General features: G+C 37.8%; 16 protein-coding genes, 2 long non-coding RNA genes and 2 pseudogenes across 47 annotated transcripts in view; 10 read left to right on the top strand and 10 right to left on the bottom strand.

The window, feature by feature from the left end:
- The first annotated feature begins 67,868 nt into the window (after nt 1-67,868).
- On the top strand, nt 67,869-120,018 carry IFNAR2 (interferon alpha and beta receptor subunit 2). Of its 2 annotated transcripts, XM_056826061.1 has the most exons (9): nt 67,883-68,246; nt 85,932-86,019; nt 89,339-89,374; nt 91,371-91,494; nt 94,198-94,367; nt 95,309-95,466; nt 103,912-104,074; nt 109,655-109,785; nt 115,437-120,018. In XM_056826061.1, exons 2-9 carry the CDS (start codon nt 85,965-85,967, stop codon nt 116,133-116,135), a joined length of 1,536 nt encoding a protein of 511 aa, XP_056682039.1. In that variant the 5' UTR covers nt 67,883-68,246; nt 85,932-85,964; the 3' UTR covers nt 116,136-120,018. The 2 variants fall into 2 exon arrangements, with proteins under 2 accessions (XP_056682040.1, XP_056682039.1); XM_056826062.1 differs by lacking the exon at nt 89,339-89,374 and having other exon boundaries at nt 67,869-68,246.
- A 6,409-nt stretch (nt 120,019-126,427) lies between these two features.
- On the top strand, nt 126,428-191,243 carry IL10RB (interleukin 10 receptor subunit beta). The gene is made up of 7 exons (XM_007493270.3): nt 126,428-126,689; nt 134,227-134,350; nt 158,932-159,089; nt 168,651-168,817; nt 180,287-180,434; nt 185,658-185,815; nt 189,211-191,243. The coding sequence occupies exons 1-7, from the start codon at nt 126,638-126,640 to the stop codon at nt 189,394-189,396; spliced, it is 993 nt and encodes a 330-aa protein (XP_007493332.2). The 5' UTR covers nt 126,428-126,637; the 3' UTR covers nt 189,397-191,243.
- Nucleotides 191,244-204,375: 13,132 nt separating this feature from the next.
- Nucleotides 204,376-216,118, top strand: LOC130453509 (deubiquitinase OTUD6B-like). The gene is made up of 2 exons (XM_007493268.3): nt 204,376-204,481; nt 214,171-216,118. Exon 2 carries the CDS (start codon nt 214,183-214,185, stop codon nt 215,110-215,112), a length of 930 nt encoding a protein of 309 aa, XP_007493330.2. The 5' UTR covers nt 204,376-204,481; nt 214,171-214,182; the 3' UTR covers nt 215,113-216,118.
- A 10,026-nt stretch (nt 216,119-226,144) lies between these two features.
- On the top strand, nt 226,145-257,854 carry IFNAR1 (interferon alpha and beta receptor subunit 1). The gene is made up of 9 exons (XM_016433160.2): nt 226,145-226,282; nt 227,310-227,467; nt 227,612-227,753; nt 228,951-229,065; nt 240,798-240,997; nt 241,095-241,249; nt 242,511-242,661; nt 250,617-250,762; nt 253,936-257,854. The coding sequence occupies exons 2-9, from the start codon at nt 227,399-227,401 to the stop codon at nt 254,173-254,175; spliced, it is 1,218 nt and encodes a 405-aa protein (XP_016288646.1). The 5' UTR covers nt 226,145-226,282; nt 227,310-227,398; the 3' UTR covers nt 254,176-257,854.
- On the bottom strand, nt 231,784-236,737 carry LOC103091909 (uncharacterized). The gene is made up of 2 exons (XR_466939.2): nt 235,734-236,737; nt 231,784-232,625 (listed from the first exon to the last, which is right to left on the bottom strand). It is a non-coding gene; the product is annotated as an uncharacterized LOC103091909 (long non-coding RNA).
- A 37,157-nt stretch (nt 257,855-295,011) lies between the features above and the next one.
- On the bottom strand, nt 295,012-303,209 carry LOC100026575 (ATP-dependent DNA helicase Q1). Its single transcript, XM_016433157.2, is given in 3 exon segments — nt 295,012-297,021; nt 298,343-298,457; nt 303,114-303,209. Coding segments are annotated over 3 exon segments (2,184 nt in total). The 3' UTR covers nt 295,012-295,048.
- A 7,497-nt stretch (nt 303,210-310,706) lies between these two features.
- On the bottom strand, nt 310,707-311,779 carry LOC103106602 (TATA box-binding protein-like 1; annotated as a pseudogene).
- Nucleotides 311,780-314,011: 2,232 nt separating this feature from the next.
- IFNGR2 (interferon gamma receptor 2) lies at nt 314,012-341,663 on the top strand. Its single transcript, XM_007493266.3, has 7 exons — nt 314,012-314,627; nt 321,361-321,493; nt 325,023-325,207; nt 328,386-328,525; nt 338,863-339,022; nt 339,333-339,490; nt 340,970-341,663. Exons 1-7 carry the CDS (start codon nt 314,528-314,530, stop codon nt 341,126-341,128), a joined length of 1,035 nt encoding a protein of 344 aa, XP_007493328.2. The 5' UTR covers nt 314,012-314,527; the 3' UTR covers nt 341,129-341,663.
- A 4,457-nt stretch (nt 341,664-346,120) lies between these two features.
- Nucleotides 346,121-374,688, bottom strand: TMEM50B (transmembrane protein 50B). Of its 5 annotated transcripts, XM_056826059.1 has the most exons (9): nt 374,550-374,688; nt 371,073-371,124; nt 366,549-366,624; nt 361,106-361,244; nt 356,086-356,198; nt 355,254-355,321; nt 352,712-352,804; nt 349,394-349,451; nt 346,121-347,556 (listed from the first exon to the last, which is right to left on the bottom strand). In XM_056826059.1, the coding sequence occupies exons 4-9, from the start codon at nt 361,202-361,204 to the stop codon at nt 347,511-347,513; spliced, it is 477 nt and encodes a 158-aa protein (XP_056682037.1). In that variant the 5' UTR covers nt 361,205-361,244; nt 366,549-366,624; nt 371,073-371,124; nt 374,550-374,688; the 3' UTR covers nt 346,121-347,510. The 5 variants fall into 5 exon arrangements, with proteins under 5 accessions (XP_056682037.1, XP_056682036.1, XP_001377085.1 ...); XM_056826058.1 differs by lacking the exon at nt 366,549-366,624; XM_001377048.5 differs by lacking the exons at nt 366,549-366,624; nt 371,073-371,124 and having other exon boundaries at nt 374,550-374,683.
- A 36,986-nt stretch (nt 374,689-411,674) lies between these two features.
- Nucleotides 411,675-416,620, bottom strand: DNAJC28 (DnaJ heat shock protein family (Hsp40) member C28). The gene is made up of 2 exons (XM_001376981.5): nt 416,443-416,620; nt 411,675-413,214 (listed from the first exon to the last, which is right to left on the bottom strand). The coding sequence occupies exon 2, from the start codon at nt 413,177-413,179 to the stop codon at nt 412,019-412,021; it is 1,161 nt and encodes a 386-aa protein (XP_001377018.2). The 5' UTR covers nt 413,180-413,214; nt 416,443-416,620; the 3' UTR covers nt 411,675-412,018.
- An 11,252-nt stretch (nt 416,621-427,872) lies between these two features.
- Nucleotides 427,873-468,808, bottom strand: GART (phosphoribosylglycinamide formyltransferase, phosphoribosylglycinamide synthetase, phosphoribosylaminoimidazole synthetase). Of its 4 annotated transcripts, none has more exons than XM_056826053.1 (23): nt 468,670-468,808; nt 467,791-467,857; nt 464,268-464,426; nt 462,337-462,432; nt 461,336-461,510; nt 460,097-460,208; nt 457,827-457,895; nt 456,992-457,117; nt 454,193-454,280; nt 453,902-453,987; nt 453,532-453,700; nt 452,773-453,004; nt 450,236-450,330; nt 448,165-448,274; nt 447,655-447,853; nt 442,493-442,744; nt 442,220-442,372; nt 439,473-439,679; nt 438,899-439,039; nt 437,524-437,654; nt 432,856-432,997; nt 429,174-429,289; nt 427,873-429,086 (listed from the first exon to the last, which is right to left on the bottom strand). In XM_056826053.1, exons 3-23 carry the CDS (start codon nt 464,416-464,418, stop codon nt 428,895-428,897), a joined length of 3,042 nt encoding a protein of 1,013 aa, XP_056682031.1. In that variant the 5' UTR covers nt 464,419-464,426; nt 467,791-467,857; nt 468,670-468,808; the 3' UTR covers nt 427,873-428,894. The 4 variants fall into 4 exon arrangements, with proteins under 4 accessions (XP_056682031.1, XP_056682032.1, XP_056682030.1 ...); XM_056826054.1 differs by having other exon boundaries at nt 464,274-464,426; XM_056826052.1 differs by lacking the exon at nt 468,670-468,808 and adding an exon at nt 468,192-468,333.
- Nucleotides 468,809-468,944: 136 nt separating this feature from the next.
- On the top strand, nt 468,945-502,176 carry SON (SON DNA and RNA binding protein). 9 transcript variants are annotated; one of them, XM_007493252.3, is made up of 12 exons: nt 468,945-469,084; nt 471,661-471,827; nt 473,488-480,198; nt 481,378-481,538; nt 483,234-483,380; nt 483,627-483,815; nt 491,280-491,390; nt 492,498-492,614; nt 496,382-496,529; nt 500,232-500,303; nt 500,412-500,527; nt 501,104-502,176. In XM_007493252.3, exons 1-12 carry the CDS (start codon nt 469,008-469,010, stop codon nt 501,260-501,262), a joined length of 8,175 nt encoding a protein of 2,724 aa, XP_007493314.2. In that variant the 5' UTR covers nt 468,945-469,007; the 3' UTR covers nt 501,263-502,176. The 9 variants fall into 9 exon arrangements, 8 of the variants coding, with proteins under 8 accessions (XP_007493314.2, XP_007493318.2, XP_007493313.2 ...); XM_007493256.3 differs by having other exon boundaries at nt 501,051-502,176; XM_007493251.3 differs by having other exon boundaries at nt 500,232-500,309.
- Nucleotides 501,911-518,098, bottom strand: DONSON (DNA replication fork stabilization factor DONSON). 2 transcript variants are annotated; one of them, XM_007493260.3, is made up of 10 exons: nt 516,944-518,098; nt 515,674-515,754; nt 514,287-514,490; nt 512,567-512,745; nt 509,716-509,894; nt 509,238-509,340; nt 509,033-509,134; nt 504,026-504,224; nt 503,492-503,704; nt 501,911-502,934 (listed from the first exon to the last, which is right to left on the bottom strand). In XM_007493260.3, exons 1-10 carry the CDS (start codon nt 517,286-517,288, stop codon nt 502,797-502,799), a joined length of 1,743 nt encoding a protein of 580 aa, XP_007493322.1. In that variant the 5' UTR covers nt 517,289-518,098; the 3' UTR covers nt 501,911-502,796. The 2 variants fall into 2 exon arrangements, with proteins under 2 accessions (XP_007493322.1, XP_056682034.1); XM_056826056.1 differs by having other exon boundaries at nt 502,239-502,930; nt 503,488-503,704.
- Nucleotides 518,099-518,246: 148 nt separating this feature from the next.
- On the bottom strand, nt 518,247-569,057 carry CRYZL1 (crystallin zeta like 1). 3 transcript variants are annotated; one of them, XM_007493262.3, is made up of 14 exons: nt 568,775-569,046; nt 554,850-554,921; nt 552,900-552,977; nt 549,348-549,420; nt 537,070-537,114; nt 536,392-536,460; nt 531,789-531,922; nt 531,044-531,155; nt 527,606-527,626; nt 526,799-526,897; nt 525,577-525,698; nt 524,453-524,558; nt 519,248-519,297; nt 518,247-518,418 (listed from the first exon to the last, which is right to left on the bottom strand). In XM_007493262.3, the coding sequence occupies exons 2-14, from the start codon at nt 554,913-554,915 to the stop codon at nt 518,404-518,406; spliced, it is 990 nt and encodes a 329-aa protein (XP_007493324.1). In that variant the 5' UTR covers nt 554,916-554,921; nt 568,775-569,046; the 3' UTR covers nt 518,247-518,403. The 3 variants fall into 3 exon arrangements, with proteins under 3 accessions (XP_007493324.1, XP_007493323.1, XP_056682035.1); XM_007493261.3 differs by having other exon boundaries at nt 519,248-519,293; nt 568,775-569,038; XM_056826057.1 differs by lacking the exons at nt 518,247-518,418; nt 519,248-519,297 and having other exon boundaries at nt 522,672-524,558; nt 568,775-569,057.
- Nucleotides 569,044-877,539, top strand: ITSN1 (intersectin 1). Of its 10 annotated transcripts, none has more exons than XM_056826047.1 (40): nt 569,044-569,062; nt 618,640-618,709; nt 650,226-650,285; nt 652,837-652,929; nt 657,905-657,968; nt 661,793-661,953; nt 665,577-665,756; nt 668,993-669,086; nt 672,410-672,510; nt 679,479-679,542; nt 689,870-690,007; nt 692,878-692,993; nt 694,227-694,489; nt 695,400-695,549; nt 696,091-696,231; nt 705,008-705,095; nt 705,235-705,374; nt 737,503-737,630; nt 742,471-742,691; nt 744,945-745,066; nt 755,700-755,947; nt 757,065-757,224; nt 761,351-761,556; nt 762,953-763,035; nt 777,573-777,742; nt 781,255-781,300; nt 783,374-783,495; nt 791,154-791,271; nt 796,369-796,560; nt 816,904-817,025; nt 821,263-821,369; nt 830,450-830,633; nt 837,051-837,149; nt 840,012-840,179; nt 845,850-846,062; nt 847,373-847,494; nt 854,406-854,488; nt 854,832-854,915; nt 856,900-857,073; nt 863,101-877,539. In XM_056826047.1, the coding sequence occupies exons 3-40, from the start codon at nt 650,258-650,260 to the stop codon at nt 863,247-863,249; spliced, it is 5,142 nt and encodes a 1,713-aa protein (XP_056682025.1). In that variant the 5' UTR covers nt 569,044-569,062; nt 618,640-618,709; nt 650,226-650,257; the 3' UTR covers nt 863,250-877,539. The 10 variants fall into 10 exon arrangements, with proteins under 10 accessions (XP_056682025.1, XP_056682023.1, XP_056682020.1 ...); XM_056826045.1 differs by lacking the exon at nt 569,044-569,062 and adding an exon at nt 569,115-569,249; XM_056826042.1 differs by lacking the exon at nt 569,044-569,062 and adding an exon at nt 569,768-569,909.
- A 7,499-nt stretch (nt 877,540-885,038) lies between these two features.
- Nucleotides 885,039-899,829, bottom strand: ATP5PO (ATP synthase peripheral stalk subunit OSCP). The gene is made up of 7 exons (XM_007493248.3): nt 899,572-899,829; nt 898,073-898,123; nt 895,254-895,364; nt 888,022-888,151; nt 887,344-887,456; nt 885,594-885,680; nt 885,039-885,224 (listed from the first exon to the last, which is right to left on the bottom strand). Exons 1-7 carry the CDS (start codon nt 899,680-899,682, stop codon nt 885,111-885,113), a joined length of 717 nt encoding a protein of 238 aa, XP_007493310.1. The 5' UTR covers nt 899,683-899,829; the 3' UTR covers nt 885,039-885,110.
- Nucleotides 899,830-1,082,612: 182,783 nt separating this feature from the next.
- On the top strand, nt 1,082,613-1,091,010 carry LOC130458941 (uncharacterized). Its single transcript, XR_008918289.1, has 2 exons — nt 1,082,613-1,082,866; nt 1,090,936-1,091,010. It is a non-coding gene; the product is annotated as an uncharacterized LOC130458941 (long non-coding RNA).
- Nucleotides 1,091,011-1,097,705: 6,695 nt separating this feature from the next.
- On the bottom strand, nt 1,097,706-1,100,104 carry LOC130458940 (C-1-tetrahydrofolate synthase, cytoplasmic-like; annotated as a pseudogene).
- A 23,967-nt stretch (nt 1,100,105-1,124,071) lies between these two features.
- The window catches only part of MRPS6 (mitochondrial ribosomal protein S6), a 58,737-nt gene continuing 29,375 nt past the window's right edge, over nt 1,124,072-1,153,433 (top strand). Inside the window, exon 1 of one of the 2 annotated variants that reach the window (XM_056826041.1) lies at nt 1,124,072-1,124,281. In XM_056826041.1, the coding sequence (XP_056682019.1) occupies nt 1,124,252-1,124,281 (30 nt within the window). In that variant the 5' untranslated portion in view covers nt 1,124,072-1,124,251. Of the gene's footprint in view, nt 1,124,282-1,124,640; nt 1,124,775-1,153,433 lie in introns of those variants that run through there. The other variant, XM_016433152.2, reaches the window with a different exon arrangement.
- SLC5A3 (solute carrier family 5 member 3) overlaps nt 1,124,636-1,153,433 on the top strand; it is a 29,147-nt gene continuing 349 nt past the window's right edge. The window contains exons 1-2 of the mRNA XM_007493245.3: nt 1,124,636-1,124,774; nt 1,142,525-1,153,433. The exon at nt 1,142,525-1,153,433 is cut by the window's right edge and continues 349 nt beyond it. Of these exons, the coding sequence (XP_007493307.1) occupies nt 1,142,867-1,145,020 (2,154 nt within the window). The 5' untranslated portion in view covers nt 1,124,636-1,124,774; nt 1,142,525-1,142,866 and the 3' untranslated portion in view covers nt 1,145,021-1,153,433. The remainder of the gene's footprint in view (nt 1,124,775-1,142,524) is intronic.

Here is a 1,153,433-nt window from a genome sequence, read left to right as displayed (position 1 = left end):
CAGTGACTGACTCAGAAGGGAAGATGCTATAACACTTGGAATGTGGAAGTGCCATTATTAGCCTTAGGAAGATATTGTGCCTCTCTCCTCTTCTTGCCGGGGTCTTCCCTCCCCCACAATGGGAACCGGGTAAGACAAGAACAGCCTAGTGAACATCCTCCCCTCCCCTTCCTTCTCTTCTTAATACTCTGGCCTGGGAGGCTGGGACTTCTCCTGGCTCTGGGCTTTACTGCCTGTGTGCATAGTGCGTGCCCAAATCCACTGGGATCCATGCAATATGCTTGGACCCAGGGCCTTAAGCCACCAAGCTGGTTAATTAATGCTGGCTCCTAGGAAGCCCCATCTGTTCCCAACGACATTATGCTACTGAAAATTTTCCTTTTCTTCATGATTCCAGAGCCAAGCAAGCAAAGAATTCTACTCTGCCTTCTATTTTGTCCCCAAAGAATTTTGCCTTGAGGAACTTTAATGCAAAAAGATGTTTGCCTTGTTTACAATACAAAAAAAAATCGTTTGCAGCTTTATCTTTCTAAATGTCCAGGGAGGCACAGCTAGATTATGTGGTAAATCAATTCCAGGAATCTTATCTGAGTACACTATTTGGCTTACCTTTCTGGGACCACAGATCCAGGGAATCTATAGGTAAGGGTCAAGTGGAATTTCCATTGGATGGGCAAGAAGTTAAGAAAGATTCTAATACTGCATTGTGTGTTTGGGGAAAGCAAATGATCCTGGAGGGAAGATTTACTCAGTGGAACAGTTGAGAAATCTGTAAAATATGCAAGGTTGTTCCCACAGTGGATAAAGAATGGAAGAGTGAGGTGGCTCCCGGTTAGTTTCTGGTCCAGATGTGGAGAGAGGTAGAGAAAGGAAGTAACGAGGGGCAAAAGGAAGGCGAGCTGGTCCAGAGGACTCTTGAGCAAAGTGGCATATTAATTCTCAATATGTAGAATGAAAATAAAGACAACCCCTCAATGAATGCTCCCCAAAAGTCCCATAACAAGACTGGTCCAGTGGACATAATTGCCTGGTCATAAACACTGATTTTCACCCTCTCCCTTTTTAAACTGCCCTGCACACTGCTGCCAGAGCCCTTCATCTTGCAATGATCTTGCCATGCATGTCATTCTTCTGTTCAAAGCCCTTCAATAGCTCTGCATTTCTTCTAGAGCGCATTTCATAACCTTTTGGTTAACACTCAATTCCTTGCACCATCTTGTGTCACCCTACATTTCTCCCCTTAAGTCATGCTTCAAAATTCACATACTATCATGGAGCCAAAGTGAACCACTGGCCATACCTTGTGCTCTATGACCTCTATGCCTTTGCCCATTGTGATTCCTATGCCCAGGATACCTCCTTCCTCTTCCCTTGCTGAATTCTTATCATTCTCCCATCCTTTAAAATCCGACTCACATATCGAATCCTCCAAAAAGCTTTTCCTAATCTCCGACTGTCAGAAATGGCTGTGCAGGGCAGCGAGGTGACACAGTGTATAGTCTAGAGACGGGAGGTCCTGGGTTCAAACCTGGCCTCAGACACTTCCAAGTTGTGGGACTTAACCTCCACTGCCTCGCCTTTACGACTTTTCCGGGTTAGAAGTGAGACTTACTATGAATTCTTAGACAGAAGGTAAGAGTTTTTTAAAAAAAGAACTATGGGCAGGGAACAGGGCATTATAGATTGTGAATTTATCATTGTAGCAGGGGTGATGGGGTGGGGTGCATTGGGCAGCATTGTTCATCTACATCCTACTCCATTGTTCGCCTTTTCTCTCTCCCTTCTACTGTACCGATTCATTACCTCGGTGGGCTACCTGCTAAAAATGGACCTGCTCTACTCGGAAATCATAGCAAGAATCGGTAATTCTGTTGACCTTTTTACAGCTCCATCTCCAGCTAAAGACAGTGCTCTGGCAAAGCGCCTGTGTTCAATTTATTTCTCTTTTGTCTCTGATGATACTGCAGCAATTGCCTCTTCCCAAATATGCATGTCCAAAAAGCATACCAAGACTCAGATACTCAATGACTAACATGGTTTATAAGACAAAGTAAACGTTTAAGTCCAAGAAAGACAAAGAAGCTTTCCTTGTACCTAGAAGGAAAGACTTCAGGCTTCCATGAAGGAATCCAAGGGAGATGACAGCACAGCCACCTTAGAAAGGGTCATCAGGAGAGGGGAAGATGATTTCAGCCACACACCATCTTTCTGATTGGCCCAAACATCCTTGCTTCCTTGTCTGCCTGCTCCCCCTCTCCATGGAGCATCTCACAGACCTCTTTTCTCAAACTCTTTACCTTTTCTACTCACCACATCAGAATCTGGATCCTCTTTCTGGCCTCACTTCTGCCTGAACTGAGTTGTAAAGACCATCCACAGTGTGGTCAGTCATTAGTCATCCCTTTCTAATTCACTCAAGGGATTTGTTCCTAGCTCATAAAATGGCACCACTACTCTTAGACCCCCTTTTCTGTGATTATATCCTGGATTTCAAAGATAGACTCCATTCCATACTCATGAAAGGATATCCAGAAACCACAGCAGGAACTTCTGTTGAAGAAGAATTTGGGTGGAGATAAACCGAAGAAATAGAGATGACACTGTCATTGGAGTATATTACTGAGCGCCTGAGAAAGAAAAGAAAAAGGAAATAGGTAAGTAATCTGTGAAACAGTTCACAGGTCCAGCAAGTGGGCAGGCTAAGGTAGTATGGAGATTTCAGTTAGACTGGCATTGACAGGAACTCTCCTTCTGCCCAAAGGCAAAACAATTTCTTGGTTCACCTAAATGATAACTTCAGGAAGCAGCTACTAAAGGAACTACTCTTAGGAGCAGCTAGGTGTTTCAGTGGATTGAAAGGGAGGCCTGGAGAAGGGAGGTCTCTAGGTTCAGGGTTCTAGGTTCTAGGATCTCTAGGGAGGTCTTGGGTTCAAATTTGGCCCCACTTTCTAACTATGTAACCCAGAGCAAGAACCAATACACAATATTGATTCTAAGGTGGAAGGTAAGGGTTTCAAAAAAAAAAAGATGAGTACTTACTCTTTTGGATCTAATTCTTGACCAACAAGGAGGACTGTGGTATATTCTGACAAGTTTTACAAGAGCAGGTTTCAAAGGGATTAAGAGGAAAGATAGACGATATCTCATAGACAACATTCTTCAAGGGAAGTCATTCTGTGAGGAATGTGAAGCTTTCCAAAATAAAAATCTGAAGAGGGGCTATTCTGATAAGGAGGAAATGAAGGGTTTGGCCAAAAAGACTGATGTGGATTTCCGTTGACTTATTACCCAATAGATTTTAAGAAGCTGTGAATAGAAAATGCAAGTGGGAGATTAATTTACAGGTGAGGCATGTTTCTTTAAGAATAGTTTTCAAGAGTATTAAAATTCATAATTAACAGAGCCAACTGAAGAAAGTTAAGAACAGCAAAAAGGAATTTTAGTTTAGTTTTATTGGGGAAAGAGGTGATGAGGTGATAGGAATAGATGAAAGAAAGAAGGCGATTTTAATCAACTTGATTTATTTCTGCTTCCCATGCCAAGGAGAACAATCGTTGGACTAGAAATGACAGATTAGAAATAGTTCATTGGCAGTTGAAGCCATATAACCATTACATTGAAATTCTACTCTCTGACCATGGATGCTATCCTTCCTTCTCTCTTTATTTCTCATCCCTCCTAAACTTATTCTTCATCCTCATTGCTAAATCAGCATTCCTAAAGCACAAGTCTGTTTTACTCCCTGATTTCCTTCTCTGATTTCCCTGATTTGTACATCACTCCCTTTTTTGTCCACATGCAATTTTTATATAATCAGTTGAACTTTATCCTGACCTCTCCTCTTGAACCACTTGGCCCCTTTGTCGACTACATGTATTCATTTCCAAATTCTAGTCTTGGACTATCACCTTGGAATATGATCTACCTTCTCTGCTCCAACTCCAGAACACTGATGGAAGAATTCACATACTCATGCTGACTGGGTGCATTACATGCTATTTTGTCAAATGGGTCCTCACTCCACCAGCTCTTATTTCTTCTTAATGGTCCTGTTAATGCACCACTACAATGACTGTTCTAAGCCTGGCTTTCTTCTCTCAACATACAAAAATCATTTCATCCCCTTCCCTCTTACTTTAATGCTCTCTATAGAAATTGAAACCAACTGTCACATGCTCCCCCCTTCCAAATTTCTACATTTTAAATCACTCTGACATTATTGTTATTTCTCTATTTTCCTCCAGTTTCCAAGGAGGAAAAAGTCTTCTCTGTCTATGCTACCCTTGATCACATCCCTTCCCATCTCATCGAGTAGTTTTCCCCTTTGATCATCCCTCCCTTCTTCCTAATTTTCAACTCTCTCATCCACTGGTTCCTACTACCTACAAACAGGCCCAGATCTACCCCCTTCTTAATATCTTTTTTAAACCCTTACTTTCTGTCTTTGCCACAACTCTAAGACAGAAGGACAAGGGCTAGGAAAATTGGGTTATGTGACTTGCTAGGAAGTGTATGAGGTTTGAACTCTGAAAATGGAGATTTGAACTCCAGACTTCAATCCCCAGAAGTTCTTGGCACTTCCCAGAATGCCCTATAATCTCACCTGAGTGCGAGATCAGCATTTGTATTTAAACTGACTGTACCACCTACTTGGTCTCTCTGCTTCCGCTTCTAAGCACACGCGTCTCTCTACAGGCAGGCAAGATGTAGTGAGTAGGTTGCACATGCTTTTCTTATTTTGTATTTCTTTATTTCTTAATTCTAATAATCTTTAATAAACCTCTAAAAATATAATACTTTTAGTAAAGAAACTAATTTAACTGTTAAAGTTAATGGCGACTAAACGGGAAAAACTCTCAATTTTTTTTTTAAAGATAGCCTAGATAATGATTTCTAAACCACATTTCTCCCAGGCTTTTTAGCAAGCCTCTTGACTCATCTCACTCCTGCCTGCAATCCGGACCCAGCCCTGCCCACCCAGGTGGTCTCTCTCTTGCTCACCTGGCCCAGCTGATCCCCAGACCCAGCAACTCTGGCCTCTGACCCAGATGGCTCATCACCCCAGGCCCAGCCCCAGGACCCAGGCTGCTGGTAGCAGACCCAATTTCTTCAGGATCAAAAACCAGCTGCTAAAAAACAGGGGCGGAGGCAGCTGGGTAGCTCAGTGGATTGAGAGCCAGACCTAGAGACGGGAGGTCCTAGGTTCAAATCTAGCCTCAGACACTTCCCAGCTGTGTGACCCTGGGCAAGTCACTTAACCCCCATTGCCTAGCCCTTACCACTCTTTTGCCTTGGAGCCAATACATAGTATTGACTCCTAGACGGAAGGTAAGGGTTTAAAAAAAAAACAGGGATTATTTTTCCTTAGGCTACGATTAGCGATTAACCACGTGGCAAGGGGTGGGGGTGGGGGGTAGGGGGGTGGAGAAAGAGGAGAAGGAAGAGACTTTTCCAAACAGGAACTTACAAGCATGGCTGCTTTGAAAGGATATCTTTTGACTGTATTGATTCTTTTACTTAGCTCACCTGGGAGTCAGGAGAGAATTTCAACTCCCTGCAATTCTTTGGCCAAATTTGAGATTCCAAAAAATCACCCTCACTATGGGGAGGCAGCTCAGTGGCTCAGTGGATTGAGAGCTAGGCCTAGGGAGGTCCTGGGTTGAGATCTGGCCTCAGACACTTCCTGCCTGTGTGGCACTGGACAGGTCATTTAACCCCCATTGCCTACCCCTTACCAATCTTCCGCCTTCTGACAATAGGCAGCTAAATGGATAAAAAAAAAAAAAACAAGGAACTTTAAAGAGACTGGAGGTTATATTTTATGGCATTTCAGACTCCAATGTTTTATAAAAATCTCTATTCTATTGCATTTTACTGATTGTTTTGTTTAAGATTAAGTTCCTATATTACTGCATTCAATACTATTCTGTTACACTGAATCATTTTAATGTACTGCATTTTCACTACTGTTATATTCTGTTGCTTTTCCCCTATAACTATACTGAAAAAATATTATTGAATAAGCCCACATATAAAAACAATTTTTCTATTTTTGACTGTGTAAACTGTCACAGAGGATAGATGGACTCCATCAGAACATTGCTACAATTGTATAACAACCTTTGGAAGATTTAATGAGCTAAATATCTCAAATTGATTGTAAGGGGTCTTTAGACATGATTTTTAGAATTTTTCTTAACAATCTCTGGTCATTTTGCCTGCCCCTAACAGGAGGTAAGGCCCATTTTAGTAGCTGAAGTGAAATACAAATTTAATCCCCAACTCCTGCATTTATAAAAATGTGAACAGAAGTTGGGAAGTTAATCCCAGGGCACACAGTACCCCTGGAAGCCTCCCAAAAGAGGAACATCTCTCATTTATAACTTCAGTTCACTTTACCCAATATCAATAGTATAGAGGTTTGAGTTTTTCCTAGACTCCTCTGCCACATTTTTTGTAATGATATTTAGATTCCTTGATGATGTTCTAGACCCAAATGAGTTTTACTTTGTTTACCAAGGTTGAAAGAATTGCTACATCTGCAAAAATTGTGACAAACATTCATCAGTTTATAGGCAAAAGCCATACAGCAACTTATGTGAAATATGAATATGATAGTGGGTTTATTTGTTATTGTAATTAACTGGACTATTGAGAATTTGGGGGATATTGATGCCTACATATTTATACTACTGTTCTTTATATAAAAAAATAAACTGTTGCCTTGTAAAATTCATTTGCTTGTACTCACAGTGGATCATGGCCAGATATGAAGAGGAAATGGATCTCATTTTTGGTGAGAAAGCCTTGTATTCTATATTTCCTTAGCTGACACAGTGTGTCAATGATTATAAACTACATTTTTGAATTTTTTAAAACTCTTTTATTATTATATTTTTCTTGCATGTGCAAAATACTATTTCAGTTTTTTCTCTCCTTTTTTATATTTGAAGCACATGTCACCAGTGTTAAGATTTTCTTTAACTTTTTGATTTAGCAGTAATATAAATGTAAAATACATTTGCTATAATGTCAATGCATGCCCCCAAAAGCTTGAGACTATAAAAATAATGCCACTGATTGTTTTTTAAAATTATGGAACATTGTTTAATGGGTCTGTCTGATTCCAGGACAAGATATACAAAAGAGCCATTGCACAGGGCCAAAGAAACCAATCCAGGAAGGATTGATGCACTTCTAAGCCAATACAAAGGACTTGAACCTATTGTGAAGATTCAAGGTTGCGACGCTTAACATACATTAAGATGTAGGCCTTCCTTGTATCCACACTCTGGAAAAATACTTACAGATGAGTATCCCAAATTTGGCTGGCTCCTATAATCTAGTCCCTTTTCTGTCCTTCATAGTGTGACAAACTTTCTGTAGTCCTGGCTACTGACTGGGTAAATGTTCAGAGACGGGTAGTATCTCTGGTATGGAGGGCTTGTTGTGCCCTCCTAGGGCAGCTTTCCAACCTCTGACCCCCTCCTGACAACCAGCTCTCATTTGTGGCTCCCAGTAGCTGCTAGCATGCAGCAGCGGCCACAGCCTGGGCAACGGCTTCGACAGGCCGGCTAAACCTTGTGAGAGTAGCCATCAGGTTGTCAACCCCTGGTGAACCAGGGCTTTGCTCACCCAGCATGTGAAGACTGCTTCAGCTGAACAGGCAGAAGAAACCAATAAGAAGGTTCAACGGCTGAGATGGCGACGCAGCGAAGCACTGTGGAGTGCTTAGGGCGTGTTGGAGCACAAAGGACAACACGGCCATCCAATGCAGCTGAGGAAGTCTCCAGGTGTAATGACTTTTCGTGCCACTGGACCCAGGCTTCCAACGCCGAGAGAGTGAGACTGTCTCTGTGCATCGGCTTTTCCACTTAAATCTCCTTCACACACAAGTGTCTTTGTGCAAACACACAAAGACAATTGTCATTCTCGGTTATCGAGAGACTACTACTACTACTACTACTACTACTAGATCATTTTAATTGGACCCTGATTCAAGGACCTGTTATAGATTTATTTTTCCTTTACTTAGAATTTTTACACATAAGACTTTTCTAGTCTATATTTTCATCCAGAAATTATCTTTTTTTATTTGGATTTTTCTGATGTCTTTTAATTTCTCTTGCCAATTGATTCATATACCTCATAACTCAGCCATGCATCCCTAAATGATCCCTGTGTTTTTCAATCACCCTCTTCAAGGGGGGAATGTAAAAATATCATTATTTTAAATTGCAACGTTTAAATTCCTTTTGAGAAAAAATTTAGGTTAAGAAACATGCTACCTCTCCAAATCCAGAAACTGAACTGTTTGGAGAAGACACCATGAAGATGCCTCCAGACCACAAGCTGCCTGAGAAGATCAAGAATGAACTTTGGGTGTGGTTGATTGAACATTTACTTGTATGTATACTCTCATGCCAAAGGGGACTGCCCCCTAACTGGCTTTTTGTCAATGTGTCTAGCAATTATTGGTTTTGTTCTTTTTTCCTCTTATCCTCAAATTATTGTAATCTTTAAGTTGATTATGTTTTCATGATCCTTTTGGGGAAACTGCTTTCCCAATAACGATCAAACGGGGGAGTGTAAAAATGGAGATTTGAACTCCAGACTTCAATCCCCAGAAGTCCTTGGCACTTCCCAGAATGCCCTATAATCTCACCTGAGTCCTCACCTGAGTGTGAGATCAGCATTTGTATTTAAACTGCCTGTACCGCCTACTTGGTCTCTCTGCTTCTGCTTCTAAGCCCACGCATCTCTCTACCGGGCAGGCAAAATGTAGTGAGTAGGTTTCATGTGCTTTTCTTATTTTGTATTTCTTTATTTCTTAATTCTAATAATCTTTAACAAACCTCTAAAAATATAATACTTTTAGTAGAGAAACTAATTTAACTGTTACAGAACCCAGATCTTCCCAACTCTAGTTCTGGCACTCCATCCACTGAGCTATATAGCTGCCCCTTCCTGAATATCCCTTGTATCAGGTTCCCACCTTTCTACTCACACCACAACCACCCAAATACAGGCCCTCAAGCTCTTTCACCCAGACTACTGCAATATTCTCCTCACTGATGACTTTGCATCCATGTTTTCCCTCATGAAATCCATTTTCTACACATGCCAAATTGACATTCCTGAAGCACAAGATTGACTATCACTCTCTGATTCAGGATGCAGTTTTTCCCTACTATCTTTAGAATAAAATGCACAATTCTCTTTTGGGAACTTTAAACCCTTCACAATATGACTCCAGCCAATTTTTATATACCAATTGCACATTATCCACTGCCCCAACACATACCACCACCAGCAACATATATATATATATATATATATATATATACTCATACTACAAAGTAACCAATTTGGCTTACTTGCTGCTCCCCATACATGACAATCCATCTTTTACCTTTATGCTTTTCTATAGGCCATTTCCAAAGTTTGGGATGCTCTTCACCTCTACCTTATATAACCATGAATGTGAAAGGGATGAATTCTCTGATAAAATGGAAGAGGGTAGCAGAATAGATTAGAAACCAGAATCCAACAATAGGTTGTTTACAAGAAATATTTGAATCACAAAGATTTACATGGAGTTAAAATGAGGGGCTAGAGTAAAATTATGCCTCAGCTGAACTCAAAAAAGTATGGGTAACAATCATTATCTCAGATAAGGCTGAACTAACTTGAGACAAAGATACATGACTTTAGCAGAGATAGGGCAAAATCAATTACTTGTAAAGAGGATCAATAAAAAAAATGATGCAGGATCAATTTTAATCTTCTCATGATGGAATATTATTGTGCCAAAACAAATTATGAAATGGACAATTTCTGAGGAAACTGACATGACCTTTAATGATACAAAGCAAAGTGGACAAACTAGCAAAACAATTTCTTCAATAATAATATTTTAAAGAAAAACAATTTTGAAAAATTTTAGAACTTTGATCACCACAATAATAAATCACAAATCCTAAAAAATGAATATGAAATATACCCCTCACCTCCTAACAGAGAGTTTAAAATGTAGAAAGAGACATACATTTTTAGACATGGCTAAAGCGGGAATTAGTTTTACTGATTATGTATATATGTATTAAGGGATTTTAGAAAGATTAATTTTTAAGTGACTATTCCTTGAAAATGTAATTAAATGTGGAAATAAAAATAGTTTAATGCAGCAGTACAAAAAACCTACTGCAATCTTAGACCACATTAGAAGGCCATAATGAGATGGAGGCAATGTAGTCTAATCTGGTAAGATCAATTTAGAATGTTCTATTTAGTTCTTATGGCCACAGTTTAGGAAACACAATATTAAATCCAAACACGTCCAAAGTCTCAAAATAAGCTTTTAAATGATGACTTGAAGAAACTGGGGAAATTTAGACTGGAGAAAAGAAAACTTAGCAAAAAAAATTATAACGCTCTTCAAACATGTGAAGGGTTGTTATATGGGGAAAGGCTTGGACTTATTCTTCTTGACCCTAAAAGCAGAACTAGAAGCAACTGACTGAGTTTCAAAGAGACAATTTTTGATTTGTTGTTAGAAATAACTTCCTAACTACTAATGCCATCCAAAAGTGGAATTGGCTGCCTTAGGAAATAATGAGTTCCTCCTTGCTCTGGGTCTTTAAGTAAATTCAGAGATCAAGTTGGACCAGGAGCTAAGACCAGAATTTTTTTTTATTATCATTCTCATTTTTTTAAATTATATTTTATTTGATCATTTCCAAGCATTATTCATTAAAGACATAGATCATTTTCTTTTCCTCCCCCCCCCACCCCCCATAGCCGACGCGTGAGTCCACTGGGCATTAGATGTTTTCTTGATTTGAACCCATTGCTTTGTTGATAGTATTTGCATTAGAGTGTTCATTTAGAGTCTCTCCTCTGTCATGTCCCCTCAACCTCTGTATTCAGGCAGTTGCTTTTCCTCGGTGTTTCCACTCCCATAGTTTATCCTTTGCTTATGAATGGTGTTTTTTTTCTCCTGGATCCCTGAAAGTTGTTCAGGGACATTACACCGCCACTAATGGAGAAGTCCATTACGTTCGATTATACCACAATGTATTAGTCTCTGTGTACAATGTTCTCCTGGTTCTGCTCCTCTCGCTCTGTATCACTTCCTGGAGGTTGTTCCAGTAAGACCAGAATTTTTAAAAAGGAACAAATGGGGGGTCTCAGTGGATAGAGAGCCAGGCCTAGAGATCCTGAGTTCAAATCTGGCCTCAGACATTTCCTACTTATGTAATCCTGCATTGGAACCAATACACATGAAAAGTGAGGGTTTCAAAAAAAAAGGAAAAAAGAAACAAATAAAAGCATCTCAGTGAATGATCCAGTAAATGGGGACTATCAACCACAAGAATCAGTAATTTGTACTACACTGTGCCTAGAATTACTCAGATTTTTCTTCATTTGCTGTATTCTCCCAAATGTGACAGAGTGGGCTGAATCCTGAATTTCCTTAGAATCAATATTATCCTACCTTGGTCCTGTTATAAACCATCATTCAATTTAGAGACTTTGCTACTTTGGCCTTATCTGTCCCAGTCCCTGGTTTGTTTGTTTTTTGTTTCTTTTTAACATAATAATTAACTATTAATATAACAATTTGTCTTTTTATGAACACCTTAACAAATTATGCCTAAACAGCAAATTTCCAAAGATGGCACCAGGTGTAATGTCATCTGGTCTGTGGCATTATAGTATACAATCTTGTTTACTTAAAATGTCCATTTCTGAGCCATTTAGGAAGGTGATAGATTTTGTACCACTTAGAATTAGAGTTAGAAGTAGGAACAGAAACAGAATTTAGAGTTAAACACAGAATTGAAGTTAGAAATGGAAATAGCGATATAATCCAAGAATGATGTCATGGAGGAAAGATTCATAGAATGTGTTGTGAACAAAGTCAAGGTGGAAGAAGGAATTTTAAAAATGGCCATATTTTTGGTTGAATTTCTGCCTCAAGCATTTCATCCACTCTTCTGGCAGGAAGGAATCACCAAAGTCAGATTTCTCAGGCTCCCGTTCTAAGGTTGAAGAGCCAGTGGTCTTATAATGATGACTGCCATCATGGGTCTCTGTCCTACAGAAGACCTCTGCATAGGCTCAATGGATGGTCAGAGGCTGAAAGCATTGGACCACGGCTTGTTGTTTTCAGTATCTGCTGGTATCTTGAACAGACTGCAATTGGTTTCAATTTATGCTGATGGTCAGTTGAAATATTCACTACCCTGTTGGCACGAGAGAATTTCTTGGAAAATTCCAAGACTAGAAAAATATTTTTTCTCAAATATATCTCATTGAAAAACTGGAACATGATCATCCTTGCACTGTTCTGTCCAGGGCGGCAGTGCAGTCCACAGTCTCAATACTCACCATCCCTTCCATGTGGGATCTTATCCAAGTGGATTTATAATGAGGTCGTGCTTACTAATTTTAGGATCCAGAGGACCTCTTTCCTTGACCCTGCCTCCTTTTCCCAATGCTAGTATTATATATCTCAGCTTCTGCCATACCCATGCTACGTCATACTGATATCCAGCCTCCCTATGGCTATTTTTTCTGCAGTTGTTATACAAAGGGGTTCTTTCTGGTTTTCTCCTGATGGCAGTGTTCTTGCACCAATCTATCATGGTTTCTGTTCTCTTGTCCTTGTATAATTCCAAGATTAATGGGTTTACCCATAGGTAAATATATAGCATTGCCTACAAACAGATTTTCTGTGAGTTTCTTTGAATCTATAGCACAGTTCCCTTGCCTAGTTCTCATGGACTCTCTTCAACATGTTCCCACAGTGGTTAGGGTTAAGTTTCTGTGATGGAGGCAATTTTTAGGGATATCATTAAAAGTCAAGGAAACTGCATAGTCCTTTGGCTCCCTGGACCAATCTTATCACAGCAACAATCATGAAATCACTCGAGGTTCTGCAAGTGTTCCTAATAGGGGAGTGAGTCCAAGGTTTCTTTCCATTCGAACCTTCAGGTACTCCAGTGTGATATCTCTGATGTTTTCATCTGGTACCTGTCAGATGTCTGCCAGCTCCACAGTCATTCTGTTTGCTACTCAGCCCAAATTTCTATGGACTCTTCCCAGACTCAAGGGCCCTTTCCGGAGAAAATGCCTATCTTGGACCTGGTATTGTTGTCTTCAAGGAGCTATCTAGTCTTGGACCTGCCCATATGCAAGACTTGTCTGTGAAAGTCAGAGATCCTATCCCTCCCTGGATGCCCAGGAGAGCTCTTTGGGGGGAGGAATAGACCTAGTTTTTATCCTTCTTCCAAAAGGTAATTGTAGATATTGCTGAGAACTAGGCATAGGTAAAGCTTTCATTTCTGGCACTAACAATATAGAAGATAGGTACTATTTAGTGAATAATACTGGCTTTGGAACCAAAAAGGCATAGGGTCAAATACTATCTCCAAAACTTAACAAAGCTGTATGATTCTGAGTAAATCTCTTAACCTTTATGGGACTTAGTTTCCCCATTTATAAAATGGAATAATGGTGGGGGCAGCTGGGTGGATCAGTGGATTGAGAGTCAGGTCCAGTGATGGGAGGTCCTGGGTTCAAATCTGGCCTCAGATACTCCCTAGCTGTGTGACCCTGAGCAAGTCACTTGACCCCCATTGCCTAGCCCTTACCACTCTTCTACCTTAGAACCAGTATTGATTCTAAGATGGAAGGTAAGAGTTTTTTAAAAATGGAATGATGGTAAAAATAGTGCTTGTCGTAAGATTCTGAAGGTCAAATGAGAATTTAGAGGGAAGTGTATGTAGTGGAGAGGGAATGTCGAACTTGGATTCAGAAAGCTATGGGTTCAAATTCCATCTCAGACCCTGCTTGTATTTCCTAAGGCAAACCACTTCATTTCACTGGGTCCCAACTTCTTCTGTGAAATGAGGGGTTGTATTTGAAGCTCCCTAAGGTTGGTGGGGAGAGGAGTAGTTATGAATGAGGCCTTTTTGTTGATGTGTTTCTATGTTTTTACCCTATCAAAGAGAAAACAATAAGAAAGGAGATTCCTTATAAAGAGTTTAGGGGGAGAGCATCTCCATGGCAAGCCTCCTTCCCTCCAGAAAGCCACTGCCTTGCTCATTTGGTGTCTGTGTCTAGACTCACTCGGACTTCTCTGCTTTAGGGGAGCATCACTATCATTAGTAATTCCTCTTTGGGGTTTGGAGGGGGAGACCTCAGCTAAAATCTGTGCCCCATTCCGCAGCCCACTCCCGATTTGGAAAACGTGTTCCCTTCAGTGGTGGGAGCATGTTGTGTGTGTGTGTGTGTCCCCGGGAAGAATATAGTCTTTCACTCTGCTGCTTCTGCTAACTCTGCTCTCCCCCCAGCCCTCCCCAACTTCCCCAAAGGACATTTGCACACATAGTAAACATTCCCATAAAGATCCTGGTTTCTTTTGAGCAAGAAAATACTTAGTTAATACAGAAAGTGAACACACTTTTTTTTCTGCTTTGGAATCAATACTATGTATTGGTTCCAAGGCAGAAGAGTGGTAAGGGCTAGGTAATGGGAGTCAAGTGACTTGCCCAGGGTCACACAGCTGGGAAGTGTCTGAGGCCAGATTTGAACCCAGGACCTCCTGTATCTAGGTCTGGCTCTCAATCCACTGAGCTACCCAGCTGCCTCCAAGACTTTTTTTTTTTTTTAAGAAATAAGAAATGGAAAATAGTTTTAGGGAGATTGCCAGTGTGCTATATGAAATAGGAGAGGGAGGAGAAGGGAAGGGAACAAGCATTTATTAAGGGATTTCCCATCTGATCCTCACAACAGCTCTGGAAGGTAAGTGCTATTATTATCCCCAATTTACAGTTAAGTAAACTGAGATAAATCGAGGTTTAAATACTTAGGGTCACACAGCTAGTAAGTGTTTAGAGATGGATTTGAATTCAGGTCTTCCTGACTCCAACCCCAGCTCTCTATCCATGGAGAAGTAGGAGTTTCATTATTGCTGTTTTGAGCAACCAATAGTTTCTCTTCCTTCCAATTAGTACACAATTAGTCAGAGTAGCAGCAGCAATAGCTGTAGTGCTAGGAAGCAGCCACTCTTTAGTTCTGACTCTTCCCATCACTCAGCCAAGAAGCACTACTGCCCCATCAGGGGCTCATTGGTTACCTCTTGACCTCTCTCCTTTTAGTTGAGAGGAGAAAAAAAGCTATTCTTTCAATATGGTCATAGCCTTAGGTCCCAAAGACCCACATAGACAAGTGATGAGGACTTAGTGTCTGTCACTGATCACTGGTCTCCAGGGCTTCTTCAGGACTTTCCTAATAACCTCCTCACATTACCCAAAGTTGGCTAAAATATCTAAAGAAATAAGGAACATCAAAGAGCTAGAAGAAAGTAGGCTAGCAAAGAAATGAATGATCAATGAATCATGGAATCATGGGAAAATATCCTAAATTTTAAAAGGGGGAAAAAAAGGAATGAATGATCAAAAAAAGCTCTGTCTGAGCTAATCAGACAGAAGTATAAGGGATCCTCCATATGTCAAAAGAAATTGAGCATGGCCCCTACAACACTGGATTGTCCTGTGGCAGACCAAGAAGAGGACACGGGCAATAACTGCACAGGATGGTGAGGCATGGATCAATTACAGCCCATGTTGTTGGAATAGCCATGTCAATATAGCATATATCATAGTTCTATTTGAATATTTAAATAATAATAACTGAGTTACATAGTGCTTTAAAGTTTATAAAAAACATTTTGCACCCATAATCTCATTTGAATGAATGAAAGAAATTGCTAATGCAACTTGAGTCTAGGCAAAGAATGCCTAATCCTTGGAAGTGGGTACCAGGAACCCACAAGAGTGCAAAAGAACTCTTCCCCAGCAGTGTAACCTGAAAACATTAAAATAATCACCTGAAAACAGTGTATGTGTTCCTTTCATCTAATTAGGTAATCTGCCCAGGTGTTTAACACCAAGGCATCTCTGCCTTAATTGGAAAAAGTCAAGGACAGAAACTAATTAGTGGTATTAACCCAAAACAAAAGTTTAATGATAATTAACCACATATTACTATTATAATCAAGTCTTTTTATTCCAAGACACTTTCCAAAGAGTGAAAAAAAAGGAAAGTGGGGTTGTTTTTTGAGGCTTTATAATATTGATTTCCAACAACTCTTTCAACAAAAATTTCATCTACTCTCAAAGGGGTTGAGAAAAAAAAAGTCAAGTAATTAAACAAAAAAACACCACAGAGTTCACAGGATCCTAGATTTAAAGCAGAAAGAACCTCAGAGGTTATCTAGTCCAAAATCTTCATTTTGCTGATTCGGAAACTAAGGCACTCAGAGTTTAGTTGCCCGTGGTCTCATAAAGTCACACAAGGTAATAAGAAGCCACGCCAAGGGGCAAACCCTGGTTCTCGGACCTGGCATCTATTGTTCTTTCTACTTCATAAAACTGCCAACCATATTATAAGGGATAGATCAAATATTTTATGCAAATGCTTTCTAGCAATGGATGTTTGCTTTCTACTAGCAGAGGGTGTTAGGAGCACTTGTGATTTAAACATTATCATAAATTCACTGGTAGCTCTTTTTTGTTCTGACATTTTTCACTAAAATGTACTAGAATTTGTGTCTTTAAAAAAAGGCAGCAGACATTTTCAAGAGGGAGCTAACTTTCTGACTTTGAAGGACTCTATTCAAAAATCTCTATATTGGTTTGTTTACATTTTCAGTTTATGTTTTAATGGCAAATAAACAACATCGTGAAGAAGACTGTATTTCAGTCTTTAAAACATGTTGGGGGAGGTAGGGACGAGGGAAATCCCTTTCACATAATCCATATGGGCAGCTAGCTAGGTGGCACAGTGGATAGAGTCAGGAAGACGCGTCTTAATGAGTTCAAATCTGGTCTCAGACACTTAGTAGATGTATATCCCTAAGCAAGTCACTTAACTCTGTTGGCCTCAGCTCCCTCTTCTGCACAATGAGCTGGAAAAGGAAATGGCAAACCACTCCAGTATCTCTGCCAAAAAAAAAATGGTGGTCACAAAGCGTTAGACACAACTGCAAAATGACTCAACACCAACATGATCCTTACCAGGGAGTGCAAAGAACCACTTGCTAGCCCTCTAAGTAAAAGAAACCACTGAAAATGCTTGTGTATTCTTGGAGCTGCTGTGCATTGGATTCTAGAGTTAGAATAAGGTGAAGAAACTCGAAGATCATCAAGACCAACCCCATCACCTTACAATTATAGAAGCCAAGGTCCAGAAAAGCAAAGTGGCTTGCCAGACATTTCATAGAGAGTGAGTGTCTGAGCTAGCTTTTCAAACTCCAAAATTTAAATCTCCAAATCTAGGGCTCTTTCTTTCCTTGACCTCCCTTCTTATTTAGAGTCTTAATACAAACCCGTTCTGACATCTTTCCAGAAATTGTTTTGACTTTCCTGTGGCACAGTCTTTATAAGACCAAATGAATTACTCTAAGTATTGGAGAAGAGGGGACTTTTGGGGAACCAAAACGTAGAGAAATAAATCATCTGTTCTATAAGCAAACACAAGTGACATGATGGTGATCTCTGAGTCTGATTCTTTAAGGGCTTTATTTCCTACACAGAAAGCAAAACCGTACGGGGTATTTTGCAAAGGTTAAATTCCAAAGAAGACTCTTTGACATGATCAAGATAGACAAAGACTCTCACCCTAACCCCCCAAACTCTGGAGTTTTTGGAAAACACTTTGTGTATTCATATTTTCCTTATTTGCCTGATATTTGGGGATTTATTTTTGGTATTGGTGTTTATCATTAATCTTTTAAACACAATTCACTAAGAATAAGATTATTGATAAATGGGCAAAAGATATGAACAATTTTCAGATAAAGAAATCAAAGCCATATATAGGAATGTGAAAAGGTGCTCTAAATCACTACTGATTAGAGAAAAGCAAGCCAAAACAATTCTGAGATATCATCTCACACCCTTCAGATTGGCTAGAATGACAACTGTTGGAGGGGATGTGGGAAAATGGGGACACTGATATACTATTGGTAGAGCTATGAACAGATCCAACCATTTTGGAGAGCGGTTTGGAATTATACCCAGAGAGTTCTAAAACTGTGTATACCTTTAGACCCAGAAATACCATTGCTGGGTCTGTTTCCCAAGGAAGTCAGGGGAAAAGGAAAAGAACCTCTATGTTCTAAAATAGTTATAGCAGCTCTCTTTCTGGTAGCAAAGAACTGGAAATTGAGGGGATGTCCATCAGTTGGGGAATGACTAAACAAATTGTGGTCCATGATTGCGATGGAATATTACTGTGCCATAAGAAATAATAAGTGGGATCATTTTAAAACAAACTTTGAAATAACTCCTAAGATAATGAAGAGTAGAGCCAAGAGAATATCATACAAAGCTTCAGATTTAATACTTGAAGAATAAATTGTGAATGTCACTGTCAAAGAATGAATTGAAAAATAGCAACATGAAAGACAGAATTTATATAAATAAATATATATATATATGTGTATATATACATATATGTCTCCCAGTGATACCTTCTATGATATGGGGCAGAGAGGACGGGGCTGAGACACTTGTAAATGAAAATCTATTAAAAATTAAACTAAATAGAATTCCTTCTGTGTGACCATCCCAGTTTTCAATTTACATGAATTTGAACCATACTAGGCAATAAATTCAAATTATTTCAAACTGCTTCCACTCAAAGTATATCTTCCAACATACCCACTCCATCCCCAAGCCCTCACTTTTCCAATAAATCAGTTCTACATATTTACATGTTGCAGAATTTGGCCTTTGCAAAAACATCTCTAGCTCTCTTTTCTTCTAGAATGTAAGCTAACTTGGCATTGTGAAAACATCCCTATGTTCCAGAGACCTGACCCTCCAGAGGTTAAGGCTTAGAAACAGACAAGTGTAAATAAAACCGGTGTGTAATGTAACACTCACAGTGGCCACTGAGGATCTGCAATTTCCATTTTTCTTCTTGCTTGAGAAATGCTCAGCTTTCCTGAATTCCTATCCTGCATTAAGGGTTAAAATCATAGGGTCATTATTGGGCTATTCCCCAGAAATGGGCAAAAGAGTGCTGACATAAAATAGTTGCAGCTCTTCTGCGGCCCTATTGCCACCCCCTTGGGAAGTCACTCATTTCTATTTTGCTATAATCCACCTTGATTAAAAAAAGAAAGAAAGAAAAAGAAAAAATCCACCTATTTTCTTTGGGCTGTGTACTAAGAATAATTGCCACCAATATTGATTGGTCCTTGGGGACAGGGTTAAATTTTAAAATTGCAGACTGTGAAATCCCAACTGATGCCGTCAGCCTTGAGGTTGTTGCCTATTTATGACATGTACCTATGTTTAACTTAGCTGGGAAAACTGTGAAATTAATATCCACGTGTTTGGTGCAATATGCCGATACACCCTGCTGAAAGTCCCAGCTCAGGAGTCAAGGCTGGGCTTGGGCTTGAGCCCAGCTGAAATCCCACCAATGATGATCCACAACTTTCATAAGCTGAGAATGTTGATAACTTCCAAGTGATTTCCCCCCGGCAGTTTGAAGCGGTAGACGCTCTTCCTTTTCTCTACCTGCATCTTTCAAAGGGAGTGAGTTTCCAGGCTAAGGAAGGAATCCTTCTTCTCAAGATATAAGATTGTTAAACTTACCTTCTCAAATTTACCTTCAAGTTATAGCCATGAGAGGCAGAAAGCCCAAAAGCCCAAATTCCCTTCTAGTTTAACATCTCAGAGAAGAAAGACTATCAGAACCCTAGTATCCAGAGTCCTTGAGCACCTCCACTGTGGGAATTTCATATTTACGATGACATGAAGCACTGGGGTTTTTTTAAATGATAATCGCCTTCTACAAATGATGCAAAAATATACCGTTACTCTAATTTCCTTAGAAATGAGAGAGAGAGAATAGAAGAGCAGATAGAGGGTCAAACTTGGAGGCAAGAAGACCCGAGTTTTAGCCCTTCCTCAGACACATACCAGCTCTGGGACCACAGACAAGTTCCTTGCCTTCTCAGGGAATCCTAATTCCCAAAAGCTTTTTGCATCCATGAAGAAATGTCCATAATGGGCGTTCCCACCCAAAAATCCAATCTCAAGACAAAAACAAAAATCTCCGTGATTGTGATAATAAATAATTCCCATAATGGGTCATTGCTACTACTATTTGATAGGTTTCTAGAACCAGGGAATTAGAGTACTCTGCGTTGATCTTTGGGTGGCAATTTTTTCCATGTAGTTAATTATGAAAAATAAGGAGACTTTAGTCTTCCCTTTCTCCCCTGCTCTCTAACCCCCATCTCAGCACACAAGTCAAAGTAATCATTTTAAAATAAAACTTGAGAGTGCTAGCCATACTGACGAAGTATTTCCCTAGCAAATGCTCGACTGGAAGTCAAGAAGTAGGAAGAACTGGATCGAAAGCTTCCTTCGGACCCTTACTAGCCAAGTGAGTCTGAATCAGTTACTTATTGTTCTCTCTATGCCTCAGTGTTCATATCTATAAAATAAGGCGGTTGGCTTAGATGAGCTTCCAGGAATCCTATGATAAGAATGTGTAGGGTTTGCCAAAAACCCCAGGTGGTTTCACAAAGGAACTATTTTTATTCATGAAACTTTATAAGTATATACGTATAAAAAGTTATTTATATATATATCAAAAATATTTCCTCATAGGATTTGCATTTAAAGTATTTCTCTTTAGAGTCCTGGCTTTGGTTCCATCTGGCCAGTCCCCAATATGGGTAATTACAGTGCTACTGCGACGCCTGCTGGTTTAGTGTTTTTGTGGCTCATCCTTGTGGTTAGGATTTACAAGACATTCTAGCAGACTATTTGTGGAACTGAGAATATCTTTAAAAGGACATTATTTTACAGATATGAACCAATAGCAATGAGCTAAGAAACATATATGATTTGAAGATTCAAATTGTAAAAAAAAAAAAGCAAATTTTGCCTTTGTTAAGATAGTGATAAAGTTTGTAAAATAATATAAAATAAGTGTGTCCTTACATCTCTCACTATACCTCTATTACATTATTGAAGTGAAGAACTGAATGGAGGATTAATAGTACTTTGACAATAAAAAAATAGAATAAGATAGGAAAGAACAAAAAAAACTAAAAATGTGTTTTGATAACTGACCATCAAAATACCAAATATTTGTTATTTGGTTATATTTTCTTATCTTACCTGAAATAGAGTATAATGAATGAAGATATTAGAACCTAAAGAACATGTGAGCCACTAAATTCTACAAAAAGAATTATCTTATGGTAGGATTCTTTTACTTAAAGTGTGGGTTTTTTTTAAAAAAAATAATTGTATTGTTATTTGTATTTCCAGATCCTTTTAAAAACTATATCACTGGAGGCAGCTGGGTAGCTCAGTGGATTGAGAGCCAGGCCTAGAGATGGGAGGTCTTGGGTTCAAATCTGGCCTCAGACACTTCCTAGCTGTGGGACCCTGGGCAAGTCACTGAACCCCATTGCCTAGCCCTTACCGCTCTTCTGCCTTGGAACCAATACACAGTATTGACTCTAAGACAGAAGGTAAGGGTTAAAAAAAAAAACAACTCTACCGCCCCACTGTGGTTTTTCCAACTGATATTTTCAGATCTGGGCCTAACCGATTCATTTCCAGAGAGTTAAATGAAACCCTGTTGCCATGTGATAAAGTCCTGAGTCATTTTGCAAAGGCAGAAGCTCTATCTCCACAGCAAGTCTATTATAGCCTCCCTTTGAAATGGCTTCTTGCTATGAAATGTAACTATTGTTTTGTTTGGTGATAAAAATCATTTTTACTTGAAAATACAAAAAGTGGCGATTTTAAAAATTAGTCAATTTGGATTTCCTTTGGAGGTTCGTTTGCTTTATAATTGTCATTACACAAATTAAAAAACATAAAAGGATTAGGGTCTGGAACCTTCTTCTAAATGTGGGCTCTTGTGAGTGATAATTATCAGACAATCATATATGATGATGTTGGCATCTCAATAAGTTTTCTCAAAGTAGTTTTAAGAAAGATGACCAGAGTAGGCAGGGGTCTTAGTGAAGTGAGACCCCGACCTGCAGATTATTCAGTACAATTCCTGATGCTGGGGGCAGCTGGGTGGTTTAGTGGATTGAAATCCAGGCCCAAAGATGGGGGGAACCTGGGTTCAAATCTGTTCTCAGACACTTCCTAGCTGTGTGACCCTGGGCAAGTCACTTAACCTCCATTGCATAGTCTTTACCATTCTTCCATCTTGAAACAAATACACTGTATTGATTTTTAAGTGAAAGTAAGAGTTTATTTAAAAAAAAGAAGACAACCACCAGAAGTATTTATACTTCCCTGAACTCAGGGAGTCTAATGACTTAAAACTGATCTCAGAAATAGAAATGTTCTTAATAGCACATATTCTACTGGGGAAAAGGTGATTGAGACAAAATTTGCCCAACATAAGCCACAATTTAGAAAATGGTCAATGTATATTCTGTGGAAGTTGCCTATACAATATATTAGCACAGAGACAGACCTTGACTCTTGGGGCTGGTGAAAGGCACCACCTCCTCTTCTTTACCCAACCATCCTAGCAGTTCCATCTTAAGTGCTAAAGAAATACTCCTCTAACTGTTAAACCAAGCATCCATTTTCTCCCATTCATTGGTTCATTTTTGTTTTGCATTTGAGGATCAGTTTTTTTTTCTTTTGGGGTCAATCCTGGAGTCTCACCAAAACGGGGAGACAAAAAAGAGGTATTCAAATTACAATATAAATGACATATGGGACAAAGAGCTAATCTTCCCAATAAGAAAAAAAAATGCCATCATAAAAAATTCTAGTAGTGCACATTAACAAAATTACTAACGGGCCATTCAATGACTAAACGTACAGTTATAACCAGTTGGGAAGCTTAAAATCTTAGCACACAGCAGTCTGTGCTCTCCTACCAATTAATCGGTCCTTGCTTCACCTCGGCACTGGGAACTGTAGGCTCAAATAGCCCAGTTTGGGCTTTTTTTTTTCTGGGACCTGAACTCGCTGGTGCAAAACTTGCTGGTCGCAAAAACCTGCGACTTTGGGGGATAATGTGACAGCCTTGTGCCAGGAGTTACTGCTGCTGCCCCCACAGCTGCAGCCTTCCAGATTCGTGAATACCCACAGGGTGTCCCGACATCTTCAGCTTGGAATAGTCACGTGCCTAAGATCAGAGAGGAGCAAACCCGAGGAGAAGAAAAGGCAGCCCGGGTCCTCAGCGAAACGTCTCCCGGTGACGTCCCTGCCTGTACCTACCGTTACAAGGGAATAGAAAAGAGCCCTGTCCTTCCCCAGCCCTCGCTGCAATCACATCCGGTCCTTTGGAGAGCCACCGCGAAGGGACCAGCCGGATGCTCGCTCCTATTTTAAAGAATCCTTCGCCTTTCCAAGGCAGCCGCCAGCTAAGATTCCATGATGAAATACCCTCCATCACGCGTCACCAAACTTCTGTGGTTCTGTAAGCCCAAACCAGGCAGAACAGATCTATGTAGTGCCTCCCCCATATTCCATAAATCATGAATTTCTCTCACACAATTTACATGAACAAAGACGGGATTAGCAGCTAGTTCCCATTGGGCAAAGTGCAATGTATTCACTACAAAATAATCCCAGGTTTTTAGCACAAAAGTGATGTCAGCAGCTGCTTCCGTTCCTTCTCCTCTAGTATCTTATTTAGGACAGAATGTGAACAGTCACATGCAAAAGGAATAAAACATTTTTAAATTTTATTCTATTTATTAATGTATTTTTAAATGCCTGTAATTGAATAGTTAGTGACGTCAGAATAATAATAGACAGCTTTAGGGTTTGCAAAGTACTTTACAATTTTATCTCCACAAGGACTTGGAATGTAGGAGTTTTGTTATCTCGACAAATCAGGAAAGAGAGCCTAGGAGAGAGTTTGTAATTGGCCCAAGATTGCATAGCTAGTAAATGGAGGACAGGAGATTTGAATCCATCTTCCTGACTCCAAGTCCAGCTCTGCCACCCAGCTGCCTCATGCCAGAAAAAAGAGACTCTGGGCACTTATCCTATTGTAACCATAAATATTAAGACCAATCCCACAGAATATCTGGACAAACATCATGCTCCACTCTTCTAAAAGCCTTGGTAGAAGCAATTTTTTAAAGAGTCTTGAAAATGAGGGATTGGGGAATGGCTGAAAAAACTGTGGTATCTGTTGGTGATGGAATACTATTGTGCTCAAAGAAATAATGAACTGGAGGGATTCCATGTGAACTGGAATGACCTCCAGGAATTGATGCAGAGGAAAAAGAGCAGAACCAGGAGAACATTGTACACAGAGACGGATACACTGTGGCACAATCGAATGTAATGGACTTCTCCATTAGTGGTAATGCAGTGATCCAGAACTATTCGGAGGGACTTATGAGAAAGAACACTATCCACATCTAGAGGAAGAACTGTGGAAGTAGAAATACAGAAGAAAAACATTTCCTTGATCACTTGGTTCTATGGGATATAATTGGAGAAGCAGATTCTTAATGATCACTTAATGATCAATAATACATATAAAACCCAGTTGAATTGCTCATTGGCTATGGAAGGGGATAGGGGAGGGGGAGGGAAAGAATATAAATCATGTAACCATGGGAAAATATTCTACATTCGTTAATTAATTAATTTTTTAAAAGAACCTCAGAATTCCTGCCATGTCTCAATTTTCCTACCTATATGTTTTCTATAGGAAGCATATTTCCAGATGAATATGTCCAATGTGATTCTTATTTGGGAAATCCGCCTTATACATTCCCTTTTAAGTGAATCCTGGTACTATACATCCTTTAGAAAATGAGCCTCCAATAACAATGAATAAGGAAAGGAAAGGTTCTTTTTAAAAACTACATTACCAAAAATAGTCCTCCTGGCACTGTCATATTGTTATTATCTATGAAAAATTTTTCAAATGAATTAATATATCATTTTATTTAAATTATTATTTTCCTAAGCCAATTAACATATTAATGTAATTATTGAATTAATTGAAATGAACATAATCAAAAGACTCCAAAGTCAATTATGGTCTAAGGAAAGAAAGAACCATTTTTATCAGATCTATTATATACCAGATACTATGCTAATCACTCTACAAATATTTTGTCTTTTTTAAACTCTTACCTTCTGTCTTAGAATCAAAACTGTGTATTGGTTCCATGGTAGAAGAATGATAAGGGCTAGACAATAGGAGTTAAGTGAGTTGTTTAGGATCACAAAGCTAGGTCAGATTTGTACTTTGGACCTTCCACTCTAAGCCAAGCTCTTAATCTTCAGAACCACCTACTTTCACAGATATTATCTTACTTTGATCTTCAATAACAACCATGGGAGGGAGATGCTATTATCATCATCGTTTTACAGTTGAGGAAACTGAAGTCAAGAGAAAATAAATGACTTGCCCAGGGTCTAAAGGCTGAATTTGAACTAAGGTCTTCTTAACTCTGGGTATTTTATCCATTGCACCACCCCACTGCCTCTAAATTCTAAAATTTGGAATCAAATTCTTAAGAATGGGAAATAATATGTCCTTTAAAATTTGTAAAATTGATTTACTATTAATTTACCTCTCTACACTATAAAGAAAAAATTCTGTAATTGTGGAAGCTTGACTAAAAAAACATTTTTTTAAAAAATGTGAAGCCTAGTCACAATTCAGCCATTTACTAAAAGTGAGAAGTCATTTAACTTCTATGGACCTCAGTTTCCTTAACTGAAAAATAGATTTAGTGAGATGATTTCTAACACCCTGTTCTCTGATTCTATGAAGAAACAATGGATAACAGAGCAAATCATTTAAATTTTTGAAGGTTTTTACATAAATGTTAAATCTATGAACATGGTAATGTATATTTATATATATATATATATATTTAATATATTTATATACATTTAATACATTTAAACTTTTTAAAAAGCTCCCAAAACAGTAGGAATTAAATTATTATTTATAAAATTATAATTTTGTTATTTATAAGATAATAGGAGTTAGATTACTAGTTATAAAATTATAATATAATAATTATTACATATAAGTTAAAATAGGAATGAAAAAATTAACATTTTTTAAAATGACTAAATATTTAATACTACAGTAACTGGTTGAGCCTGGCAACGTCTTTCCTTGAGAAATAGCACCACCTTTAGGCCAAAACTGTCACACTGACCTGATGATAAAATGTAGATGTCTCCCTAGTAGTGATTTGCACTCATCAGCAAACAGTCTCACCTAATTGCCCTTGACAAGCACACAAGCTTGAGACAACTGATCAGTGCTAAGGTCGAAGTGAATGGGCATGGGATAGATGAAGTCAATAGTTCTTTGGGACATGGACTCTCTGACCTTAAGTGGCCTCAGTAACACTGGGGCCTGCTATATACAAGATAACTATACAGAAATAGTCATAAAAAGAAAACCCAGGAAGAAAAGATAGGAGACTTTAGCCTATAAAAGAACATAGATGTAGTAGAACATGCTACTTGGGAGCAAAGACTGCTTCCCAGTTGTGTTTCTATACCTAGCACCTAGGACAGCGCATGGCATATAACGAACGGTACTTAATAAATCGCTTAATTCATTTTCCACTTGAAGGTACCTTTCCTTCTTTTCTCATTTTAGAATCTCATTCAGAAACTTTTCAATAGCATGACTATATATATTAAATATGTATCATGCTTTCTTTACGAATACTAGAATATTTACTATTAAATATTACATTGAACCTTAACATCATAATATAAGGGAATGTGCTTAATTTGTTTTGCTTAGACCAATTGACAGAACTAAGACCAATAGGGTACAATTTGTGAAAGACAGATCTCCGTTTCTTTGGCACCCTCACGGTGACGAGCCTTCAGGGATCTCTCCTATATATAGAGTATTACTCTCCAGCCTCCAGTACTCTCCAGTACAACCCTCCAGCCACTGCAAGAGACATCTGTGCTCAAAACTAAAAGACTCGCCATTTGATGATAACGGAGCAAATTGCCATGATGAGAGTTGGAGAAAAAGAATGCATGATTGGTCAGTGAGCCAGGAAGAGCTGCCCACTCAATAGACGTTAAAGAGAAAGACATCAACTATTCGACCCTCTTTCTTCCTCTTCCCCAAATGCATAGCATGATATACTCTGATCACCGAAACTTGCCTATGATGGGATGAGGGGCACCTCTTCTCCAGCACCAATGACGACTGCCTGCACTTAGCAGCTAGAGGATGTCTTACTTAGTTGAGCCTGAGCTTGGTCCCTACTTGCCTTTTCTGCTTTGAGTTTCTTTTCCTGAGCATAAGTAACTAGATGACAATGAGGGATGGACTTTTCATGAGTAACGATTTTGTGAAGGAATTGAGGCGATTAGGACAGCAAATGGTTAATTATGGAAATTGACTTGTGACTCATTTTTTTAAATTATTTTTTCCCATGGTTACATGATTTCTGTTGTCTCCTTCCCCTTTTCCCTCTCCACTCCCAGAGCTGATAAGCAATTCCACTGGTTCATACATATATTTTTGTGACTCATTTCTGGAGCTGGCTTAGTTCCATTTCTGTTCAATTCTGGGTCTAGTCTAACTTCCTCCCTGTAGACAGTTTCTCTGACAGAGGTCTCATGTCTAAAATAAATAGAGAACTTTGTAAAATATATAAGTATATGGACCATTCCCCAAAATAAATGGTCAAAAGGTTTTTGGATGAAGAAATCAAAGGCATATATATTGTTGTGGAAGAGCTTTGGATCTGGATAGACTGGCCTTGTCAAGAATGACAGACTCTAATAGCTAGCTTAAAAATAAAAGAGATTTATTCATTTGAATATAAGTCGAATTGAATGGCTGAAGGAAGCAGAGCGGATGGAATGCTGCCTCTTAGAGGAGATGTGTTCTGGGCTTTATATACCCTTTCAACAACAGGGTCTGTGTGACTAGAGAAGGATGATGATGGCATGTTTCTGGGTCTCTGGAACTCGAGATGGGTCATGTGGTTATGTCCTATGCTTCAAAATCAAAAGGGGGTGAACTGTCTAGTTTAGAAGATACTCAGATATCTATGATATAAAATAGATGCCTCTCAGGAGCAAGCTGGGAGGTGTCTATCTGTGCTCATCAAGAATGAGGGGAGAGGCCAGAGGGAATTTTCCTCTCAGTTCAAAAATCACTTTCCTTTAACACTGCAGGAATGCAAGAAAAATGAGTCTTTATGTACTCTCTGACCTGGGACACAATCTAGATTTGGGGGGGGGGGTCTAAGGGAAGGCTGTACCTCCATATCAATATGAAAAATGCTCTAAATCATTACTGATTAGAGAAATACAAATCAAAACAATTCTGAAATATTGTCACACCTGCCAGATTGGCTAAAATGATAAAAATAACAAGTGTCAGAGATGTGAAAATTGGGGACACTGATACACTATTGGTAGAACTGTGAATTGATCCAACCACTTTGGAGAGCAATCTGGAATTGAGCTATAAAACTGTGTATTATGCTTAGATCTAAAAATAACACTGTTAAGTCTGTTTCCAAAGGTGAAAAAGGAAACGATCCTTTGTGTTCTAAAATATTTGTAGCAGCTCTCTTTGTGGTGGCAAAGAACTGGAAATTATGGGGATTCTCATCAAGTGGGAAGTAGCTGCACAAATTGTGTCATGTAAGTGTGATGGAATACTACTGTACTGTAAGAAATGATGAGCAGGTTCATTTAAAACAAACAAACATGGAAACAAACAAACCAAACAAACAAACAAACAAACATGGAAAGACCTACTACATGAAATTACCAAGAGCAAAATGAACAGAATAACAGAATCTAGAAAACATTATATACAATTACAGAAATAAAACTTGAAGAATGACTTGTAAATGTCTACCTTCAAAGAAAGAACTGACAAATAGTTTGTTTGTTTATATATATATATGAGGCCAAGTGATGCCTTCTTTAGTGCAGGGAGGAAAAAGGAAGATACTTGGGAATTTTAATTTAACCAACAAAAAATTAATTTAAATTAAAAAAAGAAATCAGATGATCTAATATATTATTTCCTTTTAATTTAATTGGTTTTATTTGACGAATTGCTTTTAATGTGTAAAAGGTCTGTCTCCCCCTATATTTGGAGTCTGGCCTCAAGCTGAGGAAGGTACCCGGTCCCAATTTGTTTGGTAGTTGGCATACATTGCTTAATAAATCAATATATTCAGAAGACCATTTCATTAGTCATTTTATCTTTTTCGCCCTGCATCTGGAGGTTTGGAAGTTCTTGAGTTCCTCGGTTGGTATTGGCAGCTCTGCAGAAAGGGCCTCTGATAGCTCCTAAAATGCTTAACAGGGGGGAAAAATGCTCCTATTCAGGAGGATGAACCTTGCCAGAAGACAAAAGACCTTGAGGGAGGTGTTTCAGCTCTACAAAGTCAAGGGGAAGGTAAAAATGACTCTTCAGAAGTTTGGGATATTTTGATGTTTTAAGGAGTTACTGTTTTCCATTTTGAGTTAATGGAATACTTAAAAGCATTTTCTATTTTAAAGAGTTTTGTTTGTGAAAGAAATAGGTAGTTGTTCTATAACTAATCTCCATAAAATGTCTGTATGCGCTCTTTTGGGGAAACATTACCTGTGAGTCAAACCTAAGACTTTCCTTGGGTCTCTGAGGTAGGGCCAAAAAGAGCCAGAAAAGATGTCAAAGAGGCCAGTTCTACTCTTTAAGGCCAGGCTCCCCTGGGCATGTGCCCAAACATCTACTCCTGAGACAAGCAAGATCTGCAAGTGCTTTTACTCTCCAAATATGGCTTGTTTCATGAAATTCTTGAGCTAAGTTCGTTTTTTCATGGCAGATATGTGCCAGTCGGGGCCTATCCCAATTCAGCTGCTACTGTACAACTCTCCGCCCTACGTATGACAGAGGAAATTCATACTTCATCAAAGGGTTGAGCAAGATTTTCAATGGCAATATAACATTTAGACGCCAGGTGGCCTTCCCAGCCACTGTTTAATCCTATTCGTCACAAAAGGACTTTGGAAATGCCTACTTTCCTCAGGATGGTGATGCTTTCTACTCTATTTTGGATGAGGACGAAGGAAATCCTAAACTGGCTACACTTTTCAGAGAATGGACGACTGTTTATCCACCAGTTCGATTTCTCCCTAAATGGCCACACAATCCCCTTAGTTTGTCGTGATTGGTTTGGATTTACCCAATCAGACCAGCTCTGAGCTTTCGTCTACTGGAACACCCTTCCTTTTCTCTGAACCCTTTATTTCAGTAAGTCCCAAGCACTAGACTTTAGCATAATAGAGTCAATACACCTTGGGAACAGATAACCATTCTAAAACCCATCAACTGGTTTTTGGGGGAACCCCAAGTTTGCCCCTGTCCCCTGAGAACTCACCCTGAGGGAAGTCCCAGACTTACTTGGTCTCAGACTGAACAATAGACCTTATTGAAGTGCTTGTAGATCCCAGCTTAGGTGGGACTAGTAGACCTAATCAAATGTTAAATACCAAGTCTCCCCCATTTTTGTTCCCAAGAACCATCCTTTTCATCTTTTCCTCTGCAGAAACCATCCTTTTAGTATCCATTGTAGTAGACCACTTCCTGATACCCTAAGCCTCTGGCTATAGCCTTTTTTCTTATAACCAATCTGTGTATGTTTGATGTCCTGAGTTCCCCAAAAGGTATATAAGATCCCTGTGTTCTATTATGTCTAGAGGGGATAAAAGAAAAAGCCATTGAAATAAATTAATATTTTAAATATTAATTTATGTAATATATTTATATTTACTTTAAATATTAATATACCAAATAGCTCAATTGCATACAAAAACGTCAACTAGTCAATGAATTTGTCTCAGACTGCTTTCATATTTTTTCATCACTAGCCACCCATCTAGCTACATTGGTCCCCAGAGTAGTAAGGAAGGTGGGAAAGACTGAATTGAAAAGTCAGAGAGCCAACCAGAAGAGATAATCCTCTCTCATTTCTAACCAGGAGGTGACAGTCTCAGAATTGAGGCCCTAAAAAAAGGAAGAGACTTCAGGCTATTCTTAGCTAAGGTGTTGCCCTACTTGAAAGAACAGCACTCCAGCTGAAGAGAGGACTGTAATATTCCACCTGAAAAGGGCACAGAAATGATGGCGGAGGGTCAAACCTGAAACACTATGGAGTACATCCTGCCTACAGATGAATCAATTCCCTCTTCTCAAAGAGCTCCCAGTCCAACAGGGGAAACAACATGCAAACAACTATGTAAAATAAGCTATATTATATATAAGAAATTGGAAATGATCAATGGAGGTAAGGTTCCTCTCTTTCAAACTTCCCTATCAAGAGTGCCTCCTTCATCCCAATCTTCTAGGTTTGCAACCTAGGAGTCATCCCTGACTCCTGTCAACTAGGAAAAAAAGAATAAAAGTCTTGAATCAGGACAAGGGAGACAGAGTTCTCATGGCCACCACAGTCATGCACTCACAAACCAATACCATTACACCACCATAGGCTCTAAGACTCTGGGAACACTATTTCCAGGAAAAGACACCAAGAATGGAAATGTCCATCATTGGAATTTCCATCTAACTAGAGAACTTGGAGTCTTATATATGGGAAGTATAAGAAAATAAGGACAACTGACCAGTTACATAGGGGCTTGTTGCCTGAGGCTGAAGCTAGGGTATCTGGGAAGAGGTCCAAATATCATGAGAAACCAAGAAACCAAAAAAGGTAGTGAAGACTTGAGAGTAACCCTATAACTCCTATTCAAGATGCTTAAAGGGTGCTTGATGGCTTATTGTTCAGTCTGGGACAAGGATCAGTTTGGGAGTTCTTAAAAGACAAATTCCCATTGGACAAAGGTAAATTTGGGGGTTTCTTAAAACAACTTGTCACTCCACATTCTCTCACAAGCTCCATTTCAAATCAGTTGCCAAGTCCTATTGATTCTCCCTTTGTAACATTTTTTTTTATATACCCCCTTCTTTCCTCTAATACTGATGCAAGACCTCACCACCTCAGGCACAGACTATGGTAGAGCCTGCTAACTGGCTTCCTTGCCCCAAGTCTCTTCCCCTGTGTCAACATGGAATCTAGGAATCCCAAACTTGTGGCCTAGTGGGATCTGGTGAACCCCAAGTTTCAGGACTAGTTTATAGGTTGGAGACCCCAAAGCTTGTCCTTGTTCCTTGTTCCCATGAGAATCTACCCTGAAGGCTAGCAGTTTCAGGCTGAGTAGGGGAGATCCTCAGGGGAATGACAATCCTAGCTGGGTGAGATAAGCATATGCTAAGGACCCTCTTAGTTTTAGGTAGTCTCCCCTAATATATCAGACCCTTTCCCAAGAAGACCCACACCTGGGCAGGAACCATCCTTTAGTGCCCATTGTAAGTAGCCCCTTCTCTTACACCCAGCCTCTAGCTGTGAGTCCTTTCCCAAGCTTGATTGTATCCTGTCAATGTAATTTGAACACTCCCATTTTCTTTGTAGCTATAGTGATGTCAATCATATTCCCCTGCCCCTGGACTCCCCAAATGGTATAGAGGTTCCCCAAACTCTTTTGTTCCCTGGAGTCCATCTAGCATGGTGGCACTCCCAGGGGTCAGTGACCAGAGCAGCTAGAGTTCAATCCTCCAACTCTGTGCAGTGTGTGTGACGCACAGCTCTGTATCGAGGCCTCCTAGCACTGAACCCCTTTTTGCCCTTGATTAAAGAGTAATTTTGACTATTTAATAGTTCTGTGTTTTTTCCCAGTCAACACTTCCAATTCATCCTCTACTCAGTTTTCAAATTAAAGCACAAGTTTGATCATGTTATCTCCCTGCTAAATTCTGGTGGCTTGCTATTATTGCCTCCAGGATCATATAAAAAATCCTCTGGTAGTCAAAGTCCCTCAGAATCTGGCCTCCTCCTGTCTTTCCAGTCTCCTTACACCTTACTTACACCTTCTAATATAGTCTGCAATCCAATGACATAAATTGAAAGATTTCCCCTCATTTCTGAAGTGCCTCCTTCTCAACAGTATTGATTCCTACAGGAGATTAGAAGTATTAACCCATGATGGACATTTTTCTATATCCTGTGTTGTGGGAGAGCTTTGAGGGAAAACACTAGGATCAGGACAGGTACCCTTAGCAAGAATGCAAGACTCCAAAAATTAGCTTAAAATAAAATGGGAAATTTATTCATTTGGAAGCAATGTTGAAGAACCAGGAGACAGTGTGGGGGTGGAACACCAGCTCCCCAAGGATACAGGGTCTGGGGTTTTTATACCCCTTTGACTACATGGGTTACAGGATAGGTGGAGATGGGTGAATCCAGAATGAGGTCATTCATTGGGTTGGGGGGAGGGATATAAGGGATGATCTGTGGAATTCAAGAGTTGATTGGCCAATGCTTAGCAGAGTGGACCAGGAGGTGTATATCTTTGTTAATTGAAGATCTAGGAGAAAGTTCAAGGGGACTTATTCTCTCAGGGATCAGAAAGGAATTTCCTATGTCCTTTTTGATCTAGGACGCTCCTGGAGTTTGGGGTCTCAATAAGGAAATCCTGATTACCATGCCATCTGGATTCAGTTTGGACTACCATGATAATTTTCTTGCCCATTTGCCACAAAATTTCCTCTCAGGTTCCTATCCACCCTTCTAAATATCAATAGCTCCCAAATGCTCTGATATTCATCTTCTATCCCTAAAAACACAACCTTCTCTCTGTGTAGGAAATATTGATTAGGTATTGATTAAGATAAGAACTTTAGGATGAGAGTCTCTGAGGCTGAAGGCAAGACGGAATGCTATGCGTGAGATCAGAATATGGAAGGAGAGAAGCAGATAAAAATTCTGACCGTTGGTCAGTAAGCTGGTAGTTGGTCCTTAGCTTTTGTTGAAGGCAGACTGAACTTAGCCTTGCTCTCTGGAGAGAGAGAAATCAAATCCATCTCGAGGTTCATCTTGGAGAAAGAATCTGTTATATCTGCTGTGATGGAAAACAGTTTTGAAGAAAGAAAGATCAAAGCCTGTTTTGCCTGGATTCTGGGACATCCCAGAATCCCTCTGGTTAGACATGCTGTATTGGGCTTCCTGACTAGGTTTTGCTTGGAGACATCTTTAATAATCTTAAGTTAATTTTAATAAGGATTATAGGTAGTTTGTAGTCAGATAGCATTTCTGGGTTGTTTTTTAGTAAGTGCTAAGTAGTTTTAGTGTGTTAAGGTGAAGAGAGTCCCTGTAAAGATGGTATAAACGGGTGACCAGGGTTTTGCTTAACCTAGTCTGACAGGGTAGTCTTTTCAAGACCAGAGAGCAAAAATGGCTACACTCTCTGCCTCAGGCCAGTAAGTAACCAATCTAACTGCTTCTTTAAATTAATAAGGTTTAATAAAGTTTATAACTGGATATGGGGATTGTAAAAATAAAATTATTTCTCTAATAATAAAATTATTATATTTTATGAGGTTTATTAAGGATCATTAGAAAATCAAGGAATAAAGAAGATACAAAATAAAAACCATGTGCCCATGGCTGATTAGCCCATTTAAAATCCCTGCACTTAGCTTACCACTATACTTGCTACATCATTGCAAAGGAAGAGAGAGCATGGGAGGCGTTACTGCCAGTTAAATACCAATTGTGATCTCGAGACTCAGGAGAGATTATAGGGAATTCTGGGAAATCCTAAGGACTTCTGGGAAATGAAGCCTAGGGTCAAAATCTCCATTTATACAGGATAAAGGACGTGGGTTATGGATTATTCCCTAACTCTAATAACACTAACTTATTACCCACCAAGCTGACTTTGGTTTAAAGTCTCTTTGGCCAAGCCGGGGCTACTCTGATTACGCTCTCTGCCTGATGGTTTCCTCTCTGTTCTAACTACATCTAGGCTAAATCCATATAGGAACAAGTCTCTAAAATATAGATCGAAATGAAGGTGAAGTCAGGAGTCAGGAGTGATTCCGTCTATCCCAACGAGGCTGAGCCTCCAACAGGCAGACTGAGTAGTTCAATCAGCTCCCCTACAGATTTGATCTTCTCAGAGTAACAGGAGAGTTATAAACTTCAATGTTCTTCTGATCCAGTGAAATTATCTCTCAGGAACAATTTGAACTTTCCAAGGATCGGAGCTGGGTTTTGGAGATGGTTGTGCTTCCAGAGTCAGAAATCAACCACCCCTGACTGGCTGTTGGAATCCCAGCACTCCCCTCTCCTCAAGATTCTAACAGGGTTAACCGCTGTCTGTCTGGTTTCACAGTATTCCATGTCACTCTGCTTGCAATCATGTTGCCTTTCCAAAATCTCTCCTCACAAGTGTAGCTGGAAGAACTGAAGGCTCTCTCATGAGACAACCATAGAAGGTGGGTGGACATAGTTCCCTGGTTAGTGTTAAGGTTTCCTGGTTACTAATCGTATATACGTACTTATTAACTAGAAATAAATAATGTTTTCATAAATATAAAATCTGCAAACAACATTGATACTGGCCTGGTGATGGGAAGTTACTTCTGGCTTACCTCTGAGGGTAGAGCTGAAGAGATACTTCTGTGAGCATTTACAGAGTATCTGACCACAGCATCCTCTTAAATACCACAGTTAATATTATTACTTCATCTCAAACGTAATATGGTGGGGGGGGGGGTCATCTAAAAACCACCTGTTATATCTGCTAACCATTTTATCATTTGGGGAATGGATCATATTCTTATACATTTGACAAAGGTCTCTATATATTTTAAATAACAATACCTCTAGCTGAGAAACTGTCTATAAAAAATTTTTTGCCGACTGACAGATGAACAAAGAAGTCACTAAGCAGGTAAGTTAAAAAAAATAGTTTTTAGCTTATTAAATACAGTTATATATTACAATTATATATTTTTGTTATTTAAACTATAAATATAGAGAAATTATTGTGTTTTTTTTTTTCTCGAAGTAACACACCACCCAAGTTATGCTTGGTTTTTTGGCAAATTTTGACACACCAAGCTCAAAAGGTTACACTGGACTAATAAATAGAAATAAGTAAAACCATTTTAAAATAATTTATTTAAATACCTATTTCCATATTGGCCATTTTTGTAAGAGTAATCCATTAAAACGAAAGCCCCAAATTACATACCCATATAAACAAGAGATGTCGTGTTTTCTTCTGGATTTCTACTCCCACAGTTCTTTCTCTGGATGTGGATAGTATTCTTTCTCCTAAGTCCCACAGAATTGTCCCGGATCAATTACCTTTTGTATGGAGTGGAAATTGAGGAGTCCTTGGAAATTTCAAAGTTCACCCTTTTTTGACACATTTTAAAAAATGTATACATATATATAACTGGGAAAATTATCATTTAAAATAATGCTTTATTGAGAGATATGGGGAGGGCAGAGCACTGTATCAAGCCATGAACCCAAGAACCCCAAGGGATTACGGAGAAAAATGTGGGACACTGCCTCAGTGTTGACCCAAGACAATTGCCCAAAAATTCACAGAAATATCCCTTAGTTATAGGAGAATCCGGATGTAATCAAGTCTCCCAGAAGGGATTATAACATTTTTTACAATAGTTGGAGACAGAATGTTGAATGGCTTTACAATGAGCACATTTAAGCTAACTAACATCTTCAAGAAATTGGAGAATAGCTTCACAATTGAGACATCCAATCAAATCAATATTTTAAAGAAATGATCAGGAAGTTGGAGACAAATACAAGGAGGAGAATAGTTCTGGACTGGATTACCTAGGAGGGGCTGATGAGAGGATCAGTCAAGCCACTGGGTTTGATCTTCTGGAAGAAGCTTCAATAATCCATATACAAAGATACAATAGGAGTGTCTTCTAAGACAAAAACCAGTTCAAGACTGGTATGTAAGATTTGACCAGGATCTAAGACCATCAGCCTGGGACTCTAGGGCAATTCCCAGACAGACTCACTTAAGGCTGTAAAGCTTTTGTAAGGATATGGGGAGAGGGAACACCAATTCTTAGTTATTAATAACTTAAAAATAACACACTAATTTCTCACTCTACACACTTTGATCAAGACGTAAGAAATTTTATAGACATAAGAAATAGCAGGATGTGGTTTTTCTCAAACAAGATGATTACCACAGAAAGAAGGAAATGGGGAGGGGGTGAAGGGGCAGTTGGAACAGAGTCAGCAATGAGGTAAAGCATGCTTAATGAGTATTAATGTAGCTAATGAATATTATCCTCCCTCCTCTAGGCAGAATTCAGTGTATGGAAATGTTGTAATGGGGAGGGGGTGGGGGAGGTTCATACATACTAAGGAGTTCTCAGGTAGAATTCTTACCAGAAGCCAATGAGAAATGGAGGGGAAGGAATTTTGCATTAGGGTTAGGAATAAAAGAAGATTCACTACAACAAGCTGGTACGTGTGCATGCCCATTCTTGCAAGAATGACATGAAACCTTCATACATTCATCAAAGAAGGGTCTCTAATTTTCTTTATAACATATATACATACATTTTTTTGTCAAATGATATTTTCTTTAATGGGGGTGGGGGAGGGAGTTAACAGGGTATTTTAATGGAGCAAACAAATTTAAAATTTCAAAAATTGCTTCTCTGAGTCCTATAGATTATATCCTGTATAAAATCTCCATCTCCTAATAAAGAATATCTCTCAAAAAAAAAAGAATTAAAATATCTCTCTTTCAGTCAGATCCCCTCCCACCACTGATGAAAAGGACCAGCCTCTCCAATAACCCGTGTGTATATGGAGGGGTCCTAGTCACCCTAGAGGGAAGCCACCGATTGGGAAAAAATGATGGGGAGGGGTTTTAAGACTGGGGACTGAAAGGCATACAGAACATGAGACACAAGAGACACAGAGAAAGCTGCAGAGAGACAGAGAGAGAGAGACAGAGAGAGAGAGAGAGAGAGAGAGAGAGAGAGAGAGAGAGAGAGAGAAGAAGGGGGAGAGAGAGAATGGGAAAGGAGAGGAAGAGGGATATATATATATATATATATAGAGAGAGAGAGAGAGAGAGAGAGAGAGAGAGAGAGAAAGAGAGAGAGAGAGAGAGAGAGAGAGAGAGAGAGAGAGAGTCCCTGACCAGTTTATTATAATTTTTTCAACATTGGGGGTTTTCAGGGTATCCATTGATTAAAGAAATGCCAGTTTTTACATCATATTACAAGTCCAATTACAAAGATAATGAAACAGGTGGTAACACAATAGTTGGGCCAGGTGGCAGGAAAGAAGCTTATTTGAAAATCCTTCCTGACTTAAGTCAGATCAGACCTTTGTCTTCCCAAACTCTGGTTAAAACTTATTCAGATGTTCAAGGTGAAACTTTACACATTCAAAAGGATCTTTTTTCAGCCTGTGGGCCAGCTGCAGCTTCCTTACTTTGAAAGTACAATTTTTTAAACCCAACAAATTTTAATACAAACCCATATAAAGGTTCAGTATTTATCAACCATGTAAGATATTCGAAATATGTAACCTCTCGCCAGCGAGAAGCCACAAGGTAAGAAAGATAGAGAAACGATAGTAATTTAGGATTCCGTGAGGGGCGTGGCAGAGCCAAGTTACAGATATGAGATGGCAGAAATGAGTCAGAAACCAGGCCGTATTGATTACAATGGAGCCACAGCTTTACTCTGATCTATCTGGACAACACAAGGCATCAATCATCCAGTGATCCAAAATTAATACCACACAGGTCAGAGACATGATAGAGAAAAGAAAGTGCCTGGCCGAAGGCCAGGTCCCAGGTGAGAGAGATAGAGACGGAAAACAATTAAGCTCCAGCAAAGACAGACATCAGTGAGAGCTAAGATCCAAGAGAGGGTAGAGACTGCTGTGGCTCTCCTTTTAATCTCTTTGATATGCAAATATACACAATACATAGGGATGATTGTCATTGGTTAACGACAAGGTATAGGTATGGTTTTTCTTAGCCAGGTGAACACAAAGAAACTTGTTTTCCCGCCTAACCTGGGGGAAGCTGGGATCAAGGGTCAGAGGCTTTCCTTGCCAAGACTGAGCATGCTCTCTTCTAAGCCACTCTTTACATTCTGTTTCCCTTGTCCATTGCTAGGTGTGGACTACTACAAAATATATCCAGATAAGTCTGATCCATGAGCACTTTGCTCATTGGCATCAGCTTTTGAATACATCTTTAATACCTTCGTGATCTGTCATTACTGAAACCCTTCAACTGAATTGATTTTGTTTTTTTCCTCTTTTTCAAACCTTTTCAAAGTCTCCTTTTTTCCTTGCTTTTACTAGTTATTTTCACTTCATTCATTTACCATTGACTTATTTAGGCCACATTACACATTTTCCTTTATCTTTTTCTTCCTATCTCTTGCTTGCTCCCTTTTTTAACTCCTATTTTCTGTCTTAGTATTAACTCTGAGAAAGAAGAGTAACAGCTAGGCAAACAGTAAGTAACTTGCCCAGGGTCACAGACCTAGGAAGTGTCTAAGCCCAGATTTGAACCCAGGTCCTCCTAACTTCAGTCCTAGTGCTCTATTTACTGTCCACACAGCTGCCCCTCCTTTCTCTCTCTTTTTAAGCACCTCCCATTTTGTAGTTTAGTCCATCCTTCACCATCACATTTTACTTAAACTTTATTTTCATCTTTATCAACTTATACACTTTTAATAAAGAAAAATTTTAATGAGCTCTCTATTGTTTTGCTGCTATTTTTAACCCTACAAATATTTCTTTTCAATCTCCCTTTTTGGGAGTAGGATAATTTACTTCATTGTATTGTAGTTCTTTTTAATATCCTTCTATTTCTTTTCTCTGGAATGTTCACAGAGTGAATAATCATATACACTCTTTTATGAGGAATGAAATAAGTCCTGTGGATCTTTTAGAAGGGAATAATATGATTGGTGGAGTGAACTGTGAAGATTGCATTTAGTTATCTCCTGATTTGTAACAATGAAGATCATTATTCTAACAACATCAGGGATGTTTTTGGAACTTTGCATTACTCCACCCTACTTTGTATACAAAATCGGGAATATCTGTAAATTTGCTTGAAGATTGAGTGTTTAGGAGGATGGCCTTTGATAGAGAAATTGACAAATCAGAAACAGCTGACAGACCCCTGGGCTGTCCTAAGTCAAGCTTAGGCTATGATTGGTGTGGAGGAGATGCAGGAAAGGGAGGTAGAGTCATCTAGGGTTTTTTTTTTCCACTGGGCTTCCGCTCTGATGTCTCTTTCCCCAGAGAGGCAACTCTGGCTGGCAGTGTGCTAAGCATTCCAACATCTTGGTGTGGTGGCAGCTATTTCTGGGCTTTGGCGGTGAGTTTGCCCTTGAGCTGATTCAAGTTCAGGCATCTTGGCTGAGCCCTCTTGGAATTCAGGCTGATTCCTTCCTCCTTTACTATCCAAACCCTTACCTTCCTAGAGCCTCGGGTCTTCCTCCTGGCACAAGCCAGGCAGGAGAAATCCGACACCCTTTCCTTTTTCCTTCTTCTTAATTTCTTTCCACTATATTAATTAAATCACCATAAATTTCCAGCTGACTTGGGTATTTTTTTTTATATTTGGAATATCCAGGGTGACCAAATAATTAATATAGTTAGGTCACAACGCTACAATTATCCTTTACAGAACAAATTAAGCATGTGTGGAGGTTTTAAATAACCAAAACACAGAAAGAATGAAAGGCTTGTAGGCATGGTCTGAGAGTGAGTCAAAAAACATATTTTTTAATTAAATTTAATTATTTTTACCAATTACATGTAATAATAAACTTTAACATCAGTTTTCTGAAGTTATAAGATTTAAATTGTCTCCCTCCCTGATCCTGAATCTGGCAAGCAATTCAATCTGGGTTATACATGTAATATCACACAAAACATATTTCCATATTATTCATTTTTCCATCAATAAACATTTACAGGAGATGAAAGATGAGGTAAAGAGGATGAAAGACAATCTTCAAAGAAAATCAGATCAGAAGGAAAAAGATGACCAAAAAGCCAGAGATGAAATCCAATCTTTAAGAACCAGAGTAAAACCACTGGAATCAAGTGACCTCACAAGGCAGCAGGACACTGTTAAACAAAACAAAAAGAATGAAAAAAATTGAGGAAAATGTGAAGCATCTCGTTCACAAAATAGACGATTTAGAAAATTGTTCAAGAAGAGACAATTTAAGAATAATTGGACTACCAGAAGACCACGACAAAAGAAAAAGCCTGGACATAATACTAGAGGAAATTATCCAGGAAAACTGTCCCAAGATCCTAGAACAAGAGGGGAAAGTGGAGATTGAAAGAATCCACAGATTACCCCCTGTATTTAATCCCCAACTGACAACACCAAGAAATGTTATAGCCAAATTCAAAAACAATCAGATGAAAGAACAGATATTACAAGCTGCCAAGAAGAAACCATTCAGATACCATGGAAACACGGTGAGGATAACACAGGATCTGTCTGCATCCACACTGAAGGACCGAAAGGCATGGAATACGATATTCTGGAAAGCAAGGGAACTAGGTCTACAGCCAAGAATAAAATGCCCATCAAAACTGACTATACTCTTACAGGGGAAAGTATGGTCATTTAACACAACAGAAGAGTTCCAAGCATTCATAAATAAAAGACCAGACCTGAACAGAAAATTTGAAGTCCAACCACAGAACTCAAGAGAATCATCAAAAGGTAATTAAAAAAAGAGGGGAAAAAACAACAACAACAAATTTTTAAGAGATTCAATAAGTTAAAATGATATGTATCCCTATAAGAAAAGAGGTCATTGGCAACTCTTAAAAACTGTTGCTGTCACCCGAGCAGCTAGAAGAACTACACTCAGAGGGAACAGTGACAAACTATAGGATGAAAGGACAAGACATAAATAGGTATATAGATATATGCATGCATAAATACATATACATGTGTATGTATATATATACATGACTAAAGCTAAAAAAGAAAAGAGGTTATGACTAAAAGAAATGGGAAAAGAAATAAATGGGGGTAAATGTATATGTCACAAAGAAGCTCATGGTGGGAGGGGGGAGAACATCGATACACTGGAAGGGTAAAGAAGTTGGAGATAGGAAATACTCAACTCTTACATACTTTGAAACTGACCCAAAGAGGGAAGAACAATCCAATCCATTGGGGAAGAGAATAGATTTGCCCCCTATAGGGGAGTAAAAGGGTAAAAAACAGACTGGTGGGGAGGGAAGCAGTACAATGGAAGGAGAGGGTGGGGAGAGGAATTTTAAAAAGACTACAAGGGAAAATAAGGGAGGGAATAAGAAGGGAGGGGGGTAGAAAGGGAAGTACAAGGGGGACTGATTTAAAGTAAATCACTGGACTAAAAGGTAGAGCTGAAGAAGAAAGGTTAGAATTAGGGAAGGATATCAAAATGCCAGGGAGTCCACAAGTGACAGTCATAACTTTGAACGTGAATGGGATGAACTCACCCATAAAGCGTAGACAAATAGCAGAATGGATTAGAATCCAAAACCCTACCATACGTTGTCTTCAAGAAACACACATGAGGTGGGTAGACACCCACAAGGTCAGAATTAAAGGATGGAGTAAGACCTTCTGGGCCTCAACTGACAAAAAGAAGGCAGGAGTGGCAATCATGATATCTGATAAAGCCAAAGCAAAAATAGACCTGATCAAAAGGTATAGGGAAGGTAATTATATTTTGTTAAAAGGGACTTTAGATAATGAGGAAATATCACTAATCAACATGTATGCACCAAATAATATAGCACCCAAATTTCTAATGGAGAAACTAGGAGAATTGAAGGAAGAAATAGACAGTAAAACCATATTAGTGGGAGACTTGAACCAACCATTATCAAATTTAGATAAATCAAATCAAAAAATAAATAAGAAAGAGGTAAAAGAAGTGAATGAAATCTTAGAAAAATTAGAATTAATAGACATATGGAGAAAAATAAATAGGGATAAAAAGGAATACACCTTCTTCTCAGCACCACATGGCACATTCACAAAGATTGACCATACATTAGGTCACAGAAACATGGCACACAAATGCAGAAAAGCAGAAATAATAAATGTAGCCTTTTCAGATCACAAGACAATAAAAATAATGATCAGTAATGGTACATGGAAAACCAAATCAAAAACTAATTGGAAATTAAACAATATTATACTCCAAAATCATTTAGTTAGAGAAGAAATCATAGAAACAATTAATAATTTCATCAAGGAAAATGACAATGGCGAGACATCCTTTCAAACCTTTTGGGATGCAGCCAAAGCGGTAATCAGAGGTAAATTCATATCTCTGAGTGCATATATTAACAAACTAGGGAGAGCAGAGATCAATCAATTGGAAATGCAAATAAAAAAACTCAAAAGCGACCAAATTAAAATCCCCCAGCAGAAAACCAAACTAGAAATCCTAAAAATTAAGGGAGAAATTAATAAAATCGAAAGTGATAGAACTATTGATTTAATAAATAAGACAAGAAGCTGGTACTTTGAAAAAACAAACAAAATAGACAAAGTACTGGTCAATCTAATTTTAAAAAGGAAGGAAGAAAAGCAAATTAACAGCATCAAAGATGAAAAGGGGGACATCACCTCTGATGAAGAGGAAATTAAGGCAATGATTAAAAATTACTTTGCCCAATTATATGGCAATAAATACACCAATTTAGGTGATATGGATGAATATATACAAAAAATGCAAACTGCCTAGACTAACAGAAGAAGAAATAGAATTCTTAAATAATCCCATATCAGAAAATGAAATCCAACAGGCCATCAAAGAACTTCCTAAGAAAAAATCCCCAGGGCCTGATGGATTCACCAGTGAATTCTATCAAACATTCAGAGAACAGTTAATCCCAATACTATACAAACTATTTGACATAATAAGCAAAGAGGGAGTTCTACCAAACTCCTTTTATGACACAAACATGGTACTGATTCCAAAACCAGGCAGATCAAAAACAGAGAAAGAAAACTACAGACCAATCTTCCTAATGAATATAGATGCAAAAATCTTAAATAGGATACTAGCAAAAAGACTCCAGCAAGTGATCAGAAGGGTCATCCACCATGATCAAGTAGGATTTATACCAGGGATGCAGGGCTGGTTCAATATTAGGAAAACCATCTACATAATTGACCACATCAACAAGCAAACCAACAAGAACCACATGATTATCTCAATAGACGCAGAAAAAGCCTTTGATAAAATACAACACCCATTCCTATTGAAAACACTAGAAAGTATAGGAATAGAAGGGCCTTTCCTAAAAATAATAAACAGTATATATCTGAAACCATCAGCCAACATCATCTGCAGTGGGGATAAACTAGAAGCCTTCCCAATAAGATCAGGAGTGAAACAAGGAGGCCCATTGTCACCTCTACCATTTGACATTGTACTAGAAACACTAGCAGTAGCAATTAGAGAAGAAAAAGAAATTGAAGGCATCAAAATAGGCAAGGAGGAGACCAAGTTATCACTCTTTGCAGATGTCATGATGGTCTACTTAAAGAATCCTAGAGAATCAACTAAAAAGCTAGTGAAAATAATCAACAACTTTAGCAAAGTTGCAGGATACAAAATAAACCCGCATAAGTCATCAGCATTTCTATATATCTCCAACACAGCTCAGCAGCAAAAACTAGAAAGAGAAATCCCATTCAAAATCACCTTAGACAAAATAAAATACCTAGGAATCTATCTCCCGAGACAAACACAGGAACTATATGAACACAACTACAAAACACTCTCCACACAGCTAAAACTAGACTTGAGCAATTGGAAAAACATTAACTGCTCATGGATAGGACAAGCCAATATAATAAAAATGACCATCCTACGCAAACTTATTTATCTATTTAGTGCCATACCCATGGAACTCCCAAAAAATTTCTTACTGATTTAGAAAAAACCATAACAAAGTTCATTTGGAATAACAAAAGATCAAGGATATCCAGGGAAATAATGAAAAAAAAACACAAATGAGGGGGGCCATGCAGTCCCAGACCTCAAACTATATTACAAAGCAGCAGTCATCAAAACAATTTGGTACTGGCTAAGAGACAGAAAGGAGGATCAGTGGAATAGACTGGGGGAAAGCAACCTCAGCAAGACAGTATACGATAAACCCAAAGATCCCAGCTTTTGGGACAAAAATCCACTATTCGATAAAAACTGCTGGGAAAATTGGAAGACAGTGTGGGAGAGACTAGGAATTGATCAACACCTCACACCCTACACCAAGATAAATTCAAAATGGGTGAATGACTTAAACATAAAGAAGGAAACCATAAGTAAATTGGGTAAACACAGAATAGTATACATGTCAGACCTTTGGGAGGGGAAAGACTTTAAAACCAAGCAAGACATAGAAAGAGTCACAAACTGTGAAATAAATAATTTCGACTACATCAAATTAAAAAGCTTTTGTACAAACAAAACCAATGTAACTAAAATCAGAAAGAAAACAACAAATTGGGAAAAAATCTTCATAAAAACCTCTGACAAAGGTTAATTACTCAAATTTATAAAGAGCTAAATCAATTGTACAAAAAAACAAGCCATTCTCCAATTGATAAATGGGCAAGGGACATGGATAGGCAGTTTTCAGATAAAGAAATCAAAACTATTAATAAGCACATGAAGAAGTGTTCTAAATCTCTTATAATCAGAGAGATGCAAATCAAAACATCTCTGAGGTATCACCTCACACCTAGCAGATTGGCGAACATGACAGCAAAGGAAAGTAATGAATGCTGGAGGGGATGTGGCAAAGTAGGGACATTAATTCATTGCTGGTGGAGTTGTGAACTGATCCAACCATTCTGGAGGGCAATTTGGAACTATGCCCAAAGGGCGATAAAAGAATGTCTGCCCTTTGATCCAACCATAGCACTGCTGGGTCTGTACCCCAAAGAGATAATGGAGAAAAAGACTTGTACAAGAATATTCATAGCTGCGCTCTTTGTGGTAGCCAAAAATTGGAAAATGAGGGGATGCCCATCAATTGGGGAATGGCTGAACAAATTGTGGTATATGTTGGTGATGGAATACTATTGTGCAAAAAGGAATAATAAAGTGGAGGAATTCCATGTGAACTGGAACGACCTCCAGGAACTGATGCAGAGCGAGAGGAGCAGAACCAGGAGAACATTGTACACAGAGACTAATACACTGTGGTATAATCGAACGTAATGGACTTCTCCATTAGTGGCGGTGTTATGTCCCTGGACAATCTGCAGGGATCTAGGAGAAAAAACACTACTCATAAGCAGAGGACAAACTGTGGGAGTAGAAACACCGAGGAAAAGCAACTGCCTGACTACAGCGGTTGAGGGGACATGACAGAGGAGAGACTCTAAACGAACACTCTAATGCAAATATTAACAACATGGCAATGGGTTAGAATCAAGAGGACATGTGATACCCAGTGGAATCACGTGTCAGCTACGGGGGGTGGGGGGAGGAAAAGAAAATGATCTTTGTCTTTAATAAATAATGCATGGAAATGATCAAATAAAATATTATAAAATTTAAAAATTAAAAAAATAAAAAATAAAAAATGGAAAAACAATAAAAATAACTATGACCTCAGATACTTCTTAAAAAAAAAAATAAACATTTACTAAGTACCTACTGTAGCACTGGGGATACAAAAGGAGTCAAAAACAATCCTTATCCTCAAAAAGTTCACAGTCCAAAAGAGAAGACAACAAATAAATATGAACAAAGAAGCTATATTGAGGAAAAATATGAATACATTAAAAGAGGAAAGATGCTAGAATTAAGAGAAGTTATAGAGTGCTTCCTGTATGTGAATTTTAGTTTTACTCCACACTACTTAGTCTTTAGAATTCTAGCAACCAGGAATGTATACACCCCCTCTTAAGGATTAACTGTAGGGAAGGATGGCCTATGACCGGCATGTGCTAGCAAGTGACAAATCAGAAACAACTGACTGACCCCCTGGGATGTCCTAAGACAAGCTTAAGCTACCATTGGTACATGTGAGACACAGGAAGTGATATAAAGAACTGCCTATATAATTCGTGTCACTTCCTCTCTCTGCTCTCTCCATGAGGTTGGGCTCTCTGTCTCAGCAGTGTTGGGAGCACTGGGCAGCGTTTTTGTGTGCTTGTGGAGTTTGGTTCTGTAGCATGGTTTAGGTGAGGCATCTTCCCTGGTGAGTGGTTAGGCTGATTCCTCATTTCCTTGACCTCCTGAAAAAGCACTATCCTCCAAAGAGGACCCTCATCTTGGAGGAGACCTAGTGGCTGGAAGCCAAGGTAGATTTAATCTTCTGAGAAGGCCCCTTGACCAAGACCTCTGAATTTCCCTTGGCTTAGGCTAGGCCAGAGAAAATCTTATACCCCTTTCTCTCTTCTCCTTCTTAATTTATTCCTTCTATTGTAATTAAACCACCATAAAAATCCCAAACTGACTTGAGTATTTTATTAGGATTGAATTTAAATCCCTGGCAACCACTAATATAATATATTCAGTCAGCAACCCTAATTTTACCCTTACATGTAGAAAATGGGATTTTACCTCCTGATTAGAGAAATGCAAATTAAACAACTCTGTGGTATCGCCTCACACCTAGCAGACTGGCTAATATGACAGCAAAGGAAAGTAATAAATGTTGGAGGGGATGTGGCAATATTGGGACATTAATATACTGCTGGTGGAGTTGTGAATTGAAACAATCATCCTGGAAGGCAATTTGGAATTACTTGCAAAGGGCTTTAAAAGAAAGTCTGCCCTTTGACCCAGCCATACTATTACTGGATTTGTATCCCAAAGAAATAATAGGGGAAAATACATGTACAAAAATATTTATAGACTCACTCTTTGTGGAGGCAAAAAATTGGAAAATGAGGGGATATCCAGCGATTGGGGAATGGCTGAATAAATTGTGGTATCTGGTGATAAGGGAATACTATTGTACTGAAAGGAATAATGAACAGGAGTAATTCCATGTGAACTGGAACAACCTCCAGGAATTGATGCAGAGTGAAAGGAGAAGAACCAGGAGAACATTATATACAGAGACTGATACACTATGGTACAATCGAATGTAATGGACTTCTTTATTAGCAGCAATGCAGTAATCCAGGACAATTCTGATGACTTATGAGAAAGGACACTATTTACCTCCAGAGGAAGAACTGTGGGAGTAGAAACCCAGAAGAAAAAAACAACTGTTTGATCACATGATTCGATGGGCATATGATTTGGGATGTAGACTCTAAATGATCGTCCTAGTGCAAACATTAATAATATGGAAATAGGTCTTGATCAATGATATGTGTAAAACCCAGTGAATTTGCTCTTTGGCTATGGGAGGGGGGAAGGAAAGAATATGAATCATGCAACTATGGAAAAATATTCTAAATTAATTAATTTTTTTAAGTAATTGGGGGAAAAGATGGAAAAATAGGAGAGAGATACATCAGTTCCTTTCCTTGCTGCTCCATTTAGCTTGCTATTCTGTGGCCGCCATGTGGTCCCCCTAGCCAGGCTCACAGGAGAGTCCAGCCAACAACAAACATGGAAAAGAATCCACTGAAATACGCCCTTGCCTCAATTTATCAAACTTTTTCTCCACCCACTCTCACACATCATGTCTCAGGAGTCAACTGTGACTTTCTACTTTGCCTGGGCCACCCAGGGGGCAGTCCAGGGGCAGCACAGCAGACATTGCTCTGCCCCTTGTCTCTTGATTCTATTGCTGCCTCCTCCCCCAAACCCCATTCTATCCTCATGACCCAATTCCCTCAATGACTTTGCCTCTGGGTCAAGTTCAGGCTCATGCTTATCAAGAATTTAAAGTGCCCCTACTTAACATTAAGTACAGAGTTCAAAAGTCACTAGAGTAAGCTCACATCTCCAAAGGCCACTGCCCACCCCCTTGGGCAGTGCTAGGCAAATTGAAAGACTGTGACTGGTTCCTGTAAAGTGGGAGAGCAACAGGAAGTGATGTCAAGAAAACTGCTTTAAAAAGATCAGCTCAAGGATTCAGTTATTCACTCTGCATTGGTGAGTAGGACTGGAGGAGGAGGAGGATCCTGCGTAGGCTTGTTGGGTGAGTGGCTGAGATTCCTGCCTTGATGTTGGAGGAGGCTGTGTTGGTGGAACTTGGTGGAAGACAACACTGGGACTCCTGGCTGAAGATTACTGGGAAATCCATGTGGAGACTGGATTTAGGGATACCCCAGGTAGAGGCTGAGCCTGGCTTCTCAGGAGAAGGGCTGGTAAACTTATTTGAATCTGTCTCTTTATTTACAATTTTCCATTTTCACTCTTTCTATATCTTTTGTAAATAAAGCTGCTAAAAGTCATTTTGACTTAAGTTATAATATTTTTAAATCAGCAACCACAATATTACTTTAGAATTCTCATGTGTAGCATAAATACCGAAATTTAAACTGCAAAAGATGTTGATACATACCTTAAAATTATCTTCATTGCAGATTTTTGGTTTTTGTTTGGGTTTTTTAAAATTTATTTTTAACATTGGCACTGTAAAATAAGATAAGCATGATTCCTAATGAAATGATGCTTCTTATTATCCTTGGACAAAAGAACAATCCTTTTTTTGTTGTTGTTCTTCAAAATGAGTCTGGGAATTCATCCTTCTACTTAGTTAAAATGTTCTTTTGTCTTTTAGTTTCATGTATTTCAAGACTATCAGAATCAATTTAGTTCTATATAAATGGAGATTTTTGAACCTTTGACTTCATTCTTCAGAAGTCCTTAGTATTTCCCAAAATTCCCTATAATCTCTCCTGCATCTCCACAGTGGCGAGATCACGTTATTGGTATTTAACTGGCTGTACCTCCTCCCACGCCCTCTTTGGCATGATGCAGCAATCATGGTCGCATGGTAAGGTGGGGATTTTGAAATGGCTAATCAGCCATGGGCACGTGGTTTTTATTTTATATCCTCTTTATTTCTAATGATCATTTAATAAACCTCCTAAAATATATTTTCGTTATTTGAGATCTAATTTTAATTTTTACAGTTCTTTTCTTTCAATGACATGTAAATGTGTTGATCACTGGAAAAACATGTCTCATTAGAGTACTAACAACCACCTTACACCTATCAGATTGGCCAATATGATAGTAAAGGAAAATAATAAATGTTAGGGGGGAGTGTGGCAAAATTGGGACACTAATGCATTGCTAGTGGAGTTGTGAATTGATTCAACCATTCTGAGGGGCAATTTGGAATTATGCCGAAAGGGCTATACAAGAATGTATGCCTTTTGATCCACTACTACAAGGTCTGTATCCCAAAGAGATAAAATAAAATGAGAAATGACCTGTTAATACAAAAATATTTATAGCTACAGTTGTTGTGGTGGCAAAGAATTGGAAACTAAAGGGATGTCCCACAACTGGGGAATGGCTAAACAAATTGTAGTATATGATGGTAATGGAATATTATTGTTCTATAAGGAATGATGAACAGGATGATTTCAGAAAGAACTGAAAAGACTTACATGAACTGATGCAGAGTGAAATAAGCAGAAAAAAGAGAACATTTTATACAGTAACTGAAATATTGTGGAATGACCAAATGTGATATACTTTGCTACTAAGAGCAATACAATGATCCAGGACTATTCTGAAGGACTTATGAAAAAGAATGCTATCTACCTCTAGAAAAAGAAATGTAGATGAAAACATATGATTTATCACTTGTTTGTTTTGGGTATATGATTTGGGGTTTGGCCTTTAAAAAATTACTATATTACAAAAATTAAAAATATGGAAATATGTTTTGTGTGATCATATATGTATAGCCCAGACTGAATTGCCTGTGAACTCTAGGAAGGGGAGGGAAGAAAGGAGGGAGGCAACATGAATCATAAAACTTTGGAAAACTTACATGGAAATTTGTTATTAAAATAAAATGGACTTTTTTTAAATAGAGTGCCAACAGGTAATATTTATCAACAATGATTCATTTAATCTGACTGTTACATCTGTAATATTTGCTATCCAGAAACCACAAGAATGATATTTTCCCTGGTGAAGCTGTGGTAAAGTTCAGTTATACTTAAGAGTAGTCAGAAAATATATAGCCATGAAAGCAGTATGAATCATAACAGACTGTCATGTGCTGGGCTTATTTCTGCCTGTAATCAAGCCCAGTAATATCTAGACTTGTGCAAATCTGTACTCAACAAATGAAATACAGAATTTGGTTTTTCCCTTTTTTCTCTCCTGCCCCACCCCATATTTTCATCTATCTGACAATAAGATTTGTTTTGATGACTCAAGAAAAGAATCTGATTGACAGAAGTTTAGGTTCTTTCTCAGGTTTTGTCAGTCAAAGAAATTAGAAGAAAGAGCTCTCTTTCCAAATTTTGGCAGGTTCAGGGAAGCTTTTTTTTGGCATATTTGGCAGGGGCAACCACAAAAGAGACCCTGAGAATGCAAAAAGTGAAAAGGTTATTGTACCTACTAGTCTTTATTATTTTGTCTATATTTATCAAAGAGTCTAATGACTAGAGGATTGGCAGCAGGTGATTAAATTCTTTGGCCATGACAAGCAAAGAAACAAAGACTACTTAATGTTTTTATGTGACCTCCTACTTTTCCAGTGATTTATGGTAAAGTGGCAGAAAAGGAGCCAGAGAACTTTAAAGAGAATGCTAAAAATAACCATTTAGGTAGCTACATAAGCATTAGTTTAACTGTTAGAACTCCAAAGATCAATCATTAGCTAATGATCTGTTGATATTCTAATGAGGGAACTGATTTATAGGAGGTAGAGTCAAGACGGCAGTGTAGAGACAGAGAAAGTTCAGACCTCTGAAAACCTTTCCTTACCAATTACAAACTAAACTCTCCTAGGGGACTGAAAATCAAACCTAGCAACAAGACAGAAACAAGGAACTCTCCTACTGGACTCAATTTAAAAGGTACGCCCCCCCCCAAAAAAAAGCCAGAATTCGAAAACATTCAGGTTTAAGGGGAAGGGAGAAGGAAGGTCCCAGGACCCCTCCCCCACCTAGAGCTCAAAGACTCCAGCAGCAGCTGGAACCTCTGGGTGAGCAAAGGCACTGATCTGGAGGGAGTACATTGTGGGCAAAGCTGTGCAGGCTCAGAGCATTGAACACAGGCGGTGGGGAAGGAGTTAGAGAAGGAGCGCAGAGTGGGCAGCCTAGTTGCAGCGGAGACCCTCCATATTGTCCCCCCCCAGGAGGTTTCAGCCTCAGGGCACATCCAGACCAACCCAACTGGACTTAATCCCATCAAAAGTCTTCAGAGGGCAGGGAAGCTCAAGCTCCAATACCTCTCCCCCACAGACTGCACTGAGAGATTTGCTGACAAAACTCCAAGAGGGAAGACTGACAGAAAAGCCCAAAACAAAACAAAGAGAGAGAGAGAGAGAGAGAGAGAGAGAGAGAGAGAGAGAGAGAGAGAGAGGAGCAAAAGCACAGACAACTTCAGGGAATAAAGAAGGGGTAGATATGAGCAAACAACATAAAAAGAAAAAAGAAATTACAATTGACAACTTCTATACAGGCAGTAAACAAAGAGCAAATGGAACAGAGGAAGAGGGAACACCAAGCAATAAAACAGAAAACCAGCAAATTGAATACAGGCTTTGGAAGAATTCAAAATACAATTCAAAACACAATTAAGAGAAGCTGAAGACAATTGGGAAAAGAACTTAAAAACTAAGATAAGTTATTTGGAAACAGAGGCACTTGAACTAAAATGAGAAAATAGTGTCTTGAAAGCCAAAATCAACCAGCTTGAAAATGAGGCAAAGGAGATGAAAGATGAGGCAAAGGAGATGAAAGATGAGGTAAAGAGGATGAAATATGACCTCCAAAGAAAATCAGACCAAAATGAAAAGGATGACCAAAAAGCCAGGGATGAAATCCAGTCTTTAAGAACTAGAATACAACAACTAGAATCAAGTGACTTCACAAGGCAGCAGGACACTATAAAACAAAATCAAAAGAATCAAAAAATTGAGGAAAATATGAAACATTTCATTCACAAAACAGAAGATTTAGAAAATTGTTCCAGAAGAGACAACTTAAGAATCATTGCTCTACCAGAAGACCACGACAAAAGAAAAAGCCTGGACATCATACTACAGGAAATTATCCAAGAAAACTGCCCCAATATTCTAGAACAAGAGAGAAAAGTGGAGACTGAAAGAATCCACAGATCACCTCCTGTACTTAATCCCCAACTGACAACACCCAGGAATGGTATAGCCAAATTCAAGAACTATCAGACCAAGGAAAAAAAATATTACAAGCTGCTAAGAAGAAGTCATTCAGATACCATGGAACCACAGTGAGGATAACACAGGATCTGGCTGCATCTACATTGAAGGACTGAAAGACATGGAATATGATATTCCAGAAAGCAAGGGAACTAGGTCTACAACCAAGAATCAACTACCTAGCAAAACTGACTATATTCTTACAGGGAAAAGTGTGGTCATTTAATAAAATGGAAAAATTCCAAGCATTTGTAAAGAAAAGACCAGACCTGAACAGAAAATTTGATGCCCAAGCACAGAACTCAAGAGAATCATAAAAAGGTAATTAAAAAAGAGGGGAAAAAGAAAAAAAAAACTTTTTAAAGAGACCCAATTAGTTAAAATGATATGTATCCCTCAACATAAAGAAAATGAGAAGACAAAAAGAAATTTCCCTAAATGGAAGGATGGTTCATAGGTTTCTTTTATAGAGACAACAATAATACAACTTTTATGTAGTACTTAAATTTTTCAAAATGTTTTACTTATATTATCTCCTGTGACCCACACAACAAACCAATGAAGTAGGGACTACAGGTATTATCTCCATTTTACAGGTAAGGAAACCAAGACTCAAAAGTCAGTCAAAAAGGAAACAACTGGAATATATATATATACGAGACTGAGGAACAGAAGTAGCATTGGAAAACAGGTTTTCCAGACTCCCAACTTCAGTACTCTATCAAGTATACCATACTGTCTATGCTGTGTTAAAGGGATTTTATCCTATCCAAAGGCAACAAGAAACATGATTTCATGGAAGACTTGGGCAGCTTAATTTTAAAAGTTTTATCCAGGACTTCATTTTATTCTACAATAAATTCTCTATGTATGTCCCACTGCCATTGAATCTTTTGTTTCAATATTGTAAAATCCTAACATTTAGGCAGAGATTTGGTTCTCTGCCTAAATTTTAAAATATTTATCTCTAGGAAATCTCTGACCCCTTTCTGGTTGGAACACAACTCAAGTTGTCAGAAACATTTAATTAAAAAAGCAAACATTTTTAACAAAAATTTAACAAAAAGTTCACTGAGGCAGATCTCCAAGCAAAATGAAATTTATTAGCAGGAGTATGCTTCCTGTCAATAATTAAATCAATGCCTTTCCTCTATTCATGCCAAAGATTCCAAGCAGATCAATGGTTGCCTTTTTCATAAGGTTTTAGGGAGTACAGAACAAAGAACAGAACTGGGTAGATGACATCATGGGGCGGAATATAGAATGGATACAGAGCTGAGACGCCGGTAACATGATTGGTTGGAAATTTGATAATGGAAGCTGGCAATGACAGCACACACACACACACACACACACACACACACACACACACACACACACACAAACTTTCTTCTCTCCAGAGACCAAGAAATGCTAATAGTTGGGAGAGCAGCCTAGACTTTTGAACAACAAACCAGATATCCTTGAAGGTTGGTTGTAAAAAGATATTGGGCCCAAATTTCCTTTCTCTCTGCCAGTCTCCAAGGCCAGAAAAAATTCCTTGCAGTGAGAAAAAAATCAATAATTGGCAAGAGAGCTGGATTTCTAAATTTATCCCATTACAGACCAGCTGAATTCTGAACTAAGTTCAGAAACAAAGAATCATGAGCAGTATGAGGAAACAGTACCGAACAAATTCAATTACTTGCAAATAGAATCAATGATAGAGAATCAATTTTAATCTTCCCAATATTATAGTATCTTTTAATGGATAGTATGTGGAAGTGGACTGGTGGTAGAGAAAGAGACTTTTTCTTGCAACTCCCTTTAATTCTTGAGGAAATAGGAACTCTAGTAGCTTCGGCCAGCACCAAGGTGACCAATAAGGTCCAGACCTCAAACTTTCTGCCATAGCTCAGTTCTATTTTTTCTTTCTCCTTCTACCTGTTGCCCCATGATGCCATGTTGCCAATTTTTTCCAGCTTAGCTCTTGAAGTTCTCACTCTTTTTTGCTGATAGATCATCAAATTCCTGATTCTAAACCAGGTTCAAAGCTACATACAGCCTTACAAGATGTGACCAAATCATGCAATCAATCTAGACTTCCCTTTGCACCTAAAGAAGGTCTAGGCCTTAATCAATCCCCACATGTCCTTCTCAGTTAGGAAACAGAAATTACAAAAGGATCATAGATTTTGAACCTGTGGGTAACTTATAGATGACCTAGTTCAATTCCTTTATTTTACAGGTGAGAAAATAAAAATGCAGGGAAGTTGGGTAATTCACCCATGATTGCATTGGTAGTAAATGGAAGAGTCAGAATTTAAGCCCAGATCCTCTTACTCCAAATTTAATTGTCCTTTCACTTTGCCACACTACCTCATTTAGTAAGTCAGCCTCCTGTTCTGTGAAGCAATATCAGCAGGGAAAAAAAAGTATAATGAAGGCCAAGCTTGGTGGTTTCTGTCTCTAACTAGAGAGAATGAGGTTAAAAGACCTTTTGAACTCAAGAGTTCTGATCTAAATGGGCTAAATAGATTTAACTGTGGGCACTGAGCTTTGTATAGATATGAAGCAGAAAGGGAGAAGTACCAAGATGGCTAAATATGAACACACAAATAAGATCTTGTAATGGTTAAATTTTGGGTTGAGACTGAATATAAAATTAGCTGGTTGCCAGAAATTTAATTTTTAAATCCCAATGAAGTATTCAAGTCAGAATGGAAATTTATGCTGATTTATTTACAATAGGAGGAAGAAATTAAGAAAGAGAGGAAGGAATTTTAAACTGCTCCAGCTGAGGTTGAACCAGGCAGGAGTTCAAGGCCTTGGCCATGGGGCCTCCCCAGAAGGCCAAGGGAAAGGGGAGTCAGTCTTATCATTCACCACTTGACCATCTCAAGGAAGCTGTCTGAGGGAGCTCCTACAGACTTGAATTGCAGGGTCAACTGGTGCCCAGCCCTCCCCACAGGAAGTGACAAGAACTCCAAAGGCAGTTCTCTATATCACTTCCTGCATCTCACATGTGCCAATGGTGGCTCAAGCTAGGCTTAGGACAGCCTAGGGTACAGTCAGTTGTTTCTGATTTGTCACTTGCTAGCACATGCCAGTGTAGTGTGGGTATATACATTCCTGGGTGCTAGACTAAACAAAATGGAAAAAAATCTAAAATTCATAGTCTAAAAATGACCATGATAATTAGTAGGGGGATTGGCCAATAATTCAATAATTGAACTTCCAGTCCAGGTCAAATAAAAAGATACAGTCTAAAAAGTTTTATTTTTTTTTTAATCTGGGGCAACTTTGATTCAGCCATAACACTGCTGGCTTTGTACACCCAAAGGGATAATAAGAAAAAAGACTTGTACAAGAATATTCATAGCTGCACTCTTTGTGGTGGCAAAAAAAAAAATTGGAAAATGAGGGGATGTCTTTCAATTGAGGAATAGCTAAACGAATTGTGGTATCTGTTGGTGATGGAATACTACTGTGTTCAAAGGAATAATGAACTGGAGGGATTCCATGTGACCTGGAATGACCTCCAGGAAGTGATGCAGAGTGAAAGGAACAGAACCAGGAGAACATTGTACACAGAAACGGATACATTGTAGCACAATCAAACATAATGGACTTCTCCATTAGTGGCAATGCAGTGATCCGAACAACTTGGAGCGATCTACGAGAAAGAACACTATCCACATTCAGAAGAAAAACTGTGGGAGTAGAAAAACAGAAGAAAAACAACTGCCTGGTTACATGGGTCGAAGGGATATGATTGGGAATGTAGACTCTAAATGATCACGCTGGTGTAACTATCAATAATATGGAACTAGGTCTTGATCAAAGACACATGTAAAACCCAGTGCAATTTCGCCTCGGCTACAGGAGGGGTTGAGGGAGGGGAGGGAAAGAACATGACTTGTAACCAAGGGGAAATATTCTAAACTGACTAAATAAAATAAAATTAAAATTAAATAAAATCCATAGGCCAAAACAAAATAAATAAATAAATAAATCTGGGGCAATTAGGTAGTACAGTAGATAGAACACAGGTCTGGAGTCCCCAGGAACTGAGTTCAAACTTGACCACTGATACTTCCTACCTGTATGATCCTAGGCATGTCATTTAACCTCAATTGCCTGTTGCTGCTCTTCCATCCTAGAATTGATACTAAGACAAAAGAAAAGGGTGGTTGTTGTTTTTTTAATAATGAGACAATATGATATAGTGGAAGAGAACATTCAATTTCGATTCAGTAAGGTTCAGGTTATAATGCTTATATAAGCTTAGGAAAGTTAGTGTTTCTATGAACTCAGTTCTCTTAAGTATAAGTTCTTGTACCAACCTGATAGGATTGTTGTGAGGATCCAATGAAACGATATAGAGGAAGTGTCTTTTTAGACAGCCATTACATACTTATTAAGTGCCCACTATGTGCCAAGCACTGTGCTAACCTAAGGCGTCACAAAGAAAGGCAAAACCAACAGTGCCCTCAAGTAGCTTCCAATCTAATCATCTGCTTGGGACAGACCCCTAGAAAACTGTACAAACAAGCTATGTAGAAGACAAATAGGAGATAATCAACAAAGGAAAAGGACTAGAGCTAAGAGAGATTAAGGAAAAGCTTCATTTGGAAGGTGGGATTTTGGCTGGGATTTAAAGGAAACCAAGAGGCAGAACTGAGGAGGAAGATTTCAGGAATGAGGGAAAGCTAGTGAAAATGCCTAGAGGTAGGAGATGTTCAAGGAACTGCAAAGAAGCCCGTTTCATTGGATTGCTAAGTATTTGGGGTGGTGGGAGGATGTAAGGAGACTCAAAAGAAAGGTTATAAAGGACTTTGAATGGCAAACAGAATGTTTTATATTTGATCCTGGAGGTGAGCGAGCCACTGGAATTTACTGAGAGGAGTGGTATGTGGCAAGGTCAAGAATTTGCTTTAGGAACATCATTTTGACAGCTGAGTGCAGGATGGATTGGAGTGAGGACAGACTTGAGGCAAGCAGACCCACCAAGTAGGCTGTTTCAGTAACCCGGGTATGAAGTGTCAACCTGAAAAAGCATAGAAGCAAAGCAGTTACAAAAGACAAGTCTATAATCAGAACAAGGGAGACAATGTTCTTATGACAGTAATGGTGAACCTTTTAGAGACTGAGTACCCAAACTGTAATCTTCATGTTTGATGGCATATTGTTGGGACAAGGGTTAGTCTGAGAGTTTCTTGAAAGAAAGTTCTCATGGGACAAGGGTAAATTTGGGGTTTTGTAAAACAAGGCTATCAGAGGTGATGGGGACCTGCACCACAGAGCTCGCTGACTAACAGAGGAGAGAAGAATTCTTACACCAGAGATTTTACTATGGTAGAATAAAAAGGATTTGACAAAAGATCAGATACAAGGGTTAGGGATGAGAGTGTGAGTCATGAAGAATGATACTTGGGTTGCATGCCTGAGTGGCTGGGGGTAAGATGATACTCTCAGCTGTAATAGAAAAGTTTAGGAAGAAAGGAGAGTTTGGGGAGAAAAAAATCAAGAGGTCTGTTTTGGAGATGTGGACTTTTAGATGTCTCTTGGACAAATTCTACCCAAATTATTTTACTTATGCTGTGCCATACCTACCAAACTACCAAGAACCTTTTTAGAATTAGAAAAAAGTTATATAACAAAGTTCATTTGGAAGAATAAAAGATCAAGAATATCAAGGGCAATAATGAAAAAAAAATGTGAAGGATGGGGGCCTAGCAGTACCAGATCTTAAACTATACTATAAAGTAGTAGTCATCAAAAAAATATGGTACTCAAAATATTTATAGCCATGTTCTTTGTGGTGGCAAAAAATTGGAAAATGAGGGGATGCCCTTCAATTGGGGAATGGCTGAACACATTGTGATATATGCTGGTGATGGAATACTATTGTGCTCAAAGGAATAATGAACTGGAGGAATTCCATGTGAACTGGGAAAAAAATCCAGGAATTGAAGCAGAGTGAAGGGAGCAGAACCAGGAGAACCTTATACACAGAGACAGATACACTGTGGCACAACTGAATATAATGGACTTCTCTACTAGCAACAATGAAATAATCCAGGACAATTCTGAGGGATTTATGAGAAAGAACTCTATCCACATCCAGAGAAAGGACTGTGGGAGTAGAAACCCAGAAGAAAAACAACTGCTTGATCATATAGGTCAATGGGGATATGATTGGGGATGTAGACTCTAAATGATCATCCTAGTGTGAACATCAACAACATGAAAATGGATTTTGATCAAAGGCACATGTAAAACCCAGTGGAACTGCCTGTCGGCTTTATGGGAGAGGGTGGGAGGAAAAGAAGAAAAGAACATGAATCATGAAACCATGGAAAAATATTCTAAATCAATTAATTAAATAAAAATTTTCAAATAAAAACAAAAAAAGAATGGTACTGGCTAAGAGACAGAAGGGAGGATCAGTGGAATAGACTTGGGGTAAGTGACCTCAGCAAGATAGTCTATGATAAAACCAAAGATCCCAGCTTTTGGGCCAAAAACGCACTATTTGGCAAAAACTGCTGGCAAAATTGGAAAACAGTATGGGAGAGATTAGGTTTAGATCAACATCTCACACCCTACACCAAGATAAATTCAGAATGGGTGAATGACTTAAATATAAAGAAGGAAACTATAAGTACATTAGGTGAACATAGAATAGTTTCCCTGTCAGATCTATGGGAAAGGAAAGTTTTTAAGACCAAGCAAGAGATAGAGAATATTACAAAGTATAAAATGAATAATTTTGATTACATTAAATTTATTTTTTATTTTATTTAATTAGTCAATTTAGAACATTATTCCTTAGTTACAAGAATCATATTCTTTCTCTCCCCTTCTTCCATCCCCTCCCATAGCCAACATGCAACTCCACTGGGTTTTACATGTGTCTTTGTTCAAATTCTATTTTCATGTCATTGATGTTTTCACGAGGATGATCATTTAGAGTCTACATCCCCAATCATATGCCTCTCGGCCCATTTTGATTACATTAAATTTAAAAGATTTTGTACAAACAAAAGCAATACAACCAAAATTAGAAGGGAAGCAACAAATTGGGGAAAAATCTTCATAACAAAAACCTCTGACAAAGGTCTAATTACTCAAATTTATAAGAAGCTATATCAATTGTACAAGAAAAAAATCAAGCCATTTCCCAACTGATAAATGGGCAAGGGACATGAATAGGCAATTTTCAGATAAAGAAATCAAAACTATCAAGAAGCATATGAAAAGGTGTTCTAAAACTCTTATAATCAGAGAGATGCAAATCAAAACAACTTTGAGATACCACCTCACACCTATCAGATTGGCTAATATGACAGCAAAGGAAAGAAATAAATGTTGGAGAGGTTGTGGCAAAATTGGGACACAAATACAGTGCTGGTTGAGTTGTGAACTGATCCAACCATTCTGGAAGCAATTTGGAATTATGCCTAAAGGGTTTTAAAAGACTGCCTGCTCTTTGATACAGCCATAGCACTGCTGGGTTTATACTCTAAAGAGATAATAAGGAAAAAGACTTGTACAAGAATATTCATAGCTACCCTCTTTGTGGTGGCCAAAAAATTGGAAAATGAGGGGATGCCCTTCAATTGGGGAATGGCTGAACAAATTGTGGTATCTGTTGGTGATGGAATACTACTGTGCTCAAAGGAATAATGAACTGGAGGAATTCCATGTGAACTGGAATGACCTCCAGGAAGTGATGCAGAGAGAAAGGAGCAGAACCAGGAGAACATTGTACACAGAGACCAATACACTGTGGTACAATGGAATGGAATGGACTTCTCTACTAGCAGCAGTGCAGCAATCCAGGCAATTTCTAAGGGACTTATGACATAAGGGACACATCCAGAGAAAGAACTGTGGGAGCAGAAACACAGAAGAAAAAAAACTGCTTGATCATATGGGCTGATGGGGATATGATTGGGGATGTAGACTCTAAATGATCACCTTAGTGCACACATAACAATATGGAAATAGGTCTTGATCAAGGACACATGAAAAACCCAGTGAAATTTCACCTCAGCTACAGGAGGGGTTGGGGGAGGGGAGGGAAAGAATGTTGTTGTTGGATCTCTTGAACTGAGGATGACAATTGTCTTTGTGCATTTTTGTGCACAAAGACACTTGTGCATGAAGATTTAAGTGGAAAAGTCGATGCACAGAGACAGTCCCACTCTCTTGGTGTTGGAAGCCTGGGTCCAGTGGCACGAAAAGTCGTTACACCTGGAGACTTCCTCAGCTGCATTGGATGGCCGTGTTGTCTTTTGTGCTCCAACACTCCCTAAGCACTCCACAGTGCCTTGCTGCGTTGCCATCTCAGCCGTTGAACCTTCTTATTGGTTTCTTCCGCCTGTTCCACCGAAGTAGTCTTCGCATGCTGAGTGAGCAAAGCCCTGGTTCACCAGGGGTCAACATTGACCCGATGGCTACCCTCACAAGGTTTAGCCGGCCTGTCAAAGCCGTTGCCCGGGGTGTGGCTGCTGCCGCATGCTAGCAACTACTAGGAGCCACAAGTGAGGGCTGGGTGTCAAGTGAGGGTCAGTGGCTGGAGAGCTGCCCTAGAAGGGCATGACAAACCCTCCATACCAGATATAAAAATATTCTAAATTAATTAATTGAACTTAAAAGAAAAAAAAAAGATGTCTCCTGGATATCTAGTTTAAAATGTCCAATACGTAGTTGTAGATGTGAAAGTTGAGGAAACTGAGGACCAGGGAGATCTAACTGCTGACCAATTGCCACTGATGGGCCAGTTGTTCTTAGACAGACCACTGCTTGTGCTTTAAGTCCAAGCTCAGCAGTCATCACTAAGGAGATTAGTCACTATGGAAAAGAAATTGATCTTCCTTGTATGTAGAGCAAAATTCAGGGGGTGGGAGCTCATACCCCCAAAATCACTCTAAAGAGCACCCAGGAGACTTGATGCTGACTGAATTCAAGTGACTTTATTCAGAGTCACTGGGGGGGGGGGGGGCACATAGAGTGAGGAATGCTGCCTGAGTCTAGACAGTGTCCTCAGAAGGGAGGGGGGCTAGGGTCAGGATTCTCAAAAGGGGGGCACTAAGGGTGAAGGAATACTGGACCGGGCATAGCCAGTATTCCTCACAAGGGTGGGGGTGGGGCTGAGAGAGAGAGAGACAGAGAGACAGACAGAGACAGAGACAGAGACAGAGACAGAGACAGAGACAGAGAGATTGCAGCTCCACCATCTGAAGTCCCAGAAACAGTGGTCCTCAATACCTGGGTTTACTCGGATTTTATAGGGATCCAACACAATGCTATCTCTACTTTACCATCATCTGTATCTTATTCTACCCTCCTTTTTTATCCTCCTCAATCCTTTCCCAGCACTTCTGACATTTTTAAGCATATGAGAATATTCCTTAGTTTTGCAGTTTTTAGTTGAGTCAGAGTTTTAGGCCTGTCCAAGGATCTATCAGATTGCAACAATTCAGGAGGCTGAAACAGTCTTGGAAACATTACTCGGGACCTGTAGTCAAAATTATAACTTGTAAGTTTTGAGATTTCTTTCTTAGGAATTAGGTCACCCCTAAACTTCTTCCCTCAGGAATAGAAGAAAATGAGGGGAAGTTTCTTAGCTACATTTGAAAAAGAGTATATTAAAGGCCTATATTAAAATATATGTACAAAGCTGCTTGGGGAGGGAGTTTTATAATAATTAAAATAGTTGGTGATCATAAACTGTAATGATTAAATAATGGAAGACTTAAATTGTAGTAGATACAAGAGTGAGTGAGTAAATGTGTGACCACAGAAAATATATTTTCACTACAGTGTCTTGTTTTTAAATCAAATATATAAGGTGGTCGCTAGGGAAATATTCCCAATTATTCAAATATACCCAAGTCAGCTGGGTTTTGTAGAGATTTTAATTAATACAAATGAGGAATTAAAGAAAAGGAGAGAAAGAGAGAAAAAAGGAATAATGAGAAAAGGATAGGCCAGCCCAGGGCAGCCCTGGCCAACCCAGGCCTAAGCCCTTAAGAGAAAGATCAGTCAGTCCTTAATCACTCACCACAAGATCTGTCCAAGCAAGGATTCTAGTGACACCAGGCCAGCATCATCTTAGCTGCCTCCACCAGCTCAATCCTCAATCTGAATGCCTCTGAATGAATCTGAGCTCCTATTTAAAGGGTATTTTCTCCTATGTCACCTCCCCTAAGTCCTTCTATCTACCAATCACAGTAGACGTTTTTCAAAGGACCGCCCATTCTTAGTTCATACCTAAGAAGCTGTAAATTTTTGAGTAATTCACACCAGGAAAGCTCTGAGTAAATTTCTCACCTCTTTGTTCCTTGTAAATTCACAAGTTACCTGACCTTTATAGCTACTTAGCACCCTTTTGTATTAGTCCTAAAATAGGCATGGCCTAAGAACTTTTTGTCCCACTATAAGTATGGGTTTAAGTACTTTTCATTGTTCAGAAAGGAGTTTACAACTTTATCTTCCCCTAGGGGATGCTTAAGTATGGTGAAGTAGAGTTCTCACATTCCTGATCTAAGTTACTTTCACTGCCCAAATGGAGAATGGTCCCAATGGGGAATTTTTAAGGTTCACAATCCAACCTTATGAAGTAGGGTCTGAGAAATTTTAAGGTTCACAGTTTCTTATACTCTTCAAAAGGAGAGACTGATATGTCCTAGTGGAGGGTACCTAACTTTTTTTTTCTATAGGACTATATCTCTATAGGAATTTGCCAATCTATGATTACAAACACTAATCAATGAATACTGGAGAATAATGCACAAATTTCATCCCACACACTTGAAAACACCAACTGCCACTGGCTAAGAGTTCTAAGAGTGGCATCATCCCCTAATCCCCTAGAACAGTTATGGGTGAACCTATGACATGCATGCCAAAGATGGCATGTAGAATATTCTCTGTGGGCATGCTTGCAGCACCATAGTTCATTACTAGAAAGCCAAAGGGACTTGGGATAGAACTGTTCCCCTTCTCCCTCCATGTGCCTGAGGATATGCCTCACTAACTCCACCCCTCTGCCCAATAATCCAATGAGAGCTCTTCCTCCCTCCTCTGTCTGGAGAGAGGGGAAGCCTCACATGCTGCAAGAGGGTGTGGCACAGATGGCAGCCTGTTGAGTCTGTGGCACCTAACTGGAGTGGGGCACAGCACTGTGGCCAATCTCCTCCTCCTCTCCACACATGCTTCTCCTCACCCACCCCTCTGCCCAGCAGCACAATGGGAGTGCTTCCCCCCTGTGAACTTGGAAACTACTCCACCCTAATTAGACATACTTTAGGGGAAGATAAAGTTGTAAACTCCTGATTGAACAATGAAGGTACTTAACTCATACTTTATAGTGAAGCTAGAACCTTAAGCTCGGTCTATTTTTAGATCTAATACAAAAAGGTGTTAAGTACTTGTAAAGGTTAAATTAAAGGTCAAGTAACTCCCAAAAGGTAAGCTTAACAAAGAAGTGTGAAGTACTCAAAAGATATAATCTAACCAGAGAAGGTGAGAACTAAAGAGTGGTGAGAACTAAGAATGGGCAGTTCTGGAAAAAAGTGTCTACTGTGATTGGTAGAGGTAAAAATTTAGGGGAGGTGATATATGAGAAAATTCTCTTTAAAAGGAGGCTAAAAGCCAGTTCAAGATGATTCTGAACTCAGTTCAGGAGATTGAGTTCAGAGGAGGACTGGAATCCAGCTTGGAGACAGTCTTGTGTGGTAAGACTGACTCCCTTACTCTTAGGCTCAGGTAGGCCACTTTGGCCAAGGCCTTTAGCCACTGTCTGGCTCAGGCTGAGCCAGAGCAATTTAAATTAACTCTCTTTCTCTCTTTTCCTTAATTCCTTCTCTCTACATTAATTAAAATCTCCATAATTCCCAGCTGACTTGGATATTTTATTATTTGGGAATCATCCCTGGTGACCAGACCAATTATTTAGATTTAAGTCAAAACACTAAAATTATCCTTACATCCCTCCCCTGACTGAGATAAGGGAGGGGACTAAGAGGTGGGGCATGACGTGGCACTTGGTTTCTGGGTGGGAAAGGCACAGCACTCTTCTGGAGGGTGGGATAAGGGCAGGGCCCAGCACACAATCTCTAAAAGATTCACCAACATTGCCCTAGAAGCTGTTTCTAGTCTAATTCCACAGCCATTATCTTGGAAAGCAACTCCCAAATGGAGTCTTTTTGAAATAATCTATTTTCTCATTTTTTACATTCATATGCCACAATTTATCGAAGTCATTGCTTAATTCATGAGCATGGAGCTGGGGAATTGTTCTTCTTTCTTCTGATCCTTCCACCTCTTGTGTGAAAAGTGGTCATCGCCACATCACTTCACACTATGGACTACTGAAACAGCCTGCGGGTGGGTCTCCTGCTTCAATTCTTTGCTCACTTCAATCCAAAGGACAGTTTAAACCTTGTCTCACACACACACACACACACCCTCCATTTAGTAAATTCCAATGGCTCTCTCTCACCTCCAGGATCAAAGATAAAGTCTTCTGGCATCTGTAAACCTCAAAATTTCTCAGACTTATGAATGTTGGAAATTTCCCCATTGGGGAATTTTCTACTTAAAAAAATTCCCTAGCAGATGGTGAGAGAACTCTACTTGAGTGTGGGGGCTCCTTGCCTTGGGAATATCCCTACTCCACCCTACTTAGGACTGCTTTAGGACAGAGAGCTCCTTGAGAACAATGAAAAGTACTTTGATCCATGCTTATGGAAGGGACAGGAAGTTCTTTGAGTCATGACTGTTTTAGAATTGATACAATGGGATACTAAGTACCTATAAAGGTGGGGCAACTTGTAAACTATTTAAACCTAAAAGGGTGATAACTTATTCAGAGGTTTTTTCTAATGAAATTTGTCGACACTGCAGCATTTTTTCCTGACTTACTAAAGAGATTAAAACTACTAAGCTGTGAATTCAAAATGGGCCGTCCTTTAGAAACATCTACAGTGATTGGTAGATGTAAGGACTTAGGGGAGGTGACAGAGGAGATTTTGCCCTTAAAAATAAGAGCTCAGAGAAGAGAGAGAAAAGATCTCGATTTCTGACTCTCATTCTGAAGGAGAACTCCTTGAGGAGCTCCTCTGAGGGGCTCTGTCCCTCTGGGGTAGGAGCTCTGGAGGCTCTTGAGAGAGGCCCTTTGAAACAATCTCTGGCTGGAAGACTCTTTGAGGAAGGACGCTGGCCTGGTGTTACTAGAATCCTTGTTTAGTCAGACCTTGTGGTGAGTGTTAAAAAACTGACTGATTTCTCTTTTAAGACTCAGGTCTAGGCCATATTGGCTTGAGGCCCTTCATACTTATTCCTTTCTTACTCTCTCTCTTTCTTTGATTACTCATTGTATTGTTAATTAAAATCTATATAAAACCCTATTGACTTGGGTATTTGAATAATTGGGAATATTTCCCTGGTGACCACCTTATATTTGATTTTAAACCCAAGACACTGTAGTGAAACATATTTCTGTGGTCAAATTTACTCACCCTCTCATATCTATCACAATTTATATCTTCCACTATTTTAATCACTATAGTTTAAGACCTCAACCATTTTAAATCTCACACATCCAAAGCTCTTTATAACTGAGGTAGAAACCCAGGTTTTGACCTTGTCACAGGAGAGGTTGGAAGGTCCCACTTCACCAGACAATAGACATCCACTTCAGGTGGGAGGTAGACCCCATCCAAAGTCAAGCTTTGAACTTGGGACCTTCAGCTTGTGAGAACGACTGCGCCAAGGCTGAAGTGGATGTCTATTGTCTCGTGAAGTGGGACCTTCCCTCGGGGGAAACCTCTCCTGTGACAAGGTCAAACCTGGGGTTTCCACCTCCCAACTAAATAAACTGGGGACTTCTAGATTTCCATATTGACATAACTTAGCCCTATACCCTACCTTTCCTTTTGAATCTTCTTATACTTTTTGTCCCCTTGTCATACTCAGCAATGCAAAGGACACTGGCTTCCTTGCTATTTCTTGAACAAAGCAATCATTTCCCACCTCCCAGAATTTCCCTGGCTTTCCCTTATGCTCTCCCTCCTGGCTTCCTGGGATTCCAAGTCCCAATTAGCATTTGATCTCTCCTCCCTTACCCCCAGCCCCTTCAATAAACTCCAGGAGCTTATCACTAGTGGCAAGATGGAACCTAAAATCTGGTTTGTTGTTCAAAGGCCTCATCATCTGGCCCCTCCTACCTTGCTGGTCTTCTACCTTACGCCCACCTACTCTGCTTTGCCCCTTGCCGCTCCTTGCACAAGGCACTCCCAAGTGCCCACTCCAGACATTTTCACTTTGGAAAGCTTTCCTTTCGTGTCCCAACCTTCTAGATTCTCTATTCCTTCAAATCCCAGCTTCAAGAAACTCCTGGCCATTCCCTCTGTTGGTCATCTCCAACTTACCTTGTATGGACGCCCTCCATTAGACCCTGGGCTCCCTGCTGCCTTTTGGGTTGCTTTGAATATACACAGAACTCGGCCCCATAAGTGGTCTCTTTTGCACGGTGCACATTTCCGACGCACCCCAGAACACTACTCCTCCCTCGCCACTTGGGGGCTCAATGAACATTTTTCAAAGACTAGCATTACTGTCATCATTTCCTCTCACTCCTTGCCCCCATTTCTCCACCCTCGCCCGCTTACCACCCACCTCCGCCCCCATTTTGGCTCCTTCCAGGCTCTTTTCACCTCTTGTGGATTTTCCCCCTTTGCGCAACCCGGAGAGAACGGAATCTGGGACAGGCATTCAACTCGGGATCCGAGGTTCCTCCCTGCTGCCCACTGCACTGTCCTCACTCGGACGGCAGCCCCAGCCCCGGGCCCAGCCCCATGAGCCCTTTTCCCGAGCTCATCCCCCTCACCCCCAATCTCTGGCATCCCCAGAAGAGGACAGAGACCCGGCCGAGGCCGTGATGGAACCGAAAGAGCCGAGATTCTGCGCTGCAAAGGTAAAACGAGGGTTGGGGTTTCTTTTCCTATGGACAAAGAGAAAGTATCTAGAATCTCCGGTAATACAACCTCCGCTCATTTGAGAGATCAGGCCAGAAGATAATCAGTGAGTGAGCAATTAGACACTGCTGTGCGCTAGAACTCTCCCCCCTCCCCCCCCCGCCGAAAAAACGCCAAAACCTGCCCTCAAGAAGCTTACTTGGGGTTCTAATGCTATTTATTCATTTATTTTACCAATTCCATGTAATAAATTTCCACATGAATTTTCCAAATGATTGTCTCCCTCCCCCTTCCCGGAGCTGGCAAGCAATTCAACCTGGGTTATCCATGTATTATCGCAGAAAACATGTTTCCATGTTATTCTTTTTTTTTTTAACCCCTTGCCTTCCGTCTTGGAATCAATACTGCGTATTAGTCCCAAGGCAATGGAGTGGTAAGGGCTAGGCAATGGGGGTTAAGTGACTTGCCCAGGGTCACACAGCTGAGAAGTGTCTGAGGCCAGATCTGAACCTCCCATCTCTAAGCCTGACTCTCAATCCACTGAGCCAACCAGCTGCCCCCTCATATTATTCATTTTTGTGAGTGAGTAATCTCTTAAAATGAAAACCCCATAATATAACTGCTCTGCCCCCAAAATGGAAAAAATCAGACACTTTCATCTGTATTCTGACACCAACAGTTCTTTTTTTTTAACATTATTTTATTTGGTCATTTCCAACATTATTCACTGGAAACAAAGATCATTTTCTTTTCCTCCCCCCTTACCCCCCTAGCCTACGCGTGATTCTACTGGTTATCACATGTGTTCCTGTTTCTAACCCATTTCCATGTTGTTGGTATTTGCACTAGAGTGTTCATTTAGAGTCTCTCCTCAGTCATTTCCTCTCAGCCCCTGTAGTCAAGCAGTTGCTTTTCCTCGGTGTTTTTACTCCCACAGTTTATCCTCTGCTTGTGGATAGTATTTTTTAGATCCCTGCAGATTGTTCAGGGTCACTGCATTGACACTAATGGAGAAGTCCATCACCTTCGATTGTACCACAATGTATCAGGCTCTGTGTACAATGTTTTCCTGGTTCTGCTCCTTTCGCTCTGCATCACTTCCTGGAGGTCGTTCCAGTCTCCATGGAATCCCTCCACTTTATTATTCCTTTGAGCACAATAGTATTCCATCACCAACATATACCACAATTGTGTTCAGCAATTCCCCAATTGAAGGGCATCCCCTCATTTTCCAGTTTTTGGCCACCACAAAGAGTGCAGCTATGAATATTCTTGTACACGTCTTTTTCCTTATTATCTTTTTGGACACCAACAGTTCTTGCTCTGGAGGAGGAGAGCATTCTTTGTCTTAAGTCCCTGAGAACAGAAGGTCCCTTTAAATGGGAATGTACATCGAGGGGAATGGGAAAAGGTCTCCAAAAGGTGGCATTAGAGCCTTGAGGGGAAATAAGGACTTTTTTTTTTAAACCCTTACCTTCCGTCTTGGAGTCAATACTGTGTATTGGCTCCAAGGCAGAAGAGTGGTAAGGGCTGGGCAATGGGGGTTAAGTGACTTGCCCAAGGTCATACAGCTGGGAAGTGTCTGAGGCCAAATTTGAACCTAGGACCTCCCATCTCTAGGCCTGGCTCTCAATCCACTAAGCTACCCAGCTGCCCCCTAATAAGGACTTTTAAGAGGGATAGGTGAAGAAGACAGGACATCCCCGATTTTGAGGAATGGAAAGGAACTCGGCCACTCTCCAATCTTACTAAGGGAACAGCTCCCTCCTCCATAACATGCCCCACAAGTGTTTCCATCTTCTACTTGGGGAGACCTTTAAGGAAAGGGATATCCTCACCTCTAGAGGCAATTCAGATCACTTTGGGGTGACCATTCTACTTTTTCTGATATCAAGTTTAAATTGATCTCTTTGCAACTTCTGTTCATTTCTACTTCCTTGTCTGACTCTGGTATGGTCTCTTCCGAGCTTTTCTTTCTTCCACTAACCCGGGGGGCATATATCTTGGGCCTTGCTGGGACCTAAAGCAGCTGTTCTGGAGTGGAGTTGGTTTAGGAGACCTAGAGACAGCCGGAAGTTGTGAAGTATGCTGAGCACTTCCTCCCATGGCTGGCTGTGGACTTGGGAATAGAGTCAGATCCTTGCTCTGCGACTTTTTTACATCTCCCGACTTCTTTAATAGGAAGAATGGCAGTAAGAGTCTAATGAAGTTTCCTCAGAGGAATATATGATCACATATGTGTAACATATTGGATAGAAATGATCAATAATTCAGAATGAGGCTCTCAGTTAAACTCCCCTAATTATCCCAATTTGAAAGTGTTCTTGAAGGAATTCTCTTTGGAGAATAACATTCTAAAAGTCAGACACTAAAGTTTAGAAGTGAAATTAATAAACGGGAAACATCCATAGAAGGGCAATGAGAATGGTGAAGGAATGGTGAAGATTTAGGATGGACATTGTTGTTATTCAGTCATTTTCAGCCTTTTTCAATTCTTCCTGACCCAATTTGGGTTTTTTTTGGGCAGGGATACTGGAATGGTTTGCCATTTCCTTCTCTAGTTCATTTTATGGATGAGAAAACTGAGGCAAACAGGGTTAGATGACTTACCCAGTGTCACACAGAAAGCAGCTGAGGCCAGATTTGAAATCATGATGAATATTCCTAAGGGCAGGCCTGGCACTCTATCCATTGTACCTGGTAGTACTTGTTCTTGGGATGGTTATGAGAGTTGTATTCAGGTATTTAAAGAACCATCATGTATCACCTAAAATTAATAATCAATGCCTTTTTTTGGTCCCAGACATAAATTTAAGTAAAAGGTAATGTTTGGGGGATTATAGAAGGGAAAATGTCCTTGAATTGATGGTCCAGAGCTAAGAGAATCAAGAGACTCATTTTCACAACCTCAAACCCAGCAGGAAGAAATGCCTGAGGGGCAGAGAGTGCCCTTTTGGTAAAACCACAGATTTCTGGCCCTCTGGCCAATTAAAAGAGACATCAAGGCCAAGAAAGAGTCAGAGGATATTAGCACCTTCCCTGAAGTAGGAAGGAGAAGAGGGAGGGAACTACACACATACACACATGCACACATGCACACATGTCCACATGCATACACCCATATATGTGTATACATACATGTGCATATGTGTATGTATATGTGTATATCCACAATTGTGATTTCTTTGGTGCAGAAGAATCTGGGTGAGGAAACTGCCTCTATAAAGACTCTATAAAGGCAATTGTTCTGAAATTTATCTTGGGCCTGCTTTTGGCCCCTCGTAGTTGAATGACTTTCCTAAAATCATAAACCAATTCATGTCAGGAACAGTACTTTCAGTCAGGTGTACCTGATGCACAAAGCCAGCTCTTTATTCTCTAGATCAGGCTATGTTTCTCTTTTATTATAATATAACATTGTAGCACAGAGTCCCATAAATTAGTCACACTTTACTCAGTTCAAAAGCTTGTTTATATTTTCTGCATGCACACTATCACCCCTTGATGGTTGCTTGTCTAAATTACAGGAGTAGCAATTTTACTGGCAAACAGTGATTCGAATAAATCAACAACTTTTAGTTATTGACCAAAGTCATTTTGTTTTTATGATCCAGTATCTACCATGTGCTGGGCATTGTGCTAGGAACTGAGGAACAAATATAGATGGGTGACTGTCCTGCCCTCGGGGAGCTTCCAGAGAGAGAACTTGGGAGTGGATCTCCATCCACAGCACTTAAAGTCAGAAAGGCCCAAGTTTCAATCCCCCGGAAAACATTTACTAACCCTGTGACGCTGGGCATGTATGTGTGGTAAACACCTCTCTCAACCACAATTTCCTCATCTGAAAAATAGTGCCAACCTGGTACTTTATTGGTTGGAGCTACAGCTCTCTATTGCTTCCCTTTGTGATCTTCCTGGCTCGGCATACTTCTCTATGCCGATGATGCTCCTATCTAACTATCTTGCTCCAATTTCTATTCATCTCACCTCTCCAACTGCCTTTCAGACATCATGAGTCAGCTGTCCAGTCAACATTCTAAATTCAATATGTCCAGGGCAGCTGGGTGGCTCAGTAAATAGAGCCAGGCCTGGAGATGGAAGATCCTACATTCAAATTTGCTCTCAGATATGACTTAGGTGTGACCCTGGGCAAGTCACTTAACCCCCAATGCCTAGTAGCCCTTACCAGTTTTCTGCTTTGGGATGATGGATACTCACTATTGATCCTAAGATAGATGGTAAGGGTTAAAATTTTTTTTTCACTGTGTCCAAAAAGAAACTAGTTATCTGTTTCCCTAAAACTCTTCTCTCCACCTTCCCTTTTACGTTAGAGGGCAACACTGTCCTTCTAGTCCCTCAGGCTTGCCACCCAGGAGTCTTCCTGAATTTTTCACTATCCCTCACTGTCCCTACCCCTGATCCAATCTGTTAAGCCTGTCAGTTTCACTTTTGCAATAGCTCATTGATACCCCCTTCTCGTCACCTTATGCAGGATTTATTAAAATAGACTATTTTTTCTGGTTTTATATCACCTTTATTTCTTTTAAAAATTTTTTTTATTTAATTAGTCAATTTAGAACATTATTCCTTGGTTACAAGAGTTATATTATTTCCGTCCCACCTTTCCTGCAGCCAATGCGGAATTTCATTGGGTATTACATGTGTCCTTGATCAGAACCCATTTCCATGTTGTTGATGTTTACACTAGGATGTTCATTCAGAGTTTAAATCCCCAACCATATCCCCTCGATCCATGTATTCAAGCAGTTGTTTTTCTTCTGTGTTTCTACTCCCACAGTTTTTCCTCTGAATGTGGATAGTGTTCTTTCTCATAAATCACTCTGAATTGTTCAGGGTCACTGCATTGCCACTAATGGAGAAGTCCATTACATTCGATTGTACCACCGTGTATCAGTCTCTGTGTACAATGTTCTCCTGGTTCTGCTCCTCTCACTCTGCATAACTTCCTGGAGGTTGTTCTAGTTCCCATGGAATTCCTCCACTTTATTATTCCTTTGAGCACAATAGTATTCCATCACCAACAGATACCACAATTTGTTCAGCCATTCCCCAATTGAAGGGCATCCCCTCATTTTCTAATTTTTGCCACGACAAAGAGCGCAGCTATGAATATTCTTGCACAAGTCTTTTTTTTTATTATCTCTTTGATGTATAAACCCAGCAGTGCTTTGGCTGGATCAAAAGGGTAGGCAGTCTTTTAGCGCCCTTTGGGCATAGTTCCAAATTGCCCTGCAGAATGGTTGAATCAATTCACAACTCCACCAGCAATGCATTAATGTCCCAACTTTGCCACATCCCCTCCAACATTCATTACTTTCCTTTGCTATCATGTTAGCCAATCTGCTGGGTGTGAGGTGATATCTCACAGTTGTTTTGATTTGCATTTCTCTGATTATAAGAAATTTTATAAGAACACTTTTTCATGTGTTTATTAATAGTTTTGATTTCTTCATCTAAAAATTGCCTATTCATGTCCCTTGCCCATTTATCAATTGGGGAATAGCTTGATTTTTTGTACAAATGATTTAGCTTTTTATAAATTTGAGTAATTAGACCTTTGTCAGAGGTTTTTGTTATGAAGATTTTTTTCTCCAATTTGTTGCTTCCCTTCTAATTTTGATTGCATTGGTATTGTTTGTACAAAACCTTTTTAATTTAATGTAATCAAAATTATTTATTTTATATTTTGTAATTTTTTCTAACTCTTGCTTGGTCTTAAAATCTTTCCTTTTCCAAAGATCTGATATGTATATTATTCTGTGTTCACCTAATTTACTTATAGTTTCCTTCTTTATGTTCAGGTCATTCATCCATTCTGAGTTTATCATGGTGTAGGGTGTGAGATGTTGATCTAAACTTAATCTCTCCCACACTGTCTTCCAGTTTTCCCAGCAGTTTTTGTCAAATAGTGAATTTTTGTCCCAAAAGCTGGGATATTTGGGCTTATCGTATACTGTCTTGCTGAGGTCACTTACCCCGAGTCTATTCCACTGATCCTCCTTTCTGTCTCTTAGCCAGTACCAAATTGTTTTGATGATCACTGCTTCATAGTATAGTCTGAGATCTGGGACTGCAAGGCCACCTTCCTTTGCATTTTCATTATTTCCCTTGATAGTCTTAATCTTTTGTTGGAAGGTAAGAGTTTTAAAAATAAATATTTACTGAATAGTCAATTCTAGCTAAAATTAATATCCTATGGTCAAGTAGAAAGGATGCTGGGCAGTTAGTCATGTGCCTTTGAAAAGCAGATTTCCAATGATATGGTCTCATAAATTAAGACTATAAAAGGAAAACTAAAGAAGTACAGAAGCTATGACCCAGATCTTCCCCTGCTAGCCATATATTCCCAGGAGGTCAAAGTGAGATAGAAAGACCCATGTTCATAAAAATGTTTGTAGCAGCACTCTTTGTCGTAGCAAAGACTTAGAAATAAAATAGTTGCTTATTTATTGGAGAGTGTCCAGATACATTGTGGAATGTGAATATAATGGAATCAAAAGCATTGTTAGTAAAATTGAATATGGTGAATTTAGAGAAACATGGAGTATTGTAGAATGAAGTAGAACCAGGAAAACAATTTACACAATAGTTAAACAATTTAGTTAGAAAAATTATGATGACTTTTAGTTAGCCCTGAATAAAAATGGAAAAAACACAACTCTTTCCTCCCATCTTTGCAGAGAATGGAGAACCATAGGTGAGGAGAGTTGTTTTTCCTAAACTGAAAGGTTGTTACAACTCCATTCTAACTTCTTTGCCTATGCCTGTCTAAGAAGGAGGGGAGCTTCCTAGCTTCCCTGAGCAAACATTCCATAGTGTTCCTGGCACTCTCTCCAACCTTGTATAATTCCTCATAAGTGGCCTTACCTACCCCCACTTCCCCCCCCCAAGCCCCTCAAAATTGCCTTCCATTTTATAGCCACATACTGCTGCCTAAAGGCCAGGGACACCTCCACCCAGAAGCCAAATGCCCATATCATTGGCACTCTCACTCATCTTCAATAGTTCCCTGTACTTGCCTGTTTCCCTAATGACCATGAACACTCCCATATCTTCCCCCATCCACAAAAGCCCTCCCTTGACCCATCCATCCCAACTAGCTATCACTCCCTTTTGTGACTAAACTCCTTAATAACTGATCCAAGTGATGCTTCTCATTTCCTTTCCTGTCACTCCTTTCTGGTTTCTGACCTCATTATTCAGCTGAAATTGCTGTCTTCAAAGTACAAAAAATATTAACAAATCTCACCAGTTTTTTCTCTGTGGGGTGTCACTTATGGACTTCCCTGACCAGCAGGGTCCCACAAAGGAAGGGGCTCACCTTTGTGATGGGACCCGAGGAGAGATAGGAACTGAGAACCAGGGTGAAGAATGACAGACACGGACAAGTCAGTGGTTGGATAGGGCAGGCAACCCCTATGATATACTCCTTGATAGGAAAATATGAGTACAAAGGAAGAGGAGGTGGATGAGGAGATTAAGATAGGGAATGCAGGCTGAGATGGCTACAGCCTCGGGGAAGGAGAAGGTTAAGAGGAGAGAGACAGAGACATTGCTAGAGAGGATTAAAGATCAGAGAGAGAGAGAAGAGAGAGAGAGAGAGAGAGAGAGAGAGAGAGAGAGAGAGAGAGAGAGAGAGAGAGAGAGAGAGAGAGAGAGAGAGAGAGAGAGAGAGAGAGAGAGAGAGATTCAAGGTCGCTGCCTCTGTATTTATTGCCTTCCTCTGATTAGGGAAGTATTCTCAAGCACGTAGTAACCACGTTACACAGCATGGACAATAAGGATTGGATAGTGGGGTGAGAGTAACACCTTTTTGGGCGTGTAGATTATAACCCGCACTTTCCCGGGCGAGTGCTCTGAACAAGTTAATGAGTTTGTCTTAGGCAACAGGCCGCGTGGTCAGGTCAAGGTTACCGTCACAAACCTTATCGGTAAAACCTTATGCTTGGAGACACCGTCGCCATACAGTCATTTATGATTCATAGATGTGAATATGCTTGGGATGCTACATATCCCCCTTTTTTGTTTTTTAAAATAAAATGAAAGGTGATTGATATAGAAATGTGACTAAAATTAAAATATAAAAATCATGTAGCATCATCAATTGATGCTTGAGGTGATTAAAAGTAGATATTCAAAATATATTGCCAAAGCCTTGGCTGAAAAAATAAGTGTGATTAATGAGAATAATAAAATCTTCCTCTTTACTCATAAAGATTATTGCAAAGATAAAATGTGTTCTTAATACTAAACAATCAAAATCAAGAATGAAAATTTTCATAAACGATTAAAAATAATGACAAAAGTAATGAGAAAATAGTTTTCACTCTGATTATCCTGAATTATTGAGGTAGTAGTCCCATAGAACATAGGATAGGTGCATTAGATTATCACCCACACACAGTTAGGATTACAAGAAGTTGTCAGTGCTTTTGTAGCAAGATAAAAGATGACTGCATCTGGATATGAGGGGGAATTTCCTTTTTCTCCCTTGTACTGATTATGCATTTTAGGGATACCCGCCTAGATGCCTGCCACATGGCAATATGGTTGGACTTTGGTCCCCGAGCCACCTGTGAATGAGGCTGTCAAGCACCGTGTCCCAGGACCCCCAACCTCAGCAGCTCACATATATCCATCTCTTATGGAATATATGCCTGTGTGTGTGGCTTTGGCTATCCGGCCCATTGAGGTGTCCTCTGCATTCCCTTTTTATGCAATCAGTGATGGTTTCCCAGTATAGTCCCCTGCAACTTAACAAATGCTGTCATGTTCTTATAATTTCATTCTGTTGGGTACATATAAAGAGAAAAAATGTGCACCTTCATTGCTCAGGATTAGAGTGTTAAAAGTACTTGAAATATACTTCAAAATATGAGAAAAATGAAAACAACATAGTATAACCAAAATATTTGGAGAAAAGTGAGAGCATCAAATCAAAATTGCTCAATAGGATTAAAAATGATATTAAAATGGTATAAAAATGTTCTTAAAATTACTTTCTGTCTTATCCCCCCTTTTTTTTGAATAGCATACCAAATAGATTAGCATCTTTTACATTTTTCAAACAGTAGTGCAAACATTAATACAAATATCAATTTTGCCATAACTATGACATTTTGATTTGTTGAAGACATAACAAAAATGAAGCTAATGAAATGACTGTACATTCTGGCTGCATATTTCTTATATGAGCCTTATTTAAATCTCTGCTATAAATGAATTAATCAATATAATAACCAAGAATATAACATAACCAATGTTTGCAAAATTCATTTCACCAAACCAATGTTTGTATTAATAGAAGCTTGATTTGTGTTCTATGTAGAAGCAATTTCTACAGTTACTTGTTCATAGAGTTTGATGTAACTTATTTTTCCTAGTTGTAAATGAATAATATTCAATGTTCTTTTTCTACAATCTTATTAGTGCCAATTTTTTTCCTATTTTCAATACATACTCCAAAAAAGGAGAAACTTGGTGTATACTTTGCCCTTGCTCCATGTATGTGTGTAATAACCTATTCCATCTAGGAGGGTCAACAACTGTGCATCCACAGAGATTGTCCAACCTAGGCTTTACTTTCATGTACCAGGACGTCTTCCAGTACTTGAAGTGGAAGCTAATAGACCCCGAATCCAGTGGCCTGCCTGAATTCTGGGATTAGTGTTAGAGAGCAAGAAAGAGTTCCCTAAAGACATTACCCAAGAGATGGGGTTTCAGGAGTAATGATCAACAATGATATTATCATTTAACTACAGCAATGGCAGTTGGCTCATAATGTCTACATAGATTTTGTCAGGAATATAACCTACACATAGATGTAGATGATTTTCAATAATGTTGGTTCCTAATTAAAAATTTCTAAAGTGCATTTTGCCTGATATCTCATCCCTTTTTTAAGAGTGGTATCAGGACCATCTGTCCATTGAACATTCCTGTGCAGCATCTCCTGCATTGAGCATAATTTTTGTAGTCAGGGTTGCTAGGTTTGTGTTATGAATGAAAAATGTCTATCTCCTTTCCTTTGGAGAGTCGTACCAATGTCTATTCCCTTGGTGATAGACCAATTTTTACAATACAAGGAGTTTTACAATGCATACAAAATAAATTTCCTTTTGACATATATAACAGATATCCAAAATGAAAGATATACATTAGTGTTTGAACAATTATAGCTGTTTCGATTTAGATCCCATGATAAAGTCTTTGCAGTGTGGGATCCATCTGGTGTCATAGATATATACGAGTGGGGTTTAGTCCATACAAGTTGACATGCTTGATATTGGTTTAGTAATAAAAGACCAATGGATGTCAGCATGACAATTGTCCATCAGTAGAATAGTAAATGTCATTAAAAGTAGTGTAATGTCAGTGTTTGGTTTTTATAGTCACCAATAATGGTTTCTTCCCGCGTGCTTGTTATGCAATTAGCTGGCATCATAGATGGTACTCGTCTGCTTCTCTTCCTGGTCCGTGCCACATGGCATGACGTGTTTGGTGGGTGACCAGGTGTTTTCCTTCTCTGTAAACATACAAACAAAATCTCGACCCAAAATTATCATCCTGTTGGGTCCCTGACAGTCTTAATCTCCTGGCAATATTCAGCCCAATCCATGTACAACATACAATGCAATGTTTATCATTACATGGGAATTGTGATTTAATAATATTAGCTCATATTCCTTCTGGGGTGTAGGAGAGATAGATGGTTAGTAATACCATTTCCACCCCGTTTTTCTTTTTAAAAGCTTCAATGCCTTTTCCAAAAACGTATAGAATAAGATTGATTCTAATGAAGATCTAATTCGTTCTTACAAATTTAAAATGAATCCTATAAGATAAATATTATACATACATTTTGGATGATAGCAACAATTTGTGTTACAATTGGACAGTATTCACTGCATTGTTTTAACATATCAATAGTATGATATTCATTTGATCAAATTTGGGTAACATGGAACAATTCCACTAAAATAATTGCAGATTACATATTGTACAAATACCCTTTGAAGTTTTCAGGTACATGATCAACCTAGATCTTACAACAAATACCCATATACTGGCAGAATAGAATGCTAGTGAGTAACAATGATATTTTTCTCTAGGTAGATTGTCTTTCATACAAGTACATTTGTGTGGATATTGCATTAGACCTGCCTATAGGGCAGTGATGGTTTTTCCAGCTCATTGGCTGCTTTTCCTGTTGTCTGGCATCGGTGCCATGTTGTGGATGGTGCCAGGCACATCTGCATTGACTTTCTGGGCAGACTGTCTTTCAGCTGGATCATTTCAGTTTTCTTCCATGGACTTCTGGTATCTGGGAAAATAAACAGAAAATCTCGACCCCAAAAGAAAGCCTTATTGGGTCTTGTTAAATTAGAAAGTGGCTGAAAATATCTCCTTCGTGTGTTTGGAGTTTGGGGCTTATCAATTCTTTTGAGCCCTTTTGAAATTGCTTGCATTTAGGCCATGGATTATCCCATTCAGCCCATGTATTGCTGCTACAAGCACTGTTACTCCACAATTGTTTTGGAATAGTTAGATGTGCCCAATTATTTAAAAGATCTGTAATAACTTTGCATACTTCCCAACTTTGCATCTCCCATCACATGTTAGCTTTTAAATTTTTATACCACAGGAGCATGTTGTAATGCCTCCCTTAGTCCACAATGTCCAGTTCAGACACATGTTTGAAGTGCATGAGTGACATGATAACATTCACAAAATTTTGCACTGGTAGGCAATTTCACTTGTGTGCATAAAATATGGAGGAATACTGGACTTGGCACTCTGATGTGTCAGAGAGTGCAAGTGATCTGTGTCTGCCCAAAGCAGTGTCCCCAAGGCTATTTGCCTTTGATAATGATTTCACCTTGGCTTTGCAATATGGCATACGTAGATGTTTAATATTCACGTTTTAAACCAATAATCATAAAAACCTTATGCCATAAATCACATTTGATTTTACCAGCTTGTGCTATGAACTTAAGCAGTAGCCTATCTGCATGCAGCTTTTGCTTTTGTATAAACTTATACTGTGCATGCATCAATAGCTGCCATACCCTAAATAGTTGCAGTAAATGTTAGCATTGCAATTGCAGTGATGTTATTATTTTTAAACTGTCAAATGTAAATTTATGACTGAGAAGATTTTGATAATATGAATGGAATTATCAATTTTACCTAAGAGTTTTACAAGATTCTGTTGCCAAAAATGGACCACCTAGTGCAAGTAACATTTGAGCTTGTATACTAGTAATTGGTTTTATACTGCAATAATGATCAGGATTGATATGTGCAATTTGAATGAGTGGTAGTGTTGCCCATTCTAAACCACACCTAAGTCACTGTTACTGGTTAACAAATTAATTAATAACCTTAATAATTTACTACTGCTTAACAATTTGAATCCTACCAGCACTGTTTTTACTCTGATGCCTTGCAATGCTGAGAATGTGTCTCATATTTAGAATTGATGCTATATTATTTTGATATTGAGTAATTCTAATTAATTTGCTTTTTGGATAAAGTAGCAGTAATGTGCTTTACATACAATTTTTTAACTTTATACAGGTTTTTAAATAATGACTGCTAATTTTTATCCTTGTTGACCTTATGTCCTGTTTAAAAATTTAATGATTTCTACATATTTAAAATTGGAATATATAGGAAAGTTTTCTAAAGCATATGCCAATGGATGCTAGTCAATTAAAAATTTGCAGATTATTAATTTTGCTTTTGATAATATTCAATGCTTGCCATAAAAACTTGTAACCTGAGGTGCAGGAATATTGCCCTCCATTAATTTATCAAACTGCTTGATTAAGTTTCCTTTCCAGATCCAAATAGTTTTGGTAGTGAGTCACATGGTTGCAAGAGTCCATGAGGATTTACCTCTGAAAGCCTTGAAAAATTAGTGTTTATACCTTGCTGTTTAGCCTACCGTTATACAATAATTCATTTTAAAATATTATTACAGATAAAATATCTCCTGTAGCATATGACAAAAGTCAGAGAAAGATTTTTAACTTTAAAACTTTGCCTTATAAGAAATACAATTGGACCTTCCTATATAAATTTGCCATGTCCAATCCAAGTTAAGACAATTTAATTTTTAAATTTTGCTTCATAATAATACCATCTCTTAGCAAAGATCTGTTTGAAAGACATAACAGGTTTATACCTTTGCATTTAAATAATAGTCCTCCTGCCTTCTCTGGTCCTGCTTCAAAAGACCTGTTCCTTTTAGAAATGCTGAACTGGTGGAGAGGTTTGCTGATAAGAAAGTCTTTTTGCTCCGTTTGTCCTCTTGATTGCAAAATGTCTGTTTGCTTCCTAGTTAGGGCAAACACGTGCTCTGCTTTTTTTTTTTAAAACTGGTCTTCCTTTAGGTGCTTAAGGAATATTTTTCATGCTTTGATATGATCTTATGGTCCTTATGGGAGGGATCGTCTCCTCACCGCACTTCAACCTTACGCTAGTAGCCCAAAGTGATGAAAGGTTTGCTCTAAGTTTAAGCGTTGCTCATTAAGCTTTCCCCATTCACCTGTGCCAGGTAACTTCTGGTAGAGAACAGTGTTATGGCACAGAGTTACGATTTTTGGCTTTTTTCTTGCCCCACTTTTGCAATAAGCAATGTTTAAGTAAAGAAATTTCTTGCCATGAACTTATATTGAATTGATGAGAATGGTTTGGTTCTAGGACTTGTCGGTGTTAGTCTTCTCTAGCCCTGTATGCTTTAGCTAGAAGCTCGATACTCTGCTTTGGATGTCTAGAGGAGTCAGGATTTCAATGGCCAGAGGCTGAATTAAACTTCCGTCTGTACTATCGGAATCATTTCTAAGTTTTGTAGAAGAAACATTTCTACCTGCTTATTTCTATACATTTTAAATGGTCCTAATACTACATGAAGCATGGGTGGAGGCAGAGGTTGACATAGAATATTTCTGTCTGTTTCTGCAGCAACAGACAGGGGAGAGAGAGCAAGGACAGATCAGTCAGCTGAGGGAAGAGAGTTAAGTATATTGTTAGTATCTTTAGTGAAAGGAAGGGCAAAAGACTGAAAGATAAGTCAATCCTCCTTGTTTAATGTAGCACTTTAATCAGAATCCATGTGCTCTTAGCAGGTAATATTTGTCTTAATTTCCCATCATCTGGTGTAAAATTTGTTGCTGAAGAGTTTTGATCAGCTCTGTAATGCTGCGAGCTTCCCCTATTTTTGCATGCTTCAGCACAATCTAGAAATCCTGCTTCTCCTTTGCAGGGGGCTATCTGTAGCCTCCTTATTGCTGTTTTGGCTTGCAGAGTTCTTCGGGGAAGGGGGCGGGCTGCACAAGATAAGAAGCCTTAAAGGATGAAGGTGGCTGGAGAAGGCTGAAAGCTTCCGAGGAAGGGACTTCCTCTTGCATTTGGAAAGATTCTTCTACCTTATGATTGGGATGCTGAAATGGCTTTGCATTTAACGCCCTTTGCCTCATTTCCCACGTTTTAAAAGGTAGAGGAGGGAGCCGTGAGCCAAAGGCATTGAACGTTATGGCTTCCCCACTTTTCAGAATGGTATCCTCCATAGTGAAAAGATTAGGAGAAAGTGTTAGACTTGCCCATGGCGCTCTCGGCCATCTGCCCTAAGAGATAGGTTCCTGTGTCTGGCTACTCCTCTAAGCCTCTCTTACTGAATCTTCATCCACTGTCACACTCTAATGATGGGGGCCCCCAAAGGCTCTTATCTGGGCCCTCTTCTTCCTCACTCTCACTCATCATACATATGCAGTCTTTTGCCAGAATGTATCCTTGCAATACCATCTCTCATATCTGTCCCCTTCTCTCCAATCGCATAGCTGCCATGCTGCTGCAGGTCCACATCATGTCATGCATGAAGTGTTGCAATAACCTGGTTGGCTTCATATAAACTTGTTTACCTCCGTTTCCTCATCTGTAAAATGAGCTGCGGAAGGAAATTACAAACCACTCCAGTAGAAAACCCCAAATCGGGTCATGAAGACTTGGACACACCTGAAAAAGGACTGGGAGTCCAAAAACCAACGAAATCAGTCACATCAGTTCATCCTTCATTCATTTGCCAAAATGATCTTCCCCAAAAAACAGGTGTACACACACACACACACAACAACAACAACAACAACAACAACAACAACAACTCAGTCAATCCCAATGAGCTTTTTTGGCTTTAAAAGCCCTTTACAAACTTCTTTAGATGAATCCAGTCATCTTATACTTTCCTTTCCTCCTTATACACCAACTGCATTGGCCTTCTTGCTATTCCTCACATAGGACACACAATATCTCAGCTCTTCGCCTTTTTTTTTTTAGCTCTAACCTTCCATTTTAGAATTAATTAGACTTAGAATTAATGAGAACTAATACTGTGTATTGGTTCCAAGGCAGAAGAATGGTAAGGGCTAGGCAGTTGGGGGTTAAGTGACTTGCTCAGGGTCACACAGCTAAAAAAGTATTTCAGGTCATATTTTAATCCAGGACTTCTCATCTCTAAGCTTAACTCCCAATCCACTGAACCCCCTAGCTGCCCCCTCAGCTATGTACCTTTTCACTGATGATCTCTCATTCCTGGATGCTTCCTGCCTCATGACTACTGTGGCTTTTCAAAACTCAGCTCAAATTCCACCTTCTGTTAGAGCTCTTTCCTCTTTTTTCCTCTCACTTTTCCTGCCAGGACCTTCCCCCTGAGTGGAGTCAGTTGTATGTTGTCTTCCCCATGGAGATCATTCGTGTTTTTCTTTGTATTTCGACTTTGTTGTTGGTAGTGATCAATGACTGGTAATTTTGGAGTGCCGTTTCGATTAAGTGATGAAATCAGAAAACATACTTCTGAGCATTTAGAGATGAATTAAGACATTGAGTGCAGATGGATTTTTGACCTTTGGTCAAGATGGAGAGGAGAGCTGATCAAATTAGGGTTGTTTGGGGTTTGTTGATTTTTTTTTTTAAGGATAGAGGAAGACATAGTTGTGTTTGTAAGCAGCTGGGAAATAGCCAGTAGGCAGAAACTAAGATCAGAAAGAACAAATGGTGAGGATAGAGTAGGCAGTATGCATCAGAAAAAGGCAGGGAATGGAACGAAAGGTGCATGTAGGGGTTTTGCTTTAGCAAATAAAAGGACCACCTCTTCATGTATGACAAAGGTCTAGGAGGAGATAATGGAGGAAGATGTCTGAATGATATGAAATAAGGAGGAAGACGATAAGGAATCTTTTGGCAAATGGCTTCGTTTTTTGGTGAAGTATGAGGTAAGGACCTCTAGTGTAATTAGGGGAGGAGAAAGGATAGGACCCTTGAGTTGGGATGAAAAGATTTAGAATAATCTCAGAGAGGGAGGAAAGATGGGAGTGAGTAAGAGAGGAAGAGTTGGAAAGAGAGAGAATTTGGAACTCAAAACATTTTGTAAATGAATGTTAAAAATTGTTTTTACAAGTAATTGGGGAGAAATATAATATTAATTTTTAAAGAAAGAAAAGTAAATAAACTGGGCATGCTTTTTGCCCTAACTTAGTACATACTTCTTGGAAGTAAAAGATAAGAAATAAAAGTTCAAACTAACAACAATAAAAAAAATCAAAACATTAGCTGAGGTGATCAGGATAACGAATTGATGAGGGAGGTGTAAAAGGTTTGTCTTGCATCATTGAGAGTCCAGTTGAAATGATTTGACAAATTTGTAGTCAAGATCATTTCGTTGTGATTTTTCTCTTGGTCCATTCAGTAACACAAGAATAGGGTTAATAGACTGCATTTCAAAAGACAATCCCTTCTAGAACAAGTAGACAAGGGATTTAAGTATATAGGATAGTGTAGAGTTAAACTAATTCCCTAAGGATTGAGGATGGGAAAGGAAGAAAGTATAGTCAGAGTCAAGAATGAAAGCCTGATTCAGAAAAACTTGTTCATCCATTCCCTTTCAATGGTCATTCTTTTTTGCTACTGCAAATAATGTTGCTAGGAATATATTGGAATACATGAGAACTGTCTTCACTGTCTTTATGTTTTATGCCCAGTAGTAAGATTGCTGAATAAAAGGGGATGAACATTTTAGCAACTAATCAATCCTAACATCTAAAAAACACTTCTTATACGCGAAGCATCTTGCCATATGTTAGGGAGACAAAACAACAGCAGGAGACAAACCCTGCCTTGAAAGGGTTTATGTTAGTCATTATTCTCACATAATAATTCCAGATTGATTTCTTGAACAGTTCAACCAGTTTGAAACTCCCAAGAGTTTATTCATGTACTTATTTCCTCACAAGGATTATTTCCATCCCACTTTTTCTTTGCTCACTTGATTAATCTGAAGTGAAACATTGTCATTTAAATGTACATTTCTCTTGTTATTAGTGATTGGAACTTTTTTCTTCTGTTACTGATCATTTGCATTTCATCTTCTGAAAATGGTTTGTATTTTTTCTGATTACTTATCTATTGGGAAATGGCTCTAGAACCATACTTTGTTTTTGTTTGTGCTAGCCACAGCATGCACTATGATAATGTAATCATAGTTAGAACTAATGAATATTTGTTGAATTCTGTTTGTGTTCTTATTCTTTTGTTTCTGCCTAGTTAATATTTGTATTTTTAATAAGCTCTTTAAAATCAGATAATGTTTTCATTTAATGTCATTTCAGACATGAAAACAAAATAAGTTCATCTTAACAGCAATGCTTCTGAACCAGCATACTCTATTTATTGCATTACAATTTTTCATCCCATGGGGTAAGTTTGGAATTTTTTTTATCTTATATGTATAATCACATAATCATTAAATGCCGTGTAGATAGTGATAGCCACGGGTAAATCTTCTGTCTTTTGAAGAATAATTTGATATTTGTGTGTACCTGGGATACATTCAATGTAGCTAATGTTCTCACTGGTACAGATTGCAACACATTCATACTTTCAATATCTGTGAGATTTCTGTCTATGTTCTTCTCTACTTAGAACATTTCCTAGGTAGCAGGGCAGTAGTTGGGCTGTCCATCCACTTTCCCTGATATTCTATTATCATCTTAACTTTCTTTTCCAATTCTGCATTTCCTGAATTTCTTTTTATGCTGCTTGTCCATAAGTCATCTCTGATGATGTGTTACGATCTACTTACATCTACCATACATCTCTCCATTGCCTATTGATTCATTAACAATTTGTATTCTTTCAGGAGTTTGTAGTGTTCGGGATTCACAACCTCCCCATTCCTACCATATTGTTTGCAGGAAAAATATTAGTGTTAAAAATAGGTTTTCGAATCAGGGAGCAATTTTGCATTGTTAAAGGTACTCTGCAGATTCCTTTGATATGATCTAGCCTTCTTACTATGCTTGTTTAATTCTTAGCCAAGCTTGATGTCCGTCTACAACGCTCATTCAGGATGAATGCATAACATATTAACTCAGTGGAAACCCATCTTACTAGACGGCATAATCTGAACAATGTACCCTCTTCATTTTTTTCTTAAAAAATTAGCTTGTTTTTATTTGCCAAAACAAACCTAGAAGCTACATGAACACTTTTTAAACAAATAAAGTCAAATCTAAATAATTGGGGAAATATTAATTGTTCTTGTATAGTCAGAGCCAATCTAATTAAAATGGCAATCCTACCTAAACTAATCTACTTATTCAATGCCATCCCAACCAAATTACCAAAAAACTCATATCGAGCTAGGAAAAAATTATAACAAAAGTCAATTGAAAGAACAAAATACCAAAAGAATTATTTTTTTAATATAGAGGAAGGAGATCTAGCAGCACCAGATTTTAAGCAGGATTATAAAACAGTAACTATCAAAACTATCTGGTATTGACTATGGAATAAAAAGGTAGATTAGTGGAACTGAATAGACAATACAACAAATAGTAAAAGACAATAGTAATCTTGTGTTTGACAAAAGTATAGATCCAAGCTATTAGGATAAGAGGTCACTATTTGGTAAAAATTGCTGAAACAACTGGAAAGTAGTTTGGCAAAAACTAGGTATAGACCAGTATCTTACATAATTCATTAAGATCAGATCAAAATGGATACATAATCTAGACATAAAAGGAGATATCATAAGCAAGTTAGAAGAACAGGAAATGTCTTCCCTATCAAATGTATAGATAGGACAGAAATTGATAAGTAAACAAAAGATGGAGAACATGGTGAGATGTAAAATGGATAATTTTTTTTAATTTGGAAATTTTTATTCAATTAAGTAATTTAGAATATTTTTCCATGGTTACATGATTTATGTTCTTTCCCTCTCCTCCCCAAACCCCTCCCATAGCTGACATAAAATTCCACTGGGTTTTACATGTGTCATTGATCAAGATCTATAAAATGGATAATTTTGAGTATATTAGACTGAAAAGATTTTATGCAAATAAAACAAATGTAGCCAAAAAGAAAATAGAAAATTAGGAAAACATTTTCATAATTTTTTGGATAGTGGTCTCATATCTAAAATACATGAAGAACTTGGTCAAATTTAGGGGAATAAGAGCCATCCTCCAATTGATAAATGGGCAAAAGATGTGAACAGGTAGTTTTTGGATAAAGAATTCAAAGCCATATGGGTATATGAAGAAATGCTCTAAATCATTACTGGTTAGGAAAGCACAAACCAAAACAATTCTGGGGTATCATTTCACACCCATCTGATTAGCTAAAATTAAAAAAGTTGTGGGGAAATGGGGATACTAATATGCTGTTGGTGGAACTTTGAATTAATCCAACCATTTTGGAGAGCAATTTGGAATAATGCCTAGAGAATTATAAAACTGTGTATATCCTTAGACTCAGCAGTAGTATTGCTGAATCTCTTTCCCAAGGAGATCAGAGGAAAAGGAAAAGAACTTTTATCTTCCAAAATATTTGTAGCCATTCTCTGTTTGGTGGCAAAGAACTGGAAATCAAGGGAATGTCCATCAATTGGGGGAATGGCTAAACAAATTGTGGTATGTAATTGTGATGGAATGCTACTATGTCATAAGAAGCAATGAGAAGATTAATTTTCAAAAAATTTTGGAAAGAACTACATGAGGTAATGGAAAGAATGGAATAAGTAGAACCAAGAGAACATTATACACAGCTGTAGACTGAATATTTGAAGAATTACTTGTGAATGTGCTCCTCCAGAGAATGAAAGGGAAACATGAAAGGCATTTTATATATATATATATTTGCTACATGATACCTTCTGTGGGAGGGAGGGTCTAAACTACATAGAAATAAATTCTATTACTTTTAAAAAATTAACTCATTTTGCTAATTTATTTTGAATTATAGATCTCATTCAAGAGGGTCTATAATATTCAAGAGCTTGATACAGCCAATACAATATCATTGGCAAATCAAAGTATATAGAGGATGGTGTGATATTTAAACAATTCTCTTTCCATTGAGACTGTGTAGGACATCCTTCAGAATAGCCCATCTCTATGTTTCATACCTTGATTTATATTGATAATCAGAAGATCCGTGTACAGTTGTTACATTGATCAAGGAATCAAAGATGACCTTAACATGTACAGGTGACAGTTTATTGGAGGAAAGCCTTTAAAGACTTTAAAGCTCTGCCAAATTATATACTTTTTATAATCAATAAAAATAAATAAAAAATTTAGTGTGTATGTGGCGAACTTACTGTACTTCCTTCCGCTATTCTACCATCTTGGCTTCACCTTGAGGCAGTTTTCCTAGATTGTTTCTTATAGTATTCAAGTTTTTTGAGTTCTTATGTTCTTCTTGGAGAGCTATAATCCTTGAGCTATGGCTTTCTTTCTTTAAAATCACTATGTTTCAGCTTAAAAACGTTCTTTCTCCTAGTTGATTTCCATTATAATTCACTAAAATTTAAAATTATTCCTCATAATTGCACAGACTGATTTCTGGGAGTCATTTAGTTAAGACTTCTTTAGCAAGTGGGAGAAAATATATACCTGATATGCTTTAGTAAGAAAGTGATCAGTAATTACATATATGCATTAATCAATTAGATTGTAAACCTAATTTACAGAAATTTATTGTGATTCCAATATGCTATTTTTTTTTCTAGAGCTGACCCACCTTATGTTTTCACATGCCTTGCTGGGTAAGAAATGTATAAGTGGTTTGAATGAACTTTGAATAGGAATTAAAGTATTTAGGAGTGACTGTTTAGCAAAGTAAGAATAGAATAGTTTGGAGTGCTGATTCCAGGTGGACAACAGTTTGGGGTTTTTTTGTTTTTTGTTTTTTTTTAGTTTTTTGGAAATTTTTATTTAATTCATTAACTTAGAATATTTTTTCCATGGTTACAAAATTCATGTTCTTTCCCTCCCTCCTCCATCCCCCTCCTGTAGCTGACACGCAGTTACACTGGGTTTTACATGTGTCATTCATTGGTCAAGACCTATTTCCATGTTATTGATATTTACACTACGGTGATGAGTCTACATCCCCAATCATATCCCCTCAACCCATGTGATCAAGCAATTGTTTTTCTTTTGTGTTTCTACTCCCACAGTTCTTCCTCTGGATGTGGATAACGTTCTTTCTCATAAGTCTCTCAGAATTGTCCTGGATCGTTAGACAAGAGTTTTGTTGGAATTCAGAACACAATTCTGTGGCTCCTTTTCCTTCATTTGCTAATATTAGATTAAAATAATGACTAGATTTAGTATGAATTACATTACTGACACTGATAATTGTAAGGCACTATGAATACGTAATCATCTCTTGAATAGTCCCATCCAGGGAAGAGAGAATTGGCATGAAAAATATAATACAATGAAAAAATGATTTATCTGTGCAATCTTCTTATAAAAGAAAGCCTACAACTTGCCCTCATAACCTATAAGCATTAGGAAAGAGAACAGAATTATTTTTTGCCATTGTATTGTGCCTCCACATATCAATTATCATTTTACAGCAGAAATAATCAACAGAATAGAAAAACTTGAATCAACAGTGACAAACCTTATTAAAGAAGAAAAAGAAAGAATGATAAATTGGGAATGCAAATACACAGAAATGAAAGAAATCTTGAAGAAGAAAAGCAAAAGTAATAATGTTAAAAGAGAACATGATCTCCATACAAACCAAACATAATCTTTTTTTTAAATAATAAAACTTTTATTATACTAATTCTAAGAAAAAACAAATTAAATGATATTTGAAAACAAATTCAGTTTTTTTAAAAAGACTATATTTTTGATTGTTGATGGCTTATCTACATGTATTTGAATCAAGCCAAACATAGTAAACTTAAAGATAGGATGTGTAGACACAGTTTAAGGATTATAGATCTCACAGAAGAACATGACAACTCCAAAAATGTGAACACTATAATGTAAGAAATAAATATAGGGAAATTGCCTCAAGGCAAAGCCAAGATGGCAGAATAGCAAGAATAAGTACAGGAATTTCCTCATACACACTCAATTCCTACAAAGAGATCCAAAAAAGGCACCAGTCTATATCCCAACGGGAGAATGAATCCAAGAAAAGTGACAATGAGTCATTTTTCTGGTGCAGGTCAGCATAGGGAGACAGAAAAGTCAATAGACATTGAGGATGATGTCTGTTCAGAAGCAAGCTGCATAGAAATTGAAAGAGGACAAGACTGTGCACCAAGGCACCATAGGCAGCACAGGGGAAGAGGTACCTACTGGTAGCTTTATGCTCATGATCTGATTCCAAATCCAAGTTCCAGAGTAAACTGATAAGGGTACCTGTGTCCAGGTATGTGAGAGAGGAGAGCAGTCGCAGATTACTCTGTGTGCTTAGCAAGGATGTTCAGAAGCAAATAACAACTCTCAGACTCATATCCTAGGAGAAGAGCAGGTTCTCAGTTCCAACTTCTAGATCTGCAGGGATAGAAATGCTTGTAGAACTCTTTCTTCATGTTTCCCAGATCCTTAGGACCTTATGAAAAAACTCTTTACTTGAGCTAGTATTTGACAGGTCATAACTTAAATTGGTCTTTGTGTGCTATTTAGCCCCAGATCACTAGTGAATAGATTAAGAAAAAATGGAATGCAATGGAATGCATTTTTTTCTTGTTCCAGTATTGCTAGTTTTTGTAATTAATTTTTTTCTTTCCTTAGAAATTCCAGTGCAGTCTTGCAATTTAACGATGACATCTCATAATTTTCAGCACATTTTATCTTGGAAATCAAACAGCATTGCCACTACGCCAATTTACTATACTGTATGGTATAAAATTTGGAGGTCAGTTTTACATTTTGTACTTTGCTAAATGGTTCTCCTTTTCTATTTGGGGGCGACTATTAGTGGAGAAAATCTGGTTGTGACGAACCTACACATTAAAATAAATTTGCTGGATTTTTTCTCCCTTTTTAAGTTAAGATTCTTGATATATATATATATAAATACAGTGAGCCAAAGGAGGGGAGATAATCATATTTTTACAAAACAAGTCAAAACCATAAGTTGATCATTGCACTTAGAGTACCAAATCCATAGATTTGCTAAGTGCATTTAGAGAACAAGTCAAACCCATAGATTAACCAGATATATTTTCAGAGCCAAAGACTAGGACCAAATTCTTTAAGTCAAAATAGTAATTTTCAGTTTTAGTCTTTATACTCATTTCCCTAGTTTGGTATGTCAAACTAGTCTACTATTTCTGGAAAAAATAAATTATTTCCTGTGTGTCATAAGACTAGTATTGAACTGATCATCCCAGATTCTTATTTCACATGGAATCTCAAAGTTGAAAGGAACTTCACAGGATATCTAGTTCAACCCATACCTGAACAAGAATCTCCAAAAATCTACTCTTTAATCAAAGTCTTCTAGGGAGAGAGAACCTTCCACAGGAGCCCGTTCACATTTTAAATAGCTCTAATTGTTAGGAAATCTTATCTAAATGGGTATTTTGCAGCTTCTATCCATTATTCCTTATATATATTGTTTTCTAAGGCTAAATTCAATCCATTTGCTACATTATATAGCATTACAAATATTTGAAAACTTATCATATTCCTCTTTAAGTCTTTCCCTTTTCAAACTAAATATCCCTACTCATTTCAGTGGGTTTTCTTTGCTTGAACTCATGGTCCTTCACTATTCTGTTTGTCCTCTTCTAGCTACTCTCCCATCTTTTCAAATATGATACTTGGAAGTGAATAGAGCACTCCAGATGAGATCTGATCTGGTTTCAGTGCCCCAAGTCTTGGACACTCTTTCTCTTAGTTCAGTCTAAGATTCATATTAGGGGGCTTCAACATATAGAGAATTAAGATCTCTTAATTATCCTAACCTTTTTATTACTCAACGCCATGAGTTACTTTTATACTCCACCTTATCTAACACAAGGGTGGTCACTTTTGTTTTTGTTTTACTCATCCTAAACCCTTTCTTCATCCTCCCCATGACTTCTCGTCACTCTTATACTGTCCTTGCTCGTCACCCTCACTCTGACTGTATTATTCTCTCTTCTCTCTCTCAACTCAATGAACAACCAGTTCAACTATGCTATTCCCTTATCTTCAGTTCTGTATACTGTGTCCTATTACTATGCAAACCCCAATCCTCCCTCGCTCCTGTCTATCCCCTCTGCTCCAACTCAGATCATTCTGAACAGAAAAAAAAAATTCCTGAAATTGTGCTGATAGGACCCTTTATTATCTTTCACCTTCCACTATCCAACCTGTTGCCAAGTCTGTTGATTTCACCTTTACACCTCTCAAATATACCCTCTTTTATCCTCTGACACTACTGCCACTCTGGCACTCATTTCCTCACCCCCAGCCTATTGGAAACAACCTGCTGATGGGTCTGCCTGCCCTGAATCTCTCCTCACTCCAATCCACCCTCCATTCAACCACCAAAATGATTTTCCTAAATCTTGTGTCTGACCGTGCCATTCCCCTATTCAATAAACTCCAGTGGCTTTCTATTTTTTCCAGAATCAAATACAAAATCTTCTATTTGTCATTCAAAATCCTTCATAATCTAGCCCCCTTACACCTTTCCTGTCTTCTTACGTATTACTCTCCACCATGCTTTCTGTAAACAGTGACATTGGTCTCCTGTCTGTTCCACAAACAGGACAGACCATCTCTTGGCCCTTGGCATTTTCTCTGGCTGTCTCCCATACCTGGAATGCTTGCTCTTCCACCTTTCTCCACCTATTGTCTTCTCTGGCTTCCTTTAACTTAACTAACACCCTATATTCTACAAAAAAGTCTTTTCCAACCCCTCTTAATTTTAATGCCTTCCCTTTTTATTTTATTTCCTATTTCTGTACATAGCTTATATATAATGTACATATTTGTTTGCTTCTTATATTTCCTGTAAAATTTTGTACTCCTTGAGGGGCAGAAACTATTGTTTACCTCTTTTTGTAGCCCCAGTGCTTAGCACAATGCCTAGCAAATACTAGGTGTTTAATAAATGTTAATTGACTGTTATTGACTTATAGGCCATTTCAATTTTTTTTTCATGCTTCCCCCAACACATCTTCCCTCTACCCTTATTTAATAATCCCTTGGTAATATCCTGCACTATTTCCTCCTCTACTCCATCTGTGATGAGGAGATAATCTTTTCCCTCACCAAGACCAACCCTCTGACTCCAGTTGCCTCCAGCAGTCTCTGGAAGTTTATCTCCTTCTCTAAACTTTCCTTATATACTATGTACTCCTTGTATCCAAACACTCTTATCTCATGTCTCAAAACACTCACTAGGTCCTACCGTCTCCCTGATTATCATCCTGCTGAAACTATTATTCCCAAAGTTACTAATGACGTCTAAATTATAATATGATGGCTTTTTCTCTCTGTGGATGAAATGGAAGAAGAATCCCCTGCCTTTTACATTTAAAGCTTAAGGTATTGGCTTAGCTTGTGATTCATGTTTCAGAAATCTTAGATCATTCATTCGCTTTTTCTTTCCTCTTAAACACAGTACCGTTGAAGAATGGAAGGCTGTTGAAGATTGCACAAATATCACAACGTTATCCTGTGAAATTACAGATTTTTATGAAATTAGGGAATGCTACTTTATCAATGTAACAGGCTTCAGTGGAGAGGAAAAATTAGTTGAATGTGTTCTAAATTTCTTTCCCATATCAGAGAGTAAGTTGACTTTTTATTATTTTCATTTGCTTTTCTACAAGAATTAGGGGGGGAATGAAAATAGAATTGACTGGAGTGTGAACTAAACTAGTCATAGTTTTGGCATTTTCATCTCTCTTCATAGTTTGGCATTTTCATCTCTCTTGAGCACTTTCAATTTCTTTCATTTCCCAACTTGCAACAAAACAGCACTATCTTACATACTTATTCACACATGATTATATTTAAATATATATTACTTAAGAATTTGAAGAAGGAAAGAGATTGTGGTCAGTATATGAATAATACCACTTTCTTTCCAAAAGGGATAGGGTACCATGAAATAATTTCTGAAGAAGCTATTGCGTCCTTCTATTACTCTCCATCACGTACCCTCAACTCCATGTCCAGTATGTTCACCACCTCCATGATTTATACTCATCAGTGTGCCTAGTTTAGTTCTGGAGATATGCTGGACAAAAGGGATTTCCAACCCACCCTATCCTGTTTACTGTAGAGCTTCTTATTGTCTGCTCCCAGCTTTCTCAATAATAGAGACTTCCAATCTGAGAATGTTTTGTTGGCAAATTTTCAAACAAAATTCATTGGAATGAATAATAGTGAAACACACATATGATATTTGTAGAAATTAATCTGATCTGGTTACATTTAGTATAAAAGACTAGAAGTTAGGATATTTAATTGGATTCTGTCCTTAGCTTTCTCATGACTCATTTTATTATTCTGGGGTATTTACTGGGTTTTTATATTCTTCATTTTTCTTACCAGTAAAATGTGAATGATTCTTGACCCAGCTGAAGACTTAGTCAGATTAAAAAGAAAATATCTGCAAGCACTTAGATTCTTTGAGGACAATATCTTAGTGAAGCAAGTATTATTATTGTTGGTCTTTAGAAGATTCCTTGATTTTTAACTATTTCATGTGTGTTTTCTCTAAATAGCAATTTTAGATCCACCAGAAATTAGTATTTTTAATTTCAAGGATGCAGTTAATGTCACTGTGCATCATCCAACATTCTTATCTAAGTTAAAGGAAATAGAAAAAGACTTTTTCTCATCAGTGGTCATTAAAGTGGAGTCAAATGGCAGTTCAAGTCAGGTGAGTAGATTCGAATATTATGATTGCAACAGTAAGAATCTTCCAATGTTTAACGTGTATAAAAAAGTACATTAGTTCAAAATTTGCAACTCAAACTAAAAACTGTTGAAACACCCTGCTGGTGGGTCTGCCTGCCTCAAGTCTCTTCCTTTTCCAATCCAACCTCCATTCAACCACCAAAATGATTTTCCTAAAGCTCAAGTCCAACCATATCACTCAGAATGCTTATCTCCTCTAGTGTTTGGTGGATATGAAATAAGACTAGCAGAAGAATGGTGGATGGAGAAGAGGGGGCAAATTTCGTTGGATGGTCACAAAAGAGGAAAAGGGGAGAATTGGCTACTTCTCATACTTGGATATATAAGAAGAGTTTCCAAACATAGAAGGAGTGGGAAAGAAGGCTTCGTGTGGCCCTCATTTTCATCTCAATTGGACAAGGGAAAGTTGAACACATACGGCATTTGAAGTAAAAACACATTCAATTTGTCAGGGAAATGGATGGTGATAGGGTGCAAAAAGGATGCTTTTAAGAGGGAAGGTAGTATCACAGAGAGAATAGTCACAAGCAAAACAAACCAGCTTTGGAATACAGGATGTGAAAGGGAAGTAAAGGAAGAAAAAAGAAAGAAAAAGAACCAGTAAGCAGAATCTGTACTAGGAGAAGAGAGAAAGCCAGTGGAACAAAAGCAGATTGTTCAAATTCTGGATCTTCAGGAACAATCATTTTCTTTCACCACTATTTTCCTTATAAAGAAAAGAGATTGGGGGCAAAGCAAGGAAATAATACAAAATGGTACGCGAAAAGAAATGTACAATTAATCATAGAAATGAACATGAGTAGCATAAAATGAAAGAGCATATCGAAATGCATTAGAAAGTAGAATCCCACAATATGTTGTTTACACCCATACTTGAAGCCCAGTCAACCAGAGCTAAAATAAGGAGGTGAGCATAATTGATCATGCCTCAGATGAACTAAAGAAGCAGTCAGGATCTCAAACAAAGTGACAGTAGAAATAGAAATAAACAAGAAAATGACCTTGTACTTACAGGCCCCAGGGACAGTGAATTACTAGTAATGATCTGCATTTTCCAAATTGAATAGCATCTAAATATTTGAAAACATAGTTCACTAGATTATAGTGAGAGACAATAAAAATATAATCATTTTAGGACCTCGTTATTCTTACTGATAAAAAGAGAAAATATTAATAAATAAAATAAATAAATCTATTACCCCCCTCCCCCCAAAAAAAACCCAGAAAATTTTTAAGGAATTGAAGAGAACAAAAGGTAAGTGAGACATTATAGGTAACTGGTAATAACTGAGTGAGAATTTAAAGGGGTATAAATATTTCTCGGCTACATATATTTTAATACATAGAATCTTAGAAACAAATGCAGAAAAATACATTCTTTAATACCTTTGCACAAGAGTTATAATCAACAAAGGAACCCTAAAGAAAGGATTCAAACTTCAAGAATGTAATTTAAACCTACAGTATCCCAAATAACAGAAACAGTAGATAATTTCATTAAAGAAAGTGCCAATAATGAATGAGATCACATACTAAACTTTTGAAATGCACTCAGAGCATATCGTAAATTCTATTAACATTCAAAGATACTTAATCCTATTATTGCTTTAATTATTTTCTAGGAAAACAGTATATTCTAACAAATTTTTTCATCCTAACTATTTCCCACCGGTCAAAAAATAAAATCTAAGCAAAGGGACTATAACATATTTAAAAAATTATAAAGTATGACTAGGTTGTATTTATACCTAGAATATACGATTGGTTCAAGATTAGGAATACTATAAATATTATAGTTCATATTAATAACAGAAATAGAAACCAATACACTAAGAAACCCAGCAAAAGCTTCTGACAAAATACAATGCTCATTTCTTTTTTTTTTTAAATCATAGTAATAAATAGACCTTTTCTTATAATGGTAAGCTAAGACCTAGAGCAAACATATTTACTGGAGAAATTCCAGGGGTTTTGTGGCAAAATAAAGTAGACACATAAAACCTTTTAAATTCAATTCAACATTAACAAATAATAGTTTCTCTAGTAAGAAATAACTTCAGACATTTTCCTTTTAAAAAATATAAAATGTCAAGAAAAAAAAGAGTATGGTTCTAGAAATGGGAATTCTGTGGTAATCAAATTTAGACCAAAAAGTCCCTCTTTCTAGGTTAGATCATTGAGTTTCCCAAATCCTCAAGTGACTAATTTATAGCCAACTTATGGTCAGTGCCTTCTTCATTTAGAAAGAATAAAGATATTGCACCCAGGGATGGCCCCTTTGATTATTCCAGGGCAAGGAAGGTCCTTTAAACTGCTTTAGTAAATTTGATTTTTGGAATATTTTCAGAACAGTTTCCATTTAATTAATTTTTATGACCCCATTTATTTTATTAATATGAAAATACTAATCTGATAATGAGTTCATAGGGTTTACCAGACTGCCAACATGGTTCAAAAACAATAAGGAGAATACATAAATGACTTTTGTTCTATTTTGATGAATGAGAATATTGACCCAAAAATGTAACTTTCATCTATTATATAACTTTTTCCTTGCTCACAATTCTTCCAAATGATATCTCAACTTGTCTTGGTAAAGAGATGTCTAGGTGGAAGGTTAGGGTTTGGGTGGAGAATCAATTACTAAACTGATAGTTTTCTTTGATACTAAGTTGTCTCTTATTATCACTGTTGTTTGACATGGCTTTATGAATAGCAATAAGTCAAGAAAAAGAAATTGAGGAACTAGGTATAAGAGAATAAGAACAAGAAACAGAATTATCTATTTTTATAGATATGGAGATCTACTTAGAGAACCCTAAAGAGTCAACTAAAAATTAACTAAAATAATAACTGAAGCAAAGTAGCAGGATACAAAATTAACTTAAATCATTCTGTTTTAATACAAGAATTCTATTAATAAATTATTTTTAAAAATCTTTTAAAAAATAGAGCTAAATAATTGGAGAAATATTAATAGCTCATGATTGGGCCCTGAAAATATAATAACAGTGACAATACTACCTAAATTGATTTACTTGTTCTATGCTATGATGATCATAATATGAAAGAGCTAAAAAAATAGTAAAATGTATCTAAAGACACAAAAGGTTAAGAATCTCAAGAAAACTAATAAAAAATTGAGAAGACAGGTTACTTAGGAATACCAAACCACAACAGTTTGATATTCTTTAAAAGACAAAGTTGATCAGTAAAACAGAGCCTGTAAACACTATAATAGAAGAAAAAGCACATATAAATGTGTTCTTCGGTCATTTTGAAGAGGGAGTCATATCTGAGTCTTCATGACTCCATTTGGGGATTTCTTTTTTTTTAATTTTATTTGATTAATTAAGAAAATTTTTCCACGGTTACATGATTCATGTTCTTTCTCTCCCCTCCTCCCAACCCCCTCCCATAGCCAATGAGCAATTCCACTGGGTTTTACACGTGCCATTGATCAAGATCTATTTCCATATTATTAATATTTGCATGAGGGTGATTGTTTAGAGTCTACATCCCCAATCATATCACCATCAACCCTTGTGATCAAGCAGCTGTTTTTCTTCTGTGTTTCTACTCCCACAGTTCTTCCTCTGGATGTGGATATTGTTCTTTCTCATAAGTCCCTCAGAATTGTCCTGGATCACTGCATTGCCACTAATGGAGAAGTCCATTACATTAGATTGTACCACAGTGTATCAGTCTCTATGTACAATGTTCTCCTGGTTCTGCTCCTCTCACTCTGCATCAATTCCTGGAGGTTGATCCTGTCCCCATGGAATTCCTCCAGTTCATTATTCCTTTGAGCACAATAGTACTCCATCACCAACATATACCACAATTTGTTCAGCCATTCCCCAATGGAAGGGCAGCCCCTCATTTTCCAGTTTTTGGCCACCATAACGAGTGCAGCTGTGAATGTTCTTGTGCAAGTCTTTTTCCTTATTATCTCTTTGGGGTACAAACCCAGCAGTGCTGTGGCTGGATCAAAGGGTAGACAGTCTTTTAGTGCCCTTTGGGCATAGTCCATTTGGGTATTTCTTTCTAGATGCTGGAGTGGTTTGCCATTTCCTTCTCCAGCTCATTTTACACATGAGAAAACTGAAGGTGAAATGACTCATCCAGAGTCATATGTTTAGTAAGTGTCTGAGGCCAGTCTTTTTGACTACAGACCTAGCTCTCTTTCCTCTGTGCGACCTACCTGCCCCACATATAAACATAATATTCAATAAACCAAAAGACCCAAGGATTCAAGTGACAAAAACTGCTATATAGACTAGAAAGTAAATCTTATAAAAATTAGTTTTAGACCAATATCTCACACTATGTACCACAATAAGTTCCAAATGCATGCATGCATGACTTCAAAATAAAAGGTTACATCATAAATTAATTGACTGTGGATACAGGAAGAGTCCATGAGCACCGAAGAGATAGAGAGCATCCCAGGAGATAAAATGGACAATTCTGATGATATTAAATTGAAAACTCCCTACAGAAACAAAGCCAATGCTTTAAAATTCAATATAATTTAATTAAATTAAAATTAAGTTTTAAAATTTAAAAGGAAAAAAGTTAATTGAGAAAAATATTTCTAAGAAGTTTCTCTGATATAGATTTAATAGCTGTGCTTATAAAAGTGAACAAGGCATATAAGGAACTGATTCACCAGTAGATAAATGGTCAAAAGATATAAACAGGCAATTTTCAAAGGCAGAAATTCAGCTATCAACCAGTCACTTAAAAAAAGTGTTCCAATAAAAATGAAAGTTAAAACATCTCTGAAATCCAGATCCCACCCCTCAAACTAGTAAAAAATATCTAAAAAAGCAAATTATAAGCATTTTAAAGAGACTTTTTACTGTTAGTAAAGCTGTGAATTTATCCAGTTATTATCTAAAGCCATTTGAAACTGTACCCCAAGAGTCACTAAATTGTACATACTTTTTGACCCAGCAGTACCACCAATAGGCAGGTAACTCCACTACTCCCTATCACCAAAAAATAGAGGGAAAGGACTGTCAGGAGTGAAATTAACACAAAGATAAACTGATAAAGATAAATCTTCACTATCAGGATTGGTAATCTGACAGTAAGTTGGGTCAGTGGCTTGTCTCAATTTATGCCAAAGATCCAGAATTGGAAGATGTTTTTATAAACACAGAACAAGTTAGGTGACATCATAGGGAAATTGAGGACAACATGACTGGTTACAGAGCCGAGAGGAGGCGAACAACATGATTGATTGGAAGTTTGGTAATGAGGAGCTAGCAATGTTCCCTTCCTTTCTCCTTGTGACTAAGAAATGTTCATTGTTTTGAGTCCAATTGCTAGGTGCAAACCAATCATCCTTGAAAAATAGCTTGGTGAGGCAATGAAAGGTATTGGACCCAAATCCCTTATGGCCAGCTGCATCCCTCTAGGTTAGTTGAATTCCTTGAGGCAAGAATAGAACAGTGATTAGCAAGAGAACCAGATTTCTAAACTTAACCCATTACAAGCCAGCTAAAATTTCAATTAAGTTCAAAGACAAAGAACCTTGATTTAAGGACAAAATCAAATAATTGTAAATAGAATCAATGACAAATGGCACAAGATCAGTTTTAGTCATTTCAGAACCCATTTGTTTGTGGTAGTAAATAACTGGAAACTAAAGAAATGTCTAACATTTCAGGAATGACTAAACATTTTATTGTATATGAATATAATAAAATATCATTATACTATAAAATATAACAAAAAGGATGAATTCTTGGGACAAACTTGGGAAGATTTGTATGAATGAAGTGAATGAAGTAAACAGAACCAGAACAATTTATATTTACTATTATATAATATTATACATAATGATAATATATTGTATCATATCGTAATGATAATATATTGTATCATGTCGTGATATAATAAATACTTCATCATTTTATCATATTGTATGTGATATATAATGTATCACTATAATAATATATAATCTAGATGTATAATGATGAGTTGCATCTTTATTTCTGGATCTTTGGCATAAACTGAGGCAAATTATAACATTGTTTTAAAAGAAAAAAATTGAATACTTCAGAGGACAGATCATGAAGTATGTTATTTATCGCCTGACAAAAAGGTAGAAACCTTGACAAACAGATTGAGAAAAATATTTTATGGTCATGGCCAATGGGTTTGTATAAACCCAGCTTGAAGCATGAAGCTGTGTGGGCAAGGATAGCCCTGTGCTATTGTTCTTTACACAGAGGAAATCCTGACTCCTTATTGGCAAAGAATGCTGAAAACAACGTTGCCTACCTGCCCTACGAGATTTAGATAAATTGGTTCTAGAATTCAGGTTGGCAAACTATGGACTGTGGCCTGCCACATGTTTTTCATATAGCTAAGAATAGTTTTTACATTTGTAAATAAAGTTTTATCTTTTTTTTAAATACAAAAAAATGTTCTTGGCTCATTTTTATTTTAAAACATGGCTTTCTGGTTGTAGTTTGCCAACCCATGTTGTAGCCACTTTGGGGAGAAACTTCAGGGGGGAAAGGTAAGGAGAAAAAGACTTTGAATTAGGCAAACTGCAGCTTTCTGAGTTTCATATATTTTCCTTAACCTCCAGGGCCTGAAACTCTGGAGAAAAACGATCTAAAAGTCTGATATAACTGAATGACTGAACAATAATAAATCCTTTCCTTAATCTACCCTCAATTTCCTTTTCCCCTGTTGGATGAATTGCATTTGTCTAGTCAACTCTATGTGTGCATGTGTGTATTCTTCCTTCTTTTGACCAATTCAGATGAAATTAAACAAGTGTCAGCCACTCCACCTCATCCCCTCCTTTTCATTTGTGTAGATGGCTACTTGAACACCCTGATTCTGTGAGATAATTTCCTAGAACCTTCCTTTCCTTTCTTCCCCGTGTATTCCTCTTCTTTCTTTCCATTCTTTTTGTAAAAATCAAGATATGACAGAACCTCTCCTGGTCTTTGTCCAATTGGACTCCCTTCGTAGTCCTTGATGATGATGATGATGATGATGATGATGATGATGATAGGGTTCAGAGGTGACACATATATCATCTCCTCCTATTTGGATGAAAGGACTTGATCATTGTTCATTAGACTATGGACTCTTTGAAAGAAGCCATTGTTTTTACCTTTCTTTGTAACCTCAACTCTTGGCACATAATGTGCACTCAGTAATTTCTTTCCTTGCCTGCCCTGTAAACTACCTCCTAGTAGTGGTAGTGTGGGCACACTGATTTTCCAACTCTGATGAGTGGCCCAGCTACCTTCAAACTGTCTATATAATCAAATAACCCTCATGGATACATAATCTTACATTGTGATAATGGAGCGCTTTTTTCTTTTTCTTTAAAAAAAATTTTTTTTATTTAATTAATTTAGAATATTTTTCCATGGTTACATGATTCATGTTTGGAGGGCTCTTTTCATTTGAGAAATGAAGGAGAATACATGATCAGGATGCCAAAAAGGGAAGAAGAAAAAGAAAAAAAAGAGAACTTCAGTAATAATTTTTTGCTGCAAAGAAGGAAACAGGAGATTTAGAGGAAGTAGGATTAACTTTGAAACAAATATTAAATATATTATTTTTTAATGCAAGCTATATATAATAAAGATTCATGATTAGGGCAAGAGAGGTGGCTCAGGTGATATAGTTCCAGGCCTGGAGGTAGGAGGGCCTGGGTTCAAATATGGCTTCAGACACTTCCTAGCTAAGTGATTCTGAGCAAGTCACTTAACCCCAATTGCCTAGCCCTTACTGATCTTCTGCCTTGGAACCAATACTTAGATTTGATTCTAAAGCTGAAGGTAAGCATTTAAATAAAATAAAAGATTTGTGGTTTCATGTACACTCTTCTTTTCCAGGCTGTATAACAAGAATACTTGTATTGATGATGTTTGCCAAATATAAGAAAACCAAAAATTAATTAAAAATGAGAATTTTTATAAACCATCCCCTCAATTTGAAAATTATTTTTAAAGAGCTCGATTTTCAGGAGAGCATTAATTGTAATTGGGAGTATGGAGAAAGAGAAGCAATCTAAGTAAACAAAATTAGAGGAATGCTTAAATTAATTGTGGAACATTGATGTAATATAATACTCTGATGAATTAAAGATCAGCAAGTATCAGAAACATAAGAGAGAGAAAAAACAAAGCCAGGAAAACAGTATATACAATATGACAGTATAAAATGAAAAATAAATGGAACTACATGGAATAAAAGGCTTTATGGAATCCTAGAAAATACTACAGAAAAATTGTTATGACATTTTATGCATTGAAATTAATATTTAAGTAGAATGTTACAAAGCAAATTTAATTGGCAATATTGATGTTTCCTATTATGTTAATAATAAACCTGTTTTAGAGGTGAATGTTGGTTTTCATTTCAGGATCTAAAAGTTGAAATGGCTGACAAAGAAAATGTAACTGTCACAACTGATCCTCTGATTCCAAATTCAAATTACTGTATATCTGCTCAGTGGAAACTTGTGCCTTCTGACAAAATACAATCATCTTCAAAATGTTTCACTTTTTCTCCTAGCCAAGAATCAGGTATGTTATAATTCTGCTTACCTCAAGGTTGTACACAAGATAAGTGGGATTAGAACATAGATTTTCTGCTGTTCTATCACAGTTTAACTGCTAATGTATGGTTTTTCATTGAATGCTCACCACCACAACCACCACTGTAGAATGTGAATTTCCCATTAATATTCCTTAGCCTTAAATCTCATAAAAAGGTTCATCAAAGATGATCATCAAAAACTTTCTAAAAAGCCTCTAAATTTCTGATTTGCTGAATTAAAACTATGAAGTTATAGAAAATTTCATATGATATTATATATCATATTAGATCCCAATTCCCAATTTCATCAGTGCAGGGAATTCTCAATGTGGAACCTTCCATTCCCAAGCAAGGCGGCATATGGCACCCTAGAAATAAATGAATCATTGCCTGTGGTCACACAGCTAATATTCATCAGTTGCTGGAGGTGAACCCAATTCTTCCTTCAAGATTGGCCTTCTATTGACTAAAAAAAAGTCACCTTTTTATGATATTTTTCATATAAAGTAACTTTAAATTGGGATTGATTTCTGTATTGTCTTACTTGGTTTCTATATTTCTGTAAATGTTGGGTATCAACCCTTGATCGGGTACATAATCCCTAATCATACTATTACTTCTGTGGGAGAGTGAGATCCCACTTATATCATTTCAACTTATAGCACATTTTCTAGGGCTCTTATCTTTCATCTTCTCTGTATTTATTTTCTATGGGACAATTCATGTAATTAGAATGTAAATCTAATTAGATCATTAGAATATAAATCTAAAATCTCATTAGAATATTAAGTATTTCAGGTCAAAGGCTATTTGTACTTTTTTCTTAAGTCTCTAGAGCTCAGAATAGTAACAGGCACCAAAGTAAACTCTTAATAAATAAAATGTTTGTTGATTTATGTTAGCTCAAAGACTATCTCTCTCTTTCTCAATTTGTATATCTAGGAAGATAGAAAGAGACAGAGACGGAGAGAAAGTGAGAGACAGAGACAGGGAGAGAGAGAGACAGACAGACAGAGACAGAGAGAAAGGAAGAGACAGAGAGAGACAGAGAAGACATCGTGCAGTGATGGTGTTTTCAAGGAATTTGGTTACAAAGGACAGAGGAGAAGTAATAATAGTTCCCAAGAAGACACAGATCAAATGAGGGTTTTTTCCAGATAGGAGAGATGTGGGCATGTTTGTAGGCAGTAGGAAATGAACCAGTAGACCGGGGGAAATTGAAAATAAGTGAAAAAGTGGGCATGGCAGGAAGAAATCTGTTTGAGGAGACAGGATGGAATGGGATTGTTTGATCAAGAAGAGGGGCTAGCCTCGTTAAAGAGGAAGGCCACGTAATCATGGGCAACAGACGTGAAGGAGAAATTGGCAGAAGGCCACACACAGAAGAGTGATAGGAAATGAGGAAGAGGGGAGAAGGTGGAATTCGTGGCAAATGGCCTCCATGTTTTCCTGTAAAATACAAGGCAAGGTTCTCGGGTGAGAAAGTTGAGCAAAGAGGAGCCATGGGAAGTTTGAGGAAGGACAAAAAGGTTTGAAGATTGGAATAGTGAGTTGTTAATAAATGATATGTAGTAGGATTGCCTAATGGCAATGAGGGCCCAATGAGGTCATATAACAAATTTTTAAAGGATAGGACATTTCTATAAAACATTTAAAGAGCAATTTGTGCTAAGGCTACATGAATTATTCTCCAAAATTGAGGAAGAAAGCATACTAGAGGACTCCTTTTATGAGATATAGTCTTAATACTTAAACCAAGGAAGGATAAAACACAAAAGAGCTAGAGGCTAATGTCATTAACCAATATTAATTCAAAAATGCTAACCAAAATTCTTCACATAGGCTACAGTAATTCTTTCAAGAAATCATTTATCATGATCAAGTTGAATTGGTACTAGGAATGCTAGATGGCTGAACATGTGGCAAACAACCAAAATAATCATATTCAAAGAAAACGATCTTAAACTGCATATTATCCCAATTGATTTAGAAGAAGCTTTGGCAAGGACTAACACTTATATATACAACAAAAAGCCCGACAAAGCAAAAGCAATAGAGACCTCTTAAAAAATATCATAAAAAGTATCTAAAACCAAAAGCAAACATCATATACAATAGAGATACACTTCAAGCTTTCCTAAATAAAACAGGTAGAAAGCAAGGATGCCCACACTCCTCATTAGTATTTTATATAGTTCTAGAAGAAATGTTAGCATTAGCAATCAGAGAAAAAGGAAAGTTAATGAATGAAAGAGGAGATAAAACTATCCCAATTTGCTGATGACTTGGAAAATTCTAGAAAATTAGCAAACGAGACTAATCAGAACAATTAATACTTATTCAGTAAATAATTGGAATAGCTACAGCAGAGTAGCAGGTTACAAAATAAACCCTCAAAAATCAACTTCACTATATAATAACAAAATCCAAGAAAGCCCATTCCAAATAACAAAATGCATAAAATATTTGGGGGTCAATATGTCAAAAACACACAAAACACTTTTATTGATTCCATTTTTAAAAGTACTCCTTAAAGAAATAAAGATCAACTTTATGAATATGAAATGCTTATAGCTAGCTAGGGCATGCCAATGTAATAAAGTAGTTCCAAAATTAACTTACTATCTTAATCCTAGGTCAGTCAAATTATCAAAAGAAATATTTTACAGAACTCGGTAAAATAAAATTCATTTGGAAAAAAGATCTAAGTATTTTTAAATAATCAAAAAGTGGATTAGAAAGAAATGTTATATTTGTTACAATTGTGAAGGGGGATTTAGTTAGCAATTAGAAGAAGCCACAGGGGACAAAATAGATTAATTTGTTGTGTTACTTTTTTAATAAGTTTAACAAGCATTGCCTCCAAATAATGAAAGAAACATGCTAGGGGAGAATCTTTGCCATATACATTTCTGATAAAAATCTGACATCCAAATAAATCCATAAATAATTCATATAAATATATATGAGTAGAACCATTCTCCAAAAGATAAGTTGTAAAAGGATATAAACAGGCAGTGCTTGGGGGAAAATAGATATAAAAAATCAGTAGCCATATGAAAAATTGCTACAATTCTCATACTTAGAGAAGAGAAAATTAAAAAAAAACAAAAAACACTCTGGAATAGCATTTTTGGTTCCCTGTCTGTGGTTTCATCCATGTAGAGGATTTCTGATGTTGAACCTCTCCCCACAGATGTAGATCAGCAACTCATCTGCTAATTAGGGACCTAAAATAAGAAGTGAAATCACTGATTCATGAAAAGAGGAAGGGCATGAGCCTCATTACTGCTCACTCTAAGGCTAGCCTTCTGTCCACAATGTCACAAGGTCTCTCAATACACTCCTTCACACCACTTAAATTGACTACATTAGTAAAGAAATCAAAGTTTAAAGCAGACATAAGTTAAAAAAAAAATCACTACTTTGTTGGCAATGGTGTGAATTGATTCTATCCTTTTGGAAAGTAATATGCAATTAAATAATAGAAGCTACCTCCCAGTTCTCAAAGTAATTAAAAGCTCTCTATAGTCATGCAAAAAATGCTTTTAATCACTATTAATTAGAGAAATGCAAATTTAAACAACTCAGTGGTACCACCACACACCCATCAGATTGGCTATTTTGACCAAAAAGATAAATGACAAAACTTGGAGGGGATATGGGAAAGCTGGCACATGAATGCATTGTTGAGTTGTGAACTGATCAGGAAAGCAATTTGGATCTATGCCCAAAGGGCCATAAAATAGTACATATTCTTTGACCCAATAACACCACTAGGTTTGTATCACAAAGAGTTTTTCAAAAGGGGGGAGGGAGGATCTATATATCTATATATTTATATATAGATATATTTAGGGTTAGGGTTAGAAGATATAGATAGATATAGGTATAGATATAGGAATAGATATAGATATAGATATCTCCAAATCTTTGTTCCTCTTACAAAGATTTGGAAAGTGAGGGAATACCCATCAATTGGGGAATGGCTAAATAAGATATAGTATATGATTATAATGGAATACTAATTGGCTTTAAGAAATGACATGCAGGAGGAGCTCAGAAAAACCTAGAAAGATTTACACAAACTAAAGCAGAGTAAAATGGGTAGAATGCAGAAAACATTGTACAGTGACAGGAACACTTTACAATGAACAACTGTGAAAACCAGCTATTTTTAGTAATACAGTGATCCAAAACTATCTCAAAGGACTCATGATAAAAAAAAAATGCCATCTATTTCCAGAGAAAAACAATTGAGTCTGAATCCATACCGAAGGAATCCTTTTTCATTTTCTTAACTTTTTTTTTTCTATTTGAGTTTCAGTCCACATTAATATGGGAAATGTTTTACATGATTGCACATGTAAAATCTGTATGACATTGCTTACCTTATTAAGGGAGGCTGGAATTTTGGAAGAGAGGGAGAGAATCCAAGACTCACTATTCTTTGGGAAATGTTGGAAACGTTTTACATGTAATTAAGGAAAAAATAAAAAAATAATAGAAGTTGTCCTTCCCCCCCACAAAAGTAGTCCTACTCTTACTCTACCCAATAACCCCACTAATAGTCCTGTACACTAAGGAGGTCATTGAGAGTGGAAAGAATTAATCTATACAAGAATATACTCTCTGGCACTTGGTGCAATATAAAAAAGTGGAAATTAAATATTATTTTAGGAATGGCTGACAAGTTATGGTATGATTTTAATGGAACATTATTCAATACAAAGAATGAGGAATATGAAAAATAAAAAGAAATATAGGAAGTCATGAAATGATATATAGTAAAAAAAAAAGAAAGCAAAACCATTATATCAATTAAGACAGCTATAAGGACAACAATGCCTTAAGAATGTATAGGAAACGGGCAGCTAGGTGATTCAGTGGCTAGAGCTCCAAGCCTGGAGTCAAGAGAACCTGGATTCATCTGATTTCAAACACTTCCATGCTATGTGACCCTGGGCAAGTCACTTAACCCTTGCTCTTCTGTCTTAGAGATGTTAATAAGACAGAAAGTACAGGTTTAAAGAAAAATTGAATGCATAGGGAAGAGATTTCAGTGTTATAAAAACAAACAGAACAGTTTTGTTATAGGCTTGTCAAAGTTACTCTTTGTTTAGTAGCCTGACAATAACTGAAGGTAATGAGTAATATGTATATGGATGGCTAAGTGAAGAGAATGCCAGACCTGAAGCCTGAAAGATTCTCATCTGCCTGAGTTCAAATCTGGCTTCAGGCGCTAGCTGAGTGATCTTGGAAAAGTCACTGAACCTTGTTTGCCTCAATTTCCTCATCTGTAAAATGAGCTGGGGAAGGAAATGTCAAACCACTCAAGTATTTTTGCCCAGAAAATCCCAAAAAAGTCAAACAGGACTGAAAGGACTGTAAATGGGTGTGCATATTTACTTCCTTCTTTTTCATAAATAGTTTAAAACTTTTAATTTTAAAATTATCATCTATTACAAGTTTGTAAATTTTTACTCCCTGGTAAAAAATAAATTCCCTCTCTTGAATATGTATTGAATTTTATATAATTCCACTTAATTTTTCTTTTGCAATTTCAGAAAAAAGCACTTTAATACCAGTAGTATTTGTTGTTTGTTTCATCATCATCCTTCTAATAACAACCTTTGTGAAAACCCTGAAAAACACAGGATATATATGCAGAAAACCAATACCTTCTCCCAAAGCATTGGTATGTACTCGTATGTTATTTCTTTGTTTTTATTTATAGAAAGTTAGATTCTCTTTTCATTCTGCCAACAGTGAATCAGAAAGTTGCTTTTAAAATCATTGTAAAGTCAGCACCACAGAGGTTTCCAAAACAGATGCTTATTTTAGTATTTACTACTAGATTCCTTTAAATTGTTCCTTAATAATTTCTTGGATGTATGTCTTGTACCCTCAATGAAATTGTTTCCCATGTTTCTATTTCTTAAAATAAAATCTTGTTATTTTTTAATGTGACCTACATTTCTCAATATATCCTCTTCAACTCTCCTAGATAACTGTCCCCTAAAAGCAAAAAAGGGGGAGGGGGGAAGAGGAGCTAGAACAATTAAGATAATTAAGCAACATATTGAAAATACAGTGTATCCACAATCATAGCTCTCCCCCTCTGCAAAGAAGTACTTCACATATATTCTAGGAAGCCAAGATTGATCATTATAATCACATATAGTTCAATTTCATTTATTTTGTGGGGATTGCTTTCTGTTTACTTTGTTGTAGTCATTGTTTGTAGTGCTTTTCATTATTTTTTCAGTTCATAAAAATTTTCCCGTGCTTCTCTGTATTCATCATACTCATACTACCCAGAACTACTAGCTCAGTAATAGTCCTCGAGAACAGAAATTATCTTAATTTCCAGTTTGTATACCCAGAGTGCTTTACACAGAGTAAATGCTTAGTGTTTTATCCATTCATTCATTTACCACAACTATGTATATGATATGTCCAGATCATAAAATATTCCTCTATATTTTTTAGCTTTATTTTTAACTGTTGGTTTGGTCAGAATAAAATGCTCTTATGGTTTTTTTAAATGAAATTTATGCTTTCATCCTGTTCAAAATTCTATAATAATTTCTGAAAGGAAATAATATTAGAGATTTCTGAAATAAGATTGTACCTCTTTTCTGCAGTGGGATTATAGATATTCCCCATTTGAAAGACATTTACTTTGTTTCTAGTCCTTTACAAGAAACATAAAGTATTGTTTTAAGTATCCAGGACTTTTTTTTTCCTTCTTACCATTTGCCCTCCTACCCTTCATTAGGTATATGAAGGCAGCTGGATCTCTGGCTCTGAGAGTGTGGACAGTTTATCCACTTTATTTGAATAATTCCAATTTCTTTCTGGAATTTTCAAACTAATTTTCAGTTTCACATTAGTGTGTTCCTATTTCAATTGCCTTTCCAACCATTTCTATCTTTTGTTATCTGTGCCGATTCTTTTGATTTCTTTTATTAGTGATTTAAAACATTCTTTCATATGATTTTTAATAATTTGAATTTTTCTTTTGAGAGCCTTTTGTTGATAATGACCATTTATCTATAGGGAATAGCTTTAGGGCTTATATAGCTCTATTAGTTACCTGCCTTATTTTGATATCAGAGATATTTGATTAAAAAAAAGATTTTCCCCAATTCGTTGCTTCCCTTCTTGTCTTGGTTGCATTAATTTTGTTCAAATAAAAGGTTTTCAATTTCTTATAATAGAAATTGCCTATTTTGTAAATATCTCTTCTGTTTGTTTAAAAATTTACCTTGGGGGCAACTACATGGCTCGATGGATTGAGAGCCAGACCCAAAGACAGATAGGTCCTGTGTTCAGACACTTTGGGACCTAACTATGTGACCCTGGACAAGTCACTTTAACTCCCATTGCCTAGCCTTTACTGCTTTTCAACCTTAGAATTGGTTCTAAGAGGGAAGGTGAGGGTTTAAGAAAAAAAATTTCACATTCTCTTCTAATTCATTTTATGGTATGAAATTTAATTGTTATCTATCCATTTTGGTATTGTTATATGCAGTGTAAGTGGTTGGTCTAAACCTAATTTCTACCATACTTCTTCCCAGTTTTCCCAGTGTAATTCTTACTTTGAATGTTTGTATCATAAAGATTGCTAATGTGGCTTTAAGAACTCAAATAGATTGTTGGGAGAAAATTGAAGTGATTAAAAATCCATTGTAAAATGCATTCAGATGGGATGCAGAGTCAGATCTGCGATCCATGGGGATCTATGGGGAGAAAATGACTGAAAGAGAAGGACCTCTCCCTACTGAGTCAGAGAGATGATCTCCCTTTTCATGGATTCCCAAGAATCTGAAGAATTTGTACTGTGTTTGTCTCTGTTACCTCAGGGAGAAAGTATGTATTTATCTCTGACCCATGAGGATCTATGAAAAACGTAGGACATCCGATTGAAAAGATGAGAACAGACTTCTTTCTTTTAAGAACTGTTTTCAATGCTACTTTTTTTTTTAATTAAAACCCTTACCTTAATACTGTGTATTGGCTCCAAGACAGAAAAGTGGTAAGGGCTAGGCAATGGGGGTTAAGTGACTTGCCCAGGATCACACAGCTGGGAAGTGTCTGAGGCCAGATTTGAACCTAGGACCTCCCGTCTCTAGGGCTAGCTCTCAATCCACTGAGCTACCCAGCTGCCCCCTTCAATGCTACTTTTAAGAGCAAAACCTATAAAGGCAGCAAGGAGGAAGCAGTAGAGTGTATTTGGGGGAAGACTTTCTTGTATTCCTGTACTGAAAAGAAGACAAGAAGAAAACTAATCCCAAAGAGAAATATGACAATGATATTTGAAGAGATTTTAATCCTATTTTAGACCAAGTTTCCAAAAGTCAGCTGTGGTTAGTTTTGAGGGTTTGAGGTTTCTTTAGCGGTGATGTTGGTCACAAACAAAGGATTTCATATAATTATCAATATATGACTATAGTTTTATTATTGTTGTTAATAAATTATGTAATATATTCAGAAATTTTAATTTTTACATGTAAGAGTAATGAAAGGAGGTTTCTCTAATTCATTGAATGATTAATATTTAATGAAGTAGAGTGGAGATTGAGTTCAATGATAAGAGATTATGTGCTTATTAATGAGAAATAAAGTATCCAGTGTGCCACTAGAGCAACTGATCTATTCAATATATAACAAGTCATGTAGCAGGTTGGATAATCTAACAATCAGTATGATCAGAAACATTTATATTTGCTACATGTGAGGGCCATATGAAGCCTGTCTTTTTAATCCTGTAATACTAGATAAAGAGTTCTTTCCTAAGCCATGTTTAGAAGTCAATAAAAAATCAAATTATTTCATTTATTTCTGATTCTTCCTTAACTAGCCTGTTCGATTTTTCTACTTTTTAAAAAATTTAGCCAGTCTCCAATGCTTTGGGGGATTACTGCTTTACAAAATATTTTTTAATATATAATGATTTAAGTCCAGAAATGTTATTCCACCTTCATTTCTTCTTTTTTAAAAATTATTTCCAGGGGGCAGCTGGGTTGCTCAGTGGATTGAGAGCCAGGCCTAGAGATGGGAGGTCCTAGGTTCAAATCTGGCCTCAGACACTTCCCAGCTGTGTGACCCTGGGCAAGTCACTTGAACCCCATTGCCTAGCCCTTAGCACTCTTCTGCCTTGGAGCCAATGCACAGTATTGATTCCAAGATGGAAGGTAAGGGTTTATTTTTTTTTTAATTATTTCCCTTGAAATTCTATATCTTTTGTTCCTTCAAATGAATTTTGGTATTATTTTATCTGACCCTACAAAGTATCTTCTTGATGTTCTGAATGATATAACACAGAGGTGTCACACTTGTCACCCTTAACCAAATTAAAATGTAACTGTTTAACAAAATAAGTAAAAATACAATGCAACATAGATAATGTTAATTTTTAGTTTTCTAAGTCAGTATGCTATAACAGGGATCCATGTTTCTATTTGAGTTTGGCACCAGTGGTGTGGCACTATATCTATTAATTGATTTCTTTAGAATTGCAATTGGCATTATATTGGCACAATGCAACCATGAGTACTAACTAGCGCTCCATTTGTTTGAATTGTTCTATATTTCTTTAAGGAGCATTTTTCATATTATATGTAAAGAAGCATATTATATTTATGTTATATATAAGGAGCATAATCATATATTCAGATATTTAATACATTTTGGTAAATTAGCTCCCAGATATTTTATGCAGTTTGTAGTTATTTTTAATGGAAACTTCCTTTTTATTATTCCCTCCTGCTTCTGTTATTGCTATGTGGAAGTAATATTTTTGTGGGTGTATTTAATAATCTGCCACTTTACTGAAACTATTATCTCTATTGGTTTCTTATTTAGTGAGTATTTATTCATCTTTTTTACTTAAACACCCTTCCTGGGGCTACTGCCTCAACTTGCACTTCATACTCACAGGTTGAGACTCAAAGTAGCTCTCAGTATTCTGTGGCAACCTTATAGATTCATGTTTTTTCGGTTCATAAGTTCCCATCAATGTACTCTCTGTTAATAGGCTAGAGACTGACACTAAATAGGATGGCATTTAAATTTATAAAGCAAAAGTTAAATGAATTATGAAAACATTTAGAAATAAATCTAGTAATAACTGGATTAATAGTCTTCTCTTAGAACTGGATAAATCTTAGAGAAAAATCGATTTAATTATATCTTATTTAAGGCACACAAATGGGGGCAACCAGGTGGCTCAAAGCAGGTCTAGAGATGGTAGGTCCTGGGATTAAATCTGATCTCAGACACTTTCTAGCTGTGTGACCCTGGGCAAGTCACTTAACCCCAATTGCCTAGCCCTCACTGTTTTTCTGCCTTGGAACTAATATTTAGAATCAATTCTAAGACAGAAAGTAAAGGTTTAAAAAACTAGGTACAAAAGTAACATAGCAAGAATAGTAGTTAGAAAACATTTTCCTTTTTAAAAAAGCTTGGGTTACCCTCTCTCACAAATATATGCCATTTTATTATGAAGAGTAAACTCAAGTTTAGAGGACAGAGACGTTTGTAGGGTGTGGTAAAGAGTGACTTATATGGGGCAAAGGATGGCTCAAACTTCTAGTGCTTGGAAAGCTTTTTTTTCCCTCTTAGAGACTTTCCAAAGCTCCCTTTGGATCTAGCTCTCTGCTTCCCAGGCTGCTCAGCTGGCCTCCCTGAGTCTGTTTCTTTCTTGGGTACATGGACAGTACTTCTATGCACCACCACAGACCCTTCTCTCTATGAAGTTATCTCCTCCCTTGGACAATCATCTCGCTGTATTAATGTCTGTCCTTGGTGATGTCTCTGCCTTGTGAGCTAAATGCATTGTCTTCTCCTAATCCAGGTATATAAATATTATCTATTATTAGCTATTAATTAGGAAAACAGGACAAATGGCTAAAAATAATAATTTTACAAACTATCAAATGAACAGTCTAGATAATAAATGCCTTAGGAGTTCAGAGGAGGAAATGATCCTTGAAGGGTAAGGTTAGTCATGGCAAGTTTTCAAAAGAGACTAGTATTTCATTGCCCCTTGAAGGAGAGAGAAGGGTGAAGGATATTACAACCCAGAGGAAAAACCGGGAATTTTGTACCAGAGACCACTGTGGAATTGCCTAAGATTCCTATAAATCCTGTAGAATAAGCTTCATATTTTTGACTTTCTCATGATTTTTCATTAGGAGATAGAACAGAAAAGTGTACAATCATATACTCCCAGGAGTTGACCATTGTTGATTTTGAAATTGGAATGATAGTTGTTGGTGAACTATAAAAAGCAAGATTTCAGCATTAATATTTCTCTTCTCTATCCCTTTTTTCCTCTTAAAGGATTTCCCACCTGTTACGCCTGGCCCCCTTCGATTACACTATGAGAAAATTACAGTGGTAGAGATCATTTACAAAATCAAGAAGAAAGAAATGCTTAGAGAGAGTGATGACAAAAGTGACAATGAAGACAAAAGCGACAGTGATTATGAATCAACTCAGAGAACAGGAAATGGTTACATCATGAATTGCCTTACCTCTAGATCCCTAAGTCAGGACTCCACATTCACCCAGAAAGAAGGTAATCCCACTGGTTCGGGTCCAAAGGATCCTGAATGTCCAGAGACGAACCCTCCTCTGGCTGACGCAGGTAGTGCCACATCAAATCAGTTAAAGGCTGGCCCAGATGAAAAGGGAGTGAGTCGTCTCTGGAGCTTCATTTCAGAAGGTAGTGTCCTTTCTTCTGAATCAGAAGACTGTTCTAATTTTAATGTGAATTTAAACACTGTATTTGTGGGAGACCCTGGAGATAATAATGCATCAGAAGAAGATGATGCTCAGATATTATTGCCTGTGCAAGAAGATAAAACCAACTTAGTGGATTCAGATGGATCTGAACTTCTAAGTCAGGCTGCCTGTGGAAAGACACCACTTCTCCATGTCCCCTCTGCAGAACATCTCTGGTCTGAAAATTCTTCCTCGGATGAAAGTGCTACTTCAGAGTCAGACAAGGACCAGAGAGGTGGTTATCTAAGAAGATAAATCCTGATAAAACTTATAGACATTCATGAATATAATGTGCTCTCTCTTCCCTCACTAGTTGTATATGGTCCCAAACCAGACCATATCTAAACTATCAGGATAAAAACCAAATGTGCTAACTAAATGCGTGGGAGTGATATGAAACTTAATTTTATGTAAAACACTGTTAAAATCCATTAAAGTGAAAGTGCAAGAGTTTTCTGAGCTAGAATGCTTCTAGAAGGCATAAAAAATCAGGACTAAAGGAGGAGTGGAGAGGGGGCAGATAAAAAGTTAAGAACAAAACGGCTGGGGAAAGGTACGTGACTCAGTGGATTGACAGTCAGGTCCAGAGATGGAAGGTCCTGGGTTCAAATTTGACTTCAGATACTTCTGAGGTATGTGGCCTTGGGCAAGTCACTTAACCCTTGCCTAGTCCTTGCTGCTCTTCTACCTTAGAACAAATATTTAGTATTGATTATAAAACAAAAGATAAGGGCTAAACATTTTTTAAAGAAATAAAGGACTTTAATGAAGACAAAATTTGACACTGGCAAACCTCAGTAAAGCCAAGAGATAGTGGAAACATAGATATATGTGGTCTGGAGAAAAAGAGCATGTTATTAATTAATGGTTCAGTGATTCTCAGTGTTATAGGTTCAGCTGGATTGGAAATCAGAGGACTCGAGTTTTGTCTTGATAGAATTTAATAAATGTAAGCTGAGGTACAAAATTCTGAGCTTTATCCATTTATTAGCAGAACATAAACATGTTAATAAAGTGGGTCAAGTGACTACCACAATTAGGCCAATGACCCAGAGAAGGAGATATAACTCATTTTCATCAGTATAGGAAAAAAGAACAAAACTGGTATAGGAAAAAAGAATAAATAAATAAATAAAAGTGGGAGAAATTAAGTAATTGGTTATAAAGCTGGTGGCATTGTGGGGGCAAAGACAATATAACTTGTTTGAAATTGGGGATGAAGGGCTAGGAGCAGCCTTCTCCTTTCCTGTGACAAAGAAATGTTCGTTGTTTGTGTCTATCTGCAAGATTAGAGATAGTGGACCTGACTTCTTTGGATACTAAGCCAGATATCCTTGAAAGATAGATTGGTGGTATAAAGATTCTAGATCAGACTCCCTGGTGTCCACCTGCATCTCTCAAAGATAACAGCTTTCCTTGAAGCAAGAAGAAAAGAGTAATTAGTAGGAAAACTGTACTGAGCTGATAGGCAAAGAGACAAAAAAATGTGACTTGAGTGATGAATAGGACCAATTACAGAGTAAATTCAATTATAAAATGATACAAAATCAATTAAATTTCTTCACTTTGAATCTTTCTCCGCCATTTACTGCTCTGTGACCTTGAAAAAGTCATTTTCCTTTTCCAAGCCTGGATTTCCTCATATATAAATTAAAACAGTTGGATGATGATCTATATAGTCCCTTCCAGTTCTGTTCATGATCTTTTATGTACCAGAGTTTCACCACCACTGCAGGTGAGGGGACTTTTTTGTTTTTTGTTTTAATTTGTTTTATTGATACCTTTTGTTTTAGAGTGCAACCATTTCTCATGCTTACCTCCTAGATTGAACCATTGAACCATTGTAAGAGAAAAAAAGTATAAAAATATGTAATAAAGGATCCTTTTCTAATAATTTATTAAATATTCTGCCCTCCTGTTCCCCATTTCTCTACAAAGAGAGAGGAGATGTGACAATTCCCCATGCTTGAAAAGTTCTATATCCTCACCTCTGTGTGAGTGACAAGGCCAGCAAGGTGCTGTTTGATAAACCCAAAGACCACATTTACTAAAATTCATTATCTGACAAAAACTGCTAGAAAAAGTGGAAGGCCATGTGGTAAAAATTAGATATAGATCAGCCTCTCCTTCCATATACCAAAAGAGACATCACAAACAAGTAAAAGAGTAAGGAAGAAATTAACTTTCAGATCTGTGGATAGAACCATTCATGAACAAAAAATCAAAAGGACAATCTTGGTTGCACAAAATTTTTCAAAATTTAACACAAAGTAAATACAATTAAAATTAGAAATAAAGTAGATAACTAGAAAGTGAGAGAAGGCCTGACTGGGTGTGTCTGTGTTGCCTACTAAAGAGCTCTGAAGTTCTTTCATTCAAGAGAACTGCTTCTCACTATATTAGTGTTATACTTTTTTCTACATCCTTTTGAGGGTGATTGTAAGTTAAATGAGTTTATTCCTATTTCATCACTGGGCAGCTAGAGTGCCAGGCCTGGAGTCAAGAAGATGAGTTCAAGTCTGTCCTCAGAAACATATTTGCTGTGTGACCCTGGATAAGTCATTTGTTTGCCTCAGTTTCCTCTTCTGCAAAATGAGCTGGAGAAGGAAATGGCAAGCCACTCCAGTATCTTTGACAAGAAAACCCCAAATGGAGTCAGAAAGAGTTGGGAATGACTGAAATGGCTAAAAAGCACAGTTTTATCCTTTCAAGAGTAGAAGTAGAGGTTTTTGTTATAAAGATTTTTTTAATTTAGTTCCCTATGAATTTGAGTAATTAAACCTTATCATAGGGAGCTAAATCAATTGTACAAAAACTCAAGCCATTTCCCAATTGATAACTGGGCAAAGGACATGAATAGGCAATTTTCAGATAAAGAAATCAAAACTATTAATAAACACATGAAAAAGTGTTCTAAATCTCTTAAAATTAGAGAAATGAAAATCGAAACAACTCTGAGGTATCACCTCACACCTAGCAGATTGGCTAACATGACAACAAAGGAAAGTAACAAATGTTGGAGGGCATGTGGCAAAATTGGGACACTAATGCATTGCTGGTGGAGTTGTAAATTGATCCAACCATTCTGGAGGGCAATTTGGAAATATGCCCAAAGGGCACTAAAAGACTATCTGCCCTTTGATCCAGCCTTCTGGGTTTATACCCCAAAGAGATAAGAAGGAAAAAGCCTTGTACAAAAATATTTATAGCCACATTCTTTGTGGTGGCAAAAAAAAATTGGAAAATGAGGAGATGCCCTTCAATTGGAGAATGGCTGAACACATTGTGGTGTCTGATGGTGATGGAATACTCTTGTGCTGAAAGGAATAATAAAGTGGAGGAATTCCATGGGGACTGGAACAACCTCCAGGAAGTGATGCAGAGTGAGAGGAGCAGAACCAGGAAAACATTGTACACAGAGACAGATACATTGTGGCACAATTGAATGTAATGGACTTCTCTACTAGCAGCAATGCAATGACCCAGGGCAATTCTGAGGGATTTATGAGAAAGAACTCTATCCACATTCAGAGGGAGAACTGTAGGAGTAGAAACAAAGAAGAAAAACAACTGATTGACCACAGGGGTTGGTGGGTATATGATTAGAGTTGTAGACTCTAAATCATCACCCTAGTGCAAATGTTAATAATATGGAAATAGGTCTTGATCAATGGCACTTGTAAAACCCAGTGAAATTGAGCATTGGCTAGGGGAGCAGGGTGGGAGGAAAAGAACATGATTCATGTAACTATGGGGAAATATTCAAAATTAATTAATTAAGTCAATAAACTTTTAAAAAAAAAAGCAGAAGTAGAACAGAGTTGCCCAGCAAGTATGTGATGAGGATCAGAAAGAAAACAATTAGACAGAAATAGCTTTGGCTTCCTGTGGAATAGACTGTTCTTGAAGAGACTGAGAATGCAGACCAGAGTGACCCTGAAGGCTTACTCATGTCTTTTTGCTAGCTTTCTATAAGCGTGCGCCCATTCTCTTCCATGAATGCTGTCTTAGTGAGGGAGCAGGATTCAGGTTTATGTGTTGACTGATATGCTGCATATTTTTGTATTTGCATTGGAACTACTAAATGTAATGATAATTTTGACTTATTGTTAAATAAATGTTTTCTGTTTAAGGGTGAGTAGCTTCATGTTTACTGATTTGTATAAAATGGGAAGCAACCCAGTGGAGGCTTACGAGCTTGCATGAGTCTACTCCCCTGCAACAGGGGTCTTTCTAGGACCTTGAAAGAGTGAGACATATTTGTGCAGTGGTGGACCATCTCTGGGAACCCAGGCACGCAGACATCAGGACAAATTTAAGAGAATGAGCTAGCCCAGAGAGAGATACGGTCATGGGCTACGTCAAGTTTTTGGTTATTCATAGTTTAACTCTTCAGACACTTATGATTTCAAATTCAATGCTACTTAAAAAAACAAAAAAACTTACCTTCCATCCTACAATCACGTGGTAAGAACTAGATAATGGGGGTTATGTAACTCACTCAGGGTCACATAGGAAGTATCTGAAGCCACATTTGAACCCAGGACTTCCCATCTCTAGACCTGGCTCTCAATCCACTAAGCCACCTAAGCTGGCCTCTCAGTAAACAATTATTAAGTGCTATAGCAAAGGAGAATAAAATTTATGCAAGGAATGATTGTTAGGGCATGAAACTCCAAATTCCAAACTGTTGGAGAGACAGTTCCCCAACTCACTCTGGACCATCAAACAACAGGCCTTGAGGATCTATCTTCTAGCTGTGGTGAAAGAATAACTCCAGTCTTCCTGGTGGATAGCCAGACTAGAGAATAGATCACTGGATAGTGATCTCAGCAGGATTGCTGAGACAGCTGAAGACAGCAGCTGGACTCCTGTTTCTGGCTCATCAAGGACTCTTGTGAGAAACTGATCTCATCCCCTGATGGACTTGCTTTTAGATAACTTAAGGTTTAGTTTAAAGTAAGTCAAATAGGGTTTATATAGTGGGTTAAAGAATTTAAATTTCACCTTTTCCCCTTTCCCTTTCCTTCATCCCTTCTATGTTAAAATAAATTCAATATTTATATGTTTATCCCTCTGTATTACTTTCCTTCCCCCATCCAAATTATATTTCCTTATAACAGTGCCTGCTGTGTCTGGCACTGTGCTAATCATTGGGGATGCAAAAAAAAAAAAGAAAGAAAGACAAAAGACAGTCCTTGCCCTGAAGAAGCTTACAGTCTAATGGGAGAGACTTAAAGTAAGCAAATTTATAAAAAGCAAACTATTGATGGGATAAATAGGAATAATTAACAGGGAGAAGGCATTGAAATTCAAAGGGGTTCAGAAAAGCTTTCTATGGAAGTTGAGGAAGGACTTGGGGAGATAATTATATCCCTGAATGCTTATATCATTAAAAAATATAAAAAGCAGACCAATGCAAGCAACTAAAAAAATTAGGGAAAGGATGAATTAAAAATCTTCAATTAAAGACTAATACTAAAAATCAAAGTAGAAAACAATAAAATTGAAAATAAAAGAACGATTGAACTAATAAATAAGAGTAGGAATTAGTTCTACATACAAACAAATAAACAGAGCACTGGTTAGTTTGATTAAAAAAAGAAGAGAGTCAAATTATCAGTATCAAAAATGAAAAGGGTGAGTTCACCTCCAATGAAGAGGAAATTAAAGCAATCATTAGGAGCTCTTTTGCCCAAGTATATGATAATAAATCTGACAATCTAGGTGAAATAAATGAATATTCACAAAAATATAAACTTTCTCCAATTAACAAAAAGGAAATATAATAATTAAATAATTCCATCTCAGAAAAAGAAATTGAACAAGCCATCAATGAACTCCCTAAGAAAAATCTCTGGGGGGGTGGGGGGGGCAGCAGGGTGATTCAGTGGATTGGGAGTCAGGCCCAGAGATGGGAAGTCCTGGTTTCAAATGTAGCCTCAGACACTTCCCAGCTGTGTGACCCTGGGCAAGTCACTTAACCCCCATTGCCTAGCCCTTACCACTCTTCTGCCTTAGAACCAATACCCAGTATTGATTCTAAGATGGAAGGTAAGGGTTTAAAAAAAAAGAAAAGAAAAATGGATTCAAAAGTGAATTCTACCAAATATTTAAAGAACAATTAATCTGAATACTATTTAAACTATTTGGCAAAATAAGCAGAGGAGTCCTACCAAATTATTTTTAAGACACAAATATGATGCTGATATTATACCAGGAAAACCAAAAACAGAGAAAGAAAATTATAAACCAATTTCCTTAATGAATATGGATGCAAAAATCTTAAATAAAATACTAGCAAAGAGACTACAGCAATATATCACAAGGATTATTCACTGACCAGGTGGGATTTATACCAAGAATGTAAGGATCCTGTGTGACCCTGGACAAGTCACTTGACCCCCATTGCCTAGCCCTTACCACTCTTCTGCCTTGGAACACAGAATTGACTCCAAGACAGAAGGTAAGGGTTTAAAAAAAAAAAAGAAAAGAATTCAAGGATGGTTTAATATTAGAAAAACTATACGCATAATTGACCATATCAATAGCCAAACTAACAGAAATCACAATTATCTCAACAGATGCAGAAAAAACCTTTGACAAAATGTAATACCCATTCCTATTTAAAAACATTTGAAAGTATGGGAATAGAAAAGCCTTTCCTTAAAATAAGTAATAACTATCTAAAACCATCAGCAAGTATCATCTGCAATGAAAATAAGTTAGAAGCCTCCCCAATAAGATCAGGGGTGAAGCAAGGATGCCCATTATCACCTTTATTATTTAATATTGCACTGGAAACACTAGCAGAAGCAATTGGGGAGGTTGGGAAGAAATTAAAGGGATTAAAATAGTCAATGAGGAAACCAAACTATCACTCTTTGCAGATGATATGATCTTAGAGAACAACTAAAACAGTTGAAATAATAACTTCAGCAAAGTTGCAGGATAAAAAATAAAACCAACACAAATCATCAGCTTTTCTATATATTTCCAACAAAGTCCAGCAGCAAGAATTAGAAAGAAAATTTCCATTTAAAATAACTCTGAAAAAAACATAAAATAAAATAACTCTGGACAATATAAAATACTTGGGAATCTATTTGCCTAGACAAACACAGGAATTATGTGAACACAATCACAAAACAATTTTCACATAAATAAGTTTGATCTAAACAATTAGAAAAGCATTAATTGTTCATGGTTAGGCAGAGCTAATATAATAAAAATGACAATTCTTTTTTTTAATGACAATTCTACCTAAATAAATTTACTTATTCAGTGCCATACCAAACTACAAAAAAATTATTATATAGAACAAAGAAAATCATAACAAAATTCATCTGAAAAATAAAAGGTTATGAATATCAAGAGAACTAATTAAAAAATATGAAGGATGATGTCCTAACTTTACCATATCTTAAAATTTACCATAAAGTGGTAATAATCAGAACAATCTGTTATTGATAAGAAATAGAAGGGTAGATCAATGGAATCAGTTCAGGGTAAATGACCACAGCAATATAGTGTTTGATTAACCCAAAGATCCCAGCTTTGGGGATAAGAATTCACTATTTGACAAAAACTGCTTGGAGAATTGGAAAACAGTATGGCAAAAATTAGGTTTAGATCAATATCTTGTACCCTATATGAAAGTAAGGTCAAAAAAAGAGATATCAGAGCAGTTTTCAGATGAAGAAATCAAAACTAATAATGTTCTAAATCCCTCTTCATTAGAGAATTTCAAATTAAAACAACTCTGAGGTATGGGATGGAGAGAATTTGGAATTCCACATTTAAGAAGAGGGGCAGCTAGGAGGCTCAATGGAAAGGGAACCAGACCTAGAGGTGGGAGGTCTTGAGTTCAAATATGACCTCACACATTTCCTAGCTTTGTGACCCTGGGCAAGTCATTTAACCCCCATTACCTACCTTTTACCATTCTCCTGCCTTAGAACCAACTAGAAGGCTAGGGTTTGGGGTTTTTTTTTTAATTAAGAAAATAATGTTTAAAATAATTAATTTTTAAACAAATATATCTTGTTCCTACATAGTTGTTGAAAGTGGTCTCCTTAGTCAAAACTCTTTGAGAGCAGGTTGTTTATTTGTTTATTTGTTTATTTATTTATTAATTTTAGTGCTCTTCTTTGTATTCCCAACATTTAACACAGTGTAAGCTCTTAAATGTTTGTTGAGTTGTTCAGTTGGGAATTCCTGTCCTGGCATTTACACTCTGAAATAGGTCTCTTATCTACCTTTTCATTCATTTCATGTTATATTCCTTCACATAGTCTCCCTTTTAAACTGGTTTGTCAGTTGCTTCCCTGCAAGACATTCAATTTCCATCTTCATACTTTTTCATATCTATTTCTTTATGTCTGAAATGCAGTCCCACCTCATCTCTCCTACCCTTAGAATCCCTAACCTTCAAAGCAGAGCTCAGGGGCTAGCTCCCCATCCCCCATTTATTAGCACTGCCTTTTCAATATATATTTTTTAATTTTCCCAATTACATGGAGTAGCAATTTTCAGCATTTTTTCAGCACTGACTTCTTAAAAATATTTTTCTTTGCTTTTATAACTTGCCATTTGAAGCCCATCTTCAGAAATATAAGGAGGGGAAGCCTGGAGGGCAGACAGTTTTCCCCTAGGTTTCCTCCAGAGTCTTAGTAGACTTAGATGTGACAAGACAGATTCTGTAGAGTGCTCTAGATCTTAAAGAGGCTTCAGAGAAAAAAGAAAAGAGGAAGCCACAGGAAGGAAGAAATGTTAGAAGCCATTATGAGTGACTTCTGGAAGGAGCCGGTAAGAGCTGAGAGATGGTCCAGAGCCAAGAATCATTAGAGTGATGCATGTGAACCATTAACTTAGGGGAGTTCTGCATTGCTGGTCAAGCAGAAACCAAAGGGAAGGAGAAATAAATATCTGAAGTGTTATCTACTCCAATTGTCTACAAAGTGGGGCCTGGAGTACCTTGAGGGGACACTGAACTACTCCAAAGGAGCAGCAGCATATCTGTAAGAGGTATTCCATAAACCAATTTGTGGGTAGGATGATGCGTTAAATCCACACACAGCCCTTCCTGGAATAGTCTGTGGTCTTATCTAGAATACAACCCCACCTACTCTTCATCCATTATCCCTCCATCCATTATCTACTTCTGGTCCCCAGCTCTTGCTGCTATTCAAGGCTCCTTACCCCCTTCTGCACCTGCCATTGGCCTTTGGAGCAACAGTATCTGGTGTGTGTGTTCCATTGGGAAAATTCACCCACTTCATCTCCTGCATATCTCCATCATATCATGGCTGTAGCTGGCATCCCTTAGAGGGCTATATGCTCTAGGGCAGTAAACAAGGATTTATAGCTCTGCCCTTTCCAGTCTTCTTTGGTTTGGGATTAGACAGAATGAGTTAAGCCCAAGGACAGCCAAGCAAGAACGATAAATCCTGGACCTCAGAAAAATCTCTAGAGTAGCAAGCTGAGAAGAGGGACATAATGCAGACTAACTACTCCTTTCCAATCTTTCTAGAATCTTTTCCTTCAGCAACCTGAAGTCAGAATGCCCAAAAGACGGGTGGTGAAAGCAAGAGCTCTCTTATCTTTTGACTAATTGTCCCGCACCTTGAGGCACTCACCTCCACAAATGAGGACAGTCCTGTACCAACGGTCTTTAGGACCAGAGTGTGTGGGATTCCGTCTTCAAAGAAGGAACATATTTGTTCAGCTGAGAAAAACTGGTTGGGGCTTTACATCCAAAAGCATAATAAAAGAGTCCAAATATACCTGAACCAAATTGGTTCCAAGGCAGAAGAATGGTAACAGATAGGCAATGTGGGTTAAGTGACTTGCCCAGGGTCGTACAGTTGGGATGTTTCTGAGGTCACATTTGAACCCTGGTTCTCTAGGCTCCAGGCACGGCTCTCTATCCACCAAGGCATTTAGCTGCTCCTTGAAACCAATGTTTCTGAGGGTAGGACTTTTTTTTTTTTAAACCCTTACCTTCCGTCTTGGAATCAATACTGTGTATTGGCTCCAAGGCAGAAGAGTGCTAAGGGCTAGGCAATGGGGGTCAAGTGACTTGCCCAGGGTCACACAGCTGGGAAGTGTCTGAGACCAGATTTGAACCTAGGACCTCCTGTCTCTAGGCCTAGCTCTCAATCCACTGAGCTACCCAGCTGCCTCCGAAGGTAGGACTTTTGTTGGTTGGTTGGTTTCGTATCTCCAGCGCTGAAGACAGTGCCCCACTTTTGAATGGAATAGAAATTTTCTAGAGTGGTGACTGCCATTTCCGTGAGCCTGATTAGTGGGAAGAATGCGACCTGTGGATTGATCGTGGACCCCTGACTGTGTGGCAGGAAAGAGGCTAAAGGGATAAGGAACTTGAAAACCTCAGACTTTCCCAGTCTGCACGCAGAGTCGCGCAATCCCAAATTGTGTGGGAAGGCAGGAGCCCCGGGGCTTTTCCCCGCCCAACCCTGCGGGCTGGTTTCCTGTAATTTACTCCTAACCAGGCTGAGAGGGGTGACGTTCAAGCTCGAGGCGAGAGGGGCGGAGAGAAGGAGGAGGCGGGGCCAGGGACTGGCCCGGGAAGTTAGGAAGCCAGCTGAGTTAAGGGACCACCGCGCATCCCCCTCCCCTTCTCGACGGATTTTTGGACCTCCTTTTCCCACCCCAAAAAAAATTCTCCAAGAAACGGCAGCTCTGAAAACGCGGAAGGAGGCTGGGTCGGCAAGATCGCTGCCCACCCCCCGGACATGGAAAGGAGTTTCCAGACCTGGCTGTACAGCAGCTGCCTCTTAATTTCAGGTGAGTTGAGGGGTGCTGAAAGAGGGCTGCTGGGCTGGGAGACATCCAGGGCCTGGGATCTAAAGTGGAATCTGTCTGCTTTCTCCTCTCCCTCCTGTTTCCCACGCACTCGGAGAAGCCTTTTCCCGCACCGGCTCCTTTGGAGAACTTATCAAAGTCTATCTTTTCCACCAAAAAAGCTATCTGACAGCACCCCCACCCCCTCCACAGCTCTGCATGGGGCGCTCTGTCTTCTCTTTCTGTTTCTCTGTCTCTGCCTCTGTCTCTGTCTGTCTGTCTAATCTGTCCCTCTTTCTCTCTCTTCCAGCCATATTAGCTTCTCCTCACCCTTGTTTAGGGGTTGTCCCACTTCCTGATGATCCTAGGAGACTCTACTGACGCCCTTACCCCTTAAGTGTTGAGCTTCGAAAGTGGCAACGCTGGCCGAGTTTCCTGCCCTGCCAGTATTTCCCTCTATTTGGGGGCCACTTTCTTATTTTCTCTTCCCAGTGCTACATCACAGCGCCCGGAATACGTCTGGAATCTGAGCCTAGTCTCTTGGGCTTCAGTTTAAAATCTCTGATAGAAGTGAAATACTTCATGTTTCATATCTGGTTTTCTGGAAGTAGATTTCACAATACTAACAACCAACCACCCAGTGGAATAGTTAATTCAACAACCTTTAATTAATACTTCATAGCTGTCAACTCTATTAGATGGTATGGAGATACTAGAAAAGTTCATTCGGAATTTAGATCTAATTAGGGAAACTAAAAAAGAGCAACTAAATGGAAGTCAGTACATAAAATTGATCTAACTAGTATAGTTCTGGATTCTGGAAAGTGAGGGAAAATGAAGTTGGATATCACATTAAAGGTGAGTTTCAGCCTCAGCCACTTCCCAGCTGTGTGACCCTGGGCTAGTCACTTGACCCCCATTGCCTAGCCCTTACCATTCTTCTGCCTTGGAGCCAATGCATAGTATTGACTCCAAGACAGAAGGTAAGGGTTTTTTTTTGTTTTTTTTTAAAGTGAGTTTCACTTATTCCTCCAGCTCACATAGAATCCAATTTGGAGCACAATATCTCAATTCTGGGAACCACTTCTCTCTTGGGTCAGCTCAGCTTTTCCAGGATACGTTTTCCTTTGGTAGTTAAGTTATTCATTTTCAAATAATTATCTTGATGTACAATCTGCTGTACTAGAAATATGTCCCTCTGTATAAATCAGAAAATTGATGAAGATTAAAGATTATTTGCACCACTAATGAATTAATTAAATCACAACCATGTAAATTATAATGTTCTTGAGTGATAAGAGAATATACATTTGGGAAATTTAGAATTTTAAATTTAAATAATCTTTAAATAAAAGTACCCCAGGGGGCACCTGGGTAGCTCAGTGGATTGAGCGTCAGGCCTAGGGGAGGTCCTAGGTTCAAATGTGGCCTCAGACACTTCCCAGCTGTGTGACCCTGGGCAAGTCACTTGACCCCCATTGCCTAGCCCTTACCACTCTTCTGCCTGGGAGCCAATACACAGTACTGATTCCAAGAGGAAAGGTAAGGGTTTTAAATAAATAAACAAACAAACAAATAAATGAATGAATGAATGGATAGATAGATAGATAGATAGATAGATAGATAGATAGATAGATAGATAGATAAGTAAATAAATTAATGAATAAATTAATAAATAAATAAAAGTACCCCAGAGCTGAAATACTTTTTCCATTTATTAATACTTGGAAACATTGTAGATGCATGATACATCACAAAGACACTAGTAAATAATATGCATTGAGTAATAGCAGGATTCAGACTCAAACCATTGACTCCAAATCTAGGACCTTTCCGCTGTTTCTTCAACAATGCCTTCTTTTCAAGGAACTAATTTTCAGAGCTGTCTAAGAATCAAACCTGCTCAGGTTGCAGAATTGGATTGTGCTGGTGGTATTAAATATCTGTTTATCCCATTCTTGATGCCAAATTCTTCTCTACCATCTGCATGACTAACTGTCTTATCTCTGGAGTCTTCCAGGACAAAAATAAATCCAAGGGAACAAACACCATATGTATATATGTGTGGCGATCTGTGCATATAATTATATTCATGATACATATATCTACTTATACATAATTGATATATTGTAATATATGATGCGATATATTTATATTTATACATCTATATTATGCACACAATTTTATCTTTAGGCCCAGTTCCCATTTAGTATATTTTTACTGATCACTAGTTGTGATGGGACACAAAGGTACATTCAGCAGACTAATTTATTACTTAATACAAGTTACCTTAGGAATGTTGCTTCAGCTGTCTAGCATTAGTTTCCTCATTTGTAAAATTAAAAGGTTTGATTGGATGATCTCCAAGATCTTTTCCAACTGTACATCTATGATCCTATAATTAAAAATCCCCTCACAAATCTGGTAATATTTAGGGTTGCCGGAGTGATATCAATTATACAGCTTCCTATTTCGAGGATAAGTTTCTTTCAGTTTAGTCAATAACCATTTATTAAATGCCTAGTTGGGTTATGAAAGATTTCCAGAAAGATATTCCATAGCTTTTATGGATAACTAATATAGCATTGCTTTTATTACATTAAAAGGAAATTTTAATGATTAAAATTTGATGAAAGGCAATATAAAATATATTTTAATACAATCTCATGCTGCTTTTCATAATTGCAATACATATAAGGGACTTCATCACTTCAAGATTTGTAAAGCATTTTTTTTCTTATATTCAACAATCCTGGGGGTAGAAATTCTTGGGAACTTTTTTTTTAATCCAGATATGATTTCATCGGTGTAAGAAGCTATAGATGAAGTAATTTCTCCCCTCAATGCACATAGGCACGTGGTAATTTATAATCCTAACAGAGTTGCCTGGGGACACTGAGGAGTTCGATAATCTGCCTGTAGTCAAATGTCCAGTATGTGTTAGAGGCAAGATTTTAATCTAGTCTTACTAGCTACAAGACAAACAGTCTCCTCAGTGAGACAAGTCACTGCTTCACATAATAGATATTGCTTATCGTTTTCCGATACGGAAACTAAGGACCAGAACAGGAAATGACTTCCCTAATGTCACATGGCTAACAGGTGTCAGGGGCTGAATTTAAACCCAGATCTCTCTAGATTCCAGATTCAACACTCATTCTACTACATCAAGTGGCTTTCCGTAAAAGTGATTCCAGTTCATCTGAACCATGGTTTCTTGAAGGCTGTCACAACAGAATATAAGTTCCGATCATTTCTATCATAACAGAAAAGCTTTGAGTAGGATGCTATTGATAATTGATGCTATGCCTAGAGAAGTTCATCACCAGGAAGCTGGCCACTCAGCAATGATTTCTTTAACTAGGACAATCCATGAAACAAAAGAGCATTGGGTTCAGGATTCCCTGGAACTCTTTGCTTAGCTTGAGGTTTCCGTTTCCCCATTTGAAGATACAGTAACTGTAGTTACCCTGATTATGAGGTGAAGAGAGAGCTATCTACTAGTAAACACAGATCATTCTTTGACCTTTCGTTTTCCATTATACAGTATTTACCTGACTTCTCAGGGTTTCTCCTTTAAGTAGTAGCATCTCCACTATCATGACAGCAATGTGTAGCTACAATAACATTGGGCATTTGGTCAAAGGATATGAACAGGGAGTTCTCAGGTGAAGGAATCAAAGCTATTTATAATCATATGAAAAAATGATCCAAATCAGTATTGGAAGACAGTTAAATAAATACATAAACAAACAAACAAACAAACAAATAAAATAAGAATGACAGTTGAGTAAAAATATAAGGCCTAAATATTGTCAGCAACTGTAAAAATATAAATGAAAAAGTTATAGTAGCTGGACTTAAATAGTAGTGAATAAGCTGAAAACGGGGTGTGCCAAAGCTGATCAAGCATCTACAGAAGAGAGTAAATCTTAAGGTCACCAAGAGTCATCAAGGGTGGTAACTAATATTTATTTTTTGGACTATTCTGCACTAATGATGCTCCGAAAAATCCATTCGTGTAACTTATGCTAACATTGATTAACAATGCTAGAATTACATTGTAATTAAATCAAAAGCACTTGCTATTATTAAAATAATCATAAAGGAGGGTAGGAGATTTCATTTTCACAGAACCAACACAATCCCAAAGGACTCATGATGAAAAACATTATCTGCATGGAGTCTAAATGCAGATTGAAAGAGACCATTTTTTACTTTGTTTTCTCCATATTTTTTTTAAATATATTTTATTTGATCATTTCCAAGCATTATTCGTTAAAGACATAGATCATTTTCTTTTCCTCCCCCCCACCCCCCATAGCCGACGCGTAAGTCCACTGGGCATTAGATGTTTTCTTGATTTGAACCCATTGCTTTGTCGATAGTATTTGCATTAGAGTGTTCATTTAGAGTCTATCCTCTGTCATGTCCCCTCAACCTCTGTATTCAGGCAGTTGCTTTTTCTCGCTGTTTCCACTCCCATAGTTTATCCTTTGCTTATGAATGGTGTTTTTTTCTCCTGGGTCCCTGCAAGTTGTTCAGGGACATTACACCACCACCAATGGAGAAGTCAGTTACATTCGATGATACCACAGTGTGTTTGTCTCTGTGTACAATGTTCTCCTGGTTCTGCTCCTCTCGCTCTGCATCACTTCCTGGAGGTTGTTCCAGTCTCCATGGAACTTCTCCACTTTATTATTCCTTTTAGCACAATAGTACTCCATCACCAACATATACCACAGTTTGTTCAGCCATTCCCCAATTGATGGGCATCCCCTCATTTTCCAGTTTTGGGCCACCACAAAGAGCGCAGCTATGAATATTTTTGTACAAGTCTTTGTGTCCATTATCTCTTTGGGGTACAGACCCAGCAGTGCTATGGCTGGGTCAAAGGGTAGATATTCTTTTAGCACCCTTTGGGCATAGTTCCAAATTGCCCTCCAGAATGGTTGGATCAGTTCACAGCTCCACCAGCAATGAATTAATGTCCCTACTTTGCCACATCCCCTCCAGCATTCATTACTTTCCTTTGCTGTTATGTTAGCCAATCTGCTAGGTGTGAGGTGATACCTCAGAGTTGTTTTGATTTGCATCTCTCTGATTATAAGAGATGTAGAACACTTCTTCATGTGCTTGTTAATAGTTTTGATTTCTTTATCTGAGAACTGCCTATCCATTTCCCTTGCCCATTTATCAATTGGAGAATGGCTTGATTTTTTGTACAATTGATTTAGCTCTTTATAAATATGAGTAATTAAACCTTTGTTTTCTCCATATTTTTAATGTCTTCTACAATAGGAGGAATATGAAAATATTTTATATGATAGCCCATGTATCAAATGGCTTACTGCTTCCGGGAGCAGTGAGGGGAAGGAGAGAGAGAATTTGAAGCTCAAACTATTAGAAAACAAATGCCAAAATTGTTTTACATGTAATTGGAGGAAAATAAAGTATTACAGAAGGAAAAAAACTAAAAACTGAGAATCAACCACCTGACTACCTCTAACTGCTAAAAGTTCAACTAACTAATATTGGACAATTTTTTCAGGTTTTTTTTTATTAAAATGCTAACTTTCCCACAATTTACCCTCTTTCTTACCCAATCCCATTCTTAAGTGACATGGCAATAAGCTAATTAGTCTACACAGACCAAAATGCCTTGTTCTGGACCAGAGAAATACTAGTCCTATGGTTCAAGCTAAGGATTGGAACAGAGTGGGACTCTGATAGACCACCTAACATTTAACAGACGGAAATGGAAAGGATCATCAGCAAAGATAGAAGATTTATTCAATTGGGCGTCACTTCCCTTCTCTCCTCATTTGCCATGCTGGCACATTAGAGGGAAGATAGGAAAAAAGCACTTACTAACCACATGTACCAGGCACTGTTCTAAGCACTTTACAAATATTATCTCATTTGATCTTCACAACAACTCTGAGAGGTTGATACTATTATTATCACCATTTTATAGGTGAGGACTGAGGTAGATAGCAGGCAAGTTACTTGTCCAAGATCACATAGCTAATAAGCATCTGAAGCTGGATTTAAACTCAGATCTTCCCAACTCCAAGCCCAGTGTTCTATCCACTGCACTATCTAGCTGCTTCTAGAGGAGGGTGTGTTGATTTATCAGGCAATTAAAAGTCCATCAAGTTTAAGGAATGCCAATTAATCTGGCTTTTGAAGCCTTAAGCGAACTGGGACTCTATAGAAATTATTAGAGCAAGAATTGCCTTTTTGGGAAAAAACTAGCCAAAGGGACAAGGACTTTCCAGTCTTCTTTGACCATGCATTATGAATTTCTAACTACAAATAGTCTATTATCATGTTTTTTAACCTGCTAAGTAGTAGATATTGCTCCTATCAAATGTCTGCATCCATTTCCTAGTTTTGAACAAAAGGATTTCAGGAGGGTAACTGAATGACAATTTGAAAATTATAAAACATTTGAACCAGCAGAGTTAGGGTGTCCATGATAGCCAAAGTAAATGTAACATGCAAAAATGCCAACCTCTTGCCAAAGCAGGTAAAATTTTTTTAAAATATTTTTCTTTTTTACCAATTACATGTAATAACAAATTTCCACACAAGTTTTCCTAAGTGATAGTATCAAACTTGTCTCTCACCCTCCCTTCTCTTCTCTTCCCCTTTGCAGTACTGGCAGGTGATTTGATCTGGGTTATACATATATTATGCAAAACATATTTCCAGACATATTTGTTTTTTAAATTATTGATTGCCTTTGTTTTTACATCACCTACATATTTTCCAGTAAGTCTCCCTCTCCTCTTCACAAAGAGCTTAGAAGAAAGAATAAAAAAAGAAGTGGGGGGGACTGGTAAAGCAAAACTAATGAACACATCAACCACTCTTACATATGTAGTGTTCCACACCCATAGCACCCCACCTCTGCAAAGAAGGGAAAGAGATATATTCCTTTTCTTCTTTGGGTCCAACTTGATCATTAGAATTCCAAAGCATTCAGTTTTGATCATTTTCTTGTTCTTTCTTTTCATTATTGAAGTCATTATGTATATTATTTTCATTGTTCTGCTTACTTCATTTTACATCAGTTCATACGTTTTCCCATAAGTCTTTGTATTTATCATGTTTGCCATTTCTTACTGCTCAGTAACATTCCATTACATTCACCTACCCCAACTTCTCTAATCAGAGGGCATCTGCTTCTTTTCCTCATTTTTTTGCTACTACCAAAATATAGTTTTACTTTCTAAATATTAACTTGGGTAGTGAATAATTTCATAGGTGAGAAGATATGTAGATATGTATATGCACATATAAACATGCTTATGTATGTATGTACATATGTTCATTTCTTCTATTTGAATTTTTAAAATATTGCATCTTAGAACCATGGAGCAAATGCGAAGGCTATAGAATCTATGGATATTTTTTCAGGAAGTATGCATTTATTAAGCACCCATTATGGCTTGGCACAAGGCTAAGCTATTTGTTCATTTTGGCTCCTGTTTGAGGAAAGTTTGATATATTTCTTTCTCTTTCTTTTTCACAGTGCTAGGAATTCTTCCCAAGCCCCGGAACGTAAGAATGAATTCAGTTAATTTGAAGAACATTCTGCAGTGGGACCCACCTGCTTTCTATCAAGGAAATGTGACTTACAGAGCCCAGTATGAGAGGTACATTTAATGAGCTGATGTAGTTTTGGTTTTTTGTAAGATATCACCAATCAGGAGGTCCCAGGTCCAAATCTTGCCTTAGACACTTCCTAGCTGTGTGATCCTGGGCAAATCACTTAACACCCATTACCTAGTCCTTGCTGTCTTCTGTCATACTAGGACAGAAGGTAAGGAATTTTTTTTAATCTCACCAATCACCAATTAAGCTTTGGAATTTCTCTCATGACTAATTAAACAAAAAGAGATGGTCTTGCTCCTTTCTCTTGTGTTTATGTTTATTAGAAGTTATTTTGGTGCTTTGTCTGTTGGCTATTGTTGTTATTATTATTATTATTATTATTATTATTATTATTATTAGGGGTAAGAGCTAGACCTGTCATTTCAGTGGTATAAGGAACATTGGCACCTTCTCTGCAATTAAGAGTCTCAAAGAGCTATGTAGGGCAGGAGTCAGCTGGCCAAATCTGGCCCATTGCCTTCTCTAGTACAGCAAGAGCTAAGAATGGCTTTTACATTTTAAAAGGGTTTTATTGGAATATAAAAGCCATTTTTAGCTCAAGGGCTATATAAAAACCAATTCTCAGGCTGGATTTAGCCCTAGAACTCAATCAATCCCTGGCCTAGAGTACTGAGTGATTCAGTGGTTTGCCCCAGCTACACAGCCAATATGGATCAGAGGCAACAGTTGAAATGTCTTTCTGGCTTCATGGCTAGGTCATTCACTACTATTTTAGACTTCTTCTATAACCATCTCTTTCTTTTCATCTTTTTGGATTCATTGGGATAAGTTGCTGCCCCAGCACTATTTTATGCTTAATGTTCTGTACACCTTTGTGAAAGTATTTATTTTTAAATTTTTCTTTATTTTATTCTAGTAACAAATTTACATGTAAGTTTTCTAAGTTTACATGATTCACATTGTGTCCCTCTGCTTCTCTTTTCCCTCCCTCCTCCTGGAGCTGACAAGCAATTCCACTGGGTTAGACATGTCTTATTACTCAAAACCTATTTCTATATTATTAATTTTGGTAATAGATTAATCTTTTAAAACCAAAATCCCAAATCATATACCCATATAAACAAATGATCCATCATATGTTTTCTTCTGGATTTCTACTCCCACAGTTCTTTCTCTCTATGTGGATAGCTTTCTTCCCTTAAGTCCCTCAGAATTGTCCTGGATCACTGCATTGCTATAGTAGCAAAGTCTTTTACATTTGACAGTGTCACAATGTTTCATTTACTGTGTACGATGTTCTCCTGGTTCTGCTTATTTCACTCCTCATCAGTTCATGAAGGTCTTTCCAGTTCTTTCTGAAATCATCCTGTCCATCATTCCTTAGTGATAACACAATATTATATCATCACCATCATATACTGCAATTTGTTCTGCCTTTCCCCAATCAAGGGACATCCCCTCCGTTTCCGGTTTGTGTTTTTTTGCAAAAGTATTTAAAGTATCTGCTCTTTGTAATTGAATAAGAATATTGGATTGTAAACTTATATTTTGTAAACTTAATTGAAAGTATATTCAAGACAACTCCAATTATCATACAGGACAGCATTATCAGTATTGCACCTCAAGATGCCTTTAAGTCTCAATATTTTCTACCATAGGCTTCTCCTTCATAGCTTGTGCTCAACATATCTTGCCTGGAGATTATCTATAAGCTTTTCCAGTTTCTGGAATCAATTAGCCGGAGTGAATTCTGGAGACATTTAAATCACTTAAATTCTCTGTTTCCTCATCTTTAAAGAGAAGATAATAAAACTTGTAGTACTGACTTTATAAGGTTGTAATAAGAATCAAGTGAGTATTGTAAAGTCCTTTGCATTTCTTTGGTATACACTAAGAATGTTATGCTTATTAAATCTAAATGACATTTTTATACCATTGGATAAAGAGGGGGAGATGGAATAAAGCGTAATATTTGTAGGTACTCTTATGTGAATGTGTCATAGAACCGCATCTATATGGAGATTTATTGCCTTCAAATATTCAACAGAGCATCATTTTTATGTGTGTGTGAAACTAGCCATGGATGAAAAATCACAGTATCTTTATCAGACATTGCTGTTTTATAGGAGAAACAAAGGCTACATCAATTTCAGCTTTCCTTTTGAAGTAGCACTTACAAAAACAGCCTTACTTTCTGTCTTGTGTAAAAAAGGAGGCTTTCCTTCTTTTTATAACTGGGAGAGACAGTTGGTTTGTCTCACTGGTTAGGATATGATACCAGTGAAAATGTTGGGAGGACCAAGTGAATCGGGGATGTCAAGGATTTGGTACACCCTATTGTTGGAGGGAAAAAAAGGCAGGATCTTTCCCTTCCTAGGGTGAACTGGAGCAGGGGTTAAGGATTATCTCTAGAGAGAAGAAAGATGTCTTTTCTTTCTCTCTCCTCTCAAGGGATGTCAGACAGACAACAACCCTTGAGTACCTCTGTGGGCACGGCTGACGGGAAGAGATGTTTGTTCCCTTAACAGCCATTCCTGAGGACAGGCTTTAGTATAACTTCCTCAATGGAGAATATGTGACAATCCAAACTTGGCTTTGCCACATAAAGGGACTGAACTCAAGCTGTGAGCTCTGTCCCCCCCTTTCCCAACCCTCTTCTTGTATAGGCCAAACCCAAATCTGACTATAACTGAAAATGTATTGAAGAGATGGGGAATATGGGAGAACAATGGTGGGAGAGGATGCCCTGTCAAAACTATTTTCACAGCAGTTGGATTTCAAGGGCCAAGGCTCGAGGCCTCAGGGCCTCAGCCCCTTTTCTCAACTGACTACTTTCTTATAAATCACTATACTACTCCAACTTAAACTAAATCACTATGATCAGTTCAAGGAAAACAAGGGGAGACCCAGAAAGAAGTAAGAAGACTGGCTCAGTGTTTGAGAGAGTCCAAGCTAAACTGCCTCTGAGTCAGTAGTTCTTTTTTTTTTAAACCTTTACTTTCCATCTTAGAATCAATACTTCTAAGGCAGAAGAATGGTAAGGGCTAGGCAATGGGGGTTAAGTGACTTGCCCAGGGTCACACAGCTAGGAAGTATTTGAGTTGATATTTGAACCTAGATCCTCCCAACTCTAAGCCTGGCACTCTACCCACCAAACCACTTTTTGCAATAACACTTTTAGAGGCAAGTTGTTTGTCTTTAGACCCTATGCCTGAAATTTTCCTCTTAAGAATGTTCAAGGATAAGTAAATATTTATGGGGTGCTTGCAAAGCAATCAAGAGTCAGCATGGTTAGTGGATAGAGAACTGGCTTCAGTCAAAGACCTGGGTTTAAGACCCACTTCTAACATATACCAGCTTTGTGACTTTGGGCAAGTCTTCTCAGATTATAAATGATAGTGTAATGATGGGGAGTAGAACAAAAGAACCATTGGGGGAAATGGAAGTTGAGAGCTTTACAATGCATGAGGTAGAAACAGCAGTTGGGAACTGAAGAAGGACTTCTGGGAAATTCTTCTGAGGAGGGCGTCTTGGGTGCAGAGACACAGAGGGGAGTGGAAGGAGGAGCTATTTTTCTGAGCCATTTAAGTCACCTTTGGGGATTTCTGACACTGACAGAAATCCTAACATTGCAGGTTCCTGTTTAAAACATCCCTGGTTCCTGTCAAGAAACCTATTTTCTTCAAAAATTCCATGAACTATTGAGATACTAGACTCAAATCAGTGAGCTTACAAGAAAACCTTCAGTAATTAGTTTTATTTAGAAAGAGATTGAGGGTGAACCACAACCACTCTAACCTCTACCCTTTGCCCCAATCAACAATTAAATCAAATAAGCAGTCAGATAGCGTATTCAATCTCATTTATTTATAACTAGAGATGTAAGCCCATTGGCAGACTCCCATCTTGTTGCCAGTTTTCAAGAAGACACGAGGGAGAGGCTTGTGAGCACCCCAAAACAGTGCATATCCGGATTGAGGACCCACATATCTGTCCTGGTTGAGAAGATCTTCCTGCCATCCTTGAGGGCCAGCACAGCCATCAAAGGGCAAGTCTTCACTGAGGGACGATCTCCATTTTGTCTCCCTCAAGTAATTCAGGGGAGTAGTAAGGGAAGCCATTTTCATCAACCCTTTCCTCACTGCCTTCAACCCTTATTTCTCCATCTAAGGAGTGAGAGTCCCCCAAAATTACAACAGGGGCTGGTCTACATTGAAAGAGGCCATTTTCTCACCATAACCTCTCAATACAAGTGACATCATGACTAGTCTAGTTTCTATGCAAAGATTTTATTTTTCTTTTGAGTGCAGAGTATGGATTTTTTTATCTATTAGGTTTTTAATTTCAGTAATTATCCTTTACTACATCATGAAAATAGAGAGGTGATCTTTTAAATGATATCTTTTTTAAGGTTTCTATACCATGCATTGTTAAGCATATTAAACTATTATTTATTTCAAAGACATTTCCCATAAATCCCTCCCTACTGCCAGGACTAGTTCATTTACAAATAAAAGTAAATTATTTCTGACTAACCAAGTCATTTGCATTCTGGAAATATCATAAGAAGAAAAAATCCAGAAGCTGACTAAGGTGGGGCATGTCATCAGAGAACAATTATTTGTGAAGCCAGTTCTCATTCTGTGCCTGGATTTGAGCCCAGAGTTCATATCATTCCTATTACCATCAGTATTCACATTGCCTGTAGCTTAGAAGGGCGTCTAATCCCTATTCCTCCTCCTCCTCTGGCAAGCTGTCCTTGCAAAAATGAAAGCTGGTCTATGGCCATGGCTTTATGACAGTCATAAATAACACTGTTCAGTCCAAAGTCTGAGACAAGCAGCACAACTGCTTGGGGGAGAGGGGGAAGGAAGACTTCAGTTGGAATCTTGCCTGAGACATTTATTAATTGTGTCAGCCCAAACAAGTCAGTTCATCTCTCTTACTCTTTATCCTAGTCTGTAAAGTGGAAATAATAATAATAATTGTAGCACCTATCTTATAGGGTTATTCAAAGTACCAAATGAGGTTATGTAAAATTCTTTGCAAACCTTAAAGCACAATATAAATATCAGCTAGTATTTCCTATGCTTCAGCAGTGAAGAATCTGTCATTTCATTGGTGTGAGCATTCCCTCTTCTGATGCATGCTTTAAAGAGATTTAAGTGGAAAAGCCGATGCACAGAGACAGTCCCACTCTCTCGGCGTTGGAAGCCTGGGTCCAGTGGCACGAAAAATTGTTACGCCTGGAGACTTCCTCAGCTACATTGGATGGCCGTGTTGTCCTTTGTGCTCCAACACGCCCTAAGCACTCCACAGTGCTTTGCTGCATCGCCATCTCAGCCGTTGAACCTTCTTATTGGTTTCTTCCGTCTGTTCAGCCGAAGCAGTCTTCACATGCTGGGTGAGCAAAGCCCTGGTTCACCAGGGGTCGATGACCCAATGGCTACCCTCACAAGGTTTAGCCGGCCTGTCGAAGCCATTGCCCGGGGTGTGGCCACTGCCACATGCTAGCAGCTACTGGGAGCCACAAGTGAGAGCTGGGTGTCAGGTGGGGGTCAGAGGCTGGAGAGCTGCCCTAGGAGGGCACGACAAGCCCTCCATACCAGAGATACTACCTGTCCCTGAGCACCCCATACACCCCTGTATTTGATACTAGGGTAAGAAAGAGCTACTGAAGTTTACTGAGTAGTGTGGCAATTAAAAGAGTGGATGCCATAAACTGTAAGAGTTAAGATGGTTGAGGTTGTAAACTGTAGTGAGTAAAATAGTGGAAGATATAAATTGTAGTAGATATAAGAGTGGGTGAGTAAATTGTGACCGCAGGAAATATGTTTTCACTACAGTGTTTTGTTTTTAAATCAAATATAAGGTGGTCGCCAGGGAAATATTCCCAATTATTCAAATATACCCAAGTCAGCTGGGTTTTATAGAGATTTTAATTAATAATACAATGAGGAATCAAAGAGAGACAGACAGACAGACAGACAGAGAGACAGACAGACAGAGAGACAGACAGACAGACAGACAGACAGACAGACAGACAGACAGACAGACAGAGAGGAAATAAATGAGAAAATAATAGGCTGGCCCAGGCAGCCCTGGCCAACCCAGGCCTAAGCCCTAAAAGAAAAGATCAGTCAGTCCTTAATCACTCACCATAAGATCTGTTCAAGCAAGGATTCAGGGGGACAGAGTCTCCCCAGAGGGAGTTCCAGCCAGAGTCAGCCTCCCTTGAGAGACCTCCTTAGAGATTGTCCTTTTCTCAACAACCTCCTTAGAGACTCTTTCTCAAGAGACCTTTTTTTTCAACAGACAGTCCTTTTCTTATATAGGGGGTTTTCTCCTATGTCACCTCCCCTAAGTTCTTACATCTACCAATCACAGTAGAAGTTTTCCAAAGGACAGCCCATTCTGAATTCACACCTGAGTACACTAATCCTTTTAGTAATCCACACCTGAGTAGGCTAGAATCTCTGAGGAAGTTTTTTCCTCTTTGCTCCTTGTAAGTTCACAAGTTGCCTGACCTTTATAGGTACTTAGCATCCCTTTGTATTAATTCTAAAAATAGGCATGGCTTAAATATGGGTTTAAGTATTTTTCATTGTTCAGCAAGGAGTTTTCTCCCCTAAAGCAGGCTTAAGTATGGGTGGAGTAGAGGTCTTCACATTTTTTTATCTAAGTAGAGTTCTCAATGTCTAAATGGGGAATGTTCTCAATAGGGAATTGTCCCAATGGAGAATTCCCCAATGGGGAATTTTTTTAACATTCACAAGTCTGAGAAATTTCAAGATTCACAATCCCCCCTGATGATCATTGGGAGACTAGTCTCCCCATTGATCATTTAACACAATCAATTTGTAATCCTAAATGCACTTCTAACTATGGATATACATAATATTCAAATTTCTAAGAGGAAAATAGAGTAGTGAGAGAGGAAATAGAAAAGAAAGAAAGCAAAACCAATGTTTTGCTGGGCTCATTGACAGAAAGCCAAATTAGGGGCAGACCCTTTTGGCATAAATGTGTACATTTACAATAAATGTTCAATCAAAGTTCAGTTCAATCAACCATATCCAAAGTTCATTCTTGATCTTCTTGATGTAGTGTGGATTTTCGGCATCTTTCTGCAACAGTTCATTCTCTGGATATAGGAAGTTATCAAGCTTCTTTCTTAAAGATCTTTTCTCGAACAAAATCAAAATTCTTGGATTTTCATAAAAATACAATCTCAAACAAAAAATCAAAATTCTTAGATTTTAAATTAAAATACAGTAGGAAAGTGACATAGTCAAACTTGTACTGTAGAAATATCATCTTATCATTTATAGGGAGACTGGATGGAAAAGTCAAGATCCTTGAGGCAAAAAAAACAATTGGAAGACTTTTACAGTTATCCCAACAAGAGGAGTTGAGAGCCTAAACCAGAATGGTTTTCATTTGAGTAGATATAAGGTACAGATGTAATATATAGCAGAGATAAAATTAACCAGATTCAACAATTAACTGATTGAATATGTGAGGTAAAAAAAAATGAATATTGTGAACTTATGGAACCAAAGTGATTCTGGTTGGCAGAATTGGTAGAAACAGGGAAATGGATAAGAGAGTTGGATTTGAGGGCAAAGATAATAAGCTCTGTTTTAGACATGTTGGATTTCTGGTGGCTTTAGGACATACAATTTGAAATGTGGAATAGATAAAAAGATCTGGAAGTCATCTGTATAGAAATGACAATTTAACCCATGAAAGATGATATGGCCATCACGAGAAAGAAGAAACGAAGACCCAGGACAGAACCTTGGAAATACCCCCATAATTCAGAGATGCAATATGGAAAATGATCCAGCAAAAGAGATTGAGAAGGGGCTAGACCTGGAGCCAGGAGGACTTGAGTTTAAATCTGGCCTCAGACACTTTTTAGTTATGTGACCCTGGGTAATTCATTTTACTCTGATTACCCAGTCCTTGCTTTCTCCTGTTTTAGAATTGATACAAAGGCAATAGGTAAGAATTTTAAAAAGAGAGATTGAAAACAGGCTGTCAGACAGGTAGAAAGAGTACCAAGAGGAACCAGATTCGAAAATCAGAGGAAGAATGCATGGAGGAGGGGGAAAATGGTCAGTGGTGTCATGAGAAAGGGTAAGTATTTCTTTTTAATCATGAGATTTGATAATTAAGATACCACTGATAACTTTTAAATGATGATGAAGAAACCAGATTGCATAAAGAGCACCAAGTAACATCATAAAATATGAAATTAAGGAACTAATGGTTTCCCGAACAGGAACTGCAATAGGAACTATTTAATTATATGGGATCCAACTGTTTCTGGAGAGGCAGAATCAAGGTGGTAGCTTAGAGGCAGCAAAAGTTCAGACCTCCATAAATCCTTCCTCACCAATAAAAAACACAATACTTCCAGGGGACTGAAAACCAAATCTAACAACAGGACAGAGCTAGGGAACCCTCCTCCTGGACCCAATTTAAAAGGTATATCCCCCCAAAAAAAGCCTGAACTCTAGAACACATGGGTTTAAGGGGAAAAAGAAGGAAGGTCCCAAGACCCCCCCCCCATAGACTAATCTGAGAGCATCACTTACTGAGCTCCAAAAGCAAAGGCTGCAACAAACTACAGGCAACAACCTTGACCACAGGGCAGGAAGCCCATCTCCTTTTCAGCTTCTGCTGTCAGCCAAGGAAGAACAGACTACCTTATTAAACAGCAGAACAGAGAAGAAGCTCCTTCAGGACAGAGCAGCCCAAACTCACAGATCCAGTACAAAATGAGAGGAGCAAGACTAGAGGCAACTATAGGGCGGTAAGAAGGGGGAAATATGAGTAAACAACAGAAAAAGAAAAAATAAATTACAATTGACAGCTTCTATCCAGGCAATGAACAAAGAGCAAATGAAACAGAGGAGGATCAAGGAACACCAAGCAAAAACACAGAAGCTCCAGCAAATTGGACAGAGGCTTTAGAAGAACTAAGAGAGACTGAAGACAACTGGGAAAAGAACTTAAAAAGCAAAATAAATCATCTGGAAACAGAAAATAATGTCTTGAAATCCAAAATTAATCAACTTGAAAATGAAGCAAAGGAGATGAAAAATGAGGCAAAGAAAATGAAAGATGACCTCCAAAGAAAATCAGACCAGAAGAAGAAAGATGACCAAAAAATCCAGGGATGAAATTCAGTCTTCAAAAACTAGAATACAACACCTTGAAGTAAACAACTCCACAAGGCAGCAGCAAACTATAAAACAAAATCAAAAGAATGAAAAATTTGAGGAAAATATGAGACACCTCATCCACAAAATGGAAGATTTATAAAACAGGTCCAGGAGAGACAATTTAAGAATCATTGGTCTACCAGAAGATAATGACAAAGGAAAAAGACTGGACATCATTCTACAGGAAATTATCCAAGAAAACTACGCTGACATTCTAGAACAAAAGGGAAAAGTGGAGATTGAAAGAATCCACAGATCACCTCCTGTACTTAATCCCCAATTGAAAACACCAAGGAATGTTATAGCCAAATTCAGAATGAATCTGCCCAAACACAGAACTCAAGAGAATCACCAAAAGGTAATTAAGAAAGGGAGGGGGACATTTTTAAGGGACCCAATAAGATAAAATGATTGGTATCCCTACAAGAACAGAGGATATTGGTAACTCTTAAAAATTGTTACTATAGGGGGCAGCTGGGTAGCTCAGTGGATTGAGAGCCAGACCTACAGACAGGAGGTTCTAGGTTCAAATATGGCCTCAGATACTTCCCAGCTATGTGACCCTGGGCAAACCACTTAGCCCTCATTGCCTAGTCCTTACCACTCTTCTGCCTTGAAACCACCAATACACAGTATTGATTCCAAGACAGAAGGTAAGGGTTTTTTTTAAATTGTTATCCCCTGGGTAGTTAGAAGAATTATACGTAGAGGAAACAGTGATAAACTGTATAGGATGAAATGCCAAGACAGAAATATGTGTGTGTATATATAAATATACATACACATACACATATATAATACAAGAGGTAAAAAAAAAGAGGTTGATACTAAGAGAAATGGGAAAAGAAACAAAATGAGGTAAATTTATATGCCATAAAGAAATTATGGTGAGAGTGGGGGAGAACACCAATACACTGCAAGGGTAAAGAGGTTGGTAATAGGAAATACTTAATTCTTACATGCATAGAAATTGACTCAAACAGGGTAGAACAATCAAATCCATAGGAGCAGAGAATTGATTTGTGCCCTATAGAGAAGTAGCAAGGTAACAAACAAACTTGTGGAGAGGGAAGCAATACAAGGGAGGGAGAAGATGGGGGGGAGGTAGTTTAAAAATACTGTAAAGTAAATAAGAGGGGAATAAGAAGGGAGGGGGTAGAAAGGGAAATAAAATAAGGGTGGGAATTAGGGGGACTGATTAAAAATAAAAAACTGGTGTGGAAGGAAATAGTGAAAGAAGAAAGGGCAGGACTGGAAATCAAAATGTTGGGAAATACACAGCTGGTAATCATAACTCTGAATGTGAATGGAATGAACTATAAAAATTAAAATTAAATCTCAAATAATAAAAATATTATATTTTAGGAGATTTATTAATGATTATTAGAAATCAAGGAATAAAGAAGATACAAAATAAAAACAACATGCCCATGGCTGATTAGCCCATTTAAAATCCCTGAGCTTAGCTTACCACAACCACCATGCTGACTGCAAGCCCAAGAAAGAGGCCCAAGAGGACCACCCACTCGCTAATATCCTCTGTCTACAGGAAGTCAGAATGACAGGAAGTTCATGGACTCCCTGGAAATGTAGTCCTTTTTTAGGGTAACAGATTTTCAATTATACTTCCCCCCAAGATCCATGAAAGACTAGTCTCTCCAATGTATCTTGTAAGCATAACCAACTTTAAATTACAATAATTTGGGGATAAAAGGAAAAGAGATTTACATTACATGTAAAGTTGACTTCATTTTGATTGTTAATATTAGAGCCATCCTTACATATTTATAGGAAGGTGTTCCCTTTATCCACTTCTATTGTTCTAAGATGGGATAGGTTTTTAGGCCTTGTTTTACAGTCCTACTTGTTCCCTTCAAATTCAATGCCATTGAGTCTCTATTTCTAGACCCAGGGGAGTGAAAACATTAATCTTGGTTGTTGGTATTTTTAATAATTTCTATTATAAACTTAATAGTAACCTCAACAAATCCATCTTTCCTCAAATGATCTTGTGTTATTTGTTTACCTGTTTGTATTCCACTGCAGAATGTAAGCTCCTTAAAGGCAGGAACTGTTTTTTCCACTTCTGATTTTGTATCTTCTCTGCCTAATACAGTAGTGCCTTGCACTCAGTGGGTATTTCATAAGTGCTTATTGAGTTGAATTAAACAAAGAAAATGAGGAAGAACATTTCCTCCTAACTGTGAAATGTAAATAGTTTATGTTTTGATAAAAAAAATATGTAAACTCCAAGGAAAGCAATAATAATAACACCTTATTTGTTCTTTGTTTCTTCTGAGCTTTTTCTTGATCTATGTACAAATAAAATTTTGTTGCTAATATTAAAAAAAATGATTGCTAGGGTCATTGACAAAATGTCAGTTAGGGGGCAGTCCCCTTCGGCATAAGAGTATACATACAAAACAAATGCATTCAACCCCACACAGTTCAAATCACCACATCCCAAATTTCACTCTAGATCTTCTGGTGCAGCATATGGTCTGTATAGTCATCTTCATGGTGCCTTCTCCAAACAGTTCACTTTCTGGATTCAGAGAGATATCATGTTTCTTAAACTAAAATTACTTTCAAAAAGAATTTAAACTTTCTATTTTAGAATAATTATACATTCCCCCTGAAGAGGGTGTTGAAAAACACAGGGATCACTTAGGAATGCATGGCTGAGTTATGAGGTATATGAATCAATTGGCAAGAGAAATCAAAAACCTCAAAAAAAATTCAAATAAAAGAAAAAAATAATTTGTGGATGAAATATAGACTATCAAACTCTTATGTATAAAAATTCTTAGTAAAAGAAAATAAACCTATAACAGGTCCTTGAATCAAGGCCCAATTAAAGTAATTTCTATCCCACAAGTCTATAGGACAAAATGCAGTAATATTTCACTTGCCCATTTGCAGCCAAGACTACTGGAAGTTGACATACTATAAGAGAGAAAAAAGGACTAGATTTTTGTGTGATAGGGAAGTGCGTCTGATTTTTCCTTTATTCTCAGGGATAGGGGAGCCAGGATGATAGCCAAACTTCGGTACTTGTCTGTGAATATTTCACAAAGAGTGTGTATTCAAGGCATCCTGTGTCTTAACATATGTCAAGCACCACAACCTCAAGTCTCACAATAGGTACAAGTCCTTTTGTATTGGCTTACAAGTTCATCAATACTACCTGGATTGGTTTGTTCCTTTTTGTCCTTGTGCTTCTTGGCACTGTATAATGGTTATTTTGTTCCCTTCTCCTGGAATCAGACAAAATCATTAATCACAGTCCCATAATATTTACCAATAAATGACAGGATTCCATAGTCTCAAGCTTTTGGGTATGTATTAATATTATAGGAAATGTAACTTAAACTTCTATTACTGCAAAATCAAAAAAGTTAAGAGAAATATTCCCAATACTGGTGACATGGCTTCAAATACAAAAAAGGAGAGAAAAAATAAAACTGAAATAGTATATTGCACATGCAAGCAGAAACAATAATAAAGTTTTTTTAAAATAGAAAACATATAGCTTACAATCATTAACACACTGTGTCAGCTAAGAAAAGGTAGAAGACAAAGGTTTCTGGCCCTAAAAATGAGATCCATGTCCTCCTTCAAACTTGGCCATGATCCACTGTGAGTGTAAGTAAATGGTTTTTACAAATTAACAAAGTTCTTTTTTAAAAAGAACAGTAGTAATACAACAGGTAATGCACATTCAAAAATATCAAAATCCCCAAACTTATAATAGCCCATTTAAGGACAATAACAAACAAACCCATTATCATTAGGATTCACATGAGTCTGCTATATGACATTTAAAGCTAATGAATACTTGTCACAAATTTTTCAGGTGTAGCAATCATACAACCTTGGCCTGAGACATTTTTAAAATATCTGTTACTGCCATCATTACAAAAATGTGGCAGAAGAGTTTAGGGAAAAAAACAAATCTCTGTACTGTTGATGTTGGGTCTAAAAATGTTACCAAGAATCTAGATCATTCTGGTGGAAAGGTAGAATAAGCAGAAGAGTTACAAATGAGAGATGCCCCTCTTGGGAGCCATCCAGGGGTACCATGCCCTGGGATCAATTTCCCAGCTACTTTGGTATGAGACTGTTGTGTCCCATCCATCCACATTTTTACAAGTGCGGGAGGTGGAGATTATAATAGTACTTCACTTCAGCTACTAAAATGGACTCTTTTCCTCTTGTTACAAATAACTCAGAGGCAGGCAAAATGATGAATCAGAGTTATTGAAAAATCTAAAAATCATGTCTAAAGACCCAGTAAAATCAATTTAAGATATTTAGCTCATTAAATTTTCCAAAGGTTGTTATACAATTGTAACCAGTACATGAGCTCAAGCAGATGGGTGAGAGAAGAGGCTTATTTCTTCTTCACCAAGAGTCCCCCAGCTAAAAAGAGCCTAACTAGCAGGGAGGGCAACCAGGCAAAAAGTAGGGAAAGAATAAAGCAGAAGCTCCAAAGAGAGGATGGGTGGGGTGGGCAATAAGCCTTGGCAGGAGAAACGTGGCTTGAAATGTGTCTTGGCTATCTTTTTAAAAATTGAGAATTCTTTTCTCCAAGAGGTTGCCATCACTGTAAAAATTAAAATTAAATCTCAAATAATAAAAATATTATATTTTAGGAAATTTATTAATGATCATTAGAAATCAAGGAATAAAGATGATACAAAATGAAGACCACATGCCCATGCCTGATTAGCCCATTTAAAATCCCCAAGCTTAGTTTATCACTGCCACCATGCTGGCTGCAAGCCCAATAAAGAGGCCCAAGAGGACTACCTACTTGCTAATATCCTCTGTCTACAGGAAGTACATAATGACAGGAAATCAGTGGGATCCCAGGAAATATAGTTCTTTTTTAGTCAGCAAATCTCTCAGCACAGTCTGTGGGAGAAGGGTGTTGGAGCTTGAGCTTCCCTGCCCTCTGAACGCTTGATGAGATTAAGCCCAGCTGAGTTGAACTTGCAGAGCTGGATGTGACCTGAGGCCAAAACCTCGGGAGGGGGGCAGACAATATGGAGTGTCTCCGCTGCTGCAACTATGCTGCCCGCTCTGTGCTTCTTCTCTAACTGCTTCCCCACCGCTTGTGTTCGACACTGAGCCTGGCACAGCTTTGCCCACAAAGTACTCCTTCCCAACCAGCACCCTTGAAGATTTTTCTCCCTTCTGCCTTCCCTCCTTAGCTAAATCTGCTCTCCCCAATTCACTCTTGTCCCTCTTGTCCCCCCTCCACTACTCGAGACTGAAAGGTCTCCCCTTGATCTGTTCACTCACTCTCAGCTTGGGGAACAGATAACTTTTAATGTTAACTCAATCAGATAATACAAAAGGAATGACGGGTGGGGAAGAATGGGAAAAGGAAAGTGGGGAGAAAGGGTCCCTGTCTATCAAAACCCTTTTCCTCCCTCCTCAAGTTTGGGGGGAAACTCAGGCCTTGGCAGCCTGAGCCCTCCGAGAGAAAGTCAGGTGGACTCACCCCTGGGCAACAGGAGCTAAGGTAAAGTCTGCTCAGATTTCTCTTCAGAAAGTCCCTTCAATTGGGAATTGTTGGGGGGAAAGATTTCCAGTCATCAGCAGGAAAAGTGGGTAACCCTCAGGAAAAGTCTTTATCCACTTTCTCTCTTTGATATCTCAAGATGGAGAGACCCTCTCAGCTCTTCCAGACAGAGTCTTCTCTCCTCAGGATTCCACTCCTGGGAGGTGATCAATTTCACATACTCTTCAGCCTGGCACTTTTTCTTTAGTGCCAGCCTCTATCATGGTTAAGACTAAGTAGGGTAGAGTCATCTAAAGTTCACACCCAAAAAACACAAGCAAACATCAGAGTGGATTAGAAACCAAAATCCTACCATATGTTGTCTGCAAGAAACACACATGAGGAAGGTAGACACAGATAGGGTAAAGGTAAGCAGATGGAGCAAAATCTATTGGACATCAACTGAGAAAAAGAAGGCAGGATTCACAATCATGATATCTGAAAAAGCCAAAGTAAAAATAGATCTAATCAAAAGAGATAGGGATGGTAATTACATCCTGATAAAAGGCAGTATAGACAATGACTTAACCTGTATGCACCAAATGGCATAGCATCCAAATTTCTAAAGGAGAAACTAGAGGAGCTCAGGGAAAAAATAGATAGAAAAACTATACTAGTGGGAGGCCTGAACTTTCCTCTAAACGAACTAGATAAATCAAACCAAAAAATAAATAAGAAAGAAGTGAGAGAAGTTAATGAAATCTTAGAAAAAATAGAGTTAGTAGATATGTTGAGAAAAATAAATGGGGGAAAAAAAGGAATACACCTTTTCAGCAGCACATGGTACATTCACAAAAACTGACCATTTATTAGGGCATAAAAACATTGCAAACAAGTGCAAAAGAGCAAAAATATTAAATGCAACTTTCTCAGATCACAATGCAATGAAAATAATAATTAGCAAGGGTACATGGAGAGGTAAATCAAAAATTAATTGGAAATTAAGCAATACGATTCTCCAAAACTGGTTAGTCAAAGAACAAATCATAGGAACAATTAATAATTTCATTGAAGAAAATGACAATGATTAGACATCCTTTCAAAACCTATGGGATGCAGCCAAATCAGTACTCAGGGGGAAATTTATATCCTTGCGTTCATATATTAACAAATTATGGAGGGCAGAGGTCAATGAATTGGGCATGCAAATTAAAAAACTAGAAAGTGAACAAATTAAAAATCCTCAGATGAAGACTAAATTAGAGATCCTAAAAATCCAAGGAGAAATTAATAAAATTGAAAACCAAAGAACTATTGATTTAATAAATAAGACTAGAAGCTGGTACTTTGAAAAAACAAAAATAAATAAATAAAGTACTGGTCAATCTAAGTAAAAAAAGGAAAGTAGAAAACCAAATTAACAGTATCAAAGATGAAAAGGGAGACTTCACCTCTAAGGAAGAGGAAAATAAGGCAATCAGTAAAAACTACAATTAAATGTGCAATTAGATGGCAATAAATATACCAATCTAAGTGAAATGGATGAATATTTATAAAAATATAAATTGCCTAGATTAACAGAAGAAATAGAATACCTAAACAACCCCATATCAGAAAAGAAAATTGAACAAGCCATCAAAGAACTCCCTAAGAAAAAATCCCCAGGACCAGGAGGATTCACAAATGAATTCTATCAAACATTCAAAGAACAACTAATCCCAATATTACACAAACTATTTGACAGAATAAGCAAAGAAGGACTTCTACTAAATACCTTTTATGACACAAATATGGTACTGATTCCAAAGCCAGGGAGGTCAAAAACAGAGAAAAAAACTATAGACCAATCTCCCTAATGAACATAGATGCAAAAATCTTAAATAAAATATTAGCAAAAAAGACTAGCAAGTGATCATGACAGTTATTCATTATGACCAGGTGGGATTTATACCAGGAATGCAAACATGGTTCAATATTAGGAAAACCATCCACATAATTGACTATATTAACAAGCAAACCAACAAAAATTCACATGATTATCTCAATAGATACAGAAAAAGCCTTTGATAAACTACAACACACATTCCTATTGAAAACACTAGAAAGTATAGAAATAGAAGGGCCTTTCCTAAAAATAATAAACAGTATATATCTGAAACCATCAGCCAACATCATCTGCAGTGGGGATAAACTAGAAGCCTTCCCAATAAGATCAGGAGTGAAACAAGGAGGCCCATTATCACCCCTATTATTTAACATTGTACTAGAAACACTAGCAGTAGCAATTAGAGAAGCAAAAGAAATTGAAGGTATTAAAATAGGCAAGGAAGAGACCAAGTTATTGCTCTTTGCGGATGACATGGTGGACTATTTAAAGAATCCTAGAGATTCAACCAAAAAGCTAGTCAAAATAATCAACAACTTTAGCAAAGTTACAGGCTACAAAATAAACCCGCATAAGTCATCAGCATTTCTATATATTTCCAACACAGCTCAGCAGCAAGAATTAGAAAGAGAAATCCCATTCAAAATCACCTTAGACAAAATAAAATACTTAGGAATCTATGTCCCGAAACAAACACAGGAACTATATGAACACAACTACAAAACACTCTCCACACAATGAAAACTAGATCTAAACAATTGGAAAAACATTGATTGCTCGTGGGTGGGATGAGCTAACATAATAAAAATGACAATCCTACCCAAATTTATTTATTTATTTAGTGCCATACCCATTGAACTACCAAAAAACTTTTTTACTGAATTAGAAAAAAACAATAACAAAGTTCATGTGGAAGAACAAGAGATCAAGGATATCCAGGAAAATCATTAAAAAAAATGCAAAGGAAGGAGGACTTGCAGCCCCAGATCTCAAACTATATTATAAAGCAGTAATTATCAAAACAATTTGGTACTGGCTAAGAGACAGAAAGGAGGATCAGTGGAATAGACTTGGGGTAAATGACTTCAGCAGGACAGTCTATGATAAACCCAAAGATCCCAGTTTTCGGGACCAAATCCCACTATTTGATAAAAAACTGCTGGGAAAATTGGAAGACAGTATGGGAGAGATTAGGTTTAGATCAACATCTCACACCCTACACCAAGATAAATTCAGAATAGGTGAATGATCTGAATATAAAGAAGGAAACTATAAGCAAATTAGACGAACACAGAATAGTATACTTGTCAGATCTTTGGGAAAGGAAAGACTTTAAAACCAAGCAAGTACTATAAAAAATCACAAAATGTAAAATCAATAATTTTGATTACATCAAACTAAAAAGTTTTTATACAAACAAAACTAATGCATCCAAAATTAGAAGGGAAGCAACAAATTGGGAAACAATCTTCATTACAAAAACCTCTGACAAAGGTCTAATTACTCAAATTTATAAAGAGCTAAACCAGTTATACAAAAAATCAAGCCATTCTCCAACTGATAAATGGGCAAGGGACATGAATAGGCAGTTTTCAGTTAAAGAAATCAAAACTATTAATAAGCACATGAAAAAGTGCTCTAAATCTCTTATAATCAGAGAAATGGAAATCAAAACAACTCTGAGTTATCACCTCACACCTAGCAGATTGACTAACATGACAGCAAAGGAAAATAATGAATGTTGGAGGGAATGTGGCAAAGTTGGGACATTATGCAATACTGATGGAGTTGTGAATTGATACAACCATTCTAGATTTGGAACTATGCCCAAAGGGCGCTAAAAGACTGTATGCCCTTTGAGCCAGCCATAGCACTGCTGGGTTTGTACCCCAAAGCGATAATAAGGAAAAAGACTTGTACAAGAATATTCATAGCTGCACTCTTTGTGGTGGTAAAAAAATGGAAAAGGAGGGGATGCCCTCTGATTGGGGAATGACTGAACAAACTGGTATATATTGGTGATGGAATACTATTGTGCTCAAAGGAATAATGAACTGTAGGAATTCCATGTGAACTGGAATGACCTCCAGAAATTGATGAAGAGTGAAAGGAGCAGAACCAGGAGAACATTGTACACAGAGACTGATACACTGTGGTACAATTGAATGTAATGGGCTTCTCTACTAACAGCAATGCTATGATCCAGAACAATTATGAGGGACTTATGAGAAAGAACACTATCCACATTCAGAGGAAAAACTGTGGGAGTAGAAACACAGAAGAAAAACAACTGCTTGATCACATGTGTCAGTGGGGATATGATTGGGGCTATAAACCCTAAATGATCACCCTAGTGCAAATATCAATAATATGGAAATAGGTCTTGGTCAAGGACACATGTAAAACCCAGTGGAAATCCACATGGCTATGAGAAGGGATGGGGTAAGAGGAGGGAAAGAATATGATTCTTATAACTAAGGAATAATGTTCTAAATTGACTAATTAAATAAAAATTTCCAAAAAAATAAAATAAGACATCTTTGAAGGCAAATAAATAAATAAATAAAATCAATTCTTTCTAGCCACACAATCAACTGATTAGAGTAAAAAAGTTCATAGCGGTATAAAATTAGGAGAAAAATCTAAGGATATGAAGTACATATTGTGTGTAATTACAGCAAAAAACAGCCTGACTCATTCAGATAAGCTGTTGATTCTTAAAACCGTGGAAATTTCTAAGGGTAAAAAATTGGCTCAAAATGTCACCCTTTCTAATGGAAATTTAACTGGTGTCAAGCAGTTATCATAATTATCAGGGGGGAAAACCCTAAAACCACCTCACCCAAGAAATGCTTGATCTCCTGAGATCCTTGAGAGACATGACGACAAAAAGTAACAGAGGTTTAGAGTGTAAACAAAAATTTTTGAAATTATGAAAGTAGTGCAAGAATATAAGTATTGCCTCACCAAACAGTAAAAAATCAGTAAAAAGGAAAACAAGTCTAAAGAAAGCTTGGCCATAAACACTAAATCTCCTAACTTATTATCTGCCTTTTCTTTCATCCTAATTTATCATATAATGAAAGATTTTTATGCCAGATAACCAAATATTTCAGTTATTATTAAATCTAAGTCAAAAGATATACTTCTCTTTGTTGAATGAGTATTGTAATCTACCACTCCTTAACCAAAATTATAGTTTGCTATTTATCTGTCATGCTACTGTAAGTTCCTTGAAGGCAAAATCTATTTCAGGTTTTTGTTTTTATTTAATAAAATTTTTAATTAATTAGAGCTTAAAAATTCATAGCATTCCAAAAATTCATTTTTAAAACATTTTCCCTTAATAAAACTATAAATTATAGTTTAATTTCTAAGCTACCTGAAAAAAGCCTGTTTAAAAAGTAATGTGACTTGGGATCTGAATGAATTCTATCTCTAATATATATATTATATATACTTATATAATATATATATATCTCTAATATATACATAATATAATAATAATAATCCATAATGGCATGGAGGCAACTACAGATTTTTAAGGTTTTGCCAGTAGAACAGAAATAACTACTGATAGAATCACACATGCTAAAAGAATTAAATAGCTAAATCTAACATCTATAATAGTATTTTTATGGGAAAAAAATTTTGTTCTGAGGTCAAACTTGAGACACTTTAAATGTACTGCTTCCAACCCACTTCCCTCTCCTACCTCCATCTAACCACTCTCCTCACTCCTTCCCTGGTGGTGGTGGCAGCAACTCCAGGTGGAGAGGAGGCTAATGGAAAGCAGCTTCTGTGGCAATGACCATCATTTTTGTTTCTGTTTTTGTTTTACATTTTTATTTTCTTAATTAATTAAATTAGAATATTTTACATGTTTGCCAGATTCATGTTCTTTCTCTCCCCTCCCCACACTCCCTCCCATTGTCTACAAATATATTCCTAGACTTTCTCCTAATTTTGTATTGCTTTGAACTTTTTACTCTAATCAGTAGTCAACACGCATTTCCCCGGGGTTTTATGTGTGTCCTTCATCAAGATCTATTTCCATATTATTGATAATTGCACTAGGGTGATCGTTTAGAGTCTATATCCCCATCAACCCATGTGGTCAATCTTATGTTTTTCTTCTCTGTTTCTGTTCCCCCAGTTCTTCCTCTGAATGTGGATAGTGTACTTCCTCATAAGTTCCTCAGAATTGTCCTGGATCGTTGCATTGCTGCTAGTAGAGAAGTTCATTATGTTTGATTGTACCACAGTATATCCGTCTCTGTGTTAATATTCTCCTGGTTCTGCTCCTTTCTCTCTGCATCACTTCCTGGAGGTTGTTCCAGTCACATGGAATTCCTCCAGTTCATTATTCCTTTGAGCACAATAGTATTCCATCACCAACATATACCACATTTTGTTCAGCCATTCCCCAATTGAAGGGCACCCCCTCATTTTCCAATTTCTTGCCACCACAAAGAGCGCAGCTATGAATATTCTTGTACAAGCCTTTTTCCTTATTATCTCTTTGGGATATAAACCCAGCAGTGGTATATGTGGCTGGATCAAAGGGCAGGCAGAATGACTATCATTTTTGAATGTTTCTTGAGTCTATAGACTTGTTGATGGCAGCACGTTAGACTTGCAAGACTACAGGAAATATTCCCACAGTTGTGGGAAACATTCATTACCAAGAACTTTATAATTTTGTTGAAAAAAACAAAATTAGCCCACTTTTTTAAAAAACAGTACAAAGTAATACATGGTAAGCAACAAATGAGTGGTATTTTTAGTATATGCTTTAGGTAAAAGAGCACTTTGGGTGGGAACAGTCAAATAAGATTTGATGGAGGAAATAGAGTTAGAGCAGGGCCTTAGAGCTTGGGCACCATTTAGATGGGGGAATGGTAAAGACTGAAGAAGGAGTAATTAGGTGGGTCAGGGGATAGAAAGCCAGATCTGGTGACCAATATTTAGAACTGTTTCTTAGACATAAGCTAAGAGGTGAGAGTCAGACAGAGAGGGACAGAAGGAAAGGGGAAAGGGAGAAGGAGAGGGAAGGAGATAGGAAATGAAACTTACTCTAATTGGAGCTGGTTCAAGAAGGGAAGAATATATATATACATACTCAGTTGGTAATAGAAATCTATCTTACCCAATAGTGAAATAGGAGAAGAATTGGATAAGAGATATGTAGTAGATGATGAGGGATAGGGTGGATTAGAGGACACAGTGGTCAGAAGCAAGATAGATGATAAAAGTGAGAGAGAGAAGAATGAATAGAGGAAAATGGAATGGAGGGAATGAAGCAGTGATTATAATTGAATATGAATGAAATGAACTAACCCAAAGAACAACAGATAGCAAATGGATTGGAAACCAGAATCTAACAATATGTTGTATACAAGAGAAACATTTGGGATAGAAAAATACACAGAGATGAAATGAAGGGCTGGAGCAGACTATTATGCTTTAGCAGAAGTGAAGAGTGCAGGGGTAACACTCATGACCTCAAACAAAGCAAAAGCAAAATTAGACCTGATTGAAAGAGATAATCAAGGAAACTATATTTTGCTAAATGGTACCATAGATAATGAAGTAATATTAAAAAAATTTATAACAAGTTTCTCCTATTAAAGGCTTCATTTCTCAACTATATTGGGAACTGAGTCAAATTTATTAAGAGAGGATCCATTCCCCATTTGATTAATAAAATCATAAGGAGTCAATGGAGTTAAATCCTCACATTCCTATATGGGAAGATAATATATGTAACTCTTAATAACCTTATCATTTTTAGGGCTTTTAGAAGGAGTCTATATGGAGAGAGGGTGTGGGTGTAAGTAAATTATGTTGGGATGATCACTAAAACAATATAGAAATGAGAAGAGGTATTCTTTGGGAGAAAAGGGAGAGGGAGAATGAGGCAAATTTTCTCACATAAAGGAGTTATATAAGGAAATGATAAATCATGGTGGTAAATAAAGGATATGAGTAGGTAATTTTCAGAAGAAGAAATCAAAGTTAGCTGTAGTCATATGAAAAAATGCTCTAAATAACTATTGATTAAAGAAAGACAAATTAAAACAACTCTTGAGGCACCACATCACACCTATCAGAAATTACAAATGATGAAAGGGATGAAGGAAAATATATACATTGAATGAATCATTGGTGGATTCATGAACTGTTCTAACCATTCTGGAAAAAAATATGGAACTATGCCCAAAGGGCTATAAAACTGTTTATACTCTAGACCTAGTAATACCACTACTAGGTCTGTACCCAAAGCAATCAAAGGAAAAGAAAAAGAACCTGTATGTACAAAATTATTTAGAGTAGCTTTTTTTTTTTTTGTAGTGGCAAAGACTAATGAGGTAATGTTCATCAACTGGGGAATGGTTAACCAAATTGGGCCATATGATTGGGATGGAGTACTATTGTGCTATCAAAAATGACAAGGGGCAGGTTAGTTTAAAAAACATAACAAAACATGGCAAGGCTTATATTAACTGATCCAAAATAAAGTGAGACCTGAGAGATCATTGTAAGCAGTAACAGCAATGTTGTAAAGATGATCAACTGTGAAAGACTTGGCTGCTCTGATTAATACAATGATCCACAATAATTATGATTACAAATACTATACACTTCTAGAATGAGAGCTGATGAACTCTGAGTGCATATTAAAATATTAATTTCTAAATATTTGGGGGGTTTCTTGTGATTTGGCAAGTAGGGAAATGTTTTGCATGATTTCACATTGGTATTTGGTTTATCTTCTCAGTGAATGTGGAAAGGAGGGAGATAATCTGGAACTGAAAATTTTAAATGAAAAGAATGTTTAAAAAAATAAAAAGGGGGAAAGGAGTAACAAGAAGGTGAAAATTTTGCTGCTTATGGCAAAGCCATGCTAATATAACATTATTGGACACCAAAGAAGCTATCAACAAGAGGAGAGATCCATATATTCCCAAATATTTTTATATATTTATTTTCTATGTTTTTGGACTTTTTCAATGTAGCAGACAGTTGTACTGACTTTTCTCTCTAAAAAACCTTTTATTTTTATTTTACTTTTTACATGGGATGGCTGTCAGGGAGAGGGAAGGAAAGCAATAAATGGGATTCTATGATGATAGACAAGAGAGGAAAAACACATAATCAAATAAGAAATCGTAAATATGTAAAAAAAAATTTTTTTTTAATTATGTCACTGACCTGGCAGCTAGACTTTTTGTCTTCAAGTCATTTTGAATAACTAGTCAAGCTTCTGGAAATCATGGATTTCTTAGAAAGGCTGAGGAATATTTATAATATATATTGCTTTCAAGTAATTAAAACTACAATTACTGCTTTTATTGTTAGGTCCTGGTTTAGAAATCACTGTTAATATATTGTTCATTATATGAATATATGTATAGACAAATCATGATATGTGCCATTTAAAAGTTTCTACACCCAGTTCTCCTCCAAAGAAATCATTGGTCCTTCATATTAATGCTTTGCTATAGACATTGTTTACCAAGAATAATAATAGTTGGGCATGGTGGCACAAGTTATAAGTCTAGGATCTCTTGAGCTCAGGAATTCTGACTTATAGTGAACTACGCCTATTGGGCATCTGCACTAAATTCGGCACCATATACTGAACCCCAGGAGTGGGAGTAGGATGATATAAAGTTACCAGGCTGTTTAATGAACAGTCAAAAATGGTACAGGTCAAAGTTCCCATGGTGATCAGCAGTGGGATCCACCCAAAAGTGACTGCTTCTTGCATGAATATAACAGGAAGAGACACAGTCTTTGTAAATAAACAAAAAACAGTAATGAAGAGCAAGAATAATTGGTTATTTCATTTTCTCTATCTGCCTCTGTCTTAATCTAGTGGATATTCTGACATGTCAGCTCCTAGGTAACTAGAGTTCTAACTATTTTATATTTATTTTTTAAATTACTCCTGGCAACTAGAACTAACTTTTTTTATTTGTGGTTTTGAAGTTATAGGTCATTTGAAGATGTGTGTACAAATATTATCATCACTGAATGTAATTTCTCAAATATTTCCAAGTATGGTGAGTCCAAGATGCGTGTCAGGACTGAATCTGTAGATGAACAGTCAGAGTGGGTAAACATCACCTTTTGTCCTTTGGAAGACAGTAAGTAATACTTTTTTTTTCTTTTAAGTTGAAAATAAATCAGTGCGCTAAAACTATCTCTCTATAATTTTCCTTCAAATATTAATCCATCAGAAATTACTTCTTGAGTGTCCAAACCCTAGCGAAAAAGGACCTATTATGACACCACATTTTGAAATTTTCTTGAATAAGACACCACCTTTGAGGAACTTCTTTTTTTGCAAGACAAGAAGAAAAACACATAATCAAAGAGAAAGTTATGTGTGTAAGGGATGAGTTCCTCTCCCACTTCAATTAATATAATCATTGAAAATCTAAAATAAAATCACAAGACATTAAATGAAAGGGTAATCGGGTGTGATAAGGTTTGAATGTTTAAAAAACTCATAATTATATCCTATGATCATTTTATGAGTTGTGAGCTTCTTTGGGTGAAAAAGGAAACAGTGTTTGTTATTGGCTATATAAATGGTCTAGGTTTATGCTATGCCTCTTTGGGCATTAAATAGCTATTGGATCTTAGTAGTTTTCCAGTTCACCAGCTCTAGAGTTGTAGCCAGAAGCAGAAGAAGAATCAAGGCCATAAGAGGTAATAGCTCTTGATAGGAGAAGAGAGGATTTTCTCTCCTCTCTGCCCTTGTCACCTGCCATATGATGAATATGACCCGACCGGTAGCAATCCAGGCATCCAGGTGAGGATTTTCCATTTGGACATGGAAAGGAAGGAGGCACTTTCGGAAGTTTTATCCCTCATAGTGGATAAAAAGCTATAAATGTGTTTTGCCACCATTTTACTCTATTTGATACCACTCTCCCCATGGGTATGTGTGTATCTGTGGGAGTGTGTGTCCCAGGATTTTAGGAAGAATGTTTGTTATCAATTGTTCTTACTATACCATCTTAGTAAATACTTCTGCTTTTTAAAAAAGGTGATAAAGCTTACTAGATGATTAATATTAATCACAGAAACAGGGGCTTAAGAGTTATAATAATTAAAAGTGGAATGCCACAAGATTACGCTTAGAGTTCAAATCATCATTACTCTTGAGGACCAAATCTGTAAGTAGAAATTGGAGAGCATACTACAAGAGATATTACACTCATTGTAATTATGATCAAAGTAAGTCAAACATTGGGCTAACAAGTTAAAGAATAAAAAGTTTAATCTAATGAGGTTCCTTGGAATAATTGGGGTTTGAGTTGTTATTTTAGGAAGAAATATTTTATGGCAGGCAAAAGAAACAAGGCTATTCTAAGGATATAAAAACCTTGAGCAATGACTTTGATGTATGGGACCCCAAGATGGATATCTTGTCCTAAACTAAGATTGCAAAATAGGAGATGGTAGCAGATAGCTGAAGTAGGAGTCATTAATAAAGAACTTTGAAAATAATAGTTAGATATTTATTCTGGAGAAAGAAGAAGAAATATGAAAAAATGAAATACAGAGACGTAATTTGAACTTCAATATAAAATAAAATTTTAAAGTTTAAAAGTGTATGAATTACACTGAGAAGATTAAAAAGCCTGGAAAATAAGTTATAAGCACTCATTGGTATGCACCAACAATTGGATAGCTGAAACTGAAAGAAATGGCAAGATTCAAATAGTGTTACAGATAAGAAAATCGTTGCTACTAGAAAATGTTTTAATAAAGTAGAAAAGAGAAGAAATTCTGAAATGTAAACATTACCTTGGAAATAAGTAAAAGATGTGATTGGAAATTAAGTATTAAGAAGTATTGAGCTTGAAGTGGCAGGTTATTGTCATATATTAAAATATTGTTAGAATATTAGGATCTTTGAACTCATGGAGTCCAGTGGTTTCCAAGCATTTCAGCCTAACAACCCCTATTAAAAAAAATATATATATATATATATATATCATACTCTCTCCTATATCCTACATATATTTTCCATAAAAGTATCTATTGAAATAATTTTCATAGCTTGCATTTCATTCAGATAAAATTAAGAATTTATTAAAATTATATAATGCATAAGCAAAACAAACATACAAAAATAGGATGTATTTATTTCTATATATTTATTATTTTGTGCTAATAATTTATAAAATAACTTAATATGTGTTTTTAAGCACAGTCTCTCAAAATGTAATGCAACTGCTACTCATAATTCCTTTTCAAACATTACTAGAAATTGATATTTGTTTTTATAATAATTAGCATAAAAATCTATTTCTGTGAATAAGACGTTACAAAATCTATTTGCAATATTTTATGTATATCATTTCTTTTGGTAAACCAGGAAGTTCTATATCTACTCATAGCACAAACATAAGATTTTCAGTTTCAAATACTTTTTTTAAACACACTATCACAAGAAATGTCTATTTCCCATTTTTTGTTCAACAAACAATTACTAAACATCTATTATATTCAAGAAAACATCTGCAGGGGGCAGCTGGGTAGCTCAGTGGATTGAGAGCCAGGCCTAAAGATGGGAGGTCCTAGGTTCAAATTTGACCTCAGACACTTCCCAGCTGTGTGACCCTGGGCAAATTACTTAACCCTCATTGCTTAGTCCTTACTACCCTTTGTTAAGATTAAAATTCAGTTTCTAATAATGAAAGTATTATATTTTTAGAGGTTTATTAAAGATTAAGAAATAAAAGAAAATAAAGAAAATACAAAATAAGAAAGCACGTGCTTAGGGCACAGAGCCCGTTCACAGCCACTCACATCTTGCCTGCCTGGTAGAGAGGCATGTACTTGGAAGGGGAAGCAGGGAGAGAGAGAGAGTCCCAAAGTAGGCGGAGAGTCAGCCTACATACAATTTCTGTTCTCGGCCCAGGTGGGAATTCAGGTGAGGTTACAAGGCATTTGGGGAAGTGGCCAAGGACTCCTGGGAATTGAAGTCCAGGGTTCAAATCTCCATTTTTACACCTTCTACCTTTGAACACATTAAAAAAAAAACCCACAACATTGTAAGTTTGTTAGTTTAAATTGAAAGTTTAAGTTTAAATTTAAACATTGTAAGCTTAAAGTTACTAAACAAATCACAACGAAAAAAGTAAAAGAGAACAATACAGTAAGACTCAAATCTAAGGAGGATCCCATCTCCAACAATGTATGAACCTGTCTGAGTAGAAGTGAGCATTACCTAAATTACTATTTACTTTTTTTAATTACTTTTTTAATTAATTTATTAAATTACTAAAAAGCAGTGGATCAAAAGCTAATTTACATTTTTGTACAGAGAGAAACAAGTTGATTTAGTGTTCATGGTATATTTGCATTAGCCAAGGGAAGGGGAGTTCTCATGCACTTTGAGGCTGTGACATTCTCAGGTTCTTTCAGGATCTGAGGGTTCCCAGCTAATTCTTCATCATGAGACCCCATTTATTAGTGGACTGTTTTTATAAAGTTAATTTATGACAACTTGGAAAGCTATATAGTAACATTTGTATTTCTCAACACAAGTAACTGATTATCAGTAAAGGGTGCAATGTATCTATATTGAATAAGGGATCACATGCTTACCTAGGGTTTATACACCTCAGTTTCATCCTGACATCAACTGAGCTAATTCAGAGCAGAGTATGATACATTTTTTCCCCACGTTATACAATTTTCATTTAAAAAGCCTGTCAACTATGTTGAAATTTTCTTTTGATATGTCATTGCTGCCCATAAATTTGTAAAATATAAATCTTCTTTAATAAGTTTCAGTAGAACGTAATAGGTAATCAAATGTTTCTTAAATTACTTCACCATTGCCTATGCAAAATAGAAAGATTTTAGTTTTTCAGTTAATCATAAAGGTCTTCAGATACATATTGATGATTCTCCTTTCCACTGGATTATTTCAAAGTAGGATCATTCAGATCTGTGTTGCCTTTGATTCTTAATCCATTGTTTTGTTTTGTTTTTTGTTTTTTTTAACCCTTACCTTCTGTCTTGAACTCAATACTGTGTATTGGCTCCAAGGCAGAAGAGTGGTAAGGGCTAGTCAATTGTCAAAAATTGTCAAAAAAATCAAGTGACTTGCCCAGGGTCACACAGCTGGGAAGTGTCTAAGGCCAGATTTGAACCTAAAATCTCCCGTCTCTAGGTCTGGCTCTCAATCCACTGAGCTACCCAGCTGCCCCCTTAATCCATTATTTTAACTTTATCAATAGCAATAGGATAAAACTACCATTTCTCCTATTGAATGTGGTTTTTTCTAATGAGCTATTCCATTAGCAACCTCATACAATATATGAAATTCTTTTGATGATACAAACTTCTTTAAAGTATGCTTTCTCTTGTTAAATCTAATTTTTCTGTTAAAGTTATCTTGTCTTACCAGTGTATTCTACATAGACACTTTCAGGGTATAACTTCACTTTGTTAGGTTTCATGTCTCTAAAGCTAAAGTCTTTGCATACAACAAACAACACATTTTCTCTATCAGTTACATATATAAAACTATAGCAGATTATATCTTTATCTGAGCTTTTCACATTGTGATTCTATGTTTCTTCTACTTCAGTGGATTTTCTTCTCAGTAGGTATTTGTCTCACAATGGGATCTTATTTCTTGGACAAAGAATTTAAATGAAATCCAATTTTAATTACTGAAAATTTCAAGCAGTTATTTGTAACCATTCTTGAATTATTTCCATTTTGTTAAGTTGTGGTTTTTTTGAAAATTAAATTATATTTAACTAAAATGAATTACACTGAGAAATATGGCATACAGGATACTTTTAAATTCTATACAAAGATCATTTAACATTTAGTTTATGCAGCAAACAGGGGGAAATAATTTTCATTTGTGTTTCAAACCTAGGCTGGCTGACTATGATAGTAGCAGATCATGCAATCAGTCAGCATTTGTTTACTATGTGCCAGGCTCTGTGCTAGGCACCAGGGATATAAGGACAAAAATAAAACAAGGAGTTTTCATTCTATTGTGTTAGACAGTGTGAACATAAACACACACACACACACACACATACACACACACACACACACTAATACAAAGAAGCTTTGGAGAAGAGAGCTCTAGGAACTAGGAAGAACAGAAAGATTTCATATAGAAAGTGGGACTTGAGCCATCTTGAAGGAAACAAGAGAAAAACAAGGCCAAAAGTGATCCAGGAGTGCCTTTGTGTCACGGAGGATGCCTAGTTAAAAGCCATAGGGATAGGAGATGGAGTGCCATATGTGAGTCATAGCAAGAGGTCCATATTGACTAGACCATAGAGTGTGGTAGGGAGAGAAATCTATAATGAAGTTGAAAACGTAGGTTAAAGGCCATAAGAAAGGCTTGAAATGTCAAACAGAAATTTGTTTTTGCTCCTGAAAGAAATAGGGAGTCCTTTGAGTTTATTTAATAGGAAGGTGACATGATCAGACTTAGACTTTAGGATTAAATTAGATTTAGATCAACACCCCCTCACTTTACATCAATACAGGTTCCAAATGAGAACATGATCTAGATATAAAAAAGTCACATTATAAACAAATTATAAAAACATGGAAAGAATTACTTGTTTCATCTATGGATAAAAGAAAAGTTCACACCCAAAGGTTTGAGAGGAACAGAGCAGATATGAATAATTTTGATTATATGAAATGTAAATGTTTCTGTACAAAAAGATCTAATAAAGCAAGTATTAAAAGAAAAACAACTAAAAAAATTTCCTGATTAAGGTCTCATTTCCATGATATATGAAAAACTGAAGGAAGGAAGGAAGGAAGGAAAGGAGGGAGGGAAGAAAAGAGGGAAGGAGAGAGGCAAGGAGGGAGGGAGGAAATGAATTTGACTCACGCACTGTTAGTCCCATACCCAAAAGAGATCAAAGAAATAGGGAAAAGTCCTTATTACAAACGTTTTTATTTTGATTGTTGTTTGGTCATTTTCCATCATATCTGACTTTTTGTGAACACTTTTGGAGAGTTTTCTTGGCAAAGATATTGGAGTGGTTTGCCATTTCTTTCCCCAACTCATTTTACAAATGAGGAAACAGGCAAATAGGTTCAAGTGAATTTGACCATGATCACACAGCTAGTACGTGTCCAAATCTTGAGATTCAAGAAGTATAAGGAATGAGGAAATACCATCAAATTTGGCAATTAAAAGATCATTGTTATGTAATACCCAGTGGAATTGTGGGTTGGCTAAGGGAAGGGGGGGGAGGAATAGAATATGATTTTTGTAACCAAGGAAAATTGAAATTGACCAAATAAAATGAAAAAAAAATTTTTTTAAGAGATCATTGTTAAAAGTGTCACAGTAGATAGAGAACTGGGTTTAAGTCACAACTCTGATACATACTGGCTCTATAACCCTGGACAAAACATTTAACCTATTGCCTACAAGCAGCTATCAAAACCAATAGGCAAACCAGCTGAGGCTGTGGCTTCAGTCAAACCCAAAATAGCCTTCCTGCTCCACCTGTTCCTACACTGCCCTTCTGTTTTTGTACCATTAAGAATGGTTTTTCTGTTGTAAATAAATAATTTTAAACAATTGCTTAGCTTGAGCAGGGTTCTGATTTGGCCCAAGAGAGGTAGTTTTCCAAGTCCTGGTCTGAACTATAAATTGCAGAAAAGGTATTGAGCTACATTAGTAGAATTTCATCACAGGAACTTCCATACACTGGTGAAATTCTAATTCTAACTGAAAACAACAGAAAAGATTATTGGTCATTCTAAGAGAGTAGTTTCTGTTGAATGACTCGATTATAAGCCAAACTGCAAAGAGCTGAGAAATGAGAAAAGAGGAAATGAATACTCTAAGAACAGACAAGTTATTTTAGGAGTTTGGAGTTTGTACGTGTGATCTGATTGTAATTAGCAAGACAGAGCAGAGACCGAGAGCAACAGACACACACACACACACACACACACACACACACGTGCAGAGATTGAAAGAACATAGAACAGAGCCTTGGGGTGTTCCCAGAGTTAAGGAGAGGGTCGTGGATAACAAATCAGTAAAGCAGACTGAGAAGGAAAACAGGTAGAGAATAGAATGTTTAAACGTTTCACTAATTCTTACATAAGTTAAAACTTAAGTCAAGGCAAAAAGCATGTGCTACTGCTGGGTCTGTACCCCAAAGAGATAATGGACACAAAGACTTGTACAAAAATATTCATAGCTGCGCTCTTTGTGGTGGCTAAAAATTGGAAAACGAGGGGATGCCCATCAATTGGGGAATGGCTGAACAAACTGTGGTATATGTTGGTGATGGAGTACTATTGTGCTCAAAGGAATAATAAAGTGGAGAAGTTCCATGGAGACTGGAACAACCTCCAGGAAGTGATGCAGAGCGAGAGGAGCAGAACCAGGAGAACATTGTACACAGAGACTAATACACTGTGGTATAACCGAACGTAATGGACTTCTCCATTAGGGGCGGTGTAATGTCCCTGAACAACTTTCAGGGATCCAGGAGAAAAAAAACACCATTCATAAGCAAAGGATAAACTATGGGAGTGGAAACACTGAGGAAAAGCAACTGCCTGAATACAGAGGTTGAGGGGACATGACAGAGGATAGACTTTAAATGAACACTCTAATGCAAATACTATCAACAAAGCAATGGGTTCAAATCAAGAAAACATCTAATGCCCAGTGGACTTACGCGTCGGCTATGGGGGGTGGGGGGGAGGAAAAGAAAATGATCTATGTCTTTAACGAATAATGCTTGGAAATGATCAAATAAAATATATTTAAAAAAAAAAAAAAAAAAAAAGCATGTGCTATCCTGATCAGAACATAGATTCTAGCCAAGATTTTTCTCAAATCATGTGTATAAAGCCAGAGTGTATGTACTCTAGAATGACATCATAGTGCTTTTAGGATAATGTAGGACATCGACATCATTTTTCAGTATTTATTGCTTTTCAAAGAGATGTTCTTGGCAGGGTTGGGGAATGTGGAAGGAAAAGAAAATGCTGCCTACCTTTGGATCATTATATCACTAAATCTGTAATGTTAACCTGTTACCAGTAGTAACTTTAGAAACAATTATCAATTTTAGCCAGTAAATAATTCATACTTCAAGTGCTTCATCTCTAGAAAAAGTCAGCATCAAAGTAAACATATACCCATTCAAGTTTGGCATCATTTGCTCGTATCATATTTAATAATTCCGGTGTTACCCTCACTGTCAGAGTCAATGTCATATTCATTTCAGTTTTGTTGGATTTTATATGAACTTCATTTTCATTTTAGAAAGTGCATGGATTTATGTAGAAGTTGTACTCAGAAATATCTAATAATTTTGTTTCATTATTTCACACATCCCTTCTACAGTTTGGAAAAATCTGTTCTCATCCAACTCTTATTTATGAATGGGAAAACAGAGAGGGGGGGTCTTCTATTATACAGGGGTGTACAGGAGTTCAGGGAGGACTAGTATTTCAGCTATGAAGACCTCCAAGCTCTTTTTTTCAGGGCTACCCATCCTCCTTTGGAGTCCACCTGCTACCCAACTCTCACCTGTGGCTCCAAGAAGCTGTAACATGCACAGTGATCACACCCCAGTAAAAGCATGTTGGCAAATAAGCTAGACCTAGATGGGCTGAACACTTCCATAGTGTTTTCAATAGACTGTCATCAAACAATGCCAAAGCCACCTGCGACATACCTTAGGTTGAAGTCAATCCCTCTCTAGCTGGGCTTCCAACCCAAGAAGAGGTTTTTGAATGCCTTTAGGCTCCTTTCCCTGGTGTTGATTCCATTCCAGCAGAGGTTTTTGACTGTAATCTTCTAGGTTATATGACAAGAGAAAGTTATCCCCCCAAGAGATCAAGGATGTCTTCATCGTCCATCTTTATAAAGGAAATAGCAATAGGTTGTCCTATGACAATCACAGGATTACCTGGAGTCAAGTTGTGAAAAACTTTAAATGTCAAATAGAGAAATTTACATTTTTATAGAGGTAATAAAAAGCCACTGGGGTTTGCTGAGTAAGGGCAGTGACATGGTCACCTCCAAATTTCAAGTTGTTATATGGTTATAATGGAATACTATTGCACCATAAGGAAATGAACAGGATGAGTTCAGAAAAACCTGGAAAGACTTATAGGAACTGATGCAAAGTAAAGTGAACAGAACCAGAAGAATACAATAACAGAAATAGTGTGCAAAAATCAACTATGAAGGGCTAAATTATCAGCAAAACGAAGTCCCAAGATGACCCAAAGGGAATCATGATGAAAAATGCTATCTGAGGCCAAAAAAGAACTGTTTTTTTACCTCTTTTATCTTTTTTTTACCTTTTTACCTTATCACTTTTTTTTACCTTACCATTAACTCTAACATAAAATATTACAGACAGTTCTGTGAGTGATTTCCCCACAGGTATGATTTTTGAGCTTGTACCAGTTAAGGATAACATTCTTTTTTTGTCATAGTCAATAATGTATATGACTAGAGTGAAATACAATATTAGTGTATGCCATATTTAATATTTATACTTAAGGCTTATTTGACCACTACTTGCCTTATTTTCAGTTGCCGGGCTAAGGCTCTGGGCTAATTTGCTATTCATATATTACCTATGAAAACTAAATCTTGATGGACAATGAAATATTGTGTGATTCTCCTTTGTTCTTCCACTTAGCCATCATTGGACCTCCTGGAATACAAGTAGAACCATTGGCTGGTTCTTTACACTTATATTTCTCATATCCAAAGATTGAAAATGAACCTAATATATGGACATTAAGGGATTATTATTACTCATGGACTTACAGAGTGATTTATTGGAAAAATGGCACCAGTCATAAGGTAAGTTGGGTTTCTTGCCTTTCTTTTATGGAATTATTGAGGTTTCTGTTATAAGTCAGCCTGATTCAAGTTGATCTGATAGTACAAGTTCAAAAATAGAATGAAATAAGACATATGTAGACAGACCATCTAAAAGTTAATGAAAAGAGGTTTACACTGCCATAAATATGGATAGGATATTCAGCAAGGATACAGCACTGATCCAGGTAGACATAATTCCTCCTGTCTTCATATGTATTTGGTGATCAGGGTATGATAACTAAAATGGCAGTGAGACATCCATCAAGTCTGAGGGCTGCAGGCTACTCATAAGCTTTTTCATGCCCTTAATGAAGCTGTATCAAGGCTCAAGTCATAGGCTCTGATTCTCAGAAGCAGTTTCCTTGTTTTTTAGGGAAAAACAAACCTAGGGAAGTATTCATGACTACATCTAGCTATATTAATTCTAGCAAATATTTAAAGAGCAATTAATATCTATGCTCCCAAAAGAATTATCTTAAAAATGGAGGGAATAAAAGCATTCTACCAATCAAATTACTTTTGTGAGAGATATATGGTCCTGATATCCAAACTGGGTAGAGACAAAGCAGAGAAAGAAACCAATATCACTAATGTATATTTTAAAACATACTTAAAAATAGGAATAAGGACTAGATTTAGGTTTGTTTGGTGTAGGGAACTTCAAAGTAAGGAAATTCCCTTTACTAGGTCAGGACCTTCTTGCCTACAGCACTGAGAAGTGACTTGTCCAGGGTAAATCAAATAATATGTGTCAGATATAGAGCATATATATATATATAAATCTAAGTTATTTAACATCTTGTGCATCTTGGGGAGCTAAATTGCTCAGTGGATAGAGAACCAAGCCCAGAAATGGGAAGTCCTGGGTTCAAATTTGACCTCAGGCACTTCCTAACTTTCTAATCCTAAGCATGCCACTTAACCCCAATTGCCTACCCCGTATCATTCTTCTGCCTTGAAACTGGCATGTAGTATTGATTCTAAGACAGAAGGTAAGGGTTTAAATTTTTAAAAATATCTGTGTATTCACATTTGTCCCTTAAGACAAATTATCCCTTTTCTTCCTCATTAGAATTATTTTTATTTGCACCTATAAAATTTCTTCTTGAAATCAAAGCTGTTTATCAATTACATCAAATTGACTCTCATATCCAGAAAATAATCCATTATGACCAGATTATTTTCATAATAGTAATACATGGATGTCACTATTAAAGAAAATGAGCATAATTACATAATCAAAAATAACAGAAACCCATGATTATTTCAATAGATGCAGGAAACTCTTAATTTAATAGAGCACTCATTTATGTTTAAAAAAAAAACCTAAAAAGCACTGTAGAGCATTTGATTAACATATCAAAAGCATAAAATCTAGAGCTAGCATTGTTTGCAATGGAGAAGCACTAGAAGCTCTTCTAGTATAAACAGGAATACATCAGTTGTATTCTTTCCACTCACTATTATTTGGCATAGTTCTAGAAAAGTGCTAGAAATAAAAGCTACAGGGGGAAAGCTGGGTGGCTCAATGGATTGAGCCTGGCCTAGAGAGGGAAGGTCCAAGTTCAAATCTGACCAGACACTTCCTAGCTGTGTGACCCTGGGCAAGTCACTTAACCTCCATTGCCTCACCCTTATCACTTGCTCTTCTGCCTTGGGACCAATACACAGTATTGATTATAAGACAGAAGGTAAGGGTTTAAAAAAAATAGATACAGCAATAAGATTAAAGAATATCATCAAAAGGATAGCAAAATAATCCTTACTTGGAGATGATCTCGATATGCTTTTTTTTTCAAGATTTTTTTAATTTCCACATTGTTCATTTTTGTGAGTAATCTTAAAACCAAGCCCCAAAACAGACACCCAAATAAACAATTGAAAAATCATATCCTCTTATCTGCATTCTGCCTCCAACAAGTGATAGCATTCTTTGTCATAAGTCCCTCAGAATTGTCCTGGATCTTTGTATTGCAGATAATAGCTAAGTCTATCACAATTGATCATTCACAATATTGCTGTTACTGTGTACACCGTTTTCCTGATTCTTCTTATTTCACACTATATCAATCCAGAAAGGTCTTTCCAGCTCTTTCTGAAGTCATCCTGTTCATTATTCCTTACAGCTCAATAGTATTCCATCACTATTATATACCACAGTTTGTTCCAACATTCCCCAATTGATGGGCATTCCTTTAAATTCCAATTCTTTTTTGCCACCACAAAGAGTGCAGCTATGAATATTCTTGTACAAGTCTTTTCCCCTATTATCCCTTTGGGGTACAAACCCAGCAGTGCTATGGATGGGTCAAAGGGCAGACAGTCTTTTAGCACCCTTTGGGCATAGTTCCAAATTGCCCTCCAGAATAGTTGGATCATTTCACAACTTTACCAGCAATGAATTAATGTCCCTACTTTGCCACATCCCCTCCAACATTTATTAATTTCATTTGCTGTCATGTTAGCCAATCTGCTAAGTGTGAGTTGTTACCTCAAGAGTTGTTTTGATTTATATTTTTCTAATCAAAAGGTATTTAGAATATTTTTTCATGTAATTATTGGTAGCTTTGATTTCTTCATCTGAAAACTGCTTAATTCAAATCCTTTAACCATTTGTCAATTGGGGAATGACTTGTATTCTTATAAATTTGATTTAGTTCTTTATATATTTGAGAAAAGAGACCTTTATCAGAGAAATTTGTGATAAAAGTTCCCCCCCCCCCGTTTGTTGTTTTCCTTTTAGTCTTGTTTACATTGGTTTTGTTTGTACAAAACCTTTTTAATTTGATATCATAAAAGAGAGTATTGTTTTTCTTCTGTGTTTCTGCTTCCACAATTCTTTCTTTGGATGTGAACAGCATTCTTTCTCCTAAGTCCCTCAAGATTGTCCTGGGTCATTGTATTGCTGCTAGTAGAAAAGTCTGTTACATTTGATTGTGCAACAATGTTTCAGTTTCTATGTACAATGTTCTCTTGGTTCTGCTCATTTCACTCTGCATCCATTCTTGGAGATCACTTCAGTTCACATAGAAATCCTCCAGTTCATCATTCCTTTCAACACAATTGTATTCCATCACCATCAGATACCAAATTTGTTCAGCCATTCCCCAATCAATGGACACCCCTTGTTTTCCAATTTTTTGCCACCACAAGAGCATGGCTATAAATATTTTTGTACAAATATTTTTCTTTATTATCTCTATGGGATACAAACCCAGCTGTGGTATGGCTGGATCAAAGGGCAGGCATTCTTTTAAAGCCCTTTGGACATCATTCCAAATTTCCTTACAGAATGGTTGAATCAATTCACAACTCCACCAGCAATGCGTTAGCATTCCAATTTTGCAACATCCCCTCAACATTTATCATTTATCATATCTGCTTGGTGTGAGGTGGTACCTCAGAGTTATTTTGATTTACATTTCTCTAATCAGGAGGGATTTAGAATACTTTTTCATGTGATTATTGATAGTTTTGATTTCTTCATCTGAAAACTGTCTATTCATATCCCTTGACCATTTGTCAACTGAGGAATAGCTTGCTTTTTTGTATAGTTGATTTATTTCCTTATAATTTGAATAATTAGACCTTTGTCAGAGATTTTTGTTATAAAGTTTTTTTTTCCCAGTTTGTTGCATCACTCCTAATTTTGATTGCATTGGTTTTGTTTGTATAAAACCTTTTTAATTTAATATAACCAAAATCACTCATTTTACATTTTGTAATGTTATCTCTTGCTTCATTCATTCTTATTTATTTTTTGGATTGATTTATCTAGTTCTGATGGAAGAAGGTTAAGATCCCCCACTAGTGTAGTTTTACCATCTATTTCCTCCTTAAACTACTTTAGAAATAAGAATACTATATATTTTGGTGCATATATACTGAGTATTGATATTTCTTCACTATTTATACTGTTTTTATCAAGATATAATTACCTTCCTTATCTCTTTTAATCAAATCTATTTTTACTTTAGCTTTGTCTGAGATCATGATTGCCACTCTTGTCTTTTTTGCCTCAGTTGCATCCCAAGAGATTCTATTTCAGCTTCTTATCTTTATCCTGTGTGTATCTACCTGCCTTAAATGCATTTCTTGTAGGCAACCTATGGTGACTTCTTTTTGGGTTTGGATTTCTGTTTTATTTGAAACACAATATAAATATTGGTTTGGAATGATTATCAAAGAGGTTTGAGCTTTAGGTACTCACTCCTAAGTCGCCATCTTGACTCCACCTTCGCAATTTGTATTTTTGTAAATATTCATCCATTTCACCTAGATTGTCAGATTTATTATTGTATAAGTGGGCTAAATAGCTCCTAATGATTGCTTTCATTTCCTCTTTACTGGAGGTGAATTTAACCTTTTCATTATTAATACTGGTGATTTGATTCTCTTCTTTCCTTTTTAAAAATCAAATTAACCAGTGTTCTATTTTTTATAGAACCTACTCCTAATATTATTTATTAGTTCAATAGTTCTTTGGTCTTCCATTTTATTAATTTCTATTTTGATTTTTAGGATTTCCAACTTAGTCCTTAGTTGGGGATTTAAAATTTTTTCAAGTTTTTTAGTTGCATGCCCAATTCATTGATCTGCTTTTTCTCTGTTTCATTGATATAAGCATTCAGGATATAAATTTCCCCCTAAGTCCAGCTTTGGCAGTATGCCATAAATTTTGATATGCTGTCTCCTCATTGTCATTCTCTTTAATCAAATCATTGATTGTTTTTATAATTTGGTCTTTGACCCACCCATTTTTAAGACTTAGATTATCTAGTTTCCAATGAATTTTTAATTTGCCTTTCCATAAACCTTTACTAACTATAATTTTCATTGCATTATTATTTGAAAGGTTGCAATTATTATTTCTGTTTTTCTGCATTTGGTTGTGATGTTTTTATGCCCTAGCACAGTGGTACTGAACCTTTTAGAGATGGCATGCCAGATTCCACTGCCTCCCCACCACCCATACCAAGTGCCATGCCTGCCCTCCCCCAAACAACAAGTGTTTTTCCCCTTCTCCCCACCAAGTGTGAAGATAATTTTAGGATTTTGACAAATTCAAATTAATTGGTTGCCAGGGGGAAAATCCTAAATAAAATACCCAAGTCAGTCTGGAAATTTATGGTAATTTTAATTAATATAGAGGGAAGGAATTTAAGGAGAAGGAGGGAAGAGGATATAGGATTTCTCCTGCCTGGCCTGTGCCAGGGGGAGTTTAAAATCTCTACCTCTAGGTCTCTGAAGAAGATGAGAGACTTCTAAGAGGATAAAGTTGGAAAGTAAAGAAGAGAAACTTCAGCCAGAAACTCACTACCAAACCAGACAATAGCTATAGCCACATCAAGATGCCAAAAGGCCCAGTATGCTGCTGTCAGCCACTTCTCCACCGCCAAAGGTACCAGAGAGAGGAAGTGAGCCAAATATATAGATCTTTCACCCTTGTGTCCCCTTCTCTAAATGCCCATTCTTTAGTTCTCATCTTCTTTGATTAGATTATATCTTTAGAGTTACTTAACACTTCTTTGTAGTTCACCTTTTGTTAGTTACTTGACCTTTTTGTGATTAATTTAACCTTTACAGTTACTTAATGCCTTTTTGTATTAAGATACTTGACCTTTTTGTGATTAATTTAACCTTTATAGTTACTTAACACCTTTTTGTATTGAGATCTAAAAATAGACTTAGCTTAAAGTTCTAGCTTCACTATAAGGAAAGAGCTAAGTACCTTCATTGTTCAATCAGGAGATTACAATTTTATCTTCCCATGAAGTAAGGTCTAAGTAGGGTGGAGTAATTTAAAGTTCACACAAGTGCTGGGTATTTCCTGACCCACCACCACCACCCCCTTACCCACACAGGGGAGGGAATAATTGCTCCCATTGGCTACTGGGTGGATGGACAGGTGAAGTTAGGAATGTCCTCAGCGAGTGGGGAGGAAGGGGAGTAGCCCAAGCACTTCACTCCCCTCTAGCTCTGCCACCTATGAGCCACTCACCTTACGCCCTGTGCTTTCCCATTGGGCTGCTGGGTAGAAGTATGTAAAGAAAATGTCATCAGGCACAATGGAGAGAGGGAAGGGAGCAGCTCTGCCCGAGTCCCTCTACCTTCCTAGTAATTAATTCTTTGGGGGCAAGGGTAACCACATGCCCACAGAAAGTATTCTGCATGCCATCTTTGACACCCATGCCATATGTGTATCATCACTGCTCTAGTACATGGTCAGTTTTTGTGCACATACCATGTGCTGCAAAAAACAAGTATATTCCTTTTTATCGCCATTCAATTTTCTCCAGATACCTATTAAACCTAACTTTTCTACAATTTCATTCACTTCCTTTACTTTCTTGATTATTTTTGGTTAGATTTATGTAGTTCTCATAGGGGAAGATTGAGGTCCCCCACTAGTATAGCTTTACTGTCTATTCCCTCCTTAAGTTCCTTTAGTTTCTCCTTTAAAAATCTGGAGACTGTACCATTTGGTGCATTAAGTACTGATATTACATCATTGTCTATATTACCTTTTATCAAGATGTAATTACCTTCCTTGTCTCTTAACAAGATCTATTTGTGCTATAGCTTTGTCTGAGACCATGACCTCTACTTCTGCTTTTTTATCTCTGTTGAAGACCAATAGATTCTACTCCATCCCCTTACCTTTACTCTGTGTGTGTCTTCAAATGTGTTTCTTGTAAACAACATATATTAAGATTCTGGTTTTTAATCCATTGCTATCCACTTCTGTTTTATGATTGTGTTCATCCCATTTACATTCACAGTTATAATTACCATCTGTGCATTCCACTCTATCTTGCTTTCCCCTTTTGATCCTGCACTTTCTCCTTTCACTGTCCCTCCATACATTTTTGCTTTTAATCACTCCTCCCATTCCCCCTCCATTATATTACTCCCCTTCCCACCATCACTCTTTATTCACATCCTACTTCTATATAAGGTCTTTTAATCATCCTCCCAACTTCTTTCTCCCTTATATTATTCCCCTCCCCACCACCACCTTTCTTATTCCCCTTCTACTTCTCTATAGCATAAGGTAGGCTTCTTTACCCCAGTGAGTCTCTGATATTCCTTTTCTGAGCCAATTCTGATGAGAGTAAGGTATAAGTATTATATGTCACCACCCTCCTCCTCTCTACTGTAATTTCCCCTCTGTGCCTCTTTATGTAATGTGATTTACCCCATTTTCCCTCTCTCTTTCCATTTCTCTCAGTGCAATCCTCTTATTCACCCCTTGATTTTGTTTTTGCATATCATCCTAAATAGTCTTACTATCATACCCTCTGTCCATGTATACTTCTTCTAAATACTATAATAATAATAAAAATTTCAAGAGTTACAAATACTATCCTTCCATGTAGGAATAGAAACAATTTGACCTTATTGAGTTCCTTAAATTTTTTTTCTTTCTTACTTAACTTTTTATTCTTCCCTTGAATTTTGCATTTAGAAATCAAATTTTCTGTTCAGGTCTGGTTTTTTGTTTTGTGGTTTGTTTTTGGTTTGTTTGTTTTTTGTTTTGCTTTTTCTGTTTAGGTCACTTCTTCAGGAATTCTTGGAAATTTTCTATTTTATTAGACCCTGTCCTTCTCCATATTAATTATATTATAAAAGGAAACACAAGAAAAATAAAGTTTTTAAAAATAATCTTTAATCTACATTCAGACTCCAGTTATTTCTATGGAGATGAATAGCATTTTTAGATCATAAATCTTTTGAAATTGTCTTGGGTCAGTGTATTGCTCCAAAAAGCTAGATAATTTACATTTAATCATTGTACAATATTGCTATTTCTATGTATAATGTTTTTCTTGTTCTGCTCACTTCACTTTGTATCAGTTCCCATATCTCTTTCCAGGTTTTTCCAAGGGTATCCTGTTTATCATTTCTTATAACACAATAGTATGCCATTACAATCATACAGCATAATTTGTTCAAGCATTCCTTAATTGCTGGATATCCCATCAATTTTTATTTCTTTGTCACCACTAAAAGAGCTACTATAAGAATTTTTGTACAGATAGGTCCTTTTTCCTTTTCCTTTTTTATCTCTTTGGGATGTAGACCTAATAATGGGTAGTGCTGGATCAAAGATTATGGACTTTTTTGTAGCCTTTTGGGTATTCTCTAGAATTGTTGAATCAGTTCACAATTCCCATGACATGGAATTAGTGTATCTATTTTCCCACATCCCCTCTAGCATTTGTCATTTTCCTTTAATGCTATAGTAACCAATCCGATATGTGTAAAATAGTACCCCAGAATTTTCCATTTGCATTTCTATAGTCAATAATTATTTAGAACATTTTTTCATGTAATTCTAGATAACTTTGACTACTTTGTCTGAAAACTGCCTGTTCATATCCTTTGACCAATTATCAGTTTGGGAAGGACTTGAGATCAAGTGCTTTGTATGTCTGTGAGGAAGGAGAGAATTTGTAGTTAAGAAAGACATATACGTATAATAAAATAAATAATAAATGCTCCAAATTAAAATATGTCTGCATAAATAAAGTCAATGCAAATAAAAGAAAACGGTAGACTTGTTTCCATCAATAAAAATTTAATATTAGACATATGTATTTATGTAGATATGTAGATGTAGGTATGTGTTTGTATGTGTGAAGGAAGATTTGAGTCATGAATCTGAAAATGGAAAGGGTTTGCACTAGTATATTCTATTACAGCTCAGTCCACGTTTAATGACTTACAGGACTTGAGGGAACAGATTTTACGGGTTAAAGATACCAAAGATGCTCCAATGATTTTGGTTGGCAATAAATGTGACCTGGAAGATGAATGAGTAATTGGCAAAGAACAGGGTCAGAATTTAGCAAGACAGTGGTGTAACTGTGCCTTTTTAGAGTCTTCTGCAAAGTCAAAGATCAATGTTAATGAGATATTTTATGACCTGGTCAGACAAATAAATAGAAAAACACCAGTGGAAAAGAAGAAACCTAAAAAGAAATCATGCCTGCTGCTTTAGACCCCACCATGCAGCAGCTCTGAGCCAGATTACAGGAATGAAGAACTGTTGCCTAATTGGAAAGTGCCAGCATTCCAGACTTCAAAAAGTACATTAATTAATTAACAACATACCTGAAGAGGCTTCTCCTGTTTTATATATTATGTGAAGAATCTAGATCTTATAATGGTTTGCACAAGTTCCCTGGAGAAAAAATTGCTCTGTGTATATCTCTTGGAAAAATAAGACAATAGTATTTCTCCTTTGCAATAGCAGTTATAACAGATGTGAAAATAAATATACTTGACTCTAATGTGATTATACAAAAGAGCATGGATGCATTTCAAATGTTAGGTATTGCTCCTCTAATTAAACTATTTCATATTGACCTTTTTATCATAATTCCTCCCCATCAAGCACTAAAAAGTTGAACCATTATACTTTATATCTATAATGATATAGATATAGAATATGAAATTTTCCCCACAAACTCACTGCAGCAAATAACTTTTTGAGTTGACTTCATTTTATATTTAAAAGTTATGTTATATCATTCTGCCATTATATTCTAATTAAAACTGTGCATAAAAAATTTAATATCAGATATATGTATTTATGTAGATATGTGTATGTATGTATGTGTTTGTATATGTGAAGAAAGAGTTGAGTCATGAATCTGAAAATGGAAAGGTCATTTAGTCCAACTCATTACAGATTAGGAAGTTGAGGTCCTAAGAAATTGACTTGTCCACACAGTTGTATAGGCAGTCAGTGAGAGAACAAGCATTTGAACTCAATTCCTGTGACTCCAAGTTCAGCACCAGTAGGCCAACTGTGAACTTTAGATTACTCCCCCCCTACTTAGTCTAACAAAATCAGGAATGTCTACACCCATACTTAAGGATTAAGTATCTAGGAGGATGGCCTATGATAGACATGTGCTAGCAAATGACAAATCAGAAACAGCTGACAAACTCCTGGGCTGTCCTAAGTCAAGCTTAAGCTACCATTGGTACAGGTGAGATGCAGAAAAATGATATAAAACCATCTATATATTTCTCATCACTTCCTCTCTTGGGCCTCTTTTGGAGCAGAGAGGTGGCTGGTGCAATGTGCTAAGCCTTTTGGCATCTTGGTGTGGCAACAGCTATTGTCTGGTTTAGTGGTGAGTTTCCCTTGATACCATACTGGAGGACGCCTAGTAACCTAGTTCAGGTGTGGCATCTTCTCTGAGCTCTCTTGGAGTTTAGGCTGATTTTTCCTCCTTTACCTTTCAAACACTATCCACTTAGAAGCCTCTAATCTTCAGAAACCTTGTGGCAGAGGACTTTGAACTTCCCCTGGCACAGGCCAGGCAGGTGAAATCCTATACCCTTTCCCTCTCTCTTCTCCTTGCTCTCTTCCCTCTATATTGATTAAGCCACCATAGATTTCCAAACTTGGGTATTTTATTTGGGATATCCCCTGGTGACCAAAAATCAAACTTAGATTAGGTCACAACCCTAAATTATCCTTACACAGCAATCTTTTAGTTATATTACATTGCCTCTCACTTAATAGGAATATATAATACCAATCCTCGCTAGATAAGAAATTAAGAGCATATGAACTGGGAATAGCTAGGTGGTTCAATGAATCGAGAGCCACACCAGGAGACATGAGGTCCTGGGTTCAAATCTTGTCTCTGATACTTCTTAGTTGTATGGCTCTAGACAAGTCACTTAGCCCCCATTACCTAGCTCTTACTTTTCTTCTGCCTTGGAACCAATATATAGTATTAATTTCAAGACAGAAAGTAGGAGGTAGCTGGGTAGCTGGGTAGCTGGGTAGCTCAGTAGACTGAAAGCCAGGCCCAGAGATGGGAGGTCCTGGGTTCAAATATCACCTCATTCACTTCCTAGTTGTGTGTTCCTGGGCAAGTCACTTAACCCCCATTGCCTAGCCCTTATCATTCTTCTACCTTAAAACCAATAAATAGTATGATTCTAAGGTGGAAGGTGAGGGTTATTTAAAAAAAAAAAGACAAAGTAAGGGTTGTTTTTAAGTATATGAACCAATTGTTCAAAAGAATGAAAAAATATAAAAAAACTCTGAAAATATGATCATGCCATGAAATCATACCTATCTTTTCTCTGAATCTATTAATTTTTTTTAACTCTTACTTTCTGCCTTAGTAGCAACTCTAAAGACAAAAGGGCCTTGCTCGGCAAATGGGGTTAAGTGACTTGTCCAGGGACACATTTTTTTAATCTACTCTCTCAAAATCAAGGATGCTTTTCAGACTAAATTCAACTTTCCTATCTTCTTTATTAATTCTAAGATTATAGTAATTAGAAGTTAAACAAAGTCTTCCTAGAGAGAAGTGGGATACAGTTATTTTAATACTTCCCCACTCAAATCTTGAGTGTTATAACTGGTTATTGCACATTTAAGTTGTTCTTCCTTCTATTCCTCTTTAATTTCAGTTTGAAAAAAATGCTCCCTATGACTCTGAAGTCCTTACTGATCTGGATCCATGGACGGTTTATTGTATTCAAGCTCAAGGGTTTATAACTAGTAAGAACAAAAGTGGAGAATGGAGTCAGCCAATCTGTGTCCAAACTACTGACAATGGTAAGTATTATTTGAATTTTCTCATCAATTCAACTAGCTAATGCCAATTAAGCCAGCACAGATCACAGTACTGGTTTTAATACATTCAGAGTAACACGCTTCAACAGCTTCTGATAGGGAATGTGTGATCTGTAGATCAGCTAGGGATATTTATACATTACATGAAAGAAAGAAAAAAAGACGGTTGCTCATTGCAGCTGGTACCGTAAAGGAAATAAAGCATGCTTGCTCAAGAAAATGTATATCATTAGCTATAGAAGATAGATAAAAAAATATGTATTTGTCAGTAAATCAAAGGGAACTGCTAGATGATGGAAGGTGAAATCCTCCTTTTTTAGCAATTAAGTCTTTTTGTATTGGTTAGAGAGTAGAGAAGAGACTGAAAGAAAGCAACTGCAGAATATTATCTTGCGGTTCATTTAGGTGTAATATACAACAAAATGGTGAATATGGGTCAAAATGGAAACAATCGTGTTCTTCAAAAAATTCACTTTCAACATAACTCCTAAAATATTAATTCTATAATTTTGCCATCTTTGAGAGTTTCTATTGGTTTACTCAACTCTTTACAGAATCATACAGTCTCAGACATGGTCCATCCTTCTGCCTAATATAGAGCTCTACAATATCCCCAGCGTGTTGTTAGCTAGTTTCTTCTTGAATACATCCACAGAATGGACGTTCATTTCTTTTCAGGGTGGTCCATTCATTTTTGGACCTCTCTCAATTCTTAGACTGATATTTATTTACATCAGCTAAGGCCTGTGATTTCTACCCATTGGACTTCATCTGCTCACTGAAACGATATTGAGTACATTTGATCAAATAGCTATCACACCTCCTTCAAATCTTCTAATTTTGCACACTACTAGTTCCTTCAAGTCATTTTTCATATGGCCAGTTGTTTAGTAACCTGACCTTCTCTGTGGCCTGACCCAAGTTCCTTCCCACTGCAATCCATTCCCAGATCCTTTGCCTCCCCTGATCTGGGTAGCCAGCATCACTAATTGCCACAAATGTCAGTGGGGCGTAAGAAATTGTTTAGCATAATTAACACAATGTCAATATTCAAATCCCATGTGAACAATTGAACACGCAACACAATTCAAAATGTCAGTTCTGTAATTCAATATATACATCCCTAAAATCACTAAGCAATAAAAACCACAGAGCTCATAAGAAGAATGTGGGTAAAAAAGGAAATGAAAGAGGTGAAAGAAAACTGTCTGACTTTGATCTTTTTAAAACTTTATTAAAAGAAAAAACTCACCAGAGTTCCCTAGCTGAAATTAACTACCCGCCTCCCTCCACTCTGAATCGTCTCAGATTCAAAGTTCCCTACTAGGCATGGGATTGGTCCTTATATAGACCAATCCTGAACCCAGAAGTAGGGTACATGGCCCATTCCTAGCACAGGATTGGTCCAATTCATAACCAATCCCATGCCAGGAAGTAGGGAGCATGGTCCCTCCCTAGCACAGGATTGGTCCATTCAAGACTATCCCACAACAGGAAGTAGGAAGGAGGGGCTCCTGGAGCAAGCTAGGGGATGCAGTTCCCCTGGCCACAATATTTAAAAACCCATAGGAACCTAATAAAAGCAGCAGCACAGTTTTATGCACAAATAGTTAAATACATAAATACTATAATACATAGTGGTGATATCTGGGGCTTTAGACTTCTCCTTGGCTTGTGTCTCTACTTCCCAAGGGCCTGGACTGGCTAAGTAGATAGCTACAGTCAAGAAGGTGGTCTTGGTGGGCCCAAACTTGGTGGAGTAGGGGAAGAGACTGTGGCAGAAGACAGTAGGTTGTCAGTAGACTGCATAGGTCCTTATGTACAATTTGAGAGCTCATCCTTTGCCCCTCCCATAAGCATCTAGAACATCTCGAATTGGTGAATAGCCGATGGATAAATGGTCCATCAAAACTCTCAACCCCCCCCCCCCATCCCCTGCATGACAGACCCATCCTTCATCCCATGTCCCCAGTGTCTAGGAGGAGAATCCAAGTTTCACACAGAGGTATCCTCCTCTAACACTCTTCAATGGGAGATTCAAAAGTTAATAGATATACTCTGCCCAAGCTGGTTAGTATTATCAAGCAAGCAGATCCTCTAATCTCACCTTATTTATTGTACCATGGAAGGAATTGTTTGGTGGGGCATTCCTTGAAATTCTTAGGAACAAAGGAATGAGGGCAGAGGTTGAGGGTTGAATCTGAGTCTTAATATAATATAAATAATTCAGTATATTCAAAATAAACGCTGTCATCTTGAACCAGCCAGCTAACCATTTCCAGCTCATCAAAACTTGATATGAGGAAAGATTGCATTTAAGTTAGCCTTTCAAGATAGATAGAATTTCAGGGGGCAGCTGGGTGGCTCAGTGGATTGAGAGCCAGGCCTAGAGACGGGAAGTCCTAGGTTCAAATCTGGCCTCAGACACTTCCCAGCTGGGTGACCCTGAGCAAGTCACTTGACCCCCATTGCCTAGCCCTTATCACTCTTCTGCCTTGGAGCCAATACACAGTATTGACTCCAAAATGGAAGAGTTTAAAAAAGAAAAAAGATAGAATTTCAGTGGGCAAAGATTGTCATAAAGATAGGGAGAGTAAGGGAAGCTGAGGAGAGAAAAAGAGGGCAAGGACTGATGGGAGCAGTAGGAAATTCTGGGCATAGGAAACAGCAAGAACAAAGACACTCAGGTGAGAAATGCAGGCTATATATGACTATGAATAATCAAGAAGAAAATGACTAATATTGCATAGAATGATAAGTAATGAATAAACCCATTCCTGGCCCCTTTGTTTTTTCCGACCCTCCCTTCTTTCACCTCCCTTCTTTTCAGATGGCAGAAACTCATGGCCCACTTCTCTGAAGATGTTTTTTTTTTTCCTGGATTCCTCTTTTCCCCAAAATTAAAGTAAATACATTGTAAATAATATAATGCAAAAGTATACCCCACCTATAAAATAAATGAGGTCCCATAAGTAGTCTTCTTCACATGTATAAGATAGGAGATTGGTAAGGTACCATCTCCTCTGAATATAACAGACTAATGCCCTAGCTATAGATAATTCTAGATAAAGGCAAAGGGACCTAACCCCTACTTTGACTCAGGTTTTAAAATGCAAAATTATTCACATATATTATTTCATCTATTTATTATAAATTGGTTCATATTTTTTCTCCAGGATAATTTGGAACTATGGCTTTGGTCTTATTTTCCATTGAGATTCTTATGCCCTAATCATCTTCCTGTGGCTAAAAACAAAACAAACAAACACACACACTTGTATAATTTAGAATAGATTTGCCACATGAAATTGAAGAATAAAACACACCTTTGAGTCTCCAAAGTGACTAAACCGCTGCCACTTGTACCAAGGTCTGAACTTTTGAGTGGCCTGAAAGATTTGAAATCACTCAGACTGGCAGACCACCACAGGAAAAGCCAACTTTAGATTCCCCCTTTTAGCACTCTCCACCCTCCCCTCCTCTAGGCTCATTCTGCCAACTTGCACTTGCAGACAGTTTGGGTCCTCAAAAAGCAATGACTTTTGCTCCCCTAAAAGGTCTATTGGATTTCAAGTTCTGCAGTTCATGAGCTCTCATTTGGTGTCCACCCCATTATCAATCTTCCATAAGTACTATTAGCTCTTAGGAAAGGGCCTTTAGGGGGGCAGCTGGGTAGCTCAGTGGATTGAGAGCCAGCCTAGAGATGGGAGGTCCTAGGTTCAAATCTGGCCTCAGACACTTCCCAGCTGGGTGACCCTGGACAAGTCACTTGACCCCCATGGCCTAGCCCTGACCACTCTTCTGCCTTGGAGCCAATACACAGTATTGACTCCAAAATAAATAAATAAATAAAAAGAAAGGGCCTTTACTGAGAAGATATAGCAAAAAGAATAGTTCTACAGCATCCCTCCTTTCTTCTGTAGACAGCTGCTACTACTCTCTTACCAGCTCTAGATGCCAATGAAAATTCTAATAATCAGGAATATATGAAGAGAAAGCAGAGTAGAAGGTGGCCAGCTTCCTTCCTCCATCTGACAACTCACAGGAATTTTTCTTATCTGAAAACCACCAGGGAAGAAACTGAGAGCTCAGTCTTTCCTAAGTCATTGGTCCACCCAGCTAAAGCCAATTAAAAGACGTTGCAGCAGCAGCAGCAGCCACTCTGCTTGATTTCTACTCCAGAGCAATATCATCTCTTGACCTACCCATTCATGATATGCTGATCCTCTCCTTATTGGAGGGCTAGAGTATTGACACACTAAATTCTTCCCAAAGCAAGTTAGAACTGGCACCCACCTTTCCGTTATCTATCTGCACTTCTGCTTTCCTTTGACTTCATCTACAACATGCCCCTACTTCTGATATCCTGTGCCCCACCCCTCCTCCTTCTGGGCTTTAACTTCTTTTTTTATGTATAGTCTTCCCCCATTAGATTGCAGATTCCTTGAGGGAAGGGATTGTCTTTTTCCTAAGTATAACTCCTGTGCTTTGCACAGTTCCTGATACCTAGTAAGCCTTTAATAAATGTTTATTGAACTGAGTGGAATCTTCTAGTACTAACAGAGTTGACACTTTCAATCAGAATCTGTTAATTCCAAGTGTAATTGCTTCACTGTTACATTATAAGTGGAGAGAACCATTCTTATTCTTCAGATATCAAAGATATATTGGAAATCAGTCTTTAAAAATGCTAGTGAGAGCAATGCAATGATCCAGGATAATCCAGAGGAATTTAGGGGAAAGAATTCTATCCACCTCCAGAGGAAGAACTGTGGGAGTAGAAACACAGAAGAAAAACAACTGCTTGATTACAGGAGATATGACTGGGGATATAGGCTCTAAAGGATCACCCTGATGCAATTATTAAAAATAAGGAAATGGGTCTTGATCAATGATACATTTAAAACCCAGTGTTGGCTGGAGGTGGGGAGGTGGGAGGAGGGGATGGAAAGAACATGAATCACACATAACCATGGAAAAATATTCTAAATGAATTAATTAAATAAAAAATTTCCTTTAAAAAGATGCTGGTGAGAAAAGCAGATATCTTAATCTTTTACCCTTGAGCCAGCTGTCCTGTTTCCTTACAAGTTCTTCTTAAGAGATAGGAGTCTGGCACTGGTGTCAGAAGATATTTGCTAATGACTGTGAAATTGCAAAAATTGAATTCTCAAGAGAAATGACGTCTTTCTTTCTTTCCTATAGAGTCACCTCCATACTGGATTACTATTATTGTTCTTATTGTATCCATGATAGTGGTTTTACTGACGGCGCTTGGTTGTTTTTCTCTACTGTGGTATTTCTACAGAAAAGCAAAGTGTATATTCTTTCCTGGGTATTCTTTTCCTCAGCCTCTGAAAGAGGTATGTTATTATTTATATATATACATGACATTGAAACAGTCCTTTTCCATGTCTGTGCATTTATCGTATACTCACTATTTCATAGATAAGTATATAGCCATCTAAGTTATTTACACAGAATCACATCAAGAATCTCTGTCTTTCAGTTCCAAGAGAGAGCATATGCCTTCCCTTCAAAAGGGTCTCAACTTCTCAGTCAGCAACTGAAAATAAAATAAAAATAATATGTGTGCTCTGTCGACATACACAGAATTATTAATCATTCTATTATTTTTATTATTATTATATATTGTATAATACTTTCTTATTAATCATGAAATCATAAATCATTAAATTATAAATCATCAAAATCTATATCCAACGTCAACACCAGGCAAAATTATGAAATAGGCAATTCGTCTTCCAAAAATCTTCACTTCCCTTTTTCCTCACCCTCTTTCAATGGCTCCCTCTTTGCTCCAATGTCCAGTTGCCCTAGTGGGGAGTGATGTGCTAAATTAATTCATCTTAAGGTATTCATCATTCTTAATGACCTCCCAGAAGTACTTACATTTTTTTAAAGAAGTCTAAATAAGAAAATGCTTAGCTCCAAGGAGTAACTGTATAGTGGTGGAATGAGGAAATAATGTTTTTCTGCTGCTTCTCAAATGAAACCACAAACAATTCTGCCCTCTTGTAAGACCAACTGACTGTGCAACCTTCTGTACTGTATTACCCAAGCATTGCCTGCAGTTAGCTGAAGAAGAGTGTACTTATTCCCCCTCATAAAAAGCAATGTTCATATGGCAGAGACCAAGGACACAGTCTCTGCCTTTCACGATACTTCAATTTTAAATCAGGAGACAGGCTACATTCCAGCAGAATAACCCCAAATCCGTGACAGTCATAAACTCTTGGCATATAGACAAGGAGTCAGAAAATGCTTAGAGGAATTGAAGGTTAGTGCAATCTAGCTTCAAACATAGTAGAGTAAGTGAGCTTCTCTTAAAAGAAATCCATGGGGCAGCTCTGGGGCTAGAGAGCCAGCCTTAGAGGCTGGAGATCCCGGTTTCAAGTCTGGCCTCAGACACTTCCTAACCCCAGTTGCCTAGCCCTTACCACTCTTCTGTCCATATTGATTCTAAGGTGGAAGGTAAGGTTAATAAAGGGGAAAAAAAAAGAAGAAGAAGAAATTAGTCATTTCCTGAGAGAGGAAGAAGCCAAGAAGATGTACCTGGTCTGAGATGCTAGCAGAAGCTAGAATAGTACTTGTTATTGTTCAATCCTTTCAGCCACATCTGACTTTTCATGATCACATTTGGGGTTTTCCAAGAAAAAATACTAGAATGGTTTGCCATTTGCTTTTCCAGCTCATTTTACAGATGAAGAACTGAGACAAACAAGTTAAGAACGATGTAAAGGATTCTCTTTGAAGAAAAGAATTCCATTTCATGTAAGGGAACTACAAAAGGAGAGAGATGGAAAAGGACAAAAGAGAGGGCAAGCAGCCTAGGCACATAGGACTATTAGAACACACCAATGAGGTAAATGCTGTAAAAGTGTAAAGAAAAGGGGGCAGCTGGGTATCTCAGTGGATTGAAAGCCAGGCCTAGAGATGGGAGATCCTGGGTTCAAATCTGGCCTCAGACACTTCCCAGCTGTGTGACCCTGGGCAAGTCACTTGACCCCCATTGCCTAGCCCTTAATGCTCTTCTGCCTTGGAGTCAATATTGACTCCAAGATGGAAAGTAAGGGTTAAAAAAAAAAATTTTTAAGTGTAAAGAAAAAGGAAAATGTCTGTGGAGAAAGAGATAGCATGACAAGATGTGGCACTGAAAAAGATAACTGCAATGTTGCTTAGAAGATATGAATGGTGATGGCAATATTGACAGTATTAGGAAATTTGGGAACTGCTAAGGATTTGGGCAGCTAAGTGATCATCTTCATGAATTCAAATCTGACCTCAGATAATTACCAGCTATGTGACCTCAGGAAAGTCACTTAACCCTGTTCGCCTCAGTTTCCTTATGTGTAAAATGAACTGGAGAAGGATATGGCAAACCACTCCAAGATCTCTGCCAAGAAAATCCCAAATGAGGTCCCAAAGAGTCAGGACACAAGTGAAAAACAACAAAAGGATTTTGAGGGAGAAATGATATGCTCAAACATGAAGCCTTCTAGGGGAAATTTTTATTCTTTAGTTTAATTTTTTAGTTTGATCTCCCTTTATTTTTAAATGTTTTATTGTCATACAAAACACATTTTCATATTGGTCATTGTCTAAGAGCACACTCATACATAACCAAAACTAAGGGAAATGTTTAGGGATGGAAACAATAATTGATCTCTAAGAGGCTTCATTTCTTACATACACAGCAGGGATTGTCTTTGTTTTTCCGTTGTAGTTCCAGTCCCTGGATAGACAGCTAGTAGGTGCTTATTGCTTAGAGAAAACCTAATAAAGGAATGAACCTTATAGGGAGGGGGCTCAAAGCCAACTATCTGGCGGAAAGCTTGAGGGATGAATGGACTGTAAGCTCCCCTGCTAAGTGTAGACTTCTACAACTAAGTTAACCAAGTAGAACTGCAAGATTGAACTGTGTGAGGAAGGTAGCCATCGTCCCCCTCCCCCAGATGCAAGAGGATTTGTTGTGAGTGCACAAAGGAAATCCTCCCTACTGTGATGCCACAGGTTCAGCAGGGACTCTAGCAGGTGCTGCCACAGGAGGCAAGCACTAGTTCCTCTCCCCTTCTCCCCACTCCAAGAGCCACTTTGAGGCAGTGGCTGCACCTGCAGATGCAGGCTGGGAGTCCTTACTCCTGTCCATTCTCCTTACCATACTCCTTACCATTCCAGGAAGATACCAAATTCCATCTCCTCCAAGCTGATGAGGACAGCCAGAGAGGTAGACAAGTGGTCTTCTAGAAAATTAAAGAAATAACTGAAAGGCAAAAACTTGAGAAGTTTTAAGATTGTTTTCTAGATGTTTCTATATACAAAGCATTGACTAGTAGAAGAGACCTATTCATTTCACAAATAAAGAAACTAAGGCTTAGAATAATCAGGTGATTTGTCCAAGGCTAGGAAGCCAGTCAAGGTCCTAACCAGTAGATCTGGATCTCCTGAATCAGGGTCCAGTGAGTAGCCAGCCTCTCCACCATATCTAATACCCTGAATGTTAATGAGCAGTGTCCTAATCAGGCCAAAAATATCTTGGACTTTCAAAGGAGTGGACATTTTGTGTGTGAGATTTATCTGAGATCACATTAGCAACTGATTGAACAAATTAATTATTAATTAACAGACCTCATTATTTCCAGATAAACTTTTCTGATTGTAATCTTAATAAGCCTTCATTTCAAAAAGGAATGGATATGGCGTGACTTTTCTCTTTTTTTTTCTTTTTCCTCAACAGTATTTGGAACAGCATCCCTACAGAATTTCATTTCTCTCACCAGTACCTTCCAGTGAGAGTGAATCCTTTGATAAATTAAGTATCATAAAATTATCTGAAAACACTGAGCATGATACAACGGGTCCATGTAACTATTCAAAAGAAGAATTGCAACAATCCCTACTTTCTGGAGAAAAAAACAGCTAGATGGTCACAGCAATCAGAATGTTTGTCACATCTCATCCAAAGGAAGACAAGAGAGTGAAATACAGAGTTGGGCCATCAGATCAAACTCTGACTCCAGAATTTTCTGTAGCTGAATTGGTTTTAATTTGAAATGATGTTTTGGCAGAAAATCCTGCATTATGGTCATTTCCCACCCAGTAGGTTATTAATAGAAAACAAAAAGGACAGTTTTGAGATTTCTTTTTTGCCAGCATACTTTTTAATCTATATGGTGCTCACCAAATAAGTAACTAAGTAAAAATCTGAAGGACTGAATGCAATCAAGAGTCTCTGAAACCCTAACTAAAACTATGCTATTCTACAGGGAAAAAATCCTCAATGCAATAAAATCCAAATTATGTTGTACAAAATGCTAAGTTGTTTTCCAAGCAAGTTTTTACTAGGTTTATTTTTATTTTTGATCTTCTTATAATATGAATAGTGTTTTGTTAATTTATATTTTTCTACTTAATTCAACGTGTGAGTGATAAAATGTGTGTAATTTTTATAAGAGTAAATAATTTAATTGTTACTTACATTGCCTACCTCTCTCGGGTTTGTTTTGAAAAACCAGTGAGAAACTGTTGTGTGTGATTATTATAGAATGAAAAAAGTTGAGCTACTGTTAAACACCAGTTTATAATATTTTTCAATGTATTTGATTTTGACTCAAAGAGAAAATTATGGGAAAGTTAGGAAGAAAAGTTTTAATTGCATTTCTGATTTTCTTTGTAATCTTAGGAAAATGCCCTTCTTTGACTTTGCTCACCCTGTTCCCTATTCTTTTTTTTTAATTAATTTATTTAGAACATTATTCCTTGGTTACAATAATCACATTATTTCCCTCCCTCCCTCCCCTCCACCCCCCCTTCCCGCAGCCAACACGCAATTCCACTGGGTATTCCTTGTGTCCTTGATCAGAACCTATTTCTATGTTATTGATGTTTGCACTAGGATGATCATTTAGAGTCTACATCCCCAATCATATCCCCCTCCACCCATGTATTTAAGCAGTTGTTTTTCTTCTGTGTTTCTACTCCCACAGTTTTTCCTCTGAATGTGGATAGTGGTTTTTCTAGTAGATTCCTCCACCTGTTCCCTATTCTTGAGATTACCTCCTTCCCCTAATTAAAAATCCTTGCTTATTTGAAAATGCTTCTCCTTCCAAGCTTAAATACTGCCCAATTTCATGAAGTTTTCATAGATGCCAGATCCCTATCAAATCTCTTCCTCTGAAATGTCATAACAATTTGTTAATATCCCTCATGCACCTCTTCTCTGTTTTGTGTTATATTTATTTGTGTGGAGGTCATCTTTATAGTGTCTGGCACATAGTAGGTATCCTATAAATCTTTATGGAATGTTGTGTTAAAAAAAATCTTTCAGGTCTTCCCCTCCCTCCCACCCCCCATTAAATGAAGCAAACTCAGAAAGTGACAGTTAAAAGGAGTTTATTCTGTGTAAAGGGACCCCCTTCCTCCCAGGGGTCATGAACTTTCTGCTCATCCAAACCAGCCCATTAGCTTGGCTGGATACTCCAAACAGAGACTTTTGATTGGTTCCTGAGATGTGATAGATCAGTGCAGAGGGAAAGGAAGTGATGTGCAGAAAGAAGACTATAAAAAATGAAAAGGTAGAGAAGAGGAAGTACTTCTCTGAAGGTCTTTGGCTGGTGAGCTTTCTGTGATTTGAAATTGGTGGCTAGGGTGGAAGATACTCTTGTGGGCTGGTAATATTAGGGTGGTAGGAGAAAATATTTTTCTATTTCTTTCCCTCCGTTATTTCTTTCTTAGATTATATTCACATTAAAATTAAATTGTTGAAAGTTACTATCCTTGTGATTGAAGGGTTAATTATTTTCTAAATGGCAACCACAACAATCTTTTTTAAACTAATATTACATTTAGCATGTTACATTGACATAATATTAATTTTGAATATTACAATTCAACTCACCAAGGCAGAGAAGCATTGGGAGGTCCAGCCTTCAGTCCAGGTGTATTCTGTTTTTATAAACTACAGCAAAGATCATCCATATAAAGGCAAAGGTGTTTTGACTAGATTGTGCAATTATGAGGAGGTGGAATTAGTGCTGCCCCAGAGCCTCCCTAAGTATTTTGTTGGTCCGCAAATCAAATGAGATGGTGTTAGGGAGCATGGTTCCTGCCTTTTTAAGTAGTTACCTGATTTGGATTCAAGATTAAAAACAAGATTTTGAGGGGACAGTGAGGTGGCTCAGTGGATAGAGAGCCAGGCCTGGAGATGAGAAATCCTGGGTTCAAATATGCCCTTGGACACTTGCTTCCTATTTGTGTGATCCTGGGCAAGTCACTTAACCCTAACTGCCTAGCCCTTACTACTCTTCTGCCTTCTATCCAATACTAAGTATTGATTCTAAGACAGAAGGTAAGATTTTCTTTTAAAAAGGTATTTTTTAATGTAGTCCCTAGATTGACAGGGCACTAGCTGGTTTTGATAGATAAATGAAGAAATGGTCTACATCAAGTTCCTATAACCTCCAACCAAGGGACAACTGAGTGAACAGAAAATGACTAAAAGATGTGGCTTTTCATGGCTTCATGAAGCAGCTCCCTCACTACCACAGCCTTTACTGTTCTTTATGCCTAGACTTTGGGCAGCCTGCCACACCGCCCACCATGACTTTTTCAGGAATACTGAACACATTCTGGAAGAACAGAAATCCATGTCTAAACTGCTCCATTAAGAAGAAAATTCAGCAGGTTCACTATCTCTTCCTTGAATAGCTAATAATAATAATAACTAGCATTTATATAGCACTTTGAGGTTTGCAAAGTCCTATAAAAAAATCTCATTTTGAAAAAGAATGCTATCCACATCTAGAGAAAGAACTGTTGGAATAGAAATCCAGAAGAAATCAGAGAATTTATCACTTTTTATATGGGTATATGATTTTGAGTTTTGATTTTAAAAGATTATTACAAAAATGAATAATATGGAAATGGGTTTTGAGTGATAATATATGTATAATCCAGTGGAATTACTTGTCAACTCTAGGAGGGGGAGGGCAAAGGAGGTAGACAAAAAGAATCATAAAACTATGGGGAAATTTTTTAAAATTAAATTGAATTTTAAAAAATAAAGAAAAAAAAAATATATATATCTCATTTCATCCTTACACCAATCTTGGAAGTAGTTGCTATTCTTATCTTAATTTTACAGATGAGGAAACTTTACACCGACAGGGAAGTAACTTGCTCAGAGTCATATACCTAATAATTGTCTCAGGCCAGATTTCCAAGTTGTATCTTCCTGATTCCTTGTAGCAAGTAAGTGTCATTTCACTCTGTTTGCCTCAGTTTCCTCATCTGTAAAATGAACAGGAGAAGGAAATGGCAAACCATTTCAGTTTCTTTGCCAAGAAAACCCCAAAAAGGGTCACAAAGAGTTAGACACTAGCAACTGAACATACAGCAACAAAAATTCCTGGATTCCAGTTCCAGCACTTATACATACAGTGGAACTGACCAACCTAATGATCACTAGCATAGAAGTTTTGTTTCTCCTCCATTTTTTTCTGGTGCCTACAGGTAGCCCTAGCATAGGAGAGAGGCTGGTGAGAATAACTCTTAACCTCAGTTATTAGTTTTAGCTACTGCTTTCTATCACCTCACCTTAGCTGCCCTCACTTTCTTAATGGAGTAACACTCTACAACTCAGTTTCCACATGTATAAAATGAAAAGTTCTTGGCTAGATGGTTTCTAAATCCTTTCCAGCTTTAATATTTAGTAGTTCTAGGCTTATGCTACTCCTGTTTCCCTCTAAGCCTCATCCAGCTTCATTCTATACTGCTTAAGATCCAGAAAATTAAACTGATTATCTCCAAGTGCCCCCAGGATAGATAGATACCTATCTATCTATCTAACCTATCTAACCTAGATAACCAGTATAGATTTTTGGATGTCTTCTCTTGGTCCCCATGCACCATTTTGATCCTTAATCTGCAATTATCTTTACTGATTGCCAGCAAATGTGTAGGCAACTAGCTGGATGGTACAGTAGATAGAGTGGCAACCCTTGAGTCAGGAAGATCTGTTTTTGAATCCTGCCTCAAACACTTAGGATCCTGCTTAAGTCACTTAACTCCTGTTGTTGTATTTTACTCATCTATAAAATGGAGATAATAATAGCCCCTAGCTTCCAGAGTTGTTGTGAGGATCAAAAGAAATAACACTCTATGGAACTATTGAATTAATAAATGGGACTAGAAGCTGGTATTTTGACAAAACAAACAAAATAGACAAAATATTGGTCAATCTAATAAAAAAGAGGAAAGAAGAAACTCAAATTAACAGTATTAGGGATGAAAAGGGAGAACTCACCTCCAATGAAGAGGAAATTAAGGCAATCATTAAAAACTATTTTGCCCAATTATATGGCAATAAATATGCCAATCTAGGTGATATGGATGAATATTAACAAAAATATAAATTGCCTAGGTTAACAGAAGAAGAAATAGAATTCTTAAATAATCCCATATCAGAAAAAGAAATTGAACAGGCCATCAAAGAACTCCCAAAGAAAAAATCCCCAGGGTCTGATGGATTCACAAGTGAATTCTAGCAAACATTCAAAGAACAGCTAATTCCAATACTATACAAACTATTTGACACAATAAGCAAAGAGGGAGTTCTACCAAATTCATTTTACAACACAAATATGGTACTGATCCTAAAGCCAGGCAGACCAAAAATGGAGAAAGAAAACTACAGACCACTCTGCTTAATGAACATAGATGCAAAAATCTTAAACAGGATACTAGCAAAAAGACTCCAGCAAGTCATCACTAACTAGGGTTATTCACTTTGATCAGGTGGTTCACTTTATACCAGGAATGCAAGGATGGTTCAATATCAGGAAAACCATCCACATAATTGACCATATCGACAAGCAAACCAACAAAAATCACATGATTATCTCAATAAATGCGGAAAAAGCCTTTGACAAAATACAACACCCATTCCTATTGAAAACACTGGAAAGCATAGGAATAGAAGGGACTTTCCTAAAAATAGTAAACAGTATATATCGAAAACCATCAGCCAACATCATCTGCAATAGGGATAAACTAGAAGCCTTCCCAATAAGATCAGGAGTGAAACAAGGATGCCCATAATCACTTTTATTATTTAACATTGTACTAGAAACACTAGCAGTAGCAATTAGAGAAGCAAAAGAAATTGAAGGTATTAAAATAGGCAACGAGGAGACCAAGCTATCACTCATTGTGGATGACATGATGGTCTACTTAAAGAATCCTAGAGAATCAACTAAAAAGCTAGTGGAAATAGTCAACAACTTTAGCAAAGTTGCAGGATACAAAATAAACCCACATAAGTCATCAGCATTTCTATATATCTCCAACACATCTCAGCAGCAGGAATTAGAAAGAAATTCCATTCAAAATCACCTTAAACAATATAAAATACTTAGAAATCTATCTGCCAAGACAAACACGGGACTATATGAACACAACCACAAAACACTTTCCACACAACTAAAACTAGATTTGAGCAATTGGAAAAACATTAACTGCTCATGGGTAGGATGAGCTAATATAATAAAAATGACCATCCTACTCAAATTTATCTATCTATTTAGTGGCATACCCATTGAACTTCCAAAAACCTTTTTTACTGAACTGGAAAAAACCATAACAAAGTTCATTTGGAAGAACAAAAGATCAAGGATATCCAGGGAAATAATGAAAAAAAAAATACAAAGGAAGGTGGCCTTGCAGTCCCAGATCTCAAACTATAGTATAAAGCAGTGGTCATCAAAACAATTTGTACTAGCTAAAAGACAGAAAGGAGGATCAGTGGAATAGACTTGGAGTAAGTGACCTCAGCAAGACAGTCTATGACAAACCCAAAGACCCAAGCTTTGGGGACAAAAATTCATTATTTGATAAAAACTGCTGGGAAAACTGGAAGACAGTGTGGGAGAGATTAGGTTTGGATCAACATCTCACACCCTACACCAAGATAAACTCAGAATGGGTGAATGACTTGAACGTAAAGAAGGAAACAATAAGTAAATTAGGTGAACACAGAATGGTATACATGTCAGACCTTTGGGAAGGGAAAGATTTTAAAACCAAGCATGACTTAGAAAGAGTCACAAAATGTAAAATAAATAATTTTGACTACATCAAATTAAAAAGTTTTTGTACAAACAAAACCAATGTAACCAAAATCAGAAGGGAAGCAACAAATTGGGAAACAATCTTCATAACGAAAACCTCTGACAAAGGTTTAATTACTCAAATTTACAAAGAGCTAAATCAATTGTACAAAAAAATCAAGTCATTCTCCAATCGATAAATGGGCAAGGGACATGAATAGAAAGTTTTCAGTTAAAGAAATCAAAACTATTAATAAGCTCATGAAAAAGTGTTCTAAATCTCTGATAATCAGAGAGATGCAAATCAAAACAACTCTGAAGTACCACCTCACACCTAACAGATTGACTAACATGACAGCTATGGAAAGTAATGAATGTTGGAGGGGATGTGGCAAAGTCGGGTCATTAATTCATTGCTGGTGGAGTTGTGAATTGATCCAACCATTCTGGAGGCCAGTTTGGAACTATCTCCAAAGGGCACTAAAAGACTGCCTAACTTTTCATCCAGCCATACCACTGCTGGGTTTGTACCCCAAAGAGATAATAAGGAAAAAGACTTGTACAAGAATATTCATATCTGCCCTCTTTGTGGTGTCAAAAAACTGGAAAATGATGGGATGCCCTTCAATTGGGGAATGGCTGAATAAATTGTGGTATACATTGGTGATGGAATACTATTGTGCTCAGAGGAATAATAAAGTGGAGGAATTCCATGTGACTGGAACAACCTCCAGGAAGTGATGCAGAGTGAGAGGAGCAGAAGCAGGAGAACATTGTACACTGTGGTACAATCAAATGTAATGGACTTCTCCATTAATGTCAATGCAATGTCCCTGAACAACCTGCAGGGATCTACAAGAAAAAACACTATCCACAAGCAGAGGACAAACTGTGGGAACAAAAACTCCAAAGAAAGGCAACTGCTTGACTACAGGGACCAAGGAGATATGATTGGGGATATAGACTCTAAATGAACATCCTAGCGCAAATACCAACAACATGGAAATGGGTTTGGATCAAGAACACATGTGATACCCAGTGGAATCATGCGTCAGCTATGGGAGGGGTGATGGGAAGGGAGGGAGGAAAAGAAAATGATTTTTTTATTCAATGAATAATGTCTGAAATTAACCAAATAAAAACAATGTTTAAAATCGGGGGGAAAAAGAAAAAGAAATAATATTATGTAGAGATTTGCAAACATCATAAAGTCCTTCATAAATGGTAGCTGTTAAGTTAAGGAAGAGATGCCAGGTATTTAGGCTGGTAGGAACTTAACTTTTTTTAAATTTCCACATTATTCATTTTTGTAAGAGAATAATTTTATAAAACCAAAATCCTAAATCACATACCCAAATAAACATGTGATAAATCATTTGTTTTTATCTACATTCCTACTCCAGTTCCTTCTCTGGAGGTTGATAGCATTCTTTTTTCATAAGTCCCTCAGAATTGTCCTTGATCATTGTGCTGCTGTTAGTAGCAAAGTCTATCACATTTGATTGGCCCACAATATTTTAGTTACTGTATATAATGTTCTCCTGGTTCTGCTTATTTAACTCTGTAAAGTCTGGCTCTCCAAATAGCTCATGGGTCCTCAACTAGGTTGAGAGAAATGATTCTGGGATTACAGGAGAGCCGAGCCACCAAACTGACAGATCAGACACAAAGACATCCTCTTGCTGGGCGATGACAAAGTTTATTGATTTGGGGTACATACTTTATAGGAAAAATGACTTAGGCTAAGGGATTAGGTAAGCCTTTTGCAGGGGCAATAGTTAGTAATGATTTACAAGATGGAAACAATAGATTACCTTAGTGACTCTAAGCAGTGTTTTCTAAAGGATAATAAATCACAGGTAGTTAAACATGTCAACATATCAATGTATGACCCAGTTCTATATATTCTCACAGAACTCCTGTATTAACATTATATTCTTGGCCAGATATACAGTATTTGTTTTTCTCATGCTAAGGCTATGAGAAAACTGGCAATTTCAAAATTATGATTTCCAAGAGACCTTGCAAACTGGGGTGCATTGGGAATTCCAAAGGCTTGCTGGAAAGGAAGCCCCTAATCTCATGTTGTTCCCACATCACTCTGCATCAGTTCACATAGGTCTTTCCAGTTCTTTCTGAAATCAGGTAAGAGCTTAATTTAAAGTGATGCTAGATGGCACAGTGGATAGAGTACAGGACCTGGTGCCAGGAAGATAGCACAGCAGCCCAACTGGATTTTCCTAGTAGTGTATTGACCTGTCAGCTGATACCAAGTATGGGAAGGAAGAAAAAACAAAATAGATTATGTAAGCAAGACATGAAAGTATTTCCATATTGGATGAACTCAAGAAAACCTGGGGAAAGAATTCACTATTCAGTAAGAACTATTGGGGAAAAGAATTGATTCAGACCAGCTTCTTACACAATAAATTCCAAATGGATGAACAACTTAAATTTTTAAATGTAATAGATACCCCAGAGCAGGTAAGCATGGACCCTCCTGAGGGACAAGCCTCCCCACACACAAAGGTCGCCCAGCAGGGTTCAGATAAGGACTATTTATGGTTGAATGGCTGTACTTAAGTTCAGCTCCCTCTATGTTACCCTGAAATGATAGTCCTCTTTTCTGATTGAGGGTTATTTAACGTAGGATGAATTTAATAACAAGTTTGGATTGGGGAGGTATCAGGGAAGAGGGAATCAGATTTCCCTAGATTGGGTTTGAGTCTCTCTAAGCTTTTATGCTGAGGCCAGGCCTCACAGGCTGGTGGAGGGTTTCTTTTATTCCTGTCTAAACTAATCTATGATAGTTTTCTTAAGTTAAAAGTCTTTAGCAGTAGACAGCGAGAGGAAGAAAAGGTTCTGATCTTCAGAGCTGGTTGGGTCTATTTCTTTGGGCTGACATCCCTAAAGACTGACCCTTACAGTTCAAACCGTTCCCCTTAAATCCTTTTGTTTGATGACACAATCATAGGAATCCAGGTAGAGCACACAGTTGGGAAAATCCAGGAAAAGAGTTACTTCCATCCAGAGACAGGGAGAGAGGCTCCTTCCAGTCCGAGGACTAGGAAAGAGACCTTGAGATCAACTATCACTCTCCCAGTCATCCTTCCCCCCACCAACTATCATTCTTGTCAATATCTTCTCTCTAACATTCCAACTGCTGTTTGTTCCACCTGAGTGGCAGAAAGTCCAAAACTTGCTTCAGTTTTCCTTTCCACATAAGTGAATAAAATAGATTGTATTTCATAACTGTAAATGGTGAAAGGATTCATAACTAATCATAGAAAATACTATAGAAACAATAGAAATAAAGTTAATAAGATAAGAAAAAGCACAGACCAAAAAAACTTCTCTGATAAAAATCTGACATATTCAAATTCAAAAGAAGAAACTATCATCGTCCATTTTTTAAAGTGTTCAAATTTTCTAATACTCAAAAGGGACACAAATTAAAACCACTTTGAAGTAACATTGTAGTCCTATAAAATAGACAGAGGTAGTAAAAGTTGGAAATAGTGTAGTAATTTTGAGAAGACAGTAATACCAATTCATTGGTTCAGCTGTGAATTAGTATAACCATTTTGGAAAGCAATACACAATTATTCAAGAAAAGTTACAATTTTTATCATACTCTGATTCTCCAGTCCTAAACATTTTATATTGTAAAGAGGCTATTGACAGAAAAAAAAACACAAAAAAAACCTGTACAAAATAATTGATGTGAGGATTATTTATAAAAATAAGAGAAACAAATTGTATAGACAAATGTTGTGGAAGGGCTGAACAAATTGTAATATAGGAATGAACATTATGGAATATGTATTATAGTATTGTAATATAACATGTAATAAAATGTGTTTTGCTAAGGATTTGCATCTCACCTTGACTATGATAGAGGAAAAACTCTCTTCCACCAGCATACAGATGTTGAACCTAAGAGACCTGATTCTCGTACTGGTCAGTCAGTGGCTCATATCTCAGACATGAGAAGAATTCCCTATCACTGAAACATGAGTTTCGGGTTCTTAGCCCTTGTTCTCTTTGGTGAATAAAAAATAAAGAATATGTAGTATTTATATTGTGCTTTATAGTTTTCAAAATGTTTTGCAAATATTATCTCATTTTGACCTCACAATCTCCCTGGGGGAGAAGTGCTATTTTATTATTCCCCATTTTACAGAGTTGTGATCTGCTCAGCATCACACAGTTGTAACCAGCCAAGGCTGGATATGAATTCAGGTTTTCTTTTCTCCAGATCCATGAGTTTATCCACTGTGCCACTCAGTGTAGGGAAGTCCTATATAAAAATGTTCAGCTGCTGAGTTATGGTTCTAGTGGGCCTAAGGGGAAAGGGCTTCCCTACTATTGACACATGAGGCTCAGTGTCCTGGTGTCTCTGGAGAAAACGGATGACCGAGGGTTGCCTGCCCCATATCAGCTTTAGTCAGCAATTCGCAAATGAAAGAGAGGGACTAATGCCCTAGACTGAGCCTCTGTGCCTATTTAAAGGGTTCACTTAGATTCTGACAGAAAAGGATAGTCATGTACATACACAAAAAATGAATATTTATTAACCTACTGTGTGCCAAACTCTGTTAAACTGGGGATACAAAGAGAGGCAAATTACAATCCCTGTCCCCAGATTCTCTTGCAAACCAATAGCATTGTGCTGAATGTACCTGAAGCACTAAAGAAACTACTCAGTGAGAGCCACAGTCCTCCAAATAGGTGGACCTTACAATTCACATGGGGAAGGCCAAGTGGGTAATAATACATGAGTATAATAATCTGACTCTTATACAAGCCAGTCAGGTCTGAAAATGAAATGAAATAAGGCATTCAAAATTCTAACAGTTAACAAAAGATGATTTATTTATTGAGAGCAGGAAAAAGACATTAGAGCAATGAAGGTATGATCATTCAGTATTGACTTAGTTAAGCAGATTCCTTGTTTTGCTCATGCTTTTTGTCTACTCTGAAGCCTCAAAGAGGGGTTTCGCATGTCTGGCCTGATTTGTACCCAAGTGACCTGTTGCTGCATTAATGACTTGAGTCTTGGTCTTCTGGAATAATCAAATCTCAAGGGCAATTTCAGTACCTTTTAAGGAAAAAGTGAACCTAGCCTGCCTAGAGGGAGAGAGGGTTAGGATATTGTGCCTTAATCCCCAATACTTTAAGATGCCATCATGTACAGAGTGCTGGACCGGGAGTCAAAGAAGACAACTATCTGAGTTCAAATCTGGTCTCAGGTGCTCACTAACTGGGCAAATCTTAAACCCTGTTAGGATAGCTTCCTCATTTGTAAAATGAATTGGAGAAGGAAATGGCAAACCACTTCAGTTTCCTTGCCAAAAAAAAAAACCCAACAACAAAAAGGGTCACAGAGTCAGACACAGCTGAACAGTAACATCAAGAGGACCTTTGCCCACTTAAATGACTTCAGGGTACTAGTCTATAGATGTCTGAGATAAGGGATAAAAGGGATAAAAAGAGATAAGCTTTTTTTTTTTTTTTAAGCACAATGTGTGCTGAGTGTGAGGGATACAACTATAAGCACAGAGAAAGAAAGCACAATTCTCATTACATTCCAATGGTGGACAGGGGAAGATGGGAAGATGTATGTGTCAGAAAGCCAGAAAGAAAGAAAGACAGAAATGAAAATTGGCCAGTCTGGGCCCCTCTCCAAAATGGAAGTTGAAGATGAAACTCTTGGCCAGCCTTGGAGAGGGATATTTTAAAGTGGAAGCAGACCCCAAGAGCTAGGGGAAGTTTCAGGGGAAGATAGCTGCTGTGACACAGTGTCAAAGTCTAAAAAGTCAAAGAAGCAGAGCTGGGAGGGAAAGATACAAGAAGTTTGATATAGTCAAAAATGGAGGAAGAAAATTAAGATTAAATCGTAGTAAAAATAAAATAAAACAAATCAAACAATGTAATAGGTCCACAGAGGAGTAACTGATTATGAGAGAAAAAAGATCAGAAATCCTACATTTTGCGTCCCCCTTTCCAACCTCCATCTTAAACACTTGGAAGGACTAGGTCTCAAATCTAAACAATCTGATCAGTGTATTAATTGATGACAAGTCTTTACAGTTTCACAGTGTTATGAAAGGAATTTTGGTGAGGAAAGAACAAGAGGAAACATAAAAAATTCAGATTTATTGGTTGGGAAGGGGATATAAATCACTCACTCTGACTTATGCACCACTCAGTTTGTTGCAAAGCATTCATTCTTTATCACAACAGTGAGTCTCTCAGTCTAAAGAGGTCACCATGAACAGGAGCAGAAACATCAAGATTTCGGCTAAGATGATGACTCCTCTGCCTTGTCAACAAATCTCATCAAGGATTTCAGAGAATTTCCCTGTACCACCACCCAATTAGGGTTTGGTCCATCAGTCAGTACCTATCCCTTCTTTGGCGCCCAATGGGAAGAGGATAAAAATCTTTACTCATTAGAGGCCTCTGAGGCATTACCCTCTGTGTGTTTTGAAGCCCTGAGAGATGGGAGCTATCAGAGGGAAAATAAAAGAGGAAAGAAGTGCTGGTTTTGGCGCCTTTTTTCCCCTAACCTAGGTGGAGAGCTTTGATCCCTGCCTAGCTACCAGAGATCTAACTTTCCCTGGCTTTCTTAAACTTTCTCTTCCTAACCCTAAATAAATCTACCTAACTTTCCCTGGAGTCTAGCCTGATTTAATCTGCCCCCTAGCTTACCTACAAAGATTCCTGGTCAGTTTCCTTACCCCTCAGGGGGACCCCCAGCTACCTTCCTTTCCTTTCCCTACCTTTCCCTCCTTTTTCCTCATATCACCTCTTCTTTTGTAGGAAGTAAGTGGGCACTTCCTCCTTATGGTCAAAAAAGTTTTCAAGAAGTTTCAAGAAGAACTTTCAGAGAAGTTTTCAAATTACCAATGAATGCAGTGGAGAAAGCCAAAGAATTCTAGATTATAATATTTAAAGGACTATACTGAGTCTGCCTTTGCCATAGTTATCAGTGCCCACTCTGCTCGGGCCTATATTTCTGCTTACTGTGCTGTCACTGCTCAGCTCCACTGCCCACTACCATTTACCAATGAGTGAAAACCCATTGGAAGGGTAAATGACTCAGTGTTATATCCTTGATTGTAATAAGAAACTTGGAAAGAAGAGTATGGTGGGGGTGGAGTGAGTTCTGTTTTGAAAACGTTGAGTTTCAGATACCAAACTCAGGAAGTCCAAAGGGCAGTTGGTGATGCAGGACTGGCGCTCAGAAGAACAAAAGACTGAAAAAAAGGAAGAAAATGTGACATTGCCTATCAAAAACAAGTCACCTGGAAAACTGGTCAAGGAAAGATAATTAAAACCATGATCCCCTGAAAACAGTATATACCATAATTTAATAAACCATAAATGCAACCTGCCTAGATCTATTAGAACCAGAATGCAAAAGAGTAAGAATGGAAAAGAATCTTTGAATCTGGTACAATCCACTACATAGACCTATTGGGGTATCTAAATCTCTCAACCAATCCCAATATACTTTTAATATAGAATCACCTATTTCATCCGCTGGTTCAAAACATTTCACTCCTTCCAAATGAAGCACCTTTTACCCCTAGTTATAATGCTAGCTATTATTGTGACAAATTCAACTACATTATCCTTAGGAAAGAACTAAGAGATGGAGGAATTGAAGATGACAGTGACGATGATGAGCAGGATTAGGGTCAGAGGCTTAGAGAAAGATGGGATAACAAAAGATTATCATCAGAGAAAAGTTTCAGGATTCATAAAGCAGAAGTGGACATAATTCTGCAGCCTGGGGAGGTGGATACAATTGGATTCCCAGACCCATAAATCTAACAGATTATACATCAGGGATCCCCATTACTCCATGAACAAAGAAGAGCCACTTTTCCTGGAACCTAGAAAAGACTTCTCACAATAGGTCCAATGGTTCTGGAAGGAGGGAGGGAAAGAGGGAATAAGGTATCCCAAACTTGGAAATGTGACTCTTCTACGCTACCTTGTCCCCAAAGAGACGAATTAAATTCACATTCTCAAAATAATAGCAAATGTATGAGAGCTGAGAACACTTTAAAATTCAAAGTGCACTAGGAGAAGAGCGGGGCAAAAATACTTGTTAACCGAAATAAAATATAACATCGTTTATATATTTTTATATACATTCGGGAAAAAAAATCAAATGACTTAGAGGACAAACTAAATCCCGGCTTTAATGCTTATGCAGTTCTTCCTCTTCACTCTACACTACTACGAGAAACTTCTACAAATCCCTCCTCTTCCCTACCTCTACATGGCATTAAGCCCATCAATTCGAGGTAATACCCTCCACAACTTTAGCCCCTCTAGCTAAACGGGTCCCCTTCCTTCCCCAAACAAAAAGCCAATTCAGCTTTTGAAGAGGAAAAGGAGCATGCGCACTCGGAAGGGTGGGGGAGACTGGGAAACCGAGGAAGAGACGGACAGTGAGAGACAAAGAAAGAAAAACTGAGAAGTGGAGAGACAGGAAGCTTTGGGGAAGATGAGGCAGTAAAGAGAATGCCCTTGCACACAATGGCACGGAGGCTCCAGTTCGGTTCTTTGACCCAGTCTTCCAGGAAAGCGTAGGTGGCGGGTGAGGGACATCACGTGGCCAAAGGGGGCTTTCTATCCCTCCCTCCCCTTTCGCTCGCCGCGGGGTGGCTTGGCGCAAGCGCAAAGGAGGACCGAGCCAGCCACTTTCGCTGTTTATTAACTCAAAGGCTCGCCACTCTTCCGTCGGACCGGTCTCTTTGGAAGATGTAACCCCGAGGACGGGGGTGACTTTGTCACGGGCCAGGACGATGCTCTCCATCACCCCGGCCGCGGTCCTGGTGCTGCTGGTCGCCTCCGCGGAGTTGTCACTCTTCCCCATAGCGGCCGGTAAGCCTCCCTTCTGAGAGGTCGTCTCTAGGCGAAAGGGTGTAGCCGAGGGCGATGGTGGAAGGGAAGTAGCGGGGAACCAGAGGGGGAGCCTGGGAGGAGATTTTCCCGTGGGTCGGGGGCAGTCTAGCGGTTCTTGCGTCCGTGCCCTCAGACTAGACCAAATCTCCCCTCCTCCTCCCTCAGTCTTCTGCTGGGCTGTGGCTGAGCTTTTTTCCCGGGCGAAAGATGGGTTAGAAGGAAGCATTAGCCAACATTCTTGTGGCAGTGAAGTAGCTGAGGAACATAGACACCTTTCCTGGGCTCACACTTGCTGCTAAACGGGATAGCTGGGTTGGATCCGGGAGGGCAGGGGGAAAGAGAAGGAATCCCGGAAACATGGAGAAATGGTGTTCAAATAAATAAATAAACAATGTTAGAGCAGGCAGCCAGGTAGAACTGATGAAGCAAGCTTTCTCTAGGCACTGTCCCAAGGTCTGGGGGTGTAAAAAGAGGCAAAGGACAAGTCCCTATCGCGGAGGAGAAAGCTGTAATGAGGTGGGATAGCACGCAACCAGCTGTGCACCTACAAAATATGTGCAAGATAAAGTGGAGATTGATCTACGGAAGGGAGACGCAAGTATTGAGGGGGAATGGGAAAAGTTACTATAGAAGGCTTAGCTGGGACCAGGAAGGAAACAGGAAAGCATGACCAAAGAGAACATTCCTTGCTTTAGGAACAATTCCTGGAGCCTGGAGATGGAATGTGGAAGGAATAGATTTGTTTGAGGGGGGTTTTCCCAGGAGTTTTGGGAGGGCTGATCTAGTGACTGTATCCCTCTCTCCTCAGATACAGGGCTTTAAATACTATCTCACATTCCTAACCGGGAGTTTTTGAACTGCAAAAGACATTTTTACGCCGTAAAAGTACTTTCAAAGTATCTTTGTGACAGACAACCACAATTTAACCAAAATGTGTTCCTTCAGTTAGAATACTGAATAATTTATATTCAATATAAATGGATATTTATACAAATAAAAGAATAAAAGTGTCAGGTGGATAATACCTAGAAAGAAATTCAGGAGTGATGTTTGAATGCCATTGTGGTACCTGGTATTACAAAAAGTGAATAACAGAGTGTCATACTGATTAGTCCATCAAGAACTGAGCCTGAGAAGCAGGTATTTGATAGGCTTTCTCCCTTGCACAGTTTGCAATGATTGGCAGGAAGAAGGGGAAAGAGAGGCAATATAAAGAGAATTGGGGCTCAATACAGGCCAGTATGCATGCCAGTCTGGTGATAGAGCTATTAATGAAGGCTTCCATTAGACCAGTGATTGTACATTAAGTAGATGGAAAAAAGGAAGAGGAGAGGAGAAAATTAAAGTGGAAGAAGTACGTCAGGTCAACAAGCATTTATTTATTAAAGACCTAATCGGTGCCAGGCATGGGGACAGATAAGTCAAAGAACAGATAAGTTCAGAACCAAGAACGCTATGACTAAAATTTCTAGGCCAGTGTCTGGTGAGGATGTCAGAGACAAGATGTGAATGGTTCCCATAAGGAACTGTTTGTTCTGCTCTGTAATATGTCATTAGACCCTGAGGAATTAATTGCCCCCTCAAATGTTCTGCTATTTGGATGTGTGGAAGTGGAGGATGAGAAAAGGATAACTTGTGGGTTTCCTGTAAATGCCTTCCTGATAAGGAGAGAATTATGGAGGCCTTCTGTCATGGTAATCAGGTTCAGGAGAATTTGATACCCTGAAACTGTGGAAACACATTGTAGGGGACTGAAGGTTACTTCACCTCTACATTTAAAAGCTACTAGTTGATATGCCCAAAGGGCGACAAAAGAATATCTACCCTTTGACCCAGCCATAGCACTGCTGGGTCTGTACCCCAAAGAGATAATGGACACAAAGACTTGTACAAGAATATTCATAGCTGCGCTCTTTGTGGTGGCCAAAAACTGGAAAACGAGGGGATGCCCATCAATTGGGGAATGGCTGAACAAATTGTGGTATATGTTGGTGATGGAGTACTATTGTGCTCAAAGGAATAATAAAGTGGAGGAATTCCATGGAGACTGGAACAACCTCCAGGAAGTGATGCAGAGGGAGAGGAGCAGAACCAGGAGAACATTGTACACAGAGACTAATACACTGTGGTAAAATCGAACGTAATGGACTTCTCCATTAGTGGCGGTGTAATGTCCCTGCACAATCTGCAGGGATCAAGGAGAAAAAAACACTATTCATAAGCAAAGGATAAACTATGGGAGTGGAAACACCGAGAAAAAGCAACTGCCTGAATACAGAGGTTGAGGGGACATGACAGAGGAGAGACTCTAAATGAACACTCTAATGCAAATACTATCAACAAAGCAATGGGTTCAAATCAAGAAAACATCTAATGCCCAGTGGACTTACGCGTCGGCTATGGGGGGTGCGGAGTGGGGGGGAGGAAAAGAAAATGATCTATGTCTTTAACGAATAATGCTTGGAAATGATCAAATAAAATATATTTAAAAAAAAAAAGCTACTAGTTGAGAAAACCAAAATAGGCTATATGATAATATTAGCATATACTATAAGGTTTCAGAGGATGCTAAGATTTAAAAATATGTAACAAGACAGAATTTAGTCTGACCTTATAAAATTCTCTTCACCCATCCCTATTGACTATTCTCACCTTTTCTCCTCTTTTGTCAACTTGCTGGGTGAGGTGAAATTCTAGAGTTGTTTTGATTCGCATTTCTTTGATTCATGATGAGTTAAAGCTTTATTCATATGGTTAATAGCCTCCAGCTTTATTTTATTTATTTATTTTGAAAATTATCATTTGACTATTATTAAGGAATAGTTTTTTATTTTATACAGTGTGTCAGAGAAGTCTTAGTGCAATTTTAAGTTTTAACAATGTCAGAAGTTTAAAGCTGCAAACTTGCAAAAACCAACATTTTAAAGATTAAGTTTTTAAAATCTATATGTTTCTTGTTAAAATTCAGAATAACTACTGTTATATACCACTCAGGTCCATTTTCAAACTTTGTAAAAACTTTCTTTAGTAGTCACTTAGTGACTAAAAGATTGTATTTGTAATCCTAGCTCTAAGAATATCCAAAGAACTGGGGGAGCTTTGGGTTAGAGAGGGTCAATCTCTCAGGGGTTAGAGAGCCTCAAGTCTCAGGCTCAAAGATGGGAGGTTCTGGATTAAAATCTGGCTTCAAACACTTCTGGCTTATTAATGCTGGGCAAATCGCTTAACCCCCATTGTCTAGCCCTTACTGCTCTTCTACATAGCATTAATTTTTAGAGGGAAGATAAGGTGTTTTTTTTTTTTATCTAAAGAACAAGGTTTTGTTACATACATGACAATTTTGCCATGACCTTAGAAGACAAATTCTAATGGCGATAGCTCAAGTGACTGAATCTACTGGTATGAAAACTGGTCATCCAGAAACTGTCACACATACAATGCATTATGACCACGTGCTCCAACTTATTAAAATCAAAATGAAAAATTTATTAATCAAAATTCAGAAAATTGTATAGGTGTGAATGAAATTAAACTTTATAATGATTTTTAAAATAAATTTGTAGCATTTGTTCTTCAGGAGATATTAAAACTTAGAACTACACAGACTTTGCAGATATTCTATATATCTTGTATACCAAACTCTTATCTGAGAAATTTGATATGAATATTTTTTTCCCATTTGACACTTCACTTCCTATATTAGATCCTTTGATTTAGTTTATCCAGAAGCTGTTCAGTTTCATTTAATCACAGCTATCTGTTTTATTTTTTGTAATTACTTTTATCCATTGTTGTGAAAGAAAATTTGTTTTTTTTCTGTTTTTCTTTTATGGTATAATCTTTAATATTAATGTTATATGGCCATTTAGAATAGATTATGTTAGGGATGTGGTGTGGTGATATAAGCCTAATTTCTCCCAATTTTCTCAAGTTTTTTTTTTTTTAATAAAATAGAAAATTCTTTCCTAAATAGTTTTTGTTTTAGGTTTTATAGAACATGAGGTGAGTTCTGTTGTTTCTGATTTTTCCCTGTCTAGACTCTTCCATTGACTTCTGTTTCTTTTTTTTTTTACCAATATCAGATAGTTTTGATGATTCCTTTTTATAAAATAGTTTAAGTTCTAGAAATACTGTTCTCTCTTCATATCTTTTCATTATTTTCCTTCATATTCTAATTTTTTCCATATGAATTTTGTTATTTTATCATGGTTGATAAGGTGTCTCTTTGGTAATTTGATTATTACAACTCTAAAACTATAAATTAACTTTCGTAGTAATTATTTTTTATTAAATTGGAACAGGCCAGCCAAAAGCACTGAAAATATTCCTCTAGCTATTTTAAATAGTTCTTTATTTCTTTAGCATTTTGTAATTGAATCTCTACAAGTATTTTGTGTGCTTTTATAGATGAATCCTTAGATATTTTATCCAATTTGTAATTATTTGGAATTTGATTTCACTTTCTATTGCTGTTTCTTAGATTTTGTTATTATTATTACTATTATTTAGAAATGCAGTTAGTTTTGGAAGGTATATTTTGCACCTTGCAATTTTGCTCAAGCTCTTGTCTAAGTAAACCATTATGTCATCAGCAAATAGATATATTTTTCTCTCCTTTTTTTTGTCTTTATGTCATCAATTTCTTTCACTTGCCATACTGTTATTGCTAGTATTTCCAAAACTATATAGAATAATTGTGGGAAGACAAAGCATCCTTGCTCTATTCCTGTGTTTTTTGAGGAGAAAGCTTTTAGTGTTTCCTTTCTACACATGATGCTTGCATTTGGTTTTAGATAATGTACTTTTTATGATCAAAAAGTTCCATCCATGTCTTTACTTTGTAGAATTTTATTTTTAACATAAATGTAATTTGTCAGAAGTGGTTTTTTTATTATTAAGATAACCATATGATTTTGGACATTTTTCTTTTTAATATAAGTAAAATAAGAAACAAATTGTTTCTTAGATAAATCCCTATAGTTACTTTGGCTGGATCTTTATTTAAAAATTTTGAGTAAATATTCATTAATTATATTAGTCTATTATTTTCCTATGCTTTAATACGTCCCTGGTTTGGATATAGGACTATATTTGTCTCACAAAAGGAATCTATCAGAGATTTCTTTCTCAGTTTATGAAAATAAATTGTGTAGTTTTGGTGCTAATCAGTTTGATGTAATTCTCCTTTGAATCTATCAGAAACAAGGATATTTTTTTCCTTTGTAAGTTCCTTAAAAACTAGATCAATTTCTTTTTTCTGAGATTGAATTATTTAGGATTGTTATTTGGTCTTCTTTTAATTTGAGTATTTTATATTTTTAATATATCCCTCTATTTTATATTCTCAGTTTTGATGGCGTATAACAGCATAATAAGCTCTAGTGAGTCTTTTTATTTCTTCTGATTTTGTTGTAATTTTATCTTGTTAATTTTCTAGTTTGTTGATTTGTTTCTCTGCTCTCTTCCTTTTAATCTGGTCAGCTAAGATTTATCAACGTTAGGATTTTCAAAGAACTAAATTTCAGCGATAATTTCTATGGTTCTTCCCCCCTCCTCCCCCCCCCCCCCCGTTTGTAATAGCTCCTTTTTTGCACCTATTTTAGATTTTTTTATTGTCTTTCTAATTTTTAATCAGTATATATCTTATTAATCCTCTATTCTATTTTGTTAATGCATGTTTATAGAAATCTTTTTTTCCCCCAAGGAATGTTTTAGATTCACTGTTTTATGTCTTTCATGTCATTGTTAATTATTTCTGTAATTTTTTTTTCTTTGACCCAACTTAATATTCAGGATAAATCTCCATTTGCATCTGTGTATTTTGTTTGTATTCCCTAAATTATTATTATTTTGTTGTGTTGCGATCTTGAAAGGATGTATTTGCTCTTTCTTTTTTACACTTTTTTTGCAACGTCATTTGTAAAAGTGCCATGTGGTGCTGAGAAATATGTTTATTCTTTTTTACTCCCATTTAGAATATGTCATAAGTCTTTTAGCTCTAGTTTTTTCAGCAATTTTTTCAATTATATATTTTGCCTTTTGTTAACCTTTCTGTCATATTTGTCTAGAGGGAAGGTACATAGACGGTATTTCTAATGTGTAAAGTCAAAGGTTGGGGTGAGCTGCTAGGGTGGAGAGACTTCTTGGAAATTGTAGAGAAAGTCCAGCTGGAAAGTCAGGAGTGCAGTCTGGAGAGGAATGAAGACATGTGTAAAACTGAGTTATATATTACTTATACATTATACAACTGAGAGGACAGAATTTGTCTCCTGCCATTCTTTTATTACTGCCGAACATCCTCTTGTGAATTATCTAATTTTCCCTTTGTGTACTTAGTTGCTAAAGCATTTGAAGTATATAACTCTAATATGATATTGGTTTGTAGAACCTGTGGTTCTTTACAACATGATATAGTTTTATTATTTTATCTATTTTTAATGTTGTGAATATTTGTTTGTTTTTTGTCTCATAGCATGAGTTTATTCTTATGTGTTTGGATTCATCTGATGCAGAGTAAAATAAGTTCCATTTTTTTTTCTTTTTTCCTGAGGTAATTTGTTATTTTTGCTTTTTTTGTTTGTTTTATTCATTTACCCTTATTGTGTTTCTATTCTGTGGAATGTTTGCAAAGCCAAAAACTTGTTCAGGTCTGATTTTTTAATACAAATGTTTCAATAACCCCCTTTTTATTGAACATTTGTATTCATGAATGGCTTAGATCATATTTTGGGGGTTTGTCACTGTGGGTACATATTGATCACCTCTGTTTTTCCATTCCATTTCTATTCCCCTTGTTTTCTAGTGGGTACAGAATAGTCTTCTGGTATTAGAATTTACTTTTCCTTTATATTTGAAGGTCTTTCTCCTGGTCATTTGCAGTATTTACTGTTTGTCTTTGGAGTTGTTCAATTTAGCTACTGTATGTCTTGGAATTTCCAGCATATGGTGGTGATTGTTGATTAGAGTCAAGGGGGAGAGAAGTGCAAAAGATAATGTGATCTTTGGATGCTTTCAATTATCACTTTGTTTTCAGTGTTCAGAAGTTCCACAAAGTTTTCTGGAAGTAAGAAATAATGTTTTTCTTGCATAATTGTGTTTTAAGTTTTTTGATCCATATTCTACAGGGAGAACAATAATCTTTGTTATCTCTATCTTGTCTTCAAAATCAATGTATTTTACTTATATGGAGATATTGTTTTCTTTTCATGTTAAGATGGTGGAATAAGAGGTCGTAATTTTGCCCTAGCTCTTTCACAACCACAAAACACTTTCCACACAACCAAAACTAGATTCGAGCAATTGGAAAAACATTAACTGCTCATGGATAGGACGAGCCAATATAATAAAAATGACCATCCTACCCAAACTTTTATCTATTTAGTGCCATACCCATGGAACTCCGAAAAAATTTCTTTACTGATTTAGAAAAAAACATAACAAAGTTCATTTGGAATAACAAAAGATCAAGAATATCCAGGGAAATAATGAAAAAAAAACACAAATGAGGGGGGGCCTTGCAGTCCCAGACCTCAAACTATATTACAAAGCAGTAGTCATCAAAACAATTTGGTACTGGCTAAGAGACAGAAAGGAGGATCAGTGGAATAGACTGGGGGCAAGTGACCTCAGCCAGACAGTATACAATAAACCCAAAGATCCCAGCTTTTGGGACAAAAATCCATTATTCGATAAAAACTGCTGGGAAAATTGGAAGACAGTGTGGGAGAGATTAGGAATTGATCAACACCTGACACCCTACACCAAGATAAATTCAAAATGGGTGAGTGACTTAAACATAAAGAAGGAAACCATAAGTAAATTGGGTAAACACAGAATAGTATACATGTCAGACCTTTGGGAGGGGAAAGACTTTAAAACCAAGCAAGACATAGAAAGAATCACAAAATGTAAAATAAATAATTTTGACTACATCAAACTAAAAAGCTTTTGTACAAACAAAACCAATGTAACTAAAATCAGAAGGGAAACAACAAATTGGGAAAAAATCTTCACAGAAACCTCTGACAAAGGTTTAATTACTCATATTTATAAAGAGCTAAAACAATTGTACAAAAAATCAAGCCATTCTCCAATTGATAAATGGGCAAGGGAAATGGATAGGCAGTTTTCAGATAAAGAAATCAAAACTATTAATAAGCACATGAAGAAGTGTTCTACATCTCTTATAATCAGAGAGATGCAAATCAAAACAACTCTGAGGATCACCTCACACCTACCAGATTGGCTAACATAACAGCAAAGGAAAGTAATGAATGCTGGAGGGGATGTGGCAAAGTAGGGACATTAATGCATTGATGGTGGAGTTGTGAACTGATCCAACCATTCTGGAGGGCAATTTGGAACTATGCCCAAAGGGAAATAAAAGACTGTCTGCCCTTTGATCCAGCCATAGCACTGCTGGGCTTGTACCCCAAAGAGATAATGAAGAAAAAGACTTGCACAAGAATATTCATAGCTGTGCTCTTTGTGGTGGCCAAAAATTGGAAAATGAGGGGATGCCCTTCAATTGGGGAATGGCTGAACAAACTGCGGTATATGTTGGTGATGGAATACTATTGTGCTAAAAGGAATAATAAAGTGGAGGAATTCCATGGAGACTGGAATGACCTCCAGGAAGTGATGCAGAGCGAGAGGAGCAGAACCAGGAGAACATTGTACACAGAGACTAATACACTGTGGTATAATCGAACGTAATGGACTTCTCCATTAGTGGCGGTGTTTTTGTCCCTGAACAATCTGCAGGGATCCAGGAGAAAAAACACTATCCATAAGCAGAGGACAAACTGTGGGAGTAGAAACACCGAGGAAAAGCAACTGCCTGACTACGGCGGTTGAAGGGACATGACAGAGGAGAGACTCTAAACGAACACTCTAATGCAAATATTAACAACATGGCAATGGGTTCGAATCAAGAACACATGTGATACCCAGTGGAGTCACACGTCGGCTACAGGGGGGTGGGGGGTGGGGAAAAATGATCTTTGTCTTTAATGAATAATGCATGGAAATGATCGAATAAAATATTACAAAAATTAAAAAAAAAAAAGCCTAAAAAAGACATCACAGTGAGTCCTTTTTCCCCAGTCTTGGACTACTTAGGAATGTAGGTGAAGAAGTCTGTGGACAGTGGGGCAGGGGCTGGCTGGAAAAACAGAGCAGTACCGGTGGTGGAAGAAGTGGCTTCAGGCATGCCAACCCTCACGTACAGTAAGGAAAGGACTTGTATAGAGAGATCCCAGAGGATTCCTATACCAGCATTGGGAACAGGAATGTGGCATCTGGCAATGATACTGCTCACTACCTAGTCCTTGGGTTACTTTTTTATGGAGGAAACTAGCAAAGTGTGAACACTGATAGGATGAGAAATTTGAAGGCAGAGGACAATTTAGAATTGAATTTGCTAGCTAGAGCATCAAAATTGTAAATGGAAGGAAGCAAAGTGAGGGCATGGATGATAGCCTAGGAAAACACTGAGAAAAGGAGAGATTAAATTCCATGGTGAAGAACAGGGGTAAGTCATTGGGAGAGACAGAATGACAAGGGGTTATGGTCTGCCTCGGATTAGTAACTATTGCCTGAGGGCACTCGGGACTTCTTGGGAAGGCCATTAAAGTGCAAAATATAATGAATTTATTTTCTCATTTTAGAAGGTATTTTTTATGTCCTTTAAAAAGTATTTCCGAGTCATGGAGTCTGTCACTGCCGAGGAGCTCCCTGAAGAGGAAGAGGAAGAAGAGCAGGAGCAGCTATTGAAGCGGCATCGGAAGGAGAAGAAGGAGCTGCAGGCCAAAATTCAAAGCATGAAAAATGCGGTTCCGAAGAATGACAAAAAGAGGAGGAAACAATTGATTGAGGATGTTGCTAAATTGGAAGGAGAAATGGAACAGAAACACAGAGAAGAACTGGAGCATTTGAAGCTTACTTCACATGCAAAGAATAAGATAGACTCTGTTGTCGTTAACATTGCATGTTTGGATATTGAGAATCAGCAACCTCGGATATCAAAAGCACAGAAGAGGCGGGAGAAGAAAGCTGCATTGGAGAAGGAAAGAGAAGAAAGGATAGCAGAAGCAGAAATTGAAAACTTATCTGGAGCCAGACATCTAGAAAATCAGAAACTTGCACGTATTTTGGCAGCTAGACATTTAGAAATTAAACAGATTCCATCAGATGGCCACTGTATGTACCGAGCTATTGAAGACCAGCTAAAGGAACAGGAATGCCTCCTGACTGTAGCCACCTTAAGAAGTCAGACCGCTGAATATATGCAAAACCATGTGGAGAACTTCCTGCCATTCTTAACAAATCCTAATACAGGAGATATATATACTCCAGAAGAGTTTGGAAAGTACTGTGATGATATTGTAAACACAGCTGCATGGGGAGGTCAACTTGAGTTAAGGGCTCTGTCTCATATTTTGCAAACACCAATAGAAGTAATACAAGCAGACTCTCCTCCAATTGTAGTTGGTGAAGAATATTCAAACAAACCTTTAACACTCATATATATGAGACATGCCTATGGCTTAGGAGAGCATTATAATTCTGTGAAACAACTGATGGACTCAGCTACTGAAAATGGTAGCTAGTTCATGAAGTTGGTGCAATTATATATTGGTTCTGTGCAGCATGACTGTCTGGGCATTCATATCAAGACCTAGATTGTTCCAAAGGGAATTGAATCTCTTCTTTTTTAAACTTCTTTCTCCTCCTTTTCCTCTTCCTTCTCTTCCAGCTGCTCTTCCTCCTCTTCCTTCTTTTCTCTTCCTCTTTTTTTTTTTTTGCAAAGCTTCTAATGGATTTTGAACACACATCAGAAATAAACTCTAACTAGTTTCCACTTAGTGGCATTTTTAAAACTTGTTTAGATGCATCATGTGAGAGCAACATAGGCAGAGCAGGTTTAGGACAAAACTTCCAAATATTGCTATTTATTATATCCTAAAGTAGATTTCCTCTAACCTACACTGATATAAATTTTAAATGGTCATATTTTTAAATGTTAGTAAAAAGCTTCCAGTATCTTTCAGTATAACTATTGAAGATATAATACTCAGCAATTATGTGGTAATGGTGAGAGTGAGTTCTGATACTCCTTTCAGATGAGATTGAATGCTTATCGCTTGGTATTACTGATAGAATGATCTGAATTTTTTCCACAATGTTATTTTTATAAGATTAAGGTACTGCTAAGAGCATACTTGACTAATTAAGAATTTAATAGTATTTATGCAGGTGCAAATCACTTGATTAAAAGAAGTGGATAAGGTGAAAGGCCTTAACACATAACAATTTATGCCTAAAGTATGACACTTCATTTAAAAAAAAATGTAGTTACTGAGTTGTCTCCTACCCCACCCCCAAGTTTGCTTTTAGATTTATCTTAATTCATTAGATATTTATTGCTATTTTTAAAGGCTTATACTCTGCAATTAATACTATACATTTGTGATTATATTAAAAAGTTCAGATTATATGCTTTTTTAAAAATTTTGCTTTGCCTTTGAATATTCAGCTGCTCTCACAGCTGACTTCCTAACTTTCCTCAGTAACTCCTCAGTTTGGTTTGCTTTTTCTTAAAAAAAAATGTATATATATATATATATATACATATATATATATATGTATATATATATATATAGCTTTCTTTCTCACATTTGCTTACTATCCCATCATTCTACCTAGTTGATTTTTTTTTTTACAACACTACTTTCTGTTTTAATAACAACTCTAAGACAGAAGGACAAAGGCTAGGCAAAGGAGGTTAAGTGACTTGCTCATGGTCAAACTGCTAGGAGTTTGAGGTCACATTTGAACCCAGGTCCTTCCAATGCCAGGCCTCTGTCCTCTGCTACCAACTGCCTCTACCTGGTTGATTCTGTAGAAAAATATTGACTGCTTCAGTTTTTCTCCTGTACAAAATAAGGAGACTAGTTCTTGTGATCAAAATGTCTGAATTTAACCATGCTCACATCCACATTTCCATTTTGCTTTTTTTTAAGCTTCCTACTTTTCTTAATTACTTTTGTCTCTAGTGTTCAAAAAAAAGCCCTAGTTATTTGTTACATTTTACTGTATTATGCTAGCTTTCCATTAACTAAGCATTTGAGAATTGGTTATAATTCAGCTATGGGTAAAATATAAAGTGTGGTTGGGAGCCCAAAGCTGTATAATATGCAGTATGTTCAGGTGTAAAAGATGGATCTCTATTTTCCCATATTGCAAGACACAGAAAAGAGACCATACTTTAGATGGTGCTCCCTAAGTCCTATATATAAATGCATCTCATTTGCTCTACAAATAGGCAATTACAAATAACTTTTGTTTGATATATTTGCTTTTTGGAAGAAGGAATAAAAATACACTCTCAGCATCAGGTTAATAATTTTTGTGTATATTTGCCCAATATACAGGACTTTTTTGTAGATAATTAAAGTTTATATGATTTAAATTAAATGCCTTTTAGGTAAGAAGATATACAAAAGAATGGAATTCTAAAGTATTAATGCTTTTGACCTATTTTCTAAGTAATCACTGTAACTTTTAAGCAGAAATATTTAAATGAATTTGATATCATGATCCATGTCAGGCAAAGTAGGTTATCCAAATCTAAAGATTTAAAAGCAATTCTTCATTTGTTAGCTATCATTTTCATCATGAGCTGAATATTGTCTTGTTCATGGAATTTTAAAAAAGTAGACACGAACAAGATTTCTATTGGGAATTTTTTTTCTTTTATAGAATTTGTATTCTGATTCAACATTATTTGCCATCATTTAAGTATTACCTAAATCAAAGTTTAAATAATGGCTGATATTGATTAATTGCAACATATGCTAATTTAGATTTTTGTATGCGATAAAGCCTGTTCAAAGGGTTTCCATTGTTCTTAACTTGGCACAAAAAAGGGATATGTCAGAATTCTGGAATATGTCTTTGTCCAAATATTTTATCCACTTTATTATGTTTACAACTTGTATTAAGCAAAAGAATGTGTTTAATTATTGTGAGCAATATAGTTTTGCTCATATTATCTGAGACTTGCCAAAAGAATAATAAAAGATGAATGAATCAAAAAAAAAAAGTATTTCCTAACCTGGTTTGTAAATGAGATAAATGTGTTCCTATATGGTCTGCAACATCCAATATTCACTGAGAAGTCGATTGTGGAATTAGCTACAAGATCTATCAATATTCATTAAGCATGTGTGACAAATACTTTACCACACACTAGGGTGACAAAGACAAAAATGGAACAAATCCTTCAAGGAGATTAATTAAAATTCCTTTGTTTTGAAGATTTATTTAGCATATAAACTTTTTGAGAATGTGAATTGTTTCATTTTTTCCATTTTTATTCCCAGCATCTAGCATAGTACATAAAGGTACTCAATAAATGCTTATTGAAAGATTGATTAATTATTCTCTCCCTTATTAAAATATAGATGTTCCTGGTAATAGGGCACAAGGTAAATTGGGCGTGGCATTATCCAAGAGTGCCAAAAATAATTGAGTTGTTGATCTTGAAGTTGTAAAGAACCTAAAGAAGGCATTATTTGAATTAGGGGCAACTAGATGGTACAGTGGATAGATCACTGGGCTTGAAGTCAGGAAATCTCATCTTCATGAATTCAAATCTGGTCTCAGACACTTCCTCTCTGTGTAACCATTGGCAGGTCACTTAATCCTATTTGCCTCAGTTTCCTCATCTGTAAAATGAACTGGAGAAGGAAATGGCAAACTGCTCCAGTATCTTTAGGGGGGGAAAACCCCAAATAGTGTTATAGAGAGCTGGATATGACTGAACACAAGTAAATAATTTGAATTAGAGCCTCGCCATCAGGCTGGCAAAGTATCCTTCCCCTGTAGATGGGGTATGTGAAGTATTCCAATAGCCTTAATTATAGCTCAGGTGCATACATTCCTTGATACCCACAAAACCTTTGGCACACACATGATAGCTCATTGACTTCCAATACAGTCCTTTGAGGTAGGAAAGTGAGAGAGCATTATCTATATTTAACAAATGAGAAAATTGATTCTCAGATTATGACATTGAAGAGTCCAGGATTACACAACTATTAAGGGCTGGAACTCAAATTAAAATCCAGGTCTTTTGACTCTTTTCTTTTCAATTTTATTTAATTAATTAATTTAGAATATTTTTCCATAGTTACATGATTCCTGTTCTTTCCCTCCCTTCCTCCCAACTCCCTCCCATAGCCAAAGAGCAGTTCCACTGGGTTTTACATGTATTATTGATCAAAACCTATTTCCATGTTATTAGTATTTGCAATAGAGTGATCATTTAGAGTCTACATCCCTAATCATATCCCCATCAAACCACATGATTGATCATATGTTTTTCTTCTGTGTTTCTACTCCCACAGTTCTTTCTCTGGATATGGATCACATTCTTTCTTGTAAGTCCCTCAGAATTGTCCTGGATCACTGCATTGCTACTAGTAAAAAAGTCAATTCCATTCAATTGTACCACAGTGTATCCGTCTCTGTTTACAGTGTTTTCCTGGTTCTGCTCCTCTCTCTCTGCATCACTTCCTGGAGGTCATTCCAGTCTCCATGGAATTCCTCCAGTTCATTATTCCTTTCAGGACAATAATATTCCATCACCAACATATACCACAGTTTGTTCAGCTATTCCCCAATGGAAGGGCATCCCCTCATTTTCCAATTTTTTGCTACCACAAAGAGTAAATTAGGTGAATATAGAATAGTATACCTGTCAAATCTATGGGAAAGGAAAGATTTTAAGATCAAGCAAGAGAGAGAGAATATTACAAAATGTAAAATGAATAATTTTGATTACATTAAATTAAAAACTACAAACAAAACCAAGGCAACCAAAATTAGAAGGGAAGTAACAAATTGGGGGGAAAATCTTTATAACAAAAACCTCTGACAAAGGTCTAATTGCATGGCTGTAAATATTTTTGTACACATATTTTTCCCTGTTATCTCTTTGAGGTAGAAACCCAGCATGATATGGCTGTATCAAAGGGCAGTCAGTCTTTTAGTGCCCTTTGGGCATAGTTCCAAATTGCCTTCCAGAATGATTGGATCAATTCACAACTCCACCAGCAATGCATTAATGTCCCAACTTTGCCACATCCCCTCCAACATTCATTACTTTCCTTTGCTGTCATGTTAGCCAATCTGCTAGGTGTGAAGTGGTACCTCATAGTTGTTTTGATTTGCATTTTTCTAATTTTAAGAGATCCTTATTAATAGTTTTTATTTCTTTATCTGAAAACTACATATTCATGTTCCTTGTCCATTTCAATTGGAGAATGGCTTGATTTTTTGTACAATTGGTTTAGCTCTTTATAAATTTGAGTAATTAGACCTTTGTCAGAGGATTTTGTTATAAAGATTTTTTTCCCCCAATTTGTTTCTTTTCTGATTTCGATTGCATTTCTTTTGTTTGTACAAAACCTTTTTAATTTAATGTAATCAAAATTATTCATTTTACATTTTGTAGTATTCTCTATCTCTTGCTTGGTCTTAAAATCTTTCCTTTCCCATAGATCTGACAGGTATACTATTCTGTGTTCTCCTAATTTACTTATAATTTCCTTCTTTATATTCAAATCATTCACCCATTCTGAATTTATCTTGATGTAGGGTGTAAGATGTTGATCTAAACCTAATCTCTCCCATACTGTTTTCCAATTTTCTCAGCAGTTTTTGCCATATAATGGGTTTTTGTTCCAAAATCTGGAATCTTTGGGTTTATTGTACACTATCTTGCTGAGGTCAAGGGAGATTACATTCTAAAAGGTTGTACAAACAAAACCAGTGAAACCAAAATAAGAAGAGAAATAACAAAATGGGTGGGTAGGGGGATGAGTATAACAAAATTCTCTGTTAAAGGTCTCATTAAGTCAAATTCATAAGAAAACAAGCCATTCCCCAATTTACAAATGGTCAAAGGATATGAACAAGCAGTTTTTGGATGAAGTAATCAAAGCTATCAATAATCATAGAAAAATGTTCTAAACCACTCTTTGAGAAATGAAAACTAAAACAGCTGTGAGGTACCAACTCACACCTATCAGATTGGCCAGTATGACAGTAAAAGGAAAATTATGTATGTTGGAGGGAATGTGGCAAAATTGGGACACTAATGTATTGTTGTGAACTGATACAACCGTTCTGGAAGACAATTTGGAACTATGCTCAAAGGGCTATAATACTGTGTGTACCCTTTGATGCAGTAATATCATTATTAGATCTGTATCCCAACGACATCATAAAAAAAGGGAAAGAACCAAAAGAAATAAATAAATTTAAAATAAATGTAAAATAAAAAAGGGAAAGAACCTACTTGTACAAAAATATTTATATCTGCTCTTTTTTGTGGTAGCAAAGAATTAGAAATTGAGGGGACATCTATCAGTGGAGGAATGGCTGAACAAATTGTGGTAGATGAGGATGATGGAATACTATTGTGCTGTAAGGAATAATGAACAGGATGATTTCAGAAAAAGCGGTGAAGACCTTCATGGACTGATAAGAGTGAAATAAGTAGAACCAGGAGAACATTGTACATAGTAACAGCAATATTGAGGGATGATCAGCTGTGAAAGATTTAGCTACTCTCAGTAATACATTTTCTGGGATAATTCTGAGGGACTTAGGACAAAGAATGCTAACTACCTCCAGAGAGAGAACTGTTGGAATTGGAATGCAGATCAAAGCATACTGTTTTTCACTTTAGTTTATTTGTGTTTTGGTTTTATACAAGTATTCTCTTACAATAGTGAACAATGTGGAAATATGTTTTGCATGATAATATATGTATAACCCAGATCAAAGTGCTTACCTTTTACAGAAGGGGGTGGAAAAGGATGGGAGGGAGACAGTTTGGATTTTACATCAGAAAACATTAAAAGTTGTTACTACACATAATTAGGAAAGTAAACTATCTTTTAAAAAATTAAGAAAAAGTTAAAACTTAAAAACAAGAAATTACATTCCATCGGGGAAATATATTCAATATATGCAGAATACAAAAATCAAAACTTGGTCACTGTGTTAACTGACTTTTAAAGTCGTGACAACTAAGGATCAATTACTATCATTTCCCAACTTACTTATTTCCTATTTATCAGAAAAAACACAGTATTTAAAGTTGCTTGAGCCCCAACGTTATATTTGCTCCAGACAACTGGCACCAGACTGCTCATATGTGCTTAGTTGTTTCAGTGGCATCCAACTTTTCCTGACTTCATTTGGCATTTTCTTGGCAGAGATACAGGAGTGGTTCACCATTTCCTTCTCCAGTTCATTTTACAGTTGGAGGAAGCTGAGGCCAACAGGATTAAGTGACTTGTCCAGTATCATACAGCTAGGAAGTATCTGGAGCCAAATTTGAATTCTGGGCTTCCTGACTCCAGACAAGACTATATCCATTATGCCATCCAGCTGTGCAGATTGCTAATATACCTTCATTTTGATAAAAGTTGTATACACATTTCAGCTCAGACAACTCAAGGCAAGTCACCCAAACTAATAGATGGAAAGAAGACTCAGCACCCAAATGTTGCCCAATTAGTGGCCAAGCTCTTGTGTCAAAGGAGAGTTAATAAAACAAACCTCTTTGCAGAAGACTATAGGTTTTCAGTATTGCACATAAAGCAAGACACAGTTGATGCCCTGTCCTATACTCAACCATTCTTTTTTCTCTTCTTAAAATCCGTGCATAAAGTAATATCTCACTTGCTAAGAGGATGAGTATTTGGAAAATAGGGAAGCTAGATGGCACAGTACATAGGACTTCCTAAAATCAAGAAAATGTGAGTTCAGATCTAGACTTAACCACTAACTGTGATCCTAGGCAAGCCACTTAATCCCATTTTCCTCATCTATAAAACTATTTGGAGAGGGAAATGGCAAAGCATTCCAGTACCTTTGCCAAGAAAATCCCAAATAAGGTCACAAAGATTCAGACATGACTGAAATTAATGAACAACAAATATTTGGAAATTAGGGTGATGTTTAAACAAATACTTTCAAAGCAAGTTTGTTTTTAAAAGGCTCACTAGTTAGGATTCTGTTGGGAGGCATTTTTCCTGGACTGAAACCTAATGTTGTTTATTGCTTCTCAAATATGACTGTACTTTAGGAAGTGAAGGAATTATGGGATATAGGTAGGTGTGTATGTTTTATTATTTAGGGGAAAGGATGTTTAATATTAATAAAACTTGATTGAATCTTCAAACCATATAAATAATTATTTTCTTTTTTCTTATTTTCTTAGGTGAAAAGAATTTAAAGACTCCTCAAAATGTAACTGTTGAGATTGTAGATCATAATTTTATCCTGAAATGGAATTGGGATAATGAACCTAACAGCAATACTACTTTTTCAGCATATTACCAAAAGTATGTATATTTTATTTTCTGAAATGCTAGCATCATCTGAAAGTTTACATGTGCAAAGTGGACACCCTATATTTCAGTTTTATTACTAGACTATTTTTCTTCTATTCCATAATTAAAGTTTTCTTTTACAGAGATAGCTTAATCTCTGCCTCTATATGATTTTATTCAAAACAACATCCTAGGTAAAATCATTTTTGAGGCATTACGCATAAAGGAATAAGTCTTAGATTAAATTTATGCAGGGCACCTACCAATGTTCTATCCTCCACAGTATCTCCATTAACTAATCCAGATCTGCCAACTCCATTATCACAAACTAGGTTCTATACAAAATTGTCTACAAATACCAATCATTCCCTTGGTGGCAACTGGATGGAGATCAGGCAGCTGCACACCTCAAGTCACCTGGATAATTCTCTTTTATATATATATATATATATATATATATATATATATATATATATATATTTATTTATTTATTTATTTATTTTAGGATAATTCGATTTTTTAACTAAGAAATTTTAATTTTCCCTCAATGGATAGGCACACTTGTGAATTATGGATTATGGATTATAAATATTTTATAAGATCATATAAAATCTTAAACAAGAATTACAATGAAAACAAAATTAATCCCAAATAAAACAAGTAATAGAACGATGGATTGTTAAGAGCACAAAACCCTATAGACAGTAAAACAAAATAGTTTTTCAAGAAGTAAAGAATAACTTATATGTACAACTGCCCCTTTCTGCTTTGTCTTAATTTTGGTCTGGACTTCTGATAATATTAGTGTATAGAGCTCCAGATGAGGAAATTTCCTCTACCAATGCAGATGAGAAAAGATTCTACAATTTGTGTTCCTAAAAAATTGCCTGGGGACTCGAGAGGTGACCAGTTTAAAAGAAAGAAGAGTATGTGTTTAGCAGAGATTTTGCTCCTATTTGACATCTTTTTATGCAGTTGAAGTTAGTGCGGATGTTCTATTGGTTCTGGTTTCTTTCCTACTATGTATGTGATCTCCTATTATTCTCTGATTTCCTCATAGTCATCATTCCCTGTGGCAGAGTAATATTGTATTAAGGTGTCTCAATTTATTTGGCCATTCCACAATCACTGGACATATAGTTTATTTCCACTTTTCTCCCTGCTTACAAATTGTACTATTATGTATTTTTTTCTATAGATAGGGCTTTACTTCTGGTTCCTAACATCTTTAGGATAGAAAACCTAAAAATGGAATGTTAGATCAAAGGATGTGGCCATTTGGGGAATGTTATCTGTTTATGTGGCTTTATATTCGCAAGATCCTTTTGTTATTCCTCAGTGTTTTTGTATAATCAAAACTAATTATAAAAAAGCAAATTTTGGTATATGTTGGATTCTATGGGTTCACATTTTCAACATAGAGACTAACTCCCTACTGAGTGTTTATATTACTTTTTTTTAAAACCCTTACCTTCCATCTTGGAATTGATCCTGAATATCAGTTCTAAGGCAGAAAGCAGAAAGGACTAGGCAGTTGGGATTAAGTGACTTGCCCAGGGTCACACAGCTAGGAAGTATCCAGGGCCATAGTTATACCCAGGACCTCTCATCTCTAGGCTTGGCTCTCAATCCACTGAGCACTTCTTACCTTTGGTGAAACAGGATCCAGTGCCTGCAGAATAAATGATCATCCAATAAGAAAAGGAAGTGGTTTCGTCATGTAAGAATGAAGATACCAGACGCATCATTGAGATACCCAAAAATGTGAAAAGTAAAGAAATAGATCCTTAGCTCTTCTCTCCTCCTAAAATGGAAGTTAAGGGTTTAAAAAAAAGTGATGAGACAAGCCAGCTTTTACACACCCCTCTTTTACCTTTGCCAAGAGACTTCTTGGTTTTCTTTCCTTTTTGCTACTACTGGTATCAGCTGCATGTCTAAGACTAATATTTCTCCTGCAACTCTGGCAGGAGCTTTTCCACTCTTGGCTACAAATCAAACCTGGCATTTCACATGATGTGCTCTGCATATGGGTTAAATCAAGTGATAGTATACAGCCGCCTCCTCCTCCTTTTCCAATCTTAAACCAATCAATTGTTCCATGTTTGGTTTTAGCTCTTGCTTCTTAGCCTGCATATAGGTACCTTAGGAAACAATAAAGATGTTGTGGTGTAGTCACTGAGACAGGAGTCGAAGTTCTTCTGAACTCCTTTTTCTTCTCCATAATCCAGCAAATGTTGGCTAGCAGTTTGGTCTCTAGTTTCTCTGCCTCTTCAAAAACCAACCTGTCTTTCTGGTAACTATCAGTTCTCATATTGCCTAAGCCTCACTTGCAGAATCTTAAGCATAATCTTGCTGGTATTTGAAAGGGAGCACAAGTATTCAGTAATTTGAATATTCTGTGGCATCGCCCTTCTTTAAGCTTGGAGCATAAATTGATCTTTTCCAAACCAGTGACCACTTTTGAATTTTCCAATTTTTCTGGCATATTGAATGCAACACTTGAACAGCATCAGATTTTAGTATTTTAAATAGCTCAGCTGTAATTTGGTCACCACCTCTAGCCTTATTTTGAGCAGCGCTTATGAGCAGGTGCTCACAAGTTTGCCTTGGATTCAAACAGAAAGCATTCTGTTATTTTTGAGATTATATCCCAGTACTGCTTTTGTCACCCTTTTATTGACTATGAGGGCTACTCCATTTCTTCTAAGGGATTTTTACCCTCAGTAGTATATGATCACCTCAATTAAGTTGACCTAGTCCCAACTATAGAGGGCATTGACACCCAAGATGTCAATGTTCTAATCTTGCCATCTCTTTTTGACCACATCCAACTTAGCTGGGTTCATAGACTTAGTTACCAAAAATAATATAATTTTTTAAAATTTGCATGCATATATGATGCCTCACTGAGTCTAAATGAAAATTTACAGTGCCAAGTTATGTTTTACTGCTTATCTTCTAAATTTTTGTGTATAAGTTTACATGATAGCTAGTGATTTTTTGTAGGGATCAGTATTTATCTGATACCCTTGTAATTGAATTGAATTTTAAAAATATTTCCACGATAACCTATTATATTCTCTTTATTTTTGGTGTACAGATAGCAATACAAATACAAGAAACATCATTAAGATAACATTTGTGTATTTAAGTTAGAGATTTCTTAATATTAGTAAATATATATACACTTAATTATTGACACTTTTTTTTAAAGAGTAAAGTCTGGCAACATGAACAATTGGGTTGAATTGATTGGATGTCACAAGGTCACTGGCACAAAATGCGACTTTACTTCCACCAACTTAAATGTATTTGAAAAAATAAAAGTGCGTATAAGATCTGAAAAAGGACAAGAAACATCACCATGGTATGACATTACCCCATTTGTACCATTTCAAATAGGTAGGAGCCAGTTTCATGTTAAATTATATATGTTTCTTTAATAAAATTATTGTAATGTTATTGATACAAGTATGAAATTTAGTAGGTCATTCATTGAAGCCTTTCCAAGATTAGGTAATAGTACAGCAATTCCTAATTGTAATTGTTTTTATACAACATTCTGCCATAACACAGTTATTCTCGTATCGTAGGTAATGGTGGGCACAAAGTAGAAAATGTCTTTAATGTCGGAGGGCTTATCAACACTTTCAATTCATTATCTCAGAAACTGTATAGAGAACAATTAAATCTCAAGGAAACTTCTTTGTGTGGCCTCAACTACTATTAAGATGTCATAAGTTAAATGTCATGATGTTTTGAAGAGGTTGTTTTATTGAAGAAAATTTGTTCTTAAAAAACAGCTAGCTTGTCCTTGTTTATCTGTGTCTATCTTTCTATTTGTTCATTATAGCAAAGATACTTCAATGTTTCTTAAGCAGAGTACTGAACAATAGAATATTAGAGTCATGCTCTACCTCTAGATTACCTACTTAACATTAGATACAAAATTATTTCAGGTTTACCTAGTACTTGGAGGGAGGTTCTGGCACTTGCTCTCCAGGCCAGGGATGCTAAAGATACCATGTTGAATGTTCCAGTAGAATTGCATAAAATTTTCACCTATAGTTTTTTGTGTTTTTACTTCAAAGAATCTTTTGTTGTTTTAGACAGAAAGTAGTTTATTCCTGGAGCTAAGCTCTAAATCGATTCTCATATGCCCAAAATATGTCTGGAAACTTAGCCCAAGTCCTTCCTACTCTCTGCTGTTGAAGTTCCTGAGCCAAGTGGCACATTCCAAAAATATAGCAGTATAGGTACCCCCTTCATTATGAACAACTTCAAAGTAATGTTCTTTATCTCATAGGTCTGGTTTCTTAACTTTTTTCATTAATCATGTTAATAAAATTATTGATATGTATGTAATTGTATGTTTATTGTTTTTACTTTTCCAGCACAAATTGGTCCTCCAGAAGTACAGTTAGAAGCTGAAGATAAATCAATAATAATAAATATTTCTCCTCCAGGAACAAGTAATAGTAACATGTGGGCTACTGATAATCAAAGGTTTACCTACAGTTTAGTTATTTGGAAAAACTCTTCAAGTATAAAAGTAAGTAATAGTTGAATTTCTCAAAATTTGACAATTGGAGGTACAATTGATTTTCAGAAGAATAAGAAATAAAAGAACATGTAAAAGATTAGATTCCAAAATTGGGTTTTATTTTTAAAAGAATAAATTTCTCTCTTAATGCAGGAAACCCATCATACTGTTTATTCCAGAGATAAAATTAATGATCTCACACCAGAAACTACTTATTGTTTAAAAGTTCAAGCAAGATTACCTATTCTGAGAAAAAATGGTTCCTACAGTCCAGTATTTTGTATAAATACTACAGGTAAGAAATCTTTTAGATCAGCTAAGTATACAAATGTCTAGGTCAGTATTTGTTATTGTTCAGGCATTTCAGTCATATCTGATTCTTTGTGACCCCATTTGGGGTTTTCTTAGCCAAGATACTGGAGTGGTTTTGCCATTTCCTTCTATAGCTCATTTTACAGATGAGAAAACTGAGGCCAACAGGATTAAGTGATTTGCCCAGGGTCACACAGCACTTAAATGTCTTGAGACTGGATTTGCATTCAGGTCTTCCTAACTCTAGGCCCAGCCCTCTATCCTTTGTGCCACTCAGTTGCCCCCCCAAAATTGCTAGAGATGTACATGATTTTTTTTTTGAAGTGAAAAATCATATGCTTTGATCTGCATTCGGACTCCAATAGTTCTTTCTCTGGAGGTGGGCAGCATTCTTTGCCATAAGTCCCTCAGAATTGTCCTGGATCATTGCATTGCTGAGAGTAGCTAAGTTTATCACATTTGATCATTCCACAATATCGGTATTACTGTTAGTATTCACATTGTTCTCCTGATTCCGTGCATTTCACTCTGTATCAGTTAATGTAGATCTTTCCTGCTCTTTCTAAATCAGTGCATGAATTTTTAGAAAAAATAAGTTCACTAGGTAATGATTATTTACATGAGGGGGTAAAAAAATCTGCATTAGAAATTTTTTCTGAAGTTTATTGCTTCTTGCCCAAGATTTTTCCTTTAAAGAAATATTCAGAGTAAAAGATTACTTTTTATCTTTTCTCAATACATAAAAAGAAGACAGTTTACTTTTCAGAAAACCTTCCTAAAGTGCCATTTTATTTTTATTTATTTGTTTGTTTTATAAACTCTTTATCTTCCGTCTTGGAATCAACACTGTGTATTGGTTCCAAGGCAGAAGAGTGGTAAGGGCTAGGCAATGGGGGTCAAGTGACTTGCCCAGGGTCACACAGCTGGGAAGTGTCTGAGGCCATATTTGAACCTAGAACCTCCTGTCTCCGGGTCTGGCTCTCAATCCACTGAGCCACGCAGCTGGTCCAAAGTGTCATTTTAAAAGTTTTAATATTTGGTTTCTGATATTTTGATAATTATGTTTAAGCAATAATATCTTGCTACATTATCAGATTGAACTAGAGCTGTTAAGACTACTATGTGACATTTTGTTAGAACAAAAATTTAACTTTTTCAAACATATCATTTGACCTTCTAGCTGAACATAAACTACCTCGTCCAGAAAATGTAGAAGTTGATGCTGTAAATAATAACTATGTTCTTAAATGGAATTATCCATATGAAAATATGAACTTCGAAGTTCAATATCTCCTGTAAGTTCAACAAGTCTGTTTTCTTCACTTCCCTTGTCCTTGTTTGTTATCTTTTTCCTTCTAATGCTTTACTTTCTACCCTAAGATTCTCTGGCTACAACCTAATTAATTGTACTTGTTACTGTCCCCATTTGAATTGACATCATCCATCAATGTCTTTTTTCTTTTAAATTTTAAGTTTTGATTCTTCCATTAAGTCTTTTTAAAGCGATTATAATTATCTAAGTTTATTTAAAGCCTGCCCATTTTCCCAAATATTTTTTTTGTGGTCTTGAGTGGGAAGTTAAGGAAAGAAAACAAGGAGAGCTGCTCATTGGCTAACTAATATAAGAAATAACCAATTATCAGTTGAATGGAATCATGCTCAAATAGAAACTCAAGTAAAATGTGTGCTGACCAAGCAGCAATAGTAAACCCTAGGAAAAAATAGAATGAAGAGAGTGGGAAAACCCTTATCTTTTAAAGAGAAGAGCATGGAAAATTAATGCATCGAAGAAGAGTTCATGAGGATCTAAAAACCATTCTAGTGCCCAAAGAAAGGAAGCAGGGAAAAGAGGGAACAGGAGTGGAAGAGCTCTATCATTCTTCAGAATTAGATGATCTAAGGATGGAGCTACAGAAAGGAAATGTAACTTTTCACTTACATTAAAGTAAATCGCTCACAGAGATAAGGAAACTGTTGCTGAGGGTTGTTTTGGCGTTAGCTTTTAGTTTTACCGTTATTGCACTTAAAAAAAGAGCCCCTGAAAAGAGGTGTTCCTGAAGTTTTGGCCATGATAGACCGATTGGGTTAGTAGATAAAGCATACATAGAATAGTTTGTAAATTATAACAATGCATAATCTAGACTCTGAAGGCAGTGATACAGATGATGAGTGCAGTAGAGGCGGAATAGAGAGTGTGTTGGACTAGTCAGGAAGTGTCTCGTAGAGGAAGAGGCGAGAGGAGCTTGCAGTGAGCTGTGAGATTTAAAATGGTTGAGGTCTTAAACTGTAGTGATTAAAATAGTGGAAGATATAAATTGTGGTAGATATAAGAGAGGGTGAGTAAATTTGACCACAGAAATATGTTTCACTACAGTGTCTTGGGTTTTAAAATCAAATATAAGGTGGTTGCCAGGGAAATATTCCCAATTATTCAAATACCCAAGTCAATTGGGTTTTATAGAGATTTTAATCAACAATACAATGAGTAATCAAAGAAAAGAAAGAGAGAGAGTAAGAAAGGAATAAGTATGAAGGGCCTCAAGCCAATATGGCCTAGACCTGAGTCTTAAAAGAGAAATCAGTCAGTTTTTTAACACTCACCAAAAGGTCTGACTAAACAAGGATACTAGTGACACCATGCCAGTGTCCTTCCTCAAAGAGTCTTCCAACCAGAGATTGTTCAAAGGGCCTCTCTCAAGAGCCGACAGAGCTCCTATCCCAGAGGGACAGAGCCCCTCAGAGGACCTCCTCAAGGAGCTCCTTCAGAATGAGATTTCCTCCAAGAGCCCTTCTCCTTAAAGAGATCTATCTCCAAGGAAAGAGCCCTCAAGCATCAGTCCTCAAGGAAATGAGTCTCTCAGAATGAGATCCTCCAGAATGAGAATCAGAAATCGAGATCCTGAATGAGATCCACGCTCTTATTTTTAAGGGCAAAATCTCCTCTGTCACCTCCCCTAAGTCTTTACATCTACCAATCACTGTAGATGTTTCTAAAGGACCGCCCATTTTGAATTCACAGCTGAGTAGTTTTAATCTCTTTAGTAAGTCAGGAAAAAATGCTGCTGTGTTGACAAATTTCATTAAGAAAAAACCTCTGAATAAGTTATCACCCTTTTAGGTTTAAGTAGTTTACAAGTTGCCCCACTTTTATAGGTACTTAGTATCCCATTGTATCAATTCTAAAACAGTCATGACTCAAAGAACTTCCTGTCCCTTCCATAAGCATGGATCAAAGTACTTTCATTGTTTAGCAAGCAGTTTTCTGTCCTAAAGCAGTCTTAAGTAGGGTGGAGCAGGGATACTCCCATAGCTAGGAGCCCCCACACTCAAGTAGAGTTCTCACCATCTGCTAGGGAATTTTTTAAAGTAGAAGATTCCCCAATGGGGGAAACCCCTAACATTCATAAGTCTGAGAAATTTCGAGGTTTACAGAGCTTAGAGACAAGGTCGAGAGAAGCCGGATGTTGAGGCTTGTTAATTAATATTCTCTGGAGCCTGTATCTTAGTTTATATGTTAAATTATTTTTAAAATGAGTAGGAGAAAGGAAAGGTACCAGCCACGTGGGTTGGCTGTTCTCTTGGCAAGCTTCCTCCCCCTGCCAGCTGCACCAGCTTTTCGGCCAGACCTCCGGCATTTCGAAATGTTTGCTGAACCATATATCAAATACATGTCACAGAACCTTACCCCACTGGCACCCTCCGAGCCATCTTCCTGATCCAGCTGCACCTCCTCTCCCCATGATTCTGAACCAAAAGAGCGACTTCTTTTCCCCAGTTGTGCTCCTTGGGAGATCACTTTTCTGGGTCCCTCTGATTTGGTGGGCTCCGGCCTCATTTGAGATCAGAGGCAGGTCTTCTGGGCAGTAGAGCCACATGAAGCAAGAGGCCCCTGGAGCCAGGTGCTGTGAGGCCTCTGGCATCCCCTCAGACTGCATGTGTCCCCCTTATCTTAAGTAGTTTGACAGATAAAGCAGGGTTAGTTCTTAATTCAAAGGTCAGTAATAATTCACAGCCAGGGGGGAAACTTTCCATTTAATAGGAAATGTCACACTGGAAAATCAGCCAGGAGGTAGCCAAAATTGCTTTCTCAACTTTCCCTTGAGACAGAAGTCCTAGAGCTTCTTCAATGTTGCCTTATAAGATCTAACTTCAAATGGCAAATCTCCCTAATCATATTTTAGGATTAAATATAAACTTCCCCAACTTGATCCAGATAGATCAATTTTAAGAATTACCAGGTTCCAATATCCTTTCCTAAAATGTAAGTTCATTCTGGTAGAAACTTCTAACGCCAGTTTAAAAATATTACTTTCTGAAATTCCACATAGACAACAAATACATGAAAATTTACCCTCAAACGCTGAAAAGCACTCTGGACAATTGCTGTAAATCTCTACATGAACAGATATCAAGTTGTATCAGGCTTCATAGCAAAATTAAACATAAGCAGATTTGAAAGTTTCCCTCTCTAGTTACATGTCAGGCTCTCTCTTTCACTCCTGAGTCCCAGAGCTCTGAGGCTGATCCATTTTGTCCGAGAGTTCTCTCGGGAAGTCAGTTCACATCCAGAGTCCGGTGAGCTGGGGGTAGACCTATCGTTTTTCCAGGTTAGGTGGAGAGTGAGATGGCCAGTGGTGAGCTGTTAGGGCCTTCTTTAGATGAGATAGATGTATCCGGCTATCATCTCTTTTTAGCTTTGCAGCAGAAGCTCAGTCACGAAGATTTAATAAGGTTTTTTCTACCTGGCCTTCAAGGCAGCCTTGCATGTCTCTTCCAACAGATGCAAGTCTCCAGGTTCTAGAATGACTGGGAAACAAGATGGCTCAGGCCCCAGAGGTTGTGAATGGGTCTTCAGCTGTACGACAAAAGGGAAATAATTTATAAAGTCAGTAAGCTTAACCTTAACAATCCTGTCCATACATTCTACCAAACCTCTTGATTGGAGTAGGTAAGCATAGTGTAGGAGCTGAAGCACTGGCAGGTCAACAGCTGAGAAACAATCGAATTGATGAAGCAGATTCCTCTTTCTCTTTGGAATTCCCAAGGTGGGAAAATCCTTTCTAGCAAACATTTAGCAACTGGCTCGAGGGCAAGGAAAAGCCTCTACCCATCAGGAAAACATAGCAGGCAGGAGGTTCGTAGAAATCAATCTACTAACTTAAAGAGGGAGAAATAAATGAAATGCTATTATGTTTGATGCAGATTTCACAGAATGGCATATGCACTCACCTAAAGCCTCACCAATACTACTAGGATGTGTGTCAGGGCTTTATGACATGATACCCTCAAAATGCCACCATAAATTAGAAAATTCCTCAGGCTTCTAGGAAAAGTTACAAAAGACTTCAACTAGCAGTTTTTCTTCAATATTTCCTTAAAATCCAATCCAACACAAAAAAGGAAGTCATTAGAATTTAATGCCCCTTTAAAACAAAGAAATATATTTTTAAGTATGTATGTAATGGTTGCATTTCTGGAAAGTTACATTACAAGCTCTCAAGAATTTGGCCACAAATTAGACCACTCCAAGTCTGGCTCTCCTTCCATTGTGCTACCTAGCTTCCCCAAACAGTATTCTTTACTAAGCCCAATTATCTCAAGTACTTCATAAAGGCCTCCAGTTTTCACTCTTTGAAGGAACAATCCCCTTGTCTTTAGGTTCCAGTTTATCATAATTCTACTAATGGAGGGACATCCTTGAAGTCACATTTTTAGTTTGAATTAAGAATCAAAACCGAGTTTTATAAATTCTGATGCCACCATGTAAAATCCCATAAAATTTTTCACATAGCTCAGTTTCAAAGAGGCCTAGCAACACACTTAGTTCCCTTACAATTTTTCTCTATCTACCTTTGCTCTCCCCTGTGACTAAGAAACTCTAAGAAAACCTGCCAAATAGCTGCACTCTAAAACTTCTCTCCTCCTCCCAGCCCAAAATGGCAACTACTCAAGCAGGAGCAGCTTACAAAAACAGGAAGCCAAGCTGTTCACATAGCTTGTCAGGTCTGCTATATTAATCAGAAAGCATTTTCCCATAGGAAACCATACTTCCTTCTCTTCTCAGTTTGCTTTATCTTTACCTCTTAGAATCTAGAGAGAGATAAAAAGAGAGTTGCACTTTCCAATTCTTAATACCTTTTCTTAATATATCAACTTAAACATTAGTTCTATTCGTATGAGTGGCAAATATTCTAAACTGATAGTATTTATGGCCTGTGACAAGGAAATCACTTTAAAAGACTGATATATATTAATTTAAGGTCGCCAAGGAATTCAGCTATGTAATTCCTAAATGAAAACTCAAATCAGCCGTCAACCTTTTATAGAGTTTAATTACAAACAGGATGAAGAAAGGTATTAGAGATAGAGAGAGAGAGGGAGAAAGAAAGAGGAGAGAAGGGAATAGGGCTTAAATACCCCTTCTGTTAGGCTGGGCCAAAAGGCCCAACGCCTTAGATAGCTGGGGCAAAGAAAAGAGATCAGTCCCTATTACTCACGTGACCAAAATGGAGAAACAGTCTCAGTGGCCCCCACCTCCAGCTTCCTTCAGAGCAGCTTCCTTCAGAGCCAGCACAACCTCTCAGAGCCAAAACCTCTCCAACCAACCCCCCTGGTCCTCAGACCCCTCTATCTTTAAGGAAACCATCCAAGTTCCCTCCCCTCAGTTCTCACATCTACCAATCAATGTCCATGTCTTCCCTGTGCCAATGGTGGCTCTAGCTTAACCCAGGACCGCCCAGAGGTCTGTGGCTTTGCACATGTCTGTTGAAGGCCATATTCTCAAATAATTAAATTTTGATCTATGCTGCAGCCCTTTCTAAATCCTGTTAGGACTGAGTGGGGTAGAGATTGTAATTTCCAAGACCTGGTTCTGTCATTCCAAGTATCTCCATTGTATCAATTCTAAAATCAATCATGACTCAAAGAACTTCCTGTTCTATGCTTAAGCATAGGTCAAAGCCCTTTCCATTGTTCAGCAAAAGGTTTCTGTCCTAAAGTAATCTTAAGTAGGGAGGAGGAGGAACCTCTCTTGTCAATGGGGTTCACATTCCAATAGACTATCACTAAGAAATTTTTCAAGTATGAAATTTCCCAGTGGTGAAATTTCCAACATTTATAAGTCTAAGAAATTTTAAGGTTTACAGGCCACTATAGAATAAAACCCCCATCTAAGCATTCTAGAGATACAATCTGGGCAAAGCCCAGAAGTTAAATTCTCAAATTTTCTATAAACAAAAGCTTTTTCTGGAACATTATCACAAGGAACCTTAAGTTATAGCATTTATGTTATGGAGAACTTTGCTCTATATAGTCTAATTTGTCCAAAACAGTTCTGCAGATGTAAATTAAACATAATTTCACAAACTTTAATCTCAGAGTTCAATTTAACCTGGATTTGTGATCTCTAATACTCAGGACCAGTTTCCAATGGAGGTTTGTTAGTTTCTCAGACTTTCTTGTAGCTCCCCTTATGTGTACCACACCATTCCCTCCCCCCAATGTTCATAGTGCAAAGAGAAGAGAGAGAAAAAACCGCTTGCTTTTACAACCATGAGCACGTACACACACACACACACACACACACACACACACACACACACACACACACGCCCACCACAAAATATATGAAGTGGAAGCCACACTTTGGGGTGAAAGGGCCTATCAGAGTCGCCGCCTGTGCCCATGGCCACTGCACTTGGGACAGTAAGGCAGCCCAATTCCCTCCCCCCCTTCTGTGGAGAGCAACAGGAGGGAAAGGCTCAGAGGGAACAGCTGAATCTCCATATGGGGGTGAGTTAAAGACCCTTCCGGCCTAGCCACCCAGAGAGGGAGGGAGAGACCTGAAGGGGTAGACAGGAGGGAAAGAGGGGGTCCAGCGCCCATGGGACCTTACCAAGGCTCCCAATTAGAGTCAAATAAAAGATGAGTTTGGAAATTCAGGGGTTCCCTTAGCTAGACGTACCTACTGAGTAGAATCTATACAGGAATACAAAAGGGTTCCCAGTGGTACCACGTGTCTGGAGTCTGTTCAATAGACAGGCAGTTGGGCAGGAGACTGAATCCTGGTGGAACTTCCAGTTATGTCCGATTGAAGAAAACCAACTGCCAAAGTCATTCAAATAGACTCTAGTTGTGGTCCGACAGATTGCAATCTGGGTCCCCCTCACAGCATTGTGCACCGGGTGGTTGGAATCTCCAAATGAGATACAGGGAAAGGGGTGGTTAAATAGTCTTTTGGAAGGGAGGAACAACCAGGTTATGTGAATTCCCCGGAGTTAGGGCAAGCCAGTATTAGCCAGAGGCTAGGGTGGCTGGAAGGCCCCTGCTGTTCTTAGATTTGTTTGAATGTCCCCTTTTCGGTTGAGTCTTCATTCCTGGGAAAGAGGCAAAACCTATTCAGAGGCCTCTGTAGTTGGCTGTTCTTTGTTTTAGCCTTGGGGGTATGAGGGAGGAGAGTCCCTTCCAATAACAGGGAGAATGGTGGCTGTGTCTGGGACCAGACAAACCTAGAGGGCTCTCCCCAAAGAAGACAGTGTTGTCTTCTTTTGTGTACAGACTTGGGAGTTCCGAAGCTGGGTGACCTAACTCCAAAGCAGAGCCCCGTTTGATGCAGTGACACAACAGCAGTAGGGAGGAATACAAAACGTGGGATGACGGGAAGCCCAAGTCAGGACAGCATGGCTCCATCCAGGGGCAGAAGATTTAAAAGTGGAGAGCCTGGCTTTTTCCGGTCATAATGTCTGGAAGTTTTAAGAAGTTTGGTAGTAGAAGCAGAGCGGCACCCTAGGAAGGTGGCCCCAAACAGGCATAGATGAGGGTCTGCACCCCGCTGAGAGACAGGAGGCAGAATCTAGTTGAGTTTCAGGTGATGGGGCGCCTAGAAGAAAGACCCGGAACCAGAGTCCCTGCGACTGCTTGGTAGAGGCTCTAGATGTAGACTTCGGTCCTCAGCATAGGACAGGCTAGTGAAACTCAGAGAGAATTCAGAGAGAATAGACCAGGAGATCAAGGACTTGAACTCTGAGGAAGGAGGAAGGAAAAGTTCAAGGAGCAGTCTTTGAAGTCGACCAAGATAGGAGGTAAAAACAGGAGCAACATCTATCTGCAAGTTACAGATTTCACCAGTATAAAAGGGAAAGACTCAGGTCTTTCTAAAATTAAAACGGCCTTTGTTAAGCACTTAACACCTGCCAGACACGGGAAAAGATAGACAAAGAAAGTCCAAATAGTCCCTACCCTCAAGTTTACATTCTGTTAACAAGAGAAAACCATAAATAAAATTGTCTAGGTAATAGATACAAAGCATATAAAAGGTGGCATAGATGGGAGCACTAGCTGCTAAGAGACCGGGAGAGAGACTGCCTGCAAACGGGGTATGTGAGCTGGGTCTTAAAGGAAGCCAAGGGGAGTTCCTAAAAAGGGAAGTGAAGCTACCAAGCATGGGGGACAGTCAAGGACAAAGCCACGGAGATGGAGATGGAGCATTGCGTGTGAGGTAGACCGGACCATAAAGTTCCTGGAAGGACAATAGCATAGGAACCCTAGCCAGATGAGAAGTGAGCTGGCTGTGATGAGCATTAAATGCCAAAAGAGTTTAGAGGTCGGACAGAACAAGGGGCATGTGTTGAGTGGAGGGGTGACGTGTTCAAATCTTTGGAATTTAGGAAAATCGCTTTGGGAGGAAAGGAGGAAGGATCGGAGTGATGAGACTTGAATTTGAGATATCAGTTAGGAAGTTAGTGCCGTAGCATAGGGGAAAGCCAGTGAGGATCTGAAATAGCAGGAGGTCTGTGTGAATCAAAAGAGCGGGCTCTATACTAGAGATGTTGTGGAGGCAGAAGTAACTAAATCTGGCAACTCACCAGCTGGGTGGGGACCGTGAGTGCCATGAGACGAGTAGAGCAATGGAGCTCCAAGTCTGGCAGAGGGACAATAACGAGGAAGTTGTGAAGAAGTCTGGGAAAATGACAGTGAGTTCTCTTGGTGATGGGTGGGCTTGGAGGTGCCTTTGGGACGTCCACTTAAAATGTCTAGTGGGTAAGACTAGTCCTCAGGAGAGAAACAAGCTGAAAATAGAGGGCATCCCAAAAGTTTTAGAGCATTTTTAAGCTTTAATAAGTTTAGAAGTATAAATGCTTCAAACCTACCAAAAACATCATTTAAAAGTTCATTTAGGGGGCATCTGGGTAGCTCAGTGAATTCAGAGCCAGGCCTAGAGATGGGAGGTCCTAGGTTCAAATCTGACCTCAGACACGTCCCAGCTGTGTGACCCTGGGCAAGTCACTTGACCCCCACTGCCCAGCCCTTACCACTCTTCTGCCTTGGAACCAATACACAGTATTGACTCCAAGATGGAAGGTAAGGGTTTAAAAAAAAAAGTACATTTAAATTTCTTTCACATATGTCTAGTTATGTGAATTTTGAATTCAGATTGGCATTATGTATGCAATATTTTTTGGATAGCATTTTCTCTAACCAGCGGTTCAGAAAGGCAGATCCTCTGGTGTAGCCATCTCAATCACTGCCCTTACGAGCGATCTCCTTCAGATTTTTTCTCTTGTGGGTTTATGTCAGTTGCCCTATATGCATGAAAACCTCATTCTTTGGATAATATTAAAGCTAGTATTATAAACATAATCCTTTAATCACTAAGGAATAGCTGATGAAAATGCTTACAAAGTTCAACTATTAATCAGCAAGTTCAATATATAGTACCTGATGGTGAATTATGTTGTATTTTAGTAAGAAATGCCACCATTTTAACATTTTAAGTGATTACACCTTAATTTTAAAAATGTATAGCATTTATACTTCTGAAGTTATTAAAGCTTAAGACTTTTTAGAGCACTGTGTACAGCTGTAGGAATTATTTGCATAAAGATTCTAATGAATTCATGGGAGTCAATGAGATCACTATTTAAGAGAATATTGAAACAAAAGAGAAGAGAACACGGGAAGGAGCCTTACAGTATACTCATGGTCCAGCATCATGTGGATGACTAACAAAGATGACTAAGAAGGGCTGGTCAGACAGGTTAGAGGAGAATGGAGAGTAAACAGAGTATCTTGGTGGTAGACAGTATAAAATGCTTGAGAGACATAAAAAATTAGGTCTTTGTCACTAATGGTTTTCAAGCCACAGAGAGAGTGGTCCTGTATTGGGCTGTTAGAAAAGGATTCTGATTGAGACATGGGTTGGACTAGATGGCCTCTGAAGTTCCTTAGAACTTTGACAGTCTATAACAATATTCTCTCAGTGGTACCTATTTTCATTATTTTACCCATGTTGGAAATCTTGGTGCATTCTCTTATATCTTATATCTAATCATTTACCAAGTCCTATCAATTCTAGTTCTGAAATCTCTCTTGAATCGATCGCCTCTTCTCCATTTCTACTGCTATCATCCTAGTGTTCATTTCTGAAGCTTCCTAGCAGCTCTTCCACTTCTATTTTCTTTCCCCTTCAAGTAGCCTTTCACATCATGACCAGACGTCTTCCTTATTGACGTGGTCACATCATTCCTCTGTTCAAGACCTTTCACGTTGTTCCTTCTAGTGATTCTTTTCTCTGGCACCAAACCATTTTCAATATGGTAGCAATCTACCCCTCAAGCTTTATTTAATATTATTCCCTTCCACGTACTCTTTATTTCAGTCAAACCAAAGCACTCATTATCCCCTACCCCATCCCTTTTCTTATATTGCTCCATACACCTGAAATGTTTTGTCCTCCTCTTACATTGCTATTCATCCCATAAAACCCAACTCAAATGTAATTGCCCCCATGAAGCCTCTTCAGATTATTCTCAGATCTCACATAGCACTGTGTAACTCCAATGGACTTAAGTATTATTTCATATTAATAGTTATTTATGAATCATTGTCCCTGCCTGTAATAGACTATAAACTTCCATAAGGGCAAGGACCATGACTTCTATATGTAAGTATTCCAATGCCTAAAATAATGGTTTGTACAGCCTAGGCACGTAATTTTGTTTGAAATTTGGAGAGGAGAGTTTTTCAAGGAGTAGATGGTCAATACTGCAGACATTTTGAGAAACTGAAAACAAGCCAGTGTTATCTTGGCAAGGCATTTAAAAATCTGATTTATGGAGCCACAGGTGATTTATACATATTAAATGATAAAAATGAGTATCTGATAAAAGTAAAATTATTTCTAAACTTTATAAAGATCTAATGTGTTAAATTCTAATATTGTTGAACTTTTTTAAAGAGTAAATTGTATTAAGTTATTACTACTAGGTCTGTATCCCAAAAAGGTTTAGAAAAAAGGGAAAGAACCTATTTGTGCAAAAATATTTATTGCAGCATTTTTTGAGGTATGAAGGAATTAGAGTTTGAGGGGTTGTCTATCAATTGGAGAATGACTGAACAAGTTGTGGTATATGGTTGTAATGGAATACTGTTGTGCTATAAGAAATGACCAACAGAATGCTTTCAGAGAAACCTAGAAAGACTTACATGAACTGCTACAAAGTGAAATGAGTAGAACCAGAAGAATATTGTACACAGTAACAACATTATTTTTTTTTTAACCTCACCTTCCATCTTAGAATCAATACTATGTTTTGGTTCCAAGGCAGAAGAGTGGTAAGGGCTAGGCAGTGGGGTTTAAGTGACTTGCCCAGAGTCACACAGCTGGGAAGTGCACAGCATTGTTTTTTGTTGAATAGCTTTCATTCTCAGCAATACAGTTATCCAAGACAATCCTAGAGACTCATAATGAAAAATGCCAGCTGCCTCCAGAGAAAGAACTGATGCAGACCAAAACGTGCTATATTTTACTTTCTCCTCCTCCTTGTTTTCCTTCTTATTTTTCCATAAAACGACTAATATGGAAAAGTATTTACATGATTGCACATGTAAATTGTATATCAGATTGCTTACTGTCTCAGGAAGTGGGAAGGGAGAGAATATGAAACTCAAAAAAATTTTTAATGATTTTTACATGTAATTGAGGGAAATGAAGTTATTTTTAAAAAGCAAATTACATTTTGTCTTTTAGTGGCTTTTATAAAAGAATTCTAAGTGACTATTCAGATAAATGGAAAGTTATATCTGGTTGTAAAAATATCACAAGTAAACATTGTGACTTCTCAAAAGACATCACCACAGATGGAATTTATTATCTACGTGTACAAGCTTCAAATGGAAGTATCACATCTTTTTGGTCTACTGAGAAAAAATTTGATACTATGATAAAAAGTAAGCAGATAAATATCATAATTCTTCTTAATTGTTGTGTTTTTTTAAGTTTTATTTTTCTAACCAGATTTTGTTTTTCTCCATAAAATATATCTAGCCAATATAGCCCCTCCAAGCATAAAGGTGATACCGAGTGGTGATTCATTCTCTATCTACATTAGTGCTCCAGAAGAATCTGAAAAAAAATTAATGAGCCAGAATTACCCATTAATCTATGAAGTTATTTACTGGGAAAATAATTCAAATATTGAGGTAAACACATGACTACTACTATTTCCCAATTTAAGAGATTCATCTTGACACCAGCTTTTAAAATCTGAGTTAGGGAAATCAGTTAACCATTATTTGTGTTATACCTGCTATATACAGCATCCTGGGAATGCAGAATCAAACTATCTCTAATCTCAAGGTGTTTACATTCTTTTTTCACTTTTTTAAACCCTCACCTTCTGTCTTAGAATTAATACTGTGTATTGGTTCCAGGACAGAAGAGTGGTAAGGGCTAGGCAATGGGGGTTGAGTGACTTGCCCAGGGTCACCCAGCTGGGAAGTGTCTAAGGCCAGATTTGAACCTAGGACCTCTCTTCTCTAGGCCTAGCTCTCAATCCACTGAGCTACCCAGCTGCCCCCAAGGAGCTTACATTCTAGTAATTTGAAGTTGTAAATTTAGAATAATGCCTGAATTTTAAGGCTGTATAATTAACTCAGTTAATCACAAAAGAGAAAATGGTACCCTAGATGGTGTAGGACATCAGTTCATCAACATTAGTTAATTTGTTTCTCCAGATTGCTTTTCCTCTATGAAAAAGTAATCAAAAAAGCAGTCTCTGAAGATCCTGATAGGTGGAAATAGTAAATTTACGTGTTTTTCTTTTTTATCTCCATTGCAAGTCTGAGCAAATTTAAGTGATATCATCATATTGCCTCTGAATCTGTTGTCATAATTGCTCAATAGCATAGATCTTTCACCTTAACATTAGTCAGCCTTCAATTAGCCATGTTTCAGAATAGGAACAGTAGCATCCAAATATTACAGTAGTGATCCAAAATATTACAAGATGATGCATTTCAAAGTCAGATATAACTTCGCTTACATAATCTTTTTCTGCAGGAACAGATTTAATTCTTCACCTTTAGGTTGTATGTTGTCCTATGCCATTTGCATTCTTTGAACACCAATCACCTAATGCAAGGGCAGGCAAAAGTAAAAAATAATAAAGCGACTTATATATTTGAACTTCACAACATAATCATCTCCAGTTAACAGATGAGGAAACTAAGGGCCTTAGAGGGATTAAGTGATTTATCCAAGGCCATTAAACTCATTAGTGATAAAATCAATACTTGGAACTTAGGTCTTTGACTCCAAATTGAACACTAAGTAGAAATCACTTTGGAATTAAATACTTGATGCAAATTGTTCACAAAATGTAATTTCGCATCACCACAATTGAAAATTAACTATTATATTGAAATGTTTATGTAAACTTTTCCCATTTTTCTTTCTTTACAGAACAAATTGAGAGTAAAACAGAAATTGCTTAAAGTTTCTGATTTGCAGCCCCTGACTACGTATTGTTTCAAAGCCAAAGCATTTCTTCAGGATAATAAAAGCAATAAAAGCAGTCAATTTAGTGATGTTGTGTGCAGTAAAATGACACCAGGTCAGTGGAGATTTCTTACGTGTATCTGTTTTGCAAATGAACTTGATAAAAATTATTTTACTCAAATATATAAAGGGATCTACAGCCTCCCAAAACAACAAAAAAATTTTTTTAGAGTATTGATAGTTGCTGTAAAAATGTAATTGTTTTTTTTTACCCTTCAAATATGTAACACCAGGTGAATTAATGTTAAGCCTAAGTCTTTTAGGATGTTTTTCATGAATTGTCTTTGAAATTCCTTAAAGATAATATTTTTTTATTTTTATGTCATTGAATAGATATGTAAAAAGTATTTCAAATGAAAAACTAGCTCAGGTTTTGAACTTCATAGTACAAATATCTCTTCCACATTTTGATTTTCCTCATCATGGTTTTGGTATATTAAGGATCAGCATAAGAAATTAAACAGGAATTTTGAGGGGGAGTTTTACTGAAGCACAGACAACACGCAAAGGCCAGCAGATGACAGAGGAAAAGTTTAGAAAAGCATAAAATATGTGAAGTTTTGTATAACATCAACATGATTTATCTTTTAACACTATAAATATACACAATTTCTTTTTTAAAGTTAAAATAAGAAGTTAAAGTTTGCAAAAAGAGCACAAAAGCCAGTGGGCAACACACAAAGATTAGAAATGTTTATGTTGACCAAATACTTAACACAAATTTTACAATAAGATACTATAAACATCTCATAAGGGAAAAAGAAAAAATTCAAACATCTTCTCTGATATGAAGGGTAGGCCAAAAAAATTTACATGGATTTTCCAGATTGCAAGGGCACTGTGCCCCTAACCTCCACAATGTGGAAAGGATTTCTTTTTTCTCTTTAAGTTAATTTTGTTATCAATTCCATATTCTCTCCCTCTTATTTCCACCTCTCTTTCCCATTGAGAAACTAAGAAAAATAAAACAAAAACCTGCATTAGCTTTGTCCAAAATAATATGCTTCAATCTGTTCCCTGAGTCGATCACCTCTCTATCTGGCAGTGAATAACTATAATTGGCTCATTTGTGTTGATAGTAAATGCTGTATTATCTCAACCATGTCCACATATTTTTGTTTTCATTTATTCTTAATATCTGACTTAAAATCTTGCATGTTTATTTTTTAGAAATTAGATTTTCTGATTTATCACTTTGTTATTTTGTTGGTTCCTTTATCATGTGAGATCTCTTAGTCCCATTGTATTGCCTCTAGTGGTAACTGTAGGTGCTATTTAGAGAATTGTTTCCTTAATCCTATTGTCTCTATTAGATATGTTAGAAACCAGTATACTTCTTTGAGAATAAAGTAAGAGGGGATAATAAGATCTTTCTAAGATTATTAATTCTTAGAATGTGAAAAGACTATAAATCTTATTGACTAAAAAATGGATACTGTGTGTTTGCAGAAAACTACTTTGAAGGGTGTAGCAGAGTTGTTTAATAATAATAATTGCTTAGGAAATATTAAGTTTATAATAAAGAACACAACTACTTTTTCATAATGTTAATATATAATTTATAATGTTAAAAGAAAAAAAAAGCTTTTAGATGTTTCCTATACAGTATAAACCATTCAAGTAAAATCTGATTTTGAATGAACTTGACTGAGAATTTCCTCTACAAATCACCACAAGTGGCTGTCCTACCTCAGCTTAAAGACCTCCAATAATGGGTGTCTATTATATCCTGTTAGCACTCTTTAATTTGGATAGTGTTCATTTTCAGGAACTTTTATCCTTAATTCAAGCCTAAAGCTGTCTTTCTGCAATTTCCACCATTTCTACTTTGAACCTCAGGAGACAAGAATAAGCCCTTACTAAACCTCTTCTTCACAACTCTTCAAATATTTGAAGGCAGCCAGCCTGCCCTAATCTCCTACTATTAGCCATTTTTTCTCTTCTCCAAATTAAAGTCTTGAGTAACTCATGGTTATGAAGTATGGTCATTAGTCAGCAAGTGTCAGCTACTGTAAAAAATGAATTTTGAACTCTGGACTTCAATCCCCACAAGCCCTTGCTCCACTTCCCCAAAATGCTTTATAATCTCACGGAATTCTCAGGTGGGCCGAAGGCTTTTGTGGGATTTTTTGGACTTCCTTTTTGGAGCAGACGCCTCTATTCCATGATGTGAGATTATCTTGTCTAGGCCTCTCTGGCCTAGGCACGTGTTTCTTATCCTGTATTTTCTTTAATCCTTAATCTTTAATAAACCTCATAAAAATATAATACTCCTTACAGAGAGAAACTAATTTCTACCTGCCTCAGTCTCCCCTAAATTTTAATCTTTACACTACCAACAGCTATCCTAAAAGGTGGTACATAGAACTAAATACAGTGCTACTGTGTGAAGGGAATCCCCTGGGGTCTTACCTATGTCCCTGGACTGCTAGTTTTACATCACATGAGTGAGCTCCAAAAAAGGTCACAGGAGAGTGACCTAGGCCCAGTGACCTGGAGAGGATCAAGTTAGGATCCGGGGGTAATGGAGAAGAGATAAAAGAGGGAGTTCCAGGAAGTGGACTCTATTCTCTTGGACTCGTGGAGAGAAGATGGTAGTTGAGATAGATAGCCATGTGGAGAAGTGCCCATGTGGTGAGATTAGAAGAGACTTAAATATCTATCTCTATGCTATTTCAAGTGAATATTAATAAACTCTATGGAAATTAAGAACTGGAGTATTAATTTATTTTTTAATTTTATATAATTAGTCAATTTAGTATATTTTTCCTTGGTTACATGAGTCATGTTCTTTCCCTTCCCTTCCCCAAACCCCTCCCATAGTGGACATGCAACTCCACTGGGTTTTACATGTGTCCTTCATCAAAACCTATTTCCATTTTATTGATATTTGCACTAAGGTGATCATTTAGAGTCTATATCCCCAATCATATCCACATCGACACATGTGATCAAGCAGTTGTTTTTCTTCTGTGTTTCTACTCCCACAGTTTTTCCTCTAAATGTGGATAGTGTTCTTTCTTGTAAATCCCTCCAAATTGTTCTGAATCATTGCATTGCTACTACTAGAGAAGTCCATTACATTCTATTGTATCACAGTGCATCAATCTCTGTGTATAATGCTTCCAATTTTCCCAGCAGTTTTTGTCAAATAGTGGATTTTGGTCCCAAAACCTTATCATAGACAGTCTTGCTGAGATCACTTACTCCAAGTCTATTCCACTGATCCTCCTTCCCAGCCAGTACCATACTGGGTTTTTTTTTGTTGTTGTTTGTTTGTTTTGTTTTGTTTTTTTCCATTTGAATAAGTTTATTTAGTCAATTTAGAACATTATTCCTTGGCTACAATAATCACATTATTTCTTTCCCTCCCCTCCACCCACTCTTCCTGCAGCGAATGCACAATTTCATTGAGTCCTTGTGTCCTTGATCAGAACCTATTTCCATGTTGTTGTTTACACTAGGATATTCATTTAGAGTCTACATCCCCAATCATATCCCTTCGACCCATGTATTCAAGCAGGTGTTTTTCTTCCGTGTTTTCACTCCCGCAGTGTTTCCTCTGGATGTGGATAGTGGTTTTTCTCGTAGGTTCCTCCGAGTTGTTCAGGGTCATTGCATTGCCACTAATGGAGAAGTCCATTACATTCTATTGTACCACAGTGTATTAGTCTCTGTGTACAATGTTCTCCTGTTTCTGCTCTTTTTGCTCTGCATCACTTCCTGGAGGTTGTTCCAGTTCTCATGGAAGTCCTCCACTTTATTATTCCTTTGAGCACAATAGTATTCCATCACCAACATATACCACAATTTATTCAACCATTCCCCAATTGAAGGGCAGCCCCTCATTTTCCAATTTTTTGCCACCACAAAGAGCGCAGCTATGAATATTTTTGTACATGACTTTTTCCTTATTATATCTTTGGGGTACAAACTGACCAGTGCTATGACTGGATCAAAGGGCAGGCAGTCTTTTAACTCCCTGTGGGCATAGTTCCAAATTGCCCTCCAGAATGGTTAGATCAATTCACAACTCCACCAGCAATGAATTAATGTCCCAACTTTGCCACATCCCCTCCAGCATTCATTACTTTCCATTGCTGTCATGTTAGCCACTCTGCTAGGTATGAGGTGATACCTCAGAGTTGTTTTGATTTGCATTTCTCTAATTATAAGAGATTTAGAACACTTTTTCATGTGCTAATTAATAGTTTTGGTTTCTTTAACTGAAAATTACCTATTCATGTCCCTTGCCCATTTTTCAATTGGAGAATGGTTTGATTTTTTTGTACAACTAGTTTAGCTCTTTATAAATTTGAGTAATTAGACCTTTGTCAGAGGTTTTTGTAATGAAAATTATTTCCCAATTTGTTGCTTCCCTTCTAATTTTGGATGCATTCGTTTTGTTTGTACAAAAACTTTTTAATTTGATGTAATCAAAATTATTGATTTTACATTTTGTGGTTTTTTTTTCCTGGCTCTTGCTTGGTTTTAAAGTCTTTCCTTTCCCAAAGATCTGACAAGTATACTATTCTGTGTTTGCCTAATTTGGTAATAGTTTCCTTCTTTATATTCAGGACTTTCACACATTCTGAGTTTATCTTGATGTAGGATGTGAGATGTTGATCCAAGCCTAATCTCTCCCTTAATGTCTTTCCATTTTCCCAGCAGTTTTTATCAAATAGTGGGTTTTGGTCCACAAAACTGGGATCTTTGGGCTTATCATAGACTGTCTTGCTGAGGTCATTTACTCCAAGTCTATTCCACTGATCCTCCTTTCTGTCTCTTGGCCAGTATCATATTGCTTTGATGACCACTGCTTTATAGTATAGTTTGAGATCTGGGACTGCAAGGCCACCTTCCTTCACATTTTTTTTCATTATTTCCCTGGATACCCTTGATCTTTTGTTCTTCCAAATGAACTTTGTTATGTTTTTTTCTAATTCAGTAAAAAAGTTTTTTGGTAGTTCAGTGGGTATGGCACTAAATAGATAAATAAATTTGGGTAGGATGATCATTTTTTATTATATTAGCTCATCCTACCCATGAGCAATTAATGTTTTTTCAATTGTTTAGATCTAGTTTTAATTGTGTGGAAAGTGTTTTGTAGTTGTGTTCATATAGTTCCTCTGTTTTGGCAGATAGATTCCTAAGTATTTTATATTGTCTAGGATGATTTTATTTATTTTTTTAAACCCTTACCTTCCATCTTGGAACCACTACTGTGTATTGACCAGAAGAGTGGTAAAAGTTAAGTAATGGGGTTAAGTCACTTGCCCAGGGTCACACAGCTAGGAAGTGTCTGAGCCCAGATTTTAACCTAGGACCTCCCATCTCTAGGCCTGTCTCTCAATCCACTGAGCTACCCAGTAGCCCCCTGTCTAGAGTAATTTTAAATGGTATTTATCTTTCTAATTCTTTCTGCTGAGATGTGTTGGAAATATAAAGAAATGCTGATGACTTATGTGGATTTATTTTGTATCCTGCAACTTTGCTAAACTTGTTGATTATTTCCACTAGTTTTTTTAATTGATTCTGTAGGATTCTTTAATTAGACCATCATATCATCTGCAAAGTGATAGCTTGGTCTCCTCATTGACTATTTTAATATCTTCAATTTCTTTTTCTTCTCTAATTGCTACTGCTGATGTTTCTAGTACAATATTAAATAATAGAGGCGATACTGGGCATCCTTGTTTCACTCCTGATCTCATTGAGAAGGCTTCTAGTTTCTCCCCATTGCAGATGATGTTTACTGATGGTTTTAGATGTGTACTGTTTATTATTTTTAGGAAAGGCCCTTTTATTCCTATACTTAATAGTGTTTTCAATAGGAATGAGTGTTGTATTTTGTCCAAGGCTTTTTCGTGCATCTGTTGAGATAAGCATGTGATTTTTGTCAGCTTGCTTATTAATATGGTCAATTATGTGGATGGTTTTCCTGATATTGAACCATCCTTGCATTCCTGGTATGAATCCCACCTGTTCATAATGAAAAACCCTCTTGATCACTTGCTGGAGTCTTTTTACTAGTATTCTATTTAAGATTTTTGCATCTGTATTCATTAAGGAGATTGGTCTGTAGTTTTCTTTCTCTGTTTTTGACCTGCCTGGATTTGGAATCAGTACCATATTTGTGTCATCAAAAGAATTTGGTAGAACTCCTTCTTTACTTATTCTGTCAAATACTTTGTATAATATTGGGATTAGTTATTCTTTGAATGTTTGATAGAATTCACTTGTGAATCCATCAGACCCTGGGGATTTTTTCTTAGAGAGTTCTTTAATGGCTTGTTCAATTTCTTTTTCTGATACAGAATTATTTAAGTATTCTATTTCTTCTTCTGTTAATCTAGGCAATTTATATTTTTGTAAATATTCATCCATATCACCTAGATTGCCACATTTGTTGCCATATAATTGGGCATAATAGCTTTTAATGATTGCCTCAATTTCCTCTTCATTAGAGGTGAGGTCTCCCTTTTCATCTTGGAGACTGCCAATTTGGTTTTCTTCTTTCTTTTTTTTAATTAGATTTACCAGTACTTTGTCTATTTTTTTTCAAAATACCAGTTTCTAGTCTTATTTATTAATTCAATAATTCTTTCACTTTTGGTTTTATTAATTTCTCCAATTTTTAGAATCTCTAATTTAGTTTTCATCTGGGGATTTTTAATTTGTTCACTTTCAAGTTTTTTGATTTGCATGTCCAATTTGTTGACCTCTGCCCTCCCTAATTTGTTAATATATGAACTCAAGGATATAAATTTCCCCCTTAGTACTGTTTTGGCTGCATCTCAAAGGATGTCTCATCATTGTCATTTTCTTCAATGAAATTATTGTTTCTATGATTTGTTCTTTAACCAATTTTGGAGAATCCTGTTATTTAATTTCCAATTAATTTTTTATTTGACTCTCCATATATCCTTACTAATTATTATTTTATTGCATTATGATCTGAAAAGGTTGCATTTATTATTTCTGCTTTTTTGCACTTGTTTGCCATGTTTTTATACCCTAGTACAAGGTCAGTCTTTTTGAATGAACCATGTGCTGCTGAAAAGAAGGTGTATTCCTTTTTGTCCCTATTTATTTTTCTCCACATATCTATTAACTCTAATTTTTCTAAGATTTCATTTACTTCTCTTATCTCTTTCTTATTTATTTTTTGGTTTGATTTATCTAGATCTGATAGAGGAAGGTTCAGATCTCTACTAGTGTAGTTTTACTATCTATTTCCTCCTTCAACTCCACTAGTTTATCCTTTAGAAATTTGGATGCTATATCATTTGGTGCATACATGTTGAGTACTGATATTTCCTCGTTGTCTATACTGCCTTTTATCAGGATGTAATTACCTTCCCTATCTCTTTTAATCAGATCTATTTGTACTTTGACTATGTCAGATATCATGATTGCAACTCCTGCCTTCTTTTTCTCAGTTGATGCCCAATAGATTTTTCTCCAACCTTTAATCCTTACCCTGTGAGTGTCTACCTGCCTCATGTGTGTTTTCTTCTAGACAACATATGGTAGAATTTTGGTTTATAATCCACTCTGCTATTTGCTTTTGTTTTATGGGTGAGTTCATCCCATTCGCATTCAAAATTATGATTGCCACTTGTGTATTCCCCAACATTTTGATATCCTCTCCTAGTTCTGTCCTTTCTTCTTTCGCTATATCCTTTTAAACCAGTGATTTGCTTTTAATAAGTGCCCCTGATCCCCACCTATATTATACTTCCCTTTCCCCCACTCCCTTTTTGTCCCCTTCTTATTTTTTTTAGGGTCTGTTAAGTTCCCTCGCCCCTCCCTTTCCATACTCCCTGCCCCACTCTCCCCCTTGTTTTTTCCCTTCTCACTTTTCCTGTAGGGTTAAGATAGAATTCAATACCCCAATGGATCTAGATGCTCTTCCCTCTCAGAATTTATTTCACTGAGAATAAGGTTTAAGTATTACCTATTAGCACTCTCTTCATAGATTAACTTGAATTCCTTTTTTTTTTTCAGGTAAACTGGCAGTATCCTGGATTATAGTCATTTGCATTGTTTGTCTTATGATGCTAGTCCTTGTATTTTATTGTTCAAAAGTTCTATTAAAACAGGTAAAACATATATTCTCTCCATCTTGGAAACCTCCTTCAAGTATGAGTGAGGTATGTGGTATTTTTTTCCCTCTTCTTTTGGAGGGATACAGAATGTACAGAATTCTGATCCCTCAAAAAAAATTCTTAAAACCTATAGAATGTTTGAATTCACTTAAAATTTACTGCTAAAAATGCAGAAAATCTTATAGGCTGATTTAGACATTTCCTCAAAGTTGTCGTAAATCTATAAATGATGTAATAGCTATGATTAAATAGAAGTCAAAGAATAGCAGGATTTGCTAACAAATGCCACACTCATCTGACAAATTGGAGTCTGTGACACTTAATGTTTGCTATTTTTAAGTTTTTGAAACATGATATGAAAATGAAATAAGAATAAATAATGATATATTAAGGTATGTGAAATAACTGATGAAAGGCCTAATATACATCTGAGTCTATATCATTAATATAAATTATACTATTTCTGTGTTTAAAATAAACTTATAAATACTCAGTTGCTTTGGGCAAATACCACATTGTCTAAATCCTAGAAGTAAATAAACAACATCACAGTTATCTTTCTTCATTAGTGAGTTCAGTGACTAGGTCGGTCACAGTCTTGTTTTCTATCCCAGTTCTTATCAACTTAATTATTTATGCTGATAACCCTTAGATCACAGTGGCCTCCAAGTTCATATGAATCTTCTTAAATCTCATGACCTCTCTTTCTGTTTAATAAGGGTGGCCATATTTAGACACCTTCTACCCTAATTGCCACCTTTAAAATTCCCCTTGTTGATCACTGTCTCTTATTCTCCACAGTCCTACTGACTTGTGGCTCCTCCATCTTCTCTGTCTATATTTAACCTTTAGTTCCTTAGGGTTCCCTGTTGTCCCAGTCCATCACCCCGATCCATCTTTCTTACTTTTCTCCCTTCAACCTTGATCCTAAAATTAACTGGTTTGGCAAGACTCTGTACTCTGCTGTTCCCACCCCACTAATCCTCAACTCATGGTCATCTCCATCGTTTGCCTTCTTTGGTCTTACTCATCACTGACCAACTGCTATAACAAGCGATGGCCCTGTGGAGAGTTGGTTTGCCACAAGCTACCACATCTCAATTGAGTCCTCACAGAAACTCAGCAGTGCTTTTAACTCTTCTCTGAGTGACGTGACCACTTTTTCCAGCGGAGACGTTCTTGTTCACAAATATCTTGCAATGCAACATTAGAAGCTCTAACTACATGTGCAAGGTGTCATGTTAGACATTGGCGATCAAAGGGAAAAAATGAAATAATCCCTTCTCTCAGAAAAGATAATTTTGTGCCATCTTCCCTCTCAACAGATGGCCCCACCTCCTTCCCTACTAAAAAGTAGGTCTTTGGAGGTCATCTTCCTTCCTCACCCTGAATCTTTTCTCATCCTTACAACCTTTGCGTCTTCTGTTTCATAGTATAAAGAGTCATTGCCCAAGCTGATTCTTTCACTTTTACCCCTCAATTTCATCACTTCTCTAATATCCAGATTGAACCATTTAGAAGTTACAAAAAGGAGTTTATTCAGCCATGGCAGAGAGGAAATAGTCATATCATAAAGATATGTTAAGCACGGCTAAAACATTTACTATTCATTTGGGGATAGCTTCCCTGATCCTGTGTTCCCACAGCAATCTGTAGTTAGAAACATAGAGAAGGAAACAAGTGACCACTCGGGCCCTAACCTTTATATTTTGGGTGTCAGGAGCACCCTTTTTGTACATGTTTATTTTGTACCAATGGCCTGAGCCTTTAGGGATCTCTTCACCAAATTAATTCTCAGTACATTTTAGGGAAAGGCCACATTAGTCCACCTGGGGCATGACCATGGTTTTTCTTGGGTCTCATCTTCTTTTACCTTTCTTCAGCATTCTGCACTACTGACCACCTCTTCTTTCTTCCATGACCCTGGTCCCTCTAGGTTTTTCACCCTGTTATGCATTCCTTCTTGATTTGTTTTATTTAGTTCGTCTTCCTGTCCTTTAAGCATGAGTAGTATCCCCCAGGCCTTCTTTTCTCTTCCTTCCCCTACGTGTCCTGACATCTTCCTTACTCAGTCTGCCACCAGCCTAGTTCAGACTTTTCTTATCTCATCTGAATTATGATAGCCCTCTCACAATTCTCTTTGCCTGTATTCTCTTCTCTCTCTCTTCCATTCTTCATACAGCTACCAAAATGATCTTTTTTAAGAACAGATCTGAACATGGTAATTTCCTTGCTCAGAAACCTTCACTGATTCCCTATTTATTTCAAGAATAAAATTCAGACTCCTTAGCCCAGTTTTTAAAGTCCTTAACAGTCTAGACGCAACCACCCTTTCCTTACTTAGCTACTCACCAAACTTGATACTCATTTCACCCAGTTGACATCATCCCCTGGGCCTCAGATGCCCCTTTTCCCCATCTGTACTATAGAACCTTTTTCTTCCTTGAGGAGTCAGCGTGGATGCCATCTTTCTTCAGTGAAGATGTCCAAGTTCTAGCTAAAAGTAGCTTTTTCTTTCTCAGATTTCCTAGAGCAATTTGACTCTTGACTTTGCCTTCATCACAGCCTGCTTTGTATTATACTTATCTATGACTATATCACGTTCCTCCTCCAGTAGAGTGCAGATTCTCTGAGGACTGCCTTTTAAACAATCTTGGTATTCTCAGAGCATAAGACAATTCAATAAACATTTATGACGCACTTCCTAGGTACAGGGCTGTGAGCTGAGTGCTGAAGATATAGTACAACAAAGCAATGCAATCCTTGTCCTCCGGGAACTTCTCTGTATCATATCTACATGGTATGCCAGTTTAAGAAATGTCCCTTGAGGAACCCGAATTTAAGAAGTATCAATTCCAAGAGAATCAAAAGTAGCTTTTAGCATAAGAGGTATTAGCTTAAAATCAGCCAGAAGTCCTACAAGAAGATGCAGAGATGGAAAATGAAATGTTGATTTCATGGAATAGATAATGCCCCTTTTCATTATTCTTACCCTGAAATCCCAAATATAAGGAGGAGTATAATAAAGCTTTCTAGTTTCCGTTTCTTTAACTTAAAGCATCAGTTCTGAGCACCTAAGTGTTAAAAAAATGTATATGACTAAAGACAGATTTCCTCAGTCAAGGGTATAACTGAATGGTAGGACTAGAACTTGACAACCATATTAACTTAATAATGTTAAATTAATTTTTTTCTGTTCTCTTTTTTTTTTTCATTAGAGGTTCTCTGATCAACCATTGAAAAATCTGCTTGTCGCTTCAGAAGAACAAACAGAAAGTTGTATAATTGAAGAAACAAATATTGTTATGTTAGAAGAAACAGATCAAAATGGGAAAAGTGATGTTATTTGTAGTAAACAAGACAATCAAGATTCAGGAAACTTTTCCAACAAGGATGAAACTAGTAGTAGTAGTAAAGTGACTGAAGAAGCGCTACAACTAGAAACTATGCCACAGTAAACATACCTTGCCAAAGGTCAGCCTGGGAGCCTGAGTCCCGTGCCCTCCTGAGCATTTCTGAGAGAATTTGGACAGAGGAATGAAGCCTAACCTTAGAGTTTAAGCTCCCAAATTCTTAGTTAATGCTTCTCTATTTAAAAGTGGAACTCCTGGGGGCCACCAAGCGGCACAGTAGATACAGCGCCAAGACTGGAGTCAGGTGGACCTGGGTTCAAATGGGACCTCACTTCCTAGCAGTGTGACCCTGAGCAAGTCACTTAATCCCAGTTGCCTAAGTCTTGCCACTCTTTTGTCTTAGAATTGACACTAAGATAGAAGACAAGGGTGACATAAAAATAAAAAACATCATGAAATTCCTGGAATTTAGAGCACAACCGCCAGGCACCCAAAGCCAGAAGTTGGACACCTGCCTCTACGTGACCTGCAAACGTGACTTGTTCCTGTTTCATGGCTCACGACATTCAGCGAATTGGGGGGGGGGGGGGGCTGCTAAATCTTTTACATGTATCTTTAGTAGAGATGTAGCCTCTGGGCGAGCCACGGGCAGCCTTCCTTTAAACCAAGGCGGCCCACCACGAACAAACGCCCTCTCCTGGGCCTCTTTGGGAGCCAGTTAAAAGCAGCGTTTCGTTTTCTGTTTGTTTAAAAACAGTCTCATTAGGAGACAGGAAAACACCGGCCGGGTGCCGGAGCTACACTACCTCCGACTAGTTAGAGTGCAACTTCCTTTGAACAGGTTCCTTCATCGCCTTTAAATCAAAGAAACCCCCGGAATCACGTGACAGCCTCGCGCGGCGCCCTTTCCGTGCGGCATGACAGCCGAGCCCAGGAGCGCAGAGGTCACAGACCTAAGGGGCCCCTCCCTGCCGTGCTAGTGACCTGCTACAACAGCGACTTCGTGTTGTTTACAGTCCCGAAATTGTCTGCTGAGGAGCGTGTTCTGAAGGCTCTTTACAAGGCTTGGCGTCTCCAGGAACAACCCGCATTTATGTCGTTCTCCGAGTCCTTTTATCCCAGCCGCGCGCGCGAGGAGGAACGAAGACACCTACAGAGGAAGGCCGTCATTTAGGTTGTGGGACACTAAATGGCCTGTCCGTGGCCTCACCGCGTACCACACAGTACAAAGCAGAGTACAAAGCAGAGTGTGAACCCGGGGCTTCCGACTCGAGGGCAGCCAGTGCTGCGCTCTGGCTCTCGGTATGAAGCTTCCTCATGACATGGGAGACTACAGAGGCCGAGAAAGAAATGGGAGCGGACAGCATCAGATGTGGGGCCCGCCACCCCTCGTTCGACCCCCTCATTTTATACCTGAGGCGGCGGCGGTGCGGAAGTTTGTCGTTCGTGCCGGGCCGTCTGAGTAATAAGTCGCCGTGCCATTCGGCGTCAGTGCCACGTGGCATGCACCGACTCCAGCGCGGGAGAAAAATGAGTAACGAGGCCACCGTCTTGTGAATGCACTCTAGACGCAGGTTGGCTTCTCCCTGCTACACACGGATTTTTCCGGCCGTTTTCCCCTCCTCTTCGGCCAAGCTTTTATTAGCCTACGGAACATGCAAGCCTCTTTTTTAAAAAATCCTGTGCTTTCCTAATGAATGATGTTTACACTGTCTGCTCTTTACATTACCCATAGTGTTCCTCTGCTAGCACGGATCACGGAAATTTGACTTTTAGGGAGATTTTCCACACATTCTGATGCCCTAAGAAGTTGGGAAACCAGCCGGCACAGCATTGGCTGTGGGCCTAATTTGATGTTTTCCGGCCCAGGTATCCGTGAGTCATTCAACACCCTCCATTACTAGCTTTCCTGGGCGTGTATCGGAGCACAGGGCAGTTGCTAATGCTCCATTGCTACTTGGGGGGTGTAAGGGGAAATGGCTTTGTTCCGAATCCGCTCTGGTACGAACTGATTGTAGATACACTTTTGTATACGCTTGTGTGTGAACACATTATCTCATTACATTATTATAGGAGATACACATTATCTCCTATAAAATGGGAGCACCTTAAAGGCAGGGATGGGTTTTTATTGTTTTGTTGTCTTTGTATCCATCGTGTCTAGCCCACTACCTGGCCCGGAACCCACTTTTAATGGATGTTTTTTCTAGAACCTTTATTTTTTAAAAAATGTTTCTTACATGTAATTACATGTAAAAAAGGCTTAACTTTTGTTTCTTAAAATCGAGTTCCAAATTTTCTCCTTCCTTCTTCCCTGCCCTCCCTCAAGGCAAGGAATTGGGTCTCGGTTGTATATGTGCAGTTATGCAAAATGGATTTTCATATTAGTCATGTTGTGAAAGAAAAGAGACCAAAAAATAAAAAATGGGAAAACAATTTTAAGGTGTTTTTTAATGGCATATTTTGATCTGCATGTAGACTCCTTTTTCGACATGAGGCCTTGGGAATGGTCTTAGATGATTGTATTGCTGAGCATGGCCAAGTCACTCACGTTTGGTCATTGTACAATATTGTTCCCGTGGACAGTGTTCTCCTGGTTTTTCTTACTTCGCTTTGCATCAGTCCATGTAAGTCTCACCAGGTTTTTCTGAAGGCGTTCTGGCCATCATTTCTTACAGCACAATACTGTTCGGTGACATTCATATACCACAACTTGTTCAGCCCTTCCCAGTCAGTAGACATCCCCTCAATTTCCAATTTGCCACCGAATAATTAACTGCTAGAAATATTGTTATACGTATACATCCTTTTCTTTTTAAAAAAATCTCTTTAAAATAGAAAACAGTTGTTTTGCTGGGTCAAAGAATAGGCATCGTTTTATAGCTTTTTGACGATAGTAACAAATTGCTTTTCAGAATGGATGGATCAGTTCAGAACTTCACCAATTGTGTATTAAGCGTCCCAATTTTCCCACATCCCCTCTAACATTTGTCCTAGTCATTGTCACCCTATCCCTCCCCAAAAATATTTTGCTTCTGCCACATTCTGCCCTCCTTTCTCTCAGTCCCCCCTTCTATTTATCCCTCTCCTCTCCTACTTCTCTGTAGGTAAGACAGATGTTTATACCCAATTGAGTGTGTGTTATTCCTACTTTGAACTAATTCCGATGGAGAATAAGGTGCAAGTGTTGTCTGCCACCCTACCTCCCATTTTCTCCACTATAAAAACTCTTTTGAACCTCTAATTTACCCCATTCTACTTTTCCTCTCCTCCCGTTTTATTTTTCTGGATATCATTCCATCATAGCCTTTCTACACTTCTAACTGTTCTAAAAGGGATAAAGTTCTCAAAAGTTTCACCTTCCCGCGTAGGAATGTAAACCATTTAAGCGTGTTGTATCCCTTATATTCTCTCTCTTCTGTCTCTCTTTGGATGCTTCTCTTGAGAATTACATTTAAAAGTCAGATTTTCTATTCAGGTCTGGTCTTGTCATCAAGAATGTTTGAAAGTCCTCAATTTTATTATGTATCCATTTTTCCCTGAAAGGATTTTCTCACCAATTACATGTAATAACAAGGTTCTACATATCCTAAATTATATGATCGAACTTATCTCCCCCCTCCCTCCCCTCCCTGCTGCCTCCTGGTGCTACAGGGAATGCAGTCTGGGTAATACATGTATTATTATGCAAAGCATTTCCACATTGTTCATTATTGTAAAAGAACACTTGTGTAAAAACCTAAACTGCAAAATAAAAACCCAAATAAACTAAAGTGGAAAATCATATACTTTCATCTTCATTCCAACTCCAATGGTTCTTTTCTGAAGGTGGATAGCATTTTTTGTCAAAAATTCCCCAGAATTGTCCTGGGTCATTGTATTGCTGAGAGAAGCTAAGTCTATCACAGTGGATCATTCCACAGGGTTCTCCTGGTTCTGCTTATTTCACTCTGCATCAGTTCACGAAGGTCTTTCCAGCTCTTTCTAAATCCTGTTCATCATTCCTTATATGTAGCACAATAGTATTCCATCACCATCTTATATACCACAATTTGTTCAGCCATTCCCCAGTTGATGAGCATCCTTTTAATTCTTTGCCACCACAAAAAAACTGCTTATATTTTTGTACAAGCAGATCCTTAACCATTTTTTAATTTCTTTGGGATATAGACCTAGTAGTGGAATTACTGGATCAAAGGGTATATATTCTTTTATAACCCTTTGGGCATAATTCCAAATTGCCCCCCATAATGTTGGATCAGTTCAAAACTCCACCAGCCAACATTATCACTTTCCTTTGCTCCCATATTGGCCAGTCTAATAGGTGTAAGGTGGTACTTCAGAGTTGTTTTAATTTGCATTTCTCTAATCAGGAAGGATTTAGAACACTTTCTCATGTGATTATTGATAGTTCTAATTTCATCAGGTGAAAACTGCCTATGTCCCTTGACCTCTTGTTGATTGGGGAATGGCTTGATTTTTTGTAAGCTCCTTATATATTTGGGAAATTAAACCTTTGTCAGAGGATTTTATTATAAAAATGTCCCAGTGTGTTGCTTTCCTTCTAAATTTGGTTGCATTGGTTTTGTCCGTAAAAGAGCTTTTTAATTTGATGTAGCCAAATTCATTCATTTAAGTTCCTTTCCCACAGATCCAACAGGTATACTATTCTATGTCCCCCTAATTGAATTATATCACCCTTTCTGTATAAATCATATACCCATTTGACCTTATCTTGGTCCAGGATCTGAGATATTTTTTTCCAATTTTCCCAGCAGTTTTTGTCAAATACTGAGTTCTTATCCCAAAAGCTGGGGTCTTAAGATTTATCTAACACTAGCTTGCTGAGATCACTTACCCCAAAACTATTCCACTGATCCACCATTCTATTTCTTAGCTAGTACCAGATTGTTTTGATGACTACTTTATAGTATAGTTTAAGGTCTGGTACTAGTAAGTCACCATCCCTCACACTCTTTTTTCATTAGTTTCCTTGACATTTTTTTCTTCTAAATTAATTTGTTATTTTTTTCTAGTTTCCTTGAAAGGATTTTACTCAGTTTTGCTTAGTAAATGAGTCTTGATTATAATCCTAGCCCCTTTGCCCTCTGTAATAATCATATTCCAATCTCTCTGATCCTTTAATATAGAAGCTGCCAAATCTTGTGTTATCCTCACTGTTGCTCTATGGTAATTGAATTGTTTCTTTTTGGCTGTATGCAATATTTTCTCCTTAACCTGAGTGCTCTGGAATTTGGCTACAATATTCTGGGGACTTCAGGGGGAGAGATATCTTTTAGGAGGGAATCAATGGATTTTTAAAATTTCTATTTTACCACCAGTTCTAGGACATAAGGACAATTTTCCTTGATTATGTATAGATTTTTTTTTAATCATGGCTTCCTGGATCTATGTATGGGCAGTGCAACAAGTGTCTTGCACCCAAAACCAGCAAAGGGACCTGTCTAATCTTTTTCTGAGCAATTGCCCTACTTACCTTCTTCCCTTACTGTCTGTGGCTGGGAGTTCCAGAAGTCTTTGCTGCTGTTTCTTCTATGCCCAGGGTCAGTTGCTGCAGTATATAAGATCCCTCATGCCTTCCTTCTAAGTTATTTTGGACTGGAAAATTACTTCACCCTATCTCTTTGTGGGTTATGCTGCTTCAGAATTCATTCTGAGGTTTTATAGTTTTTTGGAAGCTAATATGATAGAGATCAGATGGATTGTGTTCCTCTCTGCCATCTTGGCTCTTGCCCCCATTTTGTTTTTTTAAGATGTTATTTTCTTCAGTATTTTTGTGCTTCATTGACCAAGCTATTGATGCTTTTTTTCATGATTTTCTTCCATCCCTCTCATTTCATCTCCCAGTTTTTCCTCTCCCTCTCTTGTTTTTTTAATACCCTTTTTGAGCTCTTCTAGGAATTCATTTTGGGCCTGGGACCAATTGTCATTTTTCTTTGAGGCCTTGGATGTACCTGTTTTGACTTTGTTGTCTTCTTCTGAGTTAGTGTTTCGACGTTTCCTTTCTATGGTTAGGTTCTTTTTTGTTTGTTTGCTCATTTTTCCAGCCTATTTATTGACTTTTAATTTTATATTAAAGTTGAGCTCTGCTCCTCAGATAGAGGGGACACTGTCCCAGGCTTCAAGTTTTTTGTGCTGCTGTTTTCAGAACTAATTTTGGGGACATGCAAGTTTAAGTTCTTCCAACATAGTATGATCCTAGGAGAAGGGTAGTCATTGCTCTCTTGGCCTGAGCTCTGGTCTGTGAGTGACCACAAGCACTTTTTCAACCCGGACTTGTGATTCCTGCTAGTTCTGCTCCTCACTCTGGGATTAGGATCTGGAATTTCATAGGAGCAATGTAACAGAGTCCTGTACCCAGCCCCAGTGCCAGCAAAGGGTCCCCTGTAATTTCCTTCTGACCAGTTGTCTAACCTGCTTTCCATCTGTGTGCTGAGGTTTGGAAGCCATCTACTACCACCAATTCAGTCACCCTCAAAGGCCTGATACTGGCTTGCAGGCTATTCCACTTTCATACCAATGAGATGGACCTTTCCTCTTACCTTCTAAGTTATCTTAGGTTGGAAAAGTGTTTCAAACCTATCCTTTTGTTAGTTCTGCCACTCTAGAATTTGTTTTGTGGCATTTTAATGATGTGTGGAGAGGAATTTGGGAGAGTTCAGCCCTTTACTCCACCATCTTGGCTCTACTTCATAAGTGCTTTTTAAAAATAAGTGCTTTTTTGATTAATAGATGGATGTTCACATGCTGAAGATCCCCCAAAGAACTATGGAAATAATTTTTTTTAATTCATCTGCCTTTCTGCCTGACCCAGGCTTAGGAACTACTTCAATTTATAACTTAGTTTGCTGAAATATGGCAAAGAAAACTTAGAGTTACAAGTTAGTAGTAGTAGTAGTCTCTTGGTAACCGAGGATGACGAAGAGTTACAAGTTACCTTAGGAATATACTGCATGCTGAAAAACAAGGAAATACAGATCCATCCTGATGAGCTCTTCATCAGAATCTTTGCTCCCTTGCCATTTCTCTGACAAAGAGTTTGTACATCCTTGTCAGTTGAAGGCAAACTACTTTTCAGGCATAGAAACCAAATTTATTTCAACTTCAGTGAGTTTTCTGGGTCTGTCCTACATGGCTAGAAGCTTATAAATGCTTCAATTGGCCTAAGAGAATGGACATGGGCATTCTACTAAGCAAAGCCACCATTGGTATTCATATCTCTATTGAAGAGTAGTCATATCTATCCATTTTTCTCATTTATATTTACCCTATTGAAAAAAATAAGCACAATATATTGTTTCTTCTGGATAACTGCTTTCATCACTTAGGACTATAAACAAAGAAAGAGAGAAACAGATGGAAAAAGAAAGAAAATAAGAAAGAAAGTGAAAGAGAGAGGCAGAGAAAGGAGGGAAGGAAAGAAAGAAAGAAAGAGAGAGAGAGAGAGAGAGAGAGAGAGAGAGAAAGGAAGGAAGGAAGGAAGGAAGGAAGGAAGGAAGGAAGGAAAAGGAAGGAAGGAGAAGGAAGGAAGGAAAAGAAAGGAAGGAAAAGAAAGGAAGGAAAAGGAAGGAAGGAGAAGGAAGGAAGGAAGGAAAAGGAAGGAAGGAAGAGAGAGAGAGAGAGAGAAAGAAGAAGAAAAATAGGATGGGAAAGTGAGGAATCATTGCCTCTTAACAACAAAAACTTGTCTGAATAAGGTGTTTTGACAACTGTGAGTTGACTCCACAAGACTCCTGCACCACCTGCTCATACAGTCCTTATCCCAGTAGTCAACTTTTGCTCTCTTGTCATGTTCCCCACAGAGGGAAGCTCCCCCCGCCACCCCATCTGATGTGCTTGTCTCTTTCTCTCTATGGCTTCTCCTCACCTTCTATCCTTTTGGAATGGGAAGAGTGAGATTATCAGACTCTGAGTCTCAATGACTCTTCCTGGATTGAAATCTGGGAAATTTCCTACCCACCAACAAGGGTAAGTCTCACCTACAACCTATAACTTGGGAATAGGAAGAGATACTTTGGGACAGGGATCAAATTGGACTTTTTCATATTGTTTGTCACTTGATTTTTATTCTCACTGTTTAATTTACATGGCAAATCTAGATTGATCTGAATAAGGAATTTAGTTCAGGGGATGGAGCTCTATGGCATTAGTAGGAGGTCTTCAGCCCAGTGATTATTGCTGGTCCTTCTTTTTTGAAGGGGACCAGTGACAGCACAGAGCCAGGGTTGCCTCTGGTGTGAATGGGAAGTGAGGCCATTTCACAGAGTCATCAGACCAACTCTCTTTAAGTCTAAAATCTCACAAGACACAAGCCGGGATGACCAGAGATTACTCGGGATAAGGTGGATGATGTTGGCATCTTTGACGTCTGCTTCAGCCGCCGTCATGGCATTGGACCGTTGCCCATGCTCAGGGCAGACGTCCCCCAAACTCCCCAATGGGTTGGAGGCCAAGGCTGGCCTTCGACCTGGTTTAGCGATTCTGCTAAGAGGGTTTACCAGGTGCAGCCACCATCCATGTTCTCGCTTCTTGGAACCTGGGGGAGAGCTGGCCACCAAAGGGAGATGAGCAACCCAAAAAGGGCTCCGAAAGCCTCCTACCAGAGGTGCTGGTCCTCCCTGCACACTCCAGACCCTCCAGTCAAGTATTTTTGCCTGGGGAAAAGGGACAAAGAAGCAGCTCCTGAAGGCAGTGATCATTAGACCTAGTAGGGCAGAGAAGAGGACAAGAGGAGATTCCCAGAGTTTTCGTGGGTGCTTAATCCAGTTGTTTTTGAAGCAGCTTCTTTTGTGCAGGGGTTCTAGTTTAGCACCCTGTTAAAATAACTCACATCTGCCCCGGCATCAAGGTGATACAGTGGACAGAGCACAAGGTTTCGAATTAGGAAGATTCATCTTCATGAGTTCAAATCTGACCTCTGACACTTACTGGTTGGGTGACCCTCAGCAAGTCACTTAACTCCATTTGCCTCAGGTTCATCTTTTTTAAAAGGTGCCTGAGAAGGAAATGGCAAACTGATCTAATATATTTGCCATGAAAACCCCAAGTGGGGGTCACAAAAAATTGATCATGACTGAAATGACACAACAACCACGTGACTGTGTGTGTTTTCAGTTAGGATTTCTAAAGCCTGCAAATTTTCCTATTGTGCTAATGTCACAAAAAGGTGCGATTGTAACAGAAAAGGTAACCTGGCCATGACACAGGGCACTTGCCTCACGGGAATTCCACTAGAACTGCGTATCTAAAAATTGGTTTTCTACTTCTGAAATGATATTTTGCTGTGCTAACCCTCTGACGAATACATGAGTCACGAGTGTAGAAAGTTAGTATTCATCTGTACCCCCTTTTTAGCCCCCAAAACAACCTTTTGATTTTAAAGCAAAAACATCTTAGAGCCAAAGCTCTGAACTGTATCTCCCTGAGGCTGTCAGTCAAGTCCTCCCTCTTTTGATCTAACGTACTAGGAAACAATGTACATGTGCTGTGTGCCCAACCTAAATGTCCAGAAGACCTGGCTCTTGTCCTGACTAAGGTCTGAGCCCTCCAATCAGTGGAGATCAGGAAAGAGAAATCACAAAGAGCATCAAATGGAGGTGGGAACAAGGAGTCTTTTCCCAACATCCAACAAGGATCTTTTCCCAGAACCATGGTCTGCCTGCTGGTAGGGGAGGTACCTGAAAGTGCCAGCTTTCCGGCTTCTGCTTCTCTCTTCCTCTTGGCTTTCTTCTTGCTATTTAATAAATAATTATCAAATTAAGAGATGACCTCCAGAAAATTTTAATCATAACACTAGAAATAATTCTTTCAACTGTGAATTTCAAAACTACTCCACCCTATTCAGACCATTCTTTAGAAGATCAGATTTAGCTATTTCCTGATCAATAACAATAGGGATTCTTGGAATAACAGAATCAGGTCTTGGAAACTACAATCTCCACCCTACTCAGGGTAACAAGATTAGGAAGGGCTGCAGCAAAACTCAAGATTTAATTATTGAGAAAATGGCCTTCAACAGACATGTGCAAAAAAGGACAGACCTCTGGGAGGTCCTAGATCAAGCTAGAGCCACCATTGGCACATGTGAGACACTGGAAGTGAGGTAGGGAACAGCCTCTGGAGTTCTCGGGACTTCTTGTGAGGAGGGAGAGAGTCAGTTGGAGGCTGGTGCTTGGAGTTGGAGGGGCCCCGCAGACTGCTTTCCTTCAGATTGGTCATGTGAGTGATAGGGACTGATCTCTCCTTGCCTTGGCTATCCAGGGCCTTGGGCCCCGCTTTGGCTCAGCCTGAGCAGAGTGGGTATTTAAGCCCTCTTTCCTTCTCTCCCCTTTCCCTCCCCCCCCCTCTCTCTCTCTCTCTTCCTCTCTCTCTCTCTCCCCTCTCTCTTCTCTCTCTCTCTCTCTCTCTCTCTCTCTCTCTCTCTCTCTCTCTCTCTCTCTCTCTCTCTCTCTCTCTCTCTCTCTCCTCTCTGTCTCTCTGTCTCTCTCTCTCTCTCTCTCTCTCTCTCTCTCTCTCTCCCTCCCTCTAATGCTTTCTTCCTCCTGTTTGTAATTAAAACACCATAAAAAAATTGGCAGCTGACTTGAGTGTTTCATTTAGGAATTACATAGCTGAATTCCTTGGCGACCTTAAATTAATATATATCAGTCTTTTAAAGTGATTTCAATATCACACAACTCCCTTCAGGGGCCAATAGTTAATGGTTACATTGATGTAAATATGTTAATATACTTCCCAAATTGCATCATCATTTATTAATGGATTATTTTAGCACTGGGAGAATTGGGTACAAACATTTATATGCTGATAATTTTCATGTCAAAATTCTAATCCAGAAACTCTGATTCCAGATCTTTTGGCCATTTCTATGACGTCATATTGTCTCTCAAATTGAGGATGCTTGTTTACAGATTTGATTTCCTCTGAACCAAAATTGGGGCTCAATTTTGATATTTAAACATGGTGAATGAAAATATAATCTTGAAGCAATTGATTCCTTTGTAACAATCACATCTTTATGATTGGAAAACACTGGATTTGGAGGTGGAAAACCTGTATACTTTCTAGCTTTATGACTAGTGTGCATTTAATTTATTTATTTAGTCAATTTAGAACATTATTCCTTGGTTACAATAATTACATTTCTCTCCCTCCCCTCCACCTGCCCTTCCCACAGCTGATGTGCAATTCCACTGGGTATTACTTGTGAGTGTGCATTTTAAAATGGATCTGAACCCTGGGAGACTACATCTCCCAGGGCACAGCTTCTTCAGACACCTCCCACTTCCTTTGTGGAAGGTGTCTGAGAAGATATAAAAGAAGTGAGAAACGTGGGTTTTCCTGCCCTTTCCCCAGAACTAGAGCCTTTGGTCCCTGCATAGTTGCTGGAGATCTCATTTTCTCTAGCTTTCCCAAACTTTTCTTTTTCTAGCCCAAATAAACCGACCTAACTATCACTAGAGTCTGGCTTGATTTTATTTAATTCCTTAACCTAGTTATAGTTAAGAAAGCCTGGTCAATTTCCCTTCCAGGGCTGGGGTGACCCAGCTACCTTCCTTCCCTTCCTTTCCCTCCAATTTCCCTTCCACACTAGGAGTCACTGTTCTGAGTCACTGTTAACTCGTCTATAAAATAGTAATACCTATTCATTTACTGTATAGGGATGTTGGAGAAATCAAATGAAATAATATATATATAAACACTTTGTAAACCTCAAAGTACTTATAAATGCCAACTAATGTGATGGTTAAACATTGATCAGAAAGAATGGGTATACAAGCAAGATTTTTCTTCTTTATATTTCTGTTTATTATTTTATTATTTTTTTTCTTTCTTACTTTCCAACGTAGAACCAATACTGTGTGTTTGCTCTAAGGCAGAAGAGCAGTATGGGCTAGACAACAGGAGTTAAATGACTTGCCCAGGGTCACACAGCTAGAAAGAATCTGAGGCCAGATTTGAACCTAGGACCTCCCATCTCTAGTCCTGACTCTCAATCTACTGAGCTACCCAGCTGCCCCCTGCTTATTATTTTAAAGAAAGAATTTTGAAGTGTAATAACTTCTTCTTCCTTAATTCTTCCATTTGTCCCAAGAGTGGCATTTTTAAAGGTCACTTCTAAGAATATAAGATTTGTGCTGCTTGTTTGTGATTTTAAAGCATTTTTTTAGCAAAAAGAAATTTCCCAAACCATTTGAAGCTGACTTATCAACTTCCTCAATTCTATGACCTCTTTCTCTATTTTGAAATCTTCTCTCTGACTGATCATGCAGTGACTCATTTCTCACATGAACATAAAAAACAAACTGGTTCCCATCAGAGACTTTTAACATAAAAGTGAGTAGATTGAAATTATTTTAATCACTTATTTCTCTGGAGTCAGTAAATTGTTTTACTGTTTCATTTAGTTGGATTGTCTTTCCAAAATACACATAGATGAGTCAGTTTTATGAGTCTTCTTTGGGGCATTTTAAAAAGCAGTTTCCATTTACATCTCAGACTCACCATATCCAGAATAGCTTCCTTATCTTTTCACCAAAACTCTCCGGGCTTCCAGACTACCCAATGAATGCCAAGAACACCACCATGCTGCTTCTAGCTTCAAAACTACTCAATGAATGCCAAGAACACCACCATGCTGCTTCTAGCTTCAAAACTACCCAATGAATGCCAAGAACACCACCATGCTGCTTCTAGCTTCCAGACTACCCAATGAATGCCAAGAACACCACCATGCTGCTTCTAGCTTCCAGACTACCCAATGAATGCCAAGAACACCACCATGCTGCTTCTAGCTTCAAAACTACTCAATGAATGCCAAGAACACCACCATGCTGCTTCTAGCTTCCAGACTACCCAATGAATGCCAAGAACACCACCATGCTGCTTCTAGCTTCCAGACTACCCAATGAATGCCAAGAACACCACCATGCTGCTTCTAGCTTCCAGACTACCCAATGAATGCCAAGAACACCACCATGCTGCTTCTAGCTTCCAGACTACCCAATGAATGCCAAGAACACCACCATGCTGCTTCTAGCTTCCAGACTACCCAATGAATGCCAAGAACACCACCATGCTGCTTCTAGCTTCCAGACTACCCAATGAATGCCAAGAACACCACCATGCTGCTTCTAGCTTCAAAACTACCCAATGAATGCGAAGAACACCACCATGCTGCTTCTAGCTTCCAGACTACCCAATGAATGCCAAGAACACCACCATGCTGCTTCTAGCTTCCAGACTACCCAATGAATGCCAAGAACACCACCATGCTGCTTCTAAGGGTCGTCAAGGGAAATGTGGTTGTTACTACAAATAGGTGCTCTGGGGACACAGGGAGGAAGTAGAGCTAATGGGTATAGAATGGTGGTATGGTCTCCTGAGAGAAGCTTCAAGAGTGGCTTCTGAAATGAAGCATTGATAAGATGTCAACACTGCCTAAATTAATTTGCTTTCAGAGCTCTATCTATCAAACCACCAAAAGACAACTTTTTAGAATAAGTCATCAGGGGAGTTTGTGTGTCCACTTTCCTAGTACTGCATCCCATTACATAGAAGGTTTAAAATGTATCTTGATTCTAATTATTACTGACCACTGAAAACTCTCCATCTAGCTTGCTGATACAGCCTAGTTGTAATTCTGCTTTTCTCATTCTAAGTAGACTTTACTGATTTTTAGTAACCTCTCCTTTTGCTAAGGGTTCATGCTTCTTGATCTTATTGTCCCACCAAGGATATGACAACTACCAAGGCTGACCCTTTGTGCCTTTAAAAGGGCCAGTGAGGGTCTGGGTTTGCATAGGATTTGAAGAACTCTGATCAATGTAAGGATCAATCATGACTCAAGAAGAATAACAATGAAGCATATGCTTTTTACCTCCTGACAAAGATGGATTCAAGAGATGACTCAAGATGCATAATGAGATAGACATTTTTTGGAAATGATCAATGTAGGAATTTGTTTTGATAGACTATTTGCATATTTGTTATAAGGATTTCCCCCCCTCCCCTTGTTTCTTTGTAGTAGCTGGGGGAGGAAGGTGGGAGATTTTTTTAATATTAATTTTAATTAAGTGATTTATCATTGAAAGACTAAGTGATAAAGACTATCTATACAGAGGATAAATTAAAGTGAACTCTTTCTTTGCAATCAGATTCTTGATGGCCTACTACTTATTGACCTTAGAGTTCCAAATTCCTGGACTTCCTCTATGGCTTCTAATTCTCCTGAGTCTTCAATACTTCCTTCTAGCTAACAAAAAACAAAAAACAAAAAAAAACAATCTTTCTGATAAGATGCTAAGATAAAAACATTAAACCACACAGAGCCAAGCATACATCCTTGGGGTAGTCTACAGGAGATTCTTCTTCACATTGCAGATGAACCATTAACAGCAAAGTCTATCCATCCAATGAGTTGAATCTATCTAGCTTATTATTGTCCACTACTTAACACTCCATTCTTTCCCACAAAAATCAAAAACTTTGTTAAAACTGAGGTAAGCTATCTCAAAAATATTTTCTTCATCTAGAAGATTTGTCAGAGAAGAAAAAGAGGTTAGACTGGCATGACCCACTTTTGGTGAAACCATGCTGGCTCTTCGAAATAATTAATTCGCACTACTGTGCTCTAAGGAATGATGAACTGCTTGATTTCTATAAGAACTGGAAAATCCACCATGAACCAATGCAGAGTGAAATGAGCAGAACCAAGAGAACATTGTACACAGAAAGTGAAACATTGTGGAACAAACAAATGCAATGGACATTACTACTAGTAGCAATGGAATGATCCAGGACAATCCTGAGGTACTTATGAGAACAAATGCTATTCACATCAAGAAAAAGAACTGTGAGAGTAGAAAGGCAGAAGAAAAACATGTGATTTATCACTTGTTTATACAGGTATATGATTTGGGGTTTTGGTTTGAAAAGATTATTATAAAAATGAATAATATGGAAATAGGTATCAAGTGATAACACTTGTATAACAGTGGAATTGCTTGTTGGCTCTAAGAATGGGAAGGGAAGAGAGGAGGGAAAGAAAATGAGTCATGTAAACGTGGGAAAATATTTTAAAGTTTTTTTAAAAATAGAGGTAAAAAATAGAGGAAAGAATGAGGTAATCAATTCCCTTTCTAAATGTTCACTAAGAATCATTAATAATCTATTCTAGAATTTTGAGAGGAATCAAAGACAAATTCATAGACTTATAGACTGAGGTGGAAGAAAACTTAGAAGACATCTTTTAGCAGATGAGGACACTGAGGCTCAGAGGAGTTAGATGACTTTCCCAGAGTTGCAAATTTAAAGGATCCTGGATCTAAAGCCAGAAAGGATCTCAGAGACTATATAGTCTAAACCTCTCATTTTAAAGAGAAGAGATAAACTGAGTTCCAGGAAAATCAAGTGATTTTTGTAAGGACACACAAATAGTAAGTGACAGCAGTGGGATTTAAACCCAGGTCCTCTGACTCCAACTCTAGCACTTTCCCCTGAACCATGCTGCCACCTGACTACGTAGCCAATAAGTACCTGAGGCAAAATTCAAACCCAGGTCTACACGACTCCACATCTAATACTCTATCCATTATACCATATTGTCTCTCAACAACAACAAAAAAAAGTCCCACGTGAACTCACTGGCCCTATATTTTGCAATCTCTCTCTTCCCTATTTTGAAAACCAAAAAAGCATTTGCATTTCTCCCGTCTTTTAGTAAATTTCTCATCCTTTATGATATTTCTGATGTTACTGAGTGATTCAGCAATCATATTTGCCATTTCTTTTAGCGCCAAAAAAGGCAGATCTCTGAGTTAAGTGCTTCCATTTGTTTAAGTGCAAATCTTACTCTTTTTTTAATCATCTTGTTTATCTTCAGGACCAACTTTAAGTTAGTTTTGTTTTGACACTGGCAGTGCAGAAGTCATTCATCTTGGCAGAGAAAACAGAAACAAAATCATATTTGAACATTGATGGCTTTTATCTGTTGTTATTTATCAAAGTAGAACCCCAATCCTATCCCCTTGTCCCATGTAAGTTAGACTAATTTTTCCATAAGAAGTATTGAGAAAGGAGGCCAAGCCAAGATGGTGGAGGAGAGGCACAGAACGTTCGAATCTCTCTAAAAATCCTTTCCAACCTTAAAAGAATGCTTCAAAATGAATACTAGAGTCACAGAACCAACAAAGATATGAACTGAAGCAATTTAGCTGCAAGAAACAACTTGAAAGGTAGGCTGAGAGATTTTGGTTCACTGGGGTGAGAAGGGAACACAGGCCACAGCCAGGCCATGCAACCGACAGCAAAGTCTCACCAAAAATACCAGCATAAGCTAACAGCAAGCTCCTTCCCACCCACCCCACATCTACTATTCTAGGTTCCGAGCCTGAGCCCAATCCAATGTCAAGACCCCAAGACACTGCATAAGCCAATAGCAGAACATCCCCATGCCCACCCCTGTAGACCCACAAGTCTACAGTGAGGACCCAAGCCCTATCACAAGGCAGTCTTCAGTGTACCTAGCTGGTACAAGCTTGAGGTGAGGCCCGGAGCCCCTTCCCAAGTCAGCAGTGAGGACCTGAACCCAAGCAGAAGGCAGTCCACAGTGTGCCTGGCCAGTTTAAACCCACAATAAGACCCAGAGCCCCTGCCTAAGCCTGAGGTGCTCACAGTATTCTGAGCCCAGAAAACCAGCAGGCCCTTGGAGAGACTGAATCAGCAGTAACAAGTGGCTTTCAGAGTTCCCAGCCCACAGACCATAATGCCATCTTGGAAGAACTGAAACTTGCAGAAACCCAGAAATAGAGTTGATGGTAATAGCAAGGAAAAACTCAAGTTTAAGAGAGTGTATCCACTACCCAGAGAACAGAGACCACCTTTAAGATAAGGGTAGGAAAATGAGAAAACAACAACAAAAACCTAAAATTATTATAGGGACAAAGAAGAGCAAGACATAGCCTCAGAAGGGGACAGTGAGTTCAAAACATGCAAAACTTCAAAGAAAAATGTGAATTGGTCAGAGGCTCTATAAGCCTAAGCCTAAAAAAAATCCAAAAAGGATTTAAAAAATTAAATAAGAGTGTCAGAGGGAAAATGGAGAGCAATGAAAGCAATTCAAAACAAAATTGACCAAATAGAAAAAAGAAGTACAAAACTCCAATGAAGAAAAGAGTTTCTAAAAAAGTAGAATTGACCAAATTCAAAGGGAAGTTCAAAAGCTGACAGAAGAAAATAATCTCTTAAAAATTAGAATTAGACAAATAGAAGCTAATGACTTTATGAGACATCAAGAAAGAATAAAACAAAATCAAAAGAATGAAAAATAGAAGAAAACTTTAAATATCTCATTCAAAAAACTAACCTGAAAACTAGGTCCAGAAGAGACAATTTAAGAATTATTTGACTACCTGAAAGCCATTATCAAAGAAAAAACCTTAGACATCATATTACAAGATTTGAAGAATCCGCTGATCCCCTCCTCAAATAAATTCCCAAATAACAATTCCCAGGAATATTATAGCCAAAATGGCTCATGGGCCAATAAGAAAATACTATAAGCAGCCAGAAAGATACAATTCAAATATCAAGGATTCACATATGATCAAGATTACATAGGACTTAGCAGCTACCTTCTTAAAAGATCAGGAGACTTGGAATATGATATTCCAGAAGGCAAAAGAACTAGATTTGTAACTTAGAATTGCCTATCCAACAAAACTGAGTAAATTGTTTCAGGGAGGAAATGGTCATAATTTTAAAAGTGAGGAAGGAAATTACATCTTGATAAAAAGGTACCATAGTCAATGAAGTAATATAAATACTAAACCCATATGTACCAAATATCTAGCCTCCAGATTTTTAAAGGAGACATTAAAGCTTCTGGAGGAAATAGACAATAAAACTACATTAGAGGGGAAACCTTAGCTTTCCTCTCAAAACAACCTTAAAATAGCACCTCAAAACAATAGGAGTCACAAAACCAAAAACAAGATAGGGTGAGAGTGGTGATATCATTGGGTCAAAGGGAATGCACAGTTTTATAGCCTTTGGTCATTGTTCCAAATTATTCTCCAGAATGATTTGACCAGTTCACATGGCTCCACCAACATTGCATTATTCCACATCTTCTGCAGGGTTTGTCATTTCCAAGGAGACCAAATCAGCAGCTTTCAGAACTCCTCAGGCCACCAGCAAAAGAAAAGACCAGGGGAAATGAGTAAACAGTAAAAGAAACACCTAACCATAGAAAATTTCTATGGGGACAAAGAGCAAGGCACAAATCCAGTGGGGAACAGTGAGAGCCAAGCAACCATATGTAAAACTTCAAAGAAAAATGGGAATTGGTCTCAGGCACTGGAAGAACTCAAAAAGGAATTCAAATATAAAATAAAAGATGTATAAATGGGGAAAAGAAATGAAAGTAATGCAAAAAAGAAAATAACTGTTTAAAAAGTGAAACTAGTCAACTGGAAAAAGAGGCACAAATATCCACTGAAGAAAAGAGTTTCTTTAAAAATAGAATTAATCTGCTGAAAAAAGAGGTAAAAAAATCAATAAAGAAAAATATTCAATGAAAAGTAGAACTGACTGACTAGAAAATGAGGCAAAAAAAATCTAATGAAGAAAAGAGTTTCATAAAAGTGGAATGGACCAAAAATAAAAGAAGAATCCAAAGGTCAAAAAAGAAAATCATTCTGTAAAAATTAGAATCGGCCAAATAGAAGCCAATGACTCCATGAGACATCAAAAAAATAATAAAAACAAAATCGAAAAAATGAAAAAATGGAAAAAATAATATGAAATATATCCTTGAAAAATACAACTGCAGTCCCTGACCTAAAACTATATTACAAAGCAGCAGTCATCAAAACAATTTGGTACTGGCTAAGAAACAGAAAGGAAGATCAGTGGAATAGACTGGGGGCAAGCGACCTCAGCAAGACAGTATACGATAAACCCAAAGATCCCAGCTTTTGGGACAAAAATCCACTATTCGATAAAAACTGCTGGGAAAATTGGAAGACAGTGTGGGAGAGACTAGGACTAGATCAACACCTCACACCCTACACCAAGATAGATTCAAAATGGGTGAGTGACTTAAACATAAAGAAGGAAACCATAAGTAAATTGGGTAAACACAGAATAGTATACATGTCAGACCTTTGGGAGGGGAAAGGCTTTAAAACCAAGCAAGATATAGAAAGAATCACAAAATGTAAAATAAATAATTTTGACTACATCAAACTAAAAAGCTTTTGTACAAACAAAACCAATATAACTAAAATCAGAAGGGAAACAACAAATTGGGAAAAAATCTTCATAGAAACTTCTGACAAAGGTTTAATTACTCATATTTATAATGAGCTAAATCAATTGTACAAAAAATCAAGCCATTCTCCAATTGACAAATGGGCAAGGGAAATGGATAGGCAGTTCTCAGATAAAGAAATCAAAACTATTAACAAGCACATGAAGAAGTGTTCTAAATCTCTTATAATCAGAGAGATGCAAATCAAAACAACTCTGAGGTATCACCTCACACCTAGCAGATTGGCTAACATAACAGCAAAGGAAAGTAATGAATGCTGGAGGGGATGTGGCAAAGTAGGGACATTAATTCATTGCTGGTGGAGCTGTGAACTGATCCAACCATTCTGGAGGGCAATTTGGAACTATGCCCAAAGGGCGACAAAAGAATATCTACCCTTTGACCCAGCCATAGCACTGCTGGGTCTGTACCCCAAAGAGATAATGGACACAAAGACATGTACAAAAATATTCATAGCTGCGCTCTTTGTGGTGGCCCAAAACTGGAAAATGAGGGGATGCCCATCAATTGGGGAATGGCTGAACAAACTGTGGTATATGTTGGTGATGGAATACTATTGTGCTAAAAGGAATAATAAAGTGGAGGAATTCCATGGAGACTGGAACGACCTCCAGGAAGTGATGCAGAGCGAGAGGAGCAGAACCAGGAGAACATTGTACACAGAGACTAATACACTGTGGTATAATCGAACGTAATGGACTTCTCCATTAGTGGCAGTGTAATGTCCCTGAACAACTTGCAGGGATCCAGGAGAAAAAAACACCACTCATAAGCAAAGGATAAACTATGGGAGTGGAAACACCGAGAAAAAGCAACTGCCTGAATACAGAGGTTGAGGGGACATGACAGAGGATAGACTCTAAATGAACACTCTAATACAAATACTATCAACAAAGCAATGGGTTCAAATCAAGAAAACATCTAATGCCCAGTGGACTTACGCGTCGGCTATGGGGGGTGGGGGGGAGGAAAAGAAAATGATCTATGTCTTTAACGAATAATGCTTGGAAATGATCAAATAAAATATATTAAAAAAAAAAAGAAAAATACAACTGACCTGAAAAATGGATCCAGAAGAGACAATCTAAGAATTATTAGACTACCTGAAAGTCATGACAAAAGAAAGCCTAAACATCATAATATAAGAAATTAGCAAAGAAAACTGCCATAATTTTCTTTTATCAAAAGGGTAAAATAGAAATTAAAAGAATCCATAGATTACCTCCTGCAACAAACCCCAAATGACAACTCTGAGGAATGTTATAGTGTATAATTAAAAATCTGTTACCCTAAAAAAGAACTACATTTCTCACTACTGAATTCCTATCATTACGTACTTCCTGTAGACAAGGGATAAATTTAGTGGGCTTTCCAGGTCTCAGCCTCTTTGGCTTCCCATCCCAAGCATGGTGGTGGTAAGCGTGGGGGTTTTAAAAGACTAGCCATGGGCAGTAGGTTTTATTTTGTATCCCTTTTATTCCTTTATTTCTAATGATCTTTAATAAATCTCCTAAAATATAATGTTTTTATTATTGAGACTAATTTTAATTTTTACAATAGCCACTTCGAGAACTACCAGATCAAGGAAAAAATACTGCATGCAGCCAGAAAGAAAAAATTCAAATACCATGGAGCCCCCAGTCAAGATTATATGGGATCTGGCAGCTTCTATATTGAAGGAATTTTCCAGAAGACTTAGAATATAACATTCTAGAAAGCAAAGGAGCTGGGTTTATGACAAAGAATAACCTACCCATCAAAACTAACTATATTCTTTCAGGGAGGGAAATATGGTCACTTAAAAAATAGAAGATTTCCAAGAATTCCTGAAGAAAAGATCAGACCTAAACAGAAAATTTTATGTATAAATGCAAAATTTAAGAGAAGCATAAAAAGGTAATTAAGAAAGAGAAAAAGTTTAAGGGACTCAATAAGATCAAATTCTATATATTCCTACATAAGAAGATATTTGTAAGTCTTAAAATTTTTATCACTATCATGGTAATTAGAGGAAGGAAATAGAGGATATAGCAAGCTGTTTAGGATGACATGCAAAAAAAAAAATCAAGAGATGAAGAAATATCAATATAGGCACCAAACAGTATAGCCTCCAAATTTTTAGAGGGGAAAATAAAGGAGCTTCAGGAGGAAATAGACAGTAAAATATACTAGTGGGAGACCTCAACCTTCCCCTCTCAGAACTAGATAAATCTAACCAAAAAATAAACAAGAAAGAAGTAAAGGAAGTTAATGAAATTTTAGAAAAGTTCAATTTAATATATCTCTAGAGAAAATTGGATGGGGATTAAAAAGTAATATACCTTCTTTTCAACAGGACATGATACATATATAAAAACTGAACATATACTGTGGAAGAAGCATGAAGAAAGAGAGAATTTACAAGAAAAGCCAACCATGCAAATCAAAATAAAGGACCTGATCTGTCAATCAAGGGGAAGATTCCAAACAGAAAGTTCCCAGAAAAGGCAGTTGGAAGCTGGCCAGAGGAGATGAGCTAAGACTTTGGCTCTGGGGTTTACTGACCAAAGGAGAAACCTCTTCTCTGGGGTTCCTGACCAGGGAGAGACTGGCTTCATCTGTTCTAGCTTGAAGGACCTTTGGGGGGGGGCAGCTTCTGGAGTTTGGCTGAGAAGAAATTAACTATTGTTGGGTTTTTTTGTTGGTGGTTTTGTGTAATTGGAAGAAGAAAGAAGATTTAACAGTTGTCCAACAACTCTCTGACTGTCCCTGAGTCACAGTTGTGACAAGACTGACATTTCCCAAAACCCTCCTAATCCTCCTTATAGATTAGGGACATCCCTATCCCTTTCACCTCAATCCCCATCATGCTATTCCCACTAAACCCCTTTACTTGAGAAAAAGAAGAGTAAAGAATATTTCTCTGAAATCTCATAGTTCCCCTGAGTTACTTAGAAGGTGGCTAACTAAGACTGGGGGAGAAGAAAGAGGAGCAGAAGGGCATGGGTGGAAACTGAGAGGTGAAGGGAGGAGGAAGGATAGGAAATATCTTGATCTATTAGCCATCATCAATGATCAATAGGCAAAACCAGAATACCCCAAAGTACCCCTCTAGCAGCATCTCTCTATCTCTCTATAACTCTCACTATCTCTGAAGTACTTCTATCTCCATTGCAACTAGTCACCATCAGGTTCCCCTAGCATCTTTCTAGTCAAACCAGAGTATCCAGTTGTTGCAACCAGAAATAGTTCCACAGATTATCCATTTTATTACAGTACTAAAGCATAAAACATTCATAGTCAAGTGCAAAAAAAAAGAATGGAAATAATAAATGCAATTTTTAGATCATAATGCAATAACAATTATAATCAATAAGGGTTCATGGAAAGGAAAATTTAAAATTAATTGGACACTAAACTATTTAATTAAAAAAAGGGGATGAGTCAAAGAACAAATTATAAAAACAATCAATTATTTCACTAAAGAGACTGGCCATAAGGAGTCAACATATCAAAACTTATGTGATACAACCAAAGTAGTACTCAGATGAAGATATATTTTTTATCCTTTATTTTTTATTGCAATTTTTTATTTAATTAATTAATTTAGAATATTTTCCCCTGATTACATGATTCATGTTCTTTCCCTTTCCTCCCCCCTTCCCATAGTCAACAAGCAATTCCACTGGGTTTTACATGTATTATTGATCAAGATCTATTTCCTTAATATTTGCATTTGGTTGATTGCTTAGAATCTACATCACCACTCATTTCCCCATCAACCCATGTGATCAAGCAATTGTTTTTCTTCTGTGTTTCTACTTTGCACAGTTTTTTCTCATAGGAAAATGTATATCTCTGAATACTTATGTCAATAGAGAAAAAGCAAATCAATGAACCGGACATACAACTAAAAAAACTAGAAAAAGAACAAATTAAAACCCCCCAATTAAAAACTAAACTGGAAATCCTGAAAATCAAAGGAGAAATTTAAAAATTGAAAGTAAAAGAACTACTGAACTAACAAATAAGACTAGGAGTTGGTTGGGGGGGACAAATAAAATAATTAGAACATTGAATAATGTGATTTTAAAAAGAAAAAAAAGAAACCATATCATCAGTATCAAAAATGAAAAGATGCTTTCACCTCCAATGAAAAATAAATTAAAGCAATCATTAGAAGCTATTTTGCAAAAACTGTTGGAGTAGAAATGAAAATAAAAATAGATGATTTATCACTTGTTTATTTAGGTATATGATTTGGGTTTTTGGCTTTATAAGATCATTCACTTACAAAAATAAATAATATGGAAATATGTTTTGTGTGATAATATATGTATAACCCAGTTGAATTGTCAACTTTGGGAGGTGGTAGGGAAGAGGGGAGGGAGACAACACAAATCATGTAACTTTGGAATATTTATAATGTAAACTTATTATTGGAATAAAATCAAGATAAAACAAAAAAAGGAAGTATTTACTAAAGTAGTATATGGTTGTTAGACAAACCCCACCCCCCAAAGTCTATGATACTCTCTCATAAGTACAGACAGAGTTCAGGGAAAAGGCAGTTTAAGCTTAGAGAGTAAGTGTGGCAAAAGAGTAAATATTAGCTCCTGGTTGTTGGAAATTGTAATTGGAAAAGGATAGAGATAGGATAAGATTTCAGAGAAGTGGAAGGCTATCTTTAAGGCACATACTAGGAATTAACGGGAAAGGATATTTTTTTTAATTAAAATCCTTACCTTCCATCTTGCAGTCAATACTGTGTATTGGCTCCAAGGCAGAAGAGTGGTAAGGGCTAGGCAATGGGGGTTAAGTGACTTGCCCAGGGTCACACCCCCAAGGGAAAGGATTTTAGCAGGCAGAAGTCAGAGGAGGAACTGTTTCAAAGTGACATCTGCTAGAGTTATGTTAGGCAAGATCCCTGTCCTGAAAGGTAGAGGAAGGGGGCAGCTGGGTAGCTCAGTGGATTGAGAACCAGGCCTAGAGATGGGAGGTCCTAGGTTCAAATCAGCCACTTCCTAGCTGTGTGACCCTGGGCAAGTAATTTAACCCCCCATTGCCTAGCCCTTACCACTTTTGCCTTGGAACCAATACATAGTATTGATTTCAAGATGGAAGGTAAGGATTAAAAAAAAAAAAGTAGAGGAAAAGCAGGCTTGATGGAGCTCATCTACCTCAATCTGACTATGGAGAAGGAGTAAACCCCTAAATCATCTTTGTTGGTACTCTATTTGACTGGGAAACATCTAGAAAAGGATCTGACCATATCCGCTGTGCTTTTCCAGAAGGGTTTTATCTAAAAATCCTGTCAGATTGACTTTGAGGTTTTACCTCTGGGGTCAGACCCCTCCCCCCCCTCCCCCCCCTCCCCCCCGGGTGAATTTAACCATTTTAGATCAATCATGAAAAGTTTTCGGAGACAGCTTTTGAAATAAATCTAATCAGCTACTGAGGGTCATAGGTAGCTTAGTCAGCTTTTGGGGAACAGCTAGATAGAAATAGGGAGCTGGCAAGTTAGCCAGAAGACCAGAAGGCTTCCTGTTGGGAGGGACACAGAGGATTGTGGGGAATTAGCTAGATCCCTTAGAGTTAGGGATCTCTTGTTCTGATCCTCAGTTTGTATCCCCTCCTAATAAAAGAGATACTGTTTTTTATATATCAATTGTCTCCAAGGCATTTGTGCAACTGGCCCAGTGAGAGAAAGTGATTCTGTTTCACTCTCACCAACTAGAGACTAGACTATCCAAGACCATGGCTGGGTATTCAGGAGAATCCCTAAATGGAAAATACTCTATCTACTCTGGATCTGGGTCTCCCCTGTATATCTTTTTTTTAATCCTTTTCTCCCATTTGTAGGGCACAAGAAGTTCCCCTTCAGCATGGTGAATCTATATCCAGTTTGTCCTTGACTCCTAATATAGACTCTGGTATCACATCATGCAGAGATACTATTAGAACAGTAGTCAAAGAGGAAAGGTAATCCAACATCATCTGGATCCTTTGAAGCTCTCAAAGTCCTCCTCAAGTCATGGAGGGGAGGGACCTGCCCAAGGCCAAAGCTAAGGCGTCTAATCCCCTTACCTAGGCAGAAAAGTCACATTTGCTCCAGTTCCAGGAACTTCTTGCTTCCAGATCCTTGATGCTTGTATGCAGGACTAAGAAGGTTTGATTGAAACCACTGGCTGATTAGATACATTTCCTGTCTGTGATCATTTCACTTCCTTAAATAGCTCGCAAAGACTTTGTACATTCAAGACTAAGGTCTGTAATTGAAGTGGATTGCTTGATTATCCCTGACTTCTGGTGAGGTAGGATGACTTGATAATACATATCTAGTGTTAATTTGGAAAAACACAGAACCTCCAAAGCAGTTACAAAGAACTGTCTTTAATCAGAACAAGGGAGACACAGAGTCACACAACACAACACCACACTGAGTTAAGCTCTGAGATTCTGGGAACAATTTCTCTGGGAAAATGTACCAGGAATGGGAATTCCCATCCAATTGAAGAACTTGGGGTCTTATCTACTCTTTATGAAATATAGGAAAGGGAGGGTGACTGATTGGCTCACATGGAAGCTAAGGGAGGAAGATTCTAGCCAGGGGCTAGAATACAATGGAAAAAATTTCTAAGACAAAAGGGTACTTAAGATCTGATTATATTTGCTAATCCTACCTAGGGTGACTTCACTGAATACTTAAAGATTTCATAAAACAAGGATGTAACCATCAACCTCATACTTACATATTTTTTCTTTGTTTAAAAATATTTTTCTTTTATTTTCTTTATTTTCATATTTTTCTTTATTTTTCTATCCTTATATACTGATAAATATTATCATGATACTCCCAAAGTAGGAAAAGATTTAGCTACATGAATTCAAAGCAGGAAAAGATTTGGTCTCATTTCTCAGACATAAATTAGATAGCCTTTTAGATTATTTTTTTAAAGTCAAACTGCAATATTTGTTCATTGCTAAATATGTGCTAGGCACTTAGAAGGCTACTTCATCTTCTTTTTAAAAATATTTTTATTTTAATAAAAAATGTTCATAAGTTGTCCAAACTTATACAATCCCCTTTTAGATTATTTTACAGAAAATTCACACAAGGCATGCCCTCATACAGAAATCAGAAGAAGCAATATAAGAATACTCTCAAGATCTTTCTAAAGAACTTTGTTATCAATTGGGAGACATTGGAGACATGAGCCCAAATTTGTCCAGCATCAAACAATGCACTGTGCTCTCTGAACAAAGAAGTGCAATAGCTCAAAAGAAACACAACATCTACAAATTTAGAAACATCTCCAACCCAAATGTTCATAAGATTACTTGAGACTGACTTCTGGTAGAGCCTTCTGAGCTTGTGTTGTTCTGATCGACCACAATCAGATACTGAAGTAGCCCCAAAAAGACCAAAGATGGAAAAATTACCCCTGTCCACATTTTTAGGGGACAGACCTGGTTTTTCCTTCCCTCCAGGAGGACAAGATGTTTGGGCAGATAACAAAATGGTTTCTGTTTAGTTTGGGTGGCAAGAGACAAAAGAGGAATTTTAAGAATATCAAAGGGCCAGTGAACTACCATTTGACTAAGTGAAGATAAACACTCCTTGGATAACAGCCCCATCATAAATTTAAGAATTATCCCCCCACACACATTCCTGTGTTAAGGTTTGTTTGTTAGATAAGAACTCTGTAATATATATAATCTGGTCTTTAATGACAAACCAACACAGTTTTCCATTATGGAATTCTTCCCCAGCTGATAGATTATTTCTCTCTTTTATTAATAAATTACGGTTCCAATTTTCTCCTTATTGTGCCATTCCTGAGTCAGGCTTAGGAGGACCTATCCTGTTCCCTCAGAAGACAGAGCTAAAATTCCATCACATCTAAAGGAAAGGGCAGAGAAAAAGAGTCACGCTGGGGTGGAGACCAGATATAACAGCTAGTTATCTTTTTTACTGAAACACACCCAACCTTCTCCCCCAGTTTCAGAATTAATTGACTTTTAGAGTCTAACTTCCTTGATGGTTTGATATCTTATCATTACTTGGCCTTTGGTCTCTCTGAACTTTTCAGAAAAAAAACTTGTTCATTGTAGAATGATCACAGTGATTTGTATTTATAGGGTTACCTCTTGTAATAGTTACTGGAAATCAGTTAAATTCTATTGTAAGGGATTAAATGGGGGGGAGGGGGGAAGGAGTTTGATCAAAAGCCAGTGCACAGTTTATTAAATGCAAAGCGCTTAGTTTATTATTAGGAAATACAGATAGGAAATAGGAAGGAGGAAAGTTAAAGTAATCTTATAATAAATTATAACTATATTCAAGATCCTAATCTTAACTAAATTTTTCTAGAAAACCCTACATCTATCTGCCTCAGAAGGCAGTATCTTCTGCTAGGTGGAAGCCCTCCCTATTCTCCTATTCTCTCTACCTAATCATTTACCCACTATCTATCTAATCTATCTATCCAAGATAAGCAATAATCAAGAAGACTGATAAGGCCTTATAGCCTTTTCTCAACCTCCCACTGTCAGTCCCAGAGAGAGCAAGCTACACACACTCCTCTCCCCAGGGGACCCAGAGACAAAAAGTCCTTTGCAACAGTCTTCAGCTGACAAAACTACATTCAGCCATACTCTTCTAACTGTCCCCAACTGCTAAGCAGCACAGCAGAGGGTTACCAACTGCCCACCTGCACAGCATGGGGTCTCCTACTGAAAAAATTTATTCTTCCTTTTCCTCTTAAATATAAAAAGTAGAAATTAATAAAAACTGATCTCTTCCTCACATCTAAGGTAAAAGAACAATTTTAAAATGCCATATTTTGGAATTCATTTTCTTTTTCTTTATATTTTCCTCCAAAAAATATGAAAAATTTCCCATTTAAAGAGAAAAAACTAGTGATCCAGAACTATTCAGAGGGGTATATGAGAAAGAACCTATCCACATCCAGAGGAAGAACTGTGGGAAAATAAACAAAGAAAAAGAACTGCTTGATCACATGGTCGATAAGGATATGAGTGGGGATGTAGACTTTAAATGATCACCCTAGTGCAAATATTAATAATATGGAAATGGGTCTTGATCAATGACACATATTAAACCCAGTGGAAGTATGCGTCAGATACAGGAAGGGGGTGGGGGGAGGGGAGGGAAAAACATGAGTCTTGTAACCATGGAAAAATATTCTAAATCATCTATTTAAATAAAAATTTTAAAAAATAAAAAATAAAGAAGAGAAAAAGGGGACTATATATGAAATCATGAATTTCCACTATATATATAATTTCACCTATAGGTACAATCAATACAATGCTGAGACTGGAGTCAGGAATATCTGAGTTCTAATCCAGCCTCAGACATTTACCAACTTGACTCTGGGCAAATCATTTAAAATCTCAGCTTCATCTGAGATGAAGGAACTGAGGCAGAGGAACTCCTGCACCAATTGTAATGGTTGACTAGGCTTTGGAGTAACCTGGTCCCGCAAGGCAAAGAGCAAATGGCTGTACTGCCTACAGCCTGAGCTGGCTTAACACAACCTACTAAAGGGGATGGATAGCTCGTCCAAAACTGAGGCTAAATTTTGACCCTCCTCTCTCCCTAAAGGCTTGCTAATCTGCCTTCACTGGACTAATTCACAAAGGGTAAGTCTCTAGGGTATCAGGGGAAGTTGAATGAGGAATCAGGAACCAGGAGCAAGTCTGTGTACCTCAGGGAAAACCCCTGAGGATAGAGTCCGGAGTTCAAATCTGCTCCTTTGTTGGTCTCTTCTTCTTGTGACAGGAAAGCTTTTAGAGACTCTGGAGCTCTCGGGTTTGATAGGAGAGGATTCACTTCCCAAGACTCGAGTGAGAGTCTCTCCAAGCTATTTCACCCTCAGTTTCCTCCCAACTCACAGAAACTGGCAGTTTCAAAATCCCTTCCTTCTACTCCTCCAAGATTCTAAGCCTCTCTCCTGTCCATCACGGCTCCACCACAGTCCATAGCATCTCCTTGCTCACACATTTCTTTTTTCTAAAATGCCATCTCTTTACATGCCAGAGTTTTTGTAAGGATAAAATAAGATGATTTGTAAAAGGATATTTTATTTTATAATAACAATTTCCCACATACATTTTCTGAAGTTATAGGGTCCATATTGTCTCTTCCTTCCCCCTTTCTGGAGATGGTAAGCATCTGAATTATACATGTGTGAGGAGCAGGTTCTGACAAGATGGTAGACTCCTCTCATGAGCCCATATCATAGAATCAGAAGAAAAGTAAATTGAGTCAAGCTTTATTCCTGTAGCTGAAGCTCATTTTCCCCACATCCACATCAGCAGGACATGATGACGAACACATGATAATTTAGCCTCCTTTAAGTTGCTTTACTTTAATGTGAATAATTAGGGTTGTAAATTGTATTCTGATCAGCTGGCTCTTGTGACCAGATTATACCTCTAGAAACCAGCCAATGGTGAATGAGGGGAGGAACTGATGAATGGTAATAAAAGGGAGCCTGTGCACTCCTTGTACTTGTTTGCTGACTCTGAGTAGCCCTTGTGGTGAGCATGAAACAAAAGAGCCTTTGTAATAGAGGGGGCATTTAGGGGGCAGAGGAGAGCGAGAGAAGGAAGTCCTCTCCCCCTCTGAGAGGCAAGGCAAAGGAGGGAGGGGTCGCTGTTATTAAGTTTGGCCAGGAGAGAGAAGGAAGGTGAGTCTGTGATTCCCCCCTTCAGCCCCACTGGAAGTGGTCCCTCACTAAGCCTGCCAGTTACTACTTTTGTTTCTCTCCAGCAAGCTCTTCCTCCTAGGGGGAGAAAGATCCCTTCACACCCCCACACCCCCCCCCCCCCACTGCCCTTTGCTCAGTCTGTAGCCAGGCAGAATTAATGACAGAGTGCTGAACCCTGCTTCAGCCCTGCCCAGCAGGAGCTCCAGTTCAGGTGGGGAGACTGTGGTGGTTCTTCTTGTGGACTTTCTTCCTTTCAGTCTTTGCCCACTTGTCGGGGTTTGAGGGGATGGTGATCCGGTCGTCAAGGAAGGAAAGGTTTCTTGGGGATCACGACCCAGACAGATCAGCCCTGGAACCTATTTTCTCCCCGACCCCTCGCCCTAGAGCCCCTGCAGTCAAGTGAATGAAGAACCCTGGAATGTGCCAGGAAGTGATAAGGACCCCAGGCGGAGGAGTTCCTGTCACACACACACCCTTCCAGGAACTGATGAGGACCGTTAACCTAAGGACCTAACCCTACCCAGCATTCCTCTTCTGCAGCTCAAACCTACCCTATATGATCCTTCTCCCCCCTTCGTTCAGGGCCCCATCTGCCTTAGAGGCGGTGGGACCCAAGCTCGAGCTTTTACATAATCCGGTGTGCCTCCTCATTTGGAAAACCAGAACCGGGTCGAACAACCTCTGCTGCCTCAGCCTCGGAGTCGGACCCCAACTGCTCTCCCTGGGTTCCTTTTCTCAGGATTCCAAACCTTCTCAGCCCATCCCCCGCTGCTGCTGTCATCTTTGGAGCCACTCCAAGCTCTTCCCAATTCCAAAAAGTCTCTGGGATCTCTCCTCAGCCTCTGTCTCCCGCACCTTTGACACGCGAAGGCCGAGTTCAAGGTTCTTTTGAGTAGGTGGTTGCTCCTCTCAACATGGTTATGAGATCAAAGTTGTAAATCATTTTGCAAACCTTAAATAGTTCTATAAATGGCTGGCTATTTATTAATATTAATAAATAATATATATAAATAATAATATTAATATTATTACAAATATTTTAAATGTAATACGTTTATTTAAACTTTTGAAGTTTCTTCTCTTCTATAATTTATTTAAATGACATTTTTCTTTTCTCCTTTTATAATTTGATTTTACTATCACTATGTAGTAGGACAAAGGAAACCTGGGGGAAATTCTGGGGAGACACTGAAGCCTCTAACCTCAGGAATGCAGGGTGGTTAAAGCATGCCATCTCTGATAAGCACTGGACAAAGACGGCATGCATGTTCCATACCTTCGAGTTCTGCATATCTCACAACATTCCTAATCTCAGACACTCCCTCCCCATCTTTCTGTAAGACCCCTCCTATATTACATAATCTTCTCTCCTGTAAAACTCATATAAACTCAACCATTTTTTTCTTAGGAGAGGCAACCTCCGTCTTGCCTTCTGGCCATTTAACCTTTTCTCCTAATAAATTTCTTTATTTTCTAAGATTTGTTGGAGCCTTTTAATTCCTTAGGTAAGCATTAGTTCCTGCCACAACTACACCTTTATCGTTTTTCTTTTTTTTTAAACTCAACCCTTCCCTCTCTTCCTCATACCACAGAAGGCATCATCTTGCAAAACATATAGATTATGTCTTTTATGTTTTTTGTCTTGTAGAAATCTCTCCTCCCACAAAAATTCCTCTCTTGTGGCAAATATAGTCATGTAAAACAAATACATTGTTCGTGCTCAAAATATATAGCTGACTTGACCCCTCTAGACCTGTCCTACAAGAAATGGGAAGAATGATTCATCTCCAATCTTCTTGACTTGTAAATTGGTCATTACATTGATCATCACTCTGAAGTCATTCACTGTATAAATTTTCATTGTACAAATTAAATTATTTTTCTAGTGATGTCCACCTCATTCTGTAGCAATTCATAACCTCTCCTAGGTTTCTCTATGGTATTTCTTATGGTATAATATTATTTAACATTGATAGACCATAATTTGTTTAGTCATTCCCCCAATTTATGGACACTTCCTTAATTTCCAGTTCTTTACAATAATAAAATTATAAATATTTTTGTAAATTTGAACCCTTTTCCTCTTTCACTGATCTAAATATATGCTGAGCAGTAGTGTAGGTCAGTAATTTTTTAACTATAGTATAACCTACTATCTAGTATGATTAGACCAATTCACCGCTCTACCAACAGTGAGTTATTGGTTTTCCTATCCTCCCACATCACCTTCGACAATTTTTGCTTTTATTTTTTGTCCTCTTTGACAGTCTGCTAATTGTAGGCTGGTACTTCAAAGTTACTTTAGTTTCTATATCTCTTTTTTTTTTTTTGGTGATTTAGAACATTTATATGTTGTATTTTTTTAATACTTACCTTCTGTCTTAGAATTTATACAAGTATTGGTTCCATGGCAGAAGATCAGCAAGGGCTTCAGAGTCAAATAACTAGAAAGTGTCTACCCTAGAAGCCCCTTTCATATCTTTTGATGTTTTCATTTGCATTTCTTCTTTTGAGGGTTAACTGTTCATATGGTTTGCCCATCTATCTATTGGAGAGTGACTCTTGTTCTTATATACTTAAATCAATTCCTCATATGTCTCCTTCATAAGAACTTTGATTAGCATGGTTTAGTGGGTTGGATATTGATATAAGAACTAAGAAGACTTGGGTTGAAGTCCTGCCACCTATATATTTAGGCTGTAGCTGTGCAGAAGAATCCCTCTTTCAGCAAGAACCACCAATGCAGCAGAATGAGTCCAAATGCCCTCAGTTGGCTTTTATAAGTAGTTTTCTCCACATCATTTCCTATCTCTCTGTTTTCTACTTCCTTTCACTGTGGGCTGATCTATCACATCTCAGAAACCAATCAGAGTTTCTTAATTTGCCTGGCACTGCCCTGGAGGAAGTGCCTGTGGGATCCACCTCCTGTACTCTGAGGGTGTAAACTTTTATCAAAAGGATCCTCAAGTTCCTGACTGATTAAATTAAAGGGTGGAGCACTCCAAGTACTTAATTGATTAAGTTGAGTTAAAAAATTTTCCTTTCACAATCCCCCCTGTGATTCTATTGGGATACAAGCATGTTGAAATCTTCCAGATTTACATGCCTAGTCTCCCCAATGAATCATTTTAAATAACCAGCTTACTTCTTACTTCTTACTTCTAAAGATCTTCTGGCTAGTGGTGCCTACAATATTACATTTTCTAAGGGGAAGTTATAATTTTGGGATAAGAGGGTAATAAAAGAAAAAGAAAGCAAAATCAATAATTGATAGGCCCATTGACAAAAAAAAAAACAATTAAGAGTCATTCCCCTTTGACATAAGAGTTTACATTCAGAATAAATATGTTCAACCCCTTTCAGTTCAGTTCATTATATCCCAAAGTTCACTCTGGATCTTTTGATGCTGTGTGTGGTTTCCACAGGTATCCTTATGGCACTTAACTTTGGATTTTAGGATAATTATACACTAAGTATATCTTTACTATAAAAGACACAAGGAAGATATCAAACTGCATTCACCATAGAATTCCTTATATCGATACCAATCAATAATCTAATAGTAGGTCTAGGCCTTATCTCTATCAGACCTTTATCAAAGAAATTTGCTACAAAGATTTTATTATTTACCTTTTATTTTTATAAAGATATTTTATTATGCAATTATACATAATAGCCAATTTCCACATAAGTTTTTCTAAGTTATAAGATTCAAATTGCCACCCTTTCTCTCTTGCCCCTTCTCTGAAGTGAAAAGCAATTCAACCTGGGTTATACATATATTATCATTAAAAACTTATTTCCAAATTGTTCATTGTTGTAAGAGAACATTTGTGTGAAACCAAAATCCCCAAATAAAAATCCAAATAAACTAAAGTGACAAATTGTATGCTTTAATCCACATTCCAACTCCAACAGTTCTTTCTCTGGAGGTGCAGAACATTCTTTGACAGAAGTCCCTCAGAATTGTCTTGAATCATCGTATTGCTGAGACTAGCTAAATCTATCACAATTGATCATCCCACAATGTTACTGTTACTATGTACAATGTTCTACTCGTTCTGCTTATTTTATTCTGCATCAGTTCATTTAGGTCTTTCCAGCTCTTTCTTAAATCATCTTGCTTATCATTTCTTATAGCATAATAGTATTCCATCATCAACATATACCACAATTTGTTTAGCCATTCCCCAAGTGATGAACATCACAGCAATTTCCAGTTCTTTACCACTACAAAAAAGAGCTGCTATAAATATTTTTGTACAGATAGGTCCTTTTCAATTTTTTATTATCTCTCTGGGATACAAACTCAGTAGTGGCATTACAGGATCAAAGGGATACACAGTTTTATAGCCCTTTGAGCATAATTCCAAATTACCCTCCAGAATGGTTAGAACACCTCACAACTCCAACTACAATGCATTAGTATTCCATTTTTGCCACATCCCCTGCAAAATTTGCTACTTTCCTTTACTGTCATATTGGTCAATCTGATAGGTGTAAAGTGGTACCTCAGAGTTGTTTTGATTTGCATTTCTCTAGTCAAGAGTGTTTTAGAACATTTTTTTATATGATTATTGATTTCTCCATCTGAAAACTATGTGTTAATATCTTTTTGACCATTTGTCAATTGGGGAATGACATGTATTCTTTATAGGTTCACTTGATTCTCTATATATTTGAGAAATGAGACCTTTATCAGAGAAATTTGTTATAAAAATTTTCCCCAGTTTGTTGTTTCCCTTCTATCCTTGGTTACATTAGTTTTGTTTGTACAAAACCTTTTAAATTTAATATAAACAAAATTGTTCATTTTACATCTTGTCATGTTCTCTATCTCTTGTTTGATCATAAATTCTTACATTCTAATGGACTTCTCTACTAGCAATAATGCAATAATCCAGGACAATTCTAAGGGACTTATGAGAAAGAACACTATTCACATCCAGAGGAAGAACTGTGGGAGTAGAAACACAGAAGAAAAACAGCTGCTTGATCACAAGGGTTGATGGTGATATGATTAGGGATATAGACTCTAAATGATCACCCTAGCATAATTATCAATAATATGGAAATAGGTCTTGATCAAGGACACACATAAAACCCCGTGGAAATGTGTGTTGGCTACTGGAAGGGGTGGGGTGAGGGGAGAGAAAGAATATGAATTATGTAACCATGGAAAAATATTCTAAAAATTAATTAAATAAAAATTTTCAGATAAAATAGATAAATAAATAAATAATATTCTCCATAGATCTGACAGGTAAACTATTCTATGTTCCCCTAATTATTTGTAGTATCGTACTTTATGTCTAAAACATATACCCATTTTGACCTTATCTTGGTGTAGGGTGTAAGATACTGTTCTATACCTTGTTTCTGCCATACTATTTTCCAATATTCCCAGTAGATTTTGTTAGCTACTGAGTTCTTATCTAAAAAGCTGGGATCTTTGTGTTTATCAAACACTAGATAGCTAAGGTCATTTATACCTAATCTATTCCATTGATACACCATTCTATTTCTTAGCCAATACCAGATTGTTTTAATGATTTATACTATAGTTTATAATCTGGTCCTGATAGGTCACCATCCATCACATTTTTTTCATTAATTCCCCTTTATATTCTTTACCTTTTGTTCTTCCAGATTAATTTCGTTTTTATTTTTTCTAGGTCTATAAAATAATTTTTGATAGTTTGATTGATATGGCACTGAATAAGTAAATTAATTTAGGTAGAATTAAATATTTTATTTTATTAGCTCTGCCTACCTAAAAGCAACTAATGTTTCCCCAATTGTTTAGTTCTAACTTTATTGGTGTGAAAAGTGTTTTGTAATTGTGTTCTTTTAATTTCTGTGTTTGCGGAGAGGCAGAGTCAGCAAAAGTTCAGACCTCTGAAAACCCTCCCTCACCAATTAAAAAAAAATGCTTCTAGGGGACTGAAAACCAAATCTAACAACAGGACAGAGCTAAAGAACCCTCCTGCTGGACCCAACTTAAAAGGTATGCCCCCCAAAATCCTGACTTTCAGAACACTAGAGTTTAAGAAGAAGGAAGAAGGAAGGTCCCCCACCTACAGTACTGAGCCTCCAGTGGTGGCTGGAATCTCTGGGCTGGCAAGGGTACACAAGTCCAGAGGGAATACCTTGAAGACACAGCTGTGCCTGGCTCAAGGTTTTGAACACAGGTGGCAGAGAGGAACCTAGAGGAGAAGCTCAGAGAAGGCAGCCCATGCACAGACACTCCATATCTCCACCCCCTTCCCAAGGTTTTGACCTCAGGACACATCCAGCTCTGCAAGACCAACTCTTCCCAGGCTTAATCTTATCAATAGGGCAAATAAGAGGCCTTCAAAGGGCATGGAAGTTCCAGCTCCAACACTCCTCCCCAACTAACTCCATGATAGCTTGCTGATTAAACTCTAAGGGTGAAAGCTGCAATTACTACAGAACACCTTAATAACAAGGTGGGAAACCCAGTTCCTTTTCAGCTTATGCTGAGAGCTGGGGAAGATCTGACATCAGGGCTCAACCTGACCAATCAGCAGAGCAGAGAAGAAGTCCCTTCAATGTAAAGATTAAAATTTAGGGGAGACTGAGGCAGGTAGAAATTAGTTTCTCTCTGCAAGGAGTATTATATTTTTAGAGGTTTATTAAAGATTAAGGATTAAAGAAAATACAGAATAAGAAACACGTGCCTAGGCCAGAGAGGCCTAGACAAGACCTCACCTACATTATGGAAAGAGCCATGTCTGCTCCAAAATGGAAGTCCAAAAGAGCCTCAAAGCCTTTGCAATCAGGTTAAATCCCTTCTCGATCTCTGCCCACCTGAGAATTCCATGAGATTACAAAGCATTTTGGGGAAGTGGAGCAAGGGCTTCTGGGGATTGAAGTCCAGAGTTCGAGTCTATTCTTACATTCCCCCATTTGATCATTATTGGGGAGAGAAGTTTCCCCAATAATGATCATGAAAACATAATCAACTTAAACATTAAGGAAAAGAAAAAAAAACAACCAATACTTGCTAGACACATTGACAAAAAGCCAGTTAGGGGGCAGTCCCCTTTGGCATGAAAGTATACATACAAATAAATGTTCAATTAACTACACCCAAAGTTCATTTTTGTGTAGCTTGTGGTCTGGAGGCATCTTCATTATGTCTTCTCCAACAGTTCAGTTCTGGATTCAGGGAAGTAGCATCTTCTTTACCTAAAATTCTTCTCAAAAGGAATTTAAACTTTGTAATTTAAATAATGATATTTTTTACATTCCCCCGTTAAGAGGGTGATTGACAAATACAGGATCACTTAGGGATGCGTGGCTGAGGTATGAGGTATATGAATCAATTGGTAAGAGAAATGAACAAAAACATCAGAAAAATCAAAAAGAAAAGAAAAATTTCTGGATGAAAATATAGACTATCAAAGTCTTATGTGTAAAAATTCCAAGTAAAAGAAAAATAAATCTATAACAGGTCTTTCAATCAGGGCCCAATCAAAATGATCGAAGCAATGATGCATTTATCCAATCAATAGCCAGGACTACAGAAAGGTACCACACTATGAGAGGCAGAAAAGGGGACCAGATTATAGGAGCCAAGTTTGGGGATACTCATCTGTGAGTATCTTCAGAGTGAGTGTGGACACAAGGAAAGCCTATGTCTAGCAATGATAAACACAGTAACCTCGAGTCTTCACACTAGGTTCAAGACCTTTGTATTGGCCTGGAAGTGCATCAATTCATCCTGGATTGGCTTTTCTTTGGCCCTGTGCAATGGCTCTTTTGTGTATATCTTGTCCTGGAATCAGACAGAATCATTAAGCAAAGTCCCATAATTTATTTAAATAATTAGTGGCATCGTTTTTATAGTCACAAGCTTTTTGGGCATGCTCTGACAAATGTATTTCAAACTTATAGTACTGAAAAGTCAAAAAGTTAAAGAAAATCTTAATACTGGTGACATGTGCTTCAAATATAAAAAAGAAAGAAAAAAAAACAAATAGTATATTGCACATGCAAGAAAATATAATAATAAAAGAGCTTTAAAAATTCAAAAATATAGCTTGTAATCATTGACACTCTGTGTCAGCTAAGAAAATACAGAATACAAGGCTTTCTCACCAAAAATGAGACCCATTTCCTCTTCACGTCTAGCCATGCTCCACTGTGAGTAGAAGGCAAATGAATTGAGCAGTATTACAAATTAGCTTCAATAACCCCAAAATTCTCAATAGCCCAATTAATTACAATAGCAAACAAACACACTGTCATATTTCACATAGGTTGTTGTATGACATTTTTGTCAGCAATTTAGTTTGTTGATGATATATTTAAAGAATTGACATACTTAAAAAAAATTTTTTTTAATTCTTATCTTCCACTTTCGAATCAATACTGTGAATTGGTTCCAAGGCAGAAGAGCATTGCGCCTTAGGCAATAGAGGTTAATTGACTTGCCCAGGATCACACAGCCAGTTAGTGGCCGAGGCCACATTTGAACCCAGGACCTCCCCTCTCCAGGCCTGGCTCTCAATCCACTGAGCCACCCAGTTGCCCCCAGTGGCATAGTTTGATACCTTGGGCAGCATGACCATTCAAATCTTTGTCAGCCAATCAGATTACTGGATCATGTCTTCAAAGAACTGTTGCAAAGGAGTTGCTTTTTTTTTTTAATCTATCTAAAAGTCTCACTCTTGTTTTTCTTGTTTGTTTGTTTTTTGTCAAATATGTGAAAACAATCTTCAGAACCTAATTAGGAAGAAATATTTCAAATAGTGCCATTTTAAAGTTTTTAAACAAATAACATTTTTATTGTAGCTGTTTTAGACCATAAATAATGGAGCTCTTTTATGTTTTCATCTCTACCTGAATAACAACAAAAACCTGGTACCTCTTGATTTTATAATGCATATTTATTATCTTAGAATTTAAGAATAGTAAAAAAGTGCATGGTTCAAACCAAATAAAATTGTAATTAGTAAATGTCTAACAAAATAAATAAAAATTTTGTTAAAGCATAATAGTACATGTGGTTTTCTAACTCAGTATCTATCTCCAAGGTTTAATCCCCCTGTTTCTGCTTGAGTTTGACCCCACTGATCTAGCCTAACTTCTTCATTTTATAGATGAGGGAACTGAAAGACCAACAGAAGCTTAATTAAATAACTTGCCCAAACTTATACAGGTAGTAAGCATAAGGGGTTAGATTTATGTCCTTGCTCTCTAAATCCAAAGTCAGTGTTTCTTCTGCATCTATACTGATTTTAATCCACCTTTTTACTATGTTACTAAAACTATATAAAGGGAAGAGGCAGCTAGATGCATTGGTGGATAGAAAACCAGGCCTGGAGATGGGAAGTCCTGGGTTCAAATGTGGCTCCAGACACTTCCTAGCTGTGTGAACCTGGGCAAGTCATTCAACCTGTTGCCTAGCCCTTACCATTCTTCTGCCTTGGAACCAATACTTGGAAAGTAACAGTTTAAAAAACAATTATATGAATATAGGCAGTTATAGCAGTTAAGTAAACATTTTCAGGGCATTAACAATGTTCTAAAAAGCTTACTTTTGGGGGGTCATTTTGTTGAATAGTTTTGATTTCTAAATCAAGTGGTTCATAATCTTGCGTCTTCAGTATTGTAGGAATAAGCTTGGCAGAGGTCAGGACAGGTCTTCGGGGTGACCCCCCCCACTAGGTTTTGGGGTTGGACGCCCCTTAGCGGCAGATGATCACTCCACTCCTTTGGTCTGGAACATTTTGTGGAACTAATCTTTCATAGAGATGTATTTTTTGATGTTTATCAGTTATTTATCATTTCTCAGCACTATCTTTTCTCTTCACTTTTTTTCCTTCACCTATATCTTTTGCATTGGTGTAAGATTTCTCAGGTTTTACATGTGAACAGTGGAACCATTACTCTTTTCCTGCAATTTTTATGGAACTTCGTGTGGTTAGCAAAACTTCATATTATCCAACCCATTTTATGTCTGTAGCTGTTTTTCTGCTAAAGTTTTTGATGTAAACTTTATCTCCTACTTTGATGATATTTGCCTCTTTGAGCTACTGTTTGAGATCTTTGATTATTTCAACTTTCTCCTTAGCATGTTCCTTATCCCCTGAGTAAATGTAAGTAGATGTTTTCCTTAAATCCTTTAGACTGAGTTCCTCCCATCCCAGTGTAACCAAAAATATGTGTTTATGGACAGGCTGCTTCCCTTAACGAATTGTCTCCTGATGTGCTAGAGATTGTCTTTGTTTAGGTTTTGAAATCTGAGAATGTTCTTGGCAGCCTTGCCTACCCTATCGAGATACACTGATGGGTGTTGTCCTACTTCCTGCCTCATTTGCTCAAATCTTCCCCAACTATCAGGTTTTTTTGCAAAAGTTTTCATGGCCTCTACAAGATCTTCATGTGCCCTTCTTAAGATAAGTTTTGATTATTAGAAAGTTCTAAGTCTCTCCATTGTTCTGGCCATGAAATAAGGTTAGGGTTATTTTACAATTCCTGGATAAACTGATCTTTCTCCCGAGGGGTAAAAAGTTCTGCTAAAAGAATGTCCACATCCTCAAACGTTGGATCAAACAAGCAAAGGGCACATTTGAACTCCTTAACTGCCTTGAAAGGATCTACAAAAAAATGTTGCCATTCTTGTCTTTAAACTATCCAGGTCCTCTGTTGTGAATGGTTTATGCAATTTAAGATGGACTATCTCCAAGTCAGCTTGTTGTTTTCTAAATCAAGTGGTTCATAATCTTACATCATCAGTATATATTTCAAAAAAGTACAAATTTTTTTAACCAAAAGACTGCTTACAGTTCTAAAAAGTTCCATGTACATATAATGAATTCAAAAATAAAACTTTTGTTGAAGTGAGTGCTATCTTTTTATAAATTGTGCCCTTCTCTTAAAAAATTGATTCAGTGATTAAGTTATCCAATTTCCTTTTCTTTGCCTTTGTTGTCTCAGAATGGAGTTCTTTAAGCTGATTTCCATGCTTTTTTACACTGGTATTCTGGAAGTTGCCCAAATATTTTTCTTTCATCTTTCTCTCTGCTTCAGAATTCGAAACCTGCGATGATTCAACCTTGGAAGAACCCTTTGTATTTTTCTTTACTTTCATGGTAATTATATGTTCCTCGTTGTTCAGAAGATGAGCTTTAGGGTCTACTTTCAAATATGAAATAGTAGCATATGCTGTAAAACTGAAGTCTTCTTTAAGATACTGTTGTAGGATGAAGTGAGCAATAATTTTCTCCAATTCATCACATGGAAGTTTTGGGGGTACAACATCAGATACTCTCAATTTTGCTGTACCCTTTCCCAACCAAGCATCAATAAGTTTCAGTGGCGTTCGTTTTTCATTCAATTTTTCTGCTTGTTTCAGTATCTTAATTGGATGTTGGCAGTGGTCAGTTACATTCTTCTTTTCAAATTAAATATCTTTACAGCAGTTATCACACATTTTGTTACAAGCTGCAGAATTCCACACTTCATCAAAATGTTGAGCTATCAACATACGACAACATTTGTGTATATTATGACAGTATGACACCATTTCATAAAGTTTCTGTTGACCTACATTTTCCATTACCACCATGGAACTTATTCTGAATATATCTCCAAAACCAGAGTATAAAATACAGTCAGCTTTCAGGTCATCTCGACCTGCACGTCCACTCTCTTGGTAATAATTCTCCATAGACTTGCTCATTGAATGATGAATAACAAATCTCACATCTGGTTTATCAATTCCCATACCAAATGCAACTGTTGCCACTACTACCTGAATTTTATTTGCTGACCAATTTTTATGAACTTTGGTTTTGTCTTTTGGTTCCATATTTGCATGGTAAGCACTTGCTTGAATTCCCAGCTTCTGTAAACTAATTGTGACTTGCTCAGAGTCCTTTTGAGAAAAACAGTATATAATTCCAGACTGTCCTTTGTATCTCCCATTAATGAGCTTCACAACATCCTCAATGAAATCCTCAGTGTTGGAGGGCTTTTGCCGAACCTCATAATAAAGATTTGGCCGATTAAATGATGCAATAAATGTAAAGCACTTCTCAATACACAGAATTTTCTGGGCATCCTTCAAAACATGATTGGTAGCAGTTGCTGTCAACCCAATTAGTGATGTATTGGGGAATTGTCGTGTTAAGATACCAAGTGCCTTATAATCAGGCCTGAAATCATGACCCCACTGACTATAGCAATGAACTTCATCCACAGCTATTCTGGTGAATCTTCCTGCTTCATAGGCTTTCTCCAATCTTGACATAAACATTTTGCTTTTAGCAATTTTCTCTGGGGTAACATAAATGAGCTTCAGCTTAGAGTTTTTATTTGCCATTTCAGCATGAACCCATTTCACATGTTCCTTAGTGCTGGAAGCATTTAGCAAAGTAGCTAAAACCCCCAGTTGTTCTAAAACCATTAACTGATCTTCCATAAGAGAAATCAGAGGGCAGATCACAAGTGTGAAACCATCAGAACATACTACTGGTAGCTGGTAGCACAAGCTCTTTCTACCTCCAGTAGGCATAACAAGAAATACCTCCTTTCCAGCCATTGTCACATTAATAGTTTCAAGCTGTAGAGGTCTAAACTTTTGCAGTTTAAAGACATTCTGCATAGCATCTTTAACTTTCTCAGACCATGGAAAATCTTGTTTATTCCAGCTCTCAGGTGAAGAATCAAATTCTGAGCTTGCTCCAGCACCTGGATCTTCTAGAAACTGCTTTATTCTCTTCTTTAGGGCAGTCTTTTTCTGAATAAGCTCTTGTTGTCTTTCCAGAAGTTATTGTATCTGAATTTCTACTGCCTGTAGCTCACTGGTGATGGAATCTAATTCCTCACTTGGCTCTGAAACTGATTCTATTTTCAAACTTTTTATAATCCCTGAAGTTCCTTTTTATGACAATGAAGGTACTTTGTGGTGGAGATGGTAAATCAGCCTGAGGGATTGAATCCTGTCAATTTTGACATTCTTGCTACAAATGAAACCAAAAGAGTTTCAACTAAATGTAAGGGTGGTTCACAGGTTGTCCCCTCAGCACTGAACGTATGACATTTTTAAAACCTATGAATTGATGGATATTTGTCACAAGTTTTTACAATCATAGCAAATCTTTCAACCTTGGTAATAAACATATTTTAAACAAAGTAAAACTCATCTTGGGTTAAGAACATAATCAAGAAATCTATACATCATTCTGGTGGAAGTTAAGTAGTAAGCTGAAGAGTATAAATAAAGGGGTGCTCCTTTTTTGGAGGCTTTTTAGGGGTACAAATGCCCTGAGATTAAATGCCCCAACTTCCATTTACATGTTTAGAAATGCGGGAAGGTTGGGGGTTATAAAATGTATTTCACTTCAGCTACTAGAGTGAGCCTTACACCTTGTGGTAGGGGCAGGCAAAATAACCAGAGATTGTTAAAAAAAAATTCTAAAAAATCATATTTAAAAAACCCTTAAAATCATTTGAGATATTTAGCACATTAAATTTTCCAAAGGTTGTTATAGCAATCGTAACCAGTTCTGAAGTCTATCTATCCTCTATGTGACAATTTACAAAGTCAAAAATAGAAAAAAGCTGTTTTTTTCTTATATGGGCTTATTCAATAATATTTGTTCAATAGTTTTAGGGGAAAAACAACAGAATTTCAAAACTCAGTACATTCAAAATGAACAGCATAACAGAATAATATTGAATCCAGTAATATATGAACTTAAAATCACAAAGTTAAACCTTAGAAATACAGAGATTTGTATAAACCATTGGAGTCTGAAATGCCTTAGAATACATAACCTCCAGTCTTTAAAGTTCCTTGGGGTTTTTTTTATTTTTAATTATCCATTTAAATGTCTATTGTCTGAAGGCAGAGTGGTAAGGGCTAAGCAATGGGGTTTAAGGGATCTGCTCAGGGCCCCACAGCTGGGAAGTATCTGAGGCCAGATTTTAACCCAGGACCCCATGTCTTTAGGCCTGGCTTTCAGTTTGCTGAGCCACCCATTTGCCCCTTCAAAGTTAAAGTTGCACACAGGTGAAATCAATGCTATTACCAGAACAGTCAAAAGGTATCCTTTTAAATAGACCATTGCTTTTTAAGTTCCTGCTTGAAAAATCTGTTTCTTCTCTCTAGTCTCTTCCTCTCCTCTGATCCACTCTGCCCACATGGAGCCCAATCCCCTGTTACCAACTGGTAGAATGAGTCCTGAGCGATCTGCTCCAAGGATCTGGATGATTTGCCGGCTGGGGTTGTGCTCATGGGTCTGGGGTGCATAAACAGGCAGGCAGTGGCCAGCAGATGGCTGCAGGCAGAAACACAGGCAGGCAAGGCTGGGAGAGCAGGCACCAGGTGAGAGGCCAGGAGCCAGAGCCGGAGTGGGCTGCTAGGGTGGGCAGGGCCGGGACCAGGACCAGGACCAGGTGGACAGCAAACAGGTCAGGAGCAAGCCTGTGAGCTATCTAATGACTGGAACGAGCAGCAGCTTTGCAAGGGTAAAAAACCTTGGCCAGAGAAACGTGGCTCAAAAAAATTTCTAGGCACTAGATATGAAAACTGAACTAAAGATCAGAAAAAAATCAGAAGATTGAGAGTTTTTTCTCCCATTAGGTCGCCAACTGTTAAGATTAAAATTTAGGGGAGACTGAGGAAGGTAGAAATTAGTTTCTCTCTGCAAGGAGTATTATATTTTTTAGAGGTTTATTAAAGATTAAGGATTAAAGAAAATACAGAATAAGAAACACGTGCCTAGGCCAGAGAGGCCTAGATAAGACCTCACCTACATTATGGAAAGAGCCACATCTGCTCCAAAATGGAAGTCCAAAAGAGCCTCAAAGCCTTTGCAATCAGGTTAAATCCCTTCTCGATCCCCACCCACCTGAGAATTCCATGAGATTACAAAGCATTTTGGGGAAGTGGAGCAAGGGATTCTGGGGATTGAAGTCCAGAGTTCGAGTCTATTTTTACATCAGGACAGAATAGCCCAAACCCACAGATTCAGCACATAATGAGAGGAGCAAGACTACAGGCAATTACAAGGGGAAAAGAAGGAAGAAATATGAACAAACAACAGAAAAGAAAAAAAGAAATTACAATCAACAGCTTCTATCCAGACAATGAACAAAGAGCAAATGAAACAGGGGAGGATCAAGGAACACCAAGCAAAAAACACAGAAACTCCAGTAAATTGGACACAGGCTTTGGAAGAACTCAAAATACAATTCAAAAACAATTAAGAGAGGCTGGAGACAACTGGGAAAAGAACTTAAAAAGCAAGATAAGTGACCTGGAAACAGAGGCACTTGAATTAAGTGAATTAAGAGAAAATAGTATCTTGAAAGTCAAAATTAACCATCTTGAAAATAATTTCTGTGTTTGCTTTGGCAAATCAAGTATTTTATGTAATCTAGTTATTTTATTTTATTTTAAGAATTTAAATTTATTTATTTAATTAATTTAAAATGTTTTTCCATGTTACATGAATCATGTCCTTTCCTCCCTTCCTCCCACTCCCCTCCCATAGCTAATGAGCAATCCCACTGGGTTTTACATGTCTCATTGATCAAGACCTATTTCCATATTATTCATATTTGCACTAGTGTGTTCATTTAGAGTCTACATCCCCAATCATATCCCCATTGACCCATGTGGTTGAGCAGTTGTTTTTCTTCTGTGTTTCTACTCCCACAGTTCTTTCTCTGGATATGGATAGAGTTCTTTCTCATAAGTCTCTCAAAATTGTTCTGGTCATTGCATTGCTACTAGTAGAAAATTCTATTATATTTGATTTGCCACAGTGTATCAGTCTCTGTGTATAACGTTCTCCTGGTTCTGCTCTTTTCACTTTGCATAAATTGTTGGAGGGTGTTCCAGTTCACATGGAATCCCACCAGTTCATATTCCTTTCAGCACAATAGTATTCCTTCACCAACAGATACCACAATTTGTTCAGTCATTCCCCAATCGAAGGATATCCCCTCATTTAACAATTTTTTTGCTACCACAAAGGATGCAGCTATCAATCTTTTTGTACAAGTCTTTTTCCTTATTTTCTCTTTGGGGTACAAGCCCAGCAGTGCTATGGCTGGATCAAAGGGCAGACAGTCTTTTATTGACCTTTGGGCATAGTTCCAAATTGCCCTCCAGAATGGTTGGATCAATTCACAACTCCACCAGCAATGCATTAATGTCCCTACTTTGCCACATCCCCCTCCAGCATTCATTACTTTCCTTTGCTATCATGTTAGCCAATTTGGTAGGTGTGAGGTGGTACCTCAGACTTGTTTTGATTTTAATTTCTCTGATTATCAGAGATTTAGAACACTTAGAACATATACTTATTGATAATTTTTATTTCTTTATCTGAAAATTGCCTATTCATCCCTTGCCCATTTATCAGTTGGGGAATGATTTGATTTTTTGTACAATTGATTTAGCTCCATATAAACTTGACAAAGGTCTAATTACTCAAATTTATAAGGAGCTAAATTAAAAAAATCTTTATAACAAAAACCTCTACTCCTACTCTTAAATGGAAAAAAAAACTGTACTTTTCAGTCATTTCAGCCATGCCCAATGTTTTGGGGTCAGGATGTCTAGGAGATCCCTAAATACAACAAGAAAAACTTAGAAGACAAAAAGGTACTTAAGACTTGAATACATTCACCACTTCTATCCATGAGCTTAATGGGTGCTTGACGGTCTACTGTTCAGTCTCCAAAGCAAGTTCCCCTGGGGAAAGGGTAAATTTGGGGTTTCATAAATCAAAGTTGTCAGTATTAGTCATTTTTTTCAAGTACCAACAAATAGTCAACAACTATTGAAAAAGTATGCAGTAAATGAAAAGATTTCCTCAGGTTCATAACCACATCAATAAAACAACTTATCAACATAGTATATAAACCAATAGCATCAAAGACAATATATTGTAACAATATTTCCATGTGTAGTTTCTATATTAATAGGGAGATGAGAGACTCAAGATCACCAATGAGTGAATGATGTTGGGAACATGGACATCCAGGTCCTTGTTTTTTAAAGACTTTAGGGAGATAGGCGCCAGACAGAGTTTGGAGAGTTTGTGCTCCTTCTTGGACCTATATGGGCAGGTCAGAATTAAGTAATTAAGGGAGGGCTAGTTCTTTTAGCACATTCTTCCTTGCTCTTTCCTTTTAAGCCTGGCTGACTGCTTCTTCTGCCATTGTTGCTACTGTGCTGGGTGAACAGAAGCTGAGCCCAAGACTACCAACAACTATAGTTGGTGACATGAGAGTGGTCCTCCAAGACATCTTCCATTTCCCTTGTCTCCATTGCTGGGAAAGATTTCATATCTCCATTAATTGTCCAATTCTTTTGCTTTCCCCTTCTTCCCTAGAAGAAGGAGTTAATAGCAAAAGAAGCCAGTTTCTGTTCTCCAGTTAGTAATGGAATGCTAACTGCTTTTTATGAAAATGAATTATCTCCACCATCTTTTGCTCACTTTCTTTTGTCATTATTTTATTTCCCATTATATAGAAATAATCTGGTGTCCACTATTTTTGTATGATTAATGCTAGCGTGGCTAGAGATTGACAGTAAAGGCTTAGATTTGCATAGAAAAAGAAACATTCCCAATTCAGTCTGAGGTTCCTGGGAGGAGGAAGTTGTCAGGTATGGGGTGTGGAGAGCAGATGCAAAGGAGGTTCAGTGAGAGGACACTGGGAGGCCAGTTCAAGTTTTCTTAATCAGGAGAGTTTATGAATAATATATACATATATATGTATTAATATAAATACAAACTGAACTCTAGACGTAGTGGAAATAAAGACTTGACATAGCCAGATGGTGAAGTAGCTAGAGACCTGGGCTCAGGGAAATTTGAGCTCAAACACTTATTAGCTGTAGATCTAGATCATATTATTTAATCTCTGACGTAACCAGTTTCTTTAGTTAGAAAATAGGAATCCTAAATAGCATCTACCTCACAGAGCTGTTGTGATGATTAGATGAGACAATATTTGTAAAACACCTGGAAAAACAGAGAACGTCTAAAATAGTCGGAACAAGTCTTTAATCCAGACAGGAAAGATAATGCTCTTACGGCCACCACACAATACCACACTGAACTAAGCTCTGAGACTCTGGGAACAATGTTTCAGGAAAGTGCACCAGAAATGGGGATTTCGATTGAACTGAAGAACTTGCTGTCTTATATATACTTTAGTGAATAATAACCAGAGAAACAACTGACTCGTTACATAGACCTGAGAAGAAGGAAGGTATTTTGCAAAGACATGCAACAGAAAAATACAGGCAGGAGCGGGTTGGAATGTTGGAAGCAGAGAGTTCTGGAGAGGAACAGACTCTGGGAGTCAGCTCTGGACTCCGAGGAGGGAGCCAGCTTTGAGGCCCCACTCCAGGACTGGAAATAACTCATTCCTGTGTGATTCCTATCTTATCCGGAGATCCCGATTCACTGATAAAAGCAAGACCTGTGTGGACCTGATCACCTGAGCAGTTTGCCCTGAGGTTAGCCCTGAGAGAAAGCAAGAGGTCCTGACTTCAGACCTCTCATCTGTGCAGCTATACCTAGAGACTTGCTTCTTCTTGAATTAGCCTAGCATTTAGCCAGCATTGGGAAGAACATCAGACAGGGAGGCTTTCCAGGCTAGCCTCGGCTTTAGGGGAGGGCTGAAGAGACGTGCCATTGATCTGTGTCATTAGTGAGGGAAACCTAAGCACCCTCTTTCCTGACCTCATCCTTGTTATCCTTCTTTTCAATGAGCAACCATGAAAAAGCAAAGGAAGCAGCCAGATCTGTTATACGTAGGGAAGAACAAAGCTTGATGGGTCAGAAGTATTACCCAGGAGAGACTCATTAGACTGCGTTAAGCAAACCCATTCTGATCTCTCTTACAGGCCTGCTTCTGTCCCAGAGGAGGAACATCTTGGAAAGCCAGGGAAAGTAAAATTCCTAGCAAACGGGCATCCTCATCTCCAAGGCGTTATCTCTTTCTGGCACTGCTGCTGTGTTATCCTTCCCACAAGACAGTACTGGCCTACGACAGGGTGTAGCCATTTTGCTCTCTGTCTCAAGGGGAGTTACCCTGTCAGATCTGGTTACACAAAACCCGATCAGCCAACTAGATTAATAAACAGGGCCTCTCCCCACATTTTAACAGTTGGCTGAGCCAGGCAGGATTCAAACCTACATATTTTTTAAAAGATTTGGGGGTCAGGAAGAGAGTTGTGGCCACAGGAAGATCAAGGCCTACTCACTGAGGCAAAGCCAGTGTAGTAGTAGCAGGCAACCATTTTCCCAGAGTTCCCTAGGCAGTGCTGAATTCTACCCAGCAACTAGCCTGCCAATCAGGACACTCCATTCTTTCTGAGGATGGGGAAGCTCTTAAAGGGGCAGAATTAAACATGAAGTTTACTGCACAGGGGTTTTTGACGCCAACAACAGCACACAAACTAATATTAGCAATTGGAGTCATAGCAATCATTTGCAATTTTCTATACATGTGCTACAACTTCTTGTTCATAATGATTCCTGATTACATCTATTTCCTACTGAATCTTTATGACAGTTTTAAATGGCTAAAGATAGGGATGGACAGAATTTTATCTTACTTACCCGTGATTGCGGAAGTAATTTTTTCACTGCTGCAATTATATTATGCTCTAAAGGAATTCATTAGAATGCTGGTGGGGAACAAGGCTATGGCAATGGATAACAAATTAAAGATCATGATGATAGCAATAAGGGAGGAAATAACTCAACTAAAAACAATGTTAAAAGAAAATGACAAGAGAGTTAGACAGCCTAAAAAACAAGAAACAACCAGAAACTCCAAATTGGGACAATGCAGTTAAAAAGGTTAAGGAAGAAACTAGTGGGACAACTCCAGTGCTTCCATTAAGAGATATGACAAGTTTGCAACTAGACAGTGGCATCCTTCATGTAAAAACACACAAACTCTTTACTACTGGGGACCTAGATCATCTTCGAAAACACATGCCTACATTTTTTGAAGACCCCATGAAATGTATAAAGGAGTTTAAGCATTCCATTAGGTTATTTGATCCTACCTTTGAGGAAACTGAATTTCTATTATCCAATTATTCTCAAAGAGGGAAAGGGATCAATTTATCACAGAGGTCAGGAACAATCTGAATTTAGTTTCACGGCCTGAGGAGGGGGTAAATGTTGAACTTTCTTTTTTTTTCTTTTTCTGTCAAGAAGTTCAGTCCTTTAAAATCTCTGTGGTCAGTACACAAGGAAAGCAGCATCCCAAGTTCCCCAAGTCCCCAAACTCAGTCAATCCCAATGCAGACAGCATATGGGTTGTGAGTTGAAGCTCAAGGGGAAAATGCAGTAGCCAATATTGAAACTCACATAAGCAATTGATTGGGACCTAGGCAAAATTGAATTCAAAGCACCAATGGTGGAAGTATTCCAACAGCCCAATACCAAAGAACATCATGTGATGATTAAAGTAGAAGAAGAGATTTATCCAGCATTACTGCATACTGGTGCCACTACATCAGTACTAAACATATCTCCTGAAAATAGTAAAATAATAGGGTCAGTGCAAGCAATGGGAGCTACAGGGAAAACTCAAAGAGTACCAAAGCATCAATCTAAAATGATAACTCTGGGTCCTTTGACACTAGACCACATCTTTTTTTCTTTTTCTTTTTTTTCTTTTTTTACTATTAACATGTCTTTTTTAAAAATATATATCTTTTTTAATTTGGTCAATTTCAAACATTATTCCTTGGTTACAAAAATCATTTTTCTATTACTCCCTCCCTTCCCCCCACCCCTCCCACAGCCAACGCGCAGTTCCACTGGTATCACGTGTTCCTGATCAGAACCCATTTCCATATTGTTGGTATTTGCACTAAGATATTCATTTAGAGTCTATATTCCCAATCATATCCTCTTCGACCCATGTCATTAAGCAATTGTTTTTCTTTAGTGTTTTTACTCCCACAGTTTTTCCTCTGAATGTGGATAGTGTTTTTTCTCCTGTAACCCTCTGGGTTGTTCAGGATCAATGCATTACCACCAATGGAGGATTCCATTGCATTTGATTGTACCACAGTGTATCAGTCTCTGTGTACATTGTTTTCCTGGTTCTGCTCCTCTCACTCTGCATCACTTCCTGGAGGTTGTTCCAGTTCCCATGGAAGTCCTCCACTTTATTATTCCTTTGAGCACAATAGTATTCTATCACCAACATATACCGCAATTTGTTCAGCCATTCCCCAATTGAAGGGCATCCCCTCATTTTTCAATTTTTTGCCACCACAAAGAGCACAGCTATGAATATTCTTGTACATGTCTTTTTCCTTATTATATCTTTGGGGTACAAACTGAGCAGTGCTATGGCTGGATCAAAGGGCAGACAGTCTTTTAGCACCCTTTGGGCATAATTCCATATTGCCCTCCAGAATGGTTGGATCAATTCACAACTCCACCAGCAATGAATTAATGTCCCAACTTTGCCACATCCCCTCCAGCATTCATTACTTTCCATAGCTGTCATGTTAGTCAATCTGCTAGGTGTGAGGTGATACCTCAGAGTTGTTTTGATTTGCATCTCTCTGATTATAAGAGATTTAGAACACTTTTTCATGTGCTTACTAATGGTTTTGATTTCTTTGACTGAGAATTGCCTATTCATGTCCCTTGCCCATTTATCAATTGGAGAATGGCTTGATTTTTTTACAATTGGTTGAGTTCTTTATAAATTTGAGTAATTAGACCTTTGTCAGAGGTTTTTGTTATGAAGATTCTTTCCCACTTTGTTGTTTCCTGTCTGATTTTGGTTACATTGGTTTTATTTGTACAAAAACTTTTTAATTTGATGTAGTCAAAATTATTTATTTTACATTTTGTGGCTCTTTCTAAGTCTTGCTTGGTTTTAAAATCTTTTTACTAATCCCATAATGCCCGGAAAATCTCTTAGGGAGGGACCTACTGTGTAAAATTGGGGCAACAGTCAAGTGGGAATTTTCCTTTGGGAAAATTTTTCCTACATATTCCCAAGGATGCACTGAAAACCTATCTATTACTATTTTTAGATCAAATGGAAGGTGAACAAAAGTATGAAATAAATTCAATTTTTGAAATACCCAGTGAGATACCAGAGGAAGTATGGGCTAAACATTCCCCAGAAATTAAATTATTAAAATCTGCAATACCAGTGAAAGTCAAAACTAAGCAGGGAATACCACCCACAAATACCTCAATACAAACTTAGTAAAGAAGACACAGAGGGCATAAGACCAATAATTGAAAGCTTGCTGGAGCAAAAGATACTTGTACCAATAGTATCTGAATACAACATACCCATAATGCCAATCAAAAAAGCAAAGCCAGATAGCCAAGGAAAAACACAATGGAGATTTTTACAAGACCTATAAGCTATGAATGATTTTTTTTAAACCCTTACCTTCCGTCTTGGATTGACTCCAAAGCAGAAGAGTGGTAAGGGCTAGGCAATGGGGGTCAAGTGACTTGCCCAGGGTCACACAGCTGGGAAGTGTCTGAGGCCAGATTTGAACCTAGGAGCTCCCATCTCTAGATCTGGCTTTCAATCCACTGAGCTACCCAGCTGCTCCCTATAAATGATTTTTTAATAAAGTCACATCTGGTGATTCCAAGTATTTTAGCTGAGATTCTAAGTAAGGCAAAACATTATACAGTTATTGATCTCTGCTCTGCCTATTTCTTAATACCCATAGATTCTGATTCTGATGAAGCAATTGAAAACATAGGAAACTCTTTATCAGTAAAGGAAATACTGTATATTGCCAGAGTCAATAGTTATGAAGAATTTTGTATGAAATATGATTTAGGGGATAGTGACCCTGAATTGGAAGTAATATGATAGAGAACTTGGTACCAGGACTGGTTTGAGTTCTATAGGGTAGCAAACAACACAAAACCTTATAAGAACCCAGACTGGTACTAGGCATAAGATCTGACACATGATCCATGAAGAAACTTTAATCAAATCAGGAAAACCCCTAAGCCCATAATGACAATCCCTGGCTTAAAAAAAAACAAAAACAAAAAAAACTGATACAAGTCCATGAACCCTAGTAAATGTAAATCAGAAACATCCAAGATGCTATTGGAGCATCTTACCCAAACAAAAATTATTGCATGAAACCAAAATAGAATAATACCCAAGAGAGATAGTATAAATTTGAGTTAGTTAGATCAGGGAGGATTAGCATAGCCTGTGAAACACAGGAGAAGCGGTTCATTGCAGAACCTGGGAGTTTATTTGGGTGGATTTAGAATCCCTTAGAATTAGTAAAGCTATACAAAATCTCCATCTCAAGCCTAGGCTAACATATTATTAACCTCTACAATCAACCACAAAGGAATATAATAATTGCCTTACAATCACACATTAAGAAAGATACCTACATTCATTACATTAAAAAAAATCTCACTTGCACACATGAAGATAGCACAAACATCCTGTATAAAGTTTCACTCACATGCATCAACATATTCACTCTTACATGCACACACATGTTAATCTTATACACACGCATGATCCTGTAGTTCTGGATGCCTGAGATCGTCTTTCAAGGTGAGACGACAGGCAAGTATGTACACTGTAAAGGCAACATCAAAGGATGGAAGGCCACATTGACAACTGGAAAGAACTTTGAATCAAAGACATTATGGGGAATGAACTTTAGGAAAATGGGTCACGTAAGATTAATCACCGATCACATTAACTTCACACATAGGGAAGCACATCCACATATACATTGGAATAAATATGCACCTTGAAATATCTAGAACATGAACAAATTTCACATTGACATTAGGGGCTGTGCCATAAATAAGGACAGCCCATAAATTGTATATCTTGTGGAAGAGAGAGAAATTGGGAAAGCATGCAAAAAGACAGGAGCATGTGGGACTGATGACCTGTTATTCAAATGAGAGTATTCTGATTTGGAATCTGACCGGGAGAAGCAGTTGGAAGCAAACCAACTGATGGACTGAAACTTTCTGGCTTGTAAGAGAAAAAGAAAAACATTCTAGCAAAAGAACAACTAAGCAATTTAATCACAACAAGAAAAACTCCTAAGCTTTTAGCAGAAAACTCCAACTTCATAACTATGACAAATAAACACCTAGAATGCTATTGAAACATAGATTCACATTGGATGAATTTGTTATCAAAAACTTTAATATCAAGTTATAGATGAGAACTGAAACAGGTTACCCATATCTCTTAACCTTCATCCTAAAACAATCTCGACCAGGGGAAAAAAGAGAGGGAGGGTATACCATGAAGATATTATCTCAGTTTCAGATATCTCACAAGAAACAACAATGTGGTCATGTCATCAATGAAGATACATGCAAATGACATCTGATAAAAAAAAGAAGCCCTAGTCATAATGTGGAAAAGAAACAAGACTGACAGTTGGTGGGGGAAGGGGCAACTGGGAGTGGCAGTTGGGTCTTGTGACTAGCACTTCCTTCCTGCCCAGTTTACTTCCTTCCTGGTGTTGGAGGTGGGAGGAGCTTGTTCAGCCCAGTCTGGAGTGGAGTATCTCTACTTGCTTCAGCCCAAAGACACAGACCCAACCAGCTCTGAAGATTAGAACTATTCTTGTTGCTTTCTGTCTACTGCTAAGATTCTGAAATTGACAAAACTAGCACAGAGGACGGGAGTGGGAGAAACCCTCCATCAGCCTGTGAGGCCTGGCCTCAGCTCCAAAGCTGAGGAAGACTCCAACCTTATTTAGGGACATCCCTTGCCCCTCTTTCCTGATACCTCTCCAATCCAAACTGGTTATTAAACTTTATCTTATTTGAATTTGCAGTCAGATAAGTGGACTATCTTTTCTGGGCATAGAGGGAGCTGAACATCAGTTCAGTCATTCAAAGACAAATGTTCCTTATCAGACCCCTGCTGCTATCTCTCGGCAGGGGGCATCTCTCTCCTTTGCATCACTGAGCAATATTCCCTCTCTCCCCTCAATTCCTCCATACCTTGCTATAAACCTTCCATATCCCCTGTTCTTTCACTCCTCCCATCTTTCCCATAAATATTACAATAAGCAGCAACACAAGTAACCCTAGCAATAATCTATAACAGTTCTTATAAATGACAGACTATGAATGGAAAGCTATGAAAGGAAAGCATACAAGAGTACAGATCAATGGAAAGTACAGACAAGAGGGCATTGCACATGTTAAAATGATAACAGAAAAGCTCTGCTAAAGCAAATAAATCAGCTTCGGAAAGGAATATAGCCAGTAAAACAGACATTTAAAGATTAGTTCCAAAGAAAAGTCTCTACATAATCTATACACAGTCTCTGTCAACAATAGTAACAGCAAAGAAAGTAACAAAGTTATTTAACATGAAAACATAACTTCATCACCAAACAAAATACATTATATCCAAATTCTATCTCCAAGATATATCCAAAAGACAGCAAACAATAAATCCCCTTGTGAAAATTCAAACATCAAAAGATAAGAAAGCTTCAAATTTATATTCTTAACATAAATTTAAGAACTTATACTATACATAGTACATATACCCACTCATGAAGATGATCATATGTAAAACTTCCTTGCACACATGAACAACTAATGAATACTAACAAGCATTCATGAAGAATTCATACCTTCCATGCACAATGAAAAATTTCAATTTCATATACATGCACATGTAAAAACTTTACGCACTTGCATGTTCCTGATTGTCCCAGTATGTTCCTGAATATTAAAGAACACAGGACTACAATCAAGAGCGACAACAGACAAAATGTGGCATGAAAAGAGACCAAGTTTCTACAATCAACAGCAAAAAGACGTGGAAGGACTTTGAAATTTTGGACTTGTGATCATGAGGTTTTATAATAATGTGACATACCTGTTAATATCACATAAATACATATACATGCTACCCAGAAACACAATATAGGAAGAAATCTCATGGAATGGGTAAGTATATAACATATATAATTGCAAAACACAAAATTCACACTGATATAAATTTCTGTGGAAAATTCAAAGAGACAAAGAAATTCCTTATCTGCATGAGTTTGCACAGAAATCAAAAACAATGTATTATGTTTGCACATATGTAAATTTGTAAAGATACAACTTATGTACATATGTGAATCCTAATGTACTAATAAACTAACTACATTAGAATAATTTATTAATGATTAAATATAGGGATAGTTTAGAAAAAATTGTTCAAAGTCTTAAGAAAGTAGGGATAGGCAAATACTTAAATATAGAAGTTAGATTACATTATGATTTTAGGTTAGCAATTGTTAGTAATGGAAAATTTTACTTAGTTGAATTTATAGACATTAGGAAATAAGACAGTTACATATTCAAAATACTGTTGGAATGGTTAAAATTGTTACATGATTTGTTATTATGTTCAAAACTGTATGCATGTAAAATCCCTATTACCTAAACCATTTTCCTATACCCAAACTTAGCATAGAATTAGGTAGACCAAACAGCTAAAATAGATTAGGATTTATTGTTTTAGGAGGGTAAAGGAATATTTAACATAATACAAGCTTAAAAATTAGATAGTTAGAAATATAACAAAATATATCTAACAGGTAAGTACCACTAAAAGATGCTCGTTGCATCTTTTTTCCAAAGATGAAAAGGGAGAATATTGTGGAAGAGAGAGAAATTGGGAAAGCATGGAAAAAGACAGGAGCAGCTGGGTCTGATGACCTGTCATTCACATTTGGAATCTTTCCCTATGTATTGTACTCCCCTGGGTATATTCCACTCTTGAATCACTTTTTTTTCTTTTCCAAACTTTTATTTGTGCACACATTCATCAATTGAAAAAAGATAACTTTTAAAGCTTCTTTGGTGCCCATGTTCAGCATACAAAAATGTAAAAGACTATTCACAAATAAAACCCTGTTCTTTTCTGCTTTCAAACACATATGGGTAAATCTGTTCCACAGGAGTAGCATCAACCTTTACATTTGGCCCTGTTACTGTGATATTTCCTATTGAAAAAATCTGTAATGTAGCTCGTAGAGCTTTTATACTATAACATACTGCAAGATGAAGTTCAGGTTCATAACTGGCATGAAGCCTGTCATTCTTTGTGATATCTGGCAATCGGATTTCAAAGGGCATGTTACATAATGCCAAAACATTAACGACTTTAAAATCTGTAAATATTGCCTGAAAACCAAGTTTCTGTGGACTTGGGGCTAATCGCCTGGCACCAAATTTAGCTCCTTCTTCACTTGTGGCTCCTGTGCAAATAATTTTTCACGAGGACCAAATTGTAGCTGTAATTCCAGGTTTTCTAGCTTCATTAACACTTTTCCAACATCACACTTGAAATTACATTTGCTCCCTCTGAAGCAATCTTCCTTAAGTTCAAATGGCATCTGGTTCTAAAAACGCAGACTACGTTTGTCATTAAAATGTCCAATGCAGCATCACTATCTGCATCCATTGGGATAGTTTACAAACTCAGCTTCCCCACCAGGGCACCTTGAAGCTGAGAGGGAAGGAGGAGGCGGCAGCAGTGCGGCTAGTGGTGGTGGCAACCAATCTACAATTCTGCAATCTAATGCTCAGAATGTCACTACACAAAAAATTACAAAGTAGAATGAGATTAAGTGTTTAAGAGATAAGTACAAGCAGAAACTTAATCAAATGCCTTGATGAACTCGCATTATTTGGTTGTCATTCCTCTGATCTATTCATGCAACTAACCCTTGTGAGAAGCTGTGCTAGGGTTTGAAAAGTATTCATTAGATCCTTCCCTTTTTAAAATTAAATGCATTTTCAAAACAAAAGAAGTTCTGCATCTTTGCTTTTACGTTTTAGAGCCCTAGATCCAAACTTGAATTAAAAGTGATTTGGGTTCAGATCCTCTCTCTGACATTTAACCAGTTTGCATTTTACATAATGGTTCTGAGCCTTGGTTTCTTCAGTTATATAGCAGGGATAATAACTGTATTACCTACTTTGTGGATTGCCCCCTTTTAGAATGATTAGATTTTAATGTTAGCAGTAGAAATGAATTAGTAATAGGTGTAATTTTAGGATAGTCAAATAATGGTAGCATAAGGGAATTAATATAACACTCATTATTTTAGTAGTGTTTTAGGATTTAGTACAGGTTTTAAGGTGTGATTCAAGTAAACACGTTTTCATATAATCATTGTTAGTCATCATAAGGCCTTGAACTTGTAACCTAGTCATAAGATTGTTCTTTCCTTATGGAGTTAGAATCGACTAGCAGGTGTGAGGACTACCATCTGTACTCCACCCTGCATGCATCATCTTCTGTTGTGACTTGGTGGAGGGTTGTCTAAGCAGTCACCTGATCTGTTTCCAATGAATCTGCTTGGAATGACACCTGTCACAAGATTTTTATCCTGATTATTTTTTAACTGGTATATAAGTAGCCTCACAAGGCTCTGAGTCTTTGGCCTTGACCAGATCCCGGCTTTTTTGTGAGAGCGGCCCTCTCAATAAACCTACTTCTTTTTTGCTTGGGGATTTTGTTCCTCTCACTTGAGTTCCTAGTGCAACAACCTCCCAGGGTTGTGTGGAGCTCAAATGTGGAAGACAGGGTGTCCCAAAAGTCTCAAGTGTTTTAATAGCATGAAACTGGCTGCACTGGGACTTGGGGGCACAGATGGATAGACATGCATATACATATAGAAACATTCTTAGGAAATGTCAGATTTGTGGACTGTCTTTTTGGTAAGGCTAAGAGATATAAACCTGGGTACTGGTTCATAATTCAATTCAATTAAACCTTCATTATCTTGGCAGCTAAGCGGCTCTACAGATGGAGCACTGGGTGTTGGGAGAGGAAGACCTACGGTTCAAATCTGGCCTCTGGGACCAGAGTTGCTCTCTGTATGTCACTTAGGTAAGTCACTGAGCCTCAGGTTCCTCAACTATAAAATGGAAATTATAATAGCACCTACTTTCCAGGGCTGTTCTAAGGATGAGATGAGATAATCTTTGTAAAATACCTCCCACCAGTGATAGGGATGCTATCTTTAGTAGCTGTTAAGTGCAGGAGAACCTAGGGTACAGGAGCCAAACATAGCACACTGGGCGCTCTCTGGGGGTAAGCAGGGGGTCACCCCTCCCCAACTCCTTACTAGAAAGGCAGAGGGATTCCAACAGGAACTGCTCCCCACCCCCTCTCCACCTCCCTTAAGACATTTTTTTCACATCATCCACACCTCTGCCCAGTAGCCCAATGGGAACGCTTTCTTCCTCCCCTGGGGGAGGGGGAGGGGGTTAGGGGAAGGGTGAGGCTAGCCTGGGAACCCGGGGGTGGGGGGTGGGGGGGGGGGGAAGGGGCACAGCACGTGGTCTCTGGGGGCCGTGCGGCACTCAGGATGGGGGGAGCAGTTCCCCCCCCCCCCCCCCCCCCCCACACACACACACACACGCCGTCCGTCTCTAAAAGGTTGTCCATCACTACGCCTAAGCATTGGGGGATTCAAATAAGAAAACGAGTCTCTCCCTCAAGGATCCTATAAAAGATTGGATGTCTAGGGGAAGGTGTGACCTGCTGAAACTTAAAGGAGGGCCACTTTAACGGGAAAAGAGTGAGGAAAAGTTTCAGGCAGAGGTGAAACTTGAACTTCATAATCCACTGCGGTTGAGGCTGGTGTGAGTTCTCCTTTGCCTCTCTTAGTTACCATAGATTCAGTGTACCCCGAATCTGCAGCGGGGAAAGATTCAGTGTGCCCCAAAGGCTGCCCCGGAGAAAATAGCCTCGGTGTACCCCGAAGCTGTGGCGGAGAAAGATTCAGTGTACCCCTAAACTGCCTCAGAGAAAGTAGTCTTTGTGTACCCTGAGGCTGCAGCGGATAAAGATTCAGTATATCCCGAAGCTGCGGAGCGGAGAAAAGAGGACTGTCCCTTTAACTTCACTTCCTTTCTCCTCCCTTCTTCTGGGTTCCCCTTTTCTCCCTGGGTTCGGGTGAGGAGGGGGAGGAGGAGGAAGCACCACTACAACTAGGCTAAGACCTAGCGGGGGGTGGGGAGGAGGGGGAGGCGCAGCAGCTGGAATCGGCTCCAGCCAGGAGATCCCCTAGGGGCGGAGCGTGTCCGGGAAACCTCTGGCCGGGGTGGTTCGCGGAGGTGGTAGCTGAGCAATCCTTTTCCATTCTCCGCCCCCTCAGTAGCTTTGCCCTGTTCCCGACGAAGAGTTTGCGGGCTCCGGTACCGGCCCGCAGCAAAAGACCATGGCCAAGGCCGCGGCGGCGCGGACAGCTCCCGGAAGAGAGCAATGGAAGCCCGCGAGCCTCTGAGTAGGAGCCCGGGCCTCTGACAAACGGAGGCCATCCCTGGAGGCCATGCAGTCTCGGGGTTCCGGGGCGTGCTGGGCCGCTTCACTCCAGCTCCATATCCTTCTTTGCTACTGCTGCTGCCTGAGTTTCACACTAGCTCTTGCAGGTAAGGGAACGCAGGCGAGCCGCCCGCCCGCGGAGGAAGGCTGGTTTGGAGGGGAGGATGAGAAACCGGAAGGGAACCTATATTACTTAACAAATGTTTATGGAACGCTCTGCGTCCAGCCCCCTGAGGCAGGGCAGCTTTAGCTCCCGAGAATCTCATTCTTTTCTTCATCCTCTTTTTCCTTCTGATCTTTTATTCTGGTTTGGATGTTGGAAGGGCTGGAATATTCATTAGTTAGGGTATCTCTAATTGGATACATTTCCTCCTTAGTAGGAGGAAGAAAGGGGACCGAGCCTGACAAGTTTTTTTCCCAGCCAGCTCCTCCCATCCACCTTCTATTTCGAGACCCTTTGCCGAAGTGGTGCTTTTCCAAGGCCTGCTATAAACCCTAGGGTGAAATCCCTTTATGGATGAAAAAGGCTGTTTTCCTAGAATTAGGAGGAATGCCTGATTTTGTAATCCCAGCTTTGATGCATGATGTAGAATCACGGAGACACATAATTTAACAACAGAAAGGAACTTAGAAGTTTTTTCATCCAAGCCCTTCATATTACATAGGAGGAAACTGAGATTCAGAAAAAGCTAAATGACTTGCCCAGGGTACATAGCCAGAAAGCGATAGAGGCAGGATTCGAACCCAAGTCTCACCAACTTCGGGTTCAGCTCTGTATCCATTCCTCAGTACTCTCTGTGTCATTTGGCAAATGAGGATGGTAAAACACAACAATAACAAAAGTCTCATTTAAAAAAAAAAAATATATATATATATATAGGACAGCTGGGTAGCTCAGTGGATTGAGAACCAGGCCTAGAGATGGGAGGTCCTAGGTTCAAAACTGGCCTCAGCCACTTCCTAGCTGTGTGACCCTGGGCAAGTCACTTGACCCCCATTGCCTAGCCCTTACCACTCTTCTGCCTTGGAGCCAATACACAGTATTGACTCCAAGTCGGAAGGTAAGGGTTTAAAAAATATATATATATACATACATATATATAGTATATATATGTATATATATGTTTTTCCCCAGACTGTGTGTGAGTTCCTGTAGAGAATAAGATTGGGGTGGCGTCCAGCAGTGTCTGACTCTTTGTGACCCCCTGAAACATACTGTTCATGGGGTTTCTTTGGCAAAGATACTAGAATAGTTTGCCATTTCCTACTCTGGTGGATTAAGGCAAATCAGGTTAAGTGACTTGCCCAGGGCCACACAATTAAGGAGGTCAAACTTGGGTCTTCCAGTACTCTATCTACTAAGCTTTCTAACTACATGCTCTAATGATGTGATTCATGTTTTAAAAAATCATTGCTAAATTTATAAGAATGCAAGCCATTCCCCAGTTGTCAAATGGTCAAAGGATATGAACAAGAAATTTTCAGATGAAGAAATCAAAGCCAACAATAATCATATGAAAAAAAGGTTTTATATCTCTTGAATAGAGAAATACAAATTAAAACAACTCTGAGGTACCTGCTTACACCTGTCTGATTGGCCAATATGGCAGTAAACTCATGAATGCTGGAGGGGATGTGGTAAAATTGAGACACTAATGATTATTGGTGAAGTGAACTGATCCAACCATTCCGGAGGGCAATTTGGAACTATTCCCAAAGGGCTGTAAAACTGCATACCCTTTGATCCTATAATTCCACTACAGGGACTGCATCCCAAGGAGATAATAAAAAGGAGGAAAGGACCTACTTGTACAAAAATATTTATAGCAGCTCTTTTTTGCAAAGAATTAGAAATTGAGGGGATGCCCATCCATTTGGAAATGGTTGAACAAATTGTGGTACATGTTGATGATGGAATATTTTTGTGCTCTAAGAAATGGTATTCAAGATGATTCAGAAAAAGCTGGAAAGATCTGCATGAATGGATGCAGAGTGAAATGAGCGGAACCAGAACACTGTACACAATAACAGCAATACTGTGAAATGGCCAACTGTGAAAACTTAGCTCCTCTCAGAAATACAGTGATCTGGGACAGTCCTGAAAGACATGATGGGAAGGCTATTCCCCTCCAGAGGATGAAGTGCTGGAGACAGAAGGATGCAGATCAAAGCACGCTGTCTTTCACATCTGCATTTTGGGGTCTTGGTTTTGTATGAGTGTGCTCTTACAACAGTGACAGATATGGAAGTGTGTTTTGCATGATAATAAAAATAAAATAAATTTATGCTAGAAGTCAATTGTGTGCAAAATGCCCCGTTTAATATCACATTGAATCAGAAAATGCTAATAATCCTCAATTGGTTCTGCTGGCAACATATACCAGTTCCAATATTTAATGGCTGTGTAATCATGAGGATTAGCCTTTCTGAACTGCAGTATCTTCAACTGTAAAATAAAGATAATATTTGCATTACCCGTTTAACTTAACATAGGGTGATTGAGACTGCTTTGCAAACTTTAAAGTGCTATAAAACTAAGATTATTAACAAACAATGTAAAGGGTGTCCCAGAAGCCTTAGTGAAGTTTTCAAGCTATACAAATTTATGCTTTAGCCTATTAAAGCTTAAAACTGCACTAAAATTCTTGGAATACCCTAAGTAAACATTCTATCATAAATGAGGTGGTGTTATGTCATTTAAAAGGAATTTCTTACTTGGTAGCTATTGATCAGGGCTTCCTTTTCTTTGCATTGTTTTTTCCCAGGCATTATCTAACCCTTCTAATCAATCAATCAGTATACATTTATTATGTACCTACTAACGAGCCAAATACTAACCATACTAAGCTCTAGGAATATAAAAATGCAAAAAGATCATCCCTGCTCTCAAGGAGCTTATGATCTACTGGAGAAACAACTTGGAAATAAATACAATAAGACCTTGTTTTACATGACTCAGCACTTAAGAATTCAGAAATACTTGATTGACATTGAAAAAAATAAAGGCATAAAATAGGTAAAACTTAGAATTTTTTAATTACACCTTTAATCCCTGCCCCCAAATCCCTTTTTCCCAAGCATAGTCCAATCACGCTTATATTTACTCCCCAGAAGTGTTAATGTACCAGTTTTGTACCAAACTTTATCTCCTTTATCATTCTGTCTGGAGGAGTTCTCACCTGTCAGAGCAGTGCTTCTTGTCATTTCATTAATGCTTTTTATTAATGCCCCCAAATGCAAGAGTAGTGATTGTGGTAGCTCTGCTAAACCTAAAATAAGTCATAAAGTGCCTAGGTGTGTTTGTATAAGAAATATTTATTAAATGGGGCTTCTATCATAGGTGATTTTCAACTTCAAGCAAATTACATGACAAATAGGAAATACTTAAAAAAGAAATAGTTCTAGAATGAAGAAGGGTTAAGGAAGGCTTCCTGTAGAGGTTGGGATTTTAGTTAGAACTTGAAACCAGGGAGGTCAGGAGTCCTCCTTCACCTGGGAGAAAGTCTAAAATAAAAACAGAAAGACATCATATACATGTGGTGGAGAAAAACATTTCTTGACTTGGAGCCAGACCCAGGATGGAGGAGTAATAAGAAACAATACCCAACCTCCCTCCTATAAAACTCCTCTAAACAGATCTAGATAATGTGTCAGACCAAACCCTGACCAGGAATCCAGAAAAAGTCACAATGAGTCATTTGTCTCACATGGAATAAAGGATGGGCTTTGGACCCTGGGGACAGATCAAGCTAAGAACTTATACACTGGAATGCATCTTGCACAAAAGGAGAGGCTGTAATTCTGCCACTCCAAATAAACAGCCAGTTGATAATGGGCAGAGTCCAGCAGTAGTCCATTCTTGCTCAGACCCAAACCCAGAACTCAGACCAGGGTAGGCAGCATTCAGACTTTGTCCTGGATCAGACTACTTTGGAAGCACAGAAAGCTAGCAGGTCCTCAGCCTGTCACTGCCATCCTGGAATGACACCACATTCACAAACTAAAAAAAAGCAGCAACAGGAGCAGCCCAGACTTTCCAGAAGTGTCACAGAGCACAGTCCTAAACTCAGATATCAGAAAGGAGACTAGAAGTAAAAAAGCATCTTACCGAAAAGATTTATCAGAGTGACAACAAAGTCTAAAAGAAGAGAATGACTAAAATATCTACAAGTAAAGCCTTAGAGGAAAACACAGCTTGGACACCAAATCAACAAGAATTTCTGGAAGAAAAAAAAACAAGACTTTTAAAAAGTGTTTTTACTGTGCCCAAAGAGCTTTAAAAGTCTGTCTGCCTATTGACTAGCCACACCACTGCTGGGTTTATACCCCAAAGAGATCATAAGGAAAAAGACTTGCACAAGAACATTCATAGCTGCACTCTTTGTGGTGGCAAAAAATTGGAAAATGAGGGGATGCCCTTCGATTGGGGAATGGCTGAACACATTGTGGTATATGTTGGTGATGGAATACTATTGTGGTAAAAGGAATAATAAAGTGGAGGATTTCCATGGGGACTGGAACAATTGATGTAGAGTGAAAGGAGCAGAACCAGGAGAACATTGTACACAGAGAATGATACACTGTGGTACAATCGAATGTAATGAACTTCTCTACTAGCAGCAATGCAATGATCCAGGACAATTCTGAGGGACTTATGAGAAAGAACACTATCCACATTCAGAGGAAGAACTGTGAGAATAGAAACACAGAAGAAAAACAACTGCTTGATCACATGGGTTGATGATATGATTGGTGATGTAGACTCTAAGCAATCGCCCTAGTGCAAATATTAATAATATGGAAATAGATCTTGATCAATGACACATGTTAAGCCCAGTGTAGTTGCTCTTTGGCTATGGGAGGGGGATTAGAGGAGGGGAAGGAAAGAACATAAATTATGTAACCATGAAAAATATTTAAAATTAATTAAATAAAATTTTTCAAATAAAAATAGTATTTTTAAATGTTTAAACTTAAAAATGAAATGAGAATTTGAGGAGACAAAAAACTGGAAAAAGAAATGAGAACTATGGAAGAAAGAATTGAAAGGGAATTGAAAACATTGAAGAATTGAAAGATTTTAAAGCAATACTACATCCTGGAAATTAGAAAGGACTAAATCAGTGACTCCATGAGAAAACAGGAAATATGAAAAGAAAGTCAAAAGTCTGAAAAAATAGGAGAAAACTTAAGGTGTCACATAGCAAAATCAAATGACCTGGAAAATAAGATAAAAGGAAAAAATTTCAGAATCATTAAACTTAATGAACACCATGACTAGAAAAAAAAAAAACCTAGACATCTTATTTCAAGAAATCTTAACAGAAAACTGCCTACATCTCTCAGAACTAGACAGAAAAGTGGAAATAGAAAGAACCCACCAAAATGAAAATTGCCAAATCCAGAATTTTCAGGTCAAATAAACAGTACAATATGTAACCAGAAAAAAAAAATTCAAGTACTGAAGAACCATAGTTAGAATAAAAAATGATTTACTAGCACTCTAAAAGAATGGAAAAGTTGGAATACAATATTCCAGAAGGCAAAGGCCAAGAATAATTTACCCTGCAAAGCTGAATATAATTCTACAAGGGAAGAAATAAATTTTTAATGAAGAAAAGACTTCAAAGCATTTCTGATTACAAAGACTTTATGGTTCAAACACGAGTGAAGAAAAACATAAAAAGGTTTAACATGAATAAAGTGATAAAGAATCAACTTTATATTCAAATATGGGGAGATTTTATATATATATATATATATATATATATATATATTATCACAGTTGATCATAGTATTGTATTGCTGTTACTGTGTACAATATTCTGCTGGTTCTGTAAATTCATAATTCATAATCTTGTAGTTGGAAAGAATTTCGGAGTTCCTATCCACCATCGTATATCCCTTCTTTTTTTTTTATTTATTTTTATTTTTTTTTTAAATCCTTACCTTCCATCTTGGAGTCAATACTGTGTATTGAGCTACCCAGCTGCCCCCCCATATCCCTTCTTTATTATGAAATCCTTCTATTTCCCAGACTCTCTTGTATACTATTAGTGAACAGGAACTAACTACTTATCAAGGTCTGTTTCATTTCTGAATAGCTCTTATTCTCTACCTTAGAATATAAGTTCCTTGTAGATTGGGGGCGGGGGGGGGGATAATTTTAACTTTTATCTGTAAATAAATTGTTTAGTACAGTATTTGTCACAGCAAACAATCACTTTTTATTTTTTTATTTGATGAGAAATTTTTCCTTATGTGAAACTTAAATATATCAATTAGTTGGACATTGGAAAAAAAAATCATATTTTCCAAAGCTGTCCTCCTTATCGTGCTCATGGAATCAAATGAGAAAACAGATGGGTTACTTGCATTTCAGCTTGGTTGATGGGCTACATTTCAACTTGAAAAAACACGCAAGGGGGCAGCTGGGTAGCTCAGTGGATTGAGAGCCATGCCTAGAGACGGGAGGTCCTGGGTTCAAATATGGCCTCAGACACTTCCCAGCCGTGTGACCCTGGACAAGTCACTTGACCCCATTGCCTAGCCCTTACCACTCTTCTGCCTTGGAGCCAATACACAGTATTGACTCCAAGACGGAAGGTAAGGGTTCAAAAAAAATAATTAATTAATTAATTAAAATTTAAATAAAAAAGAAAGAAAGAAGCCTTATCTTATTTTCCAGAGTCTGGAACTTCAGTAATGTTTGTTAATCAATGGATAGATTACCAAGGATAGCTTATTAAGGAAGAAATGAAATGGGTTTGGCAGGAGGCATGAAGCGAGTGCATTTAAATGTTTTCGTGACCTACTGCTCTTTCTTTTCCTCTTTTAAAGGACCGCGCACCCAGCTACCAGTTCCACAGAACCAAAGAATCCACCTGTATAATTTAGAGCAAGTTCTGAGCTGGGATCCCGTCCCCATAAGCAACCTGAAAAGCCCCGTGTTATACAGTGTGGAGTATCATTAGTAAGTGAACCATCTGCCCTGCTTTTTGTTGGTTTCAGTGGTGTGTTGCAGGAAAGTCCTAAAACCGTAACACTTCATATTAGAGCATGCTGATATTAATATTCATTAATTAGTTACTAATTAAGTCTCTTCTAAGAATGGTCCTTCCTAGGCATGATGCCTGGAACTCTCCTCTGGCTTCCTTCAAATCTCCACTAAAGTCACATTTTTGGTAAGAAACCTCTCCTGATCCTCCTCGGTGTTGGTGCTTCTTCTGAGATTATCTCCAGGTTCGCTTGTATATATCCTGTTTGTACATAGTTGTTTGCCTATAGTCTCTCTCACTGGAGACATCTCTGCTCTTTGTGAGCAGAGATCACCTTCTGCCATTTCTGCATCCCCAGCACTTAGCACAATGTTGGCACATAGTAGGTACTTTAATAAAGACATACTACATAAAAACACAAAATAAATAAATACAAGTTAACCATCTGACAGATCTGTTACACACACACACACACACACACACACACACACTGTAGAGAATTTTTTAATTCTGCAAGGAATGAAATTTCAAACCTTCCCTCCAACAATGTATCCTTGTTTAAAAGAGGTTTAATAACTCATCATGAGAAAATTCTTATCAAAAGCTTGGTTCTCTCTACATCTTCTCTCATTTAGTCTTAATTCATAGATAAAAACTTGAGGGGGAAAATTCAATATGTAGTTTATTTCCTCAGCAAATAAATAGTAAGAAAAAGTTGATCGATCTGAGTACTTGGAAGAGATGGGCTAGGAACAAACATTTATTAAAAGCTTAGTGTGTGGCGTAGCTAGGTTGGCCAGTGGATAGAGCGCCAGGTCTGGAGCTGAGAAGACCAGAGTTTAGGATATTTCTTAGCTCTGTGACCCTGGGCAAGTCACTTAATCTCTAATTGCCTAGCACTTATCCCTCCTCTGCCTTGGAACTCAAACAATTCTGAGACAGAAGGTGGTAAGGGCTTTTATTTTTAGTTGTTTGTTTTTCATAGGACAAACAATTTATTCAAACAATTTACTGGAAGTGAGGTGGTCACAATAGACATTAAAAAAAAACAAATAGATATTATGTCTTTTTACCCAAATGTTGAGGATCTAATTCATCAAAGAGACAAAATGGGCTCGACATTTCCCTTATGGTCATTCAGCATTATCAGGTTTTCTTAATTTGAACATTTTTATTTAATTAATTAATTTAGAATATTTTTCCATGGTTGGGTTTTTATTTAAAAAAAAAAAAAGCAGCGACCTACTGTGTGCCAGGCATTATGCTAATTGCTTACAAATAATATCTTCTGGGTACTTTATTATCCTCATTTTACAAATGAAGACACTGTGGCATATGGTAGGTAAGTGATTTGCCCAGAGGTCACACAGCTACAAAGTGCCTGAGGCCAGATTTCAGTGTGTGTGGAGTGGTGGAGTCCAGAACCTCCGTACCCTAGTGGGCCACCATTTTCCATCTATAAGAGCCCTTGTAAAAATATGTTTAATGTAATAAAAATAATAGCTAGCATTGATAGAGCATTTTAAGGTTGGATACTCATTTATTTTTATATTTATTTATTTTTAATTTTATTTATTAATTTTTTATTAATTTTTATTAATCTATCCTATATATTTTATAAAATTTATTAATATTACATATAATTGTATATAATATTATAATTATTATATTGTTATAATATATAATTTATTAATATTATATGTGGTATTAATAAATTTTATAAAAATATAAAAATAAATTCATAATATATCGTAATTATATATAATATAAAATATAATAAATATAATATAATAATTATGTATATATATATAACACTATGAAGTAGGTTCTACTATTATCCCATTTTACAGATGTGAGAACTGGGGCTGGAAGCAATGAAGTGACTTGACTTCACACCTAGAGCTAGTTAGGTATTTGAAGGGAGAATGTGAAACTCCGATCCTTTTGTTTTGAAAGTCTCATTCTCTATCCACTCTGCCAGTAACTAATCAATCCGCGCATCATGAGAGTCTGATAGTGTAGAGTTAGAGATCATTTTTTTATTTTCACAAAGAAGAAAAGGAGGCATGATTTCTCCTAACACCTTCTTAAATTAAAAAAAATTAGCATGTCACCCCCCATACCCTCTTCAGACAGTAAGACAGCCCAATGGATAGTGCTGAGCCTGGCATCCAAAATATCTAAGTTCAAATGTGGCTCCAGACACTTACCAGCTGTGTGACTCTGGGCAAGTCACTCAACTGTTCTCAGTCTCAGCCTTTGCTTATATATAAAATGGGGATAGTAGCAGCATCTACCTCCCAGGGTTTGTATGAGGATCAAACAAGATCATATTTGCAAAATTCTTTGCAAGTCTTAAAATGCTATATAAATGCTTGGTATTATTATTAACAAGAATAATAATAAATATAAAAAATAAATAATATATAAAATAAAAACAAGCTTTTGTTAATTATGAAGTTTATAATTTTAAAAAGAAAAAAATGTATCATCACTCAGAACCTATTAAAAATCTCCTTTTTTAAAAAAACCCTTACCTTCCATCTTAGATTTACTCCATGAATTGATATTCCAAGGCAGAAGAATGGTATGGGCTAGGCAATGGGGGTTAAGTGACTTGTCCAGGGTCACACAGCTAGGAAGTATCTGAGATCAGATTTGAACCCAGAACCTCCTGTCTTTAAGTTTGCCCAGCTTCCCCTTAAATCTCTTTTTCTGAGGAAGCACTCTGACCTCCCTTCCACGCAGGAGTGGTTGAGCACAGATCTTCCCCCATGCCAAAAGAGGCTCCACTGCTCTGATCTGAGTGCCTGCGCTGGGGACCTCTTGACTCTTCCGTTTTCTCATTGTTTTTGTTTGTGGTGTGGGAGCTCTGGCTTGTGGGTGACAGTTCTAACACTTTTGCTTGTGTGTGGGAGCTCTAAGAGTGCGAGTACCTCCTACAGACCAGAGCAGAGGAGAGTACATTTTGTCTCCAAGTCTGGCTTTTCCTTTTGAAATGGTTTTATTTAGTGTGAATTTAACCTCAAGCATTTTAAAGACTGGAAACAGGACCTGCTGTGCTCTTTGGTCAGTTATGTCCCTACAGTGCTTGGCACCTTTATTTTTTTTAACCCTATCGGTACCTTTTTTCCCCCTTTTCCCCAAATATACCAAAAATAATAAATGACCAAAACAGGCTGTCCTCGAAGCCAAAGTGAAGTCTCTTCTTGACTCTCATCTCATCAGGGCTCATTTTTCCCTGCATGATTCATGAATTGTTTCAGAGTGAAGTAAGCAAACTAAAAAACATTAAATGACAATGTAACAATGTACACAGAAAGAATAGCGATAATGAAAGAGACTATGCAAGACCCCAGAGAAATATTGAGAAAATGCACCTTCCTCGTTTATCTGCAGAGATATGGGACAGTGTGGATCATTTGGCATTTCTGAGAAAAATGATGTTTTAGATAATGATGTAGAAAAAAGCATTGATTTGAAATTGCTTTTTTCCCCTCATAGCACCACGAATAATTGGATGAAAGAGGCACATTGTACCAGAATCGCAGAACCAGTATGTAACTTCACAGCAGCCAACCAGCCACATTTCCAGCCTCATTTTAACGTGACTTTACGTGTTAGAGCGGAGCGAGGAGCACTGGTTTCTGATTGGGTGGTGATGCCTTGGTTTCAGCAATACCTAAATGGTAAGAGTCTTTTCCTATCTTTTTCCCTCTTTATTTTGGCAACTTTAGGTTAAAAGATGATTTCTCTGGTTTCCAAGTTTTCTTTTTTACCTATTTTTGTAAGACAGTAAATATCCAGTTTAAAACCTATATCAATGTAAAAGCTATTATCTCTTCTAAAAGATAATCACTATCTAATTCTGCTAAAAGATGATAGCTTTTAATGAGGGAGGGGTTGAGGTCTCTGAGCTCACTTCCTTACTGACTATTTACCAATCAAGAAATGTCTTCAGATGTCCAGGGAATTTGAATGATGAGGTCATAAGGAGTATATATTAGCCCACAGGAACTTTCTCTTTTGCCTTGCTAACACTCCTTGGCATCCATTGGATTATGGAGGGAGTCAACTGGCTAATTTTATTTTCTTGATTAATAAACTAACTGAAAATCAAAAAATACATTAAAAAAAGATAATAGCTTTTAAGTTGGTATAGATTTAAAATTTTTAAATCTCTTCATGGCCGCCTTCTAAGTCTGGATTTGCTGAGAATAAATCGTGACAGTTTTTACTATATTGGATACATAGTAGAATATAGTTTGATTATCATTCTGGTAATCAACAAAGCCTGCTGTACAAAGACTGATTTACCCAAGAATACAAAGGTTCATTGATAGAAGGAAGTAAGGTTAATTCCAAGCCAGTTAGAACTGCTTCTGTCTAACCTCCTCCAGAGAAATTAATAGTCTTAAAACTACTTTGCCTCCACTTTGACTGCTCTAATCCATTTATACCAATAAATATTATTCACCTAGGCAAAAGCCTAGACTGTGGATTGCATCTCCATCACAAGGAGTTGGAGCGTGGGGGCTCACTTTATAATCACTCCAGGGACAATATTAAGAGCAGGAAGAAGTGTGCTCCAGAGTGAGTTCAGGTACAAAATAAAGGAAAATTTTCAACACAACATGAGGCAAAGGACCCTGCGGTATTTGATGAGAAGATGGAAGAACATCACACTGTTCCTGAATGACATAAAAATTGTGAAAACAGAATTTATGACCATTAGAGTAAAATAATTGGTAAAGTAGAAATCTTAACTCCACAGTGGCAAAACACATCAAAGAAACAAAAGAGAAGATAATTGATTGGGAATGCAGTGGAACTGAAGGACAGTCTGGAAAAGAGAGCAATAACTCTGAAGGAAAGTAAGCAAAACAGATTGATGTCAAAGATAGGATGCATACAGACAATTCAAGGTCTTCCAGAATACAAGTCAGAAATCCCAAATTCCATAATGCAAGAAAATTGCCTGGAACTTCTGAACATAGAAAACAAGATCCCAATCAAAAGAATCCATAATCACCTCCATAAAAAAAACCTCAAGGCTGCAGATGTCAAGACATATAATGGTTAAATCTAACATTTTCATTGAGAAACATCAAATTATACAAGTGACCAAGAAAAGGAAATCCAAATAAATTAATACTATTCTTTACCCACCAGAAAATGCAGTAATTTCTTTGAAAAAACAAAAAACAATGAGTTCAAAAGTGTGACCTACCTATCAAAATTGAGGCTAACTATAAATGAATAAAGATGATGTTCAATAATTAAGAGGCATTAAAATTTTTATTTTTATTTTATTATTATTATATTATAAAATATATTAATTTTTTGTTATTTTTATATTTATTATTATATTATATTATATTTATTATTTATATTTATTATTTTATTTATTATTTTATTTATTTATTTTTTATTGTTTTATATTTTTATATATTATTTATTATTATTATTTTAATTTTATTTAAATTATTAAAATTGAAATTTTCTTAGAAAGAAAACCATATTTTAAAAGATTGCTATACTGCAAAAATATGGAAATAAGTATCGCGATAATATTTGTATAACCCAGTGGAATTACTTGTAAGCTCCAGGAGGAGGGAGGGAAAGAAAATGTATCATGTAAACATGGAAAAATATTTTTTAAAATAAAAAATTAAAACATAAAAAAAGAAAGGAAAAAATTGCCATTTGTTTCTAAATGGATTTCTTTGAAAAGGAAGGACATTTAAGAGAGATATTAGGGGAAATCGATGATGTAAAAAAAGGTATCAATAAAAACTTACATAAAAATAAAATTTTTTTAAATGCTTTTTTAAAAAACCTACCATATCTCTTTATGAATCAATTACAATACCTTAATATTCAGAACATAGGGAAAACAACATAAAATAATGAAATGGAATAAAATATAATTTGAGTTGTGTAGCTTTTAAGTTCAGGAGGTATTGGGAGGGTAGAAGAGTCTGACACATTGTGGTCCATGGAATCATGAAGAGTTGGACAGGACCAAACAACTGAACAACAACAGGGTTATAGGTAAAGACTGTGGCAATGGAAGTAGTGTATAAGCATGATTGGCAAGTCCTCAAGACAGAATCTTCAGAGCTGACAGGGGAAGATTCTAAGGCTGTTGGAAAGAGAGTTTGTCCCAACTGCAGTTGGAGCTGGCAGGGAAACCTGATAGTGGCAAATCTTCTCTCTCTCCTGGACTTCATCGAACCTTGGACGAGCAGACCTTGAATCAAGAGTGAGCAGAAGTTTCCCAATACCGTTAGGTGGACTAAGGGAAAGATTGAGGAAAACTACTGCCATTCTCTGGACCTCAGCTGACCTCCATCTGGATATCAACAGTTGTCTGCCAAAGACTCTATTGGACTGGCCTTTAGGATTTTAGTGTAGGAAGATAGGATTATTAGTGATGAATTTACATTAAGGGTTTAAGGTTTAAGATTTCCTTCCCCCTCTCCCTCCTTTTCCTAACCTCTCCTCTCTATTAAATAAAACCAAATATTTATATGTTAATTCTTCTGGGTTGCTTCCCTATAAAACCCTCCTAATTAATACTGATACTTCAAGACTAAATACTAATCAGTTATATAATATAGATTAATTATGTGTATAGCTATGAGGTTAAAATTTTTAAAATGCCAGTTTCTTTTAACTATAATGTGGTATACAAATGCCAACTATTATTATCTTCTTTATAGTTTAAACTTATGAAAAATAAAATAAACTTGTACTTTTCCTTGTTATATTAAGCCAAATTTAAGGATAGATACATTTAAGAATTTTAAAAATCATTTTTTGTTCATCTTAAAATCTGACTTATTCTTTCCATTTCAATCTCAGCAACAATTGGACCTCCATTAGATGTAGTTGTGACGCCACTTAATGACTCTCTTGGCATCAGATTCAAGCCTCCCTTCAATGTGGACTCTGGTAAATTTAAGTATTATGTCCATTACTGGAAGGATGAAGGAAAACCAATGGTAAGTGTATTTTTTCTTCTTTCATTTCTTATTCAGTTAAGAAGCAAAAGAAATACTCTTATCTTTATTATCAACAGGTGGAATTTTGTTGCCGTCAGTCATAGTTTGTGATGAATAGGATGGCAAAAGGACCTTCATTATCAGTATTAATTAAAGTTGCCCTCTCACTATTTTGCTATTATCTACCTGTTTAAGCTTAGAGGTTAACTTAATGAATGTCCTTCTCTAATAGTGAAAAAAAATCCTTATAGTTGAAGCATCAAATAAAAATTCTGTTGGAATTAGTGCAAAATGCAGTAGACTATCTTTTTAAGTAACACAACTTTACAATTTTAAAGCCCATATAATAGCTGAATGAGGTCTGATCATTCAGTTCCACTCCAGTCTGCGTTGTCATCAGAATTACAATCAGCTTTTGGTTATGATGGCTGTGTAAAAGATTGTCCAAGAGCCCGGTTCTCCCCCACATATACTCCAGCAAATATATAATAAAGACCACCAGATCAAATTATTATCAAGAAATTAAAATAAAAACAACAGAGGCTAAGTGATGGTGGAATGCTTACATTTAAAAGGGGAAGGGGGAGAGAGATGTATTCCTTCAAAATCCTTTTTTATTAAATCATGTTTTATTTTTTTAATCAGCAAAAATCCACCTTGTCTCCCTCTTTTCTTCTTCCCCTTCCCCCTTTTCTGTCTTCTCTACACTTACCTTGAGAATGAAAAAACAACAGAATTCCTGTTGTAAACATATATGGTCAAAGAAAACAAATTTATGCATTGGCCATATCCCCAGTCTCATTCTGCGCTTTACAGGGAGATAGAATTCCTTAGTAATCGAGCATTTTAGTTGGTGATTACACTGATCAGAGTTCTTAATTCTTTCAGAGTTTTTTATCTTTTCCATATTGTTGTCCCTGTATAAATTGTACTCCTTATTCCATTCACTTTACTCTGTATCCGTTCATAGAAGTCTTCTCAAGTTTCTCTAAAACCAATTTCTTCATCATTTTATTCTATATTCTGTATAGCAATATGTATTCCATCATTTTTATATGCAATAATTTATTCAGCCATTCCCAATTCAGATCTCCTTTCTTTTACACTTCAAAAAGACCCATTATTTAAAGGAAGTTAAAGGACTAGGGAGCATATTACCTATCAGATTTATGGATAGGAGAGGAATTTTTAAGTCAGCAAGAGATGGAAAGAATTGTGAGGTGGAAAATGGATCATTTTGAGGACATCAAATTGACAAGTTTTCACCCAAATAAAGCAAATGTTGCCAAGACTAAAAGCCAAGCAGAAAATGGGGGGGGAGGGAGGATTTTTTTTACAGAAAGCCTCTCAAATAGAGGCCCCATATTAAAATAGAGAGAGAACTTTGACAAATTTATAAGAAAAAGCACCATTTCTTAATTGAAAAACGATGAAAAGATATGAACAGATAGTTTTCAGATGAAGAAATCAAAGCCATATACAGATGACTTAAAAAGTGCTCCAAATCACTGCTGGATAGAGAAATGCAAACCAAAACAGTTCTGAGATATCACACCCATTAGATGGGCTAAGATGACAAATGCTGGAGTTTGTTTTAGGACTGATCCCCCTCCTATTCTGCCTTGGCATGAATTCCTCCTTCTACCTTTTCTCTCCCATTTCCCTGTTTAGGTATTTCTGTACCCAACTGTGTGTGTTTTCTTCCTTCTATTGACTAGTTCAGATGAAAGCAAGATTCAAGTGTCAGCCACTTCCCTCCACCTCCTCCCTTTTCTTTGTATAGATGCCTACTTGTGCACCCCAATGATGTGAGGTAATTTTCCCTAATCTTCCTTTCCCTTCTCCACCCAATGTATTCCTTTTCCTCATTTTTCCCATTCTTCTTTTAAAATTGTCAAGATATAACAGAATCTCTTCCAGGCCTTTTGTCTAATTAGAGTAATTTTAGGCCCCTGAAAATAATATGGTTTGGTGGGGATGCTTGTACTATATCCTCATATTCTTTTTTTTTTCTTTAAACCCTTACCTTCCATGTTGGAGTCAATACTGTGTATTGGCTCCAAGGCAGAAGAGTGGTAAGGGCTAGGCAATGGGGGTCAAGTGACTTGCCCAGGGTCACACAGCTGGGAAGCGTCCAATTTGAACCCAGGACCTCCCATCTCTGGGCCTGACTCTCCATCGATTGAGCCACCCAGCTGCCCCCTATTTCCCCATATTCTAATAGAAGTAGTTTATTCTTGTTTAGTCCTTTATGGTTATTGTTTCGTGTTGCCTTTTTCTGTTTCATTTTCCTGTTTGAATTTCAAAATTTTTCCACATTCCTCTTTGGTTCTGGCATCTCACACAGGAGTGAGCCCTGGAGTTTTTTGTTTTTTTAAACCCTTCCTTTACCTACTGTGTCATGTGAATCTGTTACCCTAAAACTACGATTCCCAGCACTCCACTCTCTTCCTGTCATTACGTGCTGACGGAGGCAGGACATACATTGTCCGGAGGTCCGTCTCTCGCTCTGTTTCCTTCCTGTTGTGGCTTTGGTGCAGCAGGCACTTTCAAGCAGGTAGAATGTGGTTCTGTTTTGTCAGATGATAAACTTTATAAAAATAATACTTGAAGCATTAGACATTAATTTAACTCTTATACTACCAATACTGTGTTTTTGTCCTAAGGCAGAAGAGCAGTGAGGGGGAGGCATTGGGGGTTTACATGATTTGCCCAGGGTCACACAAACTGAGCAGTGTCTGAGGCTACATTTGAACCCAGGACCTCTTGTCTCCAGGCTTGACTCTCTAGTCACCTAACTGCCCCATTTTCTAGATCTTCTTGGCAGGAATTTGGGCAGAGGCAGGAGGCAGAAGAGCTTTCTGCTCCTCTATTATCTTGGCTTTACATTATTCCTTCAAAATCCTGATGTCTTGGGGGCAGCTGAGTAGCTCAGCAGATGGAGAACCAGGCTTAGAGACCAGAGGTCCTGGGATCAAATCTGGCCTCACTTCCCGGCTGTGTGACCCTAGGCACTTAACCCCCATTGCCTAGCCCTTACCACTCTTCTGCCTTGAAACCAAAACACAGTATTGATCCCAAGACATAAGGTGAGGGTTTAAAAAACAAAATCCTGATGTCTTCAGAATCATAAAGGAAATTAAATAAGACAAACACGAGGCATAGGAGTGGCTTTGTTCAGTTTTGATGATCTCAAGAGAGAAAAGAAAAGAGAAGGGAAAAAAGTAATAAGCTAGGGAAGATATACAGAAGGAGGAAACTTACTACTTTTATTATTTGGAGCATCTGAGAAGAATATAGAGAAATGGAGTGTATAATTGGAAAATCTTGAACCTTTGAAGTACGTTCCCCAGAATTCCTTCTGCATCCCCCAGCATCCCTTTCCTTGCGTCCTCTTCCTTGCATGGTTGCGTGTTTGGTTATAAGTTTGCTGTAACCCCTCCATCTCTCCCTCTTTCTTTCTCGCAGCTGAAGTGCGTTAGCTCCCTTTTAACTCTAGTTTTTTTTTATTTTAAGAAATCTTATAAATATAGTACATATATAATATAATAAACATAATATAATAATAAAATATATTAATTTTAAAAATCTACAGAAGGAAGGAGTGAGGGAAAAGACATGGATAAATAGAACCGGATAAAGGATTGTTGAACACACAAATGCAACACAGTTTCACATAGAAATAAATTAAGCTGAACAGGCAACTAGGCTTGGAAAGACAAGATGGCATGTTAAGGAGTGGTAGAATTAGAGAATGTGAACTTTAGATTACTCCACCCTACTTAGTCTAACAAAAATCAGGAAATTGTGAACTTTAGATTACTCCACCCTACTTAGTCTAACAAAATAATAAATGTCTACACCCATACTTAAGGATTAAGTATTTAGGAGGATGGCCTGTGGCAGACATGTGCTAACAAATGACAAATCAGAAACAACTGACAGACCCCTGGACTGTCCTAAGTCAAGCCGAAGATATTATTGGTACATGTGAGACACAGGAAAGTGATGTAAAACCTTCTATATATTTCGCATCACTTCCTCTCTCGGGCTTCTTTGACGGTGGAGAGGTGCCTAGTGGCAGCTTGCTGAGCGTGTCGGCATCTTGGCGTGGTGGCTGCTATTGCCCGGGTTTAGTGGTGAGTTTTCCTTGATACCATACTGGAGGAAGACTAGTAACCTAATTCAGTGAGACTCTTCTCTGAGATCTCTTGGAGTTGGCTGATTTTTCTCTCCTTTACCTTCCAAACACTATCCTCTTAGAGAAGCCTCTTAATCTTCAAGGACCTTGTGGCTCGCCTGGCACAGGCCAGGAGGGAGAAATCCTATACATTTTCCCTCTCTCTTTTCCTTGATTTCTTCCCTATATATTGATTAAACCACATATATTTCCAAACTGACTTGGGTATTTTATTTGGGTTATCCCCTGGTGACCAAAAATCAAATTTAGATTAGGTCAAAACCCTAAATTATCCTTATAGGAGATGATAGGCTGACAGTACAATGAAAAATAAAAAGAAAGAAAAGCTAAGAATTGGTGATCAAAATCCAGACAAAGGGAAGAGAAGAAAGTCAGTGGCCTGGAAGCAGGAGACTGCTTAGAGCCACAGAACACGGCTGGGGGACATCTCCCAACACTGCTAACTGTGTTTGTCACAAATTTGTGTACAGCAAAGCATTCCTTTAATCCCTCCCTCCCGTATTCTCATTCTCCTCAGAAGTTATTCTAAACTTTCATTTCCCTTCTCACGTCTTTCAGACCTTTCTTCCTCCCTCCCTACTTTATCATAGTATGGTGTAGGATATTGGGTGTTAGTTGAAACCTAATGTCTCGTAGTTTTCTTACCAGTTTTTGTCACAGTGAGTCCTTACCCTTGGAGTTGGGGCACATAGAACCTTTCTGTCAGTTCCTTGGGTTAATGCAACACTGCTGCTTATGTTCAAGTAGTAAAACACAAACTATAGACCAGTATTTCTAAAGCATATCTGTTTTTAAAAGATGAATGAAATTTTAGCAGAGAAAATACAGTAGTGTATCAAAAAGATTATTTGCTATAATTAGGTTGGATTTATAGCAAGAATAATAGAGTTGGTTCAGGATTAGGAAAACTATAAACAGAATTAGTTAAAATGGAAGACACAAATAATGAAATCACATGATTATATCAAAGATGAGGAACAAGATGCAGAAAAAGATTTTAACCAAATATATAATCTTTTATATTTTATTTAAAGCATAGGAATAAATGGACCCTTCCTTAACTTGGTAAATACAAATAAGTGAGCACACATACATACACACACACACACACATCCTATGAGATAATTTTATCTGAAATGGAGAAACACTAGAAACCTTTCTAGTAAGAGCAGCTAGAAGGCAAGGCTGAACATTGGCACCTCTTTTCTTTAATTACATCTAGAAATGCCAGTTATAAGATGAGAAAAAAAGAATAGTTAAAAAGGAAATAGCCTTGCTTTGTATATATGAACTGATAATTTACTTAGTGAAGCATAAAACTTCAACTAAAATTAATCGAAACAGGTTCTTTGTCCAGCAAAGTAGTAATATATAAAATAAGTATAATTGAAAATCTGTTATCCTAAAAAAAGAACTACATATTCCAAGAGCCCACTGACTTGCTGTCATTACATACTTCCTGTAGACAGAGGATAAAGAGAGTGAGCATTGAGGCTCTTCCTCTCTTTGGCATGATGTAGCATCAGCGGTGATGGTGGTGGTAAGGTGGGGAAACTTGAAAAATGGCTAATCAGCTATGGGCACATGGTTTTTATTTTGTATCCTCTTTATTCCTTGATTTCTAATGATCATTTAATAAACCTCATAAAATATAATATTTTTTATTATTAAGATATAATCTTAAATTTTACTAAAATAGTAATATATAAAATAAGTCATTGAAAATTTTAAGCTTTTCTAAATATTACCCACAAAACTCAATAAGAGATAGAAAAAAATTCCTTTAATAATAACTACAAAGTGATATAAGAAAATGTATATTAATAAAAACTTTAAAGTATTTTTAAATAACACAGAATGTATAAAGTATCTGGGGATCTGATCAACAAGATAAATTTAGGAATTATATAAATAGAAGTATAAAGCACTTTACTGAATAAATACAGACTTAAATAATTTTATAGATATTAATTACTTATTACTGAGCTTTGCAATATATTGACACTGCTACTTAAATAAATTTACAGATTCAGTGACATAATAATCAGATGACCCAAGGGGTAAATTTATAGATTTGGGGGAAAAAAAACAATTCATCTAGAGGAATAAAAGTTTAAGAGGAAATAATGGGAAAAATGGGGAGGAAGAAGGTCTAGAAGAACTCAAACTACTACAAAGCAATAATCAGCGAAACTATTTGGTAGTAATTAGAAAATGGAAGAGTTGAACTGTGGAATAGATTATATACCCAAGAACCGGAAACAATTGAATATAGTGAGAGTATTCTATTAACCCAAGGAACCAATCAAAGGTTCTATTCACCCAGCAACTGGAGTAAGAACTCACTGTGACAAAAACTACCAAGGAAACTAGAAGACAATCTGACAGACCAATAACCCATATATATACACACACACACATACCACTATATATTGAGCACCTAAATGTAAAAAATATTATCATAAATACATTAGAGCGTATAGGACAGAAGTACCTTCCACAACTATAGATAGGTGGGTTTTTTTTGTTTGTTTGTTTTAAATTTTAAGAAAACCCTTACCTTCTGTCCTGAAATCAATACTGGGCATTATTTCCAAGGCCAAAGAATGGTAGGAGCTGGGCAATGGGTGTTAAGTGACTTGCCCAGGGTCACATAGTTAAATAGAATTTTTGAACACAGGAGATGAAATGGAGAACTTTTATTCCATCCTTTCTCTTCTTGCACATGTCTTGTGTCTGAATTTTTCCAAGATGGCGGCCTTGCTCCTTCTCCCTGTTTGAGGGCTCCTCAGTCTTTGCTGGCTCTTCCAGTCATACCCACTCACCATGACTGTACCTCAGAACGCTCTAGATGCCCGCCTGGATCGTCTTCTCTTTTTCTGACTATACTAGTCTCCCAGGGATCCTCTCTCCTCTCTGTCTCTAGCCTCCATGCACATCAGCAGCTCTTTACAGGAAATGGGAAGCGGGCGGATGTCTCCGGGGCAGCTGTCCAAAGAGCAGCTGCTCTTCCTTCTCAGGCCTTCTAAACTTCGTCCTCACTGCCAGAGCCGATCGCGGGATGGGCCAGGCTTCTCCATCTGCCTTCATCCGTCTCTAGTCTCTCCACGCTTAGAGCCCAGAAACTGTAAGAAATAAAGATCTCGGAGCCGCCCTCCGAGCTGAGGATATAAACTTCATTAGTACAAGTCATTAACAAGGCTTGTGAAGAAACATCCCGTCACATTTGGCAATGAGGCTTTGGACCGTTTGATAGGAGTTCCAGTGCAGGTTAAGATAAGAAAATGCTTCCAGGAGGGGTCAGGTGTGTCCGTCATTCTCTGGGGACTCTGTAGGGGACGTAGAAGACTTTTCACTGCTTCGCCAACAGTGCATTAGGATTCCTTTTTCCTTGCTACCACCCAATATCGGTCCTTTGCCTTTTTTCCTGGCAACGTTGCAGATGATTGTGGAATCGCAGTTACGTTACTCTGCATTTCTCCGCTTGTTAGTGGTTTGCAGTATTTTCTCATTCCGCCGGGATCTCTTTCCCTTAAGTTCTGTTTGTTCCTATCCTGTCTCTGGAGGGTGACCCTCATTCTTAACATTAGAGTTATTTTCTTATGACGCGAGTGGTGAGAACAGGGTCTTCAACAAAGATGGTTGGCCCTTGGTGTTAGGGAGGGACGGCGGTGGTTTTGGCCATGGCAATGGGAAGGCCCTGATGAGTTTTCAAGAATGCTTTTTTTATCGCGGGGTCTATATGGGCAGTTGCAACCTTGTTGTACCCAAGGAACTGACATCACTTTACCCATGATTCACTTCTTTGGGGAGGACAGAGTGAAAACTTCAATGCAAATGGCATGCTAATGATATGTAAACCACCCTGGGCAACTCTCAGGCTTATTTAGGCAATCTCGTCAGGGGCTCCAAAGAGGGAAAATCCCAGGTTCACTGTGGCCATGCTGATTGGCTGGTTGTCCACATCCACATAGTAACCCATAAACATTCACATAGCAACCTACATGCGTGGAAGCTCACATCACTTACATAGCTTAGAAATCAAATTTCTCTCTATGAGAGAAATTGATGAAAACATGTTCCCCCTTTCTCTGCTTCCCTTCTGATTTTAGCTATGTGGCTTTTATTTATGCCAAACCTTTATAATTATCTGTAAATCAAAATGGTTCATTTTACCTTTGCTATGTCCTTTGTTTGGTCACAAATTTTGCGCATCATGTGACTCTTTTATGTCCAAATTAGTTGGAGTTTTATTGATATATTTGTGAATGTCTGCCCTATACCTACCACCGGAGTGCTTTCCAGTTTTCTAAGCTGAAATTTTCAGTTTTAGAACACTAATCTGCTGTCTTTTCTTTTTTTATGGACCTGATATTTTCTGCTAATCGATCTATTTCTTAACCAGGTACCATTACATTGGGGGGGGGTCTTTTTTTTTTTTAATTAAACTTATTCATTTAATTAATTTAGAATATTTTCCATGGCTACATAATTCATGTTCTTTCCTGCCCCTCCTCCCAACCCCTCCTGTAGCCAACATGCAATTCCACTGGATTTTACGTGTCCTTGATCAAGACCTATTTCCATATTATTAATATTTGCACTAGGGTGATCGTTAAGAGTCTACATCCCCAATCATATCCCCATTGACCCATGTGATCAAGCAGTTGTTTTCCTTCTGCATTTCTACTCCCACGGTTCTTTCTCTGGATGTGGAGAGCATCTTTCTCATAAGTCCCTCAGAAATGTCCTGGATCATTGCATTGCTGCTAGTAGAGAAGTCCATTACATTTGATTGTACCACAGTGTATCAGTTCCTGGAGGTTGCTTACCATTAAGTTTTAATGATTATTGCTCTGTAGTAGTTTGAGATTTTCTGTCGGGCTCCCTTCTTATTTTATTATTTTTTCCCTTGAGATTCTTGTCTCCAAATAAATTTCAAGACATATTTTTTAGCTATTTAAAATAACCCTTTAGTAATTTGATTGGCCTGGGACTAAATAAATCAATTTAGGTAATGCCATTTTTAGTATAAAGCTAGATGGCACAGTGGAATTCTGGGCCTGGATTTAGGAAGATCTGTGTTCAAAATGGCCTTAGACACATATGAGCTTTGTAACCCTGGGCAAGTCACTTAACCTGTTGCCTCAGTTTTCTTACCTGTAAAATGAGGATGACATAACACCTGCATTCCAGATTGTTGTGAGGATCAAATGAGATAGTACAGTGTCTGGAATAAAAGTAAACGCTATATAAATTAACTATTATTGTTGTTGTTTTTGTTGCTATTGTTCTTGCCTGCCCTACTTATAGCCTTAAAAAGTGGCCTTTTGTAGGGAAAATGTAAGCGGCGTGCTCAGGGCCACGTAGCTTAGAAGTGTATGGGGTGAGATTTTAATCCAGCATCTTCTCTATCCACTGGGCTGCCCCCATATGTATGTAGCTTCAGATTGAATTAGGTTTGGGGAGCTGTCATGTCAGGCTACTCGGGCTTAATGAGCTTAAAACCCATTAAACCCCCCCAAAAACTTTTCCAGATGAATTGCTTGCTTGTTTTGTTCTTGGAAAGATGGTTGTTTAGGTTTGGGTTTTTTTAACCCAATTATAAACCCAAAATGCTTGAGCATTTGAGGTCTGGTATCTTTAAGACTCCTTTATTTCTACTGTTTCCTCCTATGCTTCCTATTAAGCTCGATCTCATTAGATTTGGACCATCCTAACCCAATAAGCTCTTTCTGCAGACTGACTCGGGCATCCAGCATTAGCTCTCTCACTTCTGTGTATTTGGAAATTTGGTCAGTACGTCATCTGGATGTTCCTCCACCTCTCTCACGGTGCCCAACTTGGGACTCTTCCTGCAAATATACTTCCAGACGCTACCAAACCACTCTTTCGGGTTAGCATTTCAAAAAGCTGTTCTCCCTGGCTGCCTTCAGCCCCCACAAGAATGAGAGACTTCATCAAAGGTTTTGTTAGCATCTCCGTAAAGCTCCCATCTTTCTCTTTCTTTGGTGCCTCCATTTTGAGGTTGAGAAGCTACTTTGGAGAATAAAAAGGGGTGCAGGTGGGTCTCCCCTCCGACAGGAAGGGCAGCATGAAGCAGCCCCGTAATTTGGCTGTGGTGTTCATCCACTAGGTCCAGGGCCCTTTCCCTGACTCGGCCATCCATCTGAAAGACTTCGACAGCCCTGGGAACTACTGCTTACAAGTGCAAGCGGAACTGACTGCCAACTATGTGAAGCCGCCTCGCAGAGGGCTGCTAAGTCCCATCTCTTGTCACAAAATCTCCGCCAAGGGTAGGTCCCTTGAGGTGGGTTTTGTGTCCTTGGTGAGCAGGGGAAGTCCCCAGGCAGGAAAGACAGGACTTCCCGGTGATGAGGGTGGTGGGGAGGAGGCTGCTTCCTTCTATTTGAAGTGCTCAAAATGCTGCCACTTCTTATCCTTGATAATATATTAGACGACAACGTCTGTTCATTTTATTTGGAAGCGAATTCTGAAAGAGAAAGAGAAGAGGGAGAAGGAAGGGGGAGAGAAGAGACACTCGATAGGTTCTATGTAGACCATCCTCTGGTGGATAATATTTTTTTCTCTCTTTATGTTTTACAGCATTAACTAAAGTTCAACAAACTTTAATCATAATTTCCGTATTCTTTACATCACTGTTTTTTCTTGTCCTGGGTTGCTACTTTGTGGCACAGAAATTCCAAGGCCCAATAAAGCATGTTTTCCAGTCACCGCCGGGAATCCCGCCTCAGATCAAAGAGGTACATACGTAAATTCAAAGCAGGGGAAGGGAGAGGAAGCTAGTTGTGTGTCCACTGCACAACTTGGACTGAAGTACTGATGGAAGCCAGAAAGGGAAGTCGTATAAAAAGATTACAGCACGAGATGGCTTTTGCAGAAAAAAGCAAGAGATGAACTGCCAGTCAACCAGAGGGAGAGAAAATGGGGAAAGGGGGAAGATGGAGAGAGGACATTAGATAGTGGTTTTAAGGTAGTTATTCCATCCTCCACCTGCGATGACGTGGAGCTGACCCAGTATGCCTCACCCTACCCAGCTAAGTTCCTAACCAAAATAGAGGTTGACCTGTTTTTCTGATAAAGATGGGGAAAGAGCTGATAGGATAGACTGGAGGAGAAAAGGCAGCCAGCCTGAGAAGGTCTCTAGGATTTATGAAATTTAAATACTGCTCTTCTGCACATAATAAATATGAAGACTTTAAAACAGAATCTGAAATCTTGGCAAGTAATTTTGCCAGTTGGCCAAGCCCTATTTGAGTCTCATTAGGCTGCCATAGAATACTTGGACATTATACATTATAATAGTGACAGGTTACCCAGAAGACCTCCCGAGGGTAAATGACCCTTTCTCTTTCCATCTTCCCTCCCTCTTTCCTCTAACCTAAATGCTTTCCTTTCCTCGTGTATCACTATTTCAGTCCAAGGAAAGTGATTTTGAAGGTAAAAAAGCAGGCAGATAACTTGCTCTTCCTCCTCTCAGGCTTGAGGTCACAGAGCTTCCCTATTTTGCAACCTTAAGCAATCTAAATCTCACTTGTCTTTCTGAGGCCAGGAATGAAGAAGTCAGATTTCCCTGAAGTGTGGACTGACATTGTTCCTTGGAGACATACTTAGTGTGTCTATCAAATGAGATGATTGTCAAGCTTCATGTATTGCCTAAAAGTGCCCTCGGGGTGGGGAAGAGGAGGGAGATATTAGAAACTGAGGAGCAGCCCACAGGGAGAGGAGAAAAAACGGTGTCGGATCTCCCTGCTCTCAGTGCCGGGTAGGCTCCCTAAGTCTGTGTGGGTGGAGTAAATAACATTGAAAAGAATGATGAGCAGAAAAAACCTTTTAAAATAGTCTTGCTGCATTGGTTTGTCAGAGAGGTTGGGAACTCCTTGTTACGTATGGACAAGTGAATCAGGCTGATGTGGTGCCTGTCAAGTTCGTCTTCGCCCTTCTTGTCCCTTTCTATTGAACAGGGCTCGCCAGTGACTCAATAGGCCCACTGCCAGCACTGGATTTGAAGCGATAGCTTGGAATTTCCTCTTAGCTCAGCAGTTTCCCGTCTCCAAACCAACTCGGGCTTCTTTATCTGTAAAGCGAAGGGCTAGACTAGACTCGTCCCTCCTATGATCTGGGCTCTGTAGCTTAGACTCGCCGATTTTGTCCAAGATAAGTGAATGTATTTGTTTGGAGGCTTCTGAAACTCACCTGGCCTTGTTTCTGACCCTTTCTAGTATTTAAGTGACCCCGATGAGCCTATCCTAGAAGCCCTGGACAAGAAAAGCTCACCAGAAGATCGCTGGGACTCCTTATCTGTGGTTATTTCCTGTCCAGAAGAGGATCAGACCATTCAGGGTCATTTAAGTACCATCATACAGATAACACCAAATTAGGGCAGCAACCTCAAGCCACCAAACTGTGAAGATGACTCCCTGAACTTCACAGGGAGCCACTTTCCCACATTCCTCTCTCACAGACGCCATATTTAAGGGCTTGGGACAAGTTTATTTTCATGGTTACCTGAGGATACAATTAAGAAATAGGTACTGGCATCCCTCCAGCGACCATCAGTTGTAAATAGGTCCCTGGCATAGAAGAAACAAGATGGTCCCTTCACAGATGTCCCCCCAAAACACTAAGAAATCTCTTGAGAAGCACAAAGTATTTTGCAACAACATACATTACACACCTTCACTGAGCAGCAGCATAACATAAAGGAAAGAACTGCAGACCTCCAGGATGTCTCCATCTCTCCCTGCCTCCGTTTCTGTAAAATGGACTGTGACAAGTTTAAAACTTATGTGTCTGACAGCTCCATCAAGCCAGCACATTCTTGGTCTTGGCTGTGGTTCCTCTCTCTTGGTTCTAAGGAAATGTTATGATTTCACCTTGTATGTAAATAACTTAATTATATTTTTTCTAAGTCAAGATATGATATGGCTGGTTTTTTTAATCCTGTAAAAAAGCTAATTTATTTCCACGTTTTCTGACATTTCATCTTTTTTCTTCTCTAGTCTGCAGTTTACCTTCAAACATGACGCCTGGTGTTTTCTGCCTGGTGTCTGAATGACTACTAAGTTTGTGAGTCATTTCCTTGAATGAGCATGTTTGGAGTTCTATGACACGGTCTGGGTTGGGTCTAGATGAGCACTATAAAAATGAGGAAATGCATTAAACATTCAAATGATTAGTTTTTCCTTTTTGCCAGGAAAGGATCAAGACTTGAATTCCATTTTTATAAAAATAAACGCTTAATAACCATCAAACATATAGAAAATAAGCTGCTAAGACTACTTGCTGATTTGCCCTATGTTCAGGGCTCCATGGATTAAAACCAGATTTTGAATGTTAATAAACATAACCAACTTGAAATGCCAAGCTCAGGGGGCAGCCAGGCAGCTCAGTGGATGGCAGCCGGGCCTGGAGACACGTACTGGGTTCAGATCTGGTTTGCAACCCTTCCTTAGCCGGGTGACCCTGGGCAAGTGACTTAACCTCGATTTCCTAGTTCTTGCCACTCTTCCTACTTAGAGCTGACGCCAGGTATCGATAACAAGCTGGGAGAGTTTTCAAAGAAAATGAAAATGGCGGGCCCTTGGGAGGTGAAGTCGGGCACAGAGCCCTAGAGTACCAATTGTTACTGGCATCCAGACCCCAGACTGAGAGACAGTAACAGCTGGTCTAGGGCAGGTGGGCCGGGGGCAGTGGGAGACCCCAGCTCTGGCTCTTCCCTCCCTCCCTCCCTCATCTTTTTAGGCAGGAGAACCCCACGGCATCATGAGAGGCCGAGGGGAAGAAACGGCACCACTAAAGTGTTCTTCATGTCGTGCACATCAGACATTTAGAAATGCCAGGTTGTGGGTGAAGTCGCCTCCTCGTGGGCCCCAGCAGACAGGCCTGGCTCATAGTCAAGTCGCAGGCCGCCAGGGAGGGCAGCTCCCTCTGCCCAGAAAAGCATTGAAAGGACCCCAGACGCCAGCTCCTGCAAAATGCCAACTAGCGCAGCAATCCCAAGTCACGAGAGATGGAAAAGGCTGGTCCTTGGATTGGGCTGAACGCATTGATTCAAACCTCTTGTGGAAATGTTTTAAGGTGTCGATGGAGCCAAGAAGACAATATGTAGTGGTGGCTGAAATCAAAAACCGCCACAAAATCCGGAGAATGTCCTAAAATCCTGAAAACGTGTACGAGATAGCTAGGAGATGTTAAGAGGTCCACCAGTGTACATGGCACGTATGTTCAGACTTTTTTCATTACTTTTTATGACGTTTTCCTTTTTCCTATTAAAAAAAACTCATATGAAAAGGCCCTCTGACAGGTAATGGGTAAATAGTAGATAGTTGAGCCTCAGTTTCCTCACTTGTAGAAATGAAGGGAATAGCTACAGTAACTACCTCACAGTGTTGTCTTAAGATCAAATGAGAATATGCATTAAATATTTGATCATTTTTTAACTTATAAATTAGGATCTGTAAAATTATATGGGCATAGTAAAATATTTTTAAGAACAGTAAATCGCCCTCTTAATACTTCACAAGTCCAGATTCAGTAATTGCCAAGTCAAATTACCTTGCTCAAATGTATATAAAGTACTTTTTGCACATCTTAAGGTGTTACGTAAAACGCCACCTACTAAATAGCTATTAATATATAGCTTTGAGGGGGTGGGGCGTGTCTGGGTGGTTGAGTGGATTGAGAGCCAGGCCTAGAGATGGGAGGTCCTGGGTTCAAATCTGACCTCAGACACTTCCTAGCTGTGTGACCCAGGTTAGTTAGTTAGTGGTAGTCTCTCGGTGACCGAGGATGACAATTGTCTTTGTGCATTATCATCTATTGATGTACCTTCATGTGGCTTTGGAGTCCAAAGGCTGAGGAGCACAGTTTGTGGCACATGGGGCCTGGGACGCCAGTTGTGACGGGAGGTGCGGGTGTGGCCTGGTGTCGGCGTTCACGCGCAGCGGCAAGACGTCGACGTCATTCATCTTCAAAGGTGGCGGCAGCATGGTTAATGTGGGTTTGCCAGCTGCTTCTGACAGAAGCAGCGAGTTCTAGTTGCTTTGGTGTCATGCCAGCCCACTTCAAGTTGGACTTTAGCTGGTCCTTGAATCTTTTCTTTGGTCGGCCTTGTTTCCCGAGTCCAGCTGACAGTTCACCATAGAATACCTGTCTTGGTATTCGCTGTGGGTCCATGCGGATGACGTGTCCAGACCATCGTAGCTGGGTTTGGAGGACTTCGATGCTGGTGGAGTTGGCTCTGTCGAGGACTTCCTGGTTGGTGATTCGGTCCTGCCATCGGGTCCTCATGATTGACCGGAGGGAGCGTTGGTGGAATTGCTCCAGCTGTTTCATGTGCTTCCGGTACAGTGTCCATGTCTCACAACCGTTCAGGAGCGAGCTGAGGACCCTGCGTTGTACACTTTGAGCTTCGTCGCAGTGCTTACACTGCTGTGTAGGAGGACTTTGCAGCGCAGCCGCCCGAGTGCCTGGCTGGCCTTTTGGATCCTGGCATTGATCTCGTGGTCTAGGGACCCGTCGTTGGCGATGGTGCTGCCCAGGTACTTGAAAGTGTTGACGTTAGAAAGCTACGTGCCGTCGATTGTAATGCACGGCTGGTTCTTTGGCCTCCCTGGTGCAGGTTGGAACAGCACCTCTGTTTTGCTGAGGCTGATCGTCAGGCCAAATAGTTTTGTTGTGGTGGAGAACCTGTCCACAATGGTTTGGAGATGATTTTCTTGGTGGGCCATGAGAGCACAGTCATCTGCGAAGAGAGCTTCCAGGATGAGTCTCTCTGTTGTCTTTGTTTTTGCAGTCAGGCGGCGAAGGTCAAATAGTGAGCCATCCAGCCGGTATTTGATGTAGACGCCCAGGTCTAGATCCATCACAGCATGTTGTAATACCTGGGTGAAGGATAGGTTGAATAGTACCAGAGCGAGGACACAGCCTTGTTTCATGCCCTTGGAGATGTTGAAGCGATCGGAAGTCTCTCCACCAGATAGGACTTCCCCTGTCATGTCAACATGAAAGAGCTGGATCAGTTTGACGAATTTTGCTGGGCAACTGAGCTTGCTGAGGATCACCCACAATGCGTCCCTGTTCATTGTGTCGAACGCCTCTGTCAGGTCTATGAAGACCATGTAGAGACTCAGGTTCTGCTCAAGGCATTTTTCCTGCATTTGCCTCACCGTGAAGACCATGTCGATGGTGCTGCGATCTGGCCAGAAGCCACATTGTGATTCAGGCAGGTTCTGCTCTGAAACAGATGACAGGAGTCTGTTGTGTATAACATGGGCCAGGATCTTTCCAGCAGTGGAGAGTAGTGAGATGCCTCTGTAGTTGTCACAGGCTGCTCGTGAGCCTTTGTTCTTGTATAGGGCTACAATGGAGGCATCTCTGAGTTCTGGGGGCATGTCTTCCTCTTCCTATATGCTGGTCAGCACTATGTGGAATGCCTGGAGCACCTTTCCATTTAAGGCCTTGTACACCTCGGTTGGGATCCCATCTTTACCGGGTGCCTTGCCTGCACTCATTTGTTTACTGGCTTTTTGGACTTCCTCTATTGAAGGAGGGACATCAAGTTGTTCAATGATGCGGTTTTGGGGGATCTGGTCAAGGGCACTTTGGTCAACTGAAGAGGGTCAGTTGAGAAGCTGACTGAAGTGTTCTTTCCATCTGTTGCTGATGCCTTTTTTTTTATCTTTTATGAGAGTGTCACCGTCAGAGGATAGCAAGGGAGTGGTGGTGGGTTTTAATGGCCCATAGACAGTCTTGAGGGCACTGAAAAATTGTTTGTAGTTTTTCGTGTCAGCAAAGCGCTGGATTTCTTCTGCCTTTTTTTCCCACCATCGGTCTTGCATCTTCCTGATCTCACACTGTGCCGTGACTTGGAGAGACTTGAATCTGACCCAGGGCAAGTCACTTAACCCCCATTGCCTAGCCCTTACTACACAGTACTGATTCCAAGACAGAAGGTATGGGTTAAAAAAAAATTATATATATATATGTAGCTTTAAGACTTACAGATACATACATACACATCCTTTAAGCAACAAAATCTGATTCAGTAGTGAAATTCTCTTAAGATAATTACTGTAGTTTCCATTTTTTGGAATAGGAAAATAGGCACAGAACAACTAATTACTGGTTCACATTTGCAATTTCCACTCCTATGTTTTCAGTAGAAAAGAAGGATATTAAATTTTGTCATTCTTGAGTTTTGGCTAAGAAACTTCCTACAGAAATAACAATTCACCAAGGGGAAGTCCAGATACTCTGAAGGTGCTGAGAACACTAAAAACTGCCTCTTTTTAGCCACTTATTTGTATAAATGATAAAAAAAACCAGAATTTTAAAAATATATTTTTGGTAAATAAAATGAACAATACCACTCTTAAAAGAAATATTTATTGTATTTAAAATAAGTTACAACTGAGAGGACATAAAAATGGACTTCAAAGACGCTAATTTAGAAAATAAAACAGCTTCCTGGAGGTTTTTAAACAAAGGAAGGCGAACAGAAAACAGGATGAAGTGTAGACAATAGCACAGCTTTCCACAATTTGCTTAATTTGCTTCATATTCTGTGCAAAGGGAAGTCTCTAATGCTGTTTGCTTTAGATTCTGTCTTTCAGACAAAAAGAATTTGCAAAACTGGGGGGAAATTAAGTACAACCAAATCCTATGTAACAAGTCAGAGTGCAATATAAGATAGTGACGATATCCAAACAGCTCCCTTGAGGCTGCACTGTGTATTTGTGCTTACTTAGCTAATATAACTCAATAATTAGAGCTATGATCGTAATATAAATACATGCCTGCAAAATTTTCTAAGTGTATTTTATAATAGTTTCCCCAAAGTTCAATGACTACATTAGCATAGTGGCTTTCAGTCTTGCAAATAAGTAGACAAATTGCTTATTTCTTAAACATAGTGGAAGTTTTTCTTTAAGAAGGAAAATTTTACTTTTTAATGTTTTTCCCTAACTTTTCTGTATAGTAAAAATATCTGTAGTCTTAAATCTGATTCTTCCAAAGTAACTTGCTTTAACGTGAGCTTAAGCAGTGCTGTCATATAATCCACAGATTATAAAAAGGAAATCACAATTCACAGACTATTTTACTTATATTTTCTAAGAATGACGTTGCCAAGTACTCCTGTGGTCATTTTACTTTGAATTACATTAAATCTAAGCTAATCAGTTATACTATCCCTTTTCGGAGCCTTGCCACTCAGAAACATTTTTTCTTCAAAAGGCATTTCCAAATTAGTACTTTGGGTCTTTAAAAATCATCATGTCAAGTTCCTTCCACTTTTTCGGAAATCTGCAAGCAAGTATTAAGAAGAAAAAATGAAAACTCATTTTCTGTGCCCAAACAAATACAAGTTATGCAAATGCCCTTCCTACTAATGGTTCAGGGCCGATTTCAGATATTCACTGATTTCCTTTTGCACATCTTCGGTCATTAGAAACGCATACACTCGCATAACTGATAAACTCTAAAGTGACATGATGCAATCTTGCTCAAAGAGCAAGAGCAAGCCTTAAGTGTGCAAGAATTAAAAAAACGGATTTTTCCACCATCAATAATATATACATCCATATGTACATATTCACAATCTAGTCAATAAAACAAAAGGTAGAAATGACATCCAACTATTTTTGAGCTTGGCATAAAAGGAAATTAATTTGACAACATAGATTGTAAATTCCACTCTAGCAAAATGTAAATCAAAATGGGAAAGAATATAACAAAATGATTTTTGATGCAAGTAGCGACTTATCCCCATAATTCTTCTGTTCGTCCAAATTTGTAGATGAGGGTGCTACAAAATAGGAAAAACATACAGTTAAATACGCTGTGAAAACCTGGAACGACCTGCACATTAGCAGCACACACATTGAAATTCCATTTTGGAACGAATAACATTAAGCAGCACAGCTAGCGACCCATTAGCCCATCCATCTAGCGTGGTGCAGCTTCCTGAACGGCTTGGAAAATCCCACCACAAATGCATTACGTTTTACTGTCTCAAAGGGGCAGGAAGTGCCCCCAAAGGTGCCCCCATCAGGGGCACCATTTCCCACTGTTCTCTTTGAAAGCTCAGGTTTCTAATATGGAAGATAACAAGTGGCACGTCTGCACTGCCACGCGGTCCACAGAACTTCCTCTTAACTGACATCACTGACTTCCTGCTGCTTGAAGTCGCCCACTGACATTCAGGCCAACCTCGACTGATCCAGAAGGCAGTGAACAAGCATCGCAGGCTGCCATTTTAGGGGCAAAGCAGCATCCTCGGCCCCATCTGTAACGTGTGTGCCAACGGGTCGAAGCAAAATGCTTTTCGGCAGGAGGGGGTTTTGTTGCTTAAATTTGTACTTGTCTGGCCTACCTACTGCCCCGGAAGGCAGAGCAGAGATCAGGGGCCTCAGCATCAGCCACAGGGTGGGACCAAGACTATATCAGGGGCAACTCGTTTTAAAAATAGGTCACAAGACAGGTGGAATCATGAACCAAGTAAAAATAATTCTTACATTAAAACTTCATTTGGGGGGCACAGCCAGGTGGCTCAATGGACAGAAAGTCAGGCCTGGAGAGGGGAGGTCCTGGGTTCAAATCTGGATTAAGACACTTCTAAGCTGTCTGACCTTGGGCAAGTCACTTAACCCCAACTGCTTAGCCCTTACTGCCCTTCTGTCTTGGAACTGATACTTAGTGTGGATTCTAAGACAAAAGGTAAGGATGAAAAAAAGATTTCATTTAACTGGTATAAAGTAACTGAAACTATCAGTTCGCTGGCATGGAAGGAAGCCCTTCCCTTCCATCTTCGTATCGATGCTAAGACAGAAGAGCAGTAAAGGGCAGGCAGTCAGGGTTAAGTGACTTGCCCAGGGTCACAAAGCTAGGAAATGCATGAGGTAAGAGTTGAAGCCAGTCCTCCCACCTCCAGGCCTGGCTCTATCCACTGGACTACCTGCCCAGCCCCTCACTGGCATTTTTTGGAGGACAAAGTTGCACAGATTGCGAAGAGTTGTTGCTGCCCAAAGATCAGGAGTCACCTTCAGAGCTGTAACTTGTCACGTGTCCAAGGAGAGGACTCGGGCTGTCCAACATGAGCCCCCTGAAACAGGCTCTTGGCTTGCCTCTTAAGTATTCCCATCCTCGTGTTTCAGAATTTTCTTTGTAAATCCTTAGCTCGGACAAGGAGTCCATAGCACGGGCGCACAAGTGAAAGGCCTCCTGCTATAGCCCGGAGGGGCGGCTGGGCAGGCAGACAATCTATTTAAGTACTTAACCTAAGACAAAGGGTAACTAGGGAAATGTTGGGGTTTTCATTTTCAACTAGATCGGGGCAAGCTTTCTGGTCAATGAAGTGTTTCATGGAGAAATGTTTCCATCTTGTGGCCTTTTATCAGATTGCACCTAAAGGGGATGACTGCCACGTGCTTCCTGCATTTATCAGAAAAGTGCTCTTGGTGCTGGATTAGAATTTGTATCCCCACCTGCTTTTTTTATTGAAAAGATACAATTCCCATTTAAGAACTTATCACAGCCCATTCCTAGGTGAACCCAATGAACTTGTACTTCCTAGTTTTAATATTCTTTTTACAAAACACTTATAAATAGAATGGAAATTTCAGAAAACTTTACAGTTGACTTACCTAAAAAATATAAGTGCATTCTGAAAAAATACAGCTAGTCCTGGATAAACATTAGTATCTGCAAGAATTAAAAACATGCGTCAAGAAAAACTGGTACCAACCTTTTCAATGACAAAGAATATCAGTGCTCAGCACAAATAGACTACCTGTGGCGCACCAAAAAACAAGGTAGCCAAAGGAAGCAAAAAGATACAATTTCATCGTATTGTTTGAATCCCTAAAGCCTATGTTTATCTTTGTCTATATTTTTAATCTAAAAATGGATTTTTCCCTTCAAAAAAAGAAAAAGACTAACTTTTTTATAAATAACCCATGAAATAAAAGTAAACCTATGATCCAGAGCACTAGTTGCACCTGGGCCAAGGATACCTAGAGGCCAGCAGGGAGTTCAGCCAGCCATGAACAAATCAAGCACTTTCATTCATTCTGCTATTCGTTTTCCAGAAGCAATGGCTAAGACTGGCAAAGAGAAGAGAAGCTTTTTAACTGATCTTAGATGGGGGGGGGGGGGGCTTTTCATTTACTGCGTATTCGGCACGATTGTCATAGTACTGGTTGGATCAGAACAGCTACAAGAGCAGAAGGCACACATGTGACTCCTCCCGTTTCCCATGATCGGCATGGAAAGGGGGAATGTCATCAACTTAAGTGGCTGAAAACGTGTCCCCGACTGTCAGCAACGCTGTTACTGTATTCCTCTGCCAGGCTTCTGGAACTGTGAGTACTGAGGAGGAGGAGGAGGAGGAGGAGGAGGAGGAGGACTACATCCCACCTAAGCTAGCCAAAACCCCAGTTTATTCCTGCATATCAGAAGACTACAAAGATCAAGAAAGTGGACAAAAAGGCCTCAAGGAACGGCCAACGTATGCACTGAATAACGCCTCCTCTCAGAGGCCTTCACGTCTATCCATTCTTATTTTAGACTGAATTCTGACAAATACTCTGTTTTCCTTGTCCACGAGAGATTATGAAAGGCAATTGTTAAGAGGGGAAACTACTAAAGGAAGAACCAATGGATACTTTTAACAGCATCAATAAATTATGTGGGACCCCCAGACATGGAAAAACTGTCAACAGACTTAAGGACTCAAAAAAGGCAGGAGAGTCTGAGCCCATTTAGTACAAGGGAAAACCGATGTGCGTACTTCAACAGGTCTGAAAATCACTGACGGGCTTCTGATGATGAGGAATGTCATCAAGAACAGATCCAATTATGCTAATAAATTCTATTTTCAAGGCAGAGAAGCCTTGACGGGGAATTCCACTGAAAATGACTGAAATTTAAAAGCTTTGGTGCTTAGAGGCAAAGATCTGGCTGTATAAAAACGGGCCGCTGTAATCCGGCCTGGACCCGAGCCAGAACCCTTGAAGTGGGCATCCTCTCCGAAGACGCGGCCTGATGGGAAAGCCGCTATCACAGCGTTTTACTCTGCGGGGTCCGAGAACAGACGCTTTTGCGTCTTTGGAGTCTGGGTGCTCTCCTCTCCCCAGGGCAGGGCCGCAGCAGACACTCCCAGGCCTCCTCCCTCTCATCAGCACTTCTGATGGGGGGGGGGGGTGCCCCAGCGCATGGCTGCTGGGCCTCTGCAGCCCCGCTCCCTCCCCGGGGGGGGGGGGGGGGGAGCCTACAAATCTAAACCTCCTCCCACGCACCGGACACCAGGTGTTCCGGCACCCTCCTTCCTGCTCCTTCTTTTCAGCCAGCCTCACAGATGTGGTTCCAGTTCTCTCGCTAGCCTGATCTCACTCAGGTCAGGGCAGAAAGGCAGTGCAGTGGATAAAGTGCCGAGCCTGGAGTCAGGGAGACAAGTTCGGATCCAGGTTTTCATGTAAAATGGCCCTTGGCTCCCAGGGTGGTCGTGAGACCCATTTAGCGCTGTGCAGACAGAATGCACCCCCCCTTCCTCTTACACTCTAGTTCCTCAATGGTTCTTCTCCCCAAGAGCCTTCAGAATGGATACAGAATGTCCAGGCAGAGTAGAACAGGGATGTCGGCTCCTTGGGGCGGAGCTGCTACGGCTTACAAAGGCGAGTAGGGGGGTGGCAGATTCGACCCTAATCTCATGGACAGCATCACGGATTCCTAGATTTACAGCCACTGAAGGGGAAACTTGAGGGATGCAGCTCGTGCCTGAGGTCTGTCTGACTCCACGTCCAGCAGTCTATCCACTATCCACTGCCGTTAGAAAACCGTAGTGGGGCTTTTTGTAAGAAAATAACTTGGAAACTATGTTCATGGTTATCACAGAATGAAGAAACCAATTAAATTCTAAGCAGGCTTCAAATACAGCAAAAGGAGTGACGAACAAACGAATACATTCATTTATTAAAAACCTCTACTGTCATCTAATAAAAATTCTGCTCATGCCACAGGTTAAATACAAAACAATGTTAGTATTAGCAGAGTCTAGATGAGCTCGGTGACAACTGCGATTGCACTCACTATGTGTAATGTCTTTATATCTGACTTTCATCCAATTAGCTAACTCACTTTCATTAACATTAGTACTTCACCAAACCCAGAAGACAAAAAAGCGGAAGTTATTGATATCGTGTTAAAGGTAATATTCACTTAAAAAAACACACAACGGAAAGTCATCGTTTCCTGTACAATTTGCTGTCATCTCTTCTTTGAATACTAACATCTTCACATTCACAACAAAGAACTCTAATATGCAAAATTAGACAAAGTTTTTGGCAGGAATTTGTATAACTGCACATGTATTAATGGTCTTTTTTTCTTTTCAAGTGAAGAGAGTGGGAAGGAGAAAGAATAAATCACGGGTAGCTAGAAAAACAAAAAATACTCTTACTTGTCAAAAACATTGTTCTACACACCCTTTAAATTATACAGTATTTTTCCTATTTCAGATGGAGAAACTGAGGCAAATTTCAATGTCTTCCTCAAAGGATCTAGCACTTTTCAAAGCAACTAGATTGGGACAGTGACGTGGTTCCCGTGGACAGCGTGCCAGGGCTAAGGATGGGAGGTCCTGGATTTTAATCTGGCCTGAGATCATTCCTAGCTCTGTGACCCTGGGCAAGCCACTTAACCCCCATTGCCCAATCATTCCTCTTCTTCTGCCTTGTAACTGATACTAATTAGCAATTATAAGGCAAGAGGTACTTACGGTTGGTTTTTTTTAGTGCAACTGGATTCTGAAAATTATCAAACTAAAAGTTTTTCAACTTAAGTACAATTTATACTTCCCACTAAACAAAACACATTTGATTATTTGGTGGTTAATACATTAAGCCAAACTCAAGTTGAATATATTAACACTTTTTAAAAAACTAACTAGAAAAGAATGAACTTACTTTGAGTAACATAGGCACCAAAAAGAATCCACATGGAAGCGATAAGCGACCCAAACATCAGCATGAAACCAATGAAGAGCCAAACTCGAGCACCTATAAAGAGGACAGGATTTGTTATTTTGTTCTTTTTGAGGTTTCTCTTCTTGTAGTTTATAAATCATATACACTTGATAGCACTTCAATCCCAAAGTTAGTTCTTCAGTGTCCTCACTGTAAAAATGCACAAAAAGCCCTCGACCAGCTCAAATAACTGCCCTAAAGCCTTTGCAGAATTTGGTTATCTCCTGTCCAGGGTACTAAGATTAAAAGCAATAAGTTAAATCAGGGATGGAGGGGTGTTTCTAAAGTGGACGCGCATAGAGCAAAGGAAGCGGAGAATCAGAGAAGACGGAAAGGTTTGAAAAGCAGACGGGTTTAGTGTAGAGCAGCCCCGTGTACCTCAGCCGGACATGAAAGCTGCCAGCCAGCACAAGAGAAGGTCCTCAGTCATGAAGAGGACGTGGGGCACGCTCTATTTCACAAGGGAGGAACTTTCTCTCCAAAATGGCCTTCAATCTTTTCTGCTTCAACGTGCCCAGCTTCCAGCTGCCTTCCAGAACGCTGGCCCAACTAGCTCCCTCCCTCCCTCCCGTTCCAAGCTCGGCTTAGCCAAGGATCAGGGCAGGCCTAGGCAAGCTACTTCCCCTCGGAGAGCTCACAAGGTCACGGGACTGTTTGAAGAACCAAGTGAGATCATGCGCGAAGGGGGTTCTGCGGACTTTAAAGCATCAAACAAACGTGAACGCTCATGAGAGCGGAGGATTTGCTGTATCCCCGGAAGTCCCGATCAAATGCATCCTCCTCCTCCTCCTGCATCATCTACACGCCTCATGGTGGCTCGCTGCCACTAACCCTGAAAAGCACGTCGGCGGTGACTTCTTACTGTATAAAGGAAGGCGCAACAGTCAGAGGCCAAGGGGACTGCCAAGCCCATGACCGAGCCACGTCGACTTCAACAGAAGGCTCTTGCCACAGGACCCCGGGGCTCACTGCCGCCTTCTATTATCACCCTCAAATATCGTGTTTAAGCACAGGAGGAGCAGAGCCTGTCTGATCTCCCCGGCATTGGCAAGAGAGGTGGCTACAAAGTACTCTTCCTTTATTTAGAATTAAACAAGAAAACTCAGCTTTTAAACAGCTCTTTTGCCCTGGGGGGGGGGGGGGGGCACCCTACAGTGTTGATTAGGCAGCTAAAACAAGACTGAATAAAATTCTGCACGGCAAGCAAACGGAAACAAGTCTTCCAAGCACGTCACGCCTCCCTCCGACCTCAAACTCCCTAACGCTCTCAAAGGATGAAAGGCAAAGGCCCAACCACCGAGATGGTTCAGTAATGCTTGACCGAACTGCCTTGGGGGTTGGCGTTTCTTCAACTGATGTCACTGAACTCTCCCATCTGCCTAGGCAGGGGCGGCTGCAGGGAAGTCGCTCCGCTGTCGCGGCCAAGGCAGCCACCCCTCGGGGAGCTAAGCTGCCCAGTGTTGGGGTCCGTCACCAGCCCTTCTCGACGCTGAGGGCCCCTTTCCAACTCTCCAGAAGTCCAGGGCCGCTGACCCACTGCCAGGAGACTCATGAAAGTAAGCGCGTCGAACTCAAGGCAAGCCGCTCGAGAGCTTCAGCGAGGAAAAGGGAGGGGCTCAGAGAGGATGGACACGCTGGGCGTGAAAACTGGGAAGGGGACCGTGACGAGGAACCTGCTGACCGCAGCAGACCCCCCGCAAGCCCGGAGAAGAGAGCCTAACGCGGCTGACCAAACGGCGTTACGGAGGTACAATGTAGACGACGTGCTTGGACGCTGCTCGGTGTTACACACAGTCAGAAATGAAGTCTTTGCCTTCAGTCATTTTACGTCCTAAACAGAAATCACGTGTCTGCGTGTGCGTGACTTCAGTCCGTGTACACGCATCAGACATATGAGAGAGAATGAATTGGCGTCTGTGGCGCTGGAGCGGAGCTTTGAAGAGAACGGGGGAATCTGCAGAGACACAAGTGAGGAAAGCGGGCCCTGGGGGCGGTCAGCGCAAAGGCCTGGAGACAAAATGTAACTCACTGAGAACATCAGGAGAGCCGGCCTGGCTAGGGCACAGCGTGCGGCACAACCGAAACCCCAACCTAGAAACAGGCCATCAGCGCCCAGACAAAGCGGCTGGAATCCGCCCTGCAGTTATGCCTCCTCAAGCTTGGGGTGAGGACCCGGGTCTCGTGCTGGTGACCAAACCCGGCTAAACCATCCCAGATCAAGCCGGGAATACGCTGTGACTCGTGGAGGGCCAAAGCAGGGCTGGAGTGCTGCTGAGGGGAGCCTCCTCCAAGGGGGACGGGTCGGGCCACCCCAAAAGACGGCCACCTTTCTTCAGCCAGCCCGTGATCGACGTGGGGCCCCTGGCGGGTCTCCGGAGAGGCTCCGTGGTGGGCTGTGTTCTTTGTGAGTTAAAGGCCTACTTTGCCAGTCCGTGTTACCTCATCGTATTCCCACCTGCTCCCCAAAACTGATTTTACCTACCTGTTCTTCCTAAACAGCCACTCTCATAGCTGTCACCTCTCACTTGTGCATTGGACACCGCATTTATCCTAGAATAAACACATTTTCTAAAATTACCTTAAGGTTTCTACTTTTAAAAGTAGATATTGTTCAGTCGTATATTCTCTTTGAATAACGGACCTGTGGTCGAATAACAAAGCGCGCACAGGCAGTGCATACGGAATGCATACTGAAGAAACGACAAGTCCTAGGTGGCAGAAACACAAATTTCCCCTACTGCTTGCTGATCTTTTATGAATCGGGCCTTGATTTCCCTGTATCCCTGTCCTTTTTGCACAGCAAAAAATTTTTTTAACAAGTTCTGGACTTCAGGGGGAAAAAAATCAGTAATATTACAGGAAAAAATGTTGTAGAACTTGGAAACATGGACCGTAACAGGCCTATTTTATTTTTCTTGAAGGTTAATTTTTCATCATGTTTACGTTAGAGCAAAGTTCAGGAGCTAATGCTAAATGAATAAGAATTCCTTTTTACTTCTTTGATCATTTAGTTCAAGTATTTCTCAATTTTCAATTTAAGAAAACAAATCATTGGGGCAGCTAAGAGGCTCAGTGGATAGAGGCCAGGTTTGGAGACAGGAGGTCCCAGGTTCAAATCTGGCCTCAGACCTTTCCTAAATAATATAACCCCGGATACGTCACAATCCCCAAAGTGTAGGCTCCTTACTACTCTTCTGTTTTGGGACCAATACCTAGTATCAATTCTAAGACAGAAGAGAAAAATTTTTAAAAAGACAACATATTACCTAGTCTAAGAAAAATATCTCAATTTTTAGAATTACCTGCATACTTACATGAAGAAAGCTAATGTGGAAAAGACTCCACATGTATGGAATGCATGGTTCATTTGTTCTGGCTTAGGATATACTACCGCTGCATCAATCATTATCCACCACCCTGTAAAAAACTTAAAAACAAAAAGAAACACAATAAACATAATGCTTGGCTATTAAACTCTGAGCCTATTTTTTAATATTCCCAGGACTAAAAGTCCACTGAATACAAAGATTAATTTAACTTTTATACTTCCTCCTTCCCCACACTCCCAGTCAGCATAATGAATTGCACATAAAAACTTGTTCAGCTTACTGATACATTTTTCTAAAATATTTCTACTTTGAATCTTTGGTAAAGAAAAGCATAGAGAGGGCATTTAGGTGGCTCGGTGGATAAAGACGGGAGGGTCTTAGGTCCAGATCTGTCCTCTGGCATAGCCTAGCTTTGTGACCCAGGGCAAGTTACTTAACCCCCATTGCCTAGCCCTTCTGCTCTTCTCCCTTAGAATAAACCAATATAAAACAAAAGGTAATGCTTTAAAAAAAAGCAGAGTAAAATTTTTCTGTTTTCTTTTTAGCATATGCTATTGGTTTTTTTTTTTTTACTTAACTTGTAATTTCATTAGCACAGAAGTTTTCAATGCAAACTGACACCTTTTGGCCAGTTTAACTCTTACAGAAAATAGCCAATATATCAGAGGTAAATCTTGCACCTAAGTCTTCCTGACTCTGAAAAATCTCTTAACACCACAACATGCTACCCAGCCTTCCAGCCTTAAAAAGTTTCAGATACATATTGTCTAGCTATAAGGATATTAGAAAAAGTAAAATCAGTCCAACTTCAACTCTCTTGTTCATTTAAATATATCTCCCTTTTTCCCTTCTTCATTACAGTCTATTCTCTCTTCCCTCCCCAACCCCCACATATGAAAACTAAGGACAGTCACTATTTTCTACAGAAACAGAAGTTGGTACAACAGGTCTTTGGAGTGGTATTCCTGCCTTACACTACATTTCCTGATTTCTGTATATACAATCAATAAAAGAAGTATTGATTTCACCATCTTCTGGGGTTTGATTATAAAATGTTTAGAATTTCTTTCAACAAGAGACCAATAGTCGATTTTTAAAGTTTTTCCATCAAAAAAGTATTACTTAACTAAATTTTATCTGCAAAAGAAGTTTTATTTTTTTAAAAATAACCTTTATGCATATATGTGATCAAATGATCTTGAAAACATTTATTGTAGCAGGAACCATTTGTTTTTTAACACTTGGTAGTCAGAAAACTACTTAAAAGTTCTTTTGAATTCTTGTTCAATTATTATGGATATTTTCATGGAATTTTCTGAATAAAGTTTGTTTTCATTCTGTCCTTATTGAGTGCCATAATAATTTTTAAAACTATTAAATGATATTTGAAAATTCTGCTATTGGATGAGAGTTCTAATAATATTTGTAATAAAATGTAAAATATGCAATCTTCCAACTATCAAACCAACTGAAAACAAGATATAGAATTGGTAAATTCTTCCTAAAAAGAGTTCAAGAGGCATGAGGCTCTTATCAAGGAAATTCTAATGAACAGTGTTGTCTACCATGTGTCAGTTCTATGATAAAAGATATGGTTTCAAATAAAGTGAGCTAGTCTAAGATCAGGGAGTTTAAATTCTCCTGATATATTTTAATAAAGCAGCAGTAACTTAATGAGAAAGAAAAGGGCTATTTATCTAAAAAGAGTAAATAGTTATTTTGGAAAGACATATAAAAGAGCTAATAAAGGCAAAAGAAGTTGAAAAAGCCAACAGATGTGGTGTATTTATGTAAGAATCACTATTAGCATTGGCAAGGCTAACCCTCGATATAAAAGAGAGCTTGAGGAAAAATCAAGGAATGTACAAGACTTGTTTAGAGGATGATAATTCAAGGCAGAAGACATAAAATTACTTAATTTTTTCCACCATTTTCCCAACTAAGCAAAATTACCTTTTGATTAGGAAGGAAAGAACAAAAATGACTAAAAGTAAACTAATACCTAAAGTAAATAAAGAGAAAATTCAATGAGCTGCTGACGTTAAAAAGTTCAACTATAACAACTAGAAGCGGCACACCAGAACCTGACACAGAAACATGTCTTGATTTTCATAAAAGGGGGAAAGGAAAAGGTGTATATTTCAAACCATAGGCAGATGAGCTTGAGGCCAATTCTTGGTAACATTCTGAAATAAATTATTAATACTGAAGTGAGGAAGCAGTTTGTGAGTATTTAAAACTGATCACTAAAAGCCAGAATTAAAAACAAAATCCTGCAAATCTTGGCCCCAGAGAAGAAATGAGTAGAATGTATCTGTCTCCTTTAACTAGAAGGCAGGGAACTATGAGTATCATCATCCTTTGGTCAATGTGCTGTAATGGGTGGTTTCACTTAAATGTTTTTTTTTCTCCTTATTACCAAAAAAGACTTGGGGGGGGGGGGGGGCGGGAGGAGGGAGGGGGAAGATTGGGGTTTGGAGGTATATCCAGAAATAAATTATTTAATAGCTCTTTTTCCCAGAGTTTCTTTGATTGATAGATCAAAGGAATACCAAAAACATAGTAAACCCAGATTTCGGTAAGTCATTTGATTTCATTGTGGAAATGAGCAGACTACAGTTTAGGTGAACTGGGAAGTGACTAAAGGACTAGATGTAAACAATATTGATTAATGAATGAATCAAAGTCACCTTACAGGTGGGTTTGCAAGTGTAAGCATTCCAAGATTCTTGACACCGAATTCTATGCTCTACATTTATCGTTCACTTGAATGATGGAAAGAGATGGTCCATTAATGAAATTTACATACAATATGAAGCTGAGATTGAAAATCTAATTAAAGAAGATTTTTCAAAGGCTGGAATGATAAATTTATTAGGAATAAGTATAAAATCCTACACTTAGGTTTTTTAAAAATCAACTGTTTAAACTTAATACAAAAAGAGATATGGTTGGAAAGCAATTCATATGGAAAAAGGTATCTAATAAAATAAAATGTTAATATTGTTATTGGCTTGGTTTGATATTAATGTGATACTGAGCTATTTTAATTCAAATAGATTGACACCCCATAAGTAAGAGGAAGATAACCAAGTTGGTGAGGTCATTCAATGTCATGCCATATGAAGACTGGTTCCAAATTATCTACTGGGCATCTCATAGTGGATGTCCCAAAGATCAAGAGAATACTTCAGAGACATAGAAGAGCCCATCCAAGATGTCTATTGGAAATTCAACTTGTTCAAAAGTGAATTCATTATTTTTTCTCAAAAAAAGTTTTTTCCTTAAACTTTCACCTTCCTTTTTTAGAATCATTACTATGTATTGGCTCCAAAGCAGCAATGAGGGTTAAGTGACTTGCCCAGAGTCACACAGCTAGGAAGTGTCTGAGGCCAGATTTGAACCCAGGACCCCATGTCTCTAGACCTGGCTCTCAATCCACTGAGCCATCCAGCTGCCCCCACTTCTTTATTACTTTTGAGGACACTGCCACCCTCCCAATCACCCAGACTCAAAAATAGGGCCATCCTCAACTCTACACTCTTTCCTCACCCTTACATCCAATTTATTGCCAAGTCTTGTCGATTATAACTAGCATCTTGATTTCTCTATCTTTTCTCCTCTAACGCTACTACCATGCTGGTACAGACCCTCATTGTCTAACGTCTAGACCTAGACAAATGCTATCCCTGCCTCGGTCCTCTCCCCACTCCACTCCACTCTCCATTTAGCCAAGCTATATAAGTGACCTTCAAAAGCTTGGGCCTGACTACTGAAATGATCAATGACCCTCCCAGCCCCCATTCAATAAATTTCAGTGGATCTCTATTATCTCCAGTATCAAATATAAAATCCTAAAGCCCTCTATAACCTGACCCCTTCCTACCTTCCAGGCTCTTTAAACTTTACTCCCCTCCATTTACTTTATCGAGAGCGACAATGACCTCGGCTGTTTGTCACACAAGATACTCTCCCTTGCCAGAAATGCTCTTTCTCCCCATCTCCAATTCCGGGCTTCCTTTCTTACTCCAAATCTCAACTAAAGTCCCATCTTCTTTTTTAAAGATTTTTGCCCAGCACCTTTAATGCTACTGCCTTCCTGTGAATTTCTCCTGTTTACATCTTATTTGTACATAACTATTTGAATGTTATCTCCCTCATTGGAATGGAAAAAACTCTTGAGGACAAAAACGATGTCTGCCATTCTTTGTATCCCTAATGCTTAGAACAGTCGCTAGCACACAGTAAATGTCTGATAAATGTCAGTTGGCTTTCTGACTGCTTGAAAAAGCTGGGCCTTCTAAGCTGGAAAGGCTCTTCAAAAAGTTGGAGATTATCACGCGGAAGGAAATTTTGGCTTCTGCTTAGCTAGGAGGGCAAAAGTGGGCTCAAAGTAAAGTTACAGTAAGACAAATCTGAAAAAAACATCCTAAAAAGTGGGACTGGCACAAAATAAAAGAGTCTGCTTTGGGAAGAAAATTAGTTAACCATCTCTGGAAAAGGTGAAGAAGAGGCATATGTATATATATATATTCATGATCTGAGGGAGAGCTGGACTAGAATCTAATCTGGTGACTTTTCATTCTTAACATTTCCGCGTCTGCAGAGCTAATAAGTGTGTCCTGCTAACTATTTTGACAGCGTTGGCTTTCTTAATACTTGAAACGATCCACAATTTCATTTCTATGAGTATTTCCAGAAGTGAAACTGATTACAACAATTTCACAGTTTTCATGATTTTCTGTGGTCGACCCTAAACACTGGCCTAACTTCAAAGTCTTCCCAGGTTGGTAGGACCGAGCAGATTCCACTTGGCCTTTGAGTCCATAGGGTCACCTACAAAGTTAAACACTAGACTTGGACTTTAGTAGAGGATTATAGAAAACGTCTCTACAAATTACGACGGTATTCATGATCCAAAAGCAAACCACAAAATAACACTGATTTTGCAATATAAAGAAATAATGCTATTATTAACCAAGCTATTTTTTTCCTTAAGACTTACCAATACACCTGCTACCACAGAAGCAACTGCATTTCTTCTCTCACTCCAATCAATGCATTCACATTCTGGCCATCGAAAATTATCGAGGAAGCCTGCCATTTCTATTTCTTCTGCATGGATTTTTCATTAGAGATTGAATCTTAGAAAAAAAGGGGAAAAAAATCAATCCAACAAAGACTATAAAAGAATATTTTTTAAAGTGAAAATTTCTTCTTTTTCTAATTTACATGTATAAATAATTTTTAAACTTTCATTTTAAAAAAAAATTTTAAATTAAAATTTAAAATTTTTTTAAATTGAGTTCCAAATTCTCTCTCTTCCTAGGTCCCCTCCCTATCCCTAAAACAGCAAGCAATCTACATGTTTCCATACTAGTTACACTGAAGGGGAAACACAGATGGCAAAAAAAGAAGAAAATAAAACATGTATGCTTCGATCTACAGCAGACTCCATCAGTACTTTCTCTGGAGGTGGTTAGCATTTTTTATTCTAAGTCTTTCAGAATTGTCTTGAATCACCGTATTGCTGAGAATAGCTAACAGTCACAACTGATCCCAGCACATTACTGTTCATTTTATTTTTCATCAGGTCATATGTCTCTCCAGATTTTTCTGAAAGCATCCTGTTCATCATTTCTTATAGCACAACAGTATTCCCTCATAATCATATAGCACAACTTGGTTCATCCATTCCCCAATTAATGGACATCCCCATAACCTCCAATTCTTTGCCACCACAAAAAAAAATGCTATAAATATTTTTGTACCAAATTGGTCCCTTTCCCTTTCCTTTGATTTCTTTGGGATACAGACCCAGTCGTAGGGCAAAGGGTATCCAGTTTTCTAGCCCTTTGAACGTAACTCCAAATTGCTCTCCAGAATGGCTAGATTAAGTTCATAATTTCACTGATAGTGCATTTGTGTCCCAATTTTCCCACATTTGTCATTTTTCCTTTACTGTCAGGTTAGCTCATCTGATAGGTATAAGTAGGTACCTCAGAACTGTTTCAATTTGCATTTCAATTTAAAGCATTTTTTCATATAACCATAGATAACTCTGATTTCTTCTTCTGAAAATTGCCTGTTCTTATCCTTTGACCATCGATCAACTGAGGAATGACGTGTGTTCTTATAAATTTGACTCAGTTCTCTATATATGAGAGAAATGAGGCCACCATTGGAGAAACTAGCTAACCCCACCCTCCATTTTCCATAAAATACTTTTGTGGTATTAGTTATTATTAGTGTTCTTATAAAATAATAATGAGTTAAATAAGAGACAGCAACGTAAGAGATGTCATACACATTATATGATTATTAGAACCAATACTATCTTTAAGAGAGAAACAGAAAATTACTTCAAATCATGTCTAGAATTCTCATGGTAAACAAGTTTCATAAAACAATGCTCATTTAAAAAAATATACAAATAGGACACTTTATTGATTTAAAATGTTCTTGCTAGTATAACTGCTTAAAGGCATTGTAAAAATATTCAATAATGCTGATAAAGAGCAAAAGAACAACTTCTAGAAACACAATTTATGCCATCAGATCCCCAATTCAAAGAATGGTATTAAGACATAGAGACACTGTAATTTTAACTACATTACTCAAAATGTACCTTCAAAAGATAGGTCCTGTCTTCTAATAGCCAGAAAAAGCAATCTTCTTATTAAAAGTATTTAATCAGGAAAAAACAGTCATCAAAATGGGAGGGAAGGAAACTAATGCCAACTCAGCACGCATTTATTATATTATATGGAAGTGAGTATGCTAAGTGCTAAAGGTTCAAAGAAAAAATTCACAAGTGATGATCAATTTGTAACTTGAACATCAGCTTATGGTAGACAGTCAAGTTTTTGGGGTAGCAAAACGCTGACCCTAGAAATGTTAAATAATTTCACAAATAAGCTTAAAAGTAAAAAAACAAAAAAGCAAAAAACACTACGAAATTCTGAGGTCGGTTAAAAATGTGCCTAGCAATCGTTAGTGGCTTTTTAAAAAATTACACACAGAAGACATGTTACGTGAAAGGGTTACAGCAAATGCATTGTTTTACTTTAGTTTATGTTTTCTTCCTAACTGTAAATAGTTCTAAGTATGTTTTCTTTAGCGTTTTCAACTTGTTTGTGTTTGCTGAATCTGAATTCTGTCTCGACACTCAGTAGATGAGTAAGACAGACGGCAGGTCGGGGGCTTAGTGGGATGGAGTGGTCGGCTTGCAGTCAAGAGGATCTAGAGTCAGACACGAGCTGTGTGCTCCTGGGAAAAGTTATTTCACTTCTGATTACCTCAGTTTCCTCAGATGTAAAATAAGGATAATAAAAGCGCCCACCTCCTGGGATAGTTATGAAGATGAGATGAGAAAACGCACTTAGCACAGTGTTTGTCAGAGTAGGAACTTCATAAACGCGTGCTACCCTTCCCCTTCCCTGTGTGACCATGGGCAAGTCACAATCACAGAACCTCAGTTTTCTCACCTGTAAAACAGGATTGGCTGCACCTAGAGCACCTCTCTCAACATAGGGTTGTGATTTAGGGTACTTTGTAAAGCTTAAAAACAAAGATGGCAGCAATTTTAAATCTTTTTAAAATTTACAATAAAAATAAAATAATTCCAATTTTTCATTTGAAATTTGTCATCCGGAGCTCTGTTTCAACCTACCACTTCTACTTGTGTTCCAATTTTTTTGCTTCAAATTGAAAGATTCTGATGAAGCCTGCAACACTATAACAGGAAAGTGATTCCTTATTTTAATTTTTGAATGAGTCTGGCATTTTATAACATAGCAAATGAGTTTTCAACCCATCTTTTAAAAAGAAGACTAAAGGGAATAGCTGGGTAGCTCAGTGGATGGAGAGCCAGGCCTAGAGACAGGAGGTCCTGGATTCAAATCTGACCTCAGACACTTCCCAGCTGTGTGACCCTGGGCAAGTCACTTGACCCTCATTGCCTACAAAAAAAATTTTTTTTTAAAAAGGAAGACTAAAATCTGGTTCTTGAATTACAAAGTAATTAGCATATACCCAGATTGGATTGGGGTGGTCATGTAATCAACAAGACGTAGACTCAGACATTTCCTCCAATCCTTACAACCTCTCTAAAACAAGAATACTATACACGACATGAGGCAAGTTCTCTTCAGAATTTAAGGACACGAAGAATATTGCTGAGGTAAAAGACCAAATGAACTGGAGCAGGAAATGCTAATTCCTCCCTAAGGAGGACACATCGAACACTCCACTCCACTGGCTACCTCTCCTAGAGGCACCGAAGGCAATCCAAGGGCTTCCCACAGAACTGGCTTCTCTGCCCCTCTTCCACCTCCAAACCTGCTCCATAGAACACAGAGTTTGCAGCAGCAAGACAATGCATTCCACGGCTACCCTGCTCAACCAGAGAACGGAGGAACGGGGAGCCAGCAGAGGAACATGGAGCAAGGACCCAGCAGCTAGCGAGGGCCAGTTCTGTTCCCGTCAGCACAAAAGAAGTATTAAACATCAGACGAGAAATAAAACGAAACCCATAAAGTTGTAAAAAATCATAAATATGAGCTAGAACAACTCAGGACTGTGGCCTGTTGGTCAGAGAACTAAATCAAAATCAGCATTTGCATACAAAGCCTAACTTTTGCTATACACCGAGACTGGGCAAACCACTGAATTTCTCAATATTCCCAGGTTAGTGCTTTAGGATACAGAACAGGCGCTAACACACACAGGTAGAGGATTTCCTTCCTGAGAATTCTGGTCCAAAAGATTCAGGAAAGGGAAAAATGACTTCCTCCCTCTTCCCCAGAAAGGCTTCCTTGGCCAGTACTGCCAAACAGGGATTGGCTTCAAAAAAAGAATTTAGGCAGGTAAGGAAGACGGAAATATCTTGGACAAAGTCTGGAGTCGCGCACTCAGAGCACGCGCTGACTAAGTCGGTAACTCAGTCTGGCTAGAACGACAGACAAATGAGCTACCGGAGGCTTTTGAAAAGGAGAGTGGCCTAAAGCATCCGCTTAAGTGTTCAAGACGGATTCAAAGAAAGGAAAATATCTACGCTGGGGAAAAGGGAATTTTTAACTAATATTTGGGAAGAAGTTGAGGCTCTGAACAGTAGTGACTTGCCCAAGGTCACATGAGCTCCAATCCCAGAAATCTGTCCACTGCGTACGCTGCAGCTCAGCTTGAACTACAATGAGTGGTCAAGGCAAGAGAGAGGGAGCAACTCTATGGTTCAATGGCTAAAGCAAAGTCTAGAGTGGAGAGGTTCTGGGTCAGATGTGACTTCAGACACTTCCTAGCTATGTGACCCTGGTCAAGTCACATAACTCCCATTGCCTAGCCCTTACTGCTCTTCTGCCTTAGAACAAACATATTGTGCTAATTCTAAGACAGAAGGTAAGGGCTTAAAAAAATGAAAATCTAATTTAAAGAAAAAATAACATTTATTTTTTTCATTGAAGCTGGATTTCTAAAAGTACTTATGAGTCTACTTTCAATTAAATGACAATAATAAAAAAGTGAATTAATGGAATATGAAAAGAGAAATTATTTATTTCACCAGAATTCCTGGTATTCCAAAGTACTATGCAATTTTATTGCATTTTATCCTTCATTTGCTTTAGTATTTTAAGTATTTGGCCAAATTTTAATAAAATATTTTACAGCTGCATTAATAGCTTGTTAAGATAAATAACTCATATTCTTATATGCAAGTTCAATTTGCATAAATTATACTATTATATATTTGTAGCAATAACCAATTTATATATGAGTGAAGACTAAAAGATAACAAAACAAGACTGCAAATTGATTAAGAATAATTACTTTAGGGAGGGCAACTGGGTGGCTCAGTGGATGGAGAGTCAGGCCTAGAGATGGGAGGTCCTGGGTTCAAATCTGGCCTCAGACACTTCCCAGCTGGGTGACCCTGGGCAAGTCACTTGACCCCCATGGCCTAGCCCTGACCACTCTTCTGCCTTGGAGCCAATACACAGTATTAATTCCAAGACGGAAGGAAGGGGGTAAAAAAAAAAGAGAATGATTACTTTAAGTCCTGTTTAGTTACAAACAGGAGGAAAGCCAAATGTGACCCATGGTCCCACAGGACCTCCCAAAGCACTCTGGGCTCACACAGACCATTTTCCATCCCAAGGGGAACATTACCCCTTCGGCAGTTGTCCGGTACCCAGAGTTTTACTTGAGGGAAATTTCCTGCATAAAATGCAGGGCTTGTGTAAGATGTTAAGGAATCCATGTACAAGGTCCCTGAAAGAGGGAGAGACTCTCACAGCATGAAACATAAATCTCAATCTTGAGTAATACTTTAAAAAGTGGCCACAGCCCATCTGTAGGCCACTTTCCTATCTATGTAAAAAGTGTTTTCAGCCACAAGGAGGGCAGGAAGGCTTTCGCTAGTGACTTTCAGAGTAGACGGCATCTTCACTCACAGATATGACTGAAAAGTATATCCCAAAGGATAGGAGGAGGCTGAGACGGCTTTGCAATCCAGTCCCAGAGGTATATCTGCATCAAAAGAAAGGGAACAGAAAGTGACAATGACTAGAAGAGGGGGAAAGCTAAAACCATCAAAGCTTCAAGAAGAAAATTTAATTTAAAACTTACAACAAAAGTAGATAAATCAACAGATACTAAAATTTTAAATGTATTTAAATTTCAAAAAGATTATATTTGCTCTTAATATTAAAAGATAATGGAGATTGAACCAATGCCTGACAAAACATTTTAAAAAATGTTCATATTCTTTGACCCGGAGAACCTACTGATTAATATTAACCCTCAAGAAGATGAGTAAAAAAAAGGCCTTTATATACATCAAAGTATTTCTAGCCTCATTATTTTTGATAGCAAAGAAATGGAAACAAAGTCGATCGCATAGGTTGAGGGAAAAGGCTGAGCAAGTTGTGGTACATAAATGTAAAAAGATATTACTATGTTGTAAAAATCGATAAGCATGATGAATACAGAGAAACACACAGGAACTAATATATACTAATACAAAGTGAAGTTACTGGGGCCAGGAAGACAATATACACATTTACTATGTGTATATAAATGGAAAGAACAGCCACAAAACTGAATCCCTAGGTTCAAATCAGACCTCAGACACTTCCCAGCTGGGCAAGTCACTTGATCCCCATTGCCTGGCCCTTACCACTCTTCTGTCAAGATGGAAGGTAAGGGTTTAAAAAAAAAATGGGACGTGAACATTGCGTATGTTGATTTGTTTTACTGAATTTATTTGTCTTCCTCTTCTTTCTTCATAAGGCATAGCTCTCAGAGACCAGAGGGATGAAATGTAAAACCAAAATACAGTAAGGAAAAAAAATCTATCTTTTCTTAAAGTTTTATATAGGAGTTTGTAGAATGCTGTGAATTTTTAAATCTCCATCTTGGTCTAGCACCCCGGATTGTGCACACCCACACTACACGGGCATGTGCCAGTCAATGGCAAATCAGAAATAACTAACTGCCCCCCTGGGCTGTCCTAAGCCAAGCTAGAGCCACCATTGGATTTTGTGAGACACAGGAAGTGAGGTAGGGAACAGCCTCTGGAATTCGCTCACTTGCTGTGGACAGGGCTAGAGGCCAGTTCGCGCTAGAAGCTTGAGCAAGGTGGAGGCCCGCAGACAGCTTCCCTTCAGATCGGTCACGTGAGTCAAGGACTGTTTCCTTCTCTACCTTGGCCTTTTGGGCCTGGGCTCCCTCTGGCTCCCTGCCAGAGATTGAGTAACCCCTTTCCCTTTTCTCCTCTCTCCTCTCTCCTCTCCCTCTTCTTACTCCCATTGTGATTAAACCACCACAGACTCCATTCTGACTTGAGTGTTTCATTTTAGGAATTTCATAAGTAAATTCCTTGGCGGCCATAGTTTAATATTATAACAATCTTCAAAGGTGAAATTTTCACCACAATGCTTTCTCTACACTGTATTATAAAGATTAAAATTAATAGTCAGTGCTCCAGGTATCATTTTAATACTATTTATTACAATCGACAGAGCTAAGAGGAATTTTTAAAACTCCAGCACTAGCCCAGAGAGAGCACATGGGCGGAAACAGAAACTAAAAACTCCAACCATAAGGAGAAGCACAAACAGGAAAAGAAAAGGGGATTGTGGGAAATGTAGTCTCTAGGGTTCAAGATTCTAAATCAATGCATTCTCTCTCCCTGTGATCCTTTGGGAGACCAGTCTTCCCAATGGCTCATGAAAACATAACTAACTTATAACTTGAACTAGAGGTACATACAAATAATACAGTTCTTAAAGGGAAATTGGAGTAATTTGGGAATAAGAGGAAAATAAAAGGGAAAAGGAACAAAACCAGTAATGGGCACATTGACAAAAAGCCAATTAGGGGCAGTCCCCTTTGGCATAAGAATGTCTTCAAAACAAAAGCATTTCACCCCTCCCCCACCCCACCCCCAGTTCAAATTTGCCATATCTCAAAGTTCACTCTGGATCTTCTGGTACAGTATGTGGTCTCTGCAGGCATCTTCACAGCACCCTCTAGATTCTGGGAGGTAGTCTCTTGTTCTAAATTTGGCTCAAATTCAAGTCAAAGTTCACAGTTTTTGAGAATAATATTACACAAATGCTAATGGCTCTTTATCCATAGGAAAGAATTCAACTATAAATCTGCATGCATCAGGTATTTTTATTCCTGCTTTATGATTATGATTCCTTTATGATTTAAATTTCATTTTTTGAATTTAGGTTAATATGGTATCAGAAACGATAAACAGGTTCATTTTTTTTAAACTTGGAAAGACCTATGCAACATAAAAAACAGTGAAATTTGTAGAACCAAGAGAATATTAAATAGTTACAGATTCAGTGATGTGGGAGGGGTTGAAATACCAGGAATAAATTCTATTTTTTAAAAAAGAAAGAGAAAGGAATTAAGACTTTTATGATGTGTTCTATAAACTTAGGTACTGTAATAGCATTTGCCTAAGTATATATCATGTGTTAATGCATAAACCTATATGTATATGTTAAGTAAATGTCTTGTGTGTATATATTAAATTGTGCACATGTATCTATGCAAATAAGATATTTTATATTACATACATAATTCAAGATATATAATTAGTAACTAGTTATTTTCATGTTCTTTACCCAATTAGATTGTGAATTTGAGGACAAGGATTATTTTGGCCTTTCTTTGTATCATTTATATTTATTTAGCCTAGAGCCTTAATAAATGCTGGTCCCTGACTTTAAAATGCCAACATACATGTGATATTTATAGAGGCCCCAGGACTGAAGAAAGCTCTAGACTGGAGATCAGGAAAACATAATTCTGGTTCCAGCTATATTATTAACCTTCTAAAAGACCTTGAAAAATAATCAAACTCTCAACCTTTCTGGAACTGTTTCCTCACTGTAAAAATGAGAATTTGATTAAACTGCTACATACGATCCTTCATCTCAAAAATTTTCTTATTCTAAAAGAGGAGGAAAAGCATCATTCAGATTTAACAATCAATATCCTAAAATTGATCTAGCTTCTCAAAAGCTCTCTTTAATTCTCAAAAATAAACATCAAAAATGGCAATTTTGAAAGTATAAACCTGTTTGTTCCCCCAAAGTTCTTTGTCACCAAAGACAAAATGCTGTATTGATAAGATTAAAGCATTATAAAATGATCAATTTTTTAAAAACTTAAAAAAAAAATTCATCACAGGCTCCCCAGGTGAGTTCCCTTCATCTATTTATTTACTTATTTATTTATTTGTTTGTTTGTTTTGGGGGCCCTTACCTACTGTCTTGGAATCAATACTGTAGTATTGGTTCCAAGGCAGAAGAGTGGTAAGGGCTAGGCCATGGGGGTCAAGTGACTTGCCCAGGGTCACACAGTTGGAAAGTGTCTGTGGGCCTAGTTCTCAATCCACTGAGCTACCCAGCTTCCCCCCTTCATCTATTTAGGGGATTTGAAACAAAAATTTCATGCAGTTTTAACTTTTTAGGAATTCATCTTTCCTTAAGAGTGGAAAACTCATTTTTCATTTTTTTACAAAATAATCATAACGTACACAACAAAGGGACTTGCTGGTCACCATATACCAAATTATATTATATGATATAAAAATAGGACCCTTATCCAGCTACTATAATAGTCCTACTATATATTAGCAATAAACTTCTTTCCTGAACTTGTCTTTTCATCCTGACACTGAATTGTAGTCTTTTGGAGGGGAAAATAAATCATCTGATGAAAAGATTCATATAATGGAATACAAATATGTGTGTGTGTGTGTGTGTGTGTGTGTGTGTGTATGTGTGTGTGTGTGTGTGTGTATTAAAGGTATTGATTCAGATCTATATAGCGAAAGCAAGGGAAGAGTTCACACAAGAGCTAAGTAATTGATCACAGTAAAAAATAGACCTTACTCATGGTTTTCTTCTTAACAAACGCTGAGAAATATTTTGAAAGGAAGGAAAGTCACTGCCCCAACTATTGCGATTTAGAGGGTAAAAGACAGTTAAATTCTATAGAAAAATAAAGTCTAGAATAAAAATCTGGTCAATTTTACTGTTCAAATCTTGCCAGAAGATACTCTAGAAAGCAGTTTTATTTCTCAAGTTAGACATAAAATTTCTAATGATACTGTGTGAATATTTTATACCTTAAAAGCTATAACATAAATTTAAGAAGAGTTTTGGACAATAGCATTTTTCAAATTATCTTCCAAGCAAGTATGCTGCAGAATTAATCACTTGTGAGCAAAACAAGGTTTCAGTAGAAAGTATAAGCTTAAAATTCTGCTTAAATTCAAAATTGTGACTGACAAACTAATTGTTATAGAAAGATTTTTAAATTAGCATAATGTTAATCTTCTTAAATACTTTTATTATATTATAGTATGGTATGGTATAGTATAGTATGGAGAAGAGATGAACTTGAGAATCAGTTCAAAGAAACAAATCTTGATCGTGTCATTTACTTACCTGTGTGACCTTGGGCAAGTCACTTTACCTTTCTGGGCCTCCGTTTTTCCATCTGAAAAAATGAAATGGTTGAACTAGATAAACTCTAAGGTCCCTTTCAATTATAAAACCACGATCCTATCTATGAGTAATGAATCTTGCCAAGGCCAATAATGTTCCTAAAGTTCATCAGCACAGTATCTCACAAACAGGAGTATCTGAGGACTTCTTAATGTAAGGGAAAGTCTCTCACATGACCTCTGGACAGATTAAAAACTACCTGCTACCCAGACTTTTTATAAGTAGATGGCCAGTACAAGTTGTATAGATGTGAGTGCATATTATCAGTGACAAGCACTGCAGAGAGACCATGACACCTAACCCAAAATTTAATAAAAGGCCATAGATTGGATTGCTGTTGAGAAATTGGGTAGTCCTTTTAACCCTCCTAATCATTTCCCCAACTGAAAATATATAATTTTTTTTAAACCCTTACCTTCTGTCTTAGAGTCAATACTGGGTATTGGCTCCAAGGCAGAAGAGTGGTAAGGGCTGGGCAATGGGGGTCAAATGACTTGCCCAGGGTCACCCAGCTGGGAAGTGTCTGAGGCCACATTTGAACCCAGGACCTCCTGTCTCTAGGCCTGGCCCCCAATCCACTGAGCTACCCAGCTGCCCCCTAAAATATATAATTTTAAACATGACTGTTATCTCAAGGAAGCTGGAGGTTAAGAATCTTGGCAAATCACAATATCAGAAAGGCAATTAAAGAAAAAGGCAATGAAATGCTGTAGGGGGTGGAGGTATGGGGCATACAAAGTAGGCTATGGGGGCAGAGGGGTGGCTCAGGGGATTGAGAAAGGACTTTGGTGTTTTAGACCTCATTCAAAAGAATTTAGTATTGGAAATATTATAACCATCTCAGGGTTTAGTAGTATTTTATCAACTAACAAGTCTACTGTGCACTAGTAACTGAGATAAAGCATGAGGATATAAAGAGAAAAAAGAAAGTCCCAGCTCTTCAAGGTGCAGGGAGAGACAAAAATATATTAAAAAAACATCAAAATACATACAAAATAAATCCAAGTTCATTAAAAGGGACAATCGAGAAAGGCATAATAACAAGGCTGCAATAATCATTCACTGTAGGAATATAATCAATTCTCAATTATCTGACTGTATACTATTGATTTACTGCTTACTTTCTTCTCTTCACTAAACTGGGCTGGAGATCGGTCTCAGCTTCCTAACCCACTTCAGAGAAACATGCCACAAAGACCACAGATGCAGTGAAAGAGATTGGGCTGATGACCTACATACTGTATTTGCCAGTAAAAGGAAACACATGGCCTAAAAACTGACTACATTGAGAATTCAGGAGTTTTGCTGTTTTCCAAAGGAAAAAAAGAGAGAGCTCCTGATCTGGGTATTAAGAGTATTACCTTTCACTATTATCTACCAAGACACTATACACACATACATATACATCTCCTGGTATAAATACATTAAGATGCAAAAATGAATCAAAAAAGAAATACTGTTTTCTGGAGCACTTAAAAAGATGTTATTTTAAAAGAGGGTTATATGATTTTAGAGTTAAGAGCTGGAAGGGACATTAGAGGTAATTTTTATCAACCCCCTTGCTTTAAAGATGAGGAACTCAGGCCATGAGTGATTCACCCAAGGTCCCCTTGGCACGTGAGGCTATCACATATAATTATTACAGGAAACTAAGAAAATAAAATTAGTCTGTTCTTACTTTCCCTTTCATCCCACTAAATGTTATAACCCTGACAAATACTGTAAACATAACCTCATACTCAGGTTAAATGAACACTATTCAAAGATGTGCATAGCTAAGCATTGGGGAGGGGAAGGCAAAAAAACGATCCCAGCTCTCATGGAGCTCACAATATGAGAGAAGGGGAAGAAATGCAAACTAGGAATAAATAAGATATACACAGGCTATCCCAAAAGAAGCTTTAATAGTTTAAAATTGCACATTTTAGGAACACCCAATGCACAAAGATAAATGGGAATAAAAATCTTCCTTTAAGAGATATCAGCTTGTAATAAATAGGTTTTTTTCCTGAAATACTATTTCTTCCATTGACATCTCTTATTTAAGTGTTGATATTTAAATTTGTTGAGACATACTATTAATAGTGTCTTGTTGATTTAAATGGACCATCTAAAGGGTTAAGCTTTAAGAAGCTTCCAGTAAGCCAGTTTTTTTTTTATGTAATATTGCAGTTTACTTACAAATGTTTTGAAAGTGATTTTATTGGCTCAAAATCAGATTTTTCCTGCAATACAGTCTCTCCAGAAGCCACAAACTCTTACAGTTCACTTAAAACAGCACAGATGTTCATTTAAACCTCCAAGTATGAGAACAAAGGGGTGAATTCAAGAAATATATTTTGCTTTCCGTTCCCCAAACATTCTTACATTTTTATCCATTACGAACAAAATCAAAAGCCGTGAATGCTAACATACTAGCAATTTTCCTACAGGAGTAAACTGAGAGGTTTCACTCTGGTAACCTTTTCCGAGTAAATAAAGAGCCTGCTGCAGTGACCTTTTTGCCTGGAAGGTCAGACTTTGCTCCCTCTTTTCGAATATCTCTCAAGGTCCTTAGAACACATTTTAAGTGCCATTTTAAGACAATCTTTCCGGCCTGTCCCAAAAAGCAAGTTCGTGTATTTAAGATGACAAGATACCGCCAACTGAACCAAATTGAGGCGGGCGAAGCTTTTGAGAACAAATAATGTCGTGGGAGGTTTCTCCCGGCCCCAGGTTTCGTTGCGGCCCGGGAGCTTTATCCAAAACCATGTCCCCGAAAAGACTCTGCAAACCATGGCCTTCTCGGCCTTGATTTGCAGCCGCCGACCCGAGAAATGACGCTAACATCGATATTGGGCGCCTCGGAGACGGTGAGCAATCAACAATTATGTGCAGCCGGTCCGACCAGCCTCACGCTACCAGAGCGAGATTCTGAGCTGAGCACCCAAGATCAGGTCGTATAGATACCAGAAAGCCTGCCGGGGGGGATTCGCTCAGAGAATTAAAGGGGTGAACAGGGAGAACCCCGAACCAGAGTAGAGACCCCACAGCAGAGAAGGGACGGGGGTGAGAAAAGGAAAGAAAGGAAGAGGAAGTGGAAACACTTCCGTCCCCCGCCCCTCCAGGCGCGCGCAAGCCGGAAGCAGGGGGGAGGGCGCCCTAGAGAAAACGGCCGCGGGCGGGGTGCAGCGCGCGGAGGGAGGTGGCGGGTGGGGCAGCGGCGCGAGCGCCCCCTCCCTCCCAATGCGAATGTTTCTCCCTCCCCCCAACCCAGCCTGGTGCCCGGAGAAGCTTTTCCTATTCAACAAACCGACCAGTAGTCTCCCGAAGGCGCGTGGTTCCTGCGGGACAATTTACTCTCCTCTCCCTCCACCACCCCTTCCGGTCAGCCTCAGTTGCTCTAGCGATAGACAGAGGCCCGGGTGGCTTACTCACCTCCTCTACTGTGCCTCTTTTCCAACTCCCGACTGCCGGAGGCTAGGTGGGAAAGGGGATGGGGCGGGAGAGTAGAAGGAAAGCTGAGCGCAGGGGCAGCGTGCGACCAATCCTGACGCGGAAAGCTGCTGCGGGGGGCGGAGCGGAGCGCTCGCGTGTGTTGCGGGGGGCGAAGCTACTGGAGCCAGGGCTAGGAAGAGGGGCTGGAACGGAGTAGGGGGCCGAAGGGGCTGCTGGGGCGGAGAAGAGGTCCCCCGGCCTGAGCGCGACTTTGGAGGACTGGGAGAGGAGGGGAAACTGGATCCTCGGGGGAGGTGCCACTCTTTCGGAGATCTTGCGGCGGGGGCTGGCTGGCTATACGCAGAGGCGGAGGAAGAAGGAGCTGGAGTTCGGCGCTTCAGGGTTGCTGGGGTGAGCCTTCCCCACCGTTGCAACCAGAGAAAGACTCTAGAAGAGAGCGAGCCGCACAAGCTTGCTGCAAAGCGGTGACCACTTCAACTTCCTGAACTTGTTTCCTTATCTGTAGGAGCTCTTGGGTGTTAGGGAGGGAGGAGGAGGACGCCAAAGATCCTAAATCGCCTGTTTGTTTTTTTATTCGAAGATGATTTCTGGATTGAGTCAGCTTGGGGAAATCACTTGAAGTTTCAATTAGGTTTATGCCCAAAAGGGAAATATATATATATATATATATATATATATGAATATAAAGATTCACCATTTGCAATATAAGGCAGTTAGTCTAGTGAAATCAACCAGCATTCATTTATTAATCGCTACCTTCTAGGTTCTGATAATGCTGATTGCCTGCTAAATGCCAGGCACTGTGATAAACATTGGAGATAAAGGGGGGGGGAGGGATCCTTGCTTTCGTTGAGTTTGTGAGGTGGGGCAAGGAAAAGAGACAACATGCAAATAACTGTACAAACAAGATATACATACATATATATTTTTATATATAAAATGAGCTGGAAGTAATAAGGAAAATGCAGAAGGTGAAATGGTATTTGAAACTTGGAGGAAGCTATGTGAAGGGAGAGAATTCCAGATATGGAACAGCTCCATACAAAAGAAATTTTTTAAAATACATTTCAAGTTTTCCAAAGTTATAGGATCCATTTCCATCTTCCTCCTTCCCCCCTCCCACAGCTGACAGGTAATTCAATCTGGTTTATCACACAAAACATTCATTTTTGTAAGGGAATACTCCTCTAGAACCAAAACATATACCCAAATAAGCGATAAATCATGTTTTCATCTGCAGTTGTACTCCAACAGTTCTTTCTCTGGAGGTGGATAGCATCCTTTTTCATAAGTTCCAAACAGTTGTCCTGGATCATTCTATCACATTTAATCAGTCCCACAATATTGCAGTTACTATGTATGGTTCTGCTTATTTCACTCTAGGTCTTTCCAATTCTTTCTGAAATGTTCATCATTCCTTATAGCACAATAGTATTCTATCACCATTGTCAACATGGAAATCTAGAAGTCCCCAGTTTATTTAGTTGGGAGGTAGAAAGCCCAGGTTTTGACCTTGTCACAGGAGAGTTTCCCCCTGAGGGAAGGTCCCACTTCACCCGACAATGGACATCCTGGGAGTTTGGGTGGGAGCAGCTAATCTCATCCAATGTTAGGTATCTCTTTTGTCCCAGTGGTTTCTCCCCTCGGTTTAGGTCCATTACCAAGGTGGCCCAACCATAGGCTGAGTCTTTCCCTTTTGTGTCCATTGTAGGGTATCAGCCCCTCACTGTTATTCCTGTCTGGAACTCCTCATTTTCCTTTCTTACCATTGTAAAGTCAATCAACTGTCCCTCTCACCCTAAGCCCCCAGCTCATCTAGAATGGTATATAAGTTCCCCAAATTCTTTTGTTCCTCTTGTCCATCTTGAGTCCATCTTAAGCAGTGGCACTCCCAGGGGTCAATGACCAGGGCAGCCAGGGACTCTGTGCAGTCACCTGTGGCTCACAGCTCTGTTTTGAGGCCTATTGCCGCTGAACCCCTTTTTGCCCTTGATTAAAGAGTGATTTTGACTAATAGTTCTGTTTTTTCCAGTTGACACCATCATATACCACAATTTGTTCAGCTATTCCCCAATTGAGGGATATAGTTTCCAATTCTTTGTCCCCACAAAAAGGAACTACAAATATTGTACAGACATACCCCCAAAGCTCCTGTTGTCACAGTAATGTATAACTGCTATTATTCTTTCAGGGAAAGTTTATATTTAAAATGGCAGCATTCTTTGGGTCTGCCTACCTGGCATTTCCCATTCCCCTAGGTAAAGCAGGGGAGGCCGGCCCTGAAATAAAAAAAACCTGAGTTTAAACCAGGTCTCAAACTCTAGCTTTGTGACCCTTGGCTAAGCCTACTTCATCCAAAAAGCCAGGTAAGAGGTTAGGTTCATACTCCTGCCAGTAGTCACTCCTCCAAGAAACATACCAGTAGCTACAGAGAGTTTTCCCCCAAGTAAATGGCAGACCTTCGTCTCCCTCCAACAGCTGCTGAACCCCAGCAACATGTGGCAGAACACCAGGACTTTGTTCCCCAGCCTGTATGGCATGGCTGAGCATCGGGACTCTCCATTCCTGAGAACTGCCCCACCCCTAGAGACCTGGATTTCTCACTGGTCCCTCAGGAACATCCCAAGAAGTTCATCCAAATAGCTCACCTTCCCCAGAGACAAGCAATAGTGACAACCCAAGCTGCCTTGTCCCCTAAACCCCCTTCCTTCCCCAAACCTATAAGACCTTACATCTCCCCCCACTGCAGTGGGCATCTTCCCTCCATTCTCCCTCCCCTTCCTTCCTCCATTAAAGCTTTGCTATGACCTTACTCTGGTCTCTTTGTTTCATGGGTCAAACTGACAGTGTAGCCAGCACCAATGGAAAAAACCCAGAAACTCTAGACCTCCTGAAATTATAAAGGGGCCCCCAAAGCTAAAGATGTTCCTCCCAGAATGGCTAAGAAAACAAATCGGAAGCACCTTCAAGAGCTGTGAGATCAAGGCTCAAGGGAACCTAGGCATGTACTTGCCACTCTCCATTTTTGCCAGGATGGCGCTTTCTCACTAGAAGTCCAAGGAGGGATCCACAGTGTCTTAATATGCTTAGCACACTGAGACAAATAGCTTTATTCCATCAGTTCTAATTGCTTGCTTCTTTCTGACTGAATGACCAATCAGTCTTCTCTGAAGGAGCCACTTACACCTGCTGCTGTTTAGAGTCCACTGATTATACTTCTACATGGAATGGTCAGGGCAGACTAGCACCCTTGGTGTGGGGCTTGCTGAGCCCTTTCCAGGGCTGCCCATCCACCTTTGATGCCCGCCTTTCACCCAGTTCTCACCTGTGGCTCCAAGAAGCTATAGCATGTGCAGCCCCCCTTCTCAGAAAACAGAGCCAAGGAGCTAACCAGCTCTAGGATGACAGACAGGCCTCTGACCTGCCAGTTAGGGGGATGTCTACCCCACCTGTATGAAGACTTCCACTGGGGAGACAATGGTTTATTCCAGTGGCCATGATGGCGACTGAAGCAAGCTGTGTGGAATGCCTAGAGCTCGGTCAGACATGAAAGAGGCCAAGGTTATTCACTGCATGCTGGGCTGTCATCAGTCATCCTCACTTTTGTCTTTCCACTGGACTTGAATGACTGGAAGAGAGAGAGGTTGAAGACCTTGTGGTGCAATGCTTCACTTCAATCCAATTTGCTCTCGAGTCACAATTTCACTGCAAGATGTTTTGGTAGATTGGTCCTCTCCAGAAATGTAGGACGAATGACATTAAGGAGTGCAGGAAGGGCAGGGGTGGAGGGAACTTAACCTCGCCATTCCGCAAGGACCTGGGATGATGCTCAGCCTCTGGTAGGAGCATGCATCCTGAGGCTAGTGTGGGCCATATCACTTAAACTGGTTCTCACAAGTTTTCATTCCTCCTCTACTCCCCGCACTACATCATCCACATCAAAAGTGCCCCAGTCAGGGGCATTTATAAGGTCAAGAAATTAGTAGACTAATGCTCAATCAACTGTAACACAGCAGATTTTGACCAGAATTATCCCCTATTTAGGGATTGCCCATTATGCAGAGGGCCAGCCTACCCAGAAACCCAACTCCCATAAAGAATAAATCGCATAGGCCAAGATCTGTTCACACCCCAGAGCTAGGTGGCCGGATCCTTCATTTTCTCTATGGTTCATCTTGCCCATTGGTATTAACCCCCAAACCTGGGCAATATAGTTATAGATCATCATACCATCTAGGGAATTCAGACTTCAAGACTGTACTTCCTGTGCTTTAGCAATCTATTTGAACTTTGGTTAAGTTTAGGATCACTTTTTTTTATTTCAGCCACTCCCAGTTTCTAAAGAGGGAAAAAAACACTTATAAACCAATAGAACCCTTGTGTATCTGACCCACTCCCAGGAGACTATTGTGCCTCGACCTTGGCAGCCTTCCCCCCTACTCCCATCAAAGAGAAAGCCTCCCCATGATCAGTGAAGGGTGAAGGAAGGACAGAGCCACCCTCCACACCCCCATACATTTCTAACAGCCAAGGAAGGGGAAGACTATATTATCACAGAGTAAAGCTGCCACAGGGGGGTTTGCCCGGTTATCTAGGCTGCTTGGAAGTGGTACCAGGGGAGGTGCATACCAAACCTGTCAAGCTGTTTCTTTTCACCAAGCCTATGCAGTACAACCAGTTAAACTGGATTTCACTGGCCCAACAATTCAAACACACTCTGGGTATTTGGGCATCAGCATTTTTTTACTTCAGTACTCTTGGGCCAAAAGAACCTATAGAATGCTAAGTTGATTACTTCAGACTCTCAAGATTCTCTTAGTATTTACAAATAACTCCAGGAGATTTGCCTCATTTTGGCTGCTTTTCTGACCCTTACATGGGCCCTCATGTGATTCAAAGCGGAGCCAAGGGAAAGGAGATTCTAAAGCCCTTCTATAGAAAATAAAACTGTCCTGAGCTCATGGTAAACTTCCCTGAGACAGACAACATGAAAAAAAGGAAAGATGGCTCTACTTGATTGGGTTTTCTCTCTGGAGACTCTAGGGTCAACCCTATGGGGAAGAAATGCCAGTAATTATCTGCAAACCAGAGCTTGCTGATGACTTCCAAGTGCTATTAATCCTGCCAGCTATCAAATTGCTGAACCAGTGAAAATCAGCCTTGACTCTCCATATTCCTTCCTCCTTCTGGGAGAACTGAAAGCACTTCCCCTCTTTGCACTCTCCATCAGCCTCAGCAGTTTGTGAGAACATTCCCCACACAGCCTGAGGAGGGGAAAGAGCACAACAATGCAAGTTTGAGAGAGTTTCTATGTGCTCTCGTAATTCTACATACATTAAATCTGTCCTGACAACCCTCAACCCCCAATACATTGTATCTGGATCAGTGGAAAACAAAATGGCACAGAGTCTAAATGATCCACACTAACTAGTGGGAACTAAAGCACCTAACTTTAGTCACTTGTAGCTTTTTCCTATTTATATTTCATTTCCTAAACTTGGATGCAGGAATCAGTAACTCCTGGGGGAAGTGGTCAAAGCAGCCACTCTGAGGGGAGAAATAGTTCAAGCTTTGATTGTCCTCTAGTGGCTGGAGAAGATAAGGCACCCTGCTGCCAAGTCAGCATAACTAGGGACATGATTACAGTGCTTCCTAGCAGCTCACTCAGCCATTACAAGAATCTGAAACTGTTAGGTGATGTCACAAACGAGACAAAACAGTACACCCGTAAGTTATCCTCTGTGAAGTGGGTTGATTGGTTGTGGTCCTTTGTACTCAAAGAAGGCCAAAATGACATCCCTGCTGATGTCTTGACTCATAAATCAGATTTAACATAGCCTTCAGCCTCACTCTTTCTTCCAGAGTCATCAAAGTCCAGTGGCCAGACTCTTACGTGATGTTACACACAGATTCATAAATAATACTAGAAGAGACCTTGTAAGTCGCTCATAAGAGACCCCTGAGAAATAATACCATGTAGTGGAAAGAGTAGGATTTGGAATCACATGACCTTGTTTCATATCCAGGCTCTGCTACTGATCGATCTGTCACAAATCATTTAACCTCTGTAGGTTTTCCTCAGTTATCCAAAAAGTAGGTTAGATTAAATTACCTCCAATATCCTTTCCAAGCACTATATCTATGATCTCTTCAATTTACAGATGGAGACACTGAGGCCCAAAACTATTAAGGATGACTCAAGAGATCAACAGAGTTAATGTGGAAAAATGGAAGTTTAATCTGAAAAGAAAGTCAGAAATTGAGATTTCCAAAGCTCCTCTCGAGAGCTACCTCTCCCATTCCTCATATGTGAGTGCCCTCTCTCTGTGAGACTGATACTCCAGAGCCAGGGTTACAATGAATCAACCAGCAAACAAGTACAAAATATGGCACCAGGCAACTTTCTTTTATCCTAGTCCCTGGCTCAAACACAGTCTTTCCCCTCGCTCACCATTGGCTGATAACTTGAGAGTTATAATCATATCTAAAAAACTAGCTAATCAGAATGCTCAATTCACAAAACCAGTTATCCTAATTATTCAAGCAGATTTTAACCAATCAAGAACCATTTCAATACTATCTGCATATCCTATATCCTTTTATCCAATCAAAACCAGGTTTCAGTCCTATCTATCTACATATCCTATAGCAGCACTGGTGAACCTTTTAGAGTTTGCATGCCCAAAATGCACCTTAAAGCTGCCTATGAGTCCCTGCATTACCCCAGAGAGTGGAGAGAAGAAGTGCTCACATTGGTCTGCTGGACAGAGGGGCCAGAGCATGTGAGCATTGTCCTCAGGTGCAGTGGAAAGAGGGAGCAGAGTAGCCCTCTCCAGGTGCACATCTTCACTAACAGGGTCCTATAGCCTTTTAACCAATCAAAACAAGATTTCAATACAATCTATCTACATATCCTATAGCCTTTTATCCAATCAAAACAAGGTTTCAATCCTATCTACATATCCTATAACCTTTTAACCAATCAAAACAAGATTTTAACCCTATCTACATAGCCTATAGCCTTTTAACCAATCAAAACAAGTTTTTAATCTTATCTACATAGCCTATAGCCTTTTAACCAATCAAAACAAGGTTTCAATCCTATCTACATAGCCTATAGCCTTTTATCCAATCAAAACAAGGACTATTTCAATCTTTTTATTTACATACCCTGTAGCCTTTTAACCAATCAAAATAAGGACTGTTTCAATCCTCTATATGTCTAAAATGGGACTTAGGCTGGGAACACAAACTGAACTTGTTTTGATGGTAAGGCTCTCTGACTATATCTTAGTGATTCTTTGAGAGGAGTCTACCATATTTCTGAACTTCGTCTTTCACACTGGAAATTACTTTCTTCATTTTTTATACTTAATTTTCTCTGTACATGTTGTTTCTTCTTGATAGAATATGAGTTCTTTGAGAGCAAGGACTCTTTCTTTTTTGTTTTTGGACCCCTGGTACCAGCAAAACAAGGTGGCAAAATGGGTTTAGTGTCCAGCCTTGTTGTGGGATTGTTTAATACTACCTACTTCAGGAGGGAGGCTACTTAAAGAATTACGAGGCTCCAATGAATCTTTTAAAATAGAGGAATTTATTGAATGGATGGCTGGGAGGCAGATGCAAGTGAATGCTTCCTTTGGGGAGAAGGAGTCCAGGATTTTTATACCTTAAAGGAACAAAGACTATGTGGCCTGGAAAGGAAGATGGGGAGGGGGACAAACAGGTAGGATTAGGTGACATTCCCACCGAGGTGCCTTGATGGCTGCAGTAGAAGCAGAGATGTACATTGTTTAAAACACATATTGAGCCCTGATCATAAAGATGGGTGTGTTGCATATCTCAGAGAATCTAGTGATGGTCAAGATGCAAACAGTAGGTATACTTTTGTGCTAAACCCTTGTCATAAGACATGGGGAAATAAATGCATCTAAAATCAAAGGAAATATATCTCTCAGAGAGTCCTTGTTTATGCAATTGTCAGTTTAGTTGCACCAGGGCTGGCTTTCTTTACCACCAGTACTCCTGGGGTCAAGGATCAAGGAATTCCTTATGTATTCTTTTGACCTGGGATTCCTCTAGAGGCTTAGGGTGTCCAGGGAACCATACCAGCTTGAAATCAGGAAGAATACTCTTCCTGAGTTCAAATCTGGCTTCAGACACCATGTGACCCTGAGAAAGTCTACCCTATTTGCCTCAGTTTCCTGAACTGTCAAATGAGCCAGAGAAGGAAATGGCAAAACACTCCAGTAACTTTGCCAAGAAAACCCAAAATGGAGTCACAAAAAATGAGGCATGACTTAACAACAACGACAAACCCCAGTATCTAGCACAGTACTGGCAGAAGCTCAATAAATGCTTGTTGAATGAAGGCATCATAGGACTCAGAGCTGGAAAGAAGGTCAAAAATGATTTAGTTTAATTCTATAGGTGAGAAAATTTAGGCCTAGAAAAGAAGCAAATTTGTCACACAGATCAAAAATATCAGAGCCAGGTTCCCCCAAGCCTCTGTACTCTCACTCCAAATCCAGTGTCTTGTCTACTATATGATCATTCAAAGTTATATCTCTAAGCACTTTTTTAATCCATGTTTCTGTCTTAGTATCAATTCTAAGACAGAAGAGCATTTAGGGATAGGCAATCAGAGTTGAGACTTACCCAGGATAGCTAGGAAGTGTCTGAAACCAGATTTAAACCCAGGTCCTCCCAAATCCAGACCTGGGACTCTATCTACCATGTTGGCTCCCACTAAGTACTTCTATAAAAGTTTATTTTATTTTATTTATTTTATTTTAAATGTTTTTTTCTTCCCAATTCCTTCCTTTAGAGCTTTTTTCTTTCTTTCTTTCTTTCTTTTTAAATATCTTGCTTTGTTTCTCTCAGGTATTCATACTCCCGGAGAAAAATCCTTCCCCTCCTTCCCCCTTTGAATGTCTGTGGAAGAAATAGGTAAAACCTGCGTACTGTGAGCTTGGGGAAGGGCAAGGGAAACATTTCCCTAGGGGGAAAAAAAAGATAATATTGGAGAACAAATAAAGGGAGCTACAGAATAGAATAAAGATAGACCCTCAGTCTGCCTTTTATTTAACAGGAGAAGCTCCCTCTATTTTAAAGGAGGCCTCCACTAACTTAGAGCTTTTCTGTCCCTTTAATGAAGTGGTACACTTCACAAATGAGTTCAAACACCTAGAATTTCAGTTATTGTAACCATAATTTATTAATAAAAGAGAGAAATAAAGAATCTACCAGCTGGGACAGAATTCCCTAATGGAAGACTGCATCAGACTGACATTACAGGATAGCTTATATGCTTTATACAGGTTCTTATCTAACAACAAACAAACTTTAATACAGGAATCTGGGGGTCCGAGATGAGGAGACCATCCTTTTACTGGAGTTGTTATCTAAAGAGTGTTCATCTTCACTTAGCCAAATGTTAGTTCATTGATCCCTTTGATATTCCTGAAATTCCTCTTTGTCTCCTGCCCCCAACCCCCCAGCTGAATAGAGACTAGTTTGTTATCTGCATAAACAGCTTGACCTCCTGGGGGAGAGAAGCCAGGTCTGTTCCCTAAAAAATGCTGACAGGGGCCTATCTGCTTTATCTCCTTTAAATTTTTTCATCTTTAGCCTTTTTGGGGCTACTTCATTAAATATTCTCATGAACTGGAGGAATTCCATGTGAACTGGAATGGCCTCTAGGAATTGAAGCAGAGTGAAAGGAGCAGAACACTGTACACAGAGACTGATACATTGTAGCACAATCAAATGTAATGGACCTCTCTACTGGCAGCAATGCAATAATCCAGGACAATTCTGAGGGACTTCTGAGAAAGATGCTAACCACATCCAGAGAAAGAACTGTGGGAGTAGAAATGCAGAAGAAAAACAACTGCTTGGTCACATGGTTCGAGGGGGATATGATTGGGGATATAGACTCTAAATGATCACCCTAGTGCAAATATTAATAATATGGAAATCGATCTTTATCAATGACACATGTAAAACCCAATGGAATTGCTCCTTGGCTATGGGAGGTGGGTGAGAGAAAGGGAGAGAAAGAACATGAATCATATAACCATGGGAAAATATTCTTAATTAATTAAAAATTTCAAATCACAAACAAATAAAAAGATATTCTCATGAGATTAACTACAGATAAAATGTCCCCACTAGAACAAACCTGGTGACAACTCCTGAGACCCTAAGGTTAACACCCAAACCATCTAACATCCTTTCTCTATTACTTAACCTCCCAAATAAGGAAAGTAGCTAAGCAGCCCCACCTCATAGGCTCCTTTTGCTACCCACAATGTCACCCTAAGATTAATGTGTATTCTCCTTTATTTAGCCATTGTGATCTACTGTTGTGGGAGATACACACCCAAGTTTGTAGCAGAGTCTCACCCCAAGAACTGGAGGCTCAAACTCCATTCAGTTCAGAAGTAAGAAAAGAATTTTATTTGAAGAAGCAGTTGAAGATGGTTTAATAGCCTGGGGGATAATCATACAGTTTATGGGCCCATGGATTAGCCTTGGGGCTGGTATGCCTCTCTGGAGCAGGTGGAATTGTAACTCTCCAGGTGTGGAGGAGTAGCAATATTGCCCTCGGCTGATAGAATAGCAGTACTTGGGGTGATGGAGTAGCCCATTAGGTAATGGAGCAGCAGTCCTGGAGTCTGGGAGTTTATCCTCTCCCAATCCAGCGAAATCTCCATCTTTCCCAAAAACCCTGGGAAATGGGCGTGGCCAAATGCAAGCGGAGTTGTGTTTGAGGGTGCCTGTCCTGGGTGAACTTGTGGACACCAGAAGGAGAATACGGAACATGCGCAAGTTTGGGGGGTCTTTCTGGAATGCCAGAGCCCTTAGTGCGCATGTCCCAGGTTTCCCCATGCTCCCACCTGCGTAATTTTTCAATGTGACAGCTATCACTACTCTTCTGGAATGGGAACATGGGGCGGGAGGGGTACAGCCCAGCAGACAACCACTATGGGCCATGAATAATTCCGAACCGTTCAGAACGAAGAGAAATAAAGAACAAGCTGAGTCATTCATGGTGTAGAGCAGGCCCAAGGCCACCGTCCAGTGCAGATCCTTGCCGATCCAGGACCGGTGATTGATGCCACAGAATGGGCTCGGTACAGCACAGATCCTGCGCTTCGGGTGAGCCTAAGGCAAAGAGGCGCTCCCAGGGTGGGAGGCTCGTGCTCCCGTCACCGCCCTCCCTGACCCCGCCTGTCGTCGTCACACCCGGCAGCCGCCCTTCGCCGTGCTCACTCGCTTCGTCTTCTGGGCCCGTTCGGACGCGCACTCTGACAAGCCCATTCTCCGAAGGAAGCCCACGTTTGGCTTCCACAAAGGTCTGAGCCATGAGTTCTGAAGAGCCACCGGGCACTCTCTTACTCCTTTGGCTAGGGTAGGGGAGCACCCAAGCGGAAGTCCAGAGGAGCGGCCCTCGCCTGCCCCCCCTAAAAGGCGACACAAGCGCCCTGCAGGAGCGCTTCACTGGAGGTTCCGAGCGGCCGCCCCCCTTTCCCCCCATTGACGACTCTCATAGGACGACATCAGCCACTTCGGGGTTGTTTATTCGGGCTGATGCTTCAGGGGATCCAGGGGGGAGACTCTTAGGGCCGGGGCACAGGGGAGCCCCAAAAGGCAGAAGAGCTTCGGGGCGAGCTGGAGGCCGGAAAACTCCTTTGTCAATACTAGCCCCAAACATCAAAGAATGTGGACAAGAAGAGAATCAGCCCCCTCGATTCTCCCCCGGTTTCAAGATGGACGGAGATAGACACATCCGGGTGGAAATCCGGGACATCGACCTCAGCTATAGAATGTGACGCACTCTGGCCCCACCGCACGCACACACACACTTGTGCCTAAGTTCATTCCCTCCTCAAGCCGCCTATCACCTGTTGTAAAGAGTACAAAAGCCTCGGAACTGACCGCTGTGGGAGGGCAGCCTTCCGTCCATGCTGTCCCCTCAGCCAAATTCACCATCACTTTCTAAATCAATACATTCCTCTTTTTACGGTTAAGCCCTCCACAGCAGGAGAACTTCTGAGAACTTCCGGGGGTTGTTAAAATAGGTACAGGGTTGCTAAGCGGTCTGTCCCTCGTTCAGGCAGGCATCTTGGCAGGAGTTTGAGAGCAGACTGATTCCAAAGGGATCAGAGGAATTGGAGGTAGAATCGCAGGGACAAATTCCACAGGGGAAGTCAGCACAGGAGGGATGGAAATCCCTCCCAAAAAATTTGTGAAGGTATCAAGAGAATATTCTTATGGGAAAGAAAAAGTGGAGTTTTCTAAGGAAACCAATATAAATATACAAAGAACACTAATGAACTTCAAATTAGTTAGATAGGGACAGAAGATGGACAGCAAGAACAGTATTTAGAAAATGAATAAAAATTATCTTAAATATCTTTAAAGAAAAGTTATCTTAAAACAGTGCCAAAGATCAACATGAATGGAGGCTTGCAAGTTAGGCAATAGACAATTAAAAAGAAAAAGAAAAGGTGGTGATATTGTCATTGTTTTAAATTATACTGGGGAAATAAAGAAAAAAGAAGACCATACTTCTGCATATTGGATGGGGCCATGATAAATGATGATAGACTAAAAGTGGAACAGCTTAATTCTTTTTGGTTGTTTTGTGTGGTTTTTTTTCTCAGTCATATTCGAGGAACAAAAAGAAGTTTGGTGTCATTGGATCACAAAATACTTGAAAGGAAGTAAAGTATAAGAAGACCAGAAAGGTAAGAAGGAGCCAGATGTAAAAGGATTGAAATCCAGAGAGAGATATAACCAGCAGAATGGAGAATACGATTTTTTTTTCTGATCTGTACAACCTCTCCTAAATAAGGATTATGCAAAAACGATGAAGCAATTTCAGCTGCCTACAAGGTCTAAGACAATAAGAAACTCTATTGAGAAACCAGAAGAACACAGCTCCCAGTAACATCAATGTTGTATGATGCTCAACTGTAAATGATTTAACTATTGTTATCAACAATGCAAGAATACAAGACAATTCCAAGAGACTCCTGATAAAAAAAAAAAGGTTAACCACTGCCATAGAAGGAACTGATGGAGTCTAAATGCAGATGGAAACAGACCATTTTTCACTTTATTTCTTTCGTGAGTTTTTTTGTAATGTGTACTGTGTCTTCTTTCACAGCATGAGGAATATAACAGACGTCCAGCAACTGTTATAAAAAGAATTTTCCTTTGTGGGTTTGGGCTCGAGAAGGAGCAAGAAGTCTGAGTAAATGGGTGACAAATAAGAAACACAGACAAGTCAATATTTTTGGCAAGAGATGGTGTGAATCCCTGATGACATTCTCCTTGGAAAGATAATTAAAGGAAAATGTGAGAAGCAATGGAACACGTGGAAACAAGATAGAAAGGAAACAGATAGAAAAAAAGGATAAAAGTATCAGGTGTGAGAATGAAAAGTCCAAGAGAGAAAATCAACTGACCACCTCCCAAATTTATTTTCGTGTGGGTTGGGAGGTGCTCAATGAATACGTAACAAAGCATAGTTAATTCGGATTGGAAGGGATGGCAATGATGACACCTTTTGGGCGTGTTGTCTTGAACCTAAGCTTTTACAAAGGAATTTGACTCCTGCTAAATGTTAATGAGTTTGCCTTGAACAAAGGCAGCATGGCTAGGTCAAGAGTCCACCCACAAATATCAGAGTTTAACCCTGTGTCTGATGACACAATATCCATAAATCATTTATATTTCTTAGATGTGAATACACTTGGAATGCTACAAGGAATATAGAAATATGTATTATATAATAGCACATATATAGCATATCATATAGCTTGTCACCTCAGGGAGGGAAGGGGGAGAAGGGGAGGGAAGAATTTGGATCACAAAATGTGAATAAATGGTTTCTGTATGCAATTGGGGGAAAAAAAAGTTTTGTTTTAAAAGAACCCTTTTGAGATCTATGAGAAAGAACACTATCCACATTCAGAGGAAAAACTGGGAGTAGAAACACAGAAGAAAAACAACTGCTTGAATACATGGGTCAAGGAGATATGGCTGGGTATGTAGACTCTAAATGAACATCCTAGTGCAAACATCAACAGCATGGAAATGGGTTCTGAACAAGGACACATGTAATACCCTGTGGAATTGCTCATCGGCTATGCTGGGGAGGAGGGGAAGAATATGATTTTTATAACCAAGGAATAATGTTTGAAATTGACCAAATAAAAAAGTAATGTTAAAAAAATACAAGAACCCTTTTGAGATAAAAACCCAATGAATAGCAGATAGCTAATCCAAAAAATAATACTATGTTAGAACTTCAGGATATATAGTATTTATATTTAACAATTCCAATGACAACCAACAATTTCTGCAAATGTTAAGAGATAGATATACCTTCAAATAAAAAGGAAAGGAAATTCAAATATCACAGAATTATCCTGTACCCACCAGAAACTCCAGATGGGAATGGAACAGTATAGTCTGAAGAGCAAAGGAGGCCACTCAAAATGACCTGCCGGTAAACTGGGACATAATCATTAATGAAAAAGATGGACAATCAATAAAAAGAGGTTTCTTACAAGAAAACTGAACCTAAACAAACCAGTTTCTTTATAAATGCCCCAAGACTTCAGAAATAAAAGAAAGGTAAATAAATACAACAAGCAAAGTAGGCACAAGTAATGAAGTAATTTGCCCAGGGTAAAAAAAAAGAAAAAAAGGTTTTTAAGCTAAAAAGAGAAAGATGCCTAAAGAGTTAACAACAAAACAAAACAAAAACAATAATCAGAGTGATTAAGTGATTTCTTTTTTTTTGCCTTGCTTTTCTTTTTTTTTATTTAAACATTATTTTATTTGGTCGTTTTCATACATTATTCACTGGAAACAAAAATCGTTTTCTTTTCCTCCCCTCCCCCGCCTTTCCCTCTCCCATAGCCGATGCATGATTCCACTGGTTATCACATGTGTTCTTGACTCGAACCCATTTCCCTGTTGTTGGAATTTGCATTATAGTGTTCATTTAGAGTCTCTCCTCAGTCTTAACCCTGTAGTCAAGCAGTTGCTTTTCATCGGTGTTTTTATTCCCACAGTTTATCCTCTGCTTGTGGGTAGTATTTTTTTTTAGATCCCTGCAGGTTGTTCAGGGAAATTGCATTGATACTAATGGAGAAGTCCATCACCTTCGACTGTACCACAATGTATCAGTCTCTGTGTATAATGTTTTCCTGGTTCTGCTCCTTTCACTCTGCATCACTTCCTGGAGGTTGTTCCAGTCTCCATGGAATTCCTCCACTTTATTATTCCTTTTAGCACAATAGTATTCCATCACCAACATATACCACAATTTGTTCAGCCATTCTCCAATTGAAGGGCATCCCCTCATTTTCCAATTTTTGGCCACCACAAAGAGCACAGCTATGAATATTCTTGTACAAGTCTTTTTGTCCATTATCTCTTTGGGGTACAAGCCCAGCAGTGCTATGGCTGGATCAAAGGGCAGACAGTCTTTTATCGCCCTTTGGGCATAGTTCCAGATTGCCCTCCAGAATGGTTGGATCAATTCACAACTCCACCAGCAATGCATTCATGTCCCAACTTTGCCACATCCCCTCCAGCATTCATTACTTTGCATAGCTGTCATGTTAGCCAATCTGCTAGGTGTGAGGTGATACCTCAGAGTTGTTTTGATTTGCATCTCTCTGATTATAAGAGATGTAGAGCTAAGTGATTTCTTTTTAAAGATTCACAAGTGGTGAAAATTGTAGGCAATTAAAACTGATGGTGTAGGACTGGGCCTGAAACATCATGAAATAAAGACTCCACTACAGGTGAATTGATTTTTTTTTGTGGTACTAAACTGTAGAGTGGGAGAAAAAATGGAATATGTGATAGGCTCTATAATTAACTTAATGACCTCCTGTCTCCAGGTATGTCACTCTATCTGCTCAGTGTGAATTTCAAAACTACCCCACCCTATTCAGACCATTCTTTAGAAGATGGGATTTAACTATTTCCTGATCAACAGCAATAGAGATACTTGGAATAACAGAATCAGATCTTGGAAACTACAATCTCCACCCTATTCAGTGTAACAAGATTAGGAAGGGCTGCAGCAAACTCAAGATTTAATTATTTGAGAATATGGCCTTCAACAGACATATACAAAAAAAGGACAATCCTAGGGCAATCCTAGGTCAAGCTAGAGCCACCATTAGCACATATGAGACACAGGAAGTGAGGTAGAAAACAGCCTCTGGAGTTCTCGGGACTTCCTGTGAGGAGGGCTAGTGTCATTTGGAGGCTGGTTCTTGGAGTTGGATGGGCCCCACAGACTGCTTTCCTTCAGATTGGTCATGTGAGTGATAAGGACTAATCCCTTTCCTTGCCTTGGCTATCCAAGGCCTTAAAGCCCACTTTGGCTTAGCCTGAGCCAGAGTGAATCTGGGTTAAACTTCTTTCCTTCTCTCTCTTCTCTCTCTTCTCTCTCTCTGTCTCTCTGTCTCTCTGTCTCTCTGTTTCTCTGTCTCTGTCTGTCTCTGTCTCTCTGTCTCTCTCTCTCTCTCTCTCACTCTCATACTTTCTTCCTCCTGTTTGTAATTAAAACACCATAAAAATTTGGCAGCTGACTTGAGTGTTTCATTTTGGAATTACATAAGTGAATTCCTTGCTGACCTTAAATTAATATATATCAGTCTTTTAAAGTGATTTCAATATCACATCAGCCACCTAGTGTATTAGGGGAATTAATATCAGACAAATAACTCTCTTTTTGATAAGTTTAAACAAGGAGTTTATTTAGGAGATGGGGAAAGGTAAAGAAATTGATGGGAGAGAGGGTTTGGGTTTCCTTAATCCTAAAATACTCCTAAAATGAAGAATGGTGGAATAGAGTCTAGTTTTGGGAAAATGACTAACAGGCTTGAAGATTTTAGTCACTTGAGTCTTGTATGGAGAAACCAGTGAGAGCAGAATCATTCACTCCTTTCTCCTTTCTGTCTCAAAGGCAAAAGACCAAGTTCCTCAGCTTGGCTGTTCCTTCTTCAACAGGCCTTCCTGGTCACCATTCCATTTAGAATGCTTTCCTTGATTGACAGTTCTGCAGGTCTTGCTTCTTCAGCTCAGATGCAGGCTTTTCCAATTCTCTCATCCACACTAGCTGCCTGCATCAATAATTTTTTAAAGTGCAAGACAGAGGATTTTATATTTGATCATTGGAGGTAATAGGGAGCCACTTGAATTTATTGAATGAAGGATTGACATGATGAAACTTGCACTTTAGAAAGATAAATTTGATGTCTCAATGAAAGATGAACTAGAGTAGGGAGAAACTTGAGAGGTAGGAGAGTCCAATCAGAAACCCATTACAATAGGATAGGTAGAAGTGATGAGGACCTGCACCAGGGTGGTGGCAGTGCCAGAGGGGAGAAAAAATATACAAGAGATGTTGTAAAAGGGTCATCAATAAGACTTGGTAACAGATTAACAGATTAGGTATGAGGGTTGGGAGAGAGAGAGAGTGAAGAATTGAGGATGATGACTAGAGAATGTTAATAAGTTTAGTTTGTAAGGACCAGAATGTAAGGGGTAAAAATAAAAGGGTTGAGTGTGGTTGCCAGGAATTATTACTCAATTCCAAATGACTTTTTATGGTAGTTTATTTATAAAGGGAGAAAGACTGAAAGTAAGAAAATCAGAGAGAGTAGATATTTATTCTGGCCATATCAGAACCAGGCAGGGCTTAGGAGGCCCCAGCAAAGGGGGCCCAGAAGTAAATTAAACAGGGGTTTTAGCCACAAGGCCTCCTCCAAGATGAGGGGCCTCTCTGGAGGCTAGTATCTCCAGGAAAAGCCAGAGAAAAGGGGTCAGTCTTTCTCACTCACCCCCATGGTAGTCCTAATAGAAGCAGTCCTCAGCCAGAGTTCCTCCAAGGTTAAGTTGAAGGTAAAAGACCTCATCACAGGACGTTCTTGGCATTTTTAAAGACCATTCCTTTTTTGTCACTTCCTGTGCCTTCCTTCCATTTTACGTGGACCAATTAAAGCAAAAGCTTTGCTTAGGACTGTCCAGGGGTCAGTCAGTGGGTTCTGATTATTCACCCACTTTCACACACTTAAAATAGGAAGTTCTAGAAATTACTTCATACTATAGCATCTTATACTTTAGTATTCTTTTGGAGACTAATCCCCCAATTTGTACTTGAATTCACAACTTGGATCCACAGAGGAATGACAGCTTTCTGGTTCTAGGAATAAACTTGTAGGGCTGTATTGCCAAAGCTCATGAGCCCCCACTGGTGTGCTTCTCATTTAACAACAGTGACTATATACCCTTTGATTTAATTATACATAAACTAGATTTATACACCAAAGAGATCAAAGAAAAAAGGAAAAGACTCAATATGTTAAAAAATGTTTATATCACCTTTTTATGTAATTGCCCTAAACTGGACATTAACTTATTGGGGAATGGCTTAAAAAAATCACTGACTCTTCAAGAGGTTGAAACAAAGAACTCAAAAAACTGAATGGGCTGGATTGATTATGGATAGGTTTCACTTAGCTCCTGGAATTTGTTCCTCTCTGTCTGAAAAACCAAAATTTGTAAGAAGGTACTTAACTCTTAAATCGCCCTTAAATTGGATAATACCATTTAATCTTAAGTACCTTTATACACAGAGGAAAAACATATGATATATATGAGTATATGATTTGGGATTTTGGTTTTAAAAGATTACTCTTTTACAAAAATGAATAATATGGACATAGATATCACATGATAATACATGTATAGCCCAGTGGAATTGCTTGTCAGCTCTGAGATGGGGCAAGGAAGAGAGAAAGAAGAGAACATGAATCATGTAACCATAGAAATATATTTTAAAATAATTAATTAAGAAACAAAGGCCCAGGGGAAAAAAATTAAGTACCTTTTCAATCACTTTAGTCTTTCCTCCTGTATCTAATTTGCTCCTATGTACCCTAGCCTCTAGCTACACCTTATGTCCCAAGCTTTTCTAGAACCAGTATTGTTCTGCAGTGCAGTAGAAATTCCCAGTAATTGTGTTACTGCCAGTCGTTCCCAAGATGTGGCTCTCCCAGGGCAGTTGGTTCTGTGTGGTTTCTGTGATCACAGTCTCCCTTGTCCTGATTAAATATTTTTTCTAATATAACTACTCTAATAGGCCTGATACATGGTCAAAATTCAAAAGGACCAAACACAAAATCAATGAAACTCCCTCCCAGTTTATGGACAGACCATTGATATGGGCAATAGATATATAGACCTTGATTTGTCCACAGAACGGGATAGTAAAGAAATATGTAGACAATTCGTTAAGAATTGTTGTACAGGGGGCAACTGGGTAGCTCAGTAGATTGAGAGTCAGGCCTAGAGACGGGAGGTCCTAGGTTCAAATCTGGCCTCAGACACTTCCCAGCTATGTGACCCTGAGCAAGTCACTTGACCCCCATTGCCTAGCCCTTACCACTCTTCTGCCTTGGAACCAATATACAGTATTGATTCCAAGACAGAAGGTAAGGGTTTAAAAAAAAAGTCCCTTGGGATCAACTGACCAGATGGCTGGAAGCATTTCCTACTGGCCGGAATCATGTCCTACTGCCCGAGCCACAGCTGCTTTTGTTGCCAAAGTGCTTTTAAAAGAAATTACTTGGCCTGCCTGCACATATTGATTTGAACAGGGGAAGCCATTTTACTGATTCAGTTTCATATCATATATATTCATGTTTGTGGATAACTCCCAAATTCCATGTACCATATCATCCCCACAGCTCAGGCCAAGTTGAAAGAATGAACAGAGAACTAAAAACTATGATTGGCAAATTATGTACTGAAACACATTTAATATGGCCTGAAATTCTCCCTTTGGTCCTATTTTATCTTAGAAGCAGGCCCAGGGGAAATCTACATATCTCACCATATGAGATGCTTTTTGGATATATCCCCCTATATAAGCTAAGCCTTTTTCTCCTGCATATACATCACTATTAGGGGGAGATATTTCTATTTCTTCCTATATATAGGAATTACAGAACAAATTGCATGAACTCCATGAAACCAGAAATGCAGTACAAGTAGTACCAATAGACTTTTTACTTCATGACTTGAACCCAGGAGACAAGGTATACATAAAGAATTTCCAGCATACTGGAGCAACTCAGCCTTCCTGGGAAGGTCCTTTTCAAATATTGTTAACCACTCCAACAACTATAAAAATTGGAGAAAGGTCTCTTGGATTCATTGTTCACATGTAAAGAGAGCACCTTCTATTGAAACTGACTGACTATATCTTGTCACATGCATTGGAGATAAAAGACCATAGACAAGTGGACACTGTTTTTGGGCCTGAATTTTTATTTTATTATTGCTTTTATTTTTACTTTAATAGAATATTTGATTTCCCCCCTTTTTAATTTCTTGTATTTAAAGTACATATATGATCAATATTAATTTTTTTATTTTGCAATAATATAAGTTTAATATATATATTTACTTTAATATTAATGCATACCCAAAAGTTTTAGACTATGGAAACCTGCCATTTATTGATAAATTTTATGGGACTGTGATTAATGATTGTGTCTGATTCCAGGAGAAAGGTGGGGGGGGGGAGCCATTACACAGTGGAAAAGAAGCACAAGGTCAATTAGACCAACCAATGCTAATGGGACTGATGAGAATCTGCACAGTGCCTAAAAGCATACATTCAAAGAAGACCAACCAATCCTAGTAGGATTGATGAAAATCTGTGCCAAGACAGAGAACTTGTTTGAGATTTGAGGTTGCAGTTGTTTAACATAAGACTTCCTTGTAAGGACTAACTGTTCTTTTCAAGCTACTGTTTGTTTTTCTAAAAGCAAGATTTGCTTCTGCTGGGGACAAGTCCCTTCATGTGGGATAGTGCAACCTGTATATGGGTTATTACATATAGGAAAGACATTTGTACTTGCACAGCTAGTGAAACTCATTCTGAAAATTGGAACATGTGAGTTGTCTTAAAGAGATCTTCAATTTTTTCAGTGATTTTTACTCCTTTTGTGTACATGTTGATTTCTTAATGGTAAATGCTTTGTTTAAAATAGTGTTCTCTGTTGAGAATATTTTCATGGAATAAAAAATCTTTTCATGGTCAGTAAAAAAAATGATGCAAGCCTTCCCCATGCCATATTAGAACAAATACCAAAGTTTGGCTATCATCCTGGCTCCCCCTATCGCTGAGAGTGAAGGTAAAATCAGACCAGGTAATGATACTCTCTTTCACATGGAAATCTAGTCCTTTTTCCTCTCATAGTATGGTGACTGTAAAGATAATTTTAGGGTTGTGACTTAAAATCTAGATTTAATTGGTCAACAAAGGAAATCTCAAAATACCCAAGTCAGTCTGGAAATTTATGGTAATTTAATTAATATAGAGGGAAGGAATTTAAGGAGAAGGAGGGAAGAAGATATAGGATTTCTCCTGCCTGGACTGTGCCAGGAGGAGTTTAAAATCCCCACCTCTAGGTCTCTGAAGAAGATTAGAGGATTCTAAGAGGATAAAGTTTGAAAGTTAAGGAGGAAAACAGCCAAAAACTCACCAACAAACCGGACAATAGCTTGTAGCCATGCTAAGATGCTGAAAGGCCCAGCACACTGCCACCAGCCAACTATCCGCCGCCAGAAAGGTGCCTGAGAGGGGAAGCGAGCCAAATATATAGGCATTTCACTTCTTGTGTCTCCTCCTCTAAATGCCCATATCTTTTAGAGTTCTCATCTTCTTTGATTAGATTATATCTTTAGAGTTACTTAACACTTCTTTATTAAGTTCACCTTCTGTGAGTTACTTAACCTTTTTGTGATTAACCTTTATAGTTACTTAATACTTTTTTGTATTAAGATCTTAAAATAGACTTAATTTAAAGTTCTAGCTTTACTATAAGGTAAGAGTTAAGTACCTTCGTTGTTCAATCAGGAGATTAGAACTTTATCTTCCCCTAAATTAAGGTATAACTAGGGTGGAGTAATTTAAAATTCACAATCCCACCTGATTTTGTTAGACTAAGTATCTTCATTGTTAAAATCAGGAAATAGCTAAATCCAATCTTCACACAACTTCCTTTAGTCCTGGATGCCAATGGGTAAGTGCAATATTACTATATTTTGTCCTACAGATTTATGGGACAGAAATTTATTTTAAATGGACCCTAATACAAGGGCCTGTTCTGAATTTATTATTGTTTGCTCAAATTTTTTATATATTTAGACTTTTGATATTTTGATTCTGATTTTGAATTTTTTTCTTTCTCCCATAGTTTAATTTTTTTCTTCAAATTGTTTTTCTTTTTATGTTTTTGGTTATTCTATTGATAATGGACTCATACACCCTATAATGCAGCTATGTATCCTGAGCTGATCTGGGTGTTGGTCAACACCCTCCTCAGGGAGGACTGTATTGTATTTTCATAAAAATCCACAATTTAAAATTTTGATCAAGAAAAAATTTCAGAGAAAGAAGCTTGCTAACTCCTTGAATCTAGAAAATGAACTGTTTGAAGAAAGATGCCTGCAGAAGCCTACACTGCATCAATGAGATCCATATGAACTTTGGGGTGCAATTGATCGAACTGAAGGGGGTTGAACAGTTATTTTGAATGTACACTCTTGTGCCAAAGGGGACTGACTCCTAATTGGCTTTTTGTCAATGCACCTAGCAAAACATTGGTTTTGCTTTCTCTCCTATTTCCCTCTTATCTGTAACTATTGTAGTTTCCTTTTAGAAGGTACAATATTGTATATACCTGTATTTAGAACATTTTCAGAGGAACAAGATGATTATGTCAAATGATCAATTGGGGAGACTAGTCTCCCAAATGATTACAGGGGGGGATTATGGAGATGGAATTAACTCTCCCCTGCCCATTTTTTAGATTGAATTACCAGCATATGCTCCCCACTTATCCTTAAGTGGAAGAAGTCTGTGACCCACATCTGTAAAAGTAAGTGATAAATCAGAACCCACTGACTGCCCCCTAGGCAGTCCTAAGCAAAGTTTTAGCTGTAATTGATTCACATAAAATGGAAGGAAGGCACAGGAAGTGACAAAAAGGAATGGTCTTTAAAAATGCCAAGAACTTCCTATGAGGAGGTCTTTTACCTTCAACTTGACCTTGGAGGGACTCTGGCTGATGACTGCTTCTATTAGGAATACCATGGGGGTGAGTGAGAAAGACTGACTCATTTTCTCTGGCTTTTCCTGGAGATACTAGCCTCCAGAGAGGCCCCTCATCTTGGAGGAGGCCCCTGTTTAATTTACCTCTGGGCCCCCTTTGCTGGGGCCTCCTAAGCCCTGCCTGGTTCTAATAGGGCCAAAATAAATATCTACTCTCTCTGATTTTCTTACTTTCACTCTTTCTCCTTTTATAAATAAATTACCATAAAAATCATATGGAATTGAGTAATAATTCCTGGAGACCATACTCTTAAATTATTTAGTCTTACCTTTTAATTTTAACCCCTTACATTCTAGTCCTTACTGCACTATAAGAATTTTCAGAAAAGTATTTAAGACCCATTTCAAAGGAAAACATATGGTTGATAGAGAAGTATCTCTGACAGGCAATTGTAATCCAAACATCTATTTAAGTATTATCAAATAAAATATATTTTTTCATAAATCTAATTACTAAACACAACAGAATACAAAAGGACTCCATTTACTACTTTATCACTAAACAGCAACTTTATGAATTAGGGAATGCAAATATTCGTATTTCCATTTTATAAATGGGGAAACTGTCTGGGTCAGTTTCTGAATCCAGATCTTTCCACTGAATAGAATTGCCTCTGAAATTCTACAAGTGAAAAAAGATTTCTTGATTGTGAAAAGGTATAATGATAGGGAGTAGGAAAGAGAACCATTGGGGGAGAATGGAATGTTGAGGATCATAATTTGGGGGGGGACTCACACTCCTTAGATGGAGAAATGAGGGTTGAAGGTAGTGAGGAAAAGGTTGATGAAAATGGCTTCCCTCACTACTCCCTCCCGGAGTCTCTGAATTACTTGAAGGACACAAAATGTAGATCTCCCTCCAGTGAAGACTTGCCCCTTGATGGCTGGGCTGGCCCTCAAGGGTGGCAGGGAAGTCTGCTCTACAAGGAGAGGTATGAGGGACCTCAATCCCAATATGTGCTGCTTTGGGATGCTCACAAACCTCCCTCTCCTGTCTTCTTGAAAACTGGCAACAAGATGGAGTCTGCTAATGGGCTTACACTCTAGATATAAATAAACAAGAGTGAATTTGCTATCTTGACTGCTTGTTTGATTTAATTGTTGATTGGGGCAAAGGGTCAAGGTTAGAGGGGTTCAGGTTGCCCTAAATCTCTTTCTAAATAAAACTAATTACTGAAGTACAAGGTTTTCTCATATCCAGAGGAGAGGTAAAATAGGGGAGAGTACTGGTCACCAATTTGAGTCCAGTATCTCAATAGTTCATGGAATGCAACTGTTTGAAGGAATTAGGCTTCTTGACAGGAACCAGCGATGTTTAAACAGGAATCCCCGATGCGGGGATTTCTGTCAGTGACAGAAATGTCCACAGGTCTCTTGAAATGGTCCAGAGAAACAGCTGCTCCTTCCACTCCCTTTTGTGTCTCAGCCCTCAAGACCCTGCTCCTCAGGAGAATTTCCCAGAAGTCCTTGTTCAGTTCCCAACTGTCATTCTTGCCTCTTGCAACTGTTGATCCTCAACATTCCATTCACCCCCAATAGTTCCCTTTCCTACTCCCCATCATTACAAAGGAAAGAAAGCTACTATATATAGGCACTAGATTGCTACCTGGAAAGTGTTGCCAAGATGTGAGACCCAAGAAATGGCCAAAAATACTTGGTCTCAGAATTTATCTGTTTTTAGTGGTGTGGTAGACAGCATAGCAGACATTAAGTAAAGAAGACCAGAGTTTGAATCTAGCCTCTGACACTGTAAAAATGGAGTCTTGAATCCAGGACTTCAATCCCCAGAAGTCCTTGCTCCACTTCCCCAGAATGCTTTGTAAGCTCACTGAATTCTCACCTGGGCAGAGAGCAAATTATGATTTAAAGGGTCTCCACTGTAGGCGGGATCTCTTCTCTTCCTGTCTCCGCAGACGCGTCTCATGATGTGAGTGAAATTGAATTGGGCCTCTTGGTCCACCTGGCACATGCCTTTTTTACTTGTATTTTTCTTAAATTCTCAACCTTTAATAAACCTCTAAAAATATCATACTTGCAGAGAGAAACTAATTTCTACCTGCCTCAGTTTCCCTAAAATTGTAACTTTTACAACACATACTAGCTATTTGACTCTAGGTACACTCTGTCCACCTAAGTTTCCTCTTAAGTAAAATGAGGATAACAATGGCACCTACCTACCAGGATTTTTGTGAGATTCAAATGAAATAAAATTTGTCCTTTTAAAAATATTTAACTTTTTCCCAATTAAAAATTTTTAACATTCATTTTTTAAAAATCGAGTCTCTCATTTACCTTTCTTTCTTCCCTGCCCCATCATTAAGAAGGCAAATCAGAAAACAATTTGATATAGATTATATGTGTGTAGTCATGCAAAACATGAAATAGTATTTGTAAAGCACTTTCAAAATCTTAAGGTGCCATAGAAATGTTATCTATTATTATTAGCATAATGTTGATCCAACACATCCATAAACTTTTAATTTTCCTTCAAATCCCTATTCCCTTTCCCATTCATCCTCCACACAAGTACCAAAATGATTGTCCATAAAGCACAAGTCTGATCATGTGAATATAATCTTTTAAAGATTAAAATTTAGGGGAAACTGAGACAGGTAGAAATTAGTTTCTCTCTACAAGGAGTATTATATTTTTAGAGGCTTATTGAAGATTAAGGATTTTTAAAAATACAGGATAAGAAAGTACGTGTCTAGGCCTAGACAACCTCACCTACATTATGAAAAGAGCCGCATCTGCTTGCAAGCAGAAACAGGAAAGACCCACAAAAGCCTTTCCAATCAGGTTAAATACCCCTTCTCGATCTCGGCCCAGGTGAGAATTCAGTGATATTACAAAGCATTCTGGGGAAGTGGAGCAAGGAATTCTGGTGATTGAAGTCCTGGATTCGAGTCCATTTTTTACATCCTCTTATCACAAATAGCAGCTATTTGTGGAAGTGCTAAGATTTGGTGGCAAGTGCTTCTCCAAAGAAATGATTATATATAGTCAATCCTTAGTTGCACTAAGGAGGAAGAAAAGGATATATAGTATAAGTATAAAGTATAAGAAACAGATTTATTAAGGGTATTCTGTGTGGCCAATCAAGGCCTCAGGAAGTCTGGAGACCAGTGTGGGATGCTATGGACCCTTCAAATATACACCCAGATTGAGTAGATTGTGTGGCAGGACCAAAGAATACTTCCTACCTTTCCTTTTCTGTTGAGGAAAAATTTCATCTCTAACATATTTTAGAGATTCTCTTTCCTTTTGGATATTTCCAAGAGGGTGGCTGGTGGGGACCAAGGTGTTATCTGCTAACCACTTTTTCCAGATTTAAGCTCCAAAATCTCTGAATACAGTAGTAGGTTGAGGAGAATCAGAGTAAGGAATGAGATACAGAACACAGTATGGAACTAAAATATTTCCTATTGGCCTGATGGATTCACAAGTGAATTCTATCAAACATTCAAAGAACAACTAATCCCAATACTATACAAACTATTTGACATAATTTGCAAATTCCTTTTATGACACAAATATGGTACTGATTCCAAAGCCAGGCAGGTCAAAAACAGAGAAAGAAAACTACAGACCAATCTCCTTAATGAAAATAGATGCAAAATTTTAAATAAAATACTAGCAAAAAGACTCCAGCAAGTGATCATGAGGGTTATTCATTATGATCAAGTGGGATTTATACCAGGAATGCAAGGATGGTTCAATATTAGGAAAACCAACCACATGATTGACCATATCAACAAGCAAATCAACAAAAATGATATGATTATCTCAATAGATGCTGAAAAAGCCTTTGACAAAATACAACACTCATTCCTATTGAAAACAATAGGAAGATCAGAGAGATGCAAATCAAAACAACTCTGAGGTATCACCTCACACCTAGCAGATTGGCTAACATGATAACAATGAAAAGTAATGAATGCTGGAGGGGATGTGGCAAAGTAGGGGCATTAATTCATTCCTGGTGGAGTTGTGAATTGATCCAGCCATTCTGGAGGGCAATTTGGAACTATGTGCAAAGGGTCCAGCCATCGCACCGGTGGGTTTGTACCCCAAAGAGATCATAAGGAAAAAGACTTGTACAAGAATATTCATAGCTGCGCTCGTTGTGGTGGCCAAAAATTGGAAAATATGGGGATGCCCTTCAATTGGGGAATGGCTGAACAAATTGTGGTATATGCTGGTGATAGAATACCATTGTGCTCAAAGGAATAATAAAGTGGAGGGATTCCATGTGAACTGGAATGACCTCCAGGAATTGATGCAGAGTGAGAGAAACAGAACCAGGAGAACATTGTACACAGAGACTGATACACTGTGGTACAATCAAATGTAATGGACTTCTCCATTAGTGGCAATACAGTGATCCTGAACAACCCAAAGGGATCTATGAGAAAGAAAACTATCCACATTCAGAGGAAAAACTGTGGGAATAGAAACACAGAAGAAAAACAACTGCTTGATTACATGGATCAAGGGGGATATGCCTACAGATGTAGACTGTGAATGATCATCCTAGTGCAAACACCAACAACATGGAAACAAGTTCTGATCAAGGACACATGTAATACCCAATGAAATTGTGTGTTGGCTGTGGGAAGGGTGGGTGGAGGGGAGGGGAGGGGAAATTATGTAACTCTTATAACCAAGGAATAATGTTCTAAATTGACTAAATAAATTAATTTTTAAAAATGGGGACAAATTAGATTCCCAATAAGATTTTCCCAAAGAGATCAGGAGTGAAGCAAGGATGCCCATAGGTGATAACCTCTATTGTTTAACATTGTACTAGAAACACTAGCAGTAGCTTTAGAGAAGAAAAAGAAATGGAAGGTATTAAAATAGGTAGTGAGGGGACTAAGCTATAACTCTTTGCAGATTATATGATGCTCTACTTAACAAATCCTAGAGAATCCACCAAAAAGCTAGTGGAAATAATCAACAACTTTAGCAAAGTTGCAAGTTACAAAATAAACCCACATAAATCATCAGAATTTCTATATATTTCCAACACATCTCAGCAGCAAGAGTTAGAAAGAGAAATTCCATTTAAAATCACCCTAGACAATATAAAAGACTTAGGAATCTATCTGCCAAGATAAACACATCTACAAAACACTATCCACACAATTAAAAATAGATCTACATAATTGGAAAAACATTAATTGCTCATAGGATAAGCTAACATAATAAAAATGACAATCCTACCCAAACTAAGTTACTTATTTAGTGCCATACAACTTTTTTTCTGAATTAGAAAAAACTATAACAAAGTTCATTTGGGAGAACAAAAAATTAAGAACATCAAGGGAAATATTGAAAAAAAAATGTGAAGGAAGGTGGCCTAGCAGTACCAGACCTCAAACTATACTAATAAAGCAGTGGTCATCAAAACAAGATGATACTGGCTAAGAGACAGAAGGGAGGATCAGTGGAATAGACTTGGGGTAAGTGACCTCAGCAAGACAGTCTATGATCAACCCAAAGATTCCAACTTTTAGGACAAAAATCCACTATTTGACAAAAACTTCTGGGAAAATTGAAAGACAGTATGGGAAAGATTAGGTTTAGATCAACATTTAACACCCTACACCAAGATAAAATCAGAATGAGTAAATGACTTGAATATAAGGAATGAAGAAACTATTAGTAAATTAGGTGAACGCAAAATAGTATACTTGTCAGATCTTTGGGAAAGGGAAGTTTTTAAGACTAAGCAAGAGTTAGAAAAAATTACAAAATGTAAAATAAATAATTTTGATTACATTAAATTAAAAAGGTTTTGCACCAAAAAAACCAATGCAACTAAAATTAGAAGGGAAGCAACAAATTGGGGAAAAATCTTCATAACAAAAAACTCTGACAAAGGTCTAATTACTCAAATTTATAAAAAGCCTAATCAATAGTCCAAAAAATCAAGCCATTTGATAAATGGGTAAGGGACATGAATAAGCAATTTTCACATAAAGAAATCAAAACTATCAATAAACACATGAAAAAATGTTCTAAATCTCTTGTAATCAGAAAAATGCAAATCAAAACAACTCTGAGGTACCACCTCACACCTAGCAGATTGAGTAACATGATAGCAAAGGAGAGTAATGAATGCTGAAGGGAATGTGGCAAAATTGGGACATTAATTAATTGCTGGTGGAGTTGTGAATTGATCCAGCCATTCTGGAGGGCAATTTGGAACTATGCCCAAAGGGTGCTAAATGACTATCTGCCCTTCGATCCAGCCATAGAACTGCTGGGTTTGTACCCCAAAGAGATCATAAGGAAAAACACTTGTACAAGAATATTCATAGCTGTGCTCGTTGTGGTGGCCAAAAATTGGAAAATGAGGGGATGCCCTTCAATTGGGGAATGGCTGAACACATTGTGGTATATATTGGTGATGCAATACTATTGTGCTCAAAGGAATAATAAACTGGAGGGATTCCATGTGAACTGGAATGACCTCCAGGAATTGATGAAGAGTGAGAGGAGCAGAACCAGGAGAACATTGTACACAGAGACTGATACACTGTGGTATAATCAAATGTAATGGACTTTTCTACTAGCAGCAATGCAATGATCCGGAACAATTATGAGGAACTTATGAGAAAGAACACTATTCACATTCAGAGAAAAAACTGTGGGAGTTGAAACACAGATGGAAAACAACTGCTTGATCACGTGTCAATAGGGATATGATTGGGGTTATAAACCCTAAATGATCACCCTAATGTAAATATCAATAATATAGAAATAGGTCTTTATCAAAGACACATGTAAAACCCAGTGGAATTGTGGGTTGGATATGGGAGGGAATCGGGGGGAGGGGAGGGAAAGAACATGATTTTTGTAATCCTGGAACAATGCTCTAAATTAATCAATTAAGTAAAATTTAAAATAAAAATAAAATATTTCCTATTGTCCTTAAAAATGATCAATATTGGTGACATAATTATAGGTGCTCTGGGACTATTTGGCTTTCCATAGACAATTATCATGGATCTAGAGCTGAAAGGCATTTTGGAGACTGTCTCTCCTAACCCCATCAGTGTACAGATGAGAAAACTGAAGATCCTAGAAGACTGCCCAGAGCACTGAGAGATTAGATGAGTTGCCCTGGGCGATACAACTTGTATGTCACAGGTGGGATATGAACCCAATCTTTTTTTTTTTAATTCAAAGATATTTTATTTTCCCAATTACACGTCATAATAATTTTAACATGTTTTCTGAAATCATAAGATCCAAATTGTCATCTTTCCACCCAGCAATTTGATCTGGGTTATAGATGTAGTATCATGCAAAGCATACTTCCATGTTGGTTATTGTTGTAAGAGAAACTTATAAAAAACCAAAACTCCAAAATAAAATCATAAATATATGAATGTGAAAGATAGTATGCTTTGATATGCATTTGACTGCTACAGTTCTTTCTCCGGAGGTGAATAGCATTCTTTGCCATAAATTCTTCATAATTGTCCCAGATCATTGTACTTTTTTTTTTAATCCTTACCTTCCTTCTTAGAATCAATACTGTGTATTGGTTCCAAGGCAGAAGAGCAGTAAGGGCTAGGCAATGGGGGTTAGATGATTTGCCCAGGGTCACACAGCTAGGAAGTGTCTGAGACCAGATCTGAACCCAGGACTTCCTGTCTCTTGGCCTGGGTCTCAATTCATTGAGTCACCCAGCTACCACCCCTAATTGCTGTATTTCTGAGGGTAGCTAAGCTTTCATAGCTAATCATTACACAATATTGCTGTTACTCTGTATAGTGTTTTCCTGGTTCTGCTTATTTTGCTCTCCATCTTATTACTGGATCAAAGAGTATGCATAGTTTTATAGCTTTTTGGGCATAGTCCCAAATTGCCCTCCAGAATGGTTGAATCAGTTCATAACTCCACCAACAATGCATTAGTGTCCCAACTTTGCCACATCCTCTCCAATATTTACCACTTTCCTTTACTGCCATATTGGCCAATCTGATAGGAGTGAGGTGGTGCCTCACAGTTATTCTACTTTGCATTTCTCTAATCAAGAGGGATTTACAATGTTTTTTCATATTATTATTGATAGCTTTGATTTCTTCATCTGAAAATTGCTTGTTCATATCCTTTGAACATTTTTTTATTCTATATGTCTTTACTTTTTTAATATTTTATTTAATTGATTAATTAAGAAAAATTTTCCATGGTTACATGATTCATGTTCTTTCCCTCTCCTCCTCCCACCCCCTCTGGTAGCCAACATGCAATTCCATTGGGTCTTTTGACCATTTTAAACAAGCTTCTTCAGAGGGCACGCATTCTGTGCAGCCATTCTAAGGGTTCTGTGTCTTCTGGCCCAAAAGGGCTCCCTGGCTCCCCCTCCCAACTCCTGACTCCTTTAGCCAGAGAGAGGTCAGTGCTCCAATTAGAGGAGTTTGGGATGAACATAAACCGGAGTACCTGGAAGAAGTGGGAGCTTTTTCCCTTGGAATCCCAGCGAGTAGCTCTTGGAAAGGGAAGGCTGCTGGCTGCATGTGGCCTGCTTTTTATTATTTAATAAATAATTATGCATAAAAATTGTCACCAGATAATTTTAATCTAACATTATTAATATAACAATAGCAGCAAACATGTCTACGGTACTTATTATGTTGTCACACAGTGAGATACAGGTAGGTGCCATTATTATTCCCCACTTTATAGATGAGGAAACTGAGTTGAGCAGTGGTTAGCTGACTTGTCCAGGGCCATACAGTTAGTAAGTTGTTTGAGGCATGATTTAAAAAGGAAAGAAGGAAGGGAGGGAAGGAAGGAAGGAGGGATAAAGGAAGGAAGGAAGGAAGGAAGGAAGGAAGGAAGGAAGAAAGGAAGGAAGGAAGGAAGGAAGGAAGGAAGGAAGGAAGGAAGGAAGGAAGGAAGGAAGGAAGGAAGGAAGGAAGGAAGGAAGGAAGGACAAGCAGGTTTTTCTGATTCCAGGCCTAGTACTCTATCCAGTGGTCCACCTCCCTTCCCTAGTGGAAGAAGTAGATAAAATCCTGCCAAGAATTTGGGGGGAAAATATGTTCTCTTAAGAAACATAATTTTACAAATAAACAGAGCCCTTGAGCTGTGCATACAGAAATCCTTAGGCTGGCAGGCTTAGGATGAGCCTTGCTGATTATCCTAGAACTCTCTTCCCCCACTGGGAAAATCCGATGAGACTCCAGAGAAAGCCACTAGAACAAACCTGTTTTTTGGCAGCTCCTGATTTCCGAAGGTTACCTTCCAAACCTAAGGGTTACTGCCTAATCACTGGACACCTTGTCCTTGTTACTCAGCCTCCTAAGTAAGGAAAGTGGCCTAGGCTGCTTCCTTTTGCCCAGTGTAAAGTGTAAAACTCCCAAAAAGGGTAATCGGCCCTTGTTCAGAGCTCTGTTTATCTACCTGGGAACTGCACATTGGCCTATGTTAATTGAACATTTTATCTTCTAGCCTTTCCTGATTTATGAACTTCCTGTCAAACAGAACTTGGCGGCAAGAGTTCTCCTTCCTGAAGGTCTTGGGACCCTCTGGGTGGGCAAATTCCCTCAATATGTAACATCAATAGGGAGCTGGCCTCAGAACCAAGAACTGGATTTGAGGCTAAGAAAGACAAAACTGGTTTCTGCTTTCAAGGAGCTCAGTCTCTTAGGGAAGATCTGGAAATAAGCATGTAAAAATAAAGTAGGAAAAAGTAAAAGGTAAAAATAAATAAATATATATAAAGATATGTTAGGTAGAGTCTCAGGGGGAAGGCACTAAGATAGGAGACCTGGAAAAGGGTTTCTTGAAAAAATAAGGTGGGACTTGAACTGACTTTAAGAAAATCAGAGATGGGGGCAGATGTGGCTCCATGGGCAGAACACCAGGCCCAGAGACAGGTCCAAATGCGGCTTCAGATTCTTCCTAGATATGTGGCCCAGGGCAAGTCACTTAATCCCAATGAATGCTTAGGACTTCTTTTTAAGTTTATTTATTTAATTAATTAATTTAGAATATTTTTTTCCATGGTTACATGATTCACGTTCTTTCCCTCCCCTTCTCCCACCCCCTCCTGTAGCCAATGAACAATTCCACTGGGTTTTACATGTGTCATTGATCAAGACCTATTTCCATGTTATTAATATTTTCAATAAGGTGATCAGTAAGAGTCAACATCCCCAATCATATCCCCAGCGAACCATGGGATCAATCATATGATTTTCTTCTGTATTTCTGCTCCCACAGTTCTTTCTCTGGGTGTGCATGGCATTCTTTCTCATAAGTTCCTCAGGATTGTCCTGGGTCATTGCACTGCTGCTAGTAGAGAACTTTAGGATGTCTTCTTGGACGGAAAGGTATGGGTTTTTTACAAAAGGAAGAACATTAGAGATATAAGGAGGGAGAGAATTCCAGTAAACAGCCCTGAAAATGCAGTCAGGAGATACAGGAGTTTGTAGGAGGAACAGTGAGGAAGTCAGGGTCACTTGATCATAGAAGATTTTGAGATAAAGTATTAAGAAGTTTGGAAAGACAGGAAGAGGCCAGGCTCAGAAGGCCTTTAAAAACCACAGAATTTTATATTTAAAGTCACAGCTCTCCGGCCCCTAAGGTCCTGAAATGTTGTGTGCGAGTCTCTCAGTAATCTGGTCCCTGGGGCTAGATGTGGGATGGTATCATGTTACTGTATTTGTCAAGCACTTAGCCCAGAGCCTGGCACATAATAAGTGTTTATTAAATATTTATTCCTTATAGAAGCCTTTTCTAATATACTTTTTACACTTGGAAATAGTTCAACATCAAGAATAGATTTTTTTAAATCAACTTTTTTAATCAGTTTTTAATCAATGTTCAAATATAAAGAAGATATTTGCCCTTTGCCTTGGGCCTTTCCATATACCCTGAAACATTCAATGGATTGTCTCCCCTATTAGAATGTGGGTTCCTTGAGAGTAAGGGATGTCTTGCCTTTTTTTTTTTAAACCCTTACCTTCTGCCTTAGAATCAATATTGCATATTGGTTTCAAGGCAGAAGTGCAGTAAGGACTAAGCAATGGGGGTTAAGTGACTGGTCCAGGGTCACACAGCTAGGAAGTGTACAAGGCCACATTTGAACTCAGGACCTCCTATCTCCAGTCCTGGCTCTAACCACTGAGTCATCTAGCTGCCCCAGAACCAGCAATTATCAAAGACAATGGAGATAATACAAAAAACACCCCAAAGGAGGTAGTATTGACACTGAAAAAATTACAGATTTATTAAGTATTGAACTACTTTCCTATACAAGCACTGGCAATCTCATTCTCTCCTATTAGATCAACTGGATGAAACAAAATAGGATGAAGTTTTTAAATTATAACTAAATTTGTATTCATTAGTATATGAAAATTCATTTTGTCTTAATTTTTTTTTGTTTAGGGAAAAATAATGCTAAGTTTATCAAAGTGAGCAATATTTCTTTTTCTGTTAAACAATTAAGATTAGTATTTGAAATCAAGCCTAGAGTAACAGATTTATAAACATCATCAATTTTTTTTATGTAGTAGAGAGTATTACACTGGAGTCAGAGGACTTGGTTTTGACTCCCAGCTCTGTCTGAGACTTGAGGAAAGTCAATCTCCCAATGATTCCGTTTCCTCACCTGTGAAATGATGGCACTGTACAGGATGACCTTTAGGTCTCTTTTTGGCTCTATGATTTTATGGCCTATGGTCTAAGTGCATTCCATTTAGTGGCAAGACTTGGAAAAAAACCATTCTTCAAAAAAGCAGCAAACGTGCTAGGTTGGAAATGAACACAAAGTGGAAAAAATCTGACCTAAGGATCGAATTGCATTTCAACTAACTTAAATGCTTTTTTAATTCTGGAAATTTTATTCTGGTCATGTTTGAAAGTATCCTGATATAACCTCTTACTAGATTATAATTCAATGAGACCAGAAACCCTATTTTATCTGTCCCCATATCCCCACAAAAGCATTATACCTATAATAGTGCCTTGTACATAGTAAGTACGTAGTAAATACCTGTTCACTGTAAATGAATGATTAAGGTAAATATGAGCCGAGTTTTGAAAACTTTTTTAGTTTAAGATTAACTTGTGTTGTGGTAGAGTTTTAACCAAGAATGAATATGCATTCAAGTAATCACAGAGGATACTAAATGCTAAAGAATAACAGAATAGATGTGTGTATATATGTAGGTAACACATATTTTATACATATATGTTTTACATATGTCTATCAATTCCATGATCTTTTTGGAATGGACAATCTCCTTCTAATAGTGCAGAGCCAAATTCATGCATACCATATCATCCTGTGTAGTTCTTGTCCATCTTCTCACAAAGATCTTCCATAGCAGAGCTAGCTCAGGAGCCAGAGACCCAATTTTGGGTCCTTTTGCTCTCTGAATATATTTATATTCATAATATTATTCATTCATTAATCTTATTAGTATAGGCAAGTTTTGCAAATGTGAAATGTTGAAATTATAAGTTTAAATTTGATCTGTAGACAATGAGTCCAATTTTTAATTTTTTAAAATAAAGTCTTGGCTTATTTCTTATTTGCAGATCACCTGAAAGAAAATGGTAGGCATAAATAGGCTGTAAAGGAGAAGCAGTATAAAGGGTACTGTTATTGAGATATATGTCTGGAAAATGAAGAGAACACCAAGGAGAAGGGATATAAGTGGCTGAAGAGTCTACTTGTTCCAGTGGTATTTATGCAGTGTCAAGTAATGCAAAAGAAGGCCTATAGCAATTAGGTGAACTATTGACAGGAGCCACAAGATGTTGAAAGGTTATGATCTGCACCAATGGAAGCTGTACTCCCATCAATGAAATCAGAGCCATCAAAGTAGGAGTTTAAAACTATTTCAGACCTAATTATGACAAAGAATTTCATGCTTCTTGAAACTGTAAAGAATTATAAGTCTTATCACCAATTTAAGTTTCATAACTGATAAGCATCTAACTCAGTCATCATAAATATAATTCAAAATGACCTTATGACTAAGCCTTAATATGAATCAATATTTGCTTTATTAAACAATAAAACCAACCACATAAATTATTATAATGGGAGAGCTAATTTTTGGAAAATAGTTTTATCATACATTTGAAAAACTACTTGTTCCTCAAAAATTAATTTGTACAAGTTTCTCAATAACACATACAACAAAATTTAATAATCTGTGAGGTTTTAAGGGATTCTTGTCTTTTTTACACTCATCTGATTTTTCATATTAATTTTTGTGAGCAAAGAAGCTATCAAAAAAGCTAAATTTTCTGAAAATTGATAGAGTATAAAAAATACCATCTATGATCATTTCTTTCCATTCCACAAGAAAGTAAAATGGCAGACACAAATATATTTTCCATTGTTGTAATAAAAAATCACAGGGATTAAAAATATCAGAACACTATTTTTCTAATTGGGTTTTAATATTTCTATCCCATTCTTTTAGAGGGACTACCATTTGAAAGACAAAGGTATAATAAAATAGAATGTGGGGATGCTCAATTTTGCCCAATTTGTTACAACTTAATTTTTAGAAATCTGAACAATTTCTCATCTAAAGATATTAACAGCTATCTCTAATAAGGTTCTTTTAGGTCAATAACATCATTTTATCTATTAACATAGGGATACATTCATAAATCCATTATTGCTCAACACTTTTATGTGTACGTACTGTGGATGAGTCAGGATCTAAATTGGTTAATTTTTTTCATTCTAATTATCTCTAATAATAACTGAGGTCAAAATGATCAAGCAATGAGCTGCATTAATCATTAGGAAAGGTGAAAAAACAATCCAGCTAATTAAAGGTCTGTTCATTTAGTGTGAATAGACACAGCCTTAAGGCAAAAAATAGTTTAATGATGGAAGCAATCTTTATTGACTTCATGACCTGAATTTACTAGTTCCACATTTTTATCCTTACTCATTTCAATTGATGACTGTTTTTAATTCCAAAATTTGCAGAATGTGGTTCTTGCCCCATCCCAAATGAGTCCTCGAGTTTGTGGTTTTGGGATTTTGTTGTTGTTGTTGTAGTCTTTCATATATAGTTGGTGGGCACATACATCCTTAAAGACTGGTTGGAAATTCTTTCACTGAGATGAGCAGATATAAATAAGTATGACAGCAAATATATCTCACGTTTGAAGTCAGCAGATCTAAAAAAAGTCTTTTTGAAATACAATCCTGAAATCCTCATATTTTACCCCATCTCCATGGTATTATCCATTTTAAAAAGCCTTTCTTAATTCCAACTGTTTGTTGGATTTCTGGTTCAATGTTAACTGTGCTTTTTTTATTCATCTTCTCTGTTTTTATTGAATTTTCACATGTTTTTTGGACTCTGGCAATTTCTTTCTCTGCATCAAAATGAACTTTTTGTCTGTTTAGAATAGGAACAATCAAATTAAAATAATTAATTCGCTTGTTTAATTTTTTAATATTTTCTTGAAATTTCTCACAAATTTGGGTCCACTGCTTTAGCTCACTTGATGTCATTGGATGCCCAAGTTTATTCCTTGAGATCAAAATGTCTTCTCTGAGTTGCTTAATAGTATCTTTTATTTCCTTTTGCATTAGAATCCATTCTGGCTGGTATCCATTTTCAATTAGAATCCTGTTCAGGTTATGAGTCATGGGATCAATATAGGAGCAGCCAGAAAATTTTTTCAGGGGCTTTCCTTTACCACTCAGATTATCAAAGTCTCCTTTAGCCATTGACTCTTGAATGAGGTCCTCAACTAAGCGCTCAATTGCTTGAGTTATTTTTTGCTGCTTACTTTGCCTTACATTTTTAGCAATCACACTATGTTTATAAATTTGGTTTTCTAGTTTCTGCTTTTGATATTCCATTACTTTCTCCGTAGCACGATCTGCTCTAAATTGCCTATATTGTTTCTCTCGTTGACTTGGAGTTCCAAAACCAAAACCTTCATAACTTAAATAATGCCTGTGTTGTGGTGTTTTATATGTGGACATATCTTCTTCCTCCTCTTCCTCCAACAACTTCTTTTGTCTCTGTTTTGTTTTCTCTGCTACATGGGCCAATACCATCCTATAGGCTTCTTCTATCTGTATAAATGATGCAGAATCAGCTGTACCGGACCCACTGTCTGGGTGAAACTGCTTGGCAAGCTGACGAAAAGATTCTCTTACTTCATTTGCAGAACATCCTTCATTAAGATGAAGTATGCTGTAATATTCTGTGATGTTCTTTCTAGTTTTGTAATATGACATCATTCTATTACTAAGGATATAAGGAGATGGAATAACTTTCATCTGGTTTGAAATCATTGCTATGTTTACCATAAGAGAATATCTGAATTTGGGACTCATAATTACACATAGCCACTTCATGGTTGTTGAGATTTAGTTGCATTCTAAGCAATGACCTGTATAAATCAAAAAGAAGTTAAATAAAACCACATCATCAGCTGTAATGTTACTTACTTTCACTATGTCTTATCTCTAGTATTAAAAAAAGGAAACAGAGGGATAAAACTGAATTTTCAACAAGGAACATTTAGAAGCACAATTGTGATTTTGTTGTGAAATAAAACTGATCACAAAATGATGGATTCTTTAGTGATTTCACTAATGATAATAGTAAAATATAATATTTATTAAGTTCTCATTATCTGCACGGAATTTTGCTAGGCACTCGAGATACAAAACCAGAAATTAAACAGTTCCTAGACCTTGAGGAACTTGTATTCCACTTGCAGGGTGGGACTGGGGAAGATACAACATCAGCACAGATTAGAATAATAGAAGCAGAATGATACAATGGAAAGATGTTGGATTTGGAGAGAGAGTCTGGGTTTCCACTATTTGAAAGTCATTTAACTTCTATGAACCTGTGTTACTTTAACTGCAAAACTGAAATTTTTGTTGTTGTTCAGTTGTTTCAGTTTTGTCTGACTCTTCGTGAAACCATCAGAAAACCGAAATGGCAAACTTTAAACCTAGGAAGGGTTGAGAGGCACCTTGGTTAGTGAACAGAGCTTGCTTTGAAGTCAGGAAGGTCTGAGTATCCTGTCTCTGACACATAATAGCTGTGTAACCCTAGGCAAAGCCTTTCATTTCCCTGTGCTCCAGTTACTTCTCCAAGACTATAAATTGCTGAGGCAGTGGATGAATTTGTGTGGATAAAGGAAGTCCCCTTTAACCTGTTCCTGTTCCCTATGAAGCATTAAGGATTAAGAGGCACACAGACCAGACAGTATTTTGAAGTAGAAGAAAGCATTGAAGGGTGTAGGTAGAAGAGGGGATGTACATTACAGAGGATGTAAAACTGAAACTAAATCTTGAAAAAAAGAGTCAGGATTCTGAAGGAGATGAGGAAAGAATATATTCTAGGTACCTGGAGATGTTTACACAAATGTATAGAGGTAGGAGATAGCATAGCAAATCTGAGCAACAATAAGCTTTCCAAATTGGGTAGAATGTAGAATTTGTAGGGGAGAAGGTCAGTAAAGATGTTGTTCAGTCATGCTGGACTCTTAGTGCCCTCATTTGGGGTTTTCCATTTTCTTCTCCAGTTTCTTTTACAGATGAGGAAACTGAGGCAAACAGGGTTATGTGCTTTGCCCAGGGTCATAGAGCTAGTTTCTGATGCTAAATATGAACTCAGGAAGATGTCTTCCAGATTCTAAGCCTGGCACTCTATCTACTTCACCATTTGGAGCCAGACTGTAGAAAGATTTAACCATGAAAAACAGTAACAGTGGACTCTGCTTCTATAATAACCTCAGAGCTCTGCTCTTCTTTTCACTCACTCAATCACCAACTTGGTTCAGGCCTTCAAAACTCCTGATCTGTACCATAACAATAGTCTTCTAATATTTCCCAGAGCTGCCAAAACAAGATGGTTGGATGGATGAATGGATGGATGCCTTAAACAAGCATTTAAATGGCTACTATGAGACAGACACTGGGAATACAGCTATCAATATGAAAATACAGCACACAGCTGGGAAGGGAAGTCAGAGAAGGACGTTTCTGGCTGGCAAGTAACAATTATATTGATTTGATTACTGCAACAGGGCAGACAGAAAGATACTCACACTGGGTAGGTGCAGGTTTCGAATCAACCTTACCCTTCTCTCCCCACCCCAAACCCCCAAAGTCCCCCCCACTGTCAGAAATGTACTCCTCTCTACCTTTTAGAATCCTGACTCCCTTTAAGGCTGAGGGCAGGTGCTTGTAGCTCCAAGGAGCCCTTTTTACTATCCTAGAATTAGTAAACTTTCCCTCTTTTTTATTTACATCAATGTGTCAAATTCTAATAAAAAAGGGGACAGCAGCATAATTACTTTGAAAAACATATATTAACATATTTTACTGTACTTTTTATTTTAAAAAATATTTCCTATTTGGTCCAGGCTAAGGCACTGTGCTAAATAAGCGCTGGAGTTACAAGGAGGGGCAAAGACAGATCTCTGCCCTCAAGGAGCTTACAAACTAATAACCAATATTGGTTCTAAGGCACAAGAGTGGTAAGGGTTAGGCAATGAAGGTTAAATGACTTGTCCAGGATCACACAGATAGGAAGTGTCTACGGTCAAATTTGAAAGCTGGAACTCTCAGTCCAATGAGCTCCAATGAGTCCAAGAAAGGACCTGACCCCAGAAGAGCAATTGACTATTTTAAAGCTTTTTTTGACATTTCCAAAGCATAAATACCAAAATAAAGCCTTATCTCCAAGAACCTTCACCAATTTGTTGTAAATAAGGCAAGTGCCATCATCCCCAGTAAGATAATGCAAGTAGAGGGCAGCTAGGGGATGCAGTGAATTGGAAGCCAGGTCCTAGGTTCAAAGCAGACTTCAGGTACTTCCTAGCTGTGTGACCCCAGGCAACATAACCCCCACTGCCTAGCCCTTAAAAAAAATGTCAAAAAAAAGATAATGTCAATGTTAAAATTTTCTCTATATTAAGGTTTATAATTCAAGTGTTACCCCATTTTATAAATCAAGAAACTAATTAATTATAGTCATTATAATTAATTTATAATCAATTAAGTGAATTGCCCAAAAGGTCAATACAATAATTAGTGGTATTCCAATCCAAATCCTTTTCACTACATCTTGGGAGACAGGCAAATAATTTTACAGAACCGTCGGGAGACCTGTTTGTCCCACCAACAAGCAACACCATCTCCCGACTCGAGGTATTTGCATTAGCTGTTCCCCTCCCTGACTTCATTCAAATTCCCGCTAAAATTCCGCCTTCAACAAGAAGCCCAGCTGCTGTCCGCCCCATTAACCTTTCAAGCTAAGGCCTCAGAGAGCGCCTCCAGCTTCTATACTGTTTGCTCTCCTCGAGCGCACGGGCTGCTACTGGGCTCCCCAGCTCTTCCTTATCACAGTTCCTAGTTCACAGCAGGCGCCTAACAAATGCGTATGCTTCCTAGAACCGACAACGCGGGCACAGAGGGCAAAGCCTGGGGTGGCGACCGCCAAGGTCTGAGGGATGTCGCGGGAGGGGGAAAGGGAAAGTTCGGTCTTGGAGTTACGCCAGTCCTTGGGGCCCCAGGCTAAGCGACTATCTCCTGCCCACCACAAAGCCCTCGACGCCAGAGGCTGGGGCCCGCAGGCGCGGGTCTCCCGCGGCTCTCACCTTCAATTAAGCCGGGAAGGACTCCGGGCGCCCCCTGGCCTCCCTCCCAGCCAAGGGCGCCTCGGCGCATGCGCTTTCTTTCGGTGCCCTTCCCGACCCAGCCCTCCCCTTGGGCGGGTTCAGTTTCTGGCTGGGGGGGCCGAAGTGGAATACGCGGCTCCAGCCCAGCCGGTGGATCAGACCATCGGGACTTTTGCTCTAAAGGGTTCCACGTACGCGGAAATTCTCACTGCGTGGGAAAGGAGGGAAGTACTTTACAGACACAACACAGAATATCTTTAATAATAAAGGGATAGGATCGGGTCACTGTTTCTCAGATCTTGCCAGTGATACTCCTAATGTACCGCTCCCTAATACTTACCCTGCACCCCCCCGCCCTGGTCCAGGAGATGGTTGAGTCGATTGGGCTTGGGGATGGGGGAAGGGTATAATTGTGGGTTGAGTTGGACACGTGGACCTGTTTTTCGGTTTCCCGTTCTCTGTATGGAGAGAAGAGAAGGAGGAGGATAGAGAATTTAAGGACCACAAAAATGGGGTTGTGAACAAGTCCTGACCCTAGCAAGAAGGAAAATAAAGAATTTGAGGTTTTCCTCTCTTGGTTGCTTTGTATTTATTAATTCTTGTGAGTTTGACCTCCGGAAGTATTTGATAACAACTTCTAGTTGGGGTTGTCAAGTGTGTTTTGCCTATTAGGAAGCAAGATGGGCAACAATCACGGTGCAGTCATAAAATCAGCCGCGTGCTGGTAAAATGTTTATTAGCTGGCTCTTTGAGAGAGAAAAATGTACAACCAGTAGAGTTTTGGGGTAGTTTCACCGGAGAAGGCAGGTTATGTACTTAGCTGAAGCTTTTTATGGAAAAGGTTAATAATGCACGTTATTATGAGAAATTTCTAGCCCATTCTTATTAACCATTATTTGAGGATGAGGGTTTCCCGGTTAGTTTGCAAGTTCCAGCTTGAGATGGCAGCTTTGGTTCCCTGCTTAATGCATCAATCTCCTCCTCAGGATTCTTTGATGTTGAAATCTGTTCTTCCATAAAAATTGCCCTTGCTGCTGCTTTGATATCAGTAAGGGTTTAAAATTTTTATTTCAAAAATGCTGTTCATGGATAATCAAGGCCAGTTTTCTAAATAAGATTGACTGTGATTCTGATGTCAATACTAAATAATGATGATGGCTAATTTTTATAATTAATTTTATCCTCACAACAACAACAACAAAAAATGCTATTCATGGCCCTTTTGGCTTTCTTTTTTCCTTTTCCTTTGTAATCATATCTCTATACTCCTCGAACATATTAAGCAGGTTATTAAAATTTCTCCATTTTATAGTATCATTGGGAGCACTTACCAACAAGTCCTTGAATAACTTTATCAGCACAGCATCCGTACTAATAATCTAATAATAGTAACACTTTCTCCATTAGCTTCCTACAGTCCAAAGTAAGGGAAGGGCCTGAGGGAAGTAGAGTCAATGGAAGTTTGAGTTACTAGAAATCATGGAAATAGTTTTCTGGTCACTATTTTCTCTTAGTTCTTTTCCTGACTGTTCCTCGGTCTTTTTTGCTGGTTCCCCATCCAGGGTACACATCTAAACATGGGTGTCCAACAGGATTCTGCTTCTCTTCTCCACTCCATGGTACTTCATTTGGAGGTCTCATCAGCACCCATGGATTTAATTGCCATCTCTAATGCTGATGACTTTCAAATCCTGCCCCAATCTCTCTGCATTTTCCATGGCCTTTCAGACGTATAGAACTAGAGGTTCTGTAGACATCTTAAACAGTTCATTAACTTTGACTTTAAACCTTTCCTGACTCTCACCTTCCTTATAGCAGTAGAGGACGAGGTTACCCTTCCCAGGCTTCCATCTGGTTGTGGTCCTGAATTCTCTGACCCTCCATATCCACTTTGTTGCCAAGACCTATCAATTTACCTTTGCAACATCTTCCCAAACCACCCCCTTCTCTCCTGTGATGCTGCCTGGCACCTCTCCAAGAGAGGCTTTCATGACTTCCCACCTTCATTACTGAAATAGCCCACTGGTGGGTCTGCCTGCTCAAGTCTTTCTCCGCTTCAACCTCCATTCAGCCTACAAAGTGATATTTCTAAAATATGGGTCTGATTATGTCACCTCTCCCTACTCAATAAACCCCAGTGGCTCCCTGTTGCCTCCAGGATCAAATACAAAGTTCTTTATAACCAGTCTTACCTTTTACTCCTCAGGATATATTCTTCAATCCAGTGACATAGGTCTCTGCTGTTCCATAAACAAAACATAAACGAAACATCCTGGAATGCTCTCCCTCCTCCACTTCATCTTCTGACTTCCCTGGCTTCCTTTCAGTCTCATTTGATTAATTCATTTTAATTATTATTTTTAAATAACTGATTATTAAATTAACTAATAATCTTTTATAGAAAGCCTTTCCCAATCTCCCTAAATTTTAGAACCTCTGTTATTTATTTCCTATTTGTCATATGTATTACATATATAATATACAATTTATTATCTTTCTCATTAGATTGTGAGCCTCTTTGAGGGGCAGGGAATGTTTTTGGCCTCTTTTGTATCATCAGCACTTAGCCTTAGCACAGTACATGACACATGATTTTAATAAATGAATATTTATTGTATGATTGAGATTTTTTTGATCATAGGAAAATATTTTAATTTACTAATATATTATTTTTAACTCAATTACATAAAAAACTTTTAAACTGAATTTCTTTTCATTTTGAGCCAAATTCACATCTTCCTTCTCTCTCCTCTCCTTCCCTGAGTCAGCAAGCAATCTGATATAGATTTTACATGTGTAATAGTGTAACACCTTTTCATATTAGTCCTTTTGTGAAAGAATGCAAACAAATGAAAGAAAAGGGAAGTATGTTATGCTTCCGACTGCATTCAGCCTCCAACAGTTCCTTCTCTTCCCCATCATGAATCCTAGTAGATTTTCTTGGATCACTATATTGCTGAGAAAGGCTAAGTCATTCCTAAATGGTCATCACATAATATTACTGCTGTGTACAATGGTATCCTGGTTCTACTCTTTGCTTTACCTTTCCACATCTTTCTTAAATCATTCTTGATATCAATTCTTATAGTACAGTCGTATTTTATTACAATCATATACCACAATTTGTTCAGCCATTCCCCAATTGATGGATGTCCCCTCAGTTTCCAATTCTTTGCCGTCACAAAAATAACTGCTATAAATATTTCTGTGCAAAGAGCTCCTTTCCTCATTTAAAAAAAAAATCTCTTTGGGATACAGATTTAGTAGTGATATATACAGGTTTGTTTTTTTGTTAAACTTTTACCATCTGTCTTAGAATCAATATTATGTATTTAAAGCAGAAGAGTGGTGAGGACTAGACAATGGGGGGTTAAGTAAGTGACTGTTCAGGATCACACAACTAGGAAATGTCTGAGGTCAAATTTGAACCCAGGACCTCCCATCTCTAGACCTGGCTCTCAATCCATTGAGCCACCCAGCTGCCTCCTTATACACAGTTTTATAGCCCTTTGGTCATCATTTCAAAAGGCTTTCCAGAATAGTTAGATCAGTTCCATCAACAGTGCATGAGTGTCCCAATTTTGCCACATCCCATCCAACATTGATTTATCATTTTCCTTTACTGTCAAATATTAGCCAGTCTGATAGGTGTGAGGTGGGTACTTCAAGAATGTTTTAATTTGCATTTCTCTTGATTGAGACATTCTCATTAGTTTGTTTTTATGAGTAAGTAATATTGTTTTTTTTAAAATCTTTTAAAATAAACTACTTTCTTGCTTTTATAAATGTAGGAGTCCAGGCATAGACAAATCTTGAAAATATTATAGAGGTACTCAAAAGCTGACTCTTATGAGCAATCTGCTCATTTAACAGACTCAAGGACATGTTTCTAATGATTAATTTCTATACCCTTGAATTGAATCAGGAATCTAACCTTGGAATATTCTAACCTTTCCCCAAGTCTATAGTCAGAAAACTGGCCACAGTTCAGTCTCTTTGTATGGTCAAAGGCACCCTTTTCCATGAGATAAGGACTAGTACACTCTACAGCAGGGGTCCCCAAACTACATTGTGGGCCACATGTGGCCCCCTGAGGCCATGTATCTGGCCCCCACTGCACTTCTGGAAGGGGCCCCTCTTTCACTGGTGGTCAGTGAGAGGAGCTGTGTGTAGTGGTGCTCACGTACAGTACTACTTCCGGTGACGTCATCCTTTGTGTGGCGCCTTGTTCTGAGAGTAGCTGAAGGAGAACGAGGCGCCACACAAAGGACTATGTGGCTGCACAATGGAAGATGTCAGCATGGTGAGCATCGATCTGGGGGAGGGGATTCCGCCCTGTATATATGGCTGCTCAGTATAGTGGTGGCAATGAATGGACCTGTGCAAGGTGGGACAGGCCCATCCCAGCCAACGCTGCAGCCTCTGCTATCCCAGACAGCACTGTACAGATTTGTTCATAGTTTGTTGGTTTTTTTTTTTTGTAGTCTGGCCCTCCAGCAGTCTGAGGGACAGTGAATTGGCCCCTGTGTAAAGAGTTTGGGGACCCCTGCTGTAGGGCAAATGAACGTCTGGGCTGGGCATTAGCTATACCTTTGTATTAGGATCTAGCTCTTGTATCTTGCAACGATGACCTCATAATGTTAATTGTTCTGTCAGGCCACACTTTGATCATCCATCTCCCTTTCCCCTTCCCTTGTGACCTCCATAAAATTGGCTGTACCTGCTGAGAGGAAGTTCTCGCTCCACCAGAGCTGTCCCCCTCAAGCTGACCCTGTGCTGAAACATTCTGTGTCTCTCGGTTCACTCTTTATGCCTTCCCTAGCTTACGTTTTAGTCCCCTCCTCCCTTATTTCCTCAGTCCCCAGCTCCCCTTTTCAGGTGGCCACCCAGGGACCAATATCATAAAAGCACTCAACAACTCAACAATAAAGATAATTTTGTCCTGCAGTTCCTTTAGGGCGTGTGATGGAAGTTCTTGAATTTTGACTTTATTCGTCCTATCATTTTCCGGAAGAAGCTCCCTCTGCTTAGGCAGCTCCTCAGTGTGAGGCCCAGACTAACAGGGACCTGTGTACACCCCACTGAAACACATCATGGCAGGAGGGCAGAGCCCAGCAACAGAAATCCCATCAGTCCTCATGACTCTCATAGGACCAAAACCTGTCTTGTAGAATTTAACACTTGACTTACAGCTTTCACCATTCCTTGGTTAACATGGAGTCTAGAAAGCCCGAACTTGGGGCCTAGTGGGACCTGGTGAGCCCCAGCTTTCAGGACTAGATTCCATGCTGACAAAACTGAATGAAATACAGTATAGCGCGAACCCTCTAGAGGGAGTTTAATTTGTAACCTGATTTAATTATCTGACCAGAGCTTTGGTGACAGGGAAGGAAGCCTGGGATTCTGGTCGTTTCTTCTCTTAAAAAAGAGGATGTTTCAAAACCCTTACTTGGGTTTTAACAGACATCCTAAGGCAGAAGAAAGGGAGGGCTGCTAACTGGAGCTAAGTGACCTGTCCAAAGAACCCAGGCAGGGAATGTCTGAAGTCACATTTGAACCCAGGGCAGAGTAATGGAGATTATGGCAGGTTCAAAAGATGGATTTCTTTGCCACCCTGACATAATCTTTTTGTAAAGAAAGTTTATTCGACGTCTAGTGAGGATTCGGGTTTTATGGGAGACCAGCACCCAGGCCTGATCAAAATGAAAAAAACTAGAAGTCCTCAGTTTATTATTTGGGGCAGAAAGCCCAGATTTAACCTTGTCACCCTGAGGGAAGGTCCACCTCACCAGACAATGGACCTCCTGGTGGTTTGGGTGGGAGCAGCTAATCCCATCCAATGTTAGGTATCCCTTTTGTCCCAATGGCTTCTCCCCAGGCTAAAGTCTGTGTTTTTCCAGTTAACACCCAGGAAGTCTGTTTAACCAGGATTGTTTATATGTGAGATTATTAGTGTTTAACTAACTTTGTTCAGCCTTTTATGGCATTGAAGGAAGTATCCATAAATCTCTCTTTTCTTTAATGGCCTGCTGTTGTGGGGTGCAGAGGTGAACCCCTGGGGTTCGGGAAGGACACCTTTCCCAAAAATACAAGACTCCGAAACTTGGCTTAAAAACAAAAAGAGAAATTGATTGATTTGGAAAGTCATGTTGAATCTGGTCAGGAGGCAGCATAGGTGGCACTTCATGGGTGGGAGAGCTGCCCCTTGGGAGGGCAGCAAGACCTGGAGGGTTGCTCCCAGAATGCCTCAGTTCTGGGGTTTTTATATTCTTTTACAGCAGTGAGGATGTGACTCTGGAGCGGGGGTGGGGGGAAGTTTGCCCGAAGGCATCGGGTGGTTCTTGAGATTTGGAGGACCCATGGATGAGGTGTCTTAAATCCATTTCAAATCAATGGGACAACCATAGGAGGATAATCCTCCCTGGGCCAGATGTTTTGGGTTGGGAGTTGGAGGGTGTCAGGGAGCCAAGGAATTTCCCTGATAATAGTTTGCCCAATTTTCTGGGGGTACAGATGTCCCGCCTCTAAGAGGAATGGACAAGATTGCAATATGCAGGGTTGGGATCAATCAGTGATTAAGAGAAACAAAGGCTCCAAAGTCTGAGCAAGGCTAGCAGTTGACCAATCATAGAAATCAGTGGCCCCTCAGTTACAGAGACCCATCACAGAGAAGCTCTTTCTACAGTTTGATTGCACAATTTCATTCCATCTGGTCCGCTGGAGCCAACTAAACTACGTCCACCATTATACCGACTTGCAAAAGGGGATGGTATCTGATCCAAGGATGAAACAGACCAACAGTATAACACACAGGAGGGAGTATTACACAAACTGCAGTTTGGGCTCAGCACTCTAAAAATGGCTGGCCCTGAGTCTGGGGCTTGCAGGCTTTTAATACACTTTTGTGGTAGAGGGAGTGCACAGGAATTCCTGGGGTGGGGGTCCTTATATAACAGTTAGGGTTGTTATCAGTTCCTGGCACATTCCAGGGTATGGTAACTGGTTCTTCATTAACTTGCCTGCAGGGGCTCTAGGGGCAAGGGGGTCAGGGAGAAAATAGGTCCCGGGGCTGGTCCTTCAGTGGAGATGATAGGTAGATAGAATGATTAATAGATAGAGAGCATTTATTAAAGGTTTACTCTGATGGAGGTGCTATGCTAAGCCCTGAGAGCAAGAAAACAAGAAGGTCCCGCCTCTCAAGGAACTCACATTTTAATAGGGAAAGAAAAAATGAAGTGGGGCTTGGAAAGGTGGGGTATCTTGGGAGAAAATGGCAAGTGGAATCCCAGACTCCATATAACAGCATTATTGAGCTAATCTTCAACATAATTATACTTACCCTTCACCCGCAATGGGCCCAGCAACTCATTCCACTGTCTCCAGGTATTATTGCCTGTGTAGACCAATAACTATAGAATAGTTGCCATTCAGAAAATCTGATCTCATCTGAAACAATTTTTGCTTGTTTTTTCCATTTTGTATGTATAGTGAATATCTACATACAAGGAAACATGATAACTGTTGAAAAGCTTTTTTGTATACTGATCTTTTCATTGTATTGTTGATTTTTCAATAAAAATTATCCAAAAATTCAACTGCTTAATTATGCTACATTGATCAAATTAATGATTCATCACTAAGAAATAATTTTGTTTTCACAATCTCTCCACACATAAAAAATAACAAAGCATATGCAATCATATCACTCTCACACACAATATTAATATGAATAATATTTTAGTAAAAGCAAAACTTGGGGGCAGCTGGATAGCTCAGTGGATGGAAAGCCAGGCTTAGAGATGGGAGGTCCTGGGTTCAACTCTGGCCTCAGCCACTTCCCAGCTGTGTGACCCTGGGCAAGTCACTTAACCCCCATTCCCTAGCCCTGACCACTCTTCTGCCTTGGAGCCAATACACAGTATTGACTCCAAGACCGAAGGTGAGGGTTTAAAAAAAAAAAAGTAAAAGCAAAACTTTTTTGTACTGCGGATAATTTTTAGTCATTTAATTTCATCTTTCTTATTCATAATTTTAAAATTATTTTTGTGTGTTCTCTATAATGCATGTAGCATATTAACATGCTATATAATTTATACATATGATAATTTAATTTTATCAATTTTATAAATAAATGTACTTGAACAATATGTTTAGTCATGGGGTGTGGGGGAATAAAAAAGTTTGGAGACTATTGCTGTAGATAACAAAGTAGATTAGGCTGATCATATAAGAGAATGTGCCAACACATTAAATTCCTGCTCCATGCTGATGGTCATCCTCCCCTGTATTCCACCCCACTCTGATCACAATTTCTTTCTCTACCATTTCCCTATGTATTTGGTCATCCCTTTATGGTATACTAATAGTAAAGTGGTCACTGTGAAAACATTTGTAATTCAGGAATGATTTCCATCAGTTGAGCATTTCTGAAGTGACTAATAGGTGTAAAGATGCACTAGAGCAGTGAGCCTTTTAGAGAGAGAGTGCCAGGTGTGCCCTGCCCCTCTCCCATACCCCATTTAGGGGAAAAAGGGTGGGGTATGTGAAAAAAAGGTCATTAGGCACAGTGGAGAGGAGGAGGGAGCAGCTTCACCTAAGGTCCTTTGCCTTTCTAATAATGAACTAGGGTGTGTTTGTGTGTGGCATGTGTCCACAGAGAGATCTCTGCATGCCATCTTTGGCAAATGTGCCATAGGTTCACCATCACTGCTTTAGGGATACAGAGACTGACTGAAAAATAGCTGTTGTTCTCAGAGAACTTACCTTTTAGTAGACTAACGATTTCTAAATTTAAAAATTGTTCGCCCCTCTGTACTTTCCAGAAAACATTTCATGCAAATAACTTTTAGCTTATACTGTATTCACAGGAATAGCATGCTCCCCTTTTTCTACTCTCCTAATTGGGTCAAATTTGATGACTTTATTTTCTGTGGGTGCTGTACTAAAAATACCCAATCATTTTGGATCCTACGAGAGGGCACATACAGAATTTGGAAAATTTTCTATTGCATGGCTAATAGGTAAGCAATAAATTTAAGATAATTTGAAAAGAGAGAATTAACAGCTAAATGGGTTTGGCAAAAGTTTCCTTGAGGAGGCAGCTGGGTAGCTCAATGGATTGAGAGTCAGGTTTAGAGATGTGAGGTCCTGGGTTCAAATCTGACCTCAGACCCTGGACAAATCCCTTAATCTCCACTGCCCAGTCCTTATTGCTTTCTAGGGCTTGGAATGAATGTCCAGGATTGCTTCTAAGATAGAAGGTATTGTAAGATATATAGATCATTCAGTTGAAGATAGCAAAAAGCCAGGTGGTGACTATGGGCTGGATGCAGAGTTTTTGAGTCACCTACATAAGCACAATAAATAAAACCCAAGGGGGATGGTAAGAGGAATTGCTGCCTGGCTCCACTTCCGTCTAGTGGGCTGGGCTAGTTCTTGTTCTTGAAAGCCATTGAGGGGATTAGCCAGGTGGAATGAGAGCCAGCCCTTGAGATGGGAGGTCCTGGGTTCAGACTTGGCTTCAGACCCTTCCTGGTTGTGTGACCCTGGGCAAGTCACTTCACTCCCATTGCCTAACCCTTAACATTCTTCTGCCTTGGAACCAATACGCAGTATTAATTCCAAGATGGAAGGTGAGGGTTTAGAAAAAAAAAATCTTTTTGGGATACAGACCAAATAGTGGTATTACTGGATCAAAAGGTTTGCATTTTTTTCTAGCCCATTGGGTATAATTCTAATTTGTCCTCCAGAATGGTTGGATCAGATCACAACTCCACCAGCAATGCATTAATGTCCTAATTTTGCCACACCCCCTCCAACTTTTACCACTCTTTTACTATCATATTGGCCAGGCTGTTAGGTGTGAGGTGGTACCTCAGCACTGTTTTAATTTACATTTCTCTAATCAAGAGGGATTTACATTTTTTCATAGGATTGATAGCTTTTATTTCTTTATCTAAAAACTGCCTATTCATTGTCTCTGACCATTTATCATGACTTGGATTCTTACAAATTTCACTTAGTACTTTATATATTTGAGAAATGAACCCTTTAGAGAAATGTTACAATTTTTTTATTATTAAAGTTTTTAAAAAAATAGATGCTTATAAAAATGTGTCATCTCACTACTATCTTCTCACTGCCAAACCTTTTCTCCTTTCAGGAAAGAAGGAAACAACCACTTATTAAGTGCCTACTATGGTGGCAGAAGAAATAAGAGTACTGGGCCTGAAGTCAAGAAAACTCCATCTTCCTACATTCCAATCTGTCCTCAGCCATTCCCCTAGTTGTTCAGCACTGTTTGCCTCAGATCTTCATCTGTAAAATGAACTGGAGAAGGGAATGGCAAACCACTCCATTGTCCACCAAGAAAATCCCAAACAGGATCACTGAGAATCAGACACATCTGAAAAATGTGTCAGGCATTGTGCTAATAATTAGCACACTAGGAATACCCCATTTGAACTTCCTGATCTGAAACTATATTATAAAGCAACAGTCAAAATCATCTGGTATTGGTTAAAAAATAGAGGTAGATCAGTGAAACAGACAAGGAGATTCTGAAATAACAGAATACAGTAACTTGGCATTTTGATAAAGTGGAAAATATGTATTACCTAGAGAAAAGCTTCCTACTTGATAAAAAATGCTAAGAAGCCTGGAGTTTGGCAGGAAATAGACTAAGACTAGAATCTTACCAAAAAGCCACAAAAATATTAGCAGTGAAATAGATCACAAACCTCTCATAGTTATATGTAGAAGTATTTTTTTAAACTCTTATTTTCTGCCTTAGAATTAATACTAAGTTATTGGTTCCAAGGCATGAGAGTGGTAAGGGCTAGCAATTAGGATTAAGTAATTTACTCAGGGTCACACAGCTAAGATGTATGTGAGATCAAATCTGAACCCAGGACTTCCTGATTCTCTATCCATTGCACTATCCAGCTGCCCCAAAGATAGCTTCTTAATACTTTAGAACCACTCGAAGACTTTTGGGGGACAAGGTACACCTAAGGATGATTAAAACCTTCAAAATAAAGAACAAATGAGGGAAAAGTCCAAGAGGGAGGAATTTGAAGCAATTCAAATCAACTTGTCTAGTTTGCTGAAAGAGGGAAATAAAGAATGAAGAATGATAATGATCAGAGGGATAGAATGAAAGACTCAGAATTAAGAGGTAAAGAGAGTCTTTTTTTTTTTTTTTTAAAGAATTTTGATGCCTTGCTTGACTGGGAATGAAAAGACAATCAAGCTAGAGCTTGAATAGTTGTTATGTGAGATATAAGATAGGATTACCTGTATGTTTGTTCCACATATAGAGAGCTTTATTTTTTATTATGTTAAGTTTGGTATTAGGTTGGAAGCAGGCAGATTTCTCAGTAAAAAAATAGTCTTTATGATGTATTAATCTTATTTTTGTTATTCCTTTATTAAAAAAAACTCATTAAATATTTTCCAATTAAATGCCAAACATTTAATTACAATTATTAATTTTTTAAAATGTCAAATTCTCCCCCTCATTGCAGGTAAAGATGAATTGACTGAGGAAACAAAGAATTTAGAAATACAATAACATATATAATACCATATATTTAAAACATGAAATAAAAACTTTTTGACAGTCAGAGGACATCAATTCAGGTAAATGTATTTCCAAATTATTCCACACAGAAATAATTAATCTTATTACTTTTGGTACTTTATACTAGTCACAAATAAAAAACTATGCTATTATATTCAATTTAATAATAATACTCAACATTTATATAGTGCTTACCATATTTATAGTGCTTACCATATTTATAGTGCTTATCATAGTGTCAAGCACTTCCCAATCATATCATTTGATCCTCACACAGCAATATTGGGTATTATTTTCCTCTTTACAGATAAGGAAATTGAGGCAAACAGAGATAATGTGTTTAAGATCACACAGCTAATAGGTTTGAGATTGGAGTGTAACTCAAGTATCCCCAGGGGGAAACTGATCTGAGATGAGAGAGATTAACAGGGTTAGAGTCTCTGAAATGAGCCACAAGAGTTAGAGGGGAATCTAAGATGGAGGAATTATAGGGATTCTCTGAACTGGGGTGAAAGTCAGAGGGGATACTAAGACAGAAGTTAAGGATTTTAATTAAAAACAAAACAAAAACTTTATAATCTCTCTAATCTCCAAAGTCTACTAAAATATTTTTTTAGCAGTGGAACTTAATGTAAGCTCCTGCTGAAAGTCTTAAGAGGGAGTGAGTCCTGTTTACTGGTACAATTGCTTAAAAAATGAAATTTCATTATTCTTTCCCAGCATGCTAAAATCTGGATGCAGGTTTTAAATTTAATTTTCTAGAAAAGTAGTTTTGTATACATGATAGAAATTACAAATGACTACACTTAACAGATGAATTCAGATTCTTTCACCCCAAATTTGTGTTGACTTATTCTTCTTTAGTCCAACAAATCTTTCCATTTCCTCCAAGTTTTACTGTACCATTGGCCACCAGCTGTAAAGCAGCAGGAAATATTTTATGCTCTGCTATTTTTACTCTTTCTGATAAAGTTCCAATAGTGTCACCTCTCAATACTGGGACAGCTTCTTGAGCAATAATCTGACCAGCATCCACTTCTTCCTACAAAAAAAAACCACAACTGTTTTCAACATTTTCAAAGCTAACTTGCTTGAAAGAATTCATTTTAAAGAAAAGAAATAGACTTACGGCCACAAAATGCACTGTACAACCAGTGATTCTGACTCCAGATTTAAGAACCTGCTCATGGGCATTTGAACCCTTAAAGGAAGGGAGCAATGATGGGTGGATGTTGAGTATTTTACCTAGAAATTAAAACAAAAACAAAACAAAACAAAACAATACAAAATAAAAATTGGTTAGAGTTTAGATATCCTTCATTCCTAATAAAGAGTTGTACTATGAACAAAAATTGGGCCCTCTATATGCAGGATGATTTTATACGGATTACATATTTTTCCCAGAATCACTTACATACTGTACAGAGCTAATAATACTAATAGTACTATAGTTTTGAGCCACCATTTATAACAGAATCCAGTAAGAACACACTTACACATAAGCATGCCTATTAGGTACAAAGGCACTGGGAATACAAAGACAAAATGAAAAACTACCCTTGCCTTTATGGAAGAATCACAACATGTAAACAAGTAAGTCTGTATATCATTATTTGAGGAGAGAAATAAGCCTGACTTGGAGAATTCAGGGGAGGTTTCCTACAGATCATAAAAGAGCTGATCCTTGAAGGCATTTTAAGAGGAAGGAGGGAAGGGAAAAAGCATTTTTTAAGCACCTACTTTGTTCTAGGCACTGTGGTGACTGTTTTACAAACATTTACTTGATCCTCACAATATTTTTGTGAGGCAGATACTTTTATTTTCCAGTCGAGGAAACGGAAAAAGAGAGGTTGTCACTTGTCCAGACACAGCTAGTAGTGTCTGAGGCCACATTTGAATGTGGGTCTCCCCGACTCCATGAGCAGGGCTCCCGCCTCACTGCCCTACCTAGCTACCTCGGTAGGCAAAATCTAGAGTCTATATAAAGATAAGGAATCATTATGTAGGTGGGAGAAATGCTTAGTTCAAAGAACTGTTAGGCCAATTTGGCTGCATCATTGAATACACGAATGGGATGTGAAAGAAACCTACAACGGTCGATTTAGATATTTCAAATTGTCTAATTTATAATTTACAATTTTTCTTAGAGCAAGAGGAAAACGACAGGAGATTCTTGAACAGTGGAATAACTCAGGTGAAATATCCTTTAAGGAAGTTATTTTCACAATTCTATGGAGAGCCTGGAAGTAAGGGGGACTAGGAAGCTTAAGGGATTATGAGAGAGAGGACTGGAGGGTGCTGCTAAGAATGGAAGAGATGCAAAAGACATTGTGCAAGTTTAGATTGGATCTTGTCCAAGGAATTGACTGATAGCTCAAAGGGACTCCATTTTGAGGGAACAAGCTTTATCTTAGTGGCTATAGACAGTTAGCCAGCTAGTAGTAAGTGAGGTAAGGCAAGTCAGGTAAAGGGAAAGAAAGAATAAGAGAACGAGGAGAGGGATGCTTTTTATCTGGAAGGGGTCATTTTGTTCGGGCAGTTGTTTCTAAGGACCTGATGTCACTTTACCCCACTTTAGTCTGTGTGGCTCTACCCAGAGTTCACTGGTTGCCCACCGAAGGGGAGGCAGGCCTCAAAGTAAATGAAATGCTAATGCTATGTTAAATCCCCTGGGGCAACTTTAGGCTAAGTTTGCCTTTTCTGAGCAGACTCTAAGGAAGATGGGGATTGTGGAAATGGAGCATTGACTGGGTGACTGGGAACTGACTGAATTCCCTGTACTTGTGGTCCACAGACCCTAACCAATGCCTAAAGGTTAGGTTATGCCTAAAGACAATGTGAGGAGTTTTCTCATAATTGTGAACCTAAGCAGGTGAGTATATGTCATCTGAAAGGTGGTCCCATACTAATCCACTATTGTTTCTATTTTCTCTTGCTTGTTTACAGCTACTTGGCAGGATGTGTGGGCTATTTTAGCCCACATCACAACTACCAAGACTCCACAAATAAAAACTGAACATGTAGGCCAGAAGAGTTCAGGATGATTCTGGGGACTGGAAGGGTAGGGATAAGGGGGAGGGGTGTCCAACAGAAATAGAGAAGTCTGATCAAAAGATGAACAGTTGCAGGTGGAAAGATAAAAGCAGGTAGAGAGGTACACTATGGACTTCATGTTCAAGAGGATGGATGGGGTTATAAAGATGGAGAGAAATGCACCTCAGACTACTATTCTTCTTGTCAAAGGAAATGAGGAAGTATGAAAGAGGGCACACTATCCAGTCCCCCCGCCCTTTCCTAACTCCTCTTTGAGGCTGATGTAGTTGTGAAGACTATTAAGGGGCAATATCCTCAAGGATATAAGTCCCAAGAAGAAAAGACATAGAAAATCAATCAATAAATATTATGTACCTAAATATCAGAGAACAAATAAAAAAGCAGTTAAATCCATAATAATTTTAATGACAAAATTATAGAAGATGAAAGGAAGGGGAGAGGGAAATCAGGAAAAATTTCATGCAGAAGGTGGTATTTGGGCTATATTTTGAAGGAAGAGAGGTATTCTGTAAAGTAGAGTTGAGGAGTGTATGTTCTAGGCATGGAGAATGTAAATGGTGTATCAAAAATATCCTATCAAGGTCAATTTGACTGAATTATAGAATTCAGGAGGAATCTAGAATGAGGTTGGAAAGACATATTGGACAAGGTAACTTTCTATGGTGGAAAATCACTGGGAAGGTGATATGTTTACATACTATTTTGGGTTATCATTTAGAAGCTTAACTTTCTATATGGGATATGTATATATACTTTTAAAAACTCTGACATTAAAAAGGTAGTGCAGCATAATGGGAAGTACACTGGGGGTAGGGAGGTGGTGCCAAGATGGTGGTTTAGTAGCAGAGAAAGCTGCAACCACTCTGACAATCCTTCCAAACCAATCATTAAAAAGTATCTGAAAACAACAGGAGTCAAAAACTAAAAGCAAGACCCAGAGAGGGGGCTCTCCTGCTGAATGCAACTTGAAAGGTAGGCAGAGTGGGTGGATTTTCATGGGCTAAGGGGGAATCGAAAATAAAACAGCATACAGAGGAATGTTGGTCAATCACCCCTCCCTAAACCTACTGTGCCAGGTTCCAAGTTTGGGCTTAGGCAAACTTTGGGATCCCAGGACCCTGCCTATACCCCAAACCCCACACTCTAGATCCACCCCTTGAAATCTTAGGCCCTGCCACCAGCCCTTTCAAGTCTGCTTTCCTACAACTATAAGCAATTGAAGTTAAGCAATTTGCCTATGGTCATACAGCTAGGAAAGTTCTTATTTATTCTGTCTCCTCTCATTTATAGGATTTTGGGATTCATAAGCTATAAATCATTATGAGAATACTGAGGTTAAAAATATATGCTTATGGGGGTAAACAGGTGGTTCAGTGGAGTCAGGCCTAGTGATAATGATTATATTATAAACTCATCACAATTTATACTTCCAATCTCAATTCAGCCTTCTCATGTAATCAAGAGATGTCTGACATATCAACTACAAAACAGTTCTAGGATTTTTAGTAGAAAAATCACTGAATATAGAAACAAAACAAACCTCTCAATTTGTCCTAATTTTGGAAAAGACATTTAGTCAAACACCCTGGTCCACAGACATGCATTAGGACTCTAACCTCTAGAAGTTGCTCAAGTTATGGTTGCACGAAAATAAAATAACATCAAATAGTTTACTTTATGGAATTCTTGCACAAAGTCCTAATAAAAGAGCTATATTTTGGGTTGGCTGGTAGTTGTTAAATGAACAAATTGCTTACCATTCCACTTTTGGACAAAAGGATGAGACAAAATTCTCATGAATCCTGCAAGACAGATTAGGTCAATGGAGAACTCTTCAAGGACTTTGTCAATTTCACTGTCAAATTCTGTGCGACTTTTATATAATTTATGATTAATTACCTGTAGAATAAAAGATGGTACATAAAAAGCAATTGTTTCAAAGGTATAATCAAGTCATAAAACCCAACATATACAAAAAACAATTGCACTAAAGTCATGATCAGATATTTCATTCAATCATTAAAGTGGGTTTGGTTTTTTGAAGGGATGCCATAAAAAGATCACAGGGAATGCCTAAACTGGAAAAGCTGTAGGTATAGGAGCAGTCACTATATTCTTTTTACTTAAATTCAATTCAGACATATAATAAGCAAATTATGGAGAAAAAGTGAACTAGGTATTTAAGGATGAAAACAGTACCTTATCTCAAAGATCAAATCATGTAGGTGAGGAAAGAGAGATCAGAAAAAAAACATTTGGTACAAATAAACCTGACTATGATATGAGGCAGGATGCGATGACAGCAAAGGAGAGATCCAGATAAAATACTAAGAAAATTTTAAGAATAAGAGAACACATATCTATGGAAGAGTTGATGGAAGTAATGGTACATGAATTGATCCTTGAAGGGAGAAGCATTTCCACAGGAATACAAAGAACAGATAATATTAGTTACATGTATAGGAGAATGGCCTGTTTGTACCTATGGGATGGGATTGAAGTAGGGGAAATGAGACAAGTCAAATATTCAGATTAGTCACAGTAAAGTACATGTGCAATAAACTTGGATAGGCTGAAAACAGAATATTTATTTTATCCTATATAGATCCCACAAGGATTTTTAATCCAGAAAGCAAAATGTTCAGACATACATTGGGAAAGGGAGGGACTGGAAGCAAGGAGATGACTTATCTTTTAAAAGTCCAAATGAGTACTAAGGGACTCCACAATAACTCCACAAGGGCAACAGTATGTTTGGTAAGGAGGGGATGTACTTGAAACATACTGAAGAGGTATAGATAGTTAGTAGTTTCTGTGAAAAAAGATCTGAGTTTTCATTGCAAACAATCTGAATAAATAACAAAGCAGATAAAACAAATAAAAACTACTGTTTTTGTGGGCTGCATTTTGAGTGATGTAGTGTTCGGAATATGGCAAACAGTTATTAGTTCATAATACTGTTTTGAGCATATTTTTGGGAGGGCATTCATGGATAGAAGAACATCCAGGGAAAGGATGAAAATGATGATAAAAGACTGATTCAGTTTATAGAGCTGAGAGAAAAGTCAGGGAATTAAATAGGACTATCCCTTGAAGAGAAGTTGTAGAAAGGTAGGTTAAGCACTTAACTGAGGAAAAATATGCTAATCATCAGAGTAATCCTAATGTGAAATGGCTGTTTCAGTAGATAGAATGTCTCCGGATAGAGGCTATAAAATAAAAGTGGGATGAAGACATGCTGGCTGAGTTGTAGAGGGGATTCTTAGTCAGGTATAGGTTGGCCTAAAAGATCATTTACGTCCTTTTGATAACTATGAATTCCTGAAGCCTGATACCTAGAATGGATTCTAAGATAGAAAGCAAGGGTTAAAAAAAAGGTCAAGGCTCGTTTTGCTCATGAGTTTTATTCTCAATATATTTTCCAGTTCACTTATGAGATGCCTTACATTTTGTTCTATTTTTTTTCAGTCTGACTTTTGTTTTATGGAGTCGCTGGATTCTATTTAGGCCATTCTAACTTCCAAGGATTTTGCTGCTTGGGCAAAGTTTTGTGCCCCTTTTGTCAAAATGTTAATTTCCTTTTAAATTCTTTCTCCTATAGCTCTCATTTCTTTTCCAATTTTCTTTCTCTGGTTCTCTTATAAAGGTAACAAAAACATTTAATTATTCTTTTTTCTTTGAGGATTTGATAGAAGATATTTTGAAGTCATTTTCTTCTAGGTCTGTCTTGAGAATTGCTGTCACCATGAATGTTTTTTTATGGTGGGATCCCTTTTTTGTTTGCTCATTTAAAGGCAGCTTTCTGACCCTGGAACTGATATATGGGCCTGGCTCTATACATCTCTGAAGGGAAGGTTTGGAGTCTTATTATTGCTTGCTTGGAACATTAAATGTGATATTATTCTAGGATCTCAAGGGTCAGTTCAGGACTTGCAAATTTTTTTACTGTTCTCAAAGGGGTTTGAGTCAAGAAAAAGCCTGATTCTCTCTGCACCTCCAACCTCCACCCAATGTGAGCTCTACAAATTCCTGACCTGGGTTTAAGTATGAGCAAAAGTAGACTACTGCTGAACTGGGATATAGTAAGCTGAGGCTATTTGAGAAATTCTGCTGGTCCAGAGTGACAGAATAGACTCCTCTTTGGACTGGAATTCTTATACTAGTTATTACTCTGTGAGCTTTAGAGTTTAAAACTACTGCTGCTTCTGAACCTGTTCCTTTCTTGGTATAACATCCATTCCTTACTACCCTGGAATGCCAGGAACCTGGAATTAGGTAGTGAGCAACAAAGCTCTTATTAGTACCTATCCCTATTGTAAACCTTAAAATTTCACAGACTTATGAATGTTAAAAATTTTACTCCACATTGAGGAATCCTCCAATTCCCTACTTGAAATAATTCCCTACCAGATAGTGAGAACTCTACTTGAATGTGAAAACTCCTTGCTAAACAATGAAAGTACTTGGACCCATGCTTATAATAAGGCAAGGAGTTCTTTGAGCCAGGCCTGTTTTTAGAATTGATACAATGGGATGCTAGGTACCTAAAAGGGTTGGGCAAGTTTTCTCTTGATGAGATTAGTTGTTTTCTCTTTTTCAGACTTACTGAGATTGGTCAACTTAGCAGGAATTTAGATGGGCAGTCCTTTGGAAAGCATCTACAGGGATTGGTAGATGTAGGGACTTAGGGGAGGTGACATGGGAGAAAAACCCCTATATAAGAAAAGCAGAATCTCTTGAGGAGAGATATCCTTTTGGAGAATCTCTGATGAGGATCGCTTGGGAAGAATCTCTTGAGAGAGGCTCTGGAGAAGGGAAGCTCTTGGAGGACAATCTCTAAGGAGGTCTCGCTGGAGCTCCTCTAAGGGGACTCTGTCCCCTTAGGCCTTTTGGAACAGTCTCTGGCTGGAAGGCTCTCTGGTGAAGTCAGCTGAGATGGAGCTGGCCTGGTGTCACTAGAATCCTTGTTTAGGCAGACCTTGTGGTGAGTGTTAAAAGACTGACTGACTGATTCTCTCTCTTAAGACTCAGGTCTAGGCCATATTGGCTTGAGGCCCTTCATAATTATTCCTTTCCTACTCTTTCTCTCTTTCTCTAATTCCTCATTATATTATTAATTAAAAATCTTTATAAAACCCAGTTGACTTGGGTATTTGAATAATTGGTAATATTTCCCTGGCGACCACCTTATATTTGATTTTAAAACCCAAGACACTGTAGTGAAACATATTTTCTGTGGTCAAATTTACTCACCCTCTCTTATATCTATCACAATTTATATCTTCCACTACTTTAATCACTACAGTTTAAGACCTCAACCATTTTAAATCTCACACTATTAAGGTAAGGGTCTAGGACTGCTGTTTGCTCTCATCCTAGACTGGAGAACCCTCCTGACCAGATCCTGTTCTGAGTATTCAGGCATAGACTTGTGCAAAGCATGGAGACAGAAGATGGAATTTATGTGAAAACAGCATAAAGAGGAGTAATGTCTAATAAGTTTTGGGAAAAAATAGGCTAAAGTAAAATGATGGATTTCCATAACAATGGAACCTGATTTTAATTCTAAAAGCAATAAAGACACACAGGCAGCATAGTGTAGTGGACTAGTCTTGAAGATCTATTTGAATCTGTCCTCACACATTTACTGTGTATCCTGGGCAAAAATCACTAAATCTCTAGGCCCCAGTTTCCTTATTTATAGAAAGGTGTTGCTGAATTTGATGATCCTAGAGGTCCCTTTGATTGTTAGGCAAGTAGGTGTCCCAGTGGATAAAAAAGTGGTGCTGGAGTCAGGAAGACATGAATTCTAATCTAGTATTAGACTTATTAACTAATTGACCTTGGGCTAGTCATTTATGTTCTGTCATAGTTTCTTCGCCTAAAAATAACACACCTCAGAGTTGAGTGGTAACATTTATAAACCACTTAGTACAGAGCCTGGCACATACATAGTAGGCACTTAATAAATCCTTGTTCCCTTCTCTTCCTTCCCTTCTAAATCTAATATTCAAGGAGTTATAACATCAGACTTTTGCTTCAGGAACATATCTCTGGTGTCTATGTTGAGGACTGATTGGAGAGAGAGAGAACTGAGAAAGGGAGACCAATTAGGAGGCTATTAAAATAGTTCTGATAATAGGTATAGTCAGGGTCTCAATCAACTAGGATAGTGGTCATGAATATAGAGAAAGGAATGAATGAATGAGATGTGAAAATAGAAATATATGAGAGATGAGGGAGCAACTTGATAAAAAACACTATTGAGAAATGAATAAGATTGACTTTGGCAGGATAACCCTAATACTCTTCCAATTTCCTTTTGTAGTAAAAGAAAAAATATTTCAGAAGATGGCTATCATAAATTTTGAAGAGTCTAAGAACACCAACCCCCCCCCCCCCATTCAATGCTAAGAACAACCTACCTTAGTAGGGATACCAGCTTTTTCTGCTTTCTCTAGCCCAGCCACTCCATCTTTATTAGAGATAACAATAACAATTTGGGCAAAGCTAGTTGGTTCCTTAGTACTATCTATTAGAGACTGGAGATTTGTGCCTACAAAGGATAGAAAAAATACAAGTTCATTACTCATAAGAATGAAAATATGATCCCTCTCCTGAAATAACATTGTTAAATGGTTGTTTCTGTCCTACATATGTTACTGTGAAGGAAGTTTCGAAAGTAGTTATGAGGTTTCTAACATTCTAGGCCAATTTCCTATGAACAAAGAGATAAAATGGGTGACATCTCTTGTCGGGACACTAATTTAACGGATGAAGAAATGCTGTTCAGGACATTGATTCCTAGCTCTTGGCTAAATCAATCTGCTAGCCCTACTAAGGCAACCACTTTCCTGAAGAATCAATTTAGTGCAGGATACTAAAATACTTGGAACATTTCACCTCATGGGACTATACTTAAAATATACAAAGAGAATTCTGCATATGTCTGGTTTCTCCTTCCTTGCTATTCTAATTTGTTTTTATGATTTTTATGGTGAGACATTATAAGTTTGGAGCTTAGTGTGGTGTGAGACATTGTTTTAAATCTACAAATTGCTTTCCAGGCATTTTGTCAAACATTAAATTAAAAAACAAAACAAACAAAAAAAAAACCCCACCACCTTGTAAATTACTAATGATGAACTAAAAAAAAAATTTTAACTGCTCTGGGTTTTAATTTCTCCACCTATAAGATGAGAGGGGCTGTACCATATTAGACTAGGGAATCAAGCAATCAGGATTTTACTCCTGGCATTGCTACCAACAACTTGGGCAAATTACTAATTCTTTTTGGACTAGACTATCAATTTCTAATTTTCTTTATATAATCAAAAATTCTATGATTCTATGACTAGGGCATATATTAGGGACTCTCATTTCTAGTACTCTATGTATACAACCGCTAAGTTAGGTATCTCCAAAACTAGGCTATAAATGGCTTCTTTGTAGTATAATAATTATATTACTACTACAATGATAACTACCACTACCACTACTACGACAACAACTACATATTACCAGTAATAATTACTGGTCAGATCTATTAGTGGTTAAATAAAAATAAATAAAAAAACAAAGCCCAAACTTGAAAGACATTTTAAAGCTAAATGCCACCCTGAATTTAAAATAAAAGCCACCAGAAGTTAGAATTTCTAAATTTATAGTGAGTCCAATATGATGACACAAAACTTTCTCCTTATTCTTTACCATGTTTCCCTGGTTTCTTTCTAACTCAATATTCTTTCAACTTTTAGTAGTCATTATTGTTTCATATGTAAACAGAAAAATGAATCTTACCTGTTCCAGATATTAAAACAGCCACTCGTGCTCTCTTTGGTTGGACACCAAAGCAATCCTTTAAAGAATCATTCACTAATGAGAATGATCCATTTATTTGCATTGTTTGAATTAGATGTTTGACTTTCACTGGGGAACACCCTTGATCAAAGTCATAATACAAAGGCAGAAAAGTGGCAGATTAGTAAGAAGACAGTTTAAATGTCTAAGCTTATATAACCAATAAAAGACATCTTCATCCCTCAAATGTGTTGTTATAAAACTATTTAATACAAAGAAGTCTGTTCCTAGACTTTTCTCATTACAAAAAATCATATAGCATTAGTTCCTTCACTAAACAGTTGGTAGCTTTTAAATGTTCTATCCCAAATCTAGTGTTGATAGTAGTTACACAGTGTCATAATTTTAGCATAGCATCCATATGCTAGGGCACAAGCTAAACTGAAGAATTAAATGACAGAGATAATATATTAAAGAAAATGCTTTGCTGAATATAAACTAGCATTCTTATTGCTAAAGAAAAAATGCAATCTTTTACATGAACAAAATAAAATAACAAATTAAGAGTTAAAACCTGTAGGACAAGTAACTACGTTCCCGATTATCCAGGCCTCCTCCTTATGTTGGTGTATATCCTTCAGAACCTGCTCAGCCAGATCTTTCTGTACCACCATCACAGCTCCAATTCCACAATTGAATGTCTTAGCCATTTCCTCTTCTGACAGGTGTCCCTCATGCTGAAGCCATGAGAATATTCTAGGGATCTTCCAGCATCGAGCATCTGGCAAAACGTTAGGCAGGCCACACCAAATTGTTTCACAAATAAAGCAGGAGAATCTTGACACTTATATATACAACAAATACATAATAAATGTAGTTTGGATTATTGGAATTGAGTAATAAAGTACCCCTCAGGTTGGCATTAAAAAAAAAAACCAGAAACAAAAACAAAACCCAACTCCAAACCTTACCTTCTGCCATAGAACCAACAGGTTCTAAGGCACCTTGGAAAAGGCTAGGCAATTGGGGGGGGGGGGGGGGGGGACGGGGGTTAAGTGACTTGCCCAGTGTCACACACATCTAGGACATATCTGAGGCCACCTAGCTGCATTTAAAGTCCTTTGCATTCTGGTTCCAGGTAACTGTCCTAGCATGTTTGCTATTTCAGCCCTTTGCTGTACTTGGCTTGAAAGACATCAAAGCTAAACATCACTCTGATTTTAAAGTAAAAACCATTAGAATTCAGAATTCATTATAGGGCAATGATGTATATACAATGAAGGTGACCAGGTTGTTAAGATGTTTGTGAAAAGGAAAAAAAGATAAAGGATGATAACTTGAGGGAGACAATTGGGTCTTCTGAGGGTTTGTATGAGAATGTATGAAGGCAGTAGAAAAGAATAAAAGGGAGAAACTGAAATGAGTTTTTTTTGGGGACAAATCTACTAGAGAACATAGAAGTGTCTGAGATGAAGGGCATATGTAGAGGAGCTGGCCTTGGATCTAAGTGTTACTTTATTATCAGAGAATGGATTAAAGGAAGAGAACATGAGATGACGTCAAGGTAGCATGGAAGGCTTGAGGAGACAAGAATGTATGGAAGTTCCTGTGCAGAGTGAGACAGGGCATCAGTTATATAAAACTGAAAGCACTGCCTTACCATGGTGGGGGTCCAGTTGAGACTCTACTTAACTCTAGCGTCAAGACTGAGAAGGGAGAGAAGAAAAGTCAAAGAATGGGCGAAAGCTTGAGAAGGCAGATCACAAGAAGTTGGAATTCTAGCAAGAAGGGGAAGATTCCGAGTGGCCCCCCTCTTCCCCCCGTAGCTGTTCCATCTTGCTCCGGGAATCCTCTTTCATTACTTAACAGTTCCTCACAGAGGCATCTCCATCCCCTTACCCCCAAACTGCCTAATGCTCTGGATTAACTGCACCCAGAGGTTAACCTCTGTCCTCCCCTTCCCTCCAAGCAAGGCTGACTTATCTGAACTCCTCAGAGAATACATACTTCTTTATCAAGCAGCCATGATTCAAACTGTCCCCACTGACTGACTGGGAGTAACCCATCCAATGTTTCACTCCAAAAGTTACTGTGCTCTTTAGAATGTCGGCTCCATAGTTAACAAATTAACTTTTACCTTAATCCTTTTTCCTTTCTCCTTCCTCACTGAGACCCAGCTCTCCCTTGAAGATACAGCTTTCCAGGCCTTTTCTACTACTGGTTGATCTCCTTCCTCAAGTCTCAGCCCACTCCAGTCAGTCTTCTATTAAGTTGTCAAATACATTTCCTTAAGCACAGGTCTGACCATGCTATTTCCCTATTCAATAAATTCCAGTGCTTTTCTATTACCTTCAGGACCAAATATAAAATCACGTTTGGTTTTTTAAGCCTTTAAAGGACCAGCTCCTTCCAACCTTTCCAACTGTTTATAGCCTAAATCTTAGGGGTAGTTAGGTGGCAAAGTATGGCTGGAACCCTAGACCTGGAGATATTAGGAAGGCTGGAATTCAAATAAGGGCTCAAATACTTGCTTAGCTGTGTGACCTGGGCAAGAGACTCAACCTGCTTACCTCAGTTTCCTTATCTATAAAATGGAAATGATAACATTACCTCCCTTCTAGGGTTGTTGTGAGAATCAAATGAGATAATAATGGTAAGAGATTTGGGCCAGGGTCTAGCATATAGTCAGAGTTATCTAAGTATTAGCTATTATTATGATCCTATACTTCTCAATGTCCTTTGCCCAAACTAATCTTAATACTAGCGCCTTCTCTGAGATAAACTCAATCCTGTGTATATCCTGTTTACCCAGAGTCCTTTGCTAGTCTCCGCTTTTAGAATCTGAGTACCTTGATAATAAAGACCACCCCACCCCTTTTATAAATACATATACCCAATGTGTAGCAAAATGCCCGAAACACAATAAATACTTATCCAATGTGTTATCTTGTCTTATCTTGGAAGAATAAGAAGTCATGATCAGGGCAAAGAATAGTTTTAGGAGGGGGTAAGCTATAGGAAAAGGTGGAAAGACAGATCATGAGAAAAAGCCACTGTCAGGGTTTTTGCTTGAGTGAGCAAAAATGTGAGATCCAATAGTGACTAGAAAGAAATCAGGTTTGTTGCTTTGGTAAAGAAAAATTTAAGGAAAAATGTAGTCAATATCTGTAAAACAAAATTAATATGTAATCTCTTGGAGTATATCAGAATGGAAGCTAACAAAAAAAAAGCCATGTATTGCATCACAAACTATGAAATTCCCAAGAAAAGAAAAATATTTTCACAAATCTCACAATTCAAAAACATTGTTATTTTCCTTACCCAAATCCACCCCTAGTTTCTCTGGAAGAACTCTTGGGATGTTTTCTAGTAGTCCTCCTCCAGTAATATGAGCAAAGGCCTTAACATGCCCCGATCGAAGAATAGGCAACAATGTTCGGCTGTAAATTTTGGTTGGATTTAACAACAATTCTCCTGTAAATGTGAGATACAAGATTAAGGATAAATTCACAACCATTAAATTATATCAGAAAGCAGTTATTTTATTCAATTTTAAATGCTAGTCATAAATCTTATTATACTCAAGCAATTTACCTAGAGTTTGATTACCACATCCATCAGGCACTAAAGAGGAGAGCTGGACAGAAGAATTTTCTACAATCTTCCTTACAAGGCTGAATCCATTACTATGAACTCCAGAAGAGGCTATTCCAATGATAACATCCCCCTCAGTGATCCTGTCCAGTTGAGGGAGCTTTTGATCCCGCTCCATGGCACCAACAGCAAAACCTGCAAGGTCATATTCTCCTGGTGGATATATACCTGGCATTTCAGCTGTCTCACCTCCTGGTTAAAGAGATATAAGAAGACAAGTTAGTGAAATCAGGAAATATTTTTAAGTTAACCACCATTACATTTAAAATCTAATATATACTGTAAGGAATTAAATACCAAAGTAGTTGTTTAATTATAAATTATTTGCAAATATCAAGACTTAAGGAGTGATTTGAGGGAAATATGCCATAGAAAAGATGAACTTTTCCTTATTCTCTTATATTAATTATCAAACTATTAACTAGTTAGTATTAACTAACTATCAAACAACACTATGCTAGGCACTGGGCATAAAAACAGATCAATAGCCTGGTATTGTACTAGGCTACAATGAGAAGGGATTACATTACCAGAACAAGGAAAAGCTTATAAAAGGGCACAGAGACAGAAAATGCAATGTGTCAAGTATGGAGACTACTAGTAAATAGGCCTATTTGGCTCAGTATGTGTGAAGATTTGCAGGGAGAATCAGAAACAAAGGAACTCATTAACAACCCAGTGTTTTGATAAAGTGAAAAACATAAATTACCTTTGAAAAACTCATTATTTGATAAAAACTTCTGGGAAAACTAGAAAAAACTCAAGAAACTGGTATATGGTTGGTTTAGACCAACCACATTCTATAGTCCACAATATTTTATAAATAGTTAAGTGGCCTTAATATTAACATATTATTGACAAAGATGGCAACAAATGGCAATGTTGGAGGGGCTCTGGAATGAATAGACACACTGACATATTTTTGGTGGAGATATAAAATGGTACACCAATTTTGGAAATCAATATGGAGTTATGTAAACAGAGTGATAAAAATATCCATATCCTTTGAACTAGAGATATCATTACTTCATCCTTCAAGGGAGTCAATTATAAGAAAAGTCCTCACACACAACAAAATACTTATAGCAGCACTATAAAAAGATTGTAAACAAAGTAGATACCCATAAACTGGGAAATAGCTAAACAAATTGTACACAAACATAATGGAATATTATTGTGCTATAAGAAATGTTATGTGATGAGTACAGAGAAGCATGGAAAGATCCTTATGAACTGAGAGTGAAGAACCAAGTAAAAATATATAATACCTACAAGAATGCAAGTGAAAAGAATAATCACACACACAAATGAAAAATGATATAAATATCAAGCATGATCTGAATGAAAGATAACCTCAATTTACCCCTTTGAAAAGGGTAAAGGTCCATAGGTTTGGGACTTTAAAAAAATAGGTACTGTCAGTTGTGTTTTCTTTCTCCCCTCACTAAAAAATGTTATTTGTTATATGGGATGGCTCTTGGGGGGAAGAGGAGGGGAAGGAAACTATGATAATATACAAACCAGAAGATATCCATAAAAACTTAAACAAAAACACCTTGAATAAAGACAGATGTTTTGATTGCCAAATTTAGAGAAGACAGAAAACTGGAAGTATATAGCAAACCGACCTGTGGTTCCTATATAGTTTCTCTGTGGGTGGTGGCCTGAGGAGAATGGAGATGAGAGGAATATGGATGCGAGATAGATAAGGCAGTTAAAGGAAGAGAAGGAGGAATAAAGACTCAGAGACCACAAATTAAAACACCTGGGGACATGTGAGCTCTGTAATTACCTCTCTAGAAAGAGAAAGCAAGTGGAGAAATTATAAGTATGAGGACCAAGAGACCTGCGTGGAGCTGAGAACTCTGGGATATCCCCCATGGGCCACACGGACAAGAGATTAATGGGAGATGTGCTGCGCTGCGTCAGTCAGTTAGACATGAGGAACATAATAGGCCACAGCAAGATCAAGATTGTAAGAGGCAAGAGGGACGGCAAACCCTGTGAGAGTAAGAGGTGGTGTAAGAGAAGAGATGGGAAGAGGAGGCTTGAGGCTTGCACATGTTCCCCCCCAGCCTTTATTGGGGACCTTAGGAATGTCAAGCAGGAGGTGATTAATGAATGACATGACATAGGTTTTTACATTGGTAGCATAGACAATGAGGGAATCAAAGAGGACGACATTGATTGAACCTGCTTTGCAAATGAATGTAGTCCTAGCCAGGACACCATGGCTGTCAACGCCCATACCAGGAATTTGCTAGTCCTTTAGATTGTCCCTTTCCATACAAGGGACATCAAGTGATCTGCCAAGATGCTAAGATGCCTGGTATGCTATAAAGTATAGCTAACATTTTTGGATAACAAAATTAGGATTCATAAAATCATCAAAAGATCTGAAATCAAAAAGGTTCTTCCAGGTCTCCAGTTTCACAACTGAAATCAGAGTGTAATCACAGTGGATAAAGTGAAAAATTTGGAGTCAGGAAGACCTGGGCTCTAATGATTTAATACCATTTTGGACACATACTTGCTAAGAATGAGTAATTCAATTAACTTTTCATCTTAGCCTGTTTTCCCATCTGTAAAGTAGGAATCATAATGGCACCTACAACATGAGCACACATGCAGGCACATAGAAACACACACAATCATACGTATATGTGTGGGCATATATACATATGCCCTAAATGCGAAATAAACACTAGTTATTATATTTGACTCTTCACTCTCTTTCAAACCTCCCCTACCCTAATACCTGCCCCAAACCTATAACTAATAAGAAATCATGTCCTTTTAAAAACCATTACCTTTCTGTCTTAGAAATGATACCAGGTATTGGTTCCAAGGCAGATGAGCAATAAAGGCTAGGTAATTGTAGTTAACTGATTTGCCCAAGATTACATGGCTAGGAAGTATTTGAGACCATATTTGAACCCAGGCCCTCCTGTCTCCAGATCTGGATTTAATTCACTGAGTCACCTCTCCTATTAGTCTTACATCAACATCCCTGATATTTATTCCTTTCTGTCCAATTGCTCAGCCGCCAACCTAGATTAAAGGCTTTTTAAACTTTTCATGAGGACCACTATAACAGCTTCCTAACTGGACTATTTCCAAAGCATCTTCTATGGAGTTTCCAAAATAATTTTCCTGAAGCACATATCTGGTTGTCACTCTCCTTTTTGGTTAAGAACCTTCAGTAGCTTCCTTCTGCTTCTTAAGAAAAAATATAATACACTGTGGTACAATCGAACGTAATGGACTTCTCCAGTAGTGTCAATGCAATGACCCTGAACAATGTGCAGGGATCTAAAAAACACTATCCACAAGCAGAGGATAAACTGTGGGAGTAAAAACACCGAGGAAAAGCAACTGCTAGACTACAGGGGTTGAGGGGATATGACTGAGGAGAGACTCTAAATGAACACTCTGGTGCAAACACCAACAACATGGAAATGGGTTCGAATCAAGAATACTTGTGATACCCAGTGGAATCGCGCATCGGCTATGGGATAGGTGGGGAGAAAATGATCTTTGCATCCAATAAATAATGCTTGGAAATGACCAAATAAAATAATGTTTAAAAAAAAAATAAATAAAATCACTTTCATGTCATATGTGTTGTTTTGCACAATTCACATTCTGACTTCAGGTGTCATATTTTTATCCAGCAGTAGAGAAATCAACCAGACTGATTTTTCTCTCAAAACAGATTATTTATTTTTCTTTTTTTGGTCAACAAGAGAAATTTAAAAAACAACAACAACAAAACAAATGATAATGTTCCAGACAAAGTGGCCCTCTTCCAGACACTCCTCAGCTTATCTTCTTCCCCTCTCAAAAATATTTTATTTCACTAAAAATATTTTTTTCCACTTATAGGAAGAAAAAGGAATAATTTTTATTACAAAAAAATAAAAAAAAACCAATGCATCTAAGACCAGAAGGAAAGAAAGCTGGGAAAAAATTCTTGTAGCAAGTGTCTCTGATAAAAGTCTCATTTCTCAAAAATGTAGAGAACAGAGTAAAGTTTATAAAACAGTCATTTCCAAATGGATAAATGGTCAACAGGTAGTTTTTGGGAGGAAAAAAAATATCAAAGCTATCTATTATCTAGAATCATATGAGATCCCATATCACACCCATCAGATTGGCTTTTGCAAATGGCTAGAAAATTGTACATGATCAGCAGTACCATTACTAGGTCTGTATCCAAATTGTACAAATTTGTTGTCCAAATGGTACAAAAATATTTATAAGGAGCTCTTTTTGTGGAGGCAAAGAATTGAAGAAATGACCCATTCATTGGAGAATGGCTGAACAAGCTGTGGAGTATGATTGTGATGGAAATAACAAGCTGGATGCTTTCAGAAAAACTTGGAATGAGCAGAAGCAGAACACTCAAAGCAACAGCAGTATTTTTGTATACTGATCAACTGTCAATGATTTTAGCTATTTTCACTAATACAAAGACCGAGACAATACTGAAGGACTTGGGATGAAAAATTTTATCCACCTCCAGAGAAAGAACAGGTGGGTGAATGCTGAATGAAGCATATACTTTTTACTTTGTGTATGATGATTTGTTTTCTTTCACATGACTAATATGGAAATGTTTTGCGTGACAGCACAGGCATAACCTATATGAAATTACTTGCCTTCTCAAGGAGGGATAAATGGAGGAGGGAGAGAATTTGTATACACATTTTAGGAAAGTCACTTTGGCAGCTTATATGGAAGATGGATTGGAAAGGGGAGAAACTTGAGACAGGGAGATCAATTGGGGGCTGTCAAAAGAGTTCAAGGAAGAGGTAATGAGGTGGCAGACTATTAATATAGAATGTTGAACACTTATTTTGGTTAGTTATTTCTCATTATCACAAAAATTCCTCATCTGATGTGAAACACTAGGCAAAATGGAAAACAATTTAGTAGGATTTAAATTTAGGTGATATTTCATTGGTGTAGGGAAGGTACTACTGGGATCTGGGAGTTGGGGAAGTCACTGAGAAGTGATAGTGATCTTAAAAACCACAAAGTATTAATAAATTTTAAATAGCAAAATTTTAAAAGCTTGCATGTAATAGAAAATATCATACCCAAAAGAGCACATCCTGCTTCCTCACATGCTTTGGCTATACCAGCAATGATAGTTTCAGCTGTGTGAATATCAAGTTTCCCACAGGAAAAATAATCTAGGAAGAAGAGAGGCTCTGCTCCTTGAGCCAAAATATCATTGACACACATTGCCACCAAATCTTGACCAATAGTATCATGCTTATTGCATTGCTGTGCAATCTGGAGAGAAATAATAAGAGTCCTTGTTACAAAAGAAATAAGCAAAAAACAGTTTGCTTAAGAAAAAAAAGAGAAAACTTATAAAGAGCTAAATAAAAGATTTTTCTACACAAAAAGTTGCAATACCCCTCTAATGAATTCTTAACACCGCCATTTATTATCTCTCTTTGACCATTAATATTCTTGTATCATGCCAAGTACTTGGAGAGTATATCTTATCAAATGTGATATGCCTTTTAAAAATAACTCCTTGATTAAAAAAGACAAACTGATATTCAGGCTTTCCTAAATTCTCAATCTTTGAAAGTTACTTTTAATTTGGTTCCAACTCCATCTGTTCCAGAAGCCAGAAGGGGATCTTTATAACCAGCTGCTTTCAAGTCGAAGAGGCCAGCAAATCCTCCAAGATCTACATTACATCCTATCATAGAAGAAAACATCGCAACACAAAGAACATAAATACACAAACTTCTACCATGTTAACCTTCATATCAATAGATGATTCAAAGGAGACAAGTCAGTACTCTGGGATACATCTAATAAGATAATAGGAAATTTTATTGAATTTACATGTCATTTATTTTTCACTTCTATCAAGTCCTTTCTTCTTACAGAGAATCATAATAGCTAACATTTTAATAGTGATATTATATTGTGCTAAGGATCTGAGGCTACAGTTGAACTCAAGTATTTCTGACACCAGGCCTGGCACTATATTTACTATTGTTCTACTTACCCTTACTAAGCAAAAATGCCCAATATTGAGTCCATGTCTAACAATATGTAAATATTCTGACTACCTCTTTGGAGAAGTATATTTCATTAACTTGTGACCTTTATTTTTTCCTTCTTCAACTCCCCAAACTTTATTTTGCTTTTAGTTACTTCATTTACTTTATGGCATTTAGTTTTTCCACGATTTCCCTCTGTATTAGTTCATAAAAAGTCTTTCCATAGTCCTCTGAATTGTACACTTCTAACTATACAAATAATACTTTCCATTTATGCACCAAATTTTTTAAAAATACCCCTTACTTTCCGATTTAGAATCAATATTTGTGTATCGGTTCCAAGGCAGAAGAGCAGTAAGGGCTATGTAATGGGGGTTAAGTGACTTGCTTAGGGTAAGACAGCTAGTAAGTGTCTGAGGCCAAATTTGAACCCAGGACCCCTCATCCCTGGGCCTGGCTCTCAATCGACTGAAGCCACCCAGCTGCTCCTAATGCACCAAAGTTTTAAGTCATTCCCTGTTGCTCCTCCTTTGCTGTTGATAGCAATGAGGCAAATTATTTCATCCTAAAATAGTGGTCTAAGTCCTCTTTTAAACTACAGAATGTTGGGCTGGATGGAGAAAGGTTGTGCAATATAATTATAGCAAATCTTATTATTTTTTGCATGGTTTTACATTTTGGATCAAAATTGTGTACTAAAAGTATATTTAATATAAGAACATTAGATCATTAACTAAAGTACTAAACTAGACACTTTTTTTTCTATGTTCTATAGTATCTGATCATAGGAAGGTGGGGTATAGTATATAACATAGGGTAAAGTAAATAACATTAAAAAAAAAGCTTTCTAATAGTAAAAAGGCCTATTTGTATTGAAAAGGTTCCTGCATTTTATTCTCTCTTAATTTCTTCCGATGGTATTTGTCTGAAATGTTTCTAAATGTAAGACAAAGAGCAGCTGACTAATATAGAAGTATTTTCAGACAAATTGTGGTTTAAAAACATAATTATATTGTGTCATTAAAAACACAAAAATAAAGAATATGGAGAAATATATGAAGACTTACATGAACTATATTAGAATTTTACTTTTTAAAACCTTACCTTCCATCTTCAAATCAATAGCATGTATTAGTTCCAAGGCAGAAGAGCAGTAAGGGCTTGGGGCAATGGGGGTTAAGTGACTTGCCCAGGGTAAGATAGTTAGGAAGTGCCTGAGGCCATATTTGAACCCAGGATCTCCTGTCTCTAGGTCTGGCTCTCAATCCATTGAGCTACCCAGCTGCCCCCATATTAAGAATTTTAAAAGATAAAACTTTTAATATGAACTATATAAATAGAAGAAAAATCACCCACAAAAATGAGCCAAATGCTAATTATAATTGCCAACCTAGGAATTGAAAATAACCGATAAAGCCTCTTTTTTCAGAAAAGGTGAATTGTTGGTGTGGAATACTGATAGTACTGTCAGATGAGATTGTGTTGTCAGATGGTTTTGCTTAACTCTTTGATTTTGCTAAAGAAGTTCATTTGGTGACGGTGGGGTATAAATACATATTTCAACATGTCCTAAAAACCCAAAGGAATATCAACAAAATGAACTTAAAATGAGTAAGTCATTAAGGATCGAAAAAGATAGGATCTGGCTTACCTGGTCTGGAGGTAGCTTTAGCCAAAGGCTTAATTTTCTTAACTAGTTCATTGCCAGCTGCAATATCCACCCCACTTTCCTTGTAAGTCAGGCCTCTAAAACATTAAAAATGTTAAGCTGTAATTTATCTGTCAAGTCCAATTACTTCCCTGTAACATATGAACAAGGCATGATCTATGCAGAAATATATGAACACTTTGTGATGGTTAATTAATCAAAGAGTAGTTAGTGTTTATGTGCTAAGCACTATCCTAGGTACTAAGGATGAAAACATAAAGAATAAAATAAAAATTTCTAGTTATAAGGATACTTACATTAGAATGTGACTTAATTATAGCACTGATTACAGAAATACAAAGAAAATTCCCAAATAAAATCTCAGTTTTCTCAATATTAGCCTATAGTATACAATTTTTACCTTAACTATTTTGATTTGAAGGCAAAAATGACCAATGTACATTTTTTGTCTTCTCAGCTTTTTGTTTAAATACCAAAGAATGACTGAAGTCATGGATATCTACAAAATAAGAAAACTAGGCCTTGATCAAGTTGGTTAAGTACTTGTACTAGCATATACATTCACCAGTTTTCAATTTCATCATGAAGATACGACAGAGGGGAAGAACTATATAAAATCTATGAAAAGAGGGAACAAATTCACTGATAATCATTCTCTTGTTAATGTACTATTCCAATAAGAGGCAGCCTGGTACAGCAGATATCAGGAGACTTGGGTTCAACTCTATTTTCAGGAGTTCCTCACCAAATAATTAGTTTTAGAAATGGAAGGGCCTTTGGAAGCCAGAGTACAATCTCCTTATTTTACCTATTAAGAAACTGAGGCTGCAAGAGGTTAGGTGATATCTCCAGAGTGAAAAAATTTGAGCTCAGGTTTTTCTAAGTCCAACATCACCTAGTTGCTGGTTTGGAAGCAAAGCTTTTATGTATAAAATGAGGATACTAATTCTTGCTTTACTCATCACACAGGACTGTTGCATATAAAGTATTCTGTATACATTAGGGTGCTATAAAAATGTATTTTAATATGTGATATAGCACATGACTGTTCATGCTATTCAGGAGTGGGGACTCTCCATGAAATTATCAAGACTTTCATTAGAAATAACATAATTTTAACATTACAGAACTGGACAGTAAAACATCATTTCCAAGCTTAAAAAAAAAAAGGCTTGACTTCTGATGTAACAATGATATAAGAAATCTACCAAGTCTTGTAAGAAATAGTATATCAATATGAAAGTAGAGTTTGTATGTAGGTTAATTTGGATTATCAAAGGGACAGAATTTCTTGTTAGAGACAGGCATAACTGGGGAAAAAAGTGAAGAGAATAATCAACTCCCTCAAATATAACGTAGAATTAAAGAATCCATGATGGAATTAAGAATGTAGCACTTTCATTAAGTTGAATGGAATAATAATGGAAACACATCTTGAATAAGCAATGGGCAAACAAAATTGATTAAAACCTGGCAAGGGGGGGCAGCTGGGTGGATCAGTAGATTAAGATCCAGGCCTAAAGATGGGAGGCCCTGGGTTAAAATCTGGCCTCAGACACTTCCTAGGTGTGTGACCCTGAGCAAGTCACTTAAAACCCACTGCCTAGGAACCAAAACACATTATTACTTCTAAGATAGAAGGTAAGGGTTTTAATTAAAAAAAAAAAAATAACACAAACCCTAGGAAAAAGTTGCCTGATAAAACCAGTTCAAAATAGTGTCATATTAATGTTTCTCCATTTTATCTATAGTACATATCTAATACCATTTCATAATATTTAATGAATAAGAACATATGCTATGTATGATTAAAAGAATGAGGCTAGAAAAGGCAGTTAGATGGTTCAGTGGACAGTGGCAGGAAAGTTAAAATCTGGCCTCAAGCACTTTTTAGCTGTGTGACCCTGGGCAGGTTACTTAACCCCAAATACCTAGCCCTTACTAATCTTCTGCCCTGGAACCAATAGTTCCTATTGATTTTAAGATGGAAGAGAAGAGTTAAAAAAATGGAGGGTACACACCAAAATTTTTAAAAAATGTAGTTTATTGTTTTCACAAGATTATCATTGCACATGATGATGATCAAAAGAAATTTTCCTTAACCATTAACTGCAGATACGACGGACATAATAGTAAACTGGTATTTTAAAAATACAATGAATATGCCCCTCAATAAGGCAAATGCACATAATCAAAATCATATATAATTATAAAAAGCATAACTATTGATAGCATAAAATTATAATACATTAGCATTATTTTTTAATCCTTAAATATTTTCCTAACAGAGGAAGTTACCAAGAAATTTTTTTCACTTTAGTTAGAATGCTGCTGTATTTGATTCAAAGCCACTTGTAATATTTAATTCCCCAGCAGTATAGAAAGATCTTAAAAATGTGGTCTAGGTTAGTTTAAGGGAACAACACTACATTTCATTTTGTATCAACAAGTACAGGATTAATCAATGCAGGTTAGGTCTGAGCTAATAATGACTTTAATTTCTCTAAAAATTATTTTACCTGGGCCGTTTCAGGAAAGAGATAGCTCTATAGCCAATGTCCTTTCTATAAATGGCTCCTTCAAATTTTATAATAGCTATTCCTTTGTTGGCTTCTTCAAGAGCAGACATCAGATCTCTCTGGATGGCTGTTACTGTAAGAACTCTACCACCATTCGTTACTATTTTATCCTCTTTCAGAGCTGTGCCTGCTTGAAACACCTCGAGGCCTAAAGCTTTAGCCTCAGGAATTCCTAAAAGAGATGACATTTAAACACATCTTTTAACAAGTCATGACAAGAAAGATCCAAACTTCCTTGATTATTTTGTAGTGATTCTGTCTATGGTTATATTGTCTCTCCATTTAAACCATAACCTCCTTGTAAGGAAGGATTGTTTCATCTGCTGTCTTTATATTCCTACAGCTTGATACCCAGAAGGGGGATAGATGGGATAATAAACTTGGATGTTTATATACCCCAAGTCATGATGGACATTGAAGTTTCTTAATTAAAATTTCCAAAGCCTCAATCTGTTGTTTTGTGATTAACATTCCACTGGAGGTGGAAGTGGATGCATATGCTGAAATATAGATCCAAGGCTAACAAAACCAACTAGAAGAGAATTTAGAGGACTATATATTTTATATGCATTATGGCTAAAATTATAAAAATATTTGTGAACTTCCTACAACCCCAGAGTAGCCAGTCCTAGAAAAGAAGTGATAATGAAAGAGTTGTTTGCCAATGTGATGATCAACCAAAATGGTAGTCTGAATTACCTGTTATCTCTATGCCTTTGATGTAGTTTGCTGGATAGCCTTTACTTGCCATGACAACAGTTACAGCAGTGCTATCTTCAAGCCATACTGGCAGAGAATTAGAAAGCTGACCATCTAAAATTGATTGGATTACTTCATAAAAATCACTTTTAAGAAGTGGAAGAATTACCTAAAATAAAAAAAAATAGCACAGTGAAGTTAAATTTTAATACCTCCCAGATATCATAATCATTGAAATGCTAGGAATGACATATGTAATGCTTAAAAAGATATTACTCTAAGAAGGATGACAATTCTGATATGAACATTTAGAGTTTACACATTCGTATTTCACTTGCCTTTGAGAATTTATGTATTAATTTTTACCTACCTGACATTCTGGATCCCCAAATCTGCAATTAAACTCCAGAACTTTTGGGCCATTCTTGGTAAGCATTATACCAGCATACAATATTCCTTCAATAAAGAGCAGAAATCTACAATGAAGGGAACATAGCTACATAGATTTAAAATTTCATAATGATTTTCTAAAGGCTCTGGTTCATTTGTTATGAATAAGCTAATTTTGTTCATTTCTTGTTTATTTCAGGGACGGGTAAAATGACACAGGAGCATCCTTGAGGTTTTCCACAAAGTGACACTCAAAGATCAATGATCCTACCTATATATGGAATGCCTTCTTGCCGCATGCCATCTACTGTTCTCTGAAGAATGGTATTTTTAATTTTCAATAACAGATCCATAGGAACCTAGGGAAAACCCAGAAAGGTACTTTTAAGGTAATTCTTTTATGTATTTTTTATACTAATATGATTTCATATGAATAAATACAAAAATCCAGCATGTCATCTTACAAATACAAAATGATCTATATTTATTAAGATACCATAATTAGCAAATAGGATTTATTCTCAGGAAATCAAGCAGCAGCAGTTAACAAATTCTACACTGATCTTGTCACTTCCTGCTAAGGGAACACAGTATTATTATTTTACTGAAAAAATTCTAAAAGCTTATCCAGAAATATAAACCATTAGGAAACCTAATAAAAATTTAGTAGAGACAGCTTAAAAAGTAGCCAGGGATAGATGACCAGAGCACAGAACCTGGTGCCAGGAAGATCTGAATACAAATCCCATCAAAAGTCATATTACTCAGTCCTGTGTAAGTAATGAATTTGTTGCTCTCAGTTTCCTCTTCTGTCAAATGGGGATAATAATAGCACCTTTCTCCTCAGGTGGTTTTGAGGATTAAATGAAATTATATTTTAAAGGATTTTTGCAAACTGAATGTTATATTATTTTTTAATCTTTATAATACTTAAGGTAATTTCCCAAAGTTCTTAGTAAGCTAAGTTGGACAGCGGAAACATAAGTCACAAAGCTTAAAAAAGACAAATAAACTTACCTTTTGTCTTAGAATAAGTTCTAAGGCAGAAGAGCAAGGCAATTGGGATTAAGTGATTTGCCCAGGGACACATAGCTGGGAAGTATCACAAAGGCCAAATTTGAACCGAGGACCTCCCATCTCCCATCTGGCTCTTAATTCACTGAGCCATGTAGCTGCTCCAAAAAGAATTTTAAAACTAAACTACTGTGAGTAAAGAAATACAAACAAAAACTTTTAACAAATTTTGAAAGACAAGTTAATTTTCAGAAAAAACGTAGTCTGTCACATAGTGAATAGAAAAGCTGGCAAGAATCAGGAAGATTTGGGTTCAAATTTCACCCCAGCAGCTATTGGCTTTATATGTGCCTGGGTGAGTCATTCAACCTCTTAGTATACCAGGCAACTGTTAGAGAGCAGGTACCAATCTACATTGGTAGAGTTCTCTTATTGGTGAGCTCCCTATATTGATGAAACCACTTTCAAAGTTTTATCAACATGGCATATATTTAAGACAGTAACATTGTCTCTGCACTATCAATTTGGGACAGTTATATTCAGCATTTTGTAATCATTAATTTTTGCACTCAGATTTATTTCCAAAGTATGACGTATTCCTGTTATTTAAGAATTTCAGAAACTATGATTCACCTGCCCAATTAAGATGTCAAACCATGGTTACAAAGTCAACGTTGTAACCTGGCTGGTGATCCAGATATTTCTGCTAAAGTTATTTAATATTTACAAATACGGTGTAGAAAAAAGGAACTTGGGAAGATCTGTTCCAACTACAGCTCAGCTTAGCTTTTTAACAGAGTGTGAACTTTTCATTATAAAAAGGAAAAAGGAGGCATAACAAATAAGGAGGCTCAACAAATCAGAAAACAAAGCTTGCTAAACAGTTAAGTGCTAAGCTTTGGAATCAGGACCAGAGTTTAAAACTCCACGTCTGACTATAATGAGTTGTGGGCAGGTCACAACCTCTATGCATCTCAAGGAACTCCCTAGGACTTTTCTTGGACATCACAGATAATTATAATTTATGTTGATGGAAGGAACCTCCACAGATCAGGAAGGATACAATATAAAGAACTGGTCCTTTAAGTAGGAATTCAGAATTTCCAGAAAGCAACTCTGCTATGGGAATATTAGAGACATTAGGAACCTGAGGTGATGAGTCCCGTATTCTAGTGTCAGAATAGCCATTTACAAGTTTTTTGATGGGGGGGGAAGAGAGGAAAAGACCACACTTGTACAAAAATATCTATAGCTGCCGTTTTGTAGTGGCAAAGAATTGGATGGAACTAAAGGATGTCCACCAATTGGGGAATGGCTGAACAAATTGTGGTATATGATGGTGATGGAATTCTATTGTGTTGTAAGAAATGATGAATAGGATGTCAGAAAGAGCTGAAAAAACCTACATGAACTGATAAAGAGTGAAATAAGCAGAACCAAGAACATATCGCACATATTATCAGCAATATTATGGAATGACAAATTGTAACAGACTTCCCTACTCTGAGCAACACAATGATCCAGGACATTTTTTTTTAGCAGCACCAGATTTGATTTTATTAAAAAAAAATTTTTTTTGTCTTAAACAAACAAATTTAAGTATTTTTCCACAGTTACATAATTCATGTTCTTTCCCTCCCCCATCCTAGAGTTGATAGGTAATTCTACTGGGTTATTCCTTGGAATTGGATCCATGACAATTTTGAGGGCCTTGTAAAGAATGCTATCTACCTCCAGAGACAGAGCTGTTATAGTAGGAATGCAGATGGAAGCATATGATTTATCACTTGTTTATTTGGGTATATGATTTGGAGTTTTGGTTTTATAGGATTATTCACTTAAAAAAATGAACACGGGAGTATGCTTTACATGAAGATAAGTGTATAACCCAGATCAAATTGTTTGCCATCTCCAGGAAGAGGGAAGGAAGGAGGGATATAGACAATTTGGATCACATAACTTTGGATGTAGAAATGTTACTTATGTAACTGGTAAAATAGAGTTATTATAATAATAAAAAATACTTGCCTAATTTATAGATTATTACTTTACTTACCTGTGGTGTTGGACAATAAGCTCCCATTCCTCCCGTATTGGGGCCATGGTCTCCATCCAATAATCGCTTATGGTCCTGGGCTGGCGGCATAAGCGCCACAGTCTTACCATCAGTGAAGCACAAACACTACAGGGAAAAGACAATTTTCCCATTTATTAGGGTTTACATTTAATGGAAAGTGTTTAAAAATCACTGATGTAAAAGCTGCAAAACTTATCCTATAAGATAATGCATAGATACTTTTGAGCAGAAAGAAAAAAAAAATCAGGCCCACACAAGCCTAAGAAGTCATACATATAAAACTAGAACATTTAGAATGTTAAATTTTCCTTGAACCTACCAGCCATTTCTGATTATCTGGAAATACCTCAATTATCTCTCATTTATTAGAGAGCCCCATACCTCACCACAGAAGAAAATTACCTTCAAATATAGCTATTACTTTGGTAAATGAAGGGAAAATAATTTTTAAAATTGAAAGCCAGTCCAGGAGATCCTAGATTGAAATCTGGCCTCAGGCACTTTCTTTCTAGTGTGTGACCCTGTGCAAGTCCATTTCCTAGTGCTGACTGCTCTTTTGCCTTGGGACTAACTCCATACAGAGCACTTCTGGTATAGCTAAAAAGAAAGCAGCATCTTTCTAGTTACAGAAGATTTAATTTTTTGAATTATTATATTTATCTCCTCCTCTTTTGGGACTACGATTTATTTCTCTAAGATGAAACAAACAGGTTTTTTCTCTTTTTTGGGGGGGAAGAATAAATATAAAAATAGCTCTAGCAGGAAGACAAAGAAACCCTAACCAAAAAACTCTTATGGATGGAAATATACTTACAGACACCTCTTCTCCTTCAAGAACTTCTTCAATTACAACAGTATCACCAGCAGCTCCAAAAGCTTTATCCTGTATTAAAAATATTGTTAACTTTATAGGTTATCCTTTACTTGAAATGTTTTTTCCAATTTAGGAAGAAACCACTTTGATATTACTAGATTTTTTTGGTCATGCTCACAGATACTATATTTCAACTTGAAATATAACGTGTATTGATATCACGGATTCTTACAGAATAATCACTAGTTTACCATTTTTATGAGATTCAAATCAATAATCCCATGCTCACAAAGCAAAATAAAACATCAGCACAGCTTAAGATGGCAGTATTTATTTCCCTTCTATAAACCAAACACAAAACATTATATTACAATTTCTCATTGTAATCATGAATCATAATCAAAAGATGCAGATTCTAACAGAAAGTAAGGTCAAAGAAAAAAATGGGTTTCTTTAGGAGCACTGCTTGGTTTCTCTTAAAAAGGTTATTTCATAAAGTAGAGAGAAAACAATGAACTGAATGCCTATTCTGAGCAACCAGCAAGTATTGATTGGTGAAGATGACAAAAACTCTTGAGAGATCACATCACTAATACAGTGTTCAATTCTGTGTATCATTGTTCTTAAGATGAACACTGACAGAGATGATGTGCAGAGAAAAGTGATCATGATGAAAGGACTAAAAATTGGAACATGTTACAGAGGAGAGAAATAAAGAAAATTGGCTAGAATTAAAAATATGCAGCCCAGAGAAAAGACTTATGGGGATATAATACTTGGGTGTCTTTTAAATATATGAATGGTGGGCAAAAAGAGATTCATCCTTCCTGGTTATAGCGGAAGAATTGGGACGAATAAAGTTATGGTTAGACAGACTTTGGCCCAACCTAAATGAAAGGTTTTCAAGTAAGTTTTTAAAAACTTTGCCTTCTGTCTGTTAGCAGGTGTTTAAGTAGAAGCTAAATGCCTCTTGGTTAAGGTTGCTGGAGATGGGATTCATGCAATATGTAGGGACATTGAGATGACTGTTTAGAAGCAAAAGGCAGCTAAACTGCAAATTTCAGTCTTAACCAGCTGTGGAACATATCTTTTTTCCAGTTACAATTGGAATAAAAGTGAAGCCACAAGTATATAGGTATATGCTGTGTATTTGTAATAGGAGCATGGAACCTTGTTATGGTGCAGATCTCAAAATTGTGTGGGGGACTAATCATAACCGGAGTGTCTGCTCATGACATAGTCCTATAAACTAACATCTTATCATATGACAGTAAAATACATGCAAATATCCTTTGAAGTCTAGGATTCTAAGGCTTTATGGAACTAGATTTTAACATTTCCCTTGATGAGTTTGAAGTCCTGATCTAAAGCTCGAAAAAAAAAAGATAGTCGAAGGGTTATGGCAGATGTTGATTTCCACCAGAAAACTAAGGAGGTCAGTTAAAGATAGCAGTGGAAAGGACTCAAACTTACAAATTATATCAAGGTACAAAAGGCTTTGCTTAAATACTTTAAGAAAGAAAAGCTAAGAAATTATGGGAAGGTGGGTAGCTGAGTGGTTCAGTGATTTGAGAGCCAAGCCTAGAGCTCGGAGGTCCTAGGTTCAAATCTGGTCTCAGATACTCCCTAGCTGTGTGACTCTGGGCAAGTCACTTAGCCCCCATTGCCTAGCCCTTATGACTCTTCTGCCTTGGAATCAATACCAGTACTGAATCCAAGAGAGAAGGCAAGGGTTTATAAAATAAAATTGAAATAGAGTGAGACAGAGAGGCAAAGGAGGGAAGAGAGAGACAGAGAAAGAGAAAGAGAGAGAGAGGGAAAGGGGGGAGAGAGAGGGAGAGAGAGAGGGAAAGGAGGGAAGAGAGAGACAGAGAGAGGGAGAGGAAAAGGAGGGGGATGGGGGGAGAGAGAGAGAGAGAGAGAGAGAGAAAGGTTATGGGATATTTTCAAAAAACAAAATCTTGATCATTATAAATAATCTCAATTGGGAATAAAATGGGAAAATTAATTATTTAAGCTTGACTTCCAAATTTTCTTTTCCCACTTATACTTGAGTTGAAGCTACCTTAACAATTACATTTATGTAATTTCTTTATGTTACAACGTAAATTAGGAACATTTAAACAACAAAAAAAAAGCATCTTTGGAGTGTCTACTAGGCACATGGAATGTTATGATACAAATATTTTATTATATATCTCTCTCATTAAGAAAATTAATATTTAAACACGACATTCAGGATAGAAAACCCCAATGTCTCTTTATCATACCTGCATTATCTCTTGAATTGCTTTGCAAGCCTCTTCTTTGTTACTAGCCACAATCACACCTTTTCCAGCAGCCAGACCACTGGCCTTTATAACTAGAGCAGGAAAGTCTGCACTGTAAAGAAATATAAATTGTCATGAAAATCTGATGAAACTTTATCTGTACAAATTTCAGCATCTCTACCAAAGTATCTATAAAGTTGACTCAGCATTGATCCTCAGCAAAGCTGTTTTTAAAAAAAAAAAAAAAACTGGGAACAAGATTTCTGAGAATCATAGAAGATTTAGAGGAACTGAGTGAAATAAGCATAAACAAATAGATAGAACGACTACAACTACATCAAAGGGTCACAAAAATGAAGTTTTAAGTGAATGAAAAAAACCCAACACCAATGGCAGTGGTTGAAAATAACAAATGAAAACATACCCCCTAGGACTAAGCCAGATACTTTTGTTTGTTTTTTGGTGACAAAAGAGGGTTTGATGTGGTCTTTTTATGGTAATAATTATGATGAAAACATGAAAAACATAATTATTCTGAAGGAAAAAAAGAATTCTTGCCAGGTGATATTTCTGGATGAACTACTCACAATCACATATATTATTATTTTCACATGTAGTTTCTGTAGACAGCATTACAAACTAAAATAATTGCTTCTCTAAATGAATTTATCTTAATCTTTAATCTCTCAAGACTGAGAGAGTAGTATTTTTAATAGAGATAGGTTGAGGTCATTCAATTTTCTGTCAGGCTGATACAATGAACCACACTGAGACTTTCTCCATCACAGTTTCAATATATTGTGGGTTGGCATAAAAAATTAAATGGGGATTTTTGGGGAGTTTTGCAGAAATCTCAGATGATAGAGAAAAAAAGTTTAGAAACTAAGAAAACACAGGTATTGTAGTGTATTATATAAATATATTTTATCTTATTTAAATGTTAGGTTGAGGAGTTTTTAAAGTTTTTAAAAAGAGGGTCCAGGAACTAGTAAGGAAAAAAAATTCATGGAGATGAGAACACAAAACCAGTCTTAGGGGCACATTCATATTTAGTGGGGCTGGACAATGCACAATGATACAGAAAAGAAAATTAAGAAGGAACAAGTAGCCAAGTAATTAAATCAATTAACATTTATTATTATTACAGTGAAATCAACACAATATCATAAGAATGCATGGGAAAAATAAAGGAATTAAACATAGACACAAGATAATTATTATTCATAGATAACATTCTACCTCATGACGAAGTTGCAGGCTTCTTCAGGTGTGGTGAAAGCCTTCCACTTTGCAGTAGGGATTTCATGTCGGTCCATAAACTCTTTGGCAAATTTTTTGCTGGACTCTAACTGAGCTGCCTCTGCTGTGGGTCCAAAACATTTCACTCCTGCAGATGTCAGGTTCTCAACAATTCCTAAAAATAAAAATATTTTAGATTATATTTTGCAAGATGAATGAAGATGGCAAATACTAAGGTCATTTTTGCCATGTGCACTGATGCTCCCAATAAATAGAATAGATTGCCAGAAAATAGGATATTATCATGAGGTTGGTTTTAAGTGATTCTAAGAAAGGTGTACCCTGATTTTAGGTAAAGCCATTTGAAATAGACGACCAGACAATATAACCATATATTTGGACATCATGTTTTGTTGGAAGTAAATAGTAAAACATGCCCCTGACTTATTTCAAGTCTAAGCTGAAACTGAAAAAAGAGATTAGGTTGGAAATGATATGTGTGTCAACATGCAACATGGCCACAGAGGGAGGAGGGGAAGGAGGGGCTCTCTTTTTTTGCTTTTGAATAGATTGACTTCCTGGGCTGACACTTGGCAAGTGGCAGTGAAGCATGGAGGGGACCATGCTTGTCTGAAATCTGGGACCTGATCTACCTTAAGTTAGAAAGGCTCAGACCTCTCTACCTCTATCAAACTCTCTCTTTACTAACAAATGCTTATAACCGTTGCCGAGCCTTCAGATCACCTTTTATTTATTACACAATCAATAGAAATTTAGTAATATTTCTTAAATTCAGTAAAAACAATTTATTTACTTTGTATAAACACTAAATGGTATTCTGCACTGTCAAAGACTTCTTTCCTACCAAGGTTTTTTTTTTTTGGTTATTTTGAAAGTTATCTAAAATAGTCTCCATGTTGTGAAAGCTAAAGAAAATAACACCATACTTTCTTCCATAAAGCCAATTTTAGAAAAGGAAATTGGAATTTTTCCAACTTTACCAGCAGCAAGAGGAGCCTCTGGTCCAACAACTACAAGTTCAATCTTCTGATCTTTGCAGAACTGAGCAAGCAAAGTATAATCAGTGACTGACACAGCTGCGGAGAGAAAAAACACAACTATTTTCATATCTAATGGCAAATCTCTCAATCATTCACTTATGTATAATCACTAGCTTCTTTTTGTTTTTCCCTATAAACAACTGAATTTAATGGAGAATGAAAAAAAAAAGAAATTGAGCTAAAGAACACATCAATTAATTTGATTTTCAGTTATTGTATAAAAAGTACCGGCAATAAGTCCAAAGCTCTTTAAGTTACTTAGTGAACTACTAAATAATGAAGCTAGTTTTTAAAAATAATTTGTCAAAAAAAATATATATATAGAGAGAGAATTTCCTTGTTTCAACTGTAAACTAAGACATTTTGTAGTAAAGTTTAAGTGTTACCATATTAAACTTAAAGAATCTTTTAAATTTTGGGAAAATAGCACTGTATTTTTGCACAGAAACCCAGTGCACCAATGTATTTTTTTCACACATCTGCTTTTTGCAAATGGCATTCCCATCAATCAAAATGTGCCTTTTATGTACATAGCAATAGGAGTCTATATTAAATACCTTTGCTATGTTCAAGTTCATTCAAAAGGAAGTCTCCTTCTACAGGTTTAAGAACAGATCAGCCTTCAAATAGAAATTTTGCAGATATTTATCAGGAACATCACAATATACTTCAAAACATGGCCCCAGAATAATATTCCCCATGTACATTTCCAAATGAGATTATTCGTATAAAGCACTTTGCAAATGTTAGCTTTATATTAGCTGCTATCACTATTATGGTTAGTTTCACTAAGTGAATGATATAATGGTTTAAAAAAAAAACTGTATGTTGTTATAGGCCAACGTGGCCTAGGTCTGAGCCTTAAGAGAGAGACACTAAGTCAGTCTTTAATCACTCACCACAAGATCCTTCCAAGCAAAACCCTAGTGTTCAGAGAGACCCTCCAGTTTAGCTCAGGAAGCTGAACTAATTTTTAGAACCCTCCAGCTCCTTCCTTTTAAGGAAAAATTTCTCCTATAAGTCACCTCCCTCAAATTTCTACATGTCTACGATTCACAGTAGATGTTTTCCAAAGGACTGACCATTCTTAATTCACACCTGAGTAGACTAAAACTTTTGAGTAATTCACATCTGAGTAGACTAATCTTGTCTGTAGCAAGTTGCCTGATTAATTTGATCTTCATAGGTATTTAGCACCCCTTTTTATTAGACCTAGCTTAAGGGTTCTTGCTTCACTTTACGTATGGGTGGGGACTTTTCATAGTTCAATCAGGAGTTTACAACTTTATCTTCCCCTAAAGTATGCCTAAGTATGGGTGGAGTATTGTTAGAGTTCCCACATTCCTGACCAAAGTCCCTCATTGTTTTAAAATGGGGAATGATCTTAACCAAATGTTATAAGGTAGAGTCTGAGAATTTTTAAGATTCACAAATCTGAGAAATTTTAAGATTCACAATTCTGATCATGTGTCATAAGGACAGTGATGGGATTGGATGGGGAAGACTTAAGATCAAATTTGGTCTTAAAAGACACTTTTGAGTAAGTTACTATCTCTCACCCATGTATATAAAGTTCTATAAAACCCTTAAACCACTACATAATTGTCAATATTATACGAAACTATTTTAATAAGATACTAGTATAAAGTTATTTCCTTACTGCACATTGATTCATACCTTCTTATTGAGGGGAAGCCATACTTCTATGATCAAAAAAAGCCAGAAATAATAGATCTAAATACTGATACTCTTAACATAAAATAACTAGACCTGTTACTTAATATTTAGTTTACTTATCAGTAAATTGACAAAATAGAGTTAGATGAATTCTAAGGGTTTTTCTAGAGCAAATATTCTGTGAATGAAAATACCTTTACCTGAATTTGAAATTTTCTCATTGTTGGCTGTTCCTGCATTTCCTGGGGCAACTATCACATGTCTGACATTTTGAGACTGAGCAAGTTTCCAAGCCAGTGTATGTTCCCTTCCCCCACTGCCAATCACAAGCACACGGACTGCCATTAATTTATCTGCAGAGAAGGGATTAAAAACAAACAAATTTAAAAAAATAATAAAAAAAAAACAAAAAAAACTCATTTCTTATTGTTCTTCCATATCCTGGCAAACTGTGACACCGTTGACCATCTCTCTTTTTTCATACTCTTTTCGTTTGGCTTTTGAAAATGGAACTAGCCTAATTTTGTTTTCCTAAACCTTCCTTTTCCTCTCTACCTCTTAAGTGATAGTATTACTCAAGGTTCTATCCTTTGGCTCTTTACCTTATCTTTCTTCCTCTTCAATTTTATCCACTGTCATAGGTTCAATTATCACCTCTAAGACTCTATGAAAGTGATCTCTTCTAGACCCAGTCTCTCAGTAACAATTCCAATATTTAAGCACCATGTGTAAGGAATTGCGCTATGTTAAGAATTTCAGTTTCTTGCTTCATCACATGGGTGGATGGGGATAGGATTGGGGATGTAGACTAAGCGATCACCTCAATATTAATAATATGGAAATACACATGTAAAACCCAGGGGGATTTTTTATTGGCTATGGGGGTGGGGTGGTAGTGGTGTTGGAGGAGGGGAGGGAAAGAACATGAATCATGCAACCATGGAAAAATATTCTAAATTAATTTAAAATTTTCAATTAAAAAAAGGAATTTCAGTTGTTGGCTTAAGAAAATATAGTAGGGCAAAGAGCCAAGAAAAAACGGAAAAACACATAGGTCAGAAAAGGCTTTTCTTTTTTTTTTTTGGGGGGGGAGGGGAATTGGAAGGAATCTAAGCAGACCTCAAAGAATTAGTAGTATATGAATAAGCCCTTGAAGAGAATTTAGACAAATTGAGAGGCAGAATGGAAGCAAATTCAAGGAAGAGCTTGAATAGCATCATAAGAATAAAGCATTTTATTTTTTAGGCAATGGGAAATTACTGTTTTTGACTAAGGGAGTGTGACATGATTAGACTGAGAATAATTACCCTGACTGCTTTATGAAGGGTTGGTTTAAGAGAACAGGCTAGAAAACTTTTTACTCTTAATACATTTGAGAGGTAACAAGAATTTTAATTTAGGGTCAATAGAGGGGATAGGACTTTGCAACTAACTAGAAGTAAAAAAACGACACTGAAATTTTAGGATGAGAATTTGTTACTGAATGGCAAGAAGTTAGTTAGGATGGGTAATGGTGTTCCCTAAAGTTACATTTCTAATTGTGTGCTGGATATGTTCTCTTGGGTGGTCCATGAAAACTTCTGGAAGCTTGTAAAATATTTTTGATCATTAATATGTCCAAAAATCAAACCTTTCCTCTCTCCAATAAAATTAGTTTTTCTTGTCTTCTTTTTAACCTTTGTATTTCCAGTGCCTTTATATAGGAGGCTAAGTGCTTTACAAAGGGAGATACTGCTCTTATACCCATTTTCCAGTAGAGAAAATTCAGCTAGAATTTAAGCTCTCTGCCCAAGGTCACACAGTTAGTAAGTATAGGCCCATATTTGAGCTCAGATCTTTCTTGACTCTAGTGCTCTATCTACTTTGTCATCTAGTTATCTCAGGGAAGGAGGGCAATAAAACATATTCATAGAATGGAATACCAGGTATATAGAAAATAAAAAATTACTTCTGGAGAGAGAATTGGAGAGTCAGAAAAGGCAGCTATGAATCTCAGTGGATAGAAAGCCAGGCTTGGAAAACTGGAGGTCCTGGATTCACATCTGACTCCCTGTCACTTCCTATCTGTAAGACAGTGGGCAAGTCATTTAACCCACCCTCTGCCCAGATCATATCACTCTTGTGCCTTAGAACCAATATTTAGTATTTAAGTTAAGGGTTAAACAAAATGTTGATTACATTAAAAAAAAAAAGACAAAACTATGATTAGTCAGAGGCCATACAAAAACAAGGGGCTGACAGGATTCGGCTCTGGGACCAAATTGTTTCAGAAGTCCAATTATGATGATTGAATAAAGGGAGGACAGCAGGGATATGAGTTTGGCAGAGGATGCAATGGAAAGTGGAAATGAGACTGTTCAAAAGTCAGAGTAGGAACTAGTAAGAACTTGAACTAGGGTAGTTGTGGTGTGAGTAAAGATATGATTAGGGGTAGAATCGAAAGGACATGGCAATTAAGTAGATATTCTAACTAGTACCAAGATAGTTGACTAAGTGGAAAGAGTGCCACATCTGGAGTCAGGATGACCTGAATCAAACTCAGCAGACACTTAATAGCTGCATAATCCCAGGCAAAAATTTTATTTGCCATTTAATCCCAGATAACCTTCAATTCTTTTAGCTTTAAAACATGCATACCTACTTATTTTTTTAGACTGGACACAATTGTGTTTAGTTTACCTGGATAACTTGCATTCCACTCAATTAGCAGAGTACAAAGCAGAAATTAGGCTATTTTCAAAATTCCTAATTTATACTATGTGAGAGCAAAAGCGCCCACTGAAGACATTTTGGACTACATGGAGAATAGTTAATAGCAAATTATATCAAAGAACTGAACAATTCTTAATTTTTTTAAAAACTGAAAAAAAGAAATTATTTGTACTGTCTAGAGAAAAGAACAAATTTGAAACATTTACCTTATCAGCAATTCAAAACTCAAAAGCAAGAACATTTTAATGAAAAATTAAGACTGCAAACACTGGCAATGTAAATGTTAAAAAAGAAAGTAAAACAAGTCTCTACTGTGTATATGGTAAAAGGAAAAACATATTGTCAATCCCACAGGATTAAATAAACAAAATGCATTCTCAGAAGTACTTATGAAGAAAAACATTCTATTAGTGTTAAGAAAATGCACATGGCAACTGCAAAGGAGTAAAAAAAGAAATGAATTCTGATGTTTAAAGAAAAAATGCTTCATTATTTAAGGGTTGAAGGTACATTTTCATATGATTAAAACAACTTGATAAGATTACAGCAAAATGATTTCTATATTAAGTATCTAACTAGAAAAACCCCCAACAAAAACGTTTCATTAGCTGCTGGGTTAAGGGAAAAGCATTCTACCCCCATAGAATTAAAAAACAAAATGCATTCTCTCAGAAGAAAAATGCTCCATTAGTCCCAAAGTTAAAAGAAAAACCCATGCCCACCTCCAAATAGATTTAAAAAACGAAATGAATTCTAGCTGGAAGTTCATTTGAAGAAAAAAATAACTGCTCCGTTAGTCACAGAGTTAAGTAAAAAGCACATGGACGACCCACAGAATCTTAAAAACTGAAATTCTACCCCCAATAAATTACCATTATCACAGTTTTTTCTCTCCTCTTGTTAACAAATTACAAGACATTATAGAAATCTACATTAAGTGTGTTTGAGTATGACTATTTAGAGGTTAACGAAGAAAAATAAAATACAAAGGAGCCCAGCACCTACTTTTTACGAACAAGTGTTACGACGCGCCAAAAGGAACAAACCCCAAGGTCCTTTGCTCCGCGGAAGTCTGTGAGAGGTGGAAAGGAAATCCGTAAGTTCAGGAAACCTTCCAATGTTCATAATTTCGTAGATGGGCAGTCACTGGCAAACCGGTAGCCACTGGCAAGCCCGGGGGACACAAATACCGAACTCCCGACCCCCAAAGGACAATGGCTGAAGCCGCCTGGTTCAGCTCAGAACAGAGGCGGACAGTTCATGTGACAGCCCTTCGTGGGCTTACAGATTCCAACCTCGTGTGTTCGCCCCAGACCACGGGGAAATCATGTCTATATGGGTTACATAATGATTCTCACCGCCCCCCACCCCCCTCCCGAACCCAACGCTCCCCTTCAGGCTTGTACCTCCAACGCCACCGAGGACCCGTAAAGTTTTTCCCTTAAAAAGTGCCGCCGAGAGCTCGTACGGCCGGGGGATCTATTTCGTCAGGGTAACGACAGACGCGCTTTCCCGCCGCAGAATATCCCGGCACACCACTTAGGAATTAGGGTCCTGGAAAAACCCAAGAAAGCCAAACAGCCAGGGAGAGTCCGAGTGGCGTGGGTTCGGAAAATGAGGTGGATTTAGACATGGGGCGGGGGAAGGGTCGGGGGCGGAGGGAAAGAGGTTGTATTTTCCAGAGTCACAGGACTGCGCGAGCATTGGGAGGACGGCACCGAGGAGGCGGGCCCTCCTTGGGACGGCAATGAAGGCGGAATTGGCGCCCCCCTCAGGCGTCTGCGGGCTCCGCGGGAAAACTGGCTGGTTTTTACTCCGCCGCCAGTCCCCCTTCGGGATAGTTATGCCCTCTAATCAACCCAAACTGCACAAGTACGAACCCACCTCCCGCCCCGAACGCTGGAGATTAAGCCGTTCATGTTGGCGGGATTCACCAGCCGATACTGGCCCTGTAATGGCGCCTGCGTCAGGCACTAACATGGCCGCCGAAGCCCCGAGCTTGGAGCTTACGTCAACGGCTCCGCCCTGGTCTCGCAAGAACTGCCCGAGAAAGTGGATACGTGCCCGCTGATTGGCCCAGTGGCAGAGCGTGCCTTCCTTGGAGCACTGGCAAGAACCAATGAGGGAAGAGAGATAAGGAACCGGCCGCAGCGCCTACTCCCGACGCATGCTGGGAGCCTGGAGGTCTTGGGAGGAGGAGTTGAGAGAACGGAGCGGCCGCCATGGCGACAAACATCGAGCAGATCTTCAGGTCCTTCGTGGTCAGTAAATTCCGGGAAATTCAGCAAGAGCTTTCCAGGTAACGTCTTCCCAGGAGCATCTGCCTTTAGTTGACCACTGGGACCGATACAATGTTCCACCGCGGTTTCTCCCGAAGCCGCCATCGTCCTTTGGCCTAGGCCCTGCAGGAGCCTCGCCCGGGCCTGGGATCTATTTCCTGGCCCCCGCCCCCTCCCCCATCTCCTGCCTTCCTTCCTCTCTTCCCTCGCGCGCGAGGGCTTTCGTCTCTCGCTCCGCGACGCTCCCCTCCTCCCCCCACCCCCACCAACCCCTAATCTACAGGCTGCGTTCGTAGACTTCCCTTTCTCTTCGGAGTAACCCCCCTTCCCTCTGTCTTCCAGGCCCCGTTGTCCACCTTGGGATGGGCCTAGGTTCCTCCTCCGCTCCTCCTCCTCCTCTTCCTCCTCCTCGTTTCCCCTCCCCTCCCCCGCCGTCGTCTCCGGAGGTTTCACCATTATGTCCCTAGCCCCGGAAAGGGTGTATAACGGCGATTTTAAAGCATAATCTTAAACTTTCATTTTTGCTAATTCTCTATTATTCAAGACCCGACAATCCAGTTTGTGGATTATTCAGGCTTCTGGTTTCCCCCTTTGCTCCCTCCACCTGTGTTTTTTTTTTTTAAGAGTTGGAAACAATTAAAATTTGTCCAGTTTGTTGTTGGGTAGCTACTCACGGTTTGAAGGTGGGAGATGTTCGAAACCGAAGGAGTGTGTGTATGATTTTGGCCGGAGGTTGGGGGAAGAAAAGATATCTTTAGAATTTCAGTTTTCACCCATCCTAGTTTCAAATAACAAGGAAAGTTGGGTTGACTAACGCAGTATCCCTGGACCACTATTGCCTTTATGTTCTCATTTTCTCTACCAAAAATGTGGAGAAAGGAAATTTGGAAAGAAACCGTTGTTTACCCAAAAAGGAAAATAATGAGTTCTTGCTTTTGAGTAGTTTTCCGTTAGTGTTTCTGCCTCGTATACCTTACGTGGTCCTTGAAACTTAAATATTTGCTACAGTTTCACTCATACTTTTTTCTCTCCGTGGCTATTCACTATCTTTAAACTCCAGCATCCCGATCATGTCTGTCTGTTGGTCACAATGTAGTCTTAGCTGACTCTCCAAGAGTAAGTTAAATAGCCAAATTAAGTTTTTAATTCTCATTTACTGAGCAGTGGGGTGGGTTGTGTTAGGTGGTGGGGAGGAGGGAAATCGTGTTGATTTCAATCTGTCGGTCATAAGACTGAACAAATAATTTTCAATTGAGACTTATTCCTGAGAATTAATTGCAAAAAGTGTTAAATTGAGTAGTGTAATTATGTCATTTGATTATGGCCAATTGACTGCAGATTATCCACTTTTTTTATTATTCACAGCAAATTTGTGCATGACACATCACCCTTTCTATTAAAGATGTATTAGAGGAAAACTAAACCAATTTTAAAATTAATTAAAGTAAAGTATAGTTAGGAACATCAGTTATCCTCCTTCAACCCATCTTATAATAGGTTTTGCCTCTCCCTGTTTTAGGATAATTATGAATCAAATATGAATGGATTTTGGATTACATGTTACTCTACATAATTTGGATTAATGCTTTACTTCATTAGTGTGAATAGAGAACTAACTTCATTGATAAATTAGTTGTGTTAGTATTATACTAGGGTTTTTGTGATAGTTTTGAGTGTGCTTCTTTGTCTATGTTTTCCATTGTAATTAAAAATTATTTTAGATTTTTTTTTAGGATTAAGGCAATTTGATCTGATAGATTAGACCTACTACATTTAATTTGGATGAATTAGAATCAAAGTTGTATTAAATATTTAAAAATATGATTGGGGAACATAAATATAAATTCAATCTTTGATACAATACAAATGAAAGTTGTTTGGGTTGAAATAGGGAAGATTTCAGGTAATTTAATCATAATTTGGAAATGTCAACTTAAACTGGTGCTTTTTTATGTATGCAGTGCCATTGGTTAAAGTGTAATAAATTCTCAGTTAATTGGTTTATTAACGTCTTGGCCAGTTTCTTAAACAACATGATGTATGTTTTTGGTACTTTTATGGAAATTTTATTGAACTTTACAGTATATAATTAATTTTTATGTATTGCTTATTTTGCTAACTTTTGTGTGTTATCCTTATGCTGATGGTCAATAGTATCTCTGCATAGATTAGCCAAAAAATGGGCTTTTTACCTTCATCGTACCTATATGCATCTAGTGTTACAGGGCATACGATCTTCTTTGTATTTTTTTTTCTCTGCTAATAAAATATATAGTTTCAGAAAATCTTTGTTTTAGGGTGTTTTACTTGGTTTACACTCTGGTAAAATTGTAGTACTGTGATACTAAAAAGTTAGAATTTAAACTAGATGAAAGTAGATTAGAAGTAAATAAAATTTAAGTAAGAGTTGTTACTGTTTAAGAACATGTTTACAAAAACCACAAAAGATGATAATGTATTCATACTATATATGTTCTGATGTGCTAAAGTCGCTAAAAATTAGACAAATTATTACTAGGCTGTTATTTTGTGCTGGTTTGTAGTATATTGACATCCATAGTGTTAATGAATTTTATCATTTTATTTTTTAAATCAGTGGCAGGGTTGAAGGCCAGCTGAATGGTGAAACAAACCCACCTGTTGAAGGAAACCAGTCAGGTGATGCAGCTGCCTGTGCAAGGAGCCTACCAAATGAAGAAATAGTGCAGAAAATAGAAGAAGTGCTATCTGGGGTCCTAGACACAGAATTGCGGTATAAACCAGGTAAAGTAAAAGGGATTATCTGTGTCAAGGATTATCTTTTCCTAGAAATCTTAAGGGAAGTTTAATTGGTCTTTAGAAAGCAGTATCTTTCAGTATATTTCTTCTATGTATAGAAGTCCTTTGCTATAATCTGATTTCTTGCATTAATTGAATTTTCTGGCTAATTGAATATACATCTTTGTTAAAATAAGTCCTGAAACTTTACATTATAGAAATATCTAACAGTTTTGTATGCTTCAGTTTATTCTCATTGAAGCTGGTTTTTTCTTCATTTAAGGTTTTGTTCTTTAATGTTATGATTTTGAAATTTACAGTAGGTTATATTGATGATAATAAGTGATATCAGGATGAAAGGACTTATAGCTGGAATCCTATAGTTAAAGTTCCCTCATTTTAGAAATAATAATAATAATAATAATAATAATTAATAAATACATCAAAATAAATAAAATAAAAAAAAACAGCTGGGTAGCTCAGTGGATTGAGAGCCAGGCCTAGAGATGGGAGGTCCTAGGTTCAAATCTGACCTCAGACACTTCCCAGCTGTGTGACCCTGGGAAAGTTCCTTGACCCCCATTGCCTAGGCCTTACCACTTTTCTGCCTTGGAGTCAATACACAGTATAGACTCCAAGGTGGAAGGTAAGGGTTTAAAAAAAAAGAAAGAAATAACAAAGCTGAGGCACAGGTAGTTTAAGTGATTTGAATATTATCATTTTAATTGTGTACTAGCTGGGGGAGGGAAAGAGAAGAGTAAAGATAAAAGGTATGTTATTTCTAGTTTAATTGTGTTTTTTTTAAATTTAATATAACAACAGATAATACAAGTTGCTTATTAGCTAGAGAAGTTCATATTTTCATTATTAAGTACTTTTATTCGTCTGATGACTTTATACTGAATTTTTTAGAATTGTTAATTCAACCATTGAACTAAGCATTGAAGTTTAGGAAAAATTGGTTTTTCTCTCTGAAATGCCATTTTGGAATATTTCTTCCTGAAAAATTACTAAGTTTACAGTGTTCATTTCTAGAATATAATAAGTATCTTAAAGGATCAACCTGTGTCAATTGAGCATGTTTTATTTTTGTGACAATTGCTGTTCTTAGTCCTTCTGGAATTAAAGAGTATAATTTTATTAAGGTATTAAAATTCATGTGGAAGGTTGAATGCCTTAGTTTTCTTTTTGATGATTAGAGTTAAAGTATATGTAGACATAATAGGAAAATGTTATAAAATCTATGTCATTATACTTTGTTAAGAGGAAATGAACCTAACATAATGTGGGTAATCCTGTCCTTCATTGTTAGTATTTTCTCTTTGTATCTTTTAAAGTGTAAATCAGAAAAAAAAAAAATATATATATATATATATATTAAGAGAAGCAATATTAAAAGAATTGGTGAGTAGGCATTAATTTGTGGCAAAATCTAAGGCCTGCAGTTTGTATTTTAAATATTGATAGAATATTACTGAAAAAGTTCTCAGCCTGATGGTTGTCAGACAGATTGACTTGAGCAAATGTTTGAATTTTCTGTTATACCTTTATTTAAGTTTAAGAAAGAAAATCCTTTATGGCACAATATGCAAAATTCAATCTTGTAATATTTAAACCTTAGTGTTGAGTGATTTGAAAAATTAAATGTCTTTTCTTTTTATTTTAGATTTAAAGGAGGCCTCCAGAAAAAGTAGATGTGTATCTGTACAAACAGACCCTACTGATGAAATTCCCACTAAAAAATCAAAGAAACATAAAAAACACAAAAATAAAAAGAAGAAAAAGAAGAAAGAGAAAGAGAAAGAGAAAAAATACAAAAGACAGTCAGAAGAATCTGATTCAAAGCTGAAATCTCATCATGGTGGGAATGTAGGGTTAGAGTCTGATTCCTATTTGAAATTTGATTCAGAGCCCTCAGTGATGGGGCTGGAACACCCTGTAAGAGCACTTGGGCTCCCTAAGCCCCCTGCAGTAATGCTGAAGTCACCAACAATGACATTGGGACTGAATGAATCCCCTGCAGTTGCTCTGGAACCTCCTACAATAGCAGTAGAGATATCAGAACCACATACTTTAGTTGCACTGAAGCCAACTTCAGTTGGGGAACTATCAGAACTACATGCAGCATTAGTCCCAGAACCCTTCACGTTAGAGCAACCAGAGACATCTGTGGCTGTAACCCTGGAATCATCTGTGAAACAGACGTTGGAATCTCCTGCAGTGATGCCTGTGCCTACTACAGCAGTAGTGCAGAAGTCGTCTGAGGCATACGTGACAGTGTCATCAGAATACAATGCAAGATCTGTGACGAAGCATTTGGAGATTCCATCTTCAGAGCAGTCTAAGACCACATTACTTGAGCCTCCAGCATCAAAAGTGCTCGAGTTATCAGAAACTTCTGGGGTGATAGCATCAGAGACACCTGCAGAGGCCTATCCTAGGCCAAGATCATCAATAACTTTGGAGTTGCCAGAGTCATCTGTAACCGAAGTTCTGAGGTTGCCTGAGCAATCTACAACAATACCATTGTTGTCTATGGAGCCTCCTACAACTACAGTATTGGAGTTGCCCAAACCACCTGCAATCTCAGTGCTAGAAATGCCTGGACCCCCCACAACACCAGTGCCGGAGCTGCCAGGACCCCCCACAACACCAATGTTGGAGTTGCCAGGGCCTCCTATGACATCGGTGCCGGAGCTGCTGAGAACCCCCACGACGTCAGCGCCGGAGCTTCCAGGGCCCCCCGTGACATCGGCATCGGAGCTTCCAGGGCCCCCTGTGACATCGACGCCGGAGCTTCCAGGGCCCCCCGTGACATCGACGCCGGAGCTTCCAGGGCCCCCCGTGACATCGGTGCCGGAGCTGCCAGGGCTCCCCATGACATCGGTGCCAGAGGTGCCAGGCCCTCCTGTGATTCCGGTGCCAGAGGCACCGGTTCCGGAGGTGCTGGGGTCCCCTGTGGCATCGGTACTAGAGTTTCGGGGGCCTCCTGCAACGCCGGTACAGGCTCCGGAGTTGCTGGGGCCCCCCGTGACACTGGTGCCAGAGTTGCCAGGGCCCCCTGCAACACTGGTACAGGTGCCAGAGTTGCCGGGGCCCTCGGCAACACCTGTGCTTGAGTTGTCACAGGATTTGCCTGGGCTTCCAGCACCATCGATGGTCTCGGAGTTGCCTGAGGAGGTGCCAAGGCAACCCACGATGGCGCTGGAATTGCCACAAGAGTTGCCAGGGCTGCCTGTGGTGACAACAGCAATGGAGTTGCCTGGGCAGCCTGTGGCGACTGTGGCTTTGGAATTGGCAGAACAACCTGTGATGACAACAGAGCCGGAGCAGCCTACGGTGATGCCAGCGCTGGAGTTGCCGGGGCAACCTGAGGTGACGACAGCATCAGGGTTGCCTGGGCAGCCTGTGGCTACAACAGCACCAGAGTTGCCCGGGCAGCCTGAGGTGCCAGAGTTGCGGGGGCTGCCTTCGGTGACTGGGGTGTCTGAGTTGCCAGGGCAGCCCTCAGCAACTGTGGCACAGGAATTGCCGGGGCAGTCAGGGGCACTAGGGCAGCCTGTGGCAACTGTGGCACTAGAGTTGCTGGGACAGCCTGTAGCATCAGAGCTGTCAGGGCAACCCACAGGAGCTGCAGCGCTAGAGTTGCCAGGGCAGCCTGTGGCAACTGTGGCGCTAGAGATATCGAGTCATTCTGTGATGACAACATCGGATCTGACAACGATGACCGTTTCACAATCCATGGAGGTGCCTTCAACGACAGCGCTGGAATCATACAGTACAGTAGCACAGGAGCTACCTACTACATTAGTGGGGGATACATCTGTAACAGTATCAGTGGATCCCCTGATGACCCCCGAGTCCCATATGTTAGCTTCCAATACCATGGACTCCCAGATGTTAGCTTCCAATACCATGGACTCCCAGATGTTAGCTTCCAATACCATGGACTCCCAGATGCTAGCTTCCAATACCATGGACTCCCAGATGCTAGCTTCTAATACCATGGACTCCCAGATGTTAGCTTCCAACAGCATGGACTCCCAGATGTTAGCTTCCAACAGCATGGACTCCCAGATGTTAGCTTCCAACAGCATGGACTCCCAGATGTTAGCGACTAGCACCATGGACTCCCAGATGTTAGCGACTAGCACCATGGATTCCCAGATGTTAGCGACTAGCACCATGGACTCCCAGATGTTAGCGACTAGCACCATGGACTCCCAGATGTTAGCGACTAGCACCATGGACTCCCAGATGTTAGCGACTAGCACCATGGACTCCCAGATGTTAGCGACTAGCACCATGGACTCCCAGATGTTAGCGACTAGCACCATGGACTCCCAGATGTTAGCCTCCAGCACCATGGACTCCCAGATGTTAGCGACTAGTACCATGGACTCCCAGATGTTAGCCTCCAGCACCATGGATGCCCAGATGTTAGCCTCCAGTACACCAGAGTCCTCTATGTTAGGTCCTAAGTCACCTGATCCCTACAGGTTAGCCCAAGATCCATACAGGTTAGCCCAGGATCCATACAGGTTAGGTCATGACCCTTACAGATTAGGTCATGACCCTTATAGGTTAGGACAGGACCCCTATAGGTTAGGCCATGATCCCTATAGGCTAGCTCCTGACCCCTATAGAATGTCACCCAGACCATATAGGATAGCACCGAGGCCATATAGAATAGCACCCAGGCCTTATAGATTAGCACCCAGACCCCTAATGTTAGCATCTAGGCGCTCTATGATGATGTCATATGCTGCTGAACGCTCTATGATGTCATCTTATGCCGCTGAACGCTCCATGATGTCCTATGAACGTTCTATGATGTCACCAATGGCTGAGCGTTCTATGATGTCAGCCTATGAGCGCTCTATGATGTCAGCTTATGAGCGCTCTATGATGTCTCCCATGGCTGAGCGCTCTATGATGTCAGCCTATGAACGTTCTATGATGGCTTATGAGCGTTCTATGATGTCTCCAATGGCTGAGAGGTCAATGATGTCTATGGGTGCTGACCGTTCCATGATGTCATCTTATTCTGACCGTTCCATGATGTCATCCTATTCTGACCGGTCCATGATGTCATCTTATACTGCTGACCGCTCAATGATGTCTATGACTGCTGATTCTTATGCTGATTCCTATACGGATTCCTATACTGAGGCTTATATGGTACCACCCTTGCCACCTGAGGAGCCCCCTACCATGCCACCTTTGCCACCTGAGGAGCCCCCTATGACACCACCATTACCTCCTGAGGAGCCCCCTGAGGGACCGTCATTACCTGTTGAGCAATCAGCACTACCTGTTGAAAATACATGGGCTACTGCTGGGACAGCATTACTCTCTGAAGAACCAGCATTGCCCCCTGAGCCTCCTGTGATGCAGACAGAGATTCCAGAGTCTACAATGTCTGATTATTCTGTAGGAGCTGCAGAGCCCTCTGTCTTAACATCAGAGCCTGCTATAACTATTTCAGAGCCACCACCAGAGCCAGAATCCTCTATGACATCAACATCTTTAGAGTCTCATATGACACAAGAACATGCTATTATAGGGCCGCAGGTAGCTGTCCTGTCTTCTGGTGCAGTGTCAGAAACTGCTATACCAACTGCAGAATCCACTGAGTCTCCTATTGTGACAGAATCAGTGGAAACTTTTGAGCCCATTTTAGCATCTGGGCCTATCTCAGACCAGATGATGTTTCTGTCAGAGGTGGCAGTCCCAGAACCCTCAGATATGGTGGTCTCAGAGATGACTGTCCCAGAGCCAGCGGAAGTGGCAGTCCCAGAGCCAGCAGAGGCAGTGATCCCAGAGCCAGCAGAGATGACAGTCACAGGGTTGACTGAGGTGGCGGTCCAGGGGCTGGCTGAGGTGGCGGTCCAGGGGCCGGCTGAGATGGCGGTCCAGGGGTCAACTGAGGTGATGATCCAAGGTCCAGAAGAGGTGACTTACCAGGCGCCGACAGAGGTGGCTTACCAGGCGCCGACAGAGGTGGCTTACCAGGCGCCGACAGAGGTGGCTTACCAGGCGCCGACAGAGGTGGCTTACCAGGCGCCGACAGAGGTGGCTTACCAGGCGCCGACAGAGGTGGCTTACCAGGCGCCGACAGAGGTGGCTTACCAGGCGCCGACAGAGGTGGCTTACCAGGCGCCGACAGAGGTGGCTTACCAGGCGCCGACAGAGGTGGCTTACCAGGCGCCGACAGAGGTGGCGTACCAGGCGCCGACAGAGGTGGCGTACCAGGCGCCGACAGAGGTGGCGTACCAGGCGCCGACAGAGGTGGCGTACCAGGCGCCGACAGAGGTGGCGTACCAGGCGCCGACAGAGGTGGCGTACCAGGCGCCGACAGAGGTGGCGTACCAGGCGCCGACAGAGGTGGCAGACCGGGGACCGGCAGAAGTGATGTTCCAGGCGCCGACAGAGGTGGCTTTCCAGGGGCCAACAGAGGTGGCAGACCGGGGACCGGCAGAAGTGATGTTCCAGGAGCCGGCCACAGTGGTGGTTCAGGAGTCAGCCATGGTGGTCCCAGAGCTGACTGTAGCACTCTCGGAGCCAGCCATGGTGGAGGTGGCCAAACCAGAAGCCACAGTTCTAGAGCCATTTGTGACAGTGCCTGAAGGTACTTTAGTAGTTCCTGAGCTGACCCCAGTGATGATGGAGTCCACAGTCATGACTTCAGAACCTGTTATTAAAAGAACAGATATAGCCACTTCTGCTGAGCCTAATCTTCCTCAACAGTCAGCCATTCAGGAAATGTTCATTCAGTCAAGTGAAGAATCAAATAATGAAAAGAGGCAACTAGAGAGTCATTCTTATGAAAGCATACACCATGTAAATATAATTTTGGATGTAAATAGTCCTTTAATGACAAAAGAGACAGAACATAACACTGTTTCTGCCACCAGCCCTGTTGTTAGTGAAATTGGTATGGAGAAATTTTTGCCTGGCAATGAGACTGATCGTAACACAATTTTGACCACCTGCTCTAGTGAAGCTAATATAGTTGAAACCGTATCTACCACTAGTTCCCATATTCATGAACTTGATGTAAAGGGAACTACTAAGGAGATTGAACTTTATGCAGCATCTGTTACCAGCTCAATAAGTAAGGCTGATATTGAGGGACCATTACCCACTCAAGAGATTGAACATGACATGGTAATTTCAACTAGTCCTAGTGGTGGTAGTGAAGCTGATATTGAGGGACCTTTGCCTGCTAATGACATTCACCATGATATATTGTCTGCTAATAATCTACTTAGTAAGAATGAACCAGAAGCATCATTACCTGTAAAAGATACTGAACATGATGTGTTAATTGCTATCAGCCATAAAGATGGTAGTAGTGAAGCAGAAAAAGAAACACCACTTCCAGCTAAAAATATTGAACATGAATCTGTACCTGCTGCCAACATTTGTGATCTTAATGATGCAGATCTGGTGAGACCTTTACTTCCTAAGGATATGGAACGTGTCACAAACTTAAGGACTGATGTAGAGGGGCCTTTGCCAGCAAGTGGAGTTGAACGGGACATAGTAACTACTGCCAGCCCTATTGTTATTAGCGTACCTGAAAGAGCTTCAGAGTCTTCATCAGAAGAAAAGGATGATTATGAAATTTTTGTGAAAGTTAAGGACACACATGACAAAAGCAAAAAAACTAAAAGCCGTGACAAAGGTGATAAAGAGAGGAAAAGAGATTCCTCATTAAGATCTCGGAGTAAGCGCTCTAAATCTTCAGAACACAAATCACGTAGACGCACAAGTGAATCCCGTTCAAGAGCAAGAAAAAGGTCATCAAAGTCTAAATCTCATCGATCCCAAACACGGTCACGGTCACGTTCACGACGCAGGAGGAGAAGCAGCAGATCAAGATCAAAGTCAAGAGGAAGGCGTTCTTTATCAAAAGAGAAACGTAAAAGGTCTCCAAAACACAGGTCCAAGTCTAGGGAAAGGAAAAGGAAAAGATCTAGCTCTAGAGATAATCGCAAAGTAGCCAGAGCTCGAAGTCGTACACCTAGTCGTCGCAGTAGAAGTCATACTCCTAGTCGAAGAAGAAGGTCTAGGTCTGTAGTTAGAAGAAGGAGCTTTAGCATTTCTCCTGTTCGCCGGAGCCGTACCCCAAGCCGCCGGAGCCGTACCCCAAGCCGCCGGAGCCGTACCCCAAGCCGCCGGAGCCGTACCCCAAGCCGCCGAAGAAGATCTAGATCAGTGGTTAGACGAAGAAGCTTTAGTATATCACCAGTTCGACTAAGACGGTCACGAACACCCTTGAGGAGGCGTTTTAGTAGATCTCCTATTCGCCGAAAACGATCCAGGTCTTCTGAAAGAGGCAGGTCACCACCTAAACGTCTGACGGATTTGGGTAAGTCAATCTCTAATTTTAAAAAAGTTTGAAGTTTGTAGAAAACTAAAAATCAAATTCAGGACTGCTTTTAGTTTTTCAGGTTACTGGTTTATAATGTCTTTATCTTTGTTTTTTTTTTTATTCAGCTTAGATTTTGGCAGGGCAAAGGGTGGTCTGGACTAAATTTTTCAAATTTGTGTGGGGAATTCTTGGTTTGGAAACTTCGCACTGATGCAAACTGTTAGCTCTTACATCATTAAATATGTCATGGTAGCTGCTTTCAGCAGTGTTGTAATTGGGAGTTTCAGAATTTGGGACACTGAGAAGCTAAATGAGGTAGGTAGGACTTGAACTCAGGCCATTTTGAGTCCAGGGCTATCTGGCCTTTCTTCATAGTGTATTTGTTCCTGAATAGCAGAGACTGTTGAGAATTATTTTTGTATCCCTAGTAGTCTAGCAAATCCTCAATCAATGTTGAACTGAATTTATTCCTGGATCTAATATTTTGATATTCTTTGGAATAAATTAGGAAAACGTTAACTTGGATGCTTCAGATTAAAAATTTGGAGAGAGGAGGAAGGGTTGGGATGAATTGGCTTTAATACACACACATATTCCAAATGTATATTGCCACAAGATAACCTGGAATGCCATTCAGACTTCTATTTTTAATCACTATCTTATCCAGTACCATGTAAACTATAAGGCTGACAACTATTTTGAAATAATTTTTGTGGGGTATAATATTTGTTTTTATATATAAAGATTTTTTGGAGGGCCACGTTAGTAGATGGTATCAGTAAAGTTATGTATGACTAGTAAATTTAGACTAAAAGAACCAGACCCATTTTGAACATTCATTATCAGGATAGCTAAGATCCCAGCCTCAGTTTTACCCACTGAACAGCTTACACTCATGATATTTAAATATTGACTGACAATGTGTAAGTGTAGCTGTTTTTTCTACCTCAGTCTTTTGCAGACCTCTAAATATGGTTAGTAGAGGAAGGAAACAAGGAGATAAAAGAAAATAGGTGACCTGAAGGGTGCATATAATTTTCCCCCTTAGAAAACAGATTTCTGTAGAACCAAGTTCAAGTACCTTGCTGCTTTTGGTAATCTTTAGAAAAATACAGAACTGTTTTGATTGTAAATTATGAAAAGTCCACTACTTGTAAATTTTTACTGTCCTTACAGATAAGGCTCAACTACTTGAAATAGCCAAAGCTAATGCAGCTGCCATGTGTGCTAAGGCTGGTGTTCCTTTACCGCCAAACCTAAAACCTGCACCTCCACCAACAGTAGAAGAGAAAGTTGCTAAAAAGTCAGGAGGAGCCACAATAGAAGAGCTCACTGAGGTAAGCTAGTTCAAAATTTGCCTCCAATTTTAAAATTGATTATTTCAGTGATGTTGACTCTGGAGCGTGCCAAAACCCAAATTGCGGGCTGAACTGATAATGGCTGGCACTGAGCAGCCAAAACCCGAAATACAGACATGGCAGCGGCAGAAGCTCCGTTTAGCAGGCCATTATCCGGGATGGCTAAGCTCCGCTAGCTAAAAGTTACTTCCCATTACTTTTGCTTTCCAGTTTTAGAAGCCAAACTGACTGAGGCGCGGGACGTTTCGTTTGAATGGAGGAGGTGTTGAGTGAGCAACACGCAGAAGCGCGCCTACCGTTTCGTTTCCATTCACGACGTGTTCACTGACCGCCACGAGTGTACTACACATACGCAAAGACACAGACAATCTTCAGAAATGATCTTTTGCCACCGGAGCTTGGAAATTAATGAGAATAGCCGGCCATTGCCTGAAAGGAACTTCTTTCGCATCAACATTTCGGGTTTTGGCCGCTCGGTACCAGCCGTTGTCGATAATGGCCGGCCATTATCAGTTCTTCCTGCGGTTCGGGTTTTGGCAGTAACATATATTAAGCATATTTACTGTTTTCATTTGGTCTTTTCAGTTGAGGCTTGTTTTGTGGGTTTTTTTTTTTTGAGAACGCTGAAATATTGCTGCTAGGATCCAGAAAATACCACATTGTTTCATATGTTGAAACTTGTTATTGGCTAGCCTTATGCCAGCCCTCCACTGTCAATACTTTCTGTTCCTTTTGGTCACAAGCCTTATATAATTTGTTCTTTTGGCTAAATGAGCCCCCTTTTGTGATATTTTCAAATTGATAATGGATGTGAAGAATTCTAGTGCTTGTATAGAGAAAACAGAGACAGGTCCATCCAAATTTTCATTGTCATTTTTTAAGCCAGGCAACAGAGCCTTTACCTAACTTCTCAGGAAGGAAATGACTTTGTCTGCTTCATGTATCAGACCTTGTCACTAACTCCCTGCCCTTTTTACCTTTTTAAAAAAAAATTGAACTCTACTTGTATGCAAGATGGAATCCATTCAGTCTTTGATCTATAAAACATTCACGGAGAAAAATGTCAGTAATTCCCTTCTCCCCTTCTCTCCCCCTCCACAGTTATAAACAGACATCTTTATTTTTCCTGTCTTATCAATCTTGTTCTAACCACCCCCAAAGAACCTTTCCTTCTTCTCTTGAATCAGTGTCCCTCACCTTCACAATCTGGCTCTAAACCCCTTTAAGGGGATTTTCCTTGATAATTTAACCCCACCCGACTCTGTTCACTCTAGCCTGCATTCCCTCAGCACTTATGTACTCAGTTTGTATTATATCAGTTTGCACTTGTTAATGTGTTGCTCTGTAAAAGCGTTCTTCAGTTATTTCATGTGTATGTATTCTGTCTTTTGATCTAGATTGTAAGCTCCTTGAGGGCAGGGACCATGTCTTTTACTTTTTGTATCTCCCTGACAGTACCCAGTACAGTGCTCTGCACACAGTAGGTGCTCAATAAATGTTGTTGACTGACTGACTGGCCAGAGTCTGCTAAGTAGCTAACTCATCTGTCTGTAAATGTAAAATTGTACTTTAAAAATTTACTTTATGGTTTTGGTCCCATTAAGAAGTGATGTTTTATCTATGTATACAGGGTGTGTAAGATTATCTTTTGTTTGTTTTTTTTTACTCTTTAAGAAATGCAAACAGATTGCACAAAGTAAAGAAGATGATGATGTTATAGTGAACAAGCCCCATGTTTCGGATGAAGAGGAGGAAGAACGTCCTTTCTATCATCATCCCTTTAAACTCAATGAACCTAAACCCATTTTTTTCAACTTAAATGTGAGTACTGCAATTGATACAAGAAGTCAAACACTGGTAACTGAAAGTTTATATTGAAATATTTTGACTTTAAATTCCATTTAAAAAAATGTATTTTAAAATTTATTTAGATTTCTGAGGAAAAACAGCAAAATTAAGTGCCTAATAATATGTACTAAGTGAATGTTACAAAAGATTATGTGGCAGTTACTCAAATTTGGTGTTATATGAAATCTTAATTTGTGAAAAATCCTTTTTGTTCCTTAGATTGCCGCTGCAAAACCAACTCCACCAAAAAATCAGGTAACATTGACAAAAGAATTTCCTGTATCATCTGGCTCTCAACACAGAAAAAAGGAAGCAGATAGTGTTTATGGAGAATGGGTTCCTGTAGAGAAAAATGGTGAAGAAAACAAAGATGATGATAATGTCTTCAGCAGCAATTTACCTACTGAGGTAAGTAAAAGTATTATATTTTGCCCTTTTTTTTCTTAAAATACCTAAAACTGCCATTTTATTGTTATTTTATATCTGATTTGGATTCTGTTTCACTCTTCTTAGGGTCGGGTTAAACGGCAGGGCCGGGTTAGACGACAGATGAGACAACCCGCAGCTACTCATTTCACAGTAACTCGATGCAATTCACTTTGTGGAACCTCGCCACAAAGTGAACAGCATCGAATTGCAGAGAACAGTGTTGTCACGTCCTTACCCAACATTGGGCCCTCCTTGCATTTATGGGGAGGTAGCCCAAGGTACAACTTTTCGTTAGCTTCCCGTTTTGCTTCCAGGCTTTATAGCTCTAGATTTTGGTGGTAGCAAGTTCAGTGGGTAGAGGAATCAGGGAGATAGGCTGAGCTTCAGGTTGAACACTTGAATCAAACTTGAAATGGTCCTTGCAGGTTGATAAGCAACTTGGGTACATAGTCCATTTTCCATAAATAAAGTTCCTTAATTGTACCTCCAGATTATTTGCCAGATACCCTTCTATTTTTCCTCATTTTCCCTTCCACTGCACTACCCTGGCCCTTTTTTATTCTCGTGTTTAACCTAATGCTCAGCCTCTTTCTCCATTCCCTTCTCCCCCTCTCTGCTACTATTAAAAGTTGGAGAAGTGGAATCCACACTTGGAAATACATGTGTGGTTCTAGTAGTATCTTGTCAAAATGATGCGGTGATAATGCCAAACAACCCCCATTAAAATGCTGCCTGACTAAATAATGTGCCACTCATTATAGTGCACATCAGAACAGCAAGACTGTATATATATGTAAATATATATATATCTGTATCTTTGTATGTATCTCTGTATCTGTACCTTTGCTGTATCTTTTAATAAACAGTTTACTTTTATTTAACTTGTTGTGCAAAATCACGCTTGGGGAATCTGGGAGGGTGGAGATTCAGTAGGGGGGTGGGAGCTCCCAAATGATCCTTCAGCCACCTTTCTTTATCCTGCCCCTTATTCCCAGAGTCCGGACACACCTCCGTGAACTGGACTGCCTCCCCAGTGCCCAGTAAAGGTGGTGGGCTGGTTTCCCCACATCCTCCTGTCCCTGCAGTCTGGGGTGTCTGTAGGTCAGAGAGACCTGTCCTTTTCCCCTTCAGAGACCTTGAATCCTCTTCTGTCACTCCACACTTTTAATACCATAAGTAAACAAATCCAATTTTTAAAATTAGAAAGTGAACAGAACCCAAATCAGAAACATAATAACATTTTGATAGCAGTATTTTTTTTCCCTTCAGCCTGTCAATTCACAGGCAACATTTTCACTATGCACTTTGAATCCTGCATTTAGATAATGCAGCAAGCTCTAGGCAGTGAAGCTGGGAAGCATGATAACTAGCCATTGCAAATTAGAGTTACCAATGGATAATTAATGGCTTTGGGGATTCTCATCTGCTCGTGGTTCCACTGAGTTGAAGCATTCTGTGATGACCCCAGTACAGAGAAAATTTGGGAACTTGTCATCTTATATTAGCTTTTTTTTAAGCCTTGTTTGGGAACTATTCTAATGAATGAATGGCAACATTTGATACCCAGATCAAGTTACCTGGAGGCTTTAAATTTCTCAAAAGGGACATGACTAACATTTTCTAGTGACTTCCCTTTATTATGTAAATAACTAGATGGGGAATTCTGAACAACCTCAGACTTACTAAGGTTTCCTGATGACATACACTTGTATTGAATTAATTTGGTGCATATAATTAGGCATTTAACAAGTATGGAGGAACACACTCAATGTGAATAGCTAGGAAGCTTTTTAACGTGGGAAGTGTTGCTGCTGAATATGAAGAACTATTATACCTTTTTCCGAATGATGTTTCCTAAGATCCTAAAATGTCATGGGAGTATTTTACTGAGTGCAAATATTAACAGCGGACAGAAGAAAACATTGGGAAAGTGCTTAGTGAATCTGAAAGGAAGACGTGTAAATGTAAACAAAAAGTCTAATCTGTCACGTTTGCCCCCTTCACTTTTTAAAGTAATTAAATCTGAGCAACATGTTCCTTAAGCCTTTGGGTTTATTCACCCCCAAAGTAGATTGTTTAAATGAGGGTACTTGAATAATTTACCTTAGAATCCATTAGCTTCCTCTTTGGAGGATTAGATAAATGTATGACAAATACTTTTCATGGAATTCAATTACTAGCCGGTTGACTATATGAACTGTTCTCCTGTATATTTGAGTTGGCTACTTTGAATGCCTCAAAAATGTTGGCTAGATGTTAATTTAGACCAAGTAGTTCTAAAATGTAATAGATTGAGAAAGGGTGAAATTTTCTTTTTGATCAGTACTTTTCACCTGTTATTCACATTATGCTTTTTACATAGTCTTATTGAACACCTAGAAGAAAATTTTAGAAATGGAAATATCAGTATTGCATATGAAGTACAATCCAATTTACGAAGTATCCAGTGAGCAGATTTATTTTGAGAGAAACTACATTCATTGAAAAATCTAGTGATAAATTTATGGGAAAATTCCTTTTCTTAAATGCCACATTTTTGGAGTTGAAATGAATTTTTTTTTTTTTGTAAAAGGTACAGTTCAGTGAGTTCAGCAATATCTTTTTTTTTTTTTGGTAGTAGCATTACTTGTTAAGGAGCTTTTCATTTTAATAAAGGAAATGAACTTTGTACTTACCAAATATGATTGTATTATGTGAAGGTTAAAGATACATTTCCCCATATAAGCCAATTAGCTTTTGCTAATCTCTGATCACAAACTGCATTCCTAACTCCAACCAGTTGTTTTGCAAAATGAGTGCCACTGTTGGTCCCAGTTGACTATTCAAAGATGTGGATGAATCAACATAAAGCCATCACTGCTTCTATAAAAATTAACTATATTCTGTTGACAGTGGGTCAGTATTATCATCTTTATATGTGAAGAACCTGCAGCAGAGGACTATGTAGAATATTGGTCATATTGTCATTAATGTTTGAGAAATGTATTACTGTAGAATAAGGGGATTGATTTTTTTGGTAAAACAAATAAAATTAAATACATCTGAGGTTTAACAGAAAAGTTTCTTAAATCAGAGTAATATTAATGCAATATCTAGCCAGGAATGATTTGTTTGTTTGTAAATAATATGGTACAAAAGTGTCTAAACAATCAAGGGGACTCTAGTTCTAAATTTGTTAACTTAAAAGAATGATGTGTTAGCCAAATATATTTCTTAAATACATTTGAATTTGGGTTTCCTTTGTTCCCTTCTTCCGCTCCCAATATGCAACCAAGAATAACTAAACGTTCCAGTATAGTTCAGTCTTATAATGTAATATTTAAAAGACTAGCAGGCACTCAAAAAATGATTTGGGGGGTGGGGGTGGGGGTACAAATCCCACCTTAGTTCCTTCTTCACCTCTAGTTTTCTTAGGTAGATAATCACTCACAAACGCGAGATGTATATTAGACTATTAAAGGTTTTATCCAATGTTAGTTTACCTGAAATTTAAAAGAATCTATACTCTGGTTTGTCTGCCCCAATGATTTATATAGTACAATCTAAATTAATTTTTACATATAATCAAAGTTTCCCTTGATGAATGCATTACCATTGTAATGGCTCAAATACTTAATGACCAAGCATTTGGAACTCCTAATTTGACTTTTCCTGATCCTTTTTTGTTTGAATTTATAATTTCCTTGGTGGTGAAAGCAGTTACAGCTGAGCAAACTCCATCTACCCATGCCAATCAGGAGGTCTTCTTAGATTTTTTAGCACAGCAATCTTTATTCGATAGATACCCTTTTATCTATATAGTGGTCTTACAACTTCTCAGTGAAGAGACTTGAGAGGATAGCATTCCTTAACCCAGGATCCCACAGACCGACTTAAAAAGTATACTGTACTTCCTATGTGCCAGGAACTGTGCTAAGGACTGGGGGGAAATGGCAAAAGCTGCTTCTATGTATCAAAGTGGACTGGAACCTTGGTCTTGGGTTATGGGCAGATTCTCTATTCTCCACTTCAGACATCCCAGCCCTCCTGGATGTATCTGCACATATTAATACAGAAATGATATTTTAAAATGCTTTATAACATGAGTTCTTTGGCTTCTGATCTCATTTTCCATTTCTTACTGCAAATGCCACTTGTTAGTATCTATAATAAATCTTTAAAAAATTTCCATTTCTTCACATGCTAGATTAGATAACTAACCAGAATAATTACTGACTTTAAAAAAGGGTTCATTTTTATTCTACTCTACTATGGGATAGTTTCTTATAATGGACAGATTAATTAGAAAGAGTTGAACTTTAGAGACAATAACTCAATTAAAAAAGAAATCCATTTGATCAGGGGAAAAACGCAAACTTGAATGATTCCAATCATAAATATGTAGCCCATAATGCAAATTAAGATTAACCTCAATGCCATTTGTTAAAAGAAGTAATCTCCTTTATTGATGAAACTAAGAGATTAACTAATGGACAGTGGTTATTGATTATGGTAAAACTGGAGTTGAAAGTCTGGACCCTAAAAACATATCACAAACTTTAGAAGTCGTAGGGAATAGAATTGGGCTTCTGAGCTCTTTTACTTTTTGGCACATGACCATGCACATATGGGTACTTGATAATAATGGTATCAAATAGGTTTAGAGTTGTCCTAAGTCAGAAAATTGACTGAAAACTCACTAAAGTTACGCTTAAGTTTGTAGGAATAATTCTATCCCTTCAAGATTTAGTTATGTGCACGAAATGTGAATTACATTTTCTACCAATATTTTTTGGAGGGTAGACTTTTGCACTGTTTGGAATATTTGTATTACTTTCTAGCTTCTGAGCTGCCTTAAAACGTTAAGTTTATTCAGAATATAAAGTTTTTTAGAATCCTTAATGTGCTATTTGGGGTGGGCACTTAAAATGATTCAGTACTCTCAACTAAAGGGATTTGATTAAGCTTTTTTGTGCATTGTTGTTTATAGTCCCAGCTAGCTTGAAAAGCAGGAGAGTGGGCTTTTGGGACAAACCTTTGAATACCTCTAAAGGGTTACAAGGTGGTACTGATTCATGTTATTTTAAAGATGTCTCCTTGTAATTTCTAAAATGGTGAGTACTGAGTTAATAGTCAATATGCTGTTTTGTAATGAAGCTAAAGTTAAACAGCATTAGATGTCAGTAGGGTTGTATTTCTTAAGAAGAAACTAAAATTGTATAATTTTAAGGTCAATCTTAAATTCACAGAAATGATAGTGAACTTGTTTTTAAAATGGGATCTCTAAATGTTTAGCAGTTTTTAGAGGTGATTTTAGTATTAATAACAAACATTTGGTTCTTTACTATTGAAATAGGACATCACCTTATCAAAAACAAAAAAAGGGGGTATGTAGCATTAAATAGATATATATTTTTATATCTACACATATACGCACATATATGGTATAGAGAGAGCCAGGTTGACTTCAAAGGTAGAAGCAGTGATCCAGACCACAATATTACATTATGTTCTATCCAACTTTGCTTCTACCAAAATTAAATGCCATCTGCCTCATTTATTGACGAATTCCTTCTTCATAACATATACTGGCCAGCTTTCTTCATCTTGCCAGGCCAGTTTCAACTATTCATCCATAGCATTTTAAAATCTTTTCTAAGACCTTTTGGTAGACACGTGACTCCCCACAATGAGCTTCTTCTCAGAATGTACTTTAAAGAATAATAAGAAATGTTGGAGAATGATTGAAAAGATTAAACTGCAAGTTAGCCGAGAGCCATTAGAAACTTTAAATAGTGCAAGTCCTCATCCAGCAAAAATCCCTTCAAACTATGGTTTGTGCATGTTCCCTTAGGTTGTTTGGGTCCTTAAGGCCCTAGAGGGAAATGGGGGAAAGGAGAACCTTGGGAGAGCTGCAGAGGATCTCCCAGGCCACAGAATCCTGGCCTCATCCCTAGCATGACAGAGTATTCAGCCCAGGCTACACATGTACACACATTGGCCCAAGAGTAGTAACCTGTTTTGATTTAATTTGCAATACTCAACAATTTTGTTGGAAATTGAGGTGTTCAAGTAGAAGCTTGAGTGTGAGGTCATAGAAGATCAAGGATCTTGAAGGGGGAGAAATCGCCACTAAGTGGGAAAAAGACCTAGTCTTACGGTCTTCGTGATTTGGTGATTGTTTATAACAAATATATTCTAACACAACTCTTAAAAAACAAACAAACAATTTGGGGTACATCTACATAGATCATAAAAGTAATTTTTTTTACCCCTCCACCTGAGGAAAAAACCAACCTGAAAAATAGATGGATGACCATAAAATGAAGAGGCATTTAGGAAATAGTTGTTGGGACCATTTAGTTTTTCATATAAACATCTCATAAATTATTTCCTAGTTGGTATTTCAAAGTGTTTTCATAAAAACTTTGTTACTCTTCATTTAGGTAAAATAACCCTTGCTTGCTTAAATTCTTTATCTCATTTATACATGTAATATGAACTTTTAAACTGATTTTCCAAACATTTCATTTTTATATGAACAAATTTATATACATTTAAATTGAAAGAAAACATTCATCAGGGTTAAAGCCAGAAGAAAACGTAGATATTGTGTAATCTACTCCCTTTATCTTACAGATGAGTAATCTGACTCGGGGAATATAATTGATAGGATTATGGGTTCCTAGCTATTAATTGCAGAGCCACGAATTGAACCTGGACCTCCAGACCCACAAATCTAATGTTCCCACTACATGGTGGTTTGATGCCATTTTGAATTGTAGCAAGTGCACTGTCATGGGGTTAAGAAGCAATTTTCTAAAAAAAAATTGAATTTACCTGGTCACCTTGAAGCAGTGAAAAGATTTGAGTTACTTTGTGATTGAAAGCAAGGTTAAGGTCATATCTTTTGACTCCTGTTTTTCCAATTGTTGGGACCTTCCTCAGGCAATTGTTAGTTAAGATAGATTATTACAAAATAAACCCAAGTTCTGGTAAATGCAAATTAAATACAGGAAACAGTCTTATTCAGTGAAAGGGATAAATTAATATTTAAATTTAAATTCTGTAGAAGTTCTGTATAGAGGCAAATAGGTTCAGTGGCAATGACCCAGGAGGTAAAAGACCTAGATTCTAGTCGTGCTTCTGCCACTTTATTAGCCATATGATTTTATTACTTCAAGGAACACCATGTTTCAGTTTTTCCTCTTTTTTTAAAAACATAAAAAAGGAAAGTAGTTCATAATATCTTCCCTCTTTAGTGGGTTATTGTAAGAGCTTAATGAGAATATTGTCTGCAGAAGCACTTTGGGAATTGTCAAGATTTAGGCAAATACGAGGTGTTAGTCATGTTTTCTTTGCTGTGTTTTCATTTTGATATATAGCAACTAAGGACATAAGTTGGTATACAAAATACCCCTTTTGTTGGTCATGATAATTTGAAATCCTTTTTTTCTTCCTTAGCCTGTGGACATCTCTACAGCAATGAGTGAGCGGGCACTAGCTCAGAAGAGACTTAGTGAAAATGCATTTGACCTTGAGGCCATGAGCATGTTAAATAGAGCACAAGAGCGGGTATGTAGCAGTGGACTGTGATCCCATTTTTAATCAAAGGGTGCCTCTGTTCTAACCTATGGTCGATTTGGGGTATCAAGTGGAAATGGAGAATTGACTCAGTTATCCAGAAAACTGAAAGGAATAATTCATTTGTGTTAGTAAGCTGACTATTTTAAGTGAAATGATTTCTGAATCTAATGATCCTGAAGATGACCTTAGTGGTCCACTTTGCCTTTTAATTATAGACTTAAAAGACCTTACTCTGGAACAAGTTCTTTTTTACAGTCAGAAAAAAGTGGTTTGACTAGAATGTGCTTCTGTGAATCTTCTTGTAAAGCAATCCTAGTCTGGTAATGCATTTTGGGATAGACATTTTTATAGCCCAAACTTTAAAAAAAATTTTTGTTTCGTGAAATATTAAGACTGGAAATTTCTCAGAATTTATAACCGTGTCTTAAACATTGACTATCTTTTTTTACCTTGATTTCTATTTTTTGGGACCGATCAGGTTTAAGGCTCTTATGTATTAAACAAAGACAAATTCATAATATCTGCACTTGCATTTTTCCTTTAAATTCCTACTGTCTTTATAGCAAAATAAGGAAAATGGTTTTAAGTTGCTTTTGTGATTTGATTTTTGGAGAAACTTTGTTTACAAACCTGGTCAATTTTTTAAAAACTTAGTAAATTTTACATCGATGGGGTCATTTAAACTTTTTAACAATTAAAAAATACATTTAAGGAAATTGCCGGGGAAAAGAGTACTAGAGGGTGTCAGAAGACCTGGGTTTATTTCCTGTTTCTGTGTGACTTGGGGCAAGTCAGCATCTCAGTCTCCTCATCTTTAAGATAAGGTGAATTGGATCCTCGGTTTGGAAGATACTGTGTGACTTTGGACAAGGAAAAAACCTGGACCTCAATTTCCTCGTCTGTAAAATGATGGGGGTGGATTAGATTGACCTCCAGTAACCCTTAGAGCTCTCGGTCTGGGCTCATAATTCGAATGATGTTATCCAAAATGTTCTTGCTCGTTTCTGCTGTAGGTTAGTAGGCCGGCGGGCTTTGGGGCCTGCGTGGCCGCTTCTTCCTTGGCTTTGTTCCAATGGGGTTCTTTGCTCTCTCTAGATCGATGCCTGGGCCCAGCTGAACTCCATTCCGGGCCAGTTCACGGGGAGTACGGGCGTGCAGGTCCTGACCCAGGAGCAGCTGGCCAACACCGGGGCCCAAGCGTGGATTAAAAAGGTACTCATTATGCTGTCGGACACATGCATCCAGCAGTCTAGAACGGTGTGGAGATGTAGCCGTGCATGAGCGGCAGCCGCGCTCTGGCTCTGCCGCGCCGGCTGAGTGCGCGTGCTGTGTGTGTGCTCTAGGACGGACCTGCGAGACGACCCGATCCAGGCAATGGCCAGTGTGTGGCCTGGCTCACGCCTTTAGGGCACTTAAAGTGGTTCTGGCTGCTCTCGGTGGCGGTACTTTGTTAACCCTTGTGGAGTGCTAACTGTGTGCCAGGCGCTGTAGAGGAATTCCTCAGTTCCTGTCGGGCTACTAATCTAGTCACTTAAAGCGCTGCCTCAAACGGGCCTCGTCATGGGACGCGCTCAGGTTCTCTGGCCGCTCACTCCCCCCAGCCTCCCTCGCCACCTCCTGCACCCACTCCCAGCTCCCCGCCCCCACCCTAGTGCCTGCACCCTCCCACAGAGTCCCGGCCCGGCTCCTCTCCCTCAGGACCTCCGGCCCCCTCCTGGATCCCCGGTTCTTAGCTAGCCGGCCACAGGCAGAGGTAGCGGGGACGTGCCCACCTCTAGGACAAGTGCATGTGGCAGGTCTGCCATGGGACGGAGGGGGGGCTGGACCTGGGCGAGGGCGGGGGCGGGGCGGGGGGGCCTGGGGACGCTCTGGACCACCAATCCGGCCCTCCCGGCCACTGGCGGTCCACAGAGCTCCGACTGCGAAGCGCTGATCTCGGGAGAGCCCCAAACAAAGGGAGTGGACGGACGACTCGTGCGGCGAAGACTTAGCTGCCTCCGGACTCCACCTACAGCTACCTCAGTGTTGGGGGAGCCTTAGGTGGCTCAGGAAGGGCTTCCTCCGCGGAGGGCTGTGTCGGCGCCGGGTTGGAGGCTGCGGCGCGGCGGGCGGGCGGCGGGCATTTGTTGCAGGAGTTTTGGCGTCCTCGCCGTGCTGAAAGTGGGAGGCTCCACCTCCGGCCCCTTTGTGATGGTGGGCTGCCGCCTCTCCAGAGGGAGAGCTCGGGCCGCACCTGGACGTCCCAGGGCCGCCTGCAGGGGGCGTCACCCACGTGGAGCCGCCGCGCTCCCTGCTCGCTCGTGTCCAAGAGAGCCGCGGCCAGGAGGAGCCCCCGAGCTTTCAGTTAGCGGCTCTGACTGCGTGCAGCGGACCCGCCATCATTCCTGGAAGCGCAAAGCACGCGGTGCTGCGGCGGCGCTTCTGCTCGCGGGCCGCGGCCCCAAGTGTGCTCCCGGAAGCATTCCTGGTGGCCTTGTTTCCTTTTCACAAGTGTGCGCAGCTTCCTCTGCCATGGCCTTGAAGAGTGAGCGCTCCCTGCCGGACCTCTGGGCAGAGCATGCTAGGCCGGAGGCCCCTCCCCGGGGAGATGGCCTCCGCCTTCGGGACGGCCTTGGGTCACTCCGGACGGTCAGCAGGCCGGCACTGTCCGTGCGGCAGCAGCTTCTCCAGAGTTCCCCTTTTTTCCCTTTGCTTCTAGTCATTGCTGACGTCCATGACATCAGACCCGTGTGCACGGAGGCCTCCGTGTGAGCAGGGCTGCTAGACTATGTCCAGGCAGGGAGCTCTGGCCACCTTTTGGCGAGCCTCTAGCAGGAGCCCTTCAGATTGTGGTCACGACAGGCGGCGGCAGCCGTGTTTGGTCACCAGTAAAACTTGGTCTTACATTTCCGACAGAGGCCATAATCGCATCAGGGCAGGGAGTCACGTGATGATGCAAACTAACTTTGGCAGTACAGCATTGTTCATGACAGGAGATGCTCCTCCTTCATTCACTCTGAGCTGCACTTGAGGGTTAATGACGGAAAAGGACCCTTAAAATTGGCTTATTCATAGTGCCCTGTAAAGACTGGCCTTTAATGGATCACTGTAGGGACGTGTCATAGTCTATGGTTTTTTCTTCTTGCTATAAAATACAGCCTTAAGTGTTACTTAATGAATATTTCCATTTTCCATTTACCCAATTGTAGAAATTGGATCTAATATTTTTCTTTGCTAGAGAAAAACGAGGCCTTAGAAAAAAATTGTTTGGTCTTAAGTCCATGCGGGGTCCTATTGGTTGGTATCGTTTCCAAAACTATGCTGAGAATTTGGAAGTGACTGTACATGAACTTGGGAGAGGAAGCATCCAGTGTCCACTTCACAGAACCCGGGCAGAGGAAATGCCCAGCCGCAAAGGGCTCAGAGGAATTTGGAACCTAGACTGCTTTGGAGTTTGCTTTTGGATTGTACTCTACACAGTGCCCTCTTTAGAAAGAGGCTGGTAGAAAAGGGAGGATGAACCTGAAAGTAAGATAAAAACAGTAATTTTAGGTGTATCACATCAAGGCAGTTTGAATGTCAGCATTTACTAACTTTTTGTTGCATACACACTACATGACCTGCGCCAATTCCAGATCTAAGTCCATACTCTTAGGAGCCTGAGGAACTGAACCAGGGCTTTTTATACCTTTTTTATATATTTTTTTATATCTCCACAGCTACCTCCTTCCATCAGAGCACATTGATAAACTTAATGTCCAGTTGTGACTTGTTGGCATATGTTCCCCCAGTTTGTAGCTAAATAGCTGAGGGGAAAACACAGTTGTGGTGTAGTTTGGGGCCATTTTTTAGTATTAACTTAGCAATAACAGGAAATAATTTTATAGGTAATCATTATATATGATCATTTCCTGTTTTGATAAGTTAGTAATATGTAATAACATACTTGCTAGCTGGGCTAAACATGACATTTTTAAAAAGAGAAGGAAAAAAGTGCATTTTGCATTTGAAACAGTTGTTTCAGTAGAAGTCAACTCTTGTACTTCATTTTGGGTATGTCTACGCCCTTTAATCTAGTTCTTACGGTTTAAAATACTGTGTTGACAATGCCAGTGTATCATGTATTTTAAGACATTAAGCGGTTTGCTGCTTTGATGGAAACTGTGGTTCAGTGGGTTGGATACAGGAGAGATGATAGTTCACAGAATAACCTGTGAACTTTCACCCCTCTATATGGAAACTTGTTTCAGGGCCAAATGCTTGTAGCTGCCTTCTTGCCCCGGTCAGTGCCAGCCCTACTATTCACAACACTGCGGCCACCGAGGCCTAGGTATGTAAACGTTTAAGGAAGTTTTTTAAAGTCTTTTAACCTCAGGTTTTAAAAGAATTCAGTTTGGTATACTTACAGTGTGTCTGTGATTGTCATGTACTGTTGATAGACGTGTAAACATAAGAATAATGTTAATATGGGTATGGATTGTCGTAAGTAAAACCGTTATACTTGCTCTATGGTAGAATTCTTCTAAAATCTGGAAGAATTTTGGACAAAAATATGCTTCAACATTTGTTTGCACTTTATTTCTAAATGTTTTTGAGTTTTTTTTGTTCATTAACTAGGTACACCTGGGAGAGTTAATATTGTCAAATATTTTAACACTGCCTTTTTTTTATTTTGCAAGCTAAGAAGAGATACCAGTGAACGTAAATAGTGGATGAAAAAGGAATGTTCTAATTTTTTTGGACATATGGGCCATTGTTTTAAAATTGCCATTTTAGTTTATGTCATCATAATCAACTTTCAAAACCTCTATTTTATTACTTTAAAAAATTAGAACATACAAACTCCAGTATGGGTAAATCATGGAAATATTCATTTATTGCTTTATTGTTCTATATAACATCTAGAAGTAAAGTGAGATAATTTTAGAAAGTTGCCTGTCATTTCATAATCAGATTCTAACTTTAGAATTGGGACATTTTACCTCTCTTTCTTTGGATAGGATCAGTTCTTAAGAGCAGCCCCTGTAACAGGTGGAATGGGAGCCGTTCTGATGAGAAAAATGGGCTGGCGAGAAGGAGAGGGATTAGGAAAAAACAAAGAAGGAAATAAAGAGCCTATTCTAGTTGACTTTAAGACAGACCGAAAAGGTAATTCTGATTTTTTTTTTATGCTCTGTATAATTTATTTTATTACTTCATATTTTAAAATTACATTTAAGGACAGCAACATAACTTGTTTTTTCTAATTTGTGTATATGTTTGCCACATTTTCAGTTATATTTAAGTACCATTTCATATTCTGAGGAACATTATCTTTATAACCTCAGTTTGAATGCAGTTTTATCAGCAATTATGAAAATTTTTTTTGACAAATTTAACAAGTATTTATTGAGTGGATAATAATGCAAGCCATTAGGGTAATGAAGAAAGAAAAAAACAGCCTCCATATATGATGTTTCAAGTTTTAGGCTTTAGTTATGTTTAAAAGCAGCAAGGTTGTCTTACTCTGGATTACTAGGGCCTGTTCGGTCCTTGGCTTTAATGATCATTTTGGTTCTTTTCCCTCCAGCGTATCTCTTTTTCTTTTACTGCCCTTATTTTCTGATAAAGCTGTCTTAAATGCTCTATAGCTCTTTGCTTCCTTCAGAAATGCCATTTTAAATTATTGCCGTTTTCCTAGTTTCCTTTTATTGCCAGTCGCTCAGGGATTGGTCACTGGGTGCTGTTCCTTGGACTGGGGTTGGAGATCATACCTCAAACGAACAGACGCTCTCGTCCAGTGGGGTAAAATCCCTTCGAGCAACGCGCTCCTGAGCTGGGCATCATTAGAATAGTGACATGTATGCTATAAGAAGCACAGAGGCATCTTAATAAGTCAGATTTCATAAAACTTAAAATTTAATTTCGCTCAAGCCTCTTTGCTTAATGAGACGCGTGAATGTTCCTTCACTGATCCAGCTCACAATTTATCTTTGTCTATCCATGGATACTTTTAGAGGTTCTATTCAACCAGCTGGAGGCTGCTTTTGAGGTTTAAAAAAAGTGTTGTGAATCACAATGAAACTTTTGAATTGTCCATCTGTCATTTTTCCTCGTCTCACTGGTCCACTTTTTCCACTCCGGTCTGTCTCTCGTGATGACCACTGCTTTGTGGGAGCGAGTCGTTCTCGTAACAGGCTGCCACTGCTTTCCTTATCCCAGCATACCTCTTTCCACTGCCCATTAGGTTGTTCACAGTGAATAGAGAATCCTCTGTAGAGGCCCCAAGAGCATGTCGCTGTTAAGGAGGATGGTCCAGTTCTCGGCCTCCATCATCCACCTCCGGGGCCTAGTGGAACTCGGACACTGATGGTTTAGCTCACAGACTGCTTGTTGCACAGAATTAACTGTCAGTGCTTTTTGCTGCATCTTAACATATTTATGAGCGATTCCTTGATTTTGCCCTCGTGCATGAAATTGATGTTCACCATCTAAGGAATTGCAAACACACCGGGATCGTGCATTCTCTGTACCTTGCAGTTAGGTGGACAACTAATCATCTAGAAGACCATCTTCAGGAAGCCTCTGTGTTCCCCTGGGACATGGATCAGTGTTTTCATTGATGAATGAGCAGACATGTTGGTTACTAGTTGTCTTTTCAGGCACACGTTTAAGGTCAGATAAGCCAGAATCTTTCTTATTCTCCTAGTGTTCTCTTTCCCCTTCCTTTGATATTCTTTAAAATTGGTATCCAGATGTCTCTGTGATCCGAGGGCCAACTTCTTTGGTGACATAATTGCTTGTAAGATGCTCAGAATTTTCTGTCACTTATTTTCCATTTGAGCTTGTATTCTAAGTCAGTTGTTGTCTTCGATTTCTTGGCCAAGAGTAGAGGTTGTTTATTGGCAATGCATTTCCTGGGTTCTTTATTGTGGCATTTTGCCATCTGTTAACTTTCTCCAAGAAGTGGAGATGATGAGTGTCCCTTTCCATTTCACATAGTTGTCTTCTTATTCTTATCTTTGTCATCTCATATTAATTTGCATCTTTTCTCTGATGACTTCCCTGATCACCACCAGTTGCTTTCTGTGAAGTTGTCCACGTCCTGTGTGATTTTGTCCTATGCTTGCCGCTCTGTCTTCTCTTTTCTAAAGAGGTCATAAACCTTTCATTTCTGAATTCCAGTTTGCAGTTTCTGTACATTTTTTCCCCGTGGGCTTCTCTGCCACCTTCACACAGCAGTCATTGAGCGCCAAGGTTATTGTGGCCTTGATTTGGAGCATTTTGTCATTTTCTTCACAAAAGTTCTTTACTTCATCTTCTGCCCCAGACGTTGGTCCGTGAGCACACAGCTATTTTCATAGTCGTTTCCTTGCTTACTCTGCCTGTAAGCAGTGCAAAATGACATGATTATGTTGATGGCCCGTGACAGCACGCCTCATTCTCTTGGGTGCCGGCTCCTTTTCCCTCTCTGGAAAACGGCGGAGCTCCCTTTTCTTAAGCTGTAACTTGTTCGCTGTCTTCTGCATTAAAACCAGACTCTCCATGGGAGAAATCTACATCCAACAGACGTCCAAGACTCCGCTTTAAAATGTAGGTGGACAGGGCTACCGATGAAAGGGACAAAGTCGTTTGACAGAGGCCTCCACTGGCCACACAGGATTGCCAGGACTCGGGCCTCTGGCTCGCCACTGGACTTGCCAAGGGCATCGGTCCCATTTCTCAGGGAACTTGGTTACAGTCGTCGGCGAAGTCCGCCTATCTTGGGATGATCACTAGTTCTGCCCGATAATCAACGTTCATCTGTAATGAGCTCATAGTTATGGAATCCTTGCCGTTTCTCTTAATTGCAGGTAGTGGGACATGCAGAGTGATCGTTCTTCTCAGAGTCCAATATAATACAAGTAACTAAATAGATTAAACGTTCTAGAACCAGTTGTCAAAATCACACAAAGCGTACCATGGTACAGCGGATCGTTCACACACATTGATTTTATACCGTTATGCAGGGACGTTTAGAGACCAGCTCCCTGACTCCACCCCTACTTGGGCCTTCTAAACTGTCGAGGCCAGGAAGCTAGTGGCGGCCCTCTGGTGCTGCTTGTGAGTTGGAGGAAGCTGTGTCGTGCTCTTGCAGGCGTGGAGGCGTCATTCTCGGTTTGGGGTGAGCAGCCTTCTAAGGCGGCTCTCGGATATCCCGACTGCTGCTGTCTCTGCGGCTTCCTCGGTGTAGGGAGCTCCGGGGAGAAGCTGCCTCTCCCCGGCTCGAGGGGTGCCCTCACTCAGATAGTGTACGTCAGAGCCAGGAGTCGGGCCGATTCTCAGGCCGCTTCTCTGGCCGCTACAGGAATACTTCCTCTGGGCCAATCAAACATCCGGTCACATTAACCACATACTACGTAACTTCAACAAACATTTCAGGCTCGCTGCAGAGCGATGTGCTTCTTCTCTAAGTCTCCATAGGTGACAGATGAGGAAAACTTGGGGATCAATGGCACTTTTTTAGAGGGTCGTATTTTAATTATCAAATGACGCTAGCAGTTTAGTTCTTGTCTGGAAGACTAATAAAACCCAAATAGTTTTAACAAATGTTATTTTTTTATAAAGTTTAGACATTTTTGGCATTCTCAGATTTTTTGGTGGCTTCTTTATAATTTAGTTATAAAGTAAGTAGGAGGATCCTATTTTTAGATTAGGCATCTCCAGACATAGTAGACTGAATTGGGAAAAGGTTAATAGGATTGATAACATTGAGACAATGTGGCATGTTGCTGAAATTATTTGACTGCCTTCCTGTAGATTGTTTTGATGCAAAAAATGTTTACTACAAATAAATACTTGAGATTGATGCTGGTCTTGTGTCCTATGCAGGTCTTGTTGCGGTGGGGGAGAGAGCACAAAAACGATCTGGAAACTTCTCTGCCGCGATGAAGGATCTTTCAGGTGAGAGTACGTTACTTTTTAATTTTCTTCCATTTTATTAAAATTTCACAAATTTATTCATTCACATTGGTGACATTAGTTTCTGATTAGTTAACTTTTGGGTCTTAGGTAAACATCCTGTATCTGCATTGATGGAGATCTGTAATAAAAGAAGGTGGCAACCACCTGAATTTCTCTTGGTTCATGATAGTGGCCCTGATCATCGCAAACACTTTCTCTTTAGGGTAAGCATGCATTTCTAAGACTAAAAACAACTAGGGGCAACTCCCAAGTTACCAGCTTTTTTGTAGCGGTGACTAAACTGGCCCAAGTGGGAAAGGGGGTGGGATGGGGAGTTGGTAATGGTTAGCTAGAAAATAATGTTGGGTGGGGTCAGCACTTGGATTGTAGTCGCTGGGCTGAGGTCCCCGAATGCTCGCCATTCTGCCATCATTGCTTACTTAGAGGAGGAAAGTGTCAGAAGAAATGTCTGAAAAGGGAGACAGGGAAGAGGCTAGAAGAATGGCGAGCTCCCGGACAGCTGCTGAAAGTTTTTAGTCACAAGAGAGAGAAATTTGGCAGTTATAGATAATAAACAAGAGTTTCCTTTGAGCTCCCCTTTTCCAAGTGCTGGCTTGAGATTAATTTGGCAGGGTTAAGGTATGGGTTTTGCAATTTGTAAATAATCTCCTAGATATTAGTGAAAAATACAAAGCTTATAGATATTAAAGTTTGATGCTGTTCTTATTGTATGTTTTTCTTGAATAGGTATTGAGAAATGGAAGCCCTTACCAGCCCAATTGTATGTTTTTCTTGAATAGGTATTGATAAATGGAAGCGCTTACCAGCCCAGCTTTGCCAGCCCTAATAAGAAGCATGCTAAAGCCACAGCAGCTACTGTGGTTCTTCAAGCAATGGGCCTTGTACCAAAGGACCTCATGGCTAATGCCACTTGCTTCAGGAGTGCCTCACGTAGATAGAGATTGAGGTTTTATATTAATCATTTCAGATAATTTTACTCTGCATCAGAAATGTATTTCTTCTTTAATGTTGTAAATAATTTGGCAACTTAGACATTGTGTAAAAAGCAATCTGTACAAACATCTCCAAGTTTTGGTTTTATACCATGAAAATTGTATTTAACCATACAGGGTTTTGGTATGTTTATATTGTTTACCTTAGTGATGTATTTGTTTAAGTGGCTAACATCGAAACAATTGTTTGAAGGCATCAGTAATCCTAAGTGTGGAATGTTAAATAACGCTTTTATACTGTATTTTGTACTATGATGTAATTCTTTCCCCTTATGGCTAGGCTGCTGTAACACTTGCCTATAATCAGTGAAGGGCTGTGCACCTTAGACTATTTCATGAAGGTTCTGCTGGACAGATATTGGGCCAGTGTTATTGGATAATCGGAGTTCTGTTCCACAGGGCTAATGCTACCATCTTTCCCTTGAAATTTTATTAGGGTTGAAAAAAATGGTATGCTGTGTTACAGTCAGCTTTACGTCCTATGTTCTAAAATAAAGGATCTAAGCCAGACTGATGCCATAAGAAGGAAGAAGTCCAAATTGAAGACCCACTAGAATTCCAATGCAGACGCCAAGAAAATGGAATGGCATTGAGTTGTGATGTAGTTTTACTTTAATGTGCATTTTGAATTTCAGCTACAATTAGATAGACTCAAGATGATAATGCAAATGCTGTAACCAACTTATCTAATAAAATCAGCACCAGGCCACTATTTTGTTGACTGCAAAAATAAGTTCATGTTATTTTAGGGTCTAATAGAATATTTCATTTCATATGTGCATTATAGTGGTACTCATATGCTGTCTTTAAACTTTATTTTACAAAATGCTTAAGGCCCAAATACAAACTTCTGGAATAAATGTGGTGTTTTTCTTAATTCTTTCAACTGCAATAACAGATTACACTATCACTTAATACCCACTGGAATGAAAAGAACTTTATTTTAAAAAACATACTTTTAAACACATCAACTATATCTTTACATAGACTATTCTAAATGCTGCTTTAACTGTAATGAAATTTATCTCACAAACAGATCCTTTGGCATAAATTATAGAAAAACTTTTCCTTTAAATTTTCTAGGGTTAAAAATTATTAGTGTTAATAAAAACCATTTATGAAATTATTTTGGGTATGTAAGAGTCCTCAATCAAAAATGCATTAAGTGGTAGTTTCTTAGAATGCCACTACATCAAAGGGCACTTTCAGACTGCATCTATCCTGGCCAAACAAAACGTTTCTTCACATTTGGCTTAATGATGAGAGTAGGAAGTGAAATGTCTGGAATACATTTTCCCACGAGGCTTAGACTAATCACCCTGCTACACAAACCTGTTGCAAATAAGATCTGGAATATTTACTTGTTCCTTTCTTATAAACCCTGAGGTAAGTGCTTTTAAACGGGGAGGTTTCTTTAGACTTTGTTTCATTTTGGAAAGATGTTTCTTAAATGTTGAGAGTTAATCTTGTTCCACTTGTTTCAAGACCTCCAATTACAAATGTAATTATCCATTTCCATGAATCGTAAAGATGATTTTTCTAGTTTTGGTAACTGAGTAAGTTGACTTAGAGTTTTAAGATGTAGTCCACAATTAGCAAGCTCCTTTTGAACGACTTCCTGTAAAAATGTAACGCTTATTAAAAAGAAATACTGGCCACTACAGAAATTTCAACTAGGAATTCTCTCTAACATCCCAAGCACACACTTAGAACAGCGCAATGCTTTTTAGTCAAGGGTTTCAGATATTTAAAGGTTTTGTGAATGCCACACTGTGCATCGCTCAGAAAAGCTCAAAAGAAGCTGAAATCCAGAATGACCTCCTTTAGGAAGCAAGTATTCTTGAGATGTCTTAAACATACAAGATAGTCTTTTAGTAATCAAATTAGTAGCATACTGGGAATTCAAATAATTTGAGGCAGCAAAAAAACCCCAGGGAGCTGAAGTCGATGTTTAACATTTATTCTTTAGACATAATCTCCCTGGGCAATAATCGGAAACGATTAAAGGACAATTACTAGGTGAATAAATTCAAGGAGGAGCTGCACTCTCCCATTAAACACAGGTTGGCATTCTTTGACATTCCTCAATTCCTCCAGCCACCTTTACAGTTTCACCTTGGAACTTCCTCCATTTTGGAATAACTGAGTTCCTCAAAAATTAAATAGTCTACTTGCCTTATTTGGTATTTTTTCCACTTGAGTACATGTGTTAAATACAGATGTTGGTTCATGAGTATATAATCTTGCCGAAAAAGATCCTTTTTGTGCAGATTTGAGCAGCATAGTCAATGAATGCAGAGAATGAGGCATGACAGGGCCTGTAATCTCCAAACTAAACTGATCTTTATAACCAGAATAAACTGGTGTCTTCACATTCACCGTTCGTGCCTGGGTAGAGGTTGAGGAAAAAAAGGAAAATGGGGTAAGATCATACAATTCAGGAAGGAGCTCTTTGAATGTTCCATTCCTCTAATATCAAAAGAAAAGAAAACAAATATAATTCCCCCGTCTTACTGGACATTGCAGTAAAAAAGCATAATTTTGAAACTTTCATACCCACCCGGATGAAACTAAGCCAGTGATTCCTGTTTTTTGTCTTCCCATAAGTGCTCTCTAAAATTCCTTGGCTTTACAGATGAGAAATTGAGAGGGAAAATGACACTTAATTTTCCTAAAGGAAATGACAAAGTGATAAAGCCCTTTTTTTACCTTGAGCATTTGCATGGTGGCACCCCGGAACGCTGCTGGAGACAATAGTGTTGGGGGGAGGCCTGCCTGAGGCCCCGACGTAGCAACTACACTCTTGCAATTTATCAGGAAGTTCAGCAGGGTAAAGGTGTTGATTCCTTTCACCAGCACAACAGACTCGGGCTTGTGATCCAGCTGCACTTCCTTTTTCTCTTTTCGACTAATTGTCACCCAGTCAAGGAAATTGTTCACATACATAAAACATCGATCCCAATGCTTTTTGTTACGTACAAAAGTTTGCTTCTTGATCCACAAGCAAGTTATTAATCTTAAAAGACAAAAACTGGTGGGAGGAGGAAATGTGCAATCAGTAAATACTAAGCTTCTACTATGTAAGGCAATACTAGAGACTGAGGAAAGATGGACAAAAAATGCAACAAAGCAATGGGAAGGTGGTGGCCAAAAGAACGTTGAAGGAAGCATGAAATTCTGAGATGAGTAAGTAAAGAATATGCTCTAGGCCCATGTTGGCAAAGCCGTGCCCCCATGTGTCAGAGGGGGCTGCTCCCGTCCCCTCCCCACCAGGCCTGTGGACAGTGTTTACATGTCCCGCCCCTCTGCCCAGGTAGAGCACTTCCTGTTTACCTGCTGTCTGGGGTAATGGAGGGGGGGGCACTCAGGCACCTTGAAGGTGCAGTTTGGGCACATGATATCTAAAAGGTTTGCCAATGCTGCTCTAAGCAATAGGGAAGAGCCTACACACAGACAGAAGACGTAGCCATCTATTTGAACACCAAGTGGGTCATTTTGGCTTAAGGATGAGAAAGGTGGGCTGTGAGCAGATTGGGAAGATGCCCAATTGGATTTTTATCTAAGAAGCAACAGGAGCTTTTTGAGGGGAGTCATGGATCCAGGAATATTATTTATTTTGAGCAGTACACAGAGTGCATGAAGGCCATTGAGGCTATTATAACTATAATAAAGTGATAAAGGATAGAACTAGTGTGGCTGTGAGTGAAGAAAGGAAAAGGATGGAAGAGGTATGATGGAGACTGAATTAACAAAACCTGGCAAAGGACTGCATATGGAGATTAAGGAAGAGGGAAAACCCCAGGATTGCAAATTTTTGTGGCTAAGGCAGGGAGATGCCTATTAAGACATTTAGTCCTTATGTCCCTCCCATAAGCAGTTGGTGATGGAGAGGGACCCCTGAGAGGGAAAAGACAAACAATTCTGTGCATAGCCAGGGCAGCAAGGCTGTCAGCTAAATTCCCTTGCTACACCAGGAAGGCGAGATGTACAGATGATGAACCAGCAGGAACTTGAGAACAAAGTAAAAGAAGAGCTAGGAGATGGGAAAAGAGTGTCATGAAAACCCACAAGGAGAAGATTAGTATTCAAGGTTTTTTTAAAGGATGTCCAGTGTAAACAAAGAAGACTGACAAAGGATTATTAAATTTAATTAAGAATTTACTGGCAACTTTGGAGAAAACAGTTTCAGTTTATCAACAAAATAGAAAGTCAAGAGTTTGAGATGAGAATCAGACAAAGCAAAGGTAGATAAATCTAGCAATCTGGCTATAAAAGAATAGCATGGTTGAGTCTTTTTCATGGAGGATATGTAGGCATCCTTATAGAAGCAAAGAAGGATCCAGCAAATAGAGTACTTAGAAGGGGAGGGTATGGGGGAAAGCAGTGGAAATCTGTGGGGAGATGAGAGCGGATAGGATCAAGGACACAGCAGAGGAATTGGCCTTGGTAAAAAGGGGCCCTATGTATGCCATTAGAGACTAAGGTAAAGGAGAAGAGAAAGGGAGAGGATATCAAGAAGAGCTTTTGAGAACAGAATGGGGGAAGAGGGAAGAGTACAAGTTTTTAAGTGCCTACTAGGTGCTAGGTATTGTGCCACAAATTATAAATATTTTTTCACATGTAGGGGGTAGATACTATTATTTTATCTCCATTTTAGTTGAGAAAACTACAGTTGAGGCAGTGATTAAATGATTTGGCTCAGGGTCCCATAGTCAAATTCTCAATGCCATGAAACTCAAAAGAAAAGGGCCTTACTTTTTTCAATTAAGGCTCTCAAGGTGCCCATGTTCATTGTTGCAGTCGTACTTCTCTTAATTATTAATTAAAAACAATCCTAAGTATTTGAAATACAAAAAAACCTAAATCATCTAAATTAAACATCCTCTCCTAAAAACTACTCAATGCGGATGAAATATGAACTTAAAAATTACTTGCTCTATGATCCCATACTTTAGTTTGTGCTCTATACTGAAAACCTCTGTCACTCTAACAGTACTTTCTTGGATCTCCGCCATAACCTATTCTTTTACTAATTTTGCTTAAAACACACACACACACACACACACACACACACACACAGAGCACACAGCATATAATTCCACTTCATCACTCAGTGGTTATTTTGTGTCAAAATGACAAAAAAATTGAGAACTATTAACATTTTTGTTATATTGCCTTAGCCTCATTATGCCGAGTAGATATTCTCTAATTATTCAGTTCTTATGAAAAATATTTTCACATCTTTACTTCAATTTCAAGTGTAACTTCTTAACTTAGTGTGAAAGTACTTGATACATTTCAATCACACTAAAATGTGGTTGAGTTAAGACTAATTGCAGTGATGACTAATCTTTGCGGGGCAAGAGAACAAATGTGAAACATCTTTTGTCCTTTCCTAGAAGGTATTAATGGTGGTACTTCAATATGTTATCAGTCGTTTGGCTGACTTTTTTCTTAGCTGTTTATAATTCCAAAGATCTGCAGAATCCAGTGTCTGCACTACTCTCCAAGTCATGTAATCTCCCTATTTAGGAAAAGTTGTCGTTTAAAAATTATATTTAAAAAATGAGATATAGCCCTACTTTAGTTATGCAGTTAGATAGAGCAGTAAGATATGGGGTTAAATCCTGAATCACACTTCATGCTGTGCAACTATGGGCAAGTCACAACCTTAGCCTCAGTTTCCTCTTTGGTAAAAAGAGGGATAATACTACCTCCCTCTCACAGAGTTGTTTTACAGATCAATTAAGTTATGTAAAGCAACCTGATCACTTCAAATACCTACCTAAGAGTTTGCTATTATGAACTATTCCAGGATGCTGTCATCACTGCAAAGTGAGAATTGCCTAAGCTCGTTGAGTCACAACACATCTCAGTTTTGCTCTTTGATTTACAGGCACGTATACCTTTTGGTTCATGTGTTTGATTCTGCTGTGGTTCTATGAGCTCTTCTTTCGAAGGCGCCGAGTCCAGTAATATTTAATGTTACCTTTGCTAAATTTAACATTGGTTCTGCCATCATTTGCTAAACTCCTTGTTTGACAAGAGAACACAAAGTTTCCATTACTAAGCCGTACTGAGGAGGAAGTTTGATGTATTCAGAAAGCCTAGTCAAGTTCTGTTTTGGACATAGATCGGCTAGATGAGTTCCCTGAAAGGAGGTATTGCTCCATCCTCTGTACTTGCATCCCCCGTGCTTAGACACATCAGGTGCTTAATAAACGCTTATGAATGTAGCAGCCAAATGGCAGGTCATTTAATCTAAACCTAGAAATTAGGGACAGATTGGCTGTCTACACACAGAATAGGTCACACCAGTGGAAGAAAAGGTCCAGGTCCTGTAAATTCTAACCACACTCAGTGGAAACACCTACACATCTTTGGGAATGCTAAAGAATATGACTTTCTCTAACCCTCAGGCTTCTCGCCACCGCCTTTGTCAATACAGTATCCTCACGATGGGGGTCTTTAACATGTGTCACGGATGTTGACCTTTTTTGTTTTTAGTGTGGAGTTCAGATCATCAGCTTGGAGAGCAAACATAAAAATAGCTACTCAGAGAAGAGAAAAATAAAGAGATGGCATGAAATTAAAACGGAAAGTGGATGAAAACATCCCAACATAGATGACTTCCATTTCCTGAAACAAGATTAGCTGGTACAAATCAGTTGCCACAATGAAAGGGTCAGGAGGCTAGAAATCCACTTAGACAAAAAACACTGCATTTCCTTGACAAGTGAATATGGCAGTCCAAGACAATACAAGTTTAGAATGTTACAAACAAATTTCCGCAACAACAGGGACTACTACGTCTGGATCTTAAAAAGTAGAACTGGCATCCGATATGCCCAATTGTAATATTCAGTAATTTAACCACTGATCATAATAGTTATTTTTTTTACCTCATAGAGGTAAAAATAAAAAATATACATCATTATTTAGTGATTTCTCACCATAATCTTGCTATGTAACAAATAACGAATTAATCAATATTGAAAAGTATCTTCTGATCCAAGTACTTTTTTCTGTTCTAATTTTGTTTGGAATCTGATTGTAGAATCAAATGTCCTTCCCTTAGTATAAATAAAGTTATATTTTCATCTCTGTGTTGTTATTATTCTAGTTACAATTTCAGTTTTCAAATTTTTATTTTACTTATTTTGACGTTTCAACTACTTTAGGTTACTTCTAGCTATTTAAAAAAATACAAGACATAAGAAATTTTCAAGGATCATAGAGTTCTCAAAAGAATGAAAAGCTTTTACAAGGATGGCAAAGAATGCTCCAAATCATAAACTAACAAAGATGATAAAAAATTGGAACAGTCCATTTTGGAGGGGTGATAGGACTAGGACATAGAATCCTTATTTTGGAGAACAAAATGGTTATATTTCTATACTATGTTTTTATCCATTTCCAATACATAGGCATCTACTTTGTTTATATTTTTTTTGCTCTCAAAAACGTGTTCAAATGAATATTGTGAAAAATACTGTTATTTCTCTGACTTCTTTGAGGGCATGCATACGATAGAGGAATGGCTTACTCAAGTATGGAAAGTTCATTGAGTTTCATTGCATTTTCAAATGGAGATCTAGAATGGTTTTAAAGTGATACATTTATACTTAAACAAAACTTCATTAAAGTTAATTAATTTTTGAGCTGAATGGAAAAAATAAGTACACATAATATGAATAGCCAAAATTAAAAGGATACAGTTTGAGAGTGATGTCTGGTTTTCTTATCTTATCCTGTACACCCATCTCTTCCAACCAGGAAAAACTTTCCTCTTCATCCTCATCACTAATAAGTTGTTCCCTAGGAACAGATCATATTTGGTTCAGGGTTCTTATTTACAGAAATAACAATTCCACAAAATTAAAATGGTTTATGGTTCATCAAAATTATGTTAATTACATACTCTTCTGGTTCTGTCTTATACTCTTCTTCATGTAAATTTGTCTCAGATGCTTTTTGCTTCCGTTGACCATTTTCTTTTAATAAAGGCAAAGAAAATTCAATTCCTGGGCAAGAAAAGCAAGAGCCACAGCCAAATTTTATTTCATTTTAATAAATCTATGTTGCTTTACCTGCTTTAAGAAAAGCCCAAACACTTTACATTTCAACTAGTGTTGCAATGATTTCCATTACAACAGATTTCATCTTCTGTAAACTCGCACCCAGATTGATGCATGTATCTTATAGAAAGCCTGAGGAGAGGAGAGAATCTTAAAGCGTATAATGCAAGCAATAATTTAAAATACTAAAAAGACAAAAAGCCCTCCCATAAATAAGGCAATTATCCTTAATTTTACATACACATTTTAGAAAAACATCTACATTTAGTGGGAAAATACTGTACGTTGCTTCTGAAGCTAATGAAAACAAGGTACATTTACCTTCATTTTTCATAGCTTCTCTTAAGCCTCTGGTAGTGGGTGACAAGACAGCTGTAATTACATCACTTCCTGCTAGCCCTGCTGCACGAAACAGCACAGTGAATTGGTAGGTACAAACATAGAAATAGGGACAAAGTTTTGTCTTCAGTAGATTATACAAAGAAGTGAAGCTGATGGACCTACAAATTAAAAACAAACAAACAACTTTTACTATGAAATTTCGATCTCACAAACCTCCAGCGTTTATTTGAAACCATTCATTTAAAACTTAGAAAACAAAAAACAACTCAAAGCAAATGGGCTCTTGAATTCCACCCTTCAGTTGAGCTTCAAGGTTACCAAGAACAAGTGCAGAGTCGTCTTTGGATCACGACAGTGATGCTCAACCCCAACGTCAAGGAACTGAGTAAAGGAAACCCTTATGGAACGCTTGAAGAAAGAAGGGTTTGACTGCTGCGGAAAGAAAAGATATCTAAGGAAGTCCGAGTATTTCAGGGCTGGAAGAGAGCTCAAGAGCTCTTCTCGCATAAGTCCCTTTTACCGGTGAGAAGGGAGGAGCCTAGAAATATTGGGTGACTTAAGGATCGCCTCCGGGATAGACGGGGCAGTCCACAGTCCAGAGAGAGGAGCGGCTTTCTATCTATCTATCTATCTATCTATCCAGTTTATCTGTGAATCTTGCAAAAAGAGGAGTTAAAGGAATGTAATGTCACGTCCGTCATGTAGTGAAACAAGTTCCTAGCGGACGGCCTCAGATTTTAGCTTGTAGCTTGTTTTTCACTTTTCAAGCCAGACATTCTACCAAAGCTCTAAGGGGAAAAACTGACTTGGGTGGGTCCACTTTTTTTTAGTAATTCCACTTATCAAATGTTAGATGTGCTTTGAAATGGATAGGATATAAACAGCAATAAAATAAGTCAAAAGGGGGCCACAGTACCAGATCTCAAACAATACGCTGAAGTAATCCATTTTCAAAACTACTGGTTACACAGTACAGTCGTCAGTCAGTCTGAGAACTCAGGAAGACAACACACAGAACCAGAGGACAATGGTGGCACAGACCCAGTCTCCTATGGCAAGGACTCACGCACTATATGATTAAAAAGTCCTTAGGGAAACTAGAAAGAAGCTGAGTCTCACACATTATATACAGCTCTGTGCACGCATTATCCGGATATAGAGGTCCACATATCATTTAAGTTATAATTGATTGCATTTAAGTTATCCTAAATAACCTAAAGTAGCAAAGAAGGAAATAGACGTTGAAACTCTGGAAAAAGGAAAACTTCTTGACCAAAGGGATGATTATAATTGATAAAATGGACAATTATTATAAAGTAAAACTGAAAGTTTTTGGCACAAACAAAATGAATGTAGTTAGAATTAGAAAAACAGTTAACTGGGAAAAAAATCGCTGCATCATGTTTATCTATTAAAGTCTCGGATCCTTAATATATAAAGAACTGATTCAAAGAGATGAGCCACTTCCTCAAAGGATCTAAAAGAATAAAGGTCACTAGGAAAACCAGAAAAGCAAAACAACTTTGAAAATAATATGCTGCACTATCCCTCTGGTGATTAGAGGCAAGAAAACATAAGCCATACATCGTCAAAAGAAGAAACATAAGCTACTAAGACTTAGAAAAAAATGTTCCAAATCACTAATAATTAGAGAAATGCAAACATCACAAGGGAAAATGATCATTTATTGGCAGGGTTCTAGGAAATCAATGATGACAATAAATTGTGGGTAGAGCAGTGAATTTGGACAGCCAAACTGGACAGTTCTGGCAACAATTTGAAGTGAAACTCCACAAAGTCGCTAGAATCTTTATAGCGTTTGACACGGGATTCCCCTTACTAAGGCGACTACAAAAAGATTGAAGGGCAAAGAAAAAGGCCCAAATATACAAAACTATTGACGCAGCTCTTTTTATGGTGGCGAAGGAATCGGTCAGTTGAAGGAGGGTTGAACAAAGAATGACATGTGAAATCGAGTCATAAGAAATGATGAGAGGGGCAATTGAAAAGAAACCTGGAAGACTTGAAATGATGACGGGCGAAATGGGTAGAACCAGGAGAATTAATGCAACAAAACCATAAAACCCATAAAAGAACGACATGACCCGCAGGTCCAGAGGTGACACGCTGCCCACCTTGTGACAGGGAGGTGATAGTCAAGGGACAGAATTACATGTACATTTTCGGACTTTGGTTGAATGGGATTAAAGGGCTTTTCTTCTTCTTTCAATGGGAGGGTGGAGGGAGGAGACATGGGACTGCTGAAAAGGAAGTCAATGATGAGGTTACCAAACATTTAACAAGCAGGAAGCTTATTCTTTTTAGGATTCTGTCCAGGAAATGGTGCTGCGCTATCACTTCTCTGGCACAAGAGATGGCCCAAGTGTACAGAGCGAGGCTGTCTCTGGGGCTAGAGCGGAACCTGTGGTCTCCTGTCTCCAAAGCGGTGTCTCTCTCCCCTGAGCCCCGGATGCCTCTGAGCATGTTCTTAAATGCGCGCGGAAGAGAAAAGCGGAGAGCTGGGCAAGCCCGCGGGACTCTGGCCCTCGTCCTGCCCGTCACACACGGTGACTGGAAGCAGAAGACGTCCTGTCCAAGGCGCCCCATCACCTTGCTCACTGTCTGGCACGCGGCAGCCTTTCAGTAAATGCTTTGACTGAAGGCTGATGAAAAAGATCAGGATGTTAAATGTCTTTTTATATTTAAATAAAAACAAGCTCGAAGCAATGTGGGTGACCATTTGTAACCAGTGATTTGGTTACCACGTCATTAAACACAACAGAATAACAAGAGTTAATATTTAACTGAGAAATGATTTCACTGATTTTACCATTCACTCATTAAAATTTGTTGTAGTTCCTCATCATTTGACCAAGGACTTGTTTTTCCAGCCATCTTTCTGTCAGCTCCAATGCGTGGGAAAAGCTGTAACCATGGCAGAGAGGGATGAAGCCAATAAATAAGGTTCTGCTGGAACGCACAACGAAGTTCAGCAGAGAGTCGTGGCTCCTAAAAGACGTAAGGATTAGTGCGTGGCTCCTAAAATACAGTGAAAGATTTAATGCTTTCAGCTCCTTTAGGTACCCGGGTTTCGTGAAAGGGACATTTTTTCTCTAAGTCTTTCAACCCCCCACCTTCCATCTTAGAATCAATACGACGCAGTAGTTCCAAGGCAGAAGAGCTCTAAGGGCTGGGCAATGGGGGCGAAGTGACTTGTCTAGGAAATGTCTGAGGTCACATTTGAACCCAGGACCTCCTATCTCTAGATCTGGCTCTCAATTCACTAAGCCGCCCAGCGGCCCCCAAAAGGGACATTTTCAAACCACACAAGTCAGTATAACTCCCTCTGAGGATGACTTTAACAAAAGTATTATTTCATTTGTGAAAGCAATTCCTGGTGAGAAATTTCCCCTAATGTAAGACTGGCATCTTCTCTACAATTTAATAGTCTTAGAGAGTTGTCTATGACAATAAAGAGGCTAATTGATTTGTCCAGGTCCAAAGCCAAGACAAGGCAGGATTTGAAGCAGTTCTTGATCCTAAGGCCAGTTTTTGCCCTTCCTTGTACCACAATGTCCCCATTTTCTATTTACAGTAAAACTTTATTAATTTTAATTTGTAGTTAATTTAAGGGCTAAGCTACAGTTTCGCTATTATTTAAGTAAACCTTTCCTATGTAATGTGAATGAATACTGAGAAAATAACACAAAAGGAATATTTTAAATAGTACATAAACAAAAAGGGTTTGTTTTTTTTAATCCTGATTTTCTGTCTTGGAATCAATACTGTGTATTGGCTCCAAGGCAGAAGAGTGGTAAGGGCTAGGCCATGGGGGTCAAGTGACTTGTCCAGGGTCACACAGCTGGGAAGTGTCTGAGGCCAGATTTGAACCTAGGACCCCCCTTCTCTAGGCCTGGCTCTCTATCCACTGAGCCACCTATCTGTCCCTCCCTATTAACTTATAGGATAACTGATATGTTTAACTGCAATTTATCTGTAGCTACTAATTTAGCTTGCAAGGGCATCTTCTAGACAACATTACTTTGAGTTATTGTACGGGAGTATGTTTAGAAAAAGCATTGTTATTATTTTCAAATATGTATATCTAAAAATATATTCTAATTCAAAATAGTCAGCCTAAGAAGCAGCTAGATGGCTCAGTGAATAGTTGTATTATGAATTATATAATAAAATCAATGAAATAATTTATCTGCCTTTGGATTTGATTTGGATATTTGTGTTACCTTCATTTATTTGCTCAAAGTTTCTTTTCAAAAATTTGAGTACTTCATTCAATGAAGACATCTTGCCATTCAACATTTATTTACTAATTCTCTAAATTTTGATCTCTTAATCATTTGATGGTTGATTCCAAAGTGAGAAAAATCACTGGCAGAAAATAATGGGAAATAAAAGAACTTTTAATTCTTAGTATCTAATAAACAGGAAGAATGACAATCATGGAAGAGCAATAATTAGCATGTCATTATCTAGGGAGCCTAAAGAATTGTATGGATATTACATTGATTCATTTTTTCATGATTAAGTACCTGTATATTCTCAGGCAGATCAACTTCTGTTGCTCTGCAGTGTTGGACAAAGCCTTGTGCTTCTTCTTGAGCCTTCAAATGATCTGCCCAGGTAAAAGATTGGGAAGAGGTAAAAAGGAGGCGCGTTTTAATACTCCAATCCACAGGAAACTCAACACTTTCTGAGGATGGAATATCATACGTGGAGTGCTGTTGATGAGAAGACTTTCAAAAATAAAGAACACAAATTAGAATGAGAAAAATATCTTCCATCTAAAGATTTCATTAGCTCATTTCAAAATGACCTACATTACAGAGTCTCTAACAAATCAATCACTATTCCTATTAAATGCAAAGTAAGGGCCCTCTTCCTGAATTAATAGGTTATTTCTAGACCTTGAAACCACCCCAGGCACATGCAAAAGTAAAATGAATAGATGCCTCGACAGAATAATCCACAGAGTTCCAGCACTTCCATTAACCTGCCATGCTACCCCTTCTTCTTTCTGCGGTCTACTTGTCTCTCCAGTAGTCACCTCTTTGGATATAATACAAAGGCACAGGAAGAATGAAGCAGACAGAAAGAAGTTCTGTTTTCAGAAAGACACATCATAGGAAAACATATGCACTGCTATGAGTCCGACAAACAGAGCCAAAGATGATACACACAGTAATAACACCAATGCAGCTAAACCCTGTCAGGACAATGACCGACTGTAGTTCCAGAAAAGAAAATCCAACTTGGGGAGTCAGCCTGGACATGTGATTTCACGGGGATTCAGAATGTCCTCAACTGGCTCTCTGTAACTTAAAGAACTGCCAGGCGCACTACGAAGCAGCAAGGACAATTCTGGGACAGCGAGTACGTCTCGGAAGCCGGACCTTCATCCAGATATTCTTGACCCAAAGACTTAGGTTCGGTCAACCGTACAGCTTTGCCAACTAAGTATGCTGTACAATATACCGAGGGAGAGAACAAGGTAAACTGGAAGAATCTGGGAAGGTTTCCGGACACAGTAACTTCATGGAAAAGGACTTTGAGAGGCCGTCTCAGGAGGGAAGGCAAGCTGGCCGCGAGGCATCTTGCGCACACGCAGAGATGAAATGGCGAGTTTGGGTGACAGAGTAACGTCCGTGAATGAGGCCCCAAAGTGGCAAAATGACCACCTACAGATTCTGATATTCTATTCTAGAGGTAATCGGATAACGCTGAAGTTTTCTAAGTAGGGGAGTGACATGGTCAGACTCCAGTATTAGGAATACTTTGGCAGGTGTGGAGGGCGGATCACTGAGAGAAGGAAATTCTGTATCTGTAAACGCTAAATGCGATTAACTATTAAGAGGCAAAATATTTTTAGGTGTATGGCAAAACATTCTATTCCAGGTCTCAACATTTAAAAATCATTACCGGGGATAATTGCTTAGATGTTGTTCTTTCGGAAAACTCTTCTTTCCAGGTCACATTATTTTCTTGATTAAAATCTAAAAACTGAGATGAAAGAAGTTTTGATAAATTAATTAAATTAGAGTTAAGGCTGAAGATGCTCAAAATATTTACAGCCTTTAATCACTATTATTGAGTCCCTATGCAAATGATCAGCTATTTATCTCCTAAGGCATGTACTAGAATTTTAACATGCAACCAGAGCAAAGCACCCTGGATACTCAGCCCATTTCAAAAAGAACTTTAAAAGTATATTGGCTCTTTTTTTTAAACAACTCATACCTTCTTCTGTCTTTGAATGGACTATATTGGTTCCAAGACCCAAGAGCAGTAAGGGTTAGGCAATGGGAGTTGAGTGACTTGCCCAGGGGCACCCGGCCAGGAAGTGTCTGAGGCCAGATTTGAAACCAGGATCTCTAGATTCCTCTCTACCCACTGGGTCACCTAAGAGAGGGGGTTTGAATTTAATGAAGCCAGTTTCTTTTGCCCCATTTTACTAGTTACATGATTAGTTATACCCCCCTTGCTAAGGTTAGTCAGGAGTGTGGTACTGGGAAATGTTGGCAAACCATTTGCAGATTAACAAAGTTGGAAGTCAGTAATGTTGTTTGCCAGAGGCAAATCTCAAGTGGTCTGAATTGTTCCCTGGATCTGATTGGGCTGATCAAGCCAAAATAATGCCCTTGCTTTCATTTTTTTGAAAATCACCAGCTTTTCAGAGCTGGCTGCCTATGGCTGGCCATGTCAACTACAGTCACCAAACTATAAACAGGGATAAGCACGCTTGATTTATCGGATAATTCAGGAACATCAGCATCCATAACGCTGGAGTAGCTCGGATCCTTCTGAAGATGATCATCCATTCGTGAGGATGGATGAGTGGTGAAATGAGATTTCTCTAACAATGCTGTGCTGTCACCATGCTGACATCGCAGGGAACAGCAATCCACCCTAAGCAAGGTAACAATCTGCCCAGGAAAAACAGAGACGTCTGGGCGGCCCGCGGCTCCGAAGGCAGACAGGTCCCTCCCTCCAGCTGTGTGACCCTGGGCAAATTCGATCGCCGCGGGGAGAGGTGCAGGGTTGGGGTTCGGGCAAGTTCCCGGTCCCTGTGACTGCGCCTCCACCACCAGGGTCACCTTTCTAGATGAGGCCAGATTAATGGCCCTACCCCGGGGGATGGGTTCGGAGGGACCGCGGCCTCAGAGTGGACAGCCGGGGAAGGGTCACTCACCGATTCCCCCAGCTCCTGTTGGGGGCTGGCCAGCGGCCACGTAGGATCAGGGACGGATTCTGGCCCCACGGCTGGCCGCGGGCTATTGTCCAATCGGGCGAAAGGGTTTCTCCGCAGGGAAGCGGCGGAGACGCCTCTGCCCCTGCCTCCGGCCGCGGGGAAAGGGCGAAGGCGGAGGCCGGCCGCCAGCGCGGCGCGGCGGGGCCCGAGGTCGCCCGGACCCGGCGGGAAATCGGTGGCTCCTGCTTCAGGAACCGCAGTGTTTCGGGCCCGCTTTCGCCGGAGACGCAGCGTCTCTGCAGGCTTTTTGAAGCTGGGCGAGTAGCCCGGCACCGTCACCGACATGGCGTTTTTCGGAATCTCCCGCGCCCGCACCCACTGCAGCCCCACCCGGTGCCCAAAGCCAGCGAGGGCGGGAAAGTGCGGAGGTGCCTGACTGACAGCGAGGCGCGCGCTGCGCAGCGCCCCGCCCCGATTCCCGCGAGAACTTAACGTCTGCAGGGGAATCTACGGGCGCGAGCGCACCGGGATTCCCGGGCAGCACTCAGCCATTGGGTCTCCGAAAGCCGAGATCTACCGGGTTTTAGGGCATAAATCCCAAGACCAGCTCCTCACCCTTAGACACAGACTCCATTTCTTCCACAAATTAGGTCTAATCCTCCTCCAAGCCCCTCGTGGTAGGAGGCCCTAACGAGCAGGCGCCCCCATCTCCACCTCTCACCCCTCGGCCACGTTAATACCATTAAGGAGGCCGAGGAGCAGGCGGGCCCTTCGCCACGCCGCGTCCAAAATGACAGAATGACACCACCAGACGGCTGGCACGTAGCTCCAGCAAAAAAGGCTCTCATCCCAGAACTATGGCCGATTGGGTTACGAGAACGAAGCTGGCTAAGTGCTACCTCCTCGGTACCAAGCAGAGCAGGCGCGAGGCTTGTGTCTGGATGGAAATGCCCTGGAAGACCTAGTCTGGTCTTTCCAACCCTGAGAAAAATAACAGAAAAAAATGGTGATGATAAAAGTTGCTAGAAACTGGTTATGCATGACTAGCTTCTGGATATACTCATAATGAATACGGCATAAAAGAAAGTGGAGAGGGGAACAAAAAGCATCTCCAGAAAATAAAAACAGGCTTATTGATACAAGGCAGCAGTTTTCTTGGTAATAATCTTGAAAGAACTCAATTAATTGCTTGATGTATAATGACAAAATATGCAACCACAAGCAGTCTTCAGAATACTCCTCCTAAAATACCCTGGGTGTGGGAAGGCAGCTTAAGAATGTTAAAGAATCATCTAAAGAGGTATAGAATGTTTGCACAATAATTTACTTTTTAAATACATCATCTGGCTGTGAGCTTCTTGTCTTAGCTAGTACTTCAAAACTGGATAACTTGTTTTTTTCTTGCTTGACTTTTCTGAACAATTTCCATGGAAACTTTGGCATCATATGGTGGCACAGGTTCATCCAAAAGAGGTCTAAAGAAAAATGAATTTATTAGAAGTGACTGGTTTAAGTACAAATGAAATACAAAACATTAACAGGGTGGCAGTCTAAAACTGATCATTTAAACCCATGAGTTTAAGAAGTCAAACTTGCTTTTACCTAAGTTTCACAGGGCAGAAATACTTTGGATTTCCTTCCGAGTGACAAGATTGCGGGCAGCTAGGTGGCCCAGTGCCTAGAGATGGGAAGTTTTCAGGTTCAGGGCTGGTTTTCCTAGCTAGAGTGACCCTAGGCAAATCACTATTGATCCCCAAGGCCTAACCCTTGCCACTCTTCTGTTACAGAACCAATTTATAGTATTGATTCTAAGATGGAAGGTAAGGGTTAAACAAAAAAGCAACAAGATTCAAATCTTAGGAGGGCAAAAGCCTTAATTTGCTTTTGCCAATGTTAAAAAAAAAAGATTTCTTTCAACTAAGTGATATTCCCACTCCACTTTGCTTTAACCAGCCCATGTTGTTTTGAACTGTAGCAGAAGGGAAAATATCAAGATGGAGAAGGCAGAGAGGCATTTAGAGTGGGGGAACACTATGCTCAGGTTTCCAGAAGTAAGGAGATTGATTCACTTTTCTCTTTTCCCACCACCTACATCCTGGCTTAGAACCTTAAAAAGGCACTGGACCAGCTAAATGACATTCAGGAGGAATCTTGTGAAAAGACAGTTGTCCAAGGACCACTACCAGTCATTGTTTTAAAGCATAAAAAAACCCAATATTTCAGTGTCATACCCAAAAGTATCTCACAAAAATTTAATATTATTAAAAAGGAAAAACATTCATATGTTTTATTTATACAACTTACCTGAAAATACCAGTTGATAGCTTCTCCATTACATCTTTTAAGATGCGTACTTGAAAGGTCTGTTAAGTTAACAATATGAAAATGATGGGCAAGATAGTAGAAGAAACCATTCAATAATTAAAAGGTAAGAGATGCTCAGCTTGTCCTTTTAGCTTTTTTCCCAATCTTTTTTCTTACGTTTTTTTAAAACAACTTTTTTTAAAAATGATTTTTTCAATTGACAAATATTTACCTTTTTTTTCATTTCCACTCCTCACCCTTAATTGTGGAAGAAAAAAAAGAAAACTAAAACCATTGTACCATATAGTCAATTAAAAAATAAATTCCTATATTGCCCAAGTTTGAAAATGTGTCTCTCTTTGAATATTTAGCTCTTTACTATCATTGATCTTTTGGAATCATGGTTATTCATTATGGTGATCAGAGTTTTTTAATCTTTCAAAGTTATTCATTTTTACAATATTATTGTAAAAACGGTTTTCCTTATTTACTTTAACCTTCATCAGTTCATACAAGTCAAGTTTCTCTGAAACATTCCTTTTAGTAATTTTGTATGACCTTAGCATTACAAGTCATCATACATGTTGTGACTCCCCAGTTGATGGGAAACCATAAAATATATATCACCTACCATTTCTATTGACCTTGCTGGATCATCTTTTTGGGTTAAAATGCTTTTTCGAATAGCTAGACCAATTCATAGCTCCACCAAAACTGAATGCCTTTTTAAACTACAGGCCTTCCAATATTTGTCATTTCTCCTTTTTGTCAATATTGCTACCCTAATGGGTATCAGGCAGAACTTCACAGTTGTCTTAATTTACATTTCTCTCATTATTAGTTATTGGGAGTATTTTTTCTATATGGCTATTGTTAATCTGGATTTTCTTCTCAAAGTTTGTTCTTATACATACTTTCAACATGACTTGAGCTACTTTTAGAAGTTCAGAAAATAAAAATATATATAATCACACTGAAGTAATAAAAATCCCTAAAAGGAAAATTTCATTGGCAAGGTGTTGAGAAGGAATTGTGAAGTAGCACTGATGGATATTTCATATGAATCAGGCAATAATATATAATTTCAGATTTAGAATTCAATACAAAACAGGTAACTGCAAGAAAAAGGTCTGATCTAATGAAATTATTTTTAAAAAATAAGGTCAATTTGTGCTTTTCAGTAGAGGAAAAGTTAAAGGATATAATTAGGCAGTTTTCAAAAGAAGCAACCATATGAATATCAACAACCATATGAAAAATGTTCTCAATCACTAATAGGAAGTACAAATTAAAATATTTACAATAATGTAAAACAAAACAACTTTTCTTTTTAATTTTTACCTTCTATCTTGAATCAATCCTGTGTTTTGGTTCAAACTACAACCTGTCCCAAACCTACCTATTTTATCAACCTTATACATTATTCCTTTTTCCTTAAACTCTGAGACTCTAGTCAAACCTGGCATTCTTACTCTTCCTTACTTCCCAACAACCCTTCTTAATTCCAGTGCCTTTCCTCTATTATTTTCTATGATATCCTGTATATGGCTTGCTTTGTATATATTGTTTGTGTATTCTTTCTCCTATTGGATTTTTTAAAAAGTGCAGGAAGGGGGAGGCAATGGGGGTTAAGTGACTTGCCCAGGGACACAACCACGGATGCCCAGGTTATCATTTTATCAAAGATGCCCAAACGTCCCAACGGAGAGCGCTACCTCTAATAGATAAGGTTCTCCAGAACTGTTTTGAGATGAACGATGGCGGTTTCTAAGTGATCCAGGGATAAGGCTCTAGCTGGTCCCGTACGATAGACAAACTTTGGAGAAGTTTTCCAAGGCACGTTAACCCAGTTAGAGCCAGTATGCTTCAACCTTGTTTCTCTTTTCTCTCTTCTGAAAGAGGTGGCAGGGCGTCCACAGTCTCCTTCTCTGCCCTTATTAGCACTGAATAACTTTAGTAATAACTTGTTGCTCATGAGAAAGACCTATACTTACGACTCACTCGAATATAATGTTTATTTGTTACTTCTTTATGCCAAGACCTATCTTGGGTTAAACCGTACATTCCTCCAGAGTAATATAGCTAACATCCAAAAAATCAGTGTCCTCATTCTTATCTTTCTGTGTTTCAATTATCATAAAAAGCCGAGTAGCTCAACATATAATTGGGGAAAAAACGAAAGAAGATTTAAAAGAAAAAAGAAACTTCGTGCTTCAGATTCATTAATCCACTGTTAGCGGAGCTACGGAGTGTCCCATTATCGGGAAGGTAATCTTGAATTTGAGATGCCTGCATGGAATTATTTTAGTATTTAGCATCAGGACCCCAGAAGTCTTTCTATAGACCCCAGATTAGAAACCTCTCTTCTCTTCCTACCCAAAGAAGCCTAAATCAGGCTCTTCGTTTGGTCTTATCCGGAACCTCCTAACTGGTCTCACCGCCTTAAAGTCCTTCCCTTCTCCAATCCACCTTCCGAGCAGCCGCCAAATGTCCAATAAGGAGTTAGTTGTGCAGGACTAAAATTCAGGATAGTTTAGTGAGGAATACATAGAGGAGAGTCATCTGTATAGAGATGAACCCATCTGAGTACTAATGAGACTATGAAGACAGCACAGAAAGAATATCAGACAGAACCTTGGAATATGGATGATGACTGAGCAAAGGAGCCTGATAATAAGCAGTGACACACGTAGGAGAGCCAGGAGGCTGAAAACCTAGGAAAAAGAAAGTCTCTGGGAGGAGATAATGATCAACAGTGCACATGCTGCAGAACTGTTAGATAAAGACTGAGAAAAGGGTTTGGCAACTAAAAGATCACTGGGAACTTTGGAAAGTGTAATGGTCGGAAGCCCAATGGAAAGGGCCAAGGAGTGGGAGGAAGTGAAAGCAACACGAAGGGGTTTTCCCCTCGAGTTTTTATTATTTAGTTTTAGGTTGCTGAAGGCAAAGATACAATATAATTGATCAAGTCTTTTTTTCCTCAATTATACAATTATACAATATAATTGATCAAGTCTTTTTTTCCTCAATTATTTGTCTGTGCTCGCCTCCTAAATTTACATCGTTTACTTTTCTGGGTAAGTGCTACATCCATCCAGAAGAATGTATGCTTTTGGGGCTGACTGGCTGTTTTTTGTCTATTATTGAGTGTCCAATAGGGTGCCTTGATCATAAGAGCTCAAAAAATGTTTACTGAACTGCTGAACAGGTAGACCTCTGCAAACAAAGTAATGCTCCAACATATCCTTTCATAGTTATAAGAAGTTTACAACAACAACAAAATAATTCTCTTAGTGCATTGGTCCAAATCTATGCCTTTCCTAAATAGAGGCTATAGCCATAACATGAAATTATCTCTGCAAACAAAAAAAATGTAGGTGGATTATTTAAGCTGCACTGAGGTTTTCTGTTTTTTTTTTTTAAATAAAGTAGTTGTTGGGGAAAATGTCTTTCATGTATTCAGACCTATACAGTACCACTTTTAGAGGATCAAAAAATGATACATACACGGTGACTCAAAAGCCTGAGTGCAGCTTAAGATTTTAAATCCCATATTTAGAGGGGGGAAACCAACTTATCACTTAATTTCAGATATTAATAGAGGAATGAAAATTCTGTTGATAGGAAAAACATTGGAATCAATTGGTCTGAGTCTAAATCATTTGTCCTGATATTCGGTAACTTTATATAACTTTGGTCAAGTCTCAATCTCTATGGACATTAAGATGCTTTTATTATTTACCCATAAGAATTACTATGAGGGAAATGCTTCGTAAACTGTAAAATGGCAAAATAATGGGAAAATGTACATTAAAGCATGTAAACTAACCCATTTTTTTTAAACCCTTACCTTCCATCTTGGAGTCAATACTGTGTATTGGCTCCAAGGCAGAAGAGTGGTCAGGGCTGTCAGTGGTCAGGGGGTCAAGTGACTTGCCCAGGGTCACACAGCTAGGAAGAGTCTGAGGCCAGATTTGAACCTAGGACCTCCCGTCTCTAGGCCTGGTTTGCCATCCACTGAGCTACCCTGCTGCCCCCAACTAATCCATTTTTAATTGGCACGGGGACCCAGCTCATAGCAAGACAGAAGCTTGAATCAGTTTAAAAAGAAAAAAAAATACTTAAAAAGATTAGAAACGTGAACAACTTTAGGAAAAAAACAACAACCCTAATTCCTGGTTTTAGTGAACATTAAATTCTAATCAGTTTATGTCACTTCATTTTCTTTTAATCTTCAATGTACATGCAATATATATATCTTTATAAAGCTGAATCAGTTTGTGTAGATTCATTTTGTGCTTTTTAAATTTGAAATGATGTCATTTTAAGTTTTCATGTGTTAATGAACTAATAATTGTCACTTTAATAGTAACATTTCATTCAACAATTTTAATTATTATTTAGCCATTCTTCTGTTTGCCATCTGGGTTGTTGAAAATAAGTTTTGAAGAGTTGAAAAGGTGAGCCTGAAAACAGCTTTAAAAAGTTCATTTTCTGAACTCAGTGAACATATTTTAAAATTATTGGTATCTCTTCTACATCTTAACTTTCCCAATAGAGGTCTTGCTATATTGAAGGTTGGCATAAGAAATTAAATGGGAATTTGGGGGGAAGTTTTGTGGAAGCCCCAGGTGACACAGAAAAAAGTTTGGAAACCATGTAGTCTATGACCAAATATTTAATCCAAATTTTAAATAAGTGACTGTAAACACCCAATAAAAGAAAAAAAAGGACAATTTCAGATTTATTTTCTGGTATGACGAGAAGGCCAAAAAATGTTATGATTTGAGAGGGGGACATATACCCCAACCCCTGAGATGCAGAAGGGATGCCTGAGTTTTCACTTTATAAAATTCAGTCTATTAGTCAACAAAGGTAAATATTCTTTAATTGATTGCTCTAAGATTCTTTTCCATATAATAGTTTTAAATGAACTTCAAAGGGGGCAGCTGGGTAGCTCAGTGGATGGAGAACCAGGCCTAGAGATGGAAGGTCCTGGGTTCAAATCTGACCGCACACACTTCCCAGTGGCATGACCCTGGGCAAGTCATGTGACCCCCACTGCCTTGCCTTTACCGCTCTTCGGCACAGTATTGATTCTAAGGCAGACGTTAAAAGAGCTTAAAAAAAAGCACGTCCGTTTTCTTTTCACAATGCAACTTTTCTGAAAGATTTCAAGAGTCAGTTCACTTAGAGAAAGGATATAAAGATACTTTCCTTGTTGCACATTCGACAAATTCCACACTTCATCATTAAGGAAAGACACCGTGGCTCCCTTAAGGAAAAGGCAGTGACTATCCGGAGGATCCAACTTGAATAAAATACAGAAAGAGTGATTAAATCATTCTGAGCCGATGGATAGAGGGCATCCGCGCATGTTTAAGATGTGTCCCAGCTACAAGACAACGTTCCCTCAAAAGCCACTGCTGCGCTTCTTTGGCCACAGATTGTGTCGCGCCATTAAATCGGAGACTGTGCAATCATGTCCTGCGTTAAGGCAGCTCCGCGGCTGGGGCACAGCGCTGGGCCTGGAATCAGAAAGCCGGGCGCTAGCCGGGCGACCCTGAGCGAAGCACTTCTCTCCTCTTGGCCTTAATCCACTGGACAAGGGACTAAAAACACCCCGCGGGGCCACAGAGCCGGCACGAGCGAGCCACATGGGATGAAAACGGTACAGAAATGCTGCGAGCTCTCCAGTAGCTTATGGGAAGTGCCAAATATCAACTGCTCAGTGTGGAAGACTAGGACAGACAAGTATGAAACATTGGTTCATTCTATCACTCCCCTATAAGTGTTTTATTTCAATTTTGTTCCTTTAAAATAACATTTCATACATGTGTGGATGTGTGTGTACCCACCCATATATATACACATATATATCATCTCATTAATCTTATTTGCATGAGGAATTGGTGATATTTGAAGAGTCAGGATAAAGTTTAACTTTGGGTTGCATGAAGATTAAGTAAATTGATAGCATAAAAAAGGTTTCTTGAAGACAATGTTTAAGGTAGGAAAATAGACAATTTTTAAAAACTTAAATTTCTTCAGAAGTCAACATTGCCAAATCACTTACATGCTAATTAAAAATTATTCTCCTCCAAGTAACTTAAAGATTCCATTAGGCAACAGTAACATTTCATTTAGTCCTGGGTACCAACCAAGTGGAATTGAAAGTGATAAAACTACATTCTTTTATAAAAGACTGTAATTCAGACTTAAAAACAAATTTACTAAGGCATCTCAATTACTTTGAACTTTGAAGCAGAGTGTTCTATACTAATTAAATCCTCTTGATAAAGATAATGCTAGACTTTGTGATAATTTACCTGAAGATTTTCTTCTGTGGTGACCCAGTGACCCCCAACACCAAGAAGTGTGATGATATCATGCTTGTGTGGTAGTAGTTGTAATTTTAAAGCAGGCTCATCATCTTTACTATATAATCTCACTTTTAAGGGAATAGGAAAGGAAAAAAACATTTAACATCTATTTATACATAATATTTATTTTAAATAATTTTTCTATTCTTTAACATTTATCTGTATTTAAAAAACAGGAATAATTGTACATTTTGAGTTTCTGACACATTAAAATTAATTAGTGTATAAAAACTGGACATTAAAATTATAAATCAAATAATTCTAAATATAAGTGAACCAAAATCTATACATATTTAAAAAGTAGGCCAAATATAACAGCAAATAATTTGCCATAGTAATATAACCATAAAACTAACAAGAAAGATGCCTTTTTTAGTTGCATTTTTAGTAACCAATTATTAAACATTTACTAGTAGATCCACTGGTAACAAAGGAAACTTTGTTCTTAAAAAATGAATTTGTTAAATTGACAAAAGGAGAATAAAGAATGCCCCCAATTAATGAATTTCTTTGAGAGCCCACATTTGATCATCATAGATAGTATATTTATGAAAGGCATCTCTGAGATTCAACCAATTAAAGTATTGCCACTGCTCACTCTTTCTCCCTTCCTTTCTTCCTTCCTTCTTCTTTCTTTCTCTTCCTTCCTTTCTCTTCCTTCCTTTCTCTTTCTTTCTTTCTTTCTTTCTTTCTTTCTTTCTTTCTTTCTTTCTTTCTTTCTTTCTTTCTTTCTTTCTTTCTTTCTTTCTTTCTTTCTTTCTTTCTTTCTTTCTTTCCTTCCTTTCTCTCTTCTTTCTTTGTTCTTTCTTTCTTTCTTTTCCTTCCTTCCTTCCTCTCTTCTTTCTTTGTTCTTTCTTTCTTTCTTTCTTTCTTTCTTTCTTTCTTTCTTTCTTTCTTTCTTTCTTTCTTTCTTTCTCTTTCTTTCTTTCCTTCCTTCCTCTCTTCTTTCTTTGTTCTTTCTTTCTTTCTTTCTTTCTTTCTTTCTTTCTTTCTTTCTTTCTTTCTTTCTTTCTTTCTTTCTTTCTTTCTTTCTTTCTTTCTTTCTTTCTTTCTTTCTTTCTTCCTTCCTTCCTTCCTTCCTTCCTTCCTTCCTTCCTTCCTTCCATCCTTCCTTCCTTCCTTCCTTCCTTCATTTATTTAACATGTTTCTTTTTCAGTGATTACAAACCTCCAGCATCTAGGATAATATCTACTCCCATGCCACCTGTTTCTTCCAAACAGCTTTCAGCAATGTCAACTTTTCCATTAGATACATCTATCACTCGAACTATAAAGGACAAAGAATTAGGTAATTACATGATATTCTCAAATCAAAACATAATCACTTTAGATGGGGATTGGAAGAATGTAAGAAAAACAAAAAAATTCTCGCCTCTAAAACACGTTAAGTGGATGAATTAATATTAAAATTAAATAATGAATTAAAAGAGGAAAAAACCCAAATAACAAAATTATAGTTTTAATCTGATGTATTTTTTTTTCTTTAAAACCCTCACCTTCTGTCTCAGAATCAATACCATATTGGTTCTAAGGCAAAAGAGCAGTAAGGGCAAACCAATGGGGGTAAGTGACTTGTTGAGGGTCAGAAAATTGAGAAGTATTTGAGTCCACATTTGAACTGATGATCTAGGGTCGCTAAGCCTGACTCTCAATCCACTGAGTCACCTAGTTGCCTCCTGATATACTTTTAAGGAATTAAATCAAGAAGGAAATGGCAAATTCAGCAGAACTAATTTAGAAAATATTAGAGACATAAAAGCCAGACCAGGTCCTCCCAGGTTTATATTGGGCGTGAATTATTCAAAATGAAGGTCCTATAAATCCAAACTACCAAATACCAATTCAAGAGAATACTTGATTCATATGAAAGATAACTGAATTTTCAATTTTGGCTTCAGGTGACAATTTGTTTAGGTATAATAGATACATTTTACCCATAATAATACCAAACAGACTTAGGCAACAAAGTACTTACCTACCAAAGGTTGTTTCACTCCTTCTCAAACAGAGGCATCCCCCAAAAATGAAGATATAGAAAAAGAACATTTTAGGACTTGAGTAGTAGAACTTTACCAAAACAAAACCAACAAATGATAACTCTTAGGTACAATATTGATCAGAACTACAGAATTAAAAAAAAAAATTTCCCATAGCAGGACACAAAAAGAGTACCAGGTGTTTATCAATACCTCTCCTACAGAAGATGGTAAAAGTCTTTTAATTCATTAGAACACATGAAGAAATTATAATTCTTTATCTGAATAATTCTTATTTGAACTTTTATTGATGCCTTTTGTTTTGATATCCCATTAAACTTCAAACATATCTCTCCTTCGACTCATCATTTTTTACTTTGTAACAAAGATATTTTTTCCTAAAAAGCCATAATTCCATAAAACCAAAGACACACTGCATTTGACAGCAAATGCAGCACTATCCACTCAAATCCTCCCTACCTCCTCTCCCCACCTCTCCAAGGAAAGGTAAGTGGAATAATGTATCACATTTGGCAATAATCTCAACTGTCAAATGTGTTGGCCTCTGCAGTAACTGACAACCAAGACCACTGTTTCTTCCTAAGATACTTTCCCCTCTCTGGGTTTTTGTGACATTTCTTTCTCTTGGTACTCACTCCTTTTATATATCATCATTCTTATCCCACCCCCAAATTGTGTGTGTCTATCCCAAGACTGTCATAAACCTTCTTTTATTTTCTCTCTCTATACTATCTTTTGGTGACCTTATTAGCTCTGATCATTCCTAAATCTATATGCCCAGACCTGGTATCTTTCTTGAGCTTCAGGCCCTCATCATCTTTCATCTGTACAATTGAAGTGAATTTCTAATTGCTCTTCCTGCCTCAAGTTTTCCTCCTTTCAACTCCATTCTCTTAAAAAGGTTTCAAAGTGTGATTCAATAAACCACAGTGGTTCCCCATTACTGCTGAAATCAAACACCAACTCCACAGTAAGTGCCTTCAACCTGTGAACTTAAAGCCACTCCACCCTACTCAGACCGTACTTTAGAAGATCTGATTTAGCCATTTCCTGATTGTAGCAATGGAGATACTTGGTCTAACAGAATCAGGAATGTCTTGGGAACTCTACATTGCTCCATCCTACTTAGTCTAATAAGGTCAGGAATGTCTGCACCCATACTTAAGGATTAAGTATCTAGTTGGATGGCCTTTGATAGATGTGCAGAAACAGCTGACAGACCCCTGGGCTGTCCTAAGTCAAGCTAAGCTACCATTGGTACAGAGAAGATGCAGGAAAGTAAAACCGTCTATATAGGGCGTGTCACTTCCTCTCTTTGCTCTCTTTCCCCAGAGAGGTGGATGTGGCTGATCACTTCCTGTGAGCAGCCTGGGTGCCAGTTCGATCCTGGAACTTGAGCCTGGAGGAGCTCCCTTGGACAGCTTCCTTGAGATGGTCTCGTGGTGAGTGATGAGACTGACTTCCTTTTCTCTTGGGTATTTTATTATTTGGGATATCCCATGGTGACCAATAATTCATTTAGATATTGTCACAACTATAAAATTATCCTTACAAACCTAGGTAGTCTTATTTGTATTGTACATGACTCCTTTTTTCACTGACTCTTTAGTTCACTTAAACAATATTTTTTTCCCCTTCTTGTTTCCCCCACAAAAAATTCTCTCTGTGGGCTTCCTGACTTTTCAGAAATGTTTTTCCTATTAGACTGTGAGTTCCTGAGAGGCAGGAACGATCTTTTGCCTTTCTTTGTACCAATGCTTAGCACAAAGTAGATGTTTAATAAATATTTACTGACTGAAGGCAGGGACCTACATTTTAAAAATTCCTATTGTCTAGTCTTGGTTGGTACATAATAGATACTTAGCAAAGGACTGCTGAGTGACTGAAAAATCTTTTTTTTTTCCTAAACCCTTACCTTTTTGTCTTAGTATCGATTTTAAGACAGAAGCATGGCAAAAGCTAGGGAATTGGGGTTAAGTTACTTTCTCAGGATCACAAAGCTAACCCAGGTTCTTCACACTCCCGGCCTGGTGCTTTATCCACTGTGCAACCTTGTTATCCCCAACTGAACATTTTTATAATTTTTTACATGTAGGTAATACTGAAAGGGTTTGGAATTTTCCTATGTGTTTCCCTTTCCTATTACAAAGTTATTCTAAATATATTAGTACAAAAAAGGCCTTGTAACCAACTTGTGCCTCTTGCTGTTTGTGAGATTTTCTAAACTGGGTAGTGCCATCAGGAGGTAAATGACAGTGACTACTGTACCCTATGAACATGCCAAATATGGAGCAATACTGGCCAATGAGCATTTCAGTACTGTTGTATCCTCGAGGCTACCTAGCAGGATTGTGGAGGGGTACCTCCTCTTCTCTCTCCCCACCTCCAGTTATTATTCTGTAGGGCTGGGATTTAAAGACTGCCTCCCCTGGTACAGTACGTAGCCTTAGCAAACTGAAGTATTTATGGGGATGGTGGTCAGGGTTGGAGTGTAGAAAAGAAGGTATTGGCCTGGGAAAGAAATGGGCTGGAAAAGCATCCAAGAGAAATGTTTCTTCTTATTTTATTTTCACTCTACTTTTTTCTTGCTGCTGCTTCTATTTATCATCTCGGAGGTAGCAGAGGTGGAGGTTGAATCACAATGCTGTGACCTCTTAAGCAGTTGGCCTAATGAGAGTGTTGGTGGTGACACAGGACACCATGTCAGTATGGATAAAGAAAACTCAATTCCCTGTGATGCAGAGCTTACAAAGTAGCCTGACGAGGCTATAAATGGGTAGTAAGGAGCTACTCTATTTGGCAGCCATTGGCTTCTCCTTTGGCCTTTTCTTACCTCTTCATTTCTTGAACTTCCTAACCTTTTGATTCCTATCATTCTTAACCACATCTTCTCCACTTTTCTTTTTCCTCTCTTAGTATTTCCTCTCCATCTTTCTTGCCTTCATGATGCCCTTTTCCATCCCTAAGACTGTTCGAGCATGTTCAAGCTTTTCAAAAGTGTTATCATTCTTCATTCTACCATTGGATTCCTACCCTCACCTGCTGGCAGGCAAGAACACAGTCAAGAAGATCATATTCTTATCTCAAGCAATCACATATAGAATTTAAGGATTATGAAACTAAATGAAAAATATTAGAAACAAATGTTGGAGAAATCGACTAGCTAAATGAAGCAGGAGAAGCTCAACGTCCTTCTAAATATTTCAGTTTACTCTATTGAAAAGCTTGAGCAGCGAGACAAAGATGTGATAGAGAACAAAAAGGAGCTTAGAATTAAACTAACATAGAGAGAATTTTTTTTATTTTTAAAATATTTACTCTGGTTTGAAATGTGTTTTTTTATTTACGGTAAATTAAAACTGTACAATCCTTATTTTCAAAACTTTGTTAGAAATATTTTAAGAAATATGACTTACCTATTGCAGGCCTAAGTCTTTCAAGATATTGTTTATCTTCCAGACTGTAGGCTGTTGAAATAACTTTGGCCCCTCTATGGAGTGCCAACTGAATAGCTATTGTACCAAATGCCTGTGCACAGAGGAAATACACAAACACACAAATATTTAAAAAATATTAATGTATAAATGTTTGAAAACACATCTAATTTGATTTGTGAAGCTCCTAAATTTTTTTTAGTATAGAAAAAGTATTATCATTCTTTAAGCTGGTGATAAACACACACGTTTTTCTAATATGAGTTATTTAATAGTCTATATTCAGGATGTTTCTTTACTGACTCTTGTCCAATAGGGCAACTATTTTAGCTTTTTTTTTTTAAGAGTGGCTAACCCCAAACCTAACAGTTCCACTCAATTTAATAAGCATTTAAATAACCTGTGAGTTAAATAATAGGCATATTTTATAAAGACAACTAGCAGGTCATAGAAGTAATGTTATGTCGACAGCATCAGTTATAACACGTTAATTTAGGCTGCTTTCTTTTGAGTTTCGTTAGGATGTTCAGATGAGAGATAACAGATTAAGCTCCTTGTGTGGCACAGGCTCTGGTCCCATTGACAGAGGGATGGAAGTCACTCAATGCCAACACAAAATGTGGCCATGGAAGTTATAAGGACTTCTTAGAGTAAGGGCGAGGCTAGCAGATTCCCCGACTCCCTTTATCATAGTTTGATTCTAAACCAGAATGACGATGGTACCCACACTTGCTCCGTCCATTATAAGCACGGATTTTCCAGGACAGAGATGGGAAAGAGAATGAAAAGCTGTATAGGAACGCAGCCCATCGCGGATGACTCCTGCCGCGTCGGCCCACGTGACCTTTTCTGGTTTATGAACTGTGCAAAGAAAGAGGAGAAAAGAAGAAAAGTTACTTTTTTGGAGTTTGACACTCTTACCACTGAACACTTCAGAGAAAGAAAAGCAGGGCCAGTTTTTTTAGAGTCGCCACATAGGCCCACCTGGAAGATTAACCTGCGGTTGCCCTGATGAACACACATATTCACTGTACCTCAGTTTCCCCTTGCATAGAATGGGGGAAATGATGGCTGCTTTTACAGGTTTCTGGCATTATACTATGCAAGGCTTCACCATAATTGCCATTTGTTTCTTTACAACAACATTGATGTTGCACAGTCTGAGAGAGGCCGGCCATGCTTAGGAAAACCTGGGTTCAAGGCCCACCTCATACATTTTGAGTCTCCAACGCAAGCCTCTTCTTTTACAGACCAGAGAGCGGAGGCCCAGAAGGGCCACCTCAGATAGCAGTTAGCCTAGGAGAACGTGGCTGTTAAGGACCTGAGGCAGACCTTGAGCTCGGGGCTCCTGATTCCAGGCCAGTGCGTCGCCCCCTGCCTCGCATCTCGTCCTAAGTAAGTCATGGTCCCAATGAGTGGAACGCACTGGGTGTGCGCAGGCCTGCTCCTCCCCGATCCCTGGGAGAAGGCTGAAAGCTCCCCTCACCCTCCAATCAGCCCCGCTGGCTGGTTTTGAGTTCTAAAGACGGCTGGTGGCCTCTAAAGCCTGGGAAAGAGTGACAAGGGCAGAAGGCCCTCATTTACAGGCAGTGAACAACTCGGCGCCCCCCTTCTCTCCGAAGGATGCCGATGGGCCACGCCTTCTGCCCCCGAACCTGGCTGGAGTACGAGGTATTGTAGACGGTAAGCCAAAGCTCGGGGGGGGGGGGGGGGGGGGGGCGGGGGGGGGCGGGGGCTCACGGCGGAGGAAGGGTCTTCTGGAAAGGAATGCGTGTCTATTGCCGGCTTGCACCGTGTCAACTTGCTCTTCTGTGGCCCTCTGAAGGGCCCTTTTCATGAGAGAAATAAAGGGCTGCCTCTTTTGCTCCTACTTTCTGACTCCAAATTCTTAATTCGCAATAAGCGGTAGGTGGCCATTTTTATTCCACTCAAGGGCAAACTATGTGCGTGTGCACACTGCCAACAAGTGACTGAGGAGGGCTGGGAGGCAGGTATTTGTGTCTTAAAAATGCCTAGAAAATGGCTTGACGGTAAGAAAGAGTTTGGAACAGACGATAACCTTTTAGGGTCTTCTCGGATAATAACGAGAAACATCAGCAACAACCCACAAGTAAAACGCGTTGTCCCTAGTGGAGAGCCAATGAAACGTTGTGAAGGGCAGCGAGGTGACGTACAGCAGCCCAGGGGATCCTTTGGTCACTGTGATTTGGGAATGGCCAGTACCTAACGGTCAGCAGACAGCGCCTTCCTAAGGTTCCCTGACTAGGGAGCCAGCACTTGTTATACTATAGGGCAACGGACACATTTGAGTTAATTGTGGAAGGAAATAATCCATTATTAAACATTGAGCAGAAAACAAAATGACTCAGAACTGACATGTCAATAGTTGTAAATCTTCAGATAATAGATTTTGAATGAATGACATATTTTGTGAATTGTTATGGCAAATTTTGGCATATTATTTCTTTAAAACAAGGCACACCCATAACTGTTTTGTTTATTGCCTTGTGAACCTGTTCTAGGTTCCCATCCTAGAATCCAAATCCAAAAAGACACCATAAAGCAATTTTACGAGGCTACTGCCTTGCCTGAATATGGGCAGGAATCTGTATAATGAAATTAATTTTACCTTTCATCTAGTCCATTATATGTAATTATAATTAATTCAGAAATAATGAAAAATTCCTATCTTATTAAATATTAATTTTTTTCTATACCAATATAACAGAAAATCATAGGATTTAGAGCTAGATCTAAGAGGTTGATACCATTTTACAAATGAAGAAACAGATTTTCTTTTAACTTGCCCCAAATTCACAAAGATAGTAAAGAGCTAGGATTTGAACCCAGGCTCTCTCTTTTAAAATCAGTACTCTTGGGGGCAGCTGGGTAGCTCAGTGGATTGAGAGTCAGGCCTAGAGATGGGAGGTCCTGGGTTCAAATCTGGCCTCAGACACTTCCCAGCTGTGTGACCCTGGGCAAGTCACTTGACCCCCATGGCCCAGCCCTTACCACTCTTCTGCCTTGGAGCCAATACACAGTATTGACTACAAGATGGAAGGTGAGGGTTTTTTTTTTTTTTAATTAAAACAAAAATCAGTACTCTTTCCATTTTACCATATTGTATAAACTTCTAATTAAAACAGCTGTAATCTGTAACTAAATATGCCCCTCAGAAACACACTTAGCATTCAGAAGAATATGGATGAAAAAACCTAATACTTCTATCAAATACCCAAAGTTGTTCTATAAAGAAAGCACATATACCTTCTTGTAACATGGCTACTGGCTATTCTTTCTTTCTAAATGCAGAATGAATACATATTTGATGAACTAAGGTTTTTTATTGCCAAGGGACTGAGAAACTGTCATCTATTTTTTTTTAACCCTTACCTTCCGTCTTAGAGTCAATACTGTGTATTGGCTCCAAGGCAGAAGAGCGGTAAGGGCTAGGCAATGGGAGTCAAGTGACTTGCCCAGGGTCACACAGCTGGGAAGTGTCTGAGGTCACATTTGAACCCAGGACCTCCCGTCTCTAGGCCTGGCTCTCAATCCACTGAGCTACCCAGCTGCCCCCAAAACTGTCATCTATTAAGGGATATATAGGAATAAGCATTTGGGCTATATTACTAGGTATAATGCCTACATGTAGGACTCCAGTTTGTAGGAATCTGTGTGTGTTTAATATGTCCATGGTTTGATAATAGCTGTAGAAACATTTTTAAATTGTGGATTTAATTTTGAAATTAAAATTCTATGTTTTTCTCTTGTTGAAATCATCATAAAACACTTCCTGAAAATTCTGAGAACAGCAACATATAATTTGCACTCCCCATTTGAAATGTGTATCAATTCCAAAAGGTGAGCAGTTCAATTTTGTTTTTTTTTTCACTATTTAAAAAAAGGCCCATTTAAGCAAACGAAAAATGTGAACAAAATTACAAAGGAAATGGTTACTCTCTGTAGTAAAGCAAAGAACTTTAAAAGCAGGTCCTCAAAGACGGCTATCTGACAATATTTTAATTTTTATTTAAACAATTAGGAGGTAAAATATCAAATAAGTAATCGACCGAAGGGCTTAAACATTTAAAAGGAAATCATTTTTATTTATTTAAAACTCTTACTGTTACAATCAATACTGTGTAAGCAGTAGGGCGACAGAGGTTAAGTGATCTGCTCAGGGTCACACAGCTAGGAAGTTTCTGATGCCAGATCTGAACTGAGGACCTCCCATCTAGGTCTTAGTCTGTTGAATCACCTAGCTGCCCCCTAATTAATTTTTATTTAAAAAGTAAATTGAATCAGTAGATTCAAGTATATTATCAATGGAAGTCAAGGATTAGTATGTATGTTACTTAACAATTTTTTTAAATTAATAGGATTTATTTGGGCGTCTCAGCCCCTCTATTCCTGCATCATGGAAGGCACAACACAGGAAATAGATTATATGGATATATCTACATATAATGTCTTTCATGTTTCCATTTTTCAGTTAATTCTCTGGAGGGAACATTCACAAATTATTCTTCAATTATTAAATCCGTAGTTGTGTATAATATTCTCTTGGTCCTGCTTATTTCACTTATCATTATCCCATGAAGTCCTTTCCAAGTTTTTGAAAAATCAGCCTGTTCATTGTTTTGTATGGCACAGTAGTATTCCATCACCATCATCTACCACAATTTGTTTAGCCATTTCCCAATTGTTGGGTATCCCCTCAATTTCCAGTTCTTTGCCACCACAGAGAGAGCTGTTATGAATATTTTGGACCATATGGGTGCTTTTCTTTTTCCCCCAGATCTCTTTGGGAAATAGATCCAGCAATGGTATTTTCTGAATCTAAGGGTATACACAGTTTTATAACTCTCTGGGGGGGTCAGCCATTTTTCCCAATTTCAGATATGCCAATGTTTGGTGTCAATTTTACTTTTTTATTTAAATTACCTCAGGAAAAGAGATCAAAAGCCCACTGTCTATATTAAAAATTTTTTTAAAGTCTTTACCTTCTGTCTTAGAATTAATACTATGTATTGGTTCTAAGGCAGAAGAGTGGTAAGGGCTAGGTAATGGGGGTCAAGTGACTTGCCCAGGGTCTGTGTATATTAAATGTCAAAAAAAAATGTAGAAAATGAAGAATTAAATGGTCCAAAAAAGTAAAATTTAAAGGTTTTTCACAAAGTTTAATCAAAATATATATTTCATGGATTAAATATTTCATTCCTTAAGGGTTTACTGAGTAGATATAATGAAAAGAGAGTTAATAATAACCTATTACATACAAGTGAAGACAAGATTAATATAACCTTAGAAAAGGCTGAATTGTAACATACCCAAGTAATGCTCATGTATTCTAACAATTTCACAGAGACCAGATTCTTCAGAATCCAGTGGTAAAATTCCTTAAAAAAAAAAAAAGGTAAATTAGAAAAGCACACTTAAATTCAATGTTCATTGCCAAGAATTCTTTTCTTTTAAATGAAATTTTAGCATGAATTAATTTTTACCAAAGGTTTCATTTTTGTTCTAAAGATTTGCTATTGAGGTCATGAGTCATTGACAAGGGAGACTTTACTTAAAAAAAAAGAGGTAATAATGGATATTTTACTCTTTTTAAAAAATTTCTTATGTTAAGTATTTTTTATTTTCTTATGTAAAGGTTTTTGCAGTGAGAGGCTCTGTGTCTATGTGGGTCAGGGGGGAAAAAACCACCCAAAGGACTCAATATCTGGTTTGCAAAATGGATGTTCTAAATATCGTAAAGATGGTTATCTTTGAATGGAATTATCTTAATTTACTTCCCTGCCAATGTCTAGCTCGGTTTCACATTCCACACAGTGGGGCCTAATCAGAACAGGGATGGGATTGATGATACAGGAGTGTATATTTTTAAGTGTCTTTTTCAAAAACTTTAGTTCTTTCCACAACATGAATAACAGACTGAATTTTAAAAATCAGAAAAAATACTTTAGGAGAACAATAGGAAAATAGGATTATGAATAGAAACTTACCTACTACTTCATCATCTGGATGAAAGAATGATACTTTGCTTCCAACTTGAGAAAAGTGGAATGAAAAACATTAATACACAATGGTAAATATAATTATTTTTATCTGTTAAGCCATTCAAATCATTCAGATTCAACCTATTCCTTGTTTATACATATTACCTAATTGTCATAAGGTATACTGGCAAGTTTATACTACAATTTCAAGACATGACTGACTACTAACTACTTGTAGGCTTCTGTCCGAGCCAATATGTTCCTTAGTCCTTTGGGCTAATGTAAAGTCTTCCAACCCTAAAGCCCTAAGCTTCCTTTCCTGCCTCACTTTGAAGAACAAAAATAATAAAGGGTTTACTGTATGAAAAAGCAAACTGTTGAACTTCCCAGGACAATCCCAGGCCCACTCCTCCAAGACTCAAGTCTCAGTTTCTCAAGAAAAGAATATGGATTGGTTTTATGTAGGTCAAAAGTAAGCAGGGCTTACTTTTCCAGGTTCTGAAGTTGTTCAAACATTTTGAAACTTGATAGCAAGTTCGGGGTCTGCCTGTAAGCAGTGGCTTAGCAGAAAGTAAATACCATAACTAGGTCACATCGAAAGCCTCTGGAATTATATTTAGCTTATTTGCATAATCCTGTTTAACTGGCTGGTAATCAACAAACATTTATCAAATACTTCAGTGCCCACAACACTGTAAAACACTGGAAGAGATTAAAATCTTGGATAAATTTCATTCCTCAAAGGGCTTAACAGTTAAGTAAATCTGTGAGACACTAATAAAGAGAGCGATAATGTACAACATTAAAAGTCATTATATAAAACAAGTATAAAATAAAATGATATAAAATCAAGCGCAAGGGGTTCCGGGAAGATTTCCGGAGGACGTGGCATTTGAGTGGGGCTTAAAAAAGACTGGCAGGAATTGAATAGGTGAAGACAGGTGGGGAGGAGTTGCTCAGCACAGAGAACAGCAAGGACCGTATGTTTGGAGGACCAGAATCGATCAATTCCATCTACACACAAGGTGAATGAGGAGGAGTCAAGACCTGACTAAAAAGCCTGACATCTCCACCATCCCAGAGAAGTCAGTCACTTAGAAGATCTCATCAGGCTTGGCCCTCTCTGAATCTGATTCAGGGTGGGGTCTTGAATACAAACCTCCATTAAGGAGAGAGCCGGGATAAACCTGTCTCCTCTCTTTTCAGCTGGCAGCACCACGTTAGGCTTCTCCGCCTCCCACGACACCCTCCCGTGCCTTACTTTTCAGGTTCCTTTTGGATGCTGACTTGTAAGCGTCTGGAGGGCAGGGACTGTCTTAGCCCTTAGTACTGCAGCTGGCACATAATAGGGATTTAATAGTTACTGAGAAGAGAGTGTTGAAGACTTCTGAGAGGGAGAATGACGCAATCAGACCCAGCAGGGAAGCAGCTAATGGATATGGGGAGACTGAGGACAAGACAAGAGAATGATCCCATTTGTTAAACTCAGTATTTGTCGACCTCTAAATCACCAGGTACTGAACATATATAAAGATTCAGAGGAGACAAGGGGTGGAGGTGAGATGTGGCCAGGGAAGCCAAGAGGTGCTGGTGGAGGGAGACTACTATAGAAAAGGGACAAAAAATTCATTGCAAAAATGCCACTAAAGGGGGAAGTAGAATGCCTAAAGGAAGGAACACTTCTGTAGATGGGAATAAAGTGCAGAGATCCTAGGAAAGTATGAGGGAGCCATGCTGGAGGGCTTTAAATGCCAGAAGAGGGCTTTATTTGATCCTTGAGGCATAGGGAGCCATTGGAGGTTACTGAGTAGATGACTTGGGCAGGGGCACTTTGTCAGTGGAGTGGAGAATGGATCAGAGAATAGTAATATTAAGTCACCTCTAGTCAGAAAATGGGGAGAAGCAGGAGAGAATAGGGAGTGATGTAAAGCACTGGGATACAGAAAAAGAAAGAACATGGAAGCACATAAAAAACCCTCTTTTTAGTAAAATTAAGAATAATGAGAAAAAGTATATTCTCTAAAAACCTTTAAAAAATCCTAGGAAAAGCCATTAGGTAGAGGACAGAAAGGCTCTCCTGGGCAAATGGTTTAAGGGGGGTGAAAGCTTTAAACAATGTCTTGCCTTGCTTCCACGACTGCCTGCCCACCCTAACCCATAAAGCGATGAGGCTGCAGAGTCCTCTAAGGGTGGGCTCCTCTTTAATGACTGCTAGCATCCACTCTTCCCTAGGAAGGAGGGAGATGCCCAAGAAGCTGGGATGGCAATTTGGGTGAGTCCCAATGCTCACCTTCCCATAAAGGTTACCTGGAATCTGTTTGGGGCAGTCACAATCTGGACATCTTTCTCCCTAAGCAAAATACCCTGCATTATACATTAACGATAAATTAAACCAAACTTTCCGGCAGATAGGGGACTACCGAATTCGTACAATTTCTCAAACTGGACAGGTGAGAGTTCACAGTCAATGTCCTTTAGGAGAAAGAAGGGGAACACTGTTGTCGAGAAGGTTTGGAATAGCGGTTGTGGGAAAGTCAGGAAAAAGGAACTGTAGTTTAGCAGAATGGCTCCGAGATAGCCGGAGAATAGAAATCTGCAAAGGATCTAGTTGGCGTGGCTACCGCTGAGACTTCCACGAGAGCAAGTTCAGCAGCACAAGCAGAAGCAGACGGGTTTGTGGCCTGGCACAACGCTGAGAGGATAAGTAGGCACGGGATCCCAGAGCCAGAGGGCGAGAACGGACGAGGAAGGAAAGCAGGGTCAGAAGAGTGGCTCAAAAATCGGACAACATGGATTCTCCTCCTGCCTCTGCCTGTTCCCTTGGGCCTCCGTGGTCTCATCTGTCCAGTGAGGGGGTTGAAGTAGATCAGTGTTGGCAAACGCAAGTAGAAGCGGAGGCCTTTAAACAGCAGGAAGGACACCTGTGGGTGCATACTGACGCCATGAGCCACAGTTTAATTTATTTTGTCTAATATTGCCACGTTCCATTTTAATCTGATTTGGGCTAAACTATAAAAAACAGTTCTTTCAGATTCATTGGCGTTTAGTTTACTTTTTTGATGGATTAATCTCTTCATTCAAGGACTATGGAAGCTTTGCAACTGCAATGATTAGCAGGGAAGAGGAAGCCTATCTTTAAACAAATACGCATCTTATGAGACTCATCTTCCTATATAATAACAGAGCTGGAAGCTAGTAGCAGGGATGGTCGGCTTCCACAAACAACATCACAGCATCCCACAGCAGAGCATGTGTTACCATCCGGCAATTGACTACATGGTGTTATGAATACCAGATTCTAGAGTGTTTCTTGTTGCTGTTTTAATTTTTATTTATTTACTTAAAAACCCTCACCTTCTGCCTTAGAATCGATACTGTGTACTGGTTCTGAGGCAAAAGAATTGTAAGGGCGAGGCAATGGGGGTTAAGTGACTTGCCCTGGGTCACACAGATAGGAAGTATCTGAGGCCAGATTTGAACCCGGGACCTTTCAGCTCTAGGCCTGGCGCTTAATCAACGGAGCTACAATACTTGTTGCTATTTTAAAAGAAATGTTCTGTACAATCAATTACTAATATAAAGTGGACCCCAGTTTAAGTGGAATTTGGTTTAGGCCATGTGTCTGACACCTTTGGCCTAGATAGTGAATGAAGCTCTGAGTCTATGGATTGCAAGAGAGCACAGAGAAAGGAGGAGGATTGTAGTCAGAGAGAGAAATTTCAGTGTTCTGGATCTCAGAGGTACAACAATTATGGAGAACAGCAAGAATAAGAGTGGGGGTCCTGGGAAATTAGACATTTGGCAATGAGAGCCTGGACTGGCTCTAGAACAGAGGTACCCATAGGTAGATTTCGAAGGGCCCATATAAAACTTGTACGGTAAGAAAATATCATCTGTATTTTCACAAACATCTGACTGAAAAGTCTTTCAGTGAAGAATAAAGGCCTAAAAGCTTAGTCTGAGAAGGGATCCACAGGCTTCACCAGGTTGCCAATGCGTCCACACTACAAGAAAGGTTAAGAATCCCTGCAGCCCCCAGGCTTTAGAATTCACTTCCACATTTTGGGCACTTTCCTAGTGGCAAGCAGGAAGAGTTCAACCACTCTTCCTGGTCTCAAGTACCCTGTACACGCCAGCTTCTTTCATTCTCCTTCTGCTTTTCCCTATTAGAGAGTTCCAACTTCAGTTTACTGACTGATCCGAGGTAGCTCTTTTCTCTCCCTTCCTGCCAATCTGACGGATTCACTTTTTTAATGGCGCCTTTTCTAAAGGATAAGCAGAAGAAAGGCGAGAACATGAAACTAGAGTAAACTACGACTCAATAAATCCGGTATGTAATATCCAAATGCATTAGCTAGAATTTATACCGCGTGATTTAGATGTCGTCTCACTTGATCCCTATACAGGCGCTACTGTTTTTATCGCTTTATAGATGACAAAACAGGAAGAGAGGTTAGGTGACGTCTCCAGAATCTCGCTGCTGGTAAGCTTCGGAGGCAAGATTCAAGATCAGGCCTTTCCGAACTCCAATGCATTTCTATGCCCTGTGCTGCCTGGCTGCCTCAGAACGGTCCATTAACTTGTGACATATCGATAGTCTGTTGTTTGCAGGCACAGGGCTAGGCACTGGGATACAAAGACAACGCAAATAAGGGTGATGCAAAGAAAAGCAAAGCAAGTACAAAGTGAAAGTACTGAGAGAAATAAGAGAAGGGAATGAAGGATCATTTTCATGGGAGGAGAAAGGCAGAACAGGTTTCACAGAGGAGATAAGAATCTCCTGCATGCATTCCCTCTGAAGCTTCAAGGAAAGAAAGCATTTTATCAATGAAGCCTGCAGGGCAAGGGAGAAAGGAGGGAACCAATTCTAGGCCCGGGGAGATGGTGTGATGGAAAGTGTGGTGTCAAGAAAAGGAAGAAGCGAGGGGATAGAGAATAGTCCACTTTGGTTAGCAAGAAAGGATTAGTTGTAATGTATGTGAAGGAGAATACAGGAGAAAGAGCGCCAGACAGCTTGGAATCGGAACGTGGAAGACGTTAAGTCTTCTTAGTGCTATGTCAGGAGTTCATATTTTATGCAAAAAAAAAAAGGCAAAAGAAAGCTTTTGAAGGTTTCAGAGCAGAGAAATGAATTGAAAATTAAATGCTGAGAATGACTGGTTAGAAGTAAAGAAGATAAGGGCCTGAACAAAGGCTGGGAGTTGAGAGTAGGAGACAGACAGGAAATATATAGAATTGACAGAACTAGATACTGTTAGGAAGAAGTAAAACATGACTCCAAGGCGGTTACGAGCCTAGCGTTTGAGAAGAAGGTTGTCACAAAAACAGAAATCGAGGAATTGGGAAGAGAGGCAGGAGTTTGAGGGAAAGAATCAATTCTGCTTTAGCCAGCTTGAATCTGGAGGGCTGTCAGGCCACCCAAGTGCAAGGAGGACTTGAAGATTCAAACCTGCCGCTCTAGAGAGGCTGAAGGGAGAGAAGGAAGAAGAAGTGGTAAAACGAGTCGAACTTACCAAGGAGAGTCTATCAAGAGAAGAGGGACAAAGGCAGACTATTAGGGGACAGACACATTTTAGGGACCGAAAGCAGATGAAGAACCAGTAAAAGAGAAGAGATTCAGAGAACTATGAGAGTGCAGTGTCATGGACGCAAGGAAGGAGAGGACTGAGAAGCACTGAGTGATCCATAAGCAGATATTAAGCACTTACTATGTGCCAGACTATGGCTGGGTCCCGGCGATACAAAGACAAAAGTGAAATAAACCCTATCCCTGACAGAAACAACATGTGCTTTTAGAAGGTAATCTGGGGAAAAGGCACTGACGGCTGGTCTAATCAAGAAAAGCTTTACCTAGAAACTAGGGATTCTACGAGGTAGAGGTGAGGAGGAGCATGGAAGATAGCCTGTAAAGGAAAAGGAGATGTAATGTCAAATAGAAGCAACAGTAAGGCCGTTTGGCTAGACCAAAGAGTGCATTAAGGGGTGTGATAAAGGATGGAAAGGTTTGTAATTTGCAAAGCGGTGCAAAAACTGAAAAGTGCAAACCTAGGTGTGATTGACAGGGGCCACATGGGAGCCTGAGGGGAGGATCTGGGGAGATTCCATCTTGCCCCAACGGACTTTTCTTCTGGTCTCCTGAGGAAGTCAAGAGGAAGGTCTGAAGAGGATTTCCCTGTGCTGAACTGAGGAAGGGTTCCTGTATCTGGCTGCTGGCAGCATTCTGTGTCACTTGGACATCAGGGCCTGCTTGGACATCTAACAACTGGCTCTAACTGGTTTTGGACCCCTGCTGTGATATTTGGGCAGTTTGTTAAGTTCTTTTAGTTTAGTAACCTAGTTAGCATAGTTAGTTAGGTTTTAAGTAAGAATAAGCATAAGTAAATCCCTAAGCCCTTATTCCTTTCCCTTCCAAAACAATAAAGTCGATTTTTATGTTTTTTCCTCTTGTGTTTCCCTTATCCAAAATCCTATCCTAACAGGGGAGAAATGTATAATATGCTTGGAAAGTCAGGGTTTGGCCAGGTTATAAAGGGCCTTAAATGGACAATTCATACCTGGCAATTGACTGAATTTGTAGGGTCAGGGAGGGTGAGGAACGGAGGATGAAAACAAGGTGGTGATGTCCTTGATAGAAACAGAGAAGTCCAGGAGAGGGATGGTTTGAGGGGAAAAAATGGAAAATTCTGTTTTGAACATATTGAGAAAGTTGACTATAGGGCATCCAATCTAGGGTGTGACTAAAGTAGTAAAGAGTAATAGGAACTGAAGGAGTTCAAGAAATCATGAGGTCAGAGTACGAGAAGCAGAGCCAACATGAATACTGAAGTTGCCAAGAATGAGATCAGGGAAAGGGATGGAAAAGAAGCCTCTTTAGGCTAGATGCCAAAGTCAAGGAGAAATAGTGAAGTGATTCAAAAGAATATTAGAAGGAACCTCACAAGTCATCTGGTCTAATTCCTTTATTTTACAGATGAGGAAAATGAGGTAGGAAGGGGGGTAAGTGACATGCTCACAGTTATACAGGGGTGGCAGGGCAAGGGTCAAATCCAAAGCCTGACTCCAGATCTCCATTGCTTCCAAAATTATGACAAAGGTTTTTGTTTTTTTTTAGTTTCTGCAACTGATTTTCATATACTCTGGTTTTTGAGTTCTTCTAACCATGCTAGACATACTTCTCTGGACATGGTTTCATTAGTCCAACTTAAAATTTAACAGTCAGAACTGAACATACTTATTTTCTAATATCATCCTTACAGTAAATATAAGGATGATATTAGAAAATAAGTATTGTTTTATTAGTTTAGAGATAGGAAGTAACTGGAGTTTGAAGCAGGGCTGAGAAAGCGTGTTGATTTCAGATGTGACAGTTATAACCATTTTTCTATGTCCATTTCTCTCTCTGGCAGTTGGCAGAGACACGTGCAGAGACTCTCAGGGCTGAAGGAGGTAACTAACATCTTTGCCTCTCTCTGTCTGAGGGAAAGATCTGAAGGAGCTCAGTGTTTTCCTTTCCCAACTTGGGAAACACTATTGGATGTCTATTGTGGTTTTTATAGATTGTTTAACTCTGAGAAGACCAAAGAAAAACCTGGTCTTTGGTTTGAACTACAGACTCAGAGTCCTAACTTGATTCTTGTTGAGACTCAACCAACTAGCTTTTGCTATTTTATAATATGAAGGCGAAGTTAAGATTTATAAGGATAATAGTGGTAGTTTTTTGTATAAATTTGGGTTAGTCAGATTAGGGAGTAGTGTAGCCTGTGAAACACAGGAGAAGCAGTTCCTTGCGGAACCAGGGAGTTTATTTGGGTGGATTTAGAATCCCTTGGAATTAGAAATCCTTTATTTATCCTTATATATTTCAAAAAGTATTTTATGTTTATAATAAGAGTCTCTTTAGTTAGGGTCCTTGCACCTTTCCCTGAAGGGAAGTTCACATTTGAGCTTCACTTCATCACTGAAGATACTTTTGATTACCTCTATCAAAAGTATCTGAAGAATTTTGAACTTGTGTAGCTCGCTGTTATTTTTTTTTTACACCAGGCTAGAGTATAGTGGAACTAAAACTTTCCCCATTCTGGGGACTTCATGTTTCTACTGATGCAGCCCAAGATTGCATTAGCTGCAATGTGTGTATTCTCTCTAGGTTTCCATCTTCCACTCTGTTTTTTCTTGTCATCCATCTCATTCATTCTCATGGCTTCTCTTTGCAAATGACTCCTGGGGAAGCCCTTTTCTTTTATGGATAATTCTAACCTAAGTTTTTCTTACTTTATGCCCAAATTTGCTTCTAGGAAACTTTTACTCCTACTCTGTCCTCTGAGGCCAAGCACTCTTTCACTTGACAGCCCCTTAATTAAAGACAGTAACAATGTCCTCTTAAAACTTTGTTTAGGTTTTCAGCTAGTCTGAAAACTTCAGTTTATTTGATAAATCATGCGACATATTCTCCAGTCAGTTCACCACTTCTCTCTATATTTTCTAATGCCTTATTGTCTTGCTGACTTGACTTGATATATTGCATTCCTAATTGGATATAGTATTCCAGATATGGCATTCAGAATCAGACATAGTATTACAGATACGGCCTCCCCAGGACAGAGTTTGGTCAAACTGTTATTTCCTTTGATACAACTGTTAGCTGGACATTTCTATATCCATCTGGATGTCCTACTCAAATTAACTATGCCCCAAACCAAGCTTATCATCTTTCTCCTTAAACCTGCTTTTTCTTGTAATTTCATCCAGGGGGTGTCCTGTCCCCTCTCATTCAATTGCCATGTCTAAGTTATCACTGATTTCTGTCAAAACATTCTGTAAAAATTCTCTTCTCTACTCCAAATGCCCCCACCTTAGCATAGACAGCTATTATCACCTAACTAGACAACTGCAACACGTTTACCCCTCCAATGTATCCTTTATGTCACTGTTAAATTAAATGTATTTGTAGACCTATTTATGCCAAAATGGTCAGTAGACACCTTAATTATTGTTAATTGAGAAAAATTTACACTTTGGTTGACCACCATGGTTTTCTACAATCTGGAACCACTCTACTTTTCCACCTTAAACTGACATTAATCTCTTCTATATACTCTACATCAGTGTTATCAAATTCAAATAGAAACTTAGAAAATCACATATTAATATTATCTCTGTTGTATTTTTATTTATTTTGTTAAACATTTCCCAAGTACTCCTCATACCAAGAGGCTCATACCATGGCTCCACATTTCAAATTATAATATTATAATATATTATTACCTTGAGATTTCTCAGCTTTATATCTTTATCATTATATTCTCTATTCATGAAATATTTTCTAACTGAGCTTCACTTGCTAAATTCCTAGTTACTCTTTAAAACTCATGAAACTTTACGTAAATGCCACTTCCTCTGAGAAATCTTTCATGATTCCTGGGGAGGCAGGGAGCTTCAATGAAAGACTGAGAGATTTAGAGATAAAGGTTTTGGTTTTGAATCCTGTCTCTACCACTTACAACCTATGTGGTCTTGGCCATGTCACCCATTCTGGGCCTCAGTTTTTTTCATCTGTAAAGGAAGGGGCTGGTCTCTATGGTCTCTAAGACACATTTCAGTTCTGAATTTATGATAGTCCTATAACACTTCTGATCAATTACAATCTTTTCCTTGGACCTTGTGAAGAATTCTGTTCTGGAATTAATGATATTATATTGGATAGTCTCATTACTTAATTTTGTCTTAGCCCTCCAAAATGGTCATATATTCATGTGTAGAGATCATACTTTAGCTAAACATTTTATGTGCAATTGTGCTTAGCACAGGGTTCTGTGCATATTAGATATTTAATAAATCTGCTAATTACATGTTAAGAAAATGTCCACACAAGTTTTTCTAAGTTATATGATCACACTTATCTCCTTCCCTTCAGGTGTTGGCAGGTAGTTTGATCTGGATCATACATGCATTTCATATATTTGTTGAATTGTTTTGATGAAAGATGATTGTAAGACAAAATCTAGATCAATAACACTGTTCTTCTCGTGTCATTCCCATGCTAGAAAAACTTTATGTGGCCTCCCACCATAGCCATACAATGAAATCACAATTTCTTGGTCAGGACTTCTGGCTCACTTTTTCAGTTTTATCACAAACTACTTTTTTGGGCACACAAAACTTCGCCTAAATGATGCAAACCCAATTTGTCCTTCCTTCTTACTTTTGCTTATCTGCAATCTCCTCAGTTTTCTGACCGTTGTAAACTTTCCTATCCTTGAAGGCCTGCCACCTTCTCTGACAGCATCTTCACACCCTGCTTCCTCAGAACTCTGCATTAAGATATAAACTTTTAATTTGCATCTCAGTTATTTCTATATATTTAAATTTTTTCTTTATTGGTAAACTCCTCAAAAGCTGGAACTATGTTTTGTTCATCTCTTATAGCCCTCTCTAACACATAAGAGGAATGTTGGTTGAGTTACCGAATTGCTTATTGATTCTGTTTTCCTCAGGAAATGCCTACTGTAATATTCTGTCACTTAAAAAAATACAGTTTTAGGCACACAATTTATTTATACCCCCCCAAAGATATTAGTAATAGCATCTCTCTAGGGAGCAAAGCTGGCATACATAAGTGGATATTGAAAGGATTTGTTATTTTGTCTACATAGGGAAGTCTTAATTTGGAAACTTCCTCCTCTGAGTCAGAGTATATATAATAAGTTATGGTTTACTGTCCTAAGGAGCTATATAAGGTACAAAGATGTGTGACTTATTCAGGGTCACATATTATAAGCAGCTGAGATGAGATCTGAGCTCAGGTTTTTCTGAAACCCAGCCCAGCAATCCACTATTATGCCCCACGTCCTCTGCTATCTAAAAGTATTTTTATTGACTAACAATTAATTTAAAGGATTCAGAATTCTCAGTGACATCTCAAACTTGTTATATTTTTAAAATAACTCATTATCTTTCCTCTTTAAACTCTGCCCTCTTCCCAAATTCTCTATTTGCTACTGAGGTTACCATCAATTTCTTGAGAGTCCAGGCTCACCCCTTAGTGCTACCTCAGTTTCTCTTTTCAATTCGCCCTGCATATCCAATCTGTTCCCAAGTCCTCTTGTTTCTTCGTTGTTGTTCAGTCGCTTTGCAGTTGTATCTGACTCTGTGACATCATTGGTGGGTTTCTTAACAAGAATGGGGAGTGCTTTTGCCATTCCCTTCTCCAGCTCCTTTCACAGATGAGGACACTGAGACCGGGAGCACCTAACTGCCTTCTCGTCTCGACTGCCACAGTATCTCCAGTGTGTGCCCCTTCTCTCACTGGCATGACCGCCAACCAGGCGCAGCTTCTTATCGCTTCACGTAAGCGTCTGCTAGTGGTGTTCTCTGCCTCCGGTCTTTCCTCCTCCCTGCCCGTCTTCTACGCAGACGCCCAACTGATCTCCCTAAATTGCAGGCCTCATTACTCGAGAAACGCCAAGGCCTCCCCATTTCGAGGATGCGATTAGCGTCACCACCTGGCTTCTTCCTACCCCTCCAGTCTCGTTGAGCCTCTTCCACGCACATACAGTCTAGCAACACAGGCCTTCTTGCTGTTCTTCCAACAAGCAATCCCCTCCTTTTCACTCGGTCCTGGAGTCCTCTTCCTCTTCACCCCCTTTTACTTGCTCCCCTGATTTCCCTAAGGCTTAAGCTTTAATCTACTTTCTGCAAGAGACCTTTACTTGCCACCCATCTCCCTCTTACTACATATAATAAAAAGGCATGTCGGTGGGTGCTATATGAAAGCATACAGATCTCCACGTCTTCTTGTTTGCATGTTGTTTCTCTCATTGGAATGTGAACTTCTTGAAGGGGAGGATAATAGTTTCTTTGTATCCCCAGGACTCAGCATAGGGTCTGGCACACTTCTAAGTATTAATAAATGTTTGTTGACTGATGGGAAGCTTCTATTACTTAATTCTATGTTTTACCACTCGTGGAATAATTGTAAAAACATGAAAGTATTTATGTCATAGTACATAGGACTTCAAATGGCAAATGCTAGGACAAAGAAGTTTCATTAATTAAAGAGAAAAAGGTTCTCTGTCCTAGAATTTTATATCTGAGTGCTATAGGCAATTTCACATATGACCAGCAAATGATTAGCATGGAACGTCTCCAGGAAGATGTCAATATAAACAAAGCTTCTATTATACTACTATTGTTCAGATCAACTGGCCTCTGGCTAAGATTCATTGAATGAACTTTTAATTTTTTCTAAAACATATAATTTCTTGTACTTATATCAGTATACTTACCCTCTAGTACAACTCCAGCAATTTCTCTCCCAACAGGAAAAAATTCCTTCTCCAGTTTCATTTCTGATAAAAGCTAAATCATAATAATAGTTAAGAACTTCCCCATCTGGAATAAATTCTAGTCTATCCCCTCAAAATTGGGGAAGGTAAATTAAAAAAAAATCATATTAAAGAAAAAGCATATCTTGCCCCATTTTTAGAATTAAGGCATTCCCATCCCAGATTAAGACAAGAGGAAATTATTTTAGAACATGCTTTGAAAACAAATATTTTAGATGATAATAAATCACTATACAGGGATACAGAAAGAGATGTCAATGCTAAAACAAGTTATCTTAAACAAAACAAGAACTTCATGAAAATGTTTTGTTCAAACATAGCATATTCTACCATTTCTGAAGGGACATTTTAGGCGCAATGTGTGATTTTCATTAGAAATTACTGGGGGCGGGGGGGGGGGGGGCAACTGGGTAGCTCAGTGGATGGAGAGCCAGGCCTAGAGATGGGAGGTTCTAGGTTCAAATCTGGCCTCAGACACTTCCCAGCTGGGTGACCCTGGGCAAGTCACTTGACCCCCATGGCCCAGCCCTTACCGCTCTTCTGGCTTGGAGCCAATACACAGTATTGACTCCAAGATGGAAGGTGAGGGTTTAAAAAAAAAAGAAATTACTAGGCCTTGATAGTCTCATAATACAGGTGTGATAATAGCAATGGAGCTATTATCAGGATCAACTGAAAAATGTGTAATGTGTTTGGCAAAGCTTAAAGTGAAATAAGTATTAGATGTTGCTGTTATTATTATCATTGCTTCTGTCAAATGAAATTTGAGAACGCAGAAGAGAAAAGCAGATGTGAAAAGTGAGTAGCTAGCTGATTTTTTTTACTTTTTTTATTTTAAAAATATTTTCCCACGGTGACACGATTCATTTTCTCTCCCCCTTCTCTCCTCCCCTCCCCTCCCAGAACTGACAAGCAGTCCCACTGGCTTATACATGTGTTAGCACTTGACGCCCATTTCCATACGATTCCTTTTCATAACAGAGTAATAAGATGATTTTTGAGACGGCACTAGGGATTCCTGGACAAAAGCGTAAATGTGAAAAATGACACGTTCTTGACAAAGTTCAAGAAAAACGTCATTCAGGCTCTTGTGAATCTACTCCAGAAAGGGAACCAAAAACAGAGCACACCGTCTACCTGGGGCTGCCAAGCCTAGTACAGACAGCCGGGCAGATTCACCACGGGAGGGAGAGCAGGCCAGACCTCCGTGGGGGAGCCCCTCACGGTCGAAACGTTACTCCGAAATTCAAATTCGAATGCAAGAAGGCAAACTGGATCTTTGCAGGCAAGCCTCGGACTGGCACTGACTGACTAGTAAAGCTTTGGGAGGCTGCGCCGCCTACTTCAAAGGGACAAAATGGCTACAAGGGCAGGCCACCTTTTGGATGGCGTTCAACAGAGGGTTACAGAGCCTGGCTCCATAGCAGGAGCCGTTAGGTAAGGGGTTGGGAAGCCCCCGGCACCTGGCCCCGATGCAGGGTATTGTGGTACCATCCTGACATGTCGGCATCCCCGCGGCCTGCCCCACGCGGAGGCAGCTCACACAGTAGAGAGTTTATTCCTTCAGGAGCTGGGGGAAGTGACAAGGGAAACTTGTTTCCGACCTGATACGTCCGAACCAATAAGAAGGAATTCCAAGAACCCCCCTCTCGTAGTTCAAGGCATGAGGAGCACTTAGGGGAAGACAAGGGACCCTGGCAGTGCGCTAAGAAAGATCGGAGTCCGAAAGTTGTCAGACTCTCCAAGCCAGGTGACTTGGAGCAAGTTATTTTACTTCTTTCAGCATCCGTTTCCTCATCTGCAAAATGGGGATTATAACAGCATATACCTGATAAGATAGTTGTAAGATAACATACATAAAATGACTTGCAACTACTCAAGTAAAATGACTTAAACTACTCAAGTTCCAGTTTTGCTTTTTTTTTTCTTCCAAAAGGAACATTCTTTGGCCAGAGGATGGCAAAAAGTCAGCAGAGGAGTGGCAAAGTCAGTGAGGAGATATTCTGGAGACTTAGTTGCTGTTAAGGGACTTGAACTAGAGTTGTGGTCAGCAAAACTCTAAGGATAAAAAGAGGATTTTTTAATTGAAAAAAAATATAGAAAATTTCCCCTACAAACTGTTTTTTTTTTTTAATCCTTACTTTCCATCTTAGAACAGGTACTAGGTATCAGTTCCAAGGCACAAGAGCAGTAAGGGAGCAGTAAGGGATAGGCAATTGGAGTTAAGTGACTTGCCCAGGACTACACAGCTAGGAAGTATCTTTTTAGGGCTAGATTTGAATCTAGGACCTTCTTCTTCAGGCCTGCTTCTCTATCCACTGAGCCGCCTACCTGCCTCTGCTTGGTCCAATTTTGTTTGACATTTTTACCACTGTCTTAGATGAAGTCATAGATTTTCTCCCCCTTACCCTACCTCTTCTGCTGGTGCCACCTCCAAATCTAACCACGAAAGCCCATGCCTCTGGCCTTGAAGCGACACTAGGTTCCCTTGTCATTCCTCCACCTTCCTTCTTCCTCTTAGAACAGTAAGCAAATCAGCAGTACCAAATTTCTAGAAAGAACCTGTCAGTGGACGATCCTGTTATCTCATTCCCTGTCTCAGGTGACTTCCCACACTAAAATGTCTTTCCTTAACAAGACATTTGTCCTTATATGTATTTTCCTCCTACTAAAGTGTAATCTTCTTGAAGACAGGGATTGTTTTGATTTTATATTTTTTATCCCCAGATCTTAGCATAGTGTTTGGGACACAGTAAGCAATTAATAAATGCTTTTTTATTTATTCACTGATGGCATGTTGTCAAATTTGCAGATGAAAAGTTTGGGGAGCCACATTTCGAAGAGAGCTAGAATACAAAAAGCTCTCAATAGACTAGAAAACTAAATGGATCCCCTTCCCCAATTAATAGAGATAAATAGTTTTCTTGTTGTCAAGATCAGAAAAAGTTAAAATTGGTAACATTGGAGGCATCTGTTAAGTTATTAAAAATATGGATTTTTATCAGTAATTGGAAAATTAATTTATAAAGTTTAATCAACTTTATTCACATACAAATAGCCAGATTTTTAAGCCAAGATCTAATAGTTCATCATTTCTGATCAAATTATAATAATACTAGTTTTTAACATATTGCACCATTATCAAGATCTACTGGAAAATATTTTAAGTTAGGCACATCTCAATTCTGACTTTAGATTTATATCACTGACATAATCCCTTGATGGTGGGTCTGAACTTTCAAGAAAGAGAATGCACTTTTGCAATGTACATTGTCCAGAGGTTGGCCACAGACTGAAATTTTAGATCATTATGTCCAATCTGCTTAGAACATCTGTGCTAGCAAATGATGCAAATATATTTTCCCTAAATTCAAGTAGGCTGCATTTGTCTTGTTGATCAATTATTCAATGTCGGGGAAAACAGTTGTTAGCAAATTATAAATGATGAAGATTTTACTTACGTTTTAGTTAGAATAAAGGAATACTACGTACCTTTGTATTTATCCAGCTTAGAGCACAAGCTTTTACTTGAAGCTTCACATAGTTATCCTTTACATCAGGAAGATTTTCCTAAGTAAAGTTTATACATAATAGCATGAGAATTGTATACATAAGCCTTTTCTAAAGTGTGAAAAGGAAAATCACTCATTACAACAATCAAAAATTGAACAGTAATTGCATTTGCTGGTAAAACGATGTAAATTCTTAGACAAAATAGTGTAGACTCAAAGGATAATAATAGAATTTTACCTCAAATAATTTTTGGGGGGAAGTTTAAAAAAGTATTCTTCTGGTACTAACACAATATTATAGGCAACAAAATCATGATAACAAGAGTACAACAACTCAATAATTTTTGTAAAAATTAGGATTAATATTAGCCTACTAAATTATGGAGAATAAGGTCATGTATTCTAAAAAATGGGTTTATACTTTATCTTCCAATTCTTAGTACAAAAGCAGTCTTTTAGGATATTCTTAGTTTTTATGAGAAGTGCTATTATTATGTCTTTTCCTTGGAGTTATTAGCATGCTCAGTGAAATCAGATATGAGAAGTTCATGTCATCATGAATCCTTCATAATTCAGGCTGAATGTAATTTATACAATAAGAAACATTTCTAGTTTAGTTAGTTATTGGACATCTTCCTTATTAAATAGTTATCATTAGAAATTTTTTAAAAATTAGCCTAATTTTTTCTTGAATGTTTATACATGCAAACTAACTAAAACAAATATCTTTTTTTTTTTTGGTTTGATATGTAGCCAAAGATTACTTTTAAAAATCTTAAATTTTAAAAAGTGTCAAGTATGCTCAGGATGACATTTAGGGTGATGAATGTCACAAATTATATTTGTCTTGATTATATAAAATGCAGAATGAATGAGACTGTTAAAGGTTTAGCAGTGTATTATTGAAAACAACACATATTTTGTCACTATACATAAATAATAGCATTTGTTGAAAAATACTAACATATCCTACAGCCTTTCAAACATATAACCTACTTTCTTGTGAAATTTTATACAAGATGGAATCTACCTTATAAATTGTTCAAACAAATAGAAGAATTTGTAGTTTATCAGATATACCAGAAAAACCTTAATCTTAATATCCATAATATGGTCTGTTTAGATGTGTAGGAGTGTTGTAACATAATGAATGCTCTAAAATACATTTGATGTAATTTACATATTATAAAGATGATACCTCATATGGGTAATATTTTAAACAAAACATTAAAGTAATTTAAGGAAATAATAATTAAAAAAAACCTTAACTTCTCTCTTAGAATCAATACTGTGTATTGGTTCTGAGGCAGAAGAGAGGTAAGGGCTAGATATTGGGGGTTAAGTGAAGTTGCTCAGGGTCACACAGCTAGGAAATGTCTGAGACCAAATTTGAACCCAGGACCCTCCTGTCTATAGGTCTGGCTCTCAATCCACTAAGCCACCCTGCTGCCCCCATAAAGTAATCATTTTGATGGTTATTTAACCTACTCCATGTTGAAATGGACCTAAGATGAGAAGATATCCCCTTAATCACCGTAGAATATCTATTATATTATTACGATTGTAGCCTACTATGATAACTTCAGTACTAGAGATACTGGATATAGAAAATTAATTTTTCTTTCTTTCTCTCTCTCTTTTTAAAAATTCATTGAAACATTAAAAAAATGCACAGGAGAGGAGAAAAGAAAGTTCAGCAGGAAACACGAAGAAGCAGAGCAACTTTGAAAGCAATGCTGAATTTATTGTATATTCTTTTAAAAAATCAAGTTATGTGTAAAAAGGGATGTGCAGTTTTACATGCAAGTCTTCAGTTTATACATATAAATCTTTTGTTTCTCTTTATAATGAACTGATATTTTTCATGTTTGTTAAATTCAGACTAAAAAAAGGAAAATCTTCTCATTTTCTAGAAGACAACTTTTCTCACCCTTTCTTGAAATACAAATGAAATTTCTTCTCCTGGTGAACTCTGCTGAAAATATAAGCCTTTCATAGTGACCTGAAAGAAAAATTATGTTTAAACAATGTAAGTCACAAGAAGGAGATAACTAAACTTTAAAATATTTTAAAAACAAAAACATATAAAATTTTAAATTATAAATGTCAATATTGTATTTTATTAGCCAAAGCCTTCTAATTAATAGGCCCTGTTACCTTAAATGTTATGCTTTTCATGGGGAAACGTGGGTGATAAAATATTTATGGATCAATATAATGTATCAGTACTATGGTAGAAAAAACTCAAACCAATTTCTATTTACAGTGGGTCAGTCATATCACCTTTTCCTCTCAAGAAACAGCACGAGGCAGTAAAATAGCAAGAGTTATTAATTTTCAAAAATCCTTGAGTTGGTGAAGAAAACATAATTTCCATTAAAAAAATCCTATCTTCTATTTTAATTGCTTTGTACCTTTAATAGTGGAAAGCCTTTGAGACCGTAGTCAATGGGTCCACCATTAAATTAACTTGCTTTGATACCCACCTCAACTTTATAGAACACAAGGTGCATTTTTGAGACAAGTATGGGAATTAATTTTTTAAAACTGACAATATTAATCTGAAGTATCATCTCACAACCAGCAAATAGGCAAAGATGATAAAAGATGAAGTCATATTATAATGGGCTGTTAGTGAAGCTGTGAACTAGTCATTAACTACTCTGGAAAGCAATTTGGAATTAAGGCAAAAGTGACAAAAGGTCCACCCTAAGGATATCAAAGACAGAAATTCATAGTAGCACTATTTGTGGCAGCAAAGAACTGGAAACAACGTAGACACCCTATCCATGAAAGAATGATCAGGGAATACGTTTTGTTGCATGAATATAATGAAATGTTACTGTACCTTAAGAAGAAACAAATACCAAAAAACATTCAGAGAAACACAGGAGCACATGAAATGATGTGGAGTAAAGTAATACTATGCTTGGCCTTGGAAAAGGATTGGAAAAAAAAATCCATTTCCTTCCTCTCATTGCAGAAGGAAGGAAATATGAGGAGAAGCTTCATGCAGGAAGTGGTTCTGAGTCCTGAAGGAAACTTGGGATCCTAAGAGGTAGTGGTTATAAAGGAGGATATTCTAGACATGGGTACTATTAGTGCAAAGGCTGCATATGAAGACCAGATGGCTGCATATAAGGAATAGAAAGAAAGGGAAAGGCTAAAATGGGGCCAGGTTATGAAGGGTTTTAAATGCCGAACAGCCCTGGAGCTTATATTTTTTTCAGGAGGTAATAGGAGAGCCACTGGAGTTTACTGAAGAGGGAAGTTAATATATACAGACCTGAATTTAAGGAAAATCATTTTTGTGGTTGTGAACAGGACAAGAGGCAGGTGGCAGGGAGATCAATTAGAAGGTTACTGCAATAGTCATATAATCTCGGATTTAGGATTATATGAGATCTAAGAGGCTCATTTTACAGCTGAGGAAACTAAGGTCCAGACTCAGTTGTACAGAGGTGGGCCTTGAAACTGGCTCCTCTGTCTCCAGAACCAATGCCTGAACTCGACCTGAGTAAGCAGAGTGAAGAGAGAAGGTACAAGAAAATGATGTGGATGTAGAAATGACCAAGATTAGTAAATCAGAATTTGTACGTAATAAAAGGACCTCTGATAATCAATCACCTATGCAAAATTCTGAAATCATGGTAAGATCATGAGCCTCTTCATGAGGCTCAGTTCCTGTGGTGTAGAGGTATAGAAGGAGATATGCATTTTCAGACATGGACAATGTATTGATTTATTTTGCTTGAATACATATCTCTGTTACAAAGTGAGTCTTCTACTTGGAAGATACATGATAGGTCACCAGACACTGATATTTAAAAAAGGAGCATAAAAAACTGTTGTCAATGTTCATAGAAGAAATTTGAGTCAGTCAGGCATATATGCTGTTTGAGTATTCATATGAATCAGTGTTATCAATCTAGCAGTGCCCTTCAGTAATGCAGATCTCAACCCATAAATGCCTGTTCTTCCTGTGTGATTCTTACTCAGGACTTCCCCTGAGTTTGCCAACCACAACAAAACCAATATGTGTTCATGTTTTCTTAAAAACAAAAACAAAAATGCACCTGAGAAAAATTCAATTTATTATCCTATTCTTTTTTCTGGTTCTCTTTCACATATTGAAATGCTTGTATTTTTTAAACCACACACACACACACACACACACACCCAGCCAAGACACAAATTCCACCTCATTCACTTAATAGATGAAATTAATACCAAGTCCTAGAAAAGTTATGTAATTGGCCCAAAGCCACAAATTGAGTTCATGGTGACAAGACTAGATCTTAAGTTTCCCAATTCACTTATCAGTGATCATTTCATCTTATCACATTCTTGAAGGCTGAATGTGAAGATTAAAATTAAAACAAAATAAAATTTTAGCTATGGAAAACCTAGAAATACAGTACCTTACTGTAAAATTTGAGTTAAATATTTGGTCATAAACTATGTGTGGGTCAATGTAAATTGACATGTCATCATATAAAATAACAAGTTAAATCAACCTTCCTTTTCTTTCTCTCTTTGCAGGATATTTACTTTTAACTACACCAAAAATGAGTCACAAAAAAGGAGACATAAGATTTAGTCTTAAAAGAATGAATCTCATTCTTTAAGAATAATAATCACTTAGTATTTCTTTAATACCTAATAGTTCTACAGATGTATACTTTATAGCGTATAGAGAAAGACCCCTTTCTCTCCTTATGAGCAACTGAGGACATCACTTGCCCCTCTGCTCAGCAGCCCAATGGAAGTGCTTCTTCCCTCCCCTGTCTGGGGTAAAGTGTGGTGTGAGAGTTGCTGTTTGAGTGCTTGGTCTCTAAAAAGTTCGCCATCACTGCCCTAGATGATAAGAAAGTATCATAGCTAAAGGCAATAGCATATATAATTTGAAGAGGGCATGTAACACATTTATTTTTTGTGTTGCATATATTAGTACATAAATCACCAAGAGTTAAGTGTCCCACAGGTTAGACACTATACTAAGTGCTGGGATACAAATGCAGTGAATTAAAAACAAAACAAAACAAAAACACCTTCCCTTCACCCTTAAAGTCCATATATAGTACTTCTATTCTCTATACTTTTTCTTTTGGTGACTTCATCTTCTCGTAGCTCTCTAGCTTACAAATCTGTAATTTCATCAGTGTGGATATACTTCTTCCACAGGTACAATTTAATTCCACAAAGACCTGGCAAACAGCTACTATGCACAAAGTACTGTCTTCTACTGGGAGATATACCATATACATAGAAAGAAAAACACTAATAATAAGGGTGGGTAAGGGAAAATAATGAAAGGCTTCCCACAGGAAAAGGATATATGAATTGGATCTAAAAGCAACACAAGGATTCAAGAAGGCAGACATGGGGAGGGTGTGACTGCAGGGAAATAGAGGTTACATGAAGAAGAAGAATATGAGATAAGTACAGAAAAGTAGGATGTAATTTGGTTGGAGAGCATTAAATGCCAGACTGAGTTATTTTATTCCAGGGAAAACAGTCATGATTACCTTATAAGATTTACCACAGTTGGTAAGACAGCAGCAGTACCTGAGTTAGGCCTAGAAGGAAGACAAAGATTCAAGAAGACAAGAAATAGGGAAGTTAAGATGTGGATTCAGGGAATATGATGATGAACATTCTTGTATAAAAAGAATTGTAAAATAGAGTGGAGAGAGGGCAGCCCTACTCCGGTAGACTGTGGTTCAGTCTTTCCAAAATCCTGACTGTGTGAACCTGAGTAAAAGTTACTTTACTTTTTAGTATCCCAGGTGACCCTTTAGTATAAGTTTCTCTTTCACAATGTGAGGATTAGGGGTGCCAAAACCCCAGAGATGTGGAAAATCTGGGTCAAATTATTTGATTCTCACTTCATAATAAAGAAACAGACCTAAATTTTTTCCTTTCTTTTGAAAATAGGGTGTTTACAGTACCTTTCTGTAAAATTTGAGTTAAATATTTGGTCATAGGCTATATATGGGTTAATGTAAATATTTCTAGCCTTTATGTGTCATCTTTTGGCTTTCACATTCTCTTTAAAAACTTTTAAGATTTCACAAATTTTAACTTAAAAATCAAATTGGGTATATTTATGGTATTAAAAGATATTATGTAATACTGTATGTATATATATTATGCATTTATGAGTTTCTAAAATTTTTTGGTGTCATCTATTTGCTTTTGTATGTTGGCTGTAGTTTCCACAAAATTCCCCCCCAAATTCTCATTTAGCTTTTTATACTGATCCATTCTATAATGAAATTGTCATGGGGAAAGTCACATGGAAGAAATACCTACATGGAAGAGATATCTATACTACAGGTTGCAAAATACCGTCATCTTGCATTGGGAAAGTGTTTCTTAACCTCCTCTGACAATAATCCTATGCTAATGAAATGACAAACCTGGATAAAAGAAGGAAGAAATGACAAAAAAAACCTGTGTGAAATTAAAAAAAGACTTTATCCTTAGTCTTCAAGAATGTTGTGGGGAGATAGAAATATCACTGATATGTGAATAGGAAACTTAAGGTCTGGTCTTGATATCTTTATGAAAAAAAAAAAATATATATATATATATATTAGGATAATAGCTTAATAAAATGGAAGAATCAAGTGTGATGTTTTCAGGGTTGGGAGTGATCTGGGTATGCCTAAAAAGGCAACTGGGAAGGAGCTGTAAGATTTAAATTAATCTATTCACTTAGAGGGAATTACGGGTTCTAAACCCCACTTCTGGTCGCCAAAAATGTAAGATTTAAATTAATGTCCAACATTCCAGGTATTAATTTTATAAGGTTTATTAATAATCTCTTGAAGTAGAATGAATAAAAAGGAAAGAGAAGTATAAAAACCTAATTATCTAGCAAAAGTAAACCCACATGAATAAATTCTCTTGGCTCTCAAAAAACCCCAAGTCCACAGATGCCTGTAATCACAAGAAGAGAGAGCGAGAGATGGGGCTACAGAAAATTTATATCCTGCCTACATCAGCAAGTAAGGTAAGGAGAGTGGGGTGCTGAGAATTGTAATTCTGGGGTTCAGATTCCAATTACACAGAGCCAATTGGCAGAGAAAGTCTGAAGATGAGAAAAGGAAGATGAAAGGGTTCCTTGAGGAAAAGAAACAGGAGGTGATGGGTTTAAGGGAACAAGGAGGAAATTTAGCCTAGGCAAGGAGGAAGATCATCTCATCCTCTAAGACTGGAGATGAAGGAAGGTGGAAATCTAGAAATGTTCTGAGTTGTGGAATAAGCAAGATGAAAATTCATAGTGAATGGCCTCAAGTTTCTTAGCAAATTAGGAAGTAAATTTCTCTGGGGAGAAAAACTTAAGGCACTGGTATTCAGAGAGATAAGAAAGTTTTCAGGAAGCATTATAGGCTGAAACAGCAAAGAATTATTACATGAAATGAATTTGCAGAGAACATTTTTAGTATGGTAAGGTGTCTGTCTCCCAGCTGGGTTCATATTAGCACAAGAACGGCAATGTCAAAGACAAATGATGGCAGAATTGATAAGGTATGAATTGTAATAGGAAAAAGGGACACATATTCAAGATGGAGGTTCAAGGTTAAACTAGTTAAACTATAGACTCAGGACAGCAAAAATATAAAGCAATGAGAGAGTAAAAATCATAGAAAAGGAAAAAACATGAAAAGATGGAGAATAAATAGGTATAGGAACAAAAATATTTCTGGCAGCACTTTTTGTGGTAGTAAAAGAATTGGAAATACAGAGCATACCCAGTGATTGTAGAATATCTGAATAGATATAATAAAAATGAAGAATTCAAGGAAATTTAGGACAATTTATATAAACCAATGCAGAAATAAGTAAGAAGAACCAGGAAAAGAATTTATATAACTTCGATAATGAAAAGGAAAATAAAATTGAAATATTTCAGAATCTGATCAACACAGCAATCAACTATGATTCAAAACTTATGGTAAAGCATTTCTGTCTCTTCTGGGCAAAGACATGACTACTAGGAAGCATAGGTGGCCAGACATGGCCAATATATTGAATTTGTTTTACTTAACTGTATTTCTTTTTTAAAGTCTAGAAAGGTGAGGAACAGGGCAATTGGAAAGTTATGCCAATACTTTTTTTTTTAAGTACATCAATGAAACTTCTTTTAAACAAAAGAATAACTTAAAAGTGTAAATTAGAGGGGAAAATGTAGAATTTTTATGAACAGAGAGATGACTTCAGAGTTCAAGATCATGAAAATTTAAGATTTGGGTGACGGTGAATTCTAAGCATAAGCACCATTTTGGGTTGATGAAGAAGGATGAAGGTCATGATGAATAATTTGATAAACCGGAAACTATGGGTGTTCACTGTATATACTGAAGGACCAAAATAAAAGGTCAGGGATTTAAGGTAGAGTGAGAAACTGAGATAATATACTAGACACACAGAAGAAAGGGCAGCTAGTAGATTACTATTATTATTATTATTATTTTAAATTTTATTTAATTAGTCAATTTTGAACATTTTCCTCTGGTTACACGAATCATATTCCTTTCCTCCCCTCCCCAAACCTCTCCCATAGTGGAAACATACTTCCACTGGGTTTTCGACCCATGTGATCAAGCAGTTGTTTTTCTTCTGTGTTTCTACTCTCACAGTTCTTCCTCTGATTGAGGATAACATTCTTTCTCATAAATCCCTCAGAATTGCCCTGGGTCATTGCATTGCTGCTAGTAGAGACTTCCATTACATTTGATTGTGCTACAATGTCTCAGTCTCTGTGTACAGTGTTCTCCTGGTTCTGCTCCTCTCACTCTGCATCATTTCCTGGAGGTTGTTCCAGTTCACATGGAACTCCTCCAGTTCATTATTCCTTTTAGCACAATAGTATTCCATCACCAACATATACCACAATTTGTTCAGCCATTCCCCAATTGATGGGCATTCCCTCGTTTTCAAATTTTTGGCCACCACAAAGGCAGCTAGTAGATTATAGCAATGAGTAATATGGATGGAATAAGCCTCAAAGGAGGATAGATAGGTTGTAAGGGTAGAGAGGCAGTGAGGAGGAATCCAGAACAAGACTCATCACATTACCCTTTGCAAAACCCCTTGAGATTGTTTTGTTATTCACTCATTGCTATTTATATGGTTTTTTGGTTTCTCCTGATTATTTTCCTATTTATGTATTAATCAATTGCTAGCCATATAGGAGAAAATTATCCTCAATCCTTACCTCCCACTCTCTAATCTCAGTCTTCCTCAACTCTTCTCCATTCCATGTCCCGCTGCAACCTTGCCCAGGCCTTCTTCTATGCCCTCTGGAATTTTCCTTCCATAATTTTTCTTTATCCTAGACTTCCTTCTCTCAGACTCTTATCTATTAGCTGCAACTAAGACTGGCCTCTCCTACCTTCCCTAATGACAATCCTTGTATATCCTCTCTGTTTCTGTCTCTTACTTTTCTCACATTATCCAAACAACTGGTCTTGGTGGGGAAGAGTCTGCACCCCATTGCCACTTCTAGACTCTCCTTTTATTTCCATCTTTCCTTTGAAGACCACTCAAAAAAAGTTCCACTCAATCCAAATCATGGTGGCTTATATATTATTTCCCTGACTTTCTCATTCTATTTTTTAAGAAGTTTAGTGAATTCAATCTTTTCCTTAAAACCGTCCTGTCCCAAACTTCCCATTTATGTCAAAGATACCATCAGTCTTCTAAACTATCCATTTTGTAATCTCATTAAGATGCTCTATTCTTTACTCTCCCTCATCCCATGAATGCAATAAATTGTCAAATTTTGCTGTTTCTACTCCCACAACATCTCTTACATTACCTTTCTCTTTATTTACATGTCAGTTCCTGCCTGGATTAATGCAACTTCAAGTCTCTTATCATTCTATACATTCCTGCCAAAGCAATTTTCTTTGAACCCAAATTAGATGATGTTACTTCTTTAATCAATCAACTCATATGGCTTCCTTTTGCTTCTAGGATAAAATATAAACTCTTCTGTTTAGTTCTTTATAATCTTCATAATCTGCCTAACCCTATCTTTCTAGTTTTTTTGAATATCACTCTCCCTTTCATATTTTAAAATCCAACCAAACTGACCTCCTCTCTTTTTCTCATACATTAAACTCTCTCACATCTCACTTCATTGGCCACTCAACCTCATGAAACACTTTTCTTCCTTCAAGATGTAGCTCAAGTACCATCTTCTACAGCTCTCTTAAGGGCAGTGCCTTCTTTTCCAAATTACCTCCCATTTAAATGTTCTGCATTTATTTTGGATGTGGATACATATACCTATGCATACTTGTCTTCTCCATTAAAATGGAAACACCTTATAAGCAGGGATTGTTTCAGTCTCTATATTTATATGTTCAGAACCAGAACAGTGCCTGTCATACAGTAGGTGATTAATAAATGTTTACTGATTGATGGACTGTTTGGGGCATATATTGACTACTCTTGGCCAGATATGTTGGGGGATAAGAGGAGTCATATGTAGAAGAGAGAAGGGGTGTCAGTGAGATATTTTCCAAAGAGGAGTTTGTTTATGTGAGTATAAGAATATAGAAAAAGTGTGAGAAGCAAAGTGAAAAGTTAAAGGCAGAGGAGCAGAGGGGCCTGGGGAAAAAGCAGAGCTATGTTGTTAGAAAGGGGTACTAGGGGAAAAAGGGGTTTTTACATCAAAATCCATTCGTACCTTCTCATACCACACAATTCCTACAAGTATTTTTTGGGGGTAAATCTTTCATGGAGGATCTGTTTCCTGTAGTGGAGGCCTTCCTTTGATGGGTACCAATGTAGCACTCGGGATGTTCAAAAGGTATTCCTCATTTTCTTTATATGGTTGGTCTAGCTGTTTTCAGTTTTAAATATATGTATTTATGTACATGCGTATGTGTATCTGTATCTTCTTGATGTTTTGTGTTATGTTGTTAGTGTGTCATCATTGGTAATATTCCACTGTCTATTTACAAATACCATGTGTACTGCCCACTGAATTTTGGTTCATCTGCAATTTTTACCATTTGGGGATCATAGTATTCCATGTTTTATAGCTACACAGCATCATTTGGACACTGATGGTGTTAAAAGGATGTTTTTATGGTAGCGAGCAGCCTGAGATCTTCAAAAAAGTGCTGTACATTCCCTAATCCAGCCTAATTACTTCCTCTTATTCAATTCTGGCACTAAAGATGTGAAGAATATCTGGACTACATCAAAGATACGCAAGGTCTGATATAATTTTAAGGGTATTGATGATATCTGAAAGAGTAGAAAGCACGAAGCTCTTGGAGCAAAAATTCAGACCTTATTATGACTTCAAAAAGGCAACTAAGAAACTACCAATGATTGCTGATCCACACTTCCCCATGGGGGGATCTACAACATTTTTATCAGAAAGCATGCGGTAATAGGCATTCATGTACGACAGCCCAACACATCTTTAGTCACATAACTGAAAGGGATAGGGAGAATATTATGTTGCATTTGATTTGGCAAGGCAAATACATTTCCTTAAAGGTTCTCCCTTTAAGTTTAACGTCTAAATCATATAATATTCCTTGAAGTATGTCACAATAGTATTAACTTTGACCAACTTTGTGTTTATTCATGTAAAAGGATGTGTATAAAACAAGTAGACATACTTTTTTTTTGGGGGGGGGGAGAGCAGCAAAAGTCTTTGCCACTAACATGAAGGATATTCCACAAAGTCCAATGAAAGTGGGATTCTATGTAGATAGTGAAATCTTCCAGAGGCTTCTATTTGTGAGGATGCTGTTCTGACTGTTGGGAACTTGGTATTGATGACATTATAGATTTCACTTAGAGGATCTATAATTACTCCAGAGGTTAACTATTTACATAAGAAAAACTAAATGGATGAAAAATGCTCATTTTAATGAATTTCCCTGAAACAAAGGATTATCTTTTTTTTTTTTAGATCCATACCTCTTTAGAATGGAAACTTTGTATGAGTTTCAAGGCAGAAGAATGTTAAGGGCCAGGCAATGGAAGTGAAGCGACTGGCCACAGCTAGAAAATGTCTGAGGGCACCTTTGAACCCCAAACCTCCTGTCTCTAGCCCTGGCTTTCAATATGGCTTATCTTTTTTATACCAATATTTTTCTGGTAATACTGTATAATGCTGTATAGTAGTACTAATTCACAGGCTATTAAAGCATCTGAAGAATTAAAATAGTGGGTCCCTCAAACGGAAATGTATAGGCACAAGGGGAGTTAAGTGTAGTTAAGTATAATGATGTTGCCAATGAAGGACAATTAAGAAATAACATAAAGAAGATCAATGGAAAGATATTCAACTGGAAAGAGATGGGCCTATATACTGAGAGAGGGACACATGACTAGCTCGAATGTTCTGCCCATATCAATAAAGTGTCAAAAGAACTGGAGGAAAGCCCCTAGAATGCTTGGTTTTCTTTTAAGGAGAATTTATGGAAGATCATGGAAAAGAGTAGCATAAACTGAGAAGTTATAGATGGGTTGCAACCTATACTAAGGGCTGGAGTACCTATTTGACATCATTCGGGACTTCTGATTCTATTTCTTAGCTCATTGTATGAGGAAGTAATTTAATTCTCTTGATTGCAAAAATGAATTATGATTATGACAAATTATTTACAAAGGAATTAAAAAAGGAATTAAATTTGAAAGAAAAAAATTTAAAAAAGAAAAAACTAGGCAAAAGTGGTTCTACAAGTATTTATTTTTACAATTTGTGAAAACGGATCATTCACATGATCATACTCTGACATGTTTGAATATTTTAATTATTTCTTTTCTAAGAAAATTCTTTTGTTTCAGATAAAACTGTTCAATGCACAATTTGAATTTGTGAATCTAAATATCTATGAACTCCAAATGTACAATTCAAAGGGGGAAATAAGGTTTTTGTTAATCATACTGAATTACAGATTTACTACTAAGTTGGTAATTTAATATTGCTAAGTAATAACTAGCATTTTTTAAACCCTATGTAATAGGTACTATTAGTATATCCATTTTATAGATGGGGAAACTGAATAAAAGATAGGAAAATTTGAGAGAAGTTAAGTGACTTGCCTAACTTAACAAAGCTATTAAGTATGGTAGAATTTGTACTCTGGGCTTTATATATCTATATCTATCTATCTATATATATGATAGAAATAAGAACTTATATACTTTATTCACTCTTCCAGGTAATAAATAATTAATAATATAAAAGAAATACTATGTGTTTCTTATTATGAGAAGAAATTTTGATCAGTTTCTCAAATATATTTTTCCACACATTTTTGAACTTCAGAAAAAAGCTGCAAAATTGTATAAAGCAATTTCACTGTTGACTAGGGACAGCTCCATCTTATGCACAGAGCAACATTCTAGTTCTACAAGCTATGCCACAGTTTCCATTTTTAGTAGAACTCTGTCCATACCTCTAGTTTTCGTTTTGTAAGCTAGAGATCAGATATTTGTCTAGAGCAGAAATTGAGTAATGAACACATATGGATAAAGAGAAATTAAGCATTACTATAAAATTTGGCAAAAGAAATCTCAAGCCTGTGATGGAACCTTTGCACGGCAGAGTGTAAGCATATCCAAGAGTATTATTCTTTGTTACATAAAACCTGACTCTTCAAGAACTCAGATTTCTCAGCTGGTAAGAGATAGGAACATTTATTGTTGAAGTAGTTGTAGGAAAAAGGTATTCTAATTTGGTGAAGCTGTGAAGATATTTAACTCTTCCAAAAAATAATTTGGAATTTGCTATTAAAGTTACTGAATTTCTTATGTCCTTTGACTCAGAGATAGTATATTCCAGTATTACTAATGGAAACAAAAGGTCCATATGCAAAAAAACTTTCCTGGTCGTATTACTTGTCTGATAAAATGCTGGAAACAATGTAAACACTACACAATCAGATAAAATCAAAACAAATTATGGCACAAAAATGATGGTAAGAAATACTACTGAGCAGTAAAGAAAGAAAAATATAAACAATTCAGAAAAACATTGGCAGACTGACATGAAATAACATAGGGCAAAAAAGAAAAAGAATCACACACAATAAAATCAACATCAAAGGGCAATAAACCAAACATATTTTGTTCATTTTTTTTTAAACCCTTACCTTCTGTCTTAGAACCAATAATGTGTAGGGCTAGGCAAGGGGGGTCAAGTGACTTACCCTGGGTCACATAGTTAGGAAGTGTCTGAGGTCATATTTGAACTCAGGACCTCCTGTCTCTAGGCCTGTCTCTCAATCCACTGAGCTATCCAGCTGCCCCCAAACCAAACATATTTCTAAAGTCAGTGTTTAGTACCATAATAGAAAAACTAAAGGATAGATCTCTCCTCCCCCTCTCCCCCCAGCCTAGGAGAGAATGGGGAACAGTGGCACCTTACAGTTGAAATAATCTTAGCGTTCAAAACTTTCCTCTCGACAAACTTATATGACTGCATGGACATTGTCACTTAAACTCTCGATGCTGCAAGCAGGGAAGAAGCTAGGTGGTACAGTAGATAAGCATCCTAGCCTTGGAATGAGGAAGACCTGAGTTCAAAACTACTCTCAAGACACCTGCTAGCTAAGTGACTCCAGGCAAATCAATTGCCTGTTTGCCTACTTTCCTCAACTGTAAAATGGGTATGGTAATAGCATCCACCTCACAGAGGCTATGAAGATCAGATGAGATATTTGTAAAGCAGTAATCTTATATTTTATATAAATACTTCCCCCCTTCCTATCCCAAGCAACTCTCAAGATTGAGGAGGAATTCACTCTATCAGTTGGGAAAATTTTTACAATGGTGTTCTTCCCATAAAGATTTCAAAGGTCAAGACCCCCCCCCCCCCATTTGAGACCATTTATAATATTTAATATACATCATAATAAAGGAGTTCTGTGACTTTTCGTTAATAGTCTACAGCGTCAAGCAATCGTGAGCACCAATAAGAAAAATCACACCTCCCAGAACCATAGATTTAGAGCTGGAAAGGGAAATCAAGATATCATCTATAGTTCGACCCTTTTGTGTAAGAAAGTGAGGCCCAAAGAGATTAAGGGACTGTTTAATATCCCTCAATTACAACGTTCTGACAAATGACAGGAAAAAAATTAATTCAATTTTATTCATTGCTCATGCTAACAATTGTTTAAGAAAATAATCATTTTTTAAAGTACTTAGTAGGTGCAAGGCACTATGCCAAATGCTTTACTGATTTGTAAATAAATTTTGTAAATAAAATATTCGATTGATTTGATTCTCACAACAACCATATAGGAAAGTGCTATCATCACCCCCATTTTACAGTAGAGAAAACCGAGGTCTAGGCCAAAAATGGTTAAGGGATTTGCCTTGGGTCATCAAGTGGCCAGAAAAATGTATTGAGGGAGTATTTGAATTCGGATCTTCTCTGTCAGGAACAAGACGATCCACTACGCCACCTAGCTGCGAAAAGGAAAAAAGGTAGAAAACGAAAATCTCCCCAAGTTTTCTTCCGTAGAAAAAGGGAAACTAACCAAGCCAAGGCCTCGTAATTCCCTGGGTCTCAGTTTCCTTATCCCTTGTAAGAGGGGTGTATATGGCCTAAGTAACCTCTCAAGTCCATTTCAGCTCAAAATCCAGGACAAGTCGAACAGGCGCAGGAGCACCGGAAACACAAATTCGTTACTAGTGTCCTCTCCGTCGGGGCCCAACTACGGGATTAGGGCCCTGGCGGCAGCAGCCGTCACCGCTGTCCTGCCTCCCCCACAGGTCTCCATGTTGCATCCAAGACCAGATAACCCACACCCTTCTCACAAGAGAAAAAAAGAAGACCGTAAGGTCCCTAAAGATACCTACCTGCGTAGAATCGGGAACCCACACACCCCTACTCCTCTTCAGTCCCGGGTTCTCTCCTCTTAAAGCCCGCCCCTAGACGCATTGCTTCGTTCCCATTGGCCCTATGCTCTCTGTCTATCAGCTACAGCTTGTAGCGTGGGAAGAAAAGCGCCATAGTAACTAAAAAGAGACTACATCTCCCAGCATGCATTACCGGGAATTACGGCAAGGGAGAGTATGGGCTTTGCTCACGAAAGCATGCTGGGCATTGTGGTCTCATGGTTTAGGCAATCGTTTCATGCAAATTGAGTAAGTCGTCAAGGAGACGCCCTTCCTTATCCCTCTCCCCTCCCCTGAGCCCCTGGGCCCTTTTTGCCTAAAAGCGGTGGCAGTTACGCTGTCCCTTCCAGCTAAAAAATGTTGAATTGCTAGCGAGACAGAGGATAGTGAGAGACTCTAATCTAGAACCACGTAGCACGTGACAGCATCGCATAAGGTGATAAAGTCAAGACTGTGCAATGATTACACCGAAAGGCCCAACCAAATGTCAGAACACCCAGTTCCTAACACCAGCCCCCCCAGCCCCCCCATCTTGCCGCGGATCCCCCTCAACTTCTAAATCCAAGCTTCAATTGGCCCATTTGGATGTCATTATTTCCCTCCTCCTTTCCCAGGGTAGGCGGGACCTGCTAGAATCGTCCGTCCCTCTCACCCCCCACCTCTCTGCCTTCCCCACTAGCCAAGTCCTCCTTCCCGGGAGGTGGGAGGGGCCACAGTCTCGGGATTGAGAGGTTGCTTCCCTTCCCCCCACATCTGTGGGCGGGGAGCTAGGTAGAGAGTGCAAGCGGGACTTGGGGGTAGAGTGGGGGTTAGAGAAAGAGACCGAGGCTTAGAAGCGGGGAACGTGCGGGATTGAAGGGGAGGGTGAAAGATAGATGATAAATAGATAGGACAGATAGATACACAGATACATAGAGTTGGTTGCTCCATAGTACGGCGGCTCGGAAGGGAGAATCCCGAGAGAGCTCTGGGACTGGAGGGGATGGTGTGCGGTGCGGCGGCAGCGGCGGCGGCGGCGGCGTCTTCCTCTGTCCCCGGGGCGTGTGCCCTGCACTGATTTCTCCCCGGGACCGCGCAGATCCCGCCCGGAGATGAGGTGGGGGAAAGGCGAAAGGCGGTGGGCAAAGGCCGTGGGGGAGGGGGCAGGAGCAGAGAAAAGATGGGATCGCGGAGCTGGGGAGGCGGCGGGTGTGTGTATGTGTGCGTGAGTGTGTGTGCATGCGTGTATGTTTGGGGGCCAGTGTGTGTGCGTGTGTTCGCTCGTGTGTGGGGAGGAATCTCCTTGGGAGATGACGGGGCTAGGTCTGGGGGTCCGGGAGCCATGGCCGCCTGGGTGTAGACTTGGGCAACCTCCCCCGCGGGGCTCGCAGATCGCTCTCCGCGACCCCTCTGGCCGTCCTGGGCCCCTTGCGTCTCTGCTCACCCCCGAGCCCGGGCTCCCCCGCGCCCTGCCCTTCTCCCTAGTCCTCCTTGGCCGACGAAGAGGGAAGGGCCGGGCTGAGGGGTGGGCTCCGGGTGCTCGGGGCCCCAGGGGGGAACGAAGGACTGGAAGGAGGAAACCTTGGCGGTGATTTGTAGTTGGGAGTCCCGGGTGAGGGTGATTTGTTTGTTGATTGGGGATCAGCTTCAGGTTGATCGGGCCTCTACACCTGGCTGGGAAAAGAGCAGCACTCTTCCCTTATTTTCCTTCTTTCCCACCCCGCCCCCCTGCGTTTTTTTTGGGGGGGGGGAGGGGGATGGATCCTTCCCGGACAAGCCTTCCCCTTCCCCCCATCCCTCCCCTAGTCGTGGTTGGATTTGATAATCCAAGCCATAACCTCCCCAGCTTTCTTGGCAAAGCTAGTACTGTTCACTGACATGGGGTTTTCAGTCTTTTCTCCCTGGTTCATCGTTATCTTGGTTTCGCAAAAACCAGTGTCACTGAAGGACATTAATCCTGTTTTAATGTACAGCATCTTGCTGTGGTCTCCCTCCCTCTTGGTATTTAACCACCAGAGGCATGTATGCGTTTAGTTCCTCTTCTCGGCTGCTTTTCCTTTCCTAATTTCCCTCCTTTCCTTCTCCATGCAGTTTTATGTTGTGAACTGAAAGAATAATTTCTGTGTCTCCTGGATGGAAAAGGTCATCCCCACTTGTGCGTGCGTCTGTATGTGTTTTGTTGGTTTCCCTGTCTGTTCTGTTTTTCCCTTTCCACATGCATAGTTTTATGATGAGAACTGAACGAACAATTGCTATGTCCCCTACCTAGAGAAGGACACGATCAATTAAACAAGGAAATGTAGTTGGAACCGTCAGGAAAAGGAAACCAATGTGGGAGCATCATCCTGTTCATTTAGTACAGTTTGCTTTTGGATTAGGAGACAACTTTATAGATTGTTTCCTGCGGTCATCTTTTGTTCTGATTCAACTCTTTTTAAAAATTTTATTTTAAAGGAAATGCATGTTTGCTTTTTAGGAAACAGATTAGTCCTGATAGCTTTTGTATTCAAATGTTTTGGGCTGTGGCAGACTTTTTTCGAAGGACATCTTGGACATAATGTTAAAATAGGAAAACTTCATTTGGTATCTACTACTTAGTGGTGGCATCAGTCTGTTCCTTTCTGCCAAAGAAAAGAAATTGGAATATAACATGTAGAATTTCTAAACTTGTTCTTTTAAAAAAGTGTTTTGTCTGATTGACTACATTTTTTTTAAGTAGAACTTTTTTTGAATGATATTCTCTTGCCTTCATACATTTCTTGCCCTATAGTTCATTGTTGGGAATAGGTTGATGCCTACTTGTGCATTGCTCACAACTTTGACTTTTTCAGAGGTTGTGGTGTTTCAAGATTTGAAACTATTTAGAATCATGAGAGAGGGTATTAAAGAAGAATTTTTGTGTTGCAGAGCCTTTTGGAATTTTTCCTATAGGCAGTTACTCAAATGTAATCCAACCTACCTCTCTCTTCTTCATATTAATTTCTGGGCTCAACTCCTTGTTTTATCAGCTGTGAGTATTGCAGACATACATTCTGATAAATCCCAATGTGCTCTGTTCTTGCCACACTTCATCTGGAATATTGAGTTCAGTTTTGGGCACTATGGGTGAAAAAGGGCATTGTAAACCAGAGGGTAAGCAGAAGAAGGCAACCAGGATGGTGAAGGAACTTGTCAGTTCATGATCAATGAGCATCAGTTGAAAGAATTGGACACGTTTTGCCTGAAGAAGACTCAAGAAGGCATATGTTCAAGAATTTGAGGGGCAGTCATGTATTCTATTTGGCCCCAGAGGAAGAGCTAGGAGTAATGAGAGGTTGTAAAGAGGCAGATTTGGGCTGGAGATGTGAAGAATTTTTCCACAATTAGAGATGTCCCCAAATGGAAGGGGCTACCTAGAAAGCCAATAATTTCCCCTTCCTTGAAGGTCTTTAAGAAGGGGCTTAAAGGATGACCACTTGTTGAATGTTTTAGTGAGGATTCTTTTGATTATGGTTAGATGGTCATGGAGGGGTCTTCAGCGCTTAAATGCTTTTATTCTGCAATTCTAACTTTGCTGTCTTGGTGATCTCTTTTAAGCTCACATGAATTTAACTATCCTTTCTATAATTCTCAGATATATGTATCTAGTTACTCTCCTTAGTCCCAGGCAGACACCATGAAACAACTTGACTATTTTGAATGTTGCATAGGTGCATAGCATATCCAAAACAAAGCTCATTAGCTTTCCACCTGCAAACTTTCTAAGTCCCTTATCTCTTCATGGCACTAACATCCTTCTGTTTTCTATTTAACTTTGTAACTGCAACCCTTTGCTTTCCATATCTTGCCAAATCTTGTCCATTCTGCCTCCACAACATCTCTTCCATCTGTTTGCTTTTCTTTACTCAGGTGACTGTCACCCTAGTCTAGGTCCTCATTACTTCTCAAGGAGATTTTAGCAATAGTCTTCTGCCTGGTCTCCTCTAATTTCTTTTACTCTATCCTTCAAGTAGCTGTTAAATTGATGTTCCTAAAGTACAGGTCTGATCATGCCTCTTCTGTACTCAATAAATAAACTCCAATAGACTCCCTGTTACATCTTGGGCTAAGTAAAAACTCCTCTGTTTGGCATTTAAAGCTCTTTATAAGGTGGCCCCATCATACCTTTGCAGACTTCTTACACTTTATTCCTCTTTATGCACACTATATAGTTCAGACAAACCGGCCCTCTCAATCTTTCTCATACAGGACACTCCATCTTCTGACCCCCTGGGCCTTTGTATTGGTTCTTCCTTACTTTTGCCTCTTAGAATCCCCTCACTTCCTTCAAAGGTCTTTTTAGGGGCCATTTTTTACATGAATCCTTTTTTCTCCTTTCCATCCTCTGGTTGTTAATGCCTTTTCCAAAAACATATATTCCTATTCCTCTATGTGTTGTCTCTCCTTGATAGATTATAAATTACTGTAAGGCAGGGATTGCTTTACTTTTGTCTTTGCAACTCATTTCCTAGCCCAGGACCTGGCACATAGTAGGCACTATGATTGATTGAGGATCCGAACATCTCTGTTTTAAACTTCTTTTGACCTTAACAATGAGAGGGTTGTTGAACAGTATTTTCTGTGGTTACATTATCATGGAATCTTGTATGACTTCTTTTTAGAAGAGAGCCTTCCAGGTTTTATTTTGCCCTACCAAATTAAATGCTTTTGGGTTTCCATCTAACAGTAAACACTGTAAGACCTTATATTCTGTGTAACTTGTATGGAGAGAATTGAATGATTGTGAAGATGATGTCCTCCTAAACAAACTTTGTGAAAATCCATTTTCCTTTGTTTTCATCAAGGTTGTTGTAGATGCATGTATATGTCATCATTATAAAGATTTTATAAAGATGAGAAAATAGGCATGAAGATGGCTAGAGATGTCCTCTTGATTCCTTTTTTAAGTTATTGTCTATAATTACCTACTTTCCCCCTCATTTTTCTTCCTGTCTTTTTGATGAAATATTTTATGAAACAATTCACCAACATATCAAGAAACCCTCCAAGCCCATTGGGTATATCCTTTATGGAGAATCTATTGAAAAACATAGGCAAAAATCTTGGGATCAGGCAGTTTGAAAGATTGTGATTTGTGCACATCAAAAGAGTAAATCACATGGCTTGATGATCACTGATCCTTTGAAGCAAAAGAAGATGATGAGGAAAGCAATGATGATAATATAAAATCTTGAATTTATTATAAATAGACCTCTTTTTTCTAGATAACTTATTTTATATCATCATCATTTCTGATAATTTTCTTTCAATTGTCCTATCTTACAAACCTGTTTTTATAGCAAAAATAAAAAAAAGAGGAAAAAAATCAGTTCAGCAAAACCAATATGTAAACCATATCTGAAAGGATATACAATATTCTATCACTTGATTGCCAGACTATGCAAAGAAGGTTGGAAGGTAAATTTTCTTTTTTATTATGAACTTTTAACATGATCATTTCAGTATACAACGAACAGAAAAAGAGGATTGTATATGAAATCTATTACCTTCCATTACATTTTAAAGGTGATATTCCACTTAACATAATAGTAACTAAATTGTCCTATTTGTCACCATTTCTGAGCTTCCTTCTATTCTCTTCTGTTTTTTTTTTTTTGGTTATTGATGCTTTCTTATATCACTATCACTACCCAATTACTTTCCCCAATAATTCCTCCCACCTCCAAAAAGAAGTTCTTTCTTGTCACAGATTAGTGTAGTTAAGTAGAATACATGAACACGATGTCTCATCCAGCACTTTATACATCATCTTTATCAGAATATAGTAAAAATGTTGTTATCATAAGAATTTTAAGACATGATTGGTCATCACATTGATCAGCATTCAGCTATTCTTCAGATGATAAACATCAGCTGCTTTCCAGTTTTTTGCTATGACAAAAAGCACTAATAGAAATGTTTTTGCCTATATAGGTTCTTTCCTTCTGTCTTTGAACTCTTGGGGTATCTACCTAAAAGTCGATATTGCTATTTCAAAGGTTACGCATAATATAGTGACTTTTGGAATTTATTTCCAAATAACTTTCCAGAATGTTAGGACTAGTTTATAGGTCTGGCATCAATGCTTTCGTATGCTCGTCTTCCCATATTTCCTCCAGAATTTTCTTTTTTTAACCATCTTTGCCAATTTGAAGACTGTGAATGAGAACCTCAGAGTTGTTTTTAATTTGATAAGTACTTTTTTCCAACTCATATCCGTGGATATCATTTTATTACATGGATAGTATAATAATATGATGTTCAGTTTTGCTTTATTTATATCTTTTCCATTTCCATTGCATATGCCATCTTACCAGTTCTGTTTACTTCACTCTGTATCACTTTATATGTTTGGCCATGCTTTTCTGAATTCTTTATATTCGTTTTTTTCTTACCATAGCCATCGCATTCATGTATCCAGTTTGTTTGGCCATTGCCCAATTAGTGAGTGACTACTTAGTTTTTCATTCTTTGTTAACATAAAAAAAGCACTTCAGTGAATATTTTGGCATACATGGCACATTTCTGTCTTTTTGAATAATTACAAATTGCATTTGTAATTACTTGTAACATGATTACAGATTTTTTCATAAATACAAATTGTTCTTTAGAAGTTGGACCAGGTCATAGCTCCACTACCAAATTAGTATGCTTGTCTTTCACAGCCCCTCTGCCATTGACTATTTCCATCTTTGCCAGTTTGTTGGGTATGAGGTTAAAACCTCAGTTATTTTGATTTGCATTTTTATTGTTAATGATTTGAATCTATAAAATTGTTAAGAGTTTGTAGGTCTTTTGAGAACTGTTCCTATTCTTTGTGTGTCCCTTTTCTTTTTTACAAAATATATCTAAGGAAATGGAGAGCATGTACTCATCTAGGAGAAGGTGATTTTTCTTAAATTTGTTGAGAAGAAGAAGAAAGTAAGGCACAGAGATAAGACTTTACTTATTCAAGTGTTAACAGCTTCTAATGGAAGGTCTTGGAGCTGTGATTAGGTCTTTTGAATTTGGAAGTTGGTGCTCTTAAATCTTGAAGTATTTTGTTAGACTATCTTTATTCTAGACCAATTTCCTGCTGAAGCTCAAATTGTTTTTATCTTTTTCTGACATGCTTATCAATATGAAAGGAAAAGGGTTAAAAGTCTTCCCATACCTCGTTTTCTGCTTCTTTTATTTTGCTTAAAAGGCTTTTTGTTTTGTGTGTGTATCTGTGTATGGGACAGGCTTTCGTATGAAATATATCCACTTCTGGATTATACTGAAGTTATTTTTCATTGATCATACATAAGGAAACAGTAAGCCCAAGATGAGCAGGCTTTAAGCTACTTGATTAAGATGTGAGAGACACTGAAATTCTATGAATGGTTTCATAATATGTAGGATATACAGTGACAATGAAACTCTCATAGCTCCTCCCATTTTACTCCAAAGCACCACTTTTTGTGGATGTCTCTGGAAGGATTTATCTCTAAGTTGATAAATACTTGTGGGAACATATATTCATTACTTTTAATTAATCTTTTTGAGAACTATTGGGATATATAGTACCTTCAAAAACTTATCCTGATAGGTTAGGAGAGGAAATTCACAAATATTCAGAATATTCAAGGCTTGTGAATTGATCAATCCATCAGAAAGCTTATTAAGAACTGAATATGTGTCAGGCCCTATACTAAGTGCTGGGGAAATGAAGAAAAAGTGCAAAGTAATTCATTTCTTCAAGAATCTTCATTCTAAAGGGGAGACAACATTTATAGGAATAGATATTTAGCAGATACAAATAATAACAAATACATTTAAAAATATCCTTTCCTTCTATGTTAGAATTGATACTAAATAAAGGTTCTAAGGTGGAAGAGTGGTGAGAGCTAGGCAATAGGGGTTAAATGACTTGCCCAGGGTCACAGCTTGGAAATGTTTGTAATTGGATTTGAACTCAGAACCTCCTACCTCCAGGGCTGTCCCTTTATCCACTGAGTCACCCAGCTGCCCCAATAACAAATACCTTTTAAGAGAAACCTTGCTGCAAAAGATAAAATTTGAAATTGGTCTTGAAGGAAACTAGGGATTGTAAGAGACAAGTCCAGAGAGTGAGGGAGAACATCCTAGGCACAGGGGATATCCAAATGCAAAGACATGAAGATGGAGTGTCTTGTTTGAAGAACAGCAAGTAGGTCATGATGACTGTAGAAGAGAATTATGTGTAAAGGGGGTAGAAAGGCAGGAAGGTGTTAAGAGTTTATATTTGAGTTTAGAGATAATAGGTAGGTAATACAGTTTATTAGGAAGATAACATGATCAGACCTGTGCTTTAGGAAAATGACCTTTGGTAGCCATATGGAGGATAAATTGGAGTTGGTGAGAGACTTGAGGTAGGGAGTATATGTAGGCAATTGGAGTAATACAGGAAAGAGAACTGGGATTGTGGCTAAGTGAATGGAGAGAAGATGATACAACTGAGAGATACTATAGAGATAGACATAACAAAATATGGCAACTGATTGGATATGTGGAGGGAAGGAGAAAGAGAAGGTAAGGTTGGCATTGAGATTGTGAGCCTTGGTTACTGGAATCTTAGTGGTGTGCTGGGTAGTGTTCAAAAGGAGTAGTTTTTAGGGGGAAAGATGAGTTTGAGTTTGAGGTGCCTAAGAGGTAACCAGATCAAAATATCTAGTAGACTGTGAAGAAGGACCGGAGCTCTGGAGAGAGACAGAGACTCTAGAGGTCTGGATTTACAGATTTGGGAGTAAACATGCATAAAGATGATAATTGAAGCTATGTGAGTGAATGAAATGACTAAGTAAAATAGAACAGAGAGAAGAGAAAGACAGTTTTGGGACAGTTCGTGGAATACACTTGACAGTTACACATGTCAGATAATTTTAGGGTTGTGACTTTAAATCTAGATTTAAATGGTCGACAAAATACCCAAGTCAGTCTGGAAATTTGTGGTAATTTAATTTATATAGAGGGAAGGAATTTGAGGAGAAGGAGGGAAGAAGATATAGGATTTCTCCTACCTGACCTATGCCAGGGGGAGTTTTAAACTCCCCTCCTCTAGGTCTCTGAAGAAGATTAGAGGCTTCTGAGAGGAAAAAGTTGGAAAGTAAAGGAGGAAATTTCAGCCAGAAGCTCATCACTGAACCAGATAATAGCCACGCCAAGATGCCAAAAGGCTCAGCACTCAGCTCTACTGCCAATCAGGGAAAGAGAGAGAGACCTCTTGAGTGACGAAAAATCTCAAATATATAGACCTTTCATCCTTGTGTCTCCTCTAAATTTTCACGTCTACCAATCACATCAAAGGCTTTTATCCAGGACTGCCCATATTTTTAGTTCTCATCTTCTTTTGATTAGATTATATCTTTAGAGTTACTTAACACTTCTTTGTTAAGTTCACCTTTTGTGAGTTACTTGACCTTTTTGTGATTAATTTAACCTTTATAGTTACTTAACACCTTTTTGTATTAGATCTAAAAATAGACTTAGCTTAAAGTTCTAGCTTCACTATAAGGTGAGAACTAAGTACCTTCACTGTTCAATCCGGAGATTACAACTTTATCTTCCCCTAAAGTACATCTAAGTAGGGTGGCATAATTTTTAAAGTTCACACATGGGTGATGATACACCAAAGGAGACACAGAGGAACTGTTCAGACAAGAAGAACCAAGAGAAAGTGGTGACAAAAACTCAGACAGGATATTTAGAATGACTGGTTGTAGTAGCACATGCTACATGAGGTTTGAGAAAAGGCAATTCAGCTGTGGCAATCAAGTGATTATTAATCACTTTGGAGAGAGAGGCTTCAATTGAATTATACCAGAAGTCAGATTGTAGAGAATTTAGAAGAGAACAAGTAGAGACCAATTGGATAAAAAGTAGATGACTTTTCTGAGAAGTTGAGCCGAAAAGCAGAAAAGAGCTGTAGAATGGTATCAGCCTGGGATGGTGGGATCTAGCAGTAGTTTTTTTTTTGTTTTTTTTTAGCCCTTACTTTCTACCTTAGAATATTGTGTGTTACAATACTGTGTGTTGGTTCTAAGGTAGAGGAGTGGTAAAGGCTAGGCAATGGGGGTTAAATTACTTGCCCAGGGTCACACAGCTAGGAAGTGTCTGAGGTCAAATTTGAACCTAGGACCTCTCATCTCTCAATCCACTGACACACCCAGCTGCCCCCTGTGGCAAGAGTTTTTAAAGGATCGGGAAGACTTGACTGGATACTTTGTATTGTGCAATAGAGTATTAACTAATAGTAGCAAATTTGTTTCCATAAATGTGCTTGTCATTCTTTGAAATGTTTTTTGCTATTCACAAATATGTAACAATTTCCATTTTTCCTGGCACTTAACACTAAATTTTCTTATGTAACTTTGCTTAAAATCATTCTTTTCTAAAATAGCTAGATTTTATTTTTTTTATTAACAATTTGAATTCCTAAAAAACTGATTCTGGTTTCTTTCATTGTTTACAGAGGTTCTTAAATCTTGTGAATGGGAGGTTGTAGAAATGTGAATATATTTAACCTACTTTCTAAGGCTTCTTGAAACGTGTTAGTTATCTGAAAGGGGTAAAATATATGGACTTGTCTACATCTCTCTTCTCTTTCTCCACTTTTACTTTCTCCACTTCTCTACCTGGACTTCCCTTATTCCCCTTGTTGTAACTTCTGTTCCTGGGATCTTTGACTTGGCATTTGGCCTGTCAGACCTTGTAGTCTTCCTGTTCATCTCTTTTTATGTGTTGGTTCTAAGGTAGAGGAGTGGTAAAGGCTAGGCAATGGGGGTTAAATTACTTGCCCAGGGTCACACAGCTAGCAAGTGTCTGAGGTCAAATTTGAACCTGGGACCTCTAGGCCTGGCTCTCAATCCACTGACACACCCAGCTGTATACATACATATGTATTTATGTGAATTTGTTTGTTTTCTCTTAACTAGGTTATAAACTCAGCCTCTTTTTGTAAATCAGTCAATCAGTCAGTCAGCATTTGTTAAGTATCTGCTACTTAGCTTAGCTTAGCACTGATTTAGCACTTAATGTTTCTTGATGTTGATATTCTGAAAATTAAATGTTTACTGAATATCTAAAAATAGTGAGAAGTATTTCCATGTGGTTTGTGGAATCCATTATGTTATTCTTTGTGTAATATAGGAATCATTATTTCAGAATGGAGGCGGCCTGCCAGGATGCATGGCAGAAATTTTTGGAGGCCGACCGAAGGAAAGTTCCCTTAGAAAAACTTAGCTTCAAGCCTTGAAACTTAAATTTCTACCCCCAGCAGTCATAAATTCTAGATTACCTGCAGCAAAATCCTGCTTGTGCATGTTATTAAAATTGAAGTCATTCCATAAAAAGAAATTTTCCCACAAAACAATTCCCAATTTACTTAAAAATATTGTTGAAAAAATATTCTTCACCCTTCGGTGACTAAATAATTTTTATAATATCATCTTTGTGCCCAGCACTGTTTTAAAGATAGTAGGTAATAAATAGATATTAGTAATGACTATGTATTGAATTATACATACAAATCCAACTAAGAAGACGTACATGTCCAAACAATACATCTCTTTGTATATACATACATTACATGTCACGGAGCACATGTACACAAGTATACATGTATATTTTTTCAAGGGCAGCAGACCTTATTGTATAAAGTTCTGCCTCTAATGCAAAACGGACTTTATAAAGTTGGGCAAAAACCTCTCCGATGCCCAAGGCAACTCATATATATTACAGAGAAGGAGTCAACTTCCATTAGTAGAGGAAATTGTTTTTTTGTTTTAGTTTTTATTTATTCATGAAGAGTTTGCTAGAAGTCAGAAATCTGTTTTTTTAAATGTTGTATGTGTGTCTATGTGGAGGGGCAGCTAGTGAATGGACTTCAAAGTCAGAAGAACTGGGTTCAGGTTCAGATTGATACGTAATGATACACACCTTTATGACCCAGGACAAGTCGCGATAGAGGCAACTCGAAGATATAAATTGCAGAGAGGGTATTGGTAGTTTTCTCATCTGAAATCCTCCTCATATCTATATGACACACACATGTACACATATATGTTTACATGTGTGGATGCATGATATATGCTGTGTGTTTATATAAACATAAGATAGTAGACACACTTAATGCTATAGCTTATATATGATTGTGATAAAATTCATCCTAACTATTCCTGTGGAGAAGATGGGGAGATGTCTGTGTGTTCATTCAGTTGGATGGATTCAGAACAGTGGGATGGCTAGACTCAAAGAAGAGCTGCGAATAGTTTACTGCCATTGTGACAGGAGGCTTCTAGTGGAGTACTCCTAGGGACCTGTGTTTGACCTGTAGCTGTTTGCATTTTTCTTATTGACCTGAAGACGTAGATGACATGCTCATCAGATTTGCAGATGACACAAAGCCTGGAGAGACAGCTGACACACTGGCTGATATATAGTCAGGATCCAAAAAAAGATCCTGACATGCCAGAATACTGGGCTCAATCTAATAAGTGGAAATTCATTGGCATAAATGTAGAGTCTTATGTTTAAAAAAATGAAACTAAACTTCTAAGAAGGACAAGATGGAAGAGATCTGCTTTGACTACAATTTTCTGTAAAAGTTCTTGAGGTTTTTGTGGACTAGAAATAGTCATCAGCATATTATGGCACCTCAAAAAAAAACCTAATGAACGAATGAATAAAATGAACATTTAAGTTCTTAGTTTGAGCTAGGTACTTTGCTAATTAAGCCCTAGTATATAGTTGAATAAATGAGAATCTCTGACCTTAGGTAATTTATAATAGGATATTATATTCCAATAGGAAGATACCACATTTATGAGGGAGTGGAGGCCAGGAAAACAAATTTTAGTTTGGAGTCATAGGGATAGTGAATGATTTAGGATGATGGCTTGATATACCCTTTCCAGAAGTGCTGGTAGTATTGAGTAATTATTCTGCATATAACTAGAAAGGTGGAAAATTTGACGTGTTATGCCTATACCATTAAAGAAAATAGCAAGATGTTCCTGGTGGGTAACCAGGTGGTCTAATCTGACTTGCTAGATCTAGTGGGCCAGGTAAGTTTGTTCTCATTTGTCACTGGAGATAGATATGCGCCAGGGTGGAAGTTTCCACACCTGAATGGATTAACAGCTCTAGGAAACCAGAAGGTCTAGCTTGAAAGGCATTGTTCCAGGTGGTAGTTGCAGAATAAATAGCAAGATTTGCTCATTTACATGGCCGAACATTATTTGCTTTGGGGTGAGTTAGGCGTATTTAGCTATGGGAGCGTGTACATACTCTTTAATCAAGATAGCTCAGCCTTAGGGTAGGCATTCCACAGCTGAGAATTTTCAAAAAGAGCAAAGGGAAGTTGTGGTGAAGTGGGTAGATCACTGGATCTAAAGTCAGAAAGACCTCCATTCAGTTTGGCCTTAGACAATCACTAGTTGTGACCCTGGGTGGGGGGGTGGGTAGATTTTGATAGCCTCAAAATTCCCTTTCTGTTCTAAATCTATGAGTCTATGATTACTGTGATTTCAGCTCCCTAAAGAGGATAGCTAGGAATAAGGACGGGATAATCCCACCATAGTTTACCCTAATTAGATCTCATATGGAATATCATATTTAACTCTGGGATCCAAAATACAGAAGATCATTGATAAACTAGATCTCATGCAAAGGATATTAAGACTTAGGAAGACTTGGGGAGAACATGATAGCCATCTTCAAGTATTTGGAGAGCTGTCATGTGGAAAACAGCTTAGACTTATTTGTACTCCTATATGGCAGAACCAGGTCCAATTGGTGGAAGTTGTAAAGTGTTAAATTTAGGTCACATATTAGGAAAGTCTTCCTGATAATTCAAGCTGTCTGAAAATGGAATGGACTGACTATGGAAGGTGGTGGGTTTCCTTTCTTCTTTCCTCGCCCCCCCCCCTTTTTTTTTTTAATTCTCTTCACTTTCTAGACCAGTCAAACTGCACTTTTCTCTTATACATGAAAATCTATCTTTGGCATGAAGCCTTTATACTGACCACCCACCCACCACACCTTAAATGAACTCTCATCACCATCTCACAGATCCTTCAAAACTTGCCATCTTCTTGACTTTTCTTATAATACCCAACTATACTGTATATTTATTCTGTCTGGATCTGTATATACGTAGGTAACCCATAGCCTCTCCCATAGAGACTATACTGCTACTGCATTTTTGAGCAGAAATAGAATGTTGGATAGTTACAGTTAAACTGTCTTTCTTAGAGAGAATTTTGAAGAAACACCGTGAGATAGTTAGAAAGAACTAAGAGAACTTCTTTCCTGAGAGACTGAATTAACTATCAAAGAAAGAGTCTGAAGAGAGAACTGATTTGACTCTTGCTGTGCAGAAGATAGCCTGAAAAGAATTCTTGAGTAGATGAAGTACATAAAGGAACATTGACTGCCATCCTGAAAAGGGCTGAATGGTTTGATTATGGTTCTAGTGTGTTTCCATAGTTTTGAAGTCAACAGTTGCAGATGATGGTTAGTGGTTACTGACTATGGATTTTCTCACAACTGATACATTGTTGAAATATTTAAATTTCTGTATTACTTGAAATAATGTTAATAAATTTGTATATTCAGGAAACATGGATGTTTATCTAAACCTCTGATACCAGTGATTGATACTAAAAGATGAAACTATGACAAGAGATTTCTGTGGTTTTTATAAATGGCAGTAGGCCCTCAGATCCAATTAATTGGAAAGTTTGTCCCTTCCTCTTAATTTATGAGGATTTTGAGAATATACCCTTTGATTAACCTGAGAATCTAGGATGAGAATTAATAAAGAAATAAATCAGTAGTAGTTAGGAATGAGGGTTGGTATGTCTGCCATTTGGTGTGGTATTTCCACTCCTCTCCCTCCCATTTAAAAAACCAAGAAATACCATACCCATTATAGAAATGAAATCATGCAAAGCATATTTCTCCATTAGCCATTATTACTTATTTTTAGGTATTCAAGTACAGCTATTAACTTTTGCCTCGAGAAACATTGTCTAAAAGATCAGAGAAACATTGGCAATGACTATTGAAGTTTCATTGATATGGGAAAGGCAAGGAATTTCTATTTGAATCTGTGGTTGAGAAAAGACATAAATTGTTTGACTTTTCTCTTAATGAACAGTGTTGCTATTGTAGTTCTCTGTGCAGAGGAACTCTTTTACTAAATGCTATTTAGTTATCTATCTGATTTATAGTTTGTAATTAATATGAAATGGGAGTAGGTATTAAAGGAATTCTTATCTAAGAAGATTTGTCTGATATTTCTTCTTAAGCCATAAATATGCCAGTTATTTTTATAGTTAGTTTTTTCTTATTTTACTCATTCAGTACTCTTTGAACATATTACGGTTCTGAAGGTACCCTTCTTTCTTTCACCCTTACTAAAATGTTACAATTGTTTCATCATACAACCCCTTCTAATTGCCCAAATAAATTTAGCTTTCTAGATTTCTCTGGTCTCTGTTGTTTGTATTTCATAGTTTTTACTCAGCTCTGATCTTTTTACCAAAAATCCGCAGAAGTCTCATATTCCAATAAAGATTTATTCTTTTCTCCATACTATCATATTTAGTTTTTCAGAATAACTTTAAACTTCCAACTTTCGGAGTAACTTCTCAGTTGCAAGTCAGTCTTTTGCCTTTTGGTATATTGCATTTCAGCATCTTGTTTATAACAAACAATAGCTGCTGTATCTATCTGATCCTAAGCATACTACCTCGATACTAAACTACTTCTTTCTGGTTTCTTGGAATGTGTTTTCTTTGACATGAGAGCTCTTGAGTTTGGTTGGGACATTCCTGGAACTCTTTTCTTTTTCTTTCAGGAGGTAATTAGTGGAGTCATTGATTTCTTTTTGGTCTATTTGAGTTTTCAGGGTAGGAATATTTACCACTCTCTTTTACATTATTCTTCTAATTCTTTCTTGCAGAACCTTTCTTTTTATTTTGTATCCCGTGTTTCATTTCTTCTACTTATTAATGTAGTCCTTGTGAGAAATTCATTTTTCTTTGAGTCACTGCTTGCAGTTATAGTGCTGCTATCATAGTCAGTTAAAAACTATTAAGTGCTTACTGCCTGCCAGGTACTGTGTGCTAAGCAATGAGGATGCAAAGGAAGTTAAAAGCCCCCCCCCCCCCCCCCCTTTAAGGAGCTCAGAGTCTAATGGAGGAGACGATATATAGGCAACTGTACAAACAAGATATAGGCAGGATCAGTTTTGAAAATAATTAACGAAGGCACTAGCAGTGACAGTGAACGGCTTCTTGCAGATGGTAGAATTTTCGCTAAGATTCATAGGAAGCCAGGGAAGCTTGGAGGTATAGATGAGGAGGGAGGAAATCCAGCATATGGGACAAGTGAAAATGCTTGGAATTGGGAGGTTTTGGAGTATCTTATGTGGAGAATGGTAAGGAGAGGCCAGTGTCACTGTATCTCAGAATACTTTGAGGGGGGAGCAGTTAAGGAGTAATGACTTAGGGGAAAGGGGCCAAGTTATGGAGAGTTTTAAAAGCCAAATAGAGGACTAGTTATTTGATCTTGGATGTGATAAGAAACCATTGTAGTTCATTGAATATGAGGGTGACATGGGCAGTGAAACTTTATAAAGATTTACTTTGACAACTGAATGTAGGATATACTGGAATGGAGAGAGAATTGAGATAGGGAGACCAACTAGCAGGCTACTTCACTAGTGTAAGTATGAAGTGATGAGGGTCTATATCATGTGCCAGAGGGGAAAAGGGAACATAGATAAAGATACCCTGAAGGTTGAAATGACGGGCCTTGGCAACTGATTGGATTTGGGAGTCAGAGAGAGTAAGGAGTTTAGGATGATCCCTAAATTGTGAGCTCTGGTGATTGGGAAGATGGTGGTATCCTCCATAGTAACGTGTTAAGGAGTGGGGAGTATTTAGTGAGAAAGATAATGAATATAATTTTGGATATATTGAGTTTAAGATGTCTTTGAGAAAACTAAGTTTGAAAGGTTCACTAGGCAGTTGAAGATTTGAGAATGGAGGTCAAGACAGAGGTTAGGACAGTGATGGCAAGCCTTTTAGAGATCATGTGCCCAAACTGCAATCCTCATACTGCACAGGAGGCACCCCTCCCCTCCCACTCCCCGACAGGGAATGGAGGAAACACTCCCATTGGGCCGCTGGTCAGAGAGGTGGGTGATGTGAGAAATGTCCTCAGTCTTATGTGGAGAGGGGAAAGGGACCAGCCCCTCCAGGCATGCTTGCCTTAGCTTTGCCCACATGGGGCTAGGCAAATACATCTGAGAATCATCTTCAGAGGGAAAATAGTTGAATCCATGAGAGTCAATGAGATCATAAAGTGAATCTCCAGATTTGCAATAAATTTTTTTAAAAATAATTCTTACCTTCTGTCATAGAAACAATACTCTGTATTGGTTCTAAGGCTGAAGAGCAGTAAGGGTTAGGCAATAGGGGTTAAGTGACTTGCCCAGGGTCATATAGCTAGGAAGGGTCTGAGGCCAGATTTGAGCCTGTCTCTAGGCTTGGCTCTCAATCCACTGAGCTGCCACCAATAATTTTTAATACTATTCAGGGTTTTCTTTGATTTATTCATCTCTCCATCTTAGGTTCCTGACTTGGGGCTTTTTGCCAGGGCTGATCTCTGTCCCTTTTTAACTATTGCTTAAGGGCTTTAGGCTGATCTTTTGTACCATTCTGGGGTAGAAGAAGTCATTTAATTTAGTTACTTATTGGATTTTTGATCATTACTTGGTGTGTACAAATCCATATTCCATGGACTATGCTAATCATTGGGAATATAAAAGGAGGAAAAATATAGTCCCTGCTCTAAAGGAGTTTATAAATTTTAGATTTTTGCTGGAGTAAATAAGTATATGGCATTTGGGTGGTCTGCTTCCTATTCATGCAACCATCTTGACTAACTTATAAGAGAAGTTTAATATCATCTTTTAAAGGAAGTTTTATTCCCTTGAATTCTAATTTTTTTAACTAAAATTTTTATTTAATTAATTTAGAATATTTTTCCGTGGTTACTTGTTTCATGTTCTTTCCCTCCCTTCCTCCCCCTCCCCCTCCGGTGTGCAATTCCACTGGGTTTTACATGTGTCATTGATCAAGACCTATTTCCATATTATTGATATTTGTACTAGGGTGATCTTTTAGATCATATCCCCATTGAACCATGGGATCAAACAGTTGTTTTTCTTCTGTGTTTCTACTCCCACAGTTCTTTTTCTGGATGTGGAGAGTGTTCTTTCTCGTAGATCCCTCAGAACTGTCCTGGATCACTGCATTGCCACTAATGGAGAAGTCTATTACATTCAATTGTGCCACAGTGTATCAGTTTCTGTGTACAATGTTCTCCTGGTTCTGCTCCTCTCACTCTGCATCATTTCCTGGAGGTTGTTCCAGTCCCCATGGAATTCCTCCACTTTATTATTCCTTTAAGCACAATAGTATTCCATCACCAACATATACCACAATTTGTTCAGCCATTCCCCAATTGAAGGGCATCCTCTCATTTTCCAATTTTTTGCCACCACAAAGAGCACAACTATAAATATATTTGTACAAGTCTTTTTCCCCTATGATCTCTTTGGGGTATAAATCTAGCAATGGTATAGCTGGATCAAAAGGCAGGCAGTCATTTAGCACCCTTTGGGCATAGTTCCAAATTGCCATCCAGATGGTTGGATTATGAATTCTGATTTTTTAAAATAATGATTGACAACTTAACCAACATGTAAATACGAAGAAAATGAGACCTGGGTATTAAGTATCGTCCAGGACTACACATTACAATGATCCCCCACCTTTTGTGGGAGCTACATTCTAAAGACCCCCCCATGATAAGTGAAAATCCACAAAGTAGCAGTGTTATATTTATTATATTATCTATATTTTAAGGCTTTATAAACTCTACTCTCCTATAAACCTTTTTCAAACTCTTATTAAATTTTCCCACATTGGCCAATCAGTGCCCAGGATACAGAACACAGGGCTGTGGTTGGTTGCCTTTCACCTAATAGTGTGCTGTATACAATCTCACATTGGCAAACTTGCACAAGCAGTAGTGTGTATTGCAATTTCCATTGTGTACAGTACAGTATTCATCCACATAATCCTGTGATATAGCAAAAACTCCATAATACAGAATTAGGTATATATTTTTAAAAAACCCCAATACAGTGAAGCTGTGATAAGCAAATTGCAACATAGTGAGGGATGACTGTATATCTTTAATATCTTTTCTTATTAACATTGGGCGTCAGAGGTAAAAAAAGAGGTCCCACAGCCTTCTTTGTCATCACTGGAATTAAGCAATGCCAGTGGAAGAGGAAGAAAGAGTAGGAAAAATAAAATGAATAGGACGAGTGAGAAAGCAGGAGAAGAAAAAGAAAGATAAAATCTTGTCACTAAAATTGCCTTAGTTGCTATTCAGAGCCAACTGTATTCTTAGTTTCTTTTTCATGGACTAGACAGACTGGATATGAAAGCTAAAACTTCTTCACAATTTGCTAGTTGATGTATATAATACACAACTACCAATAGATTAAAAATATTTATTTTAAAATATTTTTTCATGTTTACATGATTCATTTTCTTTCCCTCCCCTCTTGCCTGCCCCCCCCCCCCAACCCCAGCCAACAAGCAATTCCATTGGGTTGGACAGATGTTGTCACTTGATACCTATTTTCAAATTATTCATTTTTGCTATAGAGCGATTTTTTAAAAGGCCTAAAACCCCAAATCACAGACCCACATATACATGTGATAAGTGATGTCATATGTTTTGCTTTTGTATTTTTGCTCCGATAATTCTTTCTCTCAATGTGGACAGCATTCTTTTACCTAAGTCCTTCAGGAGTGTCCTGGCTTGTTGAATTGCTACTAATTGCAAAGTTCAATTATGTTGGATTTTTTCACAATGTTTTACTTTCTGTGTACAATGTTGTTCTGGTTCTGCTCATTTCACTCTGCATCAGTTTATTGAGCTTCTCCCAGTTCATATGGAAAGACTCCAGATCATCAATCCTTACAACACAACAGTATTCCATCACCATCATATACCACAATTCAGCCATTCCCCACTCGAGGAATACCCCCCCCCATTTTCCAATTTTTTGCCACCACCAAGAGTGCAGCTATGAATATTTTTGTACACATATTTTTCCCGATTATCTCTTTGGGGTACAAACCCAGCAATAGTATTGCTGGATCAAAGGGAAGACAGTCTTTTAAAGCCTTTTGGGCACAATTCCAAATTGCCTTCCAGAATGGCTGGATTAATTTTGAATTCCAGCAGCAATGCATTAGTGTACCGATTTTGCCACATCCCCTCCAACATTTATTATTTTCCTTTTCTGTCATATTGGCCAGTCTGCTAGGTGTGAGGTGATACCTTAGTATTGTTTTGATTTGCATTTCTTTAATTATGAGAGATTTAGAAAACTTTTTCATGTGCTTATTTATAGTTTTGATTTCATTATCTCTTTATCTGAAAATTGCCTATTCATGTCCTTTGACCATTTGTCATTTGGGGAATGGCTTGTTTTTTTGTACAATTGACTTAGCTCCTTATAAAATCATATCATCTGTAAAGAGTGATAGTTTAGTTTGCTCACTGTGTACTTTGATCCCCTCAATTTCTTATTCTTTAATTTCTATTGCTAGCATTTCTAATACAATATTTAATAATAATGGTGATAAATGGGCATCCTTGCTTCACTTTTTTTTGTTTGTTTATTCACTAGATATTTATTTATTTATTTCCCCCCCATTTTAATTAGTTTATTTAGTCAATTTAGAACATTATTCCTTGGTTACAATAATCACATTGTTTCCCTCCCTCCCCTCCACTCACCCTTCCCACAGCCAATGTGCAATTTCATTGGGTATTACTTGTATCCTTGATCAGAACCTATTTCCATATTGTTGTTTGCACTAGGATGTTTATTTAGAGTCTACATCATCAACCACATCCCTTCAATGTATTCAAGCAGTTGTTTTTCTTGGTGTTTTTACTCCCACAGTGTTTCCTCTGAATATGGATAGTGGTTTTTCTCCTAGATTCCTCCAGGTTGTTCAGGGTCATTGCATTGCCACCAATGGAGAAGTCCATTACATTTGATTGTACCACATTGTACCTCTGTGTACAATGTTTTCCTGGTTCTGCTCCTCTCACTCTGCATCACTTCCTGGAGGTTGTTCCAGTCTCCATGGAATTCCTCCACTTTATTATTCCTTTGAGCTCAATAGTATTCCATCACCAACAGATACCACAATTTGTTCATCCATTTCCCAATTGAAGGGCATCCCCTCATTTTCCAATTTTTTTTTTTGCCATCACAAAGAGTGCAGCTACGAATATTCTTGTACATGTGTTTTTCCTTATTATCTCTTTGGGGTAAAAACCCAGCAGTGCTATGGCTGGATCAAAGGGCAGACAGTCTTTTATCACCCTTTGGGCTTAGTTCCAAATTGCCCCTGAGAATGGTTGGATCAATTCACAACTCCACCAATTAATGTCCCCACTTTGCCATATCCCCTCCAGCATTCATTACTTTCCTTTGCTGTCAATGTTAGCCAATCTGCTAGGTGTGAGATGATACCTCAGTGTTATTTTGATTTGCATCTCTCTGATTATCAGAGATTTAGAACACTTTTTCATGTGCTTATTAATAGTTTTGATTTCTTTAACTGAAAATTGCCTATTCATGTCCCTTGCCCATTTATCAATTGGAGAATGGCTTGATTTTTTGTACAATTGATTTAGCTCTTTGTAAATTTGAGTAATTAGACCTTTGTCAGAGGTTTTGTAATGAAGATTGTTTCCCAGTCTGTTACTTGCCTTCTAATTTTGGATGTATTAGTTTTGTTTGTACAAAACCTTTTTAATTTGATGTATTTTTTGTGATTTTTTTTTCTAGCTCTTGCTTGGTTTTAAAGTCTTTCCTTTCCCAAAGATCTGACAAGTATACTATTCTATATTCACCTAATTTGCTTATAGTTTCTTTCTTTATATTCAGGTCATTCACTCATTCTGAGTTTATCTTGGTGTAGGGTGTGAGATGCTGATCTAAACCTAATTTCTCCCATCTGTCTTCCAGTTTTCCCAGCAGTTTTTATCAAAGAGTGGGTTTTGGTCCCCCAAACTGGGATCTTTGGGCTTATTATAGACTGTCTTTGTGAGGTCATTTACTCCAAGTTTATTCCACTGATCCTCCTTTCTGTCTCTTAGCCAGTACCAAATTGTTTTGATAACCACTGCTTTATAGTATAGTTTGAGATCTGGGACTGCAAGTCCTCCTTCCTTTGCATTTTTTTTCATGATTTCCCTGTATATCCTTGATCTTTTGTTCTTCCAAAGGAACTTTGTTATTTTTTTTCCTAATTCTGTAAAGAAGTTTTTTGGTAGTTCAATGGGTATGGCACTAGATAAGTAAATTAATTTGGGTAGGATTGTCATTTTTATTATGTTAGCTCATCCTACCCATGAGCAATCAATGTTTTTCCAATTTTTTAGAACTAGTTTTAATTGTGTGAAGAGTGTTTTGTAGTTGTGTTCATATAGTTCCTGTGTTTGTCTGGGCAGACAGATTCCTCAATATTTTATATTGTCTAGGGTGATTTAAAATGGAATTTCTCTTTCTAATTCTTGCTGCTGAGATAGGTTGGAGATATATAGAAATGCTGATGACTTATGCGGGTTTATTTTGTATCCTGCAACTTTGCTAAAATTGTTGATTGTTTCAAATAGCTTTTTGGTTGATTCTCTAGGATTCTTTAAGTAAACCATCATATCATCTGCAAAGAGTGATAGCTTAATCTCCTCATTGAGAATTTTAATACCTTCAATTTCTTTTTCTTCTCTAATTGCTACTGCTAGTGTTTCTAGTACAATTTTAAATAATAGAGGTGATAATGGGCATCCTTGTTTCACTCCTGATCTTATTGGAAAGGCTTCTAGTTTATCCCCATTGCAAATGATATTTGCTGATGGTTTTCGATATTTACTGTTTATTATTTTTAGAAAAGGCCCTTGTATTCCTATACTTTCTAGTGTTTTCAGTAGGAATGGGTATTTTATTTTATCAAAGGCTTTTTCTGCATCTATTGAGCTAATCATGTGATTTTTGTCAGTTTGCTTGTTCATATGGTCAATTATGAGGATGGTTTTCCTAATATCGAACCATCCTTGCATTCCTGGTATGAATCCTACCTGGTCATAGTGAATAACCCTTGTGATGACTTGCTGGATTCTTCTTGCCTGTATTGTATTTAAGATTTTTGCATCTATATTCATTAAGGAGATTGGTCTATAGTTTTCTTTCTCTGTTTTTGACCTGCCTGGCTTTGGAAATCAGTACCATGTTTGTGTTGTAAAATGAATTTGGTAGAACTCCTTCTTTGCTTATTCTGTCAAATAGTTTGAATAATATTGGGATTAGTTGTTCTTTGAATGTTTGATAAAATTCATTTGTGAATCTATCTGGACCTGGGGATTTTTTCTTAGGGAGTTCTTTGATGGCTTATTCAATTTCTTTTTCTGATATGGAGTTGTTTAGGTAATTTATTTCTTCCTCCGTTAGTCTAGGCAGTTTATATTTTCATAAGTATTCATCCAGATCACCTATATTGCTATATTTGTTGCTATATAATTGGTTATAATAGTTTTTAATGATTTCCTTAATTTCCTCTTCATTAGAGGTGAGGTCTCCCTTTTCATCTTGGATACTGTCAATCCTTTCCTTTTTTTAATTAGACTGACCAGTACTTTGTCAATTTTATTTGTTTTTTCAAAGTACCAGCTTCTAGTCTTATTTATTAAATCAATAGTTCTTTGACTTTCAATTTTATTAATTTCTCTTTTGATTGTTAGGATCTCTAATTTAGTCTTCATCTGAGGATTTTTAATTTGTTCACTTTCTAGTTTTTTAATTTGCATGCCCAGTTCATTGACCTCTGCCCTTCTTAATTTGTTAATGAACTCAAGGACATAAATTTCCCCCTGAGTACTGCTTTGGCAGCATCCCATAGGTTTTGAAAGGATGTCTCATCATTGTCATTTTCTTCAATGAAGTTATTAATTGTTTCTACGATTTGTTCTTAAATTAACCGGTTTTGGAGAATCGTATTGTTTAATTTCCTTGCTTCATTCACTCTTCTTCTTATTGGGAAGGCATCTAACTTATCCCCAATGCAAATGATACTTGCTGGTGGTTTTAAGTAAATACTAAATACTACATAAATAAATACTAAACTATAATACTATTATTTTGAGGGAAGGCCCTTGTATTCCTTTACTTTCTAGTGTTTTCAGTAGAAATGAGTGTTGTATTTTGTCAAAGGTATTTTCTTCTTCTATTGAGATAATCATCTGATTTCTTTTGGTTTGATTATTGATATGGTCAATTATATGGATGATTTTCCTACTTTTCCCAGTTTTCCCACTTTGACTTTGCCAGATATCATGATTGTGACACCTGCCTTCTTTTTCTCAGTTGATGCCCAATATATTTTGCTCCAGCCTCTTACATTTACCCTGTGTGTGTCTACCTGCCTTATTGTGTGTGCTTCTTGTAGACAACATATGGTAGGATTTTGGTTTTTAATCCACTTGGCTATCTGCTTTTGTTTTATGAATGAGTTCATACCATTTGCATTGAGCTATGATTACCACCTGTGTATTCCCCATTGTTTTGATTGCCCTTTCTTCTTTTACTATTTCCTCTAAATCAGTGTTTTGCTTTTAATCAGTCCCCCTTTTCCCCGCCTGTATTTTATTTTCCTTCCCACCTCTTTATTTTTATTCCCTTTCACTTGCCTTCCTAAATATCATATTCTAAGCCTTGCAGACCTCTGATGTGGAGGCTGCCAGATCTTGTGTTATCCTGACTGGGGCTTCTTGATATCTGAATTGTCCCTTTCTGGCTGCTTGTGTAAAAATGGAGATTTTGAACTCTAGACTTCAATCCCCAGAAGTCCTTGGTATTTCCCAGAATTCCCTATGATCTTGCCCAGAGTTGATTCATATACCTCCATGCATCCCTAAATGATTCCTGTATTTTTCAATCACCCTCTTTGGGGGGGGGGTGTATAATTATTATTTTAAATTGCAAAGTTTAAATTCATTTTGAGAAGAATTTCAGGATAAGAAACTTGCTACCTTTCCAAATCCAGAAAGTGAACTGCTTTGGAGGACACCATGAAGATGCCTCCCCAGACCATAAGCTGCACTAGAAGATCCAGAGTGAACTTTGGGATGATGTGATTTGAACTATATGGGGTTTGAATGCATTTGTTTTGTATGTATACTCTTATGCCAAAGGGGACTGCCCCCTAACTGACTTTTTGTCAATTCGTCTAGCAATTATTGGTTTTGTTTTCTCTTCTGCTTATCCTAAAATTATTCAATTTTCATAGCTGGTATGCTTATAAGACCCATCGCAGAGACTAGTCTTCCTCAGGGGGAATGTAAAAAATGGAGATTTTTGAACCCTAGACTTCAATCCCCAGAAGTCCTTGGTATTTCCCAGAATTCCCTATAATCTCACCTGAGTCTCCACCTGGGCGAGATCACAATTAGTATTTAAACTGACTGTAATGCCTACCTTGCCTGATTCTATGTGCTCTCTCTCTCTCTGTTCGGCCATTGGTAAGATGTAGTAAGTAAGCTTTGAATGGGCTAATCAGCTCTAGTCACGTGGTTTTCTTATTTTGTATTTTTTTATTCCTTGATTTCTGTTTAATAAACCTTTTAAAATATAATATTTATATTACTAGAGACTGAAATTTAATTTTTACACTTGCAATATTTTCTTCTTGACTTGGAAGCTTTTGAATTTGTTTGTAACATTCCTGGGAGTTGTCTTTTTGAGATTTACTATAGGGGGTGATTTGTGAATTCTTTCAATGTCTATTTTGCCCTCTTGTTCAAGAATATGAAGGCAGTTTTCTTGGATAATCTCCTGTAATATGATGTCAAAGCTTTTATTTTTTTCCATGGTTTCAGGTAGACCAATTATTTTCATATTGTCAACTCCTGGATCTTTTTTCCAGATTTGTGTCTTTTCAATGAGATATTTCATGTTTCCTTCTATTTTTTCATTCTTTTGATTTTGCTTAATTAATTTTTGTTGCCTCATGAGATTATTAGCTTCTAATTGTCTAATGCTAGCCTTTAAATACTGATTTTCAGCTATGATCTTTTGATTTCTCTTTTTTGGTTTGATCCATCCTGCTTTTCATGGCTTCTAGCATGTCAATTCTGGTCTCCAATTTGCGTATTATTTCATTTGATTTCTGTGCCTCTTTTCCCATATGGACAATTTTGTCTTTTAAGATGTTATTTCCTTTTTGATTTCCTTTCATTTCTTTTCCCAACTTTTCTTCCCATTTTCCTTCTTTCTTGTTTTTTGAACTCCTTTTTGAGTTCCTTGAGAGAGCTTGTGACCAATTTTCATTTTTTTGAAAAGTTTGGATTTGTTTACTTGCTTTTCACTGTCTGCTGTTGCTTCTGTATTTGGTCTTTGTCTCCATAGAAATTATCCAGGGTTAAGACATTTTTTTTTGCTGCTGCTTATTTCTATTGCTTCTAGTGGATTGGGGTTCCTGCATGTTGATTGGTTTCTTAGCTTCTATCTTTTGGGACTTTGCCTTAGTAGTATCTTCCTGTCCCAGTCAGAAGCCTGAATGAGGGCAGGTAAATATGTGGTGTTCTTTAAAGAGTTTGCCTTGAGGCTATCTTTCTAGCTGTCTCAGCTGGGGCCAATCTCGCTTCTGCCTATGCTCTGCTGCCCACGCTCTGCACTCCTTAGTCTTGGGTCTCAAGTCTTGCTGCCAAGTCCTTGGACTGCCCTCAGGGGTAGGTTTGTTGTGCACTTATCCAGCCCTTGAGACTTTAGATTGCCTCAGCCCTTGCTCTAACTCTGGCTCAGTAGGTGGTATAGATTGCCTCAGCCCTTGCTCTAACTCTGGCTCAGTAGGTGGTATGGAGGAGGGGGGTGATCAGCTTGAACTTTTGATATGTGTAGTTTTGCCCCCTTATAGTGTGATAATCCCCAAACACTGCCTACGTTTAAGGTTGTGTCCAGTAGGAGAACCCCTTTATTCATCCGATTTTGATTTCTTTTCTTTTGAGATGCTTTGTAATGATTGGTTGGAAGGAAATTCCGAAGACTCTTGCTACTGTGCCGCCATCTTAACTCTCCCTCTAGATTTTTTAAATGATATTAGTCATTGTATTTGGTGGTATATATGTTTATGTGTTAAATTAATTGAAAAGCTAAATTCCTTATACAATAATGGTTAGGAGAAAAATGAATAGCTTATCAAATTCTATTAGAGGTATAAGATAGGACTAATAATTTCCAATACATAAAACTTGAAAAGAAGCAGTCAGTTAGGGAAAATAATCTTAGCAGCAAATACTTGCGATAAAGGTCTGATATAACAAGTATATTTAGAACTGATATGAATTTATAAAAATAAAGACTCATTTGTAATAGGTTCAGTGGTTCAGAGGATGGGAATATTTAGTTTTCTTCTTTTCTTTTTTTCTTTATTCTGAACTTAACCAACACGAAATACATGAAGCTCCAAATATGTATTATGAACAGCTTGCTTTTCTCTTTAAACAGATAATAAATTCACCATGTTATCTCTAAAATTTTGCTTCTTGTCTACTGACTTCTGTTCTTCTTGCTACTATACTTAAAAAGACATTTTTAAAAACTCTTACCTTCTCTCTTAGAATGAATTCTGAGTATTGGTTCTAAGGCGGAGTGGTAAGGGCTAGGCAATGAGGGTCAAGTGGCTTGCCCAGGGTCATACAGCTGGGAAGTGTCTGAGGTCAGATTTGAACCCAGGACTTCCTGTCTCTAGGCCTGGCTCTCAATTGCTACTATACTTTTAAAAAAATGCATTAATGACAGGAACCTTTAAAAAAAATTTTTTTTATAATAATTGAAGTCCTTCTTTCTTGTTCCACATTCGAGAGGAGGAAAAGTAAAACCCTTGTGTGAGATATGAATAGTGAAATAAAATTCCATCTCCACCATTTCAAAAATATATTCACTTCCTGCATTTTGAATTCATTAACTTTCTATTAAATTGGATAGCATGTTTTACCCCTACTTTAGAGTCTTTCAGTTTTTTTAATATTAGAATTAATCAAATATTTCCCAATTATATGTAAAATTTTTAACTATTTTAAAAATTTTAGGCTTTCAAATTTTCTCCTTTTTTGTCTCCCCCCTTCCCCCGAAATGGCAGGCAATCTTGATTTCAATTATACATGAGAGGCTGTGCAAAATATATTTCCTTATTAGTCATATATCAAAAAATCCCATAAAGTAAAACAAATAACCAAAGTACAAAAAGGTATGCTTGAATCTTCATTGATTTCATCAGTTTTCTCTCTTTGTGATGTGGTTGTCAAGAAAACCCCAAATGGGGTCATTAAGAATCTGAAATGACTGAAAAAGTACATTTTATTATAATCATATAATACAACTTGTTTAGCCATTCCCCAGTTGATGGACATTTCCCTTTCCCCCCAATTCTTTCCTACTATAAAAAAGAGCTACCATAAATATTTTTGTACAAATTGGTTCATTTCTCTTTTCTTTGCTCTCTTTGGAATGTAGACTTAATAGTGGTATTTCAAGGTCAAAGGACATGTATAGTTTTATAGACTTTTGGGTCTATTTCCAAACTCTTCTCCAGAATGATTGTACTAATTCACAATTCTACTAACAGTGCATGGGCCTCAATTTTCCCACCTCTCCTCCAGCATTTGTCATTTTCCTTTTCTGTCATGTTATCCAATCTGTTAGTTGTGAGTTGGTACCCCAGAGTTGTTTTTAATTTGAGTTTCTCTAATTAGTAGTGATTTTTTGGGGTATTTTTTTAATGTGTCTATTGATACATTAGATTTCTTTTGCTGAAAATTGCCTGTTCATGTCCTTAAACCATTTTTCAATTGGGAAATGGCTCTTTTAAAACTTTTTTTTTCCCCAAAGGCTTTGTTATTTATTTTTTTCCAATTACTTGCAGAAAACATTTTAAAAAATTGTTTTCTGATATTTTGTGATGTCCGTTCTTTCCCTTAGTCCCTCCCTTTTCTCCCCCTGAGGTCAACAGTAATATGATATAGGTTATACATATGCTATCATACAATACATATTTCTATATTTGTTATATCAGACAAACAAGAAAATACTTATGAAGAAAAGTGTGAAATGGTATATTTCAATCTGCATCTTGGGATTTGACTTTTTACGGTTGATTATTGTATGATATTAATGCTACTATGTACAATATTTCCTGGTTCTGTTCAGGTCACTCTTCATTAGTTCATACAAATCTTTCCAGGTTTTTCTGAAATAGAATTCTGTTATAATTATATACCCATACCTGTTCAGCCATTTCCCAGTTGATGGGCATCTTCTTAGTTTCCAATTCTTTGCCACCATGCAAAGAGCTGCAATGAATATTTTTGTATAAGTAGGTCCTTTCCCCCTTTCTTTGATCCCTTTGGGATTCAAATCTAGTAGAGGTATTGCTAGGTTAAATGGTATGGACAGGTTTATAGCCCTTTTAGGTGGGGTTCAAATTGTTCTCCTGAATGGTTGTATCAATTCACAGCTTCAACAACAATGTATTAATGTCCCAATTTTCCCATTTCTTATCTGACATTTATCATTCCCTTTTTTGGTATATTGGCCAGTTTGATAGGTACAAATTGGTATTTCCTATTTATTTTAATTTGTATTTCTTTAATCACTAATTATTTGATGCATTTATTTTCATGTAACTATATGTTGGTTTAATTTCTTCATCTGACAGCTGTCAATTTATATCCTTTGGTCATTTATCAGTTGGGAAGAATGGCTCTTATTTTTATAAATTTGGCCCAGGTCCTTGTATATTTGAGAAATGAGGCCTTTATCAGAGAAAATTGGCACACATATCACCCCTATTTCCTCTTTTTCTTCTAATTTTGGATGAATTCGTTTTATTTATGTAAAAATCTAATTTTATGTAACAAAATTATCCACTTTTCTTCCCATAATTCCTTCTATCTCTAAACTTTTTCCCTATCTATAAGTCTAATTGGCACATTTTTTCCATGCTTTCCTAATTTGCTTATGATATCATCCTTTATGTCTAAATCATTTTTCTTTTTAAATTTTCAACAGTATTTTTCTTTATAATACACATATAAATTGTTCTTTTTGTTCTGCTTAGTTCGCTCAGCATTACTTCATGTAAGTCTTCCCAGGTTTTTCTGAAAGCATTCCTTTCATTATTTTATTATGTCTAATAATATTCCATTATTCATTTACCATGATATTTCCTGCACTTCCTCAATTGATGGGTGCCTACTTTGTTTTTAGGTTTTGGGTATGAGAAAAAGAATTGATATTCATATTTTTGTATATATTTTCACTCTTGTTTTTTATTTCTTTTAGGCTGGTCAAAGATTATGCAGTTTAGTCATGTTGGGGAATTTAGTTTCAATTGCTTTGCAGCATGGTTAGATCAATTCACAACTTCATTAAAGACATATTAATGTAGTTATTTTCTTGAGCCTCAAAAAATGTTCATGTTTCTTGTTATTTTTGTGCATTTGATATGAGGTAAAATATTAGTTGTTTTAATTTGCATTTACCTTAATCATTAATATTCTGGAATATTTTTGTTTGTTGCCAATACTCTGAAATTCTTCCTTTAAGAGGAGAGGCAGTTTTCAGAAGAAATGACTTACCAGTAATCAATATGAAAAAATGTCCCAGTCATGAATAATAAGAGAAATGCAAGTTAAAACAATTCTGAGGTTGTAGCTCACATTCAGACTGGAACTGGCTAGGATGACAAGAAAAATGATAAATGTTAGGATTCCAAATGTTAGAGTTATATTTTCCATTGATTGACAGGTATTGCAGATGGATAATGATCTGAGGCCCAGAAGTAAATATGAGGAAGAGCTAGGTCTATATTGCATTTGGTAAATTTTGCTTTCAGTGATCTCAAGCTGCTTCCTGACCAAAAAGAAAAAAGGAAAAAAAGGAAGAAAGAAAGAAAAAAGGGGGAAAGAGCAACACTCAAGAGTTTACAAGCCACTTTAAAAATGTGGAGAGAAAAGGACCCAGGTTCTCCTACAGTTTGGTGACAATATGGATGCAGATGGAGGAGTAGATAGGAAGAGAATCGAGAAATATTATATAGATGGTGAGGTAGGATGTAAACACTATCAGATGCTGCTCAGAGAACAAGAAACATATAGATTGAGAAGAGGCCATGGTGATATTGAAATGGATAGTTCCATATCAGTGACAAAGGCAAAAACTAGTTTGCAAGGGGCTGCAAAGTGTATTAAAAAAAAGAAGATTAAGACTTTCAGTATTGAGAGGAGGGGAAAAGAGAGGAGACCCCCCCTTCTCAAAGCGGGGTTCAGGGGAGACAGCTGATGTTTAGGGTTGGCTCAGAGAGAGGAGAGGGGGTTTGAAGATTTTCCCCCTTCTGCCTTCCCTCCTTAGCTAAAGCTGCTCTCCCCAATTTGCTCTTGTCCCCCCTCCACTACTCAAGACCAAAGGTGTCCCCTTGATCTGTTCACTCAAACTCAGCTTGGGGAACATCTGATAACTTTTAATGTCAACTCAAACAGGTAATATACAAAAGGATTAATGGGCAGGGAAGAATGGGAAAAGGAAAGTGGGGAAAGGGGGTCCCTGTCTCTAAACCCTTTTCCTCCCTCCTCGAGTTTGGGGAACTCAGGTCTTGTCAGCTGAACCCCCTGAGAGAAAGTCAGGTTGATTCACCCCTGGGCAACAGGAGGTGAGGTAAAGTCTGCTCAGGTTTCTCTTCAGAAGTCCCTTCAATTGGGAAGTGTTGGGGGGGGGGGGAAGATTTCCAGTCACCAGCAGAAAAAAATGGGCAACCCTCAAGAGAAAGTCTTTATCCACCTCTCCAGACTGAGGGCCTTGCTGCTCTCCCCCCCAGCCAGTCTTCTCCTCCTCCAGATTCCAAACTCCTGGGGACCCTCCCCCATCTAGGTGCTCAATTTCACATACTCTTCAGCCTGGTACTTTTTCTTTAGTGCCAGCCTCTGTCACAAAAGTGAGAAGGGAGGACATGGTAAGATTATTTTTTTCTTTTAATTGGGAAGTGATTATCTGCCTTTTTATTAGGACATTGTAGATACTGCTTTTAATGCTTTGCGTTTTATTGTTTTTTGTGTGATTGTAAATTTTTGAAGGAGAAACAGATAATAACTTTATATTTTTACTTATCCTGTACCTTTTTCTGTAGGATTTGATTGTCCACCTAGAATTACTATAATGTTGATTATATATATATATCCATATATAGTATATGTATTATATATGTATAGTATATATATATATATTGATTGAATATAATGTAATCATTTATTTGTTTTCTCTAATTTCTTCTTTAATGAGAAATTCATCCCTCTTCAGTTTTGATAGGCACATTTCATTATCTGACCTTTTCTGTCTCCTTTCCTGGATCCTCTTCTACATCATGCCCTCTAAAACTATAGGCATCTCTCAGGGTTCTCTCCTGGGTCCCTTTCTCTTCTCCCTTGATACTTTTTCACTTGATGATCTCATCAGCTGCAGTGATTTAATTACCATCTTTATGCAGATATATACATACCTGTCCTTCCCCAATCTCCCTCTCCTGGCTTGCAGACTCACATCTCCAACTGACTTTTAGAAATCTTGAACTAGATGTCCACTAAACATCTTAAACTCAATATATGTAAGACAGAACTCATCTTTCTCCCTAAACCTCTCCCCTTCCCTATTACTGGAGAAGGCAACATCATCCATTTCTCTCAGGCTCACAACCTAGGATTTATTCTAGATTCCTCACTTCTCATCCCATCCCACCCCCCCACCCCCACATTTCCAAGCTATTTTCAAGGCCCACTAATATCACCTTTTGAATATCTCTTGAATTATGCCCTTCTGAAACTACCACTACTCTAGTGTAGACCTTCATCACCTCACATTCTGATGACTGCAACAGCCTTTTGGTGGGTCTGTCTGCCTCAAGGTTCTCTGAACTCCAATCTATTCTCCATTTCGTCACCAAAGTGATTGGGCTAAAACACGGGTCTGATCATGCCATTCCTTCAGTCAGTAAACTCCATTGACTTCACAAATACAAATACAAAATACTCTTTGGCATTCCTTCATAACCTAGCACCTTCCTACTTTCCAGTCTTGTATCTTACTCTCTGGTAACACTGTCCTCCTGACTGCAGGGCATTTCTCATGCTGTCCCTGTGCCTGGAATGCTCTCCCTTTTCTGCCAGGACTTTTGACCTCCTCGGCTTTCTTTAAATCCCAGCTAAAATCCCATCTTCTATTTCAAGATAATATATAATCAGATGAAAAAATAATTGAAATCACTCATGATTAGAAAAACACAAATTAAAACAACTCTGAGGCATGAACTCATACCTATCAGATTGACTAATATGATAGAAAAGGAAAATAATAAATGCTGGAGGAGACATGGGAAAATTCAGATTTGTAAACTCCTTGTGGGCCAGTGGTATCTTTTGTATTTTCAGGGATTAGCTTTGTGCCTGGCACATAATAGCTACTTAGTAGATGTTTTTTGAATTGAATGTTATTTTTTTCTTAAACTTTTGAATCAATAATACATGTGGAATTTAAAAAAGTGATGTAAGGTATGAATTCAATTTTATTTTCTGCCATATTGTCATCCAGTTTTCCTATTTTAATTTACTAATGAATTCCTTCCTTAGTGAATTATGCTGTTGGATTCATCTACTTCTAGTATTTTGGATTCATATGTCTCAAATTTAATAGATGCTGTTGCTCCGTTCCCAATAATTTCCTTTAATAGTTTTGTTAGAATAAAGAAATCTAGCTTCATATACCTTTGACATACACTGTGGGTGCCAATGAGCAAGCTATTTAAAGTCCCGTAGCCCACTAATATTAAAATATGAATGAGTTATCAGATCACCATCATTGTAGCTTTTTAGAGGTGGAAGTTAGAGACCAGACCAAAATAAAGTTTTCATGTTTTATTCTCCCATATGAATTTTGATTAGCACTATGTTAAATTTGTAAACTAATTGTGTTGTATTTCCATTCTATCTTAACTTAGCTATGAACATTGAATACCTCTCTAATTTTAAATTTTTTCATTAATTTTTGTTAAAATTGTTTGAAAACTATACTTTTTTAAAAAGTCTTATATGTCTCTTTGTAGGTTGATGCCCAAATATTTGATGCATTTCATTGTTATTACACACGACATAAGGTTAGAGCTGAAAGTTGTGAGTCTCTTAAATGGAGTACAAAAGCCTTTTCAGAACTGCCTGGTATTCTAAATTTATTTTTTATTTTGAACTTTAAAGGACACACAACAGTAGAACATAAAATGAAAATATAGGACCACAAGTCTTGACAAATGTACAATTTGCTTTTCTTTTAAATATGTAATCATTTCAGTATTTCACTTTAAAAACCATACTGCTTATTTGTAATTTTTCTCTTCTCATCTGTGTATTTTTAAATTAAATTCTACATTTTTTCCATTTACCATGCATTTTTTCTCTTCCTCACTTCCCCTGCTCCTAAAAAAAAAGGAAATGAAAAAAATGTTTTTAACAAACATATAAAACAAATCTCCATATTGGTCATGTTTAAAAATAATAGTCTCATTCTGTATATAAATCTATCACCTCTCTGAAGAGTAAGTTTGCATTCTTTACAATCAGTCCTATAGAACCATGGTTCATCAGAGGTCTTAAGTCTTTCAGAGTTGTTCTTTTTTAAAACAATATTTATGGTATAGTATAAATTGTTCTCTTGCTTTTACTCACGTCACTCCTCATGCATATCTTCCCTTGTTTCTCTGAAAACTTCACTTCTGCAGCACAACAGTATTCAACATTCATATACCATAGTTTGTTCAGCCATTCCTCAAACTTTGGGTACTCTCATAATTACTAGTTCTTGTCACTTCAAAAAAGTTGTTATAAATACCTCTGTTACATATAGAACTTTCTTTTTCACAATCTCTTGAGGGTGCAAACCTAGTAAACTGTTTAGTAATCTGGCATAGAATCTCTGATTCAAAGGTATTTCTATCTGACTCCAAGTTTCCACTCTTAGATTTTATTCTCTCCTCTTGACCTTCAGCAGCTTCCTTTGACTTGTTTTTTATCCTTGGCTCTCTGGCTGAAAATAGCTCTTCCCTATCTAACCTGCAAATATTTCTTTCATTGTCTGGATTTTATTATCACTTTCTTCTTTCTAGAAATTTTGGAAAGCTTCAAGAGAGCTAGAATTAGGCTCTGCCTTGAATTGACCTGTTCCTCATTTTTATGGTTGATGAGTTTATGGTACAAAACTACGATTCAAAACCAAGGAACATTGTGCAGAGTAGATAGAAAATTTTAACTTCCAGAACACCTGCCAAGTTACCAAGGGCAGGTCACTTAATCTCTCTGTTCCCTACATCAACTATGTAATTTAAGTTATATGTGAATTGCCAATGTGTAGGTAAAGAACATTCTTGAAGAAATCATAGGTTCACTCAGCCATCCACAATCCCAACAACAAACACATTCTAGTTTGTTATAATTGTCCATTTCTCTTTATTTTATTTTATTTTATTTTTCCATTTGAATAAGTTTATTTAGTCAATTTAGAACATTATTTCTTGGTTACAATAATCACATTATTTCCCTCCCTCCTCTCCACCCACTCTTCCTGCAGCCAACAGGCAATTTCCATTTCTCTTTAGAGATGATTTGCATTGACTGGTCATTACCTTCATTCCTTGTAGGTTTTCTCTCTCAAGGTTGTTTCCCTCTGTGGATTAAAAAAATACTGACATTTTCTGATTCAGAGCCACCTCTCCCTCTTGAATTTTCTAGCAAGTTCTCAATCCACTGAGCCACCCAGCTGCCCCCTCTGAGCTTATTTCTTAATAGGATCTACCAATATACCAATGCCTAATTTTGCCATCAGTTTTTTTTTAACATTATTTTATTTGGCCATTTCCAAACATCATTCATTGGAGACCAAGATCATTTTCTTTTCCTCCTCCTCCTCCCACCACCTCTCCCATAGCCGACGTGGGATTCCACTGGGGATCACGTGTGTTCTTGATTGGAACCCATTTCCATGTTGTTGGTATTTGCATTAGAGTGTTCATTTAGAGTCTCTCCTCAGTCATATCCCCTCCACCCCTGTATTCAAGCAGTTGCTTTTCATCAGTGTTTTTACTCCCACAGTTTGTCCTCTGCTTGTGGATGGTGTTTTTTCTCCTAGATCCCTGCACATTGTTCAGGGACATTGTATTGACTGACACTAATGGAGAAGTCCATTATGTTCGATTGTACCTCAGTGTATTAGTCTCTGTGTACAATGTTCTCCTGGTTCTGCTCCTTTCGCTCTGCATCACTTCCTGGAGGTTGTTCCAGTCTCCATGGAATTCCTCCACTTTATTATTCCTTTTAGCACAATAGTATTCCATCACCAACATATACCACAATTTGTTCAGCCATTCCCCAATGGAAGGGCATCCCCTCATTTTGCCATCAGTTTTTTACATTGTTTCATTTTTCAGATCCTAAATTTCCAATTACAAATTATTCTGTGAAACTGATATGGTTTCTCTCCTTACTCCAGTAATATTATATTTTTCTCCCAATTACATGTAGAAACAATTTTTAATATTTCTAATATTTTATGATCTAAATTCTCTCCCTTTTCCCTTCTCTTCCCAAGGTGGTAAATAATATATATATATACATTTATATTTATTTATATATATAATTTACAAATATAATTATATTTAAATAATATATGTATATATAAAAATATACATGTGCTACCATGAAATATATATTTCCTTATTCATAAAGTTGTGAAAGAAGACATAGGGCACATATAAGAAAAACTCATGTAGGAAATAAAGTAAAAAATAATATGCTTTGATCTGCATCTGAATTCCATCAGTTCCTTCTGTGGTGGTGGATAGCATTTTTCATCATGAGTCCCTTGGCTTTGTCTTGGATCCTTACATTACTAATAATTGTTAAGTCATTCACAGTTGATCATTGTACAATATTGGCGTTACTGTGTATAATATTCTCTTGCCTCTGATCACTTCACCCTATCAATTCCTAAAAGACTTTCCAGGTTTTTCTTGAAACCTCTTGTCCTCAGCACAGTATTCTATTCCTATCATATACAACAATCTGTTCAGCCATTGGTTCAGTCAATTGATTCTTTGCCACCATAAAATGAACTGCTATAATATATATGCATACACACGTACAACTAGATCCTTTTCCCCTATCTTTGGTCTCTTTGGTATATAGACCTGGTAGGGGGTATTGTTGGGTCAAAAGATATACACAGTTTCATAGCTCTTTGGGTATAATTTCAAATTGCTGTTCAGAATGGTTGTGATTGATAGGGTTTTAATAGTGTTTTTATAGACCGTCAGCTTGCAACCTGAATTAAAAATTTTAAATTTTATCACTTGAGTTTTCTGAACTGTGTCTATATGACGCCAGACAACAGTGTCTGTCTATATAAACATTGTTATTGTAAGCCTCAGTTGCAGTCAGAAGTGGAAATTTATATATTTCAAGATAAAAGTTAAGGTATTTCACTGTCTTGTTAACTGTTTCAGTCTAGTACATTGTCATTATCCTTTCTGTGTTTGAGGTTCAGAACAACACAAGTTTAGAGCGATAGCAACACTGTCACTACTCCAAAACTTGCCCCCATTCCTGAACAAATAAGAGTAGTATAATAAAACACATTAGCCCATCAGTTATGTTTAAACATGCGTATCTCGTTCTACATCTTCCATTATGCATCTTTGTAACACAAGGTGAGAAACATACTTCATTACCAGTTTTTACGATTACTTATAGCATTGATCAGAATTCTTAAGTCATTCAAAGTTGTTTTCCTTCTAGTCATCAAATAAATTGTTCTGATTCTTTTCACTTTGTATCAGTTTATACTAGGATTCTTAGATTTCTCTGAGTCCATTTCTTTTGTTATTTTTTATAGTGAAATAATATTGTTATATTTATAAACTAATTTGTTCAGTCATTTCCCAATTGCTAGTACCAATAATACTATAATTAAAAAAAAACAAAACAAAACCTTACTTTCTGCCTTGGAATAAATTTATTGTTCCAAGGCAGAAGAGCAGTAAGTTGTGGGGTTAAGTGACTTGCCCAGGGTTAGACAGCTAGAAAGTATGTGAGGTCAGATTTGAATCCAGGACCTCCTGACCTTAAGCCTGGCCCTCAATCTGCTGAGTCACATAGCTGCTTCTTAAAGTAGTGTAATTATAATTATTTTTGTATCAGAACCCCCGCCCCCTTTCTTTGACTTTTTTTAAGAGGTAGTGGTATCATTGAGTCAAATGGTATGACTTTTTGGTCATGATTTCAAAAGTTTTTCTGAATGACTGGATGACTTTAGCGCTCCCCCAACAATGCAGTAATGTACTTGTTTTCTCTTGCCATTTTCTTTTCTGTTGTTTTTACTTATTTGGTACTTACTTTTAGAGTTGCAAGAAAACTTTTAGTTACGAGAATAATCATCTTCTAGGAGCTCAGTTGAGAATAGCAAGAGAGATTTGGTTTGACAGCAAGTGGGGAATGGAAAGTTTTTTAAAGGAGGGCGTAGACCTGCATATGGTAGTAGGCAACAGGTAAATGACCAATAGGAAGACACTGAAGGTTTAAACGAAGAGGAGATGGTTATGAAGGTATATCGAAAGGTGGATGAGATAGGGGGAATGTAAGATGTGAAGAGCTGAAGAGGGAATTTTTTTTTAATTTAAAAAATGTAAGGAAATTTTTATTTTTTTAATCTGTGATAATCCATTTTCTCCTAGCTCCCCTCTCCCCCAGTGAGAAATGGAATTAATGTTGGAAAGCCTCTCTTTTTTTTAAGTAAAGTATTAAGGAAGATATTACTATGCTGAGGGTGAAAGGAGAGTCTGGTGGAAAGAGAATGTTTTAATTTGTACTGGCGAAATAGGATAGAGAATCAATTTAGAAGGAATAAAAGGACTGCCATGCTGCAGTGAAAGCTTAGTTGAGATAAGTTAGAAATGTATGGTAGATAGTGGGGATATTGTAGGGCTGAGATTAGGCCAGTCATAAACTGTAATCTGATGAGGAAATGGATTTCAGAGCAGGCAAAATTCTGATGTTGAACTGGTTGACTTTAAGTTTGGAATGGCGAGGGAAAGGAAGTGGATTGATCAAAACCAATCAAAATTTTTTTAATATTCTCTGCAATGCTTAATTTCCTTGGACAACAACCTCTGGAAAGGTGGGAGCACAACAGATGCTTTCTCATGTTTCTTCTTTGGGGATGATATTGTTTTTTATAATGTTTCAGTATTGTTTGAGTTGTTTTGGGGTTTGTAAGGGTTAAAAATTAAAGGTTGGACTAAATATATAAAAATGTGCTCACCAGAAATTATTACTCAAGTCAGAATGACTTTATAGCAATTTATTTATAAAATAGAGGGAAAGAGTGAAAGGAAGGAAATGAGAGAGAGCAGATATTTACTCCAGTTGGTCTGAACCAGGCAGGGCTTCAGAGGCCCCAGCAAAGGGGGCCCAGAGGTAAATTCAAGAAGGCTTTTAGCCTTGAGGCCTCCTCCAAGATGAGAGGCCAAGATGAGAAAAGCCAAGAAAGGGAGTCAGCCTTTTTCACTCACCCATGTGGTAGTCCTAAGGGAAAATCAAAGAGCAGTCTGAGGTCCCAATCTGGAGCTCCTCCAAGGTTAAGTTCCAAGGTGAAAAGAGCTAATCACAGGGATTTCTTGCCACTTTTAAAGATCATTCCTTTCGCCACATCCTGTGCCTTCCTTCCACTTTACATGGACCAATTGCAGCTATAGCTTTGCTTAGGACTTCCGTTGGGGGGGGGGCAGTGGGTTTCTAATTTGTCATTCACTATGGCATATGTGGGCCACAGACCTCTCCATACTTAAGGATAAGTGGGGTGTATACACGTCTGGTAATTAAATCTAAAAATGGGCAGGGGGAGAGTTAATCCCATCTTCACAGGTTTTTCTATTTACATTGTTGCAGTTAGTGTATTATATTGTTTTCTTCTGCTTTTTTTGCTATGCATCAGTTCATGTAAGTCTTTTTTTCTCATATTCATCATATTTCTTTATAGCACAGTAATATTCCATCATATTTATGTGCCATAGTTTAACCATTTTGAAATCAATGAGCATCCTTTTAATTCCCAGTTCTTTTCTACCACAAAATTGTTGTCTTAAATATTCAGCTGTTTTTAATTTTTTCTTTTTTGCTTATGAACTCCTTGCTATATATGCTTAGTCATGGGATGACTGGTTCAAAATTATAGACACTTTAGTCATTTCCTTTGCATAGTTCTAAGTTGCTTTTCAGATAGTTGTACCAATTTGTTGTAATACATTAGTAAAATCATCTTTACATAACCCTTCCTACTTCAACTATTCCTATCTTTTTCTTCTCCTTTCTTTCTTTCTTTCTTTCTTTCTTTCTTTCTTTCTTTCTTTCTTTCTTTCTTTCTTTCTTTCTTTCTTTCTTTCTTTCTTTCTTTCTTTCTTTCTTTCTTTCTTTCTTTCTTTCTTTCTTTCTTTCTTTCTTTCTTTCTTTCTTTCTTTCTTTCTTTCTTTCTTTCTTTCTTTTTTTCTTTCTTCCTTCCTTCCTTCCTTCCTTCCTTCCTTCCTTCCTTCCTTCCTTCCTTCCTTCCTTCCTTCCTTCCTTCCTTCCTTCCTTCCTTCCTTCCTTCCTTCCTTCCTATTTGCTCTGAGGGAGGTTGAAAGTTCAGGGTTATTATTTTGTAATTTCTCTTATTGATGGTTAGAAGAATTTCATATGGTTGCTAGTAGTTAATTATTTCATGAACTATTTCTTCATATTCTTTGACCATGTAATTAAAGAATGGCTAATTGATGTTATATTTTTTGTCTGTTGTCTATATATTTTGGAAATCAGACCCTTTATGAGAAAGATTTGACACAAAGTTGTTTTTTTCTACCAAGTTGACCACTTCCTTTGTTCTAGTTGCATTAATTTTGTTCTTGCAAAAGATTGTCCATTTCAAAATTGTTTCGGTCATTTTTTGTAATTGCCTTTATTCCTTTTTTGGTTAGAAATTCATTCCCTTCCCATGGGTCTGAAAGGTATATGATATGCCTCTTCTAGTTTTTTAATGGTATAGTCTAATATTTAGTTTAAGATGTTTGTCTAAACTTAATTTCTGCCAGACTGGTTTCTGGTTTTATCAGCACTCCTTATCAAATAGGGAATTCTTTCCTTGGTAATTTATGTTTTCAGATTTACTTATTATTAGGTTTTTGAGTGCAGTTATTTCTCTTTCTTCCATGTCTAGTCTATCTCATTTACATTTTTCCAGTCTTTAAACCAATATAAAATGGTTTTGATAATATTGCTGCTTTATAATATAGTTGGTAGTCTGTAAGTGCTACTGTCTCATCATAATCTTTTCTGTATTTATCCTGCTAATTCAGGATCTTTTTGTTTCACAATATGTATCTTTAAAAGATTTTGTCTTGCTCTATAAAGTATGCTTTTGAAATTTTGGTTATTATAGCAATAAATATATAAATTATTCTGGAAGTGGTCATTCAATCATATTGTCATAGCCCCATTATGAATCCCAAAGATACTTCCTGTTATATGTTTTCTTTTAAACTTTTTTCAGATCTTTAAAATTTTATTTAAATAGGCATTAAGTATACTTTGAAATTGGTACTTCTAGCTATTTCATACATTTTGTAGTAATTTTGAATGGGACTTCTGCTTTTAATTACTTCTGAATTTTGTTATTCTATAGAAATTATTTTGGGTTTTATGGACAAATTCTGTAGACTACAATCTATGTGTACCATTATATTATTAGGATAGTTTAAAAATCTTTTTTCTGCCTATCTTTATGACTTTAATTTATTTCTATTGGTTTATTACTATAGCTATTATTTCTGAAATCATATCAGATAATAAGAATTGGGGAAAGTGGTGTACTTGCTTTTTTCTTAATTTGGTAGAGAAACTTCTAATGTTTACCCATTGGCATATAATTTTTTCCTTGACTTTTATATAAATTATTTTTTATCACATATTTAAAATATTTTTATATGCCTATACTTTCTAAAAATTTAATCATGAATGATTGTTGAACTTTGATCACCTTCTTCTCTTTGATGCTCTCTTTTCTTTTGTCTAGATTTTTTTTTAAACCCTTACCTTCCGTCTTGGAGTCAATACTGTGTATTGGCTCCAAGGCAGAAGAGTGTTAAGGGCTAGGCAATGGGGGTCAAGTGACTTGCCCAGGGTCACACAGCTGGGAAGTGGCTGAAGCCATATTTGAACCTAGGACCTCCCGTCTCTAGGACTGGTTCTCAATCCACTGTGCTACCCAGCTGCCCCCTTGTCTAGATTTTTTTGACAGTTCTTTCGTGGCTTTTCTACTATTTTGCTCTTTCTCAGTCTTTGCTGTAGCTTTACCAGCTCACATTTACTAACACTGGTTCCAAGGCTGTGTTGTGGGTTCTCTTTTTTTCTCCCTGTACTATTTCATTTGATGATCACATTAGCTTCCATGAATTCAATTGATGATTCTCTCATCCACTTAACCTGCTGTATCCCTTTTTCTTATAGCTCTTGACTCACATCTCTAACTGTCTTTTGGAAATCTGAATCAAGATGCCCTAGAGACATCTTAAGCTTAACATTTCTAAAATTGAGCTCATTATATTTTCCTCCAGCCATTCTCTTCCTAATTTTCTTACTGTCCTGTGAGGCAACCAATATTTCAATCTTAATGTCATCCTTGATTCTTCTCTCTTCCTTTTCCCTCCATATTCAATCTGTTTCCAAGTCTTGTTCATCCTACCTTTATAACATTTCTTATACCCTTTTCCCTCCTCTGCCACTACCAAAACATAGACTCTCATTACTTTATACCTAGACAGTTGCGGTAGCCTTCTGGTTGTTCTCCCTGCCTCAAGTTTTTTTCTCTTTCAGACCATTCTCTACTTCTCTGTCAAATTGATCTTTCTAAAACACAGGGCTGATCATGACCATTGTCATTGCATTAAAAAAAATAACCTTTACCTTCTGTCTTAGAATCAATACTATGTTTTAGTTCCAAGGCAGAAGAGTTGTAAAGGTTAGGCAATGGGGATTAAGCAATTTTCCCAGGGTCATACAGCTAGAAAGTGTCTGAGGCCAAATTTGAACCCAGGACCTCTAATCCACTGTGCCACCTAGCTAACTTCTCCCCCTCTCTGTTCCATGCATTTTTACTAGCTGTGTCCCTGCCTAAATTTTACTCATCTTCTTATCCTGATTTCCTTGAATTTCTTCATGACTTAGCTAAAATAATTCCCCTTTTCATAAACTACCTTTCCCATTATCCCTTATTTTTTTCCCTCTGTTGATTATCTCTGAACTGATCCTGTATTCAGCTTATTTGTACATAATTATTTGCACAGTTTTTTTCCCCCATTAGACTGAGTCCTTTGAGATTAGGGAGTGATTTTGCTTTTCTTTATATACTTAGAGTTTAAACAACACAGTGCCCGGCATATAATAGGTGCTTAATTAATGTTCCTCTATTACCTAACTTGTTAAAATAATTTTCTGCATCAGTTGGGTGTTATTATCAATATGATTGATTATGCTAATTTTTTCCCTGTTAACCTTCCATTCCTAATGTGAATCCAATGTGACATGGTAGAAAGAACTCTGGGCTTGGAATCAAGAAGACTTGAGTTCAAATTTGGTCTAGACACTAGTTTCTAGATCTGTGACTGAGCACATCAGTTAGCCACTATTTGACTCAGTTTTCTCACTTATAAATGAATATAACTGCATCTGTCTCATGGGGATGTTGAGGATATCAAGTCAGATAATAATTGTAAAATACTTAACACAGAGCCTGAACAAAGTAAGCACTACATAGATGTCAGCATCATCATGATGAATGATTTTTTGATTAATTGCTATATTTATTTTTGCCATGATTTTGTATTAAAAATATAAATCTGTATTCATCAACAATATTGGTTTATAGATCTTTTTTTTTTGCTGTATCTTCCTGGTTTAGGTATTAGATTTTTAATCTTAACATTAGAGAGTATTTTCTTGATTAATTCTTGAGAATAATTTCCTCATTATAGGTACTAATTTTTGATAGAATTGACTTTTAATAAAATTCATCTGTCTCTTGAGGTCTTTTTGGTAGTTCTTATATAGCAAATTCAGTTTCCATTAATGAGATTAAATTATTTAAGATCTTTGTTATTATATTAGGTTTTTATGTTTCATAATTTTATTAGGTGATGCTTGATTTCTTTTGAGTTCCCATTTTGATTGAAATATAACTAGATAACAAGTGTTATAAGGGGGCATTAATTTGTATTTGAGGGCTTAGGTCTTACAGTATAGAGAGGAGAACCTCCCTTCTCAAAGCAGGGTTTAGGGGAGACAGCTGATGTTTAGGGTTGGCTCAGAGAGAGGAGAGGGGGTTTGAAGATTTTCCCTCTTCTGCCTTCCCTCCTTAGCTAAAGCTGCCCTCCCCTATTCACTCTTGTCCCTCTTGTCCCCCCTCCACTACTTGAGACCCAAAGGTCTCCCCTTGATCTGTTCACTCACACTCACCTTGGGGAACAGATAACTTTTAATGTCAACTCAAACAGGTAATACAAAAGGAATAACAGTCAGGGAAGAATGGGAAAGGAATGTGGGAAAAGGGGGTCCCTATCTCTATCTAAACCCTTTTCCTCCCTCCTTGAGTTTGGGGGGAACTCAGGCCTTGGCAGCTTGAGCCCCCTGGGAGAAAGTCAGGTTGACTCACCCCTGGGCAACAGGAGGTGAGGTAAAGTCTGCTCAGGTTTCTCTTCAGAAAGTCCCTTCAATTGGGAAGTGTTAGGGGGAAGGATTTCCAGTCATCAGCAGGAAAAGTGAGTAACCCTCAGGAGAAAGTCTTTTTTTCACCCTCTCCCTTTGGCTTCTCAAGACTGAGGGCCTGAGAGAGCAACTCCTTTACCACTCGGAGTCTTCTCAAGATTCTAAATTCTTGGCCCCTCCCCCCCAGTTGATCAATTTCACACACTCTTCAGCCTGGCACTTTTTCTTTAGTGCCAGCCTCTGTCACACAAGTTCTAGTAATTGTTTTTAGTTATCCTATTTGTTGTGCTTTCCTTTTGCTGATTTTTTTATTTTGTTAATTTTATTTTCTTTTTTATTAGATTAGCCAAAGTTTTATCATTTTTGTTAGTTTTTTTTTCTGAGAACCAGCTTTTAACTAAAGTTTTTTAAAAAATAATTTCTATTAGACTTTTGGTTTCAATTTATTTAATTCTCTTAATTTTCAAAATTTTCCTTTTTTTTTCCTTACTGCTCTTGTGCCTTGGAACCAATATACAGCATTGATTTTAAGATAGAAAATAAAGGGTTTTATAAAAACAAACTACAAAAGTAGTTATAACAACAGGTCTTTAATCAGAGCAAGGAAGACTATAATAAAGAATAACACACTGAACCACTGCCTTGGGACGACTATAGTCTAGGGAAAGATACATAGTGTAATGATGGGAATTTCAGCTGATCTACAAAAAAAGGGAGATATTAGTAGTTTTTAGGAAGTAAATGGGGGAGGGGCAATGGATTGGTTATATGAGTTCACAAATGGGTGAGGAAAAGTAGGTAACCAGAGTCTAAGATAACTGAGAATAGCCTAGATATAATAGGAGAAGCTAAGGTGGCTGAAACTATACTTAAGTTTGATTGTCTTTAGTTAATCCTTTCTAGATGATTGAGAGACATTTAAGGGTTTGTCTTCTTTCCAAAATTTAGTCCTCTGGGGCAGGAGAGGTATTTTCTTGGAGTTTAGAGAGAAACAGACTCATATTCTTCTTCTAAAAGTTCTTTGTTTTTACTTCTAGGAGGTTGTAATGGGATTCATTCAAATAATACCACTTTTGAATCGAAAATATATATTAATTTAATTCTGTTTTATTAATACTTATTTTTAGGGATTTCATTTATCCTATTGGGATTGTTAGCTGCATTTCAGAAATATTAGCACTGTATGTTGTTTCATCATCATCATCATCTTTTTCATAGTTATTGTTTCAATGTTTTTTTCTTTGACTCATATTTTTATTATTGTCTCCATTTAGGTCTGTGCCTTTTGCCTATGTTCTCTTGGTAATTAATACTTTACTTTTCTTATGTTTCTGTTGTTTGGATCACTCAGACAGTGAACAAACATTTAGTATATGCTTATGTGCCAGTTGCTTTGCTATAAGCCCTGGAAAGACAAATAAGAGCAGAGAGAGAGAGCGATTACCCTCAAAGAGTTTATATTCTAATAGGGAAGACTGCACATAAAAAGAAGTGAAAATGGTGGAGAGAAAGGAGAGCTGAGAGAATCTTTCAGAGATGAATCTATGGTACCGCCTGGAGAGGAATGAAGACATCTTTAATCTTGTCCTCCTACTTAAATTGGAGGTTCTGAGAGGAATCACTCAGAAGATTAGACTTCAGGGAAAGAGAGTATTCTAGTATGAGAAGTCCAGGGTCAAAAAGTGTTTGGTCTGTTTCCAAGTTGAGTATTGCAGCTGCAGCAGCTACAAATTAACATTTTCATGGGTGGACACCTGAAAATTAGATGGAAGCTGAAGGAAAATGGGTAAAGGGGAGAAAGGGAGAAAGTGTGACAAAGGAATAAAGACTCAGAGACAAAGAGTTACAAAACATGGCTCTCTAGCAGCTCTTCAGGTGATGGTCATGAGAGAGAGTGAGTTATACATGATTCCAATCTTTTATTGTAAAATTGAGGAATATTTGGAGTGGGAGGTAACTAATGACTGTGACATGGCATAGGATTTAACATTGGTTCAATTGACCATCATGTAATCGTAGAGGAGGAGGTTCATCAAACATGTTACTTAGTCAGGAATGTGGTCTAACAAGGAGGTAGCTGTGAGAGCTAATGTTCTGCCCAGGAATTCTTTTGACCTTTGGATTGAAGATTTGGATATACAATAATCAATAAGTAACATGACCACGTATCTGGTATACAAGCACTTAGGTTACAATATCACTACACCAATAATACTTTCAAGATGATAATATACCTGGGATGCTACAAGTATTTTCTTCAAGTTTGGGGTATTTGTTTTGCTTTTAATTTATTTATTTTTTCCAGAAATACCTCAGAAACTCTTTAGTAAATGTCTATCTTTTTTCATTGATTTTTAGATTTAGGTTTGGGCGTTGAATCCTGAAATCTTGTTTCTCAAAATACATTATTCTATTCACTTCTTTTAGTGTGTGCAAAATAGGTGTTTTTTAAAATTAGAAATTTCTTTTTGTTAATATTTGAAAGCCTTTTTCCTAGTTCTTTTCTGAATTTGTTATTTGCCATTGGGATTGTTAAATTTTACCACTACAGTTCTTGTGGATTGTAGGATCTTGGGTTTTTTGGGGTGTCAGCTGTGGGTTTTCTTTTTTTTTTTGGTATTCATGCTTTTCTTTTGTTTTCTGTATTCAAAGCTTTCCTGTATTATGTTCAGGCTTTTAAAATTTTCATGTCTTTTAGTTGATCTATTGAGCCTTATATTTTCCCTATCCATTCACATTCTCTCTTTGAAATGTATAGCTTTTACATATAGAGATTTTATGTTCATTTACTGTTATTGTATTTTGCTTTTCTATTCAGATTTCCCTCCATTTTGAACCTTTTCTTTTCCAGATCTGTTTGACTCTCATGTCTATGGAGAGACTCTCTACCTTGAATTCAATTTTCCCCTAATATGCTAATCATCTTTTTTTTTTTTTAAGGTTTTGCATTCTGACACTGTTTGTTTCTTAAATTGTTCCCTTAGGCATTTTCGCTTTCTTTTGAGCCATTCTAGAATTTATTGTCTTGTTCTATTGGGATTTCCTAGGGTTCCTTTTATCATCAGTCATTTGTTAACTTTCCTTTGTCTTGTAAGTTTATTAAGAAAGATTTGCACTTTGAGTATTTAGTACTCATCCTTCCTTTTGATTTTAGGTTAGTATCTGTTTATGCTCTAGTAGTTTAATTAAAATTTCTTCCTCTTCAAATTCTTGGTGTTTTAAAGCATTTCTCTTACATTCTTACATCATTCACTTTTTCATTCTGCCCCCTTTGATAATGTGTACTTCAGGGCTGCTTCAGCCTTATTATGTTGGGGTGGGGGTGGGGTGGGGGGGCAAGGGGTCTTATGTTTCACCACAGGCCTATCTATCTTTAGCAGCGTTTGAGGGTCAGTACTGGCCTTAACTGGGTTACCCTCCCCTTTCCTGCTAGGTGCAGCCATTCATAATGGCCCTGTGTCCTAGTTTTTCTTTTGACTATAGATATTGTCTTTCTTTATTGGGCTGAGCCAATGTCTGTTCCTTTTATCGGGGTTGGGAAAGAGTGTTGGAGTCCTGGATGGAGACTGTTCCAGCCTAGGGATTGCCTGAAACAGAAAGCGACTTGATTTTAGTCCTATTCCACCCCATCTTCCCCTTCTCCAGACTGAGCAGAATTGTCACTTCTAATGGTTAGGTCACCATTAGAGAGAGGGTATGTGATATATGGCAGTTGACTCTGGCTAAGGATCTCAGTATTGGCTTTCTTCACCGATCATTTATTAGGTTATTGCCTCATGAATACAGATATAATTGTTCTACATCTGCCTTTTTTTCCTTTTTTTTTTTTTTGGTGTGTTTGGGGTGGGACTTGATCTTTAACTTTAACTAGGACCATTATAGAAGAAGAAAAGGTATTCTTTTCCTTCCTCCTTGGACGATGGAATGAATATCACTGGCCCAAGATGAGGCATCACAAGGAGGGTGGAAGGTTGAAGATTCCACCCATAAATGCCCAAATCCTTTACCTTTTTTGCACAGAATAATTTGCTTCCTTAATGATATTCCCCTTCCTTCCCTTATGTCTTTGTGAGAGACAGCCTTCTGTGTTCTGTGATTATGATAAACTGACCCTTTTATATAAGTATTTTTGTTGTTGTTGTTGGGGAAGGGAGAACACATCATGAAACTCCTTCTATTGAAAGAAAAAAAAATATGACAGCTATGTAAAGAAGGTGTAGTGTAGGAGAGAGCCTGAATGGAAAGGGAGACAGATTAGGTGGTAGAGGACAGATGGGTGAGACATTAATTCTACCTCCATAACAGGACTTGGCAACAATGGGATATGCTCAGGATGACATTGAATTTGCAGACCTAATTATTTAGAAGGCTGGTAATGTCATCAGCCCCTCAATAGAAAAAGAGAAATTAGCAGACAAGATGGGTTTTGGGGAACAGAAAATATTTGGAAACCTTGAATGCTATAAATTTTATACTAGAAATTAGTTGTTGGATCATATTCCCTTTGGATTCTTTGTTCAGTAAATACTCCATGAGCTGATAGCTCAAGAAATAAATCATTTGAAAGGTATTTGTTTATTAGACTTAGGATGATTTTTCTACAGTGACTATAGCTGCTGATCTTGGCTAAATACAAAGGCTGAATAGAACTTATAAGGGAATGACTTTCTATGAAAGCTCATATTTTAAGAAAAGAGCTAGTCTTTTCACTGAATACATAGTGGCTTATGGAGTTATCTATTGTTTGATTTAAAAAAAAATCAATTTGTGGTCTATTGTTATCCTAGACTACGTTACCTGAATACTGTTCGGGAAAAGAAAGAATATGAAGAGCCGGTGTTGAATCAAATATACTGAGTAAGTATAGGATGGACTTCTAATAATTTGGCACTTAAAGCTCTCAAAGCTTAAAAAAAGTAGAAATAAAATGTATTAAAAAGGAACATTTTTATTAGATGAATAAATTAATTCTCTTGTGCACAAAATTATGTTTTCTTTTAAATTGCCTGATGCATTGGATTTCTTGACAAGGTTCCTCTAAAAATCTTTTAATTTTAAATTGAACTGCTTTTATTTTTTGAAGTAAGCAATGACAGTTCAAATCAGTATGTTAGAAAATGAAATTTCCACCTATTTTTGCATCCCCAAAAGAAGTGTCTTAATTTTTATAACATTTTTTAGTTTTCCTCACAAATACTGCTGCTAGTTTTTTCATAGGTCTTAATTTTTGAAGTTCTGTTGTAAAACAGAAAGTTGAAATGTTCACTTGGGTTAAATCTTTACTCAGTTATGATCAAGTAGCAGTCAAGTCTAATGAACAGTATATAAGATTCTGGACTGATGCTATAAATATAGTTTGTCATGATTTATTGAGTGCCTGTATCTCCACATTTGCTAGATGGTGTAGGATTTAAATTAATATCCAACACTCCAAGAATTATATTTTATAAAGTTTATTAATAATCACTTGACTTAGAAGGAATAAAAAGGAAATAGATGTAAACCCCCCAAAACAAACATTAAAACAAAATTAAGACCACATGGGCAGAAACTCTCCTGTCTCTCATGCCATTCCCCTCTCACCTCACGCTACTCCCACCAAACCCAATCACAGGAAGAGAGTGAGAGGGTTACACAAAATTTATATCCTCCCTATATCAGCACTTAACGTGAGAAGGAAAGTGAGGCTCTGGAAATTGTACTTCTAGGGTTCAAATGTAAATTACACAATCCCCCCTGTGATTCTCATAGAAAGGAACATGTTGAAATCTTCCATTTAAATGCCAATTTTCCCCATGGAATCAGCACATATAACCAACTTATATTTCTAAATCTTTAACTAGAGGCACATACAATATTGCACTTTCTAAGGGGAAATTCAATAATTTGGGGATAAGAGGGAAATAAAAGAGAACAAAACTGATTGCTAGGCGCATTGACAAAAAAGCCAATTAGGGGGTGAAGTCCCCTTTGGCCTAAGAGTTTATATTAAAAAGAAATGAGTTCAACCACTACAGTTAAATTTCATTACATCCCAAAGTTCATTCTGGATGCTTTGGTACAATGTGAGGTTTCTGCAGGCATCTCCATGGTGCCTTCTCCAAACAGTTCACTTTCTTGATTTGGGGAGGTAGCAAGTTTTCTATCCTAGAATTACTCTCAAACAAGAAAAATTCTTATAAATCTAGAATTTTATGACAATTATATAATGTCCCCTGAAGAGGGTGTTGGCAAACACACATATAAGCCTGAGATACATGGCTGAGTTATGACACATGTGAATCCATTGTTAAAAAGGAAGTAAAAAAGACAAAAAAGAAAAGAAAAAATCAAAATTAAATAATACATAAAAATTCTGAGCAAGAACAAGCCCATAACAGGTCCTTGAATCAGGACCCAATATGTCCCACCAGCCTGTAGGACCATTGCAACAGTATGCACTTACCCAGTCAGCAGCCAGAACTAGAGAAAATTGCCTCTTTATGAAGACGAAAGAAAAAGTACTAGATTTTAAAGCAAATGGGAAATATTCCCTGGTCTGATTTTACCTTCACTCTGTGATCACAAAAAATGTGGGTTTCAAGACTGTGAATTGCCAAAACTGTAAAGATAATTTTAGTGTCTTGACTTAAATAAAACATAAGTGGTCGCCTTGGGAAAAATTCCCAAATATGAAATACCCAAGTCATCTGGGTTTTATGGAGATTTTAATTAATACAAATGAAGGAATTAAGGGAAGGGAGAGAGACAGAGTAAGAGGAAATAGTAGGAAAGGGCCTAGGCCAAATGGCCTAGGCCTGAGCTTTAAGAGAGACTCACCACAAGCCTCTCTAATCACTCACCACAAGATTTGTCCCAAGCAAAACTCCAGTTCTTCACTGAAATCCTCAACTCCTGAACTGAGTTCAGAGAGCCAGCTCTGACTCCTCACCTCCAATTCAGCTTCCAAAGCTGAACTCCATTCCACATCAAGCTCCTTCCTTTTAAAGAAAATTTTCTCTTGTGTCACCTCCCCTAAGTTAATTTATGTCTACCAATCACAGTAGATGCTTTTCCTAGGACGGCCCATTCTTAGTTCACAGCATTCTTTAATAAACACCTTTTCTGGGTAGACTAAAACTTCACACCTCTTTTGCTAAGCTTGCCTTTCGTAAGTTGCTTGACCTTTTAGTGATTAATTTAACCTTCATAGGTACTTAGCACTCTTTTGTATTAGATATAAAAATAGACCTGGCTTAAGGTTCTAGCTTTACTATAAGGTTAAGTACCTTCATTGTTCAATCAGGAGTTTACAACTTTATCTTCCCCTAAAGTATGCCTAAGTATGGGTGGAGTAATGCTAAAATTCTTAATACATTCCTGATCAAGTACCTCCATTTGTTACAATAAGGGAATAGCTTAACCAAATCTTCTAAGGTAGAGTCTGAGAAGTTTTAAGATTCACAACTCTCAGGGATAGGGGAGCCAAGATCATAGCCAAACTGAGGTGCTTTGTCTGAATCTGGCACGTCTGACATTCTCAAACAGCCGCTTCCTCAAACCTCTAAACAAGTCCTCTGTCTTGGTGCACATTCTCATCAATCCCACAGAGATTGGTTGATCTCCTCGACCTTGTGCTTCTTGGCACTATATAATGGCTCTTTTGTGATTCCCTTCTGGAATCAGACACCATCATTAATCAAAGTCCCATAATATTTAACAATCAATGGCAGGTTTCCAGTCTAAAGCTTTTGGGTATGCATTAATATTAGGGTTAATAGGATATTTTAAACTTATATTAGTGCAAACTCAAAAAACCATTAATACTGTTAACATGTGCTTCAAGTACAAAAATGAGAGGAAAAAGAAAACTCAAGTACTCCATTGTACATACAAAGAAAAACAATAATACATTAAAAAAATCAAAATTATATAGTTCACAATCAGTGATACACTGTGTTTGCCAAAGAGAGGTACAATATAAAGGTTTCTCACCCCAAAATGAGATCCATTTCCTTTTTAACATGGCGTGTGAGTGCAAATGATTTTCACCAAGTAACAGCTTTATAAAACAGGTAATGCACATTCAAAGAAGCACCAAAATCCCCAAACTCACAAGAGCCCATTTAATGACAATAGTAAACAAACTTGCTATCATTAGGATTCACATGAGTTTTCTTAGCCACTTGCTGTGTAACATTAAAAAACAACAACTTTGAAGCTCATGGATACTTGTCACGTTCTCTAGATCTAGTCAATCTTTCAACCTTGGCTGAGATATTTTTAACAAAGTCTGTTACTGCCATTATTCCAAAATTTGGCAGAGGAACCCAGAAAAAACACAAACCTCTATATTATTGATGAAAACTTTTTGGGTCTAAAACATCACCAAAAATCTAGATCATTCTAGTGGAAGGGTAGAATAAGTTGAAGAGTTAGAAATATGAGAACCATCCAGAAGTTACTAGGCTTCACAGGAAATACTCCCTCTGAAGAACCATTCAGAGGTATCATGACCCCTAGGAAAAACTTCCCCACTTCCAGGATGAGATTGTAACAGCCATAAAAGGCGTGTCTTTGTCTCGTCCATTACATTTTTTTAAATGCAGAGGCGGGGAATACAATAGTGCTAATCACATGCACTACCAAATGGACTCTTTACCTTTTGTTACAAGCAACTCAAAGGTAGGCAAATGATCAATCAGGCAGTGGTGCTCCTAGATATCCTGAAAAAGCACTTACGAAGACCCCTTAAAATCAATTTAAGTTTTTAGGTCATTGAATTTTTCCAAAGATTGTATTCAGGTTGTAACCAATTTGATGGAGTCCATCCATCATCATCTATGTGATGATTAACAAAGGCAAAAAGGAACAAAAGACCGTTTAGGCAACATGGGACCTTGGGCAGGCAGAAATGGCAAGGGGGTGTAGAGCGATGCATTTCCCCCTGAATCTAAGGATTACTTAAGCTAATTGCCAGGACCAGTGCACCTGGCAATGTTCGTAAGAAAAGATACCCCAAAACTTTGAGCTGTGCTCTCCCGGAGCTATTAGAGATAGGCAGGAAACTGTGTCATACTTCAAATTCTGCTTATTCAATTGGTTGCAAATCTACTTTCTGTCTTTATGTGGTGCTACCTCACATATACTGGCTAGGAGTAAAAATCTCACAAAGCTATTAGATGGAGACAACACCGCAATCAGCCTTTGAATGGAGGCCTGCCGAAAGGCTTTAGCTAAAGCTAAGTTTGTAAGGGAAAACAAAAGCTTTCTATTTTAGGCACAGTGAAGGTAAAAACTCCTCTCAGCCACTTAGCTTAGCTGGTCTGGGAGAATGGCTTTAAGTGCCTACCGTGCTTGAGAACCCATGTGGTGGTTTAGGAGAGAGCAAACGTCTAGGAGTAAGATAAGGCTAAACTTTCTCAATTCAGCCCAATAATTAATACCTTCTAATAACATAAAAATCAAGCTGAAATTACTTACTTCCTCCCACACTCTGGGATTCTGCTCTGCGAGATGGTAGCTTGTTGGGGGATCAGGATTGCTTCTCCCGGGTTAAAGGAGTCAGAAGGGTTAGAGGCTAATTGTTGCTAAAAAACAAACAAACCCCCAAACCACACCTGACTTACCAGGTTGCAGCGAGGAATGCCTTTCCAAGTTTCAGTTTAAGAGGAGAAGATGGCATTTAGATCTCACCCTTCTGCTTCTAAATGACTCTCGGGTGGGCAATCAGCAGTCGGAGGCAGTAGCAGGAGGAAAGTGGCAGAGGTTGCTGGGCTCCTAAAGCTTTACAATTTTAGACCAGTGGCTGTGGCCTTGAAGTTAATCTGTCCTGCCTCTACTCACTTAGAGAGGAGTGTGGGTTTTAAAATTAATAATCAGTAACTAAATTATTGTATTTTAAAAGTTTTATTGATAACTAAAGCAAAAGAAGTGCCTGAACTCCACCAGGTTGCAGGTCAAAGAGAGAAAGAGGGAGGAGTTATAGCCACTTAAATACACTCATGCAAAACGCGAGTATGCAGGAATAGGGAAAAGGATTCTTGGTAATACAGAAAAGAACTCTGGGTAATGTAGTTTTGTTTAGGGGTCCAAGAATTTCTAACGATATATTCCCCTTGTGATCCTTCTGGGGAGACCAGTCTTCCCAGAGGATCATGGAAACATAACTAACTTAAAATTGCAATAATTTGTGGATAAAAAGGGGAAAAAAAAAGAACAAAACCAATGATTATTAGGTTGACAAAAAGCCAATTTGGTGGCAGTCCCCTTTGGCATAAGAGTATACATTCAAAACAATGACATTTCAATCCCCTCATAGTTCAATTCACATCCCAAAGTTCACTCTGGATCTTCTGGTGCAGGATGTGGTCTCTGCAGGAATCTTCATGGCGCTTTTTGGATTTTTGGAGGTAGCAAGTTTCTTATCCTAAAATTGCCCAAATTTAAATCAAAGTTCAAATAACAACATAGACCCTCCTGAGGTGAATATTAATACATTCCCCCTTGAGGACAATACAGGGATACACATAGGTATCACACAGGGATTCATGGTTGAGTTATGAGTTATGAGTCAGTTTGCAAAATTGAATCCAAAGCATAAAAACAATCCAAACAAAAAAGAAAAATATCTTGTGGATAAACTATAAAATATCAAACTCTTATGTCTAAAAATCCTAGTAAAGGAAAAAACAAATCTATAACAGGTCCTTGAATCAGGGCCCAATTAAAGTGATTCAAGCAATTGCACTTACCCAAGCAGTAGCCAGGACTACAGAAAGTTTGCCACACTTTGAAAGACTGAAAAGAGACTAGATTTCAGCAGCAAATGGAAGTCAGGAAGGCAGTGAAAAGGAGGTGCTTGATAGAATGTTTCTTAGAGGAAGTCCAGCCTCTGACATGTGTCAAAATAGCTGCAAACTCGAACCCCAAACAAGTTCAAGTCCTCTTATCTTAGCTCAAAATTACATCAATCCCACTGGGATCTGGTCTCTTTGACCTTGTGCTCCATAGGCACTATACAGGTGCTCTGTGCTTTTTTAGTACTGTACAGTGACTCTTTCGTTATTCCTTTTTTCTCAAACCAGACAGAATCATTAAGCAAATCTCATATTTTTTTAAATGGCATCATTTTTATAGTCTAAAACTTTTTGGGTATTCATTAATACTAGAATAAATGTATTTTAAACTGATATTACTGCAAAATCAAAAAAATTAAAGAAAAATCTTCTGAATAATGTTGACATGTGCCTCAAATACAAAAAGGAGAGAAAAAGTAAACTGAAATACTAATATTGCACATGCAAGGTAAAACAATAAGAAATTTTTAAAAAAGAAATAAAAAATATATTGCTTACAATCACTGACACACTGTGTCAGCCAATGAGAGGTAGAATACAAAGGTTTTTTCACAAAAAAATTGAGATCCATTTCCTTTTTAACTTGGTTATGAACCACTGTGTGAGTACAAATTATTTTCAGAATAAGTAATTAATGCAGCAGTACAGTAGATAATGCACATTCAAGGAAAATGCCAAAGTCCCCCAAATTTACAATAGCCCACTTAATTATAATAGGAAACAAACCCACTATCATATTTCACATGATTTTCTGAGTGACATTTAAAAAGCCTATAAGCTGATGGATATTTGTCACAATTTTTTACAGATGTAACAAGTCTTTCAACCTAGGCAAATATATTTTTAAAACAAAGTAAAACTTATTTGGGTCCCGAACATCACCAAGAAATCTAGATTGTTCTGGTGGAAATAAATTATACTGAAGAGTTAAATTATTATGCATGCACAGAAGTTCTTTTTAACTTCCTGACTTTATATGAACTTTTTATCTTCAATACAATATTCTTTATAATATATATATGAATATAAAAATATCCATTCAGAAACCAGTAGTTATCTAAAATTATCTCTGAAGACCCCTTAAAATTTCCATTTAAATTCTTAGATTATTAAATTCTCCAAAGGTTGCATACAATTTAACTAGTTTTGTTGAAGTACAGGAAGTGACAAACAGAGGTGGAGTATCTTTATTAAATAAAATTTTCAAGAAAATTTAGTTTTAATATTGCCTAAGTTATTCTCAAAAATTGTGAAAACACATACTCCTTTTATGAAGCAAATATATTCCTAATATACAAACCAAGGCAAGGCAAAGGAAAGAAAGAGAACTAGAGACCAATGTTATTAATATAAATTCAAAATGTTTAAATATAATCACATTGAAGAGATTATAGTAATATATCTAAGCAATCATTTAGCGTGAGCAAGTTGAATTTATAATAAGGGAAGGTAAGAATTATAAGGGTTAAAAATTAAGGTTGGACGGAGGCAGCTGGGTAGCTCAGTGGATTGAGAGCCAGGCCTAGAGATGGGAGGTCCTAGGTTCAAATCTGGCTTCAGACACTTCCCAGCTGCGTGGCCCTGGGCAAGTCACTTGACCCCCATTGCCTAGCCCTTACCACTCTTCTGCCTTGGAGCCAATACACAGTATTGACTCCAAGACAGAAGGTAAGGGTTTAAAAAAAATTAAGGTGGGACTAAATATGTGAGAATGTGGTTGCCAAAATTAATATATCTCAAGTCAAAAGGACTTTATAGTAGTTTTATTAACCAAATAGAGGGAAAGAGTGAAAGAGACATGAGAAAGAGGGTGGAGTAAGAAATATAGTTTAATGAGCTAGGCTATTTGCTATGGCCCTGGCTTTACTTCGGCAGGGCTCCAGAAGCCCCAGCCTGAGGACCAAGGGGTAAATTAAGCAAGAGTTCCAGCCACACGGCCTCCTCCAAAATGGGGGAGGGGACCTCTCCAGATTCTAGTTCCTCCATGAGTCAGGAAAGGAGTCAGTCTTTTTTACTCACTCACATAGTAGTCCTAAAGGAAGATCTAAAAGCAGTCTTACCAAAAGCATTCCAAGGTCCCAAGTCAGAGCTCCTCCAAGGCCAAGTTCAAAGGAGAAAAAGGCCTGGTCAAAGGAAGTTGCAACTACTTTTAAAGACCCTTCTTTGCATCACTTCCTGTACTTTTCTTCCACTTTACGTGGACCAATCACAGTTTTAGAATTTTCTTAGGACTGCTCAGGAGGCAGTCAGACATTTTTGAGTTATCACTCAGCTTAGCATGTGGGTTGCAGGCCTCCCTACACTTAAGGAAATATGGGGGTACATACACTTCTGGTGATTAAATCTAAAAGTGGACAGGGGAGAGTTAATCCCATCTTCACAGAATGATTTAACACTAGGTATGCAAGATCCCTAAGTTCTATTGTTCTTCAGAGAATCATCTTTGGCAGTGATTCTAGTAAGGTGAGACGGTTCTGCCCACCTTGAGATCCCAACTCCAAAAGCCCAGAGTTCTTTGGGAACTATCCCCGGTTCATTCTCCTCTCCCATGATCCTCTGCTACCAAATGCCATTGCCTGGCAATCATCCCTTTCCCAATGTTCCATCTTTTCCTTTGCAACCTGCTCTTATAGGATCCATAGCCAGGCACTGGGGTATCAGGGAGTAGCCTAATTACAGTGGATACAAAGGAAAGGATCCAGCTAAGGTCTGGACTATCTGGGAAAGGAACTTGATGCAATGGGAGAACCTACCAGGACAGAATGGTATTTAGCATATGCTTAGCTCAGCTAGCCCACCTAAGCTGGTCAAATCAAGTGCTTTAAGGATTGTTACTCAGTTTGATATTGGGAGTCTGAGACCTCCTCAAGGCAAATTCTCTGGAACTGGGACAAACTTGGGGTTTTCAGATTTCAAGTTCACAATGCTTATTTATACTTTGCTTAGTCTCTATTCCTTATGTAATTAATATTTCAAAAATACTTATTTTGAATTAATTTTTCTAAACAATTTCTGTTATTGCCTTGTTATTTTGTCTCCTATCCTTTTTCTACTATGACTGACCCCCTCCCCCCAGTTCAGTAGTGATATAGTCCTTAGGTGTTCCTCTCTTTCAAGGTGTTTTACTTTTAAAACAAATTGTTTTACTCTTTTGTGCTGCTTTACTGGTCAACTAGGATTATTTGGCTTACATTTGGTAATGAATTGTACAAATGACATCCCTTTGCTCTATATTTTCTTTTTAAAATTAAGATGGAAGATGTTCTCCATATATAACAGGGGTTTGCTGGTAAATTCATAACAATGGGCTCTAGGGAAAAATGTGTACTCCACCTACTTTAAGTTTAATCAGTATTATTAACATTTTCTTTCTTCAAAGTCTAGACAATTTAACAGCCCAACAAATCAAGTCCTGATACTTCATTTGCTCATTTGTTGATTTCTAAATTTTGAATGTTCACAATGAAAATTATAGGAGCCAGTTGTATTGGCTCTGGTATACCATGAAATGAATTTTAGAATGGTATTCATTTAAAAAAAAAATAACGTTTCTAAGCTTGGCACCTAATGGAAGATACTAGCCATCCTTCTTTTTAACATCTTTTTTTTTTTAACCTCTTCCTTCTATCTTACAATCAATACTCGTATTGGTTCCAAGACAGAAGAGTTGTAAGGGCTAGGCAATGGGGGTTAAGTGACTTGGTCACATGGCTAGGAAGTGTCTCAGGTCAGATTTGAACCCAGGATCTTCCATCTCCAGACCTGTCTCTCAATTACTGAGTTATGTAGCTGCCCCAACATTTATTTCTTTCAAAGTAATAACATGCTTTTGTTTTAAGAAATCAAGAGTAAGTTTCTTGCTTTCAAAAAAAAATTAAACTGGGAAAATAAACTAATTCATCTGACCCTAGATCCAAATAAGTGGAGGAAAAGTGTATCTACAAAGTGGGGCGGGGAAGAGGGGGGATTTTTCTTCTTTTGGATTCTAGGATCATGTGATTATTTTATATAGCTGCAAGGATCTCAGAGACCATTTAGCCCAATTTCTTTCTTTTTTTTTTTTTACAAACGAGGAAATGAAGCCTAGGGTGTGTAAGTAATTTGCTTAAGATTACACCAGTAGTAACGATCAGAAGTGGGATTTCATCCCAGGTTCTAAATCTAGAGTCAGTGCTTCCTCTATATTGCTTCTCACAAAGGTAAAAAGGAACCTTCATTTGATAATAATACTCCTTTTTGGTTTTGATGCTATTGAAAGTCTGATTAAGTTTTCATCACACATTGACTCTGAAGTGCTTAACACAATTGTAGAATAGAGTCTTGAGGAAAAGGTTCTTGGAGTATAGCTTTATTTAAGGCAATAAATAAAACTTGTGCAAATGAAATATTCTGTAACTGATAATAAATTTTTTTTCTTAATAACTATCCCATCTTTATAGTATTGCTAAATCAGTTAAAATGTTATTTGAGGTAGAAACTCACATTCAAGGAAACCTCATTAATTTGGATATCACCAAGTTGGGGAAACTATCAAATTATGATCTGGTATATTTATATTTATAGTAGAATTATTTATAAAGAAAAAGTTCACAAAGTAATAGCATAAACATGATAATCTAGTTAAAATACTTAAAAAATTAGTGTCACTCATTTTATTTAAAATCAGTAATGCAGAGCAAAACTGATGCATTTCTTTAAAAAATTTATTCTGTGGGGCAGCTAGGTGGCTCAAAGAATCAGGCCTAGAAGCAGGAGGTTGTGGGTTCAAATGTAGAAGCAGATACTTCTAGTTATGGGACCCTGGGCAAGTCACTTAAACCCAGCTGCCTAGCCTTTACTGCTCTTCTATTTGGTAGCAATTCTAAGACAAAAGGTAATAATTTTAAAATATATGCGTGTGATAATTCATGCTTTCATTATCACTAAGATTGGCCCAATTAAGTTTGAAAGGGGTAAATTTTACTGTATTTGTTCCTATTTAAAAATTGTATCTGTAAATCAAGGAGACAGGTTGTGTTCCCAATTTTCTATTTTTCTTTTAGCTAGAATCCTTTCATTTTTATCATAAGATTATTCTGCAAAAAAACAATTTTTCTGTACTTTAATAGTAGCAATTACTTTATAATGTGTCCATAATAAACTGAATACACAAATTATTGGTTTCATGTGAAATTCACTTTCTAGAATTTTCATTAAAAGTGTCTGTTTGGTAGTATTTTTGGTTTCTTTTATTTGTAAAATTCTAGTTTTTCAATGTATTTTTCTCATTTTTTTCTTTGTATACAGTGTCTTAAATCTTTAAGTGAACTGTTTACAATTCTCACTTTTAAGCGTATAGGTAAATGTTTGGATTCAACTTTTCCTCATATTTTTTAATGATTTATTTTAAATGCATGTAGGTGGAATAGTAGATACAGTATGGGATATGTCTAGAAAAGCAGAATTTTAATCCTGCCTCAGATACTTTCTAGGCACATGAACCTAGGCAAGTAATTTTTAACCTTTCTCTGCCTTAGTTTCCCCATTTATAAAACAAGGATAATAATAGCACTTTTCTTACTGAGCTGTTATAAGGAACAAATGAGTTAACATCTATAAAGGGCTTTGCAAACTTTAAAGTGCTACATAATCGATACTATTATTATAGTATTATTGCTTATTTTTGGAGGTTTAGTTTTATGTATTTGTTAAAACATTCATATATATTCTCTCTCCTGTGCTGTCAGAGGTGTTAAAACACATAGCCCCTGCCTATAAAACTCGCTCTGCTGCCAAACCAGGTTATTAAAATGTAATTAGGAAATATTTAACAAAATAAATAACTACATAATAGAACATAGATAATGTTAATATGTAGTTTTCCAAATCAGTATGTAGCCTGCAGGGAAAGTTTAGTGGCCCTTGTTTCTATCTGATCTTGACATTGCTAGTATATATTGCAATCTGTCTTTGCCTTTTTTTTCTATTCAAGTCTTTCTGGAAAACTTCCCCAGTGGGGAAACGTTCTTTAGATCCCTTGACATTTGTATGAATGTCATTGACCTATCCAGGATATCCATCAGTTGTCCCTTTTCTAACCTTTGCCCATTCATCTACATCAGTAAATTACCTCCAATTTAACCAAGTTAATAAAAACGTAGCAACGAAAATTTCCCTTAAGGGTTGACTGGACTAATACTGAAAAAAATGAACAAAGGAAACCAATTTTATTGTATCGGTTCTCTCTCCCTCTCTCACCCTCTCTCTCCCTCCTCTGCTCTCTCTCTGCTCTCTCTCTCTGCTCTTTCTTTCTCTCTTCTCTCCTTTCATTCTACACTAATGGAGCAGAGGATTGATCCAAATATGTTGGAATCAGAATAAATAATCTTGGGATGTGTACCAGAGTGTCCAGGGTAGGAGATATGGACCAACACTATTACTGTAGTGCTTAATCAAAAACAGTAGATGTTTCATGTTCGTTTTGCTTGGTATGGGGCAGCAAACATATACTGATTAGAATGATAGAAGGGGGCAACTGGGTGGTTCAGTGGATTGAGAGCCAGGCCTAGAGATGGGAAGTCCTGGGTTTGAATTTGACCTCATCCACGTCTTAGCTGTGTGACCCTGGGCAAGTCACTTAACCCCCATTGCCTAGCCCTTACCACTCTTCTGCCTTGGAACCAATAGACAGTATTGATTCCAAGACGGAAGGTAAAGGTTTTAAAAAAAACGAATGATAGAAATGTAATACTATGTATATATCATTTTTGGCATTTACATCTGCAAGGACATATCAAATAACAAAATCCTCCTGTTATGCCCTTGGTTACATTTTAGGAATGGAATTTACTAATAGGGATAGAAATAGGAACTGAATCTATGATTTCATAAGTATAGGAAACTCCCAGATGAGGAAACTCCTTCTACCAATCCTGATCAGCACTTTCTTAACAATTCATAATCTTAGAATACTTCCTAGAGTCCTGAGATTTTTAAAAAAACCATTTTCTTCTGTTTTAGTATTAGTATTTAGTATTCAGTATTTAGTACTCTTGACTCCAGGCCTCAAACTCTTATCTACTGGGATATCTAGCTGCTTTGATCCCTGAGATTTAAAGTGCCCTCCCCAGGTTTCCCACAGTAATGATTCTGAGGATAGACCGCTCTCTATGTCCCCATCTCCTATGTATAGCGAAGGGAGGATGGTATAATTTCTCCACTTTTCTGCAGGACCAAATTAGATCATAATTACAGAGCTTTTCCTCCCTCCTTCCTTCCCTTCTCTCTCTTCTATGTTTCTCCCTGGTTCTTCACTTCTGTTTTACTTCACTCTACCTTGCAGGATCGTACATTTTGAGCTGGAAGGGACCTCATACAAGAAAACTTAGTTTCATATTATTTTTTGTCTTACTGAATTGATACAAGTTTATTTTCTTTCATTGTCCTCTTAGCTTTATCTTGGTTTGTTGAGTTTCAGATATGAAAAAAAAATAGAACTTTCATGCAACTTTTTAGGATTAAGTACAGGGTTAAAATAAACTCAGTTTATATACGTTAAGCATTAATTTAGCAGAAACAAACAAAACCAAGCAAGACTTCGTTGTTCTAAAGTTGGATTTCTCTTAAATCTGATCTCTGTAGTTCCCCACTTCCTTTTTTATATTCTCTTACTGGTATTGCTTTTTCTCTTTAATGCATTCAATGTTTCATGCTAATGGTGGAGTCTCAATGCTTTTGAAAATGGGTATAATTAGAAATGCAGGTCCCTTGTTTTTAAGATGGAGGTATTATCTGAAGATGTAGTGTTTAGGATTTAACATTTTAAGAAAATTAGACAAATTGCAATTGATGGGTTTTTTTTCCCTTCAGTTAATAAAATTGAACAGATAATAAGAAATTTGATGGTTGGCTTAATTTCTGTTCCCTCTTTTTATGTGGACTGATATCTCCCTCTTACATTATTGTATGTACCTTTCTAGTTTCATTGTACCTTGATGAATTCCTTCTTATTTACAAATAGTAACACTGAATAATTGAAGTAAATACTTTGTGGGTACTTTGTGGGAATTGTGGGAACTTTGAAGACTTAATATTACTGTTATCTTTCTTTGTGAAAAGTGAGCAAATGGACAGGTCTTTCTGAGATGCCCCTGGAGGGTTGCCTTAACATACACTGATAGATGTTTATTCACCACTCTTTCTCTTCTCTCCCTTCCCACCTTTTTTCCTCCTTTCATATGAATAAATGGAAATGCCTGCCTTTTAGGGTTTTGTTTTTTCAAATTAAGTTTAATTAATTAATTTAGAATATTTTTCCATGGTTACATGATTCATGTCCTTTCCCTCCTCTTCTTCCTCCCCCCTCCCATAGCCAAAGAGCAATTCCACTGGGTTTTACATGTGTCATTGATCCAGACCTATTTCATATTATTAATATTTGCACTAGCTACATCCCCAACCATATCCCCATTGAACCAAAGCAGTTGTTTTTCTTCAGTGTTTCTATTCCCATTGTTCTTTCTCTGGATGTGGATAGCCTTCTTTCTCATAAGTCCTTCAGAATTGTCCTGGATCATTGCATTGCTGCTAGTAGAGAAATCTGTTACATTCGATTGTACCACAGTGTATCCGTCTCTGTGTGTAATGTTCTCTTGCTTCTGCTCCTTTCACTCTGCATCAATTCCTGGAGGTTGTTCTAGTTCATATCCTGCCTTTTAGTTGTTTTTTTTTAAATTGTTACCTTCTGTCTTAGAATCAATACTATGTATTGATTCCAAGGTAGAAGAGTGGGAAGGGCTAGGCAGTGGGGGTCAAGTGACTTGCCCAGGGTCACACAGCTAGAAAGTACATCCTGCCTTTTACTTTTAAAAATTATTTGTGTCCTTACAAACCAGAATTCTTTTCTCTGTACTTAACCTATTACAGTATTCCTTTCTTCTGAATTTTATCACCCTTAGTTATAAGATATTTAGATATAGATTAATCTTTTGCCAGTTTTTAAAATTTTATTATATAATTTTTAATTTTTAAAATTTTATTCAATTAGATCATTTAGAATATTTTCCCATTGTTACAAGACTCCTGTTCTTCCCCTCCCTTGCCCCCACCCCTTCCCTTATCTGATGTGCAATTACACTGGGTTGAACATGTGTCACTGATCAAGACCCATTTCCATATTATTAATAAGGTGATCTTTTAGAGTCTACTTTCCCAGTCATAGCCATGTGATCAAGCAGTTGTTTTTCTTCTGTGTTTCTTTTCCCACAGTTCTTCTTCTGGATGTGGATAGTATACTTTCTCATATGTCCCTCCGAATATTTCTGGATCTTTGCATTGCTACTCGTAGAGAAGTCCATTTCATTTGATTTTACAACACTATCACTCTCTGTATACAATGTTCTCCTGGTTCTGCTCTTCTCACTCTGCATCAATTCTTGAGGTCGTTCCAGTTCACATGGAATTCCTCCAGTTCATTATTCTTTTCAGCACAATAGTATTCCATTATCACCAGATACCACAATATGTTCAGCCATTCCCTAATTTGAGGGCATACCCTCATTTTCCAATTTTTTGCCACCACAAATAGTGGGGCTATGAATGTTCTTGTACAAGCCTTTTTCCTTATTATCTTTTTGGGGTACAAAATCAGCAGCACTATGGTTGTACCAAGGGGCAGGCAGTCTTTTAGCGCCCTTTGGGCATAACTCCAAATTGCCTTCTAGAATGGTTGGATAAGTTCACAACTCCACCAGCAATGCATTAATGTCCCAATTTAACAACATCCCCTCCAACTATCATGCTAGCCAATCTGCTAGGTGTGAGATGATACCTCAGAGTTGTTTTGATTTTCATTTCTCTGATTATAAGAGATTTAGAACATTTTTTTCATTTGCTTATTAACATTTTTGATTTCTTCATGTGAAAGTTGCCTATTCATGTCCCTTGCCCATTTATCAATTGGGGAATAGCTTGATTTTTTGTACAATTAATTTAGTTCCTTATAAATTTAAGTGATTAGACCTTTGTCAGAGGTTTTTGTTCTAAATATTATTTCCCAATTTGTTGCTTCCCTTCTGATTTTGATTGTATTGGTTTTGTTTGTATAAAACCCTTTTTAATTTAATGTAATCAAAATTATTTATTTTGCATTTTGTAATTTTTTCTAACTCTTGTTTGGTCTTAAAATCTTTCCTTTCCCAAAGATCTGACAAGTATACTATTCTATGTTCACCTAATTTACTTATTGTTTCCTTCTTTATGTTCAAGTCGTTCACCCATTCTGAGTTTATCTTGGTGTAGGGTGTGGGATGTTGATCTAAACTTAATCTCTCCCATATTGTTTTCCAATTTTCCCTGCAGTTTTTGTCCCAAAAGCTGAGATCTTTGGGTTTATCATAAATTTACTGAGGTCACTTACCCCAAGTCCATTCCACTGATCCTCCCTTCTGTCTCTTAGTCAGTACCATATGGTTTTGATGGTCACTGCTTTATAGTAAAATTTAAGATCTGATGCTGCTAGGCCACCTTCCTTTGCATTTCCCCCTCCTCATTTCTCTTGATATTCTTGATCTTTTGTTCTTTCAAATAAACTTTATTATTGGTATTTCTAATTCAGTAAAAAAGTTTCTTGGTAGTTCAATGGGTATGACACTAAATAAGTAAATTAGTTTGGATAGGATTGTCATTTTTATTATGTTAGCTTGTCCTACCCATGAGCAATTAATGTTTTACCATTTATTTAGACCTAGTTTTAATTGTGTGGAGAGTGTTTTGTAGTTGTGTTTATATAGTTCCTGTATTTGTCTTGGCAGATAGATTTGTAAGTATTTTATATTGTCTATGGTAATTTTAAAGGGAATTTCTCTTTCTAACTCTTGCTGCTGGGATGAGTTAGAAGTATATAGACATGCTGATTATTTATGTGGGTTTATTTTGTATCCTGCAACTTTGCTAAAGTTGTTGATAATTTTCACTAGCTTTTTAGTTGATTCTCTAGGATTCTTTAGGTAGACCATCATATTATCTGCAAAGAGTGATAGCTTGGTCTACTTATTACCTATTTTAATACCTTCAATTTCTTTTTATTCTCTAAATGGTACTGCTAGTGTTTCTAGTAAATTGTTAAATAATAAAGGTGATAATGGGCATCCTTGTTTTACTCCTTATCTTATTGGGAATGCTTCTAATCTAACCCCATTGCAGATGATGCTTGCTGATGGTTTTAAATATATACTGTTCATAATTTTTAGAAAAAAACCCTTCTATTTCTATACTTTCTAGTGTTTTCAATAGGAATGAGTGTTGTATTTTGTCAAAGGACTTTTCTGCATCTATTGAGATAATCCTGTCATTTTTCTTGGTTTGCTTGTTGATATGGTCAATTACGTGAATGGTTTCCCTAACATTGAATGATTCTTGCGTTCCTGGTATAAATCCTATCTGATTATAATGAATAACCCTTGTGATCACTTGCTGGAATCTTTCTGCTAGTATACTATTTAAGATTTTTGCATCTATGTTCATTAAGGAGATGGATCTGTAGTTTACTTTCACTGTTTTTGATCTACCTGGCATTGGAATCAATACCATATTTGTGTCATAAAAGGAATTTGGTAGAACTCCCTCTTTGCTTATTCTGTAAAATAGTTTGTATTGTATTGAGATTAGTTGTTCTTTGAATGTTTGCTAGAATTCACTTGTGAATCCATCAGGACCTGGGGATTTTTTCTTAGGGAGTTCTTTGATGGCTTGTTCAATTTCTTTTTCAGATATGGAATTATTTAAGTATTCTATTTCTTCTTCTCTTAATCTAGGCAATTTATATTTTTGTAAATATTCATATTGCCTAGGTTACCATATTTGTTGCCATATAAGTGGGCATAATTGTTTTTAATGATTGCCTTAATTTCCTCTTTATTAGAGGTGAGTTCTCCCTTTTCATTTTGGATTCTGTCAATTTGGTTTTCTTCTTTTTTTTTTATTAGATTGACTAGTAATTTGTCTATTTTATTTGTTTTTTTTTTCCCAAAGTACCAGCCTCTAGTCTTGTTTATTCATTGAATAGTTCTTTTACTTTCAATTTTATTAATTTCTCCTTTAATTTTTAGGATCTTTAATTTAGTTTTCTAGTTTTTTAATTTGCATGCCCAATTCATTGGCCTCTGCCCTCTCTAATTTGTTAATATATTAACTCAAGGATATAAATTTCCCCTTAAGTACTGCTTTGGCTTTATCCTATAGATTTTAAAAGGATGTCTCTTCAGTGAAATTATTGTTTCTATGATTTGTTCTTTAACTGATTTTGGAGAATTGTATTATTTAATTTCAAATTGATTTTTGATTTGCCTCTCCATGTACCCTTACTAATTATTATTTTTATTGCATTGTGATATGAATAGGTTGTATTAATATTTCTTCTCTTGTACACTCATTTGCAAAGTTTTTATTCCCTAATACATGGTCAGTCCTTGTGAATGCACCATGTACTGCTGATAACAAGGTGTATTCCTTTTTGTTTCTATTTATTTTTCTCCATATATCTACTAACTCTAATTTTTCTAAGATACCATTCACTTCTCTTACCTCTTTCTTCTTCTTCTTCTTCTTCTTCTTCTTCTTCTTCTTCTTCTTCTTCTTCTTCTTCTTCTTCTTCTTCTTCTTCTTCTTCTTCTTCTTCTTCTTCTTCTTCTTCTTCTTCTTCTTCTTCTTCTTCTTCTTCTTCTTCTTCTTCTTCTTCTTCTTCTTCTTCTTCTTCTTCTTCTTCTTCTTCTTCTTCTTCTTCTTCTTCTTCTTCTTCTTCTTCTTCTTCTTCTTCTTCTTCTTCTTCTTCTTCTTCTTCTTCTTCTTCTTCTTCTTCTTCTTCTTCTTCTTCTTCTTCTTCTTCTTCTTCTTCTTCTTCTTCTTCTTCTTCTTCTTCTTCTTCTTCTTCTTCTTCTTCTTCTTCTTCTTCTTCTTCTTCTTCTTCTTCTTCTTCTTCTTCTTCTTCTTCTTCTTCTTCTTCTTCTTCTTCTTCTTCTTCTTCTTCTTCTTCTTCTTCTTCTTCTTCTTCTTCTTCTTCTTCTTCTTCTTCTTCTTCTTCTTCTTCTTCTTCTTTTTTGTTTGATTTATCTAGTTCTGATAGAGGAAGTTTCAGGTTTTCCACTGGTATAATTTTTCTATCTATTTCATCCTTGAATTCCACTAGTTTCTCCTTTAGAAATTTGGATGTTATGTCATTTTTTGCATACATATTGAGTACTGATAGTTCCTCATTATATATAATGCCTTGTATCAGGATGAATTACCTTCCTTGTCTTTTTTAAATAGATTTTTTTTTCATTTTCATTTCATTTTCATTTCATTTTCATTTCATTTCATTTCATTTTTTTCATTTCATTTCATTTCATTTTTTTCATTTTTTTCATTTTCATTTCATTTTCATACTTTTTTCATTTCATTTTTTTCATTTTTCATTTTTTTCATTTCATTTCATTTTTTTCAATTCATTTTGGCTTTGTCTGTTGTCTTGATTGTGACTCCTACCTTATTTTTTTCAGTTGATGCCCAATAAATTTTGCTCCATCCGCTTACCTTTACCCTATGTGTATCTACCTTTCTCATGTGTTTCTTGTAGACAACATATGGTAGGATTTTGGTTTCTAATCCTCTCTGCTATTTGCTTCCGCTTGGGATGGGTGAGTTCATCCTATTCACTTTCAAAGTTTGATTACTACCTGTGTATTCACCAACATTTTAATTTTCTCTCCTTGTCTTGTCATTTCCTCTTTCATTATTTCCTTCTACACCAGTGTTCTGTTTTCAATCAGTTCCCCTAATACCCACCCTTATTTTACTTTCCTTTTCATCCCCTCCCTTCTTATTCCTCTCATTTTTGTTTTGGGGTCTTTTTAAGCTACCCCACACACTTTCCCCCAATTGTATTGCTTCCCTTCCCACCCTCCCTTTCTGTCCCCTCCCTTTTTATTCCCCTTTTCTTTTTTTAGGGTCTATTAAATTCCCTTCCCTCTCTCTTTCTCTCCCCCCCTTTTTAACTCCCCACTTTATTCCCTCCCTTAGTTTTCCCCTCCCAAGTTCCCTATAGGGTAAGATAGAATTTAATTCCCTAGTGGATCTAGATGCTCTTCCCTCTCAGAATTGATTCCACTGAGAGTAAGGTTTGAATATTACCTTTTAGCACTCTTTTCCTCACCTTCTTATAGTTGTATTCTTCCCCTCCCATTCCCTTGTTCCTTTTTGTGTAATATATATTATCCTAATTTTCTTATTCCTTCAAGTTTCTTTTGGTGCCATCTTCTCTCCCTCCCCCTTTCTTTCTTATTTTTTTCTGTATATGATTTTAAACCACTTAGTACCCCAATCTCTACCTATGGATAATTCTTCTAACTACTATAATAGTGAATACAATTTTTGACAGTTACAAATAAAAAATTTCCAAATAAGAATATAAACAATTTGGCCTTATTGCAGCCCGTAAGGAAGAAGAAGAAGAAAAAATAAGAACCCCCTTATTCACCTTTTCATGTTTCTTTTGGTTTTTGTATTTCAATGTCAAATTTTCTGTTTTGTTCTGGTATTTTCTTTACAAATATTTGGAAGTCTTCTATTTTGTTGAATTCCCATACTTTCCCCTGGTAGTATATAGTCAATTTTGATGGGTACGTGATCCTTGGTTGTAGACCCAATTCTCTTGTCTTTCTAATTATTGTATTCCAAGCCTTGGGATCTTTTAGTATGGCAGCTGCCAGGTCCTGTGTAATCCTGATTGGTGCTCCTTGATATCTGAATTGTCTCTTTCTGGCTTCTTGTAATATTTTTTCCTTAGCTTGGATGCTCTTAAATTTGGCAATTACATTCCTGGAATTTGTCTTGTGAGGATTTAGTGTAGTGGGTGATGTATAGATTCTTTTGTATCTATTTTACCCTCTTGTTGTAGAACTTCAGGGCAGGTTTCTTGGATAATTCTTTTAGTATGATCTTAAGGTTTCTGTTTCTTTCCAGGTTTTTCAGGTAGGCCTATGACTTTCAAATTGTCTCTGAGATCTATTTTCAAGGTCAACCACCCTCTCAATGAGCTATTTTATGTTGCCTTCTAACCTGTCATTCTTTTTACTTTGCTTTATTAATTCTTGCTTTTTTGTGAGATCATTGGTTTCTACTTGCCCAATTCTAATTTTTAATGACTGATTGTCAGCTAAGATCTTTTGATTTTCCTTTTCGATTTGATCTATCCTGCTTTTCATGGCTTCCAGCAGGTCATTTCTGTTCTTCAATTTGCTTATTATTTCATTTGATTTCTGGGCTTCAATTTTCAAGTGGGAGATCCTGTCTTTAAACTGTTATTTTCTTTTTGAAGTATTTCCCACTTTTCTTGCCACATCTCTTCCATTTTTCTGACAATCTGGGATTTAATGTCTTCAAGAACTTGTGACCAATTTTCATTTTTTTCCCCCTGAGGGATGGGTGTGTTTAATTGTTATCTTCTGATGTCCCTTCTTTAGCCTGGGTTTTTTTCTGCATAAAAATTACCAAGGGTCAAAGTTTTCTCCTTGTTTTTTTTTGGTGTTTGTGGATTTTAGTTCCTGGGAGTTGGTGGCCATTGCCCTGTTCCTTCCTGTTAAGATGTCTATGTGAGGAATGTGGGTGATCTTTGTATTGGGCTCTGCAGAGGTTTTTGCCCTGAGGAAATTTTCCCCAGTTCTCAGCAGTGTCCAGCTGCTCTTAGTGGCAGGTCCAGTCCATAAGAACTTATAGATTGCCTCACAGAGGTCGGGGTCTGGAGTGTAGGCAAGTCTCTGTATTGAGCACTTGAGAGTTTTTACCCACAGTTTATTTTTAGGGTCTCTGTGATGTTTTGCTTGGAGCCACTTCTCTCTGCTCAAGCTTTATGCCCTCTCTCCTTGTTTCCTAGTCTTGCTGCATTTATGGGCAGGTTCAGCCCCTGCAAACTTAAAGATTGCCTGGGAAGAGGTCTGGGTGTGGAGTGTGTATCAGGATATTTTAAAAGTTTTAAAATATTTATTTTATATTTTTTCTAATTTTTTTTCCTTATTATATTTTTATAATTTTCTTCCAAATATGCATCTTCACTTTTGGTCATCTCTGCCTTATTTGGGAATTAGTAGTTTCCCTAAATACATTTATAAGTACATCTGTGGTTTTATAAATAAGTATAATATATTGATTGGTTAAATGTTCATGATTTATTTTAGTCTATTTTTGAGTGGCATTGGTTATTTTTTCTTTGGGTTTCAGAAAGGCTTTGGAATCATGATCTGGGTTTTGGACTTATAGTTCATATTCATGTATGAAGTGTGCTAGAAGTAGGGCTAGGAGTGACATTTCATTTATAAAGTAGGAATACAATCCCCCACCCCCACCTCTGCCCCCAAATGTTTTTTATTCTTCAGAAATGAACAAGTTGGGAATGGGAAGGACTACGTTTTATTTTCTGACTTTGATGTTAGAGGTATGGCTGAAAATGCAAATATAAAACATTCTTTTGGGTTTTCCCTTAAATTAGTAATAACAATTGTGATGATGTTGGGTTGTAGATTCTTAGGTTTTTATGGTAGTTTTTCTCCTAGACATTCCTATTTATAAATAAATATGCCAAGTATACTAATTTTATATGCAAATCAAATTACAGCTTCAGCTTAAGCATAATTAGCTTACCCTCCATTAAGACTTTTGGAACAATATATAGTATGCCTATATCTTTCTAAATAAAAAGTGCTGTATATATTTTTATTCAATATATCAATTTTATAATTATTTCCTAAAAAAAAGAAGTTATTATACCAACACATATACACATATGCCCACACATGCATGCACATGTCATCTTCCATTTTTTTCTTTCTTTTCCCATTGTCTTAAACTTTCTAGGAAATTTTGTATCACAATTTCACATTTTTTGTACTTTATTCTTTTGGCTTCTACTTATATTTTTGGGTTGTTTACTTTTTCATTTAACTCAGAACTTTCCACTTAATATTTAATTGTTATTAATGAACGTAGATTTGTTTTTGAGAGAATATAAAGGTTATATTCATAAGCTTGAATAATGGAGAATCTACAGTTGTAATTTGTATGAGCTCTAAACTGATTGGGGATAATCAATTTTATGATGCCTCAGCAAAATAAATCTGACTTTAAGGAATATGAAAACCAGATTTACTCAGGATAATCAAGGGGTATTTTGTATTGCCTTGTGAAATGTGGACTGGCTTAAGTATTATTTCTTTAAAAATTTGGTTATATGGGTCTAGTATTCATTGTTCTGATGCTGATTATGTTACTATCACTTTATATTCTTCTCATCTGACTTGATATTTTTCATATTCTTTTATACAACTATATTACATCATCTTCATGTAATCCAGTGGTTCTCAACCTTTCTAATGCCGTGACCCCGCACTACAGTTCCTCATGTTGCAGTGACCCCAAACCAAAAAATGATTTTGGTGGCTACTTCCAAACTGTCATTTTGCTACAGTTATGATTCGGAATGTAAATACCTGATGTGCATTATGTATTCTCATTGCTACAAATTGAGAGGTTGCGAACCGCTGATGTAATCGTTTATTCAGGCATTCCTCAGCCACACACCCAAATACAGACTGTGCTGAACCTCTCATTCATTTAACAAGTCAAGTACCTGCTCTGTTTGCCAAGCAGACACTGTGTGAGGAATACAAATGCGAAAGGGAGATACTGTTTTCCTTCAGAGAGCTTATAGTCTACTATTCTAATAATAAAAATATTATATTTTATGAGGTTTATTAAGGATCATTAGAAATCAAGGAATAAAGAGGATACAAAATAAAAACAATGTGCCCATGGCTGGTTAGGCATTTCAGCCATCCCCATCTCACCACTGTTACAGCTGAGGCTATATCATTCAAGAGGAGAGAGAGAGAGCTAGTATGGGAGGTGTTACTGCCAGTTAAATACCAATAACGTGGTCTTACTAATGTGGGGAGATGATTATAGGGAATTCTGGGAAATACCAAGGACTTCTGGGGAAGGAAGTCTAAAGTTCAAATCTCCATTTATACACTAGGAATATATAGTGTTTGCCCTGATAAATAATTATTTATTATTTAAATAAATTTATTGTTTATTATATAAACTATACAGTGCTGACAACTCAGGTAATCACAAAAGACCACTGGAATGAAGTAGAGCTAGTGCTAGGAAAGAATGAAGCAAGCAAGCATTTATTCATTCTTACTTTGTGTATGGCACTCTGAGAAGCAGTAGGAATACAGATGAATATAGATCTATCTATCTATCTCTATATATGTGTATATAGATATATAGTTACTGCCTTTAAAGAATAATATTACAATGGAAGAAGACTATATATGAGAGAGCTGGAAAGTGAGAGGTCGGAGGCGAAAGTATTTAGTACAACAGAAGCTTGGAGGGGAATGATGCTTAGTTATACCATTCTGCTTTCATAGTCCTTTGATTTACTTTATATGTTTTGTGAAAACTCCACGTTTTCCAATTTCATGTTGGAGTTTTCCTGTGGGAAGAGTGCTTCTGGAATTGGGTGGCCCAGTGAATAGGATGTATTACCTGGAGTCAGGAAGCCCTCAGTTCAGATCCAATATCAGATAATTATTAGCTATGTCATCTTGGGCAAGTTACTTCACCTCTGTTTGCCTCAATCCACTGGAGGAGGAAATGGCGAAGCTCTTCAGGGCAGGAAAATGCCATGGACAGTGTATGATCCATGGGGTTCCAAAGATGCAGACATGATTGAAGAGCTGAACATCAACAATAGTTATCACCCAGTTCCCCTCCCTCTTGACTTTTTAAAAAAATTCCATCTTCCCTACAAAAAGGTTCATGTCATGTATTAGTTAATTGAAAAAGTAGTATTTTTTTAAATTAAATTTTACTTATTATTTTTATTTTTTTATATACTGTAGGATTTCAGTTTAATTCATATTTTGCTTGAAAACATAAAATTGGTCATCGAAGTGAATTGATGTTATGGTCAACATCAAAAAAAGATCAAGTCATACATCACCAGGGCCAAGTATGCTAATGTATGTGTGTGCATTTATACAAACATGCACCGAGAAACTGCCACATCAGACTCTGGTTACAAAAAGCCAGTGTTCCATTTGAATGCAACATAAACATTTTGACAAATAAAATGATCAAATCTAGTACTTCTAAAATAAATACTAAAGATAGTTTTGTACTCACAGAATTGTCATTTCTGAAAAAACAGAAAACAGAAAACCTTCCAGTTCACTCTAACAGTGCCAAATAATAGCGGTATTTATTTACAAAGAGTTAAGACTTAGTTTGTGTAAACACTCATTTGCACTGTACCCAGTGGACATGCTGAGCTCCCCTTTAGAAGCCTTTATTTAGCCTTCCAATCCAGGACTGGCTGTGACTTGAAATCCAGTTTTGTTTTTTTAAAGTATTCTACAAGGAATTCTTTGGGTACACTTTGTTGAGTCTGGCTTTCGATTTTAAATTGAAAACTCCAAAGCCATTACCCTTGACTCCTGAGCATCATCACGGTACCTTTTTGAGCACCTTTTTTCGAGTGGGACTTTTCAGTCTTGGCTTTTTCTGATAGCTAATAAATATGCTTCGGGACTTTAAATGAAAACAAAGCACATACAAAAACACACAATGTGTTCAGTTGAACTTCAGTGTCTTCTAGGCATGTGTGATACGCCTAGTTACATTACAAGGAAGCCTGTAAGGGGAAGTGTTAAAGAGTGCAAAGTTGAGAATGAATTAGCCGATGTAATAGTCAAATGTGTTGCTTTCTCAAAAAGTCTTAGTTTTACTTGGTAAACCTCGAATTTTGTCATTAAAAAGAAATTTGTTGTTTTCCTTCATTTCCATCAGACAGAGAAGGAATCCTAAGAAACATTAGTTTGATTTCTCCATATGAACATAAGCAGACATCATTAATCCCTTCTAAAAGGCTCTTACAGACTCTTCCAAAAGGAAACTTATTTTCTTTACAGTGTACCCTCAGGCCTGCCCTAATAATCACTCCAAAAGCAAAAGTCTTTCTGATTATTTAAATACAGTGTGAGGAAAAAAATACTTGTTAGTGGTTGGTTTCTCTGTATCATCTGATTATAAGTGGGAGCTTTTGTGGTATAGTCCTGCTTAGCTGAGTCCGTGTGGATATCAAGGACTTGGTTTCTAATCCCAGTCCTTCCAGGGGGTCCCACGAACCATTACTTGTCATCTTCACAAGATTTCCTTGTGGTCCAGTTAGCGATGGCAAAGGGGCTTGTAGACATGGCCATTAGTATAGTGACCAACACGATACTGAAGATGCTTCTCATGAGCACTAGGTTCTGCCCATGCAGCAATGGATATGGTCGGTTTCTCTCTGGTGGTGTCCCCACAGATTTCTGGGCCTCCACCTGCTCTGAAAAGAGGCCACCCAGCCCAAGGTCCAGCAGCAACAGCAGCCCAAACCTCCCTGGCTGCCAGTGGCCATCCATCTGCAACACTTACATTGCTGTTACTATTCCAGATTTTGCTTTTTAAATGAAAATAAATTAATTTTTCTTCCCAACTCCTCACCATTGAAAGAAAAAAAATGCAACCTTTGTAACAAATATGCTTAGTCAAGCAGAGCTCATTCCCAATTTGGCCATGTTCAAAAACACTTGCATCTCATTCTGTATCCTAATTCCATCATCTTTTGGGAGGGGATTGGGTAGGGAGCATGCTTCATCATCTGCCCTCTGGAACTGTGGTTGGTTATTGAATTGATCAAGAATCTTATGACTTTCAAAGTTGCTTGTTTTTAGAGTGTTGTTATGTAAATCACTTCATTCTATATTAGTTCATGTTTCTCTGAAACCAACCACTTCATTTCAGAATATAATTCATAATTTTAATCTTATTAAATTAATTATGAGATAATTTAAATTATAAAAACAAACTGTTCACATTTAATATAGCATTCCATATGATATGTGATAGGATTTTAATAAATGCTTGTTTTAATTTTATTTGTCCAATTCTATATTATATCATTGATAAAAATAAGACACAATAGCATTTGATTACATATATCAACTTAAATTTGTTCTGCCATTTCCTGATTTAGTTTCCAATGCTATATTACTTCAGAAGGAACTAATAAAAAGACTTTTGTTTTTGTTGGTCCTCTTCTTTTCTTTTCTGTTCTTTTTTCTCTTTCATCTCTTTGTAGTAGCATTATCATTGGATTAAAAGATAGACATTTGGGATGGAGTGCCTAGTTATTTTCCAGAACGATTGGATCAATTCAACCATCAGAATGCATTATTTAACATTCCTGTTTTTATCATAATCTTTGTAAAAATAATAATGTTGATGTACATAAATAGATGGGAAAACTATTCCAATACAGTTTCAAAACTGTTCAGATACTTTTGATAGGTGTAATCAAAAGTATCTTCAGTGATAAAATGAAGTGAAGCTCAAATGTGAACTTCACTTCAGGGCCAGGCACAAGGATGCTAAAGAGACTCTTATTATAAAAAATAAAATATTTGTTGAAATATATACGGATAAATAAAGGATTTTTAATTCTAAGGGATTCTAAATCCGCCCAAATAAATTCCCTGGTTCCACAAGGAGCTGTTTCTCCTATGTTTCACAGGCTACACTACTCCTCCCTGATCTGAGTAACCTAAATTTATACTATTCTAAATATGCTACTATCCTTATAATTCTTAACTTTGCCTTACAGTTTTAAAACAACAAAGGCTAGCTTGTTGAGTCTCAAACAAGAATCACATTAGGACTCTGAAGATGAGATCTTTCTTTGATTGTCTCAGATATAAGCCAATTTATGAAGACAGAAATTAGATAGTCAATAGTGTTTCTAAAGTTGGAAAAATAAAATACTTAGCTCCTTCTGGTCTTTCCCTCAGACAGAGAGAGAGGCAAAGATGTTATCTCCTCCAGCCCTGAGAGAGAGTCTCTTGAGTATGTGTCTCTTCCAAGTGCCAGAGACAGTAACTGACACAGTAAAATGGTTATAAATGTCAACATTTGAAGTTGACATGCTCTCTCTGCTCTGCTTCAAACTCCAATTCTTTCTCAAGCCAGCCACTCTACTTCTTATCTCTAAACTAATAAAATAATACTTGTTTCCTAATATCCTTATATCTTCCAACATTTTTTTTGTCAAAATTTTTCATCTAACAGGTATGAGATTGAACCTCAGAATTTCTCTAATTATATTCTCTTGGTGATTTGGAACATATTTTGATATGGCAATAGATACCTTATATTTCTCTCTTAGCAAAATGCCAATTCATACCAATTAAGAAATGACATTCTTGTAAATTCAAATCAGTTAATTGTATATCTTGGAAGTGAGACCCTTATTAATGAAACCCATTGCAAAGATATTTGCCCCAATTACTTATTTCTCTTCTAATTTTAGCTGCATTACTTTTGTTTAAAACCTTTTGAATTTTATGTAATCAAAATTTTCTATTTTATATTCTTGTGGTCTTCTGTGGGCCTTATTTCGTTAAGAATTCTTCAACTAGGGGGCAGCTGGGTGGTTCAGTGGATTGAGAGTCAGACCCAGATGGGAGGTCCTGGGTTCAAATTTGGCCTCAGACACTTCCCAGCTGTGTGACCCTGGGCAAGTCACTTGACCCCCCATTGCTTAGCCCTTACCCCTCTTCTGCATTAGAACCAATAAACAGTATTGATTCTAAGAAAGAAGGTAAAGATTAAAAAAAAAAGAATTCTTCAACTATCCATAGATCTGAAAGATAATTTCCTCTTTGCTTTTCTAATTTGTTTATAATATCAACTTTAAGTTCAAGTCTTTTATGCATTAGAGTTCATCTTGGTATATCAGTTTCTGCCAAAGAGATTTACATTTTTCCAAATTATTTTTTGTCATAGATTGAGATATTTTTCCAGTAACTTGAGTCTTGGAATTGATTAAACTTTAAATTTTGAGAGTTTTAATTATGGCTTGTTCAATTTCTTTTTTTGGAGATTTGTTTGAATTTTCCATTTATTTTTCTAATAATCTGTGTGTTCAACATTTTTTGTAAATATTTTATTGGTTTTATTGGCACATTGGGCAAAAGTTTTCAATTTCTTCTGCATTTTTAAAACTGGTAATTTGTTTTTCTCTTTATTTTAAGATCTACTTAATTTTTTGGTTAGATTTTTCTATCTCTGAAAGTAGTACATCGAAGTGGGGTACAATATTCTAGTTGTCATCTATTTACCCCCTCTAACTCTTAGCTTTAGATAATATGCCTTTTGGTGTGCACACATTTATTATTTATATTCTTTATCTGTGCTACCTTTAAGTAAAATATATTTTCTTTGTTTATCTTTTTAAATTGTCTATTTTTGCTATTGCCATGTTGGAAGCACACAACTTTAAGGCTCTCTGTGAATCAATTAAGATATCTCAAAATAAGAACTTTTTCCCTAAATGGAAAAGTCCCCAGATGGTATTATTACTCTTTCCTTTTTAACTTTAGATGAAGCATAATAGACTTTCCTTCAAATATTCCTCCTATTTTAAATGAGAAAAGCTTTCCTTCTTTTCTTGTAAACGAAATAAAATAAAAAAAACCATATCATTGAATTCTGATTTCTAATTTATTCTGTTATTCTCTTGTCTGAGTTAATTGACATTCATTTTTATGATCACATTGTTTTGATCACATCAACATTCATAGTTAAAATAATTGTCTATTTCCGTCCATTCTATTGTATTTTTTGAAACCCTTATCTTCCATATAAGAATTTGATATAATTATATAATTATAGTTGCTATTATTCTCTCAAGAAAAGAGACATACAGAGATTAAGTGATTTGTCCGGCGTCCCATAGCCAGTAAATGTCTGTTTGAATTCAAGTCTTCCTGACCCTAGGCCTACCACTCAGTCCTCTGTACCATCAGCTGCTATTTGGCTTTTCTTTTTAGATATTTGGGTCCTGTTTTGTTTGTTGCAGATGTTAAGTTTGAAATTGTTAATTGTTGATGATACCTTTCAGCAAATTTCAATTTCCCTGTTGATCTGTTTTTGCTGTTTCTTTGTCTGATGTCGTGATTGCTCAAAACAATGACTTGAGGAGACATCAGAAACTGTTAAGCCAAATTCCCAATTTCTTGTTATATAAAATTTTTATTAGAAAGGTACAAATGCACCTGGATTAGCCTCAATAAAAATGAGCTGGGAATAGTCAGAAATTCACAGACTGTTCTCTAGAGCAAGATCACATCTTCACATTCACATAATAGACTGAGATGAATAACTTTGTTCATTTCTCTTCTGTTCACCAATATCAAATGAGGCATACATCAGGGAGAGTGATGCCAGAGGCATTACCCCTGTCATGAATGAAAGCCCAAATGGAAACGGGTCTCCTTGTTGATGGTGAGACTTTATGGAATTTCTCTTTTTTTGGATGTCATTGTGCCCTGGTCTTATCAAGACTAAGAATACTCCAGGGCCAATGAGATTCATAAAGATTCAAAAGAGGTCAGCCTAACAGTCTCTACAGCCAGAAACAAAGGGAAGAAAGATGGCTGTCTCTCATTTTAGGACTCTTGGTTCAAAGGGGAGTCCAGTTAGATCATTACACAGATTTCTGATAAGAACTTTATAGAGACATTGACCTGAACTTAGAATCAGATGGCAGAATGAGAGTGTTCCTCTCTTGTGGTTAGCAAATTGTCTACTACTTTAAGTGTGATCACAAGTTGCTCCTTGACAGACAACCTATCTTTTTTGTTTATTTGTTTACTTAAAAACTTTACCTTCTGTCTTAGGATCAGTTCTAAGAAAGAAGAGTGGCAAGGACTAGACAATTGGGGTTAGTAACTTGCATACCTAGGAAATGTTTGAGGCCATATTTAAACTCAAGTCCTTTAGGGCCCGGCAGTCTTTAAGGCGTGACAACATACATGAACAAAAGAGGAGATTAAGAATGATTTAGTGACTTAGATTAATGTCCTTGCTTTTCCACTGACTTGTCCTGTGACCTCAGGCCAGGTGGAAAAGAAGAATAATTTCTACTCTGCCTTTTCTATCATAAGGATATTGGAATGCCCAATTTATTTAAAGCATTAAATTGTCATTTGCCTGAAATTTAAGACATTCTTATGTTTAGAGGTAAAAAGAGGGACTAAAAGGTTTTATTGTCTAATGAAGAGGAATTTTACATGGATGATTCTTTAACTGCCTGGCCCTTTATTGTTTCAGGCAATATTGCCAGTTTCAGAATAATATATTTTATTATGTGAAATCTGTCTAAGAAACTTAAATGTTTCTATTCACAGTGCTTCCATAAAGACAATCAGATGAATGATAACACAAATAGACATACAACTTGGGGAATATATTAATCATTCTATCCTAAATGAATAGCAGTGTCCATTATTCAACTTTTCTCAAAATTTTTATAAAATGTGTGCTGTGCTCTGCATGTTAGAATGCCTAAGTAATAAATTTTATTTATAAAACAAATTAAAATATGTATCTACATAAACTTAATTATAGCATTTTCATTACAGGCTTCTACTAGCAAGCTAAAAGTGATAGAACCATGGCTCAGTTTCCAACATCTTTTGGTGGTAAGTGTTCAGATTTTTCTTTTGCAAGTCCATTGAAGGAGTGGACTACACCTTGAACTCTCCTCTCGCTTCTCATCATATTGTGCAGTGGATCTTAGGAGCACAAAATGTGTCTAGAGGGTGCTTTTGACAATATGCTGATGCAGAAGTATTGTGCCCCACATCGGAGGACCCACCTTCCCAATCCGATCCTTGAAGATTTCACTTTAGAAATCAATCATTCTCCCCCCTTTCTATTTTGGTTTATCTCCACACTCTAATGTGAATGAAATGCAGTTGGCCCCTTTCTAATATGCCGCTCTCCTGCCGCTTCACAGCCATCAGATCAATGGGAGATGAGCTTTAATATCCCCTGGGTACAAATCTTTGATCCTCTGACCCGACATGAAGGGAGACATTCTAGGTCCTCTGGGGCTGTCGGGCTTTCTGGGAGGCACGTGGCAGGAGAGGCGATGTTTCCCAAAGATCCCCGCCCAGGTCAAGCAGGCTGTGTCCATAGAGATTCACACAAGGGGGGGAGGCAGTTATAACGCTGCTGCTCTTGTCCCAGCCGATCCTCACAATCCAAGGTAAAAGCAGGGAGGGGGTGTTGTCATCCCCATCCTACGGTTGAGGGAGCGGAGACAGCCAGAGCCCGAGTGACCTACCAGGATCAGACAGCATTGGAACACAGATCTTCCTTGCTCCTCATTCCGCGCTCCATCTGCTGTGGTTCGCGCTGCTTTGCCTCTGCCCTGCAGTCTCCTCTGCTCGGATGTGTACGCAGTGTGTTCTGTGTGCTGAGGCCAAAAGGAGCCTTTTGTCCCCTCTTCAGTCTGCCCCCTCAGGATGCTTACTATAAGAGGGGGATGAAAACTAGCAAGGAAGAGGAGAGGGGTTCAGGCACAGACCCTGGTCTGTCGAGAGATTCCCTTCCCGTCTATTGGGAAAGGTTCCTGGAAAGGACCGTACTGGCCCTGGGGCTTGAATGGAAAGAAAGACGTGGGCGGGGCTGACTTAGAAGCTTGTGTGGAAGGAGAGAACAAAATGAGGTGAACGCTGAGGGGAAAGCGTGGAGGGGAGAGTGATGACGCCGAGGGGTCAGGGGAGTGCGAGGTAGACCTCTGAATGAGGACTCTGCCATCCAGTCTCAAACGGTTCTAGGTGTGCCACGCCAGGCAAGACGTTTGACCCGTTTCCTACTTCGTTCTTCGGTGTCCAATGATGATCATCTCCCAGCTTTCTTAGCCCTTCTATTTGAGGCATGTTGGAAAGCTCCTGGGACTTTGGAAACTTTCTATCATCTCCTGCCTTTTCTGTTTGTCTGAAGTTGTATTCGAAATAGCTCGTGCCTACGGCATCAATTCCCTCTGAGAATAGTGCTCAGATATTGCAGACCAATAATCGGATGTGAAGTCTGCCAAATAGTTTTTTTGGTTGTTTTTGTTAACAAAGTACCGGAAAGATAAGTATGACACATGGAATAGGATCATTTGGGATTAGATCTTCTGCCAAAAATCGGAGACATTTGGTTGCTCTGAGTGTAAGAAGAAGAATCTAGGATGGAGCCTTCTTTTATATGGTCATCCCAGGGACCAGTGTGACACACTTGGTCTGTGAAGGCATTAATCAATAGCTAAAGCCAAAGCAGACTTTAAGTGTTCCTTGTCTTTGCTTTTACAATCATTTAGAAGCCAAAAGCCAGATTGGTCAATAGCTAAAGCATATAAGATTGTAAGAAATGCAATAAATACAGTAAATTGCAGCAGCTTGTTTAAATAAAACAGAACAACAAGTTTCAATAAAAGCAGAGGAATTTGATAAAATGGATAATTGATATATTGATTATTGATAAAATTGATAAATTTGATAATTTATTGAAATGGATCAAATTTCTGCACTTAATGCATTCCTGCTAGCTTCATCATTGTGGAACAAGCTTCTTAAACCTACTCATTTAACTATGTTTCGTTTTAGAATTACCCAACTTTCCAAGAAAAAGAAATTCTTCCTTTTTCCAACGACTTGAGGATTTTCCTCCCATAAACTCTACTTCCATATTGTAGTCTTGGTTTGCATGTGACCTCGGGTTCCAGATGCAGATCCAACAGTGTTAGGAAGGCTTTGAGTAAGGGCCCAGGGAGGTCTGTCATCCAGGAGGATCCTTCTTGTAAGTTAGATTTCTAGGCAGTGAACTTTTTCAGCCCCAGTAACTAATAATGACTTCAAAGGAAAAGGCATGAGAGGAGTCATGTTTACTATTAGTAGAGAGTATCCCACGTTGTCGAAATAAATAAAAAAAAAAAAAACCCAACCCTTCTCTCTTAGAATGAATAATCAGTATTGGTTCCAAGGAAGAAGGGTGGTAAGAGGTTTAAGCGACTTGCCCAGGTTCACACAGACAAGAAGTATCTGCGGCTAGATTTGAACCCAGGACCTCCCGTCTATAGGTTTGGCTCTCTCTCCATTGAGGCACTTAGTAGCCCCTCATTGTTGATTTTTTTTAAAGTTCAGAAGTATTCGAGAAGTTAAATAACATTCCTCTCCTTTTTTTTTCCTTATTGACTTACAGGCAGCCTGGATATTTGGGCCATCACTGTAGAAGAACGAGCAAAGCATGATCAGCAGTTCCATAGTCTCAAGCCAACATCGGGGTTCATTACTGGTAGTTGTATACAGTATTTTATATCACATCCATTTATATTAATTTGTATTCGTTTATTTTGATGGTTTATGCGTTTGTGAAAAAAAATATTGACGACTCTGAAAGACAAGTTGTGACCATTTTAAGTCTTACAAGTCGTGTTGGCTGGCTGGGTGCTGCCCTCACTGAAAGGAGCAGCTTGGCTGAAGTGCCTTAGACACCAGCAACAGAAGGATGGGCGTGGCCAGGAGCTCTCTGTGGGGGGTCAAGGTAAACTCCTGAATACAAACTGAGGAAAGGGATTCAGAGGAGGGCGAGCTATGAATAAGAGCCTGGAAGTGCAGAGAGCACAAAGGGGAGGAGCAGAGTAAGTAGGGTGGAGCCGGAAGCAGCCTGAAGAGGTGGGCGGGGCTCCCGCTAGGGAGGGGCCTAAATGCCAGGATTGAGTCTTTAGATGTCAATGAGCAGAAGGTGGCAGCATCTTAAGCATTTTGAGCAGGTGAATGAGAGCGGCGTGAGCCCGGGATCAGGACGGGCACGTGCTGAGGAAGGTGAGGCGTTGGGAATTGATTGCAGAAGTCCACGTTAGGAAACGGGAGCCTAAAAAGAGGACACCAGATGTCAGAGATGTGCTCGACGTAGAATAGCCAGGACTCAGTGTCTCATTTCATGGAGGTTTGGGCAAGATTGGGAAGCGGGCAGTTTGATCAGCAGAGACAGAGCGGCAGGTTTCTCAGGGGAGACAAATGAAGCTTTGAGCTCCCGGCGCCCCATCCAAGTTAGATCATGTCTGTATAACCGCTCCTCAAGCCTGCCGTGCCTCTTCCTGTTCTTTGCACGTCTGCTTTTCATTTCGTCCCTCATCATCCATCACAGTTCCACCAAATGTTTAAAGTCCGACTTAAATATGATCTCCTTTAAGGAGTCTCCACTAGGACCTCCTCCCTCAGACCCAAAGTGTCCTGAGCCACTTTCATGGACTTATCCCATAATACGGGGCTCTTTTGATCTGTGCTTTCTGTCAGATTGTCCATTTCAGGGAGGACAGGCACAGTGTCATCATTAAACTGTGTCTCCATGCACATCGCCTATGGTGCCCACCAGCGGTCAATGTTTGAATGAATGAATGCTCTTAGAGTCAGAACGACAGGATTGGGCCGCTGGGAGACATGGGGCGGAGAGTAGATCGGAGAGTCCTCTACTTAGAATTGCTAAACGAAGCCATGGCAATGGCCAGGATTTCAAAGGAAGGCATGTAACAAGCTAGAAGAAGAAGAGCCAGGGCAAAAAGAAGAGAGGGAGAGTATTGAGGCTAAAGAAGAACCAGGGGGTACAATATCATGAAGTGGATGGAGAGCTGTCACAAAGGACATAGTTTTTAGTGTCAGCCCATGAGGACAGGCCAAGGAATAGGAGAATTGTATACAGTTCAATGAATATAAATGATGAAGTCTTAAATTGGGGAAAGATTTTTTTCAAGAGAGGAATTGAGGTCCACAGCAAAATTAAAATGAAATGAGTAGGTGACCAGGAACGTGGAAACAGTGAGTATAGACTATTCTTTCTTGCAATTTTGACATGAAACTAGGAGGGGAGAGAGTTAAACAAAGAGTATTATTATTATTTTTTTTTGTTACTGTGTTTGTTTTTGGTGGAATTTTTGGCTTGTTTGTTTCATAGTGCTCAGTCCTGAGATTTCCTGTAGGCTAATCCTGATATGCCAGTAGAGAGGAAGCTAAAGATGCATAAGAGAGCTTTGGATCAAGGCTTTTCTTGGAATGGGTTTGAAGGAACCAGGTAGAAGGATTTGGCTTGGCAAAGAGAAGAGCTTTTTTCCCCCCCTATAACTAAAGGAAAGGAGGTTAGAGTGGATGACAATATCGAAAGACATTGGGAATGGGGGGGGGGGAAGAACTGAGTGTGTACATAACCAAATTACTTTAGATTTCTTTTTATTTTTTAGACTTAATTGTGACTTATCTTTTTATTCTCCTCTAAATTACTCATTATGCTAGGAAATTTGGCCACATCAAAAAAGTGCCATAAATTTTTAGTGTTTAGTTTTGAAATGGGCAAAAATACTCTCATTCTCTGGTTTTGCCTGTCACTATTTATCTATTTTTCTGCCTGTCTTTGTCTCTCAGTTTTATTGATGCCTTTTAATTTTTCATCATGTTCATTCTGTTTATTCCCCAGAGTCTTCTTTTTAAGAGTTAAAAAAAAGAGTTTAGTGAAATTTCAGAATTGATTTGTTATTCTTTTGTTATTAGTGATTTGGAACAATCTTACATATGGAAAATAGTTTAAAATTCTTTTTCTCAAAATTATTTGTTCATCTCTTTTGACTAATTAGGTCTTGGGAAATGACTTCTATATTCATCTTACTTCTCTTGTGACAAGGAAATCACTTTAAAAGACTGATATATATTAATTTAAGGTTGCCAAGGAATTCAGCTATGTATTCCTAAATGAAACTCAAGTCAGCAGTCAACCTTTTATGGAGTTTTTAATTACAAACAGGAGGAAGAAAGGTATTAGAGAGAGAGAGAGAGAGAGAGAGAGAGAGAGAGAGAGAGAGAGAGAGAGAGAGAGAGAGAGAGAGAGAGAGAGAAAGGGGAGAGAAGGGAATAGGGCTTAAATACCCCCTCTGCTTAGGCTGGGCCAAAAGGCCCAAGCCCTTAGATAGCTGAGGCAAAGAAAAGAGATCAGTCCCTATCACTCACATGACCAAAATGGAGAAACAGTCTCAGGGGCCTCCACCTCCAGCTTCCTTCAGAGCAAGCTTCTCAGAGCACAACCTCTCAGAGCAAAACCTCTCCCACTCCCCCAGTCCTCAGACCCCTCTATCTTTAAGGAAACCATCCAAGTTCCCTCCCCTCAGTTCTCACATCTACCAATCACTGTCCATGTCTTCCCTGTGCAATGGTGGCTCTCCCTTAACCCAGGACCGCCCAGAGGTCTGCCCCTTTGCACATGTCTGTTGAAGGTCATATTCTCAAATAATTAATTTTTGATCTATGCTGCAGCCCTTCCTAAATCCTGTTAGGACTGAGTAGGGTGGAGATTGTAAGTTCCAAGACCTGGTTCTGTCATTCCAAGTATCTCTATTGTATCAATTCTAAAATCAATCATGACTCAAAGAACTTCCTGTTCTATGCTTAAGCATAGGTCAAAGCCCTTTCCATTGTTTAGCAAAAGGTTTCTGTCCTAAAGTAGTCTTAGGTAGGGAGGAGAAGGACCCTCCCATGCCAAAGGGGGGTTCACATTCCAATAGACTATCAGTAGGAAATTTTTCAAGTATGAAATTTCCCAATGGTGAAACTTCCAACATTTATAAGTCTAAGAAATTTTAAGGTTTATACTCTCCACATCTTAGATAATAGAATTTTACTAGAGGAAAATGTTGCAAATATTTTTTCCCCCAATTGATATTTTCCCATTTATCCTTGTTACATTGCTGTTATTCAGGCAAAAGGCTTTTGAGTTCTTATAATTGAATGATTTTATATTTTGTGTTCTCTTCTAACCTTTGAGTGGTAAAGAATTTTCTCTTAGTCATAAGTGTAAAAGGTACCTGTATATTCCTTTGTTTTATCATGATATATTTCAGTTAAGCATTCATTTGGAACATTTGGGCTGTGGTGCATAAGTATCGTTCAGAAGTTATTTTGCTAAACTTTTCTAGTTCTTTCATCAAATCTTATTTATGTGTCTGAGTTTATTGGGAAATGATATTTTTTCTCCAAGAAAGTATATATCATCTCAATTTTTTCTAGCTCACAGACTCTAAACAGAAGGCAAAAAGATGCATGATTGTCTTGTCTAAGCAGATATTATTAACAGCTATATTTTAATGGTGAATTGCCTTCAACATGGAATTAACTAGTATAACCATGTTAGGGAAACTTCCTAAATCATTTAGTGAGTAGAGGCATACTTGGAGATATTGCAATTCTATATCACTGCAATAAAATGACCATCACAATAAATTGAGTCCCCCAGACTTTTTGGTTTTCCCCTATATGTTGAAGTTATGTTTACACTATAACTTAGTACACACACACACACACACACACACACACACACACACACACACACACACACACACACACACACACGAACACACACACCCCATTTAATGAAAAAGTACTTGAGCCTTTAGCAAGTTGTCTCTTTGCCAGTGGAGGGTTTTGCCTCGGTGTTGATAGCTGCTGACTAATTAGGTTGGTTGAAGACTGTGGCAATTTCTTAAAGTAAGGTAACAATGCATTTGCCTCACCAATGAACTCTTCTTTTCACGAAAGATTTCTCTGTAGCTTATGATGCTTTTTGATAGCATTTTACAAACAATAGAACTTTTTTCAAAATTGTAGTCAGTCCTCTAGAGCCTTGCCACTGCTTTGGGAACTGAGTTTATGGAATGTTTTTCAATATTGCTGTGTCTCTGAGAATAGGGAGGCCAGAAGAGAGAGATGGGGGAACTGCCAATCAGTGGAGCAGTCAGAATACACACACTTATTAAGTTGGCCATCTTATGTGACCATACTTTGTGGTACCCTAAAATAATTATAATAGTAATAGCAAGGGTCTCTGACCGTAGATCACCATAACAGATAAAATGATGAAAACCTTTGAAATATTATGAGAATTACCAAAATGTGACACAGAAATATGTTGCAATATCAAAATATAACATTGGCATTGATAGACTTGCTTCATACAGGGTTGCCACAAACGGTCAGTTTTTTAAAAGAAACCCTACAATATTGCAAAGTACAATAAAGCTAAGCATAATAAAATAAGGTATGTACTTACTGAAATCAGCTTGCTTTTTACTTTGATTTAATTTTCCCTTATATATTAGGAGATAAGAAATCCAGTCTTTATAAGAATTTCAACAGCTTACTTAAATTTACATTTGCTATTTTGACTAGTTTTGCTTTAATAGGTTTCTAGTAATTTTTATTTCATTTGAAAGTCTTTCTTTAATTTGCAGGTGATCAAGCCAGAAACTTTTTTTTCCAATCTGGGTTACCTCAGCCTGTTTTAGCACAGATATGGTAAGCTGAAAATGTGTTCTGCTAAAAGTTTGAATAAAATGTGTTCACTTGTACATCATATGCTCTATATGGGAAGTTAGGACGTTGCTGGAGAATGGAAATCAAGAGACCTAAAGTCAAACTTCAGTCAAATGTTCTGTGGTCTAAAATTCACTACTAAAACAAACATTTTTAAGAATTAAGGAACTGCTTACCCTTCTTGACCTATTTGTTGAAAAAGTTATTTATTGGTGGGGGCTAATTATTTTGAAAAAAAAATTTGTCTTTTCCAGGGACAAGTCATTTTGGAATGAGTTTTCTAGATAGTTAAGGATTTTTTTTTTGTTTTAAATGCGAAAGTTTATTTATCTTTTACTTTGAATAAAAATTTTTCCATGAAGTAATCAACTCTAATTATATAGTCCCACAGTAACATAATTTGAACTTAGAAATGCCTTTTCTTCGAGTTGCAGTATTACAGTGTATAATGGCATGAGCCCATGTTAGGAGTCAAGAGACATGGAAGGAACCCAGGCTCTGGAATGAGAGGATCAGGCTCAGAGCCTCTCTCTGTTGGCTTACTTTCGGTGTGACCCAGAGAATTTAATTTTTCTAGACCTTGGTTTTCTCCAGTTTGGACTGGAGGTTTTTGGAGGTCCCTTCTAGCTCTGGTCTATGGGGGAATCCTATCATTCTGTTTCTGCTACTTCACTGATTAGCTGTGTAACTTGGGACAAGCTATTTAACTTCTTTGTCCCTTGATTTCCTGATTTTTAAAATAAATGATCATTCCATTTTTTTTTCTCTTTTTAAGATTTGGGGATTATATTTGCATTTTTGATTTATAAGCTTAGCAAAGTGTAACAAAGTATTCCATCTTTTAGTTGCCCTAGCATTCTTATTGAAAATATTTTGTGATTTGTACAGATAGGTTAATGACTTATCAGAGAGATTAGAAAAGTAAGCATTTTGCCTGAATTCAGTGATAGTTTCACCAAAGTGCCAGTAAATCCCTTGCTGCTAGAAATAACATTCTGTGAACAAGGTCAGGCAGAGGACAGTATTTCAGGTTTCAAGCAAAATAATTTGAGCAATAATAGCTGTTTCCTTACTCAGAAAATCTGAAATACTTTATACTTGAAAATGTGTTTTGGGACCTAGAGAACCTTAGCATTTAGTTTATTGCTTTCTTCTGTGTGTAATACTTTTCTTATTCAGTCGTGGAATTCCAAGCTGCCGTAGTATTAATGACATTTCAAGTTAACGTGAAAAATAAAACAATCTACCAATGTTTTCTTAGACAGCTGCATTCTTGAGGTTTAAACACTTTTTTTTAGTACCTAAGGGATTGTACCTTACATTTAATTTAAATGCAGGGAACAGCATTGGCAGTTACCTTTTGCGATCTCTTCTCTGTTTTGTAGTGTGGGTAGGTCTTTCCAAGGTTAGCTCAGTGGTTTCTCTTAGTAATCCAAAAACTTTCCATTATTTTGACAGAAAAGGAAAATAGTTTTATTTTAATATTCACATCGATACTCGAAATGCTACTAAACCAATGTTCAACTTTCTCAGATATTTATAGGAATGTTCTCTGTAATTTTTCACATGAAAAAGTTAGGAAAGAAGAAAATTTCTAGTCCTGTATAGTTTGTTTGTTCTGTTTTGATATTTGCAATTCTATTAAAATAATACCCAACATGAATGAGTTACTCAGAACCTTCTATGAATTCCCATGGGCCTATTTCCCAGCATTTTAAAACTGTTTTTTTTTATTTTTTTGGCCAAGCTAATAAGATTCCAAGAAGTGGTAGTTGGAAGCTTAAATACTGATGATGCTAATCAGTCTTTCAAGTCTTTGTTGGCTAGCCAAACTTCTTCACAGCATCAATTCTTGCAGTATTTGAATCCTATTATTCCCCTGATGCTCTAGCATTATCTCCTGAGGATTAGTCTTTTTTTTTTTTTAATGGAGTCCAGGATCTCTTATCTTGAGCTTAAAGGAAGTAGAAATAGCCATGTAATTAGGTAGCCATTTTTTCTTTTTAAATCTTTCTTAAAGTTAAAAGATAGTGCTGAGTTTTAATTTTTGTTTTCTGGGCTCCTTCGGTTTTGGGGAAAATGTTCATCATTGGGAAATGTCACATTTGTAATTCTTTTGTCCCAGTTTTTAATCTGAAATACAAACTTGACTTCTCACACTGGACCCCTGTAATATGGGTGCCCAGAGTGCCCAGGTTATTCTTATTCTTTGATAAGTATAGACTTTGATAAGCTTAACTAATCATAATACCAATAGAAGTTTACACACTTGAATTTTTTCCTTTAAGTAATATGTATGTTGTTTTTATATTTTCTGCTCTAAATATTCCATTTCTTGGCATTTTTATTGCTATTATTGCCAATCAGTAAAAGCAGCTTATATCTGCATAGCATTTTATATTTACAAAGCAATCAATATACATTTTCTCCCTTAAGTCTCCTGATAGCCCAGGCATAAACAATTCAAGTGTCTTTTCTTTGTTCCTGAGGAAACTGAGGCTCAGAAAGGTTTAAGTTACTTGCCCAGGGCTATATAGCTAGCTACCAGGTGGCAGAACTGAGACTCAATCCAGATTTTCTCACTAGATATTCTTGCTGCTCCGAGGTCTGTGGTTGTTTTGTTGTTGTTGAGAGCAATGTGTTTCAAATAAAATTATTTTTGATAGCTAGATAAATTCTGAGTTTCTTGTAGGGCCAAAAAGTACCAGATCTGAATGAGTAATCAAATGAGAACCAAATGTTTTTAGTAGTTAGATCGTGAGTAATCTAATTTTTTCATTATACAGAGGATCCCAAAAATCTTAGTAAAGCCTAAAATTGCACTAAAACTTTTGGGACACCCTGTATAATGTGGTTTGTTTCCAATTTCAAAAACTAGTGGCAAGCACTGTACTGTTTTCATAATCTCTGTAGGTGTTCCCTTTTGTTCCTTTTGTTCGTTCTTCTTTGAGGAAAACGATTTTACATGAAATCTCATTTTCTTGCTGTACTTGGACAATTTATGTTGAAGTACTATTTTACAAGAGCACAGTTGCTGTGTTGTTAAGAGACAAAGGTCTAGAGTCTGAAAAGCAGTTAACTGCACTAGCTGTGGAGGCATCAACTTGTCAGTTAAAAAATAGTGTCCCTAGAGTGAGGTTTAAAGAACTCCACAGGGAGCTTGTACAGTTTTTGCTCAATTTCTTTGGAATTACTTTATCTACATTTAAATTCTTTGTAATGTCCAAAGTACTGATTCCTGTAGTTGGACTAAAGTGTTACGCTGTTCTTATTTTTCATTTTTAAAAAATATTTTGAAACACAATGATAGCATAAGCAGCTTTCAAAGGTTATACATTTTGACATTTCAAAAAACAAAACTTTAGGGGGAAAATTTAAAAGTGTTTTTTTTTTTTTGTTAAAACAGGTCCATTGACACTTCTGCACATTTAAATAAGCCATTTAAAAATTAACTAATTAGTTTGATTTTACAATTTGGAGGTTGGGGGTACTTTGCAGAGATTTAAGGGATTTGAGTATTCTGTTTTTAGTGCTTTTAAAAAGATTATTTGGGGGCAGCTGGGTAGCTCAGTGGATTGAGAGTCAGGCCTAGAGACGGGAGATTCTAGGTTCAAATCTGGCCTCAGACACTTCCCAGCTGTGTGACCCTGGGCAAGTCATTTGACCCCCATTGCCTAGCCCTTACCGCTCTTCTGCCTTGGAGCCAGTACACAGTATTGACTCCAAGATGGAAGGTGAGGGTTTAAAAAAAAAAAAGGTTATTTAAGGTTACAGTTCTCAAAAAGGTTCATGGCATTGACTTGCAGGGCATTAGCTGACATGAACAATGATGGAAGAATGGATCAGATAGAATTTTCCATAGCAATGAAACTTATCAAACTGAAGCTCCAAGGTTATCAGTTACCTGCTGCACTTCCTCCTGTCATGAAACAGCAACCTGTTGCTATTTCTGGTGCACCCACATTTGGTAAGTCTGAAAATGACTTCTTGACTTTTATAGTGTTTCCCTCTTTCTTTTTCCTGTTTTAAAACAAAAACAACACCCTTGTTTTCTCTTGAGTGTAATTTGGTAATTCCGGGGATATTTTATCTTCTTTGGAAAAAATGGTTCTCATGGATGGTGTCATAAATAATTCAAAAGCAGATTCATACCAGGCCACAATATAACAAATACATTAATTGGGAAGGCTTCCCTTCTCTTGATATGGTTCTCACAGATGCCTTTTTCTCCTTTTATTTCAGTGAACGCTTTATCTTCTCCATTTGTCACATACTACTTTTTTACTTCTTTTTTTGTAGCATCTTTAATCATCCTGAGGATCATATCACCTTTCATTACTGATGCGTTGTAGGAATACCATTTATTAATTGAATCGCTCTTATTTTTATAAATTTGACTCCGTTTTCTATATTAGTCCTTTTTGTGTCGTTTAACAAAATAAAGCTTTCCTGGTTATTTCTTTCAATTCAGTCTTTTTTCGGCTTTTGTTTTGAACGAGTTCATGATTGCTACTCCTGCGCTTTTTACTTCAGCTGAAGCACATCAGATTCTGCTCCAGCCCTTTATTTTAACTCTGTGGGTATTTCTGTTTTAAGTATGTATCTTGTAAACAACCTGTTGTTGGATTCTGCTTTCTAATCCATTATGTGATTCACTTCAGTTTTATGGATGAGCTCATTCACAGTTATGACTACTGACTGTGTTATTTCCTGCCATTTCATTTTCTTCTGTTTATTCTTTTCTCTTTTTATCCTGTTTCTTCTCAAAATCTATTTTGATTTTTAAACTCTGCTTCCTTTAATCTGTCCTCCCTTTTACCATTCTCTCCTTTCTCTTATATCCTCTTCCTCCTATTTCTCTGTTGGTCAAGATAGATTTTGATATACAACTCGGTGTGTGTGCATGTATAATTCCTTCTTTAAACCAATTCCAATGAGTGTGTTCAAGCATTGTCTACTACTGTGCCATTTCCTACTCCACTGTAAAAGTTTTATCTTGCATATCTCTTTTATGTAAGAAAAACTTCCCTATTCTGTCTCCCTTCTCCCAGTTCATCTCTTTCCTACCTCTTTATTTTTTTTTTTTTTGAAGATCATTTCAACTCAGTCGACTCATACCCTTGTCCTCTGTCTAACCTCTCTTTACATGCCTTAATAATGATAAAGTTCTTAGGAGATATATGAATCATTTTCCCATATAGCAATATAAACAGTTAAACATTATTAAGTCTCATTTTTATTCCATGTTTGCCTTTTTATGCTTTTCTCAAGTCTTATGTTTTAATATCATTTAAAAATTAACCTCTGTTTTTTTTATCAGGAATGCTTCAAAGGCTTCTATTTAACTACCCATTTCCGCTCCCCCCCCCCCCCCCCCCGGATTAAACTCAGTTTTTTTTTTTTAAACCCTTACCTTCCATCTTGGAGTCAATACTGTGTATTGGCTCCAAGGCAGAAGAGTGGTAAGGGTTAGGCAATGGGGGTTAAGTGACTTGCCCAGGGTCACACAGCTGGGAAGTGTCTGAGGCCACATTTGAACCTAGGACCTTCCGTCTCTAGGGCTAGCTCTCAATCCACTGAGCTACCCAGCTGCCCCCTAAACTCAGTTTTGCTGGGTAGATTATTCCTGGTTGTAATCCTACCTTCTTTGCTTTCTAGAATATCATATTCCAAGACCTTTACCCTTTTAACATGTAAACCATTGGATATTGTATACTTCTGACTGTGGCTGCATAATATTTGAATTCTTTTTTTTTTTTTGCTTGGAATATTTTCTCCTTGCCCTAGGACTTCTGGAATTTGGCAATACTATTTTTGGGAATTTTCATTTTGGAAACTTTTTCAGGGCTTAATTGAGAGTTTTTTTCAATGTCTCTTTAACTATCTGCATTTAAGATATCAGAGCAGTTTTTCTTGAAAATTTCTTAAAATGTGATGACTGTGTTCTATTTTTAACATGACTTTCAGGTAATCAATAATTAAATTATCTCTCAGTCTTTTCAAAGTCATTTGTTTTTTCTGATGAGATAATTCACATTCTCCTATTTTTTTCACTCTTTTGACATTGTTTTTATTATTTTTCAATGTCTAAGCTTCTGCTTGTCTAATTCTAATGTTTAAGAAATTATTTTCTTTAATGAGATTTTGTACATCTTTTCCTAATTGGCCAGGTTTGCTTTTTAAGCATTTGTTTTCTTTAATGATTGTTTTGGTGCCTCATTAGGGCAATTCTGTTTTTAATAGGTGTTTTTTTTTTTTTTAGGTTTTGTGTGTGCACGTTCTCCTTTACCAAACTTTTAATTATTTTTTCATACTTTTCTTTATTACTCATTTCTTTTCCCAATTTTCCCTCTATCTTATCTTTAATTTGTTGGGATTGAGTCCAATTAACATTTTTCTTTGAGGTTTTAGTTGTAGCTGTTTTTTCGTTGTTATCTTCTTCAGTTTCTTGATCTTTTCTGCCACAATTGTAGTTCTTTATGGCCAAGTCTTGTTGTTGTTTGCTTATTTCTCCAGCCTATTTTTTTATGCATCAAATTTTTATTTTATTTTTTTTCCAATTACATGTAAAAATGGTTTCTAATGTTTTTCAAAGAATATTGAGTTTTTATTTTCTCCCTCCCTCTCTCCACCTCCCTATCCCCCTTGAGATGGTAAGGAATCTCATACAGATTTTACATGGGCATTCATGTAAAACATTTTTATATAGCAATCCTTTTGTAGAAGGAAACTCATTGAAAAGTAATTAAGAAAGTGAAAAAAATTTTTTCTTTGATTAGGATTCAGACTATTCTTTTTCTCTGGAAGTAGTAGATGGCTTTTTTTTTATCATGAGTCATTGTATTGCTGAGAATAGTTGTTATTCACAGTTGTTCATTGCAAAATATTACTGTCACTGTACAATGTTCTCTTGGTTCTACTTCAAGTTTGTGGAAGTCTTTTCCAAGTTTTCCAAGTTTTTCTGAACTCTTCCTGCTTGACATTTCTTATAGCACAATAGTATTCTATTACAATTAAATACTATAACTTACTTAGCCATTCCCCAATTGATGGATATTCCCTCACTTTCCAAATCTTTTTTCCCCTAAAAAGTGTATCTGTATCTGTATTGTTTATCTGTAAGTCCTTCCCTGCCCCCTTTTATTTTTAATCTCTTTGCCATACAAACCTTTCTAAGTACAATACTATGGTATTGCTGGGTGATATAGCCCTTTGGGCTTAGGTCCATATTCCTTTTATGAAAGACTGAATCAGTTTACAACTCCCTCAACAGTGCATTTGTGTCCCAGCTTTTCCATATTCCCTCCAAGTTTTGTCATTTTCCCTTTCTGATATGATAAACCATCCTGATAGGTGTGGGATGGTACCTCAGAGTTGTTTGAATTTGCATTTCTCTAAATCTTGTGATTGGGAGCTGAATATTTGTTGTTAAACTGAACAGGTTTCAACAAATAATAATGTTGGTAATTTCATTATTTCTTTGAAAACTAAATTTGATGTGGTATAATAGGGAGAAAGCTTTATGCTCCTTCTAATGGAATATTATATTGTAATTGACTCACATAGATCGAATTCTCTTTTGTTTCATAGGTATAGGAGGCATTGCCAGCATGCCACCTCTCACAGCTGTTGCTCCAGTCCCAATGGCATCAATTCCAGTAGTAGGAATGTCCCCACCTCTCGTATCTTCTGTTTCCACAGCAGCAGTTCCTCCCCTGGCTAATGGCACTCCTTCTGTCATACAACCTCTGCCTGCTTTTGCTCATCCTGGTATGCAATCTGCTATATCTTAAGCCTAATTAAAAAATATTGTTGTATTCAAAGATATTTTCCCAATTATGTGTAATAGTAATTTCCAACATACATGTCCAAATTATGAGATCCTACAATCTCCCTCCATACCATCCCTTCCTGCATTTCGGAGATGGTAAGCCATTTGATCTGGGTCATACGTGTGTCATCATGTATACAGGATACATGTGTCACTTAAGCCTCATTTTCTTAATTTTGGGGTAATATTTGCTTTTATTGAATGTTCTGTATACCTTTGGTCCAGGCAGAAATATTGCATTGATTCACATAGTTTCTTCCTTGAGCAGATAAAAAAACACAGGTCCAACAGAGTGTCAAGGCGGTGAGGTTTGTGAGCGCGAACTGCAGGCGGCTGCCCTGTCGACACATACGGGCCCAATATTGACTGCATCTGCTCCTTTGTCATGTCCTGGTTAGAAAAGTTTAAAGCCCGCATTTCCATTTTCATCATCATGAACGATACTAAGTTGATCCGTATGTAGCCGTTGAAGGTGTACAACGTTCTTTACGCACAGGATCGCAGCTCATCAGAAAGTTTGCTTTTTAGCGTATCCGATCCAGCTTTGAGACGAGTCTGCCTTGTCACTGAGAAGCAAGCAGCCCCCGCAGGGGAGAACTGTGATATGGAAATCACTTTAAAAGACTGATATATATTAATTTAAGGTCGCCAAGGAATTCAGCTATGTAATTCCTAAATGAAAACTCAAGTCAGCAGTCAACCTTTTATGGTGTTTTAATTACAAACAGGAAGAAGAAAGTATTAGAGGGAGGGGGGAGAGGGGAGAGAAAGAAATAGGGCTTAAATACCCCCTCTGCTTAGGCTGGGCCAAAGGCCCATGGCCCTGGATAGCCGAGGCAAAGAAAAGAGATCAGTCCCTATCACTCACGTGACCAAAATGGAGAAACAGTCTGAGCGCCTCCACTCCAAGCACCAGGCTCCAACCACCTTTTTCCCTCCACACAGGAAGTCTCTGTGTGCTGTCCTCTACCTCATTTCCTGTCTCTCCCATGTGCCAATGATGGCTCTAGCTTGACCCAGGACCACCCAGAGGTCTGTCCTTTTTGCCCATGTCTGTTGAAGGCCATTTTCTCAGATAATTAAATCTTGAGTTTGCTGCAGCCCTTCCTGATCTTGTTACCCTGAGTAGGGTGGAGATTGTAGTTTCCAAGACCTGATTCTGTCATTCCAAGTATCTCTATTGTTATTGATCAGGAAATAGCCAAATCCCATCTTCTAAAGAATGGTCTGAACAGGGTGGAGTTGTTTTGAAACACAGAACACGTGTGTACGAAGGTGCTTTCTCTTTAAAAGTCTTTTTCTATGAAGGAAATAGAAGTCGCTCTGTTTAATTCCATGTCACACACGTACATGGAGACACACGACAAAACGATCTCAAATTTGTTATTTCATTTTGAAGCTTTGATACGAGTAATCTGTTTTAAACGTGTGATGGGAGTGCAGGGGATGGAGGGCCAGGCCTGGGCCAGGAGGACCTGGGCTCCACCATGGCGGTCACATTTCTAGCTGGGTCCACTCAGGCACATCACGTGAGCCCGTTGGCCCAGCCCTTGTCTGGGAAAGAAAGCATATGTTGACATCTGTATGCACACGGATGTGCCAGTGTAGACTGACAGGGATGCACTTGTATATGTTGACATGCACCTGCACATGTGTGTACATTTAGTTCACCAGCACACTAACATCTGAAGTCGGGGACGGGCCTATGATGAGACAAGATGATGGTTTGCCTGCAGAAATGGCGGAAGCTTCCACGCCTTACCCCTAAATTCATGCTAACGATTCGCCTGCTTTCTTTGCAACGAGCTGTTGGTCTTCTGTGGCCTCTGTTGAGTTGGCCAAACCGCTCTTGACGATCCCCCCAAGTTATGGCTGAATCGTCTGCTCACCGTCAGGATCAGAGATCGGATCTCTGTTGGGCCCTCCAAGCCTTCTCCCGGGCCCTTCCCGCCTTTGGCGTGGTCTCGGACTGTCCTCTGGGTCTGGAGACACTCCTTTTCTTGCTGCCCCTCGCATGCAGCACTCCCTGAGTGGAGTGTTTTGTGAGGCTGTGCCCCATTCCCGGGACTCTCCCCCCTCATCCCTCCTTTCCTAAGAGCTTCCTTGATGGCCTTGAGGGCTTAGCTACAGGCCCGTCTTCTGCAGGAAGCCATTCCCAGCGTTCCTCCCCTCTGAGACAGCTTTCCTCCGGGTGTGTGTGTGTGTGTGTGAGTGTGTAAATAAAGCCCTCACCTTCCTTCCTGGAGCTGATACCATGTATCGATTTCAAGGCGGAAGAGCAGTCAGGGCTCGGGAGGGGGGCTAAGTGACTTGCCCAGGGTCACCCAGGCTGGAACCCAGACTTTTTGGTGTCTGGTACTCCATCTACTGGGCCACCTGGCCGCCCTTTGTGTGTGTATTTTTATCCGTCGTCGTTTGCTTGTCGCTTGTCCCGTTAGACCAGGAGCCCCCTGAGAACAGGGACTGTCTTGCAGTGCTTTTATCGTAGGAGGAGCTGAAAGCCGTGAACAGTCATTTCTGGCAGGGCTGACCCTGCACCCACAAGGCATTCCTCTGCCCTTATCTGTCCAGGAGCACTCGTGCCTTTGCACACTTTCCACCCGGAAGCCTGGCTGCAGACTTAAAACAGGAGATAGGGATGGGGCGTGCCGTCTGCAGATAGGAAGTGAAGGCTGTTTTTGTAGCAAATGAGTCTGAATGCAAGTCCAAACTCATCCTTGGTGCCATACACTAATGTAATACAATGTAATGTAACACTGTATCATATCGCATGCGTATTTCACCTTACTGTACATAATAGAGGCACGTTACAGTATCATCTTAGGCATTATACACTGTCAGTCTACAGAGTATTGTTCTATGTGTGTCTTTAAGCAGCTAAAGAATTCTGCGACTGTCTTGACTCCTGTTAGTCTGAATGATTAAGAGCAGGGAAAGGAAAGCGGATTGGCATGGGCTTTCTTAGCACTACACCATGAACTGCAAGGGCAGTCAGGTGAGAAAGTGAACGTCTTCTAGTCAGCTTCTTGTGTCTTGAAGAGGGCTCTGCTATGGAAGACAGATGAACCATGTTTTCTGGGTCATATTTAAAGATGGCAGAACTTCATGGTTTTGTTGGTTAAAATAGACCATCCTTAGATAACTAAAATGACATACTCTCTGTTTCTTGTTGCAGCCACGTTGCCAAAGAGTTCTTCTTTTAGTAGATCCGGTCCAGGTTCCCAGTTAAATACAAAACTGCAGAAAGCACAGTCATTTGATGTGGCGAGGTAAGTCTGTTTGTCTTTCAGTGATACTGATGGGTGACTCGATTAAATAAATTCATTAACTATTCACTGCCTACATTTTAAAAGGAGCTAACAATCTTTATTACTTATTTTCTTATGACATAATTTCTGTAATTAAGCAAAACGTTATGAATGTCCCATAACTCATGCTGATACTATATTCTTTGAGGAAATGTAGGTTTTATTATTTCTTGTGTGCTTTGATGACCAAATATGTTTTTTCTTCATTCATTATTCATATCACCTATAAAGATACAGCCACTGTACGGTGTCCTTCTTCCAGGACTGACTTTCTTAAGCATTTTTGTGTCATGGATTTCGTTAGTGATCTGTGAAGCCTATGGACTACTAAGAATGTTGTTAAATGCATTAAAAATACATGGGATTACAAAGAAATCCAGTAACATTGAAAGATAATTATCAAACATTTTTTTATATGTCTAGAGGCTTGAAGTTAAGAACTCCTTTTCTAGGAGGAGAACGAGAAGGTCGTGGTAAAGAGTAAAATACTCTAAAAATAAATTTACTTAGAATTAGACATTTTTTTTTAAAACCCTTACCTTCCATCTTGGCTCCAAGGCATAAGAGTGGTAAGGGCTAGGCAATATGGGGGTCAAGTGACTTGCCCAGGGTCACACAGCTGGGAAGTGTCTAAGGCCAGATTTGAACCTAGGACCTCCCTCTCTAGGACTGGCTCTCAATGCATTAGACATTTTAAAATAGAGAATGGAATTTCCTTATGAAGATGCTAGGCAAAGGTACAGTTGCTATTACCACAGAAGATTTTGTTTTTTAAGCATTCCTCAGAATTTTCTCATAGATTTTATGTCTTTAGGTGGTAAAACCTAATTTCACTAGTATACATTAAAAGAAATGTTCCACTTAGTTCAGTTTTGTGGTTAATTGATTGTGAATCAGAAACATTTTTTAATTGAAAACTTTCTAAATGGGTTGGTTCATTTGCCTTCTGTTCTTTTACAGAAGAATATATTGAACATCATTTAAAAAATGTTTTGAAGAACTCTGTAGACCTTTGAACTTCTTACTGTAAAAGATCATTTTTCACCAGATAGTGCTTACGGTGTGCCCGTTAAGTAATAATGATGAAAGCCATGCAGGGATGTTTGTCGTATTTTTTCATTAATTTATGTACTAGCAGATCGAAGTTCCATGGAAGTTGGGTTTTTTTTAATTGAATCTTTGGGGTGAGTTTCTATTTTCATTTGATACCTTTCTTTTCACAATGTTGAACATGTTTCCAAATTTTCCGTTAATTCAGGGCTCCAGGTCTTTGGGCTTTTACTAAATATCCTCAGTTTCTACCCCTTGCCCCAAGAGTCTTCACAGCCTGAAGGGCTTTTTATAGTATCAAATACTAGTGCAGTTGGAATTAGTTCACCTGAACATGTCACTGTATTTTTAATACTAATAGTTTAAATTCCTCATAAAGATTCATAATTTATGACTAGTGTTGAATGTTTATTTTATTTTTAATTAACTTATTTAGAGTATTTTTAGAATGTTTATATTTTAAGAAGAGGACAGAACAGCCCATGGCTTGATAAGTTTCATCTGGGGCCGTATATGTATGTAACACTCCCTTTACTCTGTTAGTGCAAAAGAAAGATAAATTAACTTCTGATAAGCAAGTAAGAGTACAAATTAGCAGAATATTAGCTTATTTAAAATGATGGTATTGAAGCAGAATTCACAGTTGGATTCCTTTTTGTAAGTTTTTTCCCCTATTTAAAGAATTTTAAGAATTTATTGTAAATTTTGTCACCTTTTTAGAAATGATTTACTGTAAGTGATTATGTTTGTGGGCTAACCTTGTAGCAACTATTGTAAAATAATTTGCTCAATAGTTATATTATTACTTATTTGTAATTTGAAACAGTTGAATTTATGAAGACACTTTTCAGCTGCTAGACTATCTGCCATTATCTATTTAAATCCCAACATAGACAACTGAAATTAAAATAGAAAGTCTCAGCTTCTGGTTGTTTTAACTCTTGCAAAGTAACATGGAAATTAGCCATTAACAATGGAATGAAGGGAAATGGTTTAATGAAATGTTAATTGTGCCCCAAATCTATAGCGGCATATCACAATTAGTCTCAAAGAAAAGGCTACTTTAGGTTACCTTTTTTTACTAGTTTGTGTTCAGTTCCCCATACAAAAGTGTCACCATCAAAAATGATTTGGCATTCTCTGGATAGTATCATTTACGCTACGGATTTCTAAATAGATCTAGACCCAAAATGAGTCCTGGAAAGGGATTTTTCATAAGCCTACATCAGGACTTATTGGCAAGAGAATGCATTGTAAGGCCTGAATTGCTGCTTATCCTTCCTCTTTTTTTGGGGGGGGGCATTGATTTGCTGTAACTATTGGGTCATTTGTTACCTCATCAAGAAAGGTCTTCAGTGCTGTGTAGAGCTATTCTTGAAGCCAGAAAGCCCCGTCTTTGACATATCCTGGCTTAGTGTTCCTGGGCCAGTCAATTCACCTTTCAGTGTGCTAGGCCATTCTCTTAAGAGTTTTTCAGTTGCAGAGAACTGACTGGTCTACATTGTATAGTGGGAGTTTCCGTACCTGGGAGTCCCTGTCTGAGTGAAATGTCGGCTTAAATTGACATCCTTTGGTTAGAATGTAAACCTTTCATAACTGAAAAGATCTTATCATTTCACTTTAATAACAAATGTATTTTGATTTTTGGTCTGTGAAAAATTAAAAAAAATGTTAAGACTTAAGTACCTTTAAAGATGATAGTCCTTTCTTTAGAGAGCAATGGTATATGGTTAAGAACTATTATACTGTCTCACTTGCTTTTTGTCTGGCCATAATCATATAGTAAATAGAGTCTATCAGTTGCAACAACCACTTAAACTAAATTTATGTTGTTATGTTAAAAGTGAGAAAGCCAGATAGGTGGTTTAGTAGATTGAGAGCCAGATCTAGAAGTGGGAGGTTCTGGGTTCAAATTTGGTCTCAGACATTTCCTAGCTGTGTGACCCTGGGCAAGTCACTTAACCCCATTGCCTTGCTCTTGCTGCTTTTCTGCCTTGGAACCAATGCACAATTTTGATTCTTTGATGAGAACAGAAGGGGTTTTTAAAAGAAAGCAAATAAAGCATCTTTTTGGTAAATCAGAATTCTGAAACAGAAAATTAATAGAAATGAAACTATGTAACCAATGAAAATTTAAACTGCTTTTAAAAGAAAGCCAATTTAAACAAATCAATTAATAGGTAAATTCTTGCTTATAATTCTTTCTTTCTTTTTTTTAAAAATTCTTCTCTTAGTGCCTCTCCTGTGGCAGAATGGGCTGTCCCTCAGTCATCAAGACTGAAATATAGGCAACTGTTCAATAGCCACGACAAAACAATGAGTGGACATTTAACAGGTATGATATGTGAAAATTAATTTTTAAAAATATGGTATGTTTTTAAGTTTCATCCATTGCTCTCAATGAAAAACACTAAATTTTCTGTTTAAAAACTTCCAACAAAATATTTTAAAAACCCAACTTTGCTAAATTGCTTTTGTTCATTTGCTTGTTTTTGAATAGTATTTTCCTTTTTCTGTCTCCTTCATTTATGTTAATCTACTGGAAATGAATAGCTAATTTGCTTCTGTATCCCGTAATGGTTTTTCCATGGGAAAAACTCTTCTTTTTGGAAGTAAAGGAAGTGAGAATTATAATAATAATAATTCTAGCATTTATATATTAGATTTTACTTTTTTTTTAATTAAGGGGTTGGAAATCTTTATTAAAGTTTTTAAACTCATTTTTGATTATAGGAGGATTCCAGTATTACCTAGAATCCTTTTAAAGGATAGTCCTAATAGTCTTAAAATGGATTTTTTTTTTACTTTGAATATAAAGGAAATATATTTTTTAAAGTAGAGAAATAGCACTGATTCAAACAGCATTGGATGTATAATTAGAGAACTTGGGTTAAAAATATGAAATCTTCCACATAATTCCTGGATATCCTTAGACCAGTCATTTTATCCCTTAGAGCCGTGATGGTGAACCTATGACACATGTGCCAAAGAGAGCTCACAGAGCCCTCTCTGTGAATACTTGCACCCCCTCCCCCACCTCACCCCCGGGTCATTACTAGTAAGGCAGAGGGACTTGGGCAGAGCTGCTGTCCTTCCCCTCTTCACCGTGCTTGAAGACATTTTTTTTACTCCCCCATCCCACCTCTTCTCAGCAGCCCAATGGGAACACTTTTTCCCTCTGCTGTGTAGAGTAAGGTGGGGGTAGGCCACCCAGCACTTAGTTGGGAAGGGGTGCACAGGACATAGTCTCTAAATGGTTTGCATTCATTGCCCTAGATTCTCAGTTTCCTAATTCATAAAATGACGTATTTTATTAGATGAAACTCTTAAGGGACCTTTCAGTTCTAAACGCTAAATCTTGTGATCCAATAAAAGCATGTTTATTTATTAATTAGTATTAAATTATTTAACATGTTCTTGATGAGGGGAAATATTTTTGCAAGAACTTTAGTTCTTTTAAAATATTTTAATTGTTATTCAAAACACACTTTTATATTGGTCATTGATGTAAGAGCAAAGTCATATATAACCAAAACCTCAAAATAAAACTATAAATATACTGATATGAAAGACAACTCCAACTGTTCTTTCTCTGAAGATGGATAGCTCTCCCTGTCATAAGTCTTTCAGGATTGTTCCAGATCACTGCATTGTTGAGAATAGCCAAATTCCCATGTACAATCATCATCCATTATTATTGTGTACAATGTTCTCCCAGTTCTGCTTATTTTGCTCTGCATCAGTTCCTGGAGATCTTTCCTGCTTTTTTTTAAAAATCATTTTGCTTATCATTTCTTAGAGCAAACTTTAGTCCTTAGGAGGCATTATTTGCCAGGTTTTGATAGCTGTTCCTTAAAATTATAGATTTCCTTTCCTAAAGTCTTGTGTGTATGAGCTTGTGTCTCCTTCTGACTTTATAATATGGCAATGGCAATCCTATTCAATTAGTCTTACTCATCAAATCCAGTGAACATTTTTTTGACCTCCTCCTCTTCCACATAATAATCATCATCAGGAGTTTTGAATGTTCATGCCTTTTTGAGATCTCCTCCCCTCCCCTCCCCTCCCTTTCCCTCCCTCTTCCCAGTTGTCTAATGGTGCCTTTTTGTCTGCTTTATTATCTCCTCATCCTCTTTCTGATCTTTCAAGCTGGGCATTCCCCAAGGTTTTACCCTTGGTTCTCCTTTCTGAATATTCTTTCCCTTTGAAGTCTAATTCATTTCCATAGCCTGTTACTTCTAGGCAGATAACTCAAATCTAGATGTCCAGATCTGATCTGGTTCCTGAACTCTATACTCAAACCACCAACTGCTGACAGATCATCTCCACATAGATATGCCTTTATCTCAAAATGTATAAAATTGGGATTATTGGCTTTCTCTTAAAGCATGCTCTTAAACTTCCTCCATTATCTCTGTAAGTGGCATGATTTTAGTATTTAAAATAGTCTCTTTCAACTTTTTTCTTTCCCTTACCTTGTAGATCTCATATTCTACCAAGTTCTTTCATCTCCTACTTCCACTGTATTTTTAGCTCTGATTCTTCTTATTAGGGACAATACCCCTAGCACATTCATCCATTTGTAATACTATGATAGGACTCCTTTGAAGAGATTTTTCTTTTCAGTTCTGAATTTTCTCCATCTGCGCCTTCACCCTACCCATTGAGAAGGCAAGAAATTAAATACTCTAGAGTCTTGAAAAATGTTTTTCAACCTTAGTCATACAATGAAAGAAAGAAAATTAGAAAGAGTAAAAAATTTGAAAGGAAATATAATTCAATCCGCATCCAGAGTTCATCAAGTCTCTCTTTTCATCATGAGACCTTTGGAATTGTTTATTGTTGTTGCAGTTTTCATTAGAATTGCTAAGCTTTTTATAGTTGATTATCATTACAGTATTGCAGTTATTGTGCACAGTATCTTCTGGTTCTGCTTACTTCATTTTTTATCAGTTCATAAGTCTTCTAGGATTTTGTAATTCCATCCGCTTTGTAATTTCTTACAATACAATGATATTTCATTACAATCATGCTAGAACTTATTCAACCATTCTCCAATTAATGGCCATCCCCACAATGTCCAATTTTTTGCCATTAAATGAAGAGCTTCCATAAAGTTTTGGTACATATAGGCCCATTTCCTCTTTCTTTGTCTTTTTTGGGAGGTGTAGACCTCGTAATAGTAGTGGTATTGCTGGATCAAAGAGCACGCCCAGTTTTGTAGACCTTTGGGCATAGTTCCAAATTGTTTTCCAAAATGGTTGTATCAGTCTTTGTAAGAATCCTAAGAGGTCTTCTCGCTTTTCTTCCTCCTCTAATACATCCATCCTAATAATCTGCTTATTCACACCTACTGACATGTATTGTTTTTTAGGCAAAACCCCCCTGCAATTTTAGTGAATAGCTAAGAAGAGTTCGCAAATCAATACGTCATAAAGAATAGAATTCTAGTAAACATTCATAAGCACACTGTATGGATGAAACCTCAATTTTGCAAATAAGTCATTTCTGAATTTCTAAATCATTTATCTATCCCTTATTAATGTCTCCAAGTTTTGGCTAAATCAAGCATTTATTAAGTGCTTATTATGTACCGGGTCCTGGGGATACAAATGCAAAGAATGAAAGGATGCCTACAGTCATTGTAATTAGGGAAACAACATACATACACATATATGTGTATATATTTGCATATACATATTTATGTGTATAACATATAAACAAATATGTGTTAATATAAATGTATAGAAAATATATAACAAATAAATAAAATGTAGCTAAAAGCAAGACAATTAAAGCTGAAGATGATTAACACATAGAGGGGATCACAAAAGGCTTTCGAGTACGAGTTGATGCCTGAGCTCATTCCCGCAGGAAGTGACAGATGATTGCAAGCTTGGGTGAGAAGTAGCACAAAGGCAAGGGGGTAGGAGATTGAGTTGTCTGGAGGAACAGAAAGAAGGTCAATGTGCATGGATCTCGGGGTACAGTGAGGGTAGGAAGCCCCTCGTTGAGGACAGGCCATTACAAGCTTGAAAAACGTCGCAGAGGTTTCCAGAAGGAATCCCTGTTAATTTATTGAGGAGTGTGGTTGCATGTTCAGAGCTATACTTAAGGAAAATCACTTTGTGGAGAATTGATTAGAGTGCATGGAGACTTCACGTCTTGGTTAGAGTGACGTGGCAATATCTTAGACAGAAGATGAGTTTTATAGCAACATGTCTAGTGGATTAGCACGGGGACGAGACTTGAGGCACAGAGATCAGTTAGGAGGTCAGTGCAGTTGTCTTGTAAGATAGTGTTGCAGTTCTGAACTGTTGTGTTGGCTATTTGAGTAAAAAAGAAGGAATCGGATGAATATCTGAGAGAGTAGAAGGATTGGGGCGTATTAAAAACAAATTGAAATAAGGGTGAGTTTTGATACCAAAGTAGGACTATTTAAAAAAAACTTTGTTAAAAAATGTAGTGAGTCTGAGATATCTCTGGGAAATACAGTAAGAAATACCTAGATGTCAATGTGGGACTCACATTCAGGGGAGATACTAGAGAAGGATATTTAGACTTAAAAAAAAAAAAAACCAACAAAAAATAGCTCCTTACCTTCTCTCTTAGAATTGATACTAACTATTGGTTCCAAGTCAGAAAGGTAGTTAAGGATAGGTGGGTAGGGTTAAGTGATCTTCCCAGGATCACACTCCTAACAAGTATCTGAAGCTGTCCTAGAATATATACATTTTTAAGTCATCAGCATAGATGTTAATTAAATATTTGGAAACTGATGAGGACTCTTAAGAGAAAGAAAAAAGGCCCAGGAAAGAGATTTCAGCCCTGGTGGGTAAGAACAATGATCCAGTTAAGGGGACTGGAGAAAGAATGCTAAGATGAGTAGGAGGGCATCCAGGAGAGAGTAGAGTTTGTGAATTTTAGATTTTCTCCACCCTGATTAAATCTTTAAAATCCTAGCAACCAGGAATGTCCACACCCCTACTTAAGGATTAAGTGTTGAGGAGGATGGCCTATGACAGACATGTGCTGCAAATGACAAATCAGAAACAGCTGACAGACCCCTGGGCTGTCCTAAGGCAAGCTTAAGCTACCATTGGTACTTGTGAGATGCAGGAAGTGATGTAAAAAAAAAAGCCTATATATTCGAGGTACTTCCTCTTGCCAGCACTCTTTTGGCGGAGAGGTGGCTCTGGTTGGCTCTTTTTTTGGCAGAGAGGTGACTAGTGGCAGCGTGCTGGGTGTCTTGACATTTTGGTGTGGGTTTGGCCGTGAGCATCCTTGATACAATACTGGGAGAAGCTTAGTAGCATAGTTCAGGTGAGGCGTCTTCCCTGAGCTCTCTCGGAGTTTAGGCTGATTCCTTTTTTTTCCTTTACCTTTCCTAAAACACCATCCTCCTTGGAGGCTCCTCATCTTGGAGGAGGCCTCATGGCTGGAAAGTCTCTGAACTCCCCTTGGCTCAGACTAGGCCGAAGAAATTGTATACCCTTTTCCCTCTCTCTTCTTCTTAATTCTTTCTCTCTATATTAATTAAATCACCATCACATTCCCAAACTGACTTGAGTATTTTCATTGGGATTTGAATTAATCCCTGGCAACCAACTAAATTTATATTAAAGTGAAAAACTCCTAAATTTACCCCTAATCATCATGAATGCTCAAAAGGGAAAAAATATCCAGGAGGAAAGGATACTTAGCAGTGTCCAGTGAAGAAGATGGATCAAGAAGAATGAGGTCTCAGAAAAGACCTTCAGATTGAGCAGTTAAGAGATCACTGATAACTTTGGAGGGACCATTTTCAATTGAATGATGAGGTTGAAAGCCAAATTACAGAGGACTGAATAAAAGGAGACATGGTAGAACCAACAAGGGCAGACATCTTTTTAGACTTTTATATGAGAAATGGAAGAGAGAGAGAGAGACAATATGAAAGCTTATGGGAATGGTAAAGTCTAGGGTAGTGATGGCAAACCTTTTTAGATACTGTGTAGCATGCCCCACCTCTCCAGACTGAGTGCCCTGCCCCCTCCTGAGACCAAGTCTCTAGCCCCTGGTGCTCTGCTTAGGGGAAGGGAGTAAGTGCTTTCATTGGGCTGCTGGGCAGAAGGCTGGGGAGACAGGGTGGAGAGGAGGAAGGTAGCAGTTCTGCGGAGTCCCTCTGTCTTTTTAATAACTAATTCCAGCGGGCGATGGTATGCATGCCCAAAGAGAGGTCTGTGTTTGCCATCTTTGTCATGCGTTCCATAGGCTTACCATCATAGGTCTAGGTGTTTTTTTTCTGTTTTTTTCCAGATGGAGAGACTTGGGTTTGTTTAAAGACAATGGTAAAGCATTTAGTAGATAAGAAGTTAAAAGATTAATTTAAGAGAGGGGATAATTGAGTAGATAACCTGTTGCAAAAGATGAAAAGCAACGTCATCAGGAACACATATAGAGGGTTTGACCATGACAAGAAGAGCAAAGGAGAAGAGAGTTGGAAGTGTAATCAAGATTTTTTGAGATGAAGAGGAGGGGGGGAAAAGAATGGCCTCATTTTTCTAAGTAAAGTAAGAACTGAGATACTCAGAGAGGATCTGTAGAGGAGGGGGTAAGTGTGAGAAACTTGATGACATGAGAAAAAGTTTGAAATGTATTCTATGATATTGAGATAGGAAACAATTAGAAACATTAGGATTGTCTAAATTTAGTTAGGGCTCTGATGATATGGGATAACAAATTTATATTATACCAGTCTATCTGATTGTGTGATTTTATCCATTTTTTAGCAGTAGGAGGATAAAAGACATTTTTGGTAGTAATCCAGGATGGGGGTTTAGTGAGAGATGAATTTTGATGGAACATGAGGCCAAAATATTTGAGAGAGAAGGAGTCTAAAGTTGAATTGGCTTGCTAAGTTGAGATTTGGAAAGAAAGAAAAAGTGAATTTAGAGCTGGAGTCTGAGAAAATATTTGGGGTGGAAAAATGGGTAGAAGAATTGATGGACATTACCAATCCAAGGATAAGTTTAGGAGGAGTGAGGGAGATTGATAGATGGAATAGTAGGGGACTATATTTTTAGGTAATGGAATATCAGAATTCTGACGTTTAAAAACCAATATGTCCATCCTTCTTTAATAGTCGCTTCTGTTTTACTGATATTTGCATTCTTTTCTGTTCTGCTTCCTAGAATATGTATACTTAAATCATTATAAGCAATCAATACAGGGGGGTACAGTATCAGTATGTAGAGCACTGATTTTTACCTAATATGAATAACTATTAATTCATCCTGTTAACTTTTTCATGGTGTCTGTTAGGTCCTCAAGCAAGAACTATTCTTATGCAATCAAGTTTACCACAAACTCAGCTGGCTACAATATGGTAAGAAATTAAAAGTGTTTTTAATACTCAGATATAGTTAGACTCAGAAGTATTTTATATTAACCCTTTTTTAGTTTTTTAAGAGAGATAATGAGTGAAATTCGAGTACTGTTTATGGATCTTAACCAGTGAGACTTGAGTGTTGGGAATAACTAAAATAGTTCCTGTAATGACTTGTGCCTGACACGAAAATCAATCATATGAGTTTATATGCTGAATAGGTCATTGTATTTGTGTTGTGGAGGCAAGAGGGGATCACTATTAGTTTATCAAATAGAATGGTTGCATGATCAGAGTTGTACTTAAAATCTCTTTGTGGAGAATTGATTGGCATGCATGGAGATATTATATTGGTGTATGTTTGTATATATATGTATATATGAATGTGTGTACATGTAATGCATATATATTTTACAGATCTTATTTTCTTTTTTTTCAAAATTTTTAAAAATTTGGTTAATTTCAAACATTATTTTTGGTTACAAAAGTCATATTCTATTCCTCCTTCCCACCCCCCACCCCCACCCTTCCTGTAGCCAATGCTCAATTCCACTGAGTATTACATAAGTCCTTGATCAGAACCTATTTCCATGCTGTTAATGTTTGCACTAGGATGTTCCTTTAGGGTCTATATCCCCAATCATATCCCCCTCGACCCATGTAATCAAGCAGTTGTTTTTCTTCTGTGTTTCTACTCCCACAGTTTTTCCTCTGAATGTGGATGGTGTTTTTTTCTCATAGATCCCTCAGTGTTGTTCATGATCACTGTACTGCCACTAATGGAGAAGTCCATTACATTGGATGGTACCACAGTGTATCAGTCTCCGTGTACAATGTTCTCCTGGCTCTGCTCCTTTCACTCTGCATCAGTTCTTGGAGGTTGTTCCACTTCCCATGGAATTCCTCCACTTTATTATTCCTTTGAGCACAATAGTATTCCATCACCAACATATACCACAATGTATTCAGCCATTTCCCAATTGATGGGCATCCCCTCATTTTCCTATTTTTGGCCACCACAAAGAGCTCAGCTATGAATATTCTTGTACAAGTCTTTTCCCTTATTATCTCTTTGGGGTACAAACCCAGCAGTGCTATGGCTGGATCAAAGGGCAGACACTCTTTTGTTGCCCTTTGGGCATAGTTCCAAATTGCCCTCCAGAATGGTTGGATCAGTTCACAACTCCACCAGCAGTGAATTAATGTCCCTACTTTGCCACATCCCCTCCAGCATTCATTACTTTCCTCTGCTGTCATGTTAGCCAATCTGCTAGGTGTGAGGTGGTACCTCAGAGTTGTTTTGATTTGCATCTCTCTGATTATAAGAGATGTAGAACACTTTTTCATGTGCTTATTAATGGTTTTGATTTCTTTAACTGAAAATTGCCTATTCATGTCCCTTGCCCATTTATCAATTTGAGAACGGCTTGATTTTTTTATACAATTGATTTAGTTCTTTATAAATTTAAGTAATTAGACCTTTGTCAGAGGTTTTTGTAATGAAGATTGTTTCCCAATTTGTTACTTCCCTTCTAATTTCAGTTACATTGGTTTTGTTTGTACCAAAACTTTTTACTTTGATGTAATCAAAATTATTTTACATTTTGTGACTTTTTCTAAGTCTTGCTTGGTTTTAAAATCTTTCCCTTCCCAAAGGTCTGACGTATGCTATTCTGTGTTCACATAATTTACTTATAGTTTCTTTCTTTATGTTCAAATCATTCACCCATTCTGAGTTTATCTTGGTGTAGGGTGTGAGATGTTGATCCAAACCTACTATATCCCACACTGTCTTCCAATTTTCCCAGCAGTTTTTATCAAATAGTGGATTTTTGTCCCCAAAACTGGGGTCTTTGGGTTTGTCATAGACTGTCTTGCTGAGGTCACTTATCCCAAGTCTATTCCACTTATCCTCCTTTTTGTCTCTTAACCAGTACTGTAAAGATTAAAATTTAGGGGAGACTGAGGCAGGTAGAAATTAGTTTCTCTCTGCAAGGAGCATTATATTTTTAGATGTTTATTGAAGATTAAGGATTAAAGAAAATACAGGATAAGGAAAACGTGCCTAGGCCAGGGAGGCCTAGACAAGACCTCACCTACATTATGGAAAGAGCCATGTCTGCTCCAAAATGGAAGTCCAAAAGGAGACAAAAGCCTTTGCCACCAGCTTAAATCCTTCCTTGATCTCGGCCCACCTCAGAATTCCTGTGAGATTACAAAGCATTTTGGGGAAGTGGAGCAAGGGCTTGTGGGGATTGAAGTCCAGCATTCAAATATCAATTTTACATTCCCCCCGTTTGATCCTCTGGGAAGAAGTCCTTCCCCAAAGGATTACAAAAATATAATCAATTTAAAGATTACAATAATTACAATAAGAGAGAAAAAAAAAACCAATAATTGCTGGACGCATTGACAGAAAGCCAGTTAGGGGGCAGTCCCCTTTGGCATGAAAGTATGCATGCAAATAAATGTTCATTAACCACACACAAAGTTCATTTTTGTGCAGTTCGTGGTCTGGAGGCTTCTTCATGATGGCTTCTCCAACAGTTCAGTTTCTGGATTCAGAGAAGTAGCATCTTCTTTACCTAAAATTCTTCTCAAAAGGAATTTAAACTTTGCAATTTAAATAATGATATTTTTTACATTCCCCCTGTTAAGAGGGTGATTGACAAATACAGGATCACTTAGGGATGCATGTCTGAGGTATGAGGTATATGAATCAGTTGGTAAGTGAAATTAACAAAAACATCAGAAAAATCCAAAAGAAAAGAAAAAATTTCTGGATGAAAATATAGACTATCAAAGTCTTATGTGTAAAAATTCCAAGTAAAAGAAAAATAAATCTATAGCAGGTCCTTGAATCAGGGCCCAATTAAAATGATCTAAGCAATGATGCATTTACCCAGTCAGTAGCCAGGACTACATAAAGGTACCACACTATGAGAGGCAGAAAAGAAAGGGACCAGATTATAGAAGCCAAGTAGGAGACAAGTTTTGGGGATATTCCTCTGTGAGTATTTTCAGAGTAAGTGTGGACACAAGGAAAGCCTATGTCTAGCAATTATAAACACAGTAACCTCGAATCTTCACACTAGGTTCAAGACCTTTGTATTGGCCTAGAAGTGCATCAATCCATCCTGGATTGGCTTTTCTTTGGCTCTGTGCAATGGCTGTTGTGTCCTGGAATCTTGTCCTGGAATCAGACAGAATCATTAAGCAAAGTCCCATAATTTTTTAAATAATTAGTGGCATCATTTTTATAGTCACAAGCTTTTGGGCATTCTTTGACAAATGTATTTCAAACTTATAGTACTGAAAAATCAAAACCTTAATGCTGGTGACATGTGCTTTAAATATAAAAAGGAGAGAAAAAAACAAATAGTATATTGCACATGCAAGAAAAATATAATAATAGGAGAGCTTTAAAAAAATTTAAAAATATAGGTTATAATCATTGACACTCTGTGTCAGCTAAGAAAATATAAAATGCAAGGCTTTCTCACCAAAAATGAGATCCATTTCCTCTTAATATCTGGCCATGCTCACTGTGAGTAGAAGGCAAATGAATTGAACAAGGTTAACAATTTTTCATTTTTAAAAATACAGTAGTACAAATATGTAGTTATCAAAATCCCCAAAATTCTCAATAGCCCAATTAATTACAATAGCAAACAAACACACTTTCATATTTCACATAAGTTGCTGTATGGCATTTAAGAACCTATGAATTGATGGATATTTGTCACAAGTTTTTACAATCATAGCAATCTTTCAACCTTGGTAATAAACATATTTTTAAACAAAGTAAAACTCATCTTGGGTTAAGAACATAATCAAGAAATCTATATATCATTCTGGTGCAAGTAAAATAGTGAGCTGAAGAGTATAAATAAAGGGGCACTCCTTTTTTTGGAGGCTTTTTAAGTGTACAGATGCCCTGAGATTAACTGCCCAACTTCCATTCACATGTGGGAAGGTTGGGGTTTATAAAATGTATTTCACTTCCTCTACTAGAATGGCCTTACCTCATAGTAGGGACAGGCAAAAATAACCGGAGATTGTTAAAAAAAATTACAAAAATCATATTTAAAAAACCCTTAAAATCATTTGAGGTATTTAGCACATTAAAATTTTCCAAGGTTGTTATACAATTATAACCAGTTCTGAAGACCATCCATCCTCAGAAAAATAGAAAAAAGCTGTTTTTTCTTTTTTTTTATATGGGCTTAATTACAATAAGATTTGTTCAGTACAGTTATAGGGGAAAAAACAACAGAATTTTAAAACTCAGAACATTCAAAATAAATTCAATCAACCTTCAGTGTAAGAGAATAATATTGAATCCAGTAACATATGAATTTAACATCACAAAGTTAAACCTTAAACAAAACAATCAGGAAAAATGCAATAGAGTACAGAGATTTTTATAAACCATTGGAGTCTGAAATGCCTTAAAATTTCCAGTCTTTAAGTTCCTTGGGTTCTTATCCATTTAAATGTCTATTGTCCGAAGGCAGAGTGGTAAGGGCTAGGCAATGGGGTTTAAGGATCTGCTCAGGGCCTACAGCTGGGAAGTATCTGAGGCCAGATTTTAACCCAGGACCGCATGTCTGTAGGCCTGGCTATCAGTTCGCTGAGCCATCCATTTGCCTCCCCAAAGTTGAATCTTTGGGCTGAATCTGCTACCTGATAGGCAGGTGAAGTCAATGAAATTACCAGAAGAGTCAAAAGGTATCCTTTTAAATAGCCCATTGCTTAAAAGTCTTTTTGAAAAGTCTGTTTATTCTCTCTAGTTTCTTTTTTTTTCTCTCTCCCCTTATATGATACCTCCTCCTGCCCCAGTCCACGTGGAGCCCAGGCTGCCCACATGGAGCCAATACCCCCATTTGTTAGTTACCAGCTGATAGAAATGAGTAATATGCTCCAAGGCTAGAGTTTGTTGGGCAGGCAGGTCACCAGATGCAATCTTGGTTGAATTAGGTGGGCCAGGTGAGCGAGAGAAAATCTGCCAGGGGTGGGCAGGGCCGGGAGCCAGAGTACCAAGTGAGGAAGATCGGGGCTGCAGGCAGGAAGCGACGGGCTGAGCCCGGTGGGGTGGGTGGCAAATGCAACAAGTCTGGATCCAGCAGCAGCTTTGCGAGGGTAAAAAACCTTGGCCAGAGAGATGTGGCTCAAAAAAAAATTTTTTCTAGGTACTAGCTATTAAAGATTAACTAAAGATCAGAAAAGAAATCAGAAGATTGAGATTTTTTTTTTTCCCATTAGGTCGCCAACTGTAAAGATTAAAATTTAGGGGAGACTGAGGCAGGTAGAAATTAATTTTTCTCTGCAAGGAGTATTATATTTTTAGATGTTTATTGAAGATTAAGGATTAAAGAATGGCTGGAACAAAGGGCAGACAGTCTTTTATCGCCCTTTGGGCATAGTTCCAAATTGCCCTCCAGAATGGCTGGATCAATTCACAACTCCACCAGCAATGAATTAGTGTCCCCAGTTTGCCACATCCCCTCCAGCATTCATTACTTTCCATTGCTGTCATGTTAGCCAATCTGCTAGGTGTGAGGTGATACCTCAGAGTTGCTTCGTCTTGCATCTCTCTGATTAGAAGAGATTTAGAACACTTCTTCATGTGCTTATTAATAGTTTTGATTTCTTTAACTGAAAATTGCCTATTCATGTCCCTTGCCCATTGATGAATTGGAGAATGCCTTCATTTTTTGTACAACTGGTTTAGCTTTTTACGCATTTGAGTAATTAGACCTTTGTCAGATGTTTTTGTAATGAAGATTGTTTTCCATTTTTTTGCTTCCCTTCTAATTTTGGATGCATTAGTTTTGTTTGTACAAAACCTTTTTAATTTGATGTAATCAAAATGATTGGTTTTACATTTCGTGATTTTTTTCCTAGCTCTTGCTTGGTTTTAAAGTCTTTCCTTTCCCAAGGGTCTGACAAGTATACTATTCTGTGGTTGCCTAATTTGCTTATAGTTTCCTTCTTTATATTCAGGTCATTCACCCATTCTTAGTTCATCTTGGTGTAGAGTGTGAGATGTTGAGCCAAACCGAATGTCTCCCATATTGTCTTCCAATTTTCCCAGCAGTTTTTTTATCAAATACTGGGCCCAAAACTGTTATCTTTGGGTATATCATAGACTGTCTTGCTGAGGTCATTTACCCCAAATCTATTCCACTTATCCTCCTTTCTGTCTCTTAGCCAGTACCAAATTGTTTTGATAACCACTGCTTTATAGTATAGTTTGAGATCTGGGACTGCAAGTCCTCCTTCCTTCGCATTTTTTTTTCATGATTTCCCTGGATATCCTTGATATTTTGTTCTTCCAAATGAACTTCATTACATTTTTTTCTATTCCAGTTAAAAGTGTTTTTTGGTATTTTGATGGGTATGGCACTAAATAAGTAAATTAATATGGGTAGGATTGTCATTTTTATTATGTTAGCTTGTCCCAGCCATTGCATGAGTAAGCAATGTTTTTCTAATTGTTTAGATCTAGTTTTAATTGTGTGGAGAGTGTTTTGTAGTTGTGTTCATATCGTTCCTGTGTTTGTCTCGGCAGATAGATTCCTAAGTATTTTATATTGTCTAGGGTGATTTTAAATGTAATTTCTCTTTGTAATTCTTGCTGCTGAAATGGGTTGGAGATATATAGAAATGCTGATGACTTAATGCGGGTTTATTTTGTATCCTGCAACTTTATTGTTGATTGTTTCAACTAGCTTTTTGATTGATTCTCTAGGATTCTTTAAGTAAACCATCATCTCTGATAGCTTGGTCACCTCATTGCCAATTTGATGGGAATAAGTTAAGCTGGCTTGGGCTTGATGTGCTCTGAGGCCAAAACCTCCTGGAAGGCTGGAGAAAATATGGAGGATCTCCACAGTTCTGGCCAATCTGCCTGCTCTGAGCTCCCTCTCCATCTCCTTCCCCACCCTCTGTGTTCGACACTTTGTGCTTGGTACTGCCCTGCCCACAAGGTACACCCTCCAGGCCAGCACGTTTGCCCATCCAGAGGTTCCCACTGCTGATGGAGGCTCAATGCTCGAAGTGGGTATGGGGAGGGGCCCTGGGACCATTCTTCTGCCTTCCCCTTTAACCAGAGTATTCTTGTATTTTGGCTTTTGAGAGGGCCGTGCCTTTTGAATTGAGTCCAGCAGAAGTGTTCCTTTGCTTTTTCTTGTTGTTAGGTTTGATTTTCCTTCCCCTAGGAGCATTCAGTTTGTGATTGGTAAGGAAGGGTATTCAGAGGTCTCAACTTTTGCTCCTTCTAGTCTGCCATCTTGACTCCGCCTTTTATTTCTAGCTTTTCAGGTAGACCAATGATTCTCAAGTTGTCTGTCTTTGCTCTGTTTTCCTGATCTGTCATCTTCTCAGTGAGATATTTTATGATTTCTTTCATTTTGTCAGTCTTTTGACTGAGCTTTATTTATTCTTGTTGTTTTGCAAGATCATTGCCAGTTGCCTAATTCTGGTCTTCAAAAACTGGTTTTCATTTTCAGTTTGGTCTATACTGCTTTTCGTGGCTTCCAGTTGTTTCTCACATTGGGAATTCTTGTCTTTTAAACTTATTTTCTTTTTGAACTATTTCCCCCTTTTCTTGCCAGAAGGCTTCCATCTTTTTGATTAGCTCCAATTTAAATTCTTCAAGAGCTTGTGGACAATTTCCATTGTGGGGGGGAAGGTTTTGGTGCATTTATTTGAATTTCCTCCTCTATTTCCTTCGTAGCCTGGGTTTTTCCTGCATAAAAATTTTCCAGGATCAATCCTTTCTTCTTGTTTTTCTTGGAGGGAGATTGCTGTTCCTGGGCAGTATTTGCCATCACTGTGGAGGTTTTTTTTCCCCTTTTTAGTCAGAAATCTGAGTGAGATGGGCAGGCTCCCTGTGTATGTAGTTAAGGAGGAAGGATTTTGCCTGAGGCAAGCTCTTGAATCTCTGCAGCTTCTTATGTTTGCTGCCCTTCTCTTTGCTATCTTCCAGTGAGTGCCTATGGTCTGTGCTCTTCAGCCTGCTGGGATTTCGGGTGTAGTTGCTTTCAGGGGTAGGTCTTTGGTGATCTTAGCTCCCAAGGACCTAGAGATGCCCCTTACTCACTCATAGAGGTGCTCCTCGCTCACTCACTGATTCTGCTATGAGACCCTAGCTCCATAGGTGGGGTGAAGGAGGGTAGATCCGCTCGGATTTTGGTGGGAGCTTTTTCACCCCCTTATAATGTGGAAGTGCTCAGATCCCAAGTACCTTCAATATTGCTCCCTACTGTAGAGTCCCTTCCTTCTTCTGAATTTGTTTTTTTTGGTCTTTTGAGGTAGTCTTTATCTGTGGGTGTTGTGTAGAGGACGAGTTTTGTATCTAGAGTGCCGCCATGGTTACCCTGAAGTTAGATCTTATTTTCTACAGTGAACATTGATTTGGTGTATTCTATTTTCAGTCAAAACTCTACTCACCAGCTACTTGTTAGTATGAATGGGAAAAACTAAAGGCACTTGTTTTTTATCATGCTATAGTCATTGTATCCCCAAGCTTCAGAAGTCTGAACTACTTTTTAAATTATTATGGGACTCTGTAAGCTTTTGAAGGTTTCTGAAGCCCAGGTCCCATCCAACTCTGGAGGGGAGGTGTTTTTAGAATTATATGACTATATTATTTCCTCTACTCCAACAGTATATAAGAATATTACAGAATGATTGTTCTTCCCAAATATTATTTTTAAAGTATATAATACTATCTTGCAGGAAACGTTGTTGTTGTTTCAGGGGAGGGGTGTGTCTTTCTTACCCTGTCTTAGCTAAAACAGTGCTAGTGTTTGAGCCAAAAGGTATTTGGGGAGTTAAGGTAAGGATATAAATGTTCATAAGTGGTTCTGCCTCCTTTAAAAAGAGAGAGTTGGGGAGGCCAGCTGGATAGCTCAGTGGCTTGAGAGCCAGGCCTAGAGAGGGGAGTTCCTAGGTTCAAATCTGGTCTTAGACACTTCCCAGCTGTGTGACCCTGGGCAAGTCACTTTACCCCCAATGCCTAGCCCTTACCACTCTTCTGCCTTGGAACCAATACACTGTATTGATTCTTAGAGGGAAGGGAAGGGCTAAAAAAAAAAAGAGGGAATTGGGGACAAATTAACTACAATTTATGTATAATTGGAGTGGTGGATAAATGAAAGGAATCAGAAAAGTTTTCCCTAGGAGGTAGCACTTGTGTTGAACCTTGAAGGAAGTTAAGAATTTCGAGAGGAGGAAGTAAAGAGGGGATACATTCTAAATAAGAAGGAGGAGAGCCTTTGTAAAACCAAGTTAGAAAATTTGGATCAGAGTTAAGCCTAGCAAAGCTGCCAAAGTCTTCAGTACAAAATAAGAAGGATCATAGTACTAATTTCTGACTATTGTTTAGTTCTTTGAAGTTTGTAAGGCATTATATCTCAATAGGTATATGTAAGAGATTTTTAGAGATTAGTGTGTATAAAATGTGTATATGTGTGTGTAATATATTAGCTTCATGATGCATAAAAGAGGGATACCAACGTCATAGGGCTTTTGTAAAAGAAAAGTAGGAAGAGATAGACAAAAGATAGATACATCATATTATATACATTATGCATTGCAATTATAGTGTATGTATTATATGTACACAAAATAGATTTTCATGTACATATCATCATTTATATGTATAATGTATAAAATGTTATATAATTATCTATGTAATTTATACTATATAAAATATATGCCCATTATTTAGACACAAAAATTCATATATACATTTCTTTTATATGCATAATGTATTCATAATACCTGTATATACATGTAACTCTTGTGTGTATATATCTCATATGTGTATTTGTGTGTGTGTACACATCTTTTTCGCCTTAGAGTAAGTAGCTCGAGGAGGTTAATAAGTAGCTTTTATTATCCTTCTGAATCTAAGACAGAATTTGGTTGACGTGCCCATAGCCACCCATCTAGTCAGTGTCTGTGGCAGGATTTCCCTGATTTCAATTACACATTTCTGTCCGCTCAGCTACGCTAGTTGTTTCTCGATGGCCTGATACTTAGATAACATGAAAATTTTCTTCAAGACGACAGTCGTAAAAATAACTGGGCGAAAAGTCATTTGAATCTTTAGGATCTGTTTTCCTGGGGAATATGTGCAAAGGTGTTGGTGTAGTGCTTGAGAATATCCTAATTGCAATATCGAGATACATCGAGCTTTAATTTCACTTGTTGGTATAGAAGACAAAAGTAAGAAAGAGTTTTTCTTATTCTAATAACGTCCCTGAGTTTTAATAAAAGAATGTAATGATGATACTTTTGATGTTTGGCTCCATAGGAATCTTTCAGATATTGATCAAGATGGGAAACTAACAGCAGAAGAATTTATTCTGGCAATGCACTTAATTGATGTGGCTATGTCTGGCCAGCCCCTGCCACCAGCACTGCCTCCAGAATATATTCCTCCTTCGTTTAGGTAAGAACAGTATGATTCTCTTCCTCTGTTTCAAACTTTCCTACTTTATTGTTTTTTAATAATTGCTACTTTCAATGGTGTTTCTCAGTTCTCGTCCTTCTTGACCTCCTGAGTCTTTCTGTATTGTCTGGAGTCAGCATGGAGTAGTGGACAGGGTCCTGGACTGGAAGTTAGTAAGCACTGAGTGCAAATCCTACTTCAAACACTCACTAGCTGTGTGACATTCTTGTCTCACCTCTTTTGAGCTATTCTGGGCCCCTTTCTCTTGTTCTCCCGAGCTCACATAACTTCAGCTGTCATCACTATGGAGATATATTCCGAATCTCTCCCTCTCTTTCTCTCCTTGACCCCTTTCTCTAATCTCTTTGTGATACTCCCCAGCCTTTCTTCCCTTCACACAAGAGCCACCATAGATCAAACCTTCATTACCTCTCCCCTGGGCGGCTTGATATGCCCCTCCTAATTGATCTACCTGCGATTCAGCCTCTCCTTGCTCTAGTACAATCTCCTAGTGCTGCCATATTTGATGGTCCTGTCACCGTCCTAACCAGATTATGCCTCTGTTCAGAAAGCTTCAATGGCTTCCTATTGCTTCTAAAATAAAACACAAGCTTACTTGTCATTTAAAGCCCTTCCCCATTTGGCTCCAACTTCTCTTTCTAGATTGATTGGATATTTCTACCGTCTTAACCCAATTGGCCTTCTTGCTGTTCCGCATTCTTGATAGTTTATCTCCCTCTTTATGACTTGACTTAGGAATTTCATTGTCATTTGCTTGTCTAGGAATCCTGAAATCCCCTCCCCATTCCTTCCCTTCAAGGCTCAACTTGAGTGCCACTTAAAGGCAGCGTATGGGGCCTTAACTGCTTTTCACTGCCGTTAGGACTCCCTCCTTCCCCAAATACCTTTTTATTTCTATTATCTCTGTTCATTTTGTGTCCCTCCGGTAGATTGTTTCTTGAGAGAACAGTTAAATTTCATTCTCTGTATCCTCAGTGTGTAATAGGCACTTAAAATGTTTATGGAATTGACCCCTGGGGCAAATTACTTAGCTAACTTATGCCATCGGTAAAATGGTGACAATAATACCTGCCTCACTGGGTTTTTAGGAGAATCAAATGAGATAACAGACAGAATATTTTATAATCCTTAAAGTACTATATCATAATAACTAGCATTTTTATAATGCTTTAACATTTGTACAGCTTTTTACATGTAATTTCATCTGATCCTCACAAGAACCCTGTGAGAAAGTTGGAATTGTTATCCCCATTTTACAGATGAGGCAATTAAAGCTTAGAGCTATTGAGTGACTTGCCCAGAACCAATTACATTAAGCAAACATGAGTTATATAAATGCGAGCTATTATTATTACAATATTTTGTTGTGGGAAGTGAATATAAATTTATAAGTAAATTTTATAAGCTTCATAGCTCCTGAATCTGTCCATTAACCGTCTTATTCTACAAAATATTCTTGATGTTTCACTCTAATTTTTCTGTTTTATTTCTTATCCAAAATTTTTGTAAAAATAATTTAATGAATTACAAGTGAGAAACCCTTTACTGTTATTTGCTCCCCTCTTCCAAATGTAGGTTAATTTTGTTACTATATTCATTTTTTTTTAAACCCTTACCTTCCTTCTTGGAGTCAATACTGGGTATTGGCTCCAAGGCAGAAGAGCGGTAAGGGCTAGGCCATGGGGGTCAAGTGACTTGCCCAGGGTCACCCAGCTGGGAAGTGTCTGAGGGCAGATTTGAACCTAGGACCTCCCGTCTCTAGGCCTGGTTCTCCATCCACTGAGCTACCCAGCTGCCCCCGTTACTATATTCATTTTATAAAGTAGTACAAAGGGTAGGGTAAACACAATGAGAATCAGAGAATCTGAAAAATGTCTCTCATTCTAGTTATCTTCTTGGTGTATGAGTTTGGGTTAACATTGTGCTTTTTTTGTACCCTTTCCAAGTATATTAGGAAAATCTTCTTTCCTAAGACGTTTTTAGCCCTCTTCGTTATTAGTACCAGGGTGATATTACATCAGATAGTAAGTAATGCCAGTAGACTGACACAGCACCGGTGTGTGGTCCCATTTTCTTGAACATTATAAACTTCTTGCACAGGTTCAGGGCTAGGATTTGATCATTTTTGTGGCTTTTGCATGCACATCTTTTGGGAAGTAAGTAGCACAGCTGTCACCCCAACCTCCTGCCTTTCCTCAGTTATATGTGGAATTTGTCCTTAACATACACTCTGCATCTCATTCGTGTAAACGTCGGTGCTCATGAGAGTTCCGTCCTAATCCTGAGATAGATGCTGTCCTGGGTGTGCCCTGATGGTTTCCCATGCTCAAATAGTCTTTAACTCCGTACTTCAATTTTCTGATAGTTAAATAGTACGAATACCTGCTCTTTTCTCTGCAACCATCGCCGAAGAAAGAAAGGCAGGGGGAGGGGAACGGGTTGAGGGCCATTTTGGGTTGTCCTTGTTTCATGCGTTTGAGGGCCAGAGAATTCATAGCCTTCGCCTGTTGGTGATGAGCTTCTACTCACAAGTGGTGAGGCGGTGGTCCTCGGAGAGGAGACCTAATTGATGTTTGCTCTCCAAGCCTTTCTGTGATCATAGACAGGATGGTGTGGCCGTAGAGCTAAACCGGGCAGAATCCTGAAAAGCTGGCTGGTCCGTTGGCTGTTCCCCCCTAGACCCTATCGGACCCTTCAATTGTTTTTTCCCTCATATTTTGGTAACTATTTCCGTAGAATTGGTTTCCTTGGTGATCCTGTATGTGTGATTGTTTCATGCTTTAAAAAGTTTAATTCCAAACAGTTACTCTTGGAAGAAAATAATGATAACTGGCCTTTTGTACTTACAGAAGAGTTCGTTCTGGCAGTGGTATATCTGTTATAAGCTCTGTATCTGTAGACCAAAGGTTACCAGAGGAACCAGTGTTAGAAGAGGAGCAGCAACAGCTGGAAAAGAAGTTACCTGGTGAGTTATCTTTATACTTCCCTTGTGCTACGTTCTTCTTAAAAGTGTCTTAAAGGAGGGGTAAAACCTCGGTCGAGGCCCTCATCGCTGCTGGCCAGAGTCTTGCAGAAGGCTTCACTGGCCTTCCCAACTCCGTTCTCTGTCTGCTGCCGTCTGCGCTGTCTTTTCAGAAGCGTCCGTCTGGGCAAGGCACTCTCCTGCTTCCTCAGCTCTTCTGGTCCCCCAAGTCCTTCAGCGTCTGCCGAAGCTCTTCCTCACCTGGTCCTTCCTCGCCCTGCATTCTCTCGCATGAACGTTGCCCATTTGGCCCCTCGTCTGTCTTTGTGCCTCCGCACTGGTGGTGCTTGCACTTAGGATGCTCTGCTCCCTCCCATCTCGGCCTCTGTGCCTTTCTGCCTTCTGCACGAGGCCTTTCCTACTTCCCACCTCCCTCTGCTAATGCCTCCCTCAGTCGCTGTCCGTCTGTTCTCTGTGGCTCTCCTATCTCACTCTTTGTAGCTCATCTCCTTGAAGGCAGGGACTGAGTTAAGATCTTCCCTCCGATACTTACTACCCATTCGACCTGGAGAACTCATTTAATCTCCTGAGGCTCCATTTTCTTTTCTGTAAAGTAAGGGGGTTGGATCATATGTAGTCTCTAATCTCCTTTCTAGCTCTAGCTCTATTATGATATGAAAACAGTGACTTATTCAAAATATCTCCAAAATACAAACAATGTATAGGACTTAACCAGATATATAAACACAATCCAGGACATAAAAAACAATTGCATAATACTTTTTAAGGAAGTGAAATTGCTTACGGTTGGGCTATATCTATATATTTAAAGTAGTGACCCTTTTAAATTAACTTAAACATTTAGTATTATACTAATTACATTATAATGGGATAATTTACAGATCTAGATGAAATATTAACAGAATTCACTTAGAAGAAATAAATAGTCTAGATTCTCAAAAGGCAACATGAAAAAGAAGGGGAATAGTAGTTCCAAACCTCATTATTCTATAAAGCAGTAATATAAAAACTATTTGACTTGGGTTAAAAAAGAGAAAAACACACTATATAAGAAAGACTCAGATCCAGTCAAACTCAAGAATCACATGATTCTTGTTCTTTTATAGTTTTGATGTTATGTTCCATATTGTCATTTTAGTTACCTTCCTTTTTTTTGTTTAATGAAGTATGTTAAGTTGAAAACTATATTGTCAAATTTAATGGGTTTTTTTAAAGTGACATTTGAAGATAAAAAACGTGAAAATTTTGAACGAGGTAACCTGGAACTTGAAAAGAGAAGACAGGCTCTCTTAGAACAGCAGCGTAAAGAGCAGGAGCGCCTGGCACAGCTTGAACGGGCTGAACAGGAACGGAAAGAAAGGGAACGTCAGGAGCAAGAGAGAAAAAGGCAGGTGGAGCTGGAAAAACAGCTGGAAAAACAGCGGGAACTGGAACGTCAGAGGGAAGAAGAGAGGAGGAAGGAAATTGAAAGACGTGAGGTGAGTGGCTCTTTCATTTTCCTTCCCTGTGGCTTGGCTTGTTTAGTTAAAATACAGTTTAAAGATACCATGTATTTCACCTATTGAAAAAAAGCCAAAAGCATTCTTTTTTCTGTTTTGATACCTGCTTCTGGAGTCACGAAGCCCAGATTGGGCTCTTTGTTCTCAGAACGTTTCAAAATTTTGAGAATAAATTCTTTTATTTGCTGATATTGAATAGTACCTCTTTTTATCTTAGTAGGTGGTTTTCAGTTATTGCCAAAAAAAATCTGTTACCTATTGGGTAATCGTTGTATTCATATGTATTTATGAATCATTGAAAGATTTATGAGTCCCTTAAACAAAACTCTCTTCTTAACTTAAACTATATCTTCTCTTCCAACTTTCAAGTCTATTTCATAAATGATGTATTCCAAGTAGATTAGGGTTGTAATTTTTGAATTTGAATATATCAGAATATCTTGTATTTTACATGTAAAGCACCCATGATTCTAAAATTATCTCCATATTACTAGAGGCAGCAATGTAGGACTTTTTTGGAGAATATATAAATATAATGTATAAATTTACTTATGTAAACACACACATCTTTATTTATACACACACACACACTTGTGTGTGTGTGTGTGTGTGTAAAGTGCATGATGTACAAAATTTATATATGACATTTTAGCTAGGTTTGAATACTTGGTAGAAAATGACTTCTGAAAATGGAGTTGATACCATGAAATAACATCACAGGAAAGAAAACAAATGTCTTTCTTCTTCTCCCCTATTTCCTCTACCTTTTTTCTCCTTTCCTTTCTCTATTCTCCCATTATGCCTTCCTTTCTCTCTATTCTTTCCTTCTATCTCTCTTGTCTCTTTCCATTTGGCTCTCTGTCTCTTCCTTTCTTACTTTAAAATATAGGCTGCAAAAAGAGAACTTGAAAGACAACGACAACTGGAGTGGGAACGGAATCGAAGGCAAGAACTATTAAATCAAAGGAACAAAGAACAAGAAGACATAGTTGTTTTGAAGGCCAAGAAGAAGACTTTGGAATTTGAATTAGAAGCTCTAGTAAGTGAAGTTTTATCATAATTTGATAATTATTCTGAGGTCAAAGTTGCAGAGGAATTTTTTTGGCAAGTCAAGGGCTACTTTCCTTTAATTGCCAAACATTTATTGATTGCACCGGGGAGCTTATATTCTTCTCGGGAGATACCATGACTTCATGGATGAATAAATGTAGAATATATGCAAAATAAATACAAAGTGATTTGGAAGAGTGATGCAATAACCACTAGGTGAATTAGGAAGGACTTTCTGAAGGAAGTGACACATAGCAAGCTTGCAGGTGGTGAGGTGAGGAGATGAGGAGGGGGAGCATTCTAAGGATGGGCAGAGCCATGGAAGGCCATGCATGGGGAACCTCACTGGAATCCCTTCTGGTTAGAGTATGGATTATGCTGATGGAAAGCAATCTGTAATCAGTCATTATCTATTGTTTTTTGTGCATTTTTTAGAATCATTGAGTTTTAATGTTTTTATTTCATGATTAAACTTCTGGAAACTTGAAATGCCTTATTATAATTCTGTCTTGTTGTGTCTTTTGTTGAAGAATGATAAAAAACATCAACTCGAAGGAAAACTTCAAGACATCAGGTGTCGATTAGCCATGCAAAGGCAAGAAATAGAAAGCACAAACAAATCGAGAGAACTTAGAATTGCTGAAATCACCCACCTGCAGCAGCAATTACAGGTGAGCACATCTTTCTCCTTAGAGACTGAATTTTATGACTTTCATTACGTATCTCACCCCATCTGACTACCGAATACTTTGTTTTTCAGAACCAGTTATGGTGAGTAATGTTGGGGTCCAGCAGACATCAAATTCATATAGCTGATGCCTTACATTTCATCTTAAAGGACCTCTGTCATTTATAGCCTGGAATATAAGCTAAATCAATAAATACTTGGTGGTTAGTTGGTTACTTTTGTCAACAATATGGTATGGCTAAACAGCTGTAGATGCATCATCTTTACAATCCATATTTATAACCTAGGACACTAATAACATGATAACATGTTGTGGACCTTCAGGTAATAATCATAGGATCAAATCACATGTGATAATATATGTAAACTACTTTATAAACTTTAAAACATCATAAACATGCCAGCTATTTTAAGTATTTTTATTCTATTCCTACTAGAAATTTGACTACAATTTTCTAAATGAAATACTAATAATATTGAATTTAATTTCTAAATTCCATCAGTATATTGTGGGACAAATGTAGCCATGTCTCAGTTAGATACGTCCTTCTTCGGTGCTGGTCAGCTTGATGGTTCCTCACTATCAGAAGGAGTCCAAATTCGGACCTTTCATGCTCAAGCTTAGGACGCTCCAGTACAGAGAGAAGAGAGTCAATATTCTCTTACATTCCTCCTGTGATGAACATTAAAAGTTAATGTTAACATTCATTTAGTGCTACTCTCCCACCCCTCAACCTTTCCTTATTCCTTTGATTCAAGTTTCACATCAGTCTCATGTTTAAAACAAGGCAATCGTGGAACTGCTTCAGGTTTTCTGTTTTTGAGGGCACACGCCTTCCACACTCCTCTGGGGGCTCTACTCAGTAGCCTCCCCTTTATGTATTATTCGTACGTTGCTTGCTAGCAAGTGTTTTGCCCTTGTTTCAACAGAGATAGGAAACCTCCTGTGCTTCTGTTGTTAAAACGATACCTAAATGGTTAGAACGCCCATGGAGATAAAGTATCCAGGATAGGAATGATGCTATCTTGAAGCCAGGTGAATGGACTTTTTACTGCAAAGCTTCTGCTGGCAACAATTGGAAGTTCAAAACAAGAATTCACTAGCTAGAGTGTTCTGGTATGACTTGGTATCTTGTAGTTCAACATAACGTGGAAGGAAAGACCTTCTTAGATTGAAAAGCTTCCTGCGGATACGGCAATAAATAGGTATATCGCCATGTCTGTCTCGGGAAGCATTACTCATTAGGGCTCATGAGTAAATTCATAAATGAGTTCTCTATACCCCTACTTTCATTTTAAAGGGCAGTTACAAATTCTCTTAAAGTGTTCAGGTGCTTGGAGTCACTAGATTGTGTCAGAGCTCGCCAATATTTACCTTGAACGAGTCCCATAATTACTCAGTATTAAATATCTATGAAATAGGTAATGCCTGTTCTTTAGAAATACTCAGTTTCAGTTATAAGGATTTAAGAAAGAAGTCATTGCTGGTAATATCAGTTACTGCTTTAATACCTTGAAAAAGGTATTTTTTAGAAGAATGTAGGTATTTCTCTTAAAGTTAAGAGTCTCTATTAGTCTTTTTATGGCAGAGTTTGGAGAGGTAACCTTCTAAATGACATAATTTTTAAAGGAGTTACTTGTTAGCATTTAATTCCTAAATCAGCCCTGCTTAAGAACATAACATTTTCCTTATTTTTTCCCAAGAATCTACTCTATCACAAAAGAACAAACACTGTGTTTAGATATGTCTCAACAGAATGACTTTTTTGCTATTGGATCTAATGTGAATGAAATTCTTAACTCAAGAACAATCAGTCAAAATACAAAATTGTTATTTCATCATCATGTCTTGAATATGTAATGTGAAGAAAAGTGTTCACGCTATTTTTATTTTATTTTTGGTTCCAAATTTTCTCCTTTGTACCTATTGAGAAGGCAAGGAAAACAAAACCTATTATAAATACATATAGTCAAGAAAAACATTCTCACAGATGCCACGTTCCAAAAGAGAAAAGAAAAGCAGCATTAATCTGCACTTTGAATCCATCATCTGTCTATCAGGAGAGATGCATAGCATGTCTCGTAATACTCCTGGACTTGTAGTTACTAAAAATTATTAAGTTTTTTCCCTCTCTGAGTATAGTAGCATTTGTTAATAGGAGCATGCAATCTATTAATAAAGGATGGGTCTATCATGTGTCACTGCATAGAAAAGACAAAGGGTTTCTAAGCCTTCCAAATCTTTTCAATTTTGTTATTAAAGAATTAATTCTTTAATTTAAAAAAAATTATTTTTATTTAATATTTTTACTTTTAAATTTTAATAATTATTCTCCTGATTCTGCTTACTTTACCTTGCTTCAGTTCATAAAAGTCTTCTGAAGTTTTTCTCAAACCATCCTCTTCATCATTTCCTACTGCAGTTTCATTACCTTCATATCCCATACTTTGTTCAGTCATTCCCACGTTGATCAGCATCTATTAAAGTTTCAAAAAGCAAAAAAGCTAAATTCACATATATATATGTATATATATATGAATCAGAATTTTGTATTGATTCCAAGATAAAAGAGTGGCAAGGGCTAGGCAATTGGAGTTAAGTAACTTGCCCTGGGTCACACAGCTAGGAAGTATCTGAGGTCACATTTGAACTCCTGACTTCCTGTCCCTGACCTGGCTCTCGCTTTTGACCTTTTTGGGATAGATATAGCCCCAGTAGCAGTACCACTGGGTCAAAAGGATGCACAGTTTATTAGTTCTGAGTATGTTTCTAAATTGCATTCCAGAATGGCTGAATCAGTTCACAGCTCTAACAAAAATATATTAAGATAACTGTTTTCTCACAACTCTTAAAATTTGTAAACTTTGACAACCTAACATCCATATGAGTTGGTACCACAGAGTTTTAAATTGTATTTCTCTAGTTATTAATGATGAAACATTTTTTGCATATAGTTATTGATAGTCTGAATTTCTTCCTCTGAAAATATCCTTTGACCATTTATGAATAGGGGAATGGCTCTTCTAAATTTGACTTTTCTTGCTTCTGTTCTAATTTTTGCCACATTGGTTTTGTTTATACAAAATTTTTATGTTTTATTTAATCAAAATTGTCCATTTTACCTTATGTATACCATTCTGTTTGTTATTTGATCATAACTCTTCCCTCATTCCTAGATCTGACAGATAATTTTTTCCATGCTGCAGTAGCTTATTTATGTTGTTTCCCTTTCTGTCTAAATTTTATAGCCATCTGGAGATTATCTGGTAATTGAGATGTGGGTCTATAGCTAGTTTCTGGCACACTGCTTTCTAGTTTTCTCAGCAGTTTTTGTCAAATAGTGAATTCTTGGCTCAATATCTGGGATCTTTGGTTTTATCAAGCAGTTGGTTATTATGTTACTTATGTATATTGTATATCTAATTTCTTCTAACCAGATTATTTTGTATCCAGCACCAAATTGTTTTCATGATTATAACTTTGTAGTATAGTTTGAAATCTGATATTGCTATGCCTTTTTCCTTCCTACTTTTTTCCATTAATTCTCTTGATATTCTTGACTTTTTTATTCCTTGAGGTGATTTTTTTCTAATTCTATGAATATATGTAGTCTGGTAGTTTGACTGGTATAATATTGAATAAATTAATTGAGATAGCATTGTCATTTTTATTTATATCAATTTCATACCCTTGGGTAATTAATATTCTTCCAATTATTTAGATCTGTTTTTATTGTATGAAGAGTGTAATTCCTATACAAATCTTGGCGGGTTTACTCTCAAATATTTTATGTTGTCTGTAATTATTTTAAATGCACTCTCTCTATCCTACTAGGTTTTATTGGTAATACACTGAAATGCTGATGATTTGTGTTTCTTTTCTAACTTGCAACTTTGCTGAACTTGCTAATAGTTTTAACTAATGATTTTTGTGGGTTTATTTTATATCTGGTAACTTTGCCAAAGTTAATAGTTTAAATTAGTGTGTTTTGTTTTTTTTTTCCTTTAGATGACTGTTTGGGGTAAGGTGTAGGGCTTATGGATTGTGTGATTGTGTGAGGGTTGCAGTTTGGGCACCTGGTCTCTAAAAGGTTTGCCATTACTGGCTTAGACTTTTGTTTTTTGTAATATTACATTATAAGTTATCTGCTTCTTTATAGTGTTTGCTAATAAAATCTTATATGATCTTGACTTACTCCTTAGTTACTTGAAGTTTTCTTTCTGGTTGCTTGAAGCATTTTTCTATTGGTCTGGGAGCTCTGTATTTTAGCTATGATATTTTCCTTTTGGGGTTCTTTCAGGAAGTGACTTGTAGATTTTTTTTTCTACTTTTCCCTTTGGTTCTTAGAGATCTGGTCTTCTCTGTAACTTAACTGCCATGAGTTCAAAGTCTTTTGAAGAAAATGTAGCTCTAATAGGCTGATCATATACTTTGAATGCCAAATGAATGTTTCCTGAAGAGACTATTTTATGGAGAACTTGTACAAGAAAAAGTTCAAGTAGTATCAGAAGAAGCAGTATTAGGAAATTCTCAATGTATTTCTGAAAAACTTTAGTATTGACTGTGAGATAAGGGAAACATTGGCACATGCTGACTGCCCAGTATAATGTGCCTAAATTAAAGAAGTCACTGTGCTCCAGGAGCAAAACAGACTCTTAGAAGCTCAAGGGAAAGACAAGCTTCACAAATCCAGAACCACCTGCACCATAAATGTTCTAATGGATTATTTGTGCCAAGTAGATGGTAGTACCTTCCATATTTGTTGGTCTGATCACCAATAGGTGAACATGTTGTACCCTGACTCCAACACTGTGGTGTCTTTGAAAATGAAAGATGAGGGTGCAGCTAGATGGCTCAGTGAATTGAGAGTCAGGCCCAGATATGGAAGGTTTGAATCTGTCCTCAGATACTTCCTATGTGATCCTGGGCAACTCATTTATCCCCCGCTGCCAAGCCCTTTTACTTCTCTTTTGCCTTAGAACACAGTATTTATTTTAAGATGGAACATAAGGGTTAAAAAAAAAGTGAAGGACAAACAACAATAAGACATCTAGGCTTTTTCCCTCGTGATTTCTTGAGATATGGTATCTAGGTTTTTTTTTGTTTTTTTTTGGTCATGCATTCCAGGCAGTTGAGTGATTCTTCAATTTTTTCCCCTAAATCTATTTTCCAGCTCATCTTTTCACATTATTATTTTTTGATGTTTTATGGAATCAGCCAATTCTAATTTGAATTCATTTCTTCCATAAGATATGGTACAACTTTTTCCAAGTTATTCTCTTTTCATATCTTCTAGCTCTCTCTATGCATTTTGCCTTTATTAGTCTCATTTGGTTTTTAGAATTTTTATCCTTTTTTTTCTTGTAAAAACAAACTGTTGCTTTAACTCTTCTAGGGATTCTTGTTTGAATTGTATCCATTCTGCATTTTTCTTTGAGGCTTTACTTACAGTTAAAAAATACTGTTCCTTTTCTTCTGGTTTTATTTCTTCTGTTTCCCTTTCAGCATAATAAGTGTCTTTTATTGTTTCTTCATTCTTCCAGCATACTTCTTGACTTAGTACTGTTATTTCTGATCTTCCATCCTTTAATATCCCTATATTACTTTAATTCCTCAGTTTGAGGATCTGCAAGTTTTTGTCACTGTCACAGTGATGTGAACCAGGACAAGGTCCTACTCATTGTCCTCCTGTTTTGAGCTTTTCCTGTTCTTGACCCAACTTTGGGTTGATTGGCTTATCCTCTGGGTAAGCATTTCAGTAGATTGCTGCTTGACTCAGCTGCTGTCAGCTTATCTAAAGGCTCAGCAAGTTCAATATGACTAAATTATAGGCTTCCCCTTGGTCTAGGACTTCTATTCTGATTATTTTATTGAAGTCTACCATGCTGGGCTTGAAGTAAAAAATGAGTCCCTGCTTTGCTCCTGAGTTGCAATCTATACAACATCTTGTTCATAGAATTTATTCCTTTCTGGGATCCACACTTGTGTTTGCTCTCCTCCACCCTGGATCTAAAAGATGGCATCCATTCTTGGATCTTGCTCTAATTCAGGGATCCCCTGAGATACCTTTCTGCCCCAGTACTTTCTATTCTGGTGGCCACCTCTCTTCCCTCTTTCATTGCTTCCCACCATATACATTCCTGATCAGACCCTGCCCCTAGTGTCCAGAGATTTGACCCCTTTCTGTCTCCTTAAGCTGTCTTGGGCTAGAAAAATTACCTTGTGCCTTTTTCTTGGTTTTCCTGGCCAGAATTTGTGTTTCCCTTTCTAGATCTTCATGAAGGTGATATGGTGGGGACCTATGTTGCATTGCTTCATCTTACTCTGCCACCTTGAATGCCACTCTGAGTTCACTTTAAAGTATAAGAAAGTGGCATTATTCTATTTTAGTGTTTTTTTTTCTTTGCCCCTTCCTGGGACAGAGGAGAGAGAGAAACTGATTCACGCATCCATGCATCAGTATTTTTAAAAAAATTATTTCACTATATCAGTGGGAGTATACATTTTGCATAGTTCCATATGGCCATGTTGAGATAATTGTAACATCCTTGATGACTTAAGCCGAATTAATTCCAATTGTTCTTGTTTTGAAATGGAAATATGCATCCTAAACTATCTGGGCAGCTCTCTAGAATAGGGATTTAAAAAAATACTCAGAAACCAGTGGTGTTCTTGAGGATCTATATTCCTTGGGTCTTGATATTTCCTGTAATTGGATAGCTTTAATGAGAAAAAAGATCTAAAGATGAGTCACAAAAAATGCCTTTTAAAGGTCCTTTATTTTATGTGGAAATTTCACATAAAAACAAATCAGTTTTGTTCAGAAATATTCCAGATCTCTAGTATGAAAATTGGGTTCAAATCCTGCCTCTGACATTATCATACTTCATCTCTTTTATTACCCTGTTTCTTCATCTATTCAATTGGCCTGAAATCCACCTTACCTGATTTGCATCACAGGATTGCTTTAAAGGAATAAAACAAGATGTTTATAAAACTCCTTTTAGTCCTTTAGGTACCTTCATTGATAGACTTTTCTTTAACTGCCCCCTAGGTTCACATAGTTGGGAAATTTAGGAGTGATGATTATCTTCTAATTTCCCGTTCATGACTTTCCCTTGACAAATGCCCATCATAAATGATCATTAAAAATTGACATCATCTTGTCTAAAAATTGACACCATTCTAGCTAATTCGGCAGATTTGCTTAAAGATTTGACACAATATTTCATTTGCAGAGTCTTGTTTAAGTGCACTTTAACCACCTTGCTTTGTCCAGAAAACCCAGGATGTATAGAAATTAGACAAATTCATTCATCTACACTTGTATAAGATAATGCCATACTTTAAGTAAAGAAGAATTAAAATGCATCTTGGTTAGATGCTATATAGAAAGTTCATGTTTTTAAAAGTCATGTTTACGAACTTAAAAATCAGCAACTTGGTTTCAGTACAACAAAGCAGGTGTTCCTTTTGTAATAATGGATTTGAAAAGAGACTTTGAGACTTTACTCACTGTTAGCCAGAGATTAATCTTAATTTAGAGCTGGAATTCTTAACATTTCTTTTGTCATGTGGTATGTATCCCATCTCATAATAATGTTTGTAAAGGCATTAAGCTTATGAAGAAAAGTAACTACATTAAAATGCATTTTTTCCCTAGTCAAGTTCACAAGCCTGCTGATGGAATATATAATTCAGAACCCTTGATTTAGAGACAGGAGAGATGATGAACAGAAGTAGTATCTCTTAATGCCTTTCAACTTTTGTTTTCTATAATGCCTGGAGACCACAGTAGATTTTTAAAGCACAAGTTGGAGTCCTAAATATATTGTGTTAGGTTGTCAAAAAAAGATAACATTAATTTTACTTGATGCACATATAACTTAACCAATCAATAATAGCAAATGTTTCCCTTAAACTACAAAACAAAATTAAATGATAGGTTTTTGTGATTACATCAGAACTTTGTCTCCACTCTATTTGAGGGAAAAAATGTTCTTGGACTTTTTGGCCACTAACTTTTTTTTCATTTTTTAAATTTTGAAATATTTTTCCATATTTATATGGTTCATTTTCCCCCCTCCTTCTTCCGTGCCCCCTCCCAGAGCTGACAAGCAATTCTACTGAGTTGTACAAATGTTATCACTTGATATCTATTTTTCCTTATTATTCATTTTTGCTATAGATTGATTTTTTTAAAGCCTAAACCCTAAATCACATACCCATAAATACATGTGATAAGTGATGTCATCCTATGTTTTGCTTTTGCATTTCTGCTCCCATAGTTCTTTGTCTTAATGTGGATAGCATTCTTTCCCACAAGTCCTTCAAGAGTTTCCTGGCTTGTTGCATTGCTACTAGTAGCAAAGTCCATTACATTGAATTGTTCCACAATACTAACATTCTTCTTGATAAAAAACAAAAAAAAATTTTTTTTTGATTCATTTTCTAATTATAGGACATTGGAAAACTTAAGGTTTAATTAATAATAAAATAAAATTTGATTAAATAAAAAATGATTTTGCTTCATTTACTGAACCAAATTCTAAAAGAGTTAAGTCCTTTGAAAGAAATCAGAGACCACTCAGACTTAAGATGAATTCAGCTTCAACTCAAGTTGTTAGGCTATGTTCCCCTTCTGAACAGATGAGTTTGTGAGAAAGGATACCGATTCATGCCTTGCCTGGTAATTGACATGAGGACATGATAATTTTTCTTACCCCCTTATTTTACTGTGTTTTATTTTTTTCTCTAGGAATCTCAGCAAATGCTTGGAAGGCTAATTCCTGAAAAACAGTTACTCAATGACCAATTAAAACAAGTTCAACAAAACAGTTTGCACAGTAGGTGTTTTGCTTTAAAAGTGTTCATCCCAACTGGCCAACATTTTTTGAAATTTATAATAAATGTATGATGATATGATACTAAGAATCAGTTGTTTTACTGATAATTATTTTAGGTCTTGTTTTTTTTTTTAAATAGGAGATTCTCTTCTTACACTTAAAAGAGCCTTAGAAGCAAAAGAACTTGCTCGTCAGCAACTGAGAGACCAGCTGGATGAGGTTGAGAAGGAAACTAGATCAAAGCTACAGGAGATTGATATTTTCAATAATCAGCTAAAGGTAATTATTGTTTCTGTGTTTTGTGCTCTTTTCTGATTAATCTGATAATCACTTTTGTTTCGCTTCCCTGCAGTAAAATTAACCTTGTTTGTCAACTTTTGTGAAGGTCTTAAAAGTTTATGGAGAAAGGAAAAGTCCAAATTCCACTTTTTCCTATGGGATAAGGATGTGGAAGAATGGAAAATGGGGAAAGGGAGAGAGTGAGAGGGAACGGTAAGGAGGTTGACAGAGAGGAAGCGAGATACTGATAGGGCAGAGAGAAGAAGGGGAAGACTTCAGAAGACAAAGAAGTGAGAAGAGGGGAGAGGAGATAAAAGGGAGATTTGAAGACTCTTGCATTTTAAACTAGACTTGACTGAGTAGTCTCAGGTAAAATATGAATAAATCATATCAATTGTGATTCCGACACATTTTAAGAATTACTTACCTATATCTCCCAGTGCCCATATCATGTTGATTTTTTTATAGAGCTCGTATTTAAATGTTTTTGTCAAATGCTGTTATAAAGTAGCTTTGTTTTCTCTTTACCAAGATTTTTTTTTTGCTACATCATAATTTTGTAATGATCTCTGAGTGTAGGTCTTTGTTTTATTGTTCAGTATGTGGTGATTGCTTCTTTCTCTGTGTAATTTGTTATATTTGTCCTTTGAGAAAAAGCAGAAGCTACTAAAGACTGCAAGCAATAGTGATTCAAAAAAACAGCTTCTTTTTGATATTCTCCTTTTAATTTCACATTAATGTTTTAAGAGTGGCTCAGTGGATTGAGAGCCAGGCTTAGAGATAGGAGGTCCCGGGTTCAAATGTGACCTAAGACACTTCCTAGATGTGTGACCCTGGGCAAATTGCATTTAACCCCAATTGCCTAGTCTATACCACTCTTCTGGCTGGAAACCAACATATTCATTCTAAGATAGAAAGCACAGTATTTTCTGTTGTCAAAGACCAACCTCAGATGCTTTTTAATTTGTCCTTCACATTCTTTCAATTTTGAAATTCTTTGTCAAATTCTATTTAGATAATTAAATTTGAGATCTAATGTGACTTTTTTAGAAATATGGATATACTTTCAGAATGACACAAACCTCAATAATTATGAGACTTAATGTTAAAGATTTCATATATATATATGTAAATTCTATAGCTAAACCTATATGTGGTATATATGTAAATACTGTGCAGAAAGCTGGTCTTGAGACAGGAAGACCTCTAGGTTCAAATCCTACTCTGATGTATTATTGTTGTAACCTTTAGCAAGTCACTTGACACTCTTTGTGCTCCTGGCAGTTCTCTAAGATCATACGTTTCAGAGAAGGTGCTGACCTCCATTGATCGTGGAAATTTCCTTATGATTCCTTTTATCACTGAAATCACATGTCCGAGAGATAGAGCCACAACTTGCCACCTCTGAAAAAAATAAGCAATAAGTGATAAGTAAGTCCTAAATCTAATTGTGCCTTGTCACTCGTTCCTTAAAAGTTAAATGAGAAGATACTGAACGCTGAGCCCATTTTAGGAGTCTCGGTGTATGAACTAGTGAGAAAGTGACCAACCTCTTAATAACATGGAAGTAAAGATGGGCACTCTTGCTTGAGTTATCTGGAAACATAATTCAGTAAAAGGAAGGTGCAGTCAAGGAAAGGGTGTCTCATGGAGAAGGGAGGGATGAAATCCACAGGGAGACCAAGTTGTCTTCATTCTTTTGCCATCTTTGCTGTTGGCATCACTTCTCAAATGGAGATCATTTGCTCTGCATATGAGGGCCATTGGTACCGATTTCAGAGTGAAACTATCGTATGCTAAGATGGAGCTTAGATTTTTTTTTTTTAACCAGGAGCTTTTTATACTGTGTACCCACTTTTTAGATAAAATTAGTTTTTTCTTAATAAATTCAATCTAGCCTACCTCCTTTTTAATCTTTTTGTCTTCAATACTTGACTAAAGGTTGGATCTCATTACTGTGGGCATTCTCTCCCAGAGTGAAGATCATCATCTGTCCATCCCTCATTTTCACACATCTCATGTCCTCTTATTTCTCTCTGGTGTCTTCGAGTGACTCACCATTTTAAGTCTTTAGCGATAGTGATATTTCATGACAATGCTGCCATGCAGCAACACGATAAAAAGATGGATGTTTTAAAAAGATGAGTGCTGTTTCAGAGAGAAACTTAGGATCACTAAAAGGCCGGGTAATTTGTTAGACAATTCAGACTGCTATTTAATTCTAGGTCCAACTGTTTTTTCTGTCAACAATGTTTGTAAGAACCAATTCTATGGTTTTTCTATCCCTCTGGATACTGTAATCTAAATATTAGACTTTCTTCATCCATTTTCCACTGGGGACGATTAAACCAAGTTATTTTTAGTGATTATAGATTTCATTTATAGGTTCTATAATGTTTCAGGGTTGATGCAGTGGGCACTATGTCATCTGCAGACTGGAGCCTCTGCAGGGTCGTCTTGACCATGAATAGGGAATCTCTTCCATTAGAACTCTGTATTGTTATTTTCCATGATGGTGGCAAACAATTTTTTTCCCCAACACTTTCCAAAGAATTCTCAAAATTCCTTCCCCCTCCTTGAGATAGTAAGCAATTTTGCATAGATTTCATATGTGCAATTGTGTAAAACAGTTTTCCATATTAATCCTTTTGTGGAAAGAAACAAGTGAAAAAAGTTTGCTTAGGTTTGGATTCAGACTCATTTCTTTTTCTTCAAGTAGAGAGCATATTTTAATCATGAGTCCTTTGGGATAGTTTTGGGGAACATTGTAATGCTGAGAATAGTTGTTATTCATTTTAAGTATTTTTGTCACTTGTGCAGTGCTTTCCTGGTTCTGCTTATTTCACTCAGCATCAGTTCATACAAGTCTTTCCAGGTTTTTCTGAGTTCTTCCTGCTTGTCATTTCTAATAGCACAATAGTATTGCATTACAATCATATAACTTTCTCAATCATTCCTAAATGAATGGGTATCTCCTTACTTTCCAAATCTTTGTCTACCTAAAGACAGCTGCTTTTAAAGATTTTTGTACATATTGGTCCTTTACCTTTTTTTTTTTTAATCTTTTTGAGTTACAAACTTAGTAATGTTATTGTTGGATCAATGCTGTACTGTTTTATATCACTGGGTATAGTTCCTTGGGGAATTAACAAAAATTCCTTTCATTAATGATTGAATCAGTTTACATTTCCCCCCAGCTATGCATTCATGACCCAAGCTTTCCCATATCCCCTCCAAGTTTTGTAATTTTCCTTTTCTATCATAATAGACAATTTGATAGATGTGGAGTGATATCTCAGTGTTAGTTTTAATTTGTATTTCTCTAATAGTGATTTGAAGTGTTTTTTGCATGACTATAGAGAGCTTTAATTACTTTGTCTATGAACTATCTATTTTTATTCCTTTGACCATTTATCAATTGAGGAATGACTTATATGTATTCAACTAATTTCTCTGTATATTTGAAAAATGACATCTTTATTTAGAGAGATTTTTTGTAGCATGATTATCGTGTATTTTTATACTTTTTACCCTTGTTCAGTTTCCGACCTCAACCTTAAAATTTGCCCACTTTTTTATCAGACCAACCCAATCCCCTTCTCCCTTTTCCCCTTCTGTTTTCCTGGAGGGTAAGATTGTTTTCTATATCCACTTGATTGTGTATGTTCTTCCCTTATTGAGCCAATATTGATAAGTAAAGTTCACCTCTTCTCCTTGCCACTTCTGCCATCTTCCCTTTTACTAAAAACTCTTTCATGCTTCTTTTATGTGTGATAATTTACCCCAGTCTGTTTTCGCCTTCCTACCATTGCATTCTTATTTTTATTTTTTCTATCATCCCATCAAATTCAACTCACATCCTCACTCTCTGACTATCTATACTCCTAACTGTCTTAATAATGACAAAGTTCTTTGGAGTTACAAGAATCATCTCCTCATGTAGAAATACACACAGTTTAACCATATTGAATGTCTTTTGATTTCTCTTTCCTGTTTACCTTTTTATGATTCTCTTTAGTCTTGTATTTGAGAGTCAAATTTTCCATTCAGCCCTGGTCTTTTTATGAGGAATATGTTTAAAAGTTCTTTATTTCATTGAATACTCATTTTTTTCCCCTGAAGGATTATGGTCAGTGTTGTGTGCTAAGTGATTCTTGGTTGAAGTCTTAGCTTCTTTGCTCCCTGGAATATCACATTCCAGACTCTCTGATTCTTTCATGTAGAAGCTGCTAAATCTTATGTTACCCTGGCTGTGACTCTTATTATATTTGAATTGTTTTGTTTTTGCTGCTTGCAATATTTTCTTCTTGACCTGAGAGTTTTGGAATTTGGTTAATACTATGTTTGGGAGTTAGTATCCTTTTGGGATCTCTTTCAGGAAGTGGTTGGTGGCCTCTTTCAATTTCTGTGTCCTCTAGTTTTAGAATATCAGGGCAGTTTTCCTTGATGATTTTCTCAAAAGATGGTGTTTAAGGTCTTTTTTGATCATAGCTTTCAGATACTCCAATAATTCTTAAATGAGTTCTCCTGGACTTATTTTCTAGGTCAGGTTTTTTTTTTTTACTTTTTTGATGCTTCCATGGGGTCATTAGCTTCTGCTTGCCCAATTCTAATTTTTATGGCATAATTTCTTGAGTAAAGTTTTGGACTTCCTTTTCCTTTTGGTATATTTTACTTTGTAAAGAGATCTTTTCAAGCACTACATCCCTCCTGCCAGTCTACTCAGTTGTTTTGGGCTGAAAAATCACCATGTCTTTTTGTAGATTAGGCTGGTTTCAGGATTCATTTTGAGTATTCATTTGTCATTGCTTTTTGGAGAGTGATTTGGTGGAAATCAGATGGGTCTCTCTGTACCTTCTCCATCAAACTGGTTCTGCTCTTGGAAGATAATTCTGCTGAGTGTCTCTCTAACTGTTTTATACATCACTTTGTAATAATGAGAGTTATCAACCAAAGTTATCCTTGCTCTTATATCTTTCATGGAATCACATATGATTTTTATGATATGCAAGACATCTTATTGGAAGAGTACCTTTAAGGAAGTGTTTTGTGTTTCTAAAATTAATCTGGATTTTTATAGTAACCAAACAGTATGTAATGGGATATTGTACACTTAACACCCTTTCAGTCAACAAAGATGAATCATGACTCTTAAGTCCAGAGCTATACCCATTATGTCACCTATCACCTTTATGAAGAAATACTGTGTATCACCTTTATGAAGAAATACTGTATATAATGCTATTTTTTTCCATTAAATTTTGTAAACAAATATATTCTACATATTCTAAACTAGTATTGCCCTTACCTTCAATAACTTGCTGATTGAGGAAGAAAAATTCTTAAGTTTTTGCAGCTCTAAAACAGTTTCTGGGTTTCTTTGCTTTTCTCATTGTGAGGATTTATTCACTTCCAATTAAACTTCCTTGGGGGAAAAGTATGATTGACTATTTTCATCCTTGTTCTTTTATTTATTTCCTATTTGGGGCCATGGCTTATTTAAATAGTTTAGGTTGGAGTTTCTCCAACTGATAGCCATATTTTACCTTATTTTTATTATTTCTAATGTTAGTATTGATTTTTATCTTTGTTCTAATAAATTGGTAATTTGTCAATACTTAAATAGCCGATTAGGAAATGTCTTGGAAATGACCTCAGTAGTAATTAGATATTTCCTATCTGTCAAAATATAATTAATTTTTCATGTTGTTATCTGGTACTTTCCTTTCTCATTGCCTTCAGTAAATTTCTAAAGTATGTATGATAAATGTACATAAGGCTTCTATATATAGTCTACTGACCTTTGCTCTTTCACTTCTTATTCCTGAATTATATTTCTCAACATAATATTTTTCTCTGTACTCACCTTTGCATTGAAGTCACTGAATATTAAGACATTTGATTTAATTCAGGAAGTCACATCAAATTCTTCATATAATTTTTCTACCTTATCATCTTCTGCAATAGACATGGACTCATAAGATTCACTTGCAAATCTTTATCATTAACCCTGTAATACAAAATGACCAACATCCCAGGACATAGTGGTTCAAGTTGTCTTAGGTTGCAAAATAAACCTATTCAACCAACTCCTTATTTACTTCTCTGAGAATCTTTGATCTTTCCTGACAGTGAAAATTTTGAGATTAATATGGTTTTGTTTCTATAGTAATATTTCCATTCTAGCAATATTTTGTCACTGAAAAATTTTTGTTTTGAGTTTAAGAAAAGCAAAACCTAAGTCACTCTTAATTCCTTTGTGCATGTACTCTCTCCCCTACCTACCTTCTACCACTCTGTCATCATCACTGTAAAAATAGAAGGGGGATGCCAAAGTCTGAACTCATTTTACATTTTTGTTTGATGCATTGTCAGGACTAAAATTCACCAACTATTGGGTGACCTACTTGACCTACTGAAGATTATCCTCTTTGTATTTATTCTAGTCATTTAGAAGCTGGCATCATTCATTATTGAAATTATTTGCCCTAAGAATTGGAAATTGAGGGGATGCCCATCAATTGGGGAAGGACTGAATAAGTTGTGGTTAGTGCTATATATTTATCTATCTATATCTATCTAGATATGTGTATGTGTGGGTATATATATTTATTTAGAGAGAGAGAATACTAATGTGGTATAGGAAATAGTCAGGTGTAATTTCAGGAAAATCTGGAAAGACCTACGTGAAATGATAAGAGAATGAAGTGAGCAGAACCAGGATATTGCTGTACCCAGTAACAGAAATGTTGTATGATGTACAATTGTAAATGACTTAGCTATTCTTAACAATAGAATGATTCAAGACAGTTCCAAAAAACTCTTAATGAAAATGCCATTCGCCTCCAAAGAAAGAACAGTCTGAGTGCAAACTGAAACATAGTATATTTCACTTTCCTTCTACATTCTTTTTTGTGTGTATTTTCTTCAAAATGACTAATATTGGAAAATGTTTTACATTTTCACATTTACTTCATTTTACATTATTGTAACATCTGTATCTGATTGCTTGCCATCTTGGAGAGAGAAAGGAGAGGGAAGAGGGAGCATTTGGCTCACGCTAAAAAAATAAAGCTTAAAATAATGTTTGCATGTAATTGAGGAAAAAAAGAAAATATTAAAAAAACTCACGGGGGAAAAAAACCAAACTATTTGCACTGTGTAGGGCAGAAAGCCAAGCTAAGAAGACTCATCTTCCCGAGTTCAGTACTCACCCTATACACTTATTTCCTGTGGTCCCTGGGCAAGTCCCCTCACTCTATTTGCCTTCGTTTCTTCATCTGTAAAATGATCTGGAGAAGGAAATGCCTTTGCCGAGAAAACCCCAAATGAGGTCATGGAGAGTTGGACGTGACTGAACGTGACTCAGCAGCAGCAGTATCTCACTGCACTGCTAGGGCGGACCTTTGTGGTACTTTGGCACCTTCGGACCCCCGTAGGAATACGTTACGGCTACCAATCGCTGGCCGTTATTCCTTGTCACTACTCAGCGAGACCCTCGGCATTTGAGGCTGGTGCTGCCCTCTGTGGGGCTCCTCTTTCCAAGGGTGCCAAAATGCCCTTCTACAGCCTCTTGGTTCGGCGCCGACCGCCAGCTCTCGGAGGACGGGCTCAGGCTCAGCGGGCTGGCCTCTGGTGCCCGTCGCTGCGGCAGCTTCCTCATGGGAAAAGCCCAGAATCCTCTCTGAGCAGCTCGGCGGTCTGTTAGTCAAGCGCCACACGAGCGTCGCATCCCTTCAAAGCCGCCCGACTCTCGCCCTACCCCGGTGGTGTGACCCCGGCCAGACACGCGGCTTCACAGCATCGGAGGCCGCCTCCGCGAGTGTCCGCTGAGTGCTGAGTGGGCGCACGAGGCGTTGTCGTCAGGCCTTTGGTCGCCCCATCTGGGGTTTTCTTAGCAAAGATTATAAAGCATTTCGCCATTTTCGTCTGCTCCTTTTACAGATGAATGGGAGGCACACAGGGCCGACCTGGGACCTGCCAGGGCCCCAAGTTAGCGTCCAAGGCCCGCTTTAGTCCTTCTGGAGCCCCCCCATTTCTCTGAATCAGTACCAAGGCCATTCCGAGCAGACGCGCAGGGAAGGGTGGGCGGGGAGGCCTCTGCAGCTCCATCTGAACTCGGGCCCTCCCCACACCGCCTCTGAACTCGCGTCCTTTAGCCTGCCGGCTGGGGCTCTCCAGCGGCCCGGGTTCGTCACTAGTCGGCCGTGCTGCCGGTGAATCCCAAGGCCCACGCTCAGTGCCGAGCACTCTTCTCGGCGCCAGACACCGTCCGCCGGCTCGGCTGGGCAGGCTTGTGCCCGAGGTCGCGAACCATGGAGCCCTGACAATGAACGTCAGCCATTTGGGGCGCGCCGAGCCCCAAGCCCTGGGCTGCCCCGGAGGCTTCTTATGAGCAGCAGCCCTTGGATGAGCGCAAGAGGCGCGAAGGGTTCTAAGAAGCGCATGTGAGAACGAGCAGCGGGGAGTGTGCAAGGACGCGGAGAAGCCGGGAGACGGGGCCACGCGGGCCGGGCCGGGCCTATCCAGAAGCATGCATCGCACTTCGGGTCCGGGTGGCGAGTGAAGTTTGTTTGTTTTTTAAACCCTAATTTCTGCCTTGGAATCAGGACTGTGGATTGGCGCCAAGGCAGAAGAGCGGTCAGGGCCAGGCCACGGGGGTCAAGGGACTTGGCCAGGGTCACCGAGCCGGGAAGTGTCTGAGGCCAGATGGGAACCCATCTCAGCCTGGTTCTCAGTCCCCCGAGCCACCCAGCTGCCCCTCGTGTTTGAGGTTTTTAAGTGAAAGAGCGACATGGCCGGAGTCGCGCTCTGGGAGGATCATCTTGTCAGTGAAGTGATGGAGGAATTGAGAGGGAGGGTATAGGCAGGAAGACGGGTTGGGGCCATGTGAGGAGTTCAAGTAAGGGGTGATAAAAAGTCCTGAACTCTGCTGCTCCTAGGAGGAACGAAGGCCGTTGTCCAGATACAAGAAACACAGAAAACGAGGGTAAAAAAGACTTGGGAATGGACTGAAAATTTGAGGGTGGCCTGAGTGAGTCCAAAGACCTACGGATGGACAGATTTGAAGGCCTGTTGCTGAGTCCAAGATGGGCTTTGCAGAATAAAATCTGATGAGCCAGTCCTTGCTCAAACCAAGAGGCTCTGTTATTTGGTGTGTTTAAGAGAGGGCTGAAAAGGGAAGACCCCATGTTTAACTAGAGGCTCCCACGGGAATAGGGTGTCGTGCCAGAAAAGGAATATTATGGAGGCAGTCCATGAGCCCCTTCTCCCCAGGACCAGCTAGGGCAGCTGTCCAGTCCTCTGTGTACCCTCCGGGCTGGGTAGGGTGGAATCATTTCAAAGCAGAAATCCTAGAAGTCATAGAAAGGGGTTAGTGAAGGGATACAACCAGGATTGTCACCAGGGAGTCTAGAGTACGACGGTCTTCAAGCTCTAGCCAAGAAGGTTGATGTGGCGCCGGAGGATGTTTGCTGTGCTCAGTGGTGTGGCTAGGACAGCTCCAGGATCCCAGTCGCTCTGGTATTTATGGGGGGGCCAGGGGGGAGTGGTCTTGCTCAGACAGGTCTGATTGGCTTCACACCCCTGAGGTCACAGACCAGAAGATACCAATTAGCTGTGAAGTAGCAAGTTTCTAGCCTGGAAGATTCCAGCTCTGGAAGTATCTAGATCGGGGTTTCTCCAAAGGAGAGAAAACATGGAAAAAGAGTGTATCCAATGATCACCAGATAACATTTGCCATATTCTCAGTACACGTGCCTGGCACATAGCAAGTGCTAGAAAATGATCGATACGACTATTATTTTTGTTGTTACAGAAAGAACTATAGCTAGGCAGAGAGCTTTTGGACAGGAATAGATTAGACCAGAAAAACAATAGGCTAGTTCTGTCCACATACAATTATGGCATCATTAGAGACAACCATTTACAACTGGGAATGCAGGACACGAACAGAACTTAGAAGTGAAAAGAATGGAATGAACTGGCTCCCCAGAACAGCAAAGAACAGGAAGTCATTTCCATCCTCTAGAAGAGTTCTCGTCATCAAGCTTTACAGTAGGTCCCAGGCTTTAACTCACTTTTCTTAATTGAATATCATTTAGAGTCAAAATTAAAGTTAAAGTGTCTTGTCATTTATTTTTTTTGAGACACTGGAAAATATAAAGCATTTCTTTGTCATTTTCAGATCTTAGATCTTTAGCAACAATTTCTTTTGTGGTTTTATCAGTTTGAATACTTTAATATACAGTGTCATTCATTATTCTTGTAGTAATATTCAGCTTAATTATAGTTTAAACATTAATATTTTGCATTTAATTTTATTTTTCTCAATTATGTGTAAACAAAATCTTTTAACATTAGTTAAAAATTTTTTTTGAACTCCATGTTCATTCTCTGCCTCCACTTCTTGAGAAGAGAGTTTAATGTAGATTACACATGTGTAGTCATGCAAAACATTTCCATATTAACTATGTTGTCCCCCCAAAAAAGAATAATAAAAGAAAATTTAAATGCTTCATTTCAATCTTCATTCAAACTCCTTCAGTTCTTTTCTCTGGAATTAGATAGGATTTTTCATCTTGAGTCCTTCAGTACTGTCTTGGATCTTTGTATTTCTGAGAATAGCTAAGTCATTCACAGTGGATCATCTTACAATGTTGTTGTTTCTGTGTACAATGTTCTGGTTTTTCTCACTTCACTTTGCATCAGTCCATGTACATGTTTCGAGGTTTTCCAAAACCATCCTGCTTGTCATTTCTTTTAGCACAATAGTATTCCATTACCATCATGTAATATATTTGTCCAGTCATTCTCCAATTGATGTTCATCCCCTCACTTTAATTATTATTAATAATATATCTTCCTTTGCGTTATTCTAATTTTTGATAGTAATTGATATTTAGATAGCTATTTAAATTCTTTACAAATATGTGATCTCATTTGAGCCTTACAACTCTGTGAGATAGGTGCTACAGGTATTATTATCTACATTTTACAGATGGAGAGACTGAGATTTAAAGGAGTTAAAAATATCTGTGGTCACAGAGCTAATAATTAGAATCAGAGGCAAATTCTAAATTCTCGTGTTCAGCAGTCTATGGACCATCTCATTAGCAATTCAGATTACACTTGTCCATATATCTTGGATCTGTGATTTCCAAGGTAAATGGAACCTATTTACAATTTAATTGATTTGATAAGTTTTAAAGATTTTCATGAGGCACCAAAATTAAGCAACTTGTCTGGGGTCAAGTTAGTAAGTTTTGAAGGCAGAACTCAAACCTAGCTCTTGTTTACCCCACGTTCAATATTTCTATCCAATGTACCAGTTTGCCCTATATTAGCAATTTGGATTTTATTTGTTCCTAATGTTAAAATACTAGGTTAATTAACCTAGTATTAATAACCCCTGGGACTGGGTTCTGGACAAGAAAATAAATTTATTGTTTAGGCTAACAATAAAAAATATATTAATTGTCAGTAATCTCTCTTGGGTACCAAAAACAAAGACATTCATCATCTTGAGCATTCAGATACAATTTTGGAAGCTCATTATTCAGCCCTCCTCTAGACATCTCTCATTAGCGAATACCTAATGAGGAAGAGGAATAATTTTTTATGACTCTCCCTAATTCCTTGGTGAAGATATGCCCAATCCTAGGATTCTAGTGTTAAGATGAAGAACTCAGGTTAGGAGTGACAGTGCTTACCCAATGATATTGTGATGCTGGCTTGAAGAATACTTGACTTAAATTAATTTTTGCTGACCAAACATGATGAAGCTCACAATCTCCATACCAATTTAGAAGTACCGTGGAGCCAAAAATGTACAAGAATGCCAGAACAAAGGATTGTGGAAAGAGACTTGAAATACAGACTGAGCCTCAATTTTATAATAATGATTACTCAGAAATAAAAAATGAAACAATGTTATAAACAATTCTTCTCATAAGCTTTCTTGCTGAGGGGAGTGCGAAGGAGGGAAGCTATGTACTAATATCTGAAACTATATGATAAGTATTCAAATTCCTTTAAATGTAAGGCAGTTTTTTAAAAGGAGAAGAGAGACACTTACAATGAATAAAATGTAGAATTTAATTTATCCACAATCTTTAGTAATTTCACAAAGCTTTTGCATGAGTGGGAGTTATGTAGCATCAGGATATTTTAACTGTTTCTTTAGAATAAACTTTTTGCATGAATCATTATATTATAAGATATAGTAGTCACAGAGTTAGGAACAATATTTAGGAAAAAAACCCCACATAATACTTGCCTGTATTCAGGTTTCAAGGTTTGTATTTGGCTTTTTTAAAGAGAAAAGCCATTCCTAGGAAGTACATTAAAGATTCCTGTCCCCACATTTTTTGGTCTTTGAGCAACTCAAACTTGACATTAGCTAAGTTTGTCAGTCCAAAATCATTCTTCTTGTCGAGATAGGGATGAACCGGGGCAGAGCCAAGATGGTGGCTTATTAGCAGCAAAAGCCTGAACCACTTGGAGAATCTTTTCAAACCAACCTTAAAATAGCACCTCAAAATGACAAGTCACAAAACTAAAAAGGAAATGGAGTGAGTGGACTGTCCTGCAGAAAACAGCTTAAAAGGTAGGCAAAGGGAGTTGATTTTTACATGATAAGAGTGGACCAGAAGTAAAACTGCACACAGAGGAGTGTGAACTGATGAACCCCCACCTACTGTCCCAGGTTCTGAGCCTGGCAATAGGCCAATTTTGGGATCCCTGGACCCTGCCTAATCCAACAGCAGAGTACCACACACCACACACCCACTCCTTGAAGTCCCAATCCCTGGTACCAGCCCAAAGTGAGGCCATGAAGTCCATAGCATTGGCCTTTTCAAACCTTTGGTGAAACCCCCAGTTCCAGGGCAATCTAGCTCCTAATGCTTTGCAAAACATCAGCAGAGAAGACAGAATCAGCAGTTTGCAGGACTTCCAGTCCACAGGGGGGAAAAAAAGGCTGGAAAATAAGCAAACAGCAAAAGAAACCCCTCAGCATAGAAAATTTTTGTGGAGACAAAGAAGAGCAAGGCACTGATTCAGTAGGGAACAGTGAGAGTAAAGCAACCACTTGCAGAAATTGAAAGAAAAATGGGAATTGGTCTCAGGTGCTGGAAGAACTCAAAAAGGAATTAAGAAATCAAATGAGAGGGTTAAAAGAAAAATGGGAAAAAGAAATGAAAGTAATACAAAAAGAAAATAACAGTTTAAAAAGCAAAATTGGGCAACTGGAAAAAAGGCATAAAAATCCAAAGAAGAAAAGAGTTCCATGAAAAGTAGAATGGGAACAAATGGAAAAGGAGTATCAAAAGTTCATGGAAGAAAATTATTTTTATAAAAATTGGAATTGGTGAAATAAAAGCTAATGACTTCATGAGACATCAAGAAACAATAAACCAAAATCAAAGAATGAAATATATAACATAATACGAAATATCTTATTGAAAAAACAATTTACCTGGAGAATAAATCCAGAGAGACAATCTTAAGAAATATTGGACTACCTGACAGTTATGTTAAAAAAAAAAGCCTAGGCATCATATTATTAAGAAATTAATTTTTAAAAAACTGTCCTGATGTTATTGAACAAGAGTAAAATAAAAATTGAAAAAATCCTCCAACAATAAATACCGAAATGCCAACTCTCAGGAATGGGATAGCCAAGTTCAAGAGCTCCCAGGCCAAGTAGGAAATACTGCAAGAGCTAGAAAGAAAAAAATTCAAATATTATGGAATCTGTCAGGATTTCAGAGGATCTGACAGCTTCTACACTGAAGGATCAGAAGGCTTGGAATATGATATTCCAGAAGGCAAGGGAACTAGGTTCATAACCAAGAATCACCTACCCATCAAAACTAACTATATTCTTTCAGGGGGAAATATGGTCATTTAATAAAGTAGAAGATTTCCAAGGATTCCTGAAGACGACCTAAACAGAAATGTTGATGCCCAAATACAAAATTCAAGAGAAACATAAAAAGGTAAATAAGAAAGAGAAAAAAATTTTAAGGGACTCAACAAGGTTGAATTGTTTATTTTCATACATGGAAAGTAATATTTGTAACACTTTAATTATCATTATCATAGTAGTTAGAAGATGTATACATAGACAGAGGGTGCAGTAGTAAGCTGTTTAGGATGATATGCAAAAATAAAATCAAGAGGTGAAAAAGAGAATTTCTCTGATAGAAATGGGAAGAGAGATGTAAAACGGGGTAGATTATATCACATAAATTGGTGCAGAGGAAAAAAAATTACAATTAAGTGGAGGATGATGGTTGTGGTGGATACTATTTAAACCTTATACTCATTGTAATTGGCTCAGAGACAGAATAACAACCAGATTTGTTGGGGTATAGAATCCTATTCTACCCTATAGAGAAGAAGGGGCATAAAAAAGGGGATGGAGGGGAGGGGAGTAATATAAGAGAGGTAGAAGTTGGAGGAATGATGAAAAGATCCTCTAGAGAAATAAGAGAGGAAATAAGAAGGGTTGTGATGGGAAGGGGAGTCATACAAGGGAAAGGGAATGGGGGAGTGATTAAAAGCAAAATACTTGTGTGGAGGGACAGAGTAAAAAGAGAAAGTGCAGGATTAAAAGGAGAAAACAAGATGAAGGGGAATATGCAGATGGCAATCATAACTGTGGATTTAAATGGGATGAACTCACCCATAAAATAGAAGCTGATAGCAGAGTGAATTAAAAACCAGAATTCTACCATATATTGTTTACAAGAAACACATTTGAGGCAGGTAGACACACGGAGAGTAAAGGTAAGGGGATGGAGCAGAATCTACTGGGCTTTAACTCAGATAAAAAAAGCCAGAGTGGCAATCATGATCTCAGAAGGTAAAGCACAAAGAGATCTTATTAAAAGAGATAAGGGAAGTAATTACATCTTGATAAAAGGTAGTTAGACAATGAAGTAATTTCAGTACTTTATATATATATATATGTATATATATATACATCATACATACATATATATGCATCAAATAATATTTTCTCTAGATTTTTAAAGGAGCTTAAGGAGGAAATAGAGAGTACTACTATAATAGTGGGGGACCTCAAACTTCCCCTATCAGTAGTAGTTAAATCTGACCAAAAAATAAATAAAAAAGAAGCAAAAGAAGTGAATGAAATTCTAGAAAAGTTAGATTTAATCAATATCTGGAGATAATTGAATGGAGATAAAAAGGAACATACCTTCTTTTCAGCAGTACATGGTACATACATGAAAATTGATCATGCACAAGGGCATAAAACTTCAAAACCAAATGTAGCTAAGCAGAAATAATGAATGCAACTTTTTCAGATCATAATTCAATAAAAATTATAATCAATAAAAATTCATGGAAAGAAAAATTAAAATTTTATTGGAAACTAATCTAATTCTTAAAAATTGAGAGGTCAAAGAGCAAATCATAGAAACAATCACTGATCTAAATTGGAAATCCTAAAAATCAAAGGAGAAATCAATAAAATTGAAAATAAAAGATGCATTGAACTAATAAGATGAAGTTCTGTTTCTGTGGGGAAAAAGAGCCAAAATAATGCATAAGTTAATTTGATTTAATAAAAGGAAAGAAGAGAATAAAATTCCTAGTATAAAAAATGAAAAGGGTGAATTTAACTTCAGTGAAGAGGAAATTAAAGTAATCATTAGGAGGTTTTTTGCCCAGTTATATGACAAACAAACTTGACAATCCAGGTGAAATGAATAAATATTTACAAAAATATAAATTATATAGATTAACAAAAGTGAAAATAAAATACTTAAAAACATTTCAGAAAAAGAAATTGAACAAAATTAACAAGCCATTATTGAACTCCCTAAGAGCCCCATCCAAGGCCAAATAAATTCACAAGTGAACTGTTATCAAACATTTAAAGAACAATTAATCCCAATACTATATAAACTAATTGGCAAAATAATCAAAGAAGAGTCTTACCAAATTTATTGTATGAAACAAATATGGTACTGATACCTAAGCCAGGAAGACTAAAAATAGAAAAAGAAAATTACAGACCAATTTCCTTAATTAATATTGATGCAAATATCTTAAATAAAGTAATAACAAGGAGGCTACAATAATATATCACAATACCAGGAATACAAGGCTGGTTTGATATTAGTAAAATTATCAGCATAATTAACCCTGACAGTAACCTAACTAACAGAAATTACATGATTATCTCATTAGATGCAGTAAAAGCCTTTGACAAAATACAACACCCATTACTATTAAAAATACTAAAAAGCATAAGAAATGAAAAGGTCTTTCCTTAAAATAATGAGTATTATCTATCTAAAAACCATTAGCAAGTGTTATCTGCAATGGGGTAAGTTAGAATCCTTCCCAATGAGATCAGGAGTGAACAAAGAATGATCACTATCCACCACTATTATTTACTACTGTACTAGAAATGTTAGCTTAAACAATAAGAGAAGAAAAATAAATTGACAGAGTTAAAGAAGGCAAAGAGGAAACTAAACTATCACTCTTTGATGATGATATAATGGTATACTTAGAGAATCCTGGAGAATCAATTAACAAACTAGTTGAAATAAGAATAACTTTAGTGGTATTGCAGACTACAAAGTAAACCCATATAAATCATCAGCATTTTTATATTTTTTTCCATGAAAGTCAAGCAGCAGGAGTTAGAAAGAGAAATTCCATTTAAGATCACTCTAGGCAATTATGAAATACTAGGAATCTCTTTGCTGAGACAAATACAGGAATTACATGAACGCAATTACAAAACACTTGTGACACAAGTAAAGTAAGATTTAATCAATTGGGAAAAAATTAATTGCTCATGGGTAGGCCAAGCTTATATAATAAAAATGACAATTCTACTTAAATTAATTTATTTATTCAATGCTATACCAATCAAGCTACCAAAAAGCTATTTTATAGAACTATAAAAAATAATAACATAATTCATCTGGAAGAAGAAAAGGTTAAGAATATCATGGGAAGTAGTGAAAAAAAATGTGAAGGATGGTGGCTGAGCAGCACCATATCTTAAACTCTATTATAAAGTAGTCATCATCAAAAGAATCTGGTACTTTCTATGAAATAGAATAGTGAATCAGTGGAATAGAAAAGGGGGTAAATGATCTCAGCAATCTAGTGTTTGATAAACCCAAAGATCCTAGCTTTGGGGATAAGAATTCACTATTTATCAAAAGCTGCTGCAAAAGTTGAAAAATGGTTTTTATCAATATCTCACACCTTATACCAAGATAAAGTCAAAATGGGCATGTGCTTTAGACCTTAAGGGTTATATTATAAGAAATTAGGGCAACATAGAATAATTTACCTGTCAGTTATGGAAAAGGGAAGAATTCATGACCAAACAAGAGAGAGAGAACATTTAAGATATAAAATTAACAATTTTGATTATATTTAACTTAAAAAGTTTTGTACAAAGAAAACCAATACAATCAAGATTAGAAGGGAAACCAACTGGGAAAAATTTTTTTATAACAAATTTCTTTGATAAAGGTCTAATTTCTCAAATATATAAAGTACTAAGTCAATTTTATAAAAATACAAGTTATTCCCCAATTGACAAATGATCAAAGGTTATGAAGAAGCAGTTTTCAGATGAGGAAATCAAAGTTATCAGTAATCATATAAAAATAATGTTCTAAGTTCTAAGAAATGCAAATTAAAACAATTCTGTGGTATCATCTCACACCTGTCAGTAAATGAAAACAATAAATGTTGGAGGGGATGTGGCAAAATTGGGAATACTAATGCATTTCTGGTGTATCCTGGAACTGATCCAACCATTCAGGAGGGCAATTTGGAACAATGCCCAAAGGAGTATAAACAATGCAGGGGGCAGCTGGGTAGCTCAGAGGATTGAGAGCCAGGCCTAGAGACAGGAGGTCCTGGGTTCAAATTTGGCCTCAGACACTGCCTAGCTGTGTGACCCTGGGCAAATCACTTGACCCCCATTGCCTAGCCCTCACCACTCTTCTTTCTTGGAACCAATACACAGTATTGATCCCAAGACGGAAAGTAAGGGTTAAAAAAAAATACTATGTACCTCCAGAGAAAGAGCATTGGAACTGTATAACTCCAATTGAATTGACTGCCAGCTCCAAGAGGGAGAAGGGAAAGATGGGTGGGATATAAGTTCCATCATATAACTTCAGAAAACTTGAGGGGAAATTTATTGCAGGTAATTGGTTTAAAAAGAAAGATAGGGATGGAGTGAAAATAGTAAGGGCTTCTTTTTTCTTTTTTAACAAATTAGCTGTTCTTCCAGCACAATTGTATTCTATCACAATCTTGTGCCACAATTTGTTTAGCCATTCTCAAGTTGGTAGGCCTCCCTTTAATTTCCAGTTCTTTGCTACCACAAGGAGAGCTGCTGTAAATATTTTAGAAGGTTTAGGTTCTCTTCCTTTTTTCCTGATCATCTTAAGATGTAAACTAAAGGTATATTGCTGGATCAAAAAAATAAACAGTCTTATAACTCTTTGGGCAAACATGAAAGACTACATAAAATTATGAAGTACAAAATGAGCAGAACCATGAGAACCTCATATAAAGCAACACAAATATTGTTTGCAAATAACTTGTGCTTGTCCCCCTTCCAAGTAGGAACTGAAATGTCAAAAGTTTAAAACATATGTATGTGTCTTTTTGTCAAATTATACTTTCTCTAATGGTAGGAAGGGCCTAGGGAGTAATCTGGGTATTTAAACAAATAAAAAAACTTAATTAAAAAAAAGAAAATAGTAAATGCTAAGCTAATTCAGGCGGGAGACCAGGGGTTTTGTACCTTTCAGTGATTTTATGGTTCTTGTATCAGAGGGGATCAGAAGCTGAAACCACTTTCATAATAGATTGCATTTTTATCCATTTTGGTATCCATTTCTCTTATATGTTGATTAAGTAGCTCTGATACATTTTTATTCATATGATTTATTACATATGAAAAGGACCTTAGGTATATTTTCCTCTTTAATTTATTACTTAAGACAAGTATTTGAGGAAGGGAGTAAATATAACCTTTTTGGTGATTATTTTAATAGAAATTTGGGGGCAAGTAAGGAAGTTTACAGACTTCAAAGACCTAGGCCAAGATTCAAGAAATTTCCTAAAACGTTTTCCCTAGTCTCTCACTATTCATTTAATTTTTTTATACAAATAGTACATTTTAATGTATTTGTACTGAATAGATGAAAAACCCAGGCAAAACGTTTGACCCAATTCTAATCGAAAGCATGGAAAAACGAAAAAAAATGATTGTGCTATACATCAATTACTGTCCTAAGAGAAATAATGTAATAGAAATAAAAATGTACAAGTAAAAAAGTTAGGCCATCCTTTAAGTCGAAGAGCCTGTCCTCTAGTTGGAATTTGTAATGCTCAGAAGAGAGCTCAGCCAGTGGGAATGGCAAGGGACAGTTAGCACGACACGTGCTTGTTTCTGTAACGCTCTTCACTTTGTTCCGGTGACCAGAAAAATTGTCCTCGTGATTGTTGAGCACATGAGTGCTACACAGGGGTCCTTACACTAGCATAATGGAACTTAGGGTCATCTCTGTTGGCTAGTGGGGCCCAGTGCCCACTTTTGGCGTGTTTAAGGTGCATCTTAACTGCTTGCTTTAGCCGATGGACAATAATCCCTCAATAAGACTTATGAGGTACAATAGCACGAAAGCACACGTTTCCCTCCTAAAACCCTGAGAATCTGCCACAGAAAGGGATCCAGTTTTCACATTGAGCTCCACGTCGCGTGTCACGTGTACAAGTTGCGTCTTTGTCCGTCTGTCCTCGTGCCATGGACGGACCTTAACACGGACGCTTGCTGACCTGTGAGCATCTCTTTCTTCCCGTCGGTGGCAATGGAAGAGACAGTGCTGCAGCGCCCGGCGGCCCTCCTTAGCCTCCTTTCTAACGGTCTCCGTCCCCAGCTCTGTGCTTCAGCTTGCCACACGCAGATGAGCGCTCAGTGTTTAAGATAGGACTCAATCAGAGGGGCTCAGCCTTCTTTTCAGGAGCGAGTCATGAGGAGAGGCTCGACTCGTTTTCTTTGCCAAGTAGCTTACGTGTTGGCATAAGCCCTGAATTACAAGTTGGACAAGGTACAGTGCGATTCAGTGTTGTCTCTGTACTGAACGTTTTAGCCAGCGGCACTGCATTGTGGAAAGCGTCTACAGGGATTCGAAGTAGACTAGCCTTAGTGTGAAGGTCCTTATTCAAAACAAATGCCAACCATACAAGGTTGGTGCCACAACTATTAATGCTCCCTATTTTTAGATGAGGACACTGTCAGCGAGGACGTAGGATCTGCCCATATGTCATAGCCAGGACGTGTTAAAAGGGGGATTCGAGCCGGTGTCCCTCTTGATTCTAAGCCCAGCGTTCTTGCCATTCTCTTGGTCATGTCCTACAATCCATTGAAACTCTAGCTGGATGCTATTTCTTTCTTCTAAGCAAATTGGGACTTCTCTAGCATATTCTGAAAATTACTAACCATTACCTTCCATAATACGGTTGCTGGAAACCCTTGGCTTCTTGAAGTTCAAAGGTTTTGGTCAGTAAAAAGGTGTTGAAAACAAAAATTAATTTTAGTCCTTTATAATGTCTATTATACATGTTGCTTAATATTAAAAAGAGAATAAAAGTTACAGTAAATATGCTTCTTTGCTTAATTAAGGCTTTTATGCTCTTGGTTTCAGAATCTTGAGTTCTTGGCAGGCTCATTCATTTTGAAGGCAGTGAGAGGCAAAATGTTTAGCAACCGAGGGAAAAGAGAAAAGAGTTGGAGAAAGAACCACAGAGCAGAATGAGGAGTCAGGAGAAAAAAAATGCATGCGAAGGGAAACAATGAAGGAAAGAAAAAACAAGGAAGAGGAAATGCAGACAGCAAGAAAAATCAGTGTGAATTAATATAACTTAAGGTTTTTCCCCTCTATACTGAGTACAGCGTATATGTATAGAAGAGCTGTTTTCCCATAGTCCTGCTTTGTTCAAGAACGCTTACGTTAAGTAGTTTTTTCCAAAGTATTTCTTTTTTCCTAGATTTATGTAGTGAAGTAATAAAAATGTTTCATTTGTATTCACTGTGCTTGTGATTTCCAAAATTTTATGATGGGTATTCAAATGTAGAAAACCAGTTAGAAATTCCTTCAGAAAATTGCCCTCTGGATAACATTTGGTTGACATAATTTCTATTATGTATTGAATTCTGTATGGTTTTAATCACTTGCTTTAAAACTTTAATTTTTTTGAATTGCTCTAGTTTTGAAATATAAAGTAAAGATGCTCTCTTTATCAATTTAAATAAATCAACTGAAGGGTTTACTTGGTACAGTTTTTGGTTTGACTCCAGTAGACATTCATTTAAAATGTGATTGAACACTAGCTGCAGATGTGCCAGGTACCTGCTAAATGCTGGGGATACAAAGACAAAAGTCAAACAGTTCTTACCCGACATTCTGAAGGGGAGAGAACATGGATATTGGCATATACACAAGAAGACAGTCTTCAAGAGAAGGCGCTAGTAGCTGGGAGACCAAGAAGCCGCTCCTTTGGCAAGAAGGAATAGATGTGTGCAGAACAACAAGCATGCCAGTGTGTCTGCAACAGAGTGAGTGGAGAGGAGTAATATGCAAGAAGAGTGGAAAGGGGCAGAGAAGAAGGGAACACATAGTTATTAAAGAGCTGCTATATGTCAGTCACTCTGCTACATGCTTTATAAATATTTCATTTGATAACATGTTAGGAAAGGGCCAGATAGGAACAGCTTTAAATGTCAACCAGAGGACTTTTTATTTAATACTGTTAGTGAGCCAGAACCACTGGGATTTAGTAAGAACTGGCATTGTCAGACATATTTTAGGAAATTCCTTTTGGCAGCTGTCTGGAGAATGGATTGGAATGGTAGAGAGATTGGGTAGGGAGTGAATTAAGAGGCCATTGCAGTGGTTTAGACAAGAGGTGATAGAGGCTTGAATGAGGAGGTACCTTGGAGCGGAGGGAAGTGTATGCAAGCCAAAAATTTAGCAGCTGATGAGATTTGTGGCCTTTTGTGAGAAGGAGAAACTGAAGATGACACTCGATTGTGGACATGGGTGGCATGATGTTCTCAATGGAGACTGGAAATTTGAGAAGGGTGGGTTTGGAGAAAGATAATGAGTGGTTTTAGATCCTGATTTTGAGATGCCTACAAGTCCTCTGGGTTGTGTGTTTAATGGGCAGTTGATGACACAGACCAGAGTTCAGGAGAGAGATTAGGAATGACTATGTAGATCTTGCATTTATCAGCATAGAGATGATAAGGGAACCTATGAGAGCTAATAAGATCATCCAGTGAGAGAATTTATAGAGCAAAGAGTAGGGGGACCTTGGACAGAGCTATACCCATAATTTCTGTGTGTGACATGCATGGCTGATGATCCAGCAAAGGAAATAGAGAGTTCGAGGAGAACTTTCAGGAGGGAAATGTTGTCAGCAGTGTCAAAGACTGCAAAGAAGTCAAGAAGAATAAGGATCGAGAAGAGGCCATTGGACCTTCAGAGATTAATGACAGGAATATATTTCTTACTAGCACACATAGAAATCATCAATGCATTGACAGGATTCATCTAAAACATTTTCCATAAAAATCTTTATAAAATTTAAATATATCTAAATCTATATATGATGAACATCAGTTTGGTTATCCTTATAAACTCCTTGTACTATTCTTATACAAGTAAGTCATCCTTCACTTCTCCAAGTTCATTATTCAAAGAAAGGAAGTAAGCAAAAAAGTTCCTAAGCATACAAATGTTCCATCCAAATAACCGGTTTTCAGCACGTTTACTCCTAAGCATTTATGCAGTGTTAATCTCCCAGAAAGGAAAAACTAAATAGTATGACATGCTAGTGTGTTTTTTTTACTTTGACTTAGCTGTTGGATTTTCATATTTCCATTATTATTAAATTTTTCAAAGAGAGATGAACTTACGTGATAAAAATTAAATTATGCGAGCCTATACATTTTAGTTATTGAACAACTATTGAAAAATTGTTCATCGAACATCTACTTTGAAATGATCATTTATCAGTTAATCAGCAAGTATATGTCAACTCCTGTTAAGTGCCAGGCCCTGGGGAGACAAGGACAAAGAGCAAAACAGTCCCAATGCCCACTGAGTTTAGATTCCAATGAGGAAAACCAAAAGTAAATGTAAAATATTGGCAACCTTCACATAAACTTACTCTTAAACTTCATTCTTCATGATAGGGGAAAATCTATACTACCGGGCACATTCAGTGTACAGAGCATTTTCGTTTCAAAGTACAGTGGATAATGGGGAAAATATCTCATAGTTTTGTTTTTAAAGAAAATTACATTTTTTTTTCTGTTGATTCAGGAAAGAAACATGAAATCAAATAAAATGTTTTAAAAAGAACTAATTTTTAGTTCATCTTGCTTAGCTAATGCAAGAGAATTTTGCCTGCTTACCCTGCTATTTATCATTCAACATTCTGCACGAGTAATAGAAATGTTCACATTAACATTATTGGAGTTTGAGATTAACAGCATATATTAAAGATGATTCTAGTCAGTTCTCTCATACTGTGGATAACCCAGTGAGGTCCCGATGAGTTAAGCAGTTTGCTTGAAGCCATCCAACTGGATTATGACAGTGATTTGACTAGAATTTATCTGCTGTTCTTTAGACTATGTTACTCCTCCCCATAGAGCTTTAGACGTAATTTCCTTTCCGGTGTTCCAGCTCTAGAATGGAGTTGAACTCTCAACTGGAAAGCACCTTGAAAGAGATTTGTAATTAGCAAGGACTTGTTTCACTAATAATGCTAATCTGCTCTATTGAAAGAGAATCCTCAATGACAAGTAATATATATATCTCACGGTAGTGTGGAATGGATTGAACCAGAGGCACCAAGTCTATACATTTTTTTGTGATGTTGCTTAACAACCCTCACCAAGAATTTACATTGTTTAGAAGGAAATTAAATTCCCAGAGAGTACCGCTAGCAAGATATTAAGACAATTTTAGCATAGGAGGATTCTTGGTAACCATTCATTTATTTACTCATTTATTTATTCCATTTTTATTTCAGTTAATGTAATTTGGAAAGGTAGGATGGCAAACTACACATGGAATTAATACTTTTGGAAGTTGAAAACTATGTAATCTGGAAAGATTGAAACATTGTGATAATGTGTGCCTTGGATTCTTTCACCAATGGTCTACTCTCTTCTTGGATAAATAAAGAAATCAATGTTGCTCAATTTGTCCCTTTTTTGGATTTAATGAAAGCATCTACATTTGAATTATTTTGTAGTAACTTTGTACCTACATCATTGAAACAAAATAAAAAAGAAGTCAAGGTTTTTAAATGTGTCCCTGAAAGAAAACCTTTGGGATAGACTGTTTCATAAATATTCTGTTATGTGTAAATAAAAGAGAAACACTAGAATTTTGGCTTTTAATGTATCACAGACTTGACTTACAGTTATAGCTATGAGTATATGAAGGTAATTTCTACTTATAGAAATCATTTAAATCTTTTAAAATTATTATCAATTAATATACATTTTATTTTATTTTCTCTCTACCTCCTCTGGAGCAGGGAGGGGTTGGGATATAGAGAAAATCCTAATAAAAAATATGCAATCATGGGGGGTAGCTGGGTATCCCAGTGGATTGAGAGCCAGGCCTAGAAATGGGAGGTTCTAGGTTCAAATCTGGCCTCAGACACTTCCCAGCTGTGTGACCCTGGGCAAGTCACTTAACCCCCACTGCCTAACCTTTAACACTCTTCTGCCTTGGAACCAATACACAGTATTGATTCTAAGATGGAAGGTGAGGCTTTTATTTTAAAAAAAAAATGCAGTCAAGCAAAACAAATTCTCACATTGACAATGTGGAAAAGTAAGTCTCCTTCTCTAGATTTAACCCATAACCTGTCTGTCAGGGTATGAATAGCATCTTCATAGTCAATCTTCTGGTGTCATCTTTGAGCCGATCAGACTTCTTTAGTGCCTCAAAATGGTCAGTTTTTGCAATATTGTTAAAATAGTATTAGTTCCCTCTATTTTCTCATTTGACTCTACATCAGTAAATAGAAATCTTTCCAGGTTTCTCTGAAAGTTTCCCCTTCAACATTTCTTACAGCATAATTACATTCCATCACATCCATATACCATAAGCTTATTCAGCCATTCCCCAGTTGATAGATGCCTCCTTAGTTTCCACTTCCTTGCCACCACAAAAAAGAACCTCCATGACTATTTTTTATGTGAAGGACTGATAGATTATTTAAATCTTAAAACCAAGCAAAGAGTATAACAGAAATTTGGTCACTTTTTTTTGCAGCCACACCATTAATTATAGAATGTAAATTCCTTGAGGGTAAATTGTTCCTTTTTGTTGTTGTTCTTAATTCTTTGTAGCCTCAGCTCTTATCCTGGGGACTTTGCTCATAGAAGGTACTAAATAAATCCTTGGTGAATTGAATTGAGTTCTAGATTAGTCTCTTTGACACTTTCTGATGTCTTTTGCATTTCACTCTGAATCATGAAGAGAATCCTTAAAGTAACCTGATTGTCCACAGAGGACTTAACTGATGGCATCACATGGACAGCCAGGCCATTTCGAGTTAGGAATAGACGTGTATTTCACTGCTTTCAGTATGAGTATAATTCCTTGGGACTTCGGCAACTTTCCTCCTTTGGGGTATCTTCAAGGTAAAACTTGTTTGCTCTTCCCAAGCAACAAAGGTGTCTTTCAGTGTCATTTTCCTAAAGAAAAGCTGGAAAATACAGTATAGAAATAGTCAATTTTTAATAAAAATTGAGATGGATATGTTTCTATAATTATTATAAACTTGAAGAATACCTTCCATTGATATATTAATATTTCATAGACACCTAACATTATTTCTACTTGATTTGCAATTGGCAATGACTCTAGTACTTGAGTTTTAACTTTCCTCTTCCTTTTAGGGTAGAGGCAGCTGGTGGCGTAGTGAGGAAGTCCTCAGTTTAGATCTGCCTCAGACACTCATTAGTGGTTTAACCTTGGGCGAGTCACTTAAATCTTTTGTTCGCCTCAGTTTCCTGAACTGTATAATGGGGACAACAAAGCACCTTCTTGCTGGATTTTTATGAGGATAAAATGAAATATTTGTAAAGTGCATAGCATAATATCTGGCACATAGTTGATATTATTTAATTCTTCTTCCATTTTCCCATTCTATCTTATCACTCTGCCTTATGGTACACAAGAATAAAGACACGAACACATTAAGACTTAAGTAAGCAAATGCTTTTGTAAAGTAAATAATTCACAATGCAAATAATAACTCGACAAATTCTTTTGATAAGCTTATATTTTCGAATATCAGGATGTCTTAAAGTGGTGGTACATTTATAACAAGGTAACTTGATCTGAAATGTGTTTTCACATATTTGAGAAACTGTGACATACATATATTAAATATGTTTCTAGGATAAAGTAAGAAATTAATAAAATATTCACTTTTTAGGGCTGCATACTTTAATGTCAAAAGTGAAGCGGCCATAAAGTATGTATTCACATTTTATTTCAGCTCACAAGCCTTTGGCTAAGATATACCCGAAAAGAAAGACATTCAAAAATAAATAGGATGGGAGAAAATTCTGAATAAGTTCATATAGCGTTTTGGTATTGAGAATCTGTTAGGTTAAATGAGCCTGTGGTCAGCGCAGCTAGTTAGTGGTAAATCAGAGAGTTGAATCCCAACCCACTGGATTTTCCCACTGTAGCATAGTGCCCTCGTTGTGGATTTTAAACCTTAAAAATGGTTAAGATCTCATGTTAGGGAATATAAAACTACATATTAAGAAAAAGTAAAGTTATGATCGATCGCCACCCTCTCTCTTCCATCCTCTACAGTTTAAAGTGCTTATTATTCCTAGCTGTGTTACACTGGGCAAGTTCCTTAACCCCGTTTGCCTAGCACTGGTCCTTCTGTCTTAGAGTTACAATAAGGGTTTGAAAATAAAGTAAAGTAAAATGCTCATTAAGGGTAGACTAGGTTGAATTTATGTTTAGAGTTTTCAGTTTTAAAGGCATTTAGTAATGGGATTCACTAAAAGCAATTAAATGCAAATGTAAAGGAACTAGCTGATTTACTTTCCTACCATTTTATCCCATTTCATAGTCTTTTAATCACTGAATCTCACATGTTAATGTTTTTGTCTGGCATTATATTACATTCATATGTTTTATACACACACATATGTATGAAGGTATATAAGGAGGGCAGTTAGGTCACTGGTGGATAGAGCTGTCTTAATGAGTTGAAATCCAGCCTAAGACAATTACTAGCTGTGTGACCTTGGATAAGTCACTGACCCCTTTTGGGCTCAGTTTCTCTTTTATAAAATGAGCTGCAGAAGGAAATGACAAACTACTCCAGTATCTTTACCCCAAACCCCACAAATGGGGTCACAGAGCATTGGACCCAGCTGAAAAATGACTAAAAAACAATAAAGTATGATCATATTGCATTATATGATATGTCATTATAGCCTCGCATAGCACATTAAAAATTTTCTATAATTCACAAGTTTAAATATTCTTTTCTAATATTGCCTTTTATTTACAATGGAGAATTTTGATAACAAGATACAGGATTGACTTGAGGTGTAAGCATGCTTATTTCCGTCACATCCTGTCTGCCCCTCTTTTTCCTCCCCTCTGTCGTTGCTTTTTCATCTCCTTTCCCTCTTTTGGAACTTGGTCCAGATGTTTCGCCATTCAGAATGGACCTTCCTATGCTGAAAGCCAAATGCTTTTCCCTGGTCATCTAGGATTTCTACTGGGATATAGGACCAGAATCTGCCAGGCCATTTTAAGTGTCTGTTAACCTTCTTATCACCTTGCATGCCTTATCTCCCTTCAAGGATCTTATCATGGGTTCCTCTTCCCAGTGCCCAGTTTACATTTATCTGTCTTACAGCTTTTCCTCATTGGGCTAGCTTCTCTATATCTTCAAGGCACCTTGACTGTTTTAATATGCATCAGTAGGGTTCTATGTGGCCACGAGTCATAGTATAATAGCACAGTCACTGAAGAGTTAAACTTATAGATTTACCTAGAGAATAAAGAAGGCTCACGTTGAATGGCATGAGTAAGCCATAGCAATGAATGCTCATTTTCTTCAAAGCAGAAGTGTTATAAAGCAGTGGTGTCAAACTCAAATGGAACCATTAATTTGTACTTAAGGATCCCTTATAGGCTTCATATTGACTTAGAAAACTACATATGAATGTTACCAATTTTATTGTATTTTCAGTCTGGTCTGGGCTGCTCTCATGAGTGGTGTGGGCGCCATGTTGCTCAGTGACTATGACTATGCGTTTGACACCTCTGGGATAAAGGAGTTATCTTTTGAAATGGAGGTTGGCCAGTCATGTGGCAACAGCAAGGGAACCTTGTCAGGATAAAATTCTGCCCATTTTGGGGGGATGGTTAAATAGATTGTGAGACATGAATATGCTCACATACTACTGTGCTGTAGGAAATGATCAATGGGAAAAAATTAATACAAACAGGAGTGATCAGCCCAAACTAGGAAAGCCACATTCACCTCTACTACAAAAATGTACCCTCGGAATGAAATGGAAGGACACATGTGATCAGTCATGAGCCCAAAGATAGTAGAGAAAATGTACCAGTCCTCCTCCTTTGCAGGTGTGGATTCTATACTCTAGATGACTATATCTGATATAGGCTCAAGTAATATTTCTGATATTTTTGCTGAACTGATTTCCCCCTTCTCACTTGTCCTTTTTATTTTTTAAACTCTTTCTTTCCATCTTAGAATCAATATTAAGGATTAGTTCCAAGGCAGTTCAGGTTAAGTGACTTGCTCAGGGTCACACAGCTCTCCCCTTTTTCATGTAACAAGGTGGTTTTCTGCATAACTCTGGTGAGAGAGATGCATTTGGAAATGAAAGTGATGGCTAAAAATCTGTTAAACAAAAAGCCATTTTATGGTAAGGAATCACTGGAGGTCAGCTGGTTTAGCCCCCTGGTCTTTTCACAAAGACAAGACAAAAACAAAGACAGAAGAAGGTAGGCTTTTAACATGATGGGTAAATCAGCCCCCTGTGCATGATTTTGGAAGGACAGAAAGAAGAGTCAAGTAGATTAAGAATATATGATTGAGTGGCCACCTTCCCTGTTGGAAGGTTTTTGTGTGTTAATAATACTTACAAAGACAAAATCATCAATCTTTAAAGATACTGTTGTAGGAAAAATGGTAAAAGATTTTCTTGAGCCCACCCTAATTAACATTAGGCTCCTGGAGAAAGTTCTCCTGCTTTTTGTTATCTAATACAAAAGAGAGTTCCTGTAGTGAAAGGAGTTTCCAGTCTTGAAGGAAGAATGTGAGCCATACGTTGACAGTAAGGTAGAATGTTGGGGAAATTTTAGACTTTGTAGTCCTCATAAATGACACCATCTTGGTGGCCACCTCTCCTGCCTGGTTAGAAAAATGTAAGAAGTTAACATGGCAGTAAATATTTAAATCTTGTTTCATGGTGTTAGGGCTGTTATCAGTCTTGTAAACAATCCAGGTAAAGAGGCAAGGCAGAAGAGTACAAAGAGCACAGAATGTCAAGTTAGGAAACCTGAAATTTATGCCTGGCTCTGCCATTTCCTATCTCTATGACCCTGGCCTATTTATTGAAACTCTTTTGGCCTCTATTTCATCAAATATAAAATTGGAGTGATGATACCCTAGACTCTTCAGAGAAGAGAAAGCAAGGAAGAATTTGTTTTTGTTATTCTAAGTATTTTTAATGTTCCTTTCCATGAGTAAAACTAAAGAATTTGAAGAAGGTGGAATCAGAGGTTTGGTTCTTATTTACATTTTAAATACCTAAATTGGATGATATGGCAACTAACTAATTATCAGGACTCAGTCAAGAAAAGGATTGCTCAAGCTCCTAAGGCTGATTTCCTTTGGGAAAACATTTAAATCAGTGACCAGGAAAATTAGGTTTATTTATTTTATTTTTGAAGCTGGTTTTATCACATAGCTCTTTAGTTAAGAAAGGTTTTGAGGAAAAGAGATGAAGAAAATTGAACATGGATTTATAAAAGTAGGGTAGGAGACTATTCCAAAAATGTGGCACAACATGGAGGATGTGAGAAGAGAAGAGAAGAGAAGAGAAGCCAATGAATACAGTCAAGAAAAGGTCCGTCCAGCAGAACAAAAAGGATAAATAATGGAGATGGTTTCTGGGGGAATCTATGTAGTATTTTCACAACAGGAATGGGGTCTTTTTCCTTCTGATATTTAGAAAAATGATTTGACTTGTGCTACCTTTAAGTTGGTCAACTGTCCTAAGCCTCTATTAATGCTTTTGTAGAATTAGTTTCTTCCAACAAATAGTGGTAAAATCATGTTATGGGTTAAGTAACTCTTTGAAAGTAAAATGCACCCAAAGCTTACGGTTTTTAAACGTTAATTGTTTTCAGGCCTGATTTGTTATCCAATAATCAACCAATCAACAAACATTTCTTAAGAATTTCTTAGGTTTCAGGCATCTTGATAGGCAATGGAGATGCAAATACAAAAATCAAAACACTCCTCAAAGAAAATTTACATTATAACAAGAGAGAGGCAATAATATATCTAAGTATATGCTAAATAAATATAAAGGGAATAAATAAAAATAAACGTAATTGTATACAAGCTAGTTTTGGAGGGAGGGCACTCTCCTCTATCTTTGAAGGGAGGAATTCTGTGAATACAGGTAAAGAGAAAGTATATTCCAGACCTGGGAATGGTCCATACAAGGGACAAAGGGAGGAACTGAAAGAACAGTTTGGTTGGATTACTGCATGTGGAACGAGGAATAATCTATAATAAAGTTGGCATGATAGGCTGGGGACAGGAGTACGGAGAGATTTAAAAGACAGAGAGGAATTTATATTAAATCCTAGAGGAAATAGAGAGTCACTGCAGTTTACTAACAATCAAATATGCACTCTAAGAAATCATTGACAGCTGTGTGGGCAATGGACTGGAGTGAAAAGAGACAATGCGGCCAATTAAAAAGTTATTAGACTATTGGCTATATACGGAAAGAAGGGGACCGACCAAGGGGTGTTGTGAAGGCAAAAATATCAGAATTTGATAACCAATTGGATATGTTGCACTAAGAAGGAAAAGAGAATGTGGTTACAGACTTGGAAGACTAGAAGAATGGTGGCTCTTGACAGAGATACGAAAGTTTTAAAGAGGGGCAGATTTTGGGGGGGGAATAAGAGTTCTCTTTTGAATCTATTCAGTCTGAGATGTCTCTGGGACATCCAGTTTGAAACTGGCAATGCTGGACTGAAGTTCAGAGGAGATATTGGAGCGCACACACACATATCTGTATAGACACACACATCTACATCTATAAAATCTGGAAGTCATCTGTAGAGAGATGATAATCAAATCTGTGGGAGCAGAAAAGGTTGTCAGATAAGAGAGTATCAGGAGAAAGAAGAGAAGATGACTAAGGATGGAGCCTTAGGAGACACCCCTTGTTGAGGGATATACAGATGCTTATCGTCCCAACATATAATGAGAAGAGGGAAATAGGTAGTAGGAGAATCAGGAGAGAGAATGATGTCATGAAAACACAGAGTCTAGGAGGTAAGGAAAGAAACATTTATATTATGCTGACTTTGTGCTATTTATTATAGAATCTTTGCAACAGGCAGAGAATTCTTATCCCCATTTTATAGTAGAGGAAACTGAGGCAGACAGATGTTAAGGGAGTTTCTCAGGGTCACACGACTAGTTCCCATCAGAAGTTGGTTTTGAATTGGGGTTTCCCTGAATCTAGACCCTGTGCTCTATCTCTGACCGCCCTACCCTAGCTGAATAAAAAGGATTGCCCTGTTGCAATAGAGGGAATTTTAGACTGTAAAGAACTGGATGGATTAGACTAAGACTAGACTATAAGAATTACAGTCTTTTCCTGTAGGAATACTTGCACAGTAACTAAGCAGTTAGAAATGCCTCTAACCTTATATAAATGCTGGTTTGTGTTTTTGGTCACTTTTAGGAACTAAGAGAAATACATAACAAGCAACAGCTTCAAAAACAAAAGAATTTAGAAGCGGAAAGGTTGAAACAGAAAGAAAAAGAGAGGAAAACAGTAGAACTAGAAAAGCAAAAAGAGGAAAGCCAAAGGTAAGTTTCTTCTGTTGATTGTGGGCAAGGGATTTAATGCATTCATTCTTTCTCATTGGGACCTCTCCAAATAGCTCCAGTATAAAAGGAAGCTGCCTGCTTTCGCTTCTGTGGGAATCAAAGTCTTTGCATGCCCAAGTAGCCCCCATACTTTTTTGTTGGTTCCCAGAACTCGAGTCCCATTGCTATGTCGACTCTGGAATTCTACAAGGAAACAAGAATGCTTGGTTTGCTCCTTTGCATGCTGAGAACCAAAATACATTTCCAGTTCACAGCTTTTTAATAAGTGACATTCAAGAGAGCTGAGATGGACTCAAAGTTCTCTGATGTGCTTCTCTTCAGTGAACTCACACACTGTGTCATTCTATGCCTTTCTTTCTTTTCCTTCCTATGACAAATATAGGTTTGAACACAAAAAGAAAAATGGCTACAGCTGCTTAGCGTACAAATTATTCCCACCCACATATACACACTTTTGGGGCTTGTTTATTTTTGTTTGAGTACTACACAGCTATGCAAAAGACCACATTATCCTTTTACGTTTCGGGAAAACTCAATCAAGTTCATTTATAACCACTGAACCAGAAGGACCACTTAAGGAAAGGCAGGATGATGACTTGTCAGGAGGTAGTAGAAGGGATTAATCAATGAACGTTTATTAAGTGCCTGCTATGTGTCAGATACTATGTTTAGCCCTGGGTTCATCACCTCTAAGATCTCTTCTGACTCTTCCAGATTTCAATTAGGCACGAAAAAAAATTCAAATGTTTGGATTTTCTGGTTAAAATGATTTTTTTGATTGAAGAGGCTTCCACTGATGTTCTTGTGCTTTAAGAATATTTATTATTTCTTACTAATTCTTTTTAACTCGATGAGACTGAAATATGTCCTAAATAATATCTTCAGAGTCCAATTTTTCTTGCCTCTCAAATCACGTCTCCTGACTTTCCTGGTCTTTGCTAATGGTATATACATCCATTCTCTCAGTCCTCCTTGAGTCCTTCCTTTCCGTCTGTCTGGCCAATTGCCAACCATTATCAATTGTTAGAAGGGATCCTTGATTTTTGTGAGGGAGTGATTATCTGGTATTTGTCTTGGTAAGTGACATAATGTATGTGAAATGCGTTGTAAGCCTTTACATTTTCTGTAAATGATATCTTTAGTTATTAAAATAATATTTTAATTATTTAGTATTATTCACTGACTGATTTGTGATGGCTTCTGCCATGAACTGGTGGAGGGAATGCTTTGCCTTTTTACATGACAAAATTGGGAGGAGAAGGCTTTCTTACTTCCTTTGCTTTTGTTTCTGATTAAGAGAGGACTGTTTTGCTTAAGCCCAACTCTTGCACATGTGATTTGGAACCTATTTCTACCATTTTTTCCCAGTTAACTGCCCCCAAGTCATCCTACTCTATTCTTTGTTTCCTTGTCCTCTCGCTCTCGAATTCCTATCTACAAAAATGCTGAAATTTCCCCCATTTAAGAAAATGAAATGAGGGCAGCTGGGTAGCTAAGTGGATTGAGTCAGGCCTAGAGAGGGGAGGTCGTAGGTTTAAATCTGGCCTCAGACACTTCCCAGCTGTGTGACCCTGGGCAAGTCACTTGACCCCCTTTTCTAGCCCTTACCACTCTTCTGCTTTGGAACCAATACACAGCATTGACTCTAAGATGGAAGGTGAGGGTTTAAAAAATAAATAAAACAAAAACTTCAGTTAACACCACCACCCTCACCAGATAACACCTTATATCTCTCTTGCCTTTCATAACCAAACTCCTAGAAAAAGACCTCTTGAAAAAGATAACTCTCCAATGTTACCAGTGATCTCTTATTTTCCGGATCTGATCGCCTTTTCTCACTCCTCTTTCTTCTTGACCTGTCTGTGCATCAAAGTCTGTTTTACGTAGTGGGCCACATTGTCTTGCTGGATCTCTTTCATCTCACTGAGTTTTCATGACCTGCTCATCTTAGCTATCTTCCTGTCTTTAGATTGGTCCTTATTCATCTCGTTTGATGGTTCATCATCCTTATCATGGCCCCGAGTCTCTGTCCTGGGCCATCTTCTATTTTCTCTGAATATTTTCTTGTTCTGTGAAGCTCCTTTTGGTGCTCTCTTGGCAGATGACTTTGTGTGTGTGTACACACATATATTTAAACCTGTACATGTGCATATTTGTATGCATACTAATCGTATGACTATGCACATATATTTAGTTATTTAGCTCTAATCTCTCTTGTGATGCCCAATCATGAAAATCAAGTTACCTATTAGATCTTTTGAACTGGGTACCCCCAAAGCACCTCAACCGTACCAGGTTCAGTGCTCTACTTATTATCTTTCATTTCAAACTTTCCCGATTCTTACCAAGAATATCACTCTAGTCATCAATGTTTGCAACCTTGTTACTCTCCTTCACTGTCCAGTTCAGTTGCCAAATCTTATTTCTTTGGCCACTTCTCTCCCTCCCTCCCTCCCTCCCTTCCTCTCTCTCTTTCTCTCCCTCTTTACCCCTCTACATGCCAACCCCAAACCTTCAGCCTCTTCTACTTAGATGATTATAATAGGCTTCTAGTTGATCTCTTTATTGCAAATCAACAAGAACAAGCATTTATTAAATTCATGCTAAGTGCTAGGGATACAAAGACAACCAGATCCTATTCTCAGGGAGCTAACAGTCTACTGGAGGAGACAACAGGCAAACAACTCTGTATAATGATATGATCATGTATAACGTATAACTATATATAATGTGTAATATATATTCAGGATTTATTGGAGGTAATATCAAAGGGAATATATTACCATTAAGGGACACTAAGAAAGAATTCTTGAAGAAGGTTAGATTTTAACTGACATTTAAACAGCAAAGGAAACCAGGAAGCCGAGTCAAGGAGAGAGAGAATTCCAAGTATGGGACGTAGCTAATGAAGATACATGGAGTTGGGAAATAGAGTGTCTCACCTGAAGAACAGCCAGGAAGGCAATGAATGCCTCTAGAACCTAGAATATATGGAAGAAGAATATATATCTTTAAGTTGTAAGAAGACTGGAAAAAAAGGAAGGGGCCACATTATGAAAGACTTTACACACCAAATAGAGTATTTTATATTTGATCCTGAGGATAATAGGTACCACTGGAGCTTATTGGTAGACGGAAGAGGTATGAAATTTGAAGAGGTCTACATTTTATGAAGATCTGTTTGACAGATGAATAGAAGATGGACTGAAGTGGAGATAGGCTTGAGTCAAGAAGACCAAGTGGCAGGCTATTGAAATGGTCTAGGGGGGAGGTGATGAGATAATATCCCATGATGGAGGCAGCGTCAGAAGAGAGAAAGAACACACGAGAGCTGTTTCAAACGTAGAATCGACAGGACTTGGCAACTGTCCGAATATGAGACATGAGAGTGAGGAGGAGAAGATGACAGCTAGGTTGTGAGCTTGGGTGATTAGGAGGATTTAAGTGCTCTCAGCAGAAATAGGGAAATAAGAGACATGTTAAATTTAAGATGTTAAGGGACATCCAGTTCAAAATGTTCAACAGGCAGCTAGAGATGTGACCCTGGAGACTAAACTGAACTAAATAGATCTAAGAATCAAATGCAAAGATGACAATTGAATCCATGAGAACTGATGAGATTGCCAAGCAAAATAGTATCTATAGGGAGGAGAGAAGAGAAGGGAAGGGAAGAGAAAAGAAGACAAGACAAGATATTTCATATGAATATGAAATGAGAAAGAGTTGGAAAGAGAAGGTCTTAGTGCTGCATGTCTCTGTTGTTTTCTTTTTTCTTCCATTTAAGTTTGAGGATGAAGCCTGGGTGCCAGGACCTTAATACATTGAGGAAGTAAGAAGAATTTCCTTAGAATGTCTTAATTATCTTTAGAAAGTCTATAGAGAATAACTACCAGAGTGTTGATAAATATCAGGTGATAAATATGTATTGAAGGAACTTGAAAGGAAGAGAGGTAACTGGATGATGAAGAGCCTGGTAACAACAGTGAGGAGCAAGAAGTATTCTAATTCCCACAATGTGACCAGTGAGTTGGGATTTCCAGTCCATCTTTTACATAGTATTCCAAGTGATTTTCACAAAGTGCAGTTCTGTATCTATACATACATCATACTCATAGTATGTTTTCCAGAGGGAACAGTTTAGTTGTCTGATCATTGACTTCTTAAACAAAATTATAATCATTAAATTTGAAAATTAATATTTGAAATTAAAAGCATTTATGTAGGTACAAAAATTATTTGCATGCAAATTTTAGAACTAAATACCATATTAGTTAAGATGTGAAATATATTTTTTATTTTAATCCTTAGAACTCTTCTCTAAATTCTTATTTTTTAAAAATAAGGAAACTAGACAAGTTTTCTAATTATAAAATGATTCATACGAACATCAAACAATAGCAAAGTATATGGCAATGGCAATATAATCTGGAGCCTCTGTATCTGTGCCTTTGTAGTTTTCATGAAAAATCTTCTTGTTATTGAACATCCCATTATCCAACCTCTAATTTGAAAAGAACTAACTATAATAATACCAACTGGAATTTGTATTGTGCTTTAAGTTTTATGTAACCCGTTACAAATTATTTCATTTGGTCTTCAGCAACCTTATGAAGTAGATACTATGAGGATGATTCCATTTTATAGAGGAAGAAACTTGAGTTTCCAAGTAATTAAGATCTCTTTTGCTCACGTTAAATGTCAAGGGTAGTATTGGAAGTGAGTTTTCTCCTTGACACCAGATCTGGAATTTTAAGTCACCACAATAATTATTAGACAGACTCATCTAATTTGTTCTTTTTTTTTTAATGATTATTGGCAGACGTTCCCAGGACAAGCAGTGGCTTGACAGAGTTCAACAAGATGAAGAGTATCAACGGCCAAAAAAACTCCATGATGAAGAGAAACTAAAGGAAGAAACAGTCAAGAAAAAGGACGGTGAGGAAAAAGGCAAACAGGATATGAAAGAGAAGCTGACTAAGCTTTTCCAGCAACATCAGGAACCAGCTAGGCCCGCTCTCCTGGCCCCTAGCTCATCCACAGGTATGGGATGCAAAAATGTGGACGGAGTGGTTTTAGAGAAGTATGAGCTTTCTTGACCCAGTAAGGGATTTCAGTAGACATGCATCGCTTCAAATGTCATTTATACCTACCCATTTATAAGCAGAAGAACCAGTGGTGACAGCATGTAAACAAGTAGTTTCTAGGCTATATCTGATACACACCTTAAAAAAGAGTTTTTAATCTCTTCTCTGGGCAGCACAAGGGATATTTTTAAAGGCTATCATTTGGAACAGGAAAGTGCCTGCCATCACTGCCTCACCTTAAATCATCATCTCAGTGGGCTCAAACGTGTTTTTTTTTTAATGCTTTATGGATATTTTGAAGAAAAAAAAAAGACATCGTCACTGGCATTTCCCAATACCCACTCCCCATCCTTGTAAAAAAGGAAGAACAGTTCAGCAAATGGTGTTGACACACCAAGCTTTTCCAGCCGTGCTTCTGTCAATGAGGAGGAGCTAGCAAAAGTGGTAGAAAACCTAATCCCACCCATCTCCACTCACCTTGTCTCTCTTCTCTAGAGTCTCTTCATGTTTTACTGCTCTTTTAGGATATAACTTTCTTCTTCCTTTTTTGTTTTTTTAACCCCATCTTTGAATCAATACTACGTATTCGTGCCAAGGGAGAAGAGCAAGAAGGGCTAGGCAGTAGGGGTGAAGTGATTTTTTTCCAGAGTCACTCAGCTAGAAAGCATCTGAGGTCAGATTTTGAACCCAGGGCTTCCCATCTCTATCCTCTGAGCCACCCAGCTGCCTCTGAGGATATCATTTTTTACTAAGAATTAAACATCTCTTTTATCAGCAGGAAATCCAGCCTTTTCTTCACACTTGCAGTTGACATAGGAATTAGTGTTTGCTGGGGATGAAGAGATTTTTAAATGGGGGCGGGGGGAGAGACACATCTTTTTACAAAGAATAAGTGGCCAGCGCTGTGCCCTACACATTAGCTGCCTTTACATTGAAAAATGGCAGGGGCAGCCAGATGGCTCAGGGAAGGGGGCAGCCTGGTGGCTCAGGGAGGGGGCAGCTTGGTGGCACAATGGACAAGTCGCTTGATCTCCATTGCTTAACCCTTACTACTCTTTCGTTTTGGAATCAATGCACCATCTTGATTCTAAGATGGATGATAAAGATTTAATACAAAATTGAAGAAGGGCAGCCTCGGTAAGAACTCATCAGTTACATGATGCTGGGCTGAGCCTTTGTGCCATCTGAAGAATTGTTTTAAACAGGTGGTGCCACCTCATGTAAGTTTTCAATTAGCCACTTACCCTTGAAAAAATCATGCTTTCCCATTGATGTTAGTAAAGAATTTTGATTTTTACTGTTGTTATTATTCTGTTTCCGAGGGGAGCAAGGAACCACTCAACACTGTTATGCTCTTTAGTACAAATTTGCCTGAGTATAACAACAAAAAAAAATGCTCCTGAAATGTATAATTCAGTACTGAACCAGTGAAGATGAATAACATCTACCTACCACTCATTGTAAGAAGGAGGAATGTGAATCATGGTACTTAGAGCTATGGAGCTCCAATGAATCATTAGAGATTTTTTTATTTTTGCTTGGAGACAATGGAATTTAGAGAGTGGCTGACTTCAATAATATCGGTGACAGCAGTACTGAAAATGGTTGTCACTTTGAAGATTATTATATCCACATTTTTTATTTATGTGAAAATTTGCACACCCCACTGACAGATCCTTTCCTTGGCTGAATTAAGTTTCGGTTTACAGTCAGACTTCATTCACTTTTAGAAAACATTTGTAAACCACAAAAGTCCAACCCAATATGTGGAGGGAAGGAAAAAGAAGGCAAGGTGAACCCACTTTCAATATTTAGATAATGGAAGTGCTCTGCAAATTTGAAAGCACTATTAAAAAGATGATCTTGGACTATTCTTCCTCCTCCTTTTTCTCTTTTTTCTTTTTCCCCAAAGGGGAAGCAGGCTTAAAAAAAAAAATCCCCTAACTGGACCATAACCGTCTACCTCATGTATCTGAAGTGCTGTCATTTAATATGTGTTTTATAAATTTCCCAGGTCAGCTTTGGTATTTCAGAAATATTAAGGGAGATAGCCAGGGAAGATTTAGATTGTTAAAGCCTTTGCTTTTTGTTATTTCTTCATTCTTTAATGTGATGGATTTTGGTGGTTTTGTTTTTTGTTGTTGTTGTTGTTTTGTTATTTTGTTGTTTTTGTTTTTTTTGGTCTCCTTTCCCTCATCTTTATAAACAGAAAAAGGACCATTTGCTATTTCTACTCAAGAGGATGTAAAGGTAGTGTATTACCGGGCATTGTACCCTTTTGAATCAAGGAGCCATGATGAAATCACCATCCAGCCTGGGGACATAGTCATGGTAAGAACGAAGTTTGTTTTTGTTGACAACATCATCTACTTTGTAATTTCTTTCACAGTCTTTTGTACATATAAACAGAATTTCTTTAACTCTGTGGTTCACTGGGTTGTTAATAAGTGTTCAGATTTGAACCGCATGTTTTGTTTTTCTTTTGCTTGTCCTAAAATAAAGCATGACATTCTGGAAATCTAGTCTTATGTCACTTTAAGGTAGAGTCACTATATAGAAAATGCTCTCTCCAAATATCTAAATAATTGGTAATATTAAGTTTTTCTGGATGAATGACAAGTTTTCAGAGAAACGTTTTTAAATAAAATACAAACGCTCCAGCACATCCATATAGTTGTTGGTTATAGCTTTGGAAGATGTGAATTAAAACCCTCATTATTTATCTTTGAAGCTACAAAGTCCCCTGGGAATTTGAATTATGTAAATAATATTGAATGAAGTGTGTTTAACTTGCATTGTCGCAACCTCCTTAAAACATTACCCATAAAACAATTCAGAATTTTTTTTCTTTTATCATTCTTCAGTTTTTTAAACTTAAAATTTCAACAAGAAGAAATGTGCAGACTGGACCTCCAAATTCAAGGAACTAGATAAAACATTAGAGGGGGTACCAATTGCTTTTTTCAGAGTATAAAGCTAACAATTCCAAAAATGTACTGTTAGCAAAACTCTAAACTACTCTAGTAATGGTCACAAAAGAAATGCTGTTAGTATTTTTCTATTAACTTTACTATCTCTTACTAAATCCAGTCTGCATTTTGAAAGACGATCCTGCCTCCCACTCCCCTAGTACTGAAGTCAGATGTAAGGAAAATACATATCAATTTTTATATTTTATATTTTTTATATTTATATTATATATATATAACGTATATACTCATAATAAGATTATCCTTCTAAATATGTTATATTCTTAGGAGGAAGTTTGTTTAAAGCATGCTTGTTTATATACTCATCTTGCCTCTTTTTTATGCAATAAAAAATATGTATCTTGTATTGTTCTTTTGTCGTAGAAATATATGCAAAAAGAATGGGGGAAGATTCCTTAAGTAATTTATGAGAAAGCCAAAAATCTACTCCTCAATTTCTTTTCCCCCATTTCTGATGGCTGTTTTATTGCCATCTCCTTTAGCCTCCAAATAGGGAAGTCAGAATGCTTCAAAAAGTTCCAAGTCCTTAAAACAAAGAAAGAAGCAAAATACATTCTTCCTGGTATCCGCTTCACAAAACATTTCCCTCAATTTCCAGTATGGAGCTACTCTCATTGATGTGGGTGCGAGATAAGAGCAGGGTAGCATTTGTGGAAGGCTTATCCTGGATCTTGCCTGCTCCCCTTTTGACAGTTTCCCAGACCGATTTAATTCAAGTTGTTTTAGATCTAATCTGATATCTGTTAAAACACATTAACAAGTAAATTAGAAAACCATTGTACAGTAGCTAAAGCCAAAAACTAGAAGAGATTACATTTGAGCAACAGAAATGCTCATTTGTATCTCCTTATTGCAGTTCTTATATCTCACAGCCCCATAACCACTCTTTTGAATAACTCTTGTATTTAACTGTGATGGGCAAAAAGTTAGTCCTTTTGTGAGGTTCTTTTACATAAATCACTCCCTGACACTTGGGGTAATGTGCAAAAAAATTCAATTATCCAAATGTTATAAAAGTTGATCCACATTCCTTACTATTCATGCATTACAAAGTAGGATTCATTCTTTCAATTTCAATAAAAATTGAAAAGATTTTGCATGAATAAAATCAGTGCCTCTAGAATTAGATGAAGGAATAATAAATTGGGCTGGAACAGATATCTCTGAAGATATATAAAGGACACATTAATTTTTAGTCACTTTCATAACTGGTATGGATATTTATGAGTATTTAATGATAAATAAAAATATTTTAAGGGAACAGCTGGGTAGCTCAGTGGATGGAGAGCCAGGCCTGGAATGTGTGACCCTGGGCAAGTCACTTAACCCCCATTGTCTAGTCCTTACCACTTTTCTGCCTTGAAACCAATACAAGGTATTGATTCTAAGGTGGAAGGTAAGGGGTTAAAAAAAAGTAGTTTTAGAGCAGAAGAAACAGTCTTCAATAGTTAATGAATGTTATTTGTTGGCAGGCCTGTCTGACTCTTTGTAAACCCATTTGGGATTTTCTTGGCAAAGATATTGGAGTGGTTTTGCCATTTCCTTCTCCAGCTCATTTTAAAAATGAGGAAACTGAGGAAAACAGGGTTAAGTGACTTATCCAGGGTCATACAGCAAGTAAATATCTGAGGCTGGATTTGAATCCAGGAAGATGCATCTTCCAGACTCCAGGCCTGATACTTTATCCACTGTTCTTCCTACCTACCCAGTTGATGAATAGGCAATTTAAAAAAGAGAAAATAGAAAGGGGCAAGAAACATGGTACAATGAGGGTAGCAATGTATTATAATGAAAAAGCAATGGATTAGGCTTCAGAGGCCCTGGTTTCAAATATCAACTCTGCTACTTTCCGCCTAAGTGACCTTGAGCAAGTAATTTCACTTATTTAGAACTCAGTTTCCACACCTGTAAAATTGGATCCTGTGACTTCTAAAATCCTTTCTAGTTCTAAATCTATGATCGTATAAGAAAGAGTACTCCAAGTCACTAACATGTAAAAAATTCAAATTAAAACCATTTTGAGGTTTAATTTCACAACAGCACCCATGAGAATGCAGAGATGGTGAAAGAAAAATGATATTGATGGGGCTGTTGAAAGATAGACATGCTAATATGCTCTGTTTTGTAGTAGAGCTATGAATCAGTTTCATCCTTTCAGAAAAAATAATGAATAAATTACTGAAAATTTCAGTAAGCTATGCAGAATATGAGATCAAAGAGAGAAAGAAATTCCCACGTGAATAAAAATATTTGTAGTGACTTTTTTTGTAGTAGCAAAGAACTATCTGTCTATGAAGTGATGTGGATGTAATGGAAGAGTAATTAATACATCATATGAAATGACATCTGTGAAAAGCAGAGTGCTCTGGTGGCAGATTTGGATTCAGCAGACCTGAGTTAAAATTCCTCTCACAAATTATTAAGCCAGTTATTTTCTCTCTCGGAGCTCAATTTCCTTATCTTTAAAATTAAGGAATTGGATTAGATGATCAGCAAGGGTCCTTCCAGCTCCAAAAATGTGGTCTTGTGCAATTCTAGCTTTTTCTGAGACTTACTTAGGTTTCAGTGGCCATCTCTTCTTGAATTGAGCAGGAAAGCAACAAACTTTCTTATCCGTGTAGTTTGTAGCATGGAACTGAAACTTAATTTATGTTGTATTTTAAAGCATTTCATTTTTTTCAAAAAGTTCCACTCTTACTTATTTCCATAGAAACTGTATATAAGGAATGTGCAGCCCTCTGTAATTCCTCTTCATGTTCAACACTTGCCCAGCTTATGTCATTTCACATTGACCTCTAATTTTTTTGTTCTTTACTAAATCATGAAAGATGAAACAAAATCTCAGACTGACTTTAAATTTTGTTCCCTTCCCATAATGTAGTTGCCTATCAGACTTCCAGCTTTATTAGATTCAGTTTAACAACAAACTTGTTGATAAACATATTTTAAATATACTGGTTAGAATAAACGATTTTGTGAAACATGTTGTAATATTGCCTTACTTTCAAATCTTTGCTTTCCTTGTGGAGGTTAAAGGGGAATGGGTAAGTGCTGTCTGGAAGTCTGTATTTTCTTATATGTATTTTATCATTTTAATTCTATGTCCAAAACATATTTTTGTTTGTCTCAGAAAGAAAATTATGTTCCTACATTTGTCAATCAAGGTGTGGATTTTTTTAAAAAGATAGCAAATTTGTTGGTTTTTGGGTAATTTTTGTTTGTTTGGGGTATGAAGATTTAGTTTAAAAAGGAAAATGTATATAATATTCACAGTTTTATGTATAGTTCTCTTTTTCTGTCTTAAATACATGGAAATGCTGATTTATTTGGTATTAAGTTTAGAATAAATAAAATTCTAAAAGAATTCATTTGTAGTTTTAGAGAAAGTGGTTTCAGACAAGTAATGAAAATGGAAGCCAGATTTTCAAGGATTAAAGTGTATATGAGAGGAGAGGAATCCCAAGGAGTGAATGTATACAGTTTTGCCCCACCCTCTACGCCTTTGGTTGAAAAGAAAGATAAAGAATAATTGTTTGAGGAGATGGTATGGTCTAGGAAGGTAGTTGAGAAGGTGATGAGGAGGTGATGTTCAAGGTTGCCATCTTCTGTAGAAGACAGTAAGTGGTGAAGTCAAGGGCATATGTAGAGAGAGGTTTTCCTTGATAAGAAGAAAAATCACCTTAGAAGTCAGAATGGTCATGGGGGCCAAAGATGAGAGAGTGGACAATGATGTCATAGGACTTCAAGATAAAGAGAAGGAATTCACATTAGATGACCTCAATATTCAATGATTCAGGTCAGATTCTACCAACTCCTTCTGCTAGTTTCTATATTCTTATCTCTATTCCTAACTCAAATATATCTCTCCAGCCTGTTATAAACCCTGGACCATCTACCATCTTCCTTCTTCATTCACACCACTACATTTATGAATACCATTGAAGGAGTTTGTACAACTATACCAAGTGAATTCACTACAAACTCATGTGAAATATTTGAGTCATTTTATCATTTCTTGACTTATTAACCCATTTCCTTTAGCATTTGTTCTGACCCTTCTCTTTTCATTCCCCTATTCTCCTAATCCCACCCCCCCCACTCAATCCCATTCAATATTTTTTGTTTTTTATTGTTTTTTTTTTAATGAGAATATTCAAAACTATCCATCTAAAAGTGCAGTGGATAGAGTGCTGGTCCTGGAGTTAGGAAGACTTGAATGCAAATCTGACCTGAGACATTCACTGGCTGTGTGACCTTGGACAATTCACTAACCTTGTTTGCCTCAGTTTCTTCATTGTATAAAATAAGTTGGAGAAGGAAATTATAAACCTCTCTAGTATCTTTGCTAAGAAAAATCCCAGAAGAGACATGAAGAGTTGGACATGACAGAAAAAAAAATAACCAAAAATCCATCCAAAGTCCTTCCATCTCACTAGATATCTCAATGTCTTCACCTACTCTCTCTTCCTTTGCTCCAGACTCCTTTCTCCTCCAGGAGTTTACTTCTTTCGTCTTCAATCTCTGTTGGCTTTAAATAAACTTTGATCTACTCCATTCTTAAAAAATCTTCATTTAACTCTGCCATCCCCTTAAGCTACTGTATTATATCTCTCCTCCATCGTGCTGCCAAAATCACTACTTCCATAGTTTCACTGCCTACTCCATTCTCTACTCTCTGTCTTCTGGCTTCCTAACTCCTGGAATTGCTCTCCCAAGGATTACAAACCCACCTTTAACAGCTAAATGCAGCAGTCTTTTCTCTGCCTCCATCTTTCTTGACCTCTTAGTAGCTTTTGAAGTATTAAGCATACTCTCTTCCTGCTCCCCTGCTTCTGCTTCTTGACTGATGCTTCTTGCCACATTCCCTTCTGGGCTTTCTTCTTTATGTTATATCCATGTATATGATACATACAAAGCTAGATAGACATGCAAACATGTGTACATATACGTGGTAAAATAAATAATAGTTGAACAAGCCTAGGGGAGTATATTATTTATATTAATATGTAAATAAAATATATAGTACATAGATATATTTATATACAAATATTATTTCTACTTAAATCGATGTCATTACTATATAAATAAATTACATACTATATATTCATTATTTTTATGTATGCGTGTGTCCCCTTGTTGACCTCATTGGTGCTTGTTCAGTTATTACCTATCTACAGATGACTCTCATCTCTGTCTAGCTTTGACCAATCTCCTAACGTCTAGTTCCATGTCACTAATTGCCTTCTAGCCCAATTTCCTCCAAGATGATTTCCCAAATTTAACATGTATGAAACTGAACTCTTCTTCACCAAACCTGCTTTTCCAGATTGTTCCCTGCTCAGACTTTTGACCTCAAGGTTACCCTTCTTCCTTTTCCCTCACTTCCAATATCCAGGCAATTACCATATTCTCCTGATTCAACCTCTCTAGTATCCCTTGCTTCTATTCTGTTTTTTCCATCAATACAGATTCCACCCTAGTCCAGGCTCTCATCACTTCTCCTCTGTGTTATTATAATATCAACCTTTGCATTTTTCTGCCCACTTTCACGCTCTCCTCTCTCCAATTTCATCTCCCACACAGCTGACAAAATCATCTTCCTGAAGAGTGGTCCGGCTATGTTACTCCCTTACTCAAAAACCATCATTACTTCTAAAAATGCAAACTCCATAGTCTGGTATTTAAAACCTTTTGAAATCTGTCTCCTAGCAACCTTTTCATCCTGATTCCATACATTCATTCATTCATTCCCCTTCAGGAATGCTACAGTTCCACCAGACTGGGATGTGTTGGTCCCAAACCAAACACCTCATCTCCAGTCTTTCTGTATTCATATGGTTCATCCCCATGTCTGAAATATACTCCCTCATCTCTATCAGGACTCTTGTCTCCCTTCAGGATTCAGCTTAGGAACCATCACTTCAGTGAAATCTTTCCACAGTTTCCCTTTTTGCCCTTCTCCCCACTTACTATTACTCCTTCCTCAAATTATCCTGCTTGTATCTTCTTGTATCTTCTCCTGGTAAAAATCTGTTGTTTTTGTCTTTGTAATTCCTGTGTCTTATACTGGACAAGTTTAATACCTTTTTTGGGGTGCTGACACGAATTAACCAAATATAGATTGCAGAGCATTTAAGACTGGTTGGGGCAATTGAGACATCAAGTACAGATTACTTTTTTTCTGAGATTTGGTGATGAGGAGAGACTATTAGTTTAAGAAAGTAACTGAATCAAAGGAAAATTTGATAAATGGAGAGTTAAGGCTATGTGGAGAGGGATTGAAAGTAGATGGGAAATGGGATAATTTCTAAAACAGGTTGGTCTGAGTTTAGAGAGAAATTCAGATTAATTTATAAAACAACAGAGGTATGTTAAAATACAAAACAGAATTTAAGAGGAATGATTTATCATGAAAAATGGCTCAAAGGAACATTTAGGAAATATAGAATATTGAAATAGAGAAATTGATAATAACAGATAAGTGGGAACCAATGAAAAAAGAACACAGAGACAAAAATATGTTTGGAAATTTAATTTTTTACTCCTTTTTCTTGTTTTGAAAAATGTCAACTTTTAAGATTTTTCTTTCTGTTTGATGAGAAAAGTTTTCAAAGACTAAAAGAAGGAAAAAATAAAGCCACTGAATATTTTGGGGTAATGTCTGAATTATTTTAAAAAATTATGTGTAGAATTAATTATGTTCTTTTTCTTAAAGGTGAGAAGTATAATTATTGTGTGCCTTAGTAATTTCATGTGTTTGGATCTTAGTTAATATTTTCCCTTGTAATTGTTATATTTTGAAAGTATTTTACATTAGACTTAACCCAATCCTTTTTGTATGTTTGTGATTTATAAAGTCAGAGTTCATGTTAAAAACAGTAGTAATTATGGCCTTTGCAAATGTCTTAACTTTGGGAACGTAAAAGAAAGAGAAAAAAGAATAATTTTGATCAACTAACATGTCACTAAAAAATTAAAATACTAGAAAACCCAACCTTATTCCAGTGTAGTAAACAATCTGTGTGAGAGCTTAAATGACAGAAAATAAATTTGAATATCAGATTTAAATTGTGCTATAATGTTTTATTTTTCCTTGGTGAATGCTGTCCCAATTAAAGAAAAAATTAAGTAGTTCTAAAATTTAGAGGAGTTATAATAGAACCATTTCTCATTTCCTCCTTACTTATTGTGGTTTTTATAGTTAAAATAAATGATTAGCCTTCCTTCCATATGACCATGGTGATTTCTTTTTTTTTTTAATTTAAATTATTTAGTCAATTTAGATTATTATTCCTTGGTTACAAGAATCATATTCTTTCCTGCCCTCCCCCCTTCCCATAGCTGATGCGCAATTCCACTGGGTATTACATGTGTCCTTGATCAGAACCTATTTCCATGTTGGTGGTATTTGCACTAGGATGATCGTTTAGAGTCTACATCCCCAATCATATCCCCTCGACCCATGTAATGAAGCAGTTGTTTTTCCTTCTGTGTTTCTATTCCCAAAGTTTTTCCTCTGGATGTGGATAATGCTCTTTCTCATACATCCCTTCAGGTTGCTCATGATCACTGCATTGCCACTAATGGAGAAGTCCATTACATTCGATTGTACCACAGTGTATCAGTCTCTGTGTACAATGTTCTGGTTCTGCTCCTTTCACTCTGCATCACTTCCTGGAGGTCATTCCAGTTCACATGAAATCCCTCCAGTTTATTATTCCTTTGAGCACAATAGTATTCCATCACCAACATATACCACAATTTGTTCAGCCATTCCCCAATGGAAGGGAATCCCCTCATTTTCCAATTTTTTCCCACCACAAAGAGGGCAGCTATGAATATTCTTGTACAAGTCTTTTTCCTTATGATGTCTTTGGGGTACAAACCCAGCAGTTCTATGGCAGGATCAAAGGGCAGACAGTCTTTTAGTGCCCTTTGGGCATAGTTCTAAATTGCCCTCCAGAAGACCATGGTGATTTTTTTTTAAAAATATATTTTATTTGATCATTTCCAAGCATTATTCGTTAAAGACATAGATCATTTTCTTTCCCCCCCCCCACCCCCCATAGCCGATGCGTAAGTCCACTGGGCATTAGATGTTTTCTTGATTTGAACCCATTGCTTTGTTGATAGTATTTGCATTAGAGTGTTCATTTAGAGTCTATCCTCTGTCATGTCCCCTCAACCTCTGTATTCAGGCAGTTGCTTTTTCTCGGTGTTTCCACTCCCATAGTTTATCCTTTGCTTATGAATGGTGTTTTTTTCTCCTGGATCCCTGCAAGTTGTTCAGGGACATTACACCACTACTAATGGAGAAGTCCATTACGTTCGATTATACCACAGTGTATTAGTCTCTGTGTACAATGTTCTCCTGGTTCTGCTCCTCTCGCTCTGCATCACTTCCTGGAGGTTGTTCCAGTCTCCATAGAACTTCTCCACTTTATTATTCCTTTTAGCACAATAGTACTCCATCACCAACATATACCACAGTTTGTTCAGCCATTCCCCAATTGATGGGCATCCCCTCGTTTTCCAGTTTTGGGCCACCACAAAGAGCGCAGCTATGAATATTTTTGTACAAGTCTTTGTGTCCATTATCTCTTTGGGGTACAGACCCAGCAGTGCTATGGCTGGGTCAAAGGGTAGATATTCTTTTGTCACCCTTTGGGCATAGTTCCAAATTGCCCTCCAGAATGGTTGGATCAGTTCACAACTCCACCAGCAATGAATTAATGTCCCTGCTTTGCCACATCCCCTCCAGCATTCATTACTTTCCTTTGCTGTTATGTTAGCCAATCTGCTAGGTGTGAGGTGATACCTCAGAGTTGTTTTGATTTGCATCTCTCTGATTATAAGAGATGTAGAACACTTCTTCATGTGCTTGTTAATAGTTTTGATTTCTTTATCTGAGAACTGCCTATCCATTTCCCTTGCCCATTTATCAATTGGAGAATGGCTTGATTTTTTGTACAATTGATTTAGCTCATTATAAATATGAGTAATTAAACCTTTGTCAGAGGTTTCTATGAAGATTTTTTCCCAATTTGTTGTTTCCCTTCTGATTTTAGTTATATTGGTTTTGTTTGTACAAAAGCTTTTTAGTTTGATGTAGTCAAAATTATTTATTTTACATTTTGTGATTCTTTCTATATCTTGCTTGGTTTTAAAGCCTTTCCCCTCCCAAAGGTCTGACATGTATACTATTCTGTGTTTACCCAATTTACTTATGGTTTCCTTCTTTAGACCATGGTGATTTCTAACAAACTCTTCTGCCCTTGCCAACCATGATAGCATAGTTTCAAACTTTTTAAAAGAAGTACTAAATGTACCCTAAATTGAAATTCTTACTGGGTGAATTTAGGTTATAGTGTTTAGATAATTAGAATGAATGGAAAAGTAGTTTAATCTCGAGAATTCTTAGGAGCTTTCTTTAATGATAAATCCTGAATGTGGATTTTAGGAAATAGCATCAATAAAGAATAAAAGTTAAAACTTAAATTCTGTTATTTGGGATTTTAGAGTCATGGTTAGAAAAGATTTCAGAAGCCATCTAACTCAGCCCTTTCCTCTTTCCCTTCCTCCTTCCCCAATTGTACAGATGAGGAAACCTAGACCTAGGAAGCTAAATTAATTGCCTAAATTAACACAGCTAATATTTGAACCCAAGTATTTCCACTCTAAGTCCTGTACCCTTTGCCCAATCTACTATTTTTGAAATAGAAAATAGAAAACACTTTAAAGTGACAACTCTTGAGTTATTACACTTACCATTTCTTTCAAAGTAAAATATTTTTAATTCATTGGCAAACCCTTATAACAAAAAGACTTGTGCTCTTATTTATTGGAATTAGAGAAGTGGGTATGGTTGGGGAAGAGGGCAAGGAGTAGTGGGGAAGTGAGACCAAGGACTTTGTTGTCTTTGGCATGTTTATGTATATATTCTCAATGTCATTCTATCCATGGCTTTCTTACAGGTGGATGAAAGCCAAACTGGAGAACCTGGGTGGCTTGGAGGGGAATTAAAAGGAAAGACGGGATGGTTTCCAGCAAACTATGCAGAGAAAATCCCAGAAAATGAGATCCCCACCCCTCTGAAACCAGCAGCTGACTCTGCACCTCTGCCCGCACCTAAACTTGCTTTACATGAAACCCCAACTCCTGTGACAGCAACCTCATCAGAATCATCTACAACTTCCAATAACTGGGCAGATTTTAGCTCCACGTATGTGTGGTATTATTCTTTTTTATAGTTCAAATCCTATTAAGTATCAATTTCCATCCATTTCAGTCCCTCCTATTTGGACCTCTCAGAGAAAAAGCTCACTAGATTGCTTCTATCCTGAATGTCTTTTGGTGTTTTCAATTTATTTATTAACATTTATTGACTTGTATGTGAAGGCACTAGGTTAGAGCCTAGGAAAGCAAAGATAAAAATGATAGAACTCCTGCCCTAAAGTGCAAGAAAGTTGTGGATGACATATTAAAATCTACGAGGTGATAACATTTTAGTCATCTTTGGGTGAGTGGCAGTTACATAGTAAGAATCTTAATATCTTTGCTCCTGCTAAAACAGATGTATGTTTCCTAATAATCTCGTAACACTGAAGCCAGTCAACAATTATTTATAGCCATTTCCTGTATCTAAGTAGCACCAATTGTTGATATAGATGCAGAAATGAAATTTAGTGGTTGGAGCAAGATACAAAGCTGTTTCCTGTAAGTTCCTCTGAGCCTTCCTTGGTTCTCTTCGAGTGTACAGTAGAATGAAATCCTGAGTGTCATCAAATGATGCTAATTCTCAGGTCTTGGTTGTGAAGAATTGGCCTTCAAGCTGTAAGGATTATTTATGAACTTTAAGGATGGCAAAAGATGGTCGAGAAGGAGCTTGTTGTGAAGGAGGAAGGTGTTGAATGGTTGCCTTATTCAGAGCGTTTTGGTTTTTTAACAATCCATTGAAGAGCCCTTATTATAGTGCCACAATTCAGCTTTTTCGATTGCTTAAAAAATGGTACTTGAGGGGGCAGCTGGGTAGCTCAGTGAATTGAAAGCCAGTCCTAGAGATGGGAGGTCCTAGGTTCAAATCTGGCCTCAGCTGTGTGACCCTGGGCAAGTCACTTGACCCCCATTGCCTAGCCCTCACCACTCTTCTGCCTTGGAGCCAATACACAGTATTGACTCCAAGACAGAAGGTGAGGGTTTAAAAAAAATGGTACTTGAGTAAAAAATAAAATCGCCAGTGAGATGATACAAGAACTATGAGCAAGTAATCCAAGGTCCATAATGAAAGATGATCTATTGGCACGTATTAATTGTTGAGAGGGCTATTTTTTCTTTTCTAGGTGGCCAACAAACACTAATGAAAAGCCAGAAACAGATAATTGGGATGCATGGGCAACTCAGCCTTCTCTTACTGTTCCAAGTGCAGGGCAGTTAAGGCAAAGATCTGCCTTTACCCCAGCTACTGTGACGGGCTCGTCGCCATCTCCTGTTTTGGGCCAGGTAAATAGCAACATGCCTGGGTGTGAATGACTGAAACATCTTCCACAAATACGTATCGGTATTATTGAACAGAAGTGAACCTACCTAATACTATGTAACCCAGGATACAGTGTGGAGAATCCCAACCAGGAAGAACTAGGTTATAGGGCGGAAGCTCTATTTTGTTTGTAAATGTCAGGACTTCCTCCTCTGTGGCTTCTGGCGTCCTTCTTGCCTCTAGATTTTTCAACAGAGGACAAATGCTGATTCTGCAGAAAAGGTCATTTCCTGCCTAAAAAAAAGAGATGAGCCAGCAATTTTGAAAAGAGGACTCAGCTGTTCTTTAGGCTAGTTTGTTGTTTTTTTTTGCACGCTGTGGGAGGGTGATGTAGTTCACACACAGCCTATATTAGGGAAGATGAAAGCAGGAAGGCAAAGGCTACACCCAAGGTAACTCGGTGCCATCTGTATTTACTGAGTGGCTGCTTGGCACAAAGCACTGTGGTAGTCAGGGCGGACGATTAAAAGAAGGTCAAGTGAGACATAGCAGCTGCCTCGGACGAGCTTATGGTCTCAGCAAGGAAAGAAGATACACAGAATGAGCCGTCATCCAAGACATACGTAGCATCTTAATGAGAGGGGCAGAACTCAGATGCCAAAAGTCTAGAGTAGGGAGGCACTGCTTTAGCTGGGATGACCAAGAAGGACTTCACCAAGAAGATGGAATTTGAGTTGAGCCTTGAAAGAATGATTTACATAATGGTAGCCAGAAGGTCAAGATGTAGAAGGAGGATCTTCTAGGCATCCTAGAGTTAAGATATGGAGGTGGGAAAGCACCAGGGATAGTCACTAATCCAATTTGGCTGTATAATAAGCTGAGCTACGACTAAGTGGGAAGCCATCTGGGTATAGAGAACCACAAAGAATACCTTTTAATGTTTTTATAACTTTTTAAAATAAAAATTAGTGCTACCCGCTGTGTGAATCCTGGGCAAAGCTCTTAACTTCTCTGAAGCTTCATCCTTTCTTGTGAAGATGGCATGAGGATAATAATATCATAACAGTTCATAGAGATAACATATAAAAGTTCTTTTCAAATCTTAAACCAATGTATCAATTTGAGCAATGGCTGTTATTGTTATTTGAATATTTTTTTTAATGCCAGAAATTTTTGTTTTCTTTGCAATATGGAAATTTTGTGATGTCAAGAATGGCCCCATTTATTAAGAGTAAATGCTTTCAGGTAGTGAGTAAAAACAGGAAGTGGGTGTGATTTGTTTTTTTTTAAGATTTTTTCAAGATTTGCAAATTCTTTGTCATGGCTCTGGGTGTAGACAATGGCAACGATGATGATGATGATGATGATGATGATGATGATGATGATGATGATGATGATGATGATGATGAAGAAGAAGAAGAAGAAGAAGAAGATATAGTATTTTTATTATATTGTAAAGTTTGCAAAATGTTTTACGTTTGTTAGCTCAGCCTCATAATAACCCTGTGAGGAAGATGCTGCTATTAGATCTATTTTCCATATGTATGTACAAAGCATGTTGTAAACCCTGAAGCGCTGTTCTATTAGGCATTGTCCTTCTTATTGTAAGAAAACTAGGTTTTAAAAATGCCACATAAGCCACATGGTTTTTAGGAAGAAATGATTGGGCAATAGTCACATGCTACTGAGTGAAAAGTATGGGATTTGGTAATTACGGAGTCATTGGTGACTTTTGAGAAGAGAGATTAATTTAAGTGGTGGGGAATCCAGAAGTCATATTATAAGAGATGAAATGAAGTAGATGGTGAGGAAGTGAAGGCAATAAGCAAATGTAGGCTATTTCTTCTAAAAGTTTAGTTGGTAGAAGGAAGCAAAGGAAGAAGTGTTGGCTTCAAGGGGATAGAAGGTTAAGGGAGGAGTTTTGGTGGGTTGCTATTTTTACTTTTTATTAGACTTAGAGAACTAAATGTACTGGTAGCCAGAAGGGAAAGAAACAATGGAGTAAGAGAGTGAGGACAGAAGAGATGGAAGGGATAATCCAAGAAGGATCTAGACAAGAGCTCAATAATTTGACAACAACCTTTCAATTTTGTTGAAATTTTGAAAATTTTATTTCAATTAAACATCCATTTTGGAAGCACTACACTTGGTGGAAAGCATTGTAATAGACAGCCCCTGCTCCCTCCCCTTAAAGCAGCATTTCTTATCCATTTTTAGTAGTCTATTAAAATCTATGCACCCCTCCTCGGTGTAATGTTTATTGCCTACCTCCATAACTGAAGTAAATGCTAAATCTATTAGAGCTTAGTGAAAATAAAGATGAAATTTTTTCCTTATCCAGGTTCACCAACTTCCTGAAATGTATTCATGGACCCCAAGTTAGAACTCCCCCCTAAAAGAGATGATAGTTTTGCAGTAGCTGTTTCCATTTTTTTTTGAGGTGCCCTTTGCACAATGTGCCAGGTTTACCATACAGAAAGGTCAGCATGGTTGAAATGACTAAAAACCTAGTAATGCATAGTAAACTTTAAGAAAAGGGAAGTGCAGGGGGTGGGGGGGGGAATGTTAGACTGCAAAGAAGCTGGAGAGGCAACTCAATGAGAGTGATTAAAAGTGGAAGGTAAGGAAGTTGTGATCAGAAAGGAGAGGGTCCTAATTCACTCTCTTGGAGCTGAAATAATTTTACCTCTAGATTTGCCTACTCCAGGGTGACTGAAGTCCAGTGAAGGTAATTGAGGAGGTTCAGACACTCACAGATTTATAAGTCATCTGACACTGAAGTTAAACCAAGTTTCAGAATTTTTATTTAATGTGGTATGAATTCTTGAACTCTGTCACACCCTTGTTTATGTACAAGCACAAGAACATTTTCCAAAGCCATATAGAAATTATTTTTATATCATCTACCATTTATTTGTTTCCTTTTTTTGAAGAAATCTTACATTTTTTTATTGATACAGTAAAGCAGTTTGGGGGTTTTATTCAATAGTCAGTATAATAAATGCCACTAATTTCATTTATCATTTCATCCACAAGCATTTATTAAGCATTTCCTATGTGCCAGGCACTCTGTAAGGGGCTGGGGATACAAAGAAAAGTTTGAGGGAAAAGACAAGTTCTCTTTTGGACATAATGAAGTTGTATTGCCTATTCAAAATTCAAAAGAGGTAGTTGATGTGGGACTGAAGCTCAGAAAAGAGACTAGGGCTGGTTACATAGATAAGCATAAAGAAGCTACTTAAATCCACCAGAGCTTATGAGATCACCCAGTGAAAAGAATATAAAGAAAGAAGGAAAAGAGGCCCAGGATGGAATCTTATAGCTAGGGGGCATGATATGGATAATGAGCAAACAAAAGAGACAAAGAAGAAGTAGTCAGACTGGTAGGAGAACTAAGGGGGAGCATTAGAATCCAGAGAAGAGAAAGTATTCAAAAAGACAGAGTGCTCTATGGAGTCAAATACTGTAGAGAGATCAAGAAGCATGGCTATTGCTCAGTCATGTCTGACTCTTTTTGAGCCCATTTGGTATTTTCTTGTCAAAGATACTGGAGTGGTTTGCTATTCCTTCTCTAGCTCATTTTATAGCTTAGAAAACTGACTGAGAAAAGATCCTTGGACTTGGCAATTAAGAGATGGCAATAACTTTGGAGAGAACACTTTCAGTTGAGTGATAAAGTTGAAATTCAAAATGCAAAGGGGTGAAGGAATCATTGAGAAAATGGGAAATTGACCCCTTGGAATTTGAGAAAGGTACAAGATGGGATAATTGCTACAGGTGATGGAAGGGTGAATTGTTTTATTTTTAATGATAGAGGCAATGTGGACATATCTGTAGGCTACAGAATAGAAGTAGAAGCTTGCATTTGGTCACTATTTCTCATATCTTTATGACAAAAGAATCCCCATTTAAGAGAACAATGAAAGTTATCAGAAGCGAAATTCTTCAGAAAACTAATACAAAAATAAAACTGTCAAGACCTATACTTAGTTCTTGATTAATACCATTTCAGCTGAACTCTTTATGTATGTTATGATCCTGCTGAAAAGTTGTTTGTCAGACATTACTTTCTTTGTCTCTGTTTTTTTGGGAGGAGTTTGTAACAAACAATTTTTTAACCAAAGACCCCTTTATATTGTTCCATGTAAGGGTGAAAAGGTAGAGGGGCTACAAGCACAAGCTTTGTACCCATGGAGAGCCAAAAAGGACAACCATTTAAATTTCAACAAAAATGATGTCATCACAGTCCTGGAACAGCAAGATATGTGGTGGTTTGGAGAAGTTCAAGGTCAAAAGGGTTGGTTCCCAAAGTCTTATGTGAAGCTCATTTCAGGACCCATAAGGAAATCATCAAGGTATTTGTGATCCTCATTTACTTTTATCAGAAGAAACAAAACAACTGTGCTTTGAAAAGAGAGGGACTTTGGTGAGATCCAAGATTACTGGGGTTGGACTCTAAAGAACCCTAAGTTCTGCTTCCCATCTCTGATACTTACTACGTACTTGAACCAGAGCAAATCACTCTCTTGGCTTCCCTTTCCTGACTCTATAAAATAAGGGTGTTGTATGAAGTCATTGTTGAGGTCCCTTCCCTCTTCATAGTCTGATATGCCATTCTCATTTGGAAGTGTCTTTTCAGGAACTGCTTTGCTTCTTTCACAGTTCAGATGAATGGTACAACTAGGACTATTTTCAATCCCTTTATAAACTACTACAGTTTTCTTTAAATTTAATATAATATGGATAAACTTAATACAGTGCATTTAAATATGCAAATACTTTCATAGCCCAAGCACCCTTTTGTACCATTTTGAGGGGCAATAAAAACTTCCTTCAATTTGATGGCTATTTCCTCCAACCATCAGAGCATTCTAAAAATCTAATTCCTCTAGAGTGGGGAAAGTCTACTTCAAGGCATGGGAGCAAGATGTCCATTCAGTTTTCTTTGAAGAATACAACAAAAAAGTATGTGAAAAAATAATTCCTCTGATAATGATAATTATGTTTTACTTTAGTACAGTGGAGAGAATCTTCTCTTCCTTTTGGAATATTTATATAACACAATCCCACCAAGACCTTTGTTTAGTTCAAATTAACATCAAGCTGTCATGGTCAGGAAAAAGGTAGTGGTCACTGAGTTTTGTAGATATAGATTATTAATTTTAATAAATCAAAAAATTTTTTAATTTAAGAAATTGACTTTTGTTAGCTTTTTTTGAATTTCAAACTAAATTAGACTATACATATGGCAAACCTACTAAAAATCCAAATATCCCAAATAACATATTAATAAAAACTAAAACATTAACTAATCATTGCATCTCCGAGACATGGAGGGAGTTTGTCCAGTAGAATGATTTTTATCAGAGTTAAGTACTTTTCTAGTTAGAAAACTCCCTCTACCAATGCAGCTTAGCAACTTGTCTTAAGATTTATGGTCTTAGAGTTTCCTGAGACTTACTAAGTCTTTTTAAGACTTATTAGCTTATTAAGCGACTTGGTCAGAGTTACCTAGTCATGTATCAAAGAGAGCACTTGAACCCAGATCTCCCTTACTCCTGAACCAGTTCTTCATTCAGTCAAGTATATCATGTACCTCTCTTAAGTGTCATTATTTGCAATTAAATTTGACTTTCAGTTTAAATTATGTTTTTCCAAGTTTTAAGTGGTATTATTTGAGTGGTATTCATTTGTGTACATACTTTGGCTACAGTAGAAATTAATATATCTCCATATTTTTCTCTTCTTAAGCATGGATTCAGGTTCTTCAGAAAGTCCTGCTGTTCTAAAGAGAGTAGCATCACCAGCAGCTAAACTTTCGATACCAGGAGAAGGTAAGAAATTGAACCAAATACTATTTTAAAAGATTAGTAAGATGGGAGGAGGGGAGGGAAAGAACATGAATCATGTAACCATGGAAAAAATGTTCTTATTTAATCAATACAATAAAATAAAATATTAGTAAGATAATATAATAGAACCAATAAACATGCTCTAAAAGTTTTCAGATTTTAAATGTCCCATATTAGTTTATATTAGCTAATTTTCATGGTAAAATGGAATTTTAGCTATTTGGAAGAAATCATAGTAGTTTATGAAGAGATTGAAAATAGTCCTAGAATATAGCATTCCATCTGTAGTGCAAAAGAGGCAGGAGCAGTTCCTGAAGAGACACTTCCAAATTGGAATGGCATTTATGGAAAGAGAACAGATGCCAAAGGGGAAGAACAAAAACATGGGTCTTTCATTGCCCCTACTACCACAGAAAACATTAGGCTGGTGTCTCAGACATGGAGCAGGATGCTTAAAGTTACTCAGGGGTCAACTTATAGAAGAGTTTCTAGACTAAGAACTAACTTGGTACTAATAGCAGATAACCCTGTCACCAGTGAGGTGAGGCAGTGGCTAGTCTAGCCAGTGAATTGACTGTATTTTCTGAATTGCATAATGAGGAATGAGGGGTAGGGAGCAAAGAAACTTCACATTGGCTCTACTGTAACATAAAAGTGTCTGGGACATCTGGAATGGAGGAGCTGTCAGGTCTCTCTATCAGTTAAGCCTGAGGGCTGGTGTTAACCATTCAAACCAGGTTTCATTGGTTCATATCATGGAAACCTAAAAATATTTGAAAAAGTCTCTTAAGCTCTACTTTGTGGACAAGATGGAGATATGAAGACCAGACCGAAGACTAGATTAATTATTGACTAGTTGAATGACTGTGCCCCAAAAGTAGTTATTAATAACAAGATCAACATAAAAAAACATTTAACGAGGAGTGCCAGCCTTGTGTTTTTGGTCCTGGATTTTTTTTTTATCATTTTTATCAATGACTTATGTAATGGCATAGATGGCCTGCTGATTGAATAGGAAGATCAATCCATTTTCCAGTAATTAGTAAGTAACTACTCTGTACCTGACTCAAAAGTTGGGAACCTGGATAGCTAATATATTAGATGGCAGAATTGGGAATCAAGAATATCTAGATAGGCTGGACCATTAGGCTAAATCTAACAAGGTGAATTTGATAGGAATAAATAATAAGTTCTTACACTAGGGTTAAAAAAATCAGGTTCATATTGTGCTATACGAAATGATAAACAGATTGATTGCAGAAAAAGCTGGAAAGATGTACATTAACTGATGCAGATTAAAATAAGCAGAACCATTATACATAGTAATAACAATATTGCACAATGATCAACTGTGTAAGACTTAGCTACTGTCAGTCACAGTCCTGAAGGACTTAGGACAAAGAATGCTATCCACCTCCAGAGAAAGAGCCATTGGAGTCAGGCGCAGATATAAACATACTATTTTTCACATTAATTTATTTACAGTTTTATTTTGGAGTTTTGATTTTATATGAATATTTTCTTACAACAATGACCAATATGGAAGTATGTTTTGTATGATAATACTTGTGTAATCAAGATCAAACTGGTTACCATATCCTGGAGAGGGGAGGGAAGAGAAGGAGAGAGACCATTTGGATCTTATAATTTTGGAAAATGTTCTTGCTCCTTGTCCAATGTCAAGGTCTTCCAAGCTTAATACTCTTTTTTGCCCTGGTTCAAAGCTCCAGGTTCCAGTCACTTAACTACAATTGCCTAGCCCTTATTGCTCTTTTGCCTTGGAACTAATACTTAGCATCAATTCTAAAATTAAAGGAAAGGGTTAAAAAAGTGTGACATAGTACAGATATATATGTGACATAGTACACAGTACCAGCTAAGATAGTGGAGAAGGAGGCAGAAGTACATACAGCTTACTTCCCTCCTTATCCCCCAACAACTACTTCAATAGACCTAGAAAAGCATCAAACTAACTCTTAATTGAGAAATCCAAGGAAAAGTCACTGTGAATCATTTTTCTGGTCCAGTTCTGCTTAGAGGGAAACAGAACTTTTTGCATACTGTAAATAGAATTCAATGAAGAGGGCAGCACATCAGACCTTCTAACAAGGGAACTAAACTGGAACTTGGAGCTTTGAACCAGGGCAAAAAAGAGTATTAAGCTTGGAAGACCTTGACATTGGACAAGGAGCAAGAATAGATGCCAACTGACAGTTCTGTGGTTTATACCCTAAGAGCTAGAACTCAGATCTAGTGGAGACTGAAAAAGAGACCTGAGACTGTCTAATACTAGACTGTAGTAGACAACTACTATATGGCACTGCCCAGGAATGAGGCCTCTGTTTTATTCCCCAGCCTGGTCTGGAACTTGTAGCTACAAAGCTAGAATAGCTACTTAGATGAAAGGAGAGTCTGTAGTTTTGCACCCCTGAGAGCCTTGAGGAATGTAGCTATCAAGACCTGGAAAGAGCAGAATGAGAATTCAAAATAAGAACAAGCAACAGTCAGGGCGTTCCCTCCAGATGATCCTAGCCCTAACACAAAATCCTAATTCAAGAATAAGGCTGAGAGAATGAGTGAGTGAACTAAAAAGAATCTCACCAAAAAAAAAATAACAATCTGTTGTAAAAAGATAACAATCTGTTGCTAACAGGGATGCAGAAGATACATACCAGAGCAGGAGATTTATTTCAAACCACTTACAAGCAAAGTCTCAAAGTAAAAAAGAACCAATACCCAAGTTCAACTAGAATTCCTGGGGGAAATGAAACTGGGTTTTAAAATGATGTTCTAAATTATTTTAAGAGGTGAAATGGAAAAGAACTGAGAACCACTGAGGAAAAGGTTTAAAGAGAATTTGTAGGTTAGCAGAAAAGATACAAAACTGTAACCAAGCCACAGGCGCTTGTAAATTAGAATGGACAAAATGGAAATGAATGACCATGAGACAACTAATAATATTAAAACAACGTTGAAAATTAGGAAAAATGGAAAATATAATTTGTATTAAAAACAACTGAAGTAGAAAACAGAACAAGGAGAGATAACTTAAGTCATTGCTGTTTGTTAAAGCCATGAGCACCCCTCCCCAAAGAGTCTAGACATGATATTTCAAGAAATCATGAATAAAAATCACCTCTTAAAATGAGAGAGAAATAGAAAAATTGAATTTACAGGTCATAAACTCTCACAACATCATAACCAAAACCAAATCTTTCAGGTCAAAGAAAAAATACTATAAGCAACAAGGAGAATACTAAACAACCACAGTCAGATTCACACAAGATTTAGCATCCACCATGTTAAAGGAGTAGAGAACTTGGAATGTAATATTCCAGAACCCAAATGATGTTGGCTTATAACCAACAATAGCCAAAGTGAGTCTAATCCTACAGGGAAAAAAATCTTTAAAGAAATATAGGACTTCTAAGCATTATTGATGAAAAGACTAGAACTGAGTAGAAACTTTTAAATATGAAAACAAAATTCAAGAGAAATATAAAAAGAATAACATGGATAAACAATCAAAAGAAACTCTAAAGAAGGTTCTCATGGAGGGCAATGATATGAGTCCCCTTAGAACCTTAGATATCATAGAGAGAATCTTGTAAGACAGAGAGCCTGGAAGTGGTTTTGTTATATTTTGATGATCTTAAAAAATAAAGGTAAGGGAGGAGGAAAGGAAAATACTTAGGGGAAAAGTGAAAGAAGAATAATGAAAGTTATAATGCATACTTAGGTATACAAATTATAAAACTATTTTTAAAAGAATAAAGGAGTAGAGGGAGTGGATACCATTAGACCTTCACTTTCATCTGAACTGGTCAAAGGAGGATAAAATATACATATATATAGAATTGGGTGCAAAAGTACAATATTCAACATGGAAATAGGAGGAAATGGAGCAAGGATATGGGAGAAGTTAAGAAAGAGATTAGATTTAGAAAGTGGTAAGCAATTAGCAAAACAAGCTTTAAGCATCACAGAGCGTAGAGAGGTTGAAGAATAAAGAAAGGGAAAGAACCTGTGATTGAGCTTCTGATGAGACAGAGAGAGACAGAGACAGAGACATGAGAGGCAGGAAAGTGGAAGCAGATTGCATAAAGCATAGAGCAATGGTACTGAATATATTCAGTCTCACCAGCCTCTTTAAAGGCAAGGAGGGAAGCCAAAAGGACAAAATGTAAGAGAAAGAGGGGGAAAGTAATATGCAGTTAATTATCATAATTATTAAAATGAATGAGAGGAACTCATCCATAAAATGGAAGAGCATTGTAGCATGGGTTAGGAAGCACAATGTTGTTTATGAGAAGTAATATTTGAAATGTAAAGATTTATGCAGTGATAAAATAAAGGCCTGGAGAAAAACCTATTATGCATCAACTGAAGAAAAATGGCAGGACTAGCAATAATAATCTCAGAAAAGGAGGCAAAAATAAACTTGATTAAAAGAGACAAGCAAGGGAAGCCACATAATGCTAAAAAGTACCATAGATGATGAATTAATTTCCATACTTAAGATATGTGCGCCAAATGCCCTGGCATTTAAATAAATTAATTGAAAAGTTAAATATGTCACACAGAGAAATAAACAGTAAAAATTTTTTAATTAAATGTTCATTCAGATATATACAAATCAAGCAAAAAGAAAAATAATGAAGTTAAGAACCTGAATGGACTTTTTGAAAAGTGAAGTATGATAGACCTCTGGTCATTATTGAAGGGGAGAAATGATTATACCTATTTTTAAAAGTTGCAATTTTACAAAAACCAATAATGTACCAGGGAATTAAAGCCTCACAAATAATTCCAGGGGAACAAAACCATTAAATGTCTTTTAGTAACCAGAGTGAAATGAAACTATTTAATAAAGGACCATTTCAAAAAGGATTAACATTAATTGGAGTATAACTTAACCCTATACGATGTGTAAATACATAATAAATCATAAAAATAATTAGTAATTTCATTAAAGTTCTTTGCAACAATGAGAATGTTTTTTAAAAAAAAAATGATTTAAACCAAGGTATTCCTTAGTGGAAAATTTCTATTTATATATTTTTAACCCATACCTTCTGTCCTAGAATCAGTACTGTGTATTGGTCCCAAGGCAGAAAAGTGTTAAGGATAAGGCAATGGGAGTTAAGTGACTTGCCCAGGATTAGGTAGGTAGGAAGGATTTGAGGCCAAATTTGAACCCAGGACTTCCTGTCTCTAGGGCTGGCTCTCAAATGTATGAAGCCACATAGCAGCCCCTGAAAATTTGTGTTTTAAAACACTGTCTTCAACAAAAAGAGAAAGAATGGGTGAATAAGTTAGGCATGCAGCTTTTAAAAACAAAACAAAACTAGAAAAAAGTCATTAAGAAATCTCCATTAAACACAAAACTATAAATCCTGAAAATCAAAAAAGATTAACAAAAGCAAAAGAAAAAAATCTGTTAATTAAAATTAGGAGCTATTTTAAAACCTCATAAAATAAACACATTTACATATTTGATTTTTAAAAAGAAACATGGAAATCACAACTAATGAAGAAAAAGTAAAAGAAATGGGAAACTAATATGCCTAATTGAATGCTGATAAACTGACAACTTAAGTGAAATAAACGAACGTTTGAATACATTTAAATAGCTACATTAACAGACCAAAAATAGAGGCAAGCCATAAATGAATTCTCAAAGTGGGGTTAGGGACCAAACTAGGACCCGATGGGTTATAAGCAAATTCTATGAAACATTTAAAGAATAGTTAATTCTAGCATCATATAAACTGTTTGGAAATATAGGAAAATAAGTTTTACCCAATTCCTTCTATAAAACAAATATGATCTTGATATATAAAAACTGTATCAGAACACAAAAAGAAAGTTATATAGACTTCAAACCATCAATGAAAGAACATTGTCATTTTTTGGAAGAGGTAATGAAGGTTTAATTAGAGAACCCTAAAAAAATCATGTATAAAATCTATAAATTATAAAATTATAGAATATCTTCATCAAAATTGTAGCGTGTAAAATAAACCCACATAAATTATTAGCATTTCTGTCCAAAGCCAAGGAAGCTTGACAGAAAGAGAGGAGTCTCAACTTACCAAAAATAAGTTCTATATGGATACAATTATAAAATATTGTTTTTACAAAAATAACTGGAAAATATCTTATTATGATAATTGGAAAATGTAATAAATAATTAGAAAATTATTTATTACTCTTGATTCAGCTGAACCAATATAATAAAAATTATAGTACTAGCTAAATTAATTTACTAATTCTGTGCCATACTAATCAAACTAACCAAAGATCATTTTATAAGACAGAAAATGAAATTTATTTAGAAACAAAAGATCAAGAATCTAAAAGAAATAAAGACAAAAAGTAGGAAAGAAGGAGACCTGACCATATCAGGCCTCAAATAATGCTACAAACTAATAATCATCAAACTAATTAGTACCAGTTAAGAAGAAGAGAGAATAACCAGTAGAATACAACATACAGAAGCAAATGAAAACAGTAACATGGTGTATGGTGATCTCAACGACCTCAGCCACTAGGTTAGCAATTTACTATTTGACCCAAACTACTGGGACAACTTGAAGGCAATTGAATATAAACCAATATCTTACTATGTATACCAAGTTAGGCAAAAGTGAAACGTGACTTTGACATAAAAGGTTATATTCACAAATTATAGGATATGGGAGACATTATCTTTCAAATCTTGGGGAGAGACTATAGAAAATAAAATGGACAATTTTTGCATAAACAAAACCAATGCAGTTAAAATTAGAAGTAAACAAAAAACTAGGGGCAAAGATCTTTTATTTTTTAAAACCTTCACCTTCTGTCCCAATACTGTGTATTGGTTCCAAGGCAGAAGAGTGGTAAGGGCTGGGCAATGGGGGTTAAGTGACTTATCCAGGGTCACACAGATGGGAAGTATCTGTGGTCAGATTTGAACCTAGGACCTCCTATCTCTAGGCCTGGCTCTCAATCCACTGAGCTGCCCAGCTGCCCTTGGGTAAAGATTTTTGGAGAAAGAAAAACTTCTGTTAGCACTCTTCAAGCGTGGAACGGGTTGCTTCAAGATTCCGTCTCACTTAAGGTCTTTAAGTAAGGGTTGGATGACCCTGTGCCCAGGATTTTTAAGAAGATATTGTTTTTCAGGTAGGGGGTGAATTAGATGGCCTCTTGAGGTCCAGTCCAGCTTTTGAAATTCTGTGATCCAGTATCTAAAATTCTGTAATCTAATTCTAAATTCATCCAAAATATTTAGTAATCTAAAATTATTCTAAAAGCAACAATGAACTCTCTAAAGAACGAAATTCTGAAACCTCACATAGAAATGATTGATCAAAGCAAAGTACCTTAAAGAGACTTCTGTGGCTATCCATTGTCAACTTATATTTCAACTTACACTGTGGAAGTTCTGAACAAGGGTAGGTAACTGACAGCAACTTTCAGAGTAAATTTGCATTATGAGAAGAATGTTAGGACATCTCAAAGCTAGAATTTTGGAGGTAGCTAAGCTAGATGGACATTTTGATAGAATATTATTCTTTTTTTTTAACCCTTACCTTCCATGTTGGAGTCAATACTGTGTATTGGCTCCAAGGCAGAAGAGTGGTAAGGGCTAGGCAATGGGGGTTAAGTGACTTGCCCAGGGTCACACAGCTGGGAAGTGGCTGAGGCCAGATTTGAACCTAGGATTGAATATTATTCTATAAGAAATGATAAGCTGAAGAGATCTACATGGACCAACGCAGAAGGAAATCAGCAGTACCAGGAGAACGTTGTACACAGTAACAGTAATATTGTATGATGATCAACTGTAAGACTATCTATTCTCAGTAATACAAGGATCTGGGACAATTTTGAAGGACTTCTGACTGGATGCTCTCCACTTCCAGAGAAAGGACTGCTGGAGTCAGATGCAGATCAAAGCATACTGTCCTTCCTATTTGTTTGTTTGCAGTTTTATTTGGGGGTTTGGGTTTTATATGAGTATTCTCTTACAACAGTGACCAAGATGGAAGTATGCTTTGTTTGATAATATCAAATTGCTTACCATCTCTGAGATGGGCGAGTTAAGAAAAGGAGGGAGACAATTTGGAAAACATGTTGAAATGACATGTAATTGGGAAAACGAAATATTTTAAGTACAATTATTTTTTTTAATTGGAAAAAAAGAGAAAACTAGGTAATAAGAAAACCTTTCTCAATGAGTTCAAGCCACCAGGACTATACAAACTACCTTTGGGAGAGGAGGGGTGTAAAAGACCTGACAAATGTGACAAATGTGGGACTCTTAAAATATAACAAAATGGGATAACTGTTCCAGCCCCAGAGAATAAATATTCCAGCCTTCACTAAAGATTAGATGATGGAATTTGCTTACAAAACTCCAGAATATAGTAAAAGGATGGTTTCTGAATATTTGGGGGAAGAATTGATGTTTTAATATAACCAGTATGGCTTCATCACAAACAGGGACTGATTGACTAACCTCAATTCCTTTTTAAATAGAGTTCCAAGACCCCGTTAAAGTTTTGAGATCTTTAAAAAGGTGAACGATTTGCTGAATCTACATTTCAACCAGTCTATTATACTGTCCTTGTGAATAAGTCAGGGATACAGTTTAGATCAAAGTATAGTTTCAATGGATTCATAATTGGTGGAATGATTAGTCTTCTGATAGCCATTAATTTATGTCATCTTGATGGGAGGTCACTAATGGGGTACCCTGAGTATTTGCCCTTGGTTGCCAGTTTTGTTGATCAATCCTTAGACAGGCATTTTGTTATGTGTTATGTGCCAGGCACCACGCTAAACACTGGGGATGCAGACAAAAATGAAAGTCCTTTTTCTCAAAGAGCTTATATTCTCCTGGAGGAGATGATATGTATACCTATGAGTATAAACAGCATATATATATATATATGTATATATATATATATGTATATAATATACTGTAGATTTGGGAGGGAGTGTGCTTACAGCTGGATACAATAGGAAAGGATTCATATAGAAAACGATTTGTAAAGTTTTGAAGAACTGAGTATTGGAAAAAATTCAGGATTTCACGAGGCAGAAGAGAAGAATGAGCACATTCCTGCCTGGAAGACAGTCAGTGCAAAGATCCAGAGATGGGAAACAGTATCATGGATACAGAAGGGTAAGGAGGCCAGAATAGCTGGACTTTGGAATGTGAGAAGAGGGTTTAATTGTCAAACAGAGAAGTTTCTATTAGATCCATGACTCATCCATTGACCTAGATGAAGGCATAGAAAGCAAATGAAGTTTATTCCCAGGAAAGCAAACAGTGGTGGGAGGACCAGGGATCATGACATACAAGAAACTGAGGAGATTTATCCTAGAGAAGAGAAAAGATAGATAGAATACGCTTGCTCTCTTCAAGTATTTGAGGAATCTGTGGAAGATGCCTTAGCCTTGTGGGTCTTGGCCACAGAAAGGAAAACAAGAGCAATGGGGTTGAAGCTACGGAAAGGAATGTTTCAGCCTGATACAGACAAAAATTCTGAATAATGAGAGCTGTCTAAACGTAGTGGGAAAACCCTTCACTGCAGATTTCAAGCCAATGCCGCAGGACCATTTGTTTGCCTCAGTGATGTAGAGGATATTCTTGGCTAGGTATAGAGTAGGCTAGATGGCCCCTAGCCTCACTTCCAGCTTTGATATTTTATAACATCGTAACCCAAGCAGGGGAATGTAGGTCCAAAGAATCCACTGTTGAGCTTCGGTTGTTGATATCAACTGGTTGTCTATATTAATAACTACGCATTGGCCAATTCTCTATGGTGTAACAAAGTTGTAACTACTGTTTATGTATACGTAATGTTTTCTCCACCAAGGAGTAAATATGCTACAAAGACTCCTATTCTCTACACATGTACCAATGAGTATATCTTATGTAGGCTTTTTATTTGTCGTCATTGTGTCAGCATCAGTTAAAAAATGTGGCTCGAAGTCTCTATTTGCATGGTATGTCCTACAATGAACAAATGAGCTAATTACCTGTATTAAAGTTCCATATAACTTTATTAGTTTCCAGAGCTCTTCACTTAGGATACCCAAGTCCATAATATTATAGAATAACCAGGAATTTATCGTACTTAAGTTCTGATTAAGATTCTCTGGAGATTGTATCTTAATTTCTATTATTTATTAAATAAATTAAAAGATGTCTCACCATGTAGCTGTTCCCCTACCAATCAATCCTCAACTGAGCTCAGGAGCCATCCACACCTAAATTCCTAGCCAGAGTGTTCTTTCCTTTCCCCTAATCCCCTTTAAGCTACTTTTCTGATCCCTCTGCCTTGGCAGACTGGGGACCTCTATGGTGTGCCTCCCACAATGAATTTGCACCCCCCACCCATCTTAAGTAGTTTGTTGACTGATAAGTGCCCTGCCTTTGTTCTTAACTCAGTCAAAGTGGTGCTGAATTACAACCTAATTCAGGGAATGGGCTATTTTCAAATTTAATATGAAAATTTCCTCTTTTCAACTTTTATGGCAATCTTAGGGTACCAAGAAAAAAAAGGATGTGGGCTAGTGTTAAGTTTTCACACTTAGGACTTCGTGAAGGCAAAGAGCTTAATGGAAAAGATATGATAAAAAGACTAACAGGGCAGAAAATAGCATAGGATTAATTTTTGTATACTATCAAGGCCAAATTTGGGCACTCCCAAGCCTGGGTGGTACTTTTAAGGGCATAGGCAACCTCAAAAAAGAAACTAAAAGATACTGCCAGAGAAAGACAGACGGTGGTGCGGTTTTAGCAGCCGGCTCCATCTGTATTCCCTTGTTTAGCCATTAGGTTTTTGTCCATCAGAATTCTCTGATATCTCCCTTATGTAAATAGTAGAATTTTCCATAAGATCAAGAGATGTGGCTGGATAGTAGTGCTGGAGGCCAGTTTCATACTGGTTGAAAGAGTAGACATTAATGACTCCATGGAAACTTTGCGAGAAAGCTCATAAGTGGGATGCCTCAGGGTTCTGTCTTGGTCCTGTGCTTTTTAACATCTTTATCAGTAAAATGGATGAAGGCACCAAGAGCATTGGCTGAGTGGATAGAGAACCAGGTCTGGAGACAAGAGGACCTGGATTCAAATTTGACCTCAGACACTTTCTAGCTATGTGACCCTGGGCAAGCCACTTAACTTCAATTACCTAGCCCTTGCTGCTCTTCTGCCTTAGAATTGATTCTAAAATAGTAGGTCAGAAGGTAAGAGCTTTTAAAAAAAATTCAGTCACATAGAAGATAGATCAGATTTATTTTGCCTAGTTCCAATTTCAGAAACAAAATTAGGCTTTATTTAAGGAACAACTTATTTTTAAACTTTTATCTGCATTTTGTTTTATTTTATTTTTAATTTACTTAATTAATTAATTTAGAATATTTTTCCATGCTTACGTGATTCATGTTCTTTCCCTTCCCTTGTCCCTTCCCCCTTCTGGAGCCAACGTGCAATTCCTCTGGGTTTTACACGTATCATTGTAAGAAGCGACTTTCCAGCTATATGTTTGGAAGAGGCCACCTCTGAAGACTGGGGGTCCCCTAAGATTAGATTCGTCAACAGCTTTGATTGTTGAAAATTTTGAATAGATGGGGTATCAGAATAGATGATCTCTAAGGTTCTGTGAGGCTCAAGAATCTCAAATAATGCAGGTTATTGGAAGATAGAATTTTGGGGTGGGGAAGAGGTAGAGATGAGTTTAGACAGGAGAAACACATTTGTTTACAATATAATAAAAAGGCCACTTTGAAATTTTATCGCTTTAAGTATTAAAAATATAAACAGGGATGCAGCTGTGTGGCTCAGTGGATTGAGAGCCAGACCCAGAGACAGGAGGTCCTGGGTTCAAATTTGACTTCAGATACTTCCTAGCTGTGTGACCCTGGGCAAGTCACTTAAACCCTATTGCCTAGCCCTTGCCACTTTTCTACCTTAGAACCAATAAAAAATATTGATTTTAAGGCAGAAGGTAAGGGTTTATATATGTATACATATACATATACAGGATTGAGTGGGTTTTCTGTTTTATTATCTCTTACAATATTCCTCAACAGTTATTTTTGCTTTATTTTGTTTTTGGAAAAATTTTTACAAAATGATAGGTCTAAAAGTAATTAGGATAACCCCTTAAAATTCATAACATGCTTTTTGCACATGCCTGGAATATTTCAGATGAAGGAAGGCCTTAACATACTTCTACTCTCCTTTCTCATGTAGCGTGGTTTAAGTTCAATCAAAGTTCAAGTTTCTGCTGTCAAAATTTTCAATTCTCCTTCCTTGAGGAAGTACGACTGCCAGTGAGGTCTCCACACCCCCCTCCCAGCCCCCCAACATAGCTTACTGTAATGGATAATTATTCGGTAGCATGCACATTTTTTAAAAGAATGAATTACAATGAAATGAAAGGTCAGAATTAGAAGGCTCAAAAGAATAGGGATCTCTGGCATGTGCCAGCTTAATTTGTTTTGCCTAGCCCTTGCCCTTCTGTCTTAAGAGTTGTTATTGAGACAAAAAGTAAGAGTTAAAAAGAAAAAAGAAAGAATAGCAATCCTGTTAAGAAAGAAAGCAAACAGAGGCAGCACTCTGAACGTTTCCAGCCCTGAGTTGCTTTGTGCTTGAAAGTGTATGTCCAAGTAATTGTGAGAGGGATGGGTGCTAAGTGGCGGGGGAGTCTCGTGTTTCTCCTAGAACACTTGGAAGACTTTCTTGCTGAGTGGTCACCCTCACTGACACTGGTTGCTGGTTCCAAAATGTCAAATATCCCTTTGGTCAGAGTTTAGGGGAAGCCAACCTCTTCTGCCCTGCCTCTGACAAATATTGGCTTTGGGATCCTAGGCAAGCCTTTTAATGCTCTAGGAAGCTCTTTAGATTAGAGGTTGCAGAAAAATTTCCAAATTGGATGGGGAGAGGGAGTTGTTTTCATCATAGACTCATTCTAGATCACCTCTCTTCTCCCGGGTCTTCCGCTCATGTATCGTGGGTGCAAAAGAAACACATTGGTGTGGCCAGCACCTCTCTTTCTTAGAAGTGCCCTAGGGAATAGCTAGGAGGCTCAGTAGCCAGAGAGCCTGTTCTGGAGATAGGAGTGCTGGGTTCAAATCTATCCTCAGACACTTCCTAGCTGTGTGACCCTGGGTAAGTCACTTAATCCCTATTGTCTAGCCCTTACCCTTCTTCTGCTGTAGAAACAATACATAGTATTGATTCTAAGATGAAAGGTAAGAATTTAAAAAAAAAAAGGTACCCTAGTAACTACCAGGGTGAGCTTTGGGATTTTCATTGGTTTCTTTTTATTTGATTCCACGGTGATAGATATAGAGTACCTAATAAACAACTGTCACACTGGTTTCTATCTAACAAAACAGTGAAAGAATTCTTTAGTAACAAATTCCATTATGCCCACGTATAATCTCAGTAAGAAAGACCTGTGGTTCATGTGAAAAACAATTTTACCACATCCTGGTGTTGCTTTAGATGTGATTTCTTTTACTCTAAGTTATATAATTGCCTAAATGACAAATGTTAGAAGCCACCAATTAAAATTACATTGATCAGGGACAACTAGGTGGCACAGTGGATAGAGTGCCAGGTCTGGAGTTGGGAGGACCTGGGTTCAAATCTGATCTTAGGAGCTTCCTACCTGGGTGACCCTGGCCAGATCACTTAGCCCTATTTGTCTAGTCCTTGCTCTTTTGTCTTATAGTTGTTACTGTGACAGAAAGTAAGGATTTTCAGAAAGGAGGGACAGAAAGAAGGAAGGAAGAGTAGAAGAAAGGAAAGGATAGAAGGAAGGCGTTTCAGAAAGGAGGGAAAGAAAGAAGGAAGGAAGAGTAGAAGAAAGGAAAGAATAGAAGGAAGGAGTTTCAGAAAGGAGGGAAAGAAAGAAGGAAGGAAGGAAGAGTAGAAGAAAGGAAAGGACAGAAGGAAGAAAGGATAGAAGGAAGGAAAGGAAGGAGTTTCAGAAAGGAGGGAAAGAAAGAAGGAAGGAAGAGTAGAAGGAAGGAAAGGAAGGAGTTTCAGAAAGGAGGGAAAGGAAGAAGGAAGGAAGAGTAGAAGGAAGAAAGGATAGAAGGAAGGAAAAGAAGGAGTTTCCAATACTGAGTTACTTTGAGCTTGAAGATGTATTTCCAAAGTAATTGTGAGAGTGATGGGTGCTAAGTGGTGGAGAAAGTCTCCTGTTTCTCCTAGGACACTTTGAAGACATTCTTACCGAGCAGTCACCTTCCCCAACAGGAATGAAGGAAAGAAAGAGAAGGAAATTACCTTGTTGTTTTTGCAGTATATCTGTGTTGTTTCTCATGTATATTTAAAGTCTAGTGTACCATTTTGCCATTTGTATGCCATTTTGTCTTATTGTATGATATGTGCTTTATTGACTACAGAAGACACTTTTATTCGTTTCAAATCCCTAATTGTTAAGATTTATACATGTATACCATTTCTCAAAAGTTAAGCACGCGTCATCATTTCTCCCCACCAGAATATATTGCCATGTACACTTATGAGAGTTCTGAACAAGGCGACTTAACCTTTCAGCAAGGAGATGTGATTTTGGTGACAAAGAAGGATGGTGATTGGTGGACAGGCACTGTGGCTGACAAATCTGGAGTCTTTCCTTCTAACTACGTGAGGCTTAAAGACTCCGCTGAGGTAAGAACTTGTTCTCCACACACTTTCCCTTCCTCTTTTGTAGTTACTTTTAGGATTTGAAGGGGGAATCCGTTATGTGAAGTCTTTTTTAGGAAGTTGCTAAGTGTTAAAGCTAGAAAATGAAGATAGTGATATGATTGTGGTTATTATTGGACATATCGCTGATTGCTTGATAGTGGCCTATACAGGTTTTAGTAATGAAGCAAAGTACACAGTCTGAATTAGGTCAGCCCATACTCACCAAGCAGGCAGCTAGATGGCCCAGTGGATAGAGTACTAGATTGTAATTAGGAATATTCATGTTTCTGAGTTTAAGTCTGACCTCAGACACTTACTATCTGGGTGACCCTGGACAAGTCACTTAATCCTATTAGTCTCTGTTTCTCATCTGTAAAATGAGCTCAGAAGGAAACAGCAAACCCCTCCCATGTCTTTGCCAAGAAAACTCTAAATAGGACCATGAAGAGTCAGACAGAACTGAACTGACTGAACAATAAAAATAAATATAAAGCTGATCATTCATTTTTTTCATGAAATATAGAACATATGAAGATAAATCAAGATTTATTTATTAACATACCTGTTAGAAAACATTACCTATGACTACTTGAATCTTCCTAGTGACTTTTTAAATGTCCTAGGAAAGGTACCTGCTAACAATGCTGGCCTCTCATTATTTTGGCTTGTATTTTAGTGTCAAAATCAAATAGAAACTTGGGGCCATTATACCACCGAACTACACCTGTAGGTGCATATTGTCTTGGAAAAACCACATATCAACATTATATTCTTTTGTTTTTTTAATTCACTTTAAATGTTTCTCATTTACATTTTTTAAAAACTTCTAACAAGTCTAAGAGAGAAGGACAAGGGCTATGCAAGTTGGTTTAAATGACTTGCCCAGGGTCACACAGCCGTGAAGTATCTGAGACCAGATTTGAATCCAGGTCCTCTGGACTCCAGACCTGGCACTCTCTTCACTGTGCCACCTAGCTTCCCCCTCTCTGTTACATTTTAATCTTGTTTCACAATATTTGAGAGTATCGTAGTCTGCATATTTGATGCCTCTGATAGAGACCATTTATACTTGTTTAAACTAAACAAATAAAAAGAAAAATTGAAATAGAAAATGAAAAGAAAATAGAAATCATTAAAATAAAATTATTTAAGCCTTTTAGGTTGTGGAAAGTCTCTCACAGTTCACAATGGGGAGATATAAAGTATATGTTTCCATATACATTTGTTCAGGCCCAGGTATCTTCTTTCATACTCTCCTAACTTGGCTTAAATGCTATAGGGTTTTAACGTTATTGTTTTTTAGTGGAAAGCAGCTTTTCAGGAAGTATAAATTTGCTTAGTAAAAGTAAACCAGTGACCAGAAAGAGAACACGCAGGATTTTCTTTTTCACTGGCTGTCAGTTCCATCCTACATTCCATTACAGTTGTTAGACCGTGCCCTCTCCTCGTGCTTCCTCCACCAATGGGCAGGAAGAAGCCTTTGGACAGACTTGGAAAGCTACAGTCTTCTGTGACTTGACCCGGGTGGAGAATAATATCTTAATCTTCCCTGAGCCTGCCATGGGTTTAAAAACAAGCTGTTTCTATTCTCAGTCTCCTTATGTAGCACTTCTTTTTAAAAATGGTTCTCTTTGTGCACAATTGTGTCCGTTTAGCTTCCGTCTGATAATGAAGCACTGTTTAACAGAACTATTATAATGATAATCAATAAACATTTATTAAATGCCTCCTATAGGCCAGATTACTCTACCTCAGTTCCAAAGGACTCATGAAAATTGCTATATACTTTGAGAGAGAATTGCTGAAGTCTTGAGTGCAGATTGAAGCATATTTTTTTCACTTTGGAAATCTTTTTTAAAGTTTTTATGAAAAAACAACCACCTTTTTTTGCATTTTAGACTTGATACTTCATATCATTTCCAAGGCAGAAGAGAAGTAAGGCACTGAACCACCTACAGGCCTCTTTCTTTTTCTTCCTTTTTTTTTTGGCAACATAGCTAACATGGACATGTTTTTCATGATTTTCAGGCATAAAATGAGTATTGTATTTCTTGCTTTCTCAGTGAGTAGGGGAGGGACTAGAAGGAGAGAATTTGGATCTGAAAATAATTTTATAAAAAAGAGTACATACTGCTGGGGAGAACTAAGTTCTTCCTCAGGCAGAAGAGTAAAAATCCTATACATGCTATCCTTAAAGATATTGGTGTCTAGTAGCAAAATCAAATATTTTTTGCATTCTTGAAAGCAAAATTATACCTGCAAGGCCAGAATTGGGACAGAGTTTTGCCTTGAGACCTTGCTCTTTCTCCAGGTTGAAGTAAAGGTAACGAGTAGTGCTGTTGTCTATTATAGCTTCTCCAAAACATTCTTTAGGTGCTATCTGGACATAAGATTATATGGGTTACTTAAAGCATTTTATCTGCATCCTATTACCCTGAATAATTTGCTACCTTAGTCACTTGGGGCATTTATGTTCCTAATTAAAGTTCTTTGTCCTCTTTCCTCCAGAAATCTCCTTTTAATTTTGCCTCTACGGTGTTTGTCCATTGTTTTTTTTTATTGAAGGTGATGAGAACAGAGGCACTCAACAAGCTACTAAATAGATTCTGCTTTGATTAAAATTATTTTATTCTAGTTATTCTCTTTTTCTTGATTACTTGGAATTTTGTTCCTCAATGCCTAACTACTTTGCTATTTATCAAATCCAGGGTATTGGCATGCATATAAATTGTTATCAAAATGTTAACAAAGACATAGTAAATTCCAGACCCAAGACCCTTACTGAATATTTGCTGAAGCAATCAATATCAGTAATTCATCATAATAAACACAAACCACTGAAAGTACAAGAAGTTGTTTCAGCACTTGGCCAAAAGATACATGTGTCATTTCTTTTTCTTTCTCACTTTTTTATCTTAATTGGGTTACTGAAGGACGTCTTTTTCATGTTGAGTTGAGTTCAAGGGTGACAATAGTGCAAAAAATACCTAATCTGTGTTAGTAAGAACTAGCTATCCATATAATAGAAACAAAGTTGGACCGTGAATCTTTTTTCCACTTTAAAGAAATAGCCTTTGTCTTTCCTCATCTTTTTTTTTTTGCCATTTCACATTCAATAAGTTACAATGTAGAGTTTAGAAGTAATATTGTTCTCAAAGATAATATTTCCACAGCGAGGTCTCTAGGGCCAAGTTCTTTTCTCTCACCATGTAAAGTTAATAAATTGAATCTCACCATACTCTCTAGGAATCACAAAACATGTTATGTCTTCTGCAAAACAATGTGTTTAAAAATGTCCAAAATGAATGGCTCTAGAGGGTTTTGCTTTTGTTTTGTTTTTCACGTTGGTAGAGGGAATTTTCTCACTATTTCGCCAGTGAAATCATTGGTTTAGTTTCTCCCCACTCTCTTCTCCACTCTGTGAAAAAAAAATGGGGCTGAAGATGCTACTTGTATGAGAGTTTATATAAAATTCATCTTTCCATCTGTTTTAGGTCCCTGGAGCTTCTGGGAAAGCAGGGAGTTTAGGAAAGAAACCTGGTAAGTTGTAGGTGCTGGTATGCATTTTGAAATATTTTAAATGTCAATGATAACCCAAGTCGTATTAATTAGTCCCAAAAGCTTAGAACAAGAAACAAAGCAAACTTCCTTAGAACAGTTTTTTCCTGTTTGTCCATCTCTGTTTTCTAGGATTTATAAGAATTGTTTATATGGTTAAGAAATATTGATATTATGCCGTAAAGTACCCCTATGAAAAGGAAAAATATAAAAAGGAAGTAGATATAAAAGAGAATGGACAAATTTAGATTTTTTTTTTTGATACTAAGGAAATGTGTAGCTTGAGAATGATTAAAAGCATTTTATGTGGGCTACCAGATTGCTTATGGTTGACCAATCACCGTATCACACACATTTTGTGGGAATATATTATAAATTTGATTCAGCAACCCAATAGCTAATACATACAACAGAGGACAATAGTGTGGCATAACTTTCATTAGGACGGGTTTTAAGCAAAAGCAGGTTCATTTCAAAAGCATCAGCTGATTTATCTCATATCCATCCAACATCCCAAATGACAGTAATGTCTCTGTCTTCATACGGTTTTTAGTTAGTGTGAGATTATACTTTTGGAAGTAAAAATGTGACAAATAACTCAAGAGAGAATAAATACACCATCGGAGTTAAGGGGTTGTTGCCATGCACGTATTTATCTTACCTGACAGATTTGGATGTTCCATGGAGCAACTGTTGTAAGATAGATGATTCGTTGCTGGGAGAGAGAGTATTTCCTCTGAGACCTGTGGTTACACAGCAAAGGAAAATAGATCACCAGTTGCCATGGGTTTTCATTTGGGCTCCAGAAATTTAACCCAGGGTATTGACAGCAAATAAACTTTATCTGAGAGTTCAGTCCTCCTGAGAATAATTGAATGATTCTAGAGTGTCTTAAGTGCTTTTATGTTTGATGCCCAGATGAGTTTAAACTTTCACTGAAACCCTCCTTGGGTTAGTGAGCTGCATGTAGCTTGTCTACATCTTGAGAAAACAAAGAGGGAAGCAAAGCGGCTTCCTGCATGTGCCAGCTTCATTTAAGAAAGAGAACCCTGGAAGCCAAATAGGTCACCGCTTTGGAGTTTGTCCATCCTGAAAAATTCTTCTAATCTAGACGCTTTCATTAGCTTTTTGGTGAGAACTTTTGAGACCCATTATAGCTTATTCTCTGAGTACCAAGCAGAACCATCTATGCCTTTTTTCATTTCTACAGTGGTACGAGCATTCCCATGGGGCAGCTTACCCCATGAATGTAAAATGGCAAGCAATGGAAGGTGTGCTAATTCCTCCTTGGCTTAACTGGGGCCATTTTTCTGGCAGAATTCCATCCAACGGCATTAGGGGAATAGACGAGTTTGTTATGTATTGCTTCTGGAGGCACAGAGAATCACTATAGATGTGCCAGAGTTCACTGAAAGGAGAATTTTGTTGTTTTTGTTCTCTGAACCTACAATGTTATTAGAGACTGATTTTGAGAACTGTTCTGAAATGCTGCTGGAATTTTTCCTGGGAGATTTTAACATTCAGGAGCAGAATAAAATTATTTTCTTTTGGTATGTGTATGCTAAGTTGACGATGCACATCAAATGCCTTTTCTAACTTTTGCATTCTGTCCACCTGAAAAAACGGACTGTTTATACCTTCACCAACTACAAGTTGATTAGTGGCAAAATGTTTTCCAAGAAGAAAAGGCTCATGAAGGTAGTAGCAACAGATCCTGACATTTTAGATTTTTAAACCAGCTTTTAGAAATCAAGTTGATTTGCAAGAACAATATAATTTCTCTCTCTTCCTCGACTGTATCTTTTTATCTGAATCATATGGAGTTCCTAGGACAGGACTTTAGGAATTGTGATTCTCTCTACCACATAAACATGAAGGAATCATGACCAGGGATCTTGACATTAAACTAACCTTATAAATTAGGTTTTTTTGCCAACTGTGGACAAGCCAAAGATGATGCTTAACTTGCTCCTGTGAGCCTAACTGATAGCTCTTTCTTGTTGGATTCCCTCCTTAAAGACTACTATTTTCACAAATTTTTATTTTGATTTTCAGAAATTGCCCAGGTTATTGCATCTTATACTGCTACTGGACCTGAACAGCTTACCTTGGCACCTGGACAACTCATTTTGATCCGGAAGAAGAATCCAGGAGGATGGTGGGAAGGAGAACTTCAAGTTAGTTCCTATATAGTTTTGTTAAACATCATTTGCTAATTCTAACACAAAAACTTCTAAAGAGAGAACCCAGTTGAGTATATGTTCGCCCCCAAATGTCCGCACATTTTAAAGACAGAGCTTTTGAGCTCATTTATAGGTCAAAATTACTCTGTAGTCTGTTTCTTCCCTCCCAATCCAGAAAGATTTAGGACTTGGCCGCAGGTACTTCCTAACTATGTGATCCAGGGGCAAGTCACTTAACCTGATTGGCTAGCTCTTCTGTCTTAAAACTGATTCTAAGACAGAAGGTATGGGGAAAGGAAGGAAGAAAGGAAGGAAGGTAAGGCAGGATGGAGGAATGAAAGAAGAAAGAAAAATAGAGAGGGGGAGGGAGGGAGGAAGGAAGGAAGGGAAAGAGGAAGGAAAGAAAGAAGAAAGAAAGGGAATGAAGTAGGTAGGGAGAAAGGAAGTATCCAAGGTCAGATTTGAACTTAGGACCTCCTGTCTCTAGTCCTGGCTCCCAGTCCATTGAGCCACCTACCTGCCTCCTTCATCTCTCTTTTTTTATAAACATAGAAAACATTTATTTATTTATTTTTAAGTTTTTTTTCCATGGCTGCATGGTTTGTGTTCTTTCCCTCCTCCACTTCCAGAGCTGACAAGCAATTGCACTAGGTCATACATGCATTATCACTCAATACCTATTTCCATATTAATTATTTTTGTAATCATCTTTTAAAAACCAAACCCTCAAATCCTATACCCATATAAACAAGTGAAAAATCATGTTTTCCTTCTGTATTTCTACTCCCACGGTTCTTTCTCTTGATGTAGATCCTCCATCCCTTTTTTCAGTATGTCACTTCCCAAAACAAAAAGACAAATTCAATTCCACACCTATTTATTCAGTACTTACTACACATAAGGCACTATGCTAAGTACTGATCAAAATATAAAAGATGAATGAGACAAAGTCCCTACCCTTATGGGTGTCCAGTCTAAAAAGGTAAAATAAGACCTGTATATAAATAATTTTAATACATATCAAAGTGTATCAAAGCGTGAAAGAGAGGTACAAATATCATGCAAGTGATTTGGAGGAAGATCAGTTGGTTCAAGTTCCAATCTTATTTGATTAGTGCTAAAATTCTAGTCGCACAATAGGGGAAATTGCTTTCATGAGTGAGAGAGACTTCGGGATAGAGAACAAAATAAGGAATACAGCCCAGGTTTCAACCAGCATTCCCTCCAGGAGTTCCCAAACTATCGATCTGCACATTCTTGGATCACCCCAGACCTGTGATTTCTGATTTCTGAAGACCTGGTAGAGCCCGTCGGTGGCAATGTGTAATGAAGCTCTGAGGGATTCAGAATCTCTCTCTTAGGGAGAAATTTTTATACTCTAAAAGAGGGCTGTCTGGAAAAGTACTTGTAGTCAACTCATGATCCTTACTGGGACTTCATCATTGGCTCATATTGTAATATTGAGTGTGGCCTTGTGGAATATCCTTGGAGAAAGCAAGTCCTGGTCCAAAGTGCCCTCTCTCTGAGCAGAAGGAGGCAGGAGCTGAGGGAGGCTGATATCTAGGAAACAGAAATAAGCAAAGAAGCAAAATACATCTTAAACACATCTTATCCCTGGGAATTATTGGGACTGGGGGAGGGTTGAAGGGGGTGGTATTGGCAACCTAGGACAAATGGAATGGGCCTCTCACACCAGTGCTTATGGAATAAATTTAGAAGTTAGGCCTTTTGAGTCCATTTCTAAATCAATAATCTACTGAGGTTTTCTGCCATCCATTCCCTTCATGTCTTCTATCTAGGTCCTGGCTCCAGTAGTCACTTTATCAGTCAACAAAGATTTCTTTAAGCATGCATGCTCCAAGAGTTGTGCTAGCTGCTAGGGACACAATGACAAGAATAAACAGTTCTGGGAGCAGCTGGTTGGCTTAATGTATAGAGAGCCAGACCTAGAGATGGGAGGTCCTGGGTTCAAATCTGGTCTCAGACACCTAGCTGTGTGACTCTGGGTAAGTCACTTAGCCCCCACTGCCTAGCCATTAATGCTCTTCTGCCCTGGAACCAATATATAGTATTGATTCTAAGGTGAAAGGTAAGGGTTTTAAAAAAAAGAATAAATCATTCTTGCCCCCAAAGACCTAACATTTGAACAAGGAGAAAACATATATATGTAGCTAAGCATTTTAAAAATATGATCAAGGTAAAATTTTATAGGGGGAGGCATCAGCAACTAGACTAATCAAGAATGATTGAAAATATAATAAATGCTAAAAATAGTGCTTTAAAAATCTGTAGCTTAACAATATATGACTCTCCTTTCTTTTGCTAGCATTTAGGGGACAATTGGGATAAGTCAGTCATCGTGACCCTGTTATTCAAGCCAAAAGTGGCTCATTATCCCATTTATACCTTTGATAGCTAATCCTAGTGCTACCAAGAATTGTGTGTCATCGTCGAGAGATGACTAATCCCAATGGAGCTAGTATGATACACTGAAAGAAAGACTATCCTAACTCTAGCCTGAGGAGTTATACACAAAAGTTCTGGTAATAAGGGAGATGAGAAAGGAGAGGGGGAAAACAGAAAGATGATTAAGAAATGTTTTGTTATTTTAAGAATTATAGAGTTATTGTTAGGGACACATTTCTTCTGTTTTCAAGGGTGTTCCAATGTTTAACACCTGGCTAGACACGTTTTAAATTTAGACTGCATTATTAACATTTTCTCCATCATTTTCTTTAAAGTCTGTGTAGTCAACACACCATAAACCAGAACCTGATTTGTAGCATTTACCAATTTCCAAGGTGTAAATGGTCACACTGAAATTTTAACAACAAAGTCAGTTGAAGTTGGCTTCAGCACACCTCTGTTCTCTACTTCTTGCAACCAAGGATTCCCATGATACGGATATTTTAGAAATATCCTTTTCTTCTAGATTACCTTTTCCAATTTCACTCTAGACTTGCAGATTGTTTTTTTTTCCATAAACAAACTATAGAACTACCCACAAAGTTTGCTAGAGAGCAAATGGGAGTTTTATTAAAGGATCAGAGGAATTTTTCTATGGAAAAGTAAAATATGGGCAATTTTATGGTGCCATTGATTGCATTCTGTCAGGTCTACGAATTACAAACTAACCTAGCATTGTTTTATTGAGTCTAATTTCTTTTGATCATGAGTAAAGTTTGTTTTCAAAATTGTCAGAAAAATCCTGTCACTACCACATTTATAGGTCTGGTCCTCTAATCCTTTCTTCTTTGCTTCTCTGTATTGGCATAGCACTGATTCAATATTTAGACCTGAACAGACATGTTATAAAGGACCATTATTATGGCTTCAGTATGTCTTTCATTAACATTTCAGTAAGTAGCCCGCTCACATTTCTCCTTCCTTGGTGGGATAATGATGTCCCAGCATGTTTACCATATCAGAAATAAAATCCTTCTTTTTATCAGTAATACTTTCTAACGTCGGTTTGATCTGCTTGCACTGGCTACTTATCAGGCATCTAATCTAGTTTGTAATCCCCCAAATAAAAAGAAAATCACATTCAAATAGTAAGAAGCAACTCTTGTCCTAGTAGATTCTACCTTATATACGAGGTCCCATTGTTTATGTGTGTAGATGACAAGACATATCAAACTATCTGTACACATGTTATGCAGTGGTTAAATGATCATGTTGCTACATCAATATTTGTAAGTGTCCAGTTAATTTTTAGCTGTATTTCTTAGGAGACAATCTACCCTTTGTATCTATTGAGCTTTACCGCCTCTCCTCAACTTCCATTTCTTTTCCTCTCTTCCCAAATATCTACTCTCACATCTTATTTATAATCCATGATTCCACGTAATCATTATAATGCCATAATAAACAAAATATCAGTTGAATAAATGATCAGCAAAAAATTAAGGAAATAAGAATCTATATGGGGGCAGGTATGTGGCTTAGTAGATTGAGAGCCAGGACTCGAGAGGGGGAGGTCCTGGGTTCAAACCTGGCCTCTGACACTTCCTAGCTGTGACCCTGGGCAAGTCACTTAGCCCCCATTGTCTAACCCTTACCAGAAGGCTCTTTTGCCTTGAAGCCAATATACAGTATTGAGTCTAGGATGGAAGGTAAGGGTTTAAAAAAATAAATAAATGTGGTATAGAGAGCTAGCCTGGTAACCATGAAGACCTGGTTTCAAGTGAAGCCTCTGGACAGCCATTTAACCTCTCAGGGTCCCAAGAAACTCTCAAGGTAATAAATACAGAATAGGTGTGAATTTATTTTGTTTAAGCAGGTTCCTTATTAAGAATTCCTTATACCAGGAAAATCACAAGTGAGATGAAAATATATGTATGGTGCATGAGAATATACTGATAGAAAAACTTAGAATTATTAAATCAACAAATGGGTTATTTCAACCACCCATAAATGAGTTCTAGATATATAAATTATAAAGATTGTTCAAATTTCAGCCACTCTGCATTCATATTTCTACAAAACCAATCACTAAATTCAATCTACAATGCAAGCAATTCTGGTTTAAAAACTCACCATTATTCCTTTTTAAGGACTTCTGCTAATTATTCTAAATACTTCAATCATGCTTTTTTTTTTCTAAAGGCCAGGTATTCTCCATTCCCTTTTATCCCTAGAAATCTCTCTGTCTTTCTGTCTTTGCCTCTCTATCTTCCTGTCTCTGTCTCTCACATCCACACACACACTCTATTCAAAACCAGGTGTAAGTCACTTTTCTGAACCATCAGAAGGATAAATCTGCCCAATACTGGGGAGTTTATGCTCATAATTATTGCCAGACAATATGATCTCACTTCTACCTTGAAATGTGGTACAACTTCCTCTTAGAGGTCTGCCAACAAATAAGTCAGTTTGGAAGAGTAGCACTTGGTGTTGAACACGATGAGTCTGTGTGACTTACTGGGGCTACAGTATTTGTGCAAGAAGAAACAATTCCCTTTTCTAGCAAAATGTTGTCTCCCATTCCCCGAATACATGTGTTGACTCGTTAGGGCATCGTAGCTATATTGGATGGAAAGAGGTAGAGAAATGACAGGATCTTCCTTCTCTTACTGATGCTACCAAAAACGAGTTGTTAGCTGTGACAATATCAAGGAGGGCTGAGGACACCTTGTCACTCGCCATATGATCCTTCTGCTATGTTGGCAGCTTTAATTTAAATAGGTAGCATGTCATTTATCCTATTTTTATTGGCCATCGTGTCTAGTATAGTGCTAGGCACATAATACGTGCTCAGTAAATTCTTGTGGAATTGAGTTAAATTTCAAGAAAGAAAGGATGGCATTGGACAAATAGGAATGTAAACAATGGAATTTCTTTAGACCTAAAGAATTTTAAATTAAATTTAGAAGATTATATTAGGCGTGTTCAAATATACCAATAGAGTGCATTACTTTTATTAAGGGGACAAAGTTCCCTTTGTTACTCCAGTTAACGTAGACCTAGGAAATCCAGAATGTAAGCAAGAAATGTTAATAAGTTGTTTAACTTAAAAAATGCCATCTATATGTTTTAATATTCACAGATAAAGAGTACGTGCCTCTCAGATTGGCGCAAGAGGAGAATGGTTTGTTGAGAGAAAATGAAATGGCCACACTTTCAGGGGATTTAACTAGCTGAGCCCTGGATAAATTTTAGTAGGAGAGTCCCAAGACTGCTCCAGGAGGAAAGGAATTCTTCTACCCTTCTCCCACTGGCCACATTGCTTTGAAGATGATATACTAGGCTAGTAGGAGATACTGCTTTCAGTGGGGGAGTAGAAGAGATGTATGTTCCAGGCAGTAAAACAAGACAAAGAGATAGTCACCAGAAGGAGAAGGCAGCTTCAAAGAGCATGACTCTTGGCAGTAGAGAGTCAGAATATGGAGGAGCCTAGTTTAAAAACCCTGTACAGAGTGAAAGTACTGACCCAAGTACTAGGAATGCTATGTAGTCTTTATCCACCTATATCCGACATATTTCACTGTCTTTATATCTTAAGCTTGAGCCCACTCTTGCCATAAGTGTCATACATATTTGTCGGGGAGTTTTATCTATCCCAAATTTACAAGGGGGATGTTTTATGGTGCTCTTACTATTTCATAAATAGCAAATGCTAGTTGTAAATACTGTTTCATAAAGAGTAGTCCTCTTAACCATTTCATCTTAGTAAATGCCTTTTCCAAAAGGTAGTTGTCCACCGGCTGATTATTAAAGGGAGGCACACTCATGGGAGCTCATGATTATTAAAAATATAGTCCCATACGTTTCCCCCTAGAAAATGAGGGAACTTGGGTCCCATCCCATGAGTACAAGTTCAGCCTACAAGACTCCCAGAGAGATGCTTATGTACAGACAAATTTGTCATATATACAACATGTCATGCTTAGAATATTTTTTTAACGGGCTTATTATTTTATTGATGTTGAGTCCTCCTGCTGAGGAACTTTCCTTAATCAAAGCAGACCAGCAATTTCTCATCAATATACAATATACTGCCCAGTGCACCATGTTGCTTCTGCTTAAAGACTATTATGGCTAGTGTTAAATTGCCTCCAAGAAGTTCTTTAGGATTGTATATTCCAGAGAAATTGCTAGTTTGCTTTGATTGGGGTGATTCCCTCATCAGGAAGTCTCCACATTAGTGAAATCACAGTCCCCTTAAAAAAAAAGGATTCTAAGCATGACATGTTGTACATGGAGCAAATCTTTCTGTCCAATCATGAGATTCTTGAAGTTTGCCTTTATACTCATGGGATGAATTCCAAGGGAATAGTCAGTGAATTACCTGAAACAAAGAGCCAACTGACCAAAATGCCAATGATAATCGCAGTGTATAATATATAATATAATAACACATTTAAAGATTTACAAAGCATTTTCCTTACAACTTGGCAAGGTAGGTAGTACAAATGATATTATTCCCATTTTATACTTTTAGTAACTGAAACTCAGTTGTTCAGGTGCTTTATCCAAGGATATATAGCTAAAAGGACAGCTAGGTAACTCGATGGATAGAGTGCCAGGTCTGGAGATGGGAGGTTCTGGGTTCAAATCTGACATCAGACACTTTCTTGTTGTATGACCCTAGGCAAGTCACTTATCCCCAATTTTCTAGTCCTTCTCTTCTGCTTTAGAATTGATATTTAGTTTCAATTCTAAGACTTTAAAAGTAAGATTTTAAAACCAAATAAAGGTTATTTAGCTCACAAGAGGCAAGATGGTATTTCAAACCCAAGTCTTCTGATACCAGGTTTAGCACTCTTTCTAGAATAAACAGTCAATCAACAAACACGCTTTTATTAAGTGTTTATTATATACCATGCACTGTGGTAAGCACTAGGAATGTAAAAGAAGGACAAAAACATGTAGCACACTAATTTGAGAAAAGGCTTTAGCTCTCATCTTTAGCCATCCCAATAAGTTTCTGAAATCAAAATGGAAATTATCCTTGTAATTACTTCAAATCATGTCAAGATTGGCTACTTTGTACTTGAATCACATGAAAGACTGCTTCAAATCACTAAAATTAAGAAGAGTTCAAAGAAAACAACCACGAGGTTCTAACTTAGACCCTGCCCCCAAATAGTAAAGGTGATGATAGGTTATTCCATATCCGAAACTTTTTAACGTGTTTATCTTTTTCTTAGGCTCGTGGGAAAAAGCGTCAGATAGGCTGGTTCCCAGCTAATTATGTAAAACTTTTAAGTCCTGGCACCAGCAAAGTCACTCCAACGGAGCCACCGAAGTCAATAGCACTACCTGCAGGTAAGTACGAGATGCTTTATTTGAAAAATAGTTCTATCTTGAAGTTGATTTGTCAGTTTGGAGTCTCCATAGTCAACGTTTTCTCTTTCTCTATCCAAGTATTCTCTCAGCATTTTTCACTGCTAGAGGACCTGAGAAGTTTTGCCCTGAAGAGGACAATAGTGCCTTTGTTAGAATAGTGTCCCAGAAAGCATTATGCATACTTTTTACAGTAAAAGCAATGTTTGTTATTGATTTTCCTCCAAATACTTAAATTGTGGTGGGGAAGGCATATAGGGGAAGGTGTAGTAAGGAGCAAGAGGTAACATCTCAGGAGAAGATGATCCACAATAACAGCCTGAAAAGCGAGAAGGGAATCAGGTTTTTTATTTTAAACATCCCATAAAAAGCAACAAAGACAAAATAAAAATAAACTAAACAAACAAGCAAAAAGAACAAAGAGAAAACAAATAAATTGAAATTTCACACACACAGACACAAAATTGAAATAATTTTTTTTTTTTGGTACTGGAACCAGACGATCATCAAAGCTCCCAAAATGTTGTCCACGTGTCTCTGGATATAGCAGAGATCCCCCAAACTGAAGAATACCATTCTAAGTTGATGTCTTGATTCCAATTACTCATAGCCTTTAAGCTGTATAAAACGAAAAGCTTTCACTATGTAGAGAGCTCAAAGAAGCCATCACAGTCATGCAGACCAGGATGAGTTGTATGTCTGCCATTCCTGTTGTCTGATTTGCTATAGACATTATTCTGAGGATGGTTTCTAGGAGCCCGTAGATGATGGGTTTATACTAGACTATTTGGGGATTTATTTGATCTGTATGTATTCGTTTTTTGGTTTTTTTTTTAATAAATTAAATCCTTACTTTCCATCATAGAATGAATACTATGTATTGGATCCACCAGCCCTAGACGTGGCTCTCAGTCCACTGAGCCACCTAGCTGCCCCCACAGAAATAGTTTTTAGAATGCCTTAATGCTAGTGCCTTCCTTCAGGTGATTATCTCTAATTTAACCTGTGTGTTGCCTGTTTGCACGTTGTCTCCTCTATTATATGCTATGAACTCCGTGAGAACAGGACTGTCTTTGCTTTTCTTTTTTATATCCTCTGTGGGATATAAAAAGCTTCCCACAATGTTGTTCAATCATTTAAGTAGCGTCTGACTCTTCATGACCCCATTTGGGGCTTTCTTGGCAAGGATACTAGAGTGGTTTGCCATTTCCTTCTCCAGTTCATTTTACAGATGAGGAAACTGAGGTAAACAGGGTTAAATGCCTCGCCCAGAGTCATACAGTGAGTTTGTATCTGAGGCCAGATTTGAACTCTCGAAGATGAGTCTTCCCGATTTCAGACCTGGCATTCTTATCCACTGCAACACCAAGCTGTCCATAGTAGGTGCTTAACGAACACAGTCAATATAAGAATAATAGCAGGAAAAAGATTTGTCCTAAAACTGTTTATGTCTGAATTTCATTTAAAAAGATGAGATGTTATCCAATGATAACAGTAATAAACGTAATAAAAATAATAAATATCAGAGCAATTTAACTCGCTACAAAAATGAAAAATGATAACTATATGCATGTATATACATATGTAACATATATATGTGTATATATATATAAATCTAAAAATACTCAGAGCAGCTGGAAATTAGCAGAAGTCACAGAAAAAAAAAGAAACCATGTGGGATATTCTGAGAGATTCTCTCAAATATCAACCACACATTCGAAGAAATTAATCAAAAATTGACAGATGGAAAAACTTTTCACAAAATGAAATAAAAGGACTTAAAGGAAGGAAACAAATCATGGGAGGAAATCAAGCTGGAATTAAGGAAATGCTAAAAAAAAGTAATTAGACAGAAACAATGAAAAAAAATTAATCTTAAAGAATTGCCTAAAACAAATTTTTCAAACTCAGCATCCAAGTAGCCCACAAAATTTCCAGATAAAGCCAGAAACAGATTAAGAATTGGAAGAGTAGCTTGAGTGACTCAGTGAATTAAGAGCCAGGCTCAGAGATGGGAGGTCCTGGGTTCAAATTTGGCCTCAGACCCTTTCTAGCTGTGTGATCCTGGGCAAGTCATTTAACCCCCATTGTCTAACTCTTATCACTCTTCTGCTTTAGAACCAATGCACAGTATTCATTCTAAGATAGGTGTAGTTTTTTTAAAAGATGCAATTGGGAAATGTTTAATAATTAAGTAAATACAATATGCCCATATATAGCAGTTTGTGGTTTTCTAAGTCCATCTTAGGCCCACAGAGATCTGTTCCTATTTGAGATGGATACCACTGGCCCAGAGCACTGAGAGGTCTGGTGACTTGTCCAGGATCATACAATCTTTTTGTGTTAGAGGAGGAACTTGAACTCGGAACCTCCTGGCTTTGAGGCAAACTCTCTATATCGTGCTTCCTCTTATACAGAGAATATGATGTAGAAAAAACAAAAAAAGAATTTCTAAAAATCTAATGAAGCTACTGATAGCAGACTGCTGTGCTGGAAAATATTACATGCCTGGTTAGAAATGTAGGTTAAAAAAAAAGACTGAATTATCAAAATTATTTGAAAAAACATAGACTGTAGATGGAAAAGACAGACCTCCAATGTGGCAGTCTCGGGATTTCTGATAGCTCCACAAATTTAGTAAAGCAAGACTTTACTAAATTAGGATTTAGGATAAAAGGACCTGGGTTCAAATCTGTTTTCTACCATTTGTATAACCTTGGACATATCATTTTAATTCTATGAGGCAGCTCTTATGTACAGTGGATTGAGAGCCAGAACTGGAGTCAAGAAAACTTGAGTTTCAATTCAGGCCACAAATACTTACTAGCTCTGTGATCCTGGACAAGTTGCTTAATTTCTAGTTGACTCAGTTTACTAAGCTGTAAAATGAGAATAATAGCACCTCCCTCATACAATTCTTGTGAGTATCAGATGTGATATTTGTAAAAATACTTAGAAAAGTCCTCAGCATACAACAGTTACTTATTCTCTCCCTCCCCTAGAAGGGACCTCTTTTTCCTTATCTATAAAATGAAAGGATGAGACTACATGGCTACTAAATTCCTTTCCACTCCTAAATTATACTCCTATGAAAAATTTTTTCTTGGGAACTGTGAGGGAAAAATTAGCAAAAATATCTCCACAAAGACAAAGAAGTATACAGACTAAGGAAACAGGAGGTGAAATATCAAATATAACGATGAAAAAGAAAACTGCGGAAAGATTTAGGCAATGCAGTGCTTTGAGGGTTCTTATGTTTTATTAGACTCCGCTTTATCTGGTAAGTGGGAACTAGCACTACCAAGTCCCCCCCACATCCTCTGTAAAACAATAATTGTATAATAATCGTCTAGTAGCAGAAAAAGATTATAGAACTAGATCAGTATAGCAGAATTCGTATGCAATGTATACACAAAATAAGTGTCTGATACGGTCTCCCTTGAGGACGACTAGGGAATGAAATCATTGTTCATTAACCACTTCCATTCAGCCCAAAATTGGGTTTTGGTCCATTTGTTCTACAATGTCCCACAATAAACTACATTGATGATCTGATTTTAAAAAATTTAAAAATTAGAAGAAAATTGAATAAAACATTTGTTTGGACTATGGAGGGGAAATCTATAAAATAAAAACATAAACATAATACAAAAAATACAATTATGAAAGTTCCTCTAAAATATAGAGGTTTTTCTTTTCTAAAACTAACTGCTACTAGGAAAAGTCACCTAAAGTGAATCTTCTTAAAATGGGAATCAGCATTTCATTGTAAATTGGGGAAATGGTGTGATTTGGACGTTATCTTTAAAATTATAACAAAAACTCTGTCCAAATCTATTTTATCTTATTAATAAACAATTTAGGTTATAACTGCAGTTATGTGTCAGTTGCTTGAACAAAGAATTACTCGAGTTGACTTGTGTCTGGTGTGATTTTTCTGGCTATCGTATATGAAATTAGGATTCAAAGTCCTTTATTTCACTGAAGATCTTTTTACGAGGGCTCCTCTATGATCTGACTTCTGTGCCTTGATCATAGAGCAGCCCTTGTAAAAATATCCACAAGCTTCCTCAGTTTCCTTCTCTTAGTCCTTTGATTGTGTGTGTGTGTGTGTGTGTGTGTGTGTGTGTGTCATTCAACAACAAAAACTTACAGCCAGAGTAATTTCTAACCATCAGTGGCCACTGCTGACTTCACAACTTTGGAACCACAGCCCCTAGAATCATAATGTTACCTACCATTCCGCTCTCTCACTCAAGAGTTCCCTTCAGGATATCTTCTCTCCAAGATAAGATGACGTAGTGATCTCAGCCTGAAATTCTTTATTAATATTATTTAGTAAATATTTATTAATATTATTTATTAATAGTAAAATGGCATGATAGATGGGGCAGTGAAGTGGCTTGGAGATAGGAGATCCCAGGTTCAAATCATACTAGCTGTGTGACCCTGGCTGAGTCACTGAACCCCAAATGCCTAACCCTAACCTTTCTTCTGCCTTGGAACTGCTACTTGGTATTGATTCTAAAACAAGTTTAAAAAAATAAATGAATACATTTTTTAAAAGATGGCATGACATAGTTTGAAGAAATTCTAAGCTACATTGTTACATTTGCAAAAGTCTCTTTGAAGATAATGTAAACCCTTATTTTTATGAAATTTTCTCTTTAGTTCTTTGTAGCATGCTTGGTTACTTAAAAAAAAGAAAAACCAATGTTTTGGTTCCAGGCTGTTTATATGCTTGATTCACTTTCCTAGCTTGAATTTATCTTTGTACATAATTGTTTGTGTATTGCCTCTTCCCATTGGATTGTGTCCTCCTTGCAAGCAGGGGCTGTTTCACGCCTTTCTTTTCATGCCCTGGAATTATCTCTGTGCCTGGCACACAGGAGGCACTTGTTTAAGGAGTTGTAGGCAGAAGATCCTGGATTAGAATCTGGACAAACCCTTCGCCTCTTTGGGCCTTAGTTTCCTTCTCTGTAAAATAAAGAGGTTGTATTGGTTGGATATTTAGGTTCTCCTCCAACTCTTACCTCCAGGATCAGTATTGCCCCCTAAGCCTCTCCATTTATCTTACAGTGTGCCAAGTGATTGGTATGTACGATTACACTGCCCAGAATGATGATGAGCTGGCATTCAACAAAGGCCAGATCATCAATGTTCTTAATAAGGAAGATCCTGATTGGTGGAAAGGAGAAGTCAATGGACAAGTGGGGCTCTTCCCATCCAATTATGTGAAAATGACAACAGACATGGATCCAAGCCAGCAATGTAAGTAATTTTATTGGCTCCATTGCTCTGTGATATCTCAACAGTAAAACATGCAGCATTGCTATGATTCTGCTATAATTTGCAGAACTCAAAGCTAGAATCATTGCTGTATTTGCAAAAGTCTCTTTGAAGACCTTCCATAATGCAAAACCTTATTTTGTGGGATTTTTTTTTTAGTTCCATCCCCCTTTGTAGCATGTTACCTTTTTTTTTAATCATTTCAGCACCATGCTGTTTACATGCCTGATTCATTTTCCTAGCTTGAATTTTGCTCATTGTTTTGTTTTGCTTATGTGTTGTTTTCCTCCTTTTTCTAGGAATCATATGTTGTCCATCCCCCACTCAGGCTTGAAAGTCCTCAAAGAGACCCACTATCCCATATCACTGCCCAGAGGGATGATGGGAGATGCAGCCTTGATCATGTGACTTCCAGCATGATCATCTACTGCCTTCTGAGTAGAAGAACACACTGCAGAGCAGTTTACCTCATTTTACATTAGTTGCATGTGATCGCAATGTTTGAGTTATTATTTACAGATATAGAAGCAAAAAATTACAAAAATACACAGGATAGTGGGTCCTTTTGTGGCTTTCGTAGTTACTGGAACTGATTTTGTCCCCACCTTTGCACAGGTGTTTTCAATAGTTTTCAAATTATTTTTTAAATGTATATTTTAGCCTTTTCATAGAAAAAAAAATAATCTACTTCTTTACTATTTTGGTTTTGCAAAAAGACCCACTATCAAGGAATGCTGCATGTGCTATTAAAAATGTTCCAAATATCCATAAATCTGAGACTTTTTTTTTCATCTTGTCCAGTGTTACTGATCAAAATGTCTTTTGTTTGGTTTGGTTTCCTATTACAAAGGTACAGGTGTTAGATGGAATTTTAAGGAAATTAAGAATGTGACCAGTTAAAACAGAAATAAGGAATTTTGTGCTAGTTGTTGTATGTTATCAGGTATACCTTGTTAAGTACGTTCGACATCCTGTACAGATGGAATCAATTTCCTTCCATGGCAACAGATAGTACCCTTGTATGATGCTGTAATCGGGTTACCGTAATTTTATTTTGCACAGTTACCCTGTAGCTCCACGAGGAAGCATCTCTGGTTTGCTTTTGTCTCAGATTGATCTCCTTTGGGTTTCTTTTGTTCCCTGGGGTGGGAGGAAGGTGGTGGACATTTTCTTATGACAAATCAGTCAACCACATCCAGGTGGCTCTTATCGTTAACATCCCTGATCTCTTTTTAGTCGCTGTTACATGAAGTTTTATGACAATTACTTTTCTATGACGATGGAATGACATCTTTTGAACAAGTGATTATCTTGACAAGAAAGAATGTATAGAAATATCCCTGCAATTAATTTCCAGTGTTTACATTTTTTAACTAGACTGTGGAATTTATATAGATTAGTATTAATGGAACTTACAATCCATTTTCTGTAGTAGATGTACTCTAGCCAAAGCATGTTTGTCTTTTAAACATTAGTCTGAAGCTCCTATTAAAATGCCTGGTGCTGTCAGCACAGAAAGGGAAAAAAAAAAGTGTCTCAAGCACAATATATGGGTTCTACTAATGCCTTTTAATATTTCGTTATCTTCTGTTTTTATGTCTCCTTTTCTTCTGAAATTCTATGCTGACAGTGTTCAAGGTTCCTTTTCCATTTGTGGTGCAGATAATGAAGGATGCCCCTACTCAATGATCTGCACCTCACTATTTTGATGGATATGAATGTCAAATATATAACCGTATACAATCTGCAGCTTTAACAACTGTAATACGGGCGTAACAATTAACTTCATGTGTAGATAATTAAATTCTTCATATAAAGGTTAGATCCACATGGTTTTGTGTTTTTGCTGTTGAAATCTACCACTGGGGAAAGAATGGTAAACCAACTAATGGTGCAAACACATGGCCCGTTTCCTGGTTACTCATGATTATTGCCTCAGTTTGAAACCCAGACTTAATCCGATTCTCGAGTGACATCTCGCAGCTTCATCTCCAAGTCATATTCCAATCCACTTCTCTGGGCATTGCTTTGTGTACAAAAGGAGAGTCAGACCCTTTGTAATGGTTCTCAAGGATGAGAACATCTGACCTAACTGGCAGTGCCATATGCTGTATCATACCCGTGCTGTTTGGGGCTGGGATGTGACCAGTAGCCAATTTAAATCCATGTTACAAGCAGCCGGGGGGCTTTACTCTGTATCTTGACTGTGAAATAATGTTCCCACCAGCCAACATGACTTCATCCTCGTTCCACATCTGTTACGCAGACTACTGTTGCTAAGCACATTTAAGTTACCATTTAGGCAACTGAGCCCATGTCAACACTGTATCTTCCTGGAATGGTGGCCCCAAGAATATGTCTACTCCAACGATAGCAATATAGCTCTGGACATGTGCCTTGATTGCTTGACTTGTAACATGTATTCACATTTATCACAGGCTGTGGAGGATACAAAAATGAGTGAGAATAGTTCATACTTACTTAGCTTTTTAAGCATATTATTGTGCTTGCCCCACAATAATTCCACAAGGTGGGTAGTTTAAGTTATCTTCATTTTGTAGATGATAGAAACTGAGGTCCAGGGAGGTTGAATGATTTGTCCGGGTTTACAGAGGTGCCTGTAATCAAACTAAGGTCTTCTGTGCTCGTAGAACCAGTGGGAAATCTGTATTGCTACTTGATGGTTTCTCTCCTGCTAGTTGACTGAATCATCAATAACTCCCATAGGCGCTTAAGAAAAAAATGTTCAATTCTTACCCTCTGTCTTAGTATGGATTCTAAGACAAGGTTAGCAAAGGCGCTAGGCAATAGAGGTTAAGTGACTTGTCCACAGTCACAGTGCTAGGAAATACCTGAGGCCAGATTTTGAACAGAGGTCTTCAGGACTGCCCTCCTAGCTTCCCCTCCCATAGGCTCTTGTGCGCCCATTGCCAACTTCTAGAGGGGAGAAACTTCTCCAGCAAGCCTCGTTGCTTCTCATAAATCCTGAAACCCCATGCTATCATACTTGCATGAAGGAGCAGAGTGGACAATTGCCTTTTAAATATTTTCCCCCCAAGAATAAATTTTTACCTTCACTACTTAGGAAGGTGCCCAGTAGCTACAATGAAGAATGAGGATTTTATGCCTTCTGAGTTTACGGTGTTGGCAGCAGAAGTACCCCACGAGAGCACTCCAATTAAAGGGACACATCATTCAAATGGGTTGGAAATTTGGGTCTTTAATGTGTACCTTCAAATCTCTTCTCCCTTCCTCTTATGGTTAGGAGTGATATAGTTAATGTGCATTCATGTGTATCAAAAATAGAGATTTCACTGTGTAAAGTTTTTTTTATGATATAAAATTACATTTTGGCTATCTTGTACCATATGGCTCGAACACATGCGTATTTTACACTTTGGTCACATGCTTTAAATTTGCTATTGCCATTCCAGATTTGTGTCCATATTGTCTACGCTTTGGAACCATTTACCACAGCTTCTATTAATTGTGTTCTTAGACTTTTAAAACGTGATCATGAAAATTTGATCAGCTAGGGAGAAAACTCATTCTACTTTTAAATGAATAAATAAAATATTACTAAATGTCTTTCTTATTCCAAGAATGTAAGTGTATGAAGTATTTCCTTGATGACCTTGTTAAGCAAAAAAAGCTATAGTCATGAAGTCACTGAATTTGTCTTGGTTTGTTTGGGGAATGTGTTTTCATTTAAATAGATGGATCTAACCTTGGTGTCATCCTTAACTTCTCACTCTCACTCCATAGAGCCAGTCAGTTGCCACGTCTTGTCGATGCTCCATCCACACCATCTCGTTTCGTTTCTTTCTTTCTTCTCTTTACTCATGTGGCTGTCACTAGCTCAGGGTCTTCTCACTGGATTTTTGCAGTCATCTCCTCTTTGGTCTCTTTGTCTCTCCAACCGTTCTTTGACGTAATGGCTAAAGGGATGGTCCTCAAGGGCAAGTTGGTCCCTGCCTTTCTTTAATAAAACTTCTTTTCCATCTAAGCTGAAATGTAAGTTCCTCTGTTTGCCATGTGAAGCCTTTCATAATCTGATACCAACATACCTTTCTTTCCAGCCTTATTCAACATTACTCCCCTCCATGCCCTTTCTGATCCATCCAAAGCTGCCCTCTACAGACTCATTGTTCTTGACACAAAATACTCCATCTTTATGCTTGTACTGGCTGTCTCCCACCTCTCGAATGCACTCCCACCCCTCACTGCTACCTTTTAGAATCTCTGATTTCTTTCAAGGTTCAGCTCAAAGATGGACTCCTAGAGAAAGCCTTTCCTGATCTCCTGGCTACTAATGCCCCCCCCCCCCCCGCCACCCCTCAATGGGCTCATTTTATGTGAAAAACAACATGGTGTAGTGGATAGAAAGCTGGCCTCAGAATAAAGAAGACCTGGGCTCCCGTCCCACCTTTGACACATACTGGTTAAGAGACCTACTTAAACTTCTCAATGACTCCAGCAAATCTCGGTTACACTAAACGGAAGACAAAGTTCTACTCTGCACTGATAAAGAAAGCACCTCACCAGGCAGTATCCACTTATAATGAAATCTAAACAACCTCACCCCAAACAAAGATCCCTACATACCCACACTATGGGGATGTTTTAGCCCTCGTTAGAATGTAAACTCTCTGAAGGCAGGGACTAAATTTCTTGGGGGGGGGGTCTTTGTTTCCTCATCATCTAGCACAGTTCTTAGCAAATAAGGTACATTTAAGAGATATTTGTTGATTATAAATCAATTGATTATCAATTTTCGATGCCACAAAACCTCACCTGCTCTAGAGGAAGAAGAAACTGAGGAATCCAAATGAAGACCTTTATTTGCGTAGCTGTGAATTTTTTATATAAGTATCACAAGATTGGGTCCTGGTTCGAGAGGGCAGAAGTGTACGTTATGAATAACACACACACACACACACACACACACACACACACACACACACACACACATACACACATATGTATATATCTATATATCGAGCTTATCCAAATAGCACACTATTGATGTCATTGCTAGCTGGAAAGAGTCCCTATGAGACGGTCTTTTTACAAGAGTCTTATATCCTTGTAGTTACAACATTAGACATAAGTGCAAATAACTTGGGTTCTGAGCTGTTTTGGGAGGGCCAATTGTACAGTTTTGTAGAAGGAATCATTGGGGGTGGGGGGAAGGGAGCTAGGTGACTCTGGACTAAGAACTAAGCCTAGAGAGGAGAGTTCCAGGGTTTAGCACTGCATATTACACAATAGTACTACATAAAGCTTATTCCATTGCCTTTGTCTCTGTTCTAGTCCTCTTTATTGGTCTGTTTTCAGCAGGAACCATGAAAAGGATTCTTCTTTTTCTTAAACTTGCTCTCCTCTTCCACCAGTAAATAAGAAGCCCAACAATCTCTATATTGGAAAGCCTTTTAAACATAGTGTGTCTACTGAGAAGACAACACTGGAATTAAATCTGCATCTGCAGAGGATGAACTTTGTCCCAGTTAGTGACTAATGATGGAAGGGGAAAAGAGAGCTTTGAGCTAGTCAGAGAAGGTTTTTTTGGGTTTTTTTTAACCCTTACCTTCTGTCTTGAAATGAATACTGTGTATTGGTTCCAAGGCAGAAGACTGGTAAGGGTTAGGCAATGGGGGTTGAATGATTTGCCCAGGGTCACACAGCTGGGAAGTGTCTGTCAGATTTGAACCCAGGACCTCCTGTCTCTTGTACTAGCGCTCAATCTACTGAGTCATCCAGCTGCAGCCCTCCCATCCCACCAAAGGGTTTTCAATGGGGTAAAGTTAAAGATTTGTTGGCTAGTAGTCTGGCCCAGAAATGTATAGAAAGAATTTTATCCAAAATCTTGCTGTTTACCTTCAGTCATCATCTTTCACTTTCATGATCCCTCTAACATAAAACCCTGTCTTGACAATTTGTCGCCTTTCTCTCTTCCCATGACCTCTATCTCCATCCATTTGACTTAACCCACCCACAGTGATTAAACGTCACCAACACCAAGTATTGCAGCATCTTCACTATCTAGAACTCTAAAATTCTCATTCTTGATCACTCTCCTGGCCTTAGTTCTTTCCCATCGATGCATTCTCCCTTTTTTTCTCCATCATCATAACTTCTAGTCTCTTAATTTCTATTCTGTTAGATGGTGGTGCTCCAACTTTTGGATCTCCAAGACACCTTTGCTCTCTTAGAAATTATTGAGGATGGGGGAAACTAGGTGGCTCAGTGGATTGAGAGCCAGACCCAGAGCCTGGAGGTCCTGGGCAAATCACTTAACCCCCATTGCCTGATCCTTACTACTCTTCTGCCTTGAAACCAATACACAATATTGATTCCAAGACAGGAGGTAAGAGTATTTTTTTTAAAAGAAGGAAAGAAAAAAGTTATCGGAGACCCCAATGAGCTTTAGTTTGTATGAGTTATAACAACATTTACTATATTAAAAATACAAACTGGTAAATTTAAGAAATACATAATTCATTTAAAAATAACAATTACAAATTCATTATAGGTAAATATAACATTTCAATGAAAAATAAATATTTTTCCCCAAAAAACTGAATGCAAAGAGTAACATTATTTTGCATGTTTCCCCAAATCTCTCTAATTTCTGGCCTATTAGAACACAGTTGGATTCTCAAATATGCTTCTTCATTCAATCTAACTGCGTCAATTGTCTTGGCTGAAATATAAGAAGACAATCCAGCTTCACACAAATATGTAATCAATCGGAAGAGGAATCATTATTTTGGGAAAAGTTTTGACCTCGTGGATCCTCTGAATGAGTCTTGGGGACGTGAGGGATTGAAGGAGTTTCCTTTGAGAAGTTGTCCTAGACCATCACACTTGTTCTGCCTAGATATTGCGTCCTTCGAAGTCAATCATTTCAACAACGCATGCTTTGATCCCCTTTCTTCTTGTTTATATTTTAAAATTTGTTTTAATTTTATTGTTTATTTCTGAATCTAAGAGGCTTCTGTGTGCCAGTGCTAAACAGGAAGATTACAGAGAAAGGCAAAAGCATGGTCTCTACCCTTAAGGAATTCACATTTTAATGGGTGAGAGAGTGTGTAAATCATTTTACTTGCAACATATATAAAATGGAAATGAAAGGTAATCTCAAAGGAAAAGTCTCCTTCACTGTTAGGTTGAAGAAGCTATACCCATAGCTATTGAGCACTGATGGAGGTATTAGAGGCAGCTAAATGGTGCAACAGAGGGAGCTAGGTGGTAGCGAATAGAGTGCTGAGTCAGGAGTAAGGAAGACTCTTCCTGAGTTAAAATCTGGCCTCAGGTACTTCCTAGCTGTGTGACCTTATTGGCCTTAGTTTCCTCACTGTAGAATGAGCTGGAGAAGGAAATGGCAAATCACTATCTTTGTTTAGAAGACCCTAAATGGGATTACAAAGAGTTGGACACAATTGAAAAATGACTGAAAGATGACGCAATGTTTTGAGCACTGGACCTGGAATTAGAATGACAAGTTTAAAGCCAGTTTCCAACACTTACTACCTGTGTGACCCTAGGCAAGTCATTTAACTCTGTTGACCTCAGTTTCCTCATCTGTAAAATGGGGATAATAATAGCACCTACCTCCCAGAATTGTTGTAAGAGTCAAATGAGATATTTGTAAAGTGTTTGTTATATGGTAGGTACTATATGAATACTCTATACTATTAATAAATACTTGTTCTCTTCCACCAAAACCATGATAACTCAAAATTATGGTATCTTATCTTTAATTCGGCACTCATTGATGCACACCAATTTTTTTCTTAATCTCTCAAATATATTCAGTATCACATACCCCACAGTAGCTATTCTAAACCTCAAACCTCCAGCTCTAACCTAAATCCTCTACTTTATTAATAGGATGCTCTTAATTTTCTCAGTAAAATGGTATTGAGGTCATCTGTTTGAGGTCTCTCATCTTTCATATAATAATAAGCCATTTGACACTTGATTACTGTCCACTTCTGGTTTAGGTTGCATGACACCATTCTTTCCCACCATTCCTACTACTTATCTCACCAATCCTTTATCTCTTTCACTAATTCACTGGCCTTTTCCCTTCCTAAATGTGAAAACTCCCTTTCTCTACACACTATATACACACTGGCAATCAAATCCATGCCTCTGACTTCAGAGATTACCCCAATGCAGATAATTTCCAACTCTAATCTAGCTTCAAATTCTCCACTTCCAATTCTGTATTTCCAGTTGTCTGCTAGACATCTTTATCCAGAAAATCACCCAAAATAGTTCCTTCTCTTGCTCCCATTCCCCAACCCCAAGTTTTGTTCTGATTTCCCTAAAATTATTCTTGGTTTAGGATTTTTTTTTTAAATTTTAGGAGCTCATTCAGGATAGGGAAATGAAATGAAGCTTAAGACAAAGAGTTTTATAGGAATATTCAACCCAACAAACATTCATTAAGTGCTTATTTTGTGTGCTGGGAGTTCAATTAATAAAGAGAAAGATAATCCTTGTCTTCAAGTTTACAATCTAAGATGGGAAGGGAGAAGACAGCCTCTTTGTTGGGAGGCAAGGAAGGTACAACAGGGTAAGGAGGCATCTTGTTCTGTGGAATTGAAATCAAGGCAGAGCAGAAGATTCAGGGTGGAGTGAGCCAAAAAGTCCTCTATAAAGAAAGGCATTAGGAGGAGTTTGGTGCTATAGCCCATCCTCCCAGCCCTCCAATCAGAGGGGAAAGAAGGCCGGTGAAAGTGGTGTCAGTCAAGGCTTGAGCTAGCAGCATAATGATGAGAATAGAGGTAATGGGTTTAATCTGTGAGTCAAGGGAGAATAGGAGAAATTGGGCTTCTTATGGAGTTGAGAATGGACAGAGCAGTAAATGCAGAGAGTATCTTGTTATTTTCCCAGTAGCTGAAAGTGAGGAATATTTAATTCTGTTTCAAAAGGTTTACTCCACACAGAAAAAAGATTTACTGCATGATTTCTCTAGTAAGCTTTCCAAGGCAATGATAAAAATTGATAAAATCAAGAGAGCCAAGCAGGAAAATTATGTTATGATTGGTAGCATAGAGACAATTTTAAAAAATAACAAGATTAAATGAATATGCTCCAAATTTTCATGTCAGCCAAATTCTTCAAAGAAAAGTTGAATCTAATAAATAAAAATAAATGGATAGTAACACAATAATAATAGATTTTAATTTCCCTCTATTAAAACTTAGTAAGTCCAAAAAAAAAAACAACCCCAAAACCAAAACTTCTAATAAAGAAAATATAATGTTAAACAGATTGTTGAATGAACTAGATTTGATTTACGTGTGGCAATTTTTAGGTTATAATATTAAGGAATATATTTCTCAGCATGTCAAAGACCTCTAAAATAATCTTATGCTATGGCATAAAGGAATCATTAACAGATGTAAAAAGGTGTCCTTCTTGGGCTATACCAAAATTAGTAGTAGTAATAGTAGAGAGAGTATATGTGTGTGTGTGTGTGTGTGTGTGTGTGTGTGTGTGTGTGTGAAAGTGCCTCTTGTGCCCTCCAAGTTGCACCCTAGATATCTCTATCTCATTTATTCTTAGTGTTGGTTGTCTCTTTTTGCAGAGATAAATATTAAAATATTAGATGAAGTGAGGTGGAGCAAAAAAAAATGAAGTCATCAGACCCTGAATTCTTTAAACTCACGTCTCATTAACATAGCAGTCACAACAAATTTTAAAAATCAGCTTTGTTAATTGGATTTTCATTTTTTAAAAAGATGTCTTTTTTTTTAATCCTTACCTTCCGTCTTGGAGTCAATACTGTGTATTGGCCAGGGTCACACAGCTGGGAAGTATCTGAGGTCAAATTTGAACCCAGGACCCCCCATCTCTAGGCCTGGCTCTCAATCCACTGAGCCACCTAGCTGCCCCCCAAAAAGATGTCTTTTAACGATTCCTTTATTATTATATCCTTTCAGTCTTTCTCCAGATTGAATAATTAAGTAAAAACATCTGGCACAGTGACCACATCTGACAATCTTACAATATTCTGTTCTAGTATTCCTTCCCCTTCGTCTTTGCCATAGGGGGAGTTATGTTCCATTGTATAATCCTTGGGACTATAATTAATAATTAGTTTTTAAGTTTACACATAAATGGATTCAGTTTTTAAGTAAGTGGTTTCTTTAAAGAATATTTGAGACCATATTGTGATCCTGGAGCCACAGATTCCAAATAATTGGTTCCTCTTTAAAAATCTGTTAAACTGGGGGCAGCTGACCTCAGATACTTTCCAGCTGTGTGACCCTGGGTAAGTCACTTAACCCCCATTGCCTAGCCCTTACCACTCTTCTGCCTTGGAACCAATACACAGTATTGACTCCATAGATGGAAGGTAAGGGTTTAAAAGGGTTTAAGGGTTTAAAAAAAATCTGTTAAACTGCTGTTCTGCTACAGTTACTCAGTAATAGCAGAAATTCTCACATGAGTTTATTATAGATTTCTGTGGTCCATATTTCCGATGTCTTGTTCAAAATTTGTCTGGGATGGCTTTAGTTTTTATTACTTATAATCCAGAGGACCTCTGACCTATTGATAGAGACTTCTAAAAAGGGCACTTTTATCTTAGGAACTTCAGATATGTGGATGTAAGGTAAAGGAAGTAAAGAACTTAATCTTTGCCTGAAATCAAGTTACCTGGTCACTTTCTGTTTTAAGAACAAAGTTCAGGACCTAATAGGAAACCTTCTTGGATCAGTATTTGAATGATTGCCTATTCAGGCAACTAGATATCAGACATGAATTAGATATTGATTTAAAGGTAATTGACTCCCCCACCACATGCGCGCGTGCACACACAAACACACACACACACACACACTAATTTATTGCTCAAGAATTTTTTGCAATTCCCTTCCTTAGGACTGTCACCTGGGTCAAAGCAAGCAGCCTGACCCACAGATGTGGATTTCCACCTAGACGTCACTGTTGGAGTGAATGGCTTTCTCATGACTGATGGTTGGGTAGCCCAAAGGGAGTTTGCAAAGCTTCTACATGTCTTGTGATGTGGTCGGTGTTGGCAGGCCTCCGAGAACTCTAGGATAAACATGTCACAAATATGTTAAATCGCTCAGTCCTTTATTTCTTCTGATTGCATTCTATGGTTTTGCCCCAAAAGAATAAGCCATTCAGTGCCTTAACAGGCCAACATCTAATAGCTTCTAAAACAATTCAAACAATAGCGATCATAGCTAAGGGAGCTAGACTCCTGGCCAGCATAGCTCCAAGTTCTATCTCCACGAGGCATTTTTCTAAAGGGTTAAGTTCTTTCTTTCTTCTTCCATCACACACACACAAACACACACACACACACACACACACACACACACACACACGTCTCTGTCTCTGCCTCCTCCCAGCTAGCATTTCTTCTCCTTAAATTTAGATCCGTTCAGGGGAAGGCTTGCTGCTATGTTTAGAGTCTGAACTAAGTCCTAATCTAGGAGATTCCCAGTGGGAGTAGCATCTTACCAGGTCTCTAAGAGTTCATACCTAGAAAAGATCAGCAGTGTTAGAAAACCTTTGAGGACATCTTGGCTTAGTTATACCATTATGGGGCACTTGGCTGATTCCATTTCCTTCAAGATTCTCTGGAAAGACCCTTTCAAGTCCTTTGTGCCTCTTCTCTAACCTGAGAACAATCCCAAAGGCTAGTATTTGGAAGTAGCCAAGTAGTCTGACTAAAGGATCATGGATTATTGGGAGGCTGCCTCTCCTCCATACATCACTTTAGATGGGGAGATCAGGAAGGGCATATTAACAGGGATTTCTCTTTTCTATGTTATGTTACTTTAGCAATATCTTCATTCCTCATAAGTTTTTCCCATGTCCCTATTTGCTTACAATATAAAACCCAAACTGATCTAGCATTCAAAGCCTTCCACAGTCTCTTATCAACTTACTATTCTAGTCTTAATATTCCTTGACATTCCCTTTGATCTAGGCAGCTTATGCTAGTATCTTTCCTTCAAGTATACCTGGTATTTCTCATAGTTCCCCTTTTGCAGAAGGAAGAAAAAGAGAAAGGAAGGAAAGAAAGAAGGTACAGAAGAAATAGGAGAGAGGAAACATTTATTGTTTATTTTGTGCCAGGTTTTCTACCAAGTACATTATTTTATTTCATTTGAGCCTCATAAAGGATCAAAGGAGAGATAGATAGTATAATTATCCTCGCTTTACTGTTGAGGAAACAGAGGCAGTAGAGGTCAAGTGACTTGCCCAGGTTCACACAGCTAGTACATATCTGAGGAGGGATTTGAATTCAGGTCTTCCTGACTCCATGCTCTATCTACTGTATCATGTAACTACATCTCATACAGAGTGGTTTAATTTTTTAAAAAAATTAAAACCTTACCTCCTGTCTTAGAATCAATATGAAATATTGGTTCCAAAGTAGAAGAGAGCAGTAAGGGCTAGGCCATGGGGATTAAGTGACTTACCCAGGGTCTCATGGCAAGGAAGTATTTGAGGCCTGATTTTAACCCAAATTTCCTATCTGTAGGTCCGGCTTTCTATTCCCTGAGCCACCTAGCTGCCCCCAGAATTATTTAATCTTTTTGCCTACCCAGGTTAAAGATCTAGCTCAGATTCTACTTCCTCCATGAAGCCTTGCCTTTAGGTTCTGTGCTCCTTCTCTCAACCCCCATCTCTACATTGGCTGATTGATTCTCCAGAGGACAGCTAGCTACTTGTCTCTTTAGGGTTTAAGGCCAAACACTGAATGATTGAGTTTGGATTCTCTTGTATTAGAACTCACAAATCTTCCTTTACCAGGGTTTCTTCCCTCGGTGATTATTTATTGATCTCAAATAGAAGAAGTAAGATGTAGGAACAGGAGGTACAAAACGTGCTTCTCAAATTGGGCATCCAGAATCCAGGAAACTGTGGGTACCTTAGAGCACAGGTGGCAAAGGGGAGCAAATCATAGCTTCTAGAAATCCTTTTCTCCCTTTTGTGGGGTTTCCTGAAGTTCTCCTTAGATAAGGTGGAGTTTTCTTTCTCCCCCCACCCCCAGTCTCTTATAGAATTCCAAATCTTCTTTTTGTTTAGTGTCTGCTTTGTTCTCAGTCCTGATGTAGACATGGCCATCAGCTGTGTCAAGGCCACTTCCAGGATGACCTTGGAAAATCCAAAATCTAACATCCTTTTGAAGTTCACAAGTCCTTTTTCTGGATAAGGGGAGAAGGGAAGGGAAGAAGACAGAAGGACTTTTCCTCCTTCCTTCCACGACTGTCCCATGACTGAAAAGCTCAGGTCCAAACTTTTTTGATATTTTATCAGCCAATCTCAATACACTCCAAGTAACTGCCATTTCCTTTCATCCATAAGCTTTTACTCTTTCCAAATTAAAGGCTTTCCACACCTAAATGCCTTTGATGGATTAATTTAGTAGAAGTGTTCTCACCAGAAAAAGGCATAGACTAGAGTTCTCTTGTTAGTTGCTTGAAGTGACTGGAGTGATTCAATTGACACCCTTTACCTCCCCACAATACTCTTATAGTAATCTCTGATTCCATAGAAATTTTATGGTAGGGGCAGCTGGTGGCTCAGTGGATAGAGAGCCATACCCTGAGATGGGAGGACATGGGTTCAAATTTCAGACACTTCCTGGCTTTGTGACTCTGGGCAAGTCACTTAACCACAATTGCCTAGACTGCACCACACTTCTGTCTTGGAACCAATATACAGTAGAAGGGAAGGGTTTAAAAAGGAAAAGAAAGATAATTTATGGTAGCTATTGTCTTATAGACACTTTGTACTGAACATGTACTAATATGTATTGTTAACTTTTATTTGTGTATTTCTTATTTTCCAATGAGATCAGAGACCACTATCTGTTCATCTTCTTTAGTGCCTTCTACGAATTCACTTACTAATTATTTTAATGATTATTTGTAAGTGATCAATTTATTAATACTGCTTGATATTGATTTTCTTAGGGAGATTAGTCCTTTCTACTCTAGGAATTAATATAGAATAACAATAACTATTAATAACAGTAGAAAGGTTAAAGATTTGCCCAAGATCACATAATCAATTGGACATATGTTGGAGGGAGGACTTGATTTCATATCTTCTTGATTCCAGGGTCAATTCTCTGATCACTATACCACTAACTGTGGCTCAGCTTTCTAAGACTGTACATTTCTGATTGGGGGGGCTAATATGCATTGTTGGAGGGAGTTTCCTCATTGCGTGATCCCTATACTAGTCAAATCACAGGTCCATTCCATTAATCATAACAATAGTGATATTGTGCCAAGCCAATTCAAGAAGAGTCATATACCTGAGTTCAAATCTGACCTCAGATCTTACTTGTTGTGTCACTCTGGACAAATCACTTAACCCTGTTTGCCTCAAGTTTCTCATCTGTAAAATGAGCTGGTGAAATAAATGGCAAATAGCTCTAGTATCTTTATCAAGAAGCCTCAAGTGGGGTCATAAAGAGTTGGATGTGACTTGAAACAACTGAACAATAAATAATAATGAACAACAGTATATATTTCTGCCCATGGCTTTCATGACCAAAGCATTCATTTCCAAGTGACCAGTCTATTGGCGATGAACTTCTCTCTACTTGGGCCAATCTTTAGAAAGAAGACAGTCTCTTACTAAGCCTGGAGTTGATGTTTCGCCAGCAGAGCCTTCAAGGACTTGGGGTGACCTTCATGCCGTGACAAGGCACTTGGTTACAAAGTACTTTATATATCCATATATATATTTCCTTTGACTTGCATTACAGCTCTGTGAGGTAGCTCTAAGTTGTGCACTTAGTGTTATCTCCATTTTGAAGAATTCAATTTTACCTTTTTTTCAGTGCAAAATTCTTTACTTCTTCCTCCTCTCCTCCATCTATTGAGAAGGCAAGAAAACAAAGCTCATTACATATATATATATATATATTTAGTCATATCAGCCTTCTTCCTGTTAACTAATACAATGGCCTCCTAACTAGTCTTTCCTTAACTTTTAATTGATCAATGTACTATGTTATAGTTCCTTGCTCAATAATGCATAAAAATGAATTGGAAAAACCCCAAATAGTTATATATGGTTATGTAAAACAAATTCCTCAATTAGCCATTGCAAAAAAAGAAGGAAGGAAGGAAGGAAAAACATGTTGTACTTTGAAACTATTATTTCTGTAACAGGAGGCAGATAGCATGATTCAGCATGAGACCATTGGAATTGTTGGCTCTTGGTTGGTTCTTATCTCCATTTTGCAAAGGAGGAAATTGATCCTAGAGAGGGAAAGCAAATTGCCCAAGGTATACAGATAGTAAGTGCAGGGAATTCAGTCCAAATCTTCTAACCTGATGCTCTTCCTACCATATCTCACCAGTTACTAATTAATCACTTTGTGATGAATTCATCCAGACAGATTCTAAGACTTTAAAGGTTCCTCCCCACCCCCACCCCCACCCCCCACCCATGGAAACTGGCTCCACCTATTCTAAACCAGTTATCATTCTCATATTAGGCTGAGTCATGCCTACTATTTCTTCATTCTGTCTTTTCTAGTAGATGAAAGGAAGATTAATCATCTCCCAAGGACTGAGAAATACAAGATTTAAAGAAATGAAGAAAGTTGGAGGTAGTAAGGCCAAATAGTCTGATTCTTTCATTTCATAATTGTGAGATCTGGGGTTGGAGACACAAATGAATGACTTAGCTTGTCAGTGTCAAAGAGTGAATAAATGAGTGGAACTCTAATCTAGGTCTTCACATTTCCATTTAATTCCCTTTTCCACTTGACTTCATTGCTTTTTCCTTCACTACATTCTTCACTCACAAAAGGGAATCAGCTCAATTCAGTGGACTAGAGCACAATTTTTCCTATTGATGCCCCTTTGCTCCAAGTTCTTTCCTCCTCCCAGTCATCTCATATAGAATATGATTTTTTTTATCGTATCAAGTACTTACAACAGGTTCCCTTTGCATCAAGTTTGAATTGCTACAGTTGAATTCCAAGGTCCACTCTGTTTGTCTTACCTCCCACTAATTGTGCACTGGAAACCTTTGCTCCGTATCCCTGCTAATTCCCTTGTTCTTATCTTAGCTTTCGCTACTCCCTTGACTGGGAATACTTTTCCCCATTCTTTGTCTATTCAAATCCTACCCATTTTTTAAAACCCCTTATGTTTCATCTTCTCAAAGGACTATTACCAGGCTTTCCTAACCTATCGCATTCGCTCAGTGAATTCCCACAATGCTCACAATCTGTTTCATTTTACTGAGCACAGAATTATATAGTTCTGTGTCATTTTCAAATTTTTCATGTATTTGACTCACTTGCCTTCCTAACTAGATTTCAACTCTCTTAGGGCAAGGTTCATTTCTGTATTGGTTTACCCATATTGCCTGTCTGATAACGATGGACAGATCAGTAGCTCTGAACTCGAAGACAGAGGAAACCTGTATTTGAATTCCACCTCTGACACTATAATCATGTGATTCTGGGCAAAGTGTCTTGATGAGCTTCAATTTCCTTATTAGTGATATTAAGATTGAGATACTTTTAGTGTCTGTTCCCACAATCATAGAAGTAATGTACACTAAGTGCCATATAAACCTTAAAATCTCATACAAATAACAGCTAGGATCATTATCATTTTTACTAGATATTTTTAATTGATTAAATTAATTTATTAAAACACAAATTCCAATGGAAAACCAACTTCAAAAGAGAACTTTTATTAAGTAACTTATGTTCCTATTCAGTGGTTTCTTTTATATCTTGAACATATGAATATCTGCTAATTTGCATGGTTATTAAAACATCCTAAAACGTAAAACGTACCAAGAAGAAATGTCTTTCAATGAGGGAATGAATAAAACATTTATTGAGCATTTACTATGTGCAAATATTTGTGTGACACATTGGGGATGCAAAAAGAAAAATAAGACAGTCCTTGTTCTCAAAGAGCTCATATTCAGATGCCTTTCATTTACTGCTGGTGGCATATAACCAAGTTGTCCGAAAGTTCATCAGCTGGGGAGCTCAGATTGTAGTTAAGCCTACTTGGACAATGGATAGTGTTTAATTAGGTCTGAGCCCTTTGGAAAGCCATTGATCCATACCAAGCTTAAATCTCTGGTATATCTGGTATATAAATCTCTGGTTCAAAACTAGCCTTAGACATTGGGGGGCTACTCAGCCAGGGACCTCAGCTCCTTCTCTTCCTCTTTTCCCTCTATACAAAAGACAAAAAAGGCTCTTTGACATAAGTTATTTACCAGGGGAAAAAGAAGCATCTGGAGAACTTCATTATCTACCAGGAGTTCCTCTTCCATCCAGTCTCTGGGCTGAATATCCTCCATGACAGGGGCAAATACATCTCTCTTTTTTATTCTTACATGACATCAGTAACCAGAAAAGATAAAGTAATCTCTGTGGTTACATATATGATGAAATCACGACTCATTTTAACATGGATTGAGATGCTTACTTTGAGGAGAATCTTGAAGGAAGTTTATTATACTGAGCCAAATTTTGTATCTCTCAAGCAATAAAGACGAAGGGATCTTGTGATCTCTATACCTTTCCATCATGTGAGTTTTGAGATGTGATTTGCTGTAGAAAATTGTTTAAAAAAGCACTCCTACGCCTTTTATTTTCATATGGATTATTTTTTCCAAGGCAGAAGAGTGGTAAGGGCTAGGCAATGGGGGTTAAGTGACTTAGCCAGAGTCACACAGCTAGGAAGTGCCAGAGGCCAGAATTGAACCTAGGACCTTGGATCTTTAAGACTTTACTCTCTATCTAGTCACCCACCTAGCTGACCCCATTTGTGTTATTTAGCACCCTTTTCACTTCCTTCTCGGAGACCTCTGAGCTCAAATGTGGGAGTCCTAGTGTCCCTTCCTTCCTTCCTTCCTTCCTTCCTTCCTTCCTTCCTCCCTTCCTCCCTTCCTCCCTTCCTCCCTTCCTCCCTTCCTCCCTTCCTCCTTTCCTCCCTTCCTCCCTTTCTCCCTCCCTCCCTCCCTCCCTCCCTCCCTTTCTTCCTACTCAATCAATTTTCTTCATTAAGCCAAAACAGCTAAAACTGGACCAAGCCTAAATCTTCAAATAGCAACTAAACTTTACCTTTATTAAAAATACAGTTAAACTGAGTTACAAACTACAATGTTACCTTTAATTTACAAATTGAATGAGTTATAAAACACCTCCCCCCCCCCAAAAGAAAAGTCAAGAGACCTTAGGTTATTCCTGAGTAGAAGCTATGTCAACTGAAGCTTTTGGAATTCATTGAATAATGATGGCTAACTTTTTTCTTCCTAATTCTTTGTCAGTACAAACATTTTAATAAAAGGCATTCACCAATCCCTTGTGCTCATTAATATTTGATAGGAAATACAGTGGAGCCAACTGAAAGATTTAGCAATAGGTACTAGACTGGGTCAAAGTTTACGTCTACAAGCCAATGAGAGCTTCCCCTGATCTTTGTGACTATTCTGAATTTTAATTTTAGCACATCACAGGCAGCTTTCAATGACGTAAGCCAATGGACCTTAAGGGATGAGAATGAAAAATGACACATGTTGCATTTGCTGGTTTTTTTTTTTTTTTGTTGTTGAAACTATACAAGTTCCCACCTTCTGCTACTGTTGTCACCATCTTAATTGAAATTCAGATGAATTCATCACTACATTTCTCAAGTGCCTATCCAGAGTTAGGTGCCATGCTGGACAATGGGGCTACAGATCTGAAAAATGTCACAGGTCTGACCCTCAGAAGAAGGTTAATCTAGTAGGGGAATGTACACAAATGGGTAGAATACAAAAGAGAATGTGATTGGGAGAGATACAAAGGACAAGGAGAAATCTGAAGAATCAAAGAAGATTCATTCCATAGAGGAAATGACATCTTTTCAAAACCTAGAAGGGAGAGAAGGATTTCAACTGAAAGAACTTCCCGGCATCTCTGTTCAGGAGCAGACACCACAATAACCCATATTTTTGTTGTTTTGGTCATTTTTCAGAAAAATATGACTCTTCCAGATCCCTTTTGTATTGGGAGGGGGTTAAGATACTGAAGTGTTTACCATTTCCTTTTCCAGCTTAGTTTATAGATGAGGAAACTGAGGCAAATAGGGTCACACAGCTACTAAGTGGCTAAGGCCAGACTTGAACTCATGAAGATGAATCTATTTACTGTGCCACCTAGCTGCGTAGGCACAAGTGTGTATAATAATATTAAAAAAATCTTTGTTAAATAGGATTACTCTCAGAGAGAGGGAATGACACTGGGAGAAATTAGGGTGATCTATTGGGAGAAAGACAAGTGGAAATAAGAAATTTGAAGAATCAAGAAAAATTCTATGGAGGAAATCACACCTTCTCTAAGCCTAGAGGCCAGAGAACTCTGGGCATATCCATTCAGGAGCAGTCACTACAGTAATCTACATAGAAAGAGCAAGGGAAACTGTGAGTTGGAGGTGGCTTCTGGCCTTGGGGTTCACACCTCTGACATCACCCTGAGGTAGGTTAGACCTAAGGATGCCAGATATCAAGAAGACACCCACTGGAGAGCTAGGTAATTCAGTGGATTAAGAGCCAGACCTAGAGAGAAGAGGTCTTGGGTTCAAATCTGGCTTAGACATTTCCTAGCTGTGTGGCTCTGGACAAGCCACTTAACCCCATTATCTAGCCCTTCCTGCTCTTTTGCCTTGGAATCAATATACAATATTGATTCTAAGACAGAAGTTAAAGGTTTAAAAAAAAAAAAAGAATATGCCCAGGGGAATAGGCTAACCTTCCTCCCAAGACTCTTACTTTCCTAAGGATGATCTGGTATGATCCAACTGAAACTACATACCTACGTATATATTAGTCGATAGTAGTGTCTCTGTTCAAGGTTTACTTTCCAGTTTTGAACCCTTTGTGAACCCCCCAAATTAAACGAGAACAGTGATCAACAAATGAATGCCTATGGAGCTAAATCCCATCTCACCCCCTTTGGTTTTTTTACCTATGATTTTACATTTTTAAATCAAATTTGGTTGTATTTTAAAATGTAAAAAGCAGTTTTTGTTGAGGCCCTACAAAAGCAGGGCTTGGGCTAGATTTGCCTTTCAGTTCTCTGTCTCCTGGTCTAGAATAAAACACAGTAATCTTTTTTTTTGGGTGGTACTTAAGTTTCTTTTCATTATCTTTTTAGAGACAGTGAGGGCACAAATCAAAGCAACTTGAATCAGGAATAATAAAGGAAGGATAACCTTTTAGGCCAGTGGTTTGTGGCTTTTAAGCATCCCTGAATAAACTGTCCAATGCCATTGTATTTTCCAGGGTGTGCAGATTTACATCTTTTGGATATGTTGACACCAACAGAAAGAAAACGACAGGGATATATCCATGAGCTACTTGTTACAGAAGAGAATTATGTCAATGACCTGCAGTTAGTCACAGAGGTAAAAATAGCAACGGGGATGGTGACATTTTGGTGTTGCTTCATCTCAAATGTGGTGACATTGGGAAATGGGGAGCTCTGACCAAGAATTGTTTGGCTGACTCTGCGTGAGTTTTTGATAGAGTAACGGTACTGGGACGGTGCTGAATGACACGAGACCTGTCCTCTGGGAAAAGTAGGAACAAATTCTCCCCCTTATCTTACAGTTTATTGCTAGGGAAGAAGCAAAAAAAATTTTTTTAATTAAATAGTTGCATAACAAAAGGCAATGTCATGGCCAGAGAACTGGGTGGGAAGTTAAGAGATCTGAATTCTTGAATAAAATCACAGCTTGTTAGAGCTGGAAAGAACCTTGGAGATCATCATGCTCAACCATCTCCTTTTGCAGACAAGCAAACAAAAGCTTTTCTTCTTGCCCCTCCAAGTACTTAGTACTATGGTAGAAACTCAGAAAACACTTGAATCAATATAGCTGAGTATATGAGACTATGTAAGAGATCATGAAATTGAAGCAAAAGGTGCTGCCTCCTTTGAAAGAGGCTTTCCATTCCCAGTTTGTGGGAAATCCATCATTCTATGCCTGTATACCTTCCACTATCAAAAGTTTATTCGAAAAAGACTTCAAAGGGAGCTGTCATACACCACCTCAGTTTGACCCAGGGATTGCTTCGCAATATAAAAAAGTTCTTTGAAACATTTAGAAACGGTGTTGTCTCTTACTCAAGCAAGATAGGATTACATCTAAGGGGAGAGATGAATAGTCAAAACAGAATACTCCCTCATCATTCTTCTCTCTCATTTATTTCATAATTTCCCACCAACTGTCTTTGTCAAGGGATTTTTTTTCTCCTTCTCTTATACTATGTGTCACCATTCTAGGATAATCCCAAGCCAGGGTAATACAGATACTCTTTAATTCATAGTTTTTTGGGCAAACTAAGTAGGCATAAAATATCATTGTGCCAATGTGCCAAATAATTAGTATTCTTATAATTCCAAATCAAATATCTGTGTGACTTCTCCCCTTGCTTTCTCTAATATTTATTAGGGAACAGAGAGGGACAGTAGTAAAAGGCTGCTAGATTTGGATTCAGGACAGATCTGATTTCACAGCCAAATTCTGCCACTTCAGAGTTGTGCATGAATGGGCAAGTTACAGCCTCTCTGAGTCTGATTTTTTTTCTTCTGGAAAATGAGGTTAGTAATACTTGCATCACTTATCTCACATGCTGGGTATGAAGAAAATACTTTGCCAACCTTAAACTACTATCGAAATGTGAGTTTCAGAGGTGTGAGTGGCACTAGTGATAGTTTACCCTGATGTTATATATTTCTAAGTTTACACATTCTTGCACATTAAAACATGAAAACCCTAGACCATTTTTTCCAGAAACTGGAATTACCTGCACCCCTTTTTTGTTACTCTGCTATTACCTTCCTCCCTTCCCTACGGTTAAGATTCTCTGTCCCTTCCTTTGATTCTTCTATCCCAAAAGGCAGCACAATGGATAGAGTGTTGGACCTAGAGGCAGGAAGATCCATCTTCCTGAGTGCAAAAATTGGACATTAGTTGTGTGACCTTGGGCAAGTCTCTCACCTCATTTGCCTCAGTTTCCTCATCTGTAAAAATGAGCCGGAGATAGAAACTACTCTATTCTCTTTGCCAAGAAAACACCAAGTGAGGTCATAGAGAGTTGAACATGACTGAAAAACAGCTCAATAACAAACACCCTAAAAGGAGTCTTTGGGCAATACATCTTCCTCTTCTCTCTCCTTGCCCCTCAATGATAATTCAAGGTCATATTTAGAGACTGCTAATACACCCTGTCAGTTTACCTTTCTAAGACTCAGGTTCCTCATCTGGCAAAATAGGAGGATTGATCAAAAGAACATAAGCTCCTTAGGAGGACACTGTGCCATTTCTGTCCAACTGACTTGACTGTATGATGATCTCTGAGGTCCTTCACAGTTCCACCATTCTGTGCCTCTGTCTACGAGAATCCGTTTCCATGTTTCAGGGCACTCCCTCCCAGAGACTTCATTTCCCCCAAATGACACTGATTTCATTTATTCTTGCAGGGATTTTTCAAGTGTCAGGAGCAGGCACTCAGTGCAAAGCAGGGTGACCACTAGAGATCCCTCTCTGGTTTTTGCTTTTTGGGAAGCTCCCTTTGGGGAGAATAGCGCCAAGCTAGATAGACTCACAGACTTTATTGGCTACAGAAGGATGTCGGATTCAGGACAGAATGTTTCATGTAGTCTAAAATCTATGGCCCTGCGCTCTGTGAATTCCACATGTGCAATTCCTCTCACTCCAAGATAGGAAGTCTTGGGTCAGGTTGCGTTGGCTGTGCTAGGTAGGAGAGGGCAGGGCTGGCAGGAGCAGCATCTCCCTGAGCATTTGCTCCTCCTCAGTTTGCTGTGAGAGGGTTTCGTCTCAGTTGTGGCCACAGTTGACAAGTCATTATTTTATTATAGTATTTTTAACATATTTATTATAGGATATTTTTATTGGCTTTTATTTCCTATAATAGACACAAGAGCAGCTTTCTAAAGGATGCTGCTGAATCTTCCAAACAGCTGTTTCTAATGACACTACTTCATCTATTGACATCCTTGATGGATCTTTGAGTTGAGTGAGTTAGCTTAATCCATGGAGTGGAAATAGCCCAATGCAGCAGAAAGAATACTGCATTTGGAGTCAGAGGGCTTGGTTTCAAATCCTAATCCTGCTACTTATTACCTGTGTATCCTCTGGCAGGCTTTAATGTCCTCATCTGTAAAATTAATGGGTTATACCTTCTAGGCTTCAGATTTGTGACTATTCTCTGAAAGAGATCTTGTCCTAGCCTAGCCTCAATCATCTGTTGAAGGCATGGTTAGGATGTGTGCTGGGTGGAAGATGAAATAACTGAGGAAACAAAGGGTTGAGCTTCTGAACGTATTGATTTATTAGCAAATGCATGCCAATTACATGACAAATCGGGACCCTGCCTCTTTAGCTTTGACAACAGACCTCAACTACAGGGGGAATCAGATTTCTATGCATGAAACAGCTAACTAGGGGTAGCTATGTGACTCAGTGAATCAAGAGCCAGACCTGAAGATAGGAGGTCCTGGGTTCAGATCTGACCTCAGACACTTCCTAGCTGTGTGGCCCTGGGCAAGTCACTTAACCCTAAATTCATAGCCCTTACCTAGTAATTCAAAGACAGAAATAAGGGTTAAAACAAATAAATAAATTAATTAAAGGAAAACAATTAACCAGGATATGAAATTAGGTCATCTGATTTCTAATTGGAGGAAAGATTAAGGGTTTTTCAAGTTGGAGGGGAAAAAAAATGCACAGATGCAATTCCCTGAGGTGTCTCACTCCCCCTAGTGTCTGTATTCAATAAAAGGAGCATTGAAATAACAACCAATTGATCAGTATGGGGCCAGTTTTCAGATAAGATGCGAGTTGCTTGACTATAATTGCTGGAAAATTCCTTCCATCAATCTTTGGTTCTAATTGGGCTTCTGGTCATCATAACTGTGGGTCAACAGGTGGAGACAGACCTACTTGCTAGCTATGTAGGGCTTAGGTTCAAATAGTGGGTTAACATTTTCTCACAGTTCTTATAATTGCATAAACTATTCTTCCAACACTGAAATTGGACTAGACATATCATTTGAAAGTCAATGAGTGCTGCCCTCGGACACCAGCTAGGAAGTATGGTTTGGTGCGGATGGCTGCTTGAGAGAAGGTCTTTTGGTACCTGCAGACCTCCCCCACTCGCACCCCAGGTTCCCCATTTTGAAAATGTTCTTTCTTCCTTTCTCAATAGCAAACTGGGCAGTCTTAGAAATGGCGAACGCAAACAGGGAAGACTTAACCAGAGCTCCCTTCATTTTGGTGATCCCCAGTTTGACAAAGGGCAAGTTTTCTAATTATAGACTAAGGGGGCACTGCTAACACCCTTCTCCCCTCTGGTTATGAGATGAATGAGTCTGGAATCAAGGGAAGCCCCATCCTTTACAAGATCAAAGTAGCAATCACTTATCAAGATTCCGATTTCGTTTTCCATTTGATTGAGGGACTCCGTACTAGATGACCTCTTCAGGACTGTGAGGGCTTTAAGCTTCTGTGCTTCTAAAATGATACTCAGGATATTGATCTTGGTTGCTCTAAACCGGCTGCCCTCACCCCACAAGCTAACCATTTGCTTACTGAATTGCTTCCTTTTCTGCATCTATAGATCTTTCAGAAACCGCTGATGGAGTCTGAGCTGCTGACAGAAAAAGAGGTGGCTATGATTTTTGTTAACTGGAAGGAGCTGATAATGTGTAATATCAAACTGCTGAAGTAAGCCTCTTTTCTCTAATTACCCACAATGCTTTGCTTTCTTGGTTTCTCAGACTAGTATTTTGTGTGTGTGTGTGAGAGAGAGAGAGGGATGCTTTGTTTCAGTTAATCGCATTCTCTGTTTTTTTTTTGTACTCATAAATCTCTAACCTTTCTTTTTAGTCCTTTCTAGAAATGTCTCTCCCTTCCCATTCTCATTGCTGACAAATGATATATTACAGAAATTTATTTTCTTTTTTTGAATGTGATTCTAAGGTTTCCAGAAAGTCTTTCAATTCTTCTTTCCTAAATACTGTTCAAAGGGAGAGGAATTAAAAGTTCAATTGAGAGTCTACATTCCCCACAATGCTCACACTCAGACATCCTGGCCAGGAATATTTGAGAAAAATTCTTGGCTCATTTATTTGAAGAGACTTGGAACTATTCATTCTATTCTAATGTCAGCTTTCTTAAGGAAACATACTTCAGGGTAAACATTCATGGAGTTGTTGGCCTAGAAGCATTGCTGTTTCAATCCTCAAAGGTAACAACACATTTCAGTGGAAAGAGGATTGGGTATTTGAGACCCAGCTCTGCCACAAACTAAAGACAGAAGAGATCTGGGTTCAAGTTCTAGTTTGGTTACTTAGTGACTATGGAGTCTGTGTGGGCAAGTCAGTGAACTTCCCTGAGACTAGTTTTCTTTTTTGTAAAATAATGCTAATACTACCTACCTTACACGTATTTTGGAAACTATAGAGCACAAGCTTAGTAGCTTAACACTGCATGAAGACTTCTGGGACCATCTTCATAAACATTGTTATTATTGGCATTTCATATGAATTTTTGATCCTCTATTTTCTTATTGATAAAGTGAAGTGGTAGTACTGAATGGTCTCTAAAGCCTCTTCCAGTGTCCTAAACTTTTGACTTCTATGCATGGCAGAACTCCAGCAAAACATGACTCATTATTACAAGAATTTGCATAGAACAAAAGTAGGATTGTCGTCCTCCAGACTGCAAAAACTCCGTTCAAAAAAAGCCAAATATAACATAACTTATAGCCAGAGATGTTTTCCTCCTGCCCCTCATACTAGTGTTAAATAGGGCTTCTATTGTGATATAGCAATCTGGTCCTTTCCTAAAATCAGTTTCTCTGTTTTCTTTTCTGTCATCTTACTAACAGTCCCCAAACTCACTGAGAGAAATTGGAGTAATGGGTGTGGGTCTGTCTGTCTGTCTCTTGTGTGTGTGTGTGTGTGTGTGTGTGTGTGTGTGTGTGTGTGTGTGGTTGGGGATAGAGGGATGATGGGAACAAATGCAATTCTGAGGTTTTACAATCTATCCAAAGTCTCAAAATCAATGAGAAGTAATAAAATTTGGGTTTGGGTGTAATCATCTCCATTGCAATAAAACTATCCTTCCTCTGCAGTAGCAACCACGTAGGATGATAAGAAATACAGCCTTAAAGCAGTGAAGTACAGTGTAGGTTTGGAGCCAGAAGATGTGGTTTCAAACTTCACCTCTACCTATCTACTATCTTACCTTCAGCGACCTGAACTGGGCTTCATTTTCTCTGTCTTCTCCCTCAAAGAGGGAAGAACCAGAAACCAGAAATTCCCAAAGGTCAGGGAGCCTGAAGAGACCTGAAGCAAGTCCAAAGACACTCTCTCTCAGTCTCTCTCTCTCTCTCTCTCTCTCTCTCTCTCTCTCTCTCTCTCTCTCTCTCTCTCTCTCTCTCTCTCTCTCTCTGTCTCTCTGTCTCTGTCTCAGTCTCTCTCTCTGTCTCTCAGTCTCTCTCTCTCTGTCTGTTTGTCTCTGTCTCAGTCTCTCTCTCTGTCTCTCAGTCTCTCTGTCTCTCTCTGTCTCTCTGTCTCTCTCTCTCTTTCTCTGTCTCTCTGTCTCTGTCTCAGTCTCTCTCTCTGTCTCTCAGTCTCTCTCTCTCTGTCTGTTTGTCTCTGTCTCAGTCTCTCTCTCTGTCTCTCAGTCTCTCTGTCTCTCTCAGTCTCTCTCTCTCTCTCTTTCTCTGTCTCTCTGTCTCTGTCTCAGGCTCTCTCTCTGTCTCTCAGTCTCTCTCTCTCTGTCTGTCTGTCTCTGTCTCAGTCTCTCTGTCTGTCTCTCAGTCTCTCTCTCTCTCTGTCTCTGTCTCTGTCTCAGTCTCTCTCTCTCTCTCTCTCTGTCCCTGTCTCTCTGTCTCTCTGTCTCTCTGTCTCTCAGCCTCTCTCTCTCTCTCTCTCTCTCTCTCTCTCTCTCTCTCTCTCTCTCTCTCTCTCTCTCTCTCTCTCTCTTTCTGTCTCAGTCTCTCTCTCTCTCTCTCTCTCTCTCTCTCTCTCTCTCTCTCTCTCTCTCTCTCTCTCTCTCTCTCTCTCTCTTTCTGTCTCAGTCTCTGTCTCTGTCTCTGTCTCTCGCTCACTAGACTTTGTGTGTTCACAAATATGTTTAATAAGGTCTAAGCAGAAAGGTGGCACACCAGCCTTGGCAAATCATGAAGGGTACCCTTACAAAGTAACATCTGAACCAGTCTTTAAAGGATGGGTAGGAATTTGACAGGTGAAGAGAGGGAGGGTGGGTTCCTGGTGTAGGAAACATTCTAGGCAAAGGTAGGGAGATGCAAATGCGGTGTGTGTTTTGGTAGACAACAAAGCATTGTTCAGTTTAGCAAAGGGTTAGGTGTATGAAGAAGAGCAATTTGAGAGAATGTCAGACAATACAGTGATGCCAGATGGTAGGTTTAAATACTAGGTTGAAGAATTTGAACTTGACTCAGTGGCCAATAGGAAACCACTGAAGATTTTGACTTATGATCTATGGAACCGAAGTATTGTGTTAATAGCAATTGAAAAGGTGGATAAGGGGTGGAAGGAGATGATTTTTTAAATGTTGTCTTCCTATATTTTACCCCCAGTAAATCAATTACAGATTTTTTTTCTGGAAAATACAATAAGTATCTGCATTGACTGCAATGGGGAAATTTTAGCTAAAAACAAATGTGTCAAGTAAGTTATTGTAAATTTAGCCCTAATTCCAAAATTCCCATCTTTTATCCCTTTATTCATATATCAATAATTCATTCAAAATAGACATGGGATTGGGTTATACATTTTTTAGGGATCTAAGTGTTTCAGGGACTGGGACATAGGCCTCAGTCATATGATTGTAGTAACTAGGAAAAGAGAAAGTACATTGGGGCAATATTTTATGAAATATCCTCTAGCTGTGTGACCCTGGGCTAGTCACTTAACCCCATTGCCTAGCCCTTACCACTCTTCTGCCTTACAACCCAATACACAGCATTGATTCTAAGGTGGAAGGGAAGGATCAAGCAGAAAAAAGCACTATCCCCTAACTCCAAACATCATTCTTAGAGGAAAAATCACGGTTTTGTTCCATTCCCTGACTTTTCACCTGGCAGAATTTCTCACTTACGCTGGAACACATTTGTAAATCTAATCAGCATTATTAACATTTTCCCCATCACGTTCTTGTCTAAACAATCAACAAAACAATAAATCCAACCTCGATTTGTGGCATTTGCTGATTCCAAAGTGTCCATGTTTATACTGAAAATGTAACAGTGGAGAGTCTGTGAAAGCTGGCTCCAGCACACTCGTGACCTCTGAAGGTCTCCTTTTTCCATTCCAGCTTTCAGCCTAGCACTTCTGCTGTACCAAAGATCAGAACAATGGTTGAAGGTCAACTCCTTATGCCAGCTTGTTTTATGACTGCAGGGAAGCAGGAGGCAGAGACAGCTGGAAAGTTGGATGGGCAGACTACCTGCCATGTGACCATTGCTTCACCTTCCTTCCCTGAGACCTCTTGCTTTCTTTCAGTTCTTTTTGTAAAATGGAATGGGAGATTATTCTTTGTCAAATTCCATTCCAGACCGATGGCTTCTCAGGCATTTTGGGGGATGTTTGGTGCCTCCCAATACCAAAGCTCAGAGAAATCATAGGATTTCGGAGCTTCCTGCTTTGTTGGCAAAACAAAGGAATTAAGGTGGAGATATTTCAGTAGATCTGTGTTTGGAATAGATCTGGCCCTGTAGGTACGTCTCGGTAGTCCAATAAGAACTTGGGCTACAAGGAAATATTAATGGATTCCCTCCTGGTTATACTAGGAACTGTCCAACAGACTCACTGCCTCCAGTCAGAAAGCGAGTATTTCTGAGTCCCAATTCTAGTTGCAGTGATGCCAAATTGAGGCAGGAGTTTTTTAGCCTTAGACAAAATGATATAAAGTTTGTCTCTGTCTTAAAAAACAACCCTTACCTCCTTTATTGGAACTGATCCTAAGGATAGTGACTCCCACCTCGAATTCTCAATGTTCTACTTTCCCTAACCCGAGGTCCCTATTAAAACAATCTTAAACCAAGCCAAGTCAGCGAGGTTTATTGTGTTTACCATGTCCTTTCATGGAGCTAAGTGCCAGCCAATTAAAAAAAGGCGCTGGCATTTGGAGGAAGCCAAGAGGCAATGAGAAGGGAGAGAGTTGCAGGTATGGGAGACATTAGCTTCCCAGAACCAGGAGATCCCAATGTCTTCTTCAAGGAACAGCCAAGAGGCTGGTCTCACCTTACACGGGGATGAGAAAGATGTGAGAAGACTGAAAAAAAGGTAGGGTTGGGGGAAGATTAGAAAAGGCTTTGAGCACCAAATAGATTTTTTAATATAATATTACATTTTTATCCTATGGAATAAGGAATTATAAAGCAGCTAGTTGGTGCAGTGGATAAGAACGTCAGGTCTGGAGTTAGGAAGACTCATCTTCATGAGTTCAAATCCAACCACAGACACTTACTAGCTGTATCAACCTGGACAAATCACTTACCCTGCTGGCCTCAATTTTCTCATCTGTAAAATGAGCCAGAAAAGGAAATGGTAAACCACTCCAATGTCTTTGCCAAGAAAACCCCAAAATGGGGTCTTGAGAGTCCAACATGGCTTAAAATGACTGAACAACAACAAAGTATATTGAATGGGGGAGTGGGGTGGAGGTAGAGGTTAACATGGTCAGATGTCATGGTCAAAGACCTCTTTGGTGGCTGTCTTAGATCCAGGAGACATAAGCTGGGGACACCAACCAGAAGCCTATTGCAGTAGTACAGGTGGGAAGTGTTAAGGGTTAAGGGCTTGCACTAGGGGATAGTCACAGAGATGGAGGAGAATAGGGGGCTTTAGAGGTCACATTCGATCGTTCTGTAGACTTCAGAGTATTTTTATCTATTATCTACTTCCCTTTGGACTGTTGATTAATTTATTAAGCACAGTTCATAGCTCTTCTATCGCTTTAATCTTTAAGTCTTCACATATATACACATATATGGGGATATATGTGTAGATACATACATCTGTATGTGTACATGTACATCTGTGTATATATATACATATGTTTGAGTGTATATATGTATAGCGATGTGTACATCAATGTGTTTATATATAAAATGCACAACAAGTTATATATTATATAAGTATATAATATACACATATCATATATTTATATATATAAAATCCAAGGTTACTAATTAGCGATCTTTACAACGGGGTGATGTAGCGTGTATGATGTAGCATGATTTCTAAGAAGGTAGTGAGTTTTTTATCAGGTAGAGTATGGAAGATGACTGATTGGAATATTATAGAGGGTATAACTGTTCAGTTGTGCTTTGAATAAGATCACCTCCAAGTTCCCTTCCAACTCTTGAGTTTTCATCATTTTATATGGAATAGCCGCAGCAGCTCATCAAAGGAAAAACCTTCCTTGGGATTGTAGGTACAGTGACCAGAACAAGATCATTCTAAAACCTAGATGAAATCAGACTGAAGGTCACAAGGATTCCTCATTTCCTGGTCTAATCTTTGTAAGCCAGAATGCCAGCTAATTCTACCCTTGAAAGAGAACTTTAGAGGAGGAGACTGAAGTAGGATAGTAGGGATAATACATTCCAGGTACTATTTAAGTGACTTTAGGACCAGCATTTTGACTAAGCAGCCAGAAGACTATAGACTACATCTTCTACCTTCAGTGAATGGTACGATCTTGCCTCAAACCTATGGCTCTTTTAAGTTAAAAAATTCCCCTTTTGCTTTCTTCATTTTTCCCCCTACATTCAATCCACTTCTATTCCCCAGTCAAATATTTATTCTCTGGCTGATACAGAAGTATAATTTTGCTGAAGATCATAGTACAGCAGACAGCTTAAAGCTGTCTGTTGGATGACCCATTGGATTTCATAGGATCATAGTTTAAAACTGGAAAGGATCTTACCTGTGCATAATTCTTTCATTTTACAGCTAAGGAAACTAAGGCGTAGAGGGGTTAAGTGATTTATCCAAAGTTGTACAGTTTTTAAGAGGCAAAAACAATATTCAAACCCAGGACTTCTGCTTCTAAATCTAGTACTCTTGCCAAGGCACCACACAGATGTCTTTGTTTATCTCACAGATATCTTGTTTTTTTCTATCTATAGAAGCTTTGCATCATCTCATTTGATGGCACCATTTGCACCAGAGGTTCATTTGCATTCAGAATTCATATTTTTAAAAGATAGGAGTGATTCCTGTTAGAAACGATGTCACCCACAAGCACATTCCCAAATATTGGAGAATATAGCATTCTTCTCCAAGATAATTCCCAAGTAAATGTTGTTAGTTTTATTCCTACAGCTTGCCATTGTCTGTTTGTTTGATAGCTCACAACATCTCTTTCTGAAGGCACCAAGATACTTCTTATTTCAAGGGATAAGCGGCCCATGCCAATCAATACTACTCCTGAAGCACCTGCCCTAGTCTGTTGTCTCCTCTCAGATCTACCATAACCCAAAACTATTCTGATGGGTTGCCATGTTATCCTTAGAGGTCCTTAAGCAGCTCAGGAGACCATCTGAGAAATATTGTATCCCTTGAATAAACAATTATGGAAAGTCCAAAGGTTCTAGAGCCCCTTTCTTAAATCTTCCATGGCGTATTTTTGAGGTGCCATAATAACCACTTATCTTTCATATAACGGGCACCTCCTAGTATATATTATCCTAAAAGGCCCAGTAGTGTTCTTATCTGTGCTGATAACTTAAAACGCTTAAGTCAACTGGGAACCCATTTACCTAAATGCAACTCTAGACTCAGTCTTTGAGTTTTCTTTCTAAAATTCCAGTGACTCAGGTTCCCACCGGTGGGAACATTAGAATTTGGTTCATTCTTGGATCTCCACCAAACAAGCAAACAAACAAACAAAAAACCCCACAAAACCCAGGAGAGACCATCAGCATCTCTGCAAGAACTGATGCTAATAAAACTGTCTATATGACAGGTTTTATTTCAGAGAAAATGCCTACCCAAGAATCCCACAATCCCACGCCTACTTCTATGAAGCTCCACCTCCAAGAGAACTAATTTAAAGTAATATGTTACGTGGGGTCTCCTGTAAGAGGAAAGTATTAATATTGCTAAAAAGACCTTCTCTTCTCTCTGTTGAACATTTCTCTGGTCAACTCCTTGGGAGTCTTTTGTGTAATTCCCTTTAAAACAGAACCTTAGAGTGAAACCTAGATTTATGAACAAGCCATGAATTTCATCATCAGTGTTGTCAAATAGGAACACAAGTAGGCAGAACAAGGCAAGTTCTTTCCTTTCTTCCTTCTAATCCCTAGTATTTCATACCTTGTTTAGTGAATAGGAAAAGGAGATGAGTCTTTAATTTTTACCAACATTTTCCCTCTATATCTCAAAAATCCTATCACTTTTTCTTTAAGTCCAGAGAAAATGTTGATAGTCGCATTCTATATACTGCGTTTATTCATTCAACAAATGTTTACTAAATACCTGCTCCTTGGGAGGAACTCTGCTATATGTTTTCTTTACTGGGCATGCGTAACTCTCAGGGTCTCAAATATTGTGATCCTGACCCCACACGGCATTTGAATCCTTGCCATTTAGAAACTACCCATTTTCCAAGTTATGATGTTATATTTCACATTTAAATCTTAGATGTCCTACAAAGGTATTCATGGGAGAGATCCTTGTGTAATATGGCCCTTAAAATTCAAACAGATGTTTTCCAAAGCCAACACATCTTCCTTATGCCACCATCACCTCTTAGTTTCTAGGACACAGCTTGAATTTATTATCATATTTGTAGGCTATTTTCAGAATCCTCGTGTTTCTGCCCAATACCACCAATTAGCTATTATAATGATGGAGAGAAGTTGCACAATTACCCATGAAGCAATTTATATTTAGCTCTGTCAATGATAAAAAAATTGGGAGTGACAACTAATTTATTTCATAATTTTGTTTTGCTCCACTGATATTAAAGTGAACTACTAATTCCCTGAGATACACCAACGAGATAGTTATAGAGGTAGCTTAGACGGGCTAAACTAAGCTGGTGTTTTTGTCACAAATAATCCATAAAAGATTTTTCACAAATGGAAAATGATGGTCTGGGTAGGCTCACCTGAACCACACAAGAAAAAAAAATAAATCTATTCCTCACTAAGATTAAAAAAAAAAATAGATTTCAAAAGGTAGTTTTACCTCCTAGCGGGTATAACTGATGATCTGAATCCAGCTTGATCAGATTCATTTTCTTTCTTTCTATGTCTCCTAAATAAGCTTATTAGTGACTTGTGTTTCTTATTATAAAGAGATTTTCTTTTACCAATTACATGGAATAACAGATTTCCACATACGTTTTCCTTCCAAATTATCTCCCTCATTCCCTTTTCTTCCTCCTCCAGGAGCTGGCAAGCAATTTGATCTGGGCTATACATATATGATGATGCAAAACATTGCTATATTGTTCATTTTTCATTGTTCATTCATAATCATATGAAACCCAAACCCCCAAATAAAAACCCAAATAAACTAAAGTGAAAAATCATATGCTTTGGTCTACATCTGACTCCATCCCACAGCTCTTTCTCTGGAGGTGGATGCCATTCTTTGTCATAAGCCCCTCAGAATTGTCCTGGATCATTGTGTTACTGAGAGTAGCTGGTGACTTGGGTTTCTATGAAATATCGTTTCCTTCCGAGGACCAGAAACCGATTCCCAAACACCCTGACAGTCGCTGTGTGAAAAGAGAACTAACTTCTCTTTCTGCTGCAGAGCCCTGAGAGTTCGAAAGAAGATGTCTGGTGAGAGGATGCCCGTGAAGATGATCGGCGACATCTTGACTGCCCAGTTGCCCCACATGCAGCCTTACATCCGGTTCTGTAGCTGCCAGCTAAACGGGGCAGCCCTCATCCAGCAGAAGACGGATGAAGTCCCCGAGTTCAAGGATTTTGTCAAAGTAAGGAGTTGAGTGAACACATACTGAGGTCTCCTTCAGAGTTTGTCTCATTCATTCCTAGTTGTCGGCTGTTTTCAGAATCCTCATGTTTCTGCCCAATAGTACCAATTAGCTATTATAATTATGGAGAGAAGTTACCCAATTAATTACCCAGAAGGCAACTTCTATTTGGCTCTGCCAATGATAAACAAATTGGGAGTGATGACTAATTTAGTTTATAATTTTGTTTTGGTCCGCTGATATTAAAATGAACTACCAATTCCCTAGGCTACGCCAACGAGATAGTTATAGAAGTGGTTTAGAAGTGTGGAAAGGATTAAAATACATTTGAACACAGTTTGAAATGTCATGAGGGTCTACAGTGCAGAGCTAAGCCGGGGGACCTTCAGAAAACTGGCTGCCCTTAGACCTAGAGAATGCTTCTTCTTGGCTGTCATTCTGGCTCCAGCTGGACTTCTTGTTTCAGAAATGTGTAAATGATAATAACTAGGAACATTTATGTAGTGCTTACTGTGTGCCAGACACTGTAGTAAGGGCTTTTTCTAAGCATTCTCTCATTTGATCCTCACAATAACCATGGGAAAATAAGTGCTATCCCTATTCCCATTTTAGAAATGAGGCAAATAGGGGTTTTAGTGACTTGCCCAGGGTCACACAGCTAGTAAGTAAGGCCAGATTTGAACTCAGATATTATTGATATCTGATACCAGCACTCTGTCCACTGTGCCACCTGGCTACTGTAGTAGTAGAATTGGAATAAGGTAATTGGGTATTGCTAAATAAATAAGCAAACCTTTATTTTTTAAATAGTTTTTTTATTTTAAATATATATATTTAAATCCTTACCTTTTGTCTTGGAATCAAGACTGTGTATTGGTTCCTAGACAGAAGAGTGTTAAGGGCTAGGCAATGGGGGTTAAGGGACTTGCCCAGGAAGCCTCCCTTGGACAAGGTCCTGCGTTTCTCTGCTCTGGACAGATGTCCTGCCCGAGAAAAGAACTCTGGACCTAGCATGCCGTGGACAAGTCCCTTTACCTTATTCAGCCTCTATTTTCTCATCTGCAAAATGAGGATAATTATACCTACATGGGGTTGAAGTAGTCACAATCATTGACAGTACTGGGTTCTAGGGCAAAAAAATGAGGGTTTCTAGTTTGTATTATACTTAATTGTGTGCTTTTTCTCTCCTCCTTATTTAAATAGATTGAAGATTTCATAAGGACAGTTAGAAGTATTGGTTTTTATTATCTTCCATCTTAGAGTCAATACTGGGTATTGGTTCCAAGGCAGAAGTATGGCAATGGGTAGACAAAAGGGGTCAAATGACTTGCCCAGGGTCACACAGCTAAGAAGTGTCTGAGGCCAGATTTGAACCCAGGATCTCCCATCTTTTGCCCTGGCTTTCAATCCACTGAGCCACTCAGCTGTCCCCCAGTTCTGTGCATTGTTAATACACAATTACATGTATTAATGCCTAGCTGATAGTAGGTGCTCAATCAATGTTGATTTGTATTAAGATGTGTCATAAGACATATGTTTACTGTCTACAGCAATGTCTACTGTGCTAACACTCATTTCTGGGATTATAAAAAAGGAGACAAGGAATCGGACACCCTAATATTACGTCTAATAAGATTAGGAAGGGATTTTCAAATAAGCTTCAATTTGACCGTCAGTGCTAAAACACTGGCTTTCTTGAAAGCAATTGGAAGAAACTGTACAGCAAGAAGCTCTGGGGAACTGCCGAGTGATTTTTCTCTTTTCCCATCCCTTCTGCATGGTGGCTGAAAACACTGACCCCATGTGGGCACTGTAGACTCTAGGTCTGCCCTGGTCACTTCTGAGATGCCTCTAGTTTGAGTCATCGGAGAAATGCTTGTTCTTTGATGTGATGCCAGCTGCCGAGGACAGTTACCTTCTTCCTGGGTTGGATGTACTATTTATTGTATACCAAACTGCCAACAAGGAAGATCGCAAGTTTTAAATCAATTCAAGGGGGCAGTGAGGTGGCTCTGTGGATAGAGACCCAGAACCAGGGACTTGGGCTCAAACCTGGCCTCAGATATTTCCTAGCTGTGTGACCCTGGGCAAGTCCCTTAACCCCCATTGCTTAGTCCTTACTGCTCTGTTTTAGAACCAATAAGCAGCATTGATTCCAAGATGGAAGGTTAGGGTTTAAAATTATTATAAATTAATTCAATAAAGTTCTTTGTAAGAGTAGGCTCAAGGAACATCCATCTAGTTAGTTAGGTTTTTAAGAAGTTTTGTTTTTTCTTTTAGTGTAACAAGGAATGATGTGTGGCTATAAAGGAAATGGAGAGAGAGAGACAGAGACAGAGACCGAGACAGAGAGAGAGACAGAGAGAGGGAGGGAGGGAGGGAGAGAGAGAGAGAGAGAGAGAGAGAGAGAGAGAGAGAGAGAGAGAGAGAGAGAGAGAGAGAGAGAGAGAGAGAGAGAGAGAGAGAGAGAGAGAGAGAGACTGAGACAGAGAGAGAGAGAGAGAGAGAGAGAGGGAGAGAGAGAGAGAGAGAGAGAGACGGAGACGGAGACGGAGGGAGAGAAAGAGAGAGACAGAGAGAGAGACAGAGACAGAGACAGACAGAGAGAGGGAGGAAGGGAGAGAGAGAGAGAGAGAGAAAGAGAGAGAGAGAGGGAGGGAGGGAGAGGAAGGTGACAGTAAGGGTCAGAGAAAGGAGCATCTGTGGCCAGTGACTCCCCACTGAGGAGTGCTGGGGCAGCTTGGCCTTCACAATAGGTTTCTGCTGCTTTCCCACGGTATGTGTCCAGGATATTACTGAGCTCTTCCCCAAACTTGTTCAACTTGATAACTAAATTTAGCTGTGTTTGAGAGGATGAGAGGTGAGGAGAAGAGGGAAGAAGGATAAAGGGAAAGACAGGATCACTTGCTTCTTGGGATGGATAGGATGATGATTATACAGAAAAGACAGTTATTTATCTTATTCTTTTCTTTGAGCAAGGAGAATAATATTTGGGACTTTGTAGGACAGAACAAGGATAACCAGTATGGATTCAAAGCCCAAACTAAGCAGCTAGAGATAGTGAAATACTCTTTGTATATTATTCATCTCATCCTGACAACCTGTAAGGTAGGTGCTGATCATCATCCTCAATTTACAGATGAGGAAACTGAGGCAAACAGAGGTTGAGTGACTTGCCTGGTATCCCACAGCTAGTGAGGGTATGAGGTGGTTATTTGAACTCAGGGCCAGGTTGAGCCCCCTTACTCATTATACCACTTCACTGCTCTCATGTTTGATATTTAAAGTTACAATTATCGATTTCCGGCCTCTTTGACTCTCTCTGTCCAGGATGTTACTTCTGCCATCTCTGTGACTTTTGTCCAGAAACTTTTCCCTCTTCAACTTTGCATTCTGGAGCCTCTAGCTCCTTTTAAGCTTCGGACCATGTTCTATATGCAGCATCTCTTGATTCCTGCAATTATAAGCCCCATCCCCATCATCTTCCAATTTATTTTTTATTTCTTTTTTAATGCATATCACATTTACTTATCTAGACATATTTTGCTTTTCCTAGTAAATGCCTTGAAAGTAAAGATTGCTTCATTCCCAATCATGTGCACCCTGCAAGGCACAAAGCAGGCATGGGATTCTATTTTTATAGCTTTAAAACTGGAAGAGACCTTAGAAGCAGGCCACCAAATCCATTTTACAGATGAGAGGACTGAATCTAAGAAGTCAAATAACTTACCCAGGGTCACACAGCTAGTGTCTGAGGCAGAATTTGAACTTGGGTCTTTCTGAATCCAGTTCTCACTATTCTATCTCTTTTACCACTTAATGGATCGAACCAAAATTGCTCATCACAAAGATGTGAGATGACTTTATCAAGAACAGGTTATAGGGATAATATACGTCTAGCTCGGTGGAATTGCTCGTCAACTCCGAGAGGAGGGAAGGAAGAGGGGAAGAAGACAGTATGAATTATATAGCATTGGAAAACTTATGTGTACATTTGTTATTGGAATAAAATAAAGATAAATTTAAAAAAAGAACAGGTCATAATAGACTAACCTCATCCCCCCCCTTTTTTTTGACAGAGGGGATACCTGAGACACTATATTCCTTGATTTAGTCTCTCATTCTCTCTTAGTGGACAAGCTGGAGAAATAAACAATAGTGCAGTTAGGTGGAGGCCAACTGGTTGAATGGCCAGACCTAAAACATAATTGTGGGTAGAGGGAGACCTCTAGGAGAATGCCCTAGGAATCTATCCTTAAATCTCCACGAAAGGGGATGGATGCAGAAACAATTGTTGATAATACATTGGTTTTCAGAAGTGTAGGCAGTCAATCAACAAACATTTGTTAGATGCTTATTCTGCGCTAAGTATTATGCAAAGAAAGGTAAAAATAGTCCCTGCCCTCAAGAAGCTTACACTCTAAAAGGAAAGACAAATATGCAAAAGCCTGTGTAGGTCCCTGGAGCTGGTTGTAGAGAATATACAGGGAGTAAAGTGTACAGAGTCCTAGAAGTAGAAGCGGTTCAGCTCAGGAAGGGCTATAAATGCCCAACAGAAAACTGTATTTGATCCTGGAGGTAAAAGGGAGCCCCTGGAGTTTACTGACTAGAAGGGAGATGTGGTCAGGTCCTATACTTTAGGAAAATCATTTTGGTCAACCGAGTGGATAATAGATTGAATTGGGGGGAGAAATGAAGTAGGGAGACCAATTAGAAAGAAAGATTTTGCAGGGGTTGCTGGATGGCTCAGAGTGTTGAGAGCCAGGCTTGGAAATGGGAAGTCCTAAGTTCAAAGCTGGCCTCAGACACTTCCTAGCCGTGTGACCCTGGGCAAGTCACTTAACTCCCATTGCCTAACCCTTACTGTTCTGCTTTGGAACCAATACCTAGTATTGATTCTAGACAAAAGGTAAGGGTTCAAAAAAAGCTATTGCAATAATCATATATGATGAAATCACAAATTAAAGCAGTAGCTGTGTGTGAGTGATGAGAGATTCATGTGTGAACGTTATCGTGAAGGTAGAAAAAACAAAATTTGGCAATGGCTTGGATTTGTGGGTGGTTAAAGGTGAAGAATCAAGGATGATTGGGAGGATGACTTCAACAATAATAGGAAAAGAGGAAGTGTTAGGAGGGGGAATAAAATGAGTGCAGTTTTGGTGGCCATGTCGAGTTTGAGTTAATTATGAAATGTCCAAAAGGCAGCTGATGATATAGGAGTATTATTCAGGAACAAGACCAAGACTAGATCTATAAATCAAAGCATCATTTGCATGGAGAGGATAATTTAATCCATAGAGGCTGATAAGATCACAATTGAGGGGGCAGATGGGTAGCACAGTGGGTTGAAAGCCAGGGCTAGAGATGGGAGGTCCTGGGTTCAAATCTGACCTCAGACACTTTTTTTGTTGTATGACCCTAGGCAAGTCACTTAATCCCTACTGCCTTGCCCTTTTCACTCTTCTGTATTGGAACCAATACACAATATTGATTCTAAGGTGGAAGGTAAGGGTTTAAAAAAAAATCACAATTGAGAAGAGAAGAGGTCGTAGGGCAGAGTCTTACGGGGATACCCACAGTTGGTATAGGTACAGGATAGGGAAGACTCAAAGACGAATTCAAATTTAGGAGCATAACATGAAATAGTGAAGTCAGAAAGAGAAGCACATTTAAAGGAAAAGAGAATAAGCTCAAATTTAGAGTTGCACATTGGAAATCCACTTGGATTTAGACAGTTGGAGATCTCAGAGGTTAAGCCTGGAAATATAGATTTAGGAGTCTTCTGCAAAAACAGAGGTCAGTGAACTGATTGGGATTGCATTCAGGAAAGGGAAGGGAATAAGCATTTATGTAATACCTTCTATATGCCAGGCACTAGGCTAAACACTTACATTATGTCTTGTGATCTTCACAACAACCCTATAAGGTAGATGCTGCTATTATCCCCCTTTTACCATTGAGGAAACGGAATCAAACAGTTTAAGTGATTTGCTCGGGGTTGCCCAACTCTAAGTATCTGAGGTGGGATTTGAACTTGCTGACTCAAGGTCGAACACTAGTCACTGTGCCACCTAGAGGCCTGAATTAGAGTAGTGTTGAGAGAGACAGGACTTTGAGAAACACCTACCCTTAGTAGTTGGGAAGAGGACAAAGAGCTAGTGAAGGAGACAGAGATGGAGTAGTTAGAAAGGTGGGAAGAAAACCAAAAGAATATGGTTTTCTGAAAGCAGCAGAGAAGAATAGGAAGGGTCAAACATTTCAAATGTTGCACAGAGGTCAGGAAAGTTAAAGACAAAAAATAGCCACAATATTTGGTGATTAGGAGGTCATTCCCTTTAGTTATTAGCTTTTTGAAAGCGAAAACTACATATTTCTCAAGTATAATCTTTCTTTCTTTTTTACAAACTCTTATTTCAGAGATTAGCTATGGATCCTCGATGTAAAGGGATGCCACTCTCTAGTTTTATATTGAAGCCTATGCAACGGGTAACAAGATACCCACTAATTATTAAAAATGTAAGTACTTCTAATTATTAAAAATGTAAGTATCTGTCTTGTTATTGTTTCAATCCAGGATTATTACTATTTGTTCTGCTGGTATAAGATCAAAATTAATATCCAATGACTCTGACAGGTATTATATTTTATAAGATTTATTAATAATCACTTGAACTAGAGGAAAAGTAAAGAATCTGGATAAAGAGCAGTTTCCTTGACCAGGAAAGTGGGAGAAGAGAAGAGAGAGAGAGGGGAAAAAAAGGCAGGGTTACACAAATTTTTATCTACAAAACATAAGGACATAACATGGATATGAGAGAGGAATTCTGGGAAATGAAGTCCTGTGGTACAAAATTCTAATTACACATTCCTTTGAAGGGATCAGACAAATAATGATGGGGAAATGGGTACTTGAACTTTGGAACAATAAGGCATATCCTAGAGAGAAAACTTCCTCTCCTTTTTATGTGTTTTTCTTTTTTTTTTCAATTTTTATTTTCAGTCCCAAATTCTCTCCCTCAATCCCTTCTCTCACCCACCAAGAGGGCAAGAAATGGAATACCCATTATACATGGAAAGTCATGCCAAAACATTATGTCCTCCTACTGCCCCCTATAGGTATTTTTCAACATTAATTTTTTCCACTTCCAAGTTCCAAGATCATCCTCTTTTGAACACAAACTACTTAATTAGAGCATTCCCTCCGTTTTTCTAGTGTTGTTTCGTTGTTGGGAGAAGGGGCCATTTTTAAGAAAAGGCATTTTAATTGGTCCAGCTGCTTGATCTGCCAATGATTTAGCAAAAGCTATTTCCCTGGTTGTGATTCTGGAAAGCTAATGGAAATAATGGAAAGCTAATAATAAAATACTACAGATGGGTACAGGAACGCCAAGAGCAGAAGGCCCTTTTCGAAAGCAGAGCTCTTTTTAAGAAAAGAGAAGCTTTGGGCCTGTTGTTTTGCACATTCTTAATAAGGAGTTGAATAGTTTAATCCTAACAGAAAAATTTGAAGTTACTTGTCCAGTGTGGAATATACTTACCCTTGAGAGGTGTAGACACGATGTATGTGTGCCAACACATAATATATATCCCCTCTCTCGCCTTAGCATCCTTCTCTGGGATGGAGAGAATTTTTCTGTTGAGAATTCAGGGCCAAGGTTGTCTCCTCTGTCCTTAATTGAATACCCAGCAACTCTTCTTCTTCCATATTAGATTCATAAGCTCCTAGAGCTGGAGCTAGAAGGTTCTTCAGAGTCTGTTTAGTTTAATCCCCTCATTTTACAGAGGAAGAAACTGAGGTAGGATTTGAACTGAGGTGAGATTTGAAGATGGATAACTGACTTGCCCAAGACCAGTCAGTCAAAAGTATTTATTAAGTCCTGAGGATGATGCTGGAAGTACAAATACAAGCAAAAAGAAAGACAGTCTCTGCCCTTAAGCAGCTTGCATTTTTTTCTTTTTAACTCTTACCTTTTGTCTTTGTATCCATTCTATTTTTTAAAAATCCTATTGGATTTTTATTTATTTTTAAGCATTTTCTAATTATGTTTTAAATGGTTTTAGTCACATTTGAGTTTTGTAGCTACAAATCTGACACATCTGATCTAATCCAACCATTTCAATTTTTTGTATCCATTCTAAGACAGAAGAGTGGCATAGGGTAGGCAGTTGAGTTCAAGTGACTTGCCCAGGTTCAGACAGCTAAGGAAGTAATGGATGTCAAATTTGAACCCAGGACCTCTCAGCTAGCAGCTTACATTTTAATGGGTGAAGACAAGATATAGAAGGAACTAGAAAAGAAGGGAAAGGGGGAAGGTACATGGGGCCCAGGGGCCTACATGCCTTCTTAAGTAGAGGTTCAAGGAGGAGCCATCCAGTCAGAGAGTGTCGAATCCAGGTTTGCTGACTCCAGTGCTCATGCTACTCTTTCCATTATGGCTCCACCTCCTGTCACCTCTATATGGAGTTCAAAGATATTCTGGCTTCTAAAGGGAGGAGAATTGAGAAGCAGAGGAAATAAAGGCTTGCTAATTGAAAAATAAAATTAAATTAAAAATAAAATTTTATTATTATTCCATGCTTTATTTGTTAATTTATGGTATTGAATCAACTTTGAGGCTGCTAAAGAGGATAAGAATGAGCATTTATGTAGTAACTGAAGGTTTGTAATATACTGACAAAAGTTATCTCACTTGATCATTACAGCTATCCTGCAAAGTAGATCCTCTTATCATCTATATTTTACAGATGAGGAAACGGAGGCAGGCAGAATTTAAGTGACTTGCCCACCGTCACACAGCTAATATGTGTCTGAAGGCAGATTTGAACTCAGGTCTTCCTGACTCCAGGTCCAGCACTTTCTCCCATTCCACTGCCTAGTTGTACCACTATATCACCTCTGCTGGAATGAACATAAAGATACATCCAATTAGTTAAGGATACATTTACAGTGTTCAGGGGCTAAAACACCTGGGATCACTCCCTCTAGCTCAGTGTTTGTGACAAGATCACTTAGACTATTACTAGTGGCATTCCCCTGCAATGGTACTCTAGGATGAGGGGTTAAAAATTTACATTTAAAAAGATTTAACTCTTCATCTCCGCCTCTCCTTGGGGGAGCTTCTGCTCTTGGATCCTTCACCTTTAAAGAGGAACGGTCACACCGCCAACCTGACTCCCAGGATGCCTGTGAAAAGCCAGCATTCACACTATTTAATGTTGTCAGTGTGGGCGATAAACACTATGAAAGAGCCTTCGGAGCCTTTATGAGCAGATAATTCTGTTTCCACTCTGTTAAGCGCCCAAGCAGTCCATCTGCCCAGTCCTAGTGGGAGAAAAGACAAAGGGATGTTTTTTTAATTTTTGTCTTCTCATTTGTAGATTTTAGAAAACACTCCTGAAAACCACCCTGATTACAGCCACTTGAAGCATGCTCTCGAGAAGGCTGAAGAATTGTGTTCCCAAGTCAACGAAGGTGTGCGTGAGAAGGAGAATTCGGACCGGTTGGAGTGGATCCAAGCCCATGTACAGTGTGAAGGCCTGTCTGAGGTGGGAGCCCTCTTGGGATGCTGAAGGAGGCTGTAGGGAGGAGGAGGAAGATAAGAACTGGGAAAGAACAGGAACTTCCACCTATCAAATCGTACTCACCTTTTTAGTTTGTTCTCCTCCTTCATTCTCCTTTCTTGTCCATGTTCTCTCCTTCTCCTTTCATACATGTGCACATCTAAATCTCCCCTTGGCCGTGGAAAACTGACCTCCTTTATCTTTCTCCCCCATCTGCCCCCCCCCCCCCCGAGACTGGGGAACAACACGAGCGCCTAATTAGGGGGAGTCATCACTTCTCTTATCCCCTTGTCTCTGTTCCTGCTTGTTTTCTCTATAAACTTTTAGGGAGCCTCATAGATAGACAATTCCTGGATTCTTTGATTTATGTCAGTATTAGTGAGGTGGGGAGGAAAGCAGTTGATCTGCTCAGGAGCAGCAGCCTTACTGCATACTGCAGAGACTCAGCCATGATGGCCCCTCTATCAAGCAATTATTAGATGTGCCAGGCATTTAAAGACATTCCAAGAAATGCACAAACAGACCCTGACCTCGAGAAGCTATTTTAATTGTGGAGACAATGTATAAATAAATCTGTGGAGAAGATATGTATCTATATCTACATACACATGTAAAGTATGTGTCTGTATGTTATATTATGTTACATTATATTATGCTATGTTGTTATATTGTATATACACACATAAACAGCGCCAATGGAAGTCATCTCAGAGTAAAGGAACAAAAGGTGGGGATGGGGAAGGGTCTCCTTCAGAAAGGGGCATTTGAGTTGAGTCTTGTGGGAAGCAGAGGTAGAGATGAGGAGATCATGGGGGACAGCCGAGAAAAGGCCAAAATTACTACAAAATTATCTCCCAAACACCAACTACCAACCACCTCCCAACCCCCAAAAAGGTCAAAAGCCCCTCTCAGTCCTTGCACTGGCCTTTTATATCCCCTTCTTACCTCACTTCCTGTCTCTCTGGTTTCTACTTCCTTTCACTGTGGGCTGGTATAGCTTTACACATCTCTATGGTAAAAGGACTTCCAGGTCCCTAGTTAAATTAGAAGAAAGGGATTAAGAATTCCCTTTTACACTACACAGAACTAAAGTGTTGTTCCTTAATATTGTTACTTGCCATAATATTCTAATATACCAAGCTACATGTTTTCGAATACTATAATTAAAATTATATTACTAAAATGGATATCTTATAAATAATTTTAAATAATAATAATAAATAAAAATAAATAAATAGTTTAATAGATGGACCTAACTCTTTCTAAAACTTATAACTGTAGTTACTTATCTAAAGGATTATATGGAATCACTCTGTTTATAATCAATAATATAAAGGCAATCGAACAATTTTCCTTTCAGAATGCAAGTAAGGCGTCTTTACAGAGATTGCATAGTTACAAGACTGAGCGGATGGTAGCAGAGTGGTACCCTTGACAATAATAATAGGGAAGTTTGGAAGAGGGGAGAGTTTGGGGGAAGAGATAATGAATTCTATATTGAATATATTGAGTTTGATATGCTTTTGGAGCATCCAACTCAAGATGTCCAAAAGGTCAGGGGAGAGACTAAAGCTGGATATGTAGATCTCAGAATCATCTGCAAAGAAATGACAATCAAACCCATGGGAGCTAATGAATCACCAAGAAGAGAAGAAGGCCCAGGACAAAGCATTATGGAACACCCATGATTGAGGGCATGTCATGGATGGAAATCCAGCAAAGGAGACTCAGAAAAAGTAGCTAAGAGGAGGACCAGTGATGATCAGTGCTATGAAAACTTAGAAAGAAGAAAGTATCCAGGAGGAGATTTTCATACTGTCGAAGCTTCAAAGAGTTCAAGAAGAATGAGTGCCAAAAGGTCATTCAATTTGGCAATTAAAAGATCTTTGGGAAACCCAAAGAATTCTCACATTTACCATTTGTTGTGGAGTATCCTCCCATAATCTCCTGTACGTAAGGAAGGAATGCTTCCTTCCCCTTAACCAAGTCACCAATTATACACTTAGCAGGAGCTACTCAGAAACTACCACCTAAATTTCCATGACAATAAAAAAAGATCAAGCAAGATGGCAGCAATCCCTTGTGATGTTTCACTGGTAGCTACCCATCACTGTCACAGAAAATGTCTGGATTCCACTCTGGCAACAGTTCCTGTGGGAATGCCCAATTACTCCAGGAGAGTAATCCTCCTTCTGATGGTCTTCCAAAATCACAACCAGACCACTGGTAAATAACTTGGGAAGTTGACTCATCCATTCCTGGCAGCATACCCAAATCCCCAGAATATTCAGGCATTTCCCAGGTGGCTTACGGCACAGTTACCTGTGACCTGGCTCAGGAGGCCACGAGGAAGTGGTGTACCATGGATTCTGCAAAGCCCATGCTGGGTCTCCCTGCTGCTCCCAGAATCTGAGGCCTTAAAGCCCATTTCCATCTTTCCCCATCTTTCTTTTTTCCCTTGTCCCCATTAGATTCAGAAGAGTGCTTAAATGTAGGAGCTGTTTTGTAGGTTTTTAAAATAGGAAAATAAAATGAAAGACCAAAAGTGAAGATGAGAAACTGCATTTTAAACAATTATCCAAGTCACCTCTGTGCTTTTCAACAGCCTCCGGAACGTTGTTTCTTTTGTATTAAAAAACAACAACTAATAAACTTTGAGCAGTCTTAAAAACACCAAACTCATCGACCTTCCTTGGTTAAACATAAACTCTAGTGAGGGCAGAAGTCCTTCGCTGAGGCTTAGATAAAGAAGAGGCTTCTCCAGATGCTAGGATCCTGAAAGCAGGGGCTGGGAGGGGGGTCCTAAGAAGGAACTTCAAGAGCCAAGATTCCCTTTGCTGGTTAGGAACTAAGACTAGCTAGCTTCTAATTCACGGGGATGGAGTAGAAGGGTAAAGACACAAGAGTCAATCTCTAGACCACAGCCCATTAAACAAGGATGTAGTAAGTACTTTCTTTGTGCCCAGTATTGCACCAAGCGTTGTTGGAGACCTCAGGCCTTCCCCGTCCCACCTCCCTTCCCTTGAGGCTGGCTAAGATTGGAGAGGGACCAGGTCGTGCTCTTTGCCAGAGCAGGAGGCAGTGTAGGCTTCAAACTGGGCGAGAGTCTTTCTAGGGCAGTTGAACTCCCTCCAGTCCTCTGCAGTATTCTATCTGGCAGGCACACCTGAGAGGACTAGCTGCTACCTAACCGAGAACCAAAGCGCTGTCTTCATCACTTTTCCCTTCAGTGGCTTCAGCCAGAATTTGGGGTTCTAGACAAGAATCACTGAAAGCTGGAAAACCAGGCCACCCTCTCCAGTGGCCCCACATGTAGAACAAAATCTCTATCCCCTTAAGTTCTAAAGAATATGCAAGCCTATCTGAGAGGGATACTAACCTGGAGAGCATATTGGAGGGGCTTAAAAAGGCCGCGTGTCTGGGGCAGCTGGGTGGCTCAGTGGATAGAGAGCCAGACTTGGAGCTGGGAAGTCTTGGATTCAAATGTGGCCTCAGACACTTCCTAGCGGCCTGACTCAGGACAAGTCACTTAACCCCATTGCCTAGCCCTTACCGCTCGTAGGTAAGTCACTTAACCCTAATTACCTGACCCTTACCATTCTTTTATGTCAGAACCAAGACTTGTATCCATTCTAAGACAAGGTGAGGGCTTCACAAAAATGCTAGTTGACTGATAGGTGGCTGAGTTTCTGGTTTAGACTATTTCTCTTCTCCTCCCTTCCTTCCCCCACTTTCTCTGAACAAGGGTGGAAACCAGGGGAAACCAGAGATTTTGGAGCAGAATCAATGGCTGTAGTCAGGAGGGGAAAATTGGGCACAGGGCAGTATGGGCAATGTGAAATGTTCCCTTGTTCTCAGCATTAGAACCATTAGAACTTGTACTAACCAGACTCCTCATGCTGTGTTGTGTACAGAAATGCCATTAAGTCAAATTGGAGGCAGTGTAGATGGGTTGGAGCTGGGGGCGGGGGGGGGGGGGGGAGTCAGGTTTTTCCCTTCCCTTCCAATGGTCCAATGTGGGCGATAGTGAAATGATGGTGTTTTTTTTAGTGGTTTGCTCCTAGTGACTCGTTTTAATATTTCACTATAAGCTAAAAGGTTTGCAAAACAAATAGGAGTCAGTTAACAATTCCCTAACCCTGTAACTTAGAAACAGGGATCTTGAAAAACCCGACAAATAAACAAAGTAAACCAACACCGGAACTCCTGCCTCAAATCAAGCTATGCTGTTAACTAAGAGAGGCAGAGGAAGGAGCCGTAGAGGCCAAATGAACTCAACAGCTTCCAGAGGTTTCTATCCCTTAGGGTTATAATGGCACTGGAAGGATTATTCGTTTTTTAAATAAATTAATAAGCATTTTAAATGATCAATTCCAATTCTGAATATAGTACCTATTGATGGCTATAACCTTCATGTTTAAAAACCGTTGCCTGGCGTGTCTTTCTCCCTCTCTAGGCTCTCCAGATTTTCTCCATCATATCCCTGAATCAGTACCTTCTCCCTACCCCAATTCTCCTTTGTTGTTGTTGTTCAGTCATTTTAGTTGTGTCCAACTCTTCATTTGGGTTTTTTTTTTTTTTTTGGCAGAGATCCTAGACTGGCTTGCCATTTCCTTCTTCAACTCATTTTACAGATGAGGAAACTGAGACAAATAGGGTTAAGTGACTTGCCCAGAGTTGCACAAGTAGTGTCTGAGATGAGATTTGAACTCAGGTCTTCTGACCCCAGACCTGATCTTCTCTCCAGCATGCCACCTAGCTGTCCTAGTTCCCCTTCCTTTTGTGTCTTATCTTCTTTTTGAAGTCCTTGAGGACAGAGGGGCCTCAGACACTTGCTAGCTGTGTGACCCTGGGCAAGTCATTTACCCAGTTGGTCTCAGTTAAGAATCTGTAAAATGAGTTGGAGAAAGAAATGGCAAATCACTCCACAATCTTTGCCAAGAAAAAACCCAAATAGGGTCATAGAGACCATAACAACAAAATAATATCTTAGTGTTGTTGTTTAAATAATAACCTTTTAGATTTATGAAAGGAATTTAGGGCCCCCAAGGGCCTTTGGACCACCCTCAGAGAACCATTGTTCGAGGTAATAGATTGTCTTCAATAGTTTGAAGAGAACTGTAGGAATTAGAGATGAAAGAATCCTCACAGTTCATCTTGTAGTAGTAACAATAACGGCATTTATGTAGTAATTTATGGTTTTGCAGAGTGCTTTACAAATATTATCTCATTCTATCCTCACAACAACCCTAAACCTGCTGTTCTTTGTCTCTATTTCACAGAGGAGGAAACAGACAGAGGTTAATGACTGGTTCAGGATCACACAGCTAGTATTCAGGCTGGAAAGTTTTCAACTGCTGGAAGTAGTGGGTTGAGAGAGGAGGGATGGTGGGAAAGAAAGAAAACATAAATCTTTGGGGAAAGTGAGTTGGGATTCCCACAGACCCTTTTTTTTAATTGATTGTTTGTCTTGTGGGGAGGTGGGATGTCCAGCTCAGAGAGGCACTGCTGGATACTTACCCAGAATTCCTTGATTTGTGTCCAAGAAATGAAGCATCTTGAGCTTCGGCCAGAATTCCAATGGCAACCCGTGTTCTTAATAACAGATGCCTGTTCTTCATCTTCTCTCCTGTGTGTTTTGTTTTTCTTCATCAGCAACTTGTCTTCAACTCAGTCACCAATTGCTTGGGACCCCGGAAGTTTCTGCACAGTGGGAAATTGTACAAAGCCAAGAGCAACAAGGAACTGTATGGCTTCCTTTTCAATGACTTTCTCCTTCTGACCCAGATAATAAAGCCTTTGGGTTCTTCTGGGACTGACAAGGTCTTCAGCCCCAAATCGAATCTGCAGTATAAAATGTATAAGACGGTGGGTTCTTTTAAAACTTCAGCTCGGTAGAGTGTTGCGTTCTGGTTGTAGTTTTAATCAAACCAACAACAATGCTGTGGACTTTCTTTCGAAAAGCCCATGTTTCTCTAGCGTTTGGGGTTTAAATGTGGAAGGAGGATAATATGATAAGTTATGGGCATTTGGCTTTAGGGAAGTGAGGACAACAACGTAAAGGGAAGGCTTAATAATCTAGAGCACACAACCACTCCAACTTTAGCAGAAAGAAAGCAAGCAACTCAAAGCAACCATAAAATAGGCCGAAAACTCACTAGGCTCCTTGGGCTAATTTTATACTTTTCTGTTTCTCACCCTTTCCTGGCAGAAGTCCGTCCAAATATCTGGGCTTAAACACGAGGTCCCTGAACAATGTTAGTCCTAATCCAGTGTTCATAGCTCGGTGCGTGGTTGGAATCAGAGTAGAGCTGGAGGTTATTTTTTTTCTAGGTTAGTTGGTGAGTGGGTGTTGTCCCAGAAAAACCAAACCAAAACAAAACTGTTAGCTTTATTTGGGGAAAAAAGGATGCTATGTGAATGAATCAATGGATGGGAAAAAATAGCCTATTAGGCACATACTCTGTGCTAGGCACTGGGTTCAGTTTGAGGTAATGAGGAGTACAAGCCAAAAAGACAATCCTTGTCCTCAAGATTTGCAGAGAGGAAAACAGTACTTACAGGGGATCCCAAGTCGGAGAGGAGGCGGGGACCAGATGGCATGTATTTGGTAATATTGCTAGGAATTGGCACAGTGGCTCTAAAACTAAGTAAGAAAAGGGGACAGCTTACCAGTCAGACCAATATCCCAGGGCTGTAAGTCTAAATTCCTTCTGGGGAAAGGCGTATATGGTCTCATTAACAAACATGCATAAAATGCCTACTGTGTGCCAGGCACTGAACTAAGTGCTATTGCTAAACTTTTAGATGAAAATGTCTAGAGAAATCTGTTTGGCTGTAAGTTTGGGGTCAACTGCTTTGTTATCCAGTGGTTATTTTCAGGAGGAGAGGGAAAAAGTCCTATAAAGGAAAAACCCTTACCAGTTAGATGCGAGATGAATCCTATTTTAAGCAGTTTCCTCGGCTCCCCCAATTTTCTTTTAATCAGGGTAAAGAATTGGGACCGAGGGAGACGTCCATATAAAGGATTACTTGTAAAAAGTAATAACACTGTACAAATCTGTGGTAAGATGGAAATCACTGGAAAAGAGGGATGACAGTACAAATGCTATCTTTTTATTCTTCCAAATACATCACATCAGAACAGTATGATGATACCCATGCATGGTATTTTTCAGCCTATTTTCCTCAATGAAGTCCTAGTAAAATTACCCACTGACCCTTCTGGAGATGAGCCCATCTTCCACATTTCCCACATCGATAGAGTCTACACACTCCGTGCAGAGAGCATAAATGAAAGGTAAGATCCAGCAACATTCCCGGTATGGAAACAGGTCCTCTGATATTCATCCATCTTACAGTATTCATATGAACTGAACAGAGATCCTAACTGTTGTTTTGATAATAATAATACCACCGCCTTTTATATAATGGCATAGTTTTATGGTTTCAAAGCACTTTCAGATATTTTACCTTATCTCATACTTATTAGTATGAAGCCCTGATAGTACTGTACCCATTTTACAGTTGAGGAAACTGAGGCAAGTGACTTGTCCCAGGGGAAGTGAAGGTGAATAAGCATTAATTAATTAATTAGGTGCCTACTATGTGCCAGGGACTGTGTTAAGCACTTTGCAAACATTCCATCATTTGATCCTTACAATAACCCTGAAAGGTAGGTTTATTATTTATCCCCTTTGGTAGTCAAGGAAACCGAATCAAACAGAGGTTCTTTTAAGGTCCTTGCTGAGAATCATATGGTTAATAAGTGTAATAATAATAATAAGAGACAGGATTTAAGCTCAGCTCTTTCTGATCATGGCCTCTGACCAAGAATGTTCAACTAATAAATGGGTGACGGGACCAGGACTAGAACCCAGGTCTTCTGTCTTCTAGTTCAGTGATCTTTCTATTGTGCCATATTTCCTCTGACAAATGCATTGATTCCCCACCTGTTCTTTCACAAAAACTTCCAACTCCCTCTGAAGAAGATGCTTAATGCAACTGTCATTTAAAGGCTCACAAGTTGCCCTTAGCTCATGCCACTTCCCTTTTTTCTCCATCCCAGAAAATACTCAATTCAGCTTAACCCAATGCCTGGCACATAGTAGGCACTTAATTAAATGCTTGATATAATAACAGACCAAACTTATGAGCAGCCTCTTGTCATTATGTTTCCATGCTAGTATACAGGTCCTCTAGGGGCAGACCTTGAGACTCAGATAGTCTCTCCATACTCCTCTTTTGGTTTTCAGTGCTTAACTGGATAACTCAGCTTCTCGCTTGCCCTAGAATTCCCTCTCTCCCTTTGTCTCTGCTCTAGTCTCGGAATCCCAGAATCTAAGCATTTCCAAGTTGGAATGAGACCGTACTTGGTCATCTAGTACGACCCACACCCACAAAGAAACTTTGTTATGAAATACTCAGCAAATGGGATCCAGCACTGGAGTTAATTCCCGATAGGTTTAAGTAAACCCAGGAAATCAGGGGAAGCCATATGCCTATAGCTTTGGGCATATAGTCGTCTCGTCTTTTCTCTGATATTTTTTGACTGGGAAAATTGCTTCTGAATTTCACGATAGCCCCGAGGTAAATGGGGTCAACCCACAGTGTGGCCAAACCAAGACCGGGAATGCATTACAGCTAGCAGAGGGCAGGTGACTAATGAAGAGCACCCCTAAATCTCCATCCTTTTTCAGTCATTTTACTGAAATCAGGGCTTTCTGGGATCTCTCTAGGGGCTAACAGCATATTTTCTCTGCTTCCGGTGCATTTTGCTATGGTTTGGGGACTCTGTCTCAATCCAAACGACAACAATGCATTAGAATGAAAACTTTTCACAAAAAATATTTGGAAATGAAACTTCACACACCAAAAAGAATATTGTGCCAATAAAAGAGTTTGTGGCCAATGCCCCCAGGGTCTGAATCGGCATGGGTGCAGACGAAGCAAATGAGCTCATCTGCTTTGATTTGCTTCTCTGGTAAAGGTGAAGTCAAGCATGACGTCACACTCTGACGTCTTCTCCCCAGCATTCTTTCCTTTTGATTGAAAATGATTTCCAGTGATGATATTGACTTTGCTTTTTCCCTGGGGTAGAGCCTTAGAGAGAAGTCTACCTAGGGTTCTTGAACAAGACCTCCATTTCTAAAATCCTTGGTCAAAGAAAGAAGAAAAGAGCAATGGGGTGTCCAAGTCTTCAGTTGAATGCTTTCTTATGAACCTTTCATGGAATCTGAAAAGGGCACATTTTAGATGCTATGATATAGCCGTCACTTAACGCTATCTGATTGTCGTCATCATCATTGTTATTGTTTAACATGTGAATAAACAGAGTCCATTTGTGATGTTCTTAACATTTAATCTGATATTCACACAATGCGTGACCAAGGAGGCAGAATGGAAACCAGCTCAATAAAGAACTCATTTAGAACCGTACTGTTCTCTTAACCACATTTGGGATTCTTTATCTTTTACTCCATGCAAGGGCCTTATTTGCTGGAGTACAGAAGTGATCTGTCATAAGGCAACACCATGGCATGGGCTCCAAGGACAATATTGTAGTCAAGGTCCTCAATACTGTATACATGGTGGTCTGGGGCAAAGGACCTCAGATAGTCTTTTTTCATTTTGCCTCCTGATGTCGTCAGGTATTTGGAAGGCTATTCCATAAGGGAGATGGGCCCTATTTTCCATGGATCCTCTAGGCTAGAACAAGGGGTACCAAGGGTCAATTTAGAGGGAAATATATTTTGCTTTATATGAGGAAGAACTTACCAACAATTTGAACTCTCTCCATAGGAAAATAAGTGGTCCTTTATGGTAGTAAGTGCCCCATCACTGGTGGTCTTCAAATAGAACACTAAAATGTCTAGATGTTGTGTGCTTGTCATTTTCCAAATATGACATCAAAGCAATAGGTACTTAGGTAGAAGCTGAACTGTTGTTTAGTTGTTTCAGTTGTGTCTGACTTTTCTTGACCCCAATTGGGGTTTTCTTGGCAAAGATACAGGAGTGGTTTACCATTTATTTCTCTGGGTTATTTTACAGATGAGGAAACTGAGGCAAACAATGTTAAGTGACTTGCCCAGGGTCACACAGCTAGGAAGTGTCTGAGGCCAGATTTGAATTCAAGATGAGCCTTCCTGACTCCAGGCCTGGCACTCTATCTATCTACTGTGCCACCTAGCTGTCACAAACTGACCTAGAGATTCTCTAACGTCTCTTCCAAACTTGAAATTCTGTTATTTCCGATTATGGGAAGGTGGTGATGATGCTAATAGTCAAGTTAATAAAAAGAATTAAGAGAAGGTTCTGCTGGCAGTTTTTCTTCCTGCTGGTTAGCCCTACTGTGTGTAGAGAGAAGGTAGCAGTGGTAGCAGTTTGCAGGGAAATATCAACCAATAAGTGTTCGAGGGCTGCTTTTGGAGAATACATTAAACTTTGCCTTCTTAATTTATTCTAATTAGACTAAAATGAACATTGAATGACAGTACAATGTAGTAGGTAGAAAGCTGGCCTTGAAGTTAGGTTCCTGCTTAGCATATGCTTTTTATATTATTATTCTGCTTAATCTCTGTGCCAGGCACTGAAGCTATGAATTATTGAATAATGTTATTGGAGAGAGGGGAAGGTAGAGGAAGTTTCTATGCTCAGAGATGCCTTAATAAGAAAATAAAAGGCAAAATTGACATTAACTTGCACAATGTGCAACTCAAAGTGACTCAGTTTTAAACTTAAAAATTTTCCCTCTAATCAGTTTATAAAACAGAGAATATATATGTGGCCAGTTGGAAATTGATCCTACCTATTACATGTTTGGGGAGTTTGGAGAACAGACCAACCCATTGATAGAGGAATGTAATAATTTTAGTAAACTGTCAGGGCAACCATTTTTCCTCATGCTCAATTATTCCAGCCATTTACAAAGCTCTGTTTCAGGGTTGGCATGTGCCCTGTGTCAGCCTCTGGGCTTTAAAAGGATTCTAAATGGCACTTTATTTGCTCCTGAAAGGCAGAGTAGTCTTGGAGTCTAAGGCTGAGCCAGAATACACAATTTCTATCCCCATGGAATCTATTCCCACACAGGTTCTATCCTCCCCACCGAGTCACTGCTATGAACAAGATCTTTTCCCCTGGTGTCCCTGCTTTTCCATCTGTAAAGAAGACTCCTAAAGTCTTATTTAAGTGTAAAGCACTTTAAAAAAGTAATGAAGCACTACTTGGAATGAGTTTACTTCCTTTCTCCTTAAAATTCTTTCCTTGGGGGCAGCTCTAGAGATGAGAGATCCTAGGTTCAAATCTGGCCTCAGACACTTCCCAGCTGTGTGACCCTGGGCAAGTCACTTAACCCCCATTGCCTAGCTCTTACCACTCTTCTGCCTTGGAACCAATATGCAGTATTGATTCTAAGACAGAAGGTAAAGGTTTAAAAAAAATTCTTTCCTTCTCACTCTGTCTTCTAGTTCTCACTGAGAAAGCTTCTCACTGATCAGTATGTCCCATCTCACTTTCTCCCATAATCCCCTGACTCACAGATCCAACCGGGAGAGATAGAATCCTCTTTGCTTCCTGTTGCTATCTCTATTACCCCCTCCCATTGCCATTTGGCAACCTCTCTTTTAAGTTCAGACTATCAAAATCTGTCAACTAATTTAGATCTCAATGGCTATTATCCATAACTCCTAGAACACATTTTTTCATTCTTCAAGGAATTCAGCATTTGGCTGAATTTGGTCTTTCTTTCCCTCACTTTTCCGCCATCGTACTGGGGTCTTCTCATGCATATTGGAGTTCCCTCAAATACTCCAACTTCTTAGTTCTTCAAATCTGTTCAGTTCATGCCCTGATACTCCATTTCATTCGCTAAACTCCCAAATGGTCATACTTTGATCTTGCCATTAAACACAATTTTTCTATTTCCCTGTTTATGGATTTCCGTCATATAAGTATAATCTTTTATCATTTTATCTTTTCAAGTGTTTCATGGTTCCTCACCCTATTATTCCTCTTTACCTCTCTCCATCTGTCCCTTCATTCTCTCCATCACTCAGTTCCTTCCCAGACCAAGATTCTTGCGCTGGTTGCCACCTCCTCCCTCCTCTGTCTTGACCCACTGGTGGTTGGCTCAACTCTGCATCATCCTCTCGTCTCACATCTCGTGCTCTCTATCCTACAACAGATAACAATATCCCAAACAGCAGCTCTTCACAAACATACACCATCTGCCTCCTTCCCTTCTACTCAAGTGCTGGAGAACATAAGGAAACAGTGATGACTGTGACCATTACAAAGTGAAGTTATCTGATCTCAAGATGAGAATCCTACTACTTCCAAACTCATTTGCTACGTTCCAGAGTAATTGTCCTAAAACTTCTCATATCTCTTCAGACCTCTCATGGTACTCATGGTTGTACCATCTCTTTCGAGGACATCTCTTCATGCTCCACAGAAAAAATTGATGTCATTTACCAAGTACTCCATTTTCTCTTCTTGGGCTTATTTTACATCACACAGTCGTCCTTTCCCCACCATCTGCTCTTCCTTCCTTTCTACTTGTCTTAGATGAAGAAGTGCCTCTTCTTGCTAAGGCCAGTCTTTGATCCTACCCCCTCCAGGCTTGCCTCCACTATCATCTTCACTCTCTCTCTTTCTCTCATCCTCAAACTTTTCCTATTATATGACTCTCTTCCTCTTAAGACTGACTCATACTGGTTGTGTGACTGAGTAAATTGCTTAACCTCTCAGTGTCCTAGGCAATTTTCTATAAAGTAAGTTGCAGAGTTGGTGTCACTAGCCTTGGTTGGTAGTGGGTGTTTCTTCACCCAATGAAATCCCGAGTCCATTCCCTATCCGTATATATAACTCTAACCTCCTATGAACCCCAGTTCTATACCAGCAGTTTAAACACCCAAAACCAAATGCCCCCATGGCATCTCAAACTCAACATGTCCAAAACAGGGAACTCAATATCCTTTCCCAGAATCCTCCTCTCTTCGGAATTGTCTTATTTTGGGTGATGGCAGCATCCAAGGTCACAACTTCAGTGTTATCTTCAAATCGCCACTTTCTCACTCACTCTACAATTGAATCTTTTATGAAATCTTGCTGTTTTCACCTTCACAACATCTCTTATATTTGCCCCCTCCCATAGCCACCTTCTAGTTCAATACTTCATTACCTCTCTTCTGAAATATTGCAGTAGTTTTTTAATTGGACTTGATGCCTAATTTCTTACTCCACTCAAATTCATCCTCTGTTGAGCTGCCAAAGCAAATTTCCTTAGGCATAGGTCTGCTTTTCAACCTTTTCTCACCAAGTAAAGAAGTAAATAATAAAGAAATAAAAGTAATAAATGCCAGTAATGCCCCTTTACTTCCATTATCAAACATGAAGGCCTCTTCTTGGCTTTTAAACCTCTTGAAAGTCCTTTTGGAAGGTCCCAGTCTTTTTATACTTTTTGTTGTTCAGTTGTATCTGACTCTTTGTGGCTCCACTTGATAGAGATCCTGGAGTAGTTTACCATTTCCTTCTCCAGCTCATTTTACAGATGAAGAAATGGGTAAACAGGGTTAAGGGACTTGCTCAGGGTCACATAGCTAGACTAAGACCTAAGTTATCTGTGTCAAAGGCCACATTTGAACTCCTGAAGATGAGTCTTCCTGACTTCAGGTCTAGCACTCTATCCACTGTGTCACCTCGATGCCCCTTCTTACACTTTATTCCCCTCCATATACTCTACAGTTCAGCTCCATCTCCCATCTCCATGTCTTTGCAGCAGCTTTCCCTCTTGCCTGGAAAGTACCCCATTCTCATCTTTAAGTTCTTTGTTTCCTTGACTTTCTTCGGGACTCAGCTCAAGTCTCACCTTCTTCAGGAGACCTTTCTTAGTCTCCCAGCTTCCTTCCTCTTTGAAATAATCTTTTATCCACTCTCTATAGATTTTATATCTACCTATTTATTTTCTCGCTCATTTCCTTCATAGAATATGAGCTCCTTGAGGCAGGGGACTGGTTTTGCCTTTTGTGAGTTCCTGGCACTAAGCCCAGATTCTAGCATGTTTAAACTCTCAAATGAATGCTTGTTGAATAACTTTGTGCATATACAGTAGCCATCATTCATTGATTCAACAAATACTTATTGTTGGATGTACCAGCACTGAGTCCTCAGGACCAGTTTTAGTTAGTAACTTTCTTTCCTCTCCTTTCTAAGAACTGCCTGGGTACAGAAAATTAAAGCTGCTTCTGAATTCTACATTGAAACTGAAAAAAAGAAGAGGGAAAAGGCATACTTAGGTAGGTAATATGCAGCAGCGAGCATAGTATTTTCTTTTACAGTCAGTTCCAGAGCTCCATCCTGGTTTAAAACAGAATCCTCGGGGCTACACGATACTGCCAGAATTTGAGAAGAGTAAAAAAGGTGCAATGAATCTGAGAGGATGTTGAATATGGGATAAAGATGGGTGGATTCATTCTGAAAACAAAAAGGATGGCTCATAGTTCTTTTTAGTAGGAGTGGAAAACTATTATTTTATGGGATAGAGAGTGGGCTCTGGGTCGAGGGAGATGGAGGAAAGAAAGTAGGATATAAAAATGTTAAATTGTAATACTTCACATCCTTTTCACCTCCCTATCACAGTGCGCTCCCAAAGAGCAACAGGTATCGGAAGGTTGATGGTGAACATTGTTGAAGGCATTGAATTAAAGCCCTGTTGGTCACATGGTAAGATCTTTTATTTTTTCTTTCTGTTAGCAGTTGTTATATGAGAAACTCATCTTTTCTCTCCATGTCTGTGTCCCCAGTACTCATAAAATGTCTATAACGTTTATTATGGCTACCATCCTGTCTGAAAGATAATAAAAATTCCAGTAGGTGGATAGCCCAAAATTATTATAAAGGTCAAAGTATGAAGAAAAGTAGGCAGATATTTTAAAATTGTATTACACTTCTACCTGTCATACTAAGTAGAAGGCATTGCACTAGGTACTGGTGTTCAGAGACAAAAACCAATATAATCCCCAACCCTGAGTCACTTGCTCCATTTTAGTGAGGGGACACAGCATGTAAGTAGATAAGTATAAATGCAAGATGATTTGGAGAATAAGAAAACTCTAAATGTTGGGAAGATTGGGGAAGATTATGTAGGAGGTGGTACCTGATTTAAGGCTTTTTTCTTTCCATATACATAAAATTTTATTTGTGTATCATCAAAACTATTTTTAAATAACTCATGTAATGATATTCCTCCTTTTTTTCTGGGCCATATGGGCCATACATGTATTATCTTGCAAAATAGACATCCATATTGGTTATTGTTGTCACAGATACAGATACAGATACAGAACCAAAATCCCCAAATAAAACTGTAAATACACTGATGTGAAAGATACACTTTGATTGGCATCTTCTACTCCAGAAGTCCTTCAGAATTGTCCCAGATCATTGAATTGCTGACAATAGCCAAGTTTTTCACAGTTGACCATCATACAATATTGTTGGTGCTGTGTACAGTCTTCTCCCAGTTGAGCTGAGGTTTTGAAGAAAGATTTTTGTTGGTTGTCCCTCATCCTGGAAATGCTCTTCTTTCTAGTTTCCTTGGCTTCTGTCTGATCTCAGTTAAAATCCTGCCTTCTACACATAGCCTTTCCTTTGCTAATCATTCCTGTTTATCCCATATGAATCTTGTTTGGCCATAATTGTTTATATGTTGTTTCCCTCATTGGACTGTGAGGTTCGGAAGAGCAGGGATTGGGTTTGCCTTTGTTTTTACCCCCTAGCACTTAGTATAGTAGGTGCTTAATAAATTATTATTGAGGGGCAGTTAGGTGGCTCAGTGGATAGAGAACCAGACTTTGAGACAGGAGGTCCTGGGTTCAAGTCTGAAGTCAAATACTTCCTAGCTTTGTGATGCTGGGCAAGTCACTTAACCCCAGTCACCTAGCCTTTATCCTCTTCTGTCTTAGAACTGATTCTAAGACTGAAGGTAAGGGTTTAAAAAAACTGATTATTGACTAATTGATTGATTGAAAGACAAGACTAAATGGGAAGCATATTCCAAGCTTATGGGACAATTTTTGCAAATGTATAGGGTAGAGAGAGATGTTTAGTATAGGAAAAATCAGGTTCTTCTATTTAGCTGAGTGTATGAAGAAGACTACTATAAAATAAAGTTGAAAAGATGGAAATGGAATGAATACGGAAATGGAAAATGTGGATGGGAAAGTACCAGACTGAGAAGAACCTTGAATGCCAAGATAAGGATTTTGTAATTTATTCTAAAGATGGTGGGAAACAGAAGAATGTTTAGAGGATAAGTGAATGACCTGGTAATGACCTGAGCCTTAGAAAGCTTATTTTGGAGTATGTGAAAGATGGATTTGGAAAACAGAGAGAATGAAGGGCATGCTGCATTCAAGCTTCTGTTGAGACATCTTGTTGGAATACGTTGAGACATCTTGTTGGAATAAACCATGTAGGGTTAGAGCTAAGAACAGTAGATCAACTTTTTGACTGACATTTGCTTTCTGAAGTAGAGCTGCTTGGCAGAAGTTAGTATTTTAGTTTATTTATTTGTTTTAGTTCATTAAAATGACATGGGGAAGGGGAATAATATTGCTGGCACCATAGCTATATTTATCTATAAAACTACACGTAAAACTATCTTGTTTGTCAAAAATGAGATAGTCATTTATTTTATTCCATCCAGGTAAGAGTAACCCCTATTGTGAAGTGACAATGGGCTCCCAGTGTCATATTACCAAGACGATACAGGACACGCTGAATCCTAAGTGGAATTCCAACTGCCAGTTCTTTATCAAGGACCTAGAGCAGGATGTTCTCTGCATAACGGTGTTTGAGAGGGACCAGTTCTCCCCTGACGGTGAGTATAAATCAGCCTACAAACTGAATATAAGCTCCTCCTTCCCTTGGCACTCTTTCCATTTCTAAAAACCTGACTTTGCCCTGAAGTACCTAGACCTTCAAACATCATGGATTTTGTTTTGGAGAGAAGGGACGACCAAAGGGGAAGATGGCACAAGAGAAGAAATTGTCTAATGTGGGGCTTCTCAAATGTTACCCAAGTAACTCATTCACTTGCTCAACAAACCAGCTATATGAGGACTATACTTAGGAGCAGGATGGAGAGGTAAAGCATTGGCAGTCGGAACTCTCCGGGGGGTTGGGGGGGGGCGTAATCTGGAATTGCAATAGCTCAATCAACCAAAGGAGCTTATAAACTTCTATGATTGTACTATTGCATTCCTTTAGGTCTGAACAATGAACTTTCTTCCTCCCCTGTTAACATAAAGTTGGGACATTGGACAGTGTAGACGTTTGAAGTTATATATTGAAATGAATCAGGCTCTGCTTGGGTGCACTCTGTAAAAAAGAATTCAAAAGCTCAATGGATAAATGTGGAAGTAAGCCAGCCATTCTATTCTTCAAAGTAGTAGGTATCATCTCACTCTTATTAATGTGCACAAAGCAAATCAATTGGGTAATCTCATCTTGTGAAAAGATACATATATCTATATATATAGATATAGCAGATCTGGGTTGTATTTTTAAATAGAACTTGATCCCCACATAGGATGGATCCTGGATTGATGATAAGTTCAACTCCTAGGATTTGATGCATAGTCAATTTTTTGCCATCCCCTAAGATTTATTTTTTGTGTATTTGTTTTTTAAATGTCTTATGAAAACAGATTGTTTTGTTTTCTTAGCCAATATATTATCCTTCCTTTTTCCTGGATTTCTTAATCTAGTTACTTTGAAAGTTATGAGAATAAGGGTGTTTTTTTTTTGTTTTTTTTTTTACCATTTGCTTCTAATATTATTTTTTTGTTAGAATTTTTTTTCCTTTTCTACACACCACAGTACTATTTCTCTTCAGTTACTTTAGCTTAATCTTTCTTAAGGCATCTCTATTTCTGCTAACTCTCTTTCCCATCCCCCTTCCCATTTATTACACCTTTCCCTTTGGAGTTTTGCTCATGAATTCCTTTTCCCCTTCCCCATCTTTATTTGGCTACTTAATTCTTACTTTCTTGTTTCTCTTCTCAGTCTAGTAGATTTCCCTCTTTCTCTCCTCCCCTTTAACTAACCCTGCTCATTTTTAAAAATTTCATTTTTCATACCGCATCCCAGAGATAATTTTCTCACTCTCTTCATGGTCTGCCCTCCATTTCTGTGTACTTTAAATTGTCATTCTCTAGTTCATGTACCCTATAATTATCTAGTCTCTCTATTCCTCATAGAATCAAAACTTCTGAGGTATCCATTCTGGACTCTAGACAATTTTTGTTACTTTTTGTGCCTCAGTCCTGTTGCAATGTTAATTCCTCCCCTCTCCCCAACCCTACAAAGTTCATGATTATGTAGTCTACACCTAATCTATACCTTCTTTTTTGTCTCAAAATCTGTTCCCTGAGTCTCCCTCATTCTTCCAGATGCCAGTTGCCTAGGAGTTCCAATTACTCTCCTCCCAAAGGAGCCCCATGCCTCCCAGACAATAACCGGCACAAGGTCCATCTCTTTCTTCATGGAACATCTCTCTTCACCCATGGGAGCATTCTCTAGTAGAACGCTATCCCACCAGCAAAGCTAGAACTTTGTTTTCCCTCCCCCTTCCAATCTTTCTCCCTCCTTCTCACCCATTCCCCTGAAGGTTCTTCTCTTTCTGAAAGACCACAGGAGTCACCTTCCCTTCATGGTTAGCCTTCAAATTGACAAACACATCATACATTCTCTTCTCTCCCCTCTGCCCCACTTCTCCTTTGAGGCACCCTCCAATTTGGTAATATAGTCTTACACAAAACAGTGATTCACCTGTAGGATATCGCATGTCTTCACCTCTCGTCTCTTTGTGTACATTTAGAAAGAAGTCTTTTACTGGTCTCTACTGTTGCTCTGTTGGTATTGCTATAGTTGACTCTTGCATTTGTTCTGGGGTGTTTAGGAAGCAAATGATATCTTCAGGTCTGGTTGTCTTCCCAAGAATGTTTCAAACATCTCTTTATTACTGAATATCCTTTTTTTAAAATTTATGTTTAAGCTCATATTTGCATGGTAGGTCATCCTAGGCTATATTCTGAGCTCCTTTGCCCTTTGAAACATTTTATTTCATTCCCTTCCTGCATTTTCTGGTTGGTGAAGAACATTGCAATGCAGAACATCAAATTTCCTTTCTGGTCCTTTGTAGAGCTTGTTTCTGAATTGAATTGTTAAAGTTAACCACTATATGCCTTGGAGTTTGTAGTCTTGGAGTTTTGTATTTTTTTAAGTGATTTATGAATTCTTTTAATTGATATTTCATTTTCTGTTTTCAGAAATTCAAGGTACCTTCCTTCCTTCCTTCCTTCCTTCCTTCCTTCCTTCCTTCCTTCCTTCCTTCCTTCCTTCCTTCCTTCCTTCCTTCCTTCCTTCCTTCCTTCCTTCCTTCCTTCCTTCCTTCCTTCCTTCCTTCCTTCCTTCCTTCCTTCCTTCCTTCCTTTCTATTTTAGCAACAATTCTAAGACAGAAGGACAAAAAGTATGCAAACAGGGTTATGAATTGTCCAGGGTCACACAGCTAGGAAGTGACTTAGGCCATATTCGAAAAACTCCCAATTCCAGGCTTGGTTTTTTATCTACTTTGCTACCTAGCTACCTCTGGGCAGTTTTCTTATATTATTTCTTGCATTATGGTTCAGATTTTTTTTAACTTGTCATATTCTGGGAAACCTATAATCCTTAAATTGTCTCTATATATCCTGTCTTTGAGATCAGTATATTTTGTTTGCTTAGAGAAAATATTTCCCTGTAATTTTAGTTTTTTGTTTCTCTTCTTTTAGGGTCTTCTTCACTTCTAAAACCTGCATTCCCAATTATTTGTTCTTTCTTTTGTTTCTTCAGTGAGACTTGTTATGACAAATTCAAAGTTTTCTATTCTGCCTATTATTTTTCCTGTGTAGGACATAAATTCTACTCTCATGAGTCTCATTTCTCTTTTAAGTCACTTAGTAACAGTTTGCTGTGGTCACATATTCTCCTCACATTTCACAATCCCTGTTTCATTAAATTTTGAATTATTTCCTTTTGTTTTGTTTTATTCATTCATAAATACTTCCACTCATTTACTAGATCTAGAGGTCATATTTCCTTCTGTTGTGAATGTTTTCCTTGTAGGTTTATCTCCTTAAGTTCAAGGTCTTTGAGTTTTCTTCTTGTGATTTTTGGTCATTTCAGTCTTTTCCTTCTTAATTTTTCCCTATTGCTCACTTTCTGATGCCCTCCCTTTTGATGGTGGTTTTCTTGAGGCTATCTCTAATTTATTTTCTTTTTTCTTTTTTAGATTTAGTTTTCATTTTTTAAAAATTTCCCCATGGTAACATGATGTTTCTTGTTTCCATCCCCTTTTCCCTCCCCCCTCCTGGAGTTGACAAGCAATTTCATTGGGTTATATATATATTATCACTCAAAACCTATTTCCATATTATTCATTTTTGTAATAAGCTTTTAAAACCAAAACTCCAAATCATATACCCAAATAAACAAGTGATAAATCCTGTGTTTTCTTCTGCATTTCTACTCCCACAGTTCATCCTCTGAATGTGGATAGCATTCTTTACCATAAGTCCCTCAGAGTTGTCCTGGATCATTGCATTGCTTTTAGCAGTAAAGTCAGTCATACTTGATCATCTCACAATGTTTCAATTACTGTGTATGGCAGTCTTCTGGTTCTACTTAATTTACTCCACATTAATTCATGTAGTCTTTCCTAGAGATAGAAATGAAGCAGTTCATTATTCTTCATAGCATAACTCCATCACCATCATATACCACAGTTTGTTCAGCCATTCCCCAATTGATGGATACTCCCTCATTTTCCAATTTTTTGATACCACAAAAAGCACAGCTATAAATATTTTTGTATGAATTGAACCTTTCCCAGTTTTTAAATCTCTTGGGGATACAAACCCAGTAGTGGTATTGCTGGATCAAAGGACATTCATTCTTTTAAAGCCCTTTGGGCATAGTTCTTGGGGCTATCTCTTAAAGCATTTCAACCTCCTACCATGCTGGGCAACTCACAGTTCACTGGCCTTGGTTTCAACCCCAAATTACTTTTGGGTAGACAGAACTGGCCTAAGTTGACTCCAGACTCTTTTACTCAAGGTTAGTGGCCTGACACTCAGGTCCCCTTTTACCTCCCCAGTGTTACCTTGTCTCAGTCCCTCTGTTCCTCAGTTCTTTGGCCTAGAAATTCCGAGGGGTGACATTGCAACCATATCAGTTAGGATTTGGATCTCTAAAGCTCTGGGAGGAGAGAGGAAGAAGATTGGGGCTAGGCAGGTATCCTGAACCTTTCCTTCTATTCCTCCTTTCTCTTGCAGAAATCATTTGTAGTCCAGAGTACTGCCATAGTACTGGCCACAGAGGCTCCAGTGAACTTCCTTTGCCTGGAGCCCAAATCTCCACAGCAGTGGAAAGAGTGAGAGGGAGAACTGGGGTGACACATGGGATCAGTTGTCTAGTGCAGCCTTGTTGCCAGTAGCTTGGTGTAAGACCTAGAAACTGGAGGTCATGGGTTCAAATCTTGATTCAGACACTTCTGTGTGACCCTCAGCAAGTCATTTAACTCCCATTGCTTACATAGTATTGATTTTTTTCTTAAAACCCTTACCTTCCATCTTGGAATCAATACTATGTATTGGTTCCATGGCAGAAGAGTGCTAAGGGCTAGGCAATGGGGGTTAAGTGACTTGCCCAGGGTCACACAGCTAAGAAGTATCTGGTGCTAGATTTGAACCCAGGACCTCCAATCTCTAATCCTGACTCTGACCCATTTAGCTACCCCCTCCTACTATAATTCTTATTGCAAAGGCTTTCTTCTATAATTCACAAATGGGGAGAAATGATCTTTCCCCTGTCCAATGAACACACTCCTGGCTCTTACAAAGGATATTTGAAAGGACATTTCTTATAGTTTAGACCCATTTGAACTAATTGAGGCAGTAAGATGGCAGAATATTTAGAGTGCTGAGCCTGGAGCCAGGAAGACCCAAGTTCAAATCCAACCTCAGATACTTACTAATTGTCTGATCTTAGGAAAGTCATTTAGTTCCTGTCTGACTCCATTTTCTTAGCAGAAAAGTGGGGATAATAATAGCACCTATTTCACAGAATTGTTTTGAAGATCAAAAAACCCAATATTAATATAGTTGTGTCTCTTTGGCCACTGCTTTGTGTTCATGGATTCCGTTACCCATGGTTAACTATGGAAAAACAAAAAATTGAAAAATTTGGAAAACTTTGGAAAATAAACAAACAGTTCAGGAGCTTCAACCTACTTGCCAAATGAGTAGAAGCTACAACATGGTGATTTCTGCCAGCCCAGTACATGTCTCCTCTCCTTTTGTCCCCATACCCATATCCCCTTGAAAAACTTTCTTATGGTCTACCTCTAGTGTTCTCACTGAACACATTGTGTTATGGCCTTGCCTTTGTTTAAGAAAGCCCTAATTGGGGACAACTGGGTGGGTCAATGGATTGGGAGCCAGGCCTAGAGATGGGAGGTCCTGGGTTCAAATCTGTTCTCAGATATTTTCTAGCTGTGTGACCCTGGGCAAGTCACTAACCCCCATTGCCTAGCCCTTTCCCCTTTTCTGGCTTGGAACATAAATATATATTGATACTAAGACAGAAGGTAAGGGTTAAAAAAAAGATCATGTAGTTGATTAGTGGTGAAAGGAGTAGAATTCAGGACTCCTTCCTCCCAGTCTAGAGTTTTTCTCCACTGCCTCAGGAAAGGGACAAACAAAACCTATAGATATTCTAAATTGTTAAGTAAAATCATGGAGATATTTTGTTTCACATTCACATTGGGAAATAGTGATACATTTTCTTATCTTTTTTCATTCCAGATTTTTTGGGTCGGACAGAAATTCGTGTGGCCGACATCAAGAAAGACCAGGGGTCCAAGGGGCCAGTTACCAAATGCCTCCTCCTACATGAAGTTCCAACAGGAGAGATTGTTGTCCGACTAGATCTCCAGCTTTTTGATGAACCCTAGTGGGGCACGGCTCCCACTGTAGCCTTCCCATCCTGGCACTAGAGCCCTACAGAAACTGTCTGGAATTTGGTATTATTTTTCTAAGTAGCCATTGCTCTTCATTCATCTATAAAGTAATGGGGTCAAATTAGGGGCGAGGGGCTCCCTGAGCTTTTACGATGACCTTTTGACAATCTCTCAAAGTGAACAATCCTAATTTGTGAGGCAAATCTGTGTTTCCACACGTAGGCTTTCGCTCTCGTTTCTTGGGTTTCTGAAATTCTCAAACCAGAGCCAAAACTGATTCCTGTTCAGAAAAACGTCTGACCTGTCCTATCATTGGCCCCGCTTGTTTTCTTTACTGTCTAGTGCAACATCTCTGTTCTTGGAAGACTGCGTAACTCTTCCTTTGTCTGCCACCTTGTAGCCCCAATGCCTAGGCTCTTTGACAATGACTTCAGTCCCTTGTCCCTGGTGTAGAGACAGATTGTGCGTGGAGACCATCGAGGGCGTGAGGTCTCCAGCCCCTTCAGAAGAAAGTCTGCACAGTTCTCATCTGGAATGCTGACGTGTGACCATTTGGCATAGACGGTCTTCTGAACGTGCCATAGAATTGGGCTTTTAAGAGCTAGTTGAGCCGAAGAATCCTGCTGTTGTTTCCTTGCTACTCTAGTTAGAGGGGAATAGACAGAACAGCAGTTAATGGGTAAAAAGAAATCATTCAACTGTCACGCAGTTGGGGAGAGATTGTTAGCATGTTTGAAAATGGCCTTTTCAAAAAGTCTCACTATGAATTTAGCAAAATCACTCCCAGCTACTGTCATTGGTCTGTTGAAACCCTACTTGTGTGAACACTGATTGTACTGTAATGGCCAACAGTGCTGGAAAAAATCCCAAACTGATCGACCCAGAGATATTGTAGCATTTATTTCATGACGAAGGCCATCTACTGAGGACCAGTCATAAGCCTGTTTGGTGTTTGAATGTGTCTGACCTTGAATGTGAGGAAAAATGGAAGCAGCTGTTCTTGGGGTCCTGACCAAGAAACATATCTGGGCTGCCAGGCATCTTTCCGAAAGTCTAAAAGAAGGAGAAGGCGGCCAAAGGGAAAGGATGGAGTAGAACAAAGGGGAGAAAATCCATTCTTTTTGTGAGGCAGAGAGGAAAACAGATTCACAGAGATTCTCTATCCCAACTGCCAAGGACGAGAGGGCATCTACTCCCAGAAGAAAAAGTGGATGCGTGACGAGCGCTAAGCTGTGAAGCAAAGCGGTATTCTGGGGAGGTCTCTGCTCTCTTGCTTAAAGGCCAGGGATTCCGGTGGTATTTAGGCAATCACTTTGTTTCCTAGTTGGAAGGGGTGGGTTGTTTTTGTTCGCATGTTGGTTAGTTAAGAGTTCACGTAAACCCTGATCTCTGTAGGCTGTATGGTTCTTGCATGTTCTCTCTGGTAGTGATTTGTCTCTTTCCTATATTCGGTGGTGTTCTTTCTGCTATGGATCTTTACGATGTAGATTAGGATTGTGGAGAAATCTTTTTAAGTGCTAGGTAGGCTATGGTGTAGACTCTGTACATCGTGGTGTGATTTCCTGTAAGGGCACTGTTTTGTTTCAAGAAATGAAAACAAATTGTACTATGTTGGAAGAACAACAAAGTTTACATTTCATACTTCGAAGAAACATTTTATTATTTATTTATTAAAGATAGTGTAAAATTTTGTATCAGAAATAAGAGACATAAGTATTTTTTGAACCTGAGATACAATCTTTAGTTAGAAACATTCAACGGAGCAAGGTTAGACCTAGTTTTATCCCAGGAATGCATATGTCGACCACTTATTGACAGCAAACACTTTAAAATATCTTCAGTTTATATTTTTCAATGTTGTTGAGGAAATGTTTGGAACCAAATCTATAAACAGACATGAAACTCATGCTTTTGTACTTATCAGAGGACTGGCTTCAAATCTCACCTCTGACATCTGCTCCCTGTGTGACCTTGGACAAGTCACTCAACCTCCCTGGGCCTCAGTTTCCTCATCTGTAAAATGAGGGGTTTGGAATAGATGGCCTATGAGGTCCATACCAGCTTAAGATTTATGATCCTACTTTCTATATTATTACATTTTATTAAATTGAATGTTCCTGAAGTCTATAGTGTTGTGATAGGACAAAGCATTATTAAAACTATTCCTGTGGAGTTGTGTTGACCTGCTGTGTTCAGCTCTTCTTTACGTCCCTGTTTTCCCCCCGTTATCTTAAACGAACTAAATGTTGACTCTTTTGCATATATTCCCAGTGGCAGCATCTTATGTCCTTTTCGGATGTGCTATCACTCAGTGCAGATTCCAGAAGCAGAATCATGATACGTGAAAAACAAAAGATTAGTCCTTTATTCTGTCCGCAAGTGTCTAGTTTCCTTTGGATGCTCTTTTAGCCAAGGTCTAGATGTTGATGTTATTGTTGTTGTGTACCAGTATGATCTGCCCGACTATACTCTGTAGATGAATCAAGACGATGTTAAGAACTTGTCTGCACCCATCCGTGGAGGACGTCTCCAAGCCTTGTCCTCTTTCCAGGTGACAGATTTATAGGTGAATGGAGGTGGTTGGGGTCCCATCTCCTCGGTTTTCTCTTTCACTGTGGTCTCTTTAGCTCATATTCTTTGGGATAAAACATTATGTTTTCTTCCTTCCTGCTTATATTTGTTGTGATCCTCTCCCCCCCACCTGCACTACAGGTGATGAGTGACATGGGTGAATGCCTCAGTTGTTTGTTCTAAAACTAGATGAAAATCATCCCAGGATAGGGCTGGTCACAAGTTGCCAGTGTTTGCCTCAATTTGGGAAATCCTCTTCCTTTTCACTTTGGGATGGACTTGCTTTCAATTTAACACTTGGTTTGTTCTTGGTTTTGTTTTTGTATCACCACCAGATATCTAATAAAAAGAATAACACATAGTAGGTGCTATTGAATTGAATCACTTCAAAAATGTCACTTGTTTTTTATTTAGTGTTAGCATTTATGTGCTATAAATTCCTCAACATTCCTTTAAGATAAGTCTGCACATTTGTGTTATGCATCATACATATTAGATTTTTAAAATTATTATACTTAAAAATCCCTTCCTTTTCTCCCCTGTTAAATTGAATGAGTAGACTAATTTCCTATCCAAAAATTTCCTTAGGGTTCTGCATCCTGCAAGGTGGAAAGAATGGGATGTTACTCTACCTCTCTTCATCCCCAAAGTGATGCTTTTTGTACCATGGACCAAAAAAACGACATCGATTTAGTGTGAAGTCTTTGTCTTCACCATTACACGAAGAACTTTGTGGCAGACGTTGACAACAGACTTTGGTAGCTAGTGTTTTGCTACATCAGTGCTCCCAGGAGGAAGAAAAGCAAACCCATATCCACCTTCAAGTGCCATTTGCCTTGCTAACATCATTTCCCCTGGTATCTGGAGAGAGTGCCCGCCTGATGTCCTAGCCAGCTGAAGGGCTGTCTTGTATATTTCCAATCCAGTCCAACCTCAAAGCATCTCGGGATCAGGCAAGGCTGAGGGAGTGTCCTGAAGATCAACAGTTTGATGAATATCAAGTATACTTCCTGGGTTTAATAGTCCAAAGTAACTTGGGGAGCCCTCAAGGTATAAGTCCAATAACTAATTCCCCTAGCCTTAACAGTGGATTTGACTATTTCGAGTTTGCAAACAGCAGTAAAACTTCATAGGATTTTTATCATCTTCCCTCTGCCCTTCTTTTTTTGACATAAAAAAATCTTACCTTCTGTCTTAGTATCAGTTCTAAGACAGAAGAGTGGCAAGGGCTGGGCAATGGGGGTTAAGTGACTTACCCAGGGTCATACAGCTGGGAAGTGTCTGAGGCCAAATTTGAGCCCAGGTCCTCTCCACGCTGGGCCTGGCACTCTACCCACTGTGCTACCTAACTGTCCTTTCTTTTTGACAGTTTATAGCATGAGTACTTAAAGTATAAAAATAGTTTTCCCTCTTACCCTATTGAATAGCATCAGTTTGGAGGTTTATTTTTTGGAGGTGATTTCAGTGTTGAAGATTACTCCCAGTGAAGGGAGGGAACAAGAAGAAAATGGGGGGGGGGGGGATCCAATTCCCATTTCATTAGCATTTCCTAGATTAAGGAGTTAATACTTTGTGCAACCCTGCCTCACTTAAATTCAGTTCATGCACAAGTCAAGACATCAGCCAATGGTCCTTTGCAAAAATGAAGAATGAATAGCAATAGTAGTGAATAGGGGAAGAGTCAGTGTGCTGGGACTCACCATGGAGAAGGCCAAGTCTGAGAGGAGATCTTTAAGCCTGAGAATATCAGAGGGTTCTTGCTCAGGACTGTTTACCGGTGTTGAGCATCTGCCCAGGGTCCTTTTGGACTTAAAGACTGTTTAGATTAGAAAGAGAAGTTAAACCAGGAAGGATTGGAATAAACAAATGAGGAAACTCTAGAGCAGTGTTTTCAGCTGCCTAATTAGGGGCCGGTAGTAGTCTACAACCAATTGTGACTCATTTCCCCAATTTTCCCCCCCACAAGTCCATTCTTCTTAAAACATGTATACGTAAGAGCATTAATGGTCTTCTTTTCTGTTGGACTTGCTCCTCTCACCCTAAGTCACTCATTGTGGCTTTATTGGCATAGTCATTCTTGGGAGAGATGTGACTGGTTTGTAATCCGATTTAAGTAGAGAAACACTACTTTAGGACCACGTACAAGGAGAAGCCACCCATTAATGCCTTAGTGAACTGTGGGCCTTGTGGTTTTCTTTCTGGCTGGCACTCACCCAACTTGAGCTGAATTAGAGACACTCTGAGGTTGTACTGGATTAGAAAGATGTAAGAGGGAGCCTCAGCTGGCTAGGTCAGACTGGACCTGGCACTCCTGAATCCTGGGGGAAATGGTTTTTATTAAGGACTATATGCTAAATGGCATTTGAAGCTGCATACGCAGGGTTTACTTTCCCAATTTTTCTAATTTCATGTTTGTTTGTTCTTTTTTAAACTGGTAGAGAAAGGGAAGGGATGTCGAGGAAAAGACTTCCAAATGAGATGAGATCACGTGAATTGTCTCAGTAGTAAGAAAATATGGGCTATGCTTGTGGTTTTATAGGTAGGTGTGTGTGTGTATGTGTGTGTGTGTGTGTGTGTGTGTGTGTGTGTGTGTGTGTGTCCCACCTTTATTTAACTGACCTCTAGTGACCCTTTCTTTCTTCACCAGCTTTTAGGGGTCACAACATGGGCTTTATGGCAGACACTAGCACTTTATCATGGGCATCTGACTGTAACGGGTTAAGATGACTAGAGCCTTGGATGTTCAGGGCGGGCATTTGTCTTTATCCAGAACAGATTGCTTCTGAAGGGTAAGACCTTTTACTTGTTAAGGTAAGTCAAAGAAAGCCACAGTTGTTGATTAGCTAGCACAGCTTTCTGTTCTTTTTTTTCCTTCTGTGCTTTTAAGTTCTGGAGATCTTAGAGAGCGGCATCCTGAACCCAATGGGGCCCTCGGACACTGTGGTCTAAGTGCTTTCAGCTTTTACAGAGGGAGCTTACTAAAGCTGCCATCTCTTCTCTTTGCACACTGCGATCCCGAGATGCCCGCTCCTGGCTTTTGCCCAGTGAATCTTGTATATTATTGCTGTTTATTTTTCCACGAGGGTGCTTTGCAGCCATCACTGATGGATAAATAGATGGGATGGTCAGACTCTTTCCTTTGTCAATGAAGTGTCCCCTCAGAGTGCTGGGTTGGGCACATTGGAAGGTGGTGGCAATGAGGAGGTTGGTTCAGATAAGCCCTTTCTTATTTCTCAGCTGGTTACCTGATAGTTACTTTCCAAAGAGAGATGAGAAGGAATTGCTTCTCCAAAAGCATGATCCAAATGAGGAACTCAGAAGACTAGGGAAAATGAAAAAGCTTATATGTAGTCTTGGCTTGGCCTCAGTTTCCTTAGCTCTGTGGTGAGGAGTTAGGGTAGATCACCTCTTAAAAGTCTCCTCCAGTTCTAACAGTTTATAATTCTAAAATGCGCATTGAATACTAGCCGATTCTTTTGTCTGAAAATTGGGTATATATTAAGGCAGAAATGGGTATCCAACAGTTGCCTCCAGTCCCTTTTAGCCTAAATTATAGGAAGAGTAGGAATCACTGCTATATACACAATCAGTCCTTAGGGGCCTCCTGACACTGAACAGCTAATAGAAAAATTAGTAGCTTTGGGCTCAGAATAGCTGTGCTTAGTACTGGCTGTGTGACCTAGAGTGAGTCATTTCCCTGCTGTTGTCCCCAGCTTCTTCATTTGTAAAATGGGGATTGGAGTAGTTGTTCTCTAGATTTCCTTCTGCCCTAAATCCTCTGATCTATTCGCCAAGCATTTCTTATACATCTCTTTCCTCTATGCCCTTCATTCCTCTACCATTCCTTTCATTAGAGGCTACTTGCTAAAGGCTACCTTTTCCATGGGTAGTCTGGACTCCTCATTCCCTTCAGCTCCTTAGTTAATAATATTAAATGTTGTAAAGGTTCAACATATATTTAATTGAGCCACAAAATAATCTTTTGCCTGGACTTTAGAGATACTATTGTCTCTACAAGTAAGGAAATTGCAACTCTGAAAAATAGAACCTAAGGTGTTCCTGATTCCAAATCACCCAGTATGCACTACGCCACACTGGCTGTCTAGAAAAAATAGCAGTTAAGTAAGTGGGATCCATGATGCTCTAGTACAGGAGTTCTTAGCCTTTTTTATGTGTTATGGACCCCTTTGACAGTCTGGTGAAGCTTATGGATAACTTCTCAGAATACTGTTTTTAACTGAATCAAATAAAATATTTGGGAAGTACAAAGGACATTGATTGTATTGAAAAATAACTATCCAAATATGTCTAAAAAACATAATTTCACAGACCCCAAGTTAAGAACCTCTGGTCTAGAAATAGATGATCTTAGGGATGAATTACCTATAGATCTCCTTTGAAAGCTACAGCTGATCTGTGACCCTAATGAATCTATTTCTCATTATTTCCCAGACTACTTACTTTGTTCTTTTCTGGAAGAAAATGTATTGGTCTTTGACTTTAGGTGAAGTTGGCAGAAAACGATGCCAAGAGAGAACAAGAGTATACATTGATTGGTGGTTTAGCTTCATGATGTGGCATGAGGATATGGGCAAGTGACCTAGGAGTCTTCAATGGCTCATCTGTAAGATGATCTCTCAGGGCCTTCCCTCTAATGTCCTGTATTTCTCTGAAATAAGTCAGTCATTTTCTGAGAGTGATTGATGGCATGAGCACCACACCCTCCTCTTCTTGTGTACCTCTCCTTCCACCTGTGCCCTTTGGACGTTGGCCATTTACATGTGCCAAATGAAGATGTGAGGGAAGACGGGATGCTTACAACTTACTTTGGAAGAGATAATAAAAAGGAAGGAGACTTGTTTGAGCCACTGCCTCAGATGATACCCACTTATCCCACTTCCTCTCATCACATAACTACTGGCTCACCCTATAATCGGAATGTTACGGATTCATTTATTATCTTCAGCATTTGTGACAACAAAGTCTTGTTCAGGTGGAACGAAGCTCCTCTCTCTGTGTCTCTGTCTGTTTGTCTGCCTTTTGACTTTAGACTTGCTCTCATCTCTATTTAATCCTTCCTAGGGACACAGACACAGACACACAAAGGAGGATAAAATAACTGCTTTATTTCAAAGACATGCAAAATGCCACTCTTAAAAAAACAGGCTCAGTACAAGGTAAGCGACAGTCACTAGTTTTGTTCTCAGGGAACAGGAGCAGCTGCAACCATTGTGCATCATGCTTCATGTGGCTTCCACATAGTTCTGCTGGAGTTTTTTCCGAACCTTCATTCCTGGTTGGGGTGGTAGCAGCAGGAGCAGTAACAACACTGGGCAGCTTCCCAGCACAGCTGTCTCCTTTCCCTCTTTCCCAGAGGACCTCACATCCTCTCTCTCACCCTCCCTCCCAGTGCAACTTCCTCACTTCTCATTTCTTGGGAACTTCCATCTCTCCTTTCTTTAGAGGAGGAGAGAATGAAGACTGTCCCTTTTCAACCCTGCCACAGCCTCGATAGTCCTTGGGTCAGAAGGCACTGAGGATTTCTGTCCTGTTCTGTGGGCATATGTCTTGGCAGCTCATCAGTTCCTTAGAGAAAGCACTATGCAGGGACGAGTGGGGGAGAAGGCATCCTCTGTGGTGTTGGCTAAACATTCTGAAGCATCAATTATTTTCATCTGTAAAATGAGGGAGTTGGACTCGATGACCTCAAAGGACCATAAATCTGTGGATTACCTACCAGTAGGGACAACTAAAGAAGAGAAGCTTAGGGGAACTGTCTAATGTTTGTTCAAAGTCTACCCCGACAGAATGAAAAACCCATTCACTGACACCGGAGAATGGTGGCATCAGTCACAGAACAACAACGTTCATGGTGGAGAATAGGGAACTCAAATTAGTCATTTCAATGATACCCAACACTTAGCAGACAATTCCTCTCAGATGAACCTCTGATTCTTCATGCCATCACCGTTTTCTACAAATAATTGAACATTTCTTCTAGCTCCCATTCAGCTCCACCTTTTACAGAATATGGCAGTTCTCCTTTTTTATAGCACCGGCATTAGAAGGCAAGACAGCACCCACTGGATAGGACAACAAACAGTTATTACATAGTGCCATATGTAAGGCACCATGCTAAGCACTGCCCATACAAATAGGCCTGTCTTCTCCATTCTACTTCCATCTACATCACAAATGAGTTCTTTTTCAGCGTGTGTTCTGGGCTACATACTTTGGGGTACCCACAGCATAGCTTGTGTTGAGACAGATTTTAAAATGGGGGTGTCTAATATTGAATACAGGCTGAGGTGCTATCAGAATTTAAATTCTCAAAAATGTGATTTAGAGTAAACAGTGAACGTTCTTTGAGTCATGAAATCTCATCGGCAGGTAGCTTATTTATTTGAGAGTATCCAATTTTTAATGAAAATTGGCCAATAACCTGAATCCAGGTTTTCTCTCAATGCAGTGATAGGAACGGGAATGACTTCTGCTGGGAACTTTGATCGATATTTAGTTGTTTAAAATGGTGGGTATGAGGTGTTCTAAAGATACCTTCCCCATGAGTTGCTCTTCTCCCATTCCGTACATTTCTATCTTTTTTAAAATCTATCTTTTCATTCTTTCCATGTATAGGAACATTGAATTAGGTCAAAGGATTTCGAATAAAAAGGGACCTTAGAGATTATGTAATATGTCTTCCTTTGACTTACCTAAGGCCGAGGGCTCAAATACATGATCCACAACATTCCTGATTATAGTCAAAGCAGATCAAAATGTAATTGGGAAATATTTGACAAAAGAAATAAAAATGTAATAAAACAGATAATATCACATTTTTTAAAATTAAATTAAATTAAATTTATTATTATTATTTTTTTGAAACCCTTACCTTCCATCTTGGAGTCAATACTGTGTATTGGCTCCAAAGCAGAAGAGTGGTAAGGGCTAGGCAATGGGGGTCAAGTGACTTGCCCAGGGTCACACAGCTGGGAAGTGTCTGAGGCCATATTTGAACAATATCACATTTTAAAAGCAAGTTCATATGCTTGCTGCCTGCAGGAATTCTTACACCGCCTTAAATTCTATTTGAGTTTGACACCACTGGCCTATGGTCACACAGCAAGGAAGTGGCAGAGATGGACCTCCAACTCCTAGTCTAGCGGTTGTTTAATTTCATCTTGGGGAAAAGAAAGTATTATAGGAGGAGGCTTCAGTACTCACTCCTTTCAACTCTTAGAAAGATTCCAAAGTAGTACCACTGGGAAAGATACTTTGTCAATCCCACTATTGAATTTCCAGGGCTTCATATAGAAAAATTCAAGAAAAAAAAAGTGTTTTCAAACCCAGGAGCAAATCTCAAATGAAAGAACAAAAAGCCATCCAACCATAGGTTGGTGATGACAAGAAAAACAGATTTTCAAGTCTTAGAGTTGGAAAGAACCATAAAAGTAAAAAGTAAGACCCAGTGAAGTAAATCAACCTGCTTAAGGTTAAATAAATAGTGGCAAAACAAATACGAGAACCCTAATATCCTGATACCCAATCAGGTGTTCCTTCTGCTGTCAGATGTTGTATCTTATATTCACATCTATAAGGTAGATGTCATTGTACCTTTCTTCCTTTGCTTTATTCAGGGCAGAAACGTAGATACTTTTAGCTCCAGATTTCTGGGCAGAGAAACTGTGTTTAAACTCTCCTTTCCCTATACTTTGAGTTTGAGAGATTAGGCACCACAAACATTCCCTCACTCTACTCTGCAGATAAGCCAGACCAGAACAGAGCAGTCCCAACTATTAACCCCTCTCCCCTTCCAAGAACCATCCTGGGGTAGCGTTAGCTCCTTCCTCCCTCCCTCCAGTATTTTTTGGTGCCTTTCACTTCAGGGATTTAAGGAAATTAGTGGAAATGACTACAGTGTAATGAAGAAAGCCCACTGGGGTGTGATATGTGTGTGCTTGTGTATGAGCATGCCTGGCCGTGTGTCTTGGGGTGAGATTAGGGGAAGAGACTAGTCAAAATTTCTCCAAAAGAACAATATATTTTAGTGTACTTAACATGGGAAATGATTGGCACATATAATTAGCAAATTAACGGAATAAAGTTATCTATAGTTTCTCCCTTCTTTGGAAGAAAATATCTATTTATATTTCTAAATCGTCTCTTTGATCTTATGCCATCAGGGATTTCCTGGGAGGGAGGATTGCCCCTTTTGATTTCTCTTGTCTTGCAGGGACAGCAAGTTTTCTAGAGTTTCCTGGACAATACCAATGTCAGGAAAAGAAAGGACGTTTCCGTGAGGTTTGCAAAAGGAATATATTTTGTCATATTCTATATCCCAATTTTGAGTGAAGAAAATATGGTCACCATATTTCTAGGTATAGGAGGAGTTTGGAGCAGATGACCGCTTGAAAGCACAGTAATCATTTACCAGTAGGATTGGGGAGAATAAGGAGAGAAGTGTGGGGATGGATCAGCAATGGTCTGTGATATATATATATGAATATATGAAGCAGAGTTTTGTTTCTCAGTGACATGATTAACTCCCATCAATAACCATTCCTAGCCCTAAGCTGGATATGGAGGTGGTTCTACCCTACATGGGTGAGAGTGTACCAAAGTCATCACTTAGATGACTGTCTTGGATGAGAAACAGACCACCAGATCCCAGATGATCAAAAAACTCATTCTTGACATGTTCATTGTAGGAAGATGATTATGAAATGGATTAGGCCACATTTGTTACATTCTATATCCTCATTGGTGATCTATGGGAGAACATGGACAAGAATTGGTGAATATATGGGAGAACATGGACAAGAATTGGTGAATATATGGGAGAACATGGACAAGAACTGTAGAGAACAGGCAGATTCTATGTTGCAGCATTTGAGAGGTCATTAGATAGTGGAATTTGAGAGCTGGAAGGCACCTCAGGGGCCATCTCGTTCAAATCCCTTATTTTAGGTGTATGTTACCAACTCGGGAAGAAAAACACCCTACTGTATCTGTAGTCAATTCATCAAGCTCTAGAAAGTGGTCGCTCTTCAGAATGAGATGGTTTTGAGTCATATTTTCTCTGCTACATGTAGCCCTTCCAGTTATAACAAGTTGCATCTTTGACCCATTTGGTAGCTTTTGAAATCTTTGAAATTCTGTTTGTTTTAAGAATATTGGCTGAACTCTTACATATTTAGAAAAATAACCCACCTCACGTCTTAGAAGTCTATCTGGGAATAGAACATTTGTCAAGGTGAATCTTGATAGAGGGCCAAAACACAAGTTCTTAGTTTGTGTAACAGAATGAATCAACTGAGGCACCTCCACCTTAAATAAAACTGTAAGCTCCAAGCATTGTTTTTTCCATTCTTTCTTTTTTTCTGCTTAAATCCTTCAGAGAAAGATAATATTGTCACATGCCTGAGATCGTATATTGTAGCAACATCGACTTTTATAGAATTTTAAATGTTCATTTTTTCAGTCCCTAAATTACATACATATTCATGACATTTAAGAGTAGGTATTCAGGCAATAATAGCTTTTTAAATATTACTGATGTTTAAAGAAATGTTTTTTAAAGATACTTTGAAAGGTTGCTGTACACAGGAATAGCATTTGCTGTCACGTGGCAGTTCTAGCTCAGCCCTTGGAACATTCCCTAGTAGATAGCGAAGTTGGCCATCACCTCAATTGGCCTTCATGTAGTATAGTTTGCATTTATTTACGTAGATGTGTATGGGCGAAATTTGGTGAAAAAAATGCCTGTGTAAATTTGAGAGCTCCTAGTTGCTGCATTTCATACATTCTGTTTCCGGCCAACCAGAGGTATTTCGCACCTCTTCTACAGTGAATGAAAATGATTGTGGAAACTCACCTGTGTGTATATGGGGATATGTGTGTGACTAGATGTATATATCAGTATATAAAAGAGTCTATACTGTTAAATAATGCACAAAACTAATGGAAATATACTGTAGGTATCATATTTTACTTGTTCTTTAAGTACTTTCAAATGTGAATTGTCCTGGAGAGATTATTTTTCTGTATGTATATCAAAATATTTTTAGGATCTAATTTAAGTGCATTTAACTGTAGCAGACAAACCCCCACAATCTAATATATTCTGTGAGCATAAACTGCTTACCTAGATTCAGTTCAACTGAATTTGTTATATTTAAAAAAAAAAAAGGAAAACCTGTAGACTCCCCATATTAGTAGTAAGCATATATACACTTGCTAGCAAGCAATTCAAAGGGGTCATTTCTCTGGTTCCAGATTGGATTGAGAATAATTGGCTGGTACTCCACTAAGTTGGAAAGTAACCTATTGCTGAGCTAACAGAAGAGAATGCTCGTTTTATTAAATTATATGTCCAAAATGTGAATTTTTGGGACCTCTTATGAGGAAGGATAATAGCAATGCAGAGAGCTCTCTGTGACTACAAAGAAATGTAGTCCAGAAGGATCTAGCATTGCTCTCTAAGAGGACTTCACATAGATTAACAGTTTCTTAAGAACTCAGAACCAAGGACAAAATCTTAACTAGTCTCTGCCCTCTTTCCTTTAAACAGGACTCGTTCAGGCGAGCCAGGTTCAGGCTTGACATCTCTGAAAAATGTGGGGACTATTTTCAACTTCATCTTTAGTTACACAGCCAGTTGTCCCAAGTTAACTGAAAGTCTGAAGTATCTGGATTGATCCATTTCCATAGAGGCAAAGAGTATGACCTCCACAAAGCAGGTAGAGCAAAAATCCCACGATGCCTGTTTCTCTTTCAAGAGCAACAGACATGTCTTCATCTCTTGTCCTTCCCCCTACCTAGAAGAATAAAAGGGGCAGGTTCCCAAATTAGTCACTGGGCAACTCTCTTTGAGAGGGGGTATAGTCCACTGATGCTAAGGATGGAATTTTGTTGAATTTCTATAGTGTTAAGGACTGCTAGTGGTTTCTTTATATGCCACTGGAGAGCTTTGCTATCTGGAAGTGGGTACCAAATGGATTCTCAGTCTGCTGAGGTAAATAGCCAGAGGTAGCTTCTTATAGGTGTTTGAAGTTCCTCTCAGTAGTTTTCTTTGTCTTAATGCTGTAAACAGCCAGAGGAGTCTTCCCTTTTTCCTTAAAAAGGGGAAAATACCATTGTGTACCAGTACCAAGTGCTGATGAAATACTCAAAATGACTAGATAGCTGTTACACACTGCTGTCATATAGACTTGTCTGAGTTCCAGGGAAGCAGGGACAATCAAATTCAAAAGAGGCTGAGATGCAGATTTATTGCTCAAAGTTATGGCATACCTTGAGTATTCTGTAGGCTCATTATAATGTGGGAACAGCTGGTTGGTTTCAATTCTGAGGAAGGTATTGGCATTTTTTAAAGCAGCCACAAAATCAGTAGAACTTTTTATTCTTGTACACATGAAATTAAAAAAAAAAAAGAAACTCTTTAAATGTACTTGGATATTTGGTCTGCGGTTTATTGGTTTAAGTTCATGTAGTTTGTGAAAGGAATGAGAAAAGGCAGGACCTATTCTAGTGGATTGTGGGAAGGGGTTGTTTTTGTACAAAAAGGTTCTATCAGAGTTACCTTTCTGTATTGACAGAGGAAATTAATGGCACTACAAAGAAAGTCTACTCCTGTGCATTTTATTTCACACAGATGAGATTGTAGTTGTGCAAGTGAAATTATGCAAAAATAAACTTTTTCAAAAAATGACAATTCTTCTGCTTTCATTTTTTATAAACCCTAGAGTCAAAAACAAGTGGCTTTGGGACAAATATTTTGGAACTAATAAGAGTTTTTTTTAACCCAAGAAATGCTAAAATAGGTCTATAAAATGATGCATGCATCCATTTATCTATCAGACAAAGGTACAGAATCATGGTTGACTTCCAGACATGTTCAGAAGAGATTCATGGACTTTCCATTATTGCTATAAACAGAAACATGGGAAACTGGGAAATACTTTCTAATATGCCCCATTTAGCATTTTGACATCCATATTGCTACTCTATAGCCCTAAAAATCATTTTCTTATCTCTTCTATTAATATAACTAAAGGATTTGGACATAATTGGACTAATTTGTTTTAGCACACTTTTTTTTTTTTGATGTGGACAAAATGCAAGACAGGATAGTATAGTGGGAAGATCACTGCTCTTAGAGTCACTTGGGAGAGTTTGAAGTAGATCTGATACTGTTTAGCTGTATAACTATGGTCATCCCTCAAATATATAAAATGGAGTTACTACCAGACTACCAAGGTCACAAAGTTTGTGTGAAGAAAGCTCTTTGCAAACCTTAAAGGGTACATAAGGGATGTATGGTGTGTTTTGTTCAGGTAAGTTATATGTATCCACATGGGTTTTTTAGATGTGTTTTGTGGTGATTATTGGTTGTTGTCCTTCCTACTTGAAGAGGACCAAAATGATATCACAGCTTAAATTGCATTTAAGTGAGGCAGAGTTTGCACAAAGTTGTCAGTCTCACTCTCTCGACCAGAGTCATTGAAATCCTGGATGATTTCAGCTTTTCTTGATGTCTAACCAAGCTCTGAGAGCTTCATATGATTTGCTTCCAGTGCCTTTGGAACAAAATGTTGTCCTTCACCCCTTCCATTGTGGAAAGTCTTCACATGGAATTGGCCCAGTCATTCTGGAGGGCAATTTGGAGCTATGCCCAAAGGGCGCTAAAAGACTGTCTGCCCTTTGATCCAGCCAAAGCACTGCTGGGTTTGTACCCCAAAGAGATCATAAGGAAAAAGACTTGTACAAGAATATTCATAGCTGCGCTCTTTGTGGTGGCAAAATTGGAAAATGAAGGGATGCCCTTCAATTGGGGAATGGCTGAACACATTGTGGCATCTGTCGGTGATGGAATACTATTGTGCTCAAAGGAATAATAAAGTGGAGGAATTCCATGGAGACTGGAACAACCTCCAGGAGGTGATGCAGAGTGAGAGGAGCAGAACCAGGATACACTGTGGTACAGCCAAATGTAATGGACTTCTCCATTAGTGGCAATGCAGTGATCCAGGACAATCCAAAGGAATTTATGAGAAAGAGCGCTATCCACATCCAGAGAAAGAACTGTGAGAACAGAAACCAGGCTAAGAACTGTATTTACCCAACTTACATATTATTAGACTTGAAGAAGTCATGTTTAGGCTTAAACTTTTCTTCTGATCTTTTACATGGGAAGGAGTGCCCCTAAGCTATGGATCCAATCTTGACTACTTTTCTTACCAAAGGCCAGTTGCATAAACACACTCAACAAATAGCAAATAAGTCAGTTTATCTACGTTAAGAAACAAAAATCAGGGGGCAGCTGGAAGGCTCAGTGGATGGAGAGCCAGGCCCAGAGATGGGAAGTCCTGGGTTCAAATATGACCTCAGACACCTCCTAGCTGTGTGACTCTGGGCAAGTCATTTAACTCCCATTGCCTTGGAACCAATACACAGTATTGATTCCAAGATGGAAGGTAAGGGTTAAAAAAAAAAGAGAAAAATCAAAGAAGGTAAACAAGTAAGTATACACCAGCCTATATAAAGAAAAAATGAGCTTTCTCATTAGAAGCATCCAATCTTAGTTCAACCAAAAGACAGTTTCAGATTTCATCCCAGGGGAAATACTCCAAAGACTTTGGTACTCAGCTAGGGATAAGGACCTTGTTGAGATGCTGAGTTCTCTCTATGTGAGTCTCCCCCCTCCCCCCAAGTCTTTCTCTCCCTTTGAGGACTTAAAGAAAGTCTCATGTTTTATCTTGGAATCTTGAAGACCAGGATAGCTCTTGTCCCAAGTTTTCGCCATTCTCTCCTCATGCCAGAATGAAGTATTGAGTAACCAATCTCCAGCAATAAGGAGAATCTTTATGCAAGTCTTATACTTGGAGTCATATCTATATGCATTTACATCTGAACTATTAAAATGTTAAACTAATTATTGAACCCCAAACAGGAGCGGGCACCCAACTTGCCAGGAATGTATAAAAGGGCCACGTATTCTACATGTAAGTGGTCATGCATTCAGCCAACGAGATCTGGTGATTAGATCTTGCCATATCTGGGGGATTGTTCGCTGAAACACTCTGGGGCCTCATTTGCTTTTTAGTCAGAACAGATGGACCATTTCCTTAAATAATCTGGTGGTTTCTGAGTGCCACATGAATGCATCCTTGGTATGACGATATTTACTATAATGGTAAAGCAGCTGGTACGCACTTTCCAAGACTTTAGTCCAGCCTTCTATTAAAGTGGAGAGCCGCTCCAATCTAACCAATCTTTATTAAGCAACTGCTTCCCAGAAAATATTTTGCAGGAAATTAAAAATGACCTGCCTTGAAGGAGCTTATGATAATGACAGCCAAGTTTAAGAAATTTCACGATAATCATTTTTGAAAGTCCCAAGTCTGTGATCAGTAAGAAATGTACTCTCCAAGTGACTTCCACACGAGTCTTCTTTAGAAAGACAGCTTGAAGGGACTCAGTTTCCTTCAGGATTATTTCTAAAGGGGAAGCCGTAGTGCTTCAGAATTCTCCCCTCCCTCTCTGCAGAGGCAGGGCACTGTGGATGTGTATGTAACAGAACATAAAATGTCAAGCCTTTTTTTTTTATGTTGGTCTCCCCCAACCCCCTGCCCTACCCTACCCTTTTGGTTCTTTATTGAAAAGCATGTAAAGGTAAAGGGGAAGAATATTGGGAAATGCAGATTGTATAAAAATAAAGGGTATTAAAATGTGTTTAAAATTTTTTAAATAGAATTCAAGCTTAGGAATGAAACTATACTGTTGTTTTGCCCTTTAAATTTTAGCAAGATAAAATTGTTTTCTTTTCTAGAAATAGAAATTTTCTTTTTTAGAAATAATTTGGTTCTTTTGTCGAACAAATATTTTAACCGAGTAGGAACTCATGCTTAGTGAAAGGCTGCAAAGTTGAGGTCAGATTTTATTTTTTGAAGAGACCCATCATCTTACTCCTCCCCTTGGAATAATGAGTTTTCATAGGGTAGAACTGCTTTTTTTCTGATCACAGAGCCCCAAGCAGACAGCTCAAATGCCCTCTCTTCAACTACGTGCCTTTTCAAGCACTTGGATTTCTCTCTTCAAATTTCTCAACTCACTTTTCCCAGGTATTACTTAAATGGTCTACATATACGATAGCAGGAAACAAGATTGTGCTGGTAAATGCTTAACAACTGACTCTCCAAAATGGAAAAAAAAAAAGCATTCGCCTGACATTTTTAAGTTCAATCGGCATCTCGAGCATCTTTTCCATCTTTTTCATCCACAAAGCAGTCCAATTTGTAGTTTGCCGATTTGTGAGGTTTGCCCGTTTCTGCTCACGCTGATGATTCTTAGGGGCGATTCAAAGTCTCTCCAGCAGCACCCTTGGGTGTGGGTCAGAGCCTGTCAGTTTGCTTCCATTTCATTTCCTGGGTTCATGCCTTTGTGTACTTCTGTTCTTCATACACCTCGTGGACCATCGTACATCCGTCACCTGCACACACATCGGTGATTTTGTGCGGAGGGCGCTCTCCAATGACGTCATCTTGCCGCGAGATCAGGGGACCAAAGGAGGCGGCTTAGTAGCGCTAATGGTTTAACGCCTTCCCGGGTGACGTTTTCAGCTTACATCTGGCTTGAATTTTGCGCCGGAGGCAGAGGGACTCCCCTATCTGGCTCTATGAACGTGGGCGGGCGCGCCTCGCTTGTTCTTTTTCTATCTCGTGGGTAAATGGCGGCTGAATGGGTGAAGCGGCCCAGATCTGCGCAGACATGGAAGAATCAGAGTCGGGAAAATGGCCAAGTTTTAAACCCATCGGCCTCAAGCTTCTTGACATCAAGAGCTCTCTTCAAAGGCAGCGCCGTGGGACGCGAAGGTCCCCTTACAAAGGGAAACTGAGGCTCCTCCCCTCCAAGGCTGCTCAAGAAGCGCATCAAGTGCGGGAACTCCCCAGGACCCCACGCGGTGCCACTGGACTGAGATGACGTCATCCTTTGAAATAGACACTTCCCAACGCGTTTTCCGGAGTCACTTCTCGTACGCCGTGAGGGTTGCATTGACGGGGTGTTGACGCGTCTGGTCATTCCTACTGAAATCCCGATTTCCCCGGGGAGGTGAGCAGCCCCGACCTGGGCGAGGAGCCTGCTGGGCGCCAGGCACCCACACGACAGGGCCCTTGAGGGTCTGCTCTTGACTCGGCTCTCCTCGCTGCCCATGTTCGCAGTGCGGGCACCGGGGACCCTGCGGGGGCGGATCGAGTCCACACGCTGACAGCCATCCCAAGCCAGACGGATCCACAAGCTTTTTGGATCCCGCCATCTTCCAGGCGCCAATAGACTTGGATCAATAGTTTTGACTCTTCAGGCCTCTCGTTTTTGGGTCGTTTTTGCCTATAACAAGGTTTTAATGCGTAGCTGTGAGTGGCAGATATTTTAAAGACTGATCTTGTCATCCCCCTTTTTAAAAAACCCTCCCCTTCTGTCTTGGAGTCAATACGGTGATTGGCTCCCAGGCAGAAGAGTGGGAAGGGCTAGGCCATGGAGGTCAAGTGACTTGCCCAGGGTCACACAGCTGGGAAGTGTCTGAGGCCACATTTGAGCCCAGTTCCTCCACCTCCGGGCCTGGCGCTCTGTCCACTGAACCACCCAGCTGCCCCCTCCCAATTTCTTGAATTTTCAGTAGCCTGCATTGGACCCTGTTAGGCATCTTTCAGGTTTTGGCTCGAGGCACCAGGGGCAAGAGCTGGGTTCAGATTTGATCTGTGGATAAGTCGGGTTTGCTCATTTGTAGACTAGGCAGCAAACAAGAACTTAAGCACCTGCTACCTGCCAGGTGCTCTCCAATGACCTGTTTCTCACAGGCAGATATTATTACCTCCATTTGACAGCGAAGTTGACAGGTGCAATGACTTGCCCAGGGTCACATAGCCGGTGTAGGAAGCTGAATTTGAACTTCGATTTTCCTGACTCCTAGCCCTAATCCTCCATCCAAGCTATTTCCCTGAGGCTGTTGGGGGGATAAAATGAGATATTGGTAAACACTCTGTAAACCATAAGATACTAAATAAGTGCTGGTTTTTAGGCCTAATTTGGCTGTTTTGTAATAAATGTGTTCTTGGCTTTTAAAAACCAGTTAAGCCTGACCGTAGGCACGGGGAGGATTTGATTGACCCTTGGAGGGTGCTCTTTGATAGCTAGAAATGTGCATTTCTCTAATGTCCATCCATAGAATCACAGAACTCAAAAAAGGCCATCTGGCCAAGGACAGATGCTCAGCCGGCTGTGGGAAGGGATGGGTGCTGCCAGCCTGGGGCACCCCAGCGGCCAAGCCCGAGGAGGACCATCCGGTGTGAGGTCCCCAAAGGAGCCGGGGCCAAGAGAGGAGGAGGAGCTTAGGCTTGAGAAGCCGGAGGGACGGGGCTGCTCTTTTGGCTTCTGCACCCATCTCTGGGCTGGTGCTTTACCTTGTCTCTGGATCTCTGGCAAGCAGAGGCTCAGGTGGCACTGGAGGACTAGATTTATTTTATCCAAAGTTGGGGATCACATGGGTCAGTGGGACCATGATTGGGAAAGGAGATTCTGAAAGATCACCCCAGTGCAAATATTAATAAGGAAACGGGTCTTGATAGATGGCACATGTTACACCCAGTGGAACTGCGTGCCAGATATGGGAGGGGGATGAGGAGGGGAGGGAAAGAACATGAGTCTTGTATCCAGGGAAACTTCTTCTAAATCATCTAATAAAATAAATTAGAAAATCCCTTTTCCTTTTCTCTCCTTCTTTACCAATAAATGCTTTTTTAATTTATCAGTTATGTAATTGCAAATCTTGTGCCTTTGAACCACATTTCCCAGGAGCCCACTGACTTCCTAGTGCTATGTGCTGACAGACAGGAGAATAAATGGGGTGGTCTTCTGTGGCTAGCCCTCTTTGCTTCCTGTGGGCAACTGTGGTGGAACGGGCTGTTTGAGCAGGTAGATTAGCCACGGGCAGGTGGTTTTATTTGGCTACCTTTTTATTTTGTTACTTCTAGTGATTATTAATAAAACGTATATCATTGGAATGATTGCAATTTTAATTTTTACACAGCCTGGGGTCCCTAGAAGCACATACACATCTAATTGCTGCTATTACAAAATGAAAACTAATCAAAATTCCTCAGCCCACATATTTGCATGCCCATTTATATGAGCAAAAAAGTATGGGTTTGTCACAGAGTTCAAACCAAAGCCCCTTGACTCCAAATCCATTGCTTTTTCCATCTATGATTTCATAAATTGCATCTCATCCAATAATAAAAATCCATCTTACCTTTGCATCCATGCCCTTCCATTAATGTTCTTCACGGGCCCACTCAACATACTTTAGACTTTCCTTGCTTTCAAAATACCAATAAAAAGCTGCCCCCTAAGGTATCCGTTATGCGATGCATTCATAGTCCTGTGTGTGCCTCTTAACAAGTACCCTGGACCTCTCCACTACCCTTCAGTGGATCCTTAATATCACTTAACACGGGCGCTAAAAATTTGAGATGAAAATATGCAACTCCTTCATTGCTTTCATGGGAGGTTGAGGAAGGCAGAGGGAGAACATAATTACAGGAATGGAGTATTTCACACTGTCATATTTGGCTGATGTATTAATTTCTTTTTCTGAACTGTCTCCCCCTCTCCTGTTTTAAAAAACTGCTACAGGGAATAGTTCTGGAGAGAAGGATGAAAAAGATGAGATATGTAGGAATGGAGGTGATACAAACAATTTTAAAGCAGCCAAATTAGAAAAAACAAAGATCATTAAAATAACTTCATGATTTCCTAAAAGAAATCCAGTCTGTTCTGTTCCTATTCAATTCTGGATCCAACTGATTGTCCATTTGCAATTCCTCTCTTTAGCCTATAAACTTATGCTTCTAAGATGAAACAACTAAATTTGGCACATTTAAATGAGTGGTGAAATCCTTGGAGGAAGTATTCCCTGTATTTGTAGTTATGTAGCTATCTTGGACACTAGAGTTAAGAAAACAGAACTGAGTAGTTGAGACAATTTTATATCATAGATAGAGCTTTGTGACAAAAATCTAGGCAATTTTCATTTACAAAACAGTGAGCATTTTTTGGGGGGTCTTGTTTGTTAAATGAATTGGTTTATGTAACATAGTATAACAGGATAGTTCCAGATTATTGGAATTTCATATTTCAACTACATTAACACAATGAAAAATTTTAAGTACTTTATTGTTTCCACAAATTTTAGAAGTTCCATCAACGAAGTGTGGAAAAACATTACTTTTAAACAGCTTCCCTCATAATCCTGCTTAGCTTCTGGATCTTGGTTCTTGCAGACATATCCACATATTTCTCTCCTATACGAACAATCATTCCTCCCATGATTGAAGGATCAGTCTGAAAAGAGAATTAGTCATATTAAAAACATAGAAAAAGGTAAATGATTGGCCTTATTCTATTGATCAGTTGAAATAATGGATCTGTAAGTACTGTGAGAAGCACTAAATGAAAATGTGAAACAATATCTAAAAATGTACATTATTATTAGGATAGAGAAATTATTTGCCTGGGGAAAAAACGCTAATCTTTATAAGGAAACTTGAGAATATTTGGATTTGAAAGATAATCAGGGTTGTGTGTTGTGTGTTTTTTAAGGGAAGCACTATAATTAAATAGATCAACAAATTTTATTTTTAATTAAAATTTCTCTATCATTTTTGTCAGCTTCAATTGGCTTGAGGGAAAAAATGATAAATTAAAACCTACCTTGGCTTCCATTTTCAGGACTTGACCTTTACGTAGGAAGCTGTTCAGGACTGCTTCTAATTCTGAAAGAGTTGCGCTATCTAAAGCCTAAGATGAACAAAATGAAAAAAAAAAATAGTTCTTTAAAAAATTAGACAAAATGAAAACAAAAGATAGAATTTTATAATCTTAAAATATAGCAGGAGTCAGAAGAAAAAAGAACAACTTTCCATCGTCAAAACCTGCCACACAATATCAACATCTGATTCAAATGTTCTACTGTGTATAGACTGAAGTACAAACGGTTGTTCTAAACTTAATTAACTCTTTATGGTCATCTAGGAAACATTAAAGTGAGGAGCCCAGCCACTAAAAGGTAAAAAGCTGTTTTCACAACTTATATAACATGTGAAATTTAGAATCCACAAATGTAATTAATTCATCTACTGTTACTCATGGAGAGGCAGCTATACCTATGGATAGAAAGCATACTGCTCAGTAGAAAGGCAGGAATATAATTGGGGGAAGAGGGGACACAGCTAGGTGGCTCAGTGGGTTGAGAGCCGGGCCCAGATAGGAGGTCCTGGGTTCAAATTTGGATTTGGACACTTCCTAGTTGTGTGACCCTGGGCGAGTCATTTGATTGCCTAGCCCTTACCCTTCTTCTGCCTTAGAACCAGTACATAGTATTGATTTTAAGAAGGAAGGTAGGGTTAAAAAAAAAGGTGCTCTTTTGTCAGAAGGCTTTACTTAAACATTTTTCTTTACTGAGAGGAGCTTACTGATATGAGGAGGGGGTACAGGAGAGCAGGTACAGCGAAAAGGGGGAAATACAGCATCATCAGAATTATAGCCTAGCACACCGGTTATTATATCAACTTTTTATTCCTTCTGGAAAAAAAAAGCCGAGTTCACAATGCAACAGTATAAAAACAAAAACAAACCAACTCCCAAACCGTTTTCCTATAAGGTCTTAAATAGGAGATGAGCGCATCAATATTGCGTGGATAGTGAGTGGTCCAAAGTCCACTGTAACAAGCTAAAAGCCTTAATTGGCTACTAACTCAATCCATTTCCATCGCAAAAGATTTTGCCAAACCATTACTGTGAATTTGAAAACTATCTCGTGCCACTCCTGCTTTATGCTGCCTTATCTCCTCAGAACTTCACAACAATCCTCTGGGGAAGACACAAATATTAACCCAATTTTACAGACGAGAAAACGGAAACAAAGGGGAAATAAACGTGCTCATAACCACATAGCCACAGGATTCATCCGAAGGTTCAGACAGAAGGTAAATCAACCATTACACAAACTTTAAAGCATATGAATAAATGTCTGAGGATTTCAAATCCCAGCACTTAGTCCATGGGACCACAACGCCTCTTTTCATGAACAAGTGTGAGCTTACCTTAGATTCTTAATAAAACCCCACAATGTTATAATTTACCTTAAAGTGGGCCATACGCTACCTAGAATTATTGGTGGTTTCCCATATTTTGGGGTTTAGAAGAGGGAAGGATAAAAACCTCATTCTACAATATTCGGGGCTTCTGTAACAATAACATTTCACGATTTTTGACAGTTGGTTAGCTCAGTAGGGTAAAAAGCTAGAAAGGCACCCATTAATCACCAGAAATGTTTAAAACCAGCGTACGTAATCTGAGGACAAACTATGTCTCTGGGTTGGCCACAGGCCAACTTTATTGATTTGCTTATTTTAACCGAATTAGGCTAGTTTTAATGTTAAAGCTAAATAAACTGACTTACAGACGCAGTAGTAACTGAACAAGGAACTTCTCCACGATGCACACTCATTATAGTAGAAAATGCTGAAATAATTCCTGGGGTGTTGTTTAAACGGCCATTTTCAGCAAGCAATTCTGTAAGACATAACAAGTCGCACTCTTAGCCTCAAGGACAAAAGGATGAAAAATGCCCTCAGTGGGTGACCCACAGAAAGAACAACGTACTAATAACCAACATCTACAATCACCACAGCCATCTAGGCCACCGACATGTGAGGAACAGACACACTCGCTTTCATCAAAATGTGTACGTGCGTTTTTCAATTTATGGTCAGGATTGATGACAAACTAGACACACTATTGTCTGGATCTCATTGTAAATAAATGTGAGTTAGCTAGATTAAAGGGGACGAGGGGAGGGAAGTCAAACAAGTTTTCTTTGAACATCAATGACCCACAAACCATCTGCCATGAACCAATGCTGTAGAACATTTTAATCTTCAATTAGGAGGGGGTTACAAAAAACTTATTCTTCAATATTTAAAAGATTTTATAAGCTAATGAAGAAAAATCTTATTTTTAAAAATCTTCAGCTCAAAATGAGCTGAACCTATAACCCCACTACATGACAGTTATTGCTTCAAGTGCAATGTTCTTTATGACAGCCAGTTTAAGTAAAAAAGATTATAAAAATACTTACTCATGAAGTTGGTTGTGATGGGGGAAAACTTTTCTTTGGCTATTAAGTCATTTAGGGCTGCCATCTTAATGGTACGCTTGATATGGGGATTCATAAAAGAGGCAACTGTTTTGGGTTCCTTCAGAAGTTTCTGAAAGTAACACACATTTTGTTAACCATTTAGGGCACAAACTCATGTTCTGGCTTACACGCAACTTATACTTCAATAATGATATTTTGCCTCCTACGTTATGTCTGAACAGAACTGTGACAACACGGATTCTTCTATGCTGAGACGACAGTTCTTTGGGCCCCAAACTAGAGAAATAGCGGCCATTTTCAGAGAATCACGTGTCCCTGTCACAGTGGCCAGCAACACAAACCAGTGATAACCAAAGCACTATGGAGGCAGCATGAGAGGGGAGAAAAGAACTACCATCATCCCGTTCAAGCATTCCTGATGGCAAGAGCAGAGCTGACATTCAAACACAAGACTGAAGCATAAAAAGCTAAATATGAAAGAGTAATTATAAGGGACTCAATAAAGTCAAACTGTTTATATTCCTGTATGGGAAGGAGATATGTGTAACTCCTCAGGACACAGACAGAGGGCATGAGTGCAAGTTGGAATAATATTAAATAAATACTGAGGGGTGAGAGAGAGGGGTGCACTGGGAGAAGGGAAAAGGGGAAAGGAAATGAAGAATGGGGGGAATTACATAAGAGCAATGTACAGGGAAGAAGTTCTGCAGTGGAAGGAAAAATGGGGGAGGGGCCACAATGCTTGAATCTTACGCTTATCTAAACTAGTTCAAAGAAGGAAGAATAAACATCTTATCTATCAGGGAAGTAGGAAGGGAAGTTAATAAGAGAAAAGGGGAAGTGGTGGTAATGTCTTGGACATCTGCACCCCCAGAACCTCAGACAAACTGTTATCAGGGAAACTCCTCTGCTCCCTGACACCCTGACTCCCAACCCCAAACATCTGACCTTGAGAGGATTATCTTCCTTTGATTGTCCCATTGATTGGAGATGGACAGACACACCTCATCCATGGGTCCTCCAATTCATGAGAACCACGCCCGTGCCTTCAGGGAAACCTCCTCCCCAACCCCTAGCCCCAGAGTCAAGTCCTCCTGGCTGTAAAAGAATAGCCAGCTAGTGAAGGAGGTGGCTAAAAGAGCTAGCCAGCCACGTGTAACTCATGTTTCTCTCTCTGGCTCACTTTTTGCTACATAATAAATAATTAGAAAATTAAGATATGGTCTCCAGAAAATTTTAAGCTTAATGGTTATACATTTTGAGGAAGACCAAAACCAAATGTTCTTTAGAGGGATAAACTCGCAGTTTAAAAAATTCTATTTTATATCTATTCGTTTTTAAAGACATTCTTTTATCTTACTAATTAAAAAGAAACCAATCAGACCCTCTTTTTGTTCTTACGGCCATATATTTGGAACTAGAAGGGAGCTAATAAGCCCTTTAAACCAACCTCCTAATTTTACAAATGAGCAAAATAAGGCTCAGAGAAGATATTACTTGGCTAGCTAGGATTTGAACCCTGGTCCTTTGACGCTAAATTCATTCTTTTTCTTGCATCACACTTTTGGTGTTAGTATAATCACACATTTCCCCCTGTGATGGTGTCAAATGTTTGGTTTGATCATGCCATTCCTCTGTTCAATAAACTCCAAAGGCTCTCTATCACCTCCAGAATCAAATATAAAATCCTGTTTGAAGTTTAAAGTTGTTCATAATCTATCCCCCTCTCCTACACCTTTCCAATATTCTTTTAATTTACAACATATTTCAATCCAGTAATGGCTTTGCTGCTCCTCTCACATGATACTCCATCTTCTAACTCTAGGCATTTTCTCTGGCTACCTTCCATGCATGGAAGACTCCCTCTTCAACTATACCTCTTAAGTTTCCGGAGTGTCCTTCAAAATCTGGCTAAAATGTCACTTTTTACAGAGACTTTCCGAATCCCTATAAATTCTAGTATTCCTCTTCTGATTGTTTCCGAGTGACTGTGAGCTCCTTAAGGGCAGGGACTGTGTTTTACTTTTCTTCATGTCCTCAGAGACTCACAAAGTAACTGTCACAGGGTAGATGCTTAATAAATCATACTTGCTTGCTGAATTCTTTCAACCCCACATTGTAATCTTCTCATGACTTTGATTAGGTTTCTAATTTTAGTCATATTACAAAAACCTTTATAATTCATAATTTTTTTGACATTGCTTTTTTCTTCCTTTTACTCTGACAGCTCCTTCTCTAGTATCATTTGCTTCCTTCAGGTCATGCAAACTGTGGAAGTTTCCCAAAGCTCTGTCCTGAGCCTTTTTTCTTCTCCCTCTACTTTGCTCGGTGACCTCAGTAACTAGCATGGATTCAATTTATGTTTTAAAATATTTTTCCATGATACAATCTCTTTCCCTCCCAGAGCCGACGAACAATTCCACTGGGTTATGGAAATGTTATCACTTGATACCTACTTCTATATTATTCACTTTTGCAATAGAGCAATCTTTTGACATCAAAACCCCAAATAATGTACCCATATAAACAAGTGGTAAGTCATGTGTTTTTCTTCTGCATTTCCACTTGATGTGGATAGCATCCTTTCTCAAGTTCCTCAGGATTGTCCTGGATCATTGCATTGCTACTAGAAGCAAAGTCCATTACGTTGGCTCATTCCACAATGTTACACTTTCTGTGCACAACGTTCTCCTGGTTCTGCTCATTTCACTCTGCACCACTTCCTGGAGGTCCTTCCAGTTCATATAGAAATTCTCCAGCTCATCATTCCTTACAGCATACAACAGTATTCCATCACCATCAGATACCACAATTTGTCCAGCCATTCCTCAATTGAGGGATACCCCCTCATTTTCCATTTTTTTTTTGCCACCAGTGAGGCAATGTCTAATTTTGTACAATCCTTTTAAATGATCTCTCTGGAGTACAAATCTAGTAGTGGTATTGCTGGATCAAAAGGCATGCATTCTTTTAAATTCCTTTGGGCATAATTCCAAATTGCCTTCATAACTCCACCAGCAGTGTATTTATTAGTCTCCCAATTTTGCCACATCCCCTCCAACATTTATTATTTTCCTTTACTGTCATATTGGCCAATCTGCTAGGTGTTCGGTGGTACCTCAGAGTTGTTTTGATTTGCATTTCTCTAACCAGGAGGGATTTAGAACACTTTTTTTTGTGATTGATAGTTTTGATTACTTTTTTTTTTAAACCCTTACCTTCTGTCTTGGAGTCAATAATGTGTATTGGCTCCAAGGCAGAAGAGTGATAAGGGCTAGGCAATGGGGGTTAAGTGACTTGCCCAGGGTCACACAGCTGGGAAGTGTCTGAGGCCAGATTTGAACCCAGGACCTCCCATCTCTGGGCCTGGTTCTCAATCCACTGAGCCACCCAGCTGCCCCCAATAGTTTTGATTTCTTCATCTGAAAACTGCCTATTCCTATCCTTTGAACATTTGTCAATTGTGGGTGACTGTGGGGACCAAGGGGTTAAATCCCCCACAATGCTTTTCCTTCTCCTGACATTCCTGTAAAAGGGTCATGAAAAGGGCACAACCGTGATAAAGAGTAACCTTGAGTATAAGGATGTGAAAGCAGAGAGAAATGTCCTCCCTGGCTCTAGTCAAAAATGTTTGCTGACCATTTGTTTCCCTCAATAAGCTATCTTGGTAGAGAGTAGATAAATATACATTGTTTCTGGAACAGCAGAAGCCCGAGAGAGAAAGCAGTAGTCTAAAGCCTGCTGCTAGAGGAATATGGTAGAATAATTCTAGATTGTTATAAGTCTGCCAGTCTCTCTCCTCCTTTCGTGTTATCCTACCCCTTGGTCCCCATTTGGGACCCCTAGATCACGACACTTGATTGTGGAATGGCTTGATTTTTTGTACATTTGACTTAATTCCTCATGTATTTGGGAAATTAGACCTTTGTCAGAGAATTCTGTTATACATTTTCCCCTCCAGTTTGTTGCCTCCTTTCTAATTTTGGTCACATTGATTTTGTTTATACAAAAACTTTTAAATTTGATATATTATAATCTCAATCATTCAGTTTACATTTTGTAATGTTCTCTATCTCTTGCTTTCTTTCCCACAGATCTGAGAGATATAATATTCTATGTTTAATTAATTTACTTATGATTTTGCTCTTTACATGTCATTTACCGATTTTGAATTTATCTTGGTAATCTGGTAAACTGTTACTCCCTTTTGTCTCTTAAACAGTACCATATTGTTTTGATGATTACTCCTTTATAGTACAGTTTAAGATCTGGTACTGCTAGGCTCCCATCCTTCACATTTTTTTTATTAGTTCACTTGATATTGTTGGTCTTTTGTTCTTCAAGATGAACTTCATTATAATTTTTTCTAATTCTATAAAAAAGTTTTTTGGTAGTTTGATAGGTATGGCACTGAATAAGTATATTAGATTAAATAGGATGGTCATTTTTATTATGTTAGCTCGTCCTACCCATGAACAATTAATGTTTTTCCAATTGTTTAGATCTAGTTATATTTGTATGAAAAGTGTTTTGTACTTGTTTGTTCATATAATTCCTGAGTTTGTCTTGGCAGATAGATTCCCAAATATTTTATATTGTCTTGAGTGATTTTAAATGGAATTTCTCTTTCTAACTCTTGCTGTTGATAATTGTTGGAAATATATAGAAATGCTGATGATTTATGTGCGTTTACTTTGTATTCTGCAACTCTGCTAAAATTATTATTTCTATCAGCTTTTTAGTTGATTTTTTAGGATTCTCTAAATATACCATCGATTTGTCAGCAGAGTGATAGTTTAGTTTCCTCATTGCCTACTTCAATCCCTTAAATTTTCTTTTCTTCTCTAATTGCTATTGCTAGCATTTCTAATACAATATTAAGTAATAGTGGTGATAATGGGCAGCCCTGCTTCACTCTTGATCTAATTGGGAAGACTTATCTGTATTGCAGGTGATAATTGCTAATGGTTTTTTAAATGAATACTATTTATTATTTTGAGGAAAAGTACATCTTTCCCATACTTCCTAGTGTTTTTAATAGGATGGGTGTTGTATTTTGTCAATTTTCTGCATCTGTTGACTTTAGATGATGCATAATAAATTCTGCTCCAGCCGTTTACCTTTAATCTCTGTCACTCTGCCTCAAATGTGTTTCCTGCAAACAGCATATAATAGGATTCTGCTTTTTAATCCACTCTGTTATCCTCTTCCATTTTATGGGTGAGTTCATCCCACTCCACTCACCCTGAGTTATGATTACTGAGTATTGCCCTTCATCTTATTTTCGCCTTTTGAACCTGTTCTATTCCCTTTCACTCTGTTCCTCCTCACCAGTGTTTTGTTTTTTATCACCCCTCCTACTTCCTTCTCCCTCCACTTACCTCCCCCTTCTACTTCTCTGTAGGGTAAGATATAATTCTATTCCTTCTCTGAGACAGTTATGATGAGTGTAAAGTTTAAACATTGCCCATCATGACCCTTATTCTCCCCTCTCCATAATGATCTTCATGCCTCTTTATGTTATATAATTTACCCTATTCTATCTCTCTTCCCTTTTCTCTCAGTGCAACCCTCTTTCAGCCCTTGATTATTTTTATATATCATAATACACATTTCATATCACATATACATCATCATAAAAATCATATCATCATAATCAGCTTACTTCCCCACCCTCTTTCTAAGTATATTCCTTCTATCTTCTCTACCACAAAGAGTAATTTTTGAGAATTACAGATATCCTCTTTTCCATGCAGAAATACAAACATTTTGACCTTAATGAGTCCCTTAAATTTTCTCTTTCTTATTTACCTTTTTAGGCTTCTCTTGGGTCTCATGCTTGGACTTCAATTTTTTTATTTAGGTCTGACTTATTCTTCAGGAATGCTTGAAAATGTATTTTATTGAATGTCCATTTTTTCCTCCTGAAAGAATATACTAAGTTTTTCTGGACAGGTTGTAAACGTAGATCTTTTGCCTTCCTGAATATCATATTCCATGCCTTCCAGTCCTTTAATCTCCAATTGCCTATTGAACATTTTAAACTGGATACGCCATAAATATGCAATTGAAAACCAAACTCACTATCTTTCAGTGAAAATCTCACCCTACTTCCAAGCTTCTTTTTTACTGTCAAGGGTACCTCGAAACTCCCCATAACTCCAGCTCCCAACATAGGCAGCATTAATGCATAATCATGATGCATTAAGGCATCATAATTAATTCAAATAGCTGCCATCCTATTGATTCTGTCTTTGAAACATCTTTTAATTTCTGCCCCTTTCTTTTCTCTAACACTTGCTACCACTCTGGTGCTGGTCCTCATTATCCCATTCTTGGACTTTTGCAAGAGCCTACTGATTGTTCTGTCTTTTCTCAAGTGCCTTTCTACTCTAGTCCATCCCCTACTCAACTGTGAATTAGATCAAATAATAAATCCTCATTTTATTTTTAAAAGCCCCTTTGGCCCTGATATCTTTCTGCATCTCCATTTTTATAACCTTACCCCCCTCTATTTACTCTGCAATCCTGATCCTGGCCCCCTTACACTTTTTCATCCAAGAAAAAAAACCCTCTCCTAACTACCCCCAAGCTTAGAATTCTCTCCTCACTCCTCATCTCCACCATTTGGTTCCTTTTGCCTCTTTCAAGTTTCAGCTAAAGGCTCACCTTCTGTAAGAATCCTTTCTCAGTCTTCTAATCATGAGGTGCCTTCCCTCTTGAGACTGCCTCCAATTTACCCTGTATATATCTTGTTCGTATATAGTTGTTTCCATGTGGTCTTCTTTATTAAACTTTCAGCTTCCTGAGGGCAGAGACTGTCTTTTTTGTCTTTATAATTCTCAGCTCTTAGCACAGCATCTGGCACACAGTAGATGCTTATTATCTTTATGACTTGTTCATTTACCTTTCTCCCCAAATGAGATTGTTTTTTTGCCCTATCCTTAAAATAATTTCTGGAATCCCTGCATAGAGATTATTTGTAGATAATCTTAAATATTAAGTTGCCAACCCCTTTTCCACTTCCATACTCACTGAGAATGAAATTAAACTTTAACAGAAAACAAAATAAAGGTTACAAAAGGAAGGTAACTTCCAAAACAGAATACCAGACCAAAGGTTTTTTAATTACCTGCAAATAATAATTTAGCTGAAAGAAAATACAAAATAACAGTTTAGATGTAAATAAAGAGCACAGAAAGACTACTTACTGTTACTCTGTTTAACTCCCTTTCAACAGCATCCAGCTTATTCTGCTTGGATGCAGCAGAATAAAGAGCAGTGGCATATCGACCTTCTAGCCCATACAGTTGAATTGGAGGCTTTAAAAGAAATAAAGAAGAAAAAAATTATGTAAGATTACTACACTAAGTTTTCAATACCAGGAGGGTTTAGGTTTTTAAGTCTTGTTATATATACTTTATTATAAAATAGTTTAAGAGTTAAAGAACTGATTTTAATTTATCAGCAGTGCTGTTATTACTTAAGTGGGAAAATCAATTCTTCTAGACCTCAGTTTCCTTATATACAAGATGAGAAAACACAACTAGATAATCTCTAGTACAGCTTTAAAATGAGCTGATTCTATGATGATTAATTTGTTATGAGCTTTCTTATATCTGGTACTTCTATTAGTAGAGTTATATCCCCAAGGCCATAAGTGATAGAAAATAATGGCCTAGATGCACAAAAATATTCCTAGTAGCATTACTGGCAATAGCAAAAAGCTGGAAACAGTGTGGGTGTTTGAGGAATGGGGAGCTTAAAATTTGGCATATGAAATAAAGTACCAAGCAATTTATTTAATGCCTACTATGTGCAAAACTATAAATATGTAAAGAGCAGGGACTTAAAGATTCTAGCCTTGGAGAAGGTTACTGTTGAGAGGATACATATACAAATAAAATAAATACCAGGTAATTTTAGAATGTGCACCAACAACTGGGGAGATCAAGGTGGGCTCTACAAGGGAAGTGGCACTCTCTACTGAAGGAAGCTAAGGATGCTAAAAGGTGGAGGTGGGAGGTGGAGCCAAAGATGATGGTTAGTAGCAGTGAAACCTAAAAGGACTCTGACAATCCTTCAAACTAATGCATCAAAACAACAGGAGTCAAAAACCAAGACAGTGTGAGGGGGCTCTTCTGCTGAATACAACTTAAAGGGTTGGGGGAACTGGAAGCAAACTGCATGTAGAGGAGTGCTGGCCAGCCAACATCTCTGCATAGGCCAAATGTGCTACATCAAGAAAAGAGCACTTCAGACCCATCCTTTCAAGCCTCCGGCCCTGGTACCAGCCCTTATTGAGGTCAAAAGTCCACAGCACTGGGCCCTTTTAAGTCTGCACTGTTGAGATGAAGCCCTGGCCCCAGTGCAAAATAGTTTACAGTGCTGATCCCTACAAGCAAGCAGAGGAGACAGAATCAGCTAGTAGCTTTCAAAATTCCCAGTCCACAGACAAAAAAGGGCTGGGAAAATAAGTAAATAGCAGAAGAGACATTTAAAGTGTTTGTTTCAGGTACAAAGAAGAACCTATGCAAAATTATGGGAGTGGAATGTCAAGTTTGGGAGACTAGCTGGTAGTAGTTTGGATGAACATAGAATGAGAAAAAAAAGTGGCCTGGAAAGGCAGATGGGAGCCAGACTATGGGAAGCATTAAATCAGTATTAGAAAGGTTTCATATACAATCAATCACCTTCTGTTTTTCTTTTTGCTCTTATTTATATATCTGAATATGTTCATACTTGTTAATGAGGTGAAATTTCTAAATTTTATTTTGTAAGAAAAATACTTTCCTAATTATGAACTTTAGGAAGAATCTAGTCTAATATTTTCATTTTACAAAGGGGAAACTGAGACAAATCAAGTCAACACATAAAAGCAAATCTATAAAACATGCTTGAAAGCACAGGCATATTATTTATAATATAGGCTTTCAATATTTGAATATTTTTACAGATAGATTTATTTTATAGTATTATTTGTAACAAGTTTATGACACTGCCCTGTAAAGTCTCCCCTTTCATATAATGATCCTAACTCTATGTCCTATTTATCTTCTGGTCACTTATTAAGCATGGTATTCAAATTAGATGTTCATGATAAACCATAATATCCTTTGAGAACCAGTTGGAGGAACTAGAGACGTCTGGCCTAGAAAGAAGAATCAAACTAAAAGTCAAGAAGATTCAGGTGTGGACTCTGACACACATTGGCTGTATGATCCTAGACAAATCAGTTTATCTCTCAGTGTCCTAAAGAACTCTCTAAGATTACACATTACTGAGAGTTTCTGGGCAATAAAGATGATTTGAAAAGCTGACACAGGGAAGAGGGAATATACTTCATCTGTTTTGCCCCAAAATATAGAAGTAGGTGGAATGAGTAGAAATTAGAAGGAATATATATTTACATCTACAGAAATACATTGTAGTAATTATAATTATGGAAAAGTGGAATTGGCTTCTCAGGAGGTAGTGGGAGCTCTCCCCTCAAAGGATGGATGATCACTTAATGGAGAATGTTGCAGAGGGAATTCATTTTAGGTATGAGTTGAACCAGATAAACTCTGAGGTCCCTTCCAACTCAGAATCTATAATTCTCTTAATATTTTAAAAAAGATTAAACAATGGCAAAGATTGGCAAATTCTTTAAAAATTCAATAGGGAATTTGCAAAATTAAAATATGGAGAGTAAACAGGATTTGTGTATGGAAAAGACAGAGTGGTAAAAAACTTTAAAACTAAACATGCAAAACCCCAGATGTTTTGATAGATAAATACTGAAAATCAGACATTTGAAAAATGCTATACACTTGTTGAAAAACCATTAGGTTCTACCTATGAATTGCAGTTGTCTAGCAGGGTGACTTTTTTCTTCAAGAACATTACAGTCTATGAAGTGTCAAATATAATATAGAAGGTTATAGACAAAATCCAATCAATATAACTCAGTGTATTATACTGCAGTCCAGTTAACAGTTACAAACTTTTGATTAGAGTCAAGTATAGCTGAGGAATTAAACAAACATACCCTGACAAGTTTGGCAAATGGTCTGGCCACTGAAGTGGTGAATCGGCGTATCTAAAGACAAAAGAGGAAAATAAGGCAAAATGGTTACATGGAAGTTTTCTTTAAATTAAAATTGTGGAATTATTGGGGTATTATTTACTCATGTCAACTTGAAGGAAGAAACTGATATTTCTGGACTAGTAAAACTAAATTTCTCTAGTAAATATTGAGAGTTAGCTGTGGAATCTGTTACAATTCAGCAAACATTTTTAAGCACCCATTGTATATAGTGCAAAGAGACTAAAGAGTTAATGGGTGGTAGATGGGGCAGGTGGCTCTGTGGACTGAGAGCCAGGCCTAGAGACTAGAGGTCCTAGGTTCAAATCTGACCTAGCTGTGTGACCCTGGGCAAGTTTTTAAATCACCACTGTCTAGCCCTTGTCATTCTTCTGTCTTGGAACCAACACACAGCACTGATTCTCAGATGGAAGGTAAGAGTTAAAAAAAAAAAGAATTAATTAGAACATAGTCCAATATATAGGAATATAAAAGTAATATAAGACAAAATAATACTGTTTAAGCGGTGTAAAATCATGATGTAGGATTCTACAATTAAGAAGGATACCTGGTAATAAAATGTCATTTGAGTTGGGCCAAAAAACCCCTCAGCAGTTGTATGTATGGGGAGGAAGGGGAAGTGAAAAATGTTTAACGCTTAAGAAATGGGGCAGGTAGAGGAAAAACAGGGTATGTAGTATATATACATAGAGCATCTACAATAGATAGCTAGTAGTGTTAGGCCAAAAGAGTTCATGGAGGGGAAGCGAATGACAACACTGAAAAAAAGGTAACGTGGGCAAATGGAAGGCCTTGGATGCCTGACTGAAGGATTTAAAAAAGCATCCTGGATATCAGAAGACCCAGGTTCAAATGTCTTCAACGTGTGACCCTTGGACAAGCCATTTAACCTTTCTAGGCTTGTTTCTTGCTCAGCTGCAAAATGAGGGACGCTGGCCTCTTAGACCTCCAAGGTTCCTTCCGATCTATGGGATGTGATAGGACGGGAGAGAAGGAAGAATCAATAGCAAAATCAGCATCCCCCTCCCACAAAGATGTCATCACCTCCTCCGAGGCCTAAAGTAGGTGACACCGCCCGGCTCTTTTTCACCTCCTAAGCCCCGGGACTTTTGATGTTTTGCGAGAAGCCCTCAAGGTCACCTCCCTGCCAGGCCTTTTCGGGGCTCCCAGCCTTGAGTCCCAGGCCTGGAGTGGAGGGCGGGGGGAGATTAGGCTGGGGAGGGGAGGAGAAGAGATGGGATTGAGGGAAAAGGAGGGCGCCGAGGCCTCGCGCTGCCCGAGAGCGTCCCCTCTCCTCCGGTCAAGGAGAAGCAGGACACGACGAGCACTGAGGGGCAAAGGATGGGCTAGGGCGATGAACACTCCCAGCGTGGGGAAGGGGGTATCCTGGGTAGAAGACCCCGTTACAGTTGGCTGAAGAAAAAGCTCTCTTCCCACCTTACCTGCTGGACTGCTCCAGAGGTAGCGGCCACCGCCATCTTTTTTTCCTCTGGCCACAGTAGGTCAAACCGGATAACAGAGGGAGGGAGGAGGAAGTGACTCGAAAAACGCATGCGCAGAACGAGAAGGGACTTGCGAGACGCTAGCGTAGATCGACAGTCCCGCCTCTTGGCCCTCTGCTGCGTGAGGTAGTTCTGGGGCGGGGGACTCACGAGCAGGTCGCTCGTTCCTGCTTGGGAATTGTAGTTTTTCAGGCGTAAGCAGGCAAGGCTCGGTGACAGGGCCTGCGAGGATTGAGGGTGGGGGCAGGGCGAGGCTGACTTCAGGTTGTACTGAACCCAGTGCCAAGGTTTCTCAAAGAGCTGCCACGTCGATTGATTTGCGGTGACTAAATTTTCATTCTTGTCTAGCTAACGGTTGAAAATAGTGCATTTTCACAGCCTGTACCACCAGGAAAAAATTTAGTTAATATACATTTGTGTGACATGTAAAAGTATTAGTATGTGTGCAAAGAACTTACATTTCAAAGCCTGAGAGGAAACAAGAGCGCATCTATGTATATGCGTGTAAGGTTCTATTATCCCCATTTCACAGCTGAAGAAATTGAGCCAATAGGGATTTGCCCAGGATCATAGAATTAGGAAGTATCTGAGATTGGATTTGAACTGGGATCTCCCCTAACTCTAGGCTCAGCCTGCATCACCAGCTTCTTCTGGAGGATATTAATAAAATTATACAATTTATTAGAAAGTCAGACACAATAAATGGGTCATTGGACTCCCCAATCACCCCAAAGTCCCAAATACACACCGAGAAAGATTTTTATGTATAAAAACAATGAATCAAATAAGACCAAAAAGGAAATTACCAGGATGCAAAATTAGGTAATCTGATTTCTAATTGGAGGAAAGGTTAGGGAATTTACAAGTTGGGAGGGGGGGAGGGAGAAGGAACAGGTGCAATTCCAATGAATTAAAAGAAAATAATTAACCCGGATGTCAAATTACATAATTTGATTTCTAGTTGGAGGAAAGATTAGGGACTTAGGAGGGGGAGAGTAAAAAGGTGCAATTCTTTGAAATCAGAAAATGTTGCACTGCCCTAATTGTTTGTATTCAACCAAAGGAACATGGAAATAATAACATGTACAGGAGCCAGTTTTCAGATGAGATATATGGGTTGCTTAAGAAATATAATTGTCAGGAAACTCCTTGCATCAATCTTCAGATCTGACTGGGTTTCTGGTCAGCCTAACCTACAACCTTGGTTAAAGGTCTCTAAGTAGCAGGTAGAGGTGGTCCAGCTTCCTGCTCATGCAAAGCTAGGCTCAAACAGTGCAATAAAGTTTTCTTGCAATTCCCATAAAGGAATCGTCTTCTCACAAGACAGAATTTGAATTAGGCCCATAATTGAACAGAAAGGGACCTGAGCTAGATCCATTAATGAGTTGCTAGATGGGAGTCAGTGTGGTTCACTCAATAAGAATAAAGATTTGAACCTGTGCTTTCATAGGGAAATGCTGGATGAGGAAGTTCTTTTTTCCTCTATGTAAGGGTGATCATCTGCTCAGCGATTTGTAGTAGAGAGTTGCCTAAAGCAATAAGGAAGTTAAGTGACTGCCCCAGTTCTGGTAAAGGCAGGGCCTAGGTCTGATCAACAGCCATGGGCCCTGAGCCAACAATTTATCATTTGAAGACAGGATCCAGAAGAGAGCATTGCCGATGTTTAATAAATACTTGTGAAATGAATGTTGCTTGAAGGCAGGGACTGTCTTTTGCTTTTCTTTGTATCTCTACTATTTAGAAAAGTAGCTTGCACATGTTGTTCAGTTTAGGGTTTTCTTGGCAAAGACAAAGAGTGGTTTGCCATTCCCTTCTCCAGTTCATTTGAAGCAAACAGGATTAAATGACATACCCAGGGTCATACAGCTAGTAAATGTTTGAGACCAGATTTGAACTTAGGATAAATCTTTGTGACTCCAAGAATGGCCTTCTATTCACAGTGCCACCTTGTATGTGCCTGGCACATACTAGGCTCTGAAATTCTTATTGCCTGGCTGAAATGAATACTACACTTCTATTTCCCATTTTCCTACTACAACTGCTTAAGCCAACAAAGACTTCACATCCTGAAATATGAAAAATTGTTGATTTAGTCTGTAGTTGAAAAATACTATGCATGGAGCAGCTAGGTGGAGAGTCAGGCCTAGAAATGGGAAGTCCTTGGTTCAAATTTGGCCCTCAGACACTTCCTAGGTATGTCTGGGTAAGTCACTTAATCCCAGTTGCTTAGCCCTTACAGCTCTTCTGCCTTGGAACCAATATTTAGTATCGATTCTAAGATGGAGGTAAGGGTTTAAAAAAAAATACTGTGCTTTATGCAAAATACTTTATTGCTTGTGTTTATGAGATTTGCAGGTAATGCATAAAACCCAGGGACTTCCATTTGAGTATATAAAAAATCAAATTGAAAGTCTGACAGTAGCAATGTGTTTTATGTGTAACTCTCTTTGGGGGAATTTTCTCACTCGTGGTTCAAAGATTTCCAGGTAAACTTGCATGGTTCTTTGCACAGGTTGCCCTTCTCTCTTCCCACTTGTAGGATCAGAGTTCCTAATATGAAAGAAGATATTTTTTTTTAAAGGAGGAAGACACCAGGGAAGCCTTTGCCAAAGGGTCTAAATTCTCAACTCTCTTCCAGAGGCAGGTTCCTTCCTCCAGGACTCCTATAAAGGAGGGTAAACAGCCTCAGGATAAACTACACAGTGAATCATTTACTAACTTTATTAGCAGACGGACCTAAAGACTTCTTCAAATCCTCCCCAATTCCATAATTGTACTCCCTTTAGTCCTCATTAAAATGTTTACAGTAGAGTTAGCTCAAGGTCATTGTCTTAATAAGAGAACCTTTCTTCTGGCAGCTTCAGAAAAATCCGTTTGACACTAGGTGGCACCATTTGCTAGTGCTCAGAACCCTGAGACAGTAGCATTCTCTATTCTGACTATGGTAGAGTTGGGAGGGATTGCAGAACACTTAGTCCAACCCCCTTGGTCTACAGATTAGGAAAAAGCCTGGAGAAACAGTGATACAAAGTCCATATTTCCGCTTATCCAAGAGATGGTGACTCTTGCTGCCTTGCTGGTCCATAGGGTGATGACACAAGACAACAACACAAAGCTACTACTATGTATCTCATTAGATGGAATAAAGAGAAGTGGGAGAATTCCTGAAACTATACAAAGTCTTCTTTTGTAACTGTAATGTGGCTGGGACTAGGGTGGTATGGAAGGACCTACTCAGTACATTTATATGATAGCAAAAACAGCACAAAATGAATTGGGGTATATTGTCCACAAAATTCTAGTAGCTATCCGAGGTGGGATTCAAAACCAGTCCTGCCTATGTTTACCTTTCAGTGGTCCTTTCCACCACTAAATCGTATAGGATTCTTTGGGTTTGTTTCCTATAGCTTGTGTTTATTTCATGCTTGTTTGCATAAGGCATCATTTCAGGTGCTAGACATGATATTATGCCTCAGTTTTCACATCTGAAAAATAATGGGGTGAAATCAGATGGCTTCTGAAGTCCTTTTCAATGTTAAATCTATGATCTTTCTTAATTTAATTTTTACTTTATCATAATATCTTAATAAACCATAGTAAATATATATAAATAAAATATAAATTATATTAAAATAAACTTATTTATTAACTTTATTTTTCTAATACAAATTTATTAATACACCTTCCCAGTAATCTCCACTAAGAAAAAAGGAAAAACAAACTCCTTTTAATAAATATGCATAGTTAAGTAAAATAAATTTACTTATTAACCATGTCCAAGACTATACCTCATTCTGTAAGATTAAAAAATTAATATCCAATAACTCGGTAAGTATTGATTTTTATAAGATTTATTAGTAATAATTTGAATAAAAGGATAGTGATAGCCTGAGTAAAGAGGAGGATCCCAGACTGTAATTGTGAGAGAAGAGCAAGGAGGAGAGTGAAGACGGAGTTATACACAACTTTATCAATACAGCGTTAAAGATACAAAGTGGGGACAAAGGGAAAAAGGAATGCTGGGTAATGCAATCTAGGGGTACAGAAATTCTAATTACACAATTCTTTGTCTTAATTCTAACCCCTCTTTTGTCAGCATATGAGTAGCATGGCTTATCCTCTGGAGTCACAGATAATCACTGCATTCATCAGAGTTCTTAAATCTTTCAACTGGTAAGTGGCACTTTGCCATCTCAGGACAAGAAATTTGCCCCAATAGCAGCACTATCATTACCTACCTGCCCAGGTCTATTTCAGAAGCCATATCTGTGACAAATTAATGTTACCATGGTAAACAAAAGGATTTTCTAGTCCCCTAGTTTCTGGGATCCAGTCTTTAGGAAGACTTGCTTGATAAAAATTGGACACAGTTTTTGATGGTCTTCTCTAGCTTCTCATTCCTTTCTAAGAACAAAATTGCCTTGGCCTCAAGGACTTTGCCCCCTCAGCGAAGTCTGTACATTCTGGAAGAATTGTTCATGTTACCTTTCATTGAATACTTCTTTCCTTTGGGATGGTTGCATATTCCCATAAAGAGCATGGGAGACTCAAGAGTAGGATTTTTGGAAGATGCCTTTATTTCTAAATGTATAAGGGGAGATAATACTGTCACTATAAAACTATAGTGGATATGTATTTACTTGAAAGAAAGAACTGACTTGGTGGTAATTGAGTCCCTGGATGAGGGTGAAGGAGAGTCCTTATTTAACTTCTTTGGAGGAAGGAGGCACTCTCTCTCTGTAGAGACCTTGAAATGGGCAAAAATTTAATATCATTTACTGGATGTGCCTTCAGGAAGGGGGAAGTTTTGGTAGGTTTGCCAGAAAATACTGAGTGTGGGTGGTGGTAAGGAAAAATCTTGTGTCAATAAATATCCCAAGACAGAGTGTATGCATATAAACTCTTAACAGCTTTACTACAGGTGACCATGATGCATGATGAAGAATTGCTGATTGTGCTAGTAGTGTCATCATTTGTGCTGTGGCCCTGATGTTTCTGGCGTTGTTCCTGCTTATCATTACAGCTTTACATCAAGAGAAGAATCCAATTGTTCTGAAAATATCATTATTCATACTGTGTCCCTGACATTCTTAGTTTTGCTTTGGTTCATTGTCATCATCTTGCATTAGGAGAGCCATTGTGAACTGCAAAGATTTGACATCACTCACCACATGGGCTAGATAATCACTGAGACACAGATAGACCTTTGAAAGTGGGGAGAAGAAAACCCAAGAGTATTGACTTTTGTTCTCCATGTTTTTTCTCTTTTTCTTTTTTTTTTGATGATCTAGGGTGGGAAGTATGTAATATTTCTGATTTTTCTCTTTCTTTTGGGGTTGCCTATGCCAGGAGATTTGTGCAGGAAAATCCCTGAAAGTTATTAAATGGTGGACCTTGACACCATAGGTGTGGCATATGGTCGAACTAGAATTCTCTCTTTCCTCATAATAAGTTGTTTTGTCCTAAAAGGCAAGAAAGCTGATCCTGGGACAGAAATTAGGCCTTGTCTCCTTTGATTCAGCTTCCGGGTCACCTAAGGGCATGAAAAATTCCCACCTACATGCAATCAGGGTCCTTCCAACTTGGAGTATTTCTGAAGAGAACATGAATCAACATACCCTTCTCTGCTGACCAAATGTGTAGTCTGAAGCCAGACTACAAAGAGTTGAAAGAGAGGAAAGGAAGTAGAATTATCATTGTAGATGGCTTTCTCCAAAAGTTTAGAAAGGGGAGGGTCCTATAATATCAGATTCTTTGTAGAAATCCTCTTTAAAATCTTGTAGATAAGCTTGGTACATAATAGGTACTTAATATTTGAGGAGTGAATTAATTGATGAATGAATGGGCCTTGTCAGCAGAAAGATACTTAGTGATCCCAATGATCACAAAGGAAATTTGTCTCCAGCCTTTTTCTCAGATGCAAATTTATTTTCCAAAACAAAACAACAAAACGGCCCTAGCCTCCATGCCCTTTATTTCTCACCTTTTAAAATACTGAGCTATAATCCTGGTTAATATTATTATTTCTTTTTATATGTGACATAGGTATAGTCTGTGTGCTGCACTTGGTGGGTTTCCTATATGAAACTTGGGGTTCTTCAGGAGCAACAGCTACACATATTACTACCTTCCTCAAATCCACAGGAAGGCTGGGTGAAATGGCATTAAACAGTAAGGGAATCTAATATAGAATTTGTCCACCAGGTTATGCTCTACTACAGCTACAGCTATATGGTCTCAGCAGAGTCCCAGTAGTACACTCATGGAATAAACCTTGGCTATGGGAATGAGTCTGGTTTGGAAAAAACCCCAACATGAAAACTAAACAAAAGTTCTTACTGGATGGATTCACAGTTTGTGCTAGGGGATAAAACTGAAAAGTCATTAAGAAATATTTTTTAGATTTAAGAATTGATGAGTTGCTATACCCTTACTGGGAATTTCTTTTCTCAATCTAAACAATCCTCTATATTTTTAATACACTGGAAATCAATTTTTGGTGGCCCCATAGTTTAACATAGCAGAAATGCAAAGAAAAAGATTTTGATTCAATGGCATTAGTGCTCTGTCTTCCATTCATAAGTGGTCATAGAAAGGGAATAAGGTGAAAGGTACTTTTGTGCAGGGCTCAGCTTTCTGTGGAATAGTGAGAGCAGAGGAAAGATAGGGGGAATACTGTGAAGTGCAGCAATCCTTTGGCTCTCTCATCAGTCTGACAAGTCATAGAAACTTCCAGTCTCTTTTGTCCTAGTGATCAGTCAGCTGCTCAAATCTCTGACTTTAGAATCAGGCTATAATCACCTAGACAGAGCACATCTCAGGCTATTTTCTTTCCTTACTGATACTGTCTTGGCTAGGGTAGCAGAGGCTGGAACTGTACCTACAGAATCAATCTGTGCTGGGTAACTCCTCTAGATCTCCAGTATGCTTGACAAGAAGTTCTCAGACTCAGAAAGCAAAGGCAACCCCCCCCCCCCCATGTCAAAGGTAGACTTTCACATTCTAGTACAAAATCTTACCACTACCCTTTGTGATCTCATGTAGTTTAGTCCCTTTGTGAGTGTGCTGTTTCCCTGGTCAAGATGGGGAAGAAAACATGAAAGTCAACAGAAGAGCTCTATTATTCCTTTTTTTTTTTGTTACCTAAAATATAACCATCCTGGCCCTGGGGAAAATAGTATTTGGAAAAATACAAGACAATGTGACATAAGTGCTAATTATAACTGTATATTTCTTGTCTTTTAAATTAGACTTTAAGTCACTTGAGGGTAGGGAATCATATTTTATCCTTATGGAAAGGTAGGTACCCTAATGGCATTGTTGGTGGAATTGTGAATTGGTACAACCATTCAGGGAAGCAATTTGAAATTGTACAAGGAAAATAAAATGTCCATACCCTTTGACCCAGAGATTTTTATTGCTCAGAGTTAGGTGATATGGTGAGTAGAGCACTAGACTTGCCAGGAATCCCTGAGTTTAAATAATTTAAATCCCTGAGTTTCTTAATTAATTAATTAGTTAATTAATTAACTTTCTGTTTTTCTGTCCATTCTTCTTATTGTAGTCACTATGCATATTATTTTCTTGATTCTGTTCCCTTTGCTTCATATAGATCCTTCCATGTTTCTTTGCATTAATTATATTTATTATTTCTTACAGCACAGAAATATCCCAATATATTTATATATCATAATTTATTTAGCATCCCTCCAAAGGTAAGAAACTACTTTGTGAGACTCTGTGTAGGTCACTTAAAAACTTACTGAGCCTTAGTTTCTTTATCTATAAAATTAGGATAATAATCTTTACCTTCACAAGATACTTGCTAGGATTGAATGAGATAACATATTAAAATGTTATATAAACCTTAAAAGCTAAATGTTATGCTATATAAATACTATTAGTAATTTTAATAATTCCTAGCACTTAGTGAAGTGCCTTAAACATAGCATGTCTTCAGTAAATATTTGATGATGAAGATAGGTCTTCCAACCAATGGGAATTTTATTTTATTTTATTCATTCATCCAGCAAAGGAAACAAATCAAGTTTTCTTTTCCACCTGGGCAAACCCCAAACTAGATATCTCATTTCAAATGGATAAATAGCTCTCACCTAATTTAATTTGTCTTTTGAAAATTTAATTTTAATTGATATAGTTTGCTTTATTATCACTGAAATTTCCCATTATATCTTTCCCCTTCTTCCCACCCTTACAATAAAGAATTTTGAAAAAGAGAAAAAGAAAAAAAGTTCTGCATATTCTAAAAATCTGATATATTTAGTATTCTACAACTGAAGGCCTATACTTTTTTCCCATTTTTTATACTTCTATAAGGGAGCAGGAGGTATTATCTTATATCTCTTCTTTGGGATAATAACCAAACATGGTTATTATATTCTGTTGGGTGTTTTGTTGAGGTAGTGATATGGTATAGAGGCCTGGACTTGGAATAAGGAAGGGGCTTGATTTTAAATCCTGACTCAGATGATTACTAGTTGTGAAGCCATGGGTAAGTCACTTAAAATTTCTCCATCTTAGTTTCCTTATCAAAAATTAGGCTATCTACTGGGTTCTTGAGAGTCTCAAAAGAGACTACATTTATAAAATGCTTTGCAAACTTCAAAGCACTTTAAATATTAATCTATTATTGTTGTTTTTCTGTCCATTCTTCTTATTGTAGTCACTATGTATATTATTTTCTTGATTCTGTTCCCTTTGCTTCATATAGATCCTTCCATGTTTCTTTGCATTAATTATATTTGTTAGTTCTTACAGCACAGAAATATCCCAATATATTTATATATCATAATTTATTTAGCATCCCTCCAAAGGTAAGAAACTACTTTGTTTCCAGTTCTTTGCTATTAAAAAAAACCAAAAACCCAAAAAATTGCTCTGAATATTTTGGTGTATATGAAGTCTTTCTTTTTGTTCTTGACTGCCATGTTTTATATGTCCATGAATGGAGTTCTGGGTCAAAGAGAGTCTTCATCTTTGAAGTTCTTTCTTAGGTAATATATTTCTGGGCTAATCAAACTCTGGGTTGCTGAGTGTCCTTATTTCTCATTCTTGTCTAGTCTGTTCAACTGGGCAGCTGGGTGGCTCAGTGGATTGAGAGTCAGGCCTAGAGATGGGAGGTCCTAGGTTCAAATCTGGCCTCCGACACTTCCCAGCTGTGTGACCCTGGGCAAGTCACTTAACTCCCATTGCCTAGCCCTTACCGCTCTTCTGCCTTGGAGCCAATACACAGTATTGACGCCAAGATGGAAGGTAAGGGTTTAAAAAAATTAATTTGACTTGTAATAGTAAAGGCAAGGGATTTTGAAATCTTCACATTAAAGTTAAGAATTTGGGAGGGGAAGATTATAGTTTGAACTGTGGGAAAAGTGCAAGTAATGGCAAAACAATGTAATGCCAGATCTAACTTACTTGTTTACTTAAGATGTGACTTCTATCAAGTCTGGCAATCTATAGACTTTATTCTTTCTTTGGCAGAGCATGAAAGCTAAAGATTATCCTCCTAAATCCAGTGGCATTTTTTTAAAGCTACCATAGTCTTTGGTCAAACCTACTTGTTTAAGAGCACTTCTATTTTAAGGGCTCAAATATTTGTGTTGCTCAGCATAATCCATGAAGATATTTGCAACAATTGGGTTGTGTATTATGTATTTTCTAAATTACTATTGCTCTTTTATTAAGGAGGAACTAACTTTTTGGGGAGGAAAAGAGAGGGAAAAATCCTTTCCATCATAGATTTTAAATTCTTGAGTGCAAGAAGCTCAAGCTTAAATAATGTGTGTAAAATTTTGAAAAGTTGAGGAAATGGGGGCAGAATCAATGGAATAATTCTCTAAGGGTTGAAAAATAAACTCCTCAAAGAAAAGGTAAGTTTTTATGTTTTTGGTGATTGTCTTTGTTACTATAAATAGACATCAAGACACTGAAGGGCTTGGGTTGTAGACAGGAACATAGTGGGTATCATTTATATACTGAGAATGTTTGCTTTGAGCATAGACATTAGGCTCTCTCCTTTTCTCTCTCTATAAACTCTCTTGTTGACCTTATCTACTCCTTTGAATTCAGCTATCAAGTATATACAGAAACTGACTGCCAGATCTTCATATCCAAGCCTCATTTCTCTCAAAAGCTCCAGGACTTGCTTGATAGACTCTGATACCTGGATGTCTCATTGGCATCTTAAACTCAGCATGTCCAAAAGAGCATATGTGAACTTTCTTTCTAAGCCCATCATCTTTTCTTAAAGTTTCTTTGTCTCTGTGAGGGCATCATTTTTCCTCTAGTTACTGTGCAGATGGAAAATTTGCAACACCTGAGCTATATTTCCAGCATCCTTTTACATTATGTTCTCATTTGACATAAGGATACTTACGAAATAAATTTGGCTGAGACCCACACTGTGAGACGCTTTTTTCAAGCTTGTGCTTTTGGTAAAGTGCTGCAGGTGTGAGTCTCTGTCTCTCTTTGCTCTGCTCACTTGACTGAAAGAACCATTTTTCTTTTCCCTCTCTTTTAATTTAGCATTAAAAAAATCCTATATATTTTTAAATACTAGGAGTATTTATTCATTTTTACTCCTACAAATTTTTGGCAATCACAAAGGGATACCATAGTTAATCATAGTTGATCAGCTGACCAGGTGGCCTGAAACATTTCCTACTCCTTGGGCCACATCTGCTTTTCTTACCAAAATTCTTTTGAAAGAAATTATTTCTTATTTTGGCCTACCAGCACAAATTGATTCAGATAGAAGAACTCATTTTACAGATTCAGTCTTATCACAAATTCATTCATGTTTTGGAATAACTCCTAAATTTCATACACCATACTATCCCCAGAGGTCTGGCCAAGTTGAAAGAATGAATAAAGAACTTAAAACTATTATTGGAAAATTGTGCACAGAGACTCATTTAAAATGGCCCAAGCTGGGTGGCAGCTGGGTGACTCAGTGGATTGAGAGCCAGGCCTAGAGACAGGAGGTCCTAGGTTCAAATCTAGCTTCAGACACTTCCTAGCTGTGTGACCCTGGGCAAGTCACTTGACCCCCATTGCCTAGCCCTTAGCACTCTTCTGCCTTGGAACCAATATACAGTATTGATGGAAGTTAAGGGTTTAAAAATTTTTTTTAAAAAATGGCCCAAAATTCTACCTCTGGCCCTATTTTATCTCAGAAGCCAACCCAGAGGTGATTTATACCTCTCATAATTTGAGATGCTATTTGGACCTCCACCTATTCAGGAACAACCATTTACCCCTGCCTATACATCATTGTTAGGAGGGGATACAACCATTGCCACATTTATCAGACAATTACAAACTAAATTATGAGAACTCCATGACTCTGGAGCTTCTATTCAGGCATGCCCCATAGATCTCTTGTTTCATGATTTAAACCCCTGTGATAGCATCTACGTAAAGAATTTCAAATGTACTGTGTAGCTCTCTCAGAGGGGAGAGAAGCCACAAGGTAGGAAGATAGAGACAGGATAGAAGTATTAGATACCACGAGGGGGATGACGGAGTCAAATTAGAGATATGAGGTGGTCAGAATGAGTCTTTATTAATTATCAATGAGCCACAGCCAAGCTCTGATCAAAGGCTTTTACCAGTCCAGAGATCCATATTTAATACCACACAGGTCAGAGAGATGAAAAAGAGATAGATTAAAGATGGAGCTTGGCCAGAGGCCAAGCTCCTGCAAGGACAGCCATCAGCTAGCCTGAAAGAGAAAGAGAGAGAGAGGCGGAGCTTGCTGGGCTACTTATACACTTTGCTACGTAGTACATAGGGATGACCCTCATTGGTTAATGACAAGGTGTAGGTGTGGTTTCTCTTGACCAGGCGAGAACAAAGAAACTTGTTTTCCCGCCTAAGCTGGGAGAAGCTGGGGTCAAGGGTCAGAGGCCTTCCCAGCCATGAGCAATACTGAGCATGCTCAAGACTGAGCATGCTCTCTTTTAAGGCAATCTGCACATACCAACTGTTCCCCTTGCCCATAGCTAGGGGTGGACTGCTACATACTGGGTCAACTGAACCTACTTATGATGGACCTTTCCAGGTCCTATTGACTACACCAAAAGTGATTAAAATTGGGGAGAGGGACTCATGGATTCATTGTAGCCATGTAAAATGAGTACCTTCTGTTGATAATGAATAATTGACTATATTGATTTTATTTGACTATTGATCATGATAAGACTTCCTTATTGTTGGATCTGTATTATATTGTTGCACTGTATTTGATCCTTCTACTTGAACAAATTGCCCTTATATAACAATTCATGTATTACCTCAAACAAACAAACAAACCAAAAAACAACAGCAACTATGTTAGTGAGCTATATTGACCTGATGTGCCTTTTATAACATTTTGTGCCTTCTGTAACTTTTTCCCTCCTAAATGTATTATTGCTTTTATACCTCCATTACGTTATCTACCTCATTTGCACCCACACTGTGAATCATGGCAAGTTAAAGAGGAAATGCATCTTATTTTTCAGCAAGTAGCCTCTATATTTTACCTCTGTAATTATGAAATGTATACAATTTATATATTTTTTATTATTGTTTTTCTTCCTGCATGTGCAATACAGTATTTGAGTTTTTTCCTCTCATTTTTTAATATTTAAAACACATGTGACCAATATTGAAAAGATTTTTATAATTGCTTTACTTTTTTCAATAGAATAAGCTAAGATGTCCATTTGACTAGCATATAGATAAGTACCCAAAAAGCTTTGGATTTACAACCTGCCACTAACTTATATCATAAGACTTTTGCTCAACGACTATTTCTGAATCAAGGGAAAAAATGGACCACAAAGGAGTACAGAAGTTGACTTGCAAAGTGCTACATAAGCACAAAAGGTTAAAAAAAAAAACAATCCTACAGGGGATTGATGACATTCTGCACAAAGAGCGTAAGGGCTTGATCATGTATGAGACTCAAAGTTAAGGCTGTTTAATATGTGCTAAATACTGGACTTCCTTGCACCATACTCTTTATCAAGTGTATAATATCAATTGTTCTGGCTCTGGCCCCATTATCCTTGAAAGTAGAAAAAAGGGTCAAACCAGGGAATGCTATTTCCTATTTGTTTGGAGACCTAGTTTTTTTTTTCTTTCATGATATGACAATTTACTGTAATTCAGACTGCTAAATTGGATTAGTGAGTGATTGTCGTTGTAGGTTTATGGGACATGGATTGCTACGAGAACCTGTTTGGTAATTTGTGAATTTTTTTCCCCTTCTCCTAGAATTTTTTTTTCATGTTTTTGATATTCTGTATTTTACTCAGAGGTTATTTTTTAATTATTTTGAATTCTATGATTTTTTTGATAATTGATCCATATGCCTTATGGCTTGACCATGTGTCCCTGTGTAATTCCTATGTGTATCCCTGTATTCACCTCAGGGGGGAATGTGTTTTTATTTTGTAATGAAAAGTTTTAAGTTCCTTTTGAGAAAAAAAAAAAACTTTTTAAAGATAAGAAATTTGCTGCCTCCTGGAATCCAGAGACTGATTTTCTTGTGGAAGATGCCATGGAGATACCCAAGGAGGCCACATGCTGCTCCAGGAGTTCCTGAGCAAAACTGAATGTGCAGAACTGAACTTGGGGGAGGGGGGTTTGAATACATTTGTTTATGTGGACTTTGTTGTACCAAGGGGGACTTTTACCTAATTGGTTTTGTTTTTGATTCCCCTCGATTCCCCCCAAGTGTTGTGTTTTCCCTGTGAAAAATTGTATGTACCTTAGTTAATTATGTTTAAAATGATCCATTGGGGAAACTGGTCTCCCAAAGGATCACAGGGGGTTAATGTGCAGATGGAAAATACCTGAGCTACATTCCCAGTTTAAGTTATGTTCTCATTTGACGTAAAGATGCTTAGGAGATAAATTTGTCTAAGACCCACGCTGCAGGGCTCTTTTTTTCAGAGCTTGTGCTTTTGGAAAGTGCTGCAGGTATGAGTCTCCATCTCTCTTTGCTCTGCTCACTTGACTGAGAGAACCTTTTTTTTCTTTTTCCTCTCTTTTGATTTAGTATTAAAAATCCTATATATTTTTAAATACTAGGAGTATTTATTCATTTTTACTCCTATATAACCCAGGAGTAACCCTTGATAATCAGTTGCCAAGCCTTGCTGGTTCTATGACTCTTCAATATTTCTTAGTTGGCCCTGGGCCTGGAGTAAGGGAGACTTGAATTCAAATCCAGCCTCAGATACTCACAGTAGCTGTGTGATTTCACTTAACTTTTGTTACTCCTGTTTCCTCATCTGTAAAATGGGGATAATAACAATACCTACTTCCTGGGGTGGTTGTGAGGATCAAGAGATAATAATTGCAAAACTTTTGGCACAGTGTCTGGCATATAGTAGAAGTCATATATTGTTATCTCTTGCAGGTATCCTCTTATTTCTATCTATACTACAACCATCCTAGTCAAGCCTCTATCTCTCCTTTTTTACTTCTGTCTTAGAATCAATTCTAAGTGTTCTTTCCAAGGTTAGCAGAGTAGTAAGGAATAGGCAATGGGGGTAAAACAAGATGCTCAGGGTCACATTATTAGGAAGTATTTGAGGTAAAATTTGAACCCAGAACATCCTGTCTCCAGGTCTGGCTCTTATCCACAGAGATACTGAGTTGCTTCCCACCTCCATATATTCTTTCTTTCTTTAAAAAACTCTTACATTTCATCTTAGAATCAATATTGCATATTGGTTCCAAGTCAGAAGAACAGTAAGGGCTAGACAGTGAGGTGTTAAGTGACTTACCTAGGGTCATAAAGCTAGGAAGTATTTGAGGCCAGAATTGAAACTAGGTTCTCAATCTACTGAGCTAGTTCTCTGCCCCCTCCCTTCCCCCCCCCCCCATATTCTTTACTTGAGAACCAAAATGGACTAATAGATGGAGATCTGGTCCACCTGAGTTCAAATCCTGCCTCTGACATTTGCTAAATATTTGATCCTGGGTACATAGTTTAACCTTTTAATGTCCCAGGCAACTCAATGATTATAAATTGCAGAGAAGGAAACTTGTATTAGTGGAAGTAGTTTCCCTGTACCAGTAGTGTCAAACACAAAAAGAATCAGGGTCACTATACTGTACATATGGATTCCTGCTGGGATACATTGACTCAGAATACCACATATTAACATTATCTGCATTCTATTGTATTTTTATTTATTTTGTCAATTATTCCTAATTTCATTGTAGTGTGAATGGTGGTTGGGAGAGTTTCAGTCTGCAGTGCAACTTGGAAGCCTCATGTTTGGCAGTTCTGCCCTATACCAATGAAGTCAAGTGGCCAGCCCCTTTCAAATTCTGTATTTAATTACAACAAATTTGCAAAATTGTTAAATTCCAGATGCCTTCCCCATCACCATCTTCTCCATGCTTAATGGCAATAACTAGCATACCCTTATATTCCTAACCCTAATGTCTGAAACAGAATTAAATGCTTAATCTGTACTTGCTGATTAATTAGTTAATTAACTGCACTGACATTTCCTGTAAAGTTTTTAAGGGTGCTTGAGAGTTGAAAATGGGGATGTCATAATATGTTGGCAATAGTTATGATTTAAAGTGAAAAGAGACCAGAGGGATCACCTAACTATCCCAAACACTAATTTAATAGAGGAGGAAACTGAGTCTAAAGATGTGAAGTAACTTAGCCAAGCTCACAAGTACCTAAAAGAACTGAAACCTAAACGTATGTCATTAAACATTAAATTAATTTCTCTTCCTATTCTATAAACTTATATTTAGGAATGAAAAATATTGTGGTAAGGAAGGACAGTTTGTAAGTTACTAGTGAGTCTATATCATGAAGAGACCAGTTGGGACTGGAGAGTATATTGTGATGGCAGTGCCTGTTAGTCTTGAGGCTTTTCTTCTTGAGTTATCTTTGTAGTGCAAGGGAGTACTCATAGATTTCTGTATATAGTTTTGTGGTTTTCTAAGGAATTTAATTAAGGATTTAACAAAAATATATGAGAATTTTAAGATAATACTGTGGTCACTGATTTTAAAATTAATATAGCCCAAGTCAAAATGACTTTTAGCAGCTTTTATTTAAAAAAAAGGTGGAGAGAGTGAAAGTAGAGAAATGAAAGTGTGGTTAGAGTAAGAAATCTAACTTATCACCCTAAATGTTGCTCTAGTCCTTGGTTCAACCCACACAGGGCTCATTAACCCCTCAGCTGGAGGACTTGGTGTTGAATTAAGCAAGGGTTCAACCCACAAGTCCTCCTCCAAGAAGGGGAGGCCTCTCTGGAACTAATCTCTCCAGAAGCCAGGAAAGGAAGGTCAGCTTTTCACTCACCAGGAGAAGATCCAAAGGGAGAAGATCCAGAAGCATTTTTACTGGAAGCAACCCAAGTGTAAACTCTTATTAAAGGATTCCCAAGTGTCTGACTGATTGAGTTGAAAGGGTGGAGCTCTCTGAGTGGCTTGCAAACTCCCCCACCTAGTGCTAAGTAGGGGTGTTCAAGCTTTAACAGGCAAAGGGAGAGTCAATCCCATCTTCACAGTTTCAGGGTCCACAAGAATGTGTACCAGAATTATGGAAGGAATTCAACAGAACACTGTACTAGGCACTGGGTCCTATACAAATATAGGGAGACACTTTGCCCTGTTTAATAAACATGTCAGTAATTGCTTGCTATGTGTTATTCATTGTGCTAGGTTTAGAAAATACAAATATAACAAATGAAACAATACCTACACATAATGTTTACATTCTAATGCAGAAGATAATAACAATGTAAACAAGCATGCACACATATCAACATTACATAGAATTAAAAAATACAAAGTAATTAAATACAAAAGGCACTAGCAGGTGAACTGAAACTTGAAGGTATAGAAAAATCCTTTGAGACAGAGGATAGGAGGTAGTTCATTGTTGTTTGTCCATTTTTTTAATAGGACCAATGACATCATGAAAGTGAAATGGATTTAAGTGAGGCAGAGTTGCATAAAGTCATCAGCTTTATTCTTTGAGAGACATCAAAGTCCAGTGGTAAGATGAAAGTCCAGGATGCAGTGCATGACTTTGGCTTCTTCGGTGTCTGACCAGACTCTAAGTACTCCTTGAGCCTGCTTCAGCAACCTTCATGTTCATTGGAACAAATTGTTCTCATCTTCCCATTCCGCTAGAGGAAGTTTTCACATGCTTGGGGGACACATTCTCCCTAACTCACTGGTAGGTTTAAGGCCTATTGTTTACTTTTGACCTGGTTTAGCCCTGCTGCTGAGATGGTTTACCAGGGTGAAGCAGCTTTTCAGAGCCACAAGCAAGAGCTGGGTGAAAGGTGGACAGCAAAGGTGAGTGAGCAGCCCTGAAAAGGGTTGGCAAGCCCTCACACCAAGGTTCTAGTCTAGGTGGTTCATTACTAGAAAAGGGCATGGTCAGTGCAAAGGAATGGAGAGCGGAGGTAGAATATCATATGAAAAGCTAAATGATTGGATCATAGAGTTTAAGATGGGAGTAACTTCTGATGAGGCTGGACAAGTTGGCTGGGGTCAGGTTGTGTAAGGATTTAAAAGCTAAACAGAAGAATGTGTATTTTATGCAACAGGTGATAAATAGCCACTGAGGTAGATTGAATAGGAGTGTAACATAGTCAGATATGCACATAAGGAATATCACTTTGGCATTACAGTGTTGGCATTACAATGCTTGAGACATGGAGACAATGGAGTCTATTGAAGTGATCTAAAGGAGAGGTGATGAGAGTAAGAACTAAGATGGAAGCTATGTGACCAAGGGAAGTAGTGAGATGTAAGAGAAGTTATAGAGTAGAAACAACAATATTTAGCAACTAATTAGACATGTGGAGTGAGAGAATGAAGAGTCGAGGATTAATACTCAGATTATGAATTTGGACAACAAGAAGAACAGTGGTATCTATGACAGAAATTGGCAAGTTTCAAAGAGAGGAGGTTTGGAAGAAAAGATAACGCCATCAGTTTTGGAAATTTAAGTTTGTGACTTCTCCAGGAATCTAGCTTTGAGGTGTCCAACAGGCAACTGGTGCTGTAGGACTGAAGCTTGAGGGGAAGAATAGGATTGGACATAGTGATCTGAGTTAAATGCATTGAAATGATAACCTCCAAACCAGAGCTGAAGAAGTCACTTTATCAGTTTTGATGCTGGCCTAACCATTAAAAGGATATAACAATAACCTCAAGATGATTTAATCACAGCCAGTAGCTTTCCAGTTGCCCATGTATCAGAAGAGCTTCAGATGCTAAACAAAGATCAGGTAGGATGGAGTTCCTGCTCTTCCTCTGTTTGCAGTATAGAAAGGCAATACAACATAAACTCAATGATGATAAATGTTGTGTCAGATATGGTTTCATTCTGTTCATCTGAATTATACCGGTTTACTGATAATTTTCTGTTTCTGTCCTAATCCATCTCTCTTTTCCTTTCTTTGTAGTCTTCCCTCTATAGTTAACCCCAGCAAAAGCACCCTAATAAGGTGCTCTCCTGGATGCATTTGTTCTTTAAAAAATTATTTATTAATTAAATGTAATTAATATTACATTTTACATGAAATAACATTTTTTTACATAAATTTTCCCAAGTTATATGATCCAAATTGTCTCCCTTCCTTTGGACACATGTATTCTTAATGTTCAACCCTTGGTTGTAGTAGTATCTGCTTTCTCTCTTCCTATTCCTGTACTGCTGAGCACTTAATGGAGGTGGTGGTCAAACCATGCTCACATCATTTTCTATGGATTCATGCAATTTGACCTCTACTAAATGCCCACTATGGGTAGGTAGGTGACACAGTGGATAGAGTTCTGGGTCTGGAGTCGGGAAGACTCCATTCCCTTCATTAGGAATGTAAATAAACAATCGGAAAATCAAAGGACTGAAGTCTGCTTTTCAAGACCAAGATAAGAGAAGGTCCCAGGGCCTTTCTTTTACTGCATGATTTCTAGGATATTGGGAGAAAAGTCACCAAATGCAGCAAAAGGGAAGAAGCTGAGGCTGATAGACTTTTTTGAATGCCTTTCACTATTCAAAGAGCCTCCTCTTCAATACTGGATTAGCTGACCAGATTTAGTTATAGAATGTTTGTACATACTCCAATCTCTTCAAGGCATTTCCTTACATGTCCTCATGATTATCCTGGAAACAAGCTCCCTGGCATCTTCTACATGTAGAGTTTCCATCAGCTGAAAAAACCAGTGAAATCTACACATATGCCAAATACCAATAAATATTGGTTTCTTTAGACTTCTCTCAACTCATATTCAAAGGTTGAGTTTCCTGGAAGACAATTATTCCAGGTTCAAAATATTTTCTTGACCTACAGTCCTAAATCAATAGGTCCTGAATCTCCATTTTACTTGTAAAAAAAAAATACAGTGAAGGAACACAATTAGTTTAAAGCAAAGTCACTGGGATTTACTCTAGAACATTCCCTCTTGAAAACCTATTCTTAATCTTTTTTTAAAATTAATTTATTTAGTCAATTTAGAACATTATTCCTTGGTTACAGGAATCAAATTATTTCCCTCCCTTCCCTCCCACCACCCTTCCCGAAGCTGACATGCAATTTCATTGGGTATTACGTGTGTCCTTGATCAGAACCTATTTCTATGTTGTTGGTGTTTGCATTATGATGTTCATTTAGAGTCTACCTCCCCAGCCATTTCCCCTCAACCTAAGTAATCAAGCAGTTGTTTTTCTTCTGTGTTTCTACTCCCACAGTTTTTTTCTCTGAATGTGGATGCTTTTTCTTGTAGATCCCTCCAAGTTGTTCAGGATCACTGCATTGCCACTAATGGAGAAGTCCATTACATTCAGTGTATCAGTCTCTGTGTACAATGTTCTCCTGGTTCTGCTCCTTTTGCTCTGCATCAATTTCTGGTGGTCATTCCAGTTCCCTTGGAATTCCTCCAGTTTATTATTCCTTTGAGCACAATAGTATACCATCACCAACATATACCACAATTTGTTCAGCCATTCCCCAATTGAAGGGCATCCCCTCATTTTCCAATTTTTTGCCACCACAAAGAATGCAGCTATGAATATTCTTGTACATGTCTTTTTCCTTATTATCTCTTTGGAGTACAAACCCAGCAGTGCTATGGCTGGATCAAAGAGCAGACAGTTTTTTAGCACTCTTTGGGCATAGTTCCAAATTGCCCTCCAGAATAGTTGGATCAATTCACAACTCCACCAGCAATGCATTAATGTCCCAACTTTGCCACACCCCCTCCAACATTCATTACTTTCCTTTGCTATCACGTTAGCCAATCTGCTAGGTGTGAGGTGATACCTCAGAGTTGTTTTGATTTGCATCTCTCTGATTATAAGAGATTTAGAACACTTTTTCATGTGCTTATTAATAATTTTGATTTCTTTAACTGAAAATTGCCTATTTATGTTCCTTGCCCATTGATGAATTGGAGAATGGCTAGCTTTTTTGTACAATTGGTTTAGCTCTTTATAAATTTGAGTAATTAGACCTTTGTCAGAGGTTTTTGTTATGAAGATTGTTTCCCAATTTGTTGCTTTTGGTTGCATTGGTTTTGTTTGTACAAAACCTTTTAAATTTGATGTAATCAAAATTATTGATTTTACATTTTGTGATTTTTTTTCTAGCTCTTGGTTGGTTTTAAAGTCTTAACCTCTTCTTAATCTTGATACAACTACCATAGGAAGATAATAATGTCTCAACAAACAATTAAATGGAACAAAAGAACTTGAAAGAAAAATGGACTTATTAGTATAAAATATTTGTAGCATCATTAGCATAGTAAAAATTATAAATAAATCATTTGTCCAATGACAGGGGAATGGTTGAAAGAATTGCAATATAGTAATGTAATTGAATATCACTGTACTATAAGAAATGGCAACAATGGTTATAACAACTGTGAGAAGACACAAAGTGATGAAGAATGGAGAAAAAAACTAAATAACATACTCATTATCACTGTTCATAATAATACTAATACTAATACTTCCAACACAATAATGTTAAATAGTATTTATATAAAACAGCATTTTACAGTTTAAGCCACTATGGATCTGCCTGACCTTACTGTTGTTATCATCTCTTCTAAACAGAGTTAGGAATGGCTTCTAAATTTAAAAAGAGCTTGAACTAAAGCATCTTTCTAAAACCATTCGATGTGTTGGATAATATCAAACTATATTGCTCTAGTGAAAAACAAATTAACTAGCTCCTACATTTAGCGAAATGTTTCTCCAATGATTTAAAAATGTCATTTGTACGCAATAAGTATACATTCAAAATGCATCAAAGAAAGAGGTAAAATGTTGTAAGGTTGAATCTGGAAATCACATTGAACCAAGTGGATAAAGGGGTCATACACAAAGCAGGTCTCCAGCAGGTAAGACACCTCACTCAGAAAAATGTGAAGAAGGCTGTGACTGGGTATGTAAAGAGACTTTGAAATCAAAGCTGAGTGGGAAGAAAACTTTTAAAGTAATTAACACCTACTCAATACTAACATAATTTTGGCTTTAAGCCTGGAACATTTGCATAATACTTTCCTTAGTAGTGAAAAGATTGGTGACTCCATGCTGAGCCTAGATGAGGGGAGAGGTTGGCAAAAAAGCTTTGAGGCAGAAAATTTTCTTCCTTCCTGATTTGAGAGAGAGGACCCATATGGACCCAGCTTTTTTTTTTTTTTTAACAATTTTTATTTGATCATTTCCAAGCATTATTCATTAGAGACAAAGATCGTTTTCTTTGGGGTACAAACCCAGCAGTGCTATGGCTGGATCCCAGCTTTTTCTTAAAATCATTTCTGTGGAGAGAAATGACTGGGATTAACAGAAATGTAGAGGAGCCAGCATCTCAAAAGGTCCCAAATTCCCAACTTGTTTCCCCAAAGATTTTGGGGAATTTCCCATTGTGTGAGATTGCATTCTTTCTCTCTGACTGTCTGTCTCTCTGCATCTCTTCTCTGTCTCTTTTCTCTCTGTCTTTCTTTTCTCTCTCTCACTGAGATATTTTGCTTACAGTAGGAAAGCTCATTCAGTCTGTGTTAATAATATACAATTATTCTAATCAATGCAAACTTTTGGAATTGTTAAATGGACCATAACATTTAATATTCTTAAAAAAAACATATGGAAACAAAGTGTATGACCCATTATCCTAGGGTAGCTATTAAAAGATTAGCACTTCTAAAAAAGATGAAGATTGATAGACTTTCTTAGAACAGATGACAAACTGGTCAAAAGCTTCTATAAATCTTTTTGGAATAAGCAGATATTACTTCTTTTTATAATTAATAAAGCCTGATAAATAGGTCTGCACCATTTGTTTTTTTTAAACTATCTAAAAGTGACAGTTCTGAGTAGAACCTAGGATACTCTTAAGATCCAAGAGTATAATCAAGATGGCAATTGAGGTCTGAGTCACTACCACCAGAAATTGCAGAAGTATTATTCTTTAGGTGTCCAGATTTAGAGATCAATGCAGAAAATCACTTGATCTCCCAACTTTTATGAAACCCAGTATATTCTAGGCACTGTGCTAAATTAGCTGGGTATATGAATAAAGGCAAAAATAATCTTTACTTTTGAGAAGCTCATAATTCTAATGGGGGAAATAATCACAAAAATAAATTTATACAGCTATAGAGAACAAATGGAAAGTATTCGTAAAGAAGGTGCTAGCATCTCTTGTAGAAGATGAAAGAATATGGTGGAGAGTGTGCAATACATTATGGTAGGCTGAAAAATTTAGCCCCTTTTAAATACTTAGTAAGACTAAAATTATATATCAGAAACTTGCTATCTTTCAAGGATTGATGGGTGACAAATCTCCATGGCACAAATACAAACCTTAAAGTATTCTGGAGAATTCAATGAATAAACTGTACTGTAGTCAGAACATTACCATAGATTTAACTGTTGCCTACGATTGCCTGAATAAAATTCACAAAAATTTAAGAGCAAAATTAAATAGATATTACCATCTCAAATACTAATAATGCATAAGTTACATAGAATGAAAAATATCCAAAGCATAGACACCTGAAAAAAAAAAAAAAACAACAAGAAAGTATAGATACCTGGCCCGGGAATCAAAATTATATGTGAACAAGACAAGGTATGAATATTTGGAATGGAGACATCTGTAAATTTTCATAGCTCAACTTTTTTTGGGATTCTGAAATTCTGAGGTGGACATGCTATGCTGGAAGGTCTTGTGCCATATCCAACCTTATCATCTGGGTGCACATCCTTAGAAACTGTACCGCCAAGGTAAGCAGACTTATCCATTGTTATAATTAAAATAGTGGGAGCCATAAACTGTGGCATTTAAAAGAGTGGGAGACATAAACTGTAATAATTAAAATGGTTGAGGTTATAAACTGTAGTGAGTAAAATAGTGGAAGATATAAATTGTAGTAGATATAAGAGTGAGTGAGAAAATATGTTTTCACTACAGTGTCTTGTTTTAAATCAAATATAAAGTGGTCGCCAGGGAAATATTCCCAATTATGAATATACCCAAGTCAACTGGGAGAATTTAATTAATAATACAATGAGGAATTAAAGAAAGAGAGAAAGAGAGAAAAAGGGAAACAATGAGAAAAGAATAGGCTGGCCCAGGCAGCCCTGGCCAACCCAGGCCTAAGCCTTAAAAGAAAAGATCAGTCAGTCCTTATATCTTAATCACTCACCACAAGATCTGTCCAAGAAAGGATTCTAGTGACACCAGGCCAGCATCATCTCAGCTGCTTTCACCAGCTCAATCCTCAATCTGAAATGTCCCTTAGAGAGTCTCGAGAGAGACCCTTCAAGGCAGCCTTTCCCAGCTGACTGTTCTAGAGAGAGTTTTTTGTCTCCTTTTAAAGGGCATTTTCTCCTTTGTCACCTCCCCTAAATTCTTACATCTACCAATCACAGTAGACGTTTTTCAAAGGACAGACCATTCTTAGTTCACACCTAAGAAGGTGTGAACTTTTGAGTAATTCACACCAGGAAAGCTCTGAGTAAGTTTCTCAGCTCTTTGTTCCTTGTAAATTCACAAGTTGCTTGACCTTTATAGGTACTTAGCACCCCTTTCTAAAAACAGGCATGGCTTAAGTATGGGTTTAAGTACTTTTTCATTGTTTCAGCAAGGAGTTTTCTCCTCTAAAGCAGTCTTAAGTACTGGGGTAGTAGAGGTCTTACCATTTCTGATCTAAGTAGAGTTCTCACTTTCCAAATGGGAATGTCCCAGTAGGGAATTGTTCCAATGGGGAATTTTTTTAACATTCACAAGTCTGAGAAATTTCAAGACTCATACCATAGGTTTCAAGATTTCTCTACTTGCTGTAACTGATGGTTCTATGTGTAGGTGGTGTGCTCCTGGCTGGTGGGAAACCTCTTTTCCTGGTATTGTCAGGACAAAATGAGCACAAACAGCAGAGAATCAACTAATGCTCTCTTGAATCTTAACCTTAGAGGCTGCATTGAGAACACAATCATCTGCAAACAAAAAGTCATGCATCAACCTTCCCTCCACTGTAGTCTTGGCTTAAATAAGTTAAATAATTTACCATCAAAGTGTAGTAGCTGACCTTGATGCCATTGTTGAAGATGTACAACAACATTGTTGAAAACATCATGCTAAAAACATGAGAGCAAGCATAGAGCTCTGCTTCACTCTGCTAGTGACTGAGAAAGCATGAGGGCATTGTCTATTATCCAGAAACTGGATAAGCATGCCATCATGGAAATGGCATACAATATTGATGAACTCTGAACAACCACATTTTACCATTATCTTTCATGAGCCCTCAAGAATATCAAAGGCTGGGGGCAGCTGGGTTGCTCAGTGGATTGAGAGCCAGGCCTAGAGACGGGAGGTCCTAGGTTCAAATCTGGCCTCAGCCACTTCCTAGCTGTGTGACCCTGGGCAAGTCACTTGACCCCCATTGCCTACCCTTACCACTCTTCTGCCTTGGAGCCAATACACAGTATTGACTCCAAGACGGAAGGTAAGGGTTTAAAAATAAAAATTAAAAAAAAAAGAATATCAAAGGCTTTGGTTATATTGACAGTGTTGTGTACAGATCTCTGGTCTGCTCCTGGACATTTCTTTTGGAATTGCAAGGAAGCAAACACCATATCCATTGTTGCTCAGCCCTTCTGAAACCACACTGACTCTCATGTAGACAGTCATCTTCCAGCTGGAGGATCAAAATCTTGCCAGCAATGACTAAGAAAGAGAGCTCCCTGTGATTGTCACAGGCCAACCCATTTCCTTTTCCTTTCTAGAGGTGGACAGTGGTATTCTTGAACTTCTGGGGAATAACCTCCTCTTGCCATAAAAAGCAGAAGGTTTTATTTAGCTTTTGTATGAGCAGCGGACCTCTTGCCTTGTATGTGACTTCTGGAATGGAATGAGTAACAGTTGCTTTGACACACAAAGTCATCAAAACCTCTTCTTCACCTGGAAGTTCAGTTAGAGAGGGATTGACTTCAACCTGGGCAGTGGCTTCATCATTGGTTGATGATGGTCTGTTGAGAACACTATGGAAGTGTTTAGTCCACCACTCCAAGTATCATATTCTTAATTATTGTCGGTATGGTTCCATTAATACTGAGTAACTGAGATGTACCATACATAGGTCTTTGGTCCATAAATAGCCTTCAAGGCATCATAGAAGCACTTTGGGTTGTTACTACCAAAGTAAAACTGAATTTCATATTTCTTACTTATACATGAATTCTTCATCTCTCTAAGCATTGCTTGTACTTTATTTCTGATGGACTTAAAATGCTGACTTCTCAGAGATAGATGCACTATCCTACTGGTAAACCCTGTGGAGTCCTCATTTTTTCATTTAGTAGCTTCTAAATTTCCCTGTCATTTTTCATCAAACTAATAATGATGTTTACAAGTGTTCTGGCCCAGATGAGTACAAACAGTCCTGCATACCAAATCTCTGAAAGCTGACCGTTCCTTTTCAGCTCCATTGTTGCCAAAGGCTTGTTGTTTCAGCTTCCTCTTCAACAAACTCTGTAGGAAGAAGCACTCTAATCTGTTGACATTGTCATCTAATAGTTGTCTTGCCTGTGGCCAATGCTTTTGTTGATTGTGATTGAAATAGTTTGGAGAGGATGTTGTTGATGATCTAGCACTTTGTATCACACAATCTCTCTCACATTCAGTCAATTCTCTTTATGATGACATGGTCTATTAAATGCTAATGTTTGTTGCAAGGGTGCATCCATGGAGTGTTATTACAGTTAGGCAAATGGAAGACAATTGTAGTGAGGAGAAAGTCATGAGTCTCACAAGACTTCAGTAGTAAATGAATGTTGCTGCTATTTCTGACTCCATTTCTCCAAAGAACTCCCTGCCATATTTGATAGTCTGTACCTACTCTAGCATTAAAGTCACCCAGAATTACAAGCATTTCCTCTTTTGATACATTGAAGATGAGGCTCTCTGGGTCTTCATAGAATTTTTCTTTGACTTCATCAAGGTTCATCATGGTGGAAGCATACACATTGATGATGTTGGTGTGGTACTTTCCTGCAGGTGGCAAATTAATTGTTATGAGTCTGTTATCTGCTTCTTTTGTGAAGCAAATACGTTTGTTGATTGGATTAGATTTAATTGTGAAATTTATACCAGCTTCATGGCATTTCTTATCCTGGCAACCACTCCGGGAAAACATGTATCCATCTCTGACTTCCATAAACTGGCCTTCAATTGCCAACCTTGTTTCATTCAAGGCAGCTATTTGAATGTGGATACTTGTCAACTTCTCTTGAAATAAGAGCTGTCATTCAGGTCTATTGGTACATATCTCATGTACCAATGGTGATTGGATTCATCTTCATGAAAGTGTTGTACATTGTGTGTGTGTGTGTGTGTGTATTTTGACCAAAAGGTAGGGCAGATGAGGGCCTTTCATGGTAAGCAGCCCAGGGTAGGTGAAGCAGCCAATTTTTAGAGCATCTTTTCTAGTCCCTTCCTCATGCCAGGAGGAGAGCATTATGGCCTTTAAAAAAAGGCTGCTTAGACATCCTGGGAGACACACTTAGAATTCACATAGTAACTTATTTTTTTCATTGTAAGTTATTTAGTCAATTCAGAACATTATTCCTTGGTTACAAGAATCAAATTCTTTCCCTCCCTTTGTTATGTTTTTTTTTCTAATTCAGTAAAAAAGTATTTTGGTAGTTTAATGGATATGGCACTAAATAAGTAAATTAATTTGGGTAGGATTGTCATTTTTATTATGTTAGCTTGTCCTACCTGTGAGCAATCAATTTTTTTCCAATTGTGTAGATCTAGTTTTAATTGTGGGGAGTGTTCTGTAGTTGTGTTCCTATAGTTCCTGTGTTTGTCTTGGCAGATAGATTCCTAAGTATTTTATATTGTCTAGGATGATTTTAAATGGAATTTCTCTTTCTAATTCTTGCTGCTGAGATGCATTGGAAATATATAGAAATGTTGATAACTTATGTGGGTTTATTTTGTATCCTGCAACTTTGCTAAAGTTGTTGATTATTTCTATTAGCTTTTTAGTTGATTCTCTAGGATTCTTTAAGTAGACCATCATATCATCTGCAAAGAGTGATAGCTTGGTTTCCTCATTGTCTATTTTAATAGCTTCAATTTTTTTTCTTCTCTAATCATTTCTAGTACAATGTTAAACAATAGAGGTGATAATGGGCATCCTTGTTTCACTCCTGATCTTATTTGGAAGGCTTCTAATTTATCCCCATTGCAGATTATGTTTGCTGATGGTTTTAGATAGATACTCTTTATTATTTTTAGGAAAGGCCCTTCTATTCCTATACTTTCTAGTGTTTTCAATAGGAATGGGTGTTGTATTTTGTCAAAGGCTTTTTCTGCATCTATTGAGATAATCATGTGATTTTTGTTCATTTGTTTGCTAATATGGTCAATTATGTGAATGGTTTTCCTAATATTCAACCAACCTTGCATTCCTGGTATGAATCCTACTTGGTCATAGTGAATAACCCTTTTGATGACTTGCTGGAGTCTTTCTGCTAGTATCCTATTTAAGATTTTTGCATCTAAATGAATTAAAGAGATTGGTCTATAGTTTTCTTTCTCTGTTTTTGACCTTCCTGGATTTGGAATCAGTACCATATTTGTGTCATAAAAGGAATTTGGTAGAATGCTTTTGCTTGTTCTTTCAAATAGTTTGTATATTATTGGTATTAGTTGTTCTTTGAATGTTTGATAAAATTCATTTGTGAATCCATCTGGACCTGGGGATTTTTTCTTAGGGAGTTCTTTGATGGCTTATTTAATTTCTTTTTCTGATATGGGGTTGTTTAGGTAGTCTATTTCTTCCTCTGTTAGTCTAGGCAATTTATATTTTTGTAAATATTCATCCATATCACCTAGATTGCCATATTTATTGCCATATAATTGGGCATAATAATTTTTAATGATCACTTTAATTTCCTCTTAATAAGAAGTGAGGTCTCCCTTTTCATCTTGGATACTGTCAATTAGATTTTCTTCTTTCCTTTTTAAAATTATATTGACCAGTACTTTGTCTATTTTATTTGTTTTTTTTCAAAGTACCAGCTTTGAGTCTTATATAATAAATCAATAGTTCTTTGAATTTTAATTTTATTAATTTCTCCTTTGATTTTTAGGATCTCTAATTTAGTCTTCATCTGAGGATTTTTAATTTGTTCACTTTCTAGTTTTTTAATTTGCATGACCAATTTATTGACCTCTGCCCTTCCTAATTTGTTAATATATGAACTCAAGGATATAAATTTCCCCCTGAGTACTGCTTTGGCTGCATCCCATAGATTTTGATAGGATGTCTCATCATTGTCATTTTTTTCAATGAAATTATTAATTGTTTCTATGATTTGTTCTTTAACTGATTTTGGAGAATTGTATTGTTTAATTTCCAATTAATTTTTGATTTGCCTCTTCATGTACCCTTACTAATTATTATTTTCATTGCATTGTGATCTGAGTAGGTTGCATTTATTATTTCTGCTCTTTTGCACTTGTTTGCAATGTTTTTATGCCCTAATACATAGTCAATTTTTGTGAATGTACCATGTGCTGCTGAAAAGGTGTATTCCTTTTTCTCCCTATTTATTTTTCTTCACATATCTACCAACTCTAATTTTTCCAAGATTTCATTCGCTTCACTTGCCTCTTTCTTATTTATTTTTTGGTTTGATTTATCTAGTTCTGATAGAGGAAGGTTCAGGTCTCCCACTAGTATAGTTTTTCTATCTATTTCATCTTTGAGCTCCACTAGTTTCTCCTTTAGAAATTTGGATGCTATGCCATTTGGTGCATACATGTTGATATGAAATACTGATATTTCCTCATTTTTCTATACTGCCTTTTATCAGGATGTAATCACTTTCCCTATCTCTTTTGACTAGATCTATTTTTACTTTGGCTTTGTCAGATATGATTGTGACTCCTGCCTTCTTTTTATCAATTGATGCTCAATAGATTTGGCTCCATCCTCTTACTTTTGTGTCTACCAACTGTGTCTACCTTCCTCATGTGTGTTTCTTGTAGACAGTATATGGTAGGGTTTTGGATTCTAATCCACTCTGCTATTCACTTGCCTTTTATGGGTGAGTTCATTCCATTCACATTCAGAGTTATGATTACCAGCTGTGTATTTCCTAGCATTTTGATTTCTACTCCTAGTCCTTCCTTTTCTTCTTTCACTATTTCCTTCTACACAAGTGTTTTGTTTTTAATCATCCCCCTAATTTCCACTGTTATTTTACTTCCCTTTCTACCCCCTCCCTTCTTATTCCCCTCTTATTTTCTTTACAGTCTTTTTAAACTACCCCCACCCTCTCCCTCCCTTGTACTGCTTCCCTCCCCACCAGTACATTTGTTACCCTTATACTTTCCTATATGGCACAAATCAATTCTCTGCCCCAATGTATTTGAATGTTCTTCCCTCTTTGAGTCAATTTCCATGCACATAAGAATTGAGTATTTCCTATCTCCAACCTGTTTACTCTTCCATTGTATTGATGTTCTCCCTTCTTCCCACCATGTGCTTCTTTGGAAAATATAAATTAACCCCATTTTGTTTCTTTTCCCATTTCTTTTAGTATTAACATCTTTTTAAAAACTCTAGTTGTATATATGTATATATAGATACTTACATATATATGTATGCATACATATATCTATATAAATATTTATGTCTTGGCATTTCATCTTATACAGTTTGTCATTGTTCTAAGTATAATTTCTCTAGCTACCCAGGTGATAATAACAATTTTTAAGAGTTATAAATGACCTATTTTCTTATAGGGATACATATCATTTTAATTTATTGGGTCTCTTAAAAAAGTTTTTTTGTTTGTTTTTCTTTTCCCCTCTCTTTCTTAATTACCTTTTGATGATTCTCTTGAGTTCTGTGTTTGGGCATCAAATTTTCTGTTCAGTTCTCATCTTTTCTTTACAAATGCTTGGAATTCTTCTGTTTTGTTAAATGACCACACTTTCCCCATTAAGAATATAGTCAGTTTTGTTGGGTAATTGATTCTTGGTTGTAGACCTAGTTCCCTTGCTTTCTGGAATATCATATTCCACGCCTTTCAGTCCTTCAGTGTAGATGGAGCCAGATCCTGTGTTATTCTCACTGTAGTTCCATGGTATCTGAATGACTTCTTCTTAGCAGCTTGTAATATTTTTTCCTTGGTCTGATAGTTCTTGAATTTGGCTATAACATTCCTGGGTGTTGTCAGTTGGGGATTAAGTACAGGAGGTGATCTGTGGATTCTTTCAGTCTCCACTTTTCCCTCTTGTTCTAGAATATCAGAGCAGTTTTCTTGAATAATTTCCTGAAGTATTATGTCCAGGCTTTTTCTTTTGTCATGATCTTCTGGTAGGCCAATGATTCTTAAGTTGTCTCTCCTGGAATGATTTTCTAAATCTTCTGTTTTATGAATGAGGTTCTTCATATTTTCCTCAATTTTTTCATTCATTAAATTTTGTTTTATAGTGTCCTGCTGACTTGTTAAGTCACTTTATTCTAGTTGTTATATTCTGATTCTTAAAGACTGGACTTCATCCCAGGCTTTTTGGTCATCCTTCTCCCATCTCCTTTGCCTCATTTTCAAGCTCATTAATTTTGGCTTTCAAGACACTGCTTTCTGTTTCCAGATGACTTATCGTGCCTTTTAAGTTCTTATTCCCAGTTGTCTTCAGCCTCTCTTAATTGTGTTTTGAATTGTATTTTGAGTTCTTCCAAAGCCTGTATGCAATTCGCTGGAGTTTCTGTTTTTTTGCTTGCTGTTCCTTCATCCTTCTCTTTTCCATTTGCTCTTTGTTCATTGCCTGGATAGAAGCTGTCGATTGTAATTTCTTTTTTCTTTTTCTGTTGCTTGCTCATATTTACCCCTCTCTTTACTTGCTGTAGTTGCCTGAGATTTTGCTCCTCTCATTTTGTGTTGGATCTCTGGTTTTGGGCTTTTCTGTCAGACTTCACCCTTGGAGCTTATAAGGTCAGCAAATCTCTCAGTTCAGTCTGTGGAGGAGGGGTGTTGGAGCTTCAGCTTCCTGGCCCTCTGAAAGCTTTGATGGGATTGAGTTGCATATCTGGATGTGCCCTGAGGCCAAAACCTCGGGGAAGAGGGGGAAATATGAAGTGTCTCTGCAGCTGCAACTAGGCTTCCCACTCTGAGCTTCTTCTCCAACTGCTTCCCACTGCCTATATTCAACACTTTGAGCCTGGCACAGCTTTGCCCACAAGATGCTCCCTCCAGACCAGCACCCTTGCCTGCCCAGAGGTTCCAGCTACTGCTGGAGGCTCAGTGCTCTAGGTAGGGGGATGGGGGGTCCTGGGACCTTCCTTTTTCCTTCCCCTTTAAACCTAAGTGTTCTTGAATTCAGGCTTTTGGGGAGCATGCCTTTTAAGTTGAGTTCAGCAGGAGGGTTCTTTGACTCCGTCCTGTTGTTAGGTTTGATTTTCAGTCCCCTAGGAGCATTTAGTTTATAATCATTAAGGAAGGGTTTTCAGAGGTCTGAACTTTTGCTGCCTCTACACCATCATATTGACTCTGCCTCCTGAATATATCTAGTAACTTACTTATAATTAATATGATAACATGCACACTTGAAATTACTTTAATAACACACACACAAAATTATAACTTATGTATTCAGTGGACAATGACTAAATTCTTTTTAAAATTTTTATTTAATTTTAATTTTTAATTTTTTTCTCTGTTTGAAAAATGCTATTTAATTAACTAATTTAGAATATTTTTCCATGGTTACAGGATTCATGTTCTTTCCCTCTCCTCCTCCTACCCCACCTCCTGTAGCCAATGAGCAATTCCATTGGGTTTTTCATGTGTCATTGATCAAGACCTATTTCCATATTATTAATATTTGTGTTAGAGTGATTGGTTAGAGTCTACATCCCCAGTCATATCCCCATCGACCCATGTGATCAAGCAGTTGTTTTTCTTCTGTATTTCTACTTCCACAATTCTTTCTCTGGATGTGAATAGTGTTCTTTCTCATAAGCGTGACTAAATTCTTAATCTGGTTACATACTCAGACTCTTGTCTAGGACTGAATTCTTACTACAAATCACATAGACACATCATATATTTCTGAAAATCACACTCCAAACATTGATTAAGCCTTTACTTATGGATTTTCTGGTTATATTTAAAGCTTTTTGGTAACAATTAACTTGATTTAGCCAGTCTGAGAGATGAACACTGTATACACCTCAAGTGCAGCATAGTGCTCAATAAACCCAGAGACCTTATTTACTATAATAAGGACTTGTTATTTGTCATAAAATTATGGTAAACTAGAAAGCAGTTTTGCAGAAATTAGACATATCACCATCTCATACCAAAATACCAGGAGAATTTTGAATGGACACATGACTGAGACATAATGGTGACATCATAAGCAAAGTAAGGAGCCATTCAGCAATGGAAAAGTGATTAAAAGTTTGAATAAACATTTTTTCAAAAGAAGAATAGCAAACTATCAACAATTAAATGAAAGCCTGATAATTATGACCTATTGTTGACTGCTTCCGGGAGACATTTGCCATTTTTGGTTTTTTGGTTTTCTTTTCCTCCTCCAGTACTTGTTAAAGTAGGCTTTTTGAATGCTTAACATCAGGATTGTCCATTAATATCACTATAGGCCCATTTTGATGTGGTAGAAAGTCTGAGAAGATTTATAGGTCCTTAACCAGTAGTAGTATGTTGGAAAGGCAACATCTATTTTATTCAGACTAGGTTTAGTTTTTCTTTAATTTATTTTTTCCTTTTCCAGATTACATTTTGGTACAATTTTCAATTATAGTTTTCTGACATTTTGCAATGCATGTTTTCTCCTTTCGTCTCATCCCTCCCCCTTTTCCAAGATGGCAGTTAATATCATTTAGAATGTACATATGCTATTATATAATACAGATTTCCATTTTGTCATGTTGTGAAAGAAGACACATATCCTTCTCTTCTTCTCATTTTAGTCTTTATCTGTTCCCAAATATTATTGTTTCTGATCGCTGTCTTCCTGAGTTCACTTTCCCTCCTTTTGTTCACTTCCCTCTCCTTTTCCTATTACTTTTTTCCTTCTTATTTCCCTATGATATGATGGGTTTCTGTAACTAACTTTGTGTGGATTTTAATCCCTCTTTAGGCAATTCAAATGAGAGTAATGTTCAAGTACTGGCTATCATTCGGCACCTTCTCATGTGAGATATTTTACCCCCAATTTTCTATCTTTTTCTATTTCTTATCTCTTGGTTTTGTTTTGTTTTGTTTTTTGGATGCTATCCCATTATATTCAACTTATTCCCAGGTCTCTGCCTATTTTTGCTTCTCATAGTGATAAAATTCTCAAATATCTTCAAAACCTTAAGTATATTAAGTTATTTAGGTACATATCATAAATATCATAAGTATCTTAGTTATTACCTTATATAGTGATTCAATCAGATTAATCCCATTTTTTTCTTTTGATTCTCTTAAGTACCTTAAGTATCTCTTGTATCATAGATATCTTAAGTATCCTAATTAGCACTCTCCCACATAGCAATGTGATCAGTTTAATCCCTCTGAGCCCCTTGAGTTTTTTCCTTTTATTTTTACCTTTTTATGCTTCCCTTGAGTATTGAATTTGAAAACTGAATTTTCTTTTCAACTCTGGTCATTTCATCAGGAATGCCTCAAGTTCTGTATTTCACTAAATGTAAGTATTATGTTCAGTTTTGCTGTGTAGGTAAGTCTTGGTTGTAGTCCTAGATCTTTTTCCTTGTGGAATATCATATTCCATGCCTTTTGGTCTATTATTGTAGAAGCTGATAGTTCCTGTGTAATCTTGACTGTGACTCAACAATATTTGAGTTTTTTTTCCCCCCTGGATGCCTAGAGTATTTTCTCCTGGCCTGGGAGTTCTAGAATTTTACCATAGTTGTCTTGGGATTTTTAATTTGGGATTTCTTTCAGGCAGTGATCAGTATATTCAATTTTTAACTCTCCCTCTTATTTAAGAATATCAGGGCAATTCTCCTTAATAATTTCATGCAATATGGTGTCCAGGGAGCCATTTTCTTCTTTAAGGTTTTCTACTTCCTTTTTTAGAGAGTTATCTTCCTTTTAGAGGTTTTGTATTTCCTTTTTAGGAATTTTTTTCTTTGGTGAAATTTTGCTCTAAGCTATTGATTTTTTTCCATCACTTTCGCATATAATTTTTTCCCCTTAAGTCTCTTGTAATTTGCTTTTTGATTCTCTTTTGAAGCTCTTTCAGGAAGTCATTTTGGGCCTGATATCCTTTCACATTTGCCTTTGAGGGTTCACAGTTTCTGTTTTGTCATTGCTGTCTTCTTCTGAACTTACATTTTGGTCTTTCCTTTTGCTGAAATAGTTTTCCAGGATCAGTCCTTTTCTTTAGCTTTTAATCCTTTTTTTGGGGGGGGACTTTTAGGAAGATTTTGCCTACATGTTGAGGCTCGGCTCCACTTCTGGGGTGAAGAGAGTATTGTTCCTGGGTTCTCCCAGGTGCCAGGTCTAGTAGATTTACCCAAATTCCACTCTTCAGCTGCCAGCTCTCTCTGGCATTTTGAACATCAATATGGTTCTTTTTGGTGAAAGGATTCACTGGCAGTGCTTTCTTGTACCAGGCCAGCCCTGTAGCTCCTCAGCATATACTTTTTCCAGGCTCCTCCTTCTGTTGTTGATTCTACTACTCTCACTCTTATACTAGCAAGATGGGTCCTTCCAATTGCCCCTTGTAATGTAGGGACTAAAAGGGAACAAGGATGATGGAGAGGGAGAGGGAAATAGGGAGAGAGGGTTGAGAGGGTGAAGAGATTGTTCTTCCCCTCACTTCCTTCTTTTGGGGGAGAGGTTACCAAGTCTTGTTTCCTTGAAAGAGGGAGTATATCTCCTCAGAGAATGGTTCTGGGAGATGGAGGACAGGAACTTGAGGGGAAAGCCTTGGTAAGATGACACACTGCCCTCCTTGAGATCCAAGCTATTCTTGCTAGGCAAGATGAATTCTTTTGCTTCTGGTTTCCTCGGGGACATCAACTGCCAACTCCCTTCAGGACCTTAGGGCTACTCCACAGCCCAGGAGAGATGTTTGCTCCTTGGGACTGGCAGTTTGAATCACTGGGATCCTGGGGCTAACCCCCCTTTTTGGAGAGAGGTATGACTCTCCCCAAATCTTTAGTCCCCTTTCCTAGTATAAGAAAGTAGCCAGACCTAAATCTGAGTAGCATATCGTTTATTTGGTTTCAAACAGGAGAGGAATGGTGAAAGTATCAGGCAGAGAAAATGGATGAACAGGAAGCCCTATGGCTTGTCCCCTCTGGCAGGCTGGCCCCCCTAAGGTCTGGGGTTCAAGGCTTCTCAGCCTTTATCACTCCTCTTGTCAACTGTGCTGGTTGGTCCCTACTCCTAAGCAAACTAGCTTTGAATACAGGAGTCCAGGAACAGGTTAGGAAGAGAGATGGAGAATGAGATCTTTGAAAAGGGATCTCTGTGGACAGCTTCCTTCAAGGCCCCAGTCCACAATATTCACTGATGATTCTGACTGCTGTTATTTATTTATTTATTTTAAAACCCTTTCCTTCCGTCTTGGAGTCAATACTGTGTATTGGCTCCAAGGCAGAAGAGTGGTAAGGGCTAGGCCATGGGGGTCAAGTGACTTGCCCAGTGTTACATAGCTGAGAAGTGTCTGAGGCCAGATTTGAACCCAGGACCTCCCATCTCTAGGCCTGGCTCTCCATCCACTGAGCTACCCAGCTGCCCCCTCTGACTGCTGTTACTGAGAGCTGAGTGAGAGGTATCCAGGTGTTCAAAGGGAAACAGTTGATCCCCAGAGAGACATAAGCTTCTTCCCAGCCTAGAAGATCTGCCTCTTCTCTCTGGCTCCCAGCTGGAAGAAAAGTGGAATGACCAGTTGGAGCTGTCTAAGCTTCTGGTTCCTGGAACTTCCGGTTTTTCCTTGTTGCACTTCCCCCTCTCTCCCTGCAGATGATCTGTCAGAGACTGCTCTCTGTTCAAATTGGATTATCTCTCATCCTACCTCACACCCTCTACATTTTTGTTGACTGAAACTCTGTTTCAGTTTGGCTTCTTTTGACTCTATAACTCCAAAAACTTTTTTTTTCTTGTGTAGTTGTTTAGAGGTAAGTTTGGTGAATTTGGAACATTCCTTATTCTGCCATCTTGGCTGCCTAATTAGTTTTTTTCTTAAAATATATGGAAACTAACCTCATGACTTAATTGTTCCAGGAGACCAAGATTCAAACCATTGATGTAGTTTCTTGGTGGCCTTAGTACAAAAGCCCTCAGACGAGGAGTCGGGTACTCTCTTAGGCTTGTCATGTCCTTCTGGCTTCCTATCAGCATGGTCTGGTAGATTAAGTTTAATACTGGAACAAAAGGAGACATTTGTAGGCTGTTCAACAGGTACCAAAAGGAAATTTACTTAGCCTGTTGTACCAGTATCAGGTTTTCTCTAAGATCTGTATTGGCCCTGTTTCCTATTGGGGCTCTTGTGTCGTCTGCTCTACTGCTAAACCGACTCTTTTTTGGGTTATGGCTCCAGAGTAGCCTTTCTAGGCTGGCTTTTTGTAGGTTGTCTCTACTCTCAGCATCCATGGCTTCTGACAGTCTTGTGAAGTTCTACCAGTGGAAGGAGGAGTTTATGCTATTTCTTTTAATTTAAAAAATTTTAAATGTAAAATTATTATATCATCTTCATCTGAAGAACTTAATTTGAGTGCCAGGCTCCTCTAGGATCTTTCAAATCATTAACAAAAGTAAATATTCTTAATTAACTTAAAAAACCACTCTTCCTTTTGTCTTAGAACAAATACCAAGTATTAATTCCAAGCTAGAAGAGTGGCAAGGGGTTAAGTGACTTGCCCAGGGGTCAAATTTGAACCCAGGATCTCCTGTCTCTAGGCCTGGCTCTCTATCCACTGAGCCCTGAATTAACCTTAAAAAAAACAAAACAACCCTTCCATTCCATCTTAGATTCAATCCCAAGTATTAGATCCAAGGCAGGAGAGTGGTAAGGATTAATCAATTGGGACTGAGTGACTTGCCCAGAATGACACAGTGAGGCCATATTTGAACCTAGCTCTCCCATCTCTCGGCTTGCTCTCAATCTACTGAGCCACCTTGCTGCCTTTCCTCACACCCCCCAAATTAATTTTTAAAGATCAGTCACATGGAGTCAATCATTGTTCATTCTAAAATGTTGCTCTCCTTATAATATATTAAAGGGATTTGCTCTCACTTTCTAAAAAAGACCACTTAGCTTGACTCAATTTTTACAGTGTAGCATTTTGTTATAAATTCCTTTTTGATTTGGCACTAGTCTTTCAAAGAACAATTTCCCCAAATATACTAAGAATAGGAGTGCTTACAATTATTGCAGCTAGGTGGCACAGTCGAGAGTGCTGGCCATGGAGTTAGGAAGACTCATTTTCCTGAGTTAAAGTCTGAACTTATATACTGGACCCTGGGCAAGTCACAAGCCTCTTTGCCTCAGTTTCCTCATCTATAAAATGAGCTGAAGAAGGAAATGGCAAGTCAGTCTAGGATCTCTGCCAAGAAAACCCCAAATGAGTTTACAGAGTCGGGTATGACTGAAAAACAGCTGAACAACAACACGATTACTACAGTACTTTATAATTCTCAAAGCTCTTTCCATCCATTTTGCTTTATAAGATTCTCATGTTTACTCTGTAAAACGAGAGGAATATAATATCGTCATGATCATCCTTATGAACAACTGAGCTGGAAGGGATCTTAGGGATCGTGAAGTCCAACTTCCCATTTATAGGTGAAGAAACTATGTGTCAGAAAGGGGAGTAAGTTCACAAAGAGCCAGGACTTGAGCCTAATTGAGTGATCTTTCTGTACTGAGAGCTTGCCTTTTTTTTTCTTTTAGGATCTGAAATCCTACGTGTTTCAATCTCACCATTAGCAGTTTTTTAAAGGTGTTTACTTTTCAAACCTCATAAATCTGGTGCTAGTTACATGCACCCGTGAACATAATTTAACCACTTTTTCATTTCCTCATTTGTACAACGGGGATAATAATAGCACTTATCTCACTGCAGTGTTGTCAAGATCAAATGATATTTGCAAAGTGCTTAGCACAGTGCCTGACACATAGTGGAGAGACTATTATTGTTGCTAGTGATTGTTGGTTTTTTAAATAATTACTTCTATCATATTTAGTTGCTGTGAGCAAATTGATGATTTAAGCCTCCCCCCCCCCTTTAAACTCTTTCCTTCTATTTTAGAATCAATACTTTGTATTGGTTCTAAGGTAGAAAAGTTGTAAGGGCTAAGCATTGGGGGTTAAGTCAGAGTCACATGGTTAGGTAGTGTCTGAAGTTAGATTTGAACTCAGGACCTCTCATCTCTAGACCTAGTGGTCTCTCCCCTGAATCCCATTGCTGCCCTCAAACTTCTCTTTTGAAAGGAAAGAGATGTGTTATAACTACTTTGATGAAATAGAGTCAGGAATCCTTGCTGACATGTCTCCTCTCCCTCTGTTGATTGCTGGACAGTGCTCACCTTCATGATTACTTGGCATTTCTGATTCACCAACTTGTATGTGTATCCAATTCCTTACTTTTGCTAATTTCTGAATGGTGTGTGAAATATTGTATGAAGACTGTCATTCAACTGTCATATATAGCCAAGAACCATGAGGGTACACTGGATAGAGTGCCAGAACTGGCGTCAAGAACACTCGAGTTCAAATCCTGCCACCTCAGACACTAACTATTTGATCCTGAGTAATTTACTTAATATCTGACTGCCTCAGTTTCCCTAACTACAAAATGAAGATAATAATAGCACCGACCTACCAGTGTTGTTGTGAGGTCCTGATGAGATGTTTGTAAAAAGCTTTACAAAACATAAAACTTGCTCTATAAATACTACTACTTAGTATTATTATGTATATATACACATAATACTGCATCAAAATCAAAGTCAGAATCAAACATCAGTGAACCCAGGGCAGCTAGTTGGCTCAGTGGATAGAGAGCCAGATCAGGAGTATACATATTAATATTTTCGTGGGTGGACACCTGAGAAGGAGATTGGAAACTGAGGGAAAAATGGATAGAGGAGAGAAAGAGGGGTGAGAGAAAGAGAGACGGAGGAATAAAGACTCAGAGACGAGGAGTTAAAAAATATAGGCTCCATCGTTCTTGCCCCTCTGATTGAACTGAGAGAGGGCTCTACAGTGTCCCCAAATTTTCATTGGAGAATTTAGAAATGTGGAATGGGACATAGCTAATGAACATGTGACATGGCATAAGTTCTAACATTGGCTCAATTGACAATCAAAGAGGAGGAGGCTAGTCAAATATATGACTTGGAAAGGAATGTGATCTAACAAGGTGGGAGCTAGGATCCTGTGGCAAATAATGTCCTGCTCAGGAATTCTTCTGTCCGTTGGACTGAAGATTTGGCAATACAATAATCAATAAGTAACAAGACCATGATTCTGGCATATGAACACATAAAATACAATATCAATACACCAATCATACTTTCAAGATCCTAATATACCTGGTAAGCTACAAGGACACAAAAGGTCCTGGGTTCAAATTGACCTCAAAGGCTTTCTAGTTGTGTGACTGTGAGCCCTTACTGCTCTTTTGCCTTAGAACTGATACTTAGTATTGGTTCCAAGACAGAAAGTAAGGGTTAAAAAAATACAATAAACTCCTTCCTTCCAACCCAATCCTGTAATGTCAAATATTATTGATGCTAGTTTAAAGAAAGACAAAAAAATCCTAGTGTTCATGACTCACAGCAGCTTTGACAAACATCTATCTTGAGGTATCTGGTGAGTCACATTCTTGTGATGGGCTTGTGTAGTGGAAAGGTTCTAGAATGGAATTAATATCATGGGATTTTGTGGTAAAATTCCACTACTCTGACTCAGATTGCTGGGGAATTAAGAGATTGCTCATTTTCCAGCTCCAGTTCAGTGCATGCTACCAGGGACCGGCAGGGATGATCATCTTTCTAAGAAATGGAGGAGAGGGATTATTACCAATGAGAAAAAACAATGTTATCTTTCCATGCAAAGTGCCTCCTTTAACCAGCTTCACCAGCTTCTGCAAGCTGCTGCTGGATTTTCTTGAAGGGCAAAGGATTGCTTAGCAACATAGCAGCATACATCATGTAGCTCATTCATCGACTCCTGAGTTGCTACTCTGCAGAGTACCCTGTTTATTCCCCAGCCAGAAATGTTAATTTGCAGCTTGCACAGAGAAGCTGGGGCAGGTGATTCCGTGTATAAAAGGCACAACTGCGTCATACGAAATACAGATGCTGTTTTCCATTACCAACTAGAGAATGGCTTGGTTGAAAGTCAGATGATTTCTGTACACTGCAATTTATGGCAGGAATTGTTAGAAGAAGAAATGGAAAAACTGAAAAACGTCCCTTTTCACAGATCTTATGTGTCATGTTCCTTATACTGTATACCCTAAGTCAATCTGCTTATCTCTTCACTTATGTTCTATTGCCTTCTGTGTTCTCTGCCTCAAAGACAATGTAGGAAAATGCTCATATAGTCTGTTCTTTTCCTCAAGTTCTTTCCATTTCAGTTTACCAGGAAAGTCTATGCACTGGCTAAGAGTTTTAGACACTGTTCACAAGGCTTTTCTTAGTTCCTTTCCTTTCCTTTCCTTTCCTTTCCTTTCCTTTCCTTTCCTTTCCTTTCCTTTCCTTTCCTTTCCTTTCCTTTCCTTTCCTTTCCTTTCCTTTCCTTTCCTTTCCTTTCCTTTCCTTTCCTTTCCTTTCCTTTCCTTTCCTTTCCTTTCCTTTCCTTTCCTTTCCTTTCCTTTCCTTTCCTTTCCTTTCCTTTTTCCTTTCCTTTCCTTTCCTTTTTCCTTTCCTTTCCTTTCCTTTTTCCTTTCCTTTTTCCTTTCCTTTCCTTTCCTTTCCTTTCCTTTCCTTTCCTTTCCTTTCCTTTCCTTTCCTTTCCTTTCCTTTCCTTTCCTTTCCTTTCCTTTCCTTTCCTTTCCTTTCCTTTCCTTTCCTTTCCTTTCCTTTCCTTTCCTTTCCTTTCCTTTCCTTTCCTTCCTTCCTTCCTTCCTTCCTTCCTTCCTTCCTTCCTTCCTTCCTTCCTTCCTTCCTTCCTTCCTTCCTTCCTTCCTTCCTTCCTTCCTTCCTTCCTTTCTTTCTTTCTTCCTTTCTTTCTTTATCAATAAGGAGTTACTAAACAGTTTATATAAGCTTTACACTTTGGTAGGTAATGGAGATATAAAGAGAAAATAAGTCTTCTTAAAAAGCTTACATTATATAAAAGATCTAAAAGGGAATGTTAATATGAAAGAAGGTATAAAGAACAATGTGACATCTACAGTAGGAAAGGTAATTTTAGAATTAACAGCATTAGGACAGATTTTTTGGAGGAGTTAGTATTTGGGTTAGAGATTAAGAGCTGGATAAGAATTCATCCCTAACTAGAACCCCCCGAAAGGAAACTTATTCTGCCAGTGCAGATCAGCAACTCAACTACAACTTTTAGTCTTAACAAGTTGCATAGGGCACTGAGAGATTAAGTGTCTAGCCAGATTTTCCTGATCCCAACAAGGGTTCTCCATTCACATAAGAGGTAATATATTTGGATTAGATCAATTTGTCTGGAGTGGAGAATGTGAAATATGGTAATAAAAGACTGGAAAGAGGGTAGAGTCAGATTGTAGGAAGCACTGAATGTCGTGTGAAAGTTTTTGAACTTTACTAGGTAGGCAAAAAGGAGTGACTTCAGGGTTTTAAACAGAACATCACCAGAATTACAAATAAAGTTTGATATGGGGCAGCTGGGTGGCACAGTGGATAGAGTGCCAGACCTGTTCAGAAAGACTTATTTTCATGAGTTCAAATCTGACCTCAGACACTTTTTAGCTGGGTGACCCTGGGCAAGTCAATTAACCCTTTGTGCCTCAGTTTTCTCATCTATTAAATGAGCTGGAGGAGGAAATGGCAAACCACTCCAATGTATTTGTCAAGAAAACCCTAAATGGGGTCACAAAGAATCAGACATGACTGAAAAACAAGAGCAGAGGTAGTAAGACTTGTTAAGATCCATCCAGGATAATTCCTATACTATAGTACTGAAGATAGAGAGGAGGAATTGAACTGATATGAGAGATAAAGAAGAAGGAGGAACCAATGACAGCAACAAAGTTTCTAACATGAGACTAGGGGAATGGTTGGTGTCATCAAGAAAAGCAGTGACATCAGAAGGAAAGAGAACTTTTTAAGGGAAAGAAAGAGAATAAGTTTGGCTTGCAACACATTGAGTTTGAGGAAAACATTTCTTTGATATCTTTATTTGAACTTATCCTCTAGATACTGGTTTTACATAGATTGGCTAAGTGGATTTATTTTCCTGCTGCACTTTTTAGGATCACGACCTCAGCCAGAAGAGCCCCTAGAGGGATGTGACAAAGTTGGGATATTAATGCATTGCTGGTGGAGTTGTGAATTGATCCAACTAATCTGGAGGGCAATTTGGAACTATTCCCAAAGGGCAATAAAAGACTGTCTGCCCTTTGATCCAGCCATAGCACTGCTGGGTTTGTACCCCAAAGAGATAATAAGGAAAAAGACTTGTACAAGAATATTCATAGCTGTGCTCTTTGTGGTGACAAAAAATTGGAAAATGAGGGGATGCCCTTCAATTGGGAAATGGCTGAACAAATTGTGGTATATGTTGGTGATGGAATACTACTGTGCTCAAAGGAATAATAAAGTGGAGGAATTCCACGGAGACTGGAACAACCTCCAGGAAGTGATGCAGAGTGAAAGGAGCAGAACCAGGAGAACATTATACACCGAGATGGATACACTGTGGTACAATGGACTTCTCTACTGGCAGCAATGCAATGATCCAGGACAATCTCAAGAGACTTATGAGAAAGAACACCATCCACATTCAGAGGAAGAACTGTGGGAGTAGAAACACAGAAGAAAAACAACTGCTTGATCACATGGGTCTATGGGGATATGATTGGGGATATAGACTCTAAATGATCACCCCAGTGCAAATATTAATCATATGGAAATAGGTCTTGATCAATGACACATGTAAAACCCAGTGGAATCGCACATCAACTACAGGAAGGGGTTGGGGAGAGGGGAGGGAAAGAACATGAATCTCATAACCATGGAAAAATATTCTAAATTAACTAATTAAATAAAATTCCCCCCAATAGAAGAGCCCCTAGAAGCCATTCAATTTACTCTGAATTGGAACAAGATTTCCTCTAGAACATACCTGACAAATAGGTCATCTTCCCTTTATTTGACAACTTCTAGAATTGTAACCCATTACGCTTTTGGACTGCTATAATGGTTATAGAATTTCCACATATATTTTCTGAAGTAGATATCCAATAATTTCTAACTCTTGTTCTTATTTTTGCCATATGGGTACAAAAAGCACAAATCCATTTTCTCTTCTATGTGACACAGCCCTTCAAGTACTTGAAGGTAGCTACCATGTACTTCTTGGGGGCAGCTAGGTGGCACTGTGGATAGAGTGCTGTGGATGAGTTCCGGTGTGACCTCAGACATTTACTAGCTGTTCCTGTTTGTCTCAGTTCCTCATAAGTAATATGAGCTGGAGAAGCTAATGGTAAGCCAGTCCAGTATGCCAAGAAAATCCCAAATGGGGTCATGAAGAGTTGGAAATGACTGAAAGACTGAACAATAATAAATCATGTACTGTCTAAATCTTCTTTGTCCCAGGCTAAATTTTAAAAATTTCTTCAACTGATGCTCTTATGACATGGTCTTGATGATTTTCATTGTCCTGGTGGCCCTCTTCTTGATGATCTCAGGCCTATAAATGGATTTCCCAAAATGTGACATTCAGAACTGAATATAGTACTTCAGATATGGTCAGCCTATGATAGAGTAAAAGAGATGATAGATACTCTTCCTAATCTTGGATGACATGTCTTTATTCAGCCTAAAATGGTGTTAGTTTCTTTTATTTTGAGTTGTAGTTTTTTTTTTAATCTGTGCTATCTTGATATTCATTTGTATTAAGCTTCTGGATATTTTTGAAGACTGCTATTTAGCCATGTCCCATCTTTTACTTTGAAACTGATTTTTTCTAGTTAAATTTTATCTTTTTTTATATTTGGCCTAATGTTCTAGCCTACGAATTTGTTTTTGGATTCTATTCTATTTTATTTTATTTTTTATAAACCCTTACCTTCCATCTTGGAGCCAATACTGTGTATTGGCTCCAAGGCAGAAGAGTGGTAAGGGCTAGGCAATGGGGGTCAAGTGACTTGCCCAGGGTCACACAGCTGGGAAGTGTCTGAAGCTAGATTTGAACCTAGGACCTCCCGTCTCTAGGGCTAGCTCTCAATCCACTGAGCTACCCAGCTGCCCCCTTGTTTTTGGATTCTAACTCTGACATGAAACATGCTTGCTTAGGGTCATCTGTGATATGAACCTTAATATCATTATTGAAGTCATTAATAGAAATGCTAACTAAAGACCAATGCCAGAAGACCAGGGAAAATCCCTAGGGCCATAAACAAGATCTCTTTCCAAATTTAGGTCCAATTACTCAACCAATTATGAATCCACTTAACTATATCATCAAGTCAGTCAATAAGCATTTATTAAACACTTGCTTTATGTCGGGCATTGTGTTAAGTATTGGGGATTACAGAAAAAGATAGAAGATAGTTGTTGCCCTCAAGGAGCTCACCACCTAATAAAAGAGACAAAAAGCAAACAGATCTCTTCAATAGCCTACATCTTTTCAACTATTCCACAAGAATAGCACGCTTTTGTTAAATGCCTTGCTAAAATGTTGGTAAATTATAGCTACTGCATTCTCTTGATCCCCCAGTTTATTAACCTTGTCAAAAAAGGAAATAAGAATATTCTGGTGTGATCTGTTCTTTTTAAATTAAATAAAATTATTTACATTTTGTTAATGTCTTTAAAAATAATAAATATGGTCATTTCCTTAAATTCTTTCCCCTCATTGAACCCTCCTTTGCTTTTAAAAAATATTTTATTTTTCTCCAATTACATGTAAACACAGTTTTTAATATTCATTAAAAAAACTTGAGTTCCGAATTCTTTCTCTTCTTTCTACTCTCTCTGTCTTCTCTTCCTTCCACCCTCCCTGAGATGGTAAGCAACCTGATATAGATTTAACATATACAATCATGTAAAACATTTTATTAGTTATTTCATTTTTTAAATTAGTCATTTTGTGAAGAGATCTCAAACAAAAAAAAGTAAAGAAGGGGTGGGGGAGCTAGGTGGCTCAGTGGATTGAGAGCCAGGCCCAGAAATGGGTGGTCCTGGGTTCAAATATGACCTCCAACACTTCCTAGCTGTGTGACTCTTGGCAAGTCACTTAACCTCCATTGCCTAGCCATTACAACTATTTTGTCTTAGAAACAATACACAATATTGATTCTATAGTGGAAGGTAAGTGTTAAAAAAAGAGTTAAATACAGTATGTTTCAGCTTCTATCAGTTCCTTCTTTCGAAGTAGATTGCATTTTTCATTGTGTCTCTGGGATTGTCTTGGGTCACAAAACCAATTTTAAGTCTTAGACAGCATTGCTGAGAATAGCTAGGTGATTCCTAGCTGTTCATCAAAAAATATTGCTGTCCCTGTGTATAATGTCCTTCTGATTCTGCTCGCTTTATTTTTGCATCAGTTCATGTAAGTCTTTCCAGTTTTTCTGACATCATCCTGCCCACCATTTCTTATAGCACAATGAATGGTATTCTATCACCACCACATACAGCAAATTATGCAGCCATTCCCCAACTGATGGACAATCTCTCTACTTCCAATTCTTTACTACCACAAAAAGAGCTGCAATAAATATATTTTTTTTTGTATGAAAGGTCCTTTTCCTCTATTTTGGGGAGATCTATTTGGAATACAGTCCTAGTAGTGGGTATTGCCAGATCAAAGTGTATGCACAGGTTTAGAGCCCTTTAAGCATAGTTTAAAATTGGTTTCTCAGGAAGGAATTAGCAACACCCGTGCTCATTTCTTGTTCCTCTTACCCTTCCTAGGTGATTTCTTACTTGAAACCACCAGTGTATGTGAGGATATATGAAGGGAACCTAAAGACAAATTAGGCCCACTGAGGAAAAACAGCCATAAAGACTTACTTATGAGTTTTCCTGGGATTCCATGGCAGGGTTAGGATCTCAGAATAGAAACTCAAAGTACAGAAGTCTCTTGAAAAGCTTCCTTCATAATAATCCTTGAATCTGTCCACTATTTTGGTGACCAAAGAAGTTTTTGTACTGTTATGACCGAATGACCCAGACTTTCTTTTACCCTGATTTCTGTAAATCCCCAAGTTATTGTCAATATTCTTCAATTGCTTGGGTTTGTAGAAATGCCTTGGAAATGTTTTGGTTAAAGTCTTTTCTAAACAATTTTCTGAGAGAGTTACATCACTAAGAATGATATAATGCTTATACTCTACTTTCTACAAAAGCTTTTCTCTTTGTCATAATAAATGGTAGACCTAGTCACAATTTCTATGTGTTTTGTGTCTCACCTGCTCAGGGTCCCTCCCAGCCTTTCAGGTTTTTGCTCTCTCTGTCTCTTTGTCTCTCTGTCTCTGTCTCTCTCTGTATCTGTCTCTCTCTTAGTCTCTCTCTCTGTCTCTGTCTCTGCGTCTCTGTCTCTGTCTCCCTTGTCTCCCTATCTCTGTCTCTGTCTCTGTCTCTCTCTCTCTTTCCCTCCCCCCCCTCCCTCCTTCTCTCCACAGCTATTATGGCGGGTTTAAACCCTGATTACCTGGCCCTCACACCCAGTCAATCATCTCTTACCCCCTATCAAGTGTATCTATATCATCATTCCTTAGAAGCCCACTTTCTGTATGAAAAGGTCCTTTGCCTCAAGCTTTATATCCTTTATGTAATCTACAAGAATCTATTGGTTATTCTCTTTCTTTTTATCCTCTGTTCTAGTCTTCCTTTCTCCAACCTCCAGACACAGGTTGAGTCATTTTTTCCCATTAAGATTCTTCTTCTTTTTTTAATCTTTGTTTCTTCAATGAAGTTTTGGTCTGTCTGTCTCTATCTCTCTGTGTCTCTGTCTCTCTCCCTGATAACTTTAACCATCTAGGACTTTGAGTCCTTTTATCTTCTCTTCTAGGAAGAAGATGAGAGTATAATTTGAATGTAGATCGCAATTGCTTAGCAGTGGCAGACAAGAAAAATAATGAACTACTTCAGCGTGTGCTAATTCAAAAGTCTCTATGATAGGTTTGGAGTCAGGAAGTCCTCAGTTCAAATCTAGCCACTTCCAGACTGTCATCCAGCTTAACCTCTTACTTAACTTCTGTCTCAGTTTCCTGATTTAAATTGGGAATCATAATAGTACCTACATTGCAAGGTTGTTGTCATGTGAGGACCACATGACATCATATTTGTAAAAAGTACTTAGCATAGTGTCTGGCACATAGCAGATGCTTTCCCCCCTCCATAGACTCCATTGCCATGGCTACATGTATTCCTTTGTGTGTGCTTCACTACAAGTATATCACACACACACACACACACACACACACACACACACACATTACTCTTCCTACTGATGTTTTGTGATCCTTTGGGAGAAGGAACTCTCGATGTATGGAGGGGAAGAGAATATTTTGAAGCTGCTACTCTTGTTATGCCCTTTCATCAAATGCGTTGGCTTTGAACCAGTTGTGTCTCCTGGCTGACTATTAAAGGTAAGCCCATTGATGAGGGTTTGTGAGCTTTAGTTCTAGGGATGTGGACTAGCAAGGCGCTGCACCCAGGCACAATAATAGGGCAATAGTTGCTTCCTGAAGGATTCCACTTGTGAGATTTAAGTTGGAAGGAAGTAGCCTGGGGTGGTGGTAGAGTCAACTCCACTTGTATTCTTGTATTCAGATTGTAATTACTGAAGATGGTTGGTGACCACACTGTTGATAATGGCCTCCATGATTAAAACCACATGAACGAAACTATTATTTGTTTTTAATTCTTCTCTTCAGAGAAATCAAAGAGATTCCCTCATCTGTTGCTCAAGATTCCGGTGATTTTGATGCCCTTCTCTAGCTTGAAGCAACATCCCTAAGCTGATATTCCTAACCAAGATGGAAATGCCTGGACCTCATTATTTCAGAACATGGAACCTATATACTCATCTAATTGTCTGCTCTAGCCAATTTTTTTGTCTTAATTTTATTTTTACCACATCTGTACCTGTTAAGATTCTTGGGTGACAGATCAAAGGTGATAATATATGGTTTTTATTGTGGGTTAGGGGAGGGTAGAAGGAAAGAGACAAAGGGACAAGCAAACATTTGGGTGTACTAAAAGATCACAGGGTTTGGAATAAAAAGGAATAGGTTCTAATTCCAAATATACTATTTGTTATCTGGTGACCTTGGGCAAGTCACTTCTACTTATTTGGGTCTCAGTTTTCTCCTTTGTAAAATGAAATGCTGAGACTTAGATGGCTACTAAAAATCTAGATGGAAGACTTAGTGCCGCAGGAGAAGGAAACAAACAGCAGCATTCCCTCTAGTACTGACATTATGATGAGGGTGAACAAGGGTAACTTTCAGGTAGAGATAGCCTCGAATGTACCTGCTGACCACTGAACAAGTCAGGATTCCTCTAAAGGCAGAAACTTGGTAATATTGACAGAAAGTAAGGCGGCATTCCTTGGTATATTTCTATGTAAGCCTGAGCTCACATTTTTAATAAATCTCTCTAGCATTTCTACTAGCTAGAGAAGATCCTTTTCCTTTGTTCTTTTCTGTCTTGCAGCTGTAGATTAGAAATGAAAGTTATTTCTGGGAGGCTCCAATCTCACCCAAGGGCTCAATAATCCTAGATTTCCCAGTGAAATTATAGAAAAACTTGACTAATGTATTTGCACCAGAATTGTGCTTTCTTCATCATGACTTCCTGAACACAGACACATTCCCAAATGAATGCTTTGCTTTTTAATTTGTTCGATGGCTCGAGGTACATCATTATTGTCATCTGGGTATCCTTAAAAATAAAAACGGAAGCAGTGATATTGTGTACTGTAATTCATCTTAGTTTCTTAGGTCAGGTAGATACAACTTCTGAAGCAAGGACCAAACTGGAAAATTTTCCATGATTCTAATAGATGCCAGTAGCCTGGCTGCTGTCGAATAGTGAGTTGTTTAGATATGGTCTCTCAGAGCTCTCAGTCATGCAGTGTCCAGGCTGAATGAGTCATGGCAGCCACTCTGAGTAAGGTTGGATGAAGTATTGCATATTGGGATGACCTTGGGAGGCCCTTGGAGACCTATGAGTAAAATCCATAGAGAGGTACTTAAAGTAGCCAGGCATGGCTAATCTCTAACCTTACAAGTTATCTTTGTCTATAAAGAAAGTGGAGAACTTGATCATCATCCATGTGAAATATAAGAATAAAACAAAAATGAATTATTTTTATATTTGGCCATTGTTGGCTACTTCTTTGTCTCTCTTCTTCTCATTCTTTTCTTCATTCCCAAACCAACCAATGAAAATCATCTTGAAGTTATTCAAGTCAGACCTAAAAAAGGACTATCTTCATATGTGTATGGAACTAAGAAGAGGAGGGAAAGAGTACAATATTGTTGTAATTAACAGTGAAGACCAATGGAGGGGGTGCCACCAAATTACTTTTCCTAAGACGTATTTTATATCATGTCCTTATAAACCATCAGTGGTTCCATTGCCTATAGGAGAAAGTCCAAATTCATCAACTGGGCTGACATTTAAAAGGCTTATAAAATTAAACCCCAGTCTAAGTGAGGACACCATTTGTAACTTATATTAGTAGTGACACCCTCACTTAAAACTCCATATGGCTGTAACCACATGTCAACTAAAATATATGTTCTGTGTAGATAAAGCAGAGCCTGAGTTTGAGCTATTTCTTTTGTTTGTTCTTTCTTGATCTTAGGGGAATAAGTATCTTTCCCAAGATGGATGTGCCCAGGCTTAGAGGGTACCTTGTGAATTCAAAAGGCCCTGGATTCCATTGAATTAGAGGAAAATGATGTTGAGGCAGTCCCCAAAAACTATTCCATCAGTCTTGGAGAAGAATGCTACTAGCAAGAAGACTGGTCTAAGCTGACCTACTCTATCAGGAGACAAGAACCGACAATTGTTTGAACAGCGTAGAGCCAAGGTGAAATATAAAATGCCTAATTAAAAAGCCTGTAAACTACTTTAAGTTCTTATGAAATGTAAGTATCAATCTTCCCTGAAATTTTAATGGTAACTATAAATTGTTAATCAATTCTTCTTTAAGTCATTTAATTCATGAATTTTGTGAGTCTTTTATATTTAGCGTTTCTTATTTATGGCAAACAAATGACCTGTCTCATATTTGATTTATAGTGTATGCTTGAATACCTTTTTAGTTCTCCCTTTTTTTGGGAGGGGGCCCTAAGCATTTACCTGAAATGCAAGTAAATTTATCCCTCAAATTCTAAAATAGGGATTTAATGCACTGAAGATGGTGAAAACAGAATCTAGGTTCCTATTAGAGTTCAGCCTTCCTAGAACTGAAGTCCAAATGGCATGCCTGAGAATTCAGCAGTGATTCTTTGAGTTTTTATCTTTATTACTAATTTTTCAGTCTCTTTAGTCTTGTGGCACTTTTTTTACACACCTTCAGTTATGTAGTGCCTGCTTGCTCTTCTTCTTCCTTATTCTACATTAAAACTAGTAAGGATGTTATTATCATTTATATCTCAGTATGAATTCTAGTCAACAAGTGGTTTCTCAAGGACATTTGCATTTTAAACCTTAGCTTTAATAGTAGAACAGAAGTAGAATAAAACTTGAATAAAATGAATGCCTCTATTAAAATTTTGTGGGCACTGGTGAATTATTATGAGATATTTTTGGAAGATAGGTCAGAGGAAGGTGAGGCAGATACAGACATTTCATGAAAACCATATAGCATAGATTAATTATATCAGTTTAATTCCTAGATATCAGAGCCCAGCAGATCACAATATAAGCACACGTACTCCACTCTTGATTATCCATAGGAAATTAGGGAAATTGTGGTACTGTGATCCAAAATGGTATATATTATACCATTACTGTCACATCCCATAATATATTCATCCATTTCACAATTAATAGGTACTTTCTTAAGTTTCCAACTCTTTAATAACATGGAAAATGCTGTTTTTTTTTTGTACACATAGTCTTTTCCTTTCTTGTATGTCTTTGGAGGATATGCCTCATAACAGAAACTCTTGGCTAAAGACCATACACAATTAGGAGACTTTTTGATATAATTTCAGATTACTTTCTATAATTATTCAATTTCTACCAACAGGAGGAGAAGTTGCTGCAGCTACACCAGCTGCTATGAAGACTCTACACGTGTACAAGGTACTAATCTCTCTAGCACAGAAATAACTTTTTTTTTATGGATACAGCATTTTATTTTACTTGTTTTGTGCATTGAGTAAATATGGTCAGTATTTAAAATAAAGGTTTGAGGTGGGTCCTAGAGTTACTTGTGGTTTTTCACATTTTCCAGGAGGTCCTATGCTCCTAACCCCTGAGAAGGTTGAGAGTCAGCTGTATAGTCTTAATATCCCAAACAGGGAAAGATAAAACAAAGAAAGGAAATTATAGGCCAATATCATTCATGAACACTGACTCACATTTTTAAACAAAATCCTATAAAAAGACTATAGTAATTTATCAAGAATTCATTCAAATCTTCTAGTTTGTTAAATGCCCATACTTTCCCTTTGAAGAATATAGTCAGTTTTGATGGGTAGGTGATCTTTGGTTGTAGGCCCAATTCTCTTGCCTTTCTGAATATCATATTCCAAGCCTTGTGGTACTTTAGTGTGGAATCTGTCAGATCCTTGAAATTGCGACTAGGGCTTCTTTTTATATGAATTGTCTCTTTCTGGCTTCTTGTGATATTTTCTCCTTGGCTTGGAAGCTCTTGAATTTGACAATTAAATTCCTGGGGGTTGTCTTTTGAGGATTTAATGTAGAGGGTGATCTATGGATGCTTTCAATGTCTATTTTGCTATCTTGTTCAAGAATATCAGGGCATTTTTCTTGGATAATTTCTTGAAACATGATATCAAAGCTTCTGTTTTTTTTCTAGGTTTTCAAGTAGATCAATGATTCTCAAATTGTCTCTCCTGGACCTGTTTTCCAGGTCAGTTGCTTTTTCAATGAGATATTTCATGTTTTCTTCTATTTTTTCATTCTTTTGATTTTGCTTTATTAATTCTTGCTGTCTTGCGAGATCATTTGCTTCTACTTGCGCAATTCTAGTCTTTAAAACTGGTTTTCAGCTATGATCTTTTTATTTTCCTTTTCAGTTTGGTCCATCCTGCTTTTCATGGCTTCCAGCAGGTCAATTCTGGTCTTCAGTTTGCTTATTACTTTATGTGATTACTGTGTTTCCTTTTCCAAGTCGGAGATTCTGTCTTTTAAATGGTTATTTTCTTTTTTAATTACTGCATTTCTATTTCTCACCTTTCTTCCCAAATTTCTTCTATTTCTCTTCCTTGGTTCTTGAACTCCACTTTGAGTTCCTTGAGAGCATGTGACCAATTTCCACTTTTTTGGGAAAGTTTGGATGTGTTTGCTTGTTTGTCACTCTTTGCTGTCGTCTCTGTACTCTGCCCATTTTCTCCATAGAAGTTATCCAAAATCAGAGGCTTTCTGTTTATTCTTATTTATTTATTTATTTATTTATTTATTTATTTATTTGGTACTTGTGGATTATAGTTCTTAGGTGTTGGTGGCCATTTCTGTATTAGTTTTATCTTTCCTTCTCAGCCAGAAGTCTGAGTGAAGAGGGCAGGCAGTTTCCCATGTAGCAGGCCACAGAGTGGTTTTTGCCTTGAGGCTATTTCTAGTCTTCACAGTGTTTGCAGTGTCTGCTAGTTTCTGCGCTATTTCTGCTCCAGTGCTCCAGGCTCCTCAGCCTCAGGTCCCAAGTATTACTGCCAAGGTTTTGCACTGTTCTCAGGGATAAGACTTTGGTGCCCTTAGTCAGCCCCCCCCCCCCCCCCCCCCCGTAGAATTAGAGATTGCCCCAGCCTTTGCTCTGACAATGGTGTCATAGGTGGTGTGGGGAAGGGATGATCAGCTCCAGCAATGGTCTGTGTAATTTTAGCTCCCATATAAATGCCCAAACCCTGCCTATCTTCAAGGCTGCGCTCTGTGGAAGAGCCCCTTCATTCATCTAATTTTGATTTTTGACCTTTTGAGATGCTTTGTTGTGATTTGTGGTAGGAAGAGTCATGGAGTTCCTTCTACACTGTGGCCATCTTAGCCCAGAAGTCCAAGAATTCATTCATTATGATCAAATGAGGTTTATACCAGAGATGCAAGGATTGTTCTACAAAAGGAAAACAATCATATTAAAAGCCATAACGTTCCAAATCACATGATCATCTCAAAAGATGCAGAAAACCTTTGACAAAGTACCACACTCTTTTTTGATAAAATCCCTATGAAGTACAGACATAAAGGAACCTCTTTTTTAATAAAATAAAAAGAATCGATAAAACCAAAAACAAGCACCCTATGCAATGGGTATACACTAGAATATTTCCCACTAAATGTGGAGGCTAAGCAAGGACACTCACTCTCCTCACTATTATTGAACATAATCCTGGAAATGCTAGCAATAGCAATATAACAAGTGAAAGAAATTAAGGGAATAAAGATAAGTAAAGAGAAGGTAAAGCTATCTTTGTGGATAATGGATTACTTGGAAAACAACTGGAGACAATTAACAGCTTCAGCAAATTTACAGGTTACAAAATAAACCCTCAAAACCAATAGCATTTCTATATAATTATAACACCACAAAAGAAGCAATAACAAAAAAGAAAATACTATTCCAAATAACTACATAATACATAAAATCTGGAGATCAATCTCCCAAAGCACACAAAAGACTTGTATAGATAGATTCAATTATAAAACACTTCCTAAAGAAATAAAGAATAATTTTTATAGTTGGAGTTAATAGTCAGTGCTCATGGCTAGACTGTGTCAGTATAACAAAAATGACAATACTACCAAAATTAATTTGCTTTTTAATGCTATAGCAATCAAATTACTTAGGGGTTACTTTGTAGCATTTTATAGCAAAATTCTTTTGAAAATAAAGAAGATCTAGAATAATATGACAGAAAGAAGTAGGGATAAAGGGGAGAATAGCACTCCTAGATCTCTCAAACTATATTATGCAGCAGCAGTTATCAGAAGTATCTGGAATTTATTAAAGAATAAAAAGATAGATAAATGGAACAGACTAGTCAAAGGAGATCCAGACACAATAGAACATACCTTAATGTTTGATAAAGCGGAGCACATAATTCACTTAGGGAAAAATTCCTTATTTGATAACGAGTTGGAAAAACTAGAGCGCAGTATGACAGAAATGAGGCTTACAGCACATTCCCCAATACATTCTCAAAGAATAAGAGACCTTAATACTAAAAATCAGACCATAAAATATTTAGGAGAGAAACAGATTATATTCCTCTCACAAATATTTTTGTTTTTTTAAACCCTTAACTTCTATCTTAGTAAAAGCACTAAGAAAGGGCAAAGAGAAGGAAAATGGGATAAAGTGACTTGCCCAGGATCATACATCTAGGAAGTGTCTGAGACCAGATTGGAGCCCTGGGCCTTGCATCTCTAGACCTGATTGTCTATCATCTGATCTACTGCCCCAGAAGATGGAATTTTTTTTAACCCTTACCTTCGGTCTTAGAATTGATAACCTTGGATCTCCCTTCTTCAGGCACTGAGCTACTTCACTGCTCCCTTAAGAAACACATTATTAATCAATAGCAATAGAGGCAATTACAAAAGACAACAAATAACTTTGGTTACTTGAAACCAAAAAGCTTCTCCTCAGACAACATTAATGCATCTAGGATAAGAAGGGAAGTGGTTGAATGGGGGAAAAATCTTCGTATTGGGTTTCTCTTAGAGGTTTGGCTTCCAAGATATATAAACAACATTAAAGTATTTAAGACTAATAGGGCAGCTGGGTGGCTCAGTGTATTGAGAGCCAGGCCTAGAGACAGGAGGTCCTGGGTCCAAATCTGGCCTCAGACACTTCCTAGATGTGTGACCCTGGGCAAGTCACTTAACCCCCATTGCCTAGCTCTCATCACTCTTCTGCCTTGGAACCAATACTTAGTATTGATCCTAAGACAGAAAGTAAGAGTTTACAAAAAAAATACTAATAACCTTTCTTCAATAGATGGTCAAAGGATATGAGCAAATAGGAACTATAAAGTATTCACAACCACATTTAAAAGACTAATTATTAATAATAAGAGAAATGAAAAATGAAAACAACTCTCAAGTTTCACCTCATACCTGGAAAATGGTAAAATGCCCAAAATGACAATAATTAATGTTGCTGGCATTGTGGAAGGACAGGCACACTAATGTATTGTTGCTGGAACTATGAAGTGATATAAGTATTTTGGAAAGCAATTTGGAATTGTATAAATAAAGGGAATAAAATACTACGCCCTTTGAATCAGAGACTTCATTCCTGGGCTCATACCCCAAGGAAGCCACCATAAGAAAAGAGTCCTTGAATACGCTAAAATATTTACAGCAACACTTTTTATGATAGCAAAGAACTGGAAACAGAGAAGGTGCCCATCAACTGGGGAATGACTAAATAAGTTGTGATACATGAATATAGTGGAATATTACTGTGTTGTAAGAAATGATGTGGATGATAAATATAGAGCAGCATGGGAACATCTCTATAGGAACAGATGAAGATTAAAGTAGTCAGAGTCAAGAAAACAATATATACAGTAACTGCAACAATGTAAATGGAAAGAACAATGCATCAAAAAAATCAAAAGTAAATGCAACAAAATTGTAAAGATCAAGCAGGACTCAAGAGGCATGAAAAGACATCTTCAATCTATTGTCTTCGTGGTAGTGGAAGGTCCCCAGGTGTTACATGTTACACATGTTATCAGAATTTTGAAACTTTTTTCTTTAAAAAAATACTATTTGTCCTATGAGATGACTCTCTGGGAGAGGAAGTGGGAAGGATAATTGTGATAACTATGGTGACAGACATATGGGGTTAGGGCAGGTGGTGAGAATGGGGTGAGAGAAGAGGTTCTGTGTCTGCTGGGCTTTGGTCATCCTGCTTTTAGCAGACATGGGCTCTTTGGTGGCCTAGACAAGGAACAGAGTAGGTGGGATAGTAACCGGAAGCATTTGTTGGGAAAACACATGTTTGCATATGGCACTTTGGGACCTGGCTAGTCAGTGTGAGGCAGAAATAGGAAGTAGGTGGCAGGCAGCATCTCTTTTCTCTCAAACTGTTTTCCAGAAGAGGTGGGCCAACTCATAATTAACTAGCAGTGTGGTGTCCTTTTTTTAAGAAATGATATTTCAGTTAAGTCTTCCTTATTTCTGTTCCCATCTTTCTTTTGAAATCTTTATCTTCTTTCTTAGAATCAATATTGTGTATTGGTTCCAAAGTAGAAGAGTGGTAAGGGGAAGGCAATGGGGGTTTAAATGACTTGCTCAGGGTCACACAGCTAGGAAATATCTGAGGCCAGTTTTGAAGCCAGGACCTTTCATCTCTAGGTCTGGTTCTCAATCCACTGAGCAATCTAGCTATACCCCCATCTATTCTGTATTTTAATCTTTTATAAATAAGGTATACACTTAACTTGGTTCTTCTTGACTTCTTGACCCTCATGAAAGGTTGAATTTATGGAATACAAAGATTGAATCCTCTCCTCTATCTCATGTTAATATATTTGTCGATTTCACCCCAATTCTTCCTTTCCCTTATCTGTTATTATTATTATATTATTATCTTTCCCTTACTCCCTCTGCTGTTGCCATGATCCTACTGCAGAAATATCATTTCACAAAATAGGTCATATGATATAGCAAGAGTCATTCTGAATACCAAGTCATGAATCCCACTCCCACCCTTTGCCGTTACTCCTTCTGAAGTTAGAATATTTAACTTCTACATCTTTTTTATTTTTGCTCCTCTCTCCAATGGATGCTGGCTGAAGAAAAAGTGCTCAGATGTATAATCCTTACTTGTAGATAGTATCCTCTTATGGCATCTCATTTCCCTAAACAAAATCCATGTAGATGGGTTTTGGGAAAATGCTTAAGGCGGTTAGAATGATGGTACCTACCAGTTGTACTTACCAAGGTGGAAGTCTGGAGATAGTTAGCTAGTTGGCTTATCATTCTCACTTCCTAAGGCTTGAGATACTGGATGGAGGTGTACTCCTCTTTTCCTCACATTGTTCTAGTTTTAATTTCTATTTAAAATCTTTTTGGGATAGAGTGGTTATACCCCAAATAGCTACTCATCCAGCTTGCTAGTCACATGACTACTACTTTGCCAGATCTGTGCATGCACTAAACTGATGAAATCATAGGATTAGCAAAAGCAAAAAACCCCAACAAAAATTTTTTGAAGGCAGGGTTATTTTTTTGTTTTATTTTTGTATCTCTAATGCCAAAAGGTGTCTTGCACTTAGCTGATATTTAATAAATATTTACTGAATTGAATTTTAGAAGGGCCAAGAATCTTGTTGATTTCTAACTGTAGCATAAGAATTATATGAAGATAAGCTTCATTATAAACTGAACGGGACTGTGGGATTTGGAGAGAAAAGTATCCACATAGCAATTCTGGGTTTGGGACTGAGTTTATAATAGTAATAATGTATTTGTCAGGAATTTCCTGGAGGTTAATAAATAACTGACTAGGATTAATAGCCCGAATCACCACTGAAGCCTATCAACTCATTCCAGCTTCCTATTAATCTACAGGAAATTCCTTGTGCCCCCAGTTATTATTGCTTCAACATCATTTCTAGTGAATGGAACAGAAATGAATAGATGACTCACTTTGGCTTTGAAAGAAATCCATCCACTGCTTATGGCCGCTATGGTTTTTTCCAGTGCAGTTTCTGAACCCATTTGTATTATCTTTTCTGTTACCAGGGAAAGGCATTGGTGATCTCAGTTTCTTGAGGAGGGGAAGAGTATTCCCACTGAATTTACTTAGGGTTCATTTTTGTTTCAATGATTCATCATAATCTAGAACAACCCATGACAAGTGACCTCTGAGAAAGCTAAAAGAAGGGGAAGGGATTTTTCTCATTCTTGGTCAAAAATGTTAAGAATATCAAGTTATAATTCTGTGTTTGAAAGAGCAGTTCATTTACAATGAGCTGAGCAAAACTGAACTTGAAATGAAAAATGATGAAAATGAGTACTGACACTATCACAAATCTGCAGAGAAAAACTACCAGCATATTTAAATAACTGATGATTTTAGGTGTGTCTGTGGTGAGGTGGTGCAGTAGATAGAGCACCAGGCATCGAATCAGGAAGACCTGAGTTCAAATCTGATTTCAGACACGAATAAGTGGGGTGATTTCAGGCAAATCACTTAATCTTGTTTGTCTCAGTTTCCTCATCTGTAAAATGAGGTGGAGAAGGAAATGATAAACCACTCCAGTATCTTTGCCAAGAAAATCAAATGGGGCCACGAAGAATAAGACATGACTGAAATAACTCAACAACAACAAAAAACAAAATTCGGTGTCTAGTGTGTCCAACTTGTATCTTTGTCACCAGGAATCCACTTCCTGTTAAAAGCACTTGACAAAATAAACATATTTTCCTTATCATCAGCATAAGTTCCTTCAATTTTAGTGGAAGGTTTTAGATGAATTCTACCTAATTCACAGTAGTTGAAGGAAGTTCTGTAATGGAGAGCTATAGATTTTTGTTGCTCACCCTGTTCTGTAGAACATTTTTTTTCAATTTTTAGGATCCAGGTATAATAGACAAAAAAAATGTACGTAGTGAATTTGCTAGTGGCAATCTCAATTGGGATAACAATCTCAATCAAAAAGATCTTAATAAGCTAGAATGGTGGGCTGCTTTGGTTTCTTTAGTACAGAGAACTCTCAGATGAAAAAACACCTCGTACCAAATGTACCTCCATATGAGCTCTGAAACTTTCTTAGTTAGTCTCTGTAATTTAAGTTTAGCTAACACTAAGCTTAAGATTTAGATGGTTTTAGCAGTTAGTTGGATAAAGGATTGAGAAGTTAAGGGACTTAGCTAGGCTCTCACAGACAGTAGATCAGAGGCAGAACTTGAAACCAGGATCTTCTGATTCCAAGGCCAGATCTCTTTAGCCTCTGTGTGAGGCTGCTGGAGATAATGGTAAAATTGAATATAGATAATTTATAGAACCAGAGAAACTCAGAGAAATGGGACCTAAAAAGTCATCTAATCCAACTAGTATGGGAACAGGAATCAAATCTATAATATACTCAAAAAGTTGCCATCCAGCCTTCAGTTGAACACATCTAGTAAAGAACAACCCATTATACCTAGGGGCAATCCATTCCATTTTTGGCTACTCCTAATCCTTAGTAAAATTTCCCTTATATTAACCTTATATCTTCCTTTATCTACATCATATACCCATTGCTCCTAGTTCAAGCAGGATAAGTCTAATCTCTCTTCCACATTATAGCTTTTCACGTGATGGGGAAGAGTTGGTAAGGATGCCCCAGATCAATTGATTTCCTACCCAGTCCAGTTAATATAATCACAAGAAGAAGGGACAAGTAAGAGCACAAGTAGCAGTACGTCTGGTCTATTCCCCAAATCCAATTTGTAGGATTGTAGGTTAGGTGAGAAATGGGAAGCTGCTCTTTTTGTTTTTCAGGGAAGAAAATTTCACTCTATTTTCCCTGTCTCATTGCCCATGGCATTTTAAAAGAGAGAGAGAGAGAGGGAGAGAGGGAAAGGGGGGAGGGATGGAGAGAGTGTTAGGGGTACATCCAAGGATTGCTAACCTTTGTGTCAGAGTGAATTCAAGAGGACAATTAATATCAGTAGTTGGACATAGTTTTAGAAAGAAAAACATCTAGAGACTCCAGTGAAGCTCCTTAGAGATGAGGGTTTAGAAGGGTAAGAGTGTGATGACACCATGAGAAGGAAAGAACACTGGGAACCTAAAGCCCAAGAGGCATGAATTGCCTGGATCACATAGATTCCCTACAAATGTCTTTCACTACCATTGTATTCTTCAACCCATTCTTCTCACTGATGTTATATTTCTTTGTAGGTGAATGTGCCCTAGATTTATGGGGAATAATTTTTAACTGCTGCTTCTATGCCACCTTAGTAAATGCTTTTCTTCAAGCTAATTCTGGCTAATGTCTAACTATTAAGGATAATCACATCAGCATGCACTTATGAATTACAGTTTTAGAATCATAGATCCAGAGTGCCTTTGAATATGAGGTAGGAGTTGCTCCCTGGTGCCAAGTTAGGGAAGCTTGGTTCTAAACAAAGAATGACACACAAAACTGCCATGGCATCCCCTTACATCTTCTTTACTCTAGGGCAAAAGTTCTCCGTTCCTTATATGACAATTTCCAGCCCTTTCACCATCCTAGCCATTCTCATTGCATTTAATTTTAAAAAATCATCTGCACAGATACAATATGGGGATCTAGGAATTTTAGTAGATTTGAACGTTTGGTATATATCCCCAACATGAAAACGAATGTAATCTTGGATTATATTAGCAGATGACTAGTGTCCACAGTAGTAGAATTAGGACTTTTTGTGTTTGTAATATCACACCTAGACTACAGTGTCTGGTGCCACATTTTAAAAGGAACACATACAGAAAAGGCTAAATAAAGTGAATAGAGGAATCAAATAGATAATGTCGTTTTCCTTTTCTTAGGGAAAAGGGCTTTTGAAGAAAGGGATTTCTGGAAGCTCCTGATCCAGGAACTGAAATCTCTCTAGACTTACTAAAGACCCTATTCTGAGTTAAATCAATAATTTTAGCGGGACAGCTAGCTAATCAGTCATTTTTATTTGGAAATAGAATAATACCAGCCTGTGACAAACAGGATGTACTGTGCTAAGTTGGGGCAGTGTGCCATCAAGAATGGAATCTGTCTCCAGGGGAAGCAATTCATGTTTCTTCACACTTTATGAAATACCCAAGCCCACCGAATAGCCAATTATGATGTTGCATAAGGAGAGCAGGAAAAAAAAGACAGACCTTTCTCACAGCCTTCAAACATTCTCAGGTATCATATGTTTTAAAGAAATAGTTTTCCCCTTTCTCTTGGTATTGCCATTCTCTCAACTTATCAAGCTATCTCTATTTTCTTTTCTACTACCAAAACTCCTATTAAAAAGAATAATCTGTGCTTGTTGTCTCTGCTTTATCACCACTGACTCAGCTCTTTGCAATCTGGTTTCTTTCCTCATCTCTTCATCGCAATAGCTTTCCTAAAACCACCAATGACATGGGGCAGCGAAAAAAAAAAAAAGACCCCACTGGATTCGGTGTCAGAAAACTTGGGCTTGAAGCTCAGCTCTGCTATTTAACATTAGACATTGAATGATTCACTTAGTTTCTCAGGGCCTCCTTTCCCTCATTGGGAAAATGAGGGCAGTAGATAAGATGATCACTAAGATCTCTGGTATCTTTAAATCCTGCCACTCTGGGGGGACACAGCGTTTATAGTAGAATGAGTACTGAGCATGATGTCACAGCATCTCAATTAGAATTACGACTTTTCCACTATTACCTGTTTTATCTTGGATAATTCATTTAGCTTTCCTATATGGGCCTCACTTTGATCATCTCTAAAATAAAATAAACACCTCTGAGATTTTATAATTTTGCTCTCCTTATCATCTACTCTTCACCTCCATAGTCTCAATTAAAGTCATGTGATATAGTTCTTAATGGCGTCCTGAGTGCTATTCAGAGTCCAGTAGACAATTCAGCATAGTTCTTAGAGCAGGGGTCCCCAAACTATGGCCCACAGGCCACATGTGGCCCCCTGAGGCATTGTATCTAGCCCCCACCACACTTCCAGAAGGGGCCCCTCTTTCATTGGTGGTCAGTGAGAGGAGCTGTTTGTGGCAGTGCTCGTGTACAGCACTACTTCTGGCGACATCATCCTTTGTGTGGCGCCTTGTTCTGAGAGTAGCTGAACAAGAACGAGGCGCCATGCAAAGGATTATGTGGCTGCACAATGGAAGTCATCAGCATGGTGAGCATCGATCTGGGGGAGGGGATTCTGCACTGTGTATACTGATGCCCACTATAGTGGTGGCAGTGATGGGTCTGTGCAAACTGTGACAGGCCCATGCCAGCCAGCGCTGCAGCTTCTGCTCTTCCTGACAGGGTATACAGATTTGTTCATAGTTTTTTTTTTTTGATAGTCTGGCCCTCCAATGGTCTGAGGGATGGTGAACTGGACCCCTGTGTAAAGTTTGGGTACCCCTGTCTTAGACAATCCACAATTTAACAGTATTTAGTAAGGGCCCTGAACTACCAAAACTGGAGGGCTGAAGATTGTTTTTATTCCCAAATAAAAAATTATATAAATTTGAAAATTGAACAACATATTTCAAAGTTCTCATAGTTTACACCTGCCTAGTGCTTATTAAGGACTTGCCCCAAAGTAAGACTACTAAGTAGCTAAGTAAAAAATTAAAATTAAGCAAAAAACTATAGTAAAAAATAAAGAAAAGGAAAGAAAACATGAGCTTCCTTTCTCAGATGGAATATTGAGTCTCAAAATAAACTCCCAAAGTGAAACTCTCTTAAGAGGGACTGGATGATTTCAAATTGACTGGAAGTCATTTCTTCATATTTAGGTAAGCTTAACCTGTTCTTGGAAAATTTTCTCCTACAAGTCTCTTAAGCACCTAGATTAACTCATAATTTCCCCAATGGATCCCTTGCCAACACATAGGGTGATCCAGATGTGAACCTCTAGACAAAAATATCTTCATGGATGGCTACAGTTCATAGGGCATCTCATATATCTTCAGTGGATCTCTTTAAAATCAAAAGGCACTCCAAATGTTAACTTTGAAAAAAAAAATCTAACAAATTCAGATACATGAATACATGTGAATTTTCCCCTGAAGGATTAAATCCTCAATTAGAATCAACATCTCAGATCCTTAAAGAGTCCATAATATGTTACTTATGACCTAGTGGTTTTCTTTCCCAGAATGATATCGGGCTCTGATTGCATACAGATACTAGATTCATCCTTGGCATAGTTTGAACCCAAAGAGAAGACTCGGGTTTCTCTCACTTTCTTTGGCTTTTTATGTTCCAGTCTTATAGTAAAACTCCAATTGGCTATCTTTAAACCCAACCTTAATTATTATATAACAAATTGAGGACCCAGGACAAGTCCAAGGAATTCAGAATGAAAAAGGCTAGCCACAGCCATAGAAGGGGCAAATGGAATCTGAATACAGATGGAAATATACCATTCTTAATTTTATTTTCTCCACACATTTTTCTCTAGTGTAAGCAATGTATCTTGTTTCACAATATGATGAATTGGGGAGGGGAAAAAAGTAGGAGAAAGAAGGGAGAAAAAGGTTTTTATTTCTTGTTGAATTAGTAGGGTTTTGAAAAGAAGTGAGGTTAATGATAATCATATCAAAAAAGAAAGAGGATAACATTGATGAATCATTTAAAAATAGTAACAAGAGAGCAAAAGAAAATGCAGACTGGGAACTAGATAAGCAAGGAGTGTTGGAACTACCATATCAAATTTGAAACTTATATGCTTTAATATCTGTATGTATGGAGATTCACAATTTCACATGTGGTCCTTTTCTTCTTTTTTTTTGAATGTAGAAATGTTAAACTTAAACAAAACAAAACAAAACCCTAACCTTAGGTCGGGCTTGCGTCTCCTAAAAAGGTATTTACAGAATTACAAAGTATTTTGTACACAAAATAGATATCAGATACAGGATAGCTATCTTTTCACCATCAAAAAATGCTTAAAATGCCAAAAGTTTTATAAACACATAGAAACAAAAACTTTAAAAATGAAAACAATAACTCATCCTCATCCCATTATGATCTCCTCCCAATGGTAAAGTCAACTTTGTGCAACTACTGAATGAACATTTCATCTCATATCTATACTGTCTAAGCAAATCACAAGGTACAGATCTCACCAGTCCCTCATAACTTTTTAGTTCCTTTGGGTTCAGGATAATGTTCTGGGTGGTAATTTTCTCCTGAGAAGTATAGTTGGTATAGTTGTAGGAAATATCCTCTGCTGGTAGCCAACACCAATTCAGGGATTCACGAGGCAGTCTTTAAGACTGGAAATGGTTATCTCTCTAGTTTGCAGTTTGTTGACCTGTGAATAAGGAAAGAAACACAAAGCAGAAGAGGCAGCAAGGGAATTGAGGTTTAGTATTAAGTGTGTTTAGGCAAGTACCTGTCCTTGTTGCTATTTTCATATAGCTATCATAGTTACACGTGCTTCGGGAGGATCTTCTCCTCCACCTTGCTGAAAGTCTGTGGGAGATCTAGCAGGGTTCCAAAGTCATGTGCTCAAAAGTGATGGGGCAGAGGCTTTTTTAAAGCTCTCATAGCATTCTTGGAAAGGGGGGAGGTATTATTCCAAGATTAGTTGGCTTCAACGTTGTTGATGTAATTTTCAATAACAGTGGCGAAAGTACCATAGAAATCATTGTATTATAAATGTCCTTAATCAAGAAATCATAGCACATTCCCAACTCCCTGGGAAGTGATAATTGCAGCAGATCAGGTAGTTCCCCTAATCCTTCCCAATTCAAACAAATAATGTAAAAGACAGGAATCATTTTCTTTCCAGATTCAAAGAAATCCCAAATTAGGACTGTGGGTCTGTGATCAGTATTACATTCTATTTTCCTGGAGCTATTATATCCATTTGGGAGACATCTATGCTAGTTTTCCATTATTTGTTGCCCTAAAAACATAAAAATTTTTCTTTACTCTGCTAACCCATCAATGGTGAATGGCATACTTCCACTGAGTATTTTGTAAGATACGTTCAGTTGTGGTTTATCTATGATATGTGAATAAACTGGTTCAAAGTAAAATAAGTTTATTGATATGAAGTAAAGCTTTTAACATGCAACATATACTACTTGCACTCAATCGCTTGTTTTATACAATTAGTCATTGAGTTTACATTGGGTTCACAATTAGTCTTTGGGTTCATTGGGTTCACAATTAGTCTTTGGGTTCATTGGGTTCTTTCATTCTTAATCATTTTTTTTACAATAGTCTACTTTTCCACGTCTAACCTTGATGATAGTCCATAGGTTTTTTGATGGGTTTAAATAAGGTGAATTCTCAAGCCACTGAAACATATTTATCTCTATCTTTTGCATTTCTCATCTGGGCTGTGTGGCAAGGCGACTTTGTAGTGGTCTCTCTTCACTTGGGAATTACTATAATTCCAGAACAATTGTGCTTTTCACTATGTCAATATATTTATCATTCACCATTTTGAGAATGGATGTTCTATGGTCTGGTGAAGATGCTCTGAACTCACAGGCTCACTTGTACTTCTGGTTGTGGTGCAGTTGCTTTTTTTTTTCTTTGTCTGTAATGGACTTTATTTTTTCTCTCTTTTAAAAAAATTAATTAATTTGAAACTTTTTTCCATGGTTACATGATTCATGTTCTTTCCCTCCCCTTTTTCCTCTCTCCTTCTGAAGCTGACAATTCCACTGGATTATACATTTATCATTGTTCAAAACCCATTTCCATATTATTAAGATTTGCAATAGAGTGATCATTTAAAGTCAAAATTCCCAATCATGAACCCATCAAGCCATATTTTTTCAATCATATGTTTTTCTTCTGAGTTTGTCTGTGGGTGCAGTTTTGAATGAGAAAGTTTCATCAATAAAAATTACCTTTCAAAAAATCCAATCTTTGTATGGCCTTGCCTATGAAATCCCCCTCTCATAGCAATACTTAGAGGCTATTTGTTTTTTAAATGCTGATCTTCTCACTGTTCCTCCAGTTTCAAGAAGCCTACAGTGCACTGTAAAGGAATCAATAGCAACTTCTCCAACAACGAATTCAAGTATCTTCGAAGTTCTTTGCTTTTTTTTATTTTTTAATCAGACTCTTTTGCTGTTCTTGGAGTTGATTTTGATTTTTCACTCCACTTTTCTTTTGCACTTTATTTCAACTGATATGTTTCATTGGGAGTTTGAATGATCTTTGAAATGCTTAACTTTTTTTGCCCTATTGGACTGTTATAATATCACCAACAGTCACTGAAATTTGCTATTTTAAAGCTACAACTTTTGCACGTTTTCTTGGAATAATATCCAGTTGTAAAAAAGCACAGGAATTAAGAACAACAAAGAAGGAACAATGAAACATGTATGAAATGAAATTTAAATTTGATTGGCAGATCTAATTAAGGGTGGGAAACCAGCTCAATTAATTTTTGTTCAATCAAAGTGAGATATTCTATTACTGGGCTGAAAGGAGTAAATAAATGGAAGAATTCCATGTGAACTGGAACAACTTCCAGGAATTGATGCTAAGCAGAAGAATATTTAACACAGACTGATACACAATGGCACAATCGAATGTAATAGACTTTTCTATCAGCAGCAATGCAATGACAATCCAGAGGAACTTGGGAGAAAGAACCCTATCCACATCCAGAGAAAGAACTGTGGAACCAGAAATGCATTAAAATATATATATATGATCAATCATGTAGTTCAATAGGGATGTGATTAGGGTTTTGATGTTAAAGGATCAGTCTACTGCAAATATAAATAACATAGAAATATGTTTTGAACAATGACACCTGTATAACTCAGTGGAACTGTTTGTTAGCTTTGGGAGGGGGGCAGAGAAGGATAGGGGGAAGATCATGAACCATGTAACTATGGAAAATATTCTAAATAAAAATAAAAAAAAACCAAAGTGAGATATTCTCACTGTTGGTGGAGTTGTGATCTAACAACTATTCTGGAAAGCAATTTGGAACTATGCTCAAAGGACTCTGAAACTGTGCATATGCATTAATCTAGTGATACCATTTCAAGGTCAAGTTTACGAAAGAGGTTTTTTGTAATTTTTAAAATTAATTAATTAATTTAATCTTTTGGTTACAATAATCACTTTATTTCCCTCTGTCCCCTCCACCTAGCCTTTCTGCAGCCGACCCGCAATTTCATTGGGTATTACATGTGTCCTTGATCAGAACTTGTTTCCATGTTGTTGTTTGCACTAGGATATTCATTTAGAGTCTACATCCCCAACCATATCTCTTCGACCCAGGTATTCAAGGAGGTATTTTTCTTCTGTGTGTTTACTCCCGCAGTGTTTCCTCTGAATGTGGATAGAGGTCTTTGTCGTAGATTCCTCCAAGTTGTTCAGGATCACTGCATTGCCACCAATGGAGAAGTTCATTACATTCAATTGTACCACAGTGTATCAGTCTCTGTGTACAATGTTCTCCTGGTTCTGCTCCTCTCACTCTGCATCACTTCCTGGAGGTTGTTCCAGTCCCCATGGAATTCCTCCAATTTATTATTCCTTTGAGCACAATAGTATTCCATCACCAACATATACCACAATTTGTTCAGCCATGCCCCAATTGAAGGGCAGCCCCTCATTTTCCAATTTTTTGCCACCACAAAGAGTGAAATTATGAATATTCTTGTACATGTCTTTTTCCTTATGATCTCTGTGGGGTACAAAGTCAGCAGTGCTATGGCTAGATCAAAGGGCAGGCAATATTTAAGTGCCCTTTGGACATAGTTCCAAATTGACCTCCAGAATGGTTGGATCAATTCACAACTCCACCAGAAATGCATTAATCCCCCAACTTTGCCACATCCCCTCCAGCATTCATTACTTTCCTCTGCTGTCATGTTAGCCAATCTGATAGGTGTGAGGTGATACCTCAGTTGTTTTGATTCACATTTCTCTGATTATCAGAGATTTAGAGCCATTTTTCATGTGCTTATTAATAGTTTTGATTCCTTTGACTGAAAATTGCCTATTCATGTCCCTTGCCCATTTATCAACCGGAGAATGGCTTGATTTTTTTGTACAATTGTTTTTGCTCTTTATAAATTTGAGTAATTAGACCTTTGTCAGAGGTTTTTGTAATGAAGATTGTTTCCCAATTTTTTGCTTCCCTTCTAATTTTGGTTGCATTAGTTTTGTTTGTACAAAAACTTTTTAATTTGATGTAATCAAAATGATTGATTTTATATTTTGTGATTTTTTCTAGCTCTTCCTTGGTTTTAAAGTCTTTCCTTTCCCAAAGATCTGACAAGTATACTATTCTGTGTTCACCTAATTTGCTTATAATTTCCTTCTTTATATTTAGGCCATTCACCCATTCTGAGTTTATCTTGGTGTAGGATGTGAGATGTTGATCCAAACCTAATCTCTTCCATACTGTCTTGAATTTTCCCAGGAGTTTTTATCAAATAGTGGGTTTTGGTCCTCAAAACTGGGATCTTTGGGTTTATCATAAACTGTCTTGCTGCGGTCACTTACTTCAAGTCTATTCCACTGATCCTCTTTTCTGTCTCTTAGCCAGTACCAAATTGTTTTGATGACCACTGCTTTATAGTATAGTTTGAGATCTGGGACTGCAAGTCCTCCTTCCATTGCATTTTTTTCATGATTTCCCTGGATATTCTTGGTCTTTTGTTCTTCCAAATGAACTTAGTTATGTTTTTTTCTAATTCAGTATAAAAGTTTTTTGGTAGTTCAATGGGTATGTCTCTAAATAAGTAAATTAATTTGGATAGGATTGTCATTTTTATTATGTTAGCTCGTCCTACCCATGAGCAATCAATGTTTTTACAGTTGTTTAGATCTAGTTTTAATTGTGTAGAGAGTGTTTTGTAGTTGTGTTCACATAGTTCCTGTGTTTGTCTCGGCAGATACATTCCTAAGTATTTTATATTGTTTAGGGTGATTTTAAATGGAATTTCTCTTTCTAATTCTTGCTGCTGATATGTGTTGGAGATATATAGAAATGCTGATGACTTATGCAGGTTTATTTTGTATTCTGCAACTTTGCTAAAGTTGTTGATTATTTCGACTAGCTTTTTGGTTGATTCTCTAGGATTCTTTAAGTAAGCCATCATATCATCCGCAAAGAGTGATAGCTTGGTCTCCTCATTGCCAATTTTAATACCTTCAATTTCTTTTTCTTCTCTAATTGCTAATGCTAGTGTTTCTAGTACAATGTTAAATAATAGAGGTGATAATGGGCATCCTTGTTTCACTCCTGATCTTATTGGGAAGGCTTCTAGTTTATCCCCATTGCAGATGATGTTTGCTGATGGTTATATATATATATATATATATATACTGTTAATTATTTTTAGGAAAGGCCCTTCTATTCCTATACTTTCTAGTGTTTTCAATAGGAATGTGTGTTGTATTTTATCAAAGGCTTTCTCTGCATCTATTGAGATAATCATGTGATTTTTGTTGGTTTGCTTGTTAATATGGTCAATTATATGGATGGTTTTCCTAATATTGAGCCATCATTGCATTCCTGGTATGAATCCTACCTGGTCATAGTGAATAACCCTTCTGATGACTTGCTGGAGTCTTTTTGCTAGTATATTATTTAAGATTTTTGCATGTATATTCATTAAGGAGATTGGTCTGTAGTTTTCTTTCTTCATTTTTGACCTGCCTGGCTTTGGAATCAGTGCCATATTTGTGTTGTAAAATGAATTTGGTAGAACTCCTTCTTGGCTTATTCTGTCAAATAGTTTGTATAATCTTGGGATTAGTTGTTCTTTGAATGTTTGATAGAATTCATTTTGAATCCATCTGGACCTGGGGATTTTTTCTTAGGGAGTTCTTTGATGGCTTGTTCAATTTCGTTTTCTGATATGGGGTTGTTTAGATAATCTATTTCTTCCTCTGTTAGTCTAGGCTATATATATTTTTGTAAGTATTCATCCATATCACGTAGATTGCCATATTTGTTGCCATATAATTGGGCATAGTAGTTTTTAGTGATTGCCTTAATTTCCTCTTCATTAGAGGTGAGGTCTCCCTTTTCATCTTGGATACTGTCAATTTGTTTTTTTTCTTTCCCTTTGTAAATTAGACTGACTAATACTTTGTCTATTTTATTTGTTTTTTCAAATTACCAGCTTCTAGTCTTATTTATTAAATCAATAATTCTTTGACTTTTAATTTTATTAATTTCTCCATTGGTTTCTAGGATCTCTAATTTAGTCTTCATCTGAGGATTTTTATTTTGTTCACTTTCTAGTTTTTTAATTTGCATGCCCAATTCATTGACCTCTGCCCTCCCTAATTTGTTAATATATGAACTCAAGGATATAAATTTGCCCCTGAGTACTGCTTTGGCTGCATCCCATAGGTTTTGAAAGGATGTCTCATCATTGTCATTTTCTTCAATGAAATTATTAATTGTTTTTATGATTTGTTCTTTGACTAACCAGTTTTGGAGAAGCATATGTTTAATTTCCAATTAATTTTCAACTTACCTCTCCATGTGCCCTTACTAATTATTATTTTCATTGCATTGTTATCTGAGAAGGTTGCATTTATTATTTCTGCTCTTTTGCACGTTTTTGCAATGTTTTTATGCCCTAATACATGGTCAATTTTTGTGAATGTACCATGTGCTGCTGAAAAGGTGTATTCCTTTTTGTCCCTGTTTATTTTTCTCCACATATCTACTAATTCTATTTTTTCTAAGATTTCATTCACTTACCTTACCTCTTTCTTATTTATTTTTTGGTTTGATTTATTTAGTTCAGATAGAGGAAAGTTCAGGTCTCCCACTAGTATAGTTTTTCTATTTATTTCATCTTTGAGCTCCACTAGTTTCTCCTTTAGAAATTTGGATGCTATGCCATTTGATGCATACATGTTGAGTACTGACATTTCCTCATTATCTATATTGCCTTTTATCAGGATGTAATTACCTTCCCTATCTCTTTTAACTAGATTTATTTTTACTTTGGCTTTGCCAGATATCATGATTGTGACTCCTGCCCTCTTTTTATCAGTTGATGCCCAATAGATTTGGCTCCATCCTCTTGTTTTCACCCTATGCATATCTACCTTCCTTATGTGTGTTTACTGAAGACAGCATATGGTAGGGTTTTGGATTCTAATCCACTCTGCTATTCACTTGTGTTTTATCGGTTAGTTCATTCCATTCATGTTCTGAGTTATGATTACCAGCTGTGTATTTCTCAGCATTTTGATTTCTATTCCTGATCCTGCCTTTTCTTCTTTCACTATTTCCTTCTACACTAATGTTTGTTTTTAATCAGTCCCCCTAGTTTCCACTCTTATTTTTCTTCCCTTTCTACCCCTCCCTTCTTATTCCCCCCATTATTTTCTTTGCAGTCTTTTTAAAACTATGCCCCACAACCTCTCCCTCCCTTGTACTGCTTCCCTCCCCACCAGTCCATTTGTTACCCTTCTACTCCCCTATAGGGCACAAATTTATTCTCTGCCCCAGTGGATTGTATTGTTCTTCCCTCTTTGGGTCAATTTCAATGCATGTAAGAGTTAAGTATTTCTTATTTCCAACCTCTTTACCATTCTTGGTCATCCTTCTCCTTCTGGTTTGATTTTCTTCTGGTCTGATTTTCTTTGGAGGCCATCTTTCATCCTTTTTACCTCATCTCTCATCTCCTTTGCCTCATTTTTCATCTTTTTTGCCTCATCTTTCATCTCCTTTGTCTCATTTTCAAGCTGGTTAATTTTGGCTTTCAAGACACTATTTCTTGTTTCTAGATGACTCGTCTTAGTTTTTAAGTTCTTTTCCCAATTGTCCTCAGCCTGTCTTAATAGTGTTTTGAATTGCATTTTGAGTTCTTACAAAGCCTGTATCCAATTCACTGGGAATGCTAATTTATGGTTTGATAATCCCTCCTCCTCTGTTCTGTTTTTTCTTTGTTTATTGCCTGTATAAAAGCTGTCTATTGTAATTTCTTTCTTCTTTTTCTGTTGTTTGCTCATATTTACCCCTTCTTTACTCTCCGTATTTGTCTGTGCTCTTGCTCCTCTCATTTTTTTGGTTTTGGGGTTTTCTGACTGTCTCCTCTCTTGGAGCTTTGACAGAAGATCTCTCCATGCAGTCTGTGGGGGAGGGGTGTTGGAGCTTGGGATTTTCTGACCTCTGAAGACTTTTGATGGGATTAAGTTCAGCTGGGTTGGGCTGGATGTGACCTGAGGCCAAAACCTTCTGGAAGGCTGGAGCAATATGGAGGATCTCCTCAGTTGTGACCAGGCTGCCTGCTCTTCGCTCCCTCTCTAGCTCCTTCCCTACTGCCTGTGTTCAATGCTCTGAACTTGGCACAGTCCTGCCCACAAGGTACACCCTCAGAACAAGCACCCTTGCTCTCCCAGAGGTTCCTGCTGCTCCTGGAGGCTTAGTGGTCTAGGTGTGTGTGTGGGGAGAGGTCCTGGGACCTTCCTTCTGCCTTTTCCTTAAGCCTGAGTGTTCCAGGTTCTGGCTTCTGGGGGGTGTACCTTTTGAATTGAGTCTAGCAGGAGGGTTCCTTGGCTATGTCTTGTTGTTAGGTTTGATTTTCATTCTCCTAGGAGCATCCAGTTTGTGATCAGTAAGGAAAGGTTTTCAGAGGTCTGAACTTTTGCTGCTTCTATGCCACCATCTTGACTCCACCTTCCCAAAGAGATTTTTAAAAAGGGAAAAGGACTGATTTGTACAAAAACATTTATTATAGCTCTTTTTGTGGTAGCAAAGAATTATAATTTGAAGGCTTGTTAATCACTTAGGAAATGGCTATACAAGTTGTGGTCCATGATTGTGATGGAATACTATTGTGTTATAAGAAATAACATGCAGTGTGATTTCAGAAAAATCTGGAAAGTCTTACACGAACTGATCCAACATGAAGTGAGCAGAACTAGAAGAACACAATACCCAGTAACAGCAATATTTTTGGAACTGTGAATGACCTAGTTATTCTCAGCAATGCAGTGATCTAAGACAATCCTAGAGACTCATAATGAAAAATTATGGCCATCTGCCCACCAAGAAAAGACTGATGGAGTCTGAAAGCAGACTGAAACATACTATATTTCAATTTCAATTTTTTTTATTTTAGGTCTCTTCCACTAAATGACTAATATGGAAAAATATTTAATAACATTTCACATTTACAATTTGTATCAGATTGTTTACCATTTTAGGGAGGGAGAAGGAGTGGGAGAGAGTAAAGGAGGGAAGGTAGGAAGGAGGGAGAGAATTTGGAACTCAAAACATTAAGAAATGTTAAAATTTTTTCTTATGATTGATTGGGAAAATATTATTAAAAAAAGATATTCTATGTCAGTAGAGTGTCAGTAAAAGAAAATCTACATGGTCATTGCTTGAACAAAATGAAATCATATTGAAAAACTTATTCTTGTCTTAACTAATTTGCACACTGTTCTATATTTTGTTGGCCCATGGAAGATTGGAATTGAGTTGGAGTTTGTGAAGGAGACAACCTAGTACAATGGGAAAATAAGTAAGATCATATAAGAAAATACATAAAATACTTTATAGACCTGAAATCCCTATGTCAGTTCTAATTATCAATGGGATTTTCTGCCTTTTACAGATGAGGAAACTGAGGTACAGGATTACTAAAGGACTTTCCCAAGTCACACAGTTAGTGGCAGAAGTAGAAGAACTCAGATTGTTGTGTATCCTTGTTCAGTATTCTTGCTACTATTATATGAGACTTTATGCTTAGGGGAAATTCTTCCTTTATTTTCTTTATTATTATGATTGTAAATTTTATTTTTATTTTATTATTTATATATATGCTTTATATATATACACACACACACACACACACACACATATATATATATATATATATATATATATATATACTTTATTATTATGATGTAAAGGAAATGTGGTATGGTAGATAGAAGAAAAACCTGGGATCAAAGTCCACCTCTGACACTGTGTGACCGTCGATAGTAAATTAATATCTATGTCCTTCAGATAACTCCTTTGAAGTTTCATATTAAGTCACAGAAGGATTGGAAGGGAGATCCCACATGAGATGTTTCTCATTCTAAAGAGATCATAGATCCTTCATATATATATATATTTTTTTGAGTTAAGGCAAAAGCCCCTACATGTACCCATTAATATAGACTTAAACCTAAGGGAATTTTGGAGTAGACTAGCTGAATGGATTAGACCAACATTTAGCCATGCATACATATATAAATATAAATAGCCATATATACACGTAATATATATATATATACGTATATATATATATATATATATATATATATATAGAGAGAGAGAGAGAGAGAGAGAGAGAGAGAGACATATATGTGTATAAAACTGCCTTAGCTTTATATCTCCCATGTCTATTTATGTCATTGCTTAAAATGTTTTTTTTTTAATCTTAACTTTTTTTTGTTTTATTTAATTGGTCAATTCCTTGGTTACAAGAATCATATTTTTTCCCTCCCCTCTCCCCACCCCTTACCGTAACTGATGCACAATTCCACTGGGTTTTACATGTATCTTTGGTCAAAAACTTTTTCCATGCTGTTGATTTTCACACTAGAATGTTCATTTAGAGTCTACATCCCCAGCCATATCCCCTCGACCCACGTAATCAAGCAGTTGTTTTTCTTCTGTGCTTCTGCTCCCACAGTTCTTCCTCTGAGTGTGGATAGTGTAAAACCTTACCTTTTGTCTTCTTACCAACTTTGAGACAAACTAGCAGGATGACTAGGCAATCTAGGCCTAGAGTGACAGAGCTAGAAAGTGGCTGAGATCTGATTTGTACTCAACCCCAGGTCCGGTACTCTGTCCACTATCCCAGTGTCATTGCTTAGGTTGTCAATTTGATTCAGTTTAATTCAACAAACATTTAAGAAGCATCTCTTTTGTGCATGGCACTCTTTGAGGAATTTGGGATGAAAAAAAGCAACAGTTCCTGCCTTTCAAAGAGTTTACATTCTGTTGGGGAGATCTAACATGTACATTGGTAGGTAGTTGTTAATTACTTACAAAATCATTCAAAGTAATATCAAAAGGAAATAAATACTAAGACTGAAGAAATCGGTAAAAGCCATGGGCAGAACGCAGTACCTAAGCTGAGCTTTTAAAAGGGTCTGACTGAGGTCAATCTCTTGGAAGTTTAGGTTTGATATTGAAATAAAATGAGACATGCATGGCTCAAACACTAGTTAGCAAAAAGATTTACAAAGCCAAAGTCAAACCAAGGCATTGAGAACTTCCTGAAGTGATGCAGCTGAAGGAAGCTCTCATAGTGGTCCAGCAACCAAGCATCGGAGTGCCTTTATCCAGCTACTCTTGGTTGTTTTTTTCTCAGTGATGAGAAAGTGATGCCAGAAGTCTGAGCCCCTTGGTTCCCCAAGATAACCAAGTCTCAAGGAATATCTCAATATCTTTTTAAGGAAAAACTCTCCTTCTATGCATGGGGGAGGAGGGGAGGAGTTAGGCTATTGCTCCTACCACAGAAGGAAATTAAGGAAAAGTCTTGGGCATCTTAATGATGTTCCTCTCTTATTTTAGATTAAGCAGATGGTATACTGGCTGAAAGAAGATACTTGGCCTGTTCAAAAGGCAGGAAACCATTACTGCTTAGTTTTCCAGTCTTCTGACAATCTATGAATTTTCTACATGACTCAGCTGACATATATCGGAAATCCCCTCTGAAAACTGACTACTCAGTTCACAAACACATAAAACTTTAGGACTTTGGGGATCATATTTTAAAGATGGTGGAGCCAAGGCCTAGAGAAGAAAACAAACATTTAGAACCATGTATGTAACAAATAATTTGAAGGATCTGGAAATGTTTAGTTTGAAAAAAAAAAGAAATTTTGGCAAACAGTAACTGTTTTAAAGTATCTTAAAGGTTTTCATGTGGGAAGTTAGTCTAGTCTCATATTGGGCAGCTCCTGAAAATGGAATCAGGGATGTTGGGTTCAAGGTAGAGGAAAGCAGATTTCAAATAATTAATAAGGAAGAATTCTCTAAGAATTAAAAGTTGGCTGTGAATAGTGAAATTTCTATCACTGAGGGGCTTTGAGTAGAGGATGAATAGTTAGTGACTGGTCACTAACTACGGTTGAGCAAATTCTAGAACAGAATGCAAGGTTGGGCTAGGTATACTCTAAGATCCCTTCCAACTTTAAGATTCTATGATTCTAAGATGTATGACTTGCCCAAGGTCACTCAACAAGTGAGTGACAGAGCCAGTACTACTAGCATTCAGTTCTCTTGATCTCTATGATGTTACTATCATATGCTTGTCAAGATTTTGATCAAATAGATTTTTTTTCTATCTGGTCCAGGCTATGGCAATGACAATAATTTCCTTGAGGATTAAGTGTAGAGTCCCCAGAATATTATTGATGCCTTTCATCAGGCTCAGTGCTTTTGAGATCAATGACTTTATGATGGGTTTGACATTAGTTGTCTTGAAGAGGGAAGACTTTCTGAGAAATTAATTTTCCTCTTTTCCAGAAGACACTTTAGTTTTTTCAAGTCATCAGGTTCTACTTAATAAATTTCCTACTACAGCACAGAAGGATTCATATATACCCTTTGATTATCTTCACAAGCAGTGTACTGAGGAACATCCTTAACAACTTCCCATTTTTTAAAACCCTTACTTGCTGTGTTAGTAACAATTCCAAGACAGAAGGGGAAGGTCTAGGCAAACAGGGTTAAGTGACATGTCCAAGATCACATAGCTAGAGGTGTCTGATGCTAAATCTGAACCCAAGTCTTCTCAACTCCAGGCTTGGCTCTCTATCAATGTGTCACCTACTTTCCCTGAATCTCCTACTTTCACCTAGTATCACCTCTCACTGGCATATGGCCAGAGACTGAAGGCTCCTATCTACACATGAAACCTTGGTTCTCCTTTATCTCCTTGCCCTTAGAACTACATTCAGATGTTTCCTCTTTTTTTACTCTCTCTTCAGGATCTACTTCTGACCCCTAGAACTAGTGGGATCATATTCACTAATTCTAATGTCAGTGGAATGTGAGTAATCTTATGTTTGCATGAAAAACTTTAACAATTTGTCATGATAAATATACAAGGAATAATAGAGTTTTAAGTTAAAATGCCTTTTTACTCCAAAAATGAGCAAATTTCCTTGTTCCTTCATACTTCTTTTCCCCATTACCCTTAAATAAAATGAGTCATCAAACATTTTTACTTTAATTCTGGCTAAGAACTCTTTTTCTGTTGTAAATGTGCTGTCAACTGGTGGAAGAGTTAAAAGGAATATGATGAATTAATTGTTTGAGATAAATTTATAATGTCAAAATCATGCCTGGAGTTGGAGCCAGAATGAATGATGATTTCTTTTGTTTTTTGAAAATTTTATTTAATTAGTTAATTTAGAATATTTTTTCATGGTTACATGATTCATGGTCTTTCCTTCCCTTTCCCCAAACTCCTCCCATAGCTGACATGCAATTCCACTGGGTTTTACATGCATCATTGATCAAGACCTATTTCCATATTATTAATATTTGCACTGGGGTGATCATTTAGAGTCTACATCCCCAATCATATCCCCGTTAACCCATGTGATCAAGCAGTTGTTTTTCTTTTATGTCTCTACTCCCACAGTTCTTCCTTTGAACGTGGATAGTGTACTTTCTCATAAGTCCCTCTGAATTGTTCTGGATCATTGCTTTGCTACTAGTAGAGAAGTATATAACATTCGATTGTACCACAGTGTATCAGTTTCTGTGTATAATGTTCTCCTGGTTCTGCCCCTTTCACTCTGCATCAATTCCTTTTGGAGGTTGTTCTAGTTCACATAGAATTCCTCCAGTTTATTATTCCTTTGAGCACAATAGTATTCCATCACCAACATATACCACAATTTGCTCAGCCATTCCCCAATTGAAGGGCATCCCCTCATTTTCCAATTTTTTGCCACCACAAAGAGTGCAGTTATGAATATTCTTGTACAAGTCTTTTTCCTTATTATCTTTTTGGGGTACAAACCCAGCAGTGCTATGGCTGGATCAAAGGGCAGACAGTCTTTTAGTGCCCTTTGGGCATAGTTTCAAATTGCCTTCCAGAATGGTTGAATCAATTCACAACTCCACCAGCAATGTATTAATGTCCCAATTTTGCCACATCCCCTCCAACATTTATTACTTTCCTTTCCTGTCATGTTAGCCAATCTGCTAGGTGTGAGGTTATACCTCACAGTTGTTTTGATTCACATTTCTCTGATTATAAGAGATTTAGAACACTTTTTTATGTGCTTATTAATAACTTTGATTTCTTTATCTGAAAATTGCCAATTCATGTCCCTTGCCCATTTATCAATTGGAGAATGGCTTGATTTTTTGTACAATTGGTTTAGCACCTTATAAATTTGAATTATTAGACCTTTGTCAGAGGTTTTTGTTATGAAGATTCCCCCCCCCCCCCAATTTGTTGCTTCCCTTCTAATTTTGGTTGCATTGGTTTTGTTCATACAAAACCTTTTTAATGCAATGTAATAAAATTATTTATTTTGCATTTTGTCATTTTTTCTCAACTTTTGCTTGGTCTTAAAATCTTTCCTTTCTCAATGATCTGACAGTTATAATATTCAGTGTTCACCTAATTTACTTATAGTTTCCTTATTTATATCCAAGTCATTCACCCAATCTGAGTTTATTTTGCTGTAGGATGTGAGATGTTGATCTAAACCTAATCTCTCCCATACTGTCTTGAATTTTCCCAGCAGTTTTTGTCAAGTAGTGGGCTTTGGTCCCCAAAACTGGGATCTTTGGGTTTATCATAGACTTTCTTGCTGATATTACTTACCCCAAGTCTATTCCACTGATCCTCCCTTCTGTCTTTTAGACAGTACCAAATTGTTTTGATGACCACTGCTTTATAGTATAGTTTGAGATCTGGTGCGTGCTGCTAGGCCACCTTCTTTCATATTTTTTTCATGATTTCCCTGGATATCCTTGATCTTTTGTTTTTCCAAATAAACTTTGTTTTTTCTAATTCAGTAAAAAAGTTTCTTGGTAGTTTGATGGGTATGGCACTAAATAAGTAAATTAGTTTAGGTAGGATTGCCATTTTTATTATGTTAGCTCGTCCTATCCATGAATGACAATTTCTCAAAGCTTCATTGAATCACAGAACTATGGGTTTAGAAGGACCTAAAAAAGTTACTAGGGCACCCTCAACCTGGTTTAGAATCTCCACAACAACCTCAACAGTGATAATTATCCTTTTAAATGTCGTACAGGCTTAACAACCAAGAGCTGTTATTATATTGTGCTACCTCTTCCCTCAGTATTCTCTTATGTAGGTAAAACATTCCTAGATCTTTTAGGTGTTTTTTTTCATGGAATGATCCTCATATCCCTTCTTTGTAGTTGTTTCATATTGTAGTCAGTCATTTCAGTCAATTTCTAGAATCACGTTACTGGCATCTAGACTGTTTTTTCATCTTTTCCCTTTATTCAATCATTTCCGTAATAATAGCAGGAAAGATTTTGTTAAATGATTTGCTGAAATCCAGGTGTGATGAAGGTCTGGCAAGAATTCAGATCCCATTGGCTTGCAAAGATGTCTTCACATGGAGGATGTTAGGGAGCTACTTCTGGGAAAACTGTGATAAAGTATGAGGAAAATGCATGGTTGGGCATTTGGTAACTGATTTCAATTGCTCTACCTTTTGGTTAGGAGGGTCCTTTTTCCCTTAGTTGCATGGCAGAAATTCTTAGCATCTTCAAAAGGACCCAAGTCAGCTCTAGCCATCTCTTTTACATCTGGGGGAGTGGCATGACTTCTTCATTCCCTGCTTTTAAAAGAATTCATAATTATTTTCCCAGTTACATGTAATAACATGTAATGTTTAACATATGCTTTTTAAAGTCAAGATCCAAATTGTTTCTTCCCCTCTGTCCCTGAGAAGTTTGATCTGAGTTATACATGTATGGCGTCCATATTGGTCATGTTGTTAGAGAATACTCCTATAAAACCAAACCCTAAAATAAAAACACACACATAAAATAAAGTGAAAAATAGCATTCACTGTTTTTTGCAAGAAAACGGTGGTGTCCAGCTGTGGGACCTTTCCCTCTAAAACCACATAGCCCCAGAGAAATAGGTCTGGATTCTTGACCTCTTGGTTAGTTCCTTTCCATTCTAGGTGCTGGAGTGGAGTCTTTGACCTTGGCAGTTTCAACGGCCTCCAATATGAACCACAGGAATCCAGGGGAGGTGTTGTAGCCAGCCCAGCATGAGCAGTCACCTGGAGTGACCTTTTGGGACTCCAGCCCAATAAATGTCAGCAGCAAAGCTTGTAGTGTGTTATGTGGGAACTGAGCTAAGTTATGAGCTTAATGCTTGTTACCCCAAACAGATGGGAGGAGGCGTATGGGGGATTGTGACCCTGAGGTGATGGGGAAATGTTTGAACATTCCTTCTTCTTATATTTATGAACTATCCCTTTGTAAAACCTAGCATGAAAAAATGGTAAAAGAGAACTGGAGTGATAGTCACTGGGCTGGAGGAAAAAGGGGAGGAACATAAGCAGAGGAAAAGGACAACCCCAAACCCTTTTGGGTCTTAGGAAACCCTAAGGGGAAGACATACCAGTCTGAGTCTGAAAATAGTGGGGGCCAGAGCATATGTTACCTAGATCAACTATGCCTACAGAATTTCCCTGATTTACCAGGCCATTTGATGAAGTCTCTAATGGGATCGATCTAGGTAGGTCCCGGTGAGGAATTCCTGCCAATATACTGCCACTTGCCCTGCCGCTTCCTACAGAAGTGTCTGAGGCACTGGCAGTTAAACAACTGGGCTTGCACAGCCTGACTGACCCCAGTTCTTCCCGACTCAGTGTTGTTTCTCAGGTACTCTGCTGTTTTACAATTTCAACTGTATTCCTCGGCACGATTCCAGTGGCGTCTCTCCCTTTCTCCATCATTTTTCAAAGATTGCTAACGCTTGCTCAGAAATAACACCTGCCATTTCTTTCATGATTTCGACATGGAGTTTGTTGGGCTCTTGTGACTTGAACTCAGAGAGAACAGATAAATGCTCTTTTTACAACTTTTTTTTTGTTGTTGTTGTTTGGAATCAGCCAACCCCTTAGAGATTATTTTGTTGTTCAATCCCTTCCTTCAAAAATGGTGACTGAGTAATTGGTAAACATAAATAAATAAAGAAAAATGGTGATCAAGGTCAAAGGAAAAGAAACTATCTGTTCTAAAATATTTATAGAAGTTCTTTTGGGGGTGTCAAAGAACTTTAAACGTACAAGATGTCTATCAGCTGGGGGATGATCGAATAAGTTCTGGTATATGATTGTAATGGAATTCTATTAGTTCTACCATAAAAGATGACAACTAAGATGATCCCCCCAAAACCTGCAAAGACATATATGAATACATAAAAGTGAAGTGAGCAGAACAAGGAGAATGTATTCAGTAACAACAATAACATATGATGTTCAGGGGCAGCTAGGTGGGTCAGTGGATTGAGAGCCAGACCTAAAGACAGGAGATCCTGGGTTCAAATTTGGCCTCAGACACTTTCTGACTGTGTGACCTTAGGTAAGTTACCCATCTCCCATTAACCTTTGTAAAATGTAAGTGAAAGGGTAGGCTGGAGCCAGATTGTACAAAGTCTTAGATATCAGGCTTAGGAGCTGTGTCTTAACCTGTTTTCACCGGAAGGAGAATGATGTGGTTGGTGCAGTAAGCAATATGTTAGTCCAGACAAGAGGCCTTGAGTTCCTAAACAATGGTGAGTGAAAAGATGGCAATGGTATTCTTGAGGTGAAGCAATAGGACTTGGCATCAATGAGACTTAATTGCATGGAGATCAGATGAGTGATGCAGTATACAGGATTTTGAGATTGGATGACAAGGTGTCATCATAAGAAATGGAAAGAGTTGGGAGAAATGGCAGGTTAAATGTTTAGCTGATCTTGGCCATTCCTGGGGGTTGGGGGAGTGGAGAGGGAATCTGTGGCACTTTCCTCTCCAAATATGAGGATCATTGCCTTTAATTTTGGGGGAGTCTTCGTTGATCAGTCAAACATTTACCCAGTGCCTACTATATGACAGGATGGTAGCTAGGTGATGCAGGGGATGAACCATCTTCCTGAGTTCAAATTTGACCTCAGATACAGACACCTGAGTTATCCTAGACAAGTCACTCAACCCTGTTTGCCTCAGTTTCCTTGTCTGTCAAAAGAGCTGAAGAAGGGAATGGCAAAAAAGTCTGCTATCTTTGCCAAGTAAACATCAAGTGGAGTCAGAGTCATAAAGAATTGGATATGACTAAGAATGAGCTGAACAATAACAATATGCCATGTAAGGGGCTGGGTCCTGGAGTTTAAAAAAAAAGAGTAAAAACATTTTCCTTGACTTCAAGGAATAGGGGAGACAACAAGCAAACAGATCAGTATAAACAAGCTATATAGAGGGAAAATAGGAAAGAATTAAAAGACATACAGTACTAGAATGAACACAGCTGGGAAAGGCTTGTTGAAGATAGGATTCTAGATGATGGTGGAGGGGAAGACAAGACTAGGGGCACAGCCAGAATACCAGAACAGTAGGAAGCTGAGCAATCACCAGAAGGAAGAGGTATCTGGATGGAGGAATCGTGACCAAACCACAGTGAAAGTAGTCCGCCTTTGGGGCAACTTTTCCAGTCATCCAAGCTGAGTTTCTAGAACAGAACTAGTTCATGGAAGTGTAGTCCTTTGTGTTAGTATAGTGGGTTTGGGCACAGATGGGTAAGAAACCCTCCAGGAGGGTTTTTCGAATTCTCTCCACCTTTCACTCTAGTTTCCAGGGTGGTTCTGGGATATGCCCCACTGGAGTTGTTTAGGCTGGGGTAACAGAAGCATCTATCAGTCCTGTGTGGCTTTAGGTGGAGGAAGGAATTCAGTTCTAATCTAGGCAGGAATCTTGTTTCCTATGGATTTCTCATCTTCTTCCTTGTGCGCACTGAGTCCCATAAATCAAAATATTTCCACATCAGCAGAGTCAAGTCTCCCGGAGGCTCTAATGTTAAAAACCATTTAACCAGTCCAAAAGCTATCTCTAGGGACATTTCAAATGGAGTCTTCAAGGTTTATAAAATATAGCGTTTCCAAAACAGAACTCATTAACCACCTCTCCCCCTCAAACCCAACACTCTCTTGAATTCTCTGTTTCTATCAAGAGCACCACCATTCCTCCAGTCTACCAGTTTTATAACTTTGGCATTTGATAATTATGCCTTTGACTACATAAATGACAGTGGCTCCTTATTGCCTCTAGGATCAAAAATAAACTTCTCTGTTTGACTTTTCAAGGCTTTCCCAACCTAACCTCAACCTGTCTTTTTAGCCTCATTATATATGAACCCCCTTCCTACAGACTGCTGTCCAGTCCAACAGGCTTTCTTTCTGTTCTTTACACACAACAATCTGTGTCTCATGTCTATGGTCTATTGCTCTGGTCATCCTATATGCTTGGAATGCATCTTCTAACCTCCACTGCATAGAACCCTTTATTTCCTTCAGGAATCAATTCATGTATTATCTTCTACGTGCAGTCTTTCCTGATTCATTAAATCCAGAGAGAGCCTAACCACAGAACAAGGTCAGAGCAGAAACAGAGGTGACCTGGGGGAAACTAAGCAGTGCCAACTAGCCCATAGCACACCAGAGGGCAGAACACTAGCTCAAACCCTCAATTTATGAATTAAACTGGGAGAGATGAGTAAATAAGAGAAAATGCCAACCAGGATTTTAAAATGACTAGCTTTAGAGATATTCAAAAAGGAGCAAAAACTCCATTATAATTGCAAGCAGGAGATCAAAGGAAAAGCAATTACTCCACAAGAACTGTGTGACTATCTAAAAGAGATGAAAAAAGATCCTTTAAGGAAAGAATTAGAAGAAGAATAAGTAGCTTACAACAGAAAGTGGCAAACATTTCTCAAGCAATAGGCTTCATGAAAACTATAGTAGATCAGAGAAATCATTGACTCTATAAACTAGCAAGAAATATTAGGACAAAATTAAGACTTTTTAACAGAGAAAAAATGTAAGATATTTGAATTAAAATATGTCTGACCTAGAGAAGTGGAGATAAGTTCAGAATCATAGGACTTCCTGAAAGCCACAAATAAGGGAAAAAAAAGAACTTAGACATTTCTCTTTAAGAAATCATAAACATAAACTTCCTAGATCTATTAGAACCAGAGGACAGGGGGATGGAGTCAAGATGGCGGCCTAGAAGAAGCAGAAGTTCAGACCTCTGAATACCCTTCCTTACAAATCACAAACTGAATGCTCCTAGGGGACTGAAAATCAAACCTAACAACAAGACATAGCCAAGGAACCCTCCTGCTGGACTCAATTCAAAAGGTACATCCCTCCAAAAGCTGAAATCCAAGAACACTCTGGTCTAAGGGGAAGGTAGAAGGAAGTCCCGAGGACCCCTCCCCCTGCCCACTGAGAGCACTGAGACTCCAGCGGCAACGGGAACTTCTGGGTGGGCAAAAGCACTGGTCTGAAGGGTGTACCTTATGGGCAGGGCTGTGCCTGGCTCAGAGCCTTGAACACAGATGGCAAGGAAGGAGCTAGAGAGGGAGCATAGAGCTGGCAGCCTGGCCAGAGCTGTGAAGATCCTTCATATTTGCTCTAGCCTTCCAGGAGGTGTTGGCTTCAGAGCACACCCAGCCCAACCAAGCTGAACATAATCCCATCAAAAGTCTTCAGAACTCAGGGAAAGCCAGACTCCACACCCCTCTCTTTGACTGCTGGGCTTTAATCTAATCAAAAGCCTCCAGAGAACAGGGAAGCTTAAACCCTCAATAACCCTCTCCCAGAGACTGCACCAAGAGATCTTCTGTCAAAGCTCTAAGAGGGGAGACTGACAGAAGCCCACCAAACCAAAAAACTGAGAGGAGCAAGAGCACAGACAAATGAGGGGAGCAAAGAAGGGGTGAATATGAGCAAAAAACAGAAAAAAAGAAGGAAATTACAATAGATAGCTTCTATATAATGAATGGGACAGAGGGAGAGGGATCAGCAAATGATAAATCAGAAATCCCAGCGAATTGGATACAGGCTGTGGAAGAACTCAAAATGCAATTCAAAACACAATTAATAGAGGCTGAAGACAACTTTAACAGCAAGATAAGTCATCTGGAAACAGAAAACAATGTCTTGAAAGCCAAAATCAATCAGCTGGAAAATGAGGCAAAGGAGATGAAAGATGAGGCAAAGGATGAAAGATGAGGTAAAGAGGATGAAAGATGACCTCCATCGAAAATCAGACCAGAAAGAGAAGGATGACCAAAAAGCCAGGGATGAAATCCAGTTTTTAAGAACCAGAATACAACAAATAGAATTGTGATCTCACAAGGCAGCAGGACACTATAAAACAAAATCAAAAGAATCAAAAAATTGAGTAAAATATGAAACATCTCATTCACAAAACAGAAGATTTAGAAAATCATTCCAGGAGAGACAACATAAGAATCATTGGTCTACCAGAGGACCATGACAAAAGAAAAAGCCTGGACATCATACTACAGGAAATTATCTGAGAAAACTACCCCAATATTCTAGAACAAGAGAGAAAAGTGGAGACTGAAAGAATTCACAGATCACCTCCTGTACTTAATCCCCAACTGACAACACCCAGGAATGTTATAGTCAAATTCAAGAACTATCAGACCAAAGAAAATATATTACAAGCTGCCAAGAAGAAGTCAAGCAGATACCATGGAACCACAGTGAGGATAACTCAGGATCTGGCTGCATCCACACTGAAGGACCGAAAGGCATGGAATATGACATTCTGGAAAGCAAAGGAACTAGGTCTACAACGAATAATCAACTACCCAGCAAAACTGATTATATTCTTACAGGGGAAAGTATGGTCATTCAACAAAATAGAAGAATTCCAAGAATTTTCAAAGAAAGACCAGACCTAAACAGAAAAATTGACTTCCAAGCACAGAAGTCAAGAGAATCATCAAAAGGTAATTTAAAAAGAGGGAAAAAAGAAAAACAAAACAAAACAACAAAAAAAATTTTTAAGAGACTTGATAAGTTAAGATGATATGTATCCCTATAAGAAAAGAGGTCTTTGGTAACTCTTAAAAACTGTTATCACCTGGGCAGCTAGAATAATTACATTTAGGGGGAACAGTGACAAACTGTATAGAATGAAAGGACAAGACATAAATAGATATATAGAAATATGCATGCATAAATACATACACGTATGTATGTGTATATATATATACAACTAGAGCTAAAAAAAGAGGTTAAAAGAAATGGGAAAAGAAACAAATGGGGCTAAATTTATATGTCACAAAGAAGCTCATGGCAGGAGGGGGGAGACTATCAATACACTGAAAGGGTAAAGAGGTTGGAGATAGGAAATACTCAACTGTTAGGTGCTTTGAAATTGACACAAAGAGGGAAGAACAATCCAATCCATTGGGGCAGAGAATAGATCTGCACCCTATAAGGGAGTAGAAGGGTAATAAACGGATTGGTGGGGAGGGAAGCAGTAAAAGGGAGGTAGAGGGTGGGGGGTAATTTTAGAAAGACTACAGGGAAAATAAGGGGGGAATAAGAAGGGAGGGGGTAGAAAGGTAAGTAAAATAAGGGTGGGGACTAGGGGGACTGATTAGAAACAAACATTAGTGTAGAAGGAAATAGTGAAAGAAGAAAAGGCAGGATCAGAAGTAGAAATCAAAATGCTGGGAAATACACAGCTAGTAATCATAACACTGAATGTGAATGGAATGAACTCACCCATAAAATGCAAGGAAATAGCAGAGTGTATTAGAATCCAAAACCCTGCCATATGATGTCTACAAGAGACACACATGAGGAAGGTAGCTACTCATAGGGTGAAAGTAAGAGGATGGAGCCAAATCTATTGGGCATCATCTGATAAAAAGAAGGCAGGAATTGTAATCATGATATCTGACAAAACCAAAGTAAAAATAAATCTAGTAAAAAGAGATAGGGAAGGTAATTACATCCTGATAAAAGGCAATATAGATAATGAGGAAATGTCAGTACTCAACATGTATGCATCAAATGGCATAGCATCCAAATTTCTAAAAGAGAAACTAGTGGAGCCCAAGGATGAAATAGGTAGAAAAACTATACTAGTGGGAGACGTGAACCTTCCTCTATCTGAATTAGATAAATCAAACAAAAAAATAAATAAGAAAGAGATAAGAGAAGTGAATGAAATCTTAGAAAAATTATAGTTAGTAGATGTGGAGAAAAATAAATAGGGACAAAAAGGAATATACCTTCTTTTCAGCAGCACATGATATATTTCCAAAATTGACCATGTATTAGGGCATAAAAACGTTGCAAACAAGTGCAAAAGAGCAGAAATAATAAATGCAACCTTCTCAGATAACAATGCAATGAAAATAATAATTAGTAAGAGTACATGGAGAGGTAAATAAAAAATTAATTGGAAATTAAACAATATGATTCTCCAAAACCAGATAGTTAAAGAACAAATTGTAGAAAAAATTAACAACTTCATTGAAGAAAATGACAATGATGAGAGATCCTTTCAAAACCTATGGGATGCAGCCAAAGCAGTACTCAGGGGCAAATTTATATCCTTGAGTTCATATATTAACAAATTAAGAAGGGCAAAGGTCAATGAATTGGGCATGCAAATTAAAAAACTAGAAAGTGAACAAATTAAAAATCCTCAGATGAAGACTAAATTAGAGATCCTAAAAATCAAAGGAGAAATTAATAAAATTAAAATTCAAAAAATTGTTGATTTAATAAATAAGACTAGAAGCTGGTAATTTGAAAAAACAAATAAAATAGACAAAGTATTAGTCAGTCTAATTTACAAAGGGAAAGAAAAAAAACAAATTGACAGTATCCAAGATGAAAAGGGAGACCTCACCTCTAATGAAGAGGAAATTAAGGCAATCATTAAATACTATTATGCCCAATTATATGGCAACAAATATGGCAATCTAGGTGATATGGATGAATACCTACAAAAATATAAATTACCTAGATGAACAGAGGAAGAAATAGATTATCTAAACAACCCCATATCAGAAAAAGAAATTGAACAAGCCATCAAAGAGCCCCCTAAGAAAAAATCCCCGGGTCCAGATGGATTCACAAATGAATTCTATCAAACATTCAAAGAACAACTAATCCCAATATTATACAAACTATTTGACAGAATAAGCAAAGAAGGAGTTCTACCAAATTCATTTTATGACACAAACATGGTACTGATCCCAAAGCCAGGCAGGTCAAGAACAGAGAAAGAAAACTATATACCAATCTCATTAATGAATATAGATGTAAAAATCTTAAATAGGATACTAGCAAAAAGACTCCAGCAAGTGATCATGAGGGTTATTCACTATGACCAGGTAGGATTCATACCAGGAATGCAAGGATGGTTCAATATTAGGAAAACCATCCACATAATTGACCATATTAACAAGCAAACAGACAAAAATCACATGATTATCTCAATAGATGCAGAGAAAGCCTTTGATAAAATACAACACGCATCCCTATTAAAAACACTAGAACATATAGGAATAGAAGGGCCTTTCCTAAAAATAATAAACAGCATATATCTAAAACCATCAGCAAACAACATCTGCAATGGGGATAAACTAGAAGCCTTCCCAATAAGATCAGGAGTAAAACAAGGATTCCCATTATCACATTTATGATTTAATATTGTACTAGAAACACTAGCATTAGCAATTAGAGAAGAAAAAGAAATTGAAGGTATTAAAATTGGCAATGAGGAGACCAAGCTATCACTCTTTGCAGATGATATGATGGTTTACTTGAAGAATCCTAGAGAATCAACCAAAAAGCTAGTTGAAACAATCAACAATTTTAGCAAAGTTGCAGAATACAAAATAAACCTGCATAAGTCATCAGCATTTCTATATATCTCCAACCCATTTCAGCAGCAAGAATTAGAAAGAGAAATTCCATTTAAAATCACCCTACACAATATAAAATACTTAGGAATGTATCTCCCGAGGCAAACACAGGAACTATGTGAACACAACTACAAAACACTCTCTACACAATTAAAACTAGATCTAAACAACTGTAAAAACATTGATTGCTCATGGGTAGGACGAGCTAACATAATAAAAATGACAATCCTATCCAAATTAATTTACTTATTTAGAGCTATACCCATTGAACTACCAAAAAAACTTTTTTACTGAATTAGAAAAAAACATAACTAAGTTCATTTGGAAGAATAAAAGACCAAGGATATCCAGGGAAATCATGAAAAAAATGCAATGGAAGGAGGACTTGCAGTCCCAGATCTCAAACTATACTATAAAGCAGTGGTCATCAAAACAATTTGGTACTGGCTAAGAGACAGAAAAGAGGATCAGTGGAATAGACTTGAAGTAAGTGACCGCAGCAAGACAGTTTATGATAAACCCAATGATCCCAGTTTTGAGGACCAAAACCCAGTATTTGATAAAAACTCCTGGGAAAATTGGAAGACAGTATGGAAGAGATTAGGTTTGGATCAACATCTCACATCCTACACCAAGATAAACTCAGAATGGGTGAATGGCCTAAATATAAAGAAGGAAACTATAAGCAAATTAGGTGAACACAGAATAGTATACTTGTCAGATCTTTGGGAAAGGAAAGACTTTAAAACTAAGGAAGAGCTAGAAAAAATCACAAAATATAAGATCAATCATTTTGATTACATCAAATTAAAAAGTTTTTGTACAAACAAAACTAATGCAACCAAAATTAGAAGGGAAGCAAAAAATTGGGAAACAATCTTCATTACAAAAACCTCTGACAAAGGTCTAATTATTCAAATTTATAAAGAGCCAAACCAGTTGTACAAAAAAATCAAGCCATTCTCCAATTAAAAAATGGGCAAGGGACATGAATAGGCAATTTTCAGTTAAAGAAATCAAAACTATTAATAAGCACATGAAAAGGTTTTCTAAGTCTCTTGTAATCAGAGAAATGTAAATCAAAACAACTGTGAGGTATCATCTCACACCTAGCAGATTGGCTAACATGACAGCAAAGGAAAGTAATGAATGCTGGAGGGAATGTGGCAAAGATGGGACATTAATGCATTGCTGGCGGAGTTGTGAATTGATCCAACCATTCTGGAGGTCAATTTGGAACTATGTCCAAAGGGCGCTAAAAGCCTATCTGCCCTTTGTTCCAGCCATAGCACTGCTGGGTTTATACCCCAAAGAGATAATAAGGAAAAAAGACATGTACAAGAATATTCATAGCTGCACTCTTTGTGGTGGCAAAAAATTGGAAAATGAGGAGATGCCCTTCAATTGGGGAATGGCTGAACAAATTGTGGTATATGTTGGTGATGGAATACTATTGTGCTCGAAGGAATAATAAAGTGGAGTAATTCCATGTGAACTGAAACAACCTCCAGGAACTGATACAGAGTGGGAGTAGCAGAACCAGGAGAACATTGTACGCAGAGATTGATACACTGTGGTATAATCGAATGTAATGGACTTCTCCATTAGTGGCAATACAATGACTTGAACAATTGGAGGAACCTATGAGTAAAACCACTATCCACATTCAGAGGAAACACTGTGGGAGTAAAAACACAGAAGAAAAACAACTGCTTGAATACCTGGGTGGAAGCGATATGGTTGGAGATGTAGACTGAATAAATATCCTAATATAAACAAAAACATGGACATAGGTTCTGTTCAAGGACACAAGTAATACCCAATGAAATTGGGCTTTGCCTTCGGGAAGAGTGGGTGGAGGGGAGCGAGGGAAATAATGTGAGTATTGTAACCGAGGAATAGTGTTCTAAATTGACTAAATAAACTTATTCAAATGAAAGAAAAAAAATAAAAAGAAATAAAAAGAAAAAAAGAAAAAAGAACCTGAGGACAAAGTAAAGATAGAAAGAATCAACTAATCCCCTTCATGAAATGAACCTTAAAAAGAAAAGTCCTAGACATATGATAATTAAAATCCAGAACCTACCCATAAAATAAAAATATTGCATATATTCAGAAGGAAGCAGCTCAAATATCAAGAAAACAGGCAGGCGTACCCAAAACCTGATAGCTTCTACTAGAAACAAGGAAAAATCTTAGAATACAATTTTCCAAAAAAAGCAAAATATTTAGCCTTACAACCAAGAATAACTTTTCTTGAGAAGCTGAGTATAATAATGTAGGGGAGAAAATTGATTTTTAATAGACTCAAGTATGTTAAAATATTTCTGATAAAAAAGAGAAAAATGAGCAGAAATTTTGAAATTTAAAAAATCCAGAGAAACCTAGAAATAGAAATTCATTAAAGGAAAAAGAAAGAGCTATATGATGATCTAATACTAACATTCTAATAAAGGAGAAGAAACATGTCCATCACAATGTTAAGGATATTGAGGGGGTTAAATAAGAAAAACAGAACTCCTAGGACAAATTGGTTCTCTTCTGAGGTTTTGAAAGAGTTAAAGAGAAGGGAGGATAATAGAAATACACTAGTATAAAAAGAGTGAATTGGAGATAGGAGTTGTAATTTGTTATCTCTATAATAGTATTGTATGAGAAGAAAAAGTATGAAAACAGAGGAAGAGCTGAAGAAAACACGCATGAAAGGAATACCACTTTTGGAGGAAACAGATAAAGGAGGATTGAAAACAAACACAGATAGTTTCATATAGATATATTTCATTTCATACTCCTCAGGGAAGCAAATGGGGATGGGGGAATTAAAGGGGAAAATAATACTAAGAAAGGAATAATCACAAGTGAAACAAACTTTCTGTTCTTGAAGGAGGTATTGAAAGAGAGACAGAGACAGAAACAAAGAGAGAGAGGAAAGTAAAGAACTAGAACATAATGGAATATGTAAGATTGCCTCTTAGACATTTGGACAATGGCTGAACAGATTATGACCTGTTAATGTAATAGAATACCATTGGGTCATAAGAAATTAAAAAAGAATCCTGGGTAGAATGAGCTGGGGCAGAATGAAGTGAAGAGAACCAGAAGAACAATTTATGCAAAGACAACAACATTGTAAAGAAAAACAAATTTGAAAGATTTAAGAATTTTAATCAATGTGATGAACAGTCATATATCTCCAAGGGAGTTATGATTATGAGGTGCAGAAATATGAATACATTTTGGACAACCCCACTATATATATTCATTTTGCTTGACTATATCTATTTGCTATAATATTTCAAGGGCTTCTTTTGGGGGGGGGGATCACCATTGCTACCTTATCTCCTCCAAATTCCCTTCTCCAATTAAAACCAAAGGAAAGAAATAAACAAAATTCTTAAAAATTATTTCTTTTGTTATTTCCGATGGCCCAATAGTATTCTATTACATTAACTGATTATTATTTGTTCAGTCATTCTCCAAATGTCTAAGAGGCAATCTATGGCATTTCATTCAATTCTAATTTCTTTACTTTCTACACACACTTGCTCTTCTCTTGATCGCCTCTTTGGGTTCATGAAGTTTGTTTCACTTGTAATTATTCCTTCCTTGATATTATTCTCCCTTCTAATTTACTTCTCTCAGTTCCTATTTGTTTCCCTGATGAGCATGTTCATAAAAAATATCGATCAGAATTCTTAAGGCTTTCAAAGAGTGGTTAGTGTAGAGAAGCTGGCCTGGGAGAGCACCAAGGGGTTAATGGATTGGAAGTCATATTGTGGACAAAGGGTAGGATTTTGTAAAGGAAGACAGAGAGAGAAGCAAAACACCATTAGATTATGATTGGATAAAGAGATTTCAGAAATTCCTGAACATAGGAGATGGCAAGATCAAAGGTATCTTTGTGTGTGGCTGAGGTGAGGTAAAGGAATAGGGAGTGGGATGGAAAGTGCATAGTTTGAGGAATTAAATGGTTAGGATGTTTCAGGGAGACTAAATATGTCTATCAAATTCCTTATCATGAGGGCAGAATTTGGGAAGGAGAGGAAAATTGTGAACCATGTACCATACTGGTTGAATAAGAAAAGAGAGTTACCTAGGGATTTGTAGACATTTGCTACCAGAATTTTGACTGAATGGTAAATATGAAAAGCATGAGCCTGAAAAGAAAAAAGAGGTAACTAAATGATTAGGTAGGGAGCGAACTTGGAAATGGCAATGAGAAGCAAAGAGTATTCTGACTCTCCTACCTGAACCAGTGAGTTGAAGAGAATGAGTGATGGTGCAGCCAGAGCTGGAAAGGGTGGCCAGGAAGGCTGTGTCATCAGAGAGGAGCCAAGGAGCCAGGTTTCAGTAATAGTAGACGGAGGGATGGGGAGAGGGAGAGATGTCAAATGAAGGGAAGTATGTTGTCTGGATTGTATGGAACAGATGTTTCAGAGGGCATAGTGGAAAGGCTGGGTGGTGTTTAGTTGAACTTTGGGGTGGGAGGATTGAGGAGGTGGGATTGGGGTAGAGAATGGATTTTGGATAATGATCTAAAGGAGTTTAGAAGCACTGATGGTGTAAAATATGTGTGAGGTATGAGAATGTTCATCATTACAAAGAATAAGCATAGCTCCAAAGCAGTGATAGGAGAAGATACTTTCTCCCACTCCTGTGTAGAGGATGTAGGGCTAGTGGGGAAGGGAAGGTGTTTTCATGATGCGGAACATTGAATATATTGTCAGATTTTTTTTTGGATGTATTGACTTGTTCTAATTTTTTTCTTTTCCTCTTTTTCTTTTCTTTAGAATATTGTTTGTTATATGAGATGACTCTCTTGAAGGGAATATGAGGAGAGCTAGAGGAGAAAACTGAGATGACATGAAAACAAAAGATATTCAGATTTCTTTAAAAATCAAGTGGGATGAAAGATTCACAGTTTCAAATAGAATCTTCTTTTTGTGGTCTGCCGTGTATGTGAAAATGATCTTTTCTTTTGTATTTCATTTCAGAAAACAAAACATCTAGACCCTTCATAGGATAAAAGGCACTAGATATTCTTTTCCTCATCCAAAGACTTTGCTTTTCTACAAGAACTGTAGCAAAAGGCGCCATGTTTTTTTAAAAGCAAGCAATGGCTTAGTCTATTCCAAAAGAGGAGGCTATTTTGAGGAAAGGAGAGCACATCATTTGAGGAATCTATTGAAGCCAGGAGCTGGAATCAGAGAGGAGCTCTACAAACTCATGCCCAGGGAGCCGAATCATGAATACTGACGAGCAGTAATCATGGGAATACTGAAGCCCTATCAATGACCAGCTACATTACGCTAGAAGAGACTCTCCATCATAGATGCATCAACAGAGATTGCACATCTGCCAGAGGCTACATATTACATGTGAACAGTGGGAAGCAGGCCCAGTGGAAATACTTCCATATCAGGGGAAGTCATCAGTGGCCAGCAGCACATGAGCCATGTGTGCTTCTCCACTTTCCTCAATCACACACATTGTCCATGTGTGCTCTTCCATGAATGTCTCTAAATGTCTCCACTCTTTCTGTTGATATATATATATATATATATATATATATATTTATTTATATTTGTGGGAGAGTATATTCCAGGTTTATGGGGAATTGACTTATTGCCACTTTTCTTGCTCTTTTATTTCATTAAATTTCTTTGCTTTCTTGGAATTTCTTCTTCAGTAGGAGATGCATAGTCCAATTCCCAAATACTTTCTTTTACTGCTCTTGATTCTGGTATTTTTCAATGATCTCATAGAACAGGGAATTCACAGAGTACCAAATGGTGTCTCTAGCCCAGATCAGACTGTTAATTACTTTGTAATCAACAAAATTTTGGATTTTCTTTTTAATGTCCTTATAATGCTCCTATTTCAAACCTTTGAGTTTTCTTCTAGAATCAGGAGATCCTCTTTAGTTTCTAGCTCAAAAACATAACAATATGTTTTTTGAAAAAAACCCTTAATTTCTGCTCTGGAATCAATACAAAGTATCAGTTCTCAGGCAGATTAGTGGTACTAGGTAATTGGGGCTGAGCGTCTTGCCTCAGGCAATGCTGGCAGAAAGGGTCTGCGTTCAAATTTGAACCCAGGTCCTCCTGGCTCCAGGCTCAGATCTCTATCCACTGTGCCACTTAGCTATCCTCATAACAATACTTTTAATGAAAATCATACTTCTTCTGCTCAGTAGACTGATCCATAATCACAGTATTGAACTAATAAATGAAGAATGATTCACTGGCTGTATAATTGGGTCAATGATATCAGTGAAAATCAGCAATGGTGACAAGACTTGGTAAATCATTATCGGCAGGAAAACAGGTATAATCACAGTGGCATGCTACTTGCACATTGAATAGGCAACTGTATAATAGTATTCACTTTGGCCTCATCAAATAGTAAGTATCAATATTCACACAGAGTATGGAAAGGGTAGTTAAGACATTGAAAATTAATCATGATATTAACTTGCATTGATGTAGCACCTACTATGTATCTGATACTGTGCTAAATTTCAGAGATGTGTTATTTTATTTAATCCTCACAACAACTTTGTGAGGTAGATACTATTGTTATCCTCATTTTACACTTGAAGAAATGGAGGTAAACAGATTAAGTGACTTGCCCAAGGTCACATAGGTAGTAAGTACCAGAGGTCATATTTGAACTCAGGTCTTCCTAACTCCTGGCCAAGTGCCCTATCCATTGCACCATTTAGCTGCTTCTTAAATTGATTTAAATGGAGCTAGATTCTAAAATAAAAGGTTTTCTTAAGATAATATAATTCTATAAAGCAAAAGAAAAGAAATCCAAAGGGAAAAAGATCTCAAAAACAAAAGAACATTCAAAACAAAAGAAATTCCAAGCAATAACTTCAGTTAGAGAGAAAATAAAAATAAAATACAATATCATAGCAAGTAATAAAACTACTTCAAAACTTGTTTGTCAAAATTGAGGGGAAAAGAAAAGAAGAAAATCCAATATTCAAAAAGTTTCTTTGCAAGTAGCCAATATTAAGTTAAATTCAATCTTAAACTTATTTTAAAATTTAAAATGAATTAACTTTAAATATAAACAATGAAATTCCAAAACCATCATTTTGAATTCTTATTGTGCAAGTATAAAATAATAACCAAAATCCAAAAAAGTCCACTTGAGAGAAAACTTCAAAAAGTATTTAATTACTCAAAAGAACGAAAATAAAAAACATCCCAGGATAAGATTCTCATTTCATGGAGAGGAGGTGTGAAGGGAAGTTTGAATGAGCACTTCTCCCTATTTCCCTTCAGCGTAGTGGGTAGAATCAATTGTACCTGATTCAATCCTGTCCTCAACCATTTGGGTTGCTCAAACCTTTCTTGTAGTCTCTGTTTCTACTTAGCTTCCTTTCCTTTCCTTTAGCAGGTGAAGAAAAGCCAAAGGCCCCTGGTACAGAGGGTCTTGTCCACTTAGAGATGATGGGATTATTATGAGGGTTTAATCTACAGAAATGGTTCCAACTCCTTATGTCTTCATTTTTCTGTAGTCAGAAAGTTTAAAAATGCAGATTATTAACAAAATTCATAATTCTGAGTCCATGCAATTGTTTCATAATGACCAGGCTAAAAAGTAGGTATAATTTGGTATAATCAATAACCCATAATTTAATGCATCGCTTTTCCCACTACATTCAGTAAAATCTTCAATTTAGGAGGAAAGTAAAAACGATCTTATCATTTCCTAGAAAATGATTGCTAAAAATTACAAATAATCAATAAGCAAAAATTTTAGTCAAGAACCACTTAGGAATGAACTATGCTGTCTTTTTCAGGCAACAATAAAACAGAATGGGGAAAGATAAAGTGAAGTGATTCACCATGGTTCTCGTAGTTTCTCTGAGAAGGCATAATTCCTTCCTTCTGGATTCTCTTAAACTGAATATAGTAAGCCCAGAAAAGAAAAAGAGTCTAAACCACTACATGGTTTAAAGTTGACTAAACTAGAAATTCTTTTATCTGCTGCTGCTGCTGCTTTCACTCCTCATTTCCACCATTCTCTCTCTCCCTCCCTCCCTCCCTCCCTCCTTCCCCCCCCCTCTCTTATTTTCTCTTTCACTTTATTTCTCTCTTTGTGTATCTTCTCTCTTTAAAAAAAGATTTAAAAGCTACTGCTATAATTGAGCACTTTTGTCCAAATTCTGAGGGACTTAGGACAAAGAATGCTAACCAGAGAAAGGACTGTTGGAGTCAGAATACTGATAAAAGCATGCAATATTTCAATTGTTTATTTGGGTTTATGTTTTGGGGTTTTGGTCTCATAAGATTACTCGCTTATGAAAATGAAAAATATGTATAAAAATGAAAGAAATAAAAGAAAAATTTTAAAAAGAAAACACAGCTGTCCAGTTCCAATCCTTTGATAGCGTTTTCATTTTCTAAACTGGGAAGAAATGCATCTTCTAAGGTTTTTAGCAGCTTAGAGTCCTTCAAAGACAGCCTGCCTAGTCTTGCCCTAATGACTTATAATTTCGACAAACTGTGTCATTTAGCTGACTATGAAAAGTTGACATCAGTAAGAACATGTGGACCATGATTTGGAATAGGTATATACTTTGAACCTGGAGTGGGGCATGCCTCTAGGTGTTGTGAAAGAGAATTATTTACTCTATCCTGAGTTAACACTAATTTAAGTACCCCTACTTAGTACTTCACTAGACTGAAGACAGGATTAATTCCCTTGTCTACTTTTGAATTGAATCAACAAAAGATTAAACACTAAGCTAACAAGGTACTTAGAGAATTCACACCCTTAGAAATTCAATCAGGCAGGAAATCTGTGAATCTTTTTGATGAGAACTTAACCTTCAGAGGGTGAGAAGTTGAACCTACAGACACTGTCCCCTGGGTAGTGCTAGACAATTTGGAAACAGTGATTGGCCCATATGAAGAGGGGAAGGGACAAGAAGTCACCAGAAAAAGCAAGCCCTGACCTCTTTCAGGGCAGATTGTCTTTGAGAAGATTGTCTGAAGAGATTATATTCTGGAGATAGTTTTAGATAGTCTTCCAGGGAGCTTTGCTGGAGACTATGACGTGAACTATGGGCTTGGAGTTGGACTTCTAATTGGACTCTGATTCTTGCATTACTTCATTGGGTGAGTAAAAGGCTAAACCCTTTCTTAGCTTCTGGAGAGATCAGCTTCCATCTTGGAGGAGGCTGTGTCGTTACTCACTACCAGCCTTTCTGGTTGAGATCTAATTAATCTCTGCCTAGATTAAGCAGACCTGGAGCAAAACATTTAGAGTGATAGAATAGATAACTTCTCTATTCCCCTCACATTTCTCTTCTTTATTGTTTCCTCTCTATTTGTAAAAAAAATTCTGACTCAAGATATAATAAATACTGGTGACAACATAATTTCATATAATCATTGTCAACCATTAATTTTAACCTTTACAGTGTTTCATAAATATTATAAGAGAAATCACAGTGTTAACTTGGAAATATGGCTATAGAAAGAATTGAAGTTCCTATGGCTGAAAGATTATCATATTTCTTTTCTAGTTTTTCTAAGATGATTACAAACCATGTTCTGAAAAACAAAAGGTTTCCTATGCCAGCTGGTGCCAGGAAGTATGTGCAAATTGGCATAATCAGCCCAAAATATGCAGGTGCATGATCAATTACCTGCTTGCCACATGAGGTTGCATATTTTTTGTAGACCCATTTCACCTTGGTTCTTGGAAGCATGCTTTGCAATAGAATTCATTGCCTATTTGGAAATGAAGCCTCCAGGCTTGGGTTTTAGACTTTTCTTTACCTAGGCACTGGATCTTAGATGTCAATAGTGAAATACAAATTTCTTATGCTCACTAATATACCAAAAATCTACTTTACGTAAATATAAATTCTGTTCTGTGTTTGAGTCTTCACAGTGGGACTGGTCATGATTTTATATTTAGACACATTAATCCTATGAGTAGGTAAATAATGGGTGTGTTAGATTAATATACTAATTTTAGCATTTTTGCAACAGTGGCTTACTAAGTTTTATTTTAGCCAATGAAGACAGATGCCTCATTTGTGGTGTCTTCTGGTAATACAATTACTTGTTAGGGAAATGTCAGTTTTCTTCCATTTTCAGTGTTTGTTTGTTGTTTTTTTTTAGCATTGGGGTTGGGGGCAGGGTGAAGAGAAAAGAACTGGGAAGAGACCCAAGAAGATTTAATATCATTAATGTCTCTTCCTTCCTCTACTTCCTCATGCTATCCTAATAGGGCCGATTTTTGCAATAAATTAAAAAATATATCTCTAGCTTAATGGGAGTGGGAAGAATGATGGTGCAGGAGAGGTAGTGGATTTTCTATTATGGAGAGAAAGAGAGTTAAAAACATTGTTTTCAGGGGGCACAAACTTTTGCTGATGTCTCTTCTTATGTTGACATCTTGCTTCCTCTGGAATCCATAACTTTTTCCTTTTCCCCATTGCTACCCATGTTCTGGGAGTTCTCTTTGGAAGAATAAGCTATGAGTCGAACATTCAGAATAATAATTTGGCTGTGTCTGTTCTAGTTTGTTGCTAATGGAGCAATTTGTGACACGTCCAAAAGATGTGCTGCTGGAACAACAAATACAAAGGGCTCTGCTCTTGGGAGACTTGAAATTATGAAGCTTCAAGAATGGATGAATGAATGGCACAGAAAAGGATGAACAGGTTAATGGAAATCTACATGAAATTTTGGAAAGCAAAACAAGTAGTTCTAAGAGAACATTATATACAGCAACAGAAATAATGTTTAATAATAACTTATGAACATCTACCTCTAGAGAAAGAACTGATACAGAAATGCTAGAAATAGTTTGTGTGTATGTGTGTGTATAGTGATGCTTTCTTTAGTGAAAGTAGGGGAGGGAGGCAGAGAGATGCCTGGGAATTTTGATGTAGCCAACCAGCCAATAAATACATTTTTTAAAAAGATGTGAAAAAAATGAATGATTGCTTGTATGCATGCATGCATCCATGAATTAAAAAGCTTCCTGATAGGTTTCAGAAATAATATTTCCTGGCAGTTTCATCCCCCCATTCTAACTGGTGAGGGATCAACTTTGGCAAAGCTGTGAAGTAGCCAAGCAACATATTTGGGACCTCATGGCTCCTTTCCCACCCCCACCCCCAATTCCAGGAAGAAACAATCGTTGCCAATTGTTTTCTAACATTTTGTGATTCAAACTCCATTTCCCTCTTCCCATTCACTGAGGCTGTAAATAGTCTGATATAAGTTATGCCAGTCCCTTCATGCAAAATCCCTATCTTCGTATTCCTAATGTCATGGCCCCTTTTCCAGATCAATCTTTACCCCCAGTTTTATTTTCAGCTACCATTTACTGTAAGATTCTAGTGCAAAGTAGCTACTGTTGTTGCCCCTTCTCATGGTGTGTTTCATTTGTGATAAAGGCTGTTAGATGACCAAAAGTATTAGAGACTGAATGTTCTAGAATATTTAAACATAACCTTTAACTATAAATACTAATAATAATGTCTAGCATTTCCTTAATGCTTTAAGTTTTACTACCTGGTCTACATGTATCATCTCATTTAATTTTCTGAAAAAGATGCTATTATTCTACCTATTTTTCAGATGAGGAAACTGAGGTGAAGTAATCTGCAGAGGGCCAAAAGCTAAGATATATCTGAGGCAGGATTTAAACCCAAATCTTCCTTTCTAATTTAGCACAATATCTGCCATGGCATTGGCTTCACTCTTGCTTTGTAAGGCTGGCCCAACATTTGACTTTGACATTGCTCTTTTCTCTTATTTTCCTCTCCCAGAGCAAAGTTTTAGGCATCTCACACTCAGAACTTTCCTTTACTCAACAAGTTACCAAAAGGACAAGCAAGGCTTTTGGCTACTTTGAAATCTGGCCATTTGGGTTGTTTTCCTTCTTCCTCTTCCTTGGAGGCCTTAAAAGACTGTCTCTTAAGCAGAAGGAAGAAACTTCCAGCAAAAGAGCAGATTAAAGGCTCCTTTTGATGATCAAAGGTGTGGGGGGTGTAATGTGGGAGGTGGGGAAGGATTCACCACAAGATAGCATTTATCTGTTTGGTCGCCTCATCAAGAATGAGTCTTCTGATGAATATTTTGGGGCCCATCTGTTCAGCTTTGTTTTTCAGGTTTGGATAAGAGGATTTTATTGGAAAAAAAGAAAGAAAAATCCTTTCAGAAATTACATACTTTATTCACCTAAGGGCTATTTATAAGGGAAATTTACCAGAAGCCCTCTCTATTACAAAGGCTCCCGTTCTTGAAAAAGTTCATTGTCTAGTCTAATAAAAGCTTTTTTTCTTTCTTTTTAATCGCTTTTCCCCATTTAAGCATAGGCTCAGATGGCCAAGTAATAAAAACAGAGGGCTAAGTCTTCCTCAGAGACTGGCCCTGCCAACAAGTGAGTGCAATTGAAATTTGGTCTCCCATCCTTTAATACAGATATAATCTCTCTTTCAGTAGTCCTTGACCTGGGAAATTAAGGAGGAGGTGCCTAGAAAGTCATATGTGGATTGGGTACCTATGTGAAGACATACAGCTATAAAGGATGTGCCCAGGAAGAGCCCAGTGAAGACCTTCTTTTTTTAAAAAATATTTTTCCCAATTACATGTAAATACAATCGTAATATTCTTTTAACTTCTGAGTTCCAAATTCTCTTCCTCCCTCCCTCCCTTCCCTTCTCACTGAGACAGTAAGCAATTTGATATGTTATGCTCATGAAGACTTGCAAAACATATTTCAATGTTAGTCATGTTGTGATAGAAAACACAGACTAACCCCCCCCCCAATAAAATAAATAAGATAAATAAATAAAATATAGAATGCATGAATTTGCATTCAGAACCCACCAGTTCTTTCTCTGGAGATGGATAACTTTTTCATCATGAGTCCTTTGGAATTGTCTTGGATCTTTGTATTGCTAAGTCATTCACAGTTGATCATCTTTACAGTATTGAAATTACTGTGCGTAGTGTTCTAACTCTTCACTTTGGATCAGATCAAAAGACTTTGGATAAGTCGTTCCAAGGTTTTCTAGAAGTATCCTGCTTATCATTTCTTATAATACAATGATATTCTATAACAATCATATACCACGTCTTGTCAGTCATTCCCCAAATGATGCACATCCTTTCAATTTCTAGTTATTTGCCACCACAAAAAGAACGGCTATAAATACTTGCACATAGAGTTCCTTTTCCATGTATATTTATATATTCATAATATTTATTTATACATTACATATATATGTATATTTGTCTTTGGGGTATAGACCTAATAGGGATATTGCTGGGTCAAAAGACATATGCAGTTTAGTTTGGACATGGTTCCAAATTGCTCTCCAGAATTATTTGATCAGTTCACAACTCCACCAACAGTACATGAGTCCTAGTTTTCCTTTATCTCCTCCACATTTGTCATTTTCCTTTTCTGTCATATTTGCCAGTCTGGTGGGAATGAGGTACAGTTGTCTTATTTGCATTTATCTAGTTAAAAGTGATTTAGAGCATTTTATATGTGATAATAGATAGCTTTGACTTCTTTTGGAAACTGTCTATTCATATCCTTTGACCATTTATCAAATAGGGAATAACTCATATATCTTATAAATTTCATTTAGTTTTCTTTATATTTGAGAAATAAGGGCTTTATTAGAGAAATTTAATGTAAAAAATTTCCCTCTCAATTTTCTGCTTTCCTTCTTAACTGCATTTGATGTGTTTTGGCAACCCCTTTTAATTTGATATAATCAAATTTATCCATTCTTCTTCCTGTCATACTCTCCACCTCTTGTTTGGTCATAAATTCTTTCCTTATTTAGAGGTCTGACAGATAAACTACTCCATGCTTTCCTAATACAATTATGGTATCATCCTTTATGTTTAAATCATGTATCCATTTTGATAATATCTTGGTTTACAGTGTGATGCTGGCCTATACCTTTTTTCTGCCAAACTGCTTTCCAATTTTCCCAGCAGTTTTTGTCAATTTGTGATTTCTTGTCCCCAAAGTTGGGATCTTTGTCTTTATCAAACACTAGATTATCATAATCATTACCAGCTGTATATTACATACCTGATCTATTCAATTGATCCACACTCTGTTTCTTACCCAGTACTAGATTGATTTTTGATGACTGCTACTTGGTAATACAATTTGACTTTTGGTACTGCTAGGTCACATTCTCTCCTCCCCACCCCCCTGCCAATAATTCTAGATGGAGGCAGAGAAGCAGAGTTGAGAGGAGGGAAACTACATCCAGAGACCAAAAAGGGAGGCTTGAGAATGGAGTCCATTCATGGAATCACCATGGTCCCAGAGTTGGTAGGGTTTAGAGGAAGCAGCAGAGTGATGAACACAGAGAGTTCCAACACCAAAATGGGAGCAGTAGGCATATAAGCCCATCAGTACAGCAGAGATGTGGAAACAATATGAAGTATCCTGAGACCTAAACAAAAGTTCTTGCTGAGGAACAGCAATGTGGAAAAATAAATTCAGGTCTTTACTTGGTACTATGAATTAACTAACACAAGTGATAAAGGTTCTGTACTATAGGTAACATTTTAAAATCTTTCCAAGGTTCTCAGATACATAGAAATGAAGGTCTGGATTTCTATGGACTGGATTCCATCTTGGAGGCATTTCTCACATTTCTCACTCTTTTGATGTATTCCCATTCAATATTTCCTTTGGGATCATCAGAATTTGACTTGCACCTCAATGTCCAGAAAAAAACAATGTAAGAATTAAAATTAATCTCAAATAATAAAATATTATATTTTTAGAGATTTATTAATGATCATTAGAAATCAAGGAATAAAGAGGATACAAAATAAAGACCACATGCTCATGGCTGATCAGTCAGTTCAAATGGCCACCATCAAGCTCGAGACAGGAAGTAAAGAGGTGGGACCCTCCAAGTCCCTGCCTAATATCCCCTGTCTACAAGAAGTATGTAATGACAGGAAATCACTGGGCTCCCAGGAAATGAAGTTCTTTTTTAGGATAATAGATTTTTAATTATACATTTCCCCCTGATATCCATGGAAGACTAGTCTCTTTGACTAGTCTCAACTTTGAAATTACACAATTTGGGAATAAAAGGAAAAGAAAACAAAATCAATGCTTGCTAGGCTCATTGACAAAAAGCCAGTTGGGGGCAGTCCCCTTTGTCACAAGAGTATATACATACAAAAGGAATGCATTAAACCCCACACAGTTCAAATCACCACATCCCAAAGTTCACTCTGGATCTTCTGGTACAGCATGTGGTCTGTGCAGGCATCTTAATGGTGCCTTCTCCAAACAGTTCACTTTCTGGATTCAGAGAAGTAGCATATTTCTTATCCTAAAATTACTCTCAAAAAGAATTTAAACTTTGCAATTTAGAATAATAATTATAATAATACATTCCACCCCTGAAGAGGGCATTGAAAAACACAGGGATCCTTTAGGAATGCATGGTTGAGTTATGAGGCATATGAATCAATTGCAAGAAAAATTTAAAAAAATCCAAATAAAAGAGAAAGTAATATGTGAATGAAATATAGACTATCAAAGTCTTATGTGTGAAAACTCTAAGTAAAGGAAAAATAAACCTTTAACAGGTCCTTGAATCAGGGCCCAATTAAAGTGATTTAAGCATTATGCATTTACCCAATCAGCAGTCAGGACTACAGAAAGTTTTGCTACACAATGAAAGACAAAATAGGGACTAGATTATAGGAGCCAGGTAGGAGCTAAATTTGAGATACTTGGTACAATGTGGGACAAGAAAGACCTAACTTTGACATATGCCAAAACAACCACAAACTTGAACTGCAAACAAATTCAAGTCCTCTTGTCTTGGCTCAAAGTTTCATCAACCCCATCAGGATTGGTTGGTCTCTTTGACCTTGTGTTCAATTGACACTATGCAGTTTAGCTTTGTGTTTCTTTGGCACTGTGCAATGGCTCTTTTTTTTTTTATTCCCTTCTCCTGGAATCAGACAAAATCATTAAGCAAAGTTCCATGATTTTTTAAAACAATCAATAGCATCATTTTTATAGTCTAAAACTTTTTGGGTATGCATTAATATTATAAAAAATGTATTTTAAACTTATATTATTGCAAAATGAAAAAAATTAAAGAAAAATCTTCTCAATACTGTTGACATGCACTTCAAATGCAAAAAGGAGAGAAAAAATAAAACTCAGATACTATATTGCACATACAAGGAAAAACAATAATAAAAAAGTATTTGAAAAATAAAAAATATGTAGCTTACTAGCAGTGACACCCTGTGTCAGCCAAAGAAAGGTAGAATACAAAGGTTTCTCACCAAAAAAATGAGATCCATTTCCTTTTTAACTTAACCACTGTGTGAATACAAACGATTTTCAGAATAAAACAGTAATACAATAGATTATGTGCATTTAAAGAAGTACCAAAGTCCCCTAAATTCACAATAGCCCAGTTAATTACAATAGCAAACAAACCCACTATCATATTTCATATAAGTTGCTGTATGACAAAAAACCCTATGAACTGATGGATATTTGTCACAATTTTTACAGACATAGCAAATCTTTCAACCTTGGCAAATATATTTTTAAACAAAGTAAAACTTATTTGGGTCCAGAACATCACCAAGAAATCTAGATTGTTCTGGTGGAAGTAATTTAAAGTGAAGAGTTTTTTCAGGAGCTCTTTTTGGCTTTTTGCTTCATAGAAACACCTTGTTAGGAACATTTCTTTGTTTCTGTACCTTTAACACAATATTCTTTATAATATAAATATAAATAAATCATCCATTCAAAAACCACAAGTTAATTAAAACTATTTCTGAAGACCCCTTAGAATTATCATTTAAATTCATAGCTCATTAAATTTTTCAAAGGTTGTTAGCGAAGTTGAGTCCATCCATCATCTATGTGACAATTAACAATTGCAAAATGGATTAAAAAGCTGTTTATGGGCTTTTATAATATTTTATAATATTTTGTTCAGTAGTCATAGGGGAAAGGTAACAGAATATATATAATAGTTAGAACATTGTAGATTAAACTGATTCAATATAACAGAACAGTATTGAATACATTAATATATGGACTTAAAACAACAAAATTAAATCTTAAACAAAACAATCAGCAAAATACAATAAAATACAGAGACTTTCATAAAAGAGTGGAGTCTGAAAAGGCTTAAAATTTCACCTCCAGACTCTTTAAAATTCCTTTCTCTATCCATTCAGAATCCATTTGTCAGGGCTGTGGGATTTCCCATAATAAGGGTTAAAACAAACATGGGTTTGAGGAATCTCAAACTGGATGAATCTTAGAGACTGGGCAGGCCCAAATGGCAAAGGATTGTAGGGAGATAAATTTCTCCCCTGAATCTCAGTCAAGATAAGTGAAAGGATCAGTGCACTCATGAATGGTAGAAGCTGTATGAAATAGGCAAGGTACTGCTCTTTCATAGAGTATGCCATGCTTATAATTTACTTTCTGTTTGGAAGAGTAACTTCCTTCTTCCCTTTCCCTTCCCCCCCAAGATAAAATGCTAGGGAACAGTTTGTTTCCCCAGCCACATGGAGAGGGAGTTAGGAGGCTAATTGTTGCTTAAGGAAAATACACCCTGGTTTTTACCAGTTGCCCTGAGATTGACTTCAAGTTTGCTAGTTCTGAAGATACAGTGGCAGCTACCAGCAGGAATGAAGTCAGGTCTGGGGCCAAAGTCTGAGCAGTAGCAGAAGCAGGACTAGGAGCAAGCAGCATTGGCAGAAACAACCCAAGGCAACAACAAGGAATGAGGAACTTGGACTCAAGCAGATGGGTGAGAGAAGAGGCTTATCTCTTTTTTGGCAAGAGTCCTGGGCTAAGTTCCTCAAACTAAAACATCTGGGCCTGGAGGGAGAATGACCAGGCAAAAAGTAGGGAAAGAAAAATGAAGCAGCTCCAAAGAGAGTTCAGAGTTTGTGAGGGTGGGTGGGGTGGGCAAAAAGCCTTGTCAGGAGAAACATGGCTTAAAAATTTATTTAGGCTATCTTTAAAAAAATGAGAGTTTTTTTCTCTATCTTCTGGTTGCCATAAATGTAAGGATTAAAATTAATCTCAAATAATAAAATATTATATTTTTGGAGATTTATTAATAATCATTAGAAATCAAGGAATAAAGAAGAGACAAAATAAAGACCACATGCCCATGGCTGATCAGCCAGTTCAAACAGCCACCTTACCACCACCAAGCTCAGGACAGGAAGTAAAGAGGTGGGACCCTCCATGTCCCTGCCTAATATCCCCTGGCTACAGGAAGTACATAATGACAGGAAGTCACTGGCTCCCAGGAAATGTAGTTCTTTTCTAGGGTAACAGATTTTCAATTATACAACAAAAAGGGTTCTCAGTTTTCAGACTCTATAGGTTGTTTCATTTGTTTATAGCCCCAGATTAATTGAATTCCTCGCACATAGCATGCACTTAAATGGTTGTTGAATGGAAACTGAATGACCATATAACTCTACAAATAATTTTGAGTGACCAGAATGATACAAATGTGTATTTGTCAAGGGGATAGAGGAGGATTTTTATAGGAACCTGGTACAAAAGACTATACAATTCAATCTCTTTGTATCTGAGTTTCCCCACCTGTAAAATAAAGAGGTTGAACTACTTGATCTCTAAGGTTCGTTCTGATGATTCCTATTAAAGCTTCCTCAGAGGGGAGAGAAGCTTTAAGGTAGGAAGATAGAGACAGGATAGAAGTTTTAGATACCACGAGGGGGATGATGGAGTCAAATTAGAGATATGAGGTGGCAGGAATGAGTCTTTATTAATTTTCCATGAGCCACAGCTAAGCTCTGATCAAAGGACCCTTCCGAAGGCTTTTACCAGTCCAGAGATCTACATTTAATACCACACAGGTCAGAGAGGTGAATAGAGAAAGATTAAAGATGGAGCTTGCTGGGTTACATATAGCCTTTGATATGCAAATATACACAGTACATAGGGATGATCCTCATTGGTTAATGACAAGGCATAGGTGTGGTTTCTCTTAACCAGGCGAGCACAAAGAAACTTGTTTTCCTGCCTAACCTGGGGGAAGCTGGGGTCAAGGGTCAGAGGCCTTCCCAGTCATGAGCAATACTGAGCATGCTCAAGACTGAGCATGCTCTCTTTTAAGGCAACCTGCCCAATACCAACTGTTCCCCTTGCCCATAGCTAGGGGTGGACTGCTACACCTATAGACTTAGTTTCTTAACTGTGATGTATCTTCCTATATCTTCTAATTATATGCATTTTCCCTTACTATTTTTGATGTTATAAGTGAATTTCTCTTTTAACTTTTATTGAAAATGAATTGTTAGGAAAATATTTTTTTCTAACTTCACTTTGATCTGTATTTAATACTTTACTCTATGTGACCCCTGCATGAACTGTAGGACCAACCACAACAGCTGATTCTTTTCAGAATCATTCTTTGCTCCCCTAATTGGTACTAAAAAAATTAATTGTTAGAAAGGGAGGATCTCAGTTTCTAGAATTCCCCCCCTCCCTTATCCAGTGAAATTATTCTACTAGCGAGGACACATTCCTTATCTATCTCCAGATCTCCAGTAACTAGTTATATACATTTTCCTTAAAACCCATGATTTACTTCTTTTGTCTAACCAACTATGCTATTATGCACAGCCATCTTTTTTCTTTTTAAAATGTAAGGTATACATACTACTAGGTAAAACAAACAAACAAACAAACAAAAAAAATTCCTATCAATGACTGGTCAGGTGTGCCACAATCCGAATGTAATAAGACCCTTCTCTCTGATTTGTGCCAACTTAGTTGAATTGATGTCTAAATCCATGCAGTGATGATATGCCATAGAGAGTCAGGCCGCTAATTTAGCTCCCTATCATTGTAATGGATTTATGCCTACCTTCTTCCATCAATAGCATCAGGCACATTTTCAAAAAAGATTACTTAAACATCAATCATTACTTAAAAACAAAACAAAACAAAACTTACCTTCCATCTTAGAATCAATACAATGTACTGATTCCAAGACAGAAGAGTGATAAGGGCTAGCCCAGGATCACACATCTAGGAAGTGTCTGAGGCAAAATTTGAATCCAAGTCTTCCCATTGCTAGGCCTGACTCTCAATCCACTGAGCCATCTAACTGCCCCACAAAGCATTACTTTTTTTAAAAAAAAATCTGCTTTATCTTGTAGCTGATGCTTCTTTAGCACTTTCTAGAAAATTTACATCTTTCTTGGATGTTGCTTAGCACTTCACCAAGAAGTCAGAAGGAATTGAGAGGGCTGAAAATATACTGCCTTTCAGCTGGGTATTTGGTCAGCTACAACTTCACAAAGTTGTAGTGACTTTTCATGAATACCCCTCCAAGTCCTCTTCTTTTTCTAAATTCACAGATATTTTATTTATTTTATTATATGTAATAACAATTTCCAACATGTACTTTCTGAAATTATTAGATCCAAATTGTTTCTCTCCCTCCCTTCCCTCCCCCTTCTCAGAGATGGTGAGCAATTTGATCTGGACATTCATGTATTATCATGCAAAGCATAATTCCATATTGGCCATTGTTGTACGATAATACTCATATAAAACCAAACCCTAAAGTAAACCCTAAATAAACTAATGTAAAATATATTCTCCTCTGACCAGCATCTGACTCTTTAACAGTTCTCTCTCTGGAGATGGATAGCAATCTTTGTTGTAAGTCCTTCAGAATCGTCCCAGATCATCATAGTGCTGAACCATCTGTTCTTACAAGAAGTAATGGATTCCACATAGCTACACGAAGGAAAGAAGAGTGGAGGAAAAGGGATTCGAACAACATAGGAGCTTTAAGAAAAGTTGAAGAATTCTGGATTGTGCCTTAACTAATTCTAAATTCTTGAACCAAGTCAGAGTTGGAACTAAGGAGCAATAAAGAATGGAAATATAATGTAGAGTAGCCAACGCAGATCTTGACTTTCACTGATACTATGAGTTACATAGCTTGTGCAGGTGTGTGGAATGGAGTCAGTTTTCTAACAATCCAAATGTTTTCCCTTCTTAGAAAAGGGCCTTAAACACAGGGTAACACAATTGGACTGTATTGGACCATTGGTGAGGTGGTGCTGACAAAAGAAGGAAGAGTTGTGGCAATTGCTGGACTCAAGTGCAAGCCCTTTTATTTTTTGGTCAGGTTAAAAGAAGATAGTCTTATATTTGATGTATTGTTAAGCTAAGTGCTTTCATAAAAATAAGCCTTTCCCCTTTTTTATAAAGTCCTAGGCACAATACAAATTCTGAAGTTCCCAGAGGAAATGCTGAATAAGGAACATGATCCAAAGAACACGATATGTGAGAAGCCCCCCAAATTGGACCTGGTCCATGAAAACCTAGGGATACAAGATTGTAATTTTCCAGTACCCTTCTTGTCTGCTTCTCCTTTATAACTTGTTTGAAATTCCAATGGATAAGACAACTATCCCCTTTGACCTAAATTTTTCCATTCTTCTTTCTTAAGCTTTATTCTAAAATGAAAATGGTAAAAGACTATAAATTTACTATTGCATTTCCCCTAGTGATTTCTCACAACTAGAGAATAATCTTGTTATTTTCAAATTTAATTTCATTTTATTTGAAGATCGATCTGACCACTTGCAAAAATTCTTATTTGTTATTGATACTATTCAATTTTATCCACCACACACACACACACACACACACACACACACACACACACACACACACACACACACCTTTGAGTTTGAAGCAGAAAATAGAGTAGGATCGGAGGGGAAGAGAAGGTTGTTTTGTTTTCTTGCTAGTAATAATGTATAGATTATCTTGATCAATAATTTGTCTGTTTTGAGAAATTCCAGACAGTTTTCTTGTATTATCTCCTGCCTTACAATACTCAGTTTTTTATTTATCAGGTCTCCTGGGCAAATTATGCTCTTTAATTTATCCCTGTACATCCTGTTTTCAAGGACTGTGGTTTTGGCTTATAAGTAAGCTTTGGGAAGACAGGACAAATCAGCTGTGTTCCAACACTGCCATTTCACTGTTTCTCCTGGGAATAACACATACAAACAATAGAGAAGACTGAATAGATATGCTATTTGAAAAAAAGAAAAACAGGAGAAAAAGAGGTAAGGAACAAAGAGGCATGGTGTTTGGAATGTTAGAAAATAAACAGGTGAAGGAATTTATAAATTAAAAATAAATATTTTTATTGATACCTTTGGTCATCATTTTTGGGATTGGAAAAAACCAGAAACAAACAACCTCTTCTCTATTTTTCCCTCAGATTTAGCCTTCCCTAGAGGCAAAGAAGCAAATTAATCCAATATATCTGGTACAGTAGCATTTCCTTATAATATATATCATGTTATATCCTAGTGTTTCCCCACTTCTCTGCCATGGGGAGAGATATTTCATTGTTGAAAAATTTAATAGTTTTTTTTTGTTTACATTGAGTTTGACTTCCCTTTAGTGAACTTTCCATTCATACTATTGCAATTATACATATGGTTCTCTGGGTTTGCTTATCTATTATTCATAATTTTGTATAAATCTTCCTATGCTTCCCTGGATTTCTAGTTGATAAATCTCCATTTTGCACTTTCTTGGGATGTATACTTATGACCATTAGCAGAAACCACTCCCTGGTAAAACAGTCTTGGCCGACAGGCTAAACGGGGTTGAGGGCAATGATCAGGTCTATCTACCCCACATATTTAATGATTTCCATTGGGAGAATAGGTGAATGAGAACAATATATTCCAGTAACCATGAGGGTGGTTGAAGCAGGTGCTGTAGAGTGCTTAGAGCTTGGCCAGACATCAAAAATGCCAAGTTTATACACTGAAACTTGGGCCTTTGCCAGTCATCTTGACTTTTGTCTTGTCCTTGGGCTTTGATGACTCTGGAAGAGAGAGTAAGGCTGATGACTTTGTCCAGCTCTTTGTTGTTCAGTCATTCAGTCATGTCCAGCTTTTTATGACCACATGGATCATAGCTTTTCATGAGGCTTTTCTAAGTGAGGATATTGGAGTGGTTTGCCGTCTCCTCCTTTATGTAGCCCTGCCTCACTGAAATCTAACATATGCAAGTCAAGACATTACCCCATTATTTCACTGATGCTCTTTAAACAACTCAGTAGTACAGAGCAAAGGCACTTAGCTGAAATGGCATAATAAGAATATTAGCTATAAAATTTGTATTGTGTTATACTCCCAGCTCATACAATATCAATGGGGTGAGTAGGTACATGCATAGAATACACACAGGAAACATGCTCTGCTGAGGTAATTTACACTCTTAGCATCCTAGAGTTCTTATTTCTTTCTACTTCTCATGGTGCCTCTTGTTGCTGCCCCTGGAATCCCATCTCAGATAGGAAGATTTCTTCTGACTAAAGGCGAGTGCCATAATTGCTGGGTGCTAATTGGAGAGGGCAGACTACTCCTGTTAAAGAGTTGACTAGGTTTGTCAGTATTTCCTTCTAGTACCATTTACAGTCTGAGAGGACAGAATCTCTCAAGGGAGCCCATGTTTACCTTTACTGCCCTCTAAAGTTTAAGAGATGGTTAAAGTGAAAGGTGAAAGTTAAAGACAGGCTTTTAAGGTTTTGGTAGCATATATGCTTATATATGTCAAACAAAAGTATAATTATAGATAACCACAAGAGTAATCATTACCTTAAGCAATGAACCTGTTAATAACTATTCCTTATTTCTGGGCATAGGCTTCTTATAAGAGCAGAGATTGGGGTGTACATTTAAATTTGACTTTCCTACATTTGAATAAAAGCAAAAAAATTCTAGAGCATCCTTTTCCCTCTTTGTTCTTTCCTTCCTTCCTTTTCATTCCTCCCTCCCTTCCTCCCTTCCTTCTTCCCTCTCTTCCTTCCTTCTTTCCTCCATTTCTTCTGTCCCTCCTGTAATAGATAATATTGGAGGGGGTATATTTGATGGATACTAGTTAGCTAATAGATCAGGTAGTTATCTTCCTTTGCCGACTCTCCTCCCTTTTATACTCCCCTTCCTCCCTCTTCTTCAGCCTCCTTCTAAGTCACTCAGGGTGAACTATGATGTTTCAGAGGAAATACTCTTTTCTCTTCTTTATCTCAAGTAAGGGTTTATTGGGGAAAACAGTAAAGATGGAGGATGAAGGTAAGAGGGGTGGGATTTCCCTATTATCTACAGTGAATCTTAGGTTGGAGGATATTGAGAGAAATGGCAATTCAGTCACTAGCATGAAACAGAGCCAGTCTTCTTCCTTCAAATCAGCCAGGTCACCTCCAACTTGATTATCCCAAGTCCCAGAGATAAACCCAGCTTCTTCCTTCAAAGTCATCACCATCAGTCAAAAGCCCTCAGCCAAATCCTAGAAAAATAGTCAGCAGTTGGCTCTTGCCTTCACAATTCCAAATTTCCTTCTTTCCTTCTTTCCTTCTTTCCTTCTTTCTTTCTTTCTTTCTTTCTTTCTTTCTTTCTTTCTTTCTTTCTTTCTTTCTTTCTTTCTTTCTTTCTTTCTTTCTTTCTTTCTTTCTTTCTTTCTTTCTTTCTTTCTTTCTTTCTTTCTTTCTTTCTTTCTTTCTTTCTTCCTTCCTTCCTTCCTTCCTTCCTTCCTTCCTTCCTTCCTTCCTTCCTTCCTTCCTTCCTTCCTTCCTTTCTTTCTTTCTTTCTTTCTTTCTTTCTTTCTTTCTTTCTTTCTTTCTTTCTTTCTTTCTTTCTTTCTTTCTTTCTTTCTTTCTTTCTTTCTTTCTTTCTTTCTTTCTTTCTTTCTTTCTTTCTTTCTTTCTTTCTTTCTTTCTTTCTTTCTTTCTTTCTTTCTTTCTTTCTTTCTTCTTTCTCTCTCTCTTTCTCTCTCTCTTTCTCTCTCTCTTTCTCTCTCTCTTTCTTTCTTTCTTTCTTTCTTTCTTTCTGTTTCTTTCTTTCTTTCTTTCTTTCTTTCTTTCTTTCTTTCTTTCTTTCTTTCTTTCTTTCTTTCTTTCTTTCTTTCTTTCTTTCTTTCTTTCTTTCTTTCTTTCTTTCTTTCTTTCTTTCTTTCTTTCTTTCTTTCTTTCTTTCTTTCTTTCTTTCTTCCTTCCTTCCTTCCTTCCTTCCTTCCTTCCTTCCTTCCTTCCTTTATTCCTTCCTTCCTTCCTTCCTTCCTTCCTTCCTTCCTTCCTTCCTTCCTTCCTTCCTTTATTCCTTCCTTTCTCTTAGAATTGATATCAAATATTAGTTCCAAGGCAGAAGAGTGATGAAGGCTAGACTATAGAGGTTAAATGACTTGCCTAGGGCCACATAGATAGGAAATGTCTGAGGTCAATCTTGAACCCAGGATCTACCATCTCTAGGCCTACTTTTAAACCACTGAACTGCTTCTTTCTCTTTTCTTCCTGACACTTTTTTCAATATCTCTTTCCTCCCCTTCTCTTCATATTTGATCTTTTCTGTTAAAAATCAACCACCACCTCCTCAAATACAGTTTATCTATCCAGAGAGAGGATATTTCAACTTTGGGAGGTGTTTTTAGGCATTGGAGGGCAGTTAGAGTTAGTAGAGAGGTGGCAACTGTTTTTAATTACAGTAGGTTGTGTATCCATTTTCTAGTATTTTTATTGTATGGACTTTTTGTTTCTTTGCTTCAATATTTATACTTGTGATGGTGGGGTAATTTAAGGACCAACAAAAAAAACCCTTCACCACCTCAGTGCCACTTGCAGGAGAAATCTGAGTAGCTGTTTTTCTCCTAGTACTTAAGTGAGAAGAGTTACATTAAGGGAATGAGAGTTCATATAGAAAATAAAAGGCAAATCATAAGGTACTTCAGGATACTTCAGATTTACATGAAGTAATATAGTTGGGGGAGGGGAAAGAAGATGTTGGATAGTTTTAGGACAGGATATGGCCACTATGTACATAAGTATGAGAAAGAAAGAGTGCTGATCATGGAAAAGGAACACTGATAGAAAGGTGGGAAGACCACTAAAGACAAACTTGACCTACTTTGCCCATATTGCCTTTGTCCAACTTTTATTCTTCTAGTCCTCTCCATTGGTAGTTACAATATCTTTCAACCTCAGTTTTCAAAAGTCCAATTCCTAGAAAAACCAGGAAAAACCAAGATATAAGAAAAATATTCAAAAGATAACAATAGAGTAGCCTTCTAGTTTTCATGGTTTTTGGTCCATAGGGAATTAGTACTTTTCATATTTTTATTATTTAAACATTTAGTCACTGGAAGGCTTGTCAAGAGATGCTTTGTATTGTGCTATATACTTTGCATATTTTATTAATATGCATTTGTTTTCAACAAGTACTTGGCATGAATATTTGGGATAATTATGCATATAATTTCCAAGTATTGATATTTCTTGTGATACTCGTTCTGCATACAATATTTGAAGCTGTAAGCATACATCTGTTTTTTGGAAAGGCACTACAAAATTCCTGGCACTGGAGAGTAGGGTTGGGGAATGTAGCATCCATGTTGACAGTGATGCTATGACAATTGGAAACTTAAGTAGAATTCCAGAATTCAACAGTTTAGTGAAATCTTTGAACATCACTTTCTGAAATTGTTTTCGAGGTGTAAAAATAATAATTCAATGAATTGATTAAGGATATAAACTAATTATATACTCTGATTACAAAGTATGTGCTTACAAAGTATCTTCAGTTTATATCTGTGTGAAGTGAAGTTCATAAGTAAACTTATCTTTAAGGCCAGGTGCAAGGACACTAAGGAGACTCTTGTTATACAAAAATAAATTATTTTATTATTTATTTTATTTATTATTATTGTTATATAAAAACAAACTATTTATTGAGAAACAAGGATATAAAAGGATTTCTAACTCTAAGGTATTCTAATTCTACTCAAATAAAAGCCCCTGGTTCTACAAGGAAACTCTTAGCCTGTTTTCACAGGCTACACTGTTCCTTACTGATCTGACTAACCCAAATTTTCCCTATTCTACAATAAACTAACACTATTATCCTTATAAGAAGTATATAATTCTTGACTTTGTCTCCAAGTTATAAAAATAACAAAGGTCAGCTGGCTGAGTCTCAGCAAGAACCAAGTTAGGACTCTGAGTCTTAGCAGATTCAGAATCCAAACCAAAGACCAGGTCTTTCTTTGGTCTTCTCAGAGATGAAACAATTTATGAAACAATAACAGTCACTAGTGTTTCCCAAGTTGGAAAAGGAAATCACTTAGCTCCTTCAGGTTTTTCCCTTCTTTCCTTCAACCTTCAGACAGTGCGGAGAGAGAGAAAAGATGTCACCTGCTCTCAGCACTCTGAGAGAGAGCCATAGCTCCTCCCAGAGAGTAATTGCTACAGAAAAACCATTACACCTCCCCCCACACTGTCAATATTTAAAACTACACTCTGTCTCAGATCTTTCAGATGTTTCAAACTAAAATTCTTTCTCAATCCAGCTTCTCCACTTCTTATCTTTAAACTAATGTAACAAGACTTAATTTCTAATAGATTTATAGAGGTTTCTGGGAAGCAAAAGCTGAAAGATGAACCATCTTGCTGATTGAGCTGTGCACCCAATCACTGAGTATTAGGTCACCTGATCTCTTCCAGCCATGACCTTATGAGTTTCTTTGTTACAAGATGGGGGCCAGAAGTGACCTTTTCCCACTTGCCAGCAGAGAATTAATGGAACTTCCTCTCTCTTGGGATTTATCTTTAAGCTTTTTTTTGCCATTAAGCTTATTGAAGATCTGTTTTTAGATAGATATTCATTTGAGAGTGGAATAAAGGAAATAATAGGAAGAAAATCATATAAAGAATATAAAGAAAATTTGGAGGGATCAGTTAGGGGGGTGAAGTTGATTGAGAATCTGGTCTAGATGTGAGAAGTCTTAGTTTCAAAACTGGCCTCAGATACATCCTAGCTGAGTAACCCTGGACAAGTCACTTACCTCCTGTTGTTTAGTCCTTACCACTCTTCTGACTTAGAACCAATAGAAGTATTGATTCTAAGCTGGAAGGTAAGGATTTTTTAAAAATAAAGAAAATCTGGTGACCTCTACTCCTTGTTAGTGTGATTGTATGTTTGTGGCACTTTTGGAAACATTAGAAGATATTTTGATTTTTATAGAGGAATGGGAGAGAAAAATCCACATCTGAAGAAATGAGGCACAAATGGGAGAGAAGAGAAGATACTGATTCCATTTGGAGATATAATGATATACCCCTCTGATTTTGTGTCTGTGTATATGTGTAAACACATTCATCCATACAATAAAAGAAAAGCAAAACTCAAAGTACATTGATTAAAATGTTATTGTAATATATGCAATTATATTAAAAATAGTCTTAATCAGAGGAACTTATCCACCCATATTCTGATCAGCTCTGAGGAGTATATTCATTATGGAGAATAATAGCTATACTCAGAGGAAACCCCATTTGTCTATTTCCTGGAACTCCAAAAAACAAGTCAATAAGTAGGTATGACTCTCACCCAAAGATAATCATATATGGAATAAAGACCATCATCATTCTTGTTGGAGTTGTACTTATAAATGGGAAAGACAGTGACTCCACTGAGATATTTTTCCCCTCAGGATTCGAATTTGAAAAGCTCAAACTATGGGTCTCCAAGTGAATAACAATAATAACTAATTAGGTTCTAGACTTCTTGAATGCTTCTAGTGTTAAAGTTAGTTGCCTTTAATATCTTTCTCTCAGTCTCTTCCTTGGTCAGAATTCAAACAGAATCCTGGCAAGAATCCAAACACTGAGAAATACTTTCCCCACTACATTTTAGCATCCATGAATGCTTTGTGGCTATTGGTTGGTTATACTTGTGCAAACATGAATAGTTACTATTAAGATATATGGTCTTTCTTTCCAGAGATGAAAGTCAAGCTAGACAACTTCCTAAAGTTTCACTAGCACTTATTTTCTCCAAATAATCAGCTTTAATTGACAATATTTTTCTTTGCAAAAGGGCATAAATTTCACAATTGTTAGTGTTACCCATTGTCATTTTAGGCTAGAATAATCTGTTTCAGGATCTTTCTTGAGTCACATGTCCGAAGTCATTCTTATAATGCTTTCATGGCCATAGGGTAATATGTTCTAAGTAGCACCAACTGTTTTCAGGTACAGCTTGGGATCAGTCACAGTCTGGCACAGTACTGTACTGAAAGCTTCTGCTTCCATTGTTTCAACAGTAACGTTCCATCAAACAAATGGAACTTGAGTCCTCTTGGGTCACTTCCTTGCTTGTTGCTTTGTATACTTTCTTTCAGTCCTTCATCAGCCATTTTCTCTAGTGACTTGTAATCTGTAAAAGAATGAGGTAAAGAAGATTGATTCAGGGAAACATGAGTCACAAATGCTGCTGACATATCGCTCAGTAGAAGTCTGAAGTTCTCAGCTTCACTTTTATATGCTTGTAGTCTAGCCCCACCTGGGTATCATACATAACTTTCATACCTCTATCAATATGACTTGAGTTTTGTTGTCAGATGACCTTTGGAACATAGCATTCATATCTACATTAGTTTAGTCTATATGTATACTGAATTCATAGCAGGCTAGTGCTGCTATTCACTTCTGGAATGCAATGGCCCGCTTGTCACAAATAAAAACGAGTCAATAGATTCTTATCAGTCTTCACTTGGAATTTTACTTCTTCCACAAGGTCTTTGATCTTTCTGGTGACAGTTCATTTCTGAACAACTCTAGTTTGTGTGTGGATATCGAGTCTTTTTGTCACCAAGTGTTGTGCTGGAGAATGCTCTTGCCTTCTGCTATCACTTTGTTGGTACAGGACAACTCCCATGCTGGCATCTGTGTGCAGGGAAAAAAAGACCCATTTGTATCCAGTTTTGGCTGGGTTTGGCAGTGGACCTGATCTTTGAATTCTTGTTCAGATTTGTCCACCCAACAGTTTCCAAATGGCTTTGTAGAAAGTCATGCAATTTAAGTGGGCAAAAGTAAAATAATTAAACTTATTGGTATACAATAATGTCTATAATTTTTCACATTTTAAAATGCTTACTATGTCATCTGGCCTCTGTTTGGTGCAACAATTCATTTTACATAATTTAGAAGTGATGAGATTTAAACACTTTTTAAAAATTGTTAATTGTGAAATAATACTTTAATCGCATTGGAAATTTAGCATCTTTCATCCACAATAAATTTTTCTAAGTTTAAATTTTAGTATGCTCTTGTAGGTTTTCAAATTGTTATTCCCTCTCCTTCTTCTGCTATGAGCACTCCGTTATTTCTTTAATTAATTTAGCTTATTCTTTTTTATGACAGCCCTATTCCCAAAGCTCTTTTTTTCTCATCCTTGATCCATTCCTCTCATGAGGCATCCAATTTCCAAGTGGGGTTTTGTTTATTAGTTCCTTTTTCTTTACTGCTTTTAGATGGTAACTTAATTTTTCCTCTTTTCACCCCCACAATTAGTCAAGTAGATTCTTCCTTCCCCTCTTTCCAATCAACTGGTTCTGTTAATTTTTAAAAATTTCATTTTTTGTGCCCCTTTCCAGGGGGTTTCTCTTAGCCTCCTAATTATCCATCTTTTTCCTATTCACACTAGACCCTAATTCTCTTGTTCACAACCCCTAAAATTATCTTTCTCTATTCTCTATATTGTTCATAAAATCAAAATTTCCAAAGCATATATAGAGGGCTTTCTCCCTCTAGGGAATTTCTATCACTGCTGTGTAGAGTTTGCCTGAAAGAATCTCTTTCCATTTTTCCCTTTCCCAAAATGAATTCAATTCCTACAGGAATTGGAAAAGACATTGTCCCATGGTGGTTAAAAGATTGATTTTTAATGTATTCTATTATTTCTATCCCTGAGTTTTGAATTGAGTCTCGTGTTTGTTCCTCAAATCTCTTTACTCATTCTGCTGTTCCTGGCAAATTCAAGGAATACTTCCACCCTGGAGTATCACCCACTGTAGGTGAAAGAAAAGTGAGATTATGCATTCTATCTTGCTCTGTAAATCAAAACCAGCTTAGGTCAGGTGCATTTGGGAGTAGTAGGTCAGAGTCCTTGAATCTTACATTGAAAAATATTGAACAAAGTCACTTCTAACTGGATAGAACTTTTCTCCTTCTAGATGTTGGAATCATAGGACTGGTCATATGATTTTCCACCAACCATCAAAGAATTAGGAAAGGGCTGAGAATGATGGACTACCTCCTCATGGATCAGTCACCAATTAGAGATCTCTTAGGATATCTAGGGAAAGACTAAACAATGAACTTCCAAAATTGCATTTAATGATCCACAAGGTAGAATTTCTTGGTTGTTACTAGCCTGATCAATAAATTGATTCTCTTACCTGGAACCCTGTCTTGGAATTTTTAATATTCATAATAGGGTCCTCTCTTCATTCCTGATTATACACCCCACCATGATTTGTATGCTCTCCCTTGTTATCTTCCCTACCTCCTTAAAATTTCCTCTCTGTGTTCATATTCTCCCATTTTCCTGAATTCTAGTAGCCTCCAGGAATTCCTATTATTGCCTCTCTAGGTAGAACAAGTGGTCTTTATAACCACTAAGTGTCCCAGACCAAATTTATTATAAACTCTCCATCTCTCATCAAAAAACATCTCTTCACTCATAGGAGTATTTATCAGTGGAATCCCCATCTACAAAAGCAAGGTCACCCTCCTTCCTCACTTTTTCAATCTTTCCCTTCTTGTCACCTACTCTGCTACAGACTCTTCTCTTCCTGAGACCATAGGAGTCACTTTTCCCTCATTGTTAGCCCTTGATTTGGCCTGTGCACATCAAGCACTCTCCTCTATCCCCATGATTTCTGCTGCAGCTCTGGATGACTGTTACCACTTAAACAAACTTCTGTAGCTTTGTAGCCCCCAGTAGTGAGAGTAGACTCCAGTAAAATCACAGCCATAACTTAGATAAAGGCAAACACATAGCCTAGGCATTATATGAGGCCCTCAAACCCCTCCTTTCTAACCCTTTCCTGTTGTACCTGGCAATAACTGGCTGTCCTTATTCTACCCACTGTAAAGGATAATTTTAGCATTGTGACCTAAACTATATTAATTATTGTTCACCATGAGATATCCCAAATAAAATACCCAAGACGGCTGGAAATTTATGGTGATTTTAATTAATATAGAGGAAAGAAATTAAGGAGAAGGGAGAGGGAAAAGGTGCAGAATTTCTTCTGCCTGGCCTGTGCCAGGAGGAAGATTAGAGGCTTCTAGGAAGGTAAAGTTTGGAGAGTAAAGGAGGAAGGAATCATTTTGAACTCCAAGAGGGCTCAGCTAAGATGCCTGAACCTGAATTAGCTTAAGGGAAAACTCACTGCCAAAACCCAGACAAATAGCTGCCACCATACCGAGATGCCAGAATTCTTAGCATGCTGCCAGCCAGAGCCACATCTCCAGGGAAAGAAGCTGAAGAGAGGAAGTGACGTGAAATATATGGGCGGTTTTAAATCACCTTCCTGCGTCTCATTTGCACCAATGGTAGCTTAGCTTGACTTAGGATAGCCCAGGGGTCTGTCAGCTGTTTCTGCACATGTCTGTTAAAGGCCATCCTCCTGAATACTTAATCCTTAAGTATGGGTTTAGACATTTCTGATTTTGTTAAAGAGAGTGTCTTCATTGTTACAATTAGGAGATAGCTAAATCCAATCTTCAAACCACTGAAGCAAATATTCCCCTGAGAATCTGGACTAGATGGTTACATATTTACCTGTGATTTATTATCCTATAGAAAACTCTAAGTTTTGGTGAGTTAAACTAAGTCATTGTACTAAGGTTGTAAATTATTACTAACCATTGTCCCTGCAAAAGGCTTACCTAATCCCTTAGCCTACGTCACTTTCTCTATAAAATACTAGCTGAAATCATTAAACTTTGTCACTGATCAGCATGAGACCTTGTGTCTGTCTGTAAGTCTGTCTTTTGACCCTCCTGATCCCAATCACATTTCTCTTATCCCGTTCCGTGACCCACAAATAAAATGATATAGCTTAAAGTCAGAACCTTTAAGGCACTGAAGAGAGGGAAGGAGGATAAGATGTAGGGTTGGGACTTGTGAGCCTTTCCAAAATTTCCCCTTCACATGTGTTAGAATCCTTGGATCAGCTAGTGTTGATAACTAGTACTACTAGATGCAAGTAGTTCATAATTTTTTAAAAACCTTTTGAATTCTGTATTATTAGGAATATTATTATTAATTAAGTAATAAGTTCTGATAAGTTGAGTGGCAGGAGATATAATCCTGTCAAGGTCTTAAGCCAGGTCAGAATGGGAAATAGGAGATTCTACTGGAATCCTCAGATGGAGGTTTTTTTAACTGCCATGATGAGCTCTAAAAATTCTGTGTAATTTCTCAGCAGTCATGAGACTGAGCTTGGTCCAAGACAGAGCTATTCCAAATTCTGTGAATTTTAGATTTATTCCACCCTGCTTAGTCTAACAAAACAGGAATGTCTACACCCCTACTTAAGGATTAAGTGTTGAGAAGGATGGCCTGTGACAGACATGTGCTAGCAAATGACAAATCAGAAACAACTGACAGACCCCCTGCACTGTCCTAAGTCAAGCTTAAGCTACCATTGGTACATGTGAGACACCGGAAGTGATGTAAAAAACAGTCCATATATTTTGCATCACTTCCTCTCTCTGGCTCTTTTAGTGGAGAGGTGGCTGGTGGCAGTGTGCTGGGTGTCTTGGCATCTTGGTGTGGCTGCAGCTATTGCCCAGGTTTGGTGGTGCGTGTCCTTAATACAATAACTGGGAGAAGCTTAATATCGTGAGTCAGGTGAGGCATCTTCCCTCAGCTCTCTCAGAGTTTAGTCTGATTCCCTTTTTTTCCTTTACCTTTCCTAAAAATACCATTCTCCTAGGAGGTCCCCTTATCTTGGAGAAGGTCTCATAGCTGGAAGGTCTCTGAACTACCCTTGGCTCATACTAGGCTGGAGAAATCTTATACCCCTTTCCCTCTTTCTTCTTCTTAATTCCTTCCCTCTATATTAATTAAACCAACATAAAATTTCCAAACCGACTTGGGTATTTTTATTGGGATTTGAATTAATCCCTGGTATCCATAAGGAAAATATATTAGTCAAAAGCTGTAAATTTATCCCTTACAATTCTCTCTGAGACTTTTCCTCTAAAATCTTTGGAAATACTTGGAGTGACAGCTTTTGGAGAGAGGAGTGCCTTTGTGATCAGTGTTAAACTTAACAGCAGAGAAAGAAAATCTTTTCCACTGACTTTTAACACAGATTGTAGGCAGGCTTAGGCCAAGTCTTAGTCAGGGCAAGTCTGACTGGCTAACATTGAAACTTATCATTTTGGAGACCTATCTTAAGGAAGATATATATATATATATATATACATATATATATATATATATATACACATACATATACATATACATATATATATTATAAGGATATTAGTTATAGGTTACTTATTTAGATAAATTTGGGTTTAGTTAGACTAAGATCAAGGTAGCCTGGGTTTCCAGGACTGAAGTGTCACCTTGCGGCATCAGATGGTGGGTGGTATTAGGTAGAAAATCCCTTAGTGATAAAAATCCTTTTTAATATCCTTATACATTTTACAAATCCTATAATATTAATAAAATAGTTTATATATATATATATATATATATATATATATATATATATATATATTAGTCTCCAAAACCAATTCATTACTGCACATGGGCCTGAGGTAAAAGCTTCACAACCAGACAGTCTTCTGGGTTTTACCTCACAAATAACAAAGTAAGTGACTTTTGGATACAGTTTAAGATCCACCCTTACAATATGCTCTAAATTATAGATACAGTTAAAGTTGGTCTATCATTTCTGTTTTGGAGAGTATATAATTGAAAATCTGTTACCCTAAAAAAGGACTACATTTCCTTAGAGCCCACTGACTTCCTGTCATTACGTACTTCCTGTAGACAGGGGATATTAGGTGGGGACGTGGAGGTTCCCATGCTCTTTGGCATCTTGACTCAATGGTGGTGAGGGGGATTTTCAACAAGCTGATCAGCCATGGGCACATGGTCTTTATTTTGTATCCTCTTTATTCCTTTATTACTAATGATCATTAATAAATATCCTAAAATATAATATTTCATTTTATTGAGATCTAATTTTAATTTTTACAAGAGATTGAGGGCATCAGAGAAAATGTCTAATAAAACCAATTCATAGGTTTTTCATTGGGCTTTAAATCAGGTGATGTGAGGTATGTTTCTCTCTATGTGAGATATGTTTATCTGTTGTTCTTGGATAACTTCTCATGATACTAATCAATCAGTTGATCAATAAATATTTATTAAGTACTTAATATGTGCCAGGCACTGTGCTAAGAACTAGAAATACAAGGAAAGGTAAAAGATAGGCTTTGCTCTTAAAGAACTAATAGTCTAATAGAGGACACCATCTACAAACAAAGTTATAAACAGGATGAATTAGAAATAATCAACAGAGTGAAGGTCCTAGAATTAAGAGGGAGTAGGAGAAGCTTGATGGAGGTGTTTTTTTTTTTTTTAGCTGAGACTTAAAGGAAGTCAGGGAAGCCAAAAAAAAGAGAAAATTAGGCAGATTGTTCCAGGCATGGGAACAGCCAGGAACAATATAACCCAGTCAGGAAATGGAGTATTTTGTTCAAGGAATAGCAAAGAGGTATGTGTCACTAGATAGCAGAGTATATGTTAGGGTCTAACATGTAAGAAGACTAGAAAGATGAGGAGGGAGGGTTATTTTAACATCAGGGGTGATAGAGACATAATTAAGTTTATTGAATAAGAGAGATGACATGGTCAGACATGTACTCTCGGAAGATAACTTTTGACAGTTGAGTGGAAAATAGACCATAGTGGGGAGCAACTTGTGGGCAGAAAGATTACCTAGCTGGCTATTGCAAAAGAATAGATGTAAGGTGATAAGGGCCTGCACCAGAAGAGTGACAGTATTAGAAGAGAGAAAGGGGAATATATAAGAGATATCATGAAAGTAAAATTCATAGGCTTTGGCAACAAATTGGATATGCTGGATAAGAGAGATAAAAGAGTTGAGGATAACAGAGAATGGAAATCTGGATGGGAGAGGAGTGGTACTCGTGACAATAATATGGAAGTTTGGAAGGAAGAAGGTTTTTCATTTGGTTATTTTGTTTTTAAAATATAACTTCACGATCTAATCATCCTTGAGGGCAATTTGAAAGTAGGCCCAAAGGACTATAAAATTGTGCATACCCTTTGATCCTGTAATACCACTACTGGGTCTATCCCAAAGAGACAATTAAAAAGAGGGAAGTGCATACTTATACAAAAAATATATATAGCAGCTCTTTTTTGCAGTGGCAAAAAATTGGAAATGGAGGGGATGGCCATAAGTTGGAGAATGGCTGAACAAATTGAGGTATAAAAGGTAATGGAACAGTATTTTGCTGTAAGAAATGATAAGCAAGACAATTTCAGAAAAAGCTGAAAAGATCTGTAGGAACTGATGCGGAGTGAAATGCAGAACTGGAAGAACATTGTAACAGCAATATTGCATGATGGGTCAACTATGAAAATTTGACTACTCTCAGTAATGTAATGATTTGAGACAATCCTGAAAGACATGATGAAACATGAGAAAGAACTGTTGGAGTTGTACAAATGGAGATCAAAGCACATCAGAAGATCTTTCACATCAGTGTGTTTACAATTTCAGTTTTGGATTTTGGTTTTGTAGGAATATACTCTTACAACAGTGACCAATGTGGAAGTGTGTTTTGCATGATAATAAAATAAAATAAAATAAAAAATAGACAAAATAATGAGTTCAGTTTAGAGAATGTAAGTTAATGTTTGAGGGTATTGAATAGGAGATGACATGAATATCAGAATATCAAAGTCAACATTTCTAATAAGCATTTGGAGATTTAAGATTGCAAGTCAATAGAGTATAGTGTTGGATATGTAGATTTGAGAATCATCTGACTAAAATTAATTAATACATTGGAGCTCATGAGATCATCAAATGAAATAGTAGAGAGGGAGAAGAGAAAAGGGCTCAAGGCAGAGCTCTGGGGGGACTCCCACAATTAGTGGGCATGACATGGATGAAGATCCAGCAAAGGAGACTGGGGAATAGTCCAAGAAGTTGGAGGAGAACCAGGAAAGATTAGTGCCAGAAAAACCTGGAGAAAAGAAAATGTCAAGAAGAAGATGAGGTCAAGTATGTGAAAGGTAAAGAGAGATTAGGACTGAGAAATGAGATTTATATTTGGCACTTTGGATAACTTTGGAAAGAGCAGTTTGTATTGAATGAGGAAGTCAGAAGTCAGAATGTAGCAGCTGGGAATCAAAATGTAGTTTCTGATTACATGGATATTGAGATGGGTTTCCAAGAAACAAGGAAATGATGTATTTAATATTGATCATCATTATTTTAATACTTTGGCTTTAATGTTTCATGGAGTTGATGTTTGGCTACAAGGGGATATGTCCCAAATTCTTTTATTTATTGTTCAAGAATTAGGGCCATTCTTCCTGAAAAATTTGGTCAATTAAAAGTCTGACAATCTTTTTCTTTATATTAATTTCACTTGACTAAAACTTAACTTATAGAAATAATAATGTTAACTGTTTGACTTTCTTCAAGTAGAAGCCAAAGGGAAGTTTGAGCTTCCTAAAGAGTCAGTTACCCTGGTGATATGTAAATTTCCCCTCTCAAATAATCTATTGTGAATCCTTCAAATTAGCAGTTTAATCTATAACCTGATTTAGTTTGCCCATAGAATTTCCCAGAAAGCATAAGTTCACTCATAGCATATGATATAATTCTAGGTTTAATTTTTGGGTGAAAGTCAATGGGCATTTACATAATATTATTTATTTTACTTAAGGTAAGATCTAATAATTTTCCATGTTACCCATAGGAAACAACCCATCCGGTGCATTAGAAACTGTAAATTTATTGATTAAAATTCCAAACATGAACATCTGAAAATGTATTTCTTGTGTCTTCCTCCATACTTTTAGGAAATGAAAAATGTCAAAGTTTCAATAGTATTGTGAGTTTATATGGAAGAAGTTTTCATTTTTTTTCTCTTCCATCTAGAATTTTACATGCATTATTTTATCAAATATTTTGTTACCTTTTCTTCGATTTGAGATTATGTTTTGTTTTTTCTTCTTTAAAAAGTCACATAAGAGAATCTTGCAATTTGGGGAATTTTCTATCATCTTCAGGATCTAATTACAACTAGATTTCTTCTTCTATTAGCCCCATCTTATTCAGATCAATGTATGGGGTGTTTAGGGAGGACTGACACCTTGAATGTGCTAAAGCCCTTTAGTGACCTGAACCCTTTTCAGGGCTGCTCATCCACTTTGGGTATCTACCTTTCTCCCGACTGTCACCTGTGAATCTGTGTAGCATGTAGCAACCACATCCTGGTCAAACCATCTCTGCAGAAGGACTAAACCAGACTGAGAGTAACTAATGGATAACCCATTGGTGAGTTAGTGGGGATGTCTACTCTAAGCATGTGAAGACTTCTCTGGGAGGAATGGATGGATGGGAATAATTTATTCCAGTAGCCATGAAGGTGGCTAATCACAGAGCTCTTAGAGCTTGGTTAGACACTGAAGAAACCAAGGCCATCCACTGCATCTCAGTCATTGCCAGTTGTCCTGACTATTGCCTTGGAAAAGAGAATGAGGTGGATGACTTTGTGCAACTCTGCCTCACATAAATCCGGTTTATGTGTTAGTCAAGACATCACCTTGTGATGTCTTTTTTTTAAAAAAAAACACATTATTTTATTTGGTCATTTACAAACATTATTCATTGGAGACAAAGATCATTTTCTTTTCCTCCCCCCCCCTTCCCACCACCTCTCCCATAGCCAACACACGATTCCACTGGGTATCACATGTGTTCTTGGTTCGAACCCATTTCCATGTTGTTGGTATTTGCACCAGAGTGTTCATTTAGAGTCTCTCCTCAGTCATATCCCCTCCACCCCTGTAGTCAAGCAGTTGCTTTTCATCAGTGTTTTTACTCCCACAGTTTATCCTCTGCTTGTGGATAGTGTTTTTTAGATCCCTGCACATTGTTCAGGATCACTGCATTGCCACTAATGGAGAAGTCCATTACCTTCGATTGTACCACAGTGTATCAGTCTCTGTATACAATGTTTTCCTGGTTCTGCTCCTCTCGCTCTGCATCACTTCCTGGAGGTTGTTCCAGTCTCCATGGAATTCCTCCACTTTATTATTCCTTTTAGCACAATAGTATTCCATCACCAACAGATACCACAATTTGTTCAGCCATTCCCCAATTGAAGGGCATCCCCTCATTTTCCTATTTTTGGCCACCACAAAGAGCGCAGCTATGAATATTCTTGTACAAGTCTTTTTCCTTATTATCTCTTTGGGGTACAAACCCAGCAGTGCTATGGCTGGATCAAAGGGCAGACAGTCTTTTATCTCCCTTTGGGCATAGTTCCAAATTGCCCTCCAGAATGGTTGGATCAGTTCACAACTCCACCAGCAATGCATTAATGTCCCTACTTTGCCACATCCTCTCCAGCATTCGCTGCTTTCCTCTGCTGTTATGTTAGCCAGTCTGCTAGGTGTGAGGTGATACCTCAGAGTTGTTTTGATTTGCATCTCTCTAATTATAAGAGATGTAGAGCACTTTTTCATGTGCTTATTAAGAGTTTTGATTTCTTCATCTGAAAACTGCCTATTCATGTCCTTTGCCCATTTATCAATTGGAGAATGGCTTGATTTTTTGTACAATTGATTTAGCTCTTTGTAAATTTGAGTAATTAAACCTTTGTCAGAGGTTTTTATGGAGATTGTTTCCCAATTTGTTGTTTCCCTTCTGATTTTAGTTACATTGGTTTTGTTTGTACAAAAGCTTTTTAATTTGATGTAGTCAAAATTATTTTACATTTTGTGACTCTTTCTATGTCTTGCTTGGTTTTAAAGTCTTTCCCTTCTGTGATGTCTTCTAAAACAAAAAATGAACAATAATGATATAAAGCTAGTTGGCAAAGTGGTTAAAGGGCCATTCTTGGATTTGGGGAGACTTGTGTTCAAATCTTACCTCAGATTCTTCTAGCAGTATGACTGTGAGCAAGTCACTTCTGTTTACTTCAGTTTTTTTCAACTGTAAAATGGGAATAACAATAGTACCTACCTCCCAGGGTTGGTGTGAAGATCAATTGAGAAAATATTTGGAAAGGGACTGGTACATGGTGCTTAATAAATGCATATCTACTTCATTCCTTTCAGGGAACTGGGTGATGTTGTCAATTTCCTCAGTCTTCATTGTCTCTGATCCCTTTTGGACTAATTCCTCACTGTCTACTTTTCTTCCCTCTCCCAAGCAGAGAATTAAAGGGGTATTTACCTGAACGCCCAGGGACTTGACCACAGTTTTGCCTGGATCTGGTTTTTCACAGGCATAATGACTCATGATTTAACTTGGGAATTAATGCCTCACCAGAAGAAGTAACAAAGGTTCTTTTGAAATCTCCAGTTCAAAGAATCCAGAGCTTTTCTCACCCCTGCTCCACCCACATGGAAGCTAATGAGTTTTCATTTTGAAAAGTTGGCTTTACACTGAAAAAAAAAAGGAATTCCCATAAATTAAAGCCATTATAGGGCATGGGATGGGGGTGGGGTGGCGTAGTTATTTTTAGGCAGAGAAACTTTTCTGCTAAATGTAATCTCTTCAAGCACTCTTCCTCAAATGAAAAACTGATGAAAACATGGATTTGTTCAACCTGAAAACTGAGCAGGTGTGCATGGGCTGATAATATTTCCCAAGGAGGAGAAGAGATGCAATTTTAAATGATCATCAGGAAGATGAATTCAGATGAAGAAAGATGTTAAAAATGGGATGCATTTTTATGTTCTTAATAGGAGAAGAGGGATCCTTGCTGAATTTTTAGGGGAGGTTACTAGCTGGGTAGCTGCAGAACATTTGCCTATCAGAATTCAAGAGCAGGTAAAAAGTTTAAATAAGCTTCATTTGGCCTTCTTTCCTGAACGTGGTGGTCAGTGAAGCAGAGGATGAAGGCTCCAATCAGAAATCCTTATCCCTGAGGCTTCCATATTGCCCCTGTAGCAGAGGTCAATTGGGAGCTCCCCTGGATGCTTCCAGGGGCTTCAGGAACACAAGTAGCAATTCAAGCTTTGAGAGGTTCTATGTTCCTGGTTGCTTCTGGCCATATGCTGGCTCACATCTCTAGAATAGCCTCTGTAGGCCAGTTCAAGTCTTGACTACCCCTCATTGTCACAGCATTAGGAATAAGCAGATGATTCTCATAGCTTTACTTCAAAATGTTCTTTTAACCCTTACCTTCCATTCAAAAGTCAATACTGTGCACTGGCAGAAGAATGGTAAGAGGTTAAGTGACTTGCCTAAGGTCATGTCACTAAGAAGTGTCTGAGGCCAATCTGAACCCCAAACCTCCCATGTCTAGGCCTAGCTCTCAATCTTCTGAGCCATCTAGCTGCCCCAGAGCTTTCTTTTGATTTCTCTTTAACTTTGCTTGAGTATCCCGAAGGCACTATCCTTCCAGACATACATGAAGAAGGGAAAATAATAAGAAGAAAAGAGATTTCAGTTGAAAGAGAGAATGCCAAACATAGATTTGGGATTTTGCTCAAGGCAGGTTTGTCACCTATTCACAGAATTTGAGAGCTGGAAGGAAACTCAGTAGCCCAATCCCAAGGAATCTCTATTATAATATATCTTACAATTGATTGTTCATCCTTTTCTTGAAGATTTCCAAGGGGGGAGAACCCACAACTTCTCAAAGCAACCCATTTCTCTGCTGGACAGCTCCAATTAGAAGGAAGGTTCTCCTAACATCAAGAATAAACTGGCCTTATTCTTCTGGCCCTGTCCTCTTGGACAGAATAGAATAGAATAGAACAGAATAGAATAGAATAGAATAGAATAGAATAGAATAGAATAAATCTAATAATTCCCTTTTCATGTGATAGCCTTCAAATACCTGAAGACAGCCATCATCTTTCTTCCTTTTCCTCCATAATTCTTTTTTTTCTAGTGCTTGCTTTGGCAGTACATATACATAGTTCTCTCTAGGTTAAACATGACTAGTTATTTCAATTGATCCTTATATAACTATATATCCTTATATAATCTAATTTATGCACATGACCCTTGTATTCTGGTGAGTCATTTTTTCAGTTATGTCCAACTCTTTACATCCCCATTTGGGGTTTTCTTGGCAAAAATATCTGAGTAGTTTGCCATTTTCTTCTCCAGTTCATTTTATAGATGAGGAAACTGAGGCAAACCAGGTTAAGTGAACTTGCCCAGAGTCACATAGCTAGTAAGTATCTAAGGCTAGATTTGAACTCAGGTCTTCATGACTCTAAACCCAGCACTCTATCTACTATGACAACTAGCTGCCCCTGTGATGTTACTGGCCCTCTTCAAAAACAAAGGAAGAACGACAAAAAACATGTAGCGTGATGTCAAGATCTTTCCTACACTATTCTAATTGCCTTTCTTTGGATATTCTCCAACTTATCAATGTCCTTCTTAAGCTGTGGTGCCCAGAAATAAACCACATGAGGTCTGATGCAGTGGGACTCTTCCTTCCTTCCTCTTGGAAGCTATGCCTCTCTTAATGCTGTCCAAGACCACATTAGCTTTTTTGACTGCTACATCACCCAGCTGACTCAGATTGAATTTCTATACTAATAAAATCTACAGCTTTTAAAAGATAGACTTTTACTATATATACAGCCCTCGATTTGCACTTACGGAGCAGATTTTTTGTATCTGAGTGTCAGGTTTTACATTTATTCCTACTGAATTTCATCTTATTTGATTCAATTTTCTAGTCTATTGAAATCCTTTTGGGTCCCAACTTAGATATCCACAGAGTTAGCCAGTGATGGCTAAGTGTCATGTGCCAATCTTATCCACATCAGATATAAAACTGCTAAGCAGTATGGGGTCAAGCACAGATCTCTGAGTATTCTGCTGGAGGCTTCATGCTATGCTGACATTTAACCACTAACAGTTATCTCTGACTTTTTATTCAATCAGTTCTGAATACATCTAACATCATCTGATCCACATCTCTACCCCGTCTCCACAAGAAGAATGTGAAGTGCTTCTTCACAAGATCCACTAAAATCTAGGCAAAACATATCTTTAACATTTATCCCATCAACAAGTCTACTAATCCTGAAAAAATAAAAAGGAAAAAATGTTAGCCGGGTAGTACAGTAGATAGAGCCCTAGACCTGGAGTCAGGAAGACAAGTTCAGAGCTGAGTTTAGACACTTCTTATTGTGTGCTTCTGAGGAAATCGCTTAATCTTGGTCTACCTCAATCTCCTTATCTGTACATTGGGGATAATAATAGCACCTACCTCCCAGGGTTATTGTGAGGATAAGATGATAACATCTGTAAAATGCTTTATCAACCGTAAAATGTTCTTTAAGTGCTATCATCACCATCATTAATTTGGTTTGGCTTAATTTATTCTTGATGATATCTTCCTGGCTTTTTGTAGTTACTATTTCTCATTCTAGTTGTTTGCCAACTGCTTTAAAAAATGATTCTAGGATTTTCCTTAGGAATTGAAATGAAGCTCACTGGTTGACAGTTTATTTTTTTTCAAACTTGGGTATTTACAGTTTTATTTTGGGGTTTTGGTTTTATGAGTGTTCTCACAACAATGATCTATATAGAAATGTGCTTTGTTTTTTTTTAATGTAATTTAATTTTTTTTGGTTACAATACTCACGTTATTTCCTTCCCTCCCCTCCACCCGCCCTTCTCAAAGCCGACCCACAATTTCACTGGGTATTACTTGTGTCCTTGATCAGAAACCATTTCCATGTTGTTGTTTACACTAAGATGTTCATTTAGAGTCTCCATCCCCAACCATATCCCCTTCACCCATGTAATCAAGCAGTTGTTTTTCTTTGGTGTTTTTTACTCCCATTGTGTTTCCTCTGGATGTGGATAGTGGTTTTTCCTCATAGATTTCTCCAAGTCGTTCAGGATCACTACATTGCCACTAATGGAGAAGTCCATTATGTTCGATTGTACCACAGTGTATCAGTCTCTGTGTACAATGTTCTCCTGGTTCTGCTCCTCTTACTCTGTATCACTTCCTGGAGGTCATTCCAGTTCACACGGAATTCTTCCACTTTATTATTCCTTTGAGCACAATAGTATTCCATCAACAACATGTACCACAATTTGTTCAGCTATTCCCCAATTGAAGGGCATCCCCTCATTTTCCAATTTTTTGCCACCACAAAGAGTGCAGCTATGAATATTCTTGTACAAGTCTTTTCCCTTATTATCTCTTTGGGGTACAAACCCAGCAGTGCAATGTCTGGATCAAAGGGCAGACAGTTTTTTAACACCCTTTGGGCATAGTTCCAAATTGCCTTCCATAATGATTGGATCAATTCACAACTCCACCAGCAATGCATTAATGTTCCAACTTTGCCACATCCCCTCTAGCATTACTTTCCTTTGCTGTCATGTTAGCCAATCTGCTAGGTGTGAGGTGATACCTCAGAGTTGTTTTGATTTCTATCTCTCTGATTATAAGAGATTTAGAACACTTTTTCATGTACTTATTAATGGTTTTGATTTCTTGAACTGAAAATTGCCTATTCATGTCCCTTGCCCATTTATCAGTTGGAGAATGGCTTGATTTTTTGTATAACTGGTTTAGCTCTTTATAAATTTGAGTAATTAGACCTTTGTCAGAGGTTTTTGTAATGAAGATTATTTCCCAATTTATTGCCTCCCTTCTAATTTTGGATGCATTTGTTTTGTTTGTACAAACCCTTTTTTTTAAAAAAGAAAATGAAAGGAGTTTATTAAAATACATCAGAGTAGCAACATATTGACAGGCTGATGGCTGATCAGCCCAGAATGCAATTTGGGCAAGCTTTCGTAATGAGATAGGCAAATTCTGATAGGTTCCCATAGCAAAAGAACTTGGGAGATGAGCATTCTTTGGACTTTGGAGATGTGTAAACAACCCAACAATTTTATTACTCAGTTATCTGCTTACACTTTCATTTTGATTGAGGGGATATCATAATAAAGAGGCACACTTTTATCATCTAATCTATTGGGTTTTCTTCATCCAGAAATAGCAATTCAACATCATTTTCTCTTATGGTGTTGCTTGGCAGAAGCAGAGATGGTTTCTTCTTTCATGACATTGTTTGCATTCTGTGTGACATGTGTTGCCAAATCATCAAGAGATCCCTTAATTCTACTCCAATCCTTATAAGGATCCAAAGTTTCATTTTCTAATCAGTGTCTGTTTTACTTCTCCTGCAATATTATTCTCCATTTTTCCCATTTCTTAACTCTCTTAGCACTCTCACTCACCAGGACATTGACAATTAAGGAGATCTTTTTGACCACCAACTTTTGCAATAATGAATGAAAGAAAGAACATTTATTGTTTACTTTGTATCAGATACTGTGATAAACAAACAAACAAACAAAAAAACAAACAAAAAGATGGTACCTGCCTTTATAGTTTAGAGAAAGACAACATTTTTAGGGTAATGTTAACCAGAGGACTTTATTGGATCCTCTGGGACAAGAACATGTTCTGGAACTGAATAGGAAAAGGAGAATGGGTTGGCTTGATCAAGAACCCTTTAAGATGCGAAAACAAAGAATTTGAGACCCCTTTTTTTGTGGAAAGAGTACCTACACTGACCAAGTCACAGGACCATCTAAGAATCAGGATAACTACCTCACATTTTAGCCGAGAGAATAATGGGGTGATGTTTAGCTACCAGGCAAACAGAAGCGACTGAAGTGACATTGCCCCCAGAATTCACCAGTTTTGTGATGTTTTTTGAACTTGGAATTGAGACTTCTGGGAGGGAAAGGTCAGAAGAGATCCCACCTTGCATGTGATGCTGGAGAAGAGTGGTAAACAGAATCTGTTTCCTCCAAGATTCAGGGAGAGTTTCTTTTTTTTTTTTAATTTTATAGTATTTTATTTGATCATTTCCATGCATTATTCATTAAAGACAAAGATAATTTTCTTTTCCTCCCTCCCACTCCCCGTAGCTGACACGTGATTCCACTGGGTATCACATGTGTTCTTGATTTGAACCCATTGCAATGTTGTTAATATTTGCATTAGAGTGTTCGTTTAGAGTCTCTCCTCTGTCATGTCCCCTCAGCCACTGTAGTCAGGTAGTTGCTTTTCCTCGGGGTTTCTACTCCCTCAGTTTGTCCTCTGCTTATGGATAGTGTTTTTTCTCCTAGATCCCTGCAGATTGTTCAGGGACATTACACTGCCACTAATGGAGAAGTCCATTACGTTCGATTATACCACAGTGTGTTTGTCTCTGTGTACAATGTTCTCCTGGTTCTGCTCCTCTCGCTCTGCATCACTTCCTGGAGGTCGTTACAGTCTCCATGGAATTCCTCCACATTATTATTCCTTTTTGCACAATAATATTCCATCACCAACATATACCACAATTTGTTCAGCCATTCCCCAATTGATGGGCATCCCTCATTTTCCAATTTTTGGCCACCACAAAGAGCGCAGCTATGAATATTTTTGTACAAGTCTTTTTGTCCATTATCTCTTTGGGGTACAGACCCAGCAGTGCTATGGCTGGATCAAAGGGTAGACATTCTTTTATCGCCCTTTGTTCATAGTTCCAAATTGCCCTCCAGAATGGCTGGATCAGTTCACAACTCCATCAGCAATGAATTAATGTCCCTACTTTGCCACATCCCCTCCAGCATTCATTACTTTCCATAACTGTCATGTTAGCCAATCTGCTAGGTGTGAGGTGATACCTCAGAGTTGTTTTGATTTGCATCTCTCTGATTATAAGAGATTTAGAACACTTCTTCATGTGCTTATTAATAGTTTTGATTTCTTTATCTGAAAACTGCCTATCCATGTCCCTTGCCCATTTATCAATTGGGGAATGACTTGATTTTTTGTACAATTGATTTAGCTCTTTATAAATTTGAGTAATTAAACCTTTGTCAGAGGTTTTTATGAAGATTTTTTCCCAATTTGTTATTTTCCTTCTGATTTTAGTTACATTGGTTTTGTTTGTACAAAAGCCTTTTAATTTGATGTAGTCGAAATTATTTATTTTACATTTTGTGATTCTTTCTATGTCTTGCTTGGTTTTAAAGTCTTTCCTTTCCCAAAGATCTGACATGTATACTAGTCTGTGTTTACCCAATTTACTTATGGTTTCCTTCTTTATGTTTAAGTCTTTCACCCATTTTGAATTTATCTTGGTGTAGGGTGTCAGGTGTTGATCAATTCCTAATCTCTCCCACACTGTCTTCCAATTTTCCCAGCAGTTTTTATCGAATAGTGGATTTTTGTCCCAAAACCTGGGATCTTTGGGTTTATTGTATACTGTCTGGTTGAGGTCACTTGCCCCCAGTCTATTCCACTGATCCTCCTTTCTGTCTCTTAGCCAGTACCAAATTGTTTTGATGACTGCTGCTTTGTAATATAGTTTGAGGTCTGGGACTGCAAAGCACCCCTCATTTGTGTTTTTTTTCATTATTTCCCTGGATATCCTTGATCTTTTGTTATTCCAAATGAACTTTGTTATGGTTTTTTCCAAATCAGTAAAGAAATTTTTTGGGAGTTCCATGGGTATGGCACTAAATAGATAAATAAGTTTGGGTAGGATGGTCATTTTGATTATATTGGCTCGTCCTATCCATGAGCAGTTAATGTTTTTCCAATTGTTCAAGTCTAGTTTTAGTTGTGTGGTGAGTGTTTTGTAGTTATGTTCATATAGTTCCTGTGTTTGTCTTGGGAGGTAGATTCCTAGGTATTTTATTTTGTCTAAGGTGATTTTGAATGGGATTTCTCTTTCTAGTTTTTGCAGCTGAGCTGTGTTGGAGATATATAGAAAAGCTGATGACTTATGTGGGTTTATTTTGTATCCTGCAACTTTGCTAAAGTTGTTGATTATTTCAATTAGCTTTTTGGTTGAATCTCTAGGATTCTTTAAGTAGACCATCATGTCATCCGCAAAGAGTGATAACTTGGTCTCCTCCTTGTCTAGTTTGATGCCTTTAATTTCTTTTTCTTCTCTAATTGCTACTGCTAGTGTTTCTAGTACAAAATCCTTGTTTCACTCCTGATCTTATTGGGAATGCATCTAGTTTATCCCCATTGGTTTTAGATATATACTGTTTATTATTTTTAGGAATGACCCTTCTATTCCTATGCTTTCTAGTGTTTTTAATAGGAATGGGTGTTGTATTTTATCAAAGGCTTTTTCTGTGTCTATTGAGATAATCATGTGGTTCTTGTTGGTTTGCTTGTTGATGTGGTCAATTATGTGGATGATTTTCCTAATATTGAACCAGCCCTGCATCCCTGGTATAAATCCTACTTGATCATGGTGGATGACCCTTCTGATCACTTGCTGGAGTCTTTTTGCTAGTATCCTATTTAAGATTTTTGCATCTATATTCATTAGGGAGATTGGTCTATAGTTTTCTTTCTCTGTTTTTGACCTGCCTGGTTTTGGAATCAGTACCATGTTTGTGTCATAAAAGGAGTTTGGTAGAACTCCCTCTTTACTTATTAAGTCAAATAGTTTGTATAGTATTGGGATTAACTGTTCTCTGAATGTTTGATAGAATTCACTGGTGAATCCATCAGGCCCTGGGGATTTTTTCTTAGGAAGTTCTTTGATGGCCTGTTGGATTTCATTTTCTGATATGGGATTATTTAAGAATTCTATTTCTTTTCTGTTAGTCTTGGCAGTTTGTATTTTTGTATATATTCATCCATATCACTTAAATTGGTATATTTATTGCCATATAATTGGGCAAAGTAATTTTTAATGATTGCCTTAATTTCCTCTTCATCAGAGGTGCTGTCCCCCTTTTCATCTTTGATGCTGTTAATTTGCTTTTCTTCCTTCCTTTTTTTAATTAGGTTGACCTGTACTTTGTCTATTTTGTTTGTTTTTTCAAAGTACCAGCTTCTTGTCTTATTTATTAAATCAATAGTTCTATCACTTTTGATTTTATTAATTTCTCCCTTAATTTTTAGGATTTCTAGTTTGGTTTTCTGCTGGGGGTTTTTAATTTGATCGCTTTCTAGGTTTTTTCATTTGCATTTCCAATTGATTGATCTCTGCTCTCCCTAGTTTGTTAATATAAGCATTCAGGGATATGAATTTACCTCTGATTACCACTTTGGCTGCATCCCAAAAGGTTTGAAAGGATGTCTCACCATTGTCATTTTCCTCGATGAAATTATTAATTGTTTCTATGATTTCTTCTCTAACTAAACGATTTTGGAGTATCATATTGTTTAGTTTCCAATTAGTTTTTGATTTGGTTTTCCACGTACCATTACTGATAGTTATTTTTATTGCCTTGTGGTCTGAAAAGGCTGCATTTATTATTTGTACAAAACCTTTTTAATTTAATGTAATCAAAATGATTGATTTTACATTTTGTAATTTTTTTCTAGCTCTTGCTTGGTTTTAAAGTCTTTCCTTTCCCAAAGATCTGACAAGTATACTATTCTGTGTTCGCCTAATTTGCTTATAGTTTCCTTCTTTATATTCAGGTCATTCACCCATTCTGAATTTATCTTGGTGTAGGATGTGAGATGTTGATCCAAACCTGATTTCTCCCATACTGTCTTCCAATTTTCTCAGCAGTTTTTACCAAACAGTGGGTTTTGGCCCCTAAAACTGGGATCTTTGAGTTTGTCTTAAACTGTCTTGCTGAAGTCATTTACCCCAAGTCTATTCCACTGATCCTCCTTTCTGTCTCTTAGCCAGTACCAAATTATTTTGATGACTGCTGCTTTGTAATATAGTTTGAGATCTGGGACTGCAAGTCCTCCTTCCTTTGCATTTTTTTTTTCATGATTTCCCTGGATATCCTTGATCTTTTGTTCTTCCAAATGAATTTTGTTATGTTTTTTTTCTAATTCAGTAAAAAAAGTATTTTGGTAGTTCAATGGGTATGGCACTAAATAAGTAAATTGATTTGGGCAGGATTGTCATTTTTATTATGTTAGCTCGTCCTACCCATGAGCAATCAATGTTTCTCCAATTGTTTAGATCTCGTTTTAATTGTGTGGAGAGTGTTTTGTAGTTGTGTTCATATAGTTCCTGTGTTTGTCTATATGGGCAGAGAAGTGGGTGAAGTGAGGAATGGCCTCAGTGAGTATAGAGAGGTGGAGAGGAGTGACCTAAGCTTTCTGTTCCCCACCAGCTCTTGCACCTATGAGCCTCTCACCTCACCTGCTGTACACTCCCATTGAGTTGCTGGGCAGAAAGGTAAGGGGATGGAAAAAAAAATGTTATCAGGCAGGGTTGAAAGGGAGAAGGGAGCAGCTCCACCCACGTTCCTCTGCCTTTCTAGTAAAGATCTCTGGGGTGGGGCATGCCCATGTGCCCACAGAGGGCACTCTGCATGCCATCTTTGGCACACATGCTATAGGTTTGCCATCATTGATATAGGATGTAGGATAGGATCTTTGAATATAAAGTTTGTAATCTGACAGCTTCCCCTATTAATGAAACGGTTATCAGAAGTTAGCATGAACCTGAACACCACATGCTGTAGCCTAGACTAACCATATCAAAGAAGTAAATAAATATAATTCAAGTTCAGTACACCCTCTCTTTGAGAATTAGAGCTTCTAGCTCCAACCCTCTGCTTCCCTTCCTGGAAGGAAACAAAGTCTCCCTTGGAGAAAGGTGTGTGTGTGGAGAATAGAGGTTAGAGATATCTATCCTATATTTCTTCTTCAGCCCACACAATTCTCTCATGCTACATGTTGGGGAAGATCTGTTTTTTTGTTTGTTTCGCAGGTGGTTCTTGAGTTGTGTTTTGAAGGAAGAGAGAATTTTCATGAGAAGAGAGATTGATATGATTTATCTATATATACAAATATCACATATTATCATCATAAATAAATTTTACTTGCATCATTCATAGATTGAATCTGGGGGCTGTGCATTCCTTGTACCCTCCTCTGCACCCAAGCAAAATTTGATAGATAGAAAACTGAGAGAACTGATAGAAATTGAAGAACACAATGAAATGGGAAGTTTTGTTTGATTATAGTAGTACTGTTGGTAGGAGAAAACTGGAAATCTCAATAAAAGAAGAGCATTCATTGGTACAAAGATATGGGAAGAGGAGTGTAAGATTAAAATTAATATTAAGCACTCCAAGTATCATTTTTATAAGATTTATTAATAATAACTTGAAGTAAAGGAAAGTGATAGCCTAAGCAAAGAGCAGTCTGCTCAGACCAGAAAAGCAAGAGAGACAGAGAGACAGAGAGACAGAGAGACAGAGAGACAGAGAGAGAGGAGTTACACACCTTTTATCTATACAAACATAAGAATATAACATGGGGATGAAAGAGGAAAGGGATGCTGGGAGATGAAGTCCAAGGGTACAAAATTCTGTTTACATAGGAGGGCATCAAAGGAATGCCTCTGAATTCCTTTCCAATAGTAGATCCATTATCCTACAAATTATCTTCCATCATGGTAACCATGGAGAGGAATTCCCAAGCTTTCTAAAGTATTATGTGACAATTACTAATTCTAGTTCAACCCCAGCATGGAAGAACCTTTGGAGTCTACCACTAAAGTAAACACTTTCCTATTTGTTGATGCTATTTTGGTTCAGCATCTTAAAATCTAGAAGTATGTAATAGAATTTTTACCTTGTATTTTTTCTTGTTATTAGTGACTCTTGTTACTGGAGGTTATTAATTAAGTTTCTTATTATTTATTATTCTACTTATATTATGTTATATTAATATAATTCTATTATTCAAATTGTTTTGTTATATTCTTATTAAGCTTTAATAAATTGAAAGTAGATGATCATTAAAATATCCTGATCACATGACCATGGGCATTGAGAATCTCTGTGGGTAGATTCAGCATCTCTTGAGAGCAAACATGGATTATGTCCTTAGAGAAGAGGCTAGAGGGAAAAGAAAAGCATTCTCCTTGTTCTCCCTTGGCCTCCTCATTAGATATTTAATGAACACCTATTGGGTGAATAGTAAAACATTGGGCTATGCATTATAGCAATTAAGTTTCTGGGTTAGACATCATCCCCACAAGAGAGGAACCAATACAATTCACTTTTTTTGCCCTTATGTAATCATTGCATCAAGTTCTCTCAGAATGATTATTGACTCAGTTTCCCTTTGGGGAAATTTTTCCAATTTCTCCACTGTTAGTAGTCTTACTTAGGAACCCTAGGACATCATATACTAGTGATAAACCCTGACTGCAAACACCAATTTGTATTTATTGACTACCTACTAGGTGCTTTTAAACACTGGAGGTATAAAGATAAAAGATTCCTGTTCTCCAGAAGCTCATAGTCCAATGAGAGACACCATACAAACAGCTATGAACAAACGAGATACACATACACGAATATGTATATATATCATATATAATGTATATCTGTAGGATAGGAAATATAATACACATATATATAATAAATATGTATGATAAATTGGAGGAAGCATTAAGATTAAGGATGATTTGGAAAGGCTTCTTGAAGAAGGTAGGATTACATCTGAGACTTGACAGAAGTCGAGGTACCCAGGAGATAAAGATAAGAAGATAGCTAAGGAATGGGGGAGAGCCATTAAAAATAGACAGAACTGGGAGGTAGAGTGTTATGTTCAAGGAACAGCAAGGAGACCTGTGTCACTAGATCACAGAATACACAGAAAAAAAGACTGCAAAAATAGGAAGGGGCCAGATTATGAGCTATAGAAGTCAGAGGAGTTTATATTTAATCCTAGAGGTGATAGAAAACCATTAGAATTATTGAATCAGGGAAGTAACATGCTCAGACCTTTGCTTTAGAAGGATTAATTTGATAAATGAATTGAGGATGGAGGGGAGTGAGGAGAGACTGGAGATAAGGAAATCAATCAACAGACCAGGGATAAGGCGATGAGGTGGTATGGTAGCACCAACATGATATGATAGCAGCATCAGAGGAGATCAATCTGAGAGATACAATGAAAGAAACCAGATTTGTCAACTAACTAAATATAAGAGACGAGAGAGTATGAGGAGGTGAAGTTAACACCTAGGATGGGAGCCTAGGTGATGAGGAAAATAGTAGTACCCTTATAGTAAAACGGAAGTTAGGAAGGAGATGAAGGGAAGTTTTCTTTGGTGAAAGATAATGAGTCCAATTTTGAACATGTTGAGTTTAAATTATCCAGTTCATCCAATAGGGCATTCAGTCCAATGGTCAGTTACAGATTTGAGGCTAGGGATTATGGCTGGACAAATTTATTTGAAAATCATATGAATGGAGATGATAATTGAATCCATGAATGTTATCATGCAATGAAATAACATGAAAGGAGGACTTGAGAGATTCCTGGAGGACTTCCAGCATTAGCAAACATAATCTGTATAAAGATCTAGCAAAAGAGACTAAAAAGGAGTGGTTGACCATACAGGTAGGATGAAAACATGAGAGAGAAGAATTTCTTGAAAATCTAGAGAGAAACTAGATTTCTAGAAGAATGCGGTGATCGATGACAAAGAAGTCAATAAGGATCAAAATTGAGAAAAATACATGCCAGGAAGAATTTGCCTTTATATGTGAAATGGGAATCAGGCACAAAGGCAGAATGCTGCTGACCCAGAGCTATAGGGGACACTCACAATTAGAAAGCATGGCCTGGATGAAGATCCAGCAAAGGAGACTGAAGAGAGGTCACATAGGTAGAAGGAGAACCAGGAGAGAGCAGAGGGATGAAAACAGAGAGATAAGAGAAGGAAGGAGAAGAGGAGGGATCAAGGAACAAAGAGGGACCAACAATATCAGAGGCTATGGAGAGGTCCAAAAGGATAAAGTTCAATCTTTTTGTTAAAAGAAGCGAAATGTATGAACAACCATTCCTCCCAGACAGGTTTGTAAACTCTCAGAATTACTTAAAGTTCAAAGTGTGAGGGCTTTTCTAGAGGAGGTTCCCAACTCAAAACCTATCTTCAATCCCTGTTATTGAAGGTGGACAAGGAAAGGAAGATGATATTCCCCTACCTTCTTCCTGCCATAACTCAGAGTTCCACAACTTTGCCATCAAGTATTCAATTTCTTGGCTCAGCCAGTCATTTTGTATAGCCCTCAAATCTTTCACTGACATTTGCATGATACAGTACAGGGTAAAGAATTGGGGTCAAAAGATCCAAGTTCAACTCCCCAGTGTCACTACTCATATAGCCTTGGTTATGTCCTAAAACTTTCTGGAAGTCAGTTTCCTCATCTGTAAAGGTTTCTTCTAATTTGAAATTCATGATTGTTTTAATGCAAAATTAGAACATACATCTATCTCTCTGGACCTTTAGTATTTTTTCAGCTACTCTTTTCTTCCTCTCTTCTTCTACCTCTCCCCTCTTACTCATGTTTTACTGCCTTACTCATGATCATGCATGTCCTTGCATTAAAGATATTTTATTTCATCTCACACATTCATATGGAAGACAGGTAAATGGAAATTATCTCAGCACTCGCCACACATAAAATGAAATTAGTAATACCTGATCTATTTCACTAGTGATCTAATGACATACATATGTTAGTAAATTCATGAGAGAAGTTTACTAATTAGAATGCTTTCTCTTATGAGCCATTCTCCAAGTGCTAGAAGTGGTACTTCCAGTTGCATTATAAAGGGCAAATAAACAATAAAGTCTTTATTTCTGAGATTTTTTCCACAGTTAAGTTAGAAAATAATCCAGGGAAGATATAAATTGGTCCTTTCATTTAGTGGAAAAAATGCAGTGGAAGGCTCTGCCATAAGCTTGTTTTTAGAAGTCTTATTTTTAAGATTTCACCCTCTCGTACTAGGTCAAAGAAAAACAGAGGGGAGAGTTCTTTGGCAAATGATTATAGGTGATATGTTTGAAGAATAGCTTCAATTGGTTCTCACATTAAATAATACAGGTAGTATTAAAAGTGTTAGTGACAAAAGGTTGATATATTTTTTGGAGTCTTTATAAGAGATTAACAATATGGATAATATAAAGTGGTGGTATCTAGAGCTGAGTTTTACAGTATGTAAAAAGAAAGAATTTGGCTCCATCCTCTCATTATCAATGTAGTCAGAGAAAGCAAAGAGTAGGCAACAGAAGTAATGAGGTGTCACACCCAATTTTCCCTTTGTGAAATGTGAACCCCTTTCTCTGGATTGAGAGCCAGGGTTAGAGATCACAGTTCCTTGGTTCAAATCTGGCCTCAGCCACTTCCTAGCTTTGTGACCCTGGGATAGTCACTTAATCTCCATTGCAGAGGCCTTCCTGCTCTTCTGCCTTAGAACAAATGTACAATTTTGATTGTAACATAGAAGGTCAAAGTTTAAAGAAGAAAAAAGAAAGCAAAAATTAGATATACCTCTTCATAGCAATAGAACATTTTACAAATTAGTTTATATTCTAAACTGGGGTTGTTCTTAGCTTCTGTAATTTTCTACTTGGTAAGTAAGATATATAATTGCTGAATAAGCTGAGTTTTAGGTTCTTTGGTCTCTTTGTTATGTCATTAATATGTTTTAAATTTCCAAATGAAGGTATTGCACTTGGTATCAACATATTTTCCTCCATCCTGTTCCTTAGTATCAATAACTTACTGAATAGATCAGATTTAATTATTTTAGTTCTGTGTGTCATCGTTTTTATTCTTCTAGCTTTGCATCAACTGTTATCCTTGCTCTAACAAATTGGTTGTATAACTAGGCATAGTTGTTTCAGGAATTACTCCCACACCCCAAATGAATCATTTCCTCTCTACTAGAGAGGAATTTTATAAACTGGTAAGCATATATAATTACTTCAAAATTTTGGTGATATTATTTTATGCTTGCTATATCTAAGGCTTTTGGATTCTTGTCTCCAAATATGAAGTATTATAGAGAGTGAGAGAGAAAATACTGTTTGTTAATTTAAAAATGGAATACTGTTCTTTAGTTCATCCATTCTAGATAACACCAAAAATAGATAGTGCATAAATTATATATATATATATATATAGTTATATATATATATATATAAAATGTTTACCTTCTGTCTTAAAATCTCAATACTGAGTATTGGTTCCAAGGCAGAAGAGTGGTAAGGGTTAGGCAATAGGCATTACGTGACTTGCCCAGGGTCACACAGCTAGGAAGTATCTGAGGCCAGATTTTAGCACAAGACCTCCTGACTCCAGACCTGACACTCTATCCACTGAGTCACCTAGCTGTATATAATAAAGATTTATAGTATCAAGTACAGCCTTCATTAAATTCTATTGTGTATAGATACATCTTTAGGTTTGTCATAGACTGTCTTGCTGAGGTTACTTACTCCAAGTCTATTCCACTGATCCTCCTTTCTGTCTTTTAGCCAGTACCAAATTGTTTTGATGACCACTGCTTTATAGTATAGTTTGAGATCTGGGACTGCAAGGCCACCATCCTTTATATTTTTTTTCATGATTCCCCTGGATATCCTTGATCTTTTGTTCTTCCAAATGAACATTGTTGTTTTTTCTAATTCAGTAAAAAAGTTTTTTGGAAGTTCAATGAGTATGGCACTAAATAGATAGATAAGTTTGGGTAGGATGGTCATTTTTATTATGTTAGCTCATCCTACCCATGAGCAGTTAATGTTTTTCCAATTGCTCAAATCTAGTTTTAGTTGTGTGGGAAGTGTTTTATAATTGTGCTCATATAGTTCCTGTATTTGTCTCGGCAGATAGATTCCTAAGTATTTTATATTTTCTAAGGTGATTTTTGAATGGAATTTCTCTTTCAAGTTCCTGCTGCTGAGATATATTGGAGATATAAAGAAATGTTGATGACATATGTGGGTTTATTTTGTATCCTGCAACTTTGCTAAAGTTGTTGATGATTTACACTAGCTTTTTAGTTGATTCTCTGGGGTTCTTTAAGTAGACCATCATATCATCCTCAAAGAGTGATAGCTTGGTCTCCTGATTGCCAATTTTAATACCCTCAATTTCTTTTTCTTCTCTAACTGCTACTGCTAGTGAATAATAAAGGTGATAATGGGCATCCTTGTTTCACTCCTGATCTTATTGGGAATGCATCTAGTTTATCCCCATTGCAGATGATGTTGGCTGATGGTTTTAGATAGATATTGTTTATTATTTTTTTTCAAGCAATGACCAGCATTTATTAGTCATGTTTAAATTTAATTCTTTATAACATTGCTTTGAGTAGATTTTTACAAGCATTAAACATGGGACAAAGTTGTTTTTTTTTTCCTATAGGTGGTATAGATGCTCAGGCCAGGCTAAGTTTCTTGCCTAGTTCTCATTTAAGTGACATTTACTTTAAAATAGCATTTTGTCTGATGTATTTTTCTGTTGTTTTTTTCCCCCATAGATTTGATGAGAGCAGGGAATAGTTTTTTTTTTTTTTAACATTATTTTATTTGGCCATTTCCAAACATTATTCACTGGAAACATTGTTTATTATTTTTAGGAAAGACTCTTCTATTCCTATACTTTCTAGTGTTTTCAATAGGAATGATTATTGTATTTTGTCAAAAGCTTTTTCTGTGTCTATTGAGATAATCATGTGATTTTTGTTGGTTTGCTTGTTGGTATGGTCAATTATGTGGATGGGTTTCCTGATATTGAACCATCCTTGCATTTCTGGTATAAATACCACCTGATCATAGTGAATAACCCTCGTGATGACCTGCTGGAGTCTTTTTGGAGTCCTGTTTAAGATTTTTGCACCTATGTTCATTAAGGAGATTGGTCTGTAGTTTTCTTTCTCTGTTTTTGGCCTGCCTGGCTTTGGGATCAGTACTCATAAAATGAATTTGGTAGAACTCCCTCTTTGCTTATTATGTCAAATAGCTTGTATAGTATTTGGATTAGCTGTTCCTTGAATGTTTGATAGAATTCACTTGTGAATCCATCAGGCCCTCGGGATTCATTCATGGGGAGTTCTTTGATGGCCTGTTCAATTTCTTTTTCTGTTATGGGATTATTTAAGAATTCTATTTCTACTTCTGTTAATCTAGGCAATTTATATTTTTGTAAATATTCATCCATATCACTTAGATTGGCATATTTATTGCCATATAACTGGGCAAAATAGTTTTTAATGATTGCCTTAATTTCCTCTTCATTGGAGGCGAGTTCTCCCTTTCCATCCATGATACTGTTAATTTGGTTTTCCTCTTTCCTCTTTTTTTTATTAGATTGACTAATATGTTGTCTGTTTTGTTTGTTTTTTAAAGTACCAGCTTCTATTCTTACTTATTAGTTTAATAGTTCTATCACTTTCAATTTTATTAATTTCTCCCTTAATTTTTAGGATCTCTAATTTGGTTTTCTTCTGGGGTTTTTTAATTTGTTCACTTTAAGTTTTTTTTGATTTATATGTCCAATTTATTGACTTCTGCCCTCCCTAATTTGTTAATATATGAACTCAAGGATATAAAGTTTCCCCTGATTAGTGCTTTGGCTGCATCCCATAGATTTTGAAAGGATGTCTCATCATTGTCATTTTCTTCAATGAAATTATTGTTTCTATGATTTATTCTCTAGCTAGCTGATTTTGGAGAATTATATTATTTAATTTCCAATTAATTTTTGATTTAGCTCTCCATGTACCCATACTGGTCATTATTTTTATTGCCTTATAATATGAAAAGGTTACTTTTATTATTTCTGCTTTTCTGCAGTTGTATGCCATGTTTTTGTTACCTAGTATATGGTCAATATTTGTGAATGTGCCATGTGCTGCTGAAAAGAAGGTGTATTCCTTTTTGTCCCTATTTATTTTTCTCCATATATTTATTAACTCTAATTTTTCTAAGATTTCATTCACCTCTTTTACCTCTTTCTTATTTATTTTTTTATTTGATTTATCTAAATTTGATAGTGGTAGGTTCAGGTCTCCCACTAGTATAGTTTTACTATCTATTTGCTCCTTCAATTCCACTAATTTCTCCATTAGAAATTTGGATGCTATACCATTTGGTGCATACATGTTGATTAGTGATATTTCCACATTATCCACACTCCCTTTTATCAGGATGTATTTACCTTCCCTATCCCTTTTAATCAGGTCTATTTTTACTTTGGCTTTGTCAGATATCATGATTGCAACTCCTGCCTTCTTTCTGTCAGTTGAGGCCTAATAGGTCTTATTCCACCCTTTAATTCTGACCTTGTGAGTATCTACCACCTCATGTGTGTTTCTTGTAGACAAAATATGGTAGGATTCTGGATTCTAATCCACTCTCTTATTTGTCTCCGTTTTATGGGTGAGTTCATCCCATTCATGTTCAAAGTTATGATTGTCACTTTTGAATTCCCTAGCATTTTGATATCCTCTCCTAGTTCTGTCCTTTCTTCTTTTGCTATATCCTTTTAACCCAGTGGTTTACTTTTAGTCAATCCCCCTATTCTCCTCCCTTGATATGCTTCCCTTTCTGGTTCCTCCCTTTTTCTTCCCTTTTTGTTTTTTTTTTAGGGTCTGTTAAGTTCCCTCCTCTCTCTCCTTCCCTCCTTTTTTTTGAACACCCTCCCCCTACCCCCCTTAGTTTTCCCTTCTTCCTTACCCCGTAGGATAAGATAGACTTCAAGATCCCAATGGATCTAGATGCTCTTCCCTCTCAGAATTGATTTCACTGAGAGTAATGTTCAAGTATTATCTATTAGTACTCTCTTCCTCTCCCTCTTATAAGAATATTCTTTCTCTTCCCTTCCCATGTGTACTTTGTGTGACAAAGATTATTCTATTTATTTTATTTCTTCAATTATCTCTTGGTACCATCATAGATCCCCACTTTCTTTTTGCTTATTATTTTATAAACTTTAATGCCCCAATCATTTCCTATGAATGATTCTTCTATTTACTATAATAATGAAAACATTTTTGAGACTTACAAATAACATTTCCCCCATATATTTATATATATATATATATATATATATATATATATATATATATATATATATAATTTGATCAAATTGTAGCTCTTAAAGAATAGAGTTTGAATTTAAAAAATCCCATTTTTCTTCTTTTCCCTTTTTTCATATTTACCGTTTCATGTTTCTCTTGCTCTTTGTGTTTGGATATCAAACTTTCCACTTAGTTCTGGTCTTTTCCTTACAAATACTTGGAAATCTTCTATTTTGTCGAATGCCCATACTTTCCCCAGGAAGTATATAGTCAGTTTTGATGGATAGGTGATTCTTGGTTGAAGACCCAGTTCTTTTGCCTTTCTGATTATCGTGTTCTAGGCCTTGCGGTCCTTTAGTGTGGAAGCTGCCAGGTCTTGTGTGATCCTGATTGGTGCTCCTTTGTATCTGAATTGTTTCTTTTTGGCTTCTTGTAGGATTTTCTCCTTACCTTGAAAGCTCTGGAATTTGGCAATTACATTTCTGGGAGTTGTTTTTTGGGGTTTAGTGTAAAGGGTGTTCTGTGAATTCTTTCAATGTCTATTTTACCCCCTTGTTCAAGAACTTCAGGGCAGTTATCTTGGATGATCTTTTGTAGTATGGTGTCAAGGTTTCTGTTTATTTCTGGCTTTTCTGGTAGACCAATGATTCTCAAATTGTCTCTCCTTCCTCTGTTTTCCTGATCTGCCACCTTTTCTGTGAGATATTTTATGTTTTCTTCTATTTTGTCAGTCTTTTGACTTTGCTTTATTAATTCTTGCTGTTTTGCAAGATCTTTAGTTTCCAGTTGCTCAATTCTGGTCCTTAAGACCTTGTTTTCTGTTATAATCTTTTGGTTTTCTGCTTTAACCTTTTGGTATTCAGCTATGATTTCTTCATTTTTTTTGAACCATTTCCCACTTCTGTGACCAGAAGGCTTCCATCTTTTTGATAAACTCCAATTGAAATTCTCCCAGGGCTTGTGGGCAATTTCCTTTTTTTAAAAAAATTTTTTTTAGGTTTTTGCCTTTGTTTGAATTTCACCCAGTATTTCCTCTGTAGCCTGGATTTTTCCTCTGTAAAATTTTTTGAGGGTGACTGTCTTTTTTGTTTTTATTTTTTTGAAGGATTTTGAGGCTCCTGCACACAATTAGTCATTTTCATGGATGTTTTTCCTTCCCTCTTTAGTCAGAAATCCGAGTGAGCTGGGCAGATTCTCTATGTATGGAGTTAAGGAGCAAGAATTTTGCCTTAGGCAAGTTCTCAAATCTCCGCAGTCCTTTGCAGCTCTTCTCTGTGCTACCTTCCCACGGGTGCTCAAGGTCTATGCTCTCCTACCTGCCTGGGTTTCTGGTCTAGCTGTTTTCAGGGGTTGGTCTCCAGGCATCCTAGTCAGCTCCCAAGGACCTAGAAGTGCCCCTTGATCATTCTAGAGGTGTTCCTTGCTTACTCCCTGATTCTTGCAGGCATGCTGGCTCTGAGCACCTAAGGTCTGCGCTCCCTTGCGTGCTGAGGTTTCCTGCCTAGCTGCTTTCAGGGGTGGGTCCCTGGTGGTCCTAGTCAGTTCCCAAGGACCTAGAGGTGCCCCTTGCTCACTTTAGGGGTGTCCCTCACTTGCTTGTTTTGGCGTGTGCTGGTTCTGGCTCTGGCTCTGTAGGTGGGGTGGGGAGGGTGTATCGGCTCGCGTTTGGGTGGAAGCTTTTTCACCCTCTTACAGCTTAGAAAAGCCCCAATCCCACATACCTTCAATGCTGCACCCTACTGTACAGTTCCTCTGTTCTTCTGAAAATGATTTTTAAGATCTTTTGGGGGTAGTCTTTGTCAGTGTGTGCTGGGGAGAGGAAGTGACCTGCATTTAGACTGCCTCCATACTTATCCGGAAGTCTCCTGATTTTTAAATTTTGATAGAACTTACTAATGAATCCATTAAGTCATGGATTTTTTTTTATATGTGGCATGTTCAATTTCTTTCCTTGAGAATGTATCATTTAAATTATCTTATTGATTTAGATTTTTTTTTAATAAGGATCACCAGAGAGGCACATTGGAGAGTGCCCTAGGTCAAACCTATCCTCAGACACTTACTTTGTGACTCCAGAAAAGCCACTTAGCCCTGTTTGCCTCAGTATCTGATATTTAAGATAAACTGGAGAAAGAAGTGGCAAAATACTCCAGTGGTTTGCTTAGAAAACTCCAAAATGGTTCACAAAGAGTCAGACATGACTAAACAAAATAAAACAAAAACATATTTTTTGTAATTATCTGCTTATTTCATTTTTGTCCATTGTATTGACATATAGTTGGATAAAGTAGTTCCTAATAATATTCCTAGTTTCTTCTTCATTTATTGTGAATTCCTCTTTTTTATTTTTGATGATTATAATTTGATTTTTCCTTTTTAAAAATAAAATTAGCTAATCATTTTCATATTTTATTACTAAAAGATCATTTCCTAGAGTTACTTGTTAGTTAAATTTTTGTTTTTGTTATTGTTAACCTCCTCCTTGATTTTCAGAATTATATTTTGGTGTTTAAATTGAGGTTTTACCTTTTTTATTCTCTAAGAGTTTTAAAAACCTGCATTCTTAATTTGTTGATGTTTTTTTCACTTCTTGGTTAATGAAAATATTTAGCATTATCAAATTTCTCTTAAAGGCTACTTTGGCTCTATCCCCAAAATTTTGGTATGATGTCTCATTGATTTTATATTTTATGAAATTATGTAAGATTTCTATCATTTGTTCTTCATCCTACCAATTTATTTAACTGTGCATACCTTTTGACCCAGTAATACCAAGACAACTCCAAATTACTCATGATGAAAAAGGATATCCACCTCAACAGATGGAGTTCAAATACATATTGAAACATGTCATTCTTCAGATTATTTCTTACATGAATTTTTCACTATCTTGTTTTATAACTTGATAAACAGGGAAATATGTATTATATGCACAACCTATATTGTATTACTTGCCTTCTTAGGGAGAGAGGCAGAATAGGAGGGAAGAGAAAAAAAGAGTGGTACATAGATTATTGGGTATAATTAACATAAGAATTTGTTTCTCTTGGATAAGCATATTTATTATAACTTATTATGTATTTACAACAAATCACATAAATTGTATTATGTTATATATAAATAAATGTAATTTTAAAAAGATGAAGTTGTTTATCTGATTTTTAATTTTTTGGTGGTCCTTTATTTAATATAATTTTATTGTATTGTCATCAATAAAGCACATATAAAAATTCTGCTTTTCTGAATTTGGGGGAGTATATTTACATGGTCAATTTTTGTAAAGGTGCCATCACTGCTAAGAATATACAGACATTCTTTTCTATTCTAATTCTCTAAACATCAGAGTATGTAATATTAACTTTTATAAAATTTTGTTCATGTTTTTTAACTTCTCTCTTGTTTATTTTTTGGTTAGATTTATTTAGGGTTGAGAGAGGTACACTGATGTTCTCCACTATTATAGTTTTACATATTTTCTCTCATAATTAATTTAGCTTTCCCATAAAATATTCATAGGTATGTTAAGTATTTAAATTAATTCATTGTCTTTGTTACTTGTCAGCAAAAGTTATTAATCTTTTAATTGTCTTTTTCTTTTGTCTTTCTGAAATCAAAATTGCTACCCATGATTAAAAAAAATTCTGCCAGAATCTTTGTTTCAAGTGTGTTAACCAATACAATATTTGATTTTGCTTTCTAATCCATTCTGTTATTCATTTTCATTTTTTATGAGATTATCCCATCTGCATTCATAAGTATGATAGTTAATTGTGTATTTCCCTTCATCCTGTTTTCTTGGGCTTTTTCTTCTCTATACTCCTCACTCCTTTATTTAAGTTTCTTAACCTTTTTTCTTTCTTTTTAACTGCCTCCTCATTTTCTTCTCTCCAAGCTTAAAGTTTATTTTTCTGACTGATTTCTCCCTGAATCTTTTCCCTTTCTCCTCTTCCCATGTGTCTCATTTTTGAGTTTGAATGTATTTTTCACTAAAATCTGTGAGTGTATATGTTCTGTCCTTTTTTGACCAATTAAAATGAAATTCAGTTTTTAATTGATACCTACTCCCTCTTCTTCCACATTTGTATTATCTGAGATAATAAATTCTTTCATTCTTTGTCACATTTTCCCTTATTGTATCCCCTCTCCTCCCTTTTTTCTTATAGCAAGGTTAAATATAGTAAAACTTTTCATAGATCTTCTGTCTTGTTTGATTATTTCTATGAACTCTTATAGCATAGTATTCTGAAAGGAATCTTTTTCTGCCCTCCCTCCCATTAGAATGTAAGCAATCTTTCCTTATAATGGTCTTTCTGACTGTTCACTTACAAATATCTTTTTAGACTGATACACTGTGGTACAATTGAATGTAATGGACTTCTCTTTTAGTGGCAATGTAGTGATCCTGAACTATTCAGAGGAATTTATGAGAAAAAACACTATCCACAGTCAGAGGAAAAACTGTGGAAGTAGAAACACAGAAGATAAACAACTACTTGATTACATGGATCGAGGGGGCTGTGACTGGGGATGCAGACTCTAAATGATCATCCTAGTGCAAACATCAACAACATGGAAATAGGTTTTGATCAAGGACACATGTAATACCCAGTGGAATCGCGCATTGGCTACAGGAAGGGGTGAGGGAGGTGAGGGAAAGAATATGATTCTTGTAACCAAGGAATAATGTTCTAAATTGACTAATTAAATAAAATTTTCAAAAAATATCTTTTTATTTTTCTCTTGACAGTGATATTCATACTTCAAAATTCTTTTTTTTAGCTTTAGTTTTTTCATCAGAAGTATATTTGAAAGACCTCTATGAAGGTTCATTTTTTTTCCTTATAGAATTATATTCAGTTTTTCTTGTTTCATTTTTGTCCTCTCTTGATTATAGTTCTTTAATCTTTGGTTTTTTGAAATATCTCATTCCACATTCTCTGCTCATTTAGGATAACATTTGCTAAGTCTTGTGTTATTTTGACCATGGTTCCTGAATATTTGAATTCTTTCTCCTAACTCTAATATTTCTTTTTAGATCTAGAAGCTCTGGATTTTGGCAATGACATTCTTGGGAGTTCTCATTTTAGGTGTTTTTTTTTTCCCCTCCAAGAGGTTATTGGTTGGGGGTAGCTACATGGCGTAGTGGAAAGAGTACTGGGTTTGGAGTTGGGAGGACATGGGTTAAAATTTGGCTTCAGACATTTCCTCACTGTTTGAGCCTGGCAAATCATTTAACTCCAATTGCCTAGACTTTATTGCTTTTCTGCCTTGTATCTTGTATACTTGTATCTATTCTAAGACAGTAAAGTTTTTTAAAAAGAGTAATTGATGGATTCTTTCTATTCTCACATTGTTTTCTTATTCTTATGTGTCTAGGCAACTTTAATGCCTTCTTACCCCGAGGGCCATTTTTTAGTCATAGAGTCCAGCAAATTCAATTTAAGTTATTTCTCCTTGGACCATTTTATAGAATAGTTGTTTTTCATACAATAGCCTATATTTTCCTCTAGTCCCCTAACTCTTGACTTTGTTCTAATAATACTTATTATTCCCCAGAGTCATTAACCTTTATTTGGTCCATTCTCATTTTTAGAGACCTTGTTAATAAGATAAGATTTCAGTACTTTTTGCATTAAATTACTGATTCTCTTCCCAAGTCTCTCCTCAATGGTTCAAAGGCCTTTGAAAATTCTTTCAAAATAACTCTTCCCTCATTTCTAAATGCTAAAGAGGATGAGGAAGAATTGGAACACTAATACTCTGTTGGTGGAGCTGTAAACTGATATAACCATGCTGGAGAGCACTCTGGAACTATACCCAAAGGGCTACAAAACTGTACATAATCTTTGATCCAGCAATGCCACTACTAGATGTGTATCCTAAAAAGATCAAAGATTGATGGAAAGTAACTACTTGTACAGAAATGTTTAGAGCAGCTCTTTTTGTAGTGGCAAAAAAATGGAAATGGGAGAACATCCATCAATTGGGGAAAGGCTGAACAAATTATGGTATATAGTTGTAATGGAATATGATCATGCCATAAGAAATGATGGATAGGATAATTTCAGAAAAATTTGAAAACATTTGTATGAAGTGATGTAAAATGAAGTGAGCAGAACCAGGAGAACACTGCACAAAGTGACAGAAATATTGTATGATAATTGTAACCTCCTACAGTTACATATTAATATTTTTATGGGTAAACACCTGAGAAGGAGATTAGAAACTGAGGGAAAATGGATAGAGGAAAGAAAGAGAGAGAGAGAGAGAGAGAGAGAGAGAGAGAGAGAGACAGAGACAGAGACAGAGACAGAGACAGAGACAGAGACAGAGACAGAGACAGAGAGAGACAGACACAGAGAGAGAATAATAAAGACTCAGAGACAAGGAGTTAAAAAATATAGGTTCCATCATGCATGCTCCTCTGATGCCATTGAGAGAGAGGGCTCTACATGTGTCCCCAAATTTTTATTGGAGAATTTAGGAATGTGGAGTGGGAGGTAGCTAATGAACATGTCAAGTGGCATAGTTTTTAACATTGGCTTAATTGACAATGTGACTTGGTAAGGAATGTCGTCTAACAAGGTGTGAGCTAGGACCCTGTGGCAAATAATGTCCTACTCAGGAATTCTTTTGTCCTTTGGACTGAAGATTTGGAAATATAATAATCAATAAGCAACATGACCATGAGTCTGGTATATGAACACATAAGATACAATATCAATACACCAATAATACTTTCAAGGTGCTAATATACCTGGTATACTACAATAATCAATTATTATCAACAATGCAAAGATCCAAAGGAACTCATTATAAAAAATGCTATCCACAGCCATAGAAGGAACTGTCAGTGCATGAATGCAGATCAGATCACACCATTTCTCACCTTATTTTTTTCTTGAGTTTTTTTCTTCCATATGTTATATGTCTTCTTTCATGATATAAGGAGTATGTAATTATGTATTGCATGACAACACTAGAATACTTTATATCAAAATATAGAGAGGAGGGTGGGAGAGAATTTGGATTATAAAATTCAGAAAACAACTGTTAAAAATTGTTTCTACTATAATTTAAAAAAAAATAAAAGGAATAAACCAAAAAAAACCATTCCACCTATCATTTCTTCTAGGAATTCTAATTTTTTTTTTTGAGCAAGCTGTTTTATTTCTTTGAGGTTTTAATTATAAATGTTTTTCAGTTAGTTTTCCTTTTCTGAATTTGTGTCTTGGTCATCTCTAGAATTATAAAATAAATATTTAATATGATTTTAAAAAATTACTCATTTTTGTTGCGGAGGCCCCTGGTTTTCTAGGTATTTCTTCCTCTTAGGATAAGATAAAGTGGAGAACTTTTGCTTTTTTTCTAGAGTTTGTTCTGAAGCTTGGAGTCCCTTTCTTTATGAGTCATAGTCAGTAAAGGTCCCTTCTTTTGATTGGTATCTTTTCCTTCTCTTAGTTACCTTCAACCTGGCTTAGTTCCTCTGCTAAGATGGTTTTTACCAGGATACTTGGAGCCATGGGTGACAGTTGGATGCAAGGTGAACCAAAGGTGAATGAACAGAGGTGCTAGTACTCCCTGAAAATTCCATGATGTCTACCCTAAGCATGTAAAGACTTTACTTAGTGGAATGGGCAGAGAACAATTTGTTCCAATGGCCATGCAGATGACTGAAGCAGGTGCTGGGGACCACTTGGAACTTGGTCAGACATCAAGATGACAAGGTCATCCCTTGGATCCTTGCCATTTTTCTTGACTTTTATCTTGCCACTGGACTTCTATGACTGGAAAAGAGAGCAAGGCTGATGACTTTGTGCAATTCTGCCTCACTTAAATCCAATTTATGAGCAAGTCACGAGATCACCCTATGATGCCATTGATTTTCTTAAAAAATGAAGAATGAACAACAACAACAATAACAATCTTTTCCTTCATCGAAAACAGTGAAGTCTCACTTTCTGTTCTTTGGTGATGTGCCATAGTTTAAACCCTTTCCTTGAGAAAAAAAGAAAAAGAGAAGAGAGGCCTTTTATTTAACATGCGTTTATGTTTGAGGTTGTCAGAATAGACATGTAAGGTTTTTTTTTTAAGGGACAAGTAGAGGATGGGAATGGATGAGAAACTTCTTATTTTCATTTGTCTCATTATGTTGAGGTCCTTTTCTTCTATGATCAGCTAAGGCCTTTTCTTACTTGTCCCATTTCCCCACCTCATCTTTTTTTTTTCTTTCCCTCTCTCAATGATGGGTAGCCATTACTGAGGTTCACACTTGATGTTATTTTCTACCTTCCAGCTGAGGTTTTCCTCTTAGCTGTGATTACTCACATTCATTCCTTAGGATATCTGGATCATATCTCTCACTTGTCTAGGGAGTTTGTTGTGTGGTAGTCAGGATTCCTGCCCATCACTACTGACAGTTTTGATAGTGAGTAGAGCTGAGCTCTAACTTTTTACTCAGGAATGTTAGTAAATGTTTCACAACTGACTGTCCAAAAGTGAATATATGACACACTTTTAAATTTAATCTGAAATTTAGCATTTTATCTCTCATTTTTTGAAAAAGCAACAATAAATCAATTTGCTAATTTCTTTGGTGTGCATGCTCACATGGAAAATGTAACAATCTCTATATCTAATTCAAGATGGCTCCAGGAAACTTCTGATTCTATTACACCATCTTGGTCTATGGAGAAGAACAGTATTTCTGTAGATGTGTTGTGGTATTATCTTAGAAGTCATTAAAGAGGAGTGGTCCACTTTGCCAAACAAATGAGAATGGGCATATGCTCATGTTCCTACAGTTTGGGGAGCTGTACAAGAGAGTCTTTACTTCATTTCTCCCTATTTCATTTAGATCCTCCTGGAATTCTAAAGAAAGGTAGTGGGAAAAAGATATTAAGAAGAGTATTATTGCACTAATGCATTATTTGTGTAATGGCAACTGATCCAACCATAGTGGAGGACAATTTGGAACTATGCTAAAGGGCTATAAAGCTGTTCATACCCTTTGATTCTGTAATACCATCACTGGGTCTGTGTCCCAAAGAGATCATAAAACATCCCCTCAATTTCTAATTCTTTACTACCACAAAAAGAACTTCTTTAAATATTTTGTATAAGTAGGTCCTTTCCCTACCTGGCTCAGAGGAATCTCTCTCTCTCTCTCTCTCTCTCTCTCTCTCTCTCTCTCTCTCTCTCTCTCTCTCTCTCTCTCTCTCTCTCTCTCTCTCTTTCTCTCTCTCTCTCTCTCTTCTTTCTCTCTTCCTTAATATATTCCCTCTAATTGTAAAAATAAAATATAATAAATTCCATTTTACTTTAGTAATTCATTTTTGGGATTTAGAAATTAAATCCCTGGTGACCAACTAAATATTCAGTTCAACCATATAATCTAACAAATCTGGGGAAATAAAATATCTTTGAATTAAAAAAAAAGAATACTGTTGAATTTTCACTGGGTTCCAGAAAATGCCAAGTCAATCCTTTGGCAGACTATAAAAATTTTACTTTTGGATGCTAAACTGGTTGGTCATGGATAGGGCTATTGAGTCATTGCTGCTGTATTACCCACAGGATACTCTTCTGACCTGGTGGCTGTGGAAGCTGAAAGGAATAACTTAAAATTTTTTTTTAATTATATCTTTTTAGAAAACCCCACTTATTTTCTGTCTTAGTACTAATTCAATTACAGAATGGCAAGGGCAATAGGGATAAATAGGACACTGTTTCCTTAGAATTTGATTAAATACAAATAAGGTTTGGGAGCAAGGTCTTTAGGCAAGGAGAAGAAATAATATTTCTTAATTTCATCCTTCGAAGAAAAGAAGGCCTGCTTCATCAGTATTAAGGATGTTATGAAAGATTGCTCCAAATAATTAATAATAAGATAAATCTAAAATAGAAGAACTCCGAAGATTTAATAGGTCCAATTATTCTGAGCAGCAATTTGGACTTTTTCCTAAAGAAAGTCACTAAACTATTCAAACTCTTTGAGAAATCCCACTGTTAACTGTATATCATTAGGATACCAAAGATACATACACATATACAAACATAAATATATATGTATATGTACATATATGAAAATATTTTACACATATATAAAGCTAAATATTTCTAGTAGCACTTATTGTGGTAAAAGAATTATAAACAAAGTTAACTGAGATATGGCTAAATAAAATTTGATATTTGAAAGAAATTGAATATTATTTTATCATAAGGAATCATGACTGAGGAACTCAAAGAAACCTGACTTGTATGAACTGATGCAAAGTGAAGTAAGCAGAAGAAGCAAAGCAATATATGCATGGACTACAGCAATGACAATGTAAGTAATTGCTGGTCAGTATGCAATGATCAATTTTGCTATAAAAATAGAGCTGGGGGATCATGTACTTTCATCCTCTTGTAGCAGAGGTGGAGAACTATGAGTATAGACTGTTGAATATACTACCAGATATGTTGATGGATTGACTTGTTTTGCTAATCTGCTTTTTTCTTTCAGAAATTATAGTGATGTGAAAGCAACAGGCATAAATAAAACTTTTTTCTTTTTTTAATTAAGTTTATTTATTTAATTAATTTAGAATATTTTTCCATGGTTACATGATTCATGTTCTTTCCTTCCCCTCCTTTCACCCCCCTTTCATAGCCACAGAGCTATTTCACTGGGTTTTTCAAGTGTCATTGATCAAGACCCTTTCCATACTATTGATATTTGCAATACAGTGATCACTTAGTCTACATCCCCAATCTTATCCCCATCAAACCGTGTGATCAAGCAGTTGCTTTTCTTCTGTTTCGACTCCCACAGTTCTTTCTCTGGATGTGAATAACATTCTTTCTCATAAGTCCTTCAGAATTGTCCTTTATCATTACATTGTTGCTAGTAGAGAAGTCCATTACATTCATTAGTACCACAGTGTATCTGTCTTTGTGTACAATGTTCTCCTGGTTCTGTTCCTTTCTGTTTGCATCAATTCCTGGAGGTCTTTCCAATTCACAATGAACTCTAATTCATTATTCCTTTTAGCACAATAGTATTCCATCACCAACAGATACCACAATTTGTTCAGCCATTCCCCAATCAAAGGACACTCCTCATTTTCCAATTTTTGCCACCACAAAGAGCATGGCTATAAGTTATATTGTACAATTCTTTTTCCTTATGACTTTGGGGTATAAATCCAGCAGTGCTATGGCTGGATCAAAGGGCAGACAGTCTTTTAATGCCCTTTGGGAATAATTCCAAATTGCCTTCCAGAATGGTTGATCAATTCACAACTCTACCAGGGATGCATTAATGTCCCAATTTTGCCATGTCCCCTCCAACATTTATTACTTTCCTATGATGTCATATTAGCCATTCTGCTAGGAATGAGGTGGAACATCAGGGTTGTTTTGATTTGCATTTCTCTAATTATATGAGATTTAGAATACTTTTTTCATGTGCTTATTGATAGTTTTGACTTCTTTATCTGAAAATTGCCTATTCATGTCCCTGGCCCATTTATCAATTGGGGAATGGCTTGATTTTTTTTTGTACAATTAATTTAGCTCCTTATAAATTTGAGTAATTAGACCTTTGACAGAAGTTTTTGTCATAAAGATTTTTCCCCATTTTGTTGTTTCCCTTCTAATTTGGTTGCATTGGTTTTGTTTGTACAAAAACACTTTAATATAATGTAATCAAAATTATTTCCTTTACATTTTGTAATGTTCTCTGTCTCTTGCTTGGTCTTAAAGTATTTCCTTTCCCAAAGATCTGATATGTATACTATTCTGTGTACACCTAATTTACTTATAGCTTCCTTCTTTATATTCAAGTCATTCACCCATTCTGAGTTTATCTTGGTGTAGTGTGTGAGATGTTGATCTAAACCTAATCTCTCCCATACTGTTTTCCAATTTTCCCAGCAGATTTTATCAAATAGTTGTAAACCTCAAATTTCCTTAGACTTATAAATGTTGGAAATTTCACCATTGGGATATTTCATACTTGGAAAATTTCTTACTGATAGTCTATTGGAATGGGAACCCCATTGGCATGGGAGGTTCTTTCTCTTCCCTTCTTAAGATTACTTCAGGACAGAAACCCTTTGCTGATTTGCCAATGGGGTTCCCATTCCAATAGACTATCAGTAAGAAATTTTCCAAGTATGAAATATCCCAATGGTGAAATTTCCAACATTTATAAGTCTAAGGAAATTTGAGGTTTACATAGTGGATTTTTGTCCCAAAAGCTGTGATCTTGTGGTGTATCATACACTATCTTGCTGTGGTCATTTATCCCAAATCTATTCCATTTATCCTCCTTTTTGTCTCTTAGGCAGAACCATGTTTTTTTTAAGGGTAAATTTTCTTTTATTTATTCATTTAGTTAGTTTTAAATTTTATTTGATTAGATGTTTTAGAATAATTTTCCATGGTTACAAGACTCATGCTCCTTCCCTCCCCTCCTCCCACCCCCCCAAACATGATGCACAATTCTGCTGTGTTTTAAATGTGCCATAGATCAAGACCCTTTTCCTTATTATTAGTATTTGCACTAGGGTGATCTTTTAGAGACCACTTTCCCAGTCATAGCCCCACCGACCCATGTGATGAAGTGGTTGTTTTTTTCTGTATTTCTTTTCCCACAGTTTTCCCTCTGATGTGGAAAGTGTTCTTTCTCATAAGTCCCTCCGAATAGTTCAGTATCACTGCATTGCCACTAATGGAGAAGTCCATTACATTCAATTGTACCACAGTGTATCAGTTTCTTTGTACTATGTTCTCCTGGTTCTGCTCCTTTCAATCTGAATCACTTCCTGGAGGTCATTCCAGTTCACTTGGAATTCCTCCACTTTATTATTCCTTTGAGCACAATAGTATTTCATCACCAACAGATACTACAATTTGTTCAGCCATTCCCCAATGGAGGGCATCCCCTCATTTTCCATTTTTTTGCCACCACAAACTGAGTGGCTATGAATATTTTTGTACAAATCTTTTTCCTTATTATCTCTTTGGGTAACAAACCCAGCAGTGCCATGGATGGATTAAAGGGCAGACAGTCTTTTAGTGCTTTTTGGGCATAGTTCCAAATTGCCTTCCAGAATGATTGGAGTAGTTTGCAACTCCACCAGCAATGCATGAATGTCCCAATTTTGCCACATCCCCTCCAACATTCATTACTTTCCTTTGCTGTCATGTTACTCAATCTGGTAGGTGTAAGGTGAGACCTCAGAGTTGTTTTGATTTGCATTTCTCTGATTATAAGAGATACCATATTGTTTTGATGACCACTGACTTATAGTACAGTTTGAGATCTGGTACTGCTAGGCCCCCATCCTTCACATTTTTTTCATTAGTTCCCTTGTTATTCTTGATCTTTTGTTCTTCCAAACTACCTTTGTTATAATTTTTTCTAGTTCAATAAAAAAGGTTTCTTGGTAGTTTGATAGGTATGGCACTGAATAAGTAAATTAATTTGGGTAGGATTGTTATTTTTATTATGTTTTCTCATCCTACCCATGAGCAATTAATGTTTTTCCAATTGTTTATATCTAGTTTTAATTGTGTGGAAAGTGTTTTGTAGTTGTTTTCTAGGTTTATTTTGAATGGAATTTCTCTAACTCTTGTTACTGAGTTGTGTTGGAAATATATAGAAATGCTGATTGATTTATGTGGGTTTATTTTGTATCTTTCAACTTTGCTAAAGTTATTGATTATTTCCACTCTCTTTTTAGTTGATTTTCTAGAATTCTTTAAGTATACCATCATATCATCCACAAAGAGGGTTAGTTTAGTCTCTTTGTTACCTATTTTAATCCCTTCAATTTCTTTTTCTTCTCTAATTGCTACTGCTAGTGTTACTAGTACTATGTTAAATAATAGAAGTGATAATGGGCATTCTTTTTTCACTTCTGATCTTATTGGGAAGGCTTCTAATTTATCTCCATTGCAGATGATGTTTGCTGATGGTTTTAAATATATACTGTTTATTATTTTTGGAAATAAAGGAAGGAAAGGCCCTTCTATTCCTATATTTTCTAGTATTTCCAGTAGGAATGGGTGTTGTATTTTGTCAAAGGCTTTTCCTGCATGTATTGATATAATCATGTGATTTCTGTTGGTTTGGTTGTTTATGTGCTCAATAATGTAGATGGTTTTTTCTAATATTAAACCATCCTTGTATTCTTGGTATAAATCCCACCTGATCATAGTGAATAATCCTTGTGATCACTTGCTAGAGTCTTTTTGCTAGTATTCTATTTAAGATTTTTGCATTCATTAAGGAGATGGGTCGGTAATTTTCTTTCTTGGTTTTTGATCTGCCTGGCTTTGGAATCAGTACCATATTTGTGTCATAAAAGGAATTTGGTAGAATTCCTTCTTTGCTTATTTTGTCAAATAGTTTGTATAGTAATGGGATTAGCTGCTCTTTAAATGTTTGATAGAATTCACTTGTGAATCCATCAGGCCCTGGGGATTTTTTCTTAAGGAGTTCTTTGATGGTTTATTTGATTTCTATTTCTGATATGGGATTATTTATGCATTCAGTTTCTTCTTCTGTTAATCTAGGCAGTTTATATTTTTGTAAATATTCATCTATACCACATAGATTGCCATATTTGTTGCCATGTAACTGGGCAAAATAGTTCTTAATAATTACCTTAATTTCCTCTTCATTAAATGTGAGGTCACCCTTTCCATCTTTGATACTGTTAACTTAGTTTTCTTCTTTCCTTTTTTCATTATATTAACCAGTACTTTATCTATTTTATTTGATTTTTCCAGCCCCTAGTCTTATTCACTAACAATAGTTCTTTTACTTTCAATTTTATCAATTTCTCCTTTAATTTTTAGGATTTTCAAATTAGTTTTTATCTGGGTATTTTAAATTTGTTCTCTTTCTAGGTTTTTAATTTGCATGCCCAATTCACTGACCTCTTCCCTCTCTGATTTGTTGATATATACACTCAGGGATATAAATTTTCCCCTGAGTACTGCTTTGACAGCATCCCAAAGATTCTGATATGATGTGTTCTCATTGTCATTCTCTTCATTGAAATTATTAAATGTTTCTATGATTTGTTCTTTAATCAACCTATTTTGGAGAATCATATTATTTAATTTCCAATTAATTTTTGATTTGGCTCTCCATGTACCATTACTAATTATTATTTTACTGTATTGTGATCTGAAAAGGTTGCATTTATTATTTCTGCTTTTTTGCATTTGTTTGCAATGTTTTAATGCCCTAGTAAATGATCAGTCTTTGTGAATGTATCATGTGCTGCTGAAAAGAAGGTGAATTCTTTTTTGTCCCTATTTATTTTTCTCCACATATCTACTAACTCTATTTTTTCTAACATTTCATTCATATCTCTTACCTCTTTCTTATTTAGTTTTTGGTTTGATGTATCTAGATCTGATAGAGGATGATTTAGGTCTTCCATTAGCATAGTTTTATCATCTATTTCCTCCTTGAGTTCCAATAGTTTCTCCTTTAAAAATTTGGATGCTATACCATTTAGTGCATATATGTTGAGTACTAATATTTCTTCATTGTCAATACTGCCTTTTATCAGGATTTAATTACCTTCCCTATTTCTTTTAATCAGATCTATTTTTACTTTGGCTTTGTCAGATATCATGATTGTGGCTCCTGCCTTCTTTTTCTTAGTTGATGCCCAATAGATTTGGCTCCAGCCTGTTTACCTTTACCCTGTGTGTGTCTATATGCCTTATGTGTGTTTTTTGTAGACAACATATGTTAAGATTTCAGTTTCTCATTCACTCTGCTATTTGATTTCTTTTTATGGGTGAGTTCATCCCATTCACATCCAGAATTATGATTACCACCTGTGTATTCTCTATCATTTTGATTTCCTCTCCTATTTCTGCCATTTCTTCTTTTACTATTTCTTTCTACACCAGCGTTTTGCTTTTAATCCTATTCCCCACCCTTATTTTACTTCCCTTCCCACCCCTCACTTCTTATTCCTTGCTTATTTTTCTTTAGGGTATATTAAATTCCCTTCCCCTCTCTTTCCCTCCGTTTTTAAACTCCTCACTCCATCCCCCTCCTTGGTTTTTCCCTCTCAGCTTCCTTGTAGGGTAAGACAGAATTCTATACCTCAATGAATCTAGATGCTCTTCCATCTCAGGATTGATTCCACTGAGAGTAAGGCTTAAGTATTTCCTATTAGCATTCTCTTCCTTTCCTTCTTATAATGGTATTCTTCCCCTCCCCTGTGCCTCTTTGTGTGGTATAATTTATCCTATTTTTCTTCTTCCTTCAAGTTTCTCTTGGTGCCATCTTCTATCCCTCCCCCCTTTCTTACATATCATCTTAAACCACTTAATACCCCAACCTCTACCTAGGAATAATTTTTCTAACTACTATGATAGTGAAAACAGTTTTTTTGAGAGTTACAAATATCATTTTTCCATATAGGAATATAAACAATTTGACTTTCCTGAAGCCCTTAAATTCCCCCCCCCCTCTTTCTTATTTGCCTTTCCATATTTTTCTTGAGTTTTGTATTTAGACATCAAGTTTTCCATTTAGTCCTGGTCTTTTCTTTACAAATATTCAGAAATCCTCTATTTTGTTAAATGCTCATACTTTCCCCTGGAAGTATAGAGTCAGTTTTGATGGGTAGGTGAACCTTGGTTGTAGATCCAATTTTTTTTTTGCCTTTTTGAATATCATATTCCAGTCCATGTGGTCCTTTAATGTGGAAGCTGCCGGAGCCTGTGTAATCCTGATTGGGCATCCTTGATATCTGAATTGTCTCTTTCTGGCTTCTTGCAATATTTTCTCCTTGGCTTGGAAGCTCTTGAATTTGGTAATTAAATTCCTGGGGATTGTTTTTTGAGGATTTAATATAGAAGGTGATCTATTGACTCTTTCAATGTCTATTTTTCTATCTTGTTAAAAGAATATCAGGGTAGTTTTCTTGGATAAAGTCTTGTAATATGATGTCAAGGTTTCTGGTTTTTTTCTAGGTTTTCAGGTAGACCAATGATTCTCAAATTGTCTCTCCTATACCTGTTTTCCAGGTCTATTGCCTTCTCAAAGAAATATTTTATGTTTCCTTATATTTTGTCAGTCTTTTGACCTTGATTTATTAGTTCTTGCTGTCTTGTGAGATCATTATCTTCTACTTGCCCAATTCTAGACTTTAAAGACTGGTTTTCAGCTATGATCTTTTGATTTCCCTTTTTGATTTGGTCTAACCTGTTTTCCATGGCTTTTAGCAGGTCAGTTCTGGTCTCCAATTTGCTTATTATTTCATGTAATTTCCATGTCTCTTTTTCCAAGTGTGAAATTCTGTCTTTTAAACTGCTTTTTTCCCCCTTTTGAATTACTTACATTTCTTTCTCCCACTTTTCTTCCTATTGTTTCTCCATTTTTCTTACTTGGTTCTTAAGCTCCAATTTGAGTTCCTCAAGAGCTTGTGACCAATTTCCATTGGGTTGGGGGTGGGGATTTGGATGTGTTTGCTTGTTTGTTGCTCTCTGCTGTCACCTCTGTAGTCTGCTGTTTTTCTCCATAGATGTTATCCAGGGTCAGAGGCTGTTTTTATTTTTTTTTGGTAGTTGTAGATTGTAGTTTTGGGGTGTTGGTGGCCATTGCTGTCTTAGTTTTTTCTTCTCTTCCCAGCCAGAAGTCTGAGTGAGGAGGGTAGTGAGCTCTCAGTTCTCTGTGTATTGAATTACAGAACAGTTTTTTCCCTGAGGCTTAAAGGCACATGCTGTATGCAGCCTGTCTCTGCACTATCTCTGCTTCCACGATCCCCTCTTTTTAGCCTTGGGTTCCAAGTCTCACCACCAAGGCTTTGCACTGTCCTCTGGGGCAAGACTGTGGTGCCCTCAGTCAGCTCCAGAGAATTTAGATTCCCCCAACCTTCTCTCTGTCTCTGGCCTGATAGAGATGTGAGGGAGGGGTGATCAGGTCATGCTTTGGTAGGTTTAATTTTACCCCCTTGGGTATGGAAATGCCCAAATCCTGCCTACCTTCAAAGCTGTGCCTCTTGGCAGTGCTCCTTTCCTTGTTTGATTTTGATTTTTGTCCTTCTGAGAAGGTTTGTTGTGATCAGTAGTAGGAAGAGTCATGAAGTTCCTTCTACACTGCAGCCATCTTAGCCCAGAACTTTCTAAAACTTTTTGGAAAAGGGGTTTAAGTAGCATGCCAACTATAGCTTTGCATTAAATAACAAATGTATTTACTGATTTCAAAAATATTCTCTGTACTAACTGTGGTTCACTAATGAGAAGTAATATTTTCTTATATGAAAACTGTTTAGAGATATTAAAAATTATGATTTTGTGTAATCTATTCAAAGAAAAATAAAATAACTATAACTAATGCATATAAGGCTTATCCATGAACTTTAGAGTTAATTTACATGCTGGGAACCTTTTTACCCTCCTATATTTGTAGGTTAGTGAATGTCAAAGATAAAAGACTAAAATAAGATCTGTGCAATCTGTTCTGTGTGACTCTAACTTTTCATTTCTGGATAGAGGTTGTGAGCATTGGATCCAAGGAAATAAACTGGACTCTGAAATCATGAGTAAAGAAAAGTTTCTTTCCAGTAAATAGAATTTTCTTCCAGGTGCAGGATATTAGGTCCACTCTCAAAATAAGTCCCTTTTCTCACATTTTTTAGCCATTAATCTTTATTTGTTGCAATTATTCTTTCTTAAAAGCAGTAAAAGAAAAAGATATAGATTTTTGTTTTTCTCTATTGTTTTCATTTACTTAAGATAATCATATGATGTAGTGATTGACAATATTCCTTATATTCAAAACGATCTTTGGAGGGGCAGGGTTATAAAATGTTCTTTTCCCTTCTCTAATCACTTGGGGTAGAGGTTGCTTCTCAAATACCAAATATATGCTTGTATTAGCCCTTTTTTAATATTTGATTTTCCCAATTGTATGTTATAACAAATTTCAGCATGTTTTCTGAAATTATAAGATCCAAATTGTTTCCCTCCTTCTATTACTTCCCCTCTCCCAGAGACAGTAAGTAATTTGATCTGGTATACATGTATTATCATGCAAAGCTTACTTCTAAATTGAACATTGCTGTAAGAGAATACTCATATGAAACCAAAATTCCAAAATAAAAGCACAAATAAATAATATGGAAAATAATATGCTTTGATCTTCTTGCTCACTCCTACAGTTTTTTCTCTGGAAGTGGATAGCATTTTTGTTTTTTTGGTCATAAGTCCTTCCGAATTGTCTTAGACGTTGCATTACTGAGAATAGCTAAGTCTTTCATGGTTAATTATTACACACTATTACTCTTACTATGTACAATGTTTTCCTGGTTTGGCTTATTTCACTCTGTATCAATTCATATAGATCTTTCCAGCTTTTTTCTGAGATTGTACCGCTCATCATTTCTTATAGCACAACAGTATTCCATCACCAACATATACCACAATTATATACCACAACTATCCCCCAATTGAAAGACATCTCCTCAATTTCCAATTCTTTGCCACCACAAAGAGGTACTATCAATATTTTTATACAAAAAGGTCCTATCCCCCTTTTAAAAAATTAGCTCTTTGGGATATAGACCCAGTAGTATTATTCCAAAAATCTGGCCCTTGCGGTATAGTTCAAAATTGCTCTCTGGAATGGTTGGATCAGTTAATTACTCCAACAATGATGCATTCCCAATTTTGCCACGTGCCATCCAACATTTATCATTTTATTTTACTGTCATATTGACCAATATGATAGGTATGATGTGGTACCTCAGAGCTGTTTTAACTTTCATTTTTCAAATCAAGAGTGATTTAGAACATTTTATATGATTATTAATAGCTTTGTGTTCTTCATTTGAACCAGCTATCAATTGGGGAATGGCTTGTGCCCTCATAAATTTAACTCAATTGTCTATATATTTGATAAGTGGGACCTTGATCAGAGAAATTTGCTGTAATTTTTCCCAGTTCTTTCCCCTTCCTATGTTTGTCTTGGCAACTAGATTCCCAGGTATTTTATAATGTCTAGAGTAATTTAAAATGGAACTTCTCTTTCTATCTCTTGCTTCTGGACTTTGCTGGTATTTATATAGGAATGCTATTGGATTTATGTGGGTTTATTTTGTATCCTGCAACAATGCTAAAGTTCTTAATTATTTCAACTAGCTAATTGATTCTCTAGGATTCTCTAAACATATCATCATATCTGCAAAGAGTGATAAGTTTCCTTATTGCCTATGTTAATTTTTTCAACTTCTTTTTCTTCTCTTATTGCTAAAGCTAACATTCCTAATACAATATTAAGTCATAGTGATGATGATGGACATACATTCATGTTTCACTCCTAATCTTATTGGGAAAGGTTATAGCTTAACCCCATTGCAGATGATATTTGCTGATGGTTTTAGATAAACACTACTTACAGTTTAAGGAAAGGTCTATTTATTCCTATGCTTTGTAGTGTTCTTAATAGGAATGGGTATTTTATTTTGTCTAAGGCTTTTTCTGCATTTATTGAGATAATCATGTGATTTATCTCCGTTTGATTATGGATATGGTCAATTATACTGATAGTTTTCCTAATAATAAAACCAGCTTTGCATTCCTGGCATAATTACACCTGGTCATAGTGAATGATCCTTGTGATATATTGCTGTAGTCTCCTTGCTAGTATATTATTTAATAATTTTTCATCTTTGCTCATTAAGGAAATTGGCCGATAGTTTTCTTTCTTTGTTTTTGCTTTTTGTGGTTTTGTTATTAGCACCATATTTGTTTTTAAATTGATTTTTTATTATAAAGATTTTATTTTTACCAATTACATGTAATGACAAATTTTCACATAAGTTTTTCAAAGTCATACAATCTAAATTGTCTCCTTCCCTACCCATCCTGGAGCTGGCAAGAGATTCAATCTGGATTATACGTGTATTATCATGCAAAACATTGGAGTCATATATTAAAGAACAGAGAGTCAGTCTTGGCCCTCTGAAGGCTTAGAATCCATGAAGCCAATAAAGGAAATTCATAAGTGAAGTAGATTAAGATCCCACTTTTTCAGTGATTAGGTTTCTCACAACCTTACCTATAATGAAACCTGAAACCCCAAATCTGAAAGTAAGAAGAGTCAGATAATCACAGTATTTAAAGCAGCACCACATTTGTATCATTAAAAGAATTTGATAGGACTCCTTTGCCTATTTCCCCAATTCAATTATATAGTATTAGAATTATTTGTTCTTTAAATGTTTATACAATTCACTTTCATTTTCTATAGTATCCTTATCTCTTTTAATTCAGATCTATTTTTGCTTTAGCTTTGTCTGAGATCATGAGTGCTACTTCTATGTTGTTGTTGTTGTTGTTTTACTTCAGCTGATGCCAATAAATTCTGCTCCAGCATCTTATTTTATTCTGTGTGTGTCTCTCTGTCTCACATATGTTTCTTGTAAACAACATATTATAGAATTCTGTTTTTTAATTCACTCTGTTATCTGCTTCCATTATATGGGTGAATTCATCCCATTCACATTCACAGTTATGATTACTGTGTATTTCCTTCAATCTTATTTCCCCCTTTTGCTCTTTCTCTTTCTTTCTCCTTTTAATCTATCCCTCCTCACAAGTACTTTGCTTTTAATTACTGCCCCTACTTCCCTCTCTCTTCTATTACCACCCCCCCCCCATTTTATCCTCCTCATATTTTTCTAAATATAGGAGGAATTCTATATCCAAATGAGTATGGTTGCTATTTGCTCTCTGAGACAATTCTGATAAGAGTAGGGTTTAAGTATGGCCTGTCACTACTCTCATCCTCTCCTCCACTGTAATAATATTTTTATGCCTCTTTAGTTGAGATAATTAATTTACCCCATTTTAACTCTCCCTTCCCTTTTCTCTAAGTACAATCTTCTTTTTCATTCCTTGATTTTATTTTTGGATATCATACTATTCTAATCAACTTATTTCCACACTCGTTGTCTATGTATGCTCCTTCTACCTGCTTTTATAATGAAAAAAAAAATTTAATAGTTACAAATATCACCTTTCCACATAGGAACATAAAGTTTGACTTTATTAAATCTTTTAAATTTATCTTTTATGTTTCTCTTGAATCTTGTATTTGAACATCAAAATTTCTATTTAGATATGGTCTTTTCATCAGGAATATTTGGAAACTTCTACTTTATTTAATGACTTTTTTACCCCCTGAAAGATATACTCAGTTTTTCTGGGTAGGTGATTCTTGATTATAAGACTAGTTCCTTTCCCTTCTGGAATATCATATTCCAAGCCTTCTAATACTTTAATGGAGAAGCTGGTAAGTCCTGTGTGATCCTGACTAAGGTGCCATGACATTTGAATTATTTCTTTCTGGCTGTTTGCAGTTGGGCATTTATTTCAGGAGGTGGTCAGTAGATTATTTCAATGTTTATTTTACCCTCTTGTTTAAGAATATAAGAGATGTTTTCTTTGATAATTTCTTGTAATTGTCTAGGCTTTTTTTTTAAATCATGGCTTTTAGGTAGTCCAATAATTCTTGAATTTTCTCTCCAGGTGAGTTTTTTTTTCCAATAAGATATTTTCTTCTATTTTTTCCAGTAATTTAATTTAATTCTTATTTGATGTCTCATGAAGTCATTAGCTTCTACTTGTCCAATAATAATTAAAAATTTTTATTTTGTTTTGTGAGTTTTTGAACCTCTTTTCAATTTGGCCAATTCTACTTTTTGTAAAAAAATCTCTTCTCTTCATTGGATTTTTGTACCACTTTTTTCATTTGGTCAATTCTGCTTTTTAAGGTGTTATTTTCTTATGATGTCACTTTTATTTCTCTTCCCTTTTTTTCCCTCTGCCTTTGACTTTTGAATTCCTTTTTGAGCTTTCTAGAGTCTGAGACTAATTCCCACTTTTCTTTGAAGTTTTGCATTGAGCTGCTTTGATCTCATTGTCCCTTTCTGAGTTTGTGCTTTGCTCTTTTTTTTTGTTTCCATAATAATGGTTAGGTGGTTTAAAAAATGTATCCCTGTTTTTCTAGACCTTTATTTTTATCTTAAATGTAGGTTCTATTCTTATGGTATAGGAGGCACTCTTTTAATCTTTAATTTTTTTCTTACTGCTGCCCTCAGCTCTAGTTCTGAGTTTCTGCAAGTTTCAGTTCTTCCAAAGTGGCATGATGTCCTGTGAGCTGGGGACTCTGAGAACCACCTCCTACTGCTGATTCAGTCTCCCCCAGGGTCTGTTGATGGCTTTCTGGGCTCAGAGCACTTTGAGCTACCTCATACTGGGGCTCAGGATTTCAACTCTGGCTCAGGCTTTACTTTGGTCTTAAATTGGCCAGGTACACTGTTGACTGCCTTGCTCTGGGGTTTGGATCCTTGCTGCAGTCCTGGGCAGGGGCTCTGGGGCTTCCTTTGGCTTCTACCAGCTAGGTGCACTGCCTTGTGCTAGGGCTTAAGTCCTCACTCTAGGCTTATGCTAGGGCTTGGAACTTTAAGGAGTGCTTGGGGTGCTCTGTTATTGGCTTAGGCAGGGTCTGGGGATCTCAGAGTTGTCTTGGGCCTATGATCAGAACCTGGAGCACACCTAGGAGTGGGTGGGAAGGCTTGCTTTTGGCTTGAACTGGTATTCCTTGGTTTGGCTTTGCTGCGGGCTGCACTCCCCTCTTACCCCATAAAACAGACCCTCTCTGACTACCTTCTAAGTTGATTCCTGCAGGCAAATTGCTTCCCTCCATTCTCTTGTTCATTTTGTCACTCTAGGATTTGTTTCAAGGAATTATTTTAAGATTTGTTAGAATTCTCAGAGACAATTGATTTCTACTCTTCCATCTTCACTCTGCTTCTTTGTTTCTTATTAACCAAACTTCAAAATAAACAAATGGATAAACCTGTTTTGTTTAGAAAAATATATTATTAACATTTACTGAAATTAAAGAGGCATTGTATTAGTGAATTTCTTATATACCCCTTATATATGTATATGCTTCATGTAATTCAGAAAATTATTTTCATTAGAAAAGGAAAATTTACTGTTGTTTCATTGTTTTGTTTAAAGATGTCTCAGAGCTTTCTAGGTCATCACTGACCCTGAATTACTATGGCTTGTCTGGTATCTGCCCCTTCCCATTGGCAAAACCTTCAAACATATAGATGAATCACCCATTTGAAAAGTATTCTTCTCATTCTGAGACTGTGAGCAAATAAGGTCTCTTCACTGAACCAAGGCTGAAGACTGATAAATAGTTAAATTGTTAAGTTTAGTCTCTGACCCCATAATTTTCTGGTGGTATAAATTTGCAATTAGAAAAAAATGATAAGACCTCCTTTGTTTACATGAGGAAATAAGATTCTTTTCTGTTAGAATGGGAGAACCAAAACCCTTTCTTGTATTTCAATTGTTGGCACTCAGGATGTTAGGGATCAGCAATGTTCCCAAAACTAGAAATAATCCCAAACTAGGGCTAATTAGCAGTGCTTACGGTCTAAATCAATAGTCGTGTTCCTTAATCTTGCTGGAGAGCCAGCTGATTGGAATCTATTATTTTATCCCAAAAAATATGTCATGTCAATTTTATAAAGTTAAGTCAGATTTATCCTTGGGTTTTCTTCATTTCTCTGGTATGACTCCTGACTTAGTGCAGAAATCACCTATTTAAAAAGCATATTGTGCTAAGTGGAGGAAAAGAACAGTATGGTCCTAGAACAAGTTACTCCTGAAGCAACTGAATATTACAACTCAGTTGTTAAATTTTTTTGAATTTTTATAATGCCAAGCAGGAAGTAACAGAGATCTTAGAAACTAGAGATTTGTAGATCTTACAAGCCTGACACAGTGAAAGTTTGCCCCCATTCATTTTTTGATCTTTTAATATTATTCAAATCAGAGATTTATGCATCCATATTAAAATTCTTTTACTCTTGGTCCGAAATATGCTTCTATAAATGGATCTTAGTCCTTGGAAGCAATCATCCAGTTCCCTTTGCACATTAAATCTTTAGTTATATTGAAGATTTAATTTTGTTTTTGTAGTTGGATGGGGCACACTCAGGGTTACTTTATTCAAATAAATTGGATAATTTCTGAAAACTGTTCAGAGATAAAATTCTTATATTTTATCCTCATGTAAGGATTATGTATAAAGTGATAGATAGGTATCAAATATAGACATGAATACTATCACCTAAAATATAATGCCTTTTTTGTATATCCACATAAATCACCTAAGAAAAAAGCCCTTGTTAATAATATAATTCCATGTACAGAAAGTGGAAGGGAAAAAAGGATGATCTAAATTAATTTAAATTTAAATTAATCTAAATCTAAATTAGAGCACTGATCTAAATTAATGTCAATCTTAAGTCAACTGGGTATATGTTAATAATTTTTGTTATCTTTTAGGAAACAAAATTGGAAATGGTGGTGTTAGTGGAAAATGACTAAAAGGGCTTCCCCCCCCCCAAATTTTGCTGCCTATTTTCCACATTTTAAAAGTATTACAGTTTTCATCCCTTTTATTGGAAAGGAAGGGAGAAAATCAAGTTTTTCCCTTTTTTTTCTAATAAGAGGGGAAAAGTCAGTTTGTGTTGTATCTTCCTTAGTAGTATGTAGCAACCGTGGCAAAAAAGGAAATTATGCATTATGGTACATAATAGTTATGAGAAATTTTGACTTTTAATCCACATAATTATAGCAATTTTTTGTTTCTGTGGGTTAACTATCCTTAGATAGTTGGACTCAAACACAAAGATGTGTTTCAGGAATGTTAGCTTCTAGTTATCAAGAAGATAATCCCTAAGCAGCCAGTCCTACTTTAAATGTCTGTTCCAGCATACTTTATAATTAATTCTACAAAAATTTCTCCTGGTTTTTATTTCTAAGATTGGCAAGAAGAGATCAGATCACTGTGTGCCTATAAGTGTACCTTTAAACATTTTGTGGTATGGAGAGTCAATGGCTTTTTGAGAAATATTTATGAAGAAGGATACATAAAAAACAAAAGAGAACGAGCATTTGACCTTCCAACCCTTGTCCCCACATGCCATTTGATTAGTGGGTGGCAGGAGAAAAAGTACTTATCTTCTTTGTTGTGGGTGTTTTTATGGGACACAAGTGACAAAGAGCCAAAGAGGATAAAAAGTGATGGAAAACTACCAACAGCTGTTTGAATCAGGGCTCTACAACCTTGACTACTACCCACAAGAATAAAGCTATTTTGAATTCATGCATTCAGACTAATCCATAAATCCGTATCTGAGACCTGAATTCTATGGCTGTACTGCACAAATTATTTGTGAGGGTATTTACCCATCTAAATAGATTTAAGCTTTCTCGTTCTTTATTCTTTCTCTCTCCTCTTGGTTCCTCATCCATCTGGGAGATTTTGCTGAAGTGACACCAAATGAAAAGGCAACAACTGAAACAAACAACAACCTCCAAACTAAACACCAGAAAGAGACGTAATTCACTTGCTCACCAATCTGTGGTTGTCACCAGCTCTCTGTTAAATGTGTGCTTTAAGTATAGTGGTAGTCTGGGGAAGTTCTTTAGAGTATATTTAAGCAAATGAGGGATTAGAGCAAGGGATTCCAAGGTATTCGCCTCTGAATTTAGTGCAATCTTTCTTTGGGGACAGGGACAAGCTCCCTTGAATTCTGCAAATCAACTTCTGTTACTCTTTATGCCCTATGAAGTGTGATTAATATTTTTCAGCAAGATACAACAAGATGAATGGACTAGTAGGGCAGTTAAATGGTTTGGTGTATGGAGAGCGGGAGGTGGGAGGTCCTGGGTTCAAATCTGACCACCTACTGTGTCACTTTGGGTAAGTCACTTAACTCCAATTGCCTAACCTTTACTGCATTTCTGCCTTGGAACCACTAGTTAATATCTAAGACAGAAGGTAAGAGATTTTAAAAGAAAATAAAAACAGGGGCTATATTCAAATCCTAACCGACAAACTAATAAAATCCACAGGATTATACCAAGGAAAAAAAAGGCACTTGTGATTTTTTTGTTTTGGTTGTAGTCATGTAAAGATTTTTCTCTTAATTCTGGTCTACAATCAATTGTACTGAAAATTAGAAGACTGTCTCTCCCATTGACTCATACTACACTGGGTATTTACTCCCTCTATTACTCATTTCCCCCATCTGTAAAAGTCAGGACCCAAATTCCCTCTCACAGAAATGCTGTCAGACTTGAGCTCTGAGCTAAGAAATGAAGCCTAGTTCATGAATACACCTATTTGTCATTGCAATCCCTCATGGAAACCTACTCATCTTTAAGTACATGTGAATGATCTAACCAGAAAACACTTCATCTTCAGCTTCCCCCTCAACTCCCAGGCATGTTCCTAGACGAGTCTTTTCCTCCTACACAAGTGATATTGTCACCGAGAAAGAAGACTTAAGATAAGCAAAATTAAGAAGTGAAATTTTCAACCAAAATGTAAAAGAATCACTGAATTTCGCATTATCCACCATTTTTTTTTTATTATTGGGGACACTATTCCTTTCCAATTAGTTTCTAAGCTGTGATATAGGTCCAAATAAGGCTCAATTAATGGATTTAAAACACTTTAAGAGTAGGCAGGGATAGATGTTTCCTTTTCTTTCCAAGTCAGTTTAGTGAAATTATTTGCAGGCCTGATTTTTCACATTTCTCTCCGTAGGGTCTTTTTGGCTCCAAAGTTCCTCTCCCTGGTAGAGGACGCAGCTAACTCTCTAAAATGTACTATGGAAAAAGAAGGAAAATGTGAAACGTAGCTCTTCAATGAGATCTTTTGTCCAGAAACAGTTCTTGAAATCTGTCTCGTTTTCCTACCTTAATAGGAAGACAGCCTCGAGTTTCTACAAAGGTTGTCTGGGTAAGGCCAACCCAAGGAGATTTCGGAATGATACCAGATAAAGTTAATACCCAAAATGTCCTCAGGCAGGGCTCTATTACAGATTTATGCAGGGTACATTCTTTCTATTTTTAAAAGTCATTTACCTGAGAGTCCTCCCACTTTTTTTCCTTCTCCCTCCTGTGTTCTCCTTTCCAGTCTGTACAAAGTGTATTTTCCTAAGGGGTAAAGGTGACAAATCGGGCTGCATCCCATGGAGTAGGAGCCAGAAAGTCTAGCCTTCAGAGTCCTGGAAGCCCACATGGAAAAACAACTACACAAGATACTGAATGCCTTGGCTGTGAGGCCAATCAACCATAGTATTCTGAAATTAATGAACATTTCTTGCTCCTCTGAGTGCTTACCACCATCATAGCTTAGATGGTGCATACCACAAAATCAGACAAAAGACAAAAAGGAAAATCCCACTGGGGCCTTCGGTTTCTTTTTCTTCATTTCTTCTTTAAAAAAAAAATATTTTCCATTCCAAATTCTTGTCCTCCCTCCTTCTTCTGGTCTAAAGAAAACTTGCTAATAGCACTTCTAGTCTTGATCTCACTGGGTTCCAGAAGCCAATAGGCATTTTGAGGTTAGTCCTAAGAACAAAGGGTCAATTGTCTTCCAGATGTAATCATGGTGAGCAAAGTTCCAGACCCTGAAAGAATATCTGGAATTTGATGATCAGCTGATTAAGCTGCATGTTTCTTCTTTTTTTTTTTCTAATCATAAATCTGAAAACAAGTTGCCAGTTCAGCAAATTGCTATCTTCATAATAATAGTAATAACTAATATTTATGTAATGCTTTATAATTTTGGAGGCAGCAGAGATTAAATGATTTGTCCAGGATCACACAGCTAATAAATATCTGAGGCTAGATTTGAACTTTGGTCTTTTTGAATCTAGGGTACACCACTGTATCCTCTGTGTTTTCCTCAGCCCTAAACTTATTATATGCCCCCAAATAAACCTTACCTCCTTGTAGATACAAAGTTTTACACAATTGTCCAGAAGCATTGAATCTTACATGGAAGAGACCTCAAAGGTCATCTGATTCAACTCCTACCTTCAGGAAGACATCACTATTATATTAAAAATTGGGAGATTAGCATTTGGGAACTTTTTCTGGATGATAATTATTTTTTAGAATGAGCTCGATCTAGTCCAGGTCCCTGGAAGTTTATCGTTGATATTAGTATGAAATGAGATACTCATAGGTTCTTCAACAGTTAACAAAATGAGATTTACATAGTCATCGAAGGACAAAGACTTTCAACAAGGACATGTTTTGAGAATATTCTGAAATGATTTAGTTGAACCAAAGGCCCCTGCCCAAGTCGATTATCATGTTCTTGTCAGACAAGCGTCAGGGAATGCCTGGAGCTCTTGGCTGTTTTGCACTCAGGAAACTAGAAAATGAAGTCAACAGCCTGAACTTTTAGTCATTGAGCCAATCAAATCTCAAGGATGATTTTATTATCTTTTAAGGAAAAACTCTCCCAACTTGGATGGGGCTAGAGATTAGGATATTGTTCCCACTACAAACAATATGCTTGATATTTTCTTGCAATCTATTTAGGGTACCCCGGGTCTGTCTCAGGAGAGTCACCTGAATTTGTACCTTTTACAGACCAAGGATAGCCTCTGTAATATAACGTATATAGAAAAAAATTAGTATCCTGTATTTGTAATTCAAGAGTTAATTGAAGTCTGGCAACTGCTTCTTTGTCAATGACTCAAAGAGCTCATACTAAGCCCAGTGGCTTGGTTATAACCCACAGGTTATAAAAGCCATGGTTTTGCATAAAGGTGCAATAGTGTAGTAATCCCCTGGAATGTTGGAGCACCACGTGACTTTCTTGACACATAACTTTTTGCCTTCAAGTTCAAAATCGTTTTGCACAGAGTTTGGGAAATAAGAGATATATTGTTTTCCTTTCCTAGGAAGGAAATTCAGTATCATTTATTGTGTGACGTTTCTGGGTATGTAAATTCTTTTCATCTTATGAATAAGAAAACCAAAAATAGCCTACACATAAAAATATTTATAGCACTTCTCTTTGTGGTGGGAAAAAATTGGAGACTGAAGGGATATCAATCAATTGGAGAGTGGCTGACCAAGTTGTTGTATAGTTGTTGTGGAATGTTGCCATGGCTGCCATGGGATACCAGGGTATCATAAAAAATGACCAACAAAATGATTTCTGAAAAAATTGGAAAGACTTGTAGGAAGTGATGTAAAATGAAGTGAGTTGAACCAGGAGAATATTGTACAAAGTAACAGAAATATTGTACGATGATCAACTATTATCAGCAATGCAAGGATGAAAGACAACCCCAAGGAAACCATGATGAAAAACAGTATCTACAGTCAAAGAAGGAACCATTACAGTATAAATGCAGATTCATACCATTTTTTGCATTATTTCCTTCATGAGGTTCTTCTTGCATGCATGTGTGATATATGTCTTTTTTCATTACACGAGAAATATGGAAATGTGCATTGCATGATAACATTGAAATAACCTATGTCAGATGGTTTACTATCTGGAGAGGAAGGGAAGGAAGGAGAGAGGGAAAGAATTTGGATTGAAAAAGGTCATAAAACAATTGTTTAAAATATTTTTTCTACATGTAATTAAAAAAAGGAATAGTAAGTTTAAAAAATTAATAAGGAAACCAAAGGCACAAAGTGATCATGATCTGTCTATAGTTAGGAAGTTGCAGAGTTCAGATTTGTCCATATTTCTTGTGGTTTTGAATATTAGCAACAAGAAAGATCAACATTGTCATTATTAAACTGAATTTACCTTCTAGTTTCTTAAAAGATTAACAATATGGAAAATGTATCTAGCTATAAAAACAAGTGATACCTTTTCCTCCCATACCCTTATCTTGTGTGTCTTTATTTTTCCTGAAGCAAAGAGTTATGAACTATAAATTTACCTTAAAGACTGGAACAACAATGGATAAAAGACCCAGTCTGGAGACAAGGTGTCCTATGTTCAAATCTGGACTCGGACACTTCCTAGCTGTGTGACCCTGGGCAAGTCATTAACCCTAGTTGTGTAGTCTTTAACTCTTCTGCCATGTAACCCATAATTAGTATTGATTCCAAGACAGAAGGTAAGGGTTTAAAAAACTCCCAAACTTAAAGACTGTGGATATTAACACTAAATAAAGAGAAAGAATCATTCAAATCATATCTTTTGAAGGAGTATTAGAGAAGCCAGAGAACTGAAGCTGAAATCCTACATCTCATGGATGTTATACATGTGTTCTTGGACAAGTCACTTAATCTCTTTAGGTCTCAGTTTCCTCATAAGTAAAAGGAGGCATTGCATGAAATTTGTCTCTGAGGTGCCTTTTAGCTCTAGATTTATAATCTTTGACTCTATGATTGTTTCATGTTTTTAGGACACTCTTTAATGTCTTTCTCACTTTGTGACTTAATCAGCTTTATAAAGGTCTACATTTTTATCACTTTGCAGGCAATTCTCAGATCTACACATATGTCTTGGGCCATCTTGTGAGTTACAATTCCACTTTGCCAACTGCCTGCTGAACATTTCAAACTGAATGATCCAAAGACATTTCATGTTCCATGCATCAACAACAGAATTCAGGCTTTCCCTTCAAACTGATTCCTCTTCCAAACTTTCTTATTTCTGTTGAGGGCTTCACCATGTTTCCCCTATCTAAGAGCTACAATCTGAGCATTACCTTTGACTCTTTACAGTCTTCCCTCCAAATAGCCAGCCAATTGTAAATCTTGCTATTTCTCCTTGCATAGCATCTCTCTGGTCACTATCCATCCTTATTCACACAGTCAGTACCTTAATTTCTTATTATTAATAAGAATAAGAATTAATAATTTCTTATTAATAAACTCTTATCCCCTCTTATTAAGATGATTACAATGGCCTCCTAAAAGGTCCCAATGACAGAAGTCTCTCTCTAATCCAAGCCATACTTACCAAAAGGCTGCTAGGGTGATTTTCCTTAAAAGTAGATCTCACCATGCCACTGCCCTAAATCAATAAACACCTACAACTCCCTTTTGTCTCTAGGATCACTATACATTTCCTGTTCTACTTTTCCAGCCTCATTATACTTCCATCCCTATTTGACACTCTATATGTTAGCCAAATTGACCTTGCTGTTCACACATTTTCCAGTTATGTGTTTTTACCTTAATAGACTCCATGTCTAATATGCTATGTCTCCTTACTACCTCCCCAATTAAAATCTCTTTTTCCAAGACTCAGCTCAAGAGCCAAGATGGCAGCTAAGTAGCAGTGAGAATCTTCCCAAACCAACCTTAAAACAGCACCTCAAAAGGATTGAAGTCTGAAAGTCAACAAGAAGATGGAGTGAGGGGGCTCTCCTACAGAAAATAGCTTGAAAGATAGACAGAGATATTTGACTTTCACTGGATTAGGGGAAACTGAGGATTAAAACTGCATATAGAGAAGTGCTGACTGGATACACCCCCCCCCCCATGCACTGTGCCAGGTCCCAAGTCTGGGCATAAGCTAACTTTGAGATCCCAAGACCCAATTAAGTCAATAGCAGAGCACTGCTCTCCCACCCTTTGAAGTCCCAAGTATTGGTAGCCCATAGTGAGGCTCTGAAGTCCCTAGCATTAGGTCTGTTGTGAAGCCTCTAGCTTTGGCAAAATAGCTCATAATGCTCTAAGTTCTGCAAGTCATCAGCAGAGAAGACAGAATCAACAGTTTGCAGAACTCCCAGGCCTCAGGCAAAAAAAAAAAAAGCTGGGAAAATTAGCAAACAGCCAAAGAAACAGCCAACCACAGAAAATTTTTAAGTTGACAAAGAAGAGCAAGGGATGGATTCAGTTGGGAACAGTGAGAGCAAAAAAAAAAAGAAAAAGAAAAAGAAAAAATGTAAAACTTCAAAGAAAAATGGGAATTGGTCTTGGGCACTGGAAGAGCTCAAAAAGAAATTCAAAATTCAACTAAGACAGGTTGAAGAAAAATGGGAAAAAGAAATGAAAGTAATGCAAAAAGAAGATACCAGCTTAAACAGCAAAATTGCTAAAAAGAGGTACAAAAATCCAATGAAGAAAAGAGTTCCATGAAAAGTAGAATTGTCCAAATACAAAACTCAAGAGAAGTATAGAAAGGTAAATAAGAAAGAGAAAAGGTTTAAGGATCTCAATAAGACTGAATTGTTTATATTACTACATTGAAAGAGAATATTTGTAACTCTTAAAAATTTTATCAATATTATAGTAGTTAGGAGAAGTATACATACATGGAGGATGTGGTAATCAGCTGTTTAGGATGATATGCAAAAAAATGAAGGGGTGAAAAAGAGGGTTGCACTGAGAGAAACAGGGAGAGGTAAAATGGGGTAGATTAGGAGAAAAATTATAATGGGGGAAGGATGAGGGAGTGTGACAGAGGCCGGCACATAAGAAAAGTCCCAGGCTAAAGAGTGTGTGGAACTGATCACTTTAATGGGGGAGGGGCCCCAGGAGGTTGGAATCTGGAGGAGGAGAAGATTCTGGTTGGTAGAGCAGTTGGTCTCTCAGTGGGGAGAAGCAGAAGAGAGAAGGTTGAAAAAGACTTTCTCCTGAGGGTTACTCACTTTTTCCTGTCTGTGACTGGAAATCATCCCCCCCAAAATTTCCAAATTGAAAAAAAAAAGACTATTGAAGAGAAACCTGAGAAAGGCATTTTGAAATCTCTGTCCGACTTTACTTCAGCTCCTGTTGACTTTACTTCAGCTCCTGTTGCCCTGAGTCTGAACTGTGGCCAAGGGGCCAAACCCAGGGTGAGTCAACCTGACTTTCTTTCAGGGGGCTCAGGCTGCCAAGGCCTGAGTTTCCCCCGGAACTCGAGGAGGGAGGGGAAAGGGTTTAGATAGAGACAGGGACACCCTTTTCTCTACTTTCCTCTCCCATACTTTCCCTGCTAGTTCTTCCTTTGTATTACCCTGACTGAGTTGACATTAAAATAGCTATCTTTTTCCCAAGCTGTGAATCAACATATTCTGTGAGTGAACAGATCAAGGGGAGATCCTTTGGTCTTGAGTAGTGGAGGGGGAACAAGAGGGACAGAAGAATCTGGGAGAGCAGCCTTAGCTAAGGAGGGAAGGCAGAAGGGGGAAAATCTTCAAACCCCCCTCTCCTCTTTCTGAGCCAACCCTAAACATCAGCTGTCTCTCCTGAACCCTGCTTTGAGAAGGGGGGGGTTCTCCACTCTTTCTCTCTATATATACTGAAATATGGAACCCCATGAATACAAATAAACAACCCCTCAAATACAGGAGGTGACAGGTAATACTTAAACCTTACTCTCATTGAAATGGGCTCAGAGAGGGAAGAACAGCCAGATTCAGTAGGGTAGAGAATCCTATTTTACCCTCTAGAGAAGTAGAAGAGAAATAAATAAGAAAGGGGGTCCTGGGGAGGGAAGTAATATAAGGAAAGGAAAAGTTGGGGGGTGATTAAAAGACTTTTTAGAGAAGTAGAGGTGAATAAGAAGGGTGGTGGTGGGAAGGAAAGTAATATAAGGGAAGGGGAATGCTGGAAGTGATTTTAAAAATCCCTTACATGGAGGTATAGAGTGAAAGGAGAAAATAATAGGGTTAAAAAGGGAAAACATGATGAAGGGGAATATACAGATGGCAATCATAACTGTGAATGGGATAAACTCACCCATACTATGGAAACAGATAGCAGAGTGGGTTAAAAACCAGACTCTTATGATATGTTGTTACAGGAAACACATTTGAGTCAGTAGTCACACACAGATGGAGCAGAATCTATTGGGCCTCAATTGAGATAAATAAGCAGGAGCAAAAATCATGAACTCAAATAAAGCTAAATCAAAAATAGATCTCATTAAAAGAGACAAGGAATATGATTGTCTTGATAAAAGGTAGCATAGACAATTAAGTAATATCAGTCCTTAATATATATGCATCAAATGGTATAGACTATAGATTTTTAAAGAAGAATCTAAAGGAGCTTAAGGAGGAAAAAGACAGTAAAACTATAACAGTGGGGGACTTCAACCCTCCCCTATCAGAACTAGATAAATCTAACCAAAAATGGAACAAGAAAGAAGTAGCGGAAGTGAAAGAAATTTTAGGGAAAAAGTAGATTTTAATAGCTGCCTGGAGAAAAATGAATGGGGACAAAAAGGAATATATCTTCTTTTCAGCAGCATATGGTACATACACAAATAGTGACCATGTAATAGGGCATTAAAATTTTACAACCAAATGTAAAAAAGCAGAAATAATAAATGCAACTTTTTCAGATCATAATGCAATAAAAATGATAATCAATACAGGTCCATATAAAGGTAAATAAAAAATTAATTCAAAACTAAATACCCTAATTCCTCAAAATGGGTGTGTCAAAGAACAAATCATGGAAACAATCACTGATATCATTAAAGAGACTGACAATGAGGAGAAAATATATAAAATTTTATGGGATACAGTCAAAGCAGCACTTAGGGGAAACTTTATATCTCTCAATGCTTATATCAACAAAAAGTAGATCAATGAATTAAGCATACAACTAAAAAAACTAGAAAAAGAACAAATTAAAAATCCTCAATTAAAGACTAAATTGGAAATCCTAAAAATCAAAAGAAAAATTAATAAAACTAAAAGTAAAAGAACTATTGAACTAATAAATAAGAAATTGGTACTATTTAAAAAAAAACACAAATAAAATAGACCATTGGTTATTTTGATTTAAAAAGGAAAGAAGAGACTCAAATTATCAGTATCAAAAGTGAAAATGGTGACTTTGTCTCCAATGAAGAGGAAATTAAAGCAATCATTAGGAGCTATTTTGCTCCATTATATTACAACAAATTTGAAAATCTAGGTGAAATCTAGATGAAATGAAATAGAAAAATATACATTGTCTAGATTAAAAGAAGAGGAAACAGAATACTTAAATAATTCCATCTAAGAAAAAGAAATTGAACAAGCCATCAATGAACTCCCTACGAAAAAAAGTTCCCTGGACCAGATGGATTCATAAGTGAATTCTATCAAACATTTAAAGAATAATTCATCCCAATACTATATAAACTATTTGGCAAAATAAACAAAGGAGTCCTACCAGATTAATTTTCTGACACAAATGTGGTGCTGATACCTAAGGCATGAAGACTAAAACCAGAAAGAAAATTATAGATCAATTTCCTTAATGAATATTGATGCAAAAATCTTAAAATACTAACAGACTACAGCAATATATCATAAGGATCATTCACTATGAAGAGGTGAGATTTATACCAGGGCTGCAAGGTTGGTTTTAATATTAGGAAAACTAAATTGTCTATATCAATAACCAAATTAACAGAAATCACATGATTATCTCAATTGCTACAGAAAAAGCCTTTGACAAAATACAATACTTATTCCTATTAAAAATACTAGAAATCATAGGAATAAAAGGCCCTTTCTTTAAAATAATAAATAATTTCTTTCTAAAACCATCATCAAGTATTATTTGCAATGGGAATAAGTTAGAAGTCTTTCCAATAAGATCAGAAGTAAAAAAAAGATGGACATTATCACCACTATTATTTAATACATTGTATTAGAAATGTTAGCTTTAGCACTAAGAGAAGAAAAAGAAATTGAAGGAGCTAAAGTAGGCAAAGAGGCAACTAAACTATCATTCTTTGTGGATGACATAATGCTATACTTAGAAAACCTAAAGAATCAACTAACAAACAAGTTGAAATAATTAAAACTAGTGGAAATAATTAATAAATTTAGTAAAGTTGCAGGATACAAATTAAACCCACGTAAATCAACAGCATTTCTATATATTTCCAACAAAGTCCAGCAGAGTTAGAAAGAGAAATTCTATTTAAAATCACTCTAGACAATATAAAATCTATTTGCCAAGATAAACACAGGAATAATATGAACACAATTACAAAACACTTTCCACACAAATAAAGTTAGATCTAAACAATTGGAAAAACATTATTTGCTCATGGGTAGACTGAGGTAATATAATAAAAATGGCAAGCCTCCCTAAATTTATTTACTTATTCAGTGCCATACCAATCAAACTAGCAAAAAAGTGTTTTATAGAACTAGAAAAAATAACTACAAAATTCATCTGAAAGAACAAAAGGTCAAGAATATCAAGGGAACTAATGAAAAAAATGTGAATGATAGTGGCCAAGTGGTACCAGATCTTAAATTGTACTATAAAGCAGTAATCATCCAAACAATCTGGTACTAGCTAAGAAATAGAAGGGTGGATCAATGGAATAGATTTGGGGTAAATTACCTCAGCAATCCAATGTTTGATAAACTCAAAGATATCATATTTTGGGATAAGAACTCACTATTTGACAAAAACTATTGGGTAAATTGGAAAACAGTCTGGCAAAAATTAGGTATAGGTCACTATCTCATACCCTAATACCAAGATAAGGTCAAAATGGATATATGATTTAGAGATAAAGGTTGATATTACAAATAAATTAGGGGAACATAGAATAATTTACCAGTCAGATCTATGGAGAAGGGAAGAATTTATGATCAAACAAGAGATAGAGAAACATCACAAGATATAAAATGAATAATTTTGATTATATTAAATTTAAAAGGTTTTGTGCAAACAAAACCAATGAAACCAAGATTTGAAGGGAAACTACAAACCGGGAAAAATTTTTATAAAATATTTCTCTGGTAAAGGTCTCATTTCTGAAACATATAAAAAACTAAGTCAAATTTATAAGACTATGTCATTCCCCAATTGACAAATGGTCAAAGGATATGAATAAGGAGTTTTCAGATGAAGAAATCAAAACTATCATTAATCACATGAAAAAATGTTCTAAATCCCACTTGATTAGAGAAATGCAAATTAAAGCAGCCTTGAGGTGCCACCTCACACCTAGCAGATTGGCCAATATGACAGTAAAGGAAAGTTAATAAATGTTGGAGGGGATGTGGCAAAATTGGAACACTAATGCACTGCTGGTGAAGTTGTGAAATGAACCAATTATTCTTGAGGGCAATTTGGAATTGTTTCAAAAGTATATAAAACAATGCACACCCTTTGATCCAGTTGTATCCCAGAGATATTAAAAAAGGTGATGTGGGTGGGAAAGGACCTATTTGTTCAAAAATATTTATAGCTGCTCTTTTTGTTCTGGCAAAGAATTGTAAATTAAAGGGATGCCCATCAATCAGGGAATGACCGAACAAATTGTGGTATATGATAATGATGGAATACTATTTATTGTTCTGTATGGAATGATGAACAGGATGATTTCAGAAAGAGCTGGAAAGACCTACATGAACTGATGCAGTGAAATAACCATTGTATACCAAGTAACAGCAATATTATGGAATGATTAATTGTGATGGATTTAGCTATTATACAACAATCCAGGACAATTCTGAGAGATTGAAGACAAAGAATTCTATCCACCCTCAGAGAAAGAACTGTTGGGGTCAAAATGCAGATGAAAGCCTATGATTTTTCAGTTTTTTATTCAGATTCATTTGGGATTTTGGTTTTATAAGATTACTAACAAAAAAGGACAATATGGAAATTTATTTTGCCTGACAATTCATGTATAACCCAGATCAAATTGCCTGCCAACCCCCAGGAGGGAGGGAGATAAGTTTGATCATATCTTAGGAAAATTTGTGTAGAAATTTGTTATTTCATATAATTAGTAAACAATAAAAAATTTAATGACTCATCTTAAACATTACCTTCTATATGCAGCCTTTTCTTGGTCTTTTCAACTGCTAGGGCCCTTTCGCTCTAGAATATTTATATACTTGTAAATGTACATGTTATTTCTTATAATAGATTATAAGCTCCTTGAGAGCATGTTTCATTTTTGCCTTTGTAACAGCAGTCCCCACTCAGCACAGTGTCTAGCATTCAATTAATAAGTGCTTGTTGATCCATTGATAGGTGAGCATTTTATAATATATGAATCTTGCTTTATTCAGCATAGCTCAAAGTTTAAATCCCAAGGCCCTTGTGAGGGTTTTGGATCCAGTAACATGCATTCATTCAACAATGCTGCATACCTTCATTGTACTTGGTGCTCTAATTAAAATAGTAGAATGAAGGATTGCAGAGAAGCCTCACTCTACCCTACACTCCTCAATTAAAAAGGAAAAAAAAGAAGATAAAACAATTATAGAGAACATGAAGAGAAACAAAAGTAATAAAAAATAATAACAGTCTAGAACTGTACAAAAAGACAACTCAGAAGCCAATTGAATCTTTTAAGAGGGGTCACACATGGGAAACTAGAACAAGCTTTGGTAAAAGGATCAGAAATCTGTGAGCTTTGGAAAAGAAATTATGCCAAGGAAGCTGACTAGAGAGGACAGCCTAAGAGAATGGTAGGCTGCATTTGCCTGGTGCCATCTTTTTCTCTGATCCACTTTTTGTTATATAATAAATAATTATAAATTAAGATAAGATCTCCAGAGAATTTTAATCCTAACAGGTAGGGGGGCAAATCGTAACTCTGGGACAAAGTTGCAATCCAAAAACTGAGTCTCTAAATATGATGAAATAGAAGACACCACCAAACATGATAAAAAATAGCACTGGTTAAAAGAAGCCCAAGATGTAAATCCCAAAGAAGAGAATAACTCCACCACAATTACAAACAAAACCTCAGAGAAAAAATGGCCTGACCAAAAGGATTTAAAAAAGTGCTAGAAAAAATTAAGCAAGAAATCAACAATGAATTAGAACTCTGAAAGTATATTAGAAATGTTAATTCTATAAAGAATATAGAGACTAAAGAGGGGACTAAGTAAATTAGAATGTCATGAATTAAAGAATGAAAGTCTATAACAGGAAAAAAAGGAAGACAGTGAAGAGAATGGGGGAAGAAATGCTTTTTAGGAAAAAAGTACAGAAAATTAAAATTTCAGAATTAATAAACAAAATAAACAGATGAGAGGAAAAAAGATTTCACTTGAGCATTTGACTGAGAGGAAAAAGAGGAAGGAAGTAATTATATAACTAGATAAAAGCAAGCAAGACAAAGGAATTAGTAAGCAAGATCCAAAACTAAGGTAAGAGGGCTTTAAGGGGAAGGAGAAGGAAGCCATTGTGGATAAAGTTGCCTTAAAATATACTAAAATAACTAGAGACTAGCACCATGTTTACAGAGGAAGATGGAAACATCCTACTTTGGGAAAGAAAGACAATTAGAGATAGAGGAAAATATAAACCTAACTCTCATAACTTTAAGTTTGAATGGATTCAACAATACAATAAGATGAAAAATAGTTATAGATTAGATTTTTTAAAACTCACAGACTTTTGCTTACAAGAAACATATTTAGAAGACAAAGATATGTACATAATAAAAATGAGATCTTGGAAAAAATTTATACTATTCGTCAGGGGGATTCAGAAAAGTAAGAATTACAATCAAGTTTTCATACAATGTCAAAACAAAAATTATCAAAATGTAAAAATGGATAAACAAGGAAACTACAGTATGCTGAAAGGAGTTCTAGAGAACAAGCTAATATCATTACTAATCTTATCTAATTTATATGCTCAAAGTGACTTAGCATCTAAGTCATTAAGGAAAAATTAACTGAATTATAAGGAGATATAGACAGTGATACAAAAGTGGCAGAAGATGTCAATGCTCCTCTTTCAATCTGAGATGTCTAACAGAAAAGTAAACAAAACAGAAATATAGAATGAAATTGCTAGAAAAACTAGAACTAGAAGACTTATGGTATCTCCTAAATAATAGTATAAAAGAATATACATATTTTAGCACTTTCTGGAATATTTTTTAAAACTTGTATATTAAGACAGATATTACAAACAAATGCAAAAAAGAAGAAATAATAGATACATATCTTATAAATTAGAATACAATAAAAATGGTAATCATTTAAGGGACCATTAAAAAAAGACACAGGTCAAAATTAACAATCTAGTCCTAAATAATGAATGAGCTAAAGAAAAAAGAATAGAAATAATTAATAATTTAATGAAAGAAAATTATAATGATGAAACAACACATAAAAATTTCAAGGATGCAGCTAAAACTATCTTCAGAGAAAACTTACATGAACAAAATAAAGGATTAATACTCTAGATGGTCATTAACAAATTTAAAGTCAACAAATAAACCTAAAATCTAAAATAAATGTGAGGGAAGATATTAAAAATTAAAGGTGAATTAGGTAAATTGAAAATGAAAATATAGGACTCAGAAGAATCCTGGAAAGGTAAATATATTTCATCAATAGGGAGAAACTAAATGTTGATCAAATGATAACCTTCAAATAGGAGCAGAAAAGAAGTATAGTTTTAGAACCCAATATTTTTAAGAGTTACAGAGGAAGTGTAGTAAGACAAAAACAGTCTGGCTTGGGTTTGGTTCTGTTTTGTTGGTTTTAAGTATGGAAAGAAAATGGAGGGAAAAGGAATATGTCAGATGAAAGTAAGGGAGAAATGGGAAGAAGTTGCTTGTTTTATATAACTAGAGTGCAAAAGAAAAGTATGCAAACATGGAGGATGAGGAAAGAGCATCAGACATCTTGTGAACCTCACACTTATCTGAATTGTACAAAGAAGGATTGAATATACACAAAGAGTTTGGTGTACAATCAGACAGATGGATTTGAGGAGAAGGGAGAAGTGGGTTTGAGAAACAAACATTGGTTTCAGAGGGTTGAAAATAACAAGTGACTGAAAGAAAATGTACAAATCAGAAATCAGGGACTAGGCTTGGCAGGGAAAGGGGAAGCAGAGGAGTAGGAACAGATCACTTCAATTTTAAAATACTAGCATTAATCAGATTATTTTTCTTTCTCCACCTCTTTCTTTTCAGATGGGAGTGCTAAGTAAAAGAAAAAAAAAACCCACCAGGATATGAAAATGGGAAATAAATAATTATCACTCAAAATCACGAATATGAATGGGATGAATTCACCCATAAAATGGGGGAGGGTACAAAATAGATGAAAATGCAGAATCAACAATATGTTGTTTATAAGAAATATAATTGAGACATAAGCATTCATACAAGTTAAAATGAGTACACAAATTCATTAAGCTTCTTGTAGTTCAGAATTCAGAATTGAACAACTTTCACAAAAGTGTCTGAGTAAATTCCCTTGAATTCTAGAGATTAGGTATAACTTTTAATGATGGGAAGTCACTGATATCACAAATTCCTATCCTGATGCTTCATCATGCCATAGAGATGACTCTTGACTCTCAAAAGCCATGCCAATGGAATACAAGTTGTAGCAGGTTCTGCCATGCTGGAAAGGCTTCTAGGATAGTTCAGAAAACATTTTTTTTTCTTTCTGAGGACCAGCCTAGCTAAGTATAGAGGTACATCACCAAAAGGCTGTTCACTTAGTAATGAAGTTTTTGGTCACGACAACCCAGAAAACAAAGAAAACTACAAAATGACTCTGAATCCTATGTGACCCTCCCTTGATTTTGTAGTGACAATGGCAAAGTAGCTGGAAAGGGGGCTGAGAGGGTTGAAAATCACTTCATTTTTAGAGTGGAATATAAACAATAGTTTAACTATTAGTACTCTAAATGTAAGATCCTTATCTAGTATCCAACAAGTAAATATAACACTGAAGGAGCTTTATTCAATTTTTAATTACATGTTCAGTTCATTAATCTTTTTTTTTCTATTTTGTTAATATATGTTTTCAGAGATACTATTTTTCCCATCTGAGAACCACTTTATATGCATTCTAGAATTCTGGTGTATTATCTCATTGTGATTCATCTTTGCATGATGATTTTTATGATTTTTGCTTTGACTAATAATTAATAATGACATTCATTATTCAAAAAGCCATTATTAATTCTTTTCTTGGTTCTATATCTTTTGTTTCTGTTCTCTATATTAATGATATTTTTTAAAATTGCATTTGGTTTATAAAGACCATGTTTCTCTATTTAAAAATATGTTTTGAGGACTGGTCAATGGACACTCAATCCTTATGCAAAGCGTAACATGCTCAGCCTGATGAAATCTCCCATGTTATGCTTTGGAGCATGTGCAGTTCTTTTAAGAGTTTTGGGTCCACTTATCTCATTCTGAAGATAGGACCTTTTAGTTGGCTGCTGAGGCAGAACTGAGTGTACATTCAAAAGGGAAATAACCTTCCTAAGTTAGCCCTCTATTCTGCCTGACCAAAACCAAGGAAGAAGGTAATATCTACTATAAGCCAGTGAGAGAGGAGAGCACCAGCAACCTATTCTTCCTACCTGGGTCAACATGAAGCTGTGAATACATGGCTTTACTGTTGCTTCCCTGTTTTATCTATTCTTTCTACTTAGGGGAAGGAATGTAGGAGACAGAACGGTGTAGGCTGTGACCTTCTGAGCTCCCAAATTTCAGGAAAATGCTAGGTGCTCAGGAATTGAAATCCATGACTGAATTAGCCGGCAGTTGAACCCCCAAAGGGGCAACCTGCTTCACTTAGTGTAGCTGAAGACTTAAGGCAGACAAAAGGGAATGACTTATCCATTGGCCATGGCACACTTGCAAGTGAACTTGGTGGAGTGAATGTCCTACAGTAGCCTCTTTCAGGTTGAGCCATTCGCTCTACAGACCAATGTGCTATAGGAGAGAGTTTTTGGTATTTTAATTCTTACTGTATCTTCTCAGTTAGCTATTCCATTATATAAATGTTTATTTGTATTGGTTGAATGATATTGGAACACTAGTTGACGGGCCAATCAATGATATAGGGGAGATATTAACTAGCATGGGCAAATGGTCTTGGGAAGTATATACTGAATAGAAATAGACAAATGGCATTAGAGAAGAATCTCACTGCCCCTCAGGGTACCCCTAGAATTATGATGTTGAGATATAGCCATCCCTCTGGTGGATAAAAATTCCTAGAGCTTATGTGGGCTCTTCATTTATTTATAGTATCTCCTTCTTTAGTACATGATTTATTTTTTGTAAAGATACCATGTGGTGAGAAGCAGGTAGGTGGCTCAGTGGAAAGATCACCACACCTGGAGATGGGATGTACAGGGTTCAAATCTGACATTTCCTAGCTGTGCGACCCTGGGCAAGTCACTTAACACAAAGCATCCCTTACTGCTCTTTTGCCTTGGAACCAATATCAGTTCTAAGACAGAAGGTAAAGGCTTAAAAGGTTCTGGAGAGAAATATCTACATCTTCTGGTTAAGATAGTGACATAAAAGATTACAAAGAAATTCATCTCCATTACATATTCATATATCTAAAATGGACACTAAACTAATGATAGAGAACTCTGATGAAAAGTAATAATATCTTTTGTTAGTATGTTATTACACAATAAGACTACTAAAGTTTGCTGGAATTAGAAGAAAGATCCTGTCAGGGAAGCCAACATTTAATCAGATACACAATCTGGAAAACTTTCCAGGGTGTTGCCACTAATCTCACAGGGATACCCCAGGAAGTCTGGTGGTCCACAGTATTTTAATAGAATCAACCAGTCATATCTTAGAAGAAACTTCAAAATAAACACTTATTTTAAATGTCAAAGCTAGGATCCAGAACTTTTAAGTCAAAGAAAACAGAATACAAAAAGCTAGAAAGAATGAGTTCAAATACCAAGGAAACATAGTACAATCACATAAGCCTTAGCAACAACTACAATAAAGGAGAGAAAACCTCAGAACTCAATATTCAAAAGGTAAAAACCAAAACTTATGTCCAAGAATAACCTATGCTGCAAAAATAAGAATACTTTTTTTGGGAGAAATAGTTTAATGAAATTTACAAGTATTTCTTGTGACAAGACTAGAGATGAGTACCAACTTTGAAATGCAAATAGAAGAATCATGAAACCTGGAAAAGTAAATATAATTGAGCAACTGAAAGGAGGTAAGCAATGATGAAGTACAGGAAGGCCATAATTAGTGTGAATAATGAATCCAATAGAATGGTTGTATTATTTTGAATTTATGCCAGTTGAAATAATAACTATCTTAAATATGATAATTGGTTTCAACTCAATGAAAACAAATCATGAAAAAATATAAAAATTAGTTCTATATTTCTTAATGTATCAAAACAGCAAAGGATAAGACAAATATCTCTCACTTAATAGCTATTAGAGAACAAAATTTTAAGTTAAACTACTGAATGCCATATCTAAAAATAAACCTAATATTTCCAAAATCTCATCACTGTCCTTTAAAATATTTTAGCAGCATAGACTGCCTTCTCTCAAATTGCCATATGTAGGCTGTTAAGTGCAGAGAACTTTACCTATACCTTGGAGAATTTGCATGCTCACCTTTTTGCCCACAGTAAAGTGGGATCACCTGCAGCATTATCCAATATCAGTAATGCTTTAAATACAACAATGTTGTCTTTGCAATATTTTTCAACAGCTCAGCTAAACTAACTTGAAAACTACCTTCAAAAATAGCATTAGTCCTTTTTGCTTTTTTTTTTTACTATCAAAGATTGATTTAACTTCTCAGAGCATGAGGATTTTGAGACAAAAATTGGTTTTAATTTAAAATTTCATTTTGAATTACCTTCTAACAAAAATGTTAGGCAGTTCTTGGACTCTTAAAAATCCACACTGAATTTTTCTTTTTTAGAAATAAGTTCTGGAAGGCATTCCTTTTCAGTTTGTTTCATCCACATTAAATTTTGAGAGTGGATCCACATTCATTTAAAAAATTCTTATTTTCTGTCTTAAAACTGAGACTAAGTACTGGTTCCAAAGCAGAGGAGCAGTAAGGGCTAGGCAATTGGAATTAAATGACTTGTACAGGGTCACACAGCTAGGAAGTATCTGAGACCCCATTTGAACCCAGAACCTCCCAGCTCCAGGCTTGTTTCTCTATCCACTTAGCCACCTAGCTGCCCCAGTATCTCTATGTTCTTTGATTATTTCCTTCCAAAGATCAGGATATTTAGCTCTCACATCCTCACCTACATTGGCCACCTCTGCAGTAACTTTAAAATGTAATTAAACTAAATTTTTAAAGAAATTGAATCAACTAATTTTATTTCTAGCAGTCAAAATTTCCTCCCTAGTTATTTCATTTCCATTTTCTTTTATTGCTTTAAATAAACTTGAGGCTTTTGTCTGCATGACTGTTCTCCTAAGAGGAATACATTTTAAATTGCAGTCTTCAACCCATCCAGCTGAAGAATGATCCATTTCTTTGTAACACTGTTGTAGCTGTTTTAAAGCCACAAAAAAGCTGATGCTAGTTAGTCAGACAACAAGCATAGATTCAGAGTTTCCTATGTGCCAGCCACTGGACTGAGCTCTAGGAATACGTACATACGTACATATATACATATGTGTGTATATAAATTTTATATATAAAAGAAAGACAGTTCCTCAAGGAAATTGCATTCTCATGGGAAAGCCAAGACAAGGGGGAGGAGGGCAGAGAGGGGGAGGGGAGAGAGACAGACAGAGACAGAGACAGAGACAGAGAAGTTGCTAGATGGGGAGACAGTGAGGGAAGATAATGGAAGTGTGTAGCCTAGTGGGAAAAGAAGAGATTGCTGCCTGGGCACTCACCTTAGATAGAAGTCCTGGGAGGGCCCATCTAATCAGAGAGAGGGGCCACAGAGGTAGAAGATTCTTCTGAAATGTGAATTCCAGGAATGAAGCAGTCTGTCAGGATGAAGATATTTCTGGAGAAACAGAGCCTGATGGGAAATGACATGGCTGCCCTGGACGTTCTGATTAAATTATCCCTTTAACCTTATTTCCCTTACTTGTTAGGACATATCCAATGCCATAAATTTAGGCAATTCAACATATATAGAGTTACTATAACTTCTTTCATGCGATTCCAATTTTTTATACCAATGTAACAAATCTTTTCTTTTTTATGTGCACTGTTTCAATCGGAAGTATTCTTCCTCTAATCCAAGTAGCACCTCAGGGTTTAAAGGAAAAGTTAGCTCAAGTACGGGGAAGAATTGACAACGAAACCAAAATAGTTGCATATACCAGTGTTCCTCTCTTACATATAGATAAATCTAATAAAAAGATTAATAAGAAAAAAGTTAAAGAATAGAAATGTTGAAGTTAGATATGACAGATCTCAGTTCAATTTCTGCAGTCATACATATTTTTCAGCTATGTATGACTTATTTATAAAAACTAGACATTTTCTTTTTTTTTTAAACCCTTACCTTCCTTCTTGGAGTCAATACTGTGTATTGGCTTAAAGGCAGAAGAGTGGTAAGGGCTAGGCAGTGGGGGTCAAGTGACTTGTCCAGGGTCACACAGCTGGGAAGTGTCTGAGGTCACATCTGAACCCAGGACCTCCCGTCTCTAGGCCTGGCTCTCCATCCACTGAGCCACCCAGCTGCCCCCTAGACATTTTCTAAGGAATAAAAATCTCAACCAAGAAGGTGCTCATTAGCTGAAGAATGGCTAAATGAATTATGCTACATAAATGGAATGGAAAGGTGCTCTAGGAATAAATGAAGGGGATTTTTCAGGAAAAAAAACATAAAAAGATTTGTATGAACTGAAGCTGGGTGAAATGAGAAGAAACAAGAAAATAATTTATATGATGACAAACAACACTGTACAGACTATTTTGAAAGACTTAAGAACTCCAATCAATGCAATGACCAACTCATGAGGAAACATGCTAACCATTGCCTGATAGAGAGTTTATGGCCTCAAAGTGCAGATTAAAGCCATTTTTGTTCATTGTGCACCTTATACTTCTTGTACAGGGCATTTCGATAGCTACTTATTTCCTGGGTTCTCATTGGCCAGTCTCCGAACTGCACTACCTGGCCAATTTCCATACAAGCAGTCCATTCCATGCATTCTATGATGTTGAAATACTGACCTGCTGGTTGTTCCTTACACATTACCCTCAGTCTCCCATTTCCTTGTCTTTGCACTGGAATTCTGTACTTCTCAAGATGACTAGCTTCCTTCAAGTGCCCCTGAGGGTACACTTTCCTTTCTTACTGCCTTGGTCTCTTGAATTGAGAACAGGGTAGTGGACTGCTGAATTCCAGAAGTCTAATGGTCTCTCTGATGGCCAGTTCTTTTCCTTTCCCTTGATTATTTCATTTTTCTATCTTTGCTTTGGAAGGTGAGTGTAACCTCTAGTCCCACTAGTTGTGGTAGCTCCAGGCCCTTAAAAAAGACTATTAGTTTTGGGATTTTGTCCAAGAGCTGGGCTAAATGTCCTTCTAAAGACTCCTCGCAACCCTCTCTAACAGAGGACCCACCTACCCCCATAATGGAGAACAAAGAATCAATTAGAGGTCTCCAATCACAATGCCTTTTAGCAAGAGACCAGAGATAAGTCTATTCTTCATGGATTCACTCAAATTAATTTTTAAAAATTGAGTAATAATGATAGAAAGCTGGCCATTCAGAAAAGAGTTCCAGAAAAAGAACAAGATAATTGAGAGCAGTCAAATGATCTCTCTAATCTTATCTGCATGATAAATTAGTTTGGATTTAGACATCTCTCTTTTATATAGAGTAAAAGATACAAGCACCATTTTGTTTTTTATTTTTATTTTATTTAGTCAATTTAGAACATTATTCCTTGGTTACAAGAATCATATTCTATCCCTCCCTCCCCTACCCTACCCTTCCCAAAGCCCACGTGCAGTTCCACTTACAAGCACCATTTTGAGATTTTGTAACTCCCTTTAAAAAAGATAGCCTATCTGATAAAAAATAAATAAAAATAAACTTAAAAAAACTTAAGTACATAATCATTCCCAAAGTTAAAAGTTAAAATTATTCCAACTAACCAAGTATTAACTATTTCTGAGAATTAAATCCTTTCTTCAGAGGGTTTATATTCTGTAATTATCAAAACTGTATAGATTTTTTCCCCTTTGTGTTGTAGTCATTAGAATCTAAATGGAGCAGGTCTTCAGGGCTTAGACTCATGCTCATCTCTTCGACTGAACTTTTGCTTGGTTGATACGAGTGATTAGTCACATAGCTGAGTGTCCTCCTGATTTTAATGTCTTAGGAATTAAGACATTATGAGAACTGGGAAGCTGTGGCAGCAAAGCCAATGCATCATTTGACAAAATAGTTAAGCATCAGAGATGCATTAAAGAAACAGATTCTGCTTCAGGTCTGAAACGAAGTAGGGGCTTTCTTGAGGGCTGTGGAGGCCTTGTGATCTTTAATGTTGTACCCATATTCCAAGTTAGTTTCATATACAATATCAATGGGAAGCCTGGAAAACTGATTTGCCAATATTTCCTCATCCACTAGAAATTACTATGGTTCCCAGTCTGGCAAAGAAGACTAATTCCATTCTCTATTTGCATGTGTTTGATGTTGCCATGATCCCTTCCAAGAGTAATAACTGGTCCCAAATTTCTCTCTTCTTCCTCCAGACCACGTCTAATGAATAAGCATTCCATTAAATGTTTGTAGTAGGCTTCTGGGTAAACTTCCAAAGTAGCTCCTAGAAGATACACTTAATCAATTCAGAACAATATGATCAAAATACAGGAACTAAGTCAATGTCATAGAAAGAGGGTCAAGTCAGGAGATCAGGCATTACCCTCATTGTCTCTTCCAAAGGGTACAAAAAGCCAGCACCAACACTGGTCACGGATTAGAAGCACAAGATTCATGGGCACACCTTTCTTCTCTGGTTAAAAGATAAGTACAGATGTGTTTTAACCATGCAGATGGGCAGGTTTCCAAATCCCTGCTTTGTGTAGACTTTACCTTTATGTTGAGCTTCTGGGAGTAGTTCAACATTATTTGCTCCACAGGTTTTCTGTGCAATTATCCTGATCTTGTCTATCACAGGGATCTCCTCATCACAGAGGAGCTAGAAGTGACTTGGTGCCTGTGATGATCTCTGGACTACAGAAGCAAAGGCACTAGCTCCTTTCGCTTCTTCTGCCCAGCAAATGTACTTCATAGCATCAAAGGCTCCAGCTTCCTTATCCAGATGGGCAACCAGCTCCATTGATTCAGTATCAGTCTTGAATGAACTGACCGTCACTACTGCTGGAATAACCCAAATTTTGGCATTTGGGATTTGCTTATCCAAGTTGCAAAAACCTTGTCCTACAAGCTCCAATTTCTCTTCGATGTAATCCTTTGGTAGAAATATTCCAGCAGTGACTTGCATTTTAAGAGCTCTAAAAGTGGCAACAAATACCACCACATGAGGACAGAGACCAGAATTTTGGCATTTGATGTTAAAAAACTTTTCCATTCCAATGTCAGCTCTGAATCTTGCTTCAGTTACTATAAACCCTTCAGGGCCAACAAGCTTCAGTACAAACCCTGCAGGTGATGATTAGGGAGTTTCTGTGTGCCGTATTGGCAAATAGTCCAGCATGAACAAAACATTGCAGACTCACAAATATTCAAGACTGATTGGCTCTCCTTTCTTATTACTTGCCACCACCATCTTGCTCAGTCTCTTTCATATCTTCTTTACTACTGGTAAACACCAGAACTACCATGATTTCACTAGCCATAGAGATGTCAAATTGAATTGTCCTTTCATGTCCTTTCTCAAGGGAGGAAGGGAGTTGGTTGTTTATATACCTGGCCTCAGTCATCCGTGGTAGGTCTTGAAACCTATTCCTCTGGGATAAGGAGCCCTACTGTATTTTCTAAATAGCTTTAGTCTCACCAAATTCATATCCAAATATGATATCATTGAGAATTAGTCTCCATCTTGGCTACCCCTGTACCAGATCCAGAAGGTCACTTCTCACTCCTCTGGACATCAATACTGGGCTACTTGAAAAATCTGGAATGGAGTCCTGTCTCCTGAATTTCAGACCTAAGTGACTCCCAGATGGCTTATCATCTGACCTTTTGAAGCACAGGTCACAGTCTCCAGTCTCTTCACAAAAAAAAAAAAGAACATAATGCTAAGGCAGGCAAACAATAAAAGCAAATAGTTAGGGGTCATATGATAGGTTCAGAGGGATAAGGCTGAAGGCCATAGTTGTTGTTTTTATTTTTTGGCTTTTTGTGTTTTTGTTTTAATTTTATTTTCCCTAATTACATGTAAAAATATTTAACATTCCTTAAAAAAATTCTTTAAGACCTGAGTTTTCTCCCTTCCCCTCCCACCCTATCTGAGACAATATGCAATCTGATATAGATTTTACATGTGTAGTCATGTAAAACATTTTTCCATATTCGTCCTTTGGTTTGGATTCAGACTGCTGATTGATTCTAATAGTTCCTTCTGTGGGAAGGAAAACTGAATCAAGCTTTGGGCCTTTCTGCCACTGAGGTGGAACAGATAGCAGTTGGAATGTTGGAGTGAAGATATTGGCAGCAATGACAGTTGGTGGGGGAAGGGGTGACTGGGAAAGTGACAGTTTCCCTCCAGGTCTCTCTTTCCTGGCCCTCCTACTGGAAGGAGAGCTCTCTTCCTGTCTCTGGATTCTGTTCCTGGATTTTTCCCAACTGTGTGCTCTACCTGCATTCCTGTGATTGTGTCATCAAAGAAAAGGATTTAAGAGGAGTGGTTTGAACTTAAGGTCTATCTTTAGGGCTCTAGCCTGAAGAAACAGGCAACCAACTCTTAAGGTCAGAACCTATTCTTCCTCTTGCTGTCTACTGCTAAAGACTTTGAACTTAAGAAAGCTAGCATAGATTAGCATAAACAGAAATGACAGAAATAATAGAAACCCTCCACCAGCCTATGAGGCCTGGTCTCAGCTCAAAAGCTGAGAAAGACTCAAACTGCATCTGGGGAAAAGTATAGGGAACCCCTCTTCCCTCTACCCTGATACCTTCCTAATCCAAACTTGTTATTAAATTAATCTTTATTTAAATAACCCACAGTCAGATAAGAGGACTATCATCTCAGGGGGACATAGAGGGAGCAGAACCTAAGGACAGTCATTCAACCATAAAGGGTCCTTATCAGACCCCTGACAGGTGACCTTGGTGGGAGGGGAGGCTTGTCCCTCAGAAGGGTCCGTGCTTACCTGCCCTGGGGTATCTTCAACATCAATCAATAGAGAAGACATCCCCTCAGGCTTTCATAGTTGGCCCATTTCTTGGGAACCCCATTTTTCAAAGACATCTTCTCAGCAGGGGGTATCTCTCTCCTTTTACCTCACCAGCATCCATATTCCCTTTATCCCTTCAACTCTTCCATTCCCTGTTACAAAATCTTCCTTATTCCCTGTACCTCTTCAATCCTCAAACAATTCTTTTAACTATTACACTTCTTTTTCTGTAGTGTATTTTTTTTATTATGAGTTGGTTATCTTAAAACCTTGTTTTCTTGATATAGTTTAGTCCTTCATAGTACACTGCTCTGGTTCTGCTCATTTCACTTTGCATCAGTCATACAAGTCCAGGTTTTTCTGAATTCATCCTGTTCATCATTTCTTATGGTGCAATAGTACTCCATTACTACCATAAACCACAGTTTGTTTAGCCATTTCTCAATTGACAGACACATCATTTTCAGATTCTTTGTCACTACAAAAAGAGCTGCTAAAAATATTTTTGTACAAGTAAGTTCTTTCACCCTATCTCTGATCTCTTTAGGATACAGATCTAGTAATAGTATTACTGGGCTAAAGGATATGCAGAGTTTTGTGGCCCTTTAGGGCCATAGTTCCTTCTTTTCTTAAAAGCATAGGCTAGATACACACCTCTTCCTTACTTCTTAAGACAGAAATGCATTTTCCCTGAAAGAAAACAAAATTGTCCCTGGAATCTGATTGGTCCTAGCTTCCTGATTCCCCAAAGGGTTCAGAGTCTCCCAGACTGAGTGGGTACCTAAGACCAATAAAAAAGTAATTAGAATCATCTTTCAAGAAATTGTCAAGGAAAATTGTCCAGATATTCTATAATTAGAGGATAATATAAAATTGAAAGAATCCACTGATCACCTCCTGAAACAGATCCCAAAAGAAAAACTTCAAGCTCAAGTAAATATATTCCAGAAATGGATAGTTCCTGTCCCTCAGTCCCCCAATCCCAAGCCTTTTCAAAAGCTGTCAAGGTACTTTCCTTAAATGTCTTTCATAAAATATTTGGAATATTATAGTTACTTGAGACCTGCTATCCAAGACAGCAGTGTGGCCCACATTCTCAATCTTCACCATTACCTCTACACAGGATTCCTTGATTCCAAATTCAATATGCCCATAAGGAATTCAAAATGAAGTAATTTTTTTTACTGTCAGTCAGTCAGTCAGTCAACAAGCATGCACTTATTATATGCCAAGCACTGTTCTAAGGTTACTATAATTGGGACCCAAGGAAAGCTCCTTTCCTGGTTTTTTCCTTATTTCTACACGGTTGGTATTTAGAAGTCAGTCTCTCCTATACCAGGTCAGTATTCTTATCTCTCGTGCTGACACCAATCATGTCCTTTCAGGTTATAGATGAAGCAAGCCATAGTTGTTTTCTAATCAGATTTCTGATGACGATGTTTATTATGCCTGGGGACATCATGACTTCTATTTCCTTGGTCCTTTATTTCTTATTTACTTTTCCATTTCTCACCAGATCTTCAATGAAATTTTGCCTTTCACTATGATATGCAGTATGATTTTCCTGCTTTCTTCCTTTGGCTCATACATGAAAAAATGTTCCTTGGCCATTTGAGATTTCACCTTACCAAGAGGCAAAGGGACTATGACTCAATATTTGCCTTCCCTCAGCAATAACCAATTTGCAAGCACAGTTCATGGCTGCGTATCAAACTTTTATGTGTTTTTGGTAAACTGAACTAAGCTTTCTCAATTGTGGCTATTCCTCATGTATCGGTCTCTGGAAGCAGGAAGCCCTGTGGATTCTAAAGTCCTCTTTTAGTCTGAAGAAGAGAATAAAGAGAAAAGACTTATCTAAATGCTGAAATCTCACATAGACACCCGATGCCCTGATCCTAAAGAGTACGTGTGTTTTTACCAGTCTCTTCTTAGTTGGAAATGATCTTCTGCTTTGTTCCCTGTGGGGTTCCGTTTGGTGGCTCCCACAGTTAGCTGTTTGTCATCTTGTTACTGGGGCTGAGAAGGTCCAGAGAACTTCAGATAGAGAGCATAGTTCAATTGAACAGTCAAATCTCTACCCAATTTAAAATGGGACAGTTCCATACATCTTATGTGCTTTGCCACATTTACTCAATGGAATTCCTTTACACATGTTTCACCCTCAGAAATAAGTTCTAATAAACATGAAGTAGGCAGAACAGTCACAGGCTGGGAGGGCACAGAAAAGGGGTGTCTAGACACATCTGAAGACTTAGGGATGGTATAATTTCCATCATCTTCTTGTTAAATAGTATTTGTAGTTTGTATCATAACACTCAAGAATCAACACTTTCTGGGTCTCCAGGTCTGAGGTCAGTTGGTTACCACTAAACCTGGTTTAGCCCATCTGCTAAGACAGTTTTACTGGGGTCTGACTTCTGCGCATGCTACAGCTTCTTGGGGTTACAGATGGGAGTTGGGTGGGAGGTGGATCCGAAAGATGGATGAGGAGCCCTAGAGAGGGTTACTCATCAGCAAGCGCTTACACCAGAGTTGTGGGAATATCTCATAGACTCCTTAGCCACTAAGAAGAGGGAGCAAGACACTCCATCTTCTGACTTGGAGCCTTCTCACCGCCTGCCCCTCATTCCTGGAATACTCTCCCTCCTCATCTCTGACTTCCGGCTTTTTTTCAAGGCCCAGCTAAAATTCCCCTGTTTGACAGGAAGCCCTTCTCAGTTTCCCATAATGTCCCCGCCTTCCCTCTGCTGATAATTTCCAGTTTATCTTGAATACAGTTTGTACACAGTTGTTTCCACATTCTCTCTCTCATTAGTTTGTGTGCTCTGTAAAGCAAAGGACAGTCTTTTCTTTTATTGGGCATCCCCAGACCTTAGTACAATGCCTGAAATAATGGAGGTACTAAATAACTGCTTATTGACCGACTGACATCCTTTTTTCTTTTTAGATACTTACCCTCTGTCTTCGTTTTGGTTCTAAGACTGAAGAGTGGCAAGGAGATCAAAGTGAAGTTCCTTGCCCAGAGTCACACAGCTCACTAACTTTTTCAAACCTAATTCCTTTCTCCTCTTAGTCACACCTCTAGATATTGGGCGATATGGAAAAAAAAATCCCAAATAGAAGTTACAGTAGCTGCCCTTTAGGAACTCATCCTCTTAATGAAGAAACAAATACTTACATTAGAGAATAAAAACAAATGTATGACCATATAATATAAATCCATACATAAGAGCTGAGCAAAAAAATAATCAGCCGGGATTAAATCAGACAAGGGTTCTTGTAGGAGGTGTGGCTTAGGTGGGTCTTCATTCCTCTTCAGTCACACTTGACTCTCAGACTTTTTCTACAAAAACCTAGAAATCTCTCCGTTCTAGGAACTTACTCTACTTCTAGACTCTACACAGTGGTCGTAGCCCACCCAGAGGCTTCCCTCTCTGATTGACTGGTTCTTTCTAGAATTTCCATTTTAAGGAGGAAGCCCGGAACAGCCACATCTTTAGTCCTCTTCAGGCTGCTCACTACAATCCCTTTTCCCTGGGATCTTTCACCCCCACCCTTAATTCTGCTCCTTTTTTATGTATCGTCCCTCAAAAATGAAGCTAAATTGAGAACAGGAACTATTGTCTTTTCTGTTTGTCTTTGTACTGCCAGTACTTAGCACAGTGCATGACAAATTGTAAGCATTTGACAAATGTTTGTTGACTCAACTTGAGGATTTAAAAAAGCGATAGATATGTAGGTGTGCAATAAAGATGGGAGGTCTTCTCTGACAGAAAAAAGTTCCATGTGTTCCACTGTCCAGCTACAAACCCATTTTCAATACACACCAGTATTCAAGAAGCATGTGGAAAAAAAAAAAGGAAAGTGTGTTCGGAGGCCACTTGAATGATATTGTTCTTTTGGTTCAGTTACTCTCCAAGATCACATTCCTACTCTGGGGGTGTCCCAGCCACTCCAGTTTCAAGTGGAGCACAGACCATAGGCAGGTAGTAAGCGGAATGTGAAGCAATCTAGTCAAGATAGCTTTCCCCGTTACACTTCCACAGAAATAAACTGAGATCCCCTTAAATCAGCCACACATAATTTATTCTGTCATCCTAGATCATTCCAGAACAAACAGGGCTGCCTTGGATACACAAGCAGCCTCGATCGTCCTACCAGGAGGCGGGAGGACATTCCAGGCACATGAGCAAAAGGAGATGGAGGTGGAATGGGAACATGGAAAATTTGTGTATGGGTGGCAAGAAGGTGGACCTGGCTAGAGCTAAGAAATCAGGAGGAGGAGGAGAAAAGTCCTGTGGAAGACTTTGAGAGAAAGGTGTAAAGGAAAGTACATGTAACTGAGGCACTCAGTGAAAGAAGGTTCTTCCCTGATGGGCTGAGGGGTCTAGACTTGACTAGAAATGCCAGTAAGGAGCTCGTGAAGGTTCTAAAGCAGAAGAGTAACTCTTTAAGACGATGATTGGGTCAGATATAAACAGAATGGCCTGGAGCATAGACTGCTACAGATGCCTCTTTCTTTTCTTTCCCATTGATTACTAAATTCTTAGTGAGTAGCCAAATATAATATTGGTATGCTGAAGGTCCTGTCAGGGCAGGCCTTATGAGTAAGTGGCATAGAGGGCTACTTATGTAGTGAGGTTTCAGAAATATTGAGAAAGTTTTCTGTCCTAAAAATGCATTCTCTACTTGGCTCATCACTGTCTTGAATTCCAAAATTAGAACTTCATTTCTTTAGTGTGAGCCAAGTAGGTAAGATGCAAAGAAATAAACCAACTTCCAGGTTGTGAAAAGTACCAGTGGAGCCCAGGTCTTCAGAAAACCCCCGATTAGCAGTGAATAACAGTACCGTGTTAGATTTAGATTCTTTATGAAGCCGTTTAGGGAAAGTTATAGCCAATCACCTAGACCAGAAAAGCAGAATACTCCAAGACAATGCTGTGAGGATCATTGTGATCCCAGATGGACTAAAAAGATGGCGGCCATACAAGATGTCCTCAAAAATTAAACACTACCTAATGACATTCTGAAGGAGCCTTTGGATATCATGAACTCTGGGGATGAGGCCCTTCGTCCCCTTCTGTCCTTCCTAAGCACTGCTATTTTATTTGGATTGTGAGACTGTTGTGCCAGAAAAGAGAAATGCCTTCAGGGGCTCTTTGTCAATGTGCCTATCAAACAATTTTAATGTGTTAATAAACATCCAAATGTACTTAGACCTGCCATGAAATATAAAACATATTTGGGCCCTTATGTACCCTGGTGGGACAATTCTGATGTGTATAGATATTATATGTAGAATATTTCATTGGGGAGACTAACATATCTCTCAGGGAATCAGGGGGTTGTAAGAATTTACTACTAATTTAATACAAACAATAATTTGTACCTCTTTTTCTTGGTACCCCAAGATCAGTCTTAGGGTTTTAAAAGGGAAGATTCATATTTGAATTTTGAACATCTCTTCTCTAGTGAATTCAGCTTTGCTTCAGCAATCATTGCCCCTGCCACCCCACCCTGATTGGGCTAAGAACAAAGCCTGTATATTAGGGGGACACATGGGCACTCTGAAGGATGCCAGAAGCCTCGTGGCTCCCTGGTAGCTGGAAGACTCTTTGGCCTCTTGTCCCATGTGATTCCTGGCATCCTCAAGACCAGCCTCTGATCCCATCTGACATCATGTCCAGTCAATCAAAGAGTCCCAGAAAAAGGGTTTTCACAGAAGGTATGAGTTTTGGAAGGAGGAAGCTCTCTGGCTCTTGCTGGATGAGAAACCACAGGGAGTGGAGGTGCATCTCGAGAGATGCTCGGAAAAGGACTGGCTAGGGAAGGAGGCTTGTGGCTGGTTCCTTTTCTTCTTCTGACCCACTTATAATTATAAAGTAACCTACATTCTCCAGAGAATTTGAATCTTAACAACCAGGACTGTACAAGAAAGGTCTCTCCTCAAGCAGTCCCCTATCCTGGAAATATAGTAGAGGGGGCAGGACGGAGACTTAATCACACTCTTTAGACTGAAGCAGTATAATAGCTTTCAAACTACACTGGGAACAAGAAGACGTCATCCTAATACAACATCATGCAACTCCAGACCTGTGGCCATTCACTCTACCCAGAAATTCAGGAAGGGACAGATCTTGACTTTGGCACAAAGTTCTAAAGAAGGAACTGAAGATGAAGGCTTGAGCAAACAGAAGAGAACAGCTAATACAATAAAGAAATTCTGTGAGTTCCTTTAAAGATAAAAATCCCAGAGAAAGAAATCTACTCTTAAATCATCATAAGCAGAAGCACAGGGAAAAAGAAAAAGAATGTATTGTCCACAAGGACTCCTTGAGTGGAAATAAAAAGAGAAGGAAGAGCTGAAATATGTATTAAAAAATGAAATTAGAATACTTGGGAAGAGAACAAAAAAGTGGTCAGGCTGTACCTTCCTTATTCAAATAATGAACACAATAAGAATGGAGGAAATATAACTCAATGATTCAATAAGTCAAGTAGAAATATTAGCATTTTGTTAAAAGACTGGAAATTTAGAAAAAAGTGAGATATCTGTTATAGAAAAACTTCCTTGGAAAACAGTACAATAAGAGATAATTGAGAGTTATTGAAGATCTTAGCATAGTGATGAAATGTATATAGCCCTAGGCGTAGAATAAAAAAGATCTGAGTTCAAAACCAGTCTCAGCCATTTATTAGCTGCATAACCTTGGGCAAGTCACTTAACCTTTGTTTGCCTCGGTTTCCAAAATTGTAAAATTGAGTTAATAATAGCACTTACCTCCCAGACTTGGTGTGAGAATCAAAGGAGGTAATATCGGTAAAGCACTTAGCACAGTACAGTATTTTTATTCTGTTTCTCTTTCATACTCCAACCCAGGATCCTCGAAAAACTTTTTAAAAGTAGATATCATGTTTTAAAAAATTTAGATATCACATTGTTTTATAAAACAAAACTTTCCAGGACTATTAAAGTCAGAAGCCAAAGTAAAAAATAGAATCAATTGGTTACCTAAAGAAATTACAAATTGAACATATCAAAAGGTATTTTAGACAAAATTCAGACTTCCCAAGTCAAAGAAAAATAGTCTAACTCATCAGAAAGAAATAGATCAAGTACCAAAGAACTATATTTAGGATTACACAAGACTCTATGGCATCTAGTATAAAGGAAAGAACATATTGGAATTAGATACACTGAAAGGCAAAAAAGAAAAAAAAAGGTTTGCCATCAAGAATAACAAGCAATAACAAAGAGTTAATTCTATAAGGGAACAAATGGTCCTTTAAAATACTCCTACTGAGAAAATTGGAGCTGGGTAGATTTATTAATCTTTGAAATGTAAACATAGGAGTCAGGAAGAACTTGGACAAATATATTTGTGTAACTTGAAAAAAAAAAAGGTTAAATGATGCTTGAATGTGCATACCCAAATAGTGAGAAAAGAGACAACCTGTACCTTCAAAAAGTTCACTGTTTATTAGCAGCCAAAGAATGAGTCAAAAAGACAAACTCAGACTGGGTAAAATTTTGAGCTGTTTTGTTTGATTTAAGAGTAAAGAATAAGAATAGGGAAATAAATACACCCAGGAAGAAGTAAGGAAGAAGAGGGAAGAATTTCCTAATTATTATCAGAAAAATAAACAAATATGAAGATAGAGGTGGGGAAAAGTCTTACTTGAACTCCCACAGTCATTAAAATGAAGAGAATAATGGGTGGAGATAGGGAAAAGGCAAGAGGCAGGGTATGAGAGGTTGGATAGAGTTGGGAAAGGCATAGTCACAAAGAAAACAAACTTCAATTATTAAGAATGAATTGTAAAGCGGGGTATAAAAGGGGAGGGAGGAAGGATTAAACTTGGTGACCTAAATCAAGATGGATAAGAAGAGAAAAGGCAAAGAATGTAGAATCAGATTATTCTAATTATGAATTACTAGTAACACTTCTACTCTATTTCTTTTGTTACTTTAAATGTAAATTCTTTGAGGACATGGACTCTCTTGTTTATTTATATTTGTATCCTCAGCACCTAGCATAGGACCTGGCACATAAGTGCTTAAAAAATTCTTTATTTATATAAATAACAAGATGCTCTATACTTAGATCACTTTAAAAAAATAAGACCACCTCTACTGAAAGCTACCATGGAGAGGTCTTTGATCAATTTGGAAGGAGTGAAAGTCATTGGAATTTTCTTGGAAAAGATACTGGAGTAGTTGTCCATATTCTTCCTAAGGCAAACAGGTTCAAGTGACTTGCCCAGGGTCACACAGCTAGTAAGTACTTGAAGTCACATTTGAACTCTGGTCTTCCTGACTCCAGATCTAGCCAATAAGAAAAATATAAACAAGAAAAAAAAATAAACCAAGGTTTCTAATCGAATATCAGAAAATTAGATGGAGATAAGATGTCTGGTGACAACTTTTGCACAGCATCTTTAAAAGCTAAACATGTATTGGGACATAAAGACTGACTCAGAAAACTCAGAAACGCAGTAATAAGCACATTTTAAAATAATCACAGCCAATAAAAAGTTCAATCAGTGAGGAGAATGAGAAGAAGGGATTCAAATGGTAAATAAACAATACAGTTCTAAATATGTGGGCAGGTGGGAGAACAAATCAAAGCTACAGCAGATGATTTTTATTAAAGAAAATGACTACAAATGAGTCACCACACTAAAAATTGTAGACTAGGACTAAAAGAGTCATTGTGAGAAATTTGTATTGTTAAACATTATCAACAAAAGAACAAGAGATCAATGACCTGGGCATGCAATTAAGATGAATTAGAAAAGTAACATATCAATCACATCTAGCCATCACCATCAATTAGCTTCTATAAGTGAATTGCTGAAAAGATACAGCAAAAATGAAAGCACAGAAAGATCTCCCTGAACCATCTTCATGGATAGGGAGAGCGTTTGAACATTTGCTACAAAGTATTTGCCCCACCAGGTTCTCTTCTGGCTTCTGTATTGCCACTGTATTCCCTTGCTGCAGGGAATAGAGAGAGGCTCATTTTCTGAATCAACCCTCCTCTTGCTGGCTTGGATCCTGCAGGTCATTCCTCAGGACAGTGTGAGTGCCTCCCTTTGCTTGGCTGCCAGCAAACTCTTATTTGGACCCCAGGTCCAGGATCACTCATTCTCTTCCAGCCTTTCAAAGCTCGCGAGGTTAAATAGGTTCTGCCTTTAAGATCCCTCCCCTGAAGGAAGGAAGGAAGGAAGAAAGGAAGGAAGGAAGGAAGGAAGGAAGGAAGGAAGGAAGGAAGGAAGGAAGGAAGGAAGGAAGGAAGGAAGGAAGGAAGGAAGGAAGGAAGGAAGGAAGGAAGGAACATAAGAGGGACAGAACAAAAGCAGAGCCATGCATGCATGGTTTCATGTTGACTGAGGTGAGGAGAGTGCTTAAAGGCTCACTGCAATTAATGTGTCCTTTGTCAAACAGGACAAACAAGCTATTTAGGACTTCCCAGGCTATCATCTCTGCCTCTCCTCCCTCATTTACTATTTGAGGCTATCCTTCCATAATTTGATTATTTTCTGACTTGGATCATTATTTGTGTTCTTATATCCTTCCCCCCCCCCCCAGGGTGTATGGGGTGCTCAGGGAGGGGTAGCACCTTGGTATGGAGGGCTTATTGTGCCCTCCTAGGGCAGCTCTCCAACCTCTGACCCCCTCCTGACACCCAGCTCTCACTTGTGGCTCCCAGTAGCTGCTAGCATGCGGCAGCGGCCACACCCCGGGCAATGGCTTTGACAGGCCGGCCAAACCTTGTGAGGGTAGCCATCGGGTCGTCGTGGACCCCTGGTGAACCAGGGCTTTGCTCACCCAGCATGTGAAGACTGCTTTGGCGGAACAGGCGGAAAAACCAACAAGAAGGTTCGAGGCCTGAGAGGGCGACGCAGCAAAGCACTGTGGAGTGCTTAGGGCGTGTTGGAGCACAAAGGACAACATGGCCATCCAATGCAGCTGAGGAAGTCTCCAGATGTAACGACTTTTCGTGCTACTGGGCCCAGGCTTCCAACACCAGAGAGCGGGACTGTCTCTGTGCACTGACTTTTCCACTTAAAGCTCTTTCATGCACAAGTGTCTTTGTGCACATGCACAAAGACAATCGTCATTCTCGGCTTCCGAGAGACTACTACTATATCCTCCCCTCCCCTCCCCCCATCCCACTTGATTATGAGTTCTTCAGGGCAAGAACCAAGTTTTATTTATTTTTTGTATCCCAGAAGAAGGGATTTGGGCAGCTAAGTGACAAAGTGGATAGAATAGTAGGTCTGTCTTCTCGAATTCAAATCTTGTCTCAGATACTTATTAGCTGTATGACCCTGGGTAAGTTACTTAACCCAGTTTGCCTCAGTTTCCTCATCTGCAAAATGAACTGGGGAAGGAAATGACAAATTATTTTCAATATTTTTGCCAAGAAAATAATTGGTCACAGAATTGGGCATGACAGAAAAAAAAAATCTGCTGACCTACTGGTTGGGGATTTGTGGATAGTAGGCACTTAAGAATTGTATGTTCTTATTAATTCAAAATTTATTGATTTCTAAGTCCAAGACAGAACCTTTAGGGACACTTTAAAAATGTTAGAACTAACTCCTCAATTGAATGAGACTGTAGGGAAAAAATCCTTTTTTAAAAAAATCTCCCCCTTGACTTTTATAATAATCTAATAGTGTAACATGCTGGTTTCAAAGCCATCCTGTTTGTCTACCTCTGCTCCTGAAATTCCTTCTCTATTTTTCTGTGCGTGCAAAAAAGGCTTCCAGCAACCTTCTTTTCCTTTCGGTGTCTCTGTTACTAACTGGTCTTCTCCCTCTGAAACTTCTCCTTGCAACAACAACAACAAAACAACCCTCTCCCTTATAACAAATTAGCACAGCCTCACATTGACCATGTCTAAAAATGGACATCCTCATCTGCCCTTATGTTCCCTTTTGGAGTCAGGTAGCTGACAACATGGGGACTTTTAAACAAATCAAATCTGTTCAATATTAGGATCTAAAGCAATTAAAAATCAGGTATTTTTAGCCTAGTTCTATGATTTCTTTAGTGTAGGGAACTTAGAGCAGAGAAATTTCTTCTTCTACCATAAATCATCAATCACTTTGCATTCATAGTCTTTGAAAGCTTTCAGGGGACATTGAGAGGTTAATCAATGTAACCTGGGTAACACACATCCAGGATGTTATCAGTTAAGGACTTGAATGCATACCTGTAAAGTCAACTAGACTAGGGGGCAGCTGGGTGGCTCAGTGGATAAAGATAAAGAGTCAGGCCCAGAGATGGGAGGTCCTGGGTTCAAATTTGACCTCAGACACTTCCTAGCTGTGTGACCCTGGGCAAGTCACTTAACCCCCATTGCCTAGTCCTTACCCAGTATAGATTCTAAGTCAGAAGGTAAGGGTTATTAAAAAGAAAAAGTCAACGACTAGGATGCCTTTCATTAAAACATATTTGTGAGAGACAATGGATAGAGTGCCAGGCCTGGAATTAGGAGGACATGGGTTCAAATTTGGCCTCAGACACTTTCTAGTTGTGTAACTCTAACTAACCCTAACTACCTGGATCTTGCTAGTCTTCTTTCTTAGAACTGATACTAGGGCAGAAGGTAATTTTTTTTTTTAAATCTGAGTATTGCTACTTTATTATCTGGTTAAGAAATAAATCCTTTTTATCTCTTTATGATAAGAAAAAGAAAAATTAGCTGCTTCTTTCCATGAAGTGGTTGGTTGTTCTGTCTTACTAGGAGGAAATACCGGCCTTTCTAGGCAAATGTTTTCTACTCAAAGGGGTACACACATTCAGAAATACAAACCCTCAACACTGAGACCCGAGAGGTGATGTGGGGTTAGAGTGCCAATGCTCCATGTAGTTCTTAACTAAACTTCGGACAAGAAGAGAAGCAGGAGATCTGTGTGAATTTATTCATTAGAATAAAACAGAGAGTATGGTAGAGGGGAGTCCTGTCAGAGTTTTTAATCACATCCTCCTATCAGTCAAAACAATTGGATATCTAGCTTCAGGACTTGTAAGTTAACTTGCAGCATCCCCTCTGATTTATTCCTAAAACTTGTGCTCCTACTCAAAGGTTGGGTACCGTAGAGGAGAGCTACCACTCCAGCTTTAAGGGGTTACCATGGGGATTCCAGAACGGAAAGCTAGAGCTTTCCATTAACTGATGGCCCAAAGACATAATTCCAGTAGCTCAAAGCCAAAGCATTTACTGAGGTGGTATAGTCAAAAGCAGAATTTAAACATGGCCCCCGTCTCCAAACCTTCCATAAATAAACAGAGCATCCATAAGAAGAATGGGCACAAACTTAGAGCATGCTGGTACAAAAATACAAATAAGGGACCGATGTGGTGAAGGCAATTTACAGCCCCAGAATTTCAGGCCTCAACATCCTTTCTCCAATTCTAGAGTCTCCACAAAACTTTCCCTTGAGCTCAGCAGCTTTGCTGGCCATATCACAAAGAGCTCCAGAGTCTGCTTCTCTTCAAAGTTTGACTTTCAATTGCTAGCAATTGAGTCCATAGCTGGCTTTCTTCTTTGCTACCCAAAATCCTACTCCTGAAAACTGCTTGAATAGGACTTCTCTGTCCCCACGAATATTTGGGCAGGGAGGTGTATGTCTCCCTGCTCCCTGCTATTCCTCAAACTCTTTTGAAAGGACTCTCCAACTGCTTGAAGGAGCCATTTACTTCTGGACAAATAGCTCCACTGCTGGATGCCAAGCTGATGGTAGAGAGAATAAAGAGAATCTCCTCCTCTCACTCAAGAGTTAAAGAAATGATTTCTTTCCCACTGAGTAGATTTTTCTTCCTGCGTAGACTGATTCAAACTGACTGGACTCTGTGCTCTAAAAATCACCTGGAGGTGTAACTATCATTTTTGATCTAATGCTGTTGCTTGCTTCTGGTTTTCATCCTTCCTAAAGGAATAACAGAGGACCTTTTTAAGCCATTAACGGCCTCATCGCTGATTATATCCTGTGATGACATCTACTGAGCTCAGGATAAGGGGCAGGGGGAGAAGGAATCAAATCCTCCCCTCTTTCTCTTGTTCCCCTAATTAAACATTTGTTATTCTCAGAAAATCAATGGTGGTACTTTTTGGAAAAGTCCATTTGGTACAATGTACCAAAGATCTAGAAATTAATATTCTTCCTTGAGGGTGTTGGACTACCTGCACCAGAGAGATTATTTCCAAATTCAGATGACACAATTTTAATAAGTAGACAATTTACAAATTCTCAGAGGTTACAGCTTATTTTGGGGCTTGAAAAGACCTTCTATAGTTCAATGAAGATGGAAACAAATCAAGTCTCTGTCCTCTGAGGGAAATCCTTGTCCTTATAGTACTTCCCAGAACATGGGAGACTTTCTCCAAAGGAATTCGGGACCATAGGTGGATTAGAAGAGTTCCCTCACTATTCAGGTGAGAAACTATCCTGCTTTGTCTTGGTAGATTCTTTGGATTGAGGGGAGATAAGGATGTTTGCCTTCTAAGTTCTCTGCTATGTCCTTTGAGTAGATTCCATTTGTTAGGGTAAAAATGTCTCCCAGTCCTGGCATCACAAAGAATAGTGCTCAAAAGTTTTCCAGAGACATAAAATAATCCAAACAGGGGTGCAAACTCACACTTCCCTTCAGATAAGCAGGTTAACTTAAAAAGAAAACAAAATCAGGGAATCTCCAGAGGCAAAAGGTTCCAAAAAAGGAACTGAGTCATTGGGGTTGGTTCCTTAGAATGTCTAGGTAAGTTAGGTTAACCTTATCCTATAGATTTGTACCTATAAGGCTCTTCAGACAAGTCTGAGCTCACATCACAAGGAAGCAAGTGGTGGAGAGCTGGTTGAACGTTAAAGAAAAACGATCACAGATGAGCTCATATGCTATGCTCTTGACAAATTGCTTATTGTTGTTAAGTAGGTTCAGTCTTCCTTGTGACCCCATTTGGGATTTTCTTGGCAAAGATATTGGACTGGGTTTGCTCTTTCCTTCTTTAGCTCATTTTACAGATGAAGAAACTGAGGCAAGCAGGGTTAAGTGACTTGCCCAGGGTCATAAGAATCTGAGTTTCGATTTGAACTTAGGAAGATGAGTCCTCCTGACTTCAGGCCCAGCACTCTATCCATCTAGCTGCCTCTAAGGCAAATAGTGGTTAAGTGATTTGTCCAGATTCACACATCTCGTAAGTGTCTGAAGCCAGATTTGAACCCAGGTGTTCCTGATTCGAGGGCTAGTGCTATATCCACTGGGCCATGTAGCTACTTGGCAAATTGCTAGGCACCAGTATACAACAACCAAGCTGCTTCTATGCTCATGAAAGATACAATAAAAACAGGTAGAAGTACATTCCTCCGTGAAATATGAGCACCACTGTCTGATTATATCCTATCAATAAATCAATTAAGCTGGGGATGGAAAGAGAAGAAACAATAGCTTCTCCTTTATATGCTTATTCATAAAATATATTCACATATGACAGTACTAAGAATTATGTGCATTATAAAAGATTTGAAAATGGAAATCAAAATAAGGACAAGATAAAGATAAAATAATATTTGATCCTAGTCTCAATATGAGCAAGGAAGTAATATGGCCAGATCTGGGCTTTAGAAAAATTGCTTTAAGGGGGCAGCTGGGTGACTCAGTGGATGGAAAGCCAGGTCCTGGGTCCAAATCTGGCCTCAGACACTTCCTAGCTGTGTGACCCTGGGCAAGTCACTTGACCCCCATTGCCTTGGGTTCCCTAAATTTGAAACTGAGGAGAGATTTCTCTTCCATCTTTCCTCCTCTACCAAACAACCTAATAAGTATCTAAACCATTTGAGATTTTGGAACTCATTTTGCTTTACCAACAATCCCTAGTTATCTATGACTGTTTATACCAAGGGACTTACTATTTTACCCAAAAGGAAATGGAAGGAGGCTGGGCACTACCCCAGAGCAGGAAGCCTACCTCTGGGAGGTCTCTACCTCAGTTATCTTGGGGAAAAGGGATCAGTATGCTTGAAGGTACAAAAAAATTTTACTAATATAACTCGTGTAACTGCTGCTGGGGGTACTCTAAGAAGTGATTAGGTTAAAACTGAGGCTGTGGACTTAGTGGCCAGCCCAGTAGATTGGTGATTGAATAAGCCCAAATTAGACTGATATGTTAGGTCTAACTAGCATTTACATAATGCCTACTATGTGTCAGACACTGTACTAAATGCTTAACAAATATTTTCTCACTTGATGCGCCCAACCACCTTGGAAGGTAGGTGCTATATTATGACTCCATTTTACAGATAGGGAAACTAAGCAAATAGGTTATGTGACTTGTCCAGGGTCATATTTATAGTAAGTATGTGGGGCCAGATTTTAATAAGAACTTCCTTACTCCAGACTCCTGCTGACCCTAGAAATTAGATGATGCTTTACCTTTACATCTCATCTAGTTATCCGATTATCTATCTATGGACATATAGCAAATGATTAATAAATGCTTTTTCATTCATTCATTCATTCACTCAACTGACCTGAAGTGTCTTTATTATATCTGACTCAGAAGAGGGGGAGGTTATTGGATAACACAGCAGAAGGAAGGGTGGAATGGGAGAGTATTGGAGAAGATGTGATCAATTTTCTAGCCCTCTGATTGGATAATGACATACACTGAGGTCAGGTTATGGACCACCTTTTCAGAAACCACTGGAAATCAGGAAACTTGGATTTTTGTAGCAGTTGTGCTAGAAATTGGCTGCTACTGTTATAATGACAATAGACTTATTTATTTTCAAGTTTGGAAGTGAAAGGAAAAAAAGGATAGTAATTTTAAGGGGAAGATAGGATCAAATGACTTTTTCCTTTTTTCAAAATAGGAGAAACATGCAAGTTTGAAGGCAAATGGAAGGAATTATGGAAAAAAGATCAAAGACACTGGGAAAATGGGATAATGGAGGAAAAGAAAAAGAGGAGCAATAATAGGTAATATATATCAATTTAAGCAACTAATGCAAACTTTTACATATATTATCTCATTTGATCCTCATGACAATTCTGTAAGGGTTATTATAACAGTGTATCATTAGCACCCCTATCTTATAGATGAGGAAGCTGAGATTGAAAGAGTCTAAATGACTTACCCGTGGTCCTTAAATTAGTAATTTTTCTAAGGTAGGATTTGAACTCAGTTCAAATTGATTCCAAGTCCAGTGTGTGATCCCTTCTCCATCTAGCTGCCTCTTTCAGACTCTTCCTTTCAGATAGGGAGATGGAAAAAGATTGAAATAGTTATTTTGAGTTGGAAAGGAGGGCGAGGTGGCTCATGCTTAACTCCTCTCTATTTTGTTGGTAGTCTTGCTTTTAGCCTGAAGCAGTTCTTGTTCCCCTCTCTTGTGATGAATTTCCTTCACCCACTTTTCTCTTGAGGAGAGAAGATGAAGAAATAAACTCCCCATTGCCCTTCAGGTTTTCTTACTTTGGGAGCCTTTTTCTGCTGGTCATTACAGGGAGCACCACTGATGCCACATTCTACTGTCCCTTTTGGACAAGGAGGAGGACTTTGGTTCTCAAATGCTAAACCAGGAGTGTGTAAGTCCTAGCAGGTCCTACCAAGATGGAACAGCTTGAAGAATGGGACAAAGCTTATATCTATCTGCTGCCTGCACACCGTCCTGGTCAAGTTTGGGGAGGCTCTTTATTAAAGAAAGTTTGCCTAGTTTTTTTGGTCACATGAACTAATGAGTTCAAGTTTGTATCTATAGAGGGGTTCTGACTTGCATCAGTGAAGTCACACTTTATAGATCTTCAGGTTAAGTACATACAGGGAAGATGATTGATAAAATAGAGAATTTATTAAGCATTTATTTGGTGTCAAGCACAAGCCAAAGAGAAAATTACAAATATACAGAGATCTAAAAGCTAACCCTAGTTTTCTGCCCAAAGCTATACCTCAATCTTTCTGACCAAATGACTATCCCACAATTAAACCTCCCTCTCTTCTTTAATTCTTTTCTTCCTGGAGCTCTGAGGCTTCAGTATTCTTTTATCTGAATGATAATCTAAGCTCCTTGTCTCCTAGCCTAGGGTAGATTTGTTTTGGCCTTTTACATTTTTTTCCCCAATTTAATCTACAGGTGTTGGAGTTTTGACTATCATAAGCTCTATATCATCAAGTCCTCCAAGATTCCTTCTGTGGGTTTTAGTCTAGGTGATTTGGACTTTTTAGCCTTCCCTTTCATGCTTACTGAAGGTATTAATGATTTAAAATGCTTTTTCAATTAAATTCAACATGTTGTTGAGTTTTGTCCCTATCTTATACTAGGTACTATAGAAGCCTATGGAAACAGAAACACAACAGTCCTTTTAAAGAGCTATCTTCAGCTATAGATAACTCAGAGAGGAACATTGCTCTATTTGTTCAAAAGTTCCTATCATATGGTTTTAGGTTTTTCTTCAATATCTTGTCATTTACATGCTTTAAGCTCACTGGAGGAATCAAGGGCTCTTGCTCCTGGGAAGTGCCATCTAATTTTTCACTCGCTTCTTTCTTTTTTGATTGATTGGACTTTTGGTAAAGGCTAGCTTCTTTGCCTCTTTTTTCTAGGATGCTACCTCTCAAAGGACCACCATTTTTTGAAGCTTGCTTCTTCATGGGCTTCTGGAATATGGCATTTCAAACTCTCTTCTTCATTGTAGTGCCAACTGCTACATTTTGTCTGATCCCAACACTGGCTCTTTGGTAGAGGGTACATGAAGTGTTCAGAGAAGACTAGTACCTTTGGGATGAGGGCTTGCTGAGCACTCTTCAGAGGGTAGTTGACCTGCCACAAACCTGTCATTGTGTTAAGAGGGAGGCTTCTCCAAGTACATGGGGACTTTCCCCTGCAGAAGAGACAGATGAAGACAATTTGTTCCACAAAGGTAGTGGAAGCAGGCCATGTGGAGAACTTAGAGCTCGGTTAGACACTGAAGAAGCCAAGTTCATCCACTTCATACTGAGTCACTTCATACTTTTGTTTTGTCACTGGATTTTGATGACTGGAGAAAAATTGGAGGCTGAAGACTTTGTACAACTCTGTGTCAATTAAAGCCAATTTATGTTTGTGGCAAAAGACATCACCAGTGGTGCCATTTTGGCTGTCTTCCAGTATAAAGGACAAACCTTTATACTTTATACCTTTATATATTTGTTAAGCATTTAGTACAGTGTCTGACACATAGTAGTCATTATGTAAATGCTAGTTAGACTTGACATATGACCCACAGCAGATTGTTGGCAATAAAAGTGATTGTGCCCTGGTATGGGCTTACGGGCACAGGTCTGGGACCCTTTCTTGCCCCATTCACAGCTTTTGCCTGGGCACTGGAGTAGTTCTTGCATGGCATGTTCTAGTGAGGCTCCATCCCCAGCATCCACACAACTCTCCCTCTCCCTCCCTCTGCAGACCTGGGGCCAGAATAAATTGCATGGTGTTTCCTTGTATTTCTCCGTCAGGATTTGGATTGGTGAATTTACTAGTTTTATTGGGAGAATCCTGGTGAGTAGGAACTTGCTGGACTGCTTCCTGCTTCTCTGCTATCTTGACTGAGCCTGTGGTTTTTATATATATATTTAATAAATGGATTCAGAACCCATCGAAACTCTTCTTTTGGAAGATTTAAAAACCACTCTGAGAATTGTTTTAAGCATGCAGCAATGAGAGTTTACAGGTGACACAGATATTGTTTTCAGCAACAAAAGCTTGTTTTTAAAAAAATGTCTCACTAACAGTGATAGCTTTGGACTATCATGAGATAATTTAAAACGGTATAATATGCATCTAAGGTAAGGTTTGTAGCTAATTACAGCAGATATAAATTGTTAATTCAAATACTTTTGATAATTTTTATTTTTGAGGGCTTACTACTTATTAGATGTATTTATGTTAGCATTCTTTTTACATTACACTGTGGGGAATGAAGAGCTTGAATTATTAAAAGTGTAGGTTTTGTCACTTTTTTCTTTGCCTCTGCTCTCATTATGAGTATTACCAATCAATTAATTAATGTTGTTGTTCAGCTGTATCTGACTCTTCACGTCATGACCCCATTTGGGGTTTTCCTGGGCAGAAATACTGGAGTGGTTTGCCATTTCCTTCTCCAATCCCTTTTACAGATGAGGGAACTCAGGGAAAGAGTGACTTGTCTAGGGCCACATGGCTAGTTAATATCTGAGGCCAGATTTGAACTCCTGAATCTAGGCCCAGCACAATCTCCATTGTGCCACTTAGCTGCAAATCCTAACTATTAGTGTTAGTTTTTCTTATGAAGATATTTTAATATTTTCTTCCTGCACTCCACTTTGGAGACTATAGTTCTAGGGTAACAGTGTAGAGTAGCATTGTGACCACTTCTCTTACATATACTATTCCAAATTTCAATTCTGATTCCTTGTATTAAATGCAGCAAATGATAAAAAATAATAGTTTTAGAGAGAGAACTAATTCCTACATTGACCATGTTCAAATATGCCTCATTCTCTCTATATATAATCTGTCACTTCTCTTTTAAGGAAATGGGTAGCATCCTTCATCATCAGCCCTCTGCAACCATTGTAGATCATTGCCTTGATCGGGGTTCAAAATGATTTGTTTTTACAATGTTGTTATAGGATAAATTGTTTTCTTGGTTCTGCTTATTTCACTCTACATCATTCCCTACAAGTCTTCCCAGTTTTATCTGAATCATTTCTGAAAGCACAGTAGTATTTCATTAAACTTATGTAATAAAATTTGTTCAGTTATGGGCAACTTGGATTTCTTCCCCTGAGAACTACCTGTTCATTTCTTTTGACCTTTTATCAAGTGAGAAATAGCTTTTTAAAAATTACCCCTCAGTCCTTTCTTAGGCCATTATCCCTGCTTGTTTCACTTTTCTCCGTTTGGAAGCTCAGCTGTTTACATTTGACCAATTAAATTCTGTACTGTCTTCTACCCTTGAATCCCTTCCCTTCTTGTAATATCCCCCCGCCCCCATTCTTTACCAAATCTTGGCCTTGGATTACTACTTTCCATCTTCTTTGCCCTTACTCATTTCCTGCTCAGTGGTGCAGAAGGAAGTCACACCCCCATATTGATTGGGAGTACATTATAAATTTTGTCAACCAACTTCAATTGATCCCTCACTGCAGCAAGGCAGCAGTTTATTCCTCCCTAAATGATTCTCTATCTTGCTTCCCTATTAGCTGTTCCAAACATATCTTTTCACTCCTTAAACCTCATCTTGCTTCTCTCTCCCTTATCTCAGCAGAGAACTTTGCCTCTTTACTGAGAAAACTGAGGCCACTAGATGGAATCTTCCTCTCTTCCACTTCTCTTAATCTCAAAACTCATTGTCATCATCTCCCCCCTCTCTTCCTAGTCCCTGACAATGAGGTGGGCCGTCTCTTTGTAAATGCCAACCTCTGTGGTTGTTGTGTGGCCAATACCAACCACACAATATCGGTGTTCTTGATCACATCCCCTCCTGTCTTCTCTAGCGGACTGCAGCCTCATTCATCCTCCCTTTCTGACCAGTCTTCAACCTCTCCCAATCCTCTGCTTCTAATCTACTGTCTTTAAACAGATTTGGCTCCTTCATCCTTAAAAAAACAAAACAAAACAAAAAAAACTTTGCAAGATGCTATCTCCCTCTCGAGCTATCATACTATATAAACCTCCCTTTCTCAGCCAAACTCCTAGAAAAAGCTGTATATATGTCTCGTCTCCATTTCCTCTCCTTTTAAGTACTCCTCAATCCTTGGCTTCTGGCTTCTGTATCTCTCTAAAGATATCAACCTCCTCTTTTATTGCCAAATTTTATGGTGTTTTCTCCACTGATCCTCATGTGTCTCAATCTGCTGCATTTGACACTGCTGGCCATTCTTTTCCCCTGGATTCTCTTTCCATGACACTGTTCTCTTTCTCTCTAACCATCCCTCAGTCTCCTTTGCTGGTTCAGGATCGATACTGTATTACCTGGATGGGGGGGGGGGTTCCTCAAAACTCTGTTCTGGGCCCTTTTCTCTACCTATTCTTGGACATCTCATTGACTTCCATGAGTTTAACTGTCATGTCTATGTAGATCATTCCTAAATGTACACATCTGCCATCAGCCTATCCCCTGAGCCCCACATCCCACATTGCCCTTTAACATTTAAAACTGGATTTCTTCACTTGTATTGAACTCAAGAAGAGGTTGCATGGTGTAAGAGAGAGTGCTAGACCAAGAGTCACGAAGACTGGGATGAAAATCTTCCCTTTGACATTTACTAGCTGCAGAATGCAGGCAAGTCTTTTAATCTCTATTTTCCTAAATTTCCTCAGCTGCAAAAATGAGCATAATAAAATTATCACCCTGTATTCCAAGGCTTTGTTCAATTGAGATAATCTACATACTACCCTTTGCAAGTCTTAAAACAATATATAATTGTTAGTTATTTTTATTATAATAAAACTTAGTACCTTTCCTCTCAAACCTACTACTATTGCATATTTCCTATTTCTGTCAAAGGTACCACCATTCTTCCAGCCTCCCTATTTCAGAACTTGAGGGTTATCCTGGGCTCTTACTCCACATATCCAATTGGTTGCCATTTTTGGTCGCATTTTCACTTGAAGATCATATTTCCTATCCACACCCTTCTCTTAATTCACTCAGCTACCACAGTAGCTCAGGCCTTCATTACCTCTTACCTAAATTATTGCAACAGACTCTTAATTGGTCTTCTTGCTTCAACTTTCCAATCCATCCTCTACATGGCTGCAAACTGATATTCCTTAAGTGCCTCTCTCACTCCATAGTTCCCTATTGGTTCTAGGAAAAAATAAAATGACTCTATTTAGCTTTTATAGACCAACACAGCCTGGTCCCAACATATTTTTCTAGCTTTCTTATACAATGCTCCCCTTTCTGGCACTCCTCTAATAAGCTTGAGTGTCTCTCTATTGCTTCCATGACTAATATAAAATCCTCTGATTAGCTTTTAAAGCCCTTCAAAACCTACCCTTTTTTCTTAGCCATGTATTCATATAATCCAGTGACACTGATCTCCTGGCCTTGCTGTTCTTCCCACCCAACACCCCATCTCTCAATGAGCATTTTCCCAGGCTGTCCTCCATGCCAGGAACTTTCTCCCTTCTCATCTCTGCCTTCTGGCTTTCCTGGTTTCCTTTAATTCCTGGTTAAAGTCCTAGAAGGTTTTCTCGGTCCTCAGGAGTAATGCCTTCTCTGAGACTGCCCTTCATTTATCCTGACTAGGTTGTTTGTACAAATTGTTTTCATGGTGTTTCTTTTATTAGGAAGGGAACTCCTTGAGATCAGGGATTGGGTTTTTTGCTTCTCTGTATCTCTGCTATCTTTGCTGCTTCTTTGTATCTCTGGTCTATAGCAAAGCGCTTGGCACTTCATTGTCAGGTTTGCCGACCAATTTCCTCCCTAGCCAGCCATACTAGCCTTTCTGTTCCTGACAAAAAGACCCCTTAACTCCCACTCTCTATCTCCTTTCTCTATGCCTTTGCACAGCGCTGGCCAACCTCCTGGCCTGGAATGCCCCCCATTTAAATTGTGAGCTTCTTGAGAATAGGGTACTGATTTTTGCCTTTGTATCTCCAGTGCTGAGTACTTAGTAAGCGCTTCAGGAGTAAAAGCTAGCTGTGAACGCCTCAGAGCATCCCTTTCAATCTAAAACGCCGCTGGAGCATTTGAAACCTTCCTCATCACCCTTGCTGCTGGCGTCCTCCCTCCCGCATGTGTTCCTCTACTTTGTATTTATTCTCTTTATATTTGTCCTCCGTAAACATTGGTGTGCTCATGGGTTTTTCCATTAGAATGAGACCAGCTTGATTCGAAACCTCCAAGAGCTCAGAGCCCAGGGCACAACAGGCACTTAAATGCTAGCGGACTGATCGTTTTGTTTCCAGGAAATGTTAACAACGCTGCCCCCCTTCCTCGCTCCCCGCCCCTGGCTTTGCCCCTTCCCCGGCAGGCTCCTCCGCAGCCCCGGTAGCCTGCTTGTCTCCTGGCCTTTCGGGTCCGCATCCCCACAGTAGGCGTTCTTAGCCCTTCTCTAGAGGGTCGGTGCACCAGCCTTGGGGAAGGAGTGCGGTGGACGTGCAGATGCCAGCCCAGGAGAGGGAGGCATCTCATCGAGAGGGATGGAAGTGCCAGAGGCTTCGAGAAGCCTAGTGAGTAGGCGTGGCAGCAGAGGGGTCGAGAGAGTGTCGGGTCGCCATACTTTGCCCCAGGAACCCAGCCCGGGCTTGGTAGCTGCATCCCGGGCCCAACTAGGGCCCAGCGGGGAGGCCGCAGGGCCAGGGGATCAGTTTGAAGCTGGGGTTGGGTGGGTGGGTAGAGGGGAAAGGGAAATGGAGCATGACTCTTTGTAAGGCAGGGGAGGAGCCTGCCTCAGCGGCGTTTCTATTGGACGAGAGGCATGGCGCTGTGCGCAGCTGCGGGAGCCTTTAAGCCTCGACACTCGGGGCTGCAACTTGCTTGTGCCGCTGGGAGTGAGCAAAGCGACGTTCGTCCTTGTCCTTCCCCTTCCCCGCCCCGAGACCTCCCGCCCGCCTCGCCGCGCCCCTTCGGCGCCCTCCCGCCCTTCAGACACCCAAGCCGGTGCCCACGCGTTCCGGGATGCCTCGTTACGAGCTGGCTTTGATCCTGAAAGCCATGCAGCGGGTAAGTGACCCGGCCCAGCCCTCCGTACCTCTCTCCTGCCTCGCTCCGCTCCCTCCCCGCGCCCCCTCCGTCCTCTGCATTTTCACTGTCTTCTTTGCCGCTTGGCATCCTGTCCCCTCCTTGAGCCGGCACCTCCTGCCCTTCTGGGTAAAGGGGATCCTTGGCTCCTGCTTTTTGGTCCTCTTGGTTTTTTTAGGGCGGGGTGCCGGGTGGGGTGGGGTTGCCCTGAGAGGACATAGCCAGGTTCATTCATTACTTCCCGCTTGTCCTTTTTTCCTTTTTTTTTTTACACACAGACACACGTGCGCGCACACGCACGTGCGCGTACTCATGTTGCTTGCGCCTGGTGAGTGCCTAGAGACCAGCGCGTGCGTGTGTCAACCTGAGTAAATGAGTGGGGGCGCGCGGGGGCGTGAGCCGCTGGGTGAGCTGTGGTGGTGCCTGTGCGCAGGATGACCATAGCTAACCTTTCTAGCACTTTTTGGGGTTGACCATAGCTAACCTTTCTAGCACTTTTTGGGGTTGCAAAGCGCCTTGTATATACCGACTCCTTTGAACCTCCTAGAAGCCCCCACAGGTAGGCGTTATTACTAGTCTCATTTGCAGATGGGGAAACTGAGGCGCTGAGAGGTTACGAGTCCAGGGCTAGTACGAGTCTGAGGCTGAAGTTGAGCCTAGGACTTCCTGACTCCAGGTCTGGCGCTCCATTTACTGCGCCACACGAAATACACCTCCAGTGTGTGTGTGTGGCAGCGCGCGCGCTTGGCCACGTGTTCTTAAAAAGCTGTAGAGGAGCTCTGTGTATGCCTTCCCCAGTGCGTGTATGGCCACCCACCTGCCTGTGAGCGTGGGTGTGTATGTGTAGAGTGGGGTACATTCATGTCCCGGATCTTCTCGAGAAGGGGGTGGTTCTTCTCACTCCCGGACTGCCAGCTCGGCAGCGTGCCCCTTTAGGATGACTGTGGCACTCAAACCGTGAGATTCTTGCCCGAACCGAACGTCTTCTTCCCCTCCTCGAGTCTTATTAACAAAACCGAACCGAAGCCATCTTTCTAAAGCTGCTTCAAACCTCCGGCTCTCCTGGCTTCACCCAGTAAATGCATTTATAGTTTTTGCTCCCGTTTTTGTCTCCCATATCCTCAACCAGTGTGTGTTTTGAATTTTCACCTTCATTCAATAAAGTTATCTTTGAATCCTCCTGCGGAGTCATCTTTTGACTTGTTGCAATGCCCTTGACTTGCATGAATATTCTGAGGATCAAACTTATAAGGGAAAAGGGGGAAAAAACCCAAAACCCTTCCCTAAGGCTGTCTTAATATTTATTTTATTCATCCAAATTTCAACTGCTGTCTTAGAGGAAACTTTCCTGTGAGACAGATGGAGCCAGAGGCAAAGGAAAGGTTCTAACAGGCAGAGAGAGGCAGTCAGAAGAAAAGATAGAGAAGCCAATTGAAAGGTAGGTAGAGACACAGATAACTTTCCTCAAGAGAACTTTTAATGACATGGCACATACGAAAAAGTGAACTTATTTTATGCTTGATCAGCTTTTTAGCCTAGCCCATTATGTTGGATAGCTTAGAAATTTGGGCTTTTCCCAGGAACTTGTGTTTGTACTTTAAAAGAGTTCTGTGTATGTACTGTGGCATTATGGGCTTCAGTTTTAGACATACGTTTTTAAATCATACTCTCTATAAAACTTTATTAACCTTGAAGAATCTGTAAAAAAAATAGCTTGTCTTCTGCTTCTGAACATGGCATATGCTGAACTAATGCTAATAATAATCACAAAGTCCAAAGAATTTAATAAAAGCCATGGAAAATGAAAAAAAAAAAGTATTTGAGGAATTTGCTAACTTTCCAAGTTATTGATGGGACTGATTACTAGAAATTTTGAATTCTGTCCTGGTCTTAGACCAGGCATAACGTTGTTTCTCTCTACCTTTTCTTTGAACTTTAGACATTAAGAAGCCCCCAACTAGTATTCCTTCATATTTTTGCTATTCACATAAACATGGAATTTAATTGGGGACGACAAAAAGGAAAGCAAGAACTGGAGAAATCCCTGCGGCTAAGGGGAGTAGAGGAAAAATTGTTGAGTCCTTCTCAAGCAATCCATATATTTATACAGGTTAAAATTTTGGTTTACTGACCACTGGGATATTTTCCTCTTCTCTCATTTCCATTTTAATCTGTTTTATTTTTAAGTAGGTAAGTGGAAGGTGGGAAAGGATATCTTGTTAGGCATTATTGGACTGCCTGTGTGTATTTGAATTTTTTTTGTCTGAAAGCCAGCTAGCTCAGTAAAATCTTAGCCTCTTTATCCTTCCGTGTGTCTCCAGAAACATTGGTTATGCTTTACTATCTTATTAGTACTTTTCCTCAGGTAGTTATCAAACCTAACTTAGGGCTGTGAATGTGGGGACCACTTGGCATCACAAAATCATTCTTGTATCTAGATACTAAGTAGTTAATAACATGGGCATGGGATCTTTTTGGAGGAAGGAGAGTCATATGCAAACTCTTAGTGAGTTTTGTATGCATGTTCCTTGGTCACCAGAGTTTGTGGAGGGAACATTGCTACAACAGTGTTATGGTTGAGAAGGCTGAAGAAATTATCTTGGATTTAAAGTGGATTAGAAGTAAAAGGTATTTCAGCTCACACATTTTTTTTCTTCTACTTTTCCAAATATCTCTGTAACATGAAAGGTTTTCCTGGTCTCAGAAAAATTTGTTGTGCTTAAATTTGAAACTATTAAGGTCAATAGTTTAAAGATCAGTTTGAACAAATGTACTTAAAGGTTATGGATGTATCACATACATAGTGTATCCTGTTAATAGGTTTGTAAATTTAGAGTTATAAGGGATGTTACCTTATTCCTCAGAGCCCCCCATTTCCATTTTATGAATGAGGAAGTAGGCCCAGCAAGAAATAATTTACTCCTAGTCACAAATGTAGTAAGTAATAAAGTTAGGATTTGAACACGTTTGTCAACTCCAGATCTGGGAGGAAAAAATTGACAAATATTTGTGTTCAAAAACATGGTGACCACTTAAAAATAATGTAAAAAATGACTTATGATTTAAAGACTAACTGCATCATTTCTGCCTGTAGATTGGGTTGGATACATTGAATAGGGGTGTTTATTTCCCATCTGTTTCATGCCTGTTGTATTCTGTATAGCAATGAGTGATTCCCAATCTTCTTGGAGTTGTGACACCCATTGTGTGGTTTCCTTTTGCCCCTACCACTCCCTTCCTCCTCCCAGTAGTAGTGGCATGGTTCTTCTTAAGTGTAAAATATTCAAAACACAATACTATGTGTTTTTCAACACCTCTGAGGTACACATTAGAGATGTGGCCTAGCTACTTTTGGAGGAATCCTTGCTATATGTTTCAGGATAGATATTGTACATATCTGAAACAAGATTTAATGTTTAGTGAACTAGGGAAAACGAATGGGATGGAAAAACATAAATCTTTAATAGGTGCCAGATACTGGTGGAATAGTAGTCTTCAACAAAAATATACAAACAAATAAATGAAAAATTTGCAAGGAAAATTTAGTTAGAACTTATGGTTCATGTTTTAATACAGGGACTTTTAACTCCTTCAGATCCTTCTCTGAGTAAAAATACCTTGGCTATGTTTTAAAATTAAACATTAGAGTTAAACAGTAGAAGAAGCCATGCCATCATTTCTTGTTTAAAATCATTAGTGTAGTGGACATCATCCTTTCAGATCCTCTAGGTTAGCAGCTTTGGTGTCATCCTTTTCTCACTCAGTTCACATATCCAGGCCCTTGCCAAATCTTGTTATTTCTACCTTCACAACATCTGTGCTCCAAACCCCCCCGCCTTTTAATTTTTTCTTTTACATATTATTTTATTAGGTCATTTTTAAACATTATTCATTGGAAACAAAGATAATCCCCCCCCCCCCATACCCCCTTTCTCTGGACTCCTCCCACCACCCTGGAGCAGATCTTCATAACCTGTCATCCTTCTCTACACTCAGTCTCCCTGCCCGAGATCTCCCCAGCGCATTCTATCCTCCCTTCACCTATTAAAATGAACTTTTAAAATCCTGTTTGGCATTGATACTCCCTGCCCTTCCCCCTACTTTCCCAAATAAAAAGGGACTGCTTCTCTTGTTACCTCTGGGATCAAATATAAAGTTCTTCATCTCTTCAAAACCAGATCCCTTTCTGTTTTTCTAGTCTCCTTACAAGTTTCACGTTCTATGACTTTGTTTCTGTTCCCCCACTTTTGGTAGATGCTATCCCTCATCTCTCTACCTTTGCTGGCTGTGTTGGTTATCCTCCATGCCTAGACTTTGGACTTCTCTCAAACCTGATGGAGCCTTTCCTGATTTCTTCCTTCATCCCTATCCCCTGCCCCTCTCCTTACACATATGCTTGATCTGTGCTCTTTATCTCTTGGATACCTATTTACCTGCCTCCCCAACTAGTGCAGAGCAGAACTGCTTCTGCCTTTCTCATATATCACCTGGCTCGCAGTAAGGGCATGTGGATTGATTCGGTTTCTCTGGGTTGCCAGCGCCTTCTTAGGCCACACTGATTTAAAGTAAGATATTTAGAATAAGGGAGGTAAGACAACGTTACTTTGTGCTGACTAGAGAGCATTAATTACTTAGAGCCCTCTTGTAGCTGACATTTCTGGAGTGCTCTCAGCTTCACAAATTGCTTTCCTATACGATCTCATTTGTGAGATAAGGTAGAGTAGGTATTCTCTCTTTTTTACCAAAGGGGACCAAGGCTGGGAGAGAGGTTAAGTACTTAACTTTGTCCTTGGCTACGAGCGAGCCAGTAAGTGCCAGAGGCAGGATTGGAACCCCACCGGATTGGCAACTGAAATAGTGAGTTTCCTATGCCTTGAAACAAATTGTTAAAAACATTGGCTGAATGGATCATTTGCTGGAGATACTGAAGAGAGGATTCCTTTGTTGTAGGAGAGATCATACTTGGTGACCTCGAAGCAGAGTGATGAAAAATAAAGGCATGATTCATACTTTGAAAAACCTTTAGAAATAAAATTAAAGTAATTTAAAAAATAAAAATTAGAGTAGTGCTATGTTTTGAGAGAAAGTCTTTGGTTGGAAGAGTTCAGGTTTAGTAAGGGGAGAGAGAAGGGAAAACCTAAGATGAAAGAAGTAGGCTTTTGGATAATTTTGTTGGCCAGGGGAATCGACATTTTAGAGAAAAAATTCTAAGTGTGTTTGTATACATATATATATATACATGTGTGTAGGTGCATATTATTTTTAGAGATCAAAAAACAGGTTAGGAATAGTGAGGGCCTGATTAGTGTTAAGAAGTATATATAATGAATTAATAAGGTGGTTAAAAGTATTATGTCTAACTTAGTATACTCAGAAAATTGTCATAGTACATGAGAAGATGGGATGAAGGAGAAGAGTGATGGGAAATTTTCCCCCCTGTGCCTTTGCATTTTAAACTTGGGAATGAAAAATGAATGTTTTAAACAGTAACCTCATGTCACTTAGGTAATGAGTGCAAGCTAGTATATAAAAGCAACAAATTTATCCTTTTGTATTTTAGAAGTCAGGGAGTAAGTTGCACCAATATTAGTCTAGGTTTAAGGTAACTTCTAGTTAAAATTATTTTGTTTTTTAGAGTTTTTTTGCTTTTCTTTGACAATTTACATCCATATCTCAATCTCTGCCTTGCCTACCTATCTCAGTTCTAATTTGGTATTATCTTCCAGTTTAAATCTAGCCTCTGACACTTATAACCATGTGACCTGGGGAAGTCACTTAACACTACATGCTTCAGTTTCCTCCACTGTCAAATGAACAGGAGAAGGAAATGGTGGACCACTTAAGGGGAGATCATGTCTAGTATAATATTGAGGGAGGGGTTCTTGCAATAAAGCCATTTTTTAATGTAAGAGTAAACTTACACCTAATCCATTGTGCACGATGGGCAGGGAGGTCATTGCTTTTTCCTCTTTTTGTTTGTACTTGGCATACTCATATTCACTTTAGGGGCATAGAAGCAAATCGACTCATGAAAATGTTTAAGCCCTTGTTGTTCAGAGTTCTTTCCCCTGGGCTGCTAGCGGTATCTATGCAGTCAGTAATTAGTAATAACCCTTAACCTTCCCTGCCTCCTGCTGGAAATCCAGCAGTCAGAACTAGATATTCCGCCATGAAAGTGCTTAGAGGGATTCCAGCCTTTCTCTATGAGGCCTTTGTTCTTTCAAAAGAGTGGATTTTTTAAATTATTATTATCCCATGAAGGGTTTGAAAGGTTTTACCTCCTCAGAGCTACAACTAAGGGACAAAAAACGATGGGGTTGCTTTATGAGCATACATGCTTGTGGAAATGGTTTCTGAATATTGTCCAGTTTTTCCCCCCTTTCTTATTGACTGCTTTCTATATCTTGCACATTTATGGGTATTAAAATATTATTTGTTTTGGTTAATGTATAACATAATTAGTACCTTTTCTCTGATTTATAATCTTTAAGAGTTCCATTGGTCACTGAGGGGTGAGTGACTTGCTCAGTATCACTCAGGTAGAACTTGAATTCAGGTCATTCTGTCTCTGAAGCTGGCCACTATATCAAACTGCCTTTCAGTTAAAAAAAAAACAAAAACTTGTTAATAAGTAGTGATTACATGTACTCCTAGCAGGCTTCATCATTTTTAAGGTAAAGATAAATATGAGAAGGATCTTATATGTATATATATATTTTTTCTGTGTGAGGAATTCTTAGGCCGAGTATTCGATATCTGGATTTTTAAAAATAACCCTTACCTTCCATTTTTGAATCAATACTATATTGGTTCCAAGGAGTGGTAAGGACTAGGCAATGGGGCTTAAGTGACTTGCTCATAAGTCACACAACTAGGAAGTGTCTGAGGCCAAATTTGAACTCAGGACCTCTAGTCATGGCTCTCAATTTATTTTACCTGCTAGAATAAGGCAGGATTTTAACTCTGGTGTAACTCTGAGCCCAAACCTCTTTCAGCTGTGCTGTGCTGCAGGCACTACTCTTACTTCTCCTGCCCACCTTTCTGTCTGGACCTGGGTTTTCATTGAAATTCTTGTGTTCACATTTCCTTCTTGATTAACTAGTCTGTAATTTAAAGAGTTGCCTGTAGGCCAGAGACTCTACCTGGCTCTGGCCAGTGTTTGCTGGAAGTAAACCTTGAATTTAGGTCTTGTGGTTCTAATCCAAAATATTATCTTCCCATTTAGTACCTTTCATTTCATAGCAGATATGCTGGCATAAAGCATAACAAATATCATTAGGAATTCATTACATAAATCAAGGTATACCTGTACTTTTTCTCAAAAAACATTTACTAAAGATTGTGTCTTTTATGATTTGTTGTATCATGTTGACTCCTTTGTTTGCAACTTCAGGGTTTTTTTTTTTTAATTTAAGTTCTGATCTTTTCCTAAGGAATGTTTGGGATTCTCTCTCTCTTACAACCCTTCTCTTCACTCCTTCCCTTTCCTATCTGAGTTAAAATCTGGCCTGAGACACTCACTTATCTGTGCAACCTTGGGCAAGCCACTTCACCCTGTTTGCCTTAGTTTCCTTGTCTGTAAAACAAACTAGAGAAAGAAATGGCAAACTACTCCAGTATCTTTGCCAAGATAGCCCCAGACAGTCAGACATGACTGAAAAAAATGATTGAACAACAAAACAGCTCTGTTCCTTTGTAATAGTGGCTCCTTTGCAAGTGGTATGTGTTCCTGACTGATGGCTCCTTGCTACTTGAATTTTTGTTTGGCTTCTTGTCATTATCTCTCTCTCTCTCTCTCTCTCTCTCTCTCTGGAATTGTGGATTTTGGTTTCAGGAAGTTTTCATTTATAGAGTTTCTTCAGGAGGTGATGAGTGGGTTTGCCCTCTTGTTCTAAGAGATCTAGGTAGTTTTCTTTTATATTTTCTTGAAATAGGATAGCTAAACTTCAAAAAAAAATATGGTTATAGCTTTTAGGTGGTTCAGTGACTCTTAAATTATTCTTCACCACTTTTCCAGTTGTTTTGTCTTTGACATGCCTTACATGTTCTTTTTCTTTTTCTTTTTTTAAGTCTTTGGAATTTAATATTTTTTGTCCCATGGAGTCATTATCTGTTATTTGTTCATTCTGATTTTCAGAGAGTTTGTTAGTTGGGTAAGATTTTGTATCTTTTTGTCAAGCTATTTTTTCTAATTTTTACATAGCTTTAGTTTATTTTCCTCTATTGCTCTCATTTTATAAAACTACATTAAAAAAACAAAACTTGTGATTTGTCCCTTTGACAAATTTTAGTTGAAATTATGCCCAAGATGTAGTTTTCGCTGAGACTTCTGTTACAGATATTTTAGAGTTGTTCTTTTCTGGATTTGTATTTTGAGTATCTGTCACAACAATAGCTTTTTATTGTGGTATTCCTGTTTTGTTTGCTCCTTCTAGCTAGCTTTCTGACTTTGGACTTGATGGCTCTGCACACTTTTTAAGGGCCTCAGGTGTGGGCTGGTACTGTTTTTCTGGGATATTGAGCATTGTATTATCCAGGGTTTTATGGTCAAGTCTGACTGGTGGCCTGCACTGTTCATTGCCTTCCAAACTGGTCTGATCCAGGGCTAAAGTCTGAAGGCTGTGTCTCCCTCTCCTTTCCACATCCGAAAATACAAAGTGTTGGATTATGTTCATTTGTAGGATAGTTAAGTGTTTAGTATATAAATGCACTTAATATGTTTCTTCCAACTTGTTAAAAGACCTTTTAGACTTTGTCATCTATTTTCTTAATGAAAAAAAAAAGTCTTCTGAACACCTGTGTCTGCTTTCTGTTTTGTTAGCCCTACCAGTTAGTATGCTTAGTACACCTGCTTGTTCTTTACTATGCTCAACATAAAACTTTTAATGGAGATTATCAGTCATTGTTATATAGCTTTTTTTTTTTAAAGACAGAAGACTAGAGTAGAAAGAAATGTTTGGTTCTTCTGATAATTTTATTCTAGGGAAAGAATTCTTTAATCTTTTTGATGGCAGGGCCCCTGTTGTCACTATAATGATGCTGGTAGCCTCTTTCTCAGAATAGTGTGTATTTTGTATCCTTTAAAAATGTAAAAGAATTATAAAGGAACTGTATTCTATTTAAATACAATTAGAGTAAGAAATCTGCTTGATTGATGGTGCAGAATGAACTATGAAAATAAATGTGGCTTCTTCATGGAAGGCTGTCATGCTTCTAACGTGACCAGAGAGGGAGAAGATAAACTAGCAGTATGGTCTGTCACTTTTTGCCTATGAATCTGTCACTTTCCGTCTTGGATTAACACTTCAATTTTGGGGGGTTGGGGGTGGCTACAACAGTGGTTCTCTCTCCTGGGCACATCATAACCATGTAATCTTTGGCCTCTTGGCAAAGTATAAGAAATTGGGTGAGTGGCAAGTGTTGAAAATAATAGTCTGACTATGTCCCAAAAGGACATAAAAGCTATTCTCTGTGTTTGCATAAATGTGAACCTATTGAAAAGAGACTATTTATTACTTAAGTCTTTTCCCCCCTTTCCAATTGTTGTATCCTGAGGAAGTAGTAGTAAGCTTCTTCAGGCTAGAAACTGATTTTATTTATTTTTTCTTTTTTATCTAGGTGTCTAGTATATAGTGAATGTGTGATAAAAGCATACTGAATTGAATGTATGCTGGGTGCTATTCCTGTTATTTAAATTAAATAACATTATTTACCGTAATATAACTTAAACAGAGTCAGCTGGATGGCTCAGTGAATAGTAGCGTGGTTGGCCTCAGATACTTCCTGGCTATTTGAACCTGGGCAAGGCACTTAGCTAGTTGCCTATCCTTTCATGATATTCTGCCTAGAAAGATAAGGTAAATGTTTCAACTTAAGTATAACTTATTTTTTTAAGATAAAAATTTTCTTTTACTCCAGAAAAGGTCCACAGAGATAAGTCTAATTAGAGAATTGTGCCAAGGAATAATTTGACCCTGAATACAATTTAGAATAAAGTATTTTTTTATTTAAAAATTTTTTAGAATAAAAATTGTTAGAAATTGGTATTTGTAGACCATTTTTTTCTTTCTCTTCTGTGTGCCCAGTGACTGCTTATTTCAAGAAACAATTAGTACAAGTTAATGTGTACCTTTGTGCAAAACACTTTGGAAGTTTGAATAGAATCTGTAGGCAAAGAGCAATTTCTTTGGGAAATGATGTTTCTCCTTCTCCCAGGTGTGTTTGTGAGGGTATGAATTAATAAGTACTAAAGTTGACACAGCTAAGTGTTTCATTGGGGTAAAACACTGGGTCTCAGACACTTAACTAGCTGTGTGACCCTGGGCAAGTCATTTAATTTTGTTTACCTCAGTTTTCTCATTTGCAAATGAGCTGGAGAAAGAATTGGCAACTGATTCTGTATCTTTGCCAAGAAAACTACAAATGCAGTAGAACAGTCTGGATTGGCACTCTCCAGTCATCCTTGCCTTCTGTCCTGGCTTCAGAATCAAGCTGGCTTGAATTTTAAGTCCCATCTCTGACACATTCTGGGTGTATGAACTGGGGCAAGTCGCTTCAGCTATCAGTCCTGCTCCTGATAACTCTCTGAGGTTATCAGTTTTAGAGAAAGTGCTGACCTGGGACTGGAAGGAAGAATCTCCCCTGGAAATTTTACTCTAGTGGCTCCCTCTTACGTCCAGGATCACACATGAAAGCTTTTGTTTGGTCCTCAGCCCTTCCTTGCCTGACCCCCTCCTGCTTTTCCAGGCTTCTTAACCTTATTCTTGCCATATCTTATTTGATCCAGTGATGCTGGCCTCGTTGCTCTTCTTTGTACAATGCGCTCAATCTCCCAACTCTGTGCATTTTCGTTCGCTGCCCTCCATGCCTGGAATTCTCTCCTAACTTACTTGGCTTCCTTCAAGTCCCAACTGCAATCTTACCTTCTGCAAGAATCCTTTTCCAGGTCTCCTTAATGGTAGCGCTTCCTTTTTGTTGACTACCTCCAGTTTATCCTGTTTATTTTGCTGTTTCCACGTCCTCTTCCCCCATTAGGTGGTGAGTCGGGGCATGCTGTTCACCTTCCTTTGCATGCATAGTGAAGCATGTAGCAAAGAAAGCACTTAATTAGTGCTCATTGACTTGACTATGCCAATTGGTCCCTGACTTTAATTTTGTAACTTTTTTTCTTTCAAAGGACACTAATTTAGGTGCTAAGTTTCTATTCTGCATATTGTTCTCGTTGTATTGGGAGAGGAACAGGTAATTTTAGTATATTGCTCATTTAATTGCAGTAGTAGGCATTTCTGGCATCAACAGTTTTGGAAAGAAACTACACTGATATCCATTTCTTTTCTAACCTTGAGAAATTTTAGTGAAGAAACACCCCCCACGTTAGAAGACGTTTGGCAATGGCTTGTTTTTCTGCTGAAGAATCTTGACTTGAAAGTTAAAAGTACTTTTCTAGTTTCTGGCATGCTTCTGTTGGAAAGCTGAAAGATAACCTTGTAGAGTTGTGCCTTCAGGGAAGGTGAAGCTGGAACCCGGTGGGAAATAGTATGAGCAGAGCAGAAAGAACGTGGGAATGTGAGCTCCAAGCTTGTCCTGGTGGCCGACCTTGAATGATATGCTTTATCTGGGGTGACTGATTTCATGCTTTCTGGCAGGCTAGAGGAGTGGTATTACATTTGCCCCTTGCACCAGAAAAAGGCAATGGAGGTTTTAACAACATACTAATTTAGTGTGTATACTTTAACAGGTGAAAGGGAGCGTGGTATAAGAGATTGCTGGATGCCATCTCAGGAGAAGACTGGGTTTCAAATCTTGCCTCTGATATTTCCCAAGTGTTTGATTATAGGGAAAAAAAACAACTCAATACCTGCTACCAATTCTATTAGGCTTTAAGAAAGAAGATGAAAGAACTCTTGCATTGCTCATTGCAATCTGTCACTAGAGAAAACTCACAAGACAGGTACCTGGACAGTCACTAGTCCTTGGTGTATATTGATTAAAAAAATTTTAAAGAATATTTTGTCCTTTGCTTGAAAAAAATATCCCACAGGGAGGTAAAATGTAGGTTTACTGATTTCCAAAGTGTCTGACCAAAGAATGTCCTGCTTGGTTTATTCGCTGTTGTTCAGTCATTCTCATTTTCTTAGCACTATACTGTCCTGACACATCTATACGATAGCTATGGTTTGGAATGATGCACTCCTAGCAGTGGTTCTGATTTTGTGAATCCTTCTTTTAGCCAATATGTGACTCTAGGTGAACAATTTTTGCTTCCCTTGACTTTATAGTTTCCTTCCCTGCAAAGTGGAGAGACACTAGATAATCTTTAAGGTTCTTTTTTGCTCCAAATATATGATCCTAAATTGTCTATGACTGACTAGACATGGGAGTCAGGAAACCTGGGTTCAAATCCTATTTGACAGTTGCTTGTCTTGTGGCCATGGGTTTAATTTTACTTAACTGTCTTAGGGCCTTTTGATGCCTTTGTCACTTGTACTACCTTCTTCACAGTTGATTGCGAAGAAGCCACTGTTAAGGTTGTAATGAGGCTATTTCCTTATGCATTTCAGGGACATAACTATCACTGTGCCTTTTTGAGAATATGAAATTATTCCTTAATGATGGGGTATCAAAGAAAACTACCATGTAACCAGTCCCTTCTGTTTTTACTCATTCTGAATTATTCTACCACTATTGAGTAGATTATCTTGAAAGTCAACCCAATCTTAAATAGAAATAGAAAAGCAGAAATTAGTGACAGTCAAATTTTGGCTGAGGAAAACCACGTTTTTTCCCATGTACTTGAAGAAAAATGTGTCACCATCCATTTCACTATCAGTGGAAATGTATGCATCTGTAAAATAAAGCGATGAAACTAAGAAATTCAAATACATTCAATAGAAGGCACTGGTTGATATTCATTCAAATCAATAAGTGTTCTTTAAGTGTCTACTATGTGCTAGATGCTGGGGCTACAAATGTAAAAATAATCACTTTGAAGGAGCTGGGGAGGAGTGCATGAAACATGAGCCTATATGAAGTATATGCAGAATAAACACAAGATAAATGGAAAGAGTTAGGGAACTCAAGGTTGGAGAGATCAGAAAAAAAGACTTTGGAAATGATAGACTATTAAGAGGATATGGAGAAGATTTGCATTTCGGCCATGGAGGATGGTGAGTGCAAAGGCACGGAAAAAGGAGCTATAGAGCAAGGACTGAGAGGCCAAATTGGCAGGACCATAGAGTCAAGTAGAGGAGCATGATGAGTATAAAGACAGGTTGGACCCAGATAGTGAAGAGCTTTAATAGCCCAACTGGGGGCTTTAAGCTTTAGCCTAGAGGCAATAAAGGGAGGGGTAGGAGAGTGATGGGGGCAGATAACTTAAGGAAAAATCACTCACAATCGTGTGGAGGGTGGATTGGAATAGAGGCACAAATCGAGAAAACCAAATAATGAGGCTATTGCACTAGTCCCGTGGGAGCTGCTGGGGGCCAGAACCAGGGTGTGAGTGGTTAGGTGAATAGAGAGGAGGGGACATATGTGGAAGAATTGTCACACTCTTAAGAGGAAGAGGGGATTTTTGGGTGGGGGAGGTTAAAACCATGGGAAGTCTTTTGACATCAGAGAAGGAATTGCTAGATAAGAGAGAAACTAAAAATGAGAGAGTGTGTGATAATAGTGGTGTCTATGCTGGAGATGACTAGATAGAACCAAGTACAGCATCAGTGGATGGCCTCTTTTCTCAGCAAAAGATGAAGGGAAGACCTCACGGGAGAGTAGTGGGAAGAAGTGTTGTGGGAATATAAAATAGGAAGCAGTAATGGTGTAATAAAAAGATCCTGGATTTGGAATTCAAAGACTTAGGTTCAAATCCTCGATGTTTCTTTCTTAATCTTTGTCTTTAGTTTCCTTATCAAAAAAATAAAGTTATTAGAACAGATAACTCTTAGGAGGTTTGAGCCAAAAAAATTTAAGGAACTTCCTGAGACATGACCACTTAGAGAGAAGTTAAAAAAAAGATATTTCTGGGAACTTTCCCTTTATGATTTCCTGAAACATGAGTGAATGAAGTAGCTTAAGTGCTTCTTTTCATGTGCCAAGGGTTGGGAGTACAAATAGAAATCGTTTGGTAGCTTCCGAGCTTATTCTGTGATCGAAGAGACAAAATGAATTCAGCTTCAAGGCAGATGGCAAGGCCCAGGGGCTGTGATGGTGCACCAGCAGGTCAGATGTCAGTGCCCAGGGAGATTCAAAGATATGACAGCAGGGCACTGCCTGCAGGACCTGAGGATTCTCTGATGCATCACTCAGAAAGTTTGTAATTAGTGACCAAATAGTGTGAGCTCCATTTTGCTCTTCTTTCTGGGTTGTTGTCCTGGAATTAAGGGGGAGGGATGAAGGTAAGGCAAGGGCAAAAGGATGCTGTCTCTCATCCTAGATTGTTTTGTATTTGTGTTTAAGTGGGCAGCATGTTAGAGTAGAAAGAGCACTCACTTCTCATGGCATCAAATGACTTGGGTTCAGATCACAGCCCTGAGGCATCCGATTTGTGATCTGTAAAATAAATGAGGTGGTTGTACTAGATGAACTCAAGATTTACCAGCTCTAAATCTAGAATTTTATGATATCTGTGAAGCCAGGGATTATTTCATTTTTGTCTTGATGAAATTTTTAATTAAGGAAATATATGCTAGGAAGAGAAGATGGACTGCTCATAGGACAAGGGCAAGGAATGTCAAGTGGACTGCTAGAGTACCGCATTGGTGTCCTTTGTGATGTCAAGAGAAAGTGAAAAAGGCTTTCATGTTTGTTGGATGCTTGCGGCAAATTCATGAAAGGAGAGGGAAGGGCCAGTGGGCAGGTCTGGCTGGCTTGTGGCCTGTATTGTTGGAGACATCTTCAAAATTGATGAAGTTATGTTTATTTTGCTATCCCCAAGGCCTAGCTAATAAAATGCCTTGCTCATAGTATACAGTTAAGCATTTGGTGACAAAGCCCAAAAATGATAGCATCTCCCAGCTCACCAAGGTTGGCGGACTTTCCTTATTGGCAAGATGCTTAACGTATTTGGTCCTCAATTTCTGCATCTGCATGGGGCAGCTAGATGGTGTAGTGGATAGAGTTCTGGGCCTACAGTCAGGAAGACTCATCACCCCAGTTCAAATCTAGCCGTAGGCATTTCCTAGCTATGTGACTCCAGGTGCTTAACCTTGTTTGCCTCTTTTTTATTTGCAAAATGAGCTGGAGAAGAAAATGGCAAATCATTTCAGTATCTCTACCATGGAAACCCCAAATGGAGTCACCCTGAGTCAGACACCACTGAAAACAACGGAACGATAAAAAAATTCCTCAACTGTAAACTGAGCAAGCTGAATTCTTAATGATTCTGGGGGTCCTTCTACTGCTAGGTCTTAGATTCTTAAATTAACATCTCTGCAAGATCTATTGCTTTACTGTGCCAAGATTCTAAATCTTTTTCTAGCATTTTTCTGTTTCCTCTTAAATTTCTTCCATTCTTTTCCTTCCAGTACCAATATTTCTGCTTGCCATTGAGTCCATTGTCTTATAATTTCCACTGATATCCCTAAGTTAACTTTTGATAGGTTTTCTTATTAATTGCTTTATTTTGTTTTGTAATAGGTTGGGCTTCTTTTATTTCCTTTAAAGAATTTGTCTATTTTTTTATATCTTGAAAAAATTAGTTTCATTTCTGGTACTTCTGTTGATGGCTGAATATATTTTTCTTTTGATACTTTTTCTCTACCTTTAAAATAATCTGTAATATTTCTTTGTAAAAGAAGATTCTGATGTATTTTCTTTTTCCTGAAACAGTTTTTCTTTTCAGGGGGTTCTGGTAGTTTGGTACTCTGGTCACGTTCATTAGTTTGCTTCTTGGTTGTCTTGTCACTCCCATTAGACTGTAAGCTGATTTGGAATCAGGATTTTTTCATTTTATGTACTTTTGCACCACAGCACCCAGCACATAGTATCTATATGATAAATACTTGTGGATGATTCCTGCTCTTCTTTGCCCCTACTTGGGAGATGTGTTCCTTGTAGGGATCTGGGGCTTTGGGGTCATGGCAATAATATCGACATTTGACTTGCAGGGTCATACTTTATTGCAATTGTAGTTGGAAAAACTTTGATTAAATAAACTTTGATTGATAAAATAAAAATAAATAAAATAAACTTTTCCCTATTCTCCCATGTAAAAAGTAGCTTATCACCAAAAGATCACCTTAATTATTATTGAATAAATGCTTATTTTAAATTAATATATATGTGTGCTTGCAGATGCTTATGTATCTAGAAAAGGGAGACATGTGGGAATTAAATGAGATAGTTCTGGTCAACTTGTGAGATTCATTATGACCGATTGATTTTGGATCTATAGTAAATTCATTCTCTTCCCTCCCCCCATATTGTGAATATATGTATGTGTTGGTGGTGGTGGTGGTGAGGAAAGGAAGATAAAAATAATTATTTTAAACTGAATTTTTTAAGAACTCGAAACACTTTTTGTATTTAGGACAAACATCCACATATGATTTTAAATTATTTAAACGTGACTGAAATGAGTTCAAAGACAATATTATTAGATAGTCATAATTTTTTTACTTATACCTTCTGTCTTTGTAATCTAAAGCAGGAGAATGGTAAGGGCTAGGCTGTTGAGGTTAAGTGACTTTCTTAAGGTCATATATCAAGGAAGTGTCTGGAGCCAGATTTGAAACTATCATAATAACTTTATGATATTCTGTGACATTTGGGTAGGAGTCAGACGTGGGTTCAGATTCCACCTCTGACATATCCCCTGGTTGTATGACCGTGGGTAAGTCATTTAACTACTTATTGTCTCAAGCAGTTCTTTAAGACCAGAAGTTACAGAGAAGGTTTGTTCTATCTGATAGAGTTTTTCCCATTGAGTTCCCTTTACCAATGAAACAAACCATGGGCCCCAGTCATTTCCCCTAGTGAATAGACTAATAAGAAGAAAATCCAGCTGCCTTTTAAAAAGGCAACAGCAATTAAAAAACAAAATTTTTGCTTTTCCACATGCTATATTATTTAGTTTTTTTTTGGGGGGGGTTATATATTTTGTTTAGTATTCTGCTAGTTTTTTTATAGTAAAGTCAGACAATATCTAGGAGTGGAACTATAAGGGTGACTTTTTCATTTTAGGGCAAAATGAGATTTTAGGGGCTGAGCCAAAAATACTTACTTGGGTACATCTCCTTGGAGCTTAGTTGCCACAAGCGAGTGAATCTTTGCAGTTATAATATTCAACGTGTCTTAAATTGTTAATTTCAAACTATTAATGATTTTTTGTTTTGTTTTTGTCTAATTTCTTTGAAGAGTTCTAGGGGTTTGCGCTACATGTTTATCCCTTCAACCAGCCTGGATGAGAATGTTTCATGGTGTGATTCTTAACTCTTGGTCGATTGGTGTTAACTGTGAGCTGAATTTGTGTTCCTTTCTAGCCACCCGCCCCGAATTTTGCTTTTACAAAATAAAAAAGTATTCTGTGCCAGATATGAGATGGTAGTTTATTCTTGACTAAAGTGTCTTGTTGAGTAGCGTTTTTGTGCGATTTTGCAGCTATATTTTGCCGTTTTTTTAAGTCCCTCTTTTTGCTCCATTTATTTGCCAGACTTAAAAAAAATTTTTTTTTTCTCGTGGTTTGGTGAAATCCTTCTCTAATTCAATCTTTGTCTTTTGTCTTTGCTGCCTTGCAGGGTTGGTACAGTAGGCCTCACTAGACTTAGCTGCAACTCAGAATTTCTTCTCCAACAACTGAGTAAATGCTGATGGTCTTGTGGAATGTGGATTAAAAGTTCGGGCTAAGTTCTCAAAATTCCAATTAAGAAGCGGAGAAAAATTTAAAAAGTGTCTCCTTCAAAGTTTGTCACAACCAACACCATCAAGACAGCAAATCAAAGGACAAAGACTTGACCTGCTATATAATAGATGTAGTCCGGTCCACGCATGGCTTAAAGACTTGGCTGGGGGGATCCAAAAAGTAAAGTTGACCACGTCTGTCTGTCCTTGGAAGCTGTTGACTCCTGAAAGTCACCGAAATGAGGGCTGTGCTGGAGACAGCAGACATTGCCATTGTGGCCCTGTACTTTGTGCTGGTCATGTGCATTGGCTTCTTTGCCATGTGGAAGTCCAATAGGAGCACCGTGAGTGGATACTTCCTGGCGGGGCGCTCTATGACCTGGGTAGCTATCGGGGCCTCTTTGTTTGTGAGCAATATTGGCAGCGAGCACTTCATTGGGCTGGCGGGATCCGGAGCCGCCAGCGGATTCGCGGTGGGTGCGTGGGAGTTCAACGCCTTAATGCTTTTGCAGCTGCTCGGATGGGTTTTCATCCCCGTCTACATCCGCTCGGGCGTGTACACCATGCCCGAGTACTTGTCCAAGCGCTTCGGCGGCCACAGGATTCAGGTCTATTTTGCAGCCTTGTCTTTACTGCTCTATATTTTCACCAAGCTTTCCGTCGATCTGTACTCAGGGGCCCTCTTCATCCAGGAGTCTTTGGGCTGGAACCTCTACGTGTCTGTGATCCTGCTCATCGCCATGACGGCTCTGCTCACGGTCACGGGCGGCCTCGTGGCCGTCATCTACACGGACACCCTTCAGGCTTTGCTCATGATCGTGGGGGCGCTGACGCTCATGGTCATCAGCATGATGAAGGTGGGCGGCTTCGAGGAGGTGAAGAAAAGGTACATGTTGGCCAAGCCCAACGAGACCTCCATTCTGTTGACCTACAACCTGTCCAACACCAATTCTTGTCACGTCCACCCCAAGCCGGACGCGCTCAAGATGCTGCGCGAGCCCACGGACGAAGACGTCCCCTGGCCCGGGTTCATCCTGGGCCAGACTCCGGCGTCCGTGTGGTACTGGTGTGCTGACCAGGTGATCGTGCAGAGGGTCTTGGCCGCCAAGAACATCGCCCATGCCAAGGGCTCCACGCTCATGGCCGGCTTCTTGAAGCTTCTGCCCATGTTCATCATCGTGGTGCCGGGCATGATCTCCAGGATACTCTTTGCCGACGATCTTGCCTGCATCAACCCGGAGCACTGCATGCGAGTGTGTGGGAGCCGGGCCGGATGCTCCAACATCGCCTATCCGCGCCTGGTCATGAATCTGGTCCCCGTGGGCCTCCGAGGACTGATGATGGCTGTCATGATCGCCGCGCTGATGAGTGATCTGGACTCCATCTTCAACAGCGCCAGCACCATCTTCACGCTGGACGTGTACAAGCTCATTCGCAAAACGGCGAGCTCAAGAGAGCTCATGATCGTGGGGAGAGTTTTTGTGGCCTTCATGGTCGTGATCAGCATCGCGTGGGTGCCCATCATCGTGGAGATGCAAGGGGGCCAGATGTACCTCTACATTCAGGAGGTGGCCGATTATCTGACGCCCCCCGTGGCTGCCCTCTTCCTTTTGGCCATCTTCTGGAAGCGCTGCAATGAACAAGGGGCGTTTTATGGTGGAATGGCCGGCTTTATTTTAGGGGCGCTTCGCTTGATCCTGGCCTTTACCTACCGCGCCCCAGAATGCGACCAGCCCGACGAGAGGCCAGCCTTCATAAAAAACATCCATTACATGTACGTGGCCACCGCTTTGTTTTGGATCACAGGACTCATCACCGTGGTAGTGAGCCTCCTCACACCGCCCCCCACCAAGGAACAGGTCCATACGACCACGTTCTGGTCCGTGAAAGTCCCCGGCAGGAAAGAGAGCCTCCCACGAGAGGACCCCTACAAAATGCAGGAGAAGAGCATCCTGAAATGCAGCGAGAACCTCGAGGGGACCAGCCCTGTGGTTCCTAATGGGAAGTCTGAAGAGAGCATCAAGAACATGCAGCCAGAAGATGTCACTCTCTTGATGACGTGCAAAGAGGAGAGCAACACGGTGTCTTCGTTAAGCCATTCCGAGGCCGAGACCCCCGTAGACTCTTACTCCAATGGGCAGGCAGCTCTCATGGGCGACAGAAAGCAAGAGAAAGAGGTGGACAGCAGACACCAGTACTGGAAATTCATAGATTGGTTCTGTGGTTTTAAAAGCAAGAGCCTAAACAAACGAAGCCTCAGAGATGTGATGGAGGAGGAGGCTCTTTGTTTACAAATGTTGGAAGAGCCTCCCAAAGTTAAGCTGATACTGAACATTGGACTCTTCGCTGTCTGTTCACTTGGAATCTTCATGTTTGTTTATTTCTCTCTGTGAACTTTTAAGGGGATGGTGAGACAGTAGCTTATGAGGATACTTTCTTTGAAAAAAAATTATAACTGTTGCATCTCTCAGGCGTTGTTTGTACTGAGGTTTTAGCCAAATTTTACTAAGCAAAAAAATGACCCGTTTGCAAGACTTTTTAATCTACCCAGAGTTGAACAAAAACAAAACTCTTCATTTTAAAAGAAGCAAAACTTTTTAGCCTCCTCAGTTGTACAAATGAAATTTAAAATTTCCTTCAATACCAAAGTAAAAAAAAACTGGTTTTATCTTAATGTTATACTATGAGAGAACTTAGACCAGCTACCAATGGGACCTTTAAAACAAAATATATTTATTTTACAGTACTTTCAACAAATGTATAGGATGTGCTGCCAAGTCTGGGTAGAATTTTTGACACCTCAGAGTACAAGATGCATTCCAATATAATTCTCTTGCATCTTCTTAACCCTGTTACCCACACTTCCATTCAAGTTTTCTTAAAAAAAAAAAAAAGATTCTTGTTGCACAGTCAGATTTTGCTATATAGCTATTTATGGAGTTTTATGGTTAAGTTCATTTGCCAGTTTTATTGCCAGAATTTGTAAGCCAAGAGTTTTTGTGAAACGAAAGGAAAGCTATTTTCCAATAGGTATTCTTTAATATAACAGGCTTTTGAGAATTATTTCATGTTCTGGTTTCTTTTCTTTCTTTTCTTCTTTCCTTCCTGGGTCCCTACAAATTTCATCATGCCTTTCCCTTAAGGGAAAGCGGGTGAGAGAACGTGGATGTGGTACAGTTCACAACTGAACGTTATTTTTGAGACAACTCAGAACCTAAGTCTTGCTGACCAGCTGGTTGATTATCATCTCTGAAGCGGATTGAAAACATTCCTGGGATGGCATGCTGTGAAGAGAACACTTTTCTGGTATTGACGATGCTCCCTTTGGGGCAGTTGGTTGACATGGGCTGGCTCATGTCTGCCTTTAGTAATTGAGATCAGAATACAGAAGTCATAAGCTAGTTGAAAGTGGCATAAAAGCACACATTGAGCAAATCCATAATTACTCTCTTACTGACCCCTGTATAGCGATACTGATCTTCAATCACCACATCTTCGTAAAATTTTAAAAAGAAGTGAAACACTTCTACTCTCTTTGGATTTTATCAAAACCATATTAAGGGTCACCAAGATCTTACAACTCCTGGCTTTCAGTCAACCAAGAACCATTCATTTATGATTTTTGTTTCTAGATTGATCTTCTTATATTGGGCTACTGCTAATTGGTCCAAACATGGTTAATTTAAAAAGTTATCTGGTAGCAGAATGTCTTCCCATCCCCATAGAGACTTTGTAGAGGACGTCTGTGGTTTATACTAATTGTATTAATAGCATGTCTTTATGGAGTGCCTTGTGAACATTAATGAATCATTCTACATGTTTAGACTCTTGGGATAAATAGGTAGGGTCAGCCTTCCATTGTATGGAAGAAGCTAAGGCCATATTTATCCAAGATACCAAGTTGGTAGAATAATGAAAGCCAGGTCTCCCAACTTGTGTTTTGCCCATTAAGATATAATTTTTTAAAGACTATGTCTGTCAAAAGATATTTAAAAGTTAGGAGTTTAATGATAACTTTTAAGAAATGTTGTAATGTGAGATTTGTCCTAATTTAATTTTCTTTGGTAGCTTATTGTATTGCAGTGTGAATCATTTGTATGTTGGCTTGCATGCTATTGTTGTCATCTTCCTAAATTTCATCCCACTGATTTATAAGCAATGTTTTTTTAAAACAGATTTTAATTATTTTTTGTTAAGAATGAAATGTAGAATCATTTGTTCTCTCATCTCCCTCTAGTTGTCTTAATTGATTATTATACAAATAATAGTATCTGTGTGTGTATACATACATATATATCAAACCTGGGCTAATATTTATGAATCAGGAAAGCTATCAAACTTATCAACTAAAAATATCTGTTAGTTTAAATTGAAAACCCTGATTATTACCACGACAATGTTTCAGTCAAAAATAATAACCTTCAGTTTCATAGGTGTATATAATTTAACAGATAAACATTTCTTTGCATTCTGCAGGATTACTTGGACTATTTTTAATAAAATGCTTTCAACAATAAAGCCAAATAGGTATCTCTTCTAGACATTAGTATGCCCATTGTTGTGTATTATTTTAGATAAAGGTTCATATTTGGTATATGGTAACAGTGATCAGAGCTACTAAGAGTCAAAATGAGGGAAATGAATGAATTTGTTCTGAAAAGAATCATTTTAGCAGTCCCGTGGTCCAAGTTATTTTGATATTTTAGGTGTTTGCCTTCATAGGTGTCCTTACTCCCAAAAGGGCAGGGCTTGTAACCCTCTACCCTGGAGTGACTACCTCAGCCTCCCCTCCCCCGGCCCCCTCACCCCCACCCCCAGGGAACCCATCAATTTCCCACTCTAGATAGGAGAAATAGGATTCTGAAGGATTCTTGTTGGCAGCGCCAACAGCTTTTTGTGTCCTTTGGTCATTCCAGGTTCTAGTCAAAACCTTTGTATTTGGCTGCCATAATACATTCCCTGTCTTGCAAAGAATCTGTAGTGCCTAACGAAAGGGGTTGTTGCAAGCTACTTGAGGTGATACACGGTTACAGTTCCTAGGGATAGTCCCATAGAGCACTCTTCGAATGTCGTTTTAAAACTGGAATGGATATTATCCATGTTCTAGATTACATTCCTACTTCCTTCCTTATTCTTCAGTTGAGGTAGTTGAGGTTGAGAGAGAGAGAGAGAGAGAGTTAATGACTTGCCATAAAAGCCTAGAGCCATTCCAGTGTTGTATTTTTTTTTCTTTTATGCTATATACTACTTACACCTATTTTTACCAAGGATCAACAGCAATTGCAGCTCAATTTTTCTACCAATAGCTCTGTGGTCCAGCTGTATCTATGGCTACTGACAGAATTACAGATGTGATATTTTCCATTTGTGGATTTATTGGCAGCTTTTATAATCTTTTCCTCTTTTCTACTAGCTATATCAAGGCTAGTTTGTCTTAAAAACTTTGCTTCTATAGCTCATTTTCAGGTATAGAAAATAGAAAAACTGCAGATGTAGTTGCCCTAAAGTATAAGGCTCAAGATACAGGACCATATATCCTTTCATGGGACTATGGACACACATAGGAGTAAAAGTATTTTCTAGTGCCTCAGACCATTAAAGCTCATCAATTCTTTTATCCATTGGTTTGGAAAAATGAACTAGGCAAGTAAGGAATTCCTGGATAATGTGACTTGGATAATAGAAACATGAGCAAAGTAGTAAATTTAAATGACAAAAATAGAAATTATGACTTCTCAAACACAGATTGGGGGGGGTGGGGGGATGAATATGTTAGATATTGACATTCAACCATATTTAGGAAGCCTGATTTAATCTTAAATTTTGTGATGAACAGATTTTTAACCATCATAATTCAAGTGATGACAACGGTTGATTTTTATTGGTAATGATTTGCTAATGACATTTCCCCCCCCAAATATTCTTATAAAGATTTTAACATTTATTTGGCATGATATCTGGTTAATGCTGAGATTATCTAGAATGAATTTTAAGCATGTTCAGAGAGGTGTGACTCCTTTTTTCATTTTTTCCTCATCTCATGCTTTTCCTTTTTTCCTTTTCACATTTTAATTGGTCATTGTTTTAACTTGAAGTAATTTCAGTTTGTTATTGCATGAAAATCCTCTTTCTTGTTTTGTAGATTACAATCCGAATGAAAGGTCATTAAATTTAGTTATATAAAATAGTCTTTAAAAATAATATTTTAAATTTATTTTACTTTAAATTTAACTCTTGATGATTTTCATTAGAAAATGAGAGCTTTTTCCCAGCTTCACTTGATATTCTTAGCTAATAATATGAACCCTAACGATCCACTGGTATCATTTAATTCTCTGTTGTTTGCTCTAGATAAAAAACAAAAACAACACAAGCTTGAAGAAGCTCCAGTTAAGGAAGGGTTCATATCAGTTTCATTTAGTGACAGTCGCTTAATAGAATAACACAGAGTAATGCTGTGCTGCCAAAAGGGGAGAATTTATAAGTAGTTTAAAAAAATTACTATTTAGAGAAAGGGGCATGAGAATTGATGACTGATGTAGTATAGATAAGGTGCTGTTTGATAAACTAAAATTTTCATCTCTTCCAGTTGTTAAAGCATTATTTGATGAAATTCACAAGGAGTAATCCTTGACTGCTTCGAATCATAAAACTTGGAAATCGGTTCCTTTTTTTAAAAAAGTATTATAAAGCAGAAATTCCCAACTTTTTGTTGGGACCCTCTGAATTTGCTGGAATCCAAAGAATAATGTCTATTTAAAAAGTCATAATTGAAAGAAATGCTAAATTTCAGTGAGAGGTTAATGAAAATAAAAATGTAATTTCCCCCCATCCTAAAATCTGCCTCTAGACCTCAGTTAAGAACTCTTGCAGTAACACTACACCAACTACCTTTATGGCAAACCAGAATATTTGACAACTTTGAGGCATTATTGCCTCTGTGTAGGGGCTTATCAGGAGGCTCAGGCTTCATTTCAGTGCCCATATGCTGCTACTATCTCTCATTTCATCTAAGTTTCTTTCCATTTTTCTCCCCAAATAATGGGACTAAGACTTATACTACTGATATACCTATTAAAGATATACTGTGAGGATAAATGAATTTGTTTTGTTATTTTTAAGCACTTTGAGATTTTTGGATTGTTATATTCATGTCAAATGTGGTACTGCCCCATTTACCCAATAGTTAGACTTATAGCACTTGCAGCAAATGGGACATAACCATAACTCTACAATTGGCTTTCAAATAGGGGGAAAAAGTACTTGAGTATTTGAAATCTTATTTGTAAAAGTCTGTTAGCCCCTTGACAGGGACTGTGCCTCCTTATTTATCTTCACCACCTTAGCATTTAGCACAGTGCCTTGTTTAGCAATAGGTGCTTAATAAATTTCTGTTTTTAAGTGAATGAATGAACAGAAACCCCATGCACTTTATTCCAAAAGAGAAGCCCTTACCTAGAGCCTATTGACTTAAACCAGTACCTTTACCAAGAATCTTGATTATATGAAGTTTTAGGACTGTAGAAAAGCAGACAGAATGATAGCAATAAGCCTTTTAAAGATGTGCTGCCTAATAAGGGAGAATATGCAAGGTATAAGATGCTACATAGCCTTAAGGAGTGCTTAGTGTGGTACTGTCTCCTACACACCTGCAAGCCCCTCCTCGGCATCATGGCATTATAGCACAGTAGAGTGGTTAATGATCACCATATATAGATCACACAGTTGTTAAAACTATTACATTGCAATTTAAAATGCTAGGGATATTTCTTTTAAAAAAAACTTGACACTTAATTGCAATTCTGATTCTTATTGTATACCCACCCCTCTTAGATGACAAGTTCTGGGTCAATGAAGCAATTACTGCAATTTTTTTTTTTAAATTTGAGATTTTAGCTTTTCAACTTTTAGGGCAGGCAATCTGGATAATTTTAAATCATATAGAGATAAAATTAGCATGTTTCAAAAATAAGTTGTTACATTATAAATACTTGTCTGGGTTGAGGATTTGGAAGTAATGCCTCAGGAAAATAATAGCCCCATGTATTTAGTAGAAAGATTAAAATTTTCCAGGAATGTGGAAACCAAAATTTATTTGACTCCTCATTATATGGGGAAACATAGCATCTCCTGGGTTACTTGTGGTGAGGCTTTTAAAATTAAGATTATCTGTAGTTTGACATAGTGCCTTCAGGATGTCATTTTGACTTTTCTGAGTCGTTTAACTTTATTGCTATAAAATACTAAATCTTACAGTTTTTTCTTTCATAGTTTGATATAAGTAGGAAGAACAAATCAAATATATATATATATATATATATATTGGCTCACCATATGGCCAACTTTCTATTAAACTAAAAGAAACCATAATGTGATATATTTTATATAGTTGTGTTTTAGCTTAAAATTATATTTATTTTAGTGTTATATGTTTATATGGTGGGGAATTTTTATTTTTGGCAACCGTATAAAATTTATGTATTCATTTATCTCTAGCATAATCAGAAATTCTAAGCTTTTCAAATTCTCCCTTAAGACTTTTTTTTTCTTTTATGTTTACCTATTGTAACTTTATGATGTGTTTTCTAAAACTTTTGTGTGAAAAGAATAATTTTTATTTTCTATGGCGGGGAGCTACAAGTGCATTGAAAGCCCAGGATTTATTCTTTTTATGTGTATATAAAATATATGTATATATACACACACACACATACACACAAAGCACAACATAAACGATTTTCCAATATTGCCCAATCTCAACTCTAAACCCACCAAAAACATTTCCTTTTTGTTGTACATAAAGACAAGAGAACCTGATATTGGAAATTCCAAATAATAGGTTATCTACTCATTTCATCAGGGATCCTAAATTATCATCAATTCTGTATGTTATTCTGTGTATGATTTTTTGTCATAGAGGGAACAGGGGAAGCCTAACTATAAGAATATACAAGTAGTGAAATCTATTGCCAACATATTCATTGTCAGTATAGGAAATAGGGTTGGGTCATCTGTACCTTCTGTGGCCTTTTTTTCACAGCCTTCTAGGATGGGCTGGTATTTAACACTCTTCTTAGGGTCACCAAGTCTGTTTTAATTGTAAAGTTACTTTGGACAACATTGCCCATTAAAAGCAATTGTATAAACAGTACTCAGACTTTTAAAAACATATGATTCATTCACATTTTAATCACCTAAATGCTTTTTTAGAATTAATTCCTACACATTCTTCTATTTGAGAGAAACTGGGTTTCCTTTTTTCCTCTCTAAAAACAAGAACAAAAACAAACCCCTACCTTCAGCTTTAGAATTGATATTGGTTCCCAGGCAGAAGAGTGGTGGTTTGCCTGGGCTCACACAGCTAAGAAGAAGTGTTTGAGGCCCCCTTTTTTTCCATTAATGGGAGACCAAAATTAAATTGAATCAAGTATTGAACAGTAGACATGGAATTTAAATGATTGTCATCCTCTCAGAGTAGCTACATTGGATCATCTTCTTTATGCAAGTGCATTCTTCCACTCTATCCCTTGTCACTGTCTTGACCAATGATGCAGTAGTATTAATCATTACTAGAATTAATATTCTTCTGATCCATTCAGAGCTGTGTGTGTGGGATGGATTTTTGCACAAAATAGTTTTAAAAATAATTCTCATTGGGGAAAAGTTGTGGGGAATTCCAATACTACTGCCCCAATACTACCGACATTAGGGTCCCATATAAATTGCACATTTTTGAACAGTTTCCTTTAAGACTTTAAGAAGGGTAGAGCACTACAGGTATGTAGTAAAGTAAAGCTCAGAATGATTTCAGTGGGGGAGATGGTCCTTAGGGAAAAGCACCAAGGACACAGAGAGAGATAGTACATAGTGAGTGTTACTTTTAAGAAAAGGGCTTGACTTAAAAAAGCTTGTTAATATGGTATTCCTGCTGTACCCTTTATTATTGTTTTAAAGTTAAAATGGTGATGGGTAATAATTTAAAGAAGTTTTTTTTGAAGATTATTTTAAAATGTGAGTGCTCTTTGCAGTTCTAATAATGGACATGCTACGTTATTGGTGGTGTTTCTTCTCATACCATTTTAGTTTATTAATAAAAAAAAAATTAGGAAAAAAGGCATAGAAAACCATTCTTACTTTTAGAATCCCTATTGTTTAGACCAGTGCTGACTATCATATGGCAATTCTATATAAAATGTGCTATGCGTCTCAATACTTTTATTTTTAATAAGGTGGATATCAAAAATAGTTGCTGTGCAAAATGTTAGTAGTCTTCTTCAAGAAGAAATAAATTCTTTTTCTAATATCCTGTGAAATCCATCCATTCCTTTACTTTCAAGCCAAATGTCAGCAGAGTACTGCTGCTTTTATCTAGTAACTTTGATATGTAAGTATTAATGCATTTAAAAAAGATGTCTGTAATGAGTGACTTGTTCTAGATCTAGGCCCACTCAGCTATCTTGTGCAGCTTTTCTATGAGAGACCATTTAATACACTGGGGCCATGTACTCATGTATATGTATTGTTTTCATTTGTTGGCCATGTGCACTGAAGACCAAAAATTATTGTAAATGAGCTTGTGGGAAAATTAATTTTGTTTTTGTTGTTGTTCAGTTTTCTTTTCATTGATTCTCCCTTTCTCTCAATTTTTGAAAAATAAAGTGGGCTTCTTTGGTTTCAGCTCATTGTCCAATTTAGTTTAATGCCCATTAGAATTTTGGAAATTAGGTTAATTCCAATATTGAATGGGGTTTAGTGAAAGAATAGATTTTAAATTGTTAACTGGTCACAACTAATCTAATTTCACTA

The sequence above is a fragment of the Monodelphis domestica genome, chromosome 4, assembly GCF_027887165.1.
Source record: "Monodelphis domestica isolate mMonDom1 chromosome 4, mMonDom1.pri, whole genome shotgun sequence".
Taxonomy (NCBI): Eukaryota; Metazoa; Chordata; class Mammalia; order Didelphimorphia; family Didelphidae; genus Monodelphis; species Monodelphis domestica.
The sequence above is the reverse complement of the archived record's forward strand: the minus strand, read 5'-3'. Positions and strand labels throughout refer to the sequence as shown.

Coding starts and splice junctions, on each gene's coding strand:
- IFNAR2 (XM_056826061.1), top strand. CDS start 85,965: ATGCTTCTGAACCAGCATACTCTATTTATTGCATTACAATTTTTCATC. Junction 89,375..91,370: donor GTTTTCACATGCCTTGCTGG/GTAAGAAATGTA, acceptor TTCTTTCCTTAG/AAATTCCAGTGCAGTCTTGC. Junction 91,495..94,197: donor GTATGGTATAAAATTTGGAG/GTCAGTTTTACA, acceptor TCTTAAACACAG/TACCGTTGAAGAATGGAAGG.
- IL10RB (XM_007493270.3), top strand. CDS start 126,638: ATGGAAAGGAGTTTCCAGACCTGGCTGTACAGCAGCTGCCTCTTAATT. Junction 134,351..158,931: donor TACAGAGCCCAGTATGAGAG/GTACATTTAATG, acceptor GTGGTTTTGAAG/TTATAGGTCATTTGAAGATG. Junction 159,090..168,650: donor CTTTTGTCCTTTGGAAGACA/GTAAGTAATACT, acceptor TCTTCCACTTAG/CCATCATTGGACCTCCTGGA.
- LOC130453509 (XM_007493268.3), top strand. CDS start 214,183: ATGTCCTTTAAAAAGTATTTCCGAGTCATGGAGTCTGTCACTGCCGAG.
- IFNAR1 (XM_016433160.2), top strand. CDS start 227,399: ATGTGGGCTACTGATAATCAAAGGTTTACCTACAGTTTAGTTATTTGG. Junction 240,998..241,094: donor ATTTGATACTATGATAAAAA/GTAAGCAGATAA, acceptor AAATATATCTAG/CCAATATAGCCCCTCCAAGC. Junction 241,250..242,510: donor AAAATAATTCAAATATTGAG/GTAAACACATGA, acceptor CTTTCTTTACAG/AACAAATTGAGAGTAAAACA.
- IFNGR2 (XM_007493266.3), top strand. CDS start 314,528: ATGCAGTCTCGGGGTTCCGGGGCGTGCTGGGCCGCTTCACTCCAGCTC. Junction 321,494..325,022: donor TACAGTGTGGAGTATCATTA/GTAAGTGAACCA, acceptor TTCCCCTCATAG/CACCACGAATAATTGGATGA. Junction 339,023..339,332: donor TCACAAAATCTCCGCCAAGG/GTAGGTCCCTTG, acceptor TATGTTTTACAG/CATTAACTAAAGTTCAACAA.
- TMEM50B (XM_056826059.1), bottom strand. CDS start 361,204: ATGGCAGGCTTCCTCGATAATTTTCGATGGCCAGAATGTGAATGCATT. Junction 352,805..355,253: donor TGGCTGTTTAGGAAGAACAG/GTAGGTAAAATC, acceptor TCCTCTTTATAG/GTGCTCGAGTTTGGCTCTTC. Junction 347,557..349,393: donor AATGCACTTATATTTTTTAG/GTAAGTCAACTG, acceptor CCTATTTTGTAG/CACCCTCATCTACAAATTTG.
- DNAJC28 (XM_001376981.5), bottom strand. CDS start 413,179: ATGAAGTGGCTATGTGTAATTATGAGTCCCAAATTCAGATATTCTCTT.
- GART (XM_056826053.1), bottom strand. CDS start 464,418: ATGGCAGTCCGTGTGCTTGTGATTGGCAGTGGGGGAAGGGAACATACA. Junction 453,005..453,531: donor CAAAGGCATAGAGATAACAG/GTAATTCAGACT, acceptor CATCTCTTTTAG/GAATTCCTGAGGCTAAAGCT. Junction 439,680..442,219: donor GAAACTAGGGGTGGATTTGG/GTAAGGAAAATA, acceptor ACGTTTTGCCAG/ATGCTCGATGCTGGAAGATC.
- SON (XM_007493251.3), top strand. CDS start 469,008: ATGGCGACAAACATCGAGCAGATCTTCAGGTCCTTCGTGGTCAGTAAA. Junction 469,085..471,660: donor ATTCAGCAAGAGCTTTCCAG/GTAACGTCTTCC, acceptor TTTTTAAATCAG/TGGCAGGGTTGAAGGCCAGC. Junction 500,310..500,411: donor GAAGGATCTTTCAGGTGAGA/GTACGTTACTTT, acceptor TTTGGGTCTTAG/GTAAACATCCTGTATCTGCA.
- DONSON (XM_007493260.3), bottom strand. CDS start 517,288: ATGTCGGTGACGGTGCCGGGCTACTCGCCCAGCTTCAAAAAGCCTGCA. Junction 509,341..509,715: donor AGAAGCTATGAAAAATGAAG/GTAAATGTACCT, acceptor TTTCTTGCCCAG/GAATTGAATTTTCTTTGCCT. Junction 503,705..504,025: donor CCACCATGCAAATGCTCAAG/GTAAAAAAAGGG, acceptor ACCTCTACCCAG/GCACGAACGGTGAATGTGAA.
- CRYZL1 (XM_056826057.1), bottom strand. CDS start 554,915: ATGAAAGGCTTATATTTTCAGCAGAGTTCACCAGGAGAAGAAATTTCA. Junction 525,699..526,798: donor TATTATCCTAGATGCTGGAG/GTTTGTAATCAC, acceptor TTCCCTTAAAAG/TGAGATTATATAGTAAAGAT. Junction 524,559..525,576: donor CCACAGAAGAAAATCTTCAG/GTAAATTATCAC, acceptor ATTTTATTCAAG/TTGGATCCTCCGGATAGTCA.
- ITSN1 (XM_056826047.1), top strand. CDS start 650,258: ATGGCTCAGTTTCCAACATCTTTTGGTG. Junction 761,557..762,952: donor CCCATAAGGAAATCATCAAG/GTATTTGTGATC, acceptor TCTCTTCTTAAG/CATGGATTCAGGTTCTTCAG. Junction 817,026..821,262: donor ACCTGCAGTTAGTCACAGAG/GTAAAAATAGCA, acceptor CTGCATCTATAG/ATCTTTCAGAAACCGCTGAT.
- ATP5PO (XM_007493248.3), bottom strand. CDS start 899,682: ATGCGTTTTTCGAGTCACTTCCTCCTCCCTCCCTCTGTTATCCGGTTT. Junction 895,365..898,072: donor CATTTGCCAAACTTGTCAGG/GTATGTTTGTTT, acceptor TTTCTTTTAAAG/CCTCCAATTCAACTGTATGG. Junction 885,225..885,593: donor TCCTGAAAATGGAAGCCAAG/GTAGGTTTTAAT, acceptor TTCTCTTTTCAG/ACTGATCCTTCAATCATGGG.